Source organism: Mustela nivalis (assembly GCF_964662115.1).
Source record: "Mustela nivalis genome assembly, chromosome: 10".
NCBI classification, from domain to species: domain Eukaryota; kingdom Metazoa; phylum Chordata; class Mammalia; order Carnivora; family Mustelidae; genus Mustela; species Mustela nivalis.
In genome coordinates this window covers 37,775,658-38,929,090 of record NC_139029.1, presented here as the reverse complement: position 1 = coordinate 38,929,090, position 1,153,433 = coordinate 37,775,658, and the positions used below count along the sequence as shown (strand labels likewise).

Sequence of the window (1,153,433 nt, the reverse complement as noted above, 5' to 3'; positions counted from 1 at the left end):
TGAGAGTTATTGGGGATTGCGGGGTAGGGATAGGGTAGCTGGGTTATGGACATTGGGGAGGGTATGTGCTATGGTGAGTGCTGTGAAATATGGAAGCCTGATAATTCACAGACCTGTACCCCTGGGGCAAATATAATACATTATATGTTAATAAACTAACTAAGGAAGGGAGTATACAGAAGAAAAAAGTTGAAGGACTGAGATCTGGGCACTCCAACATTTAGAGATCAGGACATGAGAAACTAGAAAAAGAGACTAGAAGGATTATTAAAAATAGAAAGAAAGCCAGAAGAATGTAGTTTCTAGGAATCAAAAGAAAGAAGTTTTTCTGGAAACATTTGCTAGGAATGATCTAGTTCAGGGTTGTTCAACATTGGCACTGTTGATATTTTGGGCAGGATAATGTATTGTAGTGGAGGGCCGTCCTTCACATTGTAAGATGTTTAGAAACATCCCGCACATTTTACCCACTAGATGACAGTGTCCTCCCCACCACCTCTTCAGTTGTCGCAACCATTAGGGTTTCTGGGTATTACTAAATGTTCCCTGTAAGGTAGAGAGGGAGGGCAGCAGGCAAAATCACCTATGACTGAGAACCACTGATTTAGTAGAAAAGAAAAATATTCATGACATTGGATGGAGAATGGGAGAATTTCTAAGGTGGTATCTTTGAGTTAGTGATAAGGGATGCAATCTACTGTCCAAAAAGAGGGCTTGGTCTGCTAGTTTCATTGACTATGAATCCACATTAACAGAGAAAACAGAGAGTATGGGCACAGATGCAGCTAAGTGGCTAGATGTGTTTTGTAGCAACCTAAGGAATGTCCTTAGGTTCAACTCTTCTAGTTGCCTTTGTTTTCTCAGTAAAATAAGTAGCAGAGTAATCAGCCAAAAACAAGCACACAAAAGGAGGTCCTGGAGGTTTTAGGAGATGGGAGATCTGACAGGAGATCATCTAGGAGAATGAAAGACAAGCTAGACTAGTGAAATGTATGGTGCTTGCTGAGAAGCTTTACTATTCAGCAGTAAATTTCCATTAAGAATAGAGTAAGACTAATTAACATTGTTGTGTGTTTTTTCCAGTCATACTCAGGGGTCTTGGCACACAGAATAAACTCAGAGTTGGATATGGGCAGGGTTGCATTCTTACCAAGGAATATCATGAAATGAAGGGTGGCCTGGGAGTTGACTATGAGCAAGGGAGTGATTATAATGATCGACCATAACATTTAAGCTGAGTAGGAAAGGAAGCAAGGGTATGAAGGGGGAAAGGGATGATAAAAAGGTCATAGCATCATCAGTGGAATATAAATCCCTGAGGTACTGAAGGATTGTTGGAGGTGAAGTACTAAAGACAGTGAGATGGAAATATAGGAGGTCAGGGTAAGGATAGGGTCTAGGGTATGACCAGAGTAATGAGTTTCAGAGTAGGGTGGGAAAGGAGTCACAAAGAAAGATGCACAGAGCTGAAGAGATGCCCAGAGCCACAGAATATCAGAGTCCAGGGCACAAGGAGGGACAACAAAACCTTATTGTAGTAACCAATATAAACAATTAGCAATTTCTACCCTAGCTGGAATGATTATCCTTTTTGTGGTAATATTATTTATTCCTTTTGCCACTGACTGATTTTAGAGATGGCCAAGTAGATGAGGGAAATTCTGCAGGGAGCTTATGGAAAATGTTTTCTTATTCCAAAGAATGGTTTGTTTCCTCTTCCTCCTCTGGATTATGTGATGCCTGAAACTTTTGTAGCCACTCTTTTAGTAGCCCAAGGATAAACTTAACACTAAAATGTCAGAGAGATGGACAGAGCATGGGCTATTGATGACACTGTTGAACCATTGTACCAATCGATCCTGGAGATGGCCCTACTCATAAAGCAATATTCCTATTTTGAGAAATAATAAGTTATCTTATTTTTAAGTCAGTTTGCATTAGGTTTCTGATACTCACAGCCAAAGCATCTGATAACCTGCCCTTGAGGAGCCCCTTGCCTGTGGGAAAGCCAGGAAACAGATGAACACACCTCAATATGTCACATGCTGGAAAACCAGGGGGCTGTGAGATCCTTGTATAGGTGCCCAACCAGACTGAGAGTCAGGGGAGCCTTCCCAGGTGAGAGTAGTCCTTAAAGGTCAATAAGGATTTGGAAGGCAAAAGAAGGTTCCCGGGGAGAGGGAATGGGATATGTGATGGGGAAATGGTAAAACAAAAAACAAACAAACAAACAAAACACTCAAAACTTAGTAGTTTTATAGCTAGCAGGAATTCTGGATGACCTCAACAAAAATACTAACATTTGCCAATCAAAAAAGTCACATACGTCAGAAGTTCATTAGTTGCTTATCCAGTATTCACCTTCCTTCTTTCCCTTCCTAACCATATCTGTGTTTTTTTTTGGGAGCTACTTCTCCCCTCCTGTGTGACTGACTCCAATCCCAGCTCTAGAGGTAGCCTCTGACTGACAGAAAAAAACTAGAGTTTTTTATGTCCCTTGACATGGTGATTGTTCAGTAAATGAGGTACAAATCAATCAAATTTGGCAGTCTTCTGGTTACAGAAGATAGTTCACAGGTAGGGTGGACAAGTTTGGGGCTTTTACTCACTGGTTTTGAGAAATGATGCTCTCTCTTCCTGCATATAAACAAAAAAGCATATAATCTTCCTGCTAGATGCTGATTTGTGTCCATGGGGGACCCCAGTGCAAGGATTATAAGCTACACACATAGGAGGTCAGAAATGAGACAACTGAGGAGAGCAATTGAGGAAAAGCCCTGAATGAACTGTAGGGAAGTCTGTCCAATTACTTGATTTTCAGTTACAATTGCTAATATACCCTTTTGTTAGTTAAGCCCATTTGAATTAGATTTTCAGTTACTTGAAACTGAATGGTCCCAATCTGAAACACATATACAGAAGATTAGTATGTTCCTTAGTAACCTACATTATATTTTATATTAGCTGATACAAGAGCAATTCATACATAACATAATGTTTTGTATCTTTAATTTCTTGGACACTAGATGATATACAGAATGTCTGGTTTCACACCAGACATCTGTCTACTCTAATGGCTTGGGGTGGGATACATAGATAAAACTCAGAAGTGGTTGGGGGACAGTGTTTTATCTTAAAGATAAGGGAGAGCCAGGGGAAGGGGTTAGGGAAGTTAAACAAACAAAAAGTAATAACTTCCACAGTTTTGAGGACAAGTCATTTCAAAAAAGAAATATTTTTCCCCTGCCTTTTCCTTTCAATAAAATTCTTACTGACCTTCAAAATCTACTGATGTATTCAATAGTTATTTATTAAGCATTTACTTTGTGCCAGTCACAGCTGTAGGAATTTAGTATATAGCAGTAAACAAACCAGGAAAAATTCTTGCCATCACAGAGCTTAGGTCCTTTTCAGGCCAAAACAGTATCCTTTCCAAAATGTCGAGGGAGAGGGAGAGAGAGAATCTTAAACAGTCTCCACACTGACTGTGGAGCCAAGCAGGCGGGAATCTCATGACTCTGAGAGCATGACCTGAGCTGAAATCAAGAGTAGGATGCTTAACCGATTGAGTCACCTAGGCATCCCTTTCTCAATCGTATTTAATATATCCTTCTGCTTTATGGCACATTGTTCCATTGTAATTAAACTTATGATCTGCTTCAAGTTAGAGGTATTGCTTTAGGGGTCTCCTTCACTAGACCAAAGGGTTCCTGGGATCACAGTCTATGTTATTAATCTGCATCCCAAGCACAGACCTGGTTCAGAACAAGTGCCACTAGGTATTTGCTGAATGAGAGCATGACCCTGTCTACAGTCCTAAAAGGGCAAGACCACATGGTGAACTCTCACTGTAGGCTTTGCCAGGCATTCATTTGGAGTGGTTGGGAGCCAAACTGTCATGGATTTAGGTGATCTGGGAGTTATACAGAAATGACATTCCCAATGAGTGATTATTATTGATAAGTGATAATAATAAAGTTCATGTATGACTGTGGGCATAATAGGAAATGAAAGTCTGGATAATTGTATTATGAAATTCAAACAGCTATGCAGCTTAATGAATGTAAATGGCTCTTTGATGAAGAAAGGGAACATGCCAATGAAAATGATGACTGCAAGCATAAACATATTTCTTTGGTCAAAACTTAACTCAAATGTTGGGCCACATATGCATTTAAGTATTTTATAAATTATTATAACTTAGGGGCAAAGACCTCTGGTTTTTCAAAAAACAAAAAAGAATTACTGTAAAGATACAAAGCAATAGTTGGCTATAAAATGGTTGGTGTAAAATAAAATAAAATAAAATAAAATAAAATAGTTGGTGTTTATTGCTACACAGTCAACAGAGGGAGCCCATGTTACAAAACCTTATATAATTTCCTTATTGAATTTTGTACACTGGTAGAAAGTCAATAGGAGATATAGAAAGGAATAGGAGAAGTAGAATAGAATAGTTAAGGTACTGGACAAATTTGATTTGAAACTGTACTGGGAATCTGGAATCCATCTTATTAAACTGAGTTTAAGGGATGACGTCAAGTTAAAGGTATTTCAAAATAGCATACATGTGGGGCGCCTGGGTGGCTCAGTCTAAGCATCTGCCTTCAGCTTAGGTCATGATCTCAGGGTCCTGGGATTGAACCCCACATCCGGCTCCTTGCTTGGTAGGGAGCCTGCTTCTTCTTCTGCCTCTGCTTCTCCCTCTCCCTCTGCTCCCCCTGCTTGTGTTCCCTCATTCTCTCTGTCAAAACAATAAATAAAATCTAAAAAAAAAAAAAGCATACATGTACTAGACTTGTTTTTAAATCACTTTACACACTGCCAGCGTGATCCTTTATTTTTAAAGTCATAGTTATAGAACTCTCCTGCTTAAAACCCTCCTGTGGCCTCTTCATTACTTAACATGACAAATGCAACCTTAGGGGGTGGGTGTATTAAAGGAGATAATCCATAGCACAGGATTTGGCACAGTAAATTGTCAGTAAATTCTTAGTATTATTTTTCACTATTGTGTCTTCTATTATGGTGATCCTTCAGAGTAGAATACTTTCCAACTGCCCCAATCCTACTACTCTCATCTGGTTAACTCCTTTATCATACTCGTGGCTTCAAGAACCCAGAAGTTTTGCTTCATTCACAGTCTGGATGCTCTTCTGTAGTGATATGTTCTGTAGTCATATGCCCAACTTGAAAGCAGAGGCAAGATCCCATAAATTGTTCTGTCTCTAATGCCTAGCAATCAAGTGACCAGTCATCCAGGTTTGCCTGGGACCGTTACAGTGTTAGCACTAAAATTTCTAGGTCTCTAGAACCCCACAGTTCCAGGGAAACCAGATAGTTAGCCACTCTCCCAAAGATCTTGATACCTAAAAATAGTTCCATCAATAAATTTGTTTTCCAAGGCAAATTCTCTTTGGTGACTCATTTTTGCTTCATGGGTTTAAATTTCTCCAGTTATAACTAACAAATTTATAAACATATATTTTTATCCCCCGGGGTACAGGTCTGTGAATCACCAGGTTTACACACTTCACAGCACTCACCAAAGCACATACCCTGCCCAATGTCCATAACCCCACCCCCCTTCTCCCACTCCCCCTCCCCCCAGCAACCCTCAGGTTGTTTTGTGAGATTAAGAGTCACTTATGGTTTGTCTCCCTCCCAATCCCATCTTGCAACATGGGGGCTTAAGTGGGTAGGAGAAGAATCAATGAAACAAGATAACTAACAAATTTAAACAAAATAACACCTAAGTCTTTTTTATACTCTGGATTTTAGAATTGGATGTCTCATTAACGTTTTGCCTACATTCAACATTTTATCACATCTATACCAAGGGAATTTTAACTATACTAATTCTCTCTCTCTTTTTTTAATTTTAAAAGATTTATTTATTTATTTTAGAGAGAGAGTGAAAACATGAGTGGGAGGGGCAGGAAAGGAAGAGAGAATCTCAAGCAGATGTCATACTAAGCACAGAGTCTGACACAAATCTCTCAATCTCAGGACCCTGAGATCACAACTTCAGCTGAAACTAAGAGTCAGAAGCTCAACAACTACACCACCCAGGTGCCCCAAAAAGATTTTTTAAATTGGTGTATAGTTGATACACTATGTTACATTAGTTTCATGTGAACAACATGGTGATTTGACAGCTCTGTATGTTATTCTATGTTCTCCACAAGCATAGTTACCTTCTGCCACCATACAATGCTATTACAATAGCATTGACTATACTCCCTACACTGTAACTGTCATCCCTCTGACTTATTCATTCCCAAACTGGAAGCCTATACCTTCCACTCCCCTTTACCCCTTAAATTTTCTTTTTTAAAAGTACTGCTGAAAATACTCATGAGAAATCAAATGAAAAGTAAAATATAAATCTTGTATCTATGGTGTAATCCCAATTTCGTAAAATATGTATATTTTTGTATTTCATTGAAGAAAAGAGAATGTAATTATGAATACATGTTAATAAATTCTCCCACTTTCTTAGTTTTTAAAAATTTCTACAGTGATCATATGATTTTATAGTCAGTTAACAATGCCTACAAAACACCAATGTTTGTGGTAATGGGTGTCCTTTAAATAATTATTTTTCGGGAAACTGTTCCTTTTACATGAAGTTGTTGACAAAAGTTAACTAACTGATTACATGTTTCTTTTAACAGTGCTTCTCAAATATTAATGTGGGTCTGGATTGGGCCTGTGATTCTGCATTTCTGACAAACTTCCAGGTGATGCCATTACTTCTGGCTCATGGACCATATTTTGGATAGTGGGCTTTAGAATATATGAATTCCAATCCATGTTTGACTATCAATTACAGTTTTTTCAACCATACTGTGCTTTGGTAGTGCTTCCGCAAATGACACACAGGAGAAATACAGGAAATATCTCATAATTCACCTTTCTGAGGTGTAGTGGTTGGGAGTTCCCACCTTAGAGTTAGTTGTCTTTTGTAAATGACAAGTTAATTGCAACAATATATGTTTGACCAACCAAAATACCAGAATCCTATGTTGACAGATAAAACATTGCTCTTCCCTGGGTCCCAACAGCAGGTTTTTGCATAAGATTCTGAATACCTGACATTGTTACATAATTCTAACTTCTCCAGTTCTAGGGCACTATTTTAACTTTCTGAAAAATGAAAAATTGCAAAAATTTCTCTCAAAAGTTGTTGAATATAGAAAAAAGAATTATTAGTGTTTTGAAAAGTATTCAAAATAGAAAATTAAGCGGTACTTAAGTGACGCAACCATTTAAGCCTCTGACTCTTGGTTTTGGCTTGTGTCATGATCTGAGGGTTGTGGGATCAGACCCCAAGTCAGGTTCTGAACTCAGTGGGGAGTCTGCTTGAGATTCTCTCTCTCCTTCCTCTTTCCCTCCCCAAACTTGCGCACTCTCTCTCTAAAAATAAATAAATAAATAAATTTTAAAAAAATAGAAAATCAATGTGGCACTTCTCTAACACATGTTCCTTCCTTCTATTAACGTAGACACACACCTCTTACGAAGAGCAGCTATGGAAGTTTCAATGATGCCAAGAAACATAGGACTAAATAAATCAAAAGGTTATAAAATCATATGTAAATGCTTTTCGGACAAATCAAAGAGTGCTTTCATCTAAATCCTTTGTTTCTTTCCCACCCCTAAGGAAGATGGACATTTTCTTTGATTAAAATAACAGTTTGAAGAGTTTTTTTTTAAAGATTTTATTTATTCATTTGAGAGAGAGAGAGCACATGAGCAGGGGGTAGGGGCAGAGGGAGAGGGAAAAGCAGACTTTCTGCTGAGCAGGGAGCCCATGTAGGACTCGATCCCAGGACTCTGGATCATGACTGGCCTAAGGCAGACACCTAACCTCGAGCCACCCAGGCACTCTGAAATGTTTTTTAAATAATATTTTTAAGGGTTTTTTTTAAAAAAGATTTTATTTATTTGCTAGAGAGAGAACAAGGGAGAGAGCACAAGCAGTGGGAAGGAGCTCCCACTAGCAGGGAGCCTCCTATGGGGTTGGATCCCAGGACTCTGGGATACTTAACCAACTGAGCCACCCAGGCACCCCAAGATTTTGTTTTCTCTTATTTTCAATATTCTTCAAAGTCTTAAAATCTTCCTTTCTTTAATATGACAAAATATTTATTTTTTACTTCTTATAAATAGAATTTAATAATGTTTACTTCTAATTAAACTCTAAAATGTTATTAAAATAAAAGTAATCCCCAAACCTTAACTCAAAAAGTATTTTCTTTTTCTTCCTATTCCCTTTAAGTCTTTATATGCTGTGTTTGTATACGGCTAATCCTAGGGAATATAAAACGTTGTGTTGAACTTTTTCTCCTTAATGACAACAGGAAGAAAATTGTGCTTTCTTTTCAAGAATTTATTTGCTTGTGTATCATCATTATAAATAATATTTATATATCTCCCAGGTATTGCAATCATGTCTCATATTCTTTCATCTGGAAGCAGTTTGGTGTGTATTACTGATGTGTATTAATTAAAATGAGTATTATTTTAATAAACATTCATTTGTTCATTATTATTTATATTTACCTGAGTCATGCTAGAGGTCAACCCAGGGGTGTCTGGGTGGCTCAGTTGTTAAGTGCCTGCCTTCGGCTCAGGTTGTGATCCTAAGGTCCTGGGATAGAGCCCCACATGGGTCTCCCTACTCAGCAGGAAACCTGCTTCTCCCTCTCCCACTCCCCTGCTTGTGTTGCTCTTTCTGTGTCTCTCTGTCAAATAAATAAATAAAATCTTTAAAAAGAAAAAAGTCAACCCAATGAGCATCTAAACTAGTAAGCACTTTAAACAGTACTACTATTACTTTAATAAATGAATACTGTTATTTCTCTTTAGAAAATGATGTCTCTTTAGAAAATATTTCTCTTTAAAAAATTTATTTAGGAAATAAATGTTTCATAAAAAATTAACAGGGCGCCTGGGTGGCTCAGTGGGTTAAGCCACTGCCTTCGGCTCAGGACACGATCTCAGGGTCCTGGGATCGAGTCCACATCGGGCTCTCTGCTCAGCAGGGGCCCTGCTTCCCTTCCTCTCTCTCTGCCTGCCTCTCTGCCTACTTGTGATCTCTCTCTCTGTCAAATAAATAAATAAATAATCTTAAAAAAATAAAATTAACAAATTAAATGAAAACTTTTCAGGAAGGAAGAGGTAAAGATACAATTGAATTCTATTTTAATGGTAGATGGGGAGAGGGAATAATTATATTTAAAGGTAGGCTTATCTTTGAATTTCTTAAATAATTTCACAGAAATGTGACAAAATATTTTAATTTCATTCAATAAATTGCTGCTTCACCTTTTTTAAAAAAAATAAATAAAGGTAAGCTTATGCCAAAAATTGATGGTACTCAGAATTACCCTTTAAAATGCCAAATTAGAGAGGAGGGGAGCCAACATGGCTGAATAAGAGGACCCTCAAATCACTTGTTCCATGGATACAACTAGAAAACAGTCACATCAGTGTAAATAACCCAGAAAGCAACCTGAAAACTGACAGCTCAAACTCCACAACTAAAGGTAGTGAAGAAGCCAAATCAAAGAGGGTAGGAAGGGCAAAGACTAAGTGAAGAGTAAAATGGATGGGCACAAAATAGATCCATATGTAGGAGGAGTTATAAAGTGGAGAAGAGAAACAGATTATCCCACTGAGAAGAGGGGATGTCAGATCCCGCAAAACATTTGGCTTTGAAAATTAGATGGGTGGGGGCACATGGGTGGTTCAGTTGGTTAAGTGTTTGACTCTTGGTTTCAGCTCAGGTTATGATCTCACAGGTTGTGAGATTGAGCCCTACATGGGGCTCTGCACTCAGTGGAGAGTTTGCTTGAGAGTCTCTCCCTCTGTCCCTCCTCTGTTCTCTCTCTCTCTCCCTCTCTCAGATGAATAAATAAATCTTTTTTTAAAAAAAAGAAAAGAAAAATAGAGGGGTCAAATTCCATGAGTGCTTATAACAGGAAGACTTAAAGCCTGGAATTTAAAAATCAGAGGGCTCTACTCCAGGAGAGCTCAGAAGGTGATAGGAAGTAGAGTCCTTGCCCTTAAAGCAATAGTATGACAAACAGCCAACAGAGATACAACACAGAAGTAGCAAAAGGGAAAAAAATCCACAGCCAAGAATACTCTATCCAGAAAGGCTGTCATTCAGAATAGAAGGAGAGGTAAAGAGCTTTCCAGACAAACAAAAGCTAAAGGAGTTAATGACCACTAAACCAGTCCCATAAAAAATGCTCAAGGGAACTCTTTGAGTGGAAAAGAAAGATCATAAGTAAGAGTAAAAAAAGTAGGAAGCACAAAAGTGGTAAAAACAAATATATTTGTAAAAATCAGTCAAGGGACATACAAAAGAAAAGGATGTAAAGTATGACCCAAATACATAAAATGTGGCAAGGAGAGGGGTAAAGAATGGGCTCAAACTTAAGTGATATTGACCATGAACTTAATACAGACTGCCATATGCAAAAGATGTTATATGTAAACCTAATGGTAACCACAAATCAAAGATATGTAGTAATAGATATGCAAAAATAGATATGCAGTAATAGATATGCAAAAAATTAAGAGAAAGGAATCCAAATTGATCACTAAAGAAAACTAGCAACTGTAAAAGAAAGTGAGAGAAGAAAAGACCAGTGAAGAACTAAGAAAACAACCACAAAACAAGTAACAAAATGAGAATAAAATGCTTATTAATAACTACTTTGAATATAAATTTTTTGGACTAAAAAGTTTAATCAAATGACATAGGGTAAAAGAATGGATTAAAAAAAAATAAAACAAGATCCATCTATAGGCTGCCTACAAGAGACTCATTTCACACCTAAAGACATATGCAGGATGGAGAAACATTTATCATGCAAATTGATGTCAAAAGAAGGCAAGGGTAGCAATACTTATATTGGAAAAATAGACTTTAAAACAAAGACTACAACAAGACAAAGAAGGATAGTATATAATAATAAAGGGACAATCCAACAAGAAGATATAACAATTGTAAATACTTATGCACCCAACATGAGAGGACCCAAATACATAAAACAGTTAATAAAAAGCATAAAGGAATAACTGATAATAATACAATAATAGTAAAGGACTTTAACACCCCACTTACATCAATGGACAGATTTATCCAAACAGAAAATCAACAAGGAAACAGTGACTTTGACACACTAGATCAGATGGACTTAGCAGTCATACTCAGAACATTTCATCCTAAAGCAGCAGAATACATATTCTTTGCAAGTACATATGGAACATTCTCCAGAGTATATCACATATTGACATAAAACAAGTCTCAACAAATTAAAAAAGGTTGAAGTCATACCATGCATCTTTTTTACCACAATGCTATGAAATTGTTTGGGTGTGGGGGGAGGCAGAGACACAGATAAATTATAATAATAAAGGAGAAGAAACAAGTATATGGCAAAGATGAAAATACCATTAGTGAGCAACTACAAATAACTTTGTGCCAGTAAATATCAAAACTTACACAAAAATCAGGAATTTCTTAGAAAAGTATAAATCATCAAGAAAGAAAGAAGAAATAGGAAACCTGGATAGTATTACCATCATTAAAAAAATTGAATTAGTAGTTTTAAAGAATCTACTCACTTAAATGTATCAGGTGAATTTTATGAAACCTTCTAGAGAAACAGATTATCCTGGTGTTCTTGAAGTTAGAAATAGGATTCCTTAGCCAATTTTATGAGGGTGCCAAAGACTGGTTATTTATATCCAGAAGCTTAAAGTAATTGCAAAAATATAAAAAAACTGAAAGTAGATGTGTTAAAACTCATAACTACTTTAAGCTTAAATGTTTTACTTATATCCAAACCAGAATTTTGTGTAATTCTACTTTCCTGATTTTAATAGAAACAATGCATCAATATTTTCAAAGACTACCTGCAAAAAAATATTTACCATTAAAAGTTGGTAAAAGTAGGGGCACCTGGGTGACTCAGTCATTAAGCATCTGCTTTTGGCTCAGGTCATGATCCCAGAGTCCTGGGATGGAGACCCACATCAGTCTCCCTGCACAGCAGGAAGTCTGCTTCTCCCTCTCCCCCTGCTTGTGTTACCTCTCTCACTGTGTCTCTCTCTGTAAAATAAATAAATAAAATCTTTAAAAAAAAAAAGGATTTTTAAAAGTTTGTAAAAACGTATATAGAGGTGTATATTTTTCCTTTCACCTCAGGCTTCACCATTTCAACATGGCACCATAAAAACCTAACTTTAGAGCTTAAATAATTGGGCAATAGCTTTGGCCAAAATGAATACTTTTCACATATTTAGCATGTTTTCCATTCCTTCTCTTCTCTTCAATTATTCTACATTACTTAGTTTTAGAATGCAAAGCAAGATGTATACAGTTTCTTCTTACTTTGTAACTATCTTGTATGTAGAACATCATGCACTGAGTAATTTTTCAGAATATATTACAGATTACTTAGTTTGCTAGCTTGCACTCACCTCAACCTATTAACAATTTATATTAAAATTTTGTCTATGGGTGCCTGACTGGCTCAGTTGATAGAGCATGTGACTCTTGGTGTTGGGGTTGTGAGTTTGAGCCCTATGTTGGGTATAGAGATTACTTAAAATTATTTTTTGTCTCAACCCAAATGTCCATAAATGAATGAGTGGATAAACAAAAATGTGATCTATGTACACAATGGAATACTATTCAGCAATGAAATGGAAGGAAGTCCTGTTATACATTCTAACATGGGTGAACATCGTAAATGTTAATCTAAGTAGAAAAAGTTAGTCACTGAAGATGACATATTGTATAATTCCATTAATGTAAGTGTCCAGAATAGGCAAATATGGAGAAACAAAGGGGTGCCTGGCATGCTTCTCCTTCTCCCTCTTCCCCTGCTCCTACCACCCTGACTTGTGCTCTCTCTCTAACATTCTCTGTCTCAGATAGATAAATAAAATCATATATCTATAGATGTAGATATAGATATGTAGATATATATGTTTGTTTGCCTAGGTCCAGTGATGGTGGTCGGGGGGGGTGGGAGTGTCTACTTATAGGTATGGTATTTCTTTTAGAGTGATGAAAATATTCTAAAATAGTTTGTGGTTATGGTTGGAGAGTTGAGTTATATGCCTCAAGTGGGTGACTTATATGATCTATGAATTATGTAACCAGAAAGTTATTGTACATAAAACAAAAATAACCTATCCCCCATCAGTTCCTATTTCACTTGAAGTACACACAGAGATGTACCATCCATGAATCTAGTCCTACTTGTTCAGGTCATGATTCACCACATCTTGGGAACCTTCCCTGACCTCCAGGCTAAGTTAGGGATTACTCAACAATCCCACATGCCTCCTTTCTGCTATCATAGCACACTTCATATATTGCATTTGTACTGCTGCATGCCTGCCTCCCTGGGGCTAGAGGAGTCAGACATAGTCTTGCTTTGAAGAGCTCTACTATAAGCACTGAAGGTCAAGATCAAAGCTAGAGGGTGTTCGGGGAACAAAGGAAAAAGAGTAGTCAATTCTAACTTGTTGAGGTGGAATGGGATTAAATGTAATGAGAAAGGCATCCTTGAGATGTTTAGGAATCGGTTGTATCTTGAAGGATGAATCAGAATTAGATAGGCAGACATTGAAGCAAAGTCAGGAACATCACACTGGGAATCATGGATGTGACTTAGAACCAGAAGTCAGAATCCTCATTCTGCCCTGTATAACACTTGGAAAGTCCCTGCTCCTTGCTGGGCCTCAGTTTCCTAGAAACTAAAGGGAGGTGTTTGACTAGGTGGTATCTGATAGTCTTGCTACTATCCTAAGCTCCTATAGTCCTATGTTCCCCTATATTATCTCATTGAGTCAGCAATATATTGACCATCAGTTATGTGGCACTGAGAATACATGAGGGTACAACATAAGGCATTTTGATGTGTCATCAAGGTCAAGTGCAAGCTGCTATGAAAGTAACAAAGAGATGTGCACAACTGAAAAGGAAGAATACTCTTTCTGAGACTGTGGCATTTGAACTGAGATCTGAAGGATGAGGACAGTGGGTGTGTCCTGTCCCAGGTAGAGAGGGGCAGCACACGGAAAAGGTCAGAGTCATGAGGGATGAGGTTCAGTTGAGGGGCTAAAAGGAACCAAGTGACACGACAATGGAAGTAGGAATGGGGCCAGAATGTGAGTGGTAATCAGATCACCAGAAGCCTTGCAAGTCACAGAAAGAACTTTGATCTTTCTCTAAAGAGTAATGAGATGTGCAAGCAATGTAAGTGTCCACTGACAGATGAATGGATAAAGTAGATGTGGTGTATCACACAGTGGAGTCTTACTCAGCCATAAAAAAGAATGAGATCTCAGGAGCGCCTGGCTGGCTCAGTCACCAGAGCATCTGACTCTTGATCTCAGGGTCATGAATTCAAGTCTCACATCAGGTGTAGAGATTGCTTAAAAAATAAAAAGAATGAACTCTTGCTATTTGATATAACATATGATTTCACATATATGTGAACAAAGTTCCATTTATAAAATAAATAACAGAGATCAAAAGTACAGGATAGGGAATATAGCTAATAATATTGTGGTAACTTTGTATGGTGACAGATGATAACTATACTTACCATGGTGAGCATTTTATAATGTATATAATTATATGTTGTACACCAGAAACTAACATTATATTGTATTTTGACCATACTTCAGTTAAAAATTTTAAAATGTGAAAATAAGGATAATGGATGGATAAACAAAACATTCTTTAAATGGGATATTATTCAGCCATAAAAAGGAATGAAGCACTGACCCATGCTATATTATGGATGGATCTTAAAATGTTACAAAATCTTGAAAATATTATGCAATATGAAAGATCATATATTGCATTAAACATCCAGCATATGCAAATCCATAAAGAATTTAAAAAAATCCTCTAAATTTGAAGTAGGATGGAAAAAAGGTTTCAAAAAAGGAAAAAAAAAAACTTTTGCACTGGTGTTAGTAAAGGAGAGCCATGTGGCATGGTGTTTGTAGTTAAAGGGTATATAGGGAGTTGTTGGTGATGAGCCTTTCCCCTTAGAAAGCATCTTGTTTGCAGCATAATCCAGCCTCAGCCTCAGCCTTCCATTGTGGTCAGGAAGTGTTTCTTAACAGTTTCCTGGATAGTCGCATATTACAAGTCGTATACCCCTTTCACCATCCGTGAAAGAGTACAACTTATTTTCAATTAGAGTACAAATGCTATTTTATTTGATTCATAGGAGAGTTTTTGTTATACTATGTTTCAGGATGTCCTGTTTGCTTAATTCAGTAAGTTAAAGGGCCATTTTTGTTTTATTTTTGTTGGTCTAGCTTTTGTGTGTGTGTTTAAGAATAATACCAACGAAGAAAGAAGCATGTTGGTAAAATTCTAATAAAAAAAAATAGTGCTGCCAAAACTCTTTTGTGGTTTTGAATCGAAGAGCTAAAATATAAGAATCTGTAATTTAATAATTATCTACCCTCTGAATTTAGAAACCCTGAGAATAATGCAAAATTCTAAATTTGCAGGAGTTATTTCACTCAGCATAATCTCCTCCAGTCCTGTCCATATTGATACAAGAGGTGGGTATTCATCCTTTCTAATGGAGGCATAATATTCCATATCATATATGGATCATATTTTCTTTATCCGTTCGTCTGTTGAAGGGCATTTTGGCCCAAGCAGAGAGAGTCAATTATCATATGGTTTCACTGACTTGTGGAGCATAAGGAATAACATGGAGGACATTAGGAGAAGGAAAGGATAAGTAAAACTGCAGGGGGATAAACTATGAGAGACTGTGGCCTCTGAGAAACAAACTGAGGATTTTGGGGTAGAGTGGGGGGTTAGGTGAGACTGGTGATGGGTATTAAGGAGGGCATGTATTGCGTGGAGCACTAGGCATGGTGCATAAACAATAAATCTTGGAACACTGAAAAAAGAAGATTAAAAAAGAAAATAAATATATATTCAGGAGTTGTAAAAATAATCGTCCTTAACACTCAAAAAGATATGTTTAGCAGATTCAAAGGATATAGAATGTTTTAATATCTGATATTACTATTTGAAGAGACAAACTAGCTGGCAAGTTTAGATCTCCTCAAGAATACTGGTTTCCTAAAATTTACTTTGTAACTTGATTTATTAAAGCACATGATATCATTTATGACTTAAATAATCTAAACTTAGGAAAAGGGACAGAAAAACTATGTTCTTTAAAATTAAAGCTTTCTATATCTTGAATTTTAAAAATTTCAATTTTGACATTGAATATAGAAAAAAATTTCAGGGTTATAGGGTAGCTCTATTTTTAATTTATTTTTTTTTATCAATTTCTTAAGGAATCTCCACACTGTTTTTCAAAGTGACTGCACCAACTTGCATTCCCACCAGCAGTGTAAGAGTGTTCCCCTTTCTCCACATCCTCTCCAACACTTGTTGTTTACTGTGTTGTTAATTTTGGCCATTCTAACTGATATAAGGTGGTATCTCAATGTGGTTTTGATTTGAATTTCCCTGATAGTTAATGATGATGAACATTTTTTCATGTGTCTGTAATTGCACTACTGGGTATTTACCCCAAAGATACAGATGTAGTGGGAAAAAGGGCCATCTGTACCCCAATGTTCATAGCAGCAATGGCCACAGTCACCAAACTGTGGAAAGAGCCGAGATGGAATACTAAACCTCCATCAGAAAGGATGAATACCCAGATTTTGTATCAACATGGATATGACTGGAGGAGATAATGCTGAGTGAAATGAGTCAAGCAGAGAGAGTCAATTATCATATGGTTTCACTAGTGGAGCATAAGGAATAACATGGAGGACACTGGGAAAAGGAAAGAAGGGAATTGGGGGAAATTTGAGGGGGGAGATGAACTATGAGAGACTGTAGACTCTGAGAAACAAACTGAGGGTTTTGGAGGGGAAGGGGGTAGGGGGTTGGGTGAGCCTGGTGGTGGGTATTAAGGAGGGCACGTATTGCATGGAAAACTGGTATGATGCATAAACAATGAATCTTAGAACACTGAAAAAATAAAAGTTTAAAAAATTTTTTAAAAAGAAAGAAAAAAAATTCAATTCAGTTTTATTATTTTCTTTCCAAAATACCTTTCTCTATTTAAAAATATTCGATGGCACCTACTGCCTGTCAACTCAAGCCCAAATCTTAGCTTGGCATTCAAAGCCTTCCACAATCCGATTGTCTATTTTTCTTGTTTTCTCTCCCATCATTCTGTTTCTTGTTAAACTCCTGCTCCTGCTGGATTAGACTAGGATTTAATCTTAAAACAAGCTCCCTGATACACTTGGATGTGTGATATTGACCTCACTGCCTAAGAAGCCCTTCTTCTACTTCTCTGCCAAGCAAAATATTGGTATAGATCAAGATACAGCTCAGAGTACTATTATACTACAACAAGTTCTTAAATGATTTCCCTGCAGTCCATCTTGTATATCACGTCTAAGCCATTCTTACTAAAACAATTGTTTTTATCCTTTTATTATCAGCCAATGACTGGGAGTTCTAGTTCAAGATAGCAAACTAAACAATTACATTAGAGATGTGGGAAATTCTTCAGCATGTGACTATTAAGAATGAGGACATTCTTCTACCTTATAATAAAACCACCACACTCATGAAATTTAATATTGATATAGTGTTACTAATATAAACTGCATAGTCAAATTTACCCAATTGTTCTGATAACATTCTTTATAGTGAGAGAGAAAGAGATCCTATCTCCAACTGAGTATATCATGTTGCATTTAGTTGACATGTTTCTTCCGCCTCATTTAATAAAGAACAACTCCCTAATATTTTATTGGTATTTCATGACATAGTTGTTTTTGAAGAATCTAGGACAGTTGCATCGCAGAATATTCCTTAATTTAGGTTTATTCAATTATTTTCTCATGATTAACTTTAGGTAATTTGGGGGGCACCTGGGTGACTCAGTCACTTAAACATCTGCTTTCAGCTCAGGTCATGATCCCAAGGTCCTGAGATCAAGTCCCATGTTGAGCTCCCTGCTCATCAGGGAGCCTGCTTCTCCCTCTCCCTCTGCTGCTCCCCCTACTTGTGCTCTCTCTCTTTCTCTCTCAAGTTAATAAGTAAAATCTTAAAAAAATAAAACTTAGGTAATTTGGAGGGGGAGAGCAGGAATAGTGTATAGGAATTGTGTCCTCAGTGCCTCATAATGGGAGGTAAATAATGTCGATTGGTCTCATTTTTCACACTATAAATTTGGTCAGTTGGTTTTTAGAAGTCTGCTCTGGTGAGGAGATGCCCCAGCCTGAAAGGCACTCACGTGGCTAAGTGGGGCAAAATCCTGGGTGGGACAGTATGGTCTCAGGATCCTTGGGGGGTCACAGGAAGACCAGGGGTGCCTGGGTGTGGCAGAGTTCCTCAGATCAGAGCAGGGAAATGAGTTGCAAGCAGTGAGCCCAGGAATGTGTTTTCAAATTGGGGTTACCATAAACCATGAACTAGAGCACAGTAAGGTGACTGCTCTCCAAGCAGGGGCCCAACAAGCAGAAGAACTGGCAAGATCCCCCTTCCTCACCTGGGAAGAGCAGCACAGGAGCACACACTGCAGGAGTCTTCAGGGTATGGAGACTAGAAAAGAGGCTGTGTGCTTGAGATAGAAATGCTTGGTCACAGGCTGGGTGAGCATAGAGTGCAGACAGACACCAGGGAGACCAGAGTGATTGATGGCTTTTCCCTGAGGGTGAACTGAGGAGTGGGGCCCTGGAGCCAAAAGCTCAGCTTGGGAGGCTCCCATTTTCATTCTCATCCTCTAAAGCTGTGCAGAAAGGCTTCAGGGAACAAAAGGCACATAGAACAAGCCAGAGAAACTTACTTAGCCTGGTCCCCTGGCAAAGACACTTGAGAATCAGTGCAATAGGCCCCTCCCCAAGAAGATCAGCCAAGAACATGCAGCCAAGATCAAGTTTACTGATCAAGGAGAACTGTAAAACTCCAGCACTAGAGGAACAGAGCATATAGAGTTCGTGGGGTTTTCCTCCCATGATTTTCAGTCTTTCGATTTTAATTTTTTCTCTTTCTTTTTTCAACCAATTTCTTATTTTACCAATTCTTTTCAAAATCTTTTTAGGGGCACCTGGGTGGCTCAGTCGGTTAAGCGGCTGCCTTTGCCTCAGTCATGATCCCAGGGTCCTGGGATGGAGTCCTGCATCAGGCTCCCTGCTCAGTGGAGAGCCTGCTTTTCCCTCTCCCTCTGCCTGCTGCTTTGCCTACTTGTGCTATCTTTCTAATAAATAAATAAAATCTAAAAAATACAATTTTAAAAATTTTGAGTCTTACACTTACATTCTATCCCTTGTATTTAAGTGTATGTGTGTATGTGGATTTTCTTTCTTTATAATTTTGGGATGCAGTTTTTTCCAACAGGCCAAAATACATCCAGAAGCTAGTGTATGGCTCTGTTCTCTTAACCTGTTTGATCATACATCATATTCTTTTTTTTTGTTAAAGTCTTTTTTAATTTTCATTTTTACAGTTACATTCTATCCTTCCAAAGTATTCAATTTTATTTTTTACATATATAAGTTTTTCTTTCTTTATTATTTTGGGATTGAGTTTTCTAACAAGTGGACCAAAGTATACACAGGATCCAGTGTATTGCTCTATTCTGTCTGCTTGTCTGATAATATTCTCTCTTTTTCAAACATTTCCCTTCTTTTGTTTCTTTTATTTTTTTTTTTCAGTTTTGTGTCTCTTCTGATTTGTTTAGTGTATATTTTGGGAGAGTCATTGTTGCCATTTTAGTATTTTGTTCTCTTGTTCATCTGAGTGCATCTAGGCATTGAACAGGAGTCTGCAGGGTTTGGAGACTACAAAGGAGACCATGTGCCTGAGATAGAAACACTTGGACAAAACGACAAGACAGAAAAACTCACATCAAACAAGAGAACAAGAGGCAGTACTGACTGGCAGGGACCTAATCAGTATGTATATAAGTAAGATGTTGGAACTAGAGTTCAGAATAATGATTATAAATATACTAGCTGGGCTTGAAAAAAGCATAGAAAACACTAGAGAATCCCTTTCTAGAGAAATAAAAGAACTAAAATCTAATCAAGTCAAAATAAAAAAGGCCATTAATGAGAAGCAATAAAAAATGGAGGCTCTAGGGATGCCTGGGCAGCTCAGTTGGTTAAGGGTCTGCCTTCAGCTCAGATCATGATCCCAGGGTCCTAGGATCGAGTACCGCATCAAGCTCCTTGTTCAGTAGGGAGCCTGCTTCTCCCTCTTCCTGCTGCTCACCGTGCTTGTGCTCTCTCTCTTTGAAAAATAAATAAATATTAAAAAAAAAAAAAGGAGGCTCTAACTGCAAGGATAAATGAAAGGAAGACAAATACAGAAGACAAAATGGGAAAAAAATAAAGAAGCTGAGAAAAAGAGAGATAAACAATTACTAGATCATGAGGGGAGAAAAAGAGAGATAAGTGATACCGTGAAGCAAAACATTAGAATAACTGGGATCCCAGAAGAAGAGGAAAGAGAGAGAGGTACAGAGGTATATTGGAGCAAATTATAGTGGAGAACTTCCTTAATCTGGGAAGGAAACAGGTATCCAAGTCCAGGAGGCACAGAGCATCCCACTCAAATCAATAAAAATAGGTCAGCACCCTGACATATAATAGTGAAACTTATAAATCTCAGAGACAATGAGAAAATCCTGAAAGCAGCTTGAGACAAGAAGTCCATAACCTACAAAGGTAGAAACATTAGATTGGCAGAAGACTTACCCACAGAGACCTGGAAAGCCAGACAGGACTGGCATAATATATTCAGGGTGCTAAATGAGAAAAATATGCAGCCGAGAATACTTTATCCAGCTAAGATGTCATTCAAAATAGGAGGCATGTAGAAAGCTTCCAGGACAAACAGAAACTAAAAAAATTTGTGATCACCAAATGAGCCCTACAAGAAATATTAAAAGAGATCCTTTAAGCAAAGAGGGAGCCCAAAAGTAACATAGACCAGAAAGGAACAGAGACAATACACAGAAACAGTGACTTTACAGATAAGACAATGGCACTAAATTCATATCTTTCAATAGTTACCCTGAATGTAAATGGGATAGACATAAAATATCAAAAGACATAAAATATCAGATTAGATAAAAAAGCAAGGCTCATTGATAGGCAGACTGTAAGAGACTCATTTTAGGTCTAAAGACACCTCCAGATTTAAAGTGAGGGGCTGGAAAACCATTTACAAAAAAAAAAAAAAAAAAAAAGCTGGGGTGGAAATCCTTATATCAGACAAATTAGATTTTAAACCAAAGACTGTAATAAGACATGAGGAAGGACACTATATCATAATTAAAGCATCTATCTAACAAAAAGATCTAACAGTTGTAAATATTTATCCCAACATGGGAGCAGCCAATTATATAAGACAATTAATAACAAAATCAAAGAAACACATCGACAGTAATACAAGAGTAGTAGGGGACTTTATCACCCCACTCACTGCAATGGACAGATCATCTAAGCAAAAGATCAACAAGGTAACAAGGGCTTTGAATGACACAATGGACCAAAGGGACTTCACAGGTATATTCAGAATATCCAATCCCAAAACAACAGAATACACATTCTTCTCTAGTGCACATGGAACAGTCTCCAAAGTAGATCACATCCTGGGTCACCAATCAGATCTCAACCAGTAGCAAAAGATCAGGATCATTCCCTGCACATTTTTGCACCACAATGTTTTAAAACTGAAACTCAACCACAAGAGGAAAGTTGGAAAGAACCCAAATACATGGAAGTTAAAGAGCATCATACTAAAGAATGAATGGGTCAACCAGGAAATTAAGGAAGAATTTAAAAAATTCATAGAAACGAGTGAAAATGAAAATACAACAGTTTAAAAGCTTTGGGATGTAGCAATGGAGATCCTAAGAGGGAAGTATATAGCAATACAAGCCTTTCTCAAGAAACAAGAAAGGTTTCAAATACACGACCTAATCCTACACCCAAAGGAGCTGGAGAAAGAACAGCAAAGTAAGCCCAAATCCAGTAGAAGAAGAGAAATAATAAAGATCGGAGCAAAAATCAATGAAATAGAAACAAAAAAAAAAAAAGAAAGAAAAGAAAAAAAGAAAAAGAAAGAAAGAAAGAAAAAAAAAAAACCAGTAGAACAAATCAATGAAACCAGGAGCCGGTTCTTTGAAAGAATAAGATTGATAAACCCCTGGCCAGACTTATCAAAAAGAAAAGAGAAAGGACCCAAATAAATAAAATCATGAATGAGAGAGGAGAGATCTCAACTAACATGGAAGAAATACAAACAATTGTAAGGACATATTTATGAGCAACTCTATGCCAACAAATTAGGCAATCTGGAAGAAATGGATGGATTCCTAGAACATATAAACTACCAAAACTGAAACAGGAAGAAATAAAAAACCTGAACAGACCCATAACCAGCAAGGAAATTGAAGCAGTAATCAAAAATCTCCCAACAGACAAGAATCCAGGGCCAGGTGGCTTTCTAGGGGGGAATTCTACCATTTTTTAAAAAAGATTTTATTTATTTATTAGACACAGAGAGAGAGATCACAAGTAGGCAGAGAGGCAGACAGAGAGAGAGGAGGAAGCAGGCTCCCTGCTGAGCAGAGAGCCTGATGCGGGGCTCGATCCCAGGACCCTGAGATCATGACCTGAGGCCAAAGGCAGAGGCCTAACCCACTGAGCCACCCAGGCTCCACAAATATCATTCTTAATTGGAAAAAACTGAAAGCTTTTCCCCTAAGGTCAGTAATACAGCAGGGATGTCCACTATCACCACTGTGATTCAACATAGTACTAGAAGTTCTAGCCTCAGAAATCAGACAACAAAAAGAAATAAAAGGAATCTGAATCAGTAAAGAAGTAGTCAAGTTCTCACTCTTCACAGATGACAAGATACTCTATGTGGAAAACCCAAAAGACTCCAGCCGAAAATTGGTAAAACTCATACAGGAATTCAGCAACATGGCAAGATATAAAATCAATGCACAGAAATCAGTTGCATTTCTATACACTAACAATGAGACAGAAGAAAGAGAAATTAAGGAGTTGATCCCATTTACAACTGCACCCCAAACCATAATATACCTACGAATGAAACTAACCAAAGAGGCAAAGAATCTGAACTCAGAAAACCATAGAACACTCATGAAAGAAATTGAGGAAGAAACAAAGAAATGGAAAAATGTTCCATGCTCATGGATTAGAAGAACAAATACTGTTAAAATGACTGTGCTACTTATAGCAATCTACACACTCAAAGCAATCCCTATAAAATACCATCAACTTTTTTTACAGAGCTGGAACAAAAAAATTCTGAAAACTGTATGGAACCAGAAAAGACCCTGAATAGCCAAAAGAATGTTGAAAAAGAAAACCAAAGGTGGTGCCATCACAATTCTGGACTTCAAGCTCTATTACAAAGCTGTAGTCATGATAGTATGATACTGGCACAAAAAGACACACATAGATCAATGGAATGGAATAGAGAACCCAGAAATGGACCCTCAACTCTATGGCCAACTCATCTTCAACAAAGCAGGAAAGAATATCCAGTGGGAAAAAAGACAGTGTCTTCAACAAATGGTGTTGGGAAAATTGAACAGCCACATGCAGAAGAATAAAACTGAACCATTTCCTTATACTGTACACAATAGATTCAAAATGGATGAAAGACCTAAATGTGAGACAGGGATCTATCAAAATCCTAGAGAAGAACACAGGCAGCTACCTCCTCAACCTCAGCTGCAGCAACTTCTTGCTAGACATGTCTTCAAGGGAAGGGAAACAAAGTAAAAAATGAGCTATTGGGACTTCATCAAGATAAAAAAAAACTTTTGCACAGCAGAGGAAACAGTCAACAAAACCAAAAGAAAACCAAAAGAATGGGAGAAGATATTTGCAAATGGCATATCAGATAAATGGTTAGTATACAAAATCTATAAAGAATTTATTAAACTCAACACTCAAAGAACAAATAATCCCATCAAGAAATGGGCAGAAGACATGAATAGACATTTCTGCAAACAAGACATAAAAATGGACAACAGACACATGAAAAAATGCTCAACATCCCTTGGCATCAGAGAAATACAAATCAAAACCACAATAAGATACCAACTTACACCAGTCAGAATGGCTAAAATTAACAACACAGGAAACAACAGATGTTAGCAAGAATGCAGAGAAAGGGGTACACTCTTACACTGTTGGTGGGAATACAAGCTGCTACAGCCACTCTGGAAAACAGTATACAGGTTCCTCAAAAAGTTGAAAATGGACCCAGCAATTGCACTACTAGGTATTTACCTCAAAGACAAAAATGTAGTGATCTGAAGGGGCACCTCCATCTCAACGTTCATAGTAGCATTGTCCACAATAGCCAAACTATGGAGAGAGCCCAGATGTCCATCGACAGATGGATATAGGATATATACACACACATACACGTACATACACATACCTACATACACTCACACAGAAACACACACTCTAATACTACTCAGCCATCAAAAAACCGAAATCTATCTGCAATGATGTGGATGTAACTAGAGGGTATTTGTTAAGCAAAATAAGTCAATAAGAAAAAGATTATCATATGATCTCACTGATAGGTGGAATTTAAGAAACAAAACACAGGATCGGAGGGGAAGAAAGAAAAATATAAAACAAGATGAAATCAGAGAGGGAGACAAACCATAAGAGAGTCTTAATCATAGGAAACAAACTGAGGGGAGGGGAGAGGGCGCGGGGATGGGGTGTTAAGGTGATGGACATTGGAGAGGGTGAGGCTATGGTGGGTCCTGTGAATTGTGTAAGACGGTTGAATCACACACCTGTACCCCTGTAGCCCTGAAACAAACAATGGAATGTCAGATATGCATTATATGTTAACTAAAAAATAAATAAAAATGAAAATAAGGGAAAAAATGATCATTTGGTTTGATTATTTTATCGTCTTTTCCCATTGGAAAAGTAGTTTTTTCTCTTTTTGTACAGAATCTGTGTGTATGTACAGATTCTTTGAGATGTGAATATCATGTTCTCAACTATCTTAAACTTAATGTGTACTAACACACGGACTTCTTGCATAAATCAATTATTACTAAAGAGATTGCAAAAATGATTTCCTAAATCTAACTTTCTACATTTATTAGTTGGCTTTCTGTCCTTAGCCCTTTAAATTTTTTATAAAAGGTTTTCAGGATGGATTCATGGGTCCTTTTTTAGTTCAATATGTTACAATTTATTATTATTCATTTTGTCCTCAGAGTTTCCCTAATTTGAAAAGTGGGAGCCTCTTTAAGCTAACTCAGGTGTCCTTTTGACATGGTCCCATCAATTTATGTGTGCTTTCTTACTTTAGGTGCAAGAAACTGTTCTAGATTTACTTCATAATTTCCTTGCCCCAGTCCTAGAATTAACCATTTCTTCAAGGAATATTATTTCCTTTGAGTGGAGAATTGTTTTTAGAAACCAAGTCTGAGAGGCACCTGGGGGGCTTAGTCAATAACTGTCTGCCTTCAGCTCAGGTCATGATCCCAGGGTGTGGGATTGAGCCCTGCATCAGGCTCCCTGCTCAGCAGGAAGCCTGCTTCTCCCTCTCCCACTCCACCTGCTTGTATTCTCTCTCTCACTGTGTCTGTTAAATAAATAAATAAAATCTTAAAAAAAAAAAAAAAAGAAGCCAAGTCTGAGCATTAACTGTGTTGATACATGAGATGAGGGATCAGTATTAGGAAATACAGTATAAACACATATAGCATAAAGATACTAATGTTGGGCACCTGGGTGGCTCAATGGGTTAAAGCCTCTGCCTTCGGCTCAGGTCATGATCCCAGGGTCCTGGGATTGAGCCCCGCATTGGGCTCTCTGCTCAGCAGGGAGCCTGCTTCCTTCTCTTTCTGTGCCTGCCTCTCTGCCTACTTGTGATCTCTGTCCGTCAAAATAAATAAATAAAATCTTTAAAAAAAATTTAAAAAAGATACTAATGCTAATAATAGTATTAGAAGTATCCTTGTAAATAAATACATACACACACAAACACACATTGCATATACATACATACTAATACCTTCAATTCCAACCCAATACCATAGCACATGGCTTTTTTTTTTTCTGATTTGCATTTCCCTGATGATTAATGACTTTGAGCACATTTTTATGTATCTGTTGGTTATTCGTACATCTTCTTTCAAAAGATTTCTCTTCAGGTCTTTTGCCATGGCTCACTCATGAACTATTACATGCTTAGGTGAAAATCCAAGGTATCCAGGGGCAAAACAACAGCTGGAGAGTTGAAAGAGCCAAGCAGATACTTCAGTTATTGTCTACCACAGTGGAGAGAGATTTAACCTATAAAAGCTTATTTGGTTTAAGTAAGAGGAAAAGCTCTAAGTCAGATGAATAGTTCTAACTTGAATCATCATAATATAAAGACGTGCTTCCTCAACTGGTTTCCAGATTTGAGCTAGTTCTCAAACTCAGAGCCTTTTAGATAAAAGATGGCCTTTGAGGAAGGGCCCAGCTGTTCTGCTAAAAATTTACATTACAAATTTTATTACATAGAAAATCTTCCTCCTACACTTTCTCCCAAATATCTGCAGCCATTAGCCAATGTGAGAGTGCATTGGGCTAAGGCAAATAACCAGATTTAAAAAACAGATTACCAGATACTGGCTATGAACTGCCACTAATTCCTGGATATCTAAAAGTCACAGTGGTCCCCTAGTTAAAATAGGGGCCTATGGAAGTAAGGTCATTAATGTAGTTTTAGACTGGTTCATCTCAGTTAGCCCAGTGAGTTCCAAACCAAACCCATGGTTATTTCCTCCAGTCCTAGGAGGCATAATTGGAGTAGGCATACTTAGCAAAGGGCAAAATCTCCACATTGGTTCCCTAACCCATGGGATGAGGGCTATTATGTTAGTAAAAACGAAGTGGAAGCCACTAGAACTGCTTTCCCCACCCAAAATAATAAACCAAAAGCAATACACATAGAGAGAGATTAGAAATTAATGCCACTTGAAGGACTCAGGAGTGGTAATTCTTGCCATATCTCTTTTCAAGTTGCCTATTTGGTCTGTTCAGAAGAAGATAACACTTAGAAAATGAAAATGGATTGTTTTAAGCTATTAAATCAGGTAGTCACTCTAATTATAGCTACTGTTCCTGGTGTTGCTTCATTGGTGGAGCAAACCAGTGCTTTCTCTTGTATATGCTATCCACCTATTCCTCCAGCAAATAATTTTTTTCTTTATTCCTGTTAGTGTGGACCATAACACGCAGTTTTATTTCATCTCTAAAGATCAGCACTAACTTCGCTGTTCTACTGCAGGGTTAAATTACCTCTCTAGCTCTCTGTCATAATTTAGTCTAAATGGGCCTTAATCCTCATTCCACACAAATGGACACCAGAAGACATTTGTGATATCATGCTAGCTGGACATGGTAAACAAACATTAGTAACTACCCTAGATAATATGGTTAGATAAATGCAAGCCAGAGGGTGGAAATAAATTTTACAAAATTCAAGGGCCTGTTGCCTCAGGAAAATTACTATGAATCCAGTGGTCTGGAGCACATCCCTTCCAAGGTGAGACTAGTTGCTGCATCTGATACCTCCAACCACTAAGAAAGAGGCACAATGTATAGTGGACTCCTTTGGATATTGGAGGTAACATATATTTCATTTGAATGTGCTACTTGGACCCACTCACTGAGGAACCTGAAAGAGGTTCCAGTTCTGAGTATGGTCTGGAAGAATAGAAAGCTCTGCAACAGATTCAGGCTACTAAGTTAGTTCTGCCACATAGCAGATCCATGCTATGTGAAGTGTTTGTAGCAAATAGAAAGTCTCCATGGAGACTTTATCAGGCAACTCTAGGTTAATGAGAGTCTGTAGGATTCTAAACAAAGCCATGTTATCACCTGCCAATTATTCTTCTTTGGAAACATCCTCTGGCTTACTATTAAACTAGTAGGGACTTAACATGTGACTATGGCCACCAACTTACCTTTGAGTTCAACTGTTCACCATGAACTGGTGTTGTCTGATTTCCTAACACATAAAGTTAGGCATGCAGATCTGTACTCAATTGCAAATGGCATTAGGTTATATAAAATTGAATTTGAGCAGATTCTTAAACCACAAAGAAATTGCATGAGAAAATGGTTGAGATACCCATGGCTCTTACTCCTGCTACATGGTCTCTCTCTCACCATATAGCTATGGCATCAAGTAAAGAAAATACTTGATCCTGACTTTCAGACAGTTCTACATGATATGCCAGCATCATCTCAGAGTTCACACCTAAATTAAGAGAGCCCTGCTCATGTATGGCCTTGATAGGCAGGGGTGAAAGTCTCAGTAGGCATAACTTTGAGCAGTGACCTAGCTGTATAGCTTGGAAGAATAAATTTTCAGAGGTATAGATTTTTGTTGATTCATTGGCAGTAGGTAATGGTTTGGCTGAATGGTAGGAGACTTGTAAGGAATACAACTGGAAAATTAGTGACAAGGAGTCTAGGAATGATGTATGTAGGTAAGTTTCCCGATGGGAGAATGGACACAGAATATGAATATAAACGAGTCTTAAGTAAATGCTACCCCAAGAGCAATATCAGAAGAAATTTAATAATTAAGTGGACAAGATGATCTACTCCATGGACGTCAGCCTCTTTCAAAAGTCATCCTTGCTACTGCTATGAATAATAAACCATCCTTTGTCACTACAAAACCACTGAGGGCTAACTTGTCAGAGGGCACGAATGGTGAAATCTTAGATTCTTTACAGTTCTTGAAAATAAGATTATTTTAGACTGCTGTAATTTCATATGCTTATCAGTCTTTTCAATTATATAGCTATGATATAGAATAACATTTTAATAAAAGTAAATGTGCTAGGTTTTGAGAAAAAAGTTCAATCTATTCATTCATAGTATAACAATTATTTTATATGCATAGATCTCTTTATTTCTCATTTGTAATGACAAGAATTTGGTTAGGATGCTTTGTTCATAGTAACAGAAACAGAACTCTTTTTACTTTATGCAAAAAGGACAATTTATTATAAAATTACAAGGGTACCCTACCAAAGCCCAGAACCACAGTTAAAAACAGGACATTAATAAATATCAAATCTTGCTAGCTTAAGCAAACAGGGGAACTTATTATTAGGATACCAGACTGCCATACTAAGCCAAGGGCAGCTTCATGAAGGGCTGGAATAAGGAAATGGAGGACTATTAGAAAGCAGGAATCACATTCGCCTTATCTCTCATCTCTGCTTTTTACTTTGCAAGTGCTTTGCTGCTCTCTCACTGCAGATTTACTATTTTTCCTTCCCAAACGTAGCCCATAGCTCCCCAGGTTGTTTCCGCTATTCCAGAGACTAATCAGATCAAAGCCAGACTCTCTTATCTCCAATCCCAAATTCCTAGAAAAGTTTTAACATCTTAGCAAAATTAGAGATAACTTCTCTGGGATAGGTAGTAAGATAGAAGTTGGTGAGACACCAAGAGACAGAGAACAATTTATATATACGCTGTTCCTTACAGACCCTGAGTTCAAATAGCTTACTTAGATGTAGGGGTGGACATCTAAGAGAGCTGTTTTCACAACCAGTAACTATGTAGAAACAATGAGGTGTTCAGGAGACAGGTATTCTAATCCTTTTTAATATTTCCCATGGGACAGAATCAATAGACATGGGCAACGCTACTTTTAATTGAGAGAAGTTTCTTTTCATTTATTGTAATAGGTATGATTTATCTCTTGGGAAGATATGCACAAGTGTAGGTGAGTAACTTAAACACAAAAGTTAATATTATATTTAGTTATCTTCCAAAAAAGAAAGAAGAAAAGGAGAGAGAGAGAGAGAGAGAGAGAGGAGGAGGGAAGGAAGAAAGGAGAGAACTGATTATATGGAGACTATTTAGGAGAAAGGGAAAAAAGATTAATTACATGGTGGATGATTTCAGAAATCCCTCAGGACTAAACATAGAAATCTGACCAAGGGTCTCTCAGATTATTTTCATTAAGAGGTTTTGGAAAACTCATTAAACTCAGTAAATTTTCTGCATTGCCCACTTAGAATTATTCCTAATAAAATGATAAAGAGATGTTTAAAAAAAAAAAGAAGGATCTCTCAGATTAGTGAGAATTCTGATTCATCTAGCTTGAATCAGCGGTTTAGGAAAATAGCTGGCCACATTTCCATCATAGTGGAGTAAGGATTGGGAAACCATTCTGAGAAACGGACATAGGAAGGGGCAAAGAAAATTATTTTCTGGATTCTTCAGTTTCCAGGCTCCCCTAGAAGAGCAAAATTATATTGTTTACCAAAATCATGACAAAATAAAATTTGAATGTTAAGAGATTTATGTATTTAAAATTCAGAAAAGCTGATGGAAGTATTCTGCCCAGCCCTACCCACATGGAAGTAAAATTGAAAATGTCAAAAGTATAAGGAAATGTTGTGAATGTTTTATTCAAAAATCTATTTATGCTGAAGGTTTTTAAAAGTATTTCTCTTGTATGTTGAAATACATTCATATTATTTATTATGTCCTTTGATGAAATACAAGGAGTCAAACTTAATATTCATAATGTCACTCTACTGCTTCCTGTAATTTTGTTTCTAGAAATAAGAAATGGCAAGGGAAGTAGGACCACTCTAAGGTAAAGAACAAGTAATATTAGTATGGACATGTTAAGAGACTCAGAAGCTGGTGATTCAGTTTTAACTTTCCATGATTTCAGTGTATACAATGTTTCAAAAGAAAAAAGTCATTCAATATTATGTTGAAGGTTTTGTATTTCAACCTCTGCATTTCTTCGTGAAAATATTTCCTTAATGCTGTCATCTTTCTGATCATCATAAAGTGCCATATTCAGTACATTTTCAGTACAGTCTTCTAAGGAAATTGTTGACAGGTATGAAAATACTTTTTCCAGTAGAGGTTCCCTGAGAAAAGGCATTGGAGAGTTCTTTTTTGCTAGAGTATCATCAAAAAACCAGTCATCAGCTGCTTCTATACTTTGGCTGTGATAAGAATTAGATGGTAGTGTTGATAAGGTTAAGGTAACACTGCTGGGATGTGTTGCCAAGCTAGTCTCTGAGGGGTCACAAATGACCTTCTGCGTTGCAAGGCAGAATTCGTCTTTAGAGTGATCTTTAATTGCTGTAAAAGAAAATTAGATTTACTATTAATACTATACATTCATGACCTGAATCTTACGTATAAAGGCGATATTTCTTTTTAAAATTCAGACTCTTTTTTGGGTTAAAATGGATGGAAGGATGCAACAGTGAAAATTCTAAGTTGCTATCATCATCTGTACAATGTTAAGTATGTAACTGGGGATTAACAACTTCATTACAATCAAGAATAGAAAAGGCTGTTCTAAAGAAAATCAACCTGTTTTAATAGGAAAAGATTCTAAATAGGCTAGAAAGCTCAGTTCTGGAATATTGTAAGTAGGCAGATTACAAAATGTTTGGTCCACGGTGGAAAGGGCCTATGGGTTGCCTTGACACCAATTAAACTAACTACGAACATTCTTAGAGCGCCTTATAATATGTGAAGCAGTTTGATATATTTCCATATATCATTTATCCTTCCAATAATTTTTCAAGGAAGTTATTATTAGAACCATTTCACAAAAGAGAGGACTAAGATTTAGAGACTGATGACTCACCACAGATCAGAGACACAACGGACTTCACCTAGACTTCTAGTACTCTAAGATTCATTCTTCTTCAATTATTACATTATTTATACTGCACAGTTGATATTTAAAAATGTTGTTTAGAAAATATACTACATAATATATAGTATATATATATACACCTTAGGATTAAGTATCTTTTATAATATTTTACATACTGAACTTTGATATTAATGTATTAATTTTTAAAGCTGTTTTAAATATCTTATTACATTTTGTATATCCAAAATTTCTTACATAGGAGGAAAATGTTTTGAGGTAGTAAGACACAATATACAATATCTAGAGGATTATAAAATACTCATGTCTTTTGACCCTCCAGGATAACTATAGGGCATTGACTATGACACTTTTTTTTTTTTTTTAATCTTAGGGATGGTGGGGGGATGAATGGAGACAATCTGAAACAGGCTACATGGGGCACCTGGGTGGCTCAGTGGTTTAAAGCCTCTGCCTTCGGCTCAAGTCATGATCCTAGGGCCCGGGGATCGAGCCCCGCATCGGGCTCTCTGCTCAGCAGGGAGCCTGCTTCCTTTCCTCTCTCTCTGCCTCTCTGCCTCTCTTCCTCCCTGTGATTTCTGTCTGTCAAAATGAATGGAATCTTTAAAAAAAAAAGAAAGAAAGAAAAGAACGTCTGTTCCACGCCCAGCATGGAGCTCTATGCCAGGCTTGATCTCACAAGCCTGAAATCATGACCTGAGCTGAAATCAAGAATTGGACAGTTAACCCAATGAACCACCAAGATGCTCCTGACTATGATGCTTTCGGGTATAAATAAGGAACAAAAATTTGAATTTCACATTTTAAGATGTGACATTGTAAATTTTGTTTTTTAAGGAATATATGCCCACTCACATACTAATACATTAATGTTTCCCTTGAATTTCCATGGTATTAAAACAATATTTAGATAACATTTAGGTAGGCCTCTTGGTTCTTTAAAAATTGCTATAATTATATATAATTATGGTTTCTTCTAACAAATTGTTGAGAAAATTTACCTTTTATATGTGCTGTTTCCTTTTTTCTTTGCTCCTCCTACATAAAAAAAGTTATTCATATTTTAAAAACTGAATGGTTTCTCTATAATTTCTTTAATATATTTAATATATATTTATATGAGAATAATATATTTTAACTTCATAATAAGGTTTTGATGGATTTTTTTCCCATAATATGAATTTATTTCATCAAAATATACTGACAGAAAAAAAAAAGTGTTTAGGTATCATCTGGAGAAAATGTGAACTGGTTCAAGAAGGCAATCTCAGGATTAGGAATGAAGGGGTGAAATAGAGTTCATCAGGATTATTTCTCCCCCTCCTCACTAACTCAGAGTCACTAGAACTAGAGAGGTCTAAAAAACTAATTGGAATTCTTACTCATTTCATTAACCAACAACAAAAACATGAATTCATGTGCTATTCTTTTGAAGCAAATAAAATAGTTGCTCAAACAATATATTCTAAGATGTACTCTGCAAAGTGTAGTGGTACAGTAGTTCTCAAACTCCAGGGCATCAGAATCACCTGGTGGCCTATTATTAAAATGTTGATACTTGGACATAATATCAGACCCTACTAAAACACATTCTCTGGGAGGAGATTGGGAGTATCCATTGTAACACTCTGATTACAGAGTTACAGAGTTCTGATTCAGTTTTTCTTAGACCACTAGATAAACAGTGGGCTACTGCATAGGGTGTTTGGGATGGAGTGGGTAAAAATGAGGCAGGAGAGATAATAACATTGCTTTCTTGTGTTTTAGGGGAACAGTGTTAGTACTCCATGCTGATCTGCATTGTCCTATTCCCCAAAATGGTTTCTTAGGATATATATACACACACACACACACACACACACACTATACATTATATAGTATACATTATAAGTATGTGTGTGTGTGTGCATGTGAGTGTGTATATATAATATATATATTTCATATATGTCTTATATGTATATAGGATAACACCTAAGCACTTTTTTTGCAATCAACTTTACTTATTTGTTTTGTTTACCTTTTATTAATATAAATACCAGTACAGGCTCCTGACTTACCTTGCCTAGACTTAGGACCAATTCAGTTTGTGACTCCTATATAAATTATATCAGAATGCTGCCCCTCAGACTTTTATGTGCCTATGTTTTACCCGGTGAGTTTGTTCAAATGCAGATTATGACCCAGTAGGTCTGGAGTGGGGTCTGAGACTGTGCATTTCTAACAGATGTGCCTAGGTAATAACAATATTGCTGGTCTGGGGACCACAGAATAAGGCCCTAGACTGACTGAAATTCCACCCAAATTTAAGGGAATTGCAAAATGGACATTCTTACATATTGCTGCCTATAAACAGGTAGAATTTTTCTGGAAGGCCATATAACAAATCTACTTCTAGAAATGTATTACGCCAGGTTAATAATTTTGGATTTATGTAAATATTCAGTTACCAGAATGTTCTTTACAACAATCTTAAGCATTTTTTAAATCTGTAATTTAAAATTCTAAAAGATATACTTAAATGTATTATGATACATAGATAATAATATTATCAATATTCTTCCAACTATTAAAAATTATGCTATAGTTTCAGAAGTAAGGGCTCAAAAAATGACAGGGATGTATAAAAAAGGGAAACAAACTTGGGGGTTCTCACTGCTTAAATCTGGAAAAAACTGAGCATCAAAATAAGTACAGTAATGGACTACCATCTGCTGAATAACACAGAAACCCATGAGTCTACACAGATAATAAAGACAGAGAATTTTTTTCTTATAGTAGAAAGCCCAATGGAAGATGGAAGTAGTATCATAAGAAAAACATTATTTTGCTACAGCTTTGTAAAGCAAGGTTCAGGCAGGAACCTTACCTTGGTTCAGGTAAGCAGAGGAACTCTACTTATCACCTGTCTACTTGGTAAGTAGAGTTTGATGAAGAAAGATATTTTCATGGTTACATGGTTCAAAGTGTCATCACACAGATTATTTAATTGCTAGGGTAAAAACAGGAATAATACAATGGGTGAAGAATAGACATCATCCTGATGGTGTGATCAACTAAAATCATTAGTGAAAAGCAGATGAACATTGTATGTCTTCATATATGATAAAATGAATCTGATCACAAGGAAAGTCAAAATCAATCTTATGATCTATAAAGTAACTGACTGTATTCTTCAAAAATGTCAATATCCTGGAAGACAACAAAAGGACACTTCTAAATTATTTTGAACTGAATAATGATGAAAACAAAACATAAAATTTTGTGGGATGCTGCAAAAGCATTGCTTAGAAGAAAATTTAAATATTAGATGTTTACATAAAAGAAGTCTAAGGATAACAAACTGAATATTCCAAGCAAGATTCATTTAGAAAAAGAGAGATAGAATCAGGAATGAAAAGAGTGCCATCACTAAAGATTCTACAGATATTAAAAGGAAAATAAGTGGATACTATTAAAACTTTATGCCAATAAACTTAACAATTTAGATCAAATGGACAAATTCATTGAAAAACAAATTTCTAAAGCATACAAAATAAAACACTTAAATAGGCCCATATCTATTAAAGGTCCTATATTTATAGTCAAAACTTTCTCTGGAAGAAAACTCTAGACCTAGATGACCTCATTGCTGAATTCTAGGAAAACCTTTGAGAACACAGTATTGCCAATTATACACAAAAATTTTTCAAAAAGGAGAGTAGCAGGAGACATTTCATAGTTTTCTGACCAGAATAACTATGATTTTAAAATCTAACGACAAAGAAGGGCATCTTGGTGGTTCAGGCTGTTAAGTGTTTGCTTTCAGCTCAAGTCATGGTCCCAGGGTCCTGGGATTCAGCCCACCACCAGGCTCCCTGTGCCTGCTTCTCCCTCTGTCCCTCCCACTGCTCCTGGTTTTTTTTTTTTTTCTTTCTCTCTCAAATAAAGAAATAAATAAAATCTTTTAAAAAATATAATACAGATATTACAAGATAAAATTATAGAATAATATTCCTCATATACATAGATGTAAAAGTGATTTAAAATATATCGGTAAATTGGAGTTTATTCCAGGAATATTCCAGGAATACAAGGTTGATTTAACATTTGAAATTCAATGTAATTCACAATAACAAAAGAGAAAATCCATGTGAACAATGTCAAAAGATGCAGAAAAACCATTTGGCAAAATTGAGCAAACTTTATGACTAAAAAAAACAGAAACAACAAACTTTCATTAGACTAAGAATAGAAGGAAATTTCCATGACCTGACAATATGCAACTACAAAAATTTTATAGTGAACTTTACACTTACTGGTAAAGAGTTGAATGTATTCTGAGATCAGGGATATAAAAAGGATAACTGTTCCTGACACTTCTATTTATCATTATTACATGAGGTCTTACCCAGTACAAGATGAAAAATTAAAATAAAAGCATAAAGATTAGAAAGTAAGTAAGTTGATGTTTTTCACAGATGATATGATTGTGTTGAAGAAAACCAATGGAGTCCACACACACACAAAAATTACTAAAAGTAATAAGTAACTTTATAAAAGTCACAGAAGACAGGTCAATAGAAGTATCAATTGTAGTAAAGATGGCAATTTGCTTCAAACCAATCTATAAACTAAATGTAATTTCCATTACAATCTCAAAAAGGTATTTTGTAGTTAGAGATTAATTTATCTTAAAATTTATATGAACAGGCAAAAAACCGAGAAAATATTAAAAAATAACATTGAAAAAGAACAACGAAATTGGAGGAACAATACTGTCCAATTTTATGACCTACTATGTAGCTAGAGTGTGGTTTTGATAGAAATAGACACACAGGTCAACAGTATAGACAGAGAATCCAGAAATAGACCTACATGTATTTGCTCAACAGATTTTTGATAAAAGTTGCAAAAGCAATTCAATGTAAAAAGGATAGTCTTTTCAATAAATAGTGCTGGAATAATTAGACATCAGGAGCTCCCAAAATGAATTTTGACCTAAACCTCACACCTTATTAAAAAAATTAACTAAAAGTGGATCAAAGATAGAAATATAAAATGTAACACTTAATAGCAAAAACAATCCTAAAAAAAAAAAGTTGGAGAACTTCCTGAAATTAAAACTTACTTCAAAGCTATAATAATTAAGATGTGGAACTGATATAAGTATAGATATATAGATCAATGGAATGGAACTGACATTCCAGAAGTAAATGTTCACATGTATAGCAAATTGATTTTTGACAAGTGTTTGAAGACAATCATTGGGGAGAGCATAGACTTTTCAACAAATAGTGTTGGGACAAGATATGTACATGTAAATGAATGAAGATCAAATGAAATAGATCAAACACTTAAATATAAGAGCTAAAACTATTAAAGCTCTTAGAAGAAAATATAGGCATAAATCTTTACACCTTAGATTAGAAAAAGGTTTTAGATACAACATTGAAGCTTTTTATCTTGATGAAGTCTCAATAGTTCATTTTTACTTTTGTTTCCCTTGTCTCCAAAGATATGGCTAGTAAGAAGTAACTATGGCCAATGTCAAAGAAGTTGCTTCCTGTGATCTCTAGGATTTTGATGTTTTCCTGTTTCACATTTAGGTCTTTCAACCATTTTGAATTTTTTTTTTTTTTGTATGGTGTAACAAAGTGGTCCAGTTTGGTTGTTTTGCGTGCTTCTGTCCAGTTTTCCCAACACCATTTGTTGAAGAGACTTTTTTCCCTTGATATTCTTTCCTGCTTTGTCAAAAATTAGTGGACCATACAGTTGTAGATCCATTTCTCGGTTTTCTTTTCTGTTCCATTGATCTACACGTCTGTTTTTGTGCCAGTATCACATTGTTTTGATCACTAAGGCTTTGTAGAGTATCTTGATATTTGGGATTGTGATACATCCATTTTTGTTCTTTATCAAGATTGCTTTAGCTATTCGAGGTCTTTTAATTATAATTTTGATTATTTGCAAACAAAATTTGGTCAGTTCATACTCTGGAATACTGTAAAAAAAAAAAAAGTCTATAATGTGGGGCACCTGGGTGGCTTCAGTGGGTTAAAGCCTCTGCCTTTGGCTCAGGTCATGATCTCAGGGTCCTGGGATCAAGCCCTGCATGGGGCTTCCTCCTCTCTCTCTCTGCCTAATTGTGATCTCTGTCAAATAAATAAATAAAATCTTAAAAAAAAAAAAAAAAGTCTATAGTGCACTATGGGTATATGCACCAACCTGGATGAAATCTCAGAAACATAATGTTGCACAAAAAGGTAAGAGTATATTAGACATGGAGTCTGAAATCATGTAAAATCTAATAATACATTGGTAAAATCATAAAGAAAAGCAAAGAAATGGTTAACTGCAATTATAAGATAGTTGCAGTGAAGGGCTGGGGTACAGACTGTAAGAGATAAATGAAGGCTCAGAACACCTCAAAGGTACTGGTAATATTCTATTTCTTATTCTGAGTGGTGGGTATAAATAATTACACTTATTAGTCTTTAAATTGTTTGTGGGTACTCTATTGTTTATATGCAGTATTTCACAATATACATTTTAGAAATGCAGCTCTAGTTCTATCCATTAAGCTGTATCTTTCATTATAATTTTCATCCTCCTGCCTGCCTGTCTCTAGGAGGTGAGGAAGAGGCCAATACACAGGCAGAAATTGAGATGAGAAAAAGAAGGAAAATATGAAAAATCCTTTTGTACTGCCTGAAATGATTGTGGCTGAAGTCAGTACTACCTTATTCTTTTCATACCCTGTTTTCATACTATGATTTATACTATTTTTTTTCTGAATTAGGTTCCTATCACTATCAATAATTTTGAATAATATTCTATATTTTTGTATATTATTTATCTCTCCCATTAGTCTATAAATCTCATGGAAACAGGGACTCTTGTTTTTCTTGTTCACTACCAAATTTCCAATTGCCTAGAATAGTGCCTGGCATATAGGACTCTATTAGGTATTTGTTGAATGAACAATAAACAGTTTAATGGTACTGTTATATATGTACTTCTTCCATCATAGTACTCATGACATTTTGTTTATCTGTATCTATCATTAGGTATGAAGACATCATTGTACTACAGTATCCAGCAAAATGCCTAGCATGTGATGGGTACTCAGTAAATACATTTAAACATTTCTCTGCAATATAATCTCAATTTCAAACAATCTTCCATTTGAAAGAACTATTTAGAATTGATTTGATCATTAAACCCACCTGCCTAAAATCTCCCGGTAATCATAATGGTAAACTTGTATGGTGCTCACTATGTGGGCAGGCACAATTCTGAGTGTTTTCTACATATTAATTCATTTACTTCCCATAACAATTCTATAGAGATTAAATCATCCCCATTTTGCAGATGAGGAAACAGACACACAGTAAGTAATTTGCCTAGATTACACAGCTAGCAGTGGTTGAGCTAGGATTTGAAACTGCATCAACTGGCTCTTCAGTCTATGCTCTTGACTATAATCCCATACTGCCTCCAGTGGATCTGTAAAGTCTGTGGAGTAAAATCCAAAATCTTTACGCTGTAAATAAGGTTTCTCAAAACCTCATCTCCAGGACCTTTTCCCACCGTTTCCCTTTATGAACCTTAGCTCCCAAACATTATAACATTTTTACTGAACATGTTACTTACTTTCATACCTGCAAGCCTTTGAACATAGAATGAATGTCCTTTCCTCCTGGCAAACTTCTATTCCTTTCTCAAAATCCAACTAAAAATTTCTTCTCTGTGAAGGCGTTCTCAATTTATGCTCCCTTGTCTGCATTTCTTTAATTCTGTGGCTCTTACCATATTATGATGTAATTTTTATTTTATATGTTTTTCTTCTCTACTAACTTTGGGCTCATCTAGATCTGAACTCATATCTTATTTATGTAGCCTCAGTGCCAAACCTAGTGTTGTCATATTTAAGGCACTTGAAAAATATTTATTCAGCAAATGAACATTGAGTTGAACATGAGTTCAATATTCAATATGTACAATGAAACCTTGATATTCTATCAATTTTCTGCTTTTTAAAATTAATGCTATAATCATAATGATGATGCTATAAACCACTAATATTTGTTTTGTTTAATTATATCATAGTTTTACATTTCCACTGGTATCTCTCCTGTTTTACTTTGTCCATATAACACTGTTTTGACACCACATAACAGAAAGTTAACTATGTGTCTGCCTTTCCCACTTGTACTACACTAAGGATAACTTATCATCCTTAATGGGGGGGTCCCAGAGCTTAGAATATACTGAAATCTTAATAAATCTTTGTTAAGTAGTACTTAATTTCAGTTAGTTGGTTTTTTAGATTATTTGGTTTTCTGAGTTTCCTCTTATTTCCAAATCACTTTCCTCTGTTAAGCCTGGCAATTTTGTTTTGTTTTTCTTATGCAATTTTTCTTCATCCCTGTAATAATCCTAATATGAGGAGTATAGGTTCTTAGGCTAGAGATATAGAGAAGCAACTACTTCTTAGTTTTAGTTTTTCATTTTCCTATAATATAAAAACTAACTAGTTTGGGTAATTTAAATTTAGCTCCATATTACTATCTCTCATATCGAAAACAATGGCTACTGTTTTTCAGATTTAAAGACAACAATGTTAGTGACATAGTATCAAATAAATTATTTGAAAATATTTCTATAAAACATCATACACTACCTGTGATAGGAATCCTCCAGTATGAAAATTTCGAGAAATAAAGACACAATGAGAATGAGGTTTAATCTTTCCCTTTGATGATCTTTGCCTGCATCTCTCATCAATTGCTTTAAATTTGGAATTTCGAAATATTTCTCTGAAAAATATTTTATAGAGAATATTATCAAACATGAGTTCCATTATAATGTTATTTCTAATAGTTATACATAAAGGTTTAAAATCAGAAATATTAATATTTATTTTTATTTTTTATTAACATATAATGTATTATTTGTTTCAGGGGTACAGATCTATAATTCATAAGTCTTACACAGGTCACAGCACTCACCATAGCACATACCTTCCCCAATGTCCATCACCCAGCCACCCCATCCCTCCCACGTCCCTCCACTCCAGCAATCCTCAGTTTGTTTCCTGAGATTAAGAGTCTCTTAAGGTTTGTCTCTCTCTCTGGTTTTGTTTTGTTTCATTTTCTCCCACCTTCCCCTATGATCCTCTGTCTTGTTTCTCAAATTCCTCATATCAGTGAGATCATTTAAGTGTCTTTCTCTGATTGGCTTATTTTGCTTAGCATAATACCCTTTGTTCCTTTCAAGTCATTGCAAATGACTTTCATTTTTCGATGGAGGCACAATATTCTGTTGTGTGTGTGTGTCTGTGTGTGTATGTATACCATCTTCTATATCCATTCATCTATTGATGGACATCTAGGCCCGTTTCCATAGTTTCCATTGTGGACATTGCTACTAACAACATTGGGGTTCAAGTGCCCCTTCAGATCACTACATTCGTATCTTTGAGGTAAATACCCAGCAGTGTACTTGCTGGGTCACAGGGTAGTTCTATTTTCACCATTTTGAGGAAGCTCCACACTGTTTTCTAGAGTGGCTGCACCAGCTTGCATTCCCACCAACAGTGTGGAGGGGTTCCCTTTTCTCCACATCCTCACCAACACCTGTCATTTCCTGACTTGTTCATTTTAGCCACTCTGACTGGTGTGTGGTGGTATCTCATTGTGGTTTTGGTTTGTATTTCCCTGATGTGGAATGATGTTGAGCACTTTTTCATGTGTCTGCTGGCAATTTGGATGTCTTCTTTGGAGAAATGTCTGTTCATGTCTTCTGCCCATTTCTTGACTTGATTGTTTTTTGGGTGTTGAGTTTGATAAGTTCTTCATACATTTTGGATACTAGCCCTTAATCTGATTTGTCATTTGCAAATATCTTCTCCCATTCTGTCAGTTGTCTTTTGGTTTTGTTGACTGTTACCTTTGCTATGCAGATCTTTTATCTTGATGATGTCCCAAAAGTTCACTTTTGCCCTGCTTCCCTTGTCATTTTTTTTATTGTTTTATGTTAGTCACCATAAAATACACTTTTCTTTTCCTTCTTCTAGTGTCCTCCATGTTATTTCCTTTGTTCCACAAGTAAGTGAAACCATATGATAATTGACTTTCTTTGCTTGACTTATTTCACTCAGAGATTATGCTGAGTGCTTCCCTGGTCTTTGGCGATGTTTCTAGGAAGAACGTGCTGTGGCTGAGGTCACAGAGGTTGCTGTCTGTGTTCTCCTCAAAGATTTTGATGGATTCCTGTCTCACATTTAGGTCTTTCATCCATTTTGAGTTTTTTTTATGTGTGGTATAAGGAAATGGTCCAGTTTCATTCTTCTGCATGTCTGCCCAATTTTCCCAACACCATTTGTTGAAGAGAGTGTCTTTTTTCCATTGGACATTCTTTCCTGCTTTGTCAAAGTTTAGTTGACCATAGAGTTGAGGGTCCATTTCTGGGTTCTCTATCCTGATCCACTGATCTATGTGTCTGTTTTTGTGCCAGTACCATACTGTCTTGACGACTATAGCTTTGTAAGAGAGCTTGAAGTCCAGAATTCTGATGGCACCACCTTTGGTTTTCTTCAACATTAATTTGTCTTTTCTGGTTCCATACAGTTTTTAGAATCAATTGTTCCAGTCTGTGAAAAAAGTTGATGGTATTTTATACAGATTGCATTGAATGTATAGATTGCTGTAAGTAGCATAGACATTTTAACAATATTTTTTCTTCTAATCCATGAGCATGGAACATTTTTCCAGTTCTTTGTGTCTTCCTCAATTTCTTTCATGAGTATTCTACAGTTTTCAGTGTACAGATTCTTTGCCTCACTGGTTAGATTTATTCCTAGATATCTTATGGTTTTGGATGCAATTGTAAATGGGATCAACTTCTTAATTTCTCTCTCTTCTGTCTTGTTGGTGATAGAAATGCAACTCATTTCCATATGCTGATTTTATATCCTGACACTTTACTGAACTCCTGTATGAGTTCTAGCAGTTTTGGGGTGGAATCTTTTGGGTTTTCCACATAAAGTACTGTATCACCTGCAAAGAGTGAAAGTTTGTCTTCTTGTCGATTCAGATGGCTTTTATTTCTTTCTGTTTTCTGATAGCTTAGGCAGGACTTCTAGTACTATGTTGAACAGCAGTGGTGATAGTGGACATCCCTGCTGTGTTCCTGACCTTAGGGGAAAAACTAAGAGTTTTTCCCCATTGAGAATGATATTTGTTGTGGGTTTTTCATAGATGGCTTTTATAATATTGAGGTATGTTTCCTCTATTCCTACACTATGAAGAGTTTTAATCAAGAAAGGATGCTGTACTTTGTCAAATGCTTTTTTTGCATCTATTGAGAGGATCATATGGTTCTTGTTCTTTCTTTTACTAATATATTGTATCACATTGATTGATTTGCAGATGTTGAACCAACCCTGCAGCCCAGGAATAAATCCCACTTTGTTGTGGTGAATAATCCTTTTAATGTACTACTAAATCCTATAGGCTAGTATTCTGGTGAGAATTTTTGTATGCATATCCATCAGGGATATTGCTCTGTAATTCTTCTTTTTGATGGGGTCTTTGTCTGGTTTTGGGATCAAAGTAATGCTGGACTCAGAGTTTGGAAGTTTTCCTTCCATTGTGACTTTTTGATGTTTCAAAACATCTCTGGAAGAACAGGTATTAATTTTTCTTTAAATGTTTGGTAGAATTCCCCCTGGAAAGCCACCTGGCTCTGGATTCTTGCTTGTTGGGAGATTTTTGATTACTGCTTCAATTTCCTTGCTGGTTATGGGTCTGTTCAGGTTTTTTATTTCTTCCTGTTTCAGTTTTGATAGTTTATATGTTCTAGGAATCCATCCATTTCTTCCAGATTGCCTAATTTATTGGCATAGAGTTGCTCATAAATATGTTCTTACAATTGTTTGTATTTCTTCCATGTTGGTTGTGATCTCTCCTCTCATTCATGATTTTATTTATTTGGGTCCTTTTTCTTTTCTTTTGGATAAATCTGGCCAGGGGTTTATCAATCTTATTAATTCTTTCAAAGAACCAGCTCCTAGTTTTGTTGATTGGTTCTACTGTTCTTTTGGTTTCTATTTCATTGGTTTCTGCTCTGCTGGATTTAGGCTTTCTTGGCTATTCTTTCTCCAGCTCCTTTAGGTGCAGGGTTAGGTTGTGTATTTGAAACCTTTCTTGTTTCTTGAGAAAGGCTTGTATTGCTATATACTTCCCTCTTAGGAGCACCATTACTGCATCCCAAAGGTTTTGAATTGTTGTTTTCAATGTCATTTGTTTCAATGAATTTTTTAAATTTTTCTTTAATTTCCTGGTTGACCCATTCATTCTTTAGTACAATCTTCAACCTCCATGTATTTGGGTTCTTCCCAACTTTCCTCTTGTGATTGAGTTTCAGTTTCAAAGCATTGTGGTGCAAAAGTATGCAGGGAATGATCCTGATCTTTTGGTACTGGTTGAGATCTGATTTGTGACCCAGGATGTGATCTAGTCTGGTGACTGTTCCATGTGCACTAGAGAAGAATGTGTATTATGTTGTTTTGGGATGGAATGCTCTGAATACATATGTGAACTCCCTTTGGTCCAGTGTGTCATTTAAAGCTTTTATTTCCTTGTTGATCTTTTGCTTAGATAATCTATTTCAGCTAGGGAGGTGTAAAAGTCCCCTACTACTCTGGTATTACTGTCAATGTGTTTCTTTGATTTTGTTATTAATTGGCTTATATAATTGGCTGCTCCCATGTTAGGGGCATAGATGCTTACAATTTTTAGATCTTTTTGTTGGATAGACCCTTTAAGTATGCTACAGTGTCCTTCTCCATCTCTTATTAGTCTTTGGTTTAAAATCTAATTTGTCTGATATAAGGATCACCACCCCAGGGTTCTGTTTTGTTTTGCTTTTTTTTTAATGTCCATTAGCATGGTAAAAGGTTTTCCACCCTCTCACTTTACATCTGGAGGTGTCTTTGGGTCTAAAATGAGTCTCTTGCAGACAGCATATCAATGAGTCTTTTGTGTGTGTAGTCTTTTGTGTATGTGTGTGTGTGTGTGTTTAGTCCAATCTGACAGCCGTGCCTTTCAACTAGGGCATTTAGCCCATTTACGTTCAGGGTAACTATTGAAAGATATGAATTTAGTGCTATTTTATTGCTTGTAAGGTGACTGTTACTGTATATTGTCTCTGTTACTGTCTGGTTTATGTTACTTTTAGGCTCTCTCTCTTTGTTTAGAGGATCTCTTTCAATATTTCTCGTAGGGCTGGTTTGGTGTTCGCAAATTCTTTTAATTTTTCTTTGTCCTGAAAGATTTTTATCTTTCCTTCTATTTTCAGTGACAGCCTAGCTGGATCTAGTATTCTTGGCTGCAAGTTTTCTCATTTAGCACTCTGCATATATCATGTCAGTCCTTTCTGGCCTGTCAGGTCTCTATGGATAGGTCTTCTGCCAATCTAATGTTTCTACTGTTGTAGGTTACAGACCTCTTGTCCTGAGCTTCTTTCAGGAGTTTCTCTTCGTCTCTGAGACTTGTAAGTTTTACTATTAGATGATGAGGTATGGACCTATTTTTCTTAATTTTGAGGGGGATTCTCTATGCCTCCTGGATTTTAATGCCTGTTTCCTTCCCTAAATTAAGGAAGTTCTTCTTAATATAACTTCTGTCCCTCTCTCTTTCTTCTTCTTCTGGGATTTCCAATTATTCTAATATTGTTTTGTCTTATTGTATCACTCATCTCTCAAATTCTTGCTTTGTGATCCAGTAGTTGTTTATCTCTCTTTTTCTCAGCTTCTTTATTCTCCATCATTTGCTCTTCTATATTACTAATTCTCTCTTCTGCCTCATTTATCCTAGCAGAAAGAACCTACATTTTTTATTGCCCCTCATTAATAGCCTTTTTTATTTTGACTTGGTCAGATTTTAGTTCTTTTATTTCTCCAGAAAGGGATTCTCTAGTACTTTCTCCACTTTTTTCAAGCCCAGCTAGTATCTTTATAGTTGCCATGTGAACTCTAGTTCTGACATCTTACTAATGTTCTTATTTATTAGGACCCTAGCAGTTGGTACTGCCTCTTGTTCTTTTTTTTTTTTGAGATGAATTTTTCCATTTTATCATTTTTTCCAGAGAAGAATAGATGAATGAGAGAAGAAAATCTTAAAAGGGTAACAATGACATCAGAAAAATATACACTAAACAAATGAGAAGAGACCTTCTAGAAAGTAGTTGCTTTTCTGTTCATAGAATTGCTGCTATTCTTTTCTTTGATCTCCTGTTGAATTTGTAGGTGGTCAGAAAGTTTTGATAACTACCTAGCTGAATTCCTGGGACCAGACAAAATTTACATCTCCTACACCTCTGCCATCTTGCTTCCCCCCCCATATATTTATTTTTAAAACACCGATCAACATATATATTCCCTTTTCATATGTTACTGATTTTACTAGACCTATTTTATTCATAGAATGTAAATTAAGCCACTTTTTATGCAGGATTAATATTTCCAGTTTGAAATTAACCACGATTTTTTGATATCCATCTTTCTGGTTGTGAGATCATCAATCTAGTTTAATGTTAACTAGTCTTTTCATAAATTTGTCTTCTATGACAAAGGAATGAAATGAAATTAATTCATCAGTTTTTTACTGAATAATATATCTGGCAAAATTAAATAGAAGGAAACTGGATTGAAACTAATGACTTACAATGCAAGTGTACCCATGACCTTACCCATGCAACACAAACAATTTTGAGAGACCGTTAAAAATACCGAAGCAGCAAGTAAAATCCAGCTGATCAAAGATAATTAAGCATAAGGAAATGTAGTTTCTAATAGTCATTCCAAATTTACCAATTTAAAAAATAATGCTGATTGCCATTTCTTCATACAGAAGTACTAGAAAACTTCTAAGTTAATTTAAGAGACTGTATTTCACTACTTAATGTGGTTTAGGCAACCAGGATTCACTCATTCATTGAATTAAGTTCACTTAACAAATATTTAGTGAGTACTTGCTATAGGTCAGGCATTACACTGGGTGCTGGATATATAGTGGCAAGGAAAAAAAAAGCACAGCCACTACCCTCATAGAACCATTATTGCTCTTGTGGAGGTTAAACACTATTAAGGAAGGCAGACATTAATAAAATGCTGACAAGAAAATGAAAAATTACAGCTTTGGAAAGAGCTATCAAGGAAAGGTACCTGTTGTACTGTGGGACTATGCAACAAAGGGAATTAATCTGGTTAGAGAGTCAGGGAGAAGGCTTTTCTGAGGAAAAGACTGAATTGGGCATTTGAAGAAATAGTAATTTATTAGGCAGAGTGTTGTAGAGGAAGGGAGTTGTAGAAGAAAGTATTTCAGTCAGAAATAATATCAAGATAAAGACATAAAGGCCAGATTAGGACAGTGTAGCAGAAACAGTGAAAGCAAGAGTAAAGTGGGAGATGAAATGGGCAGACCATGTAAGGCCTCAAAAGTCATGCCATTTGTCTTTATCCTAAAAGCAATCGGAAGTCCTTTATAATATAGTGGGGATGGATGGAATGGTCTGGTAAGTTGATTATATATGTATTTGGAAAATGTCTGGCTCAAGTGTGGAAAAGAGATTTAATGAGAATAATAGTGTAGGTAGAGAGTCAGTTATTATTGTACTGCAGTAATCTATGTGAAGAATAATGATAAATAAGATGGTAACAGAGGTAAAAGAAAAGAATAGATTTGGGTGATTTATGAGGTTAAATAGAACTTGGTGATGGTTCAAATTTGAGGGAAGTGGGAATGAGAGAGGAAGATAATCAAGCATGTCTTCAATTTTTAAAGAGGAAAAAAAACCTCTTTCTTGCCCTCACAATCTCTTCCAGTTACTTTCCCATTTGTGAACTCCCCTTCACCAAAAACAAAACAATACAAAACAAAACAGAAAACAACACCTTCCTTAAAGGGAGGTCTATATTGATTCAATTCTCTCACCTCCCGTGTTTTATTCAAATGTGAGCTTCTGAACTCATCACTCCACCAAAACTGTTAGAGGTCGTCAATAACTTCCATGTTGCCAAATTCAAAAATTATTTCTCCATAATCATTCTCAACTTCTTAAGCACTTTCAATATCATCATCTCCTCCTTCTTGAAACATTTTCTAATTTTTTCCTTTCTATTTATTTTTTTAAATTTTAAATTCCAGTATAGTTAACATACAATGTTATCTTAGTTTCAGGTATAAATATAGTGATACAACAATTCTATACATTGCCCAATGTTCATCATGACAAGTGCACTCCTTAATCCCCTTCATCTGTTTCACCCATCCTCCCCTTCACCTCCCTTCTGATAACCATTAGTTTGTTCTCTATAGTTAAGAGTCTGCTTCTTGGTCCCCCCAACCTTGTGCTTTGCTCTTGGTTTTGTTCCTTAAATTTCACATAAGAGTGAAATCATATGGTATTTGTCCTTCTCAGACTGACTTATTTTGCTTAACATTATACTGTCTAGCTTCACTTTGCACTGCAAATGGAAAAAAAATTTTTTTAATGGTTGAATAATGCTCCATTGTCCATTATACCACACCTTCTTTATCTATTCATCATTCAATGGAAACTTATATTGCTTTCGTAGTATGGCTTCTATAAATAATGCAATAAACAGAGGGGTTCATGTATCTTCTGAATTCATGTTTTTGAATTAGTTCTGGGTAAATACGCAGTAGTGCAAACACTGGATCATAGGGTAGCTCTATAATTTCTTGAGGAACCTCCATACTGTCTTCCAACGTGGCTGCACCAATTTGCATTCCCACCAACAGTGCAAGAGAGTTTCTTTTTCTGCACATGCTCTCCAACACTTGTTTCTTGTTTCTTTGATTTTAGGCATCCTGACAGGTGAGAGGTAATATCTCATTGTGGTTTTGATTTGCATTTCCCTGATGAGCAGTGGTGTTGAACATCTTTTCATGTGTCTGTGGGACATCTGGATGTCTTCTCTGAAGAAATGTCTGTGTCTTCTGCTCATTTTTAAATTGTTTTCTGGGTGTTGAAGCGTATAAATTCTTTATATATTTTGGATACTAACCCCTTATCAGATGTCATTTGCAATTATCTTCTCCCATTCCATAGGTTGCCATTTAGTTTTGTTCATTATTTCCTTTGCTGTGCAGAAGGCTTTTATTTTGATGTAGTCCCAATAGCTTATTTTTTCTTTTATTCCCCTTGCCTCAGAAGACATATCTAGAAAAATGTTGCTATAGTCAATGTCAGAGAAATTAATGCCTGTGCTCTCTTCAAGTGATCCAGTTTCATCCTTTTATATGTGGCTGTCCAGTTTTCCCAACATCATTTGTTGAAGAGATGGTCTTTTTCCCATTGGATATTCTTTCCTGCTTTTCGAAGATTAAAAGACCACAAAATTTGGGACTTATTTCTGTGTTTTCTAATCTGTTCCATTAATCTATGTGTCAATTTTTATACCAGTACCATACTGTTTTGATTACTATGGCTTTGTAACATAATTTGAAGTTGGAATTGTGATACCGCCAGCTTTTTCTTTTTCAAAATTGCTTTGGTTATTCAGGGTCTTTTGTGGTTCCATATAAATTTTGTTATTTTTTTTGTTGTTGTTGTTGTTCTAGTTCTATGAAGAAATGTTGTTGGTGTTTTGGTAGGAATTGCATTAAATCTGTAAATTGCTTTGAGTCGTATGGACATTTTAGCAATTGTTCTAAGCAATTAGCATGGAATGTCTTCCCATTTCTGTCTCTAATTTCTTCCATCAATGTTTTATAGCTTTCTGAGTATGGGTCTTTCACCTCTTTGTTTATTCCTAGGTATTCTATTGTTTTTGGTGTGGTTGTAAGTGGGATTATTTTCTTAATTTCTCTTTCTGTTGCTTCATTACTAATGTATAAAAATGCAACAAATTTTTGCATATTGATTTTGTATCCTGTGACTTCACTAAATTCATTTATCAGTTCTAGTAGTTTTTTGGTTGAGTCTTTAGAGTTTTCTATATATAGTATCATTATCTGCAAATAATGAGAGTTTTACTTCTTCCTTACCAATTTAGAATGTCTTTATTTCTTTTTGTTGTCTGATTGCTTTGGCTAGGACTTCTAGCACTATGTTTAATAAAAATGGCAAGAGTGGACATCCTTGTGTTGTTCCTGACCTTAGGGGGAAAACTCTGTTTTTCCCTATTGAGAATGATAACAGCTGTGGGTTTTTCATAAATGAACTTTATTATGTTGAGGTATGTTCCCTCTAAGCCTACTTTTTAAAGGATTATTATCATGAATGGGTGTTGTACTTTGTCAAATGCTTTTTCTGCAGCTATTGAGATGATCACTGTTTTTATCCTTTCTTTTATTGATGAGATGTATAACATTATTTTTTGAATATAGAAACATCCTTTGTGGCGCCTGGGTGGCTCAGTGGGTTAAGCCCCTGCCTTCGGCTCAGGTCATGATCTCAGGGTACTGGGATCGAATCCCGCATTGGGCTCTCTGCTCAGCAGGGAGCCTGCTTCCCTTCATCTCTTTCTCTGCCTGCCTCTCCGTCTACTTGTGATTTCTGTCAAATAAATAAATAAAATCTTAAAAAAAAAAAAAAAACACCCTTTCATCCCAGGAATAAATCCCACTTGGTAATCGTGAATGACTTTTTTAATGTATTGTTGGATTTTATTTGCTAGCATTTTGTTGAGATTTTTGCATTTATGTTCATCAGAGATATTGGTCTGTAGTTCTCTTTTGTGGTGTATTTAGTTGGTTTTGGTATCAGGATAATGCTGGCCTCACAGAATGAATTTGGAAGTTTTCCTTCTTCTATTTTTTAGAATAGTTTGAGTAGAACAGGCATTAACTTTTCCTTAAATGTCTGGTAGCATTCAACTGTGAAGCCATCTGCCCCTGGACTATTGTTTGTTGGGTGTTTTTTGATTATAGATTCAATTGCCTTGCTGGTAAAAGATCTGTTCAAATTTTCTGTTTCCTCCTGCTTCAGTTTTGGTAGGTTATATTTCTCTGAATTTATCCATTTCTTCTAGGTTGTCTAATTTATTGGCATATAGTTTTCCATAATATTCTTACAATTATTTGCATTTCTGGGATGTTGTTATTTCTCCTCTTTCATTGGTGATTTTGTTTAAAATCCTTCTCCCCACCCCCTTTTCTGGAAGAGTCTGCCTAGAGGTTTATCTATTTTCAAAGAACCAGGTCCTGGTTTCATTGATCTGTGTTTTTTTTTTTTTTTTTTTTTTACTTTCTATATCATTTATTTCTACTCTAATCTTTATTATTATTTCTTTTCTTCTCCTGGTTTTAGGTTTTGTTTGTTGTTCTTTTTCCAGCTTCTTTAGGTGTGAGGTCTCTCTTGCCTTGTGAGGTAGGTTTGTATTGCTATGAGTTTCCCTCTTAGAATTGCTTTTGCTGGGGAGTGGCTGCCTGGCTCAGTCTGTTAAGTATCTAATCCTTAGTCTGGCTCAGGTCATGATTTTAGGGTTGTGAGATTGAGCCCTGTGTCAGGTTTTGTGCTGGGAGTGGAGCCTACTTAAGATTCTCTCTCTCCTTCTGCCCCTCCTTTCTCTCTCTCTTCCTCTCTTTCCCATTCTAAAAAATAAAAATAAAAGATATATTTAAAAAATAACTGCTTTTCTCTATGACCCTGCAATTGCGCTACTGGGTATTTACCCCAAAGATACAGATGTAGTGAAAAGAAGGGCCATATGCACCCCAACGTTCATAGCAGCAAAGTCCACAATAGCCAAACTGGTCCCCAGTTTGAAGAGCCAAGATGCCCTTCAACAGATGACTGAATGAAGAATCTGTGGTCCATATATTCAATGGAATATTACTCAACCATCAGAAAGGATGAATACCCAATTTTTGCATCAGCATTGATGGGACTGGAGGAGATTACACTGAGTGAAATAAGTCAAGCAGAAAAAGTCAATTATTATATGGTTTCACTTATTTGTGAAACATAAGGAATAACATGGAAAACATTAGGAGACGGAAAGGAAAAGTGAAGAGAGGGAAATTGGAGGGGGAGATAAACCATGAGAGACTGTGGACTCCAAGAAACAAACTGAGAGTTTTAAGGGAAGAACTGGGGAATGGGTGAGCCTGGTGGTGGGTATTTAGGGCAAGTATTGCATGGAGCACTGGGTTTTATACATAATCAATGAATCTTGGAACACTACCTCAAAAACTAATGATGTACTGCATGGTGACTAACACCACAATAAAAAGAAAAAGAAAAAAAATTGCTTTTGTTACATCCCAAAGATTTGGACAATTGTGTGTTGTTGTTGTTTTAAGGTTTTGTTTATTTATTTGGGAGAGAGAGAGAAAGTGAAAGAGCAAGCACAGGCAGAGAGGAGGGCCAGAGGGAGAGAGGGAGGGAGCAGGGAGCCTGACCCTGGGGTTCAATCCCAGGACCCAAAGATCATGCTTTGAGCTAAAGGCAGACGCTTAACCAACTGATCCACCCAGGTGCCCTGGACTATTCTGTCTTCATTTTCATTTGTTTCTATGTAGTTTTTTATTTCTTCTTTCATTTCATGGTTGACCCATTCATTGTTTAGTATTTATTTATTATTTAATCTCCATGTATTTGTGGATCTTCCCAAAATCTTCCCAGATATTTTGTGATTGATTTCTAACTTCATAGCATTATGGTCAGAAAATATGCATGGTAAAACTTTGATCTTTTTTAATTTGTTGAGGCTTGTTTCAGGTCTTAACATGTGATCTATTCTGGAGAATGCTCCATTTGCACTTGAAAAGAATGTGTATTCTGCTGCTTTTGGATGAAATGTTTTGAATATATCCATTAAATCCATCTGGTCCAGTGTATCATTCAAAGTTACTGTTTCATCATTGATTTTCTATTTGAATGATCTGTTCACTGATGTAAATGGAAGCTAAAGTCCCCTACTATTGGTGTATTACTATTGAATATTTCCTTTCTGTTTGTTATTAACTGTTTTGTGTATTTGGGTAATCCCATGTTGGGTGCATAAAAAATATTTACAATTGCTATATATTCTTGTTGGGTTCTGTTTATTATTATATAGTGTCCTTCTTTGCCTCTTTTTACAGACTTTATTTTAGAGTCTGTCTGTCCAACGTAAGTATTGCTACTCTGACTTTCTTTTGACATCCACTTGCATGATGAATGTTTCTCCATCTCCAAACTTCAAATCTACAGGTGTCTTTAGGCCTGTAATAAATCTCTTGTAGGAAGCCTATAATTGGGTCTTGTTTTTTTATAAACTCTTTCACCCTATATCTTTTTATTGGAGCAGTTAGTCCATTTGCATTCAAAGTAACTATTGTTAAGTATTTATTGTCATTTTGTTACTTTTTTGTGGTTGTTTTTGTAATTTTTTTCTGATTATTTTCTTTCTCTCTTTCATGGTTTGCTGGGGGGAGTTAGTGATATATTTGGGTTCCATACTTTTTATTTTTTGCATATCTACTCTATTGTTTTTTGATTTGTAGTTACCATTAGGTTTATACATAACATCTTTTGCATAAAGCAGTCTATGTTAAGCTGATGGTTGCTTGATTTTAATTTCATTTTTTACTTCTCTTCCTTCTACATTTCAGACATTTTGCGTGATTTTTTACATCTTTTTATTTTGTGATTCTTACTTTTCTTATTCTTACTTATGGTTTTTGCTTTCCACTCAGATTCCCCCTTAACATTTCTTGTAGGGCTGTTTAGTGGCCAGGAGTTCTTTTAACTTTTGTTTGTTTGGGAAACTATCTCTCCTATTCTGAATGATAGCCTCACTGGGCAAAGCATTCTTGGCTGCAGAATGTTCCCCTTCAGTACTTTGAATACATTATGCTATCCTCTTTCAACTTACAAAGTTTCTGTTAAATAATCAGCTGATAACTTTTTGGGGTTTCCTTTGTATGTAGCTGTCTTCTTTTCTCTTGCTACCTTTAAAATTCTCTATCACTATTTTTTGACTTTTTAATTACTAAGTGTCTTGGTGTGGACCTTCTTGCTTCTTGAGTTGAATTTGTTGTGGGATCTCTGTGCCTCCTGTATCTGGATTTCTGTTTCCCTCCCCAGATTTGGGAAGTCTTCAGCTATTTCACAAATACATTTCCTGCCTGCCTTTCTCTCTTTTCCTTCTGGGATCCCTCTAATATGAATGTTATTATGCTTGAAGGAGCCACTGAGTTCTGTAAGTCTGTTCTCATTATGCAGTATTTATTTGTCTCTCACCTGCTCAGCTTAATTGCTTTCCATTATCCTTTCCTCCAGGTCACTGATATATTCCTCTGCTTCCTGTAGACTACTACTTATTCCATCTATTTTATTTTTAATTTCTTTTATTGAGTTCTTCATGTCTGATATGTTATTTTTAATCTTTTTGTCAAGGTTCTTACTGATATCCTCTACCCTCTTCTGAAGTCCAGTATTTTTATGATCATTACTTTAAATTCTGTAACAGGCATATTATTACTTCTCTTTCTCTTAGATATACTGCTGTGATTTTTCTTGTTCTTCCTTTTGCAACTCTGTTTCCTCATTTGTCTACTTCTCTGTGTATGTTTCTGTGTGTTACAAAAGTCAGCTCTGTGTTCTATTCTTGAAAGTAGTGGCTTTATGAAGAGGTCCTGTAGTGCCCCTGAGTGCAGTGTCCCCTATTTACCAGAAACTGGCTCTTCAGAGGAGTCTTCTATGTTTGTTGCTTGTATCCTGCTAAGGTGTGAGCCACTTTTCATTTTTGTCCAGACATCTCACTGACTCTTTGTCCATTGTGAACTATGCTTGCTCTCAATGATATTAGTGAGACCCAGGTAGGCCAGCTCTGAGAGGGTATGATAGCAGAAAGGCTTGGGGCAACTTTTGATGTTAGCAAAATTTGCACTGAACCCCTAGTCCCAGGCCAGACCTCCCACAGCCAAGTGGCTCTTGGGGGTACAGTGACTAAGGATGGTGGTGGAGGACACCTGGAACACTTGGTGGCTCGGCATGGCATTTGCAGTGTTAGTAAACTTTGCATTGACCCACTAGTTCTAAGCTGGATCCCCCAAAGTGTGATGACCATGGGGGCATAGAATGTAGAGGCATGGATGGGTGCAGCATGCACAGCGTTAACAAAAATTACACTGAGCCTGGAGCTGAGATCAGCAGGCTTGGAGTTGGCAAGTGCTCAGGAGAACTTGTTGGCAGGGCTCAGTACCAATAGGTGGTACTGCCAAGTGCCTGGGCAGCACCACCTCCTACAGTTGACTCTGTGTTTATGCTAGGGGGCAGGAGAGGAAAATGGCAACTGCCAGCTCCTTTGTTCCCAGAGAAATCCCCCAATACTCTCTGAAATTGGTATAAATAGATTTCCCTCCAATCAGCAAGCTGTCACTTCTATGTTGCCTTTCCTTGGGCCCTTGTCTCTTTAAGGGTGGGGACTCTTTATGGGCTATCACTAGCCCTCTGACTTTTAAAGCTCTAGGCTCCAAGTCCTGCTGGTGATACGAACTCACAGAATTCAGCCCCTTTGGTTTTCAAGGCCAGACGTTATGGGGATTCATTTCCTTTGTGTGGGCTTCCTGGTGTTTTTCCCTCTCCAAGTCTGCAGCTCTCTCCCTCCTGTGGGTAGCTCCTGACCACAATATCTGCTCTTCCTAAACTCTCTCATGCAGCTTTTTTTCTACCTTTAGTTGTGGAGTTTGTTCTGCCAGTCTTAGAATCACTCTCCAGTTTATTGACGTGGATGTGAATGATATCCAGTTGTAAACATGGGACAGGGTGAGCCTAGGGCCCTCCTCCTCTGCCATCTTCCCAGCAACCCCGAAACATTTTCTAATTTTGATTTCCTTAACAGCACATCTTTCTGTTCTTCCTTTTCAGATGATTCTTCCTATTCTTTTGTTAGATTTCTAAATGTTGGTGGGCTGAAGGGCATAGTCCTAGGTGCTTTTCTTCCAAAAATTACTCCCTGGTTAGTCTCACCCAGTTCTAATGACCTTAGATACCCTCTATACATTGATATCCTAAATCTTCAGGCTTGAATTCTCTTCTGAACTTCCTACATGTGTATCTGAGTATTTGATATTTCTAATGGATGTCCAAAACACTTTCCAAAATGTAACTCCTAGTTTATCACTATTCCTTCAACTTGCTCCCCAATCTAATCATATTCCCATCTCAGTAATTGGCATTATCAACTACTCGATTGCTCATGGTAAAAAGGTAGGTGTTGGCATTAATTCTCCATTTCATTTATCTTTCCTTACCTCACTCAATCCACCAAACAAGCCCTCTTAACTTTACCTGCAAAATACACCTCAAATCCAACCTCTTCTTTTCATCTCCTTTAGTCTAAGTCTCTGACCTAGATTATGCAATAGCCTCCTAACTTGCTCTGCTTTCACTCTTGCTCAATTAAATACAGTCTTCACAGAGAAGTAAGAAAAACCTTTTGAAAATATGAATTAGAACTCTCAAATATTACTGGTAGAAGTATATACTCACTTTGGAAAACTGTTCAGCAATTTGCTAACAAAGTTAATATGATCCAGCAATTCTACTCTTACGTATTTACCCAAGAGAAGTGAAAGCACATGTACAAAAAGATTGTACAAGAACGTTCATAGCAGCCTTACTCCTAAGAACTAAAAACTGGAAATGATCCAATTGTCCATTAACAGAATAAAGTGAGGTGTATTTATACAATTAATAAAAATCATCAATAAAAAGAATGAAATATAGATAAATACAAAGATAGGAATGAATTTCAAAAATATTATGTTAAGGCAAAAATGCGAACATAAAGTCCATATGATCCCATTTACACGTAACTCAAGACTAGGCAAAATTAACCTCTGGTAATAAAAATCAGAATAATGACTGTCTCTGAGTGGGAGGTGGGGAGTGACAACTGGAAAGGAGCATGAGGGAACTTTCCAGGGTGATGGAAATTTGTATATCTTGATCGGGGTTGTGCTGATATGGGAATATATATGCTGAAATTCATCCTCGTACATTTAAAATCTATGTACTATAGTGTATGTGAATTATATCTCAAATTTTAAAAAGTGTTATAAAAGTGTAAATCATCTATAGGTGACATTATAGTGTCCTTAAAAGGGAGAAAACATTACTGCTACCTCATGGTCTGGTTATGAATTCTAAATGAGATCACATATAAAGCATTTAGAACAGTGGCCACTAGGTTATTATAGTTATTTAAGTCCCCAGTGTTAGCCATTATTATGCTGATAAAGTCACTCTCCTGCTTAAAACCTTACAATGGCATAAATAACAAAATCCAAACTCCATATTCTAGCCCACAACATGCTATGTGATCTAACCTCCATCTACATCTTTAATTTCATCATTATTTCCCTCACTCACTACAGTCTGTACACTAGCCTTTTTTCCCTTTCCTGAACAATACCAAGGACATTTCCACGTGGGGTCTTTGTACTTGCTATCCCTTCAGCTTACAGAGCTCTCTGACAAAGTCTTCATATGGTTGGTTCCTTCTTTTAACTCCAATATCAGATTAAATACTGCCCACTTACAGAGACATTCCCTGGCCACTTTATTTTTCATTATCTGTCTCCTCCCAGTGGCACTGCTAGTCTATGAAACAGAAACCCTGTCTGACTTATTCACAGTTATATCCATGGTACCAAGAACAATGGCAGGTACCAATAAGTATTTGTTAAAAGAATGAGTAAGTGAATTTCCAGTTTTCTGACTTATGCAAATGAATAGATAGTATGTAGTCATTGGTTAAGATAGGGAATCCTGGAAGAGTATGTGCAAGAACGTGCTACAATTTACATTTTTAAACATCAAACAAAGCAACTACTCAACAAAATAATCAAAACCACCAAATTTTAGGGTTTTCTGTCTCTGGCAAAAGACTACATTTAGACTATACCAGAGGATTCTGTCAGCTCCTCTCTTAAATATCTAAAAAAAAAAAAAAAAAAAAGAGTCTTTTTGTCCCAGTAATGTTTTTAACCTCTAAATTAGAAATCAAAAACTATGGGGTGCCTGGGTGGCTCAGTGGGTTAAAGCCTCTGCCTTTGGCTTGGGTCATGATCCCAGGATCCTGGGATTGAGCCCCTCGTCTGGCTCTCTGCTCAGCAGGGAGCCTGCTTTCTCCTCTCCCTCTCTGCCTGCTTCTCTGCCTACTTGTGATCTGTCTGTCAAATAAATAAATAAAATCTTTAAAAAAAGGAAATAAAAAACTAAAAATTTCTCGACTTATAATTTGAACATGTCTTCCAGAGAATAAAATATATTTCATTATTTCTTAGAATTTTAATGCATGAAGATTACTATTACAGTACTCAGACTATTACACTAGTCGGATGTGTCTTTCTGGGCTATTTTAAACATGTAAAGCTTTCCCTTCCCAATCAAAGTGTCTATAACCAAACCTCAAATTACAGAATCAGTGCTATTATAGTTATTTAATACCATTTGGAAAAGTCTTTCACTGAATTTTTAAAAGGAAAAAAAGTTAAACATTCTAATAAACCTTACCTTCGTTTGCAAATCAGGAACCACAAAGCTGATGCCAAAGCAAAGAAACCAATTCCCAAAGTAACAGCACCAGCAGCCAGAAAATAAGTTAAGTGGTTAAAAAAACCTACACAAATAAATTATAAAAGATTATTTCATGCATGTATCTTCATTCTGTAGGTAAAATTAAATGACATAATAATTTGAATGATATGATATACTGTAGTGTTAAAACATTAACCAGGAAGTTCGAAAACCTGAATTCTAGGCTCCTGTGCAATTCTAACAAATTTCAACACAAGGTCTCATGGTTATTAGGGCTCAGGGTGCATATCTCTGACCCTGCCTCAATTTGATACCTAGATTTTTTTTGTACAGCTGTCACCTTTTTTTTTTTTTTTAATCTAGCCTTCTCCTTTCCCAGTCTAGCTGTACATTTTCAAATTATTTTTCCAGTATCAGTCTTTGCAGTCCTTCAATAAGACAATAAAATCTGTATTATCAATCACTATAAGAAGGTAGATGGAAGGTAATAAAGAACAAATATGAGGAACTTTGTTTTTATCTCTATTTTATCCCAGGAACAATAAAAGATCACGGCCAAAAGCTAAATAAAAGCAATATAAAATAATAGCAAATCACAGGTTTAAAATTGGAAAAGCCTATAGGAATTATGTGTTATAACTCCTTCATTTTACAGATGAAAAAAATTGAGGTCTAGGTAAGAGAGGGAACTAAACTGAGATTAGGCAGCAGATTAAAGTCAGTCCTGTTTTTTTCTATTAACTTATCCCTACTACAAATCATCTTAATACTAGTATGTACTGCAAAGAATTAAGAATAAAGAATGCATGAGGTATTTATAGTCAGGTTGGTCAAGTATTCCTTAAGATTGTGAAATGTGAAACCTAACCATAAAGCAAGCTGTAGGAAGCTTTTGTAGAAAGCTGTATAGAACATAAAGGGCCTTAAAACAATTTAGTAGTACAGCTGACCCTTAAACAACATGAGGATTAGGGGTACCAAACTGTGTACACTCATAAATGCAGATATAATTTTTGACTCTGCCAACACCTAACTACTTATGTATATACATATATAAACAACAGCCTACTATTGACCAGAAGCCTTACCAATTAACATAAACAGTTGATTAACACATTTTGTATGTTCTACGTATTTCATACTATAGTCTTACAATAAACTAGAGAAAAGAAAATGTTATTAAGAAAATTATAAGGAGGAGAAAATACATCAATAGTCCTGTACTATGTTGAAAATCATCTACATATAAGTGGACCGGCACAATTCAAACCCATATTGTTCAAGGGTCAGCTGCATAGTACCTGGGGAAAAAGAGTTTAAAGGTATAAAACTATAGGGAACAAACTGATGATGACCAGATGGGAGGATGGTTTAAACAGGTGATGGGAATTAAGGATGCACTTGTGATGAGTGCTGGGTGTTGTATAGAAATGCTGAATCGCTAAATTGTACACCTGAAACTAATATTACACTGTATGTTAACTAACTGGAATTTAAATAAAATGAAACAATATGGGACCGGGGAGGGAGACAAACAATAAGAGATTCTTAATCTCAGGAAACAAACTGAGGGTTGCTGGGGGATAAGCGAGGGGTGGGATAGGGTGGTTGGGTTGTGGACATTGGGGAAGGTGTGTGCTATGGTGAGTGCTGTGAATTTTGTAAGACTGATGAACCATAGACCTGTACCCCTGAAGCAAATAATATTTATATGTCAATAAAAAAAAATAAAAACTAATGGAATATCTTTATGTGTGAACATATTATAAGTTCCATTAAACATATGACATTATAAAGACTTTGTTGTTCCCATGTTTTTGTTGTTTCCTATGTAATTTCCAGCTTCCAAGATAATGCCTCTCAAAGGGTCCAGAAAATGTGTACATTTGGGAACTAATGGTACCAAAAAGTTATAGAAGGCTATTTATCAAAGTGATACTTATAATACAAAGAAAAAACCTTCCAACTGCATATAAGGAAGTTAATTAAATAACTTATGATGATGTTACATATGAAAAATACCATATTCTTTATTTAGTGCAGGGTTTCTCAACATCAATACTATTGATCTTTTGGATCAGATCATTTGTTGTAGGGATTGTCCTATGCATTGTATGAAAGACGTCTCCAGGCAAATGTATTCTGGGGGACAAAACTGTCCCACTTGAGAATCACTGGCAGAGTGGTATAATGAAATATCAGATAGTATTCATTGGTAAAAGCAAGATAGATAAAATGCATATTTTTTAAATATTAAAAAGACACTGTCATACTCAAATATAAGATAAAAAAGATTTCTAAGGGCCCCTGGCCAGCTTAGTTGGAAGAACACGTGATTCTTGATCTTGGGGTCATGAGTTTGAGCCCCAAATAGTGTGTAGAGATTAAATAAATAAAACTATGGGAAAAAAGATAAAGATTTCTGGGGTGCCTGGGTGGCTCAGTGGGTTAAAGCCTCTGCATTTGGCTCAGGCCCCGTGGTCCCAGGGTTCTGGGATCGAGCCCCGCACTGAGCTCTCTGCTAAGCGGGGAGCCTGCTTCCCCTCTCTTTCTGCCTGCCTCTCTGCCTACTTGTGATCTCTGTCAAATGAATAAATAAAATCTTTTAAAAAAAGATAAAAATTTCTATAGACAAAATAAATAAATAAAAGCAACACGGAGTAATAAGTAGAGGCTAAAACCACAGGCATAAGCAGCACTGAGATCTGGAAGCAAGAATTAGTTAGAAGCAGCAGAAAAAAATCACTGAGGCAAGACCTAGACCAAATCATCCTTTGGCACTGTGAATGACTCTACATTAACAAAATCTCTGAGGGAGGGGGTTCCTGAACCACTAACAGAAAACCAAGAAGGAACCTTGGAAAATGAAAAATTCAAAAAATTTAAGATAAATTCTGTTTTGAACACAATTAATGAGATGAAATATAACACTAAGAAACTCATCTAATTACATAAAGGAATAAAAAATATAAGGAAATATAAGATTGGAAAAGATTAAGGGAATATAATATAAAAGTAATAGGGGTCCTAAAAGAAAAAATACAGGAGTAGTAGAGAAGTAATATTCAGGGAATTAACCTAAGAAGGATTTTACTTTTAAAAAATTTTTAATTTATATAGTAATATTCATTTACTTGTGTGTGTGCTGTTCTGTAAGTTTTGACAAATACAAAAATATGTCACAGCACCATAACCAACTTACATGACACTTCATTACCATCCAAAATCCTCATACTGCCTCTTAGCAGCCAAGCACTGATTGCTAGCAATCATTGTTTATTCTCCATCCTTATACTTTTGGCCTTTTCCAGAATTTCATATAAATGGAATCATACAGCATGTGGCCTTTTGAGTCTGGCTTTTTTCACTTAGCATAATGCTTCTGACATTCACTTACACTGCTGCATGTATCAACAGTTTCTTTTTATTCCTGAGTAACATTCCACTTTACAGATGTACCACAGTTTGTTTATTCCCCCGCTGAGACATTTGGTTGTTTCCAGTTTAGGTTGTTAGATTAAAGCTACTATACTTATGCATAAAGATGTTTGTTTGAACATAAATTTTTATTTCAGTAGGGTCATGTAGCAAACATATCTTTAAATGTGTAAGAAACTGCCAAGCTGCCTTCCAAATTGTACCATCTTGCTTTCCCACTAGCATTATATGACAGTTTCACTTGCTCTGTATCATTGCCACCACTTGGTTTTGTTAGTTTTATTTCAGTCATTCTAGTAGATGTACAGTGGTATCTCACTGTGGTTTTAATTGGCATATCCTTAATGAATAATGATGTCGAGCACTTCATTTGGGCTTATTTGTCATCCACATGTCTTCTTCAGTGAAGTATTTGTTTAAATCTTTGCTGATATTTTAGAATTCCTCAAGTCCTTGGTCAGATACGTGATTTGGAAATATTTTCTCCAAGTCTATGGCTTGTCTTTTCAGTTCTCTTAAGGGTGTCTTTCACAGAGCAAAACTTTTAAATTTTGGTAATGTCTAATTTATTAAGTTTTTCCTTGTACAGAGGAAATATTATATTTTCCTTGTGCTATGGTATTATCTAAGAAATCTTTGCCTAACCCAGGCCACAGAGATTTTTCTCCTATGTTTTCCTATAAAGGAGTTATAGTTTTATGTTTTACATTTATGATTCATTTTGAATTAATTTTTATATAAGGTATAATGCATGGGTCAAGTTCCTTTTCTCTTCTCCTTTGGATATGTATATCCAGTGGTTCCAACACCATTTGCTGAAAAAACTATCCTTTTTCACTGAGTTGCTTTTGCACCCTTATCAAAAATCAAGTAGCTATATCTGTGTCAGTTTGTTTCTTGAATCTCTGTTCTGTCCCCTTGATATATATTGTCTATCCTTTTGCCAATAACAACAACAACAATAACAATAACTAACATTCATATAGTAAGTACTCCCTGCCAGGCACTGTTCAGTGTATTAAATATTTAAACACATTTAATTCGCACAACTCTGAGTTAAGTACTATTATTTCCTCATTTTACAGACGTAGAAACAACTGAAGCAAAATAAGGTTAAGAGACTTGTTTGAAGGCACACAACTACTACGTGAGGGAACAATAGTTATTGCTAAGGTCCTTCCTTATCTAGATTGGGTGGAGAATAAAGACCTTTAGATTACCTTTAGATTATCTTTAGATTTGTTAGAAAAAATCAAGTAAGGATGCTAAATATTTAAGTATATCATAATAAAGAATATCTAAATGGTCAATAAATGTATGAAAACTTCATTAACTATTAAGAAAGTTCTAATTAAACCACAAGATAACAACTCTATATGATGCCTGAGATGAAAAAGACAGAAAATGTTAATTGTTGCCAAGGAGGAAGAGTAACCTGAACTTTCATTTACTATCAGAGCAAATGGAGTTTTGTACAATACTTTGGAAAATTGTTTGGCTCTATATTAAAGTTGAAAAGGTGCATAGCTATGACCCAACAATTTTACACATATACCAAAAATGAAATGCATTCAGAAAAGTATGTACTAGAATGTTTATAGCATCACTATTTAAGAAAGCCACAAATTAGAAACTATACAAATGCCCATCAATAGTTGAGTGAATGAATTTTTAAAAATTGACTTAAGAAAAAAAATATTCTATAAATAGGAAAGAATAGATTACAACTATTTCAAAATAATGTTGGGCAAAAGAAGGCCAACCTAAAATTCAAACACGGGTATTTGGGGAGTTCAAGAATGCTGGTAATGTTCAGTTTCTTGAGCTAGGGGCTGGTCACAAAAGTGTGTTCAGTGAAAATTCATCAAGGTTAACACTTAAGACTTATGAATAAGCAAGATATGTATACATCAGCATGAACAGAACTGAAAAACATAATGTTCGGTGCAAAAAGAAATTCCCCTAAATCTGTATTCAATTATTCCAATTATATATTGATTCCATGTATGCACATTTAAAAAAAAACACAAAATAATAATATATTTTTTAAAAATTACTGTAATAGAAGCATTAAAATACATTAAATTCATGATATTTGTTGTGTCTGGAGAGAGAATGAAGGGAATAGGACTAAGGATAGAACATAAACAGACTCTATCTGTAATGTTTTATTATTAAAAAATTATAGATCTGAAGCTTATATGACCAAAAATATGTATTTAGTAGATTACATGAGTGTTTATTATCCTTTATCCTTTTCCTATTTCTTTTCACTATTCTGGTTTCCTCAAATATTAAAAAAAAATAAAAATAATATAATTTCAATTTCATAAAGAAAGAAAGACAGAAAGAGGAGAAACATTTGTATAAGGAAGATAATTAACAGTGGTTATCCCTGGAGTAAGGGCCTATAGTTACAATTTTCTACTCTAGACTTTGTGTGTGTGTGTGTGTGTATTTTCTACCATGAATATCTTAGAAAAATCACAAAAAATTTTTTTTAGAGTTTCTTATGTAATTCCTGACACCTTTACTTAGGTGCTACAAGTTTCCTTGCAGAACTTTATTGGTATCACTGTGATTATAGCCCACTTACCTGTCTCCCCTGAAGATCTCTGCCCTGCTCTATCTTTTATTTTTTTCTTTCTTTTCTTTTTTTTCCCCAAATTTCCATTAGAGAAGAAAATAGGTGTGATTAGTACACCGTCATAGTCCCTGGTTTAAACGGGTCATTTACATCTCAGTGAAATCCCAATTAGGTATAAAGAATCTCAAAGTTTCCAAAACACTTTACCAAGAGAAAGACAAATTTCAAATTCGTTAATACCTTCAACAAAACACACATTCTCTCTAAATCAATCTGTAAAATGAAAAAGTTGGACTCTGTAATCATTAAGATCCCCTTCTCACTTTAAAGTTTTAGTCAATACATATAAAAAAGTAGTATTTTTACTTTTTTGATAATGTTCTTAAGTATCCTGTCTAAAGTAAAGACTCTATTGGGGTGCCTGGGTGGCTCAATTGGTTGAGCAGCAGGCTCTTGATTTCGGCTCTGGTCGTGATCTCAGGGTCCTGGAATTAAGCCTTGCTTTGGGCTCTGCACTCAGCAGGGAATCTGTCTGAGGATTCTTCTCTCCCTCTCCATCTGCCCCTCCCCTCCCACTCATGTATGTGCATGTGCATGCTCTCACTCTAAAAATAAATCATAAATAAATTAATGGCTCCTCATTTTCAGCAGTTACTCTATCATATCACCTTGTTTGTCTTTAATAATTACTATTATAAATAATTTTCTTTCCTGGTTTATGTCTATCCTGTCTTCCTCTGCCAGAAGATAAATCTTTTTCATTATTATATTCTTAGAGTTTAGAATAATGACTGGTTGCTCGAGAAATGATTGAATATTCAATAAATGAATGATAGGCACTATGCTAAATGTTAGTATTATAAAAATGAACAAAATAACTATGTTGTTTATAATATAAGTATTTATGTAAGAAGGTCATACATGTGAAAAGGAATAAATGCAATTAAAAAGTATATATGTGTTATTATGGAAGAAAAAAGGACAGAGTGTGGATACAGAAGTTTTATAAAAAGGAGAAATTTTGACAAGCTCCATAGTTTAGTTAAACATTGCCTGAGCACTTTCTATTGCCAAACCTTTGCCAAGAATTGGTGATTGAAAGATAAATAACACATGATCACAGAGTTTATAATCTGCAGGAGACAAGACATTTAAATGGATATATTCATTAAAACATTCTAAGTGATATGATGATAACCTTTTGACAGTGCTAAGACAATACAGGAGTTTGATCAAGTGTAGGTATAGTCCTAGAGATAATACCTGAGCTGAATCTTACAGACTAAGTAAGAGATAGCTAGATAAGAACATTAAGTCTTTTTTTTTTTAAAGATTTTATTTATGTATTTGATAGAGTGAGTGAGAGAAACAGCACACGAAGGGGACAGAAGCAGAGGGAGACGCAGGCTCCCCACTGAGCAGGGAGCCCAATGCAGGGTTCGATCCCAGGACCCTGAGATCATGACCTGAGCTGAAGATAGCCAGCTTAATTGTCTGAACCATCCAGGTACTCCAAGAACAGTGTCTTAAATCAGGTTATGATTCTTTCATCTTAAAATTAATAAAACTCTCTCCTGGCAGCACCCTCCAGCTTACAATTGATCTTTTTTTACCCCCTACCAATGAGAATTCCTACTTCTTCACATCTATTTCCAAGGCCATTAATAACTTCATTAACACAAAAATCAAAACTGGCCATTCTTTTTTGCCTTTGCATCAGTAAACTAAATTCGCTTAGTTTTCTTTCCATTTATGTATCTATACATTTATTGCCTTTGTAGGTCTCTCTTTGTTTGCCCATCTATCCTTTAACATATGTATCTATAACTAAATATATTCTTTATATTGATATAAATGTATGTATGTATATATCTGTCTAAATTTAGATAGATACATTAAAGGATATACAGATGGATATATAGAGGTATTTAAAGGATATAGATAGATATGGATGCTATCTGTATACACCTATCTATAACTTCCCTAGATTTATTAGGTACTTGTGTCAGAAGTGTTTTCAGATTATTTTTTGCAATAGTTCCAGAACTACAAGTCCTGTTTTATTTTTTCCTCTTCTTCTTTTTGTTATGTTATGTTAGTCACCATACAGTACATCATTAGTTTTTGATGTAGTGTTCCATGATTCATTGTTTGCGTATAGCACCCAGTACTCCATGCAATACGTGCCCTCCTTAATACCCATCACTGGGCTAACTCATCCCCCCTCCCTCCCCTCTAAAACCCTCAGCTGGTTTATCAGAGTCCACAGTCTCATGGTTTGTCTCCCCCTCCAAACCCCCCCCTTCATTTTCCCCTTCTTCTCCTAATGTCCTCCATGCTATTCTTTATGTTCCACAAATAAGTGAAACCATATGATAATTGACTTTCTCTGCTTGACTTATTTCATGCAGCATAATCTCCTCCAGTCCCATCCATGTTGATGCAAAAGCTGGGTATTCATCCTTTCTGATGGCTGAGTAATTCCACTGAATATATCGACTATATCTTCTTTATCCATTCATCTGCTGTTGAAGGGCACCTTGGCTCTTTCCACAGTTTGGCTATTGTGGACATTGCTGCTATGAACATTGGGGTGCATATGGCCCTTCTTTTCACTACATCTTTATCTTTGGAGTAAACACCCCATAGTGCAATTGCTCAGTCATAGGACAGCTCTATTTTTAATTTTTTGAGGAACCTCCTCAGTGTTTTCCAAAGTGGTTGTATCAACTTGGTTCTCACCAACATGTAACAGGGTTCCCCTTTCTCCACAGCCTCTTCAACATTTGTTGTTTCTTGTCTTGTCAATGTTTGCCATTCTAACTGGTGTAAGGTGGTATATCTCAGTGAGTTTTGGATTTGAATTTCCCTGATAGCTAGTGATGTTGAACACTTTTTCATGTGTCTGTTAGCCATTTGTATGTGTTCTTTTGAGAAGTGTCTGCTCATGTCTTCTGCCTATTTTGACTTGATTATCTGGTTTTTTTGGGTGTTGAGTTCCAGAAGTTCTTTATAGATCTTGGATAGCTGCCATTTGTCTGTAGTGTTGTTTGCAATTATCTTCTCCCATTCTGTGGGTTGCCCCACAGACTCCTTTGCTGTGCAGAGCTTTTTATCTTGGTAAAGTCCCAAAAGTTCATTTTCACTTTTGTTTCCCTGGCCTTTGGAGAGGTGTCTTGAAAGAAGTTGCTGTGACTGATGTCAAAAGGGTTACTTCCTATGTTCTCCTCTAGGATTTTGATGGATTCCTGTCTCACATTGAGGTCTTTCCTCCATTTATAGTTTATTTTTGTGTATGGTATAGGAGAATGGTTGAGTTTCATTCTTCTGTATATAGATGTCCCATTTCCCCAGCACCATTTATTGAAGAGACTGTCTTTCTTCCATTGGATATTTTTTCCTGCTTTGTCAAAGATTATTTGACCACACAGTTGAGAGTCCATATATGGGCTCTCTATTCTGTTCCACTGGTATCTGTGTCCATTTCTGTGCCAGTACCATGCTGTGTTGGTGATCACAGCTTTGTAATATAGCTTGAAATCTGGCAACATGATGCCCCCAGCTTTATTTTTCTTTTTCAACATTTCCTTGTGATTTGGAGGTCTTTTCTGATTCCATAGAAATTTTAGGATAATTTGTTCCAGCACTTTGAAAAATGCCATTGGTATTTTGACCAGAATGTCATTAGAAGTATAGATTGCTCTGGGCAGCACAGATATCTTAACAATGTTTATTCTTCCAATGCATGCATGGAATATTTTTCCAACTTTTTGTGTTTTCTTCAATTCCATTAATGAGTGGTCTATAGCTCCTTTACCTCATTGGTTAAGTTTATTTCAAGGTATCTTATGGTTTTTAGTGCTATTGTAAATGGAATCAGTTCTCTAATTTCTCTTTCTACAGTTACATTGTTAGTGTTTAAGAAAGCAAATGTTTTCTGTGGATCGATTTTGTATCCTGCCACATTACTGAATTGCTGTATGAGTTCTAGTAATTTGGGGATGGAGTCTTTTGGGTTTACATAAAGTATCATGTCATCTGCAAAGAGAGAGAGTTTGACTTCTTCTTTGCCAATTCAAACACCTTTTCTTTTTGTTGTCTGAGTGCTGTTGCTAGGACTTCTAATACTATGTTGAACAGTAGTGGTGAGAGTGGTCATCCTTATTGTATTCCTGATTCCAATAGGAAGGCTCACAGCTTTTCATTCATTGAGAATGATATTTGCTGGGTTTTTCACAGATGAATCTTATGAAATTGAGGAATGATCCCTCTATCTCTATACTCCAAAGAGTTTTAATCAGGAAAGGATGCTGTATTTAGTCAAATGCTTTTTCTGCATCAATTGGGAGGACCATAAGGTTCTTCTTCCTCCTCTCATTAATGTGTTCTATCACATTGATTTGTGAATGCTGAACCACCCTTGCATCCTAGGGATAAATCCCACCTGATCATGCTGGATAATCCTTTTAATGTATTGTTGGATCCTATTATCTAGGATCTTGCTGAGAATTTTGGCATCCATAGTCACCAGGGATATTGGTCTATAATTCTCCTTCTTGATGGGGTCTTTGCCTGGTTTTGGGATCGAGGTAATGCTGGCCTCATAGAATGAGTCTGGAAGTTTTCCTTCTGTTTCTATTTTTTGAAACAGCTTCAGGAGAATACATACTAATTCTTCTTTGAATATCTGGTAGAATTACCCGGGGAATCCATTGGGTCCTGGACTCTTTTGGGAGGTTTTTGATCACCGCTTTAATTTCATTACTGGTTATTAGTCTATTCAGGTTGTCAATTTCTTCCTGTTTCAGTCTTGGTAGTTTATAGGTTTCCAGGAATGCATCCATTTCTTCCAGGTTGCTTAATTGATTGGCATGTAGTTATTATTGGTAATAATTTCTGATAACTGTTTCTATATCCTTGGTGTTAGTCATGATCTCTCTCCTTTCATTCATAATTTTATTAATTTGGGTCTTTTATCTTTTCTTTTGAGTAAGTCTGGCCAGTGGTTTATTGATCTTACTAATTATTTCAAAGAACCAGCTTCTAGTTTCATTGGTATGTTCTACTATATTTCTCATCTAATTCATTGATCTCTGCTCTAATCTTAATTATTTCTCTTCTTGTGTGTGGGTTAGGCTTAATTTGTTGTTCATTCTCCAGTTCTTCAAGGTGTAAAGATAGTTTGTGTATTCAGGATTTTTTTTTTTTTTGAGTGAAGTTTGGATGGCTATGTATTTCCCCCTTAGGACTGCCTTTGCTATATCACATAAGTTTTGGATCTATGTATTTTCATTCTCATTGGCTTCCATGAATTGTTTAAGTTCTTCTTTGATTTCCTGGTTGACCCAAACATTTTTGAGCAGGATGGTCTTTAATTTCCAAGTGTTTGAATTTCTTCCAAACTTTTTCTTATGACTTTTCAGTTTCAAAGCACTGTGGTCTGAGAATATGCAGGGGAAAATCTCAATCTTTTGGTACTGGTTGACAGGCGGGGATACTAACCACTATACTAACGAGGAGCCATGGTTGAGACCTGATTTGTGACCCAGTATATAGTCTATTCTAGAGAAAGTTCCATGTGTGCTTGAAAAGAATGAGTATTCCATTGTTTTAGGGTGGAATGTTCTGTATAGATCTATAAGGCCCATCTGATCCCGTGTGTCATTCAAAGCTCTTGTTTCTTTGTTGATTTTCTGCTTAGATGATCTGTCTATTGCTGAGAGTGGATTGTTGAGGTCTCCCACTATTAATGTATTATTATCAATATATCTCTCCATTTTGGTTAACAGTTGGCTTACGTAGTTGGCTGCTCCCATGTTGGGAGCATAGATATTTACAACCATTAGATCTTCTTGTTGGATAACACTTTAAGTATGATACATTGTCTTTCTGTTTGTCTGATATGAGAATTGCTACCCCAGCTTCCTTTTGAGGTCCATTGGCATGAAGGTTCTCTATCCCTTCACTTTGAGTCTGGAGGTATCTTTAGGTTCAAAATGAGTCTCTTGTAGACAGCATATGGATGGGTCCTGTCTTTTTATCCAATCTGCAACCCTGTGCTGTTTTGTGGGAGCATTTAGGTCGTTCATGTTGAGAATGATTATTGAAAGATATGATTTTATTGTCATCATGTTGCCTGTGAAGTCCCTGTTTCTATAGACTGTCTCTGTAAATTTCTGTTCTATATCACTCTTGGGGGTATTTCTCCTTTTATAGAACCCCCCTTAGTATTTCTTTCAGGGCCAGCTTAGTGGTCACATATTCTTTCAGTTGCTGCCTGTCCTGGAAGCTCTTTATCTCTCCATCCATTCTGAATGACAGCCTTGCTGGGTAAAGTATTCTTGGCAGCATGTTCTTCTCATTTAGTACCCTGAATACATCTTGCCAGTCCTTTCTGGCCTCCCAGGTCTCTGGAGACAGGTCTGACACTATCCTGATGTTCCTCCCTCTGTAGGTAAGGAATCTCTTCCTCTTAACTGCCCTTAAAATGATTTCCTTGGTTCTAAGATTTGCGAGTTTTACTATTACATGCCAGGCTGTTGGGTCTGTTCTCCTTGATCTTGGGAGGAGTCCTCTCCGCTTCTAGGACACAAATGCTTGTTTCATTCCCCAGATTAAGGAAGTTCTTGGCTACAATTTGCTCAAATATATCTTCTAGTACTCTCTCTCTCCATCCCTTCAGAAATCCCAATAATTCTGACATTGAAATGTTTCATGGCATCATTTATTTCTCTAACTCTGTTTTCATGGATTTTAAGCTATTTGTTCCAGGTCTCCTCCTGTTCCCTCTTTTCTATCAGTTTGTCTTCTAGATCACTAATTCATTCTTTTGCCATGTTTACCCTGGCTGTTGGAGTATCTAGATTAGATTGGATCTCACCGATAGCATTTTTAGTTCTGCCAGATTAGCTCTCATTTCTGCCCTTAGAAAATCTATGATGCCCTTAATGGTTTTCTCCATTCTAGCTATTGTCTTCATAACTGTTACCTGGAAGTCTATTCCTGTCATCTTCCTTATATCCATAAGCATTAGTTCTGTGGCAGGGCTCACAATCTCTGAATCTTTCCTCTGTTGGGGGCTCCTCCTCTTAGTCATTCTTTTGAGTGGTGATTCAGAGACTGTACAGAGTCCAAATTATTGGCCACAACCCAAGCAAGATGCACCTGTTTTATAGGGACCTTAGGGATGTTGGCCTCTTCTTCTTTTAGTGTGTCTTCTGGGGGAGGGGCCTGCTGCACTGTTACTCATACAGCCCTGTTTGGGCAGAGTTGCTCTGCCCCCTGTGAGGGGAGGATGGGCTCAGTGAAAACTGGTTTTGGGGGGCTTTTGTTCTCTGGCAGCTTTCTGTGTTCTCTTCTGAGTGAGCAGAAGTGACTGTATCCAAACCTCTGTCTCAGAACAGAGAGATCACTGCTCTCTACTGAGTACTCTAGGCCACACTATCTCCATTTCTCTCTGTGTTACTAAAAAACCTTGAGTCCTGGGTCGTGTGCCCCACAGCAGCACTCCCAGGCCTCGCTTCCAAGTTCAGGCATATCTCTGCCCTTTGTGCTCTAAAACTGCAAGCTGCCCCCAGTTCACAGGTGTGCCCCTGCAGCCCCCCAGGTTTCAATCTGGGGGGCTGCCTAAAGTCCTTTCCCTACCACTACCACTCTCTGAGTCTGTGCCAGTCCCCAACATGGGAGGCTTTTGTACTCCAGTGGCACAGGATCCCTGAGGCTCCCTCCCCATTCTGTTTATCTTCTGATATCTGCCCACAGAATCACAGCTCCACATTTCATACCTCAAGACCAATTGTCAGAAATATTCTGTTTGTAGAGATCCATATCTTCTTACATCTCAGGCTGATTTTGTGAGTGCTCGGAATGGTCTGGTAGATATCCAGCTCAATTCAGGGGACTGGTTGAAATAGGGTTCCCTAGTCCTCCACCATCTTTTCTCTTGCCTTTGTTTTATTATTTGAATCTTCATGAATTACCTGTTTATTACACTCTTCTGGAATTTTGCCAGATTTCAGTATCAGGTACTCTAATTCAGCAAAAATCTTTTTTTTTTTTTTTTTAAGATTTTATGTATTTATTTGAGAGAGAGCATGAGCAAGTGGGGGGAGGAGCAGAAGGGGAGGGAGAAGAAGGGAAAGGAAGAATCTCAAGCAGACTCTGTGCTGAGTGTGGAGTCCCATATGGGGCTTGATCTGACAACCCTGAGATCATGACCAAAGCCAAATCCAAGAGTTGGTCCATTAACTGACAGAGCCAACCAGGCACCCCATCAACAAAAATCTTTTAAACACCAAATATACATAGAATATTATTTCAGGTATCAAGTGAGGGATGAAAAAGACCATTTAAATAAGAATGAATCCTTGCCCTAAAGGTTTAAACATCTATAATGAGATATAAGCAAGGCTCATATGCAACCAGTATAAAAAGTTGACCATACTTTTTTACTGGGGTTTGTTCAGACTAATTAGATCTGTTTGTGAATATAGTAGTTACTTATTGTGATGGCTGGACTTTAACGTTCTGATTTGAAAAATGGGAGTCTTACACAACTATAATTATAAATAAATAAGATAATGTTGCAAGGAATTAATAACATGGAAAAAACCAGGAAGACATCTCAAACTTAATGTGCATATACAGGCCATAAAGTAAGACTCTATAAGTTTTACAGAATCATTATTACATATACCACATTCTCTGAAAATAATGAAATTAATTTTGAAATTAATAACCTAATATATACCCTAAGAAAAGCTCCTATACCTGTGGAAATTTAAAATCACACTGTAAATTACTCATGCCTTAAAGAAGAAATAAATGGAAATTTGAAAATACATAGAAATAATCAATAATGATCTGTACAAATACTTGTGGCAACAATGCTGGAGCCAAATTCAAGGGGAATATATGACCCTAAATGCATATATTAGAAAAGAAAGCTGAAAAATAATAAGCTTATCATTCAAATTATAAGTTGAAAAAGACCAGCAAAATAAGCCCAAGTAATGTAGACAAAAGAAATAAATAATGAACAGAAATTTATAGGATAAAAATTAAGATTCTTGGTAAAGACTAACATGATTGAATAAAGCTCTAGTTAGATTAAAAACCAAGTAAAAAAGTATAAATAAACAATATTTAAAATGAAGAAAGAACATAATTACAATTACATTAGAGTTTAAAATAAGAAAATACTTCAAACAAACTTATGGTAATACATTTTAAAACTTTTACAAAATTATATATACCTAAAAAGTAACTTACAAAAAATGACTCAAGAATAGAAAACCTAAATCAACATGTATCCATTAAACAATCAGAAGTTACAAAATTTCCCCTAAAGAAAAGAGCAGGCCCCAATAACTTTATAATTTCTACTGTATACCCATGATTCAAGTATTTCTTATCTTATACAAGCTCTTCCAGAAAATATAAAGAGATTGCTGGCTGTTTGTCCAAATACATTTTCCTCTTCTTCCCTGGCAAAAAGCTAGACTACCGTGTCCCAGCTTCGCATACCATTAGGTGAAGCCATATGACTGAGTTCTAACCAATAGAATTTGAATGGAAGTGATGTCATAAAAACCTCTCAAGCACCTTTCTCCATGTTCTTTCTCCTTTTAGGTATGACTGGGATGGAAATCATTCCCAGGGAACTTTGGAGCCATGTGTCACCATGGATCTAATTAACATTCATAGAACACTCAACCCAAATAAAATGAAAATACAACATTATCAGGATTTGTGGGATGCCACTAAACCAGAACTTAGGTGAAATTTTACACCAACACCTGCAATATTAGGGAAAAATGTGTGGAAAACCTTAAAAACTAAAGTAAAGCAGATTAAGCCTAAAATAAACAGAAGAAAAAGGATATTAAAAACTAAAGTGAAAACCAATGAAATAGAAAACAAAACAATCCAGGTGGTAAAAAACTTGTAATAGATATGCAAAAAATAAAAAAGAATCCAAGTATATCACTACAGAAAGCCAACAACACATGGAAGAGAGAAGAAAGCATCTAGAAAATCTATGGAAACAACCATAAAACAATAAAAAATGGCAATTAAATATATATCTATCAATAATTACTTTGACTGTAAATGGACTAACTGCTCCTATCAAAAGGTATAGGGTGAAAAAGTAGATTAAAAAAAAAAAGACCCATCTATAGGCATCCTATAAGAGACTTATTTCAGAACGAAAGACACCTAAAGACTGCAAGTGTGGATATGGAGAAACATTCTTCATGCAAATGGATGTCAAAAGAAAGCCAGAGTAACAATACTTACACTGGACAAAATAGACTTTAAAACAAAGATTGTAACAAGAGAAAAGAAGGACACTATATCAGAACAATCTATTAAGAAGATGTAACAATTATAAATATTTATGCATCCAATATGAAAGCACCCAAATACACAAAACAGGTAATAGCAAAATAAAGAAAATAATTGATAATAATATAATAATAGTAGGGGACTTTAACTCCCCACTTACACTGATGGACAGATCACCCAAACAGAAAATAAACCAGGAAACAGTGGTTTTAAATGACACACTGGACCAAATGGAGTTAACACATACATTCAGAACATTCCATCCTAAAGCAGCAGAATACACATTCTTTTCAAGTGCACATAAAACATTCTCCAGAAGAGATAAAATATTAGGCCATAAGATAAGTCTCAAAATTGAAAAATATCAAAGTCATATCATGCATCTTTTCTGATCACTATGCTGTGAAACTAGAAATTAACCATGAAAAAATCTGGAAGGACCACAAATACATGGTGGTTAAATAACATGTTACTAAACAATGAATGGGTCAACCACAAACTAAAAGAAGAAATTAAAGATTAGAGGGAAACAAATGAAAATGAAAATACAACAATCCCAAATCTTTGGGATACAGCAAAAACAATTCTAAGAGGGAAGTAAATAGCAACGTAGGTTTACCTCAAGAGGAAAGAAAAATCTCAAATAAAAAATCTAACCTTGGGCGCCTGGGTGGCTCAGTGGGTAAAGCCGCTGCCTTCAGCTCAGGTCATGATCCCAGAGTTCTGGGATCGAGTCCCGCATCGGGCTCTCTGCTCAGCAGGGAGCCTGCTTCCTCCTCTCTCTCTCTCTGCCTGCCTCTCTGCCTAATTCTGATCTGTCTGTCAAATAAATAAATAAAATCTTAAAAAAAAAAAAAAAAAAAAAAAATCTAACCTTGCCTTTTGGTTCCCTGAGCAGCACCATGGCGGTCGGCATAAACAAGTGCCTTACGAAAGGCGGCAAAAAGGGAGCCAAGAAGAAAGTGGTTGATCCATTTTCTAAGAAAGATTGGTATGATGTGAAAGCACCAGCTATGTGTAATATAAGAAATATTGGAAAAACATTAGTCACAAGAACTCAAGGAAACAAAATCGCTTCTGATGGCTTCAAGGGTCGTGTTTTTGAAGTGAGTCTTGCTGATCTGCAGAATGATGAAGCTGCATTCAGAAAATTCAAGCTAATTACTGAGGATGTTCAGGGCAAAAACTGCCTGACCAATTTCCATGGCATGGATCTTACCCGGGACAAAATGTGCTCCAGGGTCAAAAAATGGCAGACCATGATTGAAGCTCATGTTGATGTCAAGACTACTGATGGTTATTTGTTTCGTCTATTTTGGGTTGGTTTTACTAAAAAACGCAATAATCAGATTTGGAAGACCTCTCACGCTCAGCATCAACAGGTCCACCAAATTCAGAAAAAGATGATGGAGATCATGACCCGAGAGGTTCAGGCAAATGACTTGAAAGAAGTGGTCAAAAAATTGATTCCAGACAGCATTGGAAAAAGCTTGTCAGTCTATTTATCCAGTCCATGATATCTTTGTTAGAAAAGTAAAAATGCTGAAGAAGCCCAAGTTTGAATTGGGAAAGCTCATGGAGCTTCATGGTGAAGGTAGTAGTTCTGGAAAAGCTACTGGGGATGAGACTGGTGCTAAAGTGGAACGAGCTGATGGATATGAGCCACCAGTCCAAGAATCTGTTTAAAATTTAGACATTCAATGGTGACAAATAAAAAATCTTATTTGTGAAAAAAAAATCTAACCTTATGTCTAAAGGAGCTAGAAAAAGAACAAACAAAACCCCAAACCAGCAAAAGGAAAAGACATAATAATATTAGAGCAAAAATAAGTGATATAGAAACTAAAAACAAAACAAAACAAAAACAAAAACAAAAAACCACAATAGAACAGACCAATGAAAACAGGAACTGGTTCTTTGAAAAGATCAACAAAATTGATAAACCTTTAGACAGACTTTTCAAAAGAGAAAGAGAAAGAGCTAGCAAAAGGGAGAAAGAGAAAGGACCCAAATAAAATCACTAATAAAAGAGGAGAAATAACAACGAACACCACAGAAATACAAACTATTATAACTGAGTATTATGAAAACCTATATGCCAAAAAACTGAACAACTCAGACAAAATGGATAATGTCCTAGAAATATATAATCTGCCAAAACTAAAGTAGGAAGAAATAGAAAATTTGAATAGATCTATTACCAGCAATGAAATTGAATCAGTAATAAAAAAAACTCCCCAAAACTAAGGGTCCAGGATCAGGCAGCTTCACAGGTAAATTCTACCAAACATTTACAGAGAGCAAATACCTATTTCTTCTCAAACTATTCAAAAAAATAGAAATGGAAGGAAAACTTCCAAATTCTTTCTATGAGGCCAGCATTACCCTGATACCAACACCAGATAAAGAAATCACCAAAAAAGAAGAACTATAAGCCAATATCTCTGATGAACATCGATGAAAAATCCCAGCAAAATATTAGCAAACTGAATCCAACAATACATTAAAAAATCAGTTAGGATGATCAAGATCAAGTGGAATTTACTCTGGGGATGCAAGGGTGGTTCAATATAGATAAAACAATATAATATGTCTCATCAATAAGAGAAAAGATAAAAAACATAGGATTAACACTAATTAAGAGGGATACACGCACCCCTATGTTTACTGCAACATTAGCTTCAGGAGCCAAACTATGGAAGCAGCCCAAGTGTTTGTCAATAGATGCATAGATGAAGATATGGTATACCGAAAGACACATGAAAAGATGCTCAACATCACTCATCATCAGGGATATGTATATCAAAACTACAATGAGATATCACCTGACACCTGTTGGAATTGTTAAAATTAAGAAGACAAGAAACAACAAATGTTGGCAAGGATATGGAGATAAAGGAACCCTGGTGCACTGTTGGTAGGAATGTAAATTGGTAAAACCACTGTGGAAAACAGTATGGAGGTTCCTCACAAAATTACAAAAAGAATTACCATACATTCCCACAACTCTACCTTTGGGCATTTACCCATGGAAAATGAAAACACTAATTACAGAAGACAGATGCACCCCCAAGTTTATTTCAGTATGACGTACAACAGCCAAGATATGGAAGCAACCTAAATGTCCATCAGTAGACAAATGAATACATAAAATGTGGTGTATATATATGATGGAATATTACATGGCCATATAAAGGATGAGATCATGCCATTTAAGACAACACAGATAGACCTAAAGGATATTATGCTAAATGAATTAAATCAGACTGAGAAAGATATATACCATATAATTCTACTCATAAATGGAATCTGAAAAAGTGAATAAATAAAACATAGAATCAGAACTATAAGTACAATGAACAATTAATGATTGTCAGAGGGGAAGGGGGTGGGAAATTGGGTAAAATTGATGAATGGGAAAGGCAGATACAGGCCTCCAGTCATGGAATGAGTAAGTCACGGGAATAAAAATCAGAGCATAAGGAATATACTCAATGATATTCTAATAGCTATGTGATGGGACAGATGGTAGCTATACTCGTGAACATAGTATAATGTATAAACTTGTCAAACTTAGTGAAGTTGTACACTGAACCTAAAGTAACATCATCAATTATAGTAATTAAATAAAAGAAAAAGCTGTAAGACACATGCACAGTGGAATGTACTCAGCCATAAAAAGGAATGAAATCTTGCCATTTGCAACACAGCTGATGGATCCAGAGGACGTACTGTTAAGTAAAATAAGTCAATCAGAGAAAGACAAATACCAAATGATTTCACTCATATGTAGAATTTAAAAGACAAAACAAATGGGGGGACCTGGGTGGCTCAGTGGGTTAAAGCCTCTGCCTTTGGCTTGGGTCGTGATCCCGGGGTCCTGGGATCGAGCCCCACGTTGGGCTCTCTGCTCAGCAGGGAGCCTGCTTCCCTTCCTCTCTCTCTGCCTGCCTCTCTGTCTACCTGTGATCTCTGTCTGTCAAATAAATAAATTTTTAAAATCTAAAATAAATAAATAAATAAATAAAAATAAAAGACAGAATAAATGAACAAAGAAAAGAAGAGATAAACAGGCATGCCTGGGTGGCTCAGGTGGTTAAGCATCTGACTCTTGGTTAAGCATCAGATTCAGTTTAGGTCTTGATCTCAGGGTTGTGGGTGTAGGCCTTGTCTTGAGCTCTGGGCTAAGTGTGGAGCCTACTTTAAAAAAAAAGAAGAGACCAAAAAAACCCCTCAAAACAAAAAATAAACAAACACAAAAACCCCAGCCTCTTTAACATACAGAACAAACTGGTAGTTACCAGAGGGGAGGTTGGTAGGGGATGGCTGAAATAGGTGAAGGGGATTAATAGTATATTTATTGTGATATGCACTGAATAATATATAGAGTTGTTGAGTCACTACATTTTACACCCAAAACTAAAATGACACCATATGTTAATTATATTAGCATTTTCAAAGTGCAAAATTTTTTTAAAATTAAAATCTTCTAGAACTACCTTATGACCCAGCAATTGCAATACTAGGTATTTACCTAAAGTCTAAAAAATACTAATCCACAGGGGCACATGCACCCTGATGTTTTTTATTAAAATTTAAAAAAAATTTTTTATAAAACTATAATGTATTTTTATTCCCCGGGGTACAGGTCTGTGAATCTCCAGGTTTACACACTTCACAGCACTCACCATAGCACAATCCCTCCCCAATGTCCATAACCCCACCCCCCTCTCCCAACCCCACTCCCTCCAGCAACCCTCAGTTTGTTTTGTGAGATTAAAGAGTCACTTATGGTTTGTCTCCCTCCCGATCCCATCTTGTTTCATTTATTCTTTTCCTACCCTCCAAACCCATGCTGCATCTCCACTTCCTCATATCAGGGAGATCATATGACAGTTGTCTTTCTCCAATTGACTTATTTCGCTAAGCATAATACCCTCTAGTTCCATCCACGTCATCGCAAATGGCAAGATTTCATTTCTTTTGATGGCACCCTGATGTTTATAGCAGCATTATCTTCAAAAGCCAAATTATGGAAAGAGCCCAAATGTCCACTGACTGATGAATGCATAAGGCAGATGTGGGTTATATATAATATTCACATACATAGATGAATATTACTCAGCCATTAAAAGGAATGAAATGTTGCCATTTGCAACGAAGTGGATAAAGCCAGAGTGTATTACACTAAGCAAAATCAGTCAGAGAAAAATACTGTATGATTTCACAAGTGTGTGGAATTTCAGAAACAAAACAGATGAACATAAGGGAGGGGGGAAAAAGAGAGGGAGGCAAACCAGGAAAAAGACTCTTAATTATAGAGAGCAATCTAACTGAGGGTGGCCGGATGGGACATTGGGAAGTGGGGGGAATAAATGAGTGCTGGGTATTAAGGAAGGTACTTGTTGTGATGAGCACTGGGTGTTAGATTTAAGTGATGAATCACTAAATTCTACTCCTGAAAACAATATCACAGTGTATGTTAATTTAAATAAAATTTAAATTTTAAATTTAAATAAAAACATGAAAAAAAATCTGGGCCTACAGTTCAGACACCGGAAAAGTCAGAGATTTGAAGCTTCAGGGGCATTTGTATGTGGCAAATTCTCTAGAGGGAGCCATGTAGCAAGAAATGAGAGTAGCCTCTAGCAGCTGAGAGCAGCCCTTAAAGGACAGCCAGCAAGAAAATGAGGACCTCAGTCCTACAACTAGAAGGAATTGAATTCAGTTAACAACCTGAATTAACTTTGAAGCAGATTTTTTTCACCAGAACCACCAAAAAGGAAAGCAGCCTACCTGACATCTCGATTTCAGCCTTACAATATCATAAGCAGAGAAATCTGGCCACGCTGTAACTAGACTTCTGCTATAGACCTAGACCTACCTAAAAACTAACACGAGTGTTGTTCTAAGCAGCTAAAATTGTAGTAATTTGTTAATCAGCAAGAGAAAACCATTACAAACTGGAAACAACCCAAGTGTCTACCAACAGATAAACAAATTGTAGTATATTCACACAATGGAATACTCTGAGCAATAAAGAGAAATAATCTACTGATACACACAACAGGGATAAATTTTAAAATAATTCTGCTGAATGAAAGAAGCAAAAAAAAAGAGAGATTACATACTATATGATCCCATTTATATAAAACTCTAGAAAATGCAAACTAATCTATAGTGACAAAAAGCAGATGAATGGTTGCTAAGAGATGGGGAACAGTGAAAGATGTGGAGGGATTACAAAAGGGTATACAAAAACTTTGGGGGGTAATGAATATGCCTATTATCTTGATTGTGGTGATTTTCATGTGTACGTATGTCAAAACTTTGTCTAAATCATCATAAATATGAATTTCAATTATTCTTCAATACAGCAGTTTTTAAAAGTAGAAACTTAAATCATATTTTAAAAGAAGCAATGGAAAAGGAAAATTTGAACACAATGAAAATGAAATTAAAGACTACATATTTAAAAATAAATAGAGTCTCTGGGAGATTTTTTTGTTTTCTTTGAGAACCAATTTAAATTCTGCAATGAGAGGTGGATCTGAAACTTTGCTGAAGTAATTATGGTTGATCCTCATTATTTGTGGATTACATATTGGTGAATTCGTTTACTCAATGAAACTTATTTGTAACCCCAAAATCAATACTCATAGTGCTTTTATAGTTATTTACGAGCACATGAATGAGCAGAGTGGTGAAAAATTTCAGTCGATGTGCATGTTTTTAGCTAAGGTCAAACAAAGCAACATTCTGCCTTTTTATTGTAGATCTCATACTGTCAATAATTACCCTTTTTGTGCTATCGTTTTTGCATTTTTGTACTTTTTGTCGGTGATTTCACTGTTCAAAATAGCCCTGAAGCATAATGCAAAACACTGTCTAGTGTTCCTAAGTGCATGAAGGCTGTGATGTGCCTTACAGAAAAAATGTGTGTGGTAGATAATTTTCATTCAGCTATGAGTTATAGTGCTGCTGTTGGCAGAGTTCAACGTTAATGAATCAACTAACAATCCCTTATAAGGCGTCTTTAAATAAAAACACCCATAAAACAAAACTGTGTATTTACTGGTTGACAAAAATGTAATCAGAAGCTTGCAGGGACCTAACCCTGTATTTTTCTGAGAGCAACAGTTCAGTATTTGTTAATTCCGTGTTCACAGCAACTTTATAGAACATAACTAACATGAAGAATGAGAATTCTTATTCTCAATAATAAATAAAAATAAGGCTCTATGATTGAAAGGCTTATATGGGTAGTCAGAGGCTTTAGAAACAATTATTTCTCTGATGACTTCTGCTTTGCCTATTTTTTAATGACATAAACTAAATTCAATGAATTATGCAGATTTTTAATTCCTTATTCTCCACTGAGGATATTCTGATCTTTCTTCATTTTGCTCAATCCCATCTACCACTATCCTTAATTTCAAATGACCTTGTACATTTCATACCTTAAGCCTCACTTCTAATGAGAATGCCTCAATTCCCATAAGAATGTTAATTCTTTTTAAAAAAAGATTTTATTTATTTGAGAGAGGGACAGAGAGAGCAAACATGAGCAGGGGTTGGAGGAGAGGCAGAAGGAGAGGGAGAAGCAGACTCTCTGCTGAGCAGGGAGCCCAACGTGGGGCTGGATCCCAGGATCCTGAGATCATGACCTCAGCTAAAGGCAGACGCTTAACCAACTGAGCCACCCATGCACCCCGAGAATGCTAATTCTTTTTTTTTTAATTTCTTTTCAGCGGAACAGAATTCATTGTTTATGCACCACACCCAGTGCTCCATGCAATACGTACCCTCCATGATACCCACCACCTGGCTAATTCTTAAACCCCTTTTCTTTAAGGAAATTCAGAAACTCCTGTCGCTGGGAAATTTTCTCTCCCACTAGATGGTAAACTCTTTTAGTTTATAAGTTTTAGTTCTATGAGTTCTAGGTGCAGAATGCTTTTATTACACTCCACCACCACCAAAACCTTCAAGAATCAGGAGGAAGTAATGGGGTATGGCACCTGCAAAGGCAAAGTTAACAGAAGGTTTTGAAATACATCTCAAGGTCAACAGAGACAGATACTCTTTTAGCATAAAAATATCTAAAAATTATGCTACTAAGAACACGAATACGATTCCTTTCCCCTGGTATACATGCCCTATGTAATCCTCTCTCCTTGGATGCAGGAAACAAAGGTCTTCATGGGTATTTTTTAAAGGTAGAAGGAGGGTCCAAGAGAAGCAGTGCTGCTCCAGGCATATACTTTGTGCAAGGGAAGCTGGATTTAGGGTACCATGCTCAACTTTTCATCTCTCACATGTATATGCTGTGTGATTTGGATTTTATCATTGTAAAACTGGAATACAGAACTAATTAAATCTTGTTTGGTCTTCTTTGTATGTTCATTCAAAAGAGAGGGGAGCATTTTCATTCCCTTTTCCAATCAGTGTAAGATAACTTAAGAGTAAGTGACAGGGAAAAAAAGAAAATCTCTCCTGGAACTCATCTGGCCTACTAAACAAACCTACTTTAACCTTCTATGTTATCAAATGTACACTAAAGGGGTAAAGGGGCACTGCCAGCTTAACTGTAGGGGAAACTGTATTATGTTTAGTGTAATGAAAGAGAAATGGTCATAAGCATTTCAAAATTGTTCCAAATATTTTTTTCAAAAGAGAAATAATTTGTTGCTAGAAAGGAAACTTGTTACAACTTCACTATGAGATTCCCTTACACTCTGCTTAACCTCTTATTTAAAGAGGTCCCTGTTATGTACAGTACCATCACACATAAAACTGAAAGAAGTTCTGGGGAGTGGGGAAAACTACTTTGATCCTTCATTTATCACTCAAGATAAGTATGGCAGTCTCAGATGTTCATATTCTTCATGACAGTTTTTTTTATATTATGCACAGAGAATTATGTCTTCAGAAACTTTTCTCTACAACCTGGGATATATTTCAGTGTAATGACATAAGCCTAAATAATGAAAATTGTATGACTGCTTTACTGTCAAAAGTATAGCCTGTGAAATTGTTGGACAAATACATAGCCTACAGACTACTTGTTCAAACCTTAGAGTATTAATAAATAACATAATAAAAATACTAACAATGCATACTCTATTAGAGGAAAAACATTGTGATCTAAAGCTTACCAACACTTATTATGACCATCTGTGGAACACTTCTTTCTTTTATTTAAGGAACTTGAAGGAGAAGGCTTATGAAAGTTCAATTTTGATGATGAATATTCCATCTCATTAAGGAGCATGCAAAATTAACTGTTAGTTTTCTTATCTTCTTTATCTGGGATAAGACTTTTTGGCTTTCAATTTTAAATCCATCAGAAGAAAATTCTACATTTGTGAAAAACGTTCCGTTGTTTCCCTCTGATACTTCATTTCTGTAGTTAAAAAAAAAAGAAGATATGGGGCGACTGGGTGGTTCAGTGGGTTAAAGCCTCTGCCTTCAGCTCAGGTCATGATCCCAGGGTCCTGGGATCAGCCTGCTTCCTCCTCTCTCCCTCTGCCTGCCTCTCTGTCTACTTGTGATTGCTACCTGTCAAATAAATAAATAAATAAATAAATAAGTCTTTGAAAAAAAGATATTTATGAGAAAACTATAGTTTTTCTAGCTTTTAATAATATATCTAACTTGTTAGGAGACTGCCATGAATTTTCCAATAAATGTAGTGATTACTCTTTTTGATATATTTGCATCATTTGAATAGCATTTAATAACTCAAATATGGTGTTGACTATAGATCACATTCTAGATTAACATTTTATTTCTTTTCAGAGTATTTTTTACTTTAGATAACTCTTTTGTGATTCATCTTCGCCACATCAATTTAAATTCATCATATATGACTTTTGATTTTTTCATGACATCTTCCATTTGGCCTTAGAAACTTACTATTTTGGGGCACCTGAGTAGCTGAGTCGCTTAAGCATATGCCTTTGGCTCAGGTCATGATCCCAGGGTCTGGACCTTGCTCAGCAGGGAGCCTACTTCTCTCTCACTACCTCTGCTTGCTGCTCTGCCTACTTGTGATCTCTCTCTCTCATAAATGAATAAATAAAATTTTTTTTAAGATTTTGTTTATTTATTTGACAGACAGAGATCATAAGTAGGCAGAGAGGCAGGCAGAGAGAGAGAAGAGGAAGCAGGCTCCCCAAGGAGCAGAGAACCTGATATGGGGCTCGATCCCAGGACCCTGGGATCATGACCTGAGCCAAAGGTAGAGGCTTTAACCCACTGAGACACCTAGGTGCCCCTAAATAAAATCTTTTTAAAAAATAAACATTATTTTGTAGATCTGAGTGAAGTTCTTTCAAGATGTTCTGAAAGATCATAGCTATTGCCAATTTTAATGAAAATAGGAATTTTTTCTTTTCTTGAATAAATTCAAAACTGCTCTTTTTTTGCCTTTTTAATAAAATGAATAACTATTCCAAATCTGTTATTTGCTATATCCAACGCTTTTTTGAGTATGCTTATCCTATTATAAGCAAACCTACATTTTCTGTAACTTGGTGGCTCTTTTGAACTTTGGTTGATTTTTGTTTCACAGAGGTTAAGAAGAATGAAGGACTTCTGCTTTCCAGTTTGGTCAAATTTTGGTAAATAATATTTCTGAGAACACCTGCCAAGTGTTTCTACCATTTATGAAACTACTTAAAAATCATAATCCTTCATGACATGCTTTAAACAAAACACTGTGGGTGTTTTTCCTTTATTTTTCTGTTTAACATATAAAACATTTTTTAAATGCAATGACTGAAAAAAATCATATGGTTTCTATGTTCTGAAACTCAGATAAATTAACTTTGAGTTAAGAGATGTTAGCAATGTACTAAAAACATAATTTATGTTTCATTTTTAGTTTGAAATAATTGTTCTCATTATTCTGAAGCGCATTGGTTAAATTTAATACTGAGATGCTTACTAAGTCTTTTTAATTCCCATGTGCTTTCCTCAATGCATATACTAATTATGTGTCATATGACATTGTTAAAATTTATTAAAGTATGTTGAATTAGTATTCTTTTTTAAAATTCTGAAATATCCTTTATTTAATTTATTTATTTTTAATTTAATTTTTTTTCAGTGTTCCAAGATTCATTGTTTATGCACCACACCCAGTGCTCCATACGATATGGCCAACTAATCTTTGACAAAGCAGGAAAAAATATACAGTGGAAAAAAGACAGTCTCTTCAATAAGTGGTGCTGGGGAAATTGGACAGCTATGTATAGAAGAATGAAACTCAACCATTCTCTTACACCACACACAAAAATAAACTTCAAATGGATAAAAGACCTGAACATGAGGCAGGAATCTATCAAAATCCTAGAGGAGAACGTAGGCAGTAACCTCTTTGACACAGGCCACAGCAGCTTCTTACAAAACATGTCTCCAAAGGCAAAGGATACAAAAGCAAAAATGAATTTTTGGGACTTCATCAAGATCAAAATCTTCTACACACCAAAGGAAACAGTCAACGAAACAAAGAGGCAACCCACAGAATGAGAGAAGATAGTCACAAATGAATTAGTATTCTTTTCAATTGTCTTTTCTTAAAGTTATTTAAAATTCCTTTGTAATATGTAATCTATACCTCTGTGTTTCTTCAAATTTATAATTCCAACAACATCACTTTTGATGTTTAAGTAGAAGCAAGTTTCTTTTTTCTTGTCTTTTTAAAATAGATATTTCTACATTTTCACTGATACTTAATTTATAAACTGATTTTTAAAATAATTCCAGATAAAAGTTTCTGTTGCCAATTTTATCTTTATTTCATTTTTTTTGTTGGAACTCTTTGTTTTTCTAACATCCACAAAATCATTTTTCTCCCCAGTACTCTAATAAATTAAATTCTTTGAAGTATAGCCTGCTCTGAATTTGAAGATGGTAGCTGCCTAATATAAGTAGTTTTTTTAGCACAGATATTGTTTCCCTTTTATTTGATATGAAAACCATAATAAAACATAAGTATAACATAATAAAGCAGATGTTTTAAATCACTTAGTTATATAATATTAAATCATTAATTATTATAATTAAAATTATTTCATAAAGTTCTAAGCATTAGTCAGAAATGACATTGGGAAAAAAAATCTGCTAAAGAATGTAATAAGAGAAGAAACTGGAGATGTCACAATTCCAGATTTCAAGTTATATTACAAAGCAGTAGTAATTACAACAGTATTGTACTGGCATAAAAATAGATACATAGAGATTGAAAGCATGCTATAGCTAAGGAGTATGTGATCAGCAGCCTTGCTCAAACCCTTACCTCACTGATCTATGCATTTCTCTATGTCTTGAATCTGACTGCAGTGGACCAACAGAAGCAAGAAGAGCATCCTGGGCATATTTACTCACAGACTAGCAAAATAACAGCCACACTTTTGTCTGCTATATTAGACTCTGCTGGTACCCATGAGAGGATCACTGAGGTGGAAAATATCTACTCTCCATTACAGAACTCAGTAACCTTTGAGGATGTGGCCATGGACTTCCCCCAGGAGGAATGGGCATTGTTGAATTCACAGCAGAGAAAACTGTACAGAGATGTCATGCTGGAGAACTACAGAAACTTGGCATTCTGGAAAAGCAGCTCAGCAAACCCACTCTGATCATCCAGATGGAACAAGAAGAGGAAATGAAAACAGAGACAAGAAATCACCAAGATAGCTCTTCAAATGGGATAGTTCTCCTTAAAACCAAACAAGCACAACATAAACAAGATATTTTGGAGACAGAAGCAGTCAGTGGCAAGAGGAAGAAGCAAACTCATGGAGGCAGATCCACTGAACAGAATAAAATTGCCTTGAGCATGAAATCTAGCATCATTCGGAACCAGAGAATTTATCCTGGAGAGAAACTCCATCAATGCCTTCATGAGAGCATTCTTTCTGGGGAAAAATTCAATAACTATAAAAATTATAAAAATGCCTTCATCAGTTCTTTCTTAGCTGTACAAAAGAGACAACATACAAAAGAGAAATCCTATGAATGCACTGACTCTAGGAAAGTCTTAAATTCAATCTTCTAACTTAAGCATGAAAAAGCTTGGATTAGAGAGAAATCTTTTCAATGTAGCCAGTGTGGTAAGGTATTACAGAACCATTCATCCATTGTATTGCACTTAAGAACCCACAGTGGAAAAAATCATTTTAAATACAATCAATGTGGGGAAGTCTACAGTTCATCCTCTTATCTTACATGGCACAAGAGAATTCATACTGGGGGGAAGCCCTTTGAAAAACCTTCAGAGTGTGGTAAAGCCTTCAGAGATAGTTCACTTCTAAGACAAGATGAAGGAATTCACTCAAGAGACAAACCCTACAAAATAAAATAAAAATTAAAAAAAAAAGAGACAAACCCTACAAATGTGATCAGTGCAGCAAACCTTCAGTAGAAGCTCTAGGCTTACCATGCACACGATAATATATAACAGAGAGAAGCCCTATGCCTGCAATGATTGTGGGAAACCCTTCAGTAGTCTTTCATACCTTACACAACATAAGACAACCCACACTGCAGAGAAATGTGTTGAGGATAGCCACTGTGGAAAAGCATTAAGTAGTCCGTCATACCTGAAGACACACCTGTGGATACATACTGGAGAGAAACCTTACAAGTGTGATCAGTGTGGGAGAACTTTTAGAATGAGCTATAGTGTTTTTTGTTTTTTTTTTAAGATTATTTATTTATTTATTTATTTATTTGACAGACAGAGATCACAAGTAGGCAGAGGGGCAGGCACAGAGTGGGTGGGAAGCAGGCTCCTTGCCAAGCAGTGAGCCTGATGTGGGGCTTGATCCCAGGACCCTGAGATCATGACCAGAACCGAAGGTAGAGGCTTAACTCAGTGAGCCACCCAGGCCCCCAAAATGAGCTGTAGTCTTAATGTGCACAGGAAAATGCATGCTGGAGAGAAACAAGGTACGTGCCATGACTATGGGAAAGCCTTCAGGGATCATTCATGCCTTAAAGAACATGTGTGAATTAACACTGGAAAGAAACCTTTCACATTTAGTCAATGTGGGAAAGCCATCAGAGTGAAATCTTTCCTTACTTTGCACAAGAAAATTCACATGAGAATGAAACAATATAAGTGTAAGGAATGTGGGAGAACCTTTGGTGGTCTCCTATCCCATAGATCTCATAGGAGACATGAAAAAGCACACCAGGGAAAAGAAACGCTTCGGTATACTGAGTGTGAAAAGCTTTTAGGAGGCATGTATCCCTTACAATACACAGAAGAACTCACACTGGAGAGAAACCCTATGAATATGATCAATGTGGGAAAACCTTCAGTGTAAGATGTAATCTTACTGTGCAAAAGAGAGTTCATATTGGCAAAAAACCCTATTGATGCAATGTCAGTGGACGTGTTCTCAGTAAGTTCTCAACCCTTTGGCTGCATCAGGAGAGCACTCATGCTGGATAAAACTCCTAGTAATGTCCATGTGCAATAGTTTTTAGTGAACTCTCATTCTTTAAGGCCTACAAGCAAAAGTTAACTGAAGAGAAAAACTGAATGTAAAGAATGGGAGAAAGCATCTGAATAGACCTATGTGAGAAATATGTTATGCAATAACTGTGATAAATCCTTTATTCATCCCTTAGATATGTGACCACTTGATATTGAAAGTAAAAACTTATAACGTATTCAAGACTTGTTACTTGAGAAAAATAAATGCCTAATGTTTTAAGCCAAAAAAAAAAAAAAAAAGACACATAGATCAATGAAATAGAACAGAAAACCCAGAAGTAAACTCACAATTATTTGGCCAATTAATCTTCAACAAAGGATGAAAGAATATACAATGAGAAAAAGACAATCTCTTCAACAAATGATGTTGGGAAAACTGGACTGTCACATGAAAAAGAATGAAGCCAGACCACTTTCCCTCATCACACACAAATAAATTCAAAATGGATTAAAGACCTAAATGTGAGACCTGAAACCATAAAAATTCTAGAAGAGAGTACAGCCAGTAATTTCTCTGACATTAGCTATAGCAACATTTTTCCAGCTATGTCTCCTGCAGCAAGAAAAAGGAAAGCAAAAATAAGCTATTGGGACTACATCAAAATAAAAAGCTTCTGCACAGAGAGAGAAAAATACTATATAACTTCCCTCATATGTGGAATTTAAGAAACAAAATGGATGAACATTCAGGAAGGGGAATGAAAAGAGAGGTGGGGTAAAACAAATCATGGGAGACTCTTACCTATAGAAAACAAACTGAGGGTTAATAGAGGGAGGGCAGTGAGGGGTGAGACAGATGAGTGATAGGAATTAAGGAGGACACTTGTTATGCTCAGAGCCGGGTGCTATATTCAAATGATGAACCACTGAACTCTATTCCTGAAGCCAATATTGAACAGTATGTCAACTAACTAGAGTTTAAATTTTAAAATTATAATTATAATAATAAAGCTCTGCACAGCAAAGGAAACAATCAACAAAACTAAAAGGCTACCTACAGAATGAAAGAAGACATCTGATAAAGGGTTATATCCAAAATATATAAAGAACTTATACAACTCAACTCCCAAAAAACAAATAATCTAATTAAAAAACAGGCAGGGGCATATGGGTGGCTCAGTCCCTTAAGCTTATCTGACCGCAGCTCAGGTCACAATCTTGGGGTCCTGAGATTGACCCCTGCATTGGACTCCCTGCTCAGCAGGGAGTCTGCTTCTCCCTCTTTCTTGGTCCCTCCCTCCCTCCCTCTCTCACTCTTTCTCTCACTCTCACTCTCCTTCTCAAATAAATAAATAATGGGCAGAAGTCGTGGACAGACATTTCTCCAAAGAAGACATCCAGATGGCAGACAGACACATGAAAATATGTTCAACACCACTGATCATCAGAGAAACACAAATCAAAACCACAATAAGATGTCACCTCACACCTGTCAGAATGACTGAAAGCAAAAATAAGAAACAACAAGTGTTGGCGAGGATATGGAGAGAAAAGAACCCTCTTGCACTCTTGGTGAGAATACAGACTGGTGCAGCCAATGTAGAAAACAGTATGGAAGTTCGTCAAAAAGTTAAAAATAGAACTACCCTGCAATCCAGTAGCCACACTACTGAGAATTTCAACAACATATAAAATTATAAATTTTATAATTTAAACTTTATAATTTAAATTTTAATTTAAATAATTTAAAATTTTAAATTTAAATAATTTAAACTTTATGATTTAAATTTTTAAATTTAAATAATTTAAACTTTATAATTTAAATTTTAATTTAAATAATTTGAACTTTATAATTTAAATTTTATATTATAAACATATAAATTTCCCAACATATAAAAACCCTGATTCGGAGGAATACATCCCCCCTATGTTTATTGCAGCATTATTTACAGTATCCAAACTATGAATACTGTAGAGTCTATTGATTGATGAATGGATAAAGAAGAGGTGGAATACAATTCAGCCATAAAAAGGAATGAAATCTTGCCATCTCCAACAACACGGGGAGAGTTAGAGAGTATAATGCTAAGCAAAATAAGTCAGTCAGAGAAAGACAAATACTGTATCATCTTACTCATATGTGGAATTTAAGAAACAAAACAAATGAGCAAAGGAAAAAAAGAGAGAGAGAGAGACCAACCAAGAAACAGACTCTTAACTATAGAGAATAAACTGATGATTCTCTCAGAGGGTAGGTGGGGAAATGGAGAAAATGGTGGGGGAGGAAGGAAGGATGTAGTAAGAAAATTAACCATAAAAACCCCATAAAATGTGGTAAGGAAATTAACCATAAAATTAACCATAAAAGTGGCCTGATGAAAATCTGATCCCATTAGTTTAATTTAGGAAAATAATATTCAAAACCACCTCATCTAGCAAATGCAAATAGCAATAGTATCTACCTTATTAAGGACTGTAAGGATTAAGTAAGATAATGTATATAAAGTGCTTAGTATAGCATCTAGTAAACTAAAAGCTTAATAAATGCTAGTTAATCACTCCCCCTACTGTCCATGCTCTCTCTCACCTTCATCACACTTCAGTCCCAATCTCCTTTACCTCTGAAATTTTAACTCCTATGTTCTAGTCTTTGATCATAATACGCTTTTCTCTGATCATTATTCTAGCTTTTACTACTAATCCTACCATAATCTTAATTCTACCTCCTTGATATTCCTAAACCCTTGACCATCCCATTTCCCCTCAATTTATTATTACTCTCTGGCTTTACTTCTAGCTCTACTTTTCCCCCTATCCATCACAAAATCTCATAGTCCACAAATTAAATAGTACTACATTGGGTTTTGTTAAATCCTAGAGGTCTATCGGTCACAGGATCTAAAACTAGAAAAACTTTGGGTCCAAATTCTGGCTCTGTTACTTACTAGCTGCGAGAAATGAGCAAGGTGTTTATTCTTTTTTTGGATATATAAAGAATGATAATCATCATAATTAAATGCAGTAATGTATTTAAAGCTTTTACCATAAATGCTACCATATATTAGATCTTTAACAAGTCTTGGTTCCTTTCTTCTCTTCTCATTCCCTTCAGTAACTATTCCAAAATTTCATCTTTTTATTCAAGCTCTCACTTAATCTTTCTCCCACTAGCTCAGCAGATGACCCAATTCCCTATTTCATAGAGAAATTTGGAGGCATTAGGCCAAGGCTCCTTTAATTTCCTCCAAACCACTTGTAATTTAATCTGTATTAGTATTTCTTTCCAGTCTTGGTTGAAGACTCTCCCTTCTATCTATGGCTTAATGTTCCATCCAAGCTCAGAAACCACTAATCATCACTTCTCTCTTCCTTCTGTACTATTTCTTCCTCTTCTTTCCCTATCAATCTTTTCCCTTCACATATAAACATTCAAAGCCTCTTTTCTCCTTAAGACGAATAGACCCTTCATTATTCCTCATGGCCAAACTTCTTGAACAGTGGTTCACTCTCACTGTCTCTGCTTTCTCACTTCCTATTCACTTTCAACTCATTCTTTTACTTCTACCCATACATTCTTCCAAAGCTGCTCTCACAAGGTCCACACTGATCTCCATATTACCATGGCCAATGGACACTTTTCTACAGTATTGACACAGTTAGTTGATCCCTCCCTCATTCGTGTAATTCTTTTCTTCTTTGCCTCCATGCCATAAGTCTTTTCAGGTTTCCATTTCTTGCTTTAGTTTTATCAAACTCATCTTCTAATGCCCATCTCCCAAATGTCATAGTTCCCTCAGATTCTATTTTACATATTTGGTTTTTTTTTTTCCTTCACAGTAGTTGGGTGATCCATCTGAACCCATGACTTTAATTACAACATCTATATGCTGATGACTCATTAAACCTTATTTCTAGTCTTAGGTCTCCAATGTAAGGTCCATAATCTTTTACTCAACTAGCTATCCCATCTCTCCTTCCAAATGTCCCATAAATACCTCAAATTCGATATACTGAAAACTAAACTCATATTTGCTTCTACACATATAGGATATATTTTAGAAAATTAAAAAAAAAAAAAAACATCTTCCGCACAATTACCAAGGCCTTTGTCAATCTAGGACCTTTATTTGAATACAAAAAATAATTATTTCTTGATTTTTTCAAGGGTCAGTACATAATTAATACTTTTCCAGATGCATAATAGGCAATTAGTCCCTTATATACAATAGATGCCTTAGGGCACGAGGGTTAAATAACTCAGTTGAGACAGGGCTCATTTACCTTCTGTATCTACACATCAAGTTAGTAGCTTTTACCTCTTATCTCTGGTACACTCCATGCCTTCCTCCCTCACCTTTGCTGGCTAATGCTCTCATGCTTTTCTGTTTGCCTACTATAATAGTCTACAAAATTGGGTTGGCCCAAATCTAACTCTCTAATTTGATTTCATGACACTTCCTTTTAGGCTCACTATGGGACAACCATACAGTGTGTCCTGTACCTCCCTGAATATAATGAATTCTCCTGAACTAAAGTCTCTGTGCTATGATTTTCTCTCTCTGGTATCCCTTCAACCTCTTCATCACATGAGCTTTTTTTTCTTTAATTGCACAAGCAAGTGATAAGTACACATTCTTTAAAAGGATTCACACAATGCGACAGAGTAAAAAAGTTAACGATTCCTTTTTCTTCACCTCTCTCCTCCAAATACCACACATATACACACATACACTTTCTTCTCCACAGATAGCTATCATTAACAGTCTGGTTTGTACCCTTCCAGACTAAATTCTGGAGTTAACTCCTCCTATTTGCTTCTATAAAACTTCAGGTTTACCTTTATCAGGATGTCATAAAATATTTTAGTTGTTTAACTTTTGGTTTATACCCAACCTGGACAATAAAATCCTGAGAGTGGGGCTTTCTTTTTAATATTTATGATCCCGCATTTGTCACAGTGCTTCATACACTTTTGTTGAAGCATAAATTACACTGTCTTTGTTCTCACCATGGTCTAGTGGGGAGACATAAATAATACCAGGGGAAGGAACAGAGTACTTAAAAATCAAAGAGTTACCTGAAGAGTTTAGGAACTCTTCTAGGTAACAAGACAGGTAACTTTTAAGTAAGTGTGACTATAAGTACATGAAAGGAAACAGAAATATGTTCCACAATAGAGTGGCACCACAATTAAATATTAATGTGTGCTAAAAATTTTAAAAAGAACTGGTGGTTGGCAGAGTCAGGGGCTGGGGAGTGAAATGTGCAAATGGGTAAAAAAGAATAAGAGGTACAGGCTCCCAGTTATGGAATGAGTAAGTCATGGGATGAAACATACAGCAAAGGGAATATACTCAATAGTATTGTAATAGCATTGTATGATGACAAATGGTAGCTATACTTGTGAACAAAGTATAATGTACAGAGTTGTAGAATCACTGTGTTGTACACCTGAAACTAATGTAACATAGTATGCCAACTACAATAAAAAATAAAAATAAAAAGAGGCACTTAACTATTATTATTAAACATTATTATATTAACATATACAAAGATTTTTTAGGTTTTTTTTAATCAGGCTAGGAACTTAATATAACTCTACTTATAATCTCTAATTATCATCTCTTTTGCAGAGGAACAAACTAAGACTTAATGTATCAGACATCATCAGGGCCTGCCCATATGTGGCAATTTCCATTAGTGTTAGACTAATGGTTTCCTATTTCAATCATCTTTTTGCCTGAAAGTTTTCTCAATCAACAGAAGCATGCTACTTGAGGGAAGTACCAGTGAGTTAAGACTCCCAAGAGTAACCCTTAACCACTGAGGGAGGGGAATTGGTAGGTAAAGATCCCAGTTTTCTTATCCCTTAGTGAAATAATTCTGAGTTTTATTCTATATAGCCTCTAAAGGATCACCAGTAGAATTAAGTACCAGTTTCCCTCAGTGGTGACCTGCTCATTAACACACTTTATTGGCTTTCCTTTCTTCCTTGCTTCATTTTCTCACTATTCTTCCCAAATTTCTTTGTATTCCTATCCTCGCCTCAGAGTTTTAGCTGTGGGGAAACCCAATTTAAGGTAAAGCTGCCTGAAGTCCAGCACCTGGGTGGCTCAGTTGGTCAAGCAACTACCTTTGGCTCAGGTCATGGTCCTGGAGTCCCAGGACTGAGTCCCACATCCAGCTCCCTGCTCAGCAGGGAGTCTACTTCTCCCGGACAGTTTCCCCTCCCATGCTCTCTCTCTCTCTCTCTCAAATGAATGAATAAAATCTTAAAAAAAAAAAAAAGCTGCTTAAAGTCATACATTGCTAATAAATAATGAGCTTAGGTCCATCTGGATGAATATAACCCATATTTTATTATATTTATACCAACTTCTAAGGTGTTTTAAATTTTCTCTTTCCTATTCACTAATCACACTAAGAAGGCTCACAACTAAGTTTATATGTGGCATAAACTCAGAAAAACATATTCTAGCTTTATTTGTTCATAAGGTTCAGCAAATCCTAATCCTGGAATAAGTCAGCCATAGATACTACTGTGTACAATGAAAGTGCTTACACTCTGTTACCATTAAGGCCCTTGCAAAAGTAAGCGCACATACAAAGGAGAGACTCTTCGATTTTACCTGAATTTGCACGTGATAGGAAGGTAGTTTCTTTCTGGAAAGTGTTCAGATGTAAGGAAGGGTAAACGGGATTATCTCATTATTCCAAAGACTATTCTGGAAGGGCCAGAACATTTTTAGATTTAGCACTTTCCTCATCCTTTTAAGAAAATTCTGACCTTACCCTTACACACAGGACAAGAGGCTCCTCATAGCAAGCCAGAAGAGTTAACGAAAGCCCAGAGTCTTCCAGGGACTCTAGGTCAGAAAACGGTCATCAACTACAAAATTTCAAAGCCCAGGGAGTACCAAAAAGGAAGCGAGAGAAAATGAGGGTGCCCCTTCTCAGACCTGCATTGGCGACTCGATTGAAGCCCATGTCCACAGGAGTGAGAAGAGCGGGGTCAGTTTTTCAGAAGTTTTGAAGCTTGCTAGGCGGGAAAGAATGAAGAAAGAAACAAGATTCGGCTGGAGCAAGCAAGGACCTGCATAACCACCGTGAACCACTGCTCCTGCGGCCGCAGCTCTACAGACATCTGGGAGGTGAGATCTCCTCTAGTATTTCCGGGATTGGGCAGTGCCTCGCCAGGAAGCTGGAGCGTCGCCGCCGGAAGCAGGACCCTCACAGGATCAGGGCTAGACAACGGTGAAGTCAGGGCCCGGGCTTCCAAAGTTGTAACCTTACGCTGATAGTTGTGCAAGTTGGCACCAGCTTCTGAGTTGATGTAATCAGAGGGAAGAGGACCAAGCCTTCCAGTGTGCACAGTATATTCTAGTCACTTGTTATCAGCATTTAATTCAGCAGCGTGTAGTAGATTTATTTATACAATCAAAGTCTTAAGAGAAATTAAACGTTAAAAATCTGATTTGTGTTTTTACCAACTTTGATATATTGATTTCAGCAATTTTTTCAACTGACACTGGCACTGAGCATTTATGTGTCAAATCCTGTGGCAATGAAACATTTTTTTGCTCCCAGGGAGCATCCAAAATAGGTAAAAACACTCAATTGGAGTATATCAATACTTCATATCTGTTAAATCCAATTTATTAAACATCTATCCTGAATTAAGCTCTGCTAGGTATTGGTCATGCAAGCTGAATCAATCTTTGGTCTAGAAATCTGAGCTCACATTCTTGGTGGAAGGAAGAGAGAGCACAAAACAATTATTTTTAAAAATGTAAGATGAACACTGGTAAATGCTACTACAAAAGATTCAGGACAAGTGTGTACACAGGAGACAGAGATCTGAGTTATACATCTAGAGAGAATTGAAAAGTCTTGGTAGAGGAGCAACATGTGTAGTAAGCCCTGGAAGAAGAAAGGTTACAAGTGGAGTTCTGGCTGAAGGTTTGTACTTTCCAACAGAGCTAACTTGAGGGTTTTGCTCCATTTTTCTCTAATTTTCTCTTGCTTTCCAATCCACTTTGCCTTCCACCCACCCACAGCCCAGTTCTCTTTTCTTGAAAGTAGCTTGGCCAGGGTATATCACTTACAAATGATAATTACCTCTTATTAAGATGCTTATTTCTGCATAAACAGTACTTGTAAAAAAAAGAATTTTCATTTTTTTAGATTTTGTTTTAGCCAAGTCAACAAAGCACAGTTCCTGTGGCCCATCTGCTAGAACACAAAAATAGCCTCAGTATGCAGAAACAGATGTTTAAAATGGTATTCATTAAAATGAGATTCCACCTGTAATAGAAAACAGAAAGTGGATGCAAAAGGAATGCTGTAAGCTGGCAGTGCTTGCTTTCTGCCTTCCATTCGCTTCAAAATGTGTATTTGTGGGTAAAATCTTGCTAATAGAAATACACTTCTGGCTTTAATTTCTAGTGATATGGGTTATTAGTAATACTGAAACACAATCATCCTAGACTCATATGGAGGGTAGCAGTCATAAAAAGGAAAAAACAGCCCTCGAGGGCACATGTCTTCTTACTAGTGAACAAATTATCTTTGGCAGAAAATTAATGACTACCCTATCTGAGCAACAAAACTGAACATTTACATTACACCTTCTGTGTCAGGTGCTTTATTGTATATTTTTATAAGAACCCTATGAAGAAGAAATTATCTTTACATCATAGATGAGAAAATTGAGTTATATGTTAAATAACTGCCCAAAGCCACAACTACATTGGAATCCAAGACTCTCGGATTCTTAAACCAATATACTTTTCCCACTATTTCATACTGTCTTTGCAAAATGAAAGCAAATAGTGGTTAAAAACCCTACACTATCAGGTAGGGTATCTGGCATGTAAATCCATGTTTGGTTCTAAAGCCTATGCCTGTGTATTTCTAAATATTTTTGTCCTTTGCCTCCCAAGTTCATTTAGCTCCATCTATAGAGTAGAGGAAAAGAAGAGAGCATCTAGTGAAATAAGAAGAGTTCTATGTTATCATTAAGCAAGCTGCTCTGAATAGTTCAGAGCAACTAAATTATACAGACTGGTAAAAATACATTAATACATTAATCATTTTTACATCAATACATTAATACATTTAATCATTTTTTAATGTATATAAAATGTAGATTAACTTTATTAATTCTTAAACCATATTCTTTCATTCATTAATCCAACAGATATTTGTTGATCTCTTATTTGTGTGAGACTTATGATTAATCAGAGAGAAGTCCTTGTCTTCAAGGAGTTATGTTCTGATTGGAGATTAAGGTAGTAAACAAGACAAATAAATATCAACAAAATATATTGCACATTTAGATGATAAATGTTAAACAAAAATAAGGCAGAGATTGTAGAAAGCAGAAAGTTATATACCATTGTTACAGTAATACTAGGTTTTATAATTACCCATGTGTTTACCTTTATTGAGATCTTTAGTTCTTCTTACAGCTTCAAGTTACTGTCTAGTGTCCTTTCCTTTTACATTGTAGAATTTCCCTGAGCATTTTTTGCAAGGCAATTATAGTGATTATGAACTCTCAGCTTTCGTTTTTCTGAGAATGTCTTGATTTCTCCTTCACTTTTGAATGACAGTTTTGTCAGATATAGGATTATTGGTTGAGACTTTTTTCTTTTAGCACTTTGAATATATTGGCCCACTGCCTTCTGGTCTCCAAAGTTTCTCATGAGAAATTTGCTGATAATCTTATTAGCAATCCCTTGTGTGTTATATAATTTGCTTATCTTTGGCTGCTTTCAAGGTTCACCCTTTGGCTTTTGCAAATTTGATTATAATGTGTTATGAGTTTCTTTGGTTTTATTATACTTGGAGTTTGTTGAGCTTCTTGAATGTTTATGTTCATGTCTTTCCTCAAATTTGGGAAGTTTTCAGCCATTATTTATTCAAATATTCTCTCTGCCCCTTTCTCTCTCTCTTATCCTTCTGGGACTTCCACAATAAGTAGTAGTGTCCCACAGGTCCCTTGGGCTCTGTTCACTTATCTTCAATCTTTTTTTCATTCTGTTCCTCAGTCTTGACAATTCCTATTGTTCTATCTTCAAGTTCACCAATTCTTTCTTCTGCCTGCTCAATCAAATCTGTCTTGGAATCCCTTTAGTGAACTTTTCATCTCAATTACTGTCCTTTCAGCCTTCTGATTTCATTTTAGTTTCTTTTTAGTTTTTTAATCTATTGATATTTCCATTTTATTCATATATCACTTTCCTGACTCTCTACATCTTCCTTTATTTCTTTCAGCATCTTTAGAGTTTTCAAATCTTTAATATATTTCCCATTAAGTATTTTTCAGGGACAGAGTCTGTTGATTTACCTTTTTTCCTTTTAATGGGTCACACTTTCCTCTTTCTATGTATACCTTGTGATTTTTGTTGTTATTGAACATTGGACATTGAATCTAATAATGTGATAACTCTGGCAATCAGATACTCTCCTTTCCCCAGGATTTGCTGGGTTTTGTTATTTTTAAAAGATTTTTATGCTTTTTTATTGTTTTTTTTCTGTGCTGTTTCTGTGCCAATGATCAGCTCAACAAGTAAACTTAATGTCTTCTTTTTTTTTTTTAAAGATTTTATTTATTTATTTGACAGACAGAGATCAGAAGTAGGCAGAGAGAGAGAGAGAGGAGGAAGCAGGCTCTCCACAGAGCGGACAGCCTGATGTGGGGCTCGATCCCAGGACCCTGGGATCATGACCTGAGCCGAAGGCAGAGGCTTTAACCCACTGAGCCACCCAGGCGCCCCAACTTAATGTCTTCTAAAGTCTTTTCTGGGCATGTACAGTCACTTAGTGATTTTTCTCCATATATTCAGTTGTTTTTTAATGTACTAGTCTTTCACATCTGGCTACTGAAAGGATAAAAGCAAAAAAATGAAGGGTTTTTTAAAAAGAGGGGTACAAAGCCCTTTAAATGTCCTGGAATTCACTTCAGCTAGAGTGGGAGGGGCTTGCAACTCTTGGAGGAGATGTAACAACAATGACTGCCAGACTCTTTGTACCTTTGTGATCAAGTGCAGCAATCAGTCATCAAAGCGCAAATCACCAATATTTGGAGGGCAGGTACCCATCCTAGCTCCTACAAGGGTGTTCAAGATGCTTTTGGAACACATGTACAGCTTCCTGCCATATGTCTGGGCATTGGGAGAAGGTAGCTGCTACTGTGCTAAGAGCTAAAATTGACTAAAAGTAACCACAATGTATCTGTCTAGACCTTATCCTGGAAGTTGTGAGCCTTCAACAGACTCCAGAGTTTCAAAATTAGTTATATCAGACAGATTCTGACAGTGCAATTGTCATTTAGGTGGGGAGACAGATTCATGGTGCTTCCTACTTTGCCATCTTCTCCAGATCCTCTATTATGTTTTAATAGGATCATTTTGGGTACTGTGCTGAGAATATATTGAGGGAAAACAAGAGAGGAAGCATGAACAAATTATGAAATTATTGTAGTAAGTAATCTAGGTGAACGATCCCCAACAGATTAAAGGGTGGGATAAGGCTAAGGTCAGGGTAATTATTCCCTGCAAGGGGATTACTTTCTGCAAAGTCACGTGGCCATGTCTCTTGCCTTACAGCTATCGTTCTTTTCAAGATACCTAATTCAACATAATTCTTTCCTCCCAAATTATGATAACTTCCCTTTTCTCTTTTGGGTAGTGACAGCTTGGCTACTATTAAGCTCAGGGTTAATGAACTATTTCTTGTGGTTTCCCTGTACCTACATCTTACAAATATTTCCTTATAAATAAACCCTCATTGAATTATCCTTTTTTCAAGTGTGCCATGTGTTTACTGTTGAGACCCTAACTGATACAGGAATTCTTCAGTTCAAGTTGCAATGTCTTAAGTATTCTCAGTAAATTAAGCTTGTGAATTATGTTTGCATATTCTATATAACTGCATTTAAAAATCTGTATATCAGTTACTGACAGAAGTATGTTAAAATCTCTCATTACCATCATACCCTATGTCTTTGAGAACCAAGATTCTCAGTATGGAAGAGGGAAAATAGAGAAGTAATATGGAAGATAGAAGAGGTCATATAAAAACACCATAGTATTAAATTTGAATTGGAAGTGTTAATATAAACATGTGAGATGTCATATAGATGTTTGTATGTATGTATATATATATATATATATATATATATATATATATATATATATAAGTTTTGTCCACTAAAAAGAAACAGAAAAATGACCAACCCAGTAATAATGAGCACCCCTAGCACCCACATTCCCAGGTTGTATTCTAGAATTAACAATTGCCACTTTTAGAAACCAGAGCTTCTTAGAAAAGTGGTTTAGTTCAGAAAATGTGCAAGATGAGCCTAGAACATCTTGTCATACCAGATAGCAAGGAAGGTATCAAAGAATACTAGTATCAAATCAAAAGGATACATGACTAAATTTGAAGAGGTTCCCACTGGCCAGATTTGGGACAAATTGAGCTTTAGTGAAGATCAAAATTACAATAGACTGAAATTCATAGAATCCATGAGTTCATAGTGATAAAAAAAAAAGTTGGTCACATTCAGAACATGACAGGAAAAAATATGAGATTTTAAACTTGATAAAGGGAAAGATCAAGAGTTTATCCTTCCTTTCTTGCATGAACTATATCATTTGGTATGCAAATAATAGACAAAGAGAAGCATCACCTTAATGAAGCATTTCACCAAATAAAAAAGAAATATTAGCATTAGAATATCAGGACTTTGGAAGTCTCAGTGAATTAGTGCTTATAAGCATTTGGCAGCAATGGTTGTTAAATCACAACTAGACATAGTGTGTCTCTTAATGAATGACCACAGCATTTCCCATGGTTTTGACCATGTGAATTAACCTGAGTCTACTGAAGCCACTGGCTATGAACTTGCTGGAAATAACAGGAGTCAGAGAAACACACTAACTGTGTGTTCTTCTTACCTAGTTTCAAGAGTATTTACTTTATAATAATTCTTAAACTAAGCATTCATGTATTACTCTTTATCTGTTTCATTTTACAATAAAAAGAATAAAAGTCTTTCACTCTGTTGGTAGAATTGCTTATTTTTCCTTGTAGTTCTGTCCATTGTTGTCATGTGTATATGTATGTCATATATATATATATATATGTATGTCATATATATATATATATATACACACACATATAAACGTGGTAATGGTGAATGTAGATATATCTACATAATATGTAGATATATCTACATTCACCATTACCACGTTTATATATGTATGTCATACATGCACACACACACACACACACACACACACACATATATAATTTTTTAGGTACATAAAAGAATTATTTAGAATTATTAAACTTTTGGTAAATTATGTTGTTATTCTCTATTGTTAATATATTTTACACTGAAGCCTGTTTTTGTATTAGTATACTAACTTTCTTGTGGTTAATATTTTCCTGGTATATGTTTTCTATCTCTTTAGTTTTTAACCTTACTGTATTCTTTGGTTTTAAATATGCCTCTAGTATTGCTAGATTTTATTTTTTCATCCACTGTATCAGTCTTTGTCTCTTAACATAGCTTTTATACACTTTTATGTATGATAATTATTGATATTCTTGGATTTGTGTTATTTTGTGTTATCTTTTATCTTTTTTTGTTTCTTTTTTCTATTTTCTTTGCAACTTCTGAATTTTTGTCATTTTATTTTTTTACCCACTACTATTTCAGAAAGTATCTACTCTAACTCTGGGGCGCCTGGGTGGCTCAGTGGTTAAGCCGCTGCCTTCAGCTCAGGTCATGATCCCAGGGTCCTGGGATCGAGCCCCGCATCGGGCTCTCTGCTCAGCAGGGAGCCTGCTTCCTCCTCTCTCTCTCTCTGCCTGCCTCTCTGCCTACTTACGATCTCTGTCTGTCAAATAAATAAATAAAATCTTTAAAAAAAAAAAAAAAGTATCTACTCTAACTCTAATATATTAGTGCTTACTTTTTATATTTTTATATTCATACTTAACATATCAAAGATGAAAATTATTTAATATGTTTATCTTTTTCCCAAACAACACAGAGATTCTAGAATACTTCAAATAATTAACTATTTTGTCTGTTCTTATTATTTAATCTAAATATTTGAGTGGTCAACATTTGATTTTATTCCACAAGTGCTAAAATATAAGCATAAAGACAAAATAAAGGTGTGCCTGTGTGGCTCAGTGGGTTAAGCCTCTGACTCAGGTAGTGACCTCAGTCCTGGGATCAAGGCCCATGTAAGGCTTTCTGCTGAGTGGGGAGCCTGCTTCCCTCTCTCTCAGGTATATGTTTTCTATCTCTTTAGTTTTTAACCTTACTGTATTCTTTGGTTTTAGATATGCCTCTAATATTGCTAGATTTTATTTTTTCATATACTGAATCAGTCTTTGTCTCTTAACAGAGCTTTTATTATTGACATTGTTTACTTGTGATCTCTCCCTCTCTCTCTCTGGCAAATAAATAAATAACTTTTTTAAAAAGACAAAATAAAACAAGGACTGGAATAAATGAGTCAATACAATAATTTATATCAAACTCTCCTGAATTACACATTATTTTTTCATGTGCTTTTTCTGCTTTTTTAAACCCTGATGATGTTGTTTTTATTTTTTTAAAATCAGTGTTTGCTAACACCATCTGTTGAAGAGATTGTCTTTTTTCCACTGGATATTCATTCCTGCTTTGTTGAAGATTAATTTCCCATATTTCTGAAGGTTCATTTCTGAGTTTTCTACTCTGTTTCATTGATCTATGTGTCTGTTTTTATGCCAGTATCACACTGTCTTGATCACTATAGCTTTGTAATATAACTGGACAGAAACATGCAAAAAAGAAAAACAAAAACAAAAAAAATGAAACTGGACTACTTTCTTATACCATATACAGAAATAAATTAAAAATGGATGAAAGCCCTAAATGTGAGACAGGAAACCATAAAAATCCTAGAGAAAAATATAGGCAGTAAGCTCTTTGGCTTTGGCCATGGCAACTTCTTACTAGACACAGGGAAAGGAAAACAAAAACAAAAATAAACTATTGGGATTTCATCAAGATAACAAGCTTCTGCACAGCAAAGGAAATAATATAACTAAAAGTCAACCCCTGGAATGGGAGAAGATATTACAAATGACATATCTGGTAAAGGATTAGTATACAAAATTTATAAAGAACTTATCAAACTCAACACCCAGAAAACAAATAATCCATTTAAAAAATGGACAGAGGACATGAATAAACATTTCTTCAAAGAATTAGATGGCTAATTGACACATGAAAAGATGCTCAGCATTACTCACCATCAGGAAAATGCAAATCAAAACTACAATGACATATCACCTTATACCAATCAGAATGGCTGAAATTAACAACATAGGAAACAACAGGTGTTGGCAAGGATGCTGAAAAGGGGAACCCTCTTACAATGTTGGTGGAAATGCAAACTGGTGCAGTCACTCTGGAAAACAGTATGGAGTTTCCTCAAAGAGTTAAAAATAGAACTACCCTGGGGCGCCTGGGTGTCTCAGTGGGTTGGGCTGCTGCCTTCGGCTGGGGTCATGATCTCAGGGTCCTGGGATCGAGTCCCGCATCGGGCTCTCTGCTCAACAGGGAGCCTGCTTCCCTTCCTCTCTCTCTCTCTGCCTGCCTCTCTGCCTACTTGTGATCTCTCTCTGTCAAATAAATAAATGGAATCATTAAAAAAAAATAGAACTACCCTGTGATCCAGCAATTACACTACTAGGTATTTACCCAACGCATACAAAAATACTGATCCAAAGGGATACATGCACCTCAATGTTTATAACAGCATTATCAATAATAGCCAAGTTATGGAAACAGCCCAAATATCCATCAATTGATGAATGGGTAAAGAATATAATATAGTAGAATATTACTTAGCCATAAAAAATAATGAAATCTTGCCATTTGCAGTGACATGGATGGCAAAATTAAGTAAAACTAAGACAGTCAGAGAACAACAAATACCCTATCATTTCACTCATATGTGGAATTCAAAGAAAAAAATCAATGAACATAGGAGGGAGAAAAGAGCAAAACCAAGTAACAGACTCTTAATCATAACAAATAAACTGAGGGTTATGGGAGGGGAGGTGGGCAGGGGAATTGGTTAAATATGTGTTGGGGATTAAGGAGGGCACTTGTGATGAGTACAGGGTGTCATATATAAGTGATGAATCATTAACTTCTACACCTAAAGCAAATATTACATTCTATGTTAACTAACTGGAATTTAAATAAAACTTAGAAAAAATCTCTTTATCTTTTTGGGTAAGAATTATTTATTATTTTTCTTACATTTGAATTATTTATCCCATCTTGCATATTCATTTCACATCTTAAAGACCTTCTATTTGTGTTTATTTCCTTCCTACTTGAAATTTCTCTTTTAAAATATTTTTTACTAGGATCTGTTTGTAACAAATTCTCTCAATTCTTTTATGTTTAAAATTATTTTTAGGGAGAGAGGAAGCAAGATGGCAGAGGAGTAGGAGACTGAACTATCATTAGGTACTAGGAGTTCAGCTGGATAGTTATCAACCATTCCCAAAACGCAACAGGAGATAGAAGAGAAAAAGAACAACAATTCTGGGAAAAGAAAATTGACCACTTCTGGAGAGTAGAAGGTGTGGAGAAGTGAATCCAAAGCAATGGGAAGATAGACTATGGGAGGAAGAGGCCAGCTCCTGGCAAGCAGTGGAGCAGCAGAGCACAAAATTGGAACTTTTAGAAGTCTGATCCACTGAGGGACGTCACTCCAGAGACTAAGCAGTGTGTCTCAGGACCTCTGGGGTCACAGAAAGACCAGGGGTGTGTGAGTGTGGCAGAACTACTAGGAATCCGAGTGGGAAAGTTGACTATGGAGACATGACTGAGGAGTAGGCTCTCAGCCTGGGGCTACCTTAAGCCATGATCTAAGGAACAGTTAGGCCACTGCTCTTCGAACAGGGACAACATAAGTGGCAGATCCAGAGAGACACCCTCTTTCCTCTTCTGGGAGAAGCAGCATGGGAGCCCATGGCAGGAATTTGTTGGGTTTGGAGACTACAAACAGGACTGTACACCAGAGATAAAAATGCTCAGTCATAGGACGGGTGAGTTTGGAGTATGGCCGGAGACCAGAGAGACAGGAGGGATTGACTGTTTCTGAGGGTGCACTGAGGAGTGGGGCCCTGAGCACTCAGCCCCTTTGGACTGGTAATTGGGAGGCTGTCATTTTAATTCCTGTTCTCCAAAGCTGTACGAAAGCATTCAGGGAACAAGAGCTACTGAGAGTGAGCCCAAGCAGAATACTTAGCCTGCCCCTGACAAGGGTGGTGCAATTCCACCTTGGGCAAAGACATTTGACAATCACTGCAATGGTCCTCTTCCCCAGATCAACAAGAACATCCAGCCAAGACCAAGTTCACCAATCAATGAGAATTGTGGAATTCCAGTCTAGGAGAAAGTAACAAATAGAATTCATGGAGTTTTTCCCATGATCCTTTAGTCTTGCAAAGGTAAATTTTTTTAATCTAGTTTTTTTCTTAGTCTATTTTTTAACTTCTCCTCTTTCCTCTTTTAACATTTTTTAAACAATTTTATCAATACCTTTTTAAAAATTTTTAAAATTTTCATTGTTACAGTCATATTTTATCCCTTCATTCTACTTAACCTTACTTTTTGTATACATATAGGTTTTTTTCTTTAAAATCTTGGGATGCAATTTCTTCTGATAGGTCAAAATATACCCTAAATCTAGCTCATGGCTTTGTTCTAGACTCCAGCCTGCTCATGTTCTCTCCTTTTTTTTTCTTTTTCCAACTTATCTTATTGATTCCTTTTTAAAAAATCATTTTAATTTTCATCTTTACAGTCATATTCCATCACTTCATTGTGTTGACCTTTATTTTTGTATATATATAAGTTTTTCTTTCTTTAAAATTTTGGGAGGTAGTTTCTTCTAAGAGGCCAGAATACACACAAAATCAAGGGTGTGGCTCTGTTCTATTCACCAGTCTAGTATATCTATATCTATATCTATATCAATATCTATGTAAAAATTTTTAATATTTTCCCTTTTACTTCACCCCCGGGCTTGGGTCTCTTCTGATTTTGTTAGTGTATATTTTTCTGGGATCTTTGCCACCCTTTTAATATTTTATTCTCTCATTCTTATATCTTATCTAAATAAAATGCCAAGTGGAAAAAGTCACGACAAAAGAAAGAACAAGAGGCAGTACCAGTGGCTAGGGACCTAATCAATATGGACATTGGTAATATGTCAGAACTAGAATTCAGAATGATGATAATCAAGGTGCTAGCTGGGCTAGAAAAAGGCATGGAAGATATTAGAGAATCCCTTTCTGGAGAAATAAAAGACTAAAAATCAAGCCAAGTTGAAATAAAAAACTATTAATAAGGTGCAATAAAAAAATGGAGGTTCTTACAGCTAGAATAAATGAGACAGAAGAGAGAATTAGTGATATAGAAGACCTAGTGATGGAGATAAAGAAGCTGAGGAAAAGAGAGAAAAACAACTACTGGACCACAAGGGAAGAATTCAAGAGATAAGTGATACCATAAGATAAAACAATATTAGAATAATTGGGATCCCATAAGAAGAAGAAAGAGAGAGAGGGGCAGAAGGTATATTGGAGCAAATGATAGTGGAGAACTTCCCTAATTTAGGGAAGGAAGCAGGCATCAAAATCCAGGAGGCACAGAACCCTCCCCTTAAAATCAATAAAAATAGGTCCACATTCTGTATCTAATAGCAAGACTTACAAGTCTTAGTGAGAAAGAGAAAATCCTGAAAGCAGCTCAAGACAAGAGGTCTCTAACATGCAATGGTAAAAATATTAGATTGGCAGTAGACCTATGCACAGAGACCTAGCAGACCAAAAACGACTAGCATAATATATTCAGAACTAAATGAGAAAACTATGCAGCCAAGAATACTATATCCAGCTAAGCTGTCACTGAAAATAGAAGGAGAAATAAAAAGCTTCCAGGATAAACGGAAACTAAAAGAATTTGCAAACACCAAACCGGCCCTACAGGAAACATTGAAAAGGGTCCTCTAAGCAAACAGAGAGCCTAAAAGTAACAAACCAGAAAGGAACAGAGACAATATACAGTAACAGTCATCTTTTTTTTTTAAGATTTTATTTATTAATTTGACAGAGAGAAATCACAAGTAGATGGAGAGGCAGCCAGAGAGAGAGAGAGAGGGAGCAGGCTCTCTGCTGAGCAGAGAGCCCGATGCGGGACTCGATCCCAGGACTCTGAGATCATGACCTGAGCCGAAGGCAGCAGCTTAACCCACTGAGCCACCCAGGCGCCCAGTAACAGTCATCTTTTAGGCAATACAATGTCACTAAATTCACATCTCTCAATAGTTACCCTGAATGTAAATAGGTTAAATTCCTCAATCAAAAGACACAGGGTATTAGAATGGATAAAAAGAGAGAGAGAAAGGGAGAGAGACCCATTGATATGCTGTCTGCAAAAAATTCATGTTAGACCCAAAGACACCTTCAGATCTAAAGTGAAGGGGTGGAAAACCATTTACCATGCTAATGGATGTCAAAAGAAAGCTGGGGTGGCAATCCTTATATCAGATAAATTAGATTTTAAGGCAAAGACTATAATAAGAGATGGGGAAGGACACTATATCATACTTAAAGGCTCTGTCCAACAAGAAGATTTTAAATATCTATGTTCCTAACATGGGAGCAGATAACTATATGAACCAATTAATAACAAAACCAAAGAAACACATTGACAATATACAATAATAGTAGGGGACTTTAACACCCCCCCCCTAATTGAAATGGACAGATCATCTAAGCAGATCAACAAGGAAGTAAAAGCTTTAAATGACACACTGGACCAGATGGACATCACAAATATATTCAGAACATTCCATCCCAATGAAACAGAATACACATTCTTCTCTTGTGCACATGGAAAATTCTCTAGAATAGATCACATTCTGGGTCACAAATCAGGTCTCAACTGGTACCATAATATTAGGGTCATCCCCTACATATTTTCAGACCACAATGCTCTGAAGCTAGAACTCAATAACAAGAGGAAATTTAGAAAGAACCCAAATACACGGAGGCTAAAGAGCAGTCTACTAAAGAATGAATGGGTCAACCAGGAAGTTAAGGAAGAATTGAAAAAAATTCATGGAAACAAATGATAATGAAAGCACAACTGTTCCAAATCTGAATATATCTAAATCTGTGGGACACAGCAAAGGCAGTCCTGAGAGGTAAATATATAGCAATACAAGCCTTTCTCAAGAAACAACCTAACCCTACATCTAAAGAAGCTGGAGAAAGAACAGCAAAGAAAGCCTAAACCCAACAGAGCAGAAATCAAAGAAATGGAAACCAAAAGAACAGCAGAACAAATCAATGAAAGTAGGAGCTGATTCTTTGAAAGAATTAATAAGATTGATAAACCCCTGGCTAGACTTATTAAAAAGAAAAGAGAAAGAACCCAAATTAGTAAAATCATTAATTAAAGAGGAGAGATCACAAACTGTTAACAGGAAAGAAATACAAACAATTATAAGAACATATTATGAGCAACCATAGGCCAGCAAGTTTGACAATCTGGAAGAAATGGACGCATTTCTAGAGACACGTAAACTAGCAAAACTGAACCAGGAAGGAATAGAAAACCTGAACAGACCCATAGCCAGTAAGGAGATTGTGAAGCAGTCATTGAAAATCTCCCAAACAAACAAGAGCCCAGGGCCAGATGGCTTCCCAGGGGAATTCTACCAAACATTTAAAGAAGAATTAATACCTCTTCTCCTGAAACTGTTCCAAAAAATAGAAATGGAAGGAAAATTTCCAGATTCATTTTATGAGGCTGGCATTACCTTGACCCCAAAAGCAGACAAAGACTTCATCAAAGAGGAGAATTACAGACCAATACCCTTGATCGAGATGCAAAAATTCAGATATCCAACATTCTTTATCTGGATGCAAAAATTCTCACCAAAATACTAACCAATAGGATCCAACAGTACATTAAAAGGATTATTCACCACGACCAAGTGGGATTTATTCCTGGGCTGCAAGGTTGGTTCAACATCCACAAATCAATCAGTGTGATACAATACATTGATAAAAGAAAGAACAATAACCATATGATACTCTCAATAGCTGCTGAAAAAGCATTTGACAAAGTACAGCATTCTTTCCTGAACAAAACTCTTCAAAGTGTAGGGATAGAGGGTACATACCTCAGTATTACCAAAACCATCTATGAAAAACCCACAGTAAATATTATTCTCAAGGGGAAAAAACTGAAAGCTTTACCCCTAACGTCAGGAACACAGCAAGGATGTCCACTAGCTCCACTGCTATTCAACATAGTACTAAAAGTCCTACCCTCAGCAATCAGACAACAAAAAGAAATAAAAGGCATCTGAATCAGCGAAGAAGAAGCCAAATTCTCACTCTTTGCAGATGATATTATACTTTATGTGGAAAGCCCAATAGACTCCACTCCGAATCTGCTAGAACTCATACAGGAATTCAGCAAAGTGTCAGGATATAAAATCAAAGCACAGAAATCAGTTGCATTTCTATACACCAACAGCAAGACAGAAGGAAGAGAAATTAGGGAGTCAATCCCATTTACAAATGCACCCCAAACTATAAGATATTTAGAAATAAACCTAACCTAAGAGGTAAAGAATCTGTACTCAGAAAACTATAAAGTACTCATGAAAGAGATTGAGGAAGACACAAGAAGAAAAAATGGAAAAACGTTCCATGCTCATGGATTGGAAGAACAAATGTTGTGAAAATGTCTATGCTACCTAAAGCAATCTACACATTTAATGCAATCCCTATCAAAATACCATCATATTTTTTCAAAGAAATGGAACAAATTATCCTCAAATTTATCTGGAACCAGAAAAGACCCCAAATAGTGACAGGAATTTTAAAAGAGAAAATCAAAGTTGGTAGCATTACAATTCCAGACTTCAAGCTCTATTACAAAGCTATAATCATCAAGATAGTATGGCACTGGCACAAAAAGAGACACACAGATCAATGGAACAGAATATAGATCCCAGAAAGACCCTCAACTCTATAGTCAACTAATCTTTGACAAAGCAGGAAAGAATGTCCAATGGAAAAAGGACAGTCTCTTCAACAAATGGTGTTGGGAAAATTGGACAGCCTCATGCAGAAAAATGAAACTGAACCATTTCCTTACACCACACACAAAAATAGACTCAAAGTCCTTGAGGAGAACACAGGCAGCAACCTCTTCAACCTCAGCCACAGCAACTTTTCCCTAGAAACACCGCGAAAGACAAGGGAAGCAAGGGCAAAAATGAACTATTGAAACCTCATCAAGATTAAAAGCTTTTGCACAGCAAAGGAAACAGTTAACAAAACCAAAAGACAACTGACAGAATAGGAGAATATATTCATAAATGACATACCAGATAAAGGGCTGGTATCCAAAATTTTTAAGGGACTTATCAAACTCAACACCCAAAGAACAAATAACCCACCAACAAATGGGAAGAAGACATGAGCAGACATTTCTGCAAAGAAGACTTCCACATGGCCAACAGAGACAAGAACAAGTGCTCCACATCACTCCGCATCAGGGAAATACAAATCAAAACCACAATGAGATACTACCTCACACCAGTCAGAATGGCTAAAATTAATAAGTCAGGAAATGACAAATGTTGGCAAGGATGTGGAGAAAGGGGAGCCCTCCTACATTGTTGGTGGGAAATGCAAGCTGGTGCAGCTGCTCTGGAAAACAGGATGGATGCTTCTCAAAAAGTTAAAAGTAGAGCTACCCTACAACCCAGCAATAGCACTACTGGATATTTATGCTAAAGATGCAAATGTAGTGATCTGAAGGGGCACATGCACCCAAATGTTTATAGCAGCAATGGGCACAATAGCTGAACTATAGAACTTCATTCAACAGATGAATGGATAAAGAAGATGTGGTATTTATATACAATGGAATATTATGCAGCCATCAAAGGAAATGAAATCTTGTCATTTGTGACAACGTGGATGGAACTAGAGGGTATTATGCTTAGCAAAATAAGTCAATCGGAGAAAGACAACTATCATATGATTTCCCGATATGAGGAAGTAGAGAGGCAACGTGGGGGGTGTGGGGGGTAGGAAAAGAATAAATGAAACAAGATGGGATCAGGAGGGAGACAAACCATAGGAAACTCTATCTCACAAAACAAACTGAGGGTTGCCAGGGGGAGGCGGGGAGGGAGAGGTTCGTGGGGGTGTAGACATTTGGGAGGGTATATGCTATGGTTAGTGCTGTGAAGTGTGTAAACCTGGCAATTCACAGACCTGTACCCTTGGGGCTAATAATACATTATATGTTTATAAAGAAATAAAAAATTTAAAAAAGAACTGTAAAAAAAGACCTAAAATTATAATTATGATCATAGTTTCTTCAGAATTTATAGAGGAAGGAACAGAATATATCTCTCTCTTATAGATTGGAAGCATGACTAATTAAAAAATTAGTGACTGGAAGTGACTGTCAGTTGCCCACCAAATGTTTATCTCCTATTAGTTTTCCACTAAAAGTACTTGGACCTTGTTCAAGGTAGCAACATAGTAGGCCCTGGGTGATAAGTCTTAGTTGATGTAAACCAACCATGAGAGTTATTTTTCCCCTTTCTTTTTTCTTTGTAGTTTGGGGTGACCATGTCACTCCCTCATGAGATCGAGATGTACAACTAATTCTTCTGGGAGCTGGGTGTGGGCAGTTTGAAAAATACATGCCTTGGTTCCTTCCCTTTTGCTCCTGGGTTGCACATGTTATGTCTGGAACTTAGATAAGCCATTTTTGACTATGGGGGAAAGGCCAAGTGAATTACAAGGGCACTGAGCTGAATAGATTAGCTAAATAAATAGATGGATTAATTAATTAATTGATTGATTGATTGATTAAAAATGTGATTTGAGAGAAATAAACTCTTAAAAAAGAAAGATGCGGTGCATATGTGTACAATGGGATACTAAGCAGCCATCAAAAGAAATGAAACTTGCCATTTGCAATGAGGTGGATGGAACTAGAGGGTGTTATGCTGAGCAAATAAATCAATCAGAGAAAGACAATTATTGTATGATCTCTCTGATATGAGGAATTGGAGGCAGGGCAGGGATTGTGGGGGCTAGGGAAGGAAAAAATAAAACAAGATGGGATCGAGAGGGAGACAAACCATAAGAGACTCTTAATCTCACAAAACAAACTGAGGGTTGCTGGGAGGCAGGGGATTAGGGATAGGGTGGTTGGGTTATGGACATTGGGAAGGGTATGTGCTATGGTGAGTGCTGTGAAATGTGTAAGCCTGATGATTCACAGACCTGTATCCCTGCGGCAAATAACACATTATGTGTTAATACAAATAATTTTTAAAATTATTTTTAGTTTGAATTGGTTCTTAAGTGATATTTTCAACAAGGGGAATTTTGGGTTGAAAGTTAATTGTCTAATCTCATTCAGCTTTTGATGCCAGTGTTAATAAGTCAGCTATCAGTCTAATGGCATTCTTTTCATGGGCATGTTTTTTCTCTCTGGCTAGTTTTTAGGATTTTCTTGGTCTTATATTCTAGTTTCACTATAAAGTATTTAAGTAAAGATTTTCTGCTTATCATTCTTGGTATTTGTTGGGATTCCTGAACTTTCTAAGTTCTGAATAATTCTAAGGCATTATCTTTTAAAATATTGCTGCTTCTCTATTCACTCTATCCTCTCCTTCTGAAAACTAATTAGACCTTCTTAATTTATCCTCCTTTTGTCTTAATTGCTTTCATTTTTTCCTGTGCTAAGTGTAAAATAATTCCTTCAAATTTATCTTCCTAATCTTCATTTTGAGTATAACATTTTCCATTTCTAGAAATTCATTTGTTTTCCATATTATGTTTGTTGTTTTAAAAAATAATCTCTTACTCTTTATCCATGTTCTCATTCCTTCATTTTAAAAAATATAATAAACATGAATATTTTATGTTATGTTTGTAATGATTCTGCAGTCTATGGATCTGATTCTGCTACCTGATTTTATGCTGGCTTTCATATATGATATGTTGTTTCCTTGGGTGTTTTATGATTTTTTTTTTACTATGAGCTTATATATTTTTTAACTTTATGCATGGGAATTCTTTGAAGGCATTCTAAGGAATTTGTATTTGCTTTGGTGAGACATGCAGTTGTATTAACAGATAGGACTGTGTTATTTGTTTAACTTACTCTTTTATTTTGCTTTGAAATAATATTAACTTACAGAAAGACTGCCAGCACAGTACAAAGAACTCCTAGAAATCCCACTAAAGCTTTAATACCTGTCCCAACAATGTCTTTTATAGCCAAAGATTCTTGTGATCAGATTTCTTTTATTCTCCTTCGATACAAAAGAGTGTCTTAGTCCTTCTTGACTTTTGGGATCTCAACAGTTTTGAACTCTGCAGGAGAGTTATTTTGCAGAATGTTTATTTGGTTTTTTTTCTTATGTTTCTTCATAATTAGATTCAGGTTATGCATCTCTGCAAGAACATTAAAAAATTCTTGGATTTTTAAATTACATTACATTAAGTAGCCCACATAGTGGTTTCTTCCATCATTGGTGAGGTTAACCTCTGTCATTTGATTAAGGGATCAGGTTTCACACCATTATGATTAATAAGTAGTTTGTTTAGAGATATTTTGAGTACCTTTCAGCTCCAGGTCCATACTTCATTGCCTGCTCTGTAAAATGGAACTTCAGCCTGTAAACATTTCTCTTTTGCCTGATGAAACAATGATAATATTTGTCAGGTCACAGTGCTGGAGAGACACTAAAGAAAAAAACTGGTTTCTCTTCCTGGTTTTAGTATGCTTTTCTCAGTGGGCTTCTGTAGTAAGTCTCTTTTGCAATGTGTGACAGCCAACAGCATTTAGTGACCATCAGCATGTGGTATCTAACCATTAATGGCTTCCTTTGGTTCCCTAGAAGGCAACTTTCTGCACAGTGTGCAGCAGCCCTCGTGAGTTCTATCAGTGGGACACCTTTCTAGATGACTTCCCCTGGTAACTCAGTCAACCAGAGCTTCACCATGTCCAATGAGGGTTAGATCACAGCCTGAGTGGAGCCCTTTTTCAGATTTGTTACTTCTTTGAATGCTCTGCCCACTCCTGGAGGTAGTGCTATTCCCTATATCTCCTATTTGACTCTAGAAAACTCTTCTCTTTTTGTTAAATAATTCCTTGTTACAATTTATAATTCTTTACACTGAACTTACCCTGTTTAAATTACTGTGTAGTATCTTTCTGCTAAGTGGACCCTAACCCATCCAGATTAGATACTGGGAATGGTCCCAAGAGATAAGCCAGAAAAGATTGAATTTGGGGTTTTAATTAGTCATGCCTTTGAGCTTGAATGTAGTGCTGAGATCCTTGCCAATAGAAAGTGGGATACTAGTAGCTCATGTTATGCAATATCACCACAAATAATCATGTTATTACCTACAGATGGTTGTCAACAAATAACAACTGAAACAACTCACCTATTAACCCAAGCGACTGCTGCATTTGAACATGATGATAATGATGACTAAAAGAACTGGTGGGAATATATCCTACTGGCTGTACTGAATGTTTACAGAAAGAAAATGACAAGTTCAAATCTTACATCTCTTAGCTGAAGTTGTGATCTGAGAAAAACAGAGCTGCTTTGATAGCCATAAAATCTCTCATATCCAATGACCACAGGACTGATATTCCTAGAAAGAAAATGTAAAATTTAATCACATATATTGTTGAATTAGTGTCAGTAGGATTCATAGTTCCACCAAGTTTCTTTCTTTCTTTCTTTCTTTCTTTTTTTTTAAGATTTTGTTCATTTATTTGACAGAGATCACAAGCAGGCAGACAGGCAGGCAGAGAGAGAGAAGGGGAAGCAGGCTCCCTGCTGAGCAGAAAGCCCGATGCGGGGCTCGATCCCAGGACTCTGAGATCATGACCTGAGCTGAAGGCAGAGGCTTTAACCCACTGAGCCACCCAGGTGCCCCTCCACCAAATTTCTGAGGAAAGCTCAGAAAATTGATTAGTGTCAGTTGGTTCAACCTGCTACAACAAAATATCACAGACTGGGTAGCTTATAAACAACAGAAATTTATTTGTCACAGTTCTGGAGCTTAAAAGTCTGAGATCAGGGTGGTAGCATGGTTGAGTAAGGGCCATTTAATGCATTGCAGCCTTCTCATATCTTCACATTGTGGGAGGGCCTAAGACATTCTTTGAGATTTCTTTCATAAAAACACTAATCCCATTCATGAATCTTCCACTCTCAGGACCTACTCAAATTTTGGAGGTCTCATCTCTTGACACCATCACATTGGGTGTTAGGATTCCAATACCTGGATTGGGGGACCATGGGACACAAACATTTAGACCATAGCAATTGGAAAGAATAGGATCTTGAAACTTGGAGGGAGGACATTTGGTTGAACTCAGATGTAACTGGCAGTTAAGCTCTCAAGTCGCTCTGGACCTCACTTGCCAAGAAAGTAGTTACCTTTTTGTTTCTGAGCAGACTAGCCTTCCTTTTCTAGAAACCTTATGATAACTTCATATGGCACAGATGTCTTGAAAGAGGGTGCTCATTCTCTTCAAGACTCACCATAGCCACTCCCTATTACCATTAGGCCCTAATTAAGGGTTAATTTTCAGCATGCTACATAGGATCAAATACACACTATTACCCAGGAAGAAATAGCTTACACACCACTAAAAGGACTGAAAGGCTTTGCTAATGTATATCAGCAGAGATCTGGGAAATGTGGGAGTAATTCTGAAGGAATTGGACCAAGATAAGTGGAATATTACACTGGATTTAATGCATTAACTAGTGGGAGGTTAACAGTTTACTTGATTTGTTGATGAAACTTTGTCTCAACAGTGGCTTATGAATATGGAATATTCGCCAAGATTGACAACATTCTGGGTCATAAAACAAACTCAAGAGATACAAAATAATTGAAATAACACAAAGTCTATTTCTGAACACAAATATAATTAAACTAGGAATAAGTAACACAAAGATGTCTGGAAAACACTACTAAATAACACCTGATCAAGCAGAATGTCTCAAGAAAAATTAGAAATATTCTAAATTGACTGAAAATGAAAATGTGGCTAACATTAGTGGAAACAATGAAGTAAGAATTCTAAAAATCCTCACTTCTTTAAAAGCAAAGAAAACAAATGGCCAAAATTGTCAAGATCAACTTTTTTTAGAACTCTGGAAATTAGCCTAATGTTTGCAACAATCCAGAGACCATTTGTTTAAGAAAAGTAGTTCACTTTGTAAGTACAGCAAACCTTGTAAATTTGCCTTATTTTCTTTCTTTTTAAAAAAAATTTATATTTATTTATTTGTAAGAGAGAGCTCACAAGCAGAGGAAGGAGCAGGCAAAGGGAGCAGCAGGCTCCCCACCAAAGAAGAAGCCTGAAGTGGGACTCAATACCAGGACCTTGGGATCATGACCTAAGCTGAAGGCAGATGCTTAACCGACTGAGCTACCCAAGTGTCCCAGTTTGCCTTATTTCCATCTTCCTCTCTCCAACTTGGTGATACACTTGAAAACCAACAGTTTCACAGGCACAGTGAAAATAAGAAGGCTTGCATGCATGAAAAGGAGCTCCCTCAAATCTCTGTTGTCAGAGAATTGTCATTATTTGTCCTATCTGACAGTTTTCTGGGAAATCTCTTTCAGGAGGCTTGCTTTATTTCACCTGATTCCAGGGCTCACCCAGTTTGAACAGCCTATTCTTTGGAGTACTTGTCATAAACAGTCATAGGCAATTGTTGAACATCAAGTCTGCCCAGGGTGGCAATAACAGGGCAAGCAAGAAGCTGACCAAAAACCTTAAAAGGAAAATATGAGGAATGAGATGTCCACTCAGGGTCTTAAAAAACTTTGACATAGTCCTAGAAATTTATAAGACTATGCACATGCATAGGGCTGTAAGCATGACAGAGCTATGTGTATGTGCACAAGAGACCCGATACAGCTTTAAGCTCTCACTTGTGACTGAACCTGTGTCTAAACAAACAGGAAATGACAGCTAAATCAGAGTTGTAAACCATCTGCCTGAGTGTTAAAAGTGTGCCTCAATGGGTACACAGGGCCCCTTGGCAAAGACTAGGAGACTTGCTGTTTCCAAGCATTTAAGAAAATCTCTGTAATTGTTAACTGACCACTAAGGTAACTGAGGAGAGCCTTCAAAGACCACATAAGAAAAAAAAATGCATACTTTACAAAATGAGTTAAGGAAAGTCACTAAATAAGTAAGCATCAACAATAAACAACAACAATAAATAAACAATGATCGATAACAATAAACAATAACAATAAACCCTATGGGGGATTTGATTTCCATAGCTGCCACATTATATTATTTAAAATATCTGTTTTCGGGGGCGCCTGGATGGCTCAGTGGGTTAACCCTCTGCCTTCGGCTCAAGTCATGATCTCAGGGTCCTGGGATCAAGCCCCACATTGGGCTCCCTGTTCAGTGGGGAGCCTGCATCCCCCTCTCTCTGCCTGCCGCTCTACCTACTTGTGATCTCTCTCTATCTGTCAAATAAATAAATAAAATCTTAAAAAAAATAAATTATCTTTTTCAACAGAAAATTTGAGATTCAATGAAACAAAGTATAACTCATATACTGGAAGAAAGGAGCCAATAAATAACTGCCCCTGAGAAAGATCACACTAGACTTCTTAAACAAAAACATTAAATTAGTTATTGTTAAATATATATAAATATTTTTTAAAGAACTAAAGAAAACTATTTCTAAAGACTTAAAGGAAAGTATGAGAATGACAGCTCACTAAATAAAGAATATCAATAAAGGGACATAATTTATTTAAAAGAACCTAATAGAAATTCTAGAGTTGAAAATGACTGAAATGAAAAATTTACTAGAGGAGTTAGCAACAGATTTGAGATGGCAGAAGAAAGAATTAGTGAAGTTGAAAATAGATCAATTGAAATTACCTAGATAGAGGAACAGAAAGAAAACAAGTATGAACAAAAATAAATAAATCCTGAGACTTGTGGGACACCATGAAGTATGCCAGTATATGCATAATGGTATTTGTAGAAGGAGAGGAAAGGGAAGGAGAGAAGATTAGAGAGGAAGAGAAGGAAATAAGAAATATACTGGAAGGGGGAAAAAAAAGAAATATACTGGGAGAAACAATGGCTGAAATCTCCCCAAATTTGATGAAAAACATTTATTTGAATAACAGAGAAGCTCAAGAGACTTCAAAGAGGATAAACTAAAAAAAGATCCACACCCAGACACAACACAGCCAACTATAGAAAGCCAAAAACACAGAATCTTGTAAGGAGCAAGAGAGAAACAGCTCATCATGTGTGAGATATACCTGTAAGATTAACAGCCTACTAGCCTTCATCAAAGCAGGAAAGAATATCCAAAGGAAAAAAAAATCAGTCTCTTCAACAAATGGTGTTGGAAAAATTGGACAGCCACATGCAGAAGAATGAAAGTGGACCACCTTCTTACACCATACACTAAAATAAACCCCAAAGGGATGAAAGACCTAAATGTGAGACAGAAATCCATGAAAATCATAGAGTAGAACAAAGGCAGCAACTTCTTTGACCTCAGCCATAGCAAGTTCTTGCTAGACACATCTTCAAAGCCAAGGGAAACAAAGGCAAAAATGAACTATTGGGACTTCATCAAGATAAAAAAACTTTTGCACAGCAAAGGAAACAATGAACAAAACTATAAGACAACCTACAGAATTGGAGAAGATATTTGCAAATGTCGTATCAGATAAAGGGTGAGTATCCAAAATCCGTAAATAACTTTTCAAACTTAACACCCTACAAAACCAAAAAATCTGGTCAAGAAATGGGCAAGAGTCATTAACAGACATTTTTCCAAAGAAGACATCCAGATGGTTAATAGAACCATGAAAAGATGCTCAACATCATTGATCATAAGGAAAATACAAATCAAAACGACAATGAGATATCACCTCACACCTGCCTGAATGGCTAAAATTAACAACAGAGGAAACAACAGATGTTGGCAAGGATGCTGAGAATAGGGAACCCTTTTGCTCTGTTGGCGGGAATGCAAGCTGGTACAGCCACTCTGGAAAACAGTATGGAGGTTCCTCAAAAAGTTAAAACTAGAACTACCATACAATCCAAAAATTACACTATTAGGTATTTACCCAAAGGATTCAAAAATAGTGATACAAAGGGGCACATGAATGCTGATGTTTACAGAAGCATCATCAACAGTAACCAAATTACGGAAAGATCCCGAATATCCATCGACTGATGAATGGATAAAGAAGATGTGGTATTTATATACAATAGAATATTACTCAGCCATCAAAAAGAATGAACTCTTGCCATTTGCAATGACTTGGGTGGAGCTAGTGTGTATTATACTAAGCAAAATTAAGTCAGAGAAAGACAAATATCATATGATTTCATTCATGTGTGGAATTTAAGAAACAGAACAGGTGAACACAAGTAAAAAAGAGAGAGAGGCAAAATCAAATGATTTTTGCTCAAGTCATGATCTCTGGATCATGAGATGGAGTCCTGTATCTTCCTTCACACTCATCACACAGTCTACTTAAGATTCTCTTTCCCTCTCCTTTTGCCCTCCCCCACACTCTATCTCTCTCTAAAATAAAAAAAAAAAACTCTAAAAAAATACAAATACTACATGATTGCATTTATATGAGGTATCTAAAATAGTCAAACTCATAGAAACAGAGTACAATAGTAGTTCCCAGGGGCTGAGGGGAGAGGGAATGGGGGAGTTCCTGTTAAAGTATATTAAGTTTCAGTTACTCCCTCATGAACAAATACTAGAACTCTATTAAACAACATTGTGCCTATAATTAACAATGCTGTATAAAATTTTGCTAAGCAAGTAGATCTTATGTTAAGTATTCTTAGCATATTTTTGTTGATTTTTAAGAGACAAAGAGTTTCAAGGCACAGAACTTAATAAGAGAAAATAATGATTAAAAGATTATTGATGCTTAGCCAAATTATGGAAAAAACCCTAGATGTCCACCAGCAGATAATTGGATAAGAAAATGTGGTGTGTATGTATGTATACACACACACACACACACACACACACACACACACACACACACACTGGAATACTATGCAGCTATCAAAAAAGAAATCTTACCATTTGCAATGATGTGGATAGAGCTAGAAGGTATTATGCTAAGCAAAATAAGTCAATCAGAGAAAGACAATTATCATATGATCTCACTGATATGAGGAATTTGAGAAACAAGATAGAGAGTCATAGGGGAAGTGAGGGGAAAATAAAACAGGATGAAACCAAAGGAGGAGACAAACCATAAGAGACTCTGAATCTCAGGAAACACTGAGGGTTGCTGGAGTGCAGGGAGGCTAGGAGGGAGGGAGTGGCTGGGCGATGAACACTGGGGAGGGTATGGACTATGGTGAGTGCTGTGAATTGTGTAAGACTGATGAATCACAGACCTGTACCCCTGAAACAAGTAATACATTATATGTTAATTTTTTTTAAAGGGTTATTGATGCTTAAGAGTTACCATTAAGAAAATCTGGTCTTAAGAGGAGTCAAGATGGCGGAGAAGTAGCAGGTTGAGACTACTTCAGCTAGCAGGAGATCAGCTAGATAGCTTATCTAAAGATTGCAAACACCTGCAAATCCATCAGCAGATTGCAGAGAGGAAGAACAGCAATTCTGGAAACAGAAAAACGACCACTTTCTGAAAGGTAGGACTGGCAGAGAAGTGAATCCAAAGAGACGAGAAGATAGACCCGGGGGGGAGGGGCCAACTTCTGGCAAGTGGCGGAGCAAGGAAGCACAAAATCAGAACTTCTAAAAGTCTGTTCCACTGAGGGACATCGCTCCAAAGGCTAAACCGGGGCGAAGCCCACGCGGGGTCAGCGTGGCCTCAGGTCCCGCAGGGTCACAGAAGGATCGGGGGTATCTGAGTGTCACAGAGTTTGCAGGTATTGGAATGGGAAAACTGGCTACAGAGACAGAGCCGACAGTAAGCTCCCAGCTCAGGGTTACCTTGAACAGGCCACAGGATCAGTGAGCTCAGAACGCGGCCGGAGGTCAGGCAGACGGGAGTTACTGGGCGCTGTTCTCTGAGGGCGCACTGAGGAGTGGGGCCCCGGGCTCTCGGCTCCTCCAGGCCGGAGATCAGAAAGCCGCCATTGTATTCCCCTCCTCCTGAACTCTACGGAAAGCGCTCAGGGAACAAAAGCTCCTGAAAGCAAACCCGAGTGAATTACTCAGCCCCTGGTAAGGGCAGTGCAATTCGGCCTGGGGCAAAGACACTTGAGAATCACTACACCAGGCCTCTCCCCCAGAAGATCAACAAGAAATCCAGCCAAGACCAAGTTCACATACCAAGAAGTGCGGGTGGAGAGCAGCAGAATTCCAAGGAGGAGAAAGCAAATCACGGAACTCGTGACTTTCTCCCTGTGATTTTTTTAGTCTTGCAGTTAATTTAATTTTTTTTCTTTTTCATTTTTTTTCTCTTCTTCTGAGAAAATTTTTTTAACATTTACCCTTTTCTTTTTTAACGTTTTTTAACTAGTTTATCTAATATATATATTATTTTTTATATTTTTCTTTATTCGTTTTTCTTTTTTAAATTCTTTTCTTTCTTTCTTTCTTTTTTCTTTTCTTTCTTTCCTTCTTTTTGAACCTCTTTTTAATCCCCTTTCTCCCCCCCTCACGATTTGGGATCTCTTCTGATTTGGTTAAAGCATATTTTCCTGGGGTTATTGCCACCCTTTTAGTATTTTACTTGCTCCTTCATATACTCTTATCTGGACAAAATGACAAGGCAGAAATATTCACCACAAAAAAAAGAACAAGAGACAGTACCAAAGGCTAGAGACCTAATCAATACAGACATTGGTAATATGTCAGATCTAGAGTTCAGAATGACAATTCTCAAGGTTCTAGCCGGGCTTGAAAAAGGCATGGAAGATATTAGAGAAACCCTCTCGGGAGATATAAAAGCCCTTTCTGGAGAAATAAAAGAACTAAAATCTAACCAAGTTGAAATCAAAAAAGCTATTAATGAGGTGAAATCAAAAATGGAGGCTCTCACTGCTAGGATAAATGAGGCAGAAGAGAGAATTAGTGATATAGAAGACCAAATGACAGAGAATAAAGAAGCTGAGCAAAAGAGGGACAAACAGCTACTGGACCATGAGGGGAGAATTCGAGAGATAAGTGACACCATAAGACGAAACAACATTAGAATAATTGGAATTCCAGAAGAAGAAGAAAGAGAGAGGGGAGCAAAAGGTATACTGGAGAGAATTATTGGGGAGAATTTTCCCAATAGGGCAAAGGGAACAAGCATCAAAATTCAGGAGGTTCAGAGAACGCCCTTCAAAATCAATAAGAATAGGCCCACACCCCGTCACCTAATAGTAAAATTCACAAGTCCAGTGACAAACAGAAAATCCTGAAAGCAGCCCAGGAAAAGAAGTCTGTAACATACAATGGTAAAAATATTAGATTGGCAGCTGACTTATCCACAGAGACCTGGCAGGCCAGAAAGGGCTGCATATTTTCAGAGCACTAAACAAGAAAAACGTGCAGCCAAGAATACTATATCCAGCTAGGCTATCATTGAAAATAGAAGGAAAGATTAAAAGCTTCCAGGACAAACAAAAACTGAAAGAATTTGCAAACACCAAACCAGCTCTACAGGAAATATTGAAAGGGGTCCTCTAAGCAAAGAGAGAGCCTACAAGTGGTAGATCAGTAAGGAACAGAGACAATATACAGTAACAGTCACCTTACAGGCAATACAATGGCAATAAATTCATATCTCTTAATAGTTACCCTGAATGTTAATGGGCTAAATGCCCCAATCAAAAGACACAGGGTATCAGAATGGATAAAAAAACAAAACTCATCTATATGTTGCCTCCAAGAAACTCATTTTAAGCCCGAAGACACCTCCAGATTTAAAGTGAGGGAGTGGAAAAGAATTTACCATGCTAATGGACATCAGAAGAAAGCAGGAGTGGCAATCCTTATATCAAATCAATTAGATTTTAAGCCAAAGACTATAATAAGAGATGAGGAAGGACACTATATCATACTCAAAGGGTCTGTCCAACAAGAAGATCTAACAATTGTAAATATCTATGCCCCCAATGTGGGAGCAGCCAACTATATAAACCAATTAATAACAAAATCAAAGAGACACATTGACCATAATACAATAATAATAGGGGACTTTAACACTCCCCTCACTGAAATGGACAGATCATCCAAGCAAAAGATCAACAAGGAAATAAAGGCCTTAAATGAGACACTGGACCAAATGGACATCACAGATATATTCAGAACATTCCATCCCAAAGCAAGAGAATACACATTCTTCTCTAGTGCACATGGAACATTCTCCAGAATAGATCACATCCTCGGTCCTAAATCAGGCCTCAATGGGTATCAAAAGATTGTGATCATTCCCTGCATATTTTCAGACCACAATGCTCTGAAGCTAGAACTCAACCACAAGAGGAAGTTTGGAAAGAACCCAAATACATGGAGACTAAACAGCATCCTTCTAAAGAATGAATGCATCAACCGGGAGATTAAAGAAGAATTGAAAAAAATCATGGAAAAAATGATAATGAAAATACAATGGTTCAAAATCTGTGGGACACAACAAAGGCAGTCCTGAGAGGAAAATATATAGCAGTACAAGCCTTTCTCAAGAAACAAGAAAGGTCTCAGGTACACAACCTAACCCTACACCTAAAGGAGCTGGAGAAAGAACAAGAAAGAAACCCTAAGCCCAGCAGGAGAAGAGAAATCATAAAGATCAGAGCAGAAATTAATGAAATAGAAACCAAAAAAACAATAGAGCAAATCAACGAAACTAGGAGGTGGTTCTTTGAAAGAATTAATAAAATTGATAAGCCCCTGGCCTGACTTATCAAAAAGAAAAGAGAAAGGACCCAAATAAATAAAATCATGAATGAAAGAGGAGAGATTACAACTAACACCAAAGAAATACAAACTATTATAAGAACATACTATGAGCAACTCTAGGCCAATAAATTTGACAATCTGAAAGAAATGGATGCATTCCTAGAAACATATAAACTACCACAACTGAACCAGGAAGAAATAGAAAGCCTGAACAGACCCATAACCAGTAAGGAGATTGAAACAGTCATTAAAAATCTCCAAACAAACAAAAGCCCCAGGCCAGACAGCTTCCCTGGGGAATTCTACCAAACATTTAAAGAAGAACTAATTCCTATTCTCCTAAAACTGTTCCAAAAAATAGAAATGGAAGGAAAACTTCCAAACTCATTTTATGAGGCCAGCATCACCTTGATCCCAAAACCAGACAAGGATCCCATCAAAAAAGAGAGCTATAGACCAAGATCCTTGATGAACACAGAGGCGAAAATACTCAACAAAATACTAGCCAATAGGATTCAACAGTACATTAAAAGGATTATTCACCACGACCAAATGGGATTTATTCCAGGGCTGCAAGGTTGGTTCAACATCCGCAAATCAGTCAATGTGATACAACACATCAATAAAAGAAAGAACAAGAACCATATGATACTCTCAATAGATGCTGAAATGGCATTTGACAAAGTACAGCATCCCTTCCTGATCAAAACTCTTCAAAGTGTAGGGATAGAGGGCACATACCTCAATATCATCAAAGCCATCTATGAAAAACCCACCGCAAATATCATTCTCAATGGAGAAAAACCGAAAGCTTTTCCGCTAAGGTCAGGAACACGGCAGGGATGTCCATTATCACCACTTCTATTCAACATAGTACTAGAGGTCCTAGCCTCAGCAATCAGACAACAAAAGGAAATTAAAGGCATCCAAATCGGCAAAGAAGAAGTCAAATTATCACTCTTCGCAGATGATACGATACTATATGTGGAAAACCCAAAAGACTCCACTCCAAAACTGCTAGAACTTGTACAGGAATTCAGTAAAGTGCCAGGATATAAATTCAATGCACAGAAATCAGTTGCATTTCTCTACACCAACAGCAAGACAGAAGAAAGAGAAATTAAGGAGTCAATCCCATTTACAATTGCACCCAAAACCATAAGATACCTAGGAATAAACCTAACCAAAGAGGCACAGAATCTATACTCAGAAAACTATAAAGTACTCATGAAAGAAATTGAGGAAGACACAAAGAAATGGAAAAATGTTCCATGCTCCTGGATTGGAAGAATAAATATTGTGAAAATGTCTATGCTACCTAAAGCAATCTACACATTTAATGCAATTCCTATCAAAGTACCATCCATCTTTTTCAAAGAAATGGAACAAATAATTCTAAAATTTATATGGAACCAGAAAAGACCTCGAATAGCCAAAGGGATATTGAAAAAGAAAGCCAACATTGGTGGCATCACAATTCCGGACTTCAAGCTCTATTACAAAGCTGTCATCATCAAGACAGCATGATACTGGCACAAAAACAGACACATAGATCAATGGAACAGAATAGAGAGCCCAGAAATAGACCCTCAACTCTACAGTCAACTAATCTTTGACAAAGCAGGAAAGAATGTCCAATGGAAAAAAGACAGCCTCTTCAATAAATGGTGTTGGGAAAATTGGACAGCCACATGCAGAATAATGAAATTGGACCATTTCCTTACACCACACATGAAAATAGACTCAAAATGAATGAAGGACCTCAATGTGCGAAAGGAATCCATCAAAATCCTTGAGGAGAACACAGGCAGCAACCTCTTCGACCTCAGCCGCAGCAACATCTTCCTAGGAACAATGCCAAAGGCAAGGGAAGCAAGGGCAAAAATGAACTATTGGGATTTCATCAAGATCAAAAGCTTTTGCACAGCAGAGGAAACAGTTAACAAAATCAAAAGACAACTGACAGAATGGGAGAAGATATTTGCAAACGACATATCAGATAAAGGACTAGTGTACAAAATCTATAAAGAACTTAGCAACTCAACACCCAAAGAACAAATAATCCAATCAAGAAATGGGCAGAGGACATGAACAGACATTTCTGCAAAGAAGACATCCAGATGGCCAACAGACACATGAAAAAGTGCTCCATATCACTCGGCATCAGGGAAATACAAATCAAAACCACAATGAGATATCACCTCACACCAGTCAGAATGGCTAAAATCAACAAGTCAGGAAATGACAGATGCTGGCGAGGATGCGGAGAAAGGGGAACCCTCCTTCACTGTTGGTGGGAATGCAAGCTGGTGCAACCACTCTGGAAAACAGCATGGAGGTTCCTCAAAATGTTGAAAATAGAACTGCCCTATGACCGAGCAATTGCACTACTGGGTATTTACCCTAACGATACAAATGTAGTGATCCAAAGGGGCACATGCACCTAAATGTTTATAGCAGCAAGGTCCATTATAGCCAAACTATGGAAAGAACCTAGATGTCCATCAACAGATGAATGGATCAAGAAGATGTGGTATATATACACAATGGAATACTATGCAGCCATCAAAAGAAATGAAATCTTGCCATTTGCGACAACATGGATGGAACTAGAGCATATCATGCTTAGCGAAATAAGTCAAGCGGAGAAAGACAACTATCATATGATCTCCCTGATATGAGGAAGTGGTGATGCAACATGGAGGCTTAAGTGGGTACGAGAAGAATCAATGAAACAAAATGGGATTGGGAGGGAGACAAACCATAAGTGACTCTTAATCTCACAAAACAAACTGAGGGTTGCTGGGGGGAGAGGGACTGGGAGAAGGGGGGTGGGGTTATGGACATTGGGGAGGGTATTGCTTTGGTGAGTGCTGTGAAGTGTGTAAACCTGGTGATTCACAGACCTGTACCCCTGGGGATAAAAATATATGTTTATAAAATATAAAAAATTAAAAATTAAAAAAAAAAAAGAAAATCTGGTCTTGGGGCACCTGGATAACTCAATTAACTCAGTTGGTTGAGTGTCCAACTCTCGATTTTGACTCAGGTCATAATTTCAGGGTCGTGAGATCGAGACCCATGTGGGGCTTCATGCTGGGTGTGGAGCCTTCTTAAGATTCTCCCTCTCCCTGTGCCCCTCTAAACAAAAAGAAAATTTGCCATTTATTTATGTTTTATTCTTATGTTACAATAGCATACCTGAAATATTACAATAACATACCTAGTATTTCTTCAAAGCATGGTACTATTGGAAAAGTTTTGTCTCAAAATGCAATAATATTAAGTTGAGTGCATTTCAAATTTATCATATAAAAAGTTAAACAATTTTAATTTGGTATACATATAGGACTTTGAGCAAATATATTTTTAAACTGTATTTTAATCTCTGGGCTAAAATCTCTGACATCTGTCTGAATTCCTTGAAAGCACGATTATGTTGTGACAAGAATTTGGACTTTGAAAACTGAAGTTAAAATTATGACTTATTATTAGCTGTGTGATCTTGGTGACATATGTAACTATCCAAAGTCTCAAATTTCTTCAACTGATAAATGGAAATTATTATAACCTCTCAAATGGTTGTTGGAAGGATTGTTTAGGTAATGTATCTAATTGCTTGGTATATAGTAGGTTTACAAGAGATGCTATTCCACTTTCCTTTCTCTTTTGTGTAAATATAGTAATGAAAATTTTCATTTGTTTTTTTTAGAGAGAGTGAGAGCACGCATGTGAGGTGGGGGGTAGAGAAGGAAAAGGAGAAAGAGTCTTAAGCAGGCTCCTCTGTAAAGTCCCACTTAGGGATTAATCTAATTATCCTGAAATCCTGACCTGAGCCAAAATCAATAGTCAGATGCTTGACCAACTGAGCACTCATGTGCCCAGATATTGTAAACTCTGAATTCTGAAACTTTACAATTCTGAATCTTAAAGTGTGACAGAAAAACACTTCCAGCAATTTTTTTGAAAAATCACATCAATTACACTAGTGATTTTTCCTCATACTCTCTGAAGAAGTCATCAAAACATTATGATTGATATTTTTCTAATTAAAATATATTTAATATACTTTCCTATCACAGGTCAATAACCAAATCCTTCATATTAAAATAATACATAGTTTTGATGTATAGTTCTGATGTTCAGAACTTGGTGTGCTTTGTTATAACCTCTTTAATATTTGACAGTTGCCAGTATGTTTCATCCTACCTCAGAAAAATTAGATTCAAAATAAGTTGTTAATAGCCAGTAAGTGATTAAACTTCAATTTCTTAAACATCCCTTTTTAACCTAGTCTATCAACTTCCAGCTTTTAAAAGAACCTGAAGTTAGATCGATAAAAATTTATATTAGCATACACACACATTTATATGTATTTTTTAAGTTCATTTAAGTATTCTCTACATTGAACATGTGGCTTGAAGTCACAACCCTGAGATCAAGAATCGCATGCTCCCCTAACTGAGCCAGCCACGCACCCCTATATTTATATATGTAAATAAACATGTGTGTACACTATACACACTAAATACAATCTACTTAGTGTATTCAGAAATAATTAGCCAGTTTGAAACAATATAAACAGTTAGTACAGAAAATGCCTTAAAAAGAGAGAAATAATGACGCTGGCTGGAGCTGGTTCAAGAGTTCACTTATATAGTTAAAGTCCTTTGAAAGATATTGAAGAAAATTACTTGCCAACATTTTATTTTATGAACTTAAGCTGTGTTTTAAAACTTCCTTTTTTTAAAAGATATGTTCATTTTCATTTAAAGATACATTTCATTTTCATTTTGTTTCCATATAAATGTTTGCACAGCTCAGCTATTTGATAAAATATCCACAAGATGGTGCCATGGTTAACATGTTAATGTGGAACTTTGAGAACTAGAAGGGAGAAAAGTGTTTGACTTGCCATTGTATATGACAAAATCACCACCAAATTTTCATCCATTTGTTATAATTAATTCTAATTTTACATTTCAAGTGCTCAAATTATAACCTTTTTATAACAAGTTTTCTCATCGTTTGTAAACTTATATTTTCAAAGAAATGTTAAATAATGAAATTATATTCAAAATTGGTAATAGGGACATAAATTGGATCTTTTATACTTTACAAATTAGTGGATTTTTTAAATGGATATGTTTTTAATGATCCCTTGCTCCATCTTTACTGTCAGGATTAAGAATAACATTCAAAAGGCATAAATTAACATAAACTAAACTTATATAAAGGCCAGATTTTTTGCTATGGAATGTATTATGCCCCCCTTCAATTCATAAGATAAAGGATTAATCCCCATTGTGAAAGTATTTGGAGATGGAGCCTTTGGAAGGTGATTAAGTTTAGATAAGACATGAGTGGGAGTAGTGGGAACAGTGCCCTTACAAGAAAGACATCAGAGAGCTTGCTCTTTCTCCAGCATCTGAGAACACATCCAGAAGGTCTGCACTCCAGGAAGAATTTTTACCAGCAATTGGTTATACTAATAACCTGATTTTGGACTTCTAGCCTTTGGAATTGTGAGAAAATAAATGTCTGTTGTTTAACCCACTCAGTCTGTGGCACTTTGTTAAAACAGCCTGAACAAGCTATGGCAGTCTTGAACAAAGAAAATGAAATTTGCAAAAAGGCATTTATTAAAAAATAAGACCTGTTTACCCAGTAGATAGAAACTGGTATAGTTAATAATACTTATTATTTATAGTTAACTACAATTGTTAATATTTAAGGCTGTCGCAATTTGAGTTCACCATAGCTGTAGTAATAATGGTTACATTAATGAAATATCTAATATAATCATTTTAAAGGATTGTTCAAAAGGAAAAATTCAGAGGAAAATTTGATGAGTGGGTGGGGAAGATTTCCAGAAACAACCAAAGGTGTACAGCAGGAATACTAGAGAAAGAAGCTAGAAATGGATAAAAGTGAAATGAAGAACTTACTGCAGAAAAAAGGAAGTGTAAAACTGTCTCTGATTGGTTTTCCTAAAAACACCTTAAAGTCATTATTTAAAAATTTACCTCTAAACTCTTATCTCTTTGCACTTTTCTATTATGGTGTGTAACTATTATTGTTAGTTATACTGGAAAAATTGAAGTCTTTGATTCCTCAGTTCTTTATACGATATAACTTCCCCATCACTAGAGTTTGCCAATTCTTCCTCTGTGCAATATGTCTAATATATTTTTACCTAATTTTATAATTATTTATTTAAGATACCTGTGTTACTTCTTTAAACTTACATATTCTTCCAGATTTTAATCTAGTAGCCTATTTCCAACATAATCTATTGAGTAAAAACTACCTTTCATAAATTCTGTTTTGGTGATGTTATCGTTCAGAAATTGTTCTCTTTTGGACTTATTCTGAGCTCTACAACACTTCAAAATTACTTTTGAAGTCTTCTATCTTTCAATAGTCATTTCTCACTACTCATCACCACATCATAATGTTCATTTAATGCAGACACTTATAATAAAAACCAATTGTAGGTCGCCTGGGTGGCTCAGTCATTAAGCATCTGCCTTTGGCTCAGTCATGATCAGGGGGATCGAGCCCCATGTCTGGCTCCCTGCTCTGTGGGAGGCCTTCTTTCTTTCCCACTCCCTTTCCCCCTACTTGTTTTCTCTTTCACTGTGTCTCTCTCTGCCAAATAAATAAATAGAATCTTTAAAAAATAAAAAATAAAGATAAAAACCAATTGAGGGTATGGATAATTGGTATCCTTTAAAAAATTATTTTGAAATAATTTCAAACCTAAAAAACATAACAAAAATAGTGTAACATTTTGCAGGGGGCCTGGGGGGGCTCAGTGAGTTGAACATCTGACTTGATTTTGGCTCAGATCCATGCTCATCCAGAAGTCTGCTTGGAATTCTTTCTCCCTCTCCCTCTGCCACTCTCTCATTCCCTCAATAAATAAATAAATCTTTTTAAAAAAAGAAAAGAAAAAATAGTATATTCTGTATACCATTCACTCAAACTCACTAATTTTATTTTTTTTTCATTTATTTATTTTCAGCATAACAGTACCATTATTTTTTCACCACACCCAGTGCTCCATGCAATCCGTGCCCTCTATAATACCCACCACCTCGACCCCGACCTCCCACCACCCCCGCCACTTCAAACCCCTCAGATTGTTTTTCAGAGTCCATAGTCTCTCATGATTCACCTCCCCTTCCAATTTACCCCACCCCCCTTCTCTCTAACTCCCCATGTCCTCCATGCTTTTTGTTATACTCCACAAATAAGTGAAACCATATGATAATTGACTCTCTCTGATTGACTTATTTCACTCAGCATAATCTCTTCCAGTCCCATCCATGTTGCTACAAAAGTGGGGTATTCGTCCTTTCTGATGGAGGCATACTACTCCATAGTAAACTCACTAATTTTTAATGTTTTCTTAGTTTTTCTTTCTACACACACAAAAATACACATATATACTTTTTCAATTTTGTATTGTGGTGAAATACATTTAACATAAAATTTACCCATACTAACCATTAAAAATTTTTTTTTCATTTCTTTTCAATGTTCCAGAATTCATTGTTTATGCACCATACCCAGTGCTCCATGCAATACGTGTCCTCCATAATAACCACCACCAAGCTCACCCAACCTCCCACCCTCTGCCCCTCCCAAACCCTTAGATTGTTTTTCAGAGTCCACAGTCTCTCATGGATTGTCTCCCCCTCCAATTTCCCCCAACTCCCTTCTCCTCTCCATCTCCCCATGTCCTCCATGTTATTCCCTATGCTCCACAAGTAAGTGAAGCCATATGATAATTGACTCTCTCTGCTTGACTTATTTCACTCAGCATAATCTCTTGCAGTCCAGTCCGCATTGATACAAAAGTTAGGTATTCATCCTTTCTGATGGAGGCATAGTACTCCATTGTATATATGGACCACATCTTCCTTATCCATTTGCCCACTGAAGGGCATCTTGGTTTTTTCCACAGTTTGGCGACTGTGCCATTGCTGCTATGAACATGGGTTACGGGTGGCCCTTCTTTTCACTACATCTGCATCTTTGGGGTAAATACCCAGTAGTGCAATTGCAGGGTCATAGGGAAGCACTATTTTTAATTTTTTAAGGAATCTCCACATTGTTTTCCAAAGTGGCTGCACCAACTTGCCTTCCCACCAACAGTGTAAGAGGGTTCTCCTTTCTCCACATCCTCTCCAACACACGTTATTTACTGTCTTATTAATTTTAGCCATTCTAACTGGTGTAAGGTGGTATCTCAATGTGGTTTTGATTTGAATCTCCATGATGGCTAGATATGATGAACATTTTTTCATGTGTCTGTTAGCCATTTGTATGTTAACAATTTTTAAGTGCACAGTTCAGTGGCATTAAATACAGTTATAATATCATGCAACCACCACATGCTATGGAGATGGAGCTGTGGATATGGATTGCTCTCAATCTTGTTTTCATCTTGTAAGACTGAAACTCTATTCCCATTAAACAATAAGTCCCAGGGCACCTGATGGGCTCAGCCAGTAGAGCATGAAACTCTTGATCTTGGAGTTATAAGTTTGAACCCCATGTTGGGCATAGAGATCACTTAATAAAAAAATTTAAATTAAAATAAAATAAAACCCAACTCCCCATTCTCTCCTACTCCCAGCATCTGAAGATAACCATTCTACTTTCTGTCTCTATAATTTTGACTATTCTAAGTATCTCATATAAATATAATCATACCCTGTTTGGCTTTTTGTGACTGACATATTACTTAGCCTAATGTCCTCAAGGTTCATCTATGTTGTAACATATTTTGGATTTTTTCTCTTTAAAATGCTGAATAACATTCCATTGTATATATGTATCACATTTTGTCTATTCATTTATCTTTCATGGACACTTGGGTTGCTTCCACATCTTAACTCTTGTGCTTAATGTTGCTATGAATATGGGTGTACAAATATCTCTTTGAGGCTCTGCTTTCAATTCTTTGGTTATATACTTAAAATAGAATTGGGGAATTGCTAAATAATATATACATATATAAAATTTATATATTTATATTTGTATGTTTATATATACTTAAGATATCCATGTAATTTAATGTTATATATATGCATATATACATATATATGTGTATATATATAATTTCCCAAGTCATTACCAAATTTAGAAAATTTTCACGTTAGTATTATGTAATGTACAGTACATATTCAATTCAATTTTTGGCAGTTATCGCAGTAGTGTCTTTATGGCATTTTCCCCTGGATCCAAGATCCAATCCAGGTTTATACATTGCATTTTGTTGCCATGTCTTTTTAGTCTCCTTTAATCTGGAATGCACTTTTTTTTCTCTTTTAAGGAGGCTCCTTAAGCAGCATGGAGCCCAACATGGGGCTTGAACAGTGAGATTCACACCTGAGCTGAGATCAAGAGTCAGATGCTGAGGAGGAGCAAGATGGTGGAGGAGCAGGAGACCTAATATCATTGTGTCCCAGGAGTTCAGCTAGATACTTATTAAATCATTCTGAACACCTCTATACTAAACAGGAGATCAAAGAGAAGAATAACAGCAATTCTAGGAACAGAAAAGACCCATTTCTGGAAGGTAAGACATGTGGAGAAGTGAATCCGAGGCGACATATGGGCAAATAGACAGAGGTGGGAGGGTCTGGCTTTTGGTAAGTGGTAGAGCAGTGGAGTACAAAATCAGCACTTTTAGAAGTCTTCTCCGCTGAGGGCCATCATTCCAGAGGCTAAGTGGTGGTGGTGGGGAGCCCTCACGGGGACAGTGTGGTCTCAGGACCCATAGGGTCACAAAAAGATCAGGGGTGTCTGAGTGTGGCAGAGCTCCCAGGTATTGGAGTGAGGAAGCTGGCTACAGACACAGAGCTGAGGAGTGGGCTCTCAGCTCTGGGTTACCTTAAACCATGATCCAAGGCACACTTGGGCTACTGCTTTTCAAGCAGGGACCCCACAAGCGCAGATCTAGGGAGGGCCCTCCTTCCCCCTCCAGGAGGGGTGACACAGGAGCACACTACAGGAACCTGCTGGGTTTGAAGACTCCAAATGAGCCTGTGCATCAGAGATAGAAATGCTCAGTCATAGGCTGGGTGAGCTCAGAGTGCAGCTGGAGACAAGGGAGACAGGAATGATTAACTGCTTTTCTCTGAGGGCACACTGAGGAATAGGGCCTGAAGGTCTCAGTTCCTACGGGGCCAGAAAGTGGGAGGCCACCATCTTCATTCCTGTCCTCCAAAGCTGTACAGAAAGCATTCAGGGAACAAAGGCTACTGAGAGCAAGCCCAAGCAGATTACTTAGCCTGGCCTATGGCAAGGGCAATGAAATCCTGCCTTGGGCAAAGACATTTGGGAATCAGTGCAACTGTCCCGTCCCCCAGAAGATCAACAAGAACATCCAGCCAAGACCAAGTTCACTGATCAATGAGAATGACAAAACCTCAGAAATACAGTAATACAGCATATGGAATTTATGGCTTTTTCCCCAATGATTCTTTAGTCTTTCAAAGTTAACTTTTTAAATTTTATTTTTTCTTATTCTATTTAAAAAATTTTTCCACTTTCTTATATTAATGATTTTTAAACTATTTTATCTTATCACTACCTCTTAAAAAATCTTTTTGAATTTTTATTGTTATAGTCATATTCTATCCCTTCATTGTATTTAGTGTTACTTATGGTATACATATAGGTTTCTCTTTCTTTAAAATTTTGTGATACAGTTTCATTTAACAGATCACAATATACCCTAAATCTAGCACAAGGCTTTGTTCTAGTCTACAGCATAGTTATATTCTTTCCTTTTGTTTTTTCTTTTTTCAACCAACTTCAGATCAATTCCTTTATTAGAATCTTTAAAAATTTTTATCTTTACAGTCATATTCCATCCCTTCATCATGTTTACCCTTATTTTTGTGTATATATATATATATATATATAAATATATATATATTTTAATCTTTTTTAAAAATTGTGTGAGGCAATTTCTTCTAACAGACCCAAATACACCCAAAATCAAGTGTGTTGCTCTGTTCTATTCACCATCTAATATATGTATATTACATACACATATATTATATAATATATATAATATCATATATATATGTATATATATATATACATATATATATATTTCCCCCACTCATTGAGTCTCCTGGTTTAGGGTCTCTTCTGATTGGTTAGTGTATATTTTTCTGGGATTGTTGCTACCCTTTTAGCATTCTGTTCTCTCATTCAACTTTTCTTACCTGAATAAAATGACAAAGTGGAAAAACTCACCAAAGAAAAAGAACAAGAGGCAGCACTGAGGCTATGGACCTAATCAATATGGACATTGGTAAGATATCAGATCTAGAGTTCAGAATGACGATTATCAAGGTGCTTGCTGGGCTCAAAAAAAGCATGGAAAATATTAGAGAATTGCATTGTGGAGAAATAAAATCCCTTTATGGAGAAATAAAAGAACTATGATCTAACCAAGTTAAAATTAAGAAAGCTATTAATGAGGTACAGTAAAAAAAAAAAAAAAAAGTGGAGGCTCTTACTGCTAGGATAAATGAGAAAGAAGAGAGAATTACTGATATAAAAGACCTAATGATGGAGAATAAAGAAACCAAGAAAGAGATATATAAATAACCACTGGACCATGAGGGGAAAATTCAAGAGATGCATGATAACATAAGATAAAAAATTATTAGAGTAATTGGGATCCCAGAAGAAGAGAGAGAGGGGCAGAAGGTATACTGAAGCTAATAACAGTGGAGAACTTCCCTTATTTGGGGAAGGAAACAGGCATCCAAGTCCAGGAGACACAGAAAATCCCCCTCAAAATCAATAAAAATAGGTCCACACCTTGTCATCTAATAACAAAACTTATAAGTCTTAGTGACAAAGAGAAAATCCTGAAAGCAGCTCAAGACAAGAGGTCTCTAACATGCAATGGTAAAAATATTAGATTGGCAGTAGACCTATGCAGAGAGGCCTGGCAGGCCAGAAACGACTGGCATGATATATTCAGAACTAAATGAGAAAACTATGTAGCCAAGAATTCTATATCCAGCTAAGCTGTCACTGAAAATAGAAGAAGAAATAAAAAGCTTCCAGGATAAATGGAAACTAAAAGAATTTGCAAACACCAAACCAGCCCTACAGGAAACATTGAAAAAGATCCTCTAAGCAAAAGAGAGCCTAAAAGTAACAAACCAGAAAGGAACGGAGACAATATACAGTAACAGTCACTTTTCAGGCAATACAACATCACTAAATTCACATCTCTCAATAGTTACCCTAAATGTAAATGGGCTAAATTCCCCCAATCAAAAGACACAGGGTATCAGAATGGATGAGAAAAAAAAAAAAAAAAGATCCTTTGATATGCTGTCTGCAAGAAATTCATTTACCATGCTAATGAACATCAAAAGAAGCCCAGGGTGGCAATCCTTATATCAGATAAATTAGATTTTAAGGCAAAGATTATAATAAGAGATGGGGAAGGACACTATATCATACTTTTTTTTTTTAAAGATTTTATTTATTTATTTGACAGAGAGAGATCACAAGTAGGCAGAGAGAGAGAGGAGGAAGCAGGCTCCCTGCTGAGCAGAGAGCCCGATGCGGGGCTCGATCCCAGGACCCTGAGATCATGACCTGAGCCGAAGGCAGCGGCTTAACCCACTGAGCCACCCAGGCGCCCCACACTATATCATACTTAAAGGCTCTGTCCAACAAGAAGATTTAAGAATTTTAAATATCTATGTTCCTAACATGGGAGCAGATAACTATATGAACCAATTAATAACAAAACCAAAGAAACACATTGACAATATACAATAATAGTAGGGGACACCCCCCCCCTCATTGAAATGGACAGATCATCTAAGCAGATCAACAAGGAAGTAAAAGCTTTAAATGACACACTGGATCAGATGGACATCACAAATATATTCAGAACATTCCATCCCAATGAAACAGAATACACATACTTCTCTAGTGCACATGGAACATTCTCTAGAATAGATCACATTCTGGGTCACAAATCAGGTCTCTACTGGTACCATAACATTAGGGTCATCCCCTACATATTTTCAGACCACAATGCTCTGAAGCTAGAACTCAATCACAAGAGTAAATTTGGAAAGAACCCAAATACATGGAGGCTAAAGAGCAGTCTACTAAAGAATGAATGGGTCAACCAGGAAGTTAAGGAAGAATTGAAAAAAATTCATGGAAACAAATGATAATGAAAGAACAACTTTTCAAATCTGTGGCACAGCAAAGGCAGTCCTGAGAGTAAAATATATAGTGATACAAGCCTTTCTCAAGAAACAAGAAAGGTTTCAAATACACAACCTAATGCTACACCTAAAAGAGCTGGAGAAAGAATAGCAATGAAATTCTAAACCCATCAGGAGAAGAGAAATAATAAAGATCAGAGCAGAAATCAATGAAAAAGAAACCAAAACCAAAAACAAACAAACAAACAAAATCCAATAGAACAAATCAATGAAAGTAGGAGCTGGTTCTTTGAAAGAATTAATAAGATTAATAAACCCCTGGCCAGACTTATCAAAAAGAAAATAGAAAGGACCCAAATAAATAAAAACATGAATGAAAGAGGAGAGATCACAACCAACACCAAAGAAATACAAACAATTATAAGAACATATTATGAGCAACTATATGCCAGCAAGTTTGACAATCTGGAAGAAATGGATGCATTTCTAGAGACACGTAAACTAGCAAAGAGGAATAGAAAACCTGAACAGACCCATAACCAGTAAGGAGATTGAAGCAGTCATCAAAAAATTCCCAAACAACAAGAGTCCCGGGCCAGATAGCTTCTCAGGGGAATTCTAATAAGCATTTAAGAAGAATTAATTCTTACCCTCCTGAAACTGTTCCAAAAAATAAAAATGGAAGGAAAACTTCCAAACTCATTTTATGAGTCCAGCATTACCTTGATCCCAGAACCAGAAAAAGACTCCATCAAAAAAGAGAATTACAGACCAATATCCTTGATGACAATGCGAAAATTCTTACCAAAATACTAGCCAATAGGATCCAACAGTACATTAAAAGGATTATTCACTATGACCAATTGGGATTTATTCCAGGGCTGCAAGGTTGGTCCAACATTTGCAAATCAATCAATGTGTTACAATACATTAATAAAAGAAAGAACAAGAACCATATGATACTCTCAATAGATGCTGAAAAAGTATTTGACAAAGTACAGCATCCTTTCTTGATCAAATATCTTCATGGTGTAGGGATAGAGGGTACATACCTCAACATCATCAAAATCACCTATGAAAAACCCACAATGAATATCATTCTCAATGGGAAAAACTGAGAGCCTTTCCCCTAAGGTCAGGAACACAGCAAGGATGTCCACTAGCTCCACTCCTATTCAATATAGTACTAGAAGTCCTAGCCTCAGCAATCAGACAACAAAAGAAATAAAAGGCATCCAAATTGGCAAAGAAGTCAAATTCTCACTCTTTGCAGAAGATATGATACTTTATGTGGAAAATCCAAAAGACCCCACTCCAAATCTGCTAGAACTCATACAGGAATTCAGCAAAGTGTCAGGATATAAAACCAAAGCACAGAAATCCAACAGCAAGACAGAAGAAAGAGAAATTAGGGAGTCAATCCCATTTACAAGTGCACCCAAATCTATAAGATACCTAGGAATAAACCTAACCAAAGAGGCAAAGAATCTGTACTCAGAAAACTATAAAGTACTCATGAAAGAGATTGAGGAAGACACACACACACACAAAATGGAAAAGTGTTCCATGCTCAAGGATTGGAAGAACAAATATTGTGAAAATGTCTATGCTACCTAAAGAAATCTACACATTTAATGCAATCCCAATCAATAAAACATCCTTTTTCCCCCCAAAGAAATGGAACAAATAATCCTAAAAATTATGTGGAACCAGAAAAGACCTCAAATAGCCAGAGGAATGTTGAAAATGAAAGTCAAAGTTGGTGGCATCACAATCCCAGACTTCAAGCTCTATTTCAAAGCTGTCATCATCAAGACAGTATGGCAGTGGCACAAAAAGAGACACACAGATCAATGGAACAGAATAGAGAGCCCAGAAATAGAACCTCAACCCTATGGTCAACTAATCTTTGACAAAGCAGGAAAGGACGTCTAATGGTAAAAAGACAGTCTCTTCAACAAATGGTGTTGGGAAAATTGAGCAGCTACATACAGATAAATGAAACTGGATCATTTTCTTACACCACACACGAAAATAGACTCAAAATCCTTGGGAAGAACACAGGCAGCAACCTCTTCAACCTCAGCCACAGCAACTTTTCCTTAGAAACATCACCAAAATCAAGGGATGCAAGGGATAAAATGAACTCTTGGGACTTCATCAAAATCAAAAGCTTTTGCACAGCAAAGGAAACAGTCAACAAAACCAAAAGACAACTGACAGAATGGGAGAAGATATTCACAAATGACATATCAGATAAAGGGCTAGTATCCAAAATCTGTAAAGAACTTACCAAACTCAACACCCAAAGAACAAAAAATCCACCAAGAATTGGGCAGAAGACATGAATAGACAATTCTGCAAAGAAGACTTCCAAATGGTCAACCAGACACATGAAAAAGTGTTCCACATGACTCAGCCTCAGTGATCAAATCAAACCACAGTGAGATACCACCTCACACCAGTCAGAATGGCTAAAATTAACAAGTCAGGAAATGACACATGTTGGCAAAGATGTGGAGAAAGGGGAGCCCTTTTACACTGTTGGTGGGAATGCAAGCTGGTGCAGCTGCTCTGGAAAACAGTATGGAGGTTTCTCAAAAAGTTGAAAATAGAGCTACCCTATGACCCAGCAATTGCACGACTGTTATTTACTTACCCTAAAGATACAAATGTAGTAATCCAAAGGGGCACGTGCAGCCAAATGTTTATGGCATCAATGTCCGCAGTAGCCGAAATATGGAAAGTACCTAGATGATATCCATCAACAGATAAAAAAGATAAAGAAGATGTGATATATATATACATATATGTATATATATATATATATATATATATATATATTCATATATATATACAAATACTATGCAGCCATCAAAGAAAAACACAGAATCCTGCCATTTGCAATGACATGGATGGAACTAGAGGGTATTATGCTATGTGAAATAAGTTAATCAAAGAAAGAGAATTATTATATGATCTCCCTGTTACAACGAATTTGAGAGGCTGGGAGGGGGAGAAGGGGACGGTCATGAGGTGTAGGGAGGGGAAAAAAATGAAACAGGATGGGAATGGGGAGGGAAACAAACCATAAGAGACTCTTAATCCCAGGAAACAAACTGAGAATTGCTGGGGGATGGGAGGGGAGGGATAGGGTGGCTGGGTTATGGACATTGGGGAGGGTAAGTGTTATGGTGAGTGTTGTGAATTGTGTAAAACTGATGATTCACAGACCTGTACCCCGGAAGCAAATCATACATTATATGTTTTAAAAAAAAAAATTCAGATGGTTAACCAACTGAGCCACCCAGGTGCCCATGGAATGGACTTTTTTTTTGGGCGGGGGGTCTTTTATGATACTGATGCTTTGAGGAGTAGAGGACAGTTGTTTTGCACAATATCCTCTGATTTCTGTTTGTCTGAAGTTTTTTCAGGGTTAAATTCAGGTTATGTATTTTGGCCAAATCATAATGATTATGTCAGTTTGTCTAACAACATTTGCTACACTGAAAATTCCATTAGTTAATGGTTTGTTTTTCCTATTGTACTTAAAAAAAATCAGCAGATATATGTATATTCTCTTATTTCCCTTTACTTCTTACATAAAAGATAGCATATCACATTTATTTTTATAGCTTGCCTTATTCACTTCACATTATATCCTAGAAATCTCTTCATTTCAGTTTATTCAGATCTTCCTCATTATCTTTTACAACCACATGCTCTATTGTGCAGATGTGCTATTATTTATTCATCTAATTTCCTATGTATGAGCAATTCTTTTTTTTTTTTTCCTTCTGTATTCTGTTATTACAAATAATGGGAAAGGAGAGCCTGGGTGGCTCAGTTGATAAACATCTCCCTTTGGCTCAGGTCATGATTCCCAGATCCAGGGATTGAGCCTCACATAGGGTTCCCTGCTCCTCAGGGGGCCTGATTCTCCCTCTTCCTCTGTCTGCTGCTCCCCCTGGCTTGTACTGTCTCTGTCAAATAAATAAATTCTTTAAAATATATAGATATATTTTATCTGATATTAACATATTCATTTTACTCTCTTATGGTTACTCTTTGAATGATACATCTTTTCCCATCATTTTACTTTAAGTCTATTTGTCTTTAAATCTGAACTGTATCTCTTGTGTATGACATATAGTTAAATCTTGCCTTTTATACTGCCTTAAATTCTCTGTCTTTTAACAGTGGTGTTTAGCCCACTCACATTTAACTAATTATGATATGGTTAGATTTCCATCCATTATTTTGCTATGTGTTTTCCAAATGTCTAATGTATATTTTTTCTTTACTGCATTCTTGTTTCAAACAAATACATTTTAGTGTACCATTGCAATTCCTCTGGTTATATTTTTAACTGAATATTTTGTACTTATTTTAATAATATTTGTTCTAGGGATTACAATATGCATCTTAATTCATGACTATATGCCTAAGGTTAATACTGATTCAATTCCAGTAAAGTATTATATCTACATTTTTGGTGCTACTATTGTCACACATATCTATATATGTTATAAATTCAACAATATAATGTTATGATTATTGTTTCATATAATATTGTCTCTTAAAGAAATTAAGAAATGAAAAAAGAACTATAGATATTTATACAGATTTTTATATTTACCCATAATATTTACCAGTTCTAGCATCCTTTATTTCTTCCTGTAGATTTAAGTTAATGTTCCATATCATTTCCTTCAATACTTCTTTAGTATTTGTTATAGGGAATGTCTATTAGGTGTAAATTCTTTTAGTATTGTTTAATCTGGGAAATCTGTATTTTTCCTGAAATTTTACTATATAATTATTTCGTGATAACATTTTTTTCCTCCCACACTTTGAATATGTCATTCCACTGCCCTTTTTCCTCCATCACTGTTGATGAGAAGTCAATGTTAATCATATTGTTGTTTCTCTATACTTGATGAAAATTTTTTCTCTTGCTGCTTTCAAGATTTCTCTTAGTACCCATAGTTTTTTGAGCTCCTTGAATATCTAAGTTAATGTTTTGTTTATTTAATCATATTTACAAAGGTTTTAGCCATTATTTTTTAATAACCTTGTCACCCCCCTCATTTTTTATTAATTAATTTATTTTCACAAAAACAGTATTCATTATTTTTTCACCACACCGAGTGCTCCATGCAATCCATGCCCTCTATAATACCCATCACCTGGTACCCCAACTTCCCACCCCCCCGCCACTTCAAACCCCTCAGATTGTTTTTCAGAGTCCATAGTCTCTCATGGACTCCCCTTCCAATTTACCCCAACTCCCTTCCAATTTACTCCCACCTCCCCTTCCACTTTACCCCAACTCCCTTCTCCTCTCTAACACCCCTTGTCCTCCATGATATTTGTTATGCTCCACAAATAAGTGAACCCATAGGATAATTGACTCTTTCTGCTTGACTTCCCTATGACCCTGCAATTGCACTACTGGGTATTTAACCCAAAGATACAGATATCGTGAAAACAAGGGTCATCTGTACCCCAATGTTTATAGCAGCAATGGCCATGGTCGCCAAACTATGGAAAGAACCAAGATGCCCTTCAACGGATGAATGGATAAGGAAGATGTGGTCCATATACACTATGGAGAATTATGCCTCCATTAGAAAGGATGAATACCCAACTTTTGTAGCAACATGGACGGGACTGGAAGAAATTATGCCATTATTTTTCAAATTACTTTTCTACCTCCTCTTCCCTTTTCTCTTGTTCTGAGCCTTCCACTACGTGTATGCTGGCAAACTCCATGTTGTTCCACAAGTTTCTGAGATTCTATTAATCTTTATTTAGTAATTTTACTCTGGGCTTTTAAATTTGTTTTTATTTCTATTGATCTAGATTCAAGTTCACTGATTCTTTTTTTTTTTTTTTTAATTTTTGACACTTAAATTGCAGTTGAGTGGTTAGGTTTAGGGTTAGGGTTAGGGTAAATTTTTCATTCTAATTATTTTACATTTCTAAAATAAAATCTACAAACTCTAAAGATTTGCTTCTTTTTAATAATTTTTATTTATATTGATCACCATATTTGTTCATTTATTATTAACATATTTTTCTTTAACCTTTAAACACGGTTTCCTTTAATTCTTTGAACTTATTTATAATAACTGTTTTGAAGTCATTTGATGCTAAATCCAACATCATGACCCACCTAGATTCAGTTTCTGTTGATTGCACTTTTCCTGAGTATGGATCATATTTTCCTGTTTGTATGTAGACGCAAGCAGCCCCAGACAAGAACTCCACATTCTGCTACTGTTCAGTGTTTCTTCACAAACACTTAAATTTGTTGCTTCCCACTGCTCTATTTCTAGAACTGTGAAAATTGTATTTTTTAACACTTTTGTCCAATTTTATAGTTGTTTTAAAGTGAAAGAATTTGTCAAAATTTTCATTCTGCCTCAGCGAGAAGTCCTTTCTTTTTAATTCTGTATTTTTAACAACATTAAGTATGATTTTTGTTGTTGCTAATAGGGAATTTTTGTTTAGATTTCTCTACACATTTATATATATTCACTGTTTCTTTTTTCTCTTTCTTTTTTTTTAACTTGGATTAATTTTGTGGTTTTTTAAAAATTTCTTTTCAGTGTACCAGAATTCATTGTTTATGCACCATACCCAGTGTTCCATGCAATATGTGCTGTCCATAATACCCACTACCAGGCTCACCCAACCTTCCTCCCTGCCTCTCCAAAACCCTCAGATTGTTTTTCAGAGTCCATAGTCTTTCATGGTTCATCTTCCCCTCCAATTTCCCCCAACTCCCTTTTCCTCTCCATCTCCCCATAGCCTCCCTGTTATTTCTTATACTCCACAAATAAGTGAAACCATTTGATAATTGACTCTCTCTGCTTGACTTATTTCACTCAGCATAATCTCTTCCAGTCCTGTCAACATTGATACAAAAGCTGGGTATTCATCCTTTCTGATGGAGGCATAATACTCCATAGTGTATATGGACCCCATCTTCCTTATCCATTCATCTGTCAAAGGGCATCTGGGTTCTTTCCACAGTTTGGCGACTGTGGCCATTGCTGCAATAAACACAGGGTATGGATGGCCCTCCTTTTCACTACATCTGTGTCTTTGAGGTAAATACCCAGTACTGCAGTTGTAGGGTCATAGGGAAGCTCTATTTTTAATTTCTTAAGGAATCTCCACACTGTTTTCCAAAGTGGCTGCACCAACTTGCATTCCCACCAACAGTGTAAGAGGGTTCCCCTTTCTCCACATCTTCTCTAACATACGTTATTTACTGTCTTATTAATTTTGGCCATTCTAGCTGGTGTAAGGTGGTATCTCAATGTGGTTTTGATTTGAATCTCCCTGATGGCTAGAGATGATAAACATTTTTTCATGTGTCTGTTAGCCATTTGTATGTTTTCATTGGAGAAGTGTCTGTTCATGTCTTCTGCCCATTTTTTGACATGATTATCTGTTTTGTGTGTGTTGCGTTTGAGGAATTCTTTATAGATCCTGGATATCAGCCTTTGCCTGTACTGTCATTTGGGAATATCTTCTCCCATTCTGTGAGTTGCCTCTTTGTTTTGCTAACTGTTTCTTTTTCTGTTAAGAAGCTTTTGATCTTGATGAAGTCCCAAAAATTTATGTTAGCTTTTTGTTTTCTTTGCCTTTGGAGACACATCTTGAAAGAAGTTGCTGTGGCCGATGTCAAAGAGGTTACTGCCTACATTCTCCTCTAGGATTCTGATGGATTCCTGCCTCATGTTGAGGTCTTTTATCCATTTCGAGTTTATATTTGTGTATGACGTAAGAGAATGGTTAGTTTCATTCTTCTATATATAGCTGTCCAATTTTCCCAGCACCATTTATTAAAGAGGCTGTCTTTTTTCCATTGCATATTTTGTCCTGCTTTGTCAAAGATTATTGGACCATAGAGTTGAAGGGCCATATCTGGGCCCTCTACTCTGTTCCACTGGTCAATGTGTCTATTTTTATGTCGTACCATGCTGCCTTGTTGATAACAGCTTTGTAGTAAAGCTTGAAATCAGGCAACGTAATTCCCCCAGTTTCGTTTTTCTTTTTCAACATTTCCTCAACAATTAAGGGTCTCTTCTGATTCCATACAAATGTTAGGATTGTTTGCTCCAGCTCTTTGAAAAATGCTGGTGGAATTTTGATTGGAATGGCATTGAAAGTATAGATTGCTCCAGGCAGTATAGACATTTTAACAATGTTTATTTTTCTGACCCATTAGCATGAAATGGTCTTCCATCTTTTTGTGTCTTCTTCAATTTCTTTCATGAGTGTTCTGTAGTTCCTTGAGTACAGATCCTTTACCTCTTTGGTTAGGTTTATTTCCAGGTATCTTATGGTTCTTGGTGCTATAGTAAATGGAATCAATTCTCTAATTTCCCTTTCTGTATTTTCATTGTTAGCGTATAAGTAAGCAACTGATTTCTGTACATTGACTTTGTATCCTGCCACATTACTGAATTGCTGTATGAGTTCTAGTAGTTTGGGGGTGGAGTCTTTTGGGTTTTCCATATAAAGTATCACGTCATCTGTGAAGAGAGAGTTTGACTTCTTCATTAACAATTTGAATACCTTTTATTATTTTTGTTGTTGTTGTTTTCTGATTGCTGTTTCTAGGACTTCTAATACTATGTTGAACAAAATTGGTGAGAGTGGGCATCCTTGTCAGGTTTCTGATCTCAAAGGGAAGGCTGTCAGCTTTTTCCCATTGACAATAATATTTGCTGTGGGTTTCTCATAGATAGATTTTATGAAGTTGAGGAATGTTCCCTCTATCCATATACTTTGAAGCATCTTTAATCAGGAACAGATGTGGATTTTGTCAAATGTTTTTTCTGCATCAATTGAGAGGACCATGTGGTTCTTCTCTCTTCTCTTATTGGTTTGTTCTATCACATTGATTGATCACATTGATTTGCAAATGCTGAACCATCCTTGCAACCCAGGGATGAATCCCACCTGGTCATGGTGGATAATCTTTTTAATGTGCTGTTGGATCCTATTAGCTAGGATCTTGATGAGAATCTTAGCATCCATATTCATCAGGAATATTGGTCTGAAATTCTCCTTTTTGGTGGGGTCTGTCCTTGGTTTGGGGATCAGGGTAATGCTGGCTTCATAAAAGGAGTCTGGAAGTTTTCATTCTGCTTCAATTTTATTGAAATAGCTTCAGGATAAGAGGTATTATTTCTTCTTTGTAAGGTTGGTAGAATTCCCCAGGGAAACCATCAGGTCCTAAGCTCTTGTTTTTTGGGAGATTTTTGATCACTGCTTCAATCTCATTACTAGTATCAGTCTATTCAGGTTGTCAATTTCTTCCTGGTTCAATTTGGGAACTTTATAGTTTTCCAGGAATGCATCCATTTCATCTAGGTTGCTTAACTTATTGGCATATAACTGTTGATAATAATTCTGATGATTGTTTCTATTTCCTTGGTGTTAGTTGTGATCTCTTTCCTTTCATTCATCATTTTATTAATTTAGGCCTTCTCTCTTTTCTTTCAGATTAGTTTGGCCAATGGTTTATCAATCTTATTGATTCTTTCAAAAAACCAGCTTCTAGTTTCATTGATGCATTCTACTGTATCTCTAGTTTCTATCTCATTGATCTCTGCTCTAATCTTGATCATTTCCCTTCTTGTGTATGGATTTGGCTTAATTTTTTGTTGATTCTCCAGTTCTTTAAGGTGTAGAGACAGCTAGTGTATTCTGGATTTTTCAATTTTTTTGAGGGAGGCTTGGATGGCTATGTATTTCCCCCTTAGGACTGCCTTTGCTGTATCCCATAGGTTTTGGACTGAAGTGTCTTCATTCTCGCTGGTTTCCATGAATTGTTTACGTTCCTCTTTGACTTCCTGGTTGATCCAAGCATTCTTAGGCAAGGTGGTCTTTTAGCTTCCAGTTGTTTGAATTCCTTCCAAACTTTTCCTTTTGGTTGTGCTCCAGTTTCAAAGCACTATGATCTGAGAATATCCAGGGAATAATCTCAGTCTTTTTGTATTGGTTGAGCCCTGATTTGTGACCCAGTATGTGGTCCATTCTGAAGAAGGTTCCATGTGCACTTTAGAAGAATGAGTATTCTGTTGTTTTAGGGTGGAATGTTCTGTATATATCTATGAGGTCCATCTGACCCAATGTGTCATTCAGTGCTCTTGCTTCTTTGATTTTCTGCTTGGATGATCTGTCTATTACTGATAGTGGTGTGTTAAGATCACCTACTATTAATGTATTCATATCAATAAGACTCTTTATGTTGATTAACAGTTTTCTTATTTAATTGGCTGCTCCCATACTGGGGGCATAAATATTTATAATTGTTAGATCTTCTTGGTGGATGGTCCCTTTAAGAATTATGTAGTATCTTTTTGTATCTCTGACTACAGTCTTTAGTTTAAAATCTAATTTATATGATATGAGAATCACTACCCCAGCCTACTTTGAGGCCCACTGGCATGAAAGATGCTTCTCCATCCCTTCACTTTCAGTCTGGATGTATCCTTAGTTTCAAAATGGGTCTCTTGTAGACAACATATGGATGGGCCCTGTCATTTTATCCAATCTGCAACCCTGTGCCATTTTATGGGTATATTTAGGCCATTCACATTGAGAGTGATTATTGAGAGATAAGTTTTTATCGATGTCATCGTGCTACCTGTGAAGTCTTTGTTTCTATAGATTGTCTCCATATATTTCTGTTCAATGATATTCTTGGGTTTTTTCCTCTTTTGTAGAACCCTCCCCCCCTTAATATTTCTTGCAGTGCTGGCTTGGTGGTCACATACTCTTTTAAACCTTGCTGGTCTTGGAAGGTCTTTATCTCTCTATCCATTTTGAATGTCAGCCTTGCCAGATAAAGTATTCTTGGCTGCATGTTCTTAATGCCCTAAATACATCTTGCCAACCATTATTGGCTTTCCAGGTTCCTGTGGACAGGTCTGATGTTATTCTGATAGGCTTTCCTCTGTACATAAAGAATCTCTTCCCCCTAGCTTCTTTCAAAAGCTCCTGTCTAAAATTGTGATTCACCATTTTCACAATCAGGTGTTTTGAGGTCTTTCTAGATTCTATGATCTTGGGGGGAGACCTTTCTGCCTCTAGTACATGAAGATGATTCCATTCACCAGATTGGGAAAATTTTCATGGATAATTTATTCAACTATATCATCTAATCTTCTTTCTTTCTCCTGCCCCTCAGGGAATCCACTAATTCCGTTGTTGGAACATTTCATGGCATCATTTATTTCCCTAATTCTGTTTTCATGGCTTCTAAGCTGTTTGTTCCAGGATTCCTCCTGATCCTTTTTCTCTATCAGTTTGTCCTCCAGATCACTAATTCTATATTCTGCCGAAGTTACCCTAGCTTTTAGAGAATTTAGATTAGATTAAAACTCATTGAGAGTATTGTTAACATCATCCCTCATGGATTTCACTTCTGCCCTCATCAATTCCATTTTGTCATCAAAGGCTTTCTCCAACCTAGCTATTGCCTGGATAATTGTTAGTCTGAATTCCTTTTCCAATATACTGTTTATGTCCATATCCAATAGCTCTGATGGAGAGGGACCACTCTGAATTTTTCCTCTGTTTGGCATTCCTCCTCCTCGTCATTTTGGTGAGAGATTGCTGAACCAATGTGTAGCTGAATGCATCAACCGTGGTGCAGGCAAGGTGCACTCTGGAATGCTTCTGAGCAATTGAGAGTCCCCACCAAAAAGAAAGTGAAAGGAAAAAGAGAGAGGGACAGGAAAAAAAAGAAAGAAGAAAAAATAAAAGAGAAGTTCTAGCCTGAATGGACCCCAAAGGTAAGATTTATAAAGTATACAAACAAAAACAGACAAACAAAAAGACCAACAAAAGTAAGTGACAAGAAAAATAAATAAATTTTTAAAAAAAGAACCCAGCCAAAATGAACCCCAAGTATAAGATTTATATACTATCAGAACAACAAGAAATACACAGAAACACTGACAGAAAAAAAATATGGTCAGTGTGGGAGGGGAAGGTTATTTTGATTCTTCCTGGGTGTATCTTGATATCTTTGTTAAAGGACTCAACTTTCCTGAGATAAAGGGGGGTTAAAACTGGTTTTCATACAGGGGTAGCATTCATTAGGGAAAGGGGATTATCTGGAAGGTTATCCTTATATGAATATTTAAAATAATAATAAAATAAAATAATAGAAAAGCAAAAGAAAAACACAGGTATGTGTATCAAAAAAGTTCAGGCTAAAAGGTTATTATGGGAGTAGGACTCAAAAGATGGTAGAGAAGCAGCAGACTGAGATGACATCAGGTAGCAGGAGATCAAAGAGAAGAAGAGCAGCAATTCCAGAAACAGTAAATCCACCACTTTCTGAAATGTAGCACCTGTGGAAAAGTGAAAAAGTGATGGGAAGATAGACTGTGGTGTGAGGGGCCAGCTTCCGGCAAGTGATGGAACAATGGAGCACAAAATCAGAACTTTTAAGTCTGCTCCACTGAGGGACATCACTCCAGAAGCTAAGCCAAGGTGAAACCCACCTGGGAACAGCATGGTCTCAGGTCCTACGGGGTCACTGAAGGATCGAGGGTGTCTGAGTGTCACAGAGCTTGCAGGTATTAGAGCAGGGAAGCTGGCTAGAGAGACAGAACTAAGGAGTGAGCTGTCAACTCGGGGTTACCTTAGACTGTGATCTGTGGCCACTGCTCTTTGAGCAGGGACCCCACAAGATCTGAGGAGAACCCCCCTGGAAGAGCACAAGGATCTGCTGGCTTTGGAGATTCCAAGCAGGGCTGTGTGTCAGAGACAGAGACACGAGGTCACAGGCTGGGTGAGCTCAGAGCACAGCCAGAGGCCAGGGAGATGGGAGTGATTGAGCACTTTTCTCCAAGGGTGCACTGAGAAGTGGGGCCCCAAGCTCTTGGCTCCTCCGGGCTGCAGATTGGGAGGCTGCCATTTTCATTCCCATCCTAAAGAACTCTATGGAAAACATTCAGGGAACAGAAGTTCCCAAAAGTGAACCCGAGCGAATTACTTAGCCCAGCATGGGTAAGTGTAGTGCATTTCTGTCTTGGCCAAAGATACTTGAGAATCACTACAACAGGCCCCTCCCCCAGAAGATCAGCAAGAAATCCAGCCAAGCCCAAGTTCACTTACTAAGGAGAACAGTGGAATTCCAGAGGAGGAGAAAACAAAACATGGAATTCATGGCTTTCTCCCCATGATTCTTTAGTCTTGCAAAGTTAATTAATCTTTTTAATTTTATTTTTTTCTTATGCTAAAATTTTTTTAACTTTTACTCTTTCTTTTTTTAAAACATTTTTAACTAGTTTATCTTAACAATACCTTTCATTAAAAAAATAGTTTTGAACCTTCATTATTATAGTATTATTTTATCCTTCATTGTATCTAACTTTATTTTCTGTATACACATAGGGTTTTTTCTTCTAAAAAAGTTTGGGATACAACTTCTTCTAATAGATCAAAATATATCCTAAATCCAGCACATGGCTTTGTTTTAGTCTCCAGCCTGAGCAAATACTCTCCACTTTTTTTTTCTTTATTCTCCCAACCAACGTATCTCATCAACTTCTTTTTTTAGAAATATTTAAAGAAAATTTTCATCTTTATATTCATATTCCATCCCTTCATCATGTTTACCCTTACTTTGTGTGTGTGTGTGTGTGTGTGTTTCATTCTTTAAAATTTGGGGAGGGAGTTTCTTCTAAGAGACCAAAATACTCCCAGTGGGTGGGTGACTCTGTTCTATTCACCAGTCTGAAATATATATATATATATTTTTTTTCTTTTAAAAAAATTTTTTTAACTTCTTTTTGTCCCCTTTCTTCCCCCCATGATATACGGTCTTTTCTGATTTGCTTAAAGCACATTTTCCTGGGGTCTTTGCCAACCTTTCAGTATTCACACAAAAAGAACAAGAGGCATGGGGTGCCTGGGTGGCTCAGTGGGTTAAGCCTCTGCCTTCATCTCAAGTCATGATCCTGGGGTTCTGGGATTGAGCCCCACATCAGGCTTTCTATTCAGCAGGGAGCCTGCTTCTCCCATGCCCCCTGCCTGCCTCTCTGCCTACTTGTGATCTCTCTCTCTCCTCTCTGTCAAATAAATAAATAACATTAAAAAAAAAAAGAACAAGAGGCAGTACTGAAGGCTAGGGACCTAATCAATATGGACATTGGTAATATGTAAGATCTAGAGTTCAGGATGACAATTCTCAAGGTGTTAGATGGGCTGGAAATAGACATAGAACATATTAGAGAAATGCTATCTGGAGAAATAAAAGCCCTTTCTGGAGAAATAAAAGAACTAAAATATAATCAAGCAGAAGTCAAAAAAGCTATTAATGAGGTGCAGTAAAAAATGGAGGCTCTTACTGCTAGGATAAATGAGGCAGAAGAGAGAATTAGTGATATAGAAGACCAAATGACAGAGAATAAAGAAGCTGAGCAAAAGAGAGACAAACAACTACTGGACCATGAGGGGAGAATTTGAGAGATAAGTGATACCATAAGACGGAACAACATTAGAATAAATGGGATTCCAGAAGAAGAAGGAAGGTATATTAGAGAGAATTATTGTAGAGAATTTCCCTAATATGGCAATGGGAACAAGCATCAAAATCAAGGAGGCACAGAGAACTCCCCTCAAAGTCAATAAGAATATTTCCACACCCCATCATCTAATAGTAAAATTTACAAGTCTTAGTGACAAAGAGAAAATCCTGAAATCAGCCCAGGACAAGAAGTCTGTAGTATACAATGGTAAACATATTAGATTGGCATTAGACTTATCCACAGAGACCTGGCAGGCCAGAAAGAACTGGCATGATATATTCAGAGCACTAAATGAGAAAAACATGCAGCCAAGAATACTATATACAGCTAAGCTATCACTGAAAATAGAAGGAGAGATAAAAAGCTTCCAGGACAAACAAAAACTAAAAGAATTTGTAAACACCAAACCAGCTCTATAGGAAATATTGAAAGGGGTCCTCTAAGCAAAGAGAGAGCCTAAATGTAGTAGATCAGAAAGGAACAGAGACAATATACAGTAATAGTCACCTTACAGACAGTACAATGGCACTAAATTCATATCTCTCAATAGTAACCCTGAATGTAAATGGGCTCAATGCCCCAATCAAAAGACACAGAGCATCAGAATGGATAAAAAACAAACTCCATCAATATGTTGTCTACAAGAAACTCATTTTAGACCCAAAGACACCTCCAGATTTAAAGTGAGGGTTGGAAAACCATTTACCATTCTAATGAACATCAAAAGAAACCTGGGGTGGCAATCCTTAATTCAGATAAATTAGGGTCTGTCCAACAAGAAGATCTAACAATTGTAAATATCTATGCCCCTAACATGGGAGCAGCCAATTATATAAACCAATTAATAACAAAATCAAAGAAACACATTGACCATAATACAATAATAATAGGGGACTTTAACACTCCCCTCACTGAAATGGACAGATCATCCAAGCAAAAGATCAACAAGGAAATAAAGGCCTTAAATGACACACTGGACCAGATGGACATCACAGATATATTCAAAACATTCCATCCCAAAGAAACAGAATACACATTCTTCTCTAGTGCACATGGAACATTCTCTAGAATAGATCATAAATCAGGGGTCAACGGGTATAAAAAGATTGGGATCATTCCCTGCATATTTTCAAACTACAATGCTCTGAAATTAGAACTCAATCACAAGAGGAAATTTGGAAAGAACCCAAATACATGGAGGTTAAAGAGCATCTTTCTAAAGAATGAATGGTCAACCAGGAAATTAAAGGAGAATTGAACAAATTCATGGAAACAAATGATAATGAAAGCACAACTGTTCCAAATCTGTGGGACACAGCAAAGGCAGTCCTGAGAGGAAAATATAGAGTGATACAAGCGTTTCTCAAGAAACAAGAAAGGTTTCAAATACACAACCTAACATACACCTAAATGAGCTGGAGAAAGAACAAAGAAAGCCTAAACCCAGCAGGGGAAGAGAAATAATAAAGATCAGAGCAGAAATCAATGAAATAGAAACCAACAAAACAATAGAACAAATCAATGAAACTAGGAGCTGGTTCTTTGAAAGAATTAATAAGATTGATAAACCCTTGGCCAGACTTATCACAAAGAAAAGAAAAGGGACCTAAATTTTAAAAATCATGAATGAAAGAGGAGAGATCTCAACCAACACCAAAGAAATATGAACAATTATAAGACATATTATGAACAACTATATGCAAGCAAATTTGACAATCTGGAAGAAATGGGTGAATTCTTAGAGATATATAAACTACCACAACTGAACCAGGAAGAAATAGAAAACCTGAAAAGACCAGACCCATAACCAGTAAGGAGATTGAAGGAGTCATCAAAAAACTCCCAACAAACAAGAGTCCAGGTCCAGACGGCTTCCTAGGGTGTAAGGCACATAACTAGAGGTGACTCCACAGGGAGCGGCCCAGAATAAAGATGGCGCCGGCTTGCCGTCTCTTCCGGCCAACAAGGCGCCAATTTCACAGTTTCGGTTCCTGAAACCTATGGCACTTCCTCCTCTCGCCCGATACGCCTTACTCAGCAACTGCTACTTGGCATAATCTTATTGGCTCTTCCCCCTCTGTCCTCACTTTCCTTCTGCTGCTCTATATAAGGTGTGCCCCCGCACAATAAAGTGAGATCCTGCTTCGACAGATCCCCCGAGCCCAGTGTCTTCTGTGGGAACGTTCCGGGTTAACGACACTCACCATCCCGCTCAGCCCCAAGGAGAGGCCTCCGGCTGGCCCGGGCGCCTCCTCCCCTCGGCGGGGAGCCCAACACTAGGGGAATTCTACCAAACATTTAAAGAAGAATTAATTCCTATTCTCCTGAAACTGTTCAAAAAAATAGAAATGGAAGGAAAACTTCAAAACTCATTTTATGAGTCCAGCATTATCTTGATCCCAAAACCAGACAAAGACTCCATCAAAAAAGAGAATTACAGACCAATATCCTTGATGAACACCAATGTGAAAATTCTCACCAAAATACTAGCCAATAGGATCCAACAGTACATTAAAAGAATTATTCACCATGACCAATTGGGATTTATTCCAGGGCTGTGAGGTTGTTTCATTTTTTTAAAAAAGATTTTTATTTATTTGATGCACACAGAGAGAAATCATAAGTAGGCAAAGAGGTAGGCAGAGAAAGAGGAGGAAGCAGGCTCCCCGCTGAGTGGAGAGTCCAATGTGGGACTCGATCCCAGAACCCTGAGATCATGACCTGAGCCGAAGGCAGAGGTTTAGCCCACTGAGCCACCCAGGTGCCCCCGCAAAGTTGTTTCAATATCTGCAAATCAATCAATGTGATACAATACATTAATAAAAGAAAGAACAAGAACCATATGTTACTCTCAATAGCTGCTGAAAAAGCATTTGACAAAGTACAGCATCCTTTCCTGAACAAAACTCTTCAAAGCTTAGGGATAGAGGGTACATACCTCAATATCATCAAAACCATCTATGAAAAACCCACCATGAATATCATACTCAAACAGAATAACTGACAGCTTTTGCACTAAGGTCAAGAACACAGCAGGAATGTCCATTATCACCACTGCTATTTAACATACTACTAGAAGTCTTAGCATCAGCAATCAGACAACAAAAAGAAATTAAGGCATCTAAATCAGCAAAGAAGAAGTCAAACTCTCACTCTTTGCAGATGATATGAATTTTTATGTGGAAAACCCAAAAGACTCCACTCCAAATCTGCTAGAACTCATACAGGAATTCAGCAAAGTGTCAGGATATAAAATCCAAGCACAGAAATCAGTTGCATTTCTATACATCAACAGCAAGACAGAAGGAAGAGAAATTAGGGAGTCAATCCCATTTACAAGTGCACCCAAATCTATAAGATACCTAGGAATAAACCTAACCAAAGAGGCAAAGAATCTGTACTCAGAAAACTATAAAGTACTCATGAAAGAGATTGAGGAAGACACAAAAAGAAAAAATGGAAAAACGTTCCATGCTCAAGGATTGGAAGAACAAATATTGTGAAAATGTCTATGCTACCTAAAGAAATCTACACATTTAGTACAATCCCTATCAGTAAAACATCCTCCCCCCCCCAAAGAAATGGAACAAATAATCCTAAAATTTATCTGGAACCAGAAAAGTCTTAGAATAACCAGAGGAATGTTGAAAAAGAAAGCTAAAGTTGGTAGCATCACAATCCCAGACTTTAAGCTCTATTACAAAGCTGCCATCATCAAGATAGTATGGTACTGGCACAAAAACAGACACAAAAACAACGGAACAGAATAGAGAGCCCAGAAATAGACTCTCAACTCTATGATCAACTAATCTTTGACAAAAAAGGAAAGAATGTCTAATGGTAAAAGTACAGTCTCTTCAGCAAATGGTGTTGGAATATTGGACAGCCACATGCAGAAAAATGAAACTGGACCATTTCCTTACATCACACACAAAAATAGACTCAAAATGGATGAAGGACTTCAATGTGAAAAAGGAATCCATCAAAATCCTTGAGGAGAACACAGGAAGCAACCTCTTTGACCTCAGCCACAGCAACTTCTTCCTAGAAACATCACCAAAGGCAAGAGAAGCAAGGGCAAAAATGAACTATTGGGACTTCATCAAGATCAAAACCTTTTGCACAGCAAAGGAAATAGTCAACAAAACCAAAAGACAACTGACAGAATGGGAGGAGATATATGCACATTACATAACAGATAAAGGGCTAGTATCCAAAATCTATAAAGTACTTTACAAACTCAACATCCAAAGAACAAATAATCCATATCACATCCCCGGAGGAGTCAAGATGGCGGAGAAGTAGCAGGCTGAGACTACTTCAGCTGGCAGGAGATCAGCTAGATAGCTTATCTAAAGATTGCAAACACCGGAAAATCCATTGGCAGATCGAAGAGAAGAAGAACAGCAATTCTGGAAACAGAAAAACAACCACTTTCTGAAAGGTAGGACCGGCGGAGAAGTGAATCCAAAGCGACGGGAAGATAGACCTGAAGGTAGGGGCCGACTCCCGGCAAGCGGCGGAGCAACGAAGCACAAAATCAGGACTTTTAAAAGTCTGTTCCGCTGAGGGACATCACTCCAGAGGCTAAACCGGGGCAAAGCCCACGCGGGGTCAGCATGGCCTCAGGTCCCACAGGGTCACTGAAGGATCGGGGGTGTCTGAGTGTCGCAGAGCTTGCGGGTATTGGAATGGGAAAACCGGCTACAGAGACAGAGCCGACAGTAAGCTCACAGCTCGGTGTTACCTTGAACCGGTCGCAGGCTCGGTGAGCTCGGAGCGCGGCTGGAGGTCAGGCAGACGGGAGTAACTGGGCGCTGTTCTCTGGGGGCGCACTGAGGAGTGGGGCCCTGGGCTCTCGGCTCCTCCGGGCCGGAGACCAGAAGGCCGCCATTAGTATTCCCGTCCTCCGGAACTCTACGGAAAGCGCTCAGGGAACAAAAGCTCCTAAAAGCAAACCCACGGATTACTCACCCGGCCCCTGCTAAGGGCGGTGCAATTCGGCCTGGGGCAAAGACACTTGAGAATCACTACAACAGGCCCCTCCCCCAGAAGATCAACAAGAAATCCAGCCCAGACCAAGTTCACCTACCAAGGAGTGCGGTTTCAATACCAAGGAGAGCAGCAGAATTCCAGAGGAGAAAGCAAAGCATGGAACTCATGGCTTTTTCCCTGTGATTTTTTTAAGTCTTGCAGTTAATTTAATTTTTTTCTTTTTCATTTTTTGTTTTTTCTTCTCGCCTTCTCATAAATTTTTTTATAACTTTTACCTTTTTCTTTTAACGTTTTTTAACTAGTTTATCCAATATATATATATTTTCTTTTTTATATTTTTATTTGTTTTCTTTTTTTAATTCTTTTCTTTTCTTTTTTTTTTTTCTTTCTTCCTTTTTGAACCTCTTTTTATCCCCTTTCTCCCCCCTCACGATTTGGGATCTCTTCTAATTTGGTTAAAGCAGATTTTCCTGGGGTTGTTGCCACCCTTTTAGTATTTTACTTGCTCCTTCATATACTCTTATCTGGACAAAATGACAAGACGGAAAAATTCAACACACAAAAAAGAACAAGAGGCAGTACTGAAGGCTAGGGACCTAATCAATACAGACATTGGTAATATGTCAGATCTAGAGTTCAGAATGACAATTCTCAAGGTTCTAGCCAGGTTCGAAAAAGGCATGGAAGATAGTAGAGAAACCCGCTCGAGAGATATAAAAGCCCTTTCTGGAGAAATAAAAGAACTACAATCTAACCAAGTTGAAATCAAAAAGCTATTAATGAGGTGAAATCAAAAATGGAGGCTCTCACTGCTAGGATAAATGAGGCAGAAGAAAGAATTAGTGATAGGGGCGCCTGGGTGGCTCAGTGGGTTAAGCCGCTGCCTTCGGCTCAGGTCATGATCTCGGGGTCCTGGGATCGAGTCCCGCATCGGGCTCTCTGCTCAGCAGGGAGCCTGCTTCCTCCTCTCTCTCTCTGCCTGCCTCTCCATCTACTTGTGATCTCTCTCTGTCAAATAAATAAATAAAATCCTAAAAAAAAAAAAAGAAGAATTAGTGATATAGAAGACCAAATGACAGAGAATAAAGAAGTTGAGCAAAAGAGGGACAAACAGCTACTGGGCCACGAGGGGAGAATTCGAGAGATAAGTGACACCATAAGACGAAACAACATTAGAATAATTGGAATTCCAGAAGAAGAAGAAAGAGAGAGGGGAGCAGAAGGTATACTGGAGAGAATTATTGGGAAGAATTTCCCCAAAATGGCAAAGGGAATGAGCATCAAAATTCAGGAGGTTCAGAGAACGCCCCTCAAAATCAATAAGAATAGGCCGACACCCCGTCACCTAATAGTAAAATTCACAAGTCTCAGTGACAAACGGAAAAATCCTGAAAGCAGCCCGGGAAAAGAAACCTGTAACATACAATGGTAAAAATATTAGATTGGCAGCTGACTTATCCACAGAGACCTGGCAGGCCAGAAAGAGCTGGCATGATATTTTCAGAGCACTAAATGAGAAAAACATGCAGCCAAGAATATTATATCCAGCTAGGCTATCATTGAAAATAGAAGGAGAGATTAAAATCTTCCAGGACAAACAAAAACTGAAAGAATTTGCAAACACCAAACCAGCTCTACAGGAAATATTGAAAGGGGTCCTCTAAGCAAAGAGAGAGCCTACAAGTGGTAGATCAGAAAGGAACAGAGACCACATACAGTAACAGTCACCTTACAGGCAATACAATGGCACTAAATTCATATCTCTCAATAGTTACCCTGAATGTTAATGGGCTAAATGCCCCTGTCAAAAGACACAGGGTATCAGAATGGATAAAAAAACAAACCCCATCTATATGTTGCCTCCAAGGAACTCATTTTAAGCCCGAAGACACCTCCAGATTTAAAGTGAGGGGGTGGAAAAGAATTTACCATGCTAATGGACATCAGAAGAAAGCAGGAGTGGCAATCCTTATATCAGATCAATTAGATTTTAAGCCAAAGACTATAATAAGAGATGAGGAAGGACACTATATCATACTCAAAGGGTCTGTCCATCAAGAAGCTCTAACAATTTTAAATATCTATGCCCCCAACGTGGGAGCAGCCAACTATATAAACCAATTAATAACAAAATCAAAGAAACACATAAACAATAATGCAGTAATAGTAGGGGACTTTAACACTCCCCTCACTGAAATGGACAGATCATCCAAGCAAAAGATCAGCAAGGAAATAAAGGCCTTAAACAACACACTGGACCAGATGGACATCACAGATATATTCAGAACATTTCATCCCAAAGCAAGAGAATACACATTCTTCTCTAGTGCACATGGAACATTCTCCAGAATAGATCACATCCTCGGTCCTAAAACAGGACTCAACCGGTATCAAAAGATTGGGATCATTCCCTGCATATTTTCAGACCACAATGCTCTAAAGCTAGAACTCAACCACAAAAGGAAGTTTGGAAAGAATCCAAATACATGGAGACTAAACAGCATCCTTCTAAAGAATGAATGGGTCAACCGGGTAATTAAAGAAGAATTGAAAAAAATCATGGAAAAATGATAATGAAAATACAACGGTTCAAAATCTGTGGGACACAACAAAGGCAGTCCTGAGAGGAAAATATATAGCGGTACAAGCGTTTCTCAAGAAACAAGAAAGGTCTCAGGTACACAACCTAACCCTACACCTAAAGGAGCTGGAGAAAGAACAAGAAAGAAACCCTAAGCCCAGCAGGAGAAGAGAAATCATAAAGATCAGAGCAGAAATCAATGAAATAGAAACCAAAAAAGCAATAGAGCAAATCAACGAAACTAGGAGCTGGTTCTTTCTTGTTTCTTTAATTTCCCGGTTGACCCATTCATTCTTCCCAATCTTTTGATACCGGTTGAGTCCTGTTTTAGGACCGAGGATGTGATCTATTCTGGAGAATGTTCCATGTGCACTAGAGAAGAATGTGTATTCTCTTGCTTTGGGATGAAATGTTCTGAATATATCTGTGATGTCCATCTGGTCCAGTGTGTTGTTTAAGGCCTTTATTTCCTTGCTGATCTTTTGCTTGGATGATCTGTCCATTTCAGTGAGGGGAGTGTTAAAGTCCCCTACTATTACTGCATTATTGTTTATGTGTTTCTTTGATTTTGTTATTAATTGGTTTATATAGTTGGCTGCTCCCACGTTGGGGGCATAGATATTTAAAATTGTTAGAGCTTCTTGATGGACAGACCCTTTGAGTATGATATAGTGTCCTTCCTCATCTCTTATTATAGTCTTTGGCTTAAAATCTAATTGATCTGATATAAGGATTGCCACTCCTGCTTTCTTCTGATGTCCATTAGCATGGTAAATTCTTTTCCACCCCCTCACTTTAAATCTGGAGGTGTCTTCGGGCTTAAAATGAGTTCCTTGGAGGCAACATATAGATGGGGTTTGTTTTTTTATCCATTCTGATACCCTGTGTCTTTTGACAGGGGCATTTAGCCCATTAACATTCAGGGTAACTATTGAGAGATATGAATTTAGTGCCATTGTATTGCCTGTAAGGTGACTGTTACTGTATATGGTCTCTGTTCCTTTCTGATCTACCACTTGTAGGCTCTCTCTTTGCTTAGAGGACCCCTTTCAATATTTCCTGTAGAGCTGGTTTGGTGTTTGCAAATTCTTTCAGTTTTTGTTTGTCCTGGAAGATTTTAATCTCTCCTTCTATTTTCAATGATAGCCTAGCTGGATATAATATTCTTGGCTGCATGTTTTTCTCATTTAGTGCTCTGAAAATATCATGCCAGCTCTTTCTGGCCTGCCAGGTCTCTGTGGATAAGTCAGCTGCCAATCTAATATTTTTACCATTGTATGTTACAGGTTTCTTTTCCCGGGCTGCTTTCAGGATTTTTCCGTTTGTCACTGAGACTTGTGAATTTTACTATTAGGTGACGGGGTGTCGGCCTATTCTTATTGATTTTGAGGGGCGTTCTCTGAACCTCCTGAATTTTGATGCTCATTCCCTTTGCCATTTTGGGGAAATTCTTCCCAATAATTCTCTCCAGTATACCTTCTGCTCCCCTCTCTCTTTCTTCTTCTTCTGGAATTCCAATTATTCTAATGTTGTTTCGTCTTATGGTGTCACTTATCTCTCGAATTCTCCCCTCGTGGCCCAGTAGCTGTTTGTCCCTCTTTTGCTCAACTTCTTTATTCTCTGTCATTTGGTCTTCTATATCACTAATTCTTCTTTTTTTTTTTTTAGGATTTTATTTATTTATTTGACAGAGAGAGATCACAAGTAGATGGAGAGGCAGGCAGAGAGAGAGAGGAGGAAGCAGGCTCCCTGCTGAGCAGAGAGCCCGATGCGGGACTCGATCCCAGGACCCCGAGATCATGACCTGAGCCGAAGGCAGCGGCTTAACCCACTGAGCCACCCAGGCGCCCCTATCACTAATTCTTTCTTCTGCCTCATTTATCCTAGCAGTGAGAGCCTCCATTTTTGATTTCACCTCATTAATAGCTTTTTGATTTCAACTTGGTTAGATTGTAGTTCTTTTATTTCTCCAGAAAGGGCTTTTATATCTCTCGAGCGGGTTTCTCTACTATCTTCCATGCCTTTTTCGAACCTGGCTAGAACCTTGAGAATTGTCATTCTGAACTCTAGATCTGACATATTACCAATGTCTGTATTGATTAGGTCCCTAGCCTTCAGTACTGCCTCTTGTTCTTTTTTGTGTGTTGAATTTTTCCGTCTTGTCATTTTGTCCAGATAAGAGTATATGAAGGAGCAAGTAAAATACTAAAAGGGTGGCAACAACCCCAGGAAAATCTGCTTTAACCAAATTAGAAGAGATCCCAAATCGTGAGGGGGGAGAAAGGGGATAAAAAGAGGTTCAAAAAGGAAGAAAGAAAAAAAAAAAAGAAAAGAAAAGAATTAAAAAAAGAAAACAAATAAAAATATAAAAAAGAAAATATATATATATTGGATAAACTAGTTAAAAAACGTTAAAAGAAAAAGGTAAAAGTTATTAAAAAATTTATGAGAAGGCGAGAAGAAAAAACAAAAAATGAAAAAGAAAAAAATTAAATTAACTGCAAGACTTAAAAAAATCACAGGGAAAAAGCCATGAGTTCCGTGCTTTGCTTTCTCCTCTGGAATTCTGCTGCTCTCCTTGGTATTGAAACCGCACTCCTTGGTAGGTGAACTTGGTCTGGGCTGGATTTCTTGTTGATCTTCTGGGGGAGGGGCCTGTTGTAGTGATTCTCAAGTGTCTTTGCCCCAGGCCGAATTGCACCGCCCTTAGCAGGGGCCGGGGTGAGTAATCCGTGGGTTTGCTTTTAGGAGCTTTTGTTCCCTGAGCGCTTTCCGTAGAGTTCCGGAGGACGGGAATACTAATGGCGGCCTTCTGGTCTCCGGCCCGGAGGAGCCGAGAGCCCAGGGCCCCACTCCTCAGTGCGCCCCCAGAGAACAGCGCCCAGTTACTCCCGTCTGCCTGACCTCCAGCCGCGCTCCGAGCTCACCGAGCCTGCGACCGGTTCAAGGTAACACCGAGCTGTGAGCTTACTGTCGGCTCTGTCTCTGTAGCCGGTTTTCCCATTCCAATACCCGCAAGCTCTGCGACACTCAGACACCCCCGATCCTTCAGTGACCCTGTGGGACCTGAGGCCATGCTGACCCCGCGTGGGCTTTGCCCCGGTTTAGCCTCTGGAGTGATGTCCCTCAGCGGAACAGACTTTTAAAAGTCCTGATTTTGTGCTTCGTTGCTCCGCCGCTTGCCGGGAGTCGGCCCCTACCTTCAGGTCTATCTTCCCGTCGCTTTGGATTCACTTCTCCGCCGGTCCTACCTTTCAGAAAGTGGTTGTTTTTCTGTTTCCAGAATTGCTGTTCTTCTTCTCTTCGATCTGCCAATGGATTTTCCGGTGTTTGCAATCTTTAGATAAGCTATCTAGCTGATCTCCTGCCAGCTGAAGTAGTCTCAGCCTGCTACTTCTTCGCCATCTTGACTCCTCCCTCCCCAAAACATTTATTTTGATTGTGAATGTATTAAGTATACAAATTAGTAAGAGGAGAGACAGCATTTTCTATACTTACATGTTTTTTCTATTTAATGCATTTCCTTTATGTCCATCATTTTTATGCTTTTCAATATAAGTCTTGCATGTTTCTTAGCAAGTTCATAGCTAGACATCGTTCAGATTTTTTTTTTTTTTGGTGTGGTTGTCATCAAAATGCTTTTATCATAGTATTTCATCATATTTTATCATAGTATTCTGTAAGTTTTCTCTAAAATCCCTGTTTTTCTGAGATTATATAACTTATTGTTGGCTCATAATCAGTCTAACAAGTATCCACCCAGTATAAAGAGGGATAATTACAAATTGTTTGCTACATATTGATCTTCATTTCTGGATTTATTTGCATCTTTAACAGCTTTACTTAATTGCACTTATTTTCAGGTTGTGATGTTTTATTCTTTAAATCCTTTTCAGTGAGGGGTGCCTGGGTGGCTTGGTTGGTTAACTATCTCCCTTCAGCTCAGGTCATGATCCCAGGGTTTTGCGATGGAGCCCCACATCAGGCTCTCTGCTCAGTGGGGAGTCTGTTTGACCCTCTCCCTTTGTTCCTCTCTCTAGTTCATGCTCTCTTCTTCTCAAATGATTAAAATCTTTAAAAAATAAATCCTTTTCTGTCATACTTGCATAAAGCCTGTGTTCAATAAGAAGTCATATCGGGGCACCTGGGTGGCTCAGTGAGTTAAGCCTCTGCCTTCGGCTCAGGTCATGATCCCAGGGTGGTGGGATTGAGCCCCACATTGGGCTCTCTGCTCAGTGGGGAGCCTGCTTTCCCCCCCCCCCTCTCTGCCTGCCTCTTTGCCTACTTGTGATCTCTGTCTCAAATAAATGAATAAAATTTTCAAAAAAAAGTGTTAATAGATCTTTATTAGAATAAGGAAACCATTATATTCTGTGTCTGAATTTCAGCTCATACACTCTCTGGACCCAGTTGCTTTAGACAACATTTAGTGGATAACATAGCCATGTCAACTTGATAATTGAGCAGTAAAGTGATTATTTAATATATTAAAAACAATACTCAGGGGACGCCTGGGTGGCTCAGTTGGTTAAGCAGCTGCCTTCAGCTCAGGTCATGATCCCAGCATCCTGGGATCGAGTCCCACATCGTGCTCCTTGCTCTGCAGGAAGCCTGCTTCTCCCTCTGCCTCTGCCTGCCATTCTGTCTGCCTGTGCTCACTCTCTCTCCCTCTCTCTTGCTGACAAATAAATAAATAAAATCTTAAAAAAACAAAAAACTCAGTAAGAGTTATAGGTGTGCTTTAAACTTGAGGAAGTCTTTGCTCATTAAAATCTAATGGTAAGCATTAGAGAGATGGTTAGTTCTATAACTGGGGCAAGAAGTACTTGGTATGAGCCAGAGTAAGAAAAAAAAAAAAAGTAGTGCCAGAAGATAAAAAAGTGTTCAAACACTCACCCACAATGATGAGGTTATGTTGAAGGGCTCACATAGTCCTCTGAAAGAACTCACAAAAGCCAAAGCTGGAGGGGGTCCTGGGTGCCTCAGTCAGTTAAGTGTCTGCCTTTGGTTCAGTCAGGTCATGATCCCACGTCCTGGGATGGAACTCTGCATCAGGCTTCCTGATCAGCAGAGACCCTATTTCTCACTCTTCCTCTGCTGTTCCCCTAGCTGTGTTCTCTCTCTCTCTCTGTTAAGTAAATAAATAAAATCTTTTTTAAAAAATCCAAAGCTGGAATGAAGTTGAACAACAAAATAAATGAAGTAACATTGGATTATAACTCAAAATCTAAAATAACCATCCTTAAGCCCATACAAATATAAATAAAGGATTCAATAAATGGATACATGGCAGAGAATATATAAGTATCACATACAGGATTCCAAATAACTTACATAGATGATCTTTTAAAGGGATGAGGCTGGAAGGAACCCGTATGTCCATTGACAGATGCATGGATAAAGAATATGTGGTATATATATACATTGGAATATTACAGAGCCATCAAAAAATGAAACCTTGCCATTTGATGATGTGGATAATTAGAGGGTATTATGCTAAGTAAAATAAGCCAATCAGAAAAATACAATTATCATATGATCTCTCTAATATGTGGAATTTAAGAAACAAGGCAGAGGATCATAAGGGAAGAGAGGAAAAGATGAAACAATATGAATCAGAGAGGGAGACAAACCATAAGAGACTCTTAATTTTAGGAAACAAACTGAGGGTTGCTGGAGGGGAGAGGAGTGAGAGGATGGGGTAACTGAGTGATGGACGTTGGGGAGGATATCTAGGGGCAGACGCCTCTAGATTTTTTTTTTTTAAAGAGGGAAGCTGAGGGATGCCTGCATGACTCAGAAGGTTGAGTATCTACCTTTGGCTCAGGTCATAATCCCAGGATCCTGGAGATCAAGTCCTGCACTGGGCTCCTTGTTCAGTGGGAAGCCTGCTTCTCCCTCTGCCTACCACTCTCCCTGCTTGTGTGCTCTCTTTCTGAAAAATAAATTAATAAAATTTTTTAAAAACAGAGAGTGAGAGGGACAATGTGATTTTATAGTGGAGAATCCTGGCAAACACTAGCTCAAGCCAAGTGACTAAGACTAACATCAGCAATGATGTCATGTTGATAGTATTTATAGTAGTCCTATTGATAAGGTTTGATGAGAATGGTATTTTACCTCTGTGGTCTTCCTCTTCAAAACCCATAACTTCAGTCTATTCATGACAAAAACATTAGGTAAATTTCACAGAAATACATGGCCAGTATTCTTCCAAACTGTCAAGGTCATAAAAACAAAGTCTCATTGAATACCACATAAAAAACTAATGATGTAGTAATGTTGGCTAATTGAACATAATAAAAAATTATATTAACAAAAAACAAAGTTTGGGGCGCCTGGGTGGCTCAGTGGGTTGGGCCTCTGCCTTTGGCTCAGGTCATGATCTCGGGGTTCTGGGATCGAGTCCCACATCAGGCTCTCTGCTCAACAGGGAGCCTGCTTCCCCCTCTTTCTAGGCCTGCCTCTCTGCCTACTTGTGATCTCTCTGTCAAATAAATAAGTCAGACCTTTAAAAAATACAAAAAATAAAACTATTAAAAAAAACAAAGTCTGAGAAACTGTCACAGCTGTGAGATAGCCTAAAGAGACGTGAGTATTAAATATAATGTTGTATCCTGGATGAGATCCTGGAACAGAAAAGGACATTAGGGGAAAATGGGTGAAATCTGAATAAACTGTGGACTTTGCTTAATAGTAATATGTCAGTATTGTATCATCAATTTTTACAATATACCATACTAACAATTGGGTTGTGAGTTTAAGCAGTAAGATGTTAATAATAGGAAAACTGGATATGGGATATATATCTCTGTACTATCTTTGTAATAAATATCACACATCTTAAACTGCTATAAACAGTTCATTTAATAAATAATTTTTTAAAAGTCAGTAGTAGGGCTTTGTTTCCTTCATGTCTGGTATTTAAATGACTATACTGGATAATATTGATAGTGTCCCAATCAAGACCAATGGAGAAAAATGAGAAGTGATAGCTAATTTGTTAAATAAGATAATTGGGATTTTAAAAGATCTCAATAGACTGGAATGATAGACTGATCTTCAGTAAGATTCAATCTCACAAGGCTAAATTTAAATTTATGTTCAAAAATCAACTGCACAAATCAATTATGTTTACTAGATACAACATATATGTGAAAAAAATCTTAGAGGTTTTATTTTATGATAAACTTGATGCAAATCTGTACATTTTAGCTGCCTAAAAAAGTCAGGGCTCCTGGCTGGGTCAATCAGTAGAGCATGTAACTCTTGTTCTCAGGGCTGTGAGTTTAAGCCCCACATTGAGCACAAAGATTATGTAAATAGATAAAAATATGGGTCACCTGGGTAGCTCAGTAAGTTAAGCACCTGGTTCTTGATCTCAGCTGAGGTGTTGAGCTCAGGGTCACAACTTCAAGCCCACATTGAGCTCCATGCTGGGCATGGAGCTTACTAATTAAAAAAAAATTAAAATATGTCAATCAATCAGTCAATCAATATTCATCTACAGCAACAAGATTTAGAATGAATGGTAATTTTGCTACCCTGTTATACTCCAAAAACTCCTTGAATATGGAATTCATTTTAGGAATGGTGCACTTTAAGAGATACAAGACAGATTGGAGCAGATCCAGAGGAGAAAAAGCACAAATGAAGAACACATTTTAGAACACAGTTTCTTCACATATTTGAAGAGTTACAGTGTGAAAAAACTGAGGTTAATTTCATGTGGCTTTAGAAAATAAGATAGAAATAGGATAAAAGCTCTAAGGAGGCAGATTTCAGGAAAAAATTAATTTCTGAAAATAAAATTGTCTGACTCAATATGAGTTCTGTCTCACTGAAGGTGTTCACATAAAATCTCTATTATAATTGTTTAAGATCTTGAGGAATTCAATTATTTATGGGGAGATTTATTAGAATGAAATGCCCTTAGCTTTTACAGTCTTTGATATTTCATTCAATTAAAAAATTTCAAAATACATTATTTCCTGTGTTAAAAGCCAAACTCTGCATACTGAATAAAACAAGTATAAAGATGAGTTCATTGCAAGGCTTTTGACCTGCAAGCCAGGAAATGAAAGATACAGAAGCAATGAATTCAACGTTGCTCAGAGACTAAGATATTTTTATAAGTACAGAAGTTATTTGGCCTTTTCAGCTGATAGGTTGCCTAGTGGTTTTCTTTTTTTCTTTTCTTTTTAAAATTTATTTATTATGTTTTAATAGCCAACATATAGTATATCATCAGTTTTTGATGTAGTACTCAACTATTCTTTAGCTAATGGTTTTCTTATTTGGATCAGGTTAGCTGAGTCAGGGGAACAAGAAGTCTGGAGATGGTGTAAACAGACTTGGAGTTTGGAGATTGGCTAGTGTCCTCTGCTGATTTCAAGAAGAGCTGTAAATTCCTATAAGGTTAGATTGTTTCTTTTATGCACCTGCTTTGACACTTCCCATTTTGTCCTTGACATAAGTGACTCCATTTTAGTTTAGTTCCACACTTGTTACTAGTTAATCTTCTGAAGACTAAATATAAGGCATTGGGGAAGCAGCAAAGCATACAGTGAATAAGATAATAGTCTTTGGAGCAATTGTCTGTGTTCATATCTTGTTCTTCCATTACTATGATGGTGAGCTGGAGGAAGTTACTTAACTTCAATATGTTGTAGGTTTTATCTAGGCAAAAGCAGTTAGTTTCTTTATTTGTAAAATGAGAATAATAGTACCTACTTCATGAGTTTATTAAAAGGATTTAATGACTTCATACTTATAAAATGCTTAGAATAGTAACTGATACTTTGTAAGCATTATAAATGTTGAAAAATAATGAGGATTTTTAGTAAAAGTTTTAAGATGGCCTAAGATTAAGGCTGCAATCTCTATCTCATATGGTCTATTTAGTGTCAAAATATACAATTTTTCTTCTAATTTACAACTTCTGATGCTGTTTTGTTATATTTCTAAATAAAGAGGAATCTGTTCATGCCACAATTGTAAAATAATCTCGTAAGATCAGTAAATGATCCTCTGCTATGTAGATAATTATACATTAGATTCTTAATTACTTTATTTCCCCCCCACATTCTTCTGCATCAAGTGTAAATTCCAAAGTGTTTCTTCCCAAATTATTTTGAGACCTGTCTTTCATCACTTATTTTGCTCACCCCAAATGCAACAATACCCTTGCTTAATCAGCTTAACTTATGTATCTGGAATTGCAACACAGAAGTCCCAAAAGAGCACTTGAGAAACTATGATTTATACTTAATGTGTTACAGGTGGCTTCTTAGGAGAAATTCTTATTTCTTGTGTCATTAAAATGATAAATTTCTAAATTCTCAAGTTGCATTTCTGTTAAAAGTTTGCTATAGTTCATTTACTTCCAAATTTGGTTTTGTCTACATATTCCCAAATAATACTTTTGACCGTAAATTTACAAGAGGAACATTACAATTAAAATCCTGGGAGAAATAGATGGTATTAACAAATTTATTGACAGGATTTCCTGATCATAAGTCATTTAGACTAAACTCTACCAGATTTTGTTCTTAGGATTGGTTTTAAAAAAATTACATCAGATCATTAACAAAACCAATAGTATCATGAGAGGATGGGTTAAATAGGTGATGGGGATTAAGGAGGCCACTTGTGATAAGCACAGAGTGATGCATGGAAGTGTTAAATTACTATGTTGTACACCTGAAACTAATATAACACTGCGCGTTAACTAACGGAATTAAAGTAAAAACTTAAGAAAACCCAGTAAGAATGTAATGGATGAGACATTATCAAATATAAGATAAACCAAAGAAAGAAGCTGCTATAGACTTTAACATGTGATCTGTTAACATTGATTTTTTTTGAGAGGTTTTATCTTCAAATTCCAATTTTAAAAAATATTTATAATGAAATAAGTGCAATAATCATGTCTTGAAAACACATTTGACTATACCTTTGCTAAGTTAATGTTTTACAATTTAAAACCTACTTTAAAAATGAGTATAGAGACCAAACACATGGTTTCAATAAGCTTTGGTGTGATACAGCAAACATGTTTTCTTGATTTAAAGATAAAGTGTATTATACTACAGTTATACAGCTAGGCTGAATTTAATGAACACCACAAATTGTCAGTCAAATGCCCATCATTTTGGCATAAGATAATTAATCCTATATATTCTGTAATATTTTAGGAAAGAACTGGGTTTTTTTTTTAATTTAATTTTATTTTTTTCAGTGTTCCAAGATTCATTGTTTTGCCACGCCCAGTGCTCCATGCAATATGTGCCCTCCTTAATACCCACTACCAGGCTCACCTATCCCCCTACCTTCCCCCCCTCCAAAACCCTCACTTTGTTTTTCAGAGTGCACAGTCTCTCTCATGTTTTATGCCCCCCTCCAATTTCCCCCAATCCACTTTTCCTTTCCAGCACCTAATGTCCTCCACATTATTCTTTATGCTCCACAAGTAAGTGAAACCATATGATAATTGTCCCTCTCTGCTTGACTTATTTCACTCAGCATAATCTCCTCTAGTCCCATCTATGTTGATACAAAAGTTGGGTGTTCATCCTTTCTGGTGTAATATTCCACTGTGTATATGGACCATATCTTCTCTTACACCACACACAAAGATAAAATGGATAAAAGACCTCAATGTGAGACAGGGATCTATCAAAATCCCAGAGGAGAACAAAGGCAGTAACCTCTTCGACATCAGCCACTGCAACTTCTTTCAAGACATGTCTACAAAGGCCAGGGAAACAAAAGCAAAAATGAACTTTTGGGACTTCATTGAGATAAAAACCTTCTGCACAGCAAAAGAAACAGTCAACAAAACAAAGAGGCAACCCATGGAATGGGAGAAGATAGTCCCAAATGACCCTACAAACGAAGGGCTGATATTCACGATCTATAAAGAACTCCTCTAACTCAACACTCAAAAAACAGATAATCATGTCAAAAAATGGGCAGAAGACATGAACAGACACTTCTCCAAAGAAGACATACAAATAGCTAATAGACACATGAAAAAATGTTCACCATTATTAGCCGTCGGGGAGGTTCAAATCAAAACCACATTGAGATGCCCCCTTACACCAGTTAGAATGGCCAAAATTAACATGACAGTAAACAACAAGTGATGGAGAGGATGTGGAGAAAGGAGAACCCTCTTACACTGTTGGTGAGAATGCAAGTTGGTGCAGCCACTTTGGAAAACAATGTGGAGATTCCTCAAAAAATTAAAAATGGACATATCCAATGACCTGGCAAATGCACTACTGGGTATTTACCCCCAAAATACAAATTTGTCAAAAAGAAGGGCCATCTGTACCCCACTGTTCATAGCAGCAATGGCCACAGTCGCCAAACTGTGGAAAAAGCCAAGATGCCCTTCAACAGATGAATGGATAAAAAAGATGTGGTCCATATATACAATGGAATATTATGCCTCCATCAGAAAGGATGAATACCCAACTTTTTTTTTTATCAACATGGATGGGACTGGAAGAGATTAGGCTGAGTGAAATAAGCCAAGCAGAGAAGGTCAAATATCATATGGTTTCACTTACTTCTGGAGCATAATGAATAACATGGAGGACATTAGGAGATGGAAATGAAAAGTGAATTGGGGGAAATAAGAGGGGAAATGAAGCATGAGAGACTGTGGACTCAGAAACAAACTGAGGGTATTGGAGGGGAGAAGAGTCGGGGTTTAGGTGAGCCTGAAGATGGGTAGTAAGGAGGGCACATATTGTATGGAGCACTGGGTGTGGTACATAAACTATGAATCTTGGAACACTTAAAAAATAAAATAAAATTTAAAAAAAGAAAACCAACTTTAAACATAAAATTATCCAAATAAATATTCAAGTACATTTATAATAAGAATCAATAAAGAAAAGTACTGGTTGATAAAAGCATTAAACAAAGGACCATCTAATCCTCTTTATGGAGTTAGGAAACGTTTCCTCATGAAGTGATATTTAAGTCAATACCTAACTGATGAAGTGGGAAAATGCAAAAAAGTAGAAGGAATAGCATGTACAAAAACCCAGAGGCAAGAAAGAGTTTGCCCTTTTCACAAAACTACAAAATCTGTAAGGTTTTTGGGATATAGTGGTTGAGTATATTTTCAATTTGTGTTTCTCTGAAAGCAGACTCAAAGACATGGTCTTGGATGCAGGCAGTTTATTTAGGAGGCAGGTAGTCTATGTAGGAGGTCATCCCAGGAACCAGCTGGGAGGGAGTAACTAAAATGAAATAGGGAAAGAGGAAATCAAATGTAAGGACATGTTGAGTTTTTTATAATCCACTTTAAAGAAGCTGGAACATTTATTCATGAACCCCACATCCTATCAATTACGAGTTGTCCCAGAAGAGGTTAAATCCCCCTACTCATCTGGGTTGTGCTTGCATTATGGGCTAAGCAAGTTCTCTTGATGTCTGGAGAAGGTCCAGACTTACTTGAATATGACTAGGAGAAGGCATAGACTTATTTGAATAGGACAAGGGAAATGGGAAGTGAATTGGGATGACCTCATAGATATGGCTAACATCAGAGATCAGCTGTGGATATGTGATATGGGTAAAGACATCTGCTACAGAAAGGGAGAATGGTACTGAAATAATTCTTTTTTATATAATTAAGAATTGTGTTACCTCAGAACATGACATCTAAATTCGGAATAATTACATTCCAATGCCTAACCTTTCTCCACCTCAAAATCAAATTCAGTTTTTAGTCTAGTTAGGATGCAGTGAGAATATTTTTTACACTTATATTTATTGATTGATTTCCTATTACATTAAATGTTCTCATGGAATTTAGTCTGTTTGGAGAGATGAGTGTTGGGCTCCCCGCCGAGGGGAGGAGGCGCCCGGGCCAGCCGGAGGCCTCTCCTTGGGGCTGAGCGGGATGGCGAGTGTCGCGAACCTGGAACGCACCCACAGAAGACACCGGGCTCGGGGGATCTGTCGAAGCAGGATCTCACTTTATTGTGCGGGGGCATACCTTATATAGAGCAGCAGAAGGGAAGTGAGGACAGAGGGGGAAGAGCCAATAAGATTATGCCAAGTAACAATTGCTGGGTAAGGCGTGTCGGGCGAGAGGAGGAAGTGCCATAGGTTTCAGGAACCAAAACTGTGAAATTGGCGCCTTGTTGGCCAGAAGAGACGGCAAGCCGGCGCCATCTTTATTCTGGTCCGCACCCTGTGGAGGCACCTCTAGTTATGTGCCTTACATTTCCCCCTTTTGTTTTTGTAGGCATGACTTCTGTCTTAGGTTGCCAGTGACAAGACAACAGGCTTACCCATCATTGAGGGTCATACAGCGTAGGTATGTCCTCTGTCTTAGGTTGCTCTGTGTCTTTCATTGGTCTTACCTGTCACTGGATATCACGCTGCTACAAGGGGCATCTCTTTTAAGGCCTGTCTTAGGTCGCTCCAACCGGTATGGAGTCTTACCCGTCATTGGCCAAAAGAGATTAGTGATATATCTCTTCATCGCCGGTGGCCAACCTTTGGTAATGTACTTGAACGCTCATAAGCTGAATGGCTTCCATCCTCTTTTGTATAAATTGAGTTAGCTTATTGATAAAGCAGGGGCCAAAGGAAATTACAAGGAGCAGAATTAAGAGGGGGCCCAGAAGAGGAGCGAGGTATGGGAGGAGACCCCCGAATCCGGTCCAGAACGGACTGTTCCATATCTCTCGGCGTCTTTTTTCCAGGTCTTCTTGTAGTTTTCTAATCTTATCTTGAACTATGCCCGATTTGTTGGCATAGAAGCAGCACTCTTCCTGTAAAAACAAACAGATGCCTCCCTTTTCGGCAGTTAAAAGATCAAGACCTCTGCGGTTTTGGAGTACTACAGCGGCTAAGGAGTCTAAAAATGGAGAGAGGTGCCCAAACCAGCCGACCCAGTGGCTACCCCGGCAGTGATGCCGAGCCCCAATAAGAGAGGGATGGCGGGATTGGCTCGAGCATTTCTCTCTGCAATTCGTTGGCATTCCTCCTTGTATAGGGCTGTCCACTTTATATATAAGGCCCCTGGAAGAACGGCCCTAGCTAGCGACCGCCAGTCAGCTGCTGTACATGGGGCATGGGCCAGACCTCGGAGGATGGTTTCTGTCCATGGGGCATTGGGCCCGTCCTCTAATACTGCCTTTTTGAGCTCCTTAAGGTCCCCAGGTTCCCATGGGTACCAAGGAGCCGGACGGTTGCCTCTTGGGTTAACGTTTACAAGGAAAAGAGAGCAGCTGGAAAGCTCAGGGGAGGTATGCTCCGGAGGGGGGGGGGCAATAAGGAGGCGGAGGAGTGGGCGCTGATGGTTGGAGGAAGGGGTTAGTAGAAGGGGGGCGCGTAGGAGGGCCTTCAGCCCGAGATTTGGGTTGGAGATCCTGGGGCCAAGGAGCTGCATCAAAGGGATCTAGCGAGGGATAGAGCCTCTTTGGTTTAACAGGGGGGTCTCCAGCGGTGTTTGAGACGGTGGAGGTGGGCTCCTTTGAGGGCTGGTGGGATTCATTTGGGGCAGCTGCTTCGGGAGGGTCCTTAGTGGCCTCAGGTTGTATGGGGAGAGGAGTTTGGGATCAAGGGGGGCAGGATGTCTCCTTTGACCCCTTGGGAGGTCGGGGAGGAAAGCAACTTTTTAATGCTGCAAGGGTAGGGTATGTACCCAGGGGGGGGACTTCACCCCTGTTGACATGGGCTTTGCGAACTAATTGTTCGATAGGGTCCCAGGTGTCCCAGTCAAAGAGATTACTTTCAGGCAGCCAAAGGGCGGCTTTAATAAGGGTTTCCCATGTTTTGAGAGCCTGGGAGTCGGTGAGGGAAAGACCGCGGCTCTTCAGAAGGAAGCGTAGGGATTCTAAGGAAGGGTCATTTTTAGAAGAGGACTGCCCCATAACTTATGGGGGTACACTCACCCGTAGACCGATTGGCCCGTCAGCGAGAAGAGCGAGGTTCCTCACACGGGGCACCAGTTGTTGGGCTCCCCGCCGAGGGGAGGAGGCGCCCGGGCCAGCCGGAGGCCTCTCCTTGGGGCTGAGCGGGATGGCGAGTGTCGAGAACCCGGAACGCACCCACAGAAGACACCGGGCTCGGGGGATCTGTCGAAGCAGGATCTCACTTTATTGTGCAGGGGCATACCTTATATAGAGCAGCAGAAGGGAAGTGAGGACAGAGGGGGAAGAGCCAATAAGATTATGCCAAGTAACAATTGCTGGGTAAGGCGTGTCGGGCGAGAGGAGGAAGTGCCATAGGTTTCAGGAACCAAAACTGTGAAATTGGCGCCTTGTTGGCCGGAAGAGATGGCAAGCCGGCGCCATCTTTATTCTGGGCCGCACCCTATGGAGGCACCTCTAGTTATGTACCTTACAATGAGACAATTTATAATTTTGTAAGATATACAGATTGGTGAATGATTCAGTAAAATATAAAAACAACCTACCATATACAGAGATACAGAGTGTTCAGGAAAAGAGAACATTCTCAACCTCATTCTTTTTTTTTTGAGAGAGAGAGAGAAACAGAGATAGCGACAGACATAACAAGAGAGCATGCTCAGGGAGGAGAGGGAGAAGCAGACTCCTCACCGAGCAGAAAGCCCCATGAATGGCTCAATCCCAGGACCATGGGATTATGGTCTGTGCCAAAGGCAGGCACTTACCCAACTGGTTGGGTTACCCACCCCACCCAGGTGCCCCTTAACTTAATTCTTAAAATATTAAATTGTTATCACTATAGGCAATGATGAATTAGTGTATTTGATATAAGAATTGGGACATTTTATTAACATATTCCTCCTCTAATGAACAAAAAAAAAAATTTTAACAAAATTGTTTTTAGTAGAAATCAGAAAATTAAATAAATAATCATAATGGCCAGAAAATAAATATAGACAGTGAAAATCTTTTATTATTGAAATATAATATACATATAGCATTATATTAGTTTCATGTATACAACCTAATGAGTTGACATCTGTATATATTGTGGAATGACTACCACATTAAGTATAATTAGCATCCATCACCACATAGTTACAGTTTTTTCTTGTAATAAGAACTTTAAAGATCTACTCTTAGCAACCTTCAAATATGCAATACAGTATTGTTAACTATAGTCACCATTCTGTACATCACATCTCCAGGACTTATTTATTTTATAACTGAAAAGTTTGTTCCCTTTGACCACTTACACACATTCACCCACCCCCCACCTCTAGCAACTACAAATCTGTTCTCTGTATCTATGAGCTTGGTTTTTTGGGTTTTTTTTTTCTTTGTTTTTTTTTTCCCCAGGAACATTTTATTTTTATTTATTAATCATACTTGGCTCTTATAAATCAAAATGCATTGACTTTTTAAAAATATATTATTGTGTTCAATTAGCTGACATATAGTTCATCATTAGTTTTTGATGTGGAGCTCAATGATTCATTAGTTGCATATAACACTCAGTGCTCAATACCACACATACCCTCCTTAATACTATGAACTTGGTTTTGGTTGGTTTATTCATTCATTCATGTAAGTGAGATTTATGGTTTTGTCTTTGTCTGACTTATCTCTATTACCATAATACCTTCAAGGTCCATCCATACCACTGCAAATGGGAAAAGTTCCTCTTTATGTCTGAATAACATTCCATTGTGTGTATAAATACCACATTTTCTTTATCCATTCATCCGTCAATGGACGTTAGGTTTATTTCCATATCTTGGTTATTTTAACTAATGCTACAGTGAACAATATGTTCAGTGCATATGTCTTTTCAAGTTAGTGTTTTCATTTCCTTTGAGTAAATACCCAGAAGTGGAATTGCTGGATCATAGGGTAATTCTATTTTTAATTTTTTTGAAGAGCCTCTATATTGTTTTACATAGTGGCTATACCAATACTGCATTCCCACTAGCAGTACACAAGGATTCCCTTTACATCTACATTGCACTGGTTATTTTTGTGTTTTTGGTCATTGTTATTCTAACAGCTATGAAGTGATATCTCATTGTGGTTTTGATTTGCATTTCCTTAATGATTAGTGATGTTGAGCACATTTTCATGTATCTGTTGGCCATCCATGTCTTCTTTGTAAAAGTGCCTACTCAGATCTTCTGTCAATTTTTTTTATACTTTCCCTATCCAAAACACATTTTTTAATTTAAATTAAGTTAGCCAATATGTCATACATTTTTAGTTCAGATATAGTGTTCATTTATTCATCATTTGCATACAATACCCAGTGTTCATCACTTCATGTGCCCTCTTTAATGCCTATCACCCAGTTACCTCAACTCCCTTCCCACAACTCTCAGTTGTTTCCCACAGTTAAAAGACTCTCACGGTTTACCTCTCTCTCTGATTTCTTCCCATTCAATTTTCCCTCCCTTTCTCTATGGTCCTCTACACTGTTTCTTATAGTCCAAATTGAGTGAAACCATAAAATTGGCTTTTTCTGATTGACTTATTTTGCTCAACATAATACCCTCCAGTTCCATCCACATTGATATAAATGGTAAGATTTCATCCTGTTTGATGGTTGAGTAGTATTCCATCACACACACACACACACACACACACACACACACACACACACACCCCACTTCTTCTTTATCCATTCATCTGTTGATGGACATTTGGGCTCTTTCCACAGTTTGGCTACATGGATATTGCTGCTATGAACATTGGGGTAAGTTGCCACTTTGATCACTACATTTGTATCTTTGGGGTAAATACCTAGTAGTGCAATTGCTGAGTCATAGGATGGCTCTATTTTTAAGTTCTTGAGGAACTGCCATACTGTTTATCAAACTCAACACCCAAAAGACAAATAATCCAATCAAGAAATGGCCAGAAGACATGGACAGACATTTATCCAAAGAAAACACACAAATGGCAAACAGACACATGAAAAAATGCTCAACATCACTTGGCATCATAGAAATACAAATCAAAACCACAATGAGATACCACCTCACACCAGTCAGAATGGCTAAAATTAATGTCAGGAAATGACAGATTTTGGTAAGAATTCAGAGAAAGGGGAACCCTCTTACATTGTTGGTAGGAATACATCCTGGTCCAGCCTCTGCCCATTTTTAAATCAGATGGCTTCTTTTTCTGCTATTGAGCTATATGAGTTCTTTATATATTTTGGCTATTAACACCTTATCAGATCATTTATACCAAATATTTTCTCACCTTTTGTAGGTTGCCTTTGAATTTTGTTGATGATTTCCTTCACTGTACAGAAACTTTTTAGTTTGATGTCATCCCACTTGTATTTTTTAAAAATATTTTATTTATTTATTTGACAGACAGAGATCACAAGTAGGCAGAGAGGCAGGCAGAAAGAGAGAGGAGGAGGAAGGCTCCTCCCTGAGCAGAGAGCCTGATGCGGGGCTTGATTCTAAGACCATGGGATCATGACCTGAGCCAAAGGCAGAGGCTTTAATCCACTGAGTCCCCCATGCACTGCCCCCACCCCCCGCCACTTGTATTTTTTTCCTTTGTTGCTTTTCACTTTATTATTTTTTTTTTGCTTTTGACTTTTTAAAAAAGATTATTTATTTATTTATTTATTTGTTCATAAAGCATGAGCCAGGGGAGGGGCCAAAGGAGAGGAAGAGAGAAAATCTCAGGCAGACACTGTGCTGAGTGTGGAACCCAATGTGGGGCTTGATCTCAGGAGCCTGGTAGCATGACTTTAGCTGAAATCAATAGTCAGACACAAGAGTCAAACCCAAGTGCCCATGTCCTTGCTTTTGGTGTAAGATCCAAAAAAGCATTGCCAAGACCAATGTCAAGGAATTTACCACCTGTGCTTTTTTCCAGGAGTTAAGGAACTTACTACCCATGTTTTTTCCCAGGTCTATGGTTTCAGTTCTTACATTCAAATCTTAATTTTTTTAAGATTTTATTTATTTATTTCACAGACAGAGATCACAAGTAGGTGGAGAGGCAGGCAGAGAGAGGAGGAAGCAGTTTCCCTGCTGGGCAGAGAGCCTGATGCGGGGCTCAATCCCAGGATACTGGCATCATGACCTGAGCTGAAGGCAGAGACTTTAACCCACTGAGCCAACCCGGTGCCCCACAAATCTTTAATCTATTTTGATTTGATGTTCGGCACAGGGTAGTGGTCCAGTTTCATTATTTTGCATGTGACTGTCCAGTTTTCTCAACACCACTTATTGAAGAAATTATCCTTTTCCCATTGTGTATTCTTGGTTCCTTTGTCATAAATTAACTGACCATACGTGCATGGGTTGAAAATCTTTTATTGATAACAACAAAAATTTTTTTTAAGATTTTATTTATTTATGTGTCAGAGAGAAAGAGAGTTCACAGCAGGGGTAATGGCAGGCAGAGGGAGAAGCAGGCTCCCCACTGAGCAAGGAGCCCAATGTGGGACTCAATCCCAGGACCCTGAGATCATGACCTGAGCTGAAGACAGATGCTTAACTAACTGAGCTACCCAGGTGTCTCAACAACAAAAAAAAATTTTAATTTCTTAAAAATTAAGAACCATATGATCATTTCAATAGATGCTGAGGAAGCATTTGACAAAGTACAGCATGGATTCCTGATAAAAACCCTCAACAAAAAAAATAGGTTTAGAAGGAACATACCTCAACATAATAAGGGCCATATATGAAAAACCCACAGAAATATCATCCTTAATGGGAAAAGCTGAGAGCTTTTCCTCTATGGTCAGGAACAAGACAGGGATGTCAAGTCTCAGCACTTCAACTTAACATAGCACTAGAAATCCTAGTTACAGCATCAGACAACAACAACAACAACAACAAAAATAAAGGCATCTAAGTTGGCAAGGAAGAAGTAAAACTTTCAGTATTTGCAAAAGACATAATACTCTATATAGAGTATTAGAAAACCCGAAAGACCACCAAAAAGTGCTAGAACTGACACACGAATTCTGTAAATTTACAGTATACAGAATCAATACTACCTTAAGCTATGTACATATTTAATGTAATCCCTTTCAAAATACCATAAGCACTTTTCAGAGAGCTAGAACAAAGAATCATAAAATTTGTATGAAATCACAAAAGACCGAATAACCAAAGCAATTTTGAGAAAGAAAAGCAAAGCTGGAGGCATCACAATTCTGGACTTCAAGTTATATTACAAAGCTGTAGTAATCAGAAGAGTATGGTACTGGCACAAAAATAGACACATATTGCAATGAAACAAAATAGAAAACCCAGAAGTGAAATAACCACTATATGATCAGTTAATTTTTGACAAAGCAGAAATATACAATAGGAAAAAGATAGTCTTTTCAACAAATGGTATGGGGAAAACTGGACAACAAAATGCAAAAGCATGAAACCGGGTCACTTCCTTACACCATACATAAAAATAAATTCAAAATGGATGAAATACCTAAATGTGAGACAGGAATCCTTCAAAATCCTAGAGAACACAGACAGCAACTTCTCTGGCATTGGCTGTAGCAACTTCTTTCTATATATGTCTCTTGAGGCAAGGGAAACAAAAGCAAAAAATAAACTGCAAAAAATAAACTACTGGACTTCATAAAAATAAAAAGCTTCTGCCAAGCAAAGGAAACAATCAACAAAACTAAAAGGCAACCCATGGAATGGGAGAAGATATTTGCAAATGCCATATCTGATAAAGGGTTATTATCCAAAATCTATAAAGGTTTTATCAAACTCAATACCCCAGAAATGAATAATCCAATTTAAAAACGAGCAGAAGACATGAATAGACATTTTTCCAAAGAAGACATACAGATGGTTAACAGACACATGAAAAGATGTTCAGCATCACTGATCATCAGAGAAATACAAACCAAAACCACGATGAGATATCACCTCATACCTGTCAGAATGGCTAAAATCAACAATACAAGAAAGTATAGGTGTTAGCAAGCATTAGGAGAAAGGAGAACCCACTCTCACTGTTCCTGGGAATGCAAACTGGTGCAGCCACTCCGGAAAACCATTTGGAGGTTTCTCAAAAGGTTAAAAAAAGAACGACCCTATAAGCCAGCAATTGCATGAGGAGGTACTTATCCAAAGAATAAAAAAATACTACTTCAAAGGGATACATGCACTCCAATTGTTTATAGCAGCATTATTTACAATAGCCAATTTATGGAAACAGACCAAATGTCCACCAATAGATGAATGGATAAGGAAGATGTGATACACACACACACACACACACACACACACACACACACATTAGAATATTATTCAGCCATAAAAAAAGAATGAAATCTTGCCATTTGCAATGGTGTGGATGGAACTGAAGTATTATGCTAAGCAAAATTAAGTCAGTCAGAGAAAGACAAATACCATATGATTTTACTCATATGTGGAATTTAAGAAACAAAACAAATGAGAAAAGGGAAAAAAAGAGAGTCATACAAAGAAACAGATTCTTAATTGTAGAGAACAAACTAATGGTTACCAGAGGGCAGGGGGTGAAGAGGTGGGTCAAATAGATGATGGGGATTAAAGAGTAAACTTTTAGTGAGCATCAGTTATTGGTATGGAAGTGTTGAACTACTATATTGTTCACCTGAAATTAATATTAAGCTATATGTTAATTAACTGGAATTTAAATAAAAACTTGAAAAATAATAAAAAATTAAACCAATGTGCTGTATACCTAAAGCTTACAAAATATGCTATGTCAGTTATATCTCAACAAATATTAAAAATAGCAAAAATAATTTAAAATAATTAAAATTACAGTACAGAAAATTTAAAAATTAAGGATTGATAATTTTTAATTAAGTTATTTATTTATTTTAAAGAGAGAGAGCATGAGCTTGAGGAGGAGGGGCAGAGGGAGGGAGCAAGAGATAATTTCAAGGAGGCTCCACACCCAACATGGACCCCAACATGGGGCTCAATCTAACAACCATGAGATCAAGACCTGAGCCCAAATCAAGAGTTGACAATTAACCAACTGACCACCCAGGTGTCCCAAAACTTTTTAATTATTTTTAAAGGGGAAAGAAACATACTTACAAGTTGTCTGTTTTGGTAATGAATACCATTCTGCTTTTTTAAAAAATTAATTAATTAACTAATTTTTAATAAACATAATATACTTTTATCACCAATATACCATTTTGCTTTTGAGCCTTACTGTCTGCTTTTTTGTCAATGACTTCATCAAAATTGGCCTTCTTCATACACTCATATTAAATAGAGAATATTTTGTCAGTCTCTCTTCACTCACTGTTGATTGAAAAACTCTTTTTACCTTGTCGATTTTTGCTATTCTGACTGGTATAAGGTGATATCTCAGTGTGGTTTTGATTTTAATTTCCCTAATGGCTAATGGTGATGGACACTTTTTCAGGTGTCTGTTAGCTATTTGTATGTCTTCTTTGGAGAGGTGTCTACATATGTCTTCAGCCCATTTTTTGATTTGATTATCTGTTTTTTGAGTATTGAGTTTGAAAAGTTCCTTATAGATCTTGGAAATCAGCCCTTTGTCTGGAGTGTCATTTGCAAATATCTTCTCTGACTCTGTGGGTTGCCTCTTTCTTTCAAGGACTGTTTCCTTCACTGTGCAGAAGCTTTTTATCTTAATGAAGTCCCAAAAGTTCATTTTTGCTTTTGTTTCCCTGGCCTTTGGAGACATGTCTTGAAAGTAGTTGCTGTGGCCGATGTCAAAAAGGTTACTGTCTATGTTCTCCTGTAGAATTTTGATGGATTCCTTTCTCACTTTGAAGTCTTTCATCGATTTAGAGTTTATCTTTGTGTATGGTGTAAGACAATGGTTGAGTTTCATTCTTCTGTATACCTATCCCATTTTCCCAGCACCATTTATTAAAGAGACTGTCTTTCTTCCATTGGATATATTTTCCTGCTTTGTTGAAGATTAGTTGGCCACAGGGTTGAGAGTTCATATCTGGCTTCTCTATTCTTTTTTTTTTTTTTAAAGATTTTATTTATTTATTTGACAGAGAGAGATCACAAGTAGGCAGAGAGGCAGGCAGAGAGAGAGAGGAGGAAGCAGGACTCGATCCCAGGCAGGACTCGATCCCAGGATCCTGAGATCATGACCTGAGCCGAAGGCAGCGGCTTAACCCACTGAGCCACCCAGGTGCCCGGGCTTCTCTATTCTGTTCCATTAGTCTATGTGTCTGTTTTTGTTTTTGTTTTTGTTTTTTAAAGATTTTATTTTTTTATTTATTTGACAGAGAGAAATCACAAGCAGACGGAGAGGCAAGCAGAGAGAGAGAGAGAGGGAAGCAGGCTCCCTGCCGAGCAGAGAGCCCGATGCGGGACTCGATCCCAGGACGCTGAGATCATGACCTGAGCCGAAGGCAGCGGTTTAACCCACTGAGCCACCCAGGCGCCCTATGTGTCTGTTTTTGTGCCAGTATAATACCGTCTTGGTGATCACAGCTTTGTAATATAGCTTGAAAGCAAGCAATGTGTTGCCCCCAGCTTAGTTTTTCTTTTTCAACATTTCCTTAGCAATTCAGAGTCTTTTCTGGGTCCATACAAATTTTAGGGTTGTTTGTTCCAGCATTTTGAAAAATGCCATTGGTATTTTGATTGGGATGGCATTGAAAGTACAGATTGCTCTGGGCAGCATAGTCATTTTAATGATGTTTATTCTTCCAATCCATGAGCATGAAATATTTTTCCATCTTTTTGTGTCTTCTTCCATTTCTTTCATGAGTGAACAACAAATGTTGGACAAGCTGTGGAGAAAGGGGCTCCTCTTACACTGTTGGTGGAATGCAAGTTGGTGCAGCCACTTTGGAAAACAGTGTGGAGTTTCCTCAAAAAATTAACAATAGAGCTACCCTATGACCACCAATTGCACTACTGAGTATTTACCCCAAGATACAGATGTAGTGAAAAGAAGGGCCATATGCATCCCAATATTCATAACACCAATGTCTACAATAACCAAATGTAGAAAGAGCTGAGATGCCCCTCAACAGACAAATGGATAAAGAAGATGTGGTCCATATACACATTGGAATATTACTCAGCCATCAGAAAGGATGAATACCCAACTTGTGCATCAACATGGATGGGACTGAAGGAGATTATACAGAATTAAATGCAGAGAAATTAAATTATTATATGGGTGCACTTACTTGTGGAACAAAGAATAGCATGCAGGACATTAGGAGATGGAAAAGAAAAGTGAATTGGGGGAATTTGGAGGGGGAGATGGGCCACTAAAGATTCTGGACTCTGAGAAACAAACTGAAGGTTTTAGAGGAGGGGGTGGGAGAATGGGTGAGCCTGGTGATGGGTATTAAGGCAGGAGCGGATTGCATGGAGCACTGGGCATTATATGCAAACAACGAATCATGAAATATGACATCAAAAACTAATGATGAGACGGGGGTAGGGTTATGGACATTGGGGAGGGTATGTGCTTTGGTGAGTGCTGTGAAGTGTGTGAACCTGGCGATTCACAGACCTGTACCCCTGGGGATAAAAGTAAATGTTTATAAAAAATTAAAAATTTAAAAAAAATAAATAATAAAAACTAATGATGTACTATATGGTGATTAATATAACACAATATAATAAATAAATAAATAAGCAACAACAACCAACCGCCCCTCCGAAAAAACAACTCTTTTTTTTTTTAAGATTTTATTTATTTATTTGACAGAGAGAAATCACAAGTAGATGGAGAGGCATGCAGAGAGAGAGAGAGAGGGAAGCAGGCTCCCTGCCGAGCAGAGAGCCTGATGCAGGACTCGATCCCAGGACCCTGAGATCATGACCTGAGCTGAAGGCAGCGGCTTAACCCACTGAGCCACCCAGGCGCCCCAAAACAACTCTTTTTATTGACTTTAATTTTGAAAATCTTCTTTCAAATGAAGCAACATATATACAAATAGTAAAAGTCTTAAGCAGAAAGGATAGGCTTGGCAGAGATTCACAAAAATCCTATTTCACAATCAATTTTAGAAATTACATGTCTGTTTCTTCAGTATTGATTTTAGCTTTCAAATGTCTCTGCATTTTAAATTTTAAACACAAATAAGAACTCCATATTATGTAAAATGACAGAATTCAGGGAACTAAGTTTGTTTCTTCATCTTTACAATCTCTTATCATTTTTGTATCAAATTTACTGATTAATGCAAAAATATGTAGTAACACAGGGGTTGAAGACAAGAATAACATCTGTAGTGAACTCAAGCAATTCTGAACCATTATGAATTTACCCTAAAACAAATGTGCAGCTGTGTTTGAGGGTATTGGATGCTGATTCCAAATTGACTTTCATATGGCATATAAAGTTTTAATGGCAAAAAATAAAAGATGATTATTTTTAAGATGATTAAGAATGTGCTAATTGGAAGTTTATGTACATATTAACAATGTTTGTTATTTGTTATTGTTTTATTATATTGATTTTAGTTTCCCAGCAAAATTAAAAGGAAAATACAGAAATTTCCCATAGACTCCCTGCCCCAACATGTATTGTTTCATTATTCCATTATCAACATCCATCACCAGAGTGGTATATTTGTTACAATTGATGGACCTAAACTGACACATCATAATCAGTCCCAAATTCATAGTTTGTTTTAGGATTAACTCTTGGTGTTGAACATTGTACAGATTTGGATAAATATATAATGATATGTATCCATCATTGCAGTGTCATACAGAGTATTTTCACTGCCCTAAAATTTTTCTGTGCTCTTCCTATTCATCCCTCCAAACACTCTTATCTCTGGAAACCACTGATTTACTCTTCTCATAGTTTTGTCTTTTCTATAATGTCATATAGTTGGAATCCTACAATATGTAGCCTTTTCAGATTGGCTTCTTTCACTTAGTTACTTACATTTATGGTTCCTCCATGTCTTTTCATGACTTGATAGCTCACTTTAACACTGAATAATATTCCCTTGAATATTCTGAATAATATTCATAGTTTATTAATTCACCCATTGATGAATATCTTGGTTTGCTTCCAAGCTTTAGCAATTATGAATAAATGTGCTACAAATATCCAGGTGTAGGTCTTCCATGAATATTACTTCTCAGCTCCTTTGGGTAAATACCAAGGGATGCAATTACTGGAACAAATGAGAAGAGCATATTTAGTTTTATAAGAAACTATCAAATTTCCAAAGTGGCTGTATCATTTTGCATTCACATCAGCAGTGAATGAGAGTCCCAGTTGATCTACATTCTTGTCCAAATTTGGTGTTGTCAGTGACCTGGAGTTTAGCCATTCTAATAGGTATGTGATGGTATGGGTTACTGGATTTTTGGAGGAAGGTTATAAATGTAAAGTACCATTTTCATCATAGGATATCAAGGTTACATACCACCAACGTGACACAGGACAGTTGATATTGACCTTAATCTGCTGACCATAGTATTTGTTAGGCTTTTCTACTCTGAAGATATTCCTATCCCACAACTTTCCATATTGTACTTTTAGGAAGAAGTCACCATGTGCAAACTACACTTAAGGAGTAGGAATTTAAACTTGCCTTCTTTTAGGTTTGAGTATCTATATAATATATTTGGAATTCTTCTGCATGGGAAATTTACCTATTCTTCTGGATTAATTAATTAATTTGGTCATGTATTTATATCATTATGGACTCATGGTTATTTATTTTATACTTTGGGTTATAATTTGATGCTACTTTTATTTTGTTGTTCAAATTATTCCATTTTGGTCATTTAATAGTTCTTTCAGTAGGCTCTTATGCCCCTTTGACATATCCCATCAGTGTATCTGAGTGTGTTTATATGTGTATTAAACAATCCTTTGTGTATATATGTGTGTATATGAGTGTGTTAGTGTGTGCATTAAACAACCCCTTACCTTCTGACACCACAAGCTGATCCAGCTGATTCATCTTATGTATTCTCTGCCCGAGTCATAAAATAAGCCATTTTCCAAGGATCCTTGGTTCCTATTCATGAATAATGGTACTAGATGCCAAGATCTAGTCCCTTAGTGTTCATTGTATTTGGGGTGTCATTTCTTCTAATCTTTCTCAGTGGACAGAACAAAGAAGTATGTGTGCATATACTAACCAATATGTGTACACATATCTACAAATATTTTTATATTTAACTATCTGTACCTACTAATATCTCCAACTCTAATTCATTACCACATTCATGATTCTGTGTATCCTGTTCCTCTGGCTTGTCTGTAACTCCCCCTCATGAAAAGAAATCTATCATCTATCTATCTATCATCTATCTATCTATCTATCTATCATCTGTATCTGTATATATTTATATACCTATATGTATGTGTATATATGCCATTATTTAATCTTGTGAGATGGGTGTTAGTATGTCATTTTGTAGTTGAGGAAACTGAGGATCAGAGATGATACATTTTTCTAAGACACAGCAATTAAAAGGTGGAAATAAATTTGTTCTAGGAGGAAAAGAACATTTAAAGCACAAAATAAAACGTATTGTTTGTGCAGTAGGTCATCTTGGTGAATTGGGAAAATGCATTAGAGCTATGTTGGTATAACCTAGAATTAAATACAGATGAATTTGAAATTATGTCAGTTGTTTCAATGTTGTATATACATCTTTGAGAACCAAACTATTATATTGAAGATCTATTCTTAATTGTACATCAATCACCTCATGAATAAACTGTAAAACTGTTTAAATTTGTTTTATGTCTTCTAAAAAAGGCATGACTTGTCCTTAAATCACAAAGACCATTTTGTGTTGTATATTTTAAGTCAATTGATTAAGGAATAATAAATAAGAACAGATTAAATAAGGGAAATTGCACAGTCATATTTTTACTGGCCCACTTAAATAATCCAAAACAACAACCAGAGACCACAACTGGGTGGTTGTGGTCTATTTTGAAATATTAATTTTGACTGGTCACTGAAAATGAGGCTCTGTGAAAAAGGAGTTTGGGAAACATTGCATATCTGTCAATCCCCTCTTGTAAATTCACATTTCCTTAGTAAGGTAGTTGAGAAAACCTGCAACAAAAAGTCAGTTCAACTTTTGAATACTGTTTCCCAAATTTATTTGTCCACTGAATGTTGTTTTCACATAAAGGCTACTTACACCTCATATATCTATACTTGGAACACAATTGGTTCTTTGTTTTACAAGAGAAGGAACATGGTTTATTTTTTTCATTTTCATAATCTGAAACAGGACCAGGGATATTATAGGTACTCAATATTTGTCAAATAAATGAAGGAACAAATATTTATTTAGCATCTACTACATGCCAGTTGTAAGAAATACAATGCAGAAAAAATAAACATGGTCCATGCTCTATGCAATCTACTGTCTAATGGAGAAGATTATTAAATAAGCAAATAAAAAATAAAATTTTAGGTAAGAGTTGCAGAAACAAGCATAATGTTGAGATGGAGCAAAAAGGAGGTGATGGTGATGGTAGCTCTTTAAAGCATTTACACAAACAAATCAATAGTTACCCAGAATTTTAATATTTCTAACATCAACTTTTATTCAGAATGCATGTTGAAGTAAGTTATATTAATTAAGTTCTTGCATTAAATGGATAGCATGCTCAAAAGAACTTAAATTAAGGAATGTTTACAGAGATGTGGACTAGTTTAAACAAAGAAGGGGAAAAGAGGATCTCAAGAACCAAAGACAGTCAAGAGTCATTAACACTCTTAGAGAAAAACAAGGAAGTCAGTAAGAGCAAAGCATTGGAGGTTGGCTGAAAAAAATTATATTAAGCATTAGATTATATGCAGGCCATGTAACATCATTTATATAAATAGGCCAAAACCATTATTCCATTTAGACAAAAAGCAGATTTGTCTTCTTGACTGTCTTAGCACTTATCACAGTTCTCAAATATAGTGGCACTCAAATGTGTATTCAATATATAAATTACATCTACTTCAGTCTTTCACACATGGTTTCCTATAAACCATCAAACAGCCATACAGACAAGTAGCTACCAGCAGCAGGGATGTACTGAGAAAAGTACTTATCCATCTGCCCAAGTACTTAAGGTACCAAATAAGAATAGACTGGGGAAGGCAAGGCCAACTGTTGAGAATATTAGTAGGAAATGTCCATTTTGGGGGTACCTGGGTTGCTCAGTTGGTTAAGCGTCTGTCTTCAGTTCTCGTCATGATCCCAGGGTCCTGGGATTGAGCCCCGTGTCAAACTCCCTACTCAGCGAGGATCTGCTTCTCCCTTTCCCTCTGCTGTTCTTCACACTGGTGCTCTCTCGCCCTTGCATTCCCTCTTTTAAATAAATAAAATCTTAAAAAAAAAAAAAAGAAATGTGCACTTTTACTAGCTCCCTTACTGTTATTAGCACTGGGATACAGCCTCATCCCTTGTTGGTTTCCTTAAACTCTACTCATGCCTTTGAAAATAAAATTCCTTTATTAAATTCTTCCCAAACAAACAAACATCTAACTGATATAACTTTCTTGAACAGCAGTAATTATATGAGTTATAATTTTTCTGAAATTTTGCAATTAAAAAGTCAGGATAACTTTTATAAGAGTCAGAATATTTCAAATTTAGAACTATCTTCTATTTGGCAATTATATATTTCAAATGAAGAAAACTATTCTCTTGTGGGTCTAGTGAAGAAACCAAAAAAAATCAGCAATAAAAAGAACAGAGTTTTAAAAGGATACTGGCACAAAGGCGTAAAATGGGTTTTCTTTCATGTTTACTTTTAAGTGTGTGAAACAGTGAAATAAAGAGCACGTTAGAAAAAGTATGTTTGGGGCGCCTGGGTGGCTCAGTGGGTTAAGCTGCTGCCTTCGGCTCAGGTCATGATCTCAGGGTCCTGGGATCGAGTCCCGCATCGGGCTCTCTGCTCGGCAGGGAGCCTGCTTCCCTCTCTCTCTCTCTCTGCCTGCCTCTCCATCTACTTGTGATTTCTCTCTGTCAAATAAATAAATAAAATCTTTAAAAAAAAAAAGAGAGAGAGAAAGTATGTTTGCCATATAGAGGAATTTGCCATGAATCTTCATATGTAATCACTTTGTTCCATTCTATGTGAAAAAAGATAGATGAAGCATTAATGACCTTTTTAAAAGAACAAAATGGCTCTAGATCATTTTAAATGTCTCTTTAAAAAAGGATTTGTTTAGGTCATGTGAAGTAATTTACATTTTAAAACATGCTACACATGAAAATGTAGAGCATTATAAGCACTAAAGGCTGGGCTTATTTTTCTCTTCTTTTTCCCTACTTAATCTACTATATCTGTATAAAATTATGTGATGTCTGTAACAGAGAACATAAACAATTAAATGACCATGCTGCAATATTAGAGGCAAAATTGTCTTTTTGCCAGAATCCACTTATGCAAGTGCTTAGATGGGATTGGCTCAATACTCCCAAGGATGGGTAAACCCAGGTTTGGCCAAACAAAGCCACAGTGATTACTTCAGAGACTGGTTGCTTAAAATCAATGAGGCTCAATGACAAAGAAGGAAGGAAGTCAGAGGATTCATAATATATTTTTGTGATGCAGTCAGCAGGAGTTGCTAATAGTTCAGAAAGTTAAGAGAAAGAGAAGAGTCACAACTGATGAACCTGAGAATTTGGGTGATGGTAGCCACGTACCAAGATGGCAAACACAGAAGAAACAGGTTTTATGGAATAAAAACTAAGGTTTTAGTTCTGGACATTATAAATATGAGATGCCTGTTAGACACACATGGTTGTAAGACAGGCCCAGTAAACAGTTACATAAATGAATTTAAGATAAATTTAGAATTCCTTAGGGTAGATTCCTAGCAGCAGAGTTGCTGGATCAAAGGTTATGTGCATTTTTACTGAGTTGTGCCAGAGCCAGCTTCTGCTGGCTTGTAAGAGTTGATTGTTAAATTTTCAAGAATTTTATGAGCCAATTGTTAGAAATAGTCATTTAAAAAAATTAAATTATATAAACTTACAATGAAATACATTACTTTTTAAAAAAGGATAATGAGGGGTGGTGTCAGAGGAGGTCTAGTAGAGAGTCAGGATGTTCACCACTGCCCAACAATAATGAAGTTACTTTGTTCTCCCCCACAGTGCCCATGGGTGGTCCTATTGGGAGAAAAAAATGAAGCACACTTATTTTTCCCAGACAGTTTGGTATTGGTTGGATAAGTAATGGGGAACCAGAAATTCTATCCTTGCCCAGCTGTAATGAATAGCCCCCATCCTGCATGTAAACAGAGTCCAAATTGGAAACCTGGACTTGTACCCTCACTTCCACCCCACCTTGCAGTAATGAGATGGTGGGAATTTCCCTTCCCCCGCCATAGAAATGTCAGAGAAAGCTGGCTAAAACAGAATATTTAAGTAATATCCATGGCTCAATCCAACCCCTAAATAAAGGGACAGAGAAGCATGGGAAGTTAAATTCAATGGTGAAGCAATTGGCAAAAGCCTGACAGTATAAATCACCCAGTTTCTGCAGTAACAATAAAACAACAAAAATTTTTTGAGAAAATTTTTAAGAGGGGAGAGACTACTTATACACTAAAAAAGACAAGATTTATTGATGAAACACAGTGGGGACATTATTAGGATTCTGATTCAAATAGTCTGTCAAAAGAAATGAGACAATTAAGAAAAAATTTAAAACTGGATGTTTGATGATAAGAAAGAATTACTGCTGGTTTTTTCATACTTTAAAAAACCTTTAGGGACGCCTGGGTGGCTCAGTGGGTTAGGCCGCTGCCTTCGGCTCGGGTCATGATCTCAGGGTCCTGGGATCGAGTCCCGCATCGGGCTCTCTGCTCAGCGGGGAGCCTGCTTCCCTCTCTCTCTGCCTGCCTCTCCATCACTTGTGATTTCTCTCTGTCAAATAAATAAATAAAATCTTTTAAAATTTAAAAAAAAAAAACAAAACTTTTAAATAAATAAATAAAGCCCAGAGTCTCATAATACAAAACCCCAAAATGTCAAAGTTTCAATCAAAAGCCACACAACCCACCTGGAAATAGGAAAATCTCAAACTAAATTACAAATAAGTAGAAAAGGTAACAGAGATTTTAGGTCTATTTGACAAAGGTTAAAGTAGCCATCATAAAAATACTTCAAGAAACAAATGTAAAAACATGCTTGAAACATGGAAAAATAAAAGTTCTTGGTAAAAAAAAAAAATAGGAAACGTAAGGATGGACCAAATGAAAATTTTAGAATTGAAAAATAGAATAACCAAAATAAAAACTCAGTGGAGGGACTCAACAGCAGAACAGAAGGATCAGAGGGAAGAACTAATGAATGACAAGATCTAAAAATAGAAATTACACTATCTGAACAAAGAGAAAATAGACCAAAAAGAACAACAGAAACAAAAAGAGAACAGAGCCTCAGGAACCTGTGGGACTGTAACAAAACAGTCATTAGGCATCTGCTTTCAGATCAGGTCATGATCCCAGAGTCCTGGGATGGAGGCCCATGTCAGGCTCCCTGCTCAGCATGAATAAATAAATAAATAAATAAATAAATAAACAAATAAATAAAATCTTTATAAAAGCCCCACACAAAACAAAACAAACAAACAAAACCTTCCTTTCCAGTGGCTGGTGTGAGAAATTGCTCAGGGCTTCAAAACAGATCTGTGCTTTCAGTGCAGCTTTTCGTGCTTTGCAGGAGGCAAGTGAGGTTTATCTGGTGGACCTTTTTGAAGACACCAACATGTATGCTGTCCATGCCAAATGTGTAACAATTGTGCCAAAAGACATCCAGCTGGCATGCCACATGGAGAACATGCTTAAGAATCCGCTATGATGGAAAACATTTCATTCTTTAAAAACACCAAAAACTCTCTTCTCCTTGTTATTGGTAGTTCTGAATGTTAGTTTTTTTTTTTTTTCTTTTCCCATAAGGTCAAAAGGTACCTAAAGAATATGATTGCAAGTGGAAAAAATAGAAGACAGAAATCAGGTAGTGGCAGTTTTTCCATTTTCATTTGTGTGTGAATTTTTAGTATAAATATGGGAATATAAAGCCTTAATGCAAGTTAAAGCTTTTCAATGAACAAATTTCAACAGTCCCACTTTATAACAATTATAAGTAAACTTGTTAAATTTTTAAAAAGTAATTAGTGATAGATAGATAAATAAATAAACAAATAAAAAAGTAACTGCTTTAATAATATCAGATAAAGTGTACTTCAGAGCAAAAAAATAAAAACCAGAAACAGAGAAATATATTATATAATGATTAACCCACTAAGAAGACATAGCAATCCTAAATATATATGCACCAAACAATGGGGCTGCAAAACATGTAAAGTAAAAACTGGTAGAACTGAAAAGATAAATTGACAAATCTACAACTATAGTTGGAGACTTAAACACCCATCTGTCAACAAATGATAGGGTGGATAACAGATATAAATGTAAAAGCTAAAGCCATCAGAAGAAGAAAAAAATAAGAGAATATCTCCATGGTCATGACTTTGCATGTCTGCAAAGTTTTTCAGACAGGACCCAGAAAACCATAACAGAAAATACTGATAAAAATGGGCTTCATCGAAATTTAAAACATTTGCTTATTGTATGGATATGCATGTTTTATTTATTCACTTATCAGTTAAGGGACATTTGAGTTGTATCCATTTTGTTGGATATTATGAATAATGCTGTTATGAATATTTGTGTGCAAGTTTTATGGAATATGTTTTTATTTTTCTTTGATATACACACTGAGTAGAATTCTGGGCCATATGTAATTCTTTGTTTAAAAATTCAAGGAATCATCATGTTGTTTTCTGAAGTAGCTCTACTGTTTAACATGCATACTGGTATGAGGATTTCAATTTTTCCACATATAGGTGAACCTGAGTGGCTGAGTTGGTTAAGTATCTGACTTCAACTCAGGTCATGATCCCAGGGTCCAGAGTCAAGCCTTGCATTGGGCTCCTTGCTCAGCAGGGAGCCTACTTCCCTCTCCCTCTGCTCCCCGTGTTTGTGCTCTCTCACTCTCTCTATCAAAAAAGTAAATAAAATCTTTAAAAAAAAATTTCTGGGGTGCCTGGATGGCTCAGTGGGCTAAAGCCTCTGCCTTCAGCTTGGGTTATGATCCCAGGGTCCTGAAATCAGGCCCCACATCAGGCTTCCTGATCTCTCTCTCTGCCTGCCTCTCTGACTACCTATGATCTCTATCTGTCAAATAAATAAATAAATAAATAAATAAATAAATAAAATTTTCCACAGCCTTGTCAACACTTATTATAGTTTTTAAACTTTTTTGTAAGACTTTATTTGAGAGAGAGATTGAGAGAGGGGGGCAGAGAAAAAGGGAGAGAGAGAATCTCAAGCAGACTCTATTGAGTGCAGACCTCTATGCCAGGCTCAATCTCATGACCCTGAGATCGTGACCTGAGCTGAAATCAAGAGTCAGATGCTTAACCAGCTAGAGTCATCCAGGTGACTCTATTATAGTCTTTTAGATCACAGCCATCCTACTGGATGTGAAGTTCGGTATCTCCTTTGGCCTTGATTTGTGAATAATATTGATCACCTTTTATATGCTTATTAACCACTAGTATATCTCCTTTAGACAAGTATCTATTAAAATTGTTATGTCTCTTTTTAAATCAGGCCATTTGTATTTTTTAAAAAATTTAGTAATGATTTTTTTAATTCCAGTATAATCAACATACAGTGTTATATTCATTTCAGGTGTACAATATAGTGATTCAACAATTTTATACATTACTAATTGCTCATCATATAACTGTTCTTTTAATCCACTTCACCTATTTCACCCATCCTACCACCCACTTCCTCTTCTGACAATGACCTGTTTGTTCCTTATATTTGAGTCTGGATTTTTTTGTTTGTTTGTTTGTTTCTCTCTTCTTTTCCTTTCTTCATTTGTTTTGTTTCTTAATTTCCACACAGGAGTGAAATTATATGGTGTTTATCTTTCTCTGTCTGATTTATTTCACTTAGCATACCCTCTAGTTCAAAAGATTTCATTGTTGTTCTAATCAAAAGATTTCATTCTTTTTGTGGCTGAGTAAAATTTCATAGTATGTATATACCACATCTTCTTTATCCATTCATCTGTCACTGGACACTTGGGCTGCTTCCACATCTTGGCTATTGTAAATAATGCTGCAATAAACATAGTGATACATATATCTTTTTAAATTAGTGTTTTGCATTTTGGGGGAGTAAATATATGGTATCTGAATTACCAGATCATATGGCAATTCAATTTTTAATTTTTTGAGGAACGTTGTACTGTGTTCTTCAGTGGTTGCCTCAAATTGTATTCCCACCCACAGTACATGAGGGTTCCAAAAGCTGTAGTAATCAAAACAGCATGGTACTAGAACAAAAACAGACACATAGATTAATGGAACAGAATAGAGTCCAGAAATAAATTCATGCTTTTATGGTCATTTAATCTATGACAAAGGAAGCAAGGATATACAATGGGGAAAATGTTGATTCTTCAACAAAATTATTGGAAAAACAGGACAGCTACATACAAAAGAATGAAACAGGACCACTTTCTTACATCATTCACAAAAATAAACTAAAACTGAATTAAAGACGTAAATGTGAAACCTGAAACAATAAAATTCCTAGTAGAAAACACAAGCAGTAATTTCTTTGATGTTGACTATTGGAACATTTTTCTAGATACGTCTCTTCTGGCAAGGGGAACAAAAACAAAATTAAGCTTTTATATTTATTAAAATAAAACTATTGGGACTACACCAAAATAAAAAGCTTCTGCACAGTGAAGGATACCACCAAAAAACAAAAAAAGCAAACTATTGAATGGGAAGAGATATTTACAAATGATATATCAGATAAGGGTTAATATCCAAAATATATAAAGAACTTATATAGCTCAACACCAAAAAACAAATAATCTGATTAAAAATGGGCAAAAAACCTGAATAGACATTTTTCCAAAGAAGACATCCACATGGCGGAAACACATGAAAAGATGCCCAACATCACTAATCACCAGAGAAATAAAAATTAATACCAAAATGAGATATCACTTTGCTTTTTTTCATTGATAAATTGATATTTTTTAAAAGATTTTATTTATTTATTTGAGAGAGAGCATGAGAGAGAAGTTCAGAGGGAGAAGCAGACTTCGTGGAGCTGGGAGCCCAATGTGGAACTCGATCCCAGGACTCCAGGATCAAGACCTGAGCCAAAGGCAGTTGCTTAACCAACTGAGCCACCCAGGTGCCCAAAATTGATTTTTTAACAATCTAGACAATTGTCTCATAGAAGATTTCAAAATTTTTGTCTGATTGCTTCTTCAAAATTAGATTCAGGTTAAACATTCTTGGCAAGAAAATTTCCTGTGTAGTATTGTGTGCTCCCTTTGTATCACATCAGGAATACCTAATGTCAGTTAATTCCCTTGTGGTCTTGCTAAGTTTCATCACATGATTAAAGTGGTGCCAAAAGATCTCTCCACTGTAGTAATACCTTTGTCCTTCATGATTAAATAATCTTAAGGGTGATCCCTTTGGATCATGTAAATAGCCTATTATCCACCAAACTTTCATACAATTATTATAACTATTGCAGAGGTAACTAGAAGATATGATTTTTAAATTTTTTTTATTTTTTTAATAAGCATATAATGTATTATTAACCCCAGGGGTACAGGTCTGTGAATCGCCAGGTTTACACACTTTACAGCACTCACCATAACACATACCCTCCCCGATGTCCATAACCCCACCGCCCTCTCCATACATCCCTCCTCCCAGCCCCCCTCAGTTTGTTTTGTGACATTAAGCATCTCTTTTGGTTTGTCTCCCTCCCGATCCCATCTTGTTTCCTGCCCTCCAAACGCCACCCCTTTGCATCTCCACTTCCTCATATCAGGGAAATCATATGATAGTGGGTTTTCTCTGATTGACTTATTTCGCTAAGCATAATACCCTCTAGTTCCATCAACATCATCACAAATGACAAGATTTCATTTCTTTTGATGGCTGCATAGTATTCCATTGTATATATACACCATATTTTCTTTATCCATTCATCTGTTGATGGACATCTCGGTTCTTTCCATAGTTTGGCTATTGTGGACATTGCTGCTATAAACATTCGGGTGCACGTGCCCCTTTGGATGACTACGTTTGTATCTTTAGGGTAAATACCCAGTAGAGCAATTGCTGGGTTGTAAGGTAGCCCCATTTTCAACTTTTTGAGGAACTTCCATGCTGTTTTCCAGAGTGGTTGCACCAGCTTGCATTCCCGCCAACAGTGTAGGAGGGTTCCCCTTTCTCCTCATCCTCGCCAGCATCTGTCATTTCCTGACTTGTTTATTTTAGCCATTCTGACTGGTGTGAGGTGGCATCTCATTGTGGTTTTGATTTGTATTGCCCTGATGCCCAATGATGTGGAGCACTTTTTCATGTGTCTGTTGGCCATCTGGATGTCTTCTTTGCAGAAATGTCTGTTCATGTCCTCTGCCCATTTATTGATTGGATTATTTGTTCTTTGGGTATTAAGTTTGCTAAGCTTTTTATAGATTTTGGATACTAGCCCTGATATCTGATATGTCATTTGCAAATACCTTCTCACATTCTGTCAGTTGTCTTTTGGTTTTGTTCACTGTTTCCTTTGCTGAAGATATGATTTTTTTTTAATGTGATATGATTTTTTTTAAAAGGTCTTATTTATTTATTTGACGGAGATCACAAGTAAGTGGAGAGGCAGGCAGAAAGAGAGAGGGGGGAAGCAGGCTCCCTGCCCAGCAGAGAGCCCAATGCAGGGCTCCATCCCAGGACTCTGGGATCATGACCTGAGCTGAAGGCAGAGGCTTAACCCACAGAGACACCCAGGTGCCCCTTAGATACGATTTAACTCTATTGTTCATTTTTTAAAAAATGCGATTAGCCAATGTATAGTATATCATTAGGTTTTTATATAATTTTTAATGGTTCAATAGTTGAATCATATCACATGCCCTCTTTAATTCCCATCATCGTTCATTCTATTTTTCTTTTTCATTCAACACTTATTTACTGGGTGTCTACCATGTTCTAACACCATACTAGGAATTGAAGATAGTCGACCAAAATAAACACATTTCCTCACTCTCATGGAGGGAAATAAATAAGAAAATAATCTCAGCATTCCAAGAAAGAGTTACATACAATATCTAAAGAATAAGTCCTACTTCTAGATATCATCGTCTTTGTTCAGAATAAAGGTCAATAGACACATGCCTAGGTACTTTTGTTGTTTTTGCCTCTTTCTTCCTCTTTAAAAAGCTGACAGTTCATACACTTTAGATTTTATTTTTCAATAAAGTGTACAATTCAGTGATTTTTTAGTATCTTTACAAAATTGGGCCAGTGTTCACCACTTTCTAGTTCAAGAATTTTTATCACCCCTAAAAGGAACTTTGTACCCATTAGCAGTCATTCCCTATTTCTTCCCTCCAGTAGCCCCTTATAACACTTAATCTACTTTCTGTCTCTGCAGCTTATTCTGGACATTTCATTTAAATGGAATCATACGATAGGTAGTCTTTTGTGTCAGTCTTTTTTCACTTAGCATAATTTTTATCCGTGCTGTACCATCTATCAGTACTTCATTCCTTTTTATGCCTAAAAATATTCCCTTGTATGGATTTGTCGTATGTTGTTTATCCATTCCTCACTTTATATCAGATTATACAGCTCTTTTTAAGTTTTTAAATGGCTGCATAGTTTCCCATTGTGTAAATGTGTCACAGTTTATTCTTATCAGTCCCTGTGGCTGAATATTTACAATATTCTTCTATTTAAAATAATGTTTATTTGTGATGCTATTACAAATACACACAATAAAATATTTGTGTATGTATTTACAAACAACATTCTCTTATTACAATCTAATAAAATTAGAAATCAAGAATAAAAGTTTTTATTTAAAAATGAAGTTTAAAAAATAAAATGGAATTTTATTTTTAAATAAAAATATGGAATCATTTGCATGTGAGAGGTTGTATAATTCTCTTGTCAAAACATCTGCCCTGATGCTTTTTTGAGAGATAGCTCTTTGATAATTTTGTTTCTTCTATGCAAATTGGTCTTTTATATTTAAATGTATTTGTGTAGAGTTGTGCAAAGTAGTCTCTCATAATTTGTTTTGATATTCTCTATATCAGTATTTATTTCCCATTTGTCATTTCTTGTTTTGTGTATGAGTGCTTTCTCCCACTTTATCAGGTAAGCTATTTTATTGACTTTCTCCAAAAAAACAGAAATTTTAGTTTATTAGTTATATTATTTCTCTGTGTTCTACCTCAATAGCATCTGCTTTTGTATTTATTATGCCTTTCCTATACTCTTATTTGATCTATTTTCCTTTACTAGCTACTTGAGTTGAAAAATGAATTCATATTTTTATTGATTTAAGAGTCTAAGCCTATAGGTTTTTGTCTTATCACTACTTTAGTTGTATCACTTAGATTATGATATCTATACATTATTATCTTTTAAAAAATTCCAGAATTTTGATTTGTTCTTACCTTTTTGGCCAAGAGTCATTTTCTAGAGAGTTTTTAAATTTATTTTTTATTTATTTTCAGCATAACAGTATTCATTATTTTTGCACCACACCCAGTGCTCCATGCAATCTGTGCCCTCTATAATACCCACCACCTGGTACCCCAACCTTTAAATTTGTAGTTGGAAAAAACTTTTTAAAAAATCTTCACTCTTGGGAGCAAGAGTGGCTCAGTCAGTTAAGTATCTGACTCCTGATTTCAGGTCACGTCTTGATCTCAGGGTCATGAATTCAAGTCCCACATGATACTTGAACACTGGGTGGGGAGGCTACTATAAACAAATAAATATATTTTTACTCAAAAAATAAAATAAAAAGTAAAAGGGGGCACCTGGTTGGTTCAGTTGTTAAAGCAGGTGACTCTTGCAACTCTTGATCTCAGGGATGTGAGTTCAGGCCCCTTGTTGGGCATGGAGATTACTTAAAAATAAATAAATAATTAAAAACTTTTACTCTTGATTTCTGGTTTTCTTAGATTGTAATAAGAGAATGTTGTTTGTAATATATCTATTTGTGGTATTTGTTTATTTTTTTTGACTCACTATGTGACTTATTTCATAAATGCTTCATGTGCACTAGAGAAGTAGGTATATTTCCTATTACCAGAATGTAAAGTTTGATATATGCATTAAAGCTACCATATCTGTTACATTTGTTTAGAACTTTTTAATTTTTACATGTTTCGTTAAAATTGATGCGTTAGATTTAGAATAACATATTATAGATTCATACAACTAGTGAGTTTTTATTTCTCCTATATCTTTTTTTTTTTTCTTTGAGTAAGCTTGTTTGTATTTACCTGGTATATCTCTGCCTATCCCTTTTTTTTAAGTCTCTGTGGTTTACTTAATTTTAGGTATGTCTCTGAAGTAAAGCATAGGTTAACTTTTGTTTTGTCCTGAAATATGAATATCTTTTTCTTTTAATGGTGAAACAAGTCCTTATTTATTTATTTATAAATATTTTCTTTTTCTTATGTAATCTCTATACTCAATGTGGGCTCAACTTCACAACACAGACATTGAGTCACATGCTCTACCAATTAAGCCAGCCAGGTGCTCCAAAACAAACCCATTTATATTTGCTGACATGATCTATGTATTTGATCTCAACTGAAATAATACGAAGTATATTTCATAACCACAGACAGTGGAAATAGCCCATGGATAAAAAATGAAGTCATAAGGGAAGTTAGAAATATTTTTAGGGGTGCCTGGATAGCTCAGTTTGTTAAGCAACTGCCTTCAGCTCAAGTCATTCTCCTGAGTCCTGGGATTCAGCCTCATATCCCACTCCCTGCTCAGTGGGAAGCCTGCTTCTTCCTCTCCCTCTGCCACTACCCCTGCTTGTGTTCTCCTGCTCTCTCTCTGTCAAATAAATAAATAAAATCTTTAAAGAATATATTTTTAATTGACTGAAAATGAAAATGTAACATCAGAATTTGTGAGATACAGGGAAATTTAAGAAAATGTTTCTTTTAGAAAACAAGAAATGTCTTGAATCATTAAATTCTAAACTTTCACTTTGAGAAAAAAAGAGCAAGTAAAACTGAAAGCAAGGAGCCAGAAGGAAAAAATAAAGGTAAGAACAGATATCAGTGAAATTGAGAACAGAGACACAATAAAGAAAATCAGTGAAGCCAAAAATAAGATGGACAAATTCCTTGAAAGACACAGTTACCGAAGTTTACTAAATGAAATAGATTGCCTGAATAGCCTTATATCTGCTTTAAAATTTGAATTTATACATAAAAACTTTGCCATGAAGAAGACTCCAGTTCCAGAGGACTTCATTGATTAATTCCACCATTTAAGGAAGTTATAATATCAATTCTATATAAAGTGGTTTTGAAAAAAGAAGAGAGAGCACTTCCCAACTCATGAGTCAGCATTACTCTAGTATCAAAACCAGAAAAAGATGTGTCTTAGTCCATTTGGGCTGCTTTAATAAAATACCACAGACTGGGTGACTTATAAACAACAGAAATTTATTTCTCATAGTTCCAGAGGCTGAGAAGTCCAAGAACAAGTCTCTGCCATTATCACTGTCTGATGGAGGCCCACTTTCTGATTCATAGGTGAACCAGGAAGCTCTGTGGGGCCTCTTTTAATACAGCATTACTCCCATTCATAAAGTTTCCACCCTCATGAACTAAGTAGTTCCCACAATCTCCCAATAGCATCATATGGAGCATTGTATCTCAACATATGAATTTTGAGAGACACACATCCATCTATAGCAAGATATTAATAGAAAAGAAAGCTATAAATCAATACTACTCATAAACATACTCATAAAAAGCTTTAACAAAATATCAGTATATCAAATCCAGTAATATGTAGGAAATATAATACATCAAAACCAAGTGGGGTTCCTCTTATAAATGCAAGGATAATTCAATATTAGAAAATCAATGTAATTCACCCTCTTAAGCAGCAAAAATACAACAACAAATAATCACCTCAATAAAAGTGGACAAGATTTATCAAATTCTACAACCATTTATGATTTTAAAATAAAAAGTATAAATATACTAGGAATAGAAGGAAACTTCCCTAACCTAATAAAGGCCATTCATGAAAAATCTAGAGCTAACATCATGGTGAAAGATCAAGTACTTTCTTCTTAAGATCAAAAATAAGGCAAGGATGTCTACTCTCATGACTTCTATTAAGCACTGTATTGGAGGTGATAGTGCAGTAAGGCAAGAAAAAGAAATAAAAGGCATACAAATTGGAAAGAAAAAAATAAAACTCTTTGCCAATAGTCAATATGGCTATCCATGAAACCCTACCCAAAAAAATTCCCCAAACCTAGAAGAATTAGTAAGTTAAGCAAGGTTGGAGGATAGAAAGTCAACATATATAAGTCACTGTGCTTCTCCCGATGCACCAGTAATTGCACCACTGGGTACTCACCCAAAGAATACAAAAGCACTAATTTAAAAAGTTACATGCATCCGTATGTTTATAGCAGCATTATTTACAATAGCCAAATTATAAAAGAAGCCCAAGTATCCATCAATAGAGGAGTGGATAAAGAAGATGTTGTGTAATAGACAATGGAATGCTCTTCAGCCATAAAAAAGAACAAAATCTTGCCATTTGCTACAACATGAATAGGGCTAGAGAGTATAATGCTAAGTTAAATAAGCCAATCAGAGAAAGACAAATACCATAAGACTTCACTCATATGTGGAATTTAAGAAACAAAACAAATGAGCAAAAGAAAAAAAGAAGGGAGAAAGACAAACCAAGAAACAGACTTAACTATAGCAAATAAACTCATGGTTACCACAGGGGAGGAAGGTGGGGTCTGGGTGAAATAGCTGATGTAGATTAAGGAGTGCACTTGTCATCATGAGCACTGGGTGATGTATGGAATTGTTGAATCACTGTATTGTACACCTGAAACTAATAATAATACTGTATGTTAACTATACTGAAATTTAGAAAGTCACTATATTTCTGCATGTTAGCAATAAACAACTGCGAATTGAAATGAAATATGAATGAAATGAAATAAAAAGAGCTTAAAAATGTGAAATGTTTAGAATCAAGTTGACAAATTTTATGAAATATCTGTATAGAAAGTGGCAAAATATTAATGAAAGAAATTTAAACCTGAATAAGCAGAAAGTTATTCATGGTTAAAAGACTAAAAATTATTGACATGTCAGTTCTCCCCAAATTTGATTTATAGATTCAACATAATTCCAATCATTTTTTTGAGAATTTGACATATTAATTCTAAATCTAATTCTAAATTTGAAAATGTATACAGAAATCAAAGGATCTGTAATATCAAAATTAAATTCGAATAAATACAGTTGGATTGGTTTCAGGGTTACTTGGTTTCAAGACACATTTACATAATGACAGACATATAGATCAATGGTATAGAATATAAAGTCATAATTAGACTACATATATATGGGAAAATATATACATATATACATACATATATGTATATATATGTGGAAAATAGATACATGTATCTACACATATATGTGGAAAATAGATACATGTATCTATACATATATGTATATATATGTATATAGATATATGTATCTATTTTCCACATATATGTGTGGAAAAGTCGACCAAGATGTCAAGATAATTCAATGGTTAAGGATCGTGTTTTCAGTAAGTGATCCTAGAACAAGTGGATATACATATACAAGGTAAAAAAGCTTTCAACCCTTACCTCACACCATATATATATATATTTGAAATAGATCACATACCTAAATGTACATTATAAAGCTATGAAGCTTCTAGGAGAAAAACTTTTTTTTTTCCTGGTTTAAAAAAAGATTTCTTGGATCACACAAAGCATGAACAGGAGAATTTAAAAACTAATAAATAGTACTTCATTAAATTAAAAAATTCTCTTCAAAAGACAAGGTTAGATGAAAAGACAAGCCACAACTGAGAGACGATATTTATAAGCACATACTGATAAAGGTCTTGTATCCAGAATATATAAAGGACTTTCAAAACTCAGTAAGAAAATAAACAAATGGGGCATCTGGGTGGCTCAGTGGGTTGAGCCACTGCCTTCTGCTCAGGTCATGATCTCGGGGTCCTGGGATCGAGTCCCGCATCGGGCTCTCTGCTCGGCAGGGAGCCTGCTTCCCTCTCTCTCTCTCTGCCTGCCTCTCCATCTACTTGTGATCTCTCTCTATCAAATAAATAAATAAAATCTTTAAAAAAAAAGAAAATAAACAAATGAAAAACAATAAAAATAGAGCAAATATTTGTACAGACACTTAGTTTAACTTTTCTTTGAGCATACTACTACTGGGAAGGGGTGGGGGTTCTAGCTTTACAAAGGGGCTTTCTGGGGGCACCTGGGTGTCTTAAGCCTCTGACTTCCACTCTGGTCATTATCTCAGGGTCCTGGGATCGAGTCCCTCATCTGGGTTTCTGCTCAGTGGGGAGCCTGCTTCCCCCCACCCCCTGCCTGCTTCTCTGCTCAATTGTGATCTCTGTCAAATAAATAAATAAAATCTTTAAAAAAAAAAAACCCAAAACAAAAACAAACAAAAAACCCAGAGGGGCTTTCTTTCAAACTTCCTACTTCATGATTGCCCTAGCCATTGTCTTTTAGTCTCTCTTTAAAACCAAAACTTTAGGTTATCAGGTGTTGTGGGTTGAATTGTGTCTCCCCCACAACTGAAGTCTGAAGGACTGAAGTCCTAACCTCCAATACTTGTGAGTATAATCTTAGTTGGATAATCAATGTAAGATGAGGTTTTTAGGGTGGTCCCTAATTCATTATGACTAGTGTTTTATAAATAGGGGGAAACTGGATGCACAGAGAGGAAATACAATGCCAAGGAGACCTAGGAAGAACACCATCTACAAGCCAAGAAATGTCTGAGGCTACCTGAATCAAGGAGAAAAGAATGGAATAGATTTATTCCTCAGCCCTCAGAGGAACCGATGTAATTTCAGACTTCTACCCTTTAGAAATTGAGAAAATATATTTCTGTTGTTTTAGCCACCCCGTTTGTGGTACTTGTTATGGTAGCCCCAGGAAATTAACACATTACAGACCAGTTGATTCCCCTAGAGCAGCTGGCATCAGGACTCACTTTCTCTCATTTTTTGTCTCTTTAGATTTCCCTTATTTTCTTACCAATGAACTTTGCATGCCAAAATATGTTTTTAAAAAAATATTTTATCTGACAATTTATTTGTTTTGTTTGGGGATTTTTAAAGAGATTTTTAAAAAGATTTTATTTATTTATTTGGCAGACAGAGATCACAAGTAGGCAGAGAGGCAGGCAGAGAGAGAGAGAGGAGGAAGCAGGCTCCCTGCTAAGCAGAGAGCCCAATGCAAGTCTCAATTCTAGGACCCTGAGACCATGACCTGAGCCGAAAGAAGAGGCTTAACCCACTGAGCCCCCGAGTCGACCCAAGGATTTTTTTTTTTTTTTTTTTTTTTTTAGAAAATCTAGTCTTCATTTTGTTGGAAATGGAAGTTTAACTCAACACACACAAAACAGAAAATCATGTCAAAAAAAATGGACAGAAGACGTGAACAGACACTTTTCCAAAGAAGACATACAAATGGGTAACAGATACATGAAGAAATGCTCATCATCATTAGCTATCAGGGAGATTCAAATCAAAACCACATTGAGATACCACCTTACACCAGTTAGAATGGCCAAAATTAGCAAGACAGTAAACAAGTTTTGGAGAGGATGTGGAGAAAGGGGAACCCTCCTTACACTGTTGGTGGGAATGCAATTTTGGTGCAGCCACTTTGAAAAACAGTGTGGAGATTCCTCAAAAAATTAAAAATAGACCTACCCTATGACCCGGCAATTGCACTACTGGGTATTTACCCCAAAGATACAGATGTAGTGAAAAGAAGGGCCAGCTGTACCCCAATGTTCATAGCAGCAATGGCCACAGTTGCCAAACTGTGGAAAAAGCCAAGATGCCCTTCAACTGATGAATGGATAAAGATATGGTCCATATGTATAATGGAATATTATGCCTCCATCAGAAAGAATGACTACCCAACTTTTATATCAACATGGACGGGACTGGAGGAGATTAGGCTGAGTGAAATAAGTCAAGCAGAGAGGGTCAAGTATCATATGTTTTCACTTACTTCTGGACCATAAGGAATAAAATGGAGGACATTAGGAGATGGAAATGAAAAGTGGATTGGGGGAAATCAGAGGGAGATGAAGCATGAGAGTCTGTGGACTCTGAGAAACAAACCGAGGGTTTTGGAGGGGAGGAGAGTGGGGGGGTTGAGTGAGTCTGGTGGTGGGTATTAAGGAGGGCACGTACTGTATGGAGCACTGGGTGTGGTGCATAAACAATGAATCTTGGAACACTGAAAAAAAATTAAATTAAATTTTAAAAAAAAGAAAGAAAGTCTGCCTGACTCATCTAGAGTAACTTTCTGAAAATGAAGTTTGCTTTCTTTCAGGTACTTACTATTTTCCAAATCGAATTTATTATTTCTTTTGTGTCTTCATTATGCCTAATATCCTATTATATTCTGTATACGGTATTTTGTTTCCCTTACAAAACTGCCAGTTACTTACCTTTGTATACATAGCATACAGAAAAATACCTCACATATAATAGGTATTTAGTAAGTGGTTATTAAACGGAATGTACTTGTATATTGGTCACATGTACATATGTGTATATAGCTGTTTGGATCAATGACTTTTAGGCTTAACTCAAAGTTTTTATTTTTAATCCACAAGTACTTGGCATTACTCAAGGCTATGTTCACCTAAGAGGGATTTTCTTTTTCTTCTGATTAATATAACTAAATAGCACTTCTCAGGAAACCTGTTGGTTTATGTCAAAACAAGTTTCTTATATTCAACCACAAAATGACTTATTAAAAAATATTATTCTTGGGGGGAGGGGGGTTGGGAGAAGGGGGTGGGATTATGGACATTGGGGAGGGTATGTGCTTTGGTGAGTGCTGTGAAGTGTGTGTAAACCTGGTGATTCACAGACCTGTACCCCTGGGGATAAAAATATATGTTTATAAAAAATAAAAAATTAAAAAAAATATTATTCTTAATTGTTATAGTGTTGTAATGTAAATATAATTATACCCATTTTACAAATGTGGAAATGATCATAAAGGGTAAGTGCCTGTTCCAAGGTGAGATACATATAATGTATTAGAGTTGGAAATAAAGTTTATTTGGCTCTAAAACCATTCACTCACTAGCCTATACTGATTTCTTATTATGGATCCCATTATGTAAGGATTATGAAACTCCTAGGTATTTTTCTATTCCCATTTGAATCAGAGTATCATAGCCACTTATTCCAAAATAATGAAAGATACCTTTCAAAATACCTACTTATTTATGCTTTTAATAATATATTTCATGTTCTTGCTCTTACTTTCTATTGTTCACCTGATGTATTTGCTAGATACAGACACCCTCAGAGAGAACATGCTGGAAAAACAGTCAACTATTTTGAGATTATTTTTCCTTTTTCTTCTCAGTAAGGGAAGTTTTCCACTATAGGATATTTAAATCGATATCATAAGTCTTCTAATAAGATTTTCCCTTATAAAACTGCTTTTTTGTGTGTGCAATCTGCACCACAAACTACCATGCTCTCACTTAGGCCTTGCTTTCCAGTTGTTATGTGTATGCCATATGTAAACTTTACTTACCCAAATAGTTTTTAAGTTCCCTAAAGTCAAGAATGGATTTTCTGTTACTTTGTATTCTTCATAAAGATAACTGCCGCTTATTAAAGGTTTACTGAATACCAGGAGATTTATACACATTTCATTTATTATTTACAATAACATGGCAAATTAGGTATTGTTACTTACATTTTACAGATGTGGGAAGCCTCTGATATAATTAGTCCCAAGTTCATAAATCTATTAAGTGACTATAATGATGAGTACTTAATATGTGGTTGTTGAATTGACTGATGTAGTAATTCTCCTGAAAGATCTTTCCATCTGGCTGTAATGAAGTTAAAGAAGACATGGGTTTGTATCATTATGCTATAAATTAATAGCTTGTGATTATGGTCAAGCTACTCAACATCACTAAATCTGAGTTTTCTGATTTGTAAAATGCAAGAATAAAGCCCAATCTATGAGAGGAGTTATGAATATTAAATTAAATAATACAGATACAAAATAATAAATGTTGATTTATTAATATGCTTGATTTTGTACCTTTTCTCTCTCCTTTTACTGAAACGTAAACTGAATTAGTAGATGTATAAATTAAGAAGTTCAAAAAAAAGACATTTATTAAAGTATCCCCTATTTTCCTTATAAATGTATAATTCAATAGCTTACTAAATGATGACAAAATTCAATACAACACTTTTTGTATGCTAACATATTCATAACTCCATTAAATATCTTCAGAGAACCATCGCACATGGATTATTATCACATGTGCTAAGCAGGGAGCCACTTGTTTTTTAGGGTGTTCATATCTCTTTTATAAATTTTTAGGATTTTATTCCCTACAATATTGGATAAGAAAGCAGCAATATTTTAATCTAATGAAGAGACTTAAATATTTTTTCATAAGTTCTTTTCCCCAAATAAGCAAGATTATGATGTGAGACAATTTTTTCTCTTGGTTGACTTAATACCACTGTTGTTCTATAATTTGAATTCTGTCTGAATTTTATGGTTTGATCTAATTTCTCTTCAGTCTACTCTGTTGCTAAATAAACAGAAATCTCCCAAAGGCCATACAGAGTTCTTTCGTTTAAATTCTACATATTAAACTTAAAACAATGTTAAACAATGACATAAAATACTACTTTATTTTAGAAATGTCAAATTAATTTTACATTGATCCTAAATATAATCTGGGGTTTTTTTGTAGAAGACAAAATGTGCTACTAAAAAGTCTCATATCTTCATCCTAATTGCTCAAGAAGGACATCTTCTTTAGAACGCACTAATCTTTAAAATTCTCTTGCGTTGATAAGCCACAGCATTTACTTGCTGATCTTAGGGTATGGTGCATGATATTTCAATAGAATCTGATGAACTAAAAGACAGCTGGGAGAACTTTTTTTGTGGATATTTAAAAAATTAGAAAATTAATAAGTTCGTGTTGTGTATTTTATAGACACAAGTCACATGTTTGAAGAACTGCGCATTTTAAATCTTCAAAACATAAGCCTTTCTTTAGAAATTGAAACCAGTTATCTTCAGCTGATGTTATTATGTGCAGTTCTCTTTTATGTTGCTACAGTAATGTTTTCTCTGTGACATCTGTGATGTTTTTGAGATGCAAAAAAATATATATCTCTTCTTTATGTGTCTTTTAATTTGCTTTCCCAGTAGGCACATTGTGTATTTAAACAACTATAAACAATGTATACCAGGCTCAGAGCCATTTTTATTACTCTCAAGCAAATTAGCCAGCATTCAGTGAATTCAGTGCTCTCTCCCATGTGGTCCTACTTGGGTTTCACATTAAACAGTCCTTCAGTCTGTCCGGATGTCCAACAGTATCACTCTCCCTTTCAGAATGGTGCTGAACTTGCTCTTTTGGGACAGAATATGTGTCTGTTGTATTTAAGTAAAATACAATATATATGTAATTTTAAAATATGACTAAATAATAAGTGGTTATATTCTAGGTATATGTTTTAAAAGCATTGAGCAAGTGAAGAGGTAGAAAACTTCACTGGAAACTGTAAAATTATCCATACCAAGAAAATAACTTGTTTATATTTCCCATGGTGGTACAATGAAAAAAATTTTTTTGATCTTGTTTGCCCTGCTTTTGAATTCTTGGGGAAATACCTTTTTACTGGTCTTGTTTGGTCCTTGTTTTTGGATTAGTTAGCAAATTGCCTATCATGTAATTGAAATTAAATTAACTTACAGTCATGACTATCTAAAACATTTTGAGTATCCATTCTTCCTCTTGTCACTATCACAATTCTGTTTCTATTACTTCAAATTTGATTATATTAATTGTGGATGTTAAGTCACTTTCATAAACATTTGCCTCATGACAAGAATTTGAAACAACAACATAGGTAGATCTAGGACCTGCATCAGTATTTTCCGTTCTCAGATTTTAATTTATATCCTTCCCTGGATCATTAATGAAAATGATTTCACTTATATCTAAAGAATTGTCAGCTAACACTTCTATGGCAGATCATGATTTTACAACTTAAAATAGTAATATGAAGTGAATTGAGAGTATTTGTTCAAAATATCTATTTGCTCAGTAGTGAACTTTAGTAAGAAATATCTAAATATGCACACATGTACATAAAAATGCCCATATAGGATAGGACCACAAAGGATTACTTTGAATACCTGCTTGATAACAACTATATGCTTTTAGATAAACAGAAAACTGGTCTCTTTGCCGAGGGCAAAATTTAACTGCAAAATAGTGACCATTATAATTAAAATACACAATTTACCAGTAAGAATAATTTATTTTAAAAAGCTATTGCATTAGATTTGATATCATAGTGGTGTAATGATATTTTGTACCTTCATACTTTTCTGTATCAACATTTTAACTTTTTAATAGTTAAAACAATTGATCTTATCTTAATATGGCAAATTAAAATATATTATTTTCTGAAGACCAGAAATTTAAGATTTTTCCAGATCTTAATCCTGCACTAAGTCTTAGCATATGCCAAAGATCAAATAGGTTTTAAGATTCCAGCAAATTTATATTCAAAACATAAATATACACTTGCTACAACCTAACATCCACACTTTTTCCACTTAAATTTATTTTAAAGAAAATACAGATTGAGTGTTTTTTCACTTATAGGCCTATGATAAATTTAAATTAATGGGAACAACAATTTTTAGCATCACAATATATGATTTTTAAAGTTGAAGTAATGTTTGTGAATAGAGAAACAGATGGCTGAGGAAACAGGAATAATGGAGAATTGGAAACCTCTTTCTAGATACTATTTTTGTCCATCACCTAAAATATGGAGGGGAAAAAAGAAGAAGAAGAAGAAGAAGAGGGAGCAAGCCAAAAATATATGTGATTAAGTAGTGAAGTGTTTTTTAAAAAGAGCTACTGTGTCTTAATTATATTTTACTTAGCAATGGAAAAGAGACTCTGGAACAATCACTCCTATATCTAATGATGATTATTATATATTATTATCTTGACAGTTAAAAATCATACCGGAATACACACTGTTACTTATTTTTGAGTGTTGAGATAGGAAATACTATGCTATTCATCATCATCAAATGTTGCTTATTTTAATAATTTGATCCCACTTATTCTTCTAAAATATTAAGTTTTAAAATTTTCATCTTGAATCATCACTACAGTATAATAACTGATTTGCAAATTAGTTATTCTAGGACTTTCAAATGTTAACATTCAATCATATCTTTCCTAAGCTTTGCCATAAGAAGAAATGCATGTTCCTTTTAAAATGGCCTATATAGGTTTGGTCTGAAGTTTTTTGGATTAGCAGAATGTACATCAGAATGCTGTTACATCATTGACAGTCACTTTTTAGTAAAAATATCTGAAGGAGAAAACTATGGAACAAGAACTAATTGGGCCCAAATGCCTTTTACAATAGTTCCAAAATGTAAGACAAGGAGATACTGTTACATTAGCTGTACACAGAATAGCCAAATTATAGAAAAATTATTCTTAAGGACCAGTGAGTTATTTTTTACTTTAAGAAATCATGTCTCCAAGGTATAAATTTTAAACTCAGGGCAGACTTCTTTATCAGCAAGTTGTGTGCATTGTACATTTGGAAGAAACAGGGGAGTAGACTGTATTTTAATATGGCTGTGATAATTTGGTTGCATTTCCAAAGTAAAAATTTAACACTATAAGATGTCAGTTTTGCTCTATAGTGAACTATCACTATATATAATTAATCCCCAAAACTAAGGCATGTAACTAAAATAAAATTAATCAGCATGATAATTGCTTTATATGGTCAAGGTAAGGACTTCTTTTTTTCCTAAGTAACCACTGTACTGATAAAATACAAAGAAGAGCAGAAGCTACACCTCCAAACATGTCGGTGATTTTTTTTTAGCTTTTCACCTATCAATTCCAGAAACTGCCCCATTATTTTCATGTTAAAAGATAATTATACCAATTAAATGTGTTTGAGGTCCAGGTAAATCATTTCTTCTTTCATAGTATTGGTTATATGTAGGATTTCTTCTTAGTACACAAAAGAAGTGACGGGTAGTTTGGATAAGGATTGGTGGTGTTTTACTTCCTCCGCAAAAGAGCTGATATTTTTGGCCGACTGGTTTTTGGGAGGGGGGGGGGGAGGGAGTGAGAGAAGAGAAAAAGGCTGTACATAGAATCATGGAATAGGCCTACACTAAAATTCTTCCTTGACCAATGAGGATGGGGGCTGAGAGAAAGAGAGGCGAGGTGGATTAACTGAAGTGTAATAATGTCAGTGCATTTTTTTTTTTTTTTTTTTTTTTTTTTTTTTTTTTTAATGCACAAACTCTTTCCCCGTCTCCTTCCCCCTCCTTGTATGTGCTGGTACTTCTGGACCGTTCAGAAGCCATTTTAGAACTCAGGAAGCAAAATATGTGCTTTTGCAGGTGCTGTGGTGGCAAGGATAACCTTTGCTCACTTGCGGGGTGTGTTACCATGCTCTTATTTAATGTCTTTGAGAATTAAACATAGTACAGAAAATTCCAAACCCACATCCTAACACCTGAAACTTGTACAATGTTTCTGTAGCAGATGGCAAAACATTTCACTGGAACCTTAATTTACCGAGTCCATATCCAGATCTGAAGAGTTTTTATTCTTTGAGACACCGCTTGAAGATTCATACTCGATATTCGGATCTATTCCGGGTAAAAACAGAACAAGAAGACCCCTTCTAGGTGTTTTGCATGCCCGGGTCCCACCCAAAGTGCCGGCGGGCCTGCAATCTCTGTATTTCGCGCCGAGGGTCTTTCCGAAAGAAAGTGCATTTTCTGTCCAGGACGACTAGCAGTTTGGGGGCGGGAGGAGGCAACATCACAGGGCAAATTCCCGAATAGTCTAAGGGGCTGTGAAGCCTGAGGTGCATTTGCCTCCTCGCAGCTGGACGCAAGGCTCGGAGCCCGGCTGTCCTCAGCTGTCACGGGGGGGAGGAGAAGTGAGCGCTGGCATTGGCTTTGGGCGTGGATTTGCTCCAGCCGCCGCGCCGCGTCCCGCCGCCAGCTCACCTCTGCCGGAGAGTTAGGCACTCACCGGCCGGCCTGCCCCTGCTCACAGGTCGCCCTCCGGCCCCAGTCCTCAAGCACAGGTCGCCGGAACCATCCAGTGGGATGGCCGCCGCCTCCTCAAGGACCGCTGCCTGAAGGCCAGGGCCCAGGGACCCTGGCCGCCTCGGTAGCCCGCAGCTCCCGGGGCGCTGTAGCAGCGGCCGGCAGGCGCCGGGGCCCGCTCCCCCTCCCCGCCCCCAGCTCCCGCCTCCAGCCCGCTGCGAGGTGCGCCCGCTCGCCCCAGCCGGCTGGCGCAGCAACGCACGCACTCACTCCGAGGGCGCCTCCAAGGTTACCCGCGGGGTGGGGGCTGGGGCAGGCTCCGGCCACTGGCCTTCTCCGTTGCTTTTCTATTACCGCGGCCCTTCCGCCGCTCCTGGGCGACCGAGATCCAAACCCCGAAGCAGAAAAGGCTCCAAAGTCCGGGGAGGAAAGTCGAGCTGGGAGGCAGACAGACGTCCGGGCGGGGGGCGGCCTTGGTTGGCTCTGGGCGCCGGGAGAGCCGGGTCAGGCGAGGTCGCGGCAAGAGGGGGCTGTGGCTCCGGCTGGCGCGCTCTGGGCCACGCAGCCTGGGCCGGGGGCGGCGCGCAGGGGCTGCAGGCAGCACCAAGGCGCCCGAGTCGCCCCGGGCCCGATGGGGGGTAGAGACAAGCGGGCGGCCAAACCTGCCGAGGAAACGAACTAAATAAAAGGAGACTGTTATTTAAGGCGCGGAAATTTGAAATATTTGGACAGGAAGAGAAAAGAAAAAGAAACCTTAGCGAGGGAGGGAAAAGAAAAAAAAAAAAACACAACGCGAACTAACGGTTTTGAAACTCCCCACCCCCACGCCGGGCTTTTCTGCGCGCCCTGAGGGAGCTCTGGGCTCAGCTTCCTCACTGGGGAGCCGGAGCTGCCCTTGGCGTCTGGAGTGTTTCGAAGGGACAGAAAGGATGTCTTCGCAGCCCCTGCGTAGATGGCTTGGCTTAGGCTGACAATGGGCAAAGCTTTATTTCGGGTCTCAGGCTGCAAGATTGTCTCCTGCCTCTCTGAGTATGTCCCTCCGTGGATTTTTTTTTTTCTTTTTGGGGGGGGGCGCGGGGAGCTGCCGTGTAAAATTACAACAGTCTCAAGATAGCAAGACCGGGACTTTCCCCCTCGGAATCTTTCGATGAAGGTAGCTCAGGGCAGTCAGGAAGGCCCTTTCTCGCTCCAGCACTGTGATCTTGCAGCGCTTCTGAACAACTACTTCTACACCCCCAGCCCTGCCCCGCCCCGGCAAAAGCCAAAAGCACCTTTTTGGGGACTGAGATTTCGAAACCAGTCCCGGGCTACGGATTCCACAATGTTTTTTCATCAACATGATCAGGAAAATTTATAAGATTACCAATTGAATTGCTTTCCTGAGATGGAATTATTTTATCTATTAATCACTCACCATGGGTAGTGTGTGTGGAGGAACTCATCGCCTCCTTGTGAGATATGTAATGTTTATTAGAAAACTACTGATTCACTACCGAAATAGGGTAAAACGAAGTTTGCTCAGTGGCTCAAAGACCAGAATGTGGCATGAGGTGCTGTTAGTGTCACCCTCCTCCCCCAGGTATAAGCTTGAATTCAATTTCCTGGGCAAAAACTGAGCCCGAGTTTCCAGACTTGGAAGTGGACGCAGTGAAGAACTGAATTTGAAAACGCTTCCCTGCTTAAGTATCATCCATCCTTTATACAGCGTTGTCTCCTTGGGGTGCTGATCACTCTACCAATTTGCGCTTGCCGCCCCCGCTCTGCATCTGAATTAGTCTCAGACCCTTCTCTACCTCAGCTCCTTACATATTCGAGCCCATTAAACTCAGCAGCACCTTTTCTTCCAACGTATACATTTCTACACAAAGTCTTGCTGAATATTGTCGAGGTTTCTGAGAGATTGAATAATGGTTTTTCATATTTCCTAGAGGGGGACCACATAACTCATTTCTAAAATACTTAGATTAGTAAAGCTATTTCCTCGAAGAGCCAAAGATATGTGCCGATGTTTTAATGCTTAGCAAATTTTAGGCTAATGAAGAGAGAGAGAGAGCTCCCACTCCCCTTACTGTGCTCCAACCTCTTAAGAATAAAGCAACTGTAGAAGTACTCCTCTCCAGCTTTATAGACACCCTATGCCTTTAGGTTTGAATTTCCTAAAGAGTAATTTTAATGCTGAAACTTGGATACTGAAAGGTTAATTAAACTCCACTTTAAATTCAGAAACATCAATCTTTACAGTTGCAACTTGTAAGAAGGGTTTTTATTTTTTAGTAATAGGCTTGTGTTTAGAAAGTATTCCATTTTCTCAAGCAGTGTATTTTGTATGATGATTCTGGTTTTAAAATCCAAAACACAACAATTTTTCCTTCAAAACATCCCAATTTCTACTTTTTTCTAAACTTTAAAATTAAATATTTCAAATTTAATATCATGTTTCTGTCAAAAATAAATTTATTCAGTAATTTGTGCTTGGGGGTGGCAGAAGTTGCAGTCTTATTGTACTTAAAGAAGGTGAACTTTAGTTATAAGTGAAAAGGATAAAATTTCTTCTCCTATATTCTTTTATACTATCATGGAAAATAAATTACCGAAAACCACTTGCCTGCGACCATTCCAGTCCTTGTTGGGGCAGGCATCAGAACCATATCCTTCAGTAAACCTTAAAGTATTCTGTTCTTTTTGGAACCAGGGCAGGGAGCTTATAAAGCAGAAGGAGGGAGCTTTCACATAAAACATCTTTGTTCATGTCGGAGGTGATGAATAAAGTATTTATAAATTTATAAATGGTAACTGCATTGAAATCCTTTGATGAAAGTCTTTAATTAAAATTAAAGTAAGTAGTAGATGCTGGACAATTCTCTTGGAAATTTGAGATTTCTATTTCACTTAATTTTTTACATTTTTATCTAAATGTATTCTTAAGAAGATTTTGTAAGCCTTTACTAAAAAATTTTGTGGAAATCAAGTACCAAATATAAGAGTGGCCTATTTACTTATTGTAAATGTTTCTATATTTATTATATTGCAATTAAGGCCCTTACATGTATATATAATTAGTTATGACCCTTACATTACATTTTTTCTTGCTGCACTTTTAATCCCCTAAAAACTTGTATTTGCATTATATTTTAAGACTTAACATTTTGTAATGTCACATTCCTGACTTTCAGGGAGAAAAAATGTGATAGTATACTTATGGTATAATTTTGGGAAATGTATTATTTAACCAATTGTTTCACTTTGTGATCTAAAAACAACAACTAGGGAGAAGCACTTTTAAGTTGACATTTTCTTTTAAAAATTACTTTTAGCTAAAATATATTTGTTTTCAGATCGCTACTTCTGAAGCCTGTTTTTCAACTATTAAACTTAACTTTGAGAAAAGGGGAAGATCGAACATTAAGAAAAATTTTGAAATTATATTGAAATAATTTCAGGTCTTCAAAAAACGTTGTCCTTATTTTGTTGTGAAGAGAAATATGAGGCACCAAGTAAAATCTTTGGGGGGAGACACGAGGAAGAAAAGAATAACTGAATCATCAATAGAATACGTCTAGTTTTTTACTTCGACTATTTTTCTAATGTTGAGACTTACAACATTGTGAACTTTTAGTACACTTCTTAGCAAGTGGCAAACTATGTGGGGATGATAGAATGTAAAACACAGGAAAACATTGTCCTGTTTTGAAAAAGTGTTTTAATTAGGCAAAAGAAGCATCAGGACAAAACATTTTTAAAACAAAGTCTCTTAAGTTGGGTTTTGAGACTGGCAAAGGGAGAAGCGAGGAAAAAGTCAAGGCAAGATAACATATTCAGGAGAAAGCCAAAGCTATTTGTAGTTATGTGTTAGAACTCAAGATTTTGCAAGTGAAAAGGATATTGCTTAAATATGTTCATAAATCTGACTAAGATTTCCACTTTGCATCCTGTGAAGATTGAACTAGCTGTTTAAAATATGACAAAACTGAATTTTAACAAGTGATAGTAATATAGGACAGGAAACCAATTAACTGACAAAGTAGAAGGCAGTGTGGGAGAGCCCTCCCCATATTCATTGTAAATTTGAAGCTCCCTCCGCCTGGTTTCCCTCCATTAGGCTAACGACCTCGTTCCTCCGGTAGAGCCTGGCCAAGTCGCAGGCGGTGTCCCCCTTATGGTTCCGATGCCCCACTTTGCTAGCTGTGTGCTTCATGAGGAACTCCACCACAGGGAGATGGCCTTCTTTGGCAGCCAAGTGCAAGGGCAGGTTCCCTTCATTATCCTCGATGTTAACATCAGCTTGGAACTCCAGCAAAGTCTGTAAAGTGTCCAGGAAACCTGCTCTGGCTGCATCATGAATGACAGCGAAACCAGTTCGGTCTTTCAAATCGGGATTAGCACCTCTAAGTAGTAGTCTCCTGGCAATCTCAGGATTTCCAAGTTTCATAACCTAGGAAAAAAGAGAAAACGGGAGAATCCTTTAAGTTCTCTTACAAGAATATTTTAAAATATCCATATCTCCTATTTATATAACTTTATTTTTGGTGAAACAGTGATTGGAGAAGACCCACCTGGTGGGGTTTGAAGGGCTCAATTGCAGGAAAGAAAGTACTAGTAGGTAAAAGTAGAAGAACTCTAAAGATTGAGTTTCTATGATGGAATATTTTAAAGGGACGCCAAAGTAGGATAAATTGATCAGTAAAATAGAACCAGTCCAACTTGTGGAAAATTCACCCACAACTCAGTTTCCTATCTCCCATGAAGACTTGCGTAATTTCATGAATTTATTAAAATAAAAGAAATGGAATTTGAGGGGTGCCTGGGTGGCTCCGTTGTTGGGCATCAGCCTTCGGCTCAGGTCATGATCTGGGGATTGAGCCCCACCTTGGGCAGCCTGCTCAGTAGGGAGCCTGCTTCTCCCTCTCTGCCCCTGCTCCTGTTCCCTCTCTCACAGTATCTCTGTCAGATAAATACATAAATAAAATCTTAAAAAAAAAAGAATTTGAGAATCTCTTGTTTGCTTGCTTATGCTCATAATACATAAAACCTGAATTATTAATTCTGAAATATTAGATGTAGATAAAATTAATTTTCTAAATAGCTACTGAAAAGAAATAAGGAGAGTGAGTTTCTTTAAACCCACAAAGAAGTGTTTCCACACATCAGACTCCATCACCTAATATAAAAATGATCCATTAAAACACAGGACCTGATATTTTCTTAAATTATTAATCTTCACAAGTTTTTTTCAAATATATATAGCTCAAATTTCCAAAGTTTTTTTAAAAATATTTTTTTCTTTGCAAGTTATTTCATACTGGCTACTGGGTGTGTTTGGAGCTTAGAATCCTTTACCTGAAATTTTAAAATGTTACCGATTGTTAAAGTGTTAAATAATCAGTAGTGTGCTACATTGTTTATGATACTGATTTATCAAAGCTAAGTTCATGATACTAGACAGTTCATGTACTAGACAGGAGATGACTGCATGGCAACCATTCCTGAAAAGAATGAAACAGTTATCCTACTCTATCACTTACTGTCTCTTAAAGTTCTAACTAGCTTCCTGATTTTAAAATGAGCAAACGAAGAGAAAATAAGATATTTAATGTGTATTTTGAGACAGACAACTTTGTCTTGTTGTTTGAGCATATTTAATAATCTGCTGAGGATGCCATCTTATTTCCTTTTGCAGCTATTATCAGACATTTAGGAACAGCTATTTGTAAACTGCCAACATTTTAAAAGTCAGAATGTATTAAAATTTGCTATCAACATACAAATAATTCATATCAAAAAGACTTACCTACGGTTGTTTGAATACATTTCACTCTAATAGGGGTCTCTGTTATGCTCTCATAATTATAAAATATCTTGTAGAGAAGCATGCAATTATATAATACATGTAATTTAGTTGTGGAAAAAAATGTAGTCTCATTAACATGCCAGAAAATAGTTCAGCATTTTAACTGGTTTCATTTATATTTAGGTATATTCATAACAAAATAAATAGATTACATAGTGGACTCTCAAATGTTTATGAAATTAAATATCCATTGAAAAATACATACAAAGTTGTCTATCTCTTTAAACTGTTTATTTAAAAAACAATCACAAAGTAAGTATGAATATATTTAGAATAAATAATATTTTATAAATGCAAACCATATAGACGGCCAAGGTATTACACTTCCCTGTTGACAAAACCCTGCTGATTTAGCCCTTCTTTTGGAGGCAGTGGGAAAAATGATATATATTTCATTTTTTGAAAATTTCAATAAAATAAACTTTTTGGTTAAAAATGAACACAATCTAATTTTTGCCACATCTACCTCTAGAGATTTAGTCACATTTGAGGACCTGGCCTGGGAAAAATAAGGGACAGACACCTTGGATCTCTGTAAAGCAAATGTGCGATTAAGGCCTTTGATACCATTCTGATTGAAAGCTTACACTAGGAAGGAGGGAAAAATTTGCAACCCAGTTAAATGAACATAATTATAGAAGGAAATTTGCCATCTTCCACAAAAATAATATTAATATTGTAAATTGTTTTAAAAGAAAGTTCTTTCTTGAGTTATGACACAACTTCAGAGTCAAGATTATGCATACTGAAAATAAGCCTTGAGACTCCTGTTTGTGTGTTTCATTATATGTATTAAGGTTAAGCCACAATAAGTGGGTGTTAGTATATACATAAGTATGCTTAATATAAACAAGATTGACAAATTGTATTAAAAATGCCAAAACTTTGTTAATATTAATCTCCCAGTCTTCCTGTTCGTCAAAAGTCCTGTAAGATCTTATTCTGAACATGGGTTAAGTTGCTCATTCCTTGTGAGATTTATATAATCTTTTGGGTTTTCATAGGAAACTTTTCAGTGTGTTAAATTTGTAGCATTGTTATCACCCCAAAACCTATTAAAAACTATTGGGTGGACAAAGAAAAAAAAAATCCCTATTCCACAGAATCTACCCGAAATAACAAGATTAAATAATTTAGTATCTATGTATAAGCTTCCTTAACACTGAAAACTTTTTAAGATCAGTATATTGTTTTAAAATGCCCAGACTTAACTTCGTCTGTTAATAGTATATCTCCTGCCGCTTAAATTTCTAATTCTTGTAAAACAAAGCATTCTAAACCTTCTCCCCAATGGATTTTCAAAAACAGCTTCAAGTGTTGCATTTCCGAGTAAAGAACAGTTCATAAGAGTACCACCAGAACTCTGATAAAGCAACTATTTGAGACTACTTTGCCATTTTTCTGTTTCTAAGCCTTTCAACTAAGTTACATGATAACTAACATTCAGAGGAGGAAAAAAAAATATCAGGTACAATACTTGGCAGCTGGACATGTTTCATTTCTTGCTTGTAAATCTAATTACTGAAAGTTAGAACATACTACCGCACAACCGCAGAGACAAAAATACTACAAACTGAGCTCTGATTAGAAAATTCAACTTTTTAATTCCTCCTCAATCCTGAATGGGTGGATGATATTACATTAACTGTGAAATGTACATCCTGTCTCCGTGCCCAGGCCACCCATTCCAAATGAGGAAAGGTCGTTTGTCAAAACTTGAAGCATTTGAAGGAAAAACACCCTCGCCAGTAGTCAGGAAAATTAACGTTAAAGTCAATTATTGGAGCAAAGCACGGAAACCACTAATAGCAGTGTATTTACTTCAAAAAATAATCATAATAATGTGTTTACAGAACTGTCTTAAAAAAACACACACACCTCGGCGCTGCTACAACTTTTTAAATCCCTACCGGCACAAAAACATTCCCAAAATTAAGACCAAACCTGGAACCCATTTGATATCGAGGATGTTGTTGAATTTGACGAGTTTGTTCAAAGTACGTCATTTTGGGGAGTTGGATCCACTTAAAGATATAAAATATGGCAACCAACTTTGCTTAAAAAAACAGTGAAATTTTGTACCCCTGGAAGCTTAAAAGCCGTTATTCCAGAAACCCGGATCACGTAGGCAACATTGTTGACCTGTTTTCCCCACCTCTCTGGATACCAACCTGCAGCGCAGTCCTTCCAAATCCATTTTGTGCATTGACGTTTACATTATTTTGCAACAAACTAGTAAGTTGCTCTAGGTCCCCCCTGGCAGCTGCAGACGCCAACTCGTTCCCCCAAGGCTCGGCCATTCTTTAGGGTCCTGACGATCGGGAAAAGATGAATTAGTTGTTTTTCTTTTTCCCTTTTCTTTTGCTCCTAACCAGGCTGCATGATGGCATCGGAGACTGACAGAAGGACTGGGATGGTTAATCTGGAGTAGAGCTTGGTAGTAAATACTAGTAAGATCAGCCTGCCAAAAGCCCGCCCCTCGATTCACACGTGATTATTCAGCAAAACTGAGCCATTGGAGAGGGGCTCCGCTCCTCGCTTTTTAACTTAACCCCTGTGAAGAATTCTGGTGACTCAACAGAAAGACGCACAAACGTATACATATTCCCGGCAAATTACTCTGGACGTAAAATGTAGGCAGAGTTGTCACGTATCTACACTACAATCTCTGTGAGGAATGTGCGCGGAGACTTAAGGGACTAGTTCAGGGCACAAAATACCGCGGAAGAAAAGACATTTCGGGGGAAAGAAAAGGCATTAACCTACCCTTGTTCACGGTGATGACTTGAGCCGCGCGAGCCAGAACCGCTGGGGCAGGTCCTCGGAGGGGCTCGGTCTCCATCCGTCTCACCGAAGGGGTAGTCCTGAGTCCTCCGATGCGGGGAGAGCGCCACGGTGGTTGGATGCTGACGTGCTCCCGAGGGTTAAAGATGATCGTCAAAGGCAAACGGGAGTAGCAGTTCCGTGGCCCTTGGGTTATAGGTCTCCACGACTCTTCAGTGGCCTCCGCTTCTCAGTAGGAGTCTTTATTCGCGTCCGGGCCGGACTGCACGCTAACGCCGAGTGGGAAGGCTCCGTAGCCCGCCCGCTGGGTTGCCGCTGCCCCGCGGAGCCTCAGAGGCCGTGGGAGCCAGGCTCGGAGCGCGTCTCCGGAGACTGCCGGGCGCGCGGCGGGCTCCGGGTAAGTCGGTCATGCCGGCCCCACCAGGTCCCGGGACTCCCAGCAGCGTGAGGAAGGAGGCGAGTGATGCGGGAAGCGTCTATGGGGCCCGGGCTGCTGGGGCGGCGCGCGGCAGCATCGCGGCTGCACAGGGCAGCCCACCAGTAACTTCCCGCCTACGACCGAGCCAGTTCAGACTTCCCACTGCAGACGCTCATTGAGCCGCCGCCGCCGTCTTTTCCTTCCTTTCCCAGTTTTCTGGGGGCCTCCGAAGATCGGGAGCGACCAGAGAAGCGCAGGCCAAGGTCTGAGTATGGGGAGTCGCCACAATGCCAGAGCGCAGACAGTCCCGTCGCCCTCCCGGCGAGAGCCCAGCGGCTCCGACACCCGGTGCCACTTCGCCGACCCTTCGCTGTCCCCCGGCCTGTGCCCCAAGCCTGTGCCGCCGACAGGGCAGCGGCCGCCAGCTAACTGTGCTCCGGAGCCGAGCCGGGCAGCAAGGCTTCCTCCAGAGCCGCAGCGCTCCCAGTGACAGTTTTTTTGTAGCTGCCCCCCCTCCCCCCAAATCGTCGGTCCCCGCTCTCTTCGCCCCTACAGACACTTGAGCGTTGTCCTCCTTTGAGCGCTTTTCCTACCCTCCTTCTTTGGCTTCTTTTTTCACTCAAACAATTGCAGCTTCTGTTGCCGCTGCAGAGATGGTGCCGGTTTCTTCTCTCTTTTTTCCGACCTCATCAGCTTTTTTTGAAAAGAAAAAAATTGAGCGCTTTTTGAGTTGAAAAACCCGCCCCCATTTTAACGGCAGAGTTTTAAGGAGGCTCGGCTGAGTTGCAGCGCCGCCGGAGCGGGAAGGCCGGGCACCGCCCACGCACCGCCCACTGCCCAGGAGGCGCCCAGGCTCGCAGGCTCGCAGGCTCGCAGGCTCGCTCGCTCCGCCCCCAGCCCGCGCCCTTTCTCCCGCCTCCTCTCTCCCCACTGCCCTCCCTGCGTCTCAGGCACGGGTTCCCACCCGCCCGCTCTCCGGCCGCCCGCCCCACGGCCGGTCCCCAGCTGGATCGGCGTTCTGCCCTGCGGAGCAGGGTTTGGCCTCCGCAGGCTGGCTAGCGGGCTGGAGTCTGCGACACGAAACCTAGGACTCCTGGAGCCCGGCGGGGGCGGGTGAGGGGGAAGAGGCTTGTTAATTAAGACTGCTGCGGAGAGCCGCAGGGCCTGAGAGGCTCGGCGGCGCTGGCTGCTGGAAGGCGGAGAGCGTGCTGGCGCGAAGCACATTTCCCCCGGCCCTGGCGGGGAGGCTGACTCGCCTCTGCGCTCCGCCGCTAGGCTCTCGAAGTTCGGGCGGCCAGGCCTACAGCTGCCGCCGCCTCCTCTGGTGTGTGCACTGTATACATACACTCCGCAGCCTTTTCTCAGCCTCGGGCCTTGGCCTCGCACCTGCCAGATCAACGCCCGGGGTCGTGGTGGGCAGAGATGGCCGTCGGGGGGTGGAGGAAGAGACCCGGACTGACGTCGAGAACAGTGCTCAGAAAAAGCAAACGTTTTTAATGGACTGATTTTTACGAAAACTAAGGACAAAGTGTAGGGAAGAAACCATGACGAACTCTGAACTCAATGTTTCAGGGCCGAGAAACTGAAATGTTTCATTTCTTTGGGAAAAGGGAGAAAAGCAATTAACTTTTAAAGCTAAATTTACAACTCTTGGGAAGCTTTTCTAACAAGGCCATTTCTTTATTGCCAAAGTTCTCTCTTTTTCTACTTAGATGGGGGCTTTTTTTGGGGGGGTGTTTAAATGTAAAGGAGTGAGTAGTTTGTTCCCCAGTCGTTTATTTCACTCATCTGAGACACCAGTTGTCTGTACTTATAACCTCCTCTTTTAGCTATGTAAGATTAATTAACTACTGGTTTCTACATTTTTTGCTCTTAAAAATACCCAGCACGGTTACATGATGCACCCAGTGGTCAAAATGAAACCAAGCAAAAAATGACAAGTGGTCTAATTAGAGTAAGCAGATCCTCCAGCAACATCTGTACCCAGCCCCTTGAAGTATAATGGGAGTACTAGCAACAAAACACACCAGAAACATCTGGATAAACATCTAGCAACATACTGGCTAGTACATAGAGGAAGAGTTGAAACTGGGAAGAGTCCGGCAGTGTTTTGACAGAAGTGTTGAAAAAAATAACTGGAGCTCTTTTCTTAGGTAACTGAACTTGCATTGTGAATCAGGTATGAACTACAACACCAGAAATTAACTCCTCCCATTTCTTACATGTACTTAGACATTTCAAATTTATGAAGAGTTGCTTTCTGGCAATTATTATGGTTTCTTGCTAAGAGAAGATACTGTAATGAGAAAGAATCTTAAATTATGCTCATTATGTATAAATACATATGTATTATAATCTTCATGAGATACTTTTTGCTGAATAACTGAGTTATGGAAAATTTATGGTAATTTAAGATGTATAGAGAACTAGACTAAGATTTTTGGAGGTCCTAAACTAACTGAAAAGATTCTGATGTCCCATCATTGTATTATGTAAATAAAAACAAAGCCAAAAAATAGGCGTAAAGAAGTCCAAAAAAATTCCGATTTTTCCCCACGATGACTACTTTAGTGCTTTTGCTGAGATATTAAATTTAAATTCTTTAAGGAAGGCTTTTTTGTTTTTTTATTCTGGCTTTGCTTGTATTCTAAAGCATGTGCTTAGCCTGCTTATTGTATAAACCACAACTGGCAGCACAGAGGTTCAAGGCTTAGTTTAGAGAGCATAAGTAACCACCATAAAGTACCTCCAATGAAAATCTAATATTAAGTATTAGTTCACTGAAGTATATTCAAAGGTGAGTATCTCTGCCTTTAATTATTTTACATTCTAACATGGTATATAAGAAAGATCCACAGTTAAGCATCTAATATATTGAAAGTAGTGGTTTCTCTTTTAGCATAATAATGACATGTCTTTCAAACACCAAAAAGAGGCTTTATATTAAATAATAACAGTTATCGAATTTTTTTTAAAGATTTTATTTATTTATCAGAGAGAGAGAAGGGGAGAGAGCGAGCACAGGCAGACAGAATGGCAGGCAGAGGCAGAGGGAGAAGCAGGCTCCACGCTGAGCAAGGAGCCCGATGTGGGACTCGATCCCAGGACGCTGGGATCATGACCTGAGCCGAAGGCAGCTGCTTAACCAACTGAGCCACCCAGGCGTCCCTCGAATTTTTTTTTCCTCAGCCGTTCATACTCACTTTAAAGTGCTTATAGAAATATAATTTATCAGGGGTGTCTGGGTGGCTCAGTGGGTTAAGCCTCTGCCTTCCGCTCATAATCTCAGGATCCTGGGATCCAGTCCTGCAAGGAACCCTGCATCCAGGCTCTCTGCTCAGCAGGGAGCCTGCTTTGCCCCCTCCAACCCCCTGCCTCTCTGCCTACTTGTTTTTCTCTTTCTCTCTCTGTCAAATAAATAAATAAAATCTAAAAAAAAAAAAAAAAAAGAAATGTAATTTATCAGATTATTCTGTGCTTTTTCTCATTGACTCATTTATGCAGTTTTTCAATGGTTAACATATGGAAATGTGTATGTGGCATCTGTAATTTCTTTACCTAGTATCAAAGTCTTTCTTTTTGTTGTATTTATAGATCCAACAGAGGTGGAAAATAGACTGGCACCCTCAGGGACCTTTTTATCATTTCATAATTGTGATTTAGGCATTTTATTTCTGAGTTTCAGTAGACTTTTTTTTATATGGGTAGTCCCACCATCTATGAAAGTCATTTTGTAGGGGTGCCTGGGTGGCTCAGTGGGTTAAAGCCTCTGCCTTAGGCTCAGGTCATGATCTCAGGGTCCTGGGATCAAGCCCACATCAGGCTCTTTGCTCAGCGGGGAGCCTGCTTCCTCCTCTCTATCTTTGCCTGCCTCTCTGCCTACTTGTGATCTCTGTCTGTCAAATAAATAAAATCTTAAAAAAAAAAGAAAGTCATTTTGTAAAGTAAGTAAATAAATGCCCAGTAAGCAACTCAAATGCCTAACCATAATAGCAACAATTAACATTTGTATACTGTTTCATGGTTATAACATACGATACACACATTTAATCTTCACAACAAATCTGAGTTACATATGGTAATTATCCCCATTTTTTAGGTGAAGGAATTGAGGCTTGCAGAGATTGTGACTTAAAGCCAGTAAGTTAGTGGATATAGGATTTGGACTCAGAGCTTGGGGCCCCAAGTCTTAAGCCTATCCCACTTGTTAAGAGTCTAGGATCAGACACCAAGACTCCTAAAGAAATTAAATAATTCAATTAAATATATTTTTGATTACCCAGGTGTGGATCTAATTCTGTAGTAGCATTAATCTTCTTGTGAATTATAGTAGAAGTGAGTAGTGTTAAAAAGCTTAATTAACTTAACCAAAGGAGTAAGTCTAATACCACTATAAGTTATGTTGATATCATGTGCCCTGGTAATATATGATGTGGGTACATCACTTCTGTGGTATTCTTCTTCCCAAATCCATAAACAGTATAATTTGGACAAAATTCTGGACAAACCCAAATTGAGGGATGGTCTATAATGTTCCTGACCACTATTCTTCAAAAGTCAAGATCAAAAAACTGTCACAGATTGGAAGAGTCTAAGGAAACATGACAACTATATATAATGTGGCATTCCGGATTGGATCCTGAAACAGAAGAAAGACATTGATGTAGAAAGGCAAATAGAGTCAGGGCACCTGGATGATGCAGTCCGTTAAGCATCTGACTCTTGGTTTTGGCTCAGGTCATTATCTCAGAGTCCTGGAATCGTGTTCCACATCAGGGTCTATGCTAAGCATGGAGTCCACTTGAGATTCTCTTCTTCCTCTGTCCCTCCCCCACCCTCTATCTCTCTAAAATAAATTTTAAAAATGCAAATAGAGTCTCTAGAATTTGATTAATAGTATTATACCAATGTTAATTTCTTAGTTCTGATAGATGTACCATGGTTATGTAAGATGGTAACATTAGAGGAAGCTAGATCAATGGTAAACACATATAAAATTATGTCAAATGAAAATTCAGCAAAATAATTTTATCACATATATTTGAAAGAAAGATGAAATTAAAGTTCTTTTTCAGACAGTAACGGTAAGATCAAAGAAAATGGAGATTCTAGAAAAAAGTCTTTATTTGAATTAGGCTGCTTTGTGAGTTAATGTGGATTAACTATGAGAATGAATTATTTTCCTTTGCTCATGCTTATGTACAGAAAATCCCTATACATTTTTATTATCTCAGTTTGTGAAATAAAATTGTTTCTAAGAAAATTATGGGGAAATAAAAAATAAACTATTTTTTAATTCAATATTTATTTTTCTTTCATTTCATTGTCCATAGTGGACAATCACTCTGGATGCTGGGTACCCAACCCATGAATAGGTAGGTCAAAAGGAAGACTCAGTCTCAGGAAATGTACAAACTTTGCAACATGGAGGGTGAATTGCAGGGAGACAACAGGGTAAGTGGAAAGAGCACTAGTTTTGACCTAGTCTTGAATACAGAATACAGAATATTAGTCTTAAATACAGAATACAGGTCTGTCACTTTGTCGCATGACTTTGAGAAAATTCTTAACTTCTCAGAGTAGTTTTTTATTCTGTAAAATCTTTGTAAGAATGAGATTGGGGCAACTGAATTACTACACTTAAACTGCTGGTACTGTGTTTCACCTTGTGATTCACACGTGTGCTATATTTTGGAAATTCTTCCTATGGGATGGCAATTAAAAAAATACATTCAATTCATGTGACTACGGATAATTCTATTCCTTACCTAGCTAATTCTGGTCTAAATACAGACTATTGCATGAGAGTTGTATGCCAGGCTATCTTCATCTAAAAAACACAGGATGAGCCTAGATCTTTGGAACAGGATAGTGCTCTTCTTTGTCTTCAGGGAATACAAAAATGGAGGCCTTGGTCTATATGGTCATTTCACTAGCATCTACTTTATAGCACAAAATAAGCAATCTTACTTTATAATTTCAGGGTTTAATGCACCTTGCAAGACAAGTCAATGCTCTATTACAGTCCAGAAGATGATATTTTCCCAAGTCAAAGTTAAACGTATCCCACTGTAACTTTTCCTCCAGTGACAATTACAAACTGTCACACTTCATTATATAGTCTTTGATTATTCTTGTCTAAAGGCCGTTCAATTTCTGACTATAAATTGAAATTTAGTAATTGGTGTTTCAATAAAATTTCTTCACTTATAAAAGTATTTTAAATTGACTATATTCAAAGCCGGACTCAAGTTTTTAGGTCTAAAAAATAAATGTTATGCTGCAGGAATAGAAAAGTTTTTATTTGTCATAACTAACAAAAAACGCTTCTCCTTTCCTTGGGATCTATAGTCTCACTTTTCTCAGCTTCTACGTTCACCCAAGTCGATCTCAGCGCCCGGTTACCTCTGTGTTATCGAGAGGTTGAGGATGCACGAGTCAGGGGGCCTGGGATTGAGTGTGCCGGTGTGTAAGCAGGTTTTGTATTGAGGCTGAGCCTAAAAGAGTGTATATGAAGTTGTTCCTTGGTTAAGCTTTGTTAGAGAGAATGCACGTTTATGAAATTCTGTTTGTAAAACGGGTTTTGAGAGTATTGAATTGGTTTGTGGGGCTTTGTGTGTACTTATGTGACTAACCTCGTTAAGGCTTAGAAGCTGATCCCCGCCCCAGCCAGAAGGAGGCAGTACCCTGAGGCCTTTGCTTAATTCCAAACTGGAATAACCTGATGCGGGACAACTAGCTCCCGCAATTGCTAGTTGGGGACTCTGCCAGCGGCGCGCGGACGCCCGCCCGGTAGTCGCGCGCCTAGCGCTTGACAGGAAGGCAGTCACGTGGCAGCCGCAAAGCGGCGCTTTGCGACCTCGATGACAGGCAAAATGTGCGACAGCCTTGGCGCCGGCCAACCAGGGGTGGAGGCGGCGGCCAGGGAGGAAGCGGAGGAGGCGGAGGCGGCCGTGGGGTTCACCCGCCTGCTCGTTCGCCTGGTTTCCCCGCCCCCGCCGGTCTCACCGCTGCCGAAGGGAGCCGGTTGCGCGCTGTCGTAACCTGCCCTCATCCTGGCCAGCAACAGGAAGACCGGACCCCCATCCAGACCAACCTCCCTGTCAGGGCGGCTGCGGCGCGGGCTCTGCGGGGCGCAGGCGGGCAGCCCGGGCGCCTGAAGGTTACCGAGTGCATGAGCGCCTAGCCTCCCGCGCTGCCCCGCCCGCCGGCCCGCCGGTCCGCCCGCCGGCTCGCCCGCCAGCCCTTCGGCGCCCGGCGGCGGCGGCGGCGGCGGCGACGGCCGCAGGAGGCGCCGTTTCCTTCCCAGGTGCGCGCTTCGCTCCCGGAGCCGCGGAACTCGGCGGCCGCCATGGCGTCCAACATGGACCGGGAGATGATCCTGGCGGATTTTCAGGTAAAGTATATGGCCCCCTTCCTCTTCCACCTCCAGCCTCGGTGGTTCCCGGTGCCAGAAGGGTTGCCTCTTCTCAGGGTTTGTTAGAGCATTGCGGTGATGTGTGGTTTGGGCTTTTATACGGTACGTGGCGCGCGAGTACGCGCGCGCGCGCGCCTGTGTGTGTGTGTGTGTGTGTGTGTGTGTGTGTGCTTTTTATATGGTACGTGACGTGTGTGTGTGTGTGTGTGGTGTTGAGCCATGCGGGAACGTGCAATTCATGTGCTGGGTTGGGTGTATGTAGAATTTGTTATGTATGGATTTGCAGGGTGAGGGGGTGTTAAAATTCTTGGTTTAGTGTATGTGTGTGGACTGTGTAGTGTGTTCTGTATTTTGTGGAGAATGGGTAGAATTTGGGGATATAAAGTGGGGCTTTTAAGTATGGGTTTTTTGGGTCAGGAGTTTCGGGTTGTTCTTTGAGGAGAGTGTGCTGTATGGAGTGTGGGTGTGGAGAGTGTGGTGTTGTGGGTGTGGTGTATTGTATTAAGGGGTGAGTAAGGAGGAGGAGGCGGTGAAGGTAGTGGTGAGGATATGGTCTTTTTCAAGGAGAGATAAACATTCGAGACTTTGCCTTATTGGAATCTTTGGAGGGTATGAAGATAATAAGGATGTGTCAGATAGACTGTATATACAAAAGTATCCTTGGTGAATTCTTAACCTTAATAAATTTACACATTTGTGGATTCCCTTCTCCTACAGATTTGAATTGCTTGGTTTGTCTTCTAACTCCAGGAAAAATTTAAAGGATAAGCAAAGGTTATTCCTTCACTTAGCCCAACTGTAGTTACACTAATATATGAGTATCTTAAGGAGGCCCTTTGAAAATAGAGTTGTACCCGGTCATGAAAGACTTGGTATTAGAACTAATGCCCTGTGCACTCCATCTTTGCCTTTTGAAGTTTGATGAAGAAAGTATTGTTGTGAGATATTTTTAACCATTCACATTAGCATTAACTAAGAAGCTACTGTTATGTATAGGCAGAATTTTCTAACACTGTCATCACTACATGGTCTAACACTAGCATAGTAGGTGATAGTTTTTCTTACAGAGATTTTGATTGGCTTCTCATTTCCCTCTTTCTCTGATTTTCCTTATTTCATAACTTAATATTGTGATGGTCATTTCCAGAGTTTGCTCTTTATCTTACCCAGTAGGAGTATCTGATTTATTGGGAATATGGATAGATCTGTATTTGACTATACCATAACTTCCAAGCTCAGACAGAAAGAATTGTTCTGAAAATAAAAGTTGACCACAAGATTTTGGTGTTTTGTAGGGTTACGACTGGCCTGAGATTTTAAAACTTCATTTATTTATTTATTTTTTGCGTGAGTCTTTTATTCTCTTTTTGTTTTTTTCATTCACAAGTCTTTTATCTAAGTGGAATGTGGTTGTATGAAAAACTCTTTTTAGGAGTATTTTGTCCTGTTATAAAGCTGCTTTATAGAAATGGCTTTGGACAACAGTAATCATAGTTTACCTCACTAAGTTTTAAGGTAATTATAACTTTGTTTTGATTTCCCCTATTTTTTTTTTTTACTTCCTTTAACAACTTGTAGCTGTTTGTTTTCTTTCTCTCTCTCTTTTTAAAATATTTTATTTATTCATTTGACAGAGAGACAGAGATCACAAGTAGACAGGCAGATTGGGGGGGCATGGAAAGCAGGCTCCCTGCTGAGCAGAGAGCTGAATGTGAGGCTCCCTCCCAGGACCCTGAGATCATGACCGAGCCTAAGGCAGAGGCTTAACCCACTGAGCCACCCAGGTGCACCAGCTGCTTGTTTTCTTATTTGTAACAATTAGTGTGCTTACTGTGAACTTTATATTCTCCAAGGACAGGAAATTTAGGATTCTTGTACTCAGAGACAAAGTAAGATTTTCCGACAAGTATTTGGGATTTTATCTTGGTTATATTACTACATTCTGCTGTTTTTCTCTTCAAACTGATGGCACTGACCTGAGCAGTTGTTTACAGAATGGGAAAAAGCTATGGTATTCTGTGGGGCTCGATCCCAGGACTCTGGGATCATGACCTGAGCTGAAGGCAGAGGCTTCAACCCACTGAGCCACCCAGGCGCGGGAGAATGCCATAGCTTTTTCCCATTCTGTAAACTACTGTTCAGGTCATTGTTTGCCAGATGGTGAAAGTTTATTTCATATTGTCAAGTAGGTAAGAACACTATTGGTAGAATGAAATGTACACATAAATAAAATATTTATGAGTAAAAAGAATACACATAGAGAATAATACAGGTACAGAATAAAAAGTACACACATATTAAGTCCATTAGCCTTTGTGTTTTTAGGAAACTTGTATACCTCTCGCACATGATTCCAGATCGTTTTGCTCTTGTGGACTTACTTTTAAAATCAATTATTCTTTCTTTCTTTTTTTTTTTTTTTAAAGATTGTATATATTTATTTGACAGAGACATAGGGAGAGCGGGAATACAAGCAGGGGGAATGGGAGAGAGAGAAGCAGGCTTCCCGCTGAGCAGGGATCCTGATGTGGGGCTTGATCCTGGGACCCAGGATCATGACCTGGGCTGAAAGCACACGCTTAACGACTGAGCCACCCAGGCGCCCCAAAAGTTATTCTGTCTGTTTTTTAATATTATATAAGCTTCTTCTAGGATTAGCTTTTAAAAATTAGCATTTAGGGGCACCTGGGTGGCTTAATGGGTTAAACCTCTGCCTTCGGCTCAGGACATGATCTCAGGGTCCTGAGATGGAGCCCCGCATTGGGCTCTCGGCTCCTCAGGGAGCCTGCTTCCCCTTCCCCCTCTTCCTGCTTCTCTGCCTACTTGTGATCTCCCTCCCTCTCTCTCTCTCTCTCTCTCTCTCTCTGTGTCAAACAAATAAAATCTAAAAAAAAAAAAAAAGCATTTATCCAGTTATCAGTAACTAGGTTATTTTAAACATTACAGTTCAAGTCTTGTAATGTAGATACTTGATTGATGGGCTTTGCCTGTATCTGTGCAAATCAGTTTCTCCCCCAAATTGAACACATGAGTGTGAAATTAATAGTGATTTTGAGACCTCAGTACTGCCTTTGTAGAAAGGAACATGATTTTTCAAAAAAAAGTTTTTGTTTAAATTCCAGTTAGTTAATATACAGTGTCATATTAGTTTCAGGTGTACAATAGAGTGATTCAGCACTAACCTGCAATGCCCAGTACTCATCACAAGTGCACTCCTTAATCCCCATTACTCATTTAACCCATCTCCCTCATCTACCTCCCCTCTGGCAATCATCAGTCCCTTCTCTATAGTTCAGTGTCCACTTCTTGATTTGCCCACCTCTCCTTTTTTGAGAAAGGGAAACGATTTTTGAATATCACATTTTAAATAAGTTGTAGATTTAGCTGATTGCTAGGTAATAAGTTCTTAGAAATACAGTACCTAAATATGGAAAAACTATCTTTTTTTAAGATTTATTTATTTGAGAGAGATCGTGGGCACGTGCTCTTGCATGCTTATGTGGCGAGAGGGGAGGGTCAAAGGGTGAGGGAGAGGAGAGAAGCTGACTGCCCACTGAGCACAGAGTGGACTGGGGCTCGATCTCACTACCCTGGTATCATGACCTGAGCTGAAATTGAGTCCCATGCTCAATCCACTGAGCCACCAAGGTGCCCTGGAGAAACTTTTGAGAAAGATAATTGTATATTAACTATTTCAACTCAATGGAAAAAGGACTTCTGTTGAAACCAATCAGTGGAGTAGTTAACAATCCTAATTTAAAAAATGAATTACCTGGTTTCTTAAAATTGGACAAGTAGTGGATGGAAGATTATACCTCAGACTTAATGAGATAGGTTTGGGATTTTGTAGATCAGTCAACTTATTACAAAGCAAATGTATTACAAATTGTCCTCTAAAAGATTCCCATCCCCCCAAATAAGAACAACTTTCAATTAAAAATTTTTTAAAAAGATTTTATTATTTGACAGGGGGAGAGAGAGTGAGAGAGCGGGAGCACCAGCGTGGGGAGGGGCAGAGGGATAGGGAGAAACAAACTCCCCTGTTGATCCAGCACAAACTGGATCCCAGGATTCCAGGATCATGACTTGAGAGGAAGGGCTTAAACTGACTGAGCCACCCAGGCACCCCTCAATTAAAATTTTTAAAAAATTGTGGTGAAATACATATAACATAAAATTTGCCATCTTAACTTTATATGCCATTTTTAAGTTTCCACATAAAGTACATTCACATTGTTGTGCAGCCATCACCACTATCTCCAGAACTTTTTTTACCTTGCAGAACTGTAACTTTAACCATTAAAGAATAGCTTCCCATTTTGTCCTGTTCCCTAGCCCCTGGCAACTACCATTCTATTTTCTGTCTATAAATGTGAATATTCTAGGTATCTTATATAAGGGCAATCACACAGTATTTATCCTTTTGTGACTGGCTAATTTTACTTAGCATGATTTCTCCAAGGTTCATCCTTGTTGTAGTATGTGTCAGAATACCCCTCCTTTTTAAAAGAATGAGCACTGTCTAAGGTTATACCACCCTGAAAGCGCCCCATCTTGTCTAAAGGACTGAATACTATTATGCTGTTGATACAGTATGTGTGTACAGTAGTCCCCCATTATCTGTGGTTTTGCTTTTCATGGTTTCAGTTACCCTTGGACAACTGTGGTCCAAAGGTAGATGATCTTCCTGATGTATAACGAGAAGGTCAGTAGTAGCCTAATGCTGTGTCATAATGTTTAGGTCATTCTCCTCACTTTATCTCAACATGTAGGCATTTTATCATCTCACATCATCAAAGAAGGGTGAGTACGGTACATACAATAGGAGATTTTGAGAGAGACCATATTCATATAACTTCTATTACAATATACAGTATTGTTAAAATTCTGTTTTGTTATAGTTATTAATCTCCTACTGTGCTGGATTTATAAGTTAAACTTTATCATAGGTATGTATAGGAAAAAACATAACATACGTAGGGTTCAGTACTATCCTTGGTTTCATGCATCTATTGGGGGCCTTGGGACATAACTTGTAGATAATGGGGGACTGCTGAACCACATTTTGTTTATCCATTCATCTGTCAATAGACACTTTCATGTTTTGAATATTGTGAATCATTAATGCTGTTATGAATGTGGGTATATAGTTAATTGTGTGAATCCCTGCTTTTAATTCTTTTAGGTATATATCTGTATGAATTACTGAATCATATGGTATTTCTATTTTTAATTTTTTTGAGGAACTGCCAGCCATAGTGGCTTACCACCAAAAGTTTGGAGACAATGACAGCATCATGTTTAATGAATTATTTGTAAATTCAACTCTGGGGAATGAGTTTAGACTTGTAGTAGTCTAAGAAAAATCAGGGTTTTTTTTTTTGGGTTTTCTTTGTTTTTTTCAGATTTTACGTATTTGTCAGAGCACAACCAGGAGTAGTAGTAGGCACAGTTGGAGAAGCAGGCTCCCTGCTGAGCAAGGAGCCTGTTGCGGCTCCATTTCAGGACCCTGGGATATGAACTGAGTCGAAGGCAGGCACTTCACTGACTGAGCCACCCAGGTGTCCCCAGAATCAGTTTTAAATGTAAATAGTGTTAGCACAGTATATTATTGGTAAAGGAATGAATAGAGTAGTACACCTACAGTTCTGGCCAGCCAGAGCCAGGAGGGGGTGTAAAGAAATTTCCTGGGTTTAAAAAAGGCTGGCATCAATGAATCAGGACTGTTTTTTTTTTTTTTTTTCTCCTCTTTTCTTCCTTAATGTCTTTTTATAACAGAGATGCATTCAGGTGAAAGTTCCAAATCTTGTTCTTTATATGTAATTATAGAATTCTTTGCCTTTTTTTTTTTTTAAGGTTGAAGCATAGAGCAAAAATCATTTGATCAAACTTTTGAGATATATTTGGTTTGCTTATAGATGTGAAAATAACTATCCAAATGGAATTGCAGTTGCTATCGAATAATTTCAGTAATACTTATTATTTTGGACCCATATGAGCAAAAAAACGAGTATTCTGCTTTCCCCCTTAACCTTTTAATTACTGTAATGCTAATTTCTTTTTCCTCTAACGTACATTTTTTTGGAATACAAAAAGGGTGCTATAGCTGTTTAGGTTAGTCTCACATATTTTTCTTATTTATATTTCTCTGTTAGTGTATAATGTAGAGGTACAGATAATAGCTTTACTCAAGTCAAGGAAAAAAAGGAACAACTTTTACCTGTAGTAATATATATTTTTTAAGCAACAAAACCTTATCTGCCTTGCTGAAAAAATATTTTTTCTGAACCTAGTTCTAGTGGTTATAGATTGCGTCTATTTCTTCTCTAATTTGACTTTGATTTTGTTGTTACTTTCAGTTATGTTTCCTGGATGACACTGTTGTGCCTTTGTTTTCCTCTCCTGGTTTTTCAAGCTAGTAATACCTTTGCTGCTTAAATTGCCTTATGTGTTTTCATATATTGGACTATCTTTTAAGTTTTCTTTTGCCTATCTATCAACTTCTCTTGGAAGCATGGACTCTTCCATGACACTCCAGTAAGTCACTTGAAATTAGTTTCTGCCCCTTCATAACATTTCTTCCTTCTAAATGAAGCTGTGAATCTTCTTTCTTTTTTAGTTTGACAAACTGTGCAAGTAGAAATGGTATTGATCTGCATGGATAGGTATCTTTTGTGATGTTGTGGTTTGGGGACCAAACTAAGTATCCATGGAACATCATATTTATATCCTGGGAGGTTACCTTGGCAAGATATTGAGTACTATGGCTGAAAATAGTCTTGTTACTGTCCTTTTTTCCTTTCTCTGCTATCTTCTTTATTCATTAGAGGGACAGGTATTTTTTGTTTGTGTTTGGATTGTTGGTAATTGGAATAATGAAATTTGGCATATAGAATAATAAAGTTTAGTAGTTATTTAGTGGTTAAGAGCATGGACTTTGAGGTCAGATTGCTTGGATTTAAATCATAGTATGCCACTTGTACATCTTGTGATTTTTGACTACTCATTTCACACCCCTGCCTCAGTTTCCCTTGAAAAATGACTTAATGTATGTAAAGTTATTAGAACAGGTGTCTGGCATAGAAAGAGTTCAATAAGTTTTAGTTATTTTCATTTTTGATAATTTTAAGGTATATACTCATTCTCTGTATTTTTTTCCTTTTGTGGAAATTGAGGCCAGAAAAAGGAAGTGGGGGCGCCTGGGTGGCTCAGTGGGTTAGGCCGCTGCCTTCGGCTCAGGTCATGATCCCGGGGTCCTGGGATCGAGCCCCGCATCGGGTTCTCTGCTCGGCTGGGAGCCTGCTTCTTTCTCTCTCTCTCTGCCTGCTTCTGATCTCTCTCTGTCAAATAAATAAATAAAAAAAAAAAAAAAAAAAAAAAAAGAAAAAGGAAGTGACTTGTCCAAGTTCATGCGTTGGTTTGAAATAAAGATTTTATCCAGGTACACGTAAGAGTGTTTATTTTCTAGCTTAATGTGTCAAATGGCTTGGATTTCTAGAGGAAAAAAAGACTCACCATTCAGAAATTTCTCCAAATGATAAAATTTACATACAGTATGAAAATTTACATAGAAAAAACAATACCTGGCATATAGCTAGACATGCCAGAAGGGAGGGAGGGTCTGGCACCTTGATTGTTCCTAGACTAGCATTCATTCCAGTCTAGTGCCATGCTTCTAAGTTTACAGGTGGTCAGAAGCCATGGAATGAAGAGTCTTTAGATTTATTGAGCATGGTTGGATTGATGCCTCTTGTTTGCCAGACTAGGTTTATGAACTCTGTAGATGAGGAGTCAGGAAAATATAGCCTATAAGCTGGCTACCTGTTTTTATCCATAAAGATTTATTGGAATACAAGGATAGGTATTCATTTACCTGTTGTCTGTGACTGCTTTCTTGTTGTAGTGACAGAAATGAGTAATTGAGACAGAAACTTCATGGTGCACAGGCTTAAAATATTTACTGTCTGGGCCTTTAATATAAAATTATTTCAAGACCCCTTCCCCCCACAATAAGTAACTTCTCTTTCTAGGTTTTAGTAATTGCAAAGTGCTAAAACATTGAATGCTTCATGAGTAACATTATATGGTTATATACCTCTATAGGAAGCAGTAGTTAGAACATTGCACTTAGGCAGACTAGAGCTCTAGTTTTTTGCTTTGGGTTTTTTTTTTTTTTTTTTTTTTTTTGGTTCTGGTTCTCTGAGCAAGTCATTTGTCCTTTCTGGCTCTGAGTTACTCATTCTATGAAATAGAGATTTGTCTAAAGTTATATGTACCTGAAAACAGGACTGGACTAGATCAGGTATTCATAATAGAGTCTGGATAATCACTTGGCACCAGCGAGGTTTGAGGACATTCAGTTATAATTTAGGTAATTTGTCTGGATTAGGGATCGGCAAACTACATCTTGAGGGCCAAACTACTACCTGTTTTCATCAGTAAAATCTTACTGGAAGACAGTCATGCATATTTGTTACATATTGTCTCTTGCCACTTTTGACCTCAGTAGCAAAAGTTGAGTAGTTAGTTGATTGCGCGGCCTTTTACCTTGCCCCCTTAAAGTAAAGCTTGTGATCCTTGATCTAGATAAGTGGTGTTCAACTGTGGGTGATTTCTGTTCCCAGGGGACATTAAGCAATGTCTAGAGACATTTTTGGCTTTTGCAGCTGGGGGATGCTGCTGGTAGTTAGTGAGTAGATGCCAGGAATGCTGCTAAACATTCTGCACAAGACATACCTTTAAAATGAAGAATTATCCATTTTAAAATGTCCAAGTGCTGAAAACCCCTGATCTAAATTACTGGTTCTCAAACTTGAATTTGTATAAGAATAATGTGAAAGGCTTGCTAAACTGTAGGTTGCTGGGCCCCACCCCAGGTTTCTGATAGGGTAGATTCTAGGTGGGGCCTGAAAATTTTCATTTCTGTCAGATTCCCAGGTTAGGCTGCTGCTGATCCAAAATCTACATTTGGGAATGACTGATCTAGATGACTTTAGACGTTACATCCATTCCTGTGATTTTTTTGATTTTGTGGGGGTTTTAAAATTTATTTATTTATTTATAGAAAATCTTTTTTTTTTTTTTTTTAATTTTGTTTATTTATTTGGCAGACAGAGATCACAAGTAGGCAGAGAGGCAGGCAGAGAGAGAGAGGAAGAAGCAGGCTCCCCGCTAAGCAGAGAGCCCGATGTGGGGCTCGATCCTAGGACCCTGGGATCATGACCTGAGCTGAAGGCAGAGGCTTTAACCCACTGAGCCACACAGGCTCCCCTGATTTTGTGGTCTTAAGTACTGTTCCATTTTTATGACTTAGGAAAATTGAGTATTTTATTATATGTCTTATGCCTGGTGTGGGGCTTAAACTCATGACCCTGAGATGGTAGGGCTTAAACTCTGGACCAGCTGAGCCAGCCAGGTTCCCCCGGGCTCTGTGCCTTTATAAAAGCCCTTATTTTTTGCAGCCCTCTAGAAAAATTTCTAATTATCTCTCAAAATCTATCAGCTGCCTTTTGCTGATAACATTAGTACCATGTGCCCAGTTTTAGGGTTAATAATTTTGTCTTATGTATCGTTGGTATATTACTCTTCCTTGAGTCTTTTTAAATAATTTAAAAATATTTATTTATTTATTTTAGAGAGATTGCACATGAGCCAGAAGGGCAGAGGGTGAGGGAGAGGGAGAGAGAATCTCAAGCAGACTCTGTGCTGAACACAGAGCCTGATGCAGGGCTGAATCCCAGGACCATGAGCTAATGACCCGAACCAAAATATAGAGTCAGACACTTAACTGACTATACCACCCCCGTGCCCCTCTGCTTTTGAGTCATATGCCAGATTGTCAGTAATCACTTTACATATTTCTTCTCCCTAATGTCAGCTCTTTAAGTGAACAACTGCCTGGGTCTTAACCATCTTTTTCTGCAATATCTATAAGAGGTTCTCAGTGAATATTTTTTGAAGGAATATTATGAATATTAGCTGTTAGGGTACAAATAGAGTAGAATTGTAAGTTTGCATGTACAGTTGACCCTTGAACAATGCAGGGGTTAGGGGCACCAATCTGCCACATATTTGAAAATGCAATATATAATTTTGATTCCCCCCAAATTTAATCAGTAATGGCTTATTGTTGACTGGAAGCCTTACTAATAACATACGCTGTCAATTAACATGTATTTTATATGTTATATGTTTTTATATGTTGTATTTTTACAACAAAGCAAACTAGAGAAAATGTTATTAAGAAAATCATAAAGAAGAGAAAATACACAAATAGTACTGTATTGAAAAAAATATCCAGGTGTAAGTGGACCCATGCAGTTAAAATGTGTAGTTGTCAAGGGTCAGCTGTTCAAGCATCTGTCATTTGTTGACATATGATTTTGAATAATAAAATCTGTCATTGAGAATAAAAATGGCGCTATTTTGTTAAACTGAGGATTATAACTTTAAAGTGACCAATTTATAGAGAAATACAAAACACCTCTGTTCTCGTTTAGCTTTTATGGAGGGCTCAGTAAAGTATTGTGGCAAAATACAGGGCTTGAGTTCAATAACTTTGGGAAATTCGAATTGCTCTGTGTCAGTCACTATTCTTGATTTTGGTTTCACTTTCAACTTTTTTAAGGCAGAAACTTAAATTTCAAATCAGATTTGTTTACCATGTTAAATCATTAGCCATTGGCTTTAAGATGAATTTGAGATAGTTTTAAGAAGCAGTTTGTCAGGGGTGCCTGGGTGGCTCAATTAACTGTCTGCCTTTGGCTCAGGTCATGATTCCAGGGCCCTGGAATCGAGCGCCACGTCGGGCTCTCTGCTTGGTGGGGGCTCTGCTTCTCCCTCTCTCTCTGCACCTTACCCCACTTGTGCTTGTTCTTTCTCTCTCTCTCTCTCAAATGAATAAATAAAATCTTAAAAAAAAAAGCAGTTTGGCAGCATTTACAGAGTAATTGTGCCTGTCTTTATACTTATTTGTGGTTATAGAGAAATAATTGTGGTAGAAATGATGAGATGTCAAGTTGTGGTAAGAAAAGCAGAAATGTTTGCAGGTTATGTGTGTATGTTAATGGTTTTAGAGTTAGGTTTCAGGCACCTGTTTTTTTCTTCTTCCTTTTTACCTTGGTTCCCTGGACTCTTTAATGATTGAGCTATAACAGTATAATGTTAGTGAGAGGAAAGCTTTATCACATGTGCCCTCTTGGCTACCCACTTTCTTTCTCCCAAGGGAAAAGTAGTGGTTGAATTTGTTTTTTTAAATACAATTTTAGCTGTGTAGTAAAATGAGGTAGAGACAAAATTGAGCATTTTAATTTTAGGTTTAATGGGGGAGGAATAATAAAATTAGCACTTAGCTTTTGATTGCTAAGTGCAATCAAAAGGCCACAAGTAGGCAGAGAGGCAGGCAGAGACAGAGAGAGGGAAGCAGGCTCCATCCCAGGACCCTGGGATCATGACCTGAGCCGAAGGCAGACGCTTTAACCCACTGAGCCACCCAGGCGCCCGGTTCTGCTTTTTTTCGACAACATTTACAGACCTGTGTACACCTACACTTGAGTGTGAAAGGAGGCAAATTTGCAACCTGTGTGGGCACAAAGCGAAGTTGTTAGAACTTTCAATGGTTTGTTTGAGAAGTGAGAGGATGGGAGTTCATAATGTCTAATGGCTCAGTCCTTCCTTTGGGGGAATCTTTATTCCCTACTCACTGTCTAAAGCAAAATCACTGACTCAGTGGGGTCCTCAATTCATAGAGGTTTTCCTAAACCTGGGCCTGGTTCACCATTGGTTCAGCCAAGCCAAAACTGATTGTGTCTGCTTGTCTTCTGGGGCTGTTTAGCCTCTGTGCTAGCTATGCAGAATGATAGTGGATTTGATTATTTTGTTCAGTGGATAGAACTCAAAGGCTGTTCTTCTAGCTCTGGCTAATACTCTCCTTCATGAAACTTGTATTTCTACTGCCCCTTGGCCTGTTGCCAGTGCCCTAGCTTTTTGGTCTGCCACTTGGAAGCTGTAGACTGGCAGATTAAAGACAACTCTCTTTGAAGCTGTGAACTATGGAAACAAATTATAGCTGCTGATCAGACTGTCTGGATCACTCATGTAGATCCCCACAATAAGGACCTGTTTTCTAATGAAGTCTACTAAAATCAAGCTTCTGATGGAGTCTACACTGCCCAGAGCCATCATTGTTGTCTGGGTCCATCCATCATATTAGATGTGATAACACATCAGCTATTATAAACTGGGTGTAGACTTAAGGACTCTTTATTTCTGATGCAGATGGTAGCATTGCTGTACTTGTGATTTCTGCCAGAAATTGACCTGCTTGTCACATAATGAGAGAAGCCACATTTCATGGGATGTCACCCCTGCTTGCTTTTAACAAATTTAATACATTGGATCTTTGATCTCGCATTCATAAGTATCAGTGCTGCCTCACTGCTGTTGATACTTTTTCTGGTTATGGTGTTGCTCTTCTAGTCTTATTAGCTGACTGGCCACACCATTTTGGCCTGTGAAACTTACCTTTCTTATGTTTTTTGGCTTTCTGGACCATTTGCATTCTGACAGTGGTGCACTTTTTCTCTTAGAAGCCACTCAACAGTGACCTTGCTAATCAAGATACTTGAGGGACCTTCCATGCTCCCTACCATCCACAGGCATTTGGATAAATGTTGAATGTTGAATTTTTATTTTTTAATTTTTTTTAAGGAAGTCACTTAGGCCACTGAATGCAGCTATGCCCAGAAAGGGATCATCTCATCTTGGTCACTTCATGACCCAGTAATTGGTTTGGAAGTGGTGGGAGGTTATATAGCCCTGTTTTGAAAATTCAGAGAAAAAAAAAAGATTTATTTATTTGTTTATTTGAGAGAGGGAGAGAGCAGAGGGGCAGAGGAAGAGAGAACTACAAGCAGACTCTGTGTGGAGTGCAGAGCCCAATGTGGGGCTCAGTCTTTGGACCCTGAGATCACACCCTGAGTGGAAAGCCAAGAGTTGGATTCTTAACTGATTGTGCCACCCCAAGCATCCCTTGAAAATTCAGATTCTATCCTATTTCTGGGCATGAAGCTTCTTTTTTCCTCCTACCTACAGCACAGGGCCAGGCTATTGGTATACCTTTTTAAAAATTTTTTTATTTTTTTGAGAGAGTGAGAGAGAGAGCACAAGCCAGGGGAGGGGCAGAAGGAGAGGGAGGAGCAGAACCCCCATGGAACAGGGAGCCCCATGTGGGACACAGCCCCAGAACCCTGGGATCATGACCTGAGCTGAAGGCAGATGCCTAACCAACTGAGCCACCCAGGCACCCCTCTTGGTACACCTTTTATGTGGTGGTTTGCAAAAGTTGGCTTAGGGATTCAAACTTATTCTCATTCAGCCACCTGGATTCTCATGTTGGTTTGACATGGTCTAGATCATAAGGATAATGACCACTGGTTGAGTACACTGCCTGCTGAGTTCCCCTACAGTGGCCCATGTGGGTCAGTGGGGACCGTAATTGGGTTTCTGTAGGTGTTTTTTTTTTTTTTTAAAGATTTATTTATTTATTTATTTTGACAGAGAGAAATTACAAGTACACCGAGAGGCAGGCAGAGAGAGAGAGAAGGAAGCAGGCTCCCCGCTGAGCAGAGAGCCCGATGCGGGACTCGATCCCAGGACCCCGAGATCATGACCCGAGCCGAAGGCAGCGGCTTAACCCACTGAGCCACCCAGGCGCCCCAAGGGTTTCTGTAGGTTTAATAAAAATTCCTTGCTTGTCTCAACACCTGACATTTCTAGGGGAAAGGCTTAAGTATGAGTAGGAGAAGATTGGACAAAAAAAGATGAAATTATAGCTACTGGAATAGAACATACTGATTTTGTGGCAGTGGAGGGAAAGCCAACAATCTTGACATCTAGTAAGGAACACCTTAGATCCCAGAAGAAGCTTTGGGGAGGGGAGAGACATTTAGAACCATATTTGAAGCTTTCCTTATGAAGAAAAATGTCCTGGTGCTGCTCTTCCAAACTCTTAGAGGCACATTAAATTTAATTGACTGTTGGGTCTGCCATCCTCCCATTAGAATGCTGAGGTCTATTCACCATTTGATTGTTATTCCCTTTAATTTTACTGAGAAATCTATTGGAAACAGCAAGGTTTGCCCCAGCTCCTATACGTTCCATGCAAAACACCTGCCATTACTTCCCCATGTCTATCCACATCTTCCATAGCCTTCACTCAGATATTCCATGGGGCAGATTATTGGTGGCCTGGCCAACTGGGACAGTGTGGACTGACTGCCTTCATTCAGTCCTTTGAAAAACAAGGACTAGATTCAAACTGAAATTCAAACTGAATTTGGGAACTCTAAGGCTGCCATGTGGCAGGGAGGTGGTGTTGGATCACCGGTTGACTGTGTCTCCCAGGCTGATATAGGTCCTAAAAATATGGACTTTTGCATCTTTGAGTGTTTAACAAAACACCAGTAGTAATCTTAGAGCCTTTGGTGTACTGTGGAGGTCACTCCAAAGTGAGACTATCCTTGTTTCCTTGGGGTAAAGCTTCCTGGAGTCATAACCGATTTGTTTTTATGTATATCCTGTAGACAATTACCTCCATGAGGGAAGTTATTGAATTAGAATAGGTGGTTCAAAATTTGTTCATTACTTTTTAGTTGACATGATCAGTGACACACCTTAGCCCTGGAAAACATTCTTATTAGCCTCAACTCAGTTATCAGCATTGTTATGGATGCTAAAAGTGCCCCTGTAGGCTGAAGCAGAGTCTGTATAATACATCCTGTTAATGTTAATGATGTATGTATACATGTAATGTACATGATGTTAATACATCCTCTTGTTCCAGGATTAATGCCTTGGGCCAATTGAAAAGGTTAATACAGAACTTTAGGGACAAAGCTACCAGACTTTCTGAGGTAGACCCTAATGTTTTATGGGATTTCTTCAACTTATTTGGGGGTGGGACTCTGAGGAACGTGGCTGAAATCGGTTCTGCCTGTTGTTGATAGCTGATTTAATTAAATGCTGTGTGAAAACAATTTGAATGAATTTAGTCCCAGTCCCTTGTCAGTCAGATTAATCAGAGTGGCCATTGGAATCTTAAACTCATGAGAAACTTTGTCAGCAGCCAAGATGGTTTGGAAGTGAGAGAGACAATTCTCTTTGTCTCATATTTTAGCACATCTTATGAATAGGGACAGTGGTTTTTCTAGCCTGTCTTTTCAAGGTTTTTTATTGTAACCAGCTTAGATAATGTCTCATTCCAGACTACTAAAGGGCAAATTTTCTTACAGTCTGGAAGATAAAGATACTTTCTTGCTAAAGCAAAGGGTGGGCATGCTTACTGTCCATTAAAAAAGATTCAGGGTTCCTCTTCTGTAGTGTAGTCCTGTATTGCATATGCAGGTGTCTCCTGGCCCACCTCTGTATGACCATGTGGCCTAATTGGACTTGGGAACCCATGCAAGAAAATGCTGATACTCTGGCTACTGCTGTTGTTGTGAGTAATAAAGTACTTTATTCTTAACCTAGGAGTCTTGTGTCTTCCTCTAAGATTCATGAAATTGTAACGTGCTAAATTGTTAACTTGCAAGTGAGTAAAATATTAGATCCTTCAGGGTTCTTACCACCCTGTAAACTAGGCAATCCTTTATTATACAGACTGATTTTAAAGATATAATTATAATTACTACTAATGTTTACTCAGCATTACTTTGGCCTGTATGATAAATATCTGCGTTGCCCAGTCTAATCTAATATCATTTAATTTGGGATAGCCATTATTACTATTCCCATTTTAAAGAAGTATAAGTGGAGGCGTGTCAGGAGGTTAAGTATCTAATGACAGGTGGTCATAGCAAGGCTGGGTTTGGAGCTCAGAAATATGTCTGTTCTGGTTGCTGTTATAGTTAGATTAAGTAAGGTAAAAAGAGATGGGAATAGCTTGAGTTTTGGTGGTATAAGTGATAGTGCTTGATAAATGAACAGCATCTTTAGCTCTTAGTGCTTTAAATCTGTGATTATGTTACTGAAGGTATACCACATATTCATTTGTTCAGCAGATACTTGAATTACTTCACATATGTTATACTGTGAGGATGTTAGGAATACAGAGAAATATGAATTACCTGACACTGTCTTGATTCGTATTTTCGCTTGACAAATTTTATTGAATACCTGCTTTGTGCCAAACATTATACTAGGTAATTGGGAGATCGCTACTTCATAAGGTAGTTAAAATAGCTAATAAAAGTTTACCTCTGTTCAGTTTATTTATTTACTGTAGATCTGTAGAGAAGTTCTTTTCCTGTCATATGTAGGCAACTATTCCATTAACTCCTTCTATCTGAACCCTAATTTTCTAGAGCTTTCCACTACTCTTTATCACTTGTTTGCTTTCCTCTGGATGCTTTTACTTATTAATGGCACACTTGAAAGGAGAAGCTTGGGAATGAACACAATATTCCAAAAGAGGCTTAGAATAAAGAAGAATGGCCTCTTCCCTAATTTTGTACATTATATTACTATTAATACAGTCACCTTACAATTTTAACACATTTTTAATGAGTAGTAACTTAAACTGCTGCATGAATAGGTAAGGCATATCTTCCTCATCCTAAATTTAATCATTTGTATTTCTCAAGCTAAGTGGAGAACTTTATATTTATCTTTCTTCTATTCCTCTACCTGCTTTTAATAATCTGTCTAGAAATTTGCTCCACATCAGTTTTTTTTTGTACATTTTCTTTGGCTTCTGCATCTTCCTTCCTTCCTACTGGCTCCCTCTTAACCAGTTCCCAGTTTAAAAACTTGCCAAGCTTCTCTCAGCTTAAAAATACTCATCATCGGGGCACCTGGGTGGCTCAGTGGGTTAAGCCGCTGCCTTCGGCTCAGGTCATGATCTCAGGGTCCTGGGATCGAGTCCCGCATCGGGCTCTCTGCTCAGCAGGGAGCCTGCTTCCCTCTCTCTCTCTGCCTGCCTCTCCGACTACTTGTGATTTCTCTCTGTCAAATAAATAAATAAAATCTTTAAAAAAAAAAATACTCATCATCAATTTTACGTCCTATTCTGAATGTTTCCATATTTCTCTCCTTTCCCCCTGTATTTCTCTTAAAGTTAATGTACCTTAAGCATCTTTACTTGTTCTTTTTTCCTTTCTACTCTATCCTATCACATACGTTTTCTTTGCATAATCATATATATATATATATATATATATATATGTTTTTAACTATCATATATGTATATAATATTTATATATGCTATGTAGAGCATATATGTATGTGCTATTTCTTTTTCATTATATATATGCTGTTGACTCCTAAAGCACAGCCTCACTCCTAACTTCTCTTGAACTATATTTTCATTTCCTTCTATAAGGTATAAAAGTCAAGTTCATTGGCGTGCTAAAGAAGTTCTTTGTGATTTGGCCTTTTGTAGGCTATGCTTTTCCCATTACCTTGTTCTGTAGTGATACTTTGTTGCTTGTAATTTTCTTAATAGGTTTTTTTTTTTTTTTAAAGATTTTATTTATTTATTTGACAGAGAGAGATGACAAGCAGGCAGAGAGGCAGGCGGAGAGAGAGGAGGAAGCAGGCTCGCTGCCGAGCAGAGAGCCCGCTTCAGGACTCGATCCCAGGACCCTGAGATCATGACCTGAGCCGAAGGCAGCAGCTTAACCCACTGAGCCACCCAGACGCCCTCTTGTAATTTTCTTGAATTTATTTCTGTCTCTTTGCCTTTGCTAGTTCTCCCATTGTCTACCTCCTAGTCTTCTATTTATCCCTTAGAGTTCTGCATAGGCATTATTTCTTGTGAAGGCTTTTTTGACAGTTACTTGCTCCCACTATATTTCTCATTCTTATACAAGCATCTGTTGTTGCAACTGTCACATTATTTTGTATGTAAATATTTGTTTACTTGTCTTTCTTACTAATTTGTGAGTTCCTTACAGCTAGAAACTAGATCTTATTCATTTTAGTATTTCTAATGTCTAGCACACTTTCTGGCACCTAGTGTGTTCTCACTGAATAGTAAATTGAGCTGAAGTAGTTAGTTTTGAGCCTGTTCAAATAAGATGAAGATGAAAAGGATATGATTGATTTTTTTGGATCCTGATTTTGTCATAAGAATGCTAGCTGTTTTAGCTTGGTGTCATTTGCATATGTAAATGAGCATCAGTCTGTAACACTCTGAGTGTCCGGAAATTTGGAATTGTGTCAGTTCATCTCTGTATTGTTAGTTAGAATGTTTGCATTATTAATGTTTGCAGTTATGAATGTTTGCAGCATTCATGCTGCAAAAATACTATATGACTAGTAGCATTCATCTTTATTTCTGTATGTTATGTTTAAGAATAAATGAGAAAAAAATTTGTCAGTTGCCTTATTGAAATCCAGATTTAGGGGATATATGTTATATTCCTGATCTTTAAGTCAAATTATTAAAAAAAATTCTTGGTGTTATTTATTATGATGATCACACTTTCCCTTCTAAGATTTATAGGGCAACATTTCTTTAATATTGGTTTTAAAATGTGGCATGAATTGATGACAAAGTAATAGTGTTAATTGTTTTAATTTTTCTATTTTTTTCCCCTCTTTTGAAGTGCTCCTAGCATTCCTTCTATTAAGAAAAAAAAAATGTCCCCAAAGATGTCCTCTTGGTTATGTGGATATTATTGGCAAAATTTTTCAGTACCTTTGTAGGTAGTTGTTATAAGATATAACTTTACAGATTCAAGAAGCTCTGTGGACACCAGGTATTATTAATACTAAAAAAGTCATACATGGGCACATGGTAGTCACATTGCTGAAAGCCAGACATAGAAAAAAAATTTTTTTTTAAAGATTTTTTTTATTGATTTATTTGACAGACAGAAATCACAAGCAGACAGAGAGGCAGGCAGAGAGAGAAGAGGGGAAGCAGGCTCCCCGCTGAGGAGAGAGCCCGATGCGGGGCTTGATCCCAGGACCCTGGGATCATGACCTGAGCCAAAGGCGGAGGCTTTAACCCACTGAGCCACCCAGGCGCCCCAGAAAGAAAAATTTTAAACACATTCTATGGAGAGAACAGTGACAAGAATGGTAATTAACTTCTTATCAGAAACAGTGGGATAGGGCACCTGAGAGGCTCAGTGGGTCATGATCCCCAGTCCTGGTATCGAGCCCCTCAGTAAGCTTCCTGCTCAGCAGGGAGCCTGCTTCTCCCTCTCCCACTCCCCTGCTGTTTTCTTCTCTCGCTGTTTCTCTCTCTCTGTCAAATAAATAAAATCTTAAAAAAAAAAAAAAAAGAAACAATGGGATAAATACAGGGGACAATGGAATGATATCCTTAAGTGCTAAAAGCAAAAAATTATCAAGCTAGAATTTTATTTATTTTTTTAAAAAGATTTTATTTATTTGACAGAGACCACAAGTAGGTAGAGAAGCAGGCAGAGAGAGGAAGAAGCAGGCTCCCTGCTGAGCAGAGAGCCCGATGTGGGCCTCGATCCCAGGACCCCAGGATCATGAGTTGAGCTGAAGGCAAAGGCTTTAACCCACTGAGCCACCAGGCGCCCCTAGAATTTTAAATGTAGCAAAATTATCTTTCTAAAGTAAAAGTGAAGACATTTTCATAAAATAGAACATGAGAGAGTTTGTTGCCAACAGAGCTGTCCATTATCAGAAATGCTAATGGAAGTTCCTTAGGTTGAAGAGAGGTGGTACCAGATGGAAATGTGGGATCTGTGGAAGAAGTGAAGATCACTGAAAAGAGTATATGTGTGGATAAATATGAACAGTTATGCTTCTCTTTCCATAGTTATTTTTTTTTTTTTAAGATTCTAATTACTTATTTGACAGAGAGATATGTTGAGAGAGGGAACACAAGCAGGGGGGTGGGAGAGGGAGAAGCAGGCTCTCTGCTGAGCAGGGAGCCCCATGTCGGGCTCAATCCCTGAACCCTGGGATCATGACCTGAGCCGAAGACAAATGCTTAACTGACTGAGCCACCCAGGTGTCCCTCTTTTTTTTTTTTTTTTTTTTCCTTTAAGATTTATTTATTTAACCTGTAGAGAGAGAGAGAGAGCATAGGGGGAGGGGCTAAGGGAGAGGAAGAAAGAATCTCAAGCGGACTCTGTGCGGAGTGCACAGCCCCACTCGGGGCTTTATCTCACAACCCTAAGATTATGAACAGAGCCTAAATTAAGAGTTGGACACTCACCTGACTGCACCACTCAGGTGCCTGTCTTTTCATAATTTCTTAAAGAACAGTTGATTAGCACAAAAATAACAATATGCTGTGCAGTTTTATATTTTATGTAGGAGTAAACTGCATGACAACAGTAGCTGAAAATACATAAATGGACTTTCTTATAAGATTATTACATTATATGGGATATAGTAATATTAAATAATATTAACTCAATAATAATAATAGTAACTCAAGGTACACTGATAAATTGTGGATGCATATTATAATTTGTAGAACGACTGCTAGTAAATAGAAGAACTGTAGTGAAACAGCCAATAGAGGAGATAAAAATAGAATACTAAAAAATAGGCTCAACCTTAAAGTATGTAGACAAGGAAGAGGAATGGAACAAAGCCAATTGGGACAGATTATAAATAAGCAGATGGTAGATAAACTCAGTCATACTAATAATTATATTAAATGTAAATAGACTAAACAGTAATCAAAAGGTAGAGACTGCTATCAGCAAAGGTCCCTGAACTCACCACCAGCTCACCCACTGATATTTCCAAGAGTGATGACTTGGACTCAGCCACCACTTTCTAGGAGCCAGCCTGTACTCTTTACCTGCTTCCCTCATCCCTCCTACCCCTCATTTGTAATTAAAATTGTTTAAGGAAAGGCTAACGAAAAAAAAAAGTAGAGACTGTCAAATTGGATAAAAAAGTAAAAACTGATCTATATTGTTTACAAGAGGGGCATTTGAAATATAAAGACCCAGTTAGGCTGGAAATGTAAGGATGAGAAAAGCTATACCATGTAGACACTGATCATAACAAAGCTGATGTGATTAATTATTATCAGACCAAGTAGACTTTAAGATAAGGATTATTAAGTAGAGATAAAGAAGTTCTAGTTTACTGTTTTTCTGCTTTCTAATCCTGGGTAAAACATGTGGCCTTCTTTTGTTTTCTCACCTATAAATTGGAGTTAATATATGAGCTCTTATGTTAAGCACTTAGCAACATTATTATCAATCCTTGTAATAGCCTTGCAAGATGTTTATTATTTTTTCTAAAGTCACAGTGCTAATAGTTGGCAAAGCTTGGATGGGAAGCCATTTCGGCTTTAAGAAAGACCTGTTTTTTTGGTTTGTTTTTACTACACATTGTTTACTGCTAGTATACCTTCCTGTGAAGGACTATATCTTTTGGTTTGCTTCTATAAAGATTTACTTCTGTAAAGATATACTAATCAGAAGAGCTCTCCTGAGGTCACCTGTCTGTTAATTACGCAATCCAGTCTTCTCTAAGTCATATAAAAATAGCTTTATTCAAATGTTATTAATAGGCTGTGATTGAAAATTTTCAGTGTTAACATTATGTTTTTATTGTTAATCAGTATCTCTTATTTTTAAAAATATTTTATTTTTAGATAATCTCTGCACCTAACATGGAGCTTGAACCTACAATCCTGAGATCAAGAGTTGCCCACTGAGCCAGCCAGGTGGCCATATCAGTACATTTTAAAGATGGCTCTCTTCTGAAACACTTTGTTAACTGCAGCCCCAAATTTCCCTAAGTCATTGTTAATTTACTTACATTTTGATTAAAGTAAATGAAAAAAGGCAAAATATCTTAGATTATTGGAGTCCATTCAGAAAGACTTAATTGGCATTGTTGAGTCTACTGTGAAGTCTATATAACAAACAGCATAATGCATGTTATTTGCCTCTTAGAGTTGTGGAATATAAATTACTGATATCTTTTCCATCACATTTATGGTTTCCAGTCAGACTGAATACTTACACTTTACAGTTTATAGGAATGCCATAAAAAAAGCTAAGTATGATTTGTTTGTATTTATTAAGAATTTTACAAAACTATAGAAGTGCTTTTGTTGTGTGAAGTACTATGATGCCTGGGAACAGGAGCTATATATTTTACCCATAGTATTTCCAGACACTGCTTAGCACATGGTAAACTCCCAGATACTTTTTGGTAATGTGTGTGTGTGTGTGTGTGTGTGTGTATGTGTTTCCTGATTATTGTCCCCTCAAAGTCTTTTTGGTAATGTGTGTGTGTGTGTGTGTGTGTGTGTGTATGTGTTTCCTGATTATTGTCCCCTCAAAGTCTTGTGTAAAAATTAGTATGTAATGAAATTCCCATAAAGATGTGTTAAATGTTTGCTCCCTCTTGTGGTTAAAAAGGAGAATGTAAGCTCTTATAATGAACTCTGTTCTCTAGTTTTTGTTGTTAAAAGATGTACTACAGTGTGTAAAATTTACCAAATTTTTTTTCTCTTTTGGAGAGATATTAATCCATATACCTTTATCAACTCAATAAATTTTTTATTTCACATACATTCATAAGACATACAGAATTCATGCTCCACTATAATTTTTTAATGTCCAGGATAAAGTTTATATATGTTAATTCAGGTCAGACCTTAATAGCACTTTTGGGCACATGCTTTCTCCTTTCCTGCATATAAATTATATGAATAATGAAATAACTTTTTGTGTTTTGATTTGAGAACATATTAGTTTTAGATATATATGAGATTATTGGGAGTATTGTTTCCTAATGATGTTAAACCTTCGTCGTTTTGATCAAAGTGAAAATAAAAACCTAATTTTTTTTGCCTTCACAGCTTTTACATTTAGAACACCTGACCACTTTTTTTTTAAAATGCATAATATTTTTATTCTAAGTAATTAATGCAACTGAGACTAGAAGCAACTGGGCCTTGGGAATGCTTTGACATGTAGAAAAATCTTTTTAACACATGTCTGTATATAGCCTTGACATTCTTTTCTCTATATACTTACAGACTTTCAAATTACTTTGTTAGACCTCTTCATTTTATTTACTTCTGTCATTATCAGAAGTTGACTTTACTTTTGAGACTATTTTTGGAATAGAAACAATGGTTTTTACCATTTCAGAAGAACTGTATTGTATGTGCCAAAGACAAATAGCATGCAGTAGATGTGCACTGTAATGTGATGATGTACTCTCAGCAGGGCTCACTTACTAGGCAGGTGACTTGCTCCTGAAACCAGTCTAGGTGTGAGTGTGATCTAGATCCTCATCTCAGCAAAATCATAACTTACTGTCATTAATTGAAGCCAACAAAAAGATAAAATGTGGTATAATACTCATAGTAAAGAATACAAATCATAAAAGATTTATGAACTTGCACAAAATGAATATACCCATGAAACCAATGCTCCAGTTAAAAAAACGAATAGAAGTACAACTTCAGAAGCCTTCTTCTAGTCATTATCTCCTCATGCTCTAGGATAACCCCAGTACTTTGAATCTAACATATATATTAGTTTTGCCTGGTTTTAAACATTACAGGTAAGAAACCATATAGTAGGCTTTTAAAAAAAATTGTGGTTAAATATACATGATTTTTTTTTAACCATTTGTAAGTGTAGAGTTCAGTGGCATTAAGTACATTCATGTTGTGCACCATCACCACTATCTATCTCTAGAATTTTTTCATTTTTAAAAATATTTATTTGAGGGGCGCCTGGGTGGCTCAGTGGGTTAAGCCGCTGCCTTCAGCTCAGGTCATGATCTCAGGGTCCTGGGATCGAGTCCTGCATCGGGCTCTCTGCTCAGCAGGGAGCCTGCCTCCCTCTCTCTGCCTGCCTCTCTGCCTACTTGTGATCTCTCTCTGTCAAATAAATAAATAAAATCTTAAAAAATATATTTATTTGAGAGAGACAGCACAAGCTGGGAGAGGGGGTGGGAGGGGCAGAGGGAGAGAGAGACTCAGATTCCCTGCTGAGCAGGGAGCCCGACATGGGGCTTGATCCCAGAACTGTGAGTTGAAGGCAAATGCTTAACTCATCCAGGTGCCCCAAATTTTTCCATTTTCTTGAATTAAAATTCTGTAACTGTTAAACATTAACTCTTCATATACTTCTTCTAGTCCCTGGAAGCCACCATTCTGCTTTCTATCTCTAACAGATTTGACTGTTCTAGGTACTTCATATAAGTGGAATCATATAATATTTGTCCTTTTCTATCTAGTTTATATTACTTATCATAATGACCTCAAGGTTTATCCATGTTATAGTTGTGTCAGAATTTCCTGCCTCCTTAAGACTGAATAATCTTTTGTTTGCAGATACCAGATTTTGTCTGTCCATTCATCTGTCAGTGTACCTTTGGATTGTTTCCATCCTTTGGCTATTGTGAACTTGCAGCTGTGAACATGAATGTACAAATATCTATTCAGGTTCCTGCTTTCAGTTCTTTTGGGTATATTCCAAAAGTGGAATTGCTGGATCAAAGGGCAGTTTTATGTTTAATTTTTTGAGAATGTGGTAGACTTTTTCATGTGTTTATTTTGTATTTTGTGACCTTATTAACTTATCACTGTAAGAGGTTTTTCTATTTAAAGAATGAAGAGGATGTTCTATGTATGGTCATTTAGCTGTGATAAAAGATGTCTTTACTTTTTCAGCAAGTACAGAGCTTTTTCTTTTTCTTGCTTTATCACATTGGCTATGATCTCTCATATAGTGTTGAAAGAAGTAGGAACAGCAAACATCCTTACCTTGTTCCTAATCTTAGGAAGAAAGTATTTGGTCTTTCACCATGAAGTATAATGTTAGTGTAGGTTTTTTATAGATTTCTTTCATCAAGTTGAGGGGTATTCTTTTGTCCTAGTTTGCTAAAATGTTTTAAACTATGAATGTTAAATATTGTCAGATACTTTTTTAAAAGTTCATTTACTTATTTTTAGTAATCTCTGCAACCAGTGTAGGGCTTGAACTCATGACTCTGAGATCAAGAGTTGTATGCTTTTCCAACTGAGCCATATAGATTCTTTTCATTATTTTTTTATTATGGTCAGTGACACTCATTTCTTCATGTTAAGCACATTTGCATTGCTGGAAGAAACCCCACTTGGTCATTGGTCATGATGTGTTATGTATATATACACGCATACACCCACACAGACATAGACACATACACACATATATGTAATAAACATGTATATATTATATACGTACACATACATATGTATATTCCTGGACTTTTGCATCTATATTTGTGAGGAGAATTATTCCAGGTCTGGAGAAATTGTGGACCCATCTCCTGCTTCATGTCAGTGAAGTGAGTCAGTAGATCAGTGACAGTCTCTATGAGCTACAGTAGCACCTTGTGCCATATCTAGACTTTTTGAGGATGGTAATGCCTGCTGCTTCTCAGCTGCCTTCTAAACTTGTACAGATTTTTTTTTTTTTTTTTTTTTTTTTTTTAAATTATGGCTACTCCTGACCTGAAACCACTCAGGAAAGAAATTTTCAGAAATGTAATTTCAGCTTGGATAAATCTGAGATCATCTTGGCCATACTTCCTATACCTTTTGTTTTTTTTTCTCTTGTTCTAGACATTAAAATAGAAGTGGCTTACTTTACCAGTGTGTCTTGAATTATATACCATTTCATGTATAATAATGTAAGCACTTTATAAGGGTATAGGTCTTGTATTTACCCAAATGTTTACCATTTTTGGCACTCTGTGTACATCAGAGATTCCATATGATATCACTTCCCTTCAGCATGAAAAACTTTACTATTTCTTGTATGCAGGAAAGATCTCTGATGAGAAGTTTTCTCAGCTTTTGTTTATATGAATGTTTTTTTTATTTTGCCTTTTCATATATATATATATTTAAATATTTTATTTATTTATTTGGAAGAGAGACAGTGAGAGAGAGTATGAGCGAGGAGAAGGTCAGAGAGAGAAGCAGACTCCCTGTGGAGCTGGAGCCCAATGTGGGACTCAATCCCGGGACTCCAGGATCATGACCTGAGCTGAAAGCAGTCGCTTAACCAACTGAGCCACCCAGGCGCCCTCGCTATATATTTTTTATTGAGGAATTAGATACAGTGGTAAACTGTGTTGGGTATATAAAAACATTCTGGCAAAGTAGGAGAATCATTAGAGAAATCAAGTCTCTTATCTCATAATTTTATTACTCTTTTTTAATAAGTAAAAGTCCATTTCTTTTGATCCTTATAACTTAAAAATGTTAAATTTATGTGAAATTCACATTCAGTGGCATGCACTTATCTTAAGCAATTTGATGTTTTTATAGCTGTATACTCCTTTAACCATCACTCTAACAAAGATGGAGAATATTCCAATTGTTCTAGAAAGATTCCTTTGTGTTTACTCCAGTCAGTTCCCATGCCTCATAGGGATTCATTGTTCTGATTTCTGTCACTGTAAATTAGCTTTGCCTTTTAGTGGATTTATTTCCCTCAACATAATTCTTTTGCGTTTCATCCATATTTTTCATATATATGTAGTTTAAAAAATTGTTGAGTAGTATTCCATTACCCCAATAAAAATAGAGTACATTTTTATTGCTCTAGAAAGTCTCCTTCAAGGTATCATCTTTTTTTTTTTTTTTTTTTAAGATTATTTATTGGGGTACCTGAGTGGCACAGTCAGTTAAGTGTTTGCCTTTGGCTTAGGTCATGATCCCAGCGACTTGGAATAGAGTCCAGGCAGCAGGCTCCCTGCTCAGCAGAGAGCCTGCTTCTCCCTCTCCCTCTGCCTGCCACTCCTCCTGCCTGTGCTTGCTCTCTCTCTTTCTCTCTCTCACTACCTCTCTTCTCTGTGTTAAATAAATAAAATCTTAAAAAAAAAAAGATTTATTTATGTATTTTGAGGGAGAGGGAGAGAAAGAATCCCAAGCGGACTTCCCACTGAGCATGGAGCCCGATATGGGGCTTGATCTCAGGAGCCTGAGATCATGACCTGAGCCTAAATCAAGAGTTGGATGCTTAACTGACTGAGCCACCCAGGTGACCCCCTAAAGGTGTCTTCTGATCAGTCCCCATGCTTCTTGGATTTCTATCCAAGTGATTTCTATCATTATAGATTAGCTTACTTGTTATTGGACCTCATATAAATGAAATCATATAGTATGTGGTCTTAATCTGACTTCCTTCACTCAGCTGAAAACTTTTAAGGATCATCTGATATATGTATTATGAATATCTTCTTTTGGTCTATGTCTTGCCATTTTATTTTATCTTAAAGCTTGTTGTGTTTTCTGAGGTCTCGTACCTGGGCTCATACTGAAGTGTAATTTTTGTCTTGTAAAACTGCCCAAATTGCTCTTTTATTTTTTTACTACTGTTTTTAGGGTTCTAACCTGTAAAAGCCTAGAATTTACTAAATGTTATTTGTCAGAAAATTGGCATTATGTTTGAGGGCCCCCCAAATTTTCATAAATAGCCCAATGAGGCACATAATAGTATAAGTCAGGGTATAATTAAATGCAAAATGATTATTATAGATGGAGAATCATAAAAGAACAGAAAAGGAAGAGTTGTGTTTTTTTTTTTTAATTATTTATTTATTTATTTGACAGAGATCACAAGTAGGCAGAGAGGCAGGCAGAGAGAGAGGAGGAAGCAGGCTCCCTGCTGAGCAGAGAGCCCGATGTGGGACTCGATCCCAGGACCCTGAGATCATGACCTGAGCCGAAGGCAGCGGCTTAACCCACTGAGCCACCCAGGTGCCCAAGAGTTGTGTTTTTAAAGGGCTTCATATGTGAGGGACTTTAAGCCTTAAAGGCTTAAAATCCAACTTCCCTTTTGGCTTTTTCTCTAAATGGATTAAATGCTAAGTAAATCTCTCAGACTTTTTATTTTGAAGCCCTGATTTTAGTAGTTTTAGAAAAGCAGTTTGCGGGCGCCTGGGTGGATCAGTGGGTTAAGCTGCTGCCTTCGGCTCAGGTCATGATCTCAGGGTTCTGGGATCAAGTCCCGTATCAGGCTCTCTGCTCAGCAGGGAGCCTGCTTCCTCCTCCTCTCTCTCTCTCTCTCTGCCTGCCTCTCTGCCTACTTGTGATCTCTCTCTGTCAAATTAAAAAATAAATAAATAAATAAATAAATAAATAAAAATAGAAAAGCAGTTTGCGAGGGGGCTAAGTGTAAAAAATTGATAGTGGACAATTAGAGAACAGCAATAATTTACTCTGCTTATTATCTATCATTTGCTTATTTAGGGGGAAATTTTGCTTGTGTCAAAAAATGCTTTTTATTGGCCTATATAGTTTTGTATACTTATTTATATGTGTGTGGTATCATAAACAAAATTCTCTGTTTGGTATACTTGAAAGTGAATGGAGAAAAAGATCTAACTTTAAAATTCTGCTAAAATTGAATCATAGTTTTAAATTTCAGGCTCAGATATTTTTGTGAAATGTGACTCAAATAATGAGATATTGACCAGTTTATCCCAATTCCGTGGTTTGGTTCTTTGCTCTGCAGACTTAAATATTATTTGTCCTTTATCTGTTACCCATCCGTGATAATGTTCTGGGGAATTGATTCAGAGCATCAGCTTCACAGGAGGCAGATTTGTTAACTAGAATATTAATTTATAACAGGATAGACAGTTTTACATTGCCTACGGTACTTTGTAATCATTACTCAGTCATCCTCTTCCTGTTATTTGGATACCTGAGAAACCAGTTTGGTCATCAGAATATGGATTGGTAAGTAAGGAAGCAGAGCAGAACAAAGTACTTGGATTGGTTTGGAGGGTAGCTTACCCAGGCTGTGCTAAGTCTAGGGAATTACTCTCGCTTTATTTCTATTTATTTATTGGACAGACAGATCACAAGTAGGCAGAGAGGCAGGCAGAGAGAGGGGGGAAGCAGACTGCCTGCTGAGCAGAGAGCCCATGCAGGCAGGGCTTGATCCCAAGACTCTGAGATCATGACCTGAGCCTAAGGCAGAGGCTTTAAACCACTGAGCCACCTAGGCGCCGCTTTTAGTATCTTCAAGATATCTTTTTGGTAACTTTTTTGGTTAGTAATGGACAGATTCTTACTTTCTGATTTTTCTTTCCTTATATTCGGTGTACCCATTTATTAGGAACTTAAGTTATATTATTGTGGTTAGTTTGAGTGATACTTTCACTGCTGATAGTCCATTTTTTTTTTTTTAAGATTTTATTTATTTATTTGACAGACAGAGATCACAAGCAGGCAGAGAGGCAGACAGAGGAGGTGGGGGAAGAAAACTCCCTGCTGAGCAGAGAGTCCAATATGGGGCTCGATATGGGGCTCGATCCCACAACCCTGAGATCATGACCTGAGCCAAAGGCAGAGGCTTAAACCACTGAGCCACCCACGGGTCCCTGATGGTTCATTCTTCCTGATGAAACTTGGGAACAACCCAGGGCTTCCTAAGAGTGTGGTATAGATACTCTTCCTTTTTTATGTTAAGATCTTGATGAACTTTGCAGGGTTGTAGTGGGAAGATTGAGGCCTTTGATATTCTGGTTCTAGATTCAAATTCTGATTCTGCTGCTGAGTATTTGAGCAACTTGGTAATGCTGTTTGATCTCTTTGAGCTTAAGTTCCCTCAGTAATACTTAATTTTGTGAGGATGTTGAGAGGGTTATGAATTAATGTGTCTAAAACGCTTGAACAGTGAGTGCTTAAGAAATGTATTTCTTTGAAATTCATCCATCCATTTATCTTTTCAACAACTGTTAATTGACTGATTTACATTGTGCCAGGCAATTTTCTTTGCACAGGGGTTACAGCACTGACCATGATGGTCAGTGATCTGTACATTTTTGGCATTTACAGTCTAGTGGGGGGTAGAGGCACACAAACTAGGAATTATAATACTATGTGATAAGTCCTATACTAATAGTAGAAGCATATTTATAAGTGTTTTTAGAGATGCCTTAAAAAATGCAGTGTCATAATAATAAAGGCTTTTCAAGATCTGAGTTCCCCAACTTATTAACAGTGCCTGGCTCATTTTTGAATGAGCTCATTTTAAATGTATGCACAATTACATGAAGGAGATGTTTGTATGAAAAATAGATACTGAAATGATAAAATGCAATATTGGTGCAGCTTCTACATATTGAGATTTTTTTTTAAAGAAAAATACAAAGTTTTAAGAAAACCTTTCGAAGAAAAGTTATTTAAGAAACTGAAACTAGGTCAATGATAATATTTCCTAATATCAAACTGCTGTGTGACAAAATATATGTGCGTCTGCACTGTTGGCATTTATTTGCATTGACCAACTTGTGAGTAGATTACATTAGTATAGAATCATATGGCAGCTAATTTTGGGAAATAATAGAGATATACTTTATTTTTTTTTAGTACACATACATTGTTAACATAAGCATCTATGTAAGTTGTTCTGATCAAACTGATGATGTTAAAAAGAACAGTAACAGAATAGCAATGCTTGGTAAAATTTAAAATAGTATAATTCAGTAGCCCTGATTTTCATTTTTACCTATTTAGGGGTGTGTGTGTGTGTGTGTGTGTGTGTGTGTATGTATGTATGTGTGTGTGTAAGTAAGCAAGCCTCTGTGCCCAATGTGGGCTTGAACTCACAGCCCTGAGATTGAGTTGCATGCTCTATGACTGAGCCAGCCGGGTACCCCAGTAGTCCTTTATAAGGACAGGAAAACTTTTTTTTTTTTTTTAATTTTATTTACTTATTTGATAGAGATCACAAGTGGGCAGAAAGGCAGGCAGAAAGAAGAAGAAGCAGGCTCTCTGCTGAGCAGAGAGCCCAATGTGGGGCTGGGTCCCCAGGACCCTGAGATCATGACCTGAACTGAAGGCAGAGGCTTTAACCCACTGAGCCACCCAGGCGCCCCAACGACAGGAAAACTTTCGCACTGGTTTACCTGAAAATATACAGTTGGGGATTAGGAGGTAGGCAAGGCTCTCTTTTCTTTGTACTTGGTGGTTCTCAAGCTTCAGTATAAGAATCACCTGGGATGGTTAGTAAACTAGAGTCCTACTTTCAGAAAGTCTGATTCAATAGTGCAAAGCAGAGTCTAAAACCAGTGTTTTTAATAGCCATCCCAGTGAACCTGATGCAGGAGGGATAGCACTTTAGTCTACTGTACTGCCTCCTGTGCTCTCTGTGATAGAAACTTGTCATGTTGCTGCTCAAGTCCTTCTCTCTTTCTCTTTTCTAAAATATTTTATTTATTTATTTGACAGAGATCACAAGTAGGCAGGGAGGCTGGCTGAGAGAGAGGAGGAAGCAGTCTTCATGCTGAGCAGAGACCCCGATGTGGGGTGACTAGGGGCTTGATCCCGGGGGCCTAGGATCATGACCTGAGCCGAAGGCAGAGGCTTTAACCCATTGAGCCCCCGCCATACGCCCCAAGTCCTTCTCTCTCCTTTCTGAAGTTGGTGACCTTCTGAAATCAAATTGTCCATACCGTTGCAGCACTAATAGTCATAGTCTGCTTTGTGTTGTGCTTTTGAGTATCCCTTGGATATATCTGATTTTTCTCATGATGTGGAGACACCTCATCTATTAGTCTTCTCTTTCATATTCTACAATTCTTAATTAAAATTTTATTTTCTGACATAAATTTATGTTTTAATAAAAATGAATTATTTTTAGTTTCCTAGTATGACTGCTCTTTCCCTGTCTTTATCTCTTTTTCCCACTTCCTTTCTTCTTCTCTACCTCTTCCTTCCTCCCCTTGCTCCTGTTACGTGTCTCTGACCAAACTATGAGCTTTTTATGCCTGGAATAGAAGCGGTGCTTAATAAATACAATGAATAAGTGAATAATAAGTCTTGTATTTTCTAAATATTATTAGTTCATATATAAGCTTCATGGTTGTTTTGCCCATTCATGTGAAGAGATTTTTCTTAAGAAAAACAAGAGAGTAATAAAGGTAAAATTCAGGATGATAGTTAACTTAGTGGAAAAAAGAAAGCGATTAGGAAGTAGCACTCTGAAGGCTTTGAGGATGCTAATGATGGTGTAATTTTTTTTTTTTTTAGGATTTTTATTTATATATTTGACAGAGATCACAAGTAGGCAGAGAGGCAGGCAGAAAGAGAGGAGGAAGCAGGCTCCCTTCTGAGCAGAGAGCCCAATGTGGGGTTCAATCCCAGGACCCTGGGATCATGACCGGACCGAAGGCAGAGGCTTTAACCCACTGAGCCATCCAGGCGCCCTGACGGTATAATTTTTTAGTTAGTTGGTGGCTGTATTAGTATCAGTTGGTATTTGGAAACTGGTATTCTTCTTTGCTCAAATAGGGAAAAGTGAAGTATAAACTGTTATTAGAACCATTTGTAATATAAGCTGGACAGTCTGTATGTTGGGGCAGTAGACTCTATAATGAAATCCACTAGGAGATTTGAAACGTTGGCTCCTGTGAGATTGGTAGGAACCTCTGAGCACAACTAAGCAATACCAACGGCTTAGTTAAATGTTCCATTTTTGTTTTTGTTTTTCCTGTGTGTTAGAGGGAAGAGCAGAGGGAGAAGGAGAATCTTAAGCAGGCTCCATGCCCAGAGTCACTGTTACTAGTCACTGTAACTCTATCTTTGAGAATCTGTTAGGCATCTTTTGTTGTTAAAAAAGTATTTACGTGGTTACAAAGTGAAATCTATGCATCAAAGTATATTCAAAGAATTCTAACTTCTTTTCCCTTTTCTCCTTTTTTTAACATTAAGAAAAGTCCTTTATTTTCCCACTGAAAAAAGTAAAAGTGAGTATGTTTATATTCTTATATTCTTATCAGTCTTAAATAAATGATAGTACAGTATACCAACTTTTCTACAGCTTTATTTTTTTTTTCACTCAAGGGTATATTCTGGAAGTCTTTTCATTGTAATATATAGAACAGTTGCACATTCCTTTTTATAATTGTATAGTACTGCTTTAGTATTTTTATTTTATTTTACTTTTTAAAGTTTATTTAAGTAATCTCTAGCATGAGCATGGGACTTGAATTCATGAGTTGTAAGCTCTTCTGATTGAGCCAGCCAAGTAACCCTGCTAAGAGTATTTTTTAAAATGTAAATCCTAAATAACATTTCATTTCAAATTGATGCTATTGTTGAGCAACACACCACCCTAAAATCAGTGGCTTAAAACAACAATTATTTACTTTCATTCAGGCATTTGCAGTGAGTTGACTGATCTAGGCTGTGTGTGGGTGGCTCTGCTTCATGTTTGAGGTTGTAATGGGCTTATCTCCCAAGCAAGTCTGAGCTCAGATATGTTCTATGCATATTCATTCTGTGATCCTCCAGGGACTACAGATAACCCAGTGATTATCTGGGTTCACATCTGTGATGATGACCGCAAGCAGAAACTCAGGATACCTCTAAAGGCCTAGGCTTAGAATTGTTGTAATGCCGCATTATCAGTCATATTCCAGAATCAAGTCATAGATACAAGTACAAGCCCCAGAGTTACCTCTTTTTTTTTTTTTTTTTTTTAAAAGAGTGTTATATTTATTTGTGAGAGAGAGAGAGAGAGAAAGAGCAAGCTTGGGGGGAGTCAGAGGGAGAGGGACAAGCAGGCTCCCTGCTGAGTGGGGAACCTGACATGGTGCTGGATCCAAGAACTCTGGGATCACGACTTGAGCTGGAGGCAGACGCTTAACCGACTGAGCCACCCAGGCATCTCAGAGTTACCTCCTTTTTTTTTTTCTTTTTTTCCTCAGAGTTACCTTCTTGATGTTGGTCTTACTTGGCCAAACTGTTAGAAATTTCAGTCCCTTCCCAGTGTTTGATATCCCCCTTCCCTGCTTTAATCCTTAATTTATCATTATCTTAAATATGTTGTATTTAAAATATTTAAACCTTGTTTATTGTCTGTATCACCCCTTAAAAAATACACGTGTAATGAGAGCAACATGTTCTATATTTTTATTCACTGTATCTCCTGAACCTAGAACACAGTTGATGTTCAGTAAATATTTGTTGAATGAATAAATGAAGGCATGAAGTGAAATAAGGTTGGGGAGACCTGTCATTCATTATTTCTTTTAAGTACTCCTTTTTGTTGTTGTTGAGGTATACTTTTTTTTTTTTAAAGATTTTATTTATTTATTTGACAGACAGAGATCACAAGTAGGCAGAGAGGCAGGCAGAGTGAGAGTGGGGGAAGCAGGCTCCCCATTGAGCAAGGAGACCGATGTGGGGCTCGATCCCAGGATGCCGGGATCATGACTTGAGCTGAAGGCAGAGGCTTTAACCCACTGAGCCACCCAGGTGCCCCAAGGTATACTTTTTTTTTTATAAGATACAGATCTTAATAATATAGTTTTATAAATTTCAATAAAAGTATATTCATGACATCATAACTCCAGTTAAGGTATAGAACATTCTTATCACTCTAAAAGGTTTCCTCATGTCTTTTCCTGTCATTTCTCCAACCTCTAGAAGCAATTGCTCTTCTCATTTCTGTTGACATAGAGGAGTTTTTTCTACTTTAGAATATTATATATATAGAATCGTATAACACATATATTTTTCTTATTTCCTATTCTCACTCAGCATAATGTTTTTGAGATTTTCCCACATTGATGCATGAATCAGAAATGCATTCCTTTTTACTACTGAGTAGTATTCTATTGTACAAATCAATATTTACATTATGAGGATCTCAAGAAAGAGGAGAGAAGAAATAGTGGCTAAAAGGCTCATCTAGGTAGCTCAGTTGGTTAAGTGTCTGCCTTTAGCTTGGGTCCTGATCACAAACAAGGTCCTGGGATTTAGTACTGTATTGGGCTCCCTGCCCAGGGAGTCTGCTTCTTTCTCTCCCTCTGCTCCTTCCCTTCCCTCTGCTTGTGCTCTCCCTTTCTCATCCTCTCTCTTTCCCCCACCTCAAATAAATAAATAAATAATCTTAACAAAAATAGTGGCTGAAAACTTCTTAGACTTGGGGAGGGAACCAGATCCATTAATCCAGACAGTTTTAAATAAGATAATCCAAAGAGACTCACACCAAGATAAGTAATAATCAAATTGCCAAAGTTAAAGGTAAGGAGAGAATCTTAGAAGTAAAAAAAGAAAAACAACTTGTTATGTACATGGGAGGTTCCCACCCCCCAACTCCCTCATAGGACTGTGAGCAGATTTTTCAGCAGGTACTTTGCACTCCAGAAGGGAGTGGCAGTATATTCAAAGTGGTGAAAGAAAAACTGCCAACTAGTAATACTCTGCTTGGCACAACTGTTCTTCAGAATTGAAGAAGAGATAGCGAGTTTCTCAGACAACAAAAGCTGAAGGATTTCATCACCAATAGATTGATTGGCCTTACAAGAAGTGTTAAAGGAACTTCTTTAAGCTGAAATGATAGTTAATTGGTACAAGAAAACCTATGAAAGTGTAAATCTCAGCAGTGAAGGTAAATATATGGTTAATTCAGGATGATCTAATGTAATGGTGATGGGTTAATTATTTATAAATCTAGTATGAAGATTAAAAAGACAAAAATAGTAAAAATAGCTATAATAGTTTTTTAATGGAAACACAAGGTGAAAATATAAATTATGACATTAAAAACATTAAACATAGGAAGGGGAAGAGCAAAAATGTAGAACTTTAGAATGCATTCAGACTTAAGTTGTTTTCAGCTTAAAATAGACTGTTATAAATATGTTACGTAAGCCTCATGGTAACCATAAAGCACAAACTTAGAGTAGATACCCAAAAAGTAGAAAGGAATCTAAGTACACCACTAGAGAAGATCATCAAATCAGAAAGGAAGAGAGCAAGAGAAGGAGAAAGGAACAAAAGAATTACAAAATAGCCTGGAGACAATGAACAAAATGGCAATAAGTCTAATACCTGAATAATTACTTTAAATGTAAATGAACTAAATTCTGTGATCAAAAGACAGAGTTGCTGAGTGGATGCAAAAACAGTATCCAACTATATGCTGCCTACAAGAGACTCACTTTAGCTTTAGGGACACACATAGACCGAAAGTGAAGGGATAGAAAAAGATATTCCATGCAAATGGAAACAGAAAGCCAAGGTTGCTATACTCAGATAAAACAGACTCCAGGACAAAGACTTGAAGAAGACACAAAGAAGGTTATTATATAATAATGATAACCGCATAAATATGACAAGAGGATATAATATTTATAGATACTTGTCACCTAACATAGGAGCATCTAAATATATAAAGCAAATATTAACAGACCTAAAGGGAGAAATAGACTGTAATGCAATAATAGTAGGGGACTTTAATACCCTCCGTTGTCAGTGGATAGACTGTCTAGACAAAATAGATTAAGAAACATTGGCCTTAAACAGCATATTAGACTAGATGGTCCTAACAGACAAACACACAACATTCCATCCCAAAGCAACAAAATACATATTCTTTTCAAGTGGACATGGAACATTTTCCAGGATAAATTATTTGGTTACAAATGTGTAGTAGTTTTTTTGCCTTCTGGCACACTCATCAGAGGAGTCAGGGAAACCAAAAAGAGCTCCATTCACAAGTGGCAGGCACCATTATCTCCTAATTCTAAATCACTAGGTATATAAAAACTAACTTTATAGGATCACCTGTTAGATTCTTTCTGTATGATTGAGATTGTATGTAATTGTATGAATTTCTGTATGATTGAGAAATACTAAGTTTTTTTTTTTATAATCATTGGCTTAGTATAATTACTAGCACCTCTAACAATAGAAATAACAAAAAAAAAAAAATTCATGAAACAGAGAATAGCCAAAATATGATTATACTTGTATAAGCCCTTTACTTTCATCATCTTGTCAAAGTAAAATTAACTCATCAGGTGCTCCCTTTCTTTGATGTCATAGGCCCCAAGATGTGTCCTACTTTATTCTTTGAGTAATAGCTATGATTGTAGTTGCATTCCTTGAGGTTTTCTTCAGAAGTAGGACAGGTCTTCAGTTACTTTATATATTATGCAGGACTTTTTATAACCCAGGTCTCATTACACAGCATTACATCCTGAAGCATCTGGGCAGTTGTCTAGGAAGGGGGGGTTCCAGTATGGTGGCTGAAGCCCCAGCTATCCACAGAGGTGGTCATGCAACATACACGAAAATCATATTTCCTTGCTGTCAAAGAATGTAGATTCAGATTACCTCATACTCTTTTTCAGATCTGCGATCTTCTTTCTGCTTCTTTCTCCATTTTTTTTTTTAAATTAACATATAATGTATTATTAGCCCCAGGGGACAGGTCTGTGAATCGCCAGGTTTACACACTTCATAGCACATACCTTCCCCAATGTCCATAACTCCCCCACCGTCTCCTACCCCCCACCCCCCTCATCCCCAGCCCCGGCAACCCTTAGTTTGTTTTGTGAAATTAAGAGTCTCTTATGGTTTGTCTCCCTCCTGATCCCATCTTGTTTGAATTATTCTTCTCCTACCCCCCAAAACCCCTACATTATTCTTTCTCCATTCTTTAGCTGCATTACTTTTTGGGGGGCAATGATCTCTACCTATTGAGTAGCTTAGTAATATCCAAACAAGATAATCTCAGTTGGCAATTGAAAGGGGAAAGAGAACTGATTGGGAAAATTTAATTTGAGAAAACAGCATCTGAAACCACCATGCTATATACAGAAAAAAGTTTATAATGTTGCATATACTAGTTGTCAACTGTCATGTATATTCTAAATACTGTAGAAGTTAGAAAGTTACATAATGATGGACAAATGATAGCTCAATCTTAAAGATAAGGTTAAGGATGGAAGGGATAGATAAGAATGCAGATAGGAAAATCAAAATGGGAATCAGAGGGTTTATATATATGTATGTCGTATGTTGGGGGACAAAATGAACTATAGTCAATGGAATAGGTTGGCAGAGGCCAGACTATAGATAGGCTTTGAATACTATGGAAGATTTTTTTTCCTTCCTTTTTTTTTTAAAGACTTTTAAAAAAATTATTTATTTATTTATTTGAGAGAGAAAGAGAGCCAGAGAGGGAGTACAAACAGAGGGAAGGCGCAGAGGAAGAAGCAGACTTCCCGCTGAATGGGGCTTGATCCCAGGACCCTGGGATTCTACCCTGAGCTGAAGGCTAAACCTGCTGAGTCACCTAGGCACTGCCATGGAATATTTTTCAATAGAAGAAGTGAAATGGCTAAAGCAGTATTTTACAAAGATTAATCCAATATTGGTGGGTAGAGTGGACCCATAGTGGAAAACACAGAACACACAGAGGGTACTATAACACTATCATAATATTTCAGATATTTGGTACTGAGAATCTGAATGAGTGTAGTGAATTTAAAAAAAAAAAATCCCTACGAAAGAGTGATCAAAATTAGGTTCTGAAGAGGAAAGAGATTAGAAGTTGTGAAGGAGTGATTGAAAGATGATTAAAAAGTTTATGTCTTAATGAGTGGGAGAATGGTGATTCTGTTATAATAAACAAGGAAGCCTTTAAAATGTCTTTCATTTTAAATTTTCTTCAGGGTTCTTGTGATAGGAAGAATAATGGCTCCCTAATGATGTTCCTATCCCAGTCTTAAGAATTTATCAATATATTTCCTTACATGACAAAAGCTACTTTGAAGATGATTAAGTTAAGGATATTTAGATGGAGAAATTACGCTGCATTATCCAGATGGGCCCAAATATAATCACAAGGGTCCTTATAAGGGTTGGCAAGAGGGTGAAATTTAGAGAGAAGGTGGCTTAACAACAAAAGCAGAGAGATAAAAGGGTTTGTAATGCAAGACCAGGCACCAAAGATTGAGGGCAGCCTCCAGAAGCCTGTAGCTTCCAGAAGCAAGTGAACATTTTTTCTCAAAGCCTCTAGAAGTCGGGCACCTGGGTGGCTCAGTGGGTTAAGCCTCTGCCTTTGGCTAAGGCCATGATCTCAGGGTCCTGGAATCCAACTCCGCATCAGGCTCTCTGCTCAGCAGGAAGCGTGCTTCTCCCTTCTCTGTCTACCTGCCTCTCTACCTACTTGTGATCTCTCTCTCTCTCTCTCTCAAATAAATAAATAAATAAAATCTTAAAAAAAAAAAAGAAAAGAAAAGCCTCTGGAAGTGAAGCAGCCCTATAGACACCTTTCTAGGACATCTGACCTCCAGTAGTCTTAGATAATAAATTTGTGTTGCCTTAAGCTACTAAGTTTTGTGGTAATTTGTTATAGGAGTAATAGGAAACTAATAAAGTTCCATTCTCAGTCCTTTACTTGGGTAATGTCATCCATGCCAGTGGCTTCACTTATGAACCATATGATGATGACTACCAAAAATAAAATTCTAGGCCGATGTTTCTAACCGATGGACAGTGCATCCTAAAAATCTTACAGTTGCCTCAAAAGCATTGGGTTTAATTTGTATAAACTGTGAATGGAAATGTCTCTGAAATCCGACTTGTGTATAGCATTGCCACTATTCCCTGCCTGCCTCCTCACCACCCGTAATTTAAAAAATTGTGGTAAAGAACACAGATCATAAAATTTACTATCTTAATTTCCTTGAAATTTGTTTCTCATTGTTAAGATGGACATAATGGTATTCACTTTTTAGTGTTGCTAAGATTTAATGAGATAATGTAAGTTGCTTGGCTTACAATAAATAACTTGTTTGCTGTGAGTGGTAAGAATTTTGTGTGGGAGTTCCAAATGATTTTGAATGTTCTCCATTAGCCTCATTTCCCTAGTTTGAAAATTATGTCAGTTGAGTATTGCTGAGTTCTGACTGTTAACTCTTATATCTTATCTCTAGGTCTTAGGGTGAACGAGAAGAAACCACCTGGAACAGACACCTCTATGTCTGATTCAAAAGGCTATGAATAAATTGGCTAGAATCCTAGCCTTTTATTGGTTTCTTGAGCTTTTGAGTGATAATTTAGTTCCCTGAGTAATACTTAGAGAAGCAGATAACTTTGATTATTAATTTACAATATTTATAACTCATCAATACAACTTTTACACTTGATTTATTAAGTTAATTTTGTCTCAAAGAGCATAGCCATTTTTGTTAGTCATCAATAAACTGAAGGGGGAAAACAGCTAATTGAAAGAAGAAGAATTTCTTCCAGGCCAGGAAGGTGCTTTCAAAGCCAAACTGTTATATGTCAATATAAAGTCAATATAAATCTAACTAGTAGAACATTTAGAACCTTGGTATTATATAACATATGTTATTTTTTACTTGATGTTCTTTTCTGTTCAGGATTTTATACATGTAGTTGTTGTCTGCTTAGGTTCCTCTTGCTGTGATAGTTTCTCTAGCATTCCTTGTTTTTGATGATTTTGACAGTTTTCAAGAGTACTTGTCAGGTTGTCTTTCAGTTAGGATTTGTCTGATGTATTTCTCATGATTAGACTGGGGTGATGGTTTTTTGAGAGGAAAACCACAGAGATAGATGAACATTTTCTTTACTTGACATCATTGTTGATTTTGACCTTGACCACCTGGGTGGGATAAAGTTTGTTTTTCCACTATAAAGTTACTCCGTCCCTCCCTTTATATACTGTACTTATTTGGAAGCAAGTTGTTATGTGCATCCTACCCTCGGGAGTAAGAAGTTATACTCTGTCTTTGTGAAGACTGAGTATCTACAAAAATTATTTGGAATTCTACATGGGAAGTTTGCCTCTTATTTGCATGTGTGCGTGTGTGTGTGTGTGTATGTATATCAGTCAGAACTCATGGATATTTATTTTATACTTTTGGTTATAATCCAGTATCAATTTATTTTGTTGCTTGAATGTCCCAGTTTTGACTGTGGTCTTTCAGTGAATGACTACATTCTTCTTACATATCCTTATTGTTGTGTGTGTGTTTTGTATTTGAACACTTACATGCTCTCTGGCACTGCAGCAGGGTATTCCAGGCTAATCTTCTATATTGCCTGCCTCAATCCTAGAATCAGACATTACTCCAAGGAACCCTGGTTCATTTTATGGGGGAAAAGTCTTAGAAACTAAGATGTGGGTGCAGTGTTCTTGACTTTGACCTGCTTCCCCCAAAACATATCATAATTTCATGCATTCATGATGCTTTCTGTGTACATTGTTTCTCTCTACCTTTTTTCTGCCTGGAAACTCTACTTTCATCCTTCAAAAGCCTATTCAAGGACTACTTTCTCTGGAAAGTAGATTCTGAGTCATTTACTCTCTTTTGAAAATTCGTTTATGCATTTTGCATACTGTTACAGTCTATTTTATTTATTTATTTATTTAAGATTTTTTATTTGATGGAGAGAGACGCAGTGAGAGAGGGAACAGAAGCAGAGGGAGTGGGAGAGGGAGAAGCAGGCTTCCTGCCGAGTAGGGAGCCTGATGCAGGGCTTGATTTCAGGATCCTGGGATAATGACCTGAGCTGAAGGCAGCAGCTTAACTGACTGAGCCGCCCAGGCATCCCTGTTAGTTTTTTCAAAGTTTTTATTTAAATTTCAGTTAACATACAGTGCAGTATTAATTTTGGGTGTATAATAGAGTGATTCAACACTTCCATACAACATCTGGTGCCCATCAAAATAAGTGCACTCCTTGATCGCCATCACCTATTTAACCCATTCCCCAACCACGTCCCTTCTGGTAACCATCAGTTCTCTCCAGTTAAGAGTTTGTTTCTTGGTTTGCCTCTTTCTTTTTTTTTCCCCTTTGCTCATTTGTTTCTTAAGTTCCACATATGGGTGAAATCATATGGTATTTGTCTATTTCTAACTTACTTTGTTTAGCATATTGCTCTCTAGCTTCATCCATGTCGTTGCAGATGGGAAGGTTTCATTCTTTTTGACAGCAGAGTAATATTCCATTATGTATATTATATATGGAGAGAGAGAGAATGTGTATACACACACACACATACACACCCCACATTTTCTTTACCCATTTATCAGTCAGTGGACACTTGGGCTATTTCCATAATTTGGCTTTTGTTGATAATGCTGCTGTAACCATCAGTGTGCATGTATCCCTTTGAATTAGTATTTTTGTATTCTTTGGGTGAATACCTAGTATGACTGTTGGGTCATATATCCTCTTATAGTTTGTTTACATGTGTATTTGCCTTGCTAGACAGTGAACTTTTTCATGATGGTAGTTGGGGCGTTCTCATTGTTTAAAAAAACCTACAAAAGAAACAAAAAAAACCCCATCTGTTTTTGCGAGGAAAAGAAGTAGTGGTGGTGATAGTTAAAGGGGGACTTGGGTGAATGGTTTTATTAAAATTAGAATCTGACTGTACTTAAGTTCTTTTGCTTTTTTCCAACTGTCACTCAATGTCATTTGAAAAGGAAGACCCATTTTGTTGTCAGAATCAGAATATGGTAAAAAAAAAAAAAAAGATAATAAATAGACCTCTACGGATTTTAAGCAGGGACGGGTTTAATACAGAGAATTAGATGTTAATGAAATCTTTGGGTAGAGAAGAAAGACCTTTGCCTTCAGGAAATAATTGATTCTAGGAATAGTTCAGAACTTCTGCCTTTGATCTTAACTATTGGCAGTTCTGAAGGCAGTGATTCATAAGAGGGTACTTGGAGGCCACGGCAAACTTCATGTCTGTTCAAGGTTTTATCTTTTGCTGCAAGGAAGGATTTTATTTATTTATTTATTTGGGTCTTTACCTGGGATTAACTGTGAATCTGGGGGGTTTTTAATATACATGACAACTCCTATGACTGCCTTTCTCTAAAGGTGTCTTATTTTTATCATTTTTTGTTTAAAGCTGTGGTTAATGCTAACCAGGATGGGTGCTATTGTTAAAGAATTTGAGTGGGAGATATGAACTAAATAGATATAAATGTATGTATGTGTCAGTATATATTTATGTGTGTTTGAGGAAATTCCGTTTGTTTTCAGGGAAAGCCATACATGTTGTTCACTTTGATATCTTACTAAATTTTTGCTTTTCGGTCACTTCTAATATTCCTGCTACTTGGTATTCTTGGTAAATAGTGCTTATTAAATATTGGTTTGGTTTTCTACCTCTGTGTGGTATTTGCAACATTGTTGGAAAATTAGGGAGTCTAGATTTCACAGTTTGAATATCTCTGAAGAATCTCTACCATATTTAAATGGCATTTCCTTATAAACTAAAATTTTGGGTTAGGAATTCTAATTTTGTGTGACTTTGTATAAACAGCTTAGTCTTGCTCAATATTTGTCTAAGTATAGGGGCGCCTGGGTGGCTCAGTGGTTAGAGCCCCTGCCTTCAGCTCGGGTCATGATCCCTAGGGTCCTGGGATCGAGCCTCGAATCGGGCTCTCTGCTCAGCAGGGAGCCTGCCTCCTCCTCTCTCTCTCTCTCTGCCTGCCTCTCTGCCTACTTGTGATCTGTCTGCCAAATAAATAAAAATCTTAAAAAAAAATTTTGTCTAAGTATATGCCTGCTGTATTAGATTCTTATTGCTGCTGCAACAAATTGCCATAAATTCATTCAGTGACTAAAAACAACAAATTTTTTTTTTTTTTTCATGGTTCTGGATACCTGAAGTCCAAATTATGATGTCACCAGGACAGTTTTCTCTGTTAGCACATAGCGCTAGTCTCTGCCTTGGTATTCATATCATCTTTTCTTCTGTAAAGGTGTTCATTGCAAAACTCTCTGTCTTTTTTTTTTTTTTTAAAGATTTTATATATTTATTTGACAGAGATCACAAGTAGGCAGAGAGAGAGAGGGGAGGGGTAAGCAGGCTCCCTGCTGAGCAGAGAGCCCAATGTGGGGCTCGATGCGGGGCTTGATCCCAGGACCCTGGGATCATGATCTGAGCTGAAGGCAGAGGCTTTAACCCACTGAGCTACCCAGGCACCCCTGCCTCTGTCTTTTAAGAAACACATTTAGGGCCCACTCAGATAATCCAAGATAAACTACTCTCAAGACACTTAAATTAGTCACATCTTTAGCCATATAAAGTAATATTCATGGGCTCTCGGCCATATCTTTTCAGCCTGCCATACCTATAGTTAAAACAACATTCTTTGCACAGTGCTATAGTGTGTTTCTGGGAACTTGCATGTAGTGATGGTCTTATGCTTGGGAGTGGACACCCACTGCTTTGTAAACAGTACTTATAGGCTCCAACTCTTGAAGGACTTAAAATAGCTGTCACACACTCATTTTTTGGCCACTTTCATGGCCAAGTAGCTATCTTTTTCTCCATGGCCTTGATAACCTCAAATGGCTGTTGTTTGCCTTATGTCATACACAGCAAAGTGACTAAGGGGCAGGCACTTTGAGATGCTTTCCAGCTGAGTCCCCGGACTTCAGAGCTTTGAGTTGTCTTCAGGCCTATTGCCTGAGCTGCAGTTAATCATCTTCTACAACTCAGCAAACTTGCAGGTTATATGGGCCATGTGACAGTACTGGTGACTAGCTGGTTGTAATGTTACAGGAGTGGTTAAAAATGGTCACCTGAGAGACAAAGCTACCCACCTCTGAAGGAAGGCTGTTTCTTACTGTCTGTAATCCCACCTGATGTCCTTCACTGAAGTGTTTTTCATGTTGAGGCCCATGCTGTAGTTGGGTAGGGCCTGTGGTGCATGCATCTATAGAGACATGATCTCTGTGGGTAATGTTGCAGGGGGCAAAGGTCACTACCAATCTGTGCTTGACAGACACTGATTCCACTCAGTACATGGGCTTGGTGATGATGCCTCCAGTCTTGTAGATATGACCTACCTGCAAAGGCTTATTGGTAGGGCAGGTTTGGGGGTGTGAAGAGAAGAGATAATGGAGTGTCATGCTTGCCACATTCCCTTTTTTCCTGTTGGTCTTCTAGTCTTTGAACCCATGTGTCTCACTGCTGGAAGTCAGCATGTTGTCCTTGTGCCAGCCTGAGAGGGTCACAAGGGCCATAACTTCAGAGTTACTGTCGGTCTTGTCCACATAGGTCATCACTTCCTTTATGATTTTCTCAAAGCACTCGTATGACTAAGATAATTATAAGATTATAATTTTAATATAAAATGCATTAAGATGAGAGAAAAATAATATAGGAGAGAGTTTTTTTTTTTTTAAAGATATTTATTTATTTATTTGACAGCGAAAGATCACAAGTAGGCAGAGAGGCAGGCAGAGAGAGGAGGAAGCAGAGCCCGATGTAGGACTCTATCTCAGGACCCTGAGATCATGACCTGAGCCGAAGGCAGAGGCTTTCCCACTGAGCCACCCAGGCACCCTGAGAGTTGTTTTAATACTTAAAGTCTATTTCAATATGTTGTGTTAGGAATTTGTTTTTCTAGCTGGTTGCTAAGGAAACTTTTGACCTTTGTTTGACATTCTTTCTTTCTTTCTTTTGAAGATTTTATTTATTTATTAGAGAACTACTGCACAGTTGGTGGGGAGAGGCAGAGGGATTGGGAGAAACAGACTCCCTACTGAGCAGGGAGCCTAATGTGTGGCTCCATCCTGGAATCAAGATCTGAGCTGAAGGCAGACGCTTCACTGACTAAACCACCCAAGCTCCCCGACATTATTTCTTTAAAGAAAAATTAACCCTTGAATTTAGATAGAAATTCACTTTAGTCATGTTTAAAACCTCTTCATACCACTTGCCTTTTTTTTCAAAGTGACATAAATTTTTCAAAAACTTAGTGCTGTATAAAATTAGAATATTTTCCTCTTAACCCAGTCACTTATTAGAGAGAGAGAGGAAAGCAATTGAAAGGCAGTAAGGTGAATGCATTTGTGAACTTAGAATTTTAAAAATAAAAAAAATCAATTTCAAAATTGGGGTACCTAGGGGGCTCAGTCGGTTGAGCGGCTGCCTTGGGCTAGGGTTGTGGTCCTGGGGTCCTGGGATTGGGCCCTGTCTGGCTCCTTGTTCTACAGGGAGACTGCTTCTCCCTCTCCCTCTGCTGATCCCCCTGCTTGCTCTCTCTCTCTCTCTCAAATAAATAAATAAAATCTTAAAAAATTAAAATTTAAAATGAAGTATATACTAATTTTATATGTGTATCATCTGAAATAGACCCTGCTGTGTCAAATCAGACCTAATGTAGTGGTATAGATATGATGACAATATAGTACATGCACTGCAAAAATACATGAAACCAAAAAGGTAACATTACACGTAGCCATAAGATAGTCAAATTTTTTTCTCTTCATTGATTTACTCAAATATTTATTTAACATCTATGTGCTAGGCACCATGCTGAGTAGTTGGGGATACATTCTATTGAAATCTGGTGGTCATACAAACTAATACGAAGATTTGGAAGAAAAATCTGATAAACCAGGAAAAATTGAAGATGTGAATATCTTACAGCCTATTAAGTTTATATTTAAAGATGTCTTAAACACATTAAGTTATATTTAAGATGTGTCTATACCAGAAAAAACACTGGTGGTTTTTATAATGTACTAAAGGATAGATTCAGATTGCTAAGATTTATCTAAGACTTTGTATCTGAATTTATATATATAATGTAAAAATATAAAATATGCTGATGTAACTCTCAGACTGTTAGGGAAGGAAGAAGGAAAGCATGTAAAATAGAGAAGGATTAGGGACTTAAACCATCTGTTAATTTTTCTTACTTAAAAAATGGATTTGAAATATATATGGCAAATAATAAAATTGTTAAATGTGGGTGGAGGGGTATACCAGGGTATGGAATGTTTTTCTTTTTATGTTCAAGAAATTTTATTATAAAAAGGAAAGAAAAATAGTTAATGATAGACTTTCAGATAGTGTGAAAGATGGAGCTAAAGACTCTCTGTTAATGCTTAATAAAATCAACCAACAAAATAAAACAGCAACAACAACAAAAAATTAAACATGTTCAAACCAGAAAGCAAGAAAGCAGAGTGCCCAGATACTAGAACTCAAAAGGGAATTCACTGCCATGGGAATGGGCAGTTGCTGAAGGCAGATGGTCTTTTGAACTTCATGTTGATATTGTATTACTGGACACTGATCTCATGCCTGGAGTTGAAGAATAAGACCTCAGGCCTGTATAAGCAAGGAGTTATAAAAGCCTGGTATCTGTCTATATATATAGTATCTGGTAAAATTCTACCCGTGGATTCAGGGATGTGGCAAAGAAAGAGTATTGACTTAGGAATGTTGGTGGAAAAGGGATCATCCACAAAAAACTGGAACTACAGGATTGTATCAAAAGGTGGTGGCTCAGCGGGTTAAGCCTCTGCCTTCAGCTCGGGTCACGATCTCAGGGTCCTGGGATCAAGCCCCACATCAGGCTCTCTGCTCAGCGGGAGCCTGCTTCCCTCTCTCTCTCTCTCTCTGACTGCTTCTGTGCCTACTTGTGATCTCTGTCTGTCAAATAAATAAATAAAATATTAAAAAAAAAAGACTCTGGATTTAAATAAGAAATAGGAATAAAATGAATAAGAAATAAGAATAAGACAAATAAGAACTGGTCTGGAACTTACAAAATGCCTAAAGTTTCAACCAAGGTAAATGCAAGAGACACTTTATAAGGATACCACCAAACCCAAAGCATGAAAATAAATACTGCTGAAGATGAACTTAATGTCAGCTATTACATGCCACAGAGAAGCCACACAGTCAGCAGATAGCAAAACTGAAGAACTAACAGCTTAAGAATTGATAACAATCTCAAAGAGACTTTGAAATAGATATTTAAAATATGTAAAGCAACAGAGAACAGAATTCATAAGATAGAGAAAGAGTATAGTTGACAGTTACAGAATGGATTTTATAAAGAAACTGTGGGCGCCTGACTGGCTTAGTTGATAGACCATGCAAATCTTGATCTAAGGGTTTTTAAGTTCCAGCCCCACGTTGCATGTGGAGCCTACTTAAAATAAAAAAATAAAAAGAATAGTTAAATAGAAAACGAGAATCTGAAAGCCCTGAAAGGAAAAAAAACAAAACAAAACTGAATAGATGAGTAAATTGGAAAGCTACATAGTTAAAAAAAGTGAAATAGGATGTAGATTAGAGAAAATCAGCACAATAAAATACAGAGAGCATTTAAATGATGACATAGAGGCTGGAATGAGATGCAGCTACATGGTAAGTGCGAGATACCATAAGGGACAATAGATTATAGATAAGGGAGAATAGATACGATAAGGGAGAGATAATATCCAAGTAAATAAAAGTGGAGGATATTCTAGAAATGTAAAAGTACCATAGTCAAACATTGTGCCAGAATAGCAAAATCAAAATAACTGCTAAATTCTTTATAAAGTTTGGAGACTAGCCCTTTATCTGGTAAGTGATTTGAAATGTATTCTCCCACTCTCTAGGTGGCCTTTTAGTTTTGTTGACTGTTTTCTTTGCTGTGCAAAAGCTTTTTATCGTGATTAAGTCCCAGTAGTTCATTTTTGCTTTTGTTTCCTTTGCCTTTGGAGACCTGTCTAGCAAGACTGGGCTGTTGCTATGGCCGAGGTTGAAGAGGTTGCTGCCTGTGTTCTGTAGAATTTTGATGGTTTCCTGTCTCACATTTAGGTCTTTCATCAATTTTGAGTTTTTTTGTGTATGTATGTATGGCATAAGAAAGTGGTCCAGTTCCATTCTTCTGCATACGGATGTCCAATTTTCCAACAACACCATTTATTGAAGAGATTGTTTTTCCATTGGATATTCTTTCCTGCTTTGTTGAAGATAAGTTGACCATGGAGTTGAGAGTCCGTTTCTGGGTTCTCTGTTCTGTTCCACTGATCTATGTATCTGTTTTTGTGACAGTACTGTAAGTTCTTGATGATTATAGCTTTGTAATACAGCTTGGAGTCTGGAATTGTGATACCTCCAGCTTGGTTTTCTTTTTCAGCATTCCTTTGGCTATTTGGGGGTTTTTCTGGTTCCATACAAATTTTAGGATTATTTGTTCCAGCTCTGTGAAAAATGCTGCTTGTATTTTGATAGAGATTGCATTGAATGTATAGATTGCTTTGGGTAGTATAGAGATTTTAACAGTATTTGTTTTTCCAGCCATCAACATGGAATGTTTTTCCATTTCTTTGTGTCTTCCTCAATTTCTTTTGCAAGTGTTCTGTAGTTTTCAGAGTACAGGCTCAATACCCAAAAAACCCCCAAAAATCCGATCAAGAAATGGACAGAAGACATGAACAGACATTTTCCAAAGAAGACATTCAAATGGCCAACAGACACTTGAAGAAATGCTCGGCATTACTCGACATCAGGGAAATACAAATCAACCACAGTGAGATACTAATTCATGTCTGTCAGAACGGCCAAAATGAACAGCTCAGGAATTAACAGATGTTGGTGGGGATGTAGAGAAAGGGGGGACCCTCTTACACTCTTGGTGGGAATGAAAACTGGTGTAGCCATGCTGGAAAACAGTATGCAGGTGCCTCAAAAAGTTAAAAATAGAACTATCATCACTTTTATTCAACATTTTACTGGAAGTTCTATCCAGTGCATTAAGTCAAAGAAAGGAAGTGAAAGACTTCAGTTTGTGAATTGAAAATAAGAAACAAGTATTATTATGGTTATGTTGACATGGTTTTGTGCAGTTAAAATCATAAGGAATCTATAGAAAAGCTACTGAAAGTAAATCAGTATATAATTTTAAAAATTTAAAAATAATTTTAAGAGAAGAATACCACTTATAGTAGCATTCAGAAATCACTTAGAGATAAATTAAAACACATATGGGATAAATTTTACTGGGAAAATAAAATTTAAATTAATGTGGACAGATTTTTATTCATCAGAAGTCTCAGTATTGTTAAGATACCAGTTCTCCCCAGTGGATTATAGAGTCACTGCAATCCCAGTAAAAATCTTAGCTGGCCTTTTTATTTTTTTTTTTTTAAAGATTTTATATATTTATTTGTTTGACAAGCAGAGATCACAAGTAGGCAGAAAGAGAGGAAGGAAAGCAGGCTTCCCACTGAGCAAAGAGCCTGATGTGGGGCTTGATCCCAGGACCCTGAGATCATGACCCAAGCCAAAGGTAGAGGCTTAAACCACTGAGCCACCCAGGCAACCCCTTAGCTGGCTTTTTGCATAGAAATTGACAAACTGATGCTAAATTTACATGGAGAAGAAAAGACCTACGATAGCTAAAATTTCTTAGAAAAGCAGCAGATACTTATCTCTTTCTAAGATTTACTATAAATTTACTATAAATACAGTGTCCTTACTGGCAGGAGATTAGATGTATAGATGAATAGAACACAGTAGAATCCATAAATGGATTCCCAGGTATAACTAATTGGTGATAGTTGCCAAAGTATTCGGTAGGGAAAGGGCTTTTCTTCTTTATAAAAAAAAATTGTGGCCAGTTTTACATAACATAAAATTTACCATTGAAAATTGGACTCCTCATGTACTGAATGGGAAGGTAAAATGATTCATGCTGTGGAGAACAGTTTGATGACTCCTCAAAAAGTTAAGCATAGTTACCATATGACCCAGCATTTCTACTCTTTGATATATATATATATCTCCAAGAAAATTAAAAAATTCTATCCAAACAAAAACATGTACATAAATGTTCATAGCAGTTTTTATTCTTAATAGTCAAAATATAGAGACAACCCAACTGTCCCATCAATGGATAAATAGATAAAAAGTGTACTATAGACATACATAAAAGGAATGAAGTATTGATACATGCTATAATATGGATGACCTCAAAAACATACTAAGTGGGAAAACCCAGACACAAAAAGTCACAAATTGTATGATTCCATGGATATGAAACCTCCAGAAGTGGTAAATCTAGAAATAGGAAGCAAGTTGGTTATTGCAAGGAAATGGGAGGAAGAAAGAATGGGGAGCGACTGTTAACAGGCATGAGGTTTTCTTTCAGAGTAATGAAAATGTTTTAGAACTTGATAAAGGTCGTGGTTGTACGATCCTAAACATAGTGAATTGCTACTAAATTGTACACTTTAATTTTATGTTACGTGAATTTCACTTCAATTTTGAAAGATGTGTTTCTTCATGGTAAGGGGTTCACTTGTAGTATAAAATAATATTCCTTGTTTTAAAAACCCGGTATTCTATCTAGGAGAGCAAGGGTAGAACCAGATATATGTTCAAGGAAAGGTGTAGGCAAGAAATGGGAAATGAAGAGACCAGTAGGGACATACACTAAAAAATAGGAGCCCAAAAGTTAATGTACTTTCTAATTGTTAATGACTAATTCTGAATGAGGGACACTTAACAGCAGTCTAGAACTATAAAAAGAACCATACAGAGGAAATATATTTAAAGAACTGGCCTATCTTTTGTGGCAGAGAAAGAAACTAGTTGGTGGTGCCTGAAGGAATATTCTGAGTCTTTCTCACTTTAGGAGATTTCCTGGGGGAAAAAAACTGATCCAGAAAAATCCAGCATATGCAATAATAAATAATGAATAAGGGAAGGGCACTGCGTCAGTATCCACTTGTCTCCGCACTGTAACTGTACTTTACCTATTGAATTGTTTTGGCACCTTTTTCAAAAATCATTTGGCTGTAGATGTATGGGTTTATTTCTGGACTCTCATTTCTGTTGTATTGGTCTATATGTCTATCCTGTATCTGTATCACTCTGGATATTGTAGCTTTGAAATCAGAATTGTGAGTCTTTTGACTTTGATTTTTTTTCCTTTCACCTCAAGATTGTTTTCACTCTTTTTTAAAGATTTTATTTATTTATTTGACAGGCAGAGATCACAGGTAGTCAGAGAGGCAAGCAGAGAGAGAGAGGAGGAAGCAGGCTCCCCGCAGAGCAGAGAGCCCAACTCGGGGCTCCATCCTAGGACCCTGGGATCATGACCTGAGCTGAAGGCAGAAGCTTTAACCCACTGAGCCACCCAGGTGCTCCAAGATTGTTTTCACTCTTCTGGCCTCTTGGATTTCTCTTTGAATTTGAGGATCAGCTTTTCCATTTTACAAAAAAGGCTGTGGGAATTTTGATAAGGATTCCATTGAATATGTACATTTCTTTGGGTGGTATAACCTATTAATGGTACTAAGTCTCCCAAGCCATGAACACTGGATGTCTTGTCACTTATTTAGGTTTTTTAAAATCTTGCTGAGCAGTGTTTTATAGTTTTCAGTATATACGTTTTTTACTTCCTTGGTTAAATTTATTTCTATATATTTTATTCATTTAGACCATATCATAAATGGAATTATTTTCTCAATATCCTTTCCGGATTATTCATTGCTAGTGTATGGAGATACAACTAAATTTTGTGTATTGATCTTTTATCCTGAAGTTTTGCTGAATTTATTAGCTGTAACAGTTGTGTGCATGTGTGTGTGTGTGTGTGTGTGTGTGTGTAGTCCTTTTGATTTTCTATGTCTAAGATCATCATATCTGGGAATAGAGGTAGTTCTACTTTTTCTGATTTTGATGTCTTTTATTATTTTTTTCTTGCCTAATTGATCTGGCTAGAATTTCCAATATAATGTTGCAAAGAAGTGGCAAGGGTGGCTTTTCTTACCTTGTTCTTGATCTTAGGGTAAAGGTTTTTAGTCTTTCATCATTGAGTATGCTGTTAGTTGTAGGTTCTTCATAAATATCTTTTATGTCAAAGAAGTTCCCTTTTATTCATAATTTACGTGCTTTTATCATGAAAGTTTGGATTTTTTAGATACTTTTCCTGCATTGTTTAAACTGATTTTGTTTTGTTTTGTCTTTCTTTCAGTCTTTATATGGGTGTAATGATTCCTTTGTGTTGAACCACTTTTGCAATCCTGGAGTTTGTGTATTGATCTCCTTTTAATATATATAAAAATCTCCTTTTAATATATTCTGGCTTGCTAGTATTTTGTTGAGGACTTTTGCATCTATATCTACAATGGATATTGGTCTGTGTAGTTTTCATTTTTTGTGCTCTCTTTGTTTGACTTTGTTACTGGGATGCTTCTGACCTCATAGAATGACTTAGGAGGTTTTCCTTTGTTAGTCTTTTGGGGAAGATTTATAGGATTAGTGTTAATTCTTCTTTAAATGGTAGAATTCAGCAGTGAAGCCATCTGGTCCTTGGTTTTTCTTTACTGGGATGCTTTTGATTACTGATATAATCTGTTTGTTATAAGTCAGTTTGGATCTTCTATTTCTTCTTGAGTCAGTTTTGGTAGATAGTATGTTTCTAGGAAATTCTCTCATTTCATATAGGTTATTTAATTTGTTGACATACAGTTATTCATAGTGTTATTTTCATTTTTATTTCTGTGAGGTCAGTAGTCATATTCCTACTTTCACTTCTGGTTTTTGTAATTTGAGTCTTCTCTCTTTTCCTTATTCAGTCTAGCTAAAGGTTTGTCAGTTTTGTTAATCTTTTTGAAGAATTGATCTTTGTTGATATTCTTTTTTTTTCTATTCTTTGTTTTATTAGTCTCTAATTTTTATTATTTCTTCCTGTTGCTGGCTTTAAGTTTAGGGTTGTTTTTTTTTCTGTTTTTTTTTAAGGTATAAAGTTAGATTATTGATTTTAAATCTTTTTTGATTTAAGGTTTTATTTGACAGAGAGAGAGTGTGTGTATGTGCAAGTCAGGGGAGGAACAGAGGGAGGGAGACAAGCAGACTATGCACTGAGTACAGAGCCACATGCTGGGCTTGATCCCATGACCCTGAGATCCCATGACCTGAGCTGAAACCAAGAGTTGCACGCTCCACTGACTGAGCCATCCAGGTGTCCCCTAAATCTTTCTTTAAAGCAGATAATTTACAAGTGTAAATTCCTTTTTGGTCATAAGATATTTTGTATGATTTCAGTCTTTTAAAATTCATTGAAAGTTGTTTTCATATGTTTCATCTTAGGAAATGTTCCATTAACACTTAAGAAAAATAGTGTTTACGTTGTTTTTGGGTGGAGCATTCTACAATTATTGTAACTAGTCAGTTTATACTATTTTTTAAGTTCTCTCTTTCCTTACTGATATCTTTTTAAGACAGACTGTATTTGAGAGAGAGCGAGCATGAGAGGGGAGAGGGTCAGAGGGAGAAGGAGACTCCTTGCAGAGCAGGGAACCCAATCTGGGACTCCATCCTTGGACTCAGGATGATGAAGGCAGTTGCTTTACCAACTGAGCCACCCAGATGCCTTCCTTACTGATGTTCTGTTGAGTTCTGTCCTTTATGGAAGGTAGGATTTTGGTATCCTGTTACTATTACTGTAGAACTGTTACTGTAGAACTATTTCTTCTTTCAGTTCTGTCAATTTTTTCTTCATTTACTTTGGAGGCTCTGATATTAGGTATGTATATATTTCTTATTTTTATAAGATAAATTGTTTCTTTTATCAGTGTATAATGTCCTTTTTATTCTCTTATAAAATTTTTGGATTTATTTATTTATTTAAAAATTTTTTTTTTTAATTTTTTAAAGATTTTATTTATTTGACAGAGAGAGATCACAAGTAGGCAGAGAGGGAGGCAGAGAGAGAGGAGGAAGCAGGCTCCCTGCTGAGCAGAGAGCCCGATGCGGGACTCGATCCCAGGACCCTGAGATCATGACCTGAGCCGAAGGCAGCGGCTTAACCCACTGAGCCACCCAGGCGCCCAAAATTTTTGGATTTAAAGTCTACTTTATCTGATATTAGAATAGCCGTCCAACCTTTCTTTTGGTTACTAATTGCACATATATTTTTTTCATTCTTTCACTTTTCACCCCTGTGTCTTTGGATCTGAAGTGAGTCTTTTGTAGACAGCGTATAGTTGGATCATGTCTTTTTATCCATTCTGCTTATCTCTGCCTTCTTATTGGAGAGTGTAATCCATTTACACCTAAAGTAATGCCTTTAGTTGGATATTTTGCTGTTTGTTTTTGGCATGTCATTCTTTTCCCCTCAATTTTCTTGATTCTTTACTATCTTCTTTTTGTTTAGTTAACTTTTTTGTATTGAACTGTTTTGATTCCTCTCTCGTTTCTATTTCTGTAAGTTATTTTCTTAGTAGTTACTCTAGGGATTATAGCCTCTCCAATTTATAACGATCTATTTTGAATTAATACCAGCTCAGGAGTGCCTGGGTGGCTCAGTCTTAAGCATCTGCCTTTGGCTCAGGTCATGATCCTAGGGCCTTGGGATTGATTGGGCTCCCTGCTCAGCAGGAACCCTGCTTCTCCCTCTCCCATTTCCTCTGCTTGTGTTCCCTCTCTCACTGTGTTTCTATCAAATAAATAAATTAAAAATAAAATCTTAAAAAAAAAAAAAAACCCAAACAAACCCTTAGCCTCTGTAGTGTATAAAATCTTTTCCTGTATAGCTCCATTTCTCCTTCTTTATGTTATCACATCTTGCATCTTTATACATTCTGTGCTCATTAATGTCAGTTTATAATTTTTATTTTGTGCATTTGTTTGTGAAATCATGTAAAAAAAAAAGTTATAAACCAAAAATACAGTAATACTGGCTTTTGTATTTACCTATGTAATTACTTTTACCAGTGTTATTTATTTCTTTTTAGGGTTTCCAGTTACTGTCTCAGGTCCTTTTGTTTCCCCTAGTGGACTTCCTTACTATTTCTTGTAGCATAGGTCTAATAGTGACAGCCTCCTTTAACTTTGTTCATCTAGGAATGTCTTAATTTTCCTTTTAGATGTAAAGGATCAGTTTTTTGCTTTTGGTTATTATTTGTGTGTGTGTGTGTGTGTGTGTGTGTGCGCGCGTGCGCGCGCTTTTTAAAATTTTAAATTTTTAAAATTTATTTTTTAAGTTTTTTAAAATCTAAATTCAGTTAATTAACATATAGTGTATTATTTAGTTCCAGACGTAGAGGTCACTGTTTCATCAGTTGCATATAAACCCAGTGCTCATTTTATCACATGTCCTCCTTAATAGTCATAACCCAGTTACTCTATCCCCCCTCTTTTTTTGGTTCTTTAAATATATATCATGCCACTGCTTTTTGGCATTTATACTTTCTGATGAGAAATTAACAGTTAATTTTATTGGGGAATCTCTCGTGTATGAAGTACTTATTTCTTTTATACTTTCATGATTCTTTTTGGCTTTTGATCTCTCAATTGCAATTGTTTTGGTATGGATGTCTTTGCATTTATTCTTTCAGGACTCTGTTGAATGTTTTAAATGTGTAGTTTCTTGTCCCCCCCCCCCCCCCCCCAAATGCAGTAAGTTTTTAGCCATTATTTCTTCAAATATTTTTTCTGCTTCTTTATTTCTTCTCATTCGGGAGCTCCCTATTATGGCTCTATTGGTACGTTTGGTGGGGTCTTACATATCTCTTCAGCTTTGTTCATTTTTCTTTGTGCTCCTCAGACTGGATAATTGCACTTAATCTACCCTCAAGTTCTCTGATCCTTCTGTCTTCTCATAGTTACTATTGAAACTCTGTGGTTAAATTTTCATTTCAGTTATTGTACTTTTCAGCCCTAGAATTTTTTTCTTTGTTTCCTTTTGAACTAATTTGTATCTCTTTACCAATAGTCTCTATTTGTTGTGCATTGTCTTTTTGGTTCCCATTAGCTCTTTGTCCATGGATTCTTTGAACTCTGAGAATATTTAAGATGATGATTGAGTCTTTGCCCAGTAAGTCTGATGTCTCTTCTTCCTCATAGACAGTTTCTGTCAGTTTCTCCTTTGAATGGGTCATACTTTCTTATTTCTTAGCATACATTACAATTTCCTTTTTGAAAAATGATTATTTTAAATATTGTGTAACTCTGGAAATTAGATTCTTCCTCCTCCACCTATGGTTTGTTTTTTGTTGCTTTCTGTGGGTTGTTTTCTGTAGCTTTCTATGGGTTGTTTTCTGTTTGTTTACTGACTTTTCTAAACTGTTTTTATAATTTTTTTTGGTGATGAGCTGTCTCTGTCTCAAGTCTGCTTGGGCTACCATGATAACATACCATAGAAAAGATTTATATTCTCATAGTTCGAAGGGTGAAAGTGAGATCGTGTTGCTAGCATGATTGATTTCTGGTGAGAACTCTCTTCCTGACTTGCAGATGGCCACCTTGTCCCTTAGCTCTCACATGGCAGGGAGAAAGAGCCAGAAAGGCAGAGAGGCAGAGACACAGAGAAAGAAAACACCTACTGGTGTCTCTTCTTATAAACTGCACTAATCCCATTATAGAGGGCGCTAATCCCATTATGAGGGCCCCACCTTCATGACCTCATTTAAACCTGATTATCTCCCAAAGCCCCCCCCCCCATCTCTAAGTACCATCACAATGGGGATTAGGGATTCAGCATATGAATTTTGGTGTGTGTATATGGGTGTGGGACACAGATATTCTGTACATAATAGTCTCTGAAATCTTTTCTTCTTTAGCTGTGGTCTGCTAGTAGTAGGAGAGAGATTTCCTTGAATATTTTAAGTAAAAAAAGAAAAGAGAAAAAAAGAGAAGAAAGAAAATCCTTTCTTAGTCTTTGCACACTGGCTTTGTGTTGTAGCACTCTAACACTTAGGCTGTTTACTACTGTGTCTTTACTTCCTGTTTCTGCTAAGCCTAGAGATGAGCGAGTAGTTTTCTCAGGTCTTTTCTGACTAGGTTTCTTGCCTTGCACGTATGTATGGCTTTCTAAATGTTTTTTAATGTCCTAATTTCCCAAAGAAACCCTTGCCATTTTTTCTTTCAGGTTTTTGGCATATCTTGCTGTTCGCTTTAACTGGAATATTTTTTTCTCAGGTGGCAATGCGTTTTTCATTTGCCTTAAAATTTTTTCTGAAGAATGCCCTCTGCATAGCTGCTCTTCTGTACTAAGAGATTTTCAAGTTGTTAAAATAAAGGAGAGAGCCTTGAGTCAGTCCTGCAGGTAGCCCTGCACAGGTCACAGCAGACAAACACATATTCTTTGAGAACAGAGTCTGCTCTGCTCCATCTAGAACCAGGGACCAAGGTTCAGCTGTTGAAATGTGGGCTTGTATATTCAAGACTGCCACAGAGCCAGGAGTGGGGAAAGGGAAGTAAAAACATCATAAAGCTTTCACCTGTTTTGAAGTACCTTTTTCATGTATCAGCATTTGTTTGGTTGATGTAAACTTTTGACTAATTTCCAGAGTTTTGAGAAATTTTATTCTGACACCATTTTTAAGTATTTCTATGGAGGGGATAGCCTCTTGGAACTACCTCCTACATTTTTTTCTGAGGGAAAAAAGGATGATGTCATTGAGGAAGTATTTTTGCTGGTGCTTTCTGATATTTGTTGCTGTTAGGCTCACAGTTACCCCCTATAGTTTTTCTCTCCTGTTCCCCCTGTGCAACTTCTGCCCTATCTTAATTCTTCTTAGCTGCTTTTATTAGTATTTTAGAACCTTTCGTTATCCCTGCTTTTTTCATTTGGCTTAAAATAAAGATCACATTTTTTAATGTCTTGTTTGCTTTGTTGCATTTTTATGGTATCAAGGAATCAAATTTTGTCCTGCCTTGCTCCCCAAATGTCCCTCTTGGTGCTTGTAGTCAACCCTTATTCCTACCCTAAGCCTCTGGTAATAATATGTTTTTTGTTTTTATAATTTTGTCTTTTCTAAAATGTCACATAGTTGGAATTACACAGTATGTATCCTTTTGAGATTGGCTTTCACTTAGCATAATGCATTTGAGGATTTCTCCACATTGTTTTGAGTTGTCAATAATTTGTTCATTTTTGTTGCTGAATAGTTTTCTGTTGTATGAATGTATAGTTGAAGGACATTTGGGCAGTCTTCTATTTTCACTGATTATGAATAAAGCTGTTGTAAACTTTCATTTTATAATTTCATGTGAATGTAAATTGATTTCTTTTGGGTAAGTAAATACCTAGGAAGTGGGATTACTGTGTCATAACTTTCTTAGAAATTGCCTGTTTTGTAAAGTGGCCATATAATTTTGAGATACATTTGTACATCACACATATGTCAGTGTAGAGAGTTCTGTTTTTTCTGCATCCTTACCATCACTTTATATTGTTAGTGTTTTGGATTTTAGCCCTCTAATGTATAGAAGTGGAATCTCACTGTGTTTGTTTTACATTTACCTATTGATTAATGCTGTTGAGCATTTTTTCGTGTATATTTGTGGATCTTCTTTGGGGAAGTTTCTGTTGAAATCTTTTGCTATTTGTTATTTATTTTAATTGAGTTTTGAGAATTCTTATATTGTAGTTATTCGTCCTTTGTTAGATGTGTTTTGTAGTATTTTCTCCCAGTCTATGGCTTGCCTTTTCATTCTCTTAACAGTGTCTTTCAAAGAGCAGTAGTTCTTTCTTTTAAAGAAGTCCATTTTATAAATTTTTTGGGTTTTGCTTTTGCTCTTGTATCTAAAACTCATGAAGATTCCTTCCTATGTTTTCAGTATTAAAGATAGAATGAAAGTCGTAAATGTAATTGAAAAATTTTTAGTATCCATGTTAAAAAAATTAAGGAGAAGCAGGTGAAATTAATTTAAGCATTTAAAAAAAAGGATTTTATTTATTTTTACTTATTTGACAGAGACACAGTGAGAGAGGGAACACAAGCAGGGGAAGTGAGAGAGGGAGAAGTAGTCTTCCCGCTGAGCAGGGAGCCCAACGTAGGGCACAATCCCAACACTCTGGTATCATGACCTGAGCCAAAGGTTGACACTTAATGACTGAGTCACCCAGGTGCCCCTAAACATTATGTTTTAATTAGGCCAACATTTTCAAAGTGGTTGTCTCAATACACATTGAATAGAAAATTATTATTTTTATGATATTTAAAGATTTTATTTTTAAGTAATCTCTGTATCCAGTGTGGGGCTTGAACTTATAACCTGGAAATCAAGAGCTGCATGCTCTACCAATTGAGCCAGCTAGATGCCACACAAAATTAATAATAAGTATTTACATTTTTATTTTTGTACTAAATCCTGTCCTCATGTGTATTTAACACAGCACATCTTAAGTCACTTGAGGCACATTTCAGGGTCTCACTAGCCATGTATGTCTAGTGGTCACCATAAGCAGATGGCACAGATCTGCAAGTCTTAGAGTTTTAGGTTTTACTTTAAATCTGTTATTTATTTTAAGTTAAATTTTGTATAAGGTATATAAGGTATGGATTGCATGTCTTTTTTTTTACATGGTTGTCTGTGAGAAACTTTTTTTTTTTTTTTAAAGTAGGCTCCAGGGGTGCCTGAGTGGCTCAGTGGGTTAAAGCCTCTGCCTTCGGCTCAGGTCATGATCCCAGGGTCCTGGGATAGAGCCCGAGTTGGGCTCTCTGCTCAGCAGGGAGCCTGGTCTCCTCCTTCTCTCTCTGCCTGCCTCTCTGCCTTCTTGTAATCTCTCTCCGTCAAATAAATAAATAAAATCTTGAAAAAAAAAAAAAAAGTAAGCTCCATGCCCAGTGTGGAGCCACATTGAAACTTTTTATAGGGGCGCCTGGGTGGCTCAGTCGGTTGTGTCTGCTTTTGGCTTAGGTGATGATCCCAGGGTTGTGGAACAAGTCCCTGCTGAGCAGGGAGCCTGCTTCTCCCTCTCCCTGTGCCTGCTGCCCTGTCTACTTGTGCTCTTTCTTTGTGAAATAAATAAATAAAATCTTAAAAAAAAAAAAAAAGAAACTTTTTAGTAAAAGTTGTTTTGGGCAATTAGAAATCTCCAGATCATTCTGAGCTCCAAAGTTCAACATTTAGATATGCTTTCTTTTATTGCTTTAATTTATTGTCTTTTATTTCAGTGTAATGTAAATTTATTTTATAATTAACAATTTTGAAACCATATTTGTAAAATGCTCAGAAGTGTTAGGTATTTAGTGGCTTTATTCATATGCCTTTTTAAAAGTGAAATAGCATGTTTATGCTTTTTATTTTTTTAAGATTAACCTCTTCATTCCCAAAGTTGTATCTAAAATTCTCACTTTGCTTCCAGGCATGTACTGGCATTGAAAATATTGATGAAGCTATTACATTGCTTGAACAGAATAATTGGGACTTAGTGGTAAGTACTTTTATTTTTGTTCTTTTTTCCAGCTTTATTGAGATATAACTGATGTATAACATTGTTTAAATTTAAGGTGTATAGTGATGATTTGATACACATACATATTTTGAAATGATCATCACAATAAGGTGAGTTAACACATTCATCACTTTATATGGTTACTTTTTTGTGTGTGGTTAGAACTTCTAAGATTTACTTTTTAAAGCTATTTTCAAGTATACAGTGTAGTACTGTTAACTGTAGTTACCTTGCTATACATTACATTGCCAGAACTTATTCCTTTTATACTTTGAAGTTTGTGTTCTTTGATCACTTTCACTCACTGTCCCCCATCCCTAGCAATCAGCAATCTAATCTGTTTCTATGAATTCCATTTTCTTTTAGATTCCACATGTAAGTGAGATCATACAATATTTGTTTTTCCCTCTCTGAGTTATTTCAAGAAATTTTTTCTGTTTTTTGGACCAGTAATCAAATTTTATTAATTCTTCCATGTCTTTAATGTTCTTTATAGGTGATTTAGCATATCATAGCCCATTTATAACTCTAATCTAAATGAATAAACTCTGAATGTCTTTAATATGAAGTTTGTATTTAGTTTAGTAGTAAATTACTAAATTATTATGAATTCTTAGATAATTTGAACAATTCTTAAAGTTGTTCTCTTATGTTACTATGAATTAAGGTTCCTCTTCTGTAATATTTTGGTGCAGGTGCTTGGTAGGAGAGAAAATGCAGAGTTGTCTGAATGTCAGAATAATTCTATTTGATGTTTTCCCTTCACTTTCTGGGGCTCTCACTGATGAGCATTCCTTTCTAAAACTATTAACTCACATTTTGTTGTGTGTGTGTGTTTTTAAATTTTAAAAATGATCTTTGGAGAGTTTATTATAGAAGTGGTTTAGGTTTTTGAGTGGGGGAAGGCACTAACTCAAATCCTGGCACAGCACTACACATTCACAGAATTGTAATTACAATTGCAAGGCAAACTAAACATGAATTTTTTTAACAGTACAGGAACAGTACTGGTTGTGTTGGGATGACACAGGTGTCCCTGAGGGCCTTTGAAGTCCTAAGAAAGTCTAAATTACTATTTTGAAGAAGTGTTATTTTCAAAGGTCAAAACTTGAAATGTGTGCTTATAGAACTGAAATTAGATATGTAGATATAATCAACTATCAGTTGTCTGTATGTTTTGTGTAGATTTACTGCTGTTAAAATTTTTACTTAAAATATAAAAAGCCTCTATTATCTGCTTGTACAATTAACACTTTCTAGTGTATTTTGCAAGGGTATTTCCTCTTAATTGCATGATTAAAATTTTTTTTATATAAATGAGGTAATTCTAGTCCTACGATTTTGTAATCTGCACTTTTCAATTAACAACCTGTCACGAATGTCCAGGTAAATGTGGTTAACTGCTCATTCTTTATAATGTTCATTTAATGTTTACATGGTATGCTGAGGGGTGGTTGTAACATAATAATTTTACCAATCTGTTCTATGCTTTTAGACACTTAGGATTTTTGCAGTATTTTGCTATTATACACACAACTGTAGAGAATATTCTTGGATATTCTTCCTTGCATACTTAGCTATTAATTTTCCTAAAAGTTAATAAATAAATTCAACTCATATGTGTATTTCTGTGCCAAATTGTGTGTGTGTGTGTGTGTGTGTGTGTGTGTTTGGTATTTATAGTTAAATTGCCTTCCAGGATAGTTTCACTAATTTAAATCTTTATCAAATATACACATTTTTGAGATTGCCTATTTCATTAAGCCAGAGCTTCCTTATTTTTCATATAGGGCATGTTCAGGCACTTGTCAAAATTTATAAATGTTTGTATGACCTGACTCCAAATCCATGCTTTTACCATCTTATAATCTTTTTAAAAAATATTTTTATATTCTTTTAAAAGAAGTTTTTGCGTTAATCACTTGCTGCTCATCATAACAAGTTCACTCTGTAATCCCCCACATATTTCACCCATCTCCCCTGTCCACCTCCCCTCTGAGGTGACCATTAGTTTGTTCTCTATAGTTAAGAATCTGTATCTTGATTTATGTGTGTTTCTCCTTTTTTTCCCCGCTTTGCTCCTTTGTTTTGTTTAAGTCACACATATGAGTGAAATCATATGGTATTTGTCTTTTTCTTACTGATTTATTTCACTTAGCATTATACTCTATGGCTCCACTAGTTGTAAATAGCAAGATTTCGTTCCTTTTTAATGGCCGAATAATATTCCATTGTATGTATATACCATATCTTCTTTATCCATTTGTTGATCAGTGGGCATTTGGGCCACTTCTGTAATTCGGCTATTTTAAATAATTTTGCTGTAAACCTTGGGGTGTATGTATGCCTTTGAATTAGGGTTTTTGTAATCGTTGGGTAAATACTCAGTAGTGCCATTGCTGGATTGTAGGGTAGTTCTATTTTCAACTTTTTAAGCAACCTCCATACTGTTCTTCAGAGTAGCAAAAATAAACAGTTGGGACTGCATCAATATAAAAAACTTCTGCACAGTGAAGGAAATAGTCAACAGAACTAAAAAGCAGCCTGTGGGCTGGGAGAAGATATTTGCAAATGACATATCTGATAAAGAGTTAGTATCCAAAATCATAAAGAAATTTTCAAACTCAACACCCAAAACCAAAAAATCCAGTTAAGAAATGAGCAGAAGTCATGAGGAGGCGCTTTTTCAAAAAAGATATCCAGATGTCTAATAGACATGAAAAGATGCTCAACATCACTCATTGTCAGGGAAATAGAAATCAAAACCACAGTGAGATACCACCTCATACTTGTCAGATTGACTAAAATGAACAACACAAGAAATAACAGTTGTCAGTGAGGATGCAGAGAAAGGGGAACCCTCTTGCACTGTTGGTAAGAATGTGAACTGGTGCAGCCACTCTGGAATACAGTATGGAGGTTTCCTCAGAATTTGAAAATAGAACTACCCTATGATCCAGCAATTGCACTGCCAGGTATTTACCCAAAGGATACCAACATACAGATTCAAAGAGGTACATGCATCCCAGTGGTTATAGCAGCATTATCAACAATAGCCAAACAATGGAGAAAGCCCAGATGTCCATTGACAGATGAATGGATAAAAAAGAGGTCACACACACACACACATGCCATACACACATAATGGAATATTACTCTACCATCAAAAAATTGAAATCTTGTCATTTGCAACAATGTGGATGGAGCTAGAGTGTATTATCCTAAGTGAAATAAGTCCGAGAAGGACAAACACCATATGATCTCACTCGTATGTAGAATTTAAGAAAAGAAACAGATGAACATATGGGAAGGAGAAAAAAAAAGAGAGAGAGAGAGAGAGAGAGAGAAACAAACCATAAGGGATTCTTAATGATAGAGAACAAACTGAGGGTTGATGGAGAGAGGTGGGTAGTGGATGGGCTAGATGGGTGATGTGTATTAAGGAAAGCACTTGTGATAAGCACTGGGTGTTTTATGTAAGTGATGAATCATTGAATTATACTCCTGAAACCAATATTGCACTGTATGTTAGCTGAAATTTAAATAAAATAATCCTAAAAATAAATGTTAATGTTCTCATGGCAGTGAATTAAATAAATAAATGTATGTATGTATGTTTGGTAGAATTTGCCTTTGTTTTCTTTGTTGGTCTTTTCCTAGCTTCTTTACATGTAGGGTTAGGTTGGTTATTTGAGATTTTTTTTCTTGCTTCTTGAGGTAGGCCTATATTGCTGTAAACTTCCCCCATAGAAGCACTTTTGCTGCACCCCAGATGTTTTGTCACTGTTTTATTTTACCATGTTTCCATGTATTTTTTAATTTCTTTTATTCCCTGGTTGACCCATTCATTATTTAATAGCATGTTATTTAACCTCCATGTGTTCATGGTCCTTCGAGATTTTTTTCTTGTGGTTGACTTCTAGTTTCATAGTGTTGTGGTCAGAAAAGATGCATGGTATGACCTAAATCTTTTAAAATTTGTTGGGGCTTATTTTATGGCCTAATAGGTGATCTGTTCTGGATGATGTTCCATGTGCACTTGAAAAGAATGTGTATTCTGCTCTTTTAGGATTGAGTGTTCTGAATATAACTGTTAACGCCCCCCCCACCCCGTGTCATTTAAAGCTGTTTACAGTGATGTAAGTGGGTTGTTAAAATCCCCTACTGTTATTGTATTACTGTTGATTAGTTCCTTTATGTTTGTTATTAACTATTTTATGTATTTGGGTACACCCATGTTAGGTGCATAAATATTTATAATTGTTATATCTTCTTGTTGAATTGTTCTCTTTATTATTATATAGTGTCCATCTTTGTCCCTTGTTATAGTCTTCATTTTAAAGTCTGTTTCATCTGATATAAGTATTGCTACTCTGGCTTTCTTTTGACATCCTTTCACATGGTAAATGTTTCTCTGTCCTCTCCCTTTAAATCTGCAGCTGTTTTGGTCTGAAGTGAGTCTCTTGTAGGCAACCTATAGAAGGGTCTTTTTTTTTTTTTTAAACCATTCTGTCTTCCTGTGCCTTTTTTTTTTTTTTTTTTAATTTATTTGACAGACAGAGATCACAAGTAGGCAGAGACGCAGGCAGAGAGAGAGGAGGAAGCAGGCTCCCCGCTGAGCAGAGAGACATGCGGGGCTAGATCCCAGGACCCTGGGATCTTGACCTGAGCCGAAGGCAGAGGCTTTAACCCACTGAGCCACCCAGGTGCCCCCTTCCTGTGTCTTTTGATTGGAGTGTTTAGTCAGCTTATTCAAAATAATTAGTGATAGAAATTTATGTTTTAAAGATCTTATTTATTTGACAGACAGAGATCACAAGTAGGCAGAGAAGCAGGCAGAGAGAGGAGGAAGCAGGCTCCCTGCTGAGCAGAGAACCTGATGCAGGGCTCCATCCCAAGACCCTGGGATCATGACCTGAGCTGAAGACAGAGGCTTTAACCCACTGAGCCACCCAGGTACCCCGATAGAAATGTATTTATTGTTTTTTTATTACTGGTATTGTGCTTGTCTGAAGACTTTCTCTGATCCTTGCTTATCTTCCTTTCTTTCATGGTTTACTTATTTTATTTAGTGGTACATTTGGATTTCTTTCTCTTTATTCTTTGTGGATTACTAGTTTTTGGTTTGTGGTTACCATTAGGTTTGTATATAACATCTTGTTCATATAGCAGTCTATATTACATTGAGGGTTAAGTTTGAACCCATTCTTCCTCCTTTCCTCCTCATGTTTAGGTTTATGGTATCATATATTATTACATCCTTTTATATTGTGAGTTCCTTGACTGGCTTTTTACAGAAATACCCATTTTTCACTACTTTTGTGTTTCCTACCTTCATGTTGCCATTTTTTCTTTGTCTTTCATTTCCACTCAGTGTCCCCTTTAATATTTTTTGCAGGGCTTGTTTAGTGGTCTTAAATTCCTTTAGTTTTAGTTTGTCTGGGAAACTCTATCTTTGTTTCTGTTGTGATTGATAGCCTTGCTGTATGCAGTATTCTTGGCTGCAGGTTTTTCCCATTCAGCACTTTAAATGTAAATGATGCCACTCCTTTCTGACATGGAAATTTTCTGCCGAAAAATCCACTGACAGCTTTATGGGGTTTCCTTTGTATGTAACTGCCTTCTTTTGTCTTCTTACATTTAATATTTTTCTTTATCAGTATATTTTGCCAATTTACTGCTTTCGTTGATTTTGATGGGGGTTCTCTGTGTCTCCTGGATCTGGATATCTGTTTCCTTCCCCAGATTAGGGAAGTGTTCAGCTATTTTCTCTTCAAATAAATTCTCTGTCCCCTTTTTTCTCTTCTCTTCTGGGACTCCTTCAATCTGATAACTATTATGTTTGATGGAGTCACTGAATTCCCTCAGTGTATTCTCGTTTTGCGTAATTCTCTTTTTTCTTTTGTTCAGCTTGATTACTTTCCATTACTCTGTCTTCCAGGTCCTTAATTAGTTCCTCTGCCTCTTTCGGCTTCTTGTTCATTCCATTAGTTGTGTTTCTCATTTCATTTACTGAGCCCTTTATCTCTGCTATTTCTTATCTTTGTATTAATTGTCTCACTGATGTCTATCACTTTTTTTCTCAAGTCCAGTGATTATCCTTATGATCATTGCTTTAAATTCTCCATCAGTCATGTAATTTGTATCTGTTTTGCTTAGATCTTCATCTGTGGCCTTGTCTTAGTCTTTAATTTAGAACAGATTCCTCTGTCTTCCCATTTTGTCTATGTTTCTGTGCCTTTTTCTGTGGAAGGAAAGTCGATATCTCCTGTTCTCAAGAGTAATGGCTTCATGGAGAAGCCCTCTAGTACCCCATAGCATAATCTCTCCTATTGCCCAGGACCTGGTACCTCTGGGAGTGTCTCCATGAGTGCTGTGTGTGCTCTCCTGTTCTGTGCTGACCACTGTATCCTTTAGGTCAGTTGTCTGCAGAGGGTCTCTTTGCCTGGTGTGAACAGTGTTTGGTTCTTGGCCTCAATGTGGCATGTTTTAACTAGGTGTGCTCTGGTCTGCTTGTGAAATAAGACCTGTCATTGCTGTCACTGGAACCAAGGCCTTGCAAAACTCCAGGGTCTGGAGTCATGGTGTTGGTAGTGGTTTGGTGGGTCTTCTTGGGGAGAGGCCTGCCCCATTTGAAGTGTGGTTCTTCTGGAATGTGGGAGGCAGGGCTTGGTTTAAGCAAATTAGGTAGCAAGTGTTAGCACTGTGCTGCTTACCGCAGGTGGCCCTTTGTTCATGCTGCGGGGTGGGGAGGGAAATGCCACCTGCCAGATCTTTTGTTTCTGGAGGGATCTCTCTGTGAATGCTGCCTCTCTGGGACATGCTCTGGGATGAGCACATAGCTGGTTTACTATGTGCCTCAAGTGCTCTTCAGAATGCCATCTCCATGCTGTATGTCCATGGGTTGTTTATTCTGCTTTCTGTTTAGGAGCAGCCACAGTGTCCTTTCAGCTCTCCCAGATGAAAGGATGTTGACCTTCAAAACTCCAGGCTTTAAGCTCTGCTGGGTTTAAGAACTCCCAAATTTGGGCCCTGTTGCTTTCCAAGCCAGTTGCTACGGCCTTTTCATTTTCCTAAGTGCTCTCGTGTATTATTAGTCTGATCTCTCACCCTTCTCTGCACTGCAGTGGCCATGATCTGTTTGTTTCCCAACCTATGTCTCTGAACTTTGTGGCCTCTTTTCTTCCTTTATTTGTGGAGTTTGTTCTGCCAGTCTTCAGGCTGGTTTCTGGTGTATTTTGGGTTATTCGATAGTTAGTTTTATTTGTGGGACGAGGTGAACCTAGGACCCTCCTACTCTGCCATCATCCTCCTAATCCATTGTGTTATTTTTTAATTATTTTTAATTATTAAAGCGCTGTATAGATGATATGTACATGATTTCTGTGTGGAGGTGGGAAGTGTCAGGACCTTACTCAGAATAATGTCCCAGATTTCTAGTCTTGAAGTTGTTGTTGTTGTTTTCAATAGCAAGTGCATTACTTTATTTAGTGTATTTTTACGGTGTCCTTTGAAGAGGCTGATGCAAATTGTTGCTTTAGATTAAAAATCCCACTAAGCCACTCTTGCATGGTATTGATAAGAGGAATATGAGGATAAGAGGAGTTAAGTGAGGTCATGTGCTTGGAATAATGGACTACAAGTCTTTCATCTGAAAATTACCATTTGGGGGTAATATAAATTCTTTCCTAATGTCCTTCTGTTGGTCCATGTTCATTAGCTTTGAAGGGTAAAACGTCACTTGGTTCTGCATATTTTCTTTTTTTTTTTTTTATTTTTTTTTTATTTTTTATTTTTTTTTAGATTTTATTTATTTATTTGACAGAGAGAGATCACAAGTAGGCAGAGAGGCAGGCAGAGAGAGAGGAGGAAGCAGGCTCCCTGCTGAGCAGAGAGCCCGATGCGGGACTCGATCCCAGGACTCTGAGATCATGACCTGAGCCGAAGGCAGCGGCTCAACCCACTGAGCCACCCAGGCGCCCCGTTTCTGCATATTTTCTTAATCCAGTCTATCTAGGATACTGCAAAGGACAATTTTTCCAGATAGTGTTAAATAATTGAATGGTAGAAGTACTCTTCAACTATTTCTGAGTTAACTTGATTTTGGAAAATATTGTAAAAGCACTTGGGTTAAAAACACTGACGTTAAATTTCTGTAGAAATGTAATTCACACTTTAATGGGCCCAAGCAAAAGCATTAGGCCATCTCTCACAACCTTAAACTTAGGGTTTCTTTTGAAATAAATGTCCTAGGTGGCTTTTTTCTGGAAATAATCCATCTTTATCCACCATAATAATTAGTTGTGCTGTTTAACTATCTGGCTCTATACATTTTCTCGTTTTCCTATTTATATGACACTTAACTTTATCTTGTTGTTTTTAAAAAACAAAACTTGAGCATTTTGAATAACTCATGATTCAAACTTTTCATTAGGTTCATGGAACTTTTTTATATGATGTTTTATATATTTTGCCTGTGCATTGTTATTTTGTCTTTCTAAATTATGATTATCACTGCTCTATATTTTATGGACCCTTATGGAACAGTTTGCATAATTTGAGTTTTAAACCTTGGAGATGTCTATATTTTAAATTGCCTGTATGCATCAGTTCAACCTCTCCTCCTCTGTTTTTGTGCCTGTTTTGCTAGAGAAGTATAGAGGAATTTGAGTTTAGGTACCACAATCTGGGATTGTGAAGATTTTAAGAAAACCCCAGAACAAAAAACTAATTATGTCAGTACTGAGTGCTTACAGTGCATCCAAATTTATGCTACATATAGTGGGAGCTTAAAAATATTAACAGTATATGGTATATGACTTCGAGAAGTATACTGAAAAATTGATAAGACGTACGATCTCTTAGACATGTATGTTATACTTCGAAATGGTAATGACTTCCTGAGAAATAATGATTATGCATATTTTAGCTATTTTATAGATCTAGACACATAAGTAAAAATATTTCTATATAGATATGTAGGAATTTAAGTCACTAGTCACTTACCCTGTTCCTGTACCTTATTTTCATTATATAGCTATTGGTAAACTAGTTCTTCCAAACCCTGTTTTAAATACTTCCCAGTTGACTGTATTTATTTTGGGATAACTGTAGGTTGGGTTATATATGCTAAAATTCTGAAAGCAAAATAACATGAACTGTAATTCTATTGGGAAGTATCTCAGGCTGTTTTTTTATTTGAAATGAAGACTAGTTGAACTCTGCTTCCTCCATCTACCTCAGTCTTTTGAGTTTTCACCTTGTCTTGCACTTACATTTAAGAGAGGATTAATGTTGTTATAGTTGATTCCTTCCTTGCAGATGACTATTTTCAGTTTATATACTGAAAGATGAATATGTAAGGAAGCATTATTGCCAATGGAGTAGAATCTTTTACCAAGGGATTGCCTTCTTACATGCATGCATGCTATGTGATCACTATAAATTCTAAACTAGATCCAGAATTGACCCAGTGTTCCTTTTCATGTTTTCAGTATAGAAGAATTTGTGCCAGTAGAGAATAGCAATCTATACAGTTTGTGTTAATTTTGAGTAATCAAAATGTGAGGCAATTAACTAGAGTGAAAATTGGTTGCATTCATCTTGAATCAGGGGCCCTGATCCTGGATTTTCAAATCTCTTGTCATTATTTTATTGAGTATAGTCTAGGTTGAGTTACTTCTTTCTGAACTTCTGAACTTCTATATATGAAGTAAGCTGTTTGGACTAAATTATAGTCAAAATCTCTAGATACATGAAATATTTATGAAGAAGTGATTTATGTCCTAATTCCTCTTGAGATTCTATGAAAAGGAGTCAAATGTGAATAGTAATATAAACAAATGTTTTAGTAGAATTTCATAAGTGTTTGAAATACTTGTATACATACCATTTTGTTTAATCTTTTTAACAACTTTATGATGTAGATAATGGCAAGACAAGATGTGCATGCCAGTTGCTTCATAGGTCTGTATATATGAAACTCCTTCAATAAAATAAAATTCCCAGTAAGCTCTAGAAAATCAAGGAAAAGATATTTGACATATATTTGATAACCCAGTGCTAAGTGAAATAAAGTAAAAGTAAATGTTAACCTAGTCCTACTGCATTTTAAGTACTCTGTGCTCTTAGGAAATGATTTTTGAACTTTGCACTAGTTCTGCCCTAGTTTTCTGCCTGTGCTGACATAGCTGTTTTGCTGAAGAAAGACTCTATTCAGTGTGCTTGTATTTATCTTTACTATGTGTTTCAACTTAAGGCAAAAATGAAACAAATCAGACTATTTTTGGATCATTACTGAATTGCTGTTCTACAGCGATAGATTTGTATTAATAGAAGTTTATAATAAATTGATTAACACTGAAAAGTCAAATGCAAGGAAAATTACCATGCACATAATTTGTCTAATTTTAAGATTCACTGAGGTGCCTTGAGATATTTTCATTCTACCAGTTTTCACTTTTGAATATATCCTAGTGATTATCCTAAAATTCCTTAGAAAAATTTCTTCTACTATCCTACTCAGGATGTGGTTATAGAGTTCCTTGAGTGTGCACTGCTTTTCTATTTTATACAGTGTTGTGAACACCTGCAGTTTTATGAATGAACTAGTTAGCCAGTGATATAATGAGTCTCTGTTGTCATCAGAAAGCAGCCAAGCATTGAGTGCTGCCCTTCATCAATGGCCATTAGACACTGGCTTATATTTACACAGATCCTTGCTATGACAAAAGAGAAGTTATTATGAAGGAATTATCTCATTTTATCAATTTCTCCTCCTTTGCTATAGCCTTCTTTGTTTCTTTTCTTTTTTTTTTTTTCTTTTTAAGGGACTGCAAGGCCATTGTTTTACAGAAGTTTTCAATTTTTTGCTTATAATTTGTCTACCGTCCTGTGTCTACTGTCTTGTCCTTTTATTGAGGGTGTACTTTGTGCTAGGTGTCATGTCAGATGGTTTACCTGTATTATTTCATTTAATCTTCACAGCAGTTCCAAAAAGTGAATAGGCTTTATTTTATAGATGAGAAATTGAGGCCCTATAAAGTTAAGTAAACTGTCCATGCTTGTGCCTCTATTTGGTAAGGAATAAAACTGTGATTTTGAACTCTTATCTGTCAGTCCATAGAAATGTCCGTACTTTGAAGTCATGGTTTACAATTACTAGATTTTCCATACCCATTTCTTTTGCTCCTTTATTTTTCTTTCTACCACTCACTGCTAATTTCATATTGTCAAATGAAAGAACTCTAGTTACATACTAGTACTTTAAATATATTTATGCATTGTTTTCAAGTAGATTCCAAGTTTCTAGAAGAAAGGGATTATGTTTCTTATTAATTTTGCCTTGGCACCTGACCACTTGTTTAATAAATGCTTATTTGACTGATTGCTTTTATTATTAGTACACTTAAATTTTTAAGTCTGTTTTCCATCTCCATCATTTGCATATTTGAAAAGTCCTTGCTATTAACATTTCTGACTCTTACTGCTATTACTATTTCTTATCTGGCATAATGAAGTTTGAGAAAAGAGGGAGGAAAACCCAGATACCCCAAGGAATATGATTTCATTATTTCACTAATAATATTTAGATGGTCTTCTCCTGTTGTAGCTCTTTAAGTGATATGTTTCACAAACAAATTGTTTCTGTTTTTTCCCCTTATGTTTATTTCTGGTTGTGCTATCATAAAGAAAGCCCCTCACATGAACTTGTATTTTTGAAGTTTTTCATCAGTTCTGCATCTTAACAGAGAACTTAAGTAGAGTGAAAGACCATTGCTATTTCAGGGCACCTGGGTGGCTCAGGTGGTTAAGCATCAGGTCATGCTCTCAGGGTCCTAGGATCAAACCCAGCATCCAGCTCCCTGCTCAGCATGGGGTGTGCGTCTCCTCCCAGTCCCTGCACCACTCCCCTTGCTCATTTGTGTGTGCTCTCTCTCTCTCAAATAAATGAAATTTAAAAAAAAAATGACTACTGGTATTTAAAGTGTGATTAAACAGATATGAAAGAATTGTTTTCTAGGGACACCTGGGTGGCTCAGTTGGTAAAGCGTCTGCCTTTGTTTGGCTCAGGTCATGATCCTGGGGTCCTAGGATCCTGTGTAGGGCTCTTTGCCCAGCAGGGAGCAGCTGCTTCTTCTGCCTGCCACTCCCCCTGCTTATGCCCTCTCTCTCTGACAAATAAACAAAATCTCTGGAAAAAAAGATATTGTTTTCTACTTTTCAGAGGAAACTTAGTTTTTACAAACATGAAATTCTCAGTTTACTAACCTCACTTTACCAAAACAGAACTGAGGTCTTCATTTTTACCCCTGACTGCAGCTTGACTTTCTGCTTATTTTTTCATTGGATTTTGCTCTGTGTTGTGTGACTTTTCCTTTAAATATAATCTAGTTCTAGAGTTACTTCCTTGCATGAACCAAATACCTCTTTTATAAAACTGATGGTAGGTAAAAGTTTAGAGACTTTAAGACCTAGTAATAAAGTGGTATGCTAATTTGATGGTTAGTGGATAGTGTCCATTGTTAAATGAAATTTGGAACTGTGGCTAATATTTATTTATTTATGTGTGTATTTATGTATGTATGTATGTATGTGTGTATGTATGTATTTATGATTTCTAGTATACTTGCCTAACCTGTGTTTCAGAACACAGAGTTAAACTATTTAATTGAAATCATGAGGAGTCAGCTCACTGCAGTAAAACTAAGCTAAAAGCTTCATGCTAATTCTGAAAGAGGTAGTATATGCTATTTAAAGCTTGAACATTAAAAGAAAATGAAATTTTAAAGGTTTTGTATTTAAAATTATTTAATTCAATTGGATGCCCTTTGATCTTGATATTTTGTAAAGCTTACTAACCTACAGGTTAGCTTGCTTTTAAAAATGGGTTTATTTTCCCCAAGTGCTTTGCTATATTATACTCAGCTAACTTATTTATGTCACTGGAATTGATTTAAACAAAGTATTGCAGCAAAGTCAGTGGTTAGTTAGCACACCTGTAAATGTGATGACTTACAGTTCCTCTTGCTGGTTCTGAGGATCAGCGGACATAAATCAGTGTGTGCTTAGAAAAGAAAAAGTAATATGCCAGTTAGAATTCCCATTTTCTTTTTTAAAAAGATTTTATTTATTTATTTGACAGAGAGATAAAGGGACATAGCACAAGTAGGCAGCTCTGCAGGCAGAGGGAGAGGGAGAAGCAGGCTCTCCGCTGAGCAAGGGCCTGATGCAGGGCTCAATCCCAGGACCCTGGAATCATGACCTGAGCTGAAGGCAGCCACTTAACCGACTGAACTACCCAGGTGCCCCTAATATTCCTATTTCATAATTCTTTATACTGACAGTTTTTTAAAAATTTTGCTACTTAACGATAATATAATTTCTTAACAATTATAGTTATACTTCTGTACTTTTAAGTAAGAGGTAGTTAAAATGTTTGCATAAAAATTTTTGCTTTCTAATACCTCTCTCGGTTGTCACTTTCTTCATTCTCTTACTAATTTTTTTTTTTTAAAGATTTTATTTATTTATTTGACAGAGAGAGATTACAAGTAGGCAGAGAGGCAGGCAGAGAGAGAGAGGAGGAAGCAGGCTCCCCGCTGAGCAGAGAGCCCGATGCGGGACTCGATCCCAGGACCCTGATATCATGACCCGAGCCGAAGGCAGCGGTTCAACCCACAGAGCCACCCAGGCGCCCCTCTTACTAATTTTTTAATTAAAAAAAAATTTTTTTTTGCATTAAGAATGCTTAACATCTACTCTCAGTAATAACTTCATTTTCTTTTAATAACCTATTCTTGGATTTTGTTGTTTGGTTTGTATTTTGTTTAACTTGATGTTTTAGTAATTTTTTAATATTTTTGGTGTACTCCTCTAATACTTCTTCCTCACTTGTGCATGGATTTCTCCCCAGCATATACTTGTTCTGTCTTAAAAACATAGTTCTGTAGTTCTTCAGATACCAAGGTACTCTAGGGTGAACTATGTTTTATCTATATTCAATTTAGTTTACAGGAAGCTGAGCAGTGGAATTGTTTCTTGAATACCTCTATTAACAGATTTTGGGCCATCTTTCATATCCTCTATCATTTAACCCTGCCTATTCATTATGAATGAGCTTCCATAACTCTAGAGCATGTATGACTTCATACAGCCAAATTAGCCTATAATCTTAAACTTGCCATAGGTATTCTTATTGCCAAGTTCATGCTTTTCCTTTTCCTTGTTGATAATCAGATTTTATCTTTCCTTTAAGGCTCACTTGAACTCTAATCCTTTCTGTTTCCTAGCAGCCTCTTCACTCAGTGAGAACCCTTGTCTCTGAAGCTTTGTATCCATTGTTGTGATACTACTATTCTTTTAATACTTCACTTTTGCTCCATTTTTTCTCTTCCCTTCACTCCAACATGTGGACATATACACACACACTTTTAAAGAGAATGTTAATATCGTTAAAAGAATTAAAATGACTTTCATCTAGGGGTATTTGGGTGACTCAGTCGATTAAATGTCTGCCTTTGGTTCAGGTCATGATCCCAGTGGCTGGGATCCAGCTGAGATCCAGCTTAGCCAGGAGCCTGCTTCTCTCTCTGTCTACCACTTCCCCTGCTTGTGCTCTCTCTCTTTCTCTGTGTCAAATAAATAAAATAAAAAATGACTTTGAATTAGAGTGTTTAAGGAAAGACTTTATGGGTAAGGATACATATTGATTGATATATATACCTAGAAAAATGCATTATGTTACACCTTTAATAAATCTATGGTTAGCAACTGTGTAGAAGCTGTCTTTGAAGATAATTGAGTAGTCCTAATGTATTGCTATATTATTGCTAACATGTTGGCATTTTTTTTTTTTTCTAAACCAGGAAGTTTATTACCTTTTTCTGAATGTCAAAATTGAGGTATAGTTCTAGAGACCAGTAGTCTCCATAGGCATAGGTCTGTATTTTAGGGATATGGCAAGTCTAATAGCACTCTCATAAATTATAGGCTTGAATTTGGATTTATATTTTCTTCTTAGTAATTGATTTAATACATAGAGGATGAATATTTTCAAAACATACAGTGACTGATAATAACATGTTTATTAGAACATGAGGTTATTTAAAAATGTTAAGGAATTATAGAAGAGTTGCAAAATAGTTCAGGGTTCTTAATACCCTTTATCAAACTTCTGTTAACATTGACATCTTACATAACCACAGTGCAGATGGGGAAAGTTGGTAAAACTGGCACAGTACTATTAGTAGTTTTAGTGTAATACTTATAACAATAGTACTTTTATACTATTGGTACAATATTATTAACTAATCTATGGACCTTATTTGAATATCACTAGTTATTTTACTAATGTACCTTTTAAAATTCAAGATCCAATCTAAAATCCATAGTGCATTTACTTTTTGTGTTTCTGTAGCCTTCTCCAATCTCTGACAATTCCTGTTATTCTTTGTTTCATGACTGTGACATTCTTGGAGGGTACAGATCAGGTATTTTGTAGCATATTCTTGAGTTTGAATTTCTCTGATGTTTTCTCATAGTACACTGAACATATCTGTATTCTTGGAAAGAATATCACAGATACGATTTTGTGCCTTTCTCAGTGTACCAGAAGGTACATGATGTCAGTATGTCTTACTACTGGTGATGTTAATTTTGACATTGTTTTAGGTGATGTTTTCTAGGTTTCTTCACTGTGGTTACTATTTTCCTCTTTGTAATTAGTAAATATCTTATGTGGAAATATGCTGAGACTATAGAAATATTTTACTAATTTTATGTCTTCTATTGATTTGCTAATATATTTCTCATGAAATTATTTATAGTAGTTGTCCCAGGTTTTACAAAATAATCTTTAAACAATCAGAATCTACATTTAAATAATAATACACTGCTCCATGTTTAGTGTTGATGGCCCTATAGCATTGTATTTCCAATTCTTCTGTCCCATTTTTTATATTGTTATTGTCATGTTATTTTATTTTATTTTTATTTTTTAAATATTTTATTTATTTATTTGACAGACAGAGATCATAAGTAGGCAGAGAGGCAGGCAGAGAGAGGAGGAAGCGGGCTTCCTGCTGAGCAGAGAGCCCGATGCGTGTCTTGATCCCAGGACCCTGAGACCATGACCTGAGCTGAAGGCAGAGGCTTTAACCCACTGAGCCACCCAGGCGCCCCTGTCATGTTATTTTAGTTTTGCAAATGCTATAAACACAGTATGTTGTGACAGTTTTTACTTCAGGTAGTCACTTTTCTTTTAGAACAGTAAAACTTAAGGAGAAAATAATTTTATTTTACTTACATTTGTTAACTTTCTTTGAGTAGATTTAAATTTTTGTCAGGTATCATATTCCTTCTGCCTGAGCTACTTCCTTTAATATTTCTTGTAGGGTAGGTTTGGTGGCAATAAATTCTCACAGTTTCTTGTTTTTCTGAGAAAGTTTTCATTTCTTCATTTTTGAAAGATGCTTTCAGTGGGTATGGAATTCTGGGTTGACAGTTTTTTCTCCCTTCAGCACTTTAAAGTTAAATGTTACTCTCTTATTTTCTAGCTTGCATGGTTTCTGGAAAGAAGTCTATTTATTTTCTAATATTTGTTCTTCTGGCTGCCTTCAAGATTTTCTCTTTGTGGTTTTTCTTTTCAGCAGTTTGAATATGGTCTGCCTGAGAGTGTGTGTGTGTGTATGTGTGTGTGTGTGTGTGTAGCTTTTGTAGTTCTGCTTCATATTCTTGGATCTGGTTTTAAAGATTCTTTTTTCTTTTATTTAATTGAGATTAACATTACATGTAGTTAACTGTATTAATATGTACAGATCAGTGGTATTTAGTATATTCACAGTATTATGCAACTGCAAGCTCTCTTTAGTTGGTTTTGAAAATTATTATTTTTCTCTTTTTTTCTTCTGTATTTTTGACTATGTGTATATTAAATACAGTAGTCTTTTTTTTGTTGTTTTGTTTTAAACACAGTAGTCATAAACAATACAAACTTGAACTGTGTGGGTCTGCTTATCCATGGATGTTTCTTAAAAATATAGTACAGTACTGTAAATGTATTTTGTCTTCCTTATGACTTTCTTAGTAACACTTTCTTTTTTTTTAATTTTCTTTTCTTTTTTTTAAAAAGATTTAATTTATTTATTTAACACACAGAGAGAGAAATCACAAGCAGGCAGAGAGGCAGGCAGAGAGAGAGGGGGGAAGCAGGCTCCCTGCCGAGCAGAGAGCTGGATGGGGAACTCGATCCCAGGACCCTGAGATCATGATCTGAGCCGAAGGCAGAGGCTTAACCCACTGAGCCACCCAGGCGCCCAACATTTTCTTTTCTTTAGTTTACTTTATTGTAAGAATATAGTATATTGTACATAGAACACAGAAAATATGTGTTAATTAACTGTTTATGTTATTAGTAAGGCTTCTAGTCAACAGTACCCTATTAGTAAAGTTTTTGTGGAGGCAGAAGTTGTGTGGATTTTTGACTGTGTGTGGTGTTGGCACCCTTAACTCCCCTGCATTATTCAAGAGTAACTGTAGTTTGATTTCATCCTACAACTCTTGGATTCTTTTTTTATGTTTTTTCCCCTTCTTTTTTTCTTTGTGTTTCAGTTTGGGGAATTTCTTACATTCCTATCTGCAAGTTCACTGATTCTTTCCTTGACTATGTTAATTTAAGCCTGTTGAAGATATTCTTTTCATCACTGTTACAGGTTTTTGTTTTTTGTTTTTATTCTCCAGCATAGTTTCTAACTCTGCTTAAATTACTCATCTAGTCTTACATGTTATCTGTTTTTTTCTGTTAGAGCCTTTAACATATTGTTATTTAAATATACTTAACTATTTAACGTATTCAGTAGTCATTTAATATTCTCTGACAATTTTAACATCTCTATCGTTTCTGAGTCTGTTTCTGATGACTGCTTGTTTTTGCGTGTGTGATTTTCTGGCCCTTTGGTATGTTTTGCAATTTTTTTCTGGAAGTTGGACATTTTACATAGGATAGTAGAAACTAAGATCTAGATATGGGCATGCCTTTTTTTTTTTTTTTTTTAATGCTAAAAGACTTTTGTGCTGGTGTTTTGAGTTGATCTAATTTTGAGTTGAGTTGGGGTGGATTTGAGATTTATTTCTCTTTTGGCTTTGCTCAGTGAGGAAGATGGAAGGGTCCTGCCAGAGTTTTGTGCCCCTTCCACAGTGCCTGCTGCTATTTTCCCTTTGTTCTCTACCTTACTGGGAACTTTCTCAAGACTGCGAGATTCTTCTTGTGATTTCTTGTGTTTAAGGAGTTGACTGGTTTGTGGGAGTTTTTTGTTTAATGGTTTTTTGTTCTTGTTTTTAATTTTCAACTGCTCCCTTAGCTTTTGTTTTTTCTGTGCTTCAGAGAGGATGTCTCTTGTAAGCTGCTTGTTACTCTGTGAGCTAGACTGGTGTCCGTTGTTCTGGTAATACTTTGTCTTCTGCAGGCATTGAAAAGGTCCCTGGGTCTTGGGTTTGTGGCCTTCTCCAAGCTCCTGTCTCTCTTTAGGCATAATTCCGAGCCTAGCAGGTTTTCCTGCCCCTCTCTCTGGGGTAGAGGATTTTCCCTCTTTTTACTTTTCAGATCACTGTAGATATCACACAGTGTCCTAAGGTGACAATGTTTGTTGCTCTTCTCCTCTAAGACTAAGGCTTTTGCTTTGTGAAGGAGATCGAAGGGTCCTGACAGTTTGTGCCCCTCCCATAGTAGCATCTGCTGTTCTTTTCCTTTTGTTCTCTGTTAGTAGAGACTTTCTCAACTGCCAGGTTTTTTTTTTTTCTTGAGTACTTGGTGGTATTTACAGAGCAAAAGCCTGTAAGAACTTGCAGATCTCCTATATTTGCCTTAACTCTCATTCACCAGTACACTTTTATTCTTTACAATTTGTCAATCATCCTACTGTAATTCTTATCCTAGCAAGTCAGTGCTCACATTTTGTCTTTCTCTGCATGTTCCTGTCTTAGATTTTAGGCCAGTTGTTCACCCTGTGAATGGGTTCCAGAAAAGTTACGAACTTGGGTGCTCTCTCTTTTCATTATAAGGTTGGAAGTAATACTCTCTAGTTCTCTAATGATCCAGTGTCATTATTTTGAAAAACTGCTGTCATTTCAGTTTGTTTTTCTTCTTTCCCCAATATATGTTTAGTAGGTGGTTTTAAAATTTCCAGATGTAAGGTCTTTTCTCTTATTTTTGTTAGTAACTTCTAATTCCGTAGTATTAGATTTCGAGAGTGTTGTTTATAGCATTGCTACTTCGTTAAGATTGTTTCTTCGTAACCTAACATATGATTGATTTTTGTGTGTCATTGGCTCTTGAGAGAATGTGTGTTCTTTATTATCAAAATGTAGATTTTAATATATATCTGTAAGATCTTCTACCTCCTTTCTTATGTTTTGTCCACTTGATCTGCCTTGTATTGAGAGTGCTATACTTAGTCTACTATTATTAGTGTATTTCTGTGTCTTTTTAAATATCCTATAGTTTTCTTTCATGAAGTTGGTTGCTGTTTTATTCCATGCATGCATATTCATTTTTAAAAAAGATTTTGTTTATTTATTTGAGAGAGAAAGTGAGAGAGAGCGCATGCATGCACTAAAGCCGGGAGGGACAAAGAGAGAGGAAGAAGCGGACTCACTGCTGAGTGTGGAGCCTGACTCAGGGCTCAAACCCAGGACCCTGAGATCATGACCTGAGCCAAAGTCAGACACTTAACTGACTGAGCCATGTGGGTGCCCCATGCATGCATATTCATAAGAGTAATAACTTCATTGTGAGTTGTGGCTTTTGGCATTAAAAAGTGGTCTTTGTAAATAAAAATGACCTTTGTTTTATTTAATACTGGATGTTTACTCCTACTCTTTTTTTGTGTCCAGTAGCTTGATTTTTTTTTTTAAAGCTTTTATTTATTTGACAGAGAAAGAGAGAGAGAAAGAGCACAAGCCAGGGGGAATGGCAGGCAGAGGGGGAGGGAGAAGCAGGTTCCCCACTGAGCAGAGAGCCCAGCACAAGACTCTGTCCTAGGACCCCAGGATCACGATCTGAGCTGAAGGGAGACACTTAACCGACTGAGTCACCCAGGGACCCCCCCCAGTAGCTTGATATTTATTTATTCATTCATTCATTCATTTATTTATTTATTAAATATGGAACGCTTCACTAATTTGGGTGTCATCCTTGCGCAGGGGCCATGCTAATCTTCTCTGTATCGTTCCAATTTTAGTATATGTGCTGCCGAAGGGAGCACAGTAGCTTGAGTTTTAAAAAAAATTTGTTTTTAGTCATTTTGTTATTTCGTTTTAAGTGAATCTCTTGTGTATAGCATATATAGAGTCTTGTTTCATGAGCCAAATTTAAAATGTTTTTTTAACAGTTACGTCCATTCATATTCACTAATGTGATAGATGTGTTTGGTCTCAGTGCTGTCATAATATTTTGTAATCATGCTTTGTTGTATTTGCTATGTTTTTTATGAGTTGTATTTTCTTTCCTTTTATTTACAATTATTTTTTCTTAAATTATTGGTATTTAAGAATGCTTATATATTCTTGTGGTTACTTTTATACTTGAACTTTTTTAATGCTCTTAGTCTCATTTTCTTCTTAGCTGTTTACAATGTGATTTATCCATTTTTAAGTATTATTTAAGCCTATCTTTTGCCTGTATAACAGTCAGTGTTCTTACTCTGTTTTCCTTTTTACATTTAAAAAATTACTTTATACTTTTTCAGAACATTTAAATTTGTCCGTTAGTCTTTCTTCTTGTATCTCACATCTGTTTTAGTGGTGTATATTTATATATATTCTTAAAATACTTATCTTTGGTCCCTTCACTAAAGTTTTCTTAGTCATCAGTTGGTTACTAAGCTCTTTCCCTAGTAGATTTCTCAAGGGTTGATTACTGCAGAATTCCCTAAGTTCTTAAATGTTGAAAAATTTCTGGTAACCCTGATACTTGAAGCTTGGCTGTATATAAAATCTTTGGTTCATATGTTCTTTAATTTTGCATTTATTATTTATTTAAGAAATATCCCCCCCCACCCCCGTAAAGATTTTATTTATTTATTTGAGAGAGACAGAGAATGAGCAGGGGGCAGGGAGAGGGTGAGGCAGAAGGAGAGGGAGAAGCCGACTGCCCGCTGAGCAGGGAGCCCCATGTAGGGCTCCATTCCAGGACCCTGGGATCATGACCTGAGCCAAAGGCAGTGGCCCAAATGACTCTGCCACCCAGGTGCCCCTAATTTTGTTTTTAAAAACCTTCTGCTTCATTGTCTTGCTTTATATATTGGTTTGGAAACTGATACCATCTTAATCCTTGCCTTTTTAAGTTACCAATCTTTGCCTGGAGGCTGTGAGGATTTTATCTTTATATTTGAAATTTAGTAGTGTTAGTATAAAATATGTTTCAGACTTGGTCATTCTGAATTAATATCCTCTAGGCCTCCACTGATATTATTATAGATTAATAATATATAATATATAATAAATATATATGTTATATATTATATATAACATATATTCATGTCTGTTTTTAGAAAGCTTACTTGTAGTTGTTTAAAACTTATTTAAAAAAATTTTTTTTTAAAGATTTTATTTATTTATTTGACAGACAGAGATCACAAGTAGGCAGAGAGGCAGGCAGAAAGAGAGAGAGGAGGAAGCAGGCTCCCCGTGGAGGAGAGAGCCTGATGTGGGGCTCAATCCCAGAGTCCTGGGATCATGACCTGAGCCAAAGGCAGAGGCTTTAACCCACTGAGCCACCCAGGTGCCCCTATTTTTTTAAATTTTTATTATTTTTTTTTAAGTAGGCTTTATACCCAGTATGGAGCCCAGTGCAGGGCTCAGACTCATGATCCTGAAATCAAGACCCAAGCTAAGGTCAAGAATTGGATGCTCAACTGATTGAGCCACCCAGGTGCTCCTCTTAGATTTTATCTTTAAATTTTAGTTCTGTTCCATTTTTTGTTGTTGTTGTTGTGTCAGGAACTTGACAATATGAATATGACTACTTTGTCTCTCTTCTACTCTAAGTTCTTCATTTCTGATCCTTTTTCTTTTTTTGCTATGTTATTTTCATTCTTATGGTTGTTTTCCTGCCTTTCTTCAATTCCCTTCATGAAATTTTGGTTGGCATCTATTTTCCCATGGGTACGTTATGACTTATCCTTCATTTCTGAGAATATCTTATTTTTTTTCCTTTTTCCTGGGTCCCATCAGCTTTCTTTCCTTTCTTCTACCTTTTTGATTATTTTTCATGGTTTTAAAATTTTCTGATTGAAGATGGTTTTTCCTCAAATGCTTATTTAAATGTTTAAATAAGTATGTTTGTTTGGAGTATTAATTTACAGCTTTTCTGTTTTGGAAGGGAATTTCCTCATAGATACATATGAAATTTCATTTCCCAATTTTTTTTTGGAATAGCTCATATATATTGGTTAGTTTGTGTTTTTTTATGTTCATTTTTATGGTGACAATATGAATGACAGTATTTTTAAAATAATTTAAATGGCGCCCTCTTCTGTCAATTTAGCAAAGCTCAGATACTTAAGCCAGTTTTTTGGTTGATTTGTTTTGGTGTTTGGAGGGGAGTTAAAGAAGAGTGATAAAAAGTAATGGGAGCGTTGACTTTATGATTCTCTTTTGTCTTGTAAGACACTAGACTTTCCCATTTTGCTTCTTTTCCCCTTTACCACTTGTCTATCAAAGGGAGACTTTCACTTTGTTTTTGCTTTTTTTTTCTTTGTAGTAGCTGTGTGTTTTTTAGACTGCCCCTTTAAGTCATTCCTCCCCCTTTAAATTATGCCTTTTTAAATCCCTTTCCTGTAATCTTTGCTATGATCTGTCTATACCTTTTTATTTTTTTTATGTATTTTATTACATTTTTTTAAATTTTAAGATTTTAAAATTTATTTATTTGAGAGAGAGCAAGAGCAAGCAAGAACATGAGTTAGGGGGAGCGGCAGGGAGAAGGAGAAGCAGACTCCCCGCTGAGCAGGAAGCCAGACAGGGGACTCTGTCCCAGGACCCTGGGATCATGACCTAAGCCGCTTCTCCAGCTGAGCCACCCAAGAGCCCCTGTTTATACCTTTTTAATGTTTTCAGACAGACATAACTTAAGCTCTTAGGCAGTAGTTTAATCTACTTCTCTAGCTGTAGTTGTAATCTTCTCTTAGGCAGTAGTTGAATCTACTTTTCTAGCTTCCCTCTGGAGGCCTGTTTTCTGAGGTAGGGATAGGACAAGGAACATGAGAGACCATATACTGGGAATTGGTAATTTTCCTCTTTTTATTAAAAAGGAAAAAGGAACATGATCAACAAAAGGAACATGTTCCTCACACTTATTTTGAAATTTCAATATTCTCCTTCTGCAATTTCAATATTTCTCTTTCATGTTGAAGGCATGATTTTTGTTTAGCTTTATTTGCGCTTTGTTGTTTAGTATTGCTTTGGATGATGTAATAGTCTGGCTCCAATCAGGATGTAGAAAACCACACAGTAGGTTAAAAACAAGTGAATTTTAATATAATAAATTATTAACTATGATAAAGGAATAAGTATAAGATATGAGAAAACTCTATATTGTACTTTAGGACTAAGAGAGAGTACCTAAAGAAGGACAAACTTAGAAGGGATTCAAACATTTTTGGAGAAGTAGTTCAGCCCATTGAACAGGAGAGAAGTTCACTCTTTCGCCAGACCTGAACTGGTTTGTAGTCATTGGGTAAGTACCCTCTGGTGGAAGATGGGGGAGCAAACTAGCCATCAGTAGTGTGGGCATGCAGCGGGCTTGCATGGAGTTGTGAATTCTCTGATCACAGGTAGGACAGGGGACTTGAAGGAGCAGCAGTGTGGTTTGAACCCTCTGGCCGCAGGCAGCCATGCACAGGGACTTGGAGGGGAGGTCAGTGGGCAGAAAACCTCTGGGCAGTTTTCCAGTTGTGAAGGCTATGGAAAGATTATCTGTAAGCCAAGACTGCATGGTTGTAGACAGACCATGTTCTGGGCTCATGACTGGGGTAGAACTCCATTGGGTGTCCTCACTTCCCACCCATATTGCCAACACCTGTGCTGCAGCTGGAAACTACAGGAAAGAGACTTTTATTCTTGGCAGTGTTCTGTAGTCTGTACTGACAAGACACTGTGCTCATTTTAAAAGAGATGTCAAGGAATTTTTTTCTTTTAATCACCAAAAGTAGTTAAAGTATATGTTCAGATCTAAGAGTCAAATAAATCACACAGATGGAAATATTGGATGACAGATAGTTGGGCAGCCTCTGTTGATTTTAGTTACCTGGAAGTCCCACCAAATTTTATGTATCTCTACTTTTTTTATTATTAAGCTCTTTATTTGGAATGCCATCCTTTGGTGCTTCAGATCTTTGTTTCCTCCCAGCATGTCAAAAATTTATCCTGTCTCAGGCACCCTTTGTTATAATCTTGACTTTAGCTTTTTCATTACTAATCACTGCCACCTCTCTTATACTCTTAATTTCAGGTATCCCTCATTCCTATCCCCATCTCATTCTCTTTGTTTTTATTTTATTTTATTTTATTTTTTTAAAGATTTAATTTATTTAAGACAGAGATCATAAGTAGGCAGAGAGGCAGGCAGAGAGAGATGGGGAAGCAAGCTCCTTGCTGAGCAGAGAGCTGGGGGCTTGATCCCAGGACTCTGGGATCATGACCTGAGCCGAAGGCAGTGACTTTAACCCACTGAGCCACCCAAGCACCCCCCACCCCATCTTATCCCCTTTAATAACTTGACTTAGAAAATCCTTTACGCACACTAGGATCTATTAATTCATGAGTCCTGTCACCTTTACACTGTCTTTTAGAGTCCGTGTATCCACTTTCCTGAATTCTTTTTCTTTTTTTTCTTTTGGGTCCCATCATTATATTGATACTACAGGGCCAAAACTTGAAGTCCAGGTCTTCTGACTCTAGATTCATATTCCTATATACTAGAGATAGCAAATAGTTTTAAGTTATAAGCCAGCTCTATTCAGTTTTTTTTCACTGTGTGCAAAGACAGTTGATAATGTCTGCCTTAAAAAGTGTGTTATGGTTTATGGGATCATGTCCAGCTTTAGCAGGAAAAAGTGATATAATTGCTTCTGAATAGCTGCAGTGGACATATGTCTCATTGTAACTACATTTATTTCAATGTGTCTTAAATATCAGTTGTGATAACTAGTATGTTTAAGTAGCTATTTTAGATTTTGGTTTTAGACAAAGATAGCTAGCATTGGTAACATCTCTCTTCCTTCTACTTGCCTTATTCTATAAAGCTGATATATAATTCCAAAATAATTACACCTCCCTCACTTATTAATTCAGATGAGAAGCCAGCCATGTAAAGATCTGAGGTAAAAACATTGTAGAAACAAAAGAACAAATGCAAAGGCCCTGAGGTGAAGGCTAACATGTTTGAGGAAGAGATAGAAGTCTGATGTGGCCAAGAATGCAGTGAGCAAAAGAGAGAGAATGTTAAAAGTCAGAACAATAGATAGGGACTTGATTTTATAGGAACCTGTGGGTGAATATTTTAGGTGTATTAATAATATTTCAATTTGATAATTCATAATCTAAAAATAATTTTCTCATTAATGCATGAAACATTTAAGTACATGTTTAAGAATGATACAAAATTATATTGGTTTGGGTTGCAAAGTTGTGTTCTCTTAACAATAGACCTCAAATGACAAGCCACGTAATACATCAAGGAAGAAACAATGGAAAAGCTCCTACTGTTCTGAAGAAATCATGACCCACACTGTCAGTTCTTTTTGTGTCTGTCTTTGGTCATTCAGACTGCATTGATTAGAGACTCAAAATCTAGAGTTTTACATTAGAATGGAAGTATTGGTTCTGGCAGTCAATGTGAAAGAGTTACAAGTACTCTGAATGAGTATAATGAGATTCAGTGCAGTTAGTGTATCTGGACCCAGTATTTCTATTTAGGATGACAAGACTTGATATACTTACTTACACAAAGTATAACAGGATCTTTTGGTCAGTAAATAAAATGAAGTCCAGAATTCCAAGTAAGTTAGAAAGTATAATGAGGCCTTTGGAATCCTAGGCAGTCAGGAAATGTAAGAGTCCAGATCTCTAACTTAGTCTGGAAATGTAATGATCCAGCATTCCTAGTTAGTCAGGAAGTGTAATAGTCTAGCACTTAGCTAGATATTGCTTAGCAACTGGTATGAAGGTTTGATGGAAGAAAGGAAACAGAAACTAATGGTCAAAATGGAGTTTTGGAATCATTAATTTACTCAAACTATACTCTTGCTTGATTTCCTTAAAATTCTGTGTTTCATAGCTGGATTTTTCTTTTGACCTTAATAATTTTTCTTTAAAATCTTTTACTATCTGACTTCTATACTCTCCAAGTATTTCTGTCTCTTATCATACTATATGACTGATTCAAAATATTGCTTTATTTTCCCCTTCGTCCTGTTTTTTTTTTTTTTTTGAAGACCTACAGTTCTTATCTTTCTTTTTACTAAAACCTTAAAGATAGAGAAACAAATGAAACCTTAAAGAGAAAGAAACAAATGAACATGCTTGGTTTAGCCCGTTTCTGCTGATTAATTTGATTTAAAAATGTAATTATACTTTAATTCACAAACAGTACACTGATACTATTGATAAAATTTAAAACTATAAAAGCAACAAGGGAGAAAGTCACTTACAATCTTATCCTACGACTTTTGTTTGATATTTTGGTCTATTTCCTGGTAGTCCTTTTCTCCCCTTTCTCCTATGCTAATGTATAAGCATGTGTGCTTATTTATAACTTTTTCTTAAGCTATTTTGCATCATAAGTATCTTCACAATATTTTGAAACCTATGGATGAGAGAAAAACACATGAAAGTTTTAACTTTAGACAATATTTTACTGTATTTACTGTATTCAGGAATCAGTCTGTCATCACAGGTCTTTCTTTGCCTTTTTTTTTTTTTTAAAGATGTTATTTATGTATGTAGTCAATATTTGAGAGACAGCAAAAGAGTGCCTGTGTGTGAGTGGGGCAGGGAAGGAATAGAGGGAGAGGGATGAGGAGATTCCCACTAAGTGCAGAGCCTGATGTGGGGTTTAATCTCAGCACCCTAAGATCATGATCTGAGCCAAAAGCAAAAGTCACACTCTTCTTTAAAAAAAAAAAAAAAAAAAAAAAATCTATTTATTTATTTATTTATTTGGCAGATGGAGATCTCAAGTAGGCAGAGGCAGGCAGAGAGACAGGAGGAAGCAGGCTCCTTGCTGAGCAGAGAGCCCAATGTGGGGCTCGATCCTAGTACCCTGGGATCATGACCTGAGCTGAAGGCAGAGGCTTTAAGCCACTGAGCCATCCAGGTGCCCCCAAAAGTCACACTCTTAACCAACTGAGCCACCTAGGTGCCCCAGGTCTTTGTCATTGTTATCCTGTGTTATTGCTGAGCCTTGTTCTTTTAGATTTGCAGTGTGGCCATTGCTGCCCCAGATCTTTGGGCTATACTAATGCTGTAATTCAAATGTAAGGTTACAGTTACCACTACAGTTAGCTATTTTTGTCATAGTATGACACCTATGCATCAAGTAACTGGGTCTGGAAGGATTTCCAGATTCAGTAGTATGTAGTATCAGTACCAGTCTTATGTCAATAACCCATGTTAAAATTTTTTACTGACCAAGTAGTATTCCAGTATAGGATGCATCACAATCCTCTACTGATACACATTTAGGTCTTTTTTTTTTTTTTTTTTTTTAAGATTTTATTTATTTGACAGGGAGAAGGGGGAAGAGAGAGAGAGAGAGAGAGAGAGAACACACAAATAGGGAGGAGAGGGAGAAGCAGGTTCCCTGTGAGCAGGGAGCTGAACATGGGGCTCAATCTGAGGACCTTGAGATTGTGACCTGAACCAAAGGCAGACTCTTAACTGACTGAACCACCTAGGGACCCCCAGTTAGGTCTTTCTTAAATTTTCTGTTACAAACAAAATAGTGGTGCAGTAAATACTCTTAAGTTTACTGTTTGACAACTTCCTTGCAATATATTCCTAGACATAAAAATTGCTCAGTCAAATTTGATATGAATTGTCTGGTTGCGCTTGAGAAATGTACCAATTTATAGATAACAAAGTTTATCTTTGCTAATAGTAGGCATTATGGAATATTTTTATTTGTTATAATTTTTATAAAGTGAAATGCATAGGTCTTAAATGTACAATTAGAGGAGGGGTGCCTGGGTTGGCACAGTTGGGTAAGCCAACAAGTAAACTCTTGGTTCTGGCTCAGTCTCTAAAATAAATAAATAAATCTTTAACAAGTGTATGCTGTTAGATGAATTTTGACAATTCTATATACCTATGTAAATAATATCTTCATCAAAATATAGAGCATGTGCATTATCACAGATTGTTTATATTCTTCAGGGATTTATCTATTCAGGTCTTTTGTATATTAATTAAATTTGGATTTTTTATTTTCTTATTCCACTGAATTATGAGTTCTCTATATATTCTTTAGTAAATATTCTAGTCCTTTGTCAAATATATTTATTATAGACATTTTCTTCCAGTATAAGGCTCACCATTTCATTTTCTTCTCTCTCTTTTTTTTTAAAGATTTTATTTACTTATTTGACAGAGATCACAAGTAGGCAGAGAGGCGGGCAGAGAGAGAGGAAGGGAAGTAGGCTCCCACTGGGCAGAGAGCCTGATGCGGGGCTCGATCCCAGGACCCCGGGATCATGACCTGAGCTGAGCTTAACCCACTGAGCCACTCAGGCTCCCCGACCACCATTTCATTTTCTTAATGATGTCTTTTGAAAAATAGGGGATTTTAATTTTGATGTTCAATTTATGAACTATTTTATTATTCATGCCCTTATGTCAAGTGAATCTCTAGTTGTTCCAATACCATTTTTGAAAAGATTATCCCTTCCTCATTAAATTACTTTATCACCCATGTTGAAAATCAATTAAACTTATAGAAATGTTCTATTATATCTCTGAGGAATGGGTTTGTTCATAGTGTTGAAGTATAAATAATCAGGATCCAGGCTTTTACTGTCTTCAAGTTGATTAATTTTGATAAGGCTTCATTAAAAAAATTTTTTTTTTGCCTTTTTTCTGTATTTTGGGATGGCTAGCATAGAATCTGATTTGTAATATACTCATTTTAAAGTAGAACATGTTCAGATCCCCCCCCTTAAAAATTATTAGTTTTGTCAAATTATTTACTGATATAGAGGGATAAAGAGGTTTATAGCTATAGCCATTTGGAAATAGTTGTTAGAAGGACCTGACAGGTAATGAGCATTCTTAGGATACCCACTCTTCCTTTCTGTGAAAGCATAAGATGCTGTGTGATTTTCAAAATCTGATAAAAACTTATGCCATTTCTCCATTGCTTATATGTATTTGCTGACATTTTTTTGTGTTCTCATGCCAACAGTGATCAAGACCTTATGAAATTCTGATTGAATAAAACACCTGGAGATATAGTATATAATTATGAAAAAAGACTCAAGTCTATAAATACCAGACATTGCATTCCAGAAAGTTTTGTGTATTTTGAGTGCTTAGGAGTATGTGAACTTGGAGTATGTCGTTGGCTATCCTGTAGTGGCCATTTGCTTGGTGTTGGTGTCACTAATATAAACTAAGATAAGCAGACATATTTTGTGAATACATAGCAACTTGATTTTTGTTGTTTTGTTTATAAAATAGTAGTAGAAATTTAGTTACTACAGAAATGAGCTTTCTTCTTGTTTTTCTTGCATAGTGCCAACAAAAAGTGTGCAGTCATTGAGCAAAGGGGCAGGCTAATAGATGTATATTCCTTTTTATGAAACAAAACAAAACAATCTTTTAAATTCCCTGCTGTAGAGAGTTCTTTGTGCTCTGAACACATCAAAAAAGAACATCTTAGGAGTAGTTCATACTATAGTTAAGTTAGTTGAATATATTCCCCCTAGTATTTTAATAATGAACATTTATTTCAGTTGTTTACACCTTGGTAATGAGTATTGAAAACTTAGCGTTAGCTTCCCTCATTAAATGTAGGACTCACCTTTTTCCAGTACTATCTCAGTCCTTACCTTGTATCTATGAAGACCCTATTTCCAAATAAGATCACATTTTGAAGTTATAGGTTGACATGAATTTTGTTAGTGTGCCATTTAACCCACTGCAGAGAGTGCTGATAATTTGAGATAACTCTTATTAGTGGAGACCTTGGTTTCTTATGATCATATTCGTTTGTTCAACAGACATTTAATAAACCCCAACATTATACCAGGGGCAGGTTTAAAGGAAGGTGGATTAGGTTATTTACTTTCAAGGAGCTCTCAGTGTAATTGAAAGGCAGATACAGACCCTCCATATCTATGATTCAGTGTGACAAGCAGGGTAATAGAGGCCTATATTCAATGCTGAATACACCCCTGTATTTGTTGTGGAGAGACCCAGTAGGTATAAGAAAAGAGGAAAGACTTTACAAAAGAGTTGACATTTGAATCTTGAAGAAAGATAAGGAAGTTACTGAGAGAGGTAATATCAGATGTAAAGGTACTGTGGATTGAAAGAGTGGCTTAGGAAACTGCAGGTTCTTTGAAGTGCCACTGGATCATAGAATGTATTTGGAGGAATGAGAATGAATAATAAACTTCTGTTTTTTCACATTAACATCCTGATCCTGGGTTGCAGTAATCCTATGAACACTGTGGCAAAGACTACTATAATAAATTTCCAAATCCCTTTTTATGTTACTCCTTCCTGGGCAAACAGAAAGGTTGATTTTTCTAGCTCTTTTGAGGTTAGATGGAGACATCCCTTCCCCCTTCCTTCACTTTTCCCCTCCTTTCTTCCTTCCTCTTAAGCTGTGGTCAGTGATGGAAACTGTATTGATATGGTGGAGTTACAATATTGGAGTAACTGACTCACTGAGTCCCCACATGGAAGACAGCTGTCCTGGAAATTTGCCCATATGTTCAATGAGAAATAAACTTTGTATGAATGAGAAATAAACTTTCTGATTTGTTAAACCACCAGAATTGGGTTATTATTTATTACCACAGTATAACTTATCCTATCCAGCCATATAATGTTTTAAAACTTCCTTTAAATATCCCCCAAATTAAAAATAAAAATGACAGGGGAAGCTAGTCTCTAGTTTTACATTTTAAATTGAAAGCATATTTCAGTTGTAATGGTATATTTCAAATTTACCCCCTTTTTAATAATTATATGTCATGAATTTATTTTATAAAATTTTTAGAAGTATAGAGCAGCTCTCTCTCCATCTAGTTGTAAATAAATACTGTTAATAATTTGGCTTAAAAAGTTTCTCCACCAGATTATTCTCTTATAAATTATTTTTAATATTTCTCTTTAAATGTCATAAAATATTATTACAAAGCCTGAGTTTGAATGGCCTCACCATAACCTTTTATGGACTATAGTATTATAGTATTTAACCAACCTCCAGTTATTATTCATTTGATTTGTCCTGATTTTTTTTTATATTAAAAAAAACTTTTTTAAGATTTTATTTATTTGAGAGAGAGAACACGAGCAGAGGGAGAGGGAGAAACAAACTCCTGGCAGAGAGCCAGACATGGGGCTCGATCCCAGGATTCTGAGATCATGACCTGAGCTGAAAGCAGATGATTAACTGACTGAGCCACCCAGGCGCCCTGTTCTGATTTTGTATAATATAAACACCACAGAGAATATCCTTATAGAAAAATCATGTAAAAAAATTCTTTATTATTATTTCCTTAAACCAAATACCTGAGAATAGAGTTGTTGGTTTAAAGGGATCTCTCTCCTTGAGAGAGATACTCCTTTTTAATGCTTTTGATAGTATATCAAATTAATCTCTAGAAAGGCTATATCTGTATGCAAATATAAGAAAGTCTTTTCATTGATTCTTATCAAAACTGGATATTTTTGTATATGTGCACATATGCATGTGAACATTTGGCAGTCTGATAAGTAACCATGTTATCTTGTTTTGATTTTTATTTCTTTTGTTGAGATTTTGACTGCCCCATATGTTGCATTCGTCATTATATTTATTTCTTGTGAGGTTATATCCATTGTCCATTTTTTCAGTTACTTAAATATATTTTAATTAGTTCTATAATTTAGTCTACTGAAGACATGGAGTATTTTTTGAATTAATTTTAATTTTATTTTTTTGTTATTTTTTAAAAACTTACTTATTGGTCAGAGAGAGACCACAAGCAAGGGGAGTGGCAGGCAGAGGGAGAAGCAGGTTCCTCAATGAGTAAGGAGCTGGATATGGAACTTGATCCCAGGATCCTGGGATCATGTCCTGAGCTGAAGGCAGCCGCTTAACTGAGCCACCCAGGAATCCCAGTTTTTTTTTTTTTTTTTTTTTTTAAAACAGTCATGTATGTGCACCTGTTTTTGTTTTTTTTTTCCCCTTATTTTGTCATTTGTCCTTTAAATTTATTTATGGCATTCTTGGGTGTCACAGTTTCTATTTTCATGTGGCCAAATCTGTCAGCTTCTTTTTTATTTTTTCCTTTGTTAGTATGCTTATATAGGACTTTTTAACTACAAGATCAGGTTAAACATATGCATGTATTTTTCCTAGTACTATTGTGTTTTCTATTTTTTGATATTTAACTCGTTAACCCACATAGATTCTGTTATTATGAAATAGCTATCTAACTTTTTTCTCAGTTAATTAATTGTTAATTTTAGTTAATCAGGAACATTTTTTTGTTTACAACTCCTGTGTTTTTTTTTTTTTTTTGACTTTAAATGTTACCTTTAGCGTATGTTGAATTTTTCTGTATCCTAGGTTTTCTTTTGGTCCCTTTGATTTTTGAAATCTGTTCTTGAACTAACTTGAAGTGGTTTTCCTTAAGGCAACTTTATAATACATACTTATTGTGTATGATAGACAAATTTTTTCTCATTACACTTCTTCTACAAAAATGTTTTGCTTTTTTCAACTGTTTTTTTTTTTTTTTTCTTCCAGGTGGGTTTTAGAATCATTTTGTTTAGGTTACAAAAAATATTGGTACTACTCTTGTAATTTCTTTGTTCTTATAAGGTAACTTGGGAAGAATTGGCATAATTCCAATAGTCTTTCCATTCAGGGATAGCTTCCCATTTCTTCATATTTCCTTTTAATTTTCTTTAGTAAAATTTTAGATACTTTTATTTCGAATGAGATGAGAAGCCATTGGAGTTGATAAATACGACTTTGAGCCCGGAGGAAGCTACAGCACAGAACAGCTTATCTGTGTGATAAATTAGTAATGAATTTTGTTCAGATTATAAAATGTAGGTTGGTGAAACTTGGAAGTGTTTTATAAAAGATGTACTGGTTGCTGAAGTGGTAAATCTAAATTGATCTAGTTAGTGGTCAGTCTGAATTGATCTAATGATTATCACAAAATTTATAAGAACTATCTTTTTTAAATGTCTCTGTGTCTTAAATGACACCCTTGGGATCATGAGGAGAAGTTTAAACAGACTGTGTTTAATCTAAATTTCTATGACACGGATGCAGTCACCTTCTGTCATCCTGTCTGACCCTAAAAGGGACACATAGTAAGGTGCCAAGGTTTGGGTAGTGCATGTGTGCTAGATTCTAATGACCAAACCGTTATTACTTTTGTTACCTTGCAGTTCTTTTCAAGCTATTAATAATGCTTTTTTATTTAAAATTATTTCTTTTTAAATTTTATTCACATTCAAGAACAGTTTGGCTCATGAGGTTTAAACAACTGACTTGCTGGCCCTTGGTTTGTCAATAATTGGCAGCTCAGTTACAGGATCCAGTATATCTGCCCAGATTTAGAAGAAACAAGTGGAATAGGAAAAAAGAGAAGGGTGTGTGGGTAGTTTCTTGATTTTCTGATGTTTCCACTCAGTATTCTGAAATGCTCTGAAAGAGGAATGGACTTTTGGGAAGGGGTGTTGCCTTTAACTGCCTTTAATCCTGAGCCGCAGTCTCAATTTCCTACTTACCCTGGCACATATTCCCATTTTCCTCTTGTGGAATGTGTTGGGGAACACAGCAAATGGGTGTCAGCACTATTGAGGTTAGGATGTAATGAGAAATAGCTTATTTGAGGGTAAATCAATGTAAGGTTTACAGCACAGAGTGTTAGTAGTTCACACAGTAGGTAACACTGTAAAAGCCAGACTGTGAGCCTTTATTGAGTAGGTAGTTAAAGATAGTGCCTTTTTTGTTTATTTTGCCCCACCAGACAACAGATCTTTCTGACTGTTCTGTTTCCACTTTTCACCTTCACGTTAGAGTATGCCTTCTTGCCGTAATGCACTTCCTTTCTTTGCTCCCTTCCACATTATGACTGTATCACGCTACCTCTTTCATAGAAGTGGTTACAGGACTTATGTTCCTGTGGGCAAGTATGAGAGCTCCAATTGTTCTGCATCCTTGCCAGTACTTGGTATTGTCACTTTTTTTTTTTTTAAGATTTTATTTATTTTGACAGACAGAAATCACAGGTAGGCAGAGAGGCAGGCAGAGAGAGAGGAAAGGAAGCAGGCTCCCCGCTGAGCAGAGAGCCGGATGCGGGGCTTGATCACCAGACCCCAGGATCATGACCTGAGCCGAAGGCAGAGGCTTTAACCCACTGAGCCACCCAGGTGCCCCGGTATTGTCACTTTTTAATTTTTATACTTTTTCTTGAACATGTAGGAACATTTCATTGGAGTTTTGATCTATACTTCCCTGATTACTAATGGTCATTCGGGTATGTTCCTGAGTACCCATTTAAATCTCTTACTTTTCTGTTGGCGTATGTGTCTTTTTCCTGTTGATTTTCAGGAGTTCTTTATGTTTTTGGTTAGGAGCTCTTTGCTGAATGTTTGTAAAGATCTTCCATTCTGGGGCACCTGGGTGGGTCAGTGGGTTGAAGCCTCTGTCTTCGGCTCAGGTCATGATCCCAGGGTCCTGGGATCAAGTCCCGCATTGGGCTGTCTCCTTGGCAGGGAGCCTGCTTCCTCCTCTCTCTATGCCTGCCTCTCTGCCTACTTGTGATCTCTGTCACATAAATAAATAAAAATATTTAAAGATCTTACATTCTGAGGCTTGCCTTTTGCTCCTTAATGGGGTTCTTAATAAGGAGGAAAGACTAATTTTAATGCAGCTGCATTCATTAATATTTTTCATTTATTGAATTTGCTTTTTTTGGGTCCCATGTTTTAAAAAAATCTCTACCTAGTCCAAGCTCATGAAGATGTTCTTCTACATGTTTTCTTTAGAAACTTTACTGTCTTTGTCTTTTACATCTAGAGTGGTAGTTTACCTGGACTTTTGTGGTTGTATGAGATAGGCTCAGGTTTGTTTGTTTGTTTGTTTGTTTTTTGGTCATAGGTATCCATTTGGCTTACTGTCATTTACTGAAAAGACCATTCTTTCCCTGCTTCTCTGCAGTGCCATATTTCTCATAAATCAAGCATTCCTACATATGTGGATTTGTTTCTCAACTGTTACAGTTCCATTGCTCTATTTGTCTTTCCTTGCTTTAGTACTATCCTGTTTTATTGACTGTAAATTAAAAAAAGGAATATCAGTAATCTGGTGGGGGTGTAGATTTTTAAGCTTTGTCCTTTCCAAGATTGTCCTGGCTGTTCTTGATCTTTGTATATTAAATGTATTTATAATCAGGTTACCAATTCATATAAAATAATCTGCCAGAATTATAATTGAAATTATATTGAATTTGAGGATGAATTTGATAAGATGAATCTGAAAGAGAATTAACATCTTTATAGCATAAGATCTTCAGATCCACTCCATTTTTTGGACTTGTGTTTATTTATTTTTTTTATAAAGATTTTATTTATTTGACAGAGGGAGACACAGCAGGAGAGGGAACACAAGCAGGGGGAGTGGGAATGGTGAGGGAGAAGCAGGCCTTCTGCTGAGTGGGAGGAAGCCCAATGTGGGGCTTGATCCCAAGACCCTGGGATCATGACCTGAGCCTAAGGCAGATGCTTAAAGACTGAGCCACCCAGGCGCCCCGTGTTTATTTTTTTAATTATCTTTTTAAAAAATGTTGTGTTAGTCACCATACAGTACTTAATTAGTTTTTGATGGAGTGTTCCATGGTTCATGGTTTGTGTATATCACCCAGTGCTCATTGCAATATGTACCCTCCTTAATACCCATCACCGGGCTAACCCATCCCCCTGTTCCCCTCCCCTCTGAAACCCTCAGTTTATTTCCTGGAGTCCATACCCTCTCATGGTTCATCTCCTCTTGATTCCCTCCCCCCACTTTTTCCCTTCCTTCTCCTAATGTCTTCCATGCTATTCCTTATGTTCTCTATATAGGTGAAACCACATGATAATTGTCTTTCTCTGCTTGACTTACTTCACTTAGCATAATACTCTCCAGTTCTATCCATGTCAATGCAAATGGTGAGTATTCATCCTTTCTGATGGCTGAGTAATATTCCATTGTATATGTGGACCACATCTTTATCCATTCATTTGTTGAGGGGCATCTCAGCTCCTTCCACAGTAGGCTAGTGTGGACTTTGCTGCTATGAATATCAGGGTACATGTGCCCTTTCTTTTCACTACATCTGTATCTTTGGAGTAAATACCAGTACTGCAGTTGTTGGGTCATAGGGTAGCTCTATTTTTAACCTTTTGAGGAACCTCCATACTGTTTTCGAAAGTGGCTGTACCAATTTATATTCCTACCAACAGTGTGAGAGGGTTCCTCTTTCTCCATATCCTCTCCAACTTTTGTATTTTCCTGCCTTGTTAATTTTTGCCATTCTAACTGACATTGTAAGGTGGTATCTCAGGGTAGTTTTGATTTGAATTTCTCTGATCACAAATGATGGTGAACATTTTTTTCATGTGTCTGCTAGCCATTTGTATGTCTTTTTTAGAGAAATGTCTGTTCTTGTCTTCTGCCCATTTTTGACCCGATGATTCAGTTTTTTTTTAGGTGTTGAGTTGGAGAAGTGAACTTGTGTTTAATGTTTCTACTACACTTTTCTGTTTCTCTTTGTTGTAGTTCATACTTTTTCATTAGATAGTCTCTAGATACATAAACTTTTGTGATAATGTTACAAATAGTGTGTTTTTAAGTTTTCATTTATTTTTTTCCAATACATTGAATTTCTTTTTCTGGCATATTTCCTGCTTCAAACCTCTTGTACAGTGTTCAAGGAGTGGTACTGGAGGGCATCCTTGAATTATTCCCATTCTTACAGACAGAGATTTCAGTGTTTAAACTAGAAGTGATGTTGCTTATAGGTTTTCTATAGCAGTTGTTTATGAAGTTGAGGAAATTTCTCTCTACGCTTTAAAAAAATAGCAATTTTAATTGATATTGAGGTTTATTAAGTGCTTGCCCTGCATAAATTGAATGGACACAGAAAATTCTTTATTCTGTTAATATTGTGAAATACACTGGTTGACATTTGAATGTTGTATATTATTTTTCATTTAAGTCTGGATGTAGTTTCCTAATGTTTTATTTAGGAATTTTGCATCTGTGTTTTTGAGAGAAACTGGTATATGATTTTCTTTTCTTCTAGTGTTAACATATTTTGGTACCAAACTTATCTGGCTTCATAAAGCATTGCTAGATTTACAAATGAAAATTCAGTGTATACTTGGGGCACCTGAGTGGCTCAGTGGGTTAAAGCCTCTGCCTTCGGCTCAGGTCAGATCTCAGGGTCCTGGGATCGAGCCCCGCATTGCGCTCTCTGCTCAGTGGAGAGCCTGCTTCCTCCTCTCTCTCTGCCTGCCTCTCTGTCTACTTGTGATCTCTGAGTAATAAAATCTTTAAAAAAAAAATTCTATGTATACTTATACTAAAAAATAGTTATTGCTTTTCTGGAATTCACAATTAATTTGGCATCATGTATTTTATCTGCCAACATTGCTCATAGGTCAAATTCAGAAATGTTGCATCTCTCTTTTTCTAGAAGAGTTTATGTAAGATTGGTGTTTTCATCCTTAAATGTTTGGTAGAATTCATTAGGGAAGCTGTCTGTGCCCGGAGTTTTGTTAGCTTTAGATCTAAATATTTCATTTTTGGGTGCTCATGTAAATGATACTATTTTTAATTTCAATTAGGATTGTTCATTGCTGGTATATAGGGAAGTGAGTAACTTTTGTACAATAACGTTGTATCCTGCAAGGGTATACAGTCTTTGTTTACTGTATGTTCTTTATTCTTTATTCTTAAAATATGATAGAGGTTAAACATGTACCCCTGATTTTTTAAAACCTAATATAAATGAAGGGTTTAACTACTTTCAGACAAAGCAAGGATGTTAGAATAACACTTACTATCCATTTACTGTTGTTTTTTTTAAGTTTTATGTATTTTGTTATATGTTTTAATTCTGTATACATTTTAAGTCCTGTAAGACATCATTATTATTTTATACTGTCAATATGCATTTAGATTTACTGTCTGTGTACTCTTTCTGTTGCTTTTTATTCCTCTCTGCATTTTCTTCCATCTCATGCCATTTTTCTTATGTTTGAAGGACATCTTAGTTTTTCCTTTTTTGTGGGTGTATTAGCAAAAAATTCTTTTTAAATATGTTTTTGAAGTGTCTTTGTCTCATCTTATTATTTTTCCTAACTTCAGTTTTGAAGAGTATTTTTTTTTTCCTGGAAATAGCATTATAGGTTAAGAAAGTTTACTTTTTTTCATTACTTTGAAGACATTTTCTTCTGGCTTCCATCGTTTCTGGGAAGAAAGCAGCTTTTGTATTTATTTTTGCTCTTAGACTGTAAACCTTTTCCTCTTTGGCTGCTTTTAGGATTTTCTCTTTCTTAGGTTTTCAGAGATTTAACTAATATGTGCCTAAGTGCGGCTTTCTTTTTACTTATCTTGCCTGGAGTTCTTAGGGTTTATTTAATATGTCTCTTAATGTCCATCAATTTTGGGGGAATATTAGTACAGTCCCTTTTTATAAAGGTTGTGTTTTACTCTTTTTCTCTCTTCTAAGTCTGAAATCTAATTACATCTGTGTACTATCTTTCACTCTGTCCCATAAGTCTTTTGGTCAGTATTCCGTTCTTTTGTCTCTCCATGCTTTGCTTGGATAATTTTCTTCTGATTTATTTCATATTCACTAATTCTTTCTTCTTTCTTCCTTTCTTTTCCTTCTTCCCTCCCTCCCTCCCTTCCTTCCTTTCTAGATTTTATTTATTTATTTGACAGAGATAGAGACAGCGAGAGAGGGAACACATACCAGGAGAGAGGGAGAGGAAGAAGCAGGCTTCCAACTGAGCAGGGAGCCTGATGCGGGGCTTGATCTCAGGACCTTTGGGATCATGACCTGAGCTGAAGGCAGATGCTTAATGACTGAGCCACCTAGGTGCCCCTAATTACCTCTTTAGTTAAGTCTAATCTGATGTTAAACCCACCTACAGAGTTCTTAATTTCAGTTTTATTACTCAATTTTTATTTCCATAATTTCACAGTTGAGAGGGTGAGAGGGGTGAGAGAGAGTATAGGTCAAGTCCTATCAAAAAGTTCTGGTGAATACCCCAGACAGTTTCATTTGGGTCCTTGATGGGGTACATTTAAAGAATAAGGGTAAACTGAAAGTAGACCAGCACTCTGAAGAAATGAGGCCCAATTTTGAATCATCTCAATCTTCAACTACAGTAAGATTATCTATATTTTTGCCTAGATGTCTTTCATGAGCAAAAACCAGTTGAACCTCAAATAGATCTCTCAGTGTTTTGTTTCCATTGATCTACTCAGTGAAAAACAATAAGGTATGCCATAAGTAAAAATTGGACTGAAAACCTAGAGAAGAAGACAATAGAACCAGATCCATAGGCAATCTAGATGTTTCAATTACCAGTCAATTTTTTAGAAATATATTATTACATGACATAGTGGGGAGTTTAATCAGAAAAATGGAAACAATAAAATTTACAAGTATTCATTTAGAATTCACATGGATATATTTATAAGTATATAGATAAAATTTTGAACATGATTTTTAGAAGTAATCTTTATTAATGTTTTGTGCCATAATTACAGCAGTATGAATAATTAACTCAGTATAGGTAACATACAGTATTATATTAGTTTGGAAAGTATGCTTTGTGTGATTTCAGTCCTTTGCAATTTATTGATACTTTCTGTGGTAGGCTGACTCTAAGATGGCTCCCTATGATTCCTGCCTCTGCATATTTATGTACTTGTTTACTTCTGTTCCCTCACTTTGAGTGGGATCTGTGATAGATCTTCCTTGACTTATGTTGGGGTTATGTCCCAATAAACCCATAATAAGTTGAATATATCGTTAAGTTGAAAAATACTGTAGGTCGAAAATGCATTTAATACACCTAATCTGCTAAACCACATAGCTTAGCCTAGCCTACTTTAACACTCTTAGAAACTTAGCTTTCATTGGGCAAAATCATTTAACCCAATGCCTGTTTTATAATAAAATGTTGAATATCTCATGTAATTTATTGAATACCATGCTAAAAGTGAAATAACGGTTGTATGTGTACAGAATGGTTATAAGTGTAATCACAACTTTGTGATTATATAGCTAGCTGATTGGGAGCTGCAGTTTGCTGCCACTGCCTGGCTTCACAAGAGAGTATTACACTGCATACCACTAGGTCAGAAAAAGATCAAAATTCAGAATTTGAAACAGAATTTCTACTGAATGTGTATTGCTTTTGCACTATTATAAAAATCAAAAAATTGTAAGTTGAATTATCTTAACTTGGGGACTGTTTATACAGTAAAGTGATGAGATATCATTTCTTTGATTAAGTTACATAGGATTTAACTTTGTCTTGCTGGAGACTTTCTTGTTGGTTTTGATGAAGCAAGTTACCATGTTGGTGAGGAATAATGGCAAAGAGCTCCAGCAGCCCAAAAGTAATGGAATCATCCCCAAAACCATATAAAGGAGCCTGGAAGTGGGGCTCCTTGTCCTCACTGCAACATCAGTTGCAGCCTTGTGAGAGACTCTGAAGCAGAGATCCCAACTAAGTCAAGCCTAGGTTGCTGACCAGCAGAAACTATGAGATAACCGGTATTTATTGTTTTAAACTGCTGAGTTTGTGGTAATTTGTTACACCACAGATAACTAATACATTGCTTAATGACCTAATTTGTGATCCAGTTTGTTTATTGTTTTCTGTGTTTTTAGAAATATGTTCACTTTGGGGTGACTGGGTGGCTCAGTGGGTTAAGCCTCTGCTTTCAGCTGAGGTCATGATCCCAGGGTCCTGGGATCAAGCCCCGTATGGGGCTCTCTGCTCAGGAGGGCGTCTGCTTCCTCCTTCCCCCTGCCTGTTTCTCTGCCTATTTGTGATCTCTCTCTCTCTCAAATAAATAAATAAATAAGATCTTAAAAAAAAAAAAAAAAAAAGAAATATGTTCACTTTGGGTGTTGGTATTTTGGCTGTAGTATTTCACATATATCCATTGGATTAAGTATTTTATTTACTTATTTTTAAAAAGATTTTGTTTATTTATTTGACAGAGAAAGAGAGAGAGAGAGAGATCACAAGTGGGCAGAGAAGCAGGCAGAGAGAGAGGGGGAAGCAGGCTCCCAGCTGAGCAGAGAGCCCAACGAGGGGCTCTATCCCAAGACCCTGAGATCACAACCTGGGCCGAAGGCAGAGACTTAACCCACTGAGCCACCCAGGGGCCCCTGGATTAAGTATTTTAAATTGTTCAGGTCTCCTAAATCTTTACTTATTTTTGTTTGTGTGTTCCATCAGTTACTGAGCGTGGTATATTAAAATCTCCTGCAGTGATTGTGGTTTTGTTAATTTTTATGGGTGATGCTATTCATTTGTGCATTCTAGGCTGTATTACTAGATATATGCAAATACAGAATTATTATAACTTCTTAGCAGACTGAAACTTTCCCCTTATAATTTTCTTTTTCTTTAGGAAAGTTTTTGACTTTATAGTCTGTTTTGTTTAATTTTAATACAGGTACACCAGTTTCTTTTGGGCAGTGTTTTCTTGGTATATCTTTTTTTACCTTTTATTATTAACCTTTCTATGTTATTATATTTTAATGTATCACTTTGTGATAACATATAGCTGGTTGGTGAGTCATCTGTAACCTTTATAATCTTTGCATTTCAAGTTTATCATTTTCAATGTCCAGATTTAATGTAATTACTCACATGTTTAAGGTGAAATGTATGATATGTGCTTTGAAATGTTCTGTTTTCCCTCTTCTGTTACATTGGTTTTTTTTTTTTTTCTTTAAGATTTTATTTATTTATTTGACAGACAGAGATCACAAGTAGGCAGAGAGGCAGTCAGAGAGAGAGAGGAAGGGAAGCGGGCTCCCCACTGAGCAGAGAGCCGGATGCGGGGCTTAATTCCAGGACCCTGGGATCATGACCTGAGCCAAAGGCAGAGATTTTAACCGACTGAGACACCCACGTGCCCCTACATTGGTTATTTTTGTTACTCCTTCATATCCCTTTCCTCTTCCCATTGGTAATTACATTCTCTTTAAAATCTAATGGCAAATTTCTTTGGAAATCAGACAATGGTTATTTGACTTATCAAATTCTAAAATTAATACATTGTAAGGATCTTACAACCATTGATTTTCCATTTACATTTCTCCCAACTTACATTGTATTTTTTGTGAGGTACTTTAGTTTTGTAGAAAAATTTTAAACTTCACAAATTATTGGTATCATTGTTTTATGAAATCGGTTTTCATTTAGATTTACCTGCATTGCCCCCCATTTTCTTTTTTCCATCTTTGCCTTCAATTTGGGATCCTTTTCCTTTTGCTGTAGTATATACTGTAGAGTTTGCATTAGTGCAGATCTGATGGGGCAAACTCTTCCAGGCTTAGTGTGACGGAAAATATTTTTCCCTTCCTTTATTCTTGAAAAATATTTTCCCTGGGTATGAAATGATAGGTTAATTATTATTTTCCTTTAGAATATCAGTTGAAGATATCATTCCATTATCTTCTGGCCTTCTTTGTTTCTTTTCTTTTCTTTTCTTTTTTTGCCTTCTTTGTTTCTGATAGGAAGTTAGTGGCTATCCTAACTGCCATTTCTTTGATTGTACTCTGCCCTTTTCCTCTGGCTTTTTTTTTTTTTTTCTTTTTTTTTTAAAGAGAGAGAGAGAGACAGAAGTTAATCGAGAAAGAGCATGGAAATGTTGGGGGAGGGGAAAGAAAGGAGGAGAGACAAAGAATCTTGAGTAGGTTTCACACTTAGCACAGAGCCCTAAGGGCTTGATGTCACGACCCTGAGATCATGACTTGAGGTGAAATCAAGATTCAGATGCTTAACCAACTGAGCCACCCAGCTGCCCTTTGCTTGCTTTATAATTTAAAAAAAATAATTGGGGTGTAATTTGCATAAAATGCACAATTTATATACAGTGATATTACTTTAAGAGTTCAGTTCAACTAACTGATGTGTGAATATCATGTTTTATTGATGGCTTTTTCTGAATGGTAGGCATTTTGATGGTGATGTCTAGATGTTTGACTGAGACTAATCTTCAAGGAATCTTGGCCCAGTATGTCTAAGATTTGCAGTCACTCAAACACTGGTCAAAATCTAGATAATCTCTTTAAATATTGGCCATTTCACTTTTAACTTTGGTTGGCAGGAAGTTTTCTCCTCTACCGTTTTTTTCTCTTTAGTTTCGCAAATGTACTATTTTTTTTTCTACCTTTATAATACATTTGCACATGCAGTTTTCTCTACCTCAAACATTCCTTGCCCAGTTTTTAAAATAACTGGGTGTGTCTGTTGGGTCTTAACAAATATTTAACCTCTTTAGATGGATTTTCTTGATCACAGATATTTTTGTCATAGCACTGTGTTCTTTTCCTCTGTATTGCTTAGTTTAGTGTGTGGTTTTGCTCATCATTTGCCAGTTTTCCAACTGTCTTGTGCTCTGTTCTGAGTTATAGGGCTGACCCACATAAGATACATTCCCCCAAGCTCTCTTTCCATCTGGCTTTAGCCATCATCTTATGATAGGAAGTGTGAAGAGATTGGAGAGTGAGGCTATTTCTACTCTTCTACTGTTTCTGTGGAGTCTCCTGTAGTGATTCCATTTCTTGTGTGTCTCTGGCTCCTTCCAGAGTTCCATCTTTTGCTGGGCAGCCTCTCTTCCATGGTCCCCAGTCCTACTGGCTGGCCTTGGCTTATAGACTCTATTAATATACTTTCTTCCTTGGTATCTCCACCCTTTAGAGTAGTAGAGACTTCCTGTTGTTGCTTATTGTTAGGTGCCTGACATAGATTTTTTAAAAAATTGAAGTAGAATTCACATAACACATGCTTAACCATGTAGAAGTATACAATTCAGTGGTCTTTAGTGTACTCCCCAGTGGGTTGCATTTACCAGCTCTTGCTTCAACACTTTTTCATTACCCATAAAAACACCCAGGCCCATGAAGTAATCACCCCTCCCCGCCCCTCCCTTCCCCAGCCTCCTTCCACCTCCTGGTAACCTTGAAATCTGCTTTCTGTCTCTGTGGATTTTCCTATTGTGATATATTATATAAAAGGAATTATACAATTGTGTGAGCCTTCTTAGCATAATGTTTTCAACCTTTTTAGTTCTTCCAATATTCTTAAAAGTAGTTTTTCCTTATCTAAGTCCCTTTATTGATCTGTCTGGTGTTAGTTACTTTTCCTTGTTGGAAACTGATGAGATATTTATTTATATGCTCACTGTTTACTTACTACCTGTAAATTTCTTAGTTTCTAAGTTGCATAAGGGCGGAAACCAGGTCTGATGTTTGTTTGGTATGAGAGAAATTTTTTTTCAAAGATTTTATGTATGTATTTGAGAGAGAGTGAGGGCAATAATGTGGGGTGGGGGTAGAGGAAGAGGGATAAGCAGACTCCCCACTGAGCAGGAAGCCTGATGTGGGGCTTAATCCTAGGACCCTGAGATCATGACCTGAACCAAAGGGAGACACTTACCTGAATGAGCCACCCACGTGCCTGGTATCAGAGAAATTTTTATAGAGTGCTGAGGAAGATTAGAGATCACAGAAGGATTATTAGAGACCTTACCTTAGTTAAGTGGTCTGCCATATATACATTACTAATTGTTTTTTACCTGCTTTTGATAAGAACTCTGTATTAAAAAATGTTATCAATTAACCAATATAAGCATCTGCTAATTAAGTATTTTTAAATTATTATTGACATTTTAGGGAGGAATTACTTTCTCAGAGAATATTTATTTTAATTCTCCTTCCCTTCTTTTTTTCTTTATTTCTTGGCAGAAATCTTTTTTTACTGCATTTTGTTTTATTGTGATAAAACATATATAACATAAAATTTATCATCTTAACCTTTTTTTTTTTTTTAAGATTTTATTTATTTGTCAGAGAGAGAGAGAGAGAAAGAGCACAGGCAGACAGAATGACAGGCAGAGGCAGAGGGAGAAGCAGGCTCCCTGCTGAGCAAGGAGCCCGACGTGGGACTCGATCCCAGGACGCTGGGATCATGACCTGAGCCGAAGGCAGCTGCTTAACCAACTGAGCCACCCAGGCGTCCCTCATCTTAACCATTTTAAAGTGTATAGTTTGACATTGTTAAAAGTATTCACATTGCTGTGTAACACATCTCCAGAACTTTTTCATCTTGCAAAACTGAAACTTCATACTAATTAAACCATGACTATCTGTCTCCCCCTCCACTACCCCACCTGCCCTGACCCTGCCTGGTAACCACCATTCTACTTTCTGTTTCTCTGAATTTGACTACTGTAGATACCTCAGGTAAGTGGAATCATACAGTATTTGCTTTTTTGGACTTACTTCACTTAGCATAATGTTCTCCAGGTTTATCCATGTTGCAGCCTGTGACAGGATTTTTTTCCTTTCTGAGGCTGAATAATATTCCCTTTTATGTATATAATGCATTTTCCTTATCCATTCATTCACCAGTGGTGATTGGGTTGCCTCCACCTCGTGACTGTTGTGATAATGCTGCTGTAGAAACATGGTATGCAAATATTTTTTCGAGACCCTGCTTTCAGTTCTTTTGGATGTATACACAGAATTGGAATTACTAGATCGTATGTTAGTTCTGTTTTTAATTTTTGAGGACTGTCCTTACTTTTCCCATAGTAGTTTACAGTTTTACAGTCCATTAATAGTGCACCAAATCCTTGCCAACACTTTTTAATTTATTAATTAATTTTTGTGGTAGCCTTCCTAATGGGTATGAGGTGATATCTCATTGCAATTTTGATTTGCATTTCTCTGATGATTAGTGATGTTGAGGGTCTTTTCATATGCTCATTGGCCATTACTATATCATCTTTGGAGAAATGTCTGTTCAAGTCCTTTGCCACTTTTAAATTGAATTATTTGATCTTTTGTTATTGAGTTGTAGAATCAGAAGTATGATTTGCAAATATTTCCTCTGATTTTATAGGTTTTTTTTTCCCCTCTGTTGATTGTGTCCTTTGATGCACAGAAATTTTACTTTCATGTATCCTCCCTCTTTGGCCTCCTTTTGGCTTTTGTTGCTCATGTTTTAAATGTGATAGTTAGGAAATCATTGCTAGATCCAGTCTTACAAAGCTTTTCCTCTATGTTTTTCCCTAGGAGTTTTATGGTTTTGGTGACTATGTCTCTTCTTGTTCATTCTTTTATATCCAGCACCTTGACCCCTTTCCTCATACAGGTAAACTTTGAGTTAAGCAGATTGCCCTCCATTATATGGGTGGGCTTCATCCAAACAGTGGAGGGCCTAATAGAACAAAAGATTGGCTTCCTGAGCACGGAGGAATTCTTTAGTAGATGGCCTTCATACTTGAACTGCAAGTTTTCAGTTCCTTAGGTTTTCAGCCTGCTGGCTCATCCTATAGATTTTGAACTTTCCAGCCTGCATAATTGGATACACCAATTCCTTAAAATAAATCCCTTTCTTCTTCTCCTCCCTCTCCCTCTTCATACATATATATATATACATGCACATACCATGTTAATTCTGTTTCTCTGGGGAATGCTGAAGAATATAAAATTATTTAGCTCAGCCTCTTTATTTTTACAGATTTGATAACTTAAAGGCCCAAAGAGATGAAGAAATTAGCCAAGGTCGAAGAACAAGTTATTGAAAAAACCAGGTCATGAACCCATTTCCTGACTTCCAATTTAACACTCTTATTACCTGAAATTGCATGCCCAGAGCATCAAAACCAAATTGAAAAGCTCAGCTTCTCCTACTTCAAATAAAAAATAAGCATATTGACTACTTTTCATACATTAGGTCTTATCCAAAGCAGTCTGCATCCTTTTTTTCTCATCAATTCTCACATCCACCCTAGGAAATGTGTTAGTATCACCTTCCATTTTGTATATTGACTTGCCTAAAATGACAAATTTTGTCAATGATAGACATCTTATCTGAACCTAGATCTCTAAAACTCTAGAACTGGAATTATTAATTACTGTATTGCATTCTCTCTATATATTTATTTTGTTCCTGTCCCCAGTGATAGTGAGCAGTGAAGAAAAGATTTGGGTGTTCAGTTTTTGATTCTCATCAGCCTGGAGCCTTTTCCTTTCTTTGGTTTAGCAGGATGGTAAATGATTCATACTACTTACATTTAGGCCTTAATTATTTGTGATCCCTTATCTTCTGTTAATTGTGATTCTTTTCTGAATGGAAATGTCTGTGCTGTTATCTAATTATTAGTACCCAAGACATTTCCAAAGTGGACACGGATTAATTTACCATGAAATTATGTGCCCTGGACTCATGTATTTTCTCCAGTAACTATTACTATCTAGTTAGTAACTATTACTATCTTTCTTCTCCATCTTCCTTTCAGACTAGTAACTATTACTATCCAGTAACTATTACTATCTTTCTTCTCCATCTTCCTTTCAGACTTTCTGCTGGTAGCAGTGAAAGAAGTGGAGGAGTGTGAGGGTAGTGGTGTGAGGAGGGTGTTAGAGCTTTTCAACAATGTGTCAGTCAGATGGTAGTCAATCAGTAAAGGATCAACAATTCAGAATTGGAAAGAACCTGAATTTTAGTAGTGCTGATCTTGTACAAATTTCTCAAATTTATTGAGTTTGAGAAATTGTCCTGCAAATCTGTTGTATAGCAGATTGAGAACAATTTTGTCTTGTCATTCCTTAGATATTTGGAGCATTAGATCCATAGCTTTCCTTCAGTCTTCAAGAAATCACTCAGCTCTAAGTGCTATGGTTACTGCCAAGAAGTAATGCATGGCTTTTGTCTGTGCGAGCTTAAGACTCTGAGGACAAAAAACACAGAGATAGGGAAAAAAGCATAAATATTATGAGGCAAAATATATGTGTAACTAAGTGTCTTCAAGTAAGTTTAGGCAATAAAAATTGAGAGAGTGTGAGAATGATTGAGAATGCTGGGAGATTGAAGGGAAACTTGAGGTGGGCCTTGTGATTGGCTAGAGTGGATGAATCTAGCTGCTTTTAAAATAAAAATAAGAATTTGTTGTACATGTCTAAATATAAGATGATTCTCATTTTTTAGTGATAAGATAATGAAAATATTTTGATCAGCCTGAATATGTAAACTTTTTCTTAAGCTTGTGTAAGAAATAGACATTAACTTTAGCTTATTAAGTTATACATACAGATTTAAAATTATGTAATATAAAATGTTGCCTTAGAGTATTATCTTTTTTCTACTTGCTTCATGAAACATTATTCAAACCTTTCACATGTATTTTAAACACTAGTGTCTTTTTTTTTAAAATTTTTAATTTCTTTTCAGCATAACAGTATTCATTGTTTATGCACCACACCCAATGCTCCATGCAGTCCATGCCCTGTCTAATACCCACCACCTGGTTCCCCCAACCTCCCACCCCCACCCCTTCAAAACCCTCAAGATTGTTTTTCAGAGTCCATAGTCTCTCATGATTCATCTCCCCTTCCAATTTCCCTCAACTCCCTTCTCCTCTCCATCTCCCTATGTCCTCCATGTTATTTGTTATGCTCCACAAATAAGTGAAACCATATGATAATGGACTCTCTCTGCTTGACTTATTTCACTCAGCATAATCTCTTCCAGTCCTGTCCATGTTGCTACAAAAGTTGGGTATACATCCTTTCTGATGGAGGCACAATACTCCATAGTGTATATGGACCACATCTTCCTTATCCATTCGTCCGTTGAAGGGCATCTTGGTTCTTTCCACAGTTTGGCGACCGTGGCCATTGCTGCTATAAACATTGGGGTACAGATGGCCCTTCTTTTCACGACATCTGTATCTTTGGGGTAAATACCCAGGAATGCAATTGCAGGGACATAGGGAAGCTCTATTTTTAATTTCTTGAGGAATCTCCACACTGTTTTCCAATGTGGCTGCACCAACTTGCATTCCCACCAACAGTGTAAGAGGGTTCCCCTTTCTCCACATCCTCTCCAACACATGTTGTTTCCTGTCTTGCTAATTTTGGCCATTCTAACTGGTGTAAGGTGGTATCTCAATGTGGTTTTAATTTGAATCTCCCTGATGGCTAGTGATGATGAACATTTTTTCATGTGTCTGATAGCCATTTGTATGTCTTCATTGGAGAAGTGTCTGTTCATATCTTCTGCCCATTTTTTGATATGATTGTCTGTTTTGTGTGTTGAGTTTGAGGAGTTCTTTATAGATCCTGGATATCAACCTTTTGTCTGTACTGTCATTTGCAAATATCTTCTCCCATTCCGTGGGTTGCAAAGGAAACAGTCAACAAAACACTAGTGTCTTCTTCACTAACCAGAGTTAGTTTCCCAATTATTCAGAGCACATAATCTTAATTTTTGTTTAAGTGGTTTGAGATAGAGCATTTAAAATATCTGGATATGGTACTTTTCCTGGGAATTTTAATCTCAAGTCATAAGAACTCATTCTATTCATGAGCTCTACCATGAAACCCTTTCAAACCCAGTCTTTAACAAGCTTATTTATAATGGCATCTAAAGTTTTAATTGTGAAATTATTATTCCTCCCCCTCCTCCTTTGCCTAATTAGAAAGTCTGTGCTGAAGTTCTTTGCCATCTTTTTAAGCTGATCTCATCAGGGAACCTGTTTTCAGTATCCAAAACTAGTATTGCCTGAAATAGTTTTAGACTCTATATCTTTTGTAAACAGTTTTTTCTTCTTCAAAAATAAAATAGTTTTAAGAACTCAACTATAGGGTAATTTCCTTTTTCCTTTGGGACACTTTTGGAAAAAGAACTTTGCCATATATGCAGTGTCATCATCTAAAGTGGATCAGAGTATTACAAGGGAGCAAGGTGGTGAGGTGAGTGAGGTGAAGGATATGGCTGAGTTAGAATGGAGAGTCTAGAACAGTGTGTATAGACACATCCAATATAGATGTTATTATCCTTATGTGGGTATTTCCATTTAAATTAAATGGTTAATTTAATAATTACATTAATCATTAAATGATAATTCAGTTCCTTGGTCACACTGGCAATACTTGAAGTGATCGATAGCCACATGGGGATAGTGGCTAGTGTATTATGCAGTGCAGATATAAATTATTTCTATCATTTCAGAAAGTTCTTTTGGGTAGCTATAGTCTGGAAGGTGTCTATAACCTCAGTAATTTAATGAGTTCATGTCTAGGAATGATCATACTGATGGTAATCATCAACCTTCTCTCCTTACCGATAGTTTATCACCCCAGTCAGCACCTTCCCTTCACTCATACAGACACAGATCAAAGATGCATTAATATCTCAGTTTCTAAAATAGAATTACTGATCCTAGGATATTAGTATTGTTAGTATAGTACAGAGCTTTATACTATGTTCATCTGAAACACAAGGTATACCCTTTCCTTATGTTGTTGTCAAGGAAAAAAAAAATCCAAATTGCTTTGTAGTGAAAAGATCATGACTTCTGGGAGTCAGAGAGGCCTGAATTTGAATGTTACTCTGTATGATCTTGGATAAACCACTTATTCTCCCAGAATGTCATTTTTTTCTTTTTTTATATTAACATAAAATGTATTATTTGTTTCAGGGATATAGTCTGTGAATCATCAGTCTTAGACAATTCATAGCACTCACCATAGCACATACCCTCCCCAATGTCCATTACCCTGTCACCCCATCCTTCCCACCCCACTCCCCTCCAACAACCCTCAGTTTGTTTTCTGAGATTAAGGTTCTCTTATGTTTTGTCTCCCTCCCGTCCCATCTTAACTTCATTTTTCCTTCCCTTCTCTCATGACCCCCCGCTGTGCCTCTCAAATTCCTCATATCAGTGAGATCATATGATAATTATCTTTCTTTGATTGCAGAATGTCATTTTCTTCATCACGCTTGCTTCATGGAGTGAGGATTAAATGAGACACATACTGATGTGTGATTTATTTTACATAGTTCCTTGCACATGTTGCTTCCTTCCCTCTTCGTTCCTCTAAGTCCAAAAGGCATCTAATTCACTTTATATTAATTAATTCTAATTAATTCACTTAATACTTCCATTCATAAATTTACCAGAAGATATTTTTTGAGCATTTACTATAAGCAAATATTTCATCTCAGTGGTAGGAGTATAGCAGTGAACCAAAACAGGTAAGAACCTCTGTCTTCATGGTGCTTACATATTCATAGGAGACAAACTACAAATGATATAAATAGGTAACATAGTGTGTCAGAAAGTGACCATTTTTTTAAATGTTTTATGTATTTATTTGAGAGAGAGAGAACACAAGCATGAGCGCAGGGTGAGGGGCAGAGGGGGAGGCAGACTGCCTGTTGAGAAGGGGGCCTGATGCAGCACTCAATCCCAGAACTCCAGGATCATGACCTGAGCCGAAGGCAGATGCTTAATCAACTGAGCCACCCATGTGCCCCAGAAATTTATCATTTCTAAGGGGGGGGAAGAATCAAAAAGGGAAGGAGGATAAAAGTTTGTTCGGTGGGTGTCTGTAGTTTTCTAAAAAAGGTGGGTAGGTGACAATTGAATAAAGACCTGGCGGAAGGGAGTTAGTGAATGTATCATGTATCTGGGGGCAAGACCCCATTTCAGGCAGGCGAAATAGTAACTACAATTACCCTGAAGTGGGAAATTGGGGTTCCATTTTCCAGGAACATCAAGAAGACAAGTGCGGCTCAGGAAAAGAGGAGGGGGTGAAGTTAGAGATTATAGGAGAGAGGGAGCAATAAGGCATATTAAGGATATCATTTTTTTTTTTAAAGATTTTATTTATTTATTTGACAGACAGAGATCACAAGTAGGCAGAGAGGCAGGCAGAGAGAGAGAGAGAGAGGGAAGCAGGCTTCCTGCGGAGCAGGGAGCCCGATGCGGGGCTCGATCCCAGGACCCTGAGATCATGACCCGAGCCGAAGGCAGCAGCCCAAACCACTGAGCCACCCAGGCGCCCCTCATTTTTTTTTAAATCTCAGAGTAAAAGTGGAAGATTTTGAGTAAAGGATTGACATGGTCTGACTTATATTTTAGTATTCATTATGGCCACTCTGATGGGAATACACTAAAGATGAGCAAGGGCAATGCAAGGAAATCAGGAGGCTCTTGCAGTAATACAGGAGAGAGAAGATGGAGGCTTCATATAGCACATAGCTGTGCAATGTGATTAAATTCTGAATGTGTTTTAGCATTTTAACTGTCAGAACTTTTGAATAAATGAGAAGGAGGAAGTCAAGGATGACATCAAGAGTTTTGACTGGATGAACTGGAAGAATGGTGGTGTCATTTATTGAGATAGAGACACTTTTCTATATTCTACTTAATGTATTCTTATTTTTCCTCCTCACTTCCCAAGGAGGAAGGAAGCTCCTCCTTGGGGCTGCTTTGTCCATGTGTTATCCACAATACCTTAGCACATTTCTTCTTCTTTTTAAAATTAGTACAGAGTAATTGCAAGCTACTTTCCTGAATTAAGTTGATTTTAGATGTTCCGTCAACCCCCAAATGGGAACAGCCATATTTAGGACTGCTACTAACAAGGAAGAGTGTTTTCCTTGTGTTGATGCTTGTAACAGAGCAGATCTGGCTTGTTAGCTTCCCTTTAATACTGGAGTATCTGCCTCCATAAATGCTTCATACTGCTAACCTTCAGACATTTCTATCTTTTTTAGGTTTTTCGCTTATAATCTGAATCTAGAAAAGGCAGATCAGTTGGCAGTTTTACCCTTTCTCTTCTTACATTCATTGATTAAAGCAGAAGGCAATAAATATACTAAGCGGAGAAGAGAGGGATGAGTAGGTCTTTATGTGATGCTAACCAAAGTCTTAAGTACCATGTTTCCTCAGGAGGGGCAAAGAACCTGGGGAAGGGAAGTAAGTGACTGTCACAGAAACCAACTTTTTTTTTAAAAAAAAAAGATTTTATTTATTTATTTGACAGAGATCACAAGTAGACAGAGGCAAGCAGAGAGAGGGGGGGGAAGCAGACTCCCTGCTGAGCAGAGCCGGATGTGGGGCTCAATCCCAGGACCCTGGGATCATGACCTGAGACAAAGGCAGAGGCTTTAGCCCACGGAGCCACCCAGGCGCCCCAGAAACCACCTTTTCTAATTTTTGCTTTTAGTAAATGATATCTTGGTTGCCAGATCCTTTTGATCCTAGCTATATGGTTTTCCTAGTTTGCTCTTTGGTTTTCATTCATAGATATTTACTTGACAAGGGTAAGTCTCTTGGTACCATTATTTTTCTTCAGATCTGCCTTGTGTTTCTTTGTCCTTAATTTGGTCTGCACCAGTCCTGATGCTGCATGTTGAGCTATTTTGATAGTGATTTCTACTTGGAAGGACTCAATGAACATTTTTTGCATTTAACTGAAAACAGATTGTGGATGGTTATATTTCTTAAATTGTTCTGCTGTTTTCTTTACCTGAAGGGGAAAAAATCAAATTAGAACTTACTAAAACTAAATATTTGGCTCTTAGGAGCTCTTTAAGGGTTACCAATTGTACTTTTACTACATAAATAAATAGCAATAGATTGATTTTAAAAAAACAGGTTAAAAATTTAAGTTTGGGATTGTAGGGCTTTTGAAATACTCACTTTTCTTGTACTTGTACTTTCTTGTAAGTTGTCTGCAAAAGATAAGTGTTGTGAGTGGAAAGATTTCTCTTTTTTTATAGAGTCTATTCCTTTTTTCAGAATTTTGTGATTAAAAACTATTTGTGATTTTAAACAAGAATAAATCTTGTTATGACAAACATAGGTGGATTTAGACGATATAATGCTAAGTGAAATAACTTAGAGAAAGACAAATACCATATGATCTCACTTATTGTAGAATTTAAGAAACAAAAGAAAGGAAGAGAAACAAAAAAAGCAGACTCTTAAATATAGAGAATAAACCTATTTATCAGAGGAAAGGTGGGGGTCATTAAGAGTATACATACTGTGGTGAGCACTGAGTAATGTATAGAATGTTGAGTGAACCATATTGTATACCTGAATGTATACATACAATAAAGTACAGTGTTACAGTAATATAACACTGTACTTTAATTATATTGGAATTAAAAAAAAGTAAAAAAAAATCTTGTTATGACGAGCCTGCCTTCCTGCCTACTTGTGATCTCTGTGTCAAATAAATAAAAAAAATCTTTTTAAAAATTAAAAAAAAAAAAACAATGGGTTTTTGGCTTAAGAGCCTCTACGCCTCACTTTGAGCATATTTAATAACGTGAGATTCTGAAGGATCTATGCCTTTAGATAACTTCTATGCCTATATCTATGTCTTTAAGTAACTTCTAGAATAATAAATGGTTTGGGGGAATTAATAGATTATATATGTAATGTCAGAATAAAGTATTTTGTATAGGATCTCTAAATATTTAAAGTTGTTCCCAAACCTTGCTGTGCATAAGAATCACTTGAAGAGTTCGGGAGATTAATTAATAGATTAATACATTAATACATTAATCTATTAATCTGGACCCCAATCCAGACTACCTGAATTTTAATCACTGGGAGCAGGAATTTAATATATCTGTCTTTCTAGCCTAGTACAAGGCAGACATTTATGCACCAGTGGTATATAGTATGTAACAGAATAGCCTAAAACAAAAACAATATGTGATAAGGATGAATAATTATGGTGGCTAACATTTGTGGAGTACTTTTGTATTATTTCATTTAATTGTTATAACAAACAATCTTGTATATTAAGTTGGTATTATTACCTCCTGTTTGTAGATGGGGAAACTAAATCTTAGAGTACTTCATTTAACGTGGTCAAAGTCACACAGCTAATGAGCACGTGATAAAACCAGGATTTGAAAACAGATCTGCAAGACTACAGGACATAGAACATCCCATAGTTGACCCCATTAAATTATAGTAGATTATAGATCAGAGAAAACTAAATACTGAATATGAATTGTTACTGTAGGGGTCTTTTTCCTTAAAAAATACATAAAAATTAATGTTTGTATGCCATCTCCTTTTTACACATTTTCTATTAATGACAATAGGTTATCGTAGTTGGTGAATTCCCTAAGGGCCAGTTTCACTTTTAAAAATTTGGCTAATGCATATATGTAACTGTAACTGAGATTTGTATTGAGGCTCACATGTCTATATCTATTCCTCCTACTTCTCTGATACTTCTATTTAATATTTTCTCTGATTTTACTTTTCCTACATACTTCTGAAATATTGACATTTCAGAAGTTCCATCATGAGGCTTTTCTTCACACTATTTCCTCATTTCAGATAAACTTAATCCACTCTTAAGACTTCTGCAAAGATGGGGCACCTGGGTGGCTCAGTGGGTTAATGCCTCTGCCTTCGGCTCAGGTCATGATTCCCGGGTCCTGGGATCGAGCCCCACATCGGGCTCTCTGCTCAGCAGGGAGCCTGTTTCCTCCTCTCTCTGCCTGCCTCTCTGCCTACTTGTGATCTGTCAAATAACTAAATAAAATCTTTAAAAAAAAAAAAAGACTTCTGCAAAGACTTTTAAAAATATGGTTTTATAACATATAACATGGAATGTATCATCTTAATTATTTTTAAGTATATAGTTCAGTAGTGTTAAATATATTCACATTGTTGTGAAACAGATCTTCAGAATGTTTTCATCCTGCCAAACTGAAACTCTAAACCCATTAATCTACAACTTTCCCTTTTCCCTCCTCCCAGCTCCTGGTAACTACTATTCTACTTTCCGTTTCTATGAATTCCACTATTCTACGTACTTCATATGAGTAGAATCATTTGGTATTTTTTATTTTTTGACATTTGCCATTTTTTGACTTATTTCACTTACCATAATGTCCTCGAAATTTATCCATGTTATAGCCTGTAATGGTATTCCTTCTTTTTAAAAGCTGAATACTATTCCATTGTATGTATACACTACATTTTCTTTATCCATTGCTGTTAATGGGCATTTGGGTTGTTTCTACCTCTTGGCTGTTGTGAATTGTGCTGCTGTGAATTTTGTTGTACAAACATCTCTCTGAATAACTTGCTTTCAGTGATTTTGGATATATACCTAGAAGTGAGATTTATGGATCTTTTGGTAGTTTAATTTTTTCCAAACACTTTTTTTTTTTTTTTTAAAGAAAGAGCATGTGGGGGTAGAGAGGGGCAGGGGAAAGGGACAGAGACAATCTTAAGCAGCCTCCTTGCCAGTGTGGAACATGAAATCAGACTTGATTTCATGACCCTGAGATCACGAACTGACCCTAAATCAACAGACATTTAACTGAGCCACCAAGCACCCCTTTCCAGATATGTTTAAAGTAGATGACTCGTGACTCCAAAACTTGATATCTTGATCTCACACATTTTAGATTCTTAACAGTCTATAGGACATCTCTTTATGCATGTCCTGTATGTACTTCAAAATCAGCATGCCTAAAACTGAAGGCCTCAGATCTTACTGTTCTCACCAGCTTGTCCCTTTGCTCATGTTCTTGGGTTCATGGTATACATTCATTTATTCATTTATGTATTCAATCAATATATGTTAACTCACACTGCTTAGGGATGAGGTACAGTTAGTGTTGAGGACACATCAGTGAACAAAATAAAGTCATTTGGATCTCACATTCTAGTGAGGCAAGACAGATAACAAAGAAGGAGACAAATAGGTAGAGTGTCATGGCTAGAGGAATTCTCTTTTAGATAGAACGACTAGGGAAGATCTCTCTGATATGGCCTTTGACTAGAAACCTGACTGAAGTGAGGGGGAGAGATATGTGGATATCTAAAGGACGGGCATTGCAGGCAGAGGGAAGAATAAGTATAAGCAGTTTAATATGGGAGCATATTTTACTTGTTTAAGAAATTGTAAGGAAATCAGATTAACTAGAGTAAGTGAACCTCAGGGGTGGTGGAAGAAGATGATGTCAGAGAAGGAGCTGGAGCCAGCTAATGTAGTCTTTAAAGTCAGAATGAGGTCTTTGACCTTTACTCTGATAATATGGGAAGGCATTAGAGTAGGATTTTGACTTAACGTTTGTAAGTACCATGCTGGCTTTTGTGTGAACATGCAGTAAGCAAGTGGGGCAAAGATAGAAGCAGGTAGACAGGTTTGGGGACCATTGAAATACCAATTCAGAGGAGGGATGGTGGTTTAGACTGGGGTGGTAATAGAAAAGATTGGTCAGATTCTACATTTTAGAGGTAGAATAAAGAATTTCTTATAGGTCAGATGTGGAATGTAAGAGAAAGGAATTGAGGATGACTATATGATTTTTGACTTGAGCTATGGAATTTTGAATTGCTTACCAGTTGTGTTGATTGGGAGGAGTGGAGCAGAAGTGGCCTTTCAGTCACCCAAACCAGAAGCCTAGGCATCAATAACTTTCTCTTTTCAGTTTGTATTTTGCAGTGCTGACCAAATGATATTCCTGAAAGGCAAATTTCAGTTGTAGCAGTTGCCTGCACATTATCTTCAGGTTAAATAAAACTTGAAATACCTGTATTTGTATTGATTCTCATAATTTAACTCTTGCTTACTTTCCAACTAGCTCATCCTTGCTGCTTCCTGACCCAAACCTTTGCTGAAGCCGCACAAAGCTACTTTCCATTTCCGGAACAGACTTACTATAAATAAATATACAGACAGACAAAAAATACCCACCCCACCGACTGCTCTTACTTTGCTTTTTACCCCAGAAGAGCCCTGCTTTAACACTTGGTTAAAATATCACACCTTCTTCCCAGCTTTTTTTCCCCGGTATTCAAATTACTTCCATTCTTTTGCCTCCATAGAGTATCTTATATATTCCTCTATTGAAGTTTATAGTAAATGGAAGGAAGAGTCATCAGCTTTTGAATCATACAGTAGAGTACTTGAAGAAGGCTTAGGAAAGGGTTATCACAGTGATTAACATTCTTGGAAAGTAGGCATTTGAAAGAACATTTAGAAGAATTTAAATATAGTAGATTGTTGGAAATTGTCTGTTACAGATGCTTACAGAAAATCAAATAATTGTTTATGAGAAAAAAATTTTTTCCTTTCTGCTTCAGAAAGGAAGAGGAGAAAATTGTGTTAAGCATCTTTTTGAGGCCTCATTGCCTTTCCACCATAATCTCATTGTCTTTCTTTCGAACTCTACAATTTAGTGTGGACACTTAAATCTACTACTTTTGTTTCTCTGGCCTTTTACTTGCATAGCTGAGAAAGTTTCATCCCAGAATGGACCTTTTTTTTTTTTTTTTTTTTAAATATTTCATTTGATTAACATAGTACTAATGAGGTCTGTGAAATAATAGAAAAAATATATATTGGTCTCTGTCCCCCAGTTCCTGGCACAGAGATCTAAAACCTTTATAACTTCTTAAGTGGTAAGAATCTAGTATTATCTTTTGTTCTAATATTTGGTTTTTGACCTTGGTTCCTGATGTAGAACTACTAAATCCCTTGGAATTTCCTGGGTGATAGGAGTGACTTTTGTTCTATTGAGGAGAATTTTGGCACCTGGATAGCTTCAGGATGGGGGCTGATGACCAGAAAGACCAGACCATGATTAGAAGCTTGGAACTATCATTCCTACCCCCATCCTCTATGAAAGGGAGAAGGACTAGAGCTTGGGTTAGTGATGGTTCATGCCTGTGGAATGAAGCCTCCTAAAAATCCCAGTAATACATGTTGGGAAACTTCCAGGTTGGTGAATACATGAGGATGTGAGGAGGGAGAGTGTGCCCAGAGAGGGCATGGAAGCTCAGCATGCCTTCCTATATGCCTTTCTCTAGGCGCCTCTTCCATCTGGCTGTTCCTGAGTTATATCCTTTTATAATAAGTCAGTAGTCTAATATGTAAAATGTTTTCCTGAGTTCTTTGAACCACTCTAGCAAATTAATTGAATTGAAGAGAGGATTATGGGAACAACTGATTTTTAGCCAGTAGGTCAGAAGCACAGATAACAAGTCTGGACTTGTTCTTAGCATCTGAGGGGAGTAGGCTTGTGTAACTGAGCCCTTAACTTGTGGGATCCAATGCTGTCTCTAGGTAGATAGTGTCAGAATTGAGTTAAATTGTAGGACAGCTAGCTGGTGTTGCAGAATTGCTTGATGTGTAGAAAACTCACACATCTGGTGTCAAGTAAAATAGTGTTGCTGGTAGTAGAGTATGAGAGTAGAGGAGACACCCAGGATAGTGTTTCATCCCCATATAAGGTAAAAATTCCACAATTCATGGCTGTAGAATGATGGGCCTTTATAGAACTTCTCATTGGCTCTACTCAGGGCAAAAACACAAAGTGGGGGATAATATTGTGAATTTAGCATGGACACTTAAATCTACTTTTGTTGTTTCCTCAGTACCCAGAATTGATCTAGGTAAGTTACTAAATATGTATTGGATGGGTTGATATTGGAATGAATGAATGAAATATTCAGATAAATGATTGAGATGCATGAGTGCTTTGTAAGTACAAAACAGTGTAAAGTCATTGAGACTTAAAACAAACCAAGAAGCCGACTCTTAACTATAGAGAACAAACTGATGGTTACCAGAGGGGAGGTGGGAGGTGGATGGGTTAAATAGGTAATGGGGATTACGGAGGGCACTTGTGATGAGCACTGGTTGATGGAAATGTTAAATCACTAAGTTGTACACCAAAGCTAATATATGTTAATGTATGTTAACTAACTGAAATTTAAATAAAAACTTAAAAAAAAGAAAAATAATTGAGAAAAAGGTGGTGTGAATCAGTTAAATTTTCTTGAAGAAAATGATTCACATCTGGGTTTGCACCTCCACTAGGCAATAATAGGTAGGCATTTCTTTCTTCATGATCCCATTGCCTTTCATATTAGTTGTTTCAATTAGTTGTTTCTATAACTGCCTGTCCTGGGAAGAACATGTCTTGTCATTTTTGTTTTCCCTCTGGTCCTAAAACACTGTGTTCAGGGAATAAAAGAATGAATGAATTTGAACTGGTAGAAAAGAGGATCAGTGGGATTGGAGGAGAGAAAGTCTGGGTTTGTTGGAAGAATTCACTTGATGGCAAGAGCAGAGTTGTGAATGCTAAAATATTAATACTTTGTGGGTCCAAAGTTTATTTTTTTAGGTATTTTGAAATTATTTGACTCTGACATGCCATAGAGTAATAATTTCAAATAATTGAACAAAAATATACTAATTTAGAAAGTATTTTTCCTATATTTTAAGTATTTTCAGGAGATGAAAAAAATGGTTAATGGACACAACAAAGCCAGTATTACTGGGTAGGCTGCGTGGCTCAGTCAGTTAAGTGTCTAACTCTTGATGTCAGCTCAGATCATGACCTCAGGGTCATGAGATGAGGCCCTACGTCAGGCTCTGTGCTGGGGGTGGAGCCTGCTTAAGATTTTCTGTTCTCCTTCTCTCTCTATCCCTTTCCCCTCCTTCTCTGGAGAAAAGAAAAGTAATATTTTCCTAGTTCACAGGCTTTCCAAACATGTAGTATAAGTGGAGTTGCCTATACTTTTAATTCTATCAACTAATAATATATATGATTATATATGTAATAAAAATTTATCATTTCTATTTTCATAAATTCTAAATACTTTTTCTGTTTATAAATTCTTATAACTTAAATGTATTAAATGTATTAAGTATTTAGTTTTACTGATCTGTAATAAGTAATTTGGAAATTGGCCAGGTGAGGAGGCTGCTAATAAGAATAAAGCTAATGATATGGGGCACCTAGGTGGCTCAGTTGGTTAAGCATCTGCCTTTGGCTTAGGTCATCATCTTGGAGTTCTGGGTTGAGACTGCCCCAGTTTGGGCTCTCTGCTTTAGCGGGGAGTCTGCTGCTCTTCCCACCCCCCAGCTCATGTTCTCATGCTCTCTCACTTTCTCTCACTCTCAAATAAAGAAATCTGAAAAATAAAAAAATAAAGCTAATCATAATGCTGTGATGTATTTATTGAAGCATTACTGAAGAAACATGTGGAAAAATGCTCATCTGTTAATAAGTAATCTGTATTATACAGAGAATAATGAGTATTATAAGGATACTCCTATTTTTATACTTTTCATACTATTTCAAGAGTTAGCTGTACTTACTTTATTTACTGTACTTACTTTTATTTTCTTAGCCTTTTATAATTTAATTTTTACTAAAACTTTAAAAAATATGTCTAATAATCTCTTCTCAGACCTCATACTATTAGACCATTTTCACATTTTTCAGTTTTGTCTAATCTTTCCTTATAATACCTTCTTTGTTCCTTCTATGACATATTCCTGGTCTTTCCCTCTCATATTTAACCCTTATATTTTTATTGTTTTGTTTTTGTCTTTAGTTTTCTCTCCTCTATTTCTTATATGTATGAATTCAACAAGACTCTTTGTCTCAACTACTCTTCACCAAAGAAGAAAGCTTATAGGGGAAAGGAATTAAAATACCTTTAGGCCTGCTTTTATTTGCCTTTAACATATATTGCTTTACTAGCTTTGAATTTTTAAATTACTTTGGCTCCATTTGGATATTACCTGAACTGCTTATAGTAAAATTAATTGTTGAATATATTTTTGTCCTTGCCAGAAGGCAAGCTATGTTAAGTCCATTCGTCTATTTCCATTGCCTAGCCTAGAGCTTGGTATGTAGTTGGCCATTAATACATATTTGTTAAGTAAACAAATGATTCCTGCTGTCACTTTGAAGTTAACATGTTCAAAATTGAACTCATCTGAAAATTTCCTTTGCTCCTATATCCACTTACTGTTTGATGTCCACATCAAATGCTATCTCTTTTCTGAGACTCTCCTTAATCCTCCCAAAAATCTCTCTCCCTATTCTAGATTCCTTTTAGCAAATAATACTTTTATTGTACCTTCATTCTGGATTACATTTTACATATTTATGTACAAAATAGGTTGAGGTCAAAGACTAACTTTCTACCCAAAAACAAATACATTATTTAAAATGATCCTAAGGTCTTAGAAAACGAAAGTGGAGGTGTGTCACTGATCCTTCTGCGTAGTGTTGCCCTCTACCCCATCTTGCTACTTCTCACTTCTCTTTCAGTCTTTTTTTTTTTTTAAGGTTTATTTATTTATTTGAGAGAGATAGGGAGAGAGGGAATATGTGTGCATCTGCAGGAGCAGGGGGAGGGGCAGAGGGAGAGAATCTTCAAGCAGACTCCTGTTGAGCATGGAGTCCTTCATGGAGCTTGACTCCACAACCCTGAGATCATGACCTGAGCCAAAACTGAGAGTCGGTTGCTCAGTTGACTGAGCCACGCAGGCACCCCCATTTATCCTACAGTTGTAATTGAGACATGATTTCATCTAAGAAGCTTTCTGAGCCTTGGTCAGGTGTTGACTATGTGGCTTTTTTTTTTTTTTTTTGTATTTGTTTTTTGAAGATTTATTTATTTTTACTTTAGAGAGAGAGTGTGTGTGGGAAGGGGCAGAGGGAGATGGGAAAGAGAATCCTCAAGCAGACTCTCACTGCTGAGCACAGAGCCCAACCTGGGGCCTGATTCCAGGACCCTAGATCACGATATGAGCTGAAATCAAGAGTAAGTTGCTCAACTGACTCAGTCAAACGGGCATCCCTGTTTTTGTTTTTTGGTACTCCTCCAGCTCATTAATTTAACAAATAAGTATTGGGTGTCATTTAATGCTTGTGCTGTGCTAGGCAACTGGGATAAAGTAATGAACAAAATTACTATTATCTTGTCTGTCACATAGCCTACAGATATAAAACAAGTATTCATCAAATAAGTAATTGTTAGGAAAAGCACACTGTTCTATGTGAGAGTAAGCCTATATAGATGGGGGGTTAAGAAGAATTTTTTGAAAAAGTGTATCTAACAAACTTCAGTTTTGATTAAGATTTAGCCAGACAAGAAATGGGGAAAAGTCATTTCAAACAAACATACTATCTTCAAAAGACCTAAGAAAAATAGAATTTGATGCTTTTGAGAACACAAAGATAGGCCCATTTTGGCTAAGGAAATAGTATTACCTCATTATACAGATGAGGAAACTGAGACTCAAAAGGGGTTCAGTGAGTGTAGAATGTATTAAGGTCATAAAATTTGTAAGTGGAAAAGTCTAGGTTCAAATTTTGGACTTTGTAAATCCTTAGTATTCTTTCCATTATACCTTCAATTCCCGAGTGAAAATTTGAACCAAATCTTTCCAAACTCTGGCATTTTGTTTCTTTTCCAACACCATAGAAAATTCTTTCACTATTTTCTGTTTTTTAGCAAAGGAAATATTTCTGTGTGGAGCCATTGCTGTCAAAAGAAGAGATAATTGACCTGGAAGTAGGCAGAGATGCTTCCATTGAATTTGTGGCTTTGAAAACTCATTTTAGTATTTGTTTGACTCGGGATTTATGAGCCTCCAGGTTGTCAGGGGTCTATAGAATCCACTGTCTGTATTAATCTGTGAATATCTTTGTATTTTGCCAGTGGAGCATTACAGCTCTCAAAATTCATAGCAAGCATCTTACATTCTACTTTATTTCCATTCAACAGAATAACATTGTAAACTTGACCCACTTCTGACAAATAATTTAAGTTAATGTTTCCAAAATACACAAACTCCTTTTGGGAATTAATTTCTAGGCAGCTGATAAAACACTGAAGCGTTATTCTCCCCCACCCTTTTTTTCCCTATTTCATTTTGATGTGGACTTAGATGGGCAAGGGAAGGGAAGTTGTTATGATGCAGAGGCAAAGTTGGAAACGCCAAGGTTTTTCCTCCAGGGAATGTTTGTTACCCTGCAGTGAACTGCCTGCAATCCAGGATGTCACAGCGTGCTTGCTCAGTAGCCTGCCAAAATGCCCATATCATGTCAGTACTATGCTATGTTCCAAGTAACTGGAGACTTGCTAGCTTAGAGACCGACTTCAGGAATGTTTTATATGAGGAAACTTACCAAGTGATATTCCTGTTTCCTTTGTAACCTGGTACAGTCATGGTATTTTGTTTATCAGAGAATTTTTGCCTTTGTGTTTTTTCCTTCTAAATGTTCTTTTTACTAAGAATAATTATAACATAAAAGACTGATTTTATTTCTCGAGTCCATTTTTTTCATTTGTGATTTTGTATCTTACTCCTCTCAATCTGAAGAAGAAAATAAGTTAAAAAAACTTTAAGGTTCTTATTTTACTTGTTCTGGCATTCTTAAACATTGGTTTTTGTTGGGGCGCCTGGGTGGCTCAGTGGGTTAAGCCTCTGCCTTCGGCACAGGTCATGATCTCAGGATCCTGGGTTAGAGTCCCGAGTTGGGCTCTCTGCTCAGCGGGGAGCCTGCTTCCCCTGCCTCTCTGCCTACTTGTGTTCTCTCTCTCTCTCTGTGTCAAATAAATAAATAAGTAATCTTAAAAAAACAAAACAAAACAAAAAATTGGTTTTTGTGGGTGTTTTGCTTGAATGAAGACTGTGGAAGTAAGCTTTTTATGACTCAAGATTTGGGGATATTATATGCCAAATGCATGTTTTTTGTTTTGTTTTGTTTTGCTTTGCTTTTTTTTAGTTTCCCAAAATACGGTGTTATCATAGTAAGTAGAGAAATTTTTTAGAGAATATTTTGTATTATTAAGAAATCATTTAGTGTTTTGTTTAAATTTTATTTTATTTTTAAAGATTATATATATTTGACAGAACAAGAACGCATGAGCAGGGGGAGCAGTAGAAGGAGAGGCAGAAGCAGGCTTCCTGCTGAGCAGGGAGCCAGATGAGGAACTCCTGGGATCATCACCTGAGCTGAAGGCAGACACTTAACCATCTGAGCCACCCTGGTGCTCCTAAATTTTATTTTTCAAAGTATACTTGTTTTCCTGTACAGTGTTCTCCACCCCACGTGTCCCTGAGCATTTTTCTGTTGTTTTTGTGTTTTTTTTTTTTTAAATGGCTTTCTTTGTTTTTTGTTTGCAGGCAGCTATCAATGGTGTAATACCCCAGGAAAATGGCATTCTACAAAGGTATGTTATAAGGTGCTTAATAGTAGGATGATAATTTAGCCAAGCAAAAAAGAGACAGTTGTTAATTTTTTTGTTTAACTTTTTGATAGAGCTTTTGATCTTTGGTGTAGAAGCTCATTAATATAGTTACTGTTCTTTCAGACAATTTTATTATATCAGTTTCCTAAAGTTTCCAACTTTTAACTCTATAATGTTATTTCAGAATGAGTGGTACTATTTTAATGGTGGTTTTATTTTATTTTTAAAAAAGCTTTTCAAGGGATCTTCTAATTCATAAAATGGAAGGAACTGAATCTCAGTACTCTAGAGCATGGTTATTATCTACCTATCCAGGCGTTCTCTCCAACCTTGCTACAGTCTTTTTCTCTTCACTTTTGGTTTCTAAATTAAGTTCATGTTAATTTGCAACAATTTGAATAAGTCCTTAATTTATGAAACTTCCCAAAGCACTGAACTATTTCACTTGAAGAATGCATTGTTAACATGTGGAATGGTCTGAATGGTTTTGTGTCATTGCCAGAGGGTAAAATTGGAAGATGATGCCAAGAGAACTATAAGATACAAAATCATCCCTTAGATTAGAAATAATTTTTCATAAATTTTCTTCCCTTAAAATTAGAGACTGGTTTGGATTAAAAGAGGACACAATAGAGTCATAGGAGGTAAAACCATTCTCCCTTCCAAGTATAGTTTAATTACTTGATTTCCCTCCCTCTTGTGTCAATTCAAACTTTGGCTTGAATTTCGGTGGCTAGGATTTCTAAGTCACTGAAGCATGATCTGCTAAGTGCAGATGAGGCAAACAGAAACAGCAGACTAGGAATGAGATTGTTTTGGAGAAGAAGAAGAGTGCTGTTGCAAAACCATCAGAAAATACACCATGAGCTGCAAAATGTGCTATACTTTATAGGAAACTGTGTATATTTAGAAAGGAAGCAAATTCTGTTTGGTGCTTGTACTGCCCTTAGTAATTAATAGACCTGTTCCCCACCATTTTTAAAAAACCGTCAGAAAGAATTTCATCCAGAGTAAATGTGGCCGATTTCCAGAGTCTGTACCAATTTTTTTGTTGTTGTTGTTCAAAAGCATTCAGTTTTACTGAAACCCTTATCTAGAAAGCAAACCAGCTGATTATAGGAACTTCCTTTATGGTCATTTTTTTTTCCTTGGTTTAGAAAGTTTTAGACTTCTAAATATGGTTCCAGTTTTATTTATTTTTTTTTAAAGATTTCATTCATTTATTTGACAGAGATCACAAGTAGGCAGAAAGGCAGGCAGAGAGAGAGGAGGAAGCAGGCTCCCTGCTGAGCAGAGAGTCCGATGTGGGGTTCGATCCCAGGACCCTGAGATCATGACCTGAGCCAAAGGCAGAGGCTTTAACCCACTGAGCCACCCAGGCGCCCCACCAGTTTTATTCTTGAGCAAATTTTATTCCACCTTCTGTGCCAAAATTTTTGCTTATTAAACCCTTGTGGATTCAGCTCTGGGTTCTGAGTACATATTGGATATATCTTAAAATTAACAATGTTTTGCTCTGGGTGAACTGTAGAAATTTCCTTATCCCATCTCTCCTGTCACTGATGATACTTTTTGCTTAATATTTAAAAGTAGAGATTCAGCACTAAATTGATTTCTAATACTATAAAATTTGGAGTTTAACATTCATTAGAAAGTGGTTTTGTTTGCTTATTTAAAAGAATGAATCATATATGCACAGAAGAAAATCAGTTTTATCTAGCAATAGTCTTCAACTCTCTCCCTTTCTAACTTTCTTCTTTAGCTTTGAAATTACTGTGGAATTGACATAACTAAAAATTCCTCTTGTATATCTCCTAACCAGAGGAAAATGAAAGAGGGTTCTTTGTTGCTTTCTCATTGGCTTACCACTGAAAGTGGAAGATAGGAATGGTATATGTAAGTAGTTAAACTGGTTTTGTTTTGTATGTTTGACTTCTATTGTGTAGTCTGTGAATACAGCTGACTCTTAATTTGTCAGTTCATACTTCAACAGAGGAAAAAGCTACCAAAAAGATTTTTTTAAATATGAATTATTTTTGGAGGGAGAAGAACCCAGTCCCTGTGATTTATAGCTGTTTTTGAAATCACATTTTTTTTTTGTGAATTCAAAAGTGGGAATATGGTTTTTAATGTACCCATAAAGTTCAAAGTAAAGAAACTAACATTTTAAAAAGTGCTTAAGGCACTGTGCTAGGTAATTGATTTATTTTTCATTATTTAATACTTATTATAACTTTAAGAGATTCATATTTCATAGTGAGGAAACGGAAGGTTAGAGAGTTTACATAGATTTGCCCAAGTTCACAAATGTAGTAGGTGGTGAAGTCTGGTTTGTCTCATTTTAAAAGCCATGCATTTTTTGATACAACTCTGCCCTATTCTAGGTCAGCAAACTCACCATGCCATGTCTTTTTTTTTTTTTTAAGATTTTTTTCATTTGGGTAAAAAAGTTGGAATTTAATATGTGTATAAGATCTTTCTCCCATAGCTTTGTTTTTACAGTTACTATTTTAGTTGTAAGCAAGTAAAGGCAGATATTATTATCCCTCACTTTACAGGTAGAATAAGGCATGAAGTGACTTGGCCCAGATGATACAGCATGATGTTGATGGAGTCAGGATATAAGCAAGTCTTCTGCCTCATCCTCCAAGGCTTATTTCACTAGACAATATACTGCTAATACAACATATTTATAAACTGTGTGACTTATGCTGTCATAAATGTAAGCCATTCAGTCATGAAACATCAAGTGTGTGCATGTTTATTTACTACATCTTGGTGTAATATTTTATTTATTAGCATGTTGTCCAAAGCCTTTTTAAACATTTTTGGAGACAGTTATTATTAGAAGGAAGTGCTAATGAATTACTTGTATTAGTAGACAGCATAGGCTATATTTTCTAAAAATGTTATGAATCAGTAGTGTAATTTTCCTCATTGACTAAGTGGGTAGTATTTGTCAACTCACAATTTTTTGACTCAGACACATATTCTGTATGTTTCTTTGTCTGTTGTTTAATTCATTGAGGAAACCTTGAGAAGACTAGGCATTTTTCTAATTATTCATGGTTAACATTTTCAGAATATATAATGCTGAGGTTTTTGATATAGAAAATATCCATTTTAGCCAGTTAGTTTCTATTTATTGTCTTCTCTGGTGCTCATTTAAAAATCTGATTTTTTTCTAAAGACAAATTTATCTTTAAAACACATGCATGTTTTTGTTTTGTTGTTTTTGTACCTAGAAATTTTACCTTGGGATGGATTTTTAAAAATTGAAATAAACATGTACAGAGTTCTGCTTACTTTGCTTTGTTCATTGCCTTCCAAGGATGTGTGTGATTTATAGAGTGAGGTTGAGTAAGGATAAAAACACTCCTTTAGTTGAGATTTAGATCTAAAATAGATTTCTCCATAGCATTCCCCTTAACCAATCAGTGTCTTTTTTTTTTTTTAATTATTGATTAACTAGAAGAGTGAGTATATCAGATTATAGAATGGTGTCTTCATAGATGAAAAGTCTTAAAAATACTTTTTTTTGAATCAGCAATTTTGGATGTCTTTGTATTCTATGGATACCGTTGAACATCTCTCCCCCCACCTTTCTCTCTGTCTCTCTTTTAATATTGCTAGTGAAAAACTCTAATGCAAATTCATCATTTTAAATTATTTTTATTTTTAAAGATTTTATTCATTTATTTGACAGAGAGAGACACAGTGACAAAGGGAACACAAGCAGGGAGTGTGGGAGAGGGGGAAGCAGGCTTCCCGCTGAGCAGGGAGCCTGATGCAGGGGCTCAATCCCAGGATCCTGGGATCATGACCTGAGCCGAAGGCAGACGCTTAACGACTGAGCCACCCAGGCACCCTCATTATTTTTTATTGATCTTGAAATAGAGTAATTAATAGCCAATACGAAAATTCTCAAATGAGAACTTTAAAAAAAGTGCTCTTGGGCTGACAACACATCAGATAGCCTGCTGTGATTAGAAATGTACTATCTCCTAGAGTTAGGGTTTGGTAAAGAAAAAAAAAGCACACTAGGGTGTTTCAAACACAGGGAATTTCATACGGGGAATCAGTTCCAGAAATGTGGAGCAGGTTGAAAGTACAAAATGCAAATACTAAGATAATTCAGATATAATGACATCAGGAAACAGCTGGACCACTAGGCCCACTTGTGGGTGGGGTGGTCCTGCTAGGCTTGAGGAAAGGAGTGTAGGGCAAGAGCAGATTTAACAGCTGCAGCATCCTCTGAGTAGGGTGGGCACAGCCAGAACTGTGTGGACTGGGTCCAGAGTATTCCAGGAAGCCTGCTCTAGGACTGGTCTGTCTGGGAGAGCCCCCTGCTAACCACTAAAGGGCACAAAGTTGGGGTGCCTGGATCGCTCTGTCATTAAGCACCTGCTTTTGGCTCAGGTCATGATTCCAGGGTCCTGGGATTAAGTCCCAGATCTGGCTCCCTGCTCAGCAGGAAGCCTGCTTCTCTCTCTCCTACTCCCCCTGCTGTGTTCCTTCTCTCGCTGTGTGCCTCTTTGTCAAATAAATAAATAAGGTCTTTAAAAAAAATAAAAAATAAAGGGCACAAAGTCACTCCTAATATTAGAGGGAAAAAGGAAAGTGATTGAAGAAATAGAAGTTAACAGGACTTGGAAGCCCTGAGGAACAGCCCTAGCAATTTGACCATAGACATAAGAGAAAGAAGTCCTGCTCAGCTGATCATGGTACCTCTGCAAGATGCAGAGGCTAGTTTTGAAGTATTGAAAGAAGCTAGAAGCTAACACCAGTGGCTGATGCTAAAACAAAGTGGGTGTCATTGTTACAGCATGGTCACTGCTAAGTCACTGGTGTAGATAAGATCAATGTGTAGGGCGCCTGGGTGGCTCAGGTCATCTCAGGGTCCTGAGTTGGAGGCCCGCATTGGGCTCTCTGCTTAGCTGGGAGCCTGTTCTCCCTTCTCTCTGCCTGCCTCTCTGCCTACTTGTGATCTCTCTTTCTGCCAAATAAATAAATAAAATCTTAAAATGAAAAAAAAAATCAGTGTGCAAAACTCTAACAAAATTTTGTGTGTATCTGTGCACATACTTGTGTGCTGCTGCATTTTTGTTACTGGTTATAAGGCCATGATTAATATTTACCAGTTTCTTCTTCCACTCTTTATATTCCCTCTGCTAGCACCTCAGATAGTCAAGGTTCTTTACTTGGTGGGTCATCTCAAACATTTATTCTTAAAATCCTCAGTGGACCTGTCTTTTTAAAATTGGTTATAGTTTTCTACTAACTCATATTATTGGACATGCCCCAGAAAATAGTCCATTGTATAGCAGCACCCCAGTTTTTTCTTGGTAATCAGGACCTCCCACCTCACTTCATACCCCCTTATTTTGCTAGTTGATTCAGTAATATGAAGAGTACAAAATGGCCAAGTGGCACTCTCAGGTTGTAGTTCTGTGCAAGTATTGTGGAAATACTACATTCTTTGGAACTGTGATCTTTGAACCACCAGAACCCAAAGTAGCAGGAAGCAAAAATTCTGTTATTAGGTGTAATAAAAGAAACCACTACTAACAATTCTTACACCCATATTTTCTGGCAATATGAGAAATATCACTGTGTTTTAGTCACTGATACAAAGCATATACTACGTGTTTTAAGGTGGAGACCCAAGTTTTGAGTATGTTGTCTCCCAACTGTCTTCAGCAGGACATTTCACTGTTCTGACAAGCTAGATACTTCTGGGTAACAGCATATATGAATGATACCAGCACTACTTTTGCTGTGAAATGAGTTCCTTGGTTAGAATTAGTGTTGTGTGGGGAAGCCTTAGATCAATAAGGTATTCCCTCAAAATATGAATGGTGGTTGGGGCACCTGGGTGGCTCAGTGGGTTAAGCCTCTGCCTTCGGCTCGGCTCATGATCCCAGGGTCCTGGGATCGAGCCTCACATTGGGCTCTCTGCTTGGCGGGGAACCTGCTTCCCTTCCTCTCTCTGCCTGCTTCTCTGCCTACTTGTGATCTCTGTCTGTCAAATGAATGGATAAAATCTTTAAAAAAAAATATGAATGGTGGTAAAAGTATTGCTGTCAGGGAAGTCAATCAAGTCCACATCCAGAACAGTGTCTTTTTAAAGGGAGAACATATTGCTTCCTCCTCCATGATAGAAATGATCCATTACCAGATCTCAAAGGAATGATGCCATATTGGCTTAGTTAGTTTCTCTTGTTTGCAGTTTTCAGACAATTTCCCTAGTCAGAGTTATACTTGGTAAGGGGAAATTGATGTTGTACCTATGTCTAATCTCCACTCCTCTTGGCATGGCCTCATTATCTAGTAATGCATGGAACAACCCTAGGGTAGTAAGGGAGAAAAGCTGACTTACATCAACAGAACAATGTCATCTTACGCACACTGGGAGCCATTCCCCATCCCCCCACCCCCACCCCCGCCAGTAGGTAGTAGGCAGTATTCCCCTCAGAAACATATATTCACATTTAGTGTCATTCTGAAAGTTCTGTTTTCATATCTTTACCCCAGATTTCCTTGCCACCTAATTTTTCTTTTATTCATTCCAAGTCTCGATCAGCTGGCCAACCTATTATCCATTGTCCTTGGTTGAGTATAGATTTGTACCTCAGGTAATCACTCTTTCTAAAAAATGTCAACCTGTGGTACAATCCCAAGTGCTCCCCACTAGAAGGCTTTTCTTTCACTACTGTCTTTCTGGGATAACTTTGGGGGCTGTAATGCTTCAGCAATTTGGTTTTTTTGGTTGGTATGAGCATGTATATTATACAGCTATTTTTTTTCCTTTCCCAGTCCAAATCTTTTCTTCCTCATTTAACTTGGTTATCTCTTATTATTGATGGGAAGTATAAGATACAGCAGCTGGCCTTTTACCTTGACTTGCTTGTAATCATTAGACCCCAGAAACCTCACCATGCTGGCAGGTTCTCCCCTGCATTTTTGAGGCATGTATCTTCTAATCTCTATCATAAATGTGTCTTAACAAAGCATTCAAATACTTGCTACTTTTCTCTTCAGGATTTGTTCACATTGTTATCAATGTAATGTTTTTTTCTGTGGAATGTCTGGGTGATCAAGATCTCTCCAGGCTAGATTGATAATGCTAGAGGAGAGTTGACATAATCTTCTGAAAAGGACAGTGAAGGTATTTTGTTTACCCTGCTGGGTAAAAAGTAAAATGCTTATCTTGGTGATTGCAAATTAATATAGAGTAAAAAAGTATATGCAAGATCAGTTGCTTCTTGCTACAAATCAATCCTTCCTACATAGTAATCTCAACTCCATGGATTAGGAAGCAAATATGGGATCTCTGCGAGTTACTGAGTATGTCTCTTTCAATTATGCATTCAGAATCCGGAGAAGTTGTTGCAGGGTCGGTTCACAGATTGTTTGAACATGGTATGAGTGGATTTCAGCCCAAACTTCATTTACCACCATTATCTTTTATTTTTATATCCCCAGGAATTAGTATCAGTTTAGAGTTAGCATGTAGTAATCCCATAAAAATTTAGATATTTTCCTTTTATCATTACACAAACACCCTAATAAATGGCTGCAGGCCCATTAGGAGAAGTCTTAGAGGAAAATTTCTGATACATACATGTGGCTCTGTTGCATTGTGCTTGTGGGAATCAGGGACTTTATATCTGTGAAACAATTTGTATTTGGAAACTGGGAGTGAGTATGAGTCTCTGCTGCAGTTACAGACATTAGGTTTTAGGCTATCAGATCTAGGATTTCTGATGTTTTTAGATCAAGTAGTATTTTAGTCAGTTGACTTTTAATTTGCTTCCTTAGAAATAATCGTGTTGGGGCGCCTGGGTGGCTCAGTGGGTTAAGCCGCTGCCTTCGGCTCGGGTCATGATCTCAGGGTCCTGGGATCGAGTCCCACATCGGGCTCTCTGCTCAACAGGGAGCCTGCTTCCTCCTCTCTCTCTATGCCTGCCTCTCTGCCTACGTGTGATCTCTCTGTCAAATAAATAAATAAAATCTTTAAAAAAAAAAAAAGAAATAATCGTGTTCTGGGGCGCCTGGGTGACTTGATTGGTTAAGTGTCCTACTTTTGATTTTAGGCTCAGATTGTGATCTCTCAGGATTATGAGATTGAGCCCTCTTGGGGCTGGGCATGGAGCCTGTTTAGGATTCTCTCTTTCTTCCCCACTACGCTTGTGCATGCTCTCTCAGGGTTGGGGGTGGGGGAATAATAATCATAATAATCCCGTTCAGTTAAACACCTCTAAAGATCTCTGAAGGTTGAAATCTTCTAATTGCCACGTCTTGTCTATGCTGTCCATTAGCATAATTGCTCCCACCTTTTTCTTACTAAATTCAGCCATTTGAACTGAGCACTTTGGGATCTCATACCCATTAAGGAAACTTATTCCGTGTCATCTCCTCAACCTATGGAAGACAGCCACTACAGTTTTTCAAGAATGCAGACCTTCCCTTACTACTGTATTTCTTAATGCTTTAGTGCAGTGTCCTCTGGGACCTCATGGATGATGTAGTAGGAGGATGTATGTATGTTTAGATTATACATGGAAATCCACTTGAGCATTCTTATTTTTCTAAGCATCAGGATTTCTTCTACATTTTGCCAGGAAAGTTTAGGCATTTCATCCTCATTAAATTTAGACTCCTTTGGGACTTAAGTTTCATTCAGTCAACAAGCATACTATTAGAGGACTTACAGCTGCTTAAGCAAACATGTTATATTTGGCCCTATCCAAACTCTTTTGGTCAAATTCACTTCAAATTGATTTCCTTACCTATTCCCTAGGTTTTTGATGTATCCAAATCTTATAATTTTGGATATAAGCCTTCTCTCAGTTAAGACATTGTACTTATTCTCTTGGAGCATGCCTAGATCTAATTTTAGATGTAGTAAGGAATGGTGGGGGTAGGTTTTGACAATAGGCATCCCTTTTCAAAGGCAACAGTCTCAAGTAAGAGCATTGCCAGTTTTCAAGCAAGAGGAGGCTAAACGCAGTCATGAGAGGGGGAGTTGTTTGCCTTTACAAAAAAGGCTGGGAGAGACTCTGAGTTCAAGTTTGTAACCTTCATCTGAATCTACTCGGGTATCCCTATTCCACATTTTAGGGTCCCACTCTTTCTAAAACAGTGTTGTAATGTTCACAAAAGAAACTTAGAAAGTACATGTACTCAGCTTCCACTGTAGTTATTTAAGCTGCAAAATTAAATTTTGTGTGTGATTCTCAGTAGGATCATACCCGGAGGATGGGAAATAATAAAGTGCTACTTCAAAAGCTTTAGCTTTCTTGTCATGGCTTGAACTGAACGTTAATAGCCCTAAGTGTGTCATTTTCTTCTGTTTAAGCTTTCCATTAGAGTCAGAAGCAGCCAGCTCAAAGTCTTTATTTTGTCGTTATTGCCACCATAATGGCCAAGTCAAATAATCATTTGTCCCTTTAGGCACTTGTTTTAATAGGTATATGATCATAATGAACTATAAGTGATAATTTAATCATTATGCCAGTGCATGCTCACTAGTATCCCATTTTCCACTGCCATGGAGCTCATCAGTATATTGAAGGTCAAGGACACAATCAAACCAGTAACTGAATCCCATTTCTGGGACACCTCCATCACCAATAAATAAATAAATAAATAAATAAATAAATATCGGGTATTTCAAGTTTAATGTAGAATTGGTTACACAGGTGTGGAGAACTAAAAGAGCAATAAAGTAAAACTGAAGTAACCTATATACAGTAACTGCTTCAGGAAGTTACCACTCTCAGGTCTTGGTCAAGGGATTAACCGAACTTTCAAGCTCTGAGGAGCCTGTTAGACCCGAGTTAGGATCAGGTAGCTGTGGAATGCACACTATCTAGCTGCTATTGGTGTCTGAGGGGTTGTCAGAAATCTGGTTATATGAATGCTGAAAAAAGCCAGGAGACTAAAAGCTATAGGATGATACTGATAGAAATATATGCAAATAAGGAAGAAGGAAGGCTTTCGTTCTCTCCTCCTAACAAATGATCTCTATCTAGTATCCCCTATTTACAGAATCTATTGGGGAAACATACACCAAAGGACAAATAGAATTTTGCAGAATGCTAGAATAGACAATAGAAGGATGAATTTTGAGAAATTAAGAGAAATTAATAAAACAGTAAGTCAGGGACCAGCCTGTTAATGTTAGCTATTTTTGATAGAAGTTGTGACAAAATTAGAGATATGAAATATCATTGTACAGATTCTCTTCATAGGTACTTCAACAGTGGATTCCAACAGTGATATTCTTTCCAGCTTTGGATATTTTCTTTTCTATGTCTTACTTCTAAGATTACTTTTCTTGAATCTAACAATTGGGAGAAAGTGTAGATTTTTGCCTTTGGATCAGTGATTACTAGAGTATCTGAACTCTTATCATTATTACCTACAATGAGAAATATTTGGAATCCAAAACGCACATATGCAAATATTTATCAGAATCAAAGGTTTTGGGAAACAATACTTGGTTCTAACTATTAAGTGCCATGTACTAATCATTTGTATCCTATCCTATCCTGTCCTATTGTTTAAAAGACAAGCACAATGCACAAAATCAATTTTGTAATCTAAATTTGGTAAACACTAATCAGAGCAAAAGTGTGAAGTAAATGTAAATATTTTCTTCTGAGTTTTCATAAGACTAGTACTTACTTGTGGGTTTTTGGTCGTTCTTGTTTTTGTTGTTCCTGTGCAGATTTCCAATCTGTTGTTTTTTCCCTTAAATTTAGAGTGAGAAAAAAGATGTTTTAGAACTGAGCTTGTAGTTTTGGTGGTGGTGGAACATAACGTGCAATAATGACGTTTCAATGGAAGCATTCTTTATGTTCTTTTCTTCTTTACTTCTCCCTGTGAGGGGAAAAAGAAGTGACTATATATGATAAACTAAGTGAGAAAAAAATCAAATTCTTTAATAATTATTCTTTTACTCACTGGTTTGTTAAATATTTAAGCATTTTCTCTGTAAAATCTTGAGCTCCAGGCAGAGGATACAGCCATTAAATGAACAAATGTGAACTTTGCCCTTCTGGAACTTCTATTCTCTGGGGGGGTCTTAAATGTCAAACGATTAATATCAATTATAATTGGTAGTGTTGAGGAATTAGAACCAGTCTGAGGTAGTAAAACATGCTCTGAGTTGAAAAACATTAAATCTGAGATATGAAGGCTAAATATAATTAGCTAGAAGAAAGATGGATATTGGGATGAGATGGGAAAGAAAGAACATGCTTAGAAGGAATAATCTGTGTTCCCCTATGAAATGAGAAGGATCAAGGTGAGACAGAAGAAATGAAAGGCTGTTGTGGCTGTTAACATAAAGAGATTGGAGATAGCCTAGCACAAGCTAAGGCTGGGGAGGTAGATAGGATTTGGATCATATAGGGACTTATACACCTCTTTAGCTCTGTATGAAGAGCAGAGGGGAATATTGAAGAAAATGACATGAAGACATTTCTATAATTTCATTTTTGTGATGGTGAGGAATGACATGCAAGGGAGCAAGGGAACAATCATTAGTTAGGAGGCTATTGTATCAGCCTGTGCAAGAGGTGCTTGTGGCATGTGGTAGTGTGTCAGCTTCAGAGGGGAAAGGTGGATAACTTAACTAAAAGATTTTTAGATGGTAAAATTGAAAGGACTGACTAGATATGGGAGTTGTGAGAGAAGAAGTTATCAAGGATAATGGCCAGCAGTTTCTGGCTTGGATAGCTGATACGAGGAATAATGGAGGGAGGATCATGCTTGGGGAGACATAAATGAGTTAAACTTGGGAGAGTTTGAGTTTGAGATCTTACCAGGTACCAGGCAGTGTGCTAAGCTTTTCGTGCATTTATCTGACTTAATCCCTACAAGTATAATTAATTTTCCCTTTTAACAAATGAGATAACTATTAAGTGGGCAGAACAAAGATTGTATTTTTATTTTTTAAGATTTCAACATGTTTAAGTGTCATTGAGAAGAATCTAGAAGAGAAGGTGATGTTGAAGATACTGGAAAGGAAAAGTATGCCATAATGTAAAGCTAATTAGAAGATGGTTTTAGATAGAATGATGTTGCCCCTGTTTTACAGAAAGAGAAAAAGAGTTGCTGGTTAGTTGCTGGTTAGTTGCTGGTTAGTTGGTGGTTTGTTGTAAAAAAAGTAAGGGAATTTCATCTTGATGGCATCTGCTTTCTATGCAAAGCAGGGAAAAAATAATCTTTTAAGACTGAGGAGTATGATAGAATGGAGATTTAAGAATGCTTAATTTCTGAGTTTTGTGGAAAGTAGAGTTAATCAAATCTTTCAGTGAGCAAATGAAAGTGAATGAAGAAGACACTTCTTAATTCACAGAAATTAATGCTCTAATAACATCATACAATATAAGGCAAAAATCTGATTAAATGCTAAATGATATGTATGATACTGCTAATAGACATAGAAAGACAAAGATGGGAGGGAGAGTAGTAGTGGCTTTCAGTTGCTAGGGAAGATTTTCTGGAGGAAGTAAAACTTTAGTTAGGCCTTGATGCATAGGTAGGTAAATTTGATTGGAAAACCAATACAAGCCAAGTATGGAATGAGTCCTTAGTGGTAATCTGTAAGGATTTGATTGATGATAATCTTTCTTTTTATGTCAATATTTCAGTGACTATGGAGGTGAGACTATACCAGGACCTGCATTTGATCCAAGTCACCCAGGTTCAGCTCCTGCTCCCTCTTCCTCTTCAGCATTTCGACCTGTAATGCCATCTAGGCAAATTGTAGAACGGCAGCCTCGGATGCTGGACTTCAGGGTTGAGTACAGAGACAGAAATGTTGATGTGGTACTTGAAGACAGCTGTACTGTTGGTAAGGTTTTTCCTAGCATAAAGCCTTCATAAATAAACAATTCACTAGGTATACATTTAGTTTATATTCTTTTCTTTTGAGTTGACTGCCAATAAGAAGGGAAAAAAGGCAAATTGAAACTGATATTTTCCATACAGATAATTGTGCTTCATTTTGAAATACTGTGTTGATACTGAGGCAAGTTTGAGAATAATTCTTTTGTTCACTTACATGGACTGGTATAAGATGCTGTTTTAGGGCAGATGCAAATCAAACTTTTAAATATATTGTGTGTTGTACTTTATAGCTGAAATTTATTCTGTTTTTATGCTATGGTTAATGAGAGATCAGAAATAAGACATGTTTCTATCATTCCTTCTACCTGCCAGTTGAATAACTGCCAGTTGAATAATTGCTTCAATACTATACTTTCAAAGGAAACTTAAAGTGTATGGCTGACATTATTGGATAGATTTTACCCGATTCCTTTCCTTTCCTTTTCCTTTCCTTTCCTTTCCTTTCCTTTCCTTTCCTTTCCTTTCCTTTCCTTTTCCCTTGTCCTTCCCCCCTTCCTTTCTTCTTCTTCTTCTTTTTAAGATTTTATTTATTTATTTGACAGATCACAAGTAGGCAGAGAGGCAGGCAGATGGGGTAGGGGAAGCAGGCTTCTTGCTGAGCGGAGAGCCCGTTGCGGGGCTTGATCCCAGGACCTTGGGATCATGACCTGAGCTGAAGGCAGAGGCTTTAACCCACTGAGCCACCCAGGTGCCCTGCTTCCTTTCTTTTTTAAGGATTTTATTTATTTATTTGACAGAGAGAGCACAAGCAGGCAGAGAGGCAGGCAGAGGAGCAGAGGTGGACAGGAGGACCCTGATGTGGGGCTGGATCCCAGGACTGTGGGATCATGATCTGAACCTAAGGCAGATGCTTAACCAATTCAGCCACCCAGGTGCCCCTTTTAGATTACTATAGACAAACTGTGTTGTATTCATATTTGATTAAGATTATCTGACCCATTAATGTAATTTTGCTTTAAATCTAAATTCCAGATATTTCTGAAATTTTGCTTTTGTTTTTTAAAGGAAGATTCTTGCCTAATTTTATTTAATTATTTTACTTGAGGTATATTACGGGGGCCCCTGGGTGGTTTAGTAGGTAAAGCATCTGACTCTTGATCTCAGCTCAGGTCTTGATCTCAGGATTGTGAGAAAAAGCCCTGCACTGGGCTCCAAGCTGGGTATGGAGCCTACTTTAAAAAAAAAGGCGGGAGGAGAAGAGGTACATTGCAGAGAAAGGCAAAACTGTTAGAATATTGGTCATTCTCAAACACTAATCAGATTGTTATTCCTTTACTTAAAGCCATTTAGAAACTTTCTGTTGATTTAGGATGAAATTAAAATCTTTCATCATGGTCTCTAAGTCCCTGGCTGGTCAGGCTCCTGCTACATCTCTGGTTTTCATTTGTTACCACTTTCATTCTTGTTCACCATGCCTAAGTTGTTTTAGTGTTGTTTCAAGTTCTTGAATAGGTTATTAGCTTACTCAGGGCCTTTGTACATGTATCTCCTTCTGCCCAGATTTCTTTAGTCCATTCATTTTTTTCCCATGCTCATTCCCACTCCCCCCTTTTTTCCTTCAATTGTGCTAAAAAAAAAAAGCACATAATATGATATGTATCCTTTTAACAAATTTTTAAATGTACAATTGTTAACTATATGCACATTGTTGTACAGCAGATCTCTAGAACTTTTTCATCTTATGTAATTAAAACTGTATCCATCAAATGGCAACCTCCATTTTTCCCTTCTATCAGCCCTTGGCAACCAGCATTCTACTTTCTGCTTAGATGAGTTTGACTACTATAAATATATCATAATAAGTGGAATCATACAGTGTTTGTCCTTCTGTGTCTGGCTTATTTCCCTAAGCATAATATCCTTAAGTTTCATCCATGTGGTAGCATATTACAAGATTTTCTTCTTTTTAAATGCTGAATAGTAATCCATTGTATGTATATACTACATTTTCTTTATCCATTCACTCATCCATGGACATTTAGCTTGTTTTCACCTCTTGGATATTATGAATAACGCTGCAGTGAACATGGGTTTGCAAATACCTCAAGATCCTACTTGCAATTTTTTGGGGGTAAATACACAAATGTGGAGCTATTGGATTGTATTTGGTTCTTTTTTATTTTTGGGGGGAATGTCCATATTCTTTTCCATAATGGATGCACCATTTTAACATTCCCACCAATATAAAATGCATAAGCATTCCAATTTTTCCACATCCTTGCCAGCACTTGCTATTTTATGTTCATTAGCAACATTGAGCATCTTCTTGTATACTTGTTGGTTATTTGTATGTCTTCTTTAGAGAAATGCTTATTCAGGGCCTTTACCCATCTTTAAATTAGGTTATTTACTTTTCTTTATTTTGAATATCAACTCCTTATCAAATACATGCTTTGCAGATATTTTCTCCTTTACAATCTCATTGACTGTTTCCTTTGCTGCGCTAAAGCTTTTTAGTTTAATCTAGTCCCAGTTGTCTATTTTACTCTTGTTGTCTTTGCTTCTGGAATCATATCCATGAAATCATTGCCAGGACCAATGTGTGAAGCTTTTGCTTTATATTTTCTTCTATGGGTTTTATAGTTTCAGAACTTGTGTTTGAGTCTTTAATCCGTTTTAAGTCAAGTTTTGTATATGGAATAAGGGTCCAGCCTTTTGCCTATAGAAACCCAGTCCCCCCCCCCCCACACCATTTATTAAAAAGACTATCCTTTCTCCATTGTGTAGACTTGGCATTCTTATCAAATTATTTGACCCATTTGCCTGGATTAATTTCTGGACTTGCTATTCTGTTCCATTGCTCCGTATGTTTTTCTTTATGCCAGTAGGTACTGTCTTGATTACTTTGTAAAATGTTTTGATTTCAGGAAGTATGAGGCCATCAGCTTCATTTTTCTTTCTCGAGATTGTTTTGGCTATATAGGGTCCTTTGTGGTTCCTTATAAATTATAACATTGTTTTCTGCAAAAATGTCTGCAAAGATGCCATTGGAATTTTGATAGGGATCATACTGAATCTGTAGCTTGCTTTGGATGGCATAGATATTTTAACAGTATTAAGTCTTTCAATCCATGAACATGTGATGTCTTTTCATTTGTTTCTTCTGTACTTTAACATTGTTTTTTGCTTTCATTGTACAAATCTTGCTTTCTTGGTTAAGTTTATTCCTATTATTGTTTTTGATGGTATTGTAAATGAGATTGTTTTATTAGTTTCCTTTTTAGATTGTTTGTTGTTCATGTAGAGAAATATAGCTAGTTTTGGGGTGTTAATTTTGTATCTTGTAACTTTGCTAAATTTGCTTGTTATTTCCATCACTTTTTTTTTAATGGAATCTTACGGTTTTCTACATATAATATTTAAAACATAATTTTATTTCTTGCTTTCTGATTTGGATGCCTTTTCTTTTTTTTTATTCCCCAATTGCTCTGGTGAGGACTTCAGATATTCTGATGAATAAAAGTGGCAACAATGGGCATTCTTGCATTGTTCGTGATCTTTAGAGGAAAAGATTTTAGTTTTCACCATTGGGTATGATATTAGCTGTGGACATTTCATATATAGCCTTTATTATGTTGTGGTAATTTTCTTCTATTTCTGGTTTGCATATTTTTATCATGAAATGGTGTTGAATTTTGTTGAATGCTTTATTGGCATCTATTGAGATGATCTTGTAACAGTTTTCTCTTCATTTTGTTAATATGGTGTATCACATTGATTGATGGATTCCATATGTTGAACCATCTTTCCCTCACATATGTAAATTTCATTTGGTTATGGTGTATGATCTTTTTAATGTCCTGTTGAATTTGGCTTTCTAATATTTTGTTGAAGATTTTTGCATTCATGTTCATCAGGGTAATGTTGGCTTATAGTTTTTATTCTTGTTCTTTTAGTGTCCCTGTTTGGCTTTGACATCAGGGTAATAATGACTTCATAAAATGAATTTGGAAGTGTTCTTTCTAATTTTGGGGATTAGTTTGAGAAAGAGTTATATTAATTTTTCTTCAGATGTTCTTCAGCATTCTCTTTTGAAACCACCTGGTACTGAATTTTTCTTTTTTGGGAAGTTCATTACTGATTCAGTCTCTTTACTAGTTATAGATTTATTTAGATTTTCTGTTTCTTCAGATTCAGTCTTTGTAGGTGATACGTTTCTATGAATTTACCCATTTCTACCAGGTTATCCCATTTGTTGGCATATAATTGTGCCTAGTGGGGCACCTGGGTGGCTCAGTGGGTTAAAGCCTCTGCCTTCGGCTCTGGTCGTGATCTCAGGGTCCTGGGATCAAGCCCCGCATCAGGATCTCTGCTCGGCGGGGAGCCTGTTTCCTCCTCTCTCTCTGCCTGCCTGACTACTTGTGATCTCTCTGTCTCTGTCAAGTAAATAAATAAAATCTTTAAAAAAAAAATAATTGTGCCTAGTAGTCTATATTCATATTATTTCTGTGACATCAATTGCAATGGCTCCTTCTTCCTTTCTGCTTTTACTGAGTCTTCTTTATTTTCTTAGTTTAGGCTAAAAGTTTACCAGTTTTCTTGATCTTTTCTAATATCAACTCTAGTTTTGCTGATTTTTTAAAATTATTTTTTCTATTCTCTTTTAATTTCTGCTCTAATCTTTATTATTTCCTCCCTTTTTCTAACTTTGAGCCTAGCTTTTTCCTTTTTTTTCCTTTTTTAAAAGTTACTTGAGGTATATTAAGTTGTTTATTAAATCTTTCTTTTTTTTTTTTTTTTTTTTTTTTTAAATAAATGTAGGCATTTACTGCTATAAACTTTCCTGCTTTTCCTACATCCCTGAAGTTTTTTCTTTGGTGTGTTGTATTTTTGTTTGCATATGTCTCCAGATGTTTTTTAATTTCTCTTTTGATTTTTTTTCTTTGATCTTTTGATTGTTTAAGCATAAGTTGTTTAATTCCAGAATTTTCCAGGATAGATGACATGTTAGATCACACACAAGTCTTTTTTTTTCTTTTTTTAAAGATTTATTTCGGTTCTAAAGATTTTTATTTATTTATTTGGGAGAGAGAGTGTGTGTGAGCATGAGGAGGGGCAGAGGAAGAAGCAGATTCTGTGCTGAGCAGGGAGTCTGATGTGGGGCTCAGTGCCAGGACTCCAGGATCATGACCTGAGCAAAAGGCAGCTGACTAAGCAACTGAGCCACCTGGGCACCCCTAAAGGTTTGTTTATTTATTTGGGAGAGAGAGCATGGGGGAAGTAGAAGAGGGAGAGAATCTCAAGCAGATTCCTTGCTGAGCATGGGCCCTGAAATAGGGCTTGATTTCATGGCCCTGATCATGAGCTGAGCCGAAATCAAGTGTTGGTTGCTTAACCAACTGAGCCACCGAGGTGCCCCAGGTCTCAAACAAGTCTTAATAGATTTAAGAAGATTGAAATCATATCAAGAATGTTTTCCTACTATAGTATAATGAAACTAAAAATCTATAGTAGTTTCCTTTTGCTTCCTTCTTCTTAAATTCATTATGACTGATTTACAACTTAACATGGCATCTACTCTTGAGAATGTTTCATGTGTGCTTTTTAGTGTAACGTTTTGTATGTGTCTGTTAGGTTCATTTGGTGTACAGTGTTGTTTGAGTCTTATGTTTGCTTATTGATCTTCTGTGTGGAAGTTTTGTCAATTATTGAAATCCCCTACTATTATCATGTTGTTGTGTGTTTCTCCCCTCAGCTCTGTCATTGTTTGCTTCATATATTGTGTGCTTTGATGTTGGGTACATGTGTATATAATTGTTACATCTTTCTAGTGAATTGACTCTTTTATCATTACATTATGTCCTTTCTCTCTTGTGAAAGTTTTTGACTTAGACTCTATTTAGTCCATGTAAGCGTGGCCACCATGTTCTGCTTTGGTTACCATTTGCATAGAATATTTTTTTCTTTTTTTCTTTTAAAGATTTTATTTATTTGACAGAGATCACAAGTAGGCAGAGAGAGAGAGGAGGAAGCAGGCTCCCTGCCAAGCAGGACCCTGGGATCATGACCTGAGCTGAAGGCAGAGGCTTTAACCCACTGAGCCACCCAGGCACCCCTAGAATATTTTTTTCTATCCTTCCATCATTCTGTGTGTCCATGAATCTCAAGTGAATCTCTTGTAGATACATATAGTTGTACTTTTTTTTTTTTAAATCCATTCAGCCTTTTTTTTTTTTTTTTCTGTCTACAGAGTTTTATCCAATTGCATTTAAAGTAATTACTGGTAGGAAAGGACTTACTATCTTTATTTTGTTTATTATTTCCTTTGTCTTGTGACTTTTGTTCCTTTCTCTTTCCGTCTTTGTGTTCATTGATTTTTTTTTTTGTAGTATCGTGCTTTGATTTTTGTTCCATTTTGTGTGTGTGTGTGTATACGTGTGTGTGTGTGTATGTGTGTATCTTCTGTAGCTGTGTTCTTTCTATCTTCTAATCTTCTCTGTTATCTTTGCAGTTACCATGGGAGCTTACATAAGACATAGTTTTAATAATCTATTTTAACCTGCTGACTTAAGTCACCAGTAAAACTAGTCTTTATTTCTTCCCTTCATTATTGTTACCACAAATTACATCCTTTCATATTTACCATTAGCATTTTATAGTTATACTTATTTTGTATGCTTTTGTCTTTTAGCTTCTGTACCAGATTAAGTGATTAATCACTACTGTTACAGTATTCTGTACTTGCCTAGAGTGTTTTGTAGTTGTCTATATATTTACCATTGACAGCTTTATACTCCTGTGTTGATATTTAGTATCCTTTTGTTACAACTGGAGTACTCGCTTTAGTGTTTCTTTTAAAGCAGTGTTGAACTTTCTCAGCTTTTGTTTATCTGGGGAAATTTTTTTATTTGTCCTTAATAGATGAAGAACAGGTTTCCTGAATATAGTATTCTTGTTTGGTAGCTTTATTCTTTCAGCACTTTTAATATATCATTTTATCCCCTCTGGCCTGCAAAGTTTTAGTTAAAAATCTGCTGATACTGGGAGCTCCCTTTATGTGATGAACTTTACACTTGTTGCTTTCAAATTCCTTTTTGTCCTTTAATTCAACAACTTGATTTTAATATGATTATTATTTTTGGGGTCCTTTATGCTTTATGAATCTGTTTCCTACCCCAGGATGTGTTCACTATTATTTCTTCAAATAAGCCTTCTGCTCCTTTGTCTTATTTTCTGCAACTCCCATAATGCCTGTATTGGTCCTTTAATGGTTTCCCATTAGTCCTCTGGCTTTTTTCACTCTTTCTCCTGCCTTTTTTCTTTTTTCTCTTCTGACTGGATAATTTCAAATGACTTGTCTTCAGGTTTACATATTCTTTATTCTGGTTGATCAAGTCTGTTGTTGAGCCCCTTTAGTGACTTTTCAATTCAGTTATTATATTCTTTAGCTTTGAAGTATGCTTGGTTCTTTTTTTTTTTTTAAATAACTTTCTCTAAGTTGATATTTAAAATGAATTTATAATTTTATAATTACCAAAACCTATCTACTGATATTCAAAAAATAGTTTTATTTATTTTTACAATAGTAATTAATCAGATTTGGTCCTGCTTATTGTTCATATAGATTTTCAGTAATATTGCTAAGGCATTCTTGGTGTGTTAGTAGGAAACCCCTTATATAGGGTTTTACTAGACTTGACTTTACTTTCCTAGTTTAGTGATGAATATATTTATCATAGGGCAAAGAATTCAGTACCATATCACACTATTTCTTTTAATTAAAATTATCTCAGATTTTTATCTGTTTTTAAAAAACTGGAAAGAAGTCATATATTAAATAGATTTGAACTGCTATTTTGTATCATGTGGCTGAGTAGTTAACAATGTCTCATTTCAAAGTGACGTGATTCTTTTTGTTGGAATATTTGGTATATGGTGAAAATAAATGGATCACTTGAACCACACTTTTCATTGGTTTACTCAGTTGGAGTGAAATCCCTTCTTATTTCAAAGATGGTGATCAGAAATGCTGGCTTCTCGGGATGTTAATGTCCTACTTTAATTCTGTCTGAGTCTGGAGGATAGTCTGTGAAACTGTTTTATAGCTTTGTTATAAAAACATGTGATAGAATTTCCAGAAAACACATTTGTTAATCTGTTGGCTTTATAATTAATTGTAAAAGCAGACTTAAAGAGTAGAAAGTCAAGTCATCATTCTGTTTGAAAACAAATGAAATAGTTATAAACATAGAAATAAAATATGATTCAAAAGAGATTATATACTGATATGGTACAACTCAAAGCTTCTCCTTCTAATTATTCCAGTTTTTATGAATTGAATTGCATGCCAAAGAATCATATCATGCGTCTTTTCTGTGTTCACTGTTAAGTTTGTTAATATGCATCACTGTGGAAGTTATGTGCAGAGATATTTGGGACTTAATGGAAAATTTTTTCTTCTTTCACTGCATTTGGTTGATTAAGTTCTGTTTTATAGTAATATTATATGAATTCTTCCTTCATTTTTATGACCTCTGTTACAGTTCAAGAGTTAATCTCTTTCATGAATTATTTTATTTTTAAAAGACTTTATTTATTTATTTGACAGAGAGAGACAGAGCAAGAGAGGGAACAGAAGCAGGGGCAAGTGGGAGAGAGAGAAGCAGGCTTCCCACTGAACAGGGAGCCCAATGCAGGGCTCAATCCCAGGACCCTGGGATCTTGACCTGAGCCAAAGGCAGATGCTTAATGACTGAACTACCCAGGTGCCCCTCTTTCATGAATTATTAATGCAATTCCTCCAATTTCTATTCTTTCATTTTCTTTATTTCTCTAGTCTGTATTACATACTTGTCCTATAGTGATGTCTCTAGAAAGTAAATCTTATTATACATCTTTCAGTGGTTCTTTATTTCCTATATTCTATTTGATTTGCCCCTCCTGTGTGAGAAAACTCACATATTCTAATATTACATGTAAATATCTCTCCTTTATGAAGCCTTTCCTACCCTCCATGGAAAAAGTTAAGTTGATTTATTCATGGATCTTTTTTTTCCCCTAAAGATTTTATTTATCTATTTGACAGGCAGAGATCACAGGTAGGCAGAGAGGCAGGCAGAGAGAGAGGAAGAAGCAGGCTCCCTGCTGAGCAGAGAGCCAGACACAGGGCTCTATCCCAGGACCCTGAGATCAGGACCCAAGCTGAATTCAGAGGCTTAACCCACTGAGCCACCCAGGTGCCCCTCCTTTGTGGATTTCAAAACATCTTACTCTTTCTTTGTTTTTCAGGTTTCCTTTGTCAATGTTAACTTCTCAAACTGAGAGACTAGGTCTTATTTAAATTCTGCAAGCACAGTGATTAGCACAGAGCAATATCTGCTGAGAAAATAAATAGTTCAGTAAATAAGCATATGTATGTATTTGTTTATTTATTAAAATATTTACCATAGGAAAATTTAAAAATATGTTCCATAAAGTTTAGGTGACCTGAAATATAATTGTTAAATACTTTATATACATAGTCCAACTTACTGTTATTAAGAAATTGGATAAATAGTAATTTTTCTCTGTATGTATAAATGTTAAAATGCAAAGAGATGCTAAATAAGATCCAGTTTTGTTATTATCAGGAAGGCTCTGCAGTGTATAAAGAAAGCCTAAAGGCAGCCAACAACTTTGTATCACAGTGACACCTAGTGGTAATTATATTGGTCTGTTAATATTTTTAGTCTGTTATTTATTTATTTATTTGTTTATTTCTGCAGTTTTGTTTTATTACAGAATCCTTCTGGGGTTTCTTGAATAAATTTAAAGAAGTATTTTAAGACACTGTTTTTTTCTATAAAATACCATCTAGTGTGAAGTAGTATGATCTCGAGGATAGGAATTATTGTGTATTTTTATGCCTATAATATAGAGCACTGGATTTAACCTAACATACAGGTATTTATTCAATTAAGTTTGTTGAATCAGTGCTGCCAGCAAATCTACTTTTGCTGGGCCTATTCAGCATAGCCTTAGTTTCATTTCTGGAATGGAAAATAGAAAAACTGTCATTTGTTTAACCATTTGCCTCATTTTCTTTTCTGTTTTTAATCTACTTTCTGAAACGTGCTTTTATTATATTGGATAACATTCTAGTTTAAATGAGTCAGATTGAGTATAGAAAGAGTTAAAACATTTAGCAAGCGCATTTTGAGGCTAAAAAGTGGTTTAGGATATTTCAAACTAGTTTTTGTCTTGAATCTATGAACTTAGTTTCCTGTCTTGACTCTGTAACTCAGATTAACTATGTAATTTTTGGCATATGCCTTTACCCCTCTATGTTCAGCCACCCTTTATGAATAATAACCACTATATAAATGATTTTTGTTGTTATTAGTGCATGTGAAAGGAGAGAAAGAGTAGCAGTCTTACTTGTCTTATACATGTTGTAAGCCTGAAATGACAAGAGGATTGATCATAGCTTACATTTGTTGGGGGGGGTGTGTTTGCAAATGTTGTGCATTAGTTGCTTTGTTCTTTGGTCCATTCGCAAACTGATACTTATTGCCTCCATGCTAACAATTGTGCACTCCCCAAATTATTTATAAGATCATTTCAGTACCTAAATAAGAGCATCTCAATTTGGGCCTTAATGTGCATAGTTATTTTTTATTCATGTGTTAGGAATTCATGTCCTTAACCTAGCTTCACATTTCTAAATACTATATTTTCAGTAAAAATCTTTTTTCTGAGAGGCATATTTTCCCCCTTCTGTCATTATTAAGTCTCTGCTCTTAGCAGTTTGGTATAGAGTTTAAGGTTACCATTTTATAAAAAGTTTTTAAGCTTTATTTAAAATTACTTTTTCCTTCAACTACTTTTATCACTCATGTCATTTTTCTGTTGTTGTTGTTGTCTTCAAAACAAAGAAATGAAGATCAGAAGCACAGACTTAGGATGTTTTCTAACATCTTATTTTGTATCACTTATCTTTCAGTCTCCTCTTCCTCTGATAATTCCCTATCACCTGCCTTTAAAAGACTCTAAGATGACTTTTGAAAAAAAATTATTTATTTATCTATCTACCTATCTGTCTGTGAGAGAGAGAGCGAGCGAGAGAGAGTGCGCACATGCACAAGGAGGGGGATAAGGAGGCTCCCTGCTGAGCAAAGAGTATGATGCGATACTTGATCCCAGGACACTGGGATCATGACCGGAGCTGAAGGCAGGTGCTTAACTGACTGAGCCACCCAGGTGTCCCTTTATTCACTTTTTTTTTTTTAGATTTTTTAAAAAAATTTATTTATTTGACAGAGAGAGATCACAAGTAGACAGAGAGGCAGACAGACAGAGAGAGGGAAGCAGAGAGCCCGACGGGGGACTCGATCCCAGGACCCCGAGATCATGCATGACCTGAGCCGAAGGCAGCGGCCCAACCCACCGAGCCACCCAGGTGCCCCCCTTTATTCATTTTTTAATACAGACACAAACACACATACACACACACACAGACACACACACATAATATAATCATATTACCTGTTATACACCAGCCACTATGCTCACTATACTTGGTTCCTATACAACACTTAAAACAATACCACGAGGCAGTCATTGTTATCCCTGTTTCAAAGATGAGTAAACTGAAGCTCAGAGAATTCCTAAATCATAAATTCAGTCTTAAACTGAATCTAGAACTCGTGATCTTTCTAGTGAAATAATTTCTATTATGAAAGTAGATAGTGCTATGAGGATAATGAAAAGGAAGATTCCATTTTAACTGGCATCTTGGGAGATGGGAAGGGAATAAGTGGGGTGGTGAGGGTGGTCGGGAAAGATTTCAGACGGACCAACTTAAGAACTATGAAACAAAATATGTTATGTGGATGTAGTTGTTGGGTAGTTTATTCTAGACAAGGAAAGCACAGAAGCAGGAATGATAATGTGGTGTCTGGTGGACTAATGAGGAATAATGCAGTCTTGAGCATGATTCTGGGGTTGTGGTCCTCAGTTGAACAGTTCACTTCAGTGGAACCTCTCCTTTTCCACTTCCCTCCCCTGAAGCTACCTTAGTTCCTGCCTCTGCCCATTTGTACTCATTGACTCACTTTTTTTTTTTATTATATAATTTTTTATTTTTTATAAACATATATTTTTATCCCCAGGGGTACAGGTCTGTGAATCACTATTTTCACATTACTTTGAGATAGCCAGAAACTGAATCCCTACTTTATAGTTGTGAGAACTGACAAAAGAGAATAAGAGATTTACTGGTTCTTGGAGATTAATGACTGTGGAGGGATCTGTAAAAATGTTCTAGTTTTTACTAGAAAAAAAAAGCAGTATATGTATATTATATATATGTATGTATATGTATAATAAAATATGTAGAAAATATTTATATTTTCTACATATTTTATAATACTTTTCTTAGGGTCATCTGGTGCATTTGTCAGTACTTTTAGAAATGCAATGCTTATTAATTTTAGGGCATTACTTCATTTCTTCAGCAACTCTGTCTATAATTTTATAGATAAAATCATTTTATACATCAACCACATGCAAAAAGGAGGTATTAGTTGCATGTATTTGTTTTTCCTTATTTTGAGTTGCCACCTAAGCTCCATTCCTTTGACCTCACTCTTCTTTCAGAGACAGACCTTACAAGGTAAATGTATTTTCTGTCTTGATGATTCTTCAGCTATTAAAGACAGTACTGTTTTTTTTTTTTTTCCTTCCCATTTCTTCAGGCTAAACATCTTTAGTTCATTCAATCATCCCAGAGTTGTATTGAAATTAAAATACATTCTGTTTGCGAATATAATATATAAAGTATGGTGTTTATATTAACAATGTTGTATTTATATTGGAAATTTGCAAAGAGAATAGCTTTTTAAAGTTTTCATCACAAGAAAATAGTTATAACTATATGAGGTAAGTCATGTTAACTAAACTTGTGCTAATTATTTTGTATTATACATGCATATCAAATCGTTATGTTGTATACCTTGAACTAATGTATCAATTATATCTTAAGAAAACTGAAAAAATGTATACTATAGATGCTAATTGTTGTTAGTCATATTTTCTTAGGTATCACTTTCAGAAACTTCTCCATTTTTAGAACTGTGATTCATTTTAGGAGGTCAGTGTGCTGCATAGACAGTGTGACAGTCATATGAATGCCCACTTTGGGCTGAGAGATCATAGTTGATCTAACCTCTTCTTTGATTGAGGAATGTCATTTCTTTCTTTTTTTTCTTTTTTTTTTTTTTTTAAAGATTTTATTTATTAGAGAGAGAGGAAAAAAAAAACATAAGTGGGGGAGGGGAGGAACATAGGGACAAGCAGGCTCCTTGCTGAGCATGGAGCCCAGCAAAGGGCATGATCCCAGGGCCCTGAGATCATGACCTGAGCTGAAGTCAGATGCCTAATGGCGTCTCCCAGCACCCCAGAGGCATGTCTATTTCTATTAGTGTAACTTCTGTTAGTTTAGGGAACCACTGTTTCATGATGTTTCAGAGTCTCACACATCTTGAGATGGTGGTGATTGGTATTACTTCCTGTCCTGGTGCTCACTCTATTTATCTTTGTAAAGCAATCTTTTCATGGTTTCTCAACAAGTCTGTGTACCTGTTAGACTGAGTTTTTTAAAGACAGACATAAATTCTTCTTATTTTTATATTGTGCTTGGTTCTTGGCAATAGTAGGCATCAATAAGATATTTGTTGAATGGCTTTTTGGAATAATGGGATTAGCGATGGTCTGATACTAAAACTTGTAGCTTAAAAATATCTTATCGATGGGGCATCTGGGTGGCTCACTTGGTTGAGCGTGTGACTCTTGATTTCGGCTCAGGTCTGATGTCAGGGTCATGAGTTGATCTCCAGGTTGGGCTCTGTGCTGGGCATGGAGCCTGCTTAAGATTCTTTCTCCCTGTCTCTCTACTCACCACCCCCAAAAACCTCCCAAATTTTACCCTGTTCCTTTTCCTTTCTTTTAGTTTGCAATGTTTTCTTGCTAAGGACTTCATTTTCTACAGTCCTAACCCCTGTATGGCTTGAAGTTCTGATTAGTTAAGACTGTTCTATTCCCTTTTCTAAGACCAACATGTTTGCCATCTTAGTGGACTGGAGTCTAAAGAAGAGAAAGCAATAGGAAAATTTATGACATTGCTAGTTATTACCTCTTCTGTCAGCCCAACAATCTCTTGTAATAATTTAATTCATGTTGGCATTTTAGGATTGTTGTACTTTTGAGCTGATTCTCTTCCCTCCACTTCTCCCCGACCCTCTCTCCCTTTCAGTTGTTTATGCCATTAGAGGATATTAGACTATCCCACTAATAGATTTGGTTTGGAAACTTTTTTACAAGCTTGGAAAATATGTTTGAGTTTGGTGAGGACCAAAGAGACTTAGCCATACTTTATTTAATTCTTGGTCCCAAAATATAAAGATTTATAGGATATGTGATAACCCAAGACAAATAGAATAAATTACCTAGCCCTCTTTTCTTGGCTTGGTCATTGCACTAACTCAAACCCTGATATAAACTAACATCAATCAAAATTTCTCCAGGATTCCTAGGCATGTGGAAAGTCTGAAATTTTTGTTTATTTGGTTTTTCCTAATCAGATTAGATCCTTTGCCACTTAACTATGCTGTTGCAGAAATACCAACCCTCAATCAGATAGCCTCCTAATTATTTTCTCTACCTCTAGTCTTTCTCCATTCTGGCTGATTCTTCATGTTCTTGCTCTACATGTATTTGTTTACATGTTTGTTGGTTTATTCACTCAAAAAGTATTTTCTACTCTGATCCAGGTACTATATTCAAGCCTAGATATAGAATGGAAAAGAAAATAGCCCTGGCATTTGTCTTCATAAAACTTACAGTCCAGTGAAGAATACAGATATAATCAATTTATAAGGAATAATTTGCAACTTATGTTAAATGATCTCTCAAAAATATAATTACATCACTCCTGTGATTGAAAAAATCTCATGTACCTTCTCAACAGGTTAAAAAAGAAAAACTGTATGATCATTTCAACATATATAGAAAAAGCATTTAACAAAAAAATCCAGTGTCCATTTGAAAAAAACTCTCCAACGTTAGAAGTAAAAGTAGATTCCTCAACCTGATAAAAGATATTTCTAGAAATCCTATACTTAGTATACTTAATGGCGAAAGATTAACCCCTTTTTAAGATTGAGAACAAGGCAAGAATGTTCACTCCTACCACTTGTGTTCAACATTGTCATTCAAAACATTATCATTTGAAAATGACAGGGTAATCAATGTAGAAAACCCCAAGAATCTACAGAAAAGCTATTAGGAAAAAAAAAAAAGCTACTAGAAACAGTAATTGAATTTAGTAGTCATAGGACGCAAAGTCGCTATAGAAAAATCAATAATATTTCTTTACACTGTAATGAACAATTAGAAACTAAAATTAAAAAAATACTTTTTATTAAAAAATACCATTTACAAAAAGGACTTAGGGATAAATTTGGCAAAGAATATGCAAGGCCTTACACTGAAAACTGTAAGACATTGCTGAGAAAAATTAAAACTAAATAAATAGAGTATTATCTTGTTCATGAATTGTAAGACTCAATATTTTTAAAATGTCACTTTTCCTCACATTAATCTGTAAAATCAGTGTAATTCCAATAAAAATTCCAGTTTTTTAAAATAAAAGAACTGACGAGTTGATTTTTTTTCTTTAAGATTTTATTTGTCAGAGAAAGTGAGCAAGTGCACAAGCAGGGAAGTGGCAGGCAGAGGGAGAAGCAGACTCCCTGCTGTGCAAGGAGCCTGATGCTGGACTTGATCCCAGGACTCTGGGATCATGACCTAAGCCAGAGGCAGACACTTAACTGACTGAGCCATCCAGGCATCCCATAATGAGTTGATTCTAATATTTATATTAAAATGAAAATGGTATAGAAGAGTTAAGACAGTTCTGAAAAAAGAACAAACTTGGATGTCTCCATACCACATAATTTTTAAGACCTATTGCAGGACAGTAGCCATGACAGTTTTTGTTTTGTTTTGTTTTTGCAAAGAAAGATAGACAAACAAATCATTGAAACAGAGCAGAAATAGACCCTACATTTCCCTGATTAATTCAACTCTGTAGGAATAGACAGTCTCTTTTAAAACAATGGAGCTGGCACAATTGGACATCTAAATGCAAAAAAAAAAAAAAAAAAAAAAAAAGGGAAGCAGCAGCAGCATTAGCTGTAGCAACTTAAACTTTACACTACATACCAGAATTAATCTCAAATAATTCACAAGCTGAAGTGTAAAAGATGAAGTTGTAGAATTTGTGAAAGAAAATCTTGGAGACTTTGGGTTAGGCAAAGATTGTTTCTTCCCCAAATAGAACACAAAAAGTACAAACTCTTAAAGGAAAATTAAAATACTGAACTTCATCAAAATTTATACACACTGCTCTTTGAAAAACATTCGTTCTTATTTTTTTAAAAAATATTATTTACTTGAGAGAGAGAGAAAGGGAGAGCTTAAGCAGGCAGGGTGAAGGGTAGAGGGAGAGGCAGAGAATCTCAAGCAGACTCCCTCTGAGATATAGAATGGAAAAGAAAATAGCCCTGGCATTTAGTTCGGAGCCTGAAGGGGCTTGATCTCATGACCCTAAGATTGTGACCTAGGCTGAAACCAGAAGCTAGATGCTTAACTGACTAAGCCATCTAGGCACCCAGAAGGACATTCATTCTTAAGAAAATGAAAAGATAAGCTGAAGACTTGGAGAAAGTAATTGTAAAACACATACCTTATAAAGGATTTGTATCCAGAATATCTGAAGAATTCTCAAAACTCGATCCTAAGAAAACAAAAAACCCAATAAAGGACAAGAGATTCTATTGGATACATCATCTAAGCAAACATAGAAAGTAATCATGTGAAAAGATGTTTTAATACCATTGGTTATTAGGGAAATACAAACTAACATCATAATGAGATACAACAACACACCTGTTAGAATGGCTAAATTTAAAAGCCTAAATACCAAGGACTGGCAAGGATGCAAAGAACTTTCATATATAGCTGTTAGGAAAGCAAAATGGTAGGAATGCTTTTGAAGACAATTTTGGTAGAATCTTGTTAATTAAAACATGTACTTAGCATATGACCGAGAAATTCTATTTCTAGTTATTTACTCAAATGAAAATATGTCCCCACAAAGACTTGTACTTGTATATTCATTGCAGCTTTATTCATAATGGCCTCAAGCTGGAAATACGTCAGATTGTCCATCAACTGATGAGTGGATAAACAGCTGTGGTACAACCATGCAATGCAATAGTATTTAGCAAAATAAGGATAAACTACCAATGCAGGTAACAATGAATGAATCTTAAAATATTACATTAAATGGAAGGAGCCAGACACAAAAAGGAATCTTTGGAATTTCATTTATATATCCTTCTGAAAAGAAAAAACTAGTTGATGAAATCAGATTAGTGGTTGCTAGAGTTAGGGATAAGGGAGGGGATTGACTGTGAAGGGGAATATGAGGGAACATTTCAAGGTCATGGAAATGTTCTTAAACTTGATTGTGGTGGTTGTTTCACAGGGGTATGTGTCAAATCTCATTTCATCAAACTGCACCCTTTTTAGGAGAAGTTTAAGCTGATTAGCTTGGCATATATACACATATATATGAATGATAAGTTCAAGCTGATCAGCTTGGGATATATATATAGTATATGCACATATACTATATATATATTATATATATGTATATGAAAGAAAATATAATTTAATAAATTAATTATATATATGCACCTTACAGCTATATATATATATATATATATATATATATATATATATATATATGCCTTACAGCTTTCTTTCCCTTACAAGCACTCATTTCTCATTTCATTGTGTACTACTGTGACCCACCTGCTCTTCTAGCTCTTAAGGATAGGCTTGACATTAAAATGTTTTAAGCACTTTAAGCAGCTTGATGAGACATTAATAAAATATAATCCCAAGAGGACAAATTAAGCAGTGTGTAGTATGGCAGAAAACTACCTTTAGGCAGAAGTGATTATTAAGTTAAACTAGAATGAATTGTCCGTGTTGCTTACCACAGAACATGGAGAGCCCATAGCAACATGGAGCTGGTTATCAACATGCTTGAAAACTAAGCCATTTCTTTTATTCATCCATTCTTCTCATTCTCAGATTCTACAAGTTGCTAAACTTCATAGGAGTGTTCTAATTTTTTTAAAAAAGATTTTTATTAATTTATTAATTTGACAGAGAGAGAGAGAGAGATCACAAGTAGGCAGAGTGGCAGGCAGAGAGAGAGGGGGAAGCAGGCTCCCTGCTTAGCAGAGAGCCCGATTATACCATTATGAATTCCACCAAAGTTCCAATAGCTGCATATCACCACCAACAAAAAGAATTTTGTGTCCTTTTAATTTTAGCCATTCTGGTGGATATGGTTTCTAAATGTGGCTTTAATTTATATTGCCTGATGATTAATAATAACTAATGACACTGATCATCTTTTTGTGTGCTTAATGGATAATGCATATCTTCTATAAAGCACTGAATAGATGTGTTACAAGTGGACCTTGCATCGTTTTTAATCTTAAGAGGGAAGAATTTGGTCTTTAATTATATTAGTTGTATGTTCTTCAGCAGTGTGTTTTATTGCATTGGGTTTGTCAATGATTTCTTGTATGTGATACCAAAAACATGGTAAGAAAAGAAAAAGTAAGTGAAGTGGACTTCGACAAAATTAAAAACTTGTGTGCGTCAAGGATTCTGTTCACAGAATGAAAAGGCAAGCTACAGAATGGTAGAAAATATTTGCAAATCATATCTGATTTGGGTTTAGTATCCAGAATATGTAAAGAACTACAACTCACCAACAAAAAAAAATCCACAAACAATCCAATTGAAATTGTTCCCACCACAAAAAAGAAATAAGAGTTGTTAAAATAGTAATCAAATTTCACTATATAAATGTGTCAAATCAACATACGTACACCTTAAACTTACACAGTGTAAAGAGATAAAAGGAATCCAAATCGGCAAAAAAGTCATCAAACTTTCCCTCTTTACTGAAGACATGATATTGTATGCAGCAAACCCAAAAGCTCTACCCCCAAATCTCTAGAATTGATACAGGAATTCAGCTGCTTTTCTATACACTAACAGTGAAGCAGAATGAGAAATCAAGGAACCAATCCCATTTACAACTGCTCCAAAAAACATAAGGTACCTAGGAATAAACCTAACCAAAGAGGTAAAGGATCTGTACTCTGAAGACTACAGAACGCTTGAAAACAAATTGAGGAAGATGGAAATGGAAAAATACTCCATGCTCATGGATTGGAAGGACAGATATTTTTGTTAAAATGTCTAGGATGCCCAAAGATATCTATACTTTCAATGCAATCCCTCTCAAAATACCATCAGCATTTTTTATAGAGCTGGAACAAACAATTGTAAAATTGAAAAGACCCTGAATAGCCAAAGGAGAGTTGAAAAAGAAAACCAATGCCTGAGGCCTCATAATTCCGTACGTGAAACTGTATTCCAAAGCTGTAATCATGAAGACATTATGGTACTGGCACAAAAACAGACACATAGATCATTGGAACAGGATAGAGAACCCAGAAATGGACCCTCAACTCTATGGTCAACTAATCTTTGACAAAGCAGGAAAGAATGCCCAATGGAAAAAAGTCTCTTCAACAGATGGTGTTGGGAAAACTGAACAGCAACATGCAAAAGAATGAAACTGGAACACTTTCTTACATCATACATAAGAATATACTTAAAATGGATGAAAGACCTAAATATGAGCAGGAATCCTGCAAAATCCTAGAGGAGATCACAGGAAGTAACCTCTTTGACCTCAGCCACAGCAACTCTTCTGGCTAGATGCATCTTCAAAGGCGAGAGAACCAAAATAAAAAATGAACTATTGGGACCTCATCAAGATAAAAAGCTTTTGTACCGCAAAGGAAATAGTCAACAAAACTAAAAGGCAACCTACAGAATGGGAGAAGATATGTGCAATGTTGTATCAGATAAAGGGCTAGTTTCCAGAATCTCTAAAGAACTTACCAACTCACCCAAAAAAAGCAAAAAATCCAGTGAAGAAATGGGCAGAACACATGAACAGACCCTTCTCCAAAGAAGACATTCAGATGGCCAACAGACACATGAAAAAATGCTCCATATCACTTGTCATCAGGGAAATATAAATCAGAACCCCAGTGAGATACCACCTCATGACTGTCAGGATGGCCAAAATGAACAGCTCAGGAGACAGTAGATGCTATGGGGATGTGGAGAAAGGGGAACCCTCTTAACTGTTGGTGGGAATAGAAACTGATGTAGCCACACTGGAAAACAATATGGAGGTTCTTCAAAAAGTTAAAATAGAACTACCCTATGACCCAGCAATTGCACTACTAGGTATTTATCCAAATGATACAAATGTAGTGATTTAAGGGGCATCTGCACCCTGGTGTTTATAGCAGCAGTGTCCACAATAGTCAAGCTATGGAAGGAGCCCACTTGTGGATAAAGAAGAGGTGGCATACATGTGTGTGCGCGCGCGCGCGCGCGCGCGCACACACACACACACACACACACACACAGGAGTATTACTCAGCCATCAAGAAGAATGAAATCTTGCCATTTGCAATGATGTGGATGGAGCTAGAGGGTATTATGCTAAGCAATAAGTCATTCAGAGAAAGGTAAATACCATATGCATTCACTCATATGTGGATTTAAGAAACAGATGACCATAAGGGGAAGGGAAAGCAAAATAAAATAAGATGAAAACAGAGAGGGAGGCAAACCATAAGAGGCTCTTAACTCTTAACAAACTGAAGGTTGCTGGAGGGGAGGTGGGTGGGGAGGGGTAATTGGGTGAGGGGCATTAGGGAGGGCACTTGAAGTAATGAGCATTGGGTGTTGTATGCAATTGACGAATCACTAAATTCTATCCCTGAAACTAGTAATACAGCATATGTTAATTAAATTGAATTTAAATTAAAATATCAATTGAAAACTAAATTAGGAATAAATAAAAATGAAACAAACAATGAGCAAAGGACTTGAGTAGATATTTCTCTCAGGAAGTTATACAAATGGCCAATAAGTACATGAAAATATGTTGAACATTATGAATCATTTGGAAAATCCAGATCAAAATCAAAATGAGATACCACTTCACACCCATCAGGCTTTCTTTTATCAAAACAACAGAAAGTAGCAAGAGTTGATAAGGATATGGAGATTTTGGAACCCTTGTTCACTGCTGATGAGAGTATAAAATGGTGGAACCACTGGGGACACAGTATAACAGTTCCTTGGAAAGTTAAACTTAGAATTACCATATAATCTATTAATCCCATTTCTGAGTATATACCCAGGAGAATTGAAAGCGGGGACATTTACAGAAGAATAGAATGAGAAGTAAAAGCATCACAGGACACCTGGGTGGCTTAGTTGGGTGTCCAACTCTTGATTTGGGCTTAGGTTATGATCTTGGGGTTGTGGGATCAAGCCCTGCATCAGGCCCTATGCTTAGCAGGGAGTCTGCTTGAGATTCTCTTCCTCTGCCCCATCCCCCTACTCACACGTGTGTGCTTGCTCTCTCTCATGCTCTCTCTTTCAAATAAATAAATCTTAAAAAAAAAAAAGAGTAGAAGCATCCCAGGGGACCATCAGCCAGCTGATAAATAGATAAGCAAAATGTGGTTTATACCTACAATAGAATATTCAGCTTTAAAAAGGAATGAAATTCTGCCTTATGCTACAACATGGATGACAGTTGAAGACATGCTAAATGAAATGAGCCAGACACAAAAAGACATATTTCATTTATAAGAGCTACTGATAATAGTCAAATTCTAGCAAATAAAATAGTGGTTACCAAGGGTTGGGCGAGTTTGGAAGAGGGAGTTACTGTTTAATGGGTACAGAGTTTTAGTGTAGAGTAATGAGTACATTCTGGAGATGGATAGTGGTGAGTTGCACAGTGTGAAATTACTTAATGCCACTGAACTGCACACTTTAAAATGGTTAGAGTGGAGCATTTGATGGTATGTACGTTTTACCACAATAAAGAAAAGGAAAAAAAAACCAGTTTGCCGGATTAGAAATTAATCTTTTGTTTTCAATTCACTTTTCTTTCACTACTAATGAGTTAATACTTCACTGGGTTTATTGGCTCTTTTATATGTGAGTTTATATATTGCTACTGAGTTAAAAATTTTATAAAACCTTTTTATATGAATGAGATTAACCTTTTATTCATTATCTGTTTTGCAGATATTTTCCTAATTTACATTTTTATTTTATTGTGCTTTTGGAGAGAAGGAAATTCTTATTTTGGCAATATTGGACTTTTTGTTCAAGTTTTTCCCTTTATGGTGGTAGTTAGGAAGCCCTTTCCATCCTGACTTACTATTCAGTTTTTGTATTCTTCAGAGTGCTAAACTTAATGCCTTACATTTAGTGAATATAACATGAATATGAGGTTTTAGATTTGGAAGACGTGTTAGAAGCTATTTAGTCTAGCTGCTTTATTTTACAGATACAAAACCTTAAAACTCAGGAAGGCTACCCTGCCATGGCCCCATAGTAGTTAGTAGACCCTAAAATAGATAGTGAATGTCTTTTTATGTTCAGCCCAGTCTCTGTCCACTAAACTTAAAATAATTTTCTGGTATGGATGGCAAGCACAGAGTGTCTTTGTTTGGCCAGAGGCTCTATAGTACAAGAAGCAAAGAGGTAAATAGCAACAGAGTCACAATGAAAATTATTTGATTATTGTTACTAACCAGTATGCTTCATAAAACCTGAACTTTTCCTCCCTAAAAACTTACTGTGTGTACTTCCCTTACCTATTAATTATAATCTTTATGTTTCTTTCAATGTTCAGGGGGAAATAAAGACCTATGCCATTTAATCTCACAGACACATTCGCTTTTAGAGTAGTCTGAGAGAGTGTTTTTATGCATTGTTGGGTGTAATCTCAAGTACATGCAGGACCCAGTGACACACTATAAATAGCTATAAAAATGAGCAGCATTTTCAGGAATCCATTTGTCTCAGAATCCCTAGATATTCACATATTTATGATTCTTTTGATAATTATATGTGTTATGTTAAGGATCCTTTTGTTCAGATTTATATGTTTGAGTGGCAAATTTGCGGGAACTGTGAGGTCAGAATGTGGTATAGAGGGAGAAGCAATAGAGCATTGCCATGTAGTCTTTGCAGTTAAAGTCGTACTTGTTCTTGGGTAAGTCATATTTCAGAGTGGTTTTAAACAGCCTCTAAGATGGGTCCTTTCTAGCCTTAGAAGTCTAATGTGCTTCTTTTGATATAGACTCTTAATCTGATTTTCCTCAAAAAAATAGCTTTGATAGTTCAAACAAGTATTTGTAGGGACTAATAGCTTATAGTGTTTGAAAGAAGGAAGTGATAGGAAGCACTAAAAGATTTCTGACTTGTAAACATGTCTGTAGAATAAAGGGGAAACTTCACTATTGAGGACTGTGCTTCTGAAAAATACATATGATACATTATTACACATTTTTTTCTTCTAGGTGACAGGTTTGATTTCCTTATTGTGTCTACTGAAATAGGCTCTCATTTTTGGGGGGCAGTTTTAATATTTTGGTGCCACTTTGTGCTGTCACTTAAGTAAAAAAATGGCAACAGGTGGCATTACCAGCGTCCTTAACATGAAATACATTCGTAGCTTTTTTTTTTTTTAATTAATGTGGAATTTGAGGCCCAGAGAGAGCGTACAATTTGCCTTAATAATAGTTACCTAGTGATTGAACTGGGATAATGTTTTTTATCCTAGTGATCATAGCATGGCAACAATGTTCTGTATTCTGCTTGGAAGTTATTACAGTCCCTGTATCCAGTTTTCACTACATCTTTTCCTCTGTGAGAGGAATTAATTGGAATGTATTAATAGCCATTTGTTTTATATTGATAGAATCCTCTTTTTCTTCACCCCATATTTAGTTGCCTTTACAAACTATAAAGGTCTAATAGTACGTATTTCTCCCAAATGACTTGAAAGAAGGTAGTAAGTTTTTTAGACAATATTTGTTAAAACTTGGGAATCTGAAGGAAGATAAAAACAGCTATATAAAATGTCTGTTTCTTAGGCATTTAAATGGCAGATAAAGTGTTTATAAATTTGTTTTCAGTTTACTGTAGTGTAACAGACTAAATGACATCTTGTTAATGATTTCTCTGTTGGGCAGGCCAAAATCTGTTTAGACTAATTGCTGACTGTGGTGTGAGGTAGTCTTTTTTTTTCTTTCCTTTTTCTTTTTTAGCTTTCTTGTCATAGAAACTGGAAAACTAGAGAAATGTTGCTGTTAAAACAAAAAAAGCGAAATGGAGTGCCTGGTGGCTCAGTCATTTGAGTGTCTGACTCTTGATTTTGGCTCAGGTCATGATCTTAGGGTCCTGGAAGTCCTGCATCAGGCTCAGTGCTCAGCAGGGAGTCTGCTTAAAGATTCTCTCCCTCTCCTACTGCTCCTCCCCCAAGTCATGCTTTCTCTCTTTCTATAAAATAAATACATCTTTTTTTAAGAATGATTTCTTTCTTTCTTTCTTTCTTTCTTTCTTTCTTTCTTTCTTTCTTTCTTTCTTTCTTTCTTTCTTTTTCTCTCTCTCTCTCTCTCCTTCCTTCCATCCTTTCTTTCCTCCCTCCCTCCCTCCTTTCCTCCCTCCTTCCCTCCCTCCTTTCCTTCCTTTTTTTTTTTTTTTAAGATTTTATTTATTTATGAGAGATTGAGAGCACAAGCAGGGGGAGCGGCAGAGGTAGAACCAAAATCCCTACTGAGCAGGGAGCCCTATATGGGACTCGATCCCAGGACCCCAGGATCATGACCTGAGCTGAAGGCAGATGGTTAACTGACTGAGCCACCCAGGTGCCCTTCAAATAAATCTTTTTTTTTTTTTTTTAAAGATTTTATTTATTTGTCAGAGAGAGAGAGAGGGAGAGAGAGCAAGCACAGGCAGACAGAATGGCAGGCAGAGGCAGAGGGAGAAGCAGGCTCCCTGCCGAGCAAGGAGCCCAATGTGGAACTCGATCCCAGGACGCTGGGATCATGACCTGAGCCAAAGGCAGCTGCTCAACCAACTGAGCCACCCAGGCGTCCCCAAATAAATATTAAAAAAAAAATAAGTGAAGATAATTATACTCAGAGCAGTGTTTGTAATATCCTTATTCATGTATAGAATAAGTTGATAGATGGAATAATTTATGGTTCATGTTAATATAAAACCACATGAATATAAAACATAATAATTTCCAATGTAAAGGTAGGCATTATTGGGTAAAATAGAATTAATGTGCCCAACAATAGCTGAATATACTTTCATGAGCTACATCTGTGATTGGTTAGTTTTTATGAAACTTTTCAAACCTGGGAAAGAATTGGGAGTAACTTTGCTGGCAGTAACTTTGAGAAATAAAAATTATAAGAATTTCAGTTTCTGCCACTAATGGAGTAACTGGTGTGGTGCCTGCTGAAAGCACCCACAACAGTGGACAAAATATGTGAAACAGTTCTCTTTGGGTATTGGACAACAGGCAACATAACAGACCTGTGATACCTGAGAAAATGGAAACAAACAGGTGAGCTCAATAGTTTCTTCTGATTTCTGCATGGAGAAAATTTCTAGGCCATTGTTTACAGAAGGGAACCCAAACAGAACCTAATAGTCTTGTTGAGATGAAAAAAAGGGCTCAGAGATCTTTAATGCTTAAATGATTGGAATGTTCTGGGCAGAATACTAAAGAAAAGAGAGCTACATGGAGAAAAACTCTAGAAGTCTGGATTGTGCTCCACCCAAATCTTTGGCTGAATTTGTACATCGTAGGCCAACTTGAACAACTCCTTGACAACTCCGTGACAGTAGACACTCCAGAGTATTTTGTTACTAATTGAAACTGAGAAATTTTAAAAAAATTTATTTATTGATAAATAAACTAGAACTCATTATATGTTGACATAAATAAGATTCTGCATGAAAAATAATTACTTTTACAAAATAAAAAAAGAGAAAGGGGACATTGTTTTCCATTTTTTACCAACTCTTCAATGTCTATGAAGAAGATAGCTAGATTCTTAGATCTGCTACTTTGTTCATTCTGTTGTAGTATGTTGTTTCTGTTAAGTATGTGAAGAAATTGTGTCACCAACTGATACATAATTGGAGAAAAGAGGAGTATTGTAATAGCCTTTTCAGATAATATTCTTACAGTTTTATTTGATATTATTTGATACTATAATCAAAGCCTGGTAATTGGTAATTTCTTAAAGATTATTGGCAATGTAAAATCTGAAACCACATCAGCAAGATTTTGGTATTGTTATATTAAAATTCACTGGAATATTCAGCTTCAGTAGATGATTTTCTAATCTCTATGAAATAGTTATTTGGGTTTATCTTTGTGTATGATGTAAAAGAATGGCCCAATTTCATTCTTTTGCATGTGGCTGTCCAATTTTCATAGCACCATTTATTGAAGAGACTGCCTTTTTTGCATTAGGTATTCTTTCCTGATTTGTAAAAGATTAGTTGACCATAGAGTTGAGGATCCACTTCTGGGGTCTCTGTTCTGTTCCACTGATATATGTGTCTGTTTTTGTGCCAATACCATGCTGTCTTGAGGATCACAGCTTTGTAATATAGTTTGAAGTAAGGCATTGTGATGCCCCCAGCTTTGCTTTTCTTTTTCAGCAATCCCCTGGTGATTTGGGGTCTTTTCTGGTTCCGTACAAATTTTAGGATTGTTTGTTCCAGTTCTATGAAAAGTGCCGATGGTATTTTGATAGGGATTACATTTAAAGTGCATATTGCTCTGGGCAATATAGACATTTTTATAGTGTTTATTGTTCCAATCCATGAGCATGGACTGTTTTTCCATCTCTTTTTGTCATCCTCAGTTTCTTAAGTGTTCTATAGATTCTAGAGTACAGATCCTTAACTTCTTCGGTTAGGTTTATTCCTAGGTATCTTATGGCTTTGGTGCAATTGTAAATGGGATTCATTCCTTGATTTCTCTTTCTTTTTTTTTTTTTTTAATTTTTTGTTTTTTATAAACATATATTTTTATCCCCAGGGGTACAGGTCTGTGAATCACCAGGTTTACACACTTCACAGCACACACAGCACATACCCTCCCCAATGTCCATAATCCCACCCCCTTCTCCCAAACCCCCTCGCCCCAGCAACCCTCAGTTGGTTTTGTGAGATTAAGAGTCACTCATGGTTTGTCTCCCTCCCAATCCCATCTTGTTTCATTTATTCTTCTCCTACCCACTTAAGCCCCCATGTTGCATCACCACTTCCTCATATCAGGGAGATCATATGATAGTTGTCTTTCCCTGCTTGACTTATTTCGCTAAGCATGATATGCTCTAGTTCCATCCATGTTGTCGCAAATGGCAAGATTTCATTTCTTTTGATGGCTGCATAGTATTCCATTGTGTATATATACCAAATCTTCTTGATCCATTCATCCGTTGATGGACATCTTGGTTCTTTCCATAGTTTGGCTATTGTGGACATTGCTGCTATAAACATTCGGGTGCACGTGCCCCTTTGGATCACTACGTTTGTATCTTTAGGGTAAATACCCAATAGTGCAATTGCTGGGTCATAGGGCAGTTCTATTTTCACATTTGAGGAACCTCCATGCTGTTTTCCAGAGTGGCTGCACCAGCTTGCATTCCCACCAACAGTGTAGGAGGGTTCCCCTTTCTCCGCATCCTCGCCAGCATCTGTCATTTCCTGACTTGTTGATTTTAGCCATTCTGACTGGTGTGAGGTGATATCTCATTGTGGTTTTGATTTGTATTTCCCTGATGCCAAGTGATATGGAGCACTTTTTCATGTGTCTGTTGGCCATCTGGATGTCTTCTTTGTAGAAATGTCTGTTCATGTCCTCTGCCCATTTCTTGATTGGATTATTTGTTCTTTGGGTGTTGAGTTTGCTAAGTTCTTTATAGATTTTGGACACTAGTCCTTTATCTGATATGTTGTTTGCAAATATCTTCTCCCATTCTGTCAGTTGTCTTTTGATTTTGTTAACTGTTTCCTCTGCTGTGCAAAAGCTTTTGATCTTGATGAAATCCCAATAGTTCATTTTTGCCCTTGCTTCCCTTGCCTTTGGCATTGTTCCTAGGAAGATGTTGCTGCGGCTGAGGTCGAAGAGGTTGCTGCCTGTGTTCTCCTCAAGGATTTTGATGGATTCCTTTCGCACATTGAGGTCCTTCATCCATTTTGAGTCTATTTTCGTGTGTGGTGTAAGGAAATGGTCCAATTTCATTTTTCTGCATGTGGCAGTCCAGTTTTCCCAGCACCATTTATTGAAGAGGCTGTCTTTTTTCCATTGGACATTCTTTCATGCTTTGTCAAAGATTAGTTGACTGTAGAGTTGAGGGTCTATTTCTGGGCTCTCTATTCTGTTCCATTGATCTATGTGTCTGTTTTTGTGCCAGTACCATGCTGTATTGATGATGACAGCTTTGTAATAGAGCTTGAAGTCCGGAATTGTGATGCCACCAACATTGGCTTTCTTTTTCAATATCCCTTTGGCTATTCGAGGTCTTTTCTGGTTCCATATAAATTTTAGCATTATTTGTTCCATTTCTTTGAAAAAGATGGATGGCACTTTGATAGGAATTGCATTAAATGTGTAGATTGCTTTAGGTAGCATAGACATTTTCACAATATTTATTCTTCCAATCCAGGAGCATGGAACATTTTTCCATTTCTTTGTGTCTTCCTCAATTTCTTTCATGAGTACTTTATAGTTTTCTGAGTATAGATTCTGTGCCTCTTTGGTTAGGTTTATTCCTAGGTATCTTATGGTTTTGGGTGCAATTGTAAATGGGATTGACTCCTTAAGTTCTCTTTCTTCTGTCTTGCTGTTGGTGTAGAGAAATGCAACTGATTTCTGTGCATTGAATTTATATCCTGACACTTTACTGAATTCCTGTACAAGTTCTAGCAGTTTTGGAGTGGAGTCTTTTGGGTTTTCCACATATAGTATCGTATCATCTGCGAAGAGTGATAATTTGACTTCTTCTTTGCCGATTTGGATGCCTTTAATTTCCTTTTGTTGTCTGATTGCTGAGGCTAGGACCTCTAGTACTATGTTGAATAGCAGTGGTGATAATGGACATCCCTGCCATGTTCCTGACCTTAGCGGAAAAGCTTTCGGTTTTTCTCCATTGAGAATGATATTTGCGGTGGGTTTTTCATAGATGGCTTTGATGATATTGAGGTATGTGCCCTCTATCCCTACACTTTGAAGAGTTTTGATCAGGAAGGGATGCTGTACTTTGTCAAATGCTTTTTCAGCATCTATTGAGAGTATCATATGGTTCTTGTTCTTTCTTTTATTTTTGTGTTGTATCACATTGACTGATTTGCGGATGTTGAACCAACCTTGCAGCCCTGGAATAAATCCCACTTGGTCGTGGTGAATAATCCTTTTAATGTACTGTTGAATCCTATTGGCTAGTATTTTGTTGAGTATTTTCGCCTCTGTGTTCATCAAGGATCTTGGTCTATAGCTCTCTATTTGATGGGATCCTTGTCTGGTTTTGGGATCAAGGTGATGCTGGCCTCATAAAATGAGTTTTGACGTTTTCCTTCCATTTCTATTTTTTGGAACAGTTTCAGGAGAATAGGAATTAGTTCTTCTTTAAATGTTTGGTAGAATTCCCCCAGGAAGCCATCTGGCCCTGGGCTTTTGTTTGTTTGGAGATTTTTAATGACTGTTTAAGTCTCCTTACTGGTTATGGGTCTGTTCAGGCTATTTCTTCCTGGTTCAGTTGTGGTAGTTTATGTTTCTAGGAATGCATCCATTTCTTCCAGATTGTCCAATTTGTTGGCGTAGAGTTGCTCATAGTATGTTCTTATAATAGTTTGTATTTCTTTGGTGTTAGTTGTGATCTCTCCTCTTTCATTCATGATTTTATTTATTTGGGTCCTTTCTCTTTTCTTTTTGATAAGTCGGGCCAGGGGTTTATCAATTTTATTAATTCTTTCAAAGAACCAGCTCCTAGTTTCGTTCTGGTTTTTTTTTTTTTTTTTTTTTTTTTGGTTTCTATTTCATTGATTTCTGCTCTGATCTTTATGATTTCTCTTCTCCTGCTGGGTTTAGGGTTTCTTTCTTGTTCTTTCTCCAGCTCCTTTGGTGTAGGGTTAGGTTGTGTACCTGAGACCTTTCTTGTTTCTTGAGAAAGGATTGTACCGTTATATGTTTTCCTCTCAGGACTGCCTTTGTTGTGTCCCACAGATTTTGAACCGTTGTATTTTCATTATCATTTTTTCCATGATTTTTTTCAATTCTTCTTTAATCTCCCGGTTGATGCATTCATTCTTTAGAAGAATGCTGTTTAGTCTCCATGTATTTGGGTTCTTTCCAAACTTCCTCTTGTGGTTGAGTTCTAGCTTCAGAGCATTGTGGTCTGAAAATATGCAGGGAATGATCACAATCTTTTGATACCCATTGAGTCCTGATTTAGGACCGAGGATGTGATCTATTCTGGAGAATGTTCCATGTGCACTAGAGAAGAATGTGTATTCTCTTGCTTTGGGATGGAGTGTTCTGAATATATCTGTGATGTCCATCTGGTCCAGTGTCTCATTTAAGGCCTTTATTTCCTTGTTGATCTTTTGCTTGGATGATCTGTCCATTTCAGTGAGGGGAGTATTAAAGTCCCCTATTATTATTGTATTATGGTCAATGTGTCTCTTTGATTTTGTTATTAATTGGTTTATATAGTTGGCTGCTCCCACATTGGGGGCATAGATATTTAAAATTGTTAGATCTTCTTGTTGGACAGACCCTTTGAGTATGATATCGTGTCCTTCCTCATCTCTTATTATAGTCTTTGGCTTAAAATCTAATTGATCTGATATAAGGATTGCCACTCCTGCTTTCTTCGATGTCCATTAGCATGGTAAATTCTTTTCCACCCCCTCACTTTAAATCTGGAGGTGTCTTCGGGCTTAAAATGAGTTTCTTGGAGGCAATATATAGATGGGGTTTGTTTTTTTATCCATTCTGATACCCTGTGTCTTTTGACAGGGGCATTTAGCCCATTAACATTCAGGGTAACTATTGAGAGATATGAATTTAGTGCCATTGTATTGCCTGTAAGGTGACTGTTACTGTATATGGTCTCTGTTCCTTTCTGATCTACCACTTGTAGGCTCTCTCTTTGCTTAGAGGACCCCTTTCAATATTTCCTGTAGAGCTGGTTTGGTGTTTGCAAATTCTTTCAGTTTTTGTTTGTCCTGGAAGGTTTTAATCTCTCCTTCTATTTTCAATGATAGCCTAGCTGGATATAGTATTCTTGGCTGCATGTTTTTCTCGTTTAGTGCTCTGACAATATCATGCCAGCTCTTTCTGGCCTGCCAGGTCTCTGTGGATGAGTCAGCTGCCAATCTAATATTTTTACAGTAGAATTCATTTCCCAGGCTGCTTTCAGGATTTTCTCTTTGTCACTGAGACTTGTAAATTTTACTATTAGGTGACGGGGTGTGGGCCTTTTCTTATTGATTTTGAGGGGCGTTCTCTGAACCTCCTGAATTTTGATGCTCGTTCCCTTTGCCATATTGGGGAAATTCTCCCCAACAATTCTCTCCAGTATACCTTCTGCTCCCCTCTCTCTTTCTTCTTCTTCTGGAATCCCAATTACTCTAATGTTGTTTCGTCTTATGGTGTCACTTATCTCTTCAATTCTCCCCTCGTGGTCCAGTAGCTGTTTGTCCCTCTTTTGCTCAGCTTCTTTATTCTCTGTCATTTGGTCTTCTATATCACTAATTCTTTCTTCTGCCTCATTTATCCTAGCAGTGAGAGCCTCCATTTTTGATTTACCTCATTAATAGCTTTTTTGATTTCAACTTGGTTAGATTTTAGTTCTTTTATTTCTCCAGAGAGGGCTTTTATATCTCCCGAGAGGGTTTCTCTAATATCTTCCATGTCTTTTTTGAGCCCGGCTAGAACCTTGAGAATTGTCATTCTGAACTCTAGATCTGACATATTACTAATGTCTGTATTAATTAGTTCCCTAGCCTTCGGTGCTGCCTCTTGTTCTTTTTTTTGTGGTCAATTTTTTCGTCTTGTCATTTTGTCCATATAAGAGTATATGAAGGAGCAAGTAAAATACTAAAAGGGTGGCAACAACCCCAGGAAAATATGCTTTAACCAAATTAGAAGAGATCCCAAATCGTGAGGAGGGAGAAAGGGAATGAAAAGAGGTTCAAAAAGGAAGAAAGGAAGGAAAAGAAAAAAAAAAGAAAAGAATTTAAAAAAAAGAAAACAAATAAAGAAAAATATAAAAAAGAAAAAATGTATATATTAGAGAAACTAGTTAAAAAACGTTAAAAAATTAAAAGGTAAAAGAAAAAAAAATTTACCTGAAGGCGAGAAAAAAAACAAAAAATGAAAAAAAAATTAAATTAACTGCAAGACTAAAAAAAATCACAGGGAAAAAGCCATGAGTTCTGTGCTTTGCTTTCTCCTCCTCTGGAATTCTGCTGCTCTCCTTGGTATTGAAACCGCACTCCTTGGTAGGTGAACTTGGTCTCCGCTGGATTTCTTGTTAATCTTCTGGGGGAGGGGCCTGGTGTAGTGATTCTCAAGTGTCTTTGCCCCAGGCAGAATTGCACTGCCCTTACCAGGAGCCAGGGTGAGTAATCAGCTCAGGTTTGTTTTCAGGAGCTTTTGTTCCCTGAGCGCTTTACATAGAGTTAGGGAGGATGGGAATACAAATGGCGGCCTCCTGGTCTCCGGCCCGGAGGAGCCGAGAGCCCGGGGCCCCACTCCTGAGCTCACCGAGCCTGCGACCAATTCAAGGTAACACCGAGCTGTGAGCTTACTGTCAGCTCTGTCTCTGTAGCCGGCTTTCCCATTACAATACCTGCAAGCTCTGCGACACTCAGACACCCCCGATCCTTCTGTGACCCTGCGGGACCTGAGTTCCCGCTGACCCCGCGTGGGCTTCGCCCCGGTTTAGCCTCTTGAACGATGTCCCTCAGTGGAACAGACTTTTAAAAGTCCTGATTTTGTGCTCCGTTGCTCCCGCTTGCCGGCAGCCGGCCCCTCCCCCTGGGGTCTATCTTCCCGTTGCTTTGGATTCACTTTTCTGCCGGTCCTACCTTTCAGAAAGTGGTTGTTTTTCTGTTTCCAGAATTGCTGTTCTACTCTTCCATCTGCCGATGGATTTGCAGGTGTTTGCAATCTTTAGATAAGCTATTTAGCTGATCTCCGGCTAGCTGAAGTAGTCTCAGCCTGCTACTTCTCCGCCATCTTGACTCCTCCTCCTGATTTCTCTTTCTTTAGTCAAATTATTAGTGTTTAGAAATGCAACAGATTGCAGCACATTGATTTTGTATCCTGCCATATTGCTGAATTGCTATATGAGTTCTAGTAGTTTGGGGGTGGAGTCTTTTGTGTTTTTCACCTGAAGTATCATGTCATCTGTGAAGAGTGAGAGTTTGACTTCTTTGCCAGTTTGAGTGCTTTTTATTTCTTTTTGTTGTCTGATTGCTGAGGCTAGGACTTCTAGTACTATGTTGAACAATAATGGTGAGAATGGGCATCCCTGTTGTGTTCCTGACCTTAAGGAAAAGTTCTGAGTTTACCCTATTGAGAATGATATTTGCTGTGGGCTTTTCATAGGTGGCTTTTATGATATTGATGTATGTTCCCTCTGTTCCTGTATTTTGAAGAGTTTTAACCAGGAAAGGATGCTGTATTTTTTCAGATGCTTTTTTTTTTTTGGTATCAATTGAGAGGATCATATGGTTCTTGTCTTTTCTTTTATTAGTGTGATCTATCATGTTGTTTGATTTGTGGATGTTAAACCACCCTTGCATCCCAGGAATAAATCCTGCTTGGTTGCTGTGAATAATCCTTTTAATGTACTATTAGATCCTGTTGGCTAGGATCTTGTTGAGTATATTGACATCCATCAAAATCTAGAGGCGAACATAGGAGAACTAGACATAGTAACCTCTTCGACACTGGCCAAAGGAATTTCTTTCAAGACATGTCTCTAAAGGCAAGGGAAACAAAAGTGAAAATGAACTTTTGGGAGTTCATCAAGATAAAAAGCTTTTTCACAGCAAAGGAAACAGTCAACAAAACTAAGATGCAACCCACAGAATGGGAGAAGATATCACAAATGGCAGTGTAGATAAAGGGCTGGTATCCAAGATGTCTAAAAAACTTACCAGTCTCATCACCCAAAAAACAAATAATCCAGTCTATAAATGGGCAGAGCTTGAACAGACACTTCTCAAAAGAAGACATTCAAATGGATAATAGATGATATGAAAAAATGCTCAATATCACTAGCCATCAGGGTAATACAAATCAAAACCACCCTGAAATACCATCTTAGAATGGCAAAAATTAACAAGATGGGAAACAACAAGTGTTGGTGAGGATGTAGAGAAAGGGGAACCCTCTTACACTATTGGTGGGAATGCAAGTTGGTACAGCCACTCTGGCAAACAGTATGGAGGTTCCTCAAAAAGTTAAAAATAGAGCTGCCGTACGACCCAGCAATTGCAGTACTGGGTATTTACTCCAAAGGCACAGATTTAGTAAAAAGAAGGGCCATCTGTACCCCAATGTTTATAGCAATAGCCAAACTGTGAAAAGAACCAAGACGGATGAAAGGATAAAGAAGATATGACCCATATATTCTATGGAGTATTATGCCTCCATCCGAAAGGATGAATACCCACCATTTATATTGACCTGGATGGAACTGGAAGGTATTATGCTAAGTGAAATAAGTCAAGCAGAGAAAGACAAATTATCATATGGTTTCACTTATACATGGAATATAATAGCGCAGAGCACCATAGGGGAAGGGAGGGGAAAACTGTGAATGGGAAGAAATCAGAGAAGGAGACAAACCATGGGAGACTGGACTCTGGGAACCAAACTGAGGGTTCTGGAAAGGAGGGGGATGAGGGATGGAGTAACAGATGATTAAAAAAAAAGGTAAATAGTGCTCACCGAATAAATAAATAATAGATAAGTATAAATAAATAAATAAAAATAAAAATAATTAAAATGGCACAATGAGTAAAAAAAAAGATAGTTATTTGGAAAATATTGGTTTGCTTATTTAAATAGATCAACCAAATATTGATACATGGCCTTAAGTGATATCAGTAAATCACATTTGTTAATATCACTGATCTCACAGAAAAGTATTTTAAGTAAGGGGAAGTTGTAAAGCTCATAATGACGTATAAAAATTTTTTTTTAAATTTGGAATTCAGTTTGAAGGCTCAAATTTTGTCATTGACAAAAAGTTGTCATTTGTTTTTCTTGAATTGATGGGCTTATTTTGTTCCTTTTTAAGACAATGTCAAGTCTGAATAATATGGTGTGACATCATTTGCTCAAGTAAAAATGGTGTTCTTTGAAAAAACAGTTCATCTCACATTGTACATGTCCTTTGCCTCAGAACAACAATTGTACTTTAGTGTGTAGCAGACAAGCTTTAGGAGTACTTCCAGTTTCATCACACATAATATTAAAAGCACAAGATTTAATACAAATAATAAGTTTTGTTATTTTATGGCTTTTTTAAATACAAATATTTTATGGTTAAGGATATAGTACAATGACTACTACTTCAGCTTAACACCACTACCTTTTATTTTTTATTATTTATTTGAGAGAGAGCGAGAGCTGGGGGGAAGGGGCAAAGGGAGAAGGTGAGAGAGTCTTAAGCAGACAGTGGGCTGAGCACAGAGCCCAATGTGGGGCTTGGTCTTATAACCCTGAGATCATGACCTGAACCAAAACCAAGAGTTGGGCATTTAACTGACTGTGTCACCCAGGCATCTCTACTTTTTTTTTTTTTGTAAAGATTTTATTTATTTATTTAGAGAGAGTGCAAGTGGAGGAAGGAATAGAAGAAGAGCAAGAGAGAGAATCTCAAGCTGACTCCTCATTATGTGAGGAGCATGACATGGGCTCTATCTTACCACCCTGAAATCATGACCTGAGCCAAAATCAAGTGTCAGATACTTAACTGACTGAGTCACCCAGGTGCTCCTCAGCACCACCACTTCGATTTCTGATAAAGTATCAGCAGTTTTACTTAGCATTACTTTTGTACAGTCAGTCTCAAGAAATCTGTACTTTTGAGAATTGCTGCTTTAGATCCATCTTAAAAAGTGTTGTAAAGGAGTCTAAAAAGGATCAATCTGATGTGTGTGAAAGTTAAGGGCCTTCTAGAATAATCTTCTTACACTCTTTAAAGGCAAACCACTTAATGCAAACACTTACTATGAATGGTATTTAGTCAAAAACTAGTAGATATGAGAAGCAGCCAAATGTGACTCATAACCTGAAGAAATTTTTGGAAATAAAAATACATCAGTGGCAATAATAGAATTAGGAGGGACGCCTGGGTGGCTCAGTTGGTTAAGCAGCTGCCTTCGGCTCAGGTCATGATCCCAGCATCCTGGGATCGAGTCCCACATCGGGCTCCTTGCTCAGCCGGGAGCCTGCTTCTCCGTCTGACTCTGCCTTCCACTCTGTCTGCCTGTGCTCGCTCTCGCTCGCTCTGACAAATAAATAAAATCTTTAAAAAAAAAAATAGAATTAGGAGATGAAGGTTTAAAAACAGTTGTTGTAACTATTCTTAAGAGTTTAAAGGAAGTCAGGAATGCAATGAGGAAAGAAATGAGAAATACTGAAAATTAACCAAATAGAAATTCTGGAGTTAAGGTATAACATCTGCCCCTCCCCCAAAAAATTTACCCAAAAGGGTTTATGAGGTTAGATGCTATTAAAGAAAAGATCAATGAATTTGAGAACATACCAATAAAAACAATGCAAAGTGAAGTACACACAGCAAATATATTTTGTATTTGTGCTTTTGCTGTGTGTGGGGTGGATAGTGGAATGGAGCCTGAGTGACCCATGGGGGCCATAGAGAGTGGTCTAATGTATCTGTGATTAAAGTTCCTGAATTAGGGGCACCTGGGTGGCTCAGTGGGTTAAAGCCTCTGCCTTCGGCCCAGGTCATGATCCCAGGGTCCTGGGATCGAGCCCTCTATCGGGCTCTCTGCTCAGTGGGGGGCCTGCTTTCCCCTATCTCTCTCTGCCTCCCTCTCTGCCTACTTGTGATCTCTGTCTGTCAAAGAAATAAATAAATAAAATATTTTTTAAAAAGTTCCTGAATTAGAGGAGCTAGTTAGAAATGAAAAATATAAACTTACAGATATAAGCAGCTTAGGAACTCCATCAGGAGTAACTCAAGGGAAACCATATCAAGGTACATCATAATAAAATTGTAAATCAATAGCACAAAAAATTTGAAAGTAGCAGAGGTAAGAAAACAAAGACAAATTGCATATAGGGAAACGTTTAAAAATAGTGATTAGAGACCAGACTTATCAGAGCCAGTACAAGTCAGTGATATTTTTAAGTGCTAAAGGAATAAAATGTTAACTTAGAATGCTGTATTCCACAAAAGTATCTTTTAGAAATGAAGACTAAATGATATTTTGCACACAGAAACTTGAAGAAATGTTAAAGAAAGTTTCTTAGGCTTTAAGGAAATGATAAGAGATGGAAAATTGATCAACACAAATAATATAAATGATAAGAGATGGAAAATTGATCAACACAAATAAATAAAACCAGAAATTATAAATATTTGGGAAATTTTTTTATTTTTAATTTTTAAAAAGATTGATGTTTGAAAAGTGAAAGTAATTGCAGTATATTGTGGCATTTATGAATTATGTAGAAGTAAATGTATAAAATGTATGAAAACACTAACACAACAGGAAAGGAAAATATAAATATACTGTTATAAGTCCTGTATTATTTAAAGCAGACTGTATTAAGTTAAAAGTACATATTGGGGTACCTGGGTGACTCAGTCAGTTAAAGTTCTGACTCTTGGTCTCAGCTCAGGTCTTGAACTCAGGGTTATGAAGTCAAGCCCTGTTTTGGGCTCCCCACTGGACATGGAGCCTACTTAAAAAAATAGATAAAAATTCAAATTGTAGGGGCGCCTGGGTGGCTCAGTGGGTTAAGCCTCTGCTTTCGGTTCAGGTCATGGTCTCAGGGTCCTGGGATTGAATTCCACATTGGGCTCTCAGCTCAGCAGGGAGCCTGCTTCCCCCCTCTCTCTGCCTGCCTTTCTGCCTACTTGTGATCCCTCTCTCTCTGTCAAATAAATAAATAAAATCTTTAAAAAAAATTCAAATTGTAAACCTAGGAGCAATCCCTACAACAGTGAAATGCAGATTATAGTTATTAAGCCAAGGGTTGAAATGAAAGGGAATACCTAAAAATAGTAAATTCAAATGAAGGTAGAAAGAGATAATAAAACAAAAAATAAGATAGGATGAATATAAAAGCAATAAGACCATAACTATAATTAATATAAATTATCTCACATTCTTTTTTTTTTTTTTTAAGATTTTATTTATTTATTTTAGAGCATACACCTGTACCCATGCATCTGGGAAGGGGTAAGAGGGGAGGGAGAGGAAGAGGGGTAGGACTCCCAAACAGACTCTGCACCAAGCTGGAAGCCTGACATAGCTCATTCCTTTGACCCTGAGATCATGACTGGAATGGAAACCAAGAGTCAGAAGCTCAACTGACTGAGCCACCCAGGTGTCCCTGTCTCACATTCTTACTAGGAAGTAGAAATTGTGAGACTGGATAAAAAAGGAAAATGAAATATGTATGTACAAGAAACCTACTTTAAGTATAATATTAAAATGTACATAGGAAAATGCTAATCAGTATATGAAATGTTAGTAACATTTTATTATGTTGATATTAAATGAAGTAGACTTCTGGACAAGGAGTATTATTAAGGCCAAATGGACACATTTTGTGATGAACATGGCAACTCATCACAGTCATCACAAAGACATACTATCATAAATATGCACATATCTAATAACAGAGTTTGAAAGTATATGAAGCAAAACCTGATAGAACTGATATGAAAAAAGGACAAATCCACAGTGGTAATTGGAGAGTACAGCTTTGTCAACCTCATAAAACTTTGTCAACCTCATAAAACACATTGCTGAAGAACATATAACTAATATAATACTTGATAATTAAAAACCAAATTCTTCCCTTCTAAGATTAAGAACAATGCAAGGTCCACTTCCTTTCTAATAGTAAATGTTCAGAACAACAGCAAATATGAACAACATATCAACCAATTTGACCTATTTGAAGTGTTGTAGACTCCTCATAACCACAGCAAAATACATATTCTTTTCATGTGCAGTTGGTACGTTCATTAAGGCAGAAAATATACTCACCCATAAAACAACTCACTAAAAGTTTATAAAAATCATGTGATGTGTGTTCTCTGACAGTAGTAGAATTAATAGAAATCAAGAGTCTGGAAAATTCTGATATATTTGGAAATTAAACAGCATTTCTAAATAAACCAAAGGCCGAAGAAGGAATCACAAAAAAAAATAGAAAATATGTTGAACTGAATTAAGATGGAAACATGGCATATCAACATTTGTTTGATGCTGACAAAGTGGTATTGAGTGGGAAATTTGTAGTTCAAATGCTTAATTACAAAAGAAGGAAGTTCTAGAAGCAATGTTCAGCCCTTCTACTAAGAAATAGGAAAAGTGTCCCCTCCCCTCCTTCCACTGACAGCAACAGGATTTTCCTTCACTCCCAAAACAGCTAAATAAACCACCCAAAAGGCTTAGAAGGAATACTATTAGGAATAGTGTCTGTGCTCACATGCTGAATTGGAAAACCTCAAGGCTTTTGCATTGGTATCGGAATAGTTAGCATTAGATTAAATACTATTTGGATGATACTCTCTGACATCTTAGTAGCAAGACCCAAGCACATTGAACTGTTTCCAAGTTACTTACCTGTATTTTAGAACAAAGCCCGAGAATATTTATAGGAATAAAAAAGTATTCATTGCTCATCGAAGCAAAATTCACAATGTCTGGCATCCAATAAAAATTGCCAGGCATTCAAAGATGCAGAAAAACCTGGCCCATAATGAGGAGAGTAATTAAAAGCAACTCAGAACTGACATAGATTTTGGAATTAGCAGGTACAGACATTAAAATGGTTTTTTAACTCTCTTACACTTACATTTAAAAGAGAGTGGAAAAGGGTAAAAAATGTGAGCAGGCTTGTGGTTGCCTGTGGTGGCAGAGTTCAATAAGCTGGGGTTAATGCAAAATGATATATGAGAATGATAATGTGAAAGAGACCATAAGAAGAGTTCTTGGGAACCTTTATAATGACAGGATGTTTCGCATTAAGAGAGTACTAGGCCTGACTATGAGGCAGCAGATTTTGCCTAAAGAGCAGTGGACAGAATATGAAGAGGATAAATTCTACCTTGAACCATATCTGAAAGAAGTTATTTGGGGAAGAAAGAGACGGGCAAAGAAATAATCATGGAATTAAAATCTGTGGTAGCAGCTGTCCTACAAATAATTTTAAGATGTTGAGTAAACATGAAATGTACAATTTAGAACTATTTAAGCTGCAAATGTATTACTTTAAATAAATGTCTATTGTAATTATAAAAAATATAAAAATAAAAAAGAGGAAAGATTTAAAATAAGTCATTGGAAATATTAAAATGACCCAAACTGAGTGTCTAGAGCTGAAGACCATGATGTCTGAGATGAAAAATTTTACCAGATGGGATTAACAGATTAGACAGTGAAGAAGAAAAGATTAGTAAATTTGAAGACATCACAATAGAAACCACTTCAGCAAAGAGTGGCAGTTTCCTACAAAGTTATTATACAATGGCCTTTCCTCTTCTAAGTATTTACTCAAGAGAAATGAAAACGTGTCTATCAAAACTATATACACTGTTGTTTATGGCAATTTATTTGTAAAAACACCAAACGTAGATAACTCCAAATACCCATAAACCAGTAGATGGATAAACACATTGTTGTATATCTATATAATGTAATAGTACTTAGTGATAAAAGTCTTGTTACACACAACCATGTGAGAGAATCTCAGACTTTTTTGAGTGAAAGAAGCCAGATTTAAAAAGTATATTATGCAATTCCATTTATAGAAAATCTTAGGTAATGCTAACTAAACCATAGTTACAGAAATTAAATCAGCAGTTCTCTGGGGATGAAGTAAGGAGATATAGAGGAATTACCAAGGGGCATAAAAAACCTTGGTGGGGGGGGAGTAATGGATAAATTTACAACCTTTTTTTTTTTTTAAAGATTTTATTTATTTGACTGAGAGAGACACAGCAAGAGAGACAAGCAAGGGGAGTGGGAGGGGGAGAAGCAGGCAGGCTTTCAGGTGAGCAGGCAGCCTGAGGCAGGGCTCGACCCAAGCTGAAGGCAGAGGCTTAACAACAGAGCCACCCAGGTGCCCCTAAATTTATAATCTTGATTATGATGAATTTCACCTTTTGGATGTATTTGTCAAAACTTATGAGATTGTAGATTTTAAATATGTGTAGTTTATTTCCTGCCAATCATAATGAAGATATTAATTTTTGTTTAAAAAGAGCAAATAAGGGGCACCTGGGTGGCTCAGTGGGTTAAAGCGTCTGCCATCAGCTCAGGTCATGATCCCAGGGTCCTGGGATTGAGCCCCGCATCGGGCTTTCTGCTCAGTGGGGAGCCTGCTTCTTCCTCTCTCTCTATCTCTCTCTCTCTCTGTCTGCCTCTCTGCCTACTTGCGATCTCTGTCTGTCAAATAAATAAATAAATAATCTTTTTAAAAAAAGAGAACAAATAAAATTCCAAAGTAACTGTAAAAGGAGGCAAATTATGTATGTGTATACACACAAGCAGAAATCTATAAAGCAGAAAATGGATAAATAGTAGAGAAAATGAACAAAATAAAACTTACAGCTTTTTTTGAGAAGATGAATAAAATTGATAATTTACTTGCTACTGTGAATAAGAACAAAAGAAAGAATGCACAAGTTGTTCATATTGGAAGTGAAAGGAACCTATAGACATTAAATGGGCTATAAGGCAACATCAAGAACAAATTTATGCCAGTAAATTTAAAAGATACATCAAACTTTAAGTAGCTATGAAGATTATTTTAAAGGTACAAAATATAGCCAACAGAAGAAAGAATAAAAAATCTAAGTAGGTGTGTATCCAGTATATAAATTGAGTTGATAATCAAAAACATCCCCCAAAAGCAAACCCAATATTACATGTCTTCACTGATAAAGTCTATCTAATATTAAAGGAAGAAATACTAGCAATCATTCAAAAATAGAGTATTTCTTAATTCATTTCATGAAATCAACATTAATACTAAAACCAGACAAAGACATTACAGGAAAAGAAAGCTACAGACCAATATTTCTTAAAATTATAGAGGCAGAAAAGTTCTTTACAAAATATTTGCAGGTTGGGGTGCCTGGGTGGCTCAGTTGGTTAAGGTCCAACTCTTGATTTTGGCTCAGGTCATGATCTCAGTTTCATGAGATCAAGCCCCAAGTTGGGCTCTGTGCTCAGCATATGGCTTGCTTGTCTTTCTCCCTCTGCCCCTGACCCCGCTCTTGAGCTCTCCTGCTCACATGCTCTCAAATAAATAAATAGAATCTTAAAAAAGAATTTGCAAGTTAAATTTAGTAAAATACAATAAAATACATACGTAAGTATATAATATACCTCATGGTCAAGTGAGTTTATCCAGGAATGCAAAGCTTGCTTAACAGCTTATAATTTATTTTTGTAATTCACCGTATTAGAATAATAAGTGAGAAAATTCATCTGATCATTTCAGTAGGTGGAAGAAAAAGCACTCAACACCCATTCATGTTGAAAAATTAAAACAACAACAACAACAAACAACTAGTAAGAATAGAGGGAAACTTTGTCAACCTCATAAAACACATTGCTGAAGAACATATAACTAATATAATACTTGATAATTAAAAACCAAATTCTTCCCTCCTAAGATTAAGAACAATGCAAGGTCCACTTGTAGCACATCTATTCAGTGCTTTATAGAAGATATGCATTATCCTTGAAGCACACAAGAAGATGATCAGTGTCATTAGTTATTATTAATCATCAGAGAATATAAATTAAAGCCACATTTAGAAACCATAGCCACCGGAATGGCTAAAATTAAAAGGACAAAAAATTCTTTTTGTTGATAGTGATATGCAGCCATTGGAACTTTGTTGGAATTCGTAATGGTATAATCACTTGGGAAAACAGTTTGGCGGTTTTAAAAATAAAGTTAATCATACAGTCTAGCAATTCCATTCTCAAGTATTTGTTCAAGAGAAATCAACACATATTTACAAAAGGGTTTACACAATGTTCATCATATCTTTATTTGCACTAGGGAAAAAATATAAACACTGCCAATGTTCATCAGCTGGCGAATGTATAAACAAATACTGCAATATCCATATGTATTTTATTTGTTGCTGTGTAACAAATGACTCAAAATTTAGCTGGTTAAGAAAATTTGTTATCTCACCATTTGTATAGATAAGGAATCCAGGTGTGGCTTAGCTAAGCTGCAATCAGTTTGTCATCTCAAGGCTCATCTCAGGGAAATATAAACTTTTGAGATCATTGATGTGGTTGCTGACAGATTCATTTCCATGTGGGCTATTGAACCAAGAGACTCAGCTCTTCACTCAGTCTTGGTTGGAGGCTGCCCTCTATTCCTTACTGTGTTTGCCTCTCTCTATACCAGTTTGCTTTCTCATCAGAGAGAACAAGTAAAGGGCAAGAGAGAGAGTGTGTAGCAAGATGGAGACCATAGTCTTTTTTTTTAATTAAAATTTTAAATTTATTATTATTTTTTATAAGCATATAATATATTTTTATCCCCAGGGGTACAGGTCTATGGATTGCCAGGTTTACACACTTCACAGCACTCACCATAGCGCATACCCTCCCCAATGTCGATAACCCAACCCGCCTCTCCCGAACCCCCTCCCCTCAGCAACCCTCAGTTTGTTTTATGAGATTAAGAGTCACTTATGGTTTGTGGAGACCATAGTCTTAAAACCTGTCTCATTAGTCACATCCCATCACCATTATTATATTTGCTTCATTGAAGTAACTTGGTACTTCATTGAAGTAACTTGGTACCAAGTAACTTGGTACACACTCATGGGAGAGGGAATTACAAAAGGCATGAATACTATAAGGGTGGGGAACATTGGAAGCCATTTCAGAAGCTGCCTACCTTACAATGTAATGAAATACTACTAAATAATGAAAAATAAACTTATTGGTACATGCAACAGTGTAGCTGAATGTCAAAAACATTAAGTAGAGCAAAAGAACCCAGGCATAAAAGATAACAGAACTAATCTTTAGAGTGAGAAGAAAGGTCAGTGGTTGGGTGAGAGAAGGTTTTTGTTTCAAAGAGGTAGGAGTATCTTTCTGTGATAGAGGAAATGTCCTTTATCCTAATTGTGGTAGTGGTTACAGTGGTGAATATATTGTCAAAATTCATGGGTGAATTTTATTATATGTATATCATATATATGATATACATATATATGTATATCATAATCTGAGTTGGGTTTTTTTGAAAGTATGCTACTGGATTCAATGGACTCTTTTACAAAAGTCTTTCTGCAGTTTTACGGAGATATAATTGATATGCAGCACTGTATACTTTTGAAGTGTATAGCATAATGACTTGACTTGCATATATCGTAAAGTGATTACCACAGTAAGTTTAATTAACATCCATCATCTTATGTAAATACACAAAAAAGGGAGGGTTCCTCCCTGTATTGGGAACTCCAAGGATTTACTCTCTCAACAATGGCATTTATCTCTTTGTTTATTTATTTATTTTAATTCCCAAAGATTTAATGTTAACAAAAATAATGATTTGTGGGGCGCCTGGGTGGCTCAGTGGGTTAAGCATTTGCCTTCAGCTCAGGTCATGATCTCAGGGTCCTGGGATCAAGCCCCGCATCAGGCTCTCTGCTCAGCAAGGACCCAGCTTCCTCCTCTCTCTTTGCCTGCCCTTCTGCCTGCTCGCAAACGCTGTCTGTCAAATAAATAAATTAATTTTTAAAAAATGATTTGTTTTCTACCATTTTCTTTTAGGATGAAAACAAAAATCACTGAACAAAAAATAGTTTTCCATTATCCAGTAAATGAGCATGCCTTACAAAAAAGTAATTTTGGAAGTTTAATCTAATAATCCCTCCTAGGGTGGAGGGATTACCTGAAGGAAAAGAAATCCTAGGTGTGGAGGTTTCTCTAAATAAGGGCATGTTTCTTAAAATGACCCCCATGAACACCAAGATCCTTGGGGAGATCAATTTTTTTTTCACTTTTATTTCAAATTCCCCCACTGAAGTTTCAACAACTTTAAAATATACTGCATAGTAGTGTTAACTGTAGTCTTCATGTTATATATTATATCCCCAGCGCTTATTATAACTGGAAGTTGTACCTGTTGAACACCTTCATCCAATTCCTAACTCTCCACTTCTGGCTACTACAAATCTGATCTCTTTTTTTGTGTTTCTTCTTCCTCTTCCTCCTCCTCCTTCTCTTCGTCTTCTTCTTCTTCTTCATCTTCTTCTTTTAGATCCATATGTAAGTGAGATATATAGTATTTGTCTTTCTATATCTGTCTTCTTTCACTTAGCATAATGCCCTCAGGGTCTGTTCATGTTATAAAAAAGTCAGGATTTCTTTCTTTTTTTATGTCTGAATAATATTGAAATGTATACATACATCACAACTTCTTTATTCATTCATCCGTCATTGGACAATTAGGTTCAGTATTTTGGCTGTTGTAGATAATGCTGCTTTGAACATGGGGGTGTAGATAGCTCTTTGATGCAGTGTTGTGGTTTTTTTTTTGTTGTTGTTGTTATATTGCTGGATGATACGGTAGTTCTGTTTTTAATTTTTTGAGAACGCTCCATGCTGTTTTCTCTAGTGCTTGTACTAATTTACAATTCTACCAGAAGTGTATAAGGGTTCCCTTTTCTCCAATCTTTGTAGAATTTGTTATTGTTCGTCTTTTTGATAGAAGCCATTCTAGTAGGCATGAGGTGATATCTCATTGTGGTTTTGACTTGCATTTCCCTAATAATTAGTGATGCTGAGCATCTTTTTATTTACCTGTTGGCCATTTGTATATCTTTTTTGGAAGAGTATCTGTTCAGGTCCTTTGCCTATTTTTTTTTTAAAAAGATTTGTTTCGTTTATTTTAGAGAGTGAGAAAGAACAAGGGAAGGGACAGAGAAGAGGGAGAGAATCCTTAAGCAGACTTTCCACTGAGTGTGGAGCCTAACACGGCATGATCCCAGAACCCTGAGATCATGACCTTAGCTGAAACCAAGAGCTGGATGTTTAAGCAACTGAGCTACCCAGACACCCTTGACCATTTTTAATTGGAGTATGTGTGGGTGTGTGTGTGTATGTATGTATGTATGTATGTATGTATGTATATATGTATATAAGTGTTTTGGTATTATGTTGTGAGTTGTTTATATATTTTAGATATTGACGCCCTATCAGATATATGGTTTGCAAGTTCAGTGGACTGCTCTTAATGACATCTGCATATCTGCACATTTTTCTAAGTGACATACTAGGATGCTGTAGTGGCAGTGCCATTTTGTGTTAAGATCTTTGGTGTCAGAAAGACCCAGATACACATACTGGCTCTGAAACTTGCTGCATTCTAGTACTTCACTGACCTAAATTATTTTGGATATCCCTAAAACAATAATTACTGTTTATTTAGAATCTATTCTGGCCAAATACTATACTAGACATTTATGTGTGTATTACCTAAGTTAATACAAATCAAAATAATCAACATTTTTTGAAACATACACTCATACAAAATATTTCCATGTCTTCTGTGATTTAGTGCAGAAACCCAATTAAGTGTTGGTACTATAATTATCCCTTCTTTACAAAAGAAGAAATTGAGACCAACAGAATAAATTTTTAAAATATGAGGAACTCAGGCAGCTGTCAAAATTCTGGTTTTGTTTTCCATTCTTCTTTTCCTGTGGAATTAAACTTTTTATATGTTATCCAAACTTGTTGCAAAGAGTAACTGCAACTTCAACTTAAAATCTATTTTTGTTTTTTTCTTTAAGAAACTTCTCTTAGATTATGAATGCTAAGAGTATCTCCAGGAGTCTAAGTAGAAACTGTTCAGGTGAAGGTCAGTTTCTAAGAGGAAAGTACTGGGTGGAATTGAAAGAGCATAAGCTCAGTTCCAGACAAGGAGAGCTCTAGAAATACTAGCCATAAATGAAAAGCCCATAAATGAAAAGTCAATGTTTATATGTATTTGATATAAAAAGTATGGCTCATTTTCCTACTGTTTCCATAAATTCTTTGTCAGCAATGACATTTTCAAAGTCTAAAGTTGATAAAGGTTTGTGCTTGTAAAATATATTATGACATTTAGTCACTATCAAAAGTGCCCAGATAGGAATTTTTTTGGGGGAAGTAAGACTTTGTCACTTAAGGCCATGAAGCATTTAATTATAGCACTGCTTACTTTGGCACCTGTATTTCCATAGTACTGTGTAGCATAAGTTTTTCCCCCCTTCGTTTGTCAGCATGGAATATTTTTCCTCTTTTAATATATAACATAATCAGGTTTTTCAATATTCAGTCACTTACTATAAATGGGGTTGAGTTATGTGTTTATCTGAAACTATAGACTAGGGGTGTGTGGATGACTCAGTCAGTTAAACATCCAACTTTTTTTTTTTTTTTAAAGCAGGAGCCTTTTTTCTTTTTAAAGATTTTATTTATTTATTTGACAGACAGAGATCACAAGTAGGCAGAGAGGTAGGCAGAGGGAGAGGGAGAAGCAGGCTTCCTGCTGAGCAGAGAGCCTGATTCAGGGCTCAATCCCAGGACCCTGGGATCATGACCTGAGCCAAAGGCAGAGGCTTTAACCTACTAAACCATCAAGATGCCCCAACATCCAACTTTTGATTTCAGCTCAGGCCGTGATCTCAGGGTCATGAGTTTGAGCCCATGCTGGATGTAAAGCCTGCTTAAGATTCTTTCCCCCTCCGTTTGCCCCTTTCCCTGCTCATGCACTCTCTTTCTCTCCAAAAATAAAGTATGAAAAAGTATACTCTTAAAAATACACTTTTTTATTTTTTATTTTTTAAGATTTTATTTATTTATTTGACAGATGGAGATCACAGAGAAGCAGACAGAGAGAGAGGAGGAAGCAAGCTCTCTGTGGAGCAGAGAGCCCAATGCGGGGCTCAATCCCAGGATCCTGGGATCGTGACCTGAGCCGAAGGCAGAGGCTTTAACCCACTGAGCCACCCAGGCGCCCCTAAAAATACACTTTAAAAAAAAAAAAAGTATAGACTAGCAACAACCTAATAAAAGTACATATATGCAATGCTTGTATATTCTGATTCAACAATCTGCTTAATATACTGTAGTTCTAGAAATTAGTCGATTAATTTATTAGTAGACTTGATTCCTGAAAAACAGTTTCTGGAACACTGGGAAAATTTTGATTCCTCACTGTTTTTCATTAGCATCATGTTCATTTTTGCCTTTTTAACCTTTAAGTCTTTTGTCTTCATCGAATAGAATAACTTGGTGTGCACTCCTTCATGACCCAGTTATACTTCAATCTGGGTTTAAGTCTCATCTCTCTCATAAAGCCTTCTCTACTTAATCCAACACAATTTTTTTTCTTTTCTGAAATTCTGTTGCTTTTCTCTTTAATGTAGTTTAAATTGTCTTCTAGATTATATACATTGACTTTATTTTTTTAGCTGCTTTCATGGATGTTATTTCCTTTTATCCTTAGACCCTGGAAATAGTTAAGAAAGGCAATATTATTCTTCATTTTATGATACAAAAAATAAGAATAGATATTTATTTCTTGAAGATAAGGCTTCAGCCCAAATCTTCATTCTAAAATCTGCTGTGCTTATACTGTATCACTTCAAGTTTTATACTTTACCTGCTATTCCTACCACATGCTGAGCACATACTGGTATTTTCAGTTGATTGGTTTAAAGTAAGTTGTTTCTAATCAAACTTGTATCTATTTCTTTTAAAGAGCTCTGCAGTTAATTAACTAATTAATTCTAGAGTCTTTTGTCATAATTAATCTTGAAGCCTGAGTTCTTCAAAGGGGCAACATTTGTTTAAGATTTAAAGTTTGGACTATGTAAATTATTCTTATTTATTTATCAAATGTCATTGTGTACCATATGCCTAATATTATTGGTAGCCCTGGATATGGATAAATGTTGATTACATTATTTTGTTAGTAATATTCAGTCTTTTCTTATTTATGCAGGAGAGATTAAACAGATTCTAGAAAATGAACTTCAGATACCTGTGTCTAAAATGCTGTTGAAAGGCTGGAAGACCGGAGATGTGGAAGACAGTGTGAGTTTCTTAATTGCCTAGAAATAAAAGGAAATTAAGTCATGCAATTGACTAAATGATACATAAAAATTGGTTTTTATTAGTTTTCATACATATGACAGAAATAGAATTTGGTAATAGCAACTTAGTTTAAGGAATCCGCAAATAGTGTTGATCAAGTTAAAAAACATTTTCATGGTAAACCAACAATAGTTTTGAATGAGTTAGGTATGTAATTGAAAACACTGTATGGCATGTTTTTCCTATTTCTGTTATTTAGGAGTTAGTTTGGCACTCTCTTTTTTTTTTTTTTTTTAAAGATTTTATTTATTTATTTGACAGAGAGAAATCACAAGTAGACGGAGAGGCAGGCAGAGAGAGAGAGAGGGAAGCAGGCTCCCTGCCAAGCAGAGAGCCCGATGCGGGACTCGATCCCAGGACCCTGAGATCATGACCTGAGCCGAAAGCAGCGGCTTAACCCACTGAGCCACCCAGGCGCCCCAGTTTGGCACTCTCTTATGAGAGCTTTTACTTTTTTATTAAACCTCATAGGGTGTCAGTAAGTACCCTGGAATAATTTACTGAACAATTATTTACTGGCCTGCAAGAAGTCATGCACAATGTATACATGTATGCCAAATATTGATTATGGAACAAAGATAATAATAAGACATTTTTTTAAACTTGGAAAATTTAATGATAATCTTTTTTACTTGGGTAATGGCCAGTGCATGGAATGAATTGTACTTTAAGAATTTTCATAAAGTGTTGCAATTTTAAGGCAGTAGTTGCTGTTCTTAAGAACCCAGTAGCAGCTTCAGGTATTAAATATTTCACACACTCTTTCTTTGTCTGACAGAGAGAGTAGAGAGGGATTGAAAGAAATGAATTAACTCTAGAGTTTTAGATGTTTAAAGTGCAAATAATAATCAAATCCTTTCATAGTTATTAACTTGATATTTCAGTATCTAGGCATAAACTTACAGTGTTCAACTTTTGGTTCAGTTCTTTGTCAATGACTTCTGGTAGACATTGTGCCTATAAATATGTATACATGAATTCATTTGGTATGTGGAGGTGTTTGGAGTATTTAAGTAAGATATTTATATGAATTTCACATTAGCAAGGTATTTATAAATTTAGATACAAATTAGTGGTGTATATCAGACTTTCTTCATGGAACCAGGTTGTAAATATTTTAGGCTTTGTGGGCAATACAGTCTCCATTGCAGCTACTTAGTTCTGCTGTTGTAATGTGAAAGGAACCATAGGCAATATGTGAAAGAGTGAGCCATGACTGTGTTCTAATACATCTTTATTTATGGACAGAGAAATTTGAATTTTATGTAATTTGACATATCATGAACTACTCTTTTGATTTTTTTCCCTTCACCATTTAAAGATGTGAAAATCACCCTTAACTTCTTAGGCCATATAAGAGTAGGCAACGGGATATATTTGTCCCATAGGCATAGTTGTTGACCCCTGGTGCTACTGTAATTGAAACACAGGTTTAAAAATAAAAAGAAATGCTCCCTGAGTAAATCAACAACCTCGGTAGAAATAAAACACTAGGGCGCCTGGGTGGCTCAGTGGGTTAAGCCGCTGCCTTTGGCTCAGGTCATGATCTCAGGGTCCTGGGATCGAGTTCCGCATCGGGCTCTCTGCTCAGCAGGGAGCCTGCTTCCTCCTCCCTCTCTCTCTGCCTGCCTCTCTGCCTACTTGTGATCTCTCTCTATCAAATAAATAAGTAAATAAATCTTAAAAAAAAAAGAAATAAAACACTAAAGTGCATTAATTTATATGGCTGTATCATTTATTTGTTCATTTATTGAGAAGTTTATGGATATGTATCTGTTGCACATGGCATTTTTCAGTCGTTTGTGTAGAGAAAGGCAGTTATTTTGAAAATGTTCTTAAAGCCGTCTATTCTAATATTTGAACATAGTCTTTTGTTACTGACAATATCTTCAGTTACTTATTTCTATCTACTCTTTTCCTAAGGTGATTTCTGCTATTCCTATGCCATTAATTTTCTGATTGCTCCCAAATTTATATTTCCAGGTTATACGTCTGTGAATTCATGTATCCAAATTGATAATTCACTTTGTACTTGCATACCTTATGACATCTCTAAGTTAGCATGTTTAAAATGGAGCTCTTGGTTTTCCTTTCCATGCTATGTCTCTACCAGTTACCCCCAATAAACAGCAGCACCATATAGACACTGCTGAATCCAAAAATATGGGCATCCAGTCTTTTTCCATTTGAAACAACACCTAATTCTGTGGTAAGTCCTATAGCTTCTGTCTCCAAAATATATTTCCACTCTGATCACTTTTCAGTATTTTTATTGAGCTGCCTAGGCCATTAGCATCTTGCCCAGACCAGTGTAATAGCTTCATCATTGTTTTTCCAGCTTCCTTTCCTGGGTTCTTCCTTACATTAGCCACAGGGCAGCCAGAATGATCTTTTAAGAACATAAATTGAATTATATCACTCTCCTGTTAAAACAGTTTTTTATTGCACTTTGGATAAAATTCATGCTACTCACCATGGTTCAAAAGGCATTATATTATTTACCCAATGTTCACCTCTATGACCTCATCTTCAGCCTTTCTTATCGTCACGTGCCATGATGCAGCCATAGAAACCCTCTTTTAATTCTTCTATTAGACCCAAGCACTTTATATCTTTACTTGTACCTTCAACTGCTTGGAATGCTTTACCCCCAGTTCTTCACATGGGTGGCTCTGTTTCATCCTCAGGTCTCAGTTTAAACATTACTTTCTCTAACAGGCCTCTGTATAAAATTAGGTTCCCATCCCAGCAATTTCTACCATAGTCCCATGAGTAAATGTTTGTGAAATGAAGGAATGAATAAATAACTTAAAGAAAGTATCCATTTATATAATCATGCCATGTGTGATTTGAGGGGGAAGATTTAGTGGAAAATCTTTGGGTCGTGGTGTGGCAAAAGGTTAGTAGTGACTTGATCAAGTGGTAAGAGTAAGCATTTATCAGTAATCCAACAATTAAAATAATGAAAGGTAGAAAGGTAAAAAATAATTTTAAGGTCCTGTTGTATAATTGTTCTCTGTCTTAATTCTTAGTAATTTACTCTTTGTAAGTGGTTCTTCAATACCTTGGCCTCTTAGTTATTTGAATTTCTTTCCTACAGAAATCTTTTCCTCTACCCTGCATCAGCTATATCTTCCCCTGGTCCTATTATTTAATTATGATTCTGACATCTTAATTTCAGACTTCTATTTTCTGCCTACCATCTCTTGTCTTTCTAGCTCATTTTCTTTGGTACTTTCACTCCAACAATCCTTCCACATTACTTAGGCCTCTGGTCCATTGTTTCTATATCTGTTCATGATCATTACCTCCTTCATGTCCTCTCTTCCTTCCTTAGAGTGGATTAAATCCCACAATTAATCATTATAATCACTGTCTTGCATATAGTCTCAACTCTTTCTTTATGGATCCTGTATGACAAAAATTCTTATTTTCAATAAATCCAACTCATCTGTTCTGTGCCTTATGGCTGAATATGGCTGCAGGCAAACAAAATCGTGGTATTGGTGTATCTTTAAATTCATGATCATAATCTTTAGAGAGTCTCTTAATGTTGCTAGGCAATCACAGTATATTTAGCTGGTTTATCCACACTCCTAAATGGTTATTTTATACTTGTCCTTTTTTTAGACCTTTAAAGCACTTCTCCTTATTCTCACTCTCAGCTTGACTACTTGTTTTGTTTCACTCACAAAAACAAAGGCAATACAAGAAAAGTTCTATAAGCTCCCAGCTTTGTCTCTGTTTACTTACACACATGCTCTTTTGTTACTCTAGATGGCCTGTCCAGTGTCCTTTCAAAAACCATGGCTCCATGTTTGCTTTGGATTACATTCTCTATCTCTTCTGGCCTATTCAAGGACTTCACTCTTAATTTTTCTATGTGTTTCCTGTATCATCAATGTTTTCCTCTAGTAGGTCATTATCTCTAAAAGAATGTAACCATAAAATGATGTTCTTTCTTCTATTTTTCTCTTGATCCCCCTTCCCCTTCCAACAGTTGCTCCATTTCTCTAGTCCCCTTAATAACAAAACTTCCCCCAAAGGCTTGTTTATATTTCTTGTCTCTTTTTCTCCCCAGGCCTCCTGAGCCCAGGCTAGGCAAAGAATTGTTAGTGCTCTTGTCAAAGTACTAATGAAATGATCACATAACTAAATTCAATGGTGATCTTTTCCAATGTAATGATTTTTAAGTGCATGTGTATGTGCAGTTTTATATCTTTAATTGATATCTCCACCTCGGACCTGTTCCCTAAATTCCAGATTGATATATCCAGCTGCTTGTCTTTTTCACTTAAATGCCTAATACACATTTCAAACTTACGTGCCCCAAATGGAAGTCCTCATCTTCAGTCTTTCCCATTTCAATTGATAGTAACTTCATTCTTCCAGTTGTTCAGTCTAAAATCTTTAGGGTCATTACTGACTCCTTTCTGTCATAACCCATATTCAGTGTGTCAAGAAATTCTTTTGGCACTATCTTCAAAATATATCCAGAATCTAGCTATTTTGCATCACTTCTACGATCACATTGACATAAGCCATTATCACCCTTATCTTCATAAAGTCCATTAGCCTTCTGTGTGCTTCTACCCTCCACTGCTAACCCCTTCCCATCTGTTTTCAACATAGCTGACAAAGAAGTTCTTTTTAAATGTGAATCTGATCGTGTCACTCGAGTAGTTTCCTGTTTCATTCAGAGTAAAAGTCAGACCATAGCTCAACACATTTCTTATTCCTACTTACACCTCATCCAAGTCACTACTGTGACTGTTCTCTCTCTGGCTTACCTCTACCAGTGTTCATTTGACTTCTTGTTACGTTGGACATCAAGTTACATATTCGTTAAGCATCTTGTGGTGTTTTCTTTGCCTGAAATATTGTTTTTCTGTATTTTCTCATGATTTGTTTCATCACCCTTTTACGTCTTTGCTCAGTTTTCACATTCTCCAAGTGAGCTCCACTCTGATCATCCAGTTTAAAATTACAAAACTTCCTAACCCCATATTCCTTACCCCCCTTCTCTGATCTGTCTTTAGTCCAAGAAATTATCACTTTTTAATATTCAGTGACATAGCTTACTTACCTTATTTATTCCTACTAAAATGTAAAGCTCTATAAGAGAGATCAGGGGATTTAGACTGTTCTGTTTACCACTATATCCTCAGAATTTGGAATAGTCCTGACACAGAATTAGTGGCTCAATAAATATCTGTAGAATAAATATGTATGCCCTGGATTATGATGTAAAGATAAAAAATGTGTTTCTTAATGCATTTTGCTGTCAAAAAAAAAAAAGTTTGAGGGGCACCTGGGAGTCAGTCAGTTAACTGTTCAATTCTTGATCTCAGCTCATGTCTTGATCTCACCACAGTTGTGAGTTTGTGCCCTAAGTTGGACTTCACACTGGGTGTGGAGCTTACTTTAAAAAACAAAAAACAACCCCCCCCCCCAAAAAGAAGTTTGAACTATGTTAGTTTTTACTGTCAAGTTAGGAATTTGAAAGGTATATAGTAATTTTACAGCCAAAAAATTTAGTGAACTTTTGTATGGTTTTCAAGATGTAATTCAGATGTATTCCAAGAGTAGTTTTTTCACTAGATGGGTCATTTTAACAAAAAAATCCTCTGGAGTAAGAGTTAAGTGACCTAGGTAACACTTAACAGAGACCTCATCCAAGTCATGCTGCTCATGCTCCCAACTCCTCATCTATAAAGTCATTGGGTTGAGGTGCTTCCTATGATCTTTTCTAGGTCTTATGATCTCTGACAACCCACATTGTTATTTTTTGCTAAAGTAATCCTGGAATGAAGTGCATATTAGTTTCAAGGATGTACTTCTTCGTGAAGAAATTAATGACTCTCAACTGTGTTCTTATCTATTGTATCTCATCATGAACTAAAGCATTTGTATTTTTTAATGTTCATATTTATGCTTATTTATGGTATATATAGGAGAAACAAGTTACTTGGTTTTAATAGTGCTGCATTATTCTGTTTAGGAAATTGTTATAAGCTTCAAAAAACTACAATACTGAAAAGTTTTAAGAACTTTAGGGGAAAAGTAATGTACCACAACAGTCATTTTTTTGTCTTTTATTTTTCTTTTCCAGACCGTCTTAAAATCGCTACATTTGCCAAAAAACAACAGTCTTTATGTCCTTACACCAGACTTGCCACCACCTTCATCATCTAGTCATACTGGGTAAGGTGTTTACTTTTCCTGAGTATCTGAAATGAAGCTTGATTATTAAGTTGCTTTAAGCTGTATATAAGTACCAAAATGAAATCAAATCAAACTCTTGTTGAAGCTTTAACTCACCAACAACTACTAACTACATAAACTTTCAGGCTATTTGGTTTAGATAGTTTGATTTTAGTGGTGGAATTTTTTTCCAAAGAAAATCTTTTGCAAAACTCCATTATGGGAAAAATAGTCAAAAATGATAGTGTTCTTTTTGATGGGGAAGGATTAGTGTTGGAAGGAAGAGATTGAGAAAATGGAACTCTACCTTCTCCCATGGCTAAGGCAGGCAAACCTTTGAGGAAAATTCATCAGGCACTGCAGAATACAGCTTGAAAAGCACTGATACAGCATTTCTATTAAGACAATCTCTTTTTGGAATAAAGTATCTTGTTCTTTTTTCATTATTCACAGTGAAACTCGGGACATTTATAGAATGGTAAATGATTTTGATATTAAATTATATATGATGTTATTATTGCTAAGTGAAACAAACTGATCTAAAGTACATGATGTTAATGATAGAGTAATAATTTTTGTGAGTGCAGTATCTTTCCAGAACTATGTTTAAGTTGTTTTTAGATTTTTTCCATTTTTATACACATTTACTTCTTTTTTAATACTACTTGGTGATTTTGTTTAGTAGGGAGACCTATGTGCCTAAACTTGGGATATTCTCAAACTTTTCCTACCATATTAAATATTTTATTATTATATAGTAATGTTGGGTCCCCCAATAATGGGTCCCTGGTCAAAGGAGCGAGACTGATATAAAGTGAAGGTCAAGCAAAGCTTTAGTTTGCACCAAGCATCAAGAATCAAACCGACCATCAGACAGACAGGTGGGAGCTGCATCTTACAGAGAGGGCGACTCCTCCCTGACTCACAGACTAACTTTTATAGAGCAAAGGCCATGTGGTTGGGCCTGACCACACACAGGTGGCCAATGAGATTGTAACACACAGAGAAAGCTGCACAGTCATGCTAGATCACACATAATGACCAATTGAATTACCATTTACCCTATAGTAGACATTTGAACTAGCCTATCACCTTGGTCAGAATTGGTGCCCAAAAGGCAGGGCCCACACTTCTTAGTAGCTAGGGAGACAGTATGCACGCTCTACTGATTGGCTCTCTCCACCTGACCCAACTCTTCCCTGCATTTGGGCGTTATCTCCACCTGACCTGACCCACCCTTGTATTTGGGCTTTGTTACCTGGGACTGGTTTCTCAGTCTTGCTTTGAAGTAAGTTCCCCTGGGGGGTGGGGGCAGGGTCAGTTTAAGTTTTACTGCATAAACAACAAAATGGCTATTCAACCAAGGTAGGGCTGCTCTGGCTAAATAGGTCCTTACAGTAGGAGGAGAAAATTACTGTTTTTCTCTACTATGCTGCTCACAGATCAGTTCTGGCTACCAAATGTATGGGGTTCTTTCCCCCCACACTGGGCCATTCTTCAATAGAAGCTTGATTTTCTACAATTTAAATAAATTCTGATACCAGCTACCTGGAGATAGCATCTAATCCCATAAGTTCAGGGCTCAGTTCCATAAGACTGTTCCCACAATGGACACTATTTCAAGTCGAGGTTGTCTACTGTGCTTCTGAATAACGGGTTATACATCGGAGGTTCTCATAGCCCCCTTCTTGGGTTTGATAATTTGCTAGAATGGCTCACAGAATTTGGAAGAGTGCTCTAGTTACCATTACCAAATTATTACAAAACACATTTTAAAGAAATAAATGAACAGCCAGATGAACAGGTATATATAGGACAAGATATGGAAGAGTCTTGAGCACAGGAGCTTAAAGTTTGGAGTGCTACCCTCACAGCATGGATGCATTCTTGTTCACCAACTTGGAAGCTCTTTAAAACACTTCCAGAAAAAGTAAAAATAAAACACTTCAGCTAGGGTTTTTTTTTTTAATAGAGGCTTTATTGCATAGGTAGGATTGATTAAATTATTGGCTATTAATAATTAACTCAACATCCAGCCCCTCTGCCCTCCCTACAAATATGGAGGCAGGGAGAATGCAGGTAGCTGAAAGTTCCAGCCCTTTAATTACTTGCTTGCTTTCCCTTGCAACCAGTCCTCATCCTGAGGGTTTTTCTCAGTCATTAACTCATGAGCAAACTCTTGTGTGGCTGAAAGGGGATTGTTATAAATAATTTCTCCTTCCATCTGTAATACTCTTATGATTTAGAAAGTTCCAAGGGTTCTAGGGAGCTCTTGTGGAGGTTGGGGGAGAAGGCCAAATGTATATTTCTTATATAGATTATGCCATTATAGGTAGATAGTAGCAAAAAAATTAAATTTGGCTTGTACCAAAGTAGAAATCACTGAACTAAAAAAATTAAATCTAATGTAATTATATTTGATAGTCTGTTAATAGTTCATTTTGGGTTAAGAATTTAATCACTGTTAAGGTTAGGTTAAGAATCAGTCACTGTTCATTTTTCATGTTAAGATCACATATTAATGGGAGGTTGAATTTGTATATCATTGCAAACAGCCAAACAGTACTTGTAGTCCTTTTGTTTATAGCAGTGTTGTTATCAACACTACATGAGATTAAGTTAAACAAGGACTTATTTGTATGGTTCTGTATTTAGTCGGGACATTATTTTTGTAGTTAAAAAAAAATTTTTTTTTAAGATTTTTTTTATTTATTTGACAGAGAGAGAGATCACAAGTAGGCAGAGAGGCAGGCAGAGAGAGAGAGAGAGAGAGAGAGAAGAGGAAGCAGGCTCCCCACCGAGCAGAGAGCCCGATACGGGGTTGGATCCCAGGACCCTGGGATCATGACCTGAGCTGAAGGCAGAGGCTTTAACCCACTGAGCCACCCAGGTGCCCCTATTTTTGTAGTTTAGTTAACAGAGTGTAATCACTGTCACCCAGTCTGTAGTCCACATAATTATGAGCAGATAGGAGACATTATTGATTATAATCCATTGCTTTTTAGTCTTATGATTAAATTGATTTATTAAAATGTTTTCCTGGGCTAATGGAATTGTTCTTCATTGCCATGTGGCTGACCTTCCTTTGATTGTCAAATTGCTCAGTTCCTAGGCAAGCAGGGCCCTATAGTGCTTATGAAATGCAGTGTTTTATTGGCAGATGAGTACTTAATACAGCACTAAAGTGGTCTTTATGAATCTCTTCCAAAGTTTCTATTTTAATTCCAGTTAGCCTATGATGTTATGTTAGTTTCAGGTGTACAATGTAGTGATTCAATAACCATGCATCACCTGGAGCTAATCACAACTAGTGTGCTCCTTAAGCCCTATCACCTATTTAAGCCATCCTCCTACCCACCTCCTTTCTGATAACCATTAGTTTGTTCTCTACAGTTAAGAGTCTGCTTCTTGGTTTATGTCTCTTTCTCTCTTTTTCTCCTTCGCTCATTTGTTTTGTTTCTTAATTACCACATAGGAGGGGTGCCTGGGTGGCTTAGTGGGTTAAGCCGCTGCCTTGGGCTCAGGTCATGATCTCAGGGTCCTGGGATCGAGTCCTGCATCGGGCTCTCTGCTCAGCAGGGAGCCTGCTTCCTTCTCTCTCTCTCTCTGCCTGCCTCTCAGTGTACTTGTGATTTCTCTCCGTCAAATAAATAAATACAATCTTAAAAAAAAAAATACCACATAGGAGTGAAATCATATGGCATATGTTTTTCTCTGACTGATTCAGTTTGCTTGGCATTATACTCTTTAGCCTAATCACATTGTTGCAAATAGTGATTTCATTTTATTTTATGGCTGAATAATATTTCATTGTATATATATACTGCATCTTCTTTATTCATCATCAGTGGACACTTTGGCTGTTTCCATATCTTGGCCGTTGTAAATAATGCTGCTATAAATATATAGGTGCATATATCCTTTTGAATTTGTGTTTTTGTATTCTTTGGGTAAATACCCCTTAGTGCAGTTGCTGGATCACAGAGTAATTCTATTTTTAATGTTTTGAGGAATGTCCATACTGTTTTCAGAGTGGCTGCACCAGTTTGCATTCCCACCAACAATGCAAGAGGGTTCTTTGTTCTCCACATCCCTGTTAACACTTGTTGCTCATGTTTTTTGATTTTTAGCCATTCTGACAAGTATGAGGTGATATCATATGGTGATTTAGATTTGCTCTTCCCTGATGTTGAGCATCTTTTCATGTGTCTGCTGGCCATTTGTATATCTTCTTTGGAGAAATGTCTGGTGTTTGGGTGTTGAGTTGTACAAATTCTTTATATTTAGGACACTAAGCCTTCATTGGATAATGTCATTTGCAAATAGTTCCTCACATTCTGTAAGTTTGCCTTTTGGTTTTATTGATTGTTTCCTTCACTCTGCAGAAACTTTTCATATTGATGCAATCCCAATAGTTTATTTTTATATTTGATTCTCTTGCCTCAGGACATATACCTAGAAAAAAGTTGCAATGGTTAATGTCAGAGAAGTTATTGCCTGTATTATCTTCTAGGATTTTTATGGTTCTAGGTCTCACATTTAGGTCTTTTATCCATTTTGAATTTATTTTTCTGTATAATGTAGAAAAGTGGTTCAGTTTCCTTTGCATATTGCCATCCAGTTTTCCCAGCAATATTTTTGAAGAGACTGTCCTTCTCATTGGATATTCTTTCCTGCTTTGCCAAAGATTAATTGACCATGGAGGTGTGGATTTATTTCTGGGTTTTCTGTTCTGTCCCATTGATCTGTGTCTTTTTTTCTCAGTAACATACTCTTTTGATTACTACAGCATTGTAAAATAATTTGAATTCTGGAATTGTGATGTCCCTAGATTTGCTTTTCCTTTTCAATGTTGCTATGGCTCTTCAGGCCTTTTGTGGTTCCATATAAATTTTAGAATTGTTTGTTCTAATTCTGTGAAAAATGCCTGTGGTATTCTGATAGGGATTACATTAAATGTGTAGATTGCTCTGGTTAGTATAGACATTTTATTTATTTATTTTTTAAGATTTTATTTATTTGACACAGAGAGAGGAAGAGATCAGCAAGAGAGGGAATTGGAGAGGGACATGCAAACTCCCCTCTGAGCAGGGAGCTTGACGTGGGGCTGGATCCCAGGACACTGGGATCATGACCTGCGCTGAAGCAGAGCCACCCAGGCACCCCTGGTATAGATTTTTTAACAGTATTTATTCTTCTAATCCATGAGCATGGAATGTCTTCTCATTTCTTTTGTCATCTTTAATTTCTTTCATCAGTGTTTTATAGTTTTCAGAATACAGGTCTCTCAGCTGTTTGGTTAGGTTTATTCCTAGGTATCTTACTATTTTTGGTACAACTGTAGATGGGATTATTTTTTAAATTTCTTTTTCTGCTGCTTCAGTATTGGAATATAGAAGTGCAGCAGATTTCTGTAGATTGAATTTGTATCCTGCAACTTACTGAATTTTTGTATCAGTTCTAGGAGTCTTTTGGGTTTTCTTTATATAGTATCATTCATATGCATAGTGAGCATTTTACTTCTTACTGATCTGGATGCACTGTATTTATTTTTGTTGTCTGATTGCTGTGGCTAAGACTTTGAGCACTGTGTTGAATAGAAGTGGTGAGAGTGGGCATCCTTGACTTTTTTTCTGACTTTAGGGGAAAGGCTCTCAGTTTTTCCCCATTGAGGATGATGTTAGCTGTGGTTTTGTTCTATATGGCCTTTTGTATGTTCTCTCTAAACCTACTTTTTGAGGGCTGGTTTTTGTGTTTTGTTTTTTTAAGATTTTATTTATCCATTTGACAGGCAGGATCCCAGGACCCGGGGATCATGACCTGAGCTGAAGGCAGAGGCCTTAACTCCTTGAGCCACACTGGATCATTGAAATGATCCTATGGTTCTTATCCTTTCTCTTATTGATATGATGTATCAAGTTGATTAATTTGGAAATTTTGAACCATCCTTGCAGTCCAAGAATGAATCCTACTTGATCGTGGTGAATGACATTTATAATGTATTGTTGGATTTGGTCTGCTAGTTCCTTTTTGAGGATTTTTGTATCTATGTTCATCAGAGATATTGGCCAGTAGTTTTCTCTCTCTCTCTCTTTCTCTTTTTTGGTATTTTTTTTTTTAAGATTTTATTTATTTATTTATTTATTTGACAGAGAGAGAGAGAGAGCAAGAGCACAAGCTGTCAGAGAGGCAGGCAGAGGCAGAGAGAGAAGCAGGCTACCCACTGAGCAAGAAGCCCGATGCGGGGCTTGATCCCAGGACCCTGAGATCATGACCCGAGCCTAAGGCATCGACTTAACCCACTGAGCCACCCAGGCACCCCTTTGGTGTGGTAAATTTATCTGGCTTTGGTATTAGGGTAATGCTGGTGGCCTCATATAATGAATTTAGAAATTTTCCTTCCATTTCTCTTTTTTTGGAGTAGTTTAAGGATGGGTTATTTGCTCTTCTTCAAATGTTTGGTAGAATTTGCCTTGGAAGCCGTCTGGTCCTAGACTTTTGTTTGTTGTGAGTTTTTTGATTACTGATTCAATTTCATTACTGGTAATCAGTCTGCTCGAATTTTCTATTTCTCTTGTTTAAGTTTTGGTAGGTTATTTGTTTTTAGGAATTTATCCATTTCTTCTAGGATATCCAATTTGTAAGCATGTAGTTTTTATAATATTCTCTTATAATTGTTTATATTTCTGTAGTCTTCATTATTTCTCCTCTCTCACTTGTGATTTAATTTATTTGGGTCCTTTTTTTCCTTGATGAGTCTGGCTAGAGGCCTATCAGTTTTACTGATTTTTTTCCAAAGAACCAGCTCCTGGTTTCATTGATCTTTTCTGTTGTTTTTTAAGTTTCTATATCATTTATTTGTTCTTATCTTTATTATTTCCTTCATTTTGTTGGCATTAGGTTTTGTTTTTTGCTCTTATTCTAGCTCCTTTAGATCTAAAGTTGAATCATTTACTGGAGATTTTTCTTGCTTCCTGAGGTAGGTCTGTATTGCTGTGAACTTACTCTTAGAACCATTTTTGCTGTATCCCAAAGGTTTTGAACCATTGTGTTTTCATTTTCATTTGTTTCCATGTACTTTTTAAAAATTTCTTTTTACTTCTTCGTTGACCCGTTCATTGTTTAGTATCATGTTATTTAACCTCCATGTATTTGTGGTCTTTCCAGATTTTTTCTTGTGGTTGACTTCTAGTTTCATAGTCTTGTGGTCAGAAAAGATGCATGGTATGACTTGTTTTTAAATTTGATGTGGCCCGTTTGTTTTGCCTAATATGTGATTTATGCTGGGCAGTGTTCCATGTGCACTTGAAAAGAATGTCTATTCTGCTGTTTTAAGATGAAATGGTCTAAATATATCTGTTAAGTCCCTCTGGTCCAGTGTGTCATTCAAAGCCATTGTTTCCTTGCTGATAATCTGTTCAGATGATCTGTCCATTGACGTTAAGTGGGGTGTTAAAGTCTCCTACTATTATTGTATTTTTATTGATCAATTCCTTTATGTTTGTTATTGTATTTGGGTGCTCCCATATTGGGTACATAAATATTTGTATTTGTTTTATCTTCTTATTTGATTGTCCCCTTTATTATATAGTGTCCTCCTTTATCTCTTGCTACAGTCTTTGTTTTAAAGGCTATTTTGTTTGATATAAGTATTGCTACTGTGGCTTTCTTTTGACATCGACTTTCATGATAAATGTTTTTCCATCCCCTCACTTTCAGTGTTTGAGCATCTTTAGGTCTAAAATGAGTCTCTTCCAGGCATCCTATAAATGGGTCACTTTTTTTTAATCCATTCCATCACCCTTTATCTTTTGATTGGAGCATTTACTCCACTTACATGTTGTCATTTTGTTACTTGTTTTATGGGTGTTTCTGAAGATTTTCTCTGATCCTTTCTTGTCTTTCTTTTTGATTTGTGGTTACCATTAGCTTTATATACAACGTCTTCTTCATACAGCAATCTATATTAAGTTGATCATCATTTAAGTTTGAACTCATTTTTTTACTCCTCCCCACATTTGAGGTATATGGTGTTATATATGTCATGTATATAACAGCATATACATGACATTCTATTATATTAATGAGTTCCTTGACTGGCTTTTTACAGAAATATTCATTTTTACTACTTTTCTGTTTCCTGCTGTTATATTGTCACTTTAGGTCTCTCCTTTCCACTCAGAGTCCCTTCTAATATTTCTTGCAGGCTGGCTTAGTGGTCTTGAACTCCTTTCATTTTAGTTTTTCTGGGAAACTCTTATTTATTTACTTTTTAAAAAATATTTTATTTATTTATTTGACAGAGATCACAAGTAGGCAGAGAGGCAGGCAGAGAGAGAGGAGGAAGCAGGCTCCCTGCTGAGCAGAGAGCTCGATGCGGGGCTCGATCCCAGGACTTGAGATCATGACCCGTGTCGAAGGCAGAGGCTTAAACCACTGAGCCACCCAGGCACCCCTCTGGAAACTCTTATATCTCCTATTTGATGATAGCCTTCTTGGGTAGAGTATTCTTGGCTGCAGATTTTTTCCATTCAGCACTTTCAAATGTATTATGCCACTCTCTTCTGGTTTAGAAAGTTTCAGCTGAAAAATCCCCTGTTGGCCTTATGGGTTTTCCCATGTAAGTTATTGTCTTCTTTTTCTTGCTGCTTTTAAAAACTTTCTTCATTACTATATTTTGCCATAGTTTAATTATGTGTTGGTGTGAATCTGCTTTTATTGACTTTAATGGGGGTTTTCTGTGCCTCTCCTGTTTCTTTCCCCAGATAAGGGATGTTTACTCAGCTTTTTTAAAAAAAATTATTTATTTATTTATTTATTTGAGAGAAAGATAGCAAGAGAGAGATTATGAGCAGGGGCAGAGGGAGAAAGAGAGGCAGTAGCAGGCCCCCCACTGAACAGGGAGCCCGACATGTGGAGTTCAATCCCTGGAACCTGGGATCATGACTTGAAGGCAGACGTTTAACTGACTGAGCCACCCAAGCATCTCTGTTTTCAACTATCATTTCTTTAAATAATTTCTCTAGCCTCTTTTCTCTTTTCTTCTTCTGGGACTCCTGTATACAAATGTTACTACATTTGATTTAGTCACTGAGTTCCCCAAGTCTTTTCTAATTTTGTGTAATTTTTTTTCTCTCTTTTGTTTGGCTTGATTACTTTTTATTACTCTTGTCTTCTAGGTCATTAATTTGTTCCTCTGCTTCTCCCAGAAGCTGTTCATTGCTATTCATTCCATGAAGTATATTTCTCACTTTGTTTATTGATCACTTTATCTCTGTTATGTTATTACTTATCTCTGTGTTAAAGATCTCATTTATGTCCTCCGTCTTTTCTGAACCCCAGAGTGTATCCTTATGATCACTACCTTATATTCTCTACCAGGCATGTTACTTTTATCTGTTTCACCTAGATCTCTGGCTCTGGCCTTGTCCTGTTCTTTAATTTGGGATAAATATTTCTGTCTTCTCATTTTGTCTAAGTCTCTGTGCCTGTTCTTATGTGTTAGGAGTAATCAGTATCTGCTGTTCTTGAAGGCAATGGCTTTATTAAGAAGCCCTCTAATGCCATGAGGTGTTTTCTCTCCTGTTCCCCAGGGCCTGGCACTTGCAGAAGTGTCTCCATTGTGTGCTGGCTGTGCTCTGTTGTTTTGTCCTGCCTGCTTTATCTTCAGGTCAGTCCTCTGTAGAGGCTCTCTTTGCCTGTTGTGGGCAGTGTTTGGTCCTTGGCCTGAATGTAGCACTTTTAAATGAGGTGTGCCCTGGTATATTTGTGAAATGAGACCTGTCACCACCACTATGGAACTGAGGCTCCACAGAACTCCCATGTTTGGAGACACGTTGTGAGCACAGGTTTGGGCTGGTCTTCTGGAGCTGGAAACTGCCACACTGGACTGATGCAAGCATGATGGGGAAGGGTGATTATTCTGGAGCATGGGAGGGGTGTGGCTTGGTGTAATCAAGTTAGGTAGCAAGTGTCCATGCTGTGCTGGTTCCTGCAGGTGGCCCTGTGGTCATGCTGAGGTGCGGCAGGTAGTGAAATGGTGCTGGCCAGTTCCTTTGTTCTGGAGTCTCCTTTCCATGAATGCTCCTTCTCTGGGATGCTCTCCAAAATGAGCAAATAGCCTACCCACTGTGTCCCCCAGGAGCTCTTCAGATCTCTGTTTCTACTCTTTGCCCTTGGGTTGTTTGCCTGCTTTCTTTCCAAGAGTAGCTTAATGCCCTCTGGGTTCTATTCTAGTCAAGTCTGTGGACCCTTAAAACTCCAGGCTTTAGGTCCCACTTGTTGCAAGAAGTCATGACATGAAATTTGGCCCTTCTTGCTTTCCCAGCCATCTGCTATGGGGATTGATTTTCCTCTTTTGCTCTCCTGTGTGCTAGTCACCCTTTTCCAGGACCCAGGCTCCCTCCTGACTATGGTGGCCACAGTCTGTTTTTCTCACTGTATCTCCACACTTCCTACCTTCTTTGATGTAACCTCTTCTCTACCTTTAGTTGTTGAGTTTGTGATATGTTTTTAAATTGTTTACTGACAAACCATTTTATTCCCAAGGTTTGGTGAGAACTATAGATCTAGAGAACACTACAGTTTAAACCATGTCCTATAAGAATTTTTTAAAAAAAATTTTACTGCCACTAGGGGGTGCCTGGTAATTGAATCTGTTTTTATATTTACAATTTCTGAAAAAAGAAAACACTAAGAAAGAAATTTATGATATTTATGTCTATAATTATGCTTAGAATTATTTTATTTTTTACTTTTAGAATTATTTTAACATAAATTATATTTTTCAGAAAACAGAATATCAAGCTAAGAATATAAGAGCAATCTCTTATTCATAACCTGTGTAACAGTTGAAAATCATCTAAAAACACTTCTTAATAAATCAGATTTCACTAATTGATAGAAAAGTGAAGCAGTATCCCGATGGCAAAACTTCAGACTATACTATAAGTCAAAGTAAAATTAGCAAAGAGAAAAAAAACTGTTAATTATACACATTTCATATTATAAGATTTAGTCCACCAAGGATTTAATTATTACATACTGGATAAAAATAAGCTCTGTCCTCAAGTAGCTTATAAAGTATTAGGCTTTTTCTTAATTTGTCTCTTTACAGGAATTTTGCTTGGATGCCACTCACTCTTAATGTTCTGTCTGCCATTCAGGTTGATTCATTCAGAAAGCGCCTCTTTTCATCTGCTCTAAAGGTTGGCGTTCCTGATAGTTCTGTTCTCAGCAGTCTCTCCTACTGTAATTTCTCCCTGTAACTACTCTGATATCTACTTAGTCCTTCATTTTCCAAATATGTATAGATGACACATAGTCTGTTTATCAACCCATATGTCCTAGTTGCCAGTGGAGCTTTTCCCTGGTGTGTATCCACATGTAATTCAAAGTTGTATGTCTAGAAGTGAGAAAAGAAAAATACCCTGCATACTTCTAGAAAGAAAAAAAAATGGGAAAACTTAGTCAATACATCAGTAAGCAGTAATATGAAAAAGGAGCACAGGAAAACAGAGTAGAGAACAGAAAATACGACAGCAAAAAAAAAAAAAAAATCGTGTATATTAAAATCTCAGTAAAGTATTAAACTCCTATTAAAAGTTCTCAAATAGGATTTTAAAAATAGTCCACTATATGTTGTTCACCAGAGAATTATCTATTGTTTTTTTTTTTTAAAGATTTTTATTTATTTATTTATTTATTTATTGGAGAGAGAGTATGAGAGGGGAGAGGGAGAAATAGAGTGGGAGCCCAAAGCAGGCCTTGATCCTGGGACTCTGGGATCACGACCTGAGCCAAAGGCAGTTGCTTAACCAACTGAGCCACCCAAGCACCCTAGAGAATCATCTTTTGGAGAAATAGCACAGAAAAGGGAAAATAAAGGTACAGAAAATTATATTCTAGCTAAATATTAGTTAAAAGAATATATAGCAATACTAGTATCACATAATGTTGAATTTAAGGCAAATAGTAATGAGGGCCATTTTACCAAGAAGATAGGACAGTTGTGAACTTACGTGTACAAATCAGCAAAATTGGTAGAATTACAAGGAGAAATAGAGCAACCACAATCATATACAAACATATTTCAGAAACTAATTAAGCAGCATATTTTTGCAGACTATAGAAGATTTGAATAGCCAAGTTAAATACAAATGGAATACATATGAAAATTGGCCATTACTAGAACACAACACCAGTATCAAAGAATCACTATCATACTGACCTCATTCTCTGACCATTATGCAATTAAGTAGAGGTGAAGTAATAATAAAAGATATCTCTGAGATTCTCCATATAGTTAGATTCTACAAATGATTTATTTCAGAATTATGGGTCAAAATGAAATCATAATAGTGCTTATTCTTCTAATCCATGAGCATGGAATGTTTTTCCCTCTCTTTGTGTCTTCCTCAATTTCTTTCTCAAGTGTTCTGTAGTTTCTAGAGTACAGATCCTTTACATCTTTGGTTAGGTTTATCCCTAGGTATCTTATGGTTTTTGGTGCAATTTTAAATGGGATTAATTCCTTGATTTCTCTTTCTTTAGTGTATAGAAATGCAATTGATTTCTGTACATTGATTTTGCATCCTGCCATGTTGCTGAATTGCTATATGAATACTAGCAATTTGGGGGTGGAGTCTTTTGAGTTTTCCACATAAAGTATCTTGTCATCTGTGAAGAGTGAGGGTTTGACTTCTTCTTTGCCAATTTGAGTACTTCTTATTTCTTTTTGTTGTCTGACTGCTGAGGCTAGGACTTCTAGTGCTATGTTGAACAATAATGGTGAGAATGGGCATCCCTGTCCTGTTCCTAACCTTAAGGGAAAAGCTCTCCATTTTTTCCCATAGAGTTCACTGTGGGCTTTTTGTAGAAGGCTTTTGTGATATTGAGGTATGTTCTTTCTATCCCTGCACTTTGAGGAGTTTAAATCAAGAAAGGATACTGTATCTTGTCAGCTTTTTTTTTTTTTTTTGTATCAAGAGAGGATCATACGGTTCTTGTGTTTTCTTTATTAATGTATTAATGTGATCTGTCATATTGATTGGTTTGCGATTGTTGAATCACCCTTCTATCCCAAGAATAAATCTCACCTGGTCATGGTGAGTAATCCTTTTAATATACTGTTGGAACCTATTGGTCAGTATCTTGGTTAATATTTTGGCATGCATGTTCATCAGGGGTATTGGTACATAGTTGTCCTTTTAATGAGGTCTTTGTCTGGTTTTGGGATCAAGGTAATGCTGGCCTTATAGAATGGGTTTGGAAGTTTTCTTTCCCTTTCTATTTTTTGAAACTGCTTTGTGGTAGAATAGGTATTATTTCTTCTTTAAATGATAGAATTCCCCTGGGAAGCCATCCAGCCCTGGACTCTTATTTTTGGGGTTTTTTGTTTTTTGATTACTGCTTCAATTTCCTTATTGGTTATGGGCCTGTTCAGATTTTCTGTTTCTTCCTCTTTCACTTTTAGTAGTTTTTAAGTTTCCAGGAATGCATTCATTTCTTCCAGATTGCCTAATTTGTTGGCATATACATGCTTGGAATATGTTTTTATAATTGTATTTCATTAGTGTTCATTATGATCTCTCCCCCTTCATTCATGATTTTTTTTTAAAGATTTTATTTATTTATTTGACAGAGAGAGATCACAAGTAGATGGAGAGAGAGGCAGGCAGAGAGAGAGAGAGGGAAGCAGGTTCCCTGCTGAGCAGAGAGCCTGATATGGGACTGGATCCCAGGACCCTGAGATCGTGACCTGAGCCAAAGGCAGCGGCTTAACCCACTGAGCCACCCAGGCACCCCATTCATGATTTTATTAATTTGGCCCTTTTTCTTTCTTTTTGTTAAGTCTGGCTAAAAGTTTATTGATCTTATTAATTCTTTCAAAGAACCAGCTTCTAGTTTTACTGATATGTTCTACTATTCTACTGGTTTCTGTTGCATTGAAATGAAATTCCCCCGCTTAATTTAGGCTTTATTTGCTGTTCTTTCTCCATATCCTTTAGATGTAAAGTTAGCTCGTGTATTTGGGATTTTTTTCTATCCTTTAGATGTAAAGTTAGCTTGTGTATTTGGGATTTTTTCTAATTTTTTGAGAGAGGCTTGTACTGCAGTGTACTTCCTGTTAGGATGGCCTTTGCTATATCCCAGAGGTGTTGAACCAATGTATTTTCATTCTCATTAGTTTCCATGAGTTTTTAAAATTCTTTCATTTCCTGGGTGACACATTCATTCTTTAGCAGGATGCTCTTTAACCTCCAAGTGTTTGAGTTCCTTCCAAATTTCCTTTTGTGATTGAGTTCAAGTTTCAAAGCATTATGGTCTGAAAATATGCAGGGAATAATCTCATTCTTTTGGTATTGGTTGAGACCTGATTTGTGACCCAGTATTTGATCTATTCTGGAGAAAGTTACATGTGCACTTGAGAAGAATGAGTATTCTGTTGTTTTAGGATAGAATGTTCAGATATAACTGTGAAGTCCATCTGGTCCAATGTGTTATTCAGAGCCCCTGTTTTTTGTTGATCTTCTGCTTAGATGATTCATTCATTTCCGTGAGTAGGGTGTTGAAGTCCCCTACTCTTAATGTATTATTAGCAATGTGTTTCTTTACTTTGGTTATTAACTGGTCTATGTAATTGGGTGCTCCCATGTTGGGGACATAAATTTTTACAGTTGTTAGATCTTCTTATTGGATAGACCCTTTAAATATGATATAGTGTCCTTCTACATCTCTTTCTATAGTCTTGGCTTAAAATCTAGTTTATCTATCTGATATGAGGATTGCTATTCCAGCTTTCTTTTGAGGTCCATTAGCATGGTAAATGGTTTTCCACTCCTTCAGTTTCAGTGTGGAGGTGTCTTCAGGTCTAAAATGAATCTCCTGTAGACAGCATATGGATAGGCCTTGCTTTTTTATCTGCTCTGATGCCCTGTGTCTTTTGATTATAGTGTTTAGCCCATTTACATTCAGAGTAACTATTGAAAGATATGGATTTAATGCCATTGTATTGCCTGTAAAGTCCCTGTTTCTGTAGATTGTCTCTGTTTCTTTCTGGTCTGTGTTACTCTTGGAGTCTGTCTCTGCTCACAGGATCCTCTGTCATATTTCTTGCAGGGCTGCCTTGGTAGTCCCATATTCTTTCAGTTTCAGTCTGTCCTGGAAGCTCTTATCTCTCCTTCCAATCCAAATGACAACCTTGTTGGATAAAGAATTCTTAGCGGCATGTTCTTCTCATTTAGTACCCCAAATATATCATGCCATTCCTTTCTGGCCTGCCAGGTTTCTGTGGATAGGTGTGTTAGTCTGATGTTCCTCCTCTTGTACCTAGAGAATCTCTAGTCTCGAGCTGCTCTTAGTATAGCCTCTTTTACTGTAAAATTTCCTGGATTCATTACTATATATCAGGTGTTGATCTGTTTTTATTAGCTTTAGGAGGGGTCCTTTCTGCCTCTCAGAAATGAATGCTTGTTTCCTTCCCCCAATTAGGGAATGATTTGCTGAAATATACCTTCTTTCCCTCTCTCTCTCTCTCTCTCCTCCCCTTTAGGCACACCAATAATTCTGACATTTGTTTGTTTCAAAGCATCAATAAGTTCTTTCTTCATAGGCTCTGAGTTGTCTTTCTGTCTTTTCCTCTACTTCCTTCCCATCAGCCTGTCTTCTAGATCATTTATTCTTTCTTTTGCCTCATTCACCCTAACTGTTAAAGCATCCAGTTTAGACTACATCTCAGTTATGGCACTTTTAAGTTTGGCCTGATTAGCTCTGATTTCTGTACTTAGAGATTCTCTACTGTCTTTTATGCTTTTTCAAGCCCAGCTGTTAACTTAATAATTGCTATCCTGAATTCCATCTCTGACATCTTACTTATATCCATATCAGTTAGTTCTATGGCAGAGAATATTAACTCTGATTCTTTCTTTTGTGGTGAATTCTCCTTCTAGTCATTTTGCCCAGAAAAGAATGGGTGAGTGAGTGAGCAGAGTCCAAAATATCAATCCCTACCCAAAGAACGTGTACCCTAGACAAATCTGAGGCAGTTGGAAACCAAAACAGAAAAGCAAACAAAACCAAAACAGAACAAACAAGAAAAAGAAGAGAGAAAAAGATATGTTGTAGGGGAGAGACTAAAATCTCACAGGGTGATCCACTTTTTCCTGAGTGAAATTTTGTCTGTGTGTTAGAAGACTCTCCCCAAATTGCAAAGATAGCGAAACTTATCTATATACAAAAATAGAATTGGATAGAGTGAAAAAAAAGGCCTAAAATGAAGCACACGTCTATTAAATGTAGATTTAAAAAATAAGTAACTTGAAAACGTAAGTTGGTAAAATAAGAAACTAGTTGAAAGAGGAAAAAGTTAAAAATAAAGAAATGGAAAATTTTAGAGTGAAAGAAACTGAATTGTGAGAAAAAAAACCCCTCAAGCTCAATATATTATTTGCCCCTGGCACTGGATTTTTAGTCTTGTGGGATCAGTAACCTAGTTTGCACCTATTCTTCCAGGTTGTCTTCTTGGGGGAGGGGCCTGCTGTGCTGCTTCTCAGGTGTCTTTGCCTGGGTGGAGTTACACTGCCCCTTGCCAGGGGGCTGGGCTCAGTGTAAGCTGGTTCTCTGTGTGGCTTTTGTTCCTTGGAGGTTTTCCACTCCTCTCTATAGAGGATCACAATAAAAATGGCTGTGCTTGAATTTCTGGCCCAGAGCCAAAAGATCGAGGTCCCCCCTTCTTTAGTAAGGAACAAAGAGTCTTCACCTTTGCATGTGCCAAACTCTACAGACTCTTGTGCGTGCCCACTATAATTCTCCCAAGGAGAGTCTGAGGGACTCATGCATGTCACTGCCCTTGGGACTAAGTGTGGCTGTGGGCTTGTGCACCGTACCTTACTCTGCTGCTCCCAGGCCACGGCTGAGGTTCACTCTGCTATCCTTTCCGAGGTCATTTCCACCCTGAGTATGACCCAGTTGTGAGTGCAGCTGTTTCGTTCCTCCCAGGAGATGGTAAACAGCCCACATATTTCAGTCATCTTCATGTGTTTAGGCAGAGAGCATTCACCCAACTGGCTTGCCATTTTGGGCAACACGAGCTGAGAGTCCCCTCTTGGCCTTGCTGACTGTAACCAGTTTCCTCTCTCCGTTGCTTGGGCACTCTACTGGTTCAAGCACCCTCCATTTGTTCTGTGTCTCCTGGAATCCTGAGACCACAATGACCCACCTAGAATTCTACCATTTGCATCTGCTGAGCACCTATCACAAAGTGAACATGTGGTTTATACTTGAATGCTAAGTGGAGTCATTTACCTTTCACTCTAGATCTAAATCTTAGGAACCATGTCCTTAGGTAGCCTGTAGAAAGAGTTAAGACTGGATCTTTAGAGCCTGACGGCCTGGTGCAATAGGCCTTCTCACCAACTCACTTACAGTAGGATTAATATCTTAGAGAGCTCATAGCAAACTTTGTTCGGGTCTATCTACCACAGAGGGTAAGAAGTAGGAGGGAATTCAGTGCACCAGGGCATAAGTAAAAGAGAAGCTGCTGGGTTTTTAGTCCCTGCCTTCTGTGAAACCTAATCTAGCACAGGGTTACCTTGTGAATAATTGTAATAGTGTCTTCTCTTCCTTTGGGACAAACAAGTCTAGAATAGGGAAAAATGCTATAAGTGTTCTCATTAAAACTTCCCTTTGTCGGAAAAAGTGGTATGGGCAGAAATAGTATACCCTTATGAGCAGAGGGAGAAATTTGAAGAAAAGCAGATGAAACATTCTTCTCAGGATCCTTGAGGTCTCTAACTCCATATTTGATATGTGTCTCACTATACCCATTAAACATGGTATGATAAGGGAAAGACTGAAGTATTCCTCCTCTGTCTGTAGCTTCTTGTAACCATCCAGCAGTTCTGGTCATAAGTATCTACCTGTGCTTCTAGCCTTAGGTCTAGCTAAGAGGTGTATTGATATTCAAATAAACATAGGATACCTTTTTCTTTTTCTCATTCCAGTCTGTCCCACCCTATACTGAGACCATTCCAGACACTCATCTGCCCCCATTATCCCAACTAAGAAAGATAATTTGTGGAATTTAGTTATTTGGAGGACTTTCTGAGAATGCTTCCAACTAACTCTCATTCTACTTCTATTTCCCTAAACACCTCACATTCTCTGTACAGATGTTACTCCTTATACTATTTTTCACTCTTTTGTGTATATCTTGCTATTTTCATTTTTGGTATATCCCCTTAGTGCAAGAAGAGTCATACCTATAAGAGCTCTGACTTAGAATGAGAGGAAAGCTCAAGGATATCCTCTTCGGAGGGCGTTAAAGAAGCCATCTAATCCAGTTCCATTTTATGATTGGAAGAACTGAGGTACAGAAAGAAGTTAAATAGTCTATTAGGCCTTGGCTTCTTCACCCAGCATGATCAGGTTGATAATTTTGCTTCCTAGGGCTCTGGAAAGAGACAATGTGATTAAATAAGAACACAAAATAATTAACAAATAATAATAATACAGATTATTATTAATACACATTATTATGTGTATTGTTAGTACACATAATAAATAATAACAAGTAAGAGCACTGGCAGGTCATAGAGCTAGTTAATGCGTGAGCCAGAACTTGGCTATCATAGAACTCTTAACTAACTCCAAACCACTCATAGTGCCTCTGAGCACTGCTCTTAAGGTCAGGGTGAATATGGTCCTAAACATAGTCTCATTTCAGCCTAGTTCATGTGTAAAGTAAATGTTCAATAAATCCTTTAAGTGGGTAAGACAAGTGGGTAATGAATCCTTTAAGTGGGTAAGTGATATAGTCCCTTTAGGAAGAAATAAACAGCTTTCAATGGGGGAATTTTTTTGGCTAAGTATTTTTATTTTCAGACTAGGGGAAAAAAGCCACAGTGGACTTTACTTTTAAATAATTTGCTGAGATGTCATTTGAAATGGTGTTTATGAGGTGTCTTCTCATGGTGCCTTTTTATTGATCAATATTCATGAGATTTTAGCAGTGTGGTAGGAACAAAGACCTTAAATGGCCCATATATGACAGTTTTCTGAAAACTTCATATATGCAAGTCATTGTTCTTAATAGATCAATTCATTTTTTCTTCCAAAATGCTTTACAAAATAACTTTTTTGTTGTTGTTTTTACCAAGGATAGTTACCTATGGGAATATTTTACCAGTGTTTTAATAATTTTAATTGGTATTAGTTTGATGTTTCATTCTTAGAGTAACTCATTTCTCAAGAATAAAATGAATATAAGCAATTACGTTATTGTAATTGCTGTTCAACTTAAATTTAATTAAATGACTAGTATTATTAGAGTTTGTAAAGGTAAAATTATGAAGTATTGGTTTGGTAAATGTTTCTTAATAAGGGGTTACTGAAAAATGGCTCATTTTAAGAAGAAGACATTTCCCTGAAGTTATGCATCCTGGATGAAAGAAGAAACTTGTCCCCAATTAAAGCATTGATGGAGTTCACGACACATCTAATTGGATTGATGTACCAAACCCATTTATATAGTTTACTGCCTATTGATAGGTCGGTGACCACTGAGATTAGCTTGTTAACATCACACTTTGAAAAAGAATTGCAGGTATTCTCTATAGTTGATTTAATGAACAGTCAGAAATTTAGTCACTAATTCTTGAAACAAAAATCAATATATCTGTAAATGAATATATATTTTTTGTTTTCTTCCATTTTGTCTACATGTATAAAATTATGTTTTGACACTTTTGCTATAAACTACTTGATGGATCACAATATATCACTATCGCCACTAATTACCACATTTTGATTAATCTTATATTCTTTGGTTAATACATTTTGCTGTATCCAATATATCACTATATTGATAAACAGTAATTATAGACATAAAGACACCTGAACTTGAAATTATCCTGAAAAATGTTATTAAGAATTATGTGAAACCAAATGTTTATTTATCTAGACATATTTAATTGCCAGGAAAGAAAGCAATTAAAAGTAGCTGCAGAGTAAGAGGCCAACCTTCGTTAAACGTGGTTTTAAGATTGTTACAGAACTTGTGGTGATGATAACATGGTGTCTTGGAGGATGTTAACAACTGTAGCAGAGTGTTAATTAAGAATGATGTAATCTGCAGCTCAGAATTATTAGTAGCATGTTAGTTTAGCTGGACAGGAGCAAAACCTAGTTTCAGTTATGATGAGGGCTCAAGTTGTATTTATAGTGGAAAGATTAACATTTTATTTTTATGCTGTTCCTGAGACAATTTAAAAATCCTGAATGAAACACAGTCAAATGTAAACATCAAGTCCCTAGCTCATTTACATATGTGCCAGATTTCCAAACTGATTGCTATTTGAACCTAATCTGTCATTGCTGGCTGCATTAGCTACAACAAACATTACATTTACATATTGATTTCTTATTTTGTTTTAGTGTAAATAATCCATAATTATAGTAAATTTGGTCTTTTGTTGACAAGAGCTCATATGACTCTGTAAGTTTAGAATGGAAATTTAAATTGCCATGTGTGATGCTTTTTAATTTAAAATCTTGACGTATCTGAAAGGATAAAAAGATCACTGTAGATCATAAAATATTCCCAGAAACAAAAAGGAGAACATTTTGTAGGGCCTTTTGGAAAGATATAAGTTATAAAGTATTAATGAAAAATTCAATAGCTTCTTCCAAGATTATTCTTTCATTTTTCTAATAAAGGTTTACAGTAATTTGAAAGAACTTACTGTTTTTGCTTCAAATTCAGGTCATACTTAAAAAGAAAACTACTGGAAACGAACCCTCTAAGCCTATTAATCTTATACTGATATTTTTGTTTAAAATATCTAGTACAAGAAAAAAAATAGCATACACACATAGCAGGAATGAAGCAAGAGATATTTTTGATCCCTATATTGGTGTTAATGCTTTACTTATTGTAACTAAATAGGCAGCATTGATTTGAGAAGTATGACTTCACTGGCAAAAAACTGTATGCGTCAGTGGAAATATGTATTAACTGAGCAGTGGCAACAAACCCATGGTTTCCATTTATATTGATTAAAAAGCATGTTGTATTTTTGAAGTTAAAAATATGGGACCCAGGGTATTTGCATGGCTCAAGTCATGATCCCAGAGTCCTGGGATCAAGCTACATCCATGTTGGGTTCCCTGCCCAGTGGGGAGTCTGCTTCTCCCTTGCTGCCCCCCTTAACTTGTGCTTGCTCTCTTTCTCTCCCCATCTCAAATAAATAAATAAATAAATAAAATCTTAAAAAGAAAGAATTAATTGCAAGAATGGTAGTTATCAGATTGTTCAAGTATTTATTTTTATGGTTTACATTTTTTATAGATATATGATTTACATACAATAAATGCACAATTGTTTTTGCACATTTATTTACAATTAAAATTTATTTTTTATTTGAGTGTAGTTGACACACAACGTTATATATTAGTTTCAGGTGTACGACATACTGATTCCACAAGTTTATATATTATGCTGTGCTCACCACAAGTGTAGTTACTACAGTCTGTCACCATACATTGCTATTACAATATCATTGACCATATTCCTTATACTATGCTTTTTATTTCTGTGATTTATTCATTCTATAACTGAAAGCCTATATCGCCTACTCGCTTTAACCCATTTTGCCCATACCCCAACCAAAAATGCACAGTTTTTAAGTTTCTTACAGTTACAAGAGTTTTGACCAAAGCATATTGTTTTCTTTACCATGGATTTTAATGAGTGAGATTCTAATTTGGATGTGTATATAAATATGTGATTAACACCCATTTAGAAGCTTATACTCAACTGATAGCAGCTGTTTACATGGTACTATGAATACAGAAGCTCTAAAAGCCATTATATTAGTCAACTCAGACTGCTATAACAAAATACCATAGACTGGGTGACTTAAACAACAGACATTTATTTCTCATGGTTCTGAGGCTAGGAAGTTCAAGATCAAGAAAGGAATGGGCAGATTTGGTTCCTGGTGAGAGCCTCTTCCTGGCTTATAGATGGTTGCCTTCTTGCTGTGTCCTCATTTGGCAGAGAGAAAAACCTCTGGTCTCTCTCCACTTCTTATAGGGACACTAATCCCATAATGGAGCCCACCCTCATGATTTAGCTAAATTTAACCTTCCAAAGGCCCTACCTACAAATACCATCACATTGGGGATTAGACTTTCAGCTTGTGAATTTAGCAGGGTTGGGGAGGAAAGGTGGGACACAAACATTCAGTCCATAAGAGCCCTGAAACCTAAGTCTGAATTTGTTGTGCTTCCTAGGTTGGTTGTTTAATCTTGATGGGTTTATACCTTATAAGAGTATTTCTTTTAGAACTAATAACTATTTTAATAGGAAGACTGTGGTGTAGCCCGGCCAGATTTGCTAGCTGAAAAATTTAAGAGGGAATTCTTGATTCAAGGACTTGCTGGAAAGGAAATCCTTAAATTACTGTTATTATCTTTGATGCAGGATATCCTGCCTACTACTGTGCTACCCTATGAAATGGGCCTGCTGCTATTTGGCAGGAAGAAAGCCATTCTTTTTAATCAGGAATTACCAGCAGGTATATAGCTACATGATGATCAATTGATTATTTCACTACCATAATGCAGCTTTAAGTTAACCTTAAGAAATCACTGCATCATACATATTAAATAGCCATGTGCTTTCTGTGTAAGTGGATCACTAAAGTGCTTTCTCAGTGTGAAATAAACTCAGTCGAGACAGTAGACTGTTAGATTTATTTCATAGCGTTGCTTTTACCAATACTTGATCCATAGAGACTAATAATTGATCGCTTTTCATGTCCACATGTAATAAAAGTGTATCTAGTTTCAAATTTATTTTCTGGGTCCTGTGTGTTAAAATTTGCTACACATTATTTTCCCTTTATTAAAAAAAGTTGGAGGGGAATATAAAATATATTAAACTAACCCAGAGAACTTAATAGAAGACAGATATTTTATAGATGGCTTCTTGATTTCTGATAAATAATCATGGTTAAATTGAAACAGGATCACCCCAGGCAGAGGTGGACATTCTGCTAATGAAAGGGCACTAGAAGTGTAAAACTTCTGGACAAAAAAGAAAGCAGAGAAGGGGTGTTTTACCAGATTATCTAGAAATTCTACCAGATTATCTAGATATCTACCAGATACCTAGAAATTCTATTCCCAGTGTTGTGTTGGTGACTTCAATGTTAATTAATAGTAGTTAATTAATTTCTTTATTTAGAAGGGGAGACTGTGAATGGGGGGAGGGACAGAGGGAGAGGGAGAGAATCCCGAGCAGACTCTGCTGAGCATGGAGTCCAATGCAGGGCTTGATCCTGTAATGCCGAGAACATGACCTGTGCTGAAATCAAGAGTCAGAGGCTCAAGTGATTGAGCCACCCAGGCATCTACCCCCTAACCAACTCCCTGCCAATTTTAAAACGAAGAAACTGGCTAGGGGAGTTATGAGATAGCTTATATGAAAATATCTAACACTTGGTCTACTATTGCATAAAAATATTAATGTTCATTGTATTATATTGTAGTGTATTATATTTTTTGCACATAGCCACTAGCTTTAAGCTTGGAGCAATGTACGTGATTCTTACTACAGTTTAAACATTAAATTTCACTCTGAATTTGAAGGTAGAGTAATGCTAAGTATTAACAGCATTTTGAAGTAAAAGAAACTGCTTGAAGGTGGATTATCTGAGGCTAACTATGCTAGCCAACCTTTAGAAGACACTTAGAAAATTGCTCCTAGGTGCAGTAACGGGTGAGGTTTCAATTCATTCTGCTAAGTTGCAGCTAGAATCAGTTGCCTAGATAATATTTAACAGTAAAGTCTTTGCAAATTATGCCAGTGACCACAGTAAATTCTTTACTGCTTTCACCCCTCTTTCATTTCAGTCCCTGTCCTCCCCCACCCACCCCACCCAGGAAAAACCCCTCAGAAAACTAAGAAACAAACTTGCTCAGTTGATATGCCAGCTTCTGTGGAAAGACTCTGTTTAAATTTAGCTATTCTTCCTCTTTATTTCCATAGCACCTTAGGAGAAGTGGTATTAAAATTCTTAGCAAACAGAACCAAAGAGGAGTTGTAAATTTCCTTGTCTCCCAATCTCTCAATAAACTCAGTGAAGGCAGAACTGTGATTTTACTGGGCTCCCTTCCCCTGTACCTAGAGGACAAATCCTGAGTTAGACCTGGGTCACTGCTACTTACTTCGTGTGTGTCATGAGGCAAGTAATATAACATCATTTTTTTCATCTGTAAAATGAAAAATGATAGTCATAACTTCATAAAGTTGACATGAAGTTCTTAATGCCTGATACATGGTAGCACTCATCAAAGGCTAGCCATCATTATTAATGGCTAAGGAAATGAGTTAGGTCACAGATATTACTTACTCCTCCAGATGAACCATTCTCACAAGAAGCATGAATGTGGTATATCAACCCCAAACAAGGCCTGTGTAAAAAAGAACACTGTGAGTGAGTCTGGATAACATTAGGCTTATATAATTATGTTCAGTGCATCAAAAAAAGTTTTATTCTCTATGAACTCCTATAGAGGAATGGAACTAAAAAATGAAAAATAACTGCCACAAAACACTATAGGTCTTTTTATTAATGTTTTGTTATTATAAGAACACTCAAAAATGTTCTATTTCATATGCAATAAAAATTTCCACTTGGAAAAAAATTTCTGTGTGGCTTTCTAAAATGTAATATTCATTGTTCTATGAAGAATTAATACCCTTTTCCTGAAGAGGAAACCGAGAATTTACAGAATAATTAAGTACCTAAAATGAGGCCTTCTGTGGTAGACATTCAGCAAATATGTTTAATGTATGATTGACTTTTCAAAATCAAACAACTAGCAAGCAGTGGAGCAGGGACTCAAATCTGGCTTTATGACTTTCAAGCAGTTTAAAGCTATAAATATTTTCTCTGGCCAACTTAACCTCTGCCCGGACTATTGAGAAATTATAGAACTAGGCTAACATGATGAGGTTTTGTTGTTTTTGTTTTGTTTTGTTTTTGTTTTTGTTTTTTAGAGGGAGGGAGGGGCAAAGAGTGAGGGAGAGACAGTCTTAAGCAGACTGCGCCCAGTGTGGAGCCTGACACAGGGCTCAGTCTCAAGACCCTGAGATCATAAACTGAGCTGAAATGAAGAGTTAGACATTTAACTGATTGAGCCACCCAGATACCCCAAAAGTGATCTTCTAAAGTAGTCTGGTGGTTAATGCTCATGCTGGCAAACCTTTTTTGCGAAGTTATTGCACAAGTCTGCCAATCAAGATCAAGAAACATATCTAAGGAATTGCATAAAAGCAAGCACTACAGGTATTAAATATATGTGTACATTCATATGTAAAGATAAAGGAGGATCTATGTAATCACCAAAATTACAGAATTCTGAGCTGCTTACCTTTCATTTGTAGCCCCATAATGGTGGTCTTTAATTTTTTTAAGTTTTCTTTTTCACAAACCCTTCTTCACATTTCCTTACACTTCTTCCTCATTGCCTTCTACATCTTTCTTTATATTTTCCAGTCTCCATCTCTGCTCAGACTAGTCTATGCCTGAAATCATCCTCCATAGCTACCTGTCAAATCACTATCCATTCTTCATATTACTTTAGAGTATTGTCTCCTTTCTTCACAATCTTCACAACTCTTTTTTAAATTTTGTGAATAGTCTATCCTGACTGTTACAAATAATAAGAATCAAATAATTATAGGAAGAATGAATTCTGAACTCCCAGCAGGCAGGAGTCTTATTTATCTTTGTATCCCTAAAGCAGCCCAGCCATTTGGGAGATAGGATGCTATAAAGAACAGAATTAAATATAGTTTAGAAACTTGGTTTTGTCTTTTTGTAGCTGCATGACATTGGGCAATTACTTAACCTTTCTGAACCACAATTTTGTGAAGAAATAGGCACTTCACAGGTAGGCTCAAAAAATATGCAGCTATGTGCAGTTCAGAATGTGCAGAACTGTTCCTTAATTGTATATAGGATTCGATTGAATCACCTTTGAATATGCTAGTTGCCAAGGGAAATACTGATAAGTAATAAGATATTTATCCTGAAAAGGCTTATAGTCTTGAATTTAGGACTTCCACACATGAAACAAAGTAAACTATACAGAATATGCTATTATTAAGTATTGAATGAATTATATGATAAAGGAATTCAGAGAAGAGGGAGTCTATAATAAATACAAGTGGTAGGCCATGAGGTGGCCTGAAAGCTGTGCAGTGTTGGGATAGTTGCAAAAGGGGATGAGAACAACGTGAACAGAGATTGAATTGAGTTTCGTGTGAAGAAGTTAGCCATGACATGAGAAGTTAGCCAAACTCTAGAGCAAAAGCCAAATCTTGGAGAATAGTTGCAAATTAGGTCTACCAATGAAAGGCCCTGAAATTCCAAGTAGGCTTTCCATTACTTGCCACTTTTGACCCCAAGTTCATTTAATATACAAATACCAAACTTTAACCCAGCCTACTGTTTGAGCCTCATGGCATTCCTCTCACACATCCTTTATTGTGGTTGTAATGAACTTTAAACAATTTCCTCAACATTGTGATTTTTCTGGCCTTACTACACTTAATGTCTCAGTGTCACTTGGCATAATTGCTCATGCTCTCCTAATTAAAATTAAACAGTTACTTATACTAGACTTTCTTGGTCTTTCTCTTATCTCACTGACCATTTGTCAATCTCCTTTGCTCTGACTCCTCCTCCTCTGCTTGATTTCAAATGATTGGAATGCCCAGGTCTCCATCGTGGCCTCTCTCCTTTTCTCTAAACAACTTATTTCTCTAGGTTATTTCTTTTGCTCACAAAATCTGGATACGTTCTATGTGCTATGAACTCTTCTGCTCTGAGCTGTGTTTGTTGACATTGGCCTTTGTACAGATGTACGTGATATCTCTTTTTGCATATGTAATAGGCATCTTAAACTTAATATATCCAAAACTTCACTCTTAATTTCCCCACCCAACCTGTTCCTACCCATTTTCCTTGTTGAATGCAATTCCATCCTTCCATTTGCTTAGGCCAGAAACTTGGGGTTATGTTTTTCTCTCATTCCATTAGTAATTTGTATGGCTTCTACCTCTAAAAGATATCTGAACCTGACAACACTTCACCCTCTTTGCCTCTCTTACCTCTACTAAAGTAGTCCAAGTCACCACCACTTCTTGCCAGGACTAGCCTCCTAAGTTTCCTAGCTGTCCCAACCTTTACTCTTTCTTCACCATAACCTGAGCAGCCGGAATAGTATTGTATACATGTAAATGTAAGTCAGTTCTTAACTATGTTCCTGTGTAAAACCTCCAGTGGCTTTCCGTTGCAATTACTATAAATACCAAGTTCTTTACTATGGTCTGCAAGGACCTACATGATCAGACTATTGCTATCTCTTTCTTATCATACCAGCCTCAACTTAAATGGCACTTCCTCAGAGATGCCTTCTGTAACTATTCTGTTGAAAATAATTCCCTTCACTCTGCCCTTCTGTTACCTTTTTAATTGTAATCCTGTTTTATTTACTTCACAGCACTTAGTATTTTCTCAAATTACTTACTCATTTATTTGGTTATTGTCTTTCTCCTTTATTGGAATGTAAGTTTCATGAAAGCAGGGATCATATTTTTCTTGTTCACTACTGTATCCCTAGTAGCTAGAGCAATGTCATAAATGTACACAGGTGCTCAATAAATACATGTTAACTGAGTGAATGAACAGCTGTTTTCTTCGACTTATTTTTTTCTTGTCTAAAAAAATGCCACCTTCTTTATTCCCCAGACAAAGCAAAAATTTCATGCCTTCCAAATGATAAATAAAAGGTCCTACTTATCCTTCATATTTCAACTTGCATTTTTCTTCTCCTCTGAAGCTTTCCCTAACCATTCCCCTCTTTCACTTTTTTTCAGTTTCTCAGTTCTACTTATTACATTTTACTCTGACTATTTATATATCTGTCTACCCTTCTTAGATTGTAAAGTATTTTATGGATAGGACCTGTGTATTTGGGTTGGTTTCCTTAATGCCTGGAATAATACAAGGCATTGACTTAATGTTGAAAGACATGAATCAAAATAAAAATCTTAATCCCCTGGTAGTTTTCCAGAAAGTAATGTTGCTTTCAGAGATACAAAGATGAGTAAGACTCTTGCTTTCTGGAAATTCACAATTTACTCATTGTTCAATAAATATTTATCTACAGTGTGACAGGCATTATGCTTAACTGCTAAGGATACAGTGACAAAGCTTTCTGCCGGAAGAAACTCTATTTTAATTGGATATCATTTCCTTTGATTTTGATCAATAATATTTCATGCTGTATTTTGGTGTTTCCTAGATATTTTTCATCTGTAATTAACCTGGGAACTCCATGAGAGACAATGAGAGAGACAAATTAACTTCTTAATCCTAATCGTATGTTGCATGTATGTTTATTGCATAGTTATAGAATAGCAAAGGAGGATTAATGAAGGCCAAAACTGTGTAGCACACCCAAATTGTTTCCCCAGTTCTACAAGCATGGGGCTGCCAGTATAGATTATTTATACACAACTGTGGCATATTTTTATTTTCAGTGTTGATAGTGCTTTTTAATATTGTCATAAACAAATAGAACCACAACTTATATTTCTTAATTTATGTGGTTAATTTCATTTACTCTTTGTGGTTCTGACATATTTCTAACATTTTGGTTAATGTTGCTCTGAATTCTCCAATTTCTAAATTCTTTGTATTCCCGAGTTCTAAGTGAAAGCACAGATGTTTTGAAGTAATTCTGATAGAGCAGTTAAAGTTCTGTAGATTTCGGTATTTTCTGAATTTTGAGTTAAAACGTATTTCTATTCTTACACAACATTCATGAGGATAAATAATATTTTATATTTCACTTGGATTTGAACCAGAGTCTTTGAATATACATATTAGTAGCATGTTTGGAATTTTATATAATTAAAAAATTTGGTTCTCTTGGAGGAAATACATATGCATATGACTTCTAGAAAATTCTTATGTATACACAGAGTTTAGAATTGAAATTTAAAAACACCTTGGTAGAGAAGGAGTTAACATGTTAGCTCCCCTTGGTTGCTCTTTGCATCCTCTCTTGCCTTTAGGAGCTGAAAAGATGATAACATTGGGCCCGGACATGCCTGTGTGGAGGTTATGGTACTCCTGGGGTTTTTGCAGCTAGCTGTAAAGCAAGCTAGAACATGTTCATCTCAGAGTTCCTTGTTTTTCTTTCAACCCTTTCAGTGCCCTGCAGGAATCATTAAATCAAAACTTCATGCTGATCATCACCCACCGAGAAGTCCAGCGGGAGTACAACCTGAACTTCTCAGGAAGCAGTACCATTCAAGAGGTGAGTTATGTCTCACAGCTAAGGAATAAAGGTAGCTCATTATAGCTAATGTTGACCCTGTTAAAGAGGGCTTATCTGTTCTAGTTGGAAACTCTCTTTATGTTTCATTATTGGGTTCTTAATTTTAATTAACTGGAGCATCAATGATTACTGTAGATCTATTAAATGACTTGACCTAGAGAAATAAATGTTATAAATAGAGCTCTTGATAAATCTTAAAATAGTCAACTTAAAACCTTGCTTAAAAATTACTCATTGTTATATAATGTATTTTATGGTTTTGTAGTAGTAAGTCAAAATATTAATTTGGAAATTGTTGACAGCATGCATTTTTTAATATGCCTATATTTTATTTGAAAGGTTGCTCTCAAATATATTATTTATAATGTGTACGCTGCCTTTTTCCAAAAGGAGTTTGAGGAGGCTTTTCTTTAGTAGCTCAATCCCAACATTAGGCAGTATTCGTGAGATGCTGTTGCAGACTGTCAGTTTTTAGCTTAGAATATCTGAGATGTAGTGTCAATATTTTCTTTAACATGGCCAACCAGGGCCACTGTTTCAAAAAAGAACCGCCCCCAAGAGAGAAAAGGTACCTTTTCTCCTGTGGCCCCACCCACTTAAAAGCCAGTAATTTATATCCGTCTGGGGAAAATGTATAAGGCTTTGACAGGACTTGTATTTAGAAACACTGAGATGACGATTATGACAATTACATCTTGTTAATTGTGAAGACAACAATAATTTGTCTACTAATATTTTTATAAAGATAATTATGATTAATCTTGGATTATTTCATAAATTTTTTCTTGGTCTATATTGCTTAAGATAATTATTAATGTCATATTAAAAGAATGAGTTGTTTTCACCCAGTCATTTTTCAGATGTATATGAATTATTTTAGTAGTGGTTAGACTATTAATGGTTTCTTTTTGGATGTTTTGTCAATGAATTTCAATTTCTGAATTTGCCATAAGTAGTTCATTGTTTGAAGTTTATTTTCTCTGTTTATCACTTGAATAGTTTGTTGACTAGTAACTAAAATCTTTAAAACTTTTCTTGACCCCTATTTTGAATAATAAGTTTGAGTTATTTGATTTTTTTTTCCAGGATTTTAAACATATTGGTTGGCATTTCATTTTAACCTCTATAATGGGTGTTCTAGTCTCTAAATTTTCAATTCCTTGGAGAATCATTGATGCTTTTACTTTAGAAATAAAGTTTAACTATGGCACTATACCAGATTTTGTCTAGTAACTTCATGGTAATAAAATTTAAATTCTATATTGGATGTAATTAAGGCAACTCCATATTAATCAAGAAAAGCAAAAATAATACAAAGTAAATTTCATTTTGTTGTTGATTTACCTTTTTAAATTGAAGACTAGTACGATGTATGATTGATAAATACACACTGCTTTATTTTTCTTTCTGATTGAAATTTTTATAGCCAGAGTTTTTAACCTTTTTTTTTTTTAAACATTTCTATAGTTTGAGTGTGTTTCAACTTTCTCCCACAAGAGGGCAGAAAGGACTATTAAACTGATAGTCTAAAAATGTCATTCAGTGTTTTCAAATTAGCTTCTCTTATATTAACAAAAAGGAGCATAATGGCCAAGTTATTGTTTGATTTACAGATAATTGGCATATTGCAGGGAGGAGACTTAATTTCACCCTTTTAAATTAAACAGGGAGATTTAAAAAGACATAAAATATTCATTAATGTTCGGTGATTATAAAGTAGTGGCATATATTTATTTTGCCTTTATTACTGTTTCGATGGGAAAATACTGCAAATATTTCCGAAATCGAGTTGGCCATACTGACAAGTTGAAATGTTTAAGCAGCGTTAATGCAATCTGCTCACACCTGATATCCTATGCAGAATGATTCAAAATGACTACATCAATTATTAAAAGAAATATTTAAAATTCTGTAAATGTGCCATTGTGCGCCACAGTTGGCTGAAACTGTTCTCCATGGCCTGCTATTTAGATTATCAAATATATTTTAAGCTTCAAGGACTTGAAAACAGTAAACCTTTTTCATACCATTTCCTAAATGAAAAATGTCCCAGAAATATTTTTGCAAAGACAGATATGCTTATGTATTTCTTCACGAGAGTTCGATTTCTTCTTTTTCTTTTTTTCCCCTTTTTAAGTTTATTTAAAATAATATTTTGAAATTCTAGGTGCCAGGACAAAATAAATGCAATTTCTGGTATCAGTGCTTTTTGTGAATAGACAGTTTCTTATAGGCTCTTTTATTCTGTACAATTTAGAAAAAAAGAATATAGGAGTATAGTCTCTGAGTCTAGGATCACACTCTGTAGGCCTAGTCCTAAGACTTTTCTTCTTCAATTTATGGATATTTGGGGTCTAGGCAGTGGTTCAGGAGGAATAGTTGCTCTGATGCTACAGCCCTGCAACCCATAGTGATACTTAGGTATGTTCTTTTTTGTTGTATGATTGAAAGTCAGTTTGCAACACAATAAAAATACAATGTTATGATTTTGCAGTATAATTTTATAAATGCTAGAATTTTTGTTATTAATGTGGAAGTTTAATGATTCCATATATCTTAAATTATAAATTAATTTCTGTCATCAGTTTTAGAAATATCTTTTCAGTGTTGTTTAATAGTTCCAAGGATGAATTCTGACCAGGATATGAGGGAAAGGAAGTAAAAAACACCTGATTTTTTTTCCCAGGGTAAGAGTATATTATTTTTGTTATAGGTGAAAAATCAGCCCATTTTTTGCTATTTTTAAATTTTGAAAGCCTTGTGTATGTTTAAAAAAAAAAAAAAAAAGCTTTTGCAATGTTTTTCCCCCAGAGACAAATTTGTATTAAATGAAATAGGGTTGAAAAAGGCACTATGATTTCAACCTTTAACTAGACAAAATACGTTTTTTTTAAATACTGAATTAGAAAATAGAACTTAGATGCAGTTTGAATTTCAAATAAACTCTTCAATGACCATATGTTCATGCAAGTTAGTGGTGATAAACCGTAGTTGTGCAAGTGTTTGTTCATTCTGGCTCTGTGGTCTTTTGCCTTACAATGCATGACTTACGTCCTTTGGGTGCTCTAGATTTTAATTTAAGCTAGTTAGATATTGAGGATTTTTTAAAGCTCTTTACAAATCATTCCACTTACATTATCCTTCTATTTGAGGAAAAGACAGTGATAGTATAAAAAGGTCAGACTGGAAAGTTGCAAGCAGTCATAGAATAAAAATCCTTTCTCTTTTTCCATTTCAACAAATAGTTTATGAAATTATCAGATAATATGACAATTACTTCATGACTGTCTTTCCACCCTTTAGTCCCTGAAGTAGCTACTTGCCACACTTTAAAACAGTGAATTTCCTTGAAAATTTAAACAAGCTTACCTTATTTTAATGAATTTTCTACACTGAGAATTCAGATTTTTAAACAGTTGATTATACAGATTCTAGTAATACTGTCTAATACTATTAAAATCTGTGATTACAAATGCACTTGGGATTGGTTCAATTAAGGGAAAAAAGATTGATTTGCCTAGCACAAATCCTAAACCCAGGTGTGGAAAAGAATATGAAGTCCCTGAAATCAAGCCAACTTTTCTTGGAAACTAATTCTTTGTTGTCCATATTACTATTGCAAAAGCTTCTATTAGGCAAAATACCCGCTTTTCTTTGCAGATGTCATACAAACTTAAGGAATACACACATGACCCAGAATAACAATAATAAGAAACCTAAGTATTTTTTATATGGAATCGTGGAGTATTACTTATCTGTTATAGTGAGAAGCATGATAAATAGCTATTGGAATTATTTAAATCCTCTTCCAAGTTTCACTTTACCCTAGAATTCTCACTGTTCTCATTTAGTTCTTAAGGGGAGTGAAAGGGGAAAATTGATGACCTATAAAGATATATCTTGCATAAATTGGTGAAAGATTTCACTTCTAATATTAGTGATTGTCAAGTGAGAAACCAGTAGTTTGAATTGGCGACAAGAAGTAAACTAAATACATAAATCATACCAGTCTTTAAAAATAATCTTGGCTAAATAATTGTGAAAATTTGTTTGTTCTGGTTCTGCAAATTTGAAACTTGCATTGGGTTTTGTGCCTATTTTTCTAGTTGCTACTTTCTGAACTTACTTAAGTAACGTGTATTTTAAACTATTCTCCTTTGATGCTGGAGATCATTAACAGTATTAAATATGTAGTTTTTTATACATTGTACTAATAAGCAATTTTCTGGTATTGGGTTGACTATAACTACTTACTAACATGCCTTTCTGTAAGTGTTTTAAGTATAGTTGTTTTTTTTGTTTGTTTGTTTGTTTGTTTTCCAGTTGGGGGGGTACTGGCACAGAACTGAAGAGTAGAGTAGCTGAGAATGTACATATGCAAGAGGGTAAATTAAATTGTGTGCTTATTTAATTAAAAGTTTAAGTGGTTTATAAATTTACTTCAAGATAAATGGCATAAATAAATTCAATTAGAATGAACCCATTTTAATTAGCATATATCATAGTTTGATTTTTTAAAATTTAAAATCACAAATGACATCTTAGCAAGAATGGATATAATTTCTTAAGCAATTGGGCAATGAATTCAAGCCTTTATTCAGCTTTCAGAAAAGGACATTATGAGCTTCTTTTAATATGTATGTATATTATTCATTTCAAGTTGAATTTTATAATCTGTTCAAGTCATACTAACTACTATAAGTGAACAAATTGCAAATGATCATTTTATAAATATTGAAGTTACTTGTGATTCTTAGTAAATCATCCCCTTAGGAAATAGTTTAAGTAATATTTACACTGCAGCTCTTTGGAACTGACAAGTCTCTCTCCAAAAGTATTTTAGAATAATCTCTCTGAGAAATTTTTTTAAGCCCATGTAAGTATTTTTCACTTATTTTCCAAGAAGATAGAAACAATGAAATTTTGTTAAGAATTAAAGGCAATGCTTTAGTCCTTTGTTACTTAAGATATGTGTATCCTAACATCATCTTAACTGGCCATGTTTCATAATCTGAGATTTGTTTGTTGGTAGTTTTGAAATGTCTAGGTTAAGAGAAATTATGTTCAGTTATCAGAAACTAATAAACATAAGACATTTTTATATGCAAGAAAAGGCAGAGAGTAAATAATTGCACTGGTGACCAATACTGTAATAATCCTGTTTTACAATATGCACTTGACAGGTTGTAATAGTGCTAATTGAAGAGACTAATTCACACTTGCTTCATTCTATTCAAAGGCAAAATCAGCAGCTTGTTTTGCTTTTGACCAGATGGTCCTCATGAACACCTACTGTGCACTTTAAGTGCTTTACTAGAATTACAAAGGCTGGGGGCTGCGTTCGACTCCAAATGATTTGAGAAGAGAGAGAGAGACGGAGAGAGAGAGGGGGAGAAAAAAACCCCTCTGTGCTCAATGGATTTGGTGCAAGTAAATTAATTCTAGTGGACCCATTACACACTGAGCCCCCTTTTCAAAGCTCTGAGCCTCCTCGCTTGCTCTGTAGCAATGAGAAAGAGAAAGAGAAAGGCAGATTACTGCAAACAGAAATAAAAAAAAGGGCTATGAAAGGGAGAAAAGAGGCCTTGAAGCCTTTCATATCATTTGAGTTTTTCAAGTGCGTTATTTTTGGGGAGGGTGGATATATGAAAAGCCAATTGGAGTTTTTTTTGTTTTAAAGTGCGCTATTTAAGCACCATGAATATAGGCGCAAGAGCAACAGTTGACTGAGTTTACTGTGGTGAAGCTTTGTGTCCGAGGATGAATCAAATTCATTATATTCAACTCTTTGTGTTTTAACATGAATGTAGGGTTAGTTTCACAAGACTGTGTCTGTTTAGGATAATTATAATTTAATATTTTCCTTTCATAAAGTTATCACTGTAGATGTCTAAAATTTTTAATCAAAGCAGATTTTGTACATTGACTTTGAAGCACCCTGACAGTTTAAAATTCAAAGGAAAGCTTTTTTAGTTTTCAAAAGAAAAGAAAGGCTCATTCTAATGGCATTGAAGCAGAGATTATTATAACTAATTAGAAGTCACACATCTGTTAGCTTTTGGTTTGTGACTTACTTATGTATTTTTTAAGTAAAATTTATACTTTAAAAATATATTGCTGATATTGAGTGAACCCAAAAGGATAAAATGCACTTAATAGAGAACCATTTATTTGAGTCAACCATTTTTACAAATTTCTGCATGGCCCCATAAAAATAGGTAGTATATTAAAGTCCATTAAATGTGAACGAAATTGTATAATTAATAACCTGAAATATTAAAATATTTTCATATAGTTCTTGTTAACATAACTCTAATTAATAACCAAAGTTATTATGACACAACAAGAAAATTAGCAAGCCCAGTTTGTGCAGATTTATGGTTATCCTTAAAGCTGTTTATTTTGTACAGTTGTAATTTGGAATACGGACACTGTAAAATAATGGATTCTTCTAAGTTATGTGGGTTAGATAAAATACAAGAGATCATATCTAGGGAGTGTAAGTTTTGTGTTTTTGTACTTTTAAGTTTAATTCTAATACATTTTTGTTGCATGGCCCACTTTTGTTTGATGGCATACTGAAACTAATTCAAGTGCATTTTTATTATAGTTATAAGCAAAGAATAAAACAAAATCATGCCAGTAACATATAACTTAAAGATAATTGTAAACAAGTCATAGAGATGACTATTTCTAAGTTTGGCCCATCTCTTTAAATGAATGTCTAGAATTTATACTTTAAAAGACATAAAGCACTAACATATATCAATATATGTTAATTATATTCTTAGGGCATAAAATGTAGAAATGTAAAAACAACTACAAAAACATTTTATTTTATTTTTCAAAGGCTTTTAATAGTAGGATGCCTTCTTTGATATTTAAAATAAAATTTTATTCATTTCTTATTAATATAATTACTTTGGGACTTTGTTCATTTAAGTATAAGTTTTGAGGTGGGGAAGAATATAAGGGGGATCCCTAAATCTTCAACCAAGAAAACATATAATGAAATTTATAAGCAATGAGGTTTTAATGAATTAATGTCCTTTGGGAGAAAAAAATATGAATGATTAGGAAAACGTACAAAAAATTATTTTACAGTGGACTATTTAAAACTGACGCTAGACTACTAGATTCACTTTCTTGTAGGTACCATAAAAAGCTCTCTTTAAATCTAAAACTTCAGTTAGCAGACGTGGTTTGGCCATGACCATGCAGTCACTTACTTAGGTGGGGCTGATTCTTTGATTTCATAGGCACACTGGTTGGAGCCTTTCTCCTCATGAAGAAGAGTTTATTTCAGTATTAAAATATTAACCCCTAGATTCCTGAATGCCAGAGACAAGGTTCTGTCCTGTAGGGGAAGGGTTGGAAAAGGCTACAGTTTTTTTAATAGATTTAGTAGGTACCATGTTATTTAAGCTGAGAAATATTTTAACATTTAAGTATCCTCCAGCCATAAAATAAGAATAATGACCTCATTCTTCTCCCGGACCAACCCCAGGAAAAAAAAGAGAGAGAGAGAGAGAGAAGTAAATCAAAGGATGGGTAAGTGAATATAAAGTGCTCATAAACATAACCTAGGTTAATTCAAGGTATATTAAGGCCTGCATGTTAAAAATTATTTACAGGTTTATCCTTATATACCAAAGATTATTTGGCCATAATCCCTTAAACATCTATTTATGATAATTTTTCTTTCATCTAATGTGTCTTCTATATGACTTAATACTATCTAGTCAAGGAGTTCTTTTTCAAGCATATTTGGTATGAAAAATAAAACTTTAAAAAATTTTATAGCTCAGTTTAGAGCTATATTATCTTATTATTACCCTCAATACATTCCTTAAAAAAAATTTTTTTTTTAAACGAAGAAAACCTTAAAAGCTTGTAACAAACATTTTTTATAAATGACAAAATGTATTCCTTGCTTTGTGGTCATTGCGTGACCAGACAGTAGAGTACTGGATTGTTTTAAGGTTTTTACAGCTGCAAGGCAAAAGCATCTGTTCATTGCAAAGCCGGCATTGTTTAATTTTGACACTGACTTTTACATGCGTCTTGTACCAAGCACTGGATTAGATGCCACTAAGATGAAATTTGTTTTAAGTTGCTCCCAAAGTGCAGCTGTCCCCATATATGGCCTTGTAGCTTAACCAAAATAGACAGACATAGGATCAATCAGAATCTTTGTACAGGGTCACCTTACTAGGCTAGAGAGGCTCAGAGAAGGAATGTTAATGATATTTATTATGAATAACTGCAAAACTAGTTTCCAAGATGATTTAGTGTATGTAGAAGTATACCCTTCCCCTTTTTAGGACAACAGAACCATTATTAAATATTAAGCTTTTAAACTGGAGTATAATGGTCAAATACTATGATGCCTGTTTATACCCAGGCACTATTCTTCCACATTTGATTACACGAAAAATGATCAGTTTATTGGTCACTCAAGTAGTAATTGACTGAAAATAAACTCAGTCTAAAATGGCTCTGCTAAAATCTTGAGAAGTGGACATTTTTATAGAATGATAATTTTTCTTTAATGTTTCAAGTGAATGAAAAATGAAAGAGCACCTCACTTCCCGGGTTTCCTGGGATTGTGTGAATTTCTACCCAGCTGGTCCAAATTGATTGATACAGGGCCAAATATTTGTCTGCCTACATTTCAAAGTCTATAATTTGCTAATGAATTGTGGTAATAATCTTTCATCATACATGAAAGATTTAGCCAAACAATTTGCTAAGTATGTATTTTGATCATAAAATTTTTGGACTTACACCAAGCTTTACATCTATTTTACAGCTTATGCATGGGGGTGGAGGGAGAGCAGGGGGAGAAATAATACTGAACATGAGCACTTGATGGAAAGGGATGAAGGAAATGAGGGAAGAAGGTACTTTGGAAAAGAGTAATGCTGGGAAAGTCCTATGAGTGACAGTGGAAAACAAATTAGATTTGCACTTAGAGTACAAAATAGAATTTTTTAAATGCCAGTAGTTTTAGCTTGTGGTATCCAGAGGTATGGTAGGTATCCAGGTAGATGAAGTCAAGGAAGGAATTTTTTCCTTTTGGCTACAGCTATTCCATACATTGATTATGGAATAATTTCCTTAAAACTTTATGTTAGAAAAGTCAAGTGCCCACAAACTAAAAGTAATTGAAGGCATAAGAATACAAGCCAGATGTTTGTTGGGGTTGACTTAGAGACTTTAAAAAAAAAAAACAAAACAGTGAAGAAATAAATATGATTTGACCAATCCAGAATAAGATAAAAGAGGAACCTCTTACTCTTAGTTAAACTTTTGAAATGACTGTGGACATCCAAGAAAATATTTTCTCCTTCTAAAACAAAGACTGTGTAAAGGACAATGGGGCTCATATTTGTATGTGTGTATATGGGGGGGTGATATTTATGATTAAATATCCTCTATTTGGGTAAGTGTAAATCTCAATTATATTTTTGAAGAGCAGTGTAAGATGACTCCAGAGGAAGTCCAGGATTAGCCAATGGAGTGAAAGGTCAAGAAAGTGTTCTAAATAAGATTCTATTGTGTATCAGTAATTTCTGTTTCGTTGTTAGAATTCAGGGTGCCATGACTTCTTATTTGACTGATATAGTCTGAATTATTTTCAAATTGTCCATGAGGGGAATATTTAATAATACTGATAAAGTTTTCCTTGCCTTGCAGATAGGTAGTTTAAAAAAAAGCAGGTAGCTAGAAAGAGAGAAACCATCTTATAAAAGAGACTGAACCTTCCATTTTATAGATAAGTAGTTTTAGAATTTTTACATACTTGCTGGACCTCTTGATTATGTCGCATTTCCAGAGCATTAACTTCTATCCATTTATATAATTCTCTTTTCTCTGATAGAGCTAAGCCTGTTCTAAATGTTAGTAGAGTAAATGTCTATCCAAGATGGCAGCATTGGAAACTCCTCTAACATACATAGGAAAGTTAAAGATTCCTATGTCAAACTAGAGCTTTATTTCAAGTGAATTGAAATCTTGTTTTACAGTTGACTTTCTCAGGCCCTTTCCTTCTTTTTGTGATTTTTTTCTGTTTCACCAATTTGATACTTGTCATAATTCTTTTGTGATCATACTGTTACTATATTTATCACACTGCAGTTAATATAGAAGAGATCCTGTAATCATTCTGAAGGAAAAAATTATCAAAACTGAGGCTTACAGAAGGGAGGAAGGTGAGGGGGGGGTGGGGTAACCAGGTGATGGGTATTAAGGAGGGCACGTGTTATAATGAGCACTGGGTGTTATATGCAACTAATGAATCGTTGAACATAACATCGAAAACTAGTGATGTACTATATGTTGGCTAATTGACTATAATAATAAAAAATTATATTTAGGTAAAACCAATTATGAGTGAGATAGTGACATTGTTGATTCTCATTCACAATTTTGTAAAAATTGCATTTCATAAACATTAAAGTTATAGTTTACATATGTTAAATTCAAATTATGCTGTCGCCATTTGTTTCTAGTACTTTTGGTATTCTGTTATCAAAAGCACCTTAGAGGTGCCTGGCTGGCTCAGTGGGTTAAAGCCTCTGCCTTCGGCTCAGGTCATGGTCCCAGGGTCCTGGGATCGAGCCCCACATCGGCCTCTTGGCTCTGCAGGGAGCCTGCTTCCTCCTTTCTCTCTGCCTGCCTCTCTGCCTTCTTGTGATTTCTGTCTGTCAAATAAATAAATAAAATCTTAAAAAAAAAAAAAAAAAGCCTGCCTTCAGCTCAGGTCATGATCCCAGGGTCCTGGGATCAAGTGTGCATAGGGCTCCCTGCTCAGCGGGAAGCCTGCTTCTCCCTCTCCCACTTCCCCTGCTTGTGTTCCCTCTTTCGCTTTGTCTTTCTCTGTCAAATAAATAAATAAAATCTTCAGAAAAAAAAAAAAAGCACTTCACATTTACATGCTTGCCTTTGCCTGATGAAAATGTGAAGTATTTCCCACTAAGAGGTATGTTTGTAATGTCTAATAATAATAACTATTATTATTATAGAATATCAGTTCATTTCTGTTGAGTTGGGAGGTATTTCCCTTATGCTTCACATTGTAAAATGAGGGAACTTTAATAAGGTGTATTTAAGGCTGCTGGTTTTTTTGTGGGTAAAAATTTTTGTTGCTAATAATAGGTATGCACATGGATCACTTTGCTTAGAATTTGAAATTTCAGAAATATAGTAAAATATCTTATGAGTCCTAATTTCTATTGGTAATTGTACTTTCAGATATCGTAACCAATGTTTGTATATAATGAATGGAGCAATATGTGGAACATGATTCTAAAAGTAATATATTAACATGCTTATGTGTCATAAATTTAAATGAATGTCAATTTTTTCAAATTAGTTATCTTTGTTATTGATATATATATCCTCTGTTGCTCAAAAGTTATTCTAGATTTCTGGGAACTGGCTTTAGAGATGATGATGCTTTTTAAAATTTTTCTTTTTGAATGACCTCATGTTTGACCAATCTTTGTCCCATGAAGGGGAAAAATTGATTTGTTGAAACTGCCAAAAGTAATTGGAAGCCAGATGTTGCAAGGCAGGTCGTTATTCAATCTGGGTAGTCAAATTTTTGGTTATTCTCTCTTTGCTGAGCTTCTCCTCTCCCTGTAAATATATATCTGTTGTAGCATTTACCACACTCATTTGCAGTTACCTGTTTACTTGTTTTTTTCCCGTTAGACTAAGAGCACCTTAAGAACAGGAAAAGTATCAACCTCATCTCTTTATTTCTGGGCCTACCACTGAATTTGTTAAAGAGATGGTATGCTTAATGAATGACTGAATTAAAAAAGAATCTAACTTAATGAGATTGTTTGCACCTGAAGGCATTCGCAAAAGTGAAGTCACTCAAGTCTTTCTGAGTATTTCGAGCATTTTAAGTATTAATTTGACATAAATAGGTACTTTCTCATGGGGGTTATGAGAGATCTGATTTGGCTATGTGAACTCTCACTTATTTATTAAAAATGAGACTGAGAATGGATAGTTTGCCCACAAAGTGTAAAATAAAATTCTGACTTTAAAATAGATTTATGGCATCCTTAATTTGTAATATCTGCCAGGTCATTTCTTGGTGTTTTCTCTGTAAATGAAGTTATAGCTGGTTTTTTAAAATTGTTTTCTAAATTTAGGGGCTGCAGTCTTACAGAGTTTTTTTTTTTAAAGATTTTATTTATTTATTTGACAGAGAGAAATCACAAGTAGGTAGAGAGGCAGGCAGAGAGAGAGAGAGAGGAGGAAGCAGGCTCCCTGCCGAGCAGAGAGCCCGATGTGGGACTCGATCCCAGGACCCTGAGATCATGACCTGAGCCGAAGGCAGCGGCTTAACCACTGAGCCACCCAGGCGCCCCAGTCTTACAGATTTAATCTATTTTTCAATTGGCAATTTGTTAACTTGTGATAGCAGAAAGATCATTACACTATGGTATATGGAATCTGAGTTCTAATCTTCCTGCTACTAACAAGCTGCACAGTCATCTAGCCCTGAGTGGCTTGGTATTTCTTTTTCATTTGTTTGACTTTACATTAATAGAGAACTGCAGAAACTCGAAGTTTTTGCTGGTGAAAATATAAAATGTCTTGGAACTTTAAATGCATAAAATACCCATGTCCCATTGAACCCGGTGTATACCTCTGTTGCAATACCTCAGTTCTTCTGTTTTGTGTTTATTTTCCTTCTCATGGTAGGCTTCTTGAGGGTAGGATCTCAGTCATTGAATCTTCATATTTATAGTACTAAGTATAGTATGTAGCGCCTTATAAATGATTATTGAATGAGCAAATATTTATGTGTGTCACCATCCAGTAGTTGAAAAGAAATTGGGAAACCTGGATTCTAATATCTGATATTTTTTTTTTGTTAGCTATATTAGTTTGGGTAATTCATTTAGCTGCTCTGGGTCTGGGTCATTTATGAAAGATAGGAAATGGTTTCAGAGGAGTTTCCTGCTTCTAAAATTTGGTCATTACATGTGAATTTAGAAATTTATATGTGCTTCAACTGAACCTTGTGTGTGAGGTTGGGGTGGCAGAGAGAGAACTAGTCAATAGGTAGTCACCATGTATGTAAATATGTATATAAGTCCTGTGGAATGTAAATATCTCTTTAATATTTAAGGTGTTAAGAGGTTCAAGGTTGAAATAGAGATCTTTCTTGCCATGGTGTTTGAATTTCTAGAATTGAGATTTTTAATTTTTATCTTAAAGTAGACTTTAACCTTGAATACATAGGATCTAACAAGACTTTAAAGGTTAATTCCATTAACATAACAAGTCTTTCTAATACATAAGATTTTTTACGTATTGAGATACATAAAAGTAAATGGTATCAATTTAAAGTCATTAGTTTCACTTGTGGTAAGTGAATTAAAATTCGATGAGCATAGCAAGGCTATAAAGATAACTACCATAAGGATATATCTATAGATCAATGGAACAGAACTGGAAGTCCAGAAATAAATCCCTTACACTCAAGGTCAGTTAATTTTCAGCAAGGTTGTCATGACAATTAAACATGGAAAGAATAGTGTTTTCAACATATGGTGCTGGGACAACTGTATATCTATATGCAAAATGAAATTGGACTACTCTTTCACATCATATGTAAAAATTAATCAACTGGATCAAAGACCTAAATAAAAAAGCTAAAACTGTAAAACTCTTAGAAGAAAACATAGGAATAAATCTTTGTGACCTTGGGTTAGATGATGGTTTCTTTAGATATGACATCAAAAAGACAAACAACAAAAGGAAAAATAGGTAAATTGGACTTCATCAAATTAAAAAACTTTTATGCCTTAAAGGATACCATCAGTGAAGTAAAGAAAGTACTCACAGAATGGAGGGACATATTTCCAAATCACTTATTGATAAGAGACTTATATCTGGAATATAAAGAACTATCATAACTTAACAATGAAAAGACAAATAACCTAATTTAAAAATGGGAAAAGGGGAGCACCTGGGTGGCTCAGTGGGTTAAAGCCTCTGCTTTGGGCTCCGGTCATGATCCCAGGGTCCCTAGGATCGAGCCCTGCATGGGGGGGGGGGGGGCGCAGCGGTGTGTGTCTCTGCTCAGCAGGAGGCCTGCTTCTCTTCCTCTCTCTCTCTGCCTACCTCTCTGCCTGCTTGTGATCTCTGTCTGTCAAATAAATAAATAAAATCTTCAAAAAGAAATGGGAAAAGGATTTAAATGGATATTTCTCAAAGGAAGATATGCAGTGAGTATGCACATGAAAAGTTGTCCAACATCTTTAGTCATTAGAAAATTGCAAAACAAAACCAGAATGAAAAAGCATTTCATATCACTTGGATGGCTAGAATGAAAAAGATGACAGTAACAAGTGTTGATTAGATGTTGAGAAGTTGGAACCCTCAGATATTGCTGGTAGGAATGCAAAATGATGGAGTAGTTGTGGAAGACAGTTTGTCAGTTCCTCAGAAAGCTAAACAAAGAGTTACCATATGACCCAGTAATTCCACTCCTATACATATACCAAAAGAATTGAAAACATGTTCGCACAAAAATGTGTACATGAATGTTCACTGCAGCACTATTCTTAGTAGACAAAATATAAAAACCATCCAAATGTCCATCAACATATCTGATGTATGAAAAAAATAACATATGGTATATCCATAAGTAGAATATTATTCAGTCATAAAAAGGAATATAGTACTGATATATACTACAGCATAGATGAATCTTAAAAAAAAATTTTGCTAAGTGAAAGAAGTGTCTTTTGTGTCTACAAAAGGCCATATATTATATGATTCCACTTATATGAAATCCCTAGAATGATCAAATGTGTAGAGACAAAAAGATAGATTGCTGGGCAGTAAAATTACTCTGTACCACAGTGGTGGATACATATTATTATAAATTTATTCAAGCCCATAGAATGTATAATACCAAGAGTGAATCCCAATATAAATCATGGAGTTAGGGTGATAATATGTCAATCAATGTAGGTTAATCATTTGTAATAAATAATACTACTTTGGTGGGAATATTGCTAATGAAGGCCTGCATTTGTGGCGGCAGAGGATATATGAGAAACCTCTGTACCTTCTGCTGAAATTTACTGTGAGCCTGAAACTATGCTAAAAAATAAAGCCTATTGGGACGCCTGGGTGGCTCAGTTGGTTGGACGACTGCCTTCGGCTCAGGTCATGATCCCGGAGTCCCGGGATCGAGTCCTGCATCAGGCTCCCAGCTCCACGGGGAGTCTGCTTCTCCCTCTGACCTTCTCCTCGCTCATGCTCTCTCTCACTGTCTCTCTCTCTCAAATAAATAAATAAAATCTTAAAAAATAATAATAAAAATAAAAAATAAAGCCTATTTTAAAAAATTTAAAAGTATGTTACACTTAGCCAGGAACAACATGGGTGAGGGAAAGGTGTGTGGGTAGTGGCTACTAATGAGTACAGAGTTTTATTTCTTGTTTTGCTTTGTTTTGGTTTTTTTTTTTTTTTACATAACCCACTAGTTATGCAATACAATGCATTTAAGATATTAAATATCTTCAAATAATTGTTTATTTACATGTTTTATAAACAAGGTTTTACATGAGAGCTATAATGTAATTTAAATACAGCACAAGATTTCATGTATATTCTGAATATTCAATAAATTAAGAAAGTCGATTTAAATCTTCTTGTTTATATGTGTACAAATCTGTTTTTGTGCATATATCTACTTAAACTCATTATTAGAATTCTAAAATAATAAAACAAAAAGTATACACAGCTTTGCAAAAAATATCTGAATTTGCCATATGTATGATTTTTCTGTTTTTCATGGTAAAATTTACATAACAAAAAATTTACCATTTTAACCATATTTAGTGTACAGTTCAGTTGAATCAGATACATTCACACTATTGTATAACCATCACTGCTATTCATCTCCAGAAATTTTTTCATCTTCCCAGTGTGTTACTCCATAACCATTAGACAGTAACTCCCCAATTCTCTCTCCCTCTCTGCCCTGGCAACTATCATTTTACTTTCTGTCTCTATGAATTTGACTACCACAGTAGGTACCTTACATAAATGGATTAGTACTTGTCCTTTTGTGACTGGCTTATTTCAGTATGCCTTCATGTCATAGCATTTTTCAGAATTTATTTTTTAGGACTGAATAATATTCCATAGTGTGTACCACACTTAGTTTATCCATTAACTTGTTGATAAGGCATTCTGGTTGCTTATACCTTTTGGCTATTGTAAATAATGTTGCTCTGAACATGGGTATACAAATATAGATACAAACCTAATCACAGTTGCTACAACATTTCACTTTTCCCACCAGCATATGTAAGAGTTCTGATTTCTCCACATCCTCCCCAACATTTGTTGTTTTCTGTCTTTTGGATAATATCCATTCTAGTGGATATAAAATGGTATTTCATTGTGGTTTTAGTTTACATTTTCTAATTACTCCTGATGTAACATCAGTTAATGTACTTATTGCTCATTTTATATCTTCTTTGAAGAAATGTCCATTCAAGTCCTTTTCCCACTTGGGATATTCTTTATGGAGTGATAAAAACATTCTGGAATTTATTGGTGGTGATGATTGCACAAGTTTGTGAATGTGCCAACAACCACTGAATTGTACACATAAAAATAATAAAAAATAAACTAAACCAAAAAATGGGTATGGAGAACTGAGAATTTATAAGAGAACTACAACTACAAATTGGATAATTGTACCAAAAAGGAAGATTAAAGACTGTGGGGATGATGCCACCAGGATAAATTATATAAAAATACCAAGTTTCAATTTACTAATATTTACCAAGAATTTAAATAACTTTTTTTTTTAAAGATTTTATTTATTTATCAGATAGAGATCACAAGTAGGCAGAGAGGCAGGCAGAGAGCAAGGGGGAACAGGCTCCCAGCTGAGCAGAGAGCCTGATGCGGGGCTCGATCCCAGGACCCTGAGATTATGACCTGAGCCGAAGTCAGAGGCTTTAAACCACTGAGCCACCCAGGCACCCCTAAAGAACTCTTTTTGAGATGGTAACCAGATATCTTCTTTTTCTATTGAAGTTAAACCAAGAGAAAATGGACTTCGTAATGTTGGTGAGAATTTTTTTGAGTTTGACATTATTAAGCTTTGGAGAGTTGGATGGAATCACATAAGAATATTGTTAAATATTTAAAAGGGGACATATTCTTACTTAGTTTCGGACTATTTGATGGTTAAGTCTATTGAACAAATAGCAAGTAAGTCTATTGAGTAACATTCCAGTGAATTATTACCAACTTTTGAGTATGGTGGTAACGTGGACACAAAAGCTATTAAAGGGTACTGATGATATCATCATACAGAGTTTCTGTGACTGGTGCTTTTTTGGGTAGTGCTTCCATTAGTTTGTTCTGTTACTGTGAATGTAATAGAAGCATATTTGAGCGTGGAATAAATACTTTGTATGAGAGTAAAGATATTAATTAGTCTGTTAGAAAAACATATTCTGTGAGGAAATTATCATCTATCTATAATCTAGTGGAGATCCACTAAAAGAGGGAATGGCTTTTATTTCACAGTAATGTGAATAAGTAATAAGAAATGTGAATGAGTTTCTACAGAGACTCTTGTAGTCAGTGATATTCTAGTTGTTGACCTTAAAGTTGCTGATTACGTCATTTAGAGGAGGAAGTCATATTGGGTTAGTGTTTTATACTTTTCAACTTCCTTTCCCTGCCTTACTGCATTTGATTCTTATAGTATCTGCTAGTGTCAGGCCTGCTGCATACAGCTCTGCAGGTTGAAATTGGAACTGAAACTGTGAAAAACAATGATTTTGATGAGGATATGAATGTAGGACTTGATGAGTATAGTCACTCTTCTTTTTTTTTTTAACTTTTTAATTTTTTTATTAACATATAATGTATTATTAGCCCCAGAGGTACAGGTGTAGTCACTCTTCATATAAATAGAGGTACTGAGGTACCTGGCTGGCTCAGTCGGTGGAGCATGTGACTCTTGATCTTGAGGTTGTGGGTTTGAGCTCTATGTTGGCGGTAAAGATTACTTTAGGAAATAAAATCTTTGATAGATAGATGGATGGATGTGCTGATGCAGATTATAGGTAAGTGGTATAAGAGTGCCCAATAAAGTCATTGTTTTTTCCCATATATGATTTATAGTACCTTCGTTTATTTCATTTCCTAAATCTTTAATTCATTCACATTATCTCTATTGAAAAATAGCCTACCTCACCCTCCTTCTGTCTCACTATATCAACTCTTTCCTTATCTGTAAGATTAGTGGTGGTGATACTGTGTGCCTAATAGGTATTGTTTTATTATGTGAAGTGAGACAATAAATAAAGTGAGACAAATTTTAGTGACTAAAATACTTTTTATAGGAACTATTCTTCTTTCCATGTACCTCAGATTTTACTAAGTGACATTACTTGTCTCTGAATGTGCCTCACTATTTTTAAAATTTCTTCAACTTGACTTCTCCTCACATTGTTCAAAAACCCCTCTCCCTTATATATCTTTCAGGAAGACCATATGCAGCTGATACATCCTTCAGGAAGTCTTCTACAATCCTTTTTCCTCTTATAAATGTCAACTCTCCTTACCTCTTCGTTTTGCCCTTATATGCCATGAAGTGATTTGTGCCTCATAAACTCGTTTATATACTTGTCCTAGCTCATCGTTCAGCTCTTTGGGTGGGGGAGGGCTATGTCCTATTGATGTTTATGTTCTCTACAGAACTGAACAGAATGCTTTAAGAATAGTAGGGGGGAAATATAGAAGAAAAAGCACTTGTTGAAATTGAGTTCCATTCATCTCTTCCAATCATAGCACTTGACATATGCCTCTGTTATAGCACTTTTTGGTGTTAACGGCAAAAATTTGATTGGAGTCATTAGTTGTGCTAGAGCTAACTCCTATCAAGAAAACTCCATTAGTTGTGCTAGAGCTAACTCCTCCAAGAAAGCTGATTGCTAGGTATTCAGGAATTTTGTGAACCTGATAAACTGTTGATAGTTTGAAATTGGCCACAGTTGGGAGTATTTATGCCATGTAAATTGGCAAACTCTTCAAATCATGGCTTTTTATTTTGGGAGAACCAATTTACCAGCCATCACTAGTTGTGTGTCTCTAACCCACAGTAGTTTGTGAATTCCTTCAGATTCATTTCTTCCTCAGTGCCTGCCCTATGATAGGAATACTTTGCAGAATTAATGAAAAAAATAACTGATTAAATATATCAGCTGCCTTATTCCTCTACTCTCTGACTTTTGTTGGCAGAGACTGAATTTCTGCCAAGATCAGAAATGGCCCATTGTCATGGTATGCACTTTTCTTTCTCCTTCAGAGTTTGAACCAAAAAAGGTGTCTGTTGGAAATCAAGGCTATTAAACACAGATGTTTCAATAGCACAGTAAGGATGGCATTTCTGTCCATTATCACCTTGTTAAGCTACTTCTGCTATGACTTTGCTGCCTACTAAGTTTTTGGCATTCATAGCTTAACTGACTGACTCACCTTTCAATTTCCAAGTTGGAAGCCAACAGTGTGAACCATCTCAAATTAGCTGAAAGATTTCCTTTCACATTATAAGAGGTAACTGATTAATTCTCTCTAGTCATAGATTATATCAATACTGACAAAGGAAAATACAATGTCTACCTTCAAATATTACTAAAAATTATTGTATTAAAACAACTCAAACTATTTTTTCATTAATGTTTCTGTTAGTTTTATTAAAAGTAGCATTTATATAAAATGAAATTTAGAGGTAATATTAAGAATCATCTGGATTTTTAAAAATTTTTTCTAAAATATCTTCCATAATCATGATACATGTAAGTTTAAAAATACTGCTGTGCTTTCTGGCCATTCCATGTGCCATCTATTGCCATCTAAACTCAGAACCATTTTAAATTTCCTTTAAATTTTGAAGAAAATAAACATTATACTCACATCTCAACACTAAGTGTTAAAAGAATAGAAAGAGCAGATTTCTGAAGTTCTCAGTTTTATGTTCTATATACTACATTTATGTGCTTACAGTACTTTTAAATCCCTTTCAAAAGGCTGAGATGAGAGTGCCCGGCTGGCTCAGTCTTGATCTTGGAGTCATGAATTTAGGTCCCACAATGAACATAGAGCTTACTTTAAAAAAAAAAAAAAAAAGGTAAAGAGAAAAAGAAGTGGGGGGGGTGGTGCTGAGATGTACCAGTATGTATTGAATAGGTAGCAGGTTCATTCTTGTAACCAAGGAGGTGAGTAGGCTAATCACCAATATAATTTTTTTTTATTTCTGAAGTTCTACTCTCACTTTACACAATAGGTTAAATATTTTCTTGCTAAAATTGAGACAGAAAATGACATTACATAACATGCATATTTGTTGGTTTTGTTGAAAGTGCGAAAAATTTCAAACAGTTCTAATTAGGTGCAAGTGCACTTTATCTCTAGAGGTACATCTTTCAGAATCAGCTACTCAGTTGCACGTTGAAATTCTGTGCTGTTTGGAATTTGTGCATTGCACATATACAGATGTTTGATTCAAGAATAGTAATAATGGAGGGGTGACATTTTAATAAGAGATAGAAGCTATTCAGAAAAATGGGAGATTTCTGTTTGGGTTAAAAATTTATAGTGTGCTAGTATTTGTTCTCAAGTGTGTGTGTTCCAGAATACTTTTGGATCATTTGCAGAGATTAATAGGCATTTGAAATTTATAATCAAAACATGAAAAGAATAACTACTTTTTATATTTCAGACAAAGTTAAGGTCATCACAAATTTTGGTAGAAATGAAGCAGCAACTAACTTTATTTTATAAGAATAATTAGAATTCTGAATATAGTATCTGTAATCTATATTACATAATCATAAACCGTTTATATCTATAGAAGGAGCTGTTCAGGTCATCATACAGAATAATTTCCAGTAGACTCTGCATATAATTGGTTCATATAAATTCTATGTTTAGGCGTTCTAACTATGAGAATGGGAAAACCAGAAGTATTTTGATCTGCACATCTTGTAGAGGGATAGAAATTCCCTCAAAATTCTGATTATGTGTGAGAGATTCTTGTTATGGAAAATACTGCATTAAGTAATTGTTTTTACCAGATGACCCTATAGGTTACTTTTGGCTCTAAAGTTCTTGGAATCTGTGATGGATTTCTGAAGTGTTTCCTTAATAAAATGACAGAGCATTATAACTTCTGCTTAAGGTGTCTTTTCTATGAAATGAATTCTATTCAAAGGATAATAAGAAATGAACTTTAAAAATTATAATTAATATTTATTGATAAAACAAATAGTAACACTTGGATGCTAGTTTTACAAAACATTAATTAGATGTTCCTGTTTTCATACACTATCAAAGCTTAACATTTCTTCAACTTAGAAAACATTATTTTAATCTTTTAAGATCCTCTAAATAAAGAAAAATAAGATCTTCTAAGTCTGTATCATAATTAATTAAAAATGAAACAAAAATGATTTCTTTTGGTGAGCACCTACTATGTATATTAGGTACATCATAGTGAAAGTGGTTTTCCTTTTTAGCTAGATTTTTTCCTCAAAGCAAAATATTACTTACTATGAATCAAAGGTATAAGTTTTAGGCTCTAGGATTTATTCATGCTTAGGTCATTTACCAGAAATGGTATATATTGTCAGGCTGTATGGTGTTGTTATTAGATATATTACCTGTTATTAGATATATGGTTAAGACTGTGCTTAAATGCTTGTACAGAAACTATTTTATTTTTTAGTATTTGTATTTAGAATATCTGTGACATACAGTTACATGTGGAAATATATAGTAATTACCAATATTTTTATTTTGCTTATTGTGTTTCACATTTTAACTACACAATTTATGACTTTATTAGTCAGTAAAATTTCGTTTTAGGTAATACTAATTGAAATATAACTGATAGAGATAAGATAGAATTTACTGAGAATTATCACTTTGCCTCAAGTGCGTAAGGCTCTTGCCTCCCTCTCACTCTACCCTTCTGTCTGGAAAATCTTTTGTGTGATTGGCTCCTCACTCTTCAGGTCTCAGCTTCAGTGTCATCCTAGAAAGATCTTCTCTGCCACCATTTCCCCAAGCTAACTAGGTCTTCACTACTTTGTTAGTTTCCATTGTTAAGCTCAGTTTATTTCCGTTATAGGACAGATCATAAGTTGTGATTATGTATTTGCTTACTTGCCTTTCCCATTAGACTACATGCTTCATGGAAGTAAAAGTAAGTCTGTCTAACTCCCCAGCATAACCCAAACACCTAGTTCAATAACTACAACAAAATTTTGCTGCCTCTAAGAAAGTTGTTCACTCAAACTCTCTATCTTTGTGAGGAGGCACTTTATGCTAGATCTACCACTTACTAAATTTGATCTTGTGAAGTTACTCAGTCTCTCCATTCCTCAGTTTCCTTGTCTCTGCAAAGATTACATATTTCAGGGGTTTGTTATGAAAAATTAACTTTATTGGGGCATTTAGAGTTCTTTTTTTTTTTTTAAAGATTTTATTTATTTATTCGACAGAGAGAGATCACAAGTAGGCAGAGAGAGAGGAGGAAGCAGGCTCCCCGCTGAGCAGAGAGTCCGATGCAGGACTCGATCCCAGGACCCTGAGATCATGACCCGAACCGAAGGCAGCGGCTCAACCCACTGAGCCACCCAGGCGCCCCAAGAGTTCTTAACACAATGGCAGTGAATACAGATTTTTAATATTTTAAGATGTATTAAGGTCTGGATTGCATGGAAAAAAAAATTTTTTTTTTTTTTTTTTTTTTTTTGACAAAGAGATAGAGAGAGAGTATAGTAGGCAGAGTAGGAGACAGAGGGAGGGGGAGAAGCAGGCTTTCTGCTAAGCAGGGAGCCCAATGCAGGGCTCAATCCTAGAACCCTGAGATCATGACCTGAGCCGAAGGCAGCGGCTTAATGGACTGAGCCACCCACCTGCCCCATGAAAATTGCTTATCATTGTGTCTAATGCTCTCTTTTTTGTTGTAAGCTTCAGGAGGAATGTAGTAGGTATGTTTTACTTGTCTGTACTACTGCATGTCTGCAGTATTCTGTAGCAAGGTAGGGTCTAGTTCAACATCCATTAGATACTTAATTCCATATCCTAAATATCTACAGAGTAATAAAAATTGTTCTCTTCATGTCTGAGTATTGCTATAAACCAAAAACAAACAACCTCACCTTTATTCCTCCTATTTACCAGAAGCTCCAACCACTCAGAGCTGCTCTGCATTCTTAGACACACACCCTTGCAACTTCTTGTACCTTTCCTTGTTCATGCTCTCTTCTGCTCTGTTTTTACATTCCATGTCCATATCTAGAAAGTTTTTAAGGTCTGTGCTCAAAGATGCCACCTCTGTAAAGCTTTGTTTAATCTTCCATAGAGAGAGAACATCTTTCCTCTTAGCTCTTTGTTTATGACTTTTTGGATACCTAATAATGTAATATTCGACTCATTGTATAAAGCTCTTCCTATGTAAAAGAAATACAGACTTCTATGTTCAACAAATATTCATGGCACTCTTACCATTTGCTAAGTACCATGCTAATAGCTTATACCACAAGGATAATTTGCATGTGGACGTCTAAGGAAATAAACCCATATGTATTAAATAAACCCAAATGTATGCTGTAACAGAAGTCTATTGAAGATTGTACAGACTGAGATTAGCTTTGCCTATATGATTTAAAAAGACCTCTCCGTTCCCAGCAGACAAGAGGAAGAGCACAGAAGCATGAAAGTAACTGTTTTAAGGAAATACCATTTTTCTGATATATCTAGAAAAAAAAGATTCCTTTTATTTTCCAGATCTGTTGGGGTCTACCCAGTATAGTACGTGACATATAATGAATTTTTAATGTTTGAATAATGAAAAAGTACAAGTGGTATGTCTGTCACAAGCCAGCATAAACTGCTGTCTATCTTTTGCTTCCCTTTTATTTTTAACTCTTTATTTTCAGTCAGTATCTTACCAAGTTGATATAGTGGCTAGTACATAAAGTTTCGAGTCTGGTCTACAAGTTTAGTAACTTTAGTGAAATCTGCCTCTCTCATTGTTACAGTAGAATTTCTGCTACTGATTTAACAGGCTCAGCTTGGGTCACATATTCATCTTTAAGCAAATAACTTGGCCAGTGAGAGGATAATTACTTCTTAATTTGGAGAAGTAAGTGGGGGCCAAGTCATTCTAGGTGCAGTGGGGTGCTTTCAGAGGTTTCAAAAAGAAAAATTACATGATCTAGTTGTGTTTTTTAAAATACTGTTTTTGAACATTTTGAGGAAACTCCATGCTGTTTTCCAGAGTGGTTGCACCAGCTTGCATTCCCACCAACAGTGTAGGAGGGTTCCCCTTTCTCCGCATCCACGCCAGCATCTGTCATTTCCTGACTTGTTGATTTAAGCCATTCTGACTGGTGTGAGGTGATATCTCATTGTGGTTTTGATTTGTATTTCCTTGATGCCGAGTGATATGGAGCACTTTTTCATGTGTCTGTTGGCCATCTGGATGTCTTCTTTGCAGAAATGTCTGTTCATGTCCTCTGCCCATTTCTTGATTGGATTATTTGTTCTTTGGGTGTTGAGTTTGCTAAGTTCTTTATAGATTCTGGACACTAGTCCTTTATCTGATATGTCGTTTGCAAATATCTTCTCCCATTCTGTCAGTTGTCTTTTGATTTTGTTAACTGTTTCCTTTGCTGTGCAAAAGCTTTTGATCTTGATGAAATCCCAATAGTTCATTTTTGCCCTTGCTTCCCTTGCCTTTGGTGATGTTCCTAGGAAGATGTTGCTGCCCTATGACCCAGCAATTGCACTGTTGGGTATTTACCCTAAAGATACAAATGTAGTGATCCAAAGGGGCACGTGCACCCGAATGTTTATAGCAGCAATGTCCACAATAGCCAAACTATGGAAAGAACCTAGATGTCCATCAACAGATGAATGGATCAAGAAGATGTGGTATATATACACAATGGAATACTATGCAGCCATCAAAAGAAATGAAATCTTGCCATTTGCGACAACATGGATGGAACTAGAGCGTATCATGCTTAGCGAAATAAGTCAAGCAGAGAAAGACAACTAATATGACGAAGTGGTGATGCAACATGGGGGCTTAAGTGGGTAGAAGAAGAATCAATGAAACAAGATGGAATTGGGAGGGAGACAAACCATAAGTGACTCTTAATCTCACAAAACCAACTGAGGGTTGCTGGGGGGAGGGGGTTTGGGAGAAGGGGGTGGGATTATGGACATTGGGGAGGGTATGTGCTTTGGTAAACCTGGTGATTCACAGACCTGTACCCCTGGGGATAAAAATATATGTTTATAAAAAATAAAATACTGTTTTTGGTGCTATGCGTAGAATGGATTGCAGAAGGAAAAGTGAAAGCACCTAGACTTTTGAGGTAGTTATGGTACTTGTCCAGGTGAGAGACAGTGATAGTCTTGTTTTGGTTATGAATTAAAAGGAGTGAACAGTGAGATTAAGGGGAAAATGAAAGATGATTCTTAAATTTTTGACTTGAGTAGCTGAATGGTAGTGCCATTTATTAAAATAGGGAGAACTGAGTATGAGAACAGTTTAATTTTATATTACATTTTTCATTGTTAAATATCTGCATAGAGAAGCAAGTATATCAATTGGGCAAGTCCTTGGGTGTCATTTTTCTCTGTAAAGTGGAAATAATGCTATCTAATAGGGGTACTGAGGCATATGTTTATGAATGAATGATGTTGAAATTAAAAACTACAGTGTTTTTAAAAAAGGAACTGTCTTCCTTTCCCTCAGTAATTTTGTTGCCACATTTAGCAGTTACAAAACAAGGTACTGTGTGTTGATGATCATGTTTGGTAGATAAACGATCTGGCATAGGAGAATATATTTTTTAAAAAGTGACTAGTTTTACTTTATCAGATTGTCCACTTCTTGCCTTCTTCTTTGTGTTTTTGTCCTAAAAATGATGTTTTATGAAATGTGTAAGATAAAGGAAAAAGGGACTCCCTATAGTACCCTGATCAAATACTAATGAACTTGCCTTCAGATATATGCTTGATGTTGCCTGACCCATGAGTTAAATAACAAATGACAATTGTGGTTTCTGTTGTGTACAGTTGCCTGGTTACTCAGTCCCTATGCTTTTTGTACTTATGAGAAATTGGGGATATTCCTGATGCACTTTTTAGATTTTGTATTGTGGGGTATCTTAAGGGTGGCACAGGTGGGATTAAACCTGTCTGGAACAGGGTAAGGGCCTGACATCAAGTGTTAATTTTGAATGTGTAGTGGTTATATCAAATAGTCTTAAAATTATCCCCAAAACACAATTATTTTCCTTTCGTAGCTTACATATCTGGCCTAGATATGCTTCACAATTCCTACTTTTCAATACTTAGTCATATGAAATAAAATGAAGAAATTATTTTGTACACTAAGGTTAACATTGAAAAGAATGCCCTATCATAGTGTTAGTTACTATTTTTTAATTACTCAGGAAGTACATAAATAACATTTTCATTGTAAATGGCCAATGAACTCAGAAGTCTTAAAAAATAAAAATGGACACCCCTCTTTGTGAGTCACATGGATTTCTCTAAAATAGCTAACCAGAAAGGGAATGACTGGGCTGAAGGATACATTCATTTCATTTTGATAGATATTGCCAAATTGACCCCTTCAAAAAAGATTTACCTTCTACTTCATGAGCATGCGTATTACACCAGCAACAGATTATGTCAATATTTTTAGTTGTTTCCTTTGAAAGGTGTGAATGGTATTTTTTAAATTTGCATTTTCTTAATTACTAGTGAAATTAAGCATTTTTCTATGTGTATTGGTTTATCTTGATGATATTACAGTTTCCAAACCAAGTTACTTTGGTATTTATTGAATTACAAAGTGATTAGTTAATGTGCACATAGTAATGGTTGAACTATAACAATGCTGAAACACTTGATTCATGCTGTTAGTTTTACTATAGACAAAGTATATATTATGGTGTATAATTATTGCCTTTTCATGTATATCACAGTGGACATAAATATAGAGACCACTTATGATGATGATGTGATCTTGGTTAAGTTACATATTCTCTCAGTGCCTTAGATGTCTCATGTACAGATAAATGAATAAAGAAAATATGATTTAGACACATAGTGGAATACTATTCAGCCTTAAAAAAGGAAATCTTGCCATTTGCAACAACATGAATGAAGTTAGAAGACATTATGCTAAGTGAAATAGACACAGAAGGTCAGTTACTATGTGATATCACTTGGGAGTAATCTAAAATAATCAAATTCATAGAAGCAGAAAGTAGGATGGTGGTTGCCAGATGTTGAGGGGGGGAGAGAGGAAATGGAAAATTATTAGAGAGAGGATACAGAGTTTCAGTTATACGAGATGATTAAGTCATAAAGATGTATTGCAAAGCATAGTGGCTATAGTTACTAGTACTGTATTGTATACTTAATACTTTGCTAAAAGGGTAGATGTTAAGTGTTATTATCATCAAATAATAGTAATAATAATGATGAGAATAAAATAAAAAGGTTAGAAGGAAAGTTTTGGAGGTGAGGTATATGTTTATGGCTTAGAATGTATGGATGGTTTCACAGGTTTATACTTACCTCCAGTTCGTCAAGTTGTTTACATTAAATATGTACAGCTTTTTTTATTTTAGTCATATCTCAATGAATTTTTAAAAGATATGTATTTATTTATTAGGGGGAGTGAGAAGAGCAAAGGGGGAGGGACAGGGAGAAAGAATCTGAAGCAGACTCCACATTGAGCACGGACCCTGCTGTGGGGCTCAATCCCACAACCGCAAGGTCATGGACTGAGGTGAAACTAAGAGTTGGACTCTTAACTGACTGAGCCACCCACAGATGCCCCTAAAATGGTTTTTAAAAAAAGAAAATTTATGAAAATTGTTAATATCTGTAAAAGTGCTTAGAGTAGTGCTTGGCCACAGTAAGTGGTATTTGAATGTCTACTAAATTAATCAAATTAATAAATTCATTGCATATTGAGTAAATTCAGTTCTTTAACCCACTAGGATCTCAGCATTTTTAATAAAACTTCATGATACAAAAAATGTACTACAGCTCAAGTGGTAATGTCTAAAGCTTACATCTTGAATATGTGCTGGATAAGTGGTTGCCAGGGCAATTATTAAATGGAAAAGAATATCTAAAATTTTCTCTATTTTATGAAAGGAGTTGGGTGCAAAAGTATTAGTTTTATTTTTTTTTTAAGATTTTATTTATTTTTTTGACAGAGAGAGATCACAAGTAGGCAGGTAGGCAGGCAGAGAGAGAGGAGGAAGCAGGCTCCCCGCTGAGCACAGAGCCTGATGCGGGACTCGATCCCAGGACCCTGAGATCATGACCTGAGCCGAAGGCAGCGGCTTAACTCACTGAGCAACCCAGGCGCCCAAAGTATTAGTTTTATATTTCAAATATTCTATATGACTTATCTTCAGAAACTAAGACTTTTATTTGAAGCAATGAATAGTGTGATATGGTAGGGAAAAACCCACAGATATTTGAAGTTGGAAAGAGTAGGGTTCAAATCCACCTCTAGCACATAATAAAACCCTTTCTGTATCCACAGGATTGATGTGAAAATGAACTCTAGTAACATATGGGAAGTGTGTAGACCAGTGCCCTGGCATTCAGTAAATGGTAGCTGCAGTCGTTTATAATTATCTCTTCTCTTTGCACTCCTAATAACTTTGCTGATATCTTTATCATAATAATTATCACATTGAACCATGAATATTTGTTTCTGTAACCATCACAGGGCTGTGACTTCTTTGAAGGCAAGAATATTGTGTCTTTTTTTTTTTTTTTTTTTTTTTTTAATCTTTGTATCTATCTGCCCTGCAAACTGGCCAACTGCAAATCTGGCTATCAGTTTTGATGTGAGAGTGTTTTAAATTTGAGCTGGTTGCTCAACATTTAAAAGTCAGGAGGCGGCCTCACATTAAACACACACACACACACACACACACACACCCGCCAAAACAGGATTCCTGGTTTCTGGCTTCTCTTCAATGAATGAGAAAATTCTGGCAACATTGAACCCCAAATTTTCCATAGCAGCAATCAGCTGTTCTGGAGTAGCAGCCACTTCATTGGATGAAATATGCTCTCCAGTTTGCCATAGTCCCCAGCACCCCAGTACTGTTTCTTTAAACTAAAGCTAAATGCCATTTGCCCATCACATTTCACTCATTTATATGCCTATCTGGCTGCTCTGGACACTTGGATTTGAGAAAGCTGCTGTAGTGACTATCAGACTAGAACTTTGGAAGAGCCCAAGAAGTCTTTGTTGAATGATTGAATCAAAGAACCATAAACATACAAGTATAGAAAGTTTACCATATTTACTTTTAAATGCAGGTGACAAGGGTTTAGCTGTGCTTTAGCAACAACTATTCCCATCCTCTTTTTCAATTTAGAAGGTGTGGTGGTGTTGGGGTATCAGAGAATGATGCTCTGAAATAGTTGGCTTTCATTGGATGTGATTGCCAGGCTGCCACAATTTTCAAGAATAGATATCCTCAAATTTATTAAGTACTGGCATAATGCAGCAAAACGTGACACAAAGTAAAATATGATCAAATGCACTTGCCATTTATTTTGGAATGCATGACAATATCTATTCACTTGAGCAGAAACATACAAACAACACCCAACTGTGTTTGAAGACAGGGTATCTTTGATCAGAATCTCTGAAATATCCCTTTGAGTTTAGCTATTAGTATAATAAACTTTATTAATTTATACCTCACAGTAATTTGGGATTGATAATTATTTAGTCTAGTTGAACTAATGCATGACCCAATCTGTGAAGGAAGAGTTAGCCAAGTGAACTGTATGGGTAACATTTCTTTGGCAAGGGATATTTGGCAAGGGTGGGGCCAGTAATAATCTAATGAAAAAGAACAGACTTTTCTAGTTTAGTTTTGGGGGAAGTATCATGGTACAATGAAAAAGAGAAAGTGCCTCAGAGTCCCATACATTTCCTTTTGAATCTTGTTTTTACTACTTATATGAAGAGTTTGAATCTTCAGTTGCTTTTTCTGTTACCAAAAGGGAGAAGAAAAAAAAAAGCTGCGCTGGACTTGATAGTGAAAATTAGAGTATATACCTGTATTAGAACACCTGACAGTACCTTTGCATTTCACATTTGAGTGCCTGGAACACTCTTTCTGGGATATATACCTTCTCATTCAGGATTCAACTCTTCTAAAGTAGAGAACAACTTTAGGAGTCTAAAATCACCCTTCATAGAACTTAACTAATCTGAAGCTATCTTGTTTATATATTTACCTATTTCTTTTTTGTCTCTTTCCTTACTGCCCACCCCACCTGCCATATACATACTTTAGAACAAATTTAAACTCCATGAAGGCAGGGACACCTGGGTGGCTCAGTTGGTTGGGCGGCTGCCTTTGGCTCAGGTCATGATCCCAGCGTCCTGGGATCGAGTCCCGCATCGGGCTCCTTGCTCCGCAGGGAGCCTGCTTCTCCCTCTGACTCTTCCTTCCACTCTGTCTGCCTGTGCTCGCTCTCACTCACTCTCTCTCTGACAAATAAATAAATAAAATCTTTAAAAAAAAAAAAAAACTTTAAAAAACTCCATGAAGGCAGAGACTTTGGCTCTTAGTCACTACTGTAAAATAGTACCTTCCTCATTGTAGACACTCAGTAGATATTTTTCGACTGGCTGGACAACTATGAATTCTCATGAATTATTAGCACTCAATGAATGTATTTGTTAAACTTAGAACAGGTTTATCTATTGTTCATAAAATCCAGTGAGAAATACTTTGTTAGCAGTATATTATGTGCTTTCTTTAAAAGTATTTTTTAATGCCGCCCTAATTTTTAGCATTAATAAAAAGATGATGCTTTTTTAAAGGAGGAGGGATGTTTTATATTTCATTCTTAACTCTCTTCTCTGGTCCCATCTGCATTTTTTTTTTATTCATTCTTCAGTCATTTTATTTACCTTTAAAAAACCCCTATAACAAGTATGTTATAGCTATTCTCACATATTTTCTTACCAACCAGATGCACTTCCTCGAGGGAGTATAGAGGTCTGCATTTTGTTCACCTGGCACTTTATTTGCTGTATTGTAATCACTGAAGTGGTATATGCTCAGTAAGAACTTATGGAATCAATAAGGAACTGAGTATGAGAGTGGTAGTGGTTATAGCATCCATTTTATCTGTCTCTTTCCAGCTGTAGTCCTATGAATGCTTTAGGAACCTTGGCCCAAAAAGAAGGAGTTAATTTTGAACCATCACTCTCTTAAATGAAAAACTGCCAGACCAGATGTACAGTTAACATCATTTATTGTAGTAACATCTAAATCATTGTAATTATTCCCAGGTACCCATTTTTGAGGGAGGGAAGAAAGGAAGGAATTGATGAATATTAGACCTACATAATGTGACAGCTATGTAATTCAGGCTTACATTTTTACCTAAAGAATTTTTTACTATCTTGGATATTTAATGATTATAATATAGCCTTATTGCTTTTTTCAAGTAAGGCATCATTTATGTGTATTCTGTCAGTGTTCCTTCAGTTACAGAATACTAAATAGTTCCTATTGGTACTTACTAGGCTACTTTAGCATCATTAAAAACAATAAAAATATATGTGTGAAAAATTAATTTAGCACAATATTTCTAACCTTATGTCTCAAGAACTATTAAGAAATAAGAATGAGATCAAGTATGTAAGTATATAGTTTTATCAGTAGTATGTTTTTATGTTGTTCTGTGTTCTCTAAGTAATCTTAATACATGTTGAGTAGGATAGGTACTATTCATGTGTGGCAATTTAAATTTAAATTTATTATAATTAAATAAAGTATAAAATTGCATTCCTTAACCAGCTACACTAGCTAGCTGTGTATAAATGCTCAGTAGTCATGTGGGACTAGTGGCCACCTTATTGGACAGCACAGATATAGAACACTTCTATCATCACAGAAAATTCTGTTAGCACTGGTAGGCCATCATACACACAACTCCTTCCCCTTTACTTTGCCACATTGTACATTAGATTTTTCTCTTTTTTTTTATAATTTGAAAATGAAGTTTAATATTTTCTAGAAATCCTACCTTGCTAATTTCTTGAAATATTTTCCCTAAAATCGTTTTATCAACTATGTATTTAAATCAGCATGTTTTTTCCTTTGTTTTTCCATTTATTAAGATGTCAACACCTGACATTTTCACCATTTTTTAAAACTCTTGAGTTCTGTGATGAATATAGTTGAAGTAATTCCTCTAGGTATTATTAACTTATAAGACAACATAACGTATGACAGTGTCTCCTTGTGCCTCATATACAATGAAAAAAATACTTATTAAATGGTGATTTTTCCCCCTTTATCTTATTAAGTAAATTATATGGTCCTTTTATATGGAAGCCTCCATAGTTAGAGATGTAAAACAGCAATTTCTTGGTTCTATAGCATGACATAGTTCAGAGCTGAGATTAGAGAAACCCCGTAGAGTTGTTAATACTTGAGGGCATCCCCAACTAGAAAAGTATGTGAATTTAGGCATGGGAGGAAGGAAGGATCTGCTTTAAATTTAGTGTAGGGTCACTGAATCTTAATGATAGATTAAACAAGGGAGGTAGAATAATGAATAGGGGTATGCAGTGTGTAGCACTAATACCAGAAGTCCATGGTTTGTGGCGGTTTTTTAATGTCCTTTCCCATATGGTTTTGAATAGAGTAGGTTATGGCAGAGATGAGCTAAGGAATAGCTTTGTTAATGAATAAATAGGAGTAATTTTTTTTTAACAGGAGACTTCAGACAATTTATTTAGAATGTCTGCTTATTTAGTGAATCATGATTTTAAAAAAAAACCATCTTCTGATCTTAATATATTAAGATCAGAATACAGTGACTAGGGTATTCCTGTTATTTTCTTTATAAAATAGCTATATTTACATTTCAGAGCCAGCCCTAATGGCGAAATCCTTGGGTTGGGATTGTAACTGCCTTAATTAAAACCCAGTTGTGTGGAGCTTCTGAGCATTGGCAGCATCATTCTTTAGTTAGAGTTTGGTGTATAGTATTAGACCTTAATTCATAGTGTCAATTCACTTTGATAAGCTTTAATTAAATTGTCTTTTGGAACAAGTTTCCTACTCTACCTCATTCACCTAAAATTAACAAGGTATATGATTTATGTGCCCATCCTCTTATTATAGTTTTGCTCTTAGTTAAGGCAGCTACTTTTCTGCCCTCCCACCCACATATCTCTTGGAGAAAGTAATACTAAAAACTGATCTTGGAAAGTAGCAAGTTAGAATCGGAAAACCTAACTGGACACACTTCTAAATATCACTCAGGGCTGCTCTTTAGAGATTACTTAATATTTCCAAAAGGAGAGGTTAAATAGGTTGTCTCTGGTGCCTTGGTTAAGCAGAGTGAAGGGAAATGTAACTCTCCTGACTCCAGGGCCCCAAATGCAAACACTGGCCTAGTGTTCCCAAACTTTCTCCTTGATGTGGATGACTTGAATGGTTTATTTTCACTTGATGAGCCACACCCCCAGGCCACTTTAGTATTCATGGCAGACCCCAACACTAAGTCCCTTTGTTGTCTTTGTTTTTTGCATTTTTTTGTTAACAAGAAAAGATAAAATTATAAGAGACCTGATTATAGACTGAGCTTCCATTGCTGATGGTTCCCACCACTTTTTTCAGCATCTCAGAGAAAGGCTAAGTCCTGGATGGGCAACAGAAAGCAGCAAAGCAAACATAAACATCATGTCTAAGCATCAGTGTGGTGCTACCAGAATGGGTAAAGGATACACAGTCTTTATCAAAATATAAAGATGGGTCTTTGCCCAAAACAGTAGGATTGGCAGCATTTTTAAAAATTTGAAGTTTCCTCTAGAAGCAATGATCTTTTCTTTAAAAAAATTTTTTTTAAGAGGAAAGAAAAAATGAATTAAGAACTTTAAAAATCTGCATTATCATCCTGACCTAGACTAACTGAATGACAATTGGGCAAGTAGTTTAATTTCTGTGTGCATGTGTGTGTGTGTAAAATTTAAAAGAAAATGCAATTCTATGAAAAAACAAATTGGTAGGGTATATTAATGTCATTGCCCCACAATTTTATGTTAGAACCTATAGAGATTGTAAGTAAAACAAATTCTTGACCAGAGTTTCATTTGTCCAAATCAAAAGCATAAAAAAGGAGTTGGCAAGAGTGCCCAAATATTTAGAGAGTGAAAACTAGAATAATAAGGTAGGGGGTAATTTACTGTTATATTGGCAAAGTGGAAGAAATAGGCCTATAGTGTAAATGTCTGCATATTCTTTTATTCTAGGCAGAACTCTTACATTAGCATGGGGTAGAAACTCAGGCTTTGGGCAAAAGTTTGTAGGAGAATGAGCCTTTGCTACCTCTCACTTTATAATTTATTTACTGTTTTAGCTGTTCTTCTTTTGCCTTTATTTTCCTTGAAAATTTTTTATCTTGCTATTTCTTTTCCAGCTGTGTGTGACACCAGGAACTGCCCTCTTACTGTGAAGGCCACATTCAGTTGTTGAAACAATAACAAGTTGCTATTTGGTCTGGCAGTTGTCATTCCTCTGTAGTGCTTAAAAGTACAAAATCTATAGCCTATAACTTGCTCTTCATTGCCTCTTGTAGCATAACAGGTGTGAAAAGGCTATCTGGGTCTCATGACAGAGCTTTTTATTTGTAGTTGGTTACTCTTACTTGTTACCACTTAATGCCCACTATTTAGCCAAAGTATAAATGGTCTCATAGAAAATTCTTACACATTGCATTTATAAAAGTGTCAGATGGGAAAGAATCTTAAAGATAATTTATTACAACTCTTTATTTTACAGAAGAGGAAATTCAGGCTAAGAGAAGATTATGTCATAGTCGTGAAAGAATCTAGACTTTAGAATCTTCAAGAACTATATTAAATCCTAGTTTCACCATTTGTAAACTGGAGTCTCCTTAGGTCAATTATTTATTGTCTCTGAGCCTCAATTTTTCTCATTTGTTAAATGAAGATAATAATGTATGTAAAAGGTTGTTGTGAAGACGATATGTTAATATAAAACCTAGTTCCTGGTTTGTAGAAGATACTCAGTGAATGTTCGGGTGCTTCTCTTTCCTTCCCCCTTTCCTTTATTCAGGTTTACTTATAATTAGTAGCACAGCTGAAATGAAAACGAGGTTGTTCTGATTCAAAGGGCATGTCTTTACCTTGAATGAAAGTAAAACAAAAAAAAAAAAGAAAAAGAAAGTAAAAAAAAATTCTTATTTCAGAAGTAATAGAAACTTAGAAAAGATTAAAAAAAGTCATAATTCCGTGATACAGAGGGAACAAATTTGATCTTTATTGTGTATCTTTTTTCTGTGAGTACACATAGTATACATACAAATGTATAATATATGTAATATAATATACACATGTGTTTTGTGTATATATGTAACTTATTAATAAAAGAAATTTACATAATTTTGTAACCCAGTTTTTCTTTAATATGTAACAACTTTTAATATTAGTATATATTCTTCTATATCAAGGTCAACAAACTTTTTCTGTAAAGGACTAAATAATAAATATTTTAGGCTTTGTAGGCCATATAGCCTCTGTTGTATCTACTTAACTGCCATTATAGTAGTTCAGAAGCAACCATAGACCGTATATAAACAAGTGGAAGTGGTAGTGTTCCAATACAACTTCATTTACAAACACTGATTTTGGCCTCTGGGCTCTACTTTGCTGACCCTGGTTCTTCACCATCATTGTAATGGATGCATGGTATTCCATTTATTTATTTAAACTATTACTGGATATTAAGAATTGTGCCAATTTTGTGTATGTCTGATGATATACAAGGAGCAGTGAATGTCCTTATAGTTATATATTGGGTTTTACACATATGATTATGTCCTTAAGATTAACGTATACACTGCTTCTGACATCATATCAAATTTTCTACTAAAATTCAGACTTAAAGATCAAAACATTTCTTATGTACAAGTATTTCTTGATTTACATAAACAGTCTTTAAAGTAATACATAAAATTGAAATTTATAAAATGGTTACGTTAAAGTAAAATTCCTAAAAATCTTCTTATCATTGTTTAGTTATTTCTAGGATTGACTTTTGACTTAATTGGTGTTTTCCGTTGTGGAAAGAATTATAAATTGATTTACTTTATTTTAAAAGGAGGAAATTTTAATAGCATTTTCTGAGTGACTGGTATATTTATTGCAGGCATTAAAAAACATTTGTATCTATTAGAACATTAAATAGTTCAAAAAACTTTGCTCTCTTACTGTCTAGGACAAGGTCTTGATTGACTGATATGAGGTTAACCTCCTGCTATTTTTCCTTTGGGTCTTGTTTCAGCTAGCTTAAGAGTGACAAAAAACAACAACAAAAAAACTGGTTACCTTTTCAATTGCTTCAAACATGGTTCTCTGACATTTAGGAACATTTCTTCAATTTAGCTGATGTGTAGAGGTGTTTTCCAAGTTTACTTATTTATTTATTATTTATTTATTGTGACCAATATATCATTTATTATAGATTTGCAGTTTTACTGTATTGTCCAAATATATATTATACTCAGAAAGCAATCACATTTAAGGTAAGGCAGAAAAACAGAAGAATAACACAGATTTTTCCAATGATGAAGATTATTATTTCTCAATTATTTCAGTGCTATAAAGTCTATAGTAAAGAGATAGTGGAGTGTCTCATTAATTTCTTAAATTAACAAAATTGCTTTATCATTCAAATAAAATAGCATGTCTAGAATTTCTGTAACAAATCATTATTAATCATATTTATTCTCAGAAAGGATGTCTGCATTAGGCATAAATTCAAAGACCTTTTGAATGAGTATACTAGAGAGGCATGGTTACCTGGGAAAGCCTATGATTCACACATCCTAAAACAGTGCTTCTTAAACTTTGGCTTAGTAAGAATTATTTAGAGGGCTCATTAAAACAGATTGCTAGGCCCCAGACTTTCCAACACACTAGGCCTGGGACAGGCCCCCCAAATTTTCATTTCTAGTTTTCAAGTGATATTAATATTTTTCTCCAGGTACCACACTTTGAGAACCACAGTTGTAGAAAAATAATTGTTCTATTTATTGTTGTTGTTTATGGTTTCACCTTCGCAATTTCATAGTTTCTCAAAACCCTTTTCTCCCAGAGAGCTCTTAAAATTTAGTATCTTTACTATTTGTGGAATATTCTCAGCTTTGCTCATCTACAAGCATTTTCTTAGCATTGTAGGAATTCTCTTTTAAAATCCAGGCTTAACCTTTAGCTAAAGATACAAATCTATTTTAATTTAATGATCACTTCAGTCATATTTTATATGATCTAACTTTGCAATTTTTTTTTTATCGTTTTGACCCACACCAACATTTTAGGATAGGCAGTTATGAATATAACCATGTTTCTAATGAAAATGTTAAATCTTATCCTTGGTAGTTTTTTGGGATGGTTAAAATTCGTTTCCAAGTATATGCATTCAAATGTATGTCCATATTTGATTAGCTTTATTGTCATCATTCCCAGTAATCTCTTAAAATGTTAATTGTCAAACTTCTTTGCTGACAAGTGAGAGGTAGAGTAAGTTTTTTAAGTATGGTATACAAAACAAAACTTAGTTACAGTTGTTGGAATGAAGAATTCAGTTAGAGCCAAAAGATGTTTTAAAGTGCAGAATACAGTCATTTCAAAGCCTGATTGAAAGCAGCTTCAATTTTATAGTTTTCTTCAAACAACATCTTCATTGTTTTCTGGAAAGATGGTATTTGAGAAAAAGAAATGTCTCGAGTTACTGTTTTTATGAGGAGAGAATTGCTGAGTCTTTTAAATGGTTAATGAGAAGAAGTAATAGTTAAACACTTGGAGCATTGATTTCTGATTTGAATTCTCCAACACAGGCCAGCCCTGAGGGAAGGGGAAAAAAAGCTTGCTAATTAACATTTGATTACTGATGCCACCTTCTCATTCCCTTTGCACCATCCGGTTTCAAGTGTTTTTGTTCAGGAAGGATTTTTAGGAGGCTTTTAACTTGCATCTTAGTAAAACAAATCCATCTGTAACTGCAGTGATGAGTATATAATATGTTCAAAAAAAAGAAGAAAAAGAAAAATCCTTAGATACGAAGTATGTGTTCAAAACCTAGTCTGGATCAGGAATGATTGGTTTCTTAACTATAAGCCTTTCAGAGCACCAAAGATTGCTAGGAAACTGGAAGGAAGCCTAGTCTGTATGCCTTATTTTGATTTAAACACCCACACACAAATACTTATTTGTTTAGTGCAGTTACTATTTAGCAAACTCCTAACCAGAGCATCTTTTGATAGTGTGAAGAACTTGGAGTTCAAAGTTTGATGGAATTAAAATTTGGATAAGTTCAGGTTCTGATAGAACCAAAGGCTTTTTCTTCTGAGATTGATAAGAGAATGAGATAGTTGTCTGTTTCTGGGTGCTCTTTGGTAAGAGTTGTAATTTGTCATAGTATTCTTAATTCAGAAAAATTAGGAACTAGAATGCTCATAAATTTATAGCTGTTCTAATCCCATGGCAATTAAGCATTTTGTTTCTTTTTTTGCTGTATTAAAATGTTTGTTATGTGATGAATCCTGAGCCACATTTCAAAATTTTAAAGATGTTGACATAAATTAATGGAACTTTACAATTTTAACACTTAGCTAGTAGTATTCGGACAAAACCGTAACCTCACTGATAACATTTGGTTGATGGAATAGTTATTTGGGAAACCAACATGACTGGCTTTATTTTTAAATGAGATTTCGTAAGTGGAAACTGTTATTTAGCCTTTTAATAAATGTAGACTTTTAATATAATATTTAGCAGAAGCTAAGAATTTCCTCATCTAAGAAAAAATTCACATAAATACTTATTATAAATCTGTATTTCTTACCTGAAATTATTTGCAGTTTTCCTTTTTGATGTATTAACTCTTTACTATTTTTCTTCCATTTTCATTTTAAACTTTTCCACATTACTTGCTTGTCTTACATGTAGTTACCTCTTCTTTTCCTGTTCCTAAGATTAATTCCCAATATTGTCATAAAATTTTAAAATTTTGAAAATCAGAAGTGATCTTGTTTTATTCTCTTCTAATATTGAGTAAACTAAGTCTCAGAGAGATTTCACCAACTTGCCCACAATAACTGCTGGGCAAAATAAGGATTATCAATCTAGTTCTTTCCTCTCATTATGCCATAATACCTCAAACTTTGTGCCTTTTCTACTATCAGAATCTGCTTCCTACTCTCAGAATCTGCCTTCTCTTAGGATAATACCGAAATGACATTTAAGATTCCCTGAAATGTTTTTCAGTAGTTTGATCAACGTTTAGCACACAAGGAATGATTTTATTAAGGCAGACAAGTTTCTATTAAGTTTTTTATATTTCAGTTTGAATAGCTACAAACAACTCATTTGACGCTAATATGAGCCTTAAAACTTCGCCTTTAGCAGAGTAACTTCCTAAGAATTTTTTTTCTAAGAAATTCTGATAACTAAAAAATAAAATAATTTGAAAATTCATGGAACTCAAAAGAAAACTGTAGGAGATGAAGATCTTACATAATTTTATATTGCCCATGTCATAATAAAAATGATATTTTCCACAGTGCTATATTTATCACTGAAAATTGCACACGAGGGAATATGAAGTTTGAAGTAAAGAGCATTGCTTAGTTTTATACATTAATTATAGTATAATAAATAGATGTTTATTATGAAAAGCAAATAAATCCGTACTATATTAATTCTATACTATTTCAGGTTGATTTAATTTTTTTTTCTTGGTCACAAACAATTGTCTTATCTGAAGCAATGGGAAGAGATGAAACTATCCTTTTAGAAAATATTGGAAACAAACTGAAAAGTGTGTTGTCAGTCTAGAATACTTGATCCATATACAGTATACTTTGCAACATAACTTTATGTTCAGCTGGTAATCAAAGCATTTATTAAATTTCTTGAGAACTAATTGAAACATTTGCATAGTTTAGCAGACTGAAATCTCATAGATTTAGAGCTTAATGCATAACCAGAATTGAAAAGATTATGAAGGTTCAGCATGTTATTGAGCCAATGCTGATCAAAGAAAATGTGTAAGACAAAAAGGCCCTTAGGAAATGTTACCGTGTGAAGTGCCACTTGTCCTTAACTGAAATTTAACACAAATCTCTAAAGATGGGACTCCATCAGAAGTAGCACAATAATGGCAGCTGGGTATGCCTGCTACAGCATCCCAGCTTGTATGTGTGTGTGTATGTGTTCTTTCTGCCTCTCTCAAGTGCTGTCAGATCTCTCAAATCAGTCTCTCAGTTTATTTCTCTTCCTCCCCGTCCCCTGTCTCCCTTCCCTTTAGTCCTGCCTTTCTCCTCTCAGCCTCTCACTCTCCTTCTCTGTTTCTCCACCCTTCTTCCCTCCCTGAGAGAACTTGTGTTCTTCATTTGATTCCTGGTGACCTTAAACTCATCTGCATCATTTTATACACAGCTGTATTTTGTTATTCAGGTTTCCTAGAATACTGATTTTTTAGAAGAATCATTTTTACTTTTGTGTACATTTAGGATTTTTTTCTTTCTCTACAAGATTGTGACATAAATTTTTAATTAAGTAAAAACATCAATGAAGATAATGGAATTTGAATATCTCCATTAATAAAACCATCTCTCATTTTGTACTTTTGCTATCATTATCATTTACCTTTCTTTCATATAATGGTAAAATCTGCCAATGGTTACAACATTGATAGAATAGGGAATTATTTTTGAAAGACTAGTTTGTTTTCACTTAAATTGTTGTTGAGTGATTGTTGTTTAACACATGATTCTTTTCATTTAATCTCAGAAATTCAGCCAATTTAGTTTTTCCATTGGAACAATCAAACATTAGCCTAATATGCTTTCCCTAAAATGCTTTACGTTGTACTGTCTCAGCCAAGTTCTGTCCACATTAACTAGTTTATTCTATGACAAGTTGCTTAACAGATGTCATTCTGGGAAGAACAATGAAGCCAAATACTTGTGCAATGGCTAACATTACTCTAACTTTGATCACTTTTGTTCAGCACATCAGTCTGGCGTTGTGCTTTATACCAACATAACACTATAGCCAGAACATGCTTTTCAGGCTTAGAATAGCAAAGGAATGTTATTCAATTCAGTGTGGTTACAGATGAGTTAATGGAAGAAGAAAAAATACTGTTTATTTCATAATACCATATTGTTGTGTTTTGGAATTAAGGTGGAATTTAAAGAATCCCATTCCAGAGTTATTTGTTTATATATTCAACCCATAGTATTTGTGTATACTCTTCAGTGCTGGGGTAGGCTTCCCACCTTTCCAACAGAGGTAAATATTTGCCTTGTCTTTTTCTATCCCCCTTCCCCAAATAGCTGAGGAAGCTTATCTAGACAACAGAATTCAAAAATAACTTTTAAGAAAGGAATTTTTTTTTTTTTTTTTTTTTTTTTATGTTGAGGCCTAAAGTCTCCTCATAATCCCTTTTCCGTCCTTTCCCTTTCTTTCATTAATATAATGTTTTGGGTTTATGGAACACCCTTCTTAAGAGCACTAATGTTTAAGCATGACAAAATAGTCTTGGCTAGTGAAAGTGGTCAGAAGTTTGCCTAGTTGCATTTGGTTGAATTGTCGGGTTGATAATAACTAGTGAAAATTTCCAAACTTAATGCAACTGACCATAAACAAAATACTGCATGGTAGACTGGCCATTGCTAAGAACCTCTGAAGAAAAGCTGTTTGTTTGAATTGAGTGGGGATCAAGCCATGCCCCCAAGCTCCTCAGTTCTCACTTACTTATTAGTCTTTTTTCACAGGTGTACATTAGAGATAAAAATAGATTGAGTTCCATGTTTTGTTTTGTTTTGTTTTTCTTTTCCTCAGTGAATATATATCTCTGTTTCACTGGAATGATAACTTAGATGTGTGTATGTATAATAAACAGTAATGTGATACAAGATGCTGTAATGGGACAACATGATACTTTAGGCTTCTGCATTTTTAAAACGTGAATGAATACTGCTTGTTTTCCATATTGAAGCAGCATCACAGAACAGGTTATGTGCAACATTTCAATACTAGCTTTACTTGTTGCAGTCAGGTATCCCTTTACCTAACTTGAAGAGTTAGTTAAGATAGGTGATCTCTCTATTCTTAGGTCTTGTTTATTTTTTTAAATTAAATACATTCAGAATGAAATAGAATTTCTGTATTCTATTTGTAAGTAAAGCTGAAGACAGATATGACACCTCTTAATTACTGGGTAACATAGAGTTTAACCTTCCAACACTTTATTTGGAGAAATTACTTATCTCCTGTCCTTTTTAAAATGAAAGGTATAATGTTGCTTGTTGAGGAAAGTAGTTTTTCATCTTTAACCATATTTAAAATGTATCATTACCCTATTTTCAGGAAGAGCCTAAAAAGTATATTAATGGATGGCTCTCAGTTAATAAATATTCTGTTGAAATAGTTTTTAATTTGGGGTGATACCAAAGAATCTGTGCTGCTTTATTAAGTTTTTGTATTTTTGAAACATACACCAAACAATAACGATAACTTCAGGTTTTTCCTCCTGCCCTCTCCAAAAAATAAAACACAAAAAACAACAAAACCTACAGAGAAACTTGAAGTGTATCTTTTGTTTATTGCATATGGTGAGTCATTTAAAGATGTGATACATTATTAACATTGAAAATTATAGTCCATCATAGATGAACTGTGTACCTAAAGTTTCCTGACTAAAAAGAAACTTGAAGTCATCCAGGAATATAAAAACAATCGGTAGAGGGGGGTGTTTATTAAATCTTTATTTCACCCAGTTTTCATTGAGAATCTGCTTTTAAATTTGATTTAAATTTTTTTACAGAATTTTTGACTTTTCTTTTCCTAGTTTCAAATTTTTGTTTCAAATCCAGAAGAGAAAAGGAAGTACATGAATATCACATAAGTGCCAATGATCATAAGTCACGGGAAAACCTTATTTTAATTGTGCTATCTTTTTCTTTGTATAGGTAAAGAGAAATGTGTATGACCTTACGAGTATTCCTGTTCGCCATCAATTATGGGAGGGCTGGCCAACTTCTGCCACAGATGACTCGGTAAGTGACAGTTGAGTTATCAGTTTTTTTATTCTGTTCTCTCTTTTGCCACTTTCAGTCTAATTGGTTGTGATAATAAGCAGAATCAAATGCTTTGAATGTTCCATTGAAAGAACTTTATATATCAAATAATGTCAAAATAAGGAGTTGTGATCATTTGAGTTCACTTGCAGGACAGATATCATAAACCAAGTATATCAACATTCTCTTGGTAATACTATAGTGTCAATATCAGGAATTTGATGCTACTTGATTTAATTTTTTCCTTAATGAAAAGAATATATTTAGACGTTCCTAATGAAATATCCTAAGCACAAATTTTTCTTCCTAAATTACAGATTTCTCAAAATCAACCTTACCAGTATATTTTATTTTAATTTTAAAACTACATTTCCCATAGTAGGTTGGTACTTTTTTAAAAAGCTAATTTTTATAGTAATATTAATGGCCCTTTTTTCTTAAACTACCCATAATTTTCACTGCCATAATAAGCTAGAGGAAAACATTTAGTCTGCCATTTTTACCTGTTACTATATCTATTTATGATGATTATCCTATTGTAAATTTTGAAACACTTCCTGTCTCAGCTTAAACTTACCGTTTTCAAGACTGTAATACTACCTGATGTTGTCTCTAAGTCACAGCTTACACAAGAGGGAATCTCCATTAAGAGACTTGATTCTTTTTGCCTCATTATTCATATTTGCACCTTGTCCCAGAACCTGTGAAGTGATGCCTGCCCACACCTCCCTAGAGCAAATGTTGCCACATTGGCAGAATGTTGCCTTGAGCTGCATGATTTGATACAACAAAGATGTTTGGGGCCAGACTGCTTTTAACTGGTGCCATAGCAGATCCACTAGCTCCAGTACTTAGGTTTTGGCAAAAATGGCTTATAACTGTAGTCTTCTAAGAAGATCCCAGCCAAAGAAATGTCATGAAACCTTTCTTTCATTGGGATTATAAAAACTCATAAAGCTGGTGCTTTTAATCTATATTGTTGCAGGCGATGGTGTTTTTTTACTTATTTAAATCACTCAAGTGGAGGCATCTGCTACAAAACAAGATCGTCCTCACAGCTTAGGGCATGAATTGGGTACAGCTGAGAAATGTCAGCTGTGTAAACAGCCTGAAATGTGTTACCAACAAAAATATAATTAATTTCTTTCCAAGACAGTGTGCCATAACTTAATACTTAGAATGGTTTAACTTTCAGAGAAAGCACCTGAACATTTTCTTCCCAGTGCCAGAGTAGAGGATTGATTATAAAGGTCATTAAAAGTGAGGTTAGTTTACACTTTCCCTGCTCAATTGCAGATATTTGTGTGGCTTTGAATATATAGTAACTTTAGATACCAGTGGCTTCCATGAATTTATGGAAACATCATAGATCAAGAAGTTAATGGATTTGAGATGATGCAAGTATTCTAAAATTAGATTGTGGCAAGGTTGCACAACTCTGTAAATTTACTAAAAATCATTGAGTTGAACACTTGAAAATGAGAAATTTTATGGCATGTAAATTATACCTCAAAAGCTATTTTTTAAAAAGTTAATGGAGAGAACTAAGATTAAAATACTTTTTCATTTACATTTTTATGTTGTATGAGAAATTTTTTGCAATAACACAGGAGATGTTTTCTTTAGCGTACTTCTCATTAACCTTTGACTTAGCAAACAGGGCAAAGAAATAGACTTCTTATAATTAGATTCTTGTATAATCTTGAGTCTCTTACCAACATGATAGACTATACTCTTTTGACATTTTCAATGCTACTCAGTGAAGTCAACAGTCATTTAAAACATTGTTGTCCCATCTCCCTTCAGAGTTAAAATATTTTCTTTGCTTGTAGCTGTACTTTAATGGGGTATGGGATACTGTATGAATTGTCAATAACTCTTTCAGTTCCTTTTGCACTCTTTCACCAGGGAAATAGGTATCTAAAGCTGCACCAGTAGGGGAATGTTTTCATGCTGTGACAGTTCAGCTGTGAGAACAAGGAGTTGCAAGTAGGCGAAATCTCATTTTACACTTTAACAAGGACGCTCTTGGTTTCCAGAGAGTAGAAATAATTTTAACACTCTGAATTATGTCTAGACTTCTTACTTATTATAATGCAGACAATTTGAATATAAGTAGTTTTTAAAATTCTCATTTTAATAGTGCTTACACAAAGTAAGAAAAATCCTGCCTTTTTTCAATTAAAAATTTTTTATAGTTTAATATATTTTAATAGAAAACTTACAGGAACAGCACAGAAGAGAGACCATATTAAAACATATACTTGCATGTAGGACACCTCAGAAAAGTATAGTGAATGAATGGAATCCACTGTATGATAAAAATGCTACGAACACCATTTAGTTGCCATCATAAGAAAATTCACTCATTTTTTAAAAAATCCAAATGCTGGCATTGTGCAAAATATTTAGCGGTTTTATTTATAAATGTTATAAAGTTGAACTGCTGAAACTTGTTCACTGAAATATTTGACTTGCATTAATGGTTTACATCCCTCCATTTATATTAAAAATTCACACACACAAACAATGAATCTTAGAACACTGAAAAAATAAAAAATAAATTCACACACAAATGAAAATGGAAAAATTGCCAGTACCTGATTTTTGTCTTCTGTTTTCCCACTTTCAGTCATATACCGAGGTATCTTTTGATCCCATGGAAAAAAATATCTAACATTGAGAACTACCAATAACAGGAAGAAGAGAATTTTTTTTTTTTTTTAAAGAATGAAATGCTTTCCATCATAGTGGGTTCTTAAGCACATTCTCCTCGTGTGTGGCATGCTAGCTAGATGTCTTTTGGCATAATTGTTACCCATTTGGCATGGATAGTACATATGTCGGTGTCTTCAAAAAGGCCCACCAGATAGGCCTCACTTGCCTCCTGCAAAACACCAATAGCTGCACTCTAGAAGCACAAATCTGTTATGAAGTCCTGAGTAATTTCTTGTACCAGCTCCTGGAAGGGAAGTTTATGAATCAGTAGTTGGCTGATAACACCTAATTTCACAGAGTGCCATAATACCAAGCCTGTAATGATTAGGTTTGCTCCCCCTTCTAGGAGAGGGCGCATCCTTGCTAGTGGGTTTTGTATCCATTGTTTCCTCAGTGCTTTACCACCAGTGGATTTCCAGTCCACTTTGTAGGAGCCATGGAATAGAGACCTCCTTACTTACCCCCCTTCTCCTTCAGCTAGAGCTGGGTGAGCTAGAGGTGGTGCAGCAATGGCTGCAAACACAATTTAATCCTTCAGGTTTAATCCTTTTTTATTGTGTACTATTTTTTTCTTTTGAGTTTACTAATGGGCTTCTGTGGGTCCATCATTGGCTAAAGGAATGTTAACTCAGAATTTTAGAAATTAGGAATTTTATTTTTTAAAGATTTATTTATTTGAGGTGGGGGAGGGATGGAGGGAGAGGGAGAGAGAATCTTTAAGCAGACTCCCCACTGAGCATGGAGGCTGACACAGGGCTCCATCCCAGGACCTTGAGATCATGACCTGAGCTGAAATCAAGGGCTAGACACTCAACAAACTGAGCCACCGGGTGCCTATTGAGAAATTCTTTAAGCATGTGTTAGGAATCAGAAAGTTGCATATTAAATATTTTCACATTGAAATTGAGATCATTTATAGGCAGAATCATCCCACAATGGTTCTTCTGTAAAATAAAAACAAAACAAAACCCACACACATATCCCTCTTTCTTTTTCGTAGTTTTAAATAAAAAGAATTTGTGAATGTGAGTATTTTATCTACTTTGATCCTTGTGACGAAAACCATTTTCTTCTGTAACCTCCCTGATGCACTGGGTTTGACAGGTGTCAAATTATGGACATTCCCTTGCCACTGGATCCCTGCCCTCCACTTTACGGGAGCTGCTCTCTGAATAGACTCTCACAGTTACCACATACTTATTACACTATAATTACCTATTAAGTAAACTCATAAGCTTCCACTATAGTCATTCCATCCATTGTTGCAAGGTTAACATTTCTGAAGTCCAGAATGAATCACATTCAGCCTTACTTATTTATCTTCAATGGGAGCCCAATACTTGTTGATTTATGTACAGATTTTTATGCTGGCACTCAGAACCCTTCATTCTTGGATCTGAAATTTCTCTTCCAGGTTTATTTTCCCATATAGGCCCAGAATAAATGCTCAGTAAATATTTCTCAATGATTGAATATGATAACATATATTTCTCAGCTTTAGCTAACTACTCATTTTTCTATTCTTGAAATATATGTGATACTCTGTCCTACTCTGTGTCAGTTAATCATACTATTCCTTCTGTCTGGAATACCTGGAGCAATAATTTCTTTCCTTCAAACTTTTCTTTAAGAAACTTTGCCTATATGCCTCTTCCCAAGCCACATTCTCCAACCCTCTTAGAAATAAGTTTTATATTTCTTTCTTCTATTTTTTTTTAAAGTCTTTCTTCTATTTTTTAAAAAAGATTTATTCATTTATTTGAGAGTGCATGCATCCATGTGAGAGAGGGACAGAGGGAGAGAACCTTCAAGCAAACTCCTTGCCAAGCATGGAGACTGACAAGGGCTCAACCCCAAAACACGTGCAACACGTGAATGACCTGAGCAGAAACCAAGAGGGGGATGCTTAACTGACTGAGCCACCCAGAAGCCCTTCTGTTCTTCTATTTAAATTATTTTAATTTTTCCTTCTTTGGTTCTTTGCTTCCTTTATTCCTCTCACCTGGTTCTATTATTTACCATCTGAATAACCACAAACAATTAATGTCTCTTGGTGTCAGTCTCTATAACTGTAGAAGAGAGATAATTACTCCTAGAGGTATTGTGAAGACGGAAAGAGTCAGTAGTTACAAATATAGTTACTCCTTTAAGTTTATTTTGAAGATTAAAGTAGTCAATACAAGATAATGTCTAACATAGTTAACCTTTGGCTGTTACTGTTTGTTTGTTTGTTTGTTTGTTTTTTATCTATCTGTTTATTCACTTGACATTTGTAGAACAACTTTATAGGCCAGTAAACATGCTGGCCCTGAAAGTTGCAAGAATAAGGTCCTGTTGTTCAGGTCCCTTCCTCAGGGACTGCAAAATATAGTGTGAGACAGATGTATAAGCAATGACAACTGAAGTTTATGTAAATGCAGAGGGATCATTGAAGAGGAAGCAACCAGTTTTGCTGACAGATGGGGGTAGTGAAAAAAGGACTTCCCAGAGAAGGGGATATTTGATTGTATTTTAATTTGTATTCTTGTATTTCTCTTTTATAAATTCTAAAAATTGAGAGTAAGAACAGTTGTCTTGATCTTTCTGTGCTTTATAAGGATCAAACAGAGTACATTCAGTCATTTGAATTGTTCAGAGCTCCACTAAGTTGACATCTGTGATAATAAACAACTAAACAGTGAATTTGTATGAGTATAGTAACTTGAAAAACTGAGAATCGGGTTTATTTTCTTTCTAATAAAAATTAAATTATCAAAACCCAATGTTTCGGGGTGCCCGAGTGGCTCAGTGGGTTAAGCCTCTGCCTTCGGCTCACGTAGTGGTCTCAGCGTCCTGGGATAGAGCCCCGCATCAGGCTTTCTGCTCAGCAGGGAACCTGCTTCCCCTTCTCTGCCTACTTGTGATCTCTCTCTCTGTCAAATAAAATAAATAAAAAATCTTTTTTTTTTTTTTAACCTCAATGTTTCTTTAGTGGCAAATAGAAAAACATAATTGGAGGGGACAGGGTGACACCAAGTTGTTTCATAACAACATGTGCATGTCTGTGTGTCAGAGCAGGGTAATCCAAGTTCATTGAATCACAATATTGCTCTTATTTGGGTAGTTTACTTAAGGTATGAATTTTGGTTTCATCATCTGCAAAATAAGGATGCTCTTGATACCCTTGAAAGTCTATTGTGAAGATTAAATGGATTAACATAACAGGTTGAAACATGAAATTGCCACTTTTAAAGAATGAAATAGTTGAATATTAACGATTTCAGTTGGTTTTACCTAATAGGTAAAGCACATAATATGCAGGTTTTGGCAATTACAACTGTCAGCCCAAATCTATTCAACATCTATTTTTGTAAATAATGTTATACTGGAACACAGTCACACTCACTTGTATATGTATTGTATACAGCTTCTTTTACACTATAACTGATGGTAGGGGTGTGTGGTTACAACAAAACCACCTGCCCACAAAGCCTAAACGATCTACTGTTTGGACCTTTACAGAATAAGTTTGCCAACCCCTTGTGTAATGTCTGGCATTTAGTAGGCATTCAACAAACATTAGCGCCTTTTCCCTTGGGTAAGCACCTTCTTTATATCACATACACATGCAGAATCAGAAGCATTCTTTGGGTAGCTTCAGAGCCATTTTATGCTATTTAAATTACTCTGTTGGCCTGGCTTAGGTCAGACAAATTTAGGCAGTCTTTGAATGTCTTCACTGGCTCTTTCTTTATTTGGCAAGATTATAGATAATGTTGCTTCTGATGGTGGTGAAACTCCATAGCTTCAGAGCATTCATTGCCCTTGTCAACATATAGAGTCTTTTACAAATAACACAGGCAAAGACTAAACAGCCAGAAAGAACAGCTTTAAAAGCAGAAGAAAGTTTGATTTTAAAAGCAATGAAAAGTTGTGAAATGGACTATACCCTGAACAGAGAGTGAGAAATTCGGGAGGATGGATGAAACATTCAAGGGACATATTTACCCAGTAAATATGAGGGCAAACACATGGAAGCAAGGCATTCCCCAACAGGAAATTTACAAGCACTATGATCTGATGCTGTGAATCTTGATTTCAGTTTATTAAAATCCCAAACATGTAGACTCCTGGTTCTTCCCATGAAAAAGTAACTGCTATGAAAATGTTCTTCTTTCTATAAACAACTAGAAGACTGGTTAAAATATATGGTATATAACTATTTTCAGATATTAGACAATAGGTAATGCAGGACTCTGAAGAAGGAAACACATGAGCCCCATGGTGGTCTTACATTCTGCCTGTAGTTAATTTCTGGATCCCAAAATAGGGAGAAGAAATGAAAGCAGAACTTGCTATTTTACTGAGTTTGAAGAGACAGAGTGTTTAGGGAAGTCAAGGCAGCTAGACTTTTTGCAAGATATAGCTGGAGGAGGCTATCCAGGAGGCTGAATAATGAAAGACTGCGAGGAAAAAGAACAATTAACTGAAAGCTATAAGGCAAACAATTCTGAACTCTCGTGGAACTGAGAAAAATCTGAGTTCCCACCAGCCATAGTAGAAACACCTCATTAACTACCTGGGGCATTCAGGAGATACCCTCCAGAAGAGTCACACCTTAATGGAATGAATAAACAACTTCTGGGGTGAAGACTATTCTAGGACTGCCATTTTACCTGCTTAAAAAGCAACCTTCAAAAGGAACACGTTGATTAATAAATTAGCAAATTGCTTCTAAGAAACAGAGTCCAGCATCCAGTCAAAAGCTACTATACATATGAACAGCAGGGAAACCTAGCCCACAATCAGGAGAGAAATTAGTTAAAAGAAATGGAAGTGACTTAGATAATGAAATTAGTACATTGGGACCTCAGCTATTAAAAGTATTATGAATATGCTCAAGGTTTTAAAAACATGAACTTACTGAAGGGAGAATAGAATATATAAGATGGAATAATATACCATTCTAGAGATAATATAATATCTGAAATGACAGTTTCACTGGATGGCTTAATAACAGATTAGAAACTGCCGAAGAAAAGACCAGCGAACTTGAATATATAACATAAGAATCTATCTAAATTGAAGGACAGAGAGAAAAAAAAGACAAGAATAAATGAACAAAGTATCTGTGACCTCTAGGGCAAAATCAAGCAGTCTAACAAACAGGCAGTTGGAATCCTCAAGGGAAAGAAAAGATTGGGGAAGGAGGTCAAGACAAAAAATATTTGAAGAAATAATCTCTAAAGTTTTTCCATAGTTGATGAAAACTATAAAACTTATAGCTCCAAAAAGCTCAGTGAACTCCATGAAAGATAAACACAAAGATTTCTACAGTAAAGAGTATCATTGTCAAATTGCTGAAAACAAGTGATAATGAGAAAGAAATTTCAAGGAGAAAGAAAAAAAAACACGGATTACACAAAGGAACGAATATAGAGGTTAGATTTCTTATCAGAAAAAAATGCAAGCTAAAAAAGCAATGGAATGACATTTTCAAAGTACTAAAAGTTAAAAAAAAAAGGACAACTTAGAATTCTGTAGAAGGTGAAAATAATCTTTTAAAACTGAGGGAAAAATACGTTCTTAAACAAAAACTGAGAGAATTTGGAGTCAGCAAACCTACACTATAAGAAATATTAAAAGAAGTTCTTGGGGCACCTGGGCGGCTCAATGGGTTAAAAAGCCTCTGCCTTCTGCTCAGGTCATGATCCCAGGGAATCCCATGATTCCCCCTCTCTCTGTCTCTGCCTGCCTCTCTGCCCTCTTGTGGTCTCTGTCTATCAAATAAATAAATAAAATCTTTAAAAAAAGAAGAAGAAGAAGAAGAAGAAGAAGTTCTTTAGCAAGAGAATGGCACCAGAATAAACTTTGATCTGTACAGAAGTGAAGAGTGCTAGTAATGGGAAAATGTGGTTAAATATAAAAGACATTTTTCCTTCTGTTTTTAGTTTCTTTAAAAGATAACTATTTATTTTTTATTTTTTATTTTTTTTTAAAGATTTTATTTATTCATTTGACAGAGAGAGATCACAAGTAGATGGAGAGAGAGGCAGGCAGAGAGAGAGAGAGGGAAGCAGGCTCCCTGCTGAGCAGAGAGCCCAATATGGGACTCGATCCCAGGACCCTGAGATCGTGACCTGAGCCGAAGGCAGCGGCTTAACCCACTGAGCCACCCAGGTGCCCAAAAGATAACTATTTAAAGAAAAAATAACTAATACTGACTTTTGGACATGTATAGAAATAAAATAAATGACAACAATAGCATGAAAGACAAAATAGATTTATAGTTGGGTTCCTTCTTATACATGAAGTGATATAATATTAATTGAAGATAGTCTATATATCTATTATATATTAAATATATTATATTTAATTATATTATAAGTTAAATCTTTAATATTTAATATTAATATTTAAACTTGATATTTAATATTAAGTCAATTATATATTAAAGATGTATATTGTAAACCTTAGAGCAACCACTAAAAAAAAGACAAAATATAGTTAATTTTAAAAAAATTATCCAGAATAAGGCAGGAAAAAGGAAAAATGGGATATGTACAAAACAAATAGCAAGGTGAAAGATTTAAATCCAGCCACATTATAATTTTAATAAATATAAACAGCCTATACATTAAAGGGCGAAGATTGTTAAAATGAATTTTTAAAACCAAGACTCAACTATATGCTGCCTGTAAGAAACATACTTTAAATATAATAACAGTAAAAAGTTAGACATAAATGAAATGGGGAAATATTTACAAACACTAAACATAAGAAAGCTATAATGACTATCTTAACATCAGAGTACAGATAAAATATTACCAGGACTAAAAAGAGTCATTTTGTAATGAATGAAAAGACAGTTCAAGAAGATATAACAGTCTAGAATGTGTATGCACCTAGTAACAGTTTCAAAATACATAAAAACTAACCAGGACCAAAAGAATAGACAAGCTCACAATTATACCTAGAGATTTCACATTCCTACCTCAGCAATTATAGGAAAATGACAAATAAGGGTATAGAAGATTTGAGCAAACTCTTAACCAAGTTGACCTGATTGAAATTTATAGACCCTTTACTAAACAGTAGCAGAGTACACAGTCTTTTCAAGTGTACATGGTATGTTCACCAGCATAGACCATAGCCTGGACCATAAGTGAGGTCTTAATGAATTTTAGAGGACTACAATCAAGTGTGTTATATCTGACCATAACAAAATTAAATTGCATATTTTGTAATTTATGTATTTTATAATTTATGTAAGTTATCATTATTCTTTTACAGAGTGTTTAGTAGTTTGTTTCTTTGTATGTCCAATATAATCAACAAAAAAAGCTACTAAAAGTGACAAGTGAAATTAACCAGGGCAGAGCCTACAAGATTAATATACAAAAAAAGAAAAAAAAAAAAACAAACTTGCACGACACCAAAGAGAACATTGAAGATGGAGTTTTTGAAGTATTATACATACCACCCATGATTATACCCAAAAACATGAAATACTTAAGGATAAATCTAACAAAATATATGCAAGATTTGTACACTGAAAACTACAAATTACTGCATAAAGAAATAAGTTATACCTTGGAGATGTCATAGGTTTGGTTCTAAACCACTGCATTAAAGCAAATATAGCAATAAAACAAGTCAAATGAATTTTTGTGTTTCATAGTGTACATGGAAGTTGTGTTTACATCCCACTGTTACAATATACATACCTTAATTTAAAAATACTTTATTGCTGGGGTGCCTGGGTGGCTCAGTCATTAAGTGTCTGCCTTCAGCTCAGGCATGATCCCAGGGCCCTGGGATGGAGCCCCACGTCGGGCTCCCTGCTCAGCGAGAATTCTGCTTCTCCCTCTCCCACTCCCCTTGCTTGTGTTCCCTCTTCGCTGTATCACTCTCTGTGTCAAATAAATAAATAAAATCTTTAAAAAAATACTTTATTGCTAAAAAAAAATGCTAACCACCATCTGAGCTTTTAGCAAGTATAAACTTTTTGCTAGTAGAGGGTCTTGCCTTGATGTCAGTGATGCTGACTGATCAGGATGGTGGTTGTAGAAGGTTGGGTGTGGCTGGGGCAATTTCTTAAATTAAGACAACAATAAAACAATAAAATTTGCTCCTCCTTTCATTAATGATTTCTCTGTATCATGCGATGCTGTTTGATAGCATTTTACCTATGGTAGAACTTCTGTCAAAATTGGGGTCAGTCTTCTCAAATTTTGCTGTTGCTTTATCAGCTAAGTTTATGTAGTATTCTAAATCTTTTGTTGTCATTTTAACAGTCTTCATAGCATCTTCACCAGGAGTTGATTCCTTCTCAAGACCATTTCCTTTATTCATCCATTAAAAGCAACTCCTCGTCTGTTCAGGTTATCATGAGATTGCAGCCATTTAGTCACATCCTCAGACTCTACTTCTAATTCTAGTTCTCTTGCTCTTTCCACCCCATCTGTGGTTCCTTCCCCCACTAAAGTCTTGAACCCCTCAAAATCAGGCATGAGGTTTGGAATCAACTTTTCCCAAACTCTTGTTCATGTTGATATTTTGACTTCTTCCCACAAATCAGGAATGTTATTAATGGTATCTAGAATAGTAAATCCTTTCCAGTTGTTTGATCTGTTTTGCCTAGATCCATCAGATAAATGACTATCTGTGGCAACTATAGCCTTACAAAATGGATTTCTTAAATGATAAAACTTGGAAGTCAAAAGGACTTCTTGACTCATGGGCTGCAGAATAGATGCTGTGTTAGCAGACGTGAAGACAGCATTACTATTGTTGTACATCTTCATCAGAGCTCTTGGGTAGCCAGGAACATTGTCAATGAGCACTAGTATTTTGGAAGAAATCTTTTTTTTTCTGAGCAGTAGGTCTCAACAGTGGGATTAAAATATTCAGTAAACCATGTTGCAAACAGCTGTGTTCTCATCTAGGTTTTGTTGTTTGATATGAAGAGTATAGACAGAGTAGATTTAGTGTAATTCCTACGGGTCCTAGGATTTTCAGAAAGGTAAAAGAGCATGGACTTCACCTTGAAGTCACCAGCTGCATTAACTCCTTGCAAGAGTCAGCCTGTCCTTTGAAGCCTTAAAGTGGGCACTGACTTCTCCTCTCTAGCTATGAAAGACTTAGATAGCATCTTCTTCCAGTATAAAGCTGTTTAGTCTATGCTGATAATCTGTTGTTTGGTATAGCCACCCTCATTAATTACCTTAGCTAGAGCTTCCAGATAACTGCTGCAGCTTCTGTATCAGCACTTGTTACTTCACCTTGCAATTTCATATTATGGAGATGGCCTCTTTCCTTAACCCTAACAAACTCACCTCTGCTAGCTTCTCATTTTTCTTCTGCAGCTTCCTCACCTTTCTTAGCCTTCACAGAATTGAAGAAAGGGTCTTGCTCTGGATTAGAGTTTGACTTAAGGGAATGTTGTGGCTAGTTTGTTCTTCTACCCAGACCACTCAGACTTTCTCATCATTCATATATTCTCTGGAGTAGCACTTTTAGTTTCCTTCAAGAGCTTTCCCTTTGCATTCACAACTTGGCTAACTGTTTGGTACAGTAGGCATAGTTTTTGGTTTATCTTGGCTTTCAACATGCCTTCCTCACTAAGCTTAATCATTTATAGCTTTTAATTTAAAGTGACAAGTATGCAACTCTTCCATTCACTTGAACACTCAGGGGCCATTGTAGGATTATTAATTGGTATAATTTCTGTATTGTGTCTCAGAGAATAGAGAAGCCTGTGGGTAGGGAAAGAGATGAGGAAAAGCTCATTGGTAGAGCAATCAGAACATACATAACATTTCTCAGTTAAGTTCACTGCCTTATATGGGTGTGGTTCATGGTTCCCTAAAATAATTATAATAGTAGCATCAAAAATCACTAATCATATATAACCATAACGGGGTACCTGGGTGGCTCAGTGGGTTAAGTCCCTGCCTTCGGCTCGGGTCTTGATCTCAGAGTCCCAGGATCAAGCCCCATGTCAGGCTCTCTGTTCAGCAGGGAGCCTGCTTTCCCCTCTCTCTCTCTCTGCTTGCCTACTTGTGATTTCTCTCTCTGTCAAATAAATAAATAAAATCTTAAAAAAAATAACTATAATAATAATAATGGAAAAGTTGGAAATACTGCAAAGGAGAGGGAGAGAGAGTATGTTAAGCAGGCTTCACACACAATGCAGAGCCTGACATGGGGCTCGGATCTCATGAGCCTGAGATCATGACCTGAGCTGAAATCAAGAATCAAGTTGCTCAACAATGAATCTTAGAACATTGAAAAAAATAAAATTAAATTAAGATGTTAAAAACAAGAGTCAGTCACTTAACCAACTGAGCCACACAGGAACCTGTAAGTTCTGTTTTTAATAGTGGATTATGATGAATATGTTGGCTTAAAACCATAAGTGATAAATGAGAAGGCAAAATGCAGACCCATTATTCATCTCCAAATCTGCTCCCTCCCTGATGCTATGGACCTTATCTTGTACCATGCTATTTCTTGTGTTCCATGTTTCCCAAGATAGTTTCAATTTTTAAATATCCAAATTTTTTCTAGAATTGCACTAACACTGGTTTGAAGTGTAACAATTATTCAATAAAAGGTGAAAACAGAAAAACAAAATTTTTCTTTATTTTCCTTTTTAGATTAGTGTTTATGTGTCTTTAAGTGTAATTGAATTTTTGATTTTCACTGTAGCACTTTGGTTTGTATATGTATGTGTTCTTGAATAATAGCCGTATGATTAATGTGGCAGGGGATGTTCAGCAATACTTTTTTGCTACCCACAGTTGCTTAATATAGTGCTAGGTAAGCATGTTAAGAGACACTTACATAGTTATTTTTAGTTTACAAAGCCTATTTCATATACATAATCTCATTTGAGCCAAGTAGTAAATTATAAGTAAAAATTTTTTATAGGAAGTGTATACAGTAGAATACATTTGGTATTATGCATTTTCCTTAGTGTTACTTCAAACCACTTCTTCCTTCTAACTATCCCTTAGAGTAGTGTTTTTTTTTTTTTTAAAGATTTGATTTATTTATTTGACAGAGAGAGATCACAAGTAGGCAGAGATTTAGGCAGAGAGAGGGGGGGAAGCAGGCTCCTCGCTGAGCAGAGAGCCCCACGTGGGGCTCGATCCCAAGACCCTGAGATTATGACCCGAGCTGAAGATAGAGGCCTAACCCACTGAGCCACCCAGGCGCCCCTCTCTTAGAGTAGTTTTAATAATGAATTTGTTTATATACACTTTGATCTCTAAGACTATGAACTCTTTGAGGGCAGGAAGCAGATCTCATTCATCTTTGTGTCTCAGGTGCTTAGCATTGCCCCAGCATAAAATAACAGTAAGTGTTTCATGTGTTTATATTAAATGTAACTCTGAAAACCCAAGTGATTGGCTCTAAATTTCAATAAATAACTGCTAGCCCAGTACTCTAATACATTTTACTGCTTTCTTCAGAGGTTTCCCTGCTCTTTTTCAAGAAACCAAGCTCTTTTCCTCTGTTATTGAGAAAGGTCTTACTGGAACCCTTGTACTTGACCCTATTCTATAACTGAGAAACGAAAGGTTGTTTATAATACATATGTGCACTACTTAATCTCTGGCATTTGTGTTTGCAAGTTAACATGCTGTCTATTGCATTTGAACAGCTGTAACATATGTGATAAGATTTCTTAATAAGTCATTTTCTTGAGCAATGGCAATATGAATCTGGAGAATAATGTTCCCAGCTTGTTAAATCATGCTTTTAGACTCTTGGATTTTAAATAATCAGTTGCCTATAATTCTCTGTTTGAGAAAGGTAGTGAAGATAGCATTGTAACCTTTTTCGGAGCTAACAGAGATTCCATGGCATTTTTTGATGTGCAAAGAAAAGGGCTCTTTGCAACTATGTTCAGTTTGCTAAATTCCTATAAATTTTCCAACAGAAAGAGAAGGCTTAAAATGAAAATTTATGCATGATAAGTAGCTTTTTGAGTTCAAGGTGACTTAATCAATAGTCATATCAATTGCTGGCCCACATCATGACATTGTTTAATATTCTACATGTATAATATATAAAGGTTTTTTTGGATAAACATCTACAAGAGATTGTTGGTCCTGATTGTTCCCACAGCCAATGAAAGTCTTTTTGTTCTTTTATTGTATGTTTGTTGACAGTTGTGATCAACACGGAATGAACTGCTTTACAGTTTATTACTTTCAAAGTACAAATTTGAATGCTGTGGATTCAGATGTATAAAAGAGATAAAATTACAGACAGCTTTGAGTGGCAGTTACATATCAAACCTCACGGGGGTTTGACAGGCAACGAATATCGTTATTAGACGCTTTTTCCATAATTGCTGACATTTATCCAGTGTTTCACAGTATTTGCTAATGTATTAATGCAGTCAATCTCTGAGAGGCTGCACATGCCTTTTTAGCCCTGGCTTTTATGGGATTCTGAAATTCATAGACCCACAGATACTTATTCCCTGCTGGTTGCCGTAGTGACAGAGCTCAGAGATAAGCCAAGACAGAGCCCTTTTGTGATTGCTTTTCAGGTGACATTCAGCGGCAGCTTGAGTAGAGTGTCCTTTTATAGTTCCTGTAATTCAGAAAATGATAACAGCTTTCTGCTGCTTAGAAGGGAAGTCTGTGGACTGCTCCCGGTGGGATTTCGGTGTGCTGTGCCACTTCATACCAACACCAGCCTGATAAAGTTCTTATTATTGTGGAGATTTCGAAGTGCAAGGGGACTGAATTAATTATGACAGGTTAGAAAATACAGGACTGATACTACAAATAAAACTTTAAAGAACCAATACATGTTCTTCAACTATAACATTAATTTGGATATCTTAAGTTATTAATGATTATATAGTTAGGCACTTGCTTAATAAGTAAATGCATCTGACTTCTAAATTGCTGGTGAACCATGCTAGCCGTTCCATTGCAAAGTTTAGAAGCTATCTTCCATTTATGTGTATCATTTTCTCATTTTGAAACCATTTCCTCAACATCTTGCTGTTTTAGAGGTAAAGAGCTGTATTTGGATACTTTGAGTTACTTTAATTTCTTTTCAGTATTCTCAGCAGTGGAATAATTTAAAATGAATGTTTTATAAATAGTAGCTTATATAAAATGCTTCAAGTTCAGAAGAAAACACCGTTGATGATAGAGCATGGTGGTGTGGGAAAGGGGTGGGCAGATCAAGAAATTGCTGGAGAAAATAGAATCTTACCTGGAAAGAATATCGATGCCCTAAGAGGCCATGTTTTCCCCCCTAAACTCTGGAAGCTAGGAGAGTTAATAGTCTTAATTCTGCAAGAACTCTGGTAACAATGGCTAAGTATAAGAAGCCATGAGAGCTGGAAACCACTGTCTGTATAGTTGATGTTATTGAAAAGAGGCAAAAACAAACAAAAACACCAAGAAGAGACAGGAACACTAACCTGAATTAAACCATGCAAATCTGAAGGAAGGTGTTAATTGTTTATATACCTTACCCCTTAAATTGAAATGTAATTTCACAGTTAAACAGGAAGCAAGCAGAATGAGCTGAATAGAGAAGTAACTGGAGAATCTGAAGAGATGAAGAAGAATAGATGTTTTCCCTGATTTGTAAATTGCTAGTGAATCTTGCTAGGTGAACAAGCATATGGATAGCATATGAATGAGGACCCAGAAGAGAAATTTGGCCTAAAACATCTAATTGGTTATCTTGGATTAGGTATGCAATTGAAAAGGTGGAGATCTGATTTGTGTTACTTGTTTCTAACCTTTCTGTCTCATTTAGAGCAGATGTAAACTCAACTGTCATAAAATTCAAATATTTGTAATTCAGACAAAAAGAGGTAACCTTCAGACTAGTGACAAATAAATATGACATTTTCAAATGATATTTGGTAGACCTTTATTAACAATGTGTTACTCCATGGTGTTAATTGCATTTTTTCCTTTTTACGGTTAGCGTAATCAGTCATCTTCTTTGATATATTAAATAAGAGAGAGAAGAAAGATTTATAAGAGTTGTATTATTATATGATCTGCTTTTCTGTTCTGTGGTTATCCACTTAGGAGTCTCTTAAAATTTAGTTATCCACTAAGGAGGACTATATCCTCCTCACATGTTTTAGAACTGATAAATATCAGCTTATAATTATTACTAAAACAAAAAACAAAACAAACAAGCTAACAAACCAGAAAAATAAGACATGTAGGTTAGGGAAAAGGGCATAATAGTGTTTCAAAAAATGTTAAGATTCCATGTTTAAAGTGGCTATTACATTTAGGGAATTGTTTCTTTTTATTAACATAATTACTTGTTCCCTGAATTCAGAAGCAAAAATTTCATCATGATGTTTATCTATTTTCAGATGACTATAAACTCAAAAACAATTTAATGAAAATGGGCCTTTTACAGTGTGACATCTAATACTACAGCAAGATCATTTCAAATAACTTTCAGAAATTAAAGTTTAGTTATTTTAATATGAAATATGTTAAAACTGAGGCACCTGGCTGCCTTAGTCAGTAGAACATGCAATTCTTGATCTCAGAGTTATGAGTTCGAGCTCCATGTTGGGCATAGAGATTACTTAATAATAGTAAAGAAAAAAATGTTACAGCTAAAACTGGAATACATTTGTGGCTTGACCCCTAGGAAATTTAAAAAAAAAAAAAAAAGAAAAAGTAAAGTCTAGATGAAATATAACCATTTCTCTTCACCTCTATAATTATTATTCTTTTTGTTATTAACAAAAATAGTAATAACTGGAACGATAGCCATTTCCTACTTTGTTCTAAGCACCTTCTTGGGGCTTTATATATTTTATTCCTAATATTCTCATTAATCATTCCTGAAAGGTAGATGTTACTATTCCTTATTTACATGTGAAGGAACTGAGACTCAGAGTCATTTAGTAACTCTTCCAACAATGCACAGAGAAGAACTGGGTAGAAAGAGGATCCTGGCCCAGGTTTGACTCTAAAGGCTATCTCTCTTCACTGTACCAAAAGGAATTTCCTGATGAATCCTAAATCCCAAGTTCTTATTTTTCCTTCCCTTCATAGTTCTTCAACTTCACCTATTATGAACATTCAGATATTTTCCTTAAAGAATCTGTTTTGTTCCATAAGATGGGTCCCTTTGCCTTAAGCTCATCTTTGACCTCTCTGGGAATAATAACATTAGGTAGTACTTTAAAAATACTATACACAGGTGCTAGTCTTAGCAATGTACATAAAAATATAACTCAGTCTTTCTAACTAACTGAAGTTTATAGTTTGTTCCATTTTACTCATGGACAAACTGAGGCATATTCTTATGACCTCATAATTAGTAAGTGGTGGTGTTATTTGAACCCAAGTAGAACAGAGTTCATGGCCTTCCCACATTGTATGCCTCTCATAATGGCAGAGGTAGATGAATGACAGGACATCTATGAAAGCCTGTCTGTCATCTGTGTTCTTCACCATAGCATAATGTTCTATGTGGAGTAGCTCACAGATGAGCATGCCACATTCATAGTGTCAAGATTTCTACTTTTATGGAATGTGAGGGGGAAAATGGAAACTAGATCTTTCTATAATTTACTGTAAAGTAAGACCACTGTGTGTACCACGTCTGCCAATTCTTTCTTAGATTCATTGATCTATAGACAATTGGCAACTTTATTTACTCACAAGCTTTTAACATTCAAGGAGAAGGTATCATCATTCTAGCCTTTTTCATCTCTAAAGCCAATAGCTGAGGGTTTACCAGTTGATCCATAAAACCAGAAATGATATTAAATGTAATTTCCACTTTAAACATGGAAGTAAGATACTATGGTTAGTTAGCTATTTAAAAACTTGTCCAGGTCCACAGAGACAGGATTAAAAATTGGAAGCTCCTTTACACTGAACATTAGAAAATTGCCACTTTTGTAATCCCATACTTTGAAATCAGGTAACTGTGTGTAGAAAAAGCCCTGGAGTTAGAGGTCAGAAAACATGGATTCTAATCTAAGCTGAGTACAAGATCATCTCTTTACATGTGCTCTGTACCCCATTCCCATTTGTCTTCTCTAAACTATACATTATCAATGATCTCTTCTTTAGAATTTTAGCTAATATCATTGGGCTGGATATTCTATCCACATTTAAGCACAAAAAGCCTCTCATCCTAAAAGAAACACATATACACACCATAAAAACAAACATACATATAAAAATAAATCCTCCCTGATTTTATTAGTTTCTCTCCTACTTTTTGCAGCAAAAATTCAAGAAGAATTATCTGTATTTACCATCTCCATTTTTCCCGTTTGACTGATGGCTTCTATTCTTATTTTTAACCCATTTCTCCACTGGAATAGCTTTTCCTGAGGTACTGTTGACTGCCACATTACTAAACCAAGTTGGCCTCTCAATCCTCATTGTAGCTCTACTTGATTTCTTAACAGTGCTAGAGAAAAAGAAAAATATTTTAATGGAAATACATTGATTCAGAAAATTGTACACCTCATAAATGTACAGCTTGGTGAATTTTCATAAAATAAATACCTTATGTAATCAGCATCCAGACTAAGGAAGAGAACATTTGCAACATCCAGAAAGCCCTCTCAGGTCCCCTTCATCTAAAACTAAGACCCTATATTAGTTTTGTCTGGCTTTCAACATATGTAAATGGAATCATATACTGTTTGTCTTCTTTAGTCATTCTTTGCTTTTTCTTTTCCTTTTTTCCTTTTCTTTAACCTTATGTTTATGAGATTCATTCATATTCTTATATGTAGTTATATTAGATTCATTTTCATTGTTTATAATACTGCATTGTATAGATGTTCTGCATTATTCATCTGTTTTACTATTGATGGGACAGGCATTTTGGTAGTTTCCACTTGTGGGCTATTTTCAGTACTAATTCTCAGCAGCATTAGATCCTGTTGAAAACTCCTTCCTGAAAGGCTCTTTCCTCGCCTTCCAGGATACCATACTTTCCTGGTTTTTCCCCTGCCTCTGTTTCTTTCTTTTTGGTCTCCTTTGGAATCACTAAATATTTAAGTTCCTTAGGGCATAGTTCCATGTACTCATTTTGTCTCATTTTGTATGTTCTTTCTAGGCAGTCTCATCATACCTATAGTTTAAATTGTCATCCGTGTGATGGTAATTAACACATTTATACTTCTAGCCCAGTCCTCCTATGTAAGTTCCAGAAGAGCCTTCTTATCACCTCTTAGAGGTCCCAAAGTACCTTAATTTCAACATAGCCAAAATTGAATTTGTATTTTTCTCTAAAATTCCCTGATTCCATTAATGGCATCACTGTCCATCCAGTTTCAGAAGTCAGATAGGAGTTAACTCTGGGTACCTCTCTTTCCCTTGCTGGCTTTATAGAAATATTCAATTATTGTCAAATTTAGTACTATATATCTCTCATTCATTCCGTTATTTCCATCTCCACTGCTACCACCTAATACAAGATACCAACTTTTTGAATCTGGACTATTGCAAAAGCCTTCAGACTGGCCTCTTGTATCCACTTTCCCTTCCCTTCAAGTCTATATCCCTTCCCTTAATACTACAACAGGATTATTCTTTTTTAAAAATAAATATGTATGCTCAAGTGGTCTCTCTGTTTAAATCCAAAATAAAGACCAAAATCATTAACATAACTCACCAGGCCCTGCATAGTCTGATTTCTGCTTACTTCTTTAGTGTTGTCTTAGTTATATTATACTGTCTCTTGTTTTTTAGCTGCACTGTTCTGTGAGTTCTTCTAATGTACCATCATTGAGCCTTTACAAATGTTGTCTCTCCACCTGAAACAGACATACTCTCCCAAAGACCTATGCTTTATAATTCTTACTTACTCTTCCAAATCAACCATTTATTTATAGAAGCCAGTCTTTCTTTGCATTTACCACAGTTGTGATTTTATATTTTATCTAAGTGATTATTTCCCACTTTAAACTGTAAGTTCCACAAGGACAGATGTCTATTTTTATTCACCATGGTATCTAATACTTTAAGAGAATAGGTGCTCAATAAATGTTGGTTGAATGAATAAATGTTTCTGAGCCTCAATTTTCCATTCTTAAAACTACCCAATATTGTTGCAAGGTTTGAATAAGACTATATATGTGGAAACAGCTTAAAATTTAACACACTAAGGAAGTTAGGGAGTTGATATCATTATACCCAAGCAGATAGATTCTTGTTGCTATAGGTTATAATTATAAAATTTTGCTGTGATATTAGAATTATACAAGCAAATAGCAAGAATTATTATGATTTCAGCTCTCCTTCTTTTGTTCCATTGATCTGTCTCCCCTGTCATTCTGTCATTCTTGCCATAGTTTATTTAGATTCTCATCATTTTCTCCCATATCTATTTCAAGTCTCCTTCTTTTACGCCTCCTAGTCCATCTCCCTTCTTCAGTGTAAATACCTTTGCTAGATATATTTACATCATATTATCTTCTTGTTTCAAATTTCTTGTTTTCTATCGGATGATGTCTAAGCTCCTTAATGGTACATACATAACTCTTCATGATCATACTTATCTACCTGTATCTCTCATTATTTTGTACCTTATCTGCCCTCCAACAACACTAACTTACTTGTTTCTTAAATGTGTTGCCTTCTCTCTTGCCATTTTGCCATTGTTTATATCATGTCCTTCTCATCTTCCTTAGAAGAAATCACCTTAGTGGTTGCACTCCTTGTGACCTGCTCCTTAGTCAAATTATCCTTCTTAAATTCAGCTGGAACTCTTTTGTGACATTTTTCCTTGAAGTCTTCAGGCAAAGTTAGGCATTTCCTCTTCTTGTTCTATTAGGGAACTTAACCACATTGGTAAAATTAGTTTTTTACACTTCTTATGTGTAAATACGTTTCACTACTTGTTTGTATGCTCCTCAAAAGCAGTGATACTGTTCTTTTTATCTCTCTGTCTGTAGACAGATACTTGATATTTAGTGACATGATGATAAGAGGAGAAGCATGACTAGAAGAAATGAATGGTCAGACTTTAAAGTGAAAAGATGTGTGGGGTCAAAGTCATGTTGTGTAGTGGATTCCTTCTACTATTGTTGTTAAGACTGAGGTCAGCTGCAGGATCTTGGCACTGTGGAGAGGGCGGAGTTACAGTGCATTTGACTTTGGCTAGTTAGGGTTCTTATTGTATCATCAAAATCAGCTTAACGGCCAGATTTTTTGTTGCCTATCTACTTACTATATGGCACTTGAGTTTTACTTTGAGGCCCTATAACGCAATCAAGGTGAATGTATACAGAAAGTTAAAGTTAAGATAATGCTAATGTTATTTGTGTATAGGCTGAGCCTAGTAAATGTTGAAGGAATAAAACCATTAATCTGTTTTTCAGTTTTAAAATTGTTTCATGTAGACTAACTCATTTTTCTTTCATAATTTTTGAAAGATTTATTTATTTTAGCTCACGGGAGGGGTGGTGTGCGGCAGAGGAAGAGGGAGAGAGAAACTTTAGCAAACTCTGTGCTGAGCCCAGTTTGGGGCTTGATCTCATGACCCTGAGATTATGACCTGAGCTGAAACCAGGAGTCAGACACTGAACTGACTGTGCTACCCAAGTTCCTCTCTTTCATAATCTCTTAATCAGGCAGAAGAGTTACTGTTTTTCCCTTACAAATAAAGAAACAGATTCAGAGAGGTATTTGACTTTGGTAAAAACACTAGAAAGTCATTAAGTCGTAGAGTCTGGACTAGAAACCAGTTCTTCTGACTTGACTACCAGAAAGCCTCCCATGGAACGACATGACCTTTCTGTTTGGCTATACCACCGCATTACCATTTATCTTCTGATCTGTGAGAAATTTTTCAACCTGAGCTAAAATTTCTGAACTTTCTAAAGTACAGTCAAAATGGAACATTGTCCCTTAAATACCACAATAAAAATGAAAGAATATCCTTTACCAAAGTCTTCAAGTGCTCTTTACTTTGTAGGGGTTGGTTCAGGTTTGGTGTATCTGTTGAGGTAGTTGATACTTTAGGTTCTTTGGGAGTGAAACTCAATACAGACTCAAGGTAGTTGGGAGATGATAAGAGCAACAGGGTCATGATGTAGGAGAAGATAATATTAATGAGACTAAGGTGTACAGTATGGTACAATATGGACTTAGAAAGTTGAGGATGATGAGGCCATAGAAGAAGATTTGGGGAATGAGGGTAGAATCTGTAAGAAACTCCAGGCTGCTTCTCATTTGGGCCCAATTGTGACTACCACTGCTTTCAGGTATACACGGTTATAGTCTCAAAGGTTCCCCAGAGGAGCCATGTTCCCTTCTCCTCACAGTATCCCCAGTGACATCCCACTCTGGTAGAGAGTTAATCACTGCCACTTGTCTCTGAGCTGTCTTTGTGTGTCCCAAATGGCAGCCTACTTGTTCTTAAGCCACCAAGAACCCACCTTAGTGGATGTGCCCTGGATTGGTAAAACAAAGAAGATGCTTTTGTTATCCTTCCTTCCTAAATGTACTTCACCCAAGACCGGCTATAGCATAGTATTTTTTTCCTCCCAGCACATAACTGAGTAAAAGTTTTAGTGTTAGGATATTGGAAAAGGTTCAGTTTGAGTGGTATTATCATTATTATGCTAAGTAAGTTTGAATGTCATTTTAGCTGGGGTAGATTTCATATGACATCATTTAAGAGGCTTTTTACATTAGGCAGTGATGAAATGTGTGAATATCTTGAATGACAAAGTGTGGGGAAAAAAGATATGATATGATACATTGACGCAAATAGGCCCAGCTCATAGTCTTTCTGAACTTGCCACCTGTTTAACCTTGGGCAAGACATGTGAGTCCTCTGGACTTTGGTTTCCTTAGCAGACAAATGAGTTATGTTAGAAAACATACATGTGACCATGTAATTAGAAGATCTGAAAGTAGCTTTAGACAGTTTTACTAATTTTACTGTCTATATTTTCTCATCTGTCATAAGGGAATATTAGAGACTTTAGGATGGAATGTGTTAATGAATATGGATTGTCTGGCTAAACAAAAGTTAGTTTCTTTCATATAAGTGAACTGATATACTTTCTAGACTTAGAACAACTTGAATTAGAATTAAATCTCAACCCCACCAGGTGCAATTATCTGTTGGGACTTCTGTTTCCTGAAACAAAGGTAATAATACATATCTCATAGAACCCCCGTATTAATGGGAAGTTGGTAGAGGAATTTAGAGTGCCTGGTATATAGTAACTAAGTGCCTAAAAAATATTGGAATCCTTTCTTCCCTCCATCATCTTTCCCACCCCCAACTCCAGGGTTTCCCCTAACTCTTAAATTCTTTGATCTTATACAATTCTAATGCATAAGTCTTTAGCAAATGAATCAACTAAAAATAGGTAAATTTCAAAGCTTTCCTTCTCATCATTTCTTGCTCCCACTTTGCTGAGAGATTTCCAGATATTTTGTTTTGCTTTGAAGAAGTGTTTTTGACATTACTGTATGTTCATTACTGTATACAAAATAATGTGTAAATAAACAAACAAACAAATAAATAAATGTATAAAATGATTTATTCCTGGCTTCTGGAAAAAAAATTTTCACTAAAAATGAATTAGTTCACTAAAACATTTTGTTATCTCACATTAAAGGTTCTCTTTTTTTTTTTTCTTTACTGTAGTACTTTCAGTAAGTTTATTCAGCTCAAAGTTACAGGTTGATTAGTATTTGGAGTATTTGGAAAATAAGGCTTATAATTAGCACACAAAAATGATTACTGTCGGGCACTGTGGGTTAAACCACTGCCTTTGGCTCCGGTCATGATCTCAGGGTCCTGGGATCGAGTCCCACATCAGGCTCTCTGCTTGGCAGGGAACCTGCTTTCCCCTTTCTCTCTCTGCCTGCTTGTGATCTCTCTCTCTCTCTGTCAAATAAATAAATAAAATATTTTTAAAAAATGACTGTCTATTTTAAAGAGTTAATACTCAGCATGGCTTTCATTTTATACTTTTTTTTTTGGCATTGACATAAATAAGTACTGCAGGTATGAATTTGCCCACTAAAGCATGCTTGACTCAGGAATAAAGCATTATTTTATCATGTGTCAAAATATTCTTGAAAGATTATTGGATTTGAGGATTTTCCCATTTTTAATACAAAAAATTATTCTTGGTGTGTGCGTGTGTACAAGAATCCAGTTAACCAGTGACTAAACATATGCACATGTATCTAGAGAGATCTAGAGAACTCACTGGTTCTTGTATTTATCAGTGTGAGTCCTAAAAAAACACAATAGTAAAATAATGCTGATGCATTATGACTCCCAGGTAAGTTGTAATTTACAGTGTATTATGGTATTTTTTATGTATAGTATATATTAGTGGATAGTTTTTATACCTATCTGAAAATGTTTTTATTAGCTACATTATGTATCCTCATAAATTTGAGCCATCATATATTACACAGTAGAGTTGAAATGACATTTGAATACTCTAATTCCTATGAAATCCATAGAGATGAAATGTACTAGAATGCAAAGATAATTATACAGAAACATTAAATATGAAAGAATAGCATGTTTTATCAAAAAATGAAAATGTTCAATTTCAGATTATGTTGATGTTGGCTTTGAGTGGTCTATATTTTGCTTATTTTGACTGGTGATTTCAGGTCATCGGTTACTACTGAACCAAACTTAACCTGCTATCTTACATCAGTCCTTTTGGACCTTAACTAAGTTTTTCACTCAGACCTAGAGGTCAATCAGCACTCTGATGATACTTTTTAGTATTTCTTATCTCACCTTGGAGTGGTTTCCAGGGTTTGTTTGTTTGTTTGTTTGTTTCCCCCTAGATAGATTATATATTTCTCTAGAAAATTACAAGTATCTTTCATATTTTACCTTGGTGAAGAAAGTAGGCAAGGTACTCATGTAAATTAAACTCATAGACATTAATTATGTGGCAGGCCTATCAAAGCAACCTGCCAAGCCCTTTCCAGGCTGTAAATGAGAATATAAGATTCAGCTTGTGTCCTTAAGGGCCTTAGGGTCAAATACCTAAACAGAGACATAGGCAAAGTTGAACCACAAATCAAGAATTCTCAAGTTTCACAATAAGGACATAGGAGTTGAGCAGGAGAAGAACCACAGGACTGGAATGGGCCAAGCATGGATTAGCCATTGAAGTGAAATTCTCTTTTTCTAGATAGCACCCATTTATGGTGCTGTGCCTAACTTGATACTCAGACTCTGTGTTTCCCAGGAGGAAAAGCCATGACAAGATGCACAGCAGCACTATGTCCATGTGGTACAACTAAAGCTGTTAGCATAACTGCCTGTTAGCATAACTTGCCAAGGAATTAGATGCTGCTGGAAAAATATCCAGAGCTCCTATGTTTGCTATCCAAAGAGTTCCACAGTATTGTGGGGTAAATGGCATCCCACTATTGACTAGATATGTGCCAAATGGCTGATTGGTACTCTTTATGCATACAAAGCAGGCTTGAGATGTATCCCTGCATACTTGAAGATTCTGTCATTATGATGAGCTAAAGTCACCACTGATTAATACTGTAGCTCTCTAAAATTATGAGGTTTTCCACTAAAAGAACGTCTTTATCATACTTAAAATGAGGAGCCAGTTTGAAGTAAAAGCTGGCTAACCAAATCTTCTAACCAAAGATTCGATCTTGATTTTTTGACTATGTTACGATTATAGAATAAGGTAAAAAGCTTGTCTTAATAAGATTCTGGATTCTTATCATCAATATTTCATGTTGACTTGATACAATTTTGTTAATAAATTATAAATGTTAGAAAAATATCTTGAGGGTTTTTTTTTCATAAGTTTCTCCTTCTGCATTTTGGCTTGAGAAAAATTGTACATTTCTAATGCACTATCCATGTATATGATGGTTTTAAAATTTTGTGGAACTATTAAGATACTAAAATTATGTTGCCATACAGAATTACAATGGAGTCATCAATGGATATGGTTTCCTATAAACAAGCAATTACTTCTGTTGAATTCCTCTTCAATGTCATTATTTTGTCCTTTGCTTTTCATGAGTGTTTAATACTTCTAGATTCTATTTCAAAGTTAATTTCTACAAGCTCTGGCTTATATCTTTCAGCCAAGTTGTTAGTGTGTGTATGCATATGGATTTGTGTTTGTGAAACAACACTGAATTCCTTTTAACTTAGACCAGGTAATGGACATTAGGCATTTGTTAGTGAAATTGTGCATGGTATGACGAATGCAGATCCATTCATTATGTTTTGTTAGTGCCTATTAGCATTGATTATGATATGAACACATTTATTTCCTAGACTTTCTGGGTCTTCATCTAAATAATAGCAGCAAATAGTGAAGTATCAGGAGTCTAACCCTCATCATTCAGTGTTTCCTTGAATACAAATTGAAGTAAAAATGGAGTAAAAGACCATTTTATGTATTTTTAAAATCACTTATCAGGAGAGAGTAATTATCTCAAGATCCACAATTAGCCTCACAGCAGTTCATATTAGCCACCTCCAACCATCCCAGGTCTTTCAGAGGTGGCATAATTCTGAGATTATTTTGTACTTGAAACAGAGGGGCTTATAATAACTAGCTTAAAACACATTTAAGAGTGTGAGGTTTTTCCTTTTTCTTTTTATGTTAATGTCTGCCCTCTCTAATGATAATTTTCTGGTTTTAAGTGGGGAAAAAAATCCCCAAATATTAGGAGAGAATGCTTCCTTCCTACCTGGTTTTAAAGCTATGTATTTCCTTTGGTAAATCTGGAAGTAGCTGCTTTAACCGGATATTTCGGTTTTGAATTAGTTACATGACTCAAAAAGAATCAACAAAATGAATCACATATTCAAGCTTGAGAGAGAACCATGAAGAAAACTTAGAGAGGCCCACACTTAAAGTATTAATTGCTGGCTCATCCTTATTTACTTTTTTTGTTTTGTTTTGTTTTAAAGGAAATGTTCAGTTGCAGAGCATTCTTGCATAATTCAGATATAGCACAAAGCACAACTCTGGGAACCTTTTCTGCAACTCTCTGAAAGTTCTTTATGCAACCTGCTTTTACAGGTTTAAATTACATTCTGTGACACTGTTTTTGTGGTTGAATTAGAAACTTACTTTTTTTTTTTTAATTTTTTTTTTTTTAAGTTAAACCTGTGATAAGTAATTGTCACAGTTAGCGCCCTGGTACAATGCTAATTTGAAGTGACATGTCCATACTGGCCCTCCGTAACATGAAGAAGCCTAACAGGTGTGAGGGGTGTGGCTTCCCATGGGCTCTGTTGAACTTCTAACCAGAGAAAAATAGCAGAAAAAGTGAAATGAACCTTGAATAAAGCTGTCAGCAGTAATTATCTCAGCAACACTTTGTGGGGAGATAAAATAAGCACTGGTGCTTTTATAACCTGAACACGCTGCACCCAAGATAGATTTTTTTTACCCATTTAACCTAAACTGCTAAATACCTTCCAAGAGATATTTTCATAAGCCTAATTAAATAATAACAACAAAAATAATTGTCACAAAATATAAATTTTTGGAATACAGGTATTTGTTTTTATTTTAACATGTTTCTTTTTGGTATTTGTTTAAGTAGTTTTGGTAAGAAAAATTTTTTTTCATTTTGTTTTGGTAAACCATTATGGTATGAAATCTCAAGTATTGTATAGAAAATTACATTATCTTCTTGGAAAGAATACTTTCACAATTAATGTTTGAAAGTTTGGTTTTCAGTTACTTTGAAAAGTGTTCAGAGTATTGGACTGACCCATATGAAACAGGATAATATATGTGAATGAGCTGCAGGCCATCATAACAACACTGCTGCATATACTTCTTTGGAGAGGTATAGCAGTACTATATTTTGAGGTGAAGATTTGATAAACCTTTTTCCATCTGCTCTCCAAGCACAAGCCATTGTTATTTTCTTTGACAGTAGTATTTTTAAAGTATATTTCAACTTACTTAAAAATAATCCAAATGACATAACGACTAGGTTTGCCTGACCTGAGAAGTATAAATGAGTTAAAGTATAATTTTTCTTTACAAATGTCCAGGCTTTAGAAGCTAACAGTGCAAAAAATAGTTGAGATTTTGCAATATACACTGCTCTCTTTCTTTCATTGCCTTTCTGTGCCTTGAAATAGAGTTATGATTTCAGGTGATCTAATGATATCTAGAGACTTTTAAGTTCTTTTTATAATTTAACTTTACCATGTTCCCATCCCCAATAAATTAGAGGCTTAACAAGCTAACCAGTAGGCTCACATTTAAAGTGAAGGTGATGTCATTAAAAAAATAAAATAAAAAGGGTTAGGTAGGAGTCAACATAACATGTTCATCCTGACTCTGCTGTATTTTTTAGCTTTGTGATCTTCAGTTAAAAATAAGAACCTCATTTCTTCTTTTCTATGAAATGGGACTTGGCAAACTATGCCAGGTACATTCTCACTAAGGAGATAACAAAGATCAGATACAGCAGGATAAAATAGAGGTAACATGGTATATACTTTATTCACAAACTAATGATTATTAACTTCATCAAAAGGAAATTCCTCCTCATTGGCTGCATCCCTAGCACTCAGCTGATTTCCTCGTGGATGCTCAGTAACTATTAGTTAAGTGAAGGAATAACGTTGCATTTTGTACTCTACTTAAGACAAGTTTACTACTCTCTGTCTACTCACCAGAGTTATATAGCAAAATCCCTACCAAATATATATATATATATATATTACATATACACTCTCTCTCTAATCCTCACAACAATCTTACAACTTAGAAACATTACAGAGGAGGGAATTGAGGAACTGAGAAGATAAGAGAGTTGTCTGAAGTCATACAGCTATTAGCCAGCAGAGCCAGGATTTCAAATACTGGCAGTGTGACTTTGGAGTTAAGATCATAATCACTCTGCTTTTATACCTCTCTGAGGAAGTACAGTGACAGTCATTGCCAAAGAAATTGTCTTATGGTGACACAGGTTTCCCCAGAATGATTGAGGAGACATGGGAGTGCATTTTGGGGGGTGAGATTGCTTCCTTATTCATTGGGACGCTTTTTCTCCCTTTTGTCTCCTGGAACAGTATGTCCTCTAATCCATTGCACCCGTTGAAACAGTATTGCTGCCTTAGAGCTGTCTGGACAGCGTTCCACAAATGTAGGATAACAGAGTTTTGATTCCTAGATATTTGGCCTTTCTTTCAGTTGGGTCCAATTCCTGGGCCAGGCTTTCACCACTTTATTCCAGACCCTGACCTACCTATGTAAGACCTCTGTTTATAAAATCCGCACTGCCTCCTACTCAGCTTTCACCTGGGATGCTGGTCCTCCCTCAGGAACTGACTGACTAAAAGATGTTTATTTCTGGAAGATTTGGTCAAGTTTCACAAGGTGTGATTGACTACGGAAAGATACCAGATGTTTTTGAGGGCACCTGGCTGGCTCAGTTGGTGGAGTGTGTGACTCTTGATCTCAGTTGTGGGTTCAAGTCCCACACTGGGCTTAAAGCCTACTTTAAAAATTAAATTAAAAAAAAAAAAAGCAAACAGATATTAGAGAACAGAGAAAATTTTGAGATTAGGAAGTTATAGGGGCTTTAAGGGCATGATTGGGCTGAGGTTTGAAGCTCAGATGATCCCTTTCTCATACAATCCTAACGTACCTATGAAACAGAAGTAGAAAAGAATGGGGAGGGAAACCCATGCAAGAGTAATGGCATGAGCAAAAGCCCAGGAGTAGGTAAGTACAAGGCATATTTTTGGTTCAATGAGTAAACAAATGTGTATACAGTACAAAAAAGTAGTGAAGGGATAATGCCTAGAAAGACGTAGGCAGTGGCCTTGAAAAAATTGTTCAGAGTGAGATGAAGGAACTTAGAAATCACCTAGTCATGGTTTTTTGTTTTGTTTTGTTTTGTTTTCATTTTACAGGTGATAAAGCTAAGAGAAGAGAGTTGATCAAGGTCACATGATAAATAAGAGGCAGAGTTAGAATTTTAATCCACCTTCTTTTATCTGTGTACAGTGTTCTTTCAGTGTATTAGCCCTCCAATATTTTTATACACATGGAATCATACCATAGTCAGCATTGATGGGAGAAAGCCTTACAAGGGCCGCAATGCAGCCTTAAGACATAAAAGAACAATTCTTGATTTGGTTTAATGGTGGTGACAAAAGAGGAGCAGCTTACTGGCTGGTTAAATGTATTTAAGCTGAAAGTAGGCTTAACTAGTCTCCCACAGTCACTGCAGCAGATAGGAGCACTTTTTTCCCATCCACCCCCTTCCAACCCCACCTCACTACTCGCTGCAGGCTGTTTTCCTCTCCTTCAATCTTGGTTAAGTTAATCTCTTAGGAATTAAATGGGAAAACTGTATCAAGTTTCCACTTTTGGACATCCCTTGTAAAATGTCCTTCTAAAAATCTGTCATAGGAGTGCCTGGGTGGCTCCGTCGGTTAAGGGGCTGCCTTTGACTCAGGTCATGATCTCAGGGTCCTGGGATCAAGCCCCAAATCAGGCTCCCTGCTCAGCAGTGAATTTGCTTCTCCCTCTCCATCTGTGATCTCTCTCGCTCTCACTCTCTCTCAAATAAATAAATAAAATCTTTTTTTTAAAAAGCTGTCATAAACAGGTAATGAATGTCAGAGATGTGCTCTCAGGTGCACTCAGAGCCAAAATATATCTAAACAAGCATACTCCTCACTGGGTGATACTTAGAAGAATGTCATAAAAGGTCGTGAGAGTAGGTAAGAAATCCCTAAATAAGCTTAGCTTGTTCACCTAGGAAGAAAATATTTTATTAAGTATTAGTCAACATCTTCTGGATACCTTTGAAGTAGAAAAGTTTAAGTATTATATTGGGATGTTCTATGTATGTTTCAGAACACATATCAATTAAGTTAAATGTAGTTGACATTAAGGTGTTATTAAACATTTATCTGATACCAATACTATCACCTAGGCTTAAATTCTTAAAGACAGAAATAAGTGGGCATTGCATCTGAAAACACCTATATGATAATTCTATCTCCTGACAAAGAGCCAAAGGCAAAATGTGTGCTTTTTGTTTTTGTTTTCGTTGCAAAATTAATTTAAGTCCACTACACTTGGCACTTATTCACTTACCATCTTTTTAATGCTGTCAATAAAGATGATATTCCCATTACTCACATGAGGAAAATGGGGTCTTATGAGGTCAGGGTCATTCCCTGAGAAATGTATTAAATATCAAAGCCAGGATCCAAGGCCAGGTTATCTGTATCCAAGTGCCTGACATAATGGGAACATAAATGTTTATTGAATAATTAAGTTATAGACTCTGGGTAACTATATGGTTCATATAACTTGCTTGACAACTAGTTCTAAATTATAAGTAATTATGGGGAAGAAGAGCAAGTTCAAGAGACATCTGCATGTTTCAGATAACTTTCCCCTCACTTGTCCTGTGGCTTTCAGAAGCAGTGGATTTTTAAAATGGTTTCTTTTCTCTTTTCTGCCCTCCACCAGAGGGTGCTCATAAGCAATTAAATGAGTGAGCTGTAGAGAGATTGAACTGAGAAAACAAGTGCCATTTTAATTCACTGCATGGATTTTTGGCCCCTGTGCAAAGTAGCAGACTTTACAACAGAACTCTTCACTCATTTTTTTTAATCTTATTTTATTTTTTCGGTGTTCCAAAATTCACTGTTTATGTACCACACCAAGTGCTCCATACAATACGTGTCCTCCTTAATACCCAACACCAGGCTCACCCATCTCCCCACCCCCATCGCCTCTAAAACCCTCAGTTTGTTTCTCAGAGTCCATGGTCTCTCATGGTTCATGCTCCCCCTCCAACTGAAATAGCTTCCCTGGCTTTGAGTTGTCTTGCAAATAATAACTAGTCTGCCTGCCTGAGCTAGTGTCTTTATGGAGGTAAATCTAACCATTCTTGCTAAATGGGTGTGAGAGAAATTATACCAGTAGGCAGTATTAGGCTGGTCTGATAGGGCTAAATTCTTATATAACTTAATTTTCAGAAGTACTCTAGTATTCTGAAGGACTTAAGAATATTGTCTAGTATACTTACTAGAATCAAATAAAAATGCAAGAATGTTGTTATTGTCTGTTTAGTTTTATAAAAGTATATCGTTTTTAGAAAATTTGTTAATTCTGCTGCAGTGGGTAAATTTTTATCTCCATAAGGTATAATGTAGTTTTAGGAGCTGGGATGCAATAGAAGACTTTATTTTTTTTTATTCTTTTTTTAATAGAAGACTTTAAAAAAAGAAAACTTTTTTGTGTTGAGCAATCTCTCTTTGATTGAATGCTGGATAATGTTGGACCAGTGCAGGAAGTATGAAGGTGGGCAGTTATAATGTAGAAAAGTATCATCAGGTGATTCTCCTTGTTTTCAAGAATCCCAACGTAAACTTAAAAATATTTTCAAAACTTTTAATAAATTTATTCTTTGTTCAAAGAGGCAATTTAAGTATGTTATTTAGAATTTACAACTTGTCAAAGCTACAGTTCACATCTTGGGAATATTCACATATGACATTAACTATTGGCTAAGTGGAACCAAATAAATAAATTAAAAGTATTATAATGCAATTGTTTTTTTTATTGAAAATTGACCTCTGCAAATGTTCACTGAGGACCCAAGGTACCCAGCTTATATAGCTTACAATTTAGAGTGTGGTTATCCAAGAGTGCCACAAAAACGTTGCTTTGCTAAGACATTTCTGCATACCACTGCATTAGGAAATGCTATTTATTTTGGCAATCATTTCCTCAAAGATCCGTCTCAAATTATTATTTTTTTATTTTTCTGACTTTTTTTTTTAAGATTTTATTTATTTATTTGACAGAGAGAGATCACAAGCAGGCAGAGAGACGGCAGAGAGAGAGGAGGAAGCAGGCTCCCTGCTGAGCAGAGAGCCCGATGTGGGGCTCGATCCCAGGACCCCGAGATCATGACCTGAGCCAAAGGCAGCGGCTTAACCACTGAGCCACCCAGGCGCCCCTATTTTTTTTCTTTTTAAAAAATTTTTAATTGAAGTATAGTTGACGTTTAATATTGTATTAGTTTCAGGTGTGCAATTATATACATTATAAAATACTCACCATAAGTGTAGTTACTGTGTGTCACCATACAAATTTATTACAGTATTATTGACTATATTCCCCATGCTGTACTTTTCATCCTTGTGATTTATTTTATAACTGAGGTTTGTACCTCTTTATCCTCTTCACTTATTTCAGCCATCCCCATAGTCCCCTCCTTTTAGTTTGTTCTCTGTATTTATGAATCTGTTTGTTGTTGTTGTTTGTTCCTTTGTTTTGTTTCTGGATTCCATGTATAAGTGAAATCATTTGGTATTTGTCTTTGTTGGTCTGATTTATTTCTTTTAATGTAATACCCTCTAAGCCCATTCGTGTTGCAAATGGCAAGATTTTATTTTATTTTATAACTAATATTCCATTGTATATATATTTACTACATCTCCTTTTTCCGTGCACCTATTGAGGAACACTTAGGTAGCTTCCATATCTTGGCTATTATAAATAATGGTGCGATAAATATTGGGGTGCCTATATCTTTTCAAATTAGTGTCTTCATTTTCTTTGGGTAAATCTCCAGAGGTGGCTCATAAGGCATTTCTGTTTTTAGATGTTTGGTTTATTTGTTTGTTTGTTTGTTTGTAGCTGTACCAATTTACATTTACATTCCCATCAACAATGCACAAGCGTTCCCTTTTCTCCACTTCCTTGCTAACACTTGTTATTTTTTGTCTTTTTGATACCAGCCATTCTGACTGGTGTGAGATGGTATCTCATTGTGGATTTGATTTGCTTTTCTCTGATGATTAATCATGTTGAACATCTTTTCCTGTGTTTGTTAGATTAAAACAAACAAACAAACAAACAAGTCAGGAGCATTTTAAATTATTTTCATATAAATTTTCTAAAAAATTTGTTTTAGGAATTTGGGATAATTAAAACAAAATATAGTACTTTGCAACTAGCTATAACATCTTTGAAGAATAGGTTAAGAGTCAAGAAAACATGCTTGTGCTATCATTAAGCTGTGACTTGGGGCAAACAACTTTACCTCTCTATATCTTAAATAGTAGTATTAGACTAGATCTTCTTGTGAGAAGAAACTGCCTTTCATTTGGAATCTATTAGAGATGATGGGGCTACTGATGGAAGATGCTTAAGAGTAGGCTGGCAATAAACTCTCAGTAGAGTCCCATTACTAGCTTTGAATGGAGCAAAGGATGCTTGATGGACATAATATGGCGGCAGCACTTAACTTCAGCTAAGACTTAAAGATCTGTGGTCTCTAGGGCGCTTGGGTGGCTCAGTTGGTTAAGCATCCAACTCTTGGATCTCATGTGAGTTCAAGCCCCTCATTGAGTTCCATGCTGGGTGTGGTGCCTTCTTTAAAAAAAAAAAAAAAAAAAATCTGTGGTCTCCTTGTTGGGATATCAGCAATTGATGAATCCAAAGACCTTTACAACTCTAATACCACGTGAGTATAAAATGAAGCCATCTACAGCAGCCATCCCTGTTTCTTTCAACTCAGCTTGCTTGCATGATAGCATTCTTATTTTTGTACATAGCAGAAAGTCTCAGAATTTGCTACTGTTGATATTTATTTCATTAAACCTTACCAACTTGCCAAATCAGTTGAGGGCTCTAATACAGCAAGGCCAGGAAGAGAACACAGTTTTTGAGCTGTTTACACAGGAGTTTTGTAGATAATTGATCTTGACCTCCACATGTCTTATAATATTCCATTCCATTGGTTCCAGAGTATTATTAGTCACTTCCTTTTTAACAGTGTGCTTTTTTCTTTTTAATGAGGTGACTAAACTGCTATTTAACCCTGCTACAAGAATGTGGCAGTGGGCTAGCCCAGACAAGTGAATGTGCACTTGGTAACTAACATTCTTAATAAGCTTGCTTCAACCTGCCACAAATTAAAGCTCTGTGACACCTCTAGCACATAAGTGATTTAAAAAAAAAAAAAAAAAACTTGGATTGTGAATAAATAAGTTTTTTTTGATTTGCACTCTGTTTGGCAGTAAATGAAACTTTAGCTTCATGATTCAGTTTGGCTTCTAACTACTTTAATCTCTCTGACTGAACAGTGAGCATCTGAAAATTTTAAAGGGGTGATCCAAGAGTTAGTTATCTTTAGGGCTTCTTATTCATAAAAAGCTGTGGGTTGGTCAGAAATGTGTGGCATAGTTAAAACTCCATGGCTTTTGGAATAAAATCTGTTTTGCCACTTAGTAGTTAATTAATCTTAGACAAGTTATTCTACCCCTCCAAGGCTGTTTTGTGATCTATGCAATCATATTTATCTCTAATTTGCAGGATTGTCATATATGGTAGACATATATTTAGCACTTAAAATATAGTACCTGACAAATTGATGGTATCCAGGAGTAACTATTTTGATTAAGCCAAAGAATGTAATTACAGTTTATCAGTCCCTCAGACAGCATACAGTAGAGCCTTAATAGTTGTTTGATTGAATTATTGTAAATGCCTCTGAGATAAATCTTTCTGAGTTTGAGTTTTGGCTCACTATTTAGTGGCTATGTGACCTTGGGCAAGCTTCTTAATCTATGTAAGGTTCAGTGTCCTTATCTTTAAAATGGGGATTATAATAATACCTATCAAGGGAGAGTATTGTGACAGTTAAGTGGAGTAATGCATATAAAGCACACACATAATACCAGTATATATTAAGTCACAATAATAGCAATTATTATTAAAATATTTTTAAAATTACAAAGTGATTTCATGGTATTTGTACATATATTTCAAACCATATCAAATTATATATTTCAAAATGTGTATAGTTTATTATAGGTCAGTTATACCTCAATAAAGTAATACTTAGTGATATGTGTGTGTGTATCTTCATTGTACTGCAATGATTGTATTCAATGCTGATGCCCAGTAAGACTCCCAAATCTAGATGGAACTAAACTAATTATACTAGTGACATGCTTGAAATATGGTTTAAAATTTTTCTTATGTTAATATTTTATGTTTTTATTAATTTTAATATCAGCTATATCAATATGCTTAATATTTTAAAATTAATATTTTTAAAACACAAGGCAATTGTATTTTACAAACTAATTTTTAAGAGATATATGGGGCACCTGGATAGCTCAGTGAGTTAAGCATCTGCCTTCAGCTCAGGTCATGATCCCAGGATCCCTGGAATCAAGCCCTGCATTGGGCCCCCTGCTTAGCGGAGAGTGTGTTTCTCCCTCTGCCCCCTCCCCCACTCATGCATGTGTGCTGTCTCTCTCTGTCTTCAAGTAAATAAATAAAATCATTTTAAAAATATACAAATAGTGAAGCTATAGTTTTATAATTTTTAGTTTGTGTTACTAAGTGTATCACACTCAGGGCAAGGATCCTGCAGGCCACTGAACTGAATCTTCTTAGTAATGCATTAAGATCATAGTCTATGAGAGCTAGAAGGGATCTGAGAGGTCATTCATGTGGGTTGCTCTCAAGGAGGAGTATTTTAATAGTCTTTTCAGATGACTGTGGTTATTCTTCTTTGATAAGCCAGAACTCAAAGTGATGGTTCTTCAAATGTTAGTTTTATTGTGGAATCTGCAGCCAGATCAATATACGTTTTGTACTTTGTTACAGTAAGATTCATTGGTCTGTCCTCCACTTTAATTAGATCCTTTATCAGTACGTAATTTTATAACATCATGCATTCATTGTTCACTTGGAGAGTATTGGTCCTCTGAGTTACGCAGATTTTCTAACATTGACCTATTCCATTATATAATATATGTATAAGAAATAACCTGTTAATAGTACCACCAATCTCATCAGAAAAGTCTTTAAGGGGTACCTGGCTGGTTCAGTTGGTGGAGCATGTGACTCTTGATCTCAGGATTATGGGTTCAAGCCCTATGTTGGGTGTAGAGATTACTTGAAAACAAGATCTTTAGGGGTGCCTGGGTGGCTCAGCACCTGTCTTTAGCTCAGGTAATGTAATGATCCTGGGGTCCTGGAATTGAACCTTATGTTGGGCTCCATGCAGGAAACCTGCTTCTCCCTCTCCCACTCCCCCTGCTTGTGTTCCCTCTCTTGCTATCTCTCTCTCTGTCAAATGAATAGAATCTTCAAAAAACAAACAAAACAAAACAAAATCTTTTAAAAAAAAAAAAAAAAGGAAAGGAAGATCTTTAAGCATTAGGAATCTGTGACATTTCTGGTGGCTGATAAGTTTTCCGAGATTTTTTTACTTGAAAACTCAAATTTTGTCATGGACAGTTAATACTTCCAGACTTGTTCCTTAAAGGAACAGGCTTGCTTAATTCATTTTGGAAGAAAACCCTGCCAAATACGAATACCAACCAAATAACCATAGTTTGCCTTCCAGTCATTTTAGTAATAATAGTGTTCTATGAAAAAAGTAGTTTGTTCAGCACATAAGTCAAACAATTACACAAGTGCTTTTTCCTCAGCAAAACCATCACACTTCTTCATGCAACAGGAGTTTTATACATACTTCCCATTTGTCATATAGAGAATATTAGAAGAGGTGTACTCGAGAGTCAAGTTTAATTAGAAGTAATATTTTTTTCTGATTTAACAGGAACATTCTTAAGTTAAACTGGCATTTTCACAGTGAGTACATGGCAGTGGAGACTTCACAAAGTTTGATGTCACTACCTTGATTTGTGCTAAGGTACCAATATGGCAGTTTTGCCCACCATTATTGCTTTTCCACTGTCAGTGTAAAAACAGTGAGAAAGTCAAATACCATCTATGTATTATTATGAAAACAATTTTGACTTTGCGGAACCCCTAAAAGGATCTCAAAAAACCTGTGTCTCTAAACCACATTTTAGAAATAATTGGCATAGTTAATATGTTCCTAAGATAATACCAAATTCTTTCTATAAGAAAAAAAAACAAAACCCAAAACTTCAAATAGGCCTTAGGAGTATTTACTAATTGGATATATACTATTTGACAAATCTGTTCTTATTAAAGCCATCTTACAGAAAGCCTTTTAGAAAAGGAAATGTTACCCATTTTTATAGAAGAAGTTGAGTGGGTAGAAGAAGAATAAATGAAACAAGATGGGATTGGGAGGGAGACTAACCATAAGTGACTCTTAATCTCACAAAACAAACTGAGGGTTGCTGGGGGGAGGGGGTTTGGGAGAAGGGGGTGGGATTATGGACATTGGGGAGGGTATGTACTTTGGTGAGTGCTGTGAAGTGTGTAAACCTGGTGATTCACAGACCTGTACCCCTGGGGATAAAAATATATGTTTATAAAAAATAAAAAGTTAAATATTAAAAAAAAAAATAAACAGATACTCAAGAACAAAAAAAAAAAAAAAAAAAGAAGAAGTTGAGGTTTGAGATATGAAATACTGATTGGCATAAATAATAGAACAATAACTACCCAAAGTGAATTCAAACTCAAGACACTCAAGACTTTGGAAGTCCTTGCTTTCAAGAGAATCAGAAGATAAGCCACAAATTGGTAGAAAAGATCTACAAAAGATAAAGAAGGGATCTTTATCTAAAATATATGAGGAACTCATGCGGCACAGTGGGTGGCTCAGTGGGTTAAAGCCTTTACCTTTGGCTTTAAGTCATGATCTCAAGGTCCTGGGATAGAGCCCTGAATTGGGCTCCCTGCTCAGCGGGGACCCTGCTTTCCGCCCCTGCCCCCATGCCTGCCTCTCTGCCTACTTGTGATCTTTGTCTGTCAAATAAAAAAAATTTTTTTTAAATCTTTAAAATTATGAGTAACTCTTAAAACTCAACAAAAAAATGAACAACCCAATTATAAAATGAACCAAGGACCTTAACAGACATCTGCCCAAAAAAGATATACAGATGGCAAATAAGCATATGAAAAAATGTTCCACATCTTATGTCATCAGGAAAATGCAAACTTAAAAACTACCTATTAAGGGATGCCTAGGTAGCTCAGTATGTTAAGCATCCAACTTTTGATTTTGGCTCAGGTCATGATCTCAGGGTTGTGAGATGCAAGCCCAGCATCAGACTCCATGCTGGACAAGAGCCTGGTTAAGATTCTCTCTCTCTCCCAGGGTGCCTGAATGGCTCAGTCACTTAAGCATCTGATTTTGGCTCGGGTCATGATCTCAGGGTCCTGAAACCAAGCCTCACTTCAGGCTCCCTGCTTAGCAGGAAGTCTCTTTGTCCTCTCTTTCTGCCTCTGCCCCTCCCCCTGCTTGTACGCTCACTTGTGCGCACACGCTCTCTCTCTCTAGATAAATGAAATTTTCTAAAAACAATTCTCTCCCTCTTCCTCTGCCCCTATGTCTCACTTTAAAAAAACAAACAAACACATGAAAAACACCTATTAAATGACCAAATTCCAGACCACTGACATCACAAATGCTGGTGAGGATGTGGAGCAATAGGAACTCTCATTCACTATTGGTAGAGATGCAAAATGTTACAGCCATTTTGGAATACAATTTGGTGGTTTCTTAGAAAACTAAACATACTCTTACCATATGATATAGCAATTATGCTTCTTGCTATTTACCCAAAGGAGTTGTAAATTTAGTTCTATACAGTAACCTACACAAAGATATTTTTAGCAACTTTATTCATAATTGCCATAACCTGAAAGCAACCAAGACATCCTTCAGTAGGCGAATGGATAAACAAACTGTGGTACATCCAGACAAGGGAATTTCTTTCAATACTAAGAGGAAATGAGATTTTAAGCCATGAAAAGACATGGATGAACTTGAAATGCATATTACTAATTGAAAGAGACCAATTTCGAATGACATTCTGGAAAAGACACACTGTGGAGACAAAAAGATCAGTGGTTGCCAAGGGCAGTGAGGGGAGGTGGAGATGAATAGTCAGAGCACAGAAGATTTTTAGAGTGGTGAAAATAACTCTGTATGATATTATACAGTGGATAAATACCATTATACCTTAAATTGTGCAACATGAAGAGTGAACCCTAATGTAAACTATGGACTTTGAGTAATTATGATGTGTCCACGTAGGTTTATCCATAAAAAAAACACCATTCTGGTGAGTGATGTTGATAATGGGAGAGATTATGCCTGTTTGGGGACAGGGAGTATAGGAGAAATCTCTGTTCTTCCCAATTTTGTTATAAACCTAAAATTACACTTTAAGAAAAGAAAGTTTTTGTAAATAAATAAATATAGATAGATAGATATCTGTATATCTCCCATGCCTTTCAACAACATAACCCATTTATGTATATATGTATATAAATTAAATATTATAAATATATAATATATATAAAATAGTTTAATTTAATTAAACCTAAGACCCATTTAATATATATAATGGCCAGTGAGATTTTTAGGCATGAAATTTCTTTTACCCCAACCTTTCTCCATCCCTAGGCATTCAGAAGATTATACTCTCAGATGTGCTTTATTTATTTAAATCTATAGTATTAAATAATAAAAGAATTTTGGCTTGATTTCATTTTGAATTTGTGAGTCTTTTGAATCTCTGCATCTGCGATCATGGAAATCAGAGAATTACAGTCTAACATGGTCGGGAAAAAACTGAATAAAGCCTTGAAATAGATTTGCAAATGAGTCACTGTTCTTCATTATATTAGGTTAAAGCAATCTTGTGATTGAGAGATTACCATTATGTATAGGTTAATTAACTAACATAATGTATGCAAATTTAAATTTTTTAAGGTAACCCCCTTCAACTATAAAGTCAAACAAACCAGCCCTAATCTTTTTTTTTTTCCAGTTCCTTACCAAATAAATACCTCAATGATAGTAGTATGGATCCTTTAAAATTATATAACCATTTGGTTTCACATACATTATCTCAGTTTCATTGGATCTTAATACCAACTCTGTGAGAGAGTACAAATTGTATTACCCTATTTTGTGAATTAAGAACAGGTTCTTTTATACTATTCCCCCTCTAAATAATAAATAAGAAATACAGAAATTCTAAGTGATTTTGTCCATGGTCATGGGACAATCGAGTGATTCAGCCAGCCTAGAGCCTCAGCCTTCTGACTTCATATCTTTCATGTGAATTTAGGTTACGAGTTCTATTATATCATGAAATCACTGTCTGAGTGACTATTGTCCCTTCCACGGGGTTGCTAGCCCCACAGAGACTGCCCCATCTTTATTCCCTTGTATTCCTTTTTCTGTGCCTGTAGCTATGTGCATCTTTTTAACTTTCTAACTTGTTTTTATGTTCCTTTAGGACAGACTTCTATTTAATCCACACTGGGCATATAGTAACTCAGAAATTCCTAACCCATCCCCCCATCCACCTTCCTTCTAAAATGCTGTTTGTCCATAGTCTGGACATAGTTTGTCCAGAGTCCATAGTCTCTTGTGGTTCATCTCTCCCGCTGATTTCTCCCCCTTCATGTTTCCCTTTTCCTAATGTCCTCCATGTTATTCTTTATGTTACACAAATAAGTGAAACCATATGATAATTGACTTTCTCTGTTTGACTTATTTCACTATTGCTCAGCCATCAGAAAGGATGAATACCCAACTTTTGCATCAACTTTATTGGGATTGGAGGAGATTACGCTAAATACTGTGTACTTTTAATGAACAGTTTCTTCCAGCTTCTCCTAAAGTATATCTTTTAATTTAACATGATTAGGCTATTAGGCAAAAGTAGTCACAGTAGAATCTAATAATCATTTCTTTTCTCCAGGTCCTAAAAATAATGATCATTGAAAAGATAACAGGTCTTCTGTCCATTCAGTAGGTTCAAAAGCCAGCTTTTACTTACCTTAATACATATAACCCTTTCAAAAGTCAGTTGAGGAGTGGATAAAGAAGATATGGTCCATATCATACGTGGAATATTACTCAGCCATCAGAAAGGATGAATACCCAACTTTTGCATCAACATGGATGGGACTGGAGGAGATTATGCTGAGTAAAATAATTCAAGCAGAGAAAGTCAATTATCATATGGTTTCACTTACTTGTGAAACATAAGGAATAACATGGAGGACATTAAGAGAAGGAAAGGGAAAGTGAAGGGGGGGAATTGAAGACAGAGACAAACCATGAGACACTGTGGACTCTGAGAAACAAACTGAGGGTTTTAGAGAGGAGGGGTGTGGTGGGTGGGTGAGCCTGGTGGTGGGTGTTAGGGAGGGCAAATATTACATGGAGCACTGTGTGTTATATGTAAACAATGAATCTTGGAGCACTACATCAAAAACTAAAGATGTATTGTATAGTGATTAACATAACACTAAAAAAACAAGTCTGTTGAGGTAGTTAAGGCAGGGATTATTCACCTCAATAAATGGAAAATTCTGGCATAGAATAGAGAAATGACTTCCCCAAGTGCAGGAGGATGGGAAATAATTGAATTGAGATTTTTCTGGCTCCTGGTCCAAGTCTTTCCATTATACTATACTGCTTCTTATTGTCAGTGACATTTACCATCATTATTGTTTCATTATCAGAGGATTTTAGGGTGGGGGAGGAGGACTTTTTTAATGAAAAATATTGTGAATGTACCGTGACTTGAAATTTAGCATGTAAAAAAGAAAAGAAAAGAAATTTAGCCTGTGCTTCTTATCCAAATTAGCTTTGCTTTTGTTTGTACTAAAATGAAAGCAATTGAGCCAGTTGTCACAAATGTTGATGAATATGATGAACAGGATGATAGAATTATATAGTTTTGCTTTTAAAAACTATTATTAATCAGATTTTCTAGCATTTGTAAGAGACAATGCCAAAACATCTAGATGCCAAAACAAACTAACAAATAACTAGGGGGCACCTGGCTGGCTCAGTCAGTAGAGCATGGGACTCTTGATTGCAGTGTAGTGAGTTCGAACCCCACATTGGACATAGAGATTACTTTAAAACATAAATAAAATAAAATGAATAAGGTGGCAAGGCTTATACCCCAAGTAAAAAAAAATTTAAAAACCTCTAACCAGACTAAAGAAAAAATAATCAAATACAAATGATCTTTATCAGTATAATCTACATGAGAGTACACACCTCACATGATTGAAAATACATGTGTAATCATGTGACATTTGCCTTTTTCATTCCAATATTTGGCTTCAGATAATTAGCTTGATTATAACACATGTTCGAATTGTGGTTATGACCAACCCACTGTTTTGTCCTTGGTTGGTCTCTATGAATTTACAGATATTTGGGTTTCCTTGTGTATCAGTTAAGTTCACACTTCCCCAAAAGTTACCAAAAGTGTTTTCACTGTGCTAATGGAGACCCTATTTTATTTTTAAAGTAATGAAAGAAACATGATACCATCATTACACTAAATAGACAAATGTGTCATTTCATGAACACCAAAGAAAAACACCCTCTTTGGTCTATTTAATATTGTTTTAATTCCTCTAGATTGACCAAAGTGATGTGTATTCATATTTGCTCATATTTTCCCAAGTTTAATTTAAACCTCAAATTAGTTATTTAATATCTGACCCTCTAAAAACTTCAGTAGGAGTAGGCATATTTGGCTTTAATTGTGTTGGGTAAACTAGGCAGATTCTTTGGGTAATGTATCATAATGGTAATAAAAATTAACTGAGTTAACCATTTGTGTGCCAAGGACTGTGCGAGGTGCTTTACATATATTGTAGATTCCTTAGCTATAACAATCTGATATTGTGGTTTAATATGATTAAAACATAATGACATTGTTACCATCTGTAGAAACTTCTTTTTAATGCCTTCAGCAAACACTATTCCAGGGTACCTTCCAAAAGAGATTTATAGAGTGCTTCCCTGGGAATTAGTAAACTGAAGTATTAATTCTAATTAGAAAAGTAACAGACACACTGATGGTGGATGGGGAAGTGGAGATATATATATGATTAACTTTATTTTAGGTCTGTTACAGTTTCCTGGAACACTATTCTTTTGTCTTATGAAAAATGACCTTGACTAAAAATAAAGTTTGGGACTACATCAAAATAAAAAGCTTCTGCACAGCAAAGAAAATAACCAACAAAATTAAAAGACAACCTACTGAAGGGGAGAAGATATTTGCAAATGACATATCCAATAAAGTGTTAGTATCCAAAATGTATAAAGAACTTAACACAACTCAACACCTCAAAACCAAATAATCCAATTAAAAAATGGGCGGAAAACATGAACAGACATTTCTCCAAAGAAGATATGTAAATCGCCAACAGACACATGAAAAGATGCTCAACATCACTCATCATCAGGGAAACGCAAATGCAAACCAAAATGAGTTATCATCTCACACCTGTCAGAATAGCTAATATCAAGACACAAGAAACAAGAATTGGTGAGGATATAGAGAAAGGGGAACCCTCTTACTCTGTTGGTAGGAATGCAAACTGGTGCAGCCAGTCTGGAAAACAATATGAAGTTTCTCCAAAAAGTTGAAAATAGAACTACCCTAGGATCCAGCAATTGCCCTACTGGATATTTACCCAAAGAATACAAAAGTACTAATTCAAAGGGATACATGCACCCCGATGTTTATCAGCATTATTTATGATAGCCAAATTATGGAAGCAGCCAAAGTGTCTATCGAGTGATGAATGAATAAAGAAGAGGTGGCATATATATACAGTGAACTATTATTTCACCATAAAAAGGAATGAAATCTTGACATTTGCACTGACATGGAAGGAGCTACAAAGTATAATGCTAAGTGAAATAAGTCAGGCAGAGAAAGACATGCCATATGATTTCACTCATATGTGGAATTTAAGAAACAAATGAACATAAGAAGAAAAAATAGATAAACCAAGAAACAGACTCTTAATGATAGAGAACAAACTGAATGGTTATGGGAGGGAAGGTGGATGGGGAGGGGGAGGATGGGTGAAATAGGTGATAGGGATAAAGGAGTACACTTATTGTAATAAGCACTGGGTGATGTATGGAATTGTTGAATCACTATGTTGTATACCTAAAACTAATATAACAATGTGTATGTTGACTGTGCTGGAATTAAAATAAAAACTTAAGACTGCTGGGACCTTTGACTACTGAGTCGATGTTACAGCTTCTCTATTATTCACTCCCGGGACACTGCAAGCAGGCCAGGCATCATATCACCTTACAGGTGGTATGGAGGAGAATACCAAGATGTATGTTGGTAATCTGGGAACCAGTGTCAGCAGAGGAGAGTTAGAAAGAGCTTTCAGTTATTATAGTCCCTTCAGAACCGTGGACTGTGAAAAATCTCCAGGATTTGCCTTTGTGGAATTTGAAGATCTAGACATGCAGAAGATGCAGTGTAAGGGCTGGATGGGAGAGTGATTTGTGGTTCCTGAAGGAGAGTTGAATAATCAACAGGCATGCTTTGGAGATCTAGTTTTGATAGAATACCTGCCCAACATTCCTTTGATCCCAGTGATAAATGCTGTGAGTGTGGTGAAAAGGGACATTATGCTTGTGATTTTCATCGTTATAGCCAATAGAGGAGAAGCAGGTCACAGGTCTAGATAACATTTAAGATCCAGAGGTAGGTGATACTTTTGCTCATGTAGCAGGAGCAAGGAAAGGAGTCAAGATCAGCATTTCCTCAGACATCAAGATCTGTGTCTCTTTCAACATCAACCTTCACACAGAAGATCTAGATCTGGTTCTATAAAAGGATCAAGATCCCTGTCGAGGCCAAGGTCAAGGTCAAGATCCAGGTCTGTTTCACTACATGCAAGAAGCAGCCAAAGTCCAGATCTCCACCTCCAAAGAGAATTCATTCCCCATCAGGAAGTCCGCAAAGAAGTGCACGTCCTGAAAGAGTGAAGTTCTCAAGTTCACCTTTTTAGGGAAAAGTTACTTCATTTACATTATTATAAGGTATTTGTGATGTCTGTAAAGCATAACCTAGGAAAGTTATTTCTGTCATCCGGTCAAAATGGATCTGGATTATAACTCTAAATTCATAGCAATAATGTGAATGTATTAACATCCTGTGGTCTGAAAATGTGGGTTTTTATTTGGCACATTTAAATAAAATATTTCTAACTAGAAAAAATAAATATAAATTAAAAATTAATAAAAGAGGGGTGCCTGGGTGGCTCAGTTGGTAAAGTATCTGCCTTCAGCTCAGGTAATGATCTCAGGAATCTAGTCTGCCTCTCCCTTTGCCCCTCCCCCCATTCCTCTTCATTCTCTCACTCTATCTCAAATAAAATATTTTTCAAAAAAAATTCAACAAAAGAAAAAAATAGATTAGAGGCGGGAAAAAAGAAACCAACCCTGCTGACATTTTTGGGTTTTTTTAGAAGATTTATTTATTTATTTGTGAGGGAGAGAGAGAAGGAGCCCAGGCAGGAAGAGAAGGAAGGGGCAGAGGGAGAAGCAGGCTCCCCGCTGAGCAAGAGCCCACTGTGGGACTTTATCCCAGGACTCTGGGATTGTGACCCGAGTCGAAGGCAGGTGCTTAACTGAGTGAGCCACACAGGTATCACTATGCTGACATCTTGATCTCAGACTTTAAACCTCTAGGACTGTGAGAAAATAAATTTCAGTTGCTTAAGCCAAAATAATAATATTAATAATAATGATAATGATAATAATAACCTTGACTGTTGTAACATGCCATATACAGAAAAAATTCAAATTTTTAAAGCCTTCCTGGTTAACCTAATACTGGAGCTACTAGAGTGAGCTTTCTAATCTAACTTCAGAAATCTAGAAAATATTGGGGTACTTCAGTGGCTCAGTCCATTAAGTGTCTGCTTTCGGCTCAGGTCATGATCCATGGGTCCTGGAATAGAGCCCTGCATCAGGCTGGCTCCCTGCTCAGTGGGGAGTCTGCTTCTCCCTCTCTTTCTGCCCCTTCCCCTGTTCCTGTACGAGTGTGTGAGCTCTTTTCTTTCTCTCTCAAATAAAATCTTTAAAAAAGAAATCTAGGGGCACCTGGGTGGCTCAGTGGGTTAAAGCCGCTACCTTCGGCTCAGGTCATGGTCCCAGCATCCTGGGATCGAGCCCCACATCGATCCCTGCTGAGCAGGGAGCCTGTTCCTCCTCTCTCTCTATCTGCCTACCTCTCTGCCTACTTGTAATCTGTCTGTCAAAAAAAAAAAAAAAAGAAAAGAAAAAGAAATCTAGAAAATATCTAAAGGAGCTTTTGTGAGACATTGCTTCATTTTGTTTACGAATGATGGATTATTCGTTCTTGCAGATGTGTCTTGCTGAATCAGGGCTATCCTATCCCTGCCATCGACTTACAGTGGGCAGAAGATCTTCACCTGCACAGACCCGAGAGCAGTCCGAAGAGGTAAGCTTTTTTGCCAAGCTTTTTGGTGAATAGGCGGCCTGTCCTCCACCTACCTGCCCACTTCCTATTCTTTTTTATCTGCCACAGCAGTGAATAGGTGAAGTAAATCTAGCGTGAATAAAATCTCAGTAATTCCTGAAGGCAGAAACTTTTCATGCGAGTTTATTGCTAATGTGCTCCTCCTTGGTCTATAAGTTTCATGTTTCATCAGACAGAATTCAGGTGGATTGGTTGAAATGAGTTTTACTTAGAATTGACAGGTTGACAAAGGATTTTCTTCATTGCTAACTATATAATTGAGTACATTTATTAAAACTGATCCTGAAGGTCCTTTAACTCATTGAGTTGGAGCACCTTCTAGGATCCAGGTATTGTGCTTGATAATATTTAACAAAGATGGATAACAATATATCCATACCAACGTGCTCAGAGTCAAGGAGATAGATTAATAAACTAATAATAATGGCAAAATGTAATAAAAGCTGTGATAGAGCATAGAATACTATAGAAGCAGAGAAGAGGGGCAGATAAGATTGAATATGTTTGTGTGTAGGATGTACCTGTGTGTATCTTTGTGGGTCTGAACAATGTTAAAAGGCAGTGTCTTTTCCATGGCTACAAATTGCACTCTGAGTCCAACTATGACTTTGATTATAAGGTAATGGGAAAGATAGCTTGGACATAACAATTTATCTGTTAAAAAGCATTTATGGAGCTCCTACTATGTGCTAAAGAAAACCCATCACCATGACTTAAAAAGTGCATGTGACAGGATCATAACTAAATAACACAGGAAAACATTATTTAACTCAGTGTTTTCAGTACAGTAAAACCTTTTTCCATTTACAGTCTACACAAATTATGATTGTGAATTTTTATTTAAACTGAGTGTATTTTGGACACTCACTACAGAAGCTGCCACAGGACCTCTCTGCCTATCCTCTGAAATGCATTTATATCACTTAAATATGTGAAAGGGAAATGGGACTGCATAAGTTCCATTCTAGTCCATGTGAAAATGATAATTTGCAATCCTGGTTTTTAACATTTTTTTTTAGAAATCCACAAAGAAGAAAGGGTTGTCCCCTGCTAAAATATTACTGTACTGTTTTCTTAGGCCTCTAAAAATGTTAATTTCCTTTAAAGAGCCCACACCATTTTATTCAGCATTTTATCTCATTAATCATCTTGAAAGAAAACATGATTTTGAGTTTTACTGCTTGGCAGAAATTACCAAAAATAATTTACTAAACTATTTCTTTCTTGGGCATGTGTTTCTAATGCTAAAGTAGGTTGTGCTTCAACCCTATAATGGATAAATCTACTACATTAAAATGTGGTAGCTTCACCCAAAATTTTTATTTCTGTGCTCTGAAAGATGATAGATACCCATTTCACTTCATTTTATTTCCTTCTCTCACTTTCACCATTATATGTGTTATTTGGGTAGTCCCTTCAGCAAAAATAAGTCAATCCCATACAGTAAGAAATAGTGTTAATGAGGTTGGCATACTGTTTAGGTTAGAGAAGAAGGTAGAGTGGAATTAGGTGACTTTGCTAAACTGAAAGAGCCGCAGTCTTGGGAATATCTTAAAATGTGATTATTTGTGATGAAACCATTATTTTTCCTTCCCTGGCTAACTGTAAATATCACCTTTTTAAGGGGCTAGTGAGAAATGGGCAACTGTGACTCGGGCTTTTATGCTGCCATAGAATTATACAGCTGGAAGGGATTTTTAAAATTTGATTTCCCCTCTTCTATCCATTCATCCCTCATTCATTTAAACATTTAATGTCTTCTAGGTGCTCATCATTAGGACCACAGTCTGTATGCTAAAAGAGCTCACTCAAAATATCCCCTCAAAATATACCTAGGTTTTATCTCCAGTAACAAGGCAACCAGTTCTATTGTTGAGCAGCTCTGTCTCTTGATATCTTCTTTAAATAACTGGAACCTGTGTCCTTGTATCTTCCACCCAGTGGTTCTGCTTCTCTCTTTTCTGCTTTTAACCCTTTTCCTACATGATTTCATGTTTCAGGACAATTACCTTTTTTCTATTGATTGAAGCCTTCAATTAGGAAGAAGATATGTAAGACTAGTAGTTAAATTTAAGCTTTGAATTTTATGGATTATAGTTATGTGTCCTCTAGCTAGGGGAATTCTTTTTCTTACATCTTCCTTCTGGTCCTGCAAGTTTTTTTTTGTTTTTTTTTTTTAATGATAATTCACCATTTTTCTTTCCTCCCCAGCCTTCCCTTGCTCCTGAGCCCTCTTAATGATCTTTCTATATATGAGTTTAATACCTTCTTCTCCTTTCTGCAGTTGCTTGAATGGGACAAGATAGGGGCCCATTGACCCAGACTTCTTGAGAATTGTCCAGTCCTCAGTTAATTGTGGAAGAGAGGGGAGTGCCCCAAGATTAAAACAAAACAAAACAAAAAGACAAAAAAACCTTCCAGTGTAGTAGATGCTAGTTAGTAACTTAAGGAAACATTTATTGAATGCTCACTGTGTGCTGGTCAGATGGATATAAACTGGTAATTTCATATTATATAATGTTAAAATTAAGCAAGCACAAGATACTAGGGCACAATTGTGGGGGTTGAAGGCATAACACTCAAGAATGTTTGCAAGCAAAAGTCCTGTTTGCCTTACACACTTCTGTAGCCCTAACATCTAGTGTAGTACCTGGCATATACCAGCCACAAAATAAATATTGGTAAGTGAGTATTTCTTAAAAAAGAAGGAGGAGAGGGGGAAAAGGAAGAGGAACAAGTTGGGAGAGGAAGAGAAAGAAAGACTATAGGAACTTATGTCCAAATCAAATTATAAAGAATGAGGCCCAGTCAGCCAAATGAAGAAACATGGAAATAGTATTTCATTCAAAGGAAACTGCATGATCTGATATAGTGTATGCACAGAGATGAGCACAGTTTGGTGGTGTTCGTGCAAAATAAAGTGAGAGACAAAGATAAGAGTGAGGTGAAGGTGAATGGGTCTACAGCTCAAGTTGGGAACTTGAACTCTGGGCAGCCATAGAAGGCTTTTAAGTGACAAATGATTTTCTTTCCCCCAAATAACATTTTAGAGAAGAGTACTTTTTGCTGCTGTGCAGAAGGTAGATGTAAGGGAAGGAAGACTGGAGACAGGAAAAATCAGATACGAGTCTTTTATAATAGCACAGTTAAAGGATAATGAGATCCTGAATTAGAACTGGTTACTGATAGGATCTATGGGAGGAGAGAAAAGGAAGAGATAAGAATGATACCTGAGGGTCTTGAAGCGGGGGATTGGGGGAACAAGGTGGTGGGTATAGGGAGGGCATGTATTGCATGGAGCACTGGGTGTGGTGCAAAAACAATGAATACTATTATGCTGAAAAGAAATTTTTTAAAAATATTACGAAAAAAAAGAGAATGATACCTAGGTTTTGGTTTAAGTGACAGAAAATATTCATTCAGTATTCATTTGATAAATTCTGATTACATGCCCCTCTATGTCTGGTATTGATGTAGGAGTCAGAATATGGATGTGAACAAAGCAAAGTCTTTGCATAAAGGATCTTATACCTAATAAAATGAAATTGAACACAGATAATTGCCAAAAATCTGTATTTCAATTTTTAAAACTTGGTGAGATAAGTATTTAGCTTGTCTGCTGTGGTCCTACTATAACTATGTGGTATTTCACCTCAGGCAGACAAGCTAAATAGTAATCAGGTTACTTCTGAACATTTCCATCTGCATGCCTACTGTACATTCACTGTGTAAAAAATTGAACTTACCATATCTCCCCAGAAACCTGTTTTCTTACCCATATTAATGATCATTGCCAATCCAAGCCAAAACTGTTCATTCTAATCACTGAGGGACCTGCTGTTCTTTGAAACTGTCCCAAATGAACTTATACATTGTGATTTTTATGACCCTTTCCTTTTGAATATTCAAATAAGTATATTTTTATATCTTTCTTTGGAATGGGAATTTCTCGAAGGCCTGAACCATGTTTTATCTGTCTCTGTATCCCTAGCTTTTAACCTGTTGATTTGATATAAGTAGTTGGTGGAAGGAACATCTGCTTCAGTTACAAGCTTGCCTTAGTGCTGAGTATATGTAGAGTCTAAATTTGTTTCAAATGGTTTGGTTCTTTCTCCTCTAGGAAGTTTGCTCTGATCTTTCCCATTCCCCATTCATTAAATGTTCTCTTCTGAACTTACCTGTCATAACACTTAACACTTGGTATTATAATTATCTGTATATATTATATAATATTCTTTAAGAGAATATAGACTGTATCTTTCACACAGGTCTAGGCAGTGTGGCATTTTCTAGGGGTTTGTAAATGTTTGTTAAATGATAATGGGAATAAATGAATGCCGATAAACAGCCAAAATAAAATCATGAATTTTTTTAGCTGTTTTTCAAATTCTGAGTAAATAACTTCTCTGAATTCAAAGAGTTTTAAGGCTGCCATGGCTGAGCCAAGAGATTATGTATTCTCATCTGCAAACATTAATGAAAAAAAGATTGTTTATCTCATTTTTTAGAAAAAGCTTTTCCTAACCTGTTAGATGGCTGATAAGAAAATGTGAAGAGATTGGGAGTTCCTTATACATAATTAAGTAGCTCATTCTTGCAGATACTTCAATAATTCATATTTGAAATATACTTTTTCCAACAAAATTGGCTTTTTAGATAACTCCCTTTGAAGATGTTGTTGTAGGATTTTGCTTTCTGGGTCTGAAGAGATTTGGGAACTGTACACTTTGTGGACAAAATGAATAATGAGTCAGTTACATAAGTACGAGATTAAAATCACTATCTTACTATGATATATATAAAGCTCTGTTGTTATGGAAAGGGGCTACTATTTGATTAAAAACTAGATTAGGAGAAGGAGTTTAGATGTGGGGGAGTAAGGTAAAAGGAGTGAGAAAAAAAAGATGATATATAGAACAATTCTTTTTCATCTCTGTGTCCTCCAACCCTAAAACCCGATGCCTCTTAAAGGGAAGGGTGAATGTTGGGCAAGACTAAGTGAAGGCTGAGATGATAGCTTAGCTGATAGAGAATGTGACAAAGTTCATCATACTGGACCTTTGTTTCTTTCTACTAGCCTGTGAACCTGGCTTAGCATCCTATAAGAGTATGTAATGTACTTTTTAGATCCTGCACTTTCACCTGTTTAAGAAATCAGAGTCTCAAAGTTCAGGGAACTTCATGCTCTAGATATTTGCGTGCCTGAAACACAGAAGGAATTCAAGCACAGTAGTGGTCCTATAGATGTGTTGTTTTATAGAGGAGGCTCCCTTACTAATTTGAAATGAGAAAGCGTTTTTGAATTTTTTTTAAAGATTTTATTTATTTATTTGTCAAAGAGAGAGAGACTTAGAGAGCACAAGCTGGAGGAGTGGCAGGCAGATAGAGAAGCAGACCCTGCTGAGAGCATGGAGCCTGATGTGGGACTTGATCCCAGGACCCTGGGATCATGGCCTGAGCTGAAGGCAGACACTTAACCGTCCGAGCCACCCAGGTGTTCCGGTTTTTGAATTTTTAGCTGTTGAATTGCTGAAACTAGAAGATCTTTGGCCTACAAAGCAAAACACAAAAGTAAGACTAGAATTGTAAGCAGAACCAAGGTGTCTGTAAGAAATAGTGGTGCAGTCAGAATAGCAAATAGACTGCTTAGGACAAGGACCATTCATTTTTACTCATCCAATAAGTTTGTTCATTATCTTCTCTATTCAAACTTTGGGGAAGACTTTCTTTTGGATAAGGGGGAAAATGTTACAATTCTGGGCATTAGTGTTTGGTTATGCCCAAGGAGGAAATGCTAAGCATAAATATCTTGGCTTCTTCATTTGAAGCTGTTAGACTTGCTGTATCAATAGTTTTAAAAATTGTTCCAGTGTCCTTAGATTCTTCAGAGGTATCCCAACTATCAAAGGGATATAAGAAAGAAAACGCCAAGCCTATGGGGAGCATTAGACTTCCATTGGCCTCTCCCCACATCAACCAGAGTGTCCTTACTTTTGTCTATTGTATGCACTGTAATTTTACATAATATTTTGGCTTGGGCCAGGGGAGAGAGGTAACCCTGTGGAAAGAAGTTTGAAAACTATTGATAAGAAGATGTTTAAAATCTATGATTTTTATGACTAGCTAACCTCTAACATCCCTCTAATCAAGATTTATGAGACTTTGATTCTAAGTTTCTCTTAATGCTTTTCAGGAAAATTCTTATCTCTAAGTTAGGCTCTTTTGCATAGACCAGAATCAAATAGTTTCCCCATTTCCATAGCTTAAGTGCATAGTGCCAAATTTTAAAAAAATAGAAATTTCATATATTAAAAATCCTTGTAGACTTTATTTATTGAACATAGTACAGATAGGCATTTAGCCAGGTATCTTGCTGAGACTCCCTTTTCATCCAAGGCATAAATATTTGTCAGTATTCACAGTTTGGATGTTTTGGATCTCAGTATTTTTGAGATTCCATTCTTACCTAGAGATTAGCAGCCTAGTTCATATTTTGAATCTGATGTTTTTAATTGTTACTTTAAATTTCAATTGATACTGCTGAAAACAAAATAAATGGAGCATGTTTATTAGTGCCCAGCATGTATAAATTCTCAATAAATGTTTATTGACTAGAGGTGTATCTCATATTTAATAGCCTGCACTTTACAAAGAGCTTTTATATAGTGTATTTTATGTTATCTCCAATAACACTGAGGATAGTATACCATAGTCCAGTAATAAAAATTTGAGAACTGTTGCAGTAAGGAAGTGGCAAGTTTGAAATAGAGATTACTGTGAGCTTTTTAAAAGACACATATAGCTTGCTTTGTCTTTGACCTGATTATATCCCTCTCATCATTTACTGAGCAAATATTTATTAAGCACTGAATTGTGTACTGTGTTCTGTGGATAAAACAGTTGTATGAGTTGTATGCATCCTTCATTTTCCCTCAGGTTCCAATCTTTAGCCAAGGGGTATCACGGCAAGTTTAGGAATCTATGTAAGCCTTGGGGCCCCTGGGTGGCTCAGTGGATTAAATCTCTGCCTTCAGCTCAGGTCATGATCCCAGCATCTTGGGATTGAGCCCCACTTTGGGCTCTCTGCTAAGCAGGGAGCCTGCTTTCCCCCACCCCTCACCTGCCTCTCTGCCTACATGTGATCTCTATCAAGTAAATAAAGAAAAGAAAAGAAAAGAAAAGAAAAGAAAAGAAAAGAAAAGAAAAGAAAAGAAATATATGTTAGCATTAAAATGAAAAATATTAAGCTTTACTCTAGCAAATGGCTTCTTATTTAATAAAACTACTATAATACTAGTGTCATATTGTGATTACATAACTTATATTTTAGAATTCGATTCCTAAAGTTCATATAAAACTAATCAGCACTTTTCTTAAATAGCAAAGCACCGATGTTCATATGGTTAGTGATAGTGATGGAGATGACTTTGAAGATGCTTCTGAATTTGGGGTGGATGATGGAGAAGTATTCGGCATGGCATCATCTGCCCTGAGAAAATCTCCAATGAGTGAGTATTAATAGCTCTTTGGGGCCAGCACTATAATTCTACTTCCTCCTGCAGAAACTTATAAAGAACAATGAACTTAAAAATCTCTTATTAACTTTCCAGGTTTGGAGAGAGAACATACAGCTAGCAGGCACAATATTCATTAGAACCAGAGCCTCTTGAGTTTTGATTTTATTAAGATTAGCAATTCCCAGAGCTTTAGTAAAATTCATTAAAAATGCAAGGGAATGTATAACTTATGTTTCACATATATATTAGTTATGAGTCTTTCTCTTTACTTTAAACCTAGAGGTTGATAAACAAATAGCTATATTTTCTGGGACTGTACTTGTTTCCCCCGCATCATAGTGGAGATACCAGTTTTAAGAATAGTTATATTGTTTTTCCATTCACTGGTACCACCTTTGTAAGGAAAAAAAAGTAAACTAAATGTGCCATCTCCTTCTCTTTAACTTTACAAGATATATACTGTAGAATCACAGGAAGTACTATATGCAAAATTACTCTTAAAATAAATCCTTAAATGGCTCATTTACTCAGTGAAGTTAGGAAACTCCCTTGGGCAGAAATAGATATGATATTTACTTAAAGGTAACCATCTTCCTTATAAATGAGATTTTTAAAATAACTTGAGATCCTTTTATATAATTTATTCACAAGATGTCATTTTAAGAAAACACTGAAATCCTAATTGATGACTGGCACATACTTGAAATGCTTAGCAGGTTTGTGTCAGCTGGCTTTCCAAAATTTATGAGCTTGGAGTTTTTTCAAGGTTCTTTTTTAAGGTTTGATGAAATCTTCTAATGTATGTCAATTTAAAATGTCTCCTCAAATATATCACAGAAGCTAAAATTTAATTTTATTTCCTCTTTATTGATTAAATATATTTCTTATATGTGGGATTAGATGTTATGTGGTTTGTTTTTTGTGTCTATTTGTTTTGTTTTTTTTGTTTTTGTTTTTTCTTTTGTTTGTTTTTTAGTGCCAGAAAACGCAGAAAATGAAGGAGATGCCTTATTACAATTTACAGCAGAGTTTTCTTCAAGGTAGGGTTAGGACATTAACTATATAAAATTGATGTTCTTTTAATGCTACTGTGATTTTTCTGGAGCAATTTTAGTCATAGATTGTCTTTAATTTCTCTATACAATATTTGAAGGATACATTTATCAGTTTATTTAGTCCTTATAGTTTAACACATCCTATTCAGTGTCAGATAACTAGTAAGCTATTTATGCCACTTTATCGTCTTATCTCTGTATCTTTACAGAAGCAAAATAAATGGGTCACTAATTAATATGTTGACTGTATTCACAAAAAGTCTGTAGGTTATAGGATACTAATTTTTGGTATATCCTAGAAAAACAAAATATCCTTTAAAATAATATAAAATTTAAAAATAATTTAAAATTTTTAATATAAGCACATTTTTTCTTTTAATTTTTGTTTTGAAACTATCAACATTTCTTCTTTTAAGAGTCTAATGTAAAATGTTTTATATGCATTTGAGATTCTTAGAAGGTATTTAAGTAAAAAGGATTTAAATATTTATCCATAAATTTTCATGTAAATGATATTTCTCTTTAGTTCTGTTTTCTAATGTAATATAATTTAGAAACTTTGCAAGATACAATTTTTTTCCCTCTCTGTTGGACTTCCAGAATAAATAAACTAAGGTTACTCTAAGGAAAATCTTATGAAAGTGGATAACCCGAAATTGCTGCTTATAAATGGCATGGTTTTGTAGCACTTATTGAATCCATTTGCTAGATGTACTTAAAATTCCTGTATTCTAATATTATCACTATAGGCCAAGAAGAATTCTAAGAACTAATGAAGTGCATTACCAAGCCTTTAAAGAAATGTTTTAATGTTTGGTCTATAGTTAAGAGACAGTAGTGCCAACATTTATTTAAAGATGGTGATTAGACTTATGAAACTTTGAAGTAAATTTGAAATGTACTTAAGTTAATAGATATAATTTTTCCTATAGATATGGTGACTGCCATCCTGTATTTTTTATTGGCTCATTAGAAGCTGCTTTTCAAGAGGCCTTCTATGTGAAAGCCCGAGATGTAAGTGCAATCTTACCTTTTGTAATTAAAAAGTGCATCACATAGGTTTACCACCAGGCCTCAGGCAATGCTTAATATTTTCTGTTTTTTTCAGATTGAAGACTTGATTTTGTTTGTGGTTCATCTACCAGCTTAATCATCACCAAGATTCCCATTTCAGAGGGGCAGTAGTGTAATAGGGTATTACTGGCTCTTTGTAGATGGCCTTGTCAATCTCTGAATCAGGAGTGTTTTTGTAGGGGAAAAAAAGGTAGACATGGGACCAGGCTATATGTGTATGCTCTTTTCAGTTAATGTGATTGACAGTTTCTTGCTAAAGGACTTGTCTTTCAGTCTTTTCCCAATATGATTCCATCTAATAGTACCTATCTATAACTACAATATTTTTCTCTCAGAAGCCACTTTAAACAACAAAAATATAGAAATGGGCATTGTGACCTTTAAGTCAAGTACATTGGCATTTATAACAAGAATTCAGAAGATACATTTTCAGCAAGAAGTTTCTATGCAATCACTCTTTATATGTTGACCTAGCAGTGGAGAGCTCAGTAATCTGTCTCCTACCTATCTGCACAACTTTAGCTCTCCTGTTCCCCTGCTTTACACTTAATAAATCTAGCAGTGATGTACCGTTTTTGTTTCCCCATAATCGTACTCTCTGTTCATGCTTCTCCACTGTAAGGAATGCCTTTATTCTGCCCTTTACCTGGTTAACTTCTACTCTCTGACACTTAATTGTTCCTAACTCTTCAACTATCATACAGTTGGACCCACCGTTAGTCCTTTCTAATGATACCCTCTGCTCATCTTAATTACATTTAACACATTGCTTATCATTATCTCTGTATAAATGTCTTCTCAAGAGATTTGATTTTCTCTTTGGCAGTGACTGTACCTTACATCCCTAGTAAATATTCTATATATTTAATGAATGAAGGAAATAAAAGAGTGGGAAGGAAGAAATAGTATGTAAATGAAGTAGAGGGAATTTTGAGAATTGAGTACAAGGAAGGCTCTGAAATTTCTAGTTTCTAGTTTATCTTAAACCCTGACCTAAAGAAAATTTCATTTTAAACAAATTTTAAAAACTAATAGTAATTAATAATCAAACTTAGAGCAATCAATGATGATTTAGTGAAGTAAAATAAACACAAACTGTTCTTTACCCTAAGAATAGTGGAATAGCCTATTATAAATGCTGTGTTAGTCTATGTTTTAACTATTAAATTTTTATAAAATGGATGTCATTTTTGAAGAAATAAATATTTATAATAATATGTGTTTATAGTTTATATAAATACAGGTTTATGGAAAATATTGAAAAGCGAAAAGAAAATATTCTAACACAGATTAACAGTTAGCTTTATGATACATGTTTTTTCCATATTTTTAAATACATTTTGATGAAAACTTTTGTGTATATTAAATATTATTGGGTTGTGTTATAATCTTGTTAAAACAGCTTATTTTCATCTTTTAATGTTATATGATCATTTGCTTAATTACATTTTATAATATTTTAACTTTTTATTAAAACAATTTTTAATATAGAAGTAAAAAGAATAGCACAGTAAACACCCAAATCCCCATCCCTAAATTTAATAACTAATAAATTTTGCCATGTTTGCTTCTTTCATATGCAAGCATCCCAAAGTTTTAATGAAGATAGAAGCCTTAATAACTTCAAAAGTTTAACTGCCACACATTTATAAAAGAGCAGCATTTGAAACTTATTTACATTTTTTATACTTATTTAGGTTTGTGGTTTTGATGAATTAATTTTTCATGATTTTTTTTCATTTCCTTTCTGATTGAAAATGGTAAACATTGACTGGAACAGAAAATTAAATGTAGGGCGCCTGGGTGGCTCAGTGGGTTAAGCCGCTGCCTTCGGCTCAGGTCATGATCTCAGGGTCCTGGGATCGAGTCCCACATCGGGCTCTCTGCTCAGCAGGGAGCCTGCTTCCACCTCTCTCTCTCTGCCTGCCTCTCTGCCTACTTGTGATCTCTCTCTGTCAAATAAATAAATAAAATCTTAAAAAAAAAAAAAGAAAGAAAATTAAATGTAAAATTTATTATTCAAAATATGCAAAAACAAATATAAAAAAATTAAAGTTTCACATGATTTTATAAAATTTTGCAGCAGTTAAACTTTTGAAATTATTAAAATTTAAACTGCATGAAAGTGTTTATACCTTTTTATATTCAATATTTTTTGTTAAATTACATATCTTACACCTAAAAACATCTATGTATTTTCCAAAAAATAATGATATTCTCTTACTTAATCACCATACCATTATTGCATGTAACAAAATTAGCAGTAATTCCCTAATATCATCTAATATCCAGTGCATATTCATACTTTACCAGCTATCTCCAAAATGTCTTTTTAACTGTTGTTTTGAAACCAAAGTCTACTCAAGAATCACAAATATTTGGTTGTTAGATTTTTTAAAAATATTTTTATTTATTGTAGAGAGATGGTGTGAGAGAGCATTGTGGTGGGGAGGGCAGAAGGAGAGAGAGAAACTCAAGAAGAGTCCCCTTTGAGTGGGGAGCCTGTCATGGAGCTCGATCTCGTGACCCTGAGATCATGACCTGAGCCAAAATCAAGAGTCAGACACTTAACTGACTTAGCGACCCAGGCACCCTATGGTTGTTAGATTTCTTTTTTTTTTTTTTTAAGATTTTATTTATTTATTTGTCAGAGAGAGAGCGAGCGAGAGCGAGCATACGCAGAGTGGAAGGCAGAATCAGAGGGAGAAGCAGGCTCCCTGCGGAGCAAGGAGCCCGATGTGGGACTCGATCCCAGGACGCTGGGACCATGACCTGAGCCGAAGGCAGCTGCTTAACCAACTGAGCCACCCAGGCGTCCCGGTTGTTAGATTTCTTAAATCCCTTTTAAACAAGCATCCTCTCCTCCCTGCCTCTCTTTTTCCCCCACTAACATTTGCTTTGTGAAGAATCATGCTTTGTTATATTTAGGTCAAAATTTCTTTTGTAAGAATGCTTTTATTTATTTCTCTTTTAAGATTTTATTTATTTATTTGACAGAGAGAGATCACAAGTAGGTAGAGAGGCAGGCAGAGAGAGAGGAAGGGAAGCAGGCCCCCTGCTGAGCAGAGAGCCGGATGTGGGACTCAATCCCAGGACCCTGAGATCATGACCTGAGCCGAAGGCAGCGGCTTAACCCACTGAGCCACCCAGGTGCCCCTGCAAGAATGCTTTTAAATGAGCCGAAGGCAGCGGCTTAACCCACTGAGCCACCCAGGCGCCCCTGCAAGAATGCTTTTAAATAATACTGAACACTTCATTAAAACAGGACTGTAATGGTTATAGAGTCTCACTGTATGGCCATGTTATTATATTTAAACAATCACTTAATAGACTTAAATATGGTTGAAAGTAGTTAAAGTAATCGGAAAATGTTTGGACCTTTGTGAACTATAAACTCCCAAAATAAGCAGAGATGTATTTTAAATCCCACTTAAAAAGCTACCCTAAGAAATACTATGTACACTTTAAACATTGTAACTTTAAATGAAGACGCTTGTTTAAGTATACAGTATATAATAGACAAAAGAACTTTTGCTAAGAGTCTTATATAATAAACTGGCATTTGATGTTCCCCAGAGAAAAATAAACTCTTCCTTATTAATTTCTGGGTATTTCTAATGAAACAGTTGATTGTTTGCTTTTGACTAAGGCCTTGGTATTTTAACAAATGAAAGTCACTGGTTCGTGTAATTAAATGTTTTGCTTCATATTAGATTCATACCAAAATCCTTTGACCTCTTTGGATTCCTAAATTGTCTTTCTCTTTTTCCCCTGTCCAAGACATTTTTCCTTTCCTCATTTCTCTTTTCTAAGTTAAAGAACAACAGTTTATGCATCGCTTAAGACATTACTGTAACTTGAGTAAAACTGATCCACATGATGAATTTTTCAGATTTAACTTTAAATCTATGCAGATACATTTATTATGATTATCAGCCAAGTTACATACATACATACATACATATATATATCTCCTTTTAATTAAAGAGTACTGTGTATGCATAGAAATAGTAATGCTACTACAGATTTATATGGTTCTGTATGGTTTATAGAGCATCTTTTCATATATATCTTATTCAAATCCAACAACAATCCAATGAGATAGGGATATATAGTATCAATATTCCCATTGTATAGATGAGGAAGCTCAGAAATGCAACAGAATTTAACCACAGCACATCACTAGTAAGTACCAGAGGCCAAATAAGAGCTCAGGGTTCTAACACAGGTAAGTATGATTTATACTATATCACTATATTTCACTTTCAATGGTAGCTACTATACTGCAGGATTCGCTTATCAAATATCATTTCTCCTTTTCAGATTTCACATTTGAGAATTAAATTTTTTTAATATTATTTTTTTAAACTTACGAATGAAACATTTTTAAGAAAAGTTTTCCGATATTCACGTATTTTAAAAGCAATTGTGACTGATACTGTGGCATTCTGACTAAATTTCTTTCATCTTAAATATCACATGTTTAATTTAAACTGTGGGAGGCACATTAATTTTACCAGGGCAACCGATGAGCCTCAAGCACCAGCATTCTTCACTTGAAGTGAGAAATTGAGTTCCAAGAGTAAATAAAAACAAGATTGAAGGTTTAAATCCTCTGCTAGGCTTTTTGAACTTATATACTCATTAAATGTTTATTGGAGTGGTGGGATTACAAAGGATTTAGGGAGCTTCATCAACTGGTATATAGTTAATCACTAAGTAAAACACTACATTTGATAAAGTGTTTCTCACGATGCCACATTCAATCCATCTTAATGAAAACTGCTTCAAACTGATTTCATTTGAGAGCACTTGGTGATGAGAGTGCCCCTGGTTCTTTCTGCCTTTTTCATGAGGAATTTAAAACACTGTCCAAAGCAGAACTCCAACTTCAGTAAAACAGGTATTCTAAGGTCTTACATTTAAGTATATTATGACAGAGTTTTGACTTCTGGCAACAGGTCCATCAGTTTTATGACCTCCTCTCATGCCCTTCACTGTTAGAGGTGTTCACTCAGTTGAGGGCCATATTTATCACATATCTGCTAAGGACCTGGAATATAGAGCTTTCCTGCTCTTGAGATGCTCATTGTCTAATGGGGAAGATAATATCAACAGATTTATGTAGTATAGTATGCTATAGAAGCAAAGAGGAGAGGTGCTCTTCATCTACCTCAGAAAGTTTAGGGAGATTTCTTGAGGAGATACATCTGACCTGAATCTTATGAATTATGAGAATTATGAGAAATCACAGAATTCTAAACAGAAAAAAAGGTCAAAAGCAAAGGGAAGAGGATTAAAATGAGAGAACTACAACCAAAAAATTAAGACCAAGAGTAAAAAATGCAAGATAGAGAGTTGGATTGCAAGGCATGAGGTGGGGAAGATGAGCAGGGGCCAAGGCATTGGGAAGGGGCTCACATTTTCTGTCATTTAAGAGATATTTATTGAATAAAGCTTATATTTTATCTTTTAATAAGTGAGAGTCAGTGGTTAGTCACTGTAATTTAAGTTGCAGAAGTGTTTCCGGTGGCCATACCATGATTCCCTAAGAGTTTCTTAAAGCAGATTTTTTTTCTCCCTATAACCTCTCTACCTCTCATTCCTGCTACTTCTGAATTTTGTACAAAACAAAGTGCCCTATAGAATGATTAGACATTTGTAGTAACTAAAAATCAACAGCAGTAAAAATCTCGGTACCAGAGTTTATCTCCCATATGAAGGATGTTTCCTTTCCTAGTTCCATTCCTCCCCTTTGGAGACTGGCCTTTTTATCCTGATTTCAGATCCAGTGATATTTCTAATATTACACATAAATTAAGGAAACTAGTGCTCAATTCTTAATTTCCCGCTTAGTAACTCTGTAGCCCCAAACAAGTAATCAGCCTGTTTCTAATCTTCAGACAAAAAAAAGGAAGGTGGGGGGGAGATAATGATGTAGTTGTTTTGAGGATTAAATAGGATGCTCTCCATATATGCACCCAGCACTATGGCTAATGTGCTATGAAGCAGTTTCGACTATTTGAGAATGTTTGTAAAAAACAAAACTGATTTATTCATGCAACTCATGAACTAATTCTGAGAATAATTCCAGAAAGGAATTTTGAGAACCCCTATGAGTATTTACAGCACTAAAATAAGTAGTTTAACTTTTAACAGGATTTGTGATCAAGTTTTAATTACATTTACTTTAAAAATCAGTTCATTTTAAAGTAGTGCTGTTTCTACTATATCATGTTTAAAAGATACTAAATACCATCACTGATCAATATTTAAAAAAAAAAAAAAAGTTCTACACAAATCTGTAGCCATAGCTGTAGTTGGTGAGTTTCTAGCTCTCCATTAGCCAGGAAAAAAGAGGGAAATTTATTTGTCCTTTAAAGAATATGCCCCGTTTGTTCATCTTGTCTTTGTTTTCTTTTCCATTTAAATTCCTTAAAGGCAGACAAATGTTCTTACAGTAATTTTATATATCATCTATGATAGCAGCCAATACATGTGTGAGATGAGAACTATGATGCTAATATAGTTTGTTAAGTATGTTTATTCTACAAATACAATATTTGTTTAAGAAAAAAAGAAGAAAAGAATACAGGTGCATTTAAAGTAGAAAACAAGTTACCACATAATATGAAGCCTAAAAATAATCATTATTAAATGTTATTTTTACTTTTAAACATAATTTTTAAAAAATCTCCAAATATGTATATCAGTAAAAAAGTTGACATGTTTTACATAAATGAAACCATACCAAATATGCTGTTCTATAATTAGATGTTTCCACTAAATAGTATATTGTTAGCTCTATATTTAGAATTTGCCCTAATTGTCCTACTATCCTACTACCCTACCCAATTAAAATTGTAAAAATCTTCAGTGTCCATATTTAAATTATTTTTTAGTTAAAAATTTAGTAAATTAGTTTTAAGGAATGCTGCTTTATAAAACGTTCTTTTCAATTTACTGCTTCTCACCATCTTTTTAAAAACAATTTAATCGTATTTGAAAAGCACTGTAGGTAAAATTTATTAAGATATCAGAAGCAAGGCTGATTTCCATTTATGGGCTTTATCTGTATTTGTATCATTATTCCCAAAGGGCCTTCCTGGCCCTAGAAAGTATTTGTTATTCATATTACTTATTTTAAAAGGATTAAAAGCTAAGTTTGATCTCTATAGTATTTCAGTTGTAAATTCAAGAAATCTGTTTCATATCTAATCTTAAACATTAAAATAAGAGATATGGTAGAAAGCATACTAATCAAAATTCTTATATTTGGGTTCTGGTTTTTCATTTACTAGCTATGTCCTATTAACCAGATTAACCTCCTCTGATCATCAACTTCTACATTTAAAAATTTGTATCGTAATACTTCACAAGACTCTTTAACAGAAAATTAACATAATTGAAACATCTTTGAAATGTGTGTGAAACATCTTTAAGATTGTTTACTTATAACTAGATGGACATTGAATATATCAGGCAATTTTGGTTTGGAAACTAGACCCTGATATTGACTGAGCTATGTAAGCCTTCATTTTACTTTCTCTAAAATGGAGCTAAAAATACCTTGACAATTAACTCACCTTGGAAAATGAGTCCTTACATTAATAGTAAACAAATTATTCAACTATACATGTTAGAGAACATGAATAGGCCTGTTTAGTTGGTATATATGTACTTGTATAAGGGAACAGTAGAGGATAGGGCTAAAATAAAGAAGCAGACTGGGTTTACTTTCATTATGGGAATCCCTCAAGACCAGCTAAAGACTTGTTGTTAGTGGTTAGCTTTGGAAAGTTTTTGAAGAGGGTGACACTGTCAGAGCTGTACCATAGACATAAGCAATGTGGTAGTAGTTTGTAAGATAGATTGGAGAGGAGAAATTGGTGGTAGTGAGACTGAGCAACTATATACATTTGTATATGTGTAGTTGTGGAATGTCAGATATTGGTTAGAAAATCATGGTACAGGGCGCCTGGGTGGCTCAGTGGGTTAAGCCGCTGCCTTCGGCTCAGGTCATGATCTCAGGGTCCTGGGATCGAGTCCCGCATCGGGCTCTCTGCTCAGCAGAGAGCCTGCTTCCCTCTCTCTCTCTCTGCCTGCCTCTCCATCTACTTGTGATTTCTCGCTGTCAAATAAATAAATAAAATAAAATAAAAATAAATTGTTTAAAAAAAAAAAAAGAAAATCATGGTACAGTAATAGCACAGTGTAGTTCACCCTCTTTTTGGTTCCTAAATTTCACAGCCTGTTAGCTTTTGTGCACTTTTTTATACTTCTGTATCTTCCCACGCCTTCCTCAAAATGCCTAACAAAACTGCTTCTGATATAGACCTAGGCTAATGTGTTCTGGCCTTTCTTTCCTTTGTGGGACATTTCAATAGAATCTGTTGATTTTGCATTTGCCTTGTCATTTACAGTCTTTTATAAGGAATGGATATTAAGAAAAATCAAAGTATTTCTGATGTTAAGTAGTGCATAGTATGTTTATTAAATATATTGGAAACTTAAATTTCCCTAGCATGTACAATTATGAAGAACTCCATAAATCAGTTAGAAGACAGCAACCCATTATGGGTAAGCAAGATAAGCAGGTACTTCACAGAAAATATGAAAGATGTTCATATTTTCCATAATATAAAAAATACAGATTAAAACTACACTAATATATATTTTCACATATCATAATAACACATTTTTTCCAGCATATATACCTAAGCATATGGAAAATAAGATAAATACAAGAATATTTATTATAACATTGCTTATAATAACAAAAGATTGGAAGTACTTTAAATGTTATTCACACTATGGAATACTATGTGACCATTAAAAAGAATGAAGCCACTTCATATATATTGATGTAGAATGATGTTCAGGACACTTTGCAAAGTAAAAAAAGTGAGATACATAACAGTGTATATAGTATATCTCCTTTTGTGTTGTAAAAATTCTGTGTGTATATAGATTACAAAAAATACAGGGGTGCCTGGTTGGCTTAGTGGGTTAAAGCCTCTGCCTTCAGCTCAGGTCATGATCCCAGGGTCCTGGGATCAAGCCCCACATCAGGCTCCCTGCTCATCAGTGAGCCTGCTTCCCCCTCTCTCTCTGCCTGCTTCTCTGCATACTTGTGATCTCTCTCTGTCAAATAGATAAATAAAATCTTAAAAAAAAAAAAAAAAAAAACATTGACCAACCACCTGCTATGACTTCAGCCATCCTGGGTCTCAAATATATGGAATATGACACACATGGCATTTCAGATAGATGTACACTTCACTATTGCACTATTACAAATCCCAGTAGGCTCTCCTGTATGGGTTAAATGGACTGGACCACATGCTAACAGTGAAAGGCTCTCCCTGGTCTTTGCATGAAGGCTAGACTAGCAACCTCCATATCTTCTTTTGCCTTCATGCCTACTTGGCCTTTTGAAAACAGTGTCCCCCTCCTCTCTTCTCACTAACCAGATGAATAAGATGGACCTTTCTGAATAGCCTGTTAGGTCATTTGCATTAGGCCTAGTGTTAATTACAGTCTCTTAAAGTGTAATTCAGGGCCCATTGGAAGCTGTGAGAGTCTTTCTGATGGACCATGAACTAATCCATAAATGCATATCTTTTCTTTAGATCTTCTGGGTTAATAGTACAGTTCCATAGATGGTCATTTTTATGTATGACTAAGGATTTCTTATAGTTAGTCTGTTGTAAGAATTACAATTGGGTTTGGTTGCTTGTAACAGAAATAAAAATTAATAGTGGCTCAAACAAAATAGAAGTTAATTTCTCTATTCCCCTCAAGAAGTCCAGAGGTATCCTGTCCAGGCCTAGGAAGGTATATCACAGACTCAGAAGCTCAGGTTCCTCCTAGCATGTTGCTCCACTGTGTGGTATACAGTCAGGTTTTGGATGACTACAGGAGATTGAACCAGCACTTCTGCTTGCATTAACCAGAACGTGGTTATTGGTTATATAGTCACATTTGTTTAAATGGAGGCTGAGAAATGTATTCTTTATTTCAGTCAGCCATTAATAAAATACACAGCCATAAAAAAAAAAAAATACATAAGAGATTTCCTCACTGAGGAAGATGTGGAAAATACTTAGGGACTGCGGTCTCCACCATTCCTATTAAATGAGTACTTAAGGGTTACTACAATTCTGTATGTTTAAACTTAGCTTATTTTTATAATTCACAGTGTTCTACTTTGGAATCTGCCACACTTGACAGTACTTGACAGTAGTAAACAGTTATTGAACATGTACACCCACATAACATTAGAATTCCTGTGATTTTTCAGCAAGAATGCATTATTATCTATATATTTTAAATTAAAAATTATTGTTACTATGTCTCCAGTTCTTTATTGCTATGATTCCCCCACCCCTGGAGTATGGACATGATGAGATAGGTGGGGTCCTTTTTCTCTTCTTCAGTGTCCTGAAGGTGGGAGAAGGAAGTGTTAATGTACCTCCCATTCATCCACATTCATGTTGTTCTGCCTGTTTAGTAGACCACTGGCTAACCAAGGATAGTGTTATTCCTCTCAGAAGAGAAGATCAAAAAAATCCTCCCTGCACTTTTATGAGGTTGCTGTTCCAGTCCTGGGAATTGTTTCTAGTTGTTCATCTAGAAAACCAATGGGATGAGATCTTTGATCCAGCCCGAAACTGCCTACTTTCTTGCCCCCCATAATCCTACTCCCAGCCTCCCTAAAGAGCTTGCCTGCCCCTCTCCAGTTTGCTTTAATAGCCTATCACTTGAACTTCTATTTCCTTATTTGTAAAAACTTTAGTCATATGTTGGTTTTCCTCAAAAATATTTTATGACCTGAGTATTACAGTCTGAACAATGAAAACTGATAAAGCTCTGTATCCAGTGAACATCTGCCAGCTTATTTTATGAAAAGAGTTTGGTTTTACTTTAGGCTTTTTTTCTTTGTGTAACCTGTGACTTTCATATAAGAATTCAACCTACTTGAGGCTCAAATACATTTGTATCATTAAGATTTCAGAGTTCTATCCCAAAATCTCTTTCAGGAAGTGAGAGGAAAAAAACCCCACCATCTTGGCATCACCTCACCTTCAATATCTGCTGTTTTCCTTTTGGAACCTCTCCGGTTGATTGCTGCCTGTTGGTCTCTGAACTCAGCTTTGGGAGCCGAAAATGCAGTGTCAATGATTCTTTCCACAAATCAATCTACATTGATTCTTCACTCTTTAAAAGTTACTAGCTTTGAGTTCTTTGAACATATTAGGCTACTGACATTACTGGGCCTTACCAAACTTTTGTCTGCTTTTTCTTTTTTTCATTCTTCTTTTCCTATCACCTAAATTTAAAATTTAGCTCAAATCAGAGATAAGTCCGTTACTATATACTGCTTTCAAAATTTAGCTCGAGTATTCCCTTCATAAAGCAGCAGCATTTCAGTTGGCTAAGCATCTCCCTTCAGCTCAGGTCATGATCCCAGGGTCCTGGGGTTAAGCCCTTCATTGGGCTCCTTGCTCAGTAGGGAGTCTGTTCTCCCTCTCCCTCTGCCACTCCCTCACTGTTCATGCTCTCTCTCTCTCTCTCATTCTCTCAAATAAACAAATAAAATCTTTTTCTTTTTTTTTCTTAAGCAGCCAAGCAGTGTTCATGCTTAGACCCTAGGACCATCTCTATTATAGCAGTCATGTTACCACTCCATCTAGAGAGTGTGGTACTTCTGACCTCCAAAGTTATATGGCACCAAAAGCACAAAAAAGTGAAGTAGCTTTCCTAAGGTCACATAGCTAGGAGGTGGCAAAGCAGGAATTTGAACCAGGCAATGTGGCTTCATGGTGCCCTGCCTCTAATCTCACCTTGTAGTTATGTTGAGTCATGGTTGGATGCTGGGCTGGGCCTATGAACATTCATATATCATTCATATATAGGAATAGGATTAAAGAAGTGGGCAGTGTACTGGAATGATCTGCTTGGAGCCTGGATTTAAAACAATAAATAAGAGACCTGTAAGGGACATTTTGAGGTGGGTGGAAAAATTTGAATATGGACTTTACATTAGATGATACTGTAACAATATTAAATGTCTAAGGTATGATAAAAATATTATGGCTATGTGAGGGAATGTCCTTCTTAGGTTGAAAGACACTGAAGTATTTAAGTTGGAAGTGTCAAGATTTGTGCAGCATTAAATGTTTCAGGGATGGAGGCATACAATGAATTTTGAACAAACATGGCAAATGTTAATAACTGATAAATCTAGGGGCACCTGGGTGGCTCAGTGGGTTAAAGCCTTTGCCTTTGGCTCGGGTCATGGTTCCAGGGTCCTGGGATCGAGCCCCGCTTCGGGCTTTCTGCTCAGCGGGGTGCCTGCTTCCCCCTCTCTCTCTGCCTGCCTCTCTGCCTAATTGTGATCTCTTCCTGTCAAATAAATGAATAAAATCTTAAAAAAAAAAAACTGATAAATCTAGGTTGAGAGATAAGTGAGTGTTTATTGTTGAATCAGTGTATCTGGTCTTTGTATTAATAAACCATTCCCAAACTTAAAACCAAAATAATAATAATAATAATAATAATAATAATGGTATGATTCTGATGATTATGGTGATGATAATCATCATAATAAAGAAAACAGAAATAAAGTCAGGTCCCAATTTACATAAGGGAAATCATTTTATTTTTAGTGTATTTAATTCTTACACTGAAAAATTTATGAACTACCATTTATAGAAATTATTTATCCTATCAATCTTAAAATTTTTGGAAACATGGACTATGGATGTTCTGGTACTCAAAAAGAAACTAGAAACCTTCCTTTCAGTCCATCAGCAAATATTTTCTGAGTGTCTGCTCTGTGCCTGGCCTATTTTGAGACATAGCCAGTTCATTTCTTCCAGCTCTAATGTTCTATGGTTCTGTAGAGCTAAGTGTCTAAATACAATAGCTACTGCAGCTCAAGGCCAAATCACATTGGTTGCTGTCAGCTTGGCATTTCCTAAGCATCAACTTAGTACCTTAGCTCTTGGATTTGAATGTGAAGATTAGTGAGGCCCTGAAGGCAGAGACACAATTTAGCATCCCAAACGTTATTGCTAGTAAGAGAAATGAAGGAGCTTCATAATCTTTAATAAATTTTCAGGGCTATCATTTCTCTTAAAATTGCTTTCAAATCCTTTATTTTGCATGGATAGTTCTGGATTCTTCATCCTAACAACCACATTTCATTCAGCACTTGCTATGGGCCAGGTGTTGTAAAAGAAGTACTTTACCTGCTTTATCTGCAGTTCTTGGAACAAACACCCATTTTGTCCCAAGGTCACACAGCTTGTAAGTGCAAAACTGGATTTAGCACAGAGCTTTTTTCTTTTCTTTTTTAAGATTTTATTTATTTATTTGACAGAGATCACAAGTAGGCAGAGAGGCAGGCAGAGAGAGAGAGGGAAGCAGCCTCCCTGGTGAGCAGAGAGCCCAATGTGGGGCTTGATCCCAGGACCCCAGGATCATGACCTGAGCTGAAGGCAGAGGCTTTAACCCACTGAGCCACCCAGGTGCCCCAGCACAGAGCTTTTTTAACCTTTATACTATGTTACCAAAACCTAGATCACAAAGAGGGAGCCTGAGAAGAGTGTAGCTTGCCTTTGTTTACCAGATTTATACCCTCTCTGTCAAATTAGAAAGACAAATAGACATGTTTTCCTTAAGTGTACCATTCTTACCACTTATTGGTTAGTACTGCAGTTAAATTTTTGCTTCCCCATATACCAGCACCCCCCCCCAATTCTTTGAGAACAAGGAAACTTTGTTTTATTCATCTTTATGTTCTCAATGCCTAACTCATCGGCACTCCATAAATGTTATTGAACTCAATTATTAGTGGGCCAAAGGGAAAAATGGTTACAGAAATGGAAAATAAATCATTTTCTCATTTTTTCCCTATGTGCTAGGAAAATTCACAAAGGCAGTTTTCTGATATGCTGAACCCAGTTCTCACTGTTCGGGCCTGTGTTTAATTGAGCTCAATAAAATAATCAGAAATCTGAGTCTAGGGCTCATTTAGCTGTGCCTATAATCTAATCAGAGATTTATGTAGCCCAAATTTATTAGCATTTACTTATTATTAGGAGTTTTCTCTTTTGCTTGTTATTACTGTCAAAATGGCAGAAGAAAAATTTTTGTTGAAGGCTTATGTTAGAGAGAAAAGATCATTTTAAGATTATTCAGTTTCCCTTTTCAAAGCTACTATGGGAGTCCCCTAGCCTGAAGATTCTCTTCTGATTACGCTCTTTATCATCTCCTTTCTCACAGTTTAGAGCTTAAAGTGAGAACTTTTTTTAAAGTGTGTTTTCCTGGCATCTCATGTTTAACAGTGTCAGGGGTTTATGTCCCTGGAACGAAAACTGTTTCTCCAGAGCCTTTTTTCTCTCAGCTTCCAGTGAAAAGAGGGGCGAGGCGAGCCAGTCGCTTACCACAAAGCAATGCCACCACAAAGGAAAGATTAAGGGTTTAGAGAGAGGTCAATGTGGGTTTTTCTCTAACTAAACACTTTCCTAAAGTTTCCTTGTGGAAAAATAATGAAGTCATCTCAGAGTTTTTAAAGAATTTTTATTTCTTTTTCACCGTCTGCATTCGCTTGTCTTCTCAGCATGGATGTTTAATCTTCCTAGGCTTTGTGAATTGGCCCAAATGAATAAGTAGTGAGCTGTCTCTCTAGGAGCTAGAGGCTTATTCTAAGGGCCTAATCACTGAGTAAACACATCTTTGCCCTCCCTCTCACAACTGCGATATAATAGTCGAGATTCTAGCACAGTAACCTGGATATTGCAGGGACCAATGCTTTGAAATGCAGAATGGTTGATCCTCCAAAACAGACAGTGCCTGATCTTCGCCTGCCTCTTTCTTCTTTTTTAAATTAAATATTGCCAAAGAGATGCTGTTTTATTGCTTGATATTGTGCATTAGTGCCCTGGATTTCCAAGTTTAGTTTCAGTCAACACTGTCGGCTGCACTTATAGGGAACTCTGCATGTTGGGTTTCTTAGTAGCCTTTTTCGGCACATGTGTGTTTGGTTTGGAAGAGCATTTAAATTAAATCAGTGAGATAGCAATGTAAATCGCTAATCTCTTTCCCAAAGTCTAAATGTTCCCTTGCAGCGTTCTTGAGAGAAATGGGCATTTTAAAGATTTAGCCATTGCCATTGTTTGGTTAGAAATATGCTGATTTAAAAGTGGACAGCTCTCTTGTTCCCAGTGTCTCATTAAATGTAGTTGCTGAGATACGATCAAGCAGAATTAGAGGTTGACATCCCTCTGTCTATTCAGCTAGAGAGCTTCTAAGAAGAGGAGCTCTGAATTTGTTAGTGCTGTCAGGTTCACGTTCCTTTCCCTAAAGCAGCAGATTTCTAGATTCTTTTACTGAAAGTGGTTTAGCATGCTGTTGCCATTTGGTATGTTTTTTGCCAGGGGGTTGGTAATCAGCATTCAAGTTTCTTTCATCAAACATGCCAAGACCTTTGCTAACTTTAGGGATGCAAAGAAGACTGAAAGAGACCTAGTCCTCACCTTTGAAAGACTTTGTCTAGAGGGGAAACTGATAAACAGTGATGATACTAATTGGGAAGAGATAGAAGCACAGAAAAGGAAGCTCTTAATTCTGCCAGAGGCAATCAGGGAAGGTTTCATAGCAGCATTGGCTTTGAGACTTAAAGGGTGAATAGGAATGTACCAGATAATTGTCTCTAAAACTATGTGTCTGATTACAAACTTCATAGAAGCCAGCTACTGTTACCTGTAGACATGAACATGGGTGAAGAAACTCTGAGTCTTTCTTGCTCACCATTTTATCACCGTTGCTTCCTCCTCGGCCTGACATAGTGTTTCAACAAATGCTTGTTGAATGAGTGATTAAATGAATTGACACATGAACACAGCTACTGTTGGAGTAACTGAGCTACTTAAACTCAGGAATCCTCTCCTTATTCCCATTACTTGTTGTCTCTGAGGCCCCAGAAGCATACTAATGTATGAGCAGTGGCCATACATTAGCCATACATATGAGCGCTTGTTCTATAAGCGCTCCAAGACTTGACTACAGTATGGTTGATTTTCCTACTACTGCTGTAGTATCAAAGAACGAATACTAGGCGTGGCATCAGGAATCCAGGTTCCAATCCCAGAAGTACTACTTACTTACTTGTTATGGTAGAATTTAGGACAAGTCTGCTTTCTAAACCTCAGTTTCTTTGTATGCTAATAAAGTTAAGAATACTATTTTACAGACTTTTTCTGGGGATTAAAGTATAATGGGTGTGTAACTAACAGTGCCTCCTATTCGTAGTAGATGCTTTTGGGATCTTAATCTACTAATGTACCTCTCTGGCTACCCTCATCTAGTACAGAATTTACCTTTGAAGAAAATATTTTAATCATTAGTTTTTTTTTATTATTGTAATTTGGATTATTTATCAGGATAATTCCAAGCATCAGATTTCAATATCCTTTCATCACATGAGCCTTGTACTTTTCTATAAATGTCCTACTTTTTTTGGAATCCCAGACAGTAAGTTTTTCTTTATTATCATCATATTCTTATTTAATATGAAGGGAAAGACCCTAAGCTTCCCTAGAAGTTTACCTTGCCAGTATTTCACAGATTGGTTTATAAATTATCTTTATCATAAAATTCTATCTCTCTGTTTCCTGTCAACTTACTGTTCTTAAACTCCTCTCTTCTACAAGGTGGCACCAAGAAGTTCGTCAATAACAATGTAGGCTCTTTAATCATCATTGTCATTGTTGTTGTTAAAGCTGACATGTTGCAAATTGTGTTGCTCAATTTCAGTTTTTAGTCCCAATTATTTTATTGACTTCCAACTATGATGGAGGACACTTTTAAGAGAGCAAATGCCATTTCTTAGAAGGAAGTTTTATCAAGCAAAGGGGAAGAAATAATTCTCCATGTGAAAAATCACAAGGACACTTTATGAAATATAGACTAGAAAGAATTCATGTGAAGTGAACTCTTTTCTACCATCCTTCCATTTGCAGTGAGGCGTTATATACTCTTACATAAGGACTTTAACACGAGAACACATTAAGGGCTTTGAAATTACCTGTGGAAGTAAAACACAACTTCATTTCAGACCTTTTCCTCCCAAGTAGAAGAGACTTTCCAGTGTTCAGATTAAAAACAAAAAATACTAAGAGATTTTAGCAACCATTCTTAATCAGTCTTTTTTCTGTGTGTAAAGTTGAATAGTTCAAAATTAATTTTCCCTTTGTAAAGTGTGTTTTAATATGAAGAATTGTAAATCCATTTTACTTAAAATGCAATTCTGTTGCATAGTCTGCTTGAGATAGGCTTGCATATGTGAACAGGAATCTGTGACAGTGGTCTATAAAACAGAATATAATCATCGTAGTCTCTTTAGGATATAAGGAAGCAAAATTTATTCTTATCAGTAAATGCTATAGGAATTCCAAGTATCAGGTGCTCTTTTAAAGGGAGTAGCATTTAATTTTGTCTTTCCTGTTTACATCAACCAATTATACTTTTCCAAAATTCAAGAAATCTTACATTAATGGATATTTTAATTCATCAGTCTTTTTTCCTTTTTCAGAGAAAGCTTCTTGCTATCTACCTCCACCATGATGAAAGTGTATTAACCAACGTGTTCTGCTCACAAATGCTTTGTGCTGAATCTATTGTCTCTTATCTGAGTCAAAATTTTATAACCTGGGCTTGGGATCTGACAAAGGACGCCAACAGAGCAAGGTAATACTGTTGTTCACAAGTTTTAAGTTGGGCTTCTCTTTTTTATAAAAAAGTATTAGTTGTATTTGCTTTCTTATCATCATAAACATTTCATCCTCAGCATTAAATTCTCAACCATTACATTTAATTATATAAAAGCTATTTCTTGTAACTAACATGCAGTTATTTGCAATGGGAAAATATACCTCAATTTGTAAAAGATTTCTAATCCAAGAATAACCCAAAAAAGAAAAACAAAATGTACTGTTTTCATCTTTTTGGTACGGTACATTTCTATGTACTGTATATTCTAATGTTCTCATCTGATGTTGAATATTTAGAGAAAATCTGTTTTTAATAATGTTCAGAAAAGGCAAGGCAAGTCTAGCATATAATTTTAGTAGTAAGTTTATTTTTTAATAATTCCAGTGAAGAAGGCAGGACATTCTGGACAAGTCCATGGAGTTGGGAATAGCTTAACTCTAGCATATACTAATTGATGTAATCGCTTTATTGCACACATTCTTTTGGACACATCCATATTCTCAGTAGGAAAAAAAAGTCCTTTTCCTTGCTGTCAGGATAAATTTACTTAATTTGTTAATCATAGTATCTATAAATGATGAATAATTCTTCATATTTTGCCTGTTTGAGTTTCCCATCTGAAGTACATTTCATCTTGTTTAATTACACATGTGGCCATAACACCCAGTGATGTTACTTTGGGTGTGTTAACACAATAATAATCACAGGCTGCTGGTTTATGAACAGGGAGATTAAATTAAATCATTTCAAGGCAAGTCTATTGTAGTTCCCTAATTTAAATGATCGTAGAACAATTAGAAATCATCTGATTTGTTTTTTTATTATTTTATAGCTCACTGAATTTTTGCTCATCATTTAGACTTTGTTTTATGTAATCTAAAGCTGAAAAGAAAGATGATTCTTCCCTTAAATGTGAAGCAAAAGAATGTTGAAGCAATTTCTTCATCTAATACTTCATTTCTTTAAGCAAATGGTTAGGAAATTTCACAGGATGACTTCGTTCTGCATTGGAAATGTTCCCTGTTATACATAAATAAAGAACCTTTAGCACCTGTATTTGTTTAAATTAAATCAGGTTATTATTCACACTCAGTTAAAGGTGATGAAAAGCAGTGCCAAAAACAGATAAAAATGCAGCATCGAAGGTCTTTCATGAGGCAAAATACATAGACTGGAGACTTGACTAAATCTTTCACCATTCACTGGCAGTAAGGAATCTCCTCCTTTCCTTTTATCCACAACTTGATGGAGAAGGAAACACTATTTCTAAACCATCTGTAGTGGCTAAGTTCAGCAGGCTACCTGCTGTTATTTTGTTCTATCCTCCATTTAATTCCTTAGTTCCTTTTATTTTACAATGACAAAAAATTGCAGTGTAGTTTCTTTTGAAAAACAGTGTTTGAGGGTTTTTTTTTTATGACTGGCAATCAACAGCCATGTAATTGCTTTGTTATGTTTTACTAAAGAAGTCTGTTAAGTAGCACAACTTTGATACACTAGTAATAAGAGTTTGCAGGTTACAGAGACACCTGTGGTGACCAAAGCGACAGAAGCTGCTTATTAGAAAGAGCCAGTACAGCTGTGTCCTATTAACTCCTTATGACACTTTTTTTAAAACACAAAATAAAGACCTTGTTTAAGGCTTTAAAGCTATTTCTCAATGAATTGCAGGACCGACTATAAGGTATGATAGGCTATTTCTATCTACGTTTTAAAAAATATGGTATCTCATTTTTATTATCATTACATTCATGAAAATGAGAGAAAGTGGTATTAAAGACTAAAAATAGAAACATGTAGGAATTTGCTTTAGTATCTCATTTTTATTATCATTACATTCATGAAAATGAGAGAAAGTGGTATTAAAGACTAAAAATAGAAACATGTAGGAATTTGCTTTAACAAATACTTATAGGAACAAGAAACAGGCCTGTGGAGAGAAAGAGAATGTTATAATTACTGGAATTTAAGATACTTGGCAATCCTTACTCAAAATCAAATTCTACTTATTACAAATTAAAATCTATTTTAAGTTAAGGTATTACATTTCTCTCCATAAAGCAAAAGAATTATGTAGATGCTTTTCATGTACAGCTCCTCATTAGTATTGTTAAGGCAAGTGGAAAAGTACACATCTACACACACAAGGTAAAAATTCATTGGAATGGCATATTCCTAAGAGAATAAAAGTGGTTTTCTTTTTACTGTATTAAACTGTAAGAAAATTTTAATTAATTAGTTTGATTTATTGGTCCAAAAAAGGATCAGCTTAGCACCATTTTTCTAACCACCCATGATAGAGTCATCTAAATGTAGTTGTCTAATTGCGTTTCTGTCTTTGTGATCTTACTTAGATTTTTTTAGCACCACATTTTATCAAAAGGTGTTTGTCATAAAAATTTATTACATTATCTATTTGATGCTATTAACAGTGAATAACAAAATACCAAACTTATACCTTCAATTCAGTAGAAGATTGTTGCACTAATATTTATTGGTCAGTGAGCTACATTTCAAAATTTGCTGTGCCATCATTTGCATATTACCAGAGTTAAAATATGACAGATTACTATGTGAAAATATAGAAGAGATTTCTAGGCATCACAAACAAGATTGTTGCTATGAGTTTCCTTTTAAACTGTGATTTTCTTACGATGAATGTAAAAGTTTAGAAGTAAATTCCTTGTGGATGGTTTGTCTCATCCTATATCTGGCTCTCCCAGTTCAAACTGATCAACACATTTTTTTAAAATCGTGAGCCTGTAAACTGGTTAGTCTAGATGACTCCTTAGTGGTTTTCCGGGACTACCCCCTGACATAATAGCTGGGGACATTTGTGCCCAAGATGGGGAGGGTCTTACCAAGCAAATTTACTTTTCCTTAAGAAATACTCTGCCAAACCTACAGAAACATTAGTCCTCTGTTTACTGTGGGTCTCCCATGTGTAGAAGATAAGTTAAGGATTTTGAACTAAGTGAATGCTTTGGTAAAGTTACAGAATGTGAATGTCAGTTGTGGTTATAAGTTAAATTTCCTAATTTCCCTAACAAACTAGAATAAAAAAGAAACAGATGTCTATAGAATGTCACTGTAATACACCTCTGTGATGCTGATGATTTGGATTTCCCTCCTCCAAAATGATTCTAATAACTTTCTAAGTTAAATACTTAAGTTTACAAACCCATATCTATATAAAATGGATTAAAATAATTTCTGGATTGCTCTTGGAACATTCCAAATATGAATTGGGACATCATACTATAGCAGTAATGATTATGTGCCTATCTTCTCCCTCACTAAATTGTGATCTTCTGGAAAGCCTTATTCATATTATTTGTCTCACTCAACAAGGCACTTTAAATTTACAAAATACTGGGGCGCCTGGGTGGCTCAGTGGGTTAAGCTGCTGCCTTCGGCTCAGGTCATGATCTTAGGGTCCTGGGATCGAGTCCCACATCGGGCTCTCTTCTCAGGAGGGAGCCTGCTTCCTTCTCTCTCTCTCTGCCTGCCTCTCAGTGTACTTGTAATTTCTCTCTGTCAAATAAATAAATAAAATCTTTAAAAAAAAAATCTTTAAATTTACAAAATACTAGGAGAAAGAAACTCAGTAAGCATTGCAAATAAATGAATGCATCCAATTCCACCAAAGAATATGTTTATAATTTCAATATTATATATCTAGATATAGGTTTCTTTCCTGGAAAACTCTGTACAGTCTTGTTGGCTGCCATGTCTACTTGGGATTCAGGTCCACTATTTCTTAAAACAGTAGGCAGTAAACCCTTGTTAGTCTTAAGAAGTGCTAGAGGGTATAATTTCTTAAATATCCATCGAAACAATGATCCTAAAAGAAACAGTAGGATAGATCTGTAAATGAAAGAGCTGAAAACAGGTAATAGTAAACAAGGAGATCCTGCAAATCACTTCTGAAAGTGACTAAAAGAGTATCTTAAGAAACATATATTTCCTTCATGTTTATTCATTGAGTAAATATTTACTGAATATTTCATGTGAACCAGGATTGGTGCTTTGCACTGAGGGTGAGAAGATGAAAAAGTTACAGTGCTTAATGCTCAAAATACTCATAATCTATTAGGAAAACATAGAGCTAATACATAATATGAAGTATGAACAAGGTGCTTAGGGAATACAGGTGAAATTCGTAGGGAGTTACTCTGAGTGGGCTAAGGAAGGACTTGAAAGAAATGACCCACAGAAAAATGAAATTAGAGGTTTTGTTCTTTTTATTTAGAGATTTTTATATTAGCAGTATTCCTAGTTTATTGGGTTGCAGATATATGCTATTTATATAAAAGAATATTGGTATTTTAAGCCTCATAATTAAATATCAGAAATGAAGGATCAGTGGTTTACATAATTGTAGAGGAGAGGGCTCTGGCCAGCTAGTGTAACCATATATAGTCTGAACCAGATTGAGGATTAAGGTCAACCAGAAGGGATGGACAGATCCCAAGCAGTTGTTTTGTTAATGATTCATCCCAATATTGGCATATGCTTACAGGCAGACAGTAGAGCAGAAATCAGATACTCTTTTGTATGTAGAAACATGTAGAAAACTATCATGGATTTAATAATAAAAATATATTTAAGGACAGTATACTATTAGTGAACAAAATCTTCTGCAATAAAAGAGTAATTTCTTAGAATTCAGGACAGGTGTCACCTCTGGGAAGCCTTGCCACTGTCTATTCTTCCCTTGCCTCTCAGTCTGAATTAAAATGCACATTCTTTACGCTCCCATAATATCCATATACTAACCTGTATTGATGGAATTCATTATACTGTATGGTTATTGCCTGTCTCCCTATTGGATTATCAGCTCCCCAAGAGAGCTAGGTCTATAATCTCAAGGTGTTAGTGCCTTTGAAAAAGTCAATGTTATATTGAAAAATATATAATCTCTAATAGTCTTATTGAATAAAGAGAGAGAACAGCTTGGGTAGTGGAAAGAGCATAAAAATGCTACTGTATGACTTTAATTGTGTGGTCTTCCCCCATAGCCATTAATAGGACAAATAAAGCAAAAGTCTTTTCGTTATAGAATGAACTAACAATGTCCAGACCAGGTACTTTTCTGCTGGCCCTGGAGCACTTGAGAATATTGTGGCCTGTGCTCTGTGCACCAGGCACCCACATGCCATCTGTAAAGAGATTTAAATTCTACTACCCTATGACCCAGTAATGGCACTACTGGGTATTTACCCTAAAGATCAAAACGTAGTGATCCAAAGGGGCACATGCACCCAAATGTTTATAATAGCAATGTCTACAATAGTCAAACTGTGGAAAGAACCTAGATGTCCATCAACAGATTAATGGATAAAGAAGATGTGGTATATATACACAATGGAATACTATGCAGCCATCAAAAGAAATGAAATCTTGCCATATGTGACGACGTGGATGGAACTAGAGGGTATCATGCTTAGCTAAATAAGTCAATCAGAGAAAGACAACTATCATATGATCTCCCTGATATGAGGAAGTGGAGATGCAACATGAGGGGTTAAGGGGGTAGGAGAAGAATAAATGAAATAAGTTGGGATTGGGAGGGAGACAAACCATAAGTGACTCTTAATCTCACTAAACAAACTGAGGGTTGCTGGGGGGAGGGGGGTCGGGAGAGGGGGGTGTGGTTATGGACATTGGGGAGGGTATGTGCTATGGTGAGTACTGTGAAGTGTGTAAACTTGGCAATTCACAGACCAGTAACCCTGGGGATAAAAATATATATTTATAAAAAAAAAATTTTTTTTTTTTTTTTTTAAAGAGAGACTTAAATTCCAGCCTAGATGAGTTCATCCAGTGGTTCCAGAATTTCTTTCTCAGACTCACCAAGTTTCTGATAGCCCTAACAAAATCAGCCTCTCAGATTGGGCCATTCTAGAATGGTGCTCTGAGCCTTCTGCACTGGTGATGGCGCTGATTAAAGTAAACATGTCCATAGGACCAGAGTGCTAGTCTGGCTACATGATAGCATATGCCAAAGAGCCAAGAAGTTCCATTTGGGCACCATTTGAATTAAATATAGATAGTACTATATAAAGTACTAGAACAGTAAGTGTTAATTTCACTCTATTAGAGTTATTTGGACATCTGTTGGTTGCATGGGAACATTGACACATGAGTGCCCCAGGTGTAAAGCTGTGTTTTGGGCTATAGTTGCTTCATCAAGGAAAGTTACATACCATGTGGTGCACTAAACCACCAATATTAACTAGTAATTAAGTGGCTAATGTGTATCTCTTGTTGTGACCAGGAGGGCCCACAAGGCAGATGTCTTCATTCATCCAGTATAGGTATTGGGTTAGATGATTTAATACTAGAAAACTTAAACATTGAATTTGACTAGGATAGTGACAACTGAAGTCACCAGGCAGCTATGGTTGTTTGTATGTAAGTTTCTGAGGTGGAAATGTTTAGCAGATCAGTGTACATGCTACAGAGTGTTAAATTGGGCGTTGCACACTATTTCTAAGCAGTGTTCTGAGTAGCTGCAAACAGTTACCTAGGAATTGCTGACAATTATACAGGTTGCATGTGGTATATACAAGAGTGTTATATTAAATTTTGCCTACACAGTTAGTAGCAATGTTCACAGACAGAATTCTATTGCCTATTAATATTAGCTTTTGAACTTAATGCCCTTGGGTGCAGTATTTCAGATCACTGTAAACTTCTGCTGCTATGCTGACAGGTACTTGTTAGCCTTAATATTCAAGTGATAGTTTTCCACATTACTTAATCTTTGGCAAGAGTTAATTGACTTAAAGCTCTTATTATCAGTAGGCTGTCTTCACCTGCACTTTCCATCTCAGTAATTAGCCATATTCACAGTGGCATACCCTTAATTCCAAACTACTCAGTGCTTCATGCCTGGCTGAAGCCTGGATGACCATGTTACTCTAACCCTACACCTCCATTTGATCCAGCAAATATAGCCCAGGTGTGGGGTCTGCGTGGGAGACACAAGGAGTGTTAATTTCCAGCTGCTACCCTAGGAGCAGATATGGATTCTGCAGAAGTAGCTGATAAAACAGATGGATATGTTGTGGTCAGGGAACCAAGACTTCCTAAGAGCCTTCATGCCAGATTTCCATATAATTTTCCCCAAACTGCTTTATTCCCTTTGTGCTATGATTTCCTTCTAGTACTTTTAAAGGAAATGTATTGTCATCCTAAACATCCCAGGTCAAAGGCTTAATTAATAGTTTAAAATAAAGGTTCCAAAACACCAGGAGAGTTTGTCATTTTCTCCCTGGTTTGTTTTGTGAAGAGGGAGGAGAGAAGGTGAGGAGGAACCCCTCCTGTTCCATGATTACATCCTACCCACTCATTTTCTCCTTTTCTCCTCTGCTTTTGATTTTTAGTGGCGGTCTTAACAGAATGTCAAGATCAATTTGCAGCATGGTTTAACTCAAGGTTTGCGTTCTGCCAGCAGCAATTGTCCCTGCAAACAATGCCGTGTGTTCTTGTAACTTCAGAAGCTTTTAGAAGGATCATGGCAAGGGCAGCATCTAATGACTTTATTAGTGTAGGGTTTCAAAATGGGCTCCGTAATTGTTCATATCTCTTTGTCAGCAAGTCATAATTACTGCTCAGCATTGTCCAAGGGTGTACTTGTGAATAGTTTTCTAATAGTACTGAAAGGAAGGGAAAGAGGGGAGGATAAAAGGTGATGGCCTCTTATGATTGAGAACAAGCCAGTCTGTATATAGATGATGGCTAAACTGTTTTAATACTTTACTCTTTTTAAAATAGAAGATTATCCTTTTTAAAATGTTCTTTTGGGTAATTTGAAATGACTAGTTTGGAAGCCTTTTTTACTCTGATTTGGATACTTCCCCCACTACTACCTTGTATTACAATCATAACTGCCTGGTGAAGCATTCATTAAATCTGAATCAAGCTATATATTTTTCCTTGACCTTATTCTAATTATTGCTATTTAGGAAATATGCATTTGTGAAAACTATTGTTAGAACAATACAAAGGTGATAACTGTTGACAAGAAAGTCTAAAAGAACAGCATTGTAAGTTTTTATTAAACCTTATTTTTCTCATGCACTAGACCTTTCTTGTTACTCTTTTGGTGTTCTTTTTGGTCTTTCTGCTAAACCCTTTGTGTTTTGAATATTTGAAGTATCTTGATTGTAAGAGTCACAAAATTAAAAGAATCATTGCCTTCTCAAAATATATGAAGGTTCAGCTTAATGTCAAGTCTTTGTGCTCTGTTACCAAATTTTTTTCCTATTCTGTGACTCTCTAAATTTATGTACAGTTCTGTGCAAATATTCACTCCCAATAGCTAGTTATCCTAATAGCTTAGAATATACAAATTCAAATAAATATGACTGCCAGAGATATTTAATCCAGTGTTTATATAGAATAAAAGACAGGACATATGAGTTATCTAATGAAACAAATTCTAAAAATAAGACATCTCCAAAATGAAATATCATTTTTTTTAGTAATGTATACCCCATCATGGCTTCTGCCTTTGTTCTTGCCTAAAATTGAAAAGATCTAAAGAGATATATTTTTTTCTTAACTGTTCTGTTAGCATTAATAATTTTTACATTCATGGTTGTTTCTGAAGAGTTTTTTTACTAACCAAATCATCTCTGCCACTTAAATCACAGTTTTCCTCTTCCATAAATACAGATGGTAATATCCTCAAAAATTATAATGGAAACATGTTAGTTCAGTCATATAAAACCAGCTATGGAAACTCGTTCCTCTGACATTTTTACAGTATTTTCCTTTCAGTCTACATTAGTGCCCAATTATCTTAATGATCTCATCTGCTAAATATACCACCAAAAATTGAAAGAGTAAATAACTGGGACGCCTGGGTGGCTCAGTTGGTTAAGCAGCTGCCTTTGGCTCAGGTCATGATCCCAGCGTCCTGGGATCGAGTCCCACATCGGGCTCCTTGCTCAGCGGGGAGCCTGCTTCTCCCTCTGCCTCTGCCTGCCATTCTGTCTGCCTGTGCTCACTCTCTCCCCCTCTCTCTCTGATAAATAAATAAAATCTTTAAAAAAAAAAAAAAGAAAGAGTAAATAACTGTTAGTCTGTAATTGGGGAGTCAGGCGGAATTCTTTTTCTTATTTGTTTGGGTAATTCATTAGGAGATAAATTTGGTACTTTTCCTCAAGCATGTGTTTGTGCCTTTGAACTTGATTGCATTATAGTAATAGAGAAAAGTGACAAAATAGTTTTATATTATAATAAATTATTATTATTAAATATAAAACATATTATTAGAAATAAAGGGTTAACCTTAGAGATTTTTGTAAAAAGCCTCCTGTTAATTCATCTACTATTGGCTGACTCAGTCTGTAGCCACAGCAACAATTTATTTTTTTTTTTAAGATTTTATTTATATATTTGACAGAGATCACAAGTAGGCTGAGAAACAGGCAGAGAGAGAGGAGGAAGCAGGCTCCCCACTGAGCAGAGAGCCCGATGCGGGGCTCAATTCCAGGACCCCAGGATCATGACCTGAGCTGAAAGCAGAGGCTTTTTAACCTCCTGAGCCACCCAGGTGCCCCCACAGCAACAATTTAAAGAATCCTTCTAAATAGTCTCCTTCCATGTATCTTACTTTTCTTCAATGAATGATCATCTTCAAGAAAGTCTTCTTTAACGTTCTTTTCTACACATCTCAACTAAGGAAAGAATGAAACAAGCTTATATAAATAATAAAGAAGCTTTGATTGCTGTATCTCAATGTGAGAAATTGTATTTCCAACCCAGTATCAAATCAGGTATTGGTGGCTCTGAGCAGCTCCCAAATAAGTTACTCAGCAGCCATAGCAACAAAAATTTATTTGGCTGTTAATGAAAGTTATGTAAGTATTACCTGTTTATTAGTTCTTTTTTTTTTTTTAAGATTTTATTTATTTGACAGACAGAGATCACAGGTTGCCAGAGAGAGAGGAAGGGAAGCAGGCTCCCTGCTGAGCAGAGAACCCGACGCGGGGCTCGATCCCAGGACCCTGAGATCATGACCTGAGTCGAAGGCAGAGGTTTTAACCCACTGAGCCACCCAGGCACCCATATTTATTAGTTCTTAAAGCAAAACCTATATACATTTAAATATGTCAGTTTCTATTCTTGAAACACTATGATAAGCTATTTTCTCATTGTTTATACAGATAGACCTCATTCATAGAATGTAGAGCAATTAGGAAGTGGGACTCAGTCAGTCTAGGAGTATGAAGAACAAAGGAATATTAGGCAAGTGATATAACATTTCCAGATTTTTTTTTCATCTATGAAAAGTGGGGGAGAGGACACTGACAGCTGATTTGTTTGGCCTAAGACCTTTGACCTTTATCTCTAAAATTCTTTTTCTGATGACTTGGACACAATTGTTTTCAATAGAAAGGATAAGCAAGATTTCATTTTTAAAATAAATGTTTGTAAAGTATGTAAGTAGATTATAGCATACTGCCCTTATCAGTTTGTGATGATTTAGTTAGAGGGACTTTAGTGAAGTATAGCTAAGGAAGCCACAATCATTTTCTGCCTCTTTCATCAATAAAGATAGCTTCCTTACCCTTAGAACTGTTCTCCAAGTTCATGCCATTTCTGACAGGAGCTTCTACTGAGGGAGCATCAGTAGCTGAGAATAAGACAATCATTACTGCTTTTTTAAAAAACCAAAACACATAATAACTGCAACCTACTATGTCTCAGACTATATATGAGCTCATTTAATCCTCATTATATATACATTACATCACTTAAAGATCACATATGTGGAAGCTATTTTTGGCTCAGAGAAGTTCTGTAATTTACCCAAGGTCATGTAAATGGTTGTTCCAGATATAAATCCCAAATCAACCTATGCTTTTCTGCTTCATAATTCTTCTTGCCCAATGACCTTGTCAGCCTGGATTATTCAGCAGTGAAAATGTACTGAATAACTGTGTGCAAAACCTTGAGGGGATTATAAGAAAAATATGATACATGGACCTTTTGCACAAGGACTAAATAAAAATGGGATTCACTAAATCTTATAGTTGCAGGTTAGAGAGGTATTCTTAATATCTAGTGTGCAGCCATGCAGGCATTTTTCCCTGTAATGTGCTTAACTGGTGTTACTGCAGTTGCTATCTGAATACTGCTCGGGACAAAGAAATTAAAGCTTTGAAAGACAGTGTATTTTTGAGCTACTCGAAAAGCCAGAAAAGGTTATTGCGACAGTGTTTCTTCCTCTGGAGGTCTTCAGCAACTTTCTCCCTTTTGGTTCTAGTTTTGACTTAATAAGCCTAAATTGGGAATTAATAAGCCAAACAACTTTTCTGCATTAGAGTCCTTTATCAGTTTAACCACAGCTATCTTGTTTACCCTATTTTTCTTGCCTTTTCTTACCAAGTATGTTTATTTCCATTGTTCTTTATATGCTAGGATATCTTGACCCAGCCCATTCAGAAGGTGCCCCAAATCAAGCATAGTGCTCCAAAGTAGATTTATCTCATGCTATGCTCAATCTTTCTGTAATTTTATTACTGGCTCCTACCGAATTGAGGTAGTCAACTGAAATCCCCTAACAGTTTTTCAGATATGAGGCTGCTGAGAATGGGCTGGGTCTGGGTTGTTACTAAACTAGATCTCTGCCATTTTCTACTAATGGAGTTGGTCAACAGCATCTTTTGAAGTTCAGATTCTGTTAACTCTCCCAAGAGTAATCACTCACAAATGATGTTATAACTCCTATCATTTCTACTGTTATTCTTGATAATACTCTCTGTTCCTAGGTATATCTGACTCCAGAAAAATTTTTTTTCTCCTTATTTACCATACTTGGATGTGTCCATCAAAAGAAGCTTTATCACCTCATATATTTTGATTTCAAGCACCTGGCTCTGACCAGCACTTCCTATCCCTATCTTACTTGCTCAAGTGCTAGTTTTTTTTAAGATCATTATGCCCCTTAATCTATTGACCCCACCACTTTACTTCATCTACCCTTTCCTGTCTCCAGTCTTCATTTCCCTCTTTGTCTTATTTAGATTTCAAGGTCCATTGTTATCACTTCCTTGCAATATCTTAAGTTCCCTTACCCCTCTCTCCCTCCATTGCACTCATTTTGTTGAATCCAACTATTCACCTTCTCTGTGCCTTGCACTTGAACACTGCTGGAAACAGTCACGCTAATTTTTTTTTCTAAATAAATACAAATTTCAAGTAAGTATACAATAATGCTAAACAAGCCTCCTGTGATTCTCTAGTTTTTCTTACCCCCGATAAGATGGCTATTTCATACTCCTGCTCATTCATTAAACATCTCATGTCCCTTGCTTCTCCCTTTCCCAGCTGTCCTCTCTAGTTGACTGAGAAAACAGAAGTTATTAGATAGAAATGACTCTTAATTTTCTTTCTTCACGTCTCATTGTAAATGTCTATGCTTCAAAAAGGCCCATTGAACCTTTTTCGAGAATGTTTCTTCACCCTCATTCTCTTTCATAGAGCTTTCTCAGGACTTTTCATAATAAGCCATTTTTTGCTTATTAAAATTTTGTTTTCTAATTCTTCCATTAGAATGTAAGATTCCTAAGGTAAGAATTACATCAGTCTTCTTCACTTTGTTTCTTACTGCAATACTCAATAATTACTTGTTGGATAATATAAAAACACAGAACAGAGTAATGGTTGAGTATGAATTAATTTGCATTTAGTCAAATTAGGTTTGGAATTCTAGCTATGCCAGTAGGCCACCATAGTTACCTTGAGCAAGTTGCTTAAACCCTCTAGGTTGCAGTTTCCGTATTGGAAAATGGAGATTAAAAATTACATCCCTTCGAGTTCTTATTAGAAATAAGTGAAAGGGTTGATTTTTGTAAAGTCTAGTACAGAGTAAGTGCTCAGTACATTTTATTTATATGTTTGTATTTTTTTCTTTATCTCAGACATTTTTTTAAAAGATTTTATTTATTTATTGGACAGAGATCACAAGTAGGCAGAGAAGCAGGCAGAGAGAGAGGAGGAAGCAGATTCTATGCTGAGCAGAGAACCCGATGCGGGGCCCGATCCCAGGACCCTGAGATCATGACCCTAGCCGAAGGCAGCGGCTCAACCCACTGAGCCACCCAGGCGCCCCTATCTCAAACATTTATGAATATGTTGACAAAGCCAAGTGATAAGCTATTTGAGACCACCTTCAGTTTGGTAGCGCTCTACAGGTTCGGATTCTTGGTGACAAAGGATTTTTCCAACATTTCTGAATCTTACTCTGAAGGATACTTTGAGACACTTCGTCACTTCTTACTTAAGTCCAGATAGTTGAAACTTAAGGAATGCTCATGAGTTCTCAACCTGGTAACCTCATAGTTAGGTTTGTTGTGTCCTTAACAACCCAGGCTTCCTCCTAGTCATCAGCACTGTTTTGGAAGTATTCATAAGCCATTTGTCTAAGTGACTTTTCTAGCTTTTGTAGAGAACTGAGGTCAAGTTTTTTGATCTGTACTTTTTGAAACTCATGGTATTTCCTTGTTTTTAGGGATGTGGATTCCTCAGTTGATTGTCATTTTTATCATCATTCATTGTAGCTTTTTACTGACCCACTTATTCTACTACCTTAAGTTTCAACTATCTGGACTTAAGTAAGAAGTGACGAAGTGTCTCAAAGTATCCTTCAGAGTAAGATTTAGAAATGTAGGAAAAATCCTTTGCCACCAAGAATCCGAACCTGTAGAGCGCTACCAAACTGAAGGTGGTCTCAAATAGCTTATCACTTGGCTTTGTCAACATTTTCATAAATGTTTGTCCAGTAATGTATCTATCCATTAAATATTTATAAACACCTGGGGTGACTCAAGTTCTGTACATAAACACTGAATTCAGCTCTGTAATTCTGGCAGCTTAGGAGAAAAAGGAAATGTGATAGACATATCCTCATTTATTCATCTATCCATCTAATATATATATTTATTGAATTTCTACTATGTGTCAGGTACAGTTATGTCCTGGAGTTTACAGTTTACTACTTATAGTTCTCTTTGACTAATAAAAAAAATTTTAACAGTTCATCTCAAGATTTCCTGGCACTGAATTCAAGAGAGAATTTTTTTTGCATGATTATCTATTTGAGAGTCATTTAAGAAATAAAATAGACAATTATTTTCTACTGTTGTTTTGCATACAACAGATTATTTTATTTTATTTTACTTTCAATTTTATTTATTTATTTGACAGAGAGAGAGACAAATTGAGAGGGAACACAAGCAGAGGAGTCGGAGAGGGAGAAGCAGGCCTCCTGCTGAACAGAGAGCCTGATATGGGGCTCAATCCCAGGACCCTGGGATCATGACCTGAGCCAAAGGCAGATGCCTAACATCTGAGCCACCCAGGCACCCCATGACAGATTATTTTAAATTTAAATAGCTGTTTCTTATATCAATCCTCTGTAAAAGCAGAGGGCTTTGTATTAAATATTTTTTCAGTAATGGTAATTTTTTTAGGGAACTTAGGTGATATGGTCCTTAAATATTCCTTTTTGATGATCTAACTCATAACTGGTATAGAACTTAAAGGAAAAGCCTATGTAGTCAACCTGTCCATTCAAACATCTCTCTTTGTCAAACATCAGCTGTCTCAAGGGAGCCTTTGTCAAGTGCTGGACTATAATCATTTCTTGCTTGAAAGCTTTCATGAGTGACTGAGATGCTAATATATTGGACTGTTGGTCATTTATCTTTTTGTTTTTTAAGTAAAGTTTTTACTTTATATCTTCAGTCTTTGCCCCTCTTTTTTTTTTTTTATTTTAAGATTTTATTTATTTATTTGACAGATCACAAGTAGGCAGAGAGGCAAGCAGAGAGAGAGGAGGAAGGAGGCTCCTTGCTGAGCAGAGAGCCTGATGTGGGGGCTCTGAGATCATGACCTGAGCCGAAGGCAGAGGCTTTAATCCACTGAGCCACCCAGGCGCCCCGGTCATTTATCTTTTAAAGACTTTCTTCCCATGTATAAGATTTCTGCTTATACTCTACCACATTTTTTTTTTAATCCATTAGGATGGAGGTGGGTGGGGGATGGGCTAAATAGATGATGGGGATTAAGGCGTGCACTTTTTGTGGTGAGCACTGGATATTGTATGGAAGTGTTGAATCACTATATTGTACACCTGAAACTATTATATCACTGTATGTTAACTAACTGGAATTTAGATTAAAATGTTTTAAAAAATCAAATACAGAGGGCCTGGGTGACTCAGTTGGCTAAGCGCCTGCCTTCAGCTCAGGTCATGATCCCAGAACCCTGGGATTCAGTCCCACATTGGGCTTCTTTTTTCTTTTTTCTTTTTTTTTTTTAAAGATTTATTTATTTATTTATTTGACAGAGAGAGAGAGAGAGAGAGAGATCACAAGTAGGCAGAGAGGCAGGTAGAGAGAGAGGGGAGGAAGCAGGCTCCCTGCCAAGCAGAGAGCCCGATGCGGGACTCGATCCCAGGACCCTGAGATCATGACCTGAGCCGAAGACAGAGGCTTAACCCACCGAGCCACCCAGGTGCCCCCCACATTGGGCTTCTTGCTCACTGGGGAGTCTGCTTTTCCTCTATCCTTCACCCTTTGCTCATGATCTCTCTCTCCCTTGCTCTTGCTCTCATTCTGTCTCAAATCTTTCAGTCAGTAAATCAATCAAATGCATAAAGAAATTATATATAAGTGTCAGTGTTCTAAGAGAAGCCAACCAACTCTGAAATGAATCATGCTAAAAATTTTTATATGATAATAAGAATCACAAAGTCTCCAAATTTTGCAGTGGGGACGAAAATATCAGGGAACATGACAATATGAAAAAAGAGCTATCTTCAAATCTCTACCCTAGGATGGGGCATGATCTTATGTTACAAGGATGCTGATGCGTATGGTAGAAGTTATAAAGCAATATAATACAGTGCCAAGCATGGTGCTAAGCGTAACTCCTTCTTTAGTGATGTGAGTCTGATACTGTTATTATAATTTATTAGGAAACCTTTCGCCATATCCTTAATTTTGGGATAGGTCAGGGGAGGTGGATAAAGAAAAAACTTGATTTTGATTTTGAAGCACATAAAAGAAAGGAAAAAGAATATTAAATAACCTGCAGACCCATTCTAAAAATAGGTCTCATTATCTTCATTTTATGTATGAGAAAGCTAAGGCTCACAAGTAAGTTATTCAAAGAAACAACTCGTAAGTGACAAAATAGTTTTATTTGATGCCTAAGTCTGTTCTTCCTACAGAATTATGCTGCTCGCAGTAATTCCTTCTTTCTCTAATATGTTGATTTTTTAAAGATTTTATATTTTGAGAGAGAGAGAATGGGGGAGGGGCAGAGGGAGAAGGAGGGAGAATCTTAAGCTAGATTCTGAGCAGAGAGGCCAGTGTGGGGCTTGATCCCAGTAAGCATGAGATCATGACCTGAGCCAAAACCAAGAGTCCGACACTTAACAGATTGAACCACCCAGGCACCCCTAGTATGTTAATGTTTGAATATTTTACACCTCTTTTAAATCACATTTTCTGTCAGTAGGTGGTAACAGGGTGAAATTATGTAAAAACTGCAGTATGCTTAAAAATCAGTAGGGAATCTTAAAGTCATAAACTTGTGGACCAATACTTGCTTACTTTGAGGGTCCCAGTGACCTATGATGATAAAAGCACAAAGGAAGAAAGAGACCTTAGAGATCATGATAATTCATGCCAACTATCTTAATTAAACTGACTTCAGAAGTGGTTGGAGGAGGAAAAGGAAAGTTGTATGATCAACATTGTTATAATGGAGAGAAAAGTTACTGAAACAAATATAATTAGTCATTAGGTGCTAGTAAAGCAGAGGTGAATAATACTAATACTAATACTAATAGCTGTCCAGAAGTACCATCAGGTAACACGAAGTTCTCCCTGATTTCGGGGCCCCCATTCCCTTCTCTGATTCTCTCTAGCAATTACCTGAACCACTAAATCCAGGCCCCACTTAAGTACCAGATTATGTTTCCTGTTTTACGGGCCTTGATTTACCAAACCCAAAATATCCTTAGTATCTTAAGGACAGAAACCATGTCATATATTTAGTAGGCTCTCCTTAATATTGATTGATTGATTGGTAAAAGCAGAACACGGAAGAAATATTATCTGTCATGTAACCTTAATTTGCTCTCTTATATAGTCCCTGGAAAATGAATCTTCTCTTTACATTGCTAGAGGAGGAATTTTTGTATTTAATAAGAGGTTGGATTAGATATTCTCTGTTATTCCTCCCAACTAAGATTTATATGGGGTTCCTAAAATAAATGTTTATTTTCCTACTGGTGGTGAGAAAAAGCCAATTATCTATTTATGATTATTGTCCTTCCAAAAAAATTAGTATAAATAATGACCCTATAGTCATTAAACTGTCAGTGCCTCAAAGCCTTTTCACTTGAGTGAAGTAAGGAGATAAATTAAGAAGCTAATTGGTTTTTTAAAACTCTTGACTACTAATCAATTAAGACAATTTAACAGTTTACTGTTATTGGGAAGTCTAATAAACCTCAGACAGGTGAGGGATGCTTTTTAGATTAATTCTTCCAAAAATCTCAACCTGTGTTTTCTTAAATTTGCCTTTAGTTTGGCTGTGTTCTAACATGCATACAGTATTTTCATTTTCATGGAGTGACAATTATACTATCCCTTTAGGAAATGATTGATGCATACTGTTAATGTGGATCAATAGTCATTAAGTGATTCTACCTTTTTAATCCCATAATTCTACTGTACAGACTTTTTTTTTTTTTTTAAGATTTTATTTATTTGACAGAGAGAGATCACAGGCAGAGAAGCAGGTAGGGAAAGAGGGGGAAACAGGCTCCCTGCCGAGCAGAGAGCCTGATGCAGGGCTCGATCCCAGGACCTTGAGATCATGACCTGGGCCAAAGGCAGAGGCTTAACCCACTGAGCCACCCAGGCGCCGCCAGACTTTTTATCTTAAGGAAATACTTCTGGTTATTTGTTCCAGTATTATTTATAATGATAAAAAACTAGAAAAAAATGTGTAGCTGTAGGGTGAATAGTTATGAATATAGCAATGTATACATTGGAATACTATTCAAACACTTAAGTAGGGTGACGGTTCAATTACTATTGTGTAGAAGGCTAAAAGATTGTATTCCTTCAGACAGTGATTACCACAAAAAGGAAAAGATTTATTTGAACAAAGGCCAATAAGAAATAGACAAATGTGATTAACATTGTGTTAAAAGTTTATGGAATTGTAATACTCTATGTGGAAAACCCAAAAGACTCCTCCCCAGAATTGCTAGAACTCATATAGGAATTCAGCAAAGTGGCAGGATATAAAATCAGTGCACAGAAGTGAGTTGCATTTCTATACACTAACAAGACAGAAGAAAGAGAAATTAAGGAATCCAGCCCATTTACAATTGTACCCAAAACCAGCAGATACCTAGGAATAAACCTAACCAAGGAGATAATACTCTGAAAACTGTAGAACACTCATGAAAGAAATTGAGGAAGTCACAAAGAAATGAAAAGATGTTCAATGCTCTTGGATTGGAAGAACAAATATTGTTAAAATGTCTGTGCTTCCAGAGTAATCCATACATTCAGTGCAACCCCTATCCAGATACCTTCAACACTTTTCAGAGAGCTGGAGCAAATAATCTTAAAATTTGTATGGAATCAGAAAAGACCCTAAAGAGCCAAAGGGAGATTGAAAAAGAAAACAAGCTGGTGGCATCACAGTTCCAGACTTCAAGGTATATTACAGAGCTATAATCATCAAGACAGTGTAGTACTGGCACAAAAACAGGTACATAGATCAATGGAACAGAATAGAGAACTCATAAATGGACCCTGAACTCTGTGGTCAACTAATCTTCAACAAAGCAGGGAAAAAAATAACAGTCTTCAATGGAAAAAAGACAGTCTTCAACAAATGGCATTGGGAAAAATTGGACAGGCACATGCACAAGAATGAAACTAGGCCATTTTCTCATACCATACACAAAAACAGACTCAAAATGGATAAAAGACAGAAATCCTCACATCTAAATATGAGACAAAAATCCATCAAAATCCTGGAAGAGAACACAGGCAGCAATCTCTTTGACCTCGGCTGCAGCAGGTTTTGTCTAGACACATTTCCAAAGGCAAGAGAAAAAAGGCAAAAATGAGCTGTTGGGACTCCATCAAGATAAAAAGCTTTTGCACAGTAAAGGAAACAGCAAAACCAAAAGACAACCTACAGAATGGGAGAAGGTATTTGCAAATGTTTTATTAGATAAAGGCTTAGTATCTAAAATCTATAAAGAACTTATCAAACTCAATACCCAAAGAAACAAATAATCCAGTCAAGAAAAGAGCAGAAGACATGAAGAGATATTTCTCTGAAGGAGACCTACAAATGGTCAATAAACACATGAAAAAAATTATTTAATATCACTCAGCATCAGGGAAATACAAATCAAAACTGCAATGAGATGCCACCTCACACCAGTCAGAATGGCTAAAATGACACGACAAGAAACAACAAATGTTGGAGAGGCTGTGGAGAAACCCTCTTAAACTGCTGGTGGGAATGCAAGCTGGTGCAGCCACTCTGGAAAACAGTATGGAGCTTCAATAAGCTAAAAATAGAGCTACACTATGACCCAGCAATTGCATTACAAGCTATATACCCAAAAGACATAAATGTCATGATCTGAAGAGGCATCTGCATCCCAATCTTTAAGCAGCAATGTCCACAATAGCCAAACTATGGAAAAAGAGTCCTGATGTCTATTGACAGATGAATGGATAAAGAAGATGTGGTGTATATACACAATGGAATATTACTCAGCCTTCAAAAAAAGAAATCTTGCCATTTGCAATTATGCTAAGCAGAATAAGCCAATCAGAGAAAGACAATTATCATGTGATTTCACTCATATGTGAAATTTAAGAAGCAAAACAGAGGAGCATAGGAAAAGGAGGGAAAAATAAAGACATAATCAGAGAGGAAGACCCTCTCTGAAACAAACTGAGGGTTGCTGGAGGGGAACGGGGTGTGGGCACTGGGGTAACTCGGTGATGGGCATTAAAGAAGGCATGGTGGTATAATGAGCACTGGGTGTTATATACAACTAATGAATCACTGAACTCTACCTCTGAAACTAATAATATGCCATATGTTAATTGAATTTAAATTTTAAAAAAGTTTATGGAATTGATATTCCATGCAATTTTTTTTTATTTTTGTAAGGGACTTACTGTCTTTCAAATTTGCTGTTTATTTCATGACTGGCTAATATATTCATATTAATCAAAACTCAAAAGGCATAAAAAGGTCTCATACTTACCCCTGTCTCTAAGTTACCCTTCTCTGAAGCATTTTTTAAGTTTCTTACTTATCCATCCAGAGATTATTTTATGTATAAACAAGCTAATATATACTTACTTTTTCCCAGTTTTACACAAATGGTAAAAACTATTCAATATCCTGCTTTTTCCACTAACATTATATTTTAAAGATATTCCATATCAGTTTGTAAAGAACTCTTTCTGTTTTGTGGCTAAATATTACCCCTTTAAATTACGTAAGAGACTATAGTTTATTTAATAAGATCCTACAAATGGACATCCAGTGTTCTGATATTACAATTCAGTAGTAACAGCATACATAGATGATTTCCCACATGAAGATATATCTAGACTAAATTCCCAGATTTAAGAGTGCTAGGTTAAGAGTATGTGTGCATTCCTTTTTTTTTTTTTTTAAGATTTTATTTATTTATTTGAGAGAGAGACAGTGAGAGAGAACATGAGCAAGGAGGTCAGAGGGAGAAGCAGACTCCCCATGGAGCTGGGAGCCCGATGTGGGACTCGATCCCGGGACTCCAGGATCATGACCTGAGCTGAAGGCAGTCGTCCAACCAACTGAGCCACCCAGGCGCCCAAGAGTATGTGTGCATTCTTTAACAGATGAATATAGCAGGGGAGAAAGAGAGGCAAACCATAAAACAGACTCTTAACTGTAGAGAGCAAACTAGGAGTGGGTAGAGAGGAGGTTGATGAGGAATGGGTTAAATGGATAATGGGCATTAAGGAGGAAGCCCTGGGTGTTGTATGTAAGTAATGAATCATTAAATCCTATACCTGAAACCAGTATTACACTGTATGTTAACTGGAATTTAAATAAAAACTTGGAAGAAAGGGGCACCTGGGTGGCTCAGTTGATTAAGCATCTTCGCCTCAGATCATGATCCCCAGGTCCTGGTATTGAGTCCTGCAGCCAGCTCCCTGCTCAGCAGGGAGTCTGGTTCTCTCCCTCTGCTGCTCCCCCTACTTGTGGGTGCTGTTTCTCTCAAATAAATAAATAAAATATTCTTTAAAATTTTGAGAGAAAAAAAGGTTATGTGTGTGCTGTTAATTTTCATAGATACTGACAAATTGCCCACAAGGGAGTTAGTACCAATTTCACTCCCAACAGTGTACAATAGTGCCTATTTCCATATAGCCTTGCTTTATTAATTTGACAGATAAAATATAGTTTCTTAGTATAGCTTTATCTTTTTTAAGTTTATTTATTTATTTAAGCAATTTCTGCACCCATTGTGGGGCTGGAACTCACAACCCCAAGATTAAGAGTTTGCACACTCCAGTGACTGAGCCCTCTTAGTGTAGCTTGCATTAGAAGTTAATTCATTATAAGTTATTTTGAGTATCTTTTCACGTATTTATGAGCCACTACTATTTCCATTTCTGGGAGCTGTCTTCATATATATGTTTGTTGATCTTTTCCTTATTGTTGTATAATAGTTTTCTATTTATTAGGAAAATTTACCCTTTTTCTGTGCTTTTTTAAAAATTTTTTATTTTTTATAAACATATATTTTTATCCCCAGGGGTACAGATCTGTGAATCACCAGGTTTACACACTTCACAGCACTCACCAAAGCACTTACCCTCCCCAATGTCCATAATCCCACCCCCTTCTCCCAAACCCCCTCCCCCCAGCAACCCTCAGTTGGTTTTGTGAGATTAAGAGTCACTTATGGTTTGTCTCCCTCCCAATCCCATCTTGTTTCATTTATTCTTCTCCTACCCACTTAAGCCCCCATGTTGCATCACCACTTCCTCATATCAGGGAGATCATATGATAGTTGTCTTTCTCTGCTTGACTTATTTCGCTAAGCATGATACGCTCTAGTTCCATCCATGTTGTCGCAAATGGCAAGATTTCATTTCTTTTGATGGCTGCATAGTATTCCATTGTGTATATATACCACATCTTCTTGATCCATTCATCTGTTGATGGACATCTAGGTTCTTTCCACAGTTTGGCTATTGTGGACATTGCTGCTATAAACATTCGGGTGCACGTGCCCCTTTGGATCACTACATTTGTATCTTTAGGGTAAATACCCAATAGTGCAATTGCTGGGTCATAGGGCAGTTCTATTTTCAACATTTTGAGGAACCTCCATGCTGTTTTCCAGAGTGGCTGCACCAGCTTGCATTCCCACCAACAGTGGAGGAGGGTTCCCCTTTCTCCGCATCCTCGCCAGCATCTGTCATTTCCTGACTTGTTGATTTTAGCCATTCTGACTGGTGTGAGGTGATATCTATTGTGGTTTTGATTTGTATTTCCCTGATGCCGAGTGATATGGAGCACTTTTTCATGTGTCTGTTGGCCATCTGGATGTCTGTGCTTTTAAATTCAGAATTTTTACCATTTATCTTTTATTCTTTGGCCTTGTTAAGCTGTTTTTTACCTTATAGAGATAGTCAAAATTATCAGCTTTATCTTTTATGCTTCACTCTGTTCTAGCTGTGGTAACCTCCTTCTTACCTTTAAAATACACCAGATACTCTCCAGCTTCAAGGTTTTGGTATTTGCTGTTCTTTCTGCCTGGAATTTGCTTCCTAGAGATTTGTGTTTCACTTCCTCCACCGCTTTTGAGTCTTTAACCAAATACCAACTCTTCAGTGAGATGGTCCCTATTTTATGTTGCAGCCTCCCCTTTCCTGCTCTGCTTTCCTCTATCAACTATAGCTCACAGGCTTTAGAGGTATATTTTTATTTGTCTCACAGAGATATTGCAGCTCACCTACACAAATGAAGCAAGTGAGAATTAACATCTTCACTGTGGTTATCACCTCAGGAGACTAGCTTCATGCTCCACTGAAGCTGCCATTGCCCAAAACATTTTGGGGACAACTTCTTAAAGAACTGCATTGAGATAGCTTAAAGCCTTACAAGGAAAGCAGTCCTGTGTCCTGAAAACAGTGTTTCTCAGTGTGGTCCATTAATCACTTACATCAAAATCATGTGGGTAGGTTGGCAGCTTATTAAAACAGGCAGTTAGTTTCCTGGGCCTTTCCCTGGATCTTCTGCATCAGAATCTTTGAGGGATGGGGCGGAGGAACTTTCCTTTTAGAATAAACTCCCTAGGGTCACCTGGATGGTGCATTGGGTTAAGCAGCCTACTGTTGGTTTTGATTCAGCTCATGATCTCAGGGTCATGAGATAGAGCCCCATGTTGGGCTCTGCACTCAGTGTGGAGTCTGTTTCAGATTCTGTCTCTCTGTCCCTCTGCCCTTCCCACTCATGCATTGGCATGCTCTCTCTCAAAATAAATTAATTAATTAATCCTGGGGAAAAAATTTTTTTAACTACCTAGGTAATTCCTAAGCCTTTAAAGATTATTTATTTATTTATTTATTTCACAGAAAGAGAGAGAGAGAGAGATCACAAGCAGACAGAGAGGCAGGCAGAGAGAAGGGGAAGCAGGCTCACTGCTGAGCAGAGAGCCCGATGTGGGGCTCGATCCCAGGACCCTGAGATCATGACCTGAGCCGAAGGCAGAGGCATTAACCCACTGAGCCACCCAGGCGCCCCACTTCCTAAGCCTTTAAAGTTTGAAGATCACTGACTACATAGTCAGTGTCTCCCAATTTAGTCATGTACCTTGTTTGCCTAACTCAGTTTGAACCAGGTGTAAGACTATTTCCAAAAATCAAAGCCACCCTCAAAGGACAAAGGGGTATGTGCTAGGGATGCTGAAGGTCATTCCCATTGGGAACTCCAGAAATGAGCAATTGGATAGGCATTGCATCTCGCAGAAATGATGTGGTAGGAGACAAAACTCTTTGGCTTACCTGATTTTGGTATGCTTGGCAGTGCTATTAACTTGGTAACTCTCACTTCATATATTAAAGAACCTTGGCTTTAATTTTCCTATTAAAGGGAAAAGGGGAAGAAAAGAGAATTGTGTATTGGCCAAATAGGCAGAGGATCTCTAGGGTCATTTCTGTATCTTACATCTGGTTTTTCTACTGATGATGAAGAAAAAAATAAAACCCTCAACACATGAATGAATGAATAACAAGGATTATTACTATAGCAAAAACTACAAGTTTGGTCTGTTTTAAAGGAAAGAGCCTTCTTAATTAAAAAATAGTTATTTTAAAGACTATACTTTCAGGGATCATTTCTATAGTTCGTTACTAGAGAAGTTTCTCTGACTGTGTAGAGTACCTAAAAAATAGTTATTTTAGTTCTGTATCCACTTTTTTATTTCATTTTTCTTTCATTAAAGATGAGTAAGTTTCGAAAAGCAGATTCTGATTGCATTTAGCCTTTTAACTGTATTGTGCCTATAATGCACACTTTCAGACATGTAAAGTTTTGTAGTGTCACACAGCTGCAGCATCATGTATTTTCTTATTTTCCAAATATTAATACTTACCCTTTCATTCTCTAAATGAAAATAAAACCAGTGATTATTCTTTTTAGTGAACAGTTATTATGCAAAGTATCTTTCAGTGTTGGCCCATAGATTTAAGCTGTCATTTTCATCCTAAAAGTAGTTGTGATAAAAATGTTAAATACCATTATGCAGTTAATAATAAAATAGCTACCAATGTTAAGGGCATACCATATTTTGAGCATAATTCTGAGTAAATTTTTTGTATCTTACAAAAATACGTGTTTTTTTTTTAATTTTTTTAAAATTCTTTTTAAATTTTTAAATTTTTTATTTTTTATAAACATATAATATATTTTTATCCCCCGGGGTACAGGTCTGTGAATCGCCAGGTTTACATGCTTCACAGCACTCACCATAGCACATACCCTCCCCAATGTCTATAACCCCACCCCCCTTCTCCCAACCCCAAGAATACGTGTTTTAAAAGTAAGTGTTATGCCCATTTTACATCTAAGGGTCCTCTGGAGGTCATATTGAAAAGTTATAATCAGGAAACCTCACACAGAGTCATTAGCAAGTTTTCAGCTTCCATTTTTTATCAGATGTGTTTCCTTTTACATTACTTGGTATATTGCAGGTAGTGAATGTTTGCAGAATTTCGCTACTCTCCTCCTAATTTGCTGTTTCTTTTAGTATATATTTTATGTTGGAGTGTAACTTAGTCAAAGTCAGTGACTTGTTTAATTATGACTTTGAAAGAAACTAAACTATGTCCTGTTTTGAATTAAAATGAGATTACGTTTTCCCATATCTGACTTATTAGTAATCCTGGTTTTCATTAGCAAGATAGAAAAGATCTATGCTTCAGAGACTGAAATTTTACTAATGATTAATACATGCTAGCCGTTAGATGTTCTGCTTATTTTTCCTCCCCAAATTTAAGATTAAAAGATGATTGTATCTTTCTAATTTTAGATTTCTAATAACAAGAACTAGTGAATATGAGCTACTAATTATATTTTGTTTCTTCAGCAAGGCAGAAGTTTGAGACTTTCATTCACTAAGACCACTACCATCACTACCACCACCCAGTCCCCAGGGACCAATGACTTGCTTTATTATACCTGGTTTGTTATTAACCATTTTTCTTTGCATTCATTTTCTCAACCTTCATTCTTCTTCCCCTTCCTCTCTACCCCCTTTCCTCCTGCCTTCATTTTACCCTCTTAGTGAGGGCATTTGTTCTTTGTCTTTTCAAATTTATCATTTTAGCTTTTGGTTTTGGGGGTTGATTTGGCAAAAGGTATATGATGAGTAGGTTGTTTCATTTATTTAAGTCCTTTAAAATTAAAAAACAAAGCCTTTCTCCTTGACACAGAACAGTTGCCATTGCTTCCTCTTTTGGTTTTGAGATTTCAGGAATCTAGTTGCTGTAGAAACCATTTATCCCTTCAAGACAACTGACTCTCATGAACACCATTATAAGTTAGGCTGACAAGTTTGGTGCTCCAATAGATGCACCAGTACACTTTTCTCTCTTAAAAAGGAAAAAAATGCCGCAGTTATGAGAACCACATTTTTTCTCTTGAAACAATTTGTTTTTCCCCTGTTTTTGTGCTAATGTTTTGAACTGAATTTTTGCAGTTGGTAGTGTTCTGTGAATGGTAACTTTGTGTTCTGAATGATGTTGAGAGGAAGAAGCAGAGTCCTCCAGCCATGAGAAAGATTTGATATCTGTGTTGTGAAGTTCTTGTAAATTGTATTGGAAGGAACTGATTAGTAGGAATTTTGTAATTTGGGGCTGTCCATTGGCCCAGGCTCTGAGGGATTGTAATTTGAAAATCTGAAAGTAAACATGATTTAGATCTTAGGAAGTTAATTAGATTCATTAAAATTTTAACAAAGTCTCTCTTTGATTAGAACAAATTATTGGTTAAGGCCACTAGACAGCATCAGCTGGCTGTGGGATCCCTGTATATTTCTCAACTACTTCTAAAACATTAGAATGATTTGCCAATACCTGGTAAAAAACTGATCACTTTGTTGTTTTTTATAGTTAATTGAACAGCTAATGTGCCTTTAAAGGCTATATCTGTCTTGAATATGTTTTGTGAAGTTTTGTAATTTGTGTTGTATATTAATTCAAACCCATAAGATACCTATATTTTCATAATTATTTTCCCTTCTAGCTCATTTTCATAAAAAGACAATTTCAAATAGGCAAAATTCTATTGAAATTGAATTCTTTAAACCACTAAGCTAGCCAATCTGCCTGCCTGCCTGTCTATCTTCTCTTTCTTTCCTTTTCTCTCCTTTCTTCCTTCCTGGCTTCTTTCCTCCTTTCCTTTTTTGGGTATATCCTGTTTAGGTAGTATTTAATATCATTTGTGAGGCTAGTGCTATGATGGGTGTCTACTCTGTGATAGCCACTTAATCCATTGGTGTGAAATCAACAAGGACTTATTTTCTCCCTTTGGTATGGAATGACATTCCAACTGTTTTTTACCTCTTTAAATTCAGAGGTTGATAGTGATCAAATCAGGATCAAGATTGACTTCAAATATTTTCGTAAGAGCAGGAAGAAAAATGAGATCCTAACTTTCTAGTGTCCTGATCTACACATCTCTTTGATGAATTAAAGCTATATGGATGTGAAATTTGGTACCAGAGGCTTAGGCTGCTTGAGCACCTTTTACCGTGTAATAGTTCTGGAATGTGAAGATCTGAATTTTCACGGGAGCACTGATATTTCATGGCCAACAATGGATTTCTTAGGGCAATGTCCTTTCAAATTGCCATGAGGTCTGGTTATTGCTGCTCTAAATGTAAATATGAAACTGCCTCCCAATGAACTTATTGCGGTGGTGCTAACTTGTCTTGACACTCTTGCTGACAGATCTAGTGGCCCTTAACATGGTCTACTGTATATAGTCACAGCACAGGTTTTGTGGAGGATTCAGCCTAAATTTCTAGAATGAATTTCTATAGACAAGAGATATGTTGGCTTAAAAATTAAGAGGTTTGATTCTGTTTTGAATTTGGTTATCAAATGAATCTGAGCACATGACATTTTAATGCCGTTTGTCTTTTCAAATAGATTTACCTTCTAATGCATGTGACAACAGGATTTTGCTCATCAGCTAGAACATACATTTCAGAGTAGTTGTTACCTAAAATATTATCATAAGGCATAAGAAAACACACGATTTAAGTTGCCTTTCATGAACATAATTAAGAATTAATAAGCCAGTACCAGTGGCTAGTCCCCAGAATTTCCACTGTTTTGCCTTTTGTGACCTGTGTTATTAAAAGTCCATTATTTTTACAGACTTTATTAAATTGGATCTTATTAAAGCATTCTATATTTGCATTTGGTCTTTCATAATTCATTATTATTATGACATTTACTTTTTACCATCAGATCTGAAAACATATCATAAGCTACCCTTTTCTCTTGAAAGAAATGCTAATTTCAAACAGTCCTCTAATAGAAGAGAAAAGCTTTATCAGTTTTTTCATTTATTCCAGATCGTGTTAAGAATACTAATGCTAGACTTCAGTATGCTAATATCTCTGGGCTTTTTTTGGTCAAAAGCTTAGAATTATTATTTTTATCCCATGGTAAGTATGAAACCAGAAGACCTGCTACTACTGGAGAAAACACAATTCTAAAGTACAATTCTTGATTCTAAAGACTTGTGAAAATGTTGCTAAATTCTGTTTAGACTATGATACTAGTCTAATTTAACTTTGTATCATACAATATTTGTCCTATATAAGAAATTTTTTCCTCTTAAAATTCAGTTTGTTTGTTTTTCTCATAGTCCAGGTCAGTATAGTTCTCAGTGTTTAAGACTAAGAATCCTGTGCTGTCAGCCCCAGACAGCATTTAGGGTGTGCTTCCTGCTTTTCTATATGATAGTCATTTCTATATCATTTAAGATGTAGTTGAAAACTCAGTATAGCAAGCTTTTATATATTGATATCAGACAGTCTATCTAATTATTACTAACATAATTAGTAAAGTACCTAGTGAGTTTTTTATTAGGATATTAGTAAATTTATTAAAGTCTGAAATGATATTTACTTTGGCTTTTGTCTCATTTTAGATTTCTGACAATGTGCAATAGACATTTTGGCAGTGTTGTTGCACAAACCATTCGGACTCAAAAAACAGATCAGTTTCCACTTTTTCTGATTATTATGGGAAAGCGATCATCTAATGAAGTGTTAAATGTGATACAAGGTAAAGTACATGTCACAAGGGGAGTAGAGTATCTTCTTGTGTATGTGATAACCTTATAATATTTACCATCAAAGTTGACTATAATTCTCTGTATGGGTGAACATCTTTGTATTCTCAAACATAGAATATCCTAAAGAAGAACATCTTCAAAAAGTATAAGATCTATGAAAAATGAAATATGCTGCATGAAAATCTAACAGAAATTTCTTAATAAAGTTGCACAACCCTTTGGACCCAGCATAATCATGTTAAATGTTCATAATTGCTAAGTTCTCTAAACTAACAGTCAAGTCATAGTCGGTTGTCAAATATAACATTTCTTATACATGTATTGATTTCTTGCTGTAATGTTGATTAGTTGAAAGAAATGCTTTAGTTATCTAGAAAAGCCAGTGACTGTATATGGCAAATTAATTGTTCACACAGTGATAGTTGTTTCCCCTTAATTGTATGAATCTGTTTCTAGGATTCAGCGCTAAGGCTTGACGCTATAGGATGCCTATGAATTTAATCGCATTGCATATTCTCTACCAAAAAAAAAGTGAATGATTTTTTTTTACTGTTACTTAGAAACCCCAAGGATTATTATAAAATATTACCTTATTTATATCCCAGCTTAAATTGAAAACAGTGTATCTTTTTTATGCCCCAGGGGAAAAGTTTGAGTGGCCCCAACTAAATCTTGTGTTTGAGATACTTTATTTTTACCCCTATTTAAGTCAGAAGTTCTATAACAGATAATATGATGGGTTATGTGATGTAAATTCTGGTGCCTTTAAAACTCAAAACTCTGGTATTTTATGTTTGCTCTGTAACTAGACCATTGAGTTTCATAAACAAGGCTAAAGAAGATCTGTGGGGGTAATGAATTGCATACTGTAAATGGATAATGAAAATAATATTTCATTCCTGTTTTCCCTGTCAGAGGCAGTATTATGATAGTGGTTCTTAAAATATGGTCCGTGGTTCTGGAGGTCCTCTAGATCCTTTCAGTGGATCTATGAGGTCAAATTATTTTCATTAGAGTAAAAAGACATTTCCTTTTTGCCTTTTTTTTTCATTGTGTTGACATTTGCACTGGTGGCACACAAAATCAGTGTTGTGTAAAACTGCTGGCACTTTCACACAAAACCAAGGTCATGACCAAAACTATACTAGTAGTCATATTCTTTACCTCCCTTATGTGCAATTAAAAAACTTTTAAATTTTAACCCTTTTTATAGTTTGTGTGATACAACTAGAGGTATAGAAAATGTATTTCTGTTGCATTTCAGAGTACAAAGGTAGTCTCAAAGAAGAGCACTTGTGTGGTTGCTTGAGCTGAACTACTAGTCATTTTTTTCTTATAGAACATCATTTTTACTTGGAAATAACTGATGAACAAACTATACTTAGATAGCCTGGGTATTTGGTGAACCTTTTCTCTAGAATGAACAAAGTGAATCTATCACTTCAAGAAAAGTGAACTGACAGTATTTTTTGCTGAGGATAAAATTTGCTTTTAAGCAAAATGTTATATCCTCCACGATGGGATTGACAGCTTAAATAATTTTCTGATGACATCAGCTCATATAACATTAAAGATAAATGCATAAGTCAGTAAACCAGTATTTTGCACATGACCAGGGCATGATGTTTTAAAATCACACATAGGTAGAAGATCCATTCAAAGAGCGAGATAGGTCAGTGGATCTTAATACAACAAAGTATAAGAAGTTCATTAATGGTTTCAAATTTCTCACATGCTTGAAGAAATCTCCTCTTGTCAGTTTGGGTATATCAAAGACTATTTACAATTATTTATTAAAATACTCCTCCGGGTGCTTGGGTGACTCAGGTAGGCAACTGCCTTTGGCTCAGGTCATGATCCTGGAGTCCTGGGATTGAGTCCCACATCAGGCTCCCTGCTCAGCAGAAGTCTGTTTCTCCCGGTGACCTCTTTCTCTCTCTCTCTCTCTCTCTCTCTCAAATAAATAAAATCTTAAAACAAACAAATAAATAAATAAAAATACTCCTCCCATTTTCAACTGTATATCTATGTGAGGCCAGATTTCCTTCATAAATTTCAACTAAAACATAAAACAACATAATGTAATTGGTTTAATATAGAAGTAGATTTGAGAATCCGGTTATGTTCTATTAAGCCAGACATTAAAAACATTTGCAAAAATGTTAAAACAATACTGTTCTTCTCACTAAACTTTTTCCTTTGGAACATAGAACCATTTTTCATAAAAATCTGGTATTTATATCAACATGTAATGGGTTTATTGTTACTTTTAATGAACTGATAAATATGTTTTAAGTATTTCAGCTTCAATTTCTAACACAATAAATGTTGATAACAATAACCCACATAAAACTTATTTGAGAATCTCAGTAGTTGTTAACAGTGTAATCAAGTTTTGAAAACAGAAGTTTGAAAACCACTACAGTAGGTTATAAAGAAAAAACTTGTCTGGAACTGTATTAACTGGTACCTTTTCTCTGTCTTGTCCAGTTTGGTAGTGAGTCCTTACTGTTAGCACTGAAGCATAATTGATAAGCAGTGGCTTAAGCCTGAAAACGAATGGCCAGTATGTAACCACATTTCTAGTACCCTCCATAAGGAATTCATATCCCATACTCTGAGTGTTAGTCACTACAGTTTGCAAATAAGAAAGGGAAACTCAAAGATTTGCCCAGTATCCAAATCTACGTTGAAGGTACCCCTAAGCTTTTTGCATTTGTTATATCTATTCACAATAACTACCACTGCTTATGTGTACTATATACAGGGGTAGCATTATCTTCATTTTACTGATAAGGGAATTGATTTTTAAGGAGCTGTAGTCAGTCACTCACTCACTTATTTATTCATTTACTAAGTGGATCTCTATTAAGCCCTTGTCACATGTTAGGCAGTTTCTAGGTACTAGATCATATAGTTTATAAGTGGCAGATCTAGAATTAGAACTATGACTACAAAACCAGTGGTGCTTTCTCAGTACCATGATATCACACCAAGGTAATATTTGTTCTCTAGCTCATGTATTGAGAGACTGGTACTGATGTGACTAAATTTTCTTTGTTGAGGACCACACATGCTCCCTAACATGCTGCCAATGGTCAAAAGAAAAGTTGAGAAACAGACCACTGAAAGACCATGCTAGGGGCACCTAGGTGCTCAGTTTGTTAAGTGTCTGCCTTCGACTATGGTCATGATCCCAGGCTCCTGGAATCAAGCCCCACATTGGGCTCCCTGCTCAGCAGGAAGCCTGTTATTCCCCCTCCCACTCTTCCTGCTTGTGTTCCCTCTCTCTCTGTGTCTCTCTCTGTCAAATAAATAAATGAAATCTTCTTAAAAAAGGCGGGGCAGGGGGGGAGACCATGTTAGTCATACTCCAGAATAACACCAACAAGGATGCTTGCTACTTGTTGACCTATTTCATTAAAGGGACAGAAAAACCTCTGGACCTGGAGAAAGATAGGTTCTTTGTAGTTTTGAAAGAAGAGAAGAATTACTATACCTTTATATATCTCTATAGATGTCTCTGTTGTAGATGTATCCAAAGCAAGCAATAGGAGAGTGCTCTCAGGAAATGGCATATTTCTGCTATATGTTTGTTATGGCCTTGGACAGGGAATAAAATAGTGTTAAAGGAAGTCAAACATTTTAATACTCCCATAAAACTAATATAACATTGTATGGTAACTAACTGGAACTAAAATTAAAACTTAAATAAATACTCATAAAGTTTATAGTATAGTCATTTGAAAGCAGCTGAAAGAGAAAAATACCAACTGGGCAAAAAAAAGAACTCAGTTTTTTTTCAGAAAATGAATTACTATCTGCTTCACCAAAGAATTTTTAATGATAGGAGATTGTTCTAAATAGTGTATTGAGGTGGCAAAGAGAACAGACTTTTAATAAGTTAGACTCACTTGGTTTCAAATTCTCATCCCACCATTTAATCAGCCTGACCTTGATTGCACACGCTACTCCAACTCTCAAAGCCTCATTTTCCTTCTCTAAAGTCAAAATCCTAATGATACTGTCAAAGAATTGTTGCATGGATTAAGTGGGATAATATATATAAAATGCTAAGCCTAATTACTGGCATATAAACAAATGGTAGTTGTTGCTAATATTTTTAAGTAGATATGTTTCTATAACTTTAAAGAACTTTTGATTCTCATTTCTCGAATATTCTTTTTCATAGAGCTGGAACTCTTATTAACAGATGGTTCCTTCAAATCTACTGTATTTGAAATTTCAACTGCCTGTATACTGCTTTACTCTTTCACAGTGAACATACGAAACTTTTCAATGAAAAATGAAAGTATTTTAACTAGATATTAGTGTAGTAGTCTGTCATTTTTATTAGACTGTAGTTGTTCCTTATGATTAATTCTAGAATGACTTTCCATTTTATAATAACTTTACCAATGTAAAGTTTGGCAATCTCTATGTGTTGCTAGGTAACACAACAGTGGATGAGTTAATGATGAGACTCATGGCTGCAATGGAGATCTTCACTGCCCAACAACAGGAAGATATAAAGGATGAGGTAAGATGAAAGGTTAAGTAGACCTTTAATAGGATTTTGATGAAATAATTTGTCAAATGGAGATGCTTGCCTATGTCATGATGATATATAAGGATGATGAAGATGCATTTCCAGATTAACCAAGGACTTTTATGCTTTGAGATTATCATTCAGTCCATTCTTTTCATGACCCCAAGACCCAACAATTTATTTAACTTTATGGCCATTTATACTTGCTAGATTTGGAGTGGTGGCAGAAGGTCAATTTGTAGGAAATGAATTCTGAAGCATATTTACAAAAGAAACGGCAGTCTAGGAGATGCTGTGCATCCTCTTACTCTTTTTTAAATATTGAGGTTGATTAGAAATAAACACAATTTACATTTTTGAAGCACTGCAAGAATTAGTAAAAGATCTCCAGAATTCTGAATTTCTGTCTCCTGAATAAATTTGGTTGGTATAGATGGTATGAGTATGGTTACTGAAGTAAAATAATAACAGCAATATTGATCATGACAATAGTAGTCATCATTTACTGAATATTTATAATCTGCTAAGCACTGAGCTAAGCACTTTACATATAGTATCTCATGTAATCACAAAACAATGCCTGAGGTTGTTTATGAGTCACACAGAGTTCTGGCAGAAAACACATGGCACTTTCAAACTGGGTTATTTGAGAACAGTTTAATAAGAGAACTGTTTTTAAAGGTAAGGGCAGGGTTTATGGAAGTCACCAATGAATAGTACCAACTTGAGGGCTAAAGGGAACCATTACCACATGTAGGCCTAAAGTCCTCTCCTATCAAGAGGACTGTATCTGATAGAGGGATATACCCAGCACTTGGTGACCTGTTAGGGAGGAAACCAGAAAATAGCTTTACTTTCTTTCCATACTCTGATCTTCTGCTAATACTACTTACCTAACCCAACCAGAAGCTGAAAGGCGAGAGAACCTCCCTGGGCAAAAAACTAGATGGAGCAAGAATACTGAGGGGCAATCCATAGTCTAGCACAGATTGGTACTATTAATCTCCACTTTTCAGGTGAGAAAACTGAGAATCAAAAGGGTTAAGTTAATTTACCCATGATCACACGACTAGTGGGACCTATAATAATCTTAAGTAATTATTAGTGCCTTATCAGTCAAAAAATTTCTATATTTAGAAAATAGCCTGAAGGTAAAATATGAAACACATGTTAGCATTTGTTAATTTGAGATGCTCAGTACACAGGTATTTCTTAAGTTGTCCTTCTTAATACTTTTAATTGAAAAAAATTTTTCATAGACAAGTAGGGAGAGTTTGATTTCTGAACAATGAAGAAAACCTTCCAGCTATAGTGAGTGTTTTCATTATAATATTCATTAGCTATTGCAAGTGGGAAACATGTAGACAATTTTAATATAAGGTAGAACTATTATATTTTACCTTATTTTCTTGTCTCCTTCTTCTGTTAGACTGTGAGTTTAAGAGCCAGAGTTGTATCATACTCACATTTATAACTGTATCCCCTAACAGTGTACCTAGGACAAAGTAGGTACTCAGTGAATGTTTATTAAATGATTGAATAAATTAGTATATAGAAGAATTCGCATGAAATAATGTTACTTGAAAAAAGAATAATTCTTGATTGCAGTGGTATAAAACCTGATGTGTCCATACTAACAAATATGAAAATTTAGAGTGCTGTAATTAGTTTAGAGTTTTACACACATTAGGTTTCTTTTATTGCTGGAAAAATGATGTTTGTAATTTTCCTTAATAGTCAGTGTTTCATTTACTCTAAAGAAAAGGTAATCAGGTATATGGTGGAAAGATGTTTGTCTGTTACTCTATAAATTGATAATGACATTTTGAAATAATGAAGTACTGTACTTACTTAGGAATTTGTAATAATAGGTGTGTTGCCTTTCAAGATTATGTTTATCCTGGAATAGAGGCATTGATTGACAATAATTCACTAAACACATTCTTCAGCCATTTAAATCTTGAGTCTCATTAGTACTAGATTTACAGATTATGCTGTATAATAATATGAATGCACAATATTTGCATGCATATTCCCAGTTCATTCTTTCATCTTAATTTGTGTTCCTTATAATTCATTGGTAAAGAAATTGACTTTAATTCCTTTAATACTGAGCACAAAATTTAATATGAGGGTTACAGGAAAAATCCAAGGCTCCACATTAATTGAAATTTTTATTGAAATTTAACTGCAAGAGGTAAGGATTTCTCTTTGTTTTTAGAGTGTCTTCATGAAAGTTATCATTCTTTTCATAAGTAGAGTTCCTAAGAAAAGCTTTTCTAGGTTCAAAGACTTGTTTTGGACTATGCGTAAAACATAATGGTTGTGGTATCCGCTGCATATGTGACAAAAAGCGCTGTCCTCATTATTGTGAATTTGCCTTTACTCTTCAAAACAATTTCAAGTAACACTTTATCTTAAGCTTGCAATGAAAATCAAAATCATGAACAGGTTTGGAGGATGACTTCCTAGGCCCAAATTCATATAAACTTAACTTTGGTTCAGTTGCATCCATCTCTTCAATGATTCCATTGTATTAGTGCAACTAGAGATACCTATGCTATACAGTGTTTTTATTAAATAAAACCAAGCCCAGACTTATTCATACTCTGCATCATTCTTTAACGGCACAGAATGGACTAACCTTTATATCACTAGTTGTTCTATTTCTAATCAGGGAGTAAACATTATAGAGCCTCTTATTTTGCTAGAACTGCCTATAGCTTTATTCACAGACATTTTCATTAGTGGTATTTGGTTTTTTAAGTGTTTACTGAGCCTTTATCAAGTATATAGCACTGTGTTCAGTCTTGGGGACGGAGGTACTTAGCCACAGTGTCACTTATTGGCAAAGATCACTACATGATAGTAGCCTGTTTGGATTCATTTGGAATTTATTTAGAATTAGAACATTTAGAATCTGTTTTTGCTTACAGCCTGGTTTCAAACAATAGATACTTTCTAACATGTAAATAGATTTCGTTATTTTTATATGTCCTATTTTCTTTAGCGACTAGTAATCCAGAAACCTCTGATTAATAAGAGTTTATGATACTTAATTCCTAATCTGTTTATTATTCCATTCATTTCTTTGTTCATCCATTCAGCAATTTATTTAGAATCCTCAGTATTGTAGGTGCAAAGATTACTTCTTTCCAGATTTTCTTTCTTTCTGATTTATTCATTTATTTATTTATTTATTTATTTATTTTCAGTGTAACAGAATTCATTGTTTATGCACCACACCCAGTGCTCCAGGCAATATGTGCCCTCTCTAATACCCACCACCTGGCTCTCCCAACCTCCCAACCCCCCACCCCTTCAAAACCCTCAGATTGTTTTTCAGAGTCCACAGTCTCTCATGGTTCATCTCCCCTTCCAATTTCCCTCAACTCCCTTCTCCTCTCCATCTCCCCATGTCCTCCATGTTATTTATTATGCTCCACAAATAAGTGAAACCATATGATAATTGACTCTGCTTGACTTATTTCACTCAGCATAATCTCTTCCAGTCCCGTCCATGTTGCTACAAAAGTTGGGAATTCATCCTTTCTGATGGAGGCATAATACTCCATAGTGTATATGGGCCACATCTTCCTTATCCATTCATCCATTGAAGGGCATCTTGGTTCTTTCCACAGTTTGGCGACCATGGCCATTGCTGCTATAAACATTGGGGTACAGATGACCCTTCTTTTCACTACATCTGTATCTTTGGGGTAAATACCCAGTAGTGCAATTGCAGAGCCATAGGGAAGCTCTATTTTTAATTTCTTAAGGAATCTCCACACTGTTCTCCAAAGTGGCTGCACCAGCTTGCATTCCCGCCAACAGTGTATGTAAGAGGGCTCCCCTTTCTCCACATCCTCTCCAACACACATTGTTTCCTGTCTTGCTATTTTGGCCATTCTAACTGGTATAAGGTGGTTAAAACGCTTCAAAGTATAGTGATAGAGGGAACATTCCTGAACTTCATAAAATCTATCTATGAAAAACCCACAGCAAATATCATCCTCAATGGGAAAAAGCTCACAGCCTTCCTGTTGAGATCAGGAAGATGACAAGGATGCCCACTCTGACCACTCTTATTCAACATAGTATTAGAAGTCCTAGCAACAGCAGTCAGACAACAAAGAGAAATAAAAGGTATCCAAATTGGCAATGAAGAAGTCAAACTCTCTCTCTTCGCAGATGACATGATACTTTATATGGAAAACCCAAAGACTCTACCCCCAAACTACTAGAACTCATACAGCAATTCAGTAATGTGGCAGGATACAAAGTCAATGTACAGAAATCATTGCTTTCTTACACACTAACAATGAAAATACAGAAAGGGAAATTAGAGAATCAATTCCATTTACTATAGCACCACGAACCATAAGATACCTGGGAATAAACCTAAGCAAAGAGGTAAAGGATCTGTACTCAAGGAACTACAGAACACTCATGAAAGAAATTGAAGAAGACACAAAAAGAGGGAAGACCATTCCTTGCTCTTGGATCAGAAGAATAAACATTGTTAAAATGTCTGTATTGCCCAGAGCAAGCTATACCTTTAATGCCATTCCAATCAAAATTCCACTGGTATATTTCAAAGAGCTGGAGCAAATAATCCTAAAATTTGTATGGAATCAGAAAAGACCCGGAATCGCTAAAGAAATGTTGAAAAAGAAAAACAAAACTGGGGGCATCATGTTACCTGATTTCAAGCTTTACTATAAAGCTGTGATCACCAACACAGCATGGTACTGGCATAAAAACAGACACAGAGACCAGTGGAACAGAGTAGAAAGCCCAGATATGGACCCTCAACTCTATGGGCAAATAATCTTCAACAAAGCAGGAAAAAATATGCAGTGGAAAAAAGGCAGTCTCTTCAATAAATGGTGCTGGGAAAATTGGACAGCTATATGTAGAAGAATGAAACTCGACCATTCTCTTCCACCGTACACAAAGATAAACTCGAAATGGATAAAAGACCTCAACGTGAGACAGGAATTCATCAGAATCCTAGAGGAGAACATAAGCAGTAACCTCTTCGATATCAGCCACAGCAACTTCTTTCAAGATATGTCTCCAAAGGCAAAGGAAACAAAAGTGAAAATGAACTTTTGGGACTTCATCAAGATCAAAAGCTTCTGCACAGCAAAGGAAACAGTCATCGAAACAAAGAGGCAACCCACAGAATGGGAAAAGATACTTGCAAATGACAGTACAGACAAAAGGTTGATATCCAGGATCTATAAAGATCTTCTCAAACTCAACACACAAAAAACAGATAATCATGTCAAAAAATGGGCAGAAGACATGAACAGACACTTCTCCAATGAAGACATACAAATGGCTATCAGACACATGAAAAAATGTTCCTGATTCATTCTTGTTAGGCTGTATGTTTCAAGGAATTTATCCATTTCTTCTTAAATGATCTAATTTATTTGCATACTGGCATATAATGGTTCATAGTCATCTCTTACAATCCTTTGTGTTTCTTTCTATGAATTGGAACATCTCTTATTTCTGATTTTATTTATGACTCTTCTTTTTTTTCTTGGTCAGTCTAGTTAAAGGCTTTTTAATTTTATCTTTTTTAAAAAATAAGCTCTTAGTTTCAATGATCTTTTCTTCTTATTGAAATATAATTGACGTGAAATGTATTAGTTTCAGGTATACAGCAATGATTCAATAATTCTATACTATTCAGTGCTCACCATGATAAATGTAGTCACACTGATCTTTTCTATTGTCTTTTAGCCTCCATTTCTTTCTGCTCTGATCTTTATCATTTTTGCTTTTGCTGACTTTGGGCTTGTTCCTTTTCTGGTTCTTTGAGATGTAAAGTTAGATTGTTTGAGATCTTTCTTGTTTCTTGATGTAGGCATTTATCACTATGAGCTTCTTGCTTATAATTGCGTTGGCAGTGTCCCGTAAATTTTGGTACATCGTACTTCCATTTTCATTTGTTGTAAGGTATTTTTTGATTTCTTCTTTAACCTACTGGTTGTTCAGTAGCATGTTGTTTAAGCTCCACTATTTGTGAATATTCCAGTTGTCTTCTTGTAATTGATTTTTAGTTTCATGCCATTTTGGTTGGAAAAGATGCTTGATATGATTTCAGTCTTCTTAAATTTACTAAGATGTTTTTGTGTGTGCCCTAACATATGGTTTATTCTGGAAAGTGTTCCATGTGTGCTTGAGACAAATGTGTATTCTGTTGCTTTGGATAAAATGTCCTGTATTATGTTTGTTAAGTCCATCTGTCCAACCCATCATTTTATTCAATGTTTCCTCAGTGATTTTCTGTCTGGATGATATATCCTTTGATGAAATTGGGGTATTAAAGTCCCCTACTATTATTATATTGCTGTCTCTTTCTCCCTTTTAGGTCTGTTAATATTTGTTTTCTATATTTAGCTACTCCTATGTTGGATGCATAAATATTTTAAAAAGGATTCTTTATCCAGTGTTTTTTCTCCATAGTTAGTCCTAGTTCACAGAAGATAATAATTTCTCTCATCTTGATTTGTATATTCATTTCATAAATATTTATTGATTTTTCCTATGTACTGGAAACTGTGTAAAGCACAAGTACCACAGCTGTGTACAAGATAGATAGGGCCATTGAAATCACAACACAGCAGTTCCAATATATCATATGAAGTAATCAAGTAGCTAAAGTCTCAGGAGCACCTTGTCAGAGTGAGTTAGACATGCTATGTAGGAACTTGACATAGACAACATAGAAGGGCTTTTACATTCTCCTGGGCAAGCTATGAGGCAGGTAGAACAAGAGAGAATGAAGATAATAACAATAGTCACTCTTCAGGTTCCTGCTACATGCCAGCCATAGGTATTTCTCAGTTTGATTCTTAGACAACCATAATACTTAGCTATTTACCAAGGATTCCAGGCAGTTTGGTATCACAAGCAATTTAATCAATTTTGTTAACATTTGTTAACATTTCAAAATGTGAAATAAATTGTGATATCCTTCCAAATCCCATTTGATTCATCATATCTGTTACAATTTATTAGGCTGCTCATGTACAAGAAAGATTGCATTGGATGTTTTGTTCAGACAAGTTCATTTAACTGGGACAGTTTACTTTGGCTTCTGAACTTTTATGTCATTCACATGTTATTGTTAAATTTACATTCATTTTTTCCTTGCTTACATTAGTTATATTCTTAATTCCCCCAAATTGATCATGGCTGAAATGTGGTTCATTGAAGCAAAAAGTGATGGTGAGGGACGCCTGGGTGGCTCAGTTAGTTAAGCAGCTGCCTTCGGCTCAGGTCATGATCCCAGCATCCTGGGATCGAGTCCCACATCGGGCTCCTTGCTCAGCAGGGAGCCTGCTTCTCCCTCTGCCTCTGCCTGCCATTCTGTCTGCCTGTGCTCGCTCTCTCCCTCCCCCCTCTCTCTGATAAATAAATAAAATCTTTAAAAAAAAAAGTCATGGTGAAAATAGTATAATAAATATTGTAAATCAGTATAACATAGTTCATACTAATTCAGCATTAACATAAACATAATTTAGAGAACTCCGGTGCTAGTGTAGAAGATGCCAGGACAGCTGACTCTGATTGTAATGCTTTTATACTAGCTGCTTTAGAAAAGAAAAAATCTTTTTTGATTGAGAGGTGAATATATGGAAGTTGATTGTATAGAGAAACAATCCATTTACCACTAGGGCCACTATTTCTGAGGTTATTCATAAAAGCATGAAGCCTTCAGAGCTTTTGTTTCATTATCAAATAATGACCAGTGACTTATCTTTTTGTTAAATCATAGATTTTTTTTTTCAGAACAAGAGAAAAAGTAATACCACTTTAAAAAAAAAAAAAAGTCTTATTGTGCAAGGTAGAAAAGTGACCAAACCACAGATGAGAAATTGTTTACAAATTGCATTCCTTGAGATAAAAGTGAATTCAAACTCCACTACTGCCAAGAAACTTGTAAACCCATCTGCAAAGTTAACAATAAAAAAAAATACTCATCAAGACAATAGAATAATTTCCTGGGAAAGTACTTTCTCAGATTATACTGTTGAGTGGCGTGCAATGGCAATAGGACAGTTTGTGGAGGAGCAATGACCACATTTTGTATGTTGTGCTGCTTTATAGTTAGATTACCACTAAGATATACACAATAAGAATCAGTTCTTGGCATGTTGTTATTTGTATGTATACAAGGTAGAAGTAGTCATCACTGTTCATTCTATTTATCAGTGAGGAATGTATTACAAGAGAAGTTTTTAGTTTAATGATTATGTTGCAGAGTTTGAGTTAGACTTAAAAACATGAGCTAGAATTGGTACTATTGGCAAACTATACTTCAAAGGACACCATCCAGAAAGTAAAAGGACAATCTACAGATTGGAAGAAAATCTTTGCAAATCATATATTTGAGAAAAGGACTTATATTGAGAATATATAAAGAATTCTTACAACTCAGTAATAAAAAGACAAATTACCCCCATTTAAAAATCCACAAAGGATCTGAAAAGACATTTCCCCCTGGGAGATATACAAGTGGCAAATAAGCACATGTAATGATGTTCCACATCATAGTGATCAGGCAAATGCAAATCAAAACCACAATGAGATAATACTACCTCACACAAATTTCAATGGTATCAAAAGATAACAAGTGTTAGTGAAGATATGGAGTAATCTGAACCATTGTAGACTGCTGGTGGGAGTATAAAATGGAACAGCTGTTTTAGAAAACATTATGGCAGTTCCTCAAATGATTAAACGTAGTTACCATATGATCCAGCAGTTTCACTGATCCTCATTTACCTAAAAGAAGTGAAAATATATGTCCATACAAAAATCTGTACATATGGAGCAACTTCTTTCTAGATATGTCTTCTGAAGCAAGGGGAACAAAAGCAAAAATAAACTATTGGGACTTTATTAAAACAAAAAACTTTTTTTTTAAAGATTTTATTTATTTATTTGACAGACAGAGATCACAAGCAGGCAGAGAGGCAGGCAGAGAGAGAGAAGGAAGCAGGCTCCCCGCTGAGCAGAGAGCCCGATGTGGGGCTCTATCCCAGGACCCTGAGATCATGACCTGAGCCAAAGGCAGAGGCTTTAACCCAATGAGCCACCCAGGCGCCCCAAAACAAAAAGCTTTTGCACAGCAAAGAAAACAATCAACAAAACTAAAAAGCAACTTATGGAATGGAAGAAAATATTTGCGAATGAAATATCCAATAAAAGATTAATACCCAAAATATATTTAAAAAAACTTATCAAACTCAATACCCCAAAAATGAATAATCCAATTTAAAAATGGGCAGAAGACCTGAATGTACATTTTTTCAAAGAAGACAAACAGATAGCCAATAGACACATGAGAAGATGCTCATCATCACTGATCATCAGAGAAATACAAATCATCACTACAATGAGTGATCACCTCACACCTGTCAGAATGGCTAAAATCAACAACACAAGAAACAACAAAGTGGTGGCAAGGATATGGATAGAGAGGAACCCTCTTACACTGTTGGTAGGAGTGCAAACAGGTGTACCCACTCCGGAAGACAGTATAGAGGTTCCTCAAAAAGTTAAAAATAGAACTACCCTGTAGTCCAGCAATTGCCACTGCTGGGTATTTACCCAAAGAATACAAAAATGCTAATTCAAAGGGATACATGTGCTCATCCATTGATGAATGGATAAAAAAGAGGTGGTAGAACCCATTCTCCCACCCCCGTCCCCTCTGTAACCCTCAGTTTGTTTCCCAGAGTCCATAGTCTTTCATGGTTCATCTCCCCCTCTGTTTCCCCAACCTCCCTTCATTTTTCCCTTCCTTCTCCTAATGTCCTCTATGCTATTCCTTATGTTCCACATATAAGTGAAACCATATAACTGTCTGTCTCTGCTTGACTTGTTTCACTTAGCATAATCCCCTCTAGTTCCATCCATGTTGATGCAAATGGTGAGTATTCATCCTTTCTGAGTAATATTGCCTGAGTAATATTCTGTTGTATATATGGGCCGCATCTTTATCCATTCATCTGTTGAAGGGCATCTCGGCCCTTTCCACAGTTTGGCTAGTGTGGACATTGCTGCTATGAACATTGGGGTGATTGTGCCCCTTCTTTTCACTCTATCTGTATCTTTGGGGTAAATACCCAGTAGTGCAATTGCTGGGTCATAGGGTAGGTCTATTTTTAACTTTTTGAAGAACCTCCATACTGTTTAACAAAGTAGCTGTACCAACTTGCATTCCCACCAACAGTGTAAGAGGGTTCCTTTTTCTCTAACCTCTCCAACTTTTGTTGTTTCCTGCCTTGTTAATTTACCATTCTGACTGGTATAAGGTAATATCTCAATGTGGTTTTGATTTGAATTTCCCTGATGGCTAATGATGTTGAACATTTTTTTCATGTGTCTTTTGGTCATTCATATTTCTTCTTTGGAGAAGGGCAGATGGGTTGGCCCAGTGATAAGTATTAAGGAGGGCACATATTGCAAGGAGCACTGGGTGTTGCACACAAACAATGAATCATGGAACTACACCAAAAACTAATGAAGTACTGTATGGTAACTAATGTAACATACTAAAAAAGAGAGAGAGAGATCAGCTTCCAAAGCCTCTAAATATTCTTCTGGCTTTTAGTTTGTGTTTTAGGATATGAAGATTTCCTAATTCAAGTTAAATTGTCCTGAGATGTACTGTAAAATGTAAATACCATAGCTAACATATTTTAAAAAGGTTTTATTCATTTATCTGAGAGAGAGAGAAAGAGAGCACATGAACCTGGGGGGAGGGGCACAGGGAGAGGGAGAAGGGGACTGCCCACTGAACAGGGAGTCTGACATGGAATTTGGTCCTAGGATCCTGGTATCATAACCTGAAGAGAAAACAGACGCTTAACTGACTGAGCCACCCAGGCACCCCTATATCTAACATTTTTTTTTAAATCTTTTTTTTTTAATAATTTATTTATTTATTTGTCAGAGAGAGAGGGAGAGAGAGCGAGCACAGGCGGACAGAATGGCAGACAGAGGCAGAGGGAGAAGCAGGCTCCCTGCCAAGCAAGGAGCCCGATGTGGGACTCGATCCCAGGATGCTGGGATCATGACCTGAGCCGAAGGCAGCTGCTTAACCCACTGAGCCACCCAGGCGTCCCTATATCTAACATTTTATTTTACATTTGTATTTCGTATATAAGTACTCAAGGAAGGGAGTGTGTTTTATTCAACTTTATACATCTCATAGTACCAAGTAGAGAGTTTTGCAAAATAAACATCCACAAAAAAAGAAAGAAAAAAGAAAAAAATGATTATTTACCTCATCATAAGTTTTTGCTTGTTTAAGATTTTATTTATTTATTTGACAGAGAGAGAGACAGCAAGGGAGGAAACACAAGCAGAGGGAGTGGGAGATGGAGAAGCAGACTTCCCACCTAGCGGGGAGTCCAATGCCGAGCTCAATCCCAGGACCCTGGGATCATGACCTGAGCCTAAGGCAGACACTTAACCGACTGAGCCACCCAGGCACCCCATGGTCAAAGGTTTTAGACATAACTATCTAGTAAATCACTCATTCATATATATGTATACGCTATGTGCTATGTAATGCAATATGCAACCAGGGCTCTTTTAGTAGTTCTTAGAAACAGCATCTTTTAAAAATTCATCAAATGAAATCTTACAGGAAGCCCCAATATAGGAAACATACCTGCAGACACTTGATTGAAATGGGGGATATGGGATCTGGAGCCCCCAGCCTGTCCTTCCCTTAATGATGAGGGAAGCTTATAAAGAACTGCTGAAGAACCTCAGGGCTTAGTGAACAAATCTGAAAACAGATGGCAGGGATATTGGATTCAAATCTGAGTAAAAACTGAGCTCTATAATATATTAACTATAGGTTGTTGATCATGAATCTTCTCTGAACCTTAAATTGCCTACCTATTTAAAATGTGACTAAATATACATACCGGTAAGTGTTGCTGTAAGTGGAATAATAGGTATAACTACTGCGGTTATCTTGTTTACTGTTTTTTTCATTCACTCAAAAAATTCATTTAGATGTATATAAACAATGGAATATTATTAGCTATAAAATAGAAGGGAAATTTGTCATTGCTATGACATGGATGGACCTGGAAGACATAATGCTTAGTGAAGTAAGTGAGAGAAAGACAAATACCCAGAGAAAGACAAATCCTGTATGGTCTCACTTATATATGGACTCTATTTAAAGAAAAAAAAGACTACCTGGGTGGCTCAATTGGCTAAGCATCCGATGCTTGATTTCTGGTTAGGTCATGATTTCAGGGTTGTAAGATCAAACCCTGCCTTGGGCTCCATACACATGGAGAGTCTGCTTGAGATTTCCCCCTCCCCATCCCATACATGCTCTATAAATTAATTAATTTTAAAAATCTAAAAAAATCTTTAAAAAAATAAAAAACTCAGAGAACAGATAGACCAGTCATGGCCAGAGGTGTGTGTTGAGGGGTGAAGGAAATAGACGAAGATGGTAAAAGGTACAAATTTCCAGTTATGACATAAAGAAATCACAAAATGTGATACACAGTGTGGTAACTGTGGTAACTGAATACCACAGTGTGATATTCAGTAACTGAATACTGTTTTGTATATTTTAATGTTGCTAAGAGAGTAGATCTTAAAAGTTCTCATCACAAGAGAACAAATTGTAACTGTGTATAGTGATTTATTATTATCATTTCACAAATACTGAATTATTGTGTTTATATCTGAAACCAATATAACATTATATGTCAATTACACCTCAATAAAAAAATACTAATTCAAAAAAAAAAAAAGGTGGAATGTGTGTATATATAATGGACTACTATTCAGCCATAAAAAAGAATGATGGGGCACCTGGGTGGCTCAGTGGGTTAAAGCCTGTGCCTTCAGCTCAGGTCATGATCCCGGGGTCCTGGGATCGAGTCCCACATCGGGCTCTCTGCTCAGCAGAGAGCCTGCTTCCTCCTCTCTCTCTGCCTGCCTCTCTGCCTACCTGTGATCTCTGTCAAATAAATAAATAAAAATCTTAAAAAAAAAAAAAAAGAATGAAATCTTGCCATTTGCAACATGAATGGAGCTAGAGAGTATTATGCTATGCAAAGTAAGTCAGTCAGAGAAAGACAAAGAGCATGATTTCATTCACATGTAGAATTTAAGAAATGGAACAAATGAACAAAGGGAAAAAGAGAGAGAAGCAAAGCAAGAAACAGATTCTTAACTACAGAGAACAAACTGATGGTTACCACAGAGGGGATAGGCAGGGGATTTGTTAAAATAGGCAATGGGGATTAAGGAGTGCACTTGTTGTGATGGGCGGCAGATGTTGTGTGGATTGTTGAATCACTGTATTGTACACCTGAAACTAATATTACACTATATATTAACTAACTGGAATTTAAATGAAAACATTTTTAAAAATCTATGCATGACCTGGTGATTCACAGACCTGTACCCCTGGGGCTAATAATACATTAGATGTTTATTAAAAAAATTTTTAAATTAAAAAAAATCTGTGCATGATTTATAGCAACATTATTCATAATAGCCAAGAGGTGGAAACAACACAAATGTTCATAAAGGAAAAAAGGGGTTAAAAACAAAAAAGTGACATATGCGTACAGTGGAATGTTATTCAGCCATAAAAAGGAATGAAGTTCTGATAGATACTACAATATCTGGCAAATCTTGATAACATTATGCTAAGTGAATTTAGCCAGTCAGGAAAACACACACACACAATTAGGCAAGGAAAATAAAAGGCATCCAGATTGGAAAGGAGTTAGTGAAATTATCTCTGTTAAAAGATAATATCTTATATGTTGAAAACCCTAAAGATTCCACACAATCCATTTGAGCTGATAAATACATTTGGCAGAGTTACAGGATATAAAAATTAAAAATCAGTCAGTTGTATGTATATACACTAGCCAGGAAGATTTGAAAAAGAAATGTATAAAAAATTACATCAAGAATAACAAAATACTTAGGAGTACATTTAACCAAAGAAGCCCAAGCCTTGTATACTGAAAACTACAAAATATTGCTGAAATAAATTAAGAAAACCCAAATAAATGGGAATACCTTCCTTGTTCATGGGACTGGAAGATTTAATAATGTTTAGATGACATTACTCTCCAATGTTATCCATAGATGCAATGCAATCCTTATCAAAATCCCAAAGGCATTTTTTTCAGAAATAGAAAACCCATTTTAAAAATTGATATGGAATGTCAAGAAACCCTAAAGAGCCAAAACAATCTTGAGAAAGAAAAACAAAGTTTATGAATTCAAACTTCACAATTTCAAAATTTACCAAAAACCTACAGTATCAAAACAGCATAAAGATAGACATAAAGAGCAATGGAATAGAAAAGGGAGCCAGAAATATACAGCTGATTTTCAACAAAGGCACCAAAATCATTCATGAGGAAGGAACAGTCTTATCAATAAGTGATGCTGGAAAAACTGGGTACTCAAATACAAAAGAGTGAAGTTGATCCTTCCTAGCACCATTTACAAACATTAACTCAAAATGGATCAAAGACCTAACTTTAAGACCTAAAACTACAAAACTCTTAGAATACAACACAGAGGAAAATCTTCATGACCTTGGATTGGGTGTCTTAAATACGACACCAAAAGCACGTAACATAAGTAATAAACAGGTAAGTTGGGTTTCATAAAAATTAAAAACGTATTGGTGTATAGAAATGCAACAGTTTTCTGTACATTGATTTTGTATCTTGTACCTTTACTGAATCCATGTATTCTAGAGTTTTTTGGTGGAGTATTTTGGGTTTTCTATATGCAGTGTCATGTCTTCTGCAAATAGTGAAAGTTTCATTTATTCCTTGCCAATTTAGATGCCTTTTATTTCTTTTGGTTGTCTGATTGCTGAGGCTAAGGACTTCCAGTACCATGTTAAATAGAAGTGATGAGAGTGGACATCCCTGTCCTGTTCCTGACTATAAAGGAAACACTCTCAGTTTTTCCCCATTGAGGATGATATTAGCTGTAGGCTTTTTATATATAGCCTTTATTATGTTGATGTGTGTTCCCTTTCGCCCTGCTTAGTTGATTTTTATCATGAATGGATGTTGTGCTTTGTCAAATACTTTTTCTGCATCTGTTAAGAGGTTCTTTTCTTTTATTAATGTGGTGTGTCACATTGATTAATTTGTAAATATTGAACCATCCTTGCAGCCCAGGAGTATCCCACCCCATTATGGCGAATGATTCTTTTAATGTACTGTTGGATTTGATTTTCTAGTATTTTATTGAGAATTTTTGCATCCATGTTCATCAGAGATATTGGCCTATAGTTGTCTTTTTTTAGTGGAGTCTGTTTGGTTTTGGTATCAGAATAATGCTGGCCCCATAGAATGAGTTTGGAAGTTTTCCTTCCATTTCTGTTTTTTGGAATAGTTTGAGAAGAATAAATATTAAATCTTCTTTAAATGTTTGGTAGTGGGGGGGGAGCGCCTGGGTGGCTCAGTGGGTTAAGCTGCTGCCTTCGGCTCAGGTCATGATCTCAGGGTCCTGGGATTGAGTCCCGAGTCCCGCGGGCTCTCTGCTCAGCAGGGAACCTGCTTCCCTCTCTCTCTTTCTGCCTGCCTGTCTGTCTACTCTGATCTTTCTCTGTCAAATAAATAAATAAAATCTTAAAAAAAAAAAGTTTGGTAGTGGATTTCTTAGTTGGCTCAGACAGGCATCTGCCTTCAACTCAGGTCATGATCCCAGGGTCCTGGGATCAAGCCCTCACTGGGCTCCTTGCTCAACAGGGAGCCTGCTTCTCCTTATCTGCCTGCCACTCCCCCTCTTTGTCTCTTTCTGTGTCAAATAAATAAAATAAAATCTTAAATCTGTGTCAAATAAAATCTTAAATAAATAAATAAATGGATTATGTATGTTTGATAGTGGTGCAGTCGGTTAAGTGTCCAACTCTTGGTTTCAGCTCAGGTGGTGATCTCAGGGTAGTGAGATCAAGCCCTGGGTTGGGCTCTGCACTCATCAGGGAATCTGCTTGGGACTCCTTCTCCCTCAAATCCCTGACACTGCCTGCTCTCTCTCTTTCTCTCAAATGAATAAATATATCTTAAAAAAAAAAAAAAAAAAGTTTGGTAGAATTCCCCTGTGAAGTCATCAAACCCTGGACTTCTGTTTGTTGGGAGATTTCTGATTACTCATTCACTTTCTTTGCTGGTTATTCATCTGTTCAAGTTTTCTATCTTCCTGTTTGGTAGTTTATATGTCTCTAGGAATTTATCCTAGGAAAAAACCAGAAAACAGGTTGTCTCGTTTGTTGCCATGTAATTTTTCATAATATTGTCTTATAATTATATTTCTGTGGTGTTGGATGTTATTTCTCCTCTCTCATTATCAGTAATAGCCAAATTATGGGAAAAGCCCACATATCCATCAGCTGATGAATAGATCAAGAAGATGTGGTACATACATACACACACATAACATACACACACTCTGGAATAATATTCAGCCATCAAAAAGAATGAAATCTTGCTAGTGCAACGACATGGATGGAACTAGGGTGTCTTATGCTAAGTGAAATAAGTCAGTCAGAGAAAGACAAATACCATATGATTTCACTCATATATGGAATTTAAGGAAAAAAAAACAGATGAACATAGAGGAAGAGAAGGAAAAATAAAAGAAACAGAGGGAGGCAAACCATAATAGACTCTTTCTTTTTTTTTTTTTTAAGATTTTATTTATTTTATTTGACAGAGAGAGAGATCACAAGTAGGCAGAGAGGCAGGCAGAGACAGAGGCGGAAGCAGGCTCCCTGCTGAGCAGAAAGCCCGATGCGGGGCTCGATCCCAGGACACTGAGATCATGACCTGAGCCGAAGGCAGCGGCTTAATCCACTGAGCCACCCAGGCACCCCCCATAATAGACTCTTAACTGGAATGACTGGGTGTCTCAGTCAGTTAAGCAACTACCTTTGGCTCAGGTCACGATCCTGGTGTCCAGGGACGGCACCACATCAGGTTCCCTGTTCAGTGGGGAGTCTGCTTCTCTCTCTCTCCCTCTGCCCCTCCCGCCACTTGTGTGCTCTCTCTCACACGTGCACTCTAACTCTCTCAAATAATTAAATTAAAAAGTTTTTAAAGAGACTCTTAACTGTAGAGAACAAACTGAGGATTGCTGGAGGGGAGGTGGGCTAAATGGGTGTTGGGCATTAAGGAGGTTACTTGCTATGATGAGTACTGGATGTTATGTGTAAGTGATGAATAACTAAATTTTACTTCCCAAACCAATACTACACTATATTTTAGCTAAGTTGAATTCAAATAAAAACTTGGAAGAAAAAATGATTTCAAAAGGAAAAAAGATGTGAGATATATAACATATGTATGTATGTATATACATATATGTAATGGAATACTCAGTCATAAAGAAAGAATGAAAAATTGCCATTTACAATGATGTGGATGGATCTAGAGAGTATTATACTAAGCAAAATAAGTCAGAGAAAGACAAATAACCATATGATTTCACTCATGTAGAATTTAAGAAACAAAACAAATGAGCAAGGGGTGGCAAGGGGAAGAGGCAAACCAAGAAACAGACTCTTAACTATAGAGAACCAACTGATGGTTGCTGGAGGGAAAGCAGGCAAGAGGGAATGGGTTAAACAGGTGATGGGGATTAAGGTGGGCACTTATGATGAGCACTGAGTGTTATATATAAGTGATGAATCACTATACTCTATACTTCAAACTAACATACAATTACACTATTTGTTAACTAACTGAAATTTAAATAAAAACTGGAAGAAAAAAATAAAAACTTTTGTGCTTCAAAGGACACTATTGAGAGAGTGAAAAGACAACCCACAGAATGGAAGAAGATACTTGCAAATCATATATAAAAAGGGTTTAATATCCAGAGTATACAAAGAACTCCCACAACTGAACAACAAAAGGCAAACAACACAATTCAAAAATGGGCAAAGAACTTGAATAGACATTTCTCTGAAGATACTCAAATGGTCAACAAGCACCAAAAAAAAAAGGTGCTCAACATTATTATTCATTAGGGAAATGCAAATCAAACCCACAAGGAGATACCACTTCACATCCACTAGGATGGCTATTATCAAAACATACCAAGGATGTGGAGAAAGTAGAACCCTTGTACATTGCTGATTGGAATGTAAAGTGGTGCAGATGCTGTGCAAAACCGTTTGGAGGTTCCTCAAAAAGCCAAACATAGAATTACCACATTACCCAGCAATCCACTTCCAGGTGTAAATACCCAAAGAATTGAAAACAGGAACTCAGGCACTTGTTCACAAATGTTCATTGTAGCATTATCCACAGTAACTCAAAGGTGGAAACGCTTACCATCGGATGAATGGATTGAAAAGGTATTCTATCCATACAGAGAATATTGTTCAGTTATAATAAGGACTGAACTACTGGTACATACTGCAGCATGGATGAAACTTAAAGACCTTGAAATGAAAAAATGCCAGATGCAAAAGGCCAAATATGTATCATTCTACTTATATATTGTTAATAGACCAATTTATATGAACAAGTATGTTAGAACTTACTAGAGACTGGAGTTGTGAGGCAGGTTGGGGAATTACTGCTTAGTGGGTATGGAGTTTCTGTTTGAGGTAGTGAAAAAGTTACGAAATAGTGTGATGGTTTGCACAACACTGTGAATATATTTAATGCCACTAAATTGTTGTATACTTAATATAGTAAATTGTATATTGTGTATATTTTACCTTAATAATAAAACACTAACAGCATACATGGATGTTCAGTACTTTTGAGCTGAGAAGTGAGAGATTGCTATGGGCTAGCAACATGAGAAGTTCTTAGTTCTTGGGCTCAGTACTTGCTGGAAACTACTGGGAACTGACACAGAGTGGAAAAGATTCCACCCCTGCTTTCATGAGCTTTAATCCTGAGCAGTTTTTTACTCTGTATGAAATTCCAAACTTTTACCTCTTAAGGAAGCAAGGATGTCAGTCAAAGTACCTTTAAAAAGGTCCATATACACTCCATCAGAAAGGATGAATACCCAACTTTTGTAGCAACATGGATGGGACAGGAAGAGATTATGCTGAGTGAAATAAATCAAGCAGAGAGAGTCAATTATCATATGGTTTCACTTATTTGTGAAGCATAACAAATAACATGGAGGACATGGGGAGATGGAGAGGAGAAGGGAGTTGAGGGAAGTTGGAGGGGGAGATGAACATGAGAGACTATGGACTCTGAAAAACAACCTGAGGGTTTTGAAGGGGCCGGTGGGGAGGGAAGTGGGGAGAACCAGGTGGTGGATATTATGTAGGGCACGCATTGCATAGAGCACTGGGTGTGGTGCAAAAACAATGAATTCTGTTACTCTGAGAAGAAATTTAAAAAAAAGAAAAGAAAAGAAAAAGAAAGCAAGAATGGGTTGAGTATCTGCTAGTGCCATAGTATCTATGTTTGGCTTTTTGAGTTAGATACTTCCTGCAAATAATCATTTTTGGTTTTCATGATAACCTTGTGAAATAGTTGTTATTCCCATTTTATTGATGAGAAAACTGAGGCATATAGTACTTACAAACAGTTTACCCAAAGTCACATAACTGTGTCAAAACCAGAATACATACTTACATGCTTTTCATACATCATGATCCCCTGTAAAGCTGAGTTACATTTACATTAAAGATTTGTAGGATAAATGAGCACTGGGTGAGCACTGAGCGTTATATACAACTAAAGAATTGTTGAACACTACATCAGAAACTAATGATGTACTATATGTTGGCTAATTGAACATAATAATAATAAAAGATCTAAAGATTTGTAGGATGAATGCAGTAGTGCAGTTATCAAGATTAGGTGAATCACAGTAGGCTGACCAGAAGAGTAGGTCAGACATTCCTAGATTTCCAAATACCATTTTTGCTTGAGCAGAATAAGAAAATTTGTCATAACTGTCTACTCTTGTGCATGGAATAATGCTCACTGTTAAAAAGTTATATCCACACCCTATTTATTTACATTTGTTGCTCTTAAAGTGCCTGCTGATAGATTTGTTCAGCCATGCTTGACATCTCAGAGTGGAAGTTAATAATTTGTCATATATGAAACTAATGCAAAGGGATTTATGACTCAACATTGGCATTACAATTCAACACACCTGTTCTGAACCAGCCCTTCACATTTTTTCCTCCCTTTGCCTGAGGTAGAGACTTCTTCATGGATTACAGTAACACTTTTTGACAAGCTTAGACTGGGTGGAGCTGCCTTGTAATGACAGAGCACAATTGATGATATCTCAGTAATGCATTCTTTTTTGATTTGAGCTGTCAACATTTATTACTCTAAAGGCACTCATTGTTTAACGGCTGACCCAACCTGTCCACTTTTTGTTTTTAGTAGAAGCAGAGTCCGACAAAGTAGGTTTATTTTTCTAGTTACACAATATTAACTAGTTTTGGGGGAAATATATCTAGTTATTGTATTTTCTTTTATGTACAATTGTTTTAAATTTAGTGTTCTCCAAATAAAAATTAAAACCTTCTACTTTTTCTTAAGTGTTCTCAAGTGGCTATTGAGACCTTCCCAAGGTCATAAACCTGACAGGCCTCCAAAGAAAATGTTAACTAAAACTCTCTTACGACAAATCCTTTAAAAAGACTCAGAAGAAACTTTTCCTGTCTTAAATATCACACTACCCAAATCCTTATCTTTCGAGACAGGCATATTTTTTGTGAATTTTTCTTTCCCACTGAGCAATATATCTAATTACCTGTCATTCCAGCAAACAGGTAATTGCAGTATACTATGAAAACATAACAATGGCAATAAGTACAGGATACAGAGGTGACACAAAGAAGACTTCTTAGAGGAGGAAACATTTATGTCTTAAAGGATGATACATTGATGGTCACCAGGTAAACCACCATTAATTAATTTGGTCCCTAAACCAATGCTTTTTATCAAGGACCTGCTACATGCCCACACTGTGCTAAGCACTAATGGTTGTAAGGATGACACAGTCCTTAAATGTTCAGTGACTTGCAAACAAAGGATTGCAGTATAATGATATAATTCCCATGATGGAGATATATGGAGATTGTTAAATCTGCCTATCAGAGTTAGAAAGACCTCACTCGGGAAAAATTCTTTTAAACTGAAACTTTAAAATTTAGCAACATTATAGCAGGTAGACTTGTGAAGAAGTGTCTTCTAGAAGAAAAAAGGATGCTTTTACAATAGATGGCTAGTTTGAAAGATTATCTCATCAGCCAAAAGAGACACTTTTTGTAATTAAGATATAATTGAGGACTACTTGGTTAATTAGGCAGAAAGATTCTAATTTCAGATTAGATATTTCAATTCAATGATAACCATATTCATCGCACTTCCTATTAATACTCATCTTTGAAGACCATTTTTACCCTAAAGTATACCAAACAAAGTTAAGGCAAAGAAAAAATGATTCTCCACACTTAGAAAGTTTTGTTACTGTTAGCAGTATATGTGTGTTTGTGTATATATGTTTCAGTGTCTGGACATATATAGGGAAACATCCTAGAGAAAATTTTAGCAGACTAGAGAAAACTGTTTTAATAGAGAATTTGTCTTTGGAATTCTCAGCTATGCAGTGATGCTTTATTGAAGTCAGTCACTGCTTGTATACTAAAATATTCAACACAGCCTTGCACAGCTTTGGAGACATAGACTAGAGATGCTTATTACCCTTGAGTTAGAAGAGAACACTAAGATGCCTGATGGAGAACAATGTGAACTCCTAGTCTTTTGCTGATGGGAATACAAAATGGTTCAGCCACTCAGAAAAACGTTGGACCTTTGACCATACACTTAACACACAACCAAGCAACCTCGGGCCTAGGTATTAATTCTAGAAAAGTGAAAACTTAGGTTCACACCAAAACTTATACCTGCATGTTCATAAAATCTCTGTTCATAATTGCCAAAGCTGGAAACAATTCAAATGCCCTTCATGATCCTTTCATTCACCTTCAGTGGGTAAATGAATACATATATTGTGTTACATCCATACAGTAGAATACTACTGTATAATAAAAAGGAACAGACTATTGCTATGTACAACAACTTGAATGTATTACAAAGGTGTTATGCTTAGTAAAAGAAGTCATTCTTTAAAGGTTACATGCTATATAGTTGCATTGTATGATATTTTTGAAAAGATAAAAGCTATACGAATGGGGAACCAATCAGTGGTTTCTAGGAGTTGGGACTCAGAAGATAATATGACTACAAAGGAAATAGCACCAGGGATTTTTGGGGGGATGAAACTGTTCTGTATCCTATTTTGGTGGTGGTTACATGAATCTATACACGTGTTAAAATATATAGAACTGTATACCAAAAATAATCCATTTTATAGTGTGTTTACTTTAAAAAATAGAATAAAAAGCAAGGAAAACAAATAGCCCATAACATTATCTATAAAAATGGGCTTCAGCAAAAGTTTATAGTTCTTTTATTTTTTTTTATTGTATTACTAATGTTATTTGGATGCCTAGGATAATAGCTAACGTTTATTGAATCCCTACTCTTAGACATAGGACCAGGGTCATTTGCATTTCTTCTATAAATTCTTGTTTCAGCACAGGTCATATTCATTGGTATACTATATATACCAATTACTATACCTGTTTTATAGGAAAGGAAACTGGCACAGAGCATTAATTGACTCTCCCAGGCCAGATATAAATTGGGGGTGGGGGGAGAATCTTACTTTATACACAGCAGTTGGGATTGCACTAACTTTCCCAATATAAACTACAGCCATTGGAGTTTTAGTGGGAGTTTAGTGGAGTTTGTTTAGATTACACATATAAGCCGAGCCTTTCTCAAATGATGGTACAGTGGCTGCCAGCATCACCATTACCTGAAGAGTTTGCTTAAAGTGTACTTCATGATCTCAGGGTCCTGGGATCAAGCCCTGCAGTCAGGCTCCCTGCTCAGTGGGGAGCATGCTTCTCCCTCTGCTGCTCCCTCTGCTTGTGCTCTTTCCCTCCCTCTCTCTCTCTCTCAAGTAAACTTAAAAAAAAAAAACTTAAATAAGATACCTGATATTCATGTTTGGAAAATTAAATAAGATAAAACATGTAAAGCAGATAGTAGTACCTAGTATTTAGTAAGAAGTATATAAATAAGTGTTATCTATTGCTGTTATTCCTACTTTAGGCTGCGCTGAAAGGAACTTTAGAAATCATTTAATCTTAATTTCGTTCTACTATTGAAGAAATTTAAGTTAATAGAAATTTTCCTAAAATCACTTACAGAATAAGGTGTGGGTATTTTTCCTCTTTTAAAGTTATTTTCTCTTAATTGAAATTAAATATTTCTCATATAATGGGACATCCAGTAGGTATATAAGAGTTGAGGGAAAGATTTTCAACTGATTTGAAATTGTAGCCTTTTTTTAAATTTTTTTTTAATTTTTTATAAACATATATTTTTATCCCCAGGGGTACAGGTCTGTGAATCACCAGGTTTACACACTTCACAGCACTCACCAAAGCACATACCCTCCCCAATGTCCATAATCCCACCCCCTTCTCCCAAACCCCCTCCCCCCAGCAACCCTCAGTTGGTTTTGTGAGATTAAGAGTCACTCATGGTTTGTCTCCCTCCCAATCCCATCTTGTTTCATTTATTCTTCTCCTACCCACTTAAGCCCCCATGTTGCATCACCACTTCCTCATATCAGGGAGATCATATGATAGTTGTCTTTACCTGCTTGACTTATTTCGCTAAGCATGATATGCTCTAGTTCCATCCATGTTGTTGCAAATGGCAAGATTTCATTTCTTTTGATGGCTGCATAGTATTCCATTGTGTATATATACCACATCTTCTTGTAGCCTTTTTTTTTAAATGACATTTTCCTTTTTTTTTAATTGAGATATAATTGACATACAACATTATGTTAGTTTTAGTTGTAGAACGTAATGATTCAGTGTACCTATATATTGTGAAATGATCACCACAATAAGTCTGGTTAATGTACTTCACCATACATAATTATAGAATTTTTTTGTGATGATAACTTTCAGGATTTACTCTCTTAGTAACTTTAATGTATACAGTATAGTATTATTGACTGTAGTTGCTATGCTGTATATTATATTCCCATGACTTACTTATTTTATAACTAGAAATTTGTACCTTTTGACCACTTTTACCCATATCAACCAACCCAAGCTCTGGCAACCACCGATCTTTTCTCTGTATGTATGAGCTTTGTTTGTTTGTTTGTTTGTTTGTTTAGATTACACATATAAGTAAGATCATACAGTATTTGTCTCTGTCTGACTTATTTCACTTAGCATAATGCCCGCAGGGTCTATCAGTGTTGTCACAAATGGCAAGATTTCATTCCTTTTTATGGCTGAGTAGTGTTCTGTTGTATATTTATATTCCATTTTCTTTTTCCATTCATCCATCAATAGACACTTAAGTTGTTTCTATATCTTGGCTATTGTAAACAATGCTGCACTGAACATGGGGGTACATATATCATTTTGAGTTAGTATTTTGTTTTCTTCAGATAAATACCTAGAAGTGGAATTGCTGTATCATATGGTAGTTCTGTCTTTAATTTTTTGAGAAACCTCCATACTGTTTTCCATTGGCTGCACCAATTTACACATTTTCCTTTTAAGATAAATTATCCCATGGGGTGCCTGGATGGCTCAGTCATTTGGGTGTCTGGCTCTTGATTTCAGCACAGGTTTTGATCTCAGTGTCCTGGAATCAAGCCCCAAGTAGGGCTCCATGCTCAGCAGAGAATCTGCTTGGGGATTTCTCTCATTCTGCCTCTCCCACTCCCCCTGTTCATGCACCCTCTCTCTCTCAAATAAATAAATAAATTTTTAAAATAAAATTAAATTAATTATCTTATGTACTTTTGCTAGGAAAAAATGATTCCTTAAATCCTTTTTCATAAAGTTCTTATATGCGTATGTATATGTTTGATTTTACTACTTTAGCTTTGTAAAGAGCATTTACCCTGAGGAAAAGATGAACTAAAATAACTGTATTTACAGTACAAAGAATACAATGTATGCAGTCTATTCACTGCATATATTCCAGGTGTAACTGAGACAAAGAACACACACTTTGTAGTCCTGAACTAGTTTATTCATGCCGAGCAATAGAAAAATTCAGCTTTGCAAGCAACCCAAAGTGTTTGTGAACATCTCTTATCTGGGAAGGGGGTGAAAACTTCTATATAACATTTAAACCCAAATACCAATTTAAATGTATAGCTGTAGCTATCTAATTACCATATACTTAGTGGCTGAACTACAGAATTTCTCTTTGAAAGTCAGGACTAGCCAGCCATGGAGCCTAAGAGCCCTTTCATGATGACAGCCTTATGTCAAAAAAAGGAACTAACATACCTGACCCCTCCCTCCCTCATTCCATTTTGGAGGAACTACCGATTCCCCATTCATATGCTTTCTCTTTAATCACTGAACATAGGTTAACTGGTAAAATGCTTGCTCTCCACTTTAGTACAACAAAAAATCTTTCAGTGCCTGTCATGTACCAGACTGCACTGGGAGACACAGTTTCTACCCTCAGAGAGCTTGCAACTTACCTCTAAAAATGAAACCTCAGTACCTGAAACAATTTGAGAACAATTAGATTCAAAACAGGGAGACATATTCCACATACAAGTGGAATGGAAGAAAGTTCATTCAGAAGATTAAGAGATAAGAGTAGATTAAAAGAATCTGAAGAGAAACATGGTTTGAATTGGGCCCTGGGTAACTGAAAGAAAGTCCTTAATATTAATAAATAATAAATAGCTCATTATCTCATGAGAGGCAATTATAAATTAGTCATTAAGAGTTTATGGTGCCATAGTGCCTGAATTCAAATCCTAGGTCTGCCACTTAGCAGCTGTATAACATTGAGAAAAATCCGTTAATCTCTGTGCCTCAATTTCCTCAGTTAGTAGTTACTTGGTGGAATTCAATCCATTGATACATGTAAAGTGCTTAGAGTAGTACCTGGCATCTAATAAGAACTTATGAAACATTTTCTGTAATAATATAAACTGAGTTTGGAGTAATGAGTAGGAAGTAATCATTTGGACTAAGGAGGAAGTACATTTAAAAATGTGGAAATGTGATACATCTCGGGATTGTGAAATGGCTTGGGACATGAGGAAAATGAGAAGTAATTTAATAAGGCAAGAAGGAGGGGGTGGTAGAGGGAAGGGAGGAGAGAAGAGGCTGAAAATGTGCATTAGGGCCACCTATTGAAGGTACTTCTGGGCTCTGCTATAGAATTTGAACCTTAAACTATGGGCTGTGGAGTCTTTATCATTTCTTTTTAGCAGGAAGTTGACATGATTAGATTTATAATTTATGGAACTAATTCAGATGACTATACTATTTGCCCATCACTTTGTTGGCATCTTTATGATAGTACTTACCTTGATGTAATAATTTATCTATTATTTTGTTTTATTTTTGAGGTATAATGCTTTTCAAAGTGTGGTCCATTGAGCACATAATTGTTACAACTACAGATTTTTGAGCTGCTATGCTAGACCTACTGAGTCAGAATCTCTGCAGATGGACCAGAGAATCTGTGTTTTCACAAGTTTCCTATATAACAAAGAGATTCTTATATATTTTAAAATTTGAGAACCTTTGGTTTAGTGAAAAGAACATAGCCTTTAGAAACAGATAGACCAGTATAAAACCTGACTCAGTCCCTTGCAAACTCTATCATTGGCAGATTATATAGCCAGTTTGAGTCTCAATTTCCCTATATGTTGAGTGGAAATAGTAATACCCCATTGTGGGCATGAAAAGAAACAGCATATGTAAAGTTACTAATTCACAATAAGCCCTCATATATATTGCCTTCCTTTCCAAGTTTATACATCTATCTCCTACATCTAGTGAAAGAAGAAAACTCTGGCTTACTCATCTTCTCATTTCTAGTTCTTAACACAAAGCAGCCCAACATATAGTAGGAGTACATAACTATTCTATAAATGTGTAAATGAATGAATGAATGAGTAAATGATGAATTTTATGGGGAAGAACTAGAAATCAGGGTACCTGTTACAAGGCTAATGCCATAGTGTAAGCAAGAGATGACAAGAGTCTGAATTAAGGCATTATGCTTGGAGAATGTGCAGGTTTCATTCTAGATTACCAAACAGATATGTAGATTCTCTCTGGATTGATTTAGCTTTAACATATAAACTCTCACAAGTTAGCCCACTTCCTCTAAAGCAAACATTGAGATGGCAGTCCATCATTTGAAATCCTGCCACTGAAGAAATTAGCAAACCAGTCTTAAATCCAGCTTTTCAACTCACTCCCACATACTGCTTCTATCCAGATGAAAAAGAATCTTTTCTAAACATCTCCACCGGAAATTCCAGAGACTTACATTCTAGCAAGACCGTCTCAACTCAGGACTTAGAAGTTATTTGCTACCTGTGAATTCAGCTCTCTGCTTTCATGGTCCCTCCAATGGACTATTTTAAAATTTCTCTGTTTAAAACTTTGGGTAATTAAAGTTTAAAAAAATAACCAGTTAGTCTAACATTTAGACAGTCCTTGATGTAATAGAATGTAACCTGAAAAAATGTTGAGTGTCAGGTTTGCCATAATCCTTTTTTCACTGTTTTTGAGCAAGAGCAGTTCATTAATGATTTTATGGGAAAATCAGTTTAAAAAATATAAACTTATAATGCAAATGTTTGTGGAGCCAAATGCTGTTCACTGTTCAGGTTTAAGGATCTACGAAGTACCAGACACTGTTTGTGACTAGGGATAAAGAAAAAATAAGAAAACGTCTCTTCAGTTTGCTTATGGTCTGAAGAGAGAAATAAATATGTGAGTAGATAATGACAACTCTACAAGATAGGATAATACAAGGCTGGAGGTATATATCCACCTCTTTCTATCTTGCTCTTCTCTATGAAGAGTACGTTGGCAATAAAATAAGTTAAACCTATATTTGTTTTTCTTGTTATTCAGTTCATTCAGCAAGGGTAAACAGTTTTTTCCCAGGAAAATCATTCCATGACTATCTTCTACACCAATTGAAGGACTATATTTGCAGTATTTGGAAGCAAGAAAATTTAGAGGGGAGAAGCACATTAAGCGTGGAAATTGAAGAGAAATGAAATGGCAAATAAAGCTATAGATGAGGTACCAGGTGGCCTACATTCTAATAGGCTCTGTGACCCTGGGAAAATCACTTAAACTTTCTTAGTCTCAGTTTCCTCATCTCTAAATGGGGATAAAAGTCCCTTCCTGGCTAACCTAATTATTGTGAGTATCACATGTGAAAGTGTCTTAGTGAAAGTGCTTTCTAAACTTTGGAATTTAAGACTTTAAAGGATTAAAAGTCTTAGGTAAAAATATAGGTGGGGATAGTCATTAATACTTAACTACATTTTCCTTTCCAAATACTTAGTTAATGGTAGCTTTGATTAACAAGGAAATGAGAGTTTTTTACAGAATGGAAACCACAGTGATAAATTAGGCCTCAGGCCAAGGAATTCATTTTTTTTTCTTTTTTTAAAGAATTCAGTCTTATCATGGAGTGGATCAGGCCTTCTAAGTCATTCCTGATTTCATTAACAAAATGATGATTCCTTCCAGTCTGCAATCTTTGTATGTTTCAGAGGCATGTCCCACCATCTGTTCCTCTCTCTAATCCTCATAGCCTGGGTCACCCAAAAGTCGAGCAAACTTAGGGGCTTGCTGTGAGCCCTTAGGTTAAAGACCCTCCCTCCACTAGTAGCTCCTACAGCCTGCAACTTAGATTGTCATTGTCTAAAGGCAGACTAAACAGTTACGGAATAAGCAAAGTCAGTTCACCAAATAAACAGAAAGAAAAAATTGAGGGGTATCTTTTTGAAATTTGGCTTTTCAGAAAAATCAAAGTGGCCTTGAGAAAAATCAGAATTTCGTAAGACTTCTGAAATTTATTTTATAGTTTAGTATAAGCTTTATTCTAAATTACATACGGTGCATAACTCATGCTTAGGACCACTCATGTTCTTATTTTTGGCACTGGGAAACTTGTCAGAGCCCTGGTACATAGGCAGTGACTTGGATGAGGTATAGTAGTCAGCCAGGGAACAATGGAAAAGTGGTTCAGAGACCTGAAGCTTGTGTTGATATAATTGCTCATGAACATTTCCCTGCTTTTCCTCCCCTACCACTGCCAATCTCCCCACAGAAAAATGATGCTGTTAATGAGTAATGATTTGCCCCAGGTGCTCCCCAGTCAGTCCTTAGAAGTAACTCAGAGAGGGATACCGGGTGGCTCAGTCATTACGTATCTGCCTTAGGCTCAGGTCATGGTCCTGGGGTCTTGGAATCGAGCCCTGCATCGGGCTCCCTGCTTGGCGGGAAGCCTGCTTCTCCCTCTCCCACTCCTCCTGCTCATGTTCCTACTCTCTCTCTCTGTCAAATTAAAAAAAAAAAAATCTTAAAAAAAAAAAAAAAGTAACTCAGAGAAATTCAACTGTTTGGACTGAGGTTATACATCTAGTTATTAGAAGGAAGAGGATTGATATTATTTAAGAGTGATAGTGATGATGATGGATTAGGATAACATTTATCAAATGCCCACTGCAGTCCCAGATACTGTACTAGATGATACATATTCATCATTTCATCTCATCCTTTCCATAATCTAGCTTATGAGAGGTATTACTCCCATTTTAGAGATACCATTGATCAGTGTTGAAAGAGGTCAAGGAACTTACCCAAGGACATAGAAATTTAAGTAGCAAACCTAGAATTCAAACCAAGTCTGTTTTAAGCCTATGACCTTTTCCATGTACTATTCTGTCATCAGCATGGAATGGGGACTACAATCCAAGTTGTTTGGTTTGGAAAATGAATGTCTTGGCTGCAGTACACCATGAAACCAATGCTATCAGGCAGCACTTCTTTTGAATGCCAATTTAATGCATCTTTTCAAGCAGTACTTTCATCGTTTATACTGCAGGTGGAGAAAAGTAAAAAATACTCCTTTTTTTCCACTTTGTTATTATTTAGTTCTTGCCTCTATTGGCTATCAAGACAATAGCTCATATAATTTCCCTCTGTAATTTTGATCGTTGGGGGTTTCTGAGGCAACATTCACTTAATAAAATTAACCATTTTATTATTTTTTTAAAGACTTTATTTATTTATTTGAGAGAGGGAACATGAGAAGGGGGAGGGTCAGGGGAGAAGCAGACTCCCTGCCGAGCAGGGAGCCTAATGTGGGACTCAGTCCTGGGACTCCAGGATCATGACCAGAGCCGAAGGCAGTCGCTTAACCAACTGAGCCACCCAGGTGCCCCCCATTTTATTTTTTTTAACTTTTTTTAAAAGTTTTATTTATTTAAGTCATTTCTATACCCAACATGGGGCTCAAACTCATGACCCTGAGATCAAGAGTCACATGCTCTACTGACTGAGCCAGACAGGCACCCTAAAATTAACCATATTAAAGTGTTGTGCAGCCTCCTTCTAGTTCTGAAACATCTTCATTACTCCAAATCCCCTGGCAGCCACTGTTCTACTTTCTGTCTCTATGGATTTGCCTATTCTAGATATTTCATACAAATGGAATCACACAGTACATGATATTTTTGGTCTGGCCTTTTTTTTTTTTTTTTTGAGATTTTATTTATTTATTTGACAGACAGAGATTACAAGTAGGCAGAGAGAAAGAGAGGAGGAAGCAAGCTCCCTGCTGAGCAGAGAGCCCAATGTGGGGCTCCATCCCAGGACCCTGGGATCATGACCCGAGCCGAAGGCAGAGGCTTTAAATCACTGAGCCACCCAGGCACTCCTTGTTAGATTCTTTTACTTAGATTCCCTACACTGTGGCATATGTCAGTACTTCAGTTTTGTTTTGTTTTGTTTTTTTTTAATATAATTTTTTATTTTTTATAAACATATATTTTTATCCCCAGGGGTACAGGTCTGTGAATCACCAGGTTTACACACTTCACAGCTGTGAAGTGTGGTTTTTTTTTTTTAATGGCCAAATAATATTTCATTATATGGATATGCCACACTTTGTTTATCCATTCATCTGCTAATGGACATTTGGATTGTTCTTTTTCCCACCCTTCCACGCCCTCCTTTTTAAATAATAGCTATCCTAGTGGATGTGAGGTGGTATCTCATTATGGTTTTATGGTTTTGATATGAATTTTGCAAATGAGTAATGATGTTGAACATCTTTTCATGTGCTTCTGGACATTTGTATATATTCTTTAGAGAAATGTCTAGTTCTGATACTTTAAAAATAGGAGATACTGTTTTAAAATCTTACTTTGTAAATAAGATTATCAGAATATTCTATGGCCTAAGAAATTTTCAAAAATAGAATCTTAAATATCTAAATTCCAGTTCTATTAACAATTAAATCATAAGATGAAGGTTAAAAAAAAAAAAAAGCTTTCACCTCCCAAACATTGAGGAAGAAATTGAGGCACATTCTTACATCCTTCTGGTTCCTAATGAATTTGTTGTTAAATTCTCTCCTTTCTTGGTTCTCATACTAACCAGGTACTTACTTAGAAAGTAAAATGTTCAATTTGGCTTTAGTGGCAGGTTATGAAAACTTCACTTTAAATTATTATATATTTGAATTATTTTACTTTTTGAGATCACTGAATCTACAAAATTGCCAGGGACTGGCTTCTCTGTTTTGATGACTAGAAAGAGTCAGTTAATTGTCCTCCCAGTTCAGTCTGTCTGGGTTTGTCTGCATTTGGTCAGTCTGCATTTGTTGAATAACTGCTCTGTGCCAGGTACTGTGCCCAATCAGCATGAAGAGTCCCCTGAAAAGAAACTTGTCGTTCATGCAGATTATGTTAAAAAGGGTAGTCCTGATATAATCTGACCCGCAAACAAGAGGACCATTTTTCTCAGTAGAGCTATATTTCTTACTCCTATTCTTGCCTATCATCATCTCTCTGAAGGCTTCTAACCATCTTTTAAATATCAGAACCCAAGATAAGGTAATAATAACTAATGCAAGCAAACGGAAAGTTAAACAAGATCATTTAGCTTGCAAAGGCTGTTGACACTTCTGAGATCCATGATAGTTTCTAGAGCAGGTACTTTAGCTCCCTTTCCCTTTCTTTCTTCTTAAATATGTAATTGCCTCCTTTCTTTCTTCCTTCCCTCAATATACATGAGGATGAAATAAAATAATAATACACAAACTAATTAGAAAAGTGCCTGGCATACAGTAAGCATTCACTAAACATTAACTGCTATTATTATCCACCAAGTGCCAACTTGGTAGAGTTAATGTAATATTCAGAGATTAATAAAACAGAGATTAATAAAAACCAGAGATCAATAAAACACTATCTTTGCCCTCTAAATTCCCAGTCATGGGAGAGACAAATATCTAAATATGTAACTATAATACTATGGTGTGAATAGAACACAAAAGTGAAGCCATTCTATCCAGGGGTGGTGGTGGAAGGAGTGCCTGTGTCTGCCTGAATATTTAATGGATACCTAAGGTGGGCCTGAAAGACAAGTATGAAGGAGAAGAATATTCCAGGCCAAGGATAAAGGATGTTTATCAAAGTCCACAGTCTCTCATGGTTCATCTCCCCCTCTTATTTCCCCCAATTCACTTTTCCTTTCCTTCTCCTAATGTCCTCCATGTTATTCCTTATGTTCCACAAATAAATGAAACCATATGATAATTGACTTTCTCTGCTTGACTTATTTGACTCAGCATAATCTCCTCCAGTTCCATCCATGTTGATAAAAAAAGTTTCATATTCATCCTTTCTGATGGCTGAGTAATATTCCATTGTATTTATGGACCACGTCTAATCTATCCGTTCATCTGTTGAAGGGCATCTTGGCTCTTTCCACAGTTTAGTGATTGTGGACATTGCTGCTATGAATATTGGGGTACTTAAGGCCCTTCTTTTCACTGCATCTGTATCTGAGAGTTTTAGAGGGGAGGGGGTGGGGGCATAGGTGAACCTGGTGATGGGTATGAAGGAGGGCATATATTGCATGGAGCACTGGGTGTGGTACATAAACAATGAATCTTGGAACACTGAAAAAATAACATTAAAAATTGCTTTAAATTAAAATAAATAAATTAAAAGGGATGTTTAAAGGCAGGGAGGCATGCAAAAGCCTGGTCTATTCGGAGTTCTGTATAGCTAGAACATAGGATATGTGGAAGAGAGAAATGGGCAATGAAGCTGATAAAGTGTGTGAGGACAGCTGTGCTAAGAATTTGTGCTCTATCCTGAAGGGGAAATCATTGGAAGTTAGAAAAGAAGAGTGTTGTAATGTGAGTTTGATTTTAGAAAGGTAATTCTTTTACTGAGACTATACTTTCAACAATGGAAATTTGATAATAGCAGTATGTAACCACAGAATTTCTATTAATATAACAACAAAAAGGGACACCTGGTGGCTCAGTCGTTAAGTGTCTGCCTTCAGCTCAGGTCATGATCCCGGGGTCCTCGGATCAAGCCCCATCTAGGGCTCTCTGCTCAGCAGAAAGCCTGCTTCTCCCTTTCCCACTCCCCCTGCTTGTTTTGCCCTCTTCCGCTGTGTCTCTGTCAAATAAATAAATAAAATCTTAAAAATAAATAACAAAAATACCCTTTTATATGAAATGAAAAACACTCCTTGGTGTATGGACTGGTGTAACATCATTCTCTTTCCCACAGTACCTGGCCCAGTGTATTATTTATAGTAGATGTTCAGCAGAGTCATTGCCTGAAACTAAGCCAAGATAGCAAGTGGTTCACAAGAAAAAAATCTATACCTAAGCCTCTAAGACAGCTGATCTGTTCAAATGTGTCTAGAGTTAGAAAGTATTCCTCCACTTTTTCTGGAAACCTAAGTATATAATTCTCTTGCATTCTTTGTGCATTAGAATCACTGGAGAGCTTACTAAAATTTATGTTCTGCTTTCATCAGTCTGGGATGGGGCCCAAGATTCTGCATTTCTGACAAGCTTCCAGTTGTTTTCTGTGCTGCTTGTCATTGAATCACACTTTGATTGGCAAGGTTTTAACTACTACTTCTGTTACTACAGCCCAGTCATTCACAGTCTTATCATTGGATTAGCAGAATCGAGAATCAGAACTGGTGTTTTTCAGGTGAGGTGGCATTCAAAGCTCTACTCTTTGACTATGGGGACTTCAACCAATTGATATGTTTATTCAGATTAGTAATTTCTAATTAGAGGTTACCATTTAAAATGGTCCTTACCCATTTGATATTATTTCATACTAGAAAATTCAAAAACGTTATCTCTTTGAGTATTGCTCCCTTCTCTATATAACCCTCTTCTAGAATTCCTAGCAGATGCACATTAGACACCCTGATTATATCCTCTGTGTCTCTTACCTTCTCTATTGTATTTTATTTCTCTGTATCTCTCTGTGTTGCAATTTTGGTTTTCTCACATTACTTCCATTTGATTAATCCTCTCTTCACCTGTGTCTGAGCTGCTGTTTAATCCATTCATTATTTTTTTAGTATTGTTAATCATTTATTTTCTAAAGCTATATTGGAGTATGATTAATACATAAGAAACTGAACCTATAAAAAGTATATAATCTGAAAGTTTCTGACATATTTATACTTATGAAACTCTTACTATAATCAAAATAGTAAACCTATTCATATCCTTCACTCTCAAAAGTTTCCTCATATACCTTTACAGTCACTTCCTCCTGCATTTACCTGCCAACCTTCCAAGTCCCATGCAACCACTGATCTTCCTGTTACTATAGATTTGTTTGAATCATCTCAAATTTTATAAAAAACTGTATCATACAGTATATACTCTTTAATATGGTTTCTTTCACTTAGCCTAATTATTTGAGACTCATCCATGTTGTTGTATGTATCAATAATTCATTCTAAACATTTATTTAATTGGTTAGTAATATTCTGCTATACGTATATACAGAAATTTTACTATTTTTTTAGTTCTAATAACTTTTAATGTAAGTAGAATTTCAATAACATAGTTAATTACTATGATATGTGTCATTCAGTGTATTCAAAATGTTGTGCAGTAACCATTCAGAAATATTAACAATGCTACCTTTCAGAATAATTTAACAATTGCACTTAAAATTTTGCATAAATGCCTTTTTTAAGACAAGTTTTTAAACAACAAAATAGCTTAAATATACTATATTTTTTTCGTGATTACCTCATCTCTCTCACACACATACACACACGCACACAGAATGCTTGAATATTCCCCCATACTAAATAACAATATTCCAACATTATTAATGCTTCATTCATTGTTAGCTATTCTGGATCCTAAAATAGGCTACTAATATATAGGACAAGTCTTCCCTCCAGGAGCCACTGAGTAATATGATGGCTATTGACGTTTACAAGGTAACTGCCTCCCACTCTGAAATCCTATGAAGAGGAATCATTATGTTATGACAGAAGCTCCAGTACCTGTCTGCTCTGAACAAGCAGTGGTTCAATGAAAGCACCTACTGCTGCTTTCAGTACTGTTTGTATTTTTTCACAGTTTTTTATCCATTTACCTGTTGGCAGACACTTGGATTTTTTCCTACTTTAAGACTATTACAAATAAAGCTGCTATGAGCAATTGTATACAAGTTTTTATATGTGCTCTCATTTGTCTTGGGTAATCACCAAAGTCTAAAATGGCTAGATTATGTAGTACGTATATGCTTAATTTTTTAAGAAACTGTTGTAGTGTTTTCCAAAGTGGTTGCACCATTTTACACTCCTATCATGAGTGCACAAGAGAGAGCTCCAGTGCTATACATCCTTGTTAACCCTAGGTGTGGTTAATCTTTTTAAATTTAAGACATTCTAATAGGTATATAGTAGTGTTTAATTTGCATTTTCCTAGTGATTAATGAGATCAAGCTGCTTTTCATGTGCTTTCTTGCTGTCCATATGTCTTTATTTTTGCCAACTTTTTAAATTGGGTTATTTGTAATTTTTGCATTTTGAGTTATTTATGTGTTTTAGATACAAGTTCTTTATTTGATAAGTAATTTGCAAAGATTTTTCTCCCAGTTTGTGGCTTAATTTTCATTATCATTTTCAACTCTCTGTAGGAGAAGAAGAGTTTTTAATTTTGGTGAAGTCCAGTTTAGATTTTTTTTAAACCTGTCCTGCTTTTGGTCATATCTCAGAAATATTTGCCTAAATCAAGGTCACTATTTTTTTCCTACATTTTTAATCTGTAATCTTTCAATTTTTATACTAAGGTCTATGATCCATTCAAGTTACATTTTATATACAGTATGAAGTATGGATTAAAGTTCTTTGGTGGGGAGAAGGGGTGGAGGGAGACATGGATATCTAGTAGTTCCACCACTATTTTTTGCAAAAACTCTCCTTTCCATTGAACTGCCTTCGCATTCAAGAATCAGTTGATCATATATGTATAGGTAGGTCTCTGTCTGGACTCCATTTTATTCCAGTGGTTATTTTTGTCTATCTTTTTTTTTTAATATTTTATTTATTTATTTGACAGAGATCACAAGTAGGCAGAGAGGCAGGCAGAGAGAGAGGAGGAAGCATGCTCCCCGCTGAGCAGAGAGCCCAATATGGGGCTCGATCCCAGGACCCTGGGATCATGACCCGAGCCGAAAGCAGAGGCTTTAACCCACTGAGCCACCCAGGCGCCCCTATTTTTGTCTATCTTAATATGAATACCACACACAAGTACTTCAGCTTTGTAGTAAGTCTTGAAATCAAATAGTGTAAGTCCTCTAACTCTCTTCTTCTCATAGTTATTTTGGCTTATTCTAGGTCCTGTGCATTGCCATATGAATTTTATAATTAGTTTATTAATTTATGCAAAAAATACTGCCAGTATTTCTATTAGAATTGCATTGAATCTTTATATCATTTGAAGAAACTTGACCTATAAAAATATTGACTCTTCTAATTAATGAAAATGATGTATTTCTCCATTTATTTAAGTCTAATTTCTCTCAGCAGTATTTTGTAATTTTCAGGGTACATCTTTTTGTCAAATTTATCCTTAAGTACTTCAAATATTTTATGCCCTTTTGGTATTTTTAAAATTGTAAGTTCTAATCATTTGTTACTAGTATATTGAAATGCAGTTGCTTATTATATATCAATTTTATATCTTACAACCTTACCAAAATCACTTATTGGTTCTAATAGCTTTTTGGTAGAATCTATGTAATTTTCCATATCTCTAATCATTTTATTTGTGATAGAGTTGTACATCTTCCTTTTTGTTTTAGATGTCTTTTATTTCCTTTTCTTGCCTTAGATATGAAAGTCAATCAGTGTGATTCACCATATGATTATCTCAATGGATATAGAAAAAGTATTCGGCAAAAGCTAATCCATTCCTGATACAAACTTTCAGTAAAATTGGAATAGAGTAGAACCTGATAAAGAACATCTTTTTTTTTTTTTTTAAGATTTTATGTATTTATTTGTCAGAGAGAGATCGAGAGTGAGAGAGTGAGCACAGGCAGGGGGAGTGGCAGGCTGAGGGAGAAGCAGGCTCCCCACTGAGTAGGGAGCTTGATGCAGGACCCTGGGATCATGACCTGAGCCAAAGGCAGATGCTTAACAGACTGAACCACCCAGGTGTCCCAAGAACATCAATTATAAAAACAACAACAACAAAAAACCCCTACAAGCTAATATTTGACTTACTGCTGAAAGGCTGAATGGTTTTTTGCTTAAATCAGGAAAAAGGCAGAGATGTCTGTTTATGACACTTTTCTTCACCAGTGATATGATCTAGCCAGTCTAATAAGCAGTAACTCTCCATTCTGCTCCCTTCAGTTCCTACTACTCTCTGATTTACTTTCGGTTCTAAGAATCTACCTACTCTAAGTAACTCATGTAAATGGAAACATTACATTATGGCTGAATAATATTCCATTGTGTCTGTATACCACATTTTGTGTATCCATTCATCTGATTACAAACACTTAAGCGACTAGAGTGAATAGTGCTGCTATGAACATGTAATTATTGGCCATTTATATATCTTATTTCAATAAATGTCTTTTCAAGTCCTTTGCCCATTTTTTAATCAGATTGTTCATTTTTGTTTTCATTAACTTGTGGGAGTTCTAGATATTAAACTCTTATCAGATATGCAATACACAAATGTTTTCTTCCACTCTGTGAATTGCATTTTCACTTCCTTGGTAGTGTCTTTCAATGAACAAGTTTTTAATTTTGATGGCGCCTAACTTACTTATTTCTTTTTATTGCCTGTGCTTTCATTGTCATACTAAAGAAATCATTGCCTAATCCAAGGTCATGAAGACTTTCACCTATATTTTCTTATAAAAGTTTTATAGTTTTAATTCTTAATTGTAGGTCTTTGATCCATTTTGAGTTTTTTTTTAATATTATGTAAAGTAAGGGCACAAGTTCATTCTTTTGTAGCTTACCCAGTACCATTCATTGAAAAACTGTCCTTTCTCCTTTGAGTGGTCTTGATACTCTTATCAAAAATAAATTTATCATGCATGTGAGTTTATCTCTGGGATCTCTTTTCTGTTCCACTTGTCTAAATATCTGTCCTGGGGAACCTGGGAGCCTCAGCTGGTTAAGTGACTGCCTTAGTCTCAGGTCATAATGCTGGAGTCCTAGGATCGAGTCCCGCATTGGGCTCTCTGCTCAGCAGGGAGTCTGCTTCTCCCACTGACCTCTTTCCTCTCATGCTTTCTCTCTCTCTCTCTAATAAATAAATAAAATCTTTTTAAAAAAATAAATAAATATCTGTCCTTCTGCTGGTACTCTAATGGTTTATTATTATTATTATTATTATTATTATTGAAGTATAATTCACATGCATTATTATGTTAGTTTCAGGTATACAGTATAATGATTCAGTAATTCTATACATTACTGAGTGTTCATCATAAGTATATTCTTTTTTTCTTTAAGGGATATAGTAGGGATTTAATTTTATTTTTATTTTTTTAAGGTTTTTTTTTTATTTCTTTTTATCGCAACAGAATTCATTGTTTATGCACTACACCCAGAGCTCCATGCAATATGTGCCCTCCATAATACCCACCACCTGGCTCCCCCAACTTCCCACCCCCCGCCCCTTCAAAACCCTCAGATTGTTTTTCAGAGTCCATAGTCTCTCATGGTTCACCTCCCCTTCCAATTTCCCTCAACTCCCTTCTCCTCTCCATCTCCCCTTGTCCTCCATGCTATTTGTTATGCTCCACAAATAAGTGAAACCATATGATAATTGACTCTCTCTGCTTGACTTATTTCACTCAGCATAATCTCTTCCAGTCCTGTCCATGTTGCTACAAAAGTTGGGTATTCATCCTTTCTAATAGAGGCATAATACTCCATCGTGTATATGGACCACATCTTCCTTATCCATTCATCCGTTGAAGGGCATCTTGGTTCTTTCCACAGTTTGGTGACTGTAGCCATTGTTGCTATAGATAGCCCTTCTTTTCACTACATCCTTATCTTTGGGGTAAATACCCAGTAGTGCAATTGCAGGATCATAGGGTAGCTCTATTTTTAATTTATAGTAAGTATATTCTTGATCCCCTTTATTTCACCCATCTTACCAACCTACCTCCCTATTAGCAGTTTGTTCTCAGGGCTTAAGTCTGTTTTTTTGTCTCTTGCTTGTTTGTTTGTTTTTTTTTTTTTTTAGATACCACCTATGAGTGAAATCCTATGGTATTTGTCTTCTCTCTAACGTACTTCACTTAGCAACATGCAATCCATATGATCCATCCATTTTGTTGCAGATGGCAATATCTCATTCTTTTGCATGACTAATATTCCATTGTATATAAGAATGGATAAATTACTATAATGTTTTTATTACTGTAGCTTTATAGTAAGTTTGGTAATCAGGAAATATGACTCCTTCAACTTTGTTATTTTTCAAGACTGTTTTGGCTATTTGGGTCCTTTGAGTTTCCATATGAATTTTAGAATGGGTTCTTCTGTTTCTTTAAAAAATACCATTGTTATACCTAGTTGTTTCTTAAAGAGATTTAAATTTTTCTGTAGATCCAGATTTCCATCTAGTTGGTATTATTTTCTTTCTACATTAAGGGCTTTCTTTATCTTTTACACATGCCCTTTGTATATCTGAAAAAGTCTTTTTATTTCATTTTCAATTCAAAGATATTTTTACTAAGTATAGAATTCTTAGTTGATACATTGTTTTTTTTCAGTGCTTTAAAGATGTTGCTCCATTCTGTTATCATTTGCACTGTTTCTGAGAAGTCACTTTCATTCTTTATTTATTCCCCTATACATATTGTGTCTTTTCTCTGGTTTCAAGATTTTTATTTTTTAATTAATTTTATGCAGTTTGATTATGATGTGCCTGGATGTAGCCTTCTTTATGTTTTGGTTTTTTTTTTTTTTAACCTGGGGCTCTTTTAGATTCTTAGATCTGTGGCACTTTAGTTTTTATCAAATTCAGAATACTTTTGACCATCATTTTTTAAAATAAGCTTTCTCTCTCTCTGCCCCTGTACCCTCTTCCCAGACTCCAATTACACTTACACTATACTTCCAAAAGTTATCCCATAGATAACTTTCTAGTTAAGTTATCCCTACCTTTCTTCAGTCCAGAATAGTCTTTTGATTTCAATTGGGCCTCTAGGTTTCCAAAATGGGTAATCTATCTTGTCAGATTACATATTGCCTGCTCATTTACAGCTCTAGTTTTTCGGTTTCCTCTTTATTTCTGGTACCCAGCTATTTCTCTTTCTTTGCATCTTTCTTTCTCACATGCTGAGTAATACTTTTTAAACATCTTTGTTATATTTTACCTATCTCTAAGTATTTATATTTAGAGAATTTCAAGTTCTCTTGGTCCATACCTCTTCAGGGATACATATCAGGGCCATTTCCCTGCTTACCGGGGATACTTATCAGGGCAAAGAGTAAGGTGTACATTCTGACATGGGCATTCAAGAAGAACAGATAAATACCATATGTGTATATATGTATGTGCATATTTGTGTATGTATTTGGTAGGTATCTGAAGCAAACCTAACAACTGTCACCTTCTTCAGTTTGGTAATTCAGCATTCTGCATTAATCTTTTGGGTATTAACTGATGATTACTAATTTTAAACACTACCAAGGAGTAACAAGTTACAGCTAAATTCCACTTCTGGTTAAGCTGCTCATTTAGGAACCATTTGACAGGTCAAAATATTTTCATTATTTTTAATAAGTTGTAGGAAAATCTGACTCAATGGCTACTGTCTCAGATGAAGAACTATACTGAGCCACCTACTATGTCACAGTGGGAAGAAAACATAGGCTTTGGAATGACAAAGACTAAGTTTGAATTCTAATTTTTGCACTTTTTTTTTTTTAAGATTTTATTTATTTGACAAAGAGATTGAGATCACAAGTAGGCAGAGGGGGAAGTAGAGGGGGTAGGGAAGCAGGGGAGGGGAAGCAGAGAGAGGGGGCGGAGCAGGCTCCCTGCTGAGCAGAGAGCCCAATGTGAGGCTTGATCCCAGGACCCTGGGATCATGACCTGAGCCAAAGGCAGAGGCTTTAACTCACTGAGCCACCCAGGTGCCCCTAATTTTTGCACTTCTTAACAAGTCATTATAATACTCATGTAAGAAATATGTGTGGATAAACATTACTAGTTTGACTACTTAGAGGCTCCACAACTTTAGGTTTATAACTGTTGAGCACTGATAATTCCATTCATTCATCTAACAAAAATGTATTTATGCTTGCCATATATAAGTTGGTGCCCTAGATGCCACAGGGAATAGAAAGACATATCAAATGATTAGTTTCCCTCAACTCACAACCCAGGTAGGGAACAGTGAGACAAATATATAAATGTGAGTGTAGCACAAAGCAGTATGAGAGCAGTGACAAGGGTGCTGTAAATGAAAGGCTCCAATGGAGGTTGTCACTTTGTTCTGAGCTATCCAGCTTCACATTTTGGTGTGATGAGGAGTATTTTGATGCCAAAGAGCCCAAACCACAGCCCAAGCAGCACCCCAAATATATTCCTGAACCTGATTATTTAGCTCTTCTACTTCCACAAAACATACATGTATTTCTAGTCACTTTGTCTAATCTGTCCACTCAGATTTAAGCAAGGGGATACTCCACAAGGACTTCATTTGTAGGATGCAGGAGAAGTTCCAAGAGGTACATCTACAGACTCTGAGAACAAGTTTGTATACGAAATGTAAACCACAACACCTGGAATTTTCTTTTTTTTTTTTTTTCAGTGTTACAGAATTCATTGTTTATGTACCACACACAGTGCTCCATGCAATACATGCCCTTCACAATACCCACCACCAGAGTCACCCACGTCACCCACTCCCCAAGCCCCTCCCACTCCAAAACCCTCAGTTAGTTCCTCAGAGTCCAGAGTCTCTCATGGTTTGTCTCCCCCTCCAGTTTCCATCAACTCCCTTCTCCTCCCCATCTCCCCATTTTCTTTTTAAAAAAATTTAATTGTATAGAATAATGTGGGAGAGATGCCTAAACAGTGTTCTGTAAGTCCCCAGATTGGAGATGACAGTAAACAGGACAGTTAGAGAAACAAATATAAAATAGACAAGACAGAAAAGAAGAAATGATAGCCGTTCACAAGCAACTGTCAAACACATAAGTAGCTCTGACCATAATAAGTTTAGAAAAATTCATCCTGTGCCACATGCCTGAGCTAGCCCTTCTATTTGCGATTATCAGGGAGAGCTGTGAGCAGAGGAAAGAGCATTGGATTGCAGCCGGGAGGGGAGAAGAAACTGTCAGGAGACCTGGATTCAAGTCTAAGCTCTGCCACTTAATTGGTAGTCATGTATAAATCCTTTATCCTCCTATGATTTCAGTTTCTTCATCTTTATAGTAGCTCTTTTGTACATGTCAGTCTCTTAGATTTCTAAAACTGTATGAAAAGCTGGTAGGATTTTTAATGACAGAGATCATGGAGCAGGAACTAATTCAGGTAGAAAGAGAGTGACATTATTTAAGGAACAAAAGGAAAATAATGCAAAATTTGAATACTGAACTCTTCCCAATAAGTTAGTAGGCTCCAAAAAATAATGATGAGGTGATCCAAGCATGAGTATCCACATCTTCCCTTAGCAAACTGTGGCCTGTCTCTGTATCCTCAGTGCTAGTGTGATGCCTAATATTAAAGAGGAGAGATGGGGAAGGAAGGAAGCAAGTTAGCTGTTTGAGGAAGTCTCTCACAACAGGTGCCACATTTTGTGGCAGAGATCCCTGGATTTAATGGCCTTTCATATCTGCAACAGTCTATTTTAAAACAGAGCTGTTTACTTAGAATGCTTTTATTATCAACTATACTTATGTTCAAAGGGCTTCCAGCTGTGGTGGCTTTTAGAAGGTCCCTTTGTTGTGTGTACACAGTGTCATAACGTGTCATTTCTGCCCAGCCAGTCGATTTCATTGACTCAGATGGGGTTGCTTTGTGGATGAGCTGTCTTCTTCCTTCTTAATTTCTACTGCAGACAATAAATATTTTATGCCTGGAAAGACAATTTGTTTATTCAACAAATGCTTATTTAACACCTCCCCAAAACTAGGCGATGTGTGAAACACTTAGAATATAGAGGTGTATAATATAGACAAGGTCCCTGCCTTTATGATGCTTACAGTGTCATGGGAGAATCTCACATTAAGTAAATGATTATATGATAATTAATTAATTGCAATTGTGATAAATGTTTTAAAGGGAAAGTACAGAATATTACACAAGAAACCTAAACTAATTTTAAGGGATAAACTAAACTAATTTGGAGGGATAGGGTCAAGAAAGTAATGTAAAATTAAAATTTTAGACATCCTACGTATTTCTCCATTTGAAATACAGAAAGATAAAATTACTCCCATAGGTTATACTGATTATATTAGGGATTTCTGAATTTAGAAAGATAGACTTGTCCACAGAGGCATAAAATCCTTAGAAATCCAATCCTTTAATTTAATAAATGACTGAAAAGGGAGATGTTATTTATCCATGAACACACAGCTTGTTACTGGCAGGGATTGGACTTAAACACAGACCTCCTAATCCCCCCCATTACCTCTCCTCAGTGACTTAAAAAATAAAGACATTATATATCAAATATAGATCAACCATGGCCAAATGAACTGTTAAGTGGCCACTGTGTACAAACTTGGATATTGAGTGGGGGAAAGAATTCAGAGTAATGAATTAAGCAAATGCTAATATAAATAGAAATGCACAAAATATGTCTTATGATGCTGATTGTATCTGGTCATAGTAAAACTTAATGTATATACCAAAGTGGGAAATACCCAGCTGGAATTAGTGAAAATATATTTAAAGGTATATGCTTCTATTTCTCTAAAATATAAATACTAATGGCTTCATGCAAGTCTCCAAGTAGAAGTTTTTAAAACCCATTTTTATTCATGTGTAATATTATATGATGTGTAAATTATCCTTGAATGCTTTGCAGCCTGAGTGGTCTCTCAGGTGGTTAAATACTGTTCCTGATACTGTGTTCCACCATATAATTCATATAGCATACCCTTTCATCATAGGTAGTATGCAGTTACCTTCAGGCCAGCAACTTACAATTCTTCCAAATTTTTTATTTCTTCCAAATTTTTTTTTATTTATTTCATTTCAATCAATGAAATGTTACTATTTATATCAGAGATTTTGGAATTAGATGACTCATTGCAACTAAAAAGAGATTGAAATTTCAGAGAGAAGCCCAGTCTTGAATAGGGATTATCAGTGAGAGCACCTAAGTATATATTGAATTGGGGAGCCAAAAACTTAGAAAGTATTAGGTAAAGCCATATGAAATTTTTATTTTTAGAGGTCAAAAATAGTCAAATATTGGTGACTTTATATGATTCGCTCAGCTATTACACAAAATGGCCCAAAAGGAAACCTATATTCTAATGTCAACGGGTGTGGGTATTTATTAATTTAAGTACACATGTATTGGCTGTACCTCAGAATTTAACAAATGAGAAATTCTGATAGTTGAATGAACTTTTAATTTCATATGAAGTAACGATTTAAATGTAGGTGGATGGCACAATTACTTCAGAAGCTAAAAATGTCTTAAAAGATCTTCAACTTGAATAACTGCTCATGAAATGTGGATGACTTAGCAGTTTCTTAGTTCAGTAACCAGACTTTAGTGATATGATATGGACTGTAGTCAACCAGGGTATTTTGCTTTCAGACTCTTATGCCAGCCATTACTTTCTAATCCTTTACTCTTTCCCAGTCCTTTGCCCCAGTGGTGACAGGCTCTAAGCTTATCTCAGAAAAATCAGGATAAAAGAGGAAGGGAACTAATCATTGTGGAAATGAACTGTAACATGCTTTGCAAGACTGTGTATATATTATTGCATTAATTAATTCTCACAACAACCCTATGAAACAAATACTATTTCTATTTTACATTTGAAGAAACTGAGATCCAGAGAGGTTAAATGACTTGCCCAAAGTCACACAGTTTACACATGGTAGAGCTGGCTCCAGACATTATTATTTCATTATCTACTGTGATACTGTTCTTGTTTGTTTGCTTATTTCTAACCTATATACTTTAGAAGTACCTTATTTAATTCTAATTCACACAAGAGTAAGACAAGGGGATTATCATTGTTTTCTTCTATTAAAAAAGTGATATAATAAAACACATTTCAATCTTTTCCTTTAAGGATGAACGTGAAGCCAGGGAAAATGTGAAGAGAGAACAAGATGAGGCCTATCGCCTTTCACTTGAGGCTGACAGAGCAAAGGTAGGTTTGGTCAAAGGACTTCTAAGATAAAGAACACAATCCTGAACAGTCTTTTATTATTGAAGTGCCAGCCAGTCCTTCTATCACTTTGATCCCTAAGAATGTTAGGTTTACAACAGAGAAAGCTAGATTCAGTTAACAGAATATAATTTTACCCTTGGTTCTTATAGCATAGTTCATTTTGACATCACAAATTTTTTTAAGGATCATGAATATGAAAACAAAAATGGGCCTAATGTTTATTTTCCTTGTTTTTTAATCTGCCTATGGTAAAAACCTAGCAGTGTTTTAAAAGCTCTTCAGGTGATTTCTACGGTGTAGTCAGGGTTGAGAACATTGAGAACTACTGATTTAATATTTCTTGAGTACCTACTCCTCTACTGTGCATTGAGGGAGGAGGAAATTAAACCACAGTTTCTGCCCAGAAAAGAAAACTCACAATGTGGTATAGAATAGATTAACTTAAGAACACAGTTAGCTATAATACTTATGCAAGGATTCTAGAAGTTGTAAGGGAAGCCCTGAGTTCTGTGGAAGATTAGTGAACAGGAGTTTCAGTGGAAAGTCTGCTCCAGCTTTTTTGGAGAGCTAATAAGTAGGAATCTGTTAAGGGAGGGTTTCATGGAAGAGATTGTATATGTGTACTAAATAGAGAAAAGGGGTAGGAGACAAGAGGTGGTATATGCTAACAGCAAGGAGCCAGAAAGCATGGGTGTGTGATGGAAGCTGAAGTGACTAGAGCTTGACATTTGGGTACAGGAGAAGTAGCAGAAAAGACCAAAAAGGAAGACCAGTGAAATATCTTCTGATGGATCTTGACTGCCATGCTACCCAGAGGTACCAGGTGTTTGTGTGGGTATGCAACATTCCCTTTCCATTCTTGTTCCAGAAAAAAACACTTTAGTATCACAGTGCTGGGAATGAGATCTTTTTTTCCCCCTTTCTCCTTTATAAGTAAACCGGTGTTTATTGAGTGCTGGCTCCCTTTTCTCTTTTATTGACAGAGGGAAGCTCATGAAAGGGAGATGGCAGAACAGTTTCGTTTGGAGCAGATTCGCAAAGAACAAGAAGAGGAACGTGAGGTAGGGCATTAAATTCAAGTAACGTTATTCATAAGCTAAGTTTATTTCCACTACAGTCGATATTGAGGCTGTTAATATTTCTCATGACTTCTTTCCACTTTTTCCAGACTCATTTTAGTATGGAAAACCTAACCTTTCCTTAAAGGAATCATTCCTGCTCTAGTTATGTGGAACTCTTAGAAAGCTTGACCTTGTACTAGATTCACTGTTTTCTGTTCTTTTCAATTCCTTTTCCCTTTTCTTGCATGACCAATGCTCTCATCCTTCCTGGATATTGTTTCATCCCGAGAATACAAAGACTGTATTTTCCCCACCAAAAAACACCATGAGTTACTTCCATGACATCTTGCACTGAGCCCCTATGTATGGGGAATCCATTCAGCATGGTTTATTCCCCCCACCCCAACCAAGTTTCTTGTCATGTTCATAACAATAGAGAGAATTTTTCATTCACTCATCTTAACAAATATTTTTTTGAATACTTACTACATCCCAAAATGTTTTAGGGGGTTGGGCTACAGATGTCTGTTGTCCCCACCAAGAGTTCGTAGTCTTGTAAAAATAGAATTATAGGAGTGCCTGGGTGGCTCAGTGGTTAAGCCTTCAGCTCAGGTCATGATCCCAGGGTCCTGGGATCCAGACCTGCATCAGGCTCTGTGCTCAGCAGGCAGCCTGCTTTTCCCTCTCCCACTCCCCCTGCTTGTGTTCCCTCCCCATCTCTGTCAAATAAATAAATAAAATCTTTGAAAAAAAATTGCAAAACTATATGTAAAAGTTGTAATAGAGATTTGTCTAAAGTGCAGCGCGAACAAAGAAAAGGAGTGTCAAATAGCTTCCCAGGATGGTTTCACAAAAAAGGACTTTTAGAACTTTTTCTAGACATGGGATTAATAGCAAGATTTACTTAATAGCAAAATTTACTTATAAAAAGAAAAAGCCATCTAACAAGTGATGGAAAGGCCTGAAGGGCCCTAATTTGAGCTGAGGAAAACTCCGTTAGTCATCATTCCTGGTCAGAGTATGTTTTTGAACAAGAACTGTGCTAAGCACTAGAAGAGAAACAGGAAATAATAAAACAGTTTCTGCCTGCAAGAAGCGATTGCATCTTGTAAAGAAGATATGACATGTCTACAAGTAATAGCAGATAAAGAAAAAACTATGCCAAATAACATAGAAGTAAAAGCAAAATACTTAGAGAGTTCACTGGCAAAGTAAAATCTGTGAAGCTTTGAAAAACAGATCATAAATAGAAGTGACATTTGAGCCAGGTCTTGAAAGATGTAATATTTCATGGTTTGGAAATCAAAGTTTATTCATGTTCAAACACATTATTGAGTGTCTATCACATAAATAAAAGATACTATTCCTGACAGACCCTAGCCTCTGTACACTGAGGACCCTCAAAAATGGAAGGTAGAAAACGTTTTATTGAGCATCTTCTATGTGTCAAGTACTTTTCTAGCCTTTTTACATATGCTTAGTCATTGACCATTAAAACAAGCTACAAGGTTAGAGACTTTATAGGTGAGAAAACTGAAGATCATTGAGAAGTCACACATATAAAGGGAAAAACAGCTGAGATCCTTACCTAGGTCTTTATGAGTCCAAACCACATGTTTTACTAACTCTGTTCCAGTACAAGGTCATATATCACTGTTTGTTGAGGAATCATGTTTGCAGAGTTTCAAAAAAGTTGAGACAGTTTTGTCACTATGCTTTTAGGTTATTTCAAGAAATAGTTTAAAATTTAGGACTCTTGTTCTTTCTTGCTCTTTTATAATGCACATGCTCTCTCTCAATCGTGTATCTTCAAGCACATACTTGATAAATGTCAGGTATGCACAATTAACTGCATGTTCTGGATGTAGAGCTTGATAGTACATGTACTTTCTTCTGATAATTTACCTTATTTACCCTGGGCTAAAATTTTTTCTCTTTCCCAGTATAGATAAAGCCTGTCTTCTCATAGAAGACCCCATAAACATCCTTTAGCATACCTCAATATATATGTTCCAGCTGTAAACATGTGAGAGCGTGGGGCACAGAGCAAGGGTGAGAAAAAGTTGGATTTTGCAACTAGTCATTATTGCACTTATCCACTGATGTGCTCCCCAAAAAAACCAAGTTCAGGTAGTGCTCCATATTCTTTCTACCCACACTCCCCCGGAGAGTCACAATTAAAGACTCTTATAAATCCCATCATTAAGAAACTATCTTCTGTGTATCTTGATTTAATTAAGTCTTATCCAAACTTATTTGACCCTTTTTTTCATGGAGCACCAATTAACATTATCTCAGCACACTCATGTACAACAAACAGTTCTTTGGGAAAGCTGGTATTATGCAACCTCTGAAGAAACTGAGACTCAGGAAGATTATACAGTTTGCCTATGGTCACCAAACTGGTTGGACACATAATCTGGACTAGAAGCCTGGTCACCTGACTTTTCACGGTAATACTGCCTCTCCTTCTAACCAGAAATCCTAATCCATATAATTGTATTGAGAAACAAAAATGGTTTATTATCTTAATTATCTCTAGTATTTCAAAATCCTTTGGAAAGATGAAGTATTGAATAGTCAGATCACCTTGGTTACAGGGAAATTCCTTAGTGGTTGGCTTTTGCTGTGTGGTAACTGTTGTAGTGAAATCAGTAAATTTAGGAGGACATTTTGATCTGTTCCTTGACTATGATAAGGAGAGACTTTAAAACTATTCTGAAGGAAAAACAAAGGACTAAAAAACTCCTCTATCTTACTAATTTATTTATTTACTTGCTCTTTCCAAAATGAGTTTCAAGTAATTTACATGAAGATGTGCTATTCAAATGGATTAAAAAAGAAAGAAAAGATAGAATAATCAGATAAAGGAAAATAAAACCAAAAGTAAGATTAACATTTTGACAACAGACAATCCAGCACACCCACCAAATGCATGTACAGGATTCTGTACATTTGCTCAAGATGGACCACAAAATTTGTTCTATGCTTCTCTTGGACTAAAATAATTGTCTCTAAGTTTCACTGTCTGTAACATCAGATAAAGGCCAGTCCCTCAAAAGGTGGGATTTTTCAAGCACTGAGACCTTCCAGCAATGTTTCCTATGGTTGGGTTCCCCTTCAAGAGGAAATTGTGTAATATGGTAAATACTATCCCCAAGGATATTTAATAGCTATAATAGCAAAAGCAAGTCATGTATAACAGCTTATAGTTTTATATACCTCAAAGTCCTAAGGCCAAATTTAGTAAAAGCATCTCTGCAAATTTAGTAAAAGCATCTCTGCAAAGACCCAAATAATATATTTTTTGGTAGTCCAGGTTAAAGGATAGATTTTATAGTAACTAGAGAAATACATGAACTACATATTCTTTCTTGAAATTGTTTTTTACCACCAAATTTTTAGTAAGTACAGGTTTCAGCTAAGATTTTTGACTCCCAAGTCTTTTAATCAGTATTTGCAAATATTTGTTAACCTCTTTCTATGTGCAAATCACTAAATGAGGTTCTATGGCTACTATATTGTATGCGACATAGCCCCTGCCCTCAGGGAGGTCACTGTCTAATACAGGAGGGTAGATGAATACAAAATAACTATAGGAGAAGATACTATGTGTCATAAAACCATTAAAATAGCACAGAGTATTGAAAATATTTGGGTGAGGATGATCTCTGATGAGGAATGCAAAAAGAAATTCACAGAGGGAAGAGGCTTTAAAAGACTGATGTGACTTTTATGGTTAAAGATGTAGTATAAGAACATTTTGGATGGAGTCATGAGTAAATGGATGGTTGAATGTATGGAAAAGGATAGGCATGGGCTGGGTAATATGAATAAAAAGAGAAAGGTACAAGGTTTTTTTGTGGGGTTTTTTTAAAGATTTTATTTATTCATTTGACAGACAGAGATCACAAGTAGGCAGAGAGGCAGGCAGAGAGAGAGGAAGGGAAGCAGGCTCCCCGCCAAGCAGAGAGCCTTGCTCCCAGGACCCCAAAATCTCGGCTTGAGCCGAAGGCAGAGGCTTTGACCCACCGAGCCACCCTGGCATCCCAGGTACAAGGTTTCTTCAGCGAATAACAAATGGCCAATTATAGAACCCTGTCTAATAATTAGATAATGTTAAAATGGCCAAGTTTTAGGGACTCATGGGTGAGAAAGAATAGGCACAAAGCTATTCCCTTTTGTTACTGGTTCCCTCAAAAAGAAAAGAAGAAGGTTACATGTTTGCCTATCTGGAAAAAGTTTTTCTCTTGGTGCCTCCTCAAATAGATAATGCTAAATAATTTTAAAATACCATTAAATGAGAGAAAAAAGAGCGTGGAATTAGAAGCCTTGGTACTTCCCTTTAGTTTTCTGATTTAATCTTCATAGCCATCCTATAAAACTCACTTAAGATAGTATCATCACATCACAGCAGGACTAAAAATACTATTCTAAAATTCTTATCTAACATTTGCCTAGTAAAAGCAGAATCAGAACTCCCACTGGCATTCTTTCTACCTGTTATCCCAGATGAAGATGAAGGTGGGAACATGAATAGGTTATTAAAGTGAAAAGCTGCTCCTTATAATTTGTGTTTTTATATTATATAAGTGACTTCATGTCACACCAGATAACACCACTACATGAGCCATAAAGGTAGTCATCCCTGTTGTCATCAATCATCACCATTCCTAGCTATTAAATAATTAATATGTGCTAAACTCTGTGCTGAGCACTTTACAGACATTATCTTATTGAATCTCTACAACTACATAATAAGGTAGGTGCCAATATATGAATACCTTATTATAACTATAAAGACCATATATCCAAAATTTCTTAGATAGTTTCAATTTGGAATATTCTTTTGTTGTCTACATAAACCATTAAAACAGTACTAGAAATTCTAGTTTCATGGTATCCAGTACCAATCTACGGACTGTTCTTCATATCCCAGAAGCAGTCCAAAAGTCATATATGTGAATTTTGGTTATGACTATTTGCCTTGATTTCCTTTATTCAGCAGTGAGGCTATTTGTTATAAGTGATCCATTACTCTCTAGATAGATGATTCGTTGCCAGGAGTAGAGAATGGTTGTAGAATTGGGTCAGACCAACAGTTCTCATATAGGATCTATTCTTCTCCTTTGATGATCACTTCAGTATCATGACTTTAAATAAGGTCTGTACATTGGGCTCCCGAGTTTATATCTCCAGCTCCTTCCTTTCCTTGAACTCCAGATTTGACTATCTAATTGCTAGCTCTTCATCTCCACTTAAATGTCTGATAGCACAAAACTTAACATGTCTTAAATTGAACAACTGATCTTACCCTCCCCACCCAAACTTGCTCCTCCAGCAGCCTTCCTTATCTTAGTAAGTGGAAAACCTTCTAGTTGTTTGAACCAAAAACCTTGGAATTATCCTTGACTTCTCTCTTTTATATCCATATTTAATGGGCAAATCCTATTAGTTTTACCTTCAAAATACATGCACAACTCAGATGCTACTGACTAACTCCACCATTACCACCCTCATGGAAGCCACCATTAACTCTTACCCGGATTGCTTTAGTAGTCTCCCAGCTTAACTCGATGCCTCCATTTTTGCCTTCCCTCTACGTCCTTTAGTAAGTCCTTTTTAAAAACAATTGGCACATCATGTCACTTCAAAAACCCACAATAACAAAATAAAAGATATAATCTTTGCAATGATTCTAATCAACATCTGTAAGATTTTTTAAAAAGAAATGAGGAGCCTTAGAGAGGGCATGTGATGTGATGAGCACTGGGTATTATATGCAACTAATAAATCATTGAATACTACATCAAAAACTAATGATATACTATATATTGTTATATGTTGGCTGTTGAATTTAAATTCAAAAAAGAAATAGACAAAGTGATTCTAAAATTGATACGAAAAGGCAATAGAACTAGAAAAGCCAAAACAATTTTGAAAAAGAATAAGGTTGGGGGGCGCCTGGGTGGCTCAGTGGGTCAAGCCGCTGCCTTCAGCTCAGGTCATGATCTCAGGGTCCTGGGATCGAGTCCCGCATCGGTCTCTCTGCTCAGCAGGGAGCCTGCTTCCCTCTCTCTCTCTCTGCCTGCCTCTCCATCTACTTGTGATTTCTCTCTGTCAAATAAATACATAAAATCTTGAAAAAAAAAAAAAGGAATAAGGTTGGAAGACTACTACCAGAGTTCAAGACAATATATCCAAGACAGTGTGGGAAATGGCAAAAGGATAGACCCATAGTTTAATGAGATAGAATAGTCCAGAATCAATTGCTCATATGTGTGAAAAATAGACTTACACATATGAGCAATTGATTTCAAGAAAGGTACAAAGGCAGTTTGATAAAAAAGGTTAATCCTTTCAACAAATACTGCTGCAACCTTTGAATATTCATATTAAAAAAAAATGTAGAAGTACAAAACAATTAAAGTAAAATCTCCCAGTCCATTTCTTGCATTGTATGCAAAATCTAACTCAAAATGGATCATAGACCTAAAACTATTAAAGTCCTAGAAGAAAACATAGAAAATCTTCATGAGGGTCACCTGGGTGGCTCAGTGGGTTAAAAAGCCTCTGCCTTCAGCTCAGTTCATGATCCCAGGGTCCTAGGATCGAGCCCCGTATGGGGCTCTCTGCTCCGCGGGGAGCCTGTTTCCTCCTCTCTCTCTCTGCCTGCCTCTCTGTCTACTTGTGATCTCTGTCTGTCAAATAAATAAATAAAATCTTTTAAGAAAAGAAAAAAATCTTCATGATCTTGAGTTAAGGCAAGATTTTGTAGATCTGACACCAAAAGCATAATTCATAAAATAACAAGTATCTAAACTACCCTAAATCAAAATTAATAACTTCTATGTTCAAAAGACGCTGTTAAAAAATTGAAAAGACAATCCATAGACTGAGAAAATCATGTATCTACTGTCCAGAATACATAATGAACTGTTAACATTCAATAATAAAACAGATAACCCAAATTTTTTAATGGGAAAAATATTTAAACAGAGACTTCATTGAAGAATAATAAGCATGTGAAAAGATGCTCAACATTATTAGTCATTAGGGAAATGCAAATTAAAACCACAACAGGTACACACCAATTAGATGGCTTTTTGAAAGAAAAAGCTACTGGCAGAGATGAAGAACAACTAGAACTCTTATATATTAATGAGGACAGTCATTAATGATAGCACATATATTTTGGAAAATAATTTGGCACTTTGTTTTAAAGTTAAACATACACATACCATATAACCCAACAGTCAGACTCCTAGGTATTTACACAGGTGAAATGAAAGTTAACAGTAAAATTTAGGTTCACACAAAAATCTGTTCACAAATGTTTATAGTTGCTTTATTTGTAGTCACCAAAAACTGGAAACAACTCAAGTATCAGCCTAGCTGGAGGAGTAATCAAACTGTTGTTGCTATACAATGGAATACCACTTATCAGTGAGTTAAGAATGAACTACTGATGTAGTTGACAACATGAATGAATTTCAAATGCAATACACTAAATGAAGGAAGCCATTTATATGATATTTATGACTATATTTATATAACATTCTAGAAAAGGTAAAACTGGGGACTGAAAACAGATCGGAAGTTGCCAAGGTCTAGGAATGAGAGAATTGTATGTAGGGGGCAGGAGGGGAGGTGACAGAACTGTTCTTTATCTTGATTGATGATGATGGTTATGTAAATATATCCATTTATGAAAACTCCCAGAACTGTACATTTAGAGGGATGTGTTTTATTTTATATATATTATACCTGAATTTTAAAATGGGGGAAAGAATCATTCTATGGGCAACTCAAAGCCATGTATGATTTACTCACCCTTCTCCTTTGATTGCTCTCTAACCAGCTCCATCCCCCTCTTCTCCTGATCTTTCTGCTCCAAACACAGTGGCTGTCTTGCTCTTCCTCAGTCAAGCCAGACACCAGCGCTTGGCAGTTATTGTGACTTCTGCCTGTAATACTTCTTTCTCTCTGATCTAAATGTCCATGTGACGCTCTCTCTTTTTTAGGCCTTTTCTCGCTGGCCTACATTTTTTTGCTTATTGAGATTTATAGAGTTGCTGGTTTGATTTTGTATCTACAGTGTTCACCGGTATTTTCCTATCATTTAGAACAATGCCTGGCACATAGGAGGTGCTCAGTAAGAATTCGTGGAATTAATAAGTGTTAGCTTTAGCCTATATCAAACTCTGCTTCAACCAGTGATAAACTGTTATTTGATGGGTACTCATAGAAGCCTAGAAGATAATATGTGCACGTCATGTATGTATGTATCTGTGTATGTGTGTGTATAATTTAAGTCAGTCCTTGATTTTTATTGTAAGAGATTGGTGTGAATATATATTATTTTTCCCGTTTAAAAAAATGTAATTGTGTAGAAACTGTCTTTTCTCGGTGTCTGTCTTTTTTTTTTTTTTTAAAGATTTTATTCATTTATTTGACAGAGAGAGAGATCTCAAGGAGGCAGAGAGGCAGGCAGAGAGAGAGAGAGAGAGAGAGAGAGGGAAGCAGGCTCCCTGCTGAGCAGAGAGCCCGATGCGGGACTCGATCCCGGGACCCTGAGATCATGACCTGAGCCAAAGGCAGCGGCTTAACCCACTGCGCCACCCAGGCGCCCCGGGGTCTGTCTTTACTACCAAATTTCACTTGAAAGAAGTCCCCATTTCTCATCCCCTCATATGAATGTTTTGAGTATTCGTATTTTTTAGTAAAACAACAAGTCCAAGATCAATTTTTATTTCCAACATATACTAGGTTTCCTTGCTTTGATACAAACCTAAAATAATGCAAATAAAAAATTATATTTGTTGAGCAAACCTAACTGAAGTTTAACAATGGTGTTTATACTGTGACTGCTATTCAAATGTAGGTGTCCTTTATGTCATTGTTTTATAACAGTGTTTACTTATATGAGGCCTTTGTTTTTAGCCAGTATATTTGAAACTGAGCTACTGATGTATGTTTGTTCTTTTTTGCCAGTCAAACTTGGGTATTCAGATCCCAAGGTTGCCAACTTACCTAATATCTCTTCATTGTTTTCCACATTGGGACCACTGGTGTGGGATATCTGAGGTCTGTTTCCATTCTGGGGAAAAGCCCTAGAGAGTGGGTGCATTGAGGAAGCAGATATTGTCTGCACAATGAGTGTGGTAATGAGCTACTGTTGTTTATTCTTCTGTAGTATAATTGGTTGAGTTCAGACAATAATGTAGCATCTGTTGTTATACTGTGCAGGGAAATGTCAAAATAGAAAGCAAGCAGACAGGTGGATTAAGGGGAGAACAGGAGGAGAAACCAGGAAATATCACATTAAGTTCTGATTTAAAGTAGGAGCAGAGGGATTATAATAATGATAACAACACCAACAACAACTGTCATCTGTTGAGCACAGTATTACATCATGAGGTTCCATTGCTAGGGACTCACTGAGTGCTGGCCATGTGTCATCACTTGCTAAGTATTTTATAAACATTATTGCACTTCTTTTTTTTTTAAAGATTTTATTTATTTATTTGACAGAGATCACAAGTAGATGGAGAGGCAGGCAGAGAGAGAGAGGGGGGGAAGCAGGCTACCTGTTGAGCAGAGAGCCTGATGCAGGACTCGATCCCAGGACCCTGATCATGACCTGAGCTGAAGGCAGCAGCTTAACCCACTGAGCCACCCAGGTGCCCCAACATTATTGCACTTCATACTAAAACCTTTTCGAAAAAGGTATTATCAGCCCTATTTCTTTATATGGGTTAACTGAAGTTCATAAAGATTGTCATATGCCTAATAGCCAAGATTTGAACCTCTGTCATCGCCAAAGCCTAATTCCTAGCCATACATCACATTTGATTATTTAAGTTTTTTAAACTGCAGTATTAGAAGTCAGGATAGTGATTAAGGAAGATAATTTTTAGGAAGGGGACAAAAGGACTTCTGAGATGCTTGATCAGGGTGCCACTTAAATAGGTATGTTCACTTCTGAAAATTTATCAAGTTGTACACTGTTGCACACTATCTCTATACAATGCACTTTTTCATATCCATGTTATATTTCAATAAAAACTTTAAAACAATGACAAAATACATGACTTTGGACAAAAGATAAAGCATTGTACAATATAATAATGATTCAAGTTTTGTTTAAAAAAGCTTAAAATAGATATATTTATATTAAAGTATACACAAAAATTGATGAAGAGTGTGATGATGAAAAAGTTTTAGAAAAAATGGTGGTGATAGTAATATAATATAAATGTAGTAATATAGTATATATACTATAATATAGTATATATTTTTGTGTATTTATATTAATATAAATAAATGGTGGTGATAGTAATACAACATTGTGAACGTACTTAAGGCCACTAAATTGTACACTTAAAAATGGTTAAAAAAATCAATAGATGTAAACACTCAAGTGATAGCTGTGGCTATCTCTTGATGGTGAATATGGAAATTAATTTTTTTAAGATTTTATTTATTTTTTTGAGAAGGTGGAGGGGCAGAGGGAGAGGCAGAAGCAGACTCCCCACTGAGTGGGGAGCCTGATGCAGGGCTCAATCCAGGACCTTGGGATCATGACCTGAACCAAAGGCACACACTTAACCATCTGAGCCACCCAGGCGCCCCTGAATATGGAAATTAATTGTAATGCTTTCCTTTTTTTTTTTTAATTTTTTAAAATTAATTTATTTTTTTCAGCGTAACAGTATTCATTGTTTTTGCATCACACCCAGTGCTCCATGCAATCCGTGCCCTCTCTAATACCCACCACCTGGTTCCCCCAACCTCCCACCCCCCGCCCCTTCAAAACCCTCAGATTGTTTTTCAGGGTACATAGCCTCTCATGGTTCACCTCCCCTTCCAATTTCCCTCAACTCCCTTCTCCTCTCCATCTCCCCTTGTCCTCCGTGCTATTTGTTATGCTCCACAAATAAGTGAAACCATATGATAATTGACTCTCTCTGCTTGACTTTATTTCACTCAGCATAATCTTTTCCAGTCCAGTCCATGTTGCTAGAAAAGTTGGGTATTCATCCTTTCTGATGGAGGCATAATACTCCATAGTGTATATGGGCCACATCTTCCTTATCTATTCGTCCGTTGAAGGGCATCTTGGTTCTTTCCACAGTTTGGCGACCGTGGCCATTGCTGCTATAAACATTGGGGTACATATGGCCCTTCTTTTCACTACATCTGTATCTTTGAGGTAAATACCCAGTAGTGCAATTGCAGGATCATAGGGAAGCTCTATTTTTAATTTCTTGAGGAATCTCCACACTGTTCTCCAAAGTGGCTGCACCAACTTGCATTCCCACGAACAGTGTAGGAGGGTTCCCCTTTCTCCACATCCTCTCCAACACATGTTTCCTGTCTTGTAATGCTTTTCTTCTTTATTTTTGCAATGATTATATACATTATTTTTATAATCAGGAAAAATATTTTTTAATCTCAAAGACATAGTATTTTTTAAGTTTTTATTTTAATTCCATTTAACCTATAGTATTATATTAGTTTCAAATGTACAATATAGTGATCCAGTGATTCCATACATCACCCAGTGCTCATCCTGATAAGAGCACTCCTTAATCCCCATCACCTATTTCACTCATCCCCTAGCACCTCCTCCCTGGTAACCATCAGTTTGTTCTCAATCATTACAAGTCTGTTTCTTGGTTTGTATCTTTCTCTCTCTCATTTTTCTCCTTTGCTCATTGGTTTTATTTCTTAAACTCCACAAATGTGTGAAACTATATTGTATTTGTCTTTCTCTGACTGACTTATTTCACTTAGCATTATACTGTATAGCTCCATCCATGTTGTTGCAAATGGCAGGATTTCATTCTTTTTTATGGCTGAATAATATTCCATTGTATATACCACCTCTTCTTTATCCATTCTTCAATTGATGGATACATGGACTACTTCCATATCTTGGCTATTGTAAATAATGCTTCTGTATAAACATGGGGGTAGGGTGCCTGGGTGGCTCAGCTGATTAAGTGTCTGTGTTGAGCTCTACTCATGATCCCAAGGTCCTGGGATCAAGCCCTGTGTCAGGCTATGCTCAGCAGGAAGCCTGATTCTCCCTCTCCTTCTGCTGCTTACCCTACTTGTGCTCTCACTCTCTGTCTAATAAATAAATAAAATATTTAAACTAAATAAATCAACATAGGGGTATATGTATCTCTTTGATTTAGTGTTTTTGTATTCTTTGGGTAAATACCCAGTAGTGCAATTGCTGGATTGTAGGGTAGTTCTGTTTCTAACTTTATGAGGAGCCGCCATACTGTTTTCCAGAGTGGCTGCATCAGTTTATATTCCCACCCAGCAGTGCAAGAGGGTTCCTTTTTTCCACATCCTTGCCAGTACCTGTTGTTTCTTGTGTTATTGATTTTAGCCATTTTGACAGATATAAGGTAATATCTCATTGTAATTTTGATTTGTATTTTCCTGATGGTAAGTGATAATAAGCATCTTTTCATGTGTCGGCCATCAAAGACATACTTTTAAAGAACCATGGTGTTAAAAAATAGTCAAATGAAGGGTGCCTGCTCAGTTGGTACAGTCTTTTAAGCGTCCAGCTCTTAGTTTCACCTCAGGTCTTAATCTCAGGGTCAGGAGATTGAGCCCTGCACCCAGTTCCACACTGAGCATGGAATCTGCTTGAGATTCTCTCTCCCTTGCGCTCTGCCCCTCCCGCTCACATGCTCTCCCTCTCTCTCTCTCTCTCAAATAAATAACTCTTTGAAAAAAATAGTCAAATGATACCACTTAATAGTTTTGAAAATGTACACAACTCTAATCCACAGAGGTTGTTTATCCCTACAAGCAACTCTTGGTTAGCCCTTAAAGGACATGTATGTAGAAAATTAATCTGAAAGTTGATGCTGGAGGAAGTCAAACCTCAGAGAAAGGAGTGATTAGTTCTTGGTTACTAGAGATAGAGCCCATGAGAATCAGATTCTTTTAACATTTATTTAGCACCAGCTGTGTGCTTATCACTGTACTGAACATTTCTGCATGTAATTTCAGTTAACATTTTAGTTTATTCCTTCTCTTATCAAATACATATTGAGTATCTATTTTGTGCCATGCATTACTCTTGGAATAAGAAGACATGTTTCCAGTCTTCCAGAGGCTACAAGCTAGTGGGAAAGCCAGACATTAAATAACCATGTACAGTGTAGAGAATGCTGTAATAGACATAGTACAACTGGAATTTAATTTTGATAAACACAGGCTTATCTATTCATTGGGTTATTAATATATGACAGTGCTACTAAAATAGTTTAATATTTGAAAATATTCATCTGAAACTCATTGCTGACCAAAACACCAATATTAGATAAATTTCTACTCATGCTATCCAAGGAAGAAAGGAGGGAAGGGCAAAAATAACTGGTTTAACTTCCTATTATTCTGATTTTTGGATTAAATTTCTTATGTCACCATTTCTTGGCCTCAACTTCCCCATATAAAAATGAGATTATAGGACTATTTAACCAGTGCAACCCCAAGCAAGCATTCACTGAAGCCTATTATGTATCACACACTACACTGGAAACTTCACATATGTCATATATGTGATTCCCATCTTTTATAGTTCCCTAAGTAGGTGGTATTATCCGTGCCTCAAGAAGGAAAATTACTTGAGAGTCATAGCTTTTACTATACACTGCAGAAATTCTTAGTGGGTTTTGTTTTTTTTTTTTTACAAATACTTAAGTATTACAGCCAACCAAATTATCCTGAATGACATAGAGTTACTTTCTTATTGGTACTGTTGTCTGAGCAAACATTGTTTCTCTGTTTATTTTAAATACATTTAAGGGGATAAGGGGGCAGAGGAAGAAGCAGACTCCCCACTGAGCAGGGAGCCCAATGTGGGGTCCGATCCCAGTACCCTGGGATCATGACCTGAGCCAAAGGCAGATGCTTAACTAACTGAGCCACCCAGGCGTCTCTAATTATTTTCTTCTAAGCTTTTTTCCCCACCTATTTTTTTTGTTAAGACTTATTTATTTTGCAGACAGAGATTGCAAGTAGGCAGAGAGGCAAGCAGAGAGGAGGAAGCAGGTTCCCTGCGGAGCAGAGAGCCCGATGCGGGGCTCAATCCCAGGACCCTGGGATCATGACTCGAGCCAAAGGCAGAGGCTTAACCCACTGAGCCACCCAGATGCCCCTCCCTACCTCTTTTATTGTTTTTTTCCCCCTAGTTTTTTAGTCTGATTCTTCGTTTCCCTCCCCACCAAAGTAAGGTCTACACCCAATGTGGGGCTTGAATTCATGACCCTGAGATCAAGGGTCATATGCTCTACTGACTGAGCCTGTTCTTGTTTGTTCTTTTCCAATAATATAAGAATTTTAAAGCTATGAATTTCCTCTAAACACTGCTTTGGGTGAATCCCATGATTTTCAACATGATGTGTTTCAATAATCATTGTTTTCTAGATATTCTGTATCCTTTATTTATAGTTCTTCTTGGCCCAAGAATTGTTTAGTATAATTTCTTAAATATTTTTCCCCAGTTGGAAGAGTGACACCAACTTTGAAAATTGCTGTTAAGTTTTTAGAAAACAGAAATCCAATTTCTCTCACTCATGTTACATGATTATAATAGTTGTAGATTTGGATGCGTGTGTGGTTCAGTCATTTAAGCCTCCAACTCTTGATTTCAGCTCAAGTCGTGATCTCAGAGTCATGGGATCAAGCCCCATATCAGGTTCTGTGCTCAGCACAGAGTCTGCTTGTCCCTCTCCCTCTGCTCCTACCCCTGCTTATGCTTGTTCTCTCTCTCTTTCTCTTTCTCAAATAAATAAGTAAATTTTAAAAAATAGTTGTAGATCAACTGAGGGAATATTTTGTTTTTCTGTTGATGACAAATTGGGAACATGAAAATGTCAAAGTAACCAGGCAAGAATATAACTGAGAATGAGCATGCCAATACCAGACTTACTTACCTAAGGAGCCTCTTGAGGTACTGGAAACAAAAAGGTTTTCATGAGTTTCTGCCATAGATTCCTACATCAGAGACCTTCTAACTTCTAGTGGAGTATTCAATGGAATGTATCATGAATGTGAAATTATGCAATATTATAGGTCGAGAACTAGGAACTCTAGCCATGAGATCTCTCAACAGTATACTCCACCTATTTGAGGTATTCTTACCTGTGAAATGAAGGTTTGGGCCATCTCTAGATCCAGAAATCTGGATTTGACCAAATCCCATAGCAAGTTAGTGACAAGGCTGGAACTAGGACTATGTTCTCCTACCTCCAATAAACCTGATATTTTAATTTCTCTCCATTCCATTCCACCACTTCTTTTTATTGTAGCAACATATATATCTATAACAGAAATTTGCCTTTGTAACTATTTTTAAGTGTACAATTCAGGGGCATTAATTATATTCATAATGTCATGCAGCCATCACCACGATTTCCAAAGTTTTTCATCACCCCAAGTGAATCTCTCCACTCCATTTTGATGTTAATAAAATATTTAGTATTCTACAAACTCTTTAGTTATTTTGACTTGGAAAATGTATGTTTTTCAAATACATTATTTACATGTCTGTCTTTTGTAAAGGTTTCTAATAGCCTTAATTCATACACTAGAAAGGAAGCAGTTGGGTATTTGATACTTCTTTCCTAAATCACAAACAACTGAGCGCTTCAGTAAAAACAATTAAATTACATTTCTTTCCTATATGATTATCTATCATTTTAATAATACATGTCATCAAGGTGGGACTTATTTTAATTAATTGCTTATTGAGCTAATATTAAGAATATGAAAAACATGATTCTATTATCAAGCATCAGGCTCGGTTAATAAATGGACTCAATGAGCTAATACAAAGCAGCAGCTTTCTTCTTGGCTCTCCCTTCCCCCACTTCCCACAGTCCTATCATACACTTTGACACCTGGTTTTTGCCTTCTTTAGGCCATCCGGCTCTCCTTAGAGCAGGCCCTGCCTCCAGAGCCAAAGGAAGAAAATGCTGAACCCGTGAGCAAACTGCGGATTCGGACCCCCAGTGGAGAGTTCCTTGAGCGGCGGTTCCTGGCCAGCAATAAGCTCCAGATTGTCTTTGATTTTGTAGCTTCCAAAGGATATCCATGGGATGAGTTCAAGTTGCTGAGTACCTTTCCTAGAAGAGACGTAAGTTCATATGCCGGTTTTAGGAAATGTGTCCAGTGGGAGATATCCCATTATTAGGGCTGGACAACGTAGCCCAAGAAAATTCCCATGGTACAGCCTACTACAAGATCACACACCTAGGAGTATTTTGTTTTGCACACCATTTTCTCCTCGGCCTTCAGAGAAGGTATGTACCCAGGCCGACAGACTTGTGCCCAGGAGCCTATAGAAGAAATTAGGTTCTAGGTCTTTCTTCCTTCCTAGCTGTTTCCCCTATTCCAGCATCCATATAAGCTCTCCCAAGACCTCATCTCTATACACCTCAGAGTAGATCTGAGAATTATGTGCTTAACAGCTTAACAGTTCAGTTAGGGTCAGTGATTACTAAGTCATGCTAAACCAAGAGTATTTTGTGATTTGATAGTTCTTACTATCCTGGAAAGTCATAGAGGGTGACCTATATTCACTGTATTTCTGTATTTCAGCAAGGTATTTGATGGTCTCTAATAGTGTCCTGGGGCAAAGTAGAAAGATGTAAATCTATAGTTAGGTAGTTTCATTGCTGATTAAATGATGGTATCCAAAAAGTGTTGACTAAGTGATTATCCTCTCCCTAGAGGAAACCAAGAGGTTCTGTATTTAATCCTTTATTACTCACCATGCTTATTGGACCTTATATGAAGACTTTATCAGATTTATGGATTATGAAAAATAAGATTCATGAAAACCTTAAAGTACTGAAACAATAAACAAAAATGAACCTATAGGAATTTTACAGAAATATTTAGAGATAGAAAGAGAGAGATTCCCATATTAGATTTAGAGAATTACTCACATTTGGGATGGAAAGACCACACATTATCAGAGATTATGTTTGAATTGAGCTGAAAATACATTATTGTGTTGTGGCTGCTAACAAAACAGGTATAATCCCAACAAGAAGATAACTTAATGGTTCTATTCAACTATGTACTAAGATAAATTTGCCCACAAAGAGGCCTTAGACTCCATGCTAACACCTGAAGAAAAGAAGAGTGTGTCCACAGCAGGGCTAATGGGAAGATGAGGGAACTGGGAATCATATCATTTGAAGAACATTTCCTCTAAAGATGGAAAAGCCATGGGATACTTGATTGTTGTCTTCAGCTACTTGAAGGCCTTCCATGAAAAAGAGGGATCTTACTTTGTGAGTTTCTAAGGACAGAGAACTGAGACCAATGATTTGAAAGTTACAGGAGGCAATTTTGGCCCAATATAAGAAAGTATTTTCTAAGGAGGGAATGAATATCTTGTGTTGTGAAGTAGTGGTTTTCCTGTCATTGGACATAACCAATGACAGGAAAATGCTGATCCCTTTTCAGCAATATGGGACTTATATAGAGAAGGATTCATTCCCAGTGTTCCTACTTTAAGAGGGATGGAGCTTAGACTAGCTTACCTCTAAGATACACAGTAAATATTAATATTCTGTGATTCCATTTTGATCTAATAATTATGAGATCTACTAACTTAGACTTCATCTAAAACACAAAACCAAGAATTTGATTAAGGTTCATCTTAGTCCCTCACAGTGGCTGTCAGATTTGCAGAGCAGAGACAGAAACCGGCAGTATATGTCTAGCCCTACCACTCAGCCACAAAATTCCTAGGTGGGATGAGGATCCTACTACTTATGTCTAAGCCAAGGAAACTAGAATGGACCAGAGGTGCTGCCATTGGCTCCTCTCTCGCTAGCCCCACCTACTGCGCCAAGCTCTTCCTCTTTGTTCATATATAACACACAGAGACATGTCCAGGGAACACACGTGTGTACATGCTTTGTGTACTGCATAGCCAGGTAAGAAACTAATTCTGACACTGAAGTTAAACTATAAATGTATAACTACTTAGCAAAGAGCACCAACAAAGGGTTCAATATCACCCTGGTTCTCCTACTTACTGTTCTGTGATGAATCTATGATGAACATCTCTCTTAAAGAACTTATAAAATTTAGGAGCTAACTTAGTTAACTTAGTCTCTCCCAATTCTTGGTTTGTTTGTTTGTTAAATTTAAGTATAATTAACATATAACTTTATATTGGTTTCAAGTGTACAACCTAATTCAATATTTGTGAACACTGCAAAATGATTGCTACAATAAGTCTAGCTAATATCCTTTGTCATATGTAGTTATAAATTTTTTTTCTCTTGTGAAAAAAAATCAGAAGTTCTTGAGAACTTCTAAGATCACAACCCTTGGTTTTAAGGCTCTCTCACTCGGCTTCTGGGCCTTTCATTTGGAAATGAAAGTACTAGAAGTGATGGAATCTAAGGGACTTTGTTGGCTTTTATAATTAAACTTCATTTTCTTTTAAATTAATTTTTAAACCTGATTACTGGAGGTAGGGTGAGGGGAACAAGCTCTAAAGAAGCTGGATTTTATGGTCAGTATTAATGATCTCTTCCCACAAGGTAGAAATGTAGGCTATAAGTTGCTGCCACAAATAAATAAGGGAACTGTGAAGTGAAATGCAGAAGGCTCTTGGGCCTGCTTCCTGCCCACCTAAAGTTCTACCGACCCAACACTCAGCCTTTTCAGTGCAGACTGTGTTCACTGTGAATTTGCCCTAAATGGAGGGTCAGTGACCTAGTCTTAGAGAAAATGCACTCTTGATTTAAATCTCAATCATTGGGACGCCTGGGTGGCTCAGTTGGTTAAGCAACTGCCTTCAGCTCAGGTCATGATCCCAGCGTCCTGGGATCGAGTCCCACATCGGGCTCCTTGCTCCGCAGGGAGCCTGCTTCTCCCTCTGACTCTGCCTTCCACTTTGTCTGCCTGTGCTCGCTCTCGCTCGCTCTCTCTCTGACAAATAAATAAATAAAATCTTTAAAAAAAAAATAAATAAATCTCAATCATTCACCCTTTACTCTGCTGAAGAACACTATTCAATCCAGTTAACAGTCTCTTCTCCAAGTGTCCCTTTCATCCCTATCCTGTTTCTACTTTAAGGCCAGTTTAGATCATGTTTGTCCCAGTTTCCTAGAGGAAAAGTCTAACCAGAGGCTTGATTCTCTAGGAAGAATCAAAAGCTTCCTGATATCCATTACAGATCCATTTTATGGTCCTTGGTCAACCTGATTTTATCTGCGCTGAGTTATTTTTCTAAAGTCCCATTCTGATCATTCCCTTTCTTGTTTAAAAACTCGTAATAGTTCCTTATAACCTTAGGATAAGGATAGACCGCTGAGAATGTTTTCAAAAACTCTTCACAATCTGATCCATACCTCCCTTTCCCACTTTAAGTTCTGCCTCTCATTACATATTTCTATCACCAGGAGAAAAGAGATTGTTCACTATTCATGGAAGACACAAGAGACTCTCATGCCTCTGTGCTCTGGAACTGTGTTCTCTCATCCTTGAATATCCACCCTCCCCACTTTTCCTGGCCTGTTTGACCTCATCTTTTAATGACTAGCTCAAATGTCATCCTCTTTCAGAAGCCCTCCCCTTCTCCCAAGCTCCTCACCTAAGTACCCATTGCAGTTTGTATATTCCTCTCTCATAGCAGTCCTGTTCTAAATTTTTTTTTACAAAGGCTGGCCATATTATGTTCATGTCTACCTCCCCTGAAGTTCCCAGCTTGGTACCTCACACATAAGCATTTAGTTACTGTTTTCAAATGGTAATGCTCTCCAGTCTGACCTAAATCCCTGATTCCAGAGTGACCTAGGGAAACTGTTCCAAATGAGGAAAGAAGCCCTAGGCCCACCCAGATTCTAGACCCAGACCTAAAGCCCACCCAGGATTCCTTAGACCTCCTAGAGCCAGGGGTAGGGTGAGAGTTAATGGCCCTTCATCCTTGTCTGAATACTCTTTCAAGTCAAATGACTAGTGTTTTTGCAAGGCTATTCTGTAACAGCCATCTGTGTCTGCAAGGATTAGGATCTAATTTGCAAAAGTCATCTTAAATTACAACCAAACTAAAGACTGTTAAAAGGCACATCTTAAGACCTTGCCTCTTTAATAACAAATAACAAGACTTAACTCCGGGAGTCTTATTGTGTCTTCAACCTTTTCTCAAAGCAGAGACTGATTTCTCAGCATAGGACATAGTAAACATTCTTCTGCACCCCCACCCCCAATCAAAACAATACTTCATGTTAAGATTTTCCAGCTGTCCAACTATTTACTAAATGTCTGTTGGGTATACCACTGAACTGAGCACTGTAGGATGACCAGAATAGAAGCAGACACAGACCTTCCTCAGAAAAGCTGATTGTCAAGGTGCTGGGAACATTGAGTTACTTGATTTTTGTTGTTTTGCTGTCTGTTTTGCTAATAACAGTTACCAAGAGAAGTAATGTTCACTACCAGAGCTTTGGCCATTTTTTGAAGCAAAGATTTGATTTATTTGAGAGAGAGCGCTTGCACACAAGCAGGGGGAGAGGGGCAGAGAGAAAAGGAGAAGCAGACTCCCCACTGAATATGGAGCCTGATGTGGGGCTTGTTCCTGGAACTCTGGGATTATGACCTGAGCCAAAGGCAGATGCTTAACCAACTGAACCACCCTGGTGCTCCAAGCTTTGGCCATTAAGCTCTACCTCTTGGATATGTTAGAGCCATGTGAACATCAGTGGCCCATTTGCCCACTTGGGCATTGAGAGGTAGTTGGTATTGAAGTAGTTGAGTCCTTAAGTTGAGGAATGATCCTGACCCCTACTACTACTCCCCACTGCCTCTGAGTCAGAGCAAGGGGCCCCTGCCAGCTTCTTGGTTCCCCTTTGGACCTACTGGGCACTGGCCCAGTGCCATTCAGTCCGTGTGAGGTTGTTAATAACTTACCCCAACCTTCCTTTTCCCTTTTCCCTTCTTCTTTCCCACCCCTCCCCTTCTTTCTAGTCCCATTTTATCCTTTTTATTCACTTCCCTTCTTTCTACTCTTCCCTCCTTCTTATCTTTTTATCCTACAACTCTTTCCCCTTTCCTATGTTTTCCTTCTTTTGCCTACTCCTATGCACATCACTCAGAGAAGCTCTACCTGCAACTGGAAGGTGTGGTGTTCTGTTTATAACATGAATGGGGAGTACTGGGGAAGGAGGATGGTAATGGCAGATTAGCCTTAGAACCAGTGAGTACCCTGTGTGTCTTGTCACTTATGTGTAATCACACAGCCCTCATTCTTCCCACGAGAATATTTCTTCCTCCAGATCTGTAGATGTGAACCCCCAAGAAGACAAACATGTATGCATTCCAAAATACAATATCAGACATTTTTTATTCTAAAAGTAATGAATATATTTGTATTTTTCTCCTGCTTTCTAATCCCTGCCCCATAATGATAGCTTATCATTTTTTTCTTTCTCCATCTATGTTTAAAGGAAATGTATAAACAAGCTTCCAGCAGGGTTTTTCAGAGTGAAAGGCCCTCCTTAAGTGTTTGTTTAAATTAACTGGGGGGAAAGCCTTACAAATTTAGAGTATGTGGATTCCTTCCTCTGTCACCCATCCACCTTTATTACATTAAGCACTAAGATCAGCAGTGGGAACATAGTGGTGAGAAAAGTGACATAGTTCTTACCCTTGTAGAACTTAGAGTCTGTATCCACAAACTACTGTTGGATGATGTTTGACTTTATCGATAACACAAGGATATCCAATTTGCCTCATAAGGAAAGATAAGTAGTTCAATTTGCATTTCATTCATGTATTTGTTCTTCCATATGGCAGAACATTTGCTGAGCAGCCACTCTGCCAAACTCCATGTAACGCTAATGATACAGAAATAAAAGAAATTGTTACTGACCTTGAAGAGTTCACATTCTAGTGAAAACACATTTAAAGCAAATTACATTACAAATTATACCCATAGTTGGAAGGACAGGTAATTTTAGCCTGCAGTGGTAAGGGAAGGCATTACAAAGGAAATGAATTTGACCTGAGCCTTGCACAGAGAGATCCTGGGTAAGTGGAAACAGAATAACATAGTTAAAAATAAAACTTTTGGTTGTAGTTAGACCTATATCTGAATCCCACTCCATCAGTTACCTGCTGTATGACATTGGGCAACTTACTTGGCCATGCTGAATGTTTATTTCTTCACCTTTCTTTCTTTGAAAGGAAAATAGTAATACCTAGCTCAGAGTTATGTTAAGAAATAAGTGAAGGGCGCCGGGGTGGCTCAGTGGGTTAAAGCCTCTGCCTTAGGCTCAGATCATGGTCTCAGGGTCCTGGGATCGAGCCCCGCGTCGTGCTCTCCACTCAGCGGGGAGCCTGCTTCCTCCTCTCTCTCTCTCTCAGCCTGCCTCTCTGACTACTTCTGATCTGTCAAATAAATAATAAAAAAAGAAAGAAGTGAATATAAACTACTACCACATAGTGAGCAGTATCTGTTATAATTGTCTTAAGTGGAGAGGTAGGAGAGGCTTATAGCTAAAGAAAGCATGATAACAGTGAATTCTTTCTTTAGAGCAATGATGGATATTTAGTTAAAAAAATACCCAAATGTTCTAAACCAGACAAAATAATGTATCATTAGAATCATTAATATATTTAAAAGGAGTCTCTGAGATATCAAGGCCAATGCTGTCATTTTACAGATGCAAGAATAAAAGCATGATAAAATGATACACTTTACTTATGTCACATGATAATAGCAGAGCCAACACTAAAACCCAAGTTTTCTTATGGCCAGTGCTTTTTAAGATCACTGGCTCCTTTTAAAACTCTGCTAATAGATTACAAAGCTCCCCTTTAAAATTAGAGTAGAAAATAAATAAATAAAATAAGAGCAGTAGGACAATAAAGCTAGAAAATCAACATTAGAGACCATGTGATAAAGGCAATAAATTGCAGCTCCAAGCACCAATTTTTTTTTAAGATTTTTATTTATTTATTTAACAGAAAGAGATCACAAGTAGGCAGAGAGTCAGGCAAAGAGAGAGAGGGAAGCAGGCTCCCCGCTGAGCAGAGAGCCCGATGCGGAGCTTGGTCGTAGGACCCTGGGACCATGACCTGAGCCGAAGGCAGAGGCTTTAACCCACTGAGCCACCCAGGCGCCCCCAAGCACCAATTTTTGAAATATTCTACATTTCAATGACTTTCGTATGTTAATGCCTCTAATATTGCAGTGGGATTGATTTTCAATTTATATTAGACTGATTAAAAGAAAGAAAGAAAGATCCAGAAGGAAAAACTTTAATACCATTGAACTATCTATATCTCAAAAGCTTTGTTTTTAAGAGAAAGCAAGATGAGGCATATAATCAGTGAGATATGTGTTAAAAGTTACCACTGCTGAGCTTGCTCCATTCCCTCCAGCTTTTTTTTTTTCTCCAGGTATTTTAATATCACTATATCTAATTATATGAGGTTTTCCAATATCCTGAAATGATCAAGATTTAGAGAATAAGAACAATGATTGTGGAATGGAACACAACTAATATCTAGTCGGTCACAATATCAGTCTGCCTCTAAACTCTCAAATTTGTTCTTTTCCTCTCCTTCCTGACTGTCCCCACTACTCAAATCTTCATAGCTGGATTAAATCTATGGCTTTCTTCCCCTTGACTCCAGTCTTGTGTACCCCACCTCCTATCAATCCTACTTACTGACTCTCGAGTTATTTTTCTGAAACATAGATTTGATGATATCTTATCTCCTTCCTGCTTAAAAGGCATCAGTGGTTCTAGTGGGCAACAGTCCAAACTCTTTACCAAAGCATACACAATCTCACCTATGTCCTCTTCTTCTCAGTTCTTCTCCCTCCCATTACTTCCCCACCACATGCATCTCGCCATTAAGCCACAAAAAAATGCTTGACTGGAAGAAACCAAGAGATTGTACCCAGGTGCAAAATGCATTTACAGAGTAATCTCAGTCCTTTTCTTGTCAGCTTGGAGAGGTAGCAAGGCAGGTGGTATTAGTGTCAGTCAACAGGTGGCGAAAGTGAGGGCCTGAGGTGGCATGGCTTGGTTGAGAGCATACATGCCGTTCATGACGATGGAGGACTAGAGCCCAAGACTCTCAGTTGCTTTATTTTCAAAAATGATACTATAAGGAAAGATGTCTCTAGAGTATTTTGACCACAGGACACTTGACTTTATAGGTAGAAGTCATCTAGTAAACTGTTTACATAATATTTACAACAAAAGAAACAAGGTAACAAAAGATTTAAAAGAATAATTTAGCTACTTAAATAGGTCTTAAAAACTCTCATCTGGTATATTAGCAGTCTAATTAAAGGGGGAAAATACTCCTTCTAGGAAGGGTGATTTATATTTCTTCAGGTTATTTGTTTTCTTTAAGAAATATATAATTTTCTGGGTGCCTGGGTGGCTCAGGGGTCCTGGGATCAAGTCCCGCATTCGGCTCTCTGCTCGGCAGGGAGCCTGCTTCCCTCTCTCTCTCTCTCTCTCTCTGCCTGCCTCTCTGCCTACTTGTGATCTCTCTCTGTCAAATAAATAAGTAGATAAAATCTTAAAAAAAAAAAAAAGAAAGAAATATATAATTTTCTATTCTGGAACACTGAAAAGAAATTAAAAAAAAAAAGGCTACCTGAGTTGGGTGCGGGGGGTATATAATTTTCTAAATTATAAGTTTTAGTAATGAAATAAGCATCCTATGCCTTAACAATGCCTTAAACACTGAATCAAACTGGAAACTCGCGGTTTTTAAGTGTCTCTATTGTTGAAATAATTGAGGAGATGGAATAGAGGGAAGGCAGTGATATAGAGGTGGAACATTGGACTGGCAATCCAAAAGGTTAGCTGGGCAACCTTGGACAAGGCAATCTCAGTTTTCTCCCCTATAAATTAGAAGCAATAAATAAGGCAATGTATATAAAAGTGTTTTGTAAACTGTCTACACATGAAAAGTAACGATGATCATTAGCCAAACATTCAGAATAAAATTTTTTTAATAATAGTATTTATTAAGGCACTATTCTCAGTGCCATATACGTGTTATCTCATTTAATCCTAAAAACATAGAGGAAGGGAAGGAGAAATAAAATAAGATGAAAATAGAGAGGGAGACAAAGTATAAGAGGCTCTTAACTCTAGGAAACAAATTGGGGGTTGCTGGAGGGGAGGTGGGTGGAGTAATGGGTAACTGGGTGATGGCATTAAGGAGGACACTTGATGTAATCAGCACTGGGTATTATATGCAACTGATGAACCACTAAATTCTACCTCTGAAATTAATCATATAGTATATGTTAACTGAACTGAATTTAAATAAGGAAAAGAAAAGAAAAGAAAACAAACAAAAACTATTATGAAGGTAAATATTCATCCTGTCATCACTGAGATGAGGAAACTCAGGCACAAAAGAGGTTAAATAACCTGCCCATTGTCATAGTAAATATCAGAGCCAGAAACAAACCTAAGTGTGTGACTTTGGAGCTGTACTCCTAATTCCTATGCCATCATGCTTCCTGATTTATTCCAAGGAAGGATTAAATTAGTGAGGTAATTTATCATCTAGAAAAATACTTTAAATGTACAAATGAAGCCCAGGTTTTTTGTGGTTTTTTTTTGAAGCTCAGTTTTATACATTTGTAAAAATTTCGTCTTCTGATTTCTTCGTATTGTCTTTATAATTCCTATTACAGAGGCTCAGCCAGGTGTAGGTAAAGTATACACTTAGTTGTATTTCACACTCTGTTTACCAACAAACTTTTTATTTTTCGAGGCACTGTGCTAAATGCCAAAGAATAAGGCATGATCCTTGCCTTTGAGAGTACCCTGGCTTCTCATACAAAAAATAATCATCATAATGCAGTTCATGCAGTGGGTTCTAAGAATAGTCAGACAGAAAGGGCACTAGAAGTCAAAATTGATTAAGATTACTGCTGACCTGGGTGATCAAGAAGTGCTTTGTATAAGAGGTAGCAGATGAACCGAATTTTGAGATGGATAGGATTTTTACTGGACTGATAAGGGGAGAACATTCTCTAGCAGCTAGGACAGCTTGAAGAAAGAAGCTAATGGTAGAAAGCACAAGGCATGGCTAGAGTACAGACTAGATTACTTGAAAAATGGGACTTGTAAAGTTCTAGGAACAGGAACTGTATGAAACCTAAACTACTAGGCAAGGGAGCTTGGCTTTATTTCATGTAAATTTGTTGAGCAAAGTAATGACATGGCCACATGGTTATCATCAAAGTAGGATTACCCATACGTTATCTCATATTTTAAAAATTCACATTGCCTAGCACATTGTGGGTACTCAAGAGGTGTCAGTCTTCTGATCTCTTTCCTTACTGGTCTTATTATCTAGGTGATCTCATTCAGTCTTGTGGCTTTAAATGTCATATATACAGTTATAACTCCAAAAGTGTGTATCTTCAGCCCAGGCTCTCCCCTGAACTCTAGATATTTTTACACACAACTGGCTATTCAGCATTCCCACCTTATGTCTAATTGACATTTCAAATTAAACATAGTCAAAACTAGGGGCTGCTGAGTGGCTCCATTGTTAAGTGTCTGCCTTTGGCTCAGGTCATGATCCCAGGGACCTAGGATCAAGCCCTGTGTCAGGCTTCCTCCTTAGTGGGAAACCGGCTTCTCCCTCTGCCGCTCCCCCTGCTTTTGTCCTTGCTCTCTCTCTCTCTCACTCTCTATCAAATAAATAAAATCTTTTTTAAAAATAAAATAAACATAATCAGAACTAAACTCCTGATTCCTACCTATCCCCAAACCTGTTCCTCTCATATTCTTCCTCATTAAATGGCAAATTCAACTTATTAAATGGCAAATTCGTTCCTTTTTGTTTTTAAGCAGGACATTATTATATTTGAACACACAACTTCTGTACAGGCAAAACATCACAGTAAAACGGTGGTGAGAACACATGGTATGTAATCTGCAATGCATGGCAAATGGTTAATATCCTTAGTCATAAATGATCTCTTAGAAACCAGTACAAAAACACTAATATTCTGAAGGAAATGGAAAAGAAAACACAGAGGAAAATGAAATAACAAGTGACTAGTAAGGTGTAAGGACATAGGAAGATGACTGAACTGAACACTAAGAAAAGAAAAGCCATTTTTTTGTAATACCAAATTGTCAAGGATTAAAACATTGAAATGTAATGTTCATACTGCTTAAGAAAACAGATGTCTTATAAACAAACACTGGGAGACAAGATTGATGAGGACAGTCTATACCATTTGGGGAAAATTTCTACTTTTGACTCAGAATATAAATTTTGGATATACTTTTCTATATAAGAAGTAAAAATATTATCCTTGACAAATTTCTGTGCCTTTTGAAACCTGGAAAAAGATAATTTTTTGTCAATCAATTTTAAATTTCCCCTGTAATAAGTGAAAATTATCAATGTTTTTCAGACCAGAAACCTTAGAGTTATTGCTGACTCCTCTTTCATTTCTCCATTCGACTCATAAGCAAATTCTGTTGGTTTTACATTCAAAATATATTCTAAATCTTCTTACTGCCTCCACAACTAACCCTAGGCCAACCTACATTAATCTCTTGGCCAGATTATTGTAGTGGTATCTTAACTGGCCGCTCGGCCTCCACCCAAGCAACTCCCCTACCCCTTCTGAAAAACAGAGATGCAGTTTCCTTTTCTGAAAAACAGAGAGACTTTAAAAATATATATGTAAAGGCAAATCATATGACTTCTCAAAACCCTATCATGGTTCCCCATCTAATTCCAAGCTTTTAAAAGGCCCTCCCTGATAAGACTACCTGGTATTTTTCTGACTCCCCTCAATCTTTTCCAGTCACCTTGGCATCCTTGCTATTTGTGAAATACAACAAAACATTTTCTTATTTCAAGGCCTTACATGTGCACTTTCTCCCTTAGAAATGGGCATTGGTCATGCCCTTTAAGTCTCTGCTCAAATGTTGCCTTTTCATTGAGGCCTTTTCTGACCAACCCATGTAAAATCAGTCTTCATTCCCTCCTTTCAGCTCCCATATTTCTAACTGTCAACCCTTAGGCTGTCTACCATTTTTTAAGCTCCCACTGTGGATTAAGCAGTTATGCTATGCACTTTACAGGCATCACCTAATTGAATCCTTACAACCAGCTTATGAAATTGGTATTATCTTTACTTTATAGTTTAAAAAATGAAAGGCACAAAGCAGCAGATTTCAAACCCATGTCCAAAATGTACTCTATCAGGCAAATATTATTCCCATTTTACAGATACAGAACTGAAGCTTATAAGTTAAATGTTTTGTCCAAGAACACATAACCAGGAAGTAGAGATTAAATATGACGGTGTTCATTCTTCCATTATTTCTCACTGTTAGCCTGGAAAGATAAATTGACATGAAGAAAGACTGAATCCAGAAAAATAGTCAAGGGACATTGCAGTACTTAAAATGAGATTGATGAAAATGCAGCCAAGCAGGGGAAGATTAGAGAGATGCTTATACATGGTCTACTAATGCCCGGACTAAGTATTTTGATAAATGGTTCCATAGTTTCTCCTATTGCATCTATACTTGGAGTCAAAAGGACCTTGGTTCTAATGCTGGCACTTCCGTTTATTTGCTGAGTTACATTGAGTACATTATTTCTCTTTGCTATGAGTTACTTCATCTTTCAAGTGAGGATAATGTCATGTGTCCTCACTAATATATTGTGATGATAAGATTGAAAGTGATAATGAAAACACTTGGTAAACGGCAGAGGCCCATGCTGCTTGATTTGGTAATGCTGAGTTCCTTTTATCCATTTCCAGCAAGTCACTGCTTTTGCCCTGTTCCTAACCTTTAAAAATAAGTTTTGACACACGTTCCTAATTCCTAATATGAGGGTGACCTGCATGTTGTCACTTGTGTTATAACAAACTCTTCCTTGGAAGGAAGTCCGCTATTTATTGCAGTCTCCCTAGTGTAAGAAAAATGTGTACCAAGTATTGGCAGTCATGACAGGGAGAGAGCACAGGGATAAAAACAACTGATTATCAGGTGGACGTTAGGCGAGGCACACAACCTCTCTAAACTTGCTCCATTGTACAAGGCAGATAATAATAGATATGCATGAGGTGGTTGTAGAGTTAAGAGAGGTGATTTGAGGGAAAGGACACAACACATGGTGCTTAGGGCATGTGATGCTTTAAAATGTGTAGACCTAGGGACACCTGGGTGGCTCATTCAGTTAAGCCTCTGCCTTCGGCTCAGGCCACAATCCCAGGGTTCTGGAATCGAGTCCCACATTGGGCTCCTTGCTCAGCGGGAAGCCTGCTTCTCCCTCTACCTGCCGCTTCCCCTGCTTGTGCTCTCTCTCTGTCTCTCCCTCTCTCTCTCTGACAAATAAATAAATCTTTAAAAATAAATAAATAAAATAAAATGTGTAGACCTGTGCTTGGAAGAAATAATATGGCTCACTGGCTGGGCATGCCCCTACACTGTGTGTAGGATGAAACCATATCATCTCACTTCAGCATATTTTCCTTTAAGGGAGCATATTCTCTCCTCCTTCCTCCATGTACAAAGCAGAATACTCTTAACTGAGATTGCGTGGAAATATTACTAAACACCAGAGAGGTTTGTAGTGAAATGTGTTGGTACAGTTTCCTGCTTAGTTTCAAGATGAATTGGATCTGAGCCTTCCAAAAGTAGGTGGATCTCTGATGTGAAAGTTTTCTTTGAAATTTTTATGGCTGATTTGGTGACCTCTTCAGTCCTCACAGCCTTTTTCACCTCTCAGTCAGCCAGGGGAATTAACAGTTATTAATCTCCCACTCCGTGCCAGAACCTGTGCTAGACACTTCTGCAAGCATTCTCTCACAGAATCTTTATACAAACCCTAAGACATAGATAGTAGCCCCATTTTTACAAATAGGACAACTGGAGCTAAGAGACATTATTAAGTAATCTTTTGGGGTGCCTGAATGGCTAAGTCAGGTAAACATCTGCCTTTGGCTCAGATCATGATTTCTGGGTCCTTGGATCAAACCCCATGTTGGGCTCTCCATACAGAGGGGAGTCTGCTTCTTCCTGTCACTCTCCCTCTGTGCTTTCCCTCTCTCTCTCTCTCAAATAAATAAATAAAACATTTTTGTAAATGTAATCTTTCCAAGGTCACATAGATAGTAACTGACATAATTGTGATTTGAAATGCCAAAGTCTATGCTTCTTATCCTAAACAAAAAATTTTCCTACAGTGTGTCAGGGGGACCCCAAGACCACCTCCAATTTTGATTATTTCCTTGGAGGACTCACAAGACTAAGCATGTAGTCATAATCATGGCTATGATTTACTACAGTAAAAGGATACAAACCAAAATCAGCAAAGGGGAAAGGCAACCTTGGAGAGAAGTCCAAGGGAAACCAGGGACAAGCTTCCAAGGGTTCTCTCCCAGGAGAGTCACAGAATGAGCTTAATTCCCCCAGCAGTGATTTGAGACAACACCTGTGAAGTGCTGTCAAGCAAGGAAGCTTATTAGGAATTTGAGTACCCAGGATTTTTACTGGGACCTGATCACAGAGGCATGTACCCTCCACCTAGGTACCAAATTCCAGAATCGCAGAAGGAAAGCAGGCATTCAACACAAACTATGTGGTCTTCACAGTTTAGGCTTATTGAACCACAGTTACAAGTTCTGGGAATGTTGGGAACCCTCTGAAAAACCAAGTTCCCCAATGCCAGCCAAAGGCCAAACTGGTAAGCAAGCCTTTCAAAGAATATCAGTCAGGCTTGCTTATGTTAACTCTTTTCTACATCTGTCACCCCCCTTTGCTCTTTACCAAGGCATCTTTACAGAAAAATTATGATCAGTAGGACTTTACACACAGAATAGGAGCAGCTTTAGTATGGGTCCCAGTTATGCTTTTTAAGGATCCTGGACTTCACCAATTTAAACAAATCCCCATAACCATTAAAGTCCATCTTAGAAAGCAAGGTGGCTTCCTCCTTAAGTTTCTCTATTAACCATTTTTTCACCTGGCCCATGTTGTCAGTTCAGGTATAGCACAATTCTGGCTAAGTTGAAGCTGACCTGAACACCTTCCAGGGCTCAGGCAGTGTCATGATACTAGGGCACACACAAGAAATACAATCCCAGAGGGCATACATGGTACCTGGAAACAAAATTTACGATTAATTGCTAGAGCACCGCAAGGAGGATATGCATTAGGCCCAGTGTGGTACTTCCCACCCACGGGTTCTCAGTCCAAACACTAGTTCAGCCCTTGGTTTCAGAGGGACTGCCTAAGACAGGCAATCTCAAATAGATTTGCTTGTCTAAGATACCAGGTCATCTGCCTCATGAATGTATATAACATCTGGAGGTGTTCTGTATGGAAGTGAAGGAGCTGAGGCCACTGCCTTTTGTCTCTTAGTCACACTGTCTTGTGTGATTATACACTCAGTGGTCAAATTGAATTCAAAGCACTTGCAAAAGCTTGGAAAGCCAGCATGGGGAGCTTTCCTTCAGGAAGAGAGGAAAGTTTCCAGGAACAGTTTGAAAAAGCAAAGATTTTAATGCTTTCCTCCCTTCCCAGATGCCAGGGTTTTGTTTTTGTTTTTTTCTCCTTTGTTACAAAATCAGTGTATTTCATTTAGCAATCATAATTTTACTTTTTTTTTTTTTAATCATCGGCTACTCTGATCTAGACCTTTTCTCTGGAAGGATTGTGTATAAAGGGGGACAAAAGATTTTTATAGAAAATCATTTTTATAGTACTTTATTTTATCATATTTAGGAATTGGTCAGGTCAAAATCCTGAATTACAAAAAAATTTCAAAATGAGTGTACATAACCTCCCACCTCTTTTGTCCTGTTTATCTAGTGAGCAGCCTAGAAAAGATCAGTCTCTTTTTGGGAACAGCAGTGTTTAATAATCAGATTGTCTTTCTAAGGTGTGTATACCAGGAGAAAGGTGAGAAAGGTAGAGTCTTTTGTTGCAAACTGCAACTAAACTGTGGAGTTGAACACAAGTCAACAGCAGTGAGACATCTCCCAAAGGAAATCAAGAGTCCAATCTGTCAGGAACGGGCAGAGGGGTCACACTCCTTGTAGTGTGCCCTATCCCAGCTTGTAACTTTTGGCAGGAATCACAAGTTAGGAATGCAGTCAGTCTCTATACTTAATATAAGCCAAGCTTGATTTTAGATGGCCCCATCAAAAAAACACACCTGTTTTTACAGGCATTTGTAAATGCCTGTTTAGTTTATCTAAAATTGTGCTCCAGCTCAGATAGTACAGACAATATACTCATGATATTTTCAAAATTTCTGGTCCCACAGAGAGGTGTCCTAAACTTAGAACAATTCCAGGGTCAGAGTCATTGAGCTTATGCTTGCTTTCAATTCAGCACAGCACATTCTGATGCTGAAATAGCTCACAACAGACTGTGTCGGGTTTTTGTTTAGAGTCAGGTCTAGACAATTGGGATCTGTGGATTTAGGATTCCAAAAGAAGCCAGCAACTTTTCTTCAGCCAAGGTGCCACAGAACCAGGCAGCAGTGTTCCAAGTTCAAGTGATAAGGGAGGCTTTCTTAAGCCCTTTGGTATTGTCCAAATTTACCTATTTGCCACACCACTCAGGGAGATCATCAGCCTCTAAAGATCAGAGATCTGATTTTATTAAGAGCACATTAGCAAACTAAAAACTGTTTTTAAAACTCCCAAGGTGTATCTCTATCTGGAGATTGCATTACCTCCCTTTTTATAGAGGCTTCCATAAGCAAAAATTTTTTGTTCTAGAGACGTTATTCTATTTCCAGTATTCATTTTAAATTTTAACCCACTCACCAGTGGCAGAATCAAGAGGGTAGTGTTCTACTAACACAATTTGCAGCTTTCTTTATTCAGGACGATTCCTCTAGCATTTATGAAATTAAAAGCATATTATTTTTATATCCATTTTACCATATATTCAGATACAATAGCCATAAGACCATTTTTAAAAATTCCCTCCCCTTTTCCATTGCAAATTTACTCAAACACCTAGCAATACTTTTAGCATTTACAGGGTTAATATTAAAGCTGCAGGGGAAGATCCCTGCTGGAATACAAGAGAAGATGGGAAAGAAGCAATACTTGACTATTGTAGTAACAGAGGTGACAGCGGCTAAGCTGAAGAAATGGCTGGAGTGCTTTTCTCTCTTTTTTCCCCTCTATTTTATCTAAAATTGTGCTCCAGCGCTGGGAACCAATTTAAGTTTTCAATTCCTCCCACTTGAAGGGGAAAACACTGCAAACTTTTAGAATTTTTTGGCCTATCCAAAGCTCAACTTTGGAAATTTTTTGATCATTTTCTCTTACCACCTGAGTGAACAAAAACCAAAGACATTTGCTCCTTTTCCCTTCACTGCTAACAAAAGCAGTTAGGGAAGATGTGAAGCCAACTCTCCTGGATTGGATCTATCATTTTAAAATTCCATAGCTAACTTTTACCTCTCAAAACAGTTAGCAGCTCTTTCATACCATAGATGAATGACTTCATATCTACTCGGACACCAAGGGTTGACCATTCCCTATCCCTTCAAACTTTTCTCAAACTATGCTTTTACCATATTTCAGTGAGTCAAGTTGGGCTTTTAAATCCCACTTCTGACACCAACTGACACCACCTGACCCCAAGTTTTAATGATTGATTCCTTAGCACAAACTCATAGGACTGAACATATAGTCATACTCATGGCTATGACTTATTACAGCAAAAGGATACAAAACCAAATCAGCAAAGAGAAAAGGCACATGGGGCAAAGTCCAGCAAAAACCAGGCACAAGCTTCCAAATGACCTCTCCCAGTAGAGTTACATGAGACACATTTAAGTCCCCAGCAATGATTTGAGACAACATATGTGAAATGTTGCCGAGCAAGGAAGCTTATTAGGAACTGAGTACCCAGGGTTTTTAGTTGGAGACAGCTCACGTATGTACCCTTTGCAGTGGCATGTCCCAAAATTCCAGAATCCCAGAAGGAAAGCAGGTGTTCAGCATAAATTGTGTTGTTTTTCCAAACAGTTTAGGCATAGTGAGCCAGTCTTAACCAGTTCTGGGAATGGTGGAAGCTTCTCCAAACCCAAGTTCCCAAATGCCAGCCAAGGGCCAGCCTCATAAGCAAGCCTTTCAAAAGAATAGCTATCAAGTCTGCTATGTTAACCCTTCTCTGCACATATAATCTTATTATTTTTTTATAATTTTATTTTTTTAATATATTCACATCTCAAATTCATTTCTGGGCTTTACTGCTGGATATATGGGTGGAACTCTATAAGTTGGGAAACTTAAAAGCATTTGATTTTTTATTTGCATTTGTAACAGAACTTAGTCCTTTATTGAAGAGTAAAAGTAGCTTCAGAAGAATATGGTTGATCTTTGAAGAATATGGGGGTGGGGGTGCCAACCCTCTGTCAGAAATCCACATATAACTTTTAACTCCCTGAAAACTAATATACTAGTATTCTGCTGCTGACTGGAAGTCCTACCAATAACATCAACAATCAATTAACACATATTTTATATTTTATATGTATTATGTACTGTATTCTTGCAAGAAAGTAAGAGTAAAGAAAATCTTATTAAGAAGAAAAATACATTGACTGCATACTGTATTTTTTGAAAAAAATCTTCATATAAGTGGACCCGCTCAGTTCAAATCATGTTGTTCAAGTGTCACTTGTACTAACAAGCACTAGCTTAAGTCACCTACTAACAAAATGCCAGCTGTATTTTCCAAGGGGATTTTCAAAAGAACCTGAGGAAATCTTAACCCCTTGGAGATGTTCTAGAGTGCCAACATATTCAATATAAACTTGCCCCCAAATCTTCAGCAGTCCTGCACTTGTCTTTCAGGCTTCAGCCACTTTACCTCATTGTAGAGGAAGAATACTTACTTCAAACTGGCTAATTAAAATAAAGGTTGGTTTGTTGGTATTTATTTTTCCTTGCTTGTTTTATAAGCAAATATAAATCAACACTGTAAAAATTATTTATTTAATACTTACCTCTTCTTTTCAGTCACATTTCAGAGGCATTATAACCTGAAACAAAAGCATATACAGGCTATGGAGTCAAAAGGACCTGGCCTTGAATTCTGGATCAACTTTTCATTGAGTGATCTTAGGTTACTTAATCTTTTGGTAAAAATGGGAATAACAATACCTACTTCAAAGGGCTTTTGTGAGCATTAAATGAAAAAATGAATGTAAGATGTTTAATACACATAGCACAACAGAGCAAATATAATAATAGTAACTGATATGATGGTAAAGATTATTATTTCCCTCCCCATCCCTTCTTTCTATCCTTATTTTTTCACTCATGTTTTAGTTTCTAGAAGACAAAGAATCTTTGTTATTAACTTTTTGGAAACTACCAGGTTTCAAGTAAGGATATCAAATCCTGTGTGTTATAGGCCTAATAATAATTGTTTGAGAGTGATGTTCAACTAGAAATACCTAGTTTAATATCTGCCATCTGTTTTACCAAACCAGCAGATTTCTTCATACCTGGAAACATTCCTGAATTAGTCTATGACATTTTTGCTAGGGTGAGAGATGGGCTTGTTTCCTCCTGGAGATTTTTACCTCATTTATGTCAGAGTCCTCTAGGGTCTACTCTGTGTAAGTTCATTTAGGGCAGTAGCTATACTGCATCTTATTTGTCTTTGCATCTCCAGTTTCTGGCACTGGCCTTGCATAGGCCTACTGCAGAGTAGAGATCTACAGGATATGAGTGGATATAGGATGGATAGAAGGATATAGGGGTGGCACACTATGTTGGGTGTAATGATGATTATGACATGGTCTTAGTCTACAAGGCCAAGTCTCATGGGGGAGATAAGGCAGGAAATCACCCTAGCAGACACAGGATGACACATCCTGCCAAATGAGGCACAACATGATGAAGAATACACTGTTTTGGCTGAACAAAAAGTCTGTGTCAGTGGTACAGATTGTGGTGAGCAGTGTATCTGAGGTTAAAAAATTACCATATTCTTATTTCATTCTGCAGGTTATAGGGAGCTATTGGTTTTAGAACTGAAGAAGTACAGTCAGTTTTCATTTTTCACAGTAGTTAATGTTGTATAAAGTTGCCACAAACACTGAGTTAGCAAATATTTAATACTGCTCCTAAGAGAAGTACAGCGTTAAGTTCCTATGAGCCTCTGGTTACAAGTTTTCATCAACCAGTCAATACATAACTTTGTTTTATGTGTGTTTCTGTTTAAAGACACTTATTTAACATATAATGTTTCATTAAATTGAGCTCATAGCCAGCAATACTGTAACTCATGCCTGAATGAAGTTTATCTAGCACATACATTTTCTCCACAAGGCATATCACAGCCTCCTTAAACTTGGAAACACCACACAGCACTTCAGGAGTATGCTTGGGGGCCATCTGAAATAGCAAAATCACCACAAAAAAAAAAAAAAAAAAAAAAAAAAAAGCACAAAAATGCAAAAAGCATGATACTAAATCTTTCAGAAGAACATTTGTTTATATTATGAGAGCTAAAACAATAAAGCAGAGTATTACCTTGTTCAACCTCATTTGGGGACATGGGTATCAGGCACATTTTTTACCACTCTATACATGTTCTCACATGACCATGAAAGTACTTCAAGTATGGATTTTGGAGTTACAAATGAATGTAAACAAGTAAATGAATTTACGAATATTAGAATCTGGAGTCATGAAGACCAACTATAATATGAGCTGTGTAACCTTTTAGGAATACTTGCTAGCATTTTGCCACTTTCAAAAATACTTTTACCTGTAACTTATAAATTAGTCTATATTTATTAATTTAATAAATATTTAATACATGTCCAGTTTTATCAGGTACCTGCTAGGCACTAAAGATATAAAATGTAACCAAAAACCCTTATAGATGAATGAACAAATAAAGATATTCAAAGATCAAAAGCATTGTGACAGCCCATGCTGGCTATAATAGGAACCCAAGGAATAGTAGAGGCTTTAGTTCTACTTGGAGATCAGTAAAGCTTCACAGAAGAAACAGAGTTGGGACAAAGTATTTTTAAAAAGGAATAGCAAGTGAATTTAAGTAAAGGAAAAAAGAATAGCAATAAAAAGGAGTGAACTCTGATATATGAAACAACTTGGATGGATCTCAAAGGTGTTATGCTGAGTGGAAAAAGGAAATCTCAAAAGGTCGCATATACTGGATGATTCCATTTATATAACATTCTTGAACTGACAAAATTGTAAGGATGGAAAACAAATTAGTAGTTGCCAGGAAATAAGGATAGAGGGTGTGGTTGTAGGGGATGGCTGTGACTATAAATTTCATAGCTTTATTCTGTATCTTAATTGTAGTGGTAGTTATACAAATCTGCAAAAGAGATAAAATTGCATATAACCATTCACATACACACATTCAAATGAATAGATGTAAGAACTAATAAAATGTGAAGGAGGCCTATGGTCTAATTAATAGTGTGATACCAGTGTCAAATTCCTGGTTTTTTATTATACTATAGTTAAATAAGGTGGTACTATTGGGAGAAGCTGGGTAAAGGATACAAGAGACTCTGCTATTTTTGCAACATCCTATGAGTTTATAGTTTTTTCAAAATAAAACATTTTTAAAAATGGACATTTGCCAAACAGAAGTATGTACAAAAACTATAGGAATATAAGCCAGCATATGTTCCAGCATATGTTGGGGAATTGCACAGTTTTCTGTGATGGAATTTAGGATATGAAGTTGGGCACAGAAGGAATTGAAATAGAAGATGAAAAAATACTGAAGAGTCTTCTATTTACTAATCTAGGAAATATTATTTGAGCCCTCTTATGCATGAGGCATCAGGGCTATGGTAGTGAATAAGCTAGACAAAGTTCTTTCACTCACAAAAACAAGTCTAGTGAAAACTGGAACTAGTTAAGATAGCTGTTAACCCTTGTAATAAAGATGAGAAATTTAGTCTTAACACAAATTGACGTAGCTAGTAAGTTGCAGAGCAATGGCTCCACTTAGGTCTTTTGATTTCATATTTTTGCCTTTTCCTTATTGTCTAAAACTTGTGGGTTATTTTTGTCAAGAAGGATTAGAGTAGGGAGAGCCTGGAAATAAAGGAGACCAGATAGGACTGTTACAGTAGGCAAGATAAATAGGCTATGGAAATCTGAACTAAAATGGCATCAATAAGGATGAAGAAAAGGCAGCAAAATCAGGAGAAAGGAAGAATCAGTGGGATGTGGTGACTGTCAGACTATGTCCAGTGGGGGTGGGGATGGAAAAGGAGTTGTCAGAGGTAACTTAAAAGTTTCCAGCCTGAATGACAAGAAGAATGGTATTTGCCATATACAGAAATCAGGGAAGACAGATAAGGAGGCAGATTCCATAATCGGGCAAAACTAGTCTCATGAACTAAATTACAGTCTTTTCTATTTTTAGGTTTACAAAGCATTTTTACCTTTGCTATCCTGAAAAAGGTCTTCACTACAACCCTGTCAGGTGAAGCAGGTACTTTTAGGCTGAGAAATGTGAGACAGGGCACAGGTGAATGTATTACCCAAGGACAAGAGACTACCAGTCTAGGGCCCAGAGTTCTGGATCTGGGTCTCATTGTCTCTCCCTGACAAGGCATGTTGGTCCTGACTTCTCTTAGCTTGTCCAAGACCTTTCCCAATGAGTCCCTGTGTTCTTTTAGACCAGTTTACTGCTTCAATTTGAAAACTGCATCCTTCTCAAACATTTCATTTGTCTGAATTATCTAAAGATTATTTTTTATGAAACTTATGTTTCGGAAGCTGTCAGAGGTATTTTATGAAGCTGTGTTACTAGCTAGCTATAATGTGCCTTAACTAATAAAAGGTCTGTTGATTTTCTCTATTTAAAAAAAAAAAAAAAAGGAAGCAGATTTCACTTGAGACATATTTGTTGAGTCCAGGGCACCAAGAGAAGGTCTAAGAGAGGATAGAGATTTAAATCCTGGACTGGCTCAACACCAGAAAATGCCCCTGGCAGTGACTAGAGTGGATTTGAAGGAGATGAGTGATAGACAGAATAGGTAGTGGTTAAGAGATGGGATTCTGGCATCTGAGACTGAATCTCAGCTCTGCCATTTCCTAACTCCTTGATCTTGGGCAAATTACTTAACCTCTCTAGAGCTCAGTTTCCTCACCTGTAAGGTAAGGAAGACAGCGCCTACTTCATGGGGCTGTTGTAAAAATGAAATGAGCAGATACTTATAAAGCACCAGCATGTAGTAAATGCTCAGTATATCTAAGTTGTTATGATGAAGTTGATGGCAAGAAGAGGAAAGGTTTTTGTTAAACCACAGAGATATTCAGAGAACCAGTGGTATTCTGTAAGAAAACTCATCACTTATTTTTCTAACGAAATTAAAGAAATACACAAAGGAGTTTTAAAAATATGTTAGAGGGAATTCTAGCCATTTCATGGAAGCTGAATAGAATTCAGAGCCTTCACAAAATCTGCTTTTTGCCCTTTCTACTCTACTCTTAGAGTGGTAGAGAGTGATAGCAATGAATAAAAACCATTTATTTTTGTGCACAATCAAGTATATTAGTTCTCTGAAAGATAGATATTATTCCCATTTTACAGGTAAGGACATGGAAGCTTAGCTTAACTTTTTCAGGCTTGTACAATAAATGTCAGTACCAGTATTTAATTCCTGAAATTCAGATCCTTTCCCCATACCATGAAAACATATAATGGCGTGACTGTTACTAATTTTATATATAGGTATGTTGATGTATTTAAACCTTTACAAAATTATTTAATTTGCCCCAAAATTTTATTTTATAAGGGGTCTATAAAGCACAATACCATTCGAGATTGCTATGTCAGAAATCAAATAAACTTTTGAAAGCTTTACATACAATTCAATCTGACTCCGTCTGGCCATAAATAAAAAATCATTAGTTCTGTGCTCAATATTCCAGGTGCTTCTGCAGACATGCTTCGCTCACTTAAAGTCTGTATAGTAACCCCATTGTAAATACAAACAACTGCAAACGTGTATATGTGAAGATTAACCTTTTCTAGACACTCCTTGTAATTTTCAAAGCCAGTGCTGGAGTTCCAGAGTGCATTAGCACTTGTATCAACATGCCAAATCCCCCGTGGGCCTCACTGCAATGCCAGCTCCAGCTCTAGCTCCAGCCCCGGCCCCAGCCCCGGCCCCAACCTACTGCACCCTGACCACACCCTGCTCTTTACCTAGCAGCAGAACCTCAAAGCTGCAGGTTTAATGTCTGGCTGAATCCCAGAACTGAAGATTCCTTTGGCACTTCCAAATTTATTTCACTTTTCCTCCTCTAGTTGGTTTTAACATAAGCACCCCGTGTGAACAGGCTTTCCTCTTGCATGTATTTTAGATTGTGAGAACTAGAAAAGACCCCTATTTTATAGATGAAACAACCAAGATACAGAGAAGAAAAAGGAACTTGATCAAAGCCTAGGAAAACCAAAAGATACAAAAAGCAAAAATGCTTGGCCCAAGTTTACATAGTCACAAAATGAAGGTAAGATGTGTATTTTTTAAACAAACAAAAAAAAGAATTATAGACATCAAATTATTTGGGATTGTGTCTAACTTATTTGAGTATTGCCTAGTATTGTGCTTGGCATAGTGGGCAACTAATACTGAATTATTATGTATAAAAGTGTATGTCAGAAAAATGGTTAATTTGATTGTAGGAAATAGTTGTGCATATTAGAATGAGTCAAGGAGGAAGGAGAACTAAGGAGCTAATTGACACCCTAGGACTTACCTAGGTGCTTACCTTCTTCGTGCTCCCCTGGTGAACCTGTTTCCTATCATAGCCCTTTACTGGTCTGAATGACAGTGGGCCAATTTCTTGTCTATATCCTGTCCTAGCTTCTCCATTCCTTGAAGACAGAGGTATTACCTTGCTCATTGTTTGTCCCAATGCCTAGTGCAGATTCCAACATTGTAGTAAACACTCAGGAAATATTTGTTTAGTAAATAAAAGAAAAGAAATAAAGTATTCCTACCCATTCATGCATCCACTGTTTTTATTTGGTTTTTGCTTTACTATTTTCCATCTCACCAGGTAGAAACTCATGCTATCCTTGTGGCTTGAGCAGAGGCAAAAGAAGGACCACAGTATATAGTACATTCACCCTCACTTATTCCTCCTGTAGTTGGTTTTAACATAAGCACCCCGTGTGAACAGGCTTTCCTCTTGCATGTATTTTAGATTTGTATTTAGATTTAGATTTGTATTTTCCCTCCATGTCTCTCCCCCTACCTCCATATTTCTCCCAGCCCCCTCCCCCTGCATAGTCCTGGAAGAGAACTCCAAAGTCTTAGGGGAAACCATGGAATTTCTGGAATTTAAACTCTGGTAGTCACCTATTTGGTTAAAATTTTCAGGTGTTTTTTTTAACAGCCAGTTGCCAGTCTCTCCTTTTGACATCTCCAGCAGGACAGTCTCAGAAGAGTGTGATAGACTAGGAAGGGAACTAACCTGGGAGCCAGGCATCTGGAGCAGAATTTCAGTTCTTTCAACGATTTGTTTTGTGATTTCAAGCAAGGCACATGCTTCTCTGGGTCTTAGTTTCTTCATCTGAAATATGAAGAGATTAAAATAAGTGTTTCTTAATCTTCTTTCAGCCCTGATACTATGTGACACTATGATGAAATGATCTGTGTATAGATAATACCTGCCTTGTTGATAACAGTGTTCTGAAAACTAGAGCAAAATCACTAGGTTTCTGGTCCTACGGGCTTTATTTAAGATCATCTTCTCTCCTTTTATATGAGAATGTCTCTGTCCCAGGCAGTTTATGGGGACTTAAGCTTTTATTTACTGTAGCTGAGGCTCCTGTAAGCTGGGGCTTTGACAATATTTCACATTTATTTATCTGAGCCAGAGCTTAGGATCAGGTGGCAGCTAAGTCATTTAAGGTTATTTAGATGCATTGAAAATGTTGCTTAATAATTCAGAACCAGTTTTCTCTGTTTAGAGTATTAAGATTTTTTAAATCTTTCTAATTAGCCAATTCCAACAGCAGTTTAAATAGGGAAAAATCTGTTCCTTCTGAAAGGGCAACTGATGCAAACTTACTGTCAGTCTCTATGTCTGTGCAGCAGGACTGACTGAGGCAAGGACCAGAGTCCAGAGCCAGGGGACCTACTAAGGTGACCTATTAATGGTATTACTAACAAGCCCTGCCTGCTGTTGGAATAAGGCTAGGGAGAAGGGGCCTGGGAATACAGCTCGTCTTAAATCACTTTCTCTGGATTTATGCACACTCCAGAGAGGAGTGGGGAACCCATATTCAGTCATTCAGTAGGTCAGTCCTTCAACAAACACTTGCTGAATTCACACTGTTTCCAGCAATATACGAGGCCCTGAGGACAGATAGCCAATGAGACCTAATATTGTGCCCTCTGATTTCAACCTACCTGGAGATACAGACTCATAGACAAACCTGAGTGGCATAATAGACAAATAACTCAGTGTGAGACTGTAGCTGATCCTTTGAACTAGATCCTCCAAAAATGGGTAGCCTTTCCTGGTCAAGTGCAAGTACAGTACAGTAATGCTGGTTTAGCAAAGGACAAGGTCAACTTGCCAGTATCTACATTTCAAACGCTGATCGTAAGTCTGCCAATAGACGTTGGCAACCACCTTGTCTGAGGAACTTGAGGTGAAACAGAGGTATTACTGCAGCAAATGTGGACTGACCACAGGCAGAGCATGTATAGAATAGGCATGAGGGAGAGACCACAATAAACATATATGGTCCCTGTGTTCCAGGAACCCACTGCCCAGTGAATGGGAGAAGATGCCACTTAGGATTAACTCTGTTACAAGAAACCAACGAATGGGATTAATTTAAGCTCCATCACTTAGGCCTGGATTTGTAGATGAGGTAGCATTTGAGATGAGCCTTGAAGGACATACAAGTTTCAACAGATGGAACTAGGGAGGAGGGACAGTCCAGTAGAGGAAACAACATAAGCAAAAGTTCTAAGAGGAGAAGTACCAGACATATTTGGGGAATAACAAACTGCTGTAATTGGCTAAAGCATAAGGTCTGTGAGGGGATAGTATTTAGAGAAAGAGTATTAGGGCCAGGCCACCACCATCCTTTCAAAACATTTAGGCCCAAATGTCACGTATTTGATGTTTGTTTGTTTGTTTGTTTCAGAAGAAAATAGAGTAAACATCTATTTTACTGCCTAACTTTACAAATGTTAATAGAGGCTTGCTCTGTATTGTTCAGTGTTCAGTGTTGGACATCTCTGATTTAATCATTTATTCAGCAAGTATTTATTGAGAGCATATAATGCACCAGGTTCTTTGCTGGAAGCTGGAAATAGAGGAAACGCACAGTTCCTGTGTCTAAGTTTCTCACCGTCATGCAGGAGGCATTCATGTACAGCTCAGTGGAAGACAAGCTGTGTAGATGCCCCTTGCAGGTATCTAAGTGGTGCATCAAATGCAACATCCTTATTTACAGAAGGAAACTCAGAGGAGGAAAAGTGACTTGCCCAAGGTCACAGTAGAAGCTGTGTGCTAGAGTTAGGGGCCAGGTTTGCAGTCTCTCAAAGGGTGCTTGTTCCCTTCTCCTCTACTCTGAGCCCTGACCTTCTGTGGACATGAGAATTGAAATGACAGGAAATGGGCATGAAGAAATTCTGGCTAGGTAAAATGCATATCCCAAGCCACCTTCTAGTACTTCCTTAGCATCTTCTCTACCAAATTCTCATCATAGTACTTTTCTTTAAGTCCAGGAGAGAGTCTCGGAGTTTCTGGTGTAAGTTTGGTATTGTAAAGGTGCCTGCTGGACCAACCTTCAAAGAAAACACCTGTTCTGTTCATGATTCTTGCCTTCCAGTTTCATAAGCTTTGGGGCAGATGAAATGTAATATCAAAATAGCTCAGAGAGAGCCTTGGTAACATTTAAGATATTGAACGTGCTGCATCTGGTAACTAGAAAATTTAATGATCTCCTGCTGTTTTGGTAATTGGATAAGTAAATACATCAGAATAAATCACACCGGCAAGTCTTTTGTATGTCGTTAGGGACTCAACTCTTTTAACTCCTGTTCAAAGCTCCAGCTCTTGAGCGGCGTTTGCGTGCAGCGTTACGCACACACCCGCTCATGTGGCTCTGCTTGAGTACTAAAATGCATTCAAAATGCTCACTTTCCCCCTAGCCACTCTGCCTGAAGAGCACGCCAAGCATGCCACTCCAGATCCCTCTGAAGCCAGGAAGAAAAGGTTTTTTTTGAAAGCTTAAACTAAACCTAATAAGACATTCAAGCCCTTCATGATCTATCTCCAGACTTGTCTTTCCAGCCATGTCTTCCGTTATAGATGTGCTATAAGCCTTGCCAGAAACACCATCCATTTACAAATTGGGAAAATGAGGCCAAAGCAAAAGGGCACTATCCTGTTGTAATAAGGAATCATGTAGAATTTTAAGTAGGAGAGAGGCAGAATCAGACATTTTATTCAACTCTCTCAAGTGACAGTGTGAAAGAGAGACCCAGAAGGAAAGAGGGAGATGGTTCATTAGAACCTGTTTGTTGTTGGGTGATGTCACCAGCTTGCAGATGAGAAATGTGTGTCTTCTGGAGGTTAAATGACTTGCTCAAGAGCATACAGGCAGAACTAGAATTCAAAACCCACCAGTGCTTTTTCTTACTGCCTCCCTAATTAGCACTTAAAGGCCTAGTGGTAAAACTTTCGGGCAAACAATAATTAGGGTTTTTCAGAAGGTTTTTACGCTGAGGTAACAGTTCTGAACCTGACCAGTTAACGGGTTTCTCTCCAAACACAATGTTAGCATTATAGACCGGTCTTTTATTAGAGGCATCCCAGGAACTGTTTATACAAGGACCTGGCTGCCTTCCATGATATCAGCCCTTGAAAGTGAGGCATGTCCCCCAGACCAATAATTCCAGCCTTTTACAAATCACTGCACACATTGAAAATGTTTGTGTGCCTCATTGGAGTAACCACACTAAGCTGCTCAGGGTTCGAGGCAACCCAGCCCTGAGGATCCGAGTTGCCCTAAGGGATGAGGAGGCTGGCATCCTGGCACACCACTGGGGCTAATCTGCATAGATTTCTCTCGCCACAGCATAGAATCCTCATTCATGAATTTGCCTGCACCCCCCATTTATTAAGCTTTCAGGGACAGTGAGCTTGTGAACCGTTCTATAAAGTAGGACTTCTTTTATTTACTTGAAATCATGTCTTCCAGAGCCCAAGAGGGACAAATCTTGGGAACTGTCTTCCCAGAATGAAGACACATGCCTGTTTTCATTTTTTTAATGCTATTCTTCTACTCTTTTTCTGCCTTTTACATTTACTCTGCACCCTTGGATCTTCTGTTTCTAGCTAAAGAGGCTTTCCTTCCCACCCCCATGCTACCCATCTTGATAGAAGCCTCTCTGTTCTCTCTGGGCTTTTCTCTTCTAACACTGTTGTTTAATAGTGTAGTGACCAAAGCCACTGTGAAGAATACCAATGCAAGGAAAGGGTCACATCTTTCATTTGGTATTCAGGATCTGCCTGAATACCAAATATATGCCATGTTTGAGGCCATTTTGACAGTAGTAATACCTAGAGTTGGTGTCCTCATTAAAAAGACTATCTAAAGGCATAGGCTGGGAATAAAGAATCTAGAATTGGTCCTATATCTGCCATGAGTGCTAAATAATCTATGGTAAGTTCTTTTCCCTCACTGAATTTTTCTGTCTTATCTGTTACAGAGATAACCTTTGAAAATCACCCCCAGGGATACTTGGGTGGCTCATTCGGTTAAGCATCTGCCTTTGACTCAGGTCATGATCTCAGGGTCCTGAGATTGAGCCCTGTGTTGGGCTCCCCACTTAGTGGGGGGAGTCTGCTTCTCCCTCCCCCCTCCCTCCATGTGCTTGCTCTCTCTCTCCCAAATAAACAAAAATTTAAAAAAATAAATAAATAATAAAAATCCCCTCAGTTCTAACAATCACGGGGTTTGTGATAATCGAGGAGCTAGAAATTTGTCCAAATGCCTGACATAGTAATACACTGTTTGGGGGAGATAATATGCTTCAGTTACATGAAGAGGATGGTCCTTCTAAGTGAGAAACTTAGAATAGTCCAGTGTATGACTACAATACTAATATTATCTGGTGTGGTGATTATGAACACAGACTTTGGAGCCAGACCTAGTTTCAGATCCTTGCTCTGCCACTTCCTGCCTGTGCATTCTTAGGCAGGTTATATAATCTCTCTGAGCTTCTATTTCTCATTTTTAAAGTGGAGGTAATAGCACCTCCCTCACAGTGTTGTATAGTGCTTGTGAACCACTTAGAAGAATTAGCGCCTAGTAAGCTCCCAGAAAATGGTGAACTGTCACCATTACTATAATGTGAGAAAACAAAGAACAGATAGGGCAACCTACAAGATATAATTTTTATCACTTTGTCACTTTAGTCATCTCTCCCTTTGTTCCTTTATCTTTTCTTTCCTTCTCCCTTCTCATCTTAAAAAAAAAAAAAAAGTAGGACCCTATTCTTCGCAACTGCAGAAGGCCACCCAGCCTCACTCTGTAGCATACCAGTTAGTCTACCACAGTTATGAAAAGAGGAGCATCTGTCACTGTTTTCTAGACACTCTTGCCCCCAATGCTGCTTCCTTCTTTCCTGTGATCCAAGGAGACATACTGGTCCAGAAACTATACAGGAAGCTGGGATGGAAATAAGCTATAGAGTAGTCACATAGTGGGACCCTTCCAGATTGACAGTTCCTTTTGCAGTTGCATTACCACCTATAGCAAATGTAGAGGAGAAGCTGCTAGGAGCTAAAACCGGCACTGCTGTGCTTCAGGAGGAGGAGGAGGAAGAATCCCTTACGTTTGCAAAGGACTTTATAGTTACCAATGCCTTTTCACACCCTGACCAGCATATGACCAGCAGATCAGTTCTTAAGTTCTCCCTCTGATACTTTGTGGGTATAATTGGCCTTTTCAGGGATTCCCACCTCCCTGGGAAGGGGTCCATTGTCCCTATGGACAATTAGCTATTAGGACCAAGTAGACAGTAACAAAATATAGCCTGTGTTCCTCTGGGGAACAACAAAGTCCATACCACAATAGGAACTTGTTTATGATTCTTTATGATGCATTTTTTTATGCTCAAGGGAACATTAGCTGTTCTCTGTTTAGAAGTAGGATCAGAGGTTAAGAGCAGTGAAGAGGGATGCATCAGATATAGTCTGGAAGTTCATAAACCTGGGTGTAAATTCTAGCCTTATCTTTTCTGTGTGATCCTGGGCAAATCCCTTAACCACTTTTTTTTTATTTTTTTTTAATTTATTTACTTGACAGAGAGAGAGAGGGATTTCAAGTAGGCAGAGAGGCAGGCAGAGAGAGAGGCGGAAGCAGGCTCCCACCAAGCAGAGAGCCCGACATGGGGCTTGATCCCAGGACCCTGAGATCATGACCTGAGCCGAAGGCAGAGGGCCAACCATTGAGCCACCCAGACGCCCCCCTTAACCACTTTTGACCTTAGAGAATTCATCTATAAAATGGGAATAATAGGAATACTTATCTTATAGGATTGTTATGATAATTTAATTAGATAACATGTAGAACAACTAGTAAAGCATGTGGCACTTATAAAATGCCAAATAAATGGTAACTTTTTGGTAGTGATGACATTATTATTTTTTAAACTTGGTTTTTAATATGGACTTTTTAATTCAGTGATTAACAGAATAGATTACTCCTAGCATACCAAAAATATTAGTTGTGGGAGCCTGGGTGGTGCAGTTGGTTAAGCATCCTCCTCTTGATTTTAGCTAGGTCATGATCTCAGGGCCGTGGGCTCCCCACTCAGCAGACTCAACGGGAGTCTGCTTGAGATTTTCTCTCTCTTTCCCTCTGTTCCTCACCTCCTGCTCTCATTCTCTCTCTCCCCAAAATAAATAATCATTTAAAAAAAATTAGTTCTCCCATACTCAAAGCAAATGCTAATTGTGAACAAAAGCAAAAGAAGACATATATATATGTGTATATATATACATATATATATATATATTCAGCTTTAATGTAATTTGGGAACTTACATAAGCAGCTTTTGTGCTGCCTCCTAGGATAGAAAGAGCTCAGGATTTGAAGTGAGAAGATGTGGGTTCACATGTGAGCTCCACCAATTTCTAGTTGTATGACCATAAGTAATGTCCTTGTTTGAGCTTTGGTGTTGTCATCTGTTAAAATGAGAATAAATTAGTCCAATCTCTTAGAATAGCTCTGGGGTTTAGATAAAATATGTGAAGGTGGTGTGAGGGCTGTAGAACAATACATTGTTATGTACACATTCTTCAGAAGGAAGTTTGTGAGCACATTCATTTCATGTTCAGATAACTTGTTTAAAGAAGCATGTCTTTAAGAACAAGCTTTGTTGTGGCTTTATGGGTGGGAAATGTATTTAGAATTGAATAATGCCCTGACTAGGTGATTCTCATCTCATCTCTCTATTCAAGGCTGAATAGACTTTGAGAAAAAAGAGTTGTGGCTCTTACATCAAGTTATATGAAATTATAATTGTTAAGCACTTGTTTAGTGCTGTGGGGGTATTTAGGGTTTTAAGTGTCATTTAAATAATACCCCTTCACTTGTTCAAGACTAATTGAAAGACATAAGACCAACCGAAAGACAGACAAAGGACTCAGGGGGAGTACAAATATCACATTTGTTACTGAGAAAGTTGATCAGAGATTGTGGTTTGGAATCTGCAGCTAGGGGGCTTACTGATATATTCTTTGCCCCTAATTAGACAGACTTGGCCACGAAGTCCTTGGTCTAAAACTGGAGAAGCAGGTTTGACTCCAGAAAAGGGAAAGGAAGGGGCTGAGATGCTTCACTCACATTCACCAAACAGATAGGTCTTCATCTCACTGTGTGTGAGAGATGGGGAGAGCATCCCAGAGTCCCTCCATGTGGAAGCATGAGTATGAAATGCTTCATGGTTATAAGCTTCATCTTATTAAATCTTCACAACAACTCTGGTTAGCAAAAATGTCTCAATATTATAAATAGACAATGAACCAGAAATTAAGTAACTTATCCACAGCCATCAGAGAGTTAGGAGCTTTTAGCAATGGAATCCAACCCAAGTCTCTCTCCCTAGGTCACTGGGGAGCTCACACCACACAAATAACATCTACTGACACATAAATAAGACATTGAATCATAATAGTTACCATGTGTGGGCTCCGTGTTGGCTGTTCTAATCCCTACAACAACCCTTTCATCCAGCAGAGAAGGAAGCTGGAGTTCTAAGCATCTAACTGACATGGCCAAGAGCTCGAATTTGAACCCAAGAGTTTCTATTTCCAACGCCCAACAGCAGTCCAGTTGACCTGATTGAATCATTAACCCCCACATTTTTAAAAATGCAAAAATTAAAGCATAGAGAAAAGAAGTGATTCATCCAAAGTTGCACCACTGGAGCCAAAACTAGAACCTATACATTCTGGGCCTTTACATCTTGACAGCATTAGATAATATACAGCCTTAGCCATCAGTACAAAGGAGTATGGAGAAGGGAGAGTTTGCTGAGAGCTGAAAGGTGAGGGAGTGCTTACAAAGGCTGCGTGGTCTGTCTGTTGTAGGTTATGGGATCTACTTGTCCTTCATATCTGTGGGAGGGAAAAGGAGGAAGACGGTGTATGGGTAAGATTCTAGTGTTTGCTCTCTGTGTGAGCTACAAAAGGATTGTAAATTTTCCACCAGTGTAGCCAAAGGCTGCTCCTGGGGGTAAGGCTATGCAAGGCTCCATCCACTCGCAGTGTTGCCAGCACACAGCACAGTCTAGAAAGTGGTGCTGCTCATAGCCCAGAGGGGAGCAGCCAAATTATAAAGAAAATATGAGAACAGAGCTTTTTCTCCCCTTGGAGATGCTGGAATTTTCTGAAATGCAAATTTTACTCTAAAAGCAAAAATACATTTGAGAAACCACTGGTGGTCTATTGCTTCCCAGTTCCACACACTGAACCTTAAGGATGTAATTCATGGAGTGAGAAAGAACACAATTAGGCCACTGAAGGAGGTGGGGAGTTATAATGGAAAGTGTTAGGGAACTAATCAGAAGGCTTGGGTTCTGGTTCTACCTCTACTGTTGATGTTATCACAGGTAAACACAATCTCTAGATCTCTTTTCCTAATCTACTGAGTGTGGCTAATTCCCAAAGTATGATTTCCAAGTACTACTGCAGGGCATTTCCCTCATAAGCTGTTAAAAATGCCTTGGGAATGTTCAGAAAAATGCAGCCGAGCATGTTTTTTAAAGACTTCATATTTTTGGAGCAGTTTTAGGCTCACAGCAAAATTGAGCAGGAAGTACAGAGAGTTCTCATATACTCCCTTACATATAGCCTCCCCCATTATCAACATTCCCTATTGACAACATCCCTCACTGGAGTGGTACATATGTTACAACTGATGAACCTACATTGACACATCATTATCACTCAGAGTTTGTAGTTTACATTCTACTGGTTTGGACAAATGTATAATGACATATAACCATCATTATAGTATCACACAAAGTATTTTTTTTTAAGATTTTATTTATTTATTTGACAGACAGAGATCACAAGTAGGCAGAGAGGCAGTCAGAGAGAGAGGAAGGGAAGCAGGCTCCCCACTGAGCAGAGAGCCCGATTCGAGGCTCGATCCCAGGACCCTGGGATCATGACCTGAGCCGAAGGCAGAGGCTTAACCCACTGAGCCACCCAGGTGCCCCCACACAAAGTATTTTTACTACCCTAAAAATCCTCTTGTGTTCTGCCTACTCATCCCTCTCCCCATTCCAACCCCTGGACTAGTGATCTTTTTACTGTCTCCATAGTTTCACCTTTCCCAGAATGTCATATAGCTGGAATCATACAATTTGTAGCCTTTTCAGATTGACTTCTTTTATTTAGCATTAAGATTCCTCCATGTCTTTTTATGGCTTAATAGCTCATTTTTTGGTGTTGGATAATATTCCACTGTGTGGATGCACCACAATTTATTTATCTGTTTACCTACTGAAAGGCATCTTGGATGCTTCCAAGTTTTGGGCAATTATGAAAAAAGATGCTATAAACACCTGTGTGCAGATTTTTGTGTGAACATAAGTTTTCAGCTCCTTTGGGTTAATACCAAGGAGTATAATTGGTGGGTTATATGGTAAGAATAGGGTTAGTTTTGTAAGAAACCACCTAACTAACTACCTTCCAAAGTACTGTGCCATTTTGCCTTCCCACCAGCAATTAATGAGAGTTCCTGTTTCTCTACGTCCTCAACCAGCATTTGGTGTTTTCGGTGTTCTAGATGTTGGCCATTCTAATAGTCATATAGTGGTATCTCATTGTTATTTAATTTGCATTTCCCTAATAGTATATGTTGTGGTGGAGCATCTTTTCTTTTATTTATTTGCCATTTGTAGTAGCGCTTTTTTGATGAGGTATCTTTAAGGTCTTTGGCCCATTTTTTAATTGGATTGTTCATTTTTTTATTGTTGAGTTTTAGAATTCTTTGTATATTTTGGATAATCATTCTTTATCATATATGTCTTTTGCAAATATTTTTCCCCTGTCTATGGCTTGACTTCTCATTCTTTTGACAGTGTGTTTTGCAGAAGTTTTTAATTTTAATGAAGTCCAGCTTTATCAATTATTTCTTTTGTGGATTGTGCTTCTGGTGTTATATCGAAAAAATCAAAGCCATTCCCAAGGTCATATAGGTTTTGTCCTATGTTATCTTCTAGGAATATTATAGTTTTGTGTTTTATCTTTAAGTCTGTAATCCATTTTGAGTTAATTTTTGGAGAGGGTGTAAGGTCTACATCTAGATTTTTTTTTTTTTTTTTTTTTGCATTCTGTGTTTAATTGTTCCAGCACCATTTGTTGAACCTAGCATTTTTTTTCTGAAGGTGAAAATATTAGATCCATACTTAACCTTTATTCAATTTTAAAATAAAAGCATTACTTCAGCAAAATTAAGTAAAATAACAGGGACTGATAATAATATCTATGCTATTAGACTGTATATAAATATGTTGTAAACTATAAGTACTATGCATATATTGCTGCTACTGTTGTTTTTAGTATCACTCAGCTCCTGCTCTCAGATAGCCCCCAGCCTAGTAGCAGTAGTATATTTATGCTCAGGCTTCTTTTAATCAAGTGAGAGGCAGAATGGTGCGGCTAGAAAGAACCCCAAAATGGAAGCTAAAAACTCTGAGGTAGAGTACTACATCTGCCTCTTAAGTGTATTACCTGGGCCAAGTCATTTGATGTCTGTGAGCCTCAGGAGAGCAGCCTATGAAATGAAGGCTTTGAACTTTTGGCATTTAGGAACCTTCTCACCCTAACATTCTAGTACTCTATTTGGTATGGCCTAGGATGAGATTCTGTCACACTGATTCACATTTTTCTCAGCAGCAATGTTAGATTTTTTTTTAAAAAGGGATTGAAGCCCAAAGAAGTAATAGAAATAAGATGTATATGAAAGTTCAAACTGCTGAGAAAATTGATTTCGGAAAGAATAGCTCTATTTGCCCCATTTTTGATAACATAAACAAGTTTCACAAAACCAAACTGCTAAGGTATTAATTTAATAAAAAAAAATACATCATTCAGGTTCCCTAAGTATAATGAATAAAATGTCAAGGTGATTGACTTTCCTTTTCTAACATAGACAGAGTCTCTTATCTGAGAATACTCCTCCTCTCCCAAGGAGTCCCAAAGGGTGGGTTTCTCTGTTGATTTAGAGAGTCAATAATTCAGTAAAGTCCCAGGTAAATGACAGAACACAAGCTGAGATTGGGTTTTTGTATTCGTATTTTATAAACATTTCAGGATTTTTTTTTCCTGACCCTTGATCTTTTGCCATTCTTAAAATGAAGATCTTATATCTTAGAATCTTGGTTAGAAACAACCTCAGGGTCATCTCTCCCAACTTTTTTCTCTGAGTGGATCTATTCTTAGCCACGCCCCTGGCTGAATATTCTAGCAGTTCAACATATAGATTCCAAAACTAGATTCACACCTTCGCTCTGTCCTGAATAGCTTTGAGACCTTGGGCAAGTTACTTAATGTGTTCCATGGATCAGTTTTCTCATCTGTAAAATGGGAATAATAACTGTATCTACCTCAGAAGGTTATTATGCAGATTAAATTATTTTATAAATATAAAGTGCTTGGCATATGCCCAGTACAAAATAAATGCCAAATGTATGTTAGCCATTACTGTTATCATCATGATCTTATCAAATATGCCCTTATTTGAATGCTTCTAGGGACAAGAGAGAATGTGCTCACTGTCCCCACCCATCCCTCCTTCTCCATTGCCACAAGGCAGCCCACTGACATATTAGCCAGAAGCAATTCTGTTTAGCTTGAGCTCTGGAGTCAGACTTGAGTGTGAGATCTTACTCTGTCTGCACCTTGATATGATAACCCATAGTATCTATCTTCAACTGTAAAATGGCAGTAATCATACCTACTTCATTTGGCTTTTTTGAGGACTAGACTACTATATATAAAGTACTTAGCATGGTTCTAGCTACACGGTAGGTACTCAGTAAATGATAGTTGCTGCTATGATAATGGTTAGGAAGAACAAGAAGGAAACAGAACAGAAGGAGGAAGAAGAAAGTAGCACAGCGGCATACCAGCAGCTTTAAGAGTTCTTTCTGGTAAGCTGAATTCTGTGTCCCTGTGATTTTACCTCCCTAGTCCCAGCCCTGCCAGCTGGTACTGCACGTAACACGTCTGATCTGCTTGGCAGCCCTTCAGATACCCCTTTCCCTGTAGTGGCAGCCACCACCACCACTTCTCAGTTCCCCCTTGAATGGGACCCAGAACACTGCAGGATGGTTCCACAGCATGGCCACCTTTCTTGCAGGGGAGAACTTCATCCCCCTAGGTTCCCCTACAGCCTTTTTGTCCATGCCAGGCAAAAAAGAATGGAAGCAGAGATTGTTCTTGTTCATTTTGAAATTTCTGTCTAAAACGACCTCCAAAGAATTGCTTCTGATCTGAGGTACCTGAAGGAACAGGCCCCAAACAGCCATGTTTGCTGTGAAGTAGTTGAGCACAGCTTCATGGAAACCCAAGGGCATCTCTAGTTACAGCATTACCCTAGCAGGGCAGCAGGGCAGAAATAAGAAAGGCAGCCTGCTGCAGCCCTTTGCTCCAGGAGGCTTCGGGAAAAGAGCTCCAGCTTTGAAGTGAGCCCAGGACCCCTCTCCAAGGCAATATTCTAGTCAGTAATGGCTACCACTGACTGAGCATGTTCTGGCTTGGACACTGTACCCGAAGCTTTATCAACACTCCATTTAACTGTTACACCAACCTATGAAAGTTAAACTGATTTATTCTTATCAGAGAGATGAAAAAACCTATGCTCTCTGGTTGTGGAACTTCAAGGTCTATAGGTACTAAAGTGAAACAGGGATTTGAATTTAAATTTGCTTCAGTCTTTTTAAACATTATACTGTATAGCTATCCCCCTTACTAACCACATGGCCTTAAAACAAATGGCAGCCACTTTGAGCCTCAATTTTGCCATCTCTACCTTGCATGGTTGTTACAGGAATTAAATGAAATAACATGAAGTCCCTGGCATGTAATAGGTGTTCAAGAAACTTCAGTGTCCTCTTTTTCAGGTCCCAGCTATCTCACCCAAAGCGACAGAGAAAAATCACTTAACTTGCCTGGGACACAGTTTTCTGAACCTCCAACCTGGTGTGTTGACAGCTTAGGCAGGGTTCGGTTTAGGCCTGAGGCTCCAGCCTCCCAGCCTGTTTTTCTCTGTAGCATTTCTGCTGGTATGCATAGGCTCTGGCACTACAGTGATGATGGTTTCTCTCTACAAACATCATATTTACAAACCACAAATAACAAAGTACAAGATGCCGGAAGAGCTCTGGCATGTTAATTAAGAACAATAGCGGAAGCAGCTGGGCAGAAAATACCGAGTATGAAGCAGAGGCTCAGTTGACTAGAGACAGCGTAATATTGTATGTTAATTGGGGAAGTGGGTAAACATTTGCCAGCAGCTTGCCCCTCCGGTGCATTGGAAGACAGACAGCAGGCTGGGCCTTCCCCACTGCCTTGCCTGCCCATCTGCCCAGAACCCAAGAGATACCAGTAGAGCTGCTTAGCTCTGGGTTCCTTATAGGCAGAGAGGATTCTTGAGGTTGATGTGTCTCCTTAATGACCCTCCTGGGCATACCAGGTTTCCATCTGGATACAGTCAAAGATAGTGTTCCTCCTGCAGCTCTCCAGCCTGGTTGACACTGGGCTTCCCACGGCCCTCATCCCCCTTGACTAGGAGAAGACAGTGGAGCCATCTCATTAGGTGTGGTTTGGGATGAGCAGAGGACAAGATCTCCAGCCTCAGATGCTGTATTCTCTGAGGACCACAGGCCCAGGGCCTCTATATCTCACATAGCGGACTTCCCAGCCTCCCATCACATACAATCAGACCTGTCCCTTTATCTGTATGTCTGTCCATCCTTAGTTATTCACATAAACGGTAGCCATCATTAAACATGTGCTCTGTGCTGAACACTATGTATTTTTTTCTCATTTAATCTTCACATCGGTCCTGCATGGTTGATATTAACTCCAAAGCCACAAAGCTAATAGCCAACACAGCTGTGATTTAAACAGGAATCTTTCCGGTTCCAAAGCCCACTGTCACTTCCACTAAACTAGTATATCTCAACTTTTTAAAATTCATACTCCCTTCTGATAAATATGAAGACTCTGTTTCTTTCTCTCTCTCTCTCTCTGACTCTCAGATTCATAAATCCTCCATCCCTGCCCCTGGCCTAGGAGGTCATAAAGCTACTTCAGGATTCCTACATGACTAGTATTTCCCAACTGAGTCAAGATTTTGCCTAGCTTTACTCTCTACAAAGAGTTCATATGATTAAATAATGATTTTTTAATTTCCAAAATTTAAAGTCTTCTTATGGCATTGACTCATTTTTTCAAACTAAATATCCCCCTACCCAACCAACAAGGAGACTGTGATACACCTTCCCATGGAGACTCTCCTCAGTGGAGGGTATCCATCTTTGAGCATGGTAGAGTACACATTGTCCAGTTTACTACAGGAAAGCTTAGCCAGAAGATCAGTCCCAAAGACTTAGCTCTTTTCTGACCAAGCAGAAAAGTCCCTCCATGCTGTCAGGAGTTAACCAAGCGGAGATCCCCAAGAATGCTAATCAGTTGTTTAGCCAGTACCCTTTCCTACAGTGTACCAGTTCTGTGGGCCAAGCTGTGCTGTGCAGGAGGCACAGACCTCCCACCTGCCAGGAAGAGGTCCAGTCTCCTGAAGCTGCGCCTGCCTGTGGTCACATGCTAGTTCTTCCACTAAGCTATGAGACGTGACCTCCCTGAGCTCTGGTTTCCTCGGTTCTAAGATGGAAGTAGCACCACCTGTGTCACAGGTTTATTGTGAGCATCAAATAATAAATTTGGAAATGCTCAGGCCACTGCATAGCAGGCTGAGAATCAGTATGCACAGGTAGGACCTGAAAGCCATGTGGAAAAGAGAGCGCTTGTTCCAATCTTTTAAATATGTTTTCTTTCTTTTTAGGTAACCCAGCTCGACCCAAATAAATCATTATTGGAGGTAAAGCTGTTCCCTCAAGAAACCCTTTTCCTTGAAGCGAAAGAGTAAACGTGGCCCAGCAGTGGAACCAGCCATTCCTTGACAAGTCAGAGGCCGGCGTCAAGAGAAGGGCTCCTTGCCAACCCACCTACACGCTCGTCTCACTCAACTCAATGTCACACTTCTGCCTCTTGCAAGATTGCTGGAAAAAAAGTAATAATAAACATAGCTACTTAAAATTTCCCATCCACGAGTGTATGTTCCCAACCCTCATAGAGAATTACAACTCTGCAGCTCTCCTATACCCCGTCCACCTCACCCTTGTTCAATGACTAATGCACTGTTCAAGTGTGAGTGTCCACGAAGTAGAATTTTTACCTCTCCAGTGCCCTTCGTTTCCCCACACTGTCTAGGACAGTTCTGTCTGCCCTTTGACACCAGGATGCTATGTATTTGATATGTCTCATTGAGCCAGGGCTCATGCACCTCTGCCTTTTTATTTTCACGACTGGATTTCTACTTTGTCACCTAATTTTAAAAGGCATGGGGAAAAAAGTCAAATGGGACTTCTCAGCATGGAGATTAAACATTGTTGTAGGAAAAAAAGCATATCATTTTTGTTGGTACTTTCTGACTTCTTTACTAAAATTTAAGGTTGTGTTTGAGGAATGCATTTGACATATATGCAAGATATTTATTTATTGCAGCTGCCTTGGGTCTCCAGGTTCCACCTAGGAGTAATCTGCTGTTCCAGTGAAGCATGGAAAACTGTTGAAGCACATTATATGAATGCTGAGATAGTGTGAAAAGGACCAGTACCAGGACTTTGGTATCTAGTCCAGCTGCAAGAAGCTGCTGTTAGGTTTGCATTTGGGTAGTTAAAACCTCATGGATACCAGCTCCCAGATTGCTGGTCCACCAGCATACACCGAACATAATTCTCTCCTGCTTTTCTCTCCCTCTGCTCCATCTTGTGTTGGGACCTTGTTACTTGGTATTTTAAGTACCTGGTCTGTCACCAAAATCTGATCAGCCAGCCCATGGGCTCTGAGCCCTGTTGTAAAACCTTATCCACTATTTCATTCTTTTAAAATTTCAGTATTAGATTCTAGATTCCCATTTCAAATGAAAGAGATCTCACCCTATGGCTGAAAATTCTGTCCTCTTATATTCAAGAGAACAGACTTGGGGGGCTCAGCTCAGAAGACATGTATTTCCTGAAGATACATGTAATAATTTGGGAATGATTTAGTAAATGTGGATTTTTGTTAATCTGTGGCTCCAGAGTTTGAAGTTTAGTTCATGGAAATACTGTTATGCCTTCACAGCCAATGATTTCTTTTTAGTCTTGGAATGTTTCTTCATATCTGTTTTTATGTTTACTGTAGTCTCTCTCCCAAGGTTTGGGATTCTGATTTTGACATTTTGTATTTGTCCAAAGTACAGTCTAAGTGCTGGGTTTTTCCCCCAGCCCGGTTCAAGGGGTTCTCAGAAGACGCTAACTGAAGCCTAAGATGTGGCTGGTCATTTTCCCTCTGCCTGGAAGTGCATATTTGCCAGGAAAATTCCTCTTGTGTCTTTTCTCTGGTGCTCCAACCAGGGACCTCCCTGAACACTCTCTCATAAGAGATGTGTTCCTAAAAGATAGTGCTACATCTGCTTAGGGTCGGGCCTCCTCCAGCTCCAGAGTCTCCCAGGGAGGCTGAAAGGAAAAGAGACCAAATATGAGGGAGTTCAACCTGTGCACTTCCTCTCCAGCTCCACTCCTACCTTCTCTTTTTTTTTGGGGGGGGGGGGGGTCTACACCTACCTTTCCAACCTGGTGGCACCGAAGACAGTCATTTCCAATGCTACAGATGCACTAGGGCACCAACTCTTCTTTTTCCAGGTAGACCTTAGCTTCCATGCAGAAGCTAGAACTCTAAACCCAGGCCATACTCAGGAACAGCAGCAAGAGTGTTGGTAGGAGTTGGAGAGGAGATTCTGAATTTACTTTCATGGTTAACCTGTTCCATTTCATTTGGGTTTGACTTCATCATATTGTTCTGCCCTGTCAGCCTCACTTCTGTATCCCAGTGATATAAACTTTACTCTGAAACTGATTTCATAAAAGTTATTAAATGCTTCTTGAATGTGTATGAAGTTTACACACCCTTTTCCAACCCTCTCTTTAGAGATTCTCCTAGTTCAGTCTCATGAAATCCTATCCTATAGGTCCCCATTGCCAGGAAAGGCCTCAGCTAATTGTCATTGTTTACTGGTGTCATTCTGGTCTACTGAGTTCTAGAACCAGGGGCCAAAACAGTTTTGGGCTTTTTCTTACAAGCACCTTAAAGTGACTTTGCATAAAGTTAGGTTCCAAGAAAAACGTCAAGTAACTTAATATCACAAGAGGAGAAGTTATTAAGTAACTTCTGCTATCGCAGAAATAGCAATGTTCTTTGGCAGTTCTTCCTCCTGCCCTTAAACTTTCTTGGTCTTTACATCCCAGCTGCCAGATGCAGTTCTGAGTCAATCAGAACGTGGGCTCAGTGTTCTTATGCCCAGCTGTTCACAGTGAAGTCCCAGGACTCCTTGTCATCCTCACTTCCATTCCAGTTCATTCCTCTGTGTTTCTTGGATTATCCGTTGTATGTTTGGAGCATTAGTTTGAAGGTTTAAGGAAGTACTGACAGTTTCCCACAGACCCTAAGAAGGTCTGGTTTGGGGAGGTTTCTGATTTGCAATGTTGCCATGCTTTGTCACTACTAGTTTTATGGGACACACAGGTGTTCATCTCTGAATTGTAAGCATGCAAAGTCTGAATGGAATGAGGACATCTTTTATGGAATCTTTTTTTTTTTTAATGTAGAACAATGGGATTTAGGTTGTATGTGGTGACATTAGAAATATAAAGTAAGTTTGCAGTTGCATTAAAATTGCTTCTCCCAAAGCTACACATACTGACCTGAGTACACTGAGTACACTGGTCAATCCTAAATTCAGTTCAGGAGTAATCACAAAAACATCACACTTCACAATCTATGTGACCCTTTCACCTGCATTGTCTCATTTGATCTTAAAAAAAAAAAAAAATTCTTGGAAGGAGATTGATCTCTCTCTCTCTCTCTCTCTCTCTCCTTTCTTTCTCATTTCCCTCCCCTTCCTCTTTTTTTCTCTCTCTCTAGCTTTTCTTTCTTTTCTCTCTCTCTCTCTCTCATACACACACACTAGAGACTTTAGTGTCTTCCAGTTTGAACTTTGATTCTGCCACTTGACAGCTGTGTGACTTTAAGTGAGTAACGTCTCTGAGCTTCAGTGTCCTGATAACATTCAGGTAGCGTTTTGCAGTTTCCCATACCTTCTACATTCATCACCACAGCCCACCGCAGTGAGGGAAGCAGGGCAGAGATGATCATTCCATTTTTGCACATGGGGGCTCAAAGGCCAGTGCTTGCCTAAAGTCACACAGAATGTCAGTACAAGAGTCTGGACTCGAGCCCTAGATTCTCAGCCCTTCTATAAAAAAAAAAAAATCTCTAAATTTCATGTCCAAGAATAGATCTTGGCATCCCCCACAGTTGTGTATAAAAATTTAAATGTAATCTTTTGGAAGGGGAAATCTGTATTTATCAGATTCTCAGTGGGCAGTATTGATGCCAGAAAATTTGGAACCACCATTTACATCATGCAAACACCATCAGACTATTTGGGAAGTTGAACCTGTCCATTTTTTTCATCAAGCCACATTTTTATCTAAAAGAAAGCTGCAACCCCCCAAGGGGCGGTAAGGAGAGATACAACAGTTGGGCTTTCTTACCTTGGACCTCCAGCTGCATTTAGTGCTTCTCTCTCATCTCAAATAATCTGCTTTGGATGACCCCTAACAACGCCTCTGGCCTTACAGCTCCTCCCTGCTGTATTTTGAAAGTGTGGTCTGAAAGGAAATACCAATAAAAGAGACTTGCTCTCCGGTCTTCATTCTGTTAACTCTTAGTTTACACACTATTAGCTGTGGTTCTCAGGTTTGAGAGGTGACATAATGTGTAGCTAAGAGCATAGCCTCTGGAGCCATGTTGCCTGGGTCCAAGCCACTCCTGAACTTCCTAGTAGTGTGCCCTTGGAAAGTCACTTCACCTTCCTGTGTCCCTGCTTTTGGGCTATAAAATGGAGATAATTACAGTCCTTGGTCGCTAAGGTTGTGAAGATTAAATGAGCATTCAACAATTAGTTGTAAGGCAGTTAGCTATTATCTGGTCTACACATGGGATTATAAAAGGAAAGGAGAGTGGATGATGATAGTGACAAGTGGCAGTTTATGGGGGAGGACACGGGAAATGTGAAAAGCAGATGCATGAAGTCCAGGAGTACTGCTCTAGGGCCTTACGGGGAAGGTTAAAGAGCCTTGAACATGGTGTCACTATTACGGGTGTCCAGAGGCTAAGCCTGGGGCAGTATGGGAATGAGGGAGGAAGTGACTAACTTGCTGGGCACTTGGGATGTCCCCAGTACTGTGCTCAGAGCATTACATACATTACCTCATGTAACCCCACAATAACCCTTCAAGTGAGTGATCTTGACCCCATTTTGAAGCAACAGGCTCAAAGAGGTTGCCTTTGCAACCTTGCCAAAGCTCCACAGTTAAGTTAGAGCAGAACAGAGTTTGGGGCCAGACCTCTGACTCTAAGGCTCCTGCTGTTTATATCAGTGTAGCACCACATTTGAGAAAAGCATGACATTTTACCAAAGCATTTCAAATAATCACAGTAATAATATTTTTAAAATGTTGCTGGATACTAAATGGGTAAAGCCCCATTTCCATAGAGAATTCAGCTCTCCAAAAGGACTCTTTCCCCAGTGTGTCAGGGGCCAGGTTTTAAGCAATGCCTTTTACTTTTAAGCCCCTGGATTGTTTTAAGAAGGATCCTGTAACTTCTCCCTCTTGGACATTTACAAAGTTCATTCCTTGTTCCTTCATCCATTATCCTGTGGGCATTTATTCCCTCATACCTTTGTTGTCACTCACCTGGATTATAAAACCACATCCTAATTGACCTCCCTTTCTCCAGTCCCTCTCTCAAAGACCATTCTCCACGAAGCTGCCAGAAGGAGTTTTCTAAAACACCTGTGTCACCATGTCCCACCCACACCTTCATATCCTCAGAGGCTTATCACCTTTGCCCTCCAAATAAAATCCAAGCTAGACTTGCATTTAAAACTCTGGTCATCTGGCCCCTACCTCCACTCCCATCTACCTCCAGCCATGCCCTCAACACACATCCTGAGTCACCTGCAGTTTTCTGAAAGCATCAGTTTTGTATCACATCTGGCTTGGACACTATCCCCTCTGTCACCACCAGACTCCTACCACCTCTCTATCCTTCACTTTCAGTTTAGACTTCATTTCCTCTAGAATGGTTTCCCAGACCATTGCTACACCCTCCAAGTTAGGCTATGAATCTTCAGCCCTGGGCTGCCCTTGTAGCGCTCGGTCACCGTGAATTGTAACACTCAATTCGTTTGTTCTTCCTGCCCCACCACAGACTGTGAGCCCCCCAAAGGGTCTAAGTCACTTCTTATCCTCAAGGCCTAGCAAAATGACTAGCACATAGTAAGCACACAGGAAATTGTGACTTAGTTAACTGAGTTTCAACAAACAAATGATGTCTGTGTGTAATCGGTCACTTCAATCTCTAACACGTTGCTTGCTCATCTGGGAACATTGTGAGGACAGAGACCAGGTCATAATCACCTGTTTATTTCCAGAGCCAGCTCAGGGTTTGGCATAGCAGTCATGTACCCAGTGGTTACTGAAGCACTTAGTTAATTGGAGCTGGAACAAAACCAACCGGAGCTGCTGAGAAGAGACAAAGAGTAAAGGAATTCCTGTTGAGTAGCCTGGTGAGGGCTGCCCAGTGTCGCCCCCAGGCCATTCTCAGAAGTACTCCTCCAGGTGGCTGCTCCTAATATCCTTATTTTACAATCAAGGGAACTGAGGCTCAGAGAAACAATGTCACCACTGTCCACGGTCACACAGCTAGTAGAGAGGAGCTGAGTGAGATTCCACTCTGGGTCTGAGCCCGAAGCTCATGCCTCTTCTGTGTGCCTTCATGGATGAGCCCCACCCCTAGCCCCGGCCCTGAGCTGCTGTAGCTGTAACTTCTAAGCCAAAGGGGAGAGAATATTATAAAAATCCCCACACCTTTTTAGGATACTGCACAACCCTAGTTTTCTCCCACTCCTCCGAAAGCTCCCCCTGTGTCTCCTCTGCCGTTTTCCTGCTCTGCTTGCCTGTGAAATGTCAGCAGCCTTGAATTCCATCCTCTGCCCTCTGCTCTTCTCAAACTCTCCTTAGACAGGAGGTAATTTGTGCTTTGAGACTCAGCTCAGATTTTGCCTAAGGTATAAACTCCACAAGGGTAAGAGCTGTGTCAATCTGATCTGTTGTTTCATCCTTCCACGCAGGCCTGGCACTGTATATAGGTGCTTGATAAATAGTGAACATCTGTATCATGTTTATTGAATGCCAGGCACAAAGTACTTCACTCCTCACAACAGCTCTGTGAAGAAGGAGCTATCAATATCCCCACTTTATTGGTGAGCAAACTGAGGGCACAAGAGATGAGGTAATTTGCCCAAGGTCACACGGCTAGTAAGCCAAGGAGCCAGGATTCAAACGCAGGTGTTTTGGCTCCAGAGCTCAGGTTATTACCACTCCACTCCACTACCTCTCCTCCAGAAAGCCTCATGGAATCCCCAGGGCCAGGTTAGGGGCCTCTTCTAATCCCTGTGTTTGCCGCTAGGAGAGCACTTATCCTATTATTGTGATTATTTGCTCAGAAGCCTCCCTCTGTGGACCATGACAGGTCTGCCCCCACTGGGCCTGGCACAGGGCACACACAGTAAATGTTATATGAATGAATGAACTACAAAACTACCATATGAGATGGAACATACTATCCCTGTTTCATACATTGATAAACTGAGGCTTAGTGGGGTTAAATCATTTGCCAAAGTCTCATAACTATAACATACCCTATCTCCAAAGCAAATCTTTTTTTTCCATCATGCATTTTCATTAGACCTGCATTGATTTTATTTAAGATTTTATTTATTTATTAGAGAGAGTGCACATGCGTGCAAGAGAGGCAGAGCATGAGTAGGGGGGAGGGGCAGAGGGGAGAGGGAGTAGCAGATTCCCCCCTGAGCAGGGAGCCTGACTCAGGACCCATCCCAGGACCCTGGGATCATGGCCTGAGCCAAAGGCCGATGCTCAACCAATTGAGCCATCCAGACACCCATTAGACCTGCATTTATTTGAAATTCTATTTAAGTGCCCTTTGCCTTATGGAGATAATGTCAGTTTTGACTCATCTATTCATCATTTAGGCATTTTGTTAAACACTGGATTCTCAGTCTCTACCCTTGTCCCAGAATTTCCAGTCTAGGATGGGGCCACCAGTTTCAGGACAGTGTGGTCAATGCTAGAGGAGTTCCAGGAGCCATGGGAACCTAGAGAAGGCCCCCAGTTTGGGCAGTTGGATAGAATTCTGTGAGGTCTCAGGCCCCTGGAAATGTTATCTGCCTTACTTGGGCACACATTAGTAACACTGGCATTGTATTTTTCTGAAGAGTTTGCAAAAAGGAGAGTCTTACTAAAACTTATCTGTGTTTGGGGGAGGCCAGTGGAAACACATATAAAGGAAATCAGGTTTGGAGGCCAGGAACTTGGCCACATTTCCAGAGGGGAGTGCCATGGTCTCAGCTGGATGGAGCATCCCACATACGAATCATCATTTTCCTGGGGCTGCACGGCTCTTTTCTCATTTCAGAGCATTTCTGGATATAGCAGGTCTACCTCTCCTCATTCTACAGATGGAGCTACTGAGACCCAGAGCAGTGAAGTGACTTGAGCAAGGCTCCCTGCTGGCATGCCTTCAACCACTCCAAGCATCAATGAGGAACTTACACAGTATCACCTACGTGCCTCATGTTCTTGATATTAAAAACACAAAAACAAAACAAAACAAAAAACCTGTGGAAGGTCATGGACATCAAAGGAAAGACCATGCTTTCTGGTATAAAAGTGGTACTGTGCCATGGAGGCAAAGCACCCAGCCCCTGCCTTTGCAGAGTCCCACAAGGAACCAGCAGGGCTATGGTGTGCCCCAAATAGTGGAGGCCCTGAGACCAGACCAGTGGGGCTGCTTCCAGAAGCTGGGGGTGGCTCTGAGCTGTGATGCTCCTTTCTTACTGGCACAGTATCACTTTATGCTTTATAGCAAACATGTTCTGATTAATGGAACCCCTGGGAAAAGTGGTGGGAGTGAGCAAGGTGACCTAAGGTGAGAGATGGCCCAGAGTCCCTCTGGGACCTTGAGCACCCCAGGCCTGCCAAAAGGTCTGTGAAGCACGACGACCCATTCAGAATTCTGATTCTGGAGGGCATTTTCAGATTATGGTTCAAAAGCAGATGTCACCTGCTATTATCAGCTCCCAGCTCCCTATTCCTTTTTCTAATGGAGACAAAAGGATACTGAGAAAGGAAGAGTTTTTCACTCCGGAGGGAAGGCAAAGAGAAGAATTCATTCATTAAGCAACTGGCTAACAAATAACAATATCCAATATACCTTGAGCGTTTACTACATAGGCACTGAGAAGGACTTCCCATGAATTATGTTATTGAATCCTCACAATGACCGCACGAAAGCATTCTTTTTACTTCCATCTTATGTAGGAGGGAATGTGATCAATGGAGGACTCCACCCCAGCTCAGTCAGCCCTGCTCAGCCCTGCTCAGCCAGGTCCTGTGACCAAAGGTGCTAAGGATACATGAAGGATGCTGGGAGACTCCTGATCAGCGGTGAAAGCACAGCTCTGAGGGCCAAAAGGGAGTGAAGAAGCCCCCAGGGAAAAAGGCTCCCAACACCAAAGGAAAGGCAACTTCATCCTCCTATACCTATCCCTAGGGGATCAGTCCTGAGAACCAGGGTAGGGAATGTGGCCTCAACTCCACCTGCTAGTCTCCAACCAGCTCTTGTACAGATGGCGAGAACAGTTCTCATCCCTCTCCCACCTAGCTGTTTGACCCTGGGAAAGTCACTTCCTCTCCGTGTCTCAGTTTCCTCTGATATGAATTGGGCTTGAAGTTGGGTGGCCATGTGGTTTCAGGGAGGGAAACGCAGGAGGAGCTCAGAGAGCTTGCAGTGTTGGCATCTGCCTACTTTGCCTTTGACGAGTGACAGTAGAGCATCCTGAGTGCTAGGTCCTAAGTGGTGAGTAGAAGTGTTCTAGGTAACTGGCCTGGGCACCTGGAGGAGGCATCTGTGCATCTGTGCTGCTGCAAGCCTAGAGTCTGAACCACCCATTGGACTTAAAAAAAAAAAAAGTCTATTTGTCAGCCAGCTTCCCCACCCTGACACAGACCTGCCAGGAAAGAGAGTTAACATGTTGGGCTCCTGCCCAACCAGAATCCGGCCCTGAGCCAGTCAAGCAGCTTGGAACTCACCCACATACACAGCCTGGAAGGAGACTGCGCAGTCCCAGCAGGAAATGGGGGGGGGGGGGTTGAGGGAGTAGAAGGTGTGTGTAGGAAAGGGTGCAAGTCAGAGTAGAATTCTTTGAGGGAAAGATGCCAAAGGCCTGTGTGTGTGTGTGTGTGTGTGTGTGTGTGTGTGTGTGTCTGACCTGAGCAGACAGATTAGGTCTCTCCCTCCTAGAGATATCTCCTAGAGAGATATCCCTCTCTTATCTTCATTTTGGTCTGTGACTTGGGGTTTATAGGCTGGGACTAGGGGGCTGGGGACTCCGATGTATACCTCGAGGATCATTCAGCGCTGCACTCTAACAGAGAGGCTGATCCTGCCCAAGAGCCTCGTCCTGACACCCTTCATCTTCACGTTTACCTCTCCTCACACGCGCTGGCCCTGCCGCTACTGTCCTCCGAGCAACCCGATTCCAGCGGGGAGGCGACTTGCCCACAGTCACACAGCACTGGGAAGTCGCTCAGTCTGGGTGGTATGCCCCCAGGGGGCTGATTCCTGCAATGCTGTTTCCAAAGGCCCCCTTGTGAGGCAGAGACCATGAGAAGGAAGGTCCAAAGGGTGGGTGGGTGCACATGATCCTCAAAGCCCTAGGAGAACCTGCAGATCACTTGGGCCTTTGCACCGTTTCCTATATGCAGAATCGCCCTTCCCTCCCTTTTTCAGCCTAGTCAATTCCAGGTCTTTCCAAACTCAGTACCCAGAGACTGTGAGAATTCATTTAAAATGGGTCAGAAAGGAGGCCAATCTCAAAATAAATATGTTATGATCAGCAACTTTCTTATGTTTGTGTCATAACCAGTTAGACGTTGTGAAAAAAATGGGTGAAAAGATTCTGTTCGAGGTAGACACATAAAATACCAAAGATGATGCTGAAGAAACAACTATAGGAACAAAATGACAAAATTTACAAAGTGACTTAAAAGTCTTGAATAAATGAAAGTCACATTGTGTCTAGATGGAAACATTCCATATTGTGAAGATATATTATCTCCATCAAAATAATTTCTAAAGGCAGTTAAATAAAAATTCCAAAAGGTTTTTAAATTTTTACTTTCCCTTTGGAACCAGCTTTAAAAATTCTAAAATATTTTTTTCAGAAGATTCTCTTTCCAAAATAGCCAAGAGAATTTTGAAAAAGAAGAATCAGGAGTCAGAAAGATCCTTGCCCTCCTAAACATTACAGAACTAAATAATGTCTGAGTGAGGCTGATGCAAAAGTAAATTGCTACTTAAAAGACAAAGTGTTAAAATGACCTAACACCATCTTAGAATTTGGTATATAGGATATAGTCAGTGGGAGAAAGGGTGGGTTATTAAGTAATGCTGTGATAACTGGCTAATCGTTTGCGGAAAAAATTGTTACAAACTTACTCTACACCTTCCCCCAAAATTAATTTCAAATGAACTAAAGATATAAATGTAAATAGTGAAATAGAGGTGCTCTCAGAGAGTTGGATTTTAAAAACCCTTGGTAGGTATAGTACTGTAAGTCAAATCTATAAAGAAAAATGACAGATTTGGTTACATAACATTTTTAAAAACTTGTTTTAAAACTTCAACATAACTGGGTAAAACCCAAAAGAAGAAATGCAGCATATGGTACAGATAAGAGGATGCTACTGTCTTTAATATATAAACAGCTATTACAAATTAAGGAAAAGAGAAACTTTAGAGAGAAAAAAGCAAAGAATATACGCAGATTAAAAAAAAAACAAAACCATGAAACACGAGTGACTAACACATAAAGAAAAAACTAAGGAATAACTAAGGGTATGGAAATTACAATGACAAAAGATTCTTTTTTTCCTGCCTGAATTGACAATGAATAAAAAGACCAGCAAGATGCACTACTGTTGAGTGTGCTCGTTGACACAACCTATCCTGAGGGCTATTTGACAAGTAGCTATCAAATGCCTTAAAAAAAAAGCCTCTGACCAATCAATCTTATTTCTAGGAATTTGTCCTTAGGAAATAATTAGGCAAACTCACAAAGAATGCTCATTGTAGTAATGTTTATTGTAGCAAAAATTGGAAACAAACAAAATACCTCTCAAGGGAAAATGGGCTAAATAAAGGTACATTCATACATGGAAATAGTAAGCAATTTTTAAAGGTTATGTAGATATATTGATTAATATGAAAAATGTTTATCAGGTTTGTATGTAAAAATGTAAGTAACAAAAAGCAGATTTTTGTGAAGGTACATACACAGGAAAAAAAAATTCCCACTATACTTTGCTGAACTGTCTAAAATGTTTTATAATGTTTTATCAGAACAAGCAATAATAATGTTTCCACTTGGGAAACTTAACGTCTCACCTCAGGGATCCCTTTCTTCAGGAAGTCTCCCTTGATCCTCCTTTCCCCTCTCCCACCTCAACCCTGTTTCTCACTGTGAGGTCACTGGTGGGTGACTTCATCCCTAGTTGTTGGTCTACGAGCTCTGTAAGGGGCCATCGCAGTTGATTCATCTTAAGGTCTCAGGGTCTGGCACTTACTAGGTGCTCAACATGAATGAAATTAATGAAAGACCCCTTCTCTCGTGTTTCCGTGAATGATCTATCAATTGAATGGTATCGAACCCCGATCGGAAAGCCTCTGGGTCTGATCCTACCCGACTGGAAATGAAGATGAGAAGGAAAATGCCTGGGTGGAAGTGGGATCTAGGTTCCCATCTTCCTCGACGCTCAGCAGCACAGTGACCCCGGACAAGTTACGTCGCCTCGCGGAAGCTCGGAGGACTTGTCTCTAAAACGTGGAACATCACACCTCCCCAAGGACTGGGTACCAAGCAACACAACCCACGCCAAGCGTTTAGCAGGGTAGTGGTACACTTTAGGCGCTCAAAAATAGAAGCAAATAGTTGGGCAATGAACATTACTCGCAGCGTACTGGTCCCGGGCTCCGACGCACCCAACCAGAAGGCTCTGGAGACCGGAAGCCTGGCGACACTGGGCGGTCGCCGCTCCCGCACGCGTCCTGCGGACTCCTGGGCTTGATCCAAAGGAGCGCTGCGGCCCGGCGCAGGGGCTTCGCGTCGGGGGCTCCCGCCGGGCTCTCAGCTCCCGTGCCCTCACTCCCCCGCCTTCGGGTGACTCCCTGGCCCACTTCCTCGCTGAGGAGTCTCCCCCGAGGGGAGAGGCTGAGCACCAGCAAGTCCCGCGGGCCCCAGAGGGTGAGGGTGAGAGGTGAGGAGAAGGGCCATCTGTCCGCCGCGCCCAGCCTGAGGCCGCGCCTGGAACTGTGTACCACTTGGGCCTTGGGTAGGGGTCTCCCCTGGCACCCCCGGGTTCGAATTTTCCTCTATCCCGTACTGCTTGTGAGATGGGGGACCAGTCACCTCACCTGAGTCTGTTTTCTCACCTGTCAAGTGGAATAATTGGACTTGCCTCGCAGAATGTGGCGCGACTTAAGACCCTGTAGGGAAAGCGCGAGGCGCAGGGCCACTCGCAGGAGAGCGCTGAGAAGTCGAGCGCCAGGATGGCAGAGGTTCTTCCTGGCTGCAGAACTGTACCTGGGTCCCTGGCCCCGGTCTAGGCCGGATCCGTGAATTTGACCCCATAAAAGGGCCATTTTAGCGGGCTCGGGGGCGGGGACAGCAAACCAGGCAGCGCTTCGCTGTCCACCCAGGGGTGCACGCGGCTGAGTGTCTTAATTAACGTGGCTCCAGAGTTGATCAGGAGGAAAATGTTGTCGTGGTCTATATGTGTACAGATGTGAGTGTATCCACACGCGTGCTCGTGCGTCTGTGGTTGTGCGGGAAACAGCGTTATGGGTCGGCCTGCGTAGACAGAGTCCTTCTCCCAAAGGCATCTTCCGCCTTTTCTCCGCATCCCATTCCCGGTAAAGAGTTTCAGCCAAACTAACGGAATCTGCAGCGGCCAGGAGAGGGCTGGGGACGGGAGGGGCGATTCCGTCCCGGAGCCACTGGTTTGGGCATAATTACTTTTAATGTCAGAAAGATTTAGTTTAATATCATCTCTATTAGGCTGCCGGGAGGGTAATTAAACGCGACGCGCCGCAGCCGGCAAACAGATGGCGTCTGCTTGCTACGAGGCCGCGGGCAAACAGCGCAAAAGTCAATGCCTCTCGGGTCCCCCGTCAGCGCCCCCGGCCCTGTTCCTACTCAGCGCCTCTGTGCTGCACCTCCAACCGCCTCCTCACCTTCAGCCCCCAACTCCAGCCTCACACCCTGGGTCTCCACCCGGGCCATCTCTTTGGACCCCACCCTTGCCCGGGTTGGGGTAGGGGAGTTGGGGACGGTAGCCAACACGAGTGGAGGTGCGTTTTCGTAGTTGGGAGAGCTCATCCGGGACCGTCAGGCGCCCGCACAGCAAATGATTCTGAGCTAAGAGGAGATGCGTGAGGGAGTGTGTGCGTGTGTGTGTGTGAGATCCTGTGAGGGTGAGCTTTCTGCCCTCTAGCCACCTCATTTGTCCCGGTGGTCTGGGTTTGTCTGCCCAGGGTCCAACTTCAGGGCCCTAGAATAGGGCTGGGTCCAGGGACAAGCAAAGGCACATCTGCTCAGGTCTAAGTGTCCTATCACTGACCAGGGAGTCTGTGGGCGTCTTAGTGGGAGGTCAAGTACTCAGTGGAAATCCTAGGATGAGGGCATGATGATGAGAGCCCTGTGAACTCAGTCAGACTTTCTGAAAGTGTCCTCTTGGGTGGGAAGGCAGCGAAAGAGGTGAGTGCACCCTGCGGGTGGTCACTGCATGCAGGTGTGGGCATGTAGCCAAGACTGGTGCAGAATGAGGTCCCACAGGCAGGCTGTGTGTCCAGGTGTGAAGCCACACTCTGGTGTAGGAGGTAGACCCTGCTGCCTCAGTCTGGGTATGCTTTCTCCACCACTGGCAGCTGTGGGGCCGCCGCCTCTGGTCTGCACCCTTTGGGGACCTCGGTCCATATCTGAGCTAACCCCAGAATGGCCTGTGGACGTATGAGTGCAGTGACTTCCACCCATGGTGGTTACTCTGCCTCCTTCCCTCCATGACACACACTGACTCACAGGAGCACCCCAACCTCCCAACCTCGGGTGCACCAGAAGAAAGGTTGTATGTAGGTCCAGGACCTGTTGAGCAATGAAAGAGAAGCTTGCTCTAGGAGTGGACAGATTCCCTCTGATTGGGCTAGGCTCCAGGAAGAGTCCTCTCTCCTTCCTAAGGAAATAAGGTTCTTCACACACTTGAGAAAGAGTTTGGGATTCTCAAGTCCTTGTGGCTGAACGCTTGGCTCACCCCAGGTTCAATTGGTTGAAGTTGTGGAATCCCACAGTGGTCTGGCCTCAAGTGAGAAGAGGAGTGCCTGGACTCCTCTTCTCCAAAAGCTAGACATATTCATATTGTTTAATTTGTTTGGGGTTTAAAACGATTCTGGAAAACTTTGCCCAGTGTAGCTCTGGGAGAAGGCGTCCAGCACCAGGCAGGATCCAGCCGCAGCCCTCCCTCTCTCCCACACATCCTCCTGCCAGGATGCAGTTAACAGAGAGACTTCTTTAAGCTTATAACCTCAAGGTGTTATAGAGTGGGGTCTGGATCTTACACTCCTGCAGGACCTGTTATCCGAGACTCACTGCCTTACCTCACTCCACGCGGAAGACCGGCAGAGCTGACCCCTTGCTCTCTCCCAAACTCATTCTCAGGCTCCAGCGAGTGGAATTTCCTAAGAGCGAAGGGCCTGGTTTATGTTACCATCACAGACTCCGGTCAGGGTCGGAGGGCGCTTCTGCGCAAGGGCATGGGCCTGGTCAGCTTTCTGGAAGCTCTTCGCGCGACTCTTCCGCACCCACCCATTTCTCCCTCCCACGCCCTCCCTCAGACAGAGCCTCCCGTTTGGCATCCAGTAGGAACCTTCGCAAGGCTCTGCGCTCTGAGGTGGGTCCCCGCTGTTCTGGGCCCCTTCCTCCCCTAGGGGCCAGCCCCCATTGTCAGGGCCCATGAATTGTGCCGGAGGAAGGGGCTATGTCCCGAGGCCTCTGGGTCGAGTCCGCACGCCCAGTACCTCCGCGCCCCAGGCGGCGCCGGCCAAAACCCCGGGGCCTTGAAGGTTCTAAAGAACATCACGGAAACGCACGGTCAAGAATGGAGAGAGAACGACTTTTCGGAAAACTCCTTTCCCCCATTAGTTAAACAAATTTGCTTTACTCTGAGGGAACGAGAAAAGTGGAGAATAAAAGTGAGAGTGAGGGCACACTGGAATGAGGAAAAGACAGAAAAAAAAAGGGTACAGAGAATCACGGTTAGAGAAACCCAAGGCGACCGTGCCGGAGGACTGCAGCATTAATTCCTGATCTTGCCATTCAAAAGGAAACAAAATCCAAAACCTGTTACCTCCTCTGCAGATCGAACTCCTCAAGGCCGTGACATCAGTTGGGGAGAAGGTGAAAGTTAAAACTACTCTTGGGAGTCCGTGGTGACACTGTTTCAGGCCCGGAAAGACCGACAGACGAATGCGCGTCTTGCGAGCAAGAGGATCTGGGGAGACAAGAGAGGCCACGTTTTACTTTCGTTTAAAAAAGAAAACTAAACGTTTTGTTAATTCGAAATAACACTGACAAAAAGAATCCCACCACCACGTAAAAGAAATCGAGGTGCTGCAGAAGTGAGGAGAGGAAAGAGCAAGAGGGGGCAAAGGGACGTAACTAGGGGGCGGGGAGAGGAAAGATGCGGAGCGCAAGGCACCCCGAGGGCTCCGACAAGAAGCGCAATCTCAATTCTCTCCAGGCTCCTCTTTAAAAATAAAAATCCTCATAAACCACTTACCCTTCTTGATGCCTATCATACCAGGAATTTTTAAAGGAAGGGCCTCTGTTTTAAAGGCCGCAGGAGGAAAAAAAAACAAATCAACAGCCCCCAACTACCCCAAACGCACGGGACTTGGGAGCACACCATAACGAAAACGGAAAGCAGCAGGAAAAATCCTCTTGGCATTTATGCCCTATGCCCTCTCCCTTCCCCACCCCCGAGTCTCTGTTCCACCCCCACCCCAACCGCGGTAATTGAATTGTCACCTGCCCCTATCCCGCCCCCGGCCACCAGGGCCACTTGGGAAACTCGGCCTTGCCAAGCGCCCCCGGCCAGTGAGAACGGCGCAGCCAAGCCCGAGTCCCAGAAGTCGAGGGGTTACACACGGCTACGTAGAGGCGCACCGGACACGGTAATTAGGCGCAATTCACACGCTCTCGGGCGCACGGAAACTACTTGTCACGATATTTTCAACGCTCCTCCTAGCCTACTTTTCTCCACTCCTTCGCTGGCGCGCCCCTCCCCTCCCGGAGGCACTCAGTGGAGCTTTTGGAGTTTCGAATCTTTCGGACACTGTAGAATGCGGGGCTCCCCGGGCGCGGGCCCGGCCAATCAGAGCGCTGTCTGCCTCCCCTGGCCAATGGCAGACGCCACATTGTTGTCCAATTCTGTCTAATGGAGCCCTAAGGAGCAACAATAGAGCGGGCGAGCGGCTCATTGAGAGTCTGGCAGCGCCGGGCAACTGGGGCGCGGCTGTGCGCAGCGTCCCGCGCGCTCCGCGAGGGGACGCCGCGCGGCAAGGGCCGGGTCGCGGGCTCCAGCCAGCCGGTCCCTAACCGGTCCCCTGGCTCGAATTTCCGACGGAAGGGTTGGACTGCGCAGCGTTCAGAGGGGGTCCGGAAGTTCGGACATGGTGACTGAAGGAGGGTGACGTGGTCTGATAAGGGACCGGGGGCAGGGGGAAGAGGCCAAGAGCGCCAGCAACGCGAGTGGAGCTGGGAGGTGCGTGAAGCGCCAGCGGAGGAGGAGGATCCCGAGCCCGAGGCAGGTAGTTGAGGGACGCAGGGAGGGCAGGGGAGGCGGCCCGGCCTGCGGGCCCTGTTGACGAGGCCCGGGCCACGCCGGCCCTAGGGACTTCGCGGCCCCTGGGGCCTGAGGGAAGAGGCAGCTCAAAAGGGAAGGGATCTAGCTTACTGGGGCGGAGACACCAGGACTCGGTCCCGGGATTTGGCGGGGACCCCGGGACCTAGAGGAGACCGGGGCGGAAGCTCGGGGCTGGGCCTGCTTGGGCCTTCTGGGGCCGGCCGCGGCGCAGGTGAGACTCCACAGCCAGTTCCAGAGGCGACTCCCCTGCCTCGGTGCTGTCTCCTGGGCCATCCAAGTTCCAGGAACCCAATTCCGACACAAGAACTAGAGAATCTGTACCCAAGTAGGGTTCCCCGGGGATCCCAGGATAGGGAGGGCGTGTCTGACGATTCTGTCCCTAAACCCGGAGGGGAAGAGACAGCAGTGTGAGAAGGTCAGGGATCTCCCTCCTGTAATACCTAACTTTTCACAAGATACCTCTTGCTTCCCGACTATTCTTCCAGACTGCAGGGCTAAAAATCGTGCCACAGGTTTTACTCCACCCCCACCCACAATCTTTGCCTGCAGGGTGTTTTTGTTTTTGTTTTTGTTTTTTTCTCATGCACACCTCTCTCCCCCACGTGAACCCTGGGACCCAGACATCTATATCAGCTGTTTTTTTGTTGTTGTTGTTTTCCTCACCCCACAAGCTAATCTTCCGGCTGTGTCTGCCTATCCAAACAAAGTTTCCTCTGCTTAATTTTCTTTTTAACTCTCCCCAAGTCTAGTCAACCCATCACACTCATTTTCCTCTCCCACTCCCTGGGGGCCCTGCACCATGAAACTTGTAGCCCCCACATTTCCACGGGTCCCTGGGGCCCCAAGGCCTAACTTTGCTACTGAGATGTTATTCTTTTCTGTTCTTGATTTTTCTAACTCTCCTGCTCCCTCCAGCATGAAAACTTCAGATCCAGCCCGCTGAACTCTATGCCTTGTGTGCTTTGATAGCGCTCTCCTTTTCACCTTTCCACAAAACTGAGCCCTTCTTCTCAATTTTTTTTTTTTTTTGTCTTGTTTTGTTTTGCTCTTGGTGTCTAGTCTGCTGGGTCAAAAAATTTCTCTCTAATCCGAGCCCGATCAAACATTTCGCCCTACCCATCTCGCCCCAACTAAGCTAAACTTTAGGGGGATAATATTATCCTTTTCAACTTCTCGTTATATACACCTGAACCAGTGACTTTTCAAACTTTTTATGTCTTTTGTTTTGTTTTTATTTTTTCCAGCTGAACCACTGATTCAAACGAAATCTTAGACCCAGCGCATAAATCAGATATAAGAAGAGTTCTGGTGGGAATAGGGTGGGGGAGCTCAGCTTTACGAGGGGGATCCGAAGGTACCTCCTTCCAGCAATTTGGCAACCACTAGCCAAACTTCCGCGACCAAAATTTTCCCTCCCTAAGCCAGATCTCCTAGAGGGTACGCTGTAGCTTAGCGCATCGTGCGCTCTTCCCGGCAAGTCTCTTCCTTCTTCCCACGGTCTTCTACGCCAGGTCCTGCCATGGAGCTACGCTCCGAGCTACCTAGCGTGCCCGGCGCAGCGACGGCGGCGGCGACAGCGACGGGGCCGCCCGTGGCATCTGTGGCGTCGGTGGCGGCGGCGGCGGCGGCGGCCGCGTCGCTACCGGTGAGCGTGGCGGGCGGCTTGCTGAGAGCGCCGCCGCTGTTGTTGCGGGCTGCGGAGAAGTACCCGCGGACCCCCAAGTGCGCGCGCTGCCGCAACCACGGCGTGGTGTCAGCGCTCAAGGGCCACAAACGCTATTGCCGCTGGAAGGACTGCCTGTGCGCCAAGTGCACGCTCATCGCCGAGCGCCAGCGCGTCATGGCGGCGCAGGTGGCGCTGCGCAGGCAACAGGCGCAGGAGGAGAACGAGGCGCGCGAGCTACAGCTGCTCTACGGCACTGCCGAGGGCCTGGCGCTCGCGGCCGCCAACGGCATTATCCCGCCGCGACCTGCCTACGAGGTCTTCGGCTCCGTGTGCGCCGCCGACGGCGGGGGGCCGGGAGCGGGAGCGCCCGCGGGGACCGGAGGCGGCGCAGCGGGCGCGGGGAGCTCAGGTGAGCGCGCGGCTTGGTCGGGAGGAAAGGGAGCAGGGCCCGGGCCTGGGGGCACGCGGCCCAGGGACTTGTCTCGGTTCTGAGAGAGTAGAATCCCCTTTTCCAAACGCCCGACCGCTAAGAGTTCGCTGCGCATCCAGGCCCTGATTTGGGGGCACAAACACATAAACTCTCTCTCCTCTTTCTGAAGAATTTGCCCTTTACTCCTTTCTCTCACCGCGAGCCCAGATGTAGACGCTGCAATCTTATCTCCTCTACCCAAACGCAGCCACATCCCGCCTTCCCTGCTCACTTGGCTAGGTTTCCCCAGCATGGAACCTTTAACCTTGGTTATGCTCTTCTCCACTTGCCCTGGTTCCTTCTGCGCCTTCCCAACTCTCTTCAGAAATCCGGCCCTCTCCCTGTCCTCCTCCCCCTCCCCGCACCGCTTTCTCTAGGTATTAGATACCCCACTTTCCTTTTCCCCTTGTGATTCCTTTTCTCAAGTTTCTAATGCTCCCGGACTACCGCATGCTGTGCCTGCTCCTACTTTCCAGCTTCTTTCCCCACTTGTCCCCGTTTTCTCAAGAATAGGGCTCTCCCGCTTCTCTCGATCCCCACTCTTCTAACCTCTCCCCCACACTCCCATCTGGCTGCACCCTCTTCTTCAAGATTTCTTGCCTTTTTCTGGGGAGGGAAGAAATTAAGGCTGGGGCCACTGGGGGCCATCTCAGCCCTCATCTTTGAAGTGAAGAACTTCTAAGGTTTTAACTTTGGAAAGGGTGGATTAGCTATAGTGGCTCTATTTTTGCCTGAAGAAAGGCTTGGGATCTCTTAGATACCCAAGGTGTCTTTTGTAACAAGCTATATTGCTCAGGGCCAGAGGGCACCCAGGGCTGGGTTCGTTCTTGGAATGATGAGTGTGGAGTGGGGTCCTATACAGTAGGTGTATAGGTGGAAGTTATATTGTCTCCCGCTTGAACTCTGGGTCAGGCCACTTCTCCAGGTCAGAGTACGGCTTGGAAGGAGGGATAAGGGTGGAGGTGTTGGGACACAGATGTGGAAGAGGGGAACTGGACATTGAATTTACAGGGCACAGGTGGTTGGGTTCTGGTACAGAAAGAGTGCGCCCTGGAGGTAGGGGAAGTGAGGACTTAGGGGCTCAGAGAATAAGGAATGCTGGAGGAGAAAGGAGGGGGCGCCAGAGCACAGGGAATGAGGGTTGTTGGGTTCAGAGAGAGGAAACTGGGGTCCAAAGGGCTGATGTGCTGAGGGTGCCGTCACCTTCCCGCCCCTAATCACTCCTCACATCCCCTTTTCTCCCCTCCTAGAGGCCAAGTTACAGAAGTTTGACCTGTTCCCCAAGACACTGCTTCAGACCGGTCGCCCCGGCAGCCCGCAGCCGCCACCCGGGAAACCCTTATCACCCGACGGCGCGGACTCGGGTCCTGGGACATCTTCTCCGGAGGTGCGGCCGGGTTCGGGCTCGGAGAACGGCGACGGCGAGTCCTTCTCGGGGTCGCCCCTGGCCCGGGCCTCCAAGGAGGCAGGTGGGAGCTGCCCGGGCAGTGCAGGCCCGGGAGGCGGCGGCGAGGAGGACAGCCCGGGTTCCGCTAGCCCACTGGGCTCCGAATCCGGTTCCGAGGCCGACAAAGAAGAGGCAGAGGCCGCTCCCGCTCCAGGGTTGGGCGGGGGCCCGGGTCCACGGCAGCGGACGCCGCTGGATATCTTGACGCGCGTCTTCCCGGGCCACCGGCGAGGCGTCCTGGAGCTGGTGTTGCAGGGTTGCGGCGGCGACGTGGTGCAGGCCATCGAGCAGGTGCTGAACCACCACCGCGGGGGCTTGGCGGCCGGCCTCGGTCCCGCCGTGCTCCCAGATAAGGCCGCAGTGGGTACAGTAGCAGCTGCGGACGACGCGTGGCCGGGCCGCGTCGACGCCGGGGCAGCTGGGGGGCCCGGGCTGCCCGCGCCGCTGCAGGCAGGCCCGGCCGCTCCTCCGCACCACAGACCTTTGCTGGCCGGTGCCATGGCGCCTGGGGCGCTGGGCTCGCTGAGCAGCCGCTCCGCATTCTCACCACTGCAGCCCAACGCCAGTCACTTCGGCGCCGAAGCGGGCGCCTACCCGCTGGGCGCGCCGCTGGGCCTCAGCCCACTGCGCCTGGCCTATTCGGCGGCAGCGGCGCACAGTCGTGGCCTGGCCTTCATGGCTCCCTACTCGACCGCTGGCCTGGTCCCCACACTCGGCTTCCGCCCGCCCATGGACTACGCCTTCAGCGACCTCATGCGCGACCGCTCAGCCGCCGCGGCTGCGGTGCACAAGGAGCCCACCTACGGCGGCGGTCTGTACGGGCCTATGGTCAATGGCGCCCCCGAGAAGCAGTAGGGCCAGGGGCCCGGCAGCCGGGCCGCCCCCGAACGAGGACCCCAGCTTTGATCCCGCGGGCCGCCGCTCCCTCTTCACCCGGTGCGCGCTCTGCGCCCCAGCTGGGGTCCTCTTGCTCAAAGGGGATTTTCGGTTTTGTTTTGGAAGGTGGGTGGAGAGCTGAACGAAGCGGGAGCAACCACAGATGCAGGTGTTCTCAGAGCGGGTGCGTGTTCTTGATCCTCATCTTCTGACCACCTCCTCAAGGCTCCTCCAGCCCTTCAAAAGGCCGGGAATTCTTGAGAATTCAGAGGCTGCGGCCGCTGCACACGCTCCTGCCTCTCCTTTGCTGCGCTCATCCCACCCTCCCGCTCTCCAGTGGATGGCAGGATAGTCCGAGAGTCTGTCTTCTGTGTCTCCCTCTCCTTATTAAAATTTTTTTTTAAAAAAATATTCGCTCTAACAAATATAAATTTAGGATGTATAATTCTCCTGGCACTGAGTCGAGTCTTTGGGACACACACATATATATATATATCTCGATATCAATTGTAAAAAAGAAAAGGAAACAAGTTCTAAGGTGCACTTTCCTCGTTGCGGTATTTGTCGCTCTCTTTGTTGCTTATGCCAATAAGCATGGGTTTCCTTGGTGCAGTGTGAGTTTTTATATATGTATAAATCTATATATAATCTATACATATATATATATACAAGCCAGTGTATAATGTTATAAAATGGAATTCTAAGTTATTAATTGTAATCTGTAGGTGACCTCGGTATTAACGTGAAAAATATTCAAAAACAAGCAAAAAAAGGACAAAATGGAAAAAAGTAGACTATGCGCGCATTGTACTTATCAGATTTTATAGATTAAATATATTGTAAACTCGGGACAAATCCTGCCCACCCGCCCCTCTTGCCTGCGGCCGGTCTCTCCCTAAGATGCGGTCAAGGTGCGCACTGAAGCAGGAACAGAGCGGCGAGTGACTGACCAGAACCGCCTGCCCGAGAGCCCATCCCCGCCTCCCGGGACTCGCCAAACGCCCGGCCCGAAGGGACGGCAGCGGGAAACGCTGCTGCAGAGAATGGCTCACTTTGTGCTTTCCTTCGCATAGACATGAGCTAGAAATAAATGTTATTTTCTAAGAAAACAGCACGGAACCCCGTCCCGCTCCTCCGGCGGCCGGATTGAAAAGGTCTTGATTTCCCGTTCCGGCCCGCGGTGCCAGCTAGACTTCAGTCGGACTGGTGTCCGACCTTCGCGGGTGTGGAGCCGGAAGACTCTCCGTGACGCGGGAAAGGCCCCGTCGACGGGAGTGGCGCGAGGCTCAAAACCCCGCGGGGAGCGGTGCCCCCTGCGCATCGGGTTACCCCACCTCCTTCCCAATCCGGTTTTGGGCGCGCGGGCGCGACGGGTCGCCTCGCCAGTGCTCAGGATCCCTGGATCTCGGGCAGAGTCTCTTAGGGAATCCGGATAGGCTGGCGGCCGGATTCCAGTTCTTCCCGAGCCCCAGATTTGGATACAGCCGGGGTCGCACAATGAGCGCTTCCCTTCTCAAAGAGGTTTGGAACCCAGGCGATAGAGACGGCGGCTGGAGAAAGAAGGCTGTGACCGTTTTCCCACAAAGGCTCGTGGCCTGGGAGTTCTATTGGGGTGGGGGGGGGGCTGCCCTCCCCAAGAGGTAGGGTGAACCGAAAGTGGCGGTGCGGACGCGCCTTCCAGTCATACCTCGCTCAGCACCCTAGTCACCTTCCCTCCTCACTCCGGGCAGAGCGCAATAGTGGCTCCCCCGCCGACCACCTCCTCCAACCTCCCCGGGCCTGCTCCGCTCTCTGCAGGGTGACTCCCCCTCTCCGGGAAACAGGGTGCTCCCTCCCCTAGTCTGGGCCCCGGCGACATCCCAAGGTAAACTTCTGGGGCCGGCTCGAGTTCCGCCAGGCGGTGAAACTTAATAGCAGGACAAGAAAACGGTTTAATAAAGAAGGGCTTTAATAGGGAACTAATTTGATTGAGTTGCCTAATTCCACTTTAATTGGAAAGGGGTTTGGCTGTTTGGTTATAAAGTGCGAGGGTGACGATGAGATGGAGGTGGGGAAGAAGGAGCGAGAAAAGAAAGATGGGGAGCAACAGAGAAGGGACGAGAAAGGGAATGAAGATAGGAAGGAAAGCAGAGGAAGAGAGGAGAGAGAAGAGGGAAGATTTCTAGAAAAAAAGTGGAAGGCTAGAGAAACGGGCGGGAGCTTTTAGAAGTGTGAACTTTCTTGCTCTTCAGGCTGCTCCCTCAAGTCTCCCATGTCTTCCTCCTATTCCAGGTTTTCTGAAGCATCGGGTCCTCCCTTAGTCCAGGTTCCAGCCACCACCTTTCTGGCCTCTGCCTTAATTCCCATCCAAGGTGAACCTAAGATCGCTCAGGGTCTCTTGGTTTCAGGAGGGACCTATACTGAGTCTCCTGGAGCGCCTTGTTTCCTGTGGGTGCTCAAGCCAGACCCCAGGGGCTGGCTTAGGACCCTCGTTACCCACTGTGGAGAACATCCAGAGCTTCATAGATTTCAAGAGTAGTATTTTGGTTCATCCTCAGAGCAAACCTGAAATAATCTAGTGCGTTATTATTGGGTCCATTTTACCAAGAAGGAAACTGAGGTCCAGAGTGGTTTGGGGACTATGGACCTCCTTTCCTCTACACTGTCCAGGTGAACCTCCTCCTCTCTTGAAACGGTCTCTCCTGGCTGAAGGTGGGGGCTCTGCCGAATCCCCCCCCTCCCGTGTACTCCTGTGGCTCAGAGAGGGGAAGCCACATCTCAGAGCCAGGCTGCCAGCAGATTTGGTTGAGCTCAGAATGATTGCTGAAGTGGTGACACTTTGAGAGGGTGGCGTGGTGGGGTTCCCAGGTTCCTCTCCACCCCGCCCCGTGGATCTTGGTGGCCCAGACCTGGCAATGGAACCCCAGGGCTGTGAGTCACAACCTTGACACCTGGCAGAGGGCTGTACCCATGCATGCCCCTGACCCCGCAGCCTCCTGTGTGGTCAGGAGGACTGAGGCTCAGTAACTAACATTGACCGTTGTACATTTAGGTTCTGTTGAGTCAGACTCCGAGACCAGGACGGTGAAGCCAGTTTGTTAGATGGCAGTGGTGGGAGTGGGGCTGGGCCAGAAGGGACCTCTGTTTTCTTTGAGCTTCAACAGTAGGTGGGTGGGCGGTGGGGCCTGAGCTCCACTGAGTTCCACTGGGAGGACCGCTGGGATCCCAGTCATGGGAGGCAGCAGCCCCATCACTTCTTCTTTGTGGGGAGCAGAAGGTGAGGTGGGAGTTTCCTCTTGACCTCTACAGTCCATATTTATTCCCAAACTTTCCTCTCAGTCTGTTGGAGTTGGGCCTGGCCTGGGTACTGGGAAGACCTGGGCCTAGATCGCCATGGGGGAGCTTGGACTGTTGTAGTCATTAAAACTTACCCTCCTCCTCCTCCTCTTCCTCCTCCTCTTTCTTCACAACAGCAGCAACTACACATTACTGAGTACCTACTATGTATCAGGTCCTGTACACAGCTCATTCCATATAAGATCCTGCTCAGGATGAAAAAAAGCCAAGAGCTGGGATCCAGGCTTTGTTTCTGGCTGAGTTTATTCATTCACAGATTACTTCAGGAAGTAAATGTTTATTAACTACTTACTTCATGCCAAAGCCAGTTCTAGGAGCTTAGGATACACAAGAGTGCAAGACAGGCACCACCATCCCTACACTTTACAACCTCACAGTGTGTGTGTGTTGTGGGGTGGACAGAAGCAACTAAACAGGCAAGTAGGATGCACTGACCAGGACCCCAGGGCGCAGAGAGGTCTGCACAGGGAAAAGCGTGTTAAGACACTTCACCTCACCTTCCTCCTCAATGAAATGGGGCTGATGGTGACTGCCTGTCTGGATGCTATGAGGATTGATTGAGAGAATGTGTAAAATACTTTTAGCTCAGTGCCCAACTGACCAGGCAGTTATTATAATCTTAGATACTCTGGTGTGGGAATTGTCTCATTTCATAGAGGAGCAAACAGTTCAGAGCAATTGAGTGACTGGAGCAAATTTCCCTTATAAATCCTCTACAATGTCACAGGTTATGGGAGGTGTCCTGGTGAGCAACAGGCCATGGTGAAGGATCATCAGATGGGAGAGTGTGGGTTCTGGAGATCCTTCTGAGGGAAGGCGAGGCTGCAGCTGAGTCCTGAGGACATCGGTGAGGGGCAGCATTAGTAATCCATGGCAGGAAGTTGGTGAGGGAAGAGCAGGTGGAGAAGGAGGAAGTGGGGACAGGTTGTGATGTTGGACAGAAGTCAGAGGTCAGAACAAGGGGAACCTCAATCTCCAGGGTACGGGCCTGGGTTTCAGAGTGAGGGTACTGGAGGCCAGTGACAGCTTGCCTGGTAAAATTTGCATTTGGACTGGATACATTGTTAGAGGAGGGCCAAACCCATTTAAGGAGGAGTCCTGTAAGATGGTAGCACCAAAAATGACCAGTGGGAGCAGGGACAGGGAGAGAAAAGGTTGACTTCAAGAACTACTGGGAGCCAGACCCTCCACTCTTGATATAATAGATGCTGGGGGTAGTAAACCTGGAGGAGGGCTCATGGAGAATTCCCAGGTGTCTGGGCTGTTTGACTCTTTGTAGGTGACAGAGCTGTGGACCCCTGGATCTGAGACAAGATTGGAAGGTGGGGAAAAATTTCAGCGCTCAACAAATAGAACTTGAAGAACTTACGGGGCTTCTAGATGTGGACACCAAATGGTAGAATGAGTCAGCATGTGGGTGGTAGCAGGGCCTTGGGAGGGATCAAGTGACCCAATCCTTTCTCTACACTGGACATAAGACTCCTTATGGGCCTGGGGGTGGGCAGTTGTTGAGACCCCAGATGCTGGAGTTCTGCCTCTCATCTTTTCAGTTCATTCCAAGAAGGCTGGTCTCTGAAAATCATCCTCTTAAAATTTTGCAGCCTGTGAAGATTATTGTCCTGGATCAGGACCCTGGGCAGCAGGTCCCTGCCTTTACTGTGACACCAGTGAAGCTTAAACTTCAGGGATCCCCACCCATACAGGTGGTCCCTTTCAAACTTTCCTTGCTCTCTAGTCCCTGAAGATTTAGCTTCAGTGGCTTTCTGCCCCTCTGCCAACTTGTCCATCCCCACCTCACATGCTCACTGATCCCAGAGTCACCTAATAGACCATGGACTTTCCTGCATCTTTGCCCATGCGAGTCCCTCTGCTTGGAAAGCCATACCTTTTTCTTCTACTTTGAGGATCACCCTCACTTGCCGCAAGGCCCAGTGACACCAATGGAACTCAAAGTTCAAGATTTGTCACTTAGAGAGGAACATGGTAGTGGAGTAGGAGGACTCTAGGCTCACCTCTTCCCACAAATACAAGACAACTATCCTAAATACCCAGAAATTGATCTGAGGACTTGTAGAACAAACTCCACAACCAAAGGCAGAGAAGGGGCCACATCAAAGAGGGTAGGAATTGTAGAGACACAACTTGGGAGAGAAAGGGATAGTGGCCATTACCATGGGGAGGGAGCCATGGACACAGAGAAGGGCAAGAGACAAACTAGCACACAGGGGAGTACATGGGGAGAACAAATCCTCATAGCAATTGGCTTGGAAAGCAACAGAGCCTGAATTTCATGAGTTCTTGCAACCAGCAGGGCTTAAAGCCTGGAGTTTTAAAGGTCAGTGTGCTTGGCTCTGGGAGAGCTTGGAGGACATTAGGGCTGCTCTTGATGAAAAGGCAGAGCAAACAGCCTGTGGACATACAGCCTGGAAACAGTGATCTCAAGAATGCCTGAAAAACACAGTGGGGAGGTTATTGCTCATCTTAGAGCACATCCTAAAGTGCTCATCTTAGAGCACATCCTAAAGTTTTCATGAAAAGATCCCTCCAGGAACAGAGGAACTAGATGGCACCACTTCCCTCCCCTGCTCATCAGCATAAACACGGAGCAGTGCCAACACTCCATACCTAACTTGCTTACACCAGACACCACACTCCATGCTTCAGAACAACCACCCTTCTCAGTTGTACTTAACCTCAGTTCCAGCATGGCATGGCCCTTTCACTCAGAAGACCAGTCCAAACCCCTGCCAACACCACTTTTACTGACCTAGAAGTTTTGCGAGGCCTTGGTTTTGGTGGCAGTGGCAACAGGTCTTATTTCGCAAGCAGACCAGAGTATATCTAGTGAAAATGTGCCACACCCAAGCCAGGGACCAAACACTGTGTACAATAGGCAAAGAGGACCTCAGCAGACCACTGGCCTGAAGAAAAATGTGGCAAGGATACAACAGCAGACTGCATGCAAAACACATTGGAGGTCCCAGGGAACAGAGGACACATTGCAGAACGCTATAAGACCTCTTCTTCAGAAGGCCATTACCCTCAAGAACAGGTGATGTAGTTGACTTTCCTAATACACGGAAGCAGGCACAGAGACTTAGACAAAATTAGAAGACAGAGAAATTTGCCCCAAATGAAAGGACCAGACAAGGCCATCTAAGCAAAACAGATATAAGTAACAAAACTGAGTGGAGAGTTTATTTTTGTATTTTTATGTTTTGAAGAGTTGATTTTTCCATTTTTAATATTTATTTATTTATTTAAAGTAGGCTCCACATCCAATGTGGAGTCCAACATGGGGCTTGAATTCATGTCCCTGAATTCAAAACCTGAGCTGAGATCAAGTCAGACCGCTTAACTGAATGAGTCACCCAGGAGCCCCAGGTTCTATTTTATTTTATTTATTTCCCCCAAAAGATTTATTTACTTATTTATTTGAGAGAGAGAGAGAGAGCGAGTGCAGTAAGGAGGGGCAGAGGGAGGGAGAAAATCCTGAAATAGACTCCCCATTGAGTGTAGAACCTGACATGGAGCTCAGTCTCAGGAGAGAGCCCTGTGTTGTGCTCTCTGCTCAGTAGGAAGTCTGCTTCTCTCTCCTGCCCCTGTCTCCACTTGTATACACTCTCTCTCTCAAATAAATAAAAATCTTGAAAAAAAAAAAAGAGGTAGGTTTAGAGGGAACATACATCAACATAATTAAAAATCACATATAAAAAACCCAGAGCTAACATCATTGTCAATGGGAAAAACTGAGAGCCTTTCCCCTAAAGTCAGGAACAAGACAAGGATGTTCACTCTCACCACTTCTATTCAAGTCCTTGGCACAGCAATCAGAAAACAAAAAGAAATAAAGGAAATCCAAATCCATACGGATGAGGTAAAACTCTTACTATTTGCAGATGACATAATACTATATGTAGAAAACCAGGAAGACTACCAAAAAACTGCTAGAACTGATATAGAAATTTGGTAAAGTCACAGGATGAAAAATAAATCCCCAGAAATCTGTTGCATTTCTGTACACCAATAATGAAACAGCAGAAAGAGAAATTAAGAAAACAATTCCATTTACAAATGTACTAAAAATAATAAGATACCTAGTACCAAACCTAACCATACAGCTTAAAGACCTGTACTCTGATAGCTATTAAACACTGATGAAAGAAACTAAAGATGACACAAAGAAATGGAAAGACATTCCATGCTCATGGATTGGAAACAAATATTGTTAAAATGTCTACACTACCCAAAGCAATCTACACATTTAATGCAATCCGTATCAAAATACCAATAGGATTTTTTACAGAACTAGAACAAATGATCCTAAAATTTGTATGGAACCACAAAAGACCTGGAATACCCAAAGAAATCTTGAAAAGAAAAGAAAAGCTGGAGGAGTCACAACTTCAGACTTCAAGTTATATCACAAAGCCATAGTGATCAAAACAGTATGGCACTGGCACAAAAATAAGACAAATAGATCAATAGAAGAGAATAGAAAATCCAGAAATAACACCACAATTATATGGTCAATTAATCTATGACAAAGCAGGAAAGAATACCCAATGATAAAAAGACAGTCTCTTTAATAAATGGTGTTGGGAAAGCAGAACAGCAACATGCAAAAATAAAAAAAATGAAACTGAATTGCTTCCTTGCAGCATAAACAAAAATAAGTTCAAAATTGATGAAAGATGTAAATGTGAGATCTGAAACCATAAACATCCTAGAAGAGAGCATAGGTGGTAATTTATCTGACATCAGGTCTAGCAGCTTTTTTCTAGATAGGTTCCCTGAGGCAAGGGTAGCAAAAGCAAAAATAAACTATTGGGACTTTATCAAAATAAAAAGCTTCGGCATGGTGAAGGAAACAGTCAAGAAAACTAAAAGGCAACATATGGAATGGGAGAAGATATTTGCCACTAACACATCCATTAGAGGGTTAGGATCCAAAATATATAAGGAAATGATACAAGCCAATACCCAAAAAACAAATAATCCAATTTTAAAATGGATAGAAGATAGAAACAAACATTCCTCCAACGAAGACATCCAAATGGCAAATGGGACATACGATAAGATGCTCAATATCACTCATCACCAGAGAAATGCAAATCATTGAAATATCACGTCATACCTCTCAGAATGACCAAAATCAAGAAACAATAGGTGTTGGCGAGGATGTGGAAAAAAAGAAACCCTCTTGCGCTGTTGGTGGGAATTGAAACTGGAGCAGCTACTCTGGAAAACAGTATGGAGGTTCCACAAAAAGTTAAAAATAGTAATTACCCTTCCATCCAGCAATCACACTACTGGGTTTTTATCCAAAGAATACAAAAATACTAATTTGTTTTACTAATTTGTTTTACAATCAAGTATCCATTTATTGATGAATGGATAGAGAAGGTGTGGTATATGTATGTATACAATGGAATATTATTCAGGCATAAAAACAAATGGAATCCTGCCATTTGCAACAGTATGGATGGAGTTAGAGAGTATAACACTAAGTGAAGTAAGTCAATCACAGAAAGACAAATACCATATGATTTCACTCATATGTGGAGTTTAAGAAACAAAACAGATGAACAAAGGAGAAAAGAGAGAGAGAGAGACAAACCAAGAAACAGACTCTTAACTATAGTGAACAAGCTGAGGCAAGAGTAACAAAAGGGAGAGGTGGGTTGGGGGAAGGGTAAAACAGGTGATTAAGGAGTGCACTTACCCTGATGAGCACAGGGTTATTAAAATTAAAACTTAGAAAAAACCCCAACAAAACCAAAAACCAAAAGCACCCCAAAACTACTAGAATGGAGATCTGAATGAAGAGTGGACTTCAGTTAATGTGAATGTATCAATATTTGTTTGTTAATTGTAACATATGCACCACATTAATGTAAAATGTTAATAGGAAAAGCTGAGTATAGGGTACATGGAAACTCTGTACTGTCTTCTTAATTTTTCTGTAAATCTAAAATAAAGTCTTAAAAAAAAATAAAAAACTTGCTACCCATACAGCCCCTTTCAAGGTCTTACACTGTGTGTGCAGTGATTTCTTTTTCTTAAAGTTTCAGGTCCCATTAAAACTGTTACTAGCGGGGCACCTGGGTGGCTCAGTCAGTTAAACGTCTGCCTTTGGCTCAGGTCATGATCCCAAACTCCTGGGATCACGTCCCATATTGGGCTCCCTGCTTCACAAGGAGCCTGCTTCTCCCTCTGCCTCTGCCTCTTTCTCTCTGATTCTCATGTATAAATAAATAAAATTTTAAAAAACCTGTGACTATTAACTATTACTGCATAATAAACAACCAAATTTAGTGGCTTAAAAACAATAACCATTTTGTTATCTTATGATTTTGTGGGTCAGGAATTTGGGAGGGGTGTGACTAGGTTGGCCTTTGTTCCATATAGTGTTGATGGTGATCTCCTGGTGGTATTTAACTAGTGGATATGTTGGTATCGAGGGTGACATCTTCAGTCACATGTCTGGTGCCTTTGCATGGAGGGCTGAAAGGCTGGGCTCTGCTGGATCACTGACTGGAACACCTATCTGTAGTCCTTCCACCATGGTGGCATAAGGGTATCAGACCTCTTGCATGTTGACTCAAGGTTCCAAGAGCAGATCCAGTAAATAAGTGAAAGCAACATGGCCCTTCGTGATCTAGCCCCATAGGTCACAAATGTGACAGGACTGCAATTTGCAAGTGACTGACACCCATGTCACATTGATTGAAAAAGAGCCTCCTGAAGGGCTTCTGCAGAGAATAAGACCTGTCTGCTGGAAAACCAAGCTTTCAGTTGAGCTGAATGTTTGGCCATTTCAGCCCTAAACAGACTTTATTTTAGCATTTTAGGGTAGAAGCTTTATAAAGCATGTTACTTGTTTTTCCATTCCCCCCCACCCAAGGGACACTGAGATGCTTTAAGCTTTCTTTGATTCAAATTAATCTCAGGGTGTACATGATAGGGCTGTGGGATTTTATTGGATTGAGGGTTCACTGGCTCTAGCACTAAAGACTCAATATTTCTGGGATTTTCTGATGCATTTTAAAAAATTTTGAAAACCATTTATTATGAAATATTTCAAACATATAAGAAAGTAGAGATAAGAGTGTAATGAATTCTTATATACTCAGTACAAAACTTTAATAATTAACATTTTGCCATGTTTGTTTCACCCAGTTTTTTCTTTGAAGAATTTAAAATATAGACATTGTGAAATTTTATTGTGAAATACCTCCGTATGCATCACAAAAATATGAGCTACGTTCTTACAAAACTGCCATATCATCAATGCACTATAAATGTAAAAAATAATTCCTTTATATCACCTAATACTCAAAACATACTAAGATTTACCCAGTTGCAGGGATTCCTGGGTGGCTCAGTCAGTTAAGAGTCAGCACCATTCATGATCTCCGAGTCCTGGGATCAAGCCTCACATGGAGCTCTCTGCTCAGCAGGTAGCCTGCTTCTCCCTCTGCCTGCTGCTCTGCCTACTTGTGGTCTCTCTCTCTCTCTGTGTCAAATAAATACATAAAATTTTTATAAAAAGAAGATTTGTTCAGTTGCCCCCACGCGGGACTTACTTATTATTTACTTGCTTATTTACACACACACACACACACACACACACACACACACACACACAATTGATTTGTTCAAACGAGGATTTGGTCATCTCTAGCGGACACTGTCAGAACCCCATTCATATCTCTCAGGGCCTTTCAGCCATTGATTTCCGAATTCTGGGATCAGTTTCGCTGTTAAGGGCTTTTAGTCCAGAACCACAGAAGAGAGTGGCATACCAGAGCTGGGGTGAGGGAGCCATCCTTTTCCAAGTTAACAATGAGAAGATGCATTGTTTATAGAGAACTAAAAACAATAATAATGCTGACTACAAGTTGGTCTCTTTTTATTTTTTAATTTATTTTTTAAAAAGATTTATTTATTTTAGAGTTGGGGAGAGAGATGGAGAGAGTCTTTTATTATTATTATTATTATTTTAAATTAGTATTAATTAATTAATTAATTATTTTTTAAAAGATTTTATTTATTTATTTGAGAGAGATTTATTGAGAGAGATCACAAGCAGGCAGAGAGGCTGGCAGAGAGAGAGGAGGAAGCAGGTTCCCTGCTGAGCAGAGAGCCCAATGCGGGGCTCGATCCCAGGACTCCGAGTTAATGACCTGAGCCAAAGGCAGCGGCTTAACCCGCTGAGCCACCCAGGCGCCCCAGTATTAATTTATTTTTATTATGTTGTGCTAGTCACATACAATGCATCATTAGTTTTTCATGTAGTGTTCCAATATTCATTGTTTACATATAACACCAAGTGCTCCATGCAACATATGCCCTCCTTAATACCCACCATCAGGCTTACCCATTCCCCTCCCCCTCCCCTCTAAAACCCTCAGTTTGTTTCTAGGAGTCCACAGTCTCTCATTGTTCAAGAGATGGAGAGAGTTTTAAGCAGACTCCATGCTAAGTGTGGAACCCAATGCCAGACTCAATCTCACAACCCTAGGATCAAGACCTGGGCCAAAACCAAGAGTCAGACATTAACTGACTATGTCACCCATGTGCTCTGGTCTGCTTTTTAAATGATCACTGTAGCCCAGCAATTTTAAACAATCTCAGAGATAAAATATTACTCATCTTAAAACTCTTTTGCTGGTGATTAATTCTTGCAGTGATTGTTGAGTTTACATTTTGTGTATATGTGCACATGTGTATGCAGATATGGAGGCATATGTAAAATATATTTAGATATATCACAAATGATTACTTCATTATTTTTTATGTTTATATTCAGTAAACTTGACTTTTCTGCAGTCAGAAATTTCTAAAAGTGGTAACACACATATAGATGTATTAATTGCCATCACAATCAAGATTCAGAATAGATCTATCAGCCCAGAAAACTTCCTTGTGTTGTTCTTTTATAATCAATCAATCAATCAATCAATCAATCCTTAATTCCTGTTAAACACTGACCTGTTCTCTATTTTTAGTTTCTTCTTTTCTAGAAGGTCGCATAAATGGAATCAATAGCATGTAGCCTTCTGCAACTGGCTTCTTTCATTCAGCATGCCTTTGAGACTCATCCGAATTGTTGCATGAGTCAGTAGTTCATTCCTATGTATTGCTGCGTAATATTCAACTACCCCGATGACCACAGTTTGTTAATCCACTCACCGTTGAAAGACATCTGGGTTGTTTTTGGTTTTGGTGATTATGAATAGAGCTGCTGTAAACATTCACGAACAGGCTTTTGTGGGATCACAAGTTTTCTTTTGTCCAGGGTAAAGTACACGGGAGTATGATTACCAGGTCATATGGTAATTGTTTAACTTTAGAAGGTATTGCCTTTCTGTTTTCCAAAAGAGCTATACCATTTTGCATTCTCACCAGCAACATATGAGAGTTGCCACATCAGTGCATGTGATTGTCTAGCTCTTTCTTTTTAGGTCATTTTAAAAGTAGTGCTGTGGTGTCTTATTATTTTTTTTTCTAAGATTCTATTTTTTAAATAATCTCTACACCCTATGTGGGGCTTGAATTAACAACTCCAGGATCAGGAGTCACATGCTATACTGACTGCCCCAGCCAGGTGCCTTCTTCTTGTGGTTTTGATTTACATTTCCCTGGTGGCTAATGATCTTAAGCATCTTTTCGTGTATTTGTTTTCCATCTGTATAGCTTTGCTGAAGTGTCTGTTCAAATATTTTGTCCATTTAGAAAAATTGAGTTGTTTGTTTTCTTACAGTTAAGGATTTTCAAATAACAGTTTAAAAAATTAAATTCAATTTAGTTAACATATACTGTATTATTAGTTTCAGGAGTAGAATCCAGTGGTTCATCAGTTGCATATAACACCCCATGCTCATTATATCAAGTGCCCTCCTTAATGCTCATCACCCAGTTAACCCATTTTCCAACCCACCTACTCTCCAGCAACCCTCAGTTTGTTTCCATGCCAAAAGTCTCTTATGGTTTGTTTGCTCCTCCAATTTCATCTTATTTTTCCCTCCCTTCCCCCATGATCCTCTGTCTTGCTTCCTCAAATTCCTCATATCAGTGAAATCATATGATAATTGTCTTCTCTGATTTGCTTATTTACTCTGATTTACTTATTTTGCTTAGCATAATACCCTCTAGTTCCATCCACACTGTTGTAAATGGCAAGATACACACACCACACACACACACACACACACACACACCACATTTTCTTTTTTTTTTTTTTTTAAGATTTATTTATTTATTTATTTGACAGAGAGAGAGATCACAAGTAGGCAGAGAGACAGGCAGAGAGAGAGAGAGGAGGAAGCAGGCTCTCTGCCAAGCAGAGAGCCTGATGCAGGACTCGATCCCAGGACCCTGAGATCATGACCTGAGCCGAAGGCAGCGGCTTAACCCACTGAGCCACCCAGGCACCCCCACATTTTCTTTATCCATTCATCTGTCACTGGACATCTGGGTTCTTTCTATATTTGCCTATTGTGAACATTGTTGCTGTAAACATTGGGTTGCATGTGCTTCTTTGAATCACTATGTTTTTATCCTTTAGATAAATACCTAGTAGTGCAATTGTTGGGTCATAGGGTAGCTCTATTTTTAACTTTCCGAGGAACTTCCATACTGTTTTCTAGAGTGGTGGTACCAGATCGCATTCCTACCAACAGTGTAAGAGGCTTTCCCTTTCCCCACATTCTCACCAACATTTGTTTCCTGAGTTGTTTTATTTAGCCATTCTGACTAGTGTAAGGTTGTATCTCATTGTGGTTTTGATTTGTATTTACCTGATGCTGAGTGATGTTGAGCATTTTTTCATGTGTCTGTTGGCCATTTGGAAGTCTTCTTTGGAGAAATATCTGTTCATGCCTTCTGCTCATTTCTTTACTGGATTATTTATTTTTAGGTGTTGGGCCTGATAAGTCCTTTATAGATTTTGGATACTAGTTCTTTATCTGATAAGACATTTGTAAATATCTTTTTCCATTCTGTAAGTTGTCTTTTAGTTTTTGTTGACTGTTTCCGTTGCTATGCAAAAGTTTTTTATCCTGATGATATTCCAATACTTCATTTTTACTTTTGTTTCCCATGCCTTTGGAGAGGTGTCTATCGAGAAGTTATGGCTGAGGTAAAAGAGGTTGCTGCCTGTGTTTTCCTCTAGGATTTTTTAAAAAATGATTTGAGAGAGAGGGGGAGAGGGAGAGAGGGAGAGGGAGAGAGAACACTAGTGTGTGGGAGGGGGAGAGGCAGAGGGACAAGCAGACTCCCCACTAAGCAGAGAGCCCAATGTGGGTTTTGATTCCAGGACCCCGAGGTCATGACCCTAGCCAAAGGCTGAGACTCATCTGACTAAACCACCCGAGTGCCCCTCCTCTAGGATTTTGATGGATTTCTGTCTCACATTTCAGTCTTTCATCCATTTTGTGTTTATTTTTTGTGTATGATATAAGAAAATGTTCCAGTTTCATATTTCAGCATGTAGCTGTTCAATTTTCCCAACACCATTTGTTGAAGAAACTGTTTTTGACCCCCCCCCCACCATTGGATATTCTTCCCTGCTTTGCCAAAAATTAGTTGATCACAGGGTCCATTTCTGGGTTCTTTATTCTGTTCCATTGATCTATGTGTTTGTTTTTGTGACAGTATCATACTGTCTTGATGATTACAGCTTTGTAATACAGTTTGATGTCCAGAATTGTAATGTCTCCAGCTTTGGTTTTCTTTTTCATTACTCCTTTGGCTCTTCAGGGTCTTTTCTGGTTCCATGCAAATTTTATGGTTGTTTGTTCCAGCTCTACACACCAAGCTTTTGTCAATTATGATTTGCCTCAATTATTCATCACTAATTAGAACATTATCCCATAAGGGATAGTTCTTTATCTGATAAGACATTTGTAAATATCTTCTTCCATTCTGTAAGTTGTCTTTTAGTTTTTGTTGACTGTTTCCTTTGCTATGCAAAAGTTTTTTATCCTGATGATATTCCAATACTTCATTTTTACTTTTGTTTCCCATGCCTTTGGAGAGGTGTTTGCACAAGTGTTTTTTTTTCCAGTTCCATTGTTACATCAACATTTTCTAGTTAAAATTCTTTTGTAAGGAAAAAAATCTTTCTTGGGGCACCTGGGTGGCTCATTGGGTTAAAGCCTCTGCCTTCGGCTCGGGTCATGGTCTCAGGGTCCTGGGATCGAGCCCCGTGTTGGGCTCTCTGATCGGCGGGGAGCCTGCTTCCTCCTCTCTCCTTGCCTGCCTCTCTGACTACTTGTGATCTCTGTCTATCAAATAAATAAATAAAATCTTAAAAAAAAATGTAAGTGAACAAGTGAATGAATGCGTGAATGACAAAACTGAAATAAAATACAGACTTAAAAAAAAAACAAACAAAAAACAAAAACAAACAAAACCTTTCTTTATCAACCAAGGCTGTTTGGTTACATCCAGTTTGCCATATAGTTTGAATAGGAAAGGCAGGTTAAATGCTTAATTATTTCCCATTAATTGCCAAAACTCAGAGTAAGAGTGGGTATAAATGTTATGTCCAAGGGTGATAAATGCACTGTTACAAAATATTATGATATGTGTTGACTTCAATCAGGATATGTAATTTCCCTAAGCCTTATTTTCCTCATCTGCATAAAGGAATAATAATGGTTTTTAACTCACAATATTCTGTGAGGATTAAATGATGATGATGATGATGATGATAAGTATATTTATGCACCTGATAACAGATCTTCAAAATATATATAGCAAAACTGACAGAGTTTAAGAATGAAACAAACAGTTCTACAAAGTAATAGCTGGAAAATACAATACTTCGCTTTCAATAATAGAACAATCAGATAGAAAATAAGCAAGGAATAGAATAGAAATGTTAAATAGAAATGAAATTCTGATATATGCTACAGCAGGGATAAAACTTAGAAACATTACACTAAGTGAAAAGAACCAGATACAAAAGGATAAACATTATATGATTACACTTATATGAAATACTTAAAATAGCCAGATTCATAGAGACATGAAGTAGAACAGTGGTTACCAAGAGCTGAGCGGAGCTAGCAGGATGGGGAGTCAGGGAGTTAGTATTTAATGGGTCCGGAGTTTCAGTATGGAATGATGAAAAAATTCTGGAGATGAACAGTGGTGATGTTTGCACAATGATTTGAATGTACTTAATGCCTCTAAACTTGCTATCCACTTAATGAACTTAATGCCACTTATGTTGTTTAAGATTTTATTTATTTATTTGACAGACAGAGATCAACAGTAGGCAGACAAGCAGGCAGAGAGAGAGGGGGAAGCAGGCGCCGTGGAGCAGAGAGTCCAATGTGGGGCTTGATCCCAGGATACTGGGATCATGACCTGAGCCGAAGGCAGAGGTTTCAACCCACTGAGCCACCCAGGCACCCCAGAACTTAATGTCACTTAAATGAATGAACTTAATACCACTTAAAATAGTTAAAATAATAAAATTTTTGTAAACTGCAACAAAAATAAATTTTAAAAATACACTACTAATACTAATATAGACTTATGTTCTAGGCACTGTCCTAAGCACTTTCATAATATAAACACACTTACTTAGTAAATAAACAATACACTTGGCATAAAGCTTGACACATAGAAAATGCTTAATAAGTTATAGCTAATAATAATAATGATAATAATAATTACCATTTGTTGATTATAGCAATCCCTGCTTTGAAAATCTGGAACTGATGCCTGGGGAGTTTAATGGACTTGCCCAAGATCACTCAGCATAAAATTTATGGTTTAAGGTCTCCATTTGGCTGCTAGATTCCCAAACCCTCAGTTTCCTACTTTTCTGTTCCCCAAGAATTTTTTTTTAAGATTTTATTTATTTATTTGACAGACAGAGATCACAAGTAGGCAGAGAGAGAGAGGAGGAAGCAAGCTCCCCACTGAGCAGAGAGCCTGATGTGGGGCTCGATCCCAGGACCCTGGGATCATGACCTGAGCTGAAGGCAGAGGCTTTAACCCACTGAGCCACCCAGGCGCCCCATCCCCAAGAATTTTCAGCCAGCAACAATAATGATGGAAAAGACAGAAAGAAAAAAAATCCATCAATGCAAACAAATAGTGGTTAACAACCAAGATTTTATGTGCTAGGGGCGCCTGGATGGCTCAGCAGGTTAAAGCCTCTACCTTCAGCTCAGGTCATGATCCCAGGGTCCTGGGATCGAGCCCCACATCGGGCTCTCTGCTCAGTGGGGAGCCTGCTTCCTCCTCTCTCTCCCTCTCTCTGCCTGCCTCTTCGCCTACTTGTGATCTCTGTCTGTCAAATAAATAGATAAAATCTTAAAAAAAAAGATTTTACGTGCTACAGAAAATTATAAAATCAGAGGATTTGTACATGAAAAGATGCTCAATATCACTATCATCAGGGAAATGCAAAAGAAAACTACATTGGATGCCAGTATCCAACCACTAGAATGACTAAAGCAAGAAAGAGTGATAATATCAAGTATTGGCAAGCTTGTGGAGTAATTAGAATTTTCATTGCTGGTGGGAATGCAAAATAGTTCAATTATTTCTTAGATATAGTTTGGCAGTATCTAATAAAGTCCAACACACATGTCTCATATTTCTCTGAGTCCCACTCTAGGTGGGTATTTATTAAAGAGAGATAAAAACATATGTCCACATAAAGACTTCTTCTCAAATGTTTATAGCCACTTTATTGATAACAGCCAAAAGTTGAAAACAACCCAAATGCCCATCAGCTGTTGAATGGATAAACAGACAGTGGTATATCCAAATGATGTAATACTAATTCAGCAATAAAAATGGATACAATATTAATATATGCAAAAATATGGATGGATCTCAAAAATATGCTAAGAGATAAAGCACAAAAACTACACTTATACGAAATTCCAGAAAAGGCAAAATTGAAGTGACAGAAAGCAGATCAGTAGTTGTTGGGGGTTAAAAGAGAAGGGAGCAACTGTAAAGAGGATTAGGGAATATTTTAAGGTGTTGGATTTTATAGAATTGGGTCCCAAAATTAATTAATTTTATTGTATTTGAAATATACATCCATAAAGTTATTAAGAAATTAAATGAGTTAACTAAAACTCTAATAAATTGGAAATATTAGTATAAACCCATGACTTTTAAAAAATTCAAATGTATTTATTCTGCCCAATGTAAAGGCCTAGAACTAATGACAATCTAGAGCAAAGAGCACTCCTATCACCCCAAATTTGATCTCTAAATAGTATTCCCTCACCATGATACTATGCAGAACCAGGGATCTTTAGAAAAATAGCCAATTCCAGGTCACAGGCTGGGAATGTAGACAGTGAACCTGAGATAATTTCTTGTACTAGAAAGTAATTAAGCTATCAAAAAAAGTATCTGAGTCTGTCAAAAATATAAAAACTTCCCCTCATGAAAAAAGAAATATGCTGAGCATCAAATTAATATTGAATGTAATTGATTGAAGCACAGATATGACTCTTCCCTCATGGAGCATGTCATCTGTTAGGGAGATATACAATAACCATGCAAATAGGAATACTGGATTAGGAAGACTAGGCCCAACTATGCCTTGGTAATACCCCCATATCTGTTTAACATCATAAAGAAAATAACAAGATACAATGAAATCAAAAGAAGCAGTCTTGGAAAAGAATCAGATAGAGCTTGGAGAAATGAGAAATATAATCATTGAAATTAAAATCTCAGTGAGCAAACTAAATATCAGATAAGACACAGTTGAAGAGAGAATTAGTGAACTGGTAGATCCAAGTAAATTACCCAGAATGTAAACATAGACATAGAAATGGAAAACAGGTTAAGAAACATGGAAGATAGAAGAGAGAGTTCAACACTCATCTAATCAAAGTCCCAAAAGATGAAAATAGAGAAAATGAAGAGAGAGACAATATGTAAAAACAATTTTGAATAAGAATTTTCCAGAATTTAGGTGTAGGAGCCTAAATATCTCAAGAAAGATAAAAAGAATTGGATGTATGCATCAACATTGAAGTAAAACTGAAGATCTTAAAATCAAAGATAACATCTGAAAAATAACAGAGAATAAAGAGATTAACCACAGAGGATAACAATTAGAATAACTTTACACTTATCAACAGCAACAACAGAGGATGGTGGACAGTGGAATTACAGTGTCAAAACACCTAGAGAAAATAGACACCTACTAAAATTTTATTCACAGATAAGGGCAAGATTGGGGCACCTGGGTGGTTAGGCATCCAACTCTTGATTTTGGCTCAAGTCATGATCTCAGGGTTGAAAATGAGTCCCATGTCAGGTTCTGTGCTCAGCACAGAGCCTGCTTGGGTTCTTTTTTTTTTTTTCTCCCTCTACTCCTCTCCCACCAAGCGCTCTCTTTAAAAAAAAAAAAAAAAAAGTAAATAAAAAAAATAAAATGTTAACATATACAGATGGGGGGTGATTGGAGACAAAGATGTAAGTCATTGTTTTATATAAAGGAAGGTAAAGATACACTTTAACTTAAAAAAGGTATTCTTTAACTTTATACTTTATTATGTCAAATATCAGTATTAAAATTTTGAAGGTAATCAGAGGCTGCTGGGAAGATGGTGGAAGTAGGAGGATCCTGGGCTCACCTCTTGAGCATGCATGGCTACCTTGAGAACACCCATATAAGCATAAATAACTCAGAAAGTGACCCGAAGACTGGCAGAACAGACTCTCTGCAGCCCAATATAGACAAGAGGCCCCTCCTAATCACTCTTGGCAAGATCCCATCAAAGCAGTCCCACAAGCCTGGCAGCATGCACACAGCCCAGACAAGGACCAGCACCACTCCAAAGTGAGTCCTGCTTCAGGGAGAGGGGAAAATAACCACATACCAGTCTGACAAGACCCTAGCAGTGGGCTGGGGGCAGGCAGTTGGTCTGACTACAGACCTCACCCACCAACAAAAGCTTTTCAGTGGACATCACAGGGAAATGGCCTGCAGTTTGGTGCTACTTCATCTCTGGGAAACACCTGGAAAAGATTCTGGCAAACAACTCAAGCCCAAGATAGCTCTGGACCAGCCCACTAACACCACAGGCACTAAACTCTGCTCATAACAGGCAGAGAGCCACTGCAGACTGGACTGAAGGCAAACACATCTCTGCCACAACAGTAGGATACCCCTGTAGCAACACACATAGGAGATACCCCTGAAGCACCATTTTCTGGTGAAAAGGAGACATTGCACAGTGGGGCTCTACTGGACCTCTTCTTCATAAAGCTACTACTTTCAAGTGCAGGAGATATAGCTGACTTTCCTAATATAGAGAAATAGACACAGCAATAGACAAAAGGGGAGACAGAGGACTATGTCACAAATGAAAGAGTGGAAAAAAATCATAGCAAGAGACTAAAGAAAATGGAGATAAGTACTATGTCTGATAGCAAATTTAAAGTAATGCTCATAAAGATATTCACTAGAATTGAGAAAGACGTGCAAGACCTCCATAAGACTCTTCACCAAGAGATAGGAGACCTAAAAAAAGAAAAAATTAGAGGCATTGAACTACTAAATGAAAATAAAAACAGATAACCTAGAACAAATAACAAACAAGAGAAAGTAGAAGAATGGATCAACAACCTGGAGGACAGAGTAATGGGAAGTAATCGAGCTGAACTGATAAGAGGGAAAAACATATGCAAAATAAGAATAGATCCAGGCAACTCAGCCATACTGTCAAGTATAACAATCACATGACAGGGATCCCAGAAGGAGAAGAGTGAGAAAGGGGGCAGAAGATTTATTTGAAGAAATAATAGCTGAAAACTTCCTGAATCTAAGAAAAGAAAGAGAAATCCAGGTCCAGGAGGCCCAGAGAACCCCCAATAAAACCAACCCAAAGAGGTCTGCACCAAGACACAAAGTAAATAAGATGGCCAAAAGAAGTGATAAAGAGAGAATTAAAAGCAGTAAGAGAAAGGAAAGCAGTTACATACAAGGGAAACCCCATAAGGCCATCAGTAGGTTTTTCAGCAGAGACTTCGTAGGTCTGAAGGGAGTGGCATGGTATATTCAAAGTTCTAAATGGAAAAAACTACAGCCAAGAATACTCTAATCCAGCAAAGGTTTCATTCAGAATAGGAGAGATAGAGTTTCCCAGAAAAACAGAAGTTAAAAGCAAAACCAACCATGTCCCTGTCACACACAATGCCATCAGCCTGTGGGTCCCAAATTCACAGTCCAGCTGCCCTCCTGCCTGAGTCAGCATGCACAGCCTGCCACCTGCTCTGTGCCAAGTTAACAACTTCAGACTGACAAGGACTCAAACTGACACTCTTCCCCTCACATTCCAGCCCCTGTGCTCAAGTTCATACATAATAGTGGGCATAATTACAACAGCAGAATGAAACAACCCAAATAATGACATGAATTCTATGGAATACATAAGGGATAAAAAGAGTGTGCTAAGCTGAGAACATCTCCAACAAACACATCAAATAACAATATATACAGTATGATTCTGATTAGTGAAAGAAATAAACCCAGGAAAAATAAAACAAGACAAAATCAGACAGGGAAACAAATCATAAGAGACTCTTAATCATAGAAAAAAAATTGAGGGTTACTGGAGGGGAGGGGGTGAGAGGATGTGGTAATGGTGATAGACAGTAAGGAGGGCACTGGATGAAATGAGCACTGGATATTATATAAGACTGATGAAACACTGAACTCTTCTTTTTTTTTTTAATTTTAATTTTTTTTAATAAACATATATTTTTATCCCCCAGGGTACAAGTCTGTGAATCACCAGGTTTGCACACTTCACAGCACTCACCATAGCACATACCCTCCCCAATGTCCATAACCCCACCCCCCTTCTCCAGCCCCCCTCCCCCCAGCAACCCTCAGTTTGTTTTGTGAGATTAAGAGTCACTTATGGTTTGTCTCCCTCCCAATCCCATCTTGTTTCATTGATTCTTCTCCTACCCCCTTAAGCCCCCATGTTGCATCAACACTTCCTCATATCAGGAAGATCATATGATAGCTGTCTTTCTCCGCTTGACTTATTTCGCTAAGCATGATATGCTCTAGTTCCATCCACGTTGTCGCAAATGGCAAGATTTCATTTCTTTTGATGGCTGCATAGTATTGCATTGTGTATATATACCACATCTTCTTTATCTATTCATCTGTTGATGGACATCTAGGTTCTTTCTATAGTTGGCTATTATGGACATTGCTGCTATAAACATTTGGGTGTACATGCCCCTTCAGATCACTACGTTTGTATCTTTAGGGTAAATACCCAGTAGTGCAATGGCTGGGTCATAGGGCAGTTCTATTTGCAACATTTTGAGGAAACTCCATGCTCTTTTCCAGAGTGGTTGCACCAGCTTGCATTCCCACCAACAGTGTAGGAGGGTTCCCCTTTCTCCGCATCCTCGCCAGTATCTGTCATTTCCTGACTTGTTCATTTTAGCCATTCTGACTGGTGTGAGGTGATATCTCATTGTGGTTTTGATTTGTATTTCCCTGATGCCGAGTGATGTGGAGCACTTTTTCATGTGTCTGTTGGCCATCTGGATGTCTTCTTTGCAGAAATGTCTGTTCATGTCCTCTGCCCATTTCTTGATTGGATTATTTGTTCTTTGGGTGTTGAGTTTGCTAAGTTCTTTATATATTTTGGACACTAGTCCTTTATCTGATATGTTGTTTGCAAATATCTTCTCCCATTCTGTCAGTTGTCTTTTGGTTTTGTTAACTGTTTCCTTTGCTATGCAAAAGCTTTTGATCTTGATAAAATCCCAATAGTTCATTTTTTCCCTTGCTTCCCTTGCCTTTGGCTATATTCCTAGGAAGATGTTGCTGCAGCTGAGGTCGAAGAGGTTGTTGCCTGTGTTCTCCTCAAGGATTTTGATGGATTCCTTTCTCAACTTGAGGTCCTTCATCCATTTTGAGTCTATTTTCGTGTGTGGTGTAAGGAAATGGTCCATTTTCATTTTTCTGCATGTGGCTGTCCAATTTTCCCAACACCATTTATTGAAGAGGCTGTCTTTTTTCCATTGGACATTCTTTCCTGCTTTGTCGAAGATTAGTTGACTGTAGAGTTGAGGGTCTATTTCTGGGCTTTCTATTCTGTTCCATTGATCTATGTGTCTGTTTTTGTGCCAGTACCATGCTGTCTTGATGATGACAGCTTTGTAATAGGGCTTGAAGTCCGGAATTGTAATGCCACCAACTTTGGCTTTCTTTTTCAAATCCCTTTGGCTATTCGAGGTTTTTTAGGGTTCCATATAAATTTTAGGATTATTTGTTCCATTTCTTTGAAAAATATGAGTGGTACTTTGATAGGAATTGCATTAAATGTGTAGATTGCTTTAGGTAGCATAGACATTTTCACAATATTTATTCTTCCAGTCCAGGAGCATGGAATATTTTTCCATTTCTTTGTGTCTTCCTCAATTTCTTTCATGAGTACTTTATAGTTTTCTGAGTATAGATTCTTAGCCTCTTTGGTTAGGTTTATTCCTAGGTATCTTATGGTTTGGGGTGCAATTGTAATGGGATTGACTCCTTAATTTCTCTTTCTTCTGTCTTGTTGTTGGTATAGATAAATGCAACTGATTTCTATGCATTGATTTTATATCCTGACACTTTACTGAATTCCTGTACAAGTTCTAGCAGTTTTGGAGTGGAGTCTTTTGGGTTTTCCACATATAGTATCATATCATCTGCGAAGAGTGATAGTTTGACTTCTTCTTTGCCAATCTGGATGCCATTAATTTCCTTTTGTTGTCTGATTGCTGAGGCTAGGACTTCTAGTACTATGTTGAATAGCAGTGGTGATAATGGACATCCCTGCCGTGTTCCTGACCTTAGCAGAAAAGCTTTCAGTTTTTCTCCATTGAGAATGATATTTGTGGTAGGTTTTTCATAGATAGCTTTGATAATATAGAGGTATGTGCCTTCTATCCCTACACTTTGAATAGTTTTGATCAGGAAGGGATGATGTACTTTGTCAAATGTTTTTTCAGCATCTATTGAGAGTATCATATGGTTCTTGTTCTTTCTTTTATTGATGTATTGTATCACATTGATTGATTTGTGGATGTTGAACCAACCTTGCAGCCCTGGAATAAATCCCACTTGGTCGTGGTGAATAATCCTTTTAATGTACTGTTGAATCCTATTGGCTAGTATTTTGGTGAGAATTTTCACATCTGTGTTCATCAAGGATATTGGTCTATAGCTCTCTTTTTTGATGGGATCTTTGTCTGGTTTTGGGATCAAGGTGATGCTGGCCTCATAAAATGAGTTTGGAAGTTTTCCTTCCATTTCTATTTTTTGGAACAGTTTCAGGAGAATGGGAATTAGTTCTTCTTTAAATGTTTGGTAGAATTCCCCCGGGAAACCGTCTGGCCCTGGGCTTTTGTTTGTTTGGAGATTTTTAATGACTGTTTCAATCTCCTTACTGGTTATGGGTCTGTTCAGGCTTTCTATTTCTTCCTGGTTCAGTTGTTGTAGTTTATATGTTTCTAGGAATGCATCCATTTCTTCCAGATTGTCAGATTTGTTGGTGTAGAGTTGCTCATAGTATGTTCTTAGAATTGTTTGTATTTCTTTGGTGTTAGTTGTGATCTCTCCTCTTTCATTCATGATTTTATTTATTTGGGTCCTTTCTCTTTTCTTGTTGATAAGTCGGGCCAGGGGTTTATCAATTTTATTAATTCTTTCAAAGAACCAGCTCCTAGTTTCATTGATTTGTTCTATTGTTTTTTTGGTTTCTATTTCATTGATTTCTGCTCTGATCTTTATGATTTCTCTTCTCCTGCTGGGTTTAGGGTTTCTTTCTTGTTCTTTCTCCAGCTCCTTTAGGTGTAGGGTTAGGTTGTGTACTTGAGACCTTTCTTGTTTCTTGAGAAAGGCTTGTACTGCTATATATTTTGTCTCAGGACTGCCTTTGTTGTGTCCCACAGATTTTGAACTGTTGTGTTTTCATTTTCATTTGTTTCCATGATTTTTTTCAATTCTTCTTTAATCTCCTGGTTGATGCATTCATTCTTTAGAAGGATGCTGTTTAGTCTCCATGTATTTGGGTTCTTTCCAAAGTTCCTCTTGTGGTTGAGTTCTAGCTTCAGAGCATTGTGGTCTGAAAATATGCAGGGAATGACCACAATCTTTTGATACCCATTGAGTCCTGATTTAGGACCGAGGATGTGATCTATTCTGGAGAATGTTCCATGTGCACTAGAGAAGAATGTGTATTCTCTTGCTTTGGGATGGAGTGTTCTGAATATATCTGTGATGTCCATTTGGTCCAGTGTCTCATTTAAGGCCTTTATTTCCTTGTTGATCTTTTGCTTGGATGATCTGTCCATTTCAGTGAGGGGAGTATTAAAGTCCCCTATTATTATTGTATTATGGTCAATGTGTCTCTTTGATTTTGTTATTAATTGGTTTATATAGTTGGCTGCTCCCACATTGGGGGCATAGATATTTAAAATTGTTAGATCTTCTTGTTGGACAGACCCTTTGAGTATGATATAGTGTCCTTCCTCATCTCTTATTATAGTCTTTGGCTTAAAATCTAATTGATCTGATATAAGGATTGCCACTCCTGCTTTCTTCGATGTCCATTAGCATGGTAAATTCTTTTCCACCCCCTCACTTTAAATCTGGAGGTGTCTTCGGGCTTAAAATGAGTTTCTTGTAGGCAATATAAAGATGGGTTTTGTTTTTTTATCCATTCTGATACCCTGTGTCTTTTGACAGGGGCATTTAGCCCATTAACATTCAGGGTAACTATTGAGAGATATGAATTTAGTGCCATTGTATTGCCTGTAAGGTGACTGTTTCTGTATATTGTCTCTGTTCCTTTCTGATCTACCACTTGTAGGCTCTCTCTTTGCTTAGAGGACCCCTTTCAATATTTCCTGTAGAGCTGGTTTGGTGTTTGCAAATTCTTTCAGTTTTTGTTTGTCCTGAAAGCTTTTAATCTCTCCTTCTATTTTCAATGATAGCCTAGCTGGATATAGTATTCTGGGCTGCATGTTTTTCTCGTTTAGTGCTCTAAAAATATCATGCCAGCTCTTTCTGGCCTGCCAGGTCTCTGTGGATAAGTCAGCTGCCAATCTAATATTTTTACCATTGTATGTTACAGACTTCTTTTCCCGGGCTGCTTTCAGGATTTTCTCTTTGTCACTGAGACTTGTAAATTTTACTATTAGGTGACGGGGTGTGGGCCTATTCTTATTGATTTTGAGGGGCGTTCTCTGAACCTCCTGAATTTTGATACTCGTTTCCTTTGCCATATTGGGGAAATTCTCCCCAATAATTCTCTCCAGTATACCTTCTGCTCCCCTCTCTCTTTCTTCTTCTTCTGGAATCCCAATTATTCTAATGTTGTTTCGTCTTATGGTGTCACTTATTTCTCGAATTCTCCCCTCGTGGTCCAGTAGCTGTTTGTCCCTCTTTTGCTCAGCTTCTTTATTCTCTGTCATTTGGTCTTCTATATCACTAATTCTTTCTTCTGCCTCATTTATCCTAGCAGTTAGAGCCTCCATTTTTGATTGCACCTCATTAATAGCTTTTTTGATTTCAACTTGGTTAGATTTTAGTTCTTTTATTTCTCCAGAAAGGGCTTTTATATCTCTCGAGAGGGTTTCTCTAATATCTTCCATGCCTTTTTCGAGCCCGGCTAGAACCTTGAGAATTGTCATTCTGAACTCTAGATCTGACATATTACCAATGTCTGTATTGATTAGGTCCCTAGCCTTCGGTACTGCCTCTTGTTCTTTTTTTGTGGTGAGTTTTCCCACCTTGTCATTTTGTCCAGATAAGAGTATATGAAGGAGCAAGTAAAATACTAAAAGGGTGGCAACAACCCCAGGACAATATGCTTTAACCAAATCAGAAGAGATCCCAAATCGTGAGGGAAGAGAAAGGGGATAAAAAGAGGTTCAGAAAGAAAAAGAAAAGAAAAGAAAAGAAACAATTAAAAAAATGAAAACAAATAAAGAAAAAGTATAAAAAAGAAAAATATATATATTAGATAAACTAAAAATCATTAAAAAAGAAAAGGGTAAAAGTTAAAAAAAATTTTAGCAGAAGAAGAGAAAAAAAATTGAAAAAGAAAATGAATTAAATTAACTGCAAGACTAAAGAATCATGGGGAGGAAGCCATGAGTTCCGTGCTTTGGTTTCTCCTCCTCTGGAATTCTGCTGCTCTCCTTGGTATTGAAATTGCGCTCCTTGGTAGGTGAACTTGGTCTTGGCTGGGTTTCTTGTTGATCTTCTGGGGGAGGGGCCTGGTGTAGTGATTCTCAAGTGTTTTTGCCCCAGGCGGAATTGCACCGCCCTTACCAGGAACCGGGCTGAGTAACCCGCTCAGGTTTGCTTTCAGGAGCATTTTTTTTCCCTGAGTGCTTTCCATAGAGTTCGAGAATGGAAATACAAATGGCGGCCTCCTGGTCTCAGGCCTGGAGGAGCCGAGAGCCCAGGGCCCCACTCCTCAGTGCACCCTCAGAGAACAGAGTCCAGTAACTCCTGTCTGCCTGACCTCCGGCTGCTCTCCGAGCTCACTGAGCCTGCGACTGGTTCAAGGTAACCCTGAGCTGGGAGCTTACTGTCGGCTCTGTCTCTGTAGCCGGCTTTCCCGTTCCAATACCCGCAAGCTCTGCGACACTCAGACACCCCCGATCCTTCTGTGACCCTGCGGGACCTGAGGCCACGCTGACCCTGTGTGGGCTTCACCCCGGTTTAGCCTCTGGAGCGATGTCCCTCAGCGGAACAGACTTTTAAAAGTCCTGATTTTGTGCTCCGTTGCTCCGCCGCCTGCCGGGAGCCGGCCTCTCCCCTCGGGGTCTATCTTCCTGTCGCTTTGGATTCACTTCTCCGCCGGTCCTACCTTTCAGAAAGTGGTTTGTTTTTCTATTTCTAGAATTGCTGTTCTTCTCTTTGATCTGACTCCATAGTCCATAGTCAGATTTGCAGGTGTTTGCAATCTTTAGATAAGCTATCTAGCTGATCTCCTGTTAGCTGAAGTAGTTTCAGCCTGCTACTTCTCTGCCATCTTGACTCCTCTCTGAACTCTACTTCTGAAACTAATAATACACTATATGTTAATTAATTAAATTGAAATTAAAAAAAGAACCTCCACAAATAAATAAAACTTTGATGGTAGCTCTAAGAATAGAAATTGAGTGTATAATTTTAAAACAGTTTGACAAAAAAGAAATAAAAAGCAATTTATTAGAAGGTAACAGAGGAGAAAACAGAAGCATTAACAAAATAGCAAATATGGAAAGCCCCCCAAAAGGTGTTCAAAATTAATTCAAACATATCAGAAATCACCAAAATGTAATGGACTAACCATATTAGTTAAAGGCAGAAATTATCAGATTGGATTTAAAAACTATGGTCATATGCTTTTTAGAAGAGTCACTTTTAAAACACAAGGACACAGGTGAGGCATATGCAGAATTTCTACAGTTTCCCTTTGCACTGCTAGGATCCAATCTGTCACCACATTAAGTCCACTCTGTTCTGTCACTGATTCTTCAAGGTACATGATCCCTAAAAAAAGATTTACAACAGGAGGATTAGTGGGACAAACTATAGTGCTCAGTACTATAGTTGACTCTGATGTTGTAATTATAATTTACCATCTTTCATTCATTCAGAATTTCCCATCTGCTGAGCCTCATCCAGAACTTCTGCTGGCCTTGATTCCTTGCCCTGGAGGGCGACCCAGACTTTCAACCTTAAGGGAACTGGGTCCCTAATTACCTTGTTCTTGTAAGGCCATGATTGCTGCAATTGCCTTGTTTTGTTTTGTTATCACCTGTCATGGAAGCATGAAAGTCTGGACAAACTCCATCCTGCTCCCATAATGTAGCAGCACTTCTCTTTCTTTATAATAATCAGGGTTACTTACTCCTGCCAGTATAAATCCCTTTTTGCCTAGAGGTCAAAGAATGAAGGATACAAAAGGACCAAAAGACAATCATAGCTTTAGGTTCATTGGAACACATTATGGTGTCCCTTAATAAAAACATTTCATCCCTGAACCTCGGAACCCCTAACCATAAGGGACCAAAGTTGTGGGGAAGGCTAAAGTATAGAATTCCCAAAGAGGTCATAGAATTGGTGGCAAAAAAAAACCAGTTTTATTTCCAGCTCTTGGCTCCTGGGCCAATGTATTTTGAGTTGTGGGACATAGTACTCTATAGAATTTGAAAACTGATATTTAAGAGTGGCCACAGCTAGAGCAGCCTTGGTAAGAGAGAGCCCATGACTTTGAGCTATATATAGCATCCATCTTTGCCACTTGACAAGATGGTTTATGGGCCTATTGTATAATCACTGGCATGGCCAAAGATAGTTTGACTAATACCCATTAGATGAGTCATTCTATCAACCTAGTTATTCACTGACTCCTCTGGTGGCTCTCTGAGGAGCATTAAATGTGACACAAATACCTTCACACTTTATGACCACTCCCATAGGTTGATCTAAATACCTCTTCTTCAAATCTCTTTGTTTCTGATCTTCCAGTTTTCTTCCTCCAGGCCTCTGATTATCCATACAAGACTTTTTACCATTTCCCAGGAGTCTATATATAGCCTTACCTCTGTTCCTACCACATAAAATTGATGACTATATGTGCTGCTTGAAGTTCTCCCCAGTGGGTGGGATTCGTCTACTTCTATGTTTTGGAGTCACCTGTAAATAGGTTGTAGTGCAGAAGATCATTTTATGCTTGTCAAACATTTTGAGTCTACACATCCATGAACCAAGCTCAAGTTTTCCTCCTTTTCATTAGCTGCTTGCTGTAAACTTCCTAAGAAGCCATAGGTGAAACTGATGGAGAGACCATGATGGTACAGTGATAGGAGACATTGAATTTGGGCCCTATTTGTACCTTCAGTAAAGCCCTGGTACCTTATAAAGCCGAATATGAAATGTAGCATTTACATTGTATGATAGAATTGTTTGGGAGCTCTGATAATATCTGGCTCTTGATAAGCATCTCTGGTTTCACAGTCATCTGATGTTCTAAGTCAAGTGTTCAGTCTCTCCTAAGGCTTAATAGCAAACCAGGAGCTCCTTTTTGAGTGGAAAATAATTCTCTGCTACAGAAATATGAATAGAATTCCTCCAGAATTCTGGAAGCCTGCCTTGAAACTCTTATTTGGGGGCTTGTCAGAGATGCCATGGTCTCCTATCTACCATAGATGCCCCTTACACCATTGAGTTTATTGGGCAGCTTTTACAACAACCCAGCCAAGCTATAGAGCCCTCTTAAAACAGGTAAACTTCTAAGTCACCCAATAAATGGATTATAACAGTATAAGTGTGGGCTGTATCTAAAATCCAAGGAACCTACCAAGGCCTGTGCCTTTTCCTTAGTTGTGGGAGATAAAATGTGCAATAACAGCCTTTACTTTGGGGATATGGGATGTCCTATAGTGCCCTATGCCATAAGACTACTAAAAGTTGTTACTGAAGTGGAAGGCCCCTAATCTTTGTAGGATTCATCTCCTGGTCTCTGGTAGACATGTTTTCCCCCAAGATATACGAGTACTTCTGCTCACAAGATCTGATTAATATGATGTATTTAGTGGGGCGCCTGGGTGGCTCAGTTGGTTAAGCAGCTGCTTTCAGCTCAGGTTATGATCCCAGGGTCGTGGGATCAAGCCCCACATCAGGGTTCCTGCTCAGGGGAGAGCCCGCTTCTTCCTATTCCTCTGCTTGCTGCTCTGCCTACTTGTGCTCTCCATCTCTCTGTCAAATAAATGAATAAAATCTTTAAAAAAATGTGGCGTATTTAGTCTTGTGGACCAGTATAATGATGTTCTATGGAAATGCAAAAATGACCAATGTTCCTTTGATTACACTGAGGCAGAAAGGAGGATAATCATAGCCCTGGGGCAAGGAGATCAATATGTATTGCTATTCATCCCAAGTGAATGTGAAATGGAACTCTGAATTGCTTTTGATCTTCCTTTTAGATGGGGATTGAAAAGTACATTTGCTTCACCAATAGCTCTATATTAAGTGTTGATAGATTCTAGTAAGATACCATATCTGGCATAACAGCTGTGGCTGGATCTGCCACTTGGTTAAGTTTCTGTCATCCACCATGGTCCACCATGATCTATTTTTTGCAGGGAATATAATGGTAAATTAGAGAGGTATATGGTAAAAATCATTACCCCTGCATTCTTTAATTCACCAATGTTAGCACTCTAATTCACCAATCTCTGCCATTCTACTCATGCTGCAACACTGATTCTGATTCTTTCTCTTGTCCTGCACGGGGGACAGTTTCATGTTCTCTCACTAGACCTCTTCTCACAGGATGGATTCCATGTAAGATGGACTTGGGCCAAAACTCCATTATCACTGGATCTTTAAATAACCTCAATCCAACAAGGGAGCCATGATGACATGTTGAGGTTTCTGGTAAGAAGTTCAGATAATTTATTCAATAGCCCTCAATTTTGGGGTGTTCTCTTTTCTTCAGTATGTAATTAGTCTCATAACTGGCTATAGGGTTTTTTGGGGGCGGGGGTAATATGTATTGTATATACCTCTTCCACCATGGTCCAGCACCCTCAAGATACATTCTTATACTAATCTTCTAGTTTGTCCTGGAGTGTATTATTTAGTTCCTAGAACTCTGATGATGAATAATCTCTTACCTCCCATGTAAGGGACAGTACATAACCATCAAAACATGCTGAGATCACACCATGATCTTGGCCTACATGTCATGGGTGTTGGGGTGGGGTGGGGGAGACAGGAAGACAACTATTACTTTGGAAGATATTTGCCTTGGGGAGGACTTTGCATGGTCTCCTGGCAATGGGAAGCTACTCTCCTCTATGAGAGATGGGGAGGAATTTGTGCCAACATACAGGGATCAGAAAGATGTGTTCTCAAGTCTGAATCCCATGTCTCAGGGTTCCCCTTCTGCTCAACTAGGATTCGGACTTTAGCCCAGGACTTACTGGAGCTGTGGATTCAGTCTTTTTTGTAACTTAGTCATGGTTACAATCAAATCCTGGGCTTCTTTTCAGCACAATTTGCCCTCCTGCTGCAGCAGATGAATGTCTCTTTAAATTGTGCCATGGAGATCTTCTAGTTTTCACAATGTGTCCTGAGTCAATGGTGGACTTAACAGTCTGATAGATCCTCTTTCTTCAAGGTAGAAGGACCTAATCAAGTCCACAATCCTTATAATTACAATTGCTTCCATTTCTTTCAAGAGTGGGAGCTATGACATGGTTGTTGGTTCCTTTTCCACTTCTATATCTGCCAGGTCCCTCACAGGCTAGAGTCATTAGTTGTGCTGCTACAAAAACATTCCACTTCCCAGCGGAAATGGGATTCTTTTTCCATCTAGCTGGCTGTAATTTAATTCTAGAATCTCCTCCTGAGGTCTACTTTCTAGGGTCCTTTCCATCACCTCTTGCTTAGTTTGGGTTTCCCGCAAGTGTTGATCTTGTGACAAAAATTTGGGTATAAGTAGTTTACTTAGGAGGTGAGAGAGTGCAGAAGTGAAATAAGTAATGGAGAAAAGGTATAAAAATATGCCAATGAGTGGGTTACCTTTGGCACCACTTAAAGCTCAGTCCCATGGAGGACCCTTTAAGAGGCAGTGTGGCACATTCCTTGGAATTGTCCCACAGCAGGCTAGGAAGTGGAAGGTTTTATCCACTGACTCCCAACCCTTCTTGGGAGAAGGTTGTTCCTTATGTATTAACTCCTCTGTATTTCTGGCCTGCTCTTCATGTGATTCTTTCCAATACTAGAGAAAGTTCTTAGGCAGAGAGACATAAAAAACTATTGGCAGGGGCACCTGGGTGGCTCAGTGGGTTAAAGCCTCTGCCTTCGGCTCGGGTCATGATCCCAGGGTCCTGGGATCGAGCCCCGCATCGGGCTCTCTGCTCAGCAGGGAGCCTGCTTCCCTTCCTCTCTCAGCCTGCCTTTCTGCCTGCTTGTGATCTCTGTCTTTCAAATAAATAAATAAAATCTTAAAAAAAAAAAAAAAAACTATTGGCATGCAGGTGACCTCTTTTGACCACAGCAAACTCCTCACTAGCATCTCCCAAGGCTCCAAGTTGACCATGTCATTGTATGGTTTCAAATCCTTCAGTAACTTCCTACAGTTTATTCTCAGGATAAAGTAACTACTGTTCCCTGAGGGTCAATGAAATGCCAGATGTTGCATAAATGCCAGATTTTCTCTTACATTAATACATTTATCTTTACAAGAGCCTCAAATTTTTCATTCCACTGAGGAGAAAACTGAGTCTCAATGAGGTGTGAATGCCTCAGACTAGCACAGAAGCTCCTTCATATTCCAGCCCCTCCCTACTCCTCTTCCCTTCTGAGCCCTCTTGTTTGTCCCACCCACACCAAGTCACTTGCAGTTCCCCAAGCTGACCAATCTTCACACCTCCTACCTTTTTACATGCAGTTTCTTTTGTCTAGAAAGCTCTTTCCCTTCCAGATCTTGCAAATACCTTCCTGTACTTCAAGACTCAGCTCAAGTGATACCTCCAGAGAGGTCCTCCTGGCCCTGCCAGGCTGAGTTAGCTCCTCCTTAGTGCTGCCACAGTCTTTATGTTCCTGTAGGACTACTGACCTCTTGGTGTTTCCTCTGCCTGTTGACATGTTTGTGTCTCTGACAGGAGAGTCTGAAATGCTCAGTAGATATTTCCCAGGTGAATGAAAGATCAGCCCAATCATTTAGTTCTTACTCTTTGCCAACTTGTGTTGTTTTCCCACTTTTTTACATTCCTAAGTTTTTCTAAGGCCAGGCTGTAGGCATCTGGCGATGGGAATTGGAGGGTGGGGGGAAAGGTAGTGGGCAGAAATCTCTGTTTCCTTAAAAGTCAGTCTTTCGTGGATTGGAAGCCTCAGGAAACATACTGGATCCTCTCATCACTGTATCCCAACACCTAACCCAGGTTGGCCTAGTGGAAGTAAGATTACATATTGCTGTATAAATGAATGAATAATAAGTACTCTTTATGATGTCCTCATTCACTGTGCTCTGTGCTGTGGAGAGATGAATAAGGCAAACCTGCCATGTTTCTGTCTTCAAACCTAGGTTCCTCCAGAAGCCAGCCCTCAGATAAGTGCTCTTGTTCAAATACCTTATCTGACAGGTGCTTCCAGGAGAGAGGGGAAGTGAGACACGCAGGCAGTGAGCCAGGTGAGAGTGTGTCCCTGAACATATAACCACAGTGAGCAGCTGGAGCGTCATCGTACAGAGACACTCTGGGAGCCCCAGTGGAGCACATGAGCTTTAGAGTTATCCTGCCCATGGGGTGAGGGAGCTGGGGTATTTATACCAGAACTTTTGTTGGTCAGTGGCTGAAGGCTGTGTGTGTGTGTGTGTGTGTGTGTGTGTGTGAGAGAGAGAGAGAGAGAGAGAGAGGTGGAATGGGAGGAGAAATGGGCTCCAGTAGCCAGAGAAGGCCCTTAGGTAAAGCAGTGTATGTGCTAGTGGGTAGAGGTGGGCAGGAATGGTAAGAGTAAGGGCAGTGGGTGACTGCTGCATCTGGCGGGTGACAGTCACATTACTGTATAGCCAACCTCCAGATGAAAATCCTGAACCAGGACCAGGCAAGCAGTGTGGATGAGAGAAATGTTTGGGTTGAGAGCAGTTGTCTCTCTAAAAGTTGTATACACCTGCCACTTTGCCTCTCCCTCTGACAGAAAGTCGCCACTGGTTTTGACGAAGGTGAGTGTGAGGGTTTTTCAATCCTGACCCACTCCTGTAGTTGTCAGACACCTTCACAAGGGACTGTGGCAGTGTTCCCCACTTCTCAGCACTGGCCACTCAACACCTCACTTCAAGTCTAGTGCTTTGTTTATTCTCTCATTTAACCCTCACAAAATCCCCTGGAGCTTGGTAAGGAAAACAAAGCACAGAGAAGTTAAATACTCCAGCCAGTACACAATCTAGTGTCAGTTCTGTGCCTTAGCTGACCATATGATTTCTTATCCCGAGTGTCTTCATGAGATGGTGAGCCAGTGGCACCAGGGCGTGTGAGGAATCTCTTAGTGTGAGTAGTACTTCCCCCCTCTATCACTCACTGAGTGTTGGACTCTGTCTCCCCGCCTTCTCCACATTTTCCTGCCATCTCTTTTTTTTGGGTACTTCCTGTCCCTCTCTAGGTCTTTCTCCCAGTCTCCTACTGCCCCCGTGTGGCTAGAGTGGGAAAGGTCGCTCCTCAGGCGGACCCCGGCGCACCTGAGCACGCAGTTGGAGGCGAACGCTGGTGCGTCCAGATGCGTTGCCCGCGCTGGGGACTCGCTTTCTGCATGAGTCTGGCAGAAGGTCTGGGTTTGGCACCGAGCCTTGGACTTGATTCATACCTGGATCTATCCTGACCTCGTGTTGGTGCGGGGAACAGAAGCTTGCCTTTAACCTCCTTTCTGCGCGAGCCACTCCCCCTCCTCCTCCCCCCTCCCCCCACCTCCAAGGAGTAGGCTTTTCTAGAGCCTCAGCCAGTCCCAAGGAGAGCCTCTGGAATTTCGTGAAATTTTGTGAAATGATCTTTTGCTAGCCCTTTTCACCCTGCGGACCCTTCCCACACACACCAGGTGCTTCCCTTTTTAATAGCTGTCGTGGTAACGGAAGCTTAAGAACACATTCGCAGAGAAATTCGTTCGCCTTTATGACACAGTGCCATTGAGCGGCATCCTCAAATACTTTCCTTACACCACCCAGCCCCTTCTCAGAGCTTCGTTATCCTCCCGTCAGAAATCTGATGAACATCCCATTCTTAAATTATTTTACACGGTTGCACAACATTTAACTCTTTCATGTGCTTAAATATATTTTAAAATTGCACAAGAAATATGTGATCATCATAGAAAGATTAGAGAACACAACAAAGGACTTCCAATTAAAGATGACAGGGTGAAAGAGCACGTTCTTTCCTGAAATTCTGCTAAAATGACAGCAGGGGATTTTATTAAAATATTTAAAACCACAAGGACAAAAAGAACAGGATTGATGACAGCAGTGTTTGGAAGCTGGTTGTAGAGGGCAGACATTAATTCAACAGATGGAATGGAAAACTGGATCTTAAACCTCAGTAGGTGTATGTATATGCAGCTGGATATACCTTGGGAGTCCTGAAAAGGCTCAGACACTTCAAGAAGTGGATGGGGCTGGAAACTGAGAGCAGTTAGACCGCCTTGATTCTTCTCCTTGAGGCCACACTACTTCCTCCCCCAACTTGGGGAGAGGACTAGAGGTTTTTTCTTTGGAGAGGATCTGGGCCTGGGGGGAAGGGCATTTGAGGGTGGGAAAATGCGAGATTAAGTGAATGTTGAGTCCCCAACCCAACAGTCCTTTCCCTGCCCCATTCAACTCCTGGCACCTGACAACCAGGCAGATACCTCTAGGTAGGAGACTGGAAGATGAAATGGCCCCAGCAGACCCCTCCCCCAGGGGCCCGTTGTCGACATCCGACTTATGTGCACACAGCTCCCAATCAGCTTTTGAACTTTTTCTTTTCTTTTCTTTTTTTGGGGGGCCTAATTTCAAGCTTAGAGAAAAATTGCAAAAATTCCTGTTTTACTCTTCACCAAATTCCCCTAATATTAACATATTATTATTATTATTTTTTTACTAAACATGATGGTTCTTTGCCCCTGAATAATTCAGTGCGTGTTTCTCAAAACCGAGGACATTCTTTTTAACATTGAAATTAACATTGATTCAGGGCTATTATATCTACAGACCTTATTCAGATTTAGCCAACTGTGCCAATAATGTCCTTTAGAGCAGAAAATCCCAGATCATGTGCTGCATTTAGTTGTCATGCCTCTTTAGGCTCCTTTAATCTGAAGCAGTTCCTCAGTCTTTCTTTGCCTTCATGACGTTGACATTTTTTCAAGAGTACAGGACAGGTATTTTGCAGAATGTCCCTCAGTCTGTCTGATGTTTCCTCCTGAGTTAGGCACTGTTGGCAGGACTATCACACAAATGATGTCATGTTAGTGCAAGTATCAGGAGCCACGTAACCTCTGTTTATCCCATTGCCAGTGATGTTAACATTAATTACCTGCTTAACGAGGTGTCTGCCAAGCATCTTCAGTGTAAAATTATTGTTTTCCTTTTGTAATAAATAAATATTTATCATCCACCAGTTTTCAAATCATTGATAATTCTTGCCTGAAACAATTATTATTGTGATGTTCTCTGGGGGTGATTTTCTTTTTCTTTTTATTTTTTTTATTTCAGAGAGAGCACACACCCATGAAGTGGGGAGGGGAGGGAAAGAGAGAATCTTTTTTCATTTTCTAAAAAATTTATTAACATATAATGTATTATTTGTTTCAAGGGTACAGATCTGTGAATTGTCAGTCTTACACAGTTCACAGCACTCACCGTAGCACATACCCTCCCCAATGCCTGTCACCCAGCCACCCCATCCCTCCCCTGGCTCCAGCAAACTTCAGTTTGTTTCCCGGGATTCCGAATCTCTTATGGTTTGTCTCCTTCCCCAGTCCCATCTTGTTTCCTTTTTCTCTCCCTTCCCCCTACTCGGCCCTGCCTCTCAAATTCCTCATATCAGAGAGATCATATAATAATTGCCTTTCTCTGATTGACTTATTTTACTTAGCATAATATCCTCTAGTTCCTTCCACTTCGTTGAGGAAAAAGAGAATCCTAAGCAGGCTCCATGCCCAGCACAGAACCCCACACCCGGCCAGATCTCAGGACCCTGAAATCATGACCAAAGCCAAAACCAAGAGTGGGACACTTAACCAAATGAGCCACCCAGGTGTCCCTGGGGGTTATTTTGTAATGCCACCATTCCTTTTTATATTTATTAGTTGGTTTTCTAGTATAAGGAAGAGCTTTCCCTTCTTGCTGTATATTTATTTATAAAGTTATATGAATGTTGTCTCCTGGATTTTATTTCAATCCATGAATTATAATCTGTTACTATATATATGTATATTATGAAATATTATGCTCAATATATTATACTGTGTGTGCATATTATGCTCAGTTCATTCTAGATTTATCCACTGGGAACCCTTTCCTTCTGGCTCTTGTGTCCATCATTATGTCATTCTTTGAGCACTTTCTGTCACAAAGAAATAGTCTGGACTCATCTACGAGTTTCTTTGCCCTAGTTTGGGAATCAGCCGTTTCATCAAGGAATTATGTTCTTTTAGTAATGCCTCACAGAGAGACAGCAAAGGACCATCCAAGAGCTAAGGAGAATATCTAGTAGAAAAGACAGAGACAAAACAAAATAAAATAAATGAACAGCAAAGAGATAAAAGCGATGTGGCAGAAACAGAGACTAGACAGGGAGATAAAAACATTAAAAAAAAATCTAACACACTATCATGAATATTTTCAGAGAATCAAGAGAAGCTATTGAATCCATTAAAGAAGAACAAGATGCCATGAAAAGAATGATTGGGAACGAAAAAAACTTTTGGATGTTAAATATCCTAGTGCCTAAATGAAAAAAAATCAATCGAGGGTTTATGAGACAAAACCAAAGAGATATTTTGAAAAGTGAGGCAAAAAGACAGAGATGAAGAGTGTAATAGTAAAAATAAGACAAACCAAGTTCCAAATTCTAGAAGGTGAGAGTCGTAGAAAAAGGTCCATGGTGGGGGGCAGGTATTGGTAGACACTGGCAACCCCAGCCTTTTTGGAATGAGGGATAGAGCTATATCACTTTGGGTATTTGAAGGCTGCTGAACAGCAGTATGCTGGCAAAGTTTTAACAACTAGAACTCCAAATATGTGTGCATGTGTTCACGTCCATAAGTTCATTACACATTTTACTGATACTAGTGACACAATTTACAGTAATAACATATAAAATATTCTTTTAAAAAAGATTTTTATTTATTTATTTGACAGAGACACAGCATGAGAGAGCAAGAGAAAGAGCACAGGCAGGGGGTGGGCAGTGGAGGGAGAAGCAGGCTTCCTGCCAAGCACAGAGCCTGATGTGGGGCTCGACGCAGGGCTCGATCCCAGGACCATGGGATCATGACCTGAGCCAAGGCAGATACTTAAAGACTGAGCCACCCAGGCACCCCTACAATATTCTTTATTCTAAATTCTATCTAGCCAATTGATTTTCACAGAATACTTCCACTGATTTTTGCCAAACTCTTATATCCATAACTAACTAATAGCTGTGATTCACACACAATTTGACAAATGGAGTTGCATTTCAATCTTCCTTTTTCCCCATATAAATTTATTGTAATTAAATCTGATACATGTTCTACTGTTAAACTGTTTCTCAAACCTCATATAAGTTTTGTCATTATATTTAAAGCTCTTTCAGTTTTAGCATTACGTATTTTGGAAATTCACCTTTTAAAAATTTCGAGTTTTTATTTAAACTCCAATTAACTAAGATATAGTGGAATATTGATTTCAGGAGTAGAAAGTGATTTAGTGATTCATCACTTATATATATCACCCAGTGCTCATCACAAGTACCATCCTTAATACCCATCATCCATTTAGCCCATCCCCCCTCTGGCATCCCTGTTTATTCTCCAGAGTTAAGTGTCTCTTTTATGGTTTCTCTCTATCTCTCTTTTCCCACTGTGTTCATCTGTTTTGTTTTTTTCAATTCCACCTGTGAGTGAAATCATACGGTTTTGTCTTTCTCTGACTGAGAAATTATTTTGCTTAGTGTGATACTTTCTGGCTCCATCCGAGTAGCATGCCATCATATAGTATTTGTGCTATACAGATACTTAGCTTTAAATTACCTCAAGAGCATAGAGTAGCAAAATGTCATGAAATAATTAGGAAGTAATACATTTTCAGTATGTATCACCTTTGTTTTTCTATACAGCTTATTTAATTGTAAATGGATATAATTTAATTCCTGATAATGGTGTTTAACAACTGGAGAGTAGGAGAGGAGAACAGCAGAGGTCTAGTGGGGTCCACATGCGGGTGTAGTCTCTAATCAGGGTCAGAGCTCAGTCTGTGACCTTCGTCTCAGCTTAGTCTTTTCAGGGCTCCATCTGCGGTTAATTTGGGGGCTCAATATATGACCTGAGAAAAGCTGAGTACCTCTCTTGGTTAAGCAGATTGACCCCTGCACTACTGCAGTTTCAAACTCAGACCTCTCCTTTTACGAGCATGGGAGCCATCTCACAGGTCCCAAGGCTAAGAAGAGGCTCAGAGTTAATGGGGATGGATCCCCATTCCGCCGCCCAAACCTTCACTTCTGTTTCCTCTTGCCATCTTTACATGTCCCACTAGAGGGCAGCAGAGACTTGACTAAAAAGAAAAATGTCCACGGACCCTTCACCTGGGACCCCATCATCTGAGGGAGGGGAGATTTCCTCCTTCACTTGCACCACTGCCATGGTTCCAGGCTCAGCTTCTAGGGCCATGGATCCAGACTCTGGAAACTCCACTACCTCTGACCTCTAAACCCTTGCTCCTCCTCAAGCTTGACTCTGTCTCTCTGGCCAAATCATACACTCTGAGAGGCTGGGATGGGGTTGATTGTATTGGGGTGGGGTTGATTGTAGTCCCAGTGCCTGGCATAGAGCCCAGCACTGAGTGGGTGCTTACGAAATGTTCATTGCATCAGTACATGGAGTACATGAAGCAATGTAGTATGTGGGAAAGAACCTGGTTTTAAACATGGTTTAAAGTCTTGCTCTAGCTCTACGTCTTTAAGCAAGTCATTTAAACTCTCTTGAGCCTTTGATTCACCATTTGTAAGAGGAAATACTTGGTACCTAACTTGAAGTTCTGCTGTAAGGATTAAATGAAATGACATGAGGATGGACCCAGTATACTCTAGGTGCTCAATAAAAGGAACAATTATTATGATGCAATTTTGAGGTACGTTAAGTAATCCCACGTGGATAAAGGAATAAATGGGAGATGCAAGTGTGATTGCGAGAGGAGGAGGCTGAAGGTCATGAAGGAGATGAAACCAAGACACAGGAAACCTCTTAGCTCTTTGGCAGTCTCATTTGATTGAGGATCCATTGCACGCATGTGCGCGTGCACACACACACACACACACACACAGGCACACACAGGTACTTAATTGGGAAATTACTCCAAATTTACAGAAGAGTTGCAAACATAGTAGAAAGAATACCATATTATTTTTATCTAGAGGCATCTATTGTAAGTTGTCACATTTGCTTTATAATATGCCCCCCCAACCCTCTCCGCCCCCCTGTAAATTATTATTTCTGATCCACTTGAGAGTAAGTTGCATACACTGTGGCCTTTTGCCTCTAAATACTTCCGTGTAGACTCTGGGCGTTCATTCTCTGTTGCTGTGGCTTCTCCGGTTGCTTCTTGCTCGACTCACCATCTGTGGAGCTGGACGCGCACTTGGCTGCAGCCCGCGTGCCTGCGGGATTGGAGAAGCGGCTGGGCAGGGCCAGTGCAGCCATCCTGGGCAAACCTGAGGACCGCGTGAACATGACGGTGCCACCGGGTCTGGCCCTGGCTACCAATCACTCCACTGTGCCCAGCGCGCAGCTGCTCATCTCCTCTGTCCGTGTGTGGGCACCGGGGAAGAGAACTGCGGCTCCAGGGTCCGACTCCTCCGGTTCCTCCCAAGGAGCTGGACCTGGGCCAGGATCGGATCATTACGCGCATTCTCACAGTGGAGTCCTAGTAGCTAGGCAAAAAGGGACAGTAATGCCTTTTCTGTGATCGGCACGGAGGGCATCCAGGACCTCTGTGAGCTTTCTGCCCTTTCCAGAGGGGCCTCCTGGGGGCCAGGAGGATATCAGGCAGAGGTGCAAAGGTGACTTTATGCAGTGGTGACTGTGACCTCCCGGTCCTCTTCTTCCTCCACCTTCATGTCGAGTAAATAAAGAGAGCTTCCCCTCTGCTCATAAATAAGCAAGCAAACAAATATGTCAGTGTATACTTTTGAAGGATAAGAATATTTTCTCATATGAGCACAGGAGAGCTAACAATAACAGTAATTTCATTGTTGATAAAATGCTATCAACTATTGACTATGTGAGTTGGACTAATGGCCCCTCCAAAGACGTCCACTAAATAAATTTGTGTTGTTTCAAGTCATTAAATTTGTGATTATTTATTATGGCAGCAACAGAAAACTAACACTACTAATTCTATCAATTCTGACTGTATTCAGTTTTGTCAGTTGACCCAATAAAGTTCTTTATAGCATTTTCTCGCTCCAGTAGATGATCATACATTGTATTTAACTGTCATATCCCTTTAGCCTTCTTTAGCTTGGATTGTTTCCTGGTGTTTCTTTGTCTTTTACGTCAATCGCATTTTTGAAGATACTGCTCCTTTTTAAATAGGATGTTTCTCATTTGGGGTTTGTCTAATGTTCCTCTGTAATTAGATTCAGGTGCTGCACTGGTGGATGGGACACTGCGTAAGTGATGCTGTGTCCTTCTCAGGAACGCATTAGGAGGCACCCGCCATTGGTGATGTTCATTTTGATCCTCCGGTCAAGGTGTTTTCGGTATTGGGTACCATCAAGAAGGGTTCCTTGTGGTAAGAACTGGTACAGTTTGCAAGTTGTCATTGCTCTGATGGGAGCTGGGCACCAGGAAATAATTTATGCCTAATATCTCCCCTTACAGACTCCAGAGCCTCCAAGATTCTCCCAAGCAAGCGGGAGGCCAAACAAGCAGATTTAGTCATTCATGCGTGCGTTCATTTCACACATTGTGATTGAGCACCTATGTGGGACACAAAGGTGAACAAGAGAGAGCTGGCATTTACCTTCATGTTACTCCCAGTCTAGCAGAGAGGATGGCTGGTGAAAAGACTGCTGCGTCCCCAAGGTCCTAGACCTGTGCCTGTTGCACAGAGTGGCTCAGTAAACAAGGGTTGACTGAACTGCCCTGCGTTGGTGCCTCACCGCCTCACCAGTCCTTCTCTAGGCCGCACTCGGCCCTGCTCCCTTAACAGGCAAGGGAACTGCAGCTCAGAGAGGGAAAACAGTCCCCTGTGGCCTACCCAGGTGGCTTTGGGGGTAGTATGTCGTGCTCCTCCCAAGCAGAGCGGGCCAGGGAGTTGGAGGTTCCAGTCTGTGGGCAGCTGGGGGTCAGTTCATCTCCAAAGGCACTTCTCCCTTGCCTTCTTGGGGTGCCGCCTCCCTATCTTTCTCTCCCTATCCTGCTCTGGGGCCTGGGGCCCCCTGATTGGGCCTGCGGTTATTTAGTCAGTGATAATATCGGATTTACTTTCATCTCTAAATTGCATCAAATGTCGCCAGTGACATTTAGCTGACACACAAGGAGGAGGCTGGCATTTTTAGATTGTCAGCATGTTACAGATGTAGAAGCGGATTGTGTCGGGGCGTCTGGTTTATTGTTAATTAGATGGAACAGGCAGGGCCTCCTCAGTGAGCGGGTGGATAAGCCCTTCCACAGCTCCCTCTTCAAACTGACTTCAACCCCCCTTCCGGAAGTTAATGAGGCTGCCAGTTTTCCCATCATGATGGGGAGTTCACTTCAGGAGTTTGGGGACCAAACAACAAAGTGAGTTGTTCTCTCTCTGTGGGTCTCTTATATATTTCAGTTATATCCCAAAAACTTACCATCTTTCTCCTTTGTAACTGAGAGAGAAAATGAAAAGTCTGACATGGTTCGAGATGCACACCACTTCAACACTTGTACAGCAGCAAGTATTTCTGGAATGCTTCCTAGCTGCCTGGCTCCAGGTTTGTTCCTTAACCTCTCTGCCTCGGTTTTCTCATCTGTTAATTGGGGATAATAATAGTCCTACCCCGAGGGTGTTGTGAGAAGTAAGTGAATTTAAATATTCAGATTGCTTAGAAAAATGCCTGGCACATAGTAGGTTCCGGGTCCCTTCCTTCAACCACTGCTAGCTCTGCGATGATTATGGGTTGTGTGCTGGATGCTGAGGAGGTTCGGAGTTCTGGAAATATGTCCCATCCCTCTGGTAACTTATAATCTGAAGGAGGAGATGGACACATCTGCAGCCAGTTCTTCAAATCTAGGACTGTATTATTTAAAGGTTCCATGATTGTAGAACTTGAAGGTTCTAAGACTTCCTATTTTTAAGATTCTCTGAATTCATGGTCCTTACATTCTGTGGGGCTTTAATTTAAGTTCAGCAATTGTGTGAGGTGATCTGAGGTGACAAACTCTGGCCTGTTGTTCCCCACACCTGTATTTCTCGCCTCCTGGGCTGTTGTAGCAGACTTCCTGTAGTTACATGTGGCCATGTAGCTGACCTCTGGCCACGGAAAGTGGGTGGAAGTGACGCGGGCCCTTGCCAGGCCCAGCTATGAAACCTCCCCTGGGCTCCTCCAGGTCCTTTCCTTCTCCCTCTCCTGACGAATGGACAGAATGTCAAGGCCTATTGCCAACAGTGGGCTGGGCCACCATGCAGAAGGAGCCCGAGTCCCTGAATGAGCATGTGACAGGTGGTCCGATGGGCAGCGTGAGCAGGAGCAAGTCTAGTGCGTTAGTCACTGAGATGTCAAGTTTCATCTCACTTGGCCGCGAGCAGTTTGGGGCAGATGAGAAGGCAGGTGGGACCCTTCCTGATAAAATCTCCCTCCTGTCCTTTCCTTATTATCTGCCATCTGCATCAGTTCTTTGTCGTTGCTTTCTCCAGCCCTGCAACTGGGTCACAGTGTCCCCAACATGCAGGTCTAGGACTGCCCCATCGGGAGCCACAAACTCAGCGGTAAACGCAGGAGGGGTTGTGAGACTGTCTGCTGAGATCATGTCCCTCCTCACCCTTCAACAAGCATGGGAACCCCCAACTGGAGTTGATGTCATTGCTATGACCGGGGGCCAAGGACCCCATCCCAGGGACCAGGACCCCTATCCCATGGGCAGGCCCAGGCCTCTCATGCCAGCCCCATTTCCTTTCTCTGTTGGAATGAGCAGGGCCCAGCTACTTCCCTGGGCAGGCAGGAAGTGGGGTCTCTGCTGGTGCTCTTATCCCTGTCCCCCGTTGTCCACACCTGTGCCACCTCCTCCTTCTCCTCTTTGTGTAGCTGTGAGATGGGGCAGGCTGCTTCTTCCTGTCTGATTACCAGCCCCCAGCTCAGCCAGAATGTGGCCTGTTGACCCAGGGCACCCCTTAGGAGAGGGAAGATTTTGCTTCAGTAGAATTAGCAATATAGTCTGTTCCTTGTCGAAGGAAACTTTCCGTGATTTATACTTAAATTTCACTGCAAGAGACTGTGTATTGAGCTTGCACTAGCTAGATAAATAAATGGGCACACAGATAGATAAGAGCCTTCGCTTCTGCCAGAGTTAGGCTCACAGCCTGGATCTGAAATTTAAAAAAAAACCTCATAAACTTCAGCAATTAGATTATGAAGAGAGTGGGGGTCAGGAGAGAGAGGCAAGCGGAAGACCCACCACTTTTCTATTTGGCTAGCTTTAACTCTGAAGCCACCTCCACCAGCATGCCTTCCTTCACTGCCCCAGATGGAGTTAGCTGGTCCTTCCTAGGCCTCAGTTTTGTCATCTGCAAAAGGCAGACGCCTCTTCACAGGGGTACACTAAAAGATTAAATGGGACACTATACATAATACACTCAGACCAGGGCCTGGCCCTAGTGAGCACCAGTTTTATGAGCTGCAGCTCTTGGAGAGCTCTTGGTGTTAGGATAACCCTTAAGATTCCCGTCTTCGTGGAGATGCACTGACATTCTGGGGAAAAGACCAGTAAAGAAAACTCTAGCTTCAGGACCCCAATATTAAGGACTTGATAAAAGGAGGACAAAGGCTGCTCCTGGACTCTGGGTAGGGTGTCCAGGAGAGGCAGTAACTGAGTTCACTTACCTGTCTTCAATGGAGGGAAGCACTTGTGAACAGGGACTTGAAATAGTCTTTCAACCCAGCCCTTCAGTAAATACTCATCCTGAGTTCCTAAAGAGAATAGAAATGGTGCTTAGTAGAAACCCAGACATGAAAACTAGGACAATTTAGAGGCCAGTTTACGCTTAAAGAAACTGAAGTTCAGAGAGGGTAAGTTACCTCCCCAAGGTCACACAGCCATTAACTGGCAGAGCTGGGATGGGAACTGCAGTCTCCAGGTCTTTTCCTTGGTCTGGTCCAGGGCCCACATGAGTGAGGGTAGCAGGGGTGGAGGACTCAAGAGTAGACCCCTAAACCCCCTGTTAGCCCAGCTGGGAAGCTCTGGATACCACTGAACAGAAATCATGAGCCTCCCCAGGGGCCAAGAGAAGAGGCTTGGGTCTTGTGGATTCATCATTCCCTGCCCCTGGGATGGCCTTCTCCTCCAGCTGGCATGGCAGGGAAGCCAGCAACACCACACGTGATACCCGTTCCCTGCAGATGAGCGCATGTTTGCAACGGCCGTACAATGTACACTGCACATTTGCTTTATGTAAACAACAAAATAAAAAGGCAGGCTCTGTCACCAGGCAGTTCTGCTGTCCTCTGGAGCAGGAGGCTTCCCACTGAAAGATGTTTAGGTACTAATGGATTCTACCTGAGTTCCCATCTAAGCAGCAAACATCTTTGCAGCTGCATAAAATCTTTCCCATTTCAGGTGGGTGGTTGGGGAGATGCTGTGAGCTGGGCGGAGGTGGGCTTTATGGGCCGTTATTTTTAGAACATGAGACAGACCTTAGACATCTGAGCAAGTGCGGATGTTACAGAGAGATTTTTCAGGTTGGATACAATCTCAAAAAATGGAAAGAGGCCAAAAGAGGTGGTGATTCTTTAATGGCAGTGCCCGAGATAAAAGGCTAATATATTGGTGTCACCTTTTTAACCTGAATTTTATAGCGATGAAATTTAGCATCCATCTTCCGTTATATGTTGTCAACCTTATGGCTGTACCTGGCGTCTCACTGACTTCCTGACGAGCAGGTCTGTGGGAATTTGCTCCAACACCTGCGTATCAGAGGTGGTCTAAGTGACACAGGGCTTTGACTCTATGGAATGCATTTTGCTTTTTATCTCTTCTTGTGGCTGCTGCAAAGTCAGCAGATATGTGGACAGCTGACCTCTGATTAATGGTGAGCTCGTGAATATGCTTGGGACAGTACTGTGTCCTGAGAATAGGGCAGGAAAGACAGCAGCCGAGAGTCAACCCAAGGGACAGGAGGTTATGGGATGAACTCCAGTCACGTGATTGGAGGCAGCCCTGCAGAGAGAAAGGCACATGCTCCCTGAGACACAACTGGGTTTCTGTCTCAGATCTGCCACTTTTGACTATGAGGCTGCGAAAGTCATTTCACGGCTCTGGGCATCAGATTTTTTACTGGGGAGCAAGTAATGATCTCTGCCTTAAAGGAATGACATGAAATAAGAAAGGTAAAGATCCAACAACCAATGGGTGCTCCAAAAATGCTGGGTTTTATCCCTCCTCGTGACAGCTGGCTTTATTTTTGCTTGAGTGTACCGTATTTCTGTGTTTTCTTTCTCTGTGTGTGTGTGTCCACTGACGTAGAAGCCAGGCTGAGTAGAACAAAGATCATTCATCCCTCTTTGCTCAGTGTATAGCCTTGGCTTGTGGATACTGTGGGTCCTGTGTTCTACCAAATGTCTGACATATTTAAGTTTGGAATATTGTGGCACAGACTGTTTCCTGACAAGTATTACTTAAAATGTAAAAGACTCCATGCTTGGTCCTTGACCCACAGTAGGTCCTTATTAACTATCTTTGGGGGAATGTTATCTAATGAATCACCAACCAGTGTCTGTCCCCCAAGGGCTCCATATTTAAGCTCCACACAGAGATCATGTAGGGACCAACTGCCCCTATGTGACTAAACATATACTAAAAACATCTGGGACTCAGAGAGCCCTTCAGATTCCTCAACAAAGGTTCTGCGCCACATGCCGGGGCTATGCTGAGCAAAGAGGGATGAATGATCTGAGGAGGCAGAAGTCTTCACAGAGGAGGTGACATTTGAACTGGTCTTGAAGATGCAGAAGAATTCTCCAGAAGGAGAAAGACAAGTGTGCCGTGGGCAAACGGCACCTGTGAAACCCAGAGGCGTGAAAGGTGAGTTGCAGCTGTGACCCGAGTGGAACCTGAGAGCAGATCTGCAACCCCAGGGGCAGCCAATGTTGCAGACAGACAGAGTCCTGCCAACACTGAGCAGCAGCTGGGGATACTGCTCACTGGAACATTAGCTAGCATTTATTGAGCACTTAGTGCCTGACACTATAGGTGTTCTGCACTTATCAACTTCTTTCATCTCTAACAAGCTTATGAAGTAGCTGCTATCTATCCATCTATCCCCACTTTAGAGATGAGGAAACTGAGGCCCACAGAGGCTAAGTAATTCCTGAGGGTCACATAGCTAAAGGTGGCCAGCACCCTGTACCTCCCTTTCCTCCACTTCAGTGCACTGCCTTATTTGGTGTCTCCCATGACAGAAGTGTGCGGGCCACAGATCTATTATATGATAAGACCAGAATGAGCTGCTATTGTGGAAATCATTGTTCAGGTGGTAATAAGGAGGGGAGGGAAGAAGAAATCGCATGTGATGACAAGATGAAAGATAAGAGGTGGCTAAAATTAAGTACTGTTACTCACACACCTTGGTCCACTCCCACACCTGTTTTTCTTTCTGTTTTCTTCCTTTTTTCTCCATCCTACTTCTTAGTAGGGCCGGTCATAGGTCACTGGTGATAAGAAACGGAGAATGACATTGTCCAGAGTGGCCTCCCTGCTGGCACTGACCCGCCATTGACTCTGGCCACACCAACTCCGTGGTATAGGAGCCACTTTAATTTCCAACTTCCTCCTGTCTTTCTCCTCTGAAGCTCGACTTTAAATTACACCCACCCCCTCGCTTGTCACTTGTAAAAGACACTGAGGATCCGGAAGTTTGTCAATAGGTGTGGTGGGTTGGGGTGGCTGTGAGATGGAGAGGAGGGAGGAGGGAACTGGAGGGGAAAGGAGTGGGAGAGGGAAGGATGGAATGGTGGAGGAGGGAGACGGAAGAAGAAGAAGAGAAAGGAAAGGAGGAGGAGGGGTGGGGGGAGGGAGGCTGTCAGATGGATGGTACCCTGGAAACTCTCTTCTCCATGCATCTCTGTCTGCCTCTGGGAGTTCAGTAGGTGCAAATTTTCCTCCAGGTCCATAAACCTCAGTGCCAGGTAAAGGCCTGGTGCTGGACCCTGGGAATCAGCTCGTGTGGGTCTGAACAGAGTTGTCACTGCCAGTGACTGCATTGAAGTGAACTGAATGGAAACACTCATTGGAAGGGGCTGGAGTGTGGTTGGTGATGGGGGACGGGGGTATGGAGGGTCGAGGGTGAGGCTCACCCTCGGACTTTAGAGAAGGTATGGCCCAAGGGAGGGGTGAGTGGTGTTGGGTTTTAGACTCCGGCACACTTGTATTCAGATCCCAGCTGTCACTCACTAGCTGTGTTACGTGGGCAAATCACCAAATCTCTCTGGGTCTTGGCTTCCCTTAGGGCTGTTGTGAGGTTTACATGATGTAAATTGTACAAAGTACCTGGTACATACAAGTTCCTTTCTTTTTCTCTACTGAGTAGTAACTACCTGTGTGACTCTGGGCATATCATGCCACTTCCCCAAACTTCACCTTCTTGATAAAATGGGAGAAATAATGAACTGTCTTTTGTGCCTAACTCACAAGATCAAGGTGAGGACTAGATGACACGAGGGGTACTTAGCTGAAATGATGGGAGAAGTAATTGAAGTATTGGTTGTGTTGCTTCCATCTGAAATCATTGTTCTGAGTGCTCTGGTTATAGAGCTGTAGGATTGGCTCTACCTCTGCTTGACTGTGTCCCTGAAAAGCTAAGTGTTTGAAGTACAAGGCAATTACTCTGTGGTAATGGAGGCTTTTGGGGGTGTTGTCATGTTCTGCATTTTGATCTCAGAGCTGGTTACACAGGCAGGGGCTTTGTGAAAATTCATTAAGCTCTACACTCATGACAGTGCACTTTCTGTGTGCTGTATTTTAAGTAAAAAAGTTTACTTAAAAATATTTGTGTACCCTGTTGGTGGGAATGCAAGTTGGTGCAGCCACTTTGGAAAACAGTGTGGAGATTCCTAAAGAAATTAAAAATAGAGATACCCTAGGACCTTGCAATTGCACTACTTGGTATTTATCTCAAAGATACAGATGTAGTGAAAAGAAAGGTCATGTGTACCTCAGTGTTCATAGCAGCAATGGCCCCAATCGCCAAACTGTGGAAAGAGCCAAGATGTTCTTCAACAGACAAATGGATAAAGAAGATATGGTCCATATATATAATGGAGTATTATGCCTCCATTAGAAAGCATGATGACCCAACTTTTGTATCAGCATGGTTGGGACTGGAAGAGATTATGATGAGTTAAATAAGTCAAGCAGAAAGAGTTATCATATGGTTTCACTTACTTGTGGAGCATAAGGAATAACATGGAAGACATTAGGAGAAGGAAAGGAGAAGTGACTTGGGGGAAATTGGAGGGGGAGACAAAGCATGAGAGACTGTGGACTCTGAGAAACAAACTGAAGGTTTTGGAGGGGAGGGAGGTGGGGGGATGGGTGAGTCTGGTGGTGGGTATTAAGAAGGGCACATATTGCATGGAGCACTGGGCGTGGTGCGTAAACAATGAATCTTGGAACACTGAAAAAAATATTTGTGTACGCTGATTGCATTTTTATTTCTTTAGGTTTTTTCTTTTTTTGCTGATTGCATTTTAAATGACACTAATAAATTGTTAAAATTGTAAGGTAGGTTAAGGGTATTTGTTTAAAATGAAGAAAGAATTTTTATTTTTTAGATATATGTTGAAATATTTAGGGATGAAATGAATGGAATTTGATTTAAAACAAGAGTTGGGGAGAGGGTGAATGGGTAAGAATATAGATAAATCTAGACTGGCCAGTGGTTGTTATCTGATGATGTTGGGAGATAGGTACATGAAGGTTCACTCTACTCCCTATTTTTGCATATTTTCAAAAATTTTCATAATAAAAATATTTTTAATATATTGAGGGATTTGTATACACCATGGCAAGGTGGAATTTGTCCCAGGTATGGAAGGCTGGTTCAACACTCAAAAAAATCAATTAATATAATCCATCACATTGACACACCAAATTAGAAAAATCACATGATTCTATCAACAGATGTAAAAAAACATGACAAAATCCAACACTCATTCATAATAAAACTTTCAGCAAAGTAGGACTGGAGGAAAACTTCCTCAACTCAATAAACACACTTTTATTCAACATAGTACTGGAAGACCTATTCAGAGTAAATAGTTAAGAAAAAGAAGTAAGAGTCATCCAAATCAGAAAGGAAGAAGTAAAATCTTCTCTGTTTGCAGATAACATTATATTACATACAGAAACTGCACAAAAAAATTGTTAACACCAATAAATTCCATAAAGTTTCAGGATACAAAGTTAATACCCCCCAATCAGCTGTGTTTCTACATACTAACAATGAAACTTCAGAAAGAGCAATTAAGAAAACATTCCCATTTACAATAGCATCAGAAAGAATGAAATACTTATAAATAAAATTGACCAAGGAAGTGAAAGATCTGTGTACTGAAAAATATAAAACAGAAATGAAAACAAAACAAAACAAAACTGAAGGCATGATAAAGGGAAAGATATTTTGTATTCATGGGTAGGAAGAATTAATATTGTTAAAATGTCCACACTACTCAAAGTAATCTGCAGATTTAATGCAATTCCTATCAAAGTTCCTGTGTCATTTTCTTCAGAAATAAAAAATAAACAATCCTAAAATTCATATGGAACCACAGAAAAAACCCTGAATAGCCAAGGCCATCTTTTTTTTTTTTTTTTTTAAATTTTATTTACTTGACAGAGAGAGGTCACAAGTAGGCAGAGAGAGGGGGAAGCAGGCTCCCTGCTGAGCAGAGAGCCCAATGCAGGCTTGGATCTCAGATCCCTGAGATCATGACCTGAGCCGAAGGCAGAGGCTTAACCCATTGAGCCACCCAGGCGTCCTAGCCAAAGCCATCTTGAGAAAGAACAACAAAGTTGGAGGCATCACATTTCTTGATTTCAAACTGTATTACAAAGTTATTGTAATCAAAACAGTATGGTATTTGCATTAAAAACAGGCACATAGATCAATGGAACAGAATATCTCTTTGAGATAATGATTCTGTATCCTTTGGATATATATCCAGAAGTAGAATTGCTGGATCATATAGAAGTTCTATTATTAATTTCTTGAGGAATCTTGTTTTCTTGTTTTCCATAGTGGCTGTATCAGTTTACATTCCCACCAACAGTGTATAAAGCGTTCCCTTTTCTCCACATCTTCACCAGCATTTATCTCTCCAATGGTTTTTTTTTTTTTTTTAGTTTAAATTCAATTAGCCAACATATAGAACATCATTAGGTTCAGATGCAGAGTTCAGTAGTTCATCAGGTGCTCATTACTCCACATGCCCATTACCCATAGTCATTACATCACGTGCCCTTCTTTTACAGATTTTTTAAATTTATTTACTTGACAGACAGAGATCACAATTAGGCAGAGAGGCAAGCAGAGAGGGGGGAAGCAGGCTCCCCGATGAGCAGAGAGCCCAATGTGGGGCTCGATCCCAGGACCCCGGGATCATGACCTGCGCCGAAGGCAGATGCTTTAAACCACTGAGCCACCCAGGCGCTCTTCACATGCCCTTCTTAATGTCCATCACAGTTACCAGTTACCCCACCCTCCCACCCACCTCCCCTCCAGCAGCCCTCAGTTTCTTTCTGAGTCTCTTGTGGTTTGTCTCTCATGGTTTGTCTCCCTCTGATTTCTTCCCATTCCATTTTTCCCTCCCTTCCCCTATGATCCTCTGTGCTGTGCTGTTTCTGATATTCCTCATATGTAGCTCTTGTCTTTTTGTTAATAGCCATTTTGACAGGAGTAAGGTGATAGATGTCTCATTGTGTGTTTTCACACATCACCGCCACCCCGCCCCCGGCAAAGGTAAAAATGTGAGTGAAAACTTAGAGTGAATCCTTTAATGATTTATGTGCATATCAACTCATCACATTTTATACATTAAATATATTACAACCTTATTTTTCAATTATACCTCAATAAAGCTAAAAAAAAAACTTTAAAAGGTTAAGAAAAAAATACAGTATATGTGAATTACCTAAAACTGTTCTTGGCTCAAAAACATTAGTTACAAGAGGCATACAGTGTAGTGGTTGAAAACTTAAGCTCCACAGTTGGACCTCCTGGAGCCAGTTCTGCCTTTGTCATTTATAACTGTTGGACAAGATACAGATTCTCTCTGGATACCTCAAGTTAACATGAGACAGTATAGGCTGGGGATGTGAAGCCTTGAGATTTGAAAGTTACCCACTCTGGACTGGGCTGCTCTGCTTCACTCCTTGTATCATTGGAGTCCTGGCCAGGGGAGAGAGGCAAGAGAAGCAGGGTGAAGGGGGGAGGGAAAAAGATAGCATTAATTAAGATCCACTGTGTTCCATATTCATTCATCTATTCAATAAAAATCTAATAGAGTACTTATCATGTGCTAGAAGGCACCCTAGTTGCAAACAAGGTAGAATACAGCCCTCAGGAGTTTACATTCTTATGGACAACATGCAAGTGAACAGATAAATAGGGTGATTTCAGATTGTGGTTACCCCTTGGAAGGAACTAGAACACCATCTCTGGTTTGGGTGGTCAGGGAAGGCCACCCTGGAGAGGTTGCATCTGAGATCTGAAGGGTCATGGGGAGAAGCCAGCCCGGGGAAGATCTGGGGGAAGATCATTCCAGGCCCTGGCTGGGAACTTGCTTATATTACCTCATGTAATCTTCACAATAGCCTCAGATATAATAGGCCCTTCTGTAGATGAGAAAACTTGACGCCAAGAGGTCACTTGCGTGGAGAAAGTAGTAGAGAGAAGTTGAGCCCAGGTCATCAGAAACAAATTGCTGGGTTGTATTTTCTGAGGAAAATAACAGTCCAGCTTTTTAGCTCAGAGAAATAAATGACTAAACTGGCAATACTTGCAAATGATTCAGTCTTAAAAACAATTCTCTCCTACAAGGGTCTTCAGGGCAGATTTCCTCCTTTGCCTGAGCTGCTTCTCAGTCTGGAACTTCTTTCCTGCTTTTCTGGACCCATCTGTACCCTCTTATCTCTCAGGGCCTAACTCCAGTTCCAGGAGGACTCTAACCCAGGACATGCCTTCCGGAGAGGGAAAGAGCTTTGTCCAGGTCACTCAGCTGCAAAGGGGTGTCAGAGCCAGAAGGACAGACGTTGAGCAAGCCTGAGGAACATGTAGGATGCTCTGAGAATGAGGATCCCAAGCCCCAGGGTGATCTAAAACCAAATGCAGCCACTCACCTGGAGCTGACAGAGAAAAGTGCCAAACAGAGATTCCAATCAGTCTTCCTTGTGACCCTCTTGTCTCTCCCTTAGGGGCATTCCGAGCTGCTCTGTCCTGGTTCACTCTGGGACCTCATGGGCAGCTGTGCTCTGCCTTCTGCAGGCCTTGGTTCCTGCCCCTCTCTCTCCCAGCTGCTGGGATTTCTTTCTGGGAGGAAGGAGTGTGTGTTTTTTGTTTGTTTGTTTGTTTGTTTGTTTTTTCAGAGATGACTCTATTCTTGTAGCCATAGATTACTCCTGACACCCAATTACTGTATATCATCGTGCCATAAAATGATGATTGGAGGTGTCTCTGTCCCAAATTTGTGCTCATAAAATTCGTGTTCTTTTTGTTTTCCTCCTCTGCATTTGTCTGGGAGAGAAGACAGGCAAATTTATTCTAACTTTTCAGAGGAACTTTAAAGCATGGGAACAGAGGAGTTTAGAGGTGGGTGGTTTTAAAAATACCCTGCAGAGGCGGGAGGCCCCAGCCATGCTGATTTTGTGTGGCCTGGGGAGAAAACGAAGACCTTGGTGAAGACATTGACTGCTAACCTGAATTTCTCTGCCTTTGCTGGCCCGGCAAAAACCCCATCTCCATCCTTTCTTCCTTCCCCACGCCCTGCCATCCTTACTGCCACACCCTCCCTCCCAGCTGGGTCTGTCTAAGGAAGCACTGGAATATGGTGGGCAAGATTCCCCTTTCAATGTCACCTTGACTTGACTTAACTCTCACCTCTGCCGTGGGCCAGCCCTGTGACCTTGGGTAAGCTGTGCCCCCTCTGGAGTCTTGGTTCCGTCACATGTAAAACAGAGAGTAACAAATACTACCTTTACCTGGCAAGGCTGCTATGAGGGTTAAAAATCCTAAAGATAATCCTAAAGAACAATCCTAAAGATAAAGTACCTACTGAGGGCTGGCACAAAAGAGAGGCTCAACAAATATTGCTCCTTTTTCTTCCCTTGAAACTTCTCCTGCCCTGTAAGAGGGCGCGGAAGTCCTAGAGTCACTCCTAAGCTTATTAAAATTCCCCTTCTACAAGCTCAGGCTGCGATCAGGAGCCAGTAGGAAAGCATTCTGACTAAACTGGTTGGCAACAGGGGAACGTGGTATCCATTTAGCCCTCCATGAGGCATCAACAAGGACACTTGGAAAGAGCAATCTTATCAGTGGGAAGAAGCAGAAAAGCTGACCTGTCCCATCACCCTCCCTGCACAGGGACACCTTCAACAAGCTCCCTGCTGCCTCCGAAAGGGGTTGGTCCTCTCCACCTGAGGTACCCCGTTTAGAGTTCACCTCCCTGAGACCTTACACCAGAACCCTCACTCTCACAGAGCATATATATCCTCTGGGTGTGAGAACCAGGATGGCTTGTCTTGTATATGGAAGCCAACCTGAAGGTAATTCCTGGACTTCCAGGCAGGTATGGAGGCCACAGCGATCATCCTTTACCCCATTTCACCTGTGCTGGCCAAATACCTCACCGCTCAGACTCAGCCCATCTGAGTTTCATCCTCCGTCTTGGCTTGAGGTATTTGTTTCTACTCTGGGATCTCTACGTCCTGGACTCCTGCCTCCTATCTAGCACTTTTCTCTGTCAGCCCCAAGTCACTGGCTGTGTTTGCGTTTGGGCCACCCTCTGGCCTAGGATCCTCTCAGTACCTTAAATGTCCACCAGGCTTATTCAGCGTGTCTCCTTCTAGGCTGGCAGCTTCATGCAGGCAGTGGCGGGGTCAGCCTGCCCCCTGCTGTAGCCAGGCCATCTAGGACTGTGCCTAGCACACAGCAGGTGCTCAGCGAACAATCAAGGGAATCAGGCTTACCATGTGCCAGGCACCGTTCTGAGTACTTTACATGTATCAGCTTGTAACATCCTCTCAACCATACTATAAGGTGGGCACTGTTATCATCCCAGTGTGGTATGGCAATTAAGCAGTGATCCTGGAGCTAGATTACCTAGATTTTTGAACTAGCTCCACTGCTTATCTTCTGTGTGACCTTGGTTAAGTTACTTAACCTTTCTGTGCTTCATCGTTAAATGGGGTTAACTGTACGTACCTCATAATAGGGTTGCTATATAGTTAAATGAGTTCATACACAAAGAGTGTCTATATATCAGGAATTAGCTCCCCCTTTAAAAAAAGATTTTATTTATTTATTTGACAGACAGAGACCACAAGTAGGCAGAGAGGCAGGCAGAGAGGGGAGGAAACAGGCTCCCTGACCAGCAGAGAGCCCAATGTGGGGCTCGATCCCAGAACTCTGGGATCATGACCCAAGCCGAAGGTAGAGGCCTTAACCCACAGAGCTACCCAGGCGCCCCAGGAATTAGCCCCATTTTTGTGGCAAAAATGGAGATGTGAGTTTTGGTAACTTATGCAAGGTCACACTGATGAGAAGGGGCAAAGGTATGACTTAAACCCAGGCAGTGGTGGTCTGGAGTCAAGGCTCTTAACCACCTCACTACGCTGCTCTATTTGCAGAGGAATCTGAAGACCTGGCTCCCTCTGGAAGCACAGCAGAGGTCTCTCCTCATCTGAAATCTGCAACTGCGAAGGGCGTTTAGGCCTCTTCTGCGGGCTCAGGCCCTAGAGCCTGTTTTCACGGTGTGAGCGCAGCGCCAGGCACTCCTGGCGGCCAGTCGGGGTCGCGGCGGTCCCGGCGCTGCGACCCTTGCTTCGCCAGCAGGCGTCAGCCGCGGCCGCAGTTGGCGCCTCCCGGGAGCCTCAGAGAAGCGCGGAATGCAGCCCGAGACTGGGCGCGGAAAGGACCCTTCGAGGTCATATGACCCGAGGCTGGACCCAGGCCCCCTGGAAGGGTGGAGGACCCGCCCAAGGTCGCCCAGGAGTCCGTGCCACAGGGTGGGACCCGAACTCCCTTTGTCGCTGGCGTGTTCCCAAAGCCCAAGAGGCCAGTTCAAGGGGCTGTAGAAACCAGGAGGTCTGGGCCCCTGGAAGATTCCACAGGAGGTCTGGGTCCCTGTCCCGGTTGTACCAGACGTGCTGTGTGATCTTGGGCAGGTCGTCAACTCTCTAGTTCTAGCGTCCGTCCAAGGAGGAGGCTGTGGCCGGCGCGTCCTGTGATTTTAGAGAAGGATCCTTCTGTTATGATGGTGCTGCCCGGCCATAGGCTGTTCAGAGTGGGCCAGACTGGGTCGAAGCCTGTCCTGATTGCCACGCGGGCCCGGTCCTAACCCTTTCCAGAGGACCGCTCAGGGCCGGCCGGGAGCAGAGCACCCGGCGTCCGGCAGGGGGCGCTGCTGCACCGCGCGCGGCTTCCCCGCGTGTCCTCTCAAGGACGGTGTGGACGCGGCGGGCGGTACAGGGGCAGTGGCTGGCAGAGTCCGGCAGCGCCCACACTACCGTTGCGTGGACGAGTTCGGAGACACGATCTTCGGCGGCGGGGGTGGAAGCGAGTCATCAGCACCCCACTAGCCTTTAGGGAGTTTCTGGTGCTCCGTGTGTGGGTGGGGACTCGGCTGGGGGGCGTCTCAGGAACCAGCGCTGGGAGGTCTGGCCTCGTTGCGTGACCTTGAGAGGTCACTGCCCCTGTCTGGGCCTCCGTTTCTTGCCTCTAGAAGGGATTTTCTTGAAGAAGCCGAGGAGACACACATGTGAAAGTGCTTTAAGTAACCTGAGGTCCAGGCCAGATGCAAGTCGAAAGGCTTTTATTGAAAAATGGCTCACTCCATCCACCTCCCGCCTCGGCAGCCTGCTATCAACCAGTTTAGCTTTTTAACTTGTATTTTCTGATGTTTACCTACATAATTAAAAGTCATATGCTTATACTGCTATTTCTTAATTTACCAACTTCAGGCATCTATTGTCTTCCTGTTGAAATAAAGGGGTTAGCTGTATTCCAGCCCCATCCTCCTGCCCAGTATATCTGGAGCACTATTTTTAGGTAACTCAGTGATAAGAATTCCTATTAAGTAAATGTGGCTCTTTATTTCCCCCAAAGCCTGTTAGAACTGCCCTCCACCTCTCTTACCCCACAAAAGTTCTGTTGCAGTCTGTGGTCTGTTTTGGATTTCCTTTTCCCAGGGGTGTTCCCTCCCATACCACACTGCCCAGCTGTCTGCGGTAGCTCTTTTCTCCAGGGCTTTCTTTCATATCCCTGTTTCTTGGTCCTCTGTCTCTGTTAGCTTTACTCTCTGCCTTTGGAAATTTCAGTTGCTTCCTAAGAAATTGGTCAGAGGTGGGACATTACTGTATATGCAGACATTGTATCCTACCCTTATATTTGGTCAGTAATTCAGCTAGCATAGAAGTCTGGGCTGGAAGTCATTCTCCTTTAGAACGTCCTTGCTCTGCTCCCCTGTCTTCTGCCCTTATGGTTACCTTCAGAAGCTTCATGCCTTGTGATTTCTGTTTACATGTAACTGTGTTCCATCTCTCTCTCTTTCTCTCTCAGTATTTTAGGATTTTCTTTGTCCTTGGAATTCTGGAATTTCAAAATCCGTGTGTCATGTTTGTGACTCTGTCTCCTCCAGTTTCTCTGTTTGGCTGGCTTATTGTGGTCTGTCTTTGGCTCTGTGTCCTTCTTCATGGTCAAGGGTTCTCTGATATTCAGTGGTCCCATGGTTTTTTCTGTAATTAAGAATAAGGGTCCAAGAAGTTGACTGGCATTGGGTGTGCTGTGAAAGCAGGTGGATCAGTTTCTCTTTAGGTGGGCTAGGCAGGGCCTGGTCTTTTGGTTGAGGGACACATATTTATTAACAAGGGGAGTTCTTTTCTCTGTAGTAAGATAGGACGAATGTGCTTAAGAGAATGGATATGGTTAAGAGGATGGATTCTGGGGGCACCTGGGTGGCTCGGTGGGTTAAGCTTCTGCTTTTGGCTCAGGTCATGATCTCAAGGTCCTGGGATCGAGTCCCGCATCGGGCTCTCTGCTTGGTGGGGAGCCTGCTTCTTCCTCTCTCTTTCTCTCTGCCTGCCTCTTTGCCTGCTTAGTCTCTCTCTGTCAAATAAATAAATAAAATCTTAAAAAAAAAAGAGGATGGATTCTGGAGCCAAACTATCTGGGTTTGAATTGCAGTTCTGCCACTTAGTAGCTGTATGACCTTGGATAAGTCACTTCATCTCTCTGTGCCTCAGTTTCCAACTGTAAATTAGACCTAATAAGAATGTACATAAACTCTTAGCCTGGAACATAGCGAAGGTCTGGGGGTCACTATCTACAGCCACATTCTAGGGAAGAGGGCTGTGGGGGTAAACTGTTCCCCACAGTTTTTCAGGACAGATTAGTGGGGGCATATTTTCAGGACAGATTAGTGGGGGCAGTTTATCAGCCCTTTCCAGCCTCAAAATTTCATCTCCTACCACCTCCACCCCTTTCCCACCTCACTGGTACACCTTCTGCAGATCTTATCTAGGTCAGTGAAAACTAGTCCAAGTTTAGTTAATTGAAAAAATTATTTCAAGTGAGAAATCATTAAAAAATGAAACAAATGAGGTGCCTGGATGGCTCAGTCAGTTAAGTGTCTGCCTTCGGCTCAGGTCATGATTCCAAAGTCCTGGGCTTGGACCCCAGGTCTCTCTGCTCAGCAGGGAGTCTGCTTCCCCATCTCCTTCTGCCGGCTGTTCTCCCTGCTTGTGCTCTATCCCTGTCTCTCTGTCAAATAAATAAATAAAATCTTTAAAAAAATGAAATACAACATTGCAAACATTTTATTTTAACTTAAAACCTACAGATGCTTATTCCTCTTTCTTTGAGTATGGGTCTGTTAACTGGAATTCTATGAGGTCTTTCTTGCACAAACCTCAGTGAAAAGCATTGTCTGTCATTTTCTGGTTCAGCTTTACTTTATAGTGCAGCTAGCACTTAAAGGAATTTATGGAATGATCTGAATACAGATTCCTTCTAGATTTATATCATTTCCTCCCAATCCATTACAATTGCTTCTCTGTAACTCTTCTATACATTTTTAAATAACAATCTGCCTTCACTGAGTATTTCAACTTAGTTTTCATAAAACAACTCCCTTTTTGCAATCATATTTTATTGGTTCATTAATATTAAATTGAATCACATAATTACAAAAACAAGTATAACTGACATAAACAGATTTGGGAATAAGCAGTTGTTTCTGGGAAAGCAGACAAGTTAACTAGAGGTGATGTATATGGTCATTTGCAGGAACATCCTACCAGACAAGGGTTTCTAGCCCATGAAGTTTGTACAGAGAATGGTGAGTGTGGCTGTTCTAAGTGTCCTCATTGGGTGGTGGAGCATGAGAGCTTAGGTTGTGTTGTGGATTCCAGCATTCTGCCAGATAAGTACCACTCACTTCTCCATCCCCTTTCAATCTTAAAGAAATTTGTTGAACTCTCTCAATCACTAGTGACTCCTTTTCCTATCTTTCTATCCTCTGGGTTCTTCTCTTTTCCTTACTGTCATTTTAAAGGGATGAAGTATAGAGAGGGAGAAAAGATAAGCATTAAAGTTCAAACTGCCATTTTTATCCAGACAATTCTCTTATTTAAGACTCTCAACATCCAGGGAGCACAGACCCTATTTTTATCTCCACAAAGGTCATGCAGCTATCACTGACAGAAGCAAGTTTCAAACTCTGTTCTGTCAGAGGCTGTAGTGGATGCTGTGGTGCTGAGCCCAGATCCCCTCCCTAGAGCTGACACACAGTCCCCTTGCTGCTGGGAATATTGGTTGCTGGTGGCTCACCGGAAATTGCCCTTGGTTATAGGAACTGCCTCGTCCCAGGATATGTTTCATCCTGGTGATTGTTCTGGCCAATGACTGGCTGACGGAGGAATGTAAAAGCTCAACCCACTTTCCTCAATTTGGAACAATTCTGAGGGGCCATCCCAACTTCAAAGCTCTCTGTGGGATCAGCTGCAATTCATTGAGGGTCAACTTGTCCCTCTGTGCAGTTATAGGTGTGACATCAGAGAGCACTCCCCAGTAAGATTTCTGCATACAACTCCTCACTTCAGATTCTGTTTCTAGAAGTCCAGTGTAAGGCAGAGGCGGTGGTCCTTGATCTTTTGCTGCCTCTTCAGGTAGTGGAAACCCAGAGCTCCCAGGCCATCTTGGGGCAGATTCATCAGCACAAGGAAAACTGGTCTGAGAATGGTTGTTGTCTGTAGTGCAGCAGGAGCTGATGTTCCTGCAGGAGAGGTATGGATGGCATGTCCCCTGGTGTGGCTGGAGGGCAGGGCAGTCGGTGCATGGCACGTGACGAGGCTGAGAAGGCAGATGCCATGCAGGTCCAGGTCCTGGAGGGATTTGCAGTCAGTGGAGAGTCACTCCTCAGGGAGTGACACGATCAGATCTGGGACTGACTAAGATGAAATTGATCCCAGAATAAATAGTAGGGGGTCGGGTGGGAGCAGGGATGGCAGTGTAGAGGCTGCTATGGTGGTCCAGGAGAGAGAAGATAAAGCCTGGACCAAAGCAGTGAGGATACAGAGATGGTTTTTAGTGAAGAACTACTTCCCACCCAGCACTCCAATCCCTACTACCTGCTCTTTCTTTGTACTTTCTAATGTGCCACACCATTAACTTACTTGTTATGGTTATTCTATGTCTCCCTCCACTACAATGTAAGCTCCACAGGGCAGGGATTTTGTCTGTTTTGTTCATCGACATGTTCTTAACAATAGAAGAGTGTCTGGCACATGGCAGGTGCTCAGTAAATAATGGATGGATCCTTGTGAGGTGTGGGGATTGGGGCATGACATCAATTTGGTCCCTTGGCTCCTGCCTGGGTGCTTGGATGGATGGTGGGGGTGTCCCAGTATGAGGTGAGGAGGAAGGGTTTCATTTTGTAGGTGCTGAGGGACACGGAGAAAGTTGCAAGTGTTGATGTCCAGCAGATCTCACTTCCCTTAGACTTGAGTTGTCCAGTATTGCTAGGAGCTATGATTTTCTAGGGTTACCAGAGGGCTTGGGGTGATAAGGGGCTTCAGTAGGTTCCTAATTTAAAATGTTACTTATCTTTTGCCTCCCTGGATCTGTACCTCTCAGCTGAGACTCCCTAGTCCTGAGTTCTTCTGGTGGCTATAGCATGAATGAGTCTGTGTTTGGTAGGTCACTTCAGCTCTTTGAGCCTCAATGTCCGTCTGTCAGGTGAGATGAATTGTTTACTCTGAGAAGCCCTCCTGGTTCAACTGCCAAGGTGTCCCCCCTTCTCTGATGGTGTCCAAGATACCAAAGGCTGTGTCACATTTGAGTCACCATAGGAATGTGGAAGCTGTCACATATATGGAACTAACTTATGGCCAGGAAACTTAGAGCAGAGATAAACACTTGCTTTCCTGGATAGGAAGCATAAAGGATGGGGGTGTCCATGTTTGTTTGTTTAGCTTTGATGTTTTTCTTAAATGATCCAGAGATGGTCTTTCCAAGATGAACTGATTTCTGGTGGATGTTTAAATGAGGGAGTGTGGCATCTCAAAGTCAACATGTGCAAAACTCAGCTCATCACCATTCTTGCCAAACTGTTTCTTATGTTCCCTTAAGGGCATCACCATTCTTCACCTGAATGATTTTAACCTCCTCCTGCTCCTTCATTATCTCTCTTCGTTGTTGTTGCTGCTTGGAAAGATCTTTATTTTGGCTTTGCTCTTTGCAAGAAGTTTTATTATAGTAAATTCAAATTCCTACAAAAGTAGAATAATATACAAGAGAATAATGAACTCCCATGTACCTATCACTCAGCTTCTACAGGTGTCAACTCATGATCTACCTTGTTTCATTTATTCCTGCCTACTCTCTCCACCCTACCATGCCCCAGATGATTTTAAAGAAAATTTTAGACAGCATGTCATCATGTGTATGAGTTTAAGGTTGCATTAAAATACCTAAGTATAGAAGTAAGCCAGTCACAAAAAGACATTGTATGATTCCACTTATATGAGGTACTCACAGGGGCAGAAGGCGATTGAATGGAGGTGTCAGGGGCTGGAGGGTAGGGATGGTGAGTTATTTAATAGGTAGAGAGTTTCAGTCTTACATGAAAGATGGAAGGAGTTATGGAGATGAGCACTGGTGATGGTTGCACAACTTTATGTATGTGTTTAATACCACTATGTTAAAGATGGTTAAGATTGTGAATTTTTTGTCATGTGCATTATACCACAATAAAAAATTGGAAAAACACATAACTATAATGTCATTACCATATCAAAGAATATAACGAAAAAGTATTTAATATCATCAAATACACAGTGTTTAAATTTCCTAGGTTAATTTATAATTTAAATTATTTTACACTTTGTCTCAGAATCTGAATAAGTTCCATGTGCTTCAATTTGGCTATTGGTGTCTTTTAAGTCTCTTTTAATCCATAAGATATATCTTTCTCTTATTTTTCCTCAGCTATACATTTGTTGAAGAAACTGGTTGCTCATCCTGTTGCCCACACCTAGACTTTGCTGATTGCATCCTATGGTGTCATTTGATATGTTCATCTGACCCCTCTATTTCCTGGATATCAGTTGTTAAATCTAGAGCCCTCCTTAGCTTTTATTTGTGAGCAAGAACAGTTCAGAGGTTGTGGGGTGAACTTTTATCACGAGGCACACAAATGTCTAATTGTTGTGTCTCTTTTTGTTGTTAGCAGTCGTCCAGCATCTTTGCCTAGATCAGCTGCTTCTTCAGAGTTTCTACAACAGTTCTATCACTTTTTGTTCTTTAGCTAGACTTCTATAAAGATTAACATCCTCTCATTAACTCTTTGGGTATACCAAAGTATGGTTCATACAGGAGAGGCAGGATAAGTGCTTGATTCTTTCCATTTATTTTTGATTTTTAAAATAGTGAGTTGGTTCCTTGTTATTACCCAAAGGTGGCCAATGAGATGACTTTGTATCATTATGTACTCATGGATTTAAATAAGCATGATGTTTTTCAAACCATTTTAGTTTTTATCTTTGCTGATGCTTAGATGACCCCATCCCATCTTTGGCTAATGGGAACCTCTTCAACTTGGGTCCCGAGTTCTTTTGACAGTGGCATCAGAAGTCTTTGCTAAGTTCCCTGCTTTCTCAGATGACGAGATGTTCCATTTAGTATGTTTCCTGCCCAGACCTGCTAACAGCCATTTCTTCAAGAGCTTGGGGGTAGAAAGGGCTTCAATAATTCCTAGTTTAAAATACAACCGTCAATTGCCTCCATTTCTTTTTAATGGGAAATGGCCACAGTCTGGGCACTAGGGGTTACATTATTTTTAATATTATGTTTGATATTTATTAAAGAGTGTGTACAACATATATAGTTATGAAACATCATAATAAAATGGCTACTCTTCAGCCCCTACCCAGCTTGGAACATAAGCAACCACAGTTCATCTTGTGTGTGTTCCTACTTTATCTCAGCCCTCAGCCTCTATCTAAGTAGGTGGATTGTGTATTTATCATTTTCTTGCTTAAAAAAAGTTTTATCACATATGTATATGCCCCTAAATAAACATGTTTAGTTTATAGTTTGTTTTTGAGCTTTATAAGAGTGATATCATAAAATATGTTCTGTGACTTGCCTTGATTTTACTAGATGTAAATAAAAATAAATCTTAGAAATATCCTTTGTTTTTTTAAAGCTCTAATGCATTTATTTTCAATGATATACAATGCACTGGGTGACTGTGTCATAATGTTTTTATCCATTCTCCTGTGGGTGGACATTAGAGTTCCTCATGTTTTTGTTATTACAGATATTTTGTTAAGATAATGCTATTGTAGGTATTATTTTTTGTGTCCCTTGTGCACATGTGCCAGAATCTAAGGCAGTAGTTATCAAACATTTTAGTCTCAAGATTCCAAAGAACTTTATGTGAGTTATAGCTATAGATATTTACTATATTAGAAATTAAAACAAAAATATAACCATTTTATTTATTAATTAATTCACTTCAAATTCAATAACAAAGTCATTTTATGTTAACATAAATCATATTGTTTAAATGAAAAATAACTGTATTTTCTGGGATAAATTAAGGGAGAAGAATGACATTATTTAAATTTTTATAAATCTCTTTAATGCCTGGCTTAAAAGAAGATAGCTGAGTTCTCATACAGGCTTCTGGGTTCAATCTGTTATGACATCTTACATCATGCAGTCTGAAAAACTCCACTGTATACTCCTGACATGAGCGTGAAAAGGTCATATAAAGACTTTCAAATATAAAACAAAAGTAGTTTTGACCTCTTGGATCCCCTGACAAAATCTCAGGGTCCCTGGATCACACCTTGAGACTTAGATTTTGTTGCAGGCTGGAATAATCAGTTGAGGGCCTGTGTAGGTTCTGACTAGAGTGTCCTAGCTTGTGCAGGTGAAGGAGCCCTCCCCATGGCCCAGCCCAGTTCTTAGCACTGGGTTTGGGGTCTAAGATGCATTTAAAAATCAGTATAACTGAGCTATTTCATTATGATTATTGCCTGAGTTCTTTCTTCACTCAGTGACTTGAAGGAGAGAGTGAAGGCAGGACAGGGTTTGGGCACAATAATATTTGGTGGCACTTGGATTCATCCTGATTTCTAATAGTGTTGCCAGGCCCACCAGGATAAACATGCCCAGTGTTTATCCAGGTGGGCCTTAAATCTTTCTGAGTCGTTAGTCCCACTCTGAGGAGAGATTTTATATCATCATCACCATCTCCATCATCATCATCATCATCTCCATCATCATCATCTCCATCATCATCTCCATCATCATCATCATCATCATAATCAAATAGCTTTTGCTTCTGAGTGCACCATGTGGACCAGGTCTTGTGTCCTGTGTTAGATACTTTATATGCAATTGTTTGTTGGATGACTTTGCAGATCAGGTGATCAGGTGTTATTGTCCCTGGAGAGAGAAAGTCAAGGAAATGGAGGCTTAGAGGGCAGAAGTGACTTTCCCAAAGTCACACACCTGCTGATCTGTGGAGTAGAAGGTAGAGCCCAGTGCTCACACCTCTTGGTGCAGGACCATGAGTGGCCAGACCAGGGGGTTACCATCCCATGGCTAATGTGGTCTTGGATTTTTTGAGAGAAATTGTGGCAAAGGGCAGGTTCAGTTCCAAGAATCAAAGTCTGCAGACTTAGCTGGCTCATCCAAACTCTAGGCCACCACAAAACCACTTGTCCTCCCCTCCAGGTACTGTTTGTTTCCTTGAGTAGGCTTTTGGAGCCCACTGGGTGAGGAAGCAGGAAGGGAACTGATTAGGATCTGTGTGATCCAGGGTTTGCCACCTAAGTGTCCTGTGCCTCAGTTTCCTCTCCTATAAATTAATACAGGGACCATCTCTTCTTCTTTCTCAGGACTTTTGTGAGGAAGAAAGTGTAAACTACAACCTTTATCTATGCAATGCTTATATGTCAGGTCCTATGCCAGTCTTTATATATTATCTCATTTAATCTTCATAACAACCCTGTGCATGAAGTATTTTATTATCTCCATTTTTCAGATGAAGAAACTGAGGCTTAGAGAAGCTGCATGATTGGCCCAAGACCTCTGAGCTGGGGAGTAGTAGAGCTGGGGTTTGAACCCAGTCTCTTTGGACTGCTAAGAGTTTTGTAATGGCAATGATGGCCATTGATGGTGTGTGTTGTGGTTTCATGTGAATATGGGCTCTGGGCAATGCTGGTTTGCAATGAGCCAAGCTGCTTGCAGGAAACAGATCAGGGTAGTCAGACCAGCTGGTGATGTTACATTTGCCAAAAGATATGACAGAGAAGAGAAATAAAGGGTGTGTTCTCAGGAGGGATGGTGGGTGTTGGCAGAGGCAGCACACAGCTAACAGCCATTGGGCATGTTCTCTGTGGTCTGAAGTCTAGCAATAGAGTTGACATGGTCTCACCCTCAGGGTGCTCAATCAAGGGGGAAGAGACATCCCACCAGACACAACTCATGTACTATGTTCTACTAGGTTGCAGAAGTTGCATTCCTAAGAAATCTTGTGTTATAAGAGATGGAATTATAAGAAGAATTGCTTCAGTGAGGTAAAACAGATTAAGGGCTAGATAGTTTCAGACTCACCATAACAAAGTTATTTTTCCTCCAGGAATGTCAATAATAAAGGTGCTTTTATAGCTATAAGTATATGACTGTAAAACTTGAACATCACAGAGCAAATCTAGCCTTAGACATCCCCATGCATTTGCTCAGGAGGAGCATCCTTTCTTTTGCTGTCCGCTCCCACTCCCCAGCACTGTCACTAGGGCAGACTTCTCTCACTTTCCATTCACCTTGACCATCCACTGCTGGAGAACAAAGGGCCAAGCCCTGCTAAGGCATCCTAAAGACAGTTCCCCAGTTCCCCAGTAATAGACTCTTCCTTTCCACTGTGGTATGTTCACTGCAAATTGTGCTCTCTAATTAAAGGATCATATCACACTGAATTTACACTTAAAAAGCTCATCATAGAAGAAATTCTTACTTGGTAAAAGAACAGAAATGATGGGACGCCTGGGTGGCTCAGTCGGTTAAGCTGCTGCCTTCAGCCCAGGTCTTGATCCCAGGGTCCTGGGATCAAGTCCTGTATTGGGCTCCTTGCTCAACAGGGAGCCTGCTTCTCTCTCTGCCTCTGTCTGCCACTCTGCCTGCTTGTGTTCTCTTACTCTCTCTCTCTCCCTGATAAATAAATAAATAAATAAATAAATATATATATATAAAAAGAACAGAAATGAGGGTATGTGGAGACAGTGTTGTATCACAGTTAAGAGTGCGGAATCTAAAGCCAGTCTTTATGGGTTGAAATCCTAACTTTGCCACTTAGGAGCTGTGTGACCTTGGGCAAGTCATGTAGTCTTCTATGTTTCATCTCTAAAGTGGGGAGAATGATAGCATCCATGGTTGTGAGGATTTAAAGAGGTAATAATTGTAAAGTCTTACACAGAAGCTGGCACATAGTGAGAACTCAATAAACGTTACCTCTCCCATAGTGCAGAGGGAAGAGGTCCAATGACCCTGGAGTGTGGGACACAGGGAGCAAGAAAAGTCCCTGGGGGAGGATGAGATACTGGAGTTAGATTTGAAGGGTGATTGGGATTGGACAAGAGGAGGAGGCAGAGGGAACAGAGAGACATAGCAAAGCTCTTTTGAGGTCCCCAAATGAATTAGGTGGAGGGATGTGGGAAGAAGAGGGGGAGAGTTTGGATGTAGACCAGTTAGGGGCTATTGCAGGGATCTAGATGAGAGCTGATAAAGCCAACAATCAGCCATGGCCACGAGGATGGGGAGGAGGGGTGGATTCGTGAGAGTTCATCAGGCAATATTTACTTAGAAGACACCTGTATTTCATGATCCTGGTGCCCAGTGCTTTGGAGCATGTAAGGAAAATGAACCATGTCTAATTTGTTGGGAGTATACACTCTATTTACAGACATGAACCTGGCAAAGATAACCTTTAACTGTCAAAACTTGGGAGTGAACTGGCCTGGGTTATCCTAGAGTGGTCTTCTGTGGACTTGAACACTGTCATCTATGTCATCCCATCTCTGCTGGCTGTCACTCTCACTCTCTCCCATGCCATGTTTCATCTTTGCTTCCCACTGCATTTGACTTTAGTCTCTCAGGCAGGCAGGCTGGCCCCACCAGGCTAGAATCATAGCTGAAGCCAGGTCAGGCTTATATTTACACATTCCAGCAACAAAGAGGTATAAATGTCTGATTATGGCTCAGAGCACTTTAGTGGACTCAGAATCACCTAGAGGGCTTGTTAGAACACAAACTGCTAGGTCCTAGAATTTCTGATTTAGTAGATGTATTAGCTTGCTAGGGCTACCATAACAAAGTACCACAGACGGGGCTGGCTTAGACAACAGAGATTTGTTTCCTTACACTTCTAGAGGCTATAAGTCTGAGACCAAGGTATATGTAGGATTGGGTAGTTTTCTTCCAGGGGCCTTTCTTCTTGGCTTGCAGATGGTTGTTTTCTTCTGATGTCTTCACATAGTCTTCACCCTGTGTGTGTCTGTGTCCTAATCTCTTCTTCTATGGACACTAGTCGGATTAGATTAGGGCCTATTTCAGTGACCTCACTTAAGCTTAATTACCTCTTTAAAGACCCTATCTCCAAATATAGTCACATTCCGAGTACTGGGAGTTAGGACTTCAACATATGAATTTGAGGAGGATACAACTCAACCCATAACTGTAGGTGTGGGGTAGAGCCTTAGAATGTGCACTTTTTTTTTTTTTAAAGTAAGCTCCATGCCCAGGGTGGAGCCCAACACGGGGCTTAAACTCATGACCCTGAGATCAAGATTTGAGTTGAGATCAAGAGTCGGATGTTTAACTGATTGGTGACCCAGGCACCCCAGAATATGCATTTTTAATAAGTTCCCAGTGATGCTGGTTCAGCAACCATCCTGAGAGAACCACTAGGATAGAATGCTTACCTCTCTCCCTGGTACATATGCACTTGAACAGAAGCAGACTTGGGCTCCAAGAATTATAATGTTAATTGAAAGGAATGCCAAAGACTTGGAATTGGCAAAGGGTGGGGGAAAGATTAGAGCTGAGGAACTTTTTGGCATTTCCCAAATTACATGGTGCTTGTATTTATGGCTTTTCAGCAGCGTGTGTCAGAAGAAAGGGCTCAGATTTTCACATTGGAGACATTGTGAATTCCATTCTGGCTTTGTCCTTTCTAAGCTAATTTTGGGCAAGCCAAATAATAACTCTGGGTTTCAAATTTCTCATCCATAAAATGGGAGTAAAAATAATACCAACAGGGTAGTGGGAGTTAAATGAAATAATCTATGTAAAAAACCTGGCACTTAATATATGATAGTTGTCACTGTTTTTTTTTTTTTTTAACTTTTTATTTTTTATAAACATATATTTTTATCCCCAGGGGTACAGGTCTGTGAATCACCAGGTTTACACACTTCACAGCACTCACCAAAGCACATACCCTCCCCAATGTCCATAATCCCACCCCCTTCTCCCAAACCCCCTCCCCCCAGCAACCCTCAGTTTGTTTTGTGAGATTAAGAGTCACTTATGGTTTGTCTCCCTCCCAATCCCATCTTGTTTCATTTATTCTTCTCCTACCCACTTAAGCCTCCATGTTGCATCACCACTTCCTCATATCAGGGAGGTCATATGATAGTTGTCTTTCTCTGCTTGACTTATTTCGCTAAGCATGATACGCTCTAGTTCCATCCATGTTGTCGCAAATGGCAAGATTTCATTTCTTTTGATGGCTGCATAGTATTCCATTGTGTATATATACCACATCTTCTTGATCCATTCATCTGTGGATGGACATCTAGGTTCTTTCCATAGTTTGGCTATTGTGGACATTGCTGCTATAAACATTCGGGTGCATGTGCCCCTTTGGATAACTACGTTTGTATCTTTAGGGTAAATACCCAATAGTGCAATTGCTGGGTCATAGGGCAGTTCTATTTTCAACATTCTGAGGAACCTCCATGCTGTTTTCCAGAGTGGCTGCACCAGCTTGCATTCCCACCAACAGTGTAGGAGGGTTCCCCTTTCTCCACATCCTCGCCAGCATCTGTCATTTCCTGACTTGTTGATTTTAGCCATTCTGACTGGTGTGAGGTGATATCTCATTGTGGTTTTGATTTGTATTTCCCTGATGCCGAGTGATATGGAGCACTTTTTCATGTGTCTGTTGGCCATCTGGATGTCTTCTTTGCAGAAATGTCTGTTCATGTCCTCTGCCCATTTCTTGATTGGATTATTTGTTCTTTGGGTGTTGAGTTTGCTAAGTTCTTTATAGATTCTGGACACTAGTCCTTTATCTGATATGTCGTTTGCAAATATCTTCTCCCATTCTGTCAGTTGTCTTTTGATTTTGTTAACTGTTTCCTTTGCTGTGCAAAAGCTTTTGATCTTGATGAAATCCCAATAGTTCATTTTTTCCCTTGCTTCCCTTGCCTTTTGCGTTGTTCCTAGGAAGATGTTGCTGCGGCAGAGGTCGAAGAGGTTGCTGCCTGTGTTCTCCTCAAGGATTTTGATGGATTCCTTTTGCACATTGAGGTCCTTCATCCATTTTGAGTCTATTTTTGTGTGTGGTGTAAGGAAATGGTCCAATTTCATTTTTCTACATGTGGCTGTCCAATTTTCCCAGCACCATTTATTGAAGAGGCTGTCTTTTTTCCATTGGACATTCTTTCCTGCTTTGTCGAAGATGAGTTGACCATAGATTTGAGGGTCTATTTCTGGGCTCTCTATTCTGTTCCATTGATCTATGTGTCTGTTTTTGTGCCAGTACCATGCTGTCTTGATGATGACAGCTTTGTAATAGAGCTTGAAGTCCGGAATTGTGATGCCACCAACGTTGGCTTTCTTTTTCAATATCCCTTTGGCTATTCGAGGTCTTTTCCGGTTCCATATAAATTTTAGCATTATTTGTTCCATTTCTTTGAAAAAGATGGATGGTATTTTGATAGGAATTGCATTAAATGTGTAGATTGCTTTAGGTAGCATAGACATTTTCACAATATTTATTCTTCCAATCCAGGAGCATGGAACATTTTTCCATTTCTTTGTGTCTTCCTCAATTTCTTTCATGAGTACTTTATAGTTTTCAGAGTATAGATTCTGTGTCTCTTTGGTTAGGTTTATTCCTAGGTATCTTATGGTTTTGGATGCAATTGTAAATGGGATTGACTCCTTAATATCTCTTTCTTCTGTCTTGCTGTTGGTGTAGAGAAATGCAACTGATTTCTGTGCATTGATTTTATATCCTGACACTTTACTGAATTCCTGTACAAGTTTTAGCAGTTTTGGAGTGGAGTCTTTTGGGTTTTCCACATATAGTATCATATCATCTGCGAAGAGTGATAATTTGACTTCTTCTTTGCCGATTTGGATGCCTTTAATTTCCTTTTGTTGTCTGATTGCTGAGGCTAGGACCTCTAGTACTATGTTGAATAGCAGTGGTGATAATGGACATCCCTGCCGTGTTCCTGACCTTAGTGGAAAAGCTTTCAGTTTTTCTCCATTGAGAATGATATTTGCGGTGGGTTTTTCATAGATGGCTTTGATGATATTGAGGTATGTGCCCTCTATCCCTACACTTTGAAGAGTTTTGATCAGGAAGGGATGCTGTACTTTGTCAAATGCTTTTTCAGCATCTATTGAGAGTATCATATGGTTCTTGTTCTTTCTTTTATTGATGTGTTCTATCACATTGACTGATTTGCGGATGTTGAACCAACCTTGCAGCCCTGGAATAAATCCCACTTGGTCGTGGTGAATAATCTTTTTAATGTACTGTTGAATCCTATTGGCTAGTATTTTGTTGAGTATTTTCGCATCTGTGTTCATCAAGGATATCGGTCTATAGCTCTCTTTTTTGGTGGGATCCTTGTCTGGTTTTGGGATCAAGGTGATGCTGGCCTCATAAAATGAGTTTGGAAGTTTTCCTTCCATTTCTATTTTTTGGAACAGTTTCAGGAGAATAGGAATTAGTTCTTCTTTAAATGTTTGGTAGAATTCCCCCGGGAAGCCATCTGGCCCTGGGCTTTTGTTTGTTTGGAGATTTTTAATGACTGTTTCAATCTCCTTACTGGTTATGGGTCTGTTCAGGCTTTCTATTTCTTCCTGGTTCAGTTGTGGTAGTTTATATGTTTCTAGGAATGCATCCATTTCTTCCAGATTGTCAAATTTATTGCTGTAGAGTTGCTCACTGTTGTTTTTTATTTATCCATTTGCTCATCAAATATGTGACTAGGAGTCAGAAGACATGAGGTCTAGTCCCAGTTCTGGAACATAGCTGTGTGTTCTTGAGCCCCACTTAACCTATTTGAAAAGAGTGTTTCTCTCCTACCATCCCCAAACATGGTTGTTTTGAGGACCAAACAAGATAATGTGAAAACGTAAAATTGACCGGACTATGATGTATGCTGGAAAGCATTCATACAATTATTTGGGTAATAGACACCATTAGGAGTAAGTGCCTGACTCGTAACAACTCTTTCTCTAAGAATATTGTCCGATCTATGTAATCCCACCCACCTGGCCAGGTGGGCCAGTCAGAGAGCTTCCTGGAGATTTTTGAAACTGAAATGAAGGGAAGAAAAATCCAAGATCCTTTCTGATAGTAGAAGTCTTTGGAGTGAGGTTTGGGAAGTATAAGTCATCATATTTCTTGCCATATGGGGGAAAACCAGGTCTTTGTTGGATGGAATGATGCTGATATGCAAAGAGAGGCTGAGATGGGTGACAGACCTAGTGGCATTCAAGCCCCTGGCTCCTGTGGTTCTCAAAGCCCTAATGCCCCTCTCTTAGTATCCTTCCCCCTTTTATCTGGGCAAGTTTCAACTGGGTTTCTTAGACCTGTAACCCTGACAAACACATTATCACTCAACAAGTATTTATTGAACACTTATGCTATGCTAGCCCCTGAGCTAGATGCTAGTCAAATGATATAATGGATTGGCAAGGCTGTTTTCACCACCTGCCTCCTCTTTACTTCTTAACAGGAATCTGCAGGGTCTACCTCCATGCCTTACTTCACCAGAGCTGAGGGCAAAATCTTAAAATCATAGAATCTCAGTCTCTTAGAGTGAGGTCATGAAGGGAGGAAGACGGGCTCTTCCCAATGGCTCCTTCTCAAAATTCCACAGGGCTCCCGCGTACTCTGTTTGCCCTGCGCCTTGCCCTTGCACCTGGGGTCCCTGTAACCCAGGTATTCTGGGTTAATCCCGAGTGGGCTGCCTGGGAGTTCCTTCTGGTTTGGTTTCTTCTCACTATTCACTTCTCCATCCTGCAAAAGAGCTAGTGCTGGGTGATACAGACCCTGGCCTGGACCTCAACTCCAGAGCTCCCTGAATCCTGCTTTGAAATAGTGAGCCGAAAAGAGACACTTGGAATCTTGGGGTGAAATTCCTAGGTACGTGGCCTGGAGCACATTGATTGTCTTTTGGGGGGGGCTGAGTTTCCTTGGGTGTCAAATGCAGGGATGCTAGGGCTGGTAGGGTTCTGTGAGGGTTAGAGATACTGTAGCTGCAATGCCTGGAAAAGAGAGTTGTTTAATAAATGGCAGCACATATCTTTACTTGGGTGCGCATACCTGCCTCCCTCACCAAGCTGGGAGATTTCTGAGGGCAGGACTGTGCGTCTCTTTAATGTAATAGTTCTGTCTACAGAGTATTTTTTATGACCTGGGCAGAACTTCCACGGGATAAACAATTACACTTATTTCATAGGGTTGTGTGTGGATTAAACGAAGAGGATTGTCCTCATTTCACAGGTGAGGAAACTAGGCTCAACTAGGTTAACTTCCTTTGTTTATAGCTTTGTATTTCTCTGTCCCTGCCCAGGGCCCAACACAGGGCCAACATTTGAATGACTGAATTTGTAGTAACTGGCATAGTGGTGGCTTGGCCCTGTTCACAGGGCATGTGGGAGAGACCCAGGCTTCCCGGCTCCTTCCTTTTCCTTTCCTGGCCTCCCTGGTAGGAAAGGAGGGTGTGAATCCATTTTTGGGCTGGCCATGAGGGCCTCAAAAGTCCAGAGGCCAAATGCAGGGCAGGAGAAATCCATCAGAAGTCCTTCTCCCACTCCGCCCTATGGGATGGGAACATTAACTGTCTCTACCCCACAGGGTTGACCTGGGGTTTAAATGAGGAAATGAATTCACCTCGGCTAGCACAGTGCCTGGCAAGAATAGATGTTTCAAAATGGGGGCTCTTTTGTTGTTGTTGTTGTTTTAATCTTTGGCTCCTGTCTTCTTTTTCTTCTCCTCCTCCTCCTCCTCCTCCGTACTCTCCCTCCTCTCCCCTCCCTCTCCCTCCTCCTCCTCTCCCTGCTCCTCCTCCTCCCCCTCCCCATGCTCTTCCTCTTCCCCTTCCCCTCCTCCTCTTCCTCCTCCTTCTTCTTCTTTCCAACTTCCACAACACCCTTTCAGCTCACCTTTTCTTATTCCTCAAGCTCTTTATACCATGGTGTCAGCATGTGGTTCTGCTACCTAGTTCTTGTTTTCAGAAGCAAGTGAGTGGAAGGAGAGTTCAGTGGACAGGTCAGAACCTCAGGAATCAAACCACATAAAATCCATCTCAAAGGAGGCAGTGAATTGACCCACAGGAGTAACCTGCTGGTTTCTGACTTCGTTTAGTGTGTGTGCAAGAGCTGAGAGAAGAAAGCTGAATGAGGAGCTGGGAAACTGAGGTTCAAGTCCCAGTTCTGCCACTGTCTGGCTGTGTGACTCTGGGCTGGTCCCTTCCCCTCCCCGAACCTTAGTTTTCCCATCTGATAATAAGGAGACAGCTAGGGGAAGTTCTGATACTCTGAACTTCTAATTTTATTCTAATTATATGTTTCAGGGAGGAACAACTAGGTCCTGGATCAGATATGATGAATGAATCTTCTTAATGAGAAGTGGAAATCATTTGTGGTTAAGAACTGTGCCTCAGATAAGAGTGACAGGATACGTGGCCAGGCTATATTTTCCAGCAGATTAAGTTAAAAGCTGTGGCCCAAGACTCTGAAATATGAAGAAAAAAGGAGAGGATGACAGGATATTTTTTCAAAGAAGTATTTTCCAGCCAAACGGTGCAGCAGATCACTTCCAGGAATTTGTTCTTGTTCTCTATCGAAGGTGAAGAGTTCAGAACCTTCAAGGAAACAAGAAGCTGTAAGTTGGAATGAGGAATCCAACCCGGTGGCCTTGGGCCAGTTGCTGAATCCCTCTGAGCCCCAGTTTCCTCTACAATGGGGCTGATTTTTCTACCTGGCATGGTCATTGCAAGGATTAAGTGAAGTATTGAGTGAGACAGCATGCCTCCTATAGCTCATGATTCCTAACTAGGAAGAGCTGAGTTGGTTTGGTCCTCACAGGGTGTGGCTGGTCCAGAGTGTCAAAGAGATATTTAGGGGGATTGCCAGTTTCATGACAGGGAGTCAAGATTGCCATTTTAGACCAAAGGTGTGGCCATGGTGATAACCTTACCATTTTGTTTCTTTATATATATATATATTGAGCTAGTATTTACTGAACACACATAATGTATCTAACATTTTACTGGTTGGTGGGGTGGACAATAGCCCTTCCTACAATGTATAAAAGCACTTCTACATCCACAGGCTCCTCTATGTCCTGGGTTGGCCCCGTGCAGCAGCTGCCCAAGTGGAGAATGTGTCAGTATCCTTCCCCTACCCCCTGTACCCAGATGAGCATCGCATCTGGTCCATTCATTCTCTTTCTGTCACCCACCATGATCTTCCTCCTGCTCTACTGTTCTAGACCATTACCCATGTCAGAGATCAACATCAGCCTCCTTCCTACACGTCTAATCCAGGTTCCATATGCCGGCCAAGTAACCCTTCTAAAATGCAAATCATGCCACTGTCCTGCTCAGAACTCTTCATTGGCTTCCTTATGCCCAGAAGAAAGGATAAAGCTCTTTGTATGGCTTAGCAGAGCCCCCCATGTCCTGCTCTGCCCACTTGAGCTTCATCACATATGACTCCTTCAGACCAAACCTTACCTGGTGATTCAGGATGGGCTGTTTCAAGCCTCTATGGCATTGCTGGGCACCCTTCCTGTGCTAGATTTCATTCTTCCTGCTAGCAACTACTTGATTTTGACCATCACCTTCTCTGTAAAGGTATTCCTCAGTTTCTCTCAGCAGAGCTGACTCCTTTTATCCGCTGTAGAAATAGCCTTGGAGAAAGGAAGTGACCATCTAAGGTCACAAATGAAACATGACACAGGTCCTCTATATTAGTTTGTAAGGGTTGCCACAGAATATGTAGACTGGTTGATTTAAACAACAGATATTTACTTTCTCACAGTTCTGGAGGCTGCAAGTCCAAGGTCAAGGTTCCAGCAAGGTTGTTTTCTAGCAAGGGCTCATTTCTTGGTTTGTAGATGGCCACTTTCTTCCTGTGTCCTCATGTGGGCTTTCCTCTGTGCTTGAGCGGTCCTGGTATCTCTTCTTCTATAAGGACACCAGTCCTATTAGATTAGGGCCCCACCTTTGAGGTAATTTAATATAATTACCCCCTCAAAGGTCATATCTCCAAATATAGTCATATTGGGGGCTGGGACTGCAACATATGAGTTTTAGAGGGACATAATTTAGTCTATAATACTCTTCTTCCTCAAGATCTAGGCTAGCAAACAGAAAAAGGTTTGGGGGCAAAATGGGGCCATGTGTATCCTGTGGAGGTGCAAGGAGGAGGTTGGTGGTTGGAGAAGTGGAAGCAGAAGACTGGAACAGTCAGGGGGTCAGTAGGGGAGGGTTTTAGTGGCCGAGGGTGAAGGCAAGGATGGAAGGGCAGCCTGTGCAAGAGTGTGGGGGCTGCACTAAGTGTAATAGGGTGGACTACGGAGGTAGGTAGGTATGGATGAGGATGCTGAGCTCAGTCTGCCTTGACCTTAGGAGAGAGTGGAGAGAGAGGGTTCTCCCTGTTTGCAGAGCAGGTGGTCACCAAAGGCTACTATACACTGAGAGGGCTCAGCATCTTTCAGTCACCTTTCAGCTCTTCCACATAGGGATACATACCTCCCAGTTCTGCGAAGTGGCAAAAGTAGTTGCCTAATTTAATTGCCTGGCAAGTCCCAGAGCCAGGACTTGAACTCAGGGGTCCTGATCCTCAGTCTGTGGACTTTCTCAGCAATGAGGTGCTTAGGGTGCAAAGTTTAGAGAGGCACATGCATAAATCTGAGCATGAACTCCTCCTTTCTTGTCTCACTCTTGCCCCGGCCCAGCCTGGCCTCCTCTGAAGTGACTCTTCTTCTCTCTAACCTCTTCCATAGCAGAGGCAGCAAGCTGCAAGCACCTGCAGCTCAGCTTGGCTTTGCTCCTAACCAAGAGGGAGACATTAAGTTAATGGCCCTACAGGTGAAATCAATCCAGTTAAAATTACTGCCCTTGGAGTGCCTGGGTGGTTCAGTGGGTTAAAGCCTCTGCTTTCAGCTTGGGTCATGATTCCAGGGTCCTGGGATCAAGCCCCATATCAGGCTCTCTGCTCAGCGGGGAGCCTGCTTCCCTTCCTCTCTCTCTCTGCCTGCCTCTCTGCCTGCTTTGTGATCTCTGTCTGCCGAACAAATAAATAAAATCTTTAAAAAAATTACTGCCATCTCCTTCCCCTGCTCACTTTAGAAGCCAGTGGTGTGGCATTATCTGTTCTCACTCACCTTCTCAATTCATGTGTCCCCTCAGCCCTCTTTCAACCATGGGGGGGCCTGGTACAGAACTGGAATGGGCTTGGTAGAGGTAGCAGTACACCCTCAATCCTCACTCTGCTCTATGGCTTGGGCCAGCTGTTGTCAGAGGCAGGCAAGGAGTCAGTACTCACAGCTGAACCTCCAGTTCAAGTCCTAGCTCTGCCACCTCCTAACTGTGGGACCTGGGTGAGACTCTAGGCCTTTCCGAGTCTCATCTCCTCTGTGAAGTGTGCAAAATAATTTTTGCTGCTTCCCCCTTCCAGGCCACAGTGAGAGGTTGATGTGAGAAATCTTTAAAAGCTGAACAGGAGTAGGGGAAAATTAGAAATAATGGTTGCTAGCACTTTCATAGTACTTACTGTGTGTGTCTATACACCTATGATGCATATACTACCACCACTACCATGATCATCCCCACTTGGAAGACAAAGGAAGCTGAAGTTTCTGAACTCCTGGAGCTATTAAATAGTAGAGCCAGGCTCAAACCCTGACAATCCAGCTCTATCTGTGTTTTAACAGCACTGCTATTTTTTTTTTTTTTCTTCTGGGACCTTTCCCACTTATTTTTAAATGTTAATTAAGAAGGATTATTTACTCATTAAAGGCCAGAAACTTTGCATATTTCTTTTCATTTGATCTTTCCAAGGGGATGGCAATTATTTACACATTCTGGAGAGAAAATTGAGAAAGAGGGGCATATGGTTAGTGAATGGAGAATCAGGATTCAAACCTAGGTCTATCCTAAAATAATAACAATAGTAATGACAATATGACAATATTCATATCAGTAACTAGTTAGACACTGCTCTCAAGGACAGAAAACCTGAATCCTCATCTTGGCCCTGCCTCTGATCTACATGTGACCTTTTGTAAGTACCTCCCCTCTTGGGATCTCACATTGTAGTTTCTGCTTCTTCGATCCCTCCAGCCCTGGCAGGTGGTGATTCACTGGAGTTGGCAGTCTGAGGGCAGTTGATTCCCTCAGATAGAGGTATTTGTTATCTGTACATTGGAAATATTTATGTGTCTCAAACTAATTAGTGAATAAGCATAATAATAATAATAATAATAATAATAAAGCCACTCTGGGAAGGGAATTGCTGTTGGAAAAAATTGTTTAGAGAAAACACCATTTGTTCCCAGCTCTTGCTCCCTGCTGGAATGCCAGGCCACTTGTTTTGGTGACAGATGCCTTTTGACTGGGTTTTGAAGCATGAGCAGCTGCATGGGGTAGAGGTGGGAGATGGAGCTGGCCCATTCTCAGTTGGCCTCTGCGGAGATTCCCAAAGTCTCCTGGAGTTAGGATACACTCTGCCCACTCTGCAATCAGGGGGTCCCCTGACCTCTGGGATAAGGCTAACGTCTACGTCCTGACAACTACCTTCTAGATTTTGTCTTAAGATGCACATTGACTTGCCCAAAGTCACTCAGCAAGATGGTGGCAAAGCCAGAACTAGAATCGACATCTCCTAGTTCTTTCCATTGTGGCATGCGGTCTTCTGAACCAATGATGACGTCACCACATCTAACTTTAGTATTTGGTTTCTGGTCTGCCTGCCTGCACAAGTCTTGTCAGGAATTACTAAACTTTTGTGTCCCACTAGTGACCCTAAATTATTGTCATCCTCTGGCATGGACAGATACCAGGGGACCGATGCTGGTTATGTTGGGCAGGGTAAGAAGGGCTTGAGTCAAGTCTAATTGTTTTGGTCTTGGTCATATGACTTCCTTGCTTGTGTGTGATTGGTGGATACTTCCATTCACCTTGCTTCCTCACTTACAAAACGGAGCATTACTCTTCGTTCTCCATACTGCATTCACAAGGGCATTGTGAAAACAAATTACATGAAGAAATAAAAAGTGCTTATAAACTGAAGTGATATAAAAAATATTATTAATAATGGTCAATGTTTACCAAGCACTTTCTATGTGTATGTTATTAAGTATTAAGGGAGTTATTAATACTTGCGACTAGAACATACAACCTTCAAATGTCAGTGGATTGAGCAACACAGGCTTGTTCTTACCTGCCATAGTCAGAGGTTGGCCAGGTGGCCCTTGAGAAAAGCTCTTTTCTAATTTTATTTTCTTGGAGTCTTTCCCTTTCAGCCTCACTGACAGAGGTGAGAGAAGCATGGAAAATGCATGGTGGAATTAGGGCCAAGGTTAGAAGTGGTATATTTCATTTTTATCCACATTCCATTGGCCAGACTTCAGTCTCACGGTTCCTTATAAGAACTGGGAAATAAAGTCAAGCTATATGCACGGGAGGAAAAAACACCTATTTGGTGGACACATGGCATTTTCTCAGCTACACAGTACCATGTACCCTGTTAATCTTCACAGCAGTCCTCTAAATGGTTTTATTAAATCCCCCCTCCTTTATTTTTCCAGATGAAGATACAGAGACTGAGAGATCAAATGACTTACTAAAGATGCCAAATTTTTTTTAAAAGATCTTATTTGACAGTCAGAAATCACAAGTAGGCAAAGAGGCAGGCAGAGAGAGAGGGGAAAGCAGGCTCCCCGCTGAGCCTGATGTGGGGCTTGATCCCAGGACCCCGGGATCATGGCCTGAGCCGAAGGCAGAAGCTTTAACCCACGGAGCCACCCAGGTGCCCCTAAAGATGCCAAATTGAAGGGAGTATGGTGATCTGAATTCAGTCTGCCTGGCTGCAAAGTTCCTATAATTTAGGTTCTTTTCCCTCCAGAGGAAACTTCTAGCTGTGAATAGATCAGTTTAATCCATGTTATTTATTGAGGGCCCATTAAGTCCTGAGCATTGTACTATCTCCTGTAAAATGTCATAACCATTTCTTTTCCTCTGCATGATTCTAATTCTATCTAGTCTTTAAGGCTCAGCTTCAGTTTACATTTACCGAGCACTTTCTATGTGTGTGTTATTAAGTATTAAGGGTGGTATTAATACTTGCGACTAGAACATACAACCTTCAAATGTCAGTGGATTGAGCAATGCAGGCTTGTTCTTACCTGCCATAGTCAGAGTTTGGCCAGGTGGCTCTTGAGAGCAGCTCTTTTCTAATTTTATTTTCTTGGAGTCTTTCCCTTTTTCAGGCTCACTGACAGGGGTGAGAGAAGCATGGAAAATGCATGGTGGATTTAGGGTTCAGAAAACAAGCCCTACTCTAATCCCCACCACTAGAAGAGGAGGAATGAGAGAAGGAAAAGCTGTTACCTCCCACCTCATTCCTTTGGAGGAGACAAAAGATTTCTCCTCTGTGAGACAAGGCCCCAGGTAAAGAATAGACTGACATTTTGTTTTTCCATTTAACTACATGGCCTGGCTCTGGTGTAGCAGCAGATGAGGAGAGCGATGGATGGTGGTGGGTTGGCCGGACAAAAGAAGTAAGGACAAGCTCTCTGTATCAGTCAGTTCTCAAATGTGCTCACACACCTCTGAGTGGAGGCCCTAAGGGATTAGATGAGATTAGGGACTTCATCAGGGAGAGGCATCGGGTTTGAGCTGTGAGATCATGATGGGAGGTATCAGCCAATGATGAAGCAAATCTCGGGGGGGAGCAGTGCATAGAATGTCTTGGAGGAGGGCCCTCCTCTGCAGAATTTGGGGGAGACTCCCCAATTCCACAAGGACTGCACATCATAAACCAGGTCAGTGACTAAAGCTAAGGCACAATTAGGAGAAAACTACCTTACTGTGAGCTGTCACACTAGGAGACCACTACCTTCTGCTTTCCTCCTTGCACCCCAATATTAGAGCAGTGGAAGGGGAAGGAGAGTATGGGTAAGAGCATACTCTACCCCCCACAACAAGAACCAGATACTTGAGCAGGTTAGGGATGGTGGGGTATGGAGCATGGAATGGCACAGGTGGGGTAGTAAGAGATTCAAATCAAATATAAGAATAAGAAAAAAAATAAGCAAACAGAATTGAGTCCTAAAGAACACAGATGAGACTGGTCTAATAACTAAAAGTGACTGAAAAATTATGGCTTCAGACTGAGAGTTTGTTAGGGCAGCCTGTTACACAGCAGGAAAAGGGAGGGTTCAATAGAGCACAGTTGATAGTAGTTATTGGAAAAATAAAACTATTCCAGGTTTATACCCCAATGAACTGAAACTCCACAGTAAATGATTTTCATACTCATCCATTAGCTACTACTTGATGAGTTTCTAGTCTTTGCCAGACAATGCTCTTGGCACTGGTGATTCCAAGGAGCTTACACTGGTGAGAAGACAGACAAATAAATGCTGTGAGATAGGATTTGTGTGATAAATGTCATGAGATAAAATGGTAGAGTACATTGGGTCATGGAGGAGAGAGGGACTTACTTATGGTTGTGTGACAGGGGAGGGGTTGGGGTGGTTTTTGGAGTCATGAAGAATGAGTGGGAGTTCATGAGGCAATTGCATTGGTGAAGGATATCCAAGTACAAAGGCACAAAAGTGTGAAATACTTGGACACATTAGGGAAACTGTGAGGAGTGTGTTTGAGCACTGCATAAGGGGTGATTATTACTGCCACTTTGCTTCTTACTTTCATTTTATCCTTTGTCGAACTAGATTGTACACTTCTTCAAGGAAGGGCAATGTCAGGGTGCCTGGGAGACTCAGTTGTTAAATGTCTGCCTTCTGCTCAGGTCATGCTCCCAGGGTCCTGGGATTGGGCCCTGCACTAGGCTCCCTTCTCAGCAGGCAGCCTGCTTCTCCCTCTCCCACTCCCCCTGGTTATATTCCCTCTCTTGTTGTCTCTCTTTCAAGTAAATAAGTAAGTAAGTAAGTAAATAAATAAATAAAGGAAAGGCAATGTCAAATATCAATTTTATCCCCTTACTACAACTGGTCTAGTTGTACAAATGTATACTGAGCTGTTTTTCACTGGAGGGAATCCAGCAGAAGTTGCATGATTCTCAGAGGTTGGGGAATTCTGCAGTGGGATGGAGGCAGATGGGCCAGTATGTGGCTTAGGGCAAGTCATCCTCCTGTCTAGGCCTTAGCTTCCTCCTCAGTATTTAAAAAAATTGACCAAATGATCTCAAGAGTTAGCTTGAAAATAGCCTGAATTTAGAGTTTGGAAGATCAGTGCAGCAGTTTGGAAGTCAGGAGACTTGGTCCCTAGTTTCATATCTGTCACTAGCTAAGTGTGTGACCTGCCCTTTCTCCTCCAGGCCTCAATTTCTCTATTTATAAAATAGAGGAGTGGCACACTATATTTCTAAAATCTCTTTTAGTTCTGAACTTCTGTGCCTTTCTCATTGAATTCAGTTGACCTTGTCTTGGCCTGATGTCCTTGCTCAGGAAGGCCTCACTTTCCTCAATATTCTTCAGACACATTTTCAAACTCTATGGGGTAAGGGAGGGAGATTAGGGCCAGGAGAGGGTATTTGAGTGAGGCAATGAATATTTATAACAGACGCTCCCACCAGAGGACACATTAAGTCTTGCAGCATAACAAAACTGAATTACCATGAAATAAACTTTCTTAATTAAACCAATTAAATTTCTTCCCAGTATGTAATTTAGAAACTCTGATAAACCCTGGTTGAAAAGGTTTGTTTTAGCCTTAAGCTGGCTGAGAAAGCAGGAACATCTGGTTGGTGGTGGAAAGGCCTGTTTAGGCTTCAGGCCATGGAGGCAGCACCACGGTGGAGCTATCCGTGGTGCTGAAACAGCCTCTGCCTCACGGCCTCAATAAAGGACACAGGCAGGCCAGGGCCAGTGGTGTTTAGGATATACACTATTTGAGGACAGCATCTTCCACTCTAGGCAGGGTGCACTTTTCTATTCCTATGCTTGACAGCAGCCACTTAGAAATTAACCATGTATTTCCCCCACCCCCACAGATCCACTAGAGTTTGAAAAGATGCCATGAGTTTTCTTATATTCATGGAATCCTAAACTTGCATAGCTGGGAAGCTATGCACCTTGTTTTCCTCTGGAACTTATTTTAGTGTCTGGAAAATTTTTTGAGCAGATGAATACATGCATGTTCTTTATATTCTTCCATAGTCAAATATATTCAATAGGAAGTATACCATGATGCTAATTACACTTTTACCTTGTAAGATTATTTGGGATAACAAAATGTTTTTTTTGTCTTTTATCTAACATGAATCTTACAACAATTCTGGAAGCAAAAATGTTAGTACTATTTTATATCATAGGAAACTGAGGTTCAGGTGTCTTGTGGCTTGTTCAAGGAGTCAGTGAAGAAACTTGGAGTAATATCCAGCTCTCCTGATTCCTAGCCATGAATGCAGGGCTGCACTTGGCACACAAGGGGGCAAAGCCAAAAGGGTAGTACAAGGCTCCTGCTCAAAAACTTCAGTCTAACTAGGGAAATAATCTATACCCTCTGAGGTATGGAAAAAAAGGTACAGGTGCTCAGGAACAGATAATGAGTGAGGTGTTGTGGATGAAAGACAGGTGAATGGCCCAGATAGTGACTATTCTGGCATTTCAGGAGAGGGAGGGACCCTAAAGGCCTGTGGGACATTAGAGATGTATTGGAAGACAAACTGGTTCTGGAGGGTGAGCATGCTTTTGATAGGTAAAGAAAACATCATTCTTATGAAATCAAACAGTTTTAATGCCGGAAGAAACTTAGAAGCTATTGCCTCCTACTCCTTTATTTTATAGACAGTGAACTGAAATGAAGAGAAATGAGGGATTTGTTCAGTTTTATAAAGGCATTGATGGCAAGCTTTTATATATAGTCACTGGGGACACAGGGCAGGTAAAACAGGGTCCCTGCCTTGAGAAGTTTCCCAAGCTAGTAGAGGGAGGAACATGGAAATGAATAGATGCATTCAAGGGTCACAGAGATAGAATTGAGGTGGCACCTCCTGAAGATACAAGGAGGGGGTACTCATTTTTTACAGTAACACACTCAAAGTTCAAAAGACTACATTTGAAATGGTCAAGGTCAATCAAAGTCAGGTACCGTATGTCAAAATTCCTTTTCTCCACTCTGAAACCACATTTGATCTTAGCCCAAAGGCCGAGAAGTAATACCCCACTCTGAAATCAATGACTAGAAGGAATTTCCACCAGAGGGTGACTTAAGTTGGAACAATAGAGAGAAGCAAGCACTGAATCTGGAATCTGAAGGGCCAGGTTCCATTTCTGGGTCTGTCTCTTTCTGGCTATGTGGCATTGCCCTGCTACTCCCATTTCTAGGAGCATCAGTTGTTTCATTATAAAATGGAGGGAGGGGTTAGTTTGCCCCTCTTCAGGGTTGTAAGGTTGATCAGAATAAACATCTAAGTATAAATGCTTAGTTGATTATAAAGTGATAAAGCAGTATATATAGTTATTATTCCTCCCTATAGAAAAAAATTTTGGATTATAGTTGAGTTACCTCTCTGGGATCCTGCTTTCTTGTCTATGGAATGAGATAATACCTGTCCCATCTACCTTACAGAAATGGTATAAAGTGAAAAATACCCATAATAACAAAATGATAGGTAAAAACAAATGTGACTGTATTCCTGGATAGAGATCAGTGATTGAGTAGAAGGCAAACTGGCCATTGTTACTGTAAACTCACATTTGTACCTTGAATCCATTTACAAAGCACATTCACAGACATTATCCTATCCAATTCCCTCAACAGGTCTCTACGAAGAGCCTATAGGGATAAGCCTATCACAAATGATTAGCCACATCTCACAGATGAGAAAACTGAGACTCAAGAAAGTGATGAGCTCAGAGGCTGAACCTCAGTATAGCCTGAGTCACCTCCTTTCCTTCCTTTCTAGCCAGCACCAGGCTTAGGGCCCAGAGCTTTGTCTTCATGTAAGTCAGTTTGGAGGACAGGCCAAAATCATGTTCTCTTGGACTTCTTGCCTTGGGGAGCAGTACTGGTCTTTTTCCCCATTCATTCAGTACTTGGCCTTGGGGTGTTTGATAAATTCTTTCTCCCAGAAATGGGTTTGAGGTCTCACCTGCAGGGGTTGCCCCTGCAAACTAATGAGCAGGGCCACCTGTACCTTTTTCTTTGTTCAAAGGATTCCAGATGTGAGACTGGAACAGCTGTAACACTCCTTAGGATGCTTTTGATTGCTCAGGCTGTCTCAGCCAAGACATGCTTTTCTTTGCTTCTGATCTCATTCGAGGACTGTCCTCCCCATTATGAAGGCAGGACCTTAGGGGGTATTGTCTACTCTGTTCAAGTCCCTCCTTTGGTGAAACCCTCCAGTGGCTGGATTACACCAGTCCCTATGTGTGTTCCCCTCCCCGTGAAGATTCTAAAGAAAAGAGAATAAGAAAATCATTCTATTTTGGGGTTTGGGGACTTAATGGAATTCTGTTTTGTTAGAAGGTTTACTGAAAAGAATCTCTCCCACACTGTGGCCATGGAATTTTGTGAGATTATTAAACTGGAGCTTTCAATGGGAGCTGAATATACAGAATCCAGGAAGTAGGGTTTGGCTGAGTCCTCTCTCATCAGGGGCAGAATCTGGGTGTGAAGCATACAGATCCAATTAGGAGGGGAAGGGATTATCAGGACCAGAGCTGGTCCAGGCACAGGAAACACTAATGCCTGCCTCCTGGGGAGCAATTATTGGCAGATGATTATCTTCCAGAGGCAGGTCAGGCACCCTTCTTTCAGGATGTTTCCCTGATCTCCAGGCTGGGTTGGGTGGGAGAAGGCAAGCTCTTCTCTGGGCTTCCAGATCCCTGGGCTTCTCTCTGTCTCAGCCCTTATCACACTGTGTTGTTATTGTCTGTGTTAGTGATTACTTCTCTCCACTGGACTATGAGCTCCCCTAATGCTGGTTCTGGCTGATCTTTCTATTTGGTTGCCAGCACAGGGCTTGGCACACAGTGGATTTAGCATTATGGTTAGGAGCATAGCCACTGAAGCCAGACTGCCTATATTTAATTCCCAGCTTGACCACTCAATAGCCTGAAGATCCAGGGTCAGTCATTTAGCTTCTTTGGGTCTTTAGTCCCTAAATTATAAAGTGGGAATAATAATGGTAATTACCTCAGAGGGTTGTTATAAGGGTTAAAAATGAAAAGCATTTCAAAGAGTGTCTAGCATAGAGTAAGTACTATATAAGGGTTGGATATTATTATTTAAATCTTGATTCTGTATTTTGGATCTTCACTTGTTAGGAGGTGTGATTCCATGCTCTTTCATACCCTCCATAGCCACCAGCATAGCTGTGGGAGTAAGTTCCAAGTGTTTGGGGTGGGAGCACAGGACAGGCGAGGGAGGATTGAACAGGAAAAGTTATCACTATTTTTTGCAAAATTTGACCCTTACTGAAGTCTCTGTGCTTTGTGACATGAAATACAATTAAACTGGCTCCTCCTTTCTCTACACCTAATCTGTTCAACTGATACCGATCACCTGGGTCCAGGAGATGCCGAGGGGCATTAGTGTTCTATATAGCAACAGGAAGGCTTTCTGAAGACTGATCCAAACTGGCCTTTGCTGGTCTGTGTTGAGTGGCATGGGTAGGAGAGGAGGTTGGAGCCAGCGGAAAAGGATGAGCAGAAAGTTCAAGAAAGTTTCCTCCTGGGGGGGCTATGGTAGGATAGTCCAACTGTATACATCTAAAGGATACAAAATCTGGTGCTACAAGGTGTTTGTAAAATAAATAAAATAAAATAAAATCAATTCCAAATCAATTTGGTGAGGGAGGAATCCTGGAATAGTCTTTGGAATCTGGCAGTCTTGACTCTGTCAGTTAATGGATATATGATCTTTGGGAAATTCATTTTCCATTTAAACCTTGGTTTCCTCTTCTAGAAAGTCTGAGAGGCTTAAAATCAATTTTCTTAAATAAAACTAAAACAAGGATTTTTAAGCTAAAGTGGATTCCCAGGCCTTACTTCAGAGACTTTAATTACTTGGGCCAGGAATGGGGCCTAGGAATCTGTATTTCTAAAACAACCATGTGATTATGACAATATCAACAAAGTGTTTTTCCCTGGATTTAATATGTTATGGGTCTATAATTTTCTCAAGGTTAAGTTAAAAATCTGACTATATGTGTCACCTGTATAAAACTCTTCACTGACTCCTGTTGTTTTTAGCATTAAATGCTGCTTTCCTAGCCTGGCTCGGCTGCTGGCCCCAGTTTCATGTCTGGACTCATCTCATTGTCCTCTTCCACTATGTAATCCTGCCATACAAGGACTCTTGGCAGTATGTCTCTTCCCCACCTCCACTCTTCTCTTCCAGCTGTTCTCATTTTCTGATGCATTCTGCCCTTTTCTTTCTTTTAATGCCTTGCTCAGTTTACTTCACCCTGGAAGTATTGCACACCCACCCCAGCCACAGAGATTTTTGTCTTCCTCCGATCTACAGAAACACTGACACTTGGTACTGCTTACACATCATGGGCAGATTGCCTTGTATGGTTATTCATGTGTTTTAGCTTTATCTTGCTCCCCCTGCCCCCTTTCTTCCCCCCTGCATTAGACAGTAAGCTCGAGGAGAGGAGGGCTCATTCAAGGTTGCTCACCCCCTGTTTTCAGTTAACAGAGCATCACAGACATTTAATAACTATCTGAAGATCAATGGTGAGATCTCCTTTAGAGTAAAGGGCCCTAGATTTGCTAGTTGGTTGTTCATCTTGGGGTGAACCAAGTTTTTGTTTCTTTCCTAGCTGGGAAATACCCTGTAACAGCCAATCACAAAATAATGGAAAATTTCATGACTAGCAATATTATTTCCACTTCTAAACTTACCAACCTAAAATTATCAGCCATTAATGAGAAGGCTGTTTTATCATTTGTTAAAAATGTAAATGATTTATAGCTATTATGTAATAATATTATAAAATATTATATGATTTAATAATAATAATAATAATAATAATAATAATTTCCCTTAGCTGTTTAAGGGAAGGTGTGCTCATTATGCTCATGAGTATCTGTTTAATGGACATAATTACACTGTTATGGTGTGTTTATAGGAGATGAGTTTATTGAATACTTCTGGGCTCTGAAATCCCCACCTAGGTCTTCTTTGCCTTCTTCTGTTTCCCTCAACCTAGGCTAGATGGTTGTCATTAATTCTGCATGCTAATAGCTTTAGTACCTAAATAAATAATTATGCTTTTCAATTAAGGAGCCTAGGATCTCTGGAACCCAAGCCGACCCAGACACCAAGAGGCCCCATTGCCCCAAGAGACTACAGAAGCAGCTGCAGCTCTGTCCTTAGCGAGACCAGCCAGACTCATCACAGAGTAGAACTCTCTAGAATCTGAAGCCTTGGTCTGTCATTGCCTACCACCCCAATAGCCAATTATTGTGACTCAGGGGCTACAGCTCTGGCCTGGAAGTCAGATAGTTAGTATTCATCCCATATTCAGCTCTTGCCTTTTAGATCAGTGCTTTTCAAAGACGAATGTGTCTACAAAGTGCTTGGGGATTTTGCTAACATGCAGATTCTGTCTGGTGTGGGGCCTGGGATTCTGCATTTCTCATGAGCTCTTAGGTAACACTGATGCTGTTGACTCATGAGCAGCAAGGAGCTAAACTATTAAGTTTAGCCTCATCTTCTTTATCTTCAGGATGAAGATGCTAGACTTGATGATTTCTGAGGACCTGCCCAGCTCTGATTTTGTGTGATTCTAATAAATGATAACCATGGTTTTCACAGCCACTGTTTATAGCAGATTTATTCTTAATGCCCCAAATATAGAAACAACCTAAATACCAAACTGGTGAAAAGATAAACAAATTGTGTTATACCCATACAATGGAGAACCACTCATCAGTAAAAAGGATGAGCTATCAATATATTTGATGAAATGGATGTGTCTCAAGTGTATTATGCTAAATGAAAGAAGACACAAAAGACAGCATATGTGTTATGATATTTACATGAAATTTTAGAAAAGGAAACTATAAGGACAGAAATCAGATCAGTGGTTGCTAGGGGCCATGAGAAGCAGGAAGGTATTGATTGAAAGGGGGCTTGAGCAAAGTACTACGGAAAGGGTGATGAAAATATTCTCTGCCATGACTGTGGTGGTGATACATGAGTAATACATTTGTCAAAACTCACTGAATTATACACATAAAAGGTGAATTTAATGTTATATAACTTATACCTTAAGAAAGCTGACCAAAGAAACCCCCCAAAACCATAGCTACTGTTCGTTGAGTATTCAGTATGTGCCAGGCATTTTACAGAGATTGTTTTGCTTCTTTTTACTATTCCTTCAAGGTAGGATTACACCCCAGATGAGGAAGTCTAAGTTCAGAAAGGAAATGACAACTTTCAAATAAGAGGCAGGATTTGAACCCATGTCTCATGACCGCAGCACCTGGGCTGCTTCTGGGTGGCTGCATTGACTTCCACATCCCTCAGTCCTTTCTTGTAGCCTAATGAGTTCTAAAAGTTATCCCAGAGTCATGCATGGTTCCTGGCCCCTTTCCCAGGGACTTTCATTTTAAGAGGCATTGTTATTGTGCATACCTTTGTTGAATATGGCACCTACCTTGGTTAGAACATGCCTCTAAAGTGACATCAGCAACATGGTAGGTACAATAAATCAATACACATGTCGTTTTATATCACTTTTAATTAGAAAAAAGAGGTTCTTTTGGGAGTACACAGAGTTTGGGAGAATGGGCCCAGTGGAAGTTGGTGTTCCTTGTTAGAAGGTGTGGAAAACACAGCCCCAGTGACCCATCACAATTTACCTGGGAGGCTGGGATTATTATCTTCTCCATTTTACAGATTGAGAACCTGAGGCTCATAGGGGTTGGGCAGCTTCCATGAGGTCATACATCTTGTTAGTGGTAGAGTTTTTGCGGTTCGCAATTCCATGCCTTTTCCCTTTCCCACAAACAAAAAGAGGACACAGAGCCCTGCCCTTAAAAAGTTTACAGGATAGGGGTGCCTGGGTGGCTCAAGGAGTTAAGCTTTTGCCTTTGGCTCAGGTCATTATCTCAGGGTCAAGTCCCGCATTGGGCTCTTTGCTGGGCAGGGAGTCTGCTTTCTCCTCTCTCTCTGCCTGCCTCTCTGTCTACTTGTGATCTCTCTCTGCCAAATAAATAAATAAAATCTTAAAAAAAAGTTTACAGGGATATAGCAGCTGGCTCATAGCCATAAGAGAATGCTGAAAAACAGCTTATAATCATGTGGACTCCATGAGGTGGCTCAAAATAAAAGGAATTCAGAAGAGAACTGAGCCAGAGCAGGCAGAATCAGTCAGGGAAGACTTCCTGGAGGAGGTGAGACTTGGGTAGGTTAGCCATGGAAGTTGAGTACAGCTGGGGCAGGCAGAGGTAGGGGAGTTATATTTGTGTCTCCACCTCCAGTTCCCTAGGAAGGCCATGATCTGAACTATGGGAAGAAGACTTGAACCATGGAAAGAATACTTGGGAGGTACAAGGCCTGGGCCTGGCTAGGATGGCTGGAAAAATTCGCTGCTGTTCTCCCACTGATTCTGTCCTGAGGGCCTTCCCTGTTTGGGAAGGGAAGGCAGAAGGAAGGGCATCAGCCACCAATGAGTAAAAGGGAAGTGGCCCTGTCTTCAGGGCCTTCCAAATGGCCCACCTCTTGGTATCACAGGCAGATCTACTCAGTCACTCAGGCCAGGCATCAGATCCTGTTGCCCCAGGGGCTCCAGATGTGGCCTAGGAGCTGCTGGGTACTACTCAGCCACCACCCCACCCCCTACCTCTGACCCCATCCCCACCTGGGAACAGGCTACTCTTTGGGCACCCAGGAGGCCTGTTGGCTCCAGCAGCTGGTGCAGGATTAATAATTGAGGCTCTCTCCTGAGCTTTGCATCCATCAGGGACTAGTCCTCCTGCTGCCTGCTATTATTGTGCTCTGATCAATTAGTGGGGAAGAAATGAGGTCAGAGAGAGCAGGTGTGGGTTTGGCTTTGTTTCTGGGGAAGGGCTAGGCTGGGCTGGGGCTGGTGTGGGGTGGTGATGTTGAAGAGACAATTCTCAGGGCTTTAGGCCATGGGCAGTAGAAAGGAGAATAGACCACAGCAAATACAGGGCTTTTAGCTCAGAGGGCTTGGCCTTACTGTTGCCAAGAGATAAAAACAGCATTTGGAAAACATTTGTGCTCCAGGCTGCACAGGGCACTGGGATGGGCCCATTAGCCACTTAATGTCCTGGATAATAACCCTCAGCTTCTGAGAATGTCAGCTGGAAACCCAGACTCTACCAACAGCGTGGAAACAGGCCAGCATCCTTGGCCTCATGTTCAAAGCCCTCTCCATTTAGCCAACCAATCCTGCTCTGTTCATCTATAACCTTCTCTCATGTGGCTCTATGCTTCAGCAACCTGAGCATGGCCCAGGCTCTCTTATTTCCTTTACTTTGCTTAAAATGTTGCCCGCTTCTGCCCTACGCTGCTCTATCTCTGCCTGTCAAAATCCTCTTCATCCTTCGTTTACCATGTCGTATACTGGCTTCTTCATGAAGCTTCTTTTACAATCCCTATCAGCAGTTGTCTCTTGCCTCTGACCTACAAGATGCCAACAACATTTTTCCTTATATTAATGGAATCTGCAATCATCCTCCTTTTCCTTTTCATGAGCACTGGAATCACAGAAGGTCATGATGTGTCCAATTCTAGACAGCTGGCCTTGACAGTACTTGACTTGTTCAGAGACCATGACTTTTCCAACATGATTTGGGCACACAGTAGGTCTGAGGAACTGTATTTAATCTAATACCCACTTGTACATATGCACTCTATATCTCTATATTACTCTAAAAACCTGAATGTGCAACTTTTCTTCACCCATTGATGCCTTTGCTCTTTCTATTCCCTCTGGCTTAAGTACCCTTCCTTGCATTTTTTCTCTGGCAAGATCCAGCTCCAGCTCAAGTTAATCTGTGCTTCTCTTTATCTTATACTCTTGTTTTTGATGTTATCATTCACACTGTGCTACGAATGAGGTAAGCTTTTCCCCTCAAAAGATTTAAAGCTTGTCAAGCAGGCAAATAGCAACAGTACAGTCTTCAAATGAGTGGTTCACTCGTAGGCTTCAGGCTTTGGTGTTATAAAAATCCAAATAGTATTTAAGATCATTATTAGTAGTAGCTAATAAACCATTTATCTTCTCCAAAATCAGAGCTGCTGCTGTACTGCACAACTCCAGGGCACACAATTGCCATTGTGGTTTAGGCCTGTGGCTCCACTTGGGCTTGCATAGTGCACAGGCTTTACAACCATATCTGGCAGCCTTGCTCCAATCCTTCAACTGCAGTTCCATTCCCCAAAAGTAGCACTGTTATATTTCTTCTGTATTATTTCAAATGCTTTACACATATCAAGCATTTGTGTGTATGTATCCTTTTTTACACAAATTGGGTTGTCATACATAATCTTGCATTTTGCTTTCTGAATGTATCTTGAAAATTATTTCCTATCAGAGCATCTGAATATCCGAATCTACTCCATTATTTTCAATACCAGCACACTATTCATTTTATGTGTGTATCATAAGTTAATTAGTCCCCTATTGATGAACATTTAGGTTGTTTCCAATCTATTTCATTTTTTAAAAAAATTTTATTTATTTATTTGACAGAGAGAGATCACAAGTAGGCAGAGAGACTGACAGAGAGAGAGGAAGGGAAGCAGGCTCCCCACTGAGCAGAGAGCCCGATGTGGGACTCGATCCCAGGACCCTGAGATCATGACCTGAGCTGAAGGCAGCGGCTTAACCCACTGAGCCACCCAGGCACCCCCAATCTATTTCATTTTAAAAAATTTAAATATACCTATTTATTTATATTTTTGTTTCCAATCTATTTTAATATTCCACCAAACATCTTTACGATATGTCTTTGAATGCTTTTGGGGAGTTAGTTGTCTGTGGGATAAATTCCTAGAAGTTGAATTGAAAAGTCGAACAGAAACAAGTGTTTCAAATTTTGATGCACATGACCAAATTTCCCCTCAAAGACTGAGCCAAGTCTTCTAAGATGAGCAGGAACTAGTAAGGTAAAGATATGAACATAATGAACAGCACGAGTAGAGGCATGAGGACTTGATAAAACGCAGCATGCTTGGAGGAAATGAATCATATTGTGTGACTGGATTGTAAAGCCATCATCATTGCATGGTGAGTGATGAGGCTAAGCTGTTTGAGGCAGTGGCCAAGTCACTCAAGGCATTGGTCTACATCTCAGAGGTTTGCACACAATGGCTTGCCGGCCAAATCTGACTCCCTGCCTGTTTTAATCAACCAACCAATCAATCAATCAATCAGATTTACTTATTTACCTTAGAAAGAGAGAGAAAGAGAGAGAGAGAGAGAGAGAGAGAGAGAGAGCACGAACCAGAGGGGTAGTGGAAAAGAGAATCCCAAACAGGCTCTGCACTGAGTGTGGAGCCCAGTGTGTGGCTCAGTCTCACGACCCTGAGATCATGACCTGAACCAAAACCAAAAGTTGGATGCTTAACCCACTGTGCCACTCAGGCACCCTTGGCTGCCTATTTTCTATTGAAACACACCAAATTCATTTGCTTACCTTATTGTCAATGACTGCTTTTACTACAATGGCCTAGCTGAGTGGTTGCAACATTGCATGCATGCACAAAGCCTAAAATATTTACTACCTGGCCCTTCATAGAAAATGTTTGCTGTTGTAACCAGTAATACTGGCCTGAGAACAGTGGCAGCCATTGGAGAGTTTCAAGGAATAGAGGGACATGGTCAGATTTGCATTTTGGAAAGATCTCCACCACTGTGTGGAGAGAACGGGGTCTGCAGGGAGTCTCAAGGAGCAGGAAGGAGATTGGTGTTAAAGCAGAAGCATTGTGGATGAAGAAAGGAAGGTGGATTTGGTGGTGCTTGAAGAATAACTGGATGTTAGAGTGAGGAAGGCCCACTTGAGAAGTCCAGGATGTTTGGGAAGATGCTGTGTTCTGGTGTTGACATGTATGACAGGTGAGTCAGGCACCCAAAGCCTCTGACTCCATTCTGGCTGCTGGTGCCAGTGCCTAGAGTGTGACTGCCCCTGGACCAGAGTCTCTGGACTCTCTTAACTTGAAAGGCCAATCTTTTCCAGCCCATAAGTTGTCATTGGCAAAAGGAAGACCTTATTAGGGATGTCTTCTAAGGCTGTGCTCAATTTTTATCTTCTCCTATGATACTAATGCAGCTTTGATTTTAAGTGTAACCCATATTCTTAACCTTCTGCCCACTTAGAATTTCATTATCGAGATGATTCAAATGACCCATGAGGTGGTGAGGAACTTGAACTTATAGGATAGACTGGATTGCTATTTTACTTTTATCCAGTGCCACAAAAATAATCTCTTGGTCACTTCCAATAAGAGAATACTTCCTTCTTTGAGCTGATGTGATATCCTATTCATATAAGAAGAGTTAAGTATAGAGGGCAGATGAAGAACTGGGAATAATGATTCTCTAGAATTTAAAAGGATAATGACAAGGGACTTTAAGGGTGTATTGGAATCAGCATTCCCAGAAGTTAGTCTCAGAATTACTGTTGTCTGAGTCATAAGAATTATGTCCTAATGACAACACAAAATAGACTTTAGTTGTCCAGATACAGGTAGAAAAAAAGAACAAGTAGAGTTTAGAGAGGCCTGCGGTAGTAATTGCTCTGACTTTTAAAACAGAGTACTTTGGGAAATCCTCAGGAAGTTTGAAGATTGATATGAACTACAGTGAATGAAGCAGATAAGAGAAGAGAAGGGAGAAGGAGGGAGAGCAGAGGATAGCAGAGAACGAGGAACAAGTGAGTAAGAATAGAAATGGAGAAGAAGAAATCAAATAAGTTCTTGTGCATGGGAGGTACAGGTAAGCTACTTATTATGCCAGGAATTCCACACCATGACTCATTTATTCCTCATAATAACTCTGATGTGTGGGTAGTATCACTACCACTTTATGCATGAGGAAGCTGAGGCTCACAGAGAACAAGTTGCAGAAGTGGGGTTTTAACCCAGGTCTATCTGACTCCCAAACCTGTGCTCTTTCTTCTACCCTCTACAGGGCCAAGAGTGAGTAATGGGTAGGCTAGGGTAGAGGGAAGAGAATTTAGGAAGGCAACTGGAATAGCGGAGTCTCACAAAATCCAAGCACTTGCCAAGCCCAGCCACTCATGCCTGAGCAGCCGGCTGATTTTTCATAAAATAAAAGAAGTCCCTGAATTGAGAAATATGTGTGTCTCCTAGATTGGATTGTGCAGTGAACAGTAGCCAGAGCGAGCAGTAATCCATCACGGCCTGGCGTTGGCGGGTGCTGCCAGCCGGAGCCCTGGTGGAACTGTTGTGAAGGTGACCTTGGGGGAGAGCCAGGGTCCAACCTCCAGTTGCCTCCTGGGAGTCCAGGCATGGGATGGAAGGGAGAGGGGTGACAAGCTCCCTCCTCCCTACTGCTGAGCTATTTTCCTCCATTTTCTTTTCAGCATTTTACATGCTGCAACAATGCTGGTCTGGCAGCAGCTGGCCAGGTTCCAGGAGCTGACGATAGGATTGACCTGGAGAGATGGTCTGAGCCAGCAAGACCCCAAATCCTACAAAGAGACTCAATTTATCAGCCTTTTTGACCCCAGACCTAATGTCCTCCCCTGTTGGATGAATTCCCTATGTGGACCCAATCAGCCTGAGATGGGCCCTGGAGGGCATCCCTTTACCTAGGGAAAGCCAGTGGTTAAGGAGTCTGGCTCTGAGTCAGTCAGACCAGGCTTGGTGCCTATTTCTTTTCTGTGTGGTTTGGACAAGCCTCAGTCTCTTCTTCTGTAAAATAGGATTCTTAGTTTACCTGAGAGAAAGAAATAAGATAATGCAGGTAAATAAAGTCACTAGTTAAATACCTGATGCACAGCATCTTTACAAAATTGCAGTTATAATTATTTCCTTTATTCTTCAGGGTCATGCTGCCAGATGGGGATTATTTATTACATTTTACAGACATCCAGAGAGTGCCCCTCTGTGCTTTTGTGGGTTTAGAAAAGACAGAGAACAAAAGACTTATTTTCTGGAACTAATGTAAACTTCAATGTTGTGTGTTCTGCAATGTTGTTGGGCTTTCTGGTCCCCTGAATTCTTGGCTACCATAAAGTGAGTGCTCACCATGTTCCAGGTATTGCATTAAGCTCTTTTCAAACATTAGCAGGTGTTAGGGTATTACTAGCTGCAATAACAAACAAACACATGGAAGCGTGTGGGTTTAAACACTATAGAAGTTTATTTCATCCTTGTGTAAAGTCCAGAATGGGTGTTTCTGGTGGATAGTAAGCTTTCCCTCCAACTGGTGAGTCAGACTTCCAGGCTTCTTACATATCTAGGGTCTGCAAGTTTCAAGAGGTAGCAGTAGAAGCACTCTCTCATCTATACCCAGTGACAGAAGGGGGAACATGCATGGAGGATGGAGGTTTTCATGTGACAGGTCAGAAAGTAGCACACATCACTTCTACTCACACTCCATTTGCTGGAATTTGGTCATATGGCTTCTCATAATGGTGGAAGACTGTAAAGAGTAATCTATCCATGTGCCCATGAAGAAGAAGACGTAGGTTTGGTAAAGAGCAATCACTGTTATATTCATCATTCTATTTTATTCTTACAATAAGTGAGAGAGTGAGAGAGAGAGGTTGCTCTTTCTGTCTTAGCCAGCACCTCACCATGAATTCCTTTTCCACTTTCCAATATCTACCTGGTTCTAAAACCCTGGTGATCTCAGTTGAACCTCCTTCTCTACCTTCCTCCACTCACCAAATATCTCTTGTTTTAAGATTTCCCATAGGGTGACAGATAAATATCTGTTAAATATCTTACACAGTAAATATTGTGTAATACTCAGTGCATCTTATAAAGGGTTTTCTGTTTTATATTTTAACAGTAGATGGTGAAGGTTATCTACAATAATACACAATACTTACTGAGTGGTAATTATGTGCCTGAAGTTTTCCAAGCATTTTATACATATTAACTCATTTAATCTTCACAGCCATTTATGAGGTATGTTCTATCAGAGTCCCATCTTACAGATGAGAAAACTGAACTACAGAGAAGTTTAAGTAACTTGTCTAAGGCCAGCCAATGGTGGAGCCAGAACTGGAATCCAGCCATTCTGGCTCCAGAATCTGTGCTGTAGACAGTACTAGTATTGATCAGTATTGTGGGTCAGACTCAGAATTAAATGCTCTGTATGGATTAGCTATGAACCTATGAGGAGGAGATAATTATCCTTGTCCTTACTTTACATATGAGGAGTTCCAGGCTCAGAGAGATTAAGCAACCTGCCCAAGGTCACACAACTAGTAAGTGACAGGTATGAATAAGACTAAAGCCTAACCTCTAAAAAGAATGAGATGGGGTCATAATTGTATTTTCATTTCCACCAGGAAGTAGAAGAATTCATTTTAAAGAATGAGAGGACAGATGGTTAGTGTATCATTTCAGGGGGGTTATGTATATTTTAGAGAGGCAGAGAAAGCCCTGAAGGGGTGGAGGTTCCTCTCTACCCCTTTTGCTGACAGTGATAAGGAATCTTGAATCCCATTTGAATTCTCCTACTCAGGAGTCTGCTGCATGACCTTGCAGAAAACCTGTGCATGTTAGCTTTTGAATATCTATGTGTAAGGCCCAGATTTGCCCTTGATCTCAAACAGGATTGAACCTCTCTGAGTCTTATTTTCTTATTTCTAAAGTAGTGATATGGCAGTCTGTCTCCATTGTGTGTATGTGTGGAGTGTCCTTCACAGGGTCTGACGCAGAGGACAGTAGGTACTTAAAAATTGTTGCTCTTGTTGTGTGCTAGCTGAGAGGTTGGGTAGCTGGCTTGAGACCACAGAGTAGAAGGTGGATTGAGGAAGAAGTGTTATCCTCAGGTGAGGTACAGAATGGTCCTCCCCTAAAGGTGGGGAAACTGAGGCTAAGGAGCAGGCGACTGACTTTCCCAAGATCATACAACCAATTAGTGGCAGCCACAGGACTCCTGACCCAGAAATCTTTCCACAGCTCAGTCTCAAACAACCTTTGGATTCCACACTTTGCAGCTCTTCTATGATGGGTTAAATGACAATCCAGGGGTCCCCAAGAATTATTGTGAGCCACAGAGTCCTTTGTTGAAAGATAAATAGTGATTGAAGCTTCTGCAGTGAATTGGAGCTACTTCTTCCTTTCTTTTTCCAGGTCTGGGGGTTATTATGGGTGACTCAGGTAAGGGGAAATGTTCTGGGAACTGTACTGTAAGGACATACCAATAATTTTCTCATTTGTTGGCTAAATGTTTGAGGATAAAACTCCTCACCTAGCATGTTCGCCTTCAAGAATCTAAAGTTAAATGTTCCCTCATTCTAGAAGCTGAACTATTCCTGTTGGCCAAGTCTGGCCTAATGTGACTGATATTCTGAGATGGTGCTGCCCACTCACACCCTCTAGATTCCATACTTCATCTCATGAGTCATTCACCTCCCTGACCAGTCCTTTCCTCCCTCACCTGGAACTTGCTGCAGCCTCTACTTGGCCTCCCTGCCTCCTCCTTTGGCTCCCTTTAGCTCACTCTCAATACTAAAGTCAGAACTGGCTTTCTTGTCATGTCACTCACCTGTCTAAGAAACACTTTTGGTTTTCCTCTGCTGATTGAATAAAATGCCAGACTTCTTGGTTGGGTGTATGATTCTTACCCTTCAAGGTCTGAGCCCCACCTGTCCCTCCTACAACATTTCCTACACTTTCTGCTGGTCCCAGTGGCTCAACATGCCCCACACATTCCCAGGTCCAGACCTTTGCCCTGATTGTTCTCACTACCTATAGTACTTGTTACCCTTCAGGTGCCTGGCCCAAACTCCAAGGACTAACCAAAATACCTTCCCTTCCCTTCCTTCTCCTTCATGAGACACCCAGTATGCTTTTTATGTGGCTCTTTTCCAGCTCTTGTCTTACTGGGTGGTAACTGATGTTAACCTCTCTGTTTGGTCCCTTCATTCCTCACTAGGCACTCAACTCCTAAAAACAAGGCATTGAGTCTCTTTCATTGGTGTGTCTAGGCATAATGGCTGGACTGTTACCTATAGAGCCCAGCTGATTACCAAAGTATTGAAATGTTTTTATACAGTTTGGCAATAGCTGTCTTGACCTTTTCTCTAGGACCCCTTGCCCTTCTATGGTCCAGCAAGTAAACAGTTAATACTGGGCATAGCAGAGGGCTCCAGATTGGTCAAGCTAGTTATTATATTTCTAATTTTGCCATGAAAAGCCTTTCACATGGAATGGGCCCCGCTTCATTCTTCTATACCAGTCAAACACCTTCTAGGTATTGACATCATGAAGAGTTGTAAGGAGTGACTTTGGACGCTCTGCTCTCTGGAAAGTAACAGAAACCTCGTCTTCAAGATGTCCAGGTCAGAGTATATGGGAAAGTATGGCCCTTCACTGGGGGCCACACTTGGAGGCAGGTATTAATAGCTTGAGATTTCAGGGCACAGGTTATATAGATGGGGGAGGGTTTGATAGTTCCACTCAGTTATGGAATCCATACTTCATGCCTGGCACCAAGTGAGGCACTGGGGCTCCAGAGCTGCATCAGAATGGACTTGTCTTTTGGAGTTCATAGCCTGGATAGGGAGACAGACATATAAACATATAAAAACAGCATGGGCCATGATAGGTGAGGATTTTGATGGGACCTTGAGAATCCCAGAGTCAGGGAGGGCTCATTGGAGATTGGAGAAGGTTAGCTGGAGCTGAGTTCTGAAGGACTACACAGAGGAGCCTTGCCCTGGCCCCAGGGTCACCCTTTCCTAGCCACTACCCTTCTGGAGCATCAATGCCCAGTCATTGCTCTGTCTCCATCATTGCCAGTCTTCTCCTGCCAAACCACAATGTGAAAACCACAATAATCAAATCTTAAATAGTGCTTACCATGTCCTAAGTGCTTTATATATAATAATCCAGTTAATCCTCACAGTGACCCTATGAGGTATTTGCAATCAACATTCCTATTTTATTGATGGGGAACTTGAAGGAAAGAATATTTTTGTAACTTGTCCAGGGTTTTAGAGGAAAGATGTGGAAGAGCAGACAGGCAGTGTAGCCCTAGGGTCTCTGTGGAGCCTAGAGGTATGTTAGCCAACATACCACTCTGCCTCAAACCATCTCTAAATAGAAGGTGATGCTTCAGATATTTGGAATGTCTTTTTCTCTGGAATATATCAAGTAGTTGGTAGTTCCCACAGTCTCAGACACCTTTTAACACAAGCTCCTTGAGATATCAGGTACTGCATGTATCTGTGGGTCACAGTGAGGGCCCCAGCCATGGGCAACCACATGTTCCTCCACACACTTGAAGTCAGCAAAACCTTACAACCTATAGGAGCTCTATAACCTTACAACCTAGAGGATTCCAAAAGCTGCAAGAGTCATTTTCCCCTAAACTGGCCTCATCCTTTCTTGAATCCGTGTCTTCATAATGATCCCTCCTCTTCTCTCTGAGGGGTTGCATGGTGAAGGTGACATTTAAGTTGGACTGTGAAAGATGAGGAGTTTTCCATGCACAAAAGAGGAGCACAGACATTTTAGATAGAATGAGCTGCCCAAACCCAAGCATGGGAGTGTGAAGTAGCATTATGTGTTTGTGGAATGTGGAGAGTCAGGATCAACGATGAGGCTTGGAAGGTAGATAGAGGCTGTCAACTTGGCCTTCAATCATTGGACAATGGGGAGTTGCTGAAGAAAATGGAATAGTGGAGTTACTTGGACATATTGGTGTTTTAGGCATACCATAGAGCGGAGTTTCCTAGGGAGGGAGTGGTGATGGGGCAACCAGGAAGAAGGCTGAAGCCATAGTCATTGTATAATAATGGCCTAAATTAAGGTGCTGGGAAAGAGAATTGAGCAGCCAAGAAATACTTTTGAGGATTTAGAACTATTGATTGTGGGGTGAAGGCAGGAAGGAGTTGGGGCTGATATTCAGGATCCTGGTTTGGGTGACCGGGAGATGGTACCAAGAGGAAGAGTGCATTTGTGTGGAAGGTAGTGAGATCTGTTTCAGATTCTGATTCAGGTGGGGCCCACGTGTTGATGTGCCTTGGACCGTCGCCTATACAACTGAGCTCAGGAGCAGGCTCTGGTCTAGAGATAAAGATCCAGGGGTCCTCAGAGGAGGGAAGAACCTGAAGCCACAGGAGAGATTAAAATTCCCTAAGGAGAATGTGCTAGTGACACCAGAAAGTAGAAGCAGAGACTGGACCCTGTGGGAGGTCAGTAGTTCAGGGGCAGGCTGCACGTGGCTATCTTCAAACTATAAGGTATAATTCAGTCATTCAGCACACTGATCACTTCCTATCTGCCAGGCCTGTTTTTTATGCTATGAGTTCATCAGGGAACAAGACAGAAAACTGCTGCTTGGAGGTGCATTCTAGAGGTGGAGAAGCCAACATAAACAAAAGAAAAACATGGAGCAAGACAAGTGGTGGTAAATGCTCTGGAGACTAATTAAGCAAAAGGGGTAGGGAGATTTGAGGTGGGGGGCTACAACTATAAATGGTGGGGGGCTCACTGAAAAGGTTATTTTTGAACCAAGGTTTGAAGGAGGTGAGTTCGGTGGATATCTGGGGGAAGACTGTTCTAGGAAGAAGAAACAGCACTATAAAGGCCCTGAGGCCCACATGTGCCTGGCATTTGAGAGGAATACATGGGAGGCCATGTGGTTATCACCAAAAAATTATAACTATTATTATTATATAATTATTTTTTAGTTTTTTTTTTTTAATCTACCACTGCTCTGTACTGCTATGATTTTTATAGCAGTGATCTTGGGAAGATCTCTTAACCGCTTTGGACCTCAGTTTCCTTACCAGTAAAATGGGGATAATAATAGTATCTACTTGTTGGTAAAGTGCTTTGCATAGCACCTGCCACTGAGTATTTGCTGTTACTACTGGTATCATTATTATTATTTTTATAATTGTCATCTCCATCTCTCTAGACTGTAAGCCCTTTGAGGACAATGATTGTATGTCATTCTTCCCTACAGCCAGGACCAGCCCAGGGCAAGACTTCACAGTATAGGCTTTATAAAGGGAATTTTGTGATAGAACAGATGAAGAAGCAAAAGGTAGGACATGGAAGCAGCCAGGTCCCTGGTGGCCCCCGAACCTAGCTCCACAGGCCCCAAAGAACCAGGCCCTGGCCTGAGAGGCTGGGGCTTAAGCAGACCCAGACTCAATGGTGCATGTGGAGCCTCCGGGCCTGACAATCTATTTGTTATTAGGGTAATAAATAAACAAGTTTCTTGTCAGCACGGGGACTGGCACGAGCGCCTTAGAAGATAAATGCTGCCTCTGAAATAGACAAATATTTACCATCCTCCAGACGAAGTTGTCAGCTCTGCTAAAGGCCTCCGGGGCTTGGAATTAAAGTGAACACCGAGACTTTTTTTTACCCTAATGGAGATGTATAGTCTACTTCCTCATAACAAAGATTGTGAAACTGCTTTTCCTTGAGCACCTACTATGTGCTGGGGCTTTCCATCACGCTCATCACAATTCTTTGGGGGTAGGGACTGTGATCATCATGTTTCAGATGAGCAAACTGAGACATGGATGAGTGAAGTGACTCACTAAAGACCACACAGCTGGTAGTGGTAGAGCTGGAGTTTGAATGTGAGCCCTAGCCTAGGCTCTGGGTTGAAGTTTCCTATGGCCAGTATGTGAAGATCCTTAGCTTGGTGGGAGGAGTGGAAAGCAAGCAGACAGGCTCCACTCCCCCTTATGATTCTGAGATCACTTTTGCTTCATGGAATAGATAAATGGGGCACATAAGGGCGTATGTACCTGAATGAGGTTGTCACAGGAGAATGGCAAGGGTTGTTTGAGTTTTAAGACTGCAGAGCATTAGAAGTGGAAAAGACTATAGGGTTCCTTGTACAGTTGGAGACCAAGATCTAGCTCAGTACTGATATGTTAGCTTCTGCTGTGTGTGCAGGAATCAAGTGACATGATGCCCACTTCACAGACCAGGAAACCAAGGCTTTGAAGAGTAATGACTTGTTTAAGACCTATCACCATGAAATGGCAGCCCTAGGGTTCCAAAGTGGTGCATCTCCAGATTGTGCAGGTAGAGTGAGGGGGCCACCTACATGCCACACCATTAAGTTTCAGTTCTTGTTATGTTAATTATTGGCTGCATGACTTTGGGCAAGTTACTTAGCTCTTGGTGCTTCTGTTTTCTTATTTGTAAAATGGACATGCTCATAACTTACCTTGTAGGGTTGTTGGTAGGTTGAAAAAGTGTATATTAAGTACTTAGACTGTGCCTTACATACAGCAAAATGTTATTAATTATTAATTTTTATAGATATTAGTATTATTGTCATTATTCATGTATTTGTGTGTCAGTCATTCATTCAACCAAATTTATAAGTGTCTGAAACAGATGCTGTCAGTGCTCACACATATGTCCCTAGCATTTGCCATTTCTGAGCACAAGGGGAAGGCCAGAAGTATCAGGGTATTAGAGCAACTTTCAGCCAAAAAGTAATGGTAGCTGGTGGATAAATACCCCAGCTCCCTCACCTTTTGGGTGGGATATTCTGAGACAAGTTCTACATTGGTTCCTGCAGTTAGGTTCTACTTACTCATGGAGGTAGCTTGCTTACAAATGCCCCCTTTAGATACAAACATAGTAATTCAAAGGGGAATGTGTACCCCAATGTTTATAGCAGCAATGCCCACGATAACCAAACTATGGAAAGAGCCCAGATGTCCATCAGCAGTTTAATGGATAAAAAAGAGGTGGTATACACACACACACACACACACACACACACACACACACAGGAATATTATTCAGGCATCAAAAAGAATGAAATCATTCCATTTACAAGAATGTGTTTGGAGCTGGAGGGTATTATGCTAAGCGAAATAAGTCAGTCGGGGAAAGACAAATACCATATGATTTCAGTCATATCCGGAATTTAAGAAACAAAACAAATGAGCACAGGGGAAGAGAAGGAAAAATAAAATAAAGTGAAAACTGAGAGGGAGAAAAACCATAAAAGCCTTTTTAAAAAATTTTTTTTAACTTTCCTCAAGTTATTTATTTATTTATATTGTGTTATGTTACTCACCATATAGTACATCATTAGTTTTAAATGAAGTGTTCCAAGATTCATTGTTTATGTATAATGCCGAGTGCTCCATGCAATACATGCCCTCCTTAGTACCCATCACTGGGCTCACCCATCCCCTCATCCCCTGCCCTCCAAAACCGTCAGTTTGTTTCTCAGAGTCCACAGTCTCTCAGGCTTCATCATCCTCTCCGATTTCCTCTTCACTTTTTCTTTTGTCTCCTAACGTCTTCCACGTTATTCCATATGTTCTACAAGTAAGTGAAACCATATGATAATTGACTTTCTCTGCTTGACTTATTTCACTCAGCATAATCTCCTCTGGTCCCATCAATGTTGTTGCAATAGTTGGGTATTCATTTTTTTCTGATGGCTGAGTAATATTCCATAGTATATGTGGACCACATCTTCTTTGTCCACTCATCTATTGAAGGGCATCTAGGCTCTTTCCACAGTCTGGCTCTTGTGGACATTGCTGCTTTGAACCCTGGGGTCCATATGGCCTTTCTTTTCACTACATCGGTATCCTTTTTATTTTATTTTATTTTTTAATTAAATTTAGTTCTTTTCAGCATAACAGTATTCATTATTTTTGCACCACACCCAGTGCTCCATGCAATCCATGCCCTCTCTAATATCCACCACCTGGTACCCCAACCTCCCACCCCCCGCCACTTCAAACCCCTCAGATTGTTTTTCAGAGTCCATAGTCTCTCATGATTCACCTCCCCTTCCAATTTTGCCCAACTCCTTTCTCCTCTCTAACTCCCCTTGTCCTCCATGCTATTTGTTATGCTCCACAAATAAGTAAAACCATATGATAATTGACTCTCTCTGCTTGACTTATTTCACTCAGCATAATCTCTTCCAGTTCCGTTCATGTTGCTACAAAAGTTGGGTATTCATCCTTTCTGATGGAGGCATAATATTCCATAGTGTATATGGACCACATTTTCCTTATCCATCCGTCCGTTGAAGGGCATGTTGGTTCTTTCCACAGTTTGGTGACCGTGGCCATTGCAGCTATAAACATTGGGGTACAGATGGCCTTCTTTTCACTACATCTGTATCATTGGGGTAAATACCCAGGAGTGCAATTGCAGGGTCATAGGGAAGTTCTATTTTTAATTTCTTGAGGAATCTCCACACTGTTCTCCAAAGAGGCTGCACCAACTTGCATTCCCACCAACAGTGGAAGAGGGTTCCCCGTTCTCCACATCCCCTCCAACACATGTTGTTTCCTGTCTTGCTAATTTTGGCCATTCTAACTGGTGTAAGGTGATATCTCAATGTGGTTTTAATTTGAATCTCCCTGATGGCTAGTGACGATGAACATTTTTTCATGTGTCTGATAGCCATTTGTATGTCTTCATTGGAGGAGTCTCTGTTCATATCTTCTGCCCATTTTTAAAAATATGATTGTCTGTTTTGTGTGTGTTGAGTTTGAGGAGTTCATTATAGATCCTGGATATCAACCTTTTGTCTGTATTGTCATTTGCAAATATCTTCTCCCATTCCGTGGGTTGCCTTTTTGTTTTTTTGACTGTTTCCTTTGCTGTGCAGAAGCTTGTTAAAATCTCTGTATTGCCTAGAGCAATCTATACTTTTAATGCCATTCCGATCAAAATTCCACTAGTATTCTTCAAAGAGCTGGAGCAAATAATCCAGAAATTTGTATGGAATCAGAAGAGACCCTGAATTGCTAAGGAAATGTTGAAAAACAAAAATAAAACTGGGGGCATCACGTTACCTGATTTCAAGCTTTATTACAAAGCTGTGGTCACCAAGACAGCATGGTATTGGCATAAAAACAGACACATAGACCAGTGGAACAGAGTAGAGAGCCCAGATATGGACCCTCAACTCTATGGTCAATTAATCTTTGACAAAACAGGAAAAAATATACAGTGGAAAAAAGACAGTGTCTTCAATAAATGGTGCTGGGAAAACTGGGCCGCTATATGTAGAAGAATGAAACTCAACCATTCTCTTACACCGTACACAAAGATAAACTCAAAATGGATAAAAGACCTCAACGTGAGACAGGAATCCATCAGAATCCTAGAGGAGAACATAGGCAGTAATCTCTTCGATATCAGCCACAGCAACTTTTCTTTCAAGATATGTCTCCAAAGGCAAAGGAAACAAATGTGAAAATAAACTTTTGGGACTTCATCAAAATCAAAAGCTTCTGCACAGCAAAAAAAAATTTAAAATTTTTTATAAACATATAATGTATTTTTAGCCCCAGGGGTACAGGTCTGAGAATTGCCAGGTTTACGCACTTCACAGCACTCACCACAGCATATACCCTTCCCAATGTCCATAACATCACCATCCTCTCCCGACCCCTCTCCCTCCAGCAACCCTCTGTTTTGTGAGATTAAGAGTCTCTTATGGTTTGTCTCCCTCCTGATCCCTTCTTATTTCATTTATTCTCATAAGAGACTTTTAACTATAGGAAAAAAAAATTGAGGGTTGCTAGAAGGGAGGTGGGTAGGGGATGGGGTAACTTGTTGAGGGGCATTAAAGAGGGCACTTGTAATGAACACTGAGTGTTATATGAAGCTGATGAATCACTGAATTCTACCTCTGAAACTAATAGAAAATGCACCCTTTATTGGTGCTTTCCTTTCCCTATCTCACTTCCCAGGAACCCTTCTTGTGATCCTTGAAGCCATTTTCCAAATACCACTACCTGCACTTGAATCCTTGTTTTAGAATCTGTTTCTGGGGAAACCCAAACTGTGACAGTTTCTAATGTGTATCAGATATTATGTTTGGAACTGATTAAGCGGATGAAGTGGAGTTTGGAGAAAGGGGAGAGAATTTCTGTCAGAGGAGACAGCATCTACAAAGGCATAGAGATATGAACTGTGTTTAGTGAAGGGTGAGGAGAGGAGTATGGCTGGGACAGAGGGCTTACCACCTTACAATCTGATTTTCAGTTTTGCCATGATATGGACAGGCTTGGGAAAGATGCCTCAGGTGGCCATAAGGAACACTCTGCCCAGATAATAGCCTCAATTTAATATTTAAGGACCTCTCTGCAAAAGGTGGGGGTGTTCATCTGCATTTTTTGTACAAGTTTCCAAAGGTGTTCATCAGCTGAAGGTTGGTTTTTAAATAGTTGTATTTCATTAGAAAAACAGTAATTGCTGATGGACTCTGTTAGGGAAGGTTCAATCTAGAGGCTACGAGGCAGATGAACATTCTTTGAATATTCTCTGATATAGGTAAGAGGCTCAGCTCAGTCCTAGAAATGACCTCTTCTTCCCTCAAAGGGCAGGGGCAGGGTCTGGCCTCTTCCTCTTCCTGAATCCCTGAACAAGGCTTTCCTTTCCTCTTTTTCCTCCTCCAGGAAGTACCATTTCTACACATACATCACTACTCTTCTCATGTCCCTGTAGTTCTTTTTGAATGTCCACTCTTTGTTATCAGGTTTAGCAAACAGTTTATGAACTTATACTTGAGCGGGACTCCTTGCCAGGCTCTGAGGACAGAAGGATGCCTCAGATGTGGGTCTGTGCCTTCAGAGAATCTCTCTCTCTGGAAGAGGAGATGGACATGTAAACTGACAGTGGCTTATATGGTGAGGAAGATGTCACAATAGAAAGGCAGAGGGAAGGATTAATCAAATCTAGGGAACAGGTCATGGAAATCTCAAAACAAATGAAATCTAAGCATGGTTTTGAAGGATGTGGAAGAGTTGGGTACTGTTCTTTCAATGATAAGTTACGTGCCCTCTTAAGAGGTTGAGCATCAGATTCTGCCAAATGTTTAGCTTCTTCTGCTAACTCAGACCCCTCAAAGATAGATACTCTCAGGTTCCACCCTGACTCCAGCCACACCATGAGTCTCACCCCATCCTGGTAGGGAACAGGAAGTCACTGAGAGCCTGGGACCAGCACTGCCTCCCCTTCCCCACTTTGCTTTTGAATTCCTTAGCTGGAGCTCCTCTCCTGACCATGTGTACCCTGGAGTTCCTTTAGTTTTCCCAAATGAGACCCTTGTATTCATTGTATGTTATATTATATCCTTACAATATTGGATGGGCCCACAGAAGTAGAGCAAAAGCCTCATGGTCACAAAGCCAGACAATGTTTGAGTGGGTCCTCGGACACGGGACTGGCTGAGCCCATGCTGCCATTCTAATAAATCAACTTGTTAAAGCCTGGGAAATGCTGGAACATTCTGATAGAACATTCTAAAATTGTGGAATATCCCCCAAATCACCCAGGCTCCAAGCTCATCTTCTTTCTACTAACAAACTCATAATTTGTGATAATTCAGAATTTATAAACTGGCCTGAAATTTACCTTTGCCTTTGCCATGAAAAGTCATAGTAAATGTACATATTTTTTAAGAAAAAATTGCTATGTGGATATTTAATTGGCACTAAATATATCAACATGGTGTGCCCATGGCAAAGATTTATATTCATTTATAAGAGTTAGCTATTCTAAGCATGACTTTGATGGGCAGTAGAATATGCCACTTGTAGAGGTGTGGGGAAGAACATATTTCCTAGTTTTCATCCCCTAATTCACATTTTTCTTTGTCAGAGACTCTGAGTCCCTGCCCCACAGCCAGTCTCACCAATTCTGATTAGTTTTTTTTTTTTTTTTTATCATTTTCAGGACAGTCCCCTGCTCCTGCCAATTGCTGTGCCATTACTTGTGTTGAAGATAAAGACAAAGTAGTAAAGGGGAAGAGTCCTGGAGTCCAATCATAGATGCCCCACTGACTTTGTATGTCCTTGGATAAATTCTTTAACTTCTTGAATGGCATTAAGTCTCTATTTACTTTGGCCCAACTTCCTTTTATAGCTCTAGCTCCCACTTTTATTCCATATATTCCCTAAACCCTCCAGTCAAACATGCTTACTTCCCATTCCAGATACATGCTCTGTCATCCTCTGTTTCCTTCTTTACTAGGAATATTCTTTCTTTTTTGGCCCTTAAAATCCTCAGATTCAGATGAAATGCCATTTTCGCCGTAAAGCTTTCTTCCCAATTGGCTGTGAGCCTCCATATCATCTCTTTTGGAGCTTTTAATCTCATTCTGCCTGGCATTAGAATTCTTATAGATATGTCTTTTTTCTATAACTAGATTATAAGCTCCTTGAAGGCAAAGCTTATGTCTTCTATATCCTCGTAAATCCACACTGTAGACTTGGGATATATGGATGTAAGTGGAGAAGCTGGTATTAATACTTGGGGTTCTGACTGCAAAGCCCCTATTTCTGCATCCTTATGGAATGGATGAAAGAACTTCATTTTCCTTGGCTTTCAAATGCAGATAATATTTTGTGCTTTGTGTTACCCGTGAAGATGAATAATAAAATCTGAAGTTCTGTTAATCTCAGAAGATTATGGCTCTGGTTTTCTTGGATAAGCAGACTAGAAATTTAGGAGGAACTCAGTTACAGATCTATATCATGGAGCCCAAGTCTGGATTTGGGGAACATCCAGGCCTGAGACTGACCATCCCTCATTCCTGAGCTCTTGAGCTGGTGGGGCTCTGAGGCTGTGTGGGAATCTGAGCTGGTTCCTAGTCAACCTTCTTATACCTCAACACTCACTCTTTCAATTTTCCACTATCCAGTGTTTATTCAAGAAACATTGGTTTATTCATAAACCTCCTTCTATGTATCATGTATTGAACTAGGTCCTGAAAATATAAATATTAACCAGACACTATCTTTACCCTCTAGGGGGAGAAAAACATGTGGACAGACAATGACAACCTATGGAGAATATGGGGGGCCATGGGGACTCTAGAGCAGAAGGCCCAGGGGATCTGAAAGATCACACTTCCTATCTTTTGCTCTTCCTGGACTGTAGAGTACATGTAACTGTGACTCACTTTGAGATCTTAGATCATGTTTACTTTATGGCCTTGGTTTTCATTCTCTACACAGCATAGCATCTGGGCCCAATGATCCACCCCCCCCAGATCTTATCCCATAATACTTATCTCTTTATGACTCTGTACTCATGATGCTGGGCACCTTGCCAGTCATCATCATACCCTCCATGTTTCTCAGGAGGGTGGAAGCCTCCTCAGAACCCCAGGGCCCATCAGGTGGGAGCTCTGGCATTGATGGGTTGACTCAAGGACTTAACAGAGAGGTTCCAGGCCATCTGTTGGTGTCTTAGTCAGTGCTGGAATGGTCAGGTCTCCTCTGGGCACATTGACTGCCCTCCTGCTATTTCCTGGGTGAAGTTGCTTTGCATAAACATCATGTCAGGACCTGGGAGTACAGAGTTGAGCAAAAATAGATGCAGTTCCTAACCTCATGGAGTTTATAATCTAGTTGGGGAGTGAATATTAATAAAAAAGTTCAAAAATGAATGTATAACTACATCATAAATAAGTGTTTAAAAGTAAGAAGGGTGGTCCTAAGAGAGCAAGTATAGTAAGGATTGGAAGATTTCAGTGGGTTTAGCAGCATGAGGTCATTATTGAGAGATGTTTTGTCAGAGTTATGGGTCCAGAAGCCACACAGGAGTGGCCTGAGGAGCAAATTGGAGGTAAGGAAGTGGCGATGGTCAGTGTAGGTAACTCTCAATCAGTGAGCACTGAATGACTTGGAAGGAACATCAGAGGTCTTTTATGGAAGGCACTTTAAGAAAAATGACAAAGAGATCCACAGGCATATTTTTGAAATCCTTTGAACAATTTTTGAGATGGGAATGTCAAATCCCCATTTGACAGATGTGAAAAATGGAGACCCAGAAAGGTTTTGTGCCTTGAGCAGAGTATTCACAGTACAGCCAGGACTGGAACTTAACTTCCCAGAATTCCTGCCCCCCTTCTGCTATGCAAACATTGTTTAGAGGTTATCTGAATGAATGTGTATTGTTTTCACCACACTCGAGTTTCCTTTATTACGTCTTTCTTCTCTCCTCAGTGCTTAAGGATTCAGGACCACGGCCAGCATCCAAACAGCCTACAAACTCTGAAATAAGCATAGAGTCTTAGCCAAAGAGATCAACACTGCCTTTGTAAGTTGGTTTTGTCAACAAACATCAGCTAAACATCTACCAAGTATCAGGAGCTGTGAGAGGTAACGAAGACACAGAACTAGAAAACTTCCTTTAGGGAACCTACCATCTAGGATGGAGAAGACATGGACACAGATAATCACAATAGAGTGTGAGAGGTGCACAAAGGTTGTGGGATCAAGGAAGTCTTCCTGGAGGAGGCCCAGCCTGAACTGAATCTTGGAGAGAGCAGAAAGATCCCTCTGGTGCAAGGTGAGAATAAAGGAGGGGGGTGAGAGGGAGAGGCAGGGGCTGACTCAGAAGACTGAATAAGAGAAAGGAGTCTCCCCAGGCTCATTCTAAAAGGCATAGTCAGGTTTTCATCTTGCAAAAGTTGATGGAAATATCCTGGGTTTTGCATGTTTCCTTTTGGCACTGAAAAGTTTACCACCTTGCTAACTGAAGCTGACACTGTGAGAACAGTGTTGCTGGTGGATGGGAAATTGAAATTTGGGGATAGAGAGAGGGAGGAGAATTAGATTTGCTGAATAGTGAGTATGCATCAGCACCATGCTTGGTGCTTTTTACATATTCTCATTCAATTCTCCTGACAACCTGTAAAGTAATGAGGTCCCCATATAAGTTTCCATAAAGAAACTTTACAAAAGAGGATCAGAGATGTCAGTTAATTGTGGCTCATGGCCACACACCAAAAAGAAGGGAGAGAGCTAGGATTTGAATTCAGATCTGCATGGCCCCAAACTCCTCACATTCCCTCCTCATGCACATGCTGCTTTGGTGGAGACCCAGATGACAAAGGAGAAGAATAATGGCCCCTGGGCACCCACTCCTGCAACCTCCTGTTCACACATGAAGAGTAATCACATTAAGTATTGTTTCCTCAGCTCCTAAATCCCAGAGCTTTGGAAGGTCATAAATGGACTCAGAATTTGTGACGCGGCCCCTCCTGGGCTGGGTGTGTTTTTCTTGTTCCTTACCATTCCCCTGTCTACCGTCTTTCAGAAAAGAGTGCTTCTGTGTCCAGGAATGAGAAATTGAGGGGTTTCATATTGGTGCCAATTACCTGCTTTGACACCCCTGAGGTGCCCTTGGCCCCCAAGTTTTGGAGGCTGCACCATTCTCTCTGGGCTTTTTGCCACGGCTGTGGTGGTGTCTGCCGCAGAGCCCGAGGAAGCTTTATGGAGATGGTCACACTCCAGCGCCCAGCCTACTTGTTGGAACTTTCCAGAAATATTGCACTGCAGACATTTTCCACGCCGTTATGCTAATGGAATCAGGAAAAATCAATTGTCCTTAAGGAACAGGGGAATGAGACGTGCTGTAAATGCCACGGGATGAGTGATTGGTTGATTGCTTGCCGGCGATCGGAGTGCGTCTCATCCCTACATTATTCTGATGAATTTTTATGGCGTGCCTCCTCTCTTGCTTGCTCCCTCTCCCCACCCCACCCCCCTAGCTGGGGAAGAAGGTTTATGGCTTACAGCTTCTCAGTTGATTGAATGCAGCTGGCATTGTTGCAGCAGAGGACAAATAGGTACATTTGCTTTACAGGCTGAGAAAAGTGGGTTTGGAGAAATTGCACTACCACGTCCCTCTGCAACAAAGGCGCCCTTAAAAATGCAGATATTTTTTATGAAATGACTTTACTCTCCTTCCTGGCTGTCCGTAATCTTCCTATCAGAGGAAAGGGAAAAAAAAATGTTGGAGGAAAGAAATATATGGCTTGCAATTCTGCGGAAATCCGATTTTTCATTCTTATCACAAAGGAAGCTAACGAAGGCATTTCATTAGTATTCATTTTAGGCCGATGTGATTTTCTCCTCTTTGCTAACACAAAAATAAATAAATAAACAGTCGAGCCATGTCTGGGAAACTGCCGACAAGGTGGCCTGGAGCAGAGGTCAGCATTTTCTGGAATGAATGTACACCGCATTCATCAAGGTGGCCAAGAAAATGGATCCAGCTCAAGTAAGGATCATCTGGGACAGAGAAGAGATAAGGTCTAGGTGGAGACAGTTCCCTTGGGTGTCAAAACTGGTGTCCAATTTGGCTATGGCATTTTATGGACTGGGGAAAGCAAACGGGCTGTGACTATTGTTTTCCATGGGGAGTTTGCTGCTATTCTGGCTGCTGGTCCAGAGGTAGGAGATGTTTCACATCTGGTCAGGGCACTAGGGAGCTCCTTCTATTGTTTCTTCTTTCCTGTTTCTTTCTTAAGGGCAACTCAACCCTGTTGCGTGTTGGTAGATCATATTGTGAAAATCTGGGCATTTTTGGCTGGGAAGTAGAGATTTGGGGATACAGCTGTTATCCTCATCCATCCAAAGGGGCATTGTGGGCAGACTTATTGCACTGGGTGCCAGAGGGCTAAACTAGGACCTGTGGGTAGAAGAGACAGTAGGCAGAGGAATCTACCAGATATGAGATCAAATTTCAGATCAAGCATTTTCTGGGTATGTCCATAGGAAGGTTATTAATGCCCAAGCCTTGGCATCCACATTTGTATAATCAAGTAAGTTAGAATAAAATCTAATCTTTTTATTATTTTCAAATTATTATCAGGTACAGTAATGTGCAGTGCTGGGAAGTCAATATTAGTGGCTGGTTTGTAGAGAGGTTCCCCATCTGAGATTCAGAGAGGTGGTAGGTTGCACAGCCTCTGGAAAACAGGCTCCTGGTCTCTGAGGCCAAAGCTCTTACCCTAACCCAGTGCCCAGCCCTCTTCTTCAGCTGCTTTTTGGTCTACTGTGAGAAGAAGTTGAGACACAGAAGCAGAAATCTCTTTGTTCTTAGATAAAATTCTTACCCAGTTTGCCTCAAATGCTAAGTCATTTGACACATTTCCATCTCTCTCCTGGGTTGCACACCCACAGAGGGCAGAGTCCCTTTGTACTCTCTGTGCTCTATTCCAATGGCCCAGCAATTCATGACTTGCCTTAATGTGCCATATCCTTTGATGGTTACTGGCCTGGCCTGTGCTCTTGCCTCCTCATGGGACTTCTGCCCTTTCCATCTTGGCAAGGCTCGTTCATCCTTCAACTCAGATGCCACCACTTCTAGAAAACCCTCCTGGAGACCCACCTAGGCCCCTTTTCTCTCTGTGCTCTTGTGGGGTCATGGTGCACTTGTTTGTAGAACTGTAACTATAATGGTAACAAAAACGCCACAAAAAGCAGGGATTCAGGTTGTCTTAGGTTCAGATTTTGTCACTGATGTATGATCATGAGTGAGTTACCCAAACTCCATGAGCCTCACTTTCCTAGTATTACCTACCTCCAAGACTGTTTGGAGGAGTCAGTGAGTACATTTTGTAAAGTACTTTGCTCAGGGCCTGGCACATAGGTGACTGTAAGCAATTCAAAGTGAAGGAAAGAAGGGAGGAAGGAAGGAAGGCAGAGGGAAGGAAGTTTGTTTCTTTTTGGTTGGTTAGAAATCTTGATCAAGAGGCCCGAGGATACATCTTCTTCAGTTCCTTACTCTTGTATTTCTCAGAATAATAATTAACCACACAACATGTCAGGCAGTTAATGACAGGTCCAGGATAGAACTCTGAGTCTCTAGTACAGGCTCTTTCTCATGCCTCCCCTCCCAGTCAGGACTTCGGCTGATCAAGGGCTCAGTCCCATCTTCTTCACCTGTCTCTGGGCAGTGCCTCAGGGCAGAAGCCACTGTGGGTGTTCCATAACATGTTGTGATAGGAAGGTCATGGAGCTCAGGTGGGGAGATTGGAAGCCCAGTTCAACCCCACCTGCCTGTGACCCCGAAGCCATCAGCTTTCTCACCCATCATGGGGTGATAATACTCCCTGCCAGCCGTACTATGCCAGGCTATTGTTGAAGAGGGAGAGGAAGAGGAGGAAGAGGAGGGGGCTTTCATCAGCTCTGTGTGTGCATTTAGGAGTTGAAAGGATTGCAGTAGTTGGTGTGTGGTTATTGTCATTGTCTCTCAAAAAGTCGCCACAGTCAGGGTCTTGGAGCCAGTCTCTTAGAGGAGATGGTTCTGCCCTTGAAAGCCACTCTCTCAGTCTGGCGTTTCCTGTGGGTAATTTGAAACTGGGGCTCAGAGAACTGAACTCCAGTTAATGGTTTTCAATAAAGAATTAAGTGCTGCTCGTCAGGCTGGCGCTGCAGCCGGCTTCCCGGAAGGGGGAGAGGGTTGGGGGGGGGTGGGCAGTTGCACGCGTTTAGGGATGCGTTTGCATTTTCCGGTCAGTTAGGCAGCCTGATGAAAAAGGGATAAGATCAGACCACAGCAGCCAGAGGGTGGAGTGGAGGGGGGAGCAAGAGAGAGCCAGACCTGCACTATGCAGGCTGCAGGGAGGGAGTAGTGGTCACTGCCATTGGAGTTGGATGACTTGTTCCCACAGAGAGCACTTTTGTCAGGGACTTGGCTTGTGGCCCTTCCCCTCGGGGCAGCCCCTATAGGAAGGAATGCTGAATGAAGCCTTTTCAGCTAGGGCATCCTCCCACATCAGACATCACCTTTATAACCACCACAGCTTTCACTGTGCTTTCTGCACAAAACCACTCCTTAAAGCTTCATCTATAACCCAAAGGAGCTGCTATTATTTTCATCACTCTTGCTTTGCAGATGAGGACATTTAAGTACAGGGAGGTTAAGTGACTTGCCCAAGGTCACATAGCTTCTGAGTGGCAGTTCTGGACTTCAGAGCTGTGAAGTCTGGTATTAAAGGTCATGCTGAACAACCACGATGCTCTATATCCTGCTAATCTCTACTAGGGTCCCCAAATCATTTTACCTCCAGCTCATGAGGGTAGCAGGGGAGGGTCATTAGCTCCATCTTACGAATAAGGAAGGACTGAGGGTCAGGGAGGTGTTGTGTTTGGGAAAGGGGACATGAGAGAGAGGCAAAGAAGGACATCCAGACATGGGGAATGAAGTAGAAAGACCCCATGGAAAAGTTATTTACAGCAGATGCCAAAAGACTTAAAAACATTCAAATCCTCTGAACTGGTATTTCTGTTTCTGGGAGTCTGCCCTACAGAAAGAATACTGCTACTAGAAGACAATCTAAATAAAAGAAAAGATTGATTATAATATCAAGTGATTGGAAACAATTTAAGTACCCAACCACGGGAAGTGGTTAAATGAAATCTGGTGTTTGCACCTGACTTGACAGTTGGCAGCCATGAAAAATAGAGCTTCTGAAGGTGACATAGTAACCCGGAAAAATACTTATGTTGCAATGTTAAGTAAGGAAAGAAGTAACACAAAACTTTATGAATAATAAAATCTCCGGTATGTGCCAAGTATACAGAGCTGTGGAAAATAATAATAGCTGTTTTGTTAGGATGATAAAGTTGTAAGTATTTTTCCTCTGTTTTTCCAACTTTCTGTAATGCTATTTAATTCTCTAATTATAGATAGGTTGATGGACTTGGTACAGGATATTATTTGACGGCCTAAGAAAGATTACTTTCTCTCTCTATGCCTCAGTTTCCTAATCTGTAAAATGTTGATAGAACTCCCTTTTTTTCAAGAATGCTATATTTAATGAGATAAAAGGTATAAAGTTTCTTGCACAGTTGCCTGTGCATCATATGACCATGGGGTATCAATTTCTTCCATTTCTCATAGGTTGTTTTCTGACTTATTAAGGTTTTCACAGTGAGGATGAGACAACCAAGTCTAAACCTGCATTCCAGAGATGGAAGCTCCTCAGGGTCAGGTGTAGACCTGTCACTCCTTCATCACTTGATACCAGACAAAAGAAGGAAAGCTAGAGAGGGTCAGCTGGACCTCAAGTCCCAAGGCAGCCCTGAAATTTTTCTTCTGCCCCTCCTCCACATACACACCTCCCTAAGCAGCTCATAGCACTAAGCTAGCTTCTTGGATAGCACCTCCCCAGCACTTCTGGCAAGATCTAGAGACTTGTTTCATTCTGATGTTGCCTTCTGGGGGCCTACAGGTCACCAATTCCTCCCTCCATTTGTTCACTCATTACTCATTCATTTGAGTCATGTAGAGAGTCAGCTACAACAAATCCTCACTGAGTGTTGACTTCATGTCTACTGGGTGTGGGGGCGGGAGTGTGTGAACCAGGGGCTCTCACTTACCCTATCTTATTGAACACTCATATATGCCAGGAGAAAGGGTTCACTTAGCAGAGCCTGGCAATTGAAAAGAACAAGATACAGGCTACCTGGGTGACTCAGTAGGTTAAGCATCTGACTCTTGATCTCAGCTCAGGTCTCAATCTCAGGGTCATGAGTTTAAGCCCTGTGTGGAGCCTACTTAAAAAAAACCAATAAATAAATAAATAAATAAATAATAAAAGAACAAGATACAAATGAATCTTTCCTTTTGCAGTCAATCAGTCAGTCCCCTGGCCTTGCTGGTTCTGTCTCGGTACTGTCTTTTGGGTCTGAACCTTCTCCGCCAGCCCTCAGCTTCAGCCACTCCCGTCTCCATCAGAGTCACCTTTATAAAACTCAAATCTGACCTAGAAGAGCGTCCCAACTCGTCAGCCTGGCCAAACCAGTTTCTCGTGGTCTGGCCAGGCAGCTCATCACATAGCCAGCCCCTGCTTTCTTCCTGCTTCTCCCTGTTCCTCAATGCCCCTTCATGATTTTATGCTTTACACACTATTCCTGCTTCCTAGGATGCCCTTTCCTGCATGGAAAATACCTGCCCATCCTCTAAAACCTACCTCAAATCCCCTGTCTTCTTTGGCTCCCATACAAGATTTGCTGTTCCCCCTCTGTGCCCATCTCCTACCGTACTGTGATAATTTCTCAGTCTGTTCCCCTCTGGCTCCTTTTCCCACAGGACCATGCATCCCTCAAGGGCAGGAACCATGTGTTTTTATTTCTGTGCCCCGGGAGCTTAGCTCAGAGTCTGGCATAGACAGGAGGCCCAGTGAGTGTTTGTTGACTGAATTATGGATGACAGTGTGATCTCAGGGCTTCCACTAGGGAGGAACAACAGGGCCTCTTGACCTCTTGGGAATGGGAAGTGTTTGCAGCTGAATTCTCCTGGCAGACACTTTTCAGCATCACCAGCTGCTCACTCCCCAGAGGCCCTGTCTCTGCTCAGCTCCCTGATGGGTATAAGAACATTTGGCCATAAACCTACCTAGCTGTGGGATTGCAGCCACCACCTCACAGGGGGCGCACTCTGACAAAGCCTTGACCTGTGCAGCTGGGCATATGGGGAGCCTCATGGTCTGACCCTGCTGAATCTTAGCCCCATGCCATGCCTCTCTGTACGCTCTTTGCTCCAAGCTACAGCCAGATTGAAACGTTTCCTGAAGACATCTTGTGACTTGTCTTTTTAAAAAATGGTTTCTTTCGTCTGATATATTCTCCACCTGCCCACCCCTCCACCTTTGCCTGGTGAAGTCCTGCAGGCTCACTTGGCTGGTTCAGGTGTCCCCTCTCCTCTGGGTCAGGGGCCTGACCAGTGCACGTCCTGGCTTCTGCGGCAACTCCACATAGCACTGACATTACCTGTTTATTTTCTCAGCAAGCCTGTGGGCCCCCTGAGAACTGGGATTGGACTAATCCACTTTGGAGTCCCTAGTACCTGGAACAGGCACTTCCAAGTACCAAGGCTGGTTGGTAGGATGGCTCGGTGGGTACCCAGTGTTAGGACCATCTAAAACCTACCTCAAATCGCTTAGAGTCTAACTGCAGTGTGCATGAGGTGTAAGGGTGAGGGGTCCAGTCTACAGGAAGGGCTCACCCAACCCTCAGGCAGGGCAAATGAAACACACTATTAGTGAAATGGAGCTGAAAGCGCTCCCAGTACAGCCGTGGGTTAGTGAGATACCTGGGCTTTGGGAGCAATCCTGCTTCCCACTGGCTCTGAGCTTCCTCCTCATCTGTCCACACTTGTTTCCTGATCTCTGAAATGGGAACCACAAAGCTGGCTCAGCATACTTGACAGAGACATTGTGAGGACCAAGTGCGACAATGTCTCCGGACAGTACTGCTTCAACTGTGAAGTGTCCGGCCTATTTTTTCACTCAGAGCGGGGAGAGCTCGGCACTGTGATGTGGCAATGCCCACTAGAGGGAGTAGCAGAGCAGGACAGGCCCTCCTTTTTGGAGCCATGTGGCTGGCCCAGAAAGGGAACACAGGATCTAAGACACATCACGATCAGGTCTCATGCTCCCCTCACCTCAGGTTTTTCTCCAAATTCAAATGACATCTGGGAAGTCTCTGAAGTACTAGAAAACAAAGAAATAGAAAAGCCCAGTGATGGCACATGGGGAACCCTAGCTCGCCACATTATTACAGGGGCTGGCTAGGAGCCAGGTGAAAGTATCGGACCTAGGGTTCTTTCTCTTGAGCATTGTTTTATCTGTTTCACTCAGAAACCTGGATTTCAGGGGTCTGAACCCATTATCTGGTTGGTATAGGGCACATCTACTCGGCTATGGAAAGCCACCTTAGTGGGACAGGGCTGAGGTCTTCACAGATCTCCCTCCATGGATGCCTGAAAACAATAGGCTTGGCCTCACAGCTGATTAGCTCCCTCTTTGCTGGGGCGAGTGGGACCAGACAAGGAGGCCAGCTGGAGGAGAGCTCTGTAACCCAATTTGCTGTGTAGAGAAGCCAGTCTGTCTGGCAAGAGCTAATTGGAAAGCTGCTTCCTCTAAGCCTGGACCCAGGAGGGCGCTAGGCCTGGCTGGGCGGGGTGGGGGGGGAGGCCCTCAGCTAGGCCCACATCACTTAGTGCTTTGTGGGAGCCGCTCCCAGCAGGAGAGCACTTAGCCCTGGTAATTGGCCAGGCAGGCTCATCATTAATTCATGCCAAATTGTATTTCTTCTTTTGAGGGAGAGAGAGAGATGAGTGGGGGTAGATGGGAATAAATGAGTTTTTGAAGGGAGGAGTCTGTTTTAGGGCTGGGTTAAAACAGCTTTGACTTGGGACGTAGGAAGCTGATGATGCATTCACTAACTTGCTGTTGACCTGAGCAAGTTATTTTCCCAGAGGAGGTCTCAGTTTCCTAATCTGTGGTAGGAGACAATAACAGTGTTCTATTTACTTCAGAGATGGCTTTGAAGATTGAATCCAGATATGAGAGATAGTACTCTTCCAATGGTCATGTCAGCAGGCCCAGGGAGGCAGGGAGCCATTTACATTTCATGTAATTATTGACGTGGAGCGGGGTTACATCTGTCATCTTTTGGATGGACACTATTTTTTCATGACTCCATCTTATCTTTTTTTTGGCTTATTAACTCTTTGGTATGTTAGTTTAGTGGTTGCTTTTGAGGTTTATAGTATATGTCTTTAACATTGTATTACCTTCAAGTGAGATTATAACACTTCAAATAGAGTATAAGACTCTTAAAATAGTATATGCTTCCATTTCTCCTCTCCTGACGTTTATGCTATACATTTGCCATACATTGGACTTGTAAATTCCACAATACAGTATTATTATTTTTGTTTAAACAATGATTTTTAAAAATGTCTTTTATCATGGTAAAATACACATAACATAAAATTAGCCATCTTAACTATTTTTAAATGTACAGCTCAGTGGTATTAGCATGTTCATAATACCATGCAACCATCCTCATCCCTCTCTATAACTCATTTCATCTTGTAAAACTGAAAGTCTGTACCCACTAAAGTCAATTACTTTTTAAAGAGATTTAAACAATAATTTAAAAATCTGTGTACATTTACCTCACGTAGTTGCCGTTTCTGGTATTTTTTATTCAATTGTGAGGATTTCTATTGTCAACTGGTTTCATTTTCCTTCTGCCTAAAGTTCTTCCTGTAATATTTCTTTTTTTTTAAAATAATTTTTTTATTTTTTATAAACATATATTTTTATCTCCAGGGGTACAGGTCTGTGAATCGCCAGGTTTACACACTTCACAGCACTCACCAAAGCACATACCCTCCCCAATGTCCATAACCCCACCAACCCCCTCCCCCCAGCAATCCTCAGTTTGTTTTGTGAGATTAAGAGTCACTTATGGTTTGTCTCCCTCCCAATCCTATCTTGTTTCATTTATTCTTCTCCTACCCACTTAAGCCCCCATGTTGCATCACCACTTCCTCATATCAGGGAGATCATATGATAGTTGTCTTTCCCTGCTTGACTTATTTCGCTAAGCATGATACACTCTAGTTCCATCCACGTCGTTGCAAATGGCAAGATTTCATTTCTTTTGATGGCTGCATAGTATTGCATTGTGTATATATACCACATCTTCTTTATCCATTCATCTGTTGATGGACATCTAGGTTCCTTCCATAGTTTGGCTATTGTGGACATTGCTGCTATAAACATTTGGGTGCACGTGCCCCTTCGGATCACTACGTTTGTATCTTTAGGGTAAATACCCAGTAGTGCAATGGCTGGGTCATAGGGCAGTTCTATTTGCAACATTTTGAGGAAACTCCATGCTGTTTTCCAGAGTGGTTGCACCAGCTTGCATTCCCACCAACAGTGGAGGAGGGTTCCCCTTTCTCCGCATCCTTGCCAGCATCTGTCATTTCCTGACTTGTTCATTTTAGCCATTCTGACTGGTGTGAGGTGATATCTCATTGTGGTTTTGATTTGTATTTCCCTGATGCCGAGTGATGTGGAGCACTTTTTCATGTGTCTGTTGGCCATCTGGATGTCTTCTTTGCAGAAATGTCTGTTCATGTCCTCTGCCCATTTCTTGATTGGATTATTTGTTCTTTGGGTGTTGAATTTGCTAAGTTCTTTATAGATTTTGGACACTAGTCCTTTATCTGATATGTTGTTTGCAAATATCTTCTCCCATTCTGTCAGTTGTCTTTTGGTTTTGTTAACTGTTTCCTTTGATGTGCAAAAGCTTTTGATCTTGATAAAATCCCAGTAGTTCATTTTTGCCCTTGCTTCCCTTGCCTTTGGCGATGTTCCGAGGAAGATGTTGCTGCGGCTGAGGTCGAAGAGGTTGCGGCCTGTGTTCTCCTCAAGGATTTTGATGGATTCCTTTCTCACATTGAGGTCCTTCATCCATTTTGAGTCTATTTTTGTGTGTGGTGTAAGGAAATGGTCCAATTTCATTTTTCTGCATGTGGCTGTCCAATTTTCCCAACACCATTTATTGAAGAGGCTGTCTTTTTTCCATTGGACATACTTTCCTGCTTTGTCGAAGATGAGTTGACCATAGAGTTGAGGGTCTATTTCTGGGCTCTCTATTCTGTTCCATTGATCTATGTGTCTATTTTTGTGCCAGTACCATACTGTCTTGATGATGACAGCTTTGTAATAGAGCTTGAAGTCCGGAATTGTGATGCCACCAACGTTGGCTTTCTTTTTCAATATCCCTTTGGCTATTCGAGGTCTTTTCTGGTTCCATATAAATTTTAGAATTATTTGTTCCATTTCTTTGAAAAAGATGGATGGTACTTTGATAGGAATTGCAATAAATGTGTAGATTGCTTTAGGTAGCATAGACATTTTCACAATATTTATTCTTCCAATCCAGGAGCATGGAACATTTTTCCATTTCTTTGTGTCTTCCTCAATTTCTTTCATGAGTACTTTATAGTTTTCTGAGTATAGATTCTTAGCCTCTTTGGTTAGGTTTATTCCTAGGTATCTTATGGTTTGGGGTGCAATTGTAAATGGGATTGACTCCTTGATTTCTCTTTCTTCTGTCTTGTTGTTGGTGTAGAGAAATGCAACTGATTTCTGTGCATTGATTTTATATCCTGACACTTTACTGAATTCCTGTACAAGTTCTAGCAGTTTTGGAGTGGAGTCTTTTGGGTTTTCCACATATAGTATCATATCATCTGCGAAGAGTGATAGTTTGACTTCTTCTTTGCTGATTTGGATGCCTTTAATTTCCTTTCGTTGTCTGATTGCTGAGGCTAGGACTTCTAGTACTATGTTGAATAGCAGTGGTGATAATGGACATCCCTGCCATGTTACTGACCTTAGCGGAAAAGCTTTCAGTTTTTCTCCATTGAGAATGATATTTGTGGTGGGTTTTTCATAAATGGCTTTGATAATATTGAGGTATGTGCCCTCTATCCCTACACTTTGAAGAGTTTTGATCAGGAAGGGATGCTGTACTTTGTCAAATGCTTTTTCAGCATCTATTGAGAGTATCATATGGTTCTTGTTCTTTCTTTTATTGATGTATTGTATCACATTGACTGATTTGCGGATGTTGAACCAACCTTGCAGCCCTGGAATAAATCCCACTTGGTCGTGGTGAATAACCTTTTTAATGTACTGTTGAATCCTATTGGCTAGTATTTTGGTGAGAATTTTCGCATCTGTGTTCATCAAGGATATTGGTCTATAGCTCTCTTTTTTGATGGGATCCTTGTCTGGTTTTGGGATCAAGGTGATGCTGGCCTCATAAAATGAGTTTGGAAGTTTTCCTTCCATTTCTATTTTTTGGAACTGTTTCTGGAGAATAGGAATTAGTTCTTTTTTAAATGTTTGGTAGAATTCCCCCCAGCAAGCTGTCTGGCCCTGGGCTTTTTGTTTGTTTGGAGATTTTTAATGACTGTTTCAATCTCCTTACTGGTTATGGGTCTGTTCAGGCTTTCTATTTCTTCTTGGTTCAGTTGTGGTAGTATATATGTTTCTAGGAATGCATCCATTTCTTCCAGATTGTCAAATTTGTTGGTGTAGGGTTGCTCATAGTATGTTCTTAGAATTGTTTGTATTTCTTTGGTGTTAGTTGTGATCTCTCCTCTTTCATTCATGATTTTATTTATTTGGGTCCTTTCTCTTTTCTTTTTGATAAGCCTGGCCAGGGGTTTATCAATTTTATTAATCTTTCAAAGAACCAGCTCCTAGTTTCGTTGATTTGTTCTATTGTTTTTTTTTTTTTTTTTTTTGGTTTCTATTTCATTGATTTCTGCTCTGATCTTTATGATTTCTCTTCTCCTTCTGGGCTTAGGGTTTCTTTCTTGTTCTTTCTCCAGCTCCTTTAGGTGTAGGGTTAGGTTGTGTACCTGAGACCTTTCTTGTTTCTTGAGAAAGGCTTGTACCGCTATATATTTTCCTCTCAGGACTGCCTTTGTTGTGTCCCACAGATTTTGAACTGTTGTGTTTTCATTATCATTTGTTTCCATGATTTTTTTCAATTCTTCTTTAATTTCCCCGGTTGACCCATTCATTCTTTAGAAGGATGCTGTTTAGTCTCCAAGTATGTGGGTTCTTTCCAAACTTCCTCTTGTGGTTGAGTTCTAGCTTCAGAGCATTGTGGTCTGAAAATATGCAAGGAATGATCCCAATGTCTTGGTATCAGTTGAGTCCTGATTTAGGCTCGAGGATGTGATCTATTCTGGAGAATGTTCCATGTGCACTAGAGAAGAATGTGTATTCTGTTGCTTTGGGATGAAATGTTCTGAATATATCTGTGATGTCCATCTGGTCCAGTGTGTCATTTAAGGCCTTTATTTCCTTGTTGATCTTTTGCTTGGATGATCTGTCCTTTTCAGTGAGGGGAGTGTTAAAGTCCCCTACTATTATTGTATTATTGTTGATGTGTTTCTTTGATTTTGTTATTAATTAGTTTATATAGTTGGCTGCTCCCACGTTGGGGGCATAGATATTTAAAATTGTTAGATCTTCTTGTTGGACAGACCCTTTGAGTATGATACAGTGTCCTTCTTAATCTCTTATTATAGTCTTTGGCTTAAAATCTAATTGATCTGATATAAGGTTGCCACTCCTGCTTTCTTCTGATGTCCATTAGCATGGTAAATTCTTTTCCACCCCCTCACTTTAAATCTGGAGGTGTCTTCGGGCTTAAAATGAGTTTCCTGTAGGCAACATATAGATGGGTTTTGTTTTTTTATCCATTCTGATACCCTGTGTCTTTTGACAGGGGCATTTAGCCCATTAACTTTCAGGGTGACTATTGAGAGATATGAATTTAGTGCCATTGTATTGCCTTTAAGGTGATTGTTTCTGTATATTGTCTCTGTTCCTTTCTGATCTACCACTTGTAGGCTCTCTCTTTGCTTAGAGGACCCCTTTCAATATTTCCTGTAGAGCTGGTTTGGTGTTTTCGAATTCTTTCAGTTTTTTTGTCCTGAAAGCTTTTAATCTCTCCTTCTATTTTCAATGATAGCCTAGCTGGATATAGTATTCTTGGCTGCATGTTTTTCTCATTTAGTGCTCTGAATATATCATGCCAGCTCTTTCTGGCCTGCCAGGTCTCTGTTGATAAGTCTCCTGCCAATCTAATATTTTTACCATTGTATGTTACAGACTTCTTTTCCCAGGCTGCTTTCAGGATTTTCTCTTTGTCAGTAAGGCTTGTAAATTTTACTATTAGGTGATGGGGTGTGGGCTTATTCTTATTGATTTTGAGGGGTGTTCTCTGAGCCTCCTGAATTTTGGTGCTTGCTCCCTTTGCCATATTGGGGAAATTCTCTCCAATAATTCTCTCCAGTATACCTTCTGCTCCCCTCTCTCTTTCTTCTTCTTCTGGAATCCCAATTATTCTAATGTTGTTTCATCTTATGGTGTCACTTATCTCTCAAATTCTCCCCTCGTGGTCCAGTAGCTGTTTGTCCCTCTTTTGCTCAGCTTCTTTATTCTCTGTCATTTGGTCTTCTATATCACTAATTCTTTCTTCTGCTTCGTTTATCCTAGCAGTGAGAGACTCCATTTTTGATTGCACCTCATTAATAGCTTTTTTAAATTTCAACTTGGTTAGATTTTAGTTCTTTTATTTCTCCAGAAAGGGCTCTTATATCTCCCGAGAGGGTTTCTCTAATATCTTCCATGCCTTTTTCAGGCCCAGCTAGAACCTTGACAGTTGTCATTCTGAACTCTAGATCTGACATATTACCAATGTCTGTATTGATTAGGTCCCTAGCCTTTTACTGCCTCTTGTTTTTTTTTTTTTTTTTTTTTTTTGTGGTGAATTTTTCCACCTTGTCATTTTGTCCAGATAAGAGTATATGAAGGAGCAAGTAAAATACTAAAAGGGTGGCAACAAACCAGGAAAATATGCTTTAACTAAATCAGAAGAGATCCCAAATCGTGAGGGGGGAGAAAGGGGATAAAAAGAGGTTCAGAAAGAAAGAAAGAAAAAGGGAAAAAATAATTAAAAAAAGAAAATGAATAAAGATAAGTATAAAAAAGAAAAAATATATATATTAGATAAGCTAGTTATCAAACGTTAAAAAAGAAAAGGGTAAAAGTTAAAAAAAATTTTTTAGCAGAAGAAGAGAAAAAAAATGAAAAAGAAAAGAAATTAATTTAACTGTAAGACTAAAAAATCACAGGGAGAAAGCCATGAGTTCCGTGCTTTGCTTTCTCCTCCCCTGGAGTTCTGCTGCTCTCCTTGGTATTGAAACTGCACTCCTTGGTAGGTGAACTTGGTCTTGGCTGGATTTCTTGTTGATCTTCTGGTGGAGGGGCCTGTTGTAGTGATTCTCAAGTGTCTTTGCCCCAGTCGGAATTGCAACACCCTTACCAGGGTCGTGGCTGAGTAATCCACTTGGGTTTGCTTTCAGGAGCTTCTGTTCCCTGAGCGCTTTCTGTAGAGTTCTGGATGACGGGAATGCAAATGGCGGCCTCATGGTCTCCGGCCCAGAGGAGCCAAGAGCCCAGGGCCCCACTCCTCGGTGCACCTCAGAGAACAGCGCTCAGTAACTCCCGTCTGCCTGACCTCCGGCCGAGCTCCGAGCTCACCAAGCCTGCCACCGGTTCAAGGTAAACCCGAGCCTGAGCTTACTGTCGGCTCTGTCTCTGTAGCCGGTTTCCCCATTCCAATACCTGCAAGCTCTGCGACACTCAGACACCCCTGATCCTTCTGCCCTGCGGGATCTGAGGCCATGTTTACCCTGTGTGGGCTTCGCCCGGTTTAGCCTCTGGAGCGATGTCCCTCAATGGAACAGACTTTTAAAAGTCCTGATTTTGTGCTCCGTTGCTAGCCGCTTGCTGGGAACCGGCCCCTCCCCCCGGGGTCTATCTTCCTGTCGCTTTGGATTCACTTCTCCGCCAGTACTACCTTTCAGAAAGTGGTTGTTTTTCTGTTTCTAGAATTGCTGTTCTTCTCTTCGAACTGCTGATGGATTTGCAGGTGTTTGCAATCTTTAGATAAGCTATCTAGCTGATCTCCTGCTAGCTGAAGTAGTCTCAGCCTGCTACTTCTCCGCCATCTTGACTCCTCCCCCCTTTCCTGTAATATTTCTTATAGGGCTGTTTTGCTAGTGGTGAAGTCTTTCAGCTTCTGTGTGTCTGAAAAAGAAATTTCTTTTGCTTTCTCCTTTGAAAGACATTTTCACTATGTGTAGATTTCTAGGTTGACAGCTTGCTTTCTAACTTTAAAGATGCTGCTCCACTGTCTTTTGGCTTACATTGTTTCTAATGAGAAATCTGTTTTTACTTTATCTTTGTTCTTCTGTATATAATTTTGTTCTATCATTGTTTTAAATATTTTCTTTTACTACTAGTTTTGAAAAATATGACTATGATGTGTCTTGGTGTAGGTTTTTTCATTTTTCTTGTGTTTGGGGTTCAATGAGTTTCCTGAATCTGTGAGTTTATAGTTTTCATCAGATTTGGAAAAAGTTTCAGCCATCATTTCTTCACAAATTTTCTCTGTCCTCTCCTCCTTCATGGACTCTAATTATTATTATTTGTTACTATATTAGGTTGAATTCAGTTGTCTCACAGGTCACAGATGATCTTCTCATTTTAAAATTCCTTTTGTTTCCTGTGTTTCAATTTAAATAGTTTCTATTTTGAGTTCTTCAGGTTCACAATTATATTTTTCTGCAGAGTCTAATCTGCCTTTAATCCATCTCAGACATTATAGTTTTTGCCTCTAGAAGTTAAAAATTTGAGCCTTTTTAAAAATCTCCCATGACTTAAAACTTTTTGAACATAGGAATATAATCATAGTATCTATTTAATGTCTTTGTTCCCTAATTCTAATATCTGTGTCAGTTCTGATTGAATGGTATTTCTCTTCAGTGTGGGCCATATTCTCTTGCCTCTCTGCATGCCTGGATAATCTTTGATTGGATTCTAGACACTGAATTTTACATTGTTGGGAGCTGGATTTTTTTTTCATTTTGTAATATTTTTTTGAACTTTGTTCTGGGATGCAGTTAAGTTACTTGGAAACAGTTGATCCTTTTGGGTTTTGATTTGAAGACTTTTAAGGCAGGACCAGAGTATCTTCTAGTCTAGAACTAATTAATCTTCATTATTGAGGTAAGACCATTACAAATGTTCTATCCATGCCCTGTGAATTATATGTTTTGTTTTGTTTTTCGTATTTCCTGGGGAAAACAGGTACTATTTTTGATGCTGTGTGAGTGCTGGAAACTGATGGATCTTTCCTGGGCCTTGTGTAGTTTTGTCATACATATGTATTCAAGACTTGAGGGGAACCTCCATAGATCTCTGGATTTCTCTCTGTTCAATGCTCTTTCTTTCCAGCACTTTGTCTCATGAACTCTCACTGTCTTTCTCTCTTTGGACTGCCAGCTCCAACTCTGCAACTCAGGGACTCCATCAGATTCTCCTTGGGTTCTCCCTGTTCTGAAGCCTAGAATCTCTCTCAATGCAGCAAGCTGGGGAAATTGTCAGCTCTGCTTGTCTGTATCTTGTTCTCAGGGGTCTTTGTCTTTTTTTGCCTGACATAAACTCTCTTGAAAACCATTATTTCATCTTTGGTCTGGGTTTTTGTTTTTTTGTTTTTGTTGTTGTTTTTGTTTCAGACCAATCCCTACTACTCCATCTTGCCCACAAGTGGAATTTCCCAGGGATCCAGGAAATGGGGACCTTTTTAAGAAAATGTGGGTTTAGCTCCAGGCCTTGGTAGTATGAGATTTGCAAGGCAGGCTACAGCAGGTTTGGTAGACAGAGTGGAGGACAGTAATGAAGAGGCCAATATTTTTGGAATCTGTCCTGGACTCCTTTACTCCTCACGATCTTTAAAACAAAATCCAAAATTCCTGTCATGTTATTCCAGATCCTTCCTAATGCAGGCATCTCCAGAAGGGCTTTTTAAAGAAGAGAAAGGAGCCCAGGAAAGGAGAGGGTTAATAGGTGATAATTTAAAATTGTGTAGAATGGAAGAGGGACTGATTTGGTAAGGATCTCACCAAATAAGATTGAGTACTGGTATAAGAATTTTGTATATATCATTTAATTTAATGGCTTAATTGATTTAGAGCTACTTACAAACTTTTCCAGACACAAACTTGAACCCTGTTATCAGACTGAGATTTTCTCTGCAGACACTACATCCTAAGTGTTATTTCAGATTGAGCTCTGATGCCAGGATGCACTGAGTCTCATGAATGACAATAGAACTCATTCAATGCATCCTATTCCCACCATAGTAAACTCCTTTAAAGATTTTGTGAGTAACGAGTTAGGGTCCTTTCACTTCTCTTGTTTTCAGTTCTCCTTTTCATTTTTAAAAGCTGGGAGCTCAATGGTCTCAATGCTGAAGACTATATATTCTTCTTGAGATTTACTTGTGAGGTGAACAATGGCCCATCATTCTCCCAAACCCTTGTAACCAGCTCTGATCTCTATATCCAGGTTGACTCTGACAGTTCACTCAGTGCCCACTATGAATTTGGACCTGGAGTGGACAAGAAACACCTAGGAGAAGTCATTTTGCCCAAGCCCTTATACATGAAATGCAATCACAATGCTCTCTTAATGTTGTATTCTTGTCTGTCTATAACTTAGTAATTCATTTACTCACTCAGCAATTATTTACTGCCCACTTGGTATATGCCAGGCACTTTTCTAGTTGCTAGGAATAAATCAGTGGGCAGACAATAATCCTTGCCCTTGTGAGCCTTGTAGTGGAAGACAGACAATAAATAATAAATACAATATGTAAGTAAGCCACATAGCATGTTAGTATGTAATAAGAGATATTGCCTATAAAAATCATCACCACAGTGTCTGATATGTAATAGGTATCCAAGAACCCTTTCTGAAAAGCTATGTGGTAACTTCACATTGGAAAGCCAGTGGGAACCAAGTATTGAAGAATGATGAGAAATTCACCAGATATGTGAGAGGGGAGCATCTGACATAGGGAAAAACAAAGTTAGAAGTTGGAGATGGGGGGATACACTTGAGAAATGCCTGACTACCATCCTTAACAAACCTACATAGTGTCTATGGGGAGAATGTTTCAGGCTTTTAGGGCTGGCAGAGGTAAGTTATGTCAGTACCATGGAGAGCTCCAACAGAGTGCATGTCGGTACCTCTGGAGACCTCCTGAGGCAAGGGAGAGCCCTGGCAGGTGATCAGCTGATTTGTCTGGGAATTTCAATCCCAAGACAGAGTAACTCTGTCCTAAATTCAGACCAGACTACTATCTGAGTCCAAAGTTAGTGGAAGTTAGTGTACCCCTTCCTTACATTTTCTGCTATTGTAGCAGCTGGCAGAATCTTGTAGCAATAATATCTCTGGAATTGTTATCCAAAGACCTAAGTTTGAATCATCGTTACACCATGAACCATCTGCATGGTTTTAGACAGGTTAGTTAGTTTTTCATCTGTAAAGTGAAGATAATGATACATACACTAGTGTTGTGAGAACTAAGTAGGACGGTGTTAGCAAAGCATCTTGTGCAGTGCCTGGAGTATAAAATCTACCTTACTTTCCAACACTTTGTTGAAGGGTGAGTGAAATCTCTGGCAATGTTAGGGATTCTATGGAGGTGAAGCATGGGATCTCACTGGCAGATAAAGTGAAGAGGACATTTTAGGCAGAGAGAATAACAGCAACAAAGGTAGGGAGACATGAGAGTGGATGGCTTGGCCAGGAAATGGAGAGTTGTTTAATAAGATTGAAGCTATTCAGCTGCCACTTTTATTCTGAGGTCTCCTAAACCACTATTTTCAGCACAGAGCACTCTGTTGAACCTTCAGACTTTATTTCCAGCTAGTCTATTGTGTATCTCAGTTGGAAGATCTACATACAATTCTGACCCACCTTCCCAAAACAGAATTTGCCACTTTCCTCCAATGTGCTGTCTTCAGATGACATGTTAGAAGGAAGACGAGTGTCTTATGAATGGTCTTAAGTTGGCTGGCAGTTTTCAGAAAAGATATGGTGACCTTATTCTCCTTTCCAAGTGAGAGCAGAAAATGTGAATGGCTTAACCTAAAGCACGAGAAAATTGGGTTAGAGAAGGAAGAACAATCATAGATTGTAAGAAACTCAGGAGAGGTGATCAAGAAAAGCCATGCAATTCTCTTCCCTGAAAGAGACATTATCATCTAGCTGGAATATTCTCCTTCTTCATCACTACTTAGTCACTATTATAATAATTGAATTATTAATATCCTTTTAACAGCAGTTTACATTTGTATAGAGCTTTACAGCTTGTAAAAGGTCTAATTTGATCTTAATCGCCACCCTGTGAGGTTATCAAGACAAGGATTATTAACTCATTCCCCCTCTGCCCTCGTTTTATACATGGAGAAACAGAAACTGCAAACCACAAAAGTGATGCAATTGGCAAGAAATCAAGTAGTGCAGTCAGGAGCAAAGCTATGTCTCCCAGCTCCCACTGAGAACCCTCCCCCTTCTTTTTCCCAACACAGCACTCTGGATGTCAACTGAAAACAGCAAGAACAACAGTTGAATATATGATTAAAGATCCTGATGCTGATTGCAAGGAGTGGGAGAACAGAGACTTTTCCTCAAGGATTTCAGGAGTTTCAGTTCCAAGTCTTAGAGCTAACTTATTAGGAGGGAGGAGGCCTGATGCCATGTTGGCTTTAGCCAAGAAAATTGGCGGTAATCTACTTCTCAGATGGCCTAGGACCATGTTTACACCCTATTTCATTTGCCATGCTGCCCCCACACTGTGAGGGATGAAGGATGTGTCCTTGTTATCTCCCAATTTTCAGATGCAAATGAGGAGCCTCAGAGATGTGAACGGATGAGCCTGATGTCCCTGGTCAGTGACTGAACTGGGCTCTGAACTGGCCTGTTGGTTCAAACTTGTTCTCTCTCTCTCTTTCTGCCGCATCCAGCTGCCTCTGGCCAGACCCGAAAAACAAATCCTGTAATTGAGTTGGAATGTGGGTGCTGGGGCTCGAGAGACAATGTTTCCTGCTTTTCAATCTGTTCTTAATTTATTAAAGTGATGAAATAAGGAAGAGGCCCAGAAGGGGTGGATGTTTTCCATCAGTGAGTCACGGGAACCTGCAGAGGCAGAAGGTCAAGAGGAAGGCGTTGTTGCTCTGGCAGCTCCCCTTCCCTGGCAAAACCCACACAGTGCTGGGGTGGGGGTCTTCTCAGAGTTGTCCCTAGGAGTGAAATAACCTGAAAAAGAGCAGACTCCACAGAGAACTCTCTCCTTCCCCATAGTGTTACCTCTGACCACCAGAGTGCCTTCCCTTTCAACTGACAACCACCTAGGCTCCTAGGAGAGACATCCAGGGAAGACAGGAGGAGGCCTGTCCCAGCCCGCTGGCCCCTGAGGGACATCAGAAAGGCTTCCTGGAGGAGGTGACATAGAAGCTGAGACTTGAAAGGTGAAGAGATGTTTTCTGAAAAAAGGGGAGGTAAGGAGGAATGGGCACCAGAAGGAGGTTGGCAATCAGGGGAGCCTTCCTAGAAATGGTGAGTGCAGAACCAGTTCTTTAATGACTGGGTAAGAGTTAGCTGACTGACTGAAGGACAGATTATTATGAGGATGGAAAGGGGGTTGTGAGAGAGCATGATGTGTGTAGGGATGTCTGTGGTTAGAACTAGTTTTGGGGAGATGGACACAGGCAGGGCTGGGCTTTTGTGACCTGGCTTTCTGTGCACTCTGCTCTTTCAAATGATCACACTTTTTTTTTTTTTTTTGGCTCAGTTCACACCACCCTTCAAGATCCATTTTAAATTCAAGCTCTTTAAGTCTTCCTTGATCCCCTTCTTGGTCTCAGGTAATTTATGAGCATGACTGATCTCTCTATATGCTTTATTTCATTTATTCATTACAATATCTCTGTGAACTAAACAGTTCAGTTCAACATCTATCTAGTCCCTATTATGTGCCACACTCTAAAAATACAGAGATAAATCAGACATTGACCCTGCCCTCATATAGTTCACATTTTAGTGGGAAGACACACCTATTACAGATACTTTCAATAGAGATGGTGTTGAGAACTATTATCTTTGTTTTGCGGATGAGGAAGTAGACTCATATTTATTTATTTACTGACTTTTCCCAGGGTCCTAAGGATAGTAAAAGGAACCCTTCTCTGGGTGGCATTGAAGTCAGTGTTTCATCTCCTGCTCTCATCAGCTCCCATGATACTTATCATGGTCTGTCTATCTTGAGGATATATAAAAAAGAAATGCTGATAGATTTGACTTACCCCCATACTTTGTTTTTAGTTCATTGAAAGCAGAATACAGTGTTATGAAGTGGTCTTATAGAGAAAAATCTTGTAAAGAGATGGGAATTAACATTTGGGATGTACTTACTAAGTGCCAGCCTGGTATTCTGGTGCTAGACCCATTTTCCACCCATATGCCTCTTTCTCCATGCTTCCAGAGCCCTCCCAACCTCATCTTCTCTGGTTCTTCTTATCATGGTCAATGACTCTTGGTGACTGCCCATTCATTTGTCTATCTCTATCTTCCCCACTTGATCATTGAGAAAATTGAGAGCCCTGCATAGCATGTGGGCTATTGTCAGAGTTTGGTAATCCTAAATCGGATTGGCTTGAATTTTCCTTATTGATTTCCACATGCTTTCATAGACTTTGCATGTGTCTTTCTATATTTGTGCATATTGAGCCTGGGTTTCTATATGGGCTAACTCATAGCTTGTGTTGTGCATGTGCCGCTCCTGAGTGGGGTCTTGCATTGACTGTGTTTCCTACAAGGGCATCCTCAGTCCCTTCTAAACCCTATGTATGCCTCTTTACCTAATTAGCATCTTAGTCTGACCCAAATGTCCTTCTCTTCTAGAAATACATTTCAGGGTAACTCGTGTCTCCTAGGCTCAATTGAAATACTTCAACACTCTGGGGTCTGGAGTCTGGCTTCTTGATACATATCAAGACTTGCATTGCCAGCTGAACTCTCCAGCTGTGTGACTGCTGAAAATGTAAGAGGACTTCTTGGTTCTAAGGGAAGATGGGCAGTAAGTCATGACTACATTTAGCCAACACCCCCGACCCCCTGGTACTGTCCACAGTTCTGAAAACACCCCAGCTGGTTTGTAGCTTCTCTAAGAGGCTGAACCTCTGGGGGCAGGGGGAAAAGGTAGAAATTTGGAAATTGTTGTCTTCAGACAGATTATGTTTCTGGGTAAATGAGAGAAACAGCCCCCTCTCTGCTGATCATGGTGTTTTAATGACTCAAAATCATGAATATTAAACCAAGGGAAAGTTGACAGTATTTAAATGAGCATCATTAAGAGACACATAAATTAACAGGGTTTTTAGTTCTTGTGGAACTGCCGTTTCAATGTTAATTAAACAACCGGAGTGCTCGGGCGCTTTTGCAGCAAACTGTCCCCAAAGTGTGCTGCAGAATATCATTATGGGTGGCTGCCTCACTGTTTAATTATTTCCAAGTTGATTTTTTTTTTCTGTTCATTGCTGCAGTAGTTTTATGCTTGTCTTGCATTTGGAAAAGGTGGTGGGGCTGAACCTCCAAGGAAGCAGCAGTCTGATCAGTGGGCCCATGGGGAAGATCTGAGTGGAGCAATGTTTGTCCCTCCATGCTGGCCTCTGTGAGGGAAGCCCCAGCTGACATTTTGGGTTTCCTAATAGACTGGTCCGTGGCTGAGTCTAGGAGGCACCTGGATTCTTAGGTGCAGACAATTTCACTCTTAGAAAGTTGAGGACCTGAGTAGGAATGGAGCCCTGAGTTGAGGAAGCAAAGATATGGGGTGATGGTGAGGGAGGGGGTAACTATGGCTTCCATGGGTATGTTTGAGGCAGTGTAGAGTGGAGGATCAAGGGCCCTGGGACGTGCTTTGGATTCCATGGGTATAAACTAAGTGATCTTGAGGTGATCCTTTCACCTGACTGGCACTAGTCTTTTCAACTGTGAAATGAAAATGTTTCTCAAAGGAGTGATATTGTCCACAAGAGGGTGAAAAGTAGTTCTTGGGGATTAAAAAAGATTACTCTCTTTTTTTTAAAGTACATGAAACATAGACATACATGGAATATAAAAGCAGATACATAGTATAACTGGTATTAAAATTTATGGAGGTGGTGATTAAGGAAAAATGTTTAGAAAGATTGTATAGGTAGGCAATAATGGAAAAAGATCAACAAATAGTAGACTGGATGAAACTTAGGAGTTTCATCTGTAAATAAAAGGAAGTCCAGTGTGAGGTGGCCAGATGGCCACATACCCTAGGATACAGAAATGGTCATTTAGAAGAGAGCCCCGCCTATAGGAGACAGTATTTATTGAACAGATAGATGAATGAAGAAGACCTCCTTATAGCATTCCATGAAATGCTATGAAATCCCATTAAAATATTTATTTATTCATTCTATATCCCTCAGCATAGAATTAATAAACAGCACAAGATAATTTTCTTAAAACATTGTTAACTGGGAAAACAACTATATGATCAACTAATCTTTGAAAAAGCAGGAAAGACTATCCAATGAACAAAAAATAGTCTCTTTAACAAATGGTGTTGGGGAAACTGGATAGCAACATGCAGAGGAATGAAACTAGACCACTTTCTTACACATTACACAAAAATAAGCTCAAAATGCATGAAAGTTCTATATGTGATATCAGAAGCCATCAAAGTCCTAGAGGAGAACACGGGCAGCAACCTCTTTGATATCAGCTAGCAATTTCTTTCTAGACATGTCTCCAGAGGCAAGGGAAACAAAAGCGAAAATGAACTACTTGGGTTTTGTCAAGATAAAAACCTTCTGTGTAGTGAAGGAAACAATCAACAAAACTCAAAGGCAACCTACAGAATGGGAGAAGACATTTGCAAATGACATATCTGATAAAGGGTTAGTATCCAAAGTCTATAAAGAACTTATCAAACTCAACACCCAAAAAACAAATAATCCAGTTAAGAAATGGTCAGAAGACATGAATTGACATTTTTCCAAAGAAGACATACAAATGGCTAACAGACACATGAAAAGATGCTCAGCATCACTCATAATCAGGGAAATACAAATCAAAACACGGTGACATACCACCTCATACCTATCAGAATGGCTAAAATTAACAACACAGGAAACAACAGATGTTGATGAGGTTGTGGAGAAAGGGAACCCTCTTGCAGTGTTGGTGGGAATGCAAACTGGTACAGCCACTCTGTAAAACAGTATGGAGATTCCTCAAAAAGTTAAAAATAGAACTACTCTATAACCCAGCAATTGCACTACAAGGTATTTACCCAAAGGATATGAAAATACTGATTCAAAGGGGCATATGTATCCTTATGTTTATAGCAGCATTATCAACAAAAGCCAAATTATGGAAAGAGCCCAAATGTCCATCGACGGATGAATGGATAAAGAAGATGTGGTATATATATACAATGGAATATTACTCCTCCATCAGAAAGAATGAAATCTTGTCACTTGCTATGACGTCAGTAGAGCTTGAGTGTATTATGCTAAGCAAAGACAAATATGGATTTTAAGAAACAAAACAGATGAACATAGGAGAAGGGGAAAAAAGAAGAGAGGGAAGCAAATAATAAGAGGCTCTTAACTATAGAGAACAAACTGAGGGTTGATGGAGGGAGGAGGGTGGGTGATGGGCTAAATGGGTGATAGGTATTAAGGAGGGCACTTGTTGTGATGAGCACTGGGTGTTATATGCAACTAATGGATCACTAAATTCTACTCTTGAAATGAATATTACACTATATGTTAACTAGAATTTAAATAAAAACTTAAAACATTGTTAGATGGAAAAAAGGAAAAAATAAGCAAAACTACCCTCTGTAGTTATTGTGGGTTTGTAAGTATGTATGTATACATTTGAATGAAACCTAGTAAAACGCTTCTGAGTGGTCCAGTTTTCAATCAGTGTGTGAATTAAAACACCTGTGAGAGAAGCCCAACAGGCCATCTGGTAAGAGAAAACAGCCAGGAGCTGAGTTGGCATCATGTCTAGGCTGATTGAGGTAGAGCGTCTATTCTCCCTCTAATGATGTCCCCCTGGGAAGGCAACACAATGTGAAAGGAGCATAGCACCAGTCTCTTTCAGGGGGGGGCAAGACCTGGGCCTAGAGATGAATTAGGGGCTCCCCTCTTTTGGTCTTAGCTTTCTGGCTGGGCTCAGGTTTGCTCACTGACGACCCAAGTTAAGAGGGCCTCCAGGCAGAAGTGCAACTTCCTTCTTTCAAAAGGCCATTTGGACAAGTAAATATTTATCAATTTGAGTGTTGTAGAAGGCTTTAAAAATCAAGACTCCAATGACATAAATTATAAAGGAAAAGATTAATAAAGCTATAAAACTTTTAGACATAATATTTTTCAAACTATTATAATTACTTGTTTAAGATGTTTTCTATAGTGGACTGTGAACTCATGGGAACAGGTGCTGTGTGTACATTTTCCACTGTTTTTTGAGTGTCCTGGCATGTAGGAGGTGCTCAAATAATAGATATCCTCTAGTTTTTCAAAAGTTTGCATTAGGCCACTTTGCTTTTAGGCCTGTTTTGCCTGTTTTGGTAACCAAAAAAAAAAAAAAAAATCCAAAGATGATTTTTGCTGCCATGAATAAAGGCAAAAAATGAAGATAGTTTTTGGCATTTGTTTTGTAGCAGGACATCATATAAGCAGCATGCATTGAGCAGTTGGAGTGGCAATGCCAAACTCTTTCCTGGGAACCACACTTAGCATCTTGCTGCCATACTTTGAACTGTATGAGCATCTGTGCTTTATCTCAATTTATTTTCCACCACATCCTTTATCAAGATGTGTTAAGTTATCAGAAAAGCCTAAGAGAGGTTATTTTTTGGGGTCTGGAAATACTAAAAAAAATTTTCCATATAAATTAATGGTAATTGTTTCTTTGCTTTATGCCATATTGGCTTACAAAAGTTTTCATAGGGATAGGTCTACTTTTGGATCATGGGGGGAGACCTGTAATAATAATACATAATAATAATAAATAACAGATTTTACCATGCTTTCAGGATGCTATGGTTATAGAGAATAATTTAATTAATAGAAAGAACAAAAACTTTCTTCAGAAATGTTCATTCCTTCTTCCTTGCACATGCCAGGTTCATAGAAAAAAAGTTCATAAACCATAGGGGAGATTGCAAAAATGGCCACAGTACTTTGCGAATTCTTCCATTGAGAGAGAGAGTGCATTTCAGGCTGGGTTGTGTCTTGCTTTGGTCAACAGAACAAGTAATGTTGGGTGATTTCTAAGTCAAGGCTTCAGGAGGCCTTGTACTTTCTCTCTTGCTATTCTTAAAACACTGAGACTACCACCACTGTAACCTAACCCAGGTTAGCCTGCTAGATGATGAAAAACATGTGGTGCAGTTGACCCCCCTTACCCTCAGCTGACAGCCAGCTAAACCCCAGATACAGAGCTTCCCAGCTGACCTGCAGCTATACACAGACAAATGAATGAGCCCAGTCAAGACCAGCAGGAGAATTGCCCACCTGAAGATAGCTTAAATTGCCAACCAACAGGATCATGAACTAAATAAATGGCATATGGATGGTTTGTTACACAGCAATGGATAACTGGTAAAGACCTTTTCGGGGGATACTTAGGACTAATTAGAAGGTGTTTCATCTTATACCCATGCCAATAGAAACACAATTAAAATAACCAAACAAAGCTTATCAGGAGATGGTGTGTAATGACTCTCATGATGTAGGAGCAACATTTTCAAGAAGAACCATACTGAGCAGGTATTTCCAAAATGGATAGCTGTCTAAAGGAGAGATTGCTGGAGCTTGGTGGTGGTGGTGGTGGTGGTGGTGGTAATGACTGTGAAGGTCCAAAAGTTTCTCCATTTCTTAAGGTATGGGTTACCACAGTTATTCTTCCTGGGACCCAGACAGTCTTTGCTCACCTATTCCTCTCATCTTAATGCCACTGCAACTCTCATACCAGAGAAGTATTCAAATGCCCCCTATATTACTTAACCTCTAAGGACTTACCTCTTCCCGTTTATGTCTCAACACCATCCTGTATACATAGGATATAGAAGACTTGTCCTGATGGCCTAAACACACTTCTCTTTCATGCCTGTGTCTTCATATATGTTCTCTCTACCCTGACCTCTTCTTTATCTGGCAGGGTACAATTATACAAATTTACCTTTTTTGGGAAAAATTCCTCAGTCAAGCTATCTCTGAATTTTCAGATCTTGATTACAGCACATTGATTAATTATGAGCTAAACTTGTCTTCTCTCTTTGTTTCCTTGTTTCCTCCCCTGAACTGTCTCCTCCTCACCTGTAAGTAGAGTCCCAATCTAATTCCTGTTTGTGTATGTTGATTGTTAGCATATGGTCTGGCATAGTGTAGGAACTCAAAAATATTCTTTGAGTGAACGAATGAATGAATATTAATTTAGGGGCAGGGTTTTCCAGCAGGCAAAGTATTTTTTACTTTATCCATTTTTTAATTTATCCATAAAGTATTTTTTAATTTATCCATTGTCCTGGATATTCTCATTAGCCCCATTTTCTAAATGAAAAAAACTGAGGTTCAGTGTGGTTACATGACTCGTTGGAGATTTCTCAGTGAGTAAGAAGAGGAGATAGGAATCAACACTTTAGAGCTCTAAAGCCCAAGCTGTGTAATTCCTGTGTTATCATTCATTCATTTATTCATGCCACAAATATTTAATTTGTGACCACTCTCTGGCAGATCTTTTGCACATCTTCTTACCTTCTACCCATGCTGCAATCCTATTAGGGTCACTCTTTTCTACTTCCCCATCTATATCCATCATGTTTATCTCTCTGGGAAGTCTTCATTGAATTTGGATTGAGTTATGGATATATCTCTATTCCCACAAACTAGTTAATTTTCCTGTCATATCTGTCTTTCCCCTATTGGGCTACAACAAGGAGTGTAAGGGCTCTCCGGAACCCCATTATGATTCCCATACCCAGAAAGTTCTTGGCTGGGTTAGAGTAAGGGGGCTGTGTGAATGATGAGGCTTGGGGGTGGTCGCAGAGGACGGATCATGAAGGGGTTTCTTAGTCATTTGGAGACTTGGACTTTATTGGAGACTTGGCCAAAAGCTGTCAGGATCTAGGAATGGGTTAAGTAGGTGAAATGCTATCATTTAAGAAATAGAAAAAGTGGAGCTCTTACGTAAAATGAGAAGGGATAGTCAGAGAGGCTGAGAAACCAATACACAGGCCTGAGGAAACCAACACAAACGGAAACCTCGCAGATATTATTGGTGTTCTAATCCCATTTCCTTGGATTCCCTCCCCCATCCCCTGCCACACTTCATGTGCTTTCAATAGCACTTGTGGCTTTTCTTCAGTGGACTGCCCTTGGGCTATTGGACTAGCATTAGCCCACTTTCGCAGACAGCTAGAGTTGGGCAATGGCTTTTGTCTTATTGCAAGGGAGAGAATGAAAGCCCAGTCCCACTGTTGAGTTGGGAGGACTGATCTTCCCCTGCAAGATCAGGCTAAAATCTACTTTCTATAGGACTTTTACCTAGATCACACCTTTATCCCATTTCTTTGCTGTCCTGCTTTTCCTAATCCCTTACTGGTTTTTTTTTTTTTTTTTTCCAGGAAGCCATTACCTTGATCACTTGTACATAAACCCCCATCACAGAGTCTGCTTTGAAGAAGCATACCAGCCCTGGCAGAGGCCAGTCCTGGAACTCAGGTCTCATTTGAGCCCTACTCGTGGCCACAGACTGAAATCTAATCCTGTTCATAGTCTAAGCCTTAATTTGGTCACAATCTGAGCCCTGACCTTGATCCCAGCCTGAGGTACGATCTTGGCCATATAGTGAACTCTAAATTCATTCTACACTGAGTCTTGATCTTGGTCATAGACTAGATCCTGGATCCATCCAATATGTATGTTATTTCACAAGGGGCTCAACCCAGCCAACCTTCTTGGTGTTTAAACAACTCCATATAAACATGCTTGCCCCTTCTGTTTCACCTGTCCCAGCCTCATACCTCTATTAGATTTTGAGCACTCCTAGGGCATGTCTGCCCCACCAGCTGGCACAGGGTGGAGACACTACGGACTGCCTACCAGGGCAGGTTCACTGAGTGACCAAGCTCTGATGAAGATGTGTTCACCATGGCTGCACTGTGGGAGGAACAAGAATCAATATGGTCAGATCATAAAGGAACTTACTTCTTCTGCCCTGGCCATCTCTGCGACCAAAGAATATTTGAGAAAAGATTTATCTTTTTACATGCAGCAGAGTCCCAGATAACAGAATCTGCTTTTTCTGAATCAAGAGTCTGCCAGAAGTGGAAGAATAGTCAGGAACTTGAGGGCAAAGACAGCGAGAAGCAGAACTTTTGCCTTCCCAGGCAGAAAATTAATTATAAAATCAGATCGTGTTACCAGAATTGTTTATATCTGTGTTTTAAGAAATTTGCCATCTTCTTAATCTAATAGATGAAGCAGTTAGAGCTTGACTGTTACAACAGTTTTTAATTTGTTTGGAAATTAGTCCAGATGATGAAGAAATGCTTTTCAATACAACACAAAGGCAATATAATTGACATGTCTCCTTTTAAACAACAATGACAACACAGTTCCCAACATTGAATAATTAAAGAAATGCATATGTCAGATAAGTTCTATACCCTTGGTTCTGAGAAATGTCACTTCTAAGGGGATACTAACATTTAGCAAGACCTCATAGTTTAGCACTTTGGGGTCTGTATCATTTTACCATTTGGAATGGAACTGGGAGAAGGGTAGGTAACCTTACCTTCTATTTCAGAGAGAGGAAATTTGGGCTCAAGGAATGGCATGATCTGCCCAGGGGAACATGACAAGGTCAGTGCTTTCTGCACCTCCCATGCTACCTCTTTCTGGATGCAGTGAAGACTCTGCCCTTATAAAAAATAGATAAATGACTTTGCCCAGTCACTTATGGATTTTTAAAATAGGCAGAGCACTCTGAAATGTTAACTAGATTGATAATATAGACAAAATCCTTACATTACAGCCTCTTGGCCCATTTTCATGTTGAATTGCAGAATTCCTGCTCCAGTTTTGTCATCATCAACCCACAGTGTTACCTTGCGTGTGTCACTTTTCCTTTCTAAGATTCAGTTTCCTCCTCAGCAAGTGGGGGTAATATCTACCTTACTGATTTGTATGAAAATGAATGCTATTGTTAGTATGTTAGTTCATCAATAGCTATGAAGTCTTAAACACTGGTCAAGACCAAGATGTTATGACACCTAGAACCATGCTTGGTGTTCAGTAAATCACTGAGCTATGCCTTCTCAGGTGTCCCCCATACCCATCCTCAGGATGAAATGGAGCCCTGAGACTTCAGGAGCCACAGAACAGCATTTCTCAAAAGATGAGTGAGCTTCAAGACATCTCAAATAAAGTCTGAGAAAGCTTCTCAGACTCTCCACTGAAGAAGGGAGGATCCCTTCTTAGTTTTATGGCATTCCTCCACTAGGAAATGTCAATAGATTAAGGCATGGTCTGATGGGACAGGTTTCCCTATTGGAGCTTATAAAATTGGAATTTTATTTTCTTTTTTTCTGGGTCCTATGAGGTACACAAGATTTCAAAAAGCAAACAGCTAAAGGAAGGGTTTGCTGGGAAGAATCAGCAATCCAAGCAAATGCACAGAGGTGCAGGTAGGTGACACTGGGGAGGTAGGTAGGGGCCAGGTGGTCCTAAGGAAGCAGGCTTCTCTGGTGACTCAGAGTCACTGAAGGGTTTGGGAGAGAAGAGTGGCATTTACTGATTTTCTGTTGGGAGCTTTACATACGTCAGCCATTTACCTCTGTGATGTAGAGATCATCATGCCCATTTTACAGATTGAAAAATAGAAATTCAAAAGACAGAAGTAACTTGCTGCAGTCCCTTAATTTGGAAAGGTGTGAGTCAGGATTTGAGGATTTGAGGCTTGCTCTAATCAATTCTAACACCCTTACTCTCTCCAGCACAACTTGCTACATCTCCCACCACCATCAGTGCAAAATGATATATACTCAAGTGGCAAATTGTGAGGTCAAGTTCCTGGGGGTGGGAGCCATGAAGGGCTGAGCAGAAAGGGAGACCAGAACATCTAGCTTCTAATTTCCTCTGCTCCTCCCAACAGGAGGCTCAGACGCCTTCAATATTAAGTGTGCAAGGAAGTCTGCTGCCCTCCTTCCTTTCTCTCAACTTCTCACTCCTGCTGTTCTACTGGCTTTCCTCCTCCAGCCCATTATCTAGCCTTTTATTGCTTTCCAAGGTCTCAGTCCCAATAAGTGATTTGCATGCACAACACACAGCTGAGAAATGGTGGAGCTGGCCTGGAATCTAGGAAGTTATAGCTTTGTGCATTGTACTGTCTACACCGTGCCTAGTATATAGTAAATGCTCAATGAAGCATCCTGCAGGAATAGAAATTGTCCATCCCACCAGAGGTTCAGAATTTTAGAACCTGAAAACATGTTGACCCCTCCTTTCCCTTTGGAGGTGACTCTTGTCACTGGTCAGGGTTCAGCTTTTTCTGGAGGCAAAGGAGAGTCATTGTCTGCAGCTTAGGCTGTTGAGGCTGTGGTCCAGGGGTCTGGGTCTGGATAGAAGGAGGGTGACTTGGGAAGGCCCTGGCTGCTTTGCATGCAGGATGAGGACTCCTCTGGTCAATTTGCTTTCACTAATGTCAGGCCCCTACGGCGCCGTTGTCGGTTGCGTAGCAACTGGCCTAGCAGCACGGCAGAGGTGGCCATGCATAAAAGATGACACATGATGGTGGGGTGCGAGGTGACGATTTGCAAATTTAGATACAGTCACAGCAGGAATATGAACTGGGCACTCGACAGGCACTGGGGGTGGGTGGCTCTCTTTGTCTCCTCCCACCTCATTCAAAAAGACAGGTTCCCACTATATTTACAGAGGTCTGGGGAAAGGGAGCAGAAGGCAAAAAGGGTGGCTTGACTTCAGCCTCCAAAAAGCAGAGGAAAAGGAAAGGAAACAAGGTGGGAAGCTATGCCAGCATGGACAGAGGCTCCTGAGTACCTTTCTCAGGTAGTCAGGCTCCTGGAAACCAACTCTGCCCCAGGCCTTCCCCTGCCTAGCGGAAGGATGGTGAAAGCAGCTCTCTGGACACCCCTCATCTCCCAGTGGGTCTCTGTGCCACTCCTGGTCACTTGCAGGGAGATGAGGTATGCTGGACTTGGCATCCCCAGATCCAGGTTCCAGTCCTAGCCCTGCCATTTCTTGATACAGGAAACCTCAGCAGGTGGCTTTAAATCACATTCAATTCAATCCTTCCAATAGCAACTGAGCACCTGCTATGAGCCTCATGCTGACCTAGGGCCTGAAAACACGGTATCATAAAACACAGCCCCTGCCCTTGAGGAACTCTCAGTGTGGTAAGAGAACAGATGTTCAAATCAATAAATTATATTCTAGTGCATTGACTGCAAAAATAGACAGGTTAAGGAGGAGGCGGTTTCTATTCTGAGTTTTTTTTTTTTTTTTGAAGGTGAGATTTATAATTTTTTATTTTTTATAAACATATATTTTTATCCCCAGGGGTACAGGTCTGTGAGTTTTAACAGTAATATAAGGACTGGCCAGAAAGCAAGGAATGGAGGGGAACACCCGGCTAAAGTAAGGTGTGGTCTTAGCAGAAGGTAAAGGGAACTTGAAGGTGTTTGATGTGTCTAGAGAGTAAAACTTACTGCTTAAGTCTCAATGAAGACATGTCTGATAAACTCCGAAGGTCCTCTTGGATGTGGGGGCTCATCTTTCTGCCTACCCTGGACTTCAGCATGCAAGGGAAAGTTCCACTCAGTGAAAGAGTAACAAACCATACAATCATTGATGGTATCTGTAAGGGCCTGGAAATCTACCTGAACCCAGCTTCTTATTTTAGGAAAGTTGTGCGGGGGGCACTGGCATGGGCCACCACTTGGCCTAGGTGGGGGCAGAGGAGAGAGGAGAGAGGACAGCAGTGAGTAGGTGGGTGGGTACCTGTCAGTGAAGGTCCCGAGGTCCTGGCTTGACAAGGAGTGTGGTGGTTTCATAAGTACAGACAGACTCCTTCAGGAAGAGCTGGTCTAGGAAATAACTCCAGTGCAAATGTCACCTCCGAATGCAAACTCTGAGAGGGCAGGTCTTTCTTTGTCTTGCTCAATAGCCGCAGTGCCTGGCACAGGTAAGTTCTTGCTGAGCAGCTGTTGACTGAGTTACTCTTTGCTTGCCTGGGGCTTTGATGCGCACTATTTTATTTGACCCTCTCTAAATCTCTGAGATAGGTATTATATCTCTGTTTTTCAGGTGAGGAACTAGCTCAGATTGTAACAGGAACCAGTCAAAAAATCACACATTGTGTCAGATGTTGACCCTGAGTTTTCTGATCACTCTACCATGCCCTTGTGTCACTGAACACTCTTGCTCTGGAGTGAATTGTGGGTTATTCCAACAATAGCAATGGAGGGAAAAATTATAAGGTCAGGAGTTCTGCCCAGAAGGATAGATTGGGGGTCATCATTGAGGAATAAAATGGTTTGGAAAAAAAAATGCAATTTGGCTAAAAACTTTGCATGGGTCTCCCTGAATAAGATCATGTATCAAATCAGAAAGTGGGCAAGGCAGCTCTCCTCATGTCTCATCATACCTTTTCATCACTCATGAGAACCAAGCAGGAGTTCAAATCCCAGCTCTGACACTTATTTGCCAAGTTTAAGCTTAAGGTGTGTTCTGTTTGTTCATGGGAGTTGAGTCATGTTGGCTAAGGTGAGTGGTAGCTCCTTAGGGATAAATGTTGCAGTCTAGAGAAATGCACCCAGGCTTCAAATCTCTGCTCTACCCTGATTTCTGAGCTTGGCTAAGTTATTTATCTTTTCTCCCTTTCCTCATCCATAAAGTGGGGATAATAATAACACCAACCTCAGGACTATTCAGAAGATTACCTAAGGCTGTGCGTCTAACACACTCGGCAAATGAATGGCCTGACACAAAGGAAATGCTCAGCCAATGTTAATTATCATAGTTGGTTTCAGATTTAATTTGTGGTCTAACCTGAATCTGCAACAAGATTGCATTATTTTTTCAATTGATGACCTAGCCTTCCTTTTGAGCCTCCCTTCTCTCTGCCTCCGCTAAGTTACTGGGGAAAAATATAGCTTTGAGTTCCAGCCAGGATAAAATTTTGGCTTTTTTTTTTTTTTAAGTGTCAGTATCTACATATTACCTCATCTTTCTCTTGGAATTCCTTCTGGAAGATTCTCAACTTCACATTAGTCAGACTGGGCAAGGCTCATGTATTTGGAGAAGCAAAAGAGAATAATGCATTGAACGTTTCCAAACTATTGCCTTTGATTTTATTATCCTAATAATGATGCAGGGCTCCTGTCACCCACTCCAGGGTGTGGTTAGTGTTGCAGCCCATCTTACACCTTTGGGCCAAACAAGGCATGGACTCTCCAGGGTGGAGAGGCTGCAGTGGGCCTGTTGAGGGTACCTGGCTGCCCTTGCAGAGGGAGCCGGTCACAAAAGCCCTCACCGGACAGCCCCATATCTCTGCACAGGTCCCATCTGCCTCCACCGCTGCTCCCTGTGCCAAGGGAACCTGCTGCCCCCTCAGACCTAGCCACTGGTTCTCCAACTGCAGCCCTGGTCTGGTTCTCACAGTGCTGTTCAGAGATTTCTTTCAAGAATATTTGCAGAGAGAAGCAGGAGCTCCAGGGGTTTTTGTTAGATTTCTCTCTATATATGTGTAATATATATATATACATATATATATGTATATATATATGCATTTGCACATACATAATACATAAACAACCAAAAACCAAGAACTACCACCAAGAAAAAAACCTCCCTCCCTTCTTTCCACCTGGAAGCTCTTCTCTGGATCAGCATCCAAATGTCACCCTCCAGCCATAGAATTCAGACTCACACTTAGATGGAGGACACAGAGGGGCTTTGGAGGCATGGCCTGATGGGGGCCACCTACAGATGTCATGGCTGGCTGGGCCAAGGCTGAAGAATTGGTATGCAGCCACCTAGTCCTCTGGGTCTGAACACGGCCCCTTGCCGTGGGCCTGCAGCTCTGTCCTCCACAGTGGCTGGAGCAGCTCTGGGACCCTCTGACTCACCAAGGTGCACCTGACTTTAGGTGATACTAAGATGGTATGAGGTGACCTTTAGCAAGTTATGGAACCTCTCTGTGCTTTGGGTTCCTCTCTCTAAAATGGGAATAATGTTATACCACACAAGATTATTATAAAATTAAATGGAAAATGAGCTAATTTTTAAAAGAACTTTTAAGATGGCTTCTGCCACATAGTACATACTCTGTAAATGTTTGTTAAATACACTGCAAAGATCATAGCATTAAATAGCACTGGTTCAAGGTACCTGGGTGGCTCAGTCGGTTAAGCATCTGCCCTCAGCTCAGGTTATGATCCCAGGGTCCTGGGCTTGAGCCCCACATCGGGTGCCCCTCTCATTAGGGAGTCTGCTTTTCTCTCTCCCTCTGCCTCCCCTCGTTTGTGGTCTCTCCCTCTCTCAATCTCAAATAAATATATAAAATCTTTTAATAAATAAAAAATAGCACTGGTTCATACACTGAGAAAGTGGATTCCAAGAGGTACATACACCTTGACTGCACTACTATGCCTTCAGCACCTTTCTAATACTTGCTTTTTCCAAAATGGGGTGAGGCTTCAGACTCAGAACCTCTGGCAGGCAAGGGCCTCTCCAGAATTTAAGAGCTAAAATTTTGTTTTCAATGTGATTAATTTTACATTTAATTTCTCTTCATGGTATGTAATGTTATATTGTTTACATATTATATATGATATTTGTTTATACATTATACTTCTATTTCTATAGATTATATTTTATTTATATATTATATTTTCTATTTATGATAGTGACATTAAATTTATTTAAGATGAAAAGTGAATAAATTTAAAGAAAAATGTAAAAGAAATATTAGGATTTGTTACTAATGGACCTGGCAGAAGTAGTGATACTGGCAAGTAAATCCCGGAAGCAATACAAGTCTGTCTCTCTACCTCTATCTCTATCTATCATCATCATGATCACTTATTGATCTAATCAATCATCTTCCTATCATCCCTAAGGAGAAGAGGACCTGGGATGTTGACTTGCGGGTCTACTCTGAGGAGTGCCTTTCTCTTCCTGTGTCCTATGTGCCTGCTCTTCCTGTGCGTGTACACCCCCGGCTGGTGCCTCTTAATGCTCTGCCCCTGCCCGTCTCACTCCCTCCCTCTCTTTCTCCCTCTCTTTTAATCTTCTTGCCTGGGAGAGTGGCTGTAAATTACCACATTAATTTCCAAATCAAGCCAAGTTCCATAGTAACAGAACAGCTTCCATCCAGACCTGAAAAGATTCATTAGGAAGTTGATTCGATAAGTGCCCTCAACTTACTCCTTCAAAAGAACAGCTGCATTTACCCAATTCCGATAGCTCTCCAGGGGCTGGGGCTCCAAGTAGCTGTGAGCCTGACACTCTGGCTGCCAGAGTCAGTCCTGCAGCCAGTGGAGCAGGATAGTCAGGGGTTTGGGAGCAGTGGAATATGGACCTCAGATGGACATCGGAAATTTGGGCGCAATTTTGAGGGTCACAATGAGGGGGATGCTGATCTGCTTGACCCCTTTGAGAACTCCTGGATGTCTCCAAGTTCTAGTTGGTAAACTTGTGGAGAGAGGTGCCAGGGCAATGTGTTAGACTTACAGTCATCCCCAGGATGCTGGGATTGGGACTTTGAGACAAAGTGGGGGCACAAGACACCCCAACCTCTTTTTGTCAGGAGGAGGGACTGAGTAGCCAGGGCGCATATTTTGTGGTTCAAAAGGGCTCATAAAATGTTTACTTTATACGATTTGAGTCATTTTCAATGTAAACTGCCCCAAATAGGTCATCTGGAGCCTAATGGAAGCCTCCATATTCTCCTCTATAAAAGAGGAAGAGTAATAATACCTTCTCCCAAGGTTGCTTTGAGTCCCGAGTGGCATCGTATACTTAGTATCTTCCCTGGCGTGAACTTAGGTCCACGTACGGTGATGACAATGATGCAGGTGATGACCCACAGTCTATGTTTCTGATGACAGTACCACCATCCACCCACACATCCCTTCTCTCAGCATTCCCTCACTCAGCAAGGGAACAGATCCTGGGCCGCCGTTCCTTAAGCATCTCTCCATTCTACCACCTGCTCTCCTTCCCCTCACCCTGCTGAGACTCTTGTCACCCTTTATTTGCATGCTGGGAACACTTTTCCAACCAATGTCCCTGCCCCAGTCAAAGTTGAGGGGGGAAAGTGAGGCAATTTCTCCTCCTCCCTCCTGCATCCCTTCTAAACAGGAGTGGTTAAGGTTAGGCTCTGGCATGGTTAAAGCTCTGGAAAAGACAGACACATAGTCTGATCAGGATTCCCCCACTCACTGGAGGTATGATTTTGGGCAAAGGACTTGATTTCCCTGAGCCTATATAAAACTTAGCTTCTTACCTTATGAAGTGTTGCGAGATTTGGTGAGACTGTGTTTGGGAATTGGTTAGCCCAGAGCAAGGCCCAAAGCAATGTTAGTTACTCTGTTCGTTTTCCTGGACGGGGCCTGATCACTCAGCCCTGGGGCCCAGAGTTGGGAAAGGCTCAGGTGCGGCCTTCCCAGCCTTCACTCTCAGGTGCGGGAGACGGACACCTGCTATAACTCATGGTACTGAGGTGGGTGTAGGAGCCTCTCCAAGAAACTTCCTGGAGAGGGCCACACGGTGATGGGCAGGATTTGCCAGGAGGCATTGCAGGGCGAGAGCTGCACATGTGAGCGGAGATACTGAAACCTGTTTCAAACACCCTCATGCTAAGGCCCCAAAGTCAAGTTTCCTGCAGGAGTCTGAAGTTGGGGGGAACCTCAGAAGGCATGTGGCTCAGCCACAAATGCAAGGAGTGACTTCAGAGCCAGTTTCTTTTTATTTGAGAAAACGTTTTGAGGAGATAATGTGTTTATTGCTTTTGCATACTCGATGTGATTTTATTTAACTGTAAAAGACAATAATAACAACAACACCAGACAAATTATTGAAGATCTACCATGTAACCAAGCTCTGACTAAGTGTTTTTCATGTGTTTCCTTATTTGATCCTCAGACAAGTCCCCTGGGGTCATATGAGTGCTGTTTCCCTGTCTACCTGAAAGAAACAGGGCTCAGAGAGGATACACAGCTCAGGACCACATAGTTAGTACCTGGCATCCTGCCCTGACTTTGGATTGTCAGCTCTTCACCATCATTTTGGGTGAATCCAGGGAATTCAGTTTGCAGATGGGACTACTGAGGCTCCGAGGAATGGCGATAATTTTGGACTGGAGTTTGGCAGTGGTGCCGTGGGCAGATCGCAAGGACTGGTCCTGGGAAAGTGAGGGCATGTGGGGAGGGTCATCCTTCCAGGAACAGAACCAAGTTCCACCCTCCTGGCAGAGATCCCCTGCTGACAGGGCCCCGTTCCAGGCCTGCAGTATCCTGTCTGTGCTGAAACAACTTCAGGCCGGAGTACAGGTGCCCTGGTTAGAGTCTTCCTAACGGCATTCATATTTGCATTCCACATTCCTGTGGCCTCCGGTGGGGAGGGAGCCCTTGTTTTAATTTGGCAGAAATTAATAAGTCTGAGTGGAGAGACATCACACATCGGGCTGAACATGGCATTGTCACCCCCTCTAATTTGTTAGACAATACAGCCCTACTGCAGCTTCCAGTGTAGACAAGGAAAAATAAACACATGTATATTAATGAATTTAAAAGATTTCCGTTTATCCAAGCGTGTCTCTTTCTTTTTTATTCAGCATATCATCAGATCAATAATTAGTCCCCATACATTTTAATAACTGGAATTTTCACTTATGATTGTTTTTCATACTTTTGCATTTATGTTTGACAATTTCGGGAACTTGTTTAGTCTGAAAAGGGAGGAAGAAAGTCAGGGTTGGTTTCTTCTTGAGTTGTGTTGTCCCAAATTTAAAAAGCAGTGGAGGTGTGAGCTGAGAGGGGCCTTGCTGAAATCCTGTGAGTCTCCTGGCCTGACTGTGTTCTGGGTAGTTCTAAGCTCAGAGATGCGTGTGCTGGAATGGGGACAGGGACTGGATTTGTCATTATCCACTGCCTTTTGTTTGTAATAAGCCCTGCTCAGAAGGGAGACACGCTGGGGAATGTAGGGAAACATTTCATGTACAGAAGCCAGCAAATAGTCCTCAAGATGTATCTTGGTCCCACACGCTTCTAACTTTGAGCTCCTTTCCCTTCAGGAAAGGCCCTTGTCATGGTAATGGTGGGTAATGGTCGGTGATACCCACTGACACCCACTTCACAATAAGTCTTTTCTGTGTCACCATCAAACCCATGACAACCTTGTCCAGCAGGTATTATTATTCCACTTTACAGAAGAGGAAACCGAATTCCATAGAGGGTGTGTCAGTTACCATGGGGCACACAGAGGAGAAGTCTCTGAACTGCATTTGGCCTGACCCCTTTACTGCGTCTTCCCATTTCTGCACTTGTGAGTCGTCCTTTCCACTTTGCCATTAGGACAAATACAGAACAGTATTCTTCCATGGAGCGTCCTCTGTGGCCCCCTCCCCATTGTGCTTTCCTTTGTCATGGTGCTGGTCTCTGCTGTGGGTCTGGATACCAATGCCCCGTATATGTATCCATGGGTTTACATCTATTTACAGGATGTCTCTCACCTTAGAATCTAGACTTCTTGGGGTAATGACTATAACCTATTTATCTTCATCTCCAGGTTTGGAAAATAAGTATTTGTGGGAGAAAAAGGAAGGGAGGGGGGAAAGGAGAAAGGTGGGGAAAGAGGAATGAATTAAGCAGATTCTAAAGTGAAAGTCTTTCTCAATGCCCCATACACAGGCCAAACAGAGGAGCCTCATTTCTATTTTCTCATCTTCTTTTTATTTTTTATGAACGTGAAACTTTATTTATTATTAAAAGCACATTATTATTTTTAAATGAACTAGGTGCTCTGAGTAAGGCAAAGAAGGCTATGACATGATCTTTACTTTCCCAGAACTTATAATGGAGCTTGAGAGACACACATAGAGGATATGTTAAATAGCTAAATAAGGGAGCTTATGATTCAGAAGGAGGGGAAGTGGGAATGCAAAGTTATTAAGCATCTGCAATGGACCAGGAGCTGGGCTAGGTACTTTGCATACATTATGTTATTCAATCCTTACACTTGTGCAGTGGGCACGACAGCCCCCCTTTTATAAACAAAAATTGAGTGGATTGAGTGGAAGGGCTAAGTGACTAACAGAACTAGCTGGTAAAGAATGGGTCCCGCATTTGTCAAATTTCCAAAGTTAATTCTCAGTTAAGCTCCCAAATAAAGAGAATAGTCAACACAAAGTAGTTGGGTTTCTAGGGGTAAGGGATGTGGGCAGAAGATGTGCTATTGTCTTTGCATCTTCTAGCCTGCTCAGCTGCCAGTCCCAAGGTTCTCTCGAATCACTCAAGTCCTGAATCATCCTGATGCTGATGGGATGACCTTTGGGCTCAGTCTTAAGAGTGGGCAGATTCTGGAATTAGGCCCAGAGCCTGAACCTAGCATGTTGGATACCTCCTGGGAACACTCTGACCCACATCCTCCTTGTTGTTTTTGGCCCAATAGATGCTTGCCTCAGTTTCCCTGATAGATCTCCAGTATCTAGCAGAGGCCTTGGCCTTTTCCTCAGTCTGCTTGGCAGACCTTGATCCTATTACTGGCTATTCCCTTTGATTAAAGGAGTAGAAAAAACAATATTATGTCAGGCAGTGCCTGTTCGAGAAGCAAACCCCTCTACGTATGTCAAGCAGAGAGACTTTGTTATAAAGCTATTGGATAGGCTGGAGACCAAAAGAAGAGATAAAAGTGTCCCCCCCCCCCCAAATCAGTACTGTAAGAAAGCCATCACTGCTCTTAATCTAGAGAATTAAAAGGATGAGAGTGGAGGCTTCAACCTCTGACATTCCTAGAACTGATATTGATGCAGCTCTTACAACCCCAAATTCCACATCTTCTGGAAAACAGAAGCCAAAAAAGATGGCATTTTCTTCTGGCCTTCTGATGGCCCATGCCTTCCAAGTTGCAGACCCAGTCTAGAACCCAGCAGGCAGGAAAGCCTGAGAAATGTAGTTCTCAGGTTTCTCTAGGGGTGCCCAGAAGAGTTGAGGACAGCAGGTATAGAGCTGAAGACCAACAACAACATCCCGAACAGGATGGAAAGAACAAGGGTTTGGGAATAGGATGGGTCTGGGTTCATATCCTGGGTCTGCATTAACAGGTCCTTGGGCAAATTGCTTAACTTTCTCTGACTTAGTTTTCTCATAGGTGAAGTGGAATAATAATAATTATACCTTCCTCATAGGGCTATTGTGAGGCATAAATAAGATTACACATACAAAACACTTCATATAGTTCCTGTCCATAATGAGTATTCTCTATAAATGTTAGCTATTGTTGGCAGTTAGATATTTCAGTTTACTTCCCTTTCATATCCACACAATCCTATGTTTCTTGAACTGCTTATCTCTGCTTACAAATCAGTGCCAAGGTTAACCTCCAAGGGGGGTTTTTAAAAAGGAGCCAGATCCTTGGAAGTTATCGTATATTTGCAGAGAACCTTCCTATCTATGTTGCACCGAAGTGGGATCCCACTTGAAGTTGTGCTTTTCCTCACTCTCTTCACCTCAATTTCCCTGGTGATGTCAAGACAGTTAACAGGGGTCAAACAGGAGTTAAAAAAGAAAATAACTCACTATATGTCCACATTTGTGATCTCATGGACTCCTCATGACAACCATTAAGGTAGGGGTTATTGACTCCATTTCACAGAGAAGAATGAGGCCCAGAGATATTGTAGATTCAGGTAACCCACCTTCTGCTTACCATCTACTCCTGTCTCTGAGGCCCCATGGTAGGAATTTCAGGGCTGGACTGCTTGGTGGTGTTCAGCATCTTTCAGCAAGTGTTTCCTGGGCGCCCACGGGTGGTGGGCATATAGCCAGGCAGCCACTGCCAAGCCCATCCCATCTGGAGTCAACTCACGAGACTCACGCGGCTAGGAGGGGGTTGGCAGCAGGAAGAGGACGGTGTGAGAAAAGAACATCTCATGCTCCCTTTGCCCACGCATGAGCTTCTCCCAGAGAAGTTGGATCTAGCCACTTTATTCTGCTTTCTGGCTCTTAAAATGCAATATTGGGCTAGTTCCAATTCAATCCCATTTCACATGGTTTTATCCAGCATCTACACAGATGGGTTAGGCCCAAGGTCTGCCTTGGAGGAGCTCACAGTTGGGGGAGGCAGATATGTAACAGCAAAGGCAATACTGTGTGGTCAGTGCTATGTTGAAGTACCGGGCGGGCTTGTGGGAACACAGAACATGAGCTCCTGATTCTGCCTGGGAAATCAGGAATGGTGTCTCAGAAAGTGCAACTACTGAGCTGAGCCTTGAAAGAGGAAGAGGAGCTGGTTTGATGAAGGAGTTGGGAGCACTGGCCCAAGAAGAGGGAACAGAATATGCAAGGACCATCTGGGGAGCACAGAAAGGCTCATGAGGCTGACACATGGAGGGTTAAGGCCTTAGCGGCGAAGGTCCTGGTAGCATAGACTAAGGCTGTGAGGGGCTGGAAAGAGCTGAATCATGGAGGGCACTAGGAATTATGTCTGTGAGCATGGTCCTCATTCCGGGGACGATGGGCAGCCACTGATGTGTTTTAAGCTGGAGGTGACATGGCCAGATTCATTGTTCAGAACAACATTCTTTGACCAGAGAGGAGCAGGGGGCGACCCAAAGCCAGGCAGGGAGGCCACTGAGGAGGAGGTTCTTGCTCTGTCTGTGGCCTAGACTGGGTAGTGGTATAAGGATGGAGAGAGAGGCAGATTTGTGCAGGAGATCATTTGGAAGTAGAAGCAACCAACATAGTAACAGGAACCATAGAGTGAACGCATAGAACTCTTGCCATATGCCAAGCACCAGTCTAAAAGCTTGACAAGTAACTCATTTAGTTCTCACAATAATCTGAAGAAAGGGGTCTGGGAGGTATATATCGTATTCCAGGATTATAGGTTATATACCTAGTAAGTAGTGGAGTCAGGATTCCGTTTCGGGCAGTCTGGTTCCAGAGTCCTTCCTCTCAGCCCCACCCTATATTACTCTTAAGATCCCAGTGCTTATTGGTTGATTAAACATGGGGTGTGAAAGGCAGGGAAGAGTTCACCATGACTCTCAGTTTTCACAGAAACTCATGCTTTGTAGGGGAAGTCAGAGCTGGAGGAAAGTGAAGGAAGTACAGCTGGCTCCTCTGGGGTTAATGGCCGGATCCCATGTTCTTTTTGGACCCAGTTTTTTGTCTTCACTTTTTACTATAGTGAATGTTTATATTCTCGTAGTTTAAAAACTAAACACAATGTGATGATATGGTGATGGGGCCTTTAGGAGGACTCTGCAATCATGATGGGGATTAGAGATCTCTCAGCCCTTTCCTCCATTAAAGGACACAGCAAGGAGACAGCTCTTTGTGAAGCAGGAAGCAAGGTCTCATCAGACACCAAATCTGCCAATACCTTGATCTTGGACTTACAGCATCCAGAACTGTGAGAAATACCTTTTTGTTCATTTATTTAAGCCACCCAGTCTACGGGATTTTGTTACAGCAGCCTGAGTGGACTAAGTTACCATTCCTATAATTCTGTGGGAACCTTGACATTGTTTAGCACCATCAGCTCCTGATGAACCCTAGGAGTTCCAAGCCTTTCCTCCCAAAGAGGTCCTAAGGACACATGTCATTGAAAATCTTGCTGGGAGCACCCCTGCTTCCAATCACCTCCCCTCACCAGCATATCCCATTTGTTAGCAGGTCCTCTAAACTATCGGACAGAGGACCTTTTTTCATTTCCAATATGTTCTGGACCAATACTTTTGTAAAATACAATAAAAACATCTCAGCAATGTCAAATCACTGTAAAAGTTTCTAAGTTTTTACTCTCACCTTTTCCTTGATGTACTTCTCTTATTATGGACTAGTAATAGCTCATTGATTAGCCTTAGTTCAAAAATCACGCTTTGTTGAGCACTGCTCAAGTCTCTGGCTCCAATTACACTGCCACCATTCTGGACTAAGGCACACTCACCACTTGCCTAGACTTCTGCAGTCTTCTAAATGGTCCACCCTTATCCATCCTGGTTGAGTCCATCCATTTTGCACCAAGAAGCTAGAGGAATCATTTTGGCCCATAAATCAGACCATGCCATGCCCTTGCTTAAACCCTTACAAGGTTTCTCATTGTCTTCAGGGTGGTTTCTGATGGGCCCATTTCTACTTCTTGCTTTCTGTTTAAACTCTTACTTTCTTCCTCATTCACCCACATTAGGCTTCAGGTCATACCAAACTGCTATAGTTTTAAAAAATGAATATACTGTCTCATGCTTTTATACTGTCTCAGGGCTTTTGCATAGCTTGTTCTCTCTACATGGAATGCTTTTTATTAAAAGTTCATTCATTCTTTTAAGCAACACTTATGGGAACCCACTATAAGGTAAACATCATGCTAAGCACTGACACTGTAAAGGTGAAGACAATATAACCTCTGCCCTTAGGAGCCCATGATAGTAGGGAGAAAGACAAGTTGATTAACTATGACTACATAGTGGGGCAAGGCAGGGACAAAAGAAAGCACTGGGCAGTGGGAGTCCAGAGGAGGGTTTTGTAACCTGGACTGGGGTAGAGAAAGGCTGCCTGGAAGATAATGCTTGGAAAGATTGTCAACAGATCTATCAGAGTTAACCTGGCAATAGCAAAGGCCAGGATGAGGAAAGGTGATCTGGGCTAAGGAACAGCCTATGCAAAGGCTCAGAGGTGCCAGACATGGAAGGGGGTGGAGGAACAGCAAAATAAGTTTTCCTCATTGCTCAGCTATTCTCTGTCAGGTGGGGTTATAGCACTAGTGGCAACTATCCCACATGTAAATACACACCTAAGGCTTAAGTACCCACAAATGTAAAAACATATATGGAGAACCTTGAAAATACTATGTTAAGTGAAAGGAGCCAGACACAGAAGGTCACACAATGTATGATTCCATTTATATACAATATAAAAAATACATAAATCCAGAGAGATAGAAAGCAGGTAAGTGGTTGCCAGGGACCTGAGGGAGGGGAAATGTGGAATGACTGGTTAATGGGTACAGGGTTTCTTTTGGGGTCAATGAAAATGTTTTGGAACCAGATGGATGTGATAGTTGCACAACACTGTGAATATACCAAGTGCCACCAAGCTTGTACACTTAAAATGGTTAGCTTAATGTTATGTAAGTTTTACCTCAATTTAAAAAAATGTATGGAAGCCCATAGACATATTCATTCTACAAACATTTACTGAATGTCTTCCATGTGCCAGGCACTGTACAAAGCACTAGAGATTCTGGGATAATCCCTGCCCTGAAGGTCCCATACATGTAAGTAGAAACACAGATATGAAACCACGCAGACAAAAACACATGCCTCATGAAGACATGCAGGCATATTCACTTAACGTTCATTTAACAAATATTTATTGAGTGCCTACCACATGTCAGGAAATAGGCCAGATGCTGGGCCTACAGTGGGGAACAAATAGACATAATTACTGTCCTCACGGCTTAAGGACACAAACACATAATCATCTACAGAGGCACACCCAGACTGAAGTACACAAACACACACACACCTCAACAAGGACACAGCCAATTTCTACCAGTCACATATGTTTTGGCTGGAGGAAATGCACCGTAACACACAGACAGGCGAGCGTAACCCCCCACGCTCTCTGACATGCACACACATCCCTCATGCGATCAACGAGAGTTCCATGAAAAGTCAGATTAAAACTGGCTTGGGATTTCAGAGCCTTCTCAGGAGAGGGGAATAAACAGGCTTCAGTAGAAGGGCCTGGAGCACTGAGGAAAAAAAAATCCCCAAGTCTCACTTAAGTGATTTTTGGCAGAAATCAAATTAACGGCGAGACTATGGACCGCTGACAAGGTGCTCCATCATGCTCTGCTGTGTGAATGTGTTTCTTATACATGTTGTTTTCATTAGCACTTCATTTGATAATGATAAATGGCATTTTCATTTGAAAGGAAAATATTAAAAAGTTCTGATTTGCAAGAGCAAGTTAGAATAAATGATATTATTATGTCCTGTCACTTGTTTGGCTCAGAGAAAAATAATAATAATGATAACAAAAAAACCCCAACAGCCTTCCCGGCTGAAGAAACAAGCATTTTCATTCTCTAGCGGGCCATTTGCTCACCATCAAATCTGTCCTTGGTGCAGAATCTGTTGAAAGGTGATGGTTTAGGAAGCGGGGGGAGAAATGCTAGAGACAGCAAAGGCCATCAGGGTGACCTTGGGAAGTCCTCGGCTCCTTGTGGGCTCAGGGGTGCAGGGATTGCTCATTGGCTGAAGCTCTATTGGGACCTGGAATACACTTTATTGGATTTGGGTCAGATTTCAGCTTTCTCTCTACCAGGTTATAGAAGCCTGGCTTCCTCTGAACTTACTTCAAGGACCCCAAAGTCAAGATGGTTGACCAAGTCACTACCCAGCTACAACCAATGAAGGGCTCCCCATCACCCACAGGATAAAGTCCTAACTTCTTAGCCTGGCATCCAAGACCTTTACCACCTTGTCCCTGCCCCAGCCTCAATTCCCACATTCCTCCATTCTTACCTTTTGCTCTAGTTACACTAAGCTCCATACTATCACTTGCATATACTTTCCTTTCTACCCACATGCCACGCAGAGTCCGTGGACATTTCCTCAAATGAATTCCTAGTCATTTTAATATTGCCCTGTGAGCCTTTGCCTAAATTGCCTTCCAGGAAGGGGCTTCATTTACAGGTTCCCAAGCCTTATTTTTACATACTTCATCATAGGTGTGAATACATAAAATGGCCTGGTGCAGACAAAAAGCTGTAAGTCACCGGCATGGTGGTGCAGTTAGTGTGAACAGGTGTGGTGAAAAGGAGCCCTGAGGCTGTAGCTGGACCTGGCCTGTACAGGGCCTGGTGTCTTCAAAACCTCTCTGGCCTTTCCTACTTGAGTTCTCTCTTGTCTGGCTCCCACAGCACTCTAGACTACTCTGCTTACCATCCACCACATCTTAATGTCTGCAGTTGTCTGGGTCCATGGTTTTGCTCATTTCTTACCCCTAGATCGGGAGTTTCTTTAACATATGGTTTATTCCATGTTCTCTTGGTGCTCCCAGGGTCTGGCTCGGGGTCTGCTCAAAGTGAGCGCTGTTGATCAGGTGATGAGATGATGGCATGATGGCCTCTCTAAGAAGGGCCTTTCACTTCAACCTAAGCAGAAGTTGTGAAAGTTGAAGCCTGAGGAGAACTGTTGTTGTTTGCGTGACTTTGTTCCCGGTATTTCTTCATATCAATAATGTAACCTTTCTTTTCTCCAGAGGTGAATCGGAGTCAGATAAGCTTATTTGAAAACCTTGCACATCTCAGCAAGGGTCAATGACATTAGCATGCATTGGGAGATTTCCAACGTCTGGCTCAGCCCAGGCGATAGATGAGTTTCCCTCCTGTCTCCTTTGCAGCAGAGGGAGCTTGGCATGACGGGAGTGGGCAGAGTCTGCTGCCTCTGGATGGCGTGAGAGCTGCTCAAGGTCAATGACTACAATAACACAAGACTTTGGTCTTTCTTCCTAATCATTTGACCATCTACTACTTCCTTTGATGTCCTCCAAGAGCCCAGTTCAAAAAACATAAAGTGAGCTCCCACTAAGTGCCAAGTACCCTAGGGAGTACTATTGGCAGAAGTATGACTATTTCCATTTTATACATAAAAAGCCGGAGGTTCAGAGAGGGGAAGAGTCTTGCCCCAGGTCACATAGTTGGACAGTAGCTGAATCAGTACTAGACTCCAGGTCAGTCTTGTTCTTACCTAGGTTAAGCATCTCCCTCTCCCAACATATCATAGGTATTCAGCCCTGGAATGGATGCTGAGGGAGAGAAAGAGCTGAAATAGTTGTGGACATTGAGACGGAGTTTGTGGCCTGGCTGACACTGAAGATCTCCATAGCTGGCCTCTACTTCTGTTTCCTTCCTGCACATTCCCCATCTTGGTCAGTACTCCAGTCACACCTAGTTTTCTAATCTGGGCTGGCCACTTCTTCACTCCACGTCTTTGCTCAAGACATCTGGCAGGCTTTTCTATCATTTTCACCTGTTAAGGTTCTTAGTATCCTTTAGGATCCAGCTCATAGCCCATCTCCTCCAGGAGACTTGCCAGTTACATATGGTTTGTTATCCCCACAGCTCTATGAGCCTTGTGGGCATGAATTTCTCTAATTCACTCTTGAATTAAATCTTACACATAATAGGCGCTCAATAAATGTATATGTAATGACAATGACCACAGTATGTTCATTATTAACATTGTAATACTTGCAAAATTTGTCTAGAATGCTATTTCTGAAACAATTTTGGGTCACCTTCTCCTTTGATAATCTGTTACTGGGACACAGACCCTCCTGCCACAAATATACAGAGGAGTCACATCTTATGCAGGGGTTGGATTCTAAAGATGGTGTGTGAGGCAAAAATCACACAGAATCAAAATTATTCTTGAAAATCCTTGAATTGCTCCTAAAGTTCAGAGTACATTGCCTACATAGTAGTTAGTTGGTTCACTTTGCGAGCCATGTAGTATAGAAAAGCCTTACTTTAAATAATAGAATCACCCTCCACACAGCAAGATGCTTACCTATAAAAGGGGCACAAGGAAAGTCACACTTTTTGCAGGATCAACAGATCTATGCCTGTACATACAAATTTTAGCACCACCTTCAAGGGATTCATGGACTTCAAAGCTTAGGCATGAAAATCAGCTAAGAATTTTGATATAGAGCTTTTGGGGCACCTGGGTGGCTTAGTGAGTTAAGCCTCTGCCTTTGGCTTAGGTCATGACCTCAGGGTCCTGGGATCAAGCCCCTCATCAGGCTCTCTACTCATCAGGGAGCCTACTTCTCCCTCTCTCTCTGCCTACTTGTGATTTCTCTCTCTGTCAAACAAATAAATAAATAAAATCTTAAAAAAAAGAATTTTTGATATAGAGCTTTAAATGTGTATAGTTCTTATCACATGGTAGCTTATTTTAACCCTCAAAGCCATCCTTTGAAATGGATTCCATTGAAATTATTCCTACTTTATAGATGAGGAAATTGAGATTCTTAGAGGCAAAATGAATTTTTTATTATTTAAAAAAATTTTTAAATTTATTTTTTATTTTCAGCATAACAGTATTCATTATTTTTGCACCACACTCAGTGCTCCATGCAATCCGTGCCCTCTATAATATCCACCACCTGGTACCCCGACCTCCCACCCCCCGCCCCTTCAAAACCCTCAGATTGTTTTTCAGAGTCCATAGTCTCTCATGGTTCATCTCCCCTTCCAATTTCCCTTGACTCCCTTCTCCTCTCTAACTCCCCATGTCCTCCATGCTATTTGTTATGCTCCACAAATAAGTGAAACCATATAATAATTGACTCTCTCTGCTCGACTTATTTCACTCAGCATAATCTCATCCAGTCCTGTCCATGTTGCTGCAAAAGTTGGGTATTCATCCTTTCTGATGGAGGCATAATATTCCATAGTGTATATGGACCACATCTTCCTTATCCATTTGTCCATTGAAGGGCATCTTGGTTCTTTCCACAGTTTGGCGACTGTGGCCATTGCTGCTATAAACATTGGGGTACAGATGGCCCTTCTTTTCATGACATCTGTATCTTTGGGGTAAATACCCAGGAGTGCAATGGTAAGGTCATAGGGAAGTTCTATTTTTAACTTCTTGAGGAATCTCCACACTGTTCTCCAAAGAGGCTGCACCAACTTGCATTCCCACCAACAGTAGAAGAGGGTTCCCCTTTCTCCACATCCTCTCCAACACATGTCGTTTCCTGTCTTGTTAATTTTGGCCATTCTAACTGGTGTAAGGTGATATCTCAATGTGGTTTTAATTTGAATCTCCCTGATGGCTAGTGATGATGAACATTTTTTCATGTGTCTGATAGCCATTTGTATGTCTTTATTGGAGAAGTGTCTGTCCATATCTTCTGCCCATTTTTTGATATGATTGTCTGTTTTCTGTGTGTTGAGTTTGAGGAGTTCATTATAGATCCTGGATATCAACCTTTTGTCTGTACTGTCATTTGCAAATATCTTCTCCCATTCCGTGGGTTGCCTCTTTGTTTTCTTGACTGTTTGCTTGGCTGTGCAGAAGCTTTTGATTTTGATGAAGTCCCAAAAGTTCATCTTCGCTTTTGTTTCCTTTGCCTTTGGAGACATATCTTGAAAGCAGTTGCTGTGGCTGATATTGAAGAGATTACTGCCTATGTTCTCTAGGATTCTGATGGATTCCTCTCTCACATTGAGGTCTTTTATCCATTTTGAGTTTATCTTTGTGTACGGTGTAAGAGAATGATCGAGTTTCATTCTTCTACATATAGCTGTCCAGTTTTCCCAGCACCATTTATTGGAGAGACTGTCTTTTTTCCACTGTATATTTTTTCCTGTTTTGTCGAAGGTTATTTGACCATAGAATTGAGGGTCCATATCTGGGCTCTACTCTGTTCCACTGGTCTATGTGTCTGTTTTTATGCCAGTACCATGCTGTCTTGGTGATCACAGCTTTGTAGTAAAGCTTGAAATCAGGTAACGTGATGCCCCCAGTTTTATTTTTGTTTTTCAACATTTCCTTAGCGATTCAGGGTCTCTTCTGATTCCATACAGATTATGGATTATTTGCTCCAGCTCTTTGAAGAATACTGGCGGAATTTTGATCGAAAAAGCATTAAAAGTATAGATTGCTCTAGGCAGTATAGACATTTTAACAATGTTTATTCTTCTGAATTTTTAAAAATTTTAATAAACATATAATGTGTTCTTATCCCCAGGGGTACAGGTCTGTGACTCACCAGGTTTACACATTTCACAGCACTCATCATAGCACATACCCTTTCCCCACCACCCTCTCCCGTCCCCACTCCCCCCAGCAACCCTCAGTCTGTTTTTTGAGATTGAGTCTTTTATGGTTTGTTTCCCTCCTGATCCCATCTTCTTTCATTTTTTCTTTTCCTACCCCCCAACCCCCCCCCCCATGTTGCATCTCCACTTCCTCATATCAGGGAGATCATATGATAGTTGTCTTTCTCTGACTGACTCATTTCGCTAAGCATAACACCCTCTAGTTCCATCCACGTCATCGCAAATGGTAAGATTTCATTTCTTTTGATGGTTGCATAGTATTCCATTGTATATCTATACCACATCTTCTTTATCCATTCATCTGCTGATGGACATCTAGGTTCTTTCCATAGTTTGGTTATTGTGGACATTGCTGCCATAAACATTCAGGTGCACGTGCCCCTTTGGAGCACCACGTTTGTATCTTTAGGATATATACCTAGCAGTGCAATCACTGGGTCATAGGGTAGCTCTATTTTCAGTTTTTTGAGGAACCTCCACACTGTTTTCCAGAGTGGTTGCACCAGCTTGCATTCCCACCAACAGTGTAGGAGGGTTCCTCTTTCTCCACATCCTCACCAGCATCTGTCATTTCCTGACTTGTTAATTTTAGTCATTCTGACTGGTGTCAGGTGGTATCTCCTTGTGGTTTTGATTTGTATTTCCCTGATGCTGAGAGATGTGGAGCATTTTTTCATGTGTCTGTTGGCCATCTGGATGTCTTCTTTGCAGAAATGTCTGTTCATGTCCTCTGCCCATTTCTTGATTGGATTATTTGTTCTTTGGGTGTTGAGATTGCTAAGCTCTTTATAGATTTTGGATTCTAGCCCTTTATCTGATATGTCATTGAGGCAAAATGAATTTTAGTTCAAAAACTTGTCTCTTGTCCAGTGATTTTGCCCAAAGATTCCCCATTTCATTGCCTTGATGGCCACCTTGAAGGGTTGGATTGATCCTTGATCCATTTGTCAATAGAAAAGGAAGATGCGTGACCTTACATTTGTTACCTAACCACTCTGAAACTCAAAAGCTGTTTGTAAAATAAAGATAATAATATCCACTGAGTAGTGTCCTTGTAGGATTAAATGAGCCATTAGATGTAAAATTGTCTGGCAGGGTGCCTAGGATACTGCAAGGGCTTCCTAAGGGTTAGCTTTTCTTTTCCATCTCTGCTGGTGCTCCTGGGAAATCAAACAGATAAAAGCCTTCCTCTGCACAGTGCCATCTCCCCTCCTGACCCTCAAAGTTCTTCAAAGAGTTGGAGTCCTGTGCAAAACTGTTTAAGAATATGCAAATGCTTTTCCTTGTCTTTGAAATTTCTGGATTCCTAATGCCATTTATTGAGCACTGAGTGGAGCAGAGAAGCAGGCACCAGGGGTCTGTTCCATCACATATTTCGTGGGACATTGGTCAAATGTCTTTAATCCAAGAAACGTTTATAGAAACACAAATGCCTCATCCAGGCTTTCAAGACCTTTCATGAACCTCTGCTTGAACCCTCCAATGGCTGCCCATTTCACTTAGAGTGAAAGTTCAAGTTTTACAGAGGCTTATGGAGTCTGTATCAGTCAGGGTACAGATGGCAAAACACAATTCACACCAGGTAATCTAGTAGAGATCATTTAGTGAAAGGAGTTTGTTACAAAGGTGTTAGAAGTGCTGAAAGAGTAACTGAAAAGCTGAGGCAACTCTGAGATTAGAAATGCAGCACTAGGGCTGCTACTTCCCTAAGAGATGGAGGAATAAAGGGAAGAGGCCATGTTATTAGAGCCCAAGGGTTGGAGCCCAAAGCTTGGTTGGCATGTCTGACAGGATCTGGAACCATGAGGAGTTGTGGCTCCAGCTAGACAGTCCTCTTGAAACAGAGAGTGAGAGATATACTTAGCTTATATTCCCTCCCTCTCTAATCTCCTACTAGTGCCTCCCATTGGCCAAACCTAACCAGAACCCAGAGGGCAAGGAAGCAATATGGAGAAGGATGAATATGAGATGAAACCAATTTTTGATGGCACAGGACTTTTACTATAAGGCACACCCCTCCCCACCCCCCTATTATGTCTCTGGACTCATGTTCAAAATCTTACACCTCACTCACCATGCTCCAGGCACATTGGCCTCCTCAGGATTCCTTGGGCACTGTAGCCCTTTGAATTTGCTATTCCTTCCATCTGGATTTTGACAATGGGATAGCTGCTTGGCTCCCTTCCTTGCTTTTATCTCTTTTTAAGTGAGGCCTTCTTTGACCATCCTGATTAAGTTTCCATCGTCCTCCCCTTCTGGTCCTCCTTATCTCCTTGTAATATTCTTCTCTCTAGCTTTTATGACCATTTAACAGTCAGTGTGATGTATGTATGTATGTATGTATGTATGTATGTATTTTTAGTATTCACCTCCTCTCTTTGGAATGTGAACTCCACGAGAGTAGAGATTTTTGTCCGTTTTGTCTACTGTTAGAGCCCCAGTACCTAAAACAGTGCCTGACAAATAGTAAATACTCAGTATTTGTTGAGTTAATGAACAAATGAACCAAAATTCAAAAATCCCCTCAATGTATTCATTTATTCATTCAATAAACTCTCCTGTGGTGGAGGGATTGGAGCAGGAAAAGTAAAGAAGCTGTCTGAACAATTAGGATGCACTTCTGTTTCCCCATTCATAAGGCATAGGGGTGGAGTGGGAGACATCAAAGGACACGTCCAGCCTCACCATTCTACAAATCTTATAGTATTTCCCTGGCAGAAATACTTGGAAGATAAAATTAATCCTTTCCTTAATCAGCGGTTCCCATCTCTGCACGTGACTTGTCAGGGGAACTTTTCTCTGATGCTCACACGATGTGGGAACTTGTCACATCTTCCATCTCTGAGAACATCCTTACCTGAAATTGAAAGGTAAATATTTCAGTTGTGAGTCTCTCTGTCATGACTCAAATAATTTTAAAATTGCTTAGATGTCTTTGCCTAACAATGTTCAGATTGTTCTAATGCCGGGGAAAACGGTAGTTTTAGACATAGTAATATTGATAGCAGCTAGTAATTTCCATGTATTTCTCACAGTTATTGGCACTGGGAGGATTACGAAGGAGAATGTTTTACTTATTAAAAAGATATTCTATGTCAAGGGCCTAGCATGGCACCTGGCAGTAGAAGGTGCTCACTAGATGATGATGTTTGCAATCATTATTTTCATGGAGGTGGGCTAGGAAATGCTAAGTTTATTTCTGGGATATATATATATATATATTCTCAGCTCAAGGGGATGTTATCACCAGTGGACCACCTTAGAGACCAGAACAGGCCCACTGCAAGAATAGCAGAATGTTTGTAGAAAAGAATGGAAGTTTTATGACTAGGGGTCAGTGGATGGACAGCTCAGAGTTGGCACAATCTTTCTCTTATTCATTCAGCAGATGGTCTAGAGTGCCTTTTTGTGAGACTCAACCACCACCCTTGCCCAACAGCTCCGTATCTAGTCCAAAGGACAATATAACGCACTGTTAGTATCAGTTAATGGGTCTCAGTGCAACGGTAAAAGAGGGTCCAGGGTATTTTCATGAGTCTTTAGGACATCAAAGATGTTTCAAAAGTTACACATTGGATGAAGCCCAAATTTTGTTTTGCCACTTTCACTTACCAGTTCTAGCAAAAAGGGAAGAGGAACTAACACAGTAAGCAATTATCATAGCATTTAAAAGATTATATTGTTTATTTACATGGATTGTAGTCATTTTTATTGTCTGTCTCTTCCTGGAGAGCAGGGAATTTTACCTCTTCTGTTAACTGCTTTCTCCCCAGCATCTGAAACAATGATGGGTGCATAGCAAGCCCCTGATAAATATTTATTCACTGATAGACTAGACCACATTAGGCTACTGTATAGGAAGAAGGAATAAAACAGGGCCCTAGTCAAGAGAAAGAAGCTGGAGGAGCCCTGAAGTCTTTAAAGTCAATGGGGCACATGGTGTTTGGGGGTTGGGTGGTGGGGCATACGGTGGCAGTGACTGGAGATGTGGCCAGATCCTAGAAGTCTTGAATGTCAGGCCAACCAACTTGTCCTGTGTTCTAGGGCCTTAGAGAGACACTGAAGGATTTTTAGCTGGAGTGAGGCCTTCTCAGACTCCGGCTCCATGACCTTCTCTTTCTTTCCAAAGAGCTCTCCAAGTTTCTTCCGTGTCACTGGTTTTATTGACTGGCCTAATCTTCATCAGGAGTTCTCGGGCCAGCAAAAGTTCTTGAGCAAGGGAAAGAGATACAGTTATCTGCTCCCTCCTTCCCTAAATCCAACTCAACCTAACCCAAGCCCACATTCTTCCTGTAATTAAACCCAAACTCCAGCTAAAATAGGCAAATGTTTTAAAATAGTAACTCAAGAAGGATGTTTTAGTAATTGTGTGATGAAGATGTCAGAACTCTGTCATCTCTCATTGCAGCCTGAAGGACAGCTGGGAAGGAAGTCACTTTGAGGGATTTTAAAGATGTGTCCAATTCTTGGTGTGTATGAGGATGATGACAACTGGATGCCAGTTTCGGGGAATAGGGGGTCAAATTTTGTTTGGTGTGTCTGTGCTACCTGCCTTGTTTATCAGGATCTTTTAAAAAATTAATATTATTATTTTTAAAGATTTTACTTATTTGAGAGAGAGAGACAAAGATAGCAATAGAGACAGTGAGAGAGAGAGCACAAATAGGGAAGAGAGGGAGAAGCAGGCTGTCCACTGAGCAGAGAGCCTAATTCGGGGCTTGATTATCCCAGGACCCTGAGATCATGACCTGGGCTAAAGGCAGACGCTTAACTGACTGAGCCACCCAGGCGCCCCAAGGTAACTATTCTTAAATTTCCACTTGTGAGGGGCAAAGTTGCCTTAGATGTCCCTTCCTGTGGGCTTGTGACAGGAGGGATGATGCCTATCCCTGGAATAGGCAGTGACACTTAGTAGAAAGAGGTCATGAACTTTGGAGTCAAACAGACTGGGGTAGAATCCCACCCTCCCCACATCCAAGCGTAGATGCTGCAAAGGTTATGGGACTCCTCTGTACCTCTGATTTCTTACCTGGAAAGTGTAAAAATACTATGTACTTTAAAGAGGTGTTGGGAGGATCATAGAAAATGTATAAAGCCTTGGGCTTCTAGTTCGTCCTCACAAAAAAACAGTCATTTTTATTACCTCTGCTCTGAGATCCCAGACCCCATGCCTGGGGCAGGCCTGGCCATATTAGCATGTAGAAGTCTCTCTTTTTCCCTGACCTGCTTCAGCTTCCCTCGAGCAGCCCTGGGCAACTTTCTGAAAATGATGGAGGAGATGTTGCCACTGCCCAGCCGTGCAGACCTGGAACTCCAGCCTGGCTTTCAGGTCACGGAGGTACATGGGACTGGTCAGCCTGATTCAGATATCATACTCCTTCCACAATTCCTCTTGGGGATGTCCTGACCTCAAGGCAGGAGTGGCTACAGTTGTGTTCGGTTTATATTAACTCTCCCTGAGCAGAGAAATGAGATGCTCAAGCCTTGGCAGAAGAAGGAGGGGGAGAGTTAATGGCCATGGCAGGAGTAGGCAAAGCAGATCCTGGCTTGGGGGCCTCAACAGGACAGAGTTCCCATGTCCAGGCACTTTTTGGTCAGCAGGTCACTTAACATCTTGTCTTATCAAATGTCAGCAACTTGGCTGGCATCTTGGTTGGGAAGCCTCAAGCCCTGCTAGGAAATACCTTTTAACTTACGCCATAGCAAAATAGCCCTTGCTGATTTTAACCATATTTAACATCTTTAAATACAAACCATTCCTAGCTTTCCCTTTTGCTTAGTCCATATCTTTAACAATCCTGTTTAAATGTTCCCTGAGCTCTGGCAGTGACACTTCTGTAGGTCCCTGGCTAATCTCACTTGAATCTGAAGACAATGGTACAAGGTAAACAGGTCAGAAAGGGTTATCTCTAGATTATAGATGTGGAGTTCAGAGAGGGAGAGATGCTTGCTAGAGGTCACATACCTAAGCCTGGCAGAACAAGGAGCCAAATCCTCAAGTCTTAACATTACTCCACATTTTTTATTTAGAAAGTTGACAAGACTGGTGAACTCAGTGGCCTTGGAATAAAACCCACATTCCTTACTAGGGGCTGCAAAAGCCTGGAAAAAGCCTTATACGGTCTGGCCTCATTCAGTAGCCCACAGCCCAGAGCCCAGTAGCACTTCTGTTTCTCCCCTGTTCTTCTGCCCCTCTGGCCATCTGTTTATTTCCCAGATCCCCTTAAACTCATCAGACCTTTGTACTGATGTTCTTTGCCTGGCTTTTCTTCTATAATGACCCCTTCTCATCCTTCAGATCCCATTTCAAAGTCTGCGGGAAAAGACCTCTACCAAAGTACTACCCAAAATACCTTCTGTTATTTACTTCCAGGGCACCTTCCTTCCTAGCCTTTATACACTCTAATTATTTATTAAATGAGCATATGGATGAATAGCTAGGTACCCAAGATGTTTAATTAAGTTAACTTATTATTCATTCATTTAAGAAATATTTTTTGAACACTTACTAAGGGTTATTCTTTCAAGAGCTGAAGTTATAATAGTGACCAAAACATTTACCAATCTTAGGACGATGGGGAAACTTTCTAAAGGACAGAAGAAAAGCAAATGGAGTTAGGGTCACTGCAAGGGTTTGGCTTGAGTAACTGGTAGGACAGTGCTGCCATTTGCTAAAATGGAGAAGAGAGCAGGTTCAGTGGGTGGGAAGGTCAAAAGCTATTTTTTTTAATTAGGTTAAGTACGAGATGCACTTTAGACAGTCAGGTGGAGATGTCAGCTTGACAATGGTGTATATGGCTCCCAAGTTCAGGGCAGAGATCTGGGCTGAAAATACATTTGGGAGCCATCTGAACATCAATCATACTAAAAGCCAAGATCCCGGATGAGTGATACTGAGGAGTGAATGTAGTTAGAGAAAAGGTCCAAGAACACAGCTTTAAACATCCAGAGGTCAAAGGGATGAGGAAACAACTGAGAGGTGGCCAGAAAGGTAGGTTAGGAAGCAGAGTCTTTGCTTGAGAATGAAGATGGGGAGGGGGTACTGGTAGTTTAAGGAATGAGGAGAGAGCAGGAAAGCACCATCTAGGAGAGAGGGAGTGAAAAGGAACTAGAGAAAGGCTGCTCCTTCAGGCAGTTTGTGGTGTGAGGCTGGTGGTTTCTAATTTAGAGGAAGCCTGATCAGCATTAATATGTACTTTCCTCTTATCTGCTCAGCTGTGAAGGCGCAGGTGAAGAGAAGATGAAGAGCTAATGAGTACAGGGGAATGAGGGCTGGTGAGGACAGCGAGAATGCCTGCAAGGCGGGGTTCGTTGTTCGATCATAGAGTTTACACTGCATAGGAAGGAAAGGGAGGACAGTGAGGTGGGGGAGGGGAAAAGGGACAGTAAAAGGCAGTTGAGGATCCCAGGAGGTTGAGTCCGTTGACTAGAGGGAGTGGGAGAGGAAGTAGACATTGACGGAGATTTGACGGAGATGCTTGTAATTGACATTAAGGTGTTAAGGCCTGAGGTCTGATCAGGAAGGGAGTAATGAGGTGGAAGGAGAAGCAAAGGCTGAGGAACTGAGAAAAAGGATATCGGAGGGATCATCTGTATTCATGTTGAAATCATCAAAGCTTATGATGGACTAGTTTTGGAGAGATTCAGTGTGGTTTGGGGGAGTACAGGAGATGAGGTACGTGGCTGGTGCACAGTTGGTTCTCAGTCAATGTCCTTTAGTCATTTTATTTGCTTGGTATTTGTTCAGGGCGCTGGGGCTTCTCCCTCAGTTGCTTCCAGATCAGAACTTCCTGCCAGGTCGTGGCATAGCTTGGTGGGTGGGGATGGGGGTTGGGAGACACACTTGGGGCCTGAGCTGGCCCTGAGGGAATATGCCGGTTCCTGTGCTGCGGCTGCCCCACAGCCTAGGGTCCAGGCCCTCTGCTGGCTGCAGGCTGGACTCCCACCAGAGCTGCATGCCTTCGGCTGGGCGGCAGCAGCAGCAGATGGTGAGAAGTGGGTGGGCTGGGGGGATCTGCAACTGATCCCACAGTTGCCGGATTAATGAGGCCTCGTGCCCGCCTTCTTTTCTGCAGTGTGCCAGCCGACAGTAGCTTCCTTTGCTGGGGTGGGTTTGTTTGTGGGAAATTTTTTGGCAGTGAAAGCTCAGCACCTGATGAAAACTTCCTCTCCCCCTCATTTCTCCCTCTCCTCTTGCTCCTAGACTGGTTCTATGTATTTTGGGGCCTCCAGGCTTCTCCTGGGGTTCCTTTGGGAGTCAGCCTGGTGGAGCTGAGATCACATAGACCTGCTGCTGCATTTACAAATGGGGAAACTGAGGCCTAGAGAATGTAATCATTCATTCTTAGCAGGAGGCTCAGGAATTCAGATACATTCTGTGCCCTTCCAGTGTCTAGCTACATAGACTCCATGAGTGAGAACTTGAATGGTTCATATTTGAGATTCAGACATATAGAAGTATATCTGATGGGCATCGAGGCCATGGGGATAGGGGCATTGGTAGACAGATTACAACAAGGACAACAGGGTTTCAAGAGGAAACATCACTGATCACTGAAAGTGAGGAGGGAGTCTGGCTAGCTAACAGGCTCAAAGACAAAAGGCACTAGTCGTGGGCCTTCTTAGCCCACTCTGACCTCCCTCACCCCTGGCAAACCCAAAGTACTATTTTACTAAGTCACTAGGGGTCTAAGCAATTCTGTGATAGGACCATTCCCAGCCAAGTAAGATAAGAGAAAGGGAGGGTGCATCCTTAATGAGGAAGGAGAGTGAGAGTGAGCAAGTGAGAGAGAAATGTGTCCAGCAGATCTGGAGGTGAGCAAAGACACTGAGATATTCCAGTCAGTGGTGTGGCAGGAACTGAGGCCACAAGGAGCATCGGAGGTAAAAAACAGGTCAGTGCGGCTGGGTGGGGAGCCCTTCGATGCGGGGCAGACTGATATAGGTAGAAATAAAGCAAGCACACTATGGAGGCAGGTGGAGATAGAACTCCTAGAAGTGGGGATACAAGCTTTTGTAGGGACATTGAACATTTGGGGTGGGTCTGAAGACCAACAGGGTCTCGTCAATGCGAGAGGCACAGGCAACGCCCACGTTGGACAGAGTTATAGTCAAATTTAAATCAGTGAGACAAAGGTGTCTAACCTGTTTCACGTAGTGACATACATAGAAAAACATTTGTTTGTCCCAACAGGGTAGGGGGACAGGCTGTTTTGGGCCAGAGATAAATGGCTTGAGAGCTCTAATGGCCCAGGGCCTCACCCGGCTGCTCAGAATGTTGAGGAAATAGAATTAGTATCTCAATAAGAATGTGTTTACTTGTCGGGAAGCTCTGCAGTAAGGTATGTATTTTTTCTTGTGTAATAAGAAGCACAGGGAAGATAACGCAGGAAAGCTATAGCAGCTTAGAGATGCCACTGAGGACCTAGGTGCCTCATATGTTTCTAATCTGCCATCCATTGGCAGATGCCTTGGATGTTGCCTTCAGAGCTGCAACACGGCACCTGTAGCTCCAGACATCACATCAGCATTCCAAGGTGGAAGAAAGAAGACATGGAGGAGGAGGATGGAGAAGAGAAAACAGAATGTCAGCTGAGTTTGCTCCCTTTTAAAGAGCTTTCCTGGAAGCCTCACCAAGGACTTGTTACATCTCGTTGGCCAGGGCTGTATGATGTGGCCACCTTGAACTGCAAGGAAGACCAAAAGACGTGTTAAAGCTAGGCAGTTTGTTGTCTAATAAAATAAAGGTACTGTTAGAAACAAAGAAGAGAATTAATGTTCGATGATCATGGACTATATACCCCAACCTCAATCCTTTGGAGCCTGGAAAAACAGTCCACTGATGTCTTTGGACCTGCTGACTTTTCTCCCTGTTTCTCTACCCAACCAGCTTATGAGATCCCAGGGATGAAATTAAAACAGTGGTGGCATCTTTTTTCTAGGTGGCCTTGTTTGATGAGGGTATACTAAGTGGGTGGGCAGAGGGGTCACCATACAGAACTCGTGCTCTCACTGATGCAAGGGGGTCAGGATCTGCCTGGACCGGGCATTGGCTTCTCCCACAAGTATCCTTTCTCTAGTCCCTGCTTTGTGCTTGGCTGTACATTAATTTCCTAGTGCTGTTGTAAGAAATTACTACAAACTGAGTGGGTTAAAGCAACACCAATATAGTCTTTTAGAATTCTGGAGGTCCTTACATTTTTTTTTTAATTTATAATTTTTTATTTTTTATAAACATATATTTTTATCCCCAGGGGTACAGGTCTGTGAATCACCAGGTTTACACACTTTTCAGCTTGTAGAAACCACTTGCAACCACCTTCCTTGGCTCCTGGGCCCAACTTTTGCTTCTGTCATCACATCTACAATTGACTGATCCTCCTGCTTCCTTCTTGGTGCCCGTGTGATCATATTGGGTTCACCTAGATAATTCAGGATAATGTCTCCATCTTAGGATACTTAACCTTTGCACACATTTGCAAAGTCATGTTTATCATGTAATAAGGTAACGTAATCTCAAGTTCCAAAGATTAGGACGTGGATATGTTGAGGGGCTTTATTCAGCCCACCACAGTTGAACACCTTCACTGACATTCTTTTTGTGCCCAATCTTGTGCTGCAAATAGGGCACAGTCCTTGCCTTTAATGAGCTTATTGTTAAGGGGTGAAGGCAGAGATGTCAATAGCAAATTACTCTGCATGCTGAGGGAGGCAAGCACAGGGACTTTGGGGGCCCAGGGGAGTGGTACATAATCTGATTTGGGAAGTCAGGGAAAGAACTCCAGAAGAGATGGCTTCCATGCTGAATTTTGAGGAATGTGTGAGAATTAGTCAGATGAATAATGATGAGATGATGAGGATGATAGCATACATTTGTATTGTTTTTACTGTTTGCCAGGTTGTGTTTTAATCACTTAACAGATATTAGTGCATTTGATTCTTTCAATACCACATAAAGTGGGTACTTCATCATTGCTATTTTATAGAGAAGTAAACTGAGGCTGAGAAAAGATGATCCATTGGCTGGAATGTGGGCCCTTCCCACCATTCTTAAGGTAAAGATCAAAGTCCTTTCCATGACTTGCAAGGCCACAGCCCAGCCCAGCCCTGTCACTGGGTTCCTTCAGACCTCAGCTCAGATGCTCCAGAAACAGAGCTCTCCTTGTCCTCAGATGAGCAGTTATCCTTATTACTTTCAAAGCGGCCTGTACTTGACTTTAACAGCATTCATCCCTAGCTATATACAAACATCTCTTTTATCCCCTTGTCCTCTCTTTGTATCCTCAGTGCCATAGTGCAGGTAGTCAATAAATATTTGCTCAATCAATGAAAAACACCACGGAAAATGAAAATCTAGCAGAAAGCAGGAGCAAGAGCATCAGAGACTATCTAGTCCAACACCTTCTCTTAGTTTCTGGGAATCTGAGGCCCAGTGAGGTGCAGTGACTTGCCAATGTCACACTGTGAGTCAGGGGAAGGGCTGAGGATTCTGACTCCTGGACCTGGGTCACTTTCATGGTTCCCAGTGTGATGCTCCTGATCTTGCCCCAGTACCCATCTGTCTGAGTCTGATTCATCCTTCCAGGTAAAGCTGATTCCTAACCATCTCTAGGATGTCTTTCTTATTACACCTCAATCTCACCCTTCCGTGTCAAAATCACACTCAACTGTCTTTTTTCTGTGCTCCCCAGACACTCTCTAGCTTTGCTCTTTTCTTCAGTGCTCTGCTTGCATTTGAGCCTTCCAATGCAGGCACTGCATCTGATTCCTCCCTCCCCAGGGAGGCATGCACACAGCAGTACAAATGTGGTGTGTGAAGTGTGAAGTGTGTTCTGAGATGGCAAAGGAGAGGGATATGGGATTGTCCAGGAATCCTTCACCCAGCCTGAGGGTCAGGGAAAGTTCTCAGGAGGCGGTGAATCATGAGCTGAACAAGCAGGAGTAGCCACGTGGATGATGCATGTGTTTGTGTGAAATGGGGCCTGTGGTGGAGTGTGGGAGGGAGGGCATTTTAAGGAGAGGAATCCTAACGTTTGTAGGATGGGATAAGGAGCTAATTACTTGGGGTGGGGTTGGGCAACCCAAAGTCCTTTTTTCTCCCAAGGATTCAAATGAGGATGTGGAACTGACTTCCGAGGGCTTTCCATAGCTAACTAAGCAGGCAATGACAGGCCACCTGTGACAAGTGGGGGAAGGCTGCCCTTTACAAAAGGTCTAATTGGATCACTTTCTCATCTTGAGACAGAACTTATGAGTTGTTCTTACGTCTACAGTAAAGACAAGTAGGGCTTGGGGGTGGCAGTTTCTTCTGCTATCCTCCCACTGTTGCCTACCTGAGCTCCTAAGCACCTGTCTCTGTCCCTTCACCAACCCCAGGAAGGCCTGCCTCAGCTCCATCTTGCCTAGCCACTTCTCACTGTACTCCTGAGCTGCTCAAGCTGCCTGCCTTGCCCCAAGCCCTTGCTAGGGGCAGCTCCCCCAACCTAACTTTGCCAGTGGGCCATGGTGCATAGCCATGATGTCAGCCCTGGCTTTAGCTATTAGGACTGGGTTGGTCCGTAAGAAGGAGAATTAATGGTGCCAGCAGCCTGTGAATGCCAGCTAACCAGGGCCAACACGGTCCTTCTCTCTGGAATTGGAACTGTTTGTTTATGGAGAATTGGACTGTTGGTAAAGGGACAACATGGAAGATTTATAGCGAGGAGTTGAAATGGCAGAGTCACTGGAATGGCCAGGCACCAGAGGAGACACCAACAGGGTCTATGGTTTCCTGCGGGCATTTAGAGCCGCTGATAGCACGTGGTTGGAGTTACTGTGGTATTTTAAGAGAAGGTCAAATTCCACGAGACTGAGTGAGATTTCCAAGTGCTTTTTCTCACATGCATCCTACTACTGCCTCCTTCCTTGAGGTTTCTTTGTTCTTTATATCCACCAGCACCTGCCACACCCACTTCCCCTGGCAAAGGGTCTGGCCTAAGATCCTTACCTTTGGGAATCTTTCTGGCTACAGTTTTTTCCCTACTCCTGTTGACCCTTGAACAGCATAAGTTTGAACTGAGAGTGTCCACTTATACATGGGTTTGTTTGTTTTATAGCACCATATTTTCTTTTCCTTATAATTTTCTTAACATTTTCCTTTCTCTGGTTCATTTTATTGTAATAATACAGTAGATAACACATGTAACATACAAAATATGTGTTAATTGACTGTGTGTTGTCATTAAGACTTCTGGTTAACACAGGCTATTAGTTCTTAAGTTCAGAAATTATATATGGATTTTTGACCATGGTGGTTGGTGCCCCAGGACCCATGTTGTTCAAGGGTCAACTACTCTTCATCAAGGGCCAGGAACTTGACATGTTTTATCACTCATACTTATTGGACCAGAAATCTCAGAGACATGAAATGATTTACCTAGGGATCCAAACCTAGAACTTTCTTTCACTAGACTTGTTGTCCTTCTAACAGGCCATGCTCTCCTTCTGTTCTGGGTACCAAAATATTATTTCACTCCCTACAGATTTTCAAAATTTCCTATAATTCTCTTCCCAGCACAGAAACTACCTGACATGACTAAAAAGTTGTTTCATGTACCTTGTCTTTGTTACAAAAGTCTAAATTTCCTTTCTTTTGCTTGTTTGTTTCCTATCATTATCCATGCACAGTGCCATGCACTAAACAGGCTGAAGAAAAAAAGTGCTGAATATGTTTATTTATCACCATGTCCCTGAACTCAGTGCCTGGCATGTGGCAGGTGTCCAGAGTACAGATTCTAATATAGACAAGGCTTACGCTGGGTTTCCCACCCCGGTCCTGCCACTTCAGAGGTTTGTGGGTGCGCAACAAATGGTAGTATCACACTGAAAGGCCATTGGTGTGGTTTAGTGGAAAGACAATGCATTGGAGTCAGACAACATGGGTGTAAATTCCAATTTTGTGACATGCTGTTAACACCTTGGGTAAGATATTTAATGTCTCTGAGCCTGTTTTGTCAGATGTAAAGCAGGGATTATACTATGTGCCTCCTAGGAATGTTCTAAGGATTTGGAGGCAATATAGATAGTAATAGGAGGTCTCATCATGGTGATACTCTTCATACAATGCCTTCGTCTTGTAGGGAGACTTGGAGGGCCAGTTACAAAGGCGGCTGAGTTGGCTGGTAAATGTTTCTTACCTTATGGTCCTATCCTCAACTCCTTTCTACCTTACTGACTTTTTGTGGTTTAAATAGACTTGTTCATGAAATCTTCATTTTTAAACAGGGTTTAAAAAAACCCTGTTAAAACCCTGTTTAAAAATGCTCATCAGACAAACCATAAGTGACTCTTAATCTCACAAAACAAACTGAGGGTTGCTGCGGGGAGGGGGTTTGGGAGAAGGGGGTGGGATTATGGACATTGGGGAGGGTATGTGCTTTGGTGAGTGCTGTGAAGTGTGTAAACCTGGTGATTCACAGACCTGTACCCCTGGGGATAAAAATGTATGTTTATAAAAAATAAAAAATTAAAAAAAATGCTCATCAGTATTTAAAAACTCTCATTTTTAGTTTTTCCTTGCCAGTCTGTTTGTAAACTAACATTGTTGGATCTGTTTTTCCATGAAAGATTCAGGGATTAGCTCCAGGCACAATGCATTAATGTTGTTTCCCTTGTTCCTTACATAACAGGACTCATCTCTACCTTTAATTGAAGGAAGGACAATTTGGTAATTGTTTTGGCTCTAATTATGAGAGAGCTGGCTTATAGCCAGGGTGGTATAACTGGGAGCTTTGGGGTCAGGCAGACCTGGGTTTGAATTCTATTTTTACCACCTACCTGCTTGTACAAGATAACAAATTTCTCTGAGTCTCTTTTTGCTCTATGTAAAAGGAGAATGATACTCCTGAGTTGGTAGAAGGACCAGATGCTAAATGTATAGTGCCTGGCATATTGGATAGATAATAAATGCTAGTGCTTTTTCTAGAAATAATCTCTTAAACCTCAAGACTTTGGTGGAAACTGTTTAAAATAATTACATGGTTTTCTGGAGGGGCATGTGAGTCTACTTTGCATTTGAACCACTAGCAGATTAAGCTGGACTTGCATAGGGAAACCTTCCTGTAATTAACCTGGGGTTGGGTGATTTTAAGCCAGTTTTCATTCTGCCGCAGAAACAAAAAAGATGAGACCAAAGAAATGCTATTCCTTTAATTGAAGGAACACTTTTATGTTCTCAGGTCTATTTTAATCTTAAGTGCCGATTATGCATCATTCTCTCCTGTTAACAGACACTTCTGTAAGTGATCTGCACAGAGAGAAATATGATTCTTACATAAATACTGTACCATGAGAAATTATCTTATTACTTAATATGCCAAAAAGCTAATAAGATAAAGGAATGGTACGAGTCATTTTTGGACAATATTAAAACTTGATTTTAGCTCATGGAAATAAAATGTAATTTCCTTTTATTATTCTCCAGGAGAACAAAGGCAGTGGAGGGTGGAGGGATATGATACAGCTGTGTTCCATGAGCTCTTCTTAAGGCTGTGGAATGGATCCAGGCAGGATGGCCTCAAATTAAGATTTTAATGACTCTTCCATTTAGAAAACACAGGTATGATTTTTGAATATGCAAGTGAAAGTAAAACACCCCATTTCCTATTCAGTGGTACAAATGCTCACCTCTATATGTTTGCATGTGTATGTCTGTTAAAGAACAGAACACACAGAGCCTACAGAAGGTAAGGGCAAAACAGTTTGAAGAACAGTTTCCAGGGCGATTAAGTGCCAAATTTTGACAAGGTTAAAGTAGCTAGACACAAATACTGACTGCCTAGGGGCCCCATGAGACTTTGTGAGTTTCAAATGTTCTCTTAAATGTTGTTCTCTGGGATTTAAATGTTTTATTTATAAATGAACAAATAATGACGGATCTTGATGAAAGAAATTTAAACAGGAGCCAAGTTGATACAATTTTCTTGGCTGCAACTAACATTTGGTCACTCTGATCTTCTCTGTCAGATGCAGGTCATTTTGATGCTGGTGGTGATGATGTGGGATGGTTACAGACACAAGCACTTTTTTTGTATTCTTTTCTTCCTATCAGTTTGACAGAAATAACACTAAGTAAATGCCTTCAGCCTTCCCTGGCATGCAATTTTTCATCCAAGCAAAACACAATGTACCTATACCTTAAAGAAATGTAATAATCTCTGTATTCTTGTGATTTGTTAAAACTTTTCCACAAACACCTACAGAAACTATATACTGTTTTGCCTGGAGATTTAAGGTAACAGGCTTATACTCACAGCAAGATGAATTTTTTATTGGATATTAGGCAGACATGTTATGCTGATGTTGGGAAGTGTTACCGAGAGAGTGTATGTAGAATGGACTGTTAGGAATATTCTACAGATTTATTTAAACACCTACAGCCATTTACGAAACTTTCAGGCTATATCTGTTGGAAGCTGAGGAATGACTCTATGAACTGGTAAGATTCCACCAGCTTCTAATAGTCCAGAAAATAATGTATCCATTTGTTTAAACTGCACTGAAACACCACCTTTAAGGATCAGGGGTGGTGATGATTAGTGATAACTCTTGTAGGTTGAGCGGTAATATTTTTAGACCCTTATATACTCGTTGGTGAAGCTCTGTTAGTCCTGGAGGCAGCTATAAGTTTATCCTTTTTTTTTTTCCTCCCCCCAGAAAAGGAACATAGAGGCTTGTCTTCAAATAAAACTAAAATAAAAACCTTTAAGTTCAACTATGTGAAGTTCAGGCTGACTTAGTTTTAATATTTAGCTTGGTTAATTAAATTCCATTCTTTGCCCTGAATTTAATTATCCCAACCATTGAGGTAATTTAATATAAGAATAAAAAAGGGGGCTAATGAGAAATGGGAGAGAATCTGACCATTCCTTCATCTGGCTCAGTGGGAGCATTTCTTCTGCAAGTGTCAGTTTATGGATGGTGATGGTTTATGGGGTAATATGAATTTTCAATTAGTGAGAAAATGGAAACGAAAGACAGACAGTAGATCATCAATGAGTGATCGTATCAGGAAATCACTAAATAGCTCATCTGTAAAGTTCAGGGCATATTTTAATATGACTTCATGATACCTTAGGCATTTTGTCGCCCCTCTCAGTTGAGCTTAAAATCCGTGTTTTTTAATACACTGCATAAGTCCTTTACTTAGGGTTCCTATTCAAAGGTAAGAAAGTCAAATATTTGCTAACTTCTATGCAAGACTGAATGCTAAAATAAAAAGGTGACCTTTCTGTTTAGCTGTCATTTCCAAGGCAAATGGTCTGTTCCTTAATACTGCTCAAACTCTCCACTCTGAAGGCTGAGGTGCTGGGCAGTAGAATCAGACTGGGATTCAAATCCCAGCTGGAAACTTGCTATCTGTTTCAAGTTACTTAATCTCATTGTGCCTCAGTCTTGCCATCTGTGAAATGAGGATAGTGCCATCCACTTCTCCCAGATTGCTGGAGAAGAAAGTGAGAGAATGTAGAGGACACCACACAGCCTGGCAATAGATGCTTTGCAAATAGTGACTTCCTTTCTTCGGAATAAGTCACAGATACGTTCATAAATGAATAACAGACACTAATGTATCCTAAGGCCAAACATAATGTCAAATGTGCCAGCTTGTTATCAATCAGGGTAGTGTTCCTCACTTTAAAGTACCAGTGATTCACCTGGGGATCTGGTTAAATATAGATTTGCATTTAGCCCGAGATTCTGCATTTTAACAAGCTTCCAGATGATGTAGATACTGGTGGCTGAAGCTCAACTTTTTGTTGTATGGGACTAAGGCAATGACTTTTGAATACTGAATTGACTTTGAGAGAATGGTCTAAGTTGCAAAACACAATTTTACACTATCTTTTTTTTTTTTTGCATTTGTTTAATGATAAAATTATTGGGGAAATCTGAAGATGCTACAAAAAAAAAAAGTTTGAATGAACACATTTAAAAATCTGGGAAGCTCAAATCCATTCTACACACTTTCATTTATTGTCTGGACAGATAAAGTACAAATAATTCAAACACAACAAGATTATGAAAAAAAAACATTTACAATACTTTCCCTCAGAAATCATCTAAACTAGCAAGATTAACATGAAGTCATTCATTATAACTAAAGTATACAACTGCCTGGTCCTAAGATTTTTTTTCCTTTTTTTTTCCCCCAAGAGTGAACACATTATAGAGAAGAGATTTTGGCATGCCTTTCCCACTAATGCTTAGCAAATGCATCAAAACTTTGCCAGCAAACTGCGTTCATTCATAGCAGGTGATGTAAAAAGTTTTCCCTGAATGTTGAACGAGTGTTCTCTGAACTGAAATCTGGTGGTTTATTTTTATTTTTTCAAAACCGAAAAGAGGAAAAAAAAACAGAAAAAAAATTTAAAGGAGGAGTCTATGATGCAGCCTTGGTTTTCGTTACCTGTCTACCACTACGACTACTACTACAAAGTTTGCCTCTTCAGTGTGAAAACAACAGTTCTGTCTACATGCACTTAGTGGGTTCAGCATGGGAAAAAACGCACAAAATAAGCACAAGTTATAAATAACCATAACGTTTTATTACCATTAAGACTAAACTTGTATTGAAAAGATTTTATATAACAAGACAAGAAAAGCAATAGCAAATTTAACTATCAACTAGATTATGCATAGCGAGTAACTGTTTCTATTACCCAGGGAAGAGCATGAACCCTTGTATTTTTTTGTTTTGTTTTTGTTTTAAATATATAACCGTACAAAGCACAAACATACTAAAATGATCAGTGCACTGGACGCGGGAGAATGCTCCCTCAGTCATTTTGTTCCCTTAGCTCTGTTTTGTTTTCCCCAATCTGAATTACATTAAAATAAAGACCCAGTTGTTTTTATTTTTCTACTGTGCAGTAAGAAAAAATATTCACAACAAACATGACAATATATCAAACAATAGTTCTACACAAGTTACCTTGATACCTCTTTAACTGTCACTTAAATATCATAAGAAAACATTTTAAGACATATACAAACAAAACTAGCCAAGTGTTACAACTTATAATAAATTAACCCAAAGAAAAAATAACTTTATATATATATATTTATATTGTATATACACATACACACACAACAGAATGACACAATAATATGCTTCTTCCCATAGTTTAAGTAAACAAATAAGTAGTCTAGCCAATCTAGCTATATTTGATCTCGGCCATAGGCATCATCACATCGGCGATTAAATAAATAAGTGTTTCAAGCAACATAAACAGTGTTTCAAATGTACCAACACAGCCCAGTTCTATCAGCATGGGCTACAAAGTGAATTTGAAAATTCCTTAATGAATTTAAAGCAAACGTATCTTTTGTTTTCCTCTCCTAAACACATTACATTTAACTATGATACTAAGATATGTAAATAATTTCGTAGCACCTACTGCTCAAACTAAGGAAGTTTTAGATCAAAAGGAAAATTAATCTTTTTAATTTTTGTTCTGCTGACATCCCATACTGATGACTTAAAGAAAAACTGTCTTTCAACTCATCTCCTTGCTTTTGGGTTTTGACTGTGGGGAACTGTGGTACCCTGGGTAGAACGAACACTCCTTTCCCCTAGTAATTAATAATTTTTTTATTATTATTACATGCTATGAAAAGATATGAAGATCATCTGTTTATAGCCCATCCTTCAAAAAACAGTCTACGAATCCAGTTTAAAACACACATCTTGATCTCTAAAAAGTTACCAGTGCAGTATGAACGCGACAAAGTTGTCAATTTCCCCTAAATTAGCCAGTCAAAATATTTTTTTCTCAAATCCAGATTCTCTTGTAAAAATTCTTTATATTTTATAAAAATAGATTTTTCTTGAAACCCATTTTCAGCAAAGAGACCACCTCTTTGGCAACAATGTTAATGTTATTAAATTGTTAATGTCATCAGGTATCCCCCTTTACCCCCATCCCCTAACAGAAGACTGTTTTTAGTTCACATGATATAAAAGAAAAAAGGAAAAATAAAAAAATTTGCAAAAGTTTTTTTTTTCATTTTTGCAATTTTTATTATTCCTCTTTAATTTGTGTGGGGGGTTTTTACCAATCGGATTGGATCAACTTTTTTGACAAAAAAGAAAAATCTTTTTTTTCTTTCTTTGAATCCCATTACTTTGTAAAAATTGTTTTATTTTTATTATTATTATTATTTTTTTTTTGTTTTTTGTTTTTCTTCTTCAAATGAGCGAATGGTCATCTTAAAAAGACCCACCTTCAAGGAAGGTAGTAAAGTTAGCTGGCTGGGTTAAAATCCCTGCACATCGCTATCTATGTATATTATATTCAACAACGACAGCTATGAAAGAACATTCAATGCATCAAAGGTATTTTTTTTTGTATTTTTTTTCTTTTTTTCTAAGCATTATAAAATCCTTTCCTGGTACACCTCAGGATAATCCAATGTTTTAATACTTAGGCAACACTGGCTTATAAAGTCCATGGTTGAATATAAGCCTCAAAAAGTTTGTTTCTCTCTCTTTTGTGTGTGTGTGTGCGTGTGTATGTGTGTGTGTGCGCGCGTGTGTTTTGTTCGTATATATTTATATATATATTTTAATAAGTAAGGATGGGAAATTCAGGACTTGTGGGCTTTGTTGGTTTTAAAGGAAACTTGCAACACTCGGTCTCCTAGGCGGTACCCGTTGAGGCTGGCAATGGCCATGGCTGCCTCATCATAGTTGGTCATGGTGACAAAGCCGAATCCCTTGCACTTGTTGGTGTTGAAGTCGCGGATGACCTTGACGTTGTTCACTGCGCCGAAGGGACCAAAGAGCTGCCAGAGGACACTCTCGTCGGAATCAGGGGACAGGTTGTAGACAAAGATGCACCAGCCTGTTCCTGTGTGACCAGGGATGTTCATTCCCACAAGGCTTGTCATCCCGTCAATGGTGATTGGGGAGAACCTGGGGGGACAGGCAGAAGGGGGGACTGGTCCAGACATCAGTCTGACCACGGATAACACACAGATGCACAGACACAGACATGGGGGCAGAGGGCTGAGTGAGTGTGTTTGCAGGAGAGTCTTCAGGGTTTAAAAACCAAAATGCAAAAACTAATGTCTCTGGTATTTTTTCTGAATGGAATGGCTAAACTGACTAAGGCCCATATATGCCAAGAAAAAGGCTAGATCAATTCCTAATAACTGTAAGGAAATCCCAGAGCAAGGCTCTATCCCACTTCTACCACAGGATACTTCTACCATAGGATATCCCACCCTGACCCTTAACCTCCCACCCCACCATAGCAGACAGTAACCTCTTGGGAGGAGTGGCTCTATATTATTCATCCTGTTGCTCTACTTATTTATTCAGTGAGGCACGTATGGGACTATCACAGGCAGTGACACATAGAAAATACTCAATAAATACTCATTGACTGTATAAGTGAATAACATTGGTGGGTATCAATGCTTGGGAGATTTTATTTATTCTTGAAGGCAGATTAGGGGATGGCCCTAGGAGTGCTCAAGTCTACCATCTTTGCAGTCCCCTGACTTATTGTTGCCAAAATCTCTTGATATTTTGAGGAGAGAAATACATGAGAATGAACAGACATACCTTGTTATTAATCAGATGGATGCCTCATGTTTCATTTAGCATCTATTCAAAGGAGTTCCCCCCCAAAATCCCCAAGCAAGAATACTAAAGACATATCACTCCTTGATGCTATATTATCTGGAATTTCTAAGCATCATTATAAAGCTTATAATAATATATAATTATATAATGTGATATATAAAATATACTATCTTTATTTCTAAGCATCACAGGAGTGAGATTTCAAGTCATTTGTGCATTTATTTGTCTTAAATTAGAAAAGCTGAAAACTGTTATTTACCCTATTACAACTACTTTTGTATTTGGCTTTGAAATCTCAGTTTTCCTGTTATCTTGAAAAAAAAAAAAAAACAACTCTTCAGAGTCTATTCACGGTCTGATAAAATATATCTACGTGTGATTCATAATGGATGCATTGGGTTAGGTTACCAGTGCCGATAGCAGAAAAATATTTGTTAGCATTTTGTTTTATACCAAATATATACAGGCATTTGGGCCCTATCCATTGACTACTGTCTTGGTTTTCACGTGGTTGGGCTTCGGTTTTTATTTCTCAAAAAAGGGAGGAGGAGAGGAAGCAAAAACTGGAGAGAGGATGGGATAAAGTGTTACCTAGGACTTTTGGTTGTCATTTTGGTTTGGTTTTTGGTTTCAGAGGTGGGGAGGGAGACAGAGAATCCCAAGCAGGCTCCACGCCCAGAGTGTAGCCCAATGCAGGGCTCAATTTCACAACCCTGAGGTTATGACCTGGGCCAAAATCAAGAGTCAGACGACCAGGAGTCCTTAGGACATTTTAAAAATCAGCAACTATTCTTGGAGATTTGAAAGCCCTAGGAAAGAGCAGTTCTGCATCTAACGAGAATTTAGATAATCAAAGGGCGGGTAAAGATATGCTAACCATAACAACTCAATAGGTACTAATTTTGGCATTATTCACTAAGTCAAATTTCTCTCTTGCTTAAAAACAAATAATAGAACCAAAACACATGGTGGTAAGGATTCTTAGGAGGGCAAATCCATGTCTATGATTTGCATTATTTCTCAAGACTGTCTTCTCAACCTTCTCTCCTCCAACTGAGTGAACTCACTCCTTTCATTTAAAGGTAGAGAACAGCGAGGTATTTATCTGAAGGCCAAAGTCAGGAGCCAGCAAAGAGGTTTCAAACAGAGTCTCAACTCTAGTTGAGACTGGAGGGCTTTGGTAGGAAGGAGTCTGGACCCAAATCTGGGTCTAATAGGAAAAGAAAATGCTCTTATCAACTAGTGATGTTTGCTCTGAGGCTGCACCTGTGCCTTCCGTGGCCTCAGCGCATGTAAGCATCACTCCACACGTGGAGCTGCCTCCCTGAAGTTAGACGGGACCAGAGGCCAGAGGTGGAAAAAATGGAAGAGCGGGAGTGGGAAGAGGCAAGCAGTATGCCCAACACATGGAAGTAATTCCCAATTATCCTCACTGGTGCCAGGCTGGAGACTGGGGAGGCTGGCACTCGGCTAGCAAAGCCAGCAGGCCAGCAACTTCTGCCACTGTGTGTGGGTTTCCAGACTTGGGGTACTTACCATGCGTGGCAAGTGCTGAGAGCACTGCCTCGTACGGGGAGTGTGACTGGGACTATTAAAAACCACATCTCTTTGCCTGACTGTGGGAAGGGGAATTAAAGCGTGCAGCTCTACTGAGCAGGATGATGAAGATGCTATGTCCCTAGTAGCTCAGTGGAGCTTATCAAAAGCACATATGGGAATCTCATGGACACAGTGACAGAACACACTCAACTTCCCAAGATTCAGCTTTCACACTAGGTCTGGATCACTCTTGTGACTGCATTCAGAGAGCCCCACAAACCTTGATTCTCTGAGCCCCCAATCCCCCAGAAAGGCTTTCCATGAAAGAAACCACAAGTTTAAAACACAATATGTGTATAACCAAGGGAGGATTTATAATAACTGCTAAAACCTGTAACAAAAGAAACCCCTGGTTGAGGTGCACACAGATACACTTCGTTCTCAGGCTGTGCCCTGAAATGCACACGGAGGTGGGGGTGGGGTCAGCAGGTCATCCACACGTTTACTCATGCTGTGGCCAGTCCAAAATCTAATTTATCCACTGACAATCATAAGATTGTTAACCACGATTAGCAAAATGTTCTAATTTTGATTTGCTGGAATCTGCCCTCTTAACTGAATCTTGGCATTGCTAATGCAAAACAGTTGCTCTGCAAGTTTGCAAAATCAGCTGGCAGAGTAGGAGCCTTCTCCCTTAAGGGGAGCTGTCCAGGGAACCAGATTATCAAGGGCTTGGTAGCTGTGGCACCTGAACCATAGGAGAAGCCCACCTGTAAATAAAAGAAAAAGTGAAACACACAAACACACTTTGTGTGCCCTAAAAGAAACAAAACCAACTGAGGTCTGAAATTAAAATTAAGAATTTGACATGCTGGTGGAGGAAAAAGGAAGAATTAAAAAAAAAAAAAGTAAAGTTAGTGAATTAAAAAAAAAAATTTCTAGCCCCAGTCTGTGCCAACACGGACATCTGGCAATCTGTGGAGTTTTAATTACCTCTTTACGCCATAGGCCATATTAAGCAAATTGTCCAGCCTGCAAAGAGAAGGAGGGTCTCTGGGTTAATGCCTCACAGATGGCAAGATTGCTCAATGGAACTATTAATAAGAATGCTCCATTTTCAAAGAAGAAAAGCTCAACAACTTTCCCCAATGCTTAGGAGTCTATCCACTGGTAGTTTCCCCCTTTTCTGCCTCCAACCATGAGTAATTCATGTTCAGGTCAATGCTAGAGTTTAAAGCAAGTGTCTAATGAATCTCCCTTTCTTTCAAGGCCTGAATTAATCCCACTCCCCCCTCCTCTGAGAACATGTGTGTGGATTTCATTTTATATTGTGTGTGAAGTTGTTAAAAGGGGGCAGCTTCTTAAGTTGTTCACCTTTTATTACAATTCACCTTTTAGTGCAATTAAACTTGAGAATGAAAGGAACACACGTGCATGTACAATGCATATCAGAATGGATCTTTTCTCTTAGTCTAGCTACATTAACTAAATCTTACCACACACATTTTTTGGGGAAGGAGGAGTTTGGGGGTTAAGATTTTTTTTTTACAATTAGCTTATTATTTACAACCTGAAAGCTCTGCCTCGTAAACTGCCATTATGTTATAATCTCCCTCATGTTCAGTATTTTACTTGGGGACAAGCTATTCACACCATGGGGCAGTAGTAACCATAGTTTCCACCATTAGAAGCCTGCTGGAAAGGCTTTTTACATAAATACTGCATGTGCGCTCACACAAAATAAAAATTAGATGACTTGGACTCTTCATGAAATCATTAACCCGTTCAAATTCCCAGGATATTGGGAGGACACTACTGAGGCTGATTTTCCTCCTCTTCATGGCCAGATGGAGAGCCTACTATCTTTCCATGTGATGTTTGAAAAGAAGAAAAAAAAAACCCTCTCATTAAAGGGCACATGGATGGAAAAAAAGAATTATTTAGAATTCTTATGGGTAGGTCAAGAATGTTCTTATCTCTCCTACAATAAAGGCAATCAGCTTTGGACTGCCCTCACAGAGTGAAACCTGCCTTTCAGAAATGTCCCAGGAGAAGGGAAGTGCCCATTGTACTGAGAGGGTTGGGTGCCTGAAGGAAACACTAATAAGGCTTAGGAAAATCTTCCTTCTTATTTCCCAGAATCTGGTCAAAGTGAAGTTAACACAAAAGAGAGTACCTATGCAGAAGAAAGGAGGACAGGCCAGACTACTCTCCCTGGCAAGGATCTGCCTCCTGGGCTACACATGCCTTTGACTTTAGTAAAAGCCACTCCCTCAGCCTTAAGTCTAAGCTGTTGAATGTGCCTACTATTGGGGATGAACAGAACCTTCTGGTTTGGTTAAATATAGGAATTTTCTTTTATCTGGATTGATTGAGGTTAACCACACTCACATTGGTAAGTTGAAAGGGGGTTTGGAAGAGCATCTGGTCCAACCATTTCATGTTACAGCAGTGGAAACTGAGGCCCAGTGGCGTGTGTGAATCTGCGGGCCGAGGTTCTTACTCTTGCCCCATCTTTCAGGGTTATGGGTTTTCCTGGCCCTCGCCCAGCTCTGTACTCCTGTAGCAGGGTCCTTTCCCCGTGGGTGTGCCTACCTGAACCTCTGGGCTTGGTGGTGAAGCGGGCCAGGGTAGCGCCGGTTGGGGGACTGGTAGAGCTGGGACAGCAGGGCCTGGCTGGACTTCTGGCTGGGGTTGTTGGCAAACTTCACAGTAATCGGTTCCGTAGCACCGCTGGGCTTCTGGCCATTCAGCCCTTTGATGGCTTCTTCTGCCTCGATTCTCTTATCAAATCGGATGAATCCCACCCCTCTGGACACTCCTGAGGAAAGAGAAAGGGCCTTCGTAAAGAGTGAACAAACCAAACTGGTAAACACCCCTGGGAAGAGATGGGCTGGGCCCCAGAGAGATTCTGTGGGGAGTCAGCCCACTGAGGGGGCCAGGGCTGAGCCTGGCTCCCTGTATCTCTCTCATCCATCAAAACCCATCTGCCTGTGTTTCTGCCATCATGGCTCTGGACAGGTGACTCCCACCCACAGAACACAGGCACCTCTCACATTCATTCCAGCCTCTACCACCGGCCTGCTCAGTCCCTGTCTCCCTCTAGTTGCTGTAGCCCATCACCCACTGTCCAGTTTCTAGTCCTATAATGTGCCCCCCACACCTAGCGACTACATAATTTGTTTGCCAAGCAGACTCTGACTACTAAAAGGGCACCTTTTAGAAATACTCTTTATCCATTTTTCATAACTTTTCAATTTTTTACCTTGTGTATGGTTCCTGTTCCTCATGGTCCCACATTCCACACACAGAGTAACAAAGCCCAAACACCAAACACCCCTTCCGTGGCTCCATGTTGCACACAGATGAAGTCAGACTTCTTAGCCTGGCTTTCAGTGCCCCTGATGAGGTGGCTCCAAGTTCCCTGTTGAGCCTCAGGCCAGCCATACTTGAACTGCCACATATTCCTTGAACAGGCTGTGTTCTTCCTCAGCTCCATGCCTTACGATATATCCTCTCCACCTATTCTATAGGATACATCCTACCCATCTAGAATTCTCTAATCCCTCCTTTGTGCCAGATAACTGCAAGTCATCCTCCCAAACCCTGCTCAAACGTCACCTCCTTGATGCAGCCCTCACACCAATCCCCTGCCAGGCACAGTACACCTCCTCCTGAGCTCCCGGGGGACACAGGAGAGCCTCTTGCAGGCACGCAACACACTGGAGTCCTGCAAGGGCAGGACTATGTCTCCTTCATCCCTGGGCCCCAGTGTCCCTCTGAACAGTGTCTGGGGGCAGAGCTGGCTTCAGCAAGGGTTTGTCACACGAGCTGGATGATAAACAGACACTAAACTCTCTGGGGGGTGGGGTGGTGTTTTAAATTGGATCTAATGTGGAATAGGTGAAAACATGTTATCATTAAAAACGCAACCCAGGGTAGCTTACATTTCTTACTGAGAGGTGGTGGTTGCCTTTCTTTATGATGGACAAAGTACCACAGTCCCGGGCCCTGGCTTCATGTCCCTGCACTGCTACTAACTAACTACCTGGGCAGAAGTCAGATCCCTCACTTTGGACCACTCTTTTCTCATGTGGGGAATGAGGCAGCGTGAGATTCCCTCTAGCTCTCTAACGCTATCATTGGAACCGGAGCTCTAAGATGGGTTCTTTCCACATACAAAAGTAATGTTACTTGGTTGAGGGTTGAAAGAGACTTTGAAGGTCATTCAGTCCCACTCACAACCTGATGCCCAAATCCTCTCTGCAGCCCTGCCAAGCAGGTTAGCTGCTGCTGGAACTGTTCCCATGATGGAGATCTACCTCCTAAGGCGGCCCATTTTAAATGTGGGCATTTGATTGATCAGAGTCTTTCTCCTAAGTCAAAACCCTGTCTACGCATGACCCATATCTTTTACCCTAAGCAACCATTATCTCTCTGCTCCTTTGGGTCACAGGGCACTGGCTGTGGCATTGAGACACAAGGAAAGAAATGACAAAGAAACACTTAACCTGTGACTTGATCAACCAGGATTCGAGAGGTGATGATACGGCCATACTGCGAGAAAAGCTGCTCCAGTTCCTTCTGGGTCATGGTTTTGGGAAGGCCGCTAACGTAGAGGTTAGCATCCCTGATTGAGGCAGAGCTTGGACGGGCATATGAGACCTAGGAAAAGGCAAGAGGAGCTAAATCCATTATAGCAACACCCTCCAAGTAGAGGCTGAGTCAACAACTGAGATGGCAGTCCCTCGTCTATCATTCTAACTCATGGTGTCAGTTTAAATAACTCAGTAGTTCAGAGTCTTAGCTCCTCTTGTACTAGTAGTGAGAATCAGGAGAACAGCAATAGAGGAACAAAAGGAGAGTTGACTATAACTTAAAACAAATGCACAGATAAGGGTCTCTAAGTGCAGAACAAAATAGCTACTGTATGGCAGCTGTTAAATGCAGAACTACCCACGCATGGAGTTCTGAAGATTTACCTCCTGGATGTGGGTGTATAGATGATTTACTGTATCCAACACATAATAATCTTTGAATAAACCAAAAAAAAAAAAAACCTTCAAGAAATTCTGCTCTGCAGATTTCTCTCCTTGCCACCGCCCCCCCCACCCCCCCAGCCCTTCGTTTTCAACACATTAAAGTGATCAGGTTCTCTGCAAGATTTTTTATGTCCCCTCCTTTGTGTTGTTCCAATCTGCTCCCACAAGGTCTGCTCTCGCTGAATGACAAAGTGCTGGTGAAACGGGGCTTTGTGAACATCTGCTTGTGAAACCAGATCTGTGACCTTGTCATAACATCTGCAAGAACCAGTTGCCGTCTAACTTGGAGCAGGAGCAGATAAAACCACAATCAACAAAATGAGGGCAGGGGGTGGAAAGGAGAGCAGGAGAGGGCAGGGGGAGAAAGAAGCGAGCCTCACGAATGGTTATAATAAGTTCGACTTTGTAAATTTGTCCTCCCAGATCTCTCAACTGCTTTTTTTCCCCCAAAAAGCTAACACAGAAGTGTAAACAGATCTGAAATTCCATCTGCAAGAAGCCAAATCTGTAGCAGTACACATAAGCAAAGCAAACCCCAGCAGTCATTAATTTTAGACTTTCATTTACTTATTTATTTATTTTTTAAGAAAACAACATCAGACATTTGAAATATAATTTACAGCTAGTCTAACAAAAGCACTTTCCTGCTAAAGCTATTTCTGGGCAGTTATGGCTCAGAATAGATGATGAAAACAGTCATTTCAGAGCACATCTGACAATGTTGGACAGGAAGGGACCTATATGGCTTAGCATTTTTCAGTTGGGAGTTTTATTTAATCCATATAACCAATTTACAAGTCCTGCTAAGACTACAGGGGTGTGTGCATGTGTTCTGCACACACACACACACACAAACGTGTGTACATATGAAAGCGTACGTGTTAAACTAGACCCTTGGCATTAAGAACTAAACCTTGAGCAGTGAAGCTGACCTTGAGAATGGGTCTGGTGGTGGATCTAGCAAAGGGGAGTGAATGCTGAGCAGACACCTCACCCTTGGCACTCTTTCCGTCTCAAGGACTGAGATGCCGAGTCCCTTTATGGATTCCACACTGAAAAATGTGGACTCAACAGATAAAATGATGTGAATGACATATCTGGCTCACTGGTCTCCTCCTGCAGATGGAGTGAGTCGGCCTATCTGCAGTATCTACCTCTTCCAGGAGCTCAGGGGTGGCCTCTGTAAGCTCCTTCCCAGCACAGGGCTGACATGCAAAGGGACTTTTACGTGGCTGGTAGCTGGGGAGTGGGGGCTGAGTTTCATGTGACTGCGTGCACAGAGCATCACTCCACACAAGGCTCTCCTACCCCATCCTTTCAGGAACAAAGTCTTTCAGGTTATAACCCAGCAGAACTGTTTTTCAGGCATGAGAAGGGAGCAGTAGGGGGAAGGAAATAAGAACGTTGTAGTGATATGTTCATGGTAATGAGAGTTACCCCTATCTCACCAGTGCCAATTATTAGACAAATTAATTATCTGAATGACATTTGCGCTGCCCTAATACATACCCTCCTACTTCTATGTCCTTGCTTGTGGGGAAAATTTTTCCACTTACTTTCTCAGGCCCTGATCCTATTCTTTTTTAAGGCCCAGCTCCAATGCCATCTTCTCTAGGCAGCTTTCCCTGATCCTACCTCCTCCTAGTAGGGCTCTCAGTGAACTGCACCCATGGTACTTGCTTAACCTGTTCGGACCTTGAGTCACCATCTTTCTATCTAGTCTCCTGATCATCTAATTTGCTGATCTCCTTGTGGTCATGGTGTGTGTGTGTGTGTGTATGTGTGTGTCTTGTTCATTTTTGTGGCTCTAGCTCCGAGCACAGAGCCTGATACCTGCAGGATGTTCAACACCTACGGAAAGAATAAATGAACACACCCACAGAATATAATGAATGATGTGGGCCTTAATGACTCTTTGGGGCTAACTGCAACTTGGATTCCTCCACTTAGGGGGATCAACAAGAGTTAATCATAGAATCATAGACTCATGCATTCAGAATCATAGCTGGGTTTCCCTATTAAGCTAAGAGCTAAGGGACAGTTTTCCTATTCCCCAGTATCTGAGATTGGAAGGACTGAGAGAAGACTGTTCTATGACTAGACATCACCCAGAGGCCTTCTCTAAGCAAACATTTCCCGAGGATCTACTATCAACCAGGCGCAGTGCTGTGTGCTGGGGATGCATAATAAGCAAGAAAAAAGAGTGGTCTCTTGCCCTAAAGGATTTCCAAGTCCAATGGGGACAAGAGACAACACACAGGAGGCACCAAATAAACATGAGTCAAATACAAGAAATACTCTTATTGGCCAATTATCACAATGCCCCAAGATGTGTTCTCTTTTAGGGCTATATCACTGGGACTGGAACACTGAGAAGGGGAGACTAATATTCCTTTTAATTAAGGGTTAAAAGGGCCAGGAAGAAGACAGAGCTGAGATGAGATTGGTGGTGAGACAGGTGTAGGTTGGGGTCAGGTAATGGTGGCCTAGTGATAGCTCTCCAAGGACAAATAAGATGATGAAGGTCAAGAGCTTAGTGCGATGCCTCTTTGATACCCAATAAATGCGCAATGGAGAGTAATGACCTTGACAGCCAATGGTCTGGCAGCCAGAGCTGGGGGAGGGGGTGGGCTGGAGACAGACCTGCTAGGAAAAGGAGCTGGCACTGGAGAGTCAATGACAGAACAAAACCATTTCCCCAAACCTCATCCAGGGAGAATTACTGCCACAGATCACAGTCACAGAGCAATAACAAGTCCCAAAGGTGAACAGCAGCACTTTGAACATTCACCAAACCTAACTCCCGCTTACTTTTTCTCCTTGACTTGGAGTCTTAAGTCACTTAGTCCCCTGCCCTGTCCAGGAAATCTGTAGAAGTGGGTGTGGGCAAAAATGACAGAAAAGGGATCTTTCTAAATTTATTATCCAAATGCTCATCCTGGTATTTGCACACCTCAAGTGTCCTCATTCATTTATGAAATTCCAAGTGACTACAGGTGTCACGCACGTCATTGTGCTGAAACATTTCTCAAAAATGGTGCACTGCTAGCACCGGCAGACAGCCAGCCAGTCTTTGCTGGTTTGTTCACTCCACTAAACTAGTGGCCTGGAGCCCAGGGCTTCCAATGCTGAAGGCAGAGCCCTAGAGAATCCCAGGCCTCAGACCATCAGGATCCTGTTCAATTCATTCATCCCGTATTTCTGAAGACAAGACTGGCATTTCCAGGCCGGCACTGATCTTGCTCTGGAGCTCAGAAAGAGCTGGGAGTGGGGAAGCTACTCCTCTCTCTCTAGGTAAGTATGGTCCAGAGGCAGGTGACTTTACAAATGATCTTGGTAAAAGATAGGTAGTCTCAGGATGCCTGGGTGGCTCAGTGGGTTAAGCCTCTGCCTTCAGCTCGTCATGATCTCAGGGTCCTGGGATATAGCACCGCATTGGGCTCTCTGCTCAGCAGGGAGCCTGCTCCCCCCCAACCCCCGCCCTCTGCCTGCCTCTCTGCCTACTTGTGATCTCTATCCAATAAATAAATCTTAAAAAATATATATTATATATATAAAAAAAGATATGTAGTCTCTCCAAACTCTCCATATCCGCAGGCTTACCCTAACCTCGACCCTCTGCAAGAGTGACAGTACAGTGTGGAGTTTATGAGCCCTGACTGTGGGCTGGCTCTGGCACTCATTAGCTGTGACCTTGGGCAAGTAATTTGATCTTAATAAATCTCAGTTTCTTTACTCGTATAAAGGGGGATGATTTTCTTTCGGTAAGTTATTGTAAAGAATTGAGATAATAGATTTAATGTGTATAGAATTTAGCAGCTATTTAGTACATATTATTATGTGGTATGTACTATGGGCTTTCATGGGGCAGTGTGGGACTCTAGCCCCCATTGGGACACACCTTACAATTTTACCACACAAGCAAACATCTGGGATACCACCAGTGAGCAGCTATAGAGGCACCACAGTCCTCTTCCATCAGCCTGGTGGAGTTTGGGTCATCCTTTACTACTTCACTGCCATGAATTTCTTCGAGCACATTCCTACAGATTCCACTGTACTTCCCAGTTTCCACGAAGTACTTTCCATTTTCCAAAGTGACTTCATAAGGCTGCTGTCGGTGATTCTCACCAAGGTGGCACTGGCATTCGTCACTAACGGGGCAGCAGAAACAGGGCTGGGGATGCTCCTCCCCCACACCCCAGCTCACAGCCAGGGATCGGCCTGGGCAGGGTGGGAGGAACAGCACAGCCTAGGGAAAAGCGTTTCCCAAGTCCTCTGGCAACCCTTCACCTCCTGTCTTACCTGCCACAGTACAGAAAAGGGAGAGGGCTTGGAAAGCACGGTAAAGGCTTGGTTTGGGGTGCTGGGAGGCTGGTAAGATAAGAAAAGGCATCCTTCTTTGCCTTGGGAAGGTGTTTCATTAGTCAAATACTGGCACTAGAAGACAAGAGTTCATTCATTCCTCCCCTTCCAGGACACTTCCTGGGGGCAGGTCCCCTGCTGGGTACCTCTGCTTCAACCATGGTCCAGTGAGGAAGGGAGCAATTAAATGAGTACAGTACAGAGGGCTGTTCCTGGCAAGGAACACTCCAGTGTTCCAAGCTAACTCCCAGTGTTAGCTTCCACGTGCAGGGAGCCCTTGGAGTAGTACTCTAGGCCTCTCTGTGCCCCGTGACCACCTCCTCTCTAGGGGAAGACATTTGGCCAGGCTTTGGTAAGGGCGATGGGCACAGGAGCCTCAGCTGCTGCCTGCCTCCTCCCTTCTGGCAGCCACTTTCTGTTTCAAGCTCTGTACTATGTGAGTAGGTTCTGCTCCCATATGGGGAGGACTGTGGTGTCCATAGCACCTGTGACAGGGGCTGTCAATCTGTCAAAGTGTGGGATTCTGTGTCAGGAAGCCCATTGTGTTCAGGAAATCCATCTTGGGTGTAATCCGTAATAAAGGTGACCTTAGGATTTAATACGCTCTTCTCTTTTGTCTTACCTCTCAACTGGTTTATAGCTAGGATGTAGAAGACAAGGCCATCACTTGTTAGACCCCTTCGAATTATAAGAAGGATCTCATTGACTGGATGTTTTCATGGGCTAGGCATTCTATTCACAAAACTGCTAATCTCTACAACCGTGGCTCATGGTAAGCAGAAATATAGGTGACAGGTGTCATTGGTGATCCCAGCAGAAAGCACTCTCCTTGAAATCCACTTTACAGAAACTCGGTGCCAAAAGTGGCCTCAAAATTTCTAGGTGAGATCCTAGGCAGCTAGCCACCTGCCTTCTATGTTACACAGGAAGCTTACTGCTTCATGAGGTGTCTTGCCCCATCACTGGCCATCCCTGATTATGGGTAAGCTCATCCGTCTACTGAATTCAAATGTGTCTCTTCTACAGCTTCCATCCTTCTCCAATTTCTATTTTAGCTGCACACACTAGGGGCACCCTTCTGTCTGAATCACCCTTTATCCCGTGGGTTTCTCTCACTGATAGGTGCTAGTTAGAGCATCAGGCAACTGTATTTTGAGACAGGCCACTCCAAGAAAGTTCTTGGTTATGTTACTTTAACTGACACTGAGCATCTATTCTGGAATTCTGAAAAGAGACAAAGGTCAAGAGCGAGGGCTGTGGGGCTAGAAAGATAGGAATTTAAATCCTGAATGCTTACTAGCGGTGTAATCTTGGGGAAAGTAACTTAACTTTTCCGATATGTATCACCTGAGTAACATAGTTTAGAAGATTTCTAACAGAGCACTTGGAGCATTAAACAAGCTAATGCAAATATGTTATACACAAGCAATGAATCATGGACCACTACATCAAAACTAATGATATATTGTATGGTGACTAACATAACATAATAAGAAAATTATAAAAACACAAAATAAACAAGCTAAAGCATATAACATTTCTAGGCACTATGGGGAGCCTGGGTGGCTCAGTCAGTTAAGCACTTGATATTTAATTTCAGGGTCATGATATCAAGCCCCGTGTCCAGGCTCTGTGCTCAGCAGGGAGTCTGCTTGAGGTTCTCTCTCTCCCCCTCTCTCTGCCCCTCAACCCCCTCTCTCTGTCTCTGTCTCTCAAATAAATAAACAAATCTTAAAAAAAAAAAAACGGTTTCTAGGCATTATGCCTGGCACACAGATAGTGCTCAATAAATAGCAGCTTTGCTGTAACTGCTATGGTCTTACATGAGATTCTGGGAGTATAGAGATGAATACAACAGTCCTTGACATGTAGAACTATGAGTCTAGCAGAGGAGACAGACACAGAGACCTATCATTTCAGAAGATCAGGCTGCAGATTTTCCCCAATGTGTTGTAACACCTTCCTCTCCGACTGAGCACAAACTCCCCAGAGCATATGAATCCCAGAGGGGATAGTCATTCCAAAGAGCCCAGAAGAATGGCAGCAGAGAACAGACTCTGGCGCTGCCAGGGCCTTCGAGGAGCAAACCCTTGCAGGTACCTCTGATCCCACCTCCAGGAGCAGGGAGAGAAGAAAGAAACCAGCTGCTTCCTAGAAACGACAGCTTTGATTATGAGGATCAGCTTACCCCTGTGCCTATGGCTGCTGCCCTGCCCACAGGCAGAACAGGTGTCTGCTTATGTGGCCCCATTCCTCATACTTTCCTCCACCTGTCACCTGATACGCGATATTCTTTTACCAGGGGCAAGACCCGACGGTAATATTTCTAATGAGCCCCGATGGTACCACTTCTTCCTGCTCAAAACCTTCAGTGGTTCTCTAGCACCTTGTGATAATGATCGAATGCTTCATTTTTTGCATTCAAGGCCCTCCGAGATCTGGACTTCTCACCACCTGCTAATGCTCCGTGCACTCTGCACCACAGTTCAAATTAAAAAGGTCAGTCTTCTGAATATGCACTTCACGTCTCTACTTCTGTCTTTGTTTTTGCTATTTGCTCACCATCATATCAAAGTGAACCCCTGCCCATCCATACAGACCCTGTCTGAATACCGCCTCCTCCAAGAGGACTGCTGTCTCCTTGAACTCTATAGATGGTATACATTTCCATGGCCGCAGCTATCACAATACCTCCATCATGGAGTTTAAGAGTATCCAAGAGTATTAGGAGGGTATCTGGCATACAGTAGGCTGGAAAAACACTTCTTTTAAAAAAATGGTGTAGTGATCTGTTCATATGCCTACAGCTTTAACGAAGTCCATCAAATTACCAAGCGGTCTTACTTAGTAGAAGGATCTTGCCGTCTGTCTAGTGGCCCCCAGAAAGTAGAGATGTGTTAAAGGTTTCATGGGCTGATTGGTGGAAGAGCTGGTCTCAGAGATGAAGACACTCAGTCTTCTCACTAAACTGCACCTCCTGACTCTTGCTCTCTGTTAGACTGATAAGGTGACTGAAGCCACCTGGGAGGTGCGTTATACTTCCCACTATACAAGCCTCTATATATGGTGCCTGAGGCTTAACAAGACTCAAAGCTCTTTCCTTACATTTTTAAAAAGCATCTTTGAAGCATGTACATCTCTAAAACATGCAGATAGGAAACAGACTTCCCCTCTCATGTAACTTTCACCCAGGGATAACCCTATTCACTTTTGCCCTATTCACTTGGGCGACCGACTATAAACTTTAAACTATGAGGACCCAGAAGTGAGACATTATTTGTTCCATTTTCTAGATGACATACTCTGGCTCAGTGAGATGAAGTACTTGTCCAAGGTCACACAGCCGAACTAAGACAAAGCTGGATATTACTCCAAGATCTGGGATCTTTCCACTATGTCAGGCTAATGTGGACAGTGAAATAAAAGCTGTGTGCTTGGCACAAATGGCTACTTTCCCTGGAAAGTTACCAAGCTGACAAGATCACGCTATAATATTTTATTAGTTAGATTGTTAGAGCTGGAAGACACCATTTTGCAGATGAGGAAATGCATCCAGGGAAGTAAAAGTAAGTCACCCAAGGTCATCCTGGTGGTTTTTGACAGAACTAGGACTTGACTGATTCTTCATCGTAACTCAGTGCTCTTTCAAATGGACAACAAAGGGGAAGGGAAGTGGGATTGGCTCTATGATCTTTGACAGGCCAGCTGATTTGCCCTGGGGCTTCATGATAGTCACGGAGAAGAGATTCTTTATTCCCCACAGCCACTGATGTTTCAGGCCAGCGCTGTGCAGTAGAACTTTCTGGGATCACGAAAATGTTCTAGATCTGAGGTGTTTGATGGTGGCCACTAGCTACATGTGGCTACTGAACACTTCCAATATACCCAGCATGACTGAGGAACAGAACTTTTCATTTTACTTAATTTTAATTAATTTAAATTCAAATTTAAAAAGTCATATGTAGCTGGTGGCTGCTTTACTGGACAGAAGAGTCTGAAGCCCGGAAATCACACAAAAATACAGAATCTCAGAGCTCAAGGGTCAGACCCCAGTGTGGTATAGGAATCTCTCCTACATCATCCCCAATTACTCCATCTGAATGTCTCTGACAGTCAGAGACTCACTACCACCCAAGGCAAATGTTCTATCCTGAGAGCTGCACGGGCTCTCTTTCCGGATTCTTGAAATACAGGATTGCACTTCAGAGTCCCTGCAGACTTCTTTTCCCGTAAGAACAGAGAAGCAACCACGGTGGATGAACCTGGGAGTGCAGCATCATCTTGGCCATCTTCCCCGTTTGCCTCTGCACAACCCTTAGAGTGTCTCTTTAAAACGTAAAGCTGAGAATGGGGCACAGACACGAAGGACAGTTGACCAGAGTGGATTCCTGGAATCTGGAATCCACAATTCTCCTAACACAGCCAAGGTGAGCTGGCTTTTCTAAGGCAGCTCACACCCCCCGATGGTTTCTTTCACACTTGTAGACAACTCAAGCCCCCAAGCCCCATTCCACACACTTCTGAAAACCTACGTGTCCTCTCAACCCACACCTGATTTGCTTTTGTAATCCAGACCCAGGACACAGTGGATGACCTTTAAGATACTGGAATTATAACAACCTCACTGGGCAGAGAGAACAGGGATGCGCTAGGTCAATCCTTCAAACTCCTACACCGGTATCTGAAATTATTCACCCAGATGAAGTTAGCAGGGCGCTGAGAAGCAGAGCAGGCAAACAAGCTCTCACAGGAGAGAATGAGCAGCCCGGTACAATGGGGGGTAAACGGGTGTCCAGTTTCCACTGCGGTGGATGTGTGCCCTCTCTTGGCTCCTTGGGGATTCAGTGATCCAGTCTCCCTTGCTGACCTTGGCAGGGCAGTGCTCCCACACTGTTCTGACTATAGTTGTCATGGGGGAGGAGAGAAAAGTGCCTTTTTATTATTAATAAGACTGAGGGAGGCAGTCTATCATTTCTGGGTGGGGTGTTACCCGTCAGCAAAAAATGATCTGCTAACTCTCCAGGAAGCATTAAGAGCAGTGATAGGAGAAATAATTGCTTATGCCGAGTGCAAAGAAAAGATGCTTCAGCGGAACAAAGGCCTTTAGCAAGGCAGGTGGATGGCGGGGTGAGGGAGGGGCAGTGCCCTGATGACCCTTGGTAAGATGAAGAGGCGGGAGGTCTAGACTGGACCCTGCAAAACTCCAGTGTGGAGAGATCCCCTGGAGGCACCGTAAGCACTTATTAGAAGAATAAAGCGAGGATGGAGAAATGGCTAAGAGGCATTATGGCACAGAGATGCCAGAATACAGAAACTCAGTTTGTTCTCCTTCCCAGAGAAGGAAGTTTTTTCCTTCCGAAAAAGCCCTCACTCACACCTTCCCCTTCTCCAGTCCTGCTCCCTCTGGAGCTGGGCTGTGGCCTTGTGATCAAGCCCCCTTCCTACTCTCACGGCGCCTCTCCTGACTGCCTGCCAACCCTCCTGGGTTCACGCTGCATGGCAGAGGCAGCCTTTTGTCCCCTCATCCCTGCTCCAGTCCTGAACTCACCCACACCCCCAGTCTGCACAAGAGTTGTGATCTGGGAATGCTTTCTTTAAAGTCACATTTTTATAAATTGAAGAATAGTTTAATGCAATTATTAGAAAAAGACATGACACAAAATGATTTTTAAACCTGTAATGCAATGACAAAAGGAAGGACATAGATAAAAACATTGTTTACAGGATTGAGTTGGGAATGGCTGATACTGCCTTCATTATATGATAATGCATTCTTCAAATTATTTATAAATAAGCATGCCTTGCTTTTAAAATGAGTAAAAATTTCCTAAAAATCTCATGAAAACCAGTGTCTAAGGATGACAACAAACACCTTCAGCCTGCAAACCGCTGGTTTCATCTGTCAAACACCCCAAGTGACACACCACTGCCAGAAGAGCCTTCTTGGAACTTTACTTTGTCCAGGTCCTTCTCCTGCTCAAACCTCACACAGCTTCCTTCTTCCCACCCCTCCACCCCAAACCAGTGGGAGCCCCTGCATCCCTAAGACTGCTCTATCCCATTGCATTAGAGTTGGTCCATTGCATGTCTGTTACCCCCACAAGACAGGAGCCCCCATGGAGGCAGAGCAGTGAACACTTCTTTATTCCTGCTCCTCAAACTTAAGTTAAAATCCAAACTGGTATCCCATTACTCTGAAAGGTTTATTGGGAGTGATTCCAAACCCTCATATCCACTTCAGATCACTTTTTACTCAGTGTAACTTGAATATCAATCCAAACTTTTTGTAAAGATATCCCTTTTGAAGGTATTACAGACCATCTAATTTTCTGTTACTAATTAATGCAGCAAAGAGCTGGACCACTACCGCTGGATTCAATGGAATACTTCCCATCAAGAGGCTGAAATTACAGTGTGAATTCAGAAGCTGCTGTTTTAGAATGCATGGAGAGAGGAGAGAGCCCAGGACTGGGACATCTGGTGTGCGGTTAAGGAGAACCGAGAATCATTTCCCAGAACCCACAGCCATTTCACCCAACGGTTCCCAGAGTCTAAAGTGATCTCTATTAGAGTGAAGTGAGGAAAGAAGCTGAACAATTAGCACTCTCAGAGCCCTAAACAGGGCAAATCATCTCCACTGGGTCCAGAGTTGAAATTCTGAGAAAAGACCCAATTTCCCAAGTGGAGCTCCAGCCTGCTCTCGCAGACTAGACATGTAAGCCCATGGTCCATGCCCCATGCCTCTCTGACACACATGGATAGGAGAATCCCCAGGGCACTGCCACCCCTGGGTCATCCAAATCCCAGGACCTGGCACAGAGTCTGGAAAGCTGGGGCTCAAGAAGAAACGACCTGAAGTCAGGTCTATCCCCTATGGCCCTAACCACAGGTCTGTTTACTGAAGAACCTGGAGGGACCACACAATTTGTTTGCTTTTTCTATCTCCTTCCCATGCCAGGGTGTATAACCTGTGTGTGTGCAGAGCCAATACACACCCACACAATCTTACAGCACACATGTGCTGCTGAACAAACAGTGTGACCTTCCAACACTTATGGCCCGTTGCCAGAGTTATTTCTGAAGAATACTTGCTGACTCCAAATCTCACTTGCCAACTGTGTGATCTTGGGTAAGTCTCCTAACCTCTCTGGGCCTTCCTTTCCTCAACTGTATGAAGGAGTGAATAGAACCTTCTTATAGGGCTATCTTAAGAAGTAGAGTTAATGCATGTAAAGCATCCACCCCGAGAGATGTTTCAAGGATTAAATCCTATCAAGCATGTAAAAGGGCTCGAATTCTGTTGAACACAGAGTAAATATTCAATATAAGGTAGCATTAATATTATTCATTGTTAGTGTAATATAATAAGTAATCATTATTATTTCCTTCTTGGGGCAGAACGCTATAGGACCTTCAGATGCTAACTCAGCTCAGTTGCTGGTCACTTGTTTGCCTTTGGACAAATCATTTCATCTTTCAGCCTGGCCACTTTTCCCCACGAAACAAGATATAAACCAGAGAATAATCCCTCTGTAGTCACATGTCTGCAAACATGTACTAGATGTTCCTAGGAGATCACTGTAACACACGCTTCTGAAGAATGTACTCTTTTCTTCCAGATAGGCACATTATCTGGTCATCCATACTACTTGTTGGGGCTTAATGAACAAGTCACACTCTTTCTCTGTTTTGATGCTGTGTCTGTGCCAAGATTGTATTCTCCTTGAGGACAGAGGCCTGGTCTTGCCCTCTACGTGCCCTTGGCATTGGCACACAGTCACATTCCATCCCTCTTACTAAAGGAGCAATGAAAATTTGTTAACAGGGAACCATCATTTGTGGGCACCTTCCCCTAGCAACCCAGTAACGAGCCACCCACTTCCAATAGGCAAAACAGTGTTTGTGTTTTCAAAGTGGACTCCAGAGGCTACAAACTGTTTGTCCACGGGTCAACTACCAAATTTTGTTTGCCCCGACCACCTATGCTTTAAAATTTTTAAGTTGGTTTCCAGCTTTTAAAAATTGAAAGGTATGGCAAGAAAAAAATATCTAGATTTCAGCTTTTATTGAAAAATTGGAAGATCTGGCAATAATCCGGGCTTAAACAATCAGCAGTCGCTGAAGAGTAGCTGCCCTCTTTATTGCTCTCTACCTCACTACATTCTCTACCACTCCCTCAGGGCTTTCCAGATCTATCCCAAGCTGTTAATCATTGATTGTCAAAACTTAGGAATTAAAAAACAAACAAAAAAAAAAAACAAAAAAAAAAAACCCAAACCCTTAGGAATTAACTCTTGGTGTGTCTGCATCTCTGTTGTGCATTATATTTAATGCAGGGTGTTTTACACAAAGCAGTCCAGAAATGCATCACAAATGTGAGAAGGAGGGACACACTTAACCTCATCTTGCAAACATGTGCTAAATAGTTCGGGGAGATCTCTGTGAAGCATGCTTCCAGGAGGATACTTAGGTTTTCCAGATAGGCAATTTATCTATTCCTTCATGGGTGCCAGAGCAAAGACATAAATCTCGTGTCACTTATCAAAGCAAACTGAAGCAGAAGTAAACAGTGGCCTGAAAGGCAGAAAAGCAATTTAAAAAAATTAATAAATGATGAGACTATTAACAGTACATGAAAAGGGTTTGCTTTTTTCCCCTCCCCTTTAATATGATTTTTTACCTTAAACATTGTGTCCCTTTAGGAAAGGGAAGAAAAGTTAATAAAGGAACCTATCACTCAAACTTAATTTTGAGTATGGCAAATAAACTGCTTTAATGAAAGGGCTGAAATCCCTAGGTTTGCACATTAAATTTTCATTCGTAGTAGAGAATGGAAATTATTGATTCAGCCGTGGCATCATGCATTTTGAATCCTACAGTGCCTCGGAAGCCCACGTTACTGCTGGGTGCAAATGTGTTGGCAGCGTTTTGATGCAGGGTGAGCGCAGGGTAGGTGAGGGGGTGGGGCAGACTGTCTCTTCACAGAATGAAAATAATCAATGTTCCTCGTCTGTAAGATCCACCTAGACAAAGCACTGCTTCCAAAGGCACGATGGATCAGGATGCATTCTGAGATCGGAAAAGCCAGGTTCAGTCAGTCTTTCAGGAAGCCCAAACAGCTTCATGGGAGATTTTATATATGGCAGAATGGGTGGCTGATGATTTGATCCTAAACTTTTGGGAAGGTTTGGGTTTCAAGAAAACTGTAGAGGAATGAAAAGGACTTTCTCGGTTCAAGGTCAGGGTGTCCATCAAGGGAAGAGTAAGTGTCTGACATTCTAATGCTGAACGGGATAGCACAGAAAAATCAATCAAAACCACAAATACAGCCTCAACTCGGTGTGGCCTCAACAAACAGTCAGAGATGCGAGCCTCCCATCTTCACTTAAAGCATAAAAATAGGTATGTTTTTCCTTTGAAAGAAATTAATCCTCCTGCCTCTCAGAGGATTACCTCATAATTAAACAACTCTTAATTATTTCTCCATTAGATAACTCAAGGGATTGAGTTTAAGATGAGAAAGAGGCAGCCTGAGTCAGGCCCATTTTGGGGTCTGCGTGTACCACAGACCGTAAATATCAGGAAAGCAATCATCTTTAGAAATAAAATTAAACTCAACTGCTGAGGTAAAGCTGCTTAAAGGAAGGAAGGAGCAAGGGAAGACAGACAATCACGTAATATATCCCAAAAAAGAAGGTTTTTGTTTTGGCTTTGGTTTTGCTTTGATTGCCTCCTAGCTAAGATTATCTGATGCCAGTCGTCTCCTCTGTCAGTCTGGATGTTGGAGAAGTAGGTGTGTTGAACCAAAAGGTTCTGCTTTTGTGTTTTCATGCGCTGAGAGCTGGTGCCATCTATAGATCTCCATTCTGGGAGAGGTTTCTCTTTTGTCCTACTTTGCGTCAGACCTGCTGTCGTGAGGATAAGAGCGCCCAGGAGACACCTCCCTGTGGTTTAATAGGCTATGAAGGATGGGACTCATTAATGGGCTGGCAGCTGCCCCCAAGCAGGATGCTGCCTGGAGGTGGAGGAAGAAGGGGAAGGGAGGCTGAGGAGGAGGAGTCTCCATCCAGGAGATCACCACTGGCTGTGGGAGGGGGCCCTCAAAGCAAACAGCGCCACTTCCTGAAGGCTCCCCACGAGATGAAGTCTGAACCGAGTGTGACACACAGTCACAGAAACCTCTGTCTGGAGGAGCAGGCTCTGGGTAATTGCTTCTCTTTTTCGACTCAAAACAATCCCACCTGAGATATTATCTACAGCCCTGATTATTTTGGTTCGAATGTCACTTTTTCTGTCATTCTTTTACTATGTTCCTAACAATTTTATAGTACCCATCCTTATTACACTAGAGTTTATTTATAACTGATTTTGTCTTTTCTAGTCTCAGTTAGGAGATGAACGGTCCACCCTTTGGTAAAGTTGAACTGTTCAACCTGGCCCATAAGGCCCCTGCCCACCTCCCATCCAAACTTAGGCCATGCTAGTCTATATGCTGTTCCCCACTCATAATGTTTACATTCATTTTCACAGCTTCTCATGTGCTGTTCCCTGTGTCTGGAAGAGCTTTCAGGCCCCAGCTTCCTCCTATGGCTCAGTTCTGGCCATCTTTGCAGACTTGGGCTCACAGGCCTTCTTGGAGGGCCCTGACACCCCATCTGCCCTCTGTCCCCTCCCTCTACTCAGCCCGCTTCTCATTCTTTGGAATGATCTGCATCCCCCACTTAGTACAGTGGGTGATAGATGTCCTTTGCATGAATAAAGAACACCACTTCCAGCTCCCTCATAGCCTGGATTTATTAGATCAAAGGGATGAAATTTAACCAGTGCTGCTCAGTCAGGAGCCAGCAAATCACTTCTTACCTTTATGGTTTTGGTCTGGAGTCTGAGTCCATTTAAAGTGTTGATGGCTTTCTCTGCATCCTTTGGATCAATATAGTTAACGAATCCATACCCTAAACTCTGTCCTGTGGAAACATTTAAAAAAAAGAGAGAGAGAGAGAGAGAGAAAGAAAGAGAGAGAGAGAGAGAGAGCGAGCTCAGTATCTTTATAGCAGTAACAGCTCCCACTGCAGCAAGGAGTCAAAACTTTCCTCTAGTATATGGTTCGTTTTACAGCAGGGTTTACCCCAGGTGGCAAAGTTTCCAGTTCTTCCATCTCTCACTTTGGTCAGCCTATGAACTCACAGGAGCCGCCCAAGTTAGGAATGGGTGAGTGCCCCTGCCCATCCACATACATACATAAGGTGTCCGCTCAATCAGAAAGAAGTGAGAAGGTTGTGGAAAGAGAGCAGGTGTGGTTTGTTAGATTTGAACTGGAGTCATGGGGCTTTTCCTATCAGCTGTGGGACAGTGGAGAGAAGTCATTTAATGTCCCGTTTCTTCCCCTACATGTTTTCTCTGGAGATAATAGCACTTGCCACAGACAAGTTTAAAAGCATTAATGAGATCTTGTGCATAAAATGCCTACCAAATACGTTGCCTACAATATAGTAGCTGCTCAACGAAAGGCAGCTATGCTACGCTGAGTCCTGTAAAACTGGGGCGAGCTGAATGCAGTAGCTGTGTCTGCTGCCTCAGTCATGCCAGCCACGCCCACACTCGGAGGAATGTAGCAGGATCTGAGCAGCAAAGACAGAGACATTTATAGTGAAGGCATGACCAGAATTTAAAACAGTTGCTACAAATCATTGGTTGCCCTCATCATCTCCCCAGCCCAAGAACAATTAAAAAAAAAAAAAAAAAAGGGAGGGTTCTATTGGAAAGGACTGGGGAGCTCCTAACACAAAGGAGAGAGTGCAAACACATTCTGCAAAGACGGTTTAGCTCCTTTAGGTGGAGATGGCATCAACTTGTCTGCAAAGAGAGGTAGCAAGTGACAGGGCTCCCCCCTAAGTGAAATAAAAATAATGTGCTTGCGATCGTGCCACTGATTATAAATAGTCCATCAGCTCTGCCATGTGTCATCAGCCAGAAATATCATTAGGAAACTTTACATTTTCTGACATACCCTTTAAGAAACACAGAGCTTAGGGTGGCTGCAAAACCAGCTTGAACTTCCCAGGCAATGTTATTGATTTGTGGGCGGCAGCAGAGCCGAAGGGGAGGAAAATGACAGGACGTCACATGTCAGGGAAGACTGATTACATAAAGCTCTCTTTGGAGTACCCGGGCCAGGTCTGGGAGACAATACAGCAAAAAGCCTGCCATGTCCTGGTGACAGGAGCCCATTTCAGCAGCCAAAAAATCTTTCCAACAGCTTCTGTTTTGCTGGTAAATGTCTGTGTTTGTGTTGGTTGTAGGAGGGAACCTGGGAAAACAAGTTGGGTTCTGGATTAGAAAATGGGTGACTTTGTCATCCTTTATAGGACGCAAGCAAAGAGCATCACGAGGAATGGCTAAGTGCCCATTTTTGTCCCCCAAATGAGAATACTTTCCATTAGAATATTCCTTTGTGTTTTGGAATAACAGGGCTAGAACAGGAAAGACAGGAGCAAACTTTGCCAGATATACCATTTATAGGCAGAATTAGTAACTGAAGAAGGAGGAGAGAATGTTGAACACCCCCTCCAGCTGCCAGGCCCCTCTGTGCGCATGCGTGCGCGTGTGTGCAGGAGAGTAAAAGTGTGACAGAAAGAGAGAGAGAGAGAGGTGTGTGTGAATTACAAGACCCTGCCACATGTTCTGGGAAACTTCTGCAAATCCAAAAATATATGAGACATTAGTTTAAAAATACCATTCATCCTAAATTTGGCTCCACCTCATCAAGCCTAACTAAATTCACCTAATTAAATCCATTTTCATCATTCAAATTTATCAGTTCCATTTTCCTTGTAAATAAGAGAAGTCTTAAAAATTGAAATACTAAAATATTCTTATAATTATTCATTTTAAACAGTCATGCACCAAGTTGAGATGCTTTAAAGGGCATTTTTAAAGCAATAATCTCAACGATAAACCTTAGTTATGAGTTCTAGGAAACAAGTCAGACAGTCAATCTACCCAGCTAAATTGAATTTGTATGAAATTAAAATGAAATATGAAAAAACACAGACAAAACACTCACCACTTAACTGCAAACATTAAACCTAAACCCAAATAGTTCATGAGTCATCATACTGATGGAATGTATGTGGAAGAAATTATTATGCTTACCAGTGGTGCATGTTCCCCAATATACTATACCTTTTTTTCTAATTATTCATGTATTTATGGAAATCTAAAGTAAATATAGTGGCTATGATTTTACATTCTATATTTTATCTTTATTTTAGACGCTTCAGGTCCTAGGAAGGTTCTGAAGGTCAAGTGAAAGAAAGAACTCTTTTTTTTTTTCTTTAAGACTTATTTATTTATTTTACAGAGAGAGAGAGAGAGAGAGAGAGAGAGAGAGAGTGAGGGTAGGAGAGTGGCAGAGGGACAGAATCTTCAAGAAGACACCCTGTTGAGCGCAGAGTCCAGTGATGGGGAGAAGGGGGCTTGATCCCAAGACCCATGAGATCATGACCTGTGCTGAGATCAAGAGTCGGATGCTCAACCGACTGAGCCACCCAGGTACCCCAAAAGAGGACTCCTGCCCAGCAAGCTGTGTCATATCTACTCACCTGCCTGTATCAGTCCCAAACCATCACCTCAGGTTGAAGGCAATTAGCACAACTGTGCTATTATCACCTGCTCTAGGTTTAGAGAGAGACTGCACTTAACATCAGGAACGAGGGTGCTTTTGAGAAAAACTAAAAACCAGATGAACATCGTTTCATAAAGGAAGAAAGGGAAAGACTGGAGGTTCTCTTTGATATGATATAATGAGGTGCAAACTCTGAAACAGAACACTGCATTGAACAAGAGGGGAACAGAGATGGAAAGCATTGCCTGTGAACTGAAAGATATGAGATAAACTGCCACACAATGATACTACCTGTGGTTAGCCTAGTTCGAGAACAGCTTCCTCACGTGCTTCTTGCCAACATAGGAGGAGTCCAGCTAAGTCTAATAAAAAATACTTGATGGAACTAAGCAATCTCTTTTAAAACACTCTAGAGATGATTAAATCCCGAGGTAGAAAATATAAAACCCAAGCCTCATTTCTTTAAAAAATTATTAGTAGCGGGGGAGAGTGAAACGAAGAATTCCGTTTTAACTTGTCTGTATGGTGGGCATACATTGGTGATGAATTTTGGGTTTGCAGTTCTATATTTAAATGCACATAGAAAACTATAGATGAAACACATTCACAAAATATACCAACACTATTTCCATGGGGACCCAGAGAGCTACCATGCTGGAAAGGCCCCAGGAGACCCAGTCTGGAGCCTACAGCGAAGTGTGTGTGTATCTGCATCCCAGAAATAGATAAGGGACTCTTATTATTCCTTTTTCCCAAAATAACTACATCTTCCTTTATCAGAAGTAGCAAGATTTGACCATATAAGTATAGTGACAGGATTTTCAGAACAGAAAATCTTTTTGAATTTTATTTTTGTTCTCAACTTATGAATTTATTTTGATACCAAGTTGGTCAAATAAAACAATCAAACCATTGAGGTTATGGCTACTGAATCATCAATAAAAAATAAAATCAATAAAGAAAAGATGATATTATGAAATGAAAATTGCCTCCAAAATTTAGAAATTATCCTGAATACCTGGCTCCTTGATACTCAGGTGATCCACAGCCCTTACATGTGACCACTCCTTAATAGTCCTGTCCAGCAGGCACAGATGAGGGATCCCCAGTGATGACGCATGGGCAGGAAATGCATTCTTGGCAGTTTGGGATGGAAACTTAAAATTAGAATGTAGTTTCCGAGGGGAAACATTTATACATAATGGCTACATTTTAAGGCACTTCAGTGTATTTTGGATTAAAGAGGTTCATGTTTTTAACAAGCTTGTCTTAAATCTGAACATGAATATCTCTGTTTTGAAAAATTGCACAAATGCACACTCACACACACACGAACATAGGATGTGTCCTCCTACTCTGACATAGCAACATCTCCATTCTGCTGTAATAATTTGTATACCAACTTCTCCCCCCTGGAAACCAAACACTTCTCACAAGAACTAGCTTATAAAAGTTTGCTTCCTCGAACATAGTAGGTGGTCAACAAACAGATCAAAGAGTGGATATACCTGTCTGTACCAACCCTCCATTTCTGGAAGAATGCTTTATGCTTGGGGGAAAGGTGGGGGATCTGGGGAATTCTTTTTGCATTTGTGAGAAAGGGAGAGCATGACAAGCTGACACCAAGGATTGGAAAAGAAAACACAATGAATGTCTGGGTGGGCTCTCCGCCAGCACAGATCAGGTGCAGCCCACCCTCGGAGTTTCTAAAGTGCTTTGCCACCTGTTCTGTCACATCTGACTCCCACAACAACCCCGTGGGAGGGATAATCGTCATTTTATAGATATGGAAACTGAAGATTAGAGAAAATAGTGATATGCCCTCCATTAGAGAGCTGGATCTCAGTCTAGATCAGTGGTTGGCAAACTTTTTTTTTTTTTAACGTACCGGGTGAGACAGTAAGTAGTTTAGGATTGGCAGGTCCTCTGGTCTCTGTCATGACAACTTTGCCATTACATCATGAAAGCAGTCATAGACAATATGTGTTCCAATAAAACACATTCAGAAAAATAGGCACTGGGCTCAATTTGGCCTTTGAGCCAGAGTTTGCTGACCCCTGGTTTAGATCTTTTGAGTCCAAATCCAGTACCCTTTGCCATACTCACAGCTACCCCATTTGAACTAAAAATCACTGACAATGATACCAAAGCCCTGAAATACTTCTGAGGCTTTTTTGAATCATCTAAGAAAAACTCAACTATCTTCAATAATCTGCTCTAATAAACATTTTCATTGTATTCAAATTCTAGGAATCACCATCATAGCTGATTATAACCCATCATTTTCCCGGTCATTCTGGATAGATGTTGTTTTCCCTTTGCCTTTGCAGACCTGGAGGTTATGACAGGAGGACCCCAAATGTGACATCCTCATGGTTGATGGCAGCAACAGAGAAGCCATCCCTTTGCAGGGCTGGCTGGAAGGGACCTCAGCATTTCTGCACTGCCAACCTGCACACTTTGCTCTTTCTTTCTTCAAAAATCGTCATTCTCCAGAAAGCTAACTGCTACTCTCCTCATCTGCGAAGCCCCAAAGGGGGCAGCCAGATGGGTAGCTGCTGTTGATAAAAGCTTCTGAGTTGAGTAAGGAATTTTTGTGAATGTTAGAACCCCTAGCTCAGGCTGAAATTCTGTTCTCAAAGCACATGATAAAATCCCCAGTCACCTTAACATCACCTGCATAGCAGTAATCCGCATGCTGGGTTAACACCAGCCAACTCTAAATCCCAGGACTCCCTCCCTGCCAGTCCTGAGATGATTTTCCCTGTTGTTGGATGCCTCAAAATCTACCTGAACACACCCAAAGGGTCAGAGAGGCCCGCAGCTATTACTACACACACTGATATGTGGTGTGTGTGTGTGTGTGTGTGTGTGTGTGTGTAAACTATACTTGCCCTATAACGTTGGTTAAGTCATTTAAACTCTATCAGCCTCTTCTTTCATCTGAAAACCCTGGGTAATCCCTTATCCTCACAATCTTAGCATCGCTGTGAGGGCTAACAACGTTAACACACAGACCAACAGCAGCTACCATCTATTCAGGGTTCACCTTGTGCCAGGCACCGTGCTAAGTGGCCTAATAATGCTTCCTAATTTAATCCTGTGTGAAATGGGTGCCATGGGGCCCAACGTGCAGATAAGGAAAATGGGCTAAGACATGTGAAGTAATCAGCAAGTAGGGTCCGTGGCTAGGATTTGAATAAGCCCAGTTCTGTGTGACTTAGCTCTTGCTTTTTTCCCCACGGGGAAAAAAGGCATGTGAAAAGGCACGGCAGTGTCCAGGATCAGGTAAGCACTCGGGGATGAATACACCCTACGCTGGAGTCTCTTCCCGTTCTTAGCACTGACTGGGGATATTCTGAGATGCTGGAGCATTCACAGCTCTGTTCCCACCCATCCCACCTCTGCGGTGTTTACACAGTGCTGGGCAACCGGAGTCCTGGCTTTTCTTCTGCAAGTTCAGAGTTAGGGGAGACAAGTCAGAGTATTTTTCTTTCGGTAGTTCACACAAATGCCTCAAACTAAGTATGGTTTAAAGTCCTGGTACTCTAAGTGTGGTCCCTCTACCAGCATCGTTGGCAACATCTGGGGACTTGATACAGAACTGTAATGATGTAAGAAATGTAGTTTCAGCTTTTTGCTCTGTGGCCTTGGCTAACTCACTTAAATTAACCTCCCTACACCTTGGTTTCTGAGAAAGCTACACATCCTAATCCATTGTAACAGGGAAGGGAAACTCTGATAGGAAAGTTCTTAGAATTCCTTTGTATACACTATTTCTTTCCTTCCTCCAAATCAGCATTCCTACTTTGTCCCTTTCTGCTGTAGTCATCTCATTTGTAAAATGAACTTAATATTACTTTTTCATGGAGTTACTGGGAAGATTAAAAGTGATAATGCATGCAAAGTGCCTGGCATATAAAAGATGCTCAATAGATGTTGGTTCCTTATCTTTTTCCTCCCACACTCCCATTAAATACTGCCTTCTACTATTGTCTATGAGAATGCTATCCCCTCAGTGAAGACCCAAACTTCTTAAAGGTAGAGAATGTTTCTGGTGCTTTACTTTTATATTGGACCACATGATACGCAGCAGGCACACAAATTCCATATATAACAGGCACCTACAACATGCTGGGTACTATGAGTGGGCCCCCAAATGACCATGAAATTGTTCCTGACTTCAGGGGACTTAATATGTAGAATGCAAAGATGGATATAAGAATTAATTTTAGTTCAGCAAAAATAATAAATATATCAGAGATACTTCTTTTAAAATTATATACAGGGGCTCCTGGGTGGCTCAGTCAGTTAAGTGACTGCCTTTGGCTCAGGTCATGATCCCAGGGTCCTGGGATTGAGCCCCACATCAGGCTCCTTGCTCAGCAGGGGAGTCTGCTTCTCCCTCTCCCTCTGCCTCTTCCCCCTGCTCATGCTCTCTCTCTTTCTCTCTCATGCTCTCTCTCTCTCTCAAATAAATATGTAAAATATTTTTAAAAATTTAAAAAAGAACTATATACAGGAACAGAGAGGAAATGCAGACTGATTCTGACTGAGCAGAATACAGAAGGCTTTCTGCGGGGAGGTGGGGGGGGGGTATTTGAGTTCAGCTTTGAAAAAAAAAAACCCAGGAGATTTTGATAGGATTTTCCCATCAAGGGATGAGCTTCCAATCTGAGGGCTGAATCCAAGCACTGCATATTACCCTACAGGTATTTATTGAGCACCTATTATGTGCCAGACATAGTTCCATTTACTGAGATTACAGCAGAGAACAAAAATACTTGTTTTCTGCCATCACTAAATGTATATTCTGATTGGGGGTGATGGAGAAAGACAAGAAACATAAATAAAATATAAAGTTTGTCAGATGATGGTGAGTTCTTGGGAGGAAATAAAGCACAGAAGGGGGAAGACAGGATAGGGGATGGGATTGCAACTTTTTAATAGAAGGTCAAGTAAGGATAAGGTGACATGAGAGCAGAGACCTGAGGGAGAGGAATCAGCTAGTCCCCCCATCTGAGGGAAGGGCATCCCAGGCAGAGGAAATCTGTGCAAAGGCCCTGAGGCAGGAGTGTGCATGGCATGATGGAGCAATGAAACAAGTGAATGTGAAGGTAACATACCACTCCACTTGTTAAAGGCCTAAAAAGAGGAAAAGAGTAGCCCTGATTCTTTCAGACTGGTTCTATGATGCTGTCAAATAATACATGTATGAAAACACTCAACCCCCACTCCATAGCTTTGCAGATCAGGTAAATACTCTTACTAAAACATCTTTTTGAAACCATCTCTTTATGTGACTCTGTTCCTTACTAGATTGGAGGCTACTTGAGGTCAAGACGATATTTTATTCATCTCTGTGCCCCCAGGACCTATCAAAGGGTCCATGACATTCTTGGATACCCAGTAAATGTCTGTTGGCTGAATGGATGAATATTATCTCTCCATTCACATTTACAACCTCTTAACCAATTCAAACTCTCATATACCAAACAGAAAGCAACCAGAAAGAGCAACAAACCCTTTACCCGGGTCTTATCCATGTCCAGAGGAACCAAGCCCATGAGACACATCTGAATGACCTTCAGTCTTTAGTTTGAAGGAGAGAAGACTCTAGAGGTGCTCAGAGCCAATTCTAATATTGGAAGGGCTGTCATGGGACGGCAGGGGTAAATTTGCCATGTGGTGCCCCATGGGAGAGAACAAAGATCAGAAAAGAAAGTTAGGGAGTAGATTTCTGCCTTGATAAAAGGAAGAACTTTTTAAAAAATTTAATTTATTTTTTCAGTGTTCCAAGATTTATTGTTTATGCACCATAGCCAGTGCTCCATGCATGTATTGGTGGTATTAAGGAAGAACTTTCTAATGCTGATTTATAAGGTGTGGTTGCCTTGGGAGCTGGTAAGGGCCCCATGACTAGAGGTATGCAAAGAGAGAGCAGATCAATGTTCTATCAGGGGATGTGGCAGCAGTCCGCAAGATGGACTGATCCCTTCCAATGGTAAGATTGAAAGATTCTAAGTTATATCTTACTTATTTATTTGAGGAACAAGAACCAAGTTTCTCATTTGATCATTTCTTGAAGTATTCCTTAGTGATATCCTTGGCCTGAAACTCTTCACCATAGTTCTTAACCACCAAACAACTGCAACCAAACACTTTTCAGGGTTTTTCCATCAGTTTCCCAGAGGTCTACCCATTCCCCTACTTTCTTGGTGCCATCAACCTTCATTAGGTGGATTTAGTGTTCAGGACAAGGGGCTACACCAACTTGACAGACATAGGCTCATCACAGTTGGATGCAAGGCCACCAAGATGGGCTTGGAGCTTGTCTAAAGCTTTGGCAGCTTTGTGAATTCCATCTGCTAGGCCATCATGGATGAAGGCAGTCTTCAACAGCTCTTGGAAAGCAGTATTACCACAACACTTCCAGCAACAATGCCTTCCTTGGCCATGGCAGTGGGTTATGGGTGGGGCCAAATCTTGAGGTCTCTGCCTCTGTGCTACTTGGTGTCAGCCGGGAAAGAGCTAAATTATATTTATTTTAGACCCAACACTCCCAACTGGTTTCAGTTTATCCTGATTTCTAACTGAGGAAATAAAAAGAATAGAGAATAATTATTAGGCACCTAGTATAGGCTAAACACTTTACATACATCATTATTTAAATCTTCACAAACTGTGAAGCAGGTATCTTTATCCTTACTTTATAGAAGGGGAAACTGAGCCCCACAAAATAGAAATAACATACCCAAAGTTATTTGGCCACAGAATAGCAGCCAGACCCATTTGATTCCAGAGCCTGTGTACTTTTTTGCTGTGCCCTGGCTTCTTGAATATGTGCTCATCTGTATGCTAATCACACAAGCTGGACATGCATGGCACAGTGTGCCTGAGACTTTGAGAGCATCTGAGTTTTCTAGTATTATCTCCAAGTCCTCATTCTTTCCACTTAATTCCAATATATACCTTCAAAGTATCCCATTCCCACTTCTAACCTGGTTGTGCCTAGATCTGGTACATCACAGAATGACAGTCTTAGAAAGGACTTTAGTATCAATCATCTTCACGTCTGTACGATAGATTCTAAAACTGAAGACCAAGGAAGAAGCAAGGTGTTCGTGGTCTAGTAGGAAAGTCAGACTTATGAATCAATAATGACAGTAGGGTATGGTTCAGTGTTATGTCAGTTAGAAGGAGAGAGGGCTTTTTGAGATGAATTCAAAAAGATTGATAAGAGATAGCCTCACAATAGACAGAGAGGGGCATTATAGCAGGAGAGGGCAGCATGAACATCTGTTCCTCAAGGAGAGAGACCTGCCCCTTGGTTTACAGCCATTACTTGCAGGAGGCTGCTGATTGTTGATACCAACCTGAATTGTCAATACTGCTTCCAAGTTGAATCTGTGCTCAGATGTATATATGACACCCCCCCCCCCCAGACCTCTGGCACAGATTCAGGAATCATTTAGGCTTCTGAAATTTTGAGTGTGTCTGCTTTCTGCCAATGACAAACACTATTGAAAACGACAGGACCCAGAAGTCCTTATTTTGAATTCCCAAAGTATTTAAAATTACACTGAACCAGTACTAGGTTATCTCTAGAGGTTACATTCTGGCTTCCTAAGTAGATGTAATTTACCCAGAAGCTGAGAGCTCATCATGGGGCATCAAAATGGCAATGAACAAAGCACTTGTCCCATAGTGGGCATTCAATATAAGCTTGCTGAACTGAATGCATTTCTTAGTGGACCCTAAATCCCTTAAGGGCAGGAACGTGAATCTTACTAATCTTGGTATGACCAATGTGCGGCACATAGTAGGCTTTCAATAAATCAATGTAGAATGGATGAATAAGTCAACAAATTCAAAAAGTGAATAAATAGGAACAAAAATAGTTATTTTGGGGGGCAAATGAATGGCTCAGTTAATTAAGTGTCTGACTCTGGATTTTGGCTCAGGTCATGATCTCAGGGTCATGGTTTGAGCCCTGCATCGACTCTGCTCTGGGTATGGAACCTGCTTGAGATTCTCTCTCCCTCTCCCTCCGTCCCTCCCCACTCTCTCTCTTAAAAAAAGAATTTTTTTTCAATTTATTTTTTGAGTGTTTACCATGTGCCAATCAATGTACTGAGTGCTTTGTTTCCCCCACCCCCCGCTTTATTGAGGTATAATTGACAAATAAGGTTGTAGGATATTTAAAGTATACATTGTGATGATTTGATATATGTATACATTTATTTACTTACTCATACTTTTGATGAGAACATTCAAGTTCTAGCTGAGTACTTCATGTCTAACATCTCATCTACCCCCAAAACAATCCTACAAGTTGGCATTATGACTGCCATTTACAATAAAAAAGACCAATGTCCAGAGGCATCAGATCCCAAGACACAAGTTCTTCTGGCTCCAAAGTCCATAGAGACTTTTAATAGAGTTTCCCGATTTCAGAGATAACACAAACCAAACTGTTTAAGTAAAGGTGAAACAAAGCCTCTATTACTGGGGTAGGCACATGCAAATGCACAAGTATATACAGAACCAAACTGTTAAAGTAAAGGTGAAACAAAGCCTCTGTTACCAGGGTAAGGCACATGGAAACGCACAAAGTATATACAATGATTCCCAGCAGTTCCCAAAACAAGAAGGACCGGTTACAAAATTACATTATTCCAAAAAGAAAGCCAACCAACAAATTCTCAAAGGATTTTTTTTTTAACCTCTTTTGGTTTGTCCTTTAAAATAAGTTGCTCCAAGTGACAGATCTTCAAATATATATATTTCAATAATAAACCTCAATAAATAACAAAATGAAACTAATCTGAACCTATTTTTCTTCTGTCTGTTCAGGAAAGAAAGGCAATTCATAAGATAAAAAGCCAGTATCAAGTACTTCATTTAAAAAAAAAAGCTGAAAGGAAAAAATAGGGAATGTGCCAGGGATAATAGAAACCTCAGTGACAACCACCTCACACTCAGCATCTATCACACAAAGAGAAGTGTTCAGACTGATGACCCTGGGGCAGTGAAAAGTTCTTAATCGAAGCAGCATTCAATTACATTATGTGCAAAATATTCTTACAGACAGGAAAGAATAGTCAAACATTTAAACATATTTTTAATGAGGGTTGAAACAAAAAGAGGAGGATTTTGGCAAACTCCCAGCTAGCCAGAGAAATGAACCAGAATTCTTAATTTTTCGTTGGCTTGCTCTCACATAAAACAAAAGGTCTGGATGTCAGACAGACAAGACTTGCCACCCAGAAGGGACGTGCACCCACAGGTGATTCCAGAAATGCAGCCAATGTTAGACAACGGTCTAGCAACAAAGGAAGAAGAGGTAGAAAAAGTTATCAGGTTAGTACTAATTACATACTCTATAATTAGCCTTTGGGCAAAATGAGACTGTCTGTGGGTGAAACGTCTGTGGGTGAAAGGAAGTGCTGTTTAACACTAAAGACAACAGCTTCCAAAACTCCCATCAGACACTATTTGTATAAAGCATGTGTGGAGGCTCCTGATATCATGTTGGGATTTAGATTACATGAGATAAAGTATGTGAGAGGGCCTGGCACAGGTAGATGCTTCATAAATATTAACTGAATATAAATTTATTAAAACTGCCTCTATCCAAAGTAAAAGAAAATTCATGGCTCTCGATGAAGGAGATAAATAACTTGTCTGTGCAGAGAGAAGCTAGTATGTCAAATGTGAGCTGGAGAAGGACTTTGAGGATCTTTATTGGTATGTCATTTCTGAAATGGGCTTGGGGCTCTCTGGCCTTGGACTTACCATTAAGAGCTTGTGAAATGCAGAGATGAGTACCCCATCCCTATTATCAAGGAGTTCACTGATAGTAAAGTGCCAGACAGGAAGCTCATGACCGTGTTCAGTTCCAACAAATGTTAAAAGAGAAATTCCCCAGATCCATGAATAAGAAAAGAAACAAGAAAGAAAAGCGCATTTTCCCTTTTCCTTACTATTCAGTTTTCAGATAAATAATAAGACCAAAATCAAGAAATAAAAACCAAAAACAAAGGACTCATGCAGAAATGGGCCTGTAAAGTAAGAATTAAGGAGCAAAGTCATCTTCTTTGATTTTTTTTTTTTTCTTTTTAAAGCTAAAGGCTCATCAGGGAATGGCTATACTGTGGCAGTGTGACCAGCCTCCTTACGCTGAGTCGAGTACCCGAGAGAGGTGAAAATGAAGGCATGCCCGGGAATGTGTGTGAGAATTACAAAAGGTAAACACCTTCTATGGCTCAGCTCTTTTGGGCAATGGAAAATGAAATGTCACCCTGACAGTCAGAAAACCAAATGAACTCAAGATTTAAATCGTGCCCAGAACATGCTCAGTATTCAGCGACTTTCGCAAAAAATGCCTAATGCGTGATGGGGCTGCGTTGGTGCTGAAGAGATGGATCCATCTGGCACCACCTTCGGTTTCTCTTGGGAGCTAGTAAGACTTTTCTAGGACACCAAGGCCTCCATTTGCCCACCCATGTACAGAAGAGGACCCCAGCTCTTTCTTAACAAAAGAAATGAGGTCATCATGTAGAACTGTCCCAAATTGCCCCCTTCCCTCCTACCTGCAAACTTATCCCTAATGGAACTCCATCCCTCCCTCCTGGCTTAGAACAAAAGTCCATAAAATGCTGGAGAGTAAATGTTCCAAGGGAAAGGTTATATGTTATACCATTCCTTTTAAGATTTATAATGCACATTAGCACAGACTCAAAGAAGTAGTGATAAAAAGAAACCCCGTTTTAACTTGGTTCACTTCCATTCCTCCAATCTCATTTGGTCACGAAACCTCTTAAAAAAAAAAAATCTTATGGGGGTGCCTGGGTGGCTCAGTCATTAAGTATCTGCCTTTAGCTCAGGTCATGATCTCAGGGTCCTCGGATTGAGCCCTGCATCGGGCTCCCTGCTCAGAGGGGAGCCTGCTTCTCCCTCTTCCACTCCCCCCACTTGTGTTCCCTCTCTTGTCATGTCTTTCTCTGTAAAAAAATCATCTATTAAACATGTTTGGGAAAGACTTTCAGAAGAGATTCCCAAAAGACCATTACTCTTTGAAACAGGAATGAATACTGCCTCAGGATATAATTACCCTGAGTTGGGGGTTCTGGGCCCATGGTCTGAGCTATAGTTCCTGAGATACCAGAGGGGCTCACAGAAAAAAAAAGAAACCAAGCCAGAGAGCACTTCTAAAGTCTCTTTTCGCTGTAACAGCTTATGATTTCGTTTCTTAGAAGACATCACACAGACTCGTCTCTGGGATAATCTAGACACAGGACAGAGACACATAGCGGGGAGGTGATCAGACATTTGAAGACGTAGTTTCATGTTGGTACAAGTCATACAGGTCTGATCTCTAGCTCATGATGTATCAGTGGTCAGCACAAAGTCACTCAAAGAGTTTCATGCAGAGAACCAAAGACCCAAGGATAAAACAAAACATAATTGCATGTGGCTCATGGACACCCAAGCAGGAGCACACATGTATGGGTGTACACATACAGGAGCACACCTGCATGTTATCTATGCTTAACTAACTAGGCACATGACCCTGGGAGCCGATATAGTACTGCAGATGAGGAGACAGACCAACAAATATGGGTTCAATCTTGCTCTGACACTTGGAAGTTGTGTGACCTTGGACAAGTTACGTAACTTTTCTGAGCCTGTTCCCTCACCTGTAAAATAGGGTTAATTATTATTACACCTTACAGCACAGCTGTATGAATTAAATCACCACACACCAGGTGCTGTTCTAAGTATTTTGTATGTACTGATAATCAAAATAATCCTATCAATCTCCCTATTTTACAAATGAGAAAACTGAAGCACAGAGAGGGTAAGAATTTGCCTATTACACAGCTAGTAAGTAGTAAGGCTGGGATGCTAACACAAGCGGTGTCGCTCTTCATTACTGGGCTATCCTGCCTAGCACAGTTCCAGATTACAGTAGGTGCATGACATTCCCTGGGAAGACACACACACACACGCACAAATACACAAGTACACAAATACCCTACACCTCCTCTTCCTCTCTGGGATTTAAAATGGGCTGTTTTTGTTATTAGTTTATTACACGGGCAGTTCAAGTGGGCAGCATGCAGACACCAGCTTCCTAAACACAAGGATCCTATGTGGCTGTTCAAGGAACAGAAGAACAAATTCAGTCCTGAGAAATGTTAGTTCATTCTGAGTGATGACTCACAACCACTATTTTCACAAACAGCCTGCTAATTAAACTTTCTTATGAACCCTGCTAACCAATTTTTCCAATGCACGGAGGAAAAATCATTCATTATAGACCGGAATCCAAAATCTAATATTAACAGCACAAGTAGGATCTGTGGCATTGTAATTTGATCAGCTTGAGCATTAATAACAGTTAGACACTGATGTCTGAGAGAGTTAATCAGCTTTTGTTGAGATGCATGTAGATAACAGAACAAAACATCTGGAAAGCAGACTAGAGAGCAAAACTAGCTTATCCCAAGGGGCTTAGTATTTGCTTTACCCTCCTAAATCCCCTGCTTACAACATCCTATCTTCTAGGTGACCATAGTAATATCCTGAATTGGTATAGCATTTTAAAGGCTTACCAACACATTAGCAGCTCATCTCGTGTCGACACACAGTAAGGTGGAAAGTGCCAGTGTTATTATCTCCATTTTATGCGCAACAATCTTAGGCACGGAACGATTCGATCCACCGAAAGTCATATAGCTAGAATGAGAACTTGGTGGAATCTTCCATTTTATCATGTTGCCACTCAGAAAGGTGGCTTGATTTTAAAAAGAATCTTAGAAATCATCCTGGCATTTTCAAAATATTGAACTGAAGGCTTTCATATACAATCTTCCAGAACCAGAAAACTGTTGTTCATTATTACTGCAGCTATTTCGGAGGTTTGCTGGAATACATCCTACACAGCCACAAGCAAGATTCAGGATGAAACAGCAAGAACTTGAGGAGCCCTCTCTGTGAAGGTCTCCTGATCCCACTGGCAGCAGCATGTGGTCAGATAGACATGGGTACACAGGCAGTGTGGTCAGTCACTTCAAACAACATGAGCTTTGGTTTCCTCATCTCAAGAACAGGGCTGCTCTTACCTCTTGGGATTGTGGTCAGGATTAAATGAGCTAACAAACATAAAGCAACTGGCATCCAGCGGTGCTTAATAAATGTGAGGTCCCATTCCACTCTGCTGCCTTCTCATATGGTATCTCCTACTTCCTCCTTGGAATTACATAACTGAGAACTGAACCAGGAATATATCTACTTTTCCTTCCTTCTCTCCTTCTCCATCTGTTGGCCCTGGGGTAGGCACTTGGTGAGAAGACGGAGGGCTTGTGAGACACAAGTGTCCTCTCCCATTTATAGACTGCTTCAGTTTATAAGTACCCCCACCTGTGTCAGATGGTTTGAATGCCAAGTACCATGCAAAGAAGGTAAGGAAAGGATCTGTCTTCTTACTGTGTGGTGAGAAAATGGAGGTCCACAGGGACAGAGTGACTAACTCAAAACCAGGCACATACCTATTCAGCGTGTGCATGAGCGACCTGTGGGATGGTGTAGGACTTCCACTGATGTCTGTCTGCTGGTTAGTTCACTGTACTATGTCTGTTATTTCTGACAAGGAAGCATTTGTGGTGTGTGTGTGTGTTTTGGGGAGTGTGGCACACTGGGGTAACGTTTGCTTTCTTTTTTTTTTTTTCAAATATTTTATTTATTTATCAGAGAGAGAGAAGGGGAGAGAGCGAGCACAGGCAGACAGAATGGCAGGCAGAGGCAGAGGGAGAAGCAGGCTCCCCGCTGAGCAAGGAGCCCAATGTGGGACTCGATCCCAGGACGCTGGGATCATGACCTGAGCCGAAGGCAGCTGCTTAACCAACTGAGCCACCCAGGCGTCCCTGCTTTCTTTTGTACTTAGAGTGTGGTCTGTCTCATTGGGAAGGTTCCACTGAGAGCAAGCGGCACTGGGAAGAGAAAAGGGCTGAGGACCACTTCCAGTTTGCAAGATCAGGACCCGGGAAGTGAAAGGAATGTTTGATTCTCCTGTTTGCTCTCCAGCTCAGAGTCCAGGGCAATGGGGAACCTGCCAGAAATGACTGTACCAACCCTTACCAGGGAGATGGAAGCAGAGCCCTGAAGTGCCTATGTGTCTAGACTCAGGGTTTGACCCAACGGGGAAGACTGAAGAAAACCAGAAGCTGGTTATACCTCAGTTCAGGGCAGCAAGAACGGAAGCCCAATTCAGAACACCCCCTTTGGCGCATAATTTATGAAAACAGTGAAAACAGGTACTCCACTCAGACCACTTCTCTCTGTCACTGCCTGCCCTGGTCAGAAAAAAAGAAAATGTCAATCAATCCAACATGGGTTCAAGCAAGAAAGATGAGGAAGGGAAAACTATGTATGTGATTTCAGACTTCATATCCCACCCTGTATTATATACAGCTGGCACGTGTATCCACAGAGGTTTCTGTGGGCTAACTGTGAGTGTGGGGGAAAGAGGGAGCGGCTGGGATCTGGGTAGGGGAGGCGAGGGCTGGGATCCTGCTTACACTTAACAATGGGATCAAGGATGTCACCATCTATATTTCCTTGATCTCAAGAAAACTTGGGCTAGGTGGTATGTTACTTCTCGGACAAGTACCCTAGCCATGTTTAATTTAATTTTCCTTCTGGTTCTCCATTCATTCTACACATATTTCGCTCTACCTTGCTTTAAAAAAAAAAAAATCCATGGCTATTTTAATTCTAGCTCTTTTCCATATTATCTTATAAAGCCAATTCAAATTCTTTTATAATCAAATGGCATGTAAGTAAATAAAAAGGCAAAAAGAGGGGGCAGGACAGGCACTAAGCAAAGAAAAGAAAAAAGGAAAGAAGAAAGAGAGAGGAAAATAAGAAGCCAAGTGCTCTTGACTCAAGTCTTCCTTGGGCTGCATTGGCCTTGTAAAGTATAGACATTATCCATATTGGCTATTTCAAAAGGGTCAGAGAAGTACTAAAAGTAAAAGCCTTTGAAAACAAACACAAATGGTAAATATCGGGGATTATTAAGTGTACATTTTATGCCATACCACCAATAAAATGACTTAATCTGATTCAAGATGTTTGTGATAAGAAATTCCATTAGCAGCCACAGGAATTAGAGTAATTACCCTAAGTAGCTGTATCCACTTAATGGTAATGGGACCTCACAGATCACCAGACATACAACCACAAAACAAGGGCCAAGCAGAAATCCAAACTCAGAGGTCAGCTAGAAACTGAAGGAGGTGAAAACAGTCACTGAGAGAACATGTACCTGACCTCAGCAAGATAAACGGTGGTTCTCAAATCATAGACACCATGGGGAGTCTGCAAATTGTCCACCTCCTTCTGTGTTAGGTCAGCTTATTTATTAGTAAAGTAGAAAAACACAGACTTTGGAGTCTGACAAACTTGGGTTCAAATCTCAGCTCCACCACTTATTAGCTGTGACCTTGGATAACTTACTTAACATACTTAAACCCTATGTGAGCTTCAGTTATTTCATCAGCACAAAAGGGGCACTTACACTTACCCACAGAATAGTCCTGGCTGTTCTATTCACTACCCCTTGAAGAGGTCTCTGAAACTTGGCTCAGCTGCTTCCTCTTCATGGACTGGTCTCCCACAACCTACTCTCTACCAGGATCAAGGCTCACTCCTACTTGACACTTGTTCCGAGATCCCCAGCCCACTGTCATTTTTTTTTCTTCTTTGAACACTCATAGCTGATGTCTTCATATTCATTCACCAGAGGCAGCGTGATAAGATAAAAGACCATAGACTTTCAGTCAGACAGATCTAACCCCACTTTCCAGCTAACAGATTCTAAGTCTTGGCTTCCTTATCTATAAAATGGGGATAATACGACTGATCATCTATAACTAACATAAAGCTTCAAAAGACATAGAATAATATGCCTAACCCTGTAGCTGACACATAGCAGGCATTCCATCAAAACTTCAACTTCACTGTATTGTTATGAGTCTTCCTGTGCTAATGAAATTAATAGCCAAGTTCAGGGAGGATGAGTTTGGACCTTGGTGAAAAACAAAACAAAACAAACAAAACCCTCCATAAAACAGCAAAGGTGGATGTGCAGTGATGTGCATCCCAGCCCCTTCCAGAGCTGTAGGCTGCCGCAGGGCCCCATAATTTGTCCTGACTTCCCCCATCACTGCCCTGCTAGCAGCAACATTTGGGCACAAACTAGGCCTTATCCTCTCTGGCTTCCTCACAGGCCCTGATACAGAATTTAAGAGAAGAGAGGGAAAGGGAATAACATTTATTTGGTCTGAGAGCACAGACACTAAATAAATACTGTTGGCTGATTGAAAATGTTTTACAAATGTAAAAGCCTTATATAAATATATGGTCTCCATCTGAATTTTATCTTCTCTCCAAACTAGAAATATCTTCTTCCATCAAAGCTCAATTTGGGGACGGTAGAAAAAATAAAAAGGCAACTTAAAGATCTTTAGTTCTTACAAGGAATAAAGACAGATACAGAGTTCATCAGTTAAGAGCAGTAAGGGAGATGTGGAATGGGGTGGGGGAAGGCAGACTGAAAAGAGAAATCACCCTGCCACACCTCCCAGAAGACAAGAAAAAAAATGAATTTCCCATTAACACATTTCAGAAAGCACTTTCCTCCTACCCTGAAGCTGATGAATTACATTTTTAGATAATGTGTGGAAATTTCAGCTTGACATTACCTTCTTCCTTAGTTCCTAGTCTCAATCAGCCAGGTCACACAGAGAAGCGGAGGGAAAGGATGGAGGGAGGGAATGTGTGTGGGGTGTGTCTATGTATGTACTGGGGGAAGGAGAGGAGGCTGGGTGAACAGGGAATTGGTCCTACGAACCAAATAGTCAGCTAAAGTACAGAAATAGAAAATCCTTAAAATACCCAGGCCTGATTCACATCCTAGGTAAAAAGTCCTTTGAGACAACTCTCCTGGGATATGAGAATACTTTCCTACGGTTATCTGAGTTTGGAAGGAGGGCAGAACCATCTGATATGGAAAGGAAGATGAAGGGGAAGACAGCCAGGGGGCAAAAGGAAACCATACCTGGTTCGTAATCCTGACTACTGCCACCCTGGGAAAAGAATTATGTAGAAAGAAGCAGAATGTACCTGTACAAATTCTAAACCTCACAGTTCCACTTTGCCAACTTATCCTAATTAGAAAGGATGGGAGGTCTCTGATTGCCTCTGACGGGTGTGTAATTACATGGTTTACTGTCTGCGTTTAACATTCTGACATTTTCCAAGTTCCCCTTACTAAGAGAGACCCCTATTCTCCCATTGTGTAACCCCACTAGGCTGCCAAATCTTCTCCATAACTGTTTTCCATTCACCCCAACAATAATCCTTTTCCTTCCCCAAGTCATCAAATCAAAATTCTTTCATTCTTCTTTGTGGAATACATATAAGAAGACTGCAGGAAGATGATAAATTAAATGACAGATGTAAATCTGCCTGATCTTCCTCTGAATTCAAGAGACACATTGCACTGTACCAAGCACATTTTCCAAGTCAGCAACAAAATGTGCTGATAAATGCTACTATTTCCTCTACCCTTCCCATCACTAATGGATATTCCTCTGATGTGCGTATAAAAAAGTTCATTTAGCTAATCAATATCTTGGGATTTTCTTGGATTATGCATAATTGAGGTTGGGTTTTAACTATGCTTAACTTTAAGGCAGCATCCATTTTAATACAGGGCTTGCAAAAGAAAGAAAAGGTGAACACAGTGAAGAGTATTTTGTGAAGAAAGAAAATCTGAAGTTAAAAGCCACTCTAAGTCTGTTCTTCCTCGTTCAGGTAAGCAGTGACCTGCTTAATTAAAAAAAACACTAGTACTTATTATTTTTTTAATGCATAGTATACTCTTTTCCAAAACAAAAGATTTTGAACTCTAATTAGGTTTTCCCTGAACTAAAAGTTTTCATTCCCTAAGTAACAAAAGCTGAGTTGGTCTGTAAAGGGGAGAAGTCAGTTGAGTAATTTCAGAGAAAATGCCAGAGATAAACTATAAATTGGACATCTCATAATTTGTCAGACAGACCTGGGTTCAAGTCCCAACTCCTCTTCTTGGAAGCTAAGTCACCTTGGACTAATTACTTAATCATTCCTAAATCCAAGTTTTTTCATCTGTGAAATAACTGTCTTGAGGACTACATGAAATTCCATCTACCGATCTCAGCACAATGCTTAGCATACAGTAAGTGCACAATAGACACTAGCTATTATCATGAGTCTCCAAGAAATTTCAATTTACTATTTAAATGAGCCACTATGTGTAAAGCATCGAATATAGTGCCCAGAACACACATAAGGCACACACGAACATAAAAAAAGCTGCTTCCAAATGCAAATTTTTATTTGTCTTTGCTAGGTGATGTAAGAAAGTATGCCAATAACTCACTTTAGGGTTGAATTCAAATTTTAGGAGTGAATTAAAAGAACTTCCATATTTTAGAATTTTTCAGGGTTTTTTATTGTTTTATAAAGTTACCTCAGAAGTAAATCAAGTCAATCAAATAAGTAAATAAGTTAATCAAATTCCCATACTGTCCTATAAGTCTGTCCAGTTCCTTGAAATTATATGAGGTAACCTAAAGCAATCTGCAGCCCTCACTCTCCTTTCCATCTTCAACCCAAGAGAATGTATTCCATGCAATGCATTGCGTGTGTTGGTGCCCTAACACACCTTCCCACGCCTCACTGCTGTAGTCCATGTTCTACGTGTCACCTACGGAGAGGGACACATGGGATTAATAGCATTTTCACAAATCTGAAAAAGAACAGAAGTTACCCCGTGTCACAAATCAAAACTGAGTTGGTTCCTTTAACCAGAGTTGTGATTCCAGATATAAAAGTAGTGCAAAGCATTATTCACCCTGATGTCCACAGTAGTGAAGGGTCCTTTTGCTTTGTTCTGCTTTTTCCACTGAATGATAACATTAATTAAGCCAAAGACATGTGTTAGAAAGAAAAGAAAAATAAAAGATTGGGCTAAAGGTGAGGTTTAGGAAATGTTCTTTGCCTGTTGGGATGCAACTTTAACCGGCTTCATTCTTTGATATGCTAAACTTCATCTGGCAATGCTGCTTTATCTTAGATCGCTGTTTCCAAAGAGGTATGTCCCAGCTCTATTTCCTGCGTCCAAAGCATGAAAAAATAAAAAAGTTTTTTGTTCTTAGACTGGAATTTTAGCACTATACCTCTGGTTTCCTTCCCTCTACCTAAATCCCAACCCTATCTTTCAAACCTCTCCCAGTAGCTCCAGCTAACACAGAAACCTCACCTTTTATCAACCACCTACAGTCCTTACAGTCTGTCCAGGTCGCTCCATATATTCAGCTTTATCGTGGATAACGTTTAGTTTGAACAACTCTGTCTTTAAAACCCTCCCTTCAGAGCTCTCACTTGCCTGAAATGGATAAAAAACTACACTGCATGGGCACATGAAGAGTAACATCAAGTAAAAAAATATAATTCTTTTTGATTGCTATGAGGCAAATAATCATACAATCTAGATAGGTAGATCAAACCGTTTGTTGTTGTACACTGATTAATATCTGTGTTTTTTTTTTTTTTTGGTTACTTTTTTCCTTCTTATTCTATTCCTTTTGGAGAGGGTGATGGCAAATTATTAAAAATTATTATTATTAAAATGTAATTTAGCATTCCAGCTCTGCTGGCTTTAAAACATTCCCTGAGCCACCTAACTATAACCTGCCTGAGCCATGTTTCCTCCCCTAAAATACTGAGCATCTGTAATGCAATCTCCAAGCTTAAAAAAAAAAAAACACCAAAAAGGCAACAGGATTAGAAATTAGAAACGAATTCAGTTCTCTACAGTTCATGGGAATAACATAATTTCTACCAGGAGTTTGACGTTTTCTTGCCTGAGTTTCTAGGTTGCACAGAAGCTTGTGGACTACGTACCACACTTCCCTTTCTCTCCAGTAGCAGAGCCTGCAGGTGGATGCAGGAGTAAAAGGAAGAACATAGCTTCCGGTGTCACCATGTGTCTGCAGCTGCACACAAAAGCAACTTGGGAGATATGTTTTCTCTCCCTGATACCTAGATTATCCTGATAAGTGTCCTTTCCCAATTGGAAAAAGAAAATCTAATATCTCTGAGAAGATAAGTAACAGAGATGTCCAAAAGCACTATAACAGAATCTCAAACCTGGCACTTTCAGTAAATTTGGTTCTACTCTGAAGGCTGAGTTGTATCCCCAGAGGATGATAAATATTGTTATCTTTGCCTCCTGTTCTACACAGGAGTCTAGTTGAAAGCCATGGTGCATTAGGTAGAATCTCCAGAGGGTGGTCAGCAACTACTACTCAGACGCTCACAGTGTTTCACTGGGTTATGGGGTGAGGCTTAGGCAGGGGTCTTCCCTCAACACCCGCAGGGGCATCCTGCTCGTACCTCCCCATAAGATCATGCTTTTGCAGTCTGGGGGTGAACTCCAGCTCCACCACCTGGTAATACCTGTGCTGCTGGGAGAAGTTACTTGACCTCACACAGTTTCAGCATCCTCATCTAAGAAGATGGAGGTTGTTCTCGGTGTGACATCAAATAAGGTATGTTCAGTGCTTATCAAGTACCTAGCATAGACTAACTACTTTATAAATGATAGCAATCATGTCCTCAGCACCAAACATTTAGGTCCATGCCCAAATTCGCTCTATGTCTTCTCAAATGGAGCATTCATTGATAACCCACAGCCAGGCGGGAACCTAGTCTACATGCAACACCATCCACAACAAGTCTCTCTCTCCTCTTCCTCTCAGTGTCTCTCTTTCTCTTAATTTGACAAGCCGGTACCTTCTAAGGGAATCCATTCTCTTGGGGAGTGGCTGGGGCTGGAAAATCTTAATCTTGAATTCTTATCTCTTCGCCACTTCCCACCCCCCACTCCTCCCACTAGATATTTAGAACTCCTTGTAAACTTCACAGGATCGAGATGTATTGAGATCTGTAGGAGGTGTTGGAGGAAAAGTGGGGACTGGGATGTTAAAAATCAGGGCAACAAAAATACCTATGATGTCATTCACCCTGACTTCTGAACCACCAGCAGCAGCCTTTCAACTTGGCTGGCGTTACACCTCACCTCTCCCAGCCTGTGTTATCCCTTACCACCAAGTGTAGGCCTCAGAGGGTCTTCCATTAGAGCAATTCTCACTCCTTCCCCACCTCCCCACAGCCCTATCTCTCCCTCCTTCTCTGACTTTTAGCGTAGTCAATTAAACCTGAACAACTGGTGGATGGAGGAAATATGCTGCATCTATGGAATGGTACAGCAGGGACCAGTTTCACTGTTAATTTAAAATGCTAGAATTAATTAGGTAGTGTAAATGAAGAATTTAATAAGCGCTCTTTACAACCACAAGTTCTACTTTTATTAAACACTGCTACCAAATGAGGGCAAATATCTCTGGTCTCTCTATATTTCCTTGCCTCGTTCCCATAAGTTCTCTGCAAATAAAAAAAAAATTTTTTTTTGCCTGAAATTTTAAAAATGCATAATTATAAATTTATGCCTGAATTATCGTTCTGCTTTCAACCCATAAGCTTCTTCTTTAAGCTCAGATGCTACTGTATGTCTCTGCTTGTGCTGGAGAGGGTGCTAAACAAACCAAAGTTGACAATTTTGGTTTTGTATACCAAATTAAAGGCTGTCTTCGAAGCTGTCACTCCTATTCAAATCCACTCGGTGAACTACCAAATTAGCATTCTTTCAGTAAAGGAATCTGCTTGTTTAAACATGTGTCTTTAGAAAACAAGGAACAACACCATGAATCAGTACTTTTCAAAAATCTCACTACAGTTCTAAGGGAATTCTTTTGAAAAGGTGATTAATAACATTCACTAATATAGCTGGCAGAGTCCCTATTTAGGAGGTAAGGCTCCACCAAAAATACATTTTCTATACAGGAGTGGGAGGAAGAATCATATGGTTAACTGATTTTAATTTTGTTTGAATTATCATCCTATTATATAAAGATTATTCAGAAATCTAAACATTGGCTTTCTGAGAGTGCAGGCAATTCTGTTAAAGGATAGATGATCCAGCGTACTCAGATAAGATCCTCTAAGCCCTGGCCCTATTTGGAAACCTTGGTAAAACGTCTCTGTTCAGCCGCTCTCCTTGTAACCTACTACCTGTATCTGTAATAATAACGTCTCCCATTTACCGAGGGACCACTGGGCACGAGGAACCATGCTAGGTGGTCCTATATATATCTAGTATCTCATTTCAGCCTCACAATTAAGCCCTTTGAGATCAATATTCTTTTCCAACTTTATAGATGAGGAAATTATGTTTGGAGGGTTATGTGACTTTTATTTCCTACAGTCATTTTAGTTTTATGATTTTGCAAAGTAATTTAATTTATTTGGGAGACAGATTTGCACGTGAAGCAGAACTGGAGGACACATAGAGTAACACACACAGATTCCCCTACTGAAAATGAAGGCGATGAATCTTCCTATTTTAATGACAGAATTTCCTTTTTCTAAGATAGGCCAGTTACTTGTCACCTAATCTGCCCAGCAAAAGGGATACAAAAGTCAGTCCTGGAAAACGCCAAATACTCAGCTGAGGGCGAATGATTTTGGGAGCAGAGTGCCATGGTGCAGCGGCTGCATTGCTGTTGTGATGTAGCTGTTAGTCATCTGAGGAAATATTCTCACTTCCAAAAAGATTACACGGAAACGTTACCACAAAGAATTATAGTGTCTGGCGAACATGAGGTCCTCAACAAATAGTTGTCGATTTGGAAAAAAATCAGAAGCTAAAAATTTCAAGTACTGAAGTTGATCAGGTATTGTTTTACTTTCCAGTAAAAAGTCTCTGCCTTCTCAAAGAGTATCTTCAAAACCAAACCAAACGATATGAAATAAAATACCTCAACTGCAGATCCTCATTAAGCTTTTCCTTCTTCCTGTGGAGTAGTTTTATTCCAGAATAATCTGCTCTCCTTAGAGACTATCTCTCCCCAGGGACAACGGACTGTTGTGATCTCCTTCCAAAGCTCACCATGGCCCCCCTTTAAAACACTGTCTCAGACACATGGGAGAACACTGGACACACACAAACCAAATGCTTGAGAAGAAAGGAAGAGATAAAAACTAGTGTGGAGGACAGGGAGGGCAGAGGGCAGAACGGAGAACTATAGAACAAAGGGAAGGGGTGGCTGATTCAGAATAAAAGGGGATAAAACCAAAGGGTTATTTCACAAAAAGGAAAGCTCAAGGAAGTTTCAACATCCTCATTTGCTTCCCAGTCCTCCCAATCTGCAATCTGGTTTTATGTAGAGTACACGCATGGGTGAGTTTATGACTATGTACCCATGTCATCCTTGAATGCAGGATACACACTGTAGACACTCAGATGCATTCACCATCTGTGTGCATTTCTGCTAAGTTCTGAACATCTAATGGAACAACACAGCTACTAAGCCTAAGCCTTGAATATTGAAGAAGAGCATACCTGTAATTTTGTCTCTCACGAGTTTGCAGGATTCTATTTCACCAATGCTCCCAAAGAGACTCCTGAATTCCTCCTGGGTCATGTTCTGGGGTAAATAGTTGACTATGAGGTTGGTTTTGCTGTCATCTGTGGCTGCTCCTGTCTGCATGGGAGAAGGACAGTTTCTATTGTTGCTGGAGGGTCCATTGCTTGTATTGGATGTCGGGCCATTTGACACCTGTGGCTCCATGGTGCTAATTATCTAAATAAAAATAAAAATAATAAAAATAAGCCTCATGAAATTTAAAGACACAAGTAAAGTCTCTTTCAAGATTTTATTTTATTTTATGTTTTGAAAAGAAAGAGAACAAGATAAAGCAAGATGGAGCAAAAGAGACTGGGTTGTGAACACAGCCAATTTAGAAGCATGTTTTTAACCAAAATGTTAAACTCCCCTTGCTATTTTTAGGCCAGCCCATGGATTTTGAACACAGACTAGAATGCAGTGGGAACTCTCCCATTATTTTGTTAATGAAAAGCTAATTCCTGTTTTCATTACACAATCACTCTCAGAAATGTATACTTAAGCCACACCAAATTATAATTAAAATGTAAAGTAATAATCATGATTAAAATTATAGTTCCATTAAAGCTGAAAAACTAAATATAGAGGGCTACGCTCACAAGATCAAATACAGTACCTGTTTATTAACTATCTCATAAAGTAAAATGACATTAAATTAAGTGGGGCCGTTCCATATGGGAAGGGTTTAGATTTTCACCGATGCTTAAGCACTGATCAAACTTCAGATTTCATAAGCACATGCTGGGGAGCTACAAAGTCATCTAATAATTTTTCTCCTTAGCCACTCTGTGACTGCTTCTCCTGGACCTCAAATAAAATGAAAGACATAAAGGTAGAGCTCTCTCTAGGTCCTACCTTAGGTCCAGCACAGCCCAAGGCTATCCTCTCACACTTTAATCGAAAAGTAAACAGTTTAAATTTAAATTAAATTTGGATTCAAATAGTTAATTAAACAAAGATTTCCACAAATGTGTGAACTGTTCCAGCAGCATGCATGGGAAAAAAAAGAGATGAATTAATCTCAGTCTCTACCCTCAAGGAGCTTACAGCCTACTGAGGACAAAGATAGGTAACGGCTCCCAGGAGGACTGTGGGCATACAGGAGAGGAGCAATTAGCCCTGCTTTACAGGATGGGATTCAGGGAAAGTACTGAGAAGATGAAGCTAGAATACATAATACATAATACATTCTATATGGAAAACGGATGTAAGCTCATGGGGCCTGGTTATAAAGAGGTCCTGTGTGGCATGACAAACATAGAATCATAAAACTGCAGAGCCAGGAGGCACTTAAGGAAATAAAATCTAGTTCAAAACTCTCATGTTTGAGATGAATTCCAGAGACATCCAGTGAATTCTGTCATCATGGGAAACTGGAGCAGAGTCTGGGCCTGTACCCAGGTTCTCTGGCCCCAAATGTAGCCCAGCAGTCCCACTTTTGCACTCTATCCTATCACATTTCTTATTTGTCCTTCATGATAGGACTTCTGTCGCCTCTGACCTTGACCAGTTCTTTGGAAATGGAATCATGCTCTGCCATTCACCAGCTGTATGACCTTGGGGGAAGTGACTGAAACTCTAGAAGCCTTAGTTTTCCTCATTTGAAAAATGGGAACAATGCCACCTGTCTTGCAAGGTGGTGACATGAGGTATAGAAAGCACCTGAATAGTGGCGGGAATGTAATTCGTCATTACTGATATTTATTAAAGTCACTCCACCAATTGTCTGACGTGACTTCTCTCACTGAGTCCTCACAAAAAGGCAATGAGGCATATCGTAATATTCTCTATATCTCATAGATGTGGAAAGCAAGGTTTAGCAGACATCTGACAACTAGCAACTTCCATTATTATCACCATTTGGCTGCTGAGAGAATTTTGGGGGGAGAAGCACTTTCATATACATGTAGTTAAGCATGTAAACCTTAAGGGTACAACTCAAAGAATATTTACAAAGAGAACACGATTCACACCTGAGTGTTCACCTTCAGACCATGATCTAGAACATGACTAGCATCCCAGAAGCCTTTCTTGTGTCCCTACCGCCATCATTCTCACCACCGCAACCCAACCCCCAAGGTAACTGACTTACAATCCATAGATTAGTTTTATTTGCTTTTGAACTTTATATACATGGAATCACACAATATATACTCTTTTATGTCTTTTCACACATTATGTCTGGGTGTCATCCGTGTCATTAGATATAGTGGTAGGTTTTACTTCTCCACTGCTGTAGAGAATTCCTTTGTGAAATTATGAAACTATCTCATTTTATTTACCACTTCTGTTGATAAACATTTCAGTCGTTTTTGGTTTTTAACTATAATAGATAAAGCTGCTCTGAGCATTACACACATGTCTCATGATTTACATAAACACACATTTCTGTTGGGAGTATTCCTGGGAACCCATTTCCAGGTCAGAGTATATGTCCGTTCTGCACAGTAGACACTGTCAGTATCTCTTTTAAATGGTGGCACCAACTTACACTCCCACCAGCAGTGTATCAAAGTTCCAGTTGCTGCACAACCTCATCAATACTCAGAGATTTGGGGGGGGGGGTTTATTTTGGTGGGTTTTTGCTTATTTTCTCACTGAAGCAGAAGTAATAAAGTAAAAAAGGAGTAGGTTTTTAGTCACGGCAGTAGCTGACTTAAGACTAGTCCTACCACTTATTAGTTATGTAATCTCAGGCAGGTGACTTGAATATTCTACCTCAGTTTCTTCTTTGTAATTGGAAGGTTTCTCTTCAGAATGAATGCCTGGAGGCATCATAACCATTATTCTTCATCATGCTCTACGTAGATGTTCCTCTAATTGTTTCCTTTTCTGAATGATCACAAATGGGAAATGAAACAAACAAACCAAAAAGAAGTCTCAAGAGGAGTCAGGGGAATAAGGCAGACTGAGGAAGGTGAGGAGCTTCTAAGATTCTTTATCATCATGTAAGTAACTTAAGTGGCTCTGCTTACCACATCATCAGAACTTCTTAGATTCAGGTCAACTGTGAGATTCTGGAAGGCTGGTCCAGACAGCAAGGAGAAAACAAAGGTTTTCTGAGAAGAATCTTAGATCAAGCTCTTCTCAGCATTGATAGAAGCTGTATCCAAACAAAGCCTATTCTGCTGCTCTGTCCAGGAAAACACGAGGGAGATGTGCCCAAGGGAGGCACATGCTAATGGAGATGATGTCGTAGAGCATCATCACAACTCCTAGTGGGGAGGCAGGTTTCTGCTCTGCCCCACCGTTGGGCCTCCTGGGTCTGAGCTGCGTCTCCATTTGCAGTGTTGTCTCACTGCTTCACTCAGTCAGGTGTCCAGGCAACAAACACAAGGAGCACTGCCAACTTGATAAGGAACTTAAAAACAGACTTTATTCAGTTCAGGAGGCGGGCTGGCAGAACCACAGGGCTACACACTGCCTCCTTTTGACGTGGTGGCAAACAAGCCAGCCCCACAATCTTGAGAACACATTCCTGGCTCTTCATCTTTCTCAGGTTACCCTTGTTAAGGCTGCCCCACAAACACCTAGAAAATATCCTGCACTGAGGCAGCTTTTGGGGCATTAATGATGGAGTATGAAGAAGACTGTAAATCATACCTAAGCATGCTGAGATTTTATGGGACCAAGATAACTGAAGATCACCTGAGAGCCGGGTTCATCTTTTTCGTTCACTGGATGCCTGCCTCACAGACGTGTGTTGCGAAAGCCAGACCTCATCCATGTGAACATCTCACAGGTCTCCCTGCTCCAGAGAAGCCTAGGAAGTACCAAGTCTGCAGCAAGGTAATTTCAGTTCCCCAACCAGCTTTCATCTCCTTATATCTTATGTGGACTTCCTAAATTATGCTGACTCCTGGAGTTGAGCCCCATCTGTAGCCCCATCTGAACCCTAATTGGGCCCAAACCTCTGAAAAGAATGATCCATGAGATGCAGCATTCGGTACTGAGCTACTTCAACCAACCAAACCCATAAATTAGGTCAAGTCATTCTTGGCTTACGGGAGGGGAGCTCTCTTCACCTTGAACACATTCTACAGTTATTGTTTTGTGTATTCAGAAAGAACTGATGAAAATACACACATGCACACTGAGTTTGCTCAATAAAAATGTACTAAAGCGGGGCACCTGGGTGGCTCAGTGGGTTAAAGCCTCTGCCTTCGGCTCAGGTCATGATCCCAGGGTTCTGGGATAGAGCCCCACATCAGGCTCTCTGCTCAGCAGGAGCCTGCTTCCCTCTCTTTCTCTCTGCCTGCCTCTCTGCTTACTTGTGATCTCTGTCAAATAAATAAATAAAATGTTTTAAAAAAATGTACTAAAGCTGAGAAACACTTGCAAATGTGTTAATATACATCATGTAATGAGACCCCTCATTGGTCTTAATGGTGCATCCCAGGATACAAGACAGGCTTAAAGAAAGAATCACAAATGTAAAATGTCAGAATGAAATGTGACACACAAGTGAATGAAGAGGATTTTAAAACATACTTGGAAAATAAGAGAAATTGCCAAGATCTAACTATATCAAACTCAAGAAAATGAAACTATAATATTTTAAGGTTACATGATACATCGTAAAGAGAGGACACCTGTAATCTCAACATAGAAAGCAAACCAGAGGTAGTCCATACCCTCCAATAAGCACAGAGGCTGGCTCAGCAAGATCAGAACACTTCTTTCTCCAGGCTTTTGATATTCTAACAGCACAATTTTCATTGCAAATAAATATATCAGTTACTCAAGTGTGCCTATGTACTTTCATGTAACAGTCTGTGTGGGTCACATGGCCAACTTTGCAGCTGACCAGGTTCCAAACCCCTGACTTGCCCTCCTTCTCTCTTCTGAATGGCATAATTAAGAACAGAATTACAGTGAGCATCCAGGATAGAGCACTGAGGAGGTTCAGTTGACGTCAAACTCTAATGGTTGTACAAAGCACTGCATTAAATCTTTTATGTTTCTGTGATATATTTTAAGAAACATTATACAGGCAGAAAATTTCAGGGATAAACTATTAGAGCAGTGCACAATAACGTAGGCACTCAAATCCTGTCATTGTAAATGTCAATGGTTTGAATGACTAATTACTCACACTCAACGCATTAACCTCACCCCTCCCACCAATTTTTTTTTCCCCCAGCAAAATATACAACAAAAGCAAGAGGGAAGGCCTCACACATGCAGCTGCTGGATCACCACTTAGGGTCATTAATCTCTGTGGAGGGAGGTAAGAAGCAGGGACTGGGCTTAGCATCTTTCTCAGAGTGCTACTGAAAAAAACAGCCCTTGATAGCATCTCCATCACCACAATCCTGGGTCCTTCCTGATATCCCTAATTATCTGCTCAATCCCACCTCTTGTTATTGTCCACCCAAGGCATCTGCTACACTATTTCCTGGACTTGTCAGGTCAAATGCACATTAAAAAATAGGTTTATTTATATTCTGGCTAGATCTGGGAATGTTAGATGAATAGAGATAGAGCCTCAGAATGCCAAGCACTTGTGTTGGGCCCTCAGGATATGGAGACAACAAAGATAAGGAGCTGGCCCTCACTGAGTTCATGATGTACATGCAAGACAGATATCAGAGAACATTAGGGACCACAGAGCCTAATGCTGTAATTTTAATGATGAGGCAACTGAGGAAAAGAAAGGGGAAATGACTTGCTCAGGGTGACACTGCCAGTTAGAGCAGGAAGTGGGAACTTAAGCCTAGCTCCACGCAAGAGTACACAAGAGTATAGGGACAGCGTACAATGTGACAGAGCAGACAGGGACATTTAGATGAGGGTTTACTTTTCCTTTTCTGGAAGGAGACAGTAAGGGGTGACCATATCATAAAAATGTACTTGAACAGACATGCAGAGACATGTTTATCTCCATAACTTACTGAATCTGGCATTTTACAGGTCACAAAAAGGGTGACCTGAACTCTGAGCTCCATAGCACAGAGACCACATCTGTTTTGTTTATTATAGCATCTCCTGCATGTAGAACAGGGCCTGACGACTGGTAGGTTTGGATTAAGGACTATTGAATGAATGAAGGCCCTTGCATGCTCAATAGTTCACTACATCCTTCAAACAACCCTGTAAAGTACAAGCCAAAAAGGTGCAAAAGTTATCCCAATTTTACATATAACAAAAGAGGACAGAACACTTACTGAGTACCTATTATATGCCAGGCATACATTTAGATATTATTTCAAATATAGATTTTAAGAGGCATTCATTCAAGAGGAGGGGCTGAAACTTCAGTTGACAAGGACCCCCTTGAGAACCTGTTGAATGTCTTTGCTCATTCTCACCAGAAAAATGCACACACATATTTCACGTACATGAACGGCAATCCTTTGTCTCCAGATTGAAATCCTCCAGTTGATTCTAAGAGTAGCAATATAATCAAAGAGCCAAACTTCCCCTCCTCCCCAAATCATTCTTTTCATATAATTTCTTGTTCTCAGAATTCATTAATTCATTAACCAAACAAATACTGACTGCTGAAGTTTCTACACGTCAGAGCAGAGAGCAAGCATGTCCTGCGGCCAAAAGGCCCTTTAAGTGTCTTAGGCAAGACCACTATAAAATTCCGAAAATGTATTTAAAGCCTCCTTTAATATTTTTTTCACCATGAATTTTCTCATGGTGAAATGAATTTCTCATGAATTTCTTGCAGCTCCCTCTGTCCTTCAGTCTTGACAAGGTTTTCATTTGCTCAAATTTGGGGAGAGTCAGGCTAGGTTTGAGGGCTGGTCCTCCTCCTCACAACTAAGGACAGTCACTGTCCCAGGCACCAGAGAACAACATCGGAGGTCTTCCTGCAGCCCCCTCACCAATCCTGTCAGCCATACTGCGTGGCCTTGCTCTAATATTTTCCACAAAAATGGCAGTCCAATAATATACTGCACAGTCTTGCATTTACACATCTTAACCTACTTTACACTCTCAGGATTTACTTTGTGACTACATATAAGGTTCCGACTTTATGTTACAGGAACCTGTGCCACTCTAGAATTCACTCTGACATTCATCATCCACAAGCTCAGGGCAGGGCCCTTCTACCCCCATCACGGCCAACCTCAACTTCTGGTTTTCTGGCAGAGGGGTGGCCATAATGCTTGACTCAAGCAAAAGGATCAAGAGAAAAGAACCTAAGAAGGTCACAGGAATATGATGCTTCTTTCCTAAGCACTCTCCCTTCTACCTCCAGCGCCCTCTAAATGTCAGCATCCCCAGAAACGAGAACGGTGTTAATAGAATGTTCTGATTGCAAACATGTCTCAGGTGTGTGCATCTGAGACACACACGTACTTTGTTCAATATTTTAATGAGTATTTAAAGGTGTTTTCTTTCACCATGTTGGAAGGACTTTTGAAAATTTATGTATAAAGGCTAACCCTTATGTAATAGAACAAGCGCTCCCGAGAGCATGAAGAATAATGTTTACCAAGGGCAGTCACTGAATCGAACCATTAAAGAAATAGATTTAAATTATTCATGAGGACAAAAATAAAAGTCCTAATTCTCTTTGTAGGCATTTCCCACTTAACCCTTATAAAATCCTGACACGCAGTATGTCAGACACTGGTGGTGCAGCCCAGACTAGTGCAACTCGCCCGCCTTTCGAAAGCCTGAAAAACAAATCCCCAAAGTTAGAAAATTACATAGCAGGCTCTGTGTTCCTGAAGACAGATATTATTTTTAGGAATAATTCCTCACTTCTCTTCTTGCTCCTTGAAAGATACTAAAAATGTCCTTACAACCCCCCAATTTCATATTTTTTAAGTTTCGTCCATCAGCTCATAAAATCCGTACTCTCCCCTCCTTCTCTTCAAGAGGCTTTAATTCACTCAAATCCCTTCAGATTAATATTTTTTTCTAAATGCAATGCTTTCCTGGTTATGATTCAACTGGGAAGGAGACACATGTTATTAATAGGGCCCAGGAGCAGGGGCTGAGATTGATGACCTGATCACTCTAGGAAGAGGGAACTTGGGAATATACCCACACCCCCACCCCCAAACCAGATTACAGGTGATGATTCACAAAGGTCCCTGGAGCAGTAGAATCTGGCTGAAGACTGCACTCGTGTCTCTCAAAACCATTTGTACCAAGTTTCTGTAATTCTGCTGGAGAGTAACTAGAAAGCTCTAGAAAAAATATTTAATTCTAACTGGGGAAAACATGCTGACAGTTTAATAGTACCTTTGGGTAGATGCACAAATAACCTGAAAGACCTATTTACTCTAGGAAGTTACGCGGTAATAAATTCCCGGCATATCCTTAAACAAGTGTGTTCCATTCAACACAAGTTTATTGAATGCTATTACAGACCAAGGCATTGTTCTAGGAATCCAGGAAAAAAAAATAATTTTGTCCCTGCCCTTAGAGGGTTCAAGTTAGGAGGATGGGAGAGGAGGGAAGATAAACAATTAACTAAAATCAATTGCATATACCCCTTTCATTAAGCAGTTCCCTTCAGAGTTTCTCTAATGACTCTCCCTCCTTACCAAAGAGCACATACATGAAATACATGCAGACTTGTCCTGGTATCTGATGGACATGTCCTTTTTCAGATCTAAATGCTTACATCCTAGACCAATGACTTTATAACAGGGAGGTAAGCTTGAGGCATTACTTCTTTGAAACAGCATCTTCTTCATTGGAGAGGAATACCAGGCATGCCAAAAGTATTCTCAGTGGGGGTAGTCAGGATTTTTTAAAAATCAGCAGCCGCTGGAGAGAACAAGAGGCATCAATACTTAAAATAGCAGGGCCAGCATGGATATGAAAAGCATAATCAAAATTTAATTTCTCTTAGACATTCTTTTCAAATTCACAGAAATCTGAGTTCTTAATATACCTCCCCAAATACATCACACACATTTCCCCTCCCAAATAAATATTGGCCTCCTTTATCTCTTTAGGGCTTCTGTTTGGGCCTAAAATGATTTCCGGTATGCCCAGTCCTAGTCAAACCCCTGGGTATTTTGGTTTTAACAGACTTTTCCAGCAAACTCTCCAGAGCTGAGGGATGGCATCACCACTCAGTTCATTATGAAGACGAGGAGACCTTTCTCTCATGACCTCCTGAACCCTAAATTTAGTCCGCTTTTCCAAAATGGCCAATAAAGATGCTTTCAAACTTTTGATAAGCTTTCTTTTTAAAAGACATTATCTGAAAAGTGCAAATGTATTCATTTCAATATAAATGCAATTTCATGGCCAAGCTCTTAGGCTTCCTGCAAAAATATTAGACCTAATTAGAAATTCAATTGGAAAACAATTCCTTTCCTATCCAACCGTCCAAGCTTCCAAACTCTGAATGTTTACTGTGGATAAAATAACCAAAATGTCTCATCATAAACTATGAGCACCTGCTGCGGCAGGAACCAGTTGTGACGGTAGATGGGTTATCCACATCTTCCATACAAAGAACGTTAATGAGTCATTTGTAAAACTGTCCCCAGACTGACTAAGTTGAGCTTATCTTCTGATGCATAATGAATAGCCAATGACACAATTCATGTAAACATAAATATTATATTTTTATTTATAAAATGCCTGGTTCCCGGACGCAGAGTGTGGGCAAACTCACATAGATCCAGCTGTACAAAGCAATGTGTTATTCCGTATCTATATCATGATACAGATATTGTGGGTCACATCTCCGAATTTGTCTTATGCACACTCAGATTAAATTCTTCAGAAATGTAAATAAAATATTTTTTATTGTGAAATTTTATATTTGTTTTCTTAACAAAGCTGGGTGGAGATGGGGATGATAGTAAAAGGGATTAGAGGGAGTTAGTATCTAGAAAAATCTGCACAAGGCAACCTTCTCTTTATTAAGAATTGTATAATGCCAATGGCTCTTCCAATTGTGCAATTTAAAGGACAGAGATTATTTGGGGTCATTTTGAAGCTAAAGATATTGAGTGAAATAAAACGGTTTTCAGTAATTCAATGTTATGTATAAGTGGCCACGATAAATTAGACCCATGGATAATTCACACAACCTCATGTTATATCCATATGCTCATTACTGAAAAAATCCTGAACATCATTATGATAGGGCAGTTTTAAATTTGAAAATTACTTTATCACACTTGAATTTTATTTTTAATTTCTTCTTTCTCTGAATTTCTTTCTTCTTTCTTCCTTTTCTTTTGTTTCCTTTCTTCTTCTTCTTTTTCTTAATAAGAAGGATACATTCGAAAAAAGGACTTTTTGATCTAATAGGAGAATGTTATCCCTCATCTAACTCAGTGAGGTGTTTGGGGCTACCAATCATCCTCGAACCCCCCTGGGAAGGCAGATGGGTATGCGTAAAATTGGACTCGATCATATCAGTTTTGGTGAGAATGCAGGCCTGGGCTGGGAGAAGTGTATCTTTGAATTATTTGCGGACACCTTGTTTACAGAGAACATAGAAATCCAAGGTTTGCAACTGGCAAGCTTTCAGGTGCAGTAAAACAGTCTCTCTTATCATCCTTGGTGGAAATGTAATTGGGCACAATCTTTCTGAACCTTATGTTCAGATTCTTGGACCCAAGAATTCATTCTGAAGCTCAGAAAAGAATCTGGAAATTTGAAGACCGAAATTATGCAAAATAAGATACATTATAAAAAGTGTATCTAAAAGAGTGAAAAAACAGAAACAACCTAAGGGTCCAACAAGGGAGAATGACTAAGTAAGTTATTATATAGTTTTATGATCCAGTATTTTCAGCTGTTAAAATGATGTGTATAATGGGTTTGACAGCTTGAGAAAATGCATATGATAAATGTAGAATAAAGTGAAATTAAAAAATTGATTATCTTGATTATATAAACATGCACAGTATAGGAGGGAAAAATAAAAATGCTAACAATAAAGTGTGGGATTATACTTGTCTCTATCTTTATCTTCCAAGCTTTTTGTTTTATGTTGAAAATACAGCACTTTTATAATTTGAAAGGAAGTTATTTTTAAAAGTGACAGAAAATGTCAAATCCTTCAAACCAGTTTGGAGTCACAGTATTAAATATTATTCCATCTCCTTCCCAGAGCTGTCCTGCTGGATCTCTCCTTGGCCACACTCTTATCCTACATTAGAGGACACATAGGAGCCCAAACGAATAAAAATCGCATTTCTTGAAACGGACTGTGATTCGGGCTCTCCTTCACCTAAATCACTGTGTATTAGCAAGGTTACAATCTAAGTCTGCCTTATCGCCTGGCAGCAACCTTCAGGAGGACAGCAAGGAGAGAAGATGATTTATAAGAAAACCGTTCCCTGGATCAGGGAGTGAAAAGTACTGATCCGTTCTAGAAGCTCCTGCTGACAAACTCTGATATTATGAACATTCTGCACTTGGACAAAAGCTCCCACTTTTCTTAATTACATGGTTTGAGCAGGAGCCTGCTTTTAGGATCTGCCCAATCACACAACAGCCATTTATTTTCCCAACTGCAGCTGCCAAAATTTCCCTGATCTCTGTTCTGTGCTCCATCTTCAAGGACATCTTATGAATGTATGACACTGGCAAGCAGCATTCCACGCCACGCTTCGTAAGCGTCTCCCTCTCTCTTTCCTACCTACGGAGATCTTCTTAATACATATTTATTAAAAATCTCACGAGCAAGAAGCAATGTGGAGAGGTAAAAAAAAAAAAATCACAAATACCACATATCAGAATATTTGTCTACTTTAAGACAAACACTTTGTTATGACAATGAACCATTAAGATTCTTTGTCCTCTGTATGACAGATTTGCTTTAGTTTTATGAACTCTGCATCTTGTAATTCATTGGGTCTCCTTTTTGCAATATTGTTAGAAAAACAGGTGGTAAATCTGTAGCCCTCTGTATTTAAAGAAAGAGCATAGAATCTCACTGAAAAGTTTTAATTCTTTTTAGACACAAACTTTCCTTCTGAATTCATGTTATTTTTTTCTTCTAATTTTCCTTCACCTCAATTTCTTCATTGTTCTATATTTTAAAAAAGAAATATAGATGTATTTCTCTGGATTTTTGTGATTTGCCTTATAACAACAGAGAATTTCGGATTAGAACAAAGAACAAATAAGTTAATAGTTATGTCTTCATAAATAATCTTTTGCCTTTCAAGATATGCTTTTAAAATCTCACTAATTCATACTAATTGGGCATGAGTAAAATTGGCATTTTAAAAATTCAGAAATGGTAAGACTTTTTAAAACACATGGTAAGATTTCAAAATTATACTAAAATTATACTAAAATTCAAACTGCATGATATATAATTCTCAGATAATAACCTTTTAGGACTAATTTAATAAGTCCCTAAGAATAATTTGAATAGATACAAATATACACTCAGGTACTGAAAAGAGTGTGTTGTGTTGTGGTGGTGTGGTGAGCTCTGTGTGCTGTGTAAGACTGATGAATCACAGACCTGCACCCCTGAAACAAATAATACATTATATATTAATAATAACAATAATAATAAAAAGAGTTTACTTCTTTGTGTTAGGTAACCATGTCCTTTAAAATCACAGATACAAAGTAAATTTACTTAGTAATCTCCTCCTAATCTTGATACAGTCTTTCTATCCCAGAAATTTGTTTTTTAAAAAATGAAAGGCTGACTAATATTCAGAATCAGCTGTTGTGAAATTAGGGCAAACAATTTTTTTTTTTTTTTTTTAGTTACAGGCATATTTTAAAGCAAGTCACAATTTAATAATGACAATACTGTCCGCCATTAGAATAGCTCCTCCCCACAACTGAAGTTAGTTCTTAAAAGAAGAGGAAAGGCAGTACAAAGGGACAAAAGTCAAGCTGTGAATTGTGTAAGACTGATGAATCACAGACCTGTATCCCTGAAACAAATAATACATTATATGTTTAAAAAAAAAAAAAAGTCAAGCTAACTTCCTTAACATTAATGAGTTCCTTCAATGGGCCAGAACCCATTATGATAAATGCCCGAGATACAGGAGAAAAAAGGGGTTCCTGCCTGCAAGGAAGTAAATAAATCAGTAAATAAGTAATTACTCTATAATGTCATAAATGTGGTAATGGAGTCTATACAAAGTGCCCAGCAAAGTCTCTGCCAGGAACATGGCAAAGGCCCAACAAATGGAGATCCTGTGATAACACTGATTAAAAAATGCTTAGGGTTACATGGAAAAAGGTTTAGGGAAGCAATTACAATTAACTCCTTCCAATACTACCCCAGTTAGCACATAATAAATGGTGATAGCTGTCATCAGGTACATTACTTCACTTAATTCTCCCACAACTTTGCAAAGTAGGTAACTGTCATTCCCCCCACTTAGAGTTGGGGAAACCAAGGCTTGAAGAAGTGAAATCACTCTGTACAGAATGAAGAAGTGAGGCCTGGGGCAGGCAGTACCCATTCTCACTCAGCCAGAACCAAAACCCGAACTCAAGTGTGAAACCAAACCCTGTGCCCTTTCTGAAACCTCCAAGTCAGAGGAAAGAGTTCCTATCACCGTAAAATGTAACCCAATAGTCTTGGAGAAAGGAAACGATCTAATCTGATTAATACCATTCTGGACTATGTATCTGCTGTTAGTCACTAAAACTGCCAAATAAATGACCATTATAGGAAAGATCTTAATTCAAAATTCTACATGGTTTAGAGTTTGGGTTTGAAAAGTGTCTCTAGCCTTGACCTGGGTTGAGACACTTAAAACTCTCAGAGGTGCAATTTAATTTACTCATCTGAAAAATACAAACAATTCTGTCTGCCTTGCAGGGTTGCTGTGAAGACGAAAAATAACCAATTTAAGACACCTGGCTCAGAGCTGGGCCCACAGTGAGGACTGAATACCTCTTTATTCCCCTTATCAAAAATGTAACATTCTGAAAATATATTCCCATTAAAATGAGGTGGCAAAGTCAACTAAGAGCTGGTAACATTTATCCTTGGAATTTAATTTCTGAAATGGAAAAGAACACTTAAAAATGTTACTACTCATCACCTACCTATGTCAATAGCTATTTCCTTCATCTTCAAAATGTTTCACAAACATTAACTAGTAAGTTCTCAGAATAATACCAGCCAGAAAAATACAGAGCAAAGGGGAAGAGATTAAGTGAACTTTAAAAAGTGAATAATGAAAGCACCATTTTTAACACTTACAAACATAATTTCTGGTACACTTTGCCTTTTTAAAAAACCCTCTACTGTGAATGGCCTAAAGTTAGATACTTCACATATAATCAGTGCAGTCTTTCAGGTTTCTGATTTCCCAAGAGGGTAAACCTCTTGTTTTCATGGGAAATTTTGGGAAATTGCCATAGATTGCTCTGGGTACAGATAGCAGAAGGCATTTCTGGCTTTCCACATGGAACTGCTCAGGTTGGGCAGGTCCATGTTCCTGGTCCACCCTCCACTTGGACTGCTCCTTCCTTCCTGTGGACCCCAAGGAACAGCTGCATTGACATCAAATGCACTTCAAGAGGATCTTCCAGGGCATGGTTGGAAAGGTATTGTGGGAAGTGCAGAGAAAACACAGAAAGTGTGACCTCCCCACAGAAGCGAGATGAACCCTTTACAAAGCCACCAGAAAGAATCCTTTCAGTCACATGCTAGACTCAGGAGATTTTGTGAGCCCATTCACACCCAACAGCCCATTCCGTCTTCATGAAGACTGGGAGATAAATAGGATTTGCCCCCTACCCTGTCATTTGCATTTTATAGGTGAGCAGACCAAGGGTCAAGGAGTAAACAGAAAGTAGAGTGACTAGACCTGGTTCACAGGGCGCAGAGCAGGGATGTGAACCAAGGTCTTACTGTTACTGACTCCATCTTCCTCCTTTACCCACCACAACCTCCTGGAAAGCACATTCCTGGCAATATCCTTCTGCAGACAGCAATGGCCAACTAGTACAAGCTGTGGTCTCTCCCGTGCCACACTCTGCTTGTCGGCCTAGACAGCTCTCCTCTCCCACCATCAAGCTAACAAGCCCTTCCCCAGCTCCCCATCTATCCCCAGCTCCCATGTATATGCTTCCCTCACAGACATTTACCACACAGCCCGAGACTCTCCATCTTCCTGTCTCTGTCACTGGACTGTGAGCATCTTGAGGACAGGGACTGTGTTTGATTCATCTATAATAGGGGCCAATGCAGAGCTCTAGGCTTTGTTGGTAGAATAAATGAATAAATGGATGGCTCTCTAGGTGCTCACCTGCTCTCCATAGTTAAATCTGCTCTCCTTGCTCTATTCCCTACCACCCTGCTCTCATCACAAACCTCTCTCATATCTCTCTCACCTCTTCAAAATCAATTTAAAAATAGGAGCACTTTTATCTTTTAAAGCTATATTGCCCTCATCACTCTTGTCTTCAACTTCTTTCAAACTGTCCCTAAAGACTGTATTTTTAAGGTCAATTTCATAGCCTCTGTTTCTTTACCCCCACATTCCTTCCAACACAGATTGCCACTGCTTCAAGCCTAAACTCCTCTTTCATTTTCACTTTGGGTTGGAATCTACCTAAAGTCTCCAGGTTAAGAGTCCCACAGAACATGTCCACCTTTGAGAGTTCCCACAAGGCACACAAGCCAAAGTCAAAGTCAATGGGGACTCAATATGTTGCAACAACTATCAGGGTGAGGAATGCCTTACATGTTATTTTTTTAAACAAATGCGTGAATAAACTATCACACAATTACTTCTACTTCCATTCATTTCAAATCAATTTAAGCATGTATCCAATATTAATTGCGGAGTGTAATTATTAGGAACACAGGTACCAGGGCTTAAATGTCTAGGTTTGAATCCAGGTTCCACTGTGTAATTTTGGGCATATTACTTAACAATTCCGCATCTAAGTTTTCTCAGTGTTGATAGTGTTCATAGGTATGTGGCAAAGATAAAATGTATTATTACGGTTCAAGTAACTGAGTTCCATGGCATTTGATCCTTGCTCTCTAGGAATGTAGTTCTGGAAGCGAAGGGCAGCAGTGGTTAGTAGACAGATCTATGAACAGAGCTCCAAACTTCAACAAGGCAAGTGCCATATTCTGAATGCCTTCTGTGGCACGTATGACTCTTGCATGTCTTTATACGTGTGCTTCCTCTCCTCCCCCTACTAAAATGCTGCTCCCACCACTGTCTAAATAACCAGGCCATTTTGGAAAGTGCGGTGCCTGCCTCCTTGACCCACATGGCATAGGCACCTCCCCTCTCTCCTTCGTCATGGTACTCACTGCTTTCTATTCAGTCACAGTTTACCTGCCTGTCTCCCCACTGACTGGGAGCTCTTTGAGAAAAGGGCCTGAATTTTCCTTGACTTCTTGCTCCAGGCATGTAGTATTACAGGAAGAATGTAACCAAAGGCTGCTGACTGAATCAGTGCTCAGAGGCAAGTGCAGGGTGCTAGGAGAGTTTAGAGGGAGAAAACTGGGGAACACTGCAGGACACTTCCTTTTTCCCCTACCCACCAGGCTCTGCAGTGTGCTGAAAAAACCGTAAGAGAAATGTGTGGTTCTCTATTTTTAAATCCTTTTCTTAAGCCTTTTCTTCACTCTACCTGCACTGTTTATTTTAGATGAGTGCAGGCATCAAGATCAAAACAAATGTGAACTAGTGGCCAAGTGTGGGGCAAATAAATTTTGGGAGAATCACAATCCGAACATGCCACTAAACAAAAAAGGAAGAAAATATTTAGGGCTTCATCCAATGCTGTGCACAAAAGATGTACTGCCAAATGTTCAGTTATTCTTCTACTCTTAAAAGTATTTGATGGAGAGTTTTGCTTTCTTTCTTTCTTTTTTTTTTTTTTAAAGTAATTTAAGTCCACACATTGCAAGTGAAAACAAAAGAGCTTTGGCACAAGAATAAACTATGTCTCTCTTTTAATTTTGAGATTTCAATCTAATTTTATGCAATAGTATAAAAGAGAGAGGAGATAAAAAATACATAAAATACACATATTTATATTTTAAAACTAATGCTTTCTAGTTGTTCACACTGGAGCATCAGGTAAGCTTATTTGCAATTCCAGTTAATACAGGAGTCTTGACCTGAATATTTTTTGACCTATGAAGATACAAATTCAAAAGTAACCACTTTAACTTAATACTAAAAAGTAGCAGACTCAAGAACTGAACTCAGGATTTCACACACCAGAGCTCTTTTACCCAGCTCTTTTATCTTCCTCTGGCATCCAAGATCCTTTCTGGGATGATATAGCCTCAGTTTTGAAGTTATCTGTTCTCCTTTTTGAAGGTTATGAAATGGGAAGGAGCTTGTATATTTTATTCTAAATCTTCTCTCCCTATGAACCCTGCAAAAAATGGCCAATATCTAAAATACACACCCTGGAGAGACTGAACTATTTTCTAAAATATTCCTTTATTAAATGCCTACTATGTGCCAGGCTCTGAACCAGACTCTTTACATATGATAACTATCCTTTAACAAACCTCTGCAGTAGGTATTATTAACTCCATTTTACAGACAATGAAACGGAGGCTAGAACAGGTTAGTGACTTTACCAAGACCCCACCACAAGTAAGTGGGAGAGGGAAAAAAAATCCTCTTTCTCTGACTCCAAAGCCCATGCTCTTAACCAGTAGAATACTTTTAATGGAGAAGAAGAATCCTATGATAATGCTAATGACTACTGTACTTCGGAATGGCTGGCCTAACCTTCCTTCTGACCTTCTTGGAACAGCCTCAACTCTAGGGAAATAGAGTGGAGCCTCTCCCTCATAGACTGGAGACCCCTGGCCGATTTAGGAGTTCTTTTTGTTATGTTTTCCTCAACAAATCTCTTAATCTCCTGCTACTCCAGGGATGACCACCCCACACTGAGTGCAGGTAGGGCAAGCGTTTTACCCCAAGAGCCAGTAGCTGGACATAAAAAACCCAGCCTTTCAAAACAAAGCAATGACTGCTCCAGCTTATCAAGTAGAAGCAAGACGCTGGCTGAACTGCTGTGGCCTCATTACGTGTTCACAAATTCTCATTAGTATCACTCTCCCACCTATTATCTCATTGTATTTTTTAAATAGCATTTCATCACATGAAATTATAAAATATCACATAATATATACACTAATTCTAATTAGTGTATTACTCTATTGCCTGTCTTCCCCCTCTAAAGTGAAAACTCCACGAGGGCAGGGACTTATCTTAGCTACCACTGTAACTCCCAGTACCCAGAACAGTGTCTAATTACAGGAAGCACTCAGCAACTATTTGAAGAGTGAAACACAAATTAATATTATATGATAATAATAATGGTGATGATCACTAGCACTTTATATGCCAAGCACTGTTTCAAGTTCTTAATACACATTGATCCATCAAATCCTTACAACCCTAGAGTACAGATAAAGAAACTGAGGCATAGGGAGAGTAAGGGATCTGCTCAAGGTCAAAATTGGTAAAGACAGGATTTGAACCTTGGCAATCTTGATTTAAAGTCACTATCAATAACCACTAGGCTAAATGTCTCTCATTAGTCTCTTCCTTTAAGAAGTGAGTAATACAAAATGGGAGACAGAAAATGGATTCTGGAATCAAACAGACTAAGCTTGGAATTCCAAGTCTGACACTCCCTACGCATGTGACCTTTGTGTAAGTTATGTAAACCACGTGGTGCCTCTTCTCCAAAACAGGAGCACGAATACCTGTTCCTAGAGTTGTGAGGTTCAATGAGATAACCTAAGTCTCTTCTTTCCAAAAAGCCTGAAATGAGTCCTTATTATTGTGATGTATCATTGTTAACTGTATGGTAGAGACCAAGTAACAAAAGGGGTCTGAAAGAAAGAATTTATTTATTTGTGCATAGCATTGGATCTTTACAATCTGAATTACCTAGGCAGTATAGATGAGCCATGGTAGTCTGAAAAAGTGATAGAAAAATCTATCACTCAGTTAACAATTCATTACTGAGCACCTGCTAGGGACCAGACACAGAGAGGAGCCCGGGTCTGACTGCTGACATGGTGGTGAGATGGACAAATCAACAAGTGACAATACAGTGGGGAAGACCAACAGCAGAAGGACACTGGCTGTGCTCATGGATGAGGCCCTAACCCAGCACGAGCCAGCAGCACTTTCTTAGTTGGGAAGTCACCTTCTATTTGTCTCCTGAAGCCAGGTGAAGAAGAGCAGAAGGATGTTTGAGACCAAGGGATCTGTTTGAGCATAGGTACAGATGGAACAGCATGGGGAAGTTCCACAGCAGAGAATGAATGGAAGGTGGAGAGCTTCAGGGTGAGGAGCAGGAAAGAAGGGCAGGGGCTGGGCCACAGAGGGTCTCCTGGGCACTGTGAAGGCAGCTTGACTTGATCCTGAACCACAAGTATGGCCATTTAATGGCCATCATTAGATGGCCATTTAATAGTAAATGGCCATCTCTGAGATCATATCTCAACTGTGTGCCTGTAGCAAATACACTGGTTCCCACAAAATACAAACAAAACAGCACTGGGAAAAAGAAAGAATATATTAATTTTTTAATTTTCACCACTGAATTTTCTTTGGGGCCTTCCTTTCTTCCTGAATAGGTCACAGGCATTTTTAGCACTAGTGGAGTATCACCAACTCATGATACTGTTCCTCCTTTGCACTCTTAAGTGATTTTAAACTCAACCCTGTTCAGCGAATGATACTCTCCCTTTTCCAGCACAGCACCTTGAACAACTTGGTAAATATTTGCTGAACTGGGATGGATTCATTGAGTGAGAACTCTACAAGGTAATGCTGCACCAATGGGTAAGCAGGGGCCATAGGGTAGTGGAAGATAAGAAGATGACTATAATGGCACACTTATCCTCAATAAACCTGAACTTCCAATGATGTAAATGAGACATGCATGACAATAATATACACATCCCAAAGCAGACTGCAAGGGTTGCATTCTTTCAGTAGTGGGCTACTCTGAATCCCACACTCACAGCAGTTTCACCGGACACTCAGCTCCCTGAGGGCAGGAGGCTATGTTTCCTTTATACTAAATCCTCAGAGATCACTAAATAGGAAGTACTTAGGAAGGCTTTATCAAATGGATCTATTTAATCTTCACAACAACGCCAAGATGTATAAATCATTTTACATCCGTGGAAATGGAGGCTCACAGAGGTAATGTGACTTGCTTGAGGTTATGAGGTTAGTATAGTAAAAATAGCTATAACAACAATAATAACTACTATTTTTCATTCTAAGGAAGCCTGCTGTCTATTTATCATTTTTTAAATGTTTCTGCCACAGGATTCTCTTTTCATACTAAGATGGCAAATGTTTTCTCTGCCTGAATGAAACTTGGAGTTCGTAACTTGAGTTCTTGAGCTCTGATTGGCTTTTTGCTGTTGCCAGTTTTAGGAGTTCCAAAGGGGGCGCTAAAGGGTTTTAGGGCAGATGGATTTGCCACCTTCCAGGTAAGGATATTCTTCAGCACAAAGGTTCCCCAATACTCTCCCACTCCCTTCCAAATTTCCAGGTGAGAATTAATCTAATTTCAATTCAATAAATCTTTATTGAATACCTAAACCATGTGACAGGTGCTTTTCTCACTACTTCCAAAATTAAACACTTAGTATGAAAGTTTTTGTGCCTGTCCTCACCCACTTTCATACACAGTAAACCCTCGAGAGCAGACACCAACTGACCCACCAAGCTCTAAAACATTTTCACGGAACTGAATAAATCTTTGACATTTTGTTCTAGAATTAGACACACTTGGGTTGAAATCAAATCTGGCCCAATTGCTGGCTGTGTAACCTTAACTTGCCTTTCAAAATCTCAGTTCATCCATAAAACAGGAAAATTAACATTTACCTTTTAAGGTTGTTTTAAGGGTTAAAAGGAATGGTATGTAAGGCATAGTGCCTGACTCATAGTAAGGGCTCAAGAAATGAAAGCTAATCTGATTATTTTAGTCCCACCTCCAGAGTACCTCCACTACTTAGTACTATCATTATTATTATTATTACTTTGAAGGTTCAGCTAGGTAGCATGACCAAGTTGTAAGATTTGCTAGTTAATGAGTACTTTGATTAATAAGAGAGTCCCAACATATGCCATGTAAATATCTTAACTTTCCAAGATTTAAGATACATTTTCCACATTAAATCTAAAATAATCAGATGCTATCCTTTCTTTAATAATTTGGAAGTTACTAGAGATCTTGCATTGCATAGCTCTGAAGGAAAAAAAAAAGGTGGCTTTTTTTCCCTTTGGGATAATGCAGAGCTCAATATCATCTAGAACAGTTTTTTTCGAAATTTACTGACAAGGATCCAACAAAGCAAAAAAAGTAAGAAATATATTGAACACACAGCAACTTCATATCACAACTCAAAACATAGGTAACTGAACCAAAAGTTTCATGAAATAATATGCTTACTAAGCACTAGCCACTGATCTTTTCTATTTTACTTTTTTTTAGTTTATGTAAAAATTTATTTGACAAAATGTAGAAAAAGTGATACTATACATATGATACAGTTATAAGAATCTAAATGAAAAGTGTGGGTTTTATTCAACTGCACAATTTGCTAATGTACCTTCTGAGTAGTGTGAAGCTTAATAAATAGAAGTGAGGGACAGAGGATTTGGATAAGCTAGAATCAGGGTGATTTTGTCAGAATTTTAAACTTAAGTTGGCCCCCCCATACTGCTGGGAAATGTGGAGTGTTTCATCTCTGAGATGTTAACCAAGAAAGCAGAAATATAACAAAGTCAAAGTGTCTATTTCACTTATTGTTTTAATTTTTTTAAATTCTGGTCAAGACCCAATAAAATAATTATTGGCAAAACTAGATTAGTTATTTACTAATATTTTTATTCTGTATATTGGGGTGTGTCAAGGATACAGTTTAACTGATCCTCCCATCAAGATATGAAGTTGTATTAATTCTATTTTACATTAAGAACCTGAAACTCAGCCAGGTTAGGTGACTTGGATGAATAAACTAAATGACGGACCCAAAACTTGCAAGTCTTCTAATTCTGTAGTTCAGACTCTAAAAAAAAAAAAATTATAACTCAATTCAATAAACATTTATTGAGTATTTACTGTGTGCCTAACATTGAAATAAGAGAGCATTTGACAAGAAATCTGCCCTTCTGGGCTCGCAGACTACCAGGGAAGACATGTATACCATGGTACATGGAAGTCTGAAGTGGGTACTTTTCTATTCTGGAGGAAGTAAGCTGTTTCCCAGATTGCCACCATCCTTTCTCTGGCCGCACACTTTCCCACGACTTGAGCACTGGTACCTGCTAGTGAGAGAACGCAGTGTGGTCCTCTAATGGCACACTTCTTTACAATCTGGAATAAAGTCGATATTCTTCCTCCTACTGCTTTTTGGCACTGTAACCCTAAAAGCAATCCTCGATGGGTGTGAGCAGCAGCTGTATCATCATCATCATCATCATCATCATCACCATCATCATCTTCATCATCGTCATCATTATCACATCACACTCTCATCAGAAGAGTGCTTTAATGTCAATTCTCTTTAAATAACCAATGTCCAATACAGTGACTTCAACTTCTGAGAAATCATGACCCAATAAAGGCAAGTCCTGATCCTGCAAAACAATCAGGAAACCATATTCCTCTGATCTAAGACATCCCATAGCTACTAATTCAAATAAAGTTAAAACCAAGTCAAAACACCTTAATCTTCCTAAGCGATAGCTTTTACCTATCTCTCTAGCTTTATCTTTACACATCTTATGCTGCATTTCCACCAGACTACTTATCATTGCTTAAGCAAGTGCCTAACTCTGTGCCTTTACTCATACTCTTCCTTCCACATGGAATGCCCCCTTTTCCTAATTTCTCTGCCTATCCATCTTTCCTGGCTCCACCCAAATGGCATTTCCTCTGTGAAGGCTGTCTCCTTCCCCCAACAGCAACAAATGTCTTCTCTTCTGTCTATTGTACCTCTTCTGCCGAGACACTTTTCACATTCTGCCTGTCACTCTCCTTACCCACTATATCAGAATATGTTTTAAATACTGTGACATTCCAGGAGGCACCTAGAATGTGGTTTATAGGGACAGACATGCAATTGTATTTGCTGATTGTGCACCGAAAATCTTGACCTAACAAAGGAATTGCTTTTTGTTTTGGTGTTTGTTTTCGTTTCCCCCCTCTAGAGAAGTAAGCTTTGGCTAAGCTGGATGTATTCCTAAACACTGTGGAGCTAAGACTTCTGATATTGTTAAACATGTATCCTAAGGCAGGCAGCTAAGTTTTATTTTCTATAAAAAGGGGTTAACAACACCTGCCCTAACTGCATTAAGGAGATCAACCTGACAACAAACGGCAAAAATTACACAATGTTAAATGAATATGAGAAATGATCTCCCTAGTCACAGATCCATTACAGCAGAACTGTGCTGGGAATAGCTGAGGTTCTAGAAACATGTTTCTTCTCTGTTCTTGGAAAAGTGATGTGACGATAGTTCAGGAAGAATATGTTATGATTACAGCAACTGCAAGCCCATGTCTCCAAAATTCACCAACTAGAGACCACCTTAAGAGTTTTTACTAAAACTCTTCCAAGATAAAAGTCTTTTCTTCTTGCTGATAACTTTAAGCCAAAGGTGTAAAGCAAGAAGGAATTGAGATTCAAGTACTGGCTTAAATAGGAGTCAATTTTTTAATAACATGAACATGTATCTACCAAAGAGGTTCTAAGAATACCCTCCTGCCCCTCCCCTGCCCAGTTACCTGCTCAAATCACTCACCCAATCATCTCTTTTTGGTCTTTCATTAATAGGTGTGAGATTTTTCTAGGATAAACTATGCAAAAACCTCTACCGCTCTCCACATTCAAGACCCTTTCTTCCACTGGTGTATTTCTGCCTATACAAAACACATTGTAAAAATCAACCAAATTCTTCCAGAGAGCTTGAGTACCACATACAAGACTTAGAATCCTGAGAATAACCTTGGTGAAGGCTTGAAATAGATACACGTGGAAAGAGAAAAATTCTATTGTCTGCTTCACAATAAAGGGGTTTTTTGTTTGTTTGTTTTTACACAAAAGCATAGGGTCTGCAAAATAGTGCTTGGGGGAATCCCATCAATTTATAATCTGTCCCCTGATTTTAAGGATTAAATTGAAGGAAAGAAAATGACTCCCTTTCACATCCTTCCCCTGATTATATAAAGTGGAATCCCAAATCCGTGACATTAAAATACTGTTTGAACCAAGGAGGTTATGTTTTCAGTTTCAATCTCGAACCCTTCCAAGTACTACTTGTATATATATATATATATATATTTGTCCTCACTGGTGACAGCAACAGGTCCCGATTTAGAACAGCTTGTGAATTTTATTTAATATGGCTGTTTATTTCCCCTTTCAGAGCCTTGGGAAAAAGGCACAAAATTAGGCTCGGCCTAACGCTGGTCCTGACACGCCCCCTCTACCCCTTCCCAAGTGCGCGTGATCAACAGCTACATCAGGCCTTTACGGTGACTCTCGTCCTGTCTCTTTCTTTCCTGCAAATGGGAGGGTCATAAATTGAGGGCCAGCATTCTGCTCACATCTCCCACACCTCTTCAGTCAATGCGATCGTTTCTAGAGTTGTTTGCACTGCCAAAGCCATCCATCATCCTGCCTCACCAAGCAGGAGAAAGAAAACTGATGGCAAGTTAGAAAAATCTCATTAAGCCACTTTTTGCCTCAACCTCTTCACCATTCCTTGAAAAATAGAACTTCAAAATTCAGTCTGTTGGGGAAATAAGAGGGATAGAAGAAAAAAGCTGATGTGGTGAAGAGGAAAAAAAAAAAATAGCTCCAAAGAGGCTGGTTTCTGGGCCAAAGTCAAATAACTCACAGGTTATAATAATATATTTTAGACAGCAAAGATGAGACCATATTCATTAGCTTAACCTGATTTTTTTTCTGCTTGACTTCTGAAATTCCTAACAGACTCTTTAACAAAATTAAAAAAAGAAAAAACAGCACCGATTAAAATTAATTTTATGTTCACCTTTTTTCTCATTTAACAACTAAATCCCAAGTTAATTCTAATTCCAAAGGGTGCCATGAATGTACCTTGCAAAAGCCTATGAGAATGCCAAAAACTTAATAAAGCCTCATAATTCCAGGGTGTAACTGAGGGCTTGTCTGTGTTTAAAAATTACTGTATGTCACCCCCACCCTCCTTGAGTTCTCTATCCTTGAGAGAACGGAGACTATGAGGGTAACATTCAGTGTCACTTCTCCCCAGGACATCTGGCACGGGCAGACTGAAAGAGACCTAACATCCTCTAGGCTACCTTCCCATATTGTTTCTCATCTGATCCACACAAAACCCTGTGAGTCAGGCCTTATCATCCCCATCTTGGAGATGAGGAAATTGAAGCTCGAGAACTGAAGGACCTCATCCAACATCACCCAGTTACTAATAGGGAAAGTCAGGACTCTAGCCCCCAATCCACCTGACTTCAAAGTCCTTGGCACTTTCTGGTTTCGTAAGACAAAGAGCAATCTTTCCAGATGGTTGACTGAACAGGCAGCCCATGAAGGTCTGTGAATCCAGAGGCAGACCTGGGGTTCCATAGCCTCTGAGCGGGCCTGCCGGTGAAGACACGGGCACAGTGCTATCTAGCAGAAACAAATCTGATTTTTCTACATATATACGAGTTGATGTAATATGTTTTTAGCCCCATCTGCACACTGGCCCTCTGGGTCCTAATCACAATAACCAGGTTGATTTCAGGATTTGGAACCCTTTCTACTATAGAGGTGATTAAAATATAATCAAGCTAGAACATTATCCTCCCCCAAAGCCACCTAAAACAGAGCAACTCCAAAATAAAACCAATTTACATATTTTAACCCAAATTAAAAAGTAAAAGCTAAGGATTCCCTTTTAATATCCTGAATAATAAATGCACATTTATGTAAAGTTTCCTTTGGGGAATGATTACTATGAGGACAACTTTCCCAATATTATTCATAAATATCACTTTTGTTTTGGTATTACAGTAAGAATCTGGACTTGTGGGAATTGTACTGTCTGTACCCAGTACATCAACAGAGATAATTAATATTGAAGACAAGTACAATATCCAGAATTTTAGATATGTGGTTGGCTGCATTACAAAAAGTAACATAAGAGAGGATGATGAGTCAAATCTGGTCAAAATCACACATTACAGGGACTTAGTCGTTTACTTCATTTTAAGTGAGCACTCTCCTAATAAAAGTTTCATTAGTAAAGATTGAAAGTTCCCAGGCTTTCCACGACAGACTCTTAAATAGCACTTAAAGTTTATCATTAAAGCTGTTTTTACTACTGCTGCATCTTCAAAGGGGGCACTCGAAAAAAAAAAAAAAAGTTCAACTCAGCCTGTTATTTTTCATGTACAAATTAGAAAGGAAAACTCTAAAGGTTTAGACTGGCAGCTTAGGAAAACACAGGCTACTTGAGAAGCCATTCCTGGCACATCCCAGTGCACACCAGGAGTCATGGCTGTCTATCTATACCACTGCCACACACCATCCCCCCCCACCACACACACACACAGAGTACAGGCAGTATCTAAGTGTATATCACAACATTATGACATCTGCTCTATGTCCAAACTTTAAAGTTTGCATAGAAGCATGCCAAGAGGGTCACTATATTCTCAGGTCCTCCCTGGAGGGTGACATGGGGAAAGGTACTCAGAGTCATCTCTGTTAGAAGAACAGCATTCGTATTTCTGTAAAATTAACAGGATCTAGCCAAGCTCCATGGGTAGCTGACAGAAAGACAAGTTCCTCCGAACTGTCTAAACTTTCCTTTTCCTGAAAGCAAACATCTGCATACATGGAGCCTTATAGACAAAAATGTCCAGAAGATCTCTGATTTCTCTCTTTTGGAGTCATGCCCAGGCTCTTACAAATACAAAAAGAAAAACATTTGTGTACTTGAATATTCCGACAGATGTCTTCTCATAACTTGACACAAACTGCGTTATGTGACATCCAACCTTAAAATCCCTCACCTCAACTTTAGCTCCAATCACAGGGACTTAGACTTTTATTGTTTGTTTTGATCAGTGTCAGAAGAAAAAGAAAGGGTGACCTTGAATTCCACCTTCCAGGGAAATGCACACAGTAAGTCCTCGACAAACACATCTTCATCCAACAACAAATGATAGCTCGCCTCTACTGTGAACACAGTTGGCAAAATCACTTCAAGGGCTAGTCGCTCCAAGGCAGGAGACGATAGAAGGTAAATGGTTCGCAGAATAAGCAGGAGTGGATTCAATGCCACAAAGTGCAGAGAGGAGGCAACCTCCACGTTGTGGTGTGTTTTTCAGAATTCGCCATCTTGCTAGAATTGTTTCTGTTTCCTTATATCCTGAAAATAGAACTAAACCTCCTATAGAAAAAGTATTTATGAATTACATTTTTATAGCTTCAGCATGAATAATTAAAAAATTAAATTCGAGTTTAAATGCTATTTTTCAAACCAAGAGTCCCAAGTGAGTTATTTTTAATGGAGACCTACGACTTGTAATCTTTTTCCATTTTTAAAAAATCACATATGCTAGTTTTGCACTTTACTTTTGTGGTCAAAAATAAGGCTTTCCAAAAACAACAAAAAACAAAACGCAAGCACAACAATTACATTGACCTTATTTCTTCAACATTTTCACTGCTTCCTCAACAAAAATTATTTAAAGATTCCTTTATGGTGTTCAGCATTTTGTGATCCTTACGGAGAAAGACCCATATTGAAGGGAAAATATCTCTGGTATTAAATACAATGAGGGACTGAATACCGATCTTCCCCATAGCAAAAATGGTCAGTCCTAAAATGGTCAAGTAAAAGGCAAAATCTTGGGGGTGGAGCGTCGGGTGAGAGAGAAAAGAGATAGAGTGAGGATAGTAGGGGGAGCCACCAGCGTATTAGGAGCACTGACACTGCATAATGTAATTATTAATGAATGTACAAGGAACAACATAAATATTACCATTAAGCAGAGTGAACATCCAAAGCAAGCTACCTGGCCGATTGCTTTATTTTTTATCCTTTTGTAACAATTCCATTTCCAAAGTGCTTGATTCCTAACACTGATGCTCCAAAGCTATTGTGAGCACACTGCCTGAATACTTAATGAAGTAAACAACAAACAAAATGGCTCATCGTTGGTGCCCCTAGCTAGCATCCCAAACTGGATATAATTAAAGGTGTGAATAAGCAAGCAAGGAAGTAATGAACCTGCAAAGTCAAGGTTCTGAGAAATTATCGGGCATCCCGCACTGCACCAGTTCAAATTTATCACTCATTATCTCTTATATCGGCAAGTGCAGACCCACATGTTGGTACCCCTCTCCACTCTTGTCCTCCAGCCTTTTTTTCTTTCTACTTCTAGATGAGTAATTTATGACAATTACTGTTTGTGACAACTTCCACACATCCACAGATCACCCATCTTTTTACCCTTAAGAAGTCACTGATCTATAATAGCCCTCCACCCTTAAAATTCATGGAGATTTAAAAAAATAGGAGGATGTTTCTAAAGCACACTCATCTACACACAAATTCACAAACCAACGAACACACTGCTAACACAGCCACGCTACCTCCTGCTTGTTTTTACCAATGGTTAAAGATTAGGTTCAAATGCTCCCAAAGAAAAAAACAACTCTCCTTCCAAATATACACACATTTTATTTCGAGCCTAACCCTTTGCTTGAGAGAGCAGCTTCGAACTCATAATTACTGTGATAGAGCTGTACATTTATAGTTTCTCAAGTGGCAACTAAAGAAAGGTGTTTGGTTATGAATGCAGGTCTTGCAGGGTCTGGATCTATCTTTTTCTTTTTTTTTTTTTTATTAAGTTTTGTATTTTTCTAATAAGAAAATTCTTGGAGTTTATGAGGAGGAGAAGCCACTTCTTATGGGAAGCCAGCTCAGTTTGGTTTTCTTTCCCTTTTCAGATGCACATATACTTGCAAGTATGTATACACATTTGGTAATACCAAATAAGGAAAACCTAAGACAGGTGCAGGATACCAGAAACACACATGCTTACACAGATACACACACACACACAGTCTCCCTCTCTCACAAACACATACTTTCCACATATCCATCAAATGGATGGAAGAACAATCAGCGGAAAATAAAAGGTTGACTTCACTTTTAAAAGAATTGGTGAATTCTGAACAACATGGTCCATCTACTGGAAGATAGTAAGACAAAAGCTTGAGAATGTTTGTGTCCTTCATACTCCCCCAAATTCCTAATGACATTGGGAAAAAATACTGCATTGCAGCATTCGCCAGCGCACATTCATGTGTCTAGCATCCGCTGGCCAGTTCACCAACAAATGTACATATTAAGTGTCCAGGCATATAAATTAAGAGCCTGGTGCCCACAGATCACTGGAACTGATGAAGAAATTTGTCAAGGCCAAAGTACTTCTGTCCACATACAATGACCTCTATCAAGACCGCCATTCCTTATTTGCGGTACACACAATTTGTTTCGTTGGTCTTTTTTTTATTATTATTAAAATAGGACATTAAGATGCCAACGGCTAAGTGAAGCAGCATATATCCTCATGGAAGGAATAGTATTTGGTCTACATATAGGAAAAGAATCGACCCACAAAAAGGAAATAAGTGCAAAGGGGAGAAATCAAACCAAAGAAAGGACTTGCCCTGAGGAAACCCTTTCATTGTTAGTGGTAATTCTTACTTGAGAAAAACACCTTGATTCACCCAGAAATTCTTTTAGAGATACTGAACACACACACAAAGCACTATTCAGGCAAAGATTTCTGATTCGAAATGTCAAATAGATTATTCCCAACAGAAATACTAAGTTTCAAATACCTGAAGTCTACCACGTCTCAAACCCTTTTTTAAGACTGAGTTAAGAACTAAAATGCAAATGCGGAGCTCATTTTCTTTCTCTTTCCTTAAAAAAAAAAATTCTATTGTTATTAGCTCACAACAATCTGGCCTTCTTCTCATCACAAAATCTTTGAATATTCAAAAGACCCAGGAAGGGCTATTGGGAGAGAAAAAAGTTTTAAGTCTTTGGAAAACTATCAAACAGAAGGAAGCTCATCTATATCTGGCCAGGAGGATGACTTGAATGAATGGAAGTTAAAAAAATGAATGGGACTACAAAAATGAGTGGTTTAGTTGCTTCTTAAGCTTTTTTTCTTTTTTTCTGAGATATTAAAATTATCTTATAAGTCAGTGATTCTCAAAGTAATTTCTCAGTCATTTCTCTATCTATGTCCATTTTATCTTTTTAAAAAATGTAAATATTAAACGATGTGGCCATGATGTTACAATGACATATACAGACATTCTGATCATTAAAACTGTGATGTAGTGAGGTGATCTTTGCAGAAATATTTCCAATCAGATTTTCATTTCTTAATAAATGCACATTCAGCCTTGTGCTTCCACAAAGGCACACCTCCACATACAGGTAGTAGGCATTAATATTTTTAAGACAAAGAAGCAAGAAAGGTCAGCAGTAGAACTACGTGTCTTTTTTACAACCCAAGACAAGGTGACAGTTCTTATGGAAATTATTTCCCCCTAACTAAATAATGCTAGAAATTTCTTAGAAAAAAAAAAAACTATCCTAATTTTTAAGAGATATATGGTTATGCAAAAATTCAAGTGTATGACCTATGACAAAAAAATAAGTTTATTTATTTTTACCTCAAGAGTCAAAAAAAATTTTTAAAATCCCCCCAAAAGAAGAGAAAACATAAAGAAACCCCTTGCAAGAAAAAAAGAAGGTGGGGGAGGTAAGTGCAGAGACTTGCAATGGAGAGAGTAAAAATTAAGAGTACTTTTTGTAAAGCCAATATATATTTCCTAACTTTTTAACATATTTCAGTATTTTTTAAATCTCTCATTTTGGGGGTTAATATTAGCTATCTGATCAAAAATGCAATTTGGAACAAGTCATAACAGATCATGGTTTTTATGTTACTGCCTATTCGCCTAAGCACTATACCTTTCAGTCCTTCTGGTACCCACCATCATGAGAAAAAGAGACTACTCGTAAAGCACACTCAGAGAAAAAGGGAAAGATGCCTGTCACCCAGCACATGCATGAGTCTTAGATGTTCAGAGACACTAAAAAAAAAAAAAAAGAAAGAAAGAAAGAAAGAAAGAAAGAAAGAAAGAAAGAAATCAGCTTTTCACTCAGTTTATGCTAAGACCAGATCCAGGACCAAATGCCTTGCAGTTCCTGCAAGGGTGCAGCCTGATGGACCTTGGGGTTGAAGGTACAGAGAGGAAAACGAAGATAAAGGCCAGAATACAGTTTTTCATTTATTATTTTTAAAAGTAATTTCTACTTGGGATATAAAATGAAAGATACAATGAACTCCCTAGAATTGTAGTATCAACATCTGATTTAGTAAAAACACCAATATCACCTGGCACAAAATCATTGCTTTAGGGTAAATCTATTCTACCTATATTTCTCCAATGGATATTTGCTAGAAATTTCTAAGAAATCATTTGCAGAACCTATCAGCTGTGGGAGTTCACTATTATGCTTCCGTCAACTTCATTCAATATAATTTACATTTTTTTTCAAATGGCCTCACAGGATTCCTTGCGATTTTTCGCACGTACAATTTCACAGCAGGGTAAAGGGGGAAAGAGAGAGAGAGAGGGGGGAAAAAAAAAGCAAGATTCCCTACCCTCCCTTCCCCCTCTTCTTCTTTTCTCTCTCTCCCTCTCTCTGTTTTTTAAACCAAAAAAAAAAAAAAAAAAAAAGAGAGACAGAACAGATGCTTAAAAATAGATTTCTAAAAATCACTGTAAACCAGAGTTAGAAATGTAATTAACACCTATTTATAAAGAATAATTAAAGTTGGGCTGGCCACAAAGAACAGCAAAGATAATCGAGGTCCCGTCCTTCCCCCCCCCTTTTTTACACTGTTTGCAGTGTGTTCTCATGATAGCCACCTGCTCCCTACTCGGCTTTTCCTCTGTTCGTTTCCCCGGCAACCTTTCATTGGGTTTTCCTCCCAGCTATCGCTTTCAGTTGGGCTGCTCGGTCTAATCTTATTTGTTTTACACCCATCAAAACAAGCAGCCAGACAAAGGCAATCCTCTAAGAATGGGAAAAAGACCACAGCTTTGTTATAACATCTATGCAGAGCAAAAAGTCCTCCCCAGGCTTTTCTAGCAAAAAATAAGTGAGATGGATATGAATTTACAGCCTCCCCACATACCCGGCTTTGAAACCCCGTGAAAGCTATTGCTGGTGAAATTCAAAGTCAAAGTGGGCACTCGTGGCATCTGATTGTGCCATTTTGTGCCATATCTTCAGGGTCAACACCAGGCAACAGGAGCGGCACTCAAGGAGTTTCCCTGCTTCTTTTTTTTTCCGAAAAGATGATGCTAAAAATAGATTTACTACTTTGGCAGAAAGGTTTTCCACTTCCCCTTCCACATCCCGAAGTCCTGTTTCACAATTGCATCTGCTGATACTGAACCTCACCTCCTCCACCCCTCGTACCCAGCCTTCCCCATGACTCCTAGCAGGAGACTGAAAAAGAAATGTGCCTTTAACTTTAACAGTCATGTAATTCTGTTGAAAGCTCACAGAGGCGGTGGACACGCCAGCCAACAGCGACGGTGACATTGTGATTGTCAAAAAAGACACCAACCTTGCTTGGCTAAATGTGTGTTCGATGGAAGAGGCAGTGTGTGTGCCTTGTGTGCATGCAGTGCCATTACACTTGGAGATGGATTCTGGCTTTCAGAAGAGAGAAATACTAATAAACACACACATACACACACACATGATCTGTACAGTGATTTACGATGCACAGTCCATCATCCTTCACACACACACACACACACACACACACACACACACACACACACGGCTGGAATCTCTAAGCTGCCTTCCTCTGAATTTTCACTTACCATCTTCAAGCCATTCCACTCCATCTGTGATCAGAAGAAGATGGACCCTCACACAGTGTGTCAAAAGCGGAAAGGAACGTTATGTAAAAGCTGACATTCCTTCTTACAGAGCTGCTGCCCAGAGAAGGAAGCAACAACTCAACACGCCAGGCACCGCTACACATACAAGCCGCCTCCTCTTTTTTATGAGGTCATGACAGGAAACTCTTTGAAATACAAGATGCAGCATTTACTGAAGCCCAAATAAATCACTCTCTTTGCCGTTTTGACTGCGCAGTCCCCCGAAACACAACTGCCCATCTCAACGTTCAGTATCCAGGAACTGCTTCTCGAGCTTTAAATTTCCAGCACGGAAATGGAGATTCCTAACCCCGCTGCATCCACCTCCAGCCCCACGAAACCCAGGCACATAGACAAACCCCCTCTCCCTTACAAAACAAAACAAAACAAAACAAAAAAACAAAAAACAAAAAAAAAATCTTTTCTGCCAATATGGTCTCATTGTAATATAACCTCTTTCAACAAACCAGCAATTATTTCAGCCCACCTCCCCTCTCTACCACCCCCTCCTTTATGTTGAAGGGAAAACTGACAATGACCTGTTAAAAATGACAATCTATTTCCCCACTGCTTTTCAATAAAAGGACCTACCGGCACTCTCTACACAAAAGAGATAGTAAATGTAGGAACCAAACAGCAGCAGAGAACTAAACTCTTGTGCAAGCATAAGACTGGTCAAGGTGTAGATGCTTTTCTTCCCTCCAGCAACACAAACAACAGATTATAAATCTAGTCATACCTACCATAACCATTCTTATTGGCAAATATTGGGTCTCGCAGAGCTTCGACTCTTCTCTTAAAATTTGCAAAGCTTTCAGGATATATTTTTTAAATGACTACTATTGTTATATATATTTAAAGATCCACAAAACACAGTGTGGATGATTGTAAAGTAAATCAATTATTTGGGGGGAGGGGACGGGGGGGGGGAGAGAAAGAAAAAAAAAAAAGAAAGAAAAGGAGCAGTGAGCTGAAACCCCTGATTCTAGGATGTAGATAAGAACAACTGAACAGAGCCTTGCTGAAATTGGCTCGAAGCTTCCCCTTTTTACATCCATTTATGGGACCATCTGTCAGCCGAAGCCAGGATCTGATTGGCTGGGGAAACGAAGGGAGGCGTTGCAACATCAGGTGCTATTTAAATTAGCTACTGCCAGATTGACGATGTTAATGATTTGGTGACCTCTACAACAACAGAGACCAGATTTCTGAACTGCTTCTTGTGTCTGGTAATTAAGGCCAGGCTGAAGCAACAACAGCCATGCTTGTATTTTTACCTTTTCCCTCCTCCTAGCTCAAAAGTAATGTAACAACTGCAGGTCACCGGCGGGCCGCTTGCAAACCTTACCAGTGGGAGTGTCCTCTCTTTCCCCTGTCCTGAAGGCTGCACCACCAAACCCCTTTGACAGTATAGCATATTTCCAACCACCTTATCTTTCTCGACAGTTGCTTTCTAGCGAAATGCATATTTAATGATCTGCCTCTAGGCTTAAAGATATAACAAAAGCACTTTAAGGTGCTAATACGTTTACATTTTAACTTTATTTCCTAATACTGCTGATTTTTAGTAAGCAATGCTCCTTCTGCAGCTACCATGGCCAGCGTTTCAAGAGACAGCAAGTTTGAGATTGTGTGTGCTCTGCGAACTGGGTTCCTACAAGTTTGCTTCAGAAAACTACTTCTTAATAAACAACAACAACAACAACAAAAAAACCAGAGGGATATGGGGGCAGCTGTCAGCCTCTACCTTTCTGCCTTCTGTCTGAGCTTTTCAAAACAAAGAATGATGAATGATTTATTTAAATGAATTTATTTCTCAACTTGGATAGGGGCATGATCTGAATTTTTAAAAATCCACTAAAACATATTTTTTTTCTTTGCTTCCCCACTGCTATAAAGAATGGTAAAGCACGCTTTTGACAATATCATCATTTCATGACCAGTGCAGAGTGCTCATCTTGCTGGACTGAACACGTGATTTTGCTTCTGTCTTTCAAAAGATGTCTTTTTTCTTTGGCATCTTAAAAGACTTGAAAAGAGACATTTAGCAAGGGTGCGGTGATGTATGGTTTGTCCGCCTATGTTATACATTTCATAACCTCCACGATACCAGTCTTCAGTAGTATAGTAATTTGTCCTGATTTGGGTTTTAAAGTGGCTTACCTGAGGAGTTTTTGCTTTACTTCTACCCAAAAAGCTAACTTATTGCTATTTTTTTAAACTCATAATTGAGTCAGTTTGTTCCTCAATGAATACCCAGAGGTAACAAATACAAATATTTCAACGTAATTTTAAGTCTTTGGCTGGAGTTGACAGTGAGATGGGACTGGGCAGTATAGAAATACAGACTGAAAATCGTGCCACACTCTGGACTTCAAGTCCAAGGATATATGTATCTGTGAAAAATGATTAGGAAAGAAAATGACCTTTACGTTAAAAAAAAAAAATTAAAACTATTCTCTCCCAGCTACTATTTCACGAACACACACACACAAATATACATAGATATGCATGCTTTTAAAAATACAGATATACCACAAAACAATATGTGTTGAGTACACTATGTGGAGAATTAGACTTGAATATAAATACATTCAGCTGTTAGAAATAACAATCCATGAAATAGAAAAGTAGAAATGTTAAAATTATAACCCCTTCAAGTGGAACAAGACTGAATTAAGTAAACTTTTAAAATAATTTCTCCAGCAAATATGTAAAAGTCCTACGAATCACAATAATACAACAATACTGTTGAACTGTGTTCTAGGGACGAATTCAGAGGTTAAGTGTTCTAAAGAGCTCAGCATACAGACACAGGGCAGGTACAGGTGCCCCAAATCAGTGACAGAAACTCTGAGTGTGAGCTTCCCATTACAGAAATATTGTGAGAAGAAAACCATGAATACAATGCTGACAAACACATAAATGAAAACAGCTCACTCCAGAAGAAAATATTTACTTTGTACTTCTCTGGAGGTTAGAAATGTCAGAATTTCTTAAAACCATTCTCCCCCACCCACACTAATCTCAGCATACTTAGCGAGCCATTAATTACCATTAGGTATATCAAAAGATGTTCTGGCCACTCTTCTGAAACAGAAACTATATATTACAGTATAAATAATTAGCTAGTTTTGCCAGGTTAAAAAAAATCCATGCTCACTTCTCCAAAAAACCACTCTAAAGTCTTTCAACGGAATCCTCAAACAAATGCACAAATGTCCTCAGAGGCCTTTTCTCTAAAGACAAAGGCAGAATCCTATTGTTGGGAAAAGTCAACCTTATTATTGCATTTCCAATAGTACCATTCATCTTTCAGAGTGAGGGGCTGACCGCTCCATCAGTGGTGTGACATTTGTAAAGCAACAGATTCTCAATATATTATCTCAAGAATCAGGCAGGCGAGTCTCCCAGTCATGCATGATTTTTTTTTTTCTTTCTGCCACAATCCTCCACCACCACAGAAAGAAACTTGTCTCACTCAGGCAGCTCAGGCAACCTAAAAATGATATCCCAGAGCTGTGGGGCTGCTAGCGCCGCTGTATCCCTCTTACCATAAATGAGCAGTTTCTTGACTCATTAATAACAATTTCCCTTAAAAAAAGGAATCTCATATCACTCAGCCCCTTGCCACCATCCACACATCCCAAAGGTTGCGGACATGTCAGCATCAGTCGCCGGCAGCCAGCTTTCCCACACAGAGTCCAGATGGACTGTACCAGAAGCCAATTCAGCGTTAATAACTACCTACTCCGCGCAGAGGAGAAGCCTTACGTGGCACAATGGGCTAGGAAACAGCAGCCGGCTGAAACTGCAAATAAAGAAGACAAACCAAATTCTCCAAAAACACCAAAAGGAAGGAACAGAAAGGGAAGCGTGAACTGTATTCCTTGACTTCCTTGAGAAGAAAAAGAAAAAAAAAAAAAAAGAAAAAAAAAAGGAAAAAAGAAAAAGAAAAAGAATCCTTCATAAACATAGGGGGAAAGAATGGGGGGGGGGTGGAAAACAGATGCTGCCCAGAAAAAAGTGACAAAATATTACCTCATTATTTAACAAAGCAGCATTAAGCGTCCTGCTGATTTCAAACATCTTGCCACAGATTTTGTTTTAAGAGAAACAGATAGAATCCTTTGCAAAGCACTCCGTCTGCAAAGGGTTCTTCAATTTTCTTGCGTGCCACGGAACAGTCAATATATTATTTCCCTAGAGTTCGCACATTAAAACCTCTAGTCAGTGAGCTGAATTTTCCCCTTATCTCACACACAGTAGACTCCTGTTATATGTACTGCTCTCTTTGCAAGAGCAGCCTGCCCCAAACATGGCTGGTGTTTAAACTACTCTTTAAAGTAACAGTTCACTATATAACCACCAGGTGGGTAGAGTGCACAGATTCAAATGAACCATCTTAAAGGACTGTGTTGTTGTTTTTCTCCCCCCCCTCCCCTTTTAGGTGTAGAATGTAATACGGGAAACGCCAGCATCCTAACAGGCATCGTGTCTTGTATCTCTCTGTATCTTGTCAAAATAAATAAATAAAATTCCTTCTCCTGACTTATAGCGAGGAAACAAAAACACCATCACCAATTCTAATAAGAACTGTGAAGAATGAAACACAAACATGCTTTGTTTCATTCAGCAAAGGATGAACAAGGAAAATCCAATCAACACAGAGCAAGGCGGGGGGGGGGTACCAAAAACTCCATGGAAATATTTTCCTTTAGCAAAAAGAGAAAAATACCGACTCACGTGATAAAAACCTAATTCAAAAGTAAACATATAGCCTTAGCACATTCAAAATGGAGGCAAGAGTTTAAGGGTGTAACTTTTCTCCTGAGTAAAGCGTTAGGTTTATTTGATAGGGTCTTTCATCATAGGAAATAACTCAACAGCTTTTTAAAAATAAAGACACTGAAAACAAAAACAAAAGCAAAATCTTAAGCATCTCTTTTAAAAATACAATTATATGAATAGCTATAAACAACCACAAGAGCAAAGTAATCATATATCTCTCCCCAGTCCTGTTCTTTTTCCTTAAGATCTGCCTCAAAGTGGAACATTTCTGTCCTGTGTTATTTTGGGTATAAAGCTAACTTAGTGTCTCCTTTGTACAAGTCTATTCCAATTAATCTGCCTCTTGCTAGGAATAAATAGAATGTCCCAAGCTGAAAGCCCCAAGTGATGGAGGGTGGATGTTCAAAGATAAAAAACCACCTGGACAAAAATAAATCTCATCACTTACATTGTTCTATGGCCTGATTTTAAGGAGGATTTTTATTACAGAGCGTGCATCCACTATTCTATGTTCCCTCGTATCTAAAAGAGAAACCAACACACACAGATACCTGGGATTTTGTTTTCTTGGCTGGACAAAATTAAAGCCCTGGAACTTCTACATCCTCTTGCAAACACAGAGATGTTGATACTAGTATTTTTCCAGCCCATCCAGGCAATATTTAGCCACACACAACAGTGACTGTCTCCTTCATCTTTAAGTCAAGGCTGCATCACTTAATACCATTTAACCTCCTCGCATATATTAAGTTTCAAGTGACAATTTTTAACTGGGGAATGAGAAGGAGGAGTTGCTCTCATCAAATTCTGGTTGTATGAAATAAGCTAATTTGTACACTCACCATATGTCTTAAACACTAATTAAAAAATGTCACTTTCTTCAAACATTAAAATGTAATCAGCCTAGTAAATAAAATATTCTTGAGTTTTCTTGCCTTGGTGATAATTTAAAGAGTGTTTATTTCAAGGTAACCTCTCTATTTTGATTACCAAGAAAGGATTTTTATTCGAAAAGGAAAAAAAACCCCAAGATATTGGGGGCTTGGGGAGCGAGAAGAGAAAACCACAACTGTATGTAGCTGCACAAAGGAGAATAAGATGAAGCAGGGTTTTAAGGACCATAGTCTTGTTACCCTAAGGCAAATCCAGCCAATCAATACCACCCATTGACGGTCTACCATCTGCCATGCTACCCAGCGATGTGGCTAAACAGACCTGTTCCATATGACCGTAGCCGGCTCATTTTCAGTCGATTAGGGTAGTTCCAGAGCATTCACATGCAATAGCACAAAACTCAAGTCTGACTGAGCCTCTCCCTTCACACCAGTCCCTCCTCAGCACAGCTGCAGACATTTTCCTCCTGTTCTGGGTGTCTGGTTCATCTCTTCTTGCCCCTCAATGGAATTAGCAAAATAGGGTAGGAAGGTAGAGCAAACACACACACACACACACACACACACACACACACACACACGGAGATAATTGCTGGCCCTTCTTCAATGTCATGCAGAAATCGGGAATTTCATGTGCTCTGCCCTAATATGATTATGGCACACCATTTAAATAGCGTCATCAGTATCTATGACCTGACATTTTCCTGTAGTGCTATTTCTTTTTATCTTCTCCCTCTTCCCTTGAAAACTAAACTGAAACTGCTGGCATTTCTTCCTTTAGAGAAAATATAATCAGTATGCCCATACATTGGTATACTCATTTAAGGGCTTTTGATAAAACTTAAAGTCTAATTTTCCTTTGACAAATTGTGGTATTGTTTTTTTTTTCTATGAAAAACATTAACTCAAATTTTATAGGAAAATGCCTCATTTTTTTAGAGGCAAAAAAGATGCACCATACTGACACAGAGCCTATCAGAAGGATCAGGAATTCACTGTCGAGGTTCTCTTAGAGATATATGACCTGACCATATGAGGCTTTTCTCTTTCCTAAGTAGTTTCATCTACTATGGATTGTGGGAAAGAGCTATAAGAATGCTACCGTGTGGGAAAATGTGACAAATGGATGTCTAGTCCACTTAAATTGCCAAAAGTTCACCTGTGCAGGTAAAATAACCACCAGGTTGATTCATACTTGATCTTCCTGTTTTCTTTCCATGCTCCTAAGCCTTACACTAGAATAGCAGCTGAAAGCAGAAGGTTTCTTTCCTGAATCAATGTACATTTTGTCAAAAGTGCCTTTGACTATACCCTTAAAACACTAAGATGTCTTTCTGGGAAAGGAAATTTAAAGAACAGGAAAACTGCTTGACTTACAAAATTCTGAAAAAAGTAAATACACATTTATAAAAAAAAAAAAATCTAATTTAGGTGGAGTCCCTGTCTGGAGTTTTCACTGTTATATTCTTCAACACAGCATAAGAAAATTCAGTAGGGTCAATGTGTAAACACATAGAGATTTCTGAAGATCCCTTAAAGGGATCTTAAAGGATTTAGGCCTTTCCATTTCAGTTCAGATAAGCTTCACTAAAAATTAAAAAAAGAGAGAAACAAACAAAAAACCTAAGTATAAATATAAATCTTTACAAGTCAAATGCCACTGAGCAGATAAATACAGAGTAGCCATACTATCAAAGGATACAGTGTTTATCCAGATTAATACAGTTTTGAAAATAATTCATTGTAGAGTTTTTTTAAAAGATTTTATTTATTTATTAGAGAGAGAGGCAGCATGAGAGAGAGACAGACAGAGAGAGAACAACAAGTGGGGAGGCAGTGGGGAAGGACAGATGGAGAGGGAGAAGGAGGCTCCTTGCTGAGCAAGGAGCCCAATTATGTGGAGCTTGATCCCAGGATTCCAGGATCATGACCTGAGCCTAAGACAGACACTTAACCGACTGAGCCACCCAGGCGCCCCTCAACACAGAGTTAAAAAAAAAAAGACAAACAAACTCTTGTACTCATTTATAATTCTGTAACTATAAATAAAGAAATAGATGTATAGTATTGTAAAAAGCAAGGATTTGTAGAAGGAGGAGGAGGAGAAGGAAGGAAAGATAAAGGGGAGGGGAGGAGAGTGAGGAGAAAAAGAAATAAACAATAGGACTTATAACAAAGTACAAATAAAAACTGCTATTTTTTTTAAACCAAGAGTCTATTGTATGCTGAACACTACAGTAGGCAGTTGACATGCACAATCTCACACAACATCATAGTGGTGACAAAGGTTATAACGGAAGCATTCTTCTAGAAAGATGGTTTCCTCATCTCAAAGTAAGATCTCCCCTCCATCATTTCATAGAAGAATATGCTTAGAAAATATTTGTTGAACAAATGAGGAAGATGGGTACAGACTAGAAGAGAAAGAAAAAGATTTTTTTTTCCTCATCTAAAAAGTGACCAAGAGTTTTCTTTGTGAGGTGCTTCTAACTAAGCATGTCCTCAAAATGTATTCCATTTAATCTATCATTTCAACCAGGCTATACATTTGAAGTGAGAGAGACACAAAGGATTAAAGCTGGAAAGTAAAAAACTCTTAGTGGGTAGTATGAGTACCTGGCTAAGTCTTCATTTCCTACATTTTCCCAAATCTGGCAAAACTCCTTACATAGAGTAGCTCAGCAAACAATAGTTGGATGAACTTCTATGTCTTTAGCCCCTTGTAGGACACAGCCTGGCTCCAGACAACACTCAATTATGAGCAAGGAATAAAGATCAACAATTCCATTTAAATCGCCTCAAGAACTATCCTAAGGCCTAGTTCATGTGATGCAACTAGGGGGCGCTGAACCCAGTTTAAGGGAAAAGATATGTTGGCTCCCTAAGTCTCAGTTTCCTCATCTGTAAAATGGGCACAATAATACATCCCTCAAGGTTTGTTGCCAGGATTAAAACATATACAGGCCTGATGGAGGCAGTGCTCTAAATGGTACCTATTATTATTAATATGGAGAATAGGGGAAAACTGTATGACTTAGTACCTAGCTATAAAGCAATTTAATCTTGATGAGGACAACACAATCCATTGACTCTCAAAACAACTAGAGAATAATCACTAAGAAACCTGAGTGGTCTGTTCCAGTTCCAATGAAAATGACTGCTGCAGATTAGGACTTAGCCAATAGGCAAAGTTCAGTGCTAAATTCTGAGTGTGAAGAACAAAAAGAAATACAAGTCACAGATCTCATCTTCAAGGAGCTTAGAGTCTGGTTTGTAAAGGAACCTTCCTTCTTATGTATGAATCTTGATAGCGTAGGGAAATAAAAAGAATAGTATCAAAATAAAATACCGAGGGGCACCTGGGTGGCTTAGTGGGTGGAGCCTCTGCCTTCAGCTAGGGTCATGATCTCAGAGTCCTGAGATCGAGCCCCGCATCGGGCTCTCTGCTCAGCAGGGGAGCCTGCTTCCCCCTCTCTCTCTGCCTGCCTCTCTGCCTACTTGTGATCTCTCTCTCTCTCTGTCAAATAAATAAATAAATAAAATAGTGAAAAAAAAAAAAAGAAATACCAAAGGGCAGTTGATGGTGAGGATACCATCTGAATTGACGGGGGGAAGGTTTCATGGAAGAAGCTGGAATTAATGCTAGGCTTAAAGAATGATAGGATTTGTCAAGGAAAATTCCGGGTACTTCATATAAGAACAAAGGTGGGGCAGGAGGGCAGGAGGGGGATAGTGGCAGCCAGCTCATTTTAGTTAGAGGTTTCCTCTAACTTCTGAGGTTTTCTCTGAACCTATTCCAACCTGTTCCATTTTTTAAAAGTTATATATAGAGGAATATTATGATATGATGACTGTGGTAGAACAGACCTTTTATTCAGTAAGTACGTTCATAAAAGGAGCAGGAATTAATATTTATTGTACATCTGTTATATGTCCAACACTGCACTAGGTACTTTGCCTATAAATCTCATTTAATCTCATAACTCTGAGATTTCCAACAGGGAAACTAAAGATTAGACAATTTGCTCAAGATCACAGAGCTAGTAAGAGGCAAATTTACACATGTCCAACCTCAGTTCACACTCTACTACAAATACTACCTTACATAAAAGAGTGTAGATCTGGAGAAATTTAAATCTTATTCTCTTTGTTATTATATACTCAGAAACTAACATTCAAAATAATGTCATTTATGGGGAGCCTACGTGGTTCAGTCGGTTAAGCAGCCGACTCTTGATTTCAGCTCAAGTCATGATCTTGAGGTCCTGGGATGGAGCCCTGTCTCCATGCTCAGCAGAGAGTCTGCTTGAGAATTCTCTCTCTTCCTCTCTCTTTGCCCCTCCCCCAAACTCACATGTGCACTCACTCTCTCTCTAAAGTATATAAATAAATCTCTTAAAAAAAGAAAAGAAAGTAATGTCAGGGTGCCTGGGTGGCTCAGTCGGTTAAGCATCTGACTCTGGATATTGGCTTAGGTCATGATCCGGGGGTCATGGGATCAAGCCCTGCATGGAGCAGAGGGGGGGTGTCCATGCTCAGCAGGGAGTCCGCTTGAGATTCCCTCTCTCCTTCTGCTCTTCCCCCCTCGTGTGTGCATGCTCTCTCTCTAAAATAAATAAATAAATAAGTAAATAAAATTTTAAAACGTAATGTCATTGACATCTGCTGACATTGTAGGAACAACAATAAAAAACAAAACCAAACCCAAGAACAAAAAAACCTAACCTATGCCTGCAATTTCAGTATTCTGTCACCAGGTGATGATAGAATCTTGAACCTATGAGAATTACAAGCATCTCCTTTTGGCCTGCTATCATTTTGTGTGTGTGCCTCTGCCTCTGGAAGGAAAGAAAAGAGTGCCTGATCTTCCGACAGAACTGTCTACTAAACCCCCAAGACATTAATCTTTCCAAATATTTTCCAGATTTTATTTATCAAAAATTCAACTCTGAGCATATAATTCTAAACTTCAACAATTTTCAAACAATTCTATCACAGATTGTATTCCATGAATTATAGTTCTTTGTTACTTTCACACTGTAGTAGGAGCATGCAGGGTAGAAATTGTATGTTGTTTGCCTTATCATCCCAGCGTGAAGAATGCCAGCACCTAGAACATAGTGGGCACTCACTAAAAGAACATAAATAATTGATTCCAAATATTTTAGAAAAACTTTGGAACCAAATGCTTAGGGCATAGTTTTTTGGCACTTTATTCATTAACACACAGCTTTCCTTCTCCTGTCACCCCTAATGCAGGGTTATTATAAAAAGCCCTTTCCTGAGGCTGGTCATCAGCAGAAGCATTTCTTTCAGTGGTCAGGGGCTTCCTTCTGCCTTAGCCAGGGACAGTCTACATTCATTATAAGCCCTGTCCTGCACAGTCCAGTTTACCTTTTCACCCTTCCTATGCCCAGGAAGATTGCTTCCTTTCTCTGTGGGAGATAAGGAAAAACCGTCAAAAACAAGAGAGGCATGCTATATACCTGTCAGAAAGAGGAAACTCTCCACTTGACCCTTTTTAGTTCTCTTCTCTGACTCTGAAGCTGGGGGAATGATTTAACTACTTTTAAGCAGAAGAGTAAAGTTACACATTAGTGCTGAGTAGCTCATTTCCCTTAGCAACCCCTTAGCAACGGCAGCTTCAAGTTCAAAATACCTCCTTGAAAAGGATCACATCTTTAACGAAGATGAGTATTTTTTTTTTAATGTAAGGTTTTTTAACAGATGTTTTAACATTACAGCCCCCAAAGCCTTGTAGACTACAAATACCTATTCCATGCTAACTTTACTTTATGATATTATGCAGTAACCATAAGGGTGCTGGGCTCCTGCGAAATTTCCGTCCCTAGAAAAGCCCTGGTCCTACTCTGAAATTATTCACAAATACATAACTTTTATTTTATCAAGTCACCATTAATCCTAGGCTATTATAGAAATTACACTTAAGTTCTTTAAAAAGGGTTATTGATATTGACTTCACTATTCAGTTTGCTCCCTTACTGAGAAGAGTGAATAAGTAAAATCACAGTTTTTAAAACCTACATCAGGGTTTTACAAACTATATTTATTACATGTAACCTAAGGCTCTGTGGACAGTTTAAGGAAAAATATAAAAAGAAATTCTAGGGATGCCTGGGTGGCTCAGTTTGTCAAGCTGCTGCCTTTGGCTCAGATCATGATCCCGGGTCCTGGGATTGAATTCCTCATTCGGCTCCTTGCTCAGTGGGGAGCCTGCTTCTTTCTCTGCCTCTGCCTGCAACTCTGTCTGCTTGTGCGCTCTCTCTCTCTCTCTCAGTCTCTTGCTCTCTCTTTCTCTCTAATAAGAAAAAAAAGAAAGAAATTCCAACTTTACCCCAAACTGATTTTACTATTTAATACTTACTATTTAATACTTACCTTGCTCACTTCATTATCTATAAAATGGACCAAGGGATAATCAAATAATCATCACATTTAATTGTTGTTACATTGCTGGTTAAGTGAGGGTGCTTGCAAAAGATTTTGCTAGCCTTCAAAAAATCTTAGGAATGTAAAATGTGCATATCATATATGTTACGCCTATCATTAAAACTTTAATCTTGCTCAAAAATTTTGAAGTTCTTTTGTCATCTTAAAGGTTTTGCAACTCAGATAATATATAACCTTCTGCTTGAAATGTGTTCTTTATTATCTATCAGCACATGGATACATTGGAGCACAAAACGCACAAGGGCTTAGAACAATGAACATCTTTACTGGTTGATTTAGGTTTGCCAATTCCAAGATGTGGGAGATGAAAAGGTATGTTTTCACTTGGTACAAGTAGATAGCCTAACTGTGCCATACACCTGACATGAAGTTTTATACATTTCCGTGTGTGAGGGTATTACTGATGAACATGCCTAGAGCAAAGATCCTTATACACACTAGGTGCTGGATGCCTGTTCCTATAAGTAAGATCCATTTTAAATCACTAGGAAACATACAAAGAGGAGCCAGAAGACTTCAAGGCCAGTTCCATCTCTACCACTAATAACTCCATGACCTTGGGCAAATCACCCTCCTCTTTGGACCAGTATCTTTTTGATTAAATAAGAACTGAAACTAGGTGATTTCTGAAGTCCCTGCCATCCTAATATGTCAGAGTCTATAAATAAATGGTTTGTAATTAGCAAACAAAATTTTCAGTAAGGTTAACTCAGATTTTCAACTGACATTACTGTGTTAGATGCTGGCTAAGGCGGAGTCAAGCTTTTGAGGATTTTAAGATCTCTCTCAAATGAAGATCCAGTTTAGTATCATGTTCCCCCAATAGCCAGCCTGGTCACCAAAGTCATCTTAATAAAACAGAACTAGAGATAGCTGGCTAACCTCATTAAAAACAATGGCTTTGTTATGCTCCACAAATAAGTGAAACCATATGATAATAGCATGGAGGACATGGGGAGTTAGAGAGGAGAAGGGAGTTGGGGGAAATTGGAAGGGGAGGTGAATCATGAGAGACTACGGACTCTGAAAAACAATCTGAGTGGTTTGAAGTAGCGGGGGGGTGGGAGGTTGGGGTACCAGGTGGTGGGTATTATAGAGTGCACCGATTGCATAGAGCACTGGGTGTCGTGAAAAAATAATGAATACTGTTATGCTGAAAATAAATAAATTTAATTTAAAACAAACAAACAAACAAACAAACAAGCAAACAAAAAAACAATGGCTTTGACCAGGACCTTGATCAAGTTCAAAGATTCTCTTAGAGCTTTAGTGTCATCATATTCAAAATGGGGACAATAATAATGCCTGAGGTTGTGAGTGCCTGAGGTTGTGAGGCTTAAAGGAGATAATGTGAGATAATACATGCATGGTATGTATTATAGGGTATAGTAACATGCTATTAAGCACACAGAGATGTTAAATATTTTTCAATATTAGGGTGAAATACGTGAAATTGTTTTTATAGGTTAAACAGAATCAAATACTGTCACTTTTTATGGTTTAAGCTATGTTGTTAGTCTCCTGCCTAAAATATCTTCCATTATCCTCACTGCTTATATCAAGTCCAATTACTCAGCATGGCATTCAAGGCTCTTTGCAGTCTGGTCTTCATTTAGGGTTCCTGAGTCCTTTGGGACATTCCCTTCCATATATACAGCCCTACACATGCAAGTCTATTCTCCCATGTCCCTTGGCCCTTCTACCTCATGCCTTTGCTCCTGTTGTTTCTTTCATTTGAAATGCCTTCTCTCCCTGGAGAATCATACTCATCCTTCACGGCTTTAGGCTCACTCAGCAAAACGAGCTGATTCCTTATATGAGCATTTATAGTAGCTTCTTCTTCCTGCCTCCACCACCGTTGTTTATAGGTCTGTCTCCCTGAGCTGCTTTCAAGATAGCCACAGCATGGGCTGCTGTTCTTATTTGGCTTTGTTCTCCTCCAGTTGAGCAAATGGGCTGTCTTGTAGTTGGTGCTCAGTAAATATTCGCTAAAGGAAAATGAACATATTCACATGGCAGGTTAAGATATGGCTTCTCTTAGAAATAAGTAGTAAACAGATAAATACCAAAGATGACTCCAAAAATGGCACTTTTGGAACCTACCCCCCGACGGAGCCTTTTTTTTTTTTTTTTTTTTTTTTTTGAGGTGAGAAATCTCTGCCAAAGTAAGGTCTTTCTCCCTCTGAAAATGCTCAAATGACTAAAATCAGAAACTCGACAGTGGAAGTCGCTCTTCAAGACAAATCCATTGAGCTGAAGCCATGAGCTTTCAACCAAGACTGTTATTTTAGCACTAGAGATGGCAGTGGTCTGGCTGTGACCTCATTTATAGTGACTATAATGTGACAGTTTGCAAACCGAATGTGTGCTTCCATTGCTGGAGAAGTAACAGTCACAGAGAACTCCAGTAAGTCCCTGTCTGGTGTGGAAGGCATGGAACAGAGGAGGATGATGTTGATGCTGCAGCCCAGGGCATGAATTCATCATTTGCCCACATTCCCACGCTCTATACAACTAGGACTCTGGAAGAACTGTGGGACGTGCACCTGCTTAAGAGAATTGATGGTGTACCCTAAATATTCTTTAACTAATGTTACTGCCTATGTAAACAATGACACTTAATGTATGTATGTTTGTGTGTATAAAATTATGTCATTTTATATGATATAAATATAATTAGTTTAAAAAGGAGAGTCAATAGTTCTGTAATATAGGAATAGCAGGCTATTTAGCCAGCTTGTAACTCCAGAGGAATTGCTCTCAAGGATTTTTCCAGGTAGTGCTTTTTATCTAGGTAAACTCTATTAGAACTCCTAACATATAAACAAATAAAATACTCCTCTCCTGGTTGGGAAAAGAGGGGGTCCCACTAAACCAATCTAGTGTAGTCTAGTCTAATCTGGTCTGTACTGCAGTGGGAAAAAAGTGAATTGGGAATCAAGAACTTGGGTCCTAGTACCAATGCTAGCACCTTGGGCCTAAGCCTCCTCATCCAGTACATCTAATTCAAAACCTTTGGTATTTGCTCTCCAAGATTCCAAATGCAATGCCTCAGTTTCTGCAGCTTCTCAGGAACACAGGATAACGACAGCAGTACTTACTCTTCTTCTACTTTCTACCTACCTTAAAGCTCCATAGTTAGTCTATTTCCCAATCATTCTTCAATTGCACAAACACAAATTTCAACAATTGCTTAGAACATACTGGAGTGTCTTGAGCTCATTCGGAGAGATATACTGCTTTCCAGTCAAGAAAAATTAACTGGAAGCTTCTGAAGAGTCCTGCCAACCACTTAGTTTTGTAGATTCTATCTCCCTAATTTTTCTTCTACCCAGTGATATTCACTTAATTCAAGTCTCTGTATCTCTCTCCTAGACTATTATCATCAACATATCCTTACCTCCAATTCTGACTGAACCCCTTTAGCCAGACACTGCCACCTTTCTAAAATTCCAATCTAACCACATTGCTTCCTTGATAAATATTAATGTATGTTCATCCCTCTTCTGCTGAGATTTCCAGTGAAATTCACCCAGCAGGCCTCTCTCCACAAGCTAACAGGACATTGTCTCATGACACCAATGCATATAAATAAATGTATATAAGCTCATAGTCTTCTTTTGCATGTTTATTTCTCCTATTAAGCTTGAACTCCTTAAAGGGCGGGGCACATATATGATTTGTAATAAATGATGGTGAATAGATTAATAAACCCAACTTTCTCTAAATTAAGTTTCCAAATAGTTGTTTTTCTCATTTTTAGGCTACAGAGAGCTATAGGTAGCTCTCTTCCATTTGCAAAGTGGTTTCACACAACTACTATCTATTGAGCATTTACTATATTGGGTGCTCGTATTAGCTCTTTACATGTATTAACTCACTTAGTGTCACAATAATCCTGTAAGGTAGGTACTATTACTGTTATCCCTTCATTGACAGATGAGGACAACTAATGAGGACAGAGAGCGTTTAAATAATATATACTGACTCACTGTAATCATTCAGCAAACATTCACAGAGTGTTTACTGTGCTATTTTCACAACCAACTACAAGCAAGAAAGGATATGTACAATCATCACTTTAAAATAAGGGCCAAGGAGAAAGCATGTCTAGTTCATCACTGGGGGTCTCTAGGGCATTCAGAATAGAATCACATTTAATAAATATCTGTGGAATAAGTACTGAATTAGGGCTCCTGAAATCTGTTAGTGGGCCTTTCTATATCATCCACTTTTTTTGACTGATACTTGAGAGAAGGGATCCCTCCTTCTTTTGATCAAATCCAGTCACATTGGAGAGTGCAAGGAGACTCTTTTAATAATTTCACCAAGACAACAAGCATAAATCAGCACTATCCAAGCAAACCAGAAATCCCACTGATGTCCAAACCCTCCAATAATACCTTCTGGAATTATATTTAGGGAAATAGCACAGGTAAATAAAAATGCACACTTATGTATGTATCTTTGTATGAGCTATTCTCTCTGTCTGGAACATGATACCTCCCTTCTGCTGCTTAGTGAACACCTACTCATATTCCAAAATAAAGTTCAAGTATTAATTCCTACAAACTCATTCAGCAAATATTTACTGAGAACCTACTATGTGCTGGATTGTAAAGATTCAACATTAAACAAGGCACATGAATCCTCTGCCTTGAGAGTTTACACTGAACTCAGAGCAGACAATAAAGCTTCCCAAATTTCCCAGATGCTATTAGCAGTTTCTTATCTGACTTCTCATAGAACTTGTTCTCCAGATTACTCTGTTTCTCATGGAATTGCAATAACTGCCTTCCATATCTACCTTCCACTCAAGACTGAGCTTTTTGAGGGCAACAACACACCTTCATCTATGTTTTCCAAGGCTGGCACAGTACTGGATTACCTAATTGAACTGAAGTCCACATGCTTTCCTTCCCACAATGTCATAGCCCACTAACATTCCCTTAAGCTCACTGCTTGATTTCTGAACATTTAAAAATCACCAAGAAATTTCTTGGCACCCACAATCTACTGTTCTTTGCACGGGGATGGTGATGTGGCAAGAATGTGATATGGTTCAGGATCTTTGAGCATTTATAATCAGACTCGGGAGGCCACGTTTATTGATGAGAACAGGGATGGAACAAAACAAGATAGTACATGATCAAGAACTTGATAGGTTATGCGGATCAGATTCAAAACATTCCTTAAGTCTTGAGAACTGGGATGTGACCATGGGCCCAGAAATGAGGGTGAATACAAGTATTAAAGATCATCATCCTTCACTTTAGCCCAGCAATGCTTCCAGGCTGCCCCCCTGGGGTTCACCACTCTCTAAAACCATCCCCAAATGTGCCAGGATACCCTTACATGGGCCAAGTTCTCTCAAGCTTCTATGCTTTTGCCCAATATGGGATGCCTCTATACCCCTTGTGTATCTGATGGTCATTAAGATTCAGCTCAAATGTAGCCTCTTCTGTGATACCATCCATTAACTTCCTAGGAAAAACTGACCATGCTTTCACTGTGTATCCAAACCTGTTCCTTCCTCACATATACCCACTGTACTCTGTCCATACACTTAACTGTAATCATCATTTATTTATCTATAGGTCCATCTCCCTTACTAAACTACAAACTTGTTGAAGGCAAAGACCCTCATTCAACTTTGCGTCTCAAGCGCAATGCTTGGTACAGAGTTTGTAGATGGACATACAGATGAATGTATCAACATACAGATAGACTCAGTTATGAGCTGGAGTGTCCCCTCTCTCCACCAAACAAAAAAAGAGCATCAGCTGATATAACCTGTTGTGGTCTAGTGAAAGAGTTTGGAACTATAGAGATTTGGGTAACAATCCTGAAGTCATCACTTGCGATAAAGCATGAAATCCCTGCTTCACACAACAATGACTGGGAGTTTTAAATGAGATGAAAGAAGTGAAAATGTTTAGAATAAAATGTTTCAATATAGCATGATTTTGGGGGGATGTATTAGCTACAGTAATGCTATCTGGAGATATTTTTAATTTAGACAAATACTTCTTTCCTTCTAAATTGACACATAGCTGTGGTTTTTCTAGGTCTGCTAATGGACAAATTAGGTTTCAAACCTCTGTGTTAGGAGTCTCTGGGGTGAGTTTCTTTTTCTCTTGCTAGATAGGAGAAATAGAATTTGTCCTCTTTATGGGTCTGGGGTTTCAACTCTCGAGGTCTAAACATTTTTGATGGCCTTGAACTAATTTCGGCCTCCATCGACAGAATGGGAGTGGAAAAATCCCCACCACATCTGCCTTGTCAGGGGGTGGAGGAAAGAACTTTCTAAATAGCCTCATTATTGGTCCCAGCTGAATTCTGCTCCTGTTCCATGATGCCAGCAAAAGCATTTTAGTAAGATGCTGCCAGCATCAAAAGCAGATCCACTTACGGTTTCCTGTAAGCGTATCTGCAATGGCAGAAGGTGGCGGGTAGCCAGGTGTGAGTGTGCGTGCTAAAAATCTCCAATACGTCAAGCTGGAAGAACAATTTATGAAATGAAATTCAGTGTTCTATTTCTACTCCAAGAACTCAGTTTAAGGCACCGGAAATTCGGCTGGGTAAATCGGCTCCAATTCTCTGCTGCTTTACTAAATCAGAGAATCTCAGAGAGAGAAATGTCCTCTGTATTCTAGCTTGAACGTGTCCCACTCCACCCCAGTAGTACATTCCAAAGAAAGGGTCATCAGACTCTGCTTACATGGATTCAGTTAAAGGGAGCTCATTCACTACTTTTCTAATAATTTGCCCAATTTGGGGTTAGCTCTGGTCAAAGGGCAGGAACTGCCATGTGTCCACCAAATCCTGTTTCATTTTCTGCCTGGCCAGCTAGCTAGACCACAGAGGGGCTGAGTAACTGAGTTCTGGTCATTGGAATATGGACGGAAGTAATATGCATCCTTCCAAGCCTGGTACCCCAACAATTTCTGTATGATGCTCCATCTTCTCTTTCTTCCCTTGCTTTGAGTAGATACAATGCTGAACTCTAAGGCCCAAAAGGAGAGCAGAGCCCCTGGATGGCGGGGTCCTGGGGCCATGTGGAGCACATGCCTCCTGCAGACCCATTTGAACTGTGATATGAGTAAAAAGTACCTTCCCTGCATTAAGACACTGACATTTGAGGGCTGCTTGCTAAATAATTTATATTCTCAAAGAGGGATCATTCATCCAATTTTTTAAAGTGGCAATACCGGACTAAATATCTGTATTACCATCTCTCCTAGAAGCCTTACTGGCACACTTGTATAGGATATATGCATAGTATGTCTCTATGTACCATTAGTTCCTGAAAAGTGGAAAGGAGTAGTGCAGGAAGGTAGGGGAAAAGGGTGTGGGAAGGAAGGAGATGTGGGGAAGGCCACATTTTCTCAAGGACCAGCCTCCTTATGCATGTAAATTTCATTGATCTCTTATGATAACCTTATGTGATAGAGTCACCACCATTTTAAACAGGAGGAAACAGATACTCAGGCAGGATCATTTACATAACATGAGTATGCTTGGGCACAGTCATTTTCCAGTGATTTCAGCACGAGAACCTACCCGCTGGCTTCTATGGACAGACCTTCTCACAACTTCCACCTGTCTGTCTGATGCCCAGACACCAACCTCAGAATCTCCGTTGCTATGCTTTCCATGCTAGGACCCCAAATACCAGGTGTTTTTAAGACTCTTAAAACAAACAACTGAGTCCCTTGGACAATGGGTTTCCCAATCTGGCTGGTCTTCTGCAGGTGGCCGTAGCAAACAGCTGTGTTCTCTGCATCTGGCCTCATCCTTACCATCTTGGTGGTATCTGCTGAGAAAATGCACCCCTACCACCCATTTTAACTACAGGGTGTGAAAGAAAGATGTTTTTAAAAGCCAACACCTGATAGAATGTTGAAATTAAAACAAAGTTTCAAAATGTTTTAAAGTTTAAGCCTCTCATCTGCTCCACTGCATAGCTGGTGCCCTTGCACTGACAGATCAAGCTGATGTCAAATTGGAAATAAATATTCAACAGTGCAACTTTTGACAAAGTATAAGATCTAAAAATGTATGGCCCTATGTCTAATAAAGTTCTTAAAATACAGGAAAGCCAACATATATCAAAAGTTTGTGTTTGTTTGGCTTTTTATTTTTTAATTGCATTGGAAGCTATGAAGATCACCTTGGGACGAAAAGAAAAACCTTTCAAAGTTAAGATACTTTATCTCTTTAACTGAATTTGATCAGTGTTTAAGAATCTGCGTTAGGAATCCTCCTCGCTGCCCTCACAGCCTCCTCTGCTTTCTTTCCAAAACTGCAGCACTTTTCCCGCTGTAATGATCAGTTTATGGGGCTTTCTTTCCCACTACATTTAGAGTTCTGCAAGACCAGGCAGGGACCATGTCTGATTCTCTTCTTTATCCCAGTGCCTGGCAGTGTGCCAGATAATCCTTGAGGAGCTGGTTAAGTTTTAGTGTAGTTCACAGTAACAGAACTGTTCAATTCCTCTGCTCTGGAGCCCTCAAGCCTTGCTTTGGATCAGCATCATCCGCTGTGAAATGGGGCTCTGGTTGCACCCAGCCTACTTTACAGAGTAACTGCCAACTCTGAGTAGGAACCAAACATAGTCATTTGAATGGATCTCAAGTAACACTGACAGTCACCAAGGTTTTAACTGATTATTCTGCTCTCTAACATTTGGAGAACAGGGTCTCTGGGAGGATGTAAGAGGTCCTGGGTTCCATCTGAGTGGGTGTCCTTTCTTGTTTCCTGGTTTCTAGTGCCCTGAGTGACCCAAGGAGCCTGACTATCCTGGGGGGTGGAGGGCATTTGGTGGTTAACATTAGGAAGTAGCATTACTATCCAGTTAAGACATAAAGAGCAGCAGGTGGCTTTCTCTTATTTCAAGAGCTTTATGAGGCATAAGGGCATACATTTTTAGATCTCATACTTTGTCCAAGGTTGCATTGTTAAATATTTGTTTCCAATTTTGACATTAGCTGAATCTGTCAATGCAAGGGCACCAACTCTGCAGTGGGGAAGATGAGAGGCTCAGAATTTTGTTAGAGATGCTTGTGGAAGTGTTGGTCTACAGAGAAAAGGATGAGCTAGATGACCTCCTAAAAGGATTCTATGATTCAGGTGTTTTACACAAATGTCATTGAATAACTCAGCATGGCAGGGAAGACAAAAGCCAGCACAGTAATGCTGTTCAGGTATTATGTGCTTTCGCCTTTAATTAAGTGATTTCCGGAACCAAGGACCGAGTTCCCAGCCTAGCAAAGACCACTGGCTGCAGTGACATCACAATGTTAATGCATTCCTAATTCCTGGTTCAGTGGAGGACAGGCCAACTTCCATCCACAAATTCAATCTGTGAACGAGGATATTTCCAGTCAACAGTAAGCTAGTTGTTACAGGTAAAGCAAGTCCTCTAAAGTGCTCACCATCATATACCATAAAAGGTATCCAGAGTATCAAAGATCTAGGTGTACTGAGTCTAGGAACCAAATTTTAACAAGACCATAAAACTTTTATCTTAGTCCACTTATATTGTCATAACCAAATACCACAGACTGCATGGCTTTAACAATAGAAATTTATTTTCTCACAGTTCTGGAGGCTGTAAGTCCAAGATCAGAGCACCATGGGTTCTGAACAGGAAGCTCTTCCTGGCTTGCAGATGTGATTGCCTTGTGTTGGCTGTGTGCTCACATGGCAGAGAGAAAGATCTCCCTCTCTTATAAGGCCACCAATCCTACTGAAATACGACCCTACCCTTATAAGCTCATTTAACCTTAACTACCTCCTGAAAGCTCTATCTCCAAATAAAGTCACATTGGAGGGTGAGAGCTTCAACATATAGATTTTGGAGGGACATAATTCAGGCCATAACAACTTTCACACAGAAAGTTCAGTGTCTACTCGGTGGTTATAGTTTAAGCCATATCACTAAGGTGAAAATCACAAAAATAAAATTATATTTATCCTCAACAGGGTATATAAAAAATTTTTTTTAATTAAGTAATTTCTATACCCAACATGGGGCTCGAATTCACAACCCTGAGATTAAAAGTTGTGTGCTTTACCAATTGAGCCACCAGGGGTCCCCATCAATGGATTATTTTAGATCTTTTAAAGATCCAATCCAGAAGATGCATGCTGTTTGCTGTTCATAACCAGAGTTGTAAGATATATTTCTCTGGAGATTGTAAGAAAAGAGACAATGGGAAGTACTGGAATGGAAGCATGAACACCAAGCGTCTTTATTCTGTAATTAACTAGCTGGGCCACCTTGGCTAAATTCTCGGCAATTTCTGTGCCTCTGTTTCCTTGTTATACCAAGCTGGTTTAAACAAGAAAACACTTAATTTAAAATAAACTACGGGGTGCCTGAGTGGCTCAGTTGGTTAAGCAACTGCCTTCAGCTCAGGTCATGATCCCAGAGTCTCGGGATCAAGTCCCACACCGGGCTCCCAGCTCCACAGGGAGTCTGCTTCTCCCTCTGACCTTCTCCCCTCTCATGCTCTCTCTCAAATAAATAAATAAAATTTTTAAAAAATAAAATAAAATAAAAACTATGTTTCAGAATGTCATTTCTGGTCAGTTATCAGGAAGATCCAAATCAGTACAGTGATTAGGAAAATAATCCCTTGCTCCAAAGGGGTCTATAAAAGGTAAATAATGGATGCTCAAATAAATATCCTTAATCTATTTGTTCTTTTCATTTTGCTTAATTTCAAGCCCATAAGATAACTGATCGCTCCTTTACACCCACCCTCTTCCTGGTACTAGCATTCTCCCTTTGGAAAAATAGATAAGAACAATCAGTAGTAACATGTGGGAATCTTCCCCAATAGTTGAAGAACAGCCGAGGCCAGGAAGTGACATCAGGAACAGAGAATGAAGGACTGGCCTTGGATCTGTAGAACCCCTGAGACAATGCACTGACACTACCGTAGCCCCCATTCCTTTGGGAATGTAATACACAACCTCCCTTCTCTGAACAGCAAACAACCAAGGAATGCTGGCCATAATCCAGTTATTGGAGTGGGGGGTATGCACCACTCCCAGGATAGCCAGCAGGAGGGAGGGGTTAGGAGACCTTGCAGCAAGAAGAGCTCTGAAAATGTATCTCTAATATAGAATGCAGGCTTTTGGCTTAAAAGCATTAATTCCATTGCAGAGAGTCACTGAACAATTTCCCAAGGATTCCCAAGATCTCTTAAGCCATAAAAAGCATCCTTATTATATTAGTATGCTAAAGAGTTCCTCTGTGTACTATTCCAGGAGATAGAAGGGAGAGCATAAAAAAAAAAAAAAAAAGCTGAATGATTCCAAGGAACTAAACAAAGAAACATCTTTAAAGCTTATCTAGTTACACCTAATTTTGAAATCTGTTTTTTTTTCAAAGCCAAATTGGAAAAAAAGTTCACAACAATTTTAGGGAAGGTACTACAGAACAAGTTATTTACAACTCAAACAATTTCAGTGTTCCTTTATACAATTAAAAAGCACCTTCTTAAACAAGACATGCTTATCAAACTCTAAAATAAGAAAAAACTAACCATTTATCTAATCCTAGACTTCTCTAAGCTTAAAAGTAATTAACAAAGAAAAATATTTATAGACTTGACTACATGTAAATTCAAAACTTCCGTTAAGTCTAAAACAATAAAAATTATAAAGAAGATGAGCTGGAAAAATATTTAGCACAGGTATAAAAAAGGACTGCTGCTTTTTAAAGCACTCACATAAATTACCAAAGACGTCAGTATAGACTCGGGCAAAACACAAGAACAGTTATTCAAAAGAGGACTTACAACTGGTTAACAGTTGGAGAATATATAACCTCACAACTAGTTTTAAAAAGTATGTACATTAAAGCAACACTGATAAGAGGAGGTCTCAGTATCTGTGTCCGTCTTCACTGCCCACTTAAGGAAGATGAGTGTGAGAATAAATCCAGTCAGGTTCAAGAGACTTTTATTGGATCTCAGGGTAAAGTTTTAATCATGCCATGCATTAAATACTATCAATTTTTAAAGGCTTTGTCAATGTGATATATCTGAATAAAAATGGTAACTCATCTGTCAAGGAGATGAAACTGAAATGGCATGTGGATAGGTCTGTATTAGCCATGATAAAGCAAATAGTATTCCTTTGCTTTAAATAGGACTTTCCTCACTGTTCCAGTGAAGATGGGGAAAAGGAACAAAGGGCAACCCCCATTTTTAGTCTCTGGCCATATCTAGACCCCGCAAAAGGAATATTTTGCAAGGTCCAGCCCAGATTACAAAGACTGCAGATGAATCTCATCTGTGCACCTCTGCTTGTTCTCTGCACTTACATTTCTCTGTGACCTGACAGGAGAATGAGAAAAGGATTTGAGTCCAGAAAAAGGATTTGAGTGTTCTTGAAACTCTGACTAAATGCAACCCTATATCACCCCCTTATCAAATGAGATTCCCCTATACCTTAAACACAAATTTCCTGAGCACCTACAATGTGCGGGCTTCATTTGAGTCACTTATCAAAATAGCCAAAGCTGCTTTTTTTCTGTCTATTTTACTTTATTTATTTATTTTTAAACCACTTTATGAAGGTGATGGTTGCATGGATATATACTTAACCAAGACTTTTAAAACTGATCACACTGGCAAAGGTACAATCCTCACACAGAGCTTGCAGTCATACACATTTTGAGCTGCTGGGATGAAATTTTTTTCTTCCCTTTTATTGCGGGGGCAAGAGGGAGAGAGAGAATCTTAAGCAGGCTCCACTTGCAGTGTGGAGCCCGATGTAGGACTTGATCTCATGACCCTGAGATCATGACTTGAGCTGAAATCAAAAGTCAGGCACTTAACCAACTGAGCCACTCAGGCGCCTGGGATGAAATTTTTGCAGTAATATGAAGCAAGAGCCTTAAAAATGTTCCTATAATTTGATCCAATAGGTGAACTGCCATGAAGCTACCATAATAATAAAGCAAGCATATTATAGACAAAAATGTCCAGTATAAAATCATGTGTAAGCCCATATTAGGCTAGACCTAAAAAGATTAAGTTGACATAAGGATACAGTGAAAAGGCAAATAAAATAATGGTAAGTTGTAACAAGTGCTATGAAGGAAACCCACAAGGGGCTAAGAAAGAGAACAGAACCTATTTGAGACAAACATCCAGGGAAAGCCTACCTACACATTTAACTTGGGGCCTGAAGGCTGAGAAAAAAAAACAAAGCATTTGAGGACTGAGACAAGAGCTGTTGAGCCAGGCCAGTGCAAATGTCTCGAGGCAAGAACATTCTTGGCTTGTTCCCAGAACGGACAGAAGGCCAGTGTGGCTGGAGTGTGACTTGCAAGGTAGAAGGTGGTATGAGATGAAGTCAGATAGGAAGGCAGAGCCATATCGTATAAGGAAAATGCTTATGCCATTATGTTAAGTGAAACGGGAGGGTCGAAAATTATCTTCACAGTATGATCTCAGCCATGAAAAAATACGCATAAAAAAAGACTTGGAAGAAACATACTAGAATGTTAACAGTGGTTATGTGGGAGCAGCACAAAAAGCGTACTTGCCTTGGAACTAGAAAAAGACCCGAATGTTATATCCAGGCTTCACTACTTACACTTAGGAGGATAGATATTTAACCTTTCCAAGTCTTAGTTACCAAATATATAAAATTAGAATTATGTCACCTCACAACAGTGAGCTGACACACAGTAAGCATGGCTGATTCAAAAAGCACTTTTTAATTATTATTACCATTACTCTTGGATAAGAGGATTATGGGTGATTTATCTTCCTTATACCACTTTATATTTTCCTAATTTTTAACATTCAAACATGATTTATAATCAGAAAAACACAAATTTTATTTTTTAAAATGTTCTGGTAGCTAAAGGAAAATGAACTACATTGTGTTAAATCAAATGCCTTTCCACTGCAACAAATGCATTTTCATTGGCATACAAGGCATTCAAGGCAGCCCCAAACATTGAGGGCAATGCAACATTTATAAGGGACCTTTAGCAATAAAGGTTCAGCTATGCAAACATGCAGAGACTCACAATTAACTTGAAATATCAAACAAGTTGTTATTGACCTTTTAGGAGTGTCAACAATGCTGCGGGTTCTCTACAAAGTACAAAATTAAGATACATGGCTGCCCAGTTTGGTCCTAAAACAACTTTCAGAAACCTCTAAAAAAAAAAAAAAATCACAGCAAGCATTCTTCTTTTTGCTTCAGTACAGCTGATTTTCAGATTTCCCAGAAACTGGGAAGATGTTAGTAGCAGTGCCCTGGAGAAATTCTTGATTTGCTAGCTTTGTTGAAAATAGAGATTCCCCAGATGCCTGGGTGGCTCAGTCAGTTAAGCATCTGCCTCGGGCTCAGGTCATAGAATCCAGTCCTGCATCAGGCTCCTTGCTCAGCAGGGATCCTCCTTCTCCCTTTGCCCGCCGCTCCCCCTGCTTGTGCTTGCTTTCTTTCTCGCTAACAAATAAATAAATAAAATCTTAAAAAAAAAAAAAAAGGAACAAAGAAAATGGAATTTCCCCCTAAAATTCTATCTTTAATGAGAACAAAAATGACTGGTGGATCTAGAAAAGACTAATGAGCTTTGGTGCCCATCTATGGGTACCCAGACACACAAATTCATCAAGAGAAGGGGAACAGGGAGATTTGGGATTCAAGTTATAGTTCAACCTACAAGACTCCATAAGACTTGAGTGGTTACACAATCTCTTTAAGTTTCTGGCTTCCTTGCATATGAGCTACCCTCTTCTGGGGTAGTAATGATGTACCTAAGAAGACCTGTAGAGTACTTGGCACCTCACAGGTACTCAAGAAATGACCATTGGTATTTTTCTCAGGGGAGGTTAGTTCCTAGCCAGTACATTTCACCTTTATCCATCAAAAATGTCAAAATTCTAGGGGAACCCCAGTCTCAAAAGGCTGGCTCTTCCTGTGGTTCATGTTGGTTTACCAGACACACAACACATAAATATGATCCATAAATATAAGTGAGTAGGTACAAAGGTACATAGGTACACAGATAGACAGGTAGATGGGTATAAAGAAAGACAGGGATGGGGGAAAGGAGAAAGTCTGTTCCAAAGTTAGAGATCAAATGCTAATTCTAACTAGCAATCCCATGTACAGAAATGAAGACTATGTCTTTCAAGCCAAAAATCATGGCATGAGGTCTAAAAAGAGTGCTATCAAGGAACAACAGTTCAGAATATCTAAAAACATGACTTCTGTAGAAAGTTGCCTAGTCATGGAAAAGTGTGTAAATGGCTTTCTAAAACCTATCTACACTGCAAGATGTGTGTGGGTCACGTCCATTAGAATCACTGTAGGGTGTTTATCAAAATGTATATTCCTGGTCTCCAGCTCAGATCCACTGAAACAGAATCTGGATGAGAGGTCCAGAAATCAGTACTTTAACATAGCTCCTCAGGTGATTCTTGGACATGGCAAGAGTCACTAATCTAAGAGAAACAGAGCTGACAGTGTTCTTAATAGTGCTCTAGATGTGCATGTGAAAGCTGGTGTGCATCTAGCACTTCATCTGCCAGAGACCTCTCTTAACCACACAGGACCTTTCCTCATGTGCTGTTCATAGTTTCCTTTCTCTTTGGGTATTCTAACATTTCTGAAGAACCATTTGATTCACCAGAGGAAAACTGAGTTCATCGTGGGGAATGGCTTGCAATACCCTAATTCTTTAACAATCTATAATTATCTACATAAGATAGCTTGACTAATGGACAATCCAGAATATATTACACTCAACCTGCAGAACAAGGTTTAGGTTTTTAATCTGTCATCTCTGGGCTCTTTCAGCACCTCCACAAGAGGGCAGTCAGGGGAAAGATTTCTTCTGTTAGAAAACCTCTCCTTAGAAGCTCTCCTAATCCTAGGGTCAAAAGGTGGTTCTTCCATCCACGTCGTCACGGTTCTTCTTAAAATCAAAACCAAAATTGATGGGTGGGTGGGAGGTTGGGGTACCAGGTGGTGGGTATTATAGAGGGCACAGATTGCATGGAGCACTGGGTGTGGTGAAAAAATAATTAATACCGTTATGCCGAAAATAAATAAAAAATAAATTAAAAAAAAAACAACAAAATCAAGGATAAGATATATTAAGTCACACTTAAAATTGAATGTCGACTCTACAGGACACAAGTTTTAAATAAAAGGGTTTTGCATATAACTTCTCCCATTCTTTTTCCACCCTGACCCTGCCACCCTTCCGACAGATCCGTGAATTCATTTTCCTCCCATCAGGTGGCTAAGTGGAAGGAAAGAAAGTACACAGCAGCAAGTGGCACTGTGGTGAGGGCAGGAGTGGGATGACATTTGACCCGAGACCTGAAGGATGCATAGGCAAAGAGAAGGCTTTTGGGGGAAAGGAGATGGCATGCACAAGGATGCAGCAGCAAACAAGATCCTGACATATTCAGGGACTAAAAGAGCTTTGCTGAGACTTTAGATTTTATGGTGGAGATGTTAGGGGCAACAGGAGATATTTTGGCAGACAAGTGACATGTTGCAATTTGTGAGTTAGAAATACATACAGACAGACACACACATACACATATGTTTAAGGGAAATCATATGATGATGGAACTCACAATGTTATTGCCTGAATATATAGTGTGTGTCTGTGTCTGTGTGTGAAATCAACAATATATTACACCTTTGAACTCCCAAACATAGTTCTTTCTATAAGCAGCGGATCCCTGGAATTGACTCAGAGTTGCTCAGTACTCTTGATCTCTGGAACATTCATCTTTCACGTTGACGGCTTTTGCCGTGCTGTTTTCATGTGTGAGCTCTACAAGCTGACAGAACTGACTCCAGGGTCAGTACAGAGTTGGGAATGCTAGGGATGGCACTCAATTATGTTTAATTAACCTCACTGATAATAGGAATAGTTAATGTTAGCAATGTCTGAAAACTGCACTCAGACTTAAATTTCTCTGTGCCTATATGGAATATGAAGTGTGAAGACAGATAGATAGTCGAGAAAGTGCTTCCAGCTGCTCTAACCACCCCGGATTAAGGTCAGAGTTCAGAACAGTCATTTTAGTGGAAAGGAAATCAAATCAAACCAACCCTAGAGGTTTTAAAATAGGATGGCATAAGCACTTTTAAGATGAGATTAATAACAAAAGAGAGAGGGGAAAGGGTGTCTTTGGGCAAGTGAGAGGAATAAAAACAAGGGTATATACCAACTTCATGATTCTTACTGGGAACCTAGTCTAAAAATATACACCCAATTTAGCTGAAATATTGCCTGAGCCCCAAATATATTGCTGTTCATATTAACAATTAAAATGGTACGTTTGTTTAGCACTTCCCAGTACACTTTTACATGAAGCAGCTTTCCAAACACCCTGCAAAGTTGCTACAGTGGAAGCTGCCAGGACCTGCCCAGATTCTCTTTCAGGACTGAAGGACTTCGTGCCCTAGACAGTCCTCAGCTGATGGAACAGACTTGTCTTTCCCAAAGTCATGCTTCCTTCTTGGGGCACCACATATCTAGTGACTGGTCAACAGAGGGTCGAAAGACCTGGCACACTTAATCTGACCCAGAAAATTTGGAAGGGCTACCTCAGCTTTACAGCTCCTCATGGGCTTGGCTGAGGCTTTCACAGGGACCTTGCTGCAGGCCCACTTCTCCCTTTGCCTGATCCTGCTTCCTTCCCCCTGTTCCCCTTCCCTCTTCTCCTTTCCCTTCCCTTTCCCTTCTCTTTCCTTCCTTGGTGGTGATCCCAAGAGCACTTGCTAATAAGCCTCCTTCCTGCAAGCTAGTCTGCATCTCAGAGTCGGTTTCCCTTCCCAGGGAATACAACCTGTGAGAATTATCCCAATCTTGAAGATGGAGAAACTGAACATCTTAGACAATACACTGATTGCCCAGTTTACCACTTGATGAGGGATGGACAATGACAAGAATTTAGACCCAGCAGATGTTACTTAATGGATACCAGTGTGCTAGGGAAGCAGGGAATACAAAGATGAATAAGGCCCCAACCATTCTGAGCTCAGGAAGGAGTGAGCAACACAAATGCAAACACAGCCACAACCTCCGTGGCCACTAACAGAGGGTCCAGTATTAGACACGAGAATGGCCAAAGAGAAAGTGAGGTAATAGGGGGTGGGATTTGCTTAGGGAGGGCCCTTTATTTGTCCCAATTCCCTCTGGTGCTTACCACCTGGGGAGTGAACTTTGATTCTGACACCAGTAAAATGGACCACCCTGCTGGCAGGATTGTTAAGGGAACTATTGGTAAAACACATATTACAGGAACTTGGCGTGGTGGTGGTGGTGGGGCCTTCAAAAATTGATCTTGGTCTGAGCATGATTTGTAAACTCCCAAATTTCAATGCCTTTAAGTGAAGGGGGCACTTTCTAGTTGTCCTCTTACTCTAACACTCCTTACTGACTTATTCTTGGTTCCTTCACACACTGATGTTACCTAACTGGCCCTTGAAGGCAAGTAAGTTTGTCTCTGTACAATCACTGTCACCACTGCAACATGCACATATTCACAATGACATGCCACCTCTACATGCAGATGCACCTAGCATATATTTACATACTAAATGCCAGGCTCTGTTCTAAGCATCTTATAATTATTATCCCATTTCATAGAGGAGGAAATTGAGGCACAGAGAAAGAGCCAGAATTCAAAACATGGCAGGCTGGTTCCAGGGCTTATGCACCCGCTCACCAGGTCATAGGGCAGGCGGTCTATGTGCAGTAATGGTTACAGACATGGAACCCTCTGAGGGTAAAAGGAGAGATAAGGTTATTGAGAGAATTGAATGAGATAAGGCAAGTAAAACAGAACACTAACTGGCATGGGGGAAGCATGAGGTAAGTGTACGCTATTATCGTTGAGGAATAAATACCTCTTCCTTTGAATAAATGGCAGTACTCTCTTACATTTATATGTACTTTTAAACTCCTCCAGCATTTCTACAACAAGCACGGGATTTGTGATGGTTAATTTATATGTCAACTTGATTGGGCCACAGGGTGCCCAAGTATTTGGTCAAATATTATTCTGGGTGTGTTTGAGGGTATTTTGGAAGAGATTAGCATTTGAATGAGTATATCCAGTAAAGCAGATTGCCCTCCCCAGTGTGGGTGGGCTCACTTAATCAGTTGAAGACCAGAATAGAACAAAAAGACTGATCTTCCTGTGAGTTAAAGGGAACTTCTGCTTGACTGCACTGAGCTGGGACATCAGTTCTTTTATGTCTTCCAACTCTAACTGAAACATCAGCTCTTCCTAGGCCTCGAGCTTGCAGGCATCCAGACTGGAACTACACCATCAGCTCTTCTGGCTCTCAGGCCTTTGGACTCAGAATGGAATGACACCATTGGCTCTCCTGGGTTGCTGGCTTGCTGACTGCAGATCTTGTGTCTTGTCAGCCTCCATAATCACATGAGCCAATTCCTTATAATAAATCGCCCTATACATACATACACCTTCTGGAAAACCCTGACTAATCAATGAATACGGGAAGTCTTCTCACCTTTCCCCTCTTATAGATGAGCCTAGAGGTTGAATGACTTGCACAGTTTACAGCTCTTCCCTTTGTCCTTCATCAGCAGGACTCTAAGTCTACTTTTACTCTTTTGGGAAACATCAAACAACTGTTATGGGCCAGGCATTTCACTCCTATATAATTTTCAAATCTACCCCCTTCCCTCTCTATTCCTAGTCCTCTTGGCTCTACACTGCACAGCCTGCCTTGCAGCCATGACTAGCCAAATACCAGATCAAGTCTTACCCTCATGGTCCATGGAAAATGTCCAAAAGGCAATGGAGGCACAGGAGTCTTACCTGGAAGTCCAGAGTTTGGACCCATGCTAGATCTCTACTTTTCTAAGCACCACAGGCCTTTGGTATCTGTGGCCTGCCCAGTTTGTTTATGGCTACCATTATATTTCAGGCAGGGTTCTTGGTATTTTCCTCATCTACAAAGTCACTAGATCTCAAACCCCGGCAGATAACCAAAAGTCAACATTGTGTATTAATGTTTCATACGTGCATGTGTATTCACTAAAAGGTAAGGAGTTGTTTTATCCTTAATTCATCTTTTCATAAATTTTTCATGTATGTTATTGATTTTGCATTGAAATAGTTTTGCAAAGCATTTTAGCTAGAATCCTTATTTAGCATCTTGCAGACCACAATACCTAGTAATAATGATTTTTCACAAAAAGAAGGACATGGGTTTTTTTACTTTGCTTTAAAAAAAAATCAATAGAGCATTTGTGCCTGTATTAGAGATTAAAATAGCTTTACCACACAATTACACTAGGCTTTTAAAAAAAACTATAAGAGGCTTTGTCAAATATCTTTGCCCCATCCAGAAAGTGTCTAAGTCTCTTTAAAGTTTAAAGATGCAGAGGAGGGTAATGACCAAATATGAAATTAAGGAACCTGAGTTTATATCCCAACTTCACTGCCTACTAAAAAGGACTGGGAGAATATTTCTTCCTCTGTAAAATGGAGTAATACCCTCACCACTTCCCCAGGTGCTATGAGGCTTGAGGAGACTGTGTGTCTGAGCAAAGGGCTGAGTAGATTGCAAGGTATAGGCACTTTCTATCTTGCAGCTTGAGATATAGACTAGGGCATCATCCACACAGAGGGGATTTTATTTTTTACTTTTTATTGTTTTTCTTTTTTTTCAAAGTTTTATTTAAATTCTGGTTAGTTAACATACAGTGCAATGTTTGTTTCAGGAGTAGAATTCAATAATTCATCACTTGCACACAACGCCCAGGGCTCATCATAACAAGTACCCTCCTTAATACCCATCACAATCTAGCCCATCTTCCACCCCCCTCCCTCCATCAACCCTCATTTTGCTCCCTATCAGTAAGAGTCTCTTATGTTTTGTTTCCCTCTCTCTTTTTCCCTCCTCCCACATGTTCATCTGTTTTGTTTCTTAAATTCCATATACAAGTGAAATCAAATGGTATTTGTTTTTCTCTGACTGGCTTATTTTGCTTAGCATAATACTCTCTAGCTCCATCCATGTCATTGCAAATGGCAAGATTTCATTCTTTTTGATGGTTGAGTAATATTCCTGTGTGTGTGTGTGTGTGTGTGTGTGTGTGTGTGTGTGTACCACATCTTCTTTATCTATTCACCAGTTCATGGACATTTGGGCTCTTTCCATAGTTTGGCTATTGTTGATAATGTTGCTATAAACACTGAGGTGCATATATCCCTTCAATTCCACATAGAGGGGATTTAAAATTTCATCTTAATAACAACTGACTGAGCAGGGCATTGGGGACAAATGGCGATTAAGGTGAATAAGATCTATCCCAAAGACTTCACTGTTTGGCAAAGGTGACAGACCACCTTAGACTGTGACAACCCAGCATAGGCTCCAAAGTCAGATGATTTTGACTGACCTCTGAACTCCTCCACTTTCTAGCTGGTATACTTTGTGGAAGTTATTTCATCTCTTGAAACTTCAGTTTCCCAATCTGAAAAACATGGGATCAACAATAGTACCTATACCTTCTTGTGTTGTGGAAGGATTCAGATGAAGAACCGAGTAGTGTGTTTGATACTAGCAAGTATTCAACCAATCTTTGTATCAAGATTATTATTTATTCTTTCCCAGAAATTTCAAAGATCACAGATTTGAAGACCCCTCAAAGTTAGTTGGAGTCCAATTACCAAGAAAAGGAGGATCCATGTATACCCCTTGATAAGCTAGAGGAAAAGATGACTTGTCTAAAGCTCTTTCTTTTCCAGGATTCTTGTCATTTACCAGTGATGGTGACAGCGAGTGGCTGATACTCAGTGGGTCTTGGCATCTGTCTCATAAAACGGGGGGGAGGCCCAGTAGGGTTCTGTGGACCAAACATGCCACTGCCTCTTGTCAGGGAGGAAATACAGGGCACTCACATTTGTGCAGGGGTAGAAAAGGTATCTTTGCATTATCTAGGCCACACTTTATTTCTCTTGCTTCTGGCATTTTGGCCATAGTGCTTCCTTTAAACAGTAGACAGCAATTTGAGAGGTAAAGGAAATTGAAACTTGCATAGGTTAAGATTAGGTTTGGGCAATAGTCTGTTTGCCTACTTACTCATTCACTTCAGGATTTGCACTCATTTCTGCCTGATTCCAAATCCAGATTCTTACTATGCTCAAGGGCCATCTTATGCTTACTAAATGCAAATAGGGAGTGGAAGACAATCCAACAGTTTGTTTAAAGTTTTCTGAAATTCAAGAAAAGCTAATTATTAATGCCAAGACACCCAAATCTTTACGAGTGTTTCAAATCATTCTCCAAGTGTTTTAATAATTTTAATACAAATATTAGGTGCCATTTGTTGAGTATTTACTGGATGCCAAGCACTTTATATGCATTTATGTCAATTTATGAGTGCTACTTGATATAAACAATGATCACATACATTCTCTCAACCGTTCTACAATAACCCTTATATGATAGGCAGCCCCCCCATCTCCCTTCTCTAGTTATGAGCCTCATTTTACAGACAAGGAATCTGAAGTGAAGAGGAGGTCAAAGGACTTGAACAAAGTCACACCATCAGTAAGTATAAGGCCTTCAGCACTCCTTGCCTGTCCAGTTTGGTTACAGCTCTGTCATGTTCAAACAAAACTCTTAGTGTTCTCTTCACCTACTCAAATCCAGTTCTTCCAAACATATCTTGGCTACCTCTCTAAAGATCAGCTGCCAGAGAAAACCCTGCACCTAACAATTCCTGGCCCATAAGGCAGCCACCTAATCCTTAGGAAGCTGTATCCATGGTAGACCTCAATTTGACCTTGATTCTCTGTAACCAAATTGTTCAATAAATTTTTACTGGTTAAACTAGTAAAAGAAAAAAAAATTATAACCCAGGAAAAAAGTTGTTACACAGCTGTAATTAGGAAGTCTATCCATGCCACAAGGAATGGATCGTGTCAGGCACATTTACATCCATGACCAGAAACACTGTTTGACTACTTACCATGTGCCAGACAGCGCTGGAGGGGCTGAGGAGATAAGGAAACTTGATAGACAAAACCCTTCCCCTTATGGAACTTACATTTAAGTGAGGGGAGAACAAATAAGTAATAAAAAATAAAACAGTTTAAGATAACTATAAGTAGTATAAGGAAAAGAATGCAAGGTAAGGGGGATTAGATAAAACAGGAGAGGAAGGAGAGGTCTTCTGGACTGGGGGCAGGAAGGCTTTCTGAGGTGGGCTTATTTGAGCAGAGGCCTGAGCCAAGAGAAGGAGGAAGCCAGCCAGCCACCTGTAGATCAAATTTATTGAACAGTTTGGTTGCAGTGGGTAGAGCAGGCTTGGAGTCAGGATGCTTGGGCATCCTGGAAAAAGACAAGAGGGCCAGTGAGGCTGGAGTGGGATGATCTGAGATGATGTGAGAGGCAGGCTGAGATCAGCTAATACTGGCTGTTGTGGACCACAGTTTAGAATTGGATTTCATTTATTCCACCAACAGTTCTATGGAGTACATGGTATTTACAGAGGAAAATATTGATGTCTAAAGTGATTATACAACTTTCTCTGCCCTTATGAATTCTCACCTTTTAGCTATGGAAGTTTCATATTCTATATTCTTGCTATCAAATGAAAACACAGGTCAGTTAAGAGGAAAATGAAAACGATGGGGAAGAAGAGTCCATGCTTCCCCCTCCCCCCTATCCCTCACAAAGAACAGCTCTTAAATAGTGCTAAATGAGTAGAAATCTGAATGAGGGCTCAGGAAAATAAACACAGTGTTCAACCTTCTCTGGCCATTGCAGTTCCTTTGCACCTCCCCAAAACTAGAAATACCATCCCCAAAACTGCTATCTCCTCCATCCCAGTGACCACTATTTACATCACAGATATCCTTCTATGTCCAACCACATTAACAGTGCCAAGAAAGCTTCAGAAAACAGGGAATCTTGTTGCCTGGCAAAGCCAGGGGCGGTAAATACATCAATTCCAGTCTAGTCTAGATAGTCCCTGTAATAATCCTGTACTTAGCAAATACAGCTAGGAAGAAAAAGAAACCACAGAATTTCATAGAAGATATTAATAACAGTCCTGACACTAAAATAAAAAGGACTTAGAAATGTGTAAAATACTTAGGCAATGCTTTCAATCAGCCTTCTCCAGGAATTCATGAGGGCTGACCCCCTGAGAGTTACCAAGCACAGACAGGGTCTACAAAGGCAATGTAGTACCAAGGTTAGGAGTTTGGGCTCTGAAGACTGCCTGGCTTCAGAAGGTGTCAGAAAGGCTTAATAGGGTAATTCATGTAAAACACTCAGTATAATGCCCAGCATATACAAATAACTAAAAACCAAACTGTTATTATTATTACCGTTATTGCACAGATAAATAAACCCCAGACCCTGCATCAAAGACGTGAAATAAATAACATGACTAAGAAGACTATTGCCAAGAACAAACTGCAAGGGTATAGGGAAGTCAGGGCCGCATATCTGAAACATATTTATTGAGCACCTACTCTGGACTCAATTCCAGTGGCTTGGAATATAAATGAGGTTGACAATATGACCTATGCCTTGGAGGAATTCACTATAACTTCCTTGCACCCATGGATGGTTCCAAATCAAACAAGTAGTTCATAAGCACCCATGTCTAGTGTCACACAAAACACAAATGAAGTTTCTGGTTTAAAAGATAGCTCATAACCCTCAGGTTGTTTTTCAGAGTCCATAGTCTCTCATGGTGGGAGGTTGGTGGAGCCAGGTGGTGGGTATTAAGGAGGGCACGTATTGCATAGAGCACTGGGTGTGGTGCAAAAACAAGGAATACTGTTACACTGAAAAGAAATTAAAAAAAAAAAAAGAAGTTAAAAAGAAATATAAAAAAAAAAGAAATTATAAAAAGATAACTCATATTGCATGGACCACCAGGTGTGGTGCATAAACAGTGAATCTTGGAACACTGAAAAAATAAAATTAAATTAAAAATAAGTAAGAAATAAAAGATAGCTCTGGGATTAAAACATACAACACATCAAGGTAGATAAGACTCAACCAGATGAAAGAGTAGGAAAACAAGCTAAATGTGAGAAGGTGTGGGGGCAGGGTATAAATGTTGCAGAAACCAGAGACTAGAGAGAATAATGGGGGCCAGAGAGATCCGGAAGGGCTTTATCAAACAGGTGACAGAAAGTAAGGTGTCCTCCTCAGTAAAGTGACTAGGTCGCCATCCAAAGCAGGCAGTCTTCTTAGCTAGTAAAAATGGTGCTGCTGTTAAAGAAATTGAAACATGACACAGAGGTACATAAACAGAACTTGCATGAAATGAAATCAGTTTCATATAAGACAGCAGGATGGAGTAGAAAGAGCATGGACTTAGAGCCAAAAGGCCTCAGTGATTACTGTCTGTGAAATCCTGGATAAAATTACTCTTTCTGAAATAAATAAATGTTTGTGAATAAGCGAAATAAATAGAAATTAAATTACCATACCCGGTTTAAATCGGGTACAGCTCTATGGACAACAGAACCACTCTACGATCCTAGCAGAGAAAATGTCTATGAAATGAAAAAGGGATTACTTATAATTCATTTCATTCCAGGGAGGATTTCATCCTTTTGGGGAAAACTTAGCTGTAGACCTCCATTTAAATCCATAGCCCTCTCAAATGAATACCTGCAAGAAGATCCATGGATTTCACACAACCACACATGTGATGTTCAGAAATACAACTCAAAACTCACCTCTTGATCACCTATTATGTGTCAGACACTGGAATAGGCACCATGTAAAAGATGAAAAAGATACCATTTCTGTTCCTGCGCCCCTTTGGAGTTCCATGCTATTCTAATATGATGCCAGAATCCCTTCCACTACCCACTATTAGTACAGACTTTAACCCCTGAAACTCCAGCCATTGGTTCTAGGTCAGTCTTGACTTCTCCCACTAGAGAGCCTTTCAAAAGTGTAGAAGATGGAGGTTTGCCAACTCGTCTGCGCTGCCTTACCCCATCTCAACCATCCCCAAACCAGTCCAACTGGACTGTTTCCCAAACAGTTTCCTTTCCCAAACACATTCCTTGTCCTCTCATGTTTACTCATGTCTAGTTTTTTTTTTTTTAAAGATTTTATTTATTTTTTTGCGAGAGAGATAGTGAGAGAGAGCATAAGCAGGGACAGATGAGAGGTAGAAGCAGGCCCCCTGCCAAGCAGGAAGCCCCCCCCCCCCCCATGCAGGGCTCTACCTAGGATCTTGAGATCATGACCTGAGCCAAAGGAAGACACTTAACCAGCTGAGCCACCCAGGTCCCCTGCATGTCTAGATTTTATTTCAGAAATTTAATTCAGAAATTCATTTTCCCACCCTCATTTCTACACAATCCTAACCACCTGATTAAAAATAACACTCCCAGGTCTTTCTCTGCTAACCTGTGTTATATTATTTAATAGTTCATTAGCTTGTTATTTATATGTCCCACTGGAGTATAAGCTGTATTCTCAGTACCTACCACAGTGCCTGGAGAAATAGGTATTCAATCAATTTTTTCAGAATAAATGATAAAACATACAAATTCCATATCACTTTATACCTTTCTGACAATACCTTTCTCTTTTGACATGGTAATATTTTTATGCATACTTATATGTATAAATATGTCTTCCCTATATGGCAAGACATTTCTTGAGGAGTTTGTCTGTTTCACCTTTGTATCCTCTGATACCCAGGATAAAGCATTTCTTTGGTTAATGCCTGTTGAATGAATAAATGATGCTGTCCCTTAAAGACCTGAGGAATAAATAAATAATATGATCCCTTCCTTCTCAGGTTTCTTAATCTTGACTTTGTCACACCTCTATCTTAATCCTCAGAAATATGAACATATTTGGTTGGTAACATGGAAAGGTTTAGGACCCTTTTAACCACATTTCTGCTGCTTATTTTTAAGAACTACACTTGACCACCAAGTTTGAAGGTTATTTTTCCCCCATCTAAAAAACCATTACTTGGTACAGCTTTAGCAAACAACTATCAATTTCTCGGGGGTAAAAAAGTGAACCAAACCTTTAAAAAGCATGCACTCTTCTAGAGTGCACCAATCTCTGCTTCCTGTGGGTATAAGCTATTTTTATCAGGTGATACTGCGATATTCCTTTTCAACACATGATATTCACTCTTTCAAGCTGTTCGGCACTGTTCTATTTGGTTTCATGTTACATCAATGAGACAGTTTGAGGGAAAAGGAAAAATGGGACATGCTATATTTAGTGGCACCACTAAAACCCTAAATAAAAACTACCCAATCTACAACCAGGACCCCACCTTCCAACCCAAAATTAAGGCCAATTAGAAAATGCCTTTATCCAAAGAGTATTTTTCCTAAGAATGTTAATTACAGAAATTCATTTGCAGTGTCTCTCAAAGTTTAAGTATTTAAAAGTCATACATAAAAGTCATAGAAGGGCCAAAAGATTATGATATGTATTTTTTATTTTCATAGCATTTTTACTCTGGGAAGTATCACCCTAATTATATTTTAAAATGATAACATATCTGGTTACACATCTGGGCAACTATGAAGCACTGATAACAAGCACTAAGAAGAACAAAATTCTGGAAGATCTGGGTTGGAGTATCAGTGTCTCTCCATAAAGGTAGAACATGAAACCATGAGAGTAAATAAAATGACCCTGGAAGGGTCAGGAGAGCAGTAGGTAGAGGAGGAAACCTCACTGTCCAAATGTTAGCAATCAATGTATGTTGGAAGGGTAAGAAAAAGATTTCTTTCTTTTTTTTCTTTTATTAACATGTATTATTTGCATGAGGGGTACAGGTCTATGAATCATCAGTCTTACAGAATCTTACAGCACTCACAGTTTTACACAGTCTTACACCACTCACCGTAGCACATACCCTCCCTAATGTCCATCACCCTGACGCCCTATCCCTCCCCCCTTCCCACATACTTCCCAGCAACCTTCAGTTTGTTTCCTGAGATTAAGAGTCTCTTATGGTTTGTCTCCCTCCCAGGGCCCATCTTGTTTCATTTTTTTCCCTCCGTTCCCCCCAGGACCACCCTGCCCACCTCTAAATTCCTCATATCAGAGAGATCATATGATAATAGTCTTTCTCTGATTGTCTTATTTCGCTTAGCATAATACCCTCTAGTTCCATCCATGTCATTGCAAACTGCAATATTTTGTTTTAAGAAAAAGATTTCAATGGAAGTATGTGCCTAGCTCCTAGTAAAGGCTCAAAAATACTTAACTCACAGTCTCATTATAAGACTCAGGACTTTCAGGCAAAAAGTCTTTGCAAGTTGCAAACCATGGTACAAATATTTGTTTTTATTATTTCTAGAAGGAATGTAAAGGTAGTGTGGTAGAGCAACTGTAAAACTGGCCACAACTTTCAACCATCCTTGTATCCATGCCCTATGCAATGTGACTTTGTAGATCTGACTACCAGGAGATGTAATCTATTTCCCTATACCTGGATCTGGGCTGGCCTTGTGATTTGGTTTGGCCAACAGGATGAAGCAAACATCCACTATGTCAGTTCTTGCTTACTTTCACTCTGTCTTGGATTCATGCCCAGCTGTCATGTGAACAAGCCTTACTGTCCTTCCAGAGAAAGAAAGACTACATGGAAAACGGCCCAGTGAGCCCCATCAAGGCCATCCTGGAACAACAGCGTATAGCCCACTGACCCCACTTGTGAGAGACTCAGCCAAGATCACAGAGCTGCCTACCTGCCCTAGAGCTGACTGCAGAGGTATGAATGAGCACAGGTAACATCAAAAGAACTGCCCAGCTGATCTGTGTACCCATGAGCAATAATAAACACTCACAGTTTTAAACCACTTAGTTTTAGAGTAGTTAATTTTACAGTAATAGGTAACTGGTATAAGTAACAGTAAAAAAACTAGCCTATCAGGAGCCTTACTATGTGCCTGGCATTGTGCTAATAAGCACCTTAGAGGGGTTGTTTCGTTTGCTTCTCACAATAACTTTATGCAGTAAATATTGTTATTCCCATTTTATAGATTGTAAAATTATGGTACACAGAGTTTAAGTTAACTTGTCCACTGCTGCACAGCCAGCAGACAATGGGGCCAAAATTCATATCAGGCAGTCCAGCTTCAGAGCAGCACTCAATCCCAGAAAGAGGATCTTCTACTTAATCCCACAAATAAGTAATTTTTCCAGTCTTTTCTATGATAATTTGCTCTACCCTTTTCCTGTCCTTCTGATTTTTCCCACAAAGAGCCAATTCTATGAAGAATAACAACAACAGCAGTGATTTCATTTGCTGATACTTTATCTCATTTGATCCTTAAACAAACCTGTGAAGTTTGTGTCATCAACTCTGTTTTAAAAAGAAGAGAGAATAAAAAGGTATAGGGGGCAGCTCAGAGAAATTAACCTATCCCCTACATCACACAGCCTGTGAGCAGTCTAGCAGAGCTGTAACTCCAAGTCTGATAGCTCCAGAGCCCAGGCCCATGCCGCTCTTCTGAACCATTCTGGGATTCTCCAAAAAGTTCAATCTTTCCTGCAGTTCATTTGCCTGTGGCCCCACTATTTGTTTAGCAAGTACGTACCAAATACCTCCTATGTCTCCAGCCGCAAGACTGGCTCTTGAGGAGGCTTCAAAGCAGTTAACTCCATATTCTCTGCCTTCGAGGAACTCACAGTTAGTTGGGGATGCAAGACTGAAATTTACAAAAAGTTATACGGTATAGTAAGAAATTGAAGAGATATTAGTGATTGTCAAATGAATGGAATAAATAGACTCCAGAGTTGAAAGGAAAGTGAGAGAAACATGGACTGACAAGGCCTCACATGGGAGGGACCATGAAGGACGCCCAGGATGGGAGTTTCCTGTGGGACCACAGTCTTCTGTTGCTATAGGTATGTGATTTTTGTCACAGGATTGTCATGGTGATTATATCTTCAAGATATCCATGTGGTGACTCTTCAAATCTGGTGGGTTTGGACAAGGGAAATTCTTTGTAAGGGAGTAAGAAAGACTCATCTGAGGCGTGCCTGGTGGTCTCAGTCATAGAGTATGTGACTCATGATCTCAGGCTGTAAGTTGGAGTCCCTGTTGGGTATAGCGATTACTTAAAAAGAAAGTCTTTTTTTTTTTTTAACTTTTTATTTTTTGTAAACATATATTTTTATCCCCAGGGGTACAGGTCTGTGAATCACCAGGTTTACACACTTCACAGCACTCACCAAAGCACATACCCTCCCCAATGTCCATAATCCCACCCCCTTCTCCCAAACCCCCTCCCCCCAGCAACCCTCAGTTTGTTTTGTGAGATTAAGAGTCACTTATGGTTTGTCTCCCTCCCAATCCCATCTTGTTTCATTTATTCTTCTCCTACCCACTTAAGCCTCCATGTTGCATCACCACTTCCTCATATCAGGGAGATCATATGATAGTTGTCTTTCTCTGCTTGACTTATTTCGCTAAGCATGATACGCTCTAGTTCCATCCATGTTGTCGCAAATGGCAAGATTTCATTTCTTTTGATGGCTGCATAGTATTCCATTGTGTATATATACCACATCTTCTTGATCCATTCATCTGTGGATGGACATCTAGGTTCTTTCCATAGTTTGGCTATTGTGGACACTGCTGCTATGATCATCGGCAGATCGAAAGTCTTTTTAAAAAAGAAGAGAAAAGACTAATCTGAGAGTCCTACATCCAAAACTTGGAAGGGCTGATAACTGGATTCTGGAAGCTTGAGGCAACTATCAGGTCATGACAATCAACAGATCCAGAAAACAAAAAAGAAGTATAAACATTGTCTAGACCAGTCCCACTGGGTAATAAAAGTGATGGAGAAAAGGACCAAGAAGAAATACAAGCCTTGCTTAATACATACGAAAGGTCAGCAGCTTATGTCAGCTTTTGGGGGCCAGGGAAAAATTAGCTACCAACAAAACACCGGCACATGGGAAAACTCAACCTGTTTCACTTCCAGATAATTTTTTCTGTTCTCACTATCTAGGAGAGGCCCTCCTGGTTCCGACACAAAGTTCCCAGGATTTCCTCTTGCCATCTAAGACCTTGAACTCTAGAATACGCTGGTTATATCACGACGCTTGCATTATCTCAGCACACCTTGCTTTATCACACACCCATGATGGTCCTGACCTCTGGAGCTTTGCAGAGGGCCCTTCCTTCTACTGTGTCTCTCATCTCCTCTCTGCAGTTTACCTAATCCTGTTTCGATTCTTCCATTAGCTAATCCCTATTTTTTCTTCATCCTTGGTTTGAACCTTCGAGGTTGGAACAGAGGTAAAACAGAAAGCTCTGTGGGAAAAAACCCACCATAAATGAGAAAATAGGCTGGATGGGATCATTGGTTCCTGCTACAGTTGGAGGTTCTAACTGAAAGCTACATTTAACAGTGCAAATAAAGGAAAGATGTCTGATAACAAAATAACTCTTACTAGAAGCCCAAGCTACAATATCATGGGATCCCTACAAAAGTAGATAGACATAAAAAGAGGAAAGTGCGGGGTGACTGGGTGGCTCAGTGGGTTTAAAGCCTCTGCCTTCAGCTTGGGTCATGATCCCAGGGTCCTGGGATCGAACCCCGCATTGGGCTCTCTACTTGGCCAGGAGCCTACTTCCCTTCCCCTCTCTCTGCCTGTCTTTCTGCCTACTTGTGATCTCTGTCTGTCAAATAAATAAATAAAATCTTTAAAAAAAAAGGAGGAAAGTGTTTCACAACTGACCAGAGAGAGGGGAGCACCTGAGATCCAGAGATAATGGAAAATGGCAACAAACTCAAACTGGCAGGAGAAAGAACAGATGCTCCAAGAGGGAGGTGAACAGTGGTTAGGTGATGAGATGAGTGTAGCAAGTCTTAGTAGTAGATGATTGAAGATGCTGACAAAGGAACAGAAATCTAGAGACAGTGGCCATAGAGGAAGCTGATAAACCAGAAGGTCTTATCATGCAGGTGTTTCCAGTAGTGGTGGTAGCATAGTGGAAAGGTATGGGCAGCTTTATAGCAACAAATAGAACAGCACACGGTGGTCAGGAAAAATGGTGAGAAGGAGGCATCAGAGGAGTAGAAAAGTAGAAATGTAGATAGCAGGATATATTATATGATCATATTAGTAATAATGATTAAAATATTGAATTTGTGCAACACTTATTCAACTATCAAGCAACTATCAATGGTAGGTGTTATTTCATTTACAAGAAAAAGGCAGCTTTTGAGGATGCCCACAGAGACTTAAGAGAGGGACAGAACTGACAGCATGTCATCCGGCACATAAATACACTGGACTTATTGACAAAGATTTAAAGTGACCTCATCTAAGATCCATGAATTAGAGGGACCTGGGGGACATTCAGGTTGTATTTGTTTAGATCCCAATTATCCTGCCAGAATGAAAATTCCTTGAGGTCAGAGACTGTACCTCTCAATCACCTCTATGAACAGTACCGAGCACTGTGCCTGACACACAGAGGGCACTCCATAAATATGTGTTGACAGACTGAATAAACAAATGGAAGGATGGATGGATGCATGGATGGATGGATGAGTGGATGAATGGATAAAAATATCAGCCCAACATATCTATATCATAAACAAGATAGGAAGTATTTGTCCATGTTTGAGACCAAATTTTAAAGGAGCAGAAGTGCCTCCTGTGCATTCTCTTCCAACATCTCTTTTCTACTCACACGTTGAAAGGTTCAAGGTTTGGGAGTTAATCGTCCAAGCGAACAAATGATTCTCCTCATTCATTGATTCAACAAAGACTTCTGAGCTAGTCATGCCACTAGGCAACACACACATGGACAAGCAGAAGGCAAGTAGTAAACATCAGCTAAGGCAGGTATGAGATGGTAAGACAGATGGTTCCCATAAGAATACAGAGCAATGGGCACCTGGGTGGCTCAGTAGGTTAAGCCTCTATCTTCGGCTCAGATCATGATCTCAGGGTCCTGGGATTGAGCCCCGCATCAGGCTTTCTGCTCAACAGAGAGTCTGCTTCCCCCTCTCTCTCTGCCTGCCTCTCCACCTACTTGTGATCTCTCTGTCTGTCTGTCTGTCTCTCTCTCTGTGTCAATTAAATAAATAAAATCTTTAAAAAAAGAATACAGAACAATCATGCCCAACTCAGTTTTGGGAGGTCAGAGAACATGATATACATCCCAGATGAGTCTGGTGGCATGGGCTAGAGGAATAAGAGGAAGGGGATGTCCATACCAGGGGTAGAGGAAGTGAGAAATGACACAAATTAGGTTCCCCCCTTCTAGACTCTCAGGGCACCCTGCACACGTCTCATCATTGCACTGAGAGCAAAGACTGAAACTGCCTGCTATTTTCCTTGTTTTCTCTACTAGACTATGGGCTTCTTGAGATAGGGGTCTATATTACACAGTTCTTTATTTCTAGAACCCAGCAGAGTTTCTGCCATACAAAGAATACTTAATTGGATAGATAAGAACTTTAGAATGGGGAGGTAACATACCATAATGGGTGAAGAACAAGATTAAAGACATTGAAAGCCATTTAGCTATGAGACCTTGAGCCACTTCTCTGTGACTTGGCTACCTTATCTTTAAAATAAGGACAGTAATAATACCTACCTGTATCACTTCTATCCTCCCAGAAGCTGACATTAAACAGGGTCAGGCATGCAGGAGATTTATCAGTTTATTGCGAAAATATAGGGAGAGGAAGTAGAATTTGAGAGGAGAGTCAGACCACGATAAAGATCAGACAAATGCTTGGCCATCCCCTAAGAGAGTTCTGGAACAAAGATTTCCAACAAGAGAAGTACCACATTAGGCAAAAATGGTCTGGCTCTAGATCTCCACCATGCTCAGTCAAGGGCTGGGGCATGCCCTAAAGGTGCTGCCTTTAGAGGCTGTCATCTAACTTCACTCCTCTTGAGAGAAGTGAGTTCTCTCTTGAACAGAGGTCTGAATGGCACACCTCCACAGTGGCCACAGTGCTGTGAGATTCCATTGGTTAGTTAATACAGATAAAACACTTAGAACGGTGCCAAGAAACTCAGTGTGTAGTATTAAAATATTTGATTTTACTGTAAATTCTTTGCACAATTACATGCAACTGAAAAACTTCAATCTTTTTTGGGAATTATAAATTCAGGTGACTGTAGGGGCTAGTTAGGAAACATGTATACGTTGGTCTGAGTGAAATAAAAGAGAGAAAGGGGCCCATGGTCTCTATAGTGTACCTGAAGTGTACACACCCTGCTTAATGGTATTAAGATTAAACATGATATCAAAGAAAATGGCAACTATTAAATCCTGGCTAAGATTCAAACTTTGAAAACTAAATTTGTATATAATTTTATGAATAAACAGAAGCTATTATACAAAGATATTATCCATCATTTTTGGCCATAGATAGATAAGCAGAGCATCACAGGGATTCTGCTTTTCATAGTCCATGTTGGTGAACGTGGCCTCTTTGAGTTATGAGGGATATTACAATCTCAAAAGGCATTAGGGAATATTGGGGTTTCTTCTGCATTTGGTTATTACAAGTTCTGATACTTTTTACTTATGGAAATGCTCTGCTGGATATTAAACATGTTTATTTATATTTTTCCCCAATAAGAGAAAAAGAAGAAAAATCACCTTGAATGTATAAATCATGCTTAAGTACTATAAGGCATTCAAGGTACCTATAAGAAGTAACCAGACAGCTTTGTCCAGCCAGACTTCAAGAGATGGAATAGGTCAAAGTTCTGGGCCTGTAAAGGCATAGAAATATGAGCTCACAGGTCACAGGGTTTTGAGGGCTGTCTGAGACTTGACAAATGACAGGGGGAATACTACTGCTGTAAATGGGATCATGCTGGTAGCAGTGCCATAGTTAGAAGAAGACCAAGTCTAGCATATCCTCAGCTACAGCCTGCCTCACCCCTCCTCAACATGGTAATAGCAAGAGACTGCTTCACAAACTCCTTTGTCACTGCTTCTGGATCTTGGTTCTGACCCACCTGTCGAGGCAAGTTGCAATTCTGCCACCAGTGCTCACTCATGACAACTACAAAAAAGGCAAAAATCATTTATGAGTCCCAACTGGGGTTTACTGATGAGCTCTGAGCGGCTGAGGAGAAAAGGAATGTGGATACCCCAGTTATACCTATATCATACAGCTTCTACTGGAAGTCAAGTTTCTAACATGTAGATTGCAGATGCCTATATGATAGTCCTTTATGACACACGAAAAGTTCCTAACTATTTCTGAACTCTGAAAATTCTAGGATCTTCAGAAAGAGATTTGACCAGGGCACCTGGCTGGTTCAGTGGGTTAAAGCCTCTGCCTTTGGCTCAGGTCATGATCCCAGGGTTCTGGGATCAAGCCCTGCTTTGGGCTCTCTCTGCTCAGCAGGGAGGCTGCTTCCTCCTCTCTCTCTGCCTGTCTCTCTGCCTACTTGTGATCTCTGTCTGTCAAAATAAATAAATAAAATCTTAAAAAAAAAAGAAAGAGATTTGACCACTTATTGTTCTTTTTTTTTAAAATTAACATATAACGTATTATTAGTTTCAGAGATAGAGGTCAGTGATTCATCAGTTACATATAACACCCAGTGCTCATTACATCATGTGCCCTCCTTAATGCCCATCACCCAGTGATTCTCATCCCCCCATCCATCTCCCATCCAACAATCCTCAGTTTGTTTCCTATAGTTAAGAGTCTTTCATGGTTTGTCTCCCTCTCTGATTTTGTCTTATTTTTTTTTCCCTCCCGTCCCCTATGATCCTCAGTTTTGTTTCTTAAATGCCACAAATGAGTGAAATCATATGATAATTGTCTTTCTCTGATTGACTTATTTCACTCAGCGTAATACTCTCTAGTTCCAACTGTCTAGTTGCAACCATCATTGCAAATGATAAGATTTCATTTTTTTAAAATTTGTAATTCTTTTAATTTTTATTTGTTTTTTTAAATTTATTTTCAGTGTTCTGGAATTCATTGTTTATGCAAAACACCCAGTTCTCCATGCAATACGTGCCCTCCGTAACACCCATCACCTGGCTCACCCAACCTCCCACCCCCCCACCCCTCCAAAACTCTCAGATTGTTTTTCAGAGTCCATAGTTTCTCATGGTTTGTCTCCGCCTCCAATTTCCCTCAACTCCTTCTCCTCTCCATCTCCCCATGTCCTCCGTGTTATTTCTTATGCTCCACAAATAAGCTTATAATTGCACTGAATAGTATATGACCGGCAAACTTGAGGGCACATGATAACTTTTATTTCCATTATGGATCACAGTATAATATTTTTAAAAAATAATTTATCAAGGTGAAATTTACGTAATATAAAATTAATCATTTTAAAGCAAACAATTCAGAGGCATTTATCACACTTGCCACGTTGTGAAATCACCACCTCTGTCTAGTTCTAAAACATTCCAATCACTTCAAAGTAAAACCCCCTTACTTGTTAGGCAGTTTTTCCCTGTTCCCACTGCCACCTCTAGTCCCCAGCAACCACCAATCTTCCTTCTCATTCTTTGGACCTATCTATTCTGGATATTTCATATAAGTAGAATCATGTGTCACCTTTTGTGTCTGGCTTCTGTCACTTTTTTCCGTGTATTGTGGAGGTTCATTCATGTTGTAGCCTGCAACAGAACTTCTTTCCCTCTTGTAGTTGAAGAATATCCCACTGCATGTGTAAACAGAATTTGTTTATCTCCTCATCCATTGATGGACATCTGGGCTGGTTCCACCTTATGGCTACTACTGCTACTATGAACATGTGTGTACATGTATCTGAATGACTGCTTTCAATTCTCGTGGGTATCCACGTAGGAGCAGACCTGTGGAGTCATATATTTATTCTATATCTAACATTTTGAGGAACTGGCTAACTTTCCTACAGTTGCTGCATCATTTTACAATCCTACCAGCAATGTACGAGGGTTCCAATTTCTCCACGTCTTCGTCAACACTTCTTCTTCTTCTTATTTTGTTATGGCCATGCTAATAGATATGAGGTGATATCTCATTGTGGTTTTGATTTGCATTTCACTAATGACTAATAATGTGGGACATCTTTTCACATGCTTTTTGACTATTTTGAATTTAAGTGACAGTCAGGGATATAAATTATTAATTTATATTATAAATTATAAGTTAAAATTCAATTGTGTATGGGACTTCCAAATGCAAAAAATACAACCAACGTGATGGTTGAAAAGATACCTCCTATGAGCCTCACTAAGTTCGTCCATGTACAGGTAATGATAACCACACCACCACCTACTGTCTTAGTTTAGTGTTTTGTTTTTTTTCCAAAAATTGATTGTTAAAATGAGTTTCCATTTCAGAAATCTTATCTTCAAATCAGAAAAATACAATGCTTAAGAAAATATAAGTTTCACATGGGCGGTAATTTTTATCTATATTGTTCTCCCTATCTGAACAAGGCATATACTAGGCACTTAACTAATTAAAGAAATAAAATTGGCTATCTGGACCCAGAGACTGAAACTAAATGTGGACAGTAAGGTAGAAGGACAGATCTATAGTAATTCTTCAGCATTCTTCTGCACAGGTCCACTAGGTAGATGATGATGCCATAAATCAGGATAATAAATACAGGAACAGGAACACTTGTGATAGAGACATTATCTCAGAATTCTTACCATTAGTTCAGAGTTCTGTTTTTACTCTTTATTCTTCAATTTTCGTGTTCCTTTTATACCACTCTTTCAATGCAGAAAAATGTAAGAGAAAAGTGAAAGGGTTCTCTACAAACACTGCTCCTCACAAACATTTCTCACCTTAATTTTTTGTGGTTTGTTTTTTTCCCCCCATATGTCCATTCCTGTCCTCATCCCTACTGAATGCCAATCCATCCCATATATGTACAATTTTCCATAGAGAAAGACTTTTATGATAGTCTTTATAGCCCTGGTTATCCCAATTTGGTTTGGCAAATTTATTAAGTCTCTTCACTATTTTATGAATTAAAAAATGTCTCCTATTGAACACAACCTATCTAGAAAAGCAGAATAGCAGGCCCATTGTGATTCCATACAACAACATTTTATAAGTAGAGGACAAATCACTAAATTTTTGTTTACTCTGATCACCTCTCCCTTATAAAGTGTGATTCTCCCATTTCAAAGATTGGAAAAAACAATTCACTTTTTAAAATTTGATAAAAATGTTTTGATGCCACTTTATTTTATTATTTTATGTTATTATTTATTATTTATTTGTTTATTTGTTTGTTTATTTATTATTTATTATTTATCATATTTTATTATGACAATATTCTAACCCTTGTATAATTTACACCTCAAAAGAATAGATCACATCCTCAGAGGACAGAGAAATTTTATTTCAACCCAAAATAAGGGTGTCCCATGTATACTAAAGTTTCTTGAGCTCTGTCCTACTGCCATATGTCTCCAAACAACATAGTAATTAGACTTCAAATTACAGTATAGTATTACAGTTAGTATCATTTTCCCCTCATCAAGTGATTGTATGAGTGGAGAGGGAGAGTTTGTAGTACAAAACACTCACTTGTAATACAAACTTGGGATCTGACTTCTATTATTACAGTTATGCACCAGGCACTTTCAAGAACACTAGTTCCAATGACCTGAGTAAGATCCTCAAAACTGCTGCTTCCCAGATGACTCTTTGTTCAGAAACTCATGCTGTGAGAACTAAAAGATCTTTAATATCAGAGATGTAGGGAAAAGATGGCCAACTAATCTTCAGGGGGAAAAGAAAAAAAAGAAGAATCCCTTCTATAATAGCAGCAGAACAGGCTAACACAGGTCAACTACAGGTGTCCGAATATTGGGTAAGAGACCAAAGTTGTATGGAGTCCTATTCGGGCCTTTAGCAGCAAAAACACAACTCCATGGCAAGGACTCCCTGTATAGAAACTCTAGTTGATGACAACCCAGAATTTTTGCTTTTTATTTCTTCCTTTCTACCACCCTCACCTTATCTTTCTGACATTTTAATTCAAATCAGTAAAAACAACTTTCCTTATAAAAATGTTGGTCGAAAGAACCTTACACTGAGTCATTTGCTCAATAAATACTTGTTGATCGTCCACTAAGTACAAGGCTCCAGAACTCAGGGGATACAGTGATGAATAAAGTCTAGTTTCTGTCCTCAAGGACTTTGGCTTTTTTCCTCAGATGTGGCAGCTCTGCCTGAGGGGTCTACAAGGTTTCACATGATGATTTCCAACAGAATTCTGATGTGTAAATGATTCTCTTGGCAGATGCTAGGGCTCAGGGGCAAGGATGGTTGATATTGTAGGCAGAGAGGACAACAAATGCAAGTCAGCAAAAGCAAATATGAAGCATGTTTGGTTAACTGCAAATAATTTAATATTGAAGCAAGTAGAGGATTTAAATTGGAGAAATGGATGGCCATGAGGTTAGATATAAGGGTAAAGATAGTTGGAGAAAGACAAACTAATGAGTGTGGGCCTCATCCTGTGGACAGTGGGGAACAGGGAATGACAGGGTCAGATCTACAACTCAGAGACAATGTTTGGTGTTGGTGAACAGTTGGAAGGGAAGAGACAGGAAAGTAGGACAAAGAGTAAAGGGGATTTTATGGCAGACCAACAGAGAGATGAAAGGGAAAATCACAGATTATTAACTATACGCACTCTCCCTATTTTTCATCACCATGAATAACCAAAGGCAAACAGTTTTCTGCTTTCTTTCTTTTTTTTTTTTTTTAAAGATTTTATTTATTTGAGAGAGGGAGAAAGCATGAGCAGGAGGAGGGGGAGAGGGAAAAGGAGAAGAAGACTCCGTACTGAGCAGGGAGCCTGAAGCTAGGCTCAATTCCAGGACCCTGAGCCAAAGGCAGCCGCTTAAGCTTAACGGACTGAGCCACCCAGGTGCCCCTATTTCTAAGCTTTTCTTATGAAGATATGACATGCTACAGGTTATGTCTATTCGTTTGGGGGCAAAAAAGAGAACAGTATTTCTTCCTAAAGAGTCCTACTTTTTGCAAAAGCCTTTCCACATTTAAGGAAATAGCAATACATAATATCCCATATAATACACTTTTAAATGGAGACCAAAATAGAAAGGTTTCTCAACAGTATACACCAGTTGGAATATATTTACAGAGGTATGTTTAAAATTAATTGCACCAGAGTCACAAAACAAGAATTCAAGTCCCTACTCTGTCATTTACCAGATTTCTATCATTGGGCAAGTCAACTTCCCTAGGTTGTCATCTTGAAAGCTATGTCTCAGTGAGGGCCCCAGTCAGGAAACAGAAGGCATATACAAAGAGTAAAATTAAACATCAAGGGAGATGAAGCACCCTGGGCCAGCAGGTTTGGAGACCCTTTGCTATCCCTTAGACTTTAGAGAACCCAGAGAGAACTATAGCTGTAGGATGGGTAGGGGCTATGACCTTCACACACCACTGCTAACCAATAGCCTAGCAGAGTGGCACCTGCAGGAATAAATACCCGGACCTCTCCTTCTGCCCTCAGATATGCTACTCTACTAGCTGAGTTCTTCCCAAAGGATCTTACCACTAGCTGAATCCTTCCCAAAGCAAGAGGGCAGTGGACCCCAGTGATGCAATCTATGAAGGTCAGCCTCCAAGGCCACAGAAAGGTTGTGGAAAAGGATAGAAAGTAGATCTAGAGGACAAATGGAAGACACCTAGTCCAAAATGTAATAAGGGCTACTACAGTGGACTACACATATATTGTTGTGAGGGACAAATATATAAAAATACTTTGTAAACTGTGAACAAAATATCCAAATATGATAACTATGAGATCTAGCCAATAAGAAGTAAACAAGAAAGATTAATGCTATGGTATGGGAATCCCGAGGTTGACACATCTCAAGCTTTCAAATCAAGAAAATCCTCTACACTAGAATTTTTTCTTTCTGGTTAATGGTTCAAATCATGAGGACAAAAACCAAACTGAAAAGGAATTTTTCAGTACCAAACCTTTAAGTCTGAGTGAAAAACTGACTCCCTAGTGAAGTCAGTGTGACAACAGTCTGGCAAGACTCAGTCAACTGCATGCTGGCATCTCCATGTTAGTTTCCTGCCTTCCCTTTTCCCAGCTCCAATTCTAACTTTTGCTGGCACCAGAATCAGCAACAATTCTAGAAACCTATTCCCTTTTCTACTGAGGTTCAGGACCAGTTCTTAGAAGCACCAATTCATTTACCAAAGAAACATTCAGCAGGCATTTGCTGTTGTGCTTAATATATAAGTTAATCATCTATTTGCTTATTAGTGTATGATGAACTGTAATGCTATTTATTCAACATACAAACATTATAATTCAATTTATAATCTTTTTTCCTTCTCATTCACTCTTCTCTAGCCTACACTGTCTTCCTTGAAGTTCCTTGAAGCCTTCTAGGTACACCCCTGCATTAGGGCCTTTCCTCTGGCTATTCCCTCTGCTTATTCTCCACATAGTCACGTGGCTAACTTCTTTATTGCCATTAAGTTTGTTCAGGTACCACCTTCTCAGTGAGGCCAACCCTATTCAAGATCACAATCCCCCACCCAAGCTCCTGATACCCTTTATCCTAATCTACTTCTCCCCTCCCAAACCCACCCCTCATAGCACTTATAACCTTCTAACATGCAATATAAAGTACTTCTTTATTATGGCTGTTTTAATGCCTACATCCCCTTGCACTCTTGCTGACAGAGATATTTGAATTTTGTTCCCTGTTATATCCCAAACACCTACAACTGGGCAGGTTGTAGGTGTTTGGGATATAACAAACACTCAACAAATGTTCATTGAATGAATGAGTCAGTCAATCATCAGATCAGTCTTGTGAAATGAGGCTCAGTGATATCAGCAAGTTTTTGTTAATGGAAAATTTTAAAGTAAAAAAAAAAAAAAAGCTTTGTTGGCATTGAATTTTAAATCTAATAGCCTCATCTCAATTATAATTTGTTCCAAGATTTTTGCTCATAGGTGAAAACTGATATAAGTGATGATTAATCCCCATTATAATTAAATGTAAAAGCTGTAATGTTTCTAGTAAAAGAAATATAAGATCAAGCATCAAACTGGTACTATAGATAATAAATGTTTATAATTAACACACTGTGGATAACTGTAAACTCTGTCATTACACGAATAAAATGTAAAAATTCCTAAAGCAACTGGGAACTCCTTGGAAGCTGCAATGTCAACACTAGCCACTTTGCCAGTTGTTCAGAGGCTGTGCAAATTAGTAACACACATAATGCATTTGAGAGCCATTTTTGCCAACATAAGTTTAGAGAATTTTTTTCTTTAGATAAAATATCACATCCTGATGCATGAACATAAGGAGCCAAGATGAACTTCAAACTGGTAAGAGAAATAAACCATGAAGTGGGCAGGTTAGGTAGCTCTAAGTAAACTATCTCTAGGCTCTGATTTGAGAAATAAAGGTTGCTTGTGCATTAAATTTGGGTCCATAAATTCATGACTTGAATATGTAGAAAATATGTATTAAGGGATTAGTATAATTATTTTGTTGCAAAGATAACCTGGAAAGTCAAACAAAGGGCTCAGAAGACAGAACTAGGTATTAAAGTATAAAAGGGGTAAATGATTTCTTTCCAGAAAGCCAAAACTTCTACCTTCATCACCCAAGTGTTATAAAGCCAGAAAGATTAGGAAGACACTGTATAGCTATCTTTCTCAATCAACGAAGGGCATGATTTTTAGTGGACCCAGTCACAGATTAAACCCAGCTTAGACAATGACCTTAACTCTGCCTCAGTTGTAATTGACCTTACATGTAAAATGTGTGTGTGTGTGTGTGTGTGTGTGTATACCTGATGGATATGTTTGGGTTTCTCACTGCAGCAGGTGACTACAACATTTAAATCTAAATTGAACTGTTCTATAACAAGAGTCAAAATCTGACTTGTTTCATATTCTCTGTGCTAAGCTATTTTGAAAGAACCAATAAAGCTTTTTACTAGATACCATGTGATGTGGGCTGAATTGTGAACCCCTTGCCCCCACTGCATTCATATGTTAAGGTCTTGAAACACCCAGTACCTCAGAATATGACTATTTGGAGATAGGGCCTTTAAAGAGATAGTAATTAAGGTAAAATGAAGTCATATGAGTGGACCTAATTCAGATGACTATTGTTTTTATATGAAGAGATGATTAGGACACAGACACACAGAAAAGACCATGTGAAGACAGAAAGAGAAGGTCATCTACTAGCCAAGGAGAGAAGCTTCGGAAAAATAACTATTTTTCACAGCATCTTTATAGTGAATTGTCATTAAAACATGCATAGTGTTGATTTCTGACATCCAAAAAACAAGAATATGGATATATCAATTTTTTTAAAAAGATTTTATTTATTTATCTGAGAGAGACAGAGAGATAGAGACCACAAACAGGGGGAAGGGGCAGAGGGAGAAGCCAACTCCCCACTGAGCAGGGAGCCTGACACACTGACCCATCCTGGATACCCTGTATGTATTAATTTTAATAATAACAGCTAGAAAATTAGCATTTACTATGTGCCTGGTACCTTGCTAAAAGCACATTAGGTATCTCATTTAACTCCAAACAATATAAAGAATGTACTGAAAGCAAAGAAAGGGATACAAAGTGACTATGACCTTTCAGAAACTGTGTTTACTGAATGGGTATATTATACAAACAAGCACCACTGGATCAAATAAAACATTTTAATCTGGTTTTTAAAAAGCTATTTAGTGGGGCGCCTGGGTGGCTCAGTGGGTTAAAACCTCTGCCTTCGGCTCAGGTCATGATCTCAGAGTCCTGGGATGGAGTCCCACGTCAGGCTCTCTGCTCGGCGGAGAGCCTGCTCCCCCGCCTCCTGCCTGCCTCTCTGCCTACTAGTGATCTCTGTCAGTCAAATAAATAAACAAAATCTTTTTTTTTTAAGTAAAAAACTATTTAGTAAAAACTAATACTAAATGTAAGTTTAAATATCATCTCAGAATGAGCCAATCATTCTTCTCCATAGACCATCACTCCTGACAACAACCCGAAAAATGAGAACACCTTCTTTCTCTTTCCTAAGACCCAATATGAACTTAGGAAGGAAATATGCTCATATGCAGAGGAGTCTCTGGAAATGAATTCCTAGATTACGCAGAATTAGGCTGGTATGTCAACTGCCACCTCCCAAAAGATATGTACTTAACACATTTGGAGGTTAAATTTTTAAATTATCTTAATTGAGATGTAATGTACATACAATCAAATGCACAGATCTTAATGGCTCAATTTGATGGGTTTTAAAAAATGGATATACCCTCTTAATCAACACCCCAGTCAAGATATAGCATATTTCAGTCACCCCAGAAAGATTCCTCCTGCCCCTTTGCAGTCAGTTTCTCTCTCCAACCATAGATAGGTAGGTAGGTATTTTCAAGTAAATACAGTAGTAGTGCTGGTAATAGCTACTGCTTATGGATAGTTAACAATAGGAGTATTTACTAAGTGCCTACATGCCAGGTACTGTACTTAGTGTTTCTTTTTTTATATACAGAGTATTTAATTTAATTTCCATGTTAAAGGTTGGTATTATTCTCCTTGGTCTATTGGGAATAAAGGGGGAGGGGATGGTAGGATCAAGAAATTAATTATGCAAGGTCAAAACTAGGAGTGATGGGATCAGACCTGAACCAAGAATATCTGAATTAGAATCCCTTATGCTAAATTATATTTCCTCTACACAAACAATAAGTTGTCTGTTAATTCAAGACACACACTACGTAGCAGAATTAGTGAAGTCACCAGCTCTAAATCACAGCTCCACCTCTATTACAGTCACATTCAGGCACTGCATCTTAACAAGCAAGCAACGGTTTCAGGGTCTAGCACTAATGATAAGTAAAGAGGATTACTTACAAGTTCTTTAACTGAAAATCTGCATTAAATCCCTTATATATTTCTAAAGTAGTTGGGAAAGGGGGAAAATCCTCTACATAGGTGGGTGCGTCACAACCCCATCAGCCCCAAGGAATGGTTAGTGCCTTAGAAAATTAATGGAAGGAATCCAACCATCCACTTGTTCTTAGTCAACCACAGTGCCACAGCCCACTCCACCCAGGAGCCACAAGGAAAGGCACTGTGCAGCGCTGCACTGTCACTTTATTAGGGATGCAGGCAAACATCTGGATTGAACCTTTTGATTCCTCATTATATTAATTTTATTCAGTTTAAAATTCTACCCACTCACATTTACAAAACACTTCACACAGACTACTTCCCTCATGAATGAAGCTCCATTCACATTTCACTTCTATTCTGAAATGACTGAGGTTAAAGCTTGTTCAGTGTCAATTTGCAAGTATTATAAAATATAAAAAAGACTAGGCACACAAACGCAGGAGAGTAAAGTGAGGCAGCCTCTTTAAAGGGGTTCTAGTAAAATAAAGCAGTACAGGTAGGCTTTCAGGATCCCACAAAGATCCTGCGGAACAGCGTTATAGAGGCAGGTATTTGAAACCCCAGGGGAAAGATTTTACCAGAATTACCACCCTTGAGAGTTACAGGCTAACACCTTGGGAATCAATATGACTCACTTTCCCCCCCTACTCCCCCCAAACCTACAGTTGTTTTCTAGAAACCCCTCCCCTCGGTTTCCCTGGGGTCTACCTAAGTCCCTTAACATATGCTGCGGGGGGAGAGCTTCGGTCCCTTTTAGCAACGAATTCGACACCGGCAAGTTCAAAACCTGAGGACGTGTGTTCACTAAATCCTGAACGTTTGACAACCCCTAGCCCAAAGAGAAACAAAACCCACAAAACACAGACAGACCCTACCCAACACCCGAGTCTCCGTTTTCGTCGGTTAACCAAGAGCACTGCTTAGGGCAACAGACGCGTCCTCTCATCTCAACCAGAAATATCTCAAGCCCAGGTCCACAGCGCGCAGTAATGGGGTGGGGGGGATCGGAGAGTGCGGCTTCTCAACAATTAGCGGGAGTCACACAGACAGAGGGGCCCCCAGAGGATCCGCGCCCGCTCGCCCAGCACCCTGGGGCCCTGCAGGCTCGAAGCCGCCCGGACTTTTTGGCGCCACCAGCTAGTTCAGCAAAACCACTCCGAGGACAGCTCGGGAAAGGCGCAGAGGGGAGTGGCACAGGGCGGTGGCTTCTCCGCGCGGCAGGGTCCACAGTCGCAGGAGAGGGGGCGCGCGCCCACCCAACTTTCGGTTGTCTTCTCTGAAGCCAAGGGAGTTTCGGGAGGCCAGCGGTGTATTGACCCGAGCCCAGCCGGAAAAGAGCCTCCAGATGGGAGGGGGAAGGGTCGCCGGGAGTCCTCCAGCCAGAGGTGCGCCGAGCGATTCCCAGCTACAGGGGCTCACTCCCTCCCTGGGAATCGGGGCGGCCGGGGTGAGCGCCCGGAACGATGGAGTCGCGGCCACGTGGCCACGTGGCCGCGCGGCCGCGGGCGACCGTGACAGCGGGTGGGCGGGGCGTCAGGGGCACTGGGCCGACCAGAGGCGCGGCTACCTGGTTCTTGAGGCGCATCTTCCTGGCGGTGCAGCCGGCGGGAGGCGATGGAGGCGGGACGCGATGCGGGGAGCAGCGCGCGGGGGACGTCCGCGGAGTCGCACCCGGCTGGCTGGCTAGCTCGCTCGCCAGCCGAGCGCCGCTTGGTCGCTTTGCCACCCCCGCCGCCGTCTCTGCCGTCAAACCCACGGTCGCCTCCAGGGGGCGCCCCGCAGGAGAGCCGGAGGACAGGCCATTGCCTGTCAGGCTTCCATCCTGGCCCCGGCGCTTGACCTAGAGTCTATGCTGAAAAGGGGAATGAGTAAAACTTCTCCCTTTACTCCAGTACTGTTACCTGTGCTTAAATTTTAAGTGAGGTAGCTGCTTTGCGGTTCATGTCCACCGACACCATTGGGACCACTGTTATTGGCAAAACACTGTGCTGAGCCCCGAGGGTTTAAAAACTTACTCAATTTGGAATCCTTAGGATAAATCTTACCCTTTGGGTGAAGGCACACTAGGAAAGTGGCCTGCTCTGGCAGGCAGTGTGGACACTTTAAGTTGGTCCCTCAAGCCATGTTTGGCCAGTTGATTAGTGTGTCCAAGATAGGTCCAAAGAGAACTGAGAAATGGAGACAGTGAATGACATCACTAAACCCCAAACAACCACTGCTGTAACTTCTTACTAGAGTCATCCCAGGAGGCAAGGGAAACAAAACCAAAAATGAACTACTGGAACTTCATCAAAATAAAAAGCTTCTGGACAGCAAAGGAAACAATCAACAAAACTAAAAAGCAGCCTGTGGAATGGAAGAAGATATTTGCAAACAGCATATCTGATAAAGAATTAGTATCTTGACACCCAAAAACCAAATAATTCAGTTAAGGAATGAAGAGACAGTTTGCCAAACAAGACATCCAGATGGCTAACAGACACATGAAAAGATGCTCAACATCACTCAGCGTCAGGGAAATATAAATCAAAACTATGATGAGATACCACCTCACACCTGTCAGAATGGCTAAAATTAAGAACACAAGAAACAACAGATGTTGGCGGGGATGTGGAGAAAGGGGAACCCTCTTGCACTGTTGGTAGGAATGCAAACTGGTATAGCCATTCTGGAAATCAGTATGGAGTTTCCTCAAAAAGTTAAGAATAGATCTACCCTATGATCCAGAAATTGCACTACTAGGTATTCACCCAAAGGATAAAAACACACATATTTGAAAGGGTATATGCACCTCGATGTCTATAGCAGCATTATCAGCAACAGCCAAGCTATGGAGAGAGCCCAAATGTCCATCAACTGATGAATGGATAAAGAAGATGTGGTATATATATCTACAGTGGAGTATTACTCAGCTATCAAAAAATGAAATTTTGTCATGTGCAATGATAAAGTTGGAGCTGAATGTATTGTACTAAGCAAAATAAGTCAGAGAAAGACAAACACCGTATCATCTCATTCATATGTGGAATTTAAGAAACAAAACAGATGAACATAGGGAAGGGGGGGGAAGTAAAGAAAGGAGAGAGGGACAAGCCAGAAGAGGCTCTTAACAATATAGAACAAACTGGGGGTTGATGCAGGGGAGGTAGGTGAGGGATGGGCTAGATGGATGATAGGTATTAAGGAGGGCATTTGTGATGAACACTGGTGTTGAATTTAAGTGATGAATCACTGAATTCTACTCCAGAAACCAGTATTTCACTGTATGTTAACTAAAATTTAAATTTAAAAAACTGGCCAAGAGGTTTGTGTACTATAATACTATAATTTAAAATAAGTATGTTAATGATAATTTAAGATAAAAATGTTTGTTGGCCTGAATGCTTTGGGAGAGACCTTCAGATACTCTCTGGCCTCCTAAATCACATCAGATGTTTGAATGTTACAGTGTTAGTCCAGTACTGGGTAATGTGATGATAATTAAAGATGGGAAGACTAAAAAAAAAAGGGAGGGAGTGACTTCTTTGGCACTCCCTGATCTTTATAAAATTTCTGTATTCGGGGCTCAGAACTCAGATCTTTGGGTTGTTGAGAATGTCCATTATTGCCCAAAGAAAATCTACGTTGATTCAAAGTACAGGAAATACAGGTATGAATAAGAATTACTGGGTTGGAGTAAACATCCTAGTATTAGAGTGGAAATCTTAAACAGGTCTTTTTATCCAATGCCTCTTTATAGGTGAAGGCTCTAAGGTCCAGAGAAGACCTACCCAAGGTCACAAAGGAAGTGGGAGGAAAAACTGTAAAAGTTCTCCTGGATATGAAGTTTTTCCTGGTTTTAGGGCTTGATCCATTCAGACCTTCAAATACATCCAAATAAACTAAAGAGGAGGCCTAGGTAATAAAAGGACTTGGAAGGCCAAATGAAACAAATTTGATGTTGTTTTCATTATGATAATAGCAATTAGTTGTTGACCACTTATCATATTTACATTCCATGGATTATCTCACTTAATACAAGTTTTAAAAGAATTCATTCTTAGTACGGCCTTAAAATGGAATAATCCCTGATGGTTCTAAGAGTTGTTTTCCCAGTCTCCTTTTGACTATGTACTACAAAAGAGTTTTGTTCCTGAGCAGATAGGACAAACCAACTCAAAATTCTAACTGGTCTCTTTTGATCTGGCTTCTCCATTTCTATAAATTTATTTAAGGAAGTAATCATTATTATGTTCAAAGATGAAGTTCAATGATTGTTTACTGTAGCATTCTTTGGAATATGGAAAAATTGGTAATAGTCTTTAGTGGTCCACAAATGGGACTGATCATGCAATACAACATTCTGTAGACATTAAGAATGATACAATAGATAAATCTTTATCCACATGGAGAGATGTTCACAATATATTTCAAAGAGGAAAAAAAAGCAAATCACAAAATGTATGCTTAGAATGATCTTGTTTGTGAAAAGATAACAGTGCTACTTTGGAAGGTGGGATTATGTGTGATTTTTATTTCTTTTTCTTACCTGCATTTTAAAAAAATATCAGCAGTAAATTTTTATTATTTTGGAATTAAAATAAATTTTGTTTTAATCACTCTCTTATTATTATCAAAGTACCTACAATGAACAATGTGCCAAGATGAGCACACAAGAATTAATTGCAATTTAGCACAGTAAAGAACAGTCTTAGCCACTATAGTTAGGTATCAATCAGACCTAGCTTTTAAGTTGCAGCTCTGCCTTCTTTAAAGTGTGTCATCTTGAACAAGTTACTTGGCTGTTCTAAGCCTAAGACCAGTAATGATAATAATATCTAACTGATAGAGAGTTTGCCTTGTACTAGGCACTAAGCAGAGCACTCAGTATATAATTTCATCCTCACATGAGGATGAGGAAATTGAGGCTTAAATTAAGAGAAGCCAAATAACTTGCCCTAGTTTCCATAGTTAGATAAATACATCACAGTATGGTTGTGAGAATTAAATGCAAAGAGATACTTAAAGTACTTAGCCTAGCACACTGCCAGGTAGATACATATAAACTTGAAACCTGTCATTTTCAATACTTTAGGTACAATTCTTGTAGCAAAATTCTGCTCTTTGTGATCATCTTATTACTCAAATCACCACTCCAGAGAATCTAATTTATCTATTCAGTGTGGTGGGTAAGAGGGTGGGCTCTGCAACCTGCCTTGTTTTGAATCCTAGCTCTACCACTTACTAGCCCTGGTATCTTGGGTAAATTACTTAGCCTCTTTTTTCCTCAGTTTTCTTGGTTGTAAGATGGGCTAACAGAACTGACTTCATGGGGTTTGTTTTAAGTATTAAAGAGTTAACAGACAGAAAGCAATGAGAACAGTGCCTGGTGTACTCAGCGTTCTTTAAGTGATTACGCATTTTATGAATTGCATGTTCTTTTTACACTGATATAAAGATTTTAGTACATTCCTTATATTGATAACTGAAGATATTTTTATTTAACACTAAAAGCTTGTGTAAATGTACAACCTGTCAGAATTCATAGGAGGAAGCTGTCCCCATTTAAAAGAAACTCCTGTAGCATTTACGTGTGCCTGTAGTACTAAAACAGACTTCAAACCCAGACATGAAATATACAAAAAAATACCAATTCTTTCAGTCTTAACTTTTCCAAAATCAGTTCAGCCATGAATTCTTCAAAGAAAAGATTCTGGCATATTTAGAACTTCACTCTGTCATACATTTTATTTACTATATTCAAAGATTTGATCTGTTCTCTGGATTTATGATGTCTTTTGAAAACAATTGAAAAATTCTACACATAAATAAAAATCACACATCTTCAATTTTATATTCAAATATGTTAAGATAATACTACTTATGAAAAATCTCAAAAAAATAAATCATCATAGAATTAAGAACGATAGTACAGGAAAATGAAACTATTTCTCATCAACTGAAAATATCTCTTTGGCTAAGTTATATATATATATACACACACATATGTATGTATATATATACACACTATACATATGTACATATTGTAACATATTAAAATATTGATTTTATCAGCATGATGCTAACTATTTAAAACAAGTGTCTTGTAATTATGTTAAATTCTCCAAAGTATAATGTTAATTTACATCCCATCCCAATATAAGCCATAAAGGCAATCTGTTAAAATTTTAAAATTTTAAGTCTTTTTTGATTCTAGAAGAGTCAACTTCATGTAACAAAGTAATTAGTAAGAGAATGGAAACTTACTTTCTTCCTCTGAAAGGCAATTCCTGTATTAAGGGCAATGTTATTTTTCTTTAAAAGTCTCAAATCTTCACACAAAGGCATCACAAGCTCATTGTGAACCTTAATTATAAGGGCACCTATGTTTCTTTGTTTATCTGGTTGGTTGGACCTCAGGATTTGATTTGCCACACTCCTCCCCTGTCCCGCCCTATTTCTCTCTTAATGAGAACAACTTAACAATAGCATGTGTACACCCTCCAAGGCTCAAATAATGACTTGGGAGGAACACGGGTATTAGTTATGATGGAGGAGCATTTGCTGCTTAACCTTCATGTAAAGGGGTAAATTTCAGGGTAGTAAGAATACACTTGTGGGATAGATTACTTTTAAACACAGGAGAGATTTCAAAACCTGAGGCCCAACCCTTACCCTTCCACTCCTACCTCCTTTTCCCCACCCGCCCTTCCTCCCTTGAGAGGCAGTGTGAAATTAGATGGAGACCGATTAATCCCACCTCCATCATTCAGGAGCTCTGTGATCTTTGGCGAGCTTTTTTTCCTTTCCTTTTTTTAAATCTCTCTGAGCCTCAGTGTCTGTATAACAGAGATAATAAATAGAGATAAACTAAACTCATAAGTTTTATGAAGATTATATTTAATGTTAATGGGAAAAGTGTATATGGTAACCATTAGTACAAGTTGCTTCTTTCTCCTCTTTCTCCTCTGCATGGTTAACATTCACAAAAGAGTCCAGCTATGCCCATTCATAAGAGAATAAGCATGCGTGAAGGCATGGATTAATCACTATGTTACATTGCACTATCACAGTCTGTTATTTAATCTTAATCAAATTCCTGAATCCCTCAAATATTTGGTTAAGATAAAAAGTGGATCTAATTGTTTTCTTCATCAACATCTCCTGAAAGAGAAGAAAGAACTCTATTCATTTAGCAAGTATTCACTGAGCACCTACTAGGTCTAGGCCTCCTCTTAACCACTGGCAATGGAATTGTCTTCTGTCCTCAGGATCACGGCCCGAGGGGATAACAGACAAGGAAATGACAGACTGTGATAGTACAATGTAACACAGTGTTAACAGGTGCTAAAACAGAAGTACCAGGGATTTGAGAGTGTAGAGTGGGGCATCCAAAGCAGTCTAGGAGAGAGGGAGTTAGGTGGGAGTGGGACCAGGGAAGATTCTTGGATTCCAGAATTGAGGTTTTTTTGTTTTGTTTTGTTTTGGTTTGGTTTGGTTTTTTAAGATTTTATTTATTTATTTGACAGAGATCACAAGTAGGCAGAGAGGCAGGCAGGGGGTGGGGCTGGGGAGCAGGCTCCCTGCCAAGCAGAGAGCCCGATGTGGGGCTCTATCCCAGGACCCTGGAAGCATGATCCGAGCTGAAGGCAGAGGATTTAACCCACTGAGCAACCCAGGCGCCCCCAGAATTGAATTTTAAAGAACAAGTAGGATTTAGAAGGTGAAAGACTGAATGAACATTGAAGCTTGATAGAGGTAAGGTGCCTTTTAAAAAAGACCTGCTCTACATGGCTGTGAAATAAATGGTATATTCCATTGTCAGAATAAGGCTACATTGTGATGTTATTATTATGTATATAATGGAATTTGTGCATTCTTGAGTGTTTCATCATGTGAGATTTCAATGGAACAATGAGTAAGCTTTTCAAGTAAGGCCATGAGCATATGTTCAGAAACATTTTATTAGAATCTTTGATCTAAGAGTTTTAACTGTTTTTAGTTGCTCCTTAACTGTTGCAGTTTGCACTTAATAGATTAGGTAATTAATTGCTTAGTAGTAGAAAAGAGCTTGGCCAAGCATGACATATAGGAAATGATAAGAAGAAGAGCACTCAGTCTTCATATAGGTTTTAGCGATGGAAGGGACCTTAGAGATCATTGATATCATCTTTCTCATTTTATAGGGAAGGAAAGGCAGGTCCAGAGAAGTTCAGTGATCTGCCTAAGTTCACACAGCTGGTGAGAAGCAGAGTCAGAAATAAAATCCAGTTCCCTCAGCTCTCCACAAAGTGCTCTCACCAATGGCAATGACTACAATTTACTGGACATTTCCAGTGTGCTAACGTGATTAACTGAAATCTGTAAGTATTATTTCATCTTATTGACATTGTGAGTCTAATATCTGTGCCCTGAATTCTTTTAGAATGGAACAAAGAATAAGTACTTTTAAAAAGTTAAATATTCGTTGTGTGTATATCAGTGAATGAAGGAACGGTATTCACTTAGAGCTTGTTTTATTAGCTGGTTAATGTATTTTCTTCAATGCTAACGTTAGTTTTATGAACATCTTTCAAATTTTGTTTCTAAGATTCTCTTCTAGGAGTTTGATTTAACTCCGTTCAGTTTGGCAAATATTTATTGAATCCTTGTGATAGCGAAGAAATCTGTCTTTTCTATTGCATTTTCTTTGGATGTCAGGCATCATGAGAGGCTCTGTCATGCCAGAAAGGATCACAAGCTTGGTAGCCAAATGCCAGCTCCACAACTAGCCGTCTTAAGTATCTTGGCAAATTGCCCATTTTCTTTATATGTAAAGTGAGGGTATGAACTAAATCTACCTTAAAGAGTTGTTCTATGGGGGCGCCTGGGTGGCTCAGTGGATTAAGCCGCTGCCTTCGGCTCAGGTCATGATCTCAGGGTCCTGGGATCGGGTCCCGCATCGAGCTCTCTGCTCAGCAGGGAGCTTGCTTCCCTCTCTCTCTCTCTCTGGCTGCCTCTCTGTCTACTTATGATTTCTCTCTGTCAAATAAATAAATCTTAGAAAAAAAAAAAAAGAGTTGTTCTATGGATTCAAATGAATGAAATAAGTAAGTGGAATCCACTTTGTTCATGGCCATTTTGTCTGCCATGAATGTCCTAACGTTCATTAAGCTGAGCAGCATTCTGTTAAAGGTCATTTGTTAAAATGTGTGGCAGATTGTATTTTCCAAATGTGGCTACAGCAGTATATCCCAAACCCACCTGTTCTTTTGCAATGTGACCTTGCTTCTCCCTCACCAAGAGGAGAATCTAATCTTCTTCCCCTTGAATCTTGGTCACTGTTAGTGACTCTGGGTCACATTATCCACTGTCCCTTCTTTCCAGATGATAGGAATGCAGATGTCATGGTGGGAGTTGAGATACAAGTTGGCAGGACAACAAAACAGACAGACTCTGGAATCTTGATGATTATGTGGGTTGTCCTAATAGCCATGGTTGACATAGCCAGACTTTCATTTGACAGAGGAACAAACTCCCATCTTGTTTAGGCCACTTATTTTGGACGTTTCTGTTGCAGCAAACCAACCAATATTCTAACCAACACAAATAGAGATATTATAAGGAATCTAAGCACCTGGCAGAATGCAACTTTTCCATAGGAAGTAGTTAGTACATTTCAAACGCCAAACTTACTGCCCTCCTTGACATAATCTTACCTTTCGGAGTGAGGTTTATACCTAGTTCATTGACCTCTTCCACATAGCCTTCCTTCTATTTCTGCCTTCTGGGCCATCAACAGACAACAATAATCTTGATCACTTAATTCCATTACTCCTTGAACTCCTCATTTCTAACTCATTTCCCGTCACTTCAGCTACTCAGCCCCACTGTTGATTGACCCTAGGCTTTATTATGGCATTAAATGTCTCCACCGGCTATATTTTTTCTCCTAGCCGTGGTCCAAATGGGCCTCTGCTAGATTCCAACAGCCCCTGTGCAGTCTTCTCCCCTGTGCAGTCTTCTTTCACAGCTGGTGTTACTCTGCTTTGTCTACTTCAGTTCTACTTGTATCTGTCTCCCCAGTAGATTATGAGCTTTTTGAGGCTGGAGACAGACTTATTCATTTATGTAACTACAATTCCCAGCAAAAACACGTCTACTGGTTGGAAGGCCCAAGTTTTTACTGATTCATGTCTCTGCTTATGTCCTTCCTCCCTAGAAATATTTTCCCCCTACTTCATTGCCTTCTTTTAATGTCAGACAAACCTATAAGGTTTATCTCAGATGTCACCTCTAAGAAGTTTTTCCTGAAATGACACTTTCCTCCTTTGAAATTCCAAAGCATTTCAGTGTTATGTCTTTGCAGGCACTTTGATTTTGCAGTCACCTCAATTATTGAATATCTACCATTCACTCAAGATATGCTGCCCATTTCACTCATGGCTATCTTTTACTCCACATAAAAACTCCTCGTCCTACTTTTGCACATAACAAAACTGAAGCTCTGAAAGGTTAGATGACTTGAGTCCAAGAGTCACACAGATAGAAAGCGGAGGGATTGTGATCCACTCCAAGGTCAGTGTTCTTGTTCTTGTGCTGATCCATGTTGCTCCATATGTATTTTGGACTTTTGTCCCTTGTGTAAATGTCTTGTCCCTCTGTTTGATTTCTTTGTGTGTAAAGATTGTATCTCTTACCTTTATGTTTCCTTTGCCATCTAGCCTAATCTCTTGCACATAGTGAATGCAGCAAACAGAAAATAAAATACTGATTCAGAGACTTTCTGAAAACACCTACAAGGCAGTACATAGACTCCTTCTTCCACTCCCATTTTTCTCTTACTGACTCAAGGGGCCAGGCTGCCAATGGGCTCACACCTTCCAGGAGCAGGTGCTAATTCAAACAGCCTTATTAGCAGTCTGTGGGGCTCCTGCAATAATTACAGTGAGGTTTTAACTATATCTGGTTTCAACAATTCAGCATCTCCTCTCGTTAACACATTTTAATGATAGGATCTGGAGGAGAAGGAGTGGACAGTATCTAATATTCTCCCATTCCACTCCATGTCCCCTCTCAAATGTTCCAAAAGAAAAGTACCTGTCAGAAAGCAAGAAAATTTATTAAATCAGCTATATAAATAGTGATTCATATCTCACAGTTTATCTTTTCCTTAGCTGTGTAAATGTTGTAACTTTTTAATCAAGGTTAATCCAAAATCAAAGAAAATTTACCAAGCTACAAGTGACCTTGACAGAATAAGCACCCCTTCCCCAGCCATGTGGTTCCCATGATACCTCAGTAATTCCAAACGTTCCTTCCCTTGTAAATATCACTCTTCTCCTAGGAAGGAAGGCCTAGGCTCCATGAAGTGCAGTTTGGTTTTATTTTTCCCAATTTGCTTCGAATTTCCTGAAGTTAAAACTCTGTTAAGTATTTCTTGTGAACCTAGCTCTTGGCAGAATGCTTAGCACAAATTACACCTAGTGAATGTGTGTTGAATGAATAGATAATCTAGCTCAGTGTTACTGAAACTTTTTTAACGGTGCAAAGTAAAGAATAAAATTTATGTTCTCCCCTCTCTCATTTCATGAAATAATACTTACCTTTATTAATTGCAATGCACTCTGATGTTTGTTATCATTTACACCATCCTTTCATTTCTCTTAAATGCTGGTTATGACGCAATAAATTGACTTAGGACCCTAAGGAGTTCCAAACCTAATTCAAATCAATATTAGATTAGGTATAGGAGCTACATTTTATTTTGTACATAGGTTATTTTATTTTATTTTATTTTAAAGATTTTATTTATTTATTTGACAGAGAGAGATCACAAGGAGGCAGAGAGGCAGGCAGAGAGAGAGGAGGAAGCAGGCTCCCCGCTGAACAGAGAACCGGATGCAGGGCTCAATCCCAGGACCCTGAGATCATGACCTGAGCCAAAGGCAGTGGCCTAACCCACTGAGCCACCCAGGCGCCCGGTTATTTTATTTATAGTCACCACATTTTAAAAATTTCAAGCATTAAGGGAAGGTATACCTTAAAAATAAACATGTGGGGAGCAATTCTTTCCACAGAACAAACAATAGCTCTCCTCTGCAAGGTCTCATAGTTTTTAAAGTTTCCCTCTTGGTCTTGGAAACACCAGGAAAGCTTAGGGAAAGAATAAGTCATTCTTTTTTTTTTTTTTTAAGATTTTATTTATTTATTTGACAGAGAGCAAGATCACAAGTAGGCAGAGAGGCAGGCAGAGAGAGAGGAGGAAGCAGGCTCCCCGCTGAACAGAGAACCGGATGCAGGGCTCAATCCCAGGACCCTGAGATCATGACCTGAACCAAAGGCAGAGGCTTAACCCACTGAGCCACCCAGGTGCCCCAAGAATAAGTCATTCTTGCCACTGTTTCCCACAATGTTCAAGTAATAATAACACCTAACATTTACTGAGCACTTACTAAGTCCTAGGCAATGGTCTTCTACTCACTTTATATGTATATCCTTAATTAATCCCCCCCATGAAAACACTTTCAGGTAAAAACTATTATTATTTCCATTTTGTAGATGAGAAAATTGAGTCATAACAGGACTCACGTTATTCAAAAATAGCTGAGCTAGCATTTGAACCCAGACATCCTTACGAGGATATATATGTTATAGCTAGGCTATGACATTGAAATCTTGTCTCTGCCTTTTAGTAATTGTGAGATCTTGAACAAGTAACTTAACATCTCTGTGCCTATGTTTTCTTAACTATAAAATGAAGCTAATGAGGTGCCTCGTTAGCGCAGTAGGTAGCGCGTCAGTCTCATAAAATGAAGCTAATGATAATAACAATAGTTCTTACCCATTAGATTTGTTGGGAAGATTAAGGCAGTTTATATGTAATACTTAAAAGAATTCCTGGCACATGATAAGGACTTAGTAAGTGTTTTCTCTTCCTACGGTGGCTTCAGAACCTGCACACTATCCCACTGTACTAAACAACTGTCTTTATTGTTTATGGATATATCTTCTGCAGTGAGAAAACATTTGTCCTGAAAGGGAGTCTAGAGATCAGCTAGCTCTACTTGGTCCTATGACAGAAGGGGGTGGTCTGAAGAGGAGAAGTGACTTGTTTGTCCAAATATATGTCACAGAATTGGAACTAGAAGTTGAGAATCCAGTTTCCTCATCTAGTGCCTTTTCCACTACCCTGTCTCTCCCACCATCATGTATTTAGTTCCTCAGTTGCTTTGAACCCTGCTATTCTGTGCACTCCATTTTCTCCATGTAATTATGTTGCTGGGAATAAATCTAGATGCTGGATGCTAGGGTAATTCTTTAACTCAACAGCTTATTCCACAAGCATCCTTCTTTCTATGTGTGTTCATTGTGGGTATTTAGTATTTTAACATAAGGTTAGAAAGCAAACTTTGGAGGAAAAATGGACCTGCCAATTCTGGCTCTATCATTTGCTAATTGCTCTGTGCCTACACTTCCTCTTCTAGGTCCTCCATCAGCTCCTGCTTCGCCTGCTACTTTGGTCTCCTCAGGCCTTCCTGTCTCTTCTCATGCCCCTACAGTCCTGTGCCTTCTTAAAAACGTGATTATGGGGCACCTGGGTGGCTCAGTGAGTTAAGCCATTGCCTTCGGCTCAGGTCATGATCTCAGGGTCCTGGGATCGAGTCCCACATCAGGCTCTCTGCTCAGCAGGGAGCCTGCTTCCTCCTCTCTCTCTGCCTGCCTCTCTGCCTACTTGTGATCTCTCTCTGTCAAATAAATAAATAAAATCTTAAAAAAAAAACGTGATTATGTTCCTGCTCAAAACTTTTCAAAGGTTTTTCATTATTGGTAGGGTAAGGACTAAAGTCCTTAAGGTGGTCTACAAGGCCCTGCTAATCTTGGCTCCTACCACCTCTCCCATATATTGTTCCTGGAGCCTGCATCCTTTCACTCCCTGAAAGCACCATGGTGTGCTCTACCACGGAAGTTTTGCACATACTGTTCCCTTTGTCTGCATTGCTCTTCCTCAGGATTTGATTTAATGCTTACCTTTCTTTTAGCTCTTTCAGTGATTTATTTTAACTCAAAAATTACTTTCTTAGGGAAGCCTACTTGTTTCTAAGTCACTCAGTAGAATGTATTATTTTGATAATTTTACCTTTAAAAAAAGCATTTCTTGATTCATCTCCATTTCTTCCACTAGATTTGAAACTCTGTGGGGATCAGAATAGTATCTTCTTTCTCTTTTTCTTTCTATTTTTTTAAAAGATTGATTGACTGGTTGCTTGATTTATGAGAGAGAGAGAGAGAGAGAGAACACAAAGGAAGAGGGAGAGCAGAGAGAGAGAGAGAGAGAGAGAGAACACAAAGGAAGAGGGAGAGCAGACTCCACTGAGCAGAGAGCCGTATATGGGGCTCCATCCCTGGACCCTGATATCATGACCTGAGCTGAAGGCAGATGCTTAAACAACTGAGCTACCCAAGCATGCCTCTCTGTCTCTTGAAATTCAGAACCTGGTTATATTAATTAGGGCTCTTTGCTCTGCATCTAACCTTGTTATATAGAATTGTCCTAACAACTTGTAAGGTCAGGCTAGTGTGTCTTTCATAGATGAGGAAAGTGAGATTCAGGAACGTTAACATATGTGAGATCATATTATTAGTAAATGGTGAGGTTAGAATTTGATATGAGGTCTTTTCAGTTCCAAAACTCATATTCTTTCCTTTATACTATATTGTACTATAACCAGGAATATTTTAATCTTTGTTACCTTTTTGTCAAAAAATAAATTCCCTTAATAGGTATGTTAGCCAAATGAGCCATCTTTTCTTGATATGTGCATATTTTTGATAGGGAAAATGGCAGGAATTGTATATCTACATGACTATCATTAGAAAAAGGTTACCTCTATATGACTTTCTTTTTTTTTTTTTTTAAGATTTTATTTATTTATCTGACAGAGATCACAGGTAGGCAGAGAGAGAGGGGGCGGGAGCAGGCTCCCTGCTGAGCAGAGAGCCTGATGTGGGCTCGATCCCAGGACTCTGGGATCATGACCGGAGCCGAAGGCAGAGGCTTTAACCCACTGAGCCACCCAGGCACCCCATGACTTTCTTTTAAAACAAATATTAATGACTTGGTTTAACCTATCTAAATTTCCTTTGTCAGATTTCAATTTGTGTATTTTTAAAAGATTTATTTATTTATTTTAGAAAGAAAGAAGGAGCATGAACTGGGAGGAGGGCAGAGGGAGAGTATCTCAAGCAGACTCCCCACTGAGTGTGAGTTGGAACCTGAGGTAGGATGTAGGGCTCCATCTCATGACCCTGAGATCACAACCTGAGCTGAAACCAAAAGTCAGATGCTGAACCCACTGAGCCACACAGGTACCCTATCACTTTGTGTATTTGTATGTGTATGGTGTTTTTATTCTGCCATAAAGACTAGTATTTGAGAAATGAATTTTGTCCTGGAAAGGGTGAATCAGAAGTTTGAGATTTAGATACTTTGGCTGGTCCACGCTGCTGAGTTTAGGGAAATGCAATTATTGTAAACCAAGTGCCTTTTATTCATGACTTTCTATTTTTTCTTAATTTTTACTCATTACAGCATCTTTATTATCATTAAAACTGATTTTTCCTTTTGTATATTTTTAGTTTTATCTTCCCAGAATTTGTTATAAGGAGGCAAGTTGTAGATTTCACTTTGATTCTGATGCTTCCCTGAACTTCAAAGGTAATATTTCCTCAGAGAGAAGCTTGGATTCTAAATTTTATCTCAGAAAATTATACAGGCAATATATTTGAAGTAGCATGGTGGAAAAATCTAAAAGAAGAAATGAATGCATGAGGACTCCTTTTAAAGAAGATGCAGATAAGAAGGTAGAATAAGGAAGGAAAAAACAGCACTATATGAAGAGGACAGGCCCCCTGAAACATTCAATGTCAAATCTAAAAAGTAAACATGTTTTTCTCTAAGGTAAAAATTATCTTGAAGGAAAAATGGGAACTGACCATGATTTTCAAAGAAAGGAACAGAAAATTACTCTCACTAGCTTCCCTTCTAAAACACAGTGAGCTCGTATCAGGTCTTTGGAAAGTAGTCCCAACCTTCCCCTACTGCAAGTGGCTATGCTCTGTCCCATGGAAATGCTGCTTTTATTTGGCAAAACCAAACTGAGACAGGGAGTAAAACTCCCTATCCCTTAAGCGTGAGCCTCACATCACAACTTCCTCCAAAGAATATAGTACAGAAAGGGGGCTAAAGAGTAACTTTACAGTGGAGAAACCCAGCAAACACTATCTCAGCCAGGTGATCAAGATCAACATCAATGTCATAAATCATACTCATAGAGCATACCCTTGATATGATGTGATGAAGATGGCACTTTTCCTCTGTGGTCATCCTCCCTGTAACCCATAACTGCAATCTAATCATGAAAAAACACCAGATAAATTGCTATCAAGGGGCATCCTACAAAATAGTTGAACAATATTCTAAACTGTCGAGGTCATTAAAAATAAGGAAAGTCTGAGAACATGTCACAATCACAACTAGTCTAAGGAAATATGTCAACTAAATGTAATGTGATATTTTGCATGGGATCTTGGAAAAGAAAATGGACATTAAATAAAACTAAGACAGGAAATAACTCTAAACTTTAGTTAATAATAGTGTGTCAATATTTGTTCATTAATTGTAAAACATACTATTCTAATATAAGATGTTAATAATAGAGGAAACTGAGTATAGGGTATATGGGAACTCTGTATACTAGTTTCTCAATTTTTCTCTAAGTCTAAAAGCATTCTAGGAAAGCCTGGCTGCGTCAGTCAGTGGAACATGTGACTCTTGAGCTCAGGGTCGTGAGTGCGAGTTTAAGCCCCATGTTAGGTGTTAGAGATTATAAGTAAATAAACTTTAAAAAAAAAAAGTGTTCTTAAAAGTCAAACCTATTTAAAAAATAACTAACATAATTCTTGTAGGGTCATTCAAAGAGCTTTCATGGAGACTGAAGAGAACACAATGAATATTACATAATAAGCTCTTTGTATTCTGCTTTCTAATTTGGGAAATGAGTTAATATATACTATTTCATTTAATTTTTAAACAGTCTAGTGAAGTAGATGCAATTAATTACTCCCATTTTGCAGTTAGAAAGAGTAGAGCTTGGAAAGATGAGGTGACTTGCAGGGAATCAAAACCTGATCTGGGGCACCTGGGTGTCTCAGTGAGTTGAGCCTCTGTCTTCGGCTCAGGTCATGGTCTCAGGGCCCTGGGATCAAGCCCTGCATTGGGCTCTCTGCTCAGCAGGGACCTTGCTTCCCTCCCCTCTCTCTCTGCCTGCGTCTCTGCCTACTTGTGATCTCTGTCTGTCAAATAAATAAAATCTTAAAAACAAAAACAAAAACCTGATCTGACTCTAGTACCAATGATCTTTCCACCACATTCCAGTTACATGTCTATCTATTATTCGCAAATTTTAGCCACAATATAGGCACTAACAGCACTAGGGTTTTGGTAGTTGATGAATATAAGCCAAGAGAATAATTCCTGAACTCTTTCTTATTTGCCCTTAAAAGACATTTATCTAAGATCCTTATTTTAGTGTTGATTAGTGGCATCTTATCAGGAAGAGTCAATGAATTGTATCTGCCTCTGAGAACAAGGATACAGAGTATTTTACCACTAAAAGTGGGCAGCAGTTCACTTCTCATCAGAAAGCTTTATTTTTCAGGTCTACACACTTTAGGAATATGACCTTGACTCAAGGCTACTTTAAATGTCTCATTTGGCTTTTCAGAGTTTGCTGATAATAGATGGTGTTTTGTATCTTGAACTGGGGAAGTGCTCAAAGACCAGCGATGGTTTGGGGATCATTTACAAAGCATTCCAGCTGTGGTGGCCATATGCCACTCCATCTGCCTGTATTGTGTGCGTATTGTTCCGTAGTGTTCCATAGCATGCCCACTTTTGCTTTTGGATTACAAACTCCTTGGGGTATGGATGTGGTTTTGTGTTTGGACCATTTTACCTGCTGCAAAGCAACATGTACTCTTTTTCTCTCCAACTACAGAGGATGTGTTCCTCTTAAACTGACAATTGTACCAACCATAAAAATATACATGTGTCTTTTGCAATCAGTTTATTGTGGGAAAGTTGTTGGGAGGACTACTATTTAAAACATCAGCTAAGACACATATAGCAACAGCTGCAATTACTAAGTATTATTAAATACAGCTATGTGAGATGCACTTACCATACAGAATCTGTCTCTAATCCTACCTGAAGATGGCTTATGATTATAGATCTTGTTGGATGTCCTCAAGGGCAGCTTGCCCATGTCTCTGCTAGATCTTAGTTGGAGAGTAGGTATAGGAGGGAGATGGACAGAGCATACACAGAGAATTTTAAAAGATCGACCTAAATATCCAATAAATATTTTAACTTCCCATCTCACTGGAAACTCTACTGGAAGGAAAATCCATATTATTTTGATCACCTTTGTGGGCATTTAAACAGAGGACACTTTTAGCACCTTTAGGGTTCAAATTATATTCAGAGACTATACTCAACTCCTGCAAGCAATCACACGGTAGCCATTTTTCTCTTGAATTTACCTTATTGTGGAATCACCCGACATTACCTGCATTTCCTGAGTATTCAAGCTATGTTCTCTGTGACTCTCTGTTCTTTATATCCTTTACTGTTTCCTTTACGTAGGATCCTTCCCTTCTTCCCTACTTGTCCGTCAAAACTCTATTTATATTTTACCATTCTCTGGGAAATCTCCTTCCATCATTCCCCATTTTAATTGCAAGTTTAGATTAGATGCACCTTCTTTGTATACCCCAAATATCTGTACATAAAGCTATCACAGCTTTTGTTTGTTTGTTCATTTATTTAATCATTCATTCAAAATTACTTACTAAGTAACCACTCTGTGTCAGAAACTGTTCTAGCTGCTGGAGATACAGCAGGGCCCAAACAGTTAGGTTCCTACTTCCACAGAGCTTACAGTGGGGATGATAGTCAATAAATAAGTAGGCAAATAATTAAATAGAATTTGTGATTTTAGATGGTGAAGAAAAAAAGAACAATATATTAATGTAATAGTTAGTGATTGAAGGTGGAGCTATTTTGATTGAATGGTTAGGGCAGGTTTTTCTGAGGAGACATTTGAAAAGAGATCTGAATGATGAGAGAGCAAATGATGTGAAGATATGGGGGGAAAGCAGTCTAAGCAGAGGGAACAAGGGAAAAATGAAGGATGTGAAAGGTAACATACTTGAGGAGTTTGAAGAACAGCAAGGAGCCTGTGTGGCTGCAGCATCGTAAGTGAGGAGCAATGTTATAGGAGGTGAGATTGGAAAGGCAAGCCTAGACAATTGGATGTTAAAAGCCTTGGAGAGAACTATATGGGTTGATGGAGCCAAGATTTGGGACTAGACTTGTCACACTCCAAAGCTTGTGCCTATCATAGTATATTACCAATACATTTCACATTCTATAATACAATGATAGGAAGTGAAACCTTTAGGCTGTTCAAAAATATCACTTAAGATGCACTAAGATGTAATGAAAGTGTTTCAGAAAAAATTAATAATATTTATTAACTCGGAAAGAAATACCCAGTTTTAGACCTACTATTAACATTGACCTATTTTGATCAACTCAGTGAAGATACAGGTTTTTATCAGACCAGACTATTTTGAAAACTGCTGTGTTAGGAATCAGGGAACATCTGAATTCTAATTCTAGACTTATGTCACTTGTGATGATCAGCTTTCTTTTCACATATTTTCTTAAAAAGAGTCATAGCTTAGTGTTTCACTACATTGGCATGAATTTTCAAATAGTTTTGAGATTTACATAGATGCACACACCATTTTAGGGATACTGTCACTCTTTATTGGACATAGTTAAATTTTATATTAATCACTTCCTCTGAAAACTAATAAAGCTTGGGCACATCCTGACATTTGCACTTCAAAACTGACTCTGGATATTTAGGTTCATTGGTATCATAATCTGTGAATCTCTTCTGAAACTCTCACTCTATTTCTACATCTCGACTCTAGAATTGTAAAATTTGTTATTCCTCTGAGTACTGGAGAATGAAGTTCCAGGCCTCATGCTTAATCTAAATGTCTTCATTTTCTTGAACAGGTCAGCAACTGCCTTGTTTCATTTCCTACAGTTTCAGGCTTGACCTGTTTAGGTATTTGCCATAGCATTAAGAAAATCTAATCTTAATGTCAGTGGGAGACCTACCAAAATGGAGTCCTTTAACTTAAAGTCATTTAGCATGATTTCTTTTATTCTAGTTCTTTAATAAGTTTAAACAATCAAGTAATCTGATGTCATTAAAATGAACTGGTTTCCCTACCCTACTTTGTCTTCTTCTAAATAGACCATAAATAAGTACTGGTTAAGGGCATAAGCATGAGTAAAATTGAAGATCTTGATCTGTTCCTCCATTAAACCACAGAGGGCTCAGCACAACTAGTTCATATCGAGAACCCTCTTTCTGAAAGAGGTATGAAAGTCTGGGGTGCAAACTCTTCTCTCCTGATGCAAATAAAACACTGAGAACAATTTTCCCCTTTTTTTGCAGTGCCCCATCTGTGACAAGTGCAATCAGCTTATCCATGTTTAAACCAAACTTATCAAATTTCTTCTCGGCAGATGGTTAAGTTCTATCAGTTCATATGTCCTGGCTAATGAGGTGAAACATTTCTTTCCCATAAATATCACAGCCAGAATGTTGGCAACTTATCGTGTGACAGGTACTCACATGCTCTGCTACTGGAAGCATAAAGGGTTGAGTTGTAAGGGGATGACAACTTTCAAAATGTTTCAACAGACTGGAAAAGATCATCCCCTTTGAGCCAGTGACCTGATATCTAGAAATCCAAACAAGGAAGTGATCAGAGATGATGCAAGGATGTTCACCGTGGCATTATTTATAACAGAAAAAAAAAGTAGGACTTGATTCACCTAAATATTCAAGAAGTGAACAGTTTAATTAGTTATGATGGATCCCTAAGATGGATTTTTTCCAACAATAGGAATAATGTTTGCAAAGAATACTTTATTACATGAAAAATTATGAATTGACATTAAGTGATGAAACTAAGGCGTACATGATACATAGTGTGTGATCTCAGTTTTTAAAAAGTAAGTTTATATGTGGATATAATGCACTTTAAAAAATATATTTTATTGGGGCACCTGGGTGGCTCAGTGGGTTAAGCTTCTGCCTTTGGTTCAGGTCATGATCTCAGGGTCTTGGGATCGAGCCCTGCATCGGGCTCTCTGCTCGGCAGGGAGCCTATTTCCCCCTTCTCTCTGTCTGCCTCTCTGCCTACTTGTGATCTCTCACTCTCTGTCAAATAAATAAATAAATAAATAAGTATATTTATTTATTTATTTGACATATAAATTGACAAATCGACATACAAATTGACAAATAAATCATATATGTATTTATTTATTTGAGAGAGAGAGAGTGTGTGCACAAGCACAAGCAAGGGAAGGGCAGAGGGAAAGGGAGAAGCAGACTCTTGGCTGATGCAGGCTTGAATCCCAGGACCCTGGGATCAGGACCTGAGCCAAAGGCAGATGCTTAAATGCTAAGCCCCAAGTCACCCTGGGTATAATGCATTCTATAGTCCCACTCCACTAGCGTTACAAAGTACTGGGGGGTTCATGGAGTCTGACGCTTCTTTGACTAGCCTGTCCTGCTAATCTCACTCACATGAAGAACCACATAAGCTATACAAAATTCTTTATGGAGGCAGCTCTTAGCAAGGAGTGGGAGAAATAGAGACTGGAACCCATCTTTCTTTAGCACTTTTAATGGAAAAGTGAAGCTTTTCATATTGGGCATTCAAAAAAAGAGGGTGGCCTCTGTGGGAATTTCTATCTTTCAGACCTCCTTCCCTTCTCAGTTTCCTGAACTTTCCCTTTTTACCCAATCTTCTTCCAAATCCCTGAGGCCCATGCTCTCATTCCCTCCTTTGGAAATTCTATTCCTCGTCTGAAGGAAGATAATCTGCTCTTCTGACCTTTTGTATATTTCTGGTTTGGACCAGTTTTCCCTCAGCTTCTACCCTTCTGGTCACTTCCTGTTTTCTCATTAGTTTACCCAATAAGTTATTTCACAAAGCTGTGGGGTGTGTGTGGCATTATTTCTTAGAGACAAACAAGATTTAATAAGGAGAGCGGTTCTCTTCTTTTACCAAGTATTTATCCATGTTCCCTCAAAACATAAGCCTCTGGCATTACTGTGCTAAGAAGCCACTGGCACTCTCCTGAGCCTGGTTTGTATTTTAAATCCACCAAACTAGCTGTTAATGGCTCTCCTTTTTGCTACACAGAATTGTGTTACTGTCAATTACATATTCTTCAATGACATGATTTACCATGATTTAGAAGTAGAAGTGGTAAGGGGACAGATTTTTCAGTTTAAATTGCCACAATGTCTCTTCTACTAGTTAGTTTCCTTAAGCCAATACCAAGTCTGACTCATCTAGAGACAGCCTTACCCCTACTGTCATTGATACAATACTCTGTCCTTCAAACTGAGCTGCCTTTATATTATCAATATTATTTGAGTGTTTGTTATGGAAAAGGCTAGGAGCTAACGGAATGTATTAATGAAAAGCATAATCTTTGGATTCATGCCTGGCTTCAAATCTTCACTGTAACATTTAGTAGCTTTGTTGCATCAAGTAATTTATTGAACCTCTCTCTCTGTTTCTTGGTTAGTAAAATGGGAATAAAACCTATATCGTGCATAGAAAGGGAAACCCTCTTACACTGTTGATGAGATTGTAAGCTGGTACAGCTACTCTGAAAAACAGTATGGAGCTTCCTCAAAAAGTTAAAAATAGAGCTATGTTACCACCCAGCATTTGCACACTAAGTATTTACCCAAAGGATACAAAAATATTGATTTGAAGGGATACATGCACCCCAATGTTTATAGCAGCTTTATCAACAGTAGCTAAATTATGGAAAAAGCCCAAATGTCCTTCAAATGATGAATGGATAAAGATATTTTATATGCGTGTGTGTGTATATATGGATACATATATACATATAAGTGTATGTATGTATGTGTGAATATTTACAGAGGAATATTACTCAGTCACCAAAAAAGTGAAATCTTGCCATTTGCAATGATATGGATGGAGCTAGAACTACTATGTTAAGCAGAATAGGTCAGTCAGAGAAAGACAAATATCATATGATTTCAATCATATGTGAAATTTAAGAAACAAAATAGATGTGGGGCATCTGGGTGGCTGAGTTAGTTAAGCATCCAACTGACTCTTGATTTCAGCTTGCAAGATCAAGTCCCACGTTGGGCTCCATGCTGGGCATGGAGTCGGCCTAAAACTCTCTTACCCTCTTCCTCTGCCACTCCCATTCCCCACCCCAAAGGAAAAAAAAGAAACAAAACAGATGAACATGGCGGCGGGGGAGAGAGACAAGACAGAAAACAGACTCTTAGCTATAGAGAACAAACTGAGGGTTATTAGAGTGGAGGTGGGCAGGGAGATGGGTTAAGGAGGGCACTTAAAAAAAAAATATATATATATATATATATATATATATATATATTTATTTATTTATTTATTTTGAGAGAAATAAAGTACAAGCAGGGGGAGCTGCCGAAGGAGAGAAAGAGCAGGTTTCCCAAAGAGCAGGGACCCTGCTGCAGGGTTCAATCTCAGGACTCTGGGATTATGACTTTAACTAAAGACAGATGCTCATTGACTGAGCCACCCATGTCCTGTCCTAATCACCCCAAAAGGGCATTTGTTGTAATGAGCACTGGGTGTTGTATATAAGTGATGAATCACTAGATTCTACACCTGAAACTAACTTTACACTGTATGTTAACCAATTGGAATTTAAATAAAAACTTGGGGGACAGAAAGTCACTAATACCTGACTTGTTGGATCGCTTTTTCTATTGTGTATTAGTTCCCAAAATATAGTTTGGTTGTGGCGGTTGCTAACATTTACATACATGGAATCTTAAATTATGGGCTCTGGTGGGTCTTATTATCATCTTCAAAATAAATGTAGGATTCACCTATGTTAAAAGCAAAAACATGGGGTGCCTAGGTAGCTCAGTAGGTTAGACATCCAACTCTTGATCTCAGCTCGGGTCTTGATTTCAGGGTTATGAGTTCATGCACTGTGTTGGGCTCCATGCTGGACAGGGATTCTACTTAAAAAATAAACAGAACAAAAGCAAAAACAAACCTTTATCATGGAGCTATGTGAGAATGAAATTAGAGCATGTGTCAGGTACTTGGCACATACTAGCACTTATTAAGTGATAACAATTATTATAGTAAATGGTAGGCAGTCTTAAACAATGTAATATTAATCTGGAGAAAAATGGTTGGGATGGAAATGTACTCTTGAACTGAAAGAACATATATGTTTTAAAAATATTTAATTGTTAAATAAAACAAAAATGCAAAAATGTGTAGCTTCTTGAGTTCTTAGAAGGCAAACAACCTTGTAACCACCAACCAGATCTGAAAGAATTTTTCTAGCCCCTGTGCATGTCCTGTCCTAATCACAGTTTCTGTCCTACCTGATATTTTAATGATCACTTCTATGTGCTTCTTTATGGTTGTATTATTCAAGTGCGTATCCCTAAACACTTTAATTTGGACTTGCACATTTTTTTTAAGTTTTAAAGCAACATTTATTTTCTTCGTGAATGTGCATTTGAGCAAAGCTTAGAGGGCACAGTTTGTCAATATTCTACTCAATAGGAGTTGTGGTGTCTTTTAAAATTTAATTATTTTTTCAGTGTTCCAAGATTCACTGTTTATGCATCACACCAAGTCCTCCATGCAATATGTGCCCTCCTTATTACTCACCACCAGGCTCACCCAACCGCCACCCTCCTCCCCTCCAAAACCCTCAGTTTGTTTCCCAGAGTCCACAGTCTCTCATGGTTCATCTCCCCACTCCGATATCCCCCAATTCACTTTTCCTTTCCTTCTCCTAATGTCCTCCATGTTATTCCTTATGCTCCACAAGTACGTGAAACCATATGATAATTGACTCTCTTTACTTGACTTATTTCACTCAGCATAATCTCCTGTAGTTCCATCCATGTTGATACAAAAGTTGGGTGTTCATCCTTTCTGATGGAGGCATAATATTCCATTGTATATATGGACCATCTCTTCTTTATCCATTCATCTATTGAAGGGCATCTTGGCTCTTTCCACAGTTTGGAGATTGTGGCCATTGGTGCTATGAACATTGGGGTACAGATGGCCCTTCTTTTTACTACATCTGTATCTTAGGGGTAAATACCCAGTAGTGCAATTACAGAGTCATAGGGTAGCTCTATTTTTAATTTCTTAAGGAATATCCACACTGTTTTTCAAAGTGGCTATACCAACTTGCATTCCCACCAACAGTGCAAGAGGGTTCCCCTTTCTCCACATCCTCTCCAACACTTGTTGTTTACACTCTTGTTAATTTTTGCCATTCTAACTGGTGTAAGGCGGTATTGCAATGTGGTTTTTTTTTTTTTTTAAGATTTTATTTATTTATTTGACAGAGAGAGATCACAAGTAGACAGAGAGCCAGGCAGAGCGAGAGAGGGAAAGCGGCTCCCTGCTCAGCAGAGAGCCGGATGTGGGGCTTGATCCCAGGACCCTGAGACTATGACCTGAGCTGAAGGCAGAGACTTAGCCCACTGAGCCATTTAGGTACCCCTTGCAATGTGGTTTTGATTTGAATCTCCCTGAGTGCTAATGATGATGAATATTTTTTCATGTGTCTGTTAGCCATTTGCATGTCTTCTTTGGAGAAGTGTCTGTTCATGTCTTCTGCCCATTTATTGACGTGATTATCTGTTTTTTGGATGCATTGAGTTTGAGGAGTTCTTTATAGATGTTGGATAGAAGCCCTCAGTCTATAATGTCATTTGCGAACATCTTCTCCCATTCCGTGGGTTGCCTCTTTGTTTTGTTAACTGTTTCCTTTGCTGTGCAGAAGCTTTTGATCTTGATGAGATCCCAGAAGTTCCTTTTCGCTTTTGTTTCCTTTGCCTTTGGAGACATGTCTTGAAAGAAGTTGCTGTGGCCGATGTCGAAGAGGTTACTGCCTATGTTCTCCTCTAGGATTATGATAGATTCCTGCCTCATGTTGAGGTCTTTCATCCATTTTGAGTTTATATTTGTGTATGAAGTGGAAGAATAAACATTGTTAAAAAGTATATACTGCTTAGTAGCAATCTATACTTTCAATGCCATCCTGATCAAAATTCCACTGGCATTTTTTTTCAAAGTGCTAGAACAAACTATCCTAAAATTTGTATGGAACCACAAGAAACCCTGAATTGCTCAGGAAATGTTGAAAAAGAAAAAAAAAAAACTGAGGGTATCATGTTGTCTGATTTCAAGCTTTATTACAAAGCTGTGATCACCAAGGCATCATGGTACCGGTGTATAAATAGACACATAGACCAGTGCAACAGAGTAGAGAGGTCAGTTATGGACCTGCAACTCTATGGTCAACTAATATTCATCAGCTAATCTTCGACAGAGCAAGAAATAATATGCAGCGGTAAAAGGACAGTCTCTTCAATAAATGGTGCTGGAAAAATTGGACAGCTATGTATAGAAGAATGAAACTCTACCATTCTCCTATATGATATACAAAGATAAACTCAAAATGGACAAAAGACCTCAATGTGAGGCAGGAATCTATCAAAATCCTAGAGGAAAACATAGGCAATCACCTCTTAGACTTGCATATTTTTATTTAATAAGTCCCACAACTGGAAAGAGTGATAAAAGAAAATAAGTTATAACTCAAGTGATAGACATAATTAAAATGTACATACAATGTAGAATGGTAGTACAGTGTTTAGTTAAAAGCGTGGAATCCAGAGACAAGATGCCTGGGTTCATATTCCACCTCTGCCAATTACTAGCTCTTTAAGCTTAACCATTCAAGTTCTCTGTGCTCATTCTTCTCATTTGTAAAATTGATTCAATAATAATACCAGTCTAAGTACATGGAAGGAAATATACAATCTATTTTTCAGAAAATAAGAAACAAATTAGTTAAATGTTCAATTGAAGATCTAAAAAAGAGGGACAGAGGAAACCCTAAGAAACAAGGAGAAAAAAATAAAGGAATAAAAGATTAAATCAAGTAATGAAGCATAGACTTTGAGTTGTCCCTCAATATTTGTTTTCATCCTCTTCTTCATTAAATAGAATATCCCAATTTTTAGAGAAACCAGGTCAGAATCAGTTTTATGGCATGTGACCTGTGCAGTCTCCCAGGGTGCAGTGATCAGAGGGTCCCAAGATTAATTTAATGCTCTGCTATTGCCATATTGAAATTCTTAATACTTTTTGAATAAGGAGCCATCACATTTTCCTTTTGCACAGAGCCGTACCAATTGTGTAGCTCATCTTGATCTGGGCATACAACTGTCTATGGTAGAAACTCACTTCCCATTCTTTCTTCAGCTAGGAGTGTTTCTTTGAGCAAATTCTGCTCAATGGGATGTAAGTAGAATTGTATGTGCAACACCTGGAATATGTCCTTAAGAGCCATTCCTCCTTCTTGCTGGCAGAAATATTATCTTAATAGCTGGAATTCCAGTATTCATCTTGGACCAAGGTGGAAGCCATACGAGGTGGAGCAGCAAGATACATATAATTTGATCCTTGACATTTAGAGCACCACAATAACCCTGAACTATCTGTAGACTTCTTCAACTTAAGAAAGAAGAAACATTTTACCTTAGGCCAGTGACATTTTGAATTTTCCTGTAACTTGTACCTGAACCTAACCCTGATTAACTAAAAGAGTGGCAGATGGGAGTGAGGGAGAGAGGAGTGAGAGAAAAAAACACAAAACTAAAAGTTTTGACTTGGTCAATAAGATAGATATATCTCTGGTAATATCAATCAAGAAAAGAAACTGAAATGACAAAATTCATAATAAAAAATATATATATAGCCACAAGAAAGATTTTTAAAATAAAAAAATGTGAGAACTTAAACATAATGAAATTTATATATTTCTGAAAAATATAAAATGCCAAAATTGGCTGAAGAACAATGCAAAATAACAACCACTGAAGAATTTGATATTACAATAAAAAATGTTCCTCCCTAAATTCTCTAGGCTCAGATGGCCCATTTTATTTTCTAACATAGATATAAACATTTTAAATAAAATAGTTAACTGAATCCAACAATGCATTAAGAAATTAAGCTATGATCAAATAGTATTTATCCCAGAAATGCAAAGATGTTTTAAAATTAGAGTATCTATCAATTTATTTAACCAAATTATAGAAGAAAGGCCATGTGATTATCTTAATGGATGCAAACAAAATTTTTGTTTTAAAATTTAATACCTATTTGTAATTTAAAAACTCCTTGTAAACTTCCTCAACTTGACAAAGACTTTGTGTTGAACTCTATATTTAATGACGAAAATTTAGATGCTGTTCTTTTAATATCAGGAAAAGACAAGAATGCCAACTATACAGTACTTTTAAACACAATACTAAAAGCTCTGGCTAAAGCAGTAATAAAGGAAAAATAAATACACTAAATGGGAAGGAAAAGGCAACTGCTATTTTGCTGTTGATTTTTCCTACAGGCTAAGAAAAATCTGAAATAGTCAACAAGCTATTAGACATAATATGAGATTTCACAGAATTTTTTTTTAAAGATTTATTTATTACTTGACAGACTGAGATCACAAGTAGGCAGAGAGAGAGGAGGAAGCAGGCTCCCTGCTGAACAGAGAGCCTGATGTGGGGGCTCGATCCCAGGACCCTGGATCATGACCTGAGCTGAAGGCAGAGGCTTTAACCCACTGAGCCACCCAGGTGCCCCGAGATTTCACAGAATTTTACAATTGTAGTGTTAACTTACAAAATCAGTAGCACTTGTCTAAGTGAGCAAAGAAATAGAAAAAAATTAGAAAACCCAAGATACCACTTGGAATACTATAAAACACTCTGAACTATCTAGGAAGTACACTTTAAATAGTGTTGTCAGGGAAGATTTCTCCAATAATGTAATGTTTGAGATGAGATCTAAACGAAGTGAGAGTCAGTCAGGCAGATTCTGAAAAAAGAGCATTCTGGGGCAAGGAAACTGCAAGGACAAATAACTTCACACCTTTGATTTTTCTCTTCCTTTCAACATCAGAATATTTTTCTTTCTGTTAAATTCGCTCATATTTTAACATTTAAATAGTTTATTCAGGTTAAAAAGAAATCCTCAAATAATTCTTCTATAGCTTTGGTGTAGGACCAGTTGTTTTTTTAAGCAAAACTTAGAAGACAAGAATAGAATGATAACTTTTCTAGAAGGCCAAACCAGCAATAAACAGAGTAGAAATACAAATTATAAGTTGAATTAAAAAAATATTTTCATTTCTCTTCTTTCTACCCTGTATTTCATCCGGCTGACACTCTTCAGCCTTAGTACTCAGTTCCAGGGTCATTTCCTACAGAAAACCTTCTTTGATGCCCACCAAGGGCATCCCTCTTTAAAGCTTTGACACTTTTTCGGAGTGTGCTTTATTACTGCTCTTACTATATTTGGAAATTGTGAACTGGATATTTGTTTGTTCATCTTTTTTCCCCAGTTAGTGTGTATGATTTTTGATATGAGATTTCTTGGGAGAACATAGGTAAATTTCTTAGCAGCATTTCAGTCTTCCCTGGGGCTACTGCTGTCTGACTGTGTGACTTATCATAAGTCACTTCAATTCTCTGAATCTCAACGTAATCTTCTGTACAGGTTGATGACATTAATACCAATTTGACATTGTAACTCTGAGAATTAAATGAGTTGGTATATGTGAGAAATATGATTGTAACTTGAATATTTCTCTCCCATCCTGTATCTAACTCATTTTAATAAAAGTTTACAGAAGTTGGTGAATCCTACAGGGAATATTTTGTTAAAAGGAAGGAACCTGGCTCTAGGGTGGGTGGGTGGCTGTCTGTGGAGATAAGAAACCTCTGGAAATCCCTGGGGAAGGCAGACCTCCTGGGCACACCTTGAATGACAGCATGGGAAAACTGACTCCAAGGAGTCCACGTGGCGGGGCACGTATAACTAACTCTCTCCTCATGCTGTTGTGATGCTTATACTAGAAGGAAGTCTCTGAGGACTTCAGCAGGTGTGACCCTCCTTCCTGCCCTGCTTCTTAAAGAGAAGCTGACACACAGGAGAGAACTGAACCTGGTCCTTTTAAGTGCTGAATTTTTCTAGGCATTTTATTTTCTCTGCCCAGGTGGAATATGTCTATCAATGTTGTCTGACAGAACTCTCTGCCTTGATGGGACTATTCTCTATATATGTTGTCAATATAGGGTGGCTACTTAGCACTTGAAATGTGGCTCATCTGACTAGTTGATTTTTAATTTTACTTAAAATTTAAATTAAACAGTGCAGTGTATGTAGCACATAAAAGTTCTCATCAAATGAAAATTTGAAATGTCAACAAACACATTTGTATAGAACAGCATCATCCAATTCTTCTTTTCCGGGCTCTAATCAACTCTGCACAGCAACCAGAGGAGCTGACCAGGGCCCTGACCTTCTTAGAAATATGTTAATGGATTTCTGTCCCGTATAGGAGTTCTACAGAATCTGTCTTTATTTATTGATGCAGCCTTGCTGTCTACCCCAGACACACTATCCCTTGCTTTACCCAAGCTGTTCCTGTTGCCTCAACCACCCTTTCCCCATGTACCACTATTTTCTTTGTCCAGCTTATTCCTACTTGCCCTTTAAAAGTTAGATTAGAAACTCTCCTCTAGGAAGTTTTTCCTAAATACCTTTACCTATCCCCTGTGCTCCAGGCTGGGTTGTGTGCCTCTTTCTGGGCTCCCACCACCTCTCATACTTTCTTTATTAAAACCCTGATCATGCAGACTTATAATTATGGATTAAATCTCTTTTCCCTTCTGGATTGTGAGCTCCTAGAAACCATAGACAGTGTTATATTCATCTCTATCTTCAGTGTGAAAATTAAATCAAGGAAAATTCATTTAGAAAGGAGTCAGGAAGTGGGCTGGGCAAGCTCTCAAGCCCAGCACTCCTTGACAATTGCATACCTACAGGATGTAAGGAGCTTCCCAGGTGCATACTATTTTACTAACCCCATAGGGGTTAGTAAGAAAGGCTTTCCTTCAGTCCTGGCAACTGTTCAGCCAATGAGAAACAGTCACAACACAGCCAATGAGAAGCCACTATACTTGAGACTCCTAGTTTACTCCAATGGACTTTATGTTTATAACAGCCTTCCCAACTTCCTTCCTTTTCTATATAAGAGAGTGTATCTCTCCTTTTCTCTTGGCCTTGTCCTTTCTATGGTTTTGCTACAGTTCATTTGTCTCAGATTGCAATTCTCTGCTATTTCTGGATAAACTTGTTTTTATTGGTAAAATAACTGGAAGTTTTATTTTTTAAGGTTAAAGCTAGTATCTGCACAGAGAATGGCTCAGAAAATGTAGTCAAGGTTTGTTTAATTTTTCTAAAACATGCCAGGTTTTTTATTTACTGTAATTATACTTATTAAATGCATTTTAACCTGTCCCATCACTTGTGACTTAGAGCACTCTGTGTGGTAGGAAGGGCTGTTCAGGATTGTTGGAAAAGGAAACTGATGCTCAATTTCTATATGAGTGATTTGCCCCAGATTATAAAGCTATAAAGTCAGAATTTGAGTAGAGCCTGGGTCCTCAACTCCCCCCCCCCCCATTTTCCTATACCTAATGAAGCTTTTTTGTGGTATTTAACCCTCAGTAACCCCCCTGCCCCCATACTGAAATTCCTATAGTCCTCACAGCCTTTATTAGTCAGTCATTAGGATTGATTTGTGAAAGCTTGTCTATTTTCATCTTGATGGTTGTGGTGACATGGCTTGTGAGTTTTTAAACTACTCAAATATGAGGGATATTTCTGATGAGTATTTTCTTTTTTTAATTGTAATTTTTAAAAAAGATTTTATTTATTTATTTGACAGACAGAGATCACAAGTAGGCAGAGAGGCAGGCAGAGAGAGAGAGGGGGAATCAGACTCCTCATTGAGCAGAGAGCCCAATGCAGGGCTTGATCCCAGGACCCTGAGATCATGACCTGAGCTGCAGGCAGAGACTCAACCCACTGAGCCACTCAGGTTATTTTTTTATTATGTTATGTTAGTCACCATACAGTATATCATTAGTTTTATGGTCAACTAATCTTTGACAAAGCAGGAAAAAAGATCCAATGGAAAAAGACAGTCTCTTCAATAAATGGTGCTGGGGAAATTGGACAGCTATATACTGAAAAATGAAACTCAACCATTCCCTTACATCATACACTAAGATAAGCTCTAAATAGATGAGACATCAATGTGAGAGGAATCCATCAAAATCCTAGAGGAGAACATAGGCAGTAACCTTTTTGACATCAGCCACTGCAACTTCTTTCAAAACATGTCTCCAAAGAAAAAGGAAACAGAAGTGAAAATGAACTTCTGGGACTTCATCAAGATAAAAAGCTTCTGCACAGCAAAGGAAACAGTCAACAAAATAAAGAGACAGCCCATGAATGGGAGAAGATATTTGCAAATGATGTATCAGATAAAGGGCTGGTATCCAAGAACTTCTCAAACTCAACACTCAAAAAACAAATAAGTCAAAAAATGGGCAGAAGACATGAACAGACACTTCTCCAATGAAGATATACAAATGGCTAACAGGCACGTGAAAAAATGTTCATCATCATTAGCCCTCAGGGAAATTCAGATCAAAACCACATTGAGACACTCCTTCACACCAATTAGAAGAGCAAAAACTGATGAGACAAGAAACAACAAATGTTGGAGAGGTTGTGGAGAAAGGGGAACCCTGTTACACTATTGGTGAGAATGCAAGTTTGGTACAGCCACTTTGGAAAACAGTGTGGAGGTTCCTCAAAAAGTTAAAAATAGAGCCACTCTATGACCCAGCTGATTACACTACTGGGTATTTACCCCAATGATGAGTATTTTCATGTAACTTTTTGCCCAGGTTCTCGTGGTACCCACAGCTTATTCCTGATTTCAGTGCAGGTGAATGTGTAGTTCCAATTTGTTGCCAGCCTCCCACCCCAAGTATTTTCTAGTCCCTCTGTTTTTCTGCCTCAAGGCTTTCTTTTAAGTCCTAAAAGGCTGCTTAGCCCTGGGCAAGCATAACCAGGGAATATGAGAGTTCCTGGGGGATGGAGATAACCCTGAAACAATGAAGATGGAAATCATGAGGTAAATGACCTAGTCTCCTTCTTCTTTGGTGGGGCAATGCTGAGACATATTCTACACTGTTTTCAGAAGGTCTCTCTGGTGAGCTTATGCCCAGGAGACTACTAAGGCAATCAACTCAATCTCAAAACCCTTCCCTCTTTCACTTCTCTCCCTCACTTCTGTTTCCTGGGCTTATGTCCCAAGCAAATTACTAGCACCCAAGTCCTGACCTCAGTCTCTGCTATTGGGAAACACATCTGAAGACATTACCTAGCTATACAGGAGCTTCTTTAGAGATAAGGCTTTGTCCTGTCAGTTTGTGCTTTAGCATACTGGACTTCCTGTAGTTTAACAGATTGTCCCTACACTCTTCCTTGCTCCTGCTGCTCCTTCTGCCTGCCACAGCCCTCCTTTCCTTTGCCTGGCTGACAACTATCCATTTTTCAAGACTCAGCTAGGGTATCCACTCCTCTTTGTAATCTTAACTGTTTTACCCCACCACCTCCCAATGTAAAGTTCCACCTCTATGATCCTGTAGCACTTTACAGACTAGTTAACTTCTCCCAAAGCCATTCTCTCTCTCTCTTCTTGTTTCTGTGACCACATCTTTTATTCAGTTTTGAAATGTATTGAATGTCCTCTATCTGGTGGGCTAACTTCCTAGAAGTTAGTTACATGAGGCATGTAAAGCCTCTTATCTCTGCGAGTGCCTTGAAGAGAAGGGGCCTACCTGGAATGGTACTTGTTAAAAAATTAAGTGCTCAATAAAACTGGTAGAATGTGCAGGAGTGAACTTAGGAGTCATTTTTCATTCCACAAATATTTACTGAGCACTTATCTTGTGTCAAGCACTATGTTGTATTATGGAATATACCTAGATGAAGAGACTGACTCCAGGCAACAGGGAGTTCACCTTACCCTTAAGTAAGAAAGATAGAAGTGAATAATGCATAAAGTAGTCAGTGTTAGGCCAGGGTGGCACAGAGGACCTGGGGAGGACAGAGCAGCTCAGGAAAAGAGTAATATTCTAGCTGGGTCTTGGAAGATAGTGGCGATTCACTACGGAGAGATGGGAAAGGGCTTCCTAAATACACTGAGAAATACAGCAGCGAAAGAGAAGCCCTTTTGGTGCTGTCGTGCGAGGGCGAGGAGCCCAAGTATGGGGTGGGGTGGGCACAGAATGATTGATTCTCCGTGCATTTCAGTTGAAAATCTAAGTTACCCAGCACCTGGACCAGGGCCAGGCGCGTTGGGAAATCAAGAAACCTCTCAGGCCCCTCAAACTGAGCGCCAACCACAGAAAAGCCAGCCCAACCAGGTTTGTGGTCCGCAGAAGGACCCCCCTCTGCGGCTGGCGAGCGCCATCCCAGCGGACCAAGTCCTGGCTAACCAGAGGCGGCTGAGCATGCTCAGTTGCCAGGACGCGGTGCCTCGGTGGCGGAGAGAGGTGCAGCATAGTCCCAGCCCCGCAGGCGCCTAGACCAAAGAGTGGCGGCGCGGCGGGGGCGGGGCCTTCGACGCACGCTCCCTCCCAGCCCGCCTCCTCGCTCACCCACCTCTCCTCCCCTCTTCCCCCGCCGCCTCGCGTTACCCGCCTGCACGCGGGCCGCCCGTTGCCTTGGCAACCGTTGAGCCGCGTCTTCCTGAGGGAGCTCTGTCAGCCCGCAGATCCTGTCGCCAGTTCCCCACTGCCCCGCGATTTTCGCGTGGGCTTAGAGGCGGAGGGACAACAAAAAATGGCGGAGCGGAGCCAGACGGCGCCTGAGGCAGGTCTGTGAGGGCGGTCGATCGTGGGGAAGCTTTGAGGCAGCATGGCTGTCCTGGGTCTGAGGGGAGAGGGGATTAGGGCATGGCCCTACTCCTGAGGAGGCGCTCCTGTGTATTTGCGCCTTAGGGCTGTGACCTCGGGGTCAGGGGTCAGGGGAGGTGCATACCGCTCTGAGTGGCGGGCATGGACCGCGGAGTCCTGGCGGCAGCGGCAGAGGTGTATGCGGGACTGTGCACACTTCTAAGTGAGCGTGGGCCCCAAAAGGGCTGGGACTCCAGGGAAGACACAGGACTCCAGTACCGAGGGGACACCTGAAATGAGGCTGATCAAAGGAGTAGGGGGTACACAGTCCTGTGGGAGCATAAGAGGGCTCCCTAAAGGAGCATGGTTTGGTGGAGAGGGTCTCATAATGCAGAGGCAGGTGTATGTGGGGGGACTGTTACTTTAATATCAGGTAGTGCCACGGAAGGGGTGTATACACCGATTATGTGTGTTTTGGGGGAAGTATGGTACCTTAGGGTCACCCCTGAACACATAGAAACTATACCAGATCTTCCTGTGGGTCCTATAAAGACAAGAGGCTTGAGGGGACACCCAGAGCCTCAGTGCTTAAGAACCTTTCCAAACGATGCTGGAACCTGAGTTTGAGTGTATATGGGATCAGTGCTCTTGAAGGTCATTCAGAATTACAAGGGAGTGTATATCCACATATCTGTGGGTGGAAGATAATCTTCAAGGTGCAGGAAGACTATTGGGAAGGGGGTCCCACTGTCCTATTCCTGAGGGAATGTGAGTTTGATTAGGCTTGGAGAGTAGTGATCCAAGTGTCTCACACGGTCATAGAAGAGAGCTAGGATTTTCAGTCTTGTGCATGTAGGAGGGAGTTTGTACGTGAAAGGGGCTGGGATTAAAGAACTGAAGCTTTAAGACAAGTGATATCTGTGTGTGTAGCAAAGCAGTGGCTTTGGGGATATGTCTGTTGGTAATGATGAAAGTGGTATACAGACTTGTATATGTGTCCTGATTAGGTATTTTCGTTACAAGAGTGACTCACTTGAATTATTCAGCCTTTGGTGGTGGGAAAGGGGGATAGTGCTTATGTTAAGATCATATAGTGACTGGAACTAGAAGCCAAATAAAGCTGTTAAGGATAATTCAAGAGATTGTTACCTCTCAAGACCTGCATGATTTCTCTTTCTTTCGTGGCATCTCTGTTTCTTCCACCAAGTAGTTCCTCTATTCTTTTTATAGTTTAAGTTCCTCATAACATTTTTTTATTCATTCATCCACTCAACAAATATTTATTGAGTGCCAGCTACATGTCAGGTGCCAATTTAGGTACTGGAAACTCTCTGCTTGTGATTCTCTTACCTTGTTCTTGTTCTGTTTTTTCCCCCTTCCCCCTATCCCCCCTAGATTTACTGCATTTATACATATTGTACAATTCATTTATTATTTTTATTCCTTCTTGCCTATTTTCTTCCATTAGAATATAAGCTCCATGAAAGCCAAGGTTTTTTGTTATGTTTAACAATCCCACATGTCTAGAACTATACATGGTATACAGTAGGTTATTATTAAATATTTATTAAGTGAATAACTGAATGACCTGATAAAGTCTATGGGTTCAAGAAGCTTTCTCTGAGGAAGTGATACTTTAGCTGAGATATATTGAATAAATGAAGAGAAGGACCAAGAATGGTCAAGGCAGAGGGAAACCATGTGCAAAGACCATAAGGTAGGAGGAAACATGATGTGTTTAAGGAAATGAAAGGAGACAAATATGGCTGCGTGTAGGGCAATAGGAGGAGAAAAGAAACTGAAACAGATCTTGTAGGCCTTGTATACTATGATATGAATTTTGATCAGAAATCTTAGAAATAATAGGAAGCCATCGAGGGCTTTTAAGGAGCATGACGTGATTAAAATTATGAAAAATATAACTGGCTAGTTACAAAAGGTACAAGAGGGATATAGGTGGACCTTTTAGAAGGTAACAATGGAGATGGAGAGAAGAAATTGAGAAATATTTAAGAGATAAAATTAATAGGATTTAGTGAAAGGTGGGGATGAAGGAAAAGGAGGTATCAGGGCATACTTCTAATTTTCTAATTTGTGCATCTGGATAATTGGTGATGCACTTATGGGGATAAGGAGCACTGGAAGGGATCTTGGCTATGTTTGAGGGGGGATCATGTTTGGTTTTGGACATAGGGAGTCAGGGGTATTGTTTAACCATCCAAGTAAGTGGAGGGATTGACAATGCAGTTGAATGTGTAAGAGAAGTCTGAGCCAACGTGAAGATAATTACTGAAGTCCTAAGTGTAGATGAAATTACCTAGAGGAAGAGTAGAGTGTGAGGAGCAGAGGCTTGGGATTAAGTGTTGAATACCTTCAATATTTTAGTGCTTTCCAAAGAGAATGAGAAGAATGGTTTTGAACAGCTTAAATGCTGCCAAATGATATTAAAAGGATGACTGAGAAACTAGATTTAGCAACATATTTAGCATTGTTGGTAACATTGATGAGAGAAAATTGGTGAAGGTAGAAGCCAAACCATTTAACTTCTGAATCACTATTAGTGGGTGCAGTCTTTGTTTCTTAATTTAGATTCCCGAGAGAGAAAAACTGATTGGCATACATCATCTTTCCCACCAGATCATGTCATAGATTGCAAGTCAGTGTAGGTTTGACTGTTTCGGATTAGATGGAACAGTCACCTGGTACAAAACATGTCCCTCTAGTGATTTCTCATGTTAGTAGGGAATAGCTAATGTTTATGGAATGTTTATTATATGCCAGATACTGTGCCAAGTGCATTGTATGTTTTAATCTACTTCAGCATCGTTACTACATTCTTAAGTATTATCTCTACTATTTGAATAAGTTTTGGCACAGAGAAGTTAAGCAACTTGCTCAATAACTGCAAGTAAGTGTAAGATTGTAGGATTTTGGGGCCTATTTTAGCATCATCCAGATTCATTATTTGGTTTTCTGTTAGTATTGCAACATACTACATATTGAATATAGCCAGGATGAAAATTCTTGCCCCATAGGAAATGTTATTCTAAGGTAAGCATATGTTAGCAAGGTGATGTGGAAAGAACTGGGATTCAGATCTTTGTTTAAAGCCTGTTTCTGTACTTGATTAGATGAGGACTTTAGATTCAAATTTTCTGTTCTAAAGTTCCCTCATCTTTAAAATGGGGATGGTATTTACAGGATAATTGTGCATACTAGAGATAATATATCTGAACTGCCTAATAAATGCTATTTACTTAGTTCTCCTGAAGCTTGAATATAAAAAATTAAGATGTATTACCTGTACTTTACCTATAAAAAACCATCAAATATAAAAAATTAAGATGTATTACCTATACTTTACATATAAAAGCAAGCTTTAAATATACAGTGATGAATTTAAGACATTCTGTTTTTTTCCCCCCATTGGTTTAATTTATTTGCTATCGGAAGAAAGGAGAGCATGGAATTGTTACCTGAACAGAGTAAATTTCTTAAAATTTCTTAAAAGTGTGAAGGGACAATTAAACTCTTATTCCCCCCCCAAGTGTTCAGATAGCTCTGTAAGAAGGTCAGGTTTGCAAAAGGAAGTTTCTTTAAACTTTAAGTAATGTACCTTAAAATGAGGACAAGAAAAAGAATGAGGACAAGAATGTTAGAATTTTTCTTCTCCAACAATTTGACTATGGATAATAATAAAAAAGAAACCTTATAGTTAATTAAATGTAGGAGTATTAGTCTTAAACTAGATTGCCCTGTTTCTTCTCCTTCTTTTCCAATTATCATAAATGAAAGCTTTCCTTTTAAATTGCTTTCCTGTATTATCGTTTGTTACTTTTGTGCAAGTCCATACTGACCAGAAATTTTAGAATGATGCAGTCTCTTAAAATGGCCTGTACCTTGATCACTTTCTCTGTGAAATTGAGTCTTTTTTTTTTTTAAAAGATTTTATTTATTTATTTGACAGACAGAGATCACAAATAGGCAGAGAGGCAGGCAGAGAGAGAGAGAGGGAAGCAGGCTCCCTGCTGAGCAGAGAGCCTGATGCGGGACTCCATCCCAGGACCCTGAGATCATGACCTGAGCTGAAGGCAGAGGCTTAACCCGCTGAGCCACCCAGGTGCCTGAAATTGAGTCTTTTTTAAAAACAAAAAAACAAAAAACAAAAAAACTTCATGGTACGTGAAATCATCTATAGACAGAATCTTGAAAATTTAAAAAGCCCTAGAGACAAGAAGAATCTTTTCTATCTTCTGTTAGTAGCTGGGAAAAATAGTTAAGTCTGTTTGCTAATTGAGGATAGTAACATCTACTTTTCAGGTAAGAATTAGAAGAGATAGGTTTGGAAAGTGCATAATGTCTTACACCATCCTATCCCCAAAGAAATGATAGCTTAATTAGTATATGTATGTGTGTGAGTGTGTACACCTGTGTGTGTATGTCTTTCCCTAAAGACTTACTAATAAATTCACCTTTTGGAGAAGAGGAAATCCAGGGCTACAGTCCCTTATTTGCAGCCTTGTGTGCAAATATATTTCAGAGTTCAGATTTTATTTTTTGGGATTGTGGAAAAGTAATACAGCATGTGAACATGATTACATAATATCTCCATGGGGTATAGGAAATTACCTTGTAATCAAACAACATTAATAGCACATCCACACTGAATGAATAAAACTTATAAATAGCTTCATGTCAATTTAGGTTAAGTTTGCCAGCAAATTAGTTTTGGCACCAAACATTTGGTTTTTAGAGATTGACAGATTTTGGAATTGTGGAAAAGGGAATATGGATTTACATAACTTTTTCCCTTTTTAGAAATATTTTTAAAACTTTATTTTTTTGTTATTTATATTCTGTAACATCAGTAAGTATAGCTTTATTAAATATCTAAAAAGTACAGTATTGGGACAGAAAATACCTTTTGTTTGGGACAGAAAACACCTTTTGTTTCCCTGATGCTTTTATGCTTGTTTCTTCTAAGGAGCTCTGAATGTTGCATTTGACTTCAGTTTCAAGTATCATGGCTCAGTGTCCCTTTCAATGAGAGATACCAGAGAACTGTATGTATTAAGAAGATCAGATTTATGTCAGTATTTTGCATACATATTTTTAAGAAAGTCACAGCTTTATTTTCAGGTCATTTAAGAGCAGTAAGTCTCTCTCTGCCCCCCCCCCCCCCCCCCGCCTCCTTCAGGCACTGGGGCACCTTTTTTTTTTTTTTAATTTAATTTTAGTTTTTCAGTGTTCCAAAATTCATTGTTTATGCACCACACCCAGTGCTCCATGCAATATTTGCCCTCCTTAATACCTACTACCAGGCTCACCTAACCCCCTCCCCTCACCCCTCCAAAACCCTCGGTTTGTTTCTCAGAGTCCACAGTCTCTCATGGTTCATCTCCCCACTCCGATTTCCCCCAATTCACTTTTCCTTTCCTTCTCCTAATGTCCTCCATTTTATTCCTTATGCTCCACAAGTACATGAAACCATATGATAATTGACTCTCTCTGCTTGGCTTATTTCATTCAGCATAATCTCCTGTAGTCCTGTCCATGTTGATACAGAAGTTGGGTATTCTTCCTTTCTGATGATCGGAGGCATAATATTCCATTGTATGTATGGACCATGTCTTCTTTATCCATTTGTCTGTTGAAGGGCATCTTGGCTCTTTCCACAGTTTGGCGATTGTGGCCCTTGGGTCTATGAACATTGGGGTACAGATGGCCCTTCTTTTCAGTACATCTGTATCTTTGGGGTAATTACCTAGTAGTGCAATGGCAGGGTCATGGGGTAGCTCTATTTTTAATTTCTTTTTTAAATTAAATTAAATTACATTAAGTTTTTTTTCAGTGTTCCAAAATTCATTGTTTATGCACCACACCCAGTGATCCATGCAATACATGCCCTCCTCTGTTTTTAATTTCTTAAGGAATCTCCACACTCTTTTCCAAAGTGGCTGCACCAGCTTGCATTCCCACCAATAGTGTAAGAGGTTTCCCCTTTCTCCACATCCTCTCCAACACTTGTTTACTATCTTGTTAATTTTGGCCATTCTGACTGGTATAAAGTGGTATCTCAATGTGGTTTTGATTTGAATCTCCCTGAGGGCTAATGATGATGAACATTTTTTTCATGTATCTGTTAGCCATTTGCATGTCTTCTTTGGAGAAGTGTCTGTTCATGTCTTCTGCCCATTTATTGATGTGATTATCTGTTTTGTGTGTGTTGAGTTTGAGGAGTTCCTTATAGATCTCGGATAGCAGCCCTTTGTCTGTATTATCATTTGCAAATATCTTCTCCCATTCCATGCGGTGCCTCTTTGTTTTGTTGACTGTTTCCTTTGCTGTGCAGAAGATTTTGACCTTGATGAGGTCCCAGAAGTTGCTTTTCGCTTTTGTTTCCTTTGCCTTAGAGACATGTCTTGAAAGAAGTTGCTGTGGCCGATGTCGAAGAGGTTACTGCCTATGTTCTCCTCTAGGATTTTGATAGATTCCTGCCTCACGTTGAGGTCTTTCATCCATTTTGAGTTTGTCTTTGTGTATGGTGTAAGAGAATGGTCAAGTTTCATTCTTCTATACATAGCTGTCCAGTTTTCCCAGCACCATTTATTGAAGAACTGTCTTTTTTCCACTGTGTATTTTTTATTGCTTTGTCGAAGATTATTTGGCCATATTGTTGTGGGTCCATACCTGGGCTGTCTAGTCTGTTCCACCGGTCTATGTGTCTGTTTTTGTGCCAGTACCATGCTGTCTTGGTGATCACAGCTTTGTAGTAAAGTTTGAAATCAGGCAACGTGATGCCCCTGGTTTTGTTTTTCTTTTTCAACATTTTTCTGAGCAATTTGGGGTCTTTTCTGGTTCCGTACAAACTTTAGGGTTGTTTGTTCCAGCACTTTGAAAAATGCCAGTGGAATTTTGATCAGGATGGCATTGAAAGTATAGATTGCTCTGGGAAGTATAGACATTTTAACAGTGTTTATTCTTCCAATCCATGAGCATGGAATGCTTTTCCATCTTTTTGTGTCTTCTTCAGTTTCTTTCATGAGTGTTCTGTAGTTCCTCTAATACAGATCTTTTACCTCTTTGGTTAGATTTATTCCCAGGTATCTTATGGTTCTTGGTGCTATAGTAAATGGAATTGATTCTCTAATTTCCCTTTCTGTATTTTCATTGTTAGTGTATAAGAAAGCAACTGATTTCTGTGCATTGGTTTTGTATCCTGCCACATTACTGAAATGCTGTATGAGTTCTAGTAGTTTGGGGGTGGAGTCTTTTGGGTTTTCCATAAAAAGTATCACGTCATCTGTGAAGAGAATTTGACTTCTTTGCCAATTTGAACACCTTTTATTTCTTTTTGTTTTCCAATTGCTGCTGCTAGGACTTCTAGTACTATGTTGAACAACAGTGGCAAGAGTGGGCATCCTTGTCATGTTCCTGATCTCAAAGGGAAGGCTGTCAGCTTTTCCTCATTGAGAATGATACTTGCTATGTGTTTTTCATAGAGGGATTTTATGAAATTGAGGAATGAAGAACAGCACAGTCTTATGTGGATGTTAGAATATTTTTATTAATTGTTATATTGCAGCAATGGGATAGGTATTAATTTTAGTATTGATTTAAGAAAAAGTTTCATCCTTAGCTGAATTTGATTTTTCTGATTATAAGATGTTATTGTAAGTGTGTAAGCTTGCAATAATTCATTGATGTGTTACTCACCATATGGGAATATGATAATTTTTATATTTTGTATTTATTTAATGAGACTCATAAAAGGAATTTTTTTTTGCAATTTCTAAGAAAGATGATTTTATTTGTCATATATTTTTAAGAACTATTGTGATTATTTGAGTCTCTAAACAGGTTTTCAGAATAATGTACTTGCATGTCAACTGAAGGAAAACAATCAAACATAAGAGGCTTCTATAATTTTATATAGGATTAAAAACTTTAAAAAAAAAGATTTTATTTACTCTTTGACAGAGAGAGAGAGAGAGAGAAAGAAAGAGTAAGAGCCTAAGTAGGCAGAGTGGCAGGCAGAAGAAGAGGGAGAATCATGCTCCCCATGGAGCAGAGAGCCTGATGCAGGGCTCAATCCCAGGACCTAGGATCATGACCTGAGCCAAAGACAGATGCTTAGCCAACTGAGCCACTCAGATGCCCCTAGGATTAAAATCTTTTATATAGAATTGGAAATTCATATGTAATGACTTTCAGCAATGTTACAGAGCAAAATCTCTGAGTTTTGGTGGAAGAAATGGGAAAAATAATTTGCCATTAATTATAGTTTGCTGCATTTTTTTAGGAATTTTAGGCGTCACTAATTGAAATATATTAATCTCTGTGTCATGGCTTTATGAAAGAAATCATTGTGTTGTGTACTGTGTTATTCATTTTTAGAATTATTCATTTAAAAATATGTATTGAGAGGTGCCTGGGTGACTCACTCAATTAAGAATCTGACTCTTGATTTTGCTTAGATCATGATTTTGCCTGTGAAATTGAGTCAAAGTCCTGCATTGGGCTTTGCACTGGTTTTGCAGCCTGCTTAAGATTCTTTCTCCTTTTCCCACTGCCTCCCCACTTCCTCCACACCCAGTCATGCACACAGGTCTCTCTCCCCCCCCCCCAAAAAAAAACCTTTAAAAATTTGTATTGAATACTCATTATGTACCATGCATTATGTCCAACTTTGTCCTGCCTTCAAGGATCTTCCATCATAGTGGAGGAAGAATAGAGTTAGAAAATTACCATCCAGTCAATAAAAAGAGTGGTACACAGAATTCTGAGGCTAGAGAATGGTTCTCTGTGACAGCCTGGGAGTGGTGGTAAGAGTAGTTCAGTAAAGCAGCTTGTTGGAAGGGCACATGAATTGAGTACTGAATAATAAGAAATTAGCCCAGTGAAGGTTATAAGCAGAGGAACTGAGAATAGAGAGGAGGAATGGAGGGCAGAGAGAGCAGCATACACCTAGGAAAGTTGTGTGGTGAGAAAATGAAGCTTATTCTGAACATTGCTAGTATTTTCATCTATTAACAGAGCTAAAGACCGTATTTCTTCTTATTTTTTTTCCTTCTATTGGTTCTTAAATATTTCTGGGGTGATAGATCTCTTTGGGTATGTTATGAAAAGACAATGAATTCTTTCTCCTGAAAATGCATGCTGTGTGCCTTCACATGAAAATTTGAAAATAATTTTACGAGGTAATGTCCATCCTAGAAACCCAGGTTAAGAAATCTTTGTTAATAACAGAGAATTGCATTTCAGTTAGTAATAGAGGTTACATTGAAGAATCTGAAATCTTCAAAGTAGGAATACTTTGGTTGACCTAATAACATCTGTGCTAGAGCAGGTCCAAAGCAAATGTTGGTTCCTAAATTATTTGGTCATCAGTTTATCTTATACTTTTAGCTTCTTAGTAGTTTACTTTCTCATTTTACATCAAAATAGACCTAAAATAATACTCCAGGTTTGTACAGATGTATTTAAGAGAGATTAAGTGATTAGTTCAGGCTTTTATGTGGCTAGAAACCAGGTATTTCTGATTCTAAAGCCCAGAGTCTTTCCATTTTTGCTCTCCTAAATAGAAAAGACATATATAAGATTAGAACATATGGTAAGGGAAGTGCGAATTTTTATCTTTATATTGAATGTTAGAAGTTAAGTGACTTAACCAGGGTCCCACTACTAGGGAAGAGAGGAACCAGAAGTGTAATGTAAATTTCGTGATTCCCATTCAGTAAATAATATACTGCCTTAAGATGGAGAGAGATAAATGACCAGGTGTTATAGGAATGGCCTTTAAAAGCAACCTTACTGGAGATTTTGGGTGGCTCAGTTGGTTGAACATTTGACTCTTTGTATTGACTCACGTCATGATTGTGCGATTGTGGGATTGAGCCCTGCACTGGGCTCTGCACTCAGTGTGGGGTCTACCTCTGATTCTTCCTCCCTCTCCCTCTGCCCCTCCCTGCTTATGCTTTCTCTCTCTCAAATAAATAAATAAAATCTTAAAAAAAAAAAAAAAGCAAAGTTAGTTCATTAAGCCATTGTTTTGTTATTTGCAAATGACAAAAGGCACTTTACATATATCTTATTTAATTTTCACAGAATTACTGCAGGGGGTATAATTATCTCAGTTTTACATATGAGAAAATTGGGGTTCAGAAATATTAAGTGGTGAAGCTAAGACTGCACAACCCTTAAGTAATAGAGCTTGAACTATAACCCAGGTCTCTCTGGCTCTATGTCCATACTGGTGAGACTACTCCACTCTGCCTCCTGGGTTTATTTAACCTGAATATAAAATGAATGCCTTTACTGATGGGAGGGGATGGCACATAGTAGACCTTAAAATAATTCAAAATTTTCTTTAATTATTGAGTTATTGAGGAATAGATAATATATATCTTAATTTTCAGACAAACATATGAAACAAAAAATTCATATTTATTTCTGATTGCCTTAATTCAGTAATGAGAAGTATGGGGTTAATGAAGCTTCTCATCTCAGGCATCTCTGTGCACTTATTGAGTAAATTCGTGTTGAATAGTAGGGATTAAAATAGCAATTAACATATGCTTGCTATGGTAGGCATTCAATAAATATTTGTGTACTAAATGAGTGGAAATATTTTTAATCCATAAATTTTTAGGTTTAAATGTTTGAACTTAGGCTATTGGAAGCTGAGAATGTTAACACAAATGAAGGGGAAAGCGGAGAAACTTTTGGCATTTTATAAAGTGTCCTAGTTGAATAGGACTTAAACATTTAATATATTGGGAATGGAGCAAGCTCATTTAAAACCTCATTTGGGAGACATCTGGAGAAGATGGCAGAGTAGGAGGACCCTAAGCTCACTTCATCCCATGCATACAACTAGATAACATGCATATGAATGTAAATAACCTAGGAAAGAACCCGAAGGCTGGCAGAGCAGACTCCCCAGAGTTATGTATTGAGAAGAGTCCAAATGAAAGAAGGTTGGAAGGGTAGAGATGGGATTTGGAGTTAAATGGACTATAGGAGGAAAGAAGGGAAGGATGCTGCAGATGCAGGGAGGGGAAAGAAACAGAACCTCAGACCATAGCCCAGGGATGGAGAACCTGCATGGGGAAGATGAATCCCCATAACATTTGGCTTTGAAAACCAGAGGGGCCAAATTTCACGAGTTTTTGTGACTGTGGGGTCATCACATGGAACTTTAAAATGTACATGGGCTCAGCTTTGGGAGAGCCAGGAGGGCTGAGGAAGCTTAGTCCCCACCCTTAAAGAGATAGTAGAACTTATGGCCCTTTAGAGATACATACAACATAGAAGCAGCAATTTGAAAAATAATGCATGGGGTATATGGGAGAAAGAGCCATTAAATAATCTCAGAGCATGAGCTGAAGGGCAGGAACAAAGGAACTGGTGGATGCCATTTCCCTCCCCATTTTCTGGACTAGACACGGACACCTAGGGAACCAATATGGCACCATCATTTGCTATCTGACTTGCTAATGGCATGCCCTGACCCTGAATTCTGCAGAATGTTCCCTCAAACCAGGCCTTGGTTCCAGATCTCCTCCCACACAAACCTCACAAACACCATGTGTATCACCACCTCCAACCTTGCCTACCTGGGTTCTCAGTGGCTGCAGGTCCCCTCCTACAGCAGACTGGTAGTACCGACGATGCTGGCAGTAGTGTGCCAGCACTACTGTATTCTCCTGTAGACCTGCTCCCTTCAAAATGCCCTTGGCTAGAGCCCATCCAGAGTGGTGCCACAAGCCTGGCAATGTGTAAGAGCCCCGAAATGGGCTGGCACCACTGCAAAGTGACTCTTGCCCTGGGAGTGGGGAAGATAACCATAGATAACCATAGACACCAGTCTGACTGTGGCCCCTGCAGTGGGTTGGGAGAAAGACATTTGTTCTGAGTATAGGCCATACCTGCTAGTGAATGCTTCTCAGAGAACAACACAGGGAAAGTGACCTATAGTTCAGTGCTACTGCATCTTGAAAATGCCTGGTTTGATTTGACTCAAGCTGAAGGTGGCCTCACTAACAGCACCGAGACCCACTAAAAACAGAGATCAAACCCTGTTCACAAAAGGCAAAGAGAGTCGTTGCAGATGACTGAATCAAAGGCAAATATAGCTCAGCCGCAATAGGAGGGTACATTCAGTAGACATAGGAGACCACAGTGAGCACCAAGTTTTGATAAACGGGATATTGCATTGCAGAGCATCACGGGACCTCTTCATAAGGCTCCTACTTTCAAGCAGGAGACATAGCTGACTTTCCTAACACATAGAAACAGACATAGAGAATTAGACAAAATGAAGAGACAGAGCAAGATGTCCCAAATGAAAGAACAGGTCAAAATCACAGGAAGAGACCTAAACCAAATGGAGATAAGTAATGTGCTTGACAGAGAATTTAAATTAGCAGTCGTAATGGTACTTACTGGATTTGAGAAAAAAGAGGAGGAGTTCAATGAGACCCTTAACAAAGAGATAGAAAGCATAAAAAAGAACCAATAAGAGATGAATAACTCAATAACTGAAATTAAAAATGACACTAGGTGGAATAATAATAGACTAGAGGAAGCAGAAGAATGGATCAGTGACTTGGAGGATAGAGTACTAGAAAGCAATCAAGCTCAACAGGAGAGAGAAAAAAATAAGGAAAGTAAAAATAGACTCAGAACTGAGCGATGCCATTAAGCATAATAACACTTGCATTATAGGGATTCCCAAAAGAGAAGAGAGTAAAGGGGCAGAAAATTTATTTGAAGATATAATAGTAGAAAACTTTTCAAATATAGGGAAAGAAACAGAAATTCAGATCCAGGATGCACAGAGAGCCACCAATAAAAGTAGACCAAGGAGATCCACACCAAGGCACGTAGTAATTAAAATGGCAAAAAGTAGTGATAAAGAGAGAATTTTAAAAGCAGCAAGACAAAACTTACATGCAAGGAAAACATAAGGCTATCACCTTTTTTTTTTTTTTTTTTTTTTGTCAGAAACTTTGACAGGCCAGAAACTTTGGCATGATATATTGAAAGTGCTGAAAGAAAAAATCTGCAGCCAAGAATGCTCTATCCAGAAAAGCTGTCATTCAGAATAAGAGAGATAAAGAGTTTCCTCAGGATGCCTGGGTGGCTCAGTCAGTTAAGCTGCTGCCTTTGTCTCAGGTCATGATCCCAGAGTCCTTGGATTGAGTCCTGCATCGGGCTGCTTGCTCAGCGGGGAGCTTGCTTCTCTGCCTCTGCTGCCACTCTGTTTGCTTGTGCGTGCTCTCTCTCTCTCTCTGACAAATAAATAAATAAATAAAATCTTAAAAAGAAAGGTTTCCCAGACAAAAGTTAAAGGAGTTCATCACCACTGAACCAGCTCTATAAGAAATGTTAAAGGGGTCTCTGAGTGGAAAGGAAAGAAAGACTGGGGAAAGGAATAGAAAGTAGGAGTAAGAAAAGTAGAAGCACAAAAGCAGTAAAATTAAATATATCTATGAAAATCAGTCAAGGGATTCAGAATATGAAAGATTATAAAGTATATGCCAGCATATGCCGAAAATGTGAGGGGGAAAGTAGTAGTGTCCAAATATAAGTGATTATCAACATAATATTAGACTGCTATTTGCAGAAGATGTTATATGCAAATGTAATGGTAACCACAAATCAAAAACAGTAATAGACATACAAAACATAAAGAGAAAGGAATCAAAGTGTGTCATTAAAGAAAGCCACTACACTGTGAGATGAGAGAGCAAGAGAACAAAAAACCACAAAACAAATAACAAAATGGCAATAAGTACATACCTATCAATACTTATTTGGAATGTAAATGGACTGAGTGCTCCAATCAAAAGACATAGGGTGACAAAATGGAGAAAAAAGCTAGACCCATCATATGTTGCCTGCAAGACTCACTTCAGACCTAAAGACACATGCAGATTGAAAGTGAAGAAATGGAAAAGCATTTATCATGCAAGTGGAAGTGAAAAGAAAGCTGAAGTAGCAATACTTATATCAGAAAAAAATATACTTTAAATCTAAGACTGTAACAAGAGACAGAGAAGGATACTATATATATAATCATAAAGGGAACAATCTAACAAGAAGCTAGAAGAATTACAAGTATATACACACCCAAAATGGGAGCACACAAATATATAAGGTGGTAATAACAAACATAAAGAAGTAATTGGTAATAATACATTAATAGTAGTGGACTTTAATACACTATTTACACCAGTGGGTAGATCATCCAAACAGAAAATCAAAAAGGAAACCATTGGACCAGATGGATCTAACAGGTTTGAATGACACATTGGACCAGATGGATCTAACAGGTATATTCAGAACGCACCATCCCAAAACAGCAAATACACATTCTTTTCAAGTGCACATGGAACAATTTCCAGAATAGATCACATATTCAAAAAGATTAAGCCATACCATGCATCTTTTTTGATCTCGACACTATGAATCTAGAAATCAGTCACAAGGAAAAAAATCTGGAAAGGAAACAAATACTTGGAGATTAAATAACATGCTACTAAACAATAAATGGCAATCAAGAAATCAAAAAAATAAAAAAAAAACCATGAAAACAAATGAGAATGAAAACGCAATGGTCCAAAATCTTAGGGAGGCCACAGAAGGGAAGTTCATAGCAATACAAGCCTACCTCAAGAAGCAAGAAAAGTCTCAAACAACCTAACCTTACACCTAAAGGTCTAGAAGAAGAAGATCAAAAAAAACCCAAACCTAGCAGAAGGAGGGAAATAATAAAAATTAGAACAAAAATAAATGATATAGAAACTAAAAAACAATAGAACAGATCAATGATACTAGGAACTGGTTCTTTGAAAAGATCAATAAAATTGTCAAGCCTTTAGTTGGATTCATCAAAGGAAAAAAAGGAGGACTCGAATAAACTAAATAGGAAGTGAAAGAGGAGAAATAACAACTGATGTCACAGAAATACAAGGGGTAAGAGAATATTATGGAAATTATATGCCAACAAGTTGGGCAGCCTAGAAGAAATGTTAAAATCCTAGAAACATATAACTTCCCAAAACTGAAGGAGAAAGAAATAGAACATTTGAACAATCTGATTACCAGCTGTGAAATGGAATCAGTAATTAAAACTCTCCTAACAAACAAAAGTCCAGGACTAGAGGTCATCACAGACAAATTCTGCCAAACATTTAAAAAAGAATTAATATCCATTCTTCTCAAGCTGTTCCAAAAAATAAGAGGAAAAGCTTCCAAATTCATTTTGTGGGGCCAGCAATACCTTGATCCTAAAACCAGATAAAGACACTACAAAGAAGGAACAACAGGCGAATATGTCTTATGAACATAGATGCAAAAATTGTGAATAAAAAATTAGCAAACTGAATCCAACGATACATTAAAAACTCATTCACCACAATCAAGTGGCATTTATTCCTGGGATGCAAGGGTGGTTCATTATTCACAAATCAGTCAGTGTGATACATCACATCAACAAGAGAAAAAATCAAAACCATATGATTATTTGAATAGATGCACTAAAAACATTTGACAAAGTACAACATCCATTTATGATGAAAACCCTCAAGAAGTACGTTTAGAGGTAATATACCTCAACATAATAAAAGCCTTATATGAAAAATTCAGTTAACATCATACTCCATGGGGAAAAACAGAGTTTTTTCCTCTAAGGTCAGGAACAAGACAAAGATGTCCAGTCTCACCGATTTTATTCAACATAGTGCTGGAATTTCTACCTGTAGCAGTCACACAAGCCAAAGGAATAAAAATCATCCAAATTGGTAATAAAGAAGTAAAACTTAACTGTTTGCAGATGACATGATATTATATATAGAAAGCCTTAAAGTCTCCACCAAAAAACATCAAGAACTGATAAATGGATTCAGTAAGGTCACAGGATACAAAATCAATGTACAGAAATATGTTGCATTACTACACACTAATAATCAAGTAGCAGAAAGAGAAATGAAGAAAGTCCCATTTATAATTGTACTAAAAATAATAAAATACCTAGGAATAAACTTAACCAAAGAAGGGAGAGACCTGTTCTCTGAAAAATATAGAACACTGATGAAAGAAGTTGAAGATAACACAAATGGAAAGATATTCCATGCTCATGGATTAAGAACAAATATTGTTAAAATGTCTATACCACACATCCTAAAATTTTGTATGGAACCACATAAGACCCTGAATAGTTAAAGCAGTTTTGAAAAGTGAAAACAAAATTGGATGTAGCACAATCTCAGATATCAAGATATAGTACAAAGCTGTAGTCATCAAACCAGTATGGCACTTATTGATTCTTTCAAAAAACCAGCTTCTAGTTTCATTGATATGTTCTCCTGTATCTCTGGTTTCTACCTCATTGATCTCTGCTCCAATTTTGATTATTTCCCTTCTTATGTGTGGAATTGGTTTGATTTGTTGTTGATTCTCCAGTTCTTTAAGGTGTAGAGACAGCTGGTGTGTTCTGGATTTTTCAGTTTTTTTGAGGGAGGCTTGGATGGCTATATATTAACCCCTTAGGACCGCCTTTGCTGTATCCCATAGGTTTTGGACTGTAATGTCTTCATTCTCATTGGTTTCGTTGAATTGTTTCAGTTCTTCTTTGATCTCCTGGTTGATCTAAGCATTCTTTTTTTTTTTTTTTTTTTTAAGATTTTATTTATTTATTTGACAGAGAGAAATCACAAGTAGTCAGAGAGGCAGGCAGAGAGAGAGAGAGGGAAGCAGGCTCCCTGCTGAGCAGAGAGCCTGATGCGGGACTCAATCCCAGGACCCTGAGATCATGACCTGAGCCGAAGTAAGCGGCTTAACCCCCTGAGCCACCCAGGCGCCCTGATCTAAGCATTCTTAAGCAAGGTGGTCTTTAGCTTCCAGGTGTTTGAGTTCCTTCGGAACTTTTCCTTGTGATTGAGCTCCATTTTCAAAGCATTGTGATCTGAGAATATGCAGGGAATAATCTCAGTCTTTTGGTATCGGTTGAGTCCTGATTTGTGACCCAGTATGTGGTCTATTCTTGAGAAGGTTCCATATGCACTTGAGAAGAATGAGTATTCTGTTGTTTTAGGGTGGAATGTTCTGTATATATCTATGAGGTCCATCTGGTCCAATGTGTCATTCAATGCTCTTGTTTCTTTATTGATTTTCTGCTTCAATGATTTATTTCTGAGAGAGGCGTGTTAAGATCTCCTACTATTATTGTATTCTTATCAGTAAGATCAATTCTTTATCTTGATTAGCAGTTTTCTTATGTAATTGGCTGCTCCCATATTGGGGCCATAGATATTTACAATTGTTAGATCATCTTGGTGGATAGTCCCTTTAAGAATGATGTAGTGTCCTTCTGTATCTCTGACTACAGTCTTTAGTTTAAAATCTAATTTGTCTGATATAAGAATCACTACCTCAGCCTTCTTTTGAGGCCCATTGTCATGAAAGATGCTTCTACATCCCTTCACTTTTAGTCTGGGTGTATCTTCAGGTTCAAAATGGGTCTCTTGTAGACAACATATGGATGGGTCCTGTCATTTTATCCAATCTGCAACCCTGTGTCGTTTTATGGGTGCATTTAGGTCATTCACATTGAGAGTGATTATTGATAGATACGTTTTTATTGACATTGTGTTACCTTTGAAGTTTTTCTTCCTGTAGATTGTCTCTATATTTCTGTTCAATGCTATTCTTAGAATTTTTCCTCTTTTATACAACCTGCCTTAATATTTCCTGCAGTGTCAGCTTGGTAGTTGCATAGTCTTTTAAGCCTTGCCAGTGTTGGAAACTCTTTATCTCTCCATCCATTTTGAATGTCAGTCTTGCTGGGTAATGTATTCTTGGCTGCATGTTCCTCTCATTTAGTGCCCTGAATATATCTTGCCAGCCCTTTCTGGCTTGCCAGGTCTCTGTGGACAGGTCTGATGTTATTCTGATGGGCTTTCCTCTGTAAGTAAGGAGCCTCTTTGTCCTAACGGCTTTCAAGAGATTGTATCTACGGGGCACCTGGGTGGCTCAGTGGGTTAAGCCTCTACCTTCGGCTCAGGTCATGATCTCAGGGGCCTGGGATCGAGTCCCGCATAGGGCTCTCTGCTCAGCAGGGAGCCTGCTTCTCCTCATCTCTCTCTCTGTCTGTCTCTCTGCCTATTTGTGATCTCTCTCTCTGTCAAATAAATAAATAAAATCTTAAAAAAAAAAAAGAGATTGTATCTACAATTATGATTCCTCAATTTGACTATCAGGTGCTTTGATGTTTTTTTTTGGAATATATAATCTTGGGTGGAGACCGTTCAGCCTTTAGTACATGAACGCTGGTTCCATTCGCGAGATTGGGAAGATTTTCATGAGGAACTTATTCCACTATATCTTCTAGACTTCTTTCTTTCTCCTCCCCTTCAGGGATTCCAATAATTCTGACGTTGGAACGTTTCATGGCATCATTTATTTCCCCGATTCTGTTCTCGTGGCTTCTAAGCCGTTTGTTCCAGGCTTCCTCCTGATCGTTTCTCTCTATCTGTTTGTCCTCGAGATCACTAATTCTATCTTCTGTCTCAGTTACCCTAGCTTTGAGAGAATTTAGATTAGATTGGAACTCATTGAGAGCATTGTGAACCTCATCCCTGGTAGCTTTCAGTTCTGCCCTAACATTGTGAACCTCATCCCTGGTCGCTTTCAGTTCTGCCCTAATCAATTCCATTTGGTCACCCATGGCTTTCTCCAATGCATCTATTGCCTGGATAATTGTTAGCCTGAATTCTCTTTCTGACATATTGTCTATGTGGATAGCCGTTAGCTCCGTTGCAGAAGGCCCATCCTCTGTGTTTTTCTTCTGTTGGGCGTTCCTCCTCCTAGTCATTTTGGTGAGAGATGACTGAACAGATGTAGCTGGATGTATCGACCATGGTGCAGTCAAGGTGCACCCTGGATCGCTTCTGAGCAATAAGGATTCCCCACCCAAAAGAGAGAAAAAAGAAAAGAAAAAGAAAAAAAAATATATATAGAGAGAGAGACAGGAAAAAAAGGGAAGATAAAAGAGAAGGCTCAGCCCAAATGGGCCTCAAGGTAAGATTGATGAACTTTACAAACAGAAACAGACAAACAAAAAGACTGATAAAAGTACATGACAAGAGGGGAATATATATATATATATATATATATATATATATATATGCACAAATAAAGGAAGAACTTCATCAAACAGAACCCCAAGTGTAAGATTTATATACTATCAGGACAAACACAAAAACACAGAAACACTGTTGGAAGAAAAAGATGGGAGAGTGGTTATAAATTCTCAGTGTGGGAGAGGAAGGTTGTTTTGATTCTTCCCGGAAGTATCTTGATATTTTTGTTAAAGGACTCAACTTTCTTAAGATAAAGGGGAATTAAAAATTGGTTTGCCTATAGGGGTGGCATTGAAGTTTAACTCTATATGAATATTAGAAAATAAAAATAAAAAAGGAATAAACTAGACTAAACTAAACTAAAATTAAAAAAAAATTAAAAATAGAAATGCAAAAGAAAAACACAGGTGTATGTATTGATAAACCATTGGCCACACTAATCCAAAAGAAAAGAGAGAAAGCCGAAATTAATAAAATTATGAATGAAAAGGGAGAGATCACAACTAACACCAGGAAGTAGAAACAATCATCAGAAGTTATTATCAACAGTTATATGCCAATAAGCTAATCAACCTAGATGAAATGGATGCATTCCTGGTAAACCATAAACTCCCAACATTGAACCAGGAAGATATTGACAACCTGAATAGACTGAGGTCTAGTAACGAGATTGAAGCAGTGATCAAAAACCTCCCAAAAACAAGAGCCCAGGACCTGATGGACTCCCGGGGGAATTCTACCAAACAACTTTCAAAGAAGAAACAACACCTATACTCCTGAAGCTCTTTCAAAAAATTGAAATAAGTCAAGCAGAGAGAGTCAATTATCATATGGTTTCACTTATTTGTGGAGCATAACAAATATCATGGAGGACAAGGGGTGTTAGAGAAGAGAAGGGAGTTGGGGTAAATTGGAAGGGGAGGTGAATCACGAGAGACTATGGACTCTTAAAAGCAATCTGAGTGGTTTGAAGTGGCGGGGGTGTGGGAGGTTGGGGTACCAGATGGTGGTATTAAAGAGGGCAGGGTTGCATGGAGCACTGGGTGTGGTGAAAAAATAATGAATACTGTTTTTCTGAAAATAAATAAATTGAAAAAATTAAAAGAAAAAAAATTGAAGCAGAAAGAAAACTTCCAGACTCTTTCTGTGAAGCCAGCATTACCTTGATCCCCAAACCTAGCAAAGACCCTACGAAAAAGGAGAATTTCAGACCAATATCACTGATGAATATGGATGCTAAGATTCTCAACAAGATCCTAGCCAACAGGATCCAACAGCACATTAAAAAGATTATCCACCATGACCAGGTGGGATTTATCCTTGGGTTGCAAGGATGGTTCAACATTTGCAAATCAATCAATGTGATAGAACAAATTAATAAGAGAAGAGAGAAGAACCACATGGTCCTCTCATTGATGCAGAAAAAGCATTTGACAAAATCCAGCATCCGTTCCTGATTAAAACGCTTCAAAGTATAGGGATAGAGGGAACATTCCTGAACTTCATCAAATCTATCTATGAAAGACCCACAGCAAATATCATCCTCAATGGGAAAAAGCTTGCAGCCTTCCCGTTGAGATCAGGAACACGACAAGCATGCCCACTCTCACCACTCTTGTTCTACATAGTATTAGAAGTCCTAGCAACAGCAATCAGACAACAAAGAGAAATAAAAGGTATCCAAATGGGCAATGAAGAAGTCAAACTCTCTCTCTTCGCAGACGACATGATTCTTTATATGGAAAACCCAAAAGGCTCCACCCCCAAACTACTAGAACTCATACAGCAATTCAGCAACGTGGCAGGATAGAGTCAAGGTACAAAAATCAGTGGCTTTCTTATACACTAACAATGAAAATATAGAAAGGGAAATTAGAGAATCGATTCCATTTACTAGAGCACCAAGAACCATAAGATACCTGGGAATAAACCCAACCAAAGAGGTAAAGGAACTGTACTCGGGGAACTACAGAACACTCATGAAAGAAACTGAAGAAGACACAAAAAGATGGAAGACCATTCCATGCTCTTGGATCGGAAGAGTAAACATCATTAAAATGTCTATAATGCCTAGAGCAATCTATACTTTTAATGCCATTCCGATCAAAATTCCACCGGTATTCTTCAAGGAGCTGGAGCAAATAATCCAAAAATTTGTATGGAATCAGAAGAGACCCCGAATCGCTAAGGAAATGTTGAAAAACAAAAATAAAACTGGGGGCATCACGTTACCTGATTTCAAGCTTTATTACAAAGCTGTGATCACCAAGACAGCATGGTACTGGCATAAAAACAGACATATGGACCAGTGGTACAGAGTAGAGAGCCCAGATATGGACCCTCAACTCTATGGGCAAAAGATCTTTGAGAAAACAGGATAAAATATACAGTGGAAAAAAGACAGTCTCTTCAATAAATGGTGCTGGGAAAACTGGGCAGCTATATGTAGAAGAATGAAACTCGACCATTCTCTTACACCATACACAAAGTTAAACTCAAAATGGATAGAAGACCTCAATGTGAGACAGGAATCCATCAGAATCCTAGAGGAGAACATAGGCAGTAATCTCTTCAATATCAGCCACAGCAACTTCTTGAGGATATGTCTCCAAAGGCAAAGGAAACAAAAGCGAAAATAAACTTTTGGGACTTCATCAAAATCAAAAGCTTCTGCACAGCAAAGGAAACAGTCAAGAAAACAAAGAGGCAACCCACAGAATGGGAGAAGATATTTGCAAATGACAGTACAGACAAAAGGTTGATATCCAGTATCTATAAAGAACTCCTCAAACTCAACACACACAAAACAGGCAATCATATCAAAAAATGGGCAGAAGATATGGACAGACACTTCTCCAATGAACACATACAAATGGCTATCAGACACATGAAAAAATGTTCATCATCACCAGCCCTCAGGGAGATTCAAATTAAAACCACATTAAGATACCACCTTATACCAGTCAGAATGGCCAAAAGTAGCAAGACAGGAAACAACATGTGGAGAGGATGTGGAGAAAGAGGAACCCTCTTACATACACTGTTGGCGGGAATGCAAGCTGGTGCAGCCTCTTTGGAGAAGAGTGTGGCGATTCCTCAGGAAATTAAAAATAGAGGTTCCCTGCAATTGACCCTGCAATTTCATTACTGGGTATTTACCCCAAAGATACAGATGTAGTGAAAAGAAGGGCCATCTGTACCCCAGTGTTTATAGCAGCAATGGCCATGGTCGCCAAACTGTGGAAAGAACCAAGATGCCCTTAAATGGATGAATGGATAAGGAAGATGTGGTCCATATCACTATGGAGTAATATGCCTCCATCAGAAAGGATATATACCCAACTCCTGTCGCAACATGGATGGGACGGGAAGAGATTATGCTGAGTGAAACAAGTCAAGCAGAAAGTGTCAATTATCATATGGTTTCACTTATTCGTGGAGCATAACAAATAGCATGGAGGAAAAGGGGAGATGGAGAGGAGAAGGGAGTTGAGGGAAATTGGAAGGGGAGGTGAACCATGAGAATCTATGGACTCTGAAAAACAATTTGAGGGTTTTGAACGGGGGGAACAATTTGAGGTTGGGGGAACCGTGTGGTGGGTAATTGGAGAGGGCACAGAAATCAAGGAGCGCTGGGTGTGGTGCAAGAACAATGAACACTGTTTCGCTGAAAAGAAAGAAAGATAAACAAAACAAAACAAAACAGCTTGGTACTGGCACAAAAATAGACACATAGATTAATGGAACATAATAGAGATCACAGGTATAAATCCATGATTACATAGTCCATTAATTTTTGATGGAAGAGCCAGGAATATGCGTTTATCAAATGGTGTTGGGAAAACTTGACAACAACATGCAAAAGAATGAAACTGGACCACTTCCTTTCACCATATACATAATGTAACTGAAAATGGATTAAAGTCCTAAATGTGAGATGTGAAATCATAGAAATCCTAAAAGAGAGCATAGGAAGTACTTTCTCTGATATTGGCTGTAGCAACTTCTTTCTAGATAGGTCTCTTCAGGCAAGGGAAACAAAATCCAAAACAAACTATTGGGACTACATCAAAATAAAAAGCTTCTGTACAGCAAAGTAAACAATCAGCAAAACTAAATGAATGGGGGAAAGATATTTGCATTGTTTTTTGCATGTCATTTATATATAATAAAAGGTTAGTATCTAAAAGATAAAAAGAACTGTTCCAACTCAAAACTCAAAAACTAAAACATCCAATTAAACTTGGCAGATCACATGGACAGAAATTTTTCCAAAGAAGATATAAAGATGGCCAACAGACACTTGAAAAGATTCTTAATATCACCCATTATCAGGTAAATACATATGAAAATTTCATGTCACACCTATCGGAATGGCTAAAATAAAAAACACAAGAAACAACAAGTGATGGTGAGGATACGGAGAAGAAGGTACCCTTGTGCATTGTTGGTGGGAATGCAAGCTGGTGCAGCCACTGTGGAAAACAGCATGGAGTTTTCTCAAAAAATTAAAAACAGAATTACCAAATGATCCAGTAATTCCACTACAGGTATTTTCCCAAAGAATACACTAATTTAAAAGATATATGTAATTTATTTACTAATAAATTATTTGTAATAGCCAAGATATGCAAGCAACCCAAGTGCCCATCAATAGATGAGCACATAAAGAAAATGTGGTATATATACACAAGGGAACATTACTCAGAATCTTGCCATTTGCAACAACATGGATGGATCTAGAGGATATACTGCTAAGTGAAATAAGTCAGTGTATGAAAGACAAATATATGATTTCACCCATAGATAGAATTTTTGAAACAGACATTTGAGCAAGGAAAAAAAAGACAAACTCCAAAATAGGCTCTTAATTGTAGAGAACAAACTGATTGGTAGGTGGGTGGGCTGATGGGTGAAATAAGTGAAGGGGATGAAGATTATACTTACTGTGATGAGCACTGAGTAATGTATAGAATTGTTTTTAAAGGTTTTATTTATTTGAGAGAGAGAGAGAGAGAATATGAGCAGGGGGGAGCGGGAGGGGTAGAGGGAGAAGCAGAATCTCACATAATAGAGAGCCTGACTCAGGGCTCAATCCCAGGATCCTGGGATCATGACCTGAACCAAAGGCAGACGCTTAGCCGACTTAGTCACCCAGGTGCCCCATAGAATTGTTGAATCACAATATTGTGTATCTGAAACTAAAATAACACTGTACATTACTATACTGCAATAAAAAACAACAACAAAAAAACAAACCCTAAAACCTCATTTGGAGGTGTTTGTCTCTTCATGCAGCATGACATAGTAAATAGAGTATAGGTTTTGGAATTAGCAGATAAATTTTAAAATTCTAACTACTCCTTGAGTGTTACAGTGCTTCTTTGAGCCTCAGTGTTATTTATCTTTAAAATAGTGATACTAATCTTTTACTCAGTATTGTTGTGAGGGGTATATAATAATATCTCTGATAGAGTAGAAATCCTCTTTACCCACTCACTGGATTAATTGATGCTTTCCATTTTCATGAGATATGCAGCTTCATGTATGTTTAAAGAATCTTTCTGATCTGTTGGAAGAGTACAATGTTTTGATGGGACATGAATTCTCGTGTCATAAATATATTATGAAACTTTAAATAATTTTAATTAAAATTAGAAATATCTTCCAAAGGAATAATACTCTAATTTTTCATCTTACTCATATCATTACCTCAGGAATAGCAATGCTTATGAGACGTGCTAGTAACATTTCTGGAACCTGATAAAAATTATAATTATTTTGAATTTTCTTATAAAAGACTTGAAAGGGCTCATCTGAGTTAAGGTTTATTAATATTGTGGGGCCTTGGACTTAAAGATCAACATCACTCATATTATGGAACTGGATGAAAAATGAAATGATTTAATAAAGGGGTTAGATTGTATTTATTATTTTCCCTGAGGAGCCTGGATCTTTTATTTCAATTTAACATAAATTGTTTGTAGTTAAGGATTCAACTTCACCAGAACAACTTTTCCCTATATTCTGAGGAGGAAATCATGATCTTTTTATTAATTCCTAGAAGCTGACTTAATTATATCCAAGAAAGGAATTTTCCTTCCTTTGTATCAATATTTGCCAGAGTTGGGACTAGTTTAAGTTGTATTGCGCTGATTATATCATTTCTTTACTGTGAAATTTTTATATTGTGAGTAGATTTGCATTTTTTAATTGATTGGATTACTTCAATTAAGGCTATCAGTAGATAATTGAGATATTTTATATATTTTTAATTGAAATCTGGTATGAAAGTGGTATGTTCTGAGACAGTGAGTGTTGTACCTAATTAGTGAACCAGATTATTCCAGAGATCAAATTGTTTTTGGTGGGAGAGGGGAGCAATTTTGCTTTGTCATTTATACATCCTTACTTTCAAAATGGTTTGAATTTGGCAAAGCGTTGTTCTTAGCAAAGTTTACATTGGAGTGCATGTCATCCTGCCAAAATGAAGTAAGTAGAAATTTTTTCAGCTATCTAATTTTAATAGCTGAAAAAATTTCTACTTACTTCATTTCTCATTTAGTTTATCAAAAGTTGCCAGCCACTCCTGAAAACACACTACACACTTAAAATTAAGAATGGGTTTTCTTGTTATTAGAGTAATGAAAGAATCATTATCCTCTTCCTGTCTGCTCAGAGCAACACATACTTTGAAAGTTTAGAACTTTCAGTCAAATTGTTTTTCAAAAATGGTTAAGTACTATCAAGGGAGTAGATGAGTTCCTTTTGTTTCTGTGCTAGCGAGCTAAATGTTCTCATAGTGCTGATTATGCTTTTATCAGGCTTTTTATCTTTTTATGTACTAATCCATTCTTTTTTAAAGAAATGAAAACAGTAAAATCTGTAAACTTTTCATCTTTAGCTTTTCTGATTTTCCTGCTGCAGTCTTTGTCTACCCCTGTCTTGCTCCAGTTGAATAGAAGAGGTTGATTTCTTTCTTCTGTATTTTTATCATTCTTGATTTTTTCTATTAATTGGTTTTTGGTAATGAGCTGTCTGGCAGGGCAATAGAAGTCTGGTTTTTAGGCATCTCAGGTCTAAAATGAATGTGCTGCATACTATTGCAAACTGCTTTGACTGTTATGAATATTTAGTGCTAAAGAAAAGAAATAGGTTAGGAAATGCATTTATTTTTATTTATTTATTTTTAAAATATTTTATTTATTTATTTTACAGAGAGAAGAGAGGGAGTGAGAGAACACAAGCAGGGGGAGCAAGCAGGTAGAGGGAGAGGGAGAAGCAGACTCCTCGTGGAGCAGGAGCCCCATGCGGGGCTTGATCCCAGGTCCTGGGATCATGACCTGAGCTGAAGGCAGATGCTTAACTGACTGAGCCATCCAGGTGCCCCAATAGGCTAGGAAAATTAAATAAAAAAATACTTGTGTGTGTGGGAAGACTTAAGATGACAGAGGTATTGGGGGACCCTAAGCTTGCCTCAACCCTTGAACACAGATAAATTTAAAATCATTTTGAACACCCAGTAAATCGATCTTGAATACTGAGAGAACAAAACTGTACAACTAGAGGTACCAAAGTGGCCACCTTGTAGCAGGTAGGAGCTGGGGAGAGTTGATTTGAGGGACAGGAGACGAGAACTGTGGGTGCTGCAAAGGGGAAGGAGCCCTGATCATGGAGAGAGGAGTGGGAGAGAAAGGAAGAGAGAGAGAGAGAGTGAAAGTGTGCACCGGGATTGCACAAGGAAAACTCTTCCCTGAAACCACTTACTGGGAAAAGGAGAGAGGCTGACCACTGCAGGTTTTTATAAGCTGCAGAGTACAAAGTCTGCAGCTTTGGAGGTCTGTGCAATTACTAGGGTTATGCCTGGTAGGCTTGATGGTACTCCAATGGGGAAAGAAGATGATGACCCGGGAGAAGGCAGTATGATCTGAGGGTCTCTTGGGCTGCCAAGGAGAAACAGTTCCCCTCCTTGGAGTGCATTTGGGAGTAGTGGCATGGCCTCTCTAGGGACAAAAGACCCAGCAGGAGCCATTGAGCTGCCCCATTCACTAACATAGGGACAGAGAGACAAGTTGAGGGCAGCAAACTTTAGTACTGGTTTTGGCTGTGCTGTACTTCAAACTCCAAACTGCTGCATGGTTGGGTGACCAATTTCTGGGACAAACTGGCAAACAGCAAAAGCTCGGTGAGACACTTCCCCAGAAAACCAGCATGGCTTCATGCTATGGGATCTTTAAAATGGGGAGTTTTGAAATCTTGCCATGAACCTTAGATAAAACACAGGAGGATTGTGCCACCTGGCAGGTGGACATCTCAGGTGCAGGCAGGGTGAAGGCAGGGATCTGGCAGAAGCCAGTGACTCAAGTGGGGTCGTGATTGCTTTTCTATGAGGGCTTGCTGATGAGTGGTGACTACAGACTTCCCACTCCAGGGATGAGAGAGCTAGTCGATGCCATCTTCTCTTCCTGATGCCTCCTGCACCCCCATTAACACTGACTGACCTCATTGAGCAAAACTTCTCCACCCAGTGGAGGCTGGAGGTGCTTACACCAAGCCCCATAGCTCTCCCCACCACAAGCTGCAAGTACATTTGCACTAGGGCAAGTCTGAGATTCAGTGCATCAGGCCACATGCCGAGAAGACCAGCACAAACCCCTTGCATGCACCAAGTCTGCTAATCATAGAGTGCTGCAACTCTTCAGCTCTAGGGGAAATAGGATCTAGCTTCTTCCTGGCCACCCCGATCCCAGATCTGGCTTTTAACAAGTAGACCAAAACATACACAGGGTCCAGCTTTCTATTTTTGTTTTGTTTTGTTTTGTTTTTGGACCCCTTCTTAATATAGCCATTATTCTCGGGCACAGAAATACAACAGGCTTTCCTAATAAAAAAGCTGTGACCCAAAATAAATGACAAGACAGAAGAATTCAGCCCAAAAGAAAGAACAAGAAGAAGTCATGGCTAGGGAATTAATCAATACAGATACAAGTATGATGTCTGAACCAGAATTTAAAATAGTAATCACAAGGACATTAGCTGGGATTGAGAAACAAATAGAAGGCAGTAGAGAATCCCTTACTGAAGAGATAAGAAACCTAAAGGCCAGTCAGGCCAAATAAAAAAATGATATAACCAAGATGCAAAAGTGAATAGATGCAATGACCGCAAGGATGGACAAAGCAGAGGAATGAACCAGTAGTATAGAAGATAAAATTTTGGAAAATAATGAGCTGAATAAAAAAGGGAAGGAAAATATTAGAGTATGAATGTGGACTTAGGGAACTCAGTGAATCTTTATAGTATAATAACATTCATATCATAGGTGTCCCAGAAGATGAAGAGAAAGGAAAAAGAGAAGAAGGTTTATTTGAACAAATTAGAGCTGAAAACTTCTTAATCTGGGGAAAGAAATAGACATCAAAATCCAGGAAGTACAGAGAACTCCATTAAATCCAACCAAAGCTGGCCATCACCAGGACATATCACAGTCAAATTCACAAAAATCACAGACATGGAAATAATCCTGAAAACAGCAAGGGAAAAAACATCTTTAACGTTCAAGGGAAGACAGAGATCCAGTTCACAGCAAAACTGTCCATAGAAATTCCACAGGCCAAAAAAGAATGGCATGATGTATTCAACATGGTGAATGGAAAAAAAAATGCAGACGTGAATACTTTATCTAGCAAGTTTGTCATTCAGAACAGAAGGAGAGATAAAGAGTTTCCCAAAGAAAAACTAAAGGAGTTTGTGACTACTAAACCAGCCCTGTAGGAATTAGTAAAGGGGACTCTGAGTGGAGGAAAAAAAACACCCAAAGCAATAAAGACTAGAAAGGAACAGAGAACATAACCAGAAACACCAACTTTATAGGTAACACAATGGCATTAAATTAGTATCTATCAATAATTACTCTAAATGTAAATGGCCTTAGTGCTCCAGTCAAAAGACATAGCATATTGGAATGGATTAAAAAAAAAAAAAAACAAAAACCCAAAAAACAAGACCCATCTATATGCTACCTGCAAGAGACTCATTTGAGACCTAAAGACATCTGCAGATTGAAAGTGAGGTGATAGATATAAGCTAATGGATGCCAAAAGAAAGCTGCAGTAGCCATTCTTATGTCAGACAAAGAGGTAACATGAGATGAGGAGGGCATTATATCATAATTAAGGGTCTAATCATCAAAAAGATCTAACAGTTGTAAATATTTATGTCCCCAATTTGGGAGCACCCAAATATATCCATCAGTTGATAACAAACATAAAGAAATTCATTGATAATAACATAATAATAGTAGGGGACTTTAATACCCTACTTACAGCAGTGGGCAGATCATCTAAGCAGAAAATCGATGAGGAAATAATGGCTTTGAATGACACACTGGACCAGATGGATTTAACAGATATACTCAGAACATTTTATCCTAAAGCAATGGAATACACATTCTTTTTGAGTGTGCATGGAACAATCTCCAGAATAGATCACATACTGGGTCACAAATCAGCCCTTAACAAGTATAAAAAAGATTCAGATCATATCATGCATATTTTCAGACCACAGTGCTTTGAAACTTGATGTCAACTACAAGAAAAAATTTGGAAAGACCACAAATACATGGGGATTAAAGAATATCCTACCAAAGAATGAATGAGTTAACCAGGAAATAAAGAAATAAGATATATATATATATATGGAAACAATTGAAAATGAAAGCATTATGGTTCAAATCTTTTGGGATGCAGCAGAGCTGGTTCTAAGAGGAAATATTTTGCAATACAGACCTATCTCAAGAAGCAAGAAAAGTCTCAAATATACAACCTAACATACTGCCTAAAGGAGCTAGAAAAGGAACAGTAACTAATGCCTAAAGCCAGCAGAAGAAGGGAAATAATAAAGACTAGAGGAGAAATAAATGATATAGAAACAATTAAACAAAAAGCACAGTAGAACAGATGAATGAAACCAAGAGTTTGTTCTTTGAAAGAATTAATAAAATTGATAAACCAGTGCCAAGCCAGACTTGTCTAAAAGAGTAAGGACCCAAATAAATAAAATTACAAATGAAAGAGGAGAGATCATAACACCACAAAAATACAAGCAAGTATAAGAGAATATTGTGAAAAATTATATGCCAACAAACTGGGAAATCTGAAATACATAGCTTTATTTGAACCATGGTTGTCACATTATTACTTGCATTGAAGGTTTCCTTTGAGTATGTTCTTGCTTTGCTGATTTTGCACATTTTCCCTTAGAAGATTATGAGGAAATTTATTTCAGGCACAAGAGATCCTTGGGTATGTGGATTGTCTGACTGGATTTGTGAGCAGAAGTTCCCAAATTCCTCCACATTGACTTTTTTGGGTCTTGAGAATGTAACTTTAATTATCCTCTTTTATTATAATAAGGTTTTTAAAAGTTAAATTTGGCTTCTATACTAAAAGGAGGAGCGTAAGAAACTTGAGGCGCTTACCTTCCTGTAATGCATACTCTATTAATCAAAACATATTATCATTTAAGGTGAAAGACATCTGCTGGTCTCTTCTGTCTCTTACCAGTCTTCCACAATTAATTCCTCTGTGGACAATCTCTATGGGCATGTTTCAGAAAACTAGGACAGACTTAAGGGCTTGGATAAATGTGAGGAAACCAGTATAGTTCCTAGACTGTTTTAGGGTATTATATCATTCATTCATTCATTCATTTATTTTAGATTTTATTTGTCTGTGAGAGATAGATTAAGAGCACAAGCATAGGGAAGGGCAGGGAGAGGGAGAAGCAGGCTCCCCGCTGAGCAAGGGACCCAATGTAGGATTTGATCCCAGGACCCTGGTATCATGACCTAAGCTGAAGGCAGTTGCTTAACTGACTGAGCAACCCAGGGTTCCCAGGAGTATTATATCTTTTCACAGATTGGTATATAAGCCAAAGGTAAAACCACTTATTTTTGGTCCATTTATCTCACCTACTCACACTGAAGCTTATGACATTCTTTCATATAAATATGACCATTCTTTCAAATAAATAGAGACTTGTTTAGTGGAGCCTTGTTTTGGGATGAGAGAGAGGAATAAATGACAACTGCTCACAATTTACCTTCAATATTTTATTTACACAAGAGAAACATTAAAGGTAGCAATGAATTTCATGAAATTTTCTCTCATTTTAGTGGCTATGAACAAAATACATTCTTTTTTTTAAATTTATTTTTTATTTATTTTCAGTATAACAGTATTCATTATTTTTTCACCACACCCAGTGCCCTCTATAATACCCACCACCTGGTACCTCAACCTCCCACCCTCCTGCTACTTCAAACCCCTCAGATTGTTTTTCAGAGTCCATAGACTCATGGTTCATACCCCCTTCCAATTTCCCCCAACTCCCTTCTTCTCTCTAACTCCCCATGTCCTCCATGCTATTTGTTATACTCCACAAATATATGATAATTGACTCTCTCTGCTTGACTTATTTCACTCAGCATAATCTCTTCCAGTCCCGTCCATGTTGCTACAAAAGTTGGGTATTCGGGGCGCCTGGGTGGCTCAGTGGGTTAAGCCACTGTCTTTGGCTCAGGGTCCTGGGATCAAGTCCCGTGTCGGGCTCTCTGCTCAGCAGGGAGGCTGCTTCCCTCTCTCTCTCTGCCTGCCTCTCCATCTACTTGTGATTTCTCTCTGTCAAATAAATAAATAAAATCTTAAAAAAAAAGTTGGGTATTTGTCCTTTCTGATGGAGGCCTATGGACCACATTTTCCTTATCCATTTGTCCATTGAAGGGCAGATGACATGATTCTTTATGTGGAAAACCCAAAAGACTCCACCCCCAAACTCCTAGAACTCATACAGCAATTCAGCAACGTGGCAGGATACAAAGTCAATGTACAGAAATCAGTGGCTTTCTTATACACTAACAATGAAAACACAGAAAGGGAAATTAGAGAATTGATTCCATTTACTGTAGCATGAAGAACCATAAGATACCTGGGAATAAACCTAACCAAAGAGGTAAAGGATCTGTACTCGAGGAACTACAGAACACTCATGAAAGAAACTGAAGAAGACACAAAGATGGAAGACCATTCCATGCTCTTGGATCGGAAGAATAAACATTGTTAAAATGTCTGTACTGCCTAGAGCAATCTATACTTTTAATGCCATTCCGATCAAAATTCCACCGGTATTCTTCAAGGAGCTGGAGCAAATAATCCAAAAATTTGTATGGAATCAGAAGAGACCCCGATTCACTAAGGAAATGTTGAAAAACAAAAATAAAACTGGGGGCATCACATTACCTGATTTCAAGCTTTATTACAAAGCTGTGATCACCAAGACAGCATGGTACTGGCATAAAAACAGACACATAGACCAGTGGAACAGAGTAGAGAGCCCAGATATGGACCCTTAACTCTATGGTCAATTAATCTTCGACAAAACAGGATAAAACATACAGTGGAAAAAAGACAGTCTCTTCAATAAATGGTGCTGGGAAAACTGGGCAGCTATATGTAGAAGAATGAAACTCGATCATTCTCTTACACCGTACACAAAGTTAAACTCAAAATGGATAAAAGACCTTAATGTGAGAGAGGAATCCATCAGAATCCTAGAGGAGAACATAGGCAGTAACCTCTTTGCTATCAGCCACAGCAACTTCTTTCAAGATATGTCTCCAAAGGCAAAGGAAACAAAAGCATAAAGGAACTTTTGGGACTTCATCAAAATCCAAAGCTTCTGCACAGCAAAGGAAACAGTCAAAAAAACAAAGAGGCAACTCACGGAATGGGAGAAGATATTTGCAAATGACAGTACAAACAAAATACATTCTTGCTATTAGGAAAAAGCTAGAATGCATCTCCTTTTGTTTCATCATGCCATATTACATTTTGCTTAGACCAGTAGTTGCATACTGACATGCAGGAGATGGATCAACCTATTAGAAAAACTTTGTTGGGCTTATGAAACATGTGAGCAAGGAATTAATTAGATTTGATTGGTTGTTAATTGTTTAAAAATTGAGAGGTTTCACAGAAAAGTATGAATTTCTGGCTTCTTTTGAAAATTCAGGAGACTTGGCGAAACTGGGCCTATATTGATGCATGTTCAGTGTTGACTAGAGCTGAGTAGCTGGTGCCATCCTTAGAAGGGGGCAAAGGCTTTCTAGTATTACACAGTCTGCACCCTTTACCATTTTCTCCTTAATTTCTTATTATCTGCCTATTTTACTCATTTGGTATTACCTGCATAGTTTATAAATATTGCAATCCCCCCATTTTAAATAATCTTCATGAATGTGTGTGTATACATACATATATATGACACATATATATTCACGTGTGTGTATGTATATGTGTGTGTGTGTGTGTGTGTGTGTATAAATTTTTTTCTTTCTGATAGGGTATATTGGAAAATCCCCCAGGGAGTTAAGTTTATGTTCTTCCTCATTGAAGGCTCTCTTCTAGACTATCAGGGCTTTACTTGGTTATAGTACTTTACCGGATCAGCATATCTATCTACTACTTAGTTTCATTTTATTATTAAGTAATTTGTATTGTGTGGAAAGCTCTGAACTCCATTTAAAATAGTTTTTGTATTATGGAAAATTTCAAATGTATACAGAAATAGAAAGTACAATATAATTAATATAAGAACACTCATCATCCAGCTTTAGCAATTACTAATTGTACTCCTCTTTCCTACTCAGTGTCCTTTCCTTAGTACTATTTTGAAGTAAATCACAGGTATATAATTTAATCTATAAATATTTCAATATGTATCTCTAAAAGACGTGATCTTTTAAAAAAATTTTTTAAAAATTTGAATAGAGTTGACACAAAATGTTAAATTAGTTTCAGGACGCATGCTTTCTATATATAAACTACATAACACATGGATATGTAATCATACCAATATGATTTGATATATATGTAAAAACATCCCAAATAATAATTCCTTAATATCAAATATCCAGTTAGTTTTGAATTGAATTATTTAATATATGGGTTTTCCTCCCTCTCTCTCTCTCTTTTTTTTTTTTTTTTGAAGAAAGCAGATTATTTTCTTGGATTTTGCTGATTGCTTTCCTATACTACAGTTCAGTATTCTTTTGTCTTCTATATTTCTTGTAAATAACTGAGTATATGTAGAAATCTGATTATATTTGGGCTCCTTTTTTTTTTTTTAAAGACTATTTCAAAAGTGGTTTTTATGTGTTCCTATTAGGAGGCATATAATATTTGAATGTCTGTTTTTATGAAGTTAGCAGCCACTAAGCAATTATGCACTATTCAGATTTAAATAATAATAATTCAAAGTAGGAATAGAACTGCCAAAAATATTGTATAGCTGAACTCTAGGAATTTAGAGGAGGAAAAAATAACTTGGGATTAAACTGATCTGGGAAAATTTCATGGAAATAGTGATGCTTCAGATAGATCATGAAGAATGAGAATGATCATGGTAAAAGGATATGGCATATTTACCAGTTTAGGCTAAGTTATACAGTGATAATAAAAAAATTTCAGGCATTTCCAATAACAAAGGTTTCTTTCTTTCTTTTCTTTTTTTTTTTTTTTTAAATTGAAGTATAGTTGATATACAATGTTACATTAGTTTCAGGGGTACAGTGCGGGATATAGTGATCAGACAACTCTGTACCTTATGTTATGCTCTCTACAAATGTTGCTGCCATCACTGAATGTGCAGTACTATTACAATATTATTAACTGTATTCCCTACGCATTATCTTTTATCCCTGTGACTTTTAGCCCTTATTCATTCCATAACTGAAAACCTGTACCTCTCACTCCCCTTTACCCATTTTGCCTCGTTCTCCTGCATCCACCCATCTCTTCTCTACAGTTATGAGTTTGTTTTGCTTTTGTTTTGTTTTCTTAGATTCCATTTCACAGATTCCATTTATTTCTAGATTCCATTCATGAGTGAAATCATACCGTATGTGCCTTTTTCTGACTTAACATAATACCCTTTATGTCCATCTGTGTTGCAAACTGCAAGATCTCATTCAACAAAGATTTATTTCTTGCTTCCTGTACTTGTCCACTGTGGGGATCAGTTGTAGTTTTGTTGCACATGTTCATGTCAGGACCCAAGCATCTGTTATATTTGCCTTATTCATTGTTGTATTCTCAGCACTCAGTAAAGAACAGACAAGGAATCCTATAGCAGTTTACTGTCTTAGAGAAGGGGATTTTTGGTCTCAGGAGTTGACCTCCCAAAGAGAGTGCATTTTTGAATAGTAATGGTCTGTAAACAAACATGGGGCTGAGAATATTGGTCCTCCTCTCATCCTGGAGTTTCTAGAGCAAGAAAAAATGAGCAGTCTCTCCTTAAGAGGACTGCAAGAGTAATAGTGCCATCTGGGGAGTCAGATTTTAAAGTAAGGAGGTGGTGGGGACATTTATTTAAGAGTATGGGAACATTGGAGTGAGTTTTTAAGAGGTCCAGTCCTAGACATTATCTTAGTGTTACTAGATAGGGTGACATGGGGAGCTAGACTGAGCGGCAGAGTAATTTAGAAGTGTGTAAGAAAGGGAAGGATGAGACAGTGGAGGGTTTGTATCAAATTTACTCTCAGAGGGAACCTATAAGGGAATTGTAAAGGATCATAAGCATGAAGAAGGAGAATGGGCAGAAGCAATTTGGATGGAGTGGACAATTCTGGGATTCCAAATTGGTGGAAAATAGATAAAATGCTATTGGGAGCTAGTATGCAGGTTAGCAAAGGCTTCTGGACGGACTGGCTTTTTTGTGGCTATTGCCCCAAGGTGGATAAAGGAAGTAGATGAGATCTGGACCTTAGAATTTAAATGAGAAGGACCCAGAACAGTTGTGACATTGGGGATGTTTCAAAATAAGGATATGTAATTCTTGATGACTAGATGTGATGCAAGAAGAGAAGTTGCTTTATCAGTATTTATGCATGCTCACTATCTATTAAGTGCCTTATATACATTATGTTTAAACCTTATAAAAATCTTACAAGGTAATTGAGATGAATTTCTATTTTTATGACATGGAAACTTAAATTCAGAAATGGTATAATAGCTTAAGCTCATACAATTACTAAGAAATAAAAACAGGACTATCCCAGATACAGCTGACTCCAAAATTCTTTGCTCTTCCATCTTTATGTTCTCTTTCCAGAGAGGAGAGAAAAAGGGATCAAAAAAGGTTTGAGTTTTCAAACTCTGTGATTCATTGACAGAAATGGAAGGAAATGGGGGAAAATAATATTGTTGTGGGAGGGATAGGTTTATTTCAGGCACAATGAATTTGAGGTAATATGTGGGCATGATGAGAATGCAGTTAGATATATGAGATTTGACTCTGAGAGAACCAGGAGTGGAGATAATGTCAATGAAAGTATACGTGGTTGAATGTAAGTATAGATATAAGTTGTGTAAACAGTAAGCTGGAGGTAAAAATGAATCATTTATTTAAAGGTTTCAAAAAATTGGGGTATATAAAATTTCTGATTATTACAAAGATTGCAAAATATCCATTTTTATAATAGATTTAATATCATATATGTACACATCTAATAATTATTTTAATAGATATATTGAAAGCAATAACATATATATACAATTATATACATATGTATTTTTTTAAATATATACTAAGTCTAATGTCCTGCAAGGGAAATTCACATTATATTAGTCCTAATAACATTACATAAGGGATCTTTGAACTCAAAACATTAATAATTGATGATTTTAATATAGTATATAATGTTGTTCTATAAATGAAAGATTATTATATGTAAATATTGTAGTCATATATATAGTAGTTTAGATTAGGTAGTATACTAAATCTCCCGGCTGCCCAGGAGTTTTCACTTTCATATTTTTAAACAAAATTTTTTTTTTTAAAGATTTTATTTATTTATTTGACAGAGAGAGATCACAAGTAGGCAGAGAGGCAGGCAGAGAGAGAGAGGGAAGCTGGCTCCCTGCTGAGCAGAGAGCCCGACTGGGACTGGATCCCAGGACCTTGAGACCATGACCTGAGCCGAAGGCAGTGGCTTTAACCCACTGAGCCACCCAGGCGCCCCAATTTTTAAACAAATTTTTATTGAGAGCTTGCTCTGTGCTAACATTTTTCACATGTGTTATTTCATTTAGTTCTCAAATAACCCTGCTAGATTTGAGATTTTTATCATGAAGAGGATATAACATTAATCTATGTCAGTGATGCTAATATTACCACTTTTTTAGAACTTTAGAACATACAAAGCAATTTCATATGCATAATCATATTAGTGCAAGAATCATTGCACTGAACATATGCTGAATTCTACAACTCACTTATTACATGTAAACCTACTGTGAGGAAGGTATTATCATTATATTTACAATGAGGAATGTGATACTTAGGTAGTTAAATAGCTTGGCCAGTCTACTGCCTAGTAAGTAACAGATCATAGATGATTTTAAAAAATTTGCAGTTTAAGCCATTACAGTTAGTACCACTATTAGCCTCAGATTGACAACAGATTGTTACAGTAGCTAAAAGAAAATAAAATGTGAAAAGAAAATTTATTCTCATATTGGTATTGCACTTCTTTTTAGTGGTGTTAGAAATCATACCAATATTTGGTAGTATTTATATTTAATATGGATTGTTTTACAGAACTGTTTTAAAAATACAGTTATGGGGTTGCCTGGGTAACTCAGTTAAGTGGCTGACTCTTGGTTTTGATTGGGGTCATTATCTCAGGATTGTGGAATTGAGCCCTGTGTCTGGCTCTGTGATCGGTGCAGCCTGCTTCAGATTCTTTCTCCCTCTTTTTCTCTCTTCAGCTCACCTGCACTCTCTCTCACTCAAATAAATAAAATCTTTAAAAAAAATACAGTTATGTCTGTAGCTTCAAATCTGGAATTATGATGCCTCCAGTTTTTTAAAATTGTGTGGTTACTAATGGACAAGTATTTTATTTAAAAATTTTTAAAATTTGAATTCAATTTAGTTAATATACTGTATATTATTAGTTTCATGCATAGAGTTTAGTGATTCATTGGTTGCATATAACACCCAGTGCTTATTACATCAAGTGCCGTACTTAATATCCATCACCCAATTACCCCATAACCCCACCCACCTTCCCTCAAGCAACGCTCAGTTTGTTTCCTATAGTTAAGAGTCTCTTATGGTTTGTCTCCCTCTCTGTTTTTATCTTATTTTGTTTTTCCTTCCTTTCCCCTCTGTTCATCTGTTTTGTTTCTTAAATTCCACATATGAGTGAAATTATATGGCATTTTTCTTTCTCTGACCGACTCATTTTGTGTGATGCTTCCAGTTTTGTTTTCCTTTTTCAGGATTGCTTTTGTTCTTTGGGATCTTTTGTGGCTCAAATTTTAGGATTGCTTGTTCTAGCTCTGTGAAAAATGCTGGTGGTATTTTGATAGAGATTGCATTTAATGTTTAGATTGCTTTGGTTAGTATAGACGTTTGAACAATGTTATCTTCCAATCCATTAGGATGGAATGTTTTCCCATTTCTATTAGTTTTTTTCTTAGATATCTTACAGTTTTTTGGTGCAGTTGTGAATGGGATGGATTCCTTGATTTCTTTTTCTGCTGCTTCATTATTGGTATATAAAAATGTACAGATTTCTGTAAATTGATTTTATATCCTGTGACTTGGCTGAATTCATGTGTTAGTTCTAGCAATTTTTTGGTGGAGTCTTCTGGGTTTTCTACATAGAGTGTCACGCCATCTGTAAATAGTGAACAGGTTGACTTCTTCCTTGCTGATCTGGATGCCTTTTATTTTCTTTTTGTTGTCCAGTTGCTGTGGCTAAGACTTCCAGTACTATATTAAATAGTAATAGTGAAAGCTGTAGTCATCAAGACAGTATAGTACTGGCATTAAAAACAGGCACATAGATCAGTGGAACAAAACAGAGAACCTAGAAGTGGACCCTCAACGCTATGGTCAGCTAATCTTCAACAAAGCAAGAAAGAATATCTTGGGGGGGGGCAGTCTCCAACAAATGGTGTTGGGAAAACTGGATAGTAACATGCAGAAGAATGAAACTGGACCACTTTCTTATACCATACACAGAAATAAGTTCAAAATGGATGAAAGATCTAAATGTGAGGCAGGAAGCCATCAGAATCCTAGAGGAGAACACAGGCAAAAACCTCTTTGATCTTGGCTTAGCAACTTACTACACATGTCACCTGAGGCAAGGGAATAAAAACCAAAAATGGTCCAAAATCCGAAATGTATAAAGAACTTACCCAGCTCAACACCCCAGAACCAAATAATTCAGCTAAGACATGGGCAGAAGTTATGAATAGACATACTTTTTCAAAGAAGACATCCAGATGGCTTATAGACACATGAAAAGTGTCTGGGAAATACAAATCATCATGAGGAAAAAAAAATCAAAACCAGGATGAGATACCACCTCATACCTGTCAGAATGACTAAAATTAACAACAGAGGAGACAACATATGTTGCTGAGAAAGGGGAATCCTCTGCACTGTTGGTGGGAACACAAACTGATGCTACTACTCTGGAGAACAGTTTGAAGTTTCCTCAAAAAGTTAAAAATAGAATTACCCTATGATCCGGCAATTGCACTACTATTTACCCAAGGGATAGAAACATACAGATTTGAAGGGGTACATATATCCATTTCACCAGCAATATCAACAGTAGTCAAGCTATGGAGAGAGCCCAAATATCCATTGACGGATGAATGGATAAAGAAGATGTGATTATCTGTATCTATATCTATATTTATATACAGAGATCAAAAAGAATGAAATCTGGCCATTTACAAGGATGTGGTTGGAGCTAGAATGTATTATTCTAAGTGAAATAAGGTAGAAAAAGACAAATACTGCATGGTCTCACTCATATGTGGAATTTAAGTAAGATAATAGAGAAACTTATGGGAACAGAAAAAAGAAAAAAAGGAGAGAGGGAAACAAACCATAAGTAGCTCTGAACGATAGAGAACAAACTGAAGGTTGATGGAGGGAGGACAGTGGACGTTGGTCTCAGTGGGTGATGGGTATTAAAGAAGACACTTGTGATGAGCACTGAGTGTTGTACATAAGTGATGAATCACTGAATTCTATTCCAGAAACCAATATTACATTGTATGTTGACTAACTAAAATTTAAATAAAAAATACAGTTTTTTTTTATAGAGACAGGAGATTTAACAGATGATCTCTAGATACTAACTAAAATTTAAATGAAAAAAAAAATACAGTTATATCTAGAGGTGGGTGATTTAACAGATGATCTCTAGCTTTCCTCCAACTCCTCACCTTAAGTATATCATGAAATCTTCAATAAATGGTGCTGGGAAAATTGGACAGCCACATGCAGAAAAATGAAATTGGACCATTTCCTTACACCACACACAAAAATAGACTCAAAATGGATGAAGGACCTCAATGTGCAAAAGGAATCCATCAAAATCCTTGAGGAGAACACAGGCAGCAACCTCTTCGACCTCTGCCGCAGCAACATCTTCCTAGGAACAACGCAAAAGGCAAGGGAAGCAAGGGCAAAAATGAACTATTGGGATTTCATCAAGATCAAAAGCTTTTGCACAGCAAAGGAAACAGTTAACAAAATCAAAAGACAACTGACAGAATGGGAGAAGATATTTGCAAACGACATATCAGATAAAGGACTAGTGTCCAAAATCTATAAAGAACTTAGCAAACTCAACACCCAAAGAACAAAAAGTCCAATCAAGAAATGGGCAGAGGACATGAACAGACATTTCTGCAAAGAAGACATCCAGATGGCCAACAGACACATGAAAAAGTGCTCCATATCACTCGGCATCAGGGAAATACAAATCAAAACCACAATGAGATATCACCTCACACCAGTTAGAATGGCTAAAATCAACAAGTCAGGAAATGACAGATGCTGGCGAGGATGCGGAGAAAGGGGAACCCTTCTCCACTGTTGGTGGGAATGCAAGCTGGTGCAGCCACTCTGTAAAACAGCATGGAGGTTCCTCAAAATGTTGAAAAAGAACTGCCCTATGACCCAGCAATTGCACTATTGGGTATTTACCCTAAAGATACAAACGTAGTGATCCAAAGGGGCACGTGCACCCGAATGTTTATAGCAGCAATGTCCACAATAGCCAAACTATGGAAAGAACCTAGATGTCCATCAACAGATGAATGGATCAAGAAGATGTGGTATATATACACAATGGAATACTATGCAGCCATCAAAAGAAATGAAATCTTGCCATTTGCAACAACATGGATGGAACTAGAGCGTATCATGCTTAGCGAAATAAGTCATGCAGAGAAAGACAACTATCATATGATCTCCCTGATATGAGGAAGTGGTGATGCAACATGGGGGCTTAAGTGGGTAGGAGAAGAATAAATGAAACAAGATGGGATTGGGAGGGAGACAAACCATAAGTGACTCTTAATCTCACAAAACCAACTGAGGGTTGCTGGGGGGAGGGGGTTTGGGAGAAGGGGGTGGGATTATGGACATTGGGGAGGGTATGTGCTTTGGTGAGTGCTGTGAAGTGTGTAAACCTGGTGATTCACAGACCTGTACCCCTGGGGCTAAAAATATATGTTTATAAAAAATAAAAAATTAATAAAAAAAAGAAAGAAAGAAATAGAAAATTATATAAGAAGGTATACCCACTAGAAAATAATTAAAAAGTGCTTTAGTTTTTCAGATGCTGTCTTGTATTTTTATATTTTTCAGCTACTATAAAACCTATAGTTTCTGTGAGGAGATAGTACTGTGACACAGAGCTATTACTTTGGAAGTTTCTGAAGCATTTCAGCATGATAGAACTGAGTGGAATGACATTTTATATTTGAACTTATTTTTAAAGAGCACAGAGGTAGACCTAAAACTTGTTGATTTTTTTTTTAATCACTCAAGAAACATTTCATGATTTAAAATAGGAGAATTTCTGATACTTATTTATTTATTTATTTATTTATTTATATCTATTAAAGGCTTCATTACATGGCCTCAGTAAACTACCTACTTAACTCTGGTTTCTTTTCAAATGTTTATTTAAATTCTAGTTAGTTAACATATAGTGTAACATTGGTTTCAGGAGTAATTTCGTGAGATCTGGAATAGCGAAGCAATCTTGAAAAAGAATAAGGTGGAGGCATCACAATTCTGGAGTTCAAGTTATATTGCAAAGCTGTGTTCAGGACAATATGGTACTGGCCCAGAAACACACTCATAGATCAATGGAGCAGAATGAAAAAACCTAGGAATGTCCCCAGAACTGTATGGTTAACTGATCTATGAAAAAGCAGGAAAGAATATCCAATGGAAAAAAGTCTCTTCAGCAAATGGTGTTGGGAAACTGATAATCCTTTAAATGTCTACATAGGGTGAGCTAATTGATGTCACATTTGGATGTGTTTGAGCAAGTACTGAAGTTGCAAGAAGACATGTGCTCTTTCTATGTTTTGAGGAAAAGAAGGTCTTTAGCTGGAAGAAATGAAAATACCAACTAAGACTATACTACAAATGGTATGACTACCATTATAGGTCTAGGTTAATCTGTGAAAGCTACTTATTATTTTTTTTTAAGATTTTATTTATCTATTTGACAGAGAGAGAAAGAGAGAGCACACTAGCAGGGAAAGCAGAAGGCTCCCCACTGAGCAGGGAGCCGGATGCTCTTGACCTGAGCCGAAGGCAGATGCTTAACTGACTGAGATACCCCAGGCGCCCCATATGAAAGCTACTTATATATGTAACTTGCCTTTCTTCGACTTGGCTCATTACTATTCCTAACTGATTTTACTTCATCAGTGATAGCCCATCAGAGTCTCTTCTCCCTGAGCAGGGCATCAAGCAGCAGCTCTCCCAAAGATCAGCCTTCTTTACACTTAAAGTGTACATGTCTTATCTCCTTTTCCCTCACAGCTCTGTCTTGTCCTCTTTTCTTGGAAATTAATCCATTCTTTTACGTTGATGCACAATCATCCTTTGTTCCTTTAAGTTTCCTTGGGAACCAAAGCAGTGTATTTACATAGTTGAGGATTTGAGTAGTAGCGCAGTCAAGCTTTGTAATCTTGGGCATGCGTGATAGCTTCTGAGTCTTATTTTCTCTTTTGAAAAGTAAGAAAAGTATAGGTTTATTTCTAGGTTTAATTGTATGTATATATATATATATATATATATATATATATATAAATAATATAAAATTATCATTACAGCAATTGTGGCATTATCTAGGCACTCAAGAACTTCTCTAAATGGGAATTTCAGATGCTGTGGCTTGCTTGAGAAAGAAACATTTTTATATACATATCACAAAATATAGTCTGGTATTAATATGTAGTTCTTTTGTATTTTCTACTTCTAGTACTTTGAAGAAACTATTTTAGGGGTTACAGAGGATTGGGATTGGAAAGTTTTTTATAACTGTAGAACCAGAGTTTTTTCCAGATGTTTCTTGGGTGGTTCTGATAATGTGTGATCATCCTAGATGTATATGATTTAGAAATACTCATGTTAACAGTGAAACAGGTCAGAGGAAGCAGGGCCGTTGTGAGTGGAAATCTGATTAGATCAGGAAAGCAAAGATATTCTTTCTTTTGCTTCATGCAGGCATGCAGGCAGTCCTTTTCTTTTTAAAAAAATCTACTTCAGGGATATAATTTACATCATGATGTTTATAGTTAACATTGCTATGTTGTATGTTTGAAAGTTGCTAAGAGAATATATCTTAAAATTCTCATTACAAAAAGAAAATTTGTAAGTATGTGTGGTGATGGTTATTAACTAAACTTGTAATCATTTCACAGTATAGACATATATCAAATAATTGTTGTACACCCTAAAATGAGCAAAATGTTATATCAGTTATATCTCAATTGAAAAACCAAAGCCAAAATATATATATACATATACATATATATATATATATACACTAGCAGGGAAAGTATATATATATATATATACATTTTAAAGATTTTGTTTATTTGATAGAGAGAGACACAGTGAGAGAGGGAACACAGCAGGGGAGTGGGAGAGGGAGAAGCAGGCTTCCCCAGGAGCAGGGATCCTGTTGCGGGGCTCAATCCCAGGACTCTGGGATCATGACTTGAGCTGAAGGTAGATGCTTAACGACTGAGCCACCCAGGCGCCCCAGTAAATATATTTTTATTTAGCCAGAAATACTCTATATCTTCTGATGGAAAGGTTCATTCTGGTGAGGAAATGTCTCTATTTGTAATTTTGCAAAGCCCTGGAAAATATAGGGAAAATAAAATGCTTGAGCAGGAAATTGACGAAAGAACTTTCAGTTCTCTTATTTCCTCCTTTCCTCCTGAGGAATACATTGAAATTATCTGTTGGTACTCTTAGTATGTTTAGAAAAAGACTAGATAAATGGGCAGATAAAAACTTGATTCAAAATGCATCCTTGATTCAAGAATGATTAGAGAACTTAGAGAATAAGTTCAAACTATTTTTATTTTCTCTGGATTTTGTAGTTCTAAATTATTTAAAAGAAGCTTCTTATTGTCCAAAGATAGGTGTATCTTCTTATTTTCTCTTAATATATTTACAAAATTGATGACATTGTTTTAAGCAAGGTGAGTAAGCATATAGCAAAGGAGTATATTTCTTGCCTTTGAGTCTTGGCATATATTTTCTTTCTTAAATAAATGATCAAAATTACTTCCCTGAAGTTAGTGATTGAAAGACCAGGTATAGCCCAGATTTATTATTAAAAAGAAAAAAGGAGTTAGTTATTTTGGTTATATTTATACACATATTCTCAGTTATTTTTCTGGTTAAGAGGATTTGTGTGGTTGTTAGACTTGAGTGTTCCAATTCTGCCTATTAACCTATAATTATTTTAGGAATTAATTGAGTTAATATTTGTAAGTGTTTAGTATAGTGCTAGGAACATATAAAACACAATGAAATATTTGTTAAACAAATTAAAAAAGTTACATTGTGATGTGAGAAATCCTATGACTTTCAAGTTCACAGTACCTGCGTAGTATTGAACGAAGTATGAGCTCGGTAGAAATTCCTGGATTTTTGTTACTTTACATGCTGTATGTCCCTGTCAAATTTTAGATGAATGACACGGAACACAAAATGCTCACCATTATTTTTTGTTACATTGCTATTTTACATAGCTTCTTATATTTTTAGAAGCACTGAAAAATGTATTTGATTTGTTTTCTGAATACTGATACTAAAAAATGTATTTGATTTGTTTTCTGAATTTGGATTTGAATCTCTCCAAAGATATATCAGGTTGGCCATTTAGTTGTTAAAAACTGCAGAATTGGTTTGCCTTTAGAAAGAAGTATTTTAGATAGATAGTTCAGCTCTGTTATCTTAGTGATAAGGTAAAAGTGATAACAATATACCAAAGTTTCTTGACTAAAAAGCTATGACTGAGACTGGTTTTTTTGCTCTTCTTGACATTTGTGGATAAAATTAGAGTTACTTTAATGATTTGGCATAAACAAAGGATCTTATTTTTAAAAATTTTTTAAAGCATTTTAAAGTACTAAATACATTTGGCAGTCATGCTGGTGTATGCCAATGAGTTTTATAGATCTGTTTTTTCCCCCAGAGTGGTTGTATAGTACATAGATCATTTCCTTTAGCAGCAGGGAAGTGGTTTCCTAGAGAATAAGTGACTAACCCATCAAATCTTGTAGACTTTCAGGGATAGATCATGTTAGATAGGCACTACCGGTATTATACAAACATTTTTTCACACAAGAATATGAGAAGAGAAAATAAAGATTATAATTTAGAATAGGAGGTAACAGTTTGTATAAGATATATTCAGAATACACAGATGAATATAGGTATATTTCGTTGCTCACTATGGGTGTTGGTATCATATAACTAAGTTAACTCCCTAACTTTAGTAAGAAATTTCTGGGACTTTGAGATTCAGTAAGGAAGAATAATAACAAAGGGTATGCCTAGGTGGCTCAATAGGTTAAGCATCTGCCTTCAGCTTAGGTTATGATCCCAGGGTCCTGGGATTGAGCCCAGGACCCTGGGATTGAGCCCCATGTTGGGCTTCCTGCTCTGCAGGGGGCCTGCTTCTCCCTCGCCCTCTTCCTGCTGCTCTCCCTGCTTGTGCTCTCTGTGTGAAATAAATAAATAAATAAAATCTTTTAAAAAAAAGAGTAGCAAAATATTTATTTTGGGGGCACCTGGGTGGCTCAGGGGGTTAAAGCCTCTGCCTTCGGCTCAGGTCATGATCTCAGGGTCCTGGGATCGAGCCCCACATCAGGCTCTCTGCTCAGCAGGGATCCTGCTTCCTCCTCTCTCTCTGCCTGCCTCTGCCTACTTGTCATTTCTGTCTGTCAAATAAATAAATAAAATCTTAAAAAAAATATTTATTTTGTTTTGTTTTGTTTTCCAAGAGGGGAGGAGAGGCAGAGGGGCAGAGAGAGAATCTTAAGCAGGTTCCATACTCAGTGTGGAGCCAGACATGGGGCTTACTCTCATAATTTCAGGGTTGTAACTAAGTTCTGACCAAAATCAAGAGCCAGACACTTAATTGACTAAGCCACCCATGCACCCCTCAAAATACTTGTTTTTTAAAGAACGCATTTTGAATAAAAATGTATGACAAATTGGTGCAAAATATTTTCAAAACTGAACCTACCACAGAACATGTGTACTAATTGAGTTATGTGAACCACATGTTGATATGGCCAGCATGTGGAGGGTAGCTGCCCTGAAGTGTTGTCCATCTGAATAAGAATAAACTATCATTGTACAAAGCTACTGAGGTTTTGGGGTTGTGTAATATATTCTGGCAAATGTTTTAAAACATCTAGAAAGTAAATCTCTGGTCTTTTGCCAAGATGGGAGAAAGGGCAGATTCCATGTTGTGTGAGCTAAGGGAGGTGTTCTGAAGAGTAAATTTTGCTTATACAATCTCAGCCAGTCCTGCTTTTAGCTTTGTTTGAGCTCCTCTTTTGAGAGGGATTCTAGGCTTCTACAGTCAGAATCAGCCTGCTTCTGGGCGTTGCCCTATTGCCACCATAGGTTTGCTCTTTGTTCTTTTTAGTTGCCATTTGCCTGTTAGCTTCTAAATTTCCAAAATTTTGTTGCCATCACTTCCTTTTCTTCTGTCCCTTTGGATTTATATACTTTTTACTTTGTCTCATTCCTGTCATTTCAGTGATGTTTTCAGAAGGGAGGTGTGTTAAATATCAGTATTCAACACACCATGTTTAACAAGAGGACTTATTTTTGGGGTGCCTGGCTGGCTCAGTGGGTTAGAGCCTCTGCCTTCGGCTCAGGTCATGATCCTGGGGTCCTGGGATAGAGCCCCATGTCTGGCTCTCTGCTCAGCAGGGAGTCTGCTTTCTCTTCTCTCTGCCTGCCTCTCTGCCTACTTGTGATCTCTATCTGTCAAATAAATAAATAAAATCTCTAAAAAAAAAAGAGGTCTTGTTTTTGTTACTAACTTAGTCAAGTTATTTCACGTCTGTGGTCTTTATCTATGATTGATAAATTATTTGTATGATCATCAGAGTCTCTTTAGCTTCTCATTCTTTGGTAGAGTATGGTAGAAAGTTTGCAATGTTCTTATTCTTCAGGCAATACAGAACAAAACTGACAAATTTTTATCATTTAATATTTTCAGCACCCAAAACATTTTATGCATTATTACAAATAAATTTCCATCATTAATAGCAAATACATGGGTTGTTTATGATATATTACAAATCCTTTGGAAGTATAGAATGTGATTTTTACATTGTTCATTTATGCAGTAGTGTTTGCTTCTTACATGTGTTCTCTTATATTAAATAAGTGCTCAGTGATGGAGTGACATCATCTGATTTAGGAATTTTCTGGCTAATCCTTTGATCATTTATATATGACTTTCAAATTTCAGTAAACTTGGCATTGCAGTCTTGTTTAAACATTGCTGCTATTTATTTGCAATGAAATTTATAGTCTCATCAAGTCTTTTAAAAACTGATTTTCTGAGAGTTATAATAATGCTCACTCAAAATTTGATATCTACTTACATTTAAAGGTAAAAGCACTGTCAATGTACTCAGAAGTACATTTTTTATGATTTCGGAAGTATTTGAACTTCGTCTGTTCTTTTGCTTTGTAATAACCCTTGTGATTCAAGGACTGGGAGTGAGGGTAAGGTATATACAGCAAGCCTAAATACACATAAATGATTTAATACATCATTTAAAAATCCTTTCTAAATGAATTTTTATAAATATGAAAAAATGTGATCAAAGCAGGTATTCAAGTATTAGTAAATTATAAGTTTACTAAGTTTTATGTAGCATTTAGATACAATTTAATCTTTTTTATGTTTGAAAACATTTTAAGATACTATTTAATTTTGTACACATCCTATTACTATTTATTATTTTTCTTTTCTTTTCTTTTTAAAAAAATTATCATTGGGGTGCCTGAGTGGCTGGGTCAGTTAAGCTTCCAACTCTTGATTTTGGCTCAGGTCATGAGCTCAGGGTCTCTCTCTCCCTTTGCCCCTCTCCCCCTTGCTTGTGCTCTGTCTCTCCTCTCTCTCTCACTCTCTCTTCCCCTCTCTAAAAAATCCCTACTATCATATTAAGGAATATTCAAGTATACCCAAAGTACTATTTTAACTGTAATGATGTAGTTCACTAAACATTTAATCAGTACCTTTGACATCAAGAGTTTGTCTCTGGGGTCCTTGTCAAATCCAGTGAGCTTTGTGTTTAAAATAGAGTTGAGCAAATGAGTTTAAAGATTTTATTTATATATTTGACAGAGGCAGAGATCACAAGTAGGCAGCAGCAGGCAGAGAGAGAGGGAAAAGCAGGCTCCCTGCCGAGCAGAGAGCCCAATGTGGGGCTTTATAACAGGACCCCGAGATTGCTACCTGAGCAGAAGCCAGAGGGCCAACCCACTAAGCCACCCAGGCGCCCCGAGCAAATGAGTTCAAATTATGAAAGCATACATTTAAAGAAGGCATTAAGAAAAACTTCCTGGTAAAGAGTATAAAATAGAAGATAGAAAGGATAGAATCCATTTCCTTGATTTATTTATAATTACGGCATTAGGTTGTTCATAGGCTGAATTGGGTAACTGTTCTAGAGGTTTACCTAACTACAATAGCATAATTTATCTGTCTGGCATAACACTATAAAGTAAATGCTAATATTATCTTTATGAGGAAACTAAGGCACAGAGATATTAAGTATATTGTCATCTAGCTTGTCATTGGTAGAACTGTGATTTGAACTCAGTCATACAAATTGTCATACAAATATGAATATGTATATATTATATAAAAACACAATAAATATAATATTTAAAAATGTAAGTAGAGTAAAATCCCTCTATTGGCACAAACAGAATCAATAGTTGCTCAGTTAATTGGAAAAGTCAGTTAAAGCAGTAAATGATAAAAGTGTTATATACATACTTTGAAACATGTGGATATGTGTTCACACAATAAATAGACTACATTTTTTAAGTTTGCTTTCTTCAAAGCTGAGCGAGAATTAAGGACACAAATAAGCAATCTACAAACTTCTCAGTTTTGTTTTAAGTTTTTTATAGGGTCCCTGGGTGGCTCAGTTGCTTAAATGTCTGAATCTTTTTTTCTTTTCTTTCTTTCTTTCTTTTTTTTTTTTTTTTAATTTCCTGAGAGCATTTTGCTATTTTATATGAATCCATACATAGGAAGATAGCTTTGTAAGTGACAATGAAAATAACAAAATGTGTTGGAACGCCTGGGTGGCTCAGTGCGTTAAAGCCTATGCCTTTGGCTCAGGTCATGATCCCAGGGTCCTGGGATCTAGCCCCACATCAGGCTGTCTGCTCAGCAGGGAGCCTGCTTCCCTTCCTCTCTCTTTGTCTGCCACTCCGCCTACTTGCGATCTCTGTCAAATAAAAAAAACAAAAAAAACAAAATGTGTTGTGATGAGCAGTGGGTGCTATATGCAACTAGTGAATCATTGAACACTACATCAAAAACTAATGATGTACTATACAGTGGCTTACTGAAAATAATAAAACAATAAGCATAATATTAGCTGTGATATTTTTCAAGGTCATTATATAGTAAAAGTGTTTCCTTTTTTTTCTTTGTTTTGGGTCTGCCCCCCATTCTTTTTTTCTTTTTTAGTTTAATTTTATTTTTTCAGTGTTCCAAGATTAATTGTTTATGCATCACACCCAGTGCTCCATGCAATACTTGCCCTCCTTAATACCCACCACGAAGCTTACCTAACCCACTGCCCCCCCTTCAAAACCCTTTTTGTTTCTCAGAGTCCACAGTCTCTCATGGTTTGTCTACCCCTCTAGTTTCGCCCAATTCACTTTTCCTTTCCTTCTCATAATGTCCTCCATGTTATTTTTTTTTTTTTCATTTATTTATTTTCAGCATAACAGTATCATTATTTTTTCACCACACCCAGTACTCCATGCAATCCGTGCCCTCTATAATACCCACACCTGGTACCCCGACCTCCCACCCCCCCGCCACTTCAAACCCCTCATTGTTTTTCAGAGTCCATAGTCTCTCATGATTCACCTCCCCTTCCAATTTACCCCAACCCCCTTCTCTCTAACTCCCCATGTCCTCCATGCTTTTTGTTATGCTCCACAAATAAGTGAAACCATATGATAATTGACTCTCTCTGCTGGACTGATTTCACTCAGCATAATCTCTTCCAGTCTCCTCCATGTTGCTACAAAAGTTGGGTATTCGTCCTTTCTGATGGAGGCTAGTACTTCATAGTGTATATGGACCACATCTTCCTTATCCATTCATCTGTTGAAAGGCATCTTGGTTCTTTCCAGAGTTTGGCACCATGGCCATTGCTGCTATAAACATTGGGGTACAAATGGTCCTTCTTTTCCCGACATCTGTATCTTTGGGGTAAATACTTAGTAATGCAATTGCAGGGTCATAGGGTAGTTCAATTTTTAACTTCTTGAGGAATCTCCACACTGTTCTCCAAAGAGGCTGCACCAACTTGCATTCCCACCAACAGTGGAAGAGGGTTCCCCTTTCTCCACATCCTCTCCAACACATGTTGTTTCCTGTCTTGCTAATTTTGGCCATTCTAACTGGTGTAAGGTGATATCTCAATGTAGTTTTAATTTGAATCTCCCTGAGGGCTAGTGATGATGAACATTTTTTCATGTGTCTGATAGCCATTTGTATGTGTTCATTGGAGAAGTGTCTGTCCATATCTTCTGCCCATTTTTTGATATGATTGCCTGTTTTGTGTGTGTTGAGTTTGAGGAGTTCATTATAGATCCTGGATATCAACCTTTTGTCTGTACTGTCATTTGCAAATATCTTCTCCCATTCTGTGGGTTGCCTCTTTGTTTTGTTGACTGTTTCCTTTGCTGTGCAGAAGCTTTGGATTTTGATGAAGTCCCAAAAGTTCCTTTACACTTTTGTTTCCTTTGCCTTTGGAGACATATCTTGAAAGAAGTTGCTGTGGCTGATATCGAAGAGATTACTGCCTATGTTCTTCTCTCCGATTCTGATGGATTCCTGTCTCATGTTGAGGTCTTTTATCCATTTTGAGTTTATCTTTGTGTACGGTGTAAGAGAATGGTCGAGTTTCATTGTTCTACATATAGCTGCCCAGTTTTTCCAGCACCATTTATTGAAGAGACTGTCTTTTTTCCACTGTGTATTTTTTCCCGTTTTGTTGAAGATTATTTGACCATAGAGTTGAGGGTCCATATCTGGGCTCTCTACTCTGTTCCACTGGTCTATGTGTCTGTTTTTATGCCAGTACCATGCTGTCTTGGTGACCACTGCTTTGTAATAAAGCTTGAAATCAGGTAATGTGATGCCCCCAGTTTTATTTTTGTTTTTGAACATTTCCTTAGCGATTCGGGGTCTCTTCTGATTCCATACAAATTTTGGATTATTTGCTCCAGCTCCTTGAAGAATACCAGTGGAATTTTGATCGGAATGGCATTAAAAGTATAGATTGCTCTAGGCAGTACAGAGATTTTAACAATGTTTATTCTTCCGATCCAAGAGCATGGAATGGTCTTCCATCTTTTTGTGTCTTCTTCAATTTCTTTCATGAGTGTTCTGTAGTTCCTCAAGTACAGATCCTTTACCTTTTTGGTGAGGTTTATTCCCAGGTATCTTATGGTTCTTGGTGCTATAGTAAATGGAATCGATTCTCTAATTTCCCTTTCTGTTGTTTCATTGCTAGTGTATAAGAAAGCCACTGATATCTGTACATTGACTCTATATCCTCCCACGTTGCTGAACTGCTGCTCCACAAGTACATGAAACCATATGATAATTGACTCTCTCTGCTTGGCTTATTTCATTCAGCATAATCTCCTGTAGTCCTGTCCATGTTAATACAGAAGTTGGGTATTCTTCCTTTCTGATGATCGGAGGCATAATATTCCATTGTATGTATGGACCATGTCTTCTTTATCCATTTGTCTGTTGAAGGGCATCTTGGCTCTTTCCACAGTTTGGCGATGTGGCCCTTGGGTCTATGAACATTGGGGTACAGATGGCCCTTCTTTTCAGTACATCTGTATCTTTGGGGTAATTACCTAGTAGTGCAATGGCAGGGTCATGGGGTAGCTCTATTTTTAATTTCTTTTTTAAATTAAATTAAATTACATTAAGTTTTTTTTCAGTGTTCCAAAATTCATTGTTTATGCACCACACCCAGTGATCCATGCAATACATGCCCTCCTCTGTTTTTAATTTCTTAAGGAATCTCCACACTCTTTTCCAAAGTGGCTGCACCAGCTTGCATTCCCACCAATAGTGTAAGAGGTTTCCCCTTTCTCCACATCCTCTCCAACACTTGTTTACTATCTTGTTAATTTTGGCCATTCTGACTGGTATAAAGTGGTATCTCAATGTGGTTTTGATTTGAATCTCCCTGAGGGCTAATGATGATGAACATTTTTTTCATGTATCTGTTAGCCATTTGCATGTCTTCTTTGGAGAAGTGTCTGTTCATGTCTTCTGCCCATTTATTGATGTGATTATCTGTTTTGTGTGTGTTGAGTTTGAGGAGTTCCTTATAGATCTCGGATAGCAGCCCTTTGTCTGTATTATCATTTGCAAATATCTTCTCCCATTCCATGCGGTGCCTCTTTGTTTTGTTGACTGTTTCCTTTGCTGTGCAGAAGATTTTGACCTTGATGAGGTCCCAGAAGTTGCTTTTCGCTTTTGTTTCCTTTGCCTTAGAGACATGTCTTGAAAGAAGTTGCTGTGGCCGATGTCGAAGAGGTTACTGCCTATGTTCTCCTCTAGGATTTTGATAGATTCCTGCCTCACGTTGAGGTCTTTCATCCATTTTGAGTTTGTCTTTGTGTATGGTGTAAGAGAATGGTCAAGTTTCATTCTTCTATACATAGCTGTCCAGTTTTCCCAGCACCATTTATTGAAGAACTGTCTTTTTTCCACTGTGTATTTTTTATTGCTTTGTCGAAGATTATTTGGCCATATTGTTGTGGGTCCATACCTGGGCTGTCTAGTCTGTTCCACCGGTCTATGTGTCTGTTTTTGTGCCAGTACCATGCTGTCTTGGTGATCACAGCTTTGTAGTAAAGTTTGAAATCAGGCAACGTGATGCCCCTGGTTTTGTTTTTCTTTTTCAACATTTTTCTGAGCAATTTGGGGTCTTTTCTGGTTCCGTACAAACTTTAGGGTTGTTTGTTCCAGCACTTTGAAAAATGCCAGTGGAATTTTGATCAGGATGGCATTGAAAGTATAGATTGCTCTGGGAAGTATAGACATTTTAACAGTGTTTATTCTTCCAATCCATGAGCATGGAATGCTTTTCCATCTTTTTGTGTCTTCTTCAGTTTCTTTCATGAGTGTTCTGTAGTTCCTCTAATACAGATCTTTTACCTCTTTGGTTAGATTTATTCCCAGGTATCTTATGGTTCTTGGTGCTATAGTAAATGGAATTGATTCTCTAATTTCCCTTTCTGTATTTTCATTGTTAGTGTATAAGAAAGCAACTGATTTCTGTGCATTGGTTTTGTATCCTGCCACATTACTGAAATGCTGTATGAGTTCTAGTAGTTTGGGGGTGGAGTCTTTTGGGTTTTCCATAAAAAGTATCACGTCATCTGTGAAGAGAATTTGACTTCTTTGCCAATTTGAACACCTTTTATTTCTTTTTGTTTTCCAATTGCTGCTGCTAGGACTTCTAGTACTATGTTGAACAACAGTGGCAAGAGTGGGCATCCTTGTCATGTTCCTGATCTCAAAGGGAAGGCTGTCAGCTTTTCCCCATTGAGAATGATACTTGCTATGTGTTTTCAATAGAGGGATTTTATGAAGTTGAGGAATCTTTCCTCTATCCCTATACTTTGAAGATTTTTGATGGAACTGATGCTGTGTTTTATTGAATTCCTTTTCTGTATCAATTGGGGGGACCTTGTGGTTTTTCTCTCTTCTTTTCTTGATTTGTTTTATCACGTTGATTGATTTGCGAATGTTGAACTGCCCTTGCAATCCAGGGATAAATTTTACCTGGTCATGGTGATAATCCTTTTAATATACTGTTGGATCATATTAGCCAGGATCTTGTTGCGAATCATGACATCCATTTTCATTACAGATACTGTTCTGAAATTCTCCTTTTTGGTTGAGTCTTTGCCCAGTTTGGGGATCAGGGTAATGCTGGCTTCGTAGAAGAGTCTAGAAGATTTCCTTCTGTTTCTATTTTTTTGAAACAGCTTCAGGAGAATAGGTATTATTTCTTCTTTGAATATTTTGTAGAATTCCCCAGGGAATCTTTCAGGTCCTGAGCCCTTGTTTTTTGGATGGTTTTTGATCATGGCTTCAATCTCATTACTAGATATTGGTCTATTCAGGTTCTCAGTTTCTTCCTGTTTCAGTCTTGGAAGTTTATAGGTTTCCAGGAATGTATCCATTTCTTCTTGCTTTACTTATTTGCATATTACCTGTGGATAAGAATTTCTGATGATTGTTTCTATTTCCTTGGTGTTAGTCATGATCTCTACCCTTTCGTTCATAATTTTGTTAATTTGGGTCCTTTCTCTTTTCTTTTGCATCAGTTTGGCCAGTGGTTTATCGATCTTACTGATTTTTTCAAAGGGCCAGCTTCTAGTTTCATTGATGTGTTCTACTCTATTTCTAGTTTCTAACTTATTGATTTCTGCTCTAATCTTGATAATTTCTCTTCTTGTGCATGGGATTGGCTTAATTTGTTATTGATTTTCCAGTTCTTCTGTATCTCTAGTTTCTAACTCATTGATCTCTGCTCTAATCTTGATACTTTCCCTTCTTGTGCCTGGGGTTGGCTTAATTTGTTGTTGATTTTCCAGTTCTTTAAGGTGTAAAGATAGCTGGTGTATTTGGGATTTTTCAGTTTTTTCTGAGTAAGGCTTGGATGGATATGTATTTTTCTCTTAGGACTGCCTTTGATGTATCCCATAGGTTTTGGATCTATGTGTCTTCATTCTCATTCATTTCCATGAATTGTTTAAGTTCTTCTTTGGTTTCCTGGTTGATCCATACATTCTTGAGCAGGTTGGTCTTTAGCTTCCAACTGTTTGGATTCCTAACAAACTTTTTCTTGTGGTTGAGTTCCAGTTTCAAGCACTGTGGTCTGGGAATGTGCAGGGAATAATCTCAGTCTTTTGGTATTGGTCAAGCCCTGATTTGTTACCAAGTATGTAGTCTGTTTTGGAGAAAGGTTCATGTGCGCTTGAGAAGAATGAGTATTCTATTGTTTTAGGGTGGAATGTTCTGTATATATCTATAAGGTCCACCTAGTCCAAAGTGTCATTCAAAGCTCTTATTTCTTTACTCATTTTCAGCTTGGATGATCTATCTATGACTGAGAGTGGCATGTTAAGATCCCCTACAATTAATGTTATTAATTAATTAATCTATTCATATCATTATGAATCTTTATTTTGATTAACAGTTGGCTTATATAGGTGGCTGCTCCAGTATTGGGGCCATAAATATTTATAATTGTTAGTTCATCTAGGTGGATAGACCCTTTAGAATGATGTAGTGTCCTTCTGTGTCTCTGACTACATACAGTCTTTAGCTTTAAATCGCTACCCCAGCTTTCTTTTGAGGCCCATTGGCATGAAAGATGCTTCTCCATCCCTTCACTTTCAGTCTAGATGTATCTTTAGGTTCCAAATTGTGTCTTGTAGACAACATATGGACAGGTCCTGTCATTTTTTCCAATCTGCAACCCTTACCATTTTATGGGAGCATTTATGGCATTTACTTTGAGAGTGATTATTGAAAGGTAAGTTTTTATAGACATCGTGTTGCCTGTGAAGTGTTTGTTTCTATAGATTGTCTCTGTAAATTTGTGTTATGTGTCACTCTTGGGTTCTTTCTTCTTTATAGACCCCCCCCCCCCCCTTAATATTTCTTGTAGTGCTGGCCTGATGGTCACATACTCTTTTAAACCTTGCTGGTCTTGGAAGCTCTTCATGTCTCCATCCATATTGAATGTCAGCCTTGCTGAATAAAGTATTCTTGGCTGCATGATCTTCTCATTTAGTGTCCTGAATATGTCTTGCTATTCCTTTTTGGCTTGCCAGGTTTCTGTGCATAGATCTGATGTTATTCTGAGGGACCTTCCTCTGTACGTAGGGAATCTCTTTCCCCTTGCTGCCCTTAGGACCTCTTGTCTAAAACTATGATTCGTGAATTTCACATTCAGGTGTCTGGAGGTCTTTCTAGATTCGTTGATCTTAAGGGGTATCCTTCGTGACTCTAGGACATGAACACTTGTTCCATTCCCCAGATTGGGGAAATTTTCATCCAGAATTTCTTCATTTATATCTTCTAGTCGTCTCTCTTTCAACACCCCATCAGGGATCCCAAAGATTCTGATGTTAGAATGTTTCTTGACATCATTTATTTCCCTAATTCTGTTTTCATGTCTTCTAAGCTGTTTGTTCCAGGCCTCCTCCTGATCCTTCTTCTCTATTAGTTTGTTCTCTAGATCACTAATTCTATCTTCTGCCTTGGTTACCATAGCTGTTAGAGTATTTAGATTAGACTGGATCTCATTGATAGCATTTTTAACTTCTGCCAGATTGGCTCTCACTTCTGCCCTTAGAGATTCTATGTTGTCACTAATGGTTTTCTCCAACCTAGTCATTGCCTGGATAATTGTTATCCTGAGTTCCCTTTCTGACATACTGTTTGTGTCCATATCCATCAGTTCTGTGGGGAGGGCACAATCTCTGAATTTTTCCTCTCTTGATTGTTCCTCTTCCTTGGTTGTTCCTCATCTTTGGTGACATGTGGTTGAGGGGATGTATAGTGGAATATATCAACTGCAATCCAGGCAAGGTACATCCTCTCCACTGATGTCTTCTGCCTCCGTAGAGATCCAGAAGTATATAATCTTACATGTCAGGCTGATTTCATGGGTGTTCAGAGTTTTCTGGTAGATATTTAATTACTTACCGGACAGGTTGAAACAGGGTCTACAATTTCTTCATCATCTTGTGCCCTAAGTGTCTGACTCTTGATGTTAGCTCACGTCTTGATCTCAGGGTCATGAGTTCAAGCCCTTTATTGGGATCCATGGTGGGTGTGGAGCCCACTTAAAAAACAGAAAATAAAAGTCTTTTTGCGTTGTTTACTCTTTTTTTTAAAAGTTTTTATTCAAATTAAAGTTAGTTGTCATATTGTATTTTGTTAGTTTCAGGTGTACAATATATTGATTCAACACTTCTGTACAACACACAGTGCTAATCAATGTTGTGCTTCTTAATCTGAATCACCTATTTAATCCCTCTGCCCCCATCTCCTCTCTGGTGATCTTTAGTTTGTTCTCTGTGGTTAACTTGGTTTCCTTCTCTCTCCTCCCCAGCCCCTTGCACATTTGTTTTGTTTCCTAAATTCCACATATGAGTGAAATAATATGGTAGTTGTCTTTCTGTGTCTGACTTATTTTACTTAGCAATATACTCTCTAGCTCCATCCACATTGATGCAAATGGCAAGATTTCTATTCTTTTTGATGGATGAGTAATAGTCCATTGCATATGTATTCTACATCTTCTTTATCCATTCATTAGTCAGTGGACATTTGAGCTCCTTCCATAATTTGCCTATTGTTGACAATGCTGTCTTAAACATTGGGGTGCACGTATCTCTTCGAATCTGTTATGTTTCTATCCTTTGGGTAAATACTTACTAGTACAATTGCTGGATCATAGGGTAGTTCTATTTTTAACTCTTTAAGGAAACTTCAGACTGTTTCCTGAGTAGCTGCAACAGTTTGCATTCCCAACCAAGAGTGCAAGAGCATTCTCCTTTTTCAATATCTTAATCAACACATGTTGTTTATTGTGTTGTTGATTTTAGCCATTCTGACAGTTGTGAGGAGGTATCTCATTTTGGTTTTGATTTTATTTCCCTGATGGTGAGTGGTGTTGAGCATCTTTTTGTGTGTCTGTAAGTTATCTGGATGTCTTCTTTGGAAAAACCACTTTTTTTTTTTCCCTTAAGATTTTATTTATTTATTTTAGAGAAAGAGAAGGGGGCACAAGTCGGGGCAGGGCATAAGGAGAGAGAGAGAGAATCCCAAGCAGACTCCATGCTGAGTATGGAGTCATGCAGAGGTTGATCTCATGACCCTGAGATCATGAACTGAGCTGAAATCAAGAATGGGGCACTTAACTTACTGAGCCACCCAGGCACCCCTCTTCTGTCTATTTGTTAACTGGATTATTTGTGTTTTTGGTGTTGAATTGGATAAGTTCTTTATAGATTTTGGATACTGACCCTTTATGAGATAGGCCATTAGCAAATATATTCTCCACTTCAGAAGGTTACCTTTTAATTTTGTTAATTGTTTCCCTCGCTGTGCAGAAGTTTTTTTTTTTTTTTACCTTGATGTCCCAATAGCTCACTTTTGCATTTGCTTCCCTTGCCTCTGGTGATGTGTCTGCACTTGATCTTAGCCAAAAGCCCGAGAAGTGATCTGGCAATACATCTAGTAAGAAATTGCTACCACTGAGGTGGGTTGCATCTTAGTTTGGCTTGCCCTAGTGGAGATGCTCCTGCAGGGTCCAGGGCAGGGCAGGGCTTCGTGTATGTGCCTCCAGTCTGTCCTACGTAGTGGTGTTTTGCTCCCCGAGGTCAGTCATTGTTGTTTGGGGGGGTGGACAGAAAAGATGGCATTGACTAGCTTTCTCATCCCTGGAATGGGAAGTTAGTAGCTACCATTCTTCAGCAAGCCCTCATAGAAGAGCAAACAATCATCCCTCTTGTGTCCCAGGCTTCTGCCAGATCCCTGTCCTTTCCCTGTCCACATTTGAGATGTTTGCTTACCAGGTAGCATGGTACTTCTCTGTTTTATCTCAGGCATGCGGCTGGGTTTCAAAACACCAAATAAACAGATCTGTGCAATGTGTGCCCATGCTGGTCCTCTGGTGGGGTAGGAATGGGCAGCGGTTTGCTGTGCTTTTGCAGTTTGCCAGTTTGTCTTGGAAATTGGTTGCATGATTGCGCCCATGATTCAGAGCTTGTGGTAAATCACAGCCAAAACCTGGCACCAAGGTTTGTTTTCTTCAGCTGGTCTGTTTCTATGCTAGTGAATGGGGCATCTCAATGGCACCTGCCAGGTCTTTGGTCCCTGGAGAGCCTGTGCTACACTCCCAATGCACTCCACGGAGGGAAACTGTGTCTCCTTGGGTGACCCAGAGGATTTTAAGACCATGCTGCCAGCTACAGGGTCTCCACCCTTCTTATCTACCGGATTACTGCCAAGCCCACCAGGTGTGACCCTGGCAATGGTGTGGACCTGCAAGGCTATAGTGTATGCACTCTGCCAGTCATAAAATTTGCAGCGATCAGCTCCTCTCTTTTTCCCAGCCAGTAGTTTTTCTTGTGCAGTTGCATGTGCATTCTTTCACTCCTTTTTTCTGTCTTTGGCTCCTCTGTCATCAGGGCTCCCTCCCCTTTGCAACACTTGCAGTTCTCTTCTTCCCCAAATCAATTCTCTGGAGCTCCTGCCTGCCATTCTCTGGCATTTTGCCTCCTCTACTTGTGCAGTTTTGCTCTCTCAGTGCTCAGATTGATGTTTTTGGTGTTCAAAATGATTTTATATTTATCTAGCTGTGTTCAAGGCATGAGTTCTTGATCTAGGGTCCCTCTAGTCTTTGGCTGTCTTAACTCTCTCTTCATATTTTCACACTGTTAATCATGTTTTATGACTGAATAGTTTATAGTCTAGATATACTATCATTGGTTTAAATTTTTCCTACTTATGGGCATTTAGTTTTTCTAGTTTTGCCTAATGTAAACAACACTGCAGTGAAATTCTATTTATGTATCTTTAACTAGGAAGTAGTGGAATAATATCTTTGAAATTCTGAAAGTACCTGTTTCCAACCTAGAATTCTATGTCCAGCTAAATTTTCAGTAAATGGTAAGGTTAGATTAAGGTTATGTTTGGACTTGTAGGAAGTCGGAATTTCTATCTCATACGTTTTCTTATCTCGTAAGTTGCTTAAGTATATATGTATATATATCAAAAAAATTAAGGAGAATGTGATGAAAGAGAGAAGTCCATCCAATCCCAGAACATAGTGAATGAAAATCAGAAATTGATGGCTAAGCAGCAAGCTTAGAGAATGAATCAGTCCAGATTAGAGAGGAAAGAGAAGACTCTTGGAAGAATAAGGGTTCGTATGTTATAGGTTGCTGAAGATACTCATTGTCAGTAAGAAAAAACAGAAAGCCTATTAAAAAAAAAGTAGGAAGAAATAAAACACATCACAAATAATTTTTAAAAATGAAATAAAATAAAATATGATACAATTTAAAACAATTGATGGAGTATGAGAAAAGAGAACACATTATATCATAATGCCAAGAATATTGTCCTTCAAATGG

At 38.4% G+C, this 1,153,433-nt stretch overlaps 7 protein-coding genes, 1 long non-coding RNA gene and 2 pseudogenes across 22 annotated transcripts in view; 6 read left to right on the top strand and 4 right to left on the bottom strand.

The window, feature by feature from the left end:
- Nucleotides 1-29,553: 29,553 nt before the first annotated feature.
- Nucleotides 29,554-73,908, bottom strand: LOC309842195 (uncharacterized protein C1orf185 homolog). The gene is made up of 5 exons (XM_082686155.1): nt 73,783-73,908; nt 58,343-58,448; nt 40,485-40,620; nt 32,824-32,860; nt 29,554-31,275 (listed from the first exon to the last, which is right to left on the bottom strand). Exons 1-5 carry the CDS (start codon nt 73,784-73,786, stop codon nt 30,881-30,883), a joined length of 678 nt encoding a protein of 225 aa, XP_082542281.1. The 5' UTR covers nt 73,787-73,908; the 3' UTR covers nt 29,554-30,880.
- A 1,696-nt stretch (nt 73,909-75,604) lies between these two features.
- Nucleotides 75,605-76,476, top strand: LOC309843139 (small ribosomal subunit protein eS1 pseudogene; annotated as a pseudogene). Its single transcript has one exon. The product of its transcript is annotated as a small ribosomal subunit protein eS1 pseudogene (transcript).
- Nucleotides 76,477-217,640: 141,164 nt separating this feature from the next.
- On the bottom strand, nt 217,641-223,830 carry CDKN2C (cyclin dependent kinase inhibitor 2C). The gene is made up of 3 exons (XM_082688006.1): nt 222,573-223,830; nt 221,978-222,117; nt 217,641-218,390 (listed from the first exon to the last, which is right to left on the bottom strand). Exons 2-3 carry the CDS (start codon nt 222,104-222,106, stop codon nt 218,013-218,015), a joined length of 507 nt encoding a protein of 168 aa, XP_082544132.1. The 5' UTR covers nt 222,107-222,117; nt 222,573-223,830; the 3' UTR covers nt 217,641-218,012.
- Nucleotides 223,831-229,876: 6,046 nt separating this feature from the next.
- FAF1 (Fas associated factor 1) lies at nt 229,877-711,170 on the top strand. Its single transcript, XM_082688355.1, has 19 exons — nt 229,877-230,404; nt 291,103-291,171; nt 356,520-356,566; nt 369,250-369,452; nt 418,842-418,933; nt 425,106-425,197; nt 454,492-454,597; nt 497,810-497,896; nt 545,813-545,908; nt 553,329-553,455; nt 554,441-554,504; nt 555,452-555,533; nt 573,196-573,350; nt 602,187-602,323; nt 606,785-606,873; nt 652,682-652,762; nt 653,767-653,844; nt 669,800-670,015; nt 710,550-711,170. The coding sequence occupies exons 1-19, from the start codon at nt 230,360-230,362 to the stop codon at nt 710,631-710,633; spliced, it is 1,950 nt and encodes a 649-aa protein (XP_082544481.1). The 5' UTR covers nt 229,877-230,359; the 3' UTR covers nt 710,634-711,170.
- LOC309842473 lies at nt 522,913-544,451 on the top strand (annotated as a pseudogene). The gene is made up of 2 exons: nt 522,913-522,923; nt 543,683-544,451. The product of its transcript is annotated as an uncharacterized misc_RNA (transcript).
- Nucleotides 558,419-559,216, top strand: LOC309842940. The gene is made up of 2 exons (XR_014299864.1): nt 558,419-558,743; nt 558,808-559,216. It is a non-coding gene; the product is annotated as an uncharacterized lncRNA (long non-coding RNA).
- A 10,913-nt stretch (nt 711,171-722,083) lies between the features above and the next one.
- LOC309842410 (uncharacterized protein) lies at nt 722,084-727,396 on the bottom strand. 3 transcript variants are annotated; one of them, XM_082686542.1, is made up of 5 exons: nt 727,236-727,396; nt 726,418-726,561; nt 726,089-726,232; nt 725,669-725,749; nt 722,084-724,015 (listed from the first exon to the last, which is right to left on the bottom strand). In XM_082686542.1, the coding sequence occupies exons 3-5, from the start codon at nt 726,145-726,147 to the stop codon at nt 723,622-723,624; spliced, it is 534 nt and encodes a 177-aa protein (XP_082542668.1). In that variant the 5' UTR covers nt 726,148-726,232; nt 726,418-726,561; nt 727,236-727,396; the 3' UTR covers nt 722,084-723,621. The 3 variants fall into 3 exon arrangements, with proteins under 3 accessions (XP_082542668.1, XP_082542669.1, XP_082542670.1); XM_082686543.1 differs by having other exon boundaries at nt 727,098-727,354; XM_082686544.1 differs by having other exon boundaries at nt 727,218-727,354.
- Nucleotides 727,397-727,527: 131 nt separating this feature from the next.
- Nucleotides 727,528-733,502, top strand: DMRTA2 (DMRT like family A2). Of its 3 annotated transcripts, none has more exons than XM_082686351.1 (3): nt 727,528-727,875; nt 729,180-730,010; nt 731,321-733,502. In XM_082686351.1, the coding sequence occupies exons 2-3, from the start codon at nt 729,455-729,457 to the stop codon at nt 732,370-732,372; spliced, it is 1,608 nt and encodes a 535-aa protein (XP_082542477.1). In that variant the 5' UTR covers nt 727,528-727,875; nt 729,180-729,454; the 3' UTR covers nt 732,373-733,502. The 3 variants fall into 3 exon arrangements, with proteins under 3 accessions (XP_082542477.1, XP_082542479.1, XP_082542478.1); XM_082686353.1 differs by having other exon boundaries at nt 727,528-727,879; nt 729,447-730,010; XM_082686352.1 differs by having other exon boundaries at nt 727,528-727,879.
- A 182,454-nt stretch (nt 733,503-915,956) lies between these two features.
- Nucleotides 915,957-1,059,020, bottom strand: ELAVL4 (ELAV like RNA binding protein 4). 7 transcript variants are annotated; one of them, XM_082686117.1, is made up of 8 exons: nt 1,000,137-1,000,155; nt 970,207-970,256; nt 967,168-967,408; nt 940,829-940,932; nt 925,073-925,226; nt 923,157-923,382; nt 921,555-921,593; nt 915,957-918,389 (listed from the first exon to the last, which is right to left on the bottom strand). In XM_082686117.1, the coding sequence occupies exons 3-8, from the start codon at nt 967,394-967,396 to the stop codon at nt 918,020-918,022; spliced, it is 1,122 nt and encodes a 373-aa protein (XP_082542243.1). In that variant the 5' UTR covers nt 967,397-967,408; nt 970,207-970,256; nt 1,000,137-1,000,155; the 3' UTR covers nt 915,957-918,019. The 7 variants fall into 7 exon arrangements, with proteins under 7 accessions (XP_082542243.1, XP_082542239.1, XP_082542237.1 ...); XM_082686113.1 differs by lacking the exons at nt 970,207-970,256; nt 1,000,137-1,000,155 and adding an exon at nt 1,058,898-1,059,020; XM_082686111.1 differs by lacking the exons at nt 970,207-970,256; nt 1,000,137-1,000,155 and adding an exon at nt 1,004,238-1,004,300.
- Nucleotides 1,059,021-1,092,027: 33,007 nt separating this feature from the next.
- Nucleotides 1,092,028-1,153,433, top strand: part of AGBL4 (AGBL carboxypeptidase 4) — a 1,624,959-nt gene continuing 1,563,553 nt past the window's right edge. For all 3 annotated transcript variants that reach the window (XM_082688347.1, XM_082688346.1, XM_082688345.1), the window contains exon 1: nt 1,092,028-1,092,353. In XM_082688347.1, coding sequence (XP_082544473.1) covers nt 1,092,320-1,092,353 — 34 coding nt within the window. In that variant the 5' untranslated portion in view covers nt 1,092,028-1,092,319. The remainder of the gene's footprint in view (nt 1,092,354-1,153,433) is intronic.

What these genes read in the sequence shown, in the direction of transcription:
- ELAVL4 (XM_082686111.1), bottom strand. Translation starts at nt 1,004,285, where the DNA reads ATGTTTGAAATCAGCAGGACGCTTAATGCTGCTTTGTTAAATAATGAG. An exon ending in TCCAGACCAAAACCATAAAG is followed by an intron (nt 925,227 to 940,828) that starts GTAAGAAGTGAT and finishes GCCTTTTCCTAG; the next exon opens with GTCTCATATGCCCGTCCAAG. An exon ending in CCTGGTTGATCAAGTCACAG is followed by an intron (nt 923,383 to 925,072) that starts GTTAAGTGTTTC and finishes CTCTTTCCTCAG; the next exon opens with GAGTGTCCAGAGGGGTGGGA.
- DMRTA2 (XM_082686351.1), top strand. Translation starts at nt 729,455, where the DNA reads ATGGAGCTACGCTCCGAGCTACCTAGCGTGCCCGGCGCAGCGACGGCG. An exon ending in AGCGGGCGCGGGGAGCTCAG is followed by an intron (nt 730,011 to 731,320) that starts GTGAGCGCGCGG and finishes CTCCCCTCCTAG; the next exon opens with AGGCCAAGTTACAGAAGTTT.
- LOC309842410 (XM_082686542.1), bottom strand. Translation starts at nt 726,147, where the DNA reads ATGTTCTTTAGAACCTTCAAGGCCCCGGGGTTTTGGCCGGCGCCGCCT. An exon ending in GCGCCGCCTGGGGCGCGGAG is followed by an intron (nt 725,750 to 726,088) that starts GTACTGGGCGTG and finishes CTTCGCTCTTAG; the next exon opens with GAAATTCCACTCGCTGGAGC. An exon ending in GGTCTTCCGCGTGGAGTGAG is followed by an intron (nt 724,016 to 725,668) that starts GTAAGGCAGTGA and finishes TGCCCAAACCAG; the next exon opens with TGGCTCCGGGACGGAATCGC.
- CDKN2C (XM_082688006.1), bottom strand. Translation starts at nt 222,106, where the DNA reads ATGGCCGAGCCTTGGGGGAACGAGTTGGCGTCTGCAGCTGCCAGGGGG. An exon ending in TTGGAAGGACTGCGCTGCAG is followed by an intron (nt 218,391 to 221,977) that starts GTTGGTATCCAG and finishes CTTTTTTCCTAG; the next exon opens with GTTATGAAACTTGGAAATCC.
- FAF1 (XM_082688355.1), top strand. Translation starts at nt 230,360, where the DNA reads ATGGCGTCCAACATGGACCGGGAGATGATCCTGGCGGATTTTCAG. An exon ending in GAAGCAGTACCATTCAAGAG is followed by an intron (nt 454,598 to 497,809) that starts GTGAGTTATGTC and finishes TTCTTTGTATAG; the next exon opens with GTAAAGAGAAATGTGTATGA. An exon ending in CTTCTGCCACAGATGACTCG is followed by an intron (nt 497,897 to 545,812) that starts GTAAGTGACAGT and finishes TCGTTCTTGCAG; the next exon opens with ATGTGTCTTGCTGAATCAGG.
- LOC309842195 (XM_082686155.1), bottom strand. An exon ending in TTCCTGATTTGCAAACGAAG is followed by an intron (nt 40,621 to 58,342) that starts GTAAGGTTTATT and finishes AATATTTTTCAG; the next exon opens with AGAAATATTTCGAAATTCCA. An exon ending in GGAAACAGCACATATAAAAG is followed by an intron (nt 31,276 to 32,823) that starts GTAAATTTTCTC and finishes TTTCTTTTACAG; the next exon opens with CAATTAAAGATCACTCTAAA.